The 1,153,433-nt window shown below is 43.6% G+C and overlaps 2 protein-coding genes and 2 long non-coding RNA genes across 6 annotated transcripts; 2 read left to right on the top strand and 2 right to left on the bottom strand.

The window, feature by feature from the left end:
• Positions 1-47,707: 47,707 nt before the first annotated feature.
• CPQ (carboxypeptidase Q) lies at positions 47,708-610,593 on the bottom strand. 3 transcript variants are annotated; one of them, XM_056522426.1, is made up of 9 exons: positions 610,431-610,593; positions 564,143-564,588; positions 454,867-455,074; positions 410,354-410,561; positions 405,476-405,544; positions 224,730-224,841; positions 152,554-152,645; positions 126,863-127,064; positions 47,708-47,997 (listed from the first exon to the last, which is right to left on the bottom strand). In XM_056522426.1, the coding sequence occupies exons 2-9, from the start codon at positions 564,564-564,566 to the stop codon at positions 47,837-47,839; spliced, it is 1,476 nt and encodes a 491-aa protein (XP_056378401.1). In that variant the 5' UTR covers positions 564,567-564,588; positions 610,431-610,593; the 3' UTR covers positions 47,708-47,836. The 3 variants fall into 3 exon arrangements, with proteins under 3 accessions (XP_056378401.1, XP_056378403.1, XP_056378404.1); XM_056522428.1 differs by lacking the exon at positions 610,431-610,593 and adding an exon at positions 577,424-577,485; XM_056522429.1 differs by lacking the exon at positions 405,476-405,544 and having other exon boundaries at positions 610,431-610,587.
• LOC130274292 (uncharacterized) lies at positions 348,367-360,882 on the top strand. Its single transcript, XR_008844312.1, has 3 exons — positions 348,367-348,436; positions 351,262-351,452; positions 360,730-360,882. It is a non-coding gene; the product is annotated as an uncharacterized LOC130274292 (long non-coding RNA).
• On the top strand, positions 577,598-591,265 carry LOC130274293 (uncharacterized). Its single transcript, XR_008844313.1, has 3 exons — positions 577,598-577,659; positions 587,594-587,739; positions 591,088-591,265. It is a non-coding gene; the product is annotated as an uncharacterized LOC130274293 (long non-coding RNA).
• Positions 610,594-726,940: 116,347 nt separating the features above from the next.
• On the bottom strand, positions 726,941-841,210 carry SDC2 (syndecan 2). Its single transcript, XM_056522431.1, has 5 exons — positions 840,783-841,210; positions 734,187-734,298; positions 732,509-732,651; positions 731,230-731,344; positions 726,941-729,382 (listed from the first exon to the last, which is right to left on the bottom strand). Exons 1-5 carry the CDS (start codon positions 840,840-840,842, stop codon positions 729,219-729,221), a joined length of 594 nt encoding a protein of 197 aa, XP_056378406.1. The 5' UTR covers positions 840,843-841,210; the 3' UTR covers positions 726,941-729,218.
• Positions 841,211-1,153,433: the final 312,223 nt, after the last annotated feature.

Consider the following 1,153,433-nt stretch of genomic DNA (forward strand, 5'->3'; position numbering starts at 1 on the left):
TCCGACTTTAACGAAAAGTCGTCAAACACCTGTGGGGTGTTAAGGCTCACTGGACCCCTTGTTACGTGCCTTGAGGGGTCTAGTTTCCAAAATGGTATGCCATGTGGGGTTTTCTGCTGTTCTGGCACCATAGGGGCTTCCTAAATGTGACATGCCCCCCAAAAACCATTTCAGCAAAATTCCCTCTCCAAAATCCTATTGTCGCTCCTTCCCTTCTGAGCCCTCTAGTGCACCCGCCGAACACTTGACATACACATATGAGGTATTTCCTTACTCGAGAGAAATTGGGTTACAAATTTTGGGGGGATTTTTCATCTATTACCCCTTGTAAAAATTCAAAAACTGGGTCTACAAGAACATGCGAGTGTAAAAAATTAAGATTTTGAATTTTCTCCTTCACTTTGCTGCTATTCCTGTGAAACACCTAAAGGGTTAACACACTTACTGAATGTCATTTTGAATACTTTGAGGGGTGCAGTTTTTATAATGGGGTCATTTGTGGGGTATTTCTAATATGAAGGCCCTTCAAATCCACTTCAAAACTGAACTGGTCCCTGAAAAATTCCGATTTTGAAAATTTTGTGAAAAATTGGAAAATTGCTGCTGAACCTTGAAGCCCCCTGATGTCTTCCAAAAGTAAAAACACGTCAATTTTATGATGCAAACATAAAGTAGACATATTGTATATGTGAATCAATGTATAATTTGTTTGGAATATCCATTTTCCTTACAAGCAGTGAGCTTCAAAGTTAAAAAAAATGCAAAATTTTCCATTTTTTCATAAAATTTTGAAATTTTTCACCAAGAAATGATGCAAGTATCGACAAAATATTGGGGACCCCCGTGATCTTGCACGCGGCCCCCCGGTTTGTAATCAGTCCCCGGAGCGTGTTCGCTCCGGGTCTGTTTACGGGCGATCACAGTGCGGGCGGCCCTCTCCCATAGGCTTGCATTGAGGGGCGGAGCTTCATGTCACATGGGGGCGCAGGCTTGACGTCACACGCTGCCCGCCCTGTGATCAGCCGTAATAAGACCCGGAGCGAACATGCTCCGGGGACTGATTACGAACGGGGTGCCGCGTGCAAGATCACGGGGTCCCCAGCGGCGGGACTCCCGCGGTCAGGCATCTTATCCCCTATCCTTTGGATAGGGGATAAGATGTCTAAGCACCGGAGTACCCCTTTAAAGGTTTGCTATGGGGATTTGCTCAAACTCCGGACAGTTTTTGAGACAGACAGAGGTGTCAGCAGAGAGCACTGTTGTCAGACAGAAGAGAACTCAACTCAAATTTAGCAGCTGATAACTACTGGAAGGATTAAGATTTTTTTAATAGAAGCAATTTACAAATCTGTTTAACTTTCTGGAGCCAGTTGATATAAAAAATACAATTTTTTTTTCCTGGAATACCCTTTTAACTAGTTCTATGTATAGGAGAGAGTTTACCTACAAACTATATCATATCTGTCTCCTACAGAGGAGCTACATTGTCCCTGAAAGTTTAATCAAGGCTTCTATCTCATTTATAACTGCCTATAAAGTTATAGAATGTACACAGTGCTGCCTCCTCTTCCATTTTCATTAAAGGGGTACTCCACCCTTAGACATCTGATGTCTGATGCGACACCCACCTGTAAGGGCTTCTGGAACCGCTGGAGGCCCTCAGTCACGCCCCCTCCCATAGACTTGCATTGAGGGGGCGGGTGTGACATCACACGGGGGCGGAGTCGTGACGTCATGATCTTCCGTTCTCATGGTCCGGATGGTATCAGCCTGAGGGCCTCCAGCGGTTCCGGAAGCCGTTAAAGGTGGGTGCCGCATGGTAGAATTCAGGGGTCCGCAGCGGCGGGACCCCCACCATCAGACATCTTATCCCCTATCATTTGGATAGGGGATAAGATGTTTAGGGGTGGAGTACCCCTTTAAGTCTTCAGGTATGTCATCCTAATTATCATAAGCAGCAGCAGTGGTTAGTGTAACCTCATTCTTGTAGTACTTCTCACATAGCATCTTACAAGCCCAGTACATCAATAACCCATATCACCCTCCCACTTGTCATCTGTAGTACGTGTTGTACTGTGTAAACCAACAGCCCAGTGCAGTGAAGCCTGTTCAGTCCAGTACACTTTCACCAGCACTATTACATGGCATAACAAAGAGAAATAGGTGCTGCCCTTTGATTGACCAGACAAGTAAGGGGAAGGATGTCCATTTGTGAGTCCTGTTGGCAAACAGCCCAGTTCTGGTCTTGCCCCTGAAATGGAAATAATCTAAAATAACTTTGAGGGGTTAATCTAAGAAAACCTTGCAGGTTTTAAAAAATCTTTTGATGGTAATATGGAGACATTTTTGAATCTGTATTGTAGCCTCAATTCCAAGCCGAACTGCAAGTCTGAAGACCCAAGATAACAGTTGGATCACAGACATAAAAATGTGTCAGTATTATACTAGTGTAGTTCTTTATGCAATTCTTACAATATCTTAATCCTTCCAGTACTTATCAGCTGCTGTATACTACAGAGAAAGTTGTGTAGTTCTTTCCATTTTGACCACAGTGCTCTCTGCTGACACCTCTGTCTGTGTCAGGAACTGTCCAGAATAGGAGCAAATCCCCATATCACACCTCTCCTGCTCTGGACAGTTCCTGACATGGACAGAGGTGTCAGCAGAGAGCACTGTGGTCAGAATGGGAGGAACTACACAACGTCCTCTGTAGTATACAGCATCTGATAAGTACTGGAAGGATTCAGATTTCTTAAAAGAAGTACCGTAATTAACAAATCTGTTTAACTTTCTAGCACCAGTTGAATAAAAATTTAATAAAAAATAAAAAACTTGTTTTCCACCGGAGTACCCCTTTAACTGTTGACTTTATTGGTTTCTTCTATGGCTTTGTCAGTCTACAGTAATGAGGCAAAATGCCATCATACTTTATCAGAGATTCAAACCAGATATCATGTACAGGAATCCTACTTTACAGGGAAGTCCTTATCTGAATATCTTCATTAATACTATAAGGTTGGACCTACCGTATATACTCGAGTATAAGCCGACCCCAGTATAAGCCGAGGCCCCTAATTTCACCCCAAAATCCCAGGAAAAGTTATTGACTCGAGTATAAGCCTAGAGTGGGAAATACATCATCCCCCCTATCATCATCCAGACCCCCGTCATTAACACCCTCATCATTATCACCCTGTCATCATCCAGACCCTCATCATCATCACCTGTCATCATCCCCTTGTCATCATCCCACACACCCCCTTCATCATCCCCTTGTCATCATCCCCTCCCCCCCCTTCATCATCCCCTTGTCATCATCCCACACACCCCCTTCATCATGCCCTTGTCATCTTCCCCTTGTCATCATCCCCACCCTCCTTCATCATCCCCTTGTTATCATCCCACACCCCCCCCTTCATCATCCTCTTGTGAACTATCCGCCCTCAGTGGTCTTCAACCTGCGGACCTCCAGAGGTTTCAAAACTACAACTCCCAGCAAGCCCGGGCAGCCATCGGCTGTCCGGGCTTGCTGGGAGTTGTAGTTTTGAAACCTCTGGTGGTCCGCAGGTTGAAGACCACTGCGGCCTTCGACATCATCCAGCCCCCTCTCACCCCCTTTAGTTCTGTACAGTACTCGCCTCCGCTCGGCGCTGGTCCGGTGCTGCAGGACTGTCCAGTGGGGAGGTCGTCCGGTGGGATAGTGGTTCCGGGCTGCTATCTTCACCGGGGAGGCCTCTTCTAAGCGCTTCGGGCCCAGAATAGAGGCGTTGCCTTGACGATGACGCAGAGGTACGTTGGTAATGAACGTACCTCTGCGTCGTCGTCAAGGCAACGTGACTATTCTGGGGCCGGGCCCGAAGCGCTTAGAAGAGGCCTCCCCGGTGAAGATAGCAGCCCGGAACCACTATCCCACCGGACGACCTCCCCACCGGACAGTCCTGCAGCACCGGACCAGCGCCGAGCGGAGGCGAGTACTGTACAGAACTAAAGGGGGTGAGAGGGGGCTGGATGATGTCGAAGGCCGCAGTGATCTTCAACCTGCGGACCTCCAGAGGTTTCAAAACTACAACTCCCAGCAAGCCCGGACAGCCGATGGCTGCCCAGGCTTGCTGGGAGTTGTAGTTTTGAAACCTCTGGAGGTCTGCAGGCTGAAGACCACTGCGGGTGGAGAGTTCACTCGAGTATAAGCCGAGGGGGGTGTTTTCAGCACGAAAAATCGTGCTGAAAAACTCGGCTTATACTCGAGTATATACGGTATATTTATTTTACACCTTTCAGACCAAGAGTAGAGGAGTCTCTGTCTTTATTAAATGTTCACTGCTTTATTGTATTAGTGAACTCATTTGAGTAGGTTCTATACTATCACGTTTAGTTACTCCAGCTTCATACAGCCAACTCCAGGCTGTGTCATTAAGGCAATATACGGTTTTCTGATGCCGCTGCTGGGTCTGGGTTTGGGAATTCAAATTTTATGATAGGTAGCACCTGCTATCCAAAATCTTCTACTAAAATTTCAAAAATTGTTGTGTTTTATTTTAGGGAATGTGAAGCCCTGGTGTCTACTCATGCATCAGCCAACTCCAGGCTGTGTCATTCAGGCAATATATGTTTTACTGATGCTGCTGCTGGCCCTGAGTCTGGGAATTTAAATTTTATGATAGGTAGCACTCGCTATCCAAAATCTTCTTCTAAAATTTCAGAAATTGTTGTGTTTTATTTTTTTAGGGATTGTGAAGCCCTGGTGTGTACTCATGCATCAGCCAACTCCAGGCTGTGTCATTCAGGCAATATATGGTTTACTGATGCAGCTTCTGGGCCTGGGTCTGGGAATTAAAATGTTATGATAGGTTGCACCAGCTATCCAATATCTTCATTTTAAATTTAAAAAAAAAGTGTGTTTTTTCTTGGGGATTGTGAAGCCCTGGTGTGTACTTGTGAATTAAAATGTTATGATAGGTAGCACCAGCTATCCACAATCTTCGGTTTAAATTTCTAAATTAATCTTTTAATCTTAGGGATTGTGAAGGCCTAGTGCCTACTCATGCTGCTGGCAACTCCGGGCTGTGCCATTCAGCCACTATATGGTCTCCTCATGCTGCCAACACCTCCACACTGTGCCATTCAGCCACTATATGGTGTCCACATGCTGCCAACACCTCCATGCTTTGTCATTCAGCCACTTTATGGTCTCCTCACACTGATGCCACCTCCAGGCTCTGTCATTGTGCCGCTCTGCGGCAGTGATTCTAAAAGCAATGCCTGTAATCTGCATGTCATTCTGAATAACAGTATTATTTCACTACCCCAGCACACTCCGTATGCGTTTTAGAAAACAGCAAAGTGTTCTATACCCCTATAGAGGCTGTATGTAGGCTACAAATAGGCTTTTTTAATATAGATTCACCACGAAAAAATTTGGATCGAAATAACTTTTTCGGAAAATTCGGCGAATCGTCCGAATCAAATTTTTGAAAACTTCGCTCATCTCTAGTCATCACCAAAGGTAAAGTTCTGGAGGTGGGCTGGGGACTCCTGCATGACTATAGCCCTCAATAATCCCACAGCCTCACTCCCCACATCTTCCTCCTCATTCTCACCTGGGCAGGTTCAATGTAGCTGTCCTGGGTGGTCTGGGTGTCAGAGGGAGCCACATGAACAGCATCTTCCTTTACCCTCTCCTCCTCCTTTTCTTCTTCACCACCATCCTCACTATCTTAACTGCCACTACTCTCCCCATCATCCACCTCCACCTTAGCTGGGGATTTCATGGAGGCAAACCGGTCCTTGTTCATCTCCTTCTCCCTGAAGAGACCGCTCCCTTCCAGGATTTCTGTCCTCCGCTCCTCCAGCTTCACGATCTCAGCTTTTAGGGCCATGATTCTCTTTTTCAGCTCACTCTTATTCCTCTTTGACCCAGAGTTTGCCAGACTCTGGGCCCCACGCAGATCTTCTCTTGCCAGCCTGAGCTCCTTACTGCAGTGCTCATATTCCGCAAACCATGCGGCCATGCGGGAGCAGTAAGTGGAGCTGGACTACTTGGGCCCTCGTTCAGCCCTCATCTCCACACTTTTTCTCCCTGCCTTTCTTCCACTGCTGGATCTCGGGCTCACCATTGCCTGGGAAGCAGAGCCTGCATTGCTGCAGACTCTGCTAGATCTCCTCCCTCTGGCCAGAACAATGGCTGTTGCAGTTTTCTCTCCACCCCCCGCCAGCCTGGAAGAACGGGAAGTGGAGGCCCAGGACTCCCGGGGCTCCATGCAGGAAAGCCCTCCCCAGGACCCTGCCACACTCCTGGGAAAGGCTGATGGAACACCTGCTTCTCTTCCTGGAAGTCTTGAGAGCACAAGGAGACACCCCCATACGCCGCACACCTAAACTGCTCTGGGCTTTGTGGTAGAGTGAGGGAGGAAGTTCTCCCCTGTATGGCTTCAGATGATGTCATGCCTGTTGGAGAACGCCCCTTCCCAGTCTATGAATCTGACTGAGACTGAGCAGGAAATGCAGAGCAATATCAAGGCGGAAAACTTAAAACTAAAGTCAGGGGGTGGTTTATCATAAGGGCAGTGAACAGGGAGGATTATAACATTTACCAAGATCATGACAAGTACTCTTTAACCTTTCTCATATACTTCATATGAAAATGTTATTTCCTTCTAGAAATTCAGACAACTAGAAATCCCTATACCATCCAGAAAATATTCCTGTCCTTCTACAGTAGCATCTTTGTCCTAGCTGAAGCACAGGCTGGGACAAAGTCCAGGAAATGAGGGCGGAACTAGCACTCCTCTGTGCTCACTCCTGTCCTATCTGTCAGTCTCCTGTCTGAAAACAGAGAGAAAGAGATTACAGAGCAGCCTGCAGTGACTTGATGAAGAGACCCAGCACAGCAGAATCAGTGATCAAGTGAATGCATGGTGAGTGAAGGTGGGCTCAGTTCTTTCCTTGGGAATGCTCCTTCCTGAGCAGTGGATGTGAGAATCAGTGAGCAGCAGAACAGAGGGTTTGTGAGCCAAATACAGAAGCTAGACACATAAAAAAAAGACATGTAAATCATCTGCATAACCTAGTGAGTCAAATAAAGAAGCATTGCTATTATTTTTCTGTGACATGACAGGTACGTTTACATTATGCTTTACGAGAAAATTAAAGGGGTACCCCAGTGGAAAACAATTTTTTTTTCAAAACAACTGGTGCTAGTTAAACAGATTTGTAAATTATTTCTATTTAAAAATCTTAACCTTTCCAGTACTTATCAGCTGCTGTATGCTCCACAAGAAGTTCTTTTCTTTTTGAATTACTTTTCTGTCTGACCACAGTGCTCTATGCTGCCCCCTCTGTCTGTATCAGGAACTTTCCAGAGTAGAAGTAAATCCCCATAGCAAACCTCTCCTGCTCTGGACAGTTCTGAACACTTTGTGTTCTACTTTTGTTGCCTTTTCACAATATATATACACTGTATATTTATTTCAGCAAAAAAGTCAGCTTTTCCAACGTACCTTACTCTCGGCCATTCACATTGGAAAATGTAAAACATTTCTGCAGCAAAACCTGCGGCAGTATTGACATACAGAGATTATGTAAAATATCGGAGCAGCTTTAAGGGTATGTCCACGATAAATATCTCGCTATAGATTAAGTGCGATATCATCTGTCAGGAAAGTACAAAAACATTAGCGCTCTGCCATCTTTCATGTGAATATTACACCGTAGGAATCTTACGAAACTTTGAGGAAGTAACACATTTGGCGCCTCTCATTATTTATGCATGCAGTCATCGGCTTGAAGGATTTTTATTTTCAGCTACTTTTACACTGTAAATGTGTTTTCCAGGACTCTGCAGTGGAGTGGAAGCACGCCTTGTAATTTATGGCTTCTTTTGCTTTGCGCTGTGCTGATGTAAATGTTTTCCAGTTGTTAGTCATGCCTTCAGAATGACAAACTGACAGCGGCACAGCCATTGGTCATCTGGAACGCGTTCTTTACCTCTCGGTAACGTATAATGTATATTGCTTTGATTTACTGCAACTGCATTGTACTTTATCCAGGAAATAGTATTTACACATAGAACATCAAATTCTTAACCTATAAGACCCAGTCTGACACATATGATGTGTGTGACAGCAGGTCAGCTGGTCATCCTTGTCCAGACACAACCGTGATTATAGTTATGGATGACTGATCCCTTTCCTAGTATAAGTGCACTCTCTGAATCACTTCCATGTTCTGTATTCTAGAAATGCTACTTTTAAGTGGCTACCCTAATTTTAAAAGTTATTCCCCTACTCACAGGATAGGGGATACAGTAATTAGCCATTCAGTAGGGGCCCGACCACAGGAACCCAGCAATGACAAATGGGGAGGTCTATTGTCCCCCAAATGAATAAGGCAGTAGTGTGCTTAGCCCTCCATTCATTCTCTGTGGGCTTTCAAACATCACCATCCCAATTAATTTGGGGTCTAATGTCCCCATATATGACTAGAGTGGCAGAATGCATGCGCAGCCAGTACTCCATTCACTGTATATGGGGCTTCCGGACATTGGCAAGCTCATCACTGTTCGGAAACCCAAGTGTGTACCAGCAGAGAACTGATCTAATTAATTAAAGGGGTACTCCGGTGGAAGACAATTTTTTTCGAATCAACTGGTGCCAGAAAGTATAACAGATTTGTATATTACTTCTATTTAAAAATCTTAATCCTTCCAGTACTTATCAGCTGCTGTATGTTCAAGAGGAAGTTATTTTCTTTTAAAGGGGTACTCCACTGGAAAATATAGATATTTTTTAATCAACTGTTGCCAGAAAGTTAAAAAGATTTGAAATGTACTTCAATTTAAAAAATCTTATTCCATCCAGGACTTACAAGCTGTTGTACACTCCTTTCTGTCTGACTACAGTGCTCTATGCTGACACATCTGTCCATTTAAGGAACTGTCCAGAGTAGAAGCAAAACCCCATAGCAAACCTATCCTACTCTGGACAGTTCCTAAAATGGACAAAGGTGTCAGCAGAGAGCACTTTGGTCAGACAGAAAAGAAATTATAAAAAAAAAAGTTCCTCTGTAGCATACAGCAGCTGATAAGTACTGGAAGGATTAAGATGTTTAAATAGAAGTAAATTAAAAATATATGTATATTAGAAAAGAGTTTATCAGCTCACCTGAGCCTCCAGTGCACAGCAGTCCTCAGAACAAATAGCACAACTGGTGAAAGAGCCAGCACCATAAAATCTGGAATTTATTGATATCCTTAAAATTCCATAATAAAGGCAGGTATAAGGAGAGCAAAAGGCGATATCACAGCAGTTAACATCATGGAAAGAGGGTCCCTTCACGCCAACGCATTTCGGGTCATAGACCCTTAGTCATGGCATGCATGTTCATTCAACAAGTAACATTTTTATACTGACCTAGAAGGTCCACCTCCAGACAAAGGGAGGGGGAACTTCCAAGAAGGTTCAAAAAACTTTATCCCCTATGTACATGTTAAAAACAAAACAAACAAAAACGAAAAAGAAAGGAACTCCAAAATAGCAAAAAAGAAAAAGAGACATACAGGTATTTAGAGCTCAGTAGTGTAAGATCAAATCAGTCTTGCTGTTCATTCCGTTTGGTTGAATAATGTTAAATAGATAGTTCCACATCGTTTGTCTGTTACGAAGGTGCCGGACCACATCTCCACCTCTTTTGTTTTGCATAACCCTATTAATGCCGGAAAAAATCTAAGTGGAAGTGTCTCCCAAATGATTAACAGCAAAATGCTTGGAAACATTTGATATATTAGACGTGATAGGACCAGCTGCGGTACATGCCCCTGAATTCCTTCTTTTAGTGACTGTTTGGTGCTACCTATATAATTCAAATCAAATTTTGTACATCTTATTTTATAGATTACATGTTTACTATTACAATTGATAGAGTTTTTTACTGGTTATATTTTGTTATCAATGGTGCCTTTGACCACTGAGCATTTAACAGCGTACTGACACACCACACATCACGGCTCCGAACACCTGTGAAATCCTCTTACTGACAACCAGGAATCCTATTTATTCTTTGTTTCCACCAAACTGGGGACTAATATAGATGACAAAGTAGGCGCTCTTCTACTAGAAAAACGTACACCTTCTTGTAAGAGCTGTTTAAGATCTGGATCGCAAAAAAGTATAGGTAAATGCTTATTAAAAATGTTTTAAATTTTATTAAACTCTGCACTATATGTGGTAACAAATGTTAATGTTAAAAAAACGTTATCAATTGTAATAGTAAACATGTAAACTATAAAAATAAGATGTACAAAATGTGATTTGAACTATATAGGTAGCACCAAATGGTCACTAAAAAAAGAGAATTCAGGGGCATGTACTGCAGCTGGTCCTATCATGTCTAATATATCAAATGTTTCCAGGCATTTTGCTTAACATGTACATAGGTGATAAAGTTTTTTGACCCTTCTTGGAAGTTCCCCCTCCCTTTGTCTGGAGGTGGACCTTCTAGGTCAGTATAAAAATGTTACTTGTTGAATAAACATGCATGCCATGACTAAGAGTCTATGACCCGAAATGCGTTCCATGCTGCTAACTGCTGTGATATCACTTTTTGCCCTCCTTATGCCTTTATTATGGAATTTTGAAGACATCAATAAACTCTTTCACTTGTTGTGTAATTTACAAATAAGTTTGACTTTCTGGTAACAGTTAATTAAAAAAAATTGTTTTTCACCAGAGTATCCCTTTAATGCTATGCAACAGTATAGCTTTTAACAGTTTAAACAATCTAATACTTACCCTATGAGGACTTAAAAGAGTGTAAATAAATGAATAAATAAATAAATGTTTTCATAAATATAAAAATCCCCCTTATAAAAACAAATACCAACCATGTTTGATATTGCTATGTGTGGATGACTGTAGTGGCAGAATGCATGCGCAGCCAGTACTCCATTCATTGTATATGGGACTTTCGACTTTACCAAGTTCATCACTGTTCAGAAGCACCAGGCTGTACCAGCAGAGAACCGAGCTAATTGACCAATGGTATGCAATAGCATAGCATTGATAGATATAAGCAATCTAATGTGTGAACTGTAGTTTTAAGATGGCACTACTAGTGGCAGGCAATACAGGGGGTTAATACTCTAATCCTTGCACGTACTGGATAGTGGTGCGGCGATGGAGATCAAATCAATAGAGTCTCCGGTGGTGCTGGGATAGATAGAAGAATAGATGTATCAGATATATGGTATCAATATATATGATATATATGATACTATATAAACAATCTAATGAATACCCAATGAGGACCTAAAAGTGTATATTTATGAATAAATAAATGTTTTTAACAAACCTAAAAAAGCCACCTTTAAATAATAAAAATAACAATAACACAAAACAAATACCAAGCATGTTTGGTATCACCACAAGTGGAAGTGGTTTTTGGCCACACTATTTAATAGAAAAAATGCAACAAAAATTAATAAAAATTTCCCAAAAATATGTCCAAAAAACTCCAGATCATAGCAGATAAATGAGCCGTCACCCCACAGACAGAAAAAAAGAAAAAAGTTATACGGGGGGTCAGAATAGGGCAATTTTAAGCATATTGATTTTGTGAGAAAAAAGTTTTACTTATTAAAAAGTAGTTTAATAAAATATTATATATATATATATATATATATATATATATATATATATATATACAGACTGTATAGTGGCTGAATGGCACAGCATGGAGGTGGTGGCAGCATGAGGAGAACATATAGTTTCTGAATGACACCGCATGGAGGTGGCGGCAGCATGAGGAGACCATACAGTGGCTGAATGACATAGCCTGGAGGTGGCGGCAGCATGATGAGACCACATAGTGGCTGAATGACAGCTTGGAGGTGGCAGCAGCATGAGGAGAACATATAGTGGCTGAATGACACAGGATGGGGTGGCGGCAGCATGAGGAGACCATTTAGTGGCTGAATGACACAGCGTGGAGGTGGCGGCAGCATGAGGAGACCACATTGTGGCTGGAAGATACAACCTGGAGTTGGCGGCAGCATACAGTGCCTGAATGACACAGCCTGGAGTTTGCAGCAGCATGAGGAGACCATATAGTGGCTGAATGACACAGCCTTGAGGTGGCGGAAGTATGAGGAAACCATATAGCCTCAATAGGGGTGTAGAACACTTTGCCTTGTCCTAACACGGATGGGAGTGTGCTGTGTTAGTGAAATAATACTGTTATTCAGTATGCCCTTGAAGTCCGTTGCTAAAGGTGATCCCCAGCATAAAAATGCATACAATGGAGGATGCCTGCAACAGACTACAAGTGCCACAATGGTATCCTCCACCAGATAAACGGTGTGGATGTGTAACAATTAGAATACAATACAGAAATTTAGGTGCACTACTGTGGTAGATGTTTGCAATGACATTGGCTATCCCTCAACACTGATGGTAAAATTGAGACATTCGCCAGTATATCCTTAGATGAAGGACATACCAGAGCCTGCACACCAACGCCAAGGTTTCTCAAGTGACGCGGGTCACACTGGAGGCAACTGGAAGCAGGCTGCAGGTCGGCCTAATGCTGCTGTAATTGCCCACTGGCCCCTGTTTTTTGGTTATCACGCACAGGAAGGTTAGCGTTAGGTCCCGCGCCACTTGAGAAACCTTGGCGTTGGTGTGCAGGCTCTGGTATGTCCTTCATCTAAGGATATTCTGACGAATGTCTCAATTTTAACATCAGTGTTGAGGGATAGCCAATGTCATTGCATACATCTACCACAGTAGTGCACCTAAATTTCTGTATTGTATTCTAATTGGTACACATCCACACCGTTTATTTGGTGGAGGATGCCATTGTGGCACTTGTAGTCTGTTGCAGGCATCCTCCATTGTATGCATTTTTATGCTGGGGATTGCCCTTAGCAACGGACTTCAAGGGCAGGATCTGCTCCCCCAGTATATATGCACAACTGCATTTGGGGTTGAGCACCTCCTGCAATTTGAGACCACGTCTTTGTTATTGTTTAAATCTTAACCTTGGAGGTGTATAAACTCCACATTTAATGCGCCTTGATCAATATTAAGGCAGCATTAAGGTTCACCTGTAAGGCCGGCACACATATCAGCCAATTTAGGTGGGGCTTGTAGCTTGTCTCTCCCTCCTGCCATTGTATGTATGCTCAGTCACACTGGAGGCAACTGGGAGCAGGCTGCAAGTCGGCCTAATGCTGCTGTAATTGCCCACTGGCCCCTGGTTTTTGCTTATTACGCACAGGTAGGTTAGCGTTAGGTCCCATGCCACTTGAGAAACCTTGGCATTGGTGTGCGGACATCTAAGGATTTACTGGCGAATGTCTCAATTTTACCATCAGTGTTGAGGGATAGCCAATGTCATTGCATACATCTGCCACAGTAGTGCACCTAAATTTCTGTATGTTATTCAGTAGGACATGCAGATTAGAGGCATCGCTATTAGAATCACTGCCACAGAGCTTCTGGATGTGATAACAGGGAGACCATATGGCGTCAAAATTGAAGAGAATAAAAATATTTTTCTATGTTATTTTTATTATATTTAATTTGAATTTATTTAAATTTTTTGCGCACCCATTTTGGTGAGCATCGAGCTGGCAGTCCTCCGCAAGGGGAGATACCACTTGTTCCAGCCCCTGCCTCTCAGCGTCCCCCTGACTGTTAAAGCACAAATGTTTCTTTTAATCAGTTATGGTTCATTGTTATTGCTCCAAGCTGTTTCATTGGATTTTTCTGGTAATTCCACAGGTAATGTATGATGTTGACAACCATAGGGCCTCAGTCTTGAAAAGATTATATACATTTTTTTATTTATTTAAGATTTATATTAGATTTCCAAGTTTAATGTCCCAGCGTTTACTTTGAACTAATATTGTAGGACCACAAAACTCAATCTAAAAAGGAGTCACATGGCGGCACAATGACAGAGCCTTAAGTTGGCAGCAGCCCGATGAGACCATAGGGCCCCCCCTTAATGACCGGGCGTTTTTCGGTTTTTGCTCTTTCGTTTTTTCCTCCTTACCTTTAAAAAATCATTACTCTTTAAATTTTGCACCTAAAAATCTGTATTATGGCTTATTTTTTGCGCCACCAATTCTACTTTGTAATGATATCAGTAATTTTACCCAAAAATCTACGGCGAAACGGGGAAAAAATCATTGTGTGACAAAATTGAAAAAATACAGCCATTTTGTAAATTTTGGGGGCTTCCGTTTCTACGTAGTAAATTTTTCGGTAAAAATTACACCATATCTTTATTCTATAGGTCCATACGGTTAAAATAATACCCTACTTATATAGGTTTGATTTTGTATTACTTCAGAAAAAAATCATAACTACATGCAGGAAAATGTATACGTTTAAAATTGTCATCTTCTGACCCCTATAACTTTTAAATTTTTTCGTGTTCAGTGCGCTATGAGGGTTCATTTTTTTGCGTCGTGATCTGAAGTTTTTGTTGGTACCATTTTTGCATTGATCTGACTTTTTGATTGATTTTTATTAATCTTTTCATGATATAAAAAGTGACTAAAAATACGCTATTTTGGAATTTTTTGGCGCGTACGCCATTGAGCGTGCGGTTTAATTAGCAGTATATTTTTTTTATTTGGACATTTCCGTATGTGGCGATACCACATATGTTTATTTTTGTTTTTATTCACACTGTTTTTTTTTTTTTTTATTGGAAATGCCGGGTGATTCAAACTTTTATTAGGAGATGGGATAATTCAAAGGGTTAATGATTTTTTTACACTTCTCTTTTGCAATATTATAGCCCCCATAGGGTGTTTTCGGCGATTGATTGCTCAAGCCTGGCTCTCAGACTTGAAGCATTCAATCGGCGATCGGACTGCAGGAAGGAAGGTAAGAGACCTTCCTCCTATAGCACAGCTGTTCGGGATGCTGCGATTTCACCGAAGCGATCCCGAACAGCTCCCTGAGCTAACCGACACTTTTTACTTTCACTTTTAGCCGCGTGGCTCAGCTGGGCCCGGCTTCACTATGAAGCCGGGCCCGCCGTGATATGATGCGGGGTCCCCGTGGTACCCAACGTTATATCACGGGAGCGGGACCAAAGACGTACTCATACGTCCTTGGTCCTTAAGGAGTTAATTGAAGATTTTAGATGCATTAACATTTAAAAAATGTAATCCAAGGTGCCAACAGCATAAAGAGACCATATGGTGGCACAATGACACAGCCTGGAGGTGGCAGCAGCATGAGGAAACCATAGGGCCTCACAATTCCAAAGATTAAAAGATACATTTTCAAATTTTTATTATATATTTATGGTAGCTAGTGCTACCATAAAATTTTTTAGATAATGTCCCAGCAGCATGAGGAAAAATCTTCATTTTTTACACTCGCATGTTCTTGTAGTCCCAGTTTTCGAATTTTTACAAGTGGTAAAAGGAGAGAAATCTCCCTAAAATTTGTAACCCAATTTCTCTCGAGTGAGGAAATACCTTATATGTGTACATAAAGTGTTCTGTGGGTGCACTAGAGGGCTCAGAAGGGAAGGAGCGACAATGGGGTTTTAGTGTGAGTTTTTCTGAAATGGTTTATGGGGGCATGTCACATTTAGGAAGCCCCTATGATGCCAGAACAGCAAAAAAAAACACATGGCATAATATTTTGGAAACTACATCCCTCAAGGAACGTAACAAGGGGTACAGTGAGCCTTAACACACCACAGGTGTTTAAAGTTGGATGTGTAAATTAATTTTTTTTCTCACTAAAATGCAGGGATAATAGGAGAAAATGCCCCCCAACATTTGTAACCCCATCTCTTCTGAGTATGAAAATACCCCAAGTGTGGATTTCAAGTGCACTGAGGATGCACTACAATGCTCAGAAGAGAAGGAGTCACATTTGGCTTTTGGAAAGCAAATTTTGCTGAAATGGTTTTTGGGGGGCATGTCACATTTACGAAGCCCCTGTAGTGCCAGAACAGCAAAAAAAAAAAAAATGCACATGGCATACTATTTTGGAAACTACACCCCTCAAGGAAAGTAACAAGGGGTACAGTGAGCCTTAAAGGGGTACTCCTGTGGAAAACTTTTTTTTAAAATCAACTGATGCCAGAAAGTCAAACAGATTTGTAAATTACTTCTATTAAAAAATCTTAATCCTTCCAGTATTAATGAGCTGCTGAATACTACAGAGGGAATGGTTTTCTTTTTGGAACACAGAGCTCTCTGCTGGCATCATGACCACAGTGCTCTCTGCTGACATCTGTGTCCATTTTAAGAACTGTCCAGAGTAGGAGAAAATCCCCATAGCAAACATATGCTGCTCTGGACAGTTCCTAAAATGGACAGAGATGTCAGCAGAGAGCACTGTGGTCATGATGTCAGCAGAGAGCTCTGTGTTCTAAAAAGAAAACCAATTCCTCTGTAGTATACAGACCCTAAAAAGCACTGAAAAGATTAAGAATTTTTAATAGAAGTAATTTACAAATCTGTATAACTTTCTGGTACCAGTTGATAAAAAAAAAAAAAAAAAAAAAGTGTTCCATGGGAACACCCCACAGGTGTTTGATGACTTTTCGTTAAAGTCGGATGTGTAAATGAAAATGTTTTTTTCCACTAAAATGCTGGTGTTAGGCTGCATCCACACTAAGATTGCAGCCTACGGTTGCCGTAGTATACTACGGTTTTAGGTCCGGCCACAAATACGGATACGGGGCAGAAATGAGCCAACAGGAGTCACTGTTTGACTCTGGTCAGCTCATTAAAGTGAATGGATTTCAGCGCCGGTCCAGCTGGGGTACGGGAGCGCCCAGTTCTCCCCTCCCCCAGCCGGATCCGGCAACCGGAGGCTGCAATCATGGTGTGAGTACAGTCTTACTTCAAATTTTTCATTTTCATAAGGGGTAATAGGAGAATAACCCTCCCAAAATTTGTAACCCCATTTCTTCTGAGTATGGAAATACCCCATATCTGGATGTAAACTGCTCTGCTGGCGCACTACAATGCTCAGAAGAGAAGGAGAGCCATTGAGCTTTTGGAGATAGAATTTGTTTGGAATAGAAGTCGGGGGTCATGTGCGCTTACAAAGCCCTCATGGTGCCAGAACCCCACATATGACCCTCTTTCGGAAACTACACCCCTCACTGAATGTAATAAGGGGTGCAGTGAGCATTTACACCCTACTGGTGTTTGACAGATCTTTGGAACAGTGGGCTGTGCACATGAAAAAAAAATGTTTTTCATTTTCAGGGACCACTGTTCAAAAAAGGTCCGGTCACAAAAATAGATACGGGGCAGAAATGAGCCGACCAGAGTCACTGTTTGACTCCGGTCGGCTCATTAAAGTGAATGGATTTCAGCGCCGGTCCGGCTGGGGTACAGGAGTGCCCGGTTTCCCCCTCCCCCAGACGGATTTGGCAACCGTTGGAGGCTATGTTTTGGAAACAGTGCCGTACCATTATTTTTTTTCAATTTTATTGGGGGGGGGGGGGCTGGGGGAGTGGATTGTGTAGGGGTTTGTGTATATGTAGTTTTTTACTTTTTATTTTGTGTTAGTGTAGTGGTTTTAGGGTACATTCACTCAGGCGGGGGCTTAGAGCAAGTTTCCCGCTGGGAGTTTGAGCTGCAGCGGAAAATTTGCCACAGCTCAAACTTGCAGCGAGAAACTCACTATAAACCCCTCTGTACTCTGTACATTCACATGGGGGGGGGGGGGGGGGGGGGGGGGCAAACCTACAGCTGTACCGAAACTATAACTCATAGCATGCCCTTTGGCTGTCCGTGCATGCTGGGGGTTGTAGTTATGCAACAGCTGGATGAACACTGGTTGCAAAACACTGAGAGTTTGTTACTTAGCTCAACTCAACTCAACCAGTGTGCCTCCAGCTGTTGCAAAGCTACAACTCCCAGCATGTACGGTCTGTCAGTGCATGCTGGGAGTTTTAGTTTGCATCAGCTGGAGGCACACTAGTTGCGAAACACTGAGTTAGCTAACAGACAATTTTTCCCAACCAGTGTGCCTCCAGTTGTTGCAAAACTACAACTCCCAGCATGCCCAGACAGCCAAAGGGCATTTTGGGAGTTGTCGGTATGCAACAACTGGAGAACAGTTTGGTGACCACTTTATAGTGGTGTCCAAACTGTAGCCTTCCAGATGTTGTAAAGCTCCAACTCCAGGAATGCTCAGGCATGCTGGGAGTTGTAGTTTGGCAACATCTGAAGGGCCAGATGTTTCCAAACTACAACTCCCAGCATGCCTGGACAGTCTCGGTATGCTTTGAATTGTAGTTTTGCAACATCTGGAGGGCTACCGTTTGGACACCACTGTATAGTAGTCTATAGTAGCATGCCTGGAGTTGTAGATTTGAAACACCTAGAAGCAGCAGTGAAGACCCCACACAGGAACCTCTCCCTATTTCCACCTAAAAACTCTGGGAAATGGCAGTGTTTGTAGGGGGAAATAGGGAGAGGTTCCTTTGTGGGGCCACCCTTTTTAGGGCGAGTAACACTTGCCAAGAAGGGAAATAATAATGCAAGAGTAGGGCATTACAGGGGAAGTTTTTTACCCCACCGGTTACAATGGACCATACGTTGTTCCCTTCCATGTTTTAGAGGTCTTTGTATCACATCAATACTTGGTGGTGTAGGTGGCACATGGTGTTTTTTGCACACTTTTCCTTTTGTTTGATTTAAAAAAAAAAAAATTGAGTACATGTATTTTATCCTAAGAAAAGTAAAGTTTTACCTAATGCATATCCTCAATACTTACTTGTGGTCTGATGCCGAGGAATGTCTGTAACTGGAGAGCAGCACCTTAACTATGTTTTGCACTATTCACATTTGTGAAGTGTTGGTGTAGCACTATGGTCAATCTACTCTGATGCGTCAGGTATTGGTGGGTGGAAATCCTGGCTGATCCATACCTGATTCATCTTCACATTTCTCGTGGACAGACGAGTTCTCCTTGGGGTTACTATGGCCCCCGCCGCACTAAACACCAGCTCTGATGGCACACTACTGGCCGGGCAGGACATCATCTCTGCTAGTTGCGGCCACATATCCAGTTTGGCTGCCCAGAAATCCAGCGGATCTTCAAGGAGTGTTGGCATGGGCATCTCAAGGTATGCCATCACCTGCTGGTTCAGGTCCTGCTCCAGGTCTACCTGCTGCTGATGAGTTGCGGGTGACAAAAGCTACTCATCAGGGACTGTAGACTCAGGCTGCTGCTGATGGAGCTGGTACTGCTCCTGCCACCCCACCCCTCCCCAGCAGCCATGGTAGTGGAAGGTGAGCGCAGAGGCCCCCCCGAGTCAGACCTGCGAGAGGATGGATGATAGTGCAGATGGGCATCGGCCAACTGACTACGTAGGATGTCTCTGTAATAGTTCAGTTTGTCCTCCCTCTCAGTAGGTGTGAAAAAGGCCCCCATTTTGTGCCGGTAGCGAGAGTCCAATAAGGTGGAGAGCCAGAAGTCATCCCATTGTCGAATAGTGACAATTCGGTGGTCACTATGCAAGCAAGTGAGCATGCATCATGCCATTTGTGCTAGTGACTCAGAGGTAATCCCTGCCTCCATCTCCACTGCATGATGCCACGATGTGTCTGGTTCCTCTGTCTCGCCTTCCTCATAACCCTCCAGGTCCTCTAGCTGCTCCTGCTCATCCTCTCCTGTCAGATGACTAGAAAAACTGCCCATCTCATGAAACTGTGCTCCACTGTGCCCCTCCTCCTCCTCCAGTTCAGCCCCCACAGTGCTCATGTGGCCGTAAGATGCAGGCGCCACGTCTCCAGTGCACCCGACAAGCCATCGTTTCCAACACGTGTTGTAGTAGTAGATGAAGTAGTTAAATTATGACATTCATCCCATAATCCTGGCGACTGACTAATAATGTGGCTTCCTCAAAGGGCTAAAGCAAACAACAGGTGTCACGTATGAGCTCCCACTGGTTGACATTGAAGTTACACAGGGGAGTCCCGCTATCCGCTTGGATCATCAAAAAATCGGTGATGGTTTTTCTCTGTTCGTATAGTCAGTCCAACATATGGAGGGTGGAATTCCAATGTGTGGAAAGGTTGCAAATCAGACTATGTTGGGGGATGCCGTTCTGACACTGCAGCTCAAGGTGGGTGAGCTTTACGGTGTATGAGTGGCTGAAGTGCATGCAAAGTTTCCTTCCTATTGTTTGGATGTCTTGCAGATGGGGGAACACTTGAGGAACCACTTGACAACCAGATAGAACACGTGTGCTATGCAGGGCGCATGGCTCAGGCTTCCTTGTCGCAGCGCAGACAAGATGTTCTTCCCGGTCACCATGGTTCCCATTTCCAGTTTTCATGGAGTAAGGCATTCTACAATTTCTTTAAGAATAACTTTTAGCAGTTCCTCCCCTGTATGACTCCGTTCATGGCACATGGCAAACCATGTGAAGAACAGCGCGGCACCTATGCTGGAGGTGCAATGAGACAGTAAAGGCTGAGAAGATGGTGGAGGATGAGGAGGCGGAGCCACACATTGTCACAGGACCAATGGCCTAAGAGCGTGGAGGCGGAAGCAGCATGACCTGTCCAAGTTGCTGTTGTGGCTGTGCAGGAACCACATTCACCCAGTGGGCCGAAAAGGACATGTATTGTCCCTGATCGTAGTTACAGCTCCACAAGTCGGCGCTGCCGTGCACTTTGGTACACATCAACATTCTCAAGGACTGGCCCACCTTCTATTCCACAAAATTGTGCAGGGCTGGTACTGCCTTCTTCGCAAATAAATTATGGCTTGGGACTCTCCATCTCGGCTTGGCACAAGCCATCAATTCTCTGAAAGGTGCAGAGTCCACCACTTAAAATGGGAGGGACTGCAGCACCAGCAACTTAGACAGGAGCACATTCAGCTTCTGCGCCGTTGGATGAGTGGGCTCATACTGTTGTTTCTTGGACATGGCTTCGCCAATGGATTGCTGGTGGAATGTCGAAGTACGAGGAGCAGGAACATCTGGAGCGACAGAAGATGGGTATGACACACAGCTCCCTTCGGCTGAGCTGGTGGAGCCTTGGCTGGCTGAAACAGGGAGCAGCGTGCCACTGGGTGATGCAGCAGGCTGGACCACCACATCAGAGCCGCCACGGTTCTCCCAGGCCGCTTTATAGCAACGCTGCATATGTTGACGCAGGGCCGTGGTGCTAACATTGGGACCCTGGCCACAATTCACCTTCTGCTGACACATCTTGCATGTGGGTATGTTAACCTCCTCTAGATGCTTGATGAAAAACTGCCACACCGCCGAGTAGCTGATTTTCCCACGAACAGTCCGCACTGATTGACTGCTACTGCCAGCGTCTCCAGGAACCCCTGTTCCACTACCTCCCGGGAAGGTAGGCTGCCGTGAAGCAGGTGATCTACCCCGGGAACGTTGGGCTCCAGACTTTCCACTTCTGCCACCATGCTGACTGCCAACCATGGTACCACCTTTCTGGCTCAGCTGCTTTCTCATGGGCAACCTGTAACTCTCTTCTCCTGATGATGATGATGAAGCCCCTTCTGCATCTGGATCCCAAGTGCGATTGGTTTCATCATTATCAACAAGTGTCTGTGCGCCACTGATGTCCTCCTCAGGTTCCTCAACAGTGTATGCTTCAGGAGCCTGAACACTTGCAACACCACCTCCCACACCACTCTTCTTCTCACTACTAGCCCGCCCAGAAGAGGAAGCGGCGGATGTCTCCTCGTCTTCTTGGCTGGGCAGTAGCTGCTGACTATCCTCTATTAGATCGTCCTCACTGAATAGTGGAGCTGAACCCACAGCATAAGATACTTCTGTAGGTGAGGGAACAGCATAGGACAGAGGCAATGGGAGGACAGGGACTGCTCCCGGGCCATGCCATCTGAGGGTTGTGTATGAGGAACCCACCGACTGTTGAATGGGGGTATCTGATGACACTTGTGATGAAGTTGATGACCGTGTTAACCAATCGATGATGGCAGATGGGTTGCTGGTCGAGACACAACCGCTAGCTGATGACGGGAGCTCAGGCCTCTCCCTGCGACTCCTGCTGCCACTCGCCCCTAGTCTGCTGCGACCTCTGCCTGATGAATTTAGGAATCTGCCACTCCTCTGTGCACATCCTGGCACTTCTTTGCCTGACATACATAGTGCGTATATGAGGGGAGTACAATATGCTCCACTACACTTTAAAACAGTATTTGTCTGCAACACCAGCAGGTGTGTACTTTTGCCTGGCCTTTCACAGTATATAGGCCCTTGAGACTTTAACAGGAACAAAATAGTACACCATTTATATGTACATATGTGGTATGCACTTATGAGGGGAGGACAATGTGCTACAGTACGCTTAAAAAAGTATTTGTGTACAACACCAGCCGGTGTGTACTTTTGCCTGGCCATTCACAGTATCTGGACCCTTGAGACTTTAACATGAACAAAATAGTACATCACTTAGATGTACGTATGTGGTATGAACTTATGTGGGGAGGACAATGCACTACAGTATGCCTAAAAAAGTATTCATGTACAACACCAGCAGTACACACCAGTGCTGCAGCACACAGTAGCTGTGTACTACACCCAAAATTCTCTTTCTATCTCACTCCCTTCCCTATCAGTGCTTCTAGGCAGGATCTGTGTTTGAGCGGAATCGCTGCTATTCTGTGCAACACATTGTGCATCACAATTGGGCACCCCGGTCTCTTGCACTTTTGCCAATCTTTTTCTTTCGGTTTTTGAATGATGTTACATTTTTTCTCCCTCTAACCCATTTGTTCGAAATATTAAGAATTTTCTAAGGTATGTCGATGACATCCTTATTATTTGGGAGGGTTCGGAAACCGAATTTTCCAACTTTGTTTCCCACCTTAATGAGGTTAATCATGAGAATATGTTATACACCAACCAGTTCGGGGGCTCAGATCTCAATTTCTTAGATGTAAATCTGAAAATGATTGATGGAGCCTTAGTCACACAAGGCTATCATAAAACTATTGCCCGCAATTCACTACTTCACTATAAAAGTTCTCACCCCATTCATGTGAAACACAGCATTCCTTATTCCCATTTTTACGTTTGAGGAAGGTCAATAGCGAAGACAATAGCTTTCTAACACAAGCCGCAAACGTCGAAAGACACCTCATTGAATGGCAATACCCACTCAAACATATAGAAGAGGGATTTGACAAAGCTAGATTAGTTCCACTAGTCTAAATCAAAGGTTAGCACTAAACGTCAAAGATTTATTTTTCCTTTAGCCAACTCGAACATGAACAAAATAGTGGACAACACTATTTGAAAGAATTGGTATATTCTTGAGTCGTATCCTGACCTTAATTAGATAGCACTTAATTCTCCCCTGGTTACTTACAGGAAGAATCACACCTTGGGCAATTTGCTCAAAAGGCCTATGACCCACAATCAGAATATCTAAATTAATACGAATAACTGGCTCACCGATATTGCTCCTAAAGGAAACTTTCCATGCAGAACATGCTCTTTTTGCCCACAATTCATCCCTACTAAAATTCTGCACTTGGGTAGCTACAAACATGTAATTAGAGATTTGATAACTTGTCGCACTTCATATCTTGTATATGTAATTTTGTGCCCCTGCAGGATCTTTTACATTGGCAAAACAGTCCGGCCCCTCCATATCAGGTTTCGTGAGCACATACGTTCCATCAGAACAGGAGTAGGTGCCCCGAGATTGATTGCCCATGTAAAAGAAGTGCATGGAAGCGACTCCAGCGTGACATGGAAAGAGTTGAGCTGGTCCCAGGAGGCGGTGATCGGCACACTTTTCTGATGCACAGAGAAGCATATTGCATTTTAAAACTTGAAGCTACTGAAGCCTTGGGTCTTAATGACCTTATAGAGTATATGGTGCAATTTCTCTGAAAGTTCCCTGTGCCGAAAGTGTCCAATCCCGCCTCCTCATTCCAAGTGCCATATATATATGTCATCAGCCTGTCAACATGTATTTTCGCTGTTTGTTTCTGATTTTCCGTCACATGACTTGCCACAAACGCCCACAGTATTACGTGTTTGTTTTGATCACATGATATCATTACCCGGAACACCTTTTGATGATGCCGCTACCTGTGCCGTCTATATATGACGTCACATTGGGAGCGCGCATCGTACACCTGCTTGAAGAAGTTTGGGAGCGCGCGTTGTGCACCTGTTTGAAGAAGTGCCATGATAGCGTGAAACAGTCTGTCCCGGCTGTGCTCCCCGCCTCCACCTGGGCATACACTCCATGACATCATGACGCCTGAATAAAGCTGAGTTGGATGGTGAGTGCTGTCCTGTCTTCTTTATCTACACTGTGCAACACACGGCTCTCTGTAATAGAACGCTGTAGTGACTGGGAGGTGAATCGCTGCAGTAATAATGCTTTTCTGTGCAACACACAGTGCTGTCTGTCACTATTTCTCTGCAATGAAAGGCTGAAGTGACTGGCCGCAATATGACTGCTGATTATATAGGGCTGTGACATCACAGGACTGACTGGCTGCTGAAAGGCTGCATGTGATTCAGGGTTATCCCGCCTACCCTTGTCCCCACCTTCCCTGTATTCCTTGCCCCATGTCCGCACATGTGGATCCACCATTTTAGATTCCCTGGAGCCTGGACCGCACTAAATATAGTTTAATGAAGTGATTCGTGATCGAATCGCACCGATATTCGCATTAGTTGCAAATAAAATTTTTCCTGAAATTCGTAACGAATTTGGATTCATCAGATTTGATTTGCTCATCCCTAATTGTCATGCACGAAGATGATATTATTATGGAAAGAATAGTTCTTCCTTCTGTACCAGGGAAGAAAGTGGTCAGTCAGAAACTCCACATACTTTGCAGAGGTCATCTTTACACCTTCGGGGACCCTAAAGGGTCCGACTAGCTCTCTTCCCATGATTCGGGCCCAAGACATGACTCCACCACTGCCTTACTGACATCACAGCTTTGTTGGAACAGGGTGGCCGTCCACCAACCATCCACTACTCCATCCATCTGGACCATCCAGGGTTGCACGGCACTCATCAGTGAACAGGACTTTAATTAGAAAATTAGTCTACATGTATTTTTCTGCCCAATTCAGCAGTTTCTGTTTGTGAGCATTGATTAGTGGTGGCCGAATAGAAGGTTTATGCACAGTTGCAAGACTCTGGAGAACTCTAAACCTTGATGTCTGTGGGACTGTGGGAACCAGCAGCTTCAAATATCTGTTTACTGCTATGCAATGGTATTTTATCAGCTGCTCTCTAGATCCTATGCATGAATCTGGCAGAAATCTTTCGCAATGTGCCTTTAACTGCACAAACCCGTCTGTGCTCTGAATCAGCCACAAATCTCTTAATAGTGCAATATTTATGCTTAAGATTTTATGAAATATCTAATGTTTTCCTACCTTGTCCAAAGCATTGAACTATTTCACTCATTTCGGCAGCAGAGAGATCCCTTTTCTTCCCAATATTGCTTGAAAATGGTGCTCTGCTTAATAATGTGGAACACCCACCTTTAGTAATTTTTCCTTATATTGGGCTCACATAGCAATCTAATTATCACAGGTGTCCGAGATTGTTTACAGTAATCAAAAGAGCCCTGAGACACAATGCCATCCATGAGTTAAACTGAAAAACAAAATATTTAATCTTTGTGACACTTAAATAGAATTTGCATAACAATGTGGAACAGATTGTAAAAGTACCATTCAAACAATAAAGAGAAAGTAAACCTGGACTGATCTGCTTACAGCTTGTGTAAGGGTAAGCCTGAAGTTCTTCTTTCCAGACCCACATAGTGCACCCTTAATTTACATATCAATAAAACACCTTGAGATCCATTTGTTGATATTTTGAGAGTTTCAGCCTACTTCAGGTAACACTGTGGAGCAAGACTGTGTGTAGACCCCATCTATTCAATGAGCACCAACTGAAGGTACCCAATGACCGTTAGAGCAATTAGGGTGGGTCGCAGGTGTGGGTGGTTGAGACTTACATACACATCGCATTTGTTTGATTTTTGTGCTATACTATACCTTACTGTTTGTTATACATGATTTGTTTCCTTTATGCAATGAAAAGTTAGTATCAAGTTAGCTTTGTGTCAGTATTAATCATTCAGAGATGTTCCCAATGGGAGCCCACACCCATAATGTAGATGCTCCATTGGATGGAGGCACTGTTGCAGAGATGTACCCCAGCTCCCAGATAGAGGAGGCTCAGGATTAGTCTGCCAAACCAAAAAAGGTAACAAGGAAAAGGGACTTGAGGGACTTAGGTGGACACCCCCAAAACCCTGTTACCAAAATGCAGGGAGATGGAAATAAATTTAAAAAAAAAAAAACACTGCTGCCCTCTTCCTGAAGTGGTTAATATAAAGAAGTTTGTCTCCTGATGTTCTGGGACTTGGCGCTGCAGATCCATGTCCTGTATGTCGTACATCTGTGTACTGTAATTACTGTATTTGACATAATCCCACATATCATGTCTCGCTTTGATTATACCTCTCTCCAGAAAGCCACTTCCTCTTAATATCTGAAAATCCTTTCACCAGGAACATCTTCCAGCACATACTCAACAACTGCAGGAAAAGAGAAGCCTCCAGCGGCCAAGGAATTTTTTTTTTTTTTTTTCAGCGCTGAATTCCATAAAGTGGTTCCAAGAAAATCCCAGCACATTCTACTTGGCTCTTGTTGTTCAAGGACTCTTAGGAGTCAAATAAACTCTTATCTTTGAAGCAGCTGCAGGGCTGGCAACGAGCTGAGGCGCAGAAGACCAGAGGAAGAATCCACTCGATTGTCTCTAGTAGTATATTCCCGGTACGTTCCCAACACACGACTATAAAATCCATTCATCAATCATGGGAAGACTAAATATTTATGGAAAGTTACAGTCATGGCCATAAGTGTTGGCACCCCTGAAATTTTTCAAGAAAAAGAAGTATTTCTCACAGAAAAGGATTTTTTTTTCTTATCAGCAAAAGTTTTTATAGTATAAATATGCTAAGACAGGGTGGAGTGGGGCTTCCTCTTTGGGGTGGTGGAGAGATTTAACTTGGGCACTTTACTCTTAAAAGCAATAAAAACAATTTATTCAGCCCCTACAGCAAAAATTAGTATCAATGGGAATTTTTAAAAAGAGGTTCAAGACAGGGATGTCCGCTATCACCTTTATTCTTTGCACTTTTTATAGAGCCACTAGCAGTCATGGTTAGGAACACGGAGGTCTTTCAGGGGTTTGGGGTACAAGGGGATAGAGAAAGAATGTTATTATATGCCGATGATGTGCTTCTGTTTGTTAGGAATCCGGTAGAGAAAGTTCAGGAAGTGATCAGGTTGGTGGAAAAATTTGGGTGTTTCTCAGGAATGAAAATTAATTGGCAGAAGTCCGGTTTTATGCCTTTGGATGTAGAAATTGAGGTTCCAATTGACCCTGTAAACGTGCTAAGAGTTAACTATAGTTTGGAATATTTGGGTATTAAGATCTCTAGCGCTGTCTCGGATTTTGAGAGATTAAATTTAGTACCTTTGATGGGGAAGGTAAGGGGAAAGATAAATACTTGGAGGAAAATGAGATTAGGTATGGCGGATAGAATAGGACTGCTGGGAATGGTATTACTCCCCATGATAACGCATTATTTGAGAGCTTCTCCCATATGGATTTAAAACACTTGGTTTAAAAAACTTGGAGAGCATATTAAATAATCTTATATGGGGAAGAAAAAGAGTTAGGATCAAGAGTCAACATTTGTACCATCCCTTAGAAGAAGGAGGGCTGGGTCTCCCTAACTTTCATCAATATTTCATAGCATCCCAACTAACATTGGTTATCCAAGAACAACAGACATTGCTGGCTTATTTGGAAAAAGGGTGTAAGAAATATAGGTCCATATGGGAGTGGTTGGACAGTGGGAGTTTAAAGAAAGACGCAGAAGAGGGGAACACAGCTAAAAAACTATTGGTACAAGTATGGGATGGTATGAAGTCAGCAATAGGGATGACAAGTAGTCTGTGGTGTACCCCCATATGGGAAAATGAGAACTTCCCAGAAATAAAGAAAATCGCTGAATATTTGAACTGGGAAGAGAATGGAATTAGGTTGGTAGAGCATGTCTGCACAAATGGGAAGATAATAGATTGGAAGTGTTTGAGTGAACGTTTTAATCTAAAAAATTTTAATTATTTTGGTTATGTACAGTTAAAGGATGCCTTGGGACAAGAAGAACCGAAAGGAAAATTAAAGGTAGAGTGTTATCACATTACAGAATATATTAAAAATGCATAGGGGGGAAAAAATAAAATAATGAGTACATTATATAAAATGCTAGGTCAGAAGGGTTGGGAGGACGTAGTAAAACGACTAGGACAGGCACTTGATATAGGTGGAATTTTAGAAGAAGAGTGGAAACTGGTGTTAAAGAATATTAGAAGAACAACGATTAATGCAAATAATATGGTGTCTTTCTTGATGTTAGTATATCACCTCAATTTCTTTATAAAATTTATGTTAGGGAAAATGCACAATGCCTCAAGTGTGGGTCCGGGGGAGGTAATTGGTTACACATGATATGGAATTGCACAAAGTTGCAAAAAGTTTGGAGTGCCGTTTTTGAAACTATTAAAGATAGAATAGGTGTGGTATTGCTCTTTGAACCTAAGGTCGCAATTTAAGGACTAGAGATAGCGGGAACTAAGCATACAGATCTTATACTTGGAGTATTAGGAGTGGCAAAGAATTTGATTCTCAGGAAACGGTTGACCCCAGCGGCTCCATCAAGGGAAGAATGGTTGGCAGGCGTAATTAAGGTTAGAACTTATGAGTTGTTGCTGTTTAAGAACAGTGAAAGAAATCAAAAAATCGAGAATAAATGGCTACCCTGGGAGAAAGGAGATGGTGAAAAGGAGAAAAGAGTATGAGAGGAGTAGGGAAAGGAAGTAAGACAATGGATTTTGGGCAGGCTGTCTTAAAGGGGTACTCCGGTGCTTACACATCTTATCCTCTATCCAAAGGATAGGGGATAAGATGCCTGATCGCTGGAGTCCTGCATCTGGGGAGGCCCGTGATCATGCACGCGTGTTCGCTCCGGGTCTGATTACGCTCGACCGCAGGGCCGGCGGCGTGTGACGTCACGCCTCCGCCCCCGTGTGATGTCACGCTTCGTCCCTCAATGCAAGCCTATGGGAGGGGGCGTGATAGCCATCACGCCCCCTCCCGTAGGTTTGCATTGAGGGGCGGAGCGTGACGTCACACCGGGGCGGAGGCATGACATCACACGCCCCTGCGGTCGAGCGTAATCAGACCCGGAGCGAACACGCTCCGGGGACTGATTACAAACAGGTTGCCGCGTGCATGATCACGGGCGTCCCAAGCTGTGGGACTCCCGCGATCAGGCATCTTATCCGCTATCCTTTGGATAGGGGATAAGATGTGTAAGCACCGGAGTACCCCTTTAAAGGGAGGAAGGAAAGGGGGGGGGAGGGGGTTTGGTATTGATAATGCTGTAAGTAATAATGGATTTTGTATGTATTGAAATTTATAAAAATAAAAAAAAATAAAAAAAAAATATAAATATGCTAAACCATAAAATAAAGTACATAAATGAGGTATCATCATGATCGTACCGATTTGCAGAATCAAATTATCATGTAATTTATACCGCACGCTGAACACCCAAAAAAAAAAAAAGAAGGAATAATCTTGCTAAAATTACAGCTTTTTGTTAATCCTGCCTAACTAAAAATGTTATAAAAAGTGATCAAAATGTCAGATGTATTCCAAAATAGTACCATTGAAAACTGCAACTTTTCCCGCAAAAAAAGAAAAAAAGCCCTCACAAAGCTCAATTGGTGAAAAAACTAAAACGTTACAGATCTCAGAATAGGATGACACTCCCAAAAATATGTCATGTCTGAGGCCTGTGTTCGAGTCATGAAGCACTCTAGGGCCACATATGAGACATTCCTAAATACATCAGAATTAGGGGAATACATTTTTTAGTTGCATTTCTCTATCAGTTACTGAACAAAAATTTGCAAAATAATTTATCTGCAAGAAAATTTGTATTTTGTTGAATTCCTCTTCCACTTTGCTTTCATTTACATGAAAAGCCTAAAAGGTTAATAAACCTCCCAAATGTCATGTTGAGGTACTATCAAAGAGCATTTATCTCTCTGGAGGACCAAGGGCATCTGTGGGTTACGTGGACAGTGTGTTCATTTTAATCAGGATGATGTAATGTTTTATTTCTCCTGCGGAGGTGCTGCAGGGAAATAGACTAGCTAATAGGAGGTGGATCTGCTGTTTCTGTTAACGCAGCTGATTACAAGTAAAGGAACCCTACACCACTGTTCCCCAACCAGGAGGGCTTGAGCTGTGGAAAAATTACAACTCCCATCATGCCCGGACAGCCTTCGGGTATGCTGGGAGTTGTAATTTTTCCTCAGCTGGAGGTACCCTGGTTGGATAACACTTCAACCGACAAGGAAAATGAATTCTGATTCAGCCCTGCTAAAAGGTAGAAGTTTATTGCAATCATTCAAAACCACAAGGAAGACAACACGCCACCATGCCACAGGAATGTAAGCCTAATCGGACGCGTTTCGAGCATCAGATAGAAGTAGGTTGCTGGTTGAACAAAGGATCAATTCACAGATGCAGCCATACATATTTTTGTCCATATTGACCATTAAAGGGGTACTCCGGTGGGTTTCTTTTTTTTTTTTTTTTTTATCTATTTAAAAATCTTAATCCGTCCAGTACTTATCAGCTACTGTATGCACCAGAGGACGTTCTTTTCTTTTTTAAATTTATTTTCTGTCTGACACCTCTGTCCATGTAAGGAACTGTCCCAAATGCTCTCCCCCCCCCCTTTTTTCTGTCAATACCCCCATGAAATCCTGGAGCATTTGCATTAGTAAATCTGGGCCAATGTTCCTACAGAGGGGTCCTCTGCTGTCTATGTCCACCACTGATATGTTGGCTATAAGTATTGGAGGCATATGAAGGTACATGATGTACACATAGTATGGAATATACAGCTCTGTAAAAAATCTGTGACTGATGATTATATGATATCTCAATTCTGCATCAATGAACATTAGTCTGGGGAATACATTATTGATATGAAGACTGAGAATATCAAGTTCTTGCCATAGGGCTTCAATGAGTCGTTATAATCGAATGTGCTTATCCCGTCCACCATCAATTACCGTCATCTGCTGGTATTAAAGCCCCAAGGCTACAATACGGAGTTCATTCATTATGCCGCTCCGTTCTAGGTGTCATACTGTTATAGCTGCCATTAGCTATGTGACACTGCTCCGCTTAGGAGACTAAAGCTTCCTTTACATATCCAAGATGTATGCAAATTCTGTGGTAGAGCATGGAATTGGAATAAAGAGAAAATATGTCAATAATCAAGACCTGAAAATAGTATTTTTGATGAACAGAGATGTGTAGAAAATATATATTTTTATAGACTTACAGGGGTACTCTGGTGGAAAATTATATATATATATATATATATATATATATATATATATATATATATACATATATATATATATATATATATATATATATATATATATATACACACACACAGTCATGGCCGTAAATGTTGGCACCCCTGAAATTTTCAAGAAAATGAAGTATTTCTCACAGAAAAGGACTACAGTAACACATGTTTTGTTATACATTTATTACGTTTATTCCCTTTGTGTGTATTGGAACTAACCAAAAAAGGGAGGAAAAAAAGCAAATTGGACATAATGTCACACCAAACTCCAAAAATGGGCTGGACAAAATTATTGGCACCCTTTCAAAATTATGGATAAATAGGATTATTTCAAGGATTTGATGCTCCTTTAAATTCACCTGGGGCAAGTAACAGGTGTGGGCAATATAAAAATCACACCTGAAAGCAGATAAAAAGGAGAGAAGTTCACTTAATCTTTACATTGTGTGTGCCACACTAAGCATGGACAACAGAAAGAGGAGAACAGAACTGTCTAAGGACTTGAGAAAAAAAATTGTGGACAAATATCAACAATCTCAAGGTTACAAGTCCATCTCCAGAGATCTAGATTTGCCTTTGTCCACAGTGCGCAACATTATCAAGAAGTTTGCAACCCGTGACACTGTAGCTAATCTCCCTGGGCGTGGACGGAAGAGAAAAATTGATGAAAGGTGTCAACGCAGGATAGTCCGGATGTGGATAAGCAGCCCCAAACAAGTTCCAAAGATATTCAAGCTGTCCTGCATGCTCAGGGAGCATCAATGTCAGTGCAAACTATCCGTCGACATTTAAATGAAATGAAATGCTGTGGCAGGAGACCCAGGAGGACCCCACTGCTGACACAGAGACATAAAGAAGCAAGACTACTGTCACGATTCGGCTGGCTGGTGGTGGATCCTCTGTGCCAGAGAGGGATTGGCGTGGACCGTGTTGGTGGACCGTGTTGGTGGACCGGTTCTAAGTTGCTACTGGTATTCACCAGAGCCCGCCGCAAAGCGGGATGGTCTTGCAGCGGCGGAAGCAACCAGGTCGTATCCACCAGCAATGGCTCAACCTCTCTGACTGCTGAAGATAAGCGCGGTACAAGGGAGTAGACAAGAGCAAGGTCGGACGTAGCAGAAGGTCAGGGCAGGCAGCAAGGATCGTAGTCAGGGGCAACGGCAGGAGGTCAGGAACACAGGCTAGGAACACACAAGGGAACGCTCCCCCTCTTCTTGGAGCCTGAGAACCTGAGGACAAGACTTTTTTCTAGGATGTTGTCCTCAGGTTCCCAAGATCTCTTCTCTGGGCCACAATTCTCCCAATCCACCCAAATTTTTTTTTTACCTCTGACAATCTTGGAGGCCAGAATCTCCTTCACAGAGAAGACGTCAGACGAACCGGAAACAGGAGTGGGAGAAACAACTTTGGGAGAGAAGCGGTTAAGGATGAGTGGTTTAAGGAGAGAGACATGGAAGGCATTGGGAATACGGAGAGAAGGAGGAAGAAGGAGTTTGTAAGAGACAGGGTTAATCTGGCACAAGATTTTGAAAGGACCAAGATAGCGTGGTCCCAGTTTGTAACTGGGGACACGAAAGCGGACATACTTAGCGGAGAGACATACCATGTCTCCGGGAGCAAAAATGGGGGGAGTTCTTCTTTTTTTATCAGCAAATTTTTTCATCCGGGATGAAGCCTGTAGAAGAGAATTTTGGGTTTCTTTCCATATGGTGGAAAGATCACGAGTCACTTCATCCACAGCGGGCAAACCAGAGGGCAAGGGAGTAGGGAGGGGAGGGAGAGGGTGACGGCCGTACACCACGAAAAATGGGGATTTAGCAGAAGATTCGGAGACTCTGAAGTTGTATGAGAATTCGGCCCATGGTAGAAGATCTGCCCAGTCATCCTGGCGGGAGGAAACAAAATGCCGTAAATAGTCACCCAGGACCTGATTAATTCTTTCTACTTGCCCATTGGATTGGGGAAGATAAGAAGAAGAGAAGTTTAATTTGATCTTGAGCTGTTTACAGAGGGCCCTCCAGAATTTAGACACGAATTGGACGCCTCTATCCGAGACGATATGCGTGGGCAAACCGTGAAGTCGAAAAATGTGTATAAAAAATTGCTTTGCCAACTGAGGCGCTGAAGGAAGGCCAGGAAGAGGAATAAAATGTGCCATCTTGGAAAATCGATCAACGACCACCCAAACAACTGTGTTGCCACGGGATAAGGGCAAGTCCGTAATAAAGTCCATACCAATCTGTGACCAAGGCTGTTCAGGAACAGGCAGAGGATGAAGGAGACCAGCAGGCTTCTGGCGAGGAATCTTATCCCGGGCACAGACAGTACAGGCCCGCACGAAATCAACAACATCAGTCTCCAGAGTCGGCCACCAATAAAATCGAGAGATGAGTTGAAAGGATTTTTTGATGCCCGCATGGCCTGCGAGGTGGGAGGAGTGTCCCCATTTGAGAATCCCGAGACGCTGGCGTGGAGAAACGAAGGTCTTCCCTGGAGGAGTTTGCCTGATGGAAGCTGGAGAAGTGGAGATCAGACAGTCCGGAGGAATGATGTGTTGCGGAGAGGCCTCTACTTCAGAGGCATCAGAGGAACGAGAGAGGGCATCGGCCCTAATGTTCTTGTCAGCAGGGCGAAAATGGATTTCAAAGTTAAAACGGGCAAAGAACAACGACCACCTAGCCTGGCGAGGGTTCAGTCGTTGGGCAGACTGGAGATAGGAGAGATTCTTGTGATCAGTGTATATAATAACTGGATACTTTGATCCCTCCAGCAGGTGCCTCCATTCCTCAAGCGCCAATTTAATGGCCAGTAGTTCTCGATCACCAATGGAGTAGTTTTTCTCTGCCGGAGAGAAGGTCCTAGAAAAAAAAACACAAGTAACAGCATGCCCGGAAGAATTTTTTTGTAGAAGAACTGCCCCAGCTCCCACTGAGGAGGCATCTACCTCCAATAGAAAGGGTTTAGATGGGTCAGGTCTGGAGAGCACGGGAGCAGAAGAAAAGGCAGACTTGAGATGTTTAAATGCGTCTTCCGCTTGGGGAGACCAGGACTTAGGATTGGCATTTTTCTTGGTTAAAGCCACGATAGGGGCCACAATAGTGGAGAAGTGTGGAATGAATTGTCTGTAATAATTGGCGAACCCCAAAAAACGTTGGATAGCACGGAGTCCAGAGGGGCGTGGCCAATCTAACACGGCAGATAGTTTATCTGGGTCCATTTGTAGTCCCTGGCCAGAGACCAAGTATCCTAGGAAAGGAAGAGATTGACATTCAAAGAGACATTTTTCCATTTTGGCATAAAGTTGATTGTCCCGAAGTCTCTGAAGAACCATGCGGACATGCTGGCGGTGTTCTTCTAAGTTGGCAGAAAAAATCAGAATATCGTCCAGGTAAACCACAACACAGGTATATAGGAGATCACAAAAAATGTCATTAACAAAGTCTTGGAAGACGGCAGGGGCGTTGCACAGGCCAAAGGGCATGACCAGATACTCAAAGTGTCCATCTCTGGTGTTAAATGCAGTCTTCCATTCGTCCCCCTCCCTGATGCGGATGAGATTGTAAGCACCTCTTAAGTCCAGTTTGGTAAAGATGTGGGCGCCTCGTAGGCGATCAAAGAGTTCCGAGATAAGAGGTAAGGGGTAGCGTTTTTTTACCGTGATTTTATTAAGTCCGCGGTAATCAATGCAAGGGCGTAGGGAGCCATCTTTTTTGGACACAAAAAAAAAATCCAGCTCCGGCAGGAGAGGAGGACTTGCGGATAAACCCCTTTTTTAAATTCTCCTGGATGTACTCCAACATGGCTTGAGTTTCTGGAGCAGACAGAGGATAGATTCTGCCCCGGGGTGGAGTAGTACCCGGGAGGAGGTCAATAGGACAGTCATAAGGCCTGTGAGGAGGCAAAGTCTCTGCTTGTTTTTTGCAAAAAACATCGGCATAGTCCAGATAGGCCTTAGGAAGACCAGATACCGGGGGAACCACAGGGTCACGACTGTGAGTAGTGGGAACCGGTTTAAGACAGTCCTTGTGACAAGAAGTACCCCAGTTCTTGATTTCTCCTGTGGACCAATCAAGGGTTGGGGAATGGCGTTGAAGCCACGGTAATCCAAGAAGAATTTCTGAAGTGCAGTTAGAGAGGACCAAAAATTCAATTTTTTAGTGATGGGGTCCGATGCACATTAGGAGAGGTTCCGTGCGGTAACGCACGGTACAGTCCAATCTTTCATTGTTAACAGAATTAATGTAGAGGGGTCTGGCGAGACTGGTCACCGGGATGTTGAACCTGTTGATGAGAGAGGCCAAAATTAAATTTCCTGCAGATCCGGAATCCAAGAAGGCCATAGCAGAGAAGGAGAAGGTAGAAGAAGATATCCGCACAGGCACAGTAAGGCGTGGAGAAGCAGAGTTCACATCAAGAGCTGTCTCACCTTTGTGCGGAGTCAGCGTACGTCTTTCCAGGCGGGGAGGACGGATAGGACAATCCTTCAAGAAATGTTCGGTACCGGCACAGTACAGGCAAAGATTCTCCATGCGGCGTCGTGTCCTCTCTTGAGGTGTCAAGCGAGACCGGTCAACTTGCATAGCCTCCACGGCGGGAGGCACAGGAACGGATTGCAGAGGACCAGAGGAGAGAGGAGCCAGGGAGAGAAACCGCCTCGTGCGAACAAAGTCCATATCCTGGCGGAGCTCCTGACGCCTTTCGGAAAAACGCATGTCAATGCGGGTGGCCAGATGAATAAGTTCATGCAGGTTAGCAGGAATGTCTCGTGCGGCCAGCACATCTTTAATGTTACTGGATAGGCCTTTTTTAAAGGTCGCGCAGAGGGCCTCGTTATTCCAGGATAACTCGGAGGCAAGAGTACGGAATTGGATGGCGTACTCGCCAACAGAAGAATTACTCTGGACCAGGTTCAGCAGGGCAGTCTCAGCAGAAGAGGCTCGGGCAGGTTCCTCAAAGACACTTCGAATCTCCGTGAAAAAGGAGTGTACAGAGGCAGTGACAGGGTCATTGCGGTCCCAGAGCGGTGTGGCCCATGACAGAGCTTTCCCAGACAGAAGGCTGACTACGAAAGCCACCTTAGACCTTTCAGTAGGAAACTGGTCCGACATCATCTCCAAGTGCAGGGAACATTGCGAAAGAAAGCCACGGCAAAACTTAGAGTCCCCATCAAATTTATCCGGCAAGGATAATCGAAGGCTGGAAGCGGCCACTCGCTGCGGAGGAGGTGCAGGAGCTGGCGGAGGAGAAGATTGCTGGAGCTGTGGTAATAGCTGCTGTAGCATCACAGTCAGTTGAGACAGCTGGTGGCCTTGTTGCGCTATCTGTTGCGACTGCTGGGCGACCACCGTGGTGAGGTCGGCGACAACTGGCAGCGGGACTTCAGCGGGATCCATGGCCGGATCTACTGTCACGATTCGGCTGGCTGGAGGTGGATCCTCTGTGCCAGAGAGGGATTGGCATGGACCATGTTGGTGGACCGGTTCTAAGTTGCTACTGGTATTCACCAGAGCCCGCCGCAAAGCTGGATGGTCTTGCAGCGGCGGTAGCAACCAGGTCGTATCCACCAGCAACGGCTCAACCTCTCTGACTGCTGAAGATAAGCGCGGTACAAGGGAGTAGACAAGAGCAAGGTCGGACGTAGCAGAAGGTCAGGGCAGGCAGCAAGGATCGTAGTCAGGGGCAACGGCAGGAGGTCAGGAACACAGGCTAGGAATACACAAGGGAACGCTTTCACTGGCACAATGGCAACAAGATCCGGCGAGGGAGTGCAGGGGAAGTGAGGTATAAGTAGGGAGTGCACAGGTGATAACACTGATTAGGCCTGCTGCGCCAATCAGTGGCGCAGTGGCCCTTTAAATAGCAGAGACCCGGCGCGCGCGCGCCCTAAGGAGCGGGGCCGCGCGCGCCGGGACAAGACAGACGGGGAACGGGTCAGGTACGGGAGCCGGGATGCGCATCGCGAGCGGGCGCCTCCCGCGTCGCGAATCGCATCCCGGCTGGGAGTGATATTGCAGCGCACCCGGTCAGCAGGTCTGACCGGGGCGCTGCGAATGAGAGGATGCTGCGAGCACTCCGGGGAGGAGCGGGGACCCGGAGCGCTCGGCGTAACAACTACATTTTGCCAAAATGACCTTGAGTAAGCCAAAATCCTTCTGGGAAAATGTCTTGTGGACAGATGAGACCAAGATAGAGCTTTTTGGTAAAGCACATCAATCTACTGTTTACTGAAAATGGAATGAGACCTACAAAGAAGAAAACACAGTACCTACAGTGAAATATGGTGGAGGTTCAATGATGTTTTGGGGTTGTTTTGCTGCCTCTGCCATCCTTCCTGTACTTATCAGCTGCTGTATTTTCCACAGGAAGTTCTTTTCTTTTTGAATTTCCTTTCTGTATGACCACAGTGCTCTCTGCTGACACCTCTGTCCATGTCAGAAACTGTCCAGAGTAGGAGCAAATCCCCATAGCAAACCTATCCTTCTCTGGACAGTTCCTAAAATGGACAAAGGTGTCAGCAGAGAGCTCTGTGGTCAGACAGAAAGGACATTCAAAAAGAAAAGAACTTCCTGTGGAACATACAGCAGCTGATAAGTACTGGGAAGATTAAGATTTTTTAAATAGAAGTAATTTACAAACGGTTTATCTTTCTGGCACCAGTTGATTTAAAAAAAAAAAAAAAAAGTTTTCCGGTGGAGTACCCCATTTAGATAAATTGTTGACATTTCTTTATATAGTCAGATAACCCCTTTTAAGCTTGAGAGAACATATGAGAACATAAGTTATGCAATTTTCCACTGTCCAATGCATGGTGCTCTACATAAGTGGTCTCCAAACTGTGACCCTTCAGCTGTTGTTAAACTACAATTCCCACAATGCATTGCTTTTCCTCAGCTCTTCCTCACAGTCCTCCCACCCTGCCTACTCCCTTCCTGCAGCAATCCTGCAGGTCCTGAGCTGTTGCAGAACATCTCATTTTACAGCAGACTATCACACAATCAGTGAAGTTGCAGCACCTGCTGTATTCATCCCGTCTGCTCCTCTGCTCGTGGTATTCAACACAAGGCAGCATGCTATAAATAAAGATGCTCCTATAAAGATATATATGTATACAGAGGTCCCATGGGAAGGCCAGATCTGACATGATCTCACCTCCACATGGTAATGTTCATGACATTTACATTTTCAGACTGTTTATTATTTTTATGCCGCACGTATTGGTCTTTGCTTCCTGCTGTATATTTGTAACTTTAATTTACTACTTGTTGCTTCTATATGTATTGTTATTCAGTCTGATCTCCAGTGTTCATATATCTATTCATGTATAAATTCAGTGTGTGTACATGTTTGTTTTTCTATTATGGTAAAATTCAATAAAAAACTATTGAAAGAAAAAAAAAATGTCTGTGTATGTACTGGTGCGATTTTAATTTATGTATATATTTTGTTTATATTTGTATTGTTAATTAAGATTGGTATATGTATTGCATTATGCTGCTAGTGTGCTATTACTTTGCTGTATAGCATTTACATGTACGCTAATATTAGGCACACCTTCATGGTTGTGTATTGTTTTGTTTATACCACACTGACAATTATAAATCTACACGACTCCCTGTCAGGGGTATTTCAAGTAAAAGCATGCTGAAGCCAATACAATTTGTAATTACACTATATTAGTAAGTTACACATTTTAGGGTAATAATAGCAGCTAATAATTTTTTTTTTTAGAACAAACAATCATAAGACAGAAATAGTGGCACTCACCCATAAATAGAAATCCTCTTCTTTATTTATTTCAATCATGCAAAAACATTTGTGCAGCGGTAGTAGATACAAACGAAAGGCGGGAGCAAAACCAAGCAGCTACAGCTGTTTCATGCATCAGCACGCACTTCTTTGGTCCCTCTCTGTGTCTCTGAGACTGTTTAGAGGGGAGGAGAAGCTACCCTGGGACATCTGACTGGCTCTGAGCACAGAAATAATAGAAAACAACTAAGGAACAGGAAAACCAAAAATATGAAGATTGGACAATCAGAGATAAATGGCTGTGGCCATGGAGAGGTTTTATTTATTTTTTATTTTTTTTAGAAAAAAAATTATCACAGCAGATATTTATACATTAATATAAGTTTATACAGTTTGCTTTTAATTTTGTGAAGTCTCAGGAATTAGTAGATTTACACCAGTGGTCTTAAAGGGGTACTCCCGTGGAAAACTGTTTTTATTTTATTTTTTTTATCAATTGGTACCAGAAAGTTAAACAGATTTGTAAATTACTTCTATTAAAAAAAATCTTGATACTTCCAGTACTTTTTAGGGTCTGTATACTACAGAGGAAATTGTTTTCTTTTTGGAACACAGTGCTCTCTGCTGACATCATGACCACAGTGCTCTCTGCTGACATCTCTGTCCATTTTAGGAACTGTCCAGAGCAGCATATGTTTGCTATGGGGATTTTCTCCTACTCTGGACAGTTCTTAAAATGGACAGTGATGTCAGCAGAGAGCACTGTGGTCATGATGTCAGCAGAGAGCTCTGTGTTCTAAAAAGAAAGCAATTTCCTCTGTAGTATTCAGCAGCTAATAAGTACTGGAAGGATTAAGATTTTTTAATAGAAGTAAGTTTAACTTTCTGGCACCAGTTGATTTAAAAATAAAAAGTTTTCCACAGAAGTACCCCTTTAAACTTTGGCCCTCCAGATGTTGCAAAACTTCAACTCCCAGCATGCCCGGACAGCCGTTCGCTGTCCGGGCATGCTGGAAGTTGAAGTTTTGCAACATCTGGAGGGCCACAGTTCGAGACCACTGATTTACACCATCACATCAGAGATTTGGACAATGACTTAGGGTGGCCATACATGTTCAATACATGTTCATGTTTTCTCTATGGGGAGGGGTAAGCTGTAGTCAGACAGTTCTATCCTTGACTTATCTTTCCCAGCACAATAGAGTTGGCCAGTTATGAAGTAAAACTCTCACCCTTCTCTCCCTTAACATCATACGTATGGGGGGAGTTAGGAAGCCCCAATGCAATTAAGACAAAATTGGCGGATTCAACTGACTTTAGTGGATTGTGTGTGGCCACCTGAAAGTGTACATCCACTGATAGCTTGGGTGAAGGGGTATATGTTTCAATTTTCAGGCCCCCGCACAAGACTTACTTGAGACTACAGGTTTTCAATCTTACACATTTAGCAGAAGTTCCATAGACTTACATAGGACTTCAGCAAAATCTGTAGATGATCTGACTGGTTGTAGTCATGCACAAGTCTCTAAAACCCTTTGCTTATGCTGCCTACTATCCCCATGAATCCTTTGGCTCCTCCGAGAGATTGGGTGTGTCCTCTGATCACTGCACCTGGACATCTCATTAAGCTGCTGCTGCTGGAGGTCACTTAGGTGAACCTATTAGACTTATAATTTGAGATAATTTCATACCATGTGCAGTTTTGATGGGTTTTTGTATTCAAAGCACTTTTTTTTTTTTTTTAGATATATTGCTATGAACTGAAAGTTATTTAAAGGGGTTATCCAGGAAAAAAACTTTTTTTTTTTATATATCATCAACTGGCTCCAGAAAGTTTAACATATTTAAAAAAAATAATAATAATCCTTCCAGTTTTGCTAATATAGAAGACAGGACAGCACTCACTATACAATGAGGTTTTATTGAAGCATTCCGTGCAAAATCGGCTGTGTATTCTTCTATGAGCAGACACACAGGGTTTCACCGCAGCAGGCCTGTGTGTGCAGTGAGGTTTGGAGGAGGGCCACACGTCACAGTCTTGTTGGTGCACTGGGCCCCCCCCTCCAAACCTCACTGCGCACACAGGCCTGCTGCGGGGAAACCCTGTGTGTCTGCTTATGTGAGAATACACAATGTGTGTCCCTATCCTAAATGTGCAACAAAATCCATATGTATCTCATATGTTTAAAGCTTCTTTTTTCTGTGGCCAGTTCAATTATTTATATCAGTTTGTAGCCTCTTGCGCGTGGATTACAAAAATGTTTTTTATTTTGTTTGTTTATTATGTATGCTCCCCTGAACTTTTAGGCTATTTTCCCACTACAGATATCTTCATAGACATGCAATGCAATGCATTTTCAAGGGGATTCCACTGAAAGAGTGAACATTCTTTCAGCGGAGCCTGGAATTTCAACTTCCGTGGTGAAAATTCTGCAGTGTAGCACGATGCAGCAGAATCTCTTAAAGACAACGGGAGGCTGCAGCACCTGAATTTCAAAGCAAAATTTTTCCAATTGGAAATTCCATAGTGTGAACGTAGTCTCAGAAATATTCTAAAGTCTGAAGCAAAAAAATTAATTTTTTAATCTACTGTTACCAGTTATAAAGATTTGTAAAAACAAAAACAAAAAAAAACTTAAAGGGGTACTCCACTGGAAAAAAAATTTTTTTTAAATAAACTGGTGCCAGAAAATTAACCAGATTTGTAAATTACTTCTATCAAAATAGTTTAATCCTTCCAGTACTTATCAGCTGCTGTATGCTCCACAGGAAGTTATTTTCTTTTTGAATTTCCTTTCTGCCTGACCACAGTGCTCTCTGCTGACACCTCTGCCCATGTCAGGAACTGTCCAGAGCAGGAGAGGTTTTCTATGGGGATTTGCTCCTACTCTGGACAGTTCCTGACATGGACAGAGGTGTCAGCAGGGAGCACTGTGGTCAGACAGAAAGTAAATTCAAATAAATAAGAACTTCCTGTGGAGCATACAGCAGCTGATAAGTACTGGAAGGATTAAGATTTTTTCATAGAAATAATTTACAAATCTGTTTAACTTTCTGGCACCAGTTGATAAAAAAAAAAAAAAAAAAAAGTTTTCCAGTGGAGTACCCCTTTAAGCCTTTGAGTGCGTATCAGATGCTCTGTGCTGCAGAGGACATTGTGTAGTCCTTTTTTAATCCAACACAGGCTCCCTGCAGCCACCTTTGTCCCTGTAAGGAACTGTGTAGAGCAGGAGCAAACCCTCAGCGTAAACCTCTCCTGCTCTTGAACGTTCCTGACACAGACAGAAGTGGCAGGAGGACGACACAGTGTTAGACTGTAAAGAAGTACAAAATATGGGGCATGCAGCAGCTGATTTTTTTTTTACTTTCAAACACAAGTTTATTTAAAAATATATATATTTTTGGAATACCCATTTAAGATAAACTCCACCACCTGAAAGAAAGCTACCACCCCCTTTACTATTGGCATAGAAACAGTATAAAGACACTACTGATATCAGGGCAAATTTGTGGGACAGTTTATTCTGCCAAATGAGGAAAATTGTGTTGTTTTAAATTAAATTTGTTTCTGGGGAAATGGCTTGAAACCCAGAATAGAGGTCATCACAGCTACCAGGAGATATGCAGCGCTCGTATGTAGATCTGCCTTTCTATACTGGAGACATACTGAGTGACAATGGGTGACAATCCGCTTGGGGGGGCCATAATGGAAGATAATTTGGTTATCACCACTTTTCCACAAACAACCCAATAACTTACCATAATCTACCATAGTTTATTTTATATTATTGGTTAGTGCTCTTAAAGAGCACCCTGTTTAAATATATATCCACCTCCCGGGACCCCTCTGGTCTGTTGTGAGAAGTAGTCAGGAAGTTAAAAGCAGAAGAGTTGAGTTGCGCAATTTGTATTACTTCTATTGACTTTAATAGTAGTTGTGCAAAAGGATTAGCGGCACAACTTCCACCAAGTGAAGTCATGTAAACAGTGTAGCTCACAGGGAAACATGATTTGCACAACTCCTATTAAAGTCAATAGGAGTTGGGTAACTCATTACTCACTTGCTATGGCTGTTATCGATTTCCAAAAAACAGCCAAAGGGGGCAGGAAAACCCTTGATTTCAAGACAGGTGGGAGTCCCAGAGGTAGAGGAACTCCTCTTTAACCGCTTTATTTTCACCAAAAATATTCTTTATTCATCTTTATTCTGAATATTTTGGTCATATTAGGGGAGATTTATCAAAACCTGTCCAGGAGAAAAGTTGCCCTGTTACCCATAGCAACCAATCAGATCACTTCTTTCATTTTTAATAAGGCCTCTGCAAAATGAAAGAAGCAATCTGATTGGTTGCTTTGGGCAACTGGGCAACTTTTCCTCTGCACAGGTTTTGATAAATCTCCCCCATTGTTACCAGCTGCAGGGAACTGGCAGTATTACATACTTCTATTAAAATGAATCACTGACCATGAAAAACCTGACTTTTCAAATTCCTTAGAGGGGGTACAGAGCAGTCCCCTCTTCTGTATAGTGTTTATTAGTGTTGAGCGGCATAGGCCATATTCGAATTCGCGAATATTCGCGAATATATGGACGAATATTCGTCATATATTCGCGAATATTCGCATATTCGTTATATTCTCGTTTTATTTTCGCGTATGCGAAAATACGCGCATGCGAAAATTAGCATATGCGGAAATTAGCATATGCGAAAATTAGCATATGCTAATTTTCGCATATGCGAATTTTCGCACGCCAGTCTCACACAGTAGTATTACAGCCTTCTTTACACCACACAAGCTGGAAGCGGAGAGGGATGATCACTGTGATGTGTACTGTGAAAAAAAAAAAAAAAAAAAACGAATATTCGTAATTACGAATATATAGCGCTATATTCGCGAAATTCGCGAATTCGCGAATATGCGATATTCGCGAATAATATTCGAATTGCGAATATTCGCGAGCAACACTAGTGTTTATATGGTCTAAAAGGGCACATAGAAGAGGGGTTGTCTTTTGTCTTTGTGAGTGAGAAAATCCCTTTAATTTGTCGACGAAATCTTATTTTTTTTCTTTACTTTTTTTTTTGTGGATTATTGAGACTTTTTAGTAAACGGATTAATGTTATACCTCATCTTTGCTGAATACATTATCTGTCTCACAGAAGAAAGGTGCTAAGAAACAGAAAATAAGATTTGCACCGTTCTATAACATCCTAGCTGTGCTCCATTGTATATGCATAGCAGTCGAAGAATAAGGTAATTTGTAGGACATTGTGGGGTGTGCGCTATTACCAGCAATTCTACACAATCCTAATGATTAAATGACGGCAGAACAAAGATGGAAAAGAGGTATAAAAAGGAAAGATTATATAAAATGATGATCTAAGCAAGGTTCATAGGAAGGTTTGGCATCAAAAGGGACAAGACAATTACAGTCTTTATGACAAAATATGAGAGAGAAGTAGACTAGGTACCAACGCATTATACAATGCTCAAAAAAATAAAGGGAACACTTAAACGACACAATGTAACTCCAAGTCAATGACACTTCTGTGAAATCACACTGTCCACTCAGGAAGAACACTGATTGACAATCAATTTCACATGCTGTTTTGCAAATGGAACAGACAACAGGTGGAAATTATAGGCAATTAGCAAGACACCCCCAATAAAGAAGTGGTTCTTCAAGTGGTGATCACAGACCACTTCTCAGTTCCTATGCTTCCTGGCTGATGTTTTGGTCACTTTTGAATGCTGGCGGTGCTTTCACTCTAGTGGTAGCATGAGACTGAGTCTACAACCCACACAAGTGGCTCAGGTAGTGCAGCTCATCCAGGATGGCACATCAATGTGAGCTATGGCAAAAAGGTTTGCTGTGTCTGACAGCATAGTGTCCAGAGCATGGAGGCGCTACCAGGAGACAGGCCAGTACATCAGGAGACGTGGAGGATTTATGCACTCAAACGATCAGAAACAGACTCCATGAGGACCCAACAGCCACAGGTGGGGGTTGTGCTTACAGCCCAACACCATGCATGATGTTTGGCATTTCCCAGAGAACACCAATATTGGCAAATTCACCACTGGAACCCTGTGCTCTTCACAGATGAAAGCAGGTTCACACTGAGCACATGTGACAGACATGACAGAGTCTGGAGACGCCATGGAGAATGTTCTGCTGCCTGCAACATCCTCCAGCATGACTGGTTTGGCGGTGGGTCAGTAATGGTGCAGGGGGGCATTTCTTTGTGGGGGCCGCACAGCCCTCCATGTGCTTGCCAGAGGTAGCCTGACTGCCATTAGGTACCGAGATGAGATCTTCAGACCCCTTGTGAGACCATATGCTGGTGCGGTTGGCCCTGGGTTCCTCCTAATGCAAGACAATGCTAGACCTCATGTGGCTGGAGTGTGTCAGCAGTTCCTGCAAGAGGAAGGCATTGATGCTATGGACTGACCTGCCCGTTCCCCAGACCTGAATCCAATTGAGCACATCTGGGACATCATGTCTCGCTCCATCCACCAACGTCACGTTGTACCACAGACTGTCCAGGAGTTGGCAGATGCTTTAGTCCAGGTCTGGGAGGACATCCCTCAGGAGACCATCCGCCACCTAATCAGGAGCATGCCCAGGCATTGTAGGGAGGTCATACGGGCACGAGGAGGCCACACACACTAATGAGGCTCATTTTGACTTGTTTTAAGGACATTACATAAAGTTGGATCAGCCTGTAGTGTGGTTTTCCACTTTGATTTTGAGTGTGACTCCATATCCAGACCTCCATGGGTTGAAAATTTCATTTCCATTGATAATTTTGGTGTGATTTTGTTGTCAGCACATTCAACTATGTAAAGATGAAAATATTTTATACGATTAGTTCATTCATTCAGATCTCGGATGTGTTATCTTAGTGTTCCCTTTATTTTTTTGAGCAGTGTGGTTCAGGGGCCTCTAACGCTAAAAGATTTTTAACATATAATGGTCTTTTTGGGCACATTGAACCAATAATGACACAGACATTGCCAATTTGCAACCTATGAAGTTGGCTATAAAATCCAGCAAGGGAAATCTGAAGTGAATGCACTGACTGGTTGTCTAGTAGCACCACCCTACATTTACTAAGAAGGAACATATTAATTGGACATTGTTAGAATCCAAAACTTTTTATATATTGTACATGTTGGCCAAACATTAACCTTTCTAATATACTTCATAAACCACAAGGGATCCACATATCATCCTGAAAGTTATCTTTTCTGACGGTGGCATTATCTTTGTCCCAGCTGATTTACAGGCTGGGACAAAGTCCAGGGAGTGAGGGTAGGACTAGCAATCTTCTGGGCTCACTCCTGTCTTATCAGACTGCAGCATGAAACAAAGCAGCCTGGATGAAGAGACCCAGCACAGCAGACTCAGGGAGGAAGTGAATGCATGGTGAGTGAGGGCTGGCTCAGTACCTGTCCTGGACATGACCCTTACTGAGCAGTGCATGTCAGAATAAGTGAGCAGCAGAACAGAGGGATTTGTCAACAGACATGCTTTAAGCTTATATGTCTTCTTCTAGTGCAGAAGAGGTGCCTTCACTTTGCGCAAAAATGTGTGACTTTTTGTCAGCTACACCTGTTTCCAAAAAGTTAACAGGACTTAGTGTGAAAAGGTTGTGGCCTTACCTCATGCCTAATTTATTACAATATACTTTAAATTGTAATATCAGAGCTGTAGCTAAAAGATTTCAAGGTGTGGCAAGCAGGGCAGCAACACCTGATTCACTGTACTGCCATGCAATATCACCACTTAGCACAATGCATTCTGGGGGAAGCCGTAGCACCACAAGTTAAGCCGGGAACATCTGGTGGGACTGTCTTATGCAGACTATTCAGAATTTTATTCAGCATTATTATCTATGACCCCTGAATGATCTCATTAATATCCAAATATGTTTCCCACCCCTGCATTATATTAATATAATATGGTCCAATTCACACTACAGAATATCTACCTGGAGGAATTCCGGGTGGATATTTCATATGTAGCAGACACTGTCAATATCAATCGGTGCTACGACTGTGAGGACTTCCACCATCCCCATTCAAAACAATAAAATTCCACTGAAAAAAAACACATCCACTGAAAGACATGTTCGTTCTTTCGGCAGGTCGGTAATTTCCGTGGCAGAATTTTTCTGCTGTGGAAATTTCGAAGTGTGAACAGGTAAATAGAAAAACCATTGACATCAATGTTAAACTCATTTAGCGGAACTTTAGAGTGGAATTCTGCTTGGAAATTCTGTTGTGTGAATAGGGCCTTAGAGTAGACGCTAAAACATCATAGTATTATAATAGAAAAAATATACAAATACAAAACTCATAGGGAGATGTTATCACATCATACAAATATAGTGACAAATAAAGAAGAAACATGAAAAAAATGAAGAAAAAAAAACAAGAGAAATAATTGAATTTTATTAAAATGAAACATATATTGTAATAACATGACGGTAATATTGACTGCGCCAGTGGATGAGTAAATGTCTTCACAGTCTAGGATCCTCATTCACAGCTTTTTCTTCTCCTCATCTTGGTAACATTTCCTCCAAGTCGGCAACTACATAAGCAACGACAGTCCAGATAGCGGCGCAGAGGTTCATCCACATCGGGTTCTGGACGGTCATTGTGTCTCCTTCCGAATGATGGAACCAGAAATATTTATTTATGTCATCGAGAAGACTTGCACCTAGGACATAAACAATACAATGTTATTATTTCCAACTGGATGGTGTACATAGCTCATGTTATGGAAAAGGCTAGGCCTTTACATGCAACAGTGCCCCCTTAAACAGTAGCAGTCTTGGCACCCTATACCTTTAGTAGCCGCAGGGCTCTATACCAGTAGCATCCACACATTGTTGCTGGGCCAGGAGTATGACCAGTAGAACAATAAACGTTGAGCTCTGTGCTATAAGTTGTATGTGACTGGTCCATCAGGCTACTCACATATACATTCATCTTCCCTTACTGGGTACTAGAGAGAAATTTTGCCCAAAAAAAGTAACACAAAAAAATCTCTTCTGGAAATAGAGATGGATGATGTCCCAGATCTTCACTTGGCTGTTTTTGGGAGTCCCTTTGAAGTGAATGGAGAAGGCGACACATGGGAGGCCACCTCCCTATTCATATCGGCTGCTTCAATAGTAGGGATAAGCCATAAATGTCATAGTAGGAATACCCCTTTAATAAATAGAATCCAAAGTCACCATACAATACTACAAGTTCTGCCACCCTGCATTCACATACACATGATAGTACAAAGTAACTATGTAAGGCGACATGTCACTGATGTGATGAGAATTTGGGGGCAGATTCATCAACCAACATGAGCGGCACAGACTGCAAAAATTGTGCAAACCCATTCTGTGCAATAATTTAGTGACTTTGTTCAATCTGTACTGCTCACACAACAGCGGCGGATCGGGGGGGGGGGGGGGGGCAATGGGGGCAAGATTGTTTCCCCTCCGGTACTCTAGCATGGTGGAGCGGGAGCTGTCAGTTGTTCCGCTCCACCATTACCTCACGTTTCTCACACGCTGCTCCATTCTTGCAGTGTGAGCCACGGGGATGCCATTCACGGCATCCATAACATGATGTGATGTCATCGCGCCGGCGCCCGGAGATCACGTCCCCGCTGCTCTTACACTGCAAGAACGGTGCAGCGTGTAAGAAAGGTGACAGCTGGAGAGAGCTGCATGGGCGCCGAATGGTACAGGGGAATTATTAAAACTTTGGGGGGGGGGGGGCACATGCACATAAAAGGGCAAATTATAAATGAGGGGAACATAACTGGGGGGCATTATAAGTCAGGGGCACATGTCAGGGGGGCATTATATGTAGGGGGCACAGGACAGAGGGTATTATATATGAGGGGCACATGGTAGAGGGGCACATGATAGGGGGGCATTATAGGTGAGGGGCACATGTCAGGGGGCATTATATGTGAGGGGCACATGACAGGCCCCCCCCCTGTCATGTGCCCATATAAAGCACATACAAGGCCCCCACCGACATTTGACCCTCACTTATAATGCCCTCCTTCATGTGCCCCAACATATAATGCCCCCTGACATGTGCCCCTCACACATAATTCCCCCTGTCATGTGCCCCTGACTTATAATGCCCCCTGTCCTGTGCCCCTCACATATCATGCCCCCTGACATGTGCCCCTCACACATAATTCCCCCTGTCATGTGCCCCTGACTTATAATGCCCCCTGTCCTGTTCCCCTCACATATAATGCCCCCTGAGGGGGAAGGACAGGGGGCATTAAATGTGAGGGGCACAGCACAGGATGCATTATATGCAAGGGGCACAGGACAGAGTTTATTATTATCATGTGGGAGAACAGGACGGGTTATAATTATTATGTGTGGGGGAACAGGATGGGGCATTATTACTATATATGAGGGGCACAGAGTGTTTTGCATTTCAGAGGTACAGGCCGGCATTTATCATTGTAGGTGTAAGTGAAGCATTTATCACCTTTTTTTGTGTGCTGATAATGTGTAGGAGCACCAAATTTATTAAAATGTAGCAGAGAATTAGATAAATTTTGTGCAGGTCACATTTTCTAAAATTTCTCTCTTCACATACACCAAAAAGATAAGCTAAGTCTGGGCTGGTGTAGTTTTAGAGACTTTTTAGTGGTTTTGAGCCTTTTTTGCGCCTTTTCACAAAAAGGTGCAGTTCATAAAACCCTTCCATATCATGTGTCAGTGGATTGCAAATCAAAATCAGCAAAAATGTGTAAACCAAGAGGTGCAAAAAAGGCACAAATAAACCCTGCTTGCACCTTTTTTGCACCTTTTTTACACACAAAAAACAGTCTATAGACAATGATAAATGTCGGCCATAGTGTATATTAAAAGGAATTTTTGGGTTAGTATGGTTTTTATGAGCCACAATACATTACGGTATTGTATTCAGAGGGTGCATGGCAAGGTTATAATCAGAGAGCACAGTATGTGGTAGTATTATATTCATAGGGTACAGTGTGTTATAGTAATATATTCAGAGGGTTCAGTGTGTAGTAGTATTATATTCAGAGGTTATGGTGTGTGGTGGTATTATATTAAGAGGTTACGGTGTGTGGCGGTTTTATATACAGAGGGTACGGTGTGTGGCGGTATTATATTCAGAGGTTACAGTGTGTCAGAATTATATTCAAAGGGTGTGTGCCAGTACTATATTCAAAGGATACAGTGTTTGGCAGTATTATAATAATTATTGTTTTCATACAGAGGATTAGAACCCGCTGACATAGTGAGGAACCATCTGGGCGTCAAGTTCTGCTGAGTGAACATTTAGCTAGAACAAGTCCTGGCGGTATGTACCATCTCCTCACTGTAGAGAAGATGTTACCTGTAATCACTGATATTGTGTATTCTCCTCACTACAGAGAAGACATCACCTGTAGTCACTGATATCATTGTGTATTCTCCTCACTATAGAGAAGACTTCACCTGTAGTCACTGATATTATTGTATATTCTCCTCATTATGTCCCATCAGAGCTGTAGTCACTGATATTATTGTATATTCTCCTCATTATGTCCCATCAGAGCTGTAGTCACTTGTAAGTTCTGCAGTGATGATGGTTGAAACAACAACTCCCAGCATAACCTTACCATATACTTAAGGTCATACTGGGAGTTGTAGTTTTAAATGGTAAAAACTTCTTTAGCGCTTTCCCACTCTGTGGCAGTTGGTATATTTCATTATTATACTGGAAATAATTTTCTGCAACATGCTACAGCACGGGCATCACAACATGCTAAAAAAAATTAGGGCCTATATCCCTTAAAGGGGTACACCAGTGGAAATGTTTTTTTTTTTTTTTATCAACTGGTGCCAGAATATTAAACAGATTTGTAAATTACTTCCATTAAAAAAATCTTTACCCTTCCAGTACTTTTTAGCAGCTGTATGCTACAGAGGAAATTATTTTCTTTTTGAATTTCTTTTTTTGTCTTGTCCACAGTGCTCTCTGCTGACACCTCTGTCCGTGTCAGGAACTGTCCAGAGCAGCATAGGTTTGCAATGGGGATTTTCTCCTGCTCTGGACAGTTCCTGATACGGGAATCAGGTGTCTGCAGAGAGCCCTGTGGACAAGACAAAAAAAGACATTAAAAAAGAAAAGAATTTCCTCTGTAGCATACAGCTGCTAAAAAGTACTGGAAGGGTAAAGATTTTTTTTTATAGAAGTCATTTACAAATCTGTTTAATATTCTGGCACCAGTTGATTTAAAAAAAATGTTGTCCACCGGAGTACCCCTTTAAACAAGATTAAGACTGTATGATACATTTAATAATATTGTAAGTACCTTAAGCAACACTTTATTTTCTGTCTGCCAACACAAAATACTCTAATAGTGCCCCTCCCCCCCTCCCAAGACTAGACTCCGGATCCGCCCCTGTCAAACTAAGGGGGCTGGAAGAGAGGCACATGCAACATTGAACACAATTTGCACCCGCATTTTGTCAAAGAAATCAACAACAGCTCAAAGCTGGCTTAGATTTCTGCGCGTGACACATGAGCAGCCATTGATTCGCTGATTTACTGATAGGCGTGTGACTTCGAGTAAATCCAGTGCAGCAAACAGGGGCGGAGCTTTACATAAGAACAGCATATGAAAACACTGCACTTAGTAAATCTTCCCCTCTGTGCTTATATCCTCATCAAATCAACTAACATTTTTTTTGACCCCCATCAAGTTCCATCCCTCATGACAAAAGAACACAGCATGCGGTATACATTTAATGGGGTATTCAAGGAATTTTTTTTATTTGACTATGCTACAGGGGCTGTAAAGTTAGTGTAGTTCATAATATAGTGTCTGTACCTGTGTGTGACGGTTTTCTCACAATTCTTCTGTGATTTTCACCCCACTATTTATTTTTAACAGCATACAAAATGACTGCTGTCTCAGATTTTTCCCAGCTTGCAATGCGGTCAAGATCTGACTCACTAGTCAGCTGATGACAGGGAGCCTGTCTGCTTCAATGGGTGGAGGGATCAATCGGAAACTAATGCAACAGCTGTAGGCACCCTGATTGAAAATCACAGGTCTTTTGAATGGATGCAGCTCATTTATGTTTCAATGGGTGGGGTGGCTGATGTGTGGGAGGGAGGAAAATGGAATTGTGGGATTTGTAGTAAAAAAAAGAAAAGTCAAACAGGAAATACCAGTTCACAAATAGCTAGCCCCAGTGTTATGGTAATCTCACAACATAGCCATTTAGCCCCAAGACAAGATCCTTCCTAAGCATGTCCATTACTGTCTGCCAGGTATATACTAAAATGGTGGAGAACCCCTTTAAAAATAAAAAATGATGTTCATATATGGAAAAGCATGGTCTGCTGTGATATTCCATACAGCGGGAAAAAACAGAGGCTGCCAAATATATGGCAGTGGTGCAACATCATGGTATCACTGGGCCATACAGACAAGATTACATGAGCAGTAATACATATACTGTATACTCCATTCACCAAATGAAACACTCTTCCACCAGCCTAGTAAAATTAAAGAGAGCAGCACTGCACATAGTACTGTATGCATCGCCACTCTACAGTATTGTATATATAGGAGCAGGAAGTTCGGCAGAGAAAACGTTATGATCAGTGCAGGAGGCAGGGTGGAGTAAGCTAATAAGTGGATAAAGAAGCATTTTTTTAGTAATAAAACATATTCCAAAGTTTCTTATCACCACATGGGTTTAAAGGAATGGAGACGAGGATTATGCTTTAATAAAGATCAAATAACAATTAGACAATTCCTTTTTCAATACTGAATAGAATCCTTTGGGGTTTTACGAGTGAATGATGTGCCCTTTTAATGTAAGTATATACTACAGGCATCTCCTATGGACATCCTATTGAGGCAGGAGAAAGAAGAAGCGATAGAATTTCACAGTGAATTTCTTCCCCTTTAGAAAACTTCAATTACTTACATTACCCTTCCTTGCTTCGTGAGCTGAATTTACATTTTGATTTCTTTTCTGAGAGAGAACTCGCCATCTCGGCTCTTATCTTGTGATAATAATTACTTTGCCGCCAATAGAAAACGTACAGTACCTTTAGTAAAGTGTCGCTTAATTAAACTCCAACACCCACTTCAGAGTCTAATGAATTATCTAGTAAAGGTCTTATGTAATATAATACTGACTATAAGCACACTGGCTTAGAGAAAACTCATTTATATTGACCCTGATTGAAAAAAAAAAAAAAAAGAGCGACATTTATTAAATATGACAGCTTGAAATATATTTCTGTAAGAATAGGAAGATGAGGAAACTATGTACAATGCAATGCAGAAGAGAATTAGATTGGAACTGTAGGCGTGCAAATAAAGAGAGCTCCGATACAGGAACATGGGAAATAGAGGTTATTAAAATGGTGACTTTTAGCAAAGAGAAGAGTTTGTGGATAGATTTTCACGCCAACAGGGGGGCCAATGACAGTCGGTTTCCAGATTTATGATACCGTATATACTCGAGTATAAGCCGACCCTAATATAAGCCGAGGCCCCTAATTTCACCCCAAAAACCCAGGAAAAGTTATTGACTCAACTATAAGCCTAGGGTGGGGAATACATCATTCCCCCATGTCATCATCCCCCCATGTCATCATCCAGACCCCCGTCATCATCACCCTGTTGTCATCACCACCCTCTTCCTCATCCCGCCCCCCCTTCATCATCACCGCCTGTCAATCCCTTCAGTGGTCTTCAACCTGTGGACCTCCAGATGTTGCAAAACTACAACTCCCAGCATGTCCGGACAGCCATCGGCTGTCCGGGCATGCTGGGAGTTGTATCTTTGAAACATCTGGAGGTCCACAGGTTGAAGACCACTGCGGCCTTTGTCATCATCCAGACCCCCCTTTAGTTTTCTACTCACCTCCCCTCGGTGGGAAGGAAGGGTGAGCTGGTTCGGGCCCTCTATGTTGCAGGGACCGTTCGGTGGGGAGGGTTAGTCGTTCCGGGCTGTCCATTTTCACCGGGAGGCCCTCTTCTCCGCTCCGGGCCCCGGAATAGAGACGTTGCCTTGACGATGACGCACAGGGACGTTCATGCACAGGGACGTCCCTGTGTGTCGTCGTCAACGCAACGTCACTAGTCCGGGGCCGGAGCGGAGAAGAGGGCCTCCCGGTGAAAATGGACAGCCAGGAACGACTAACCCTCCCCACCGAACGGTCCCTGCAACATAGATGGCCCGAACCAGCTCACCCTTCCTTCCCACCGAGGGGAGGTGAGTAGAAAACTAAAGGGGGGTCTGGATGATGACGAAGTCCGCAGTGTCTTCAACCTGCGGACCTCCAGATGTTTCAAAACTACAACTCCCAGCATGTCTGGACAGTCGATGGCTGTCCAGGCATGCTGGGAGTTGTAGTTTTGCAACATCTGGAGGTCCGCAGGTTGAAGACTACTGAAAGGGATTGACAGGCGGAGAGTTCACTTGTGTATAAGCCGAGGGGGGCGTTTCAAAACTCGGCTTATCCTCGAGTATATACGGTATATGGAATAAGTGGTGAATATTGCTATTAGGAATAATTTACCCTTCCCCAACCTGCTTAGTTAGGAGTAAAAGCCCAGGGAAGGGGCTTGAAATGCGTTGATGTAGTCTTTCTGCATCTCCTTTTAAGACTGACTACAGATGGATATTTTTATGTATGCAAGAATGTGTGCTGGAGATATGTCCTTTTTTAAGCTTAGTTTACCATCTCCAACATAACTAACATTTTCAGGGCAATGGTAGAGCGACTTGTAGGGCATAGTACAATTCTTTGAAGGGGTACTCCTGTGGAAAACTTTTTTTTTTTTTTTAAATCAACTGGTGCCAGAAAGTTAAACAGATTTGTAAATTACTTCTATTAAAATCTTTTAATCCTTCCAGTACTAATCTTAATCCTTCCAGTACTTTTTAGGTGTTGTATACTACAGAGGAAATGTTTTTCTTTTTGGATTTCTCTTATGTCATGACAACAGAGCTCTCTGCTGACCTCTGCTGTCCATTTTAGGAACTGTCCAGAGCAGCATATGTTTGCTATGGGGATTTTCTCCTGCTCTGGACAGTTCCTAAAATGGACAGCAGAGGTCAGCAGAGAGTACCATGGTCGTGACATAAGAGAAATGCAAATAGAAAAACATTTCCTCTGTAGTATACAGCCCCTAAAAAGTACTGGAAGGATTAAGATTTTTTAATAGAAGTAATAAACAAACACAAGGCCCTTCTGTCCTAGGTGGCAACATTTTGCATCACAATGGGTGACCCATTTTGACCTTAACTATGGGGTTCCCTCTCTTTTATGCATGCCACAGTTCACAACCGTCATCATAGGAACACAGGGGAGATTTATCAAAACCTGTGTAGAGGAAGAGTAGTGCAGTTGCCCATAGAAACCGATCAGATTGTTTATTTAATTTTTCAGGGGCCTTTTCAAAAATAAAAAAAGAAGCAATCTGATTGGTTGCTATAGGCAACTGCACCACTCTTCCACTACACAAGTGTTGATAAATCTCCCACGCTATACTTACGAAAAGGAGAGTCAAAAACATACCACTGAAAACATAAATAAAAAAAAAATATATTTATTAGATCAATTAATAAAATACCAATGCTAGAAAGAGATATATAGGAGATATGGACCCTAATAAACACAAAAGATTTGATGCACAAAAATTCCTAACAAATTATAGCCCTACTCTTCACATGTAATATATTTTACTATACAGACTTGCACAGAAGACCAAACTGCATTACATGGAAAATATAATATGTGTAGGTATGTATTGAGGTGTAGTACCTCAGTGGGTATGTCTTAAAGGGTACTCCGGCGCTAAGACATCTTATCCCCTATCCAAACTATAGGGGATAAGATGCCTGATCGCGGGGATCTTTCACGCAGCACCCCGTTACCATCAGCCCCTGGAGAATGTTCGGAGTATTGTGATGTCACGGCTCCGCCCCTGTGTGACATCACACTCTGCCCCCTCAATGCAAGCCTATGGGAGGGGGCGTGTCAGCTGTCACGCCCCCTCCCATAGGCTTGCATTGAGGGGGTGGAGTGTGATGTCACACGGGGCGGAGCCATGACATCACAATACTCCAGCCCCGTGATCGCCAGTCATCAGACCCGGAGCGAACATTTTCCGGCGGCTGATGGTAACGGGGTACTGCGTGAAAGATCACAGGGGTCCCCAGCAGCTAAACCCCTGCGATCAGGCATCTTATCCCCTATCTTTTGTATATGGGATACAATGTCTTAGCGCTGAATTACCCCTTTAAAAACACCTTAAACAGGAAGAAGAATGAAGCCCGGGGGACCACAGAAACCAAACAAGAGTAGCAGGGGAGCATAGCTAAGTAAATATACTTTTTTTTTTTCTATTTCCCCACCACCCCAGCACAATATTAGATTTTGTAAAACACTGGATAACCCCTCTTAAAAGTGTTAGATTATCCCATAGAAAACAGATGTGCCCTTAGTGTCCTTTCCTTATTTTTGGGAAGGACACTGAGCGTGTGCGATAAAGATATGTGAAGGGACCTTATTTATTAAATAGATTCACAGAATTAGACCTTCACAAAAGGTATTCTCAAGTAGTAAATTTTTCGATCAATTACCCAAATTGTCTAAAATATTCATACAGAATAAAAATGACCTTCAGTGAATTACAACAGGTAAAATTAACCAGTTTGGCATTTATGACATTATAAATGAAAAACATTCATTCACAGGTGTCCTCTCACACACACATGATGGTCTGATTTTTTCCCCCTAAAAACCGAATCACTCTACCTCTTGTTCATGGGCTGTGTCTGGCATTTAGCTCTATTTAGATGGCCACGAGGTGACCATTTTTCCTTCTCTGCTTGACCTTGCAGTCTGTAATCATGGACAGAGATGGACATTAAAATATGTGCAACTTGTACAACTGGAGCCCTGCAGACAAGGGGGAGGCTACCATAAAATAACATTGATTATTTTATTACTAATATCTAATAAATAATATGTAGATTATATTAACAACGCACCTTTCAATATCATTGTATACTGCTGATGAAAGCTAAGTTGAAATCATCAAAAATGTATTTCTGTCCGGTAACGACTATGACATCACAAATTATTTGAACCCCGATTTGAAATGGCCCTGACCCTCCTGCAATTGCCCATACAAAGACAAAGTATGAAGAGGAGCAGGGACTCCTGTCAAAGGCAGTAGCCCCTGCTCCTGTACAATACACTGACTTCTGGGCCAGCGGAAGGAGTGAAAGGAAGCTGAAATCATACAGTACCCCACACACCCCCAAACCACTCCACAAAACATTTGGATTCCAACAAAGCACTGAGATCCTGGGTTCAAATCCCACCAAGGACAACATCTGCATGGGATTTGTATGTTCTCTTTGTGTTTGTGTGGATTTTTTCCCACACTACAAAACATTCTTATAAGTGAGTTTAAATTGTGAGCCCCAATGGGAACAGGGACCAACTTGAGTGATGAGCAGCTATTTACAGTGTTGGGGAATATGCTTCAGTTAGACAAACAGCTCTGACATCACAAGTTCAATACTGTAAGCTACTGTGACATCACAACTCTGTGTCTATTAGGTACGCTATTGTAATAACACAACTACCGTATATACTCGAGTATAAGCCGAGTTTTTCAGCACGATTTTTCGTGCTGAAAACACCCCCCTCGGCTTATACTCGAGTGAACTCTCCGCCCTCAGTGGTCTTCAACCTGCGGACCTCCAGATTGGCTGTCCGGGCATTGGCTGTCCGGGGATGCTGGGAGTTGTAGTTTTGAAACATCTGGAGGTCCGCAGGTTGAAGACCACTGCCCGGGCCTTCGTCATCATCCAGCCCCCCCTCCCCCCTTTAGTTTTGTACTCACCTCCGCTCGGTGGGACGTTAGGGTGAGCTGGTCCGGGCCATCTGTGCTGCAGGACCGTCCGGTGGGGAGGGATAGTCGTTCCGGGCTGTCCATCTTCACCGGGTGGGCCTCTTCTCTGCGCTTCGCGCCCGGCCCCAGAGTGATGACGTTGCCTTTACAACGACGCACAGGGACGATGATGAAGGGGGATGATGACAGGGTAATGATGATGGGGGGATGATGAAGGGGGATGATGATGAGGGTGTTAATGACGTGGGTCTGGATGATGACGGGGGGGGGGGGGATTATGTATTTCCCACCCTAGGCTTATAGTCGAGTCAATAACTTTTCCTGGGTTTTTGGGGTGAAATTAGAGGCCTCGGCTTATATTTGGGTCGGCTTATACTCGAGTATATACGGTAGTTGCATCCAAGTACACTCAGGGGTGGAGATACCATATAACCAATTAGAATAGAAGTTGGGCATTAAGGAGCCCATATACTATACTATAGGGATACACTGATCTAGAAGATGTACAGCACGAAAACAAAAATAGGTTGCAAGAGCAGATAATAACTATTAAAAAATAATGATAAAATGTCTTTTTATTATTTCACTGTCTTTTACAATTTCAGAATTTCTTACATTTACCAGATACCACACACACACACAGTCATGGATACCACTATACATATCCTTTTTGTGCCATGCTTGCACTGATTTGGTCTATAACTAGACAGGATTGCTTGCACTAAAGGTTATCACTTCAGAATGAGGCTTGTGAGTTTTGAATCATTGCTTTATTACAAAGAAATTGTATTCTATAGGAAGAAGACTGGATCTGGGCTGGATTAAAATGAGATATGTCGACAAAAGCCATTCCATGCATGTAGTTCTCATGACATATTAAAAAACATCTGAAACATTCAGTGAATTGCTACGCATTCATGTCAGGCTAGTGATATGGAGGTCAAGCATTTTAAGGGAATATTGAGCTAATCTCCAATCATGTTTTTCTCTCTTCAATCGGATGAATGTTTTTCAGCCAATATGTTGTCATAAAGAAGTAAATTGGAAAGGTCAGAAGTTTGTGAAGAAGATACAGATGGTGTAAAATCTCTCTTAATATTGGTTGGTACTTTGAAGTATTAGGAATCTGGGTTGATGGTTTCCAAGTATAATTTTATGTCCAATTATTAGTCATTTCTACTTGTCTGAACTTAAAGGCGTTGTTCCATCTGTGAATGACGCTGTCCAGACATAGGCTTTTATAGCTAGGAAAGCTGTGTGGGGCTGCTCCGCAACAGAAATAAAGGATTACATAGTTACCCGTTCTTTATCTTGAGTCAGCCATAGAGGGAGTCATTTTTAGCAGAAGCTCACTGACTCGGCTTGCAGAAAGGATAGAGGGGTGGTCCTTAATAAAAGGACATAACTTAGTGTATAAAAAAATAGAAGGTTGCAGCAGCACTCATGGTCAAAAAATGGAAGCTCTTAGCACACTTTTTGATCAAAACATGTCCCCCCCATCCACCATTTCAGATGGGACCCTAACACTCATTCTGAGCCTAACACTCCTCTCACTCACCTCTGCTGGGCATATAGCTCAATCCATTATCAATTTATCCAGCATGTCACCCAGTCAGAGTGTTAGGGTGTTAGGCTTAGAATGTGTGTTGGGGTCCCATCCGAAATGAGGCCACCTCCACGTGGTGGTTGGGGGGGACACGTTTTGATCAAAAAGTGCGCTGAGTCTCCATTTTTTGACCAAGAGTGCTGCTGCAACCTTCTTTTTTGTATACTCTGTATTTGCCACAGCAGCGTGCACCCGTGTATTAGGTAGTTGTGCTGGCTATTTTTCTCTTTGTTTTTTTTGTGCAACATAGTATATAGAAATGAGTGCGTCTTATACAGCGAAAAATACGGTATGTATCAATAAGCCAAGCTCCTTTTGCTCTGACATGATATCTGCAGATAGAACAACATGTACAATGTGACAGGTTCCCATGATAAAGTGTTACACAGGAGCCTAGATACCTGCATGGGATGCTATAATTCTCTAGATATCTCCCCCTCTCATAGGAGCTGTATACAGTTACACTGTAGCCTAAAGCTTTCTATTGTAGATGTGAATACTATTCCATATGTAATTTTCCACTCTCATGTACAGCAGTATTTTTCCCCAGTCCTTTATCCAAAATGTAATACATACTCGGAGGACAGAAACGCGTCGATCATCATCTCTCGGCTCTGACCCGTGTTAAATTACCATGCAAAAAACTGAAGTAACTTGCAACTTCATCTTGTTTAACATATTTTTAAAGCCCAATTTTCTTATCAAGAATGTAAATTCCATTTTCCTTCTCAGCCGTAATTAGTGAGACGCTTTTCATGCATAATTTCGTTTTTAAATAAATTATATGCAGAGGTCTGGATAATTGGAATGACCAAACTGCAATGAATCACCTTAACCCGCTATATATATTTTTCTTCTAGCTTGTTATTAGAAATGTAGTATTTTTTTTTTTTTTTTGCTGTTTAATGAGATGAATTATAAAGCTCACATAGTACAGGAAGACAATACATCATCTCTGTGACAGACGGCAATGACGTACAGATACTGGATAAAACTTTCTTATGGAGATCGGTCAAATGTGGGAGGATGATGTGGAGGATAATAAATCAAAATACAGTATAGCGCAGGTAAGTACCATATACCGCCAAAGATTAGGAGTAAATATGAGAACGCTTATGAGAAGCGTTCACCATGGATCGGGGAGTCATTTAATGTATGACAGATATAAATAATCTGAATATTTGCATAGTATTACATTCAATGACACTAAGGTTAACCCTTTCCTAACCTGAGGCTTTAAGCCTTTATGTCGACAGCAGAATTTTTTTCGCGAAGGACCTGCGCATTTCGCCGTCTATAGACGGGATTCTGCGGGAAGGGGTTAAAGGTTGAATTGTGGAAGGTAGAAATTATTCTCACGCCTACTGGTAGGTGGTGTAGCTTTGCACCTAAAAATGCACCTTTGCGCACAAAATAGCCACTTTTGACAAAAGTCACAAATGATAAATATGTGACCACTGCATGGTCAAAAAGAAAAAGTTCTATGGGTAGGCAAAAAGAGTAAAACTGTCTATATCAAAAGACGCATAAAAGTCTCAAAACATGCTGCTTGCCTGAACTGCGCCAAAACATAGACAAAAAAAATGCTCTAAAAGCAATGATAAATCTCCCCCTATATCTCTAAACAAAACAAATCTAAGGCAATGAATGATCAAAATTTTTTTTTATAATCACAGAATATATATATATATATATATATATATATATATATATAAAAGGGCTTTATTGCAACGCAAATATACAAAAAACAGATACGTAATAAAATATTTCTTTATTATGTTAGAGATTTTGTGATTGATTTGTATATGGTATATCATCTGGTCTTGGACCCAGAAGTAGCCATGCCCCCTGATGATGCTCAGTAAAAGCGAAACGTACGTTGGGGTACATGCACCTATTGGGTAAGGACTCATAAATGGCAGATACTTTTGCCCATATTCTCGCTTTGGCTCTCTGGTTCCCTATCTGGTCTGTTTTACTAATTCCTTTGTACTTTGTTATGCATTTATGTCCACTTTTGTTTGCTACATGTCTAAATGGGAGCAATATGGAGGGGGCGTGAAGGCTGTGGTCACTAGTAATCTGGCATGGAGCGGAGTTCGCTCCATAAACGTGGCTTACTGGGGTGCTGGGAGGGAGATCGCAGGGGGTCCCAGCGGACGGACCCTCCACCCCCCCCCCCGATCAGTCATCTTATCCCCTATCTGTTGGACATTTAGATGTCTAGGGGAGGAGTACCCCTTTATTCTTTAATATGAGAAATGCATATCACACATTATACATTTTACATATTATACACAGAGTAAACTGATAATAGTTATGTGCGACTTCTTTTATCATAAAAAGACAGAGCAAAATGAAATCCTTGCTTTCTATTTCATCTGTGGTTGGATATTTGCTTACGAATAGCTGGGGACATAATAACTATCAGACCGCGTAAATATCAGAGCTCCACATAGGTCTACTTGGAAGATGGTACAGTGTTAAAATGCTAATAAAATATCAGTTGGCATTAACATACTATTTTTAATCACAAACTAAATTATGTTTTTCTAAAGAATCCTGAAATAGCCGTGTGGAGAAACGTGGCAAAGGCAGAGATATTAAATAGCATAAATGTAGCAGTAAACTTTTCATTACATAGAAAATTCTCCACATAACTCTGTGACCTGAAAAGCAAAGAAGTAAGTTTGCGAAACCGATCCTAGATGTTGTATTAGGGAATTCTGCATTGAGTTGAAGCAAGACTCCCTCATCCAGGACCAGAACATATTGGCCAGAATGGAGAGCGGTTTACAACAACTACTACTCTCTGGAGAATCTGGCATATCTGTGTATTACAAAGAGAGCCCATTGATTTGCATGGGAACTATGTAATGCTCGATTCCCCCTGTGGTGGCGCTGCAGAATACATGAACAATTGTTGGATTACACTTTTTAGATTCCTATACAGCTGATTTTTGGGGTCTCAGTTGTATTGTTCGGTGACCCAAAAAAGGATTGGCAAAAAAGAGGACACCCCAACAAAATGAGGGGTCACTGCATTAGTCATTATAAGTTAATGCTGGATATGTTTAGAGGTCTTGTGGAATCTATGCCTTGACAAGTCTTATGCTGATTGATATCAATTTCCTCTGCATGGTACATTTATAGGCTAATCCGATGACCTAGCACTCTCCTCCTTAACATCACAGATAGGATTACAGTGAAAGGTGTCTTTAGAAGATAGACAATAGATGATGTTCACTGCTCAATCTCCCCCTCCCTGTGGAATGACATTTGCAAAAATCATAGAGAATGCCCAGAAACCTTCCCCATTCATGTAAATAAGACAGCTCTTGTCTATTGATGTCTCTGTCCATGGGGCTTGCTGTCAAGCCTAACTTTAAATGCTGTTAAAAAATAGCTCAGGATGACTGCTTCCAAAATAATGGGTGGGAAAGAAGAAAAACTGTTGTTTATTCTTAATCATAAGCTTCTACTATGGTTAACATCATGATGACCAGAAAAAAAAGGCAAACCAACAGCTCAGAAAAAAACACATGAAGCAGCATGGTCAATATTGCATTAGCAATAAATATAAATGCATATTAAAATAACCACCAACTCCCTTGTGGCTACATACTGACCACAAAAAAAAAAAAACTGTAAAATCCAAGTAAGAATGGTAACTTTTAACACAATTTCAGGATAAGTTTTTACTTGAAATGAGGAGAAGTAGCAGCCCTATGCAGGCTACATTTCTAATTTCCAGTTGTTCCTGAGCTAGTGGGTATAGACTAGTTTCTTTGATGTCTCCCATACACTACAGACACAAAGAACAGGGGAACCGGTTTCCCTAAATTTCTATAACACACATTCAGAAGCAGCAGCATGGAGACATTTTAGAGCAGTAGTGAGCAGTGTGAGCTGTGAATCCAGCACAGGGGTGAGATATAACACTTACTAGAGCATTTAGTCAGGTCTCTTTGTAGCTTACTCCTCTGCTGACTAATTTAATTATATCAATAAAAAAGAGACAGTCCACAATCCCAGAATAAGACACATGAAGCAGTATGGTTAATATTGCAATAAATATGGATGCAAATTAAAATAACCATTATGGCTACATAATAACCATAGAAAAGATAGTGTCTGACAGCATTGAACCAGATAAAAAACAGAGCAATGTTTTGACCTGCACAGGGGTCTATAACAAGTATGCTTCATAGAGACCCTGTGCAAAGGGAAATCTCAATATGTGTGGAACTTTTCATGTTGAGCCCATAGTCCAGGTCACGCCCCTAACCACACCCTCAGTTACACCCCTAGCCACACCCTCACTTAAGCCCTAACCAGATCCTCATCCACGCCTAATTGCATCCAGCCTCCTCCTCCACTATACTCACTACTACCAGCAGACAACTGTACAGTGTTGTTTCAGCAATCACACTCCTATCACCATTATGCTGTAACTTACCAAATCCTGTTTACTGAGACCAATATTACCAATAATACCAGTACAAAAAACTAAAATTGTCAGCATCTTCAAACAATATGAATTTCGTGCACAGGTGCACATTGCTAGTTGTGTGTTACCAGTAAAGTACAAAAAATACTGCCATACCATAACCACCACCACCATTATCACTGACTAATACCTCTTTATTGTTAAACAAAAAAATCCACTGTATAAAAGACTAAGATTCCCACATACATTTACTTTATAGAGTGATTATATATAGGACCATATAGAGGTAAAAAGCAGCTGTAAGCTGTACACAGATCTGTATACCATATAAGTGAATATATACAGGACCATATAGAGGTAAATTCCGGCTGTACACAGGATCTGTATACCATGTAAGTGTTTATCGTTACCTCCAGTGACTTACCATTACCTCCAGGTGATGTCTTTCCTGATCAGCGGCGTCCTCTTTCCTTTTCTTCTCTGTCCAGAGTAGACCGCCATGACAACTTCTTCCAACCCAAAAAAAATTTTCAGCATATGCAGGATAAACATGTTAGACTCCACATTTTCCAGTGAACTACCCTTATTTAGACAATCTCCCCATCTATAGGCCCCCAAACTGTAATAATTCCCTTCTTGGTGTCCTGCACTGTAAAAGGGCAGGTAGGTAGGTAGCCAGGTAAATAGGTAATTAGGTAGGTAGATCAGGAAGCCAGATATGTAGGTAGGTGACTAGCCAGGTAGGTAGGTAGGTTGCTAGCTAGCTAGGTAGTTAGACAGCCATGTATGAAGGCCAGGTATGTACATAGTTAGGTAGCCAGGTATGTAGGTAGGTAGTTAGGTATCCAGGTATAAAGTATGGTAGCCAGGTAGTTAGTCAAGTAGGTATCCAGTGGGTATAGGCAGCAGAGTTCCCCCACAGCGGGTGTAGGCAGCAGAGTTTCCCAAAAGTAGGTGTAGGCAGCAGAGCTCCCCCGTTAGATGTAGGCAGCAGTTTCCCCACAGTATGTGTAGGCAGCAGGGTCCCCCCCCACAGTAGGTGTAGGCAGCAGGGTCCACCCCACAGTAGATGTAGGCAGCAGGGTCCCCCCACAGTAGGTGTAGGCTGCAGGGTCTCCCCATAGTAGGTATAGGCAGCAGAGTTCTCCAACAGTAGGTGTAGGCAGCAGGGCCCCCACAGTAGGTGTAGGCAGCAGAATTCCCCCCTAGTAGATGTAGGCAGCAAAGCTTCCCCCACCCAGTAGGAGTAGGTAGCAGTGTTCCCATTCTCCCCAGTAGGTGTAGGCAGCAGTTTCTCCTCTTCCCCAGGTTGTAAAAAAAAATGTCCCACGCAGCAATGTTGCAGGGGCCCGCATCTTCCTTCCTCCAGAGTGCATGCGCCGATGAGTGACATCATCGGCAACTGCACTGCGTGCTGCATGTGGACAGAGGTCATGTCTCGTCTCTGTGTAGGCCACAGATGCTTTTTCTGCTGTATGTGCATGTACCGCACATACAGCAGAACCCAGCGCTGTCTGCCTGGGCATCCGGGACAAGTGTCCTGGATCCCCAATAGCAGCGGCAGCAGCGGGCCCTTTACCCGGTCAGGCCCTCAGACCACGTCCAATCGGACTGGACGGTCAGGCCACCCGACTGTGGGCGGGCCGGCGTCTTCTGGCATGCCTATGCGTGGCGAGCTGGTCCCTTAAAGCAGCGGTAGCATACATTTTTCACTAATGCCACCGATGCTTTAAGACAGCGGCAGCCCAAGACCCGGGGCTATTTGCCCCACACCCGGGACTATAGCCCCGTTAGCCCCTCCTAACGACACCTCTGGCTGTCAGAGATAATTTTTTCTAATTTCATAATATATTTTTATTACATTGAAAAAAGCATTGTTCAGAGTTAGATGGTCACAATAAAGAAGATGAGGATTGCTTTACTCCTAATATTATTTGTTCTCATTAGAGCAGTGGATTTAAATGATCACATGACCATATAACCTAGAAGATATGTCTACCATTAACTAATAAGGAAATAGTGTGAGAGATGAATAGGGCTATAGAGAGGTACAATACTGTAGAAATGTTCGTCCTTTCTGCTATTGTCGAGAATTATTCAATTGTATTATAATAATAGAACAGATATATAGTAGCTCTAATTCACAATACAGCAAAGGAAGTCAAACTTTAAAAGGCAGAGCTAATGAATTTATAAATATATTTGTTAAGTTTACAAAATTCTGCTTGTGGTATTATCACAGTAGGAGAGGCCTGAATATAGAGGTAATCGTCCATTAGCAGGTTTTCTCACAATAACTGCTGGATGCTGTAGATGCTAAATATAGTTTAGTTCAGAGCTGTGACTAAATCTGTAGGATACAGACTAGACTTAAAGAACATGGGCAAATATGACCTAGTAAATTATACAATTCACTGTGTGTGTTGGGAAGGGTATCAGGTGATTTGCATCAGTTTTATGGTGTAAGAAAATGAAAAATGATTGTGCATAGAATACAAAGTAGAAAAGTTTAGTGCGAGTAGGTAGATGTCGTCTCTATATGTCTAAAATATTTTTTAAGTTAAAAGCCAAAACATATTACGAATTGTCTCACAAATCTATACCTGCTCATAGCAGGTGTAGATTTTATTTTATGGTTTTAAGGCAAATCAAATTTGTTTGGCCTTTAACAGATGTGGTGCTATGTACTTCAACAAACCTTTCAGGATAAGCTATCATTCAAGTAGAACTGTTTATGGCCATTAGTTTTTACCATGTTTCCTCTCCGCAGACTCCATTTCAAAATTTCAGCTGGGCTAGAGGGTGTAGACTTGCCACTTTAATGTCTCCCATACACTACACGCACACACAGAAGAGGGGATCCTGCTCCTCTATATCTCTAAAACACACATTCAGAAGCAGCATGGAAAACATTATAAAGCAGTACTGAGCAGAGTAAGCTGTAAACCCAGCACATAGTTATACTTATTAGAGCTTTCAGCTTTGTCTATTTTTGCAGCTAACTTATCTTCTCCCTCTCCTCTTTATAGACTTCTATGGGTAGCATGTAAGCTAATCTCTTAGTGTACTTGTCTATCTTGAGACAGATTTTAGCAGTTTTTCATAGTCAATGATGAGTTAAGGAGGAGAAGGGGGAAACATTCTCTCTGTTAAAATGTATCACAAAGTCTTTTAAATTCACTTCTACTTATTCGGCCAAGTGCCCAATATGTCACATTCCCATACAGCCAAACGCTGGCTGAGGTGGGATAGAGACATCGAAGTGCTGGATCTCCTCTTCTGTGTGTACAGTGTATAGAGACATAGAGCTACAGGATCTCCTCTGTGTGTAAAGTGTATACAGACATAGAAGCGTAGGGGAGCTGCCTGCATGGGGAGCTGAGCGGACGTGTGTCTGCCGAGCTCCCATTCACCTGGTCTGAATTACCCTGAAATTGCACCCCTTGACCAGCGGGACACTCACCGGACGGTGCATCTATGCTCCTGCATCCCCTCTGTGCCCACGCATTGAGACCTGCTGCTCTGTTTGGGTGCTGGCGGCTGTGTACAAGACCCGGGTGGGGCGGAAGGCAGAGAAGAGAGTGGAGGTAGAGGTCTGGGGGCAGAAGGCCTTGGGGTGAGACCGAAGGAGCTGCCCTGCTGCTGTGAGGTGCTTTGGGGTGTCCCACGCCACCTGGAATCCAGGGTGGCTCCCCTGGCTGTTGTACTGAGGGCCCGCCATTACTGGACTTTGTGGGCGGGGCCTCATCCCTGGCTGGATCTCCACAGCAACTCCCGCTGTCCTGTGCTGCTGGGACAGCCAGGCTGCAGCACTGAGAGGAAGCCCTGCACCAACCGTTATCGGAGGAAAATGGCATCTTCCCCTGCATCTGGAGGACTTGTCAGTATGCTCATCCTTGTCATATCCACCTGGCCCTTGGGACTATAAAACTCCCTGTTCCATCTGGGCCTGCTGGGACTTCTAGTGGGCAAAGAAATAGAGCTATACAAGTGGTCTCCTCTCTTACAGCTCCGTTAACCCCTCATGCACTGGACTGTGCTGCTTTATTTCTGGCTGGGCTTGCTGTGACTTGTGAGGGCTGAAGTGCCTGTGGAGTGCTCTGATACCTCCTGCTATAGGCCTTTACTCTTACTCTCTGCTATCTTACCCAGGGACGCCCGCTCTGTGTACTGCATGTGGTGTTTCTCCCTGATGGTGCCTTACTTTGCTCATCTCTGCTTGGATAAGTGACTGTGTATTACCATGGGAGGCCCAAGGGGCAAATCCAAATGTAACAAGTCGGGGGCTGGGGTGGCTTGCCCTTCATCGGATAATGATGTCTCTTTAGATGTTGGCCACTTTGAGGCTAGCGGTTGCTCTCAGCGAGACTCTGTGGCCCAGATGTCTCTTTCTACCAAAGTGGCGGCCAACGCTGCTAAAACGCTGAGTCAGTTCTCCAGGTCTGATGATCCGTCGAGCAGTGCTTCGGCTCATCAGTCAGAGCCCTTAACCGATCGTCCTTCTGATAGGTTACCTCTTCCTTCTCCTGATCGGATGCCGTATGATGGGGCCACAATGGACCTCCTATTTAAAGAAATATTGTCTACTATAACCTCTTGTCATACTTCTATGATCTCTAAAGTGGACGAGCTTAGACAAGAGTTTGTCATCCCGCAGCACGAGACGCAAATATTGGGAGAGCGCACCACGAAGATGGAAAACAGGGTTTCTATGGTTGAATATACTCTCTGCCCTATCCCTCAACAAATTGTTGATCTCCACCGGCAGTCACGGGGCATAGTGGACAGAGTTGAAAATCGCCTACGGCGCAATAATGTTAGGCTGGTTGGCCTTCCTGAAAGGGCAGAGGGTGCCGATCCTGTGGCGTTCCTGGAATCCTGGCTGAAGGAGCTTTTGCCTGCGGATACCTTCTCCCCCTTCTTCTCAGTAGAGCGGGCCCATTGGGTCCCTGCCAGGCCTCCTGTTCCTGGGGGGCCCCCCAGACCGCTCCTGGCAAAGATTCTTCACTGTCAAGACAGAGACACTATCCTGAGAGCGGTGAGGATTAAAGGAGAGGTGCTCTTCAGTGATAGCAGAGTCTCCTTCTACCTGGACTTCTCCTTGGAATTAAGAAAACAGTGTACCCAATTTACAGATGTCCGAGCCAAACTTAGCTCCAAAGGATATCACTATGCTATGCTGTACTTGGCTTGTCTGAGGGTGGTGGATGGACGCACCACTTCACTTCACCTGCTGAAGCGATGCAGTGGGGGGAGGCTGCCCCTAGGGCTGCTCAGGCGCCGGACTGATATCCCTGCTGGACTGCCTACTCACTCCTTAATTAGTTAATGGTGTAGGGCTGGAGTAGCAGTTGGCCGAGGTACGAGTTCCCCCTAGGGTTTCCCGGGTTAGATGGTCAAGGGCGTGTTGACATTAGTTTACTGGGTGGGCAGGATGCGGTGGTTGGTGTATTGTACGTAGCTCCTGCACTCGCCTGATATAGTTCTCTGGTTTGGGGTAAAGGTCAGCACTGGTTTAGTTAGTGTTAGACAGGGAGTTGTTTCGGGAATGTTATGCAGTTCTTATCTGTTTTTGCTGTTTTGTGATGTGATGTCTTTGTTGTCTGTCCTTGTTGTCTTGCTGTGTGTGGTGTGCCTTGGAGCTCTTCTAGTTAAATGGTCCTTGTATACTGTATTGGGCCCTGTTTGTGCTTCTCACCGGCTTCAGGATGGGGTCCCTTAAGGTCTTTAGCTAGAACGTCTGTGGCCTTAATTCTAAGTTTAAGAGAGTGCTGTGGATGGATTTTGTTAAGAGACATTCCCTGCATATTATCTTTTTGTAGGAAACTCACCTTACGGGTCAAAAAGTGTTGGCCCTTAAGAGGGTGTGGGTTGCGAAGGGGTACCATGCTTCTTACTCATCCCTAGCTAGAGCGGTCTCAGTCCTGGTGTCTAAATCCCTGCCTTTGGTAGTCTCTCAGGTTTCCTGTGACCACTTCGGTAGGTATGTGATTTTACAATGTGCTCTGTCCTCCTTCTGCTTCACTTTGGTCTCTCTGTATGTGCCTCTTCCCTTTCATGTGGCCTTGTTGGATTCGCTTACAGATAAACTGACTTCCTTCCCTACTGCGCCTGTTCTTTTTATAGGAGACAATGTTGTTCCTGCTCCCTGGCTAGATTGCACCACTGCTGCGGATCCTGGCTCATCTGCTTTGGCTTCTTGGTGTCTGGGGCTGGGTCTTACTGACCTATGGAGGTGAAAGTATCCGGATGACTCCGTCTTCTCCTTTTATTCATTGGTGAACAAGACAGATGACCTATTGCCAGCGGTGAGTGAAGTGTGTTATACTAGTAGAGGGATCTCAGACCATTCTGCCTTAATAGTTACATTATCCATAGGTCACTGTCTCCTCTCCTGTCTGTGGAAAATGCATCCTGGGTGGCTCCAGGCAGAGGAAGTTTCTTCTGCCTTGGAGGTTACTCACTCTGACTACTGGGCCCATATTGCCTCCTATTTGGATGTTCTGATCCAATGGGACGCTTATAAAGCGATTGTTCGGGGCACATTTATGGTGGGGGTTACGGGTAGGAGGGCAGCTTTGGGAGCCCGGGAGCAGGTGCTACAATCAGAAATAGGAGTCCTCGAGGCAGCGGTGGTGAAGGATCCTACTCTGGAGGCGGAAAGGGAGTGGGCTAAGGCACAGAGGTCTCTTTTGATTATACCTCAGGTACATTTGAGACTAGCGGCAAGGGAGGGAGCCATATTTGAATTTGGGGACAAGAATGGTAAATTGCTGGCTTATTTGTCTAGGGAGAACTGTCCTGTGGCTTCCATACCCTGTATACATATTCAGGATGGGTCCCTTAGCTTTGACCCGATGGTAATTCATGGGGTATTTCACTCCTATAGTTCCTTATACTCCTCCTCCTCAGGGGTGGCCCCTGAGGCTATAATTTCCTTTTTGAGGGAGCTCCCCCTTACCCCATTGACCTTGCGTCAGTCTTCTGGTCTTGAGGCCCCTTTGACAGCTGAGGAGGTGTCAAGGGTTATAAAAGATTTGCCCTCTGGGAAGACTCCGGAGCTGGATGGGTTGGTTGGGGACTGGTACAGGGTGAATGAAGAGAAATCGATCCCTATTTTGCTTAACATGTATGCAACGGCCTTGGAGTCTGGGGCTTTGCTTGACTCTATGAGAGAGGCCCTGATTGTAGTACTTCCCAAGCCTGGAATGGATCCGACTTTGCCAGACTCTTATTGTCCCATCTCCCTCATCAATGTTGATATTACAATTTTGGCAAAGGTACTGGCAAACAGGCTTAAAGGGGTCATCTCTTCAGTGCTTCAACTTGATCAGACCGGGTTTATGCCAGGGAGGGCTACTGACATCAATGTCAAAAGACTCCAACTTAACATCTTTGCAGCAGAGGAGGACGGGTCCCCTGGTTATGTTGTTAGCCTTGATGTCTATAAGGCCTTTGATTCAGTTGAAAGGCACTATATTTGGTACCTGATGCATGTCTTCCGCTTTGGATCTGTTTTTAGGAAGTGGGTCTGTTTGCTGTATGATGCACCTAGTGCCCGAGTACGCACTAATTTGGAGATTTCAAGCCCCTTCCCGCTGGGCAGAGGAACTAGACAGGGGTGCCCTCTATCTCCCTTTCTGTTTGCTTTAGCTGTAGAACCTCTGGTGGTGGCTGTTCGCGCCTCTGATTATATTAAGAGAATCCCAGAGAAGATATCCCTGTATGCTGATGATACCTTAGTGTAGTTAGCTGATGTGGAGGGCTCCCTTGATGCACTGTTTGGTCTTTCGGAGAGGTTCAGGGAGGTCTCGGGGCTGATGGTAAATTGGGCCAAATCATCCATTATGTCCCTGTCCAGGGAGGGGGTTTTACCTTCTACGTTGCCTAATGGGTTGCAGGATGTGTCCCGCTTTAGGTATCTAGGAGTGGAGATGTCACCTAGTAATTCTGAGTTTAAGGCCCTTAATTTGGACCCTCTTCTGGGTAATACGCTTACGCATTTACAGGTGTGGGATTCCCTACACTTATCCTTAGCAAGCAAGGTGAATATTTTTAAAATTATTTTCCTCCCAAAGCTCCTCTGCCTCTTTCATCTGTCACCTATTATTCCTCCCAGAGTTTTTTTCGTTCAACTTAACAGGGCTCTGAGATCCTTCTATTGGCAGAATAAATCTCCGAGATTGGGACAGGCACTGCTCCAGACGCCAAAGCAGCGGGGGAGGGGACTAGTCGTTACTAATATTCATAATTATTTTCTAGCTTCACAGCTGGTGTACGCGGCCTGGTGGATTGACCTGGACCTTTCTAATGCCTTCACAGCTTTGGCGGGGGCTCTCATGGGTTCCTATGAGACACAGACTAATACATTGTACAGGTATGTTCCCTCCTCATCCTTGCCAGCTCCTATTATGACGGTGGCAATGGTCTGGTCGGTGGTTTATGGGCACTTCCTTCAGCCGGTGGTGTCTCCTAGAGAACCCCTGTGGGGTAATCCTCATTTGGAACACCTATGGGAGTTAGAGGTGGCCGGATTCTGGAGCTCCCAGGGACTCAAATTTGCTATGCACTTGTTTTGAGATGACTGTGTCTTTCCTTCCTTTGCTGATGTTAGAGAACGTTTTCATGTCCCTCAGGATGCCCACTTCAGGTATCTTCAGTTGTGACATGCGGTCTCTGCACAGTTTGGTTCCCTGGAAGTTACCCCTGTGTTTAATGATTTGGAATTGCTCCTGGGAACCACCGACTTAGCCAAGCCTCTCACTCAGAGTTATGCTCTATTGCAATGGGTGGAGGATATTCCCAGTCTTTCTGTAGACATGTGGAAGGAAGTAGTTAAGACATATTACCCTACGGTGGTTAGTGCACGAGATATGCTTATTCAATCCAGGTTTGTCCTCCGTCTGTATTATAGTCCCATTACACTACATTGCATAGGGGTCTCGGGATCTGATGTTTGTTTTAGGTGTGGGAGGGAAAGGGGTACTTTTTTTGCACGTGGTTTGGACTTGCTCTTGTGTGGTGCCCTTTTGGAGAGAGGTGATGAAGTTCTTGGCAGACCATATAGAATTCCCCTTTGTCTTGATGCCAGACGTATGCTTGTTGGGGTTGTCAATGGTTTAGTGACGGGTTTTTATAGATCAATATTGATCCAATTTCTCTTGTTTTGTGCACGCAAGGTCATAGTGATGGCTTGGAAGGACGTGTCCTCCCCTGCTTTGTCCCAGTGGATAGCTTAAGTGAATAAATATGTTCCCCTCTATCATGCCTTGTACGTAAGTAGGGAATGCCCCCAAAAATTTCATAAGGTCTGGGTGCCGTGGATGTTGTTGGATGTTTCTACTGATCCTTCAGTTCGTGGGCCTTCTCAGCCTTAGGGTGGCTATGTTGATCACTGATGAGCTCCCAAGAAATGTTCTGATGTGTGTGTGTGAATGGGTATGTCTGTGGTGTGGTCTCAATGTGTTGTTGTCCTCTTTGGGGTTACTCCTCACTCTCGTACTTATAGGGGTATACGATTTCTGTAGACTGGTATGTTGGTACGGGTGGGGAGGATCCCGGAACTGTTTAATTGTATGTTGTTAATTCCATTGGCAAAATTAATAAAAATATATATCTTTTTTTTAAAAGAAGTGTAGGATCGCCTCCTCTGTGTGTACAGTGTATAGAGACATAGAAGGGCAGGATCTCCTCCTCTGTGTGTACAGTGTATAGAGATATAGAAGTGCTGGATCTCCTCCTCTGTGTGTACAATGTATAGAGACATAGAGGTGCAGGATCTCCTCCTCTATGTGTATAGTGTATAGAGACATAGAAGTGCTGGATCTCCTCCTCTGTGTGTACAATGTATAGAGACATCAAAGTGCTGAATCTCCTCCTCTGTGTGTACAGTGTATAGAGATATAGAAGTGCAGGATTCCCTCCTCTGTGTGTACAGCGTATAGAGACATAGAAGTGCAGGATCCCCTCCTCTGTGTGTACAATGTATAGAGACATAGAAGTGCAGGATCTCCTCCTCTATGTGTACAGTGTATAGAGACATAGAAGTGCAGGATCTCCTCCTATGTGTGTACAGTGTATAGAGACATAGAAGTGCAGGATCTCCTCCTCTGTGTATGCACAGGGTACAGGAGACATCATAGACATTGGGCTCTGCCCACAACCTCTGGAAGAACTTAAAAGTATATATGAAAATTATATATGATATATATGTGCACACACAGGGCAGCTTATCCTGAAAAGTCATCTAAAAGCAGGTACCCTTTAAGCTTAATTTGGATAAAATCAGATCACCCTTCAAGTAATAGCTTTAAGAGAAAATTCCACATGCTCCCTTTGTATCATGTGAGATCTGACACAATAAGGTCAGTAATGCTCAATCTGATGCATTGTCTTCTGTAACCACTAGAAACAAAATATTATTGGAATGAAAAAAAATTATAGCTCCATCATCACTAGTCAACACATATTTTTCTAATTATAAAACTGTCAGAAATAATTGTAAGAACATTCTCTAGGAATAGCTTTAATTACAGAAAAATTAAGTATAAAAATTGAGTATTAAAAACTTTAAATAACTTTAACATTATTCCTTTTGACATTTTAGAATATTTTACTTTTAAAAGCAGCACAGTTACTTTTCAGTCAGGCAGTTAGCTGGGTTACAGTTAGAAAATGGGGTAGAGGAAAAAGTGTCAGGGAGGCTAGTACTGAACTGGCGCACCCCAACAAGTTTGCCCGGTTGGCGGAAGAGGGGGATGCCATTTCAGAGCTAGCAGTACTGCAGCAAGATACTACCTCTGACCGCCAGGGGGGTGTCTGCTCCAGTAAGGAGGGAGGGAAAAGTGCAGGGGAGGCCAGACAGGTACTGGTAGTGGGGGACTCAATTATTAGGGGGACAGACAGTGTGTTGTCTTCCTAGTGCTCGAGTTTAGCACATCATGGATTGGCTTGACAGGTTGCTGGGTGGGGTTGGAGAGGACCCAGTGGTCATGGCACCAATGACAAAGTAAGAGGTAGGTGGAGTGTCCTTAAAAATGATTTCAGGGACTAAGGCCGCAAGCTTAAGGCAAGGACCTCCAAAGTAATATTTTCTGAAATATTACCTGTACCATGAGCCACACTAGAGAGGCAGTGGGAGATTAGGGAGGTAAACAAGTGGCTCAGAAACTGGTGTAGGAAGGAGGGGTTTGGGTTGATGGAGAACTGGGCTGACTTCGCTGTCGAATACCGCCTCTACCTCTCTCAATGGGGGGGGGGGGGGGTGCAGCCGTGCTTGGGGAGAAGATGGCTAGAAGGATGGAGGAGTGTTTAAACTAGGGACTGGGGGGGGGAGAGAACCTACAACATAGAGGGGGAAGATAGTGTAGATAGTGAGGGGGGACTTTTTAATGTACCTGGGGGTGGAGCGGAGGGAGGGGTTAGAATAGTTAATAGGGATAGGCTTCATACCAAGAAAAAACATACACCTTTGAATTGCATGTTGATTAATGCCAGAAGTCTGACCAATTAAACTGATAAACTGGAGTTGATAATGTCTGAGGAGAATTATGACATAGTGGGTATAACAGAGACTTGGTTGGATGATAGCTATGACTGGGCGATCAACATACAGGGTTATAGTCTATTCAGGAAGAATCGGACCAAACGGAAAGGGGGAGGAGTTTGTCTTTATGTAAAGTCCAGTCTGAAGGCTGCACTACGGGAGGATATACAGAAGGGAAACGATAATGTAGAGTCATTATGGGTAGAAATATATGGATTTAATTAAAAAAAATTCTGATAGGGGTTTGCTATAAGCCACCAAACGTAATGGAAGAAGCAGAAGATCAATTAATGAGGCAAATAAACAAAGCAGCAAATCAAAATGATGTGATAAAAATGGGGTACTTTAACTATCCTGATATAAACTGGGAGACTGAGACCTGTGAATCTCCTAAAGGAAACAGGTTTCGGACTATAGCTAAAGACAATTATCTGTCCCAGATGGTGCAGGGCCCGACCAGAGGGGGCGCCCTACTAGACTTAAAGGGGTATTCCGGGCAAAAACATCTTATCCCCTATCCAAAGGATAGGGGATAAGATGTCTGATCGCGGGGGGCCCACCGCAGGGACCCCCACGATCTCCCTGCAGCAGCCCGCATTCTATGCGTAGCTGCGCCTGCAGTTTCGGAAACTGCCGGGCTTCCGAGACGGGGACGTGACGTCACGCCACGTCCATTCATTTCTATGGGAGGGGGTGTTACGGCTGCAATGCCCCCTCCCATAGACATGAATGGAGGGGACACCTATAGTGTAACTAATATGTAAGTAGAAGGACACCTAGAAAATAGTGATCATAATATAATACATTATAACTTGTTCTTCAATAGAGGAATCTCTCGAGGGGCCACAAAAACAATAAACTTTAGGAAGGCAAAGTTTGATCAACTCAGAGAAGCCCTTAGCACTTTAAAATGGGATAATGTCCTAAAAAACAAGAATACTGACACTAAATGGGAGACTTTTAAAAATATCTTAAATTCTCATTGTAAGATGTACATACCTTATGAGAATAAAAGGGACAGAAATAAAAGAAAACCAATATGGATGAATAAAAAACGTTATGGGGGCAATAGCGACGAAAATAAAGCATTTACATTTCTAAAAACAGGACGGCAGTGAATAAGCATTAAAAAGCTATAGAGAAAAATTTAAAATATGTAAAAAACAGATAAAGGCCGCAAAAAATGAGACAGAAAGACTCATTGCCAAAGAGTAAAACTAACCCCAAAATGTTCTTTAACTATATTAATAGCAAAAAGGTCAAAAATGAAAGTGTTGGCCCTTTAAAAAATGATGAGGAAGAAATTATAAACGGGAATCAGGAAAAAGCAAATATATTAAACACATTCTTCTCCACTGTATTCACCGAGGAAAATGAAATGCCAGGTGAAATACAACGAGATAAGGAAAACTCCCAGTACAGGTCACCTATCTAACCCAGGAAGAAGTACAGTGCCGCCTACAAAAAAATCAAAATAGACAAATCACAAGGTTCAGATGGCATTCACCACTGTGTTCTAAAGGAATTAAGTAATGTAATAGACAGACCCCTATTTTTAATATTCTGGGACTCTATAGTAACAGGGACTGTTCCCCAGGACTGGCGCATGGCAAATGTGGTGCCAATATTTAAAAAGGTGTCAAAAGGTGACCCCGGGAATTATAGACCTGTTAGTTTAACCTCTGTTGTATGTAAATTGTTTGAGGGTTTTCTAAGGGACGCTATTTTGGAGTATCTTGATAAAAATAAATGTATGACTCCATATCAGCATGGATTTATGAGGGATTGGTCCTGTCAAACTAACCTGATCAGCTTTTATGAGGAGGTGAGCTCCAGACTGGACCAGGGGCAATCACTGGATGTCGTATATCTGGATTTTTCCAAAGCATCTGATACAGTGCCACATAAGAGGTTGGTGCATAAAATGAGAAGGATGGGGCTGGGGGAGAATGTGTGTAAGTGGGTAAGTAACTGGCTCAGTGAAAGGAAACAGAGGATGGTTATTAATGGTACTTATTCAGATTGGGTGACTGTTACTAGTGAGGACCACAGGGGTCCGTCTTGGGTCCTATCCTATTTAATATATTCATTAATGACCTTGTAGAGGGGTTGAATAGTAAAGTAGCAATCTTTGCAGATTATACTAAACTCTGTAAAGCGGTAAACACTTTAGAGGACAGTGCACTGTTACAAATGGATCTGGATAGGTTGGAGGTTTGGGTTGGGAAGTGGCAGATGAGGTTCAACACTGATAAATGTAAGGTAATGCACATGGGGAAGAAACATCCGGGCTGGGATTATGTATTAAATGGGAGCACACTTGGGACAACTGACGTGGAAAAGGACTTGGGAGTCTTAGTTAATAGTAAATTTAGCTGTAGTGACCAGTGTCGGGCAGCTGCTGCCAAGGCAAATAAAATCATGGGGTGCATCAATAGGGGCATAGATGCCCACGACAAGGAGATCATTCTACCACTGTACAAATCACTAGTCAGATCACACATGGAATAGTACTGGGCACCAGTGTACAAGAAAAATATAGTGGAGCTGGAGAGGGTTCAAATACCAGGAATGGGAGGACTACAGTACCCAGAAAGATTATCAGAATTAGGGTTGATTAGTTTAGAAAAAAAAAAAGGCTTTTGGGCGACCTAATAACGAAGTATAAATATATCAGGGGACAGTACAGAGATCTCTCCCATGATCTATTTATACCCAGGACTGTATCTATAACAAGGGGGCATCCTCTACGTCTAGAGGAAAGAAGGTTTCTACACCAGCACAAACGGGGGTTCTTTACAGTAAGAGCAGTGAGACTGTGGAATTCTCTGCCTGAGGAGGTAGTCATGGTAAACTCTGAAAAAGAGTTCAAAAGGGGTCAGGATGCATTTTTGGAGAATAACAACATCAACGGTTATGGATACTAGATTTATAGGAACAGGATAAAGTTATTTATTCTGACATATTTGGAGTCGGGAAGGAAGTTTTACCTCTAGTATGAGGGTTTTTTTTGCCTTCCTCTGGATCAACTCAGTAGGAACTCATTAGGGTTAAAGGTGGAACTTGATGGACTCTGGTCTTTTTTCAACCTTATAAACTATGTTACTATGTTACACATTACTACCACTTATAGGAAGTGCCAATGAAAATGTCATCATGCATCAGGAAAGTATTGAGAAGGTAAAAGGAATGGCAAGATTTAGACCATATAGAACAATTTCAATAACCCTTAAAAGGGTTCTCCGCCTCTAGACATCTTATCCCCTATCCAAAGGATAGGGGATAAGATGTCAGATCGCCGGGGCCCCGCTGCTGGGGACCCGGGGATCGCTGCTGCAGCACCCCGCTATCATTACTGCTCAGAGCGAGATCGCTCTGCACGTAATGACGGGCAATACAGGGGCCGGAGCATTGTTACATCACGGCTCCGCCCCTCATGACGTCACGGCCTGCCCCCGTCAATACAAGTCTATGGGAGAGGGCGTGGTGGTTGTCACGCCCCCTGCCATAGACTTGCATTAAGGGGACGGGCCGTGATGTCATGAGGGGTGGAGCCATGACATCACGCTGCTCCGGCCCCTGTATCGCCCGTCATTACGCACAGAGCGAACTCGCTCTGTGCAGTCATGATGGCGGGGTGCCGCAGCGGCGATCCCCGGGGTCCCCAGCAGCGGGACCCCGGCGATCTAACATCTTATCCCCTATCCTTTGGATAGGGGATAAGATGCCAGGGGCGGAGTACCCTTTTAAAGGTCTACTATTATCATAGTTACTTCTACTACTATTATCAACTACTCATACCCATATGGAGGACATCATTTTTTGGGCAATTTTTCATTTTTGCACATTTGTTTTTTCCTCCTCACCTTCTAAAAATCCTAACACTTAAAATTTTCCACCTAAAAATCCATATGAGGGCTTGTTCTTTGCATCAATAATTTTGCTTTATAATACCATTCATAATTTCACTACAAAATCTACGGCGAAACCAGAAAAAAGTTATTTGTGGGGCAAAATTAAAAAAAAAAGCCATTTTGTACGTTTCTACGTAGTGAAGTTTTCGGTAAAAATTGCACCTTATATTTATTCTGTAGATCCATATGGTCACAAGGATACCCAATTTAAATAGATCTAATTTTATTTTACTACAAAAAACAATAAATATATAAAACTACATGCACCAAAATTGATACGTTGAAAAATGTCCTCTTCTGACCCCAATTACTTTTTTATTTTTCCATATAAGGGGCCGTATGAAGACTAATTTTTTGTGCCGTGAACTGAAGTTTTTATCGGTACCATTTTTGTTTTGATCGGACTTTTTGATCACTTTTTTATGGTATAAAAAGTGACCAAAAATACGCTATTTTGGACTTTGGAATTTTTTTACGTGTGCGCCATTGACTGTGCGGTTTAATTCATTATATATTTTTATAGTTTGGACATTTATGTACGTGGCGATACCACATATGTTTTTTTTTTATTTACACAGGTTTTTTTTTTGTTTGTTTTTTAACCCCTTAATCCCTTAAGGACCAGGCCAATTTTCACTGTAGGACCAGAGCGTTTTTTGCACATCTGACCACTTTTACTTTAAGCATTAATAACTCTGGGATGCTTTTACCTTTCATTCTGATTCCGAGATAGTTTTTTCGTGATATATTCTACTTTATGTTAGTGGTAAAATCTTGTCGATAATTGCATCATTTCTTGGTAAAATTTTTTAAAATTGATGAAAAAATTGAAAATTTAGCATTTTTCTAACTTTGAAGCTCTCTGCTTATAAGGAAAATAGACATTCCAAATAAATTATATTTTGATTCACATATACAATATGTCTACTTTATATTTGCATCATAAAGTTTACATGTTTTTACTTTTGAAAGACATCAGAGGGCTTCAAAGTTCAGCAGCAATTTTCCAATTTTTCACAAAATTTTCAAAATCGGAAATTTTTCAGGGACCAGTTCAGATTTGAAGTGGATTTGGAGGGGTCTTCATATTAGAAAAACCCCATAAATGACCCCATTATAAAAACTGCACCCCTCAAAGTATTCAAAATGACATTCAGTAAGTTTGTTAACCCTTTAGGTGTTTCACAGGAATAGCAGCAAAATGAAGGAGAAAATTCAAAATCTTCATTTTTTACACTCGCATGTTCTTGTAGACCAAGTTTTTGAATTTTTACAAGGGGTAAAAGGAGAAAAATCCCCTCAAAATTTGTAACCCAATTTCTCTCGAGTAAGGAAATACCTCATATGTGTATGTCAAGTGTTCGGCGGGGCACAGTAGAGGGCTCAGAAGGGAAGGAGCGACAATGGGATTTTGGAGAGTGAGTTTTTCTGAAATGGTTTTTGGGGGGCATGTCACATTTAGGAAGCCCCTATGGTGCCAGAACAGCAGAAAACCCCTGACATGGCATACCTTTTTTGAAACTACATCCCTCAAGGCAATGAACAAGGGGTCCAGTGAGCCTTAACACCCCACAGGTGTTAGACGACTTTTTGTTAAAGTCGGATGTATAAATGAAAAAAAAAATGTTTTCACTAAAGTGCATATTTCCCCCCAAATTTACAATTTTTCTAAAGGGTAATGGGGCAAAATGCCCCACAAAATCTGTAACTCCATCTCTTTTGAATATGGAAATACCCCATGTTAGGAAGTAAAATGCTCTGCGGGCGAACTACAGTAATCCCTTGAGATGTGATGGCCTCGACATACGTTATTTTCAACATACGATGGCCTCTCATCATTAAAATTTGCGGTCCTACGGTAGCGCTGGCTGCCGCAGCTGCTACCGGACTACCGCTGGGCTATTAAGCAGGTTTACATACCGGTGCATGCCGGAGCAGCTAACCCCCGTGGTGCCGGTGCAGCCTCCTTGCGGCGCGCGGATCCTCACTGTCATGTGACAATGTATTGTCACATGACAGTGACGTTGCCGGCCTGCGCCTCAGTCGAGGAGCGCCGCCGGGAGAGGAAGACGCGGAGCTGGTGAGTGCTCATTTGCATGGCAGCGGCAGCATTAACCCCTCACCCCATGGCAGCGGCGGCATTAACCCCTCAACCCATGGCAGCAGCAGTGTTATCGCTGCCGCGGGGTGAGGGGTTAACGCCGCCGCTGCCATGGGGTGAGGGGTTTACTTAACCCTTCACCCCATGGCAGCGGCAGTGTTAACACCTCATGCAGCAGCAGCGATAAAACTGCCGCTGCCATGGGATGAAGGGTCAAGTTAACCCCTCACGCCATGGCAGCGGTAGCGTTAACCCCCCTCTCTTAAGCGCAGCACAAATCCCCAGGCCTGGCCCAAAGCCCCACCAGGCCTGGCCCAAAGCCCCACCAGGCCTGGCCCAAAGCCCCACCAGGCCTGGCCCATAGCCCCACCAGGCCTGGCCCATAGCCCCACCAGGCCTGGCCCAAAGCCCCCACCTCGGGCCTGGCCCAAAGCCCCCACCTCGGGCCTGGCCCAAAGCCCCCACCTCGGGCCTGGCACAAAGTCCCCACCTCGGGCCTGGCCCAAAGTCCCCACCTCGGGCCTGGCCCAAAGTCCCCAACTCGGGCCTGGCCCAAAGTCCCCACCAGCCCCGAGATATGTACTCAACATATGATGGTCTAGGGGCTCCGGAACCAATTACCAGTTTTCCATAGACATATGTACTCAACATATGATGGTTTCAAGATATGATGGTCCTCCCGGAACCAATTACCATCATATGTTGAGGGACCACTCTACAGTGCTCAGAAGAGAAGAGTTACATTTGGCTTTTGGAAAGCAAATTTTGCTGAAATGGTTTTTGGGGGGCATGTCACATTTAGGAAGCCCCTATGGTGCCAGAACAGCAAAAAAAAAACACAATATTGCATACTATTTTGGAAACTACACCCCTCAAGGAACGTAACAAGGGGTACAGTGAGCCTTAACACCTCACTGGTATTTCACGACTTTTTGTTGGATGTGTAAATGAAAAAAACTTTTTTTTTTCACAAAAATGCAGTTTTTCCCCCAAATTTTACATTTTTACAAGGGGTAATAGAAGAAAATTACCCCCAAAATTTGTAACCCCATTTCTTCTGAGTATGGAAATACCCCCTGTATGGACGTCAGGTGCTCTGCTGGTGCACTACAATGCTCAGAAGAGAAGGAGCGCCATTGAGCTTATGGGAGAGAGAATTTGTTTGGAATGGAAGTCGGGGGCCATGTGCGTTTACAAAGCTCCCCCGTGCTGCCAGAACATTGGACCCCCCCACATGTGACCCCATTTTGGAAACTACACCCCTCACATAATTTAATAAGGGGAGCAGTGAGTATTTACACCCCACTGGAATTTGACAGATCTTTGGAACAGTGGGCTGAGCAAATGAAAAATTACATTTTTCATTTTCACGGGCCCTTGTTCCAAAAATCTGTCAGACACCTGTGGGGCATAAATGCTCACTGTACCCCTTATTACATTACGTGAGGGTTGTAGTTTCCAAAATTGGGTCACATTTGGGGGGGGGGTCCACTGTTCTGGCACTATGGGGGCTATGTAAACACACATGGCCTTCAATTCCGGACAAATTTTCTCTTCAAAATCCCAATGGCGGTCCTTCTCTTCTGAGCATTGTAGTGCACCCGCAGAGCACTTTACATCCACATATAGGGTATTTTCTTACTCTTACAACTTTTGGGGAGCTTTTTTTCCTATTTTCCCTTGTGAAAATGAAAAATTTAGGGTAACACCAGCATTTTGTGAAAAAGATTTTTTTTTTTCATTTTCCCATTCAAATTTAACGAAAATCCGTCAAAAACCTGTGGGGTGTTAAGGCTCACTATACCCCTTGTTACGTTCCGTGAGGGGTGTAGTTTTCAAAATAGGGGTCACATGTGGGTATTTATGTTTTTGCGTTTATGTGAGAACCGCTGTAAAATCAGCCACCTCTGTGCAAATCACCAATTTAGGCCTCAAATGTATATGGTGCGCTCTCACTCCTGAGCAGCCTTGTGTGCCCGCAGAGCATTTAACGCCCACATATGGGGTATTTCCGTACTCAGGAGAAATTGCGTTCCAAATCTTGGGTTTTTTTTTTTTACCTTTTAGCTCTTGTGAAAATAAAAATTATGGGGCAACACCAGCATGTTAGTGTAAAACTTTTTATTTTTTTTACACTTACAGGCTGGTGTAGCCCCCAACTTTTCCTTTTCATAAGGGGTAAAAGGAGAAAAAGCCCCCCAAAATTTGTAGTGCAATTTCACCCGAGTACAGAAATACCCCATATGTGGCCCTAAACTGTTTCCTTGAAATACCACAGGGCTCTGAAGTGAGAGCACTCCATGCGCATTTGAGGACTAAATTAGGGATTGCATAGGGGTGGACATAGGGGTATTCTATGCCAGTGATTCACGAACAGGGTGCCTCCAGCTGTTTCTAAACTCCCAGCATGCCTGGACAGTCAGTAGCTGTCTGGAAATGCTGGAAGTTGTTGTTTTGCAACAGCTGGAGGCTCAGTTTTGGAAACACTGCCGTACGATACGTTTTTCCTTTTCATTGGGGGGGGGGACAGTGTAAGGGGTGTATATGTAGTGTTTTACCCTTTATTATGTGTTAGTGTAGTGTAGTGTTTTTAGGGTACATTCGCACGAGCGGAGGTTTACAGTGAGTTTCCCACTAGGAGCTTGCGCTGCGGCGAAAAATTTGCCGCAGCTCATGCTTGAAGCAGGACTCACTGTAAACCTGCCCGTGTGAATGTACACTGTACATTCACATGGAGGGGAAAACCTCCAGCTGTTTCAAAACTACAACTCCCAGCATGTACTGACATACCGTGCATGCTGGGAGTTGTAGTTTTGCAACAGTTGGAGGCACACTGGTTGGAAAACCTTCAGTTGGGTTCTGTTATCTAACTCAGTATTTTCCAACCAGTGTGCCTCCAGCTGTTGCAAAACTACAACTCCCAGCATGTACTGATCGCCGAAGGGCATGCTGGGAGATTTAGTTATGCAACAGCTGGAGGTATGCAACTACAACTCCCAGCATGCCGAGACAGCTGTTTGGGCATGCTGGAATTTGCAGTTTTGCAACATCTGGAGGGCTACAGTTTAGAGACCACTGCACAGTGACCTCCAAACTGTGGCCCTCCAGATGTTGCAAAACTACAAATCCCAGCATGCCCTGACAGCAAACTGCTGTGTGGGCATGCTATGAGTTGTAGTTTTGCAAGATCTAGAGGGCCACAGTTTAGAGATCATTGCACAGTGATCTCCAAACTGTTGCCCTCCAGCTGTTGCGAAACTGCAAATCCCAGCATACCCACACAGCAAACAGCTGTAGTTTTGCAACATCTGGAGGGCTACAGTTTAGAGACTGCAGCCCTCCGGCTTCTGTAGGATCCAGTGAGCCAGCCGCACGACATTGCTGCCCACCGATCACCGTCGCCCGCAGCCTCCGGATGGGTAAGTGTATCTTCTGCCGCCAGTCCCCTTCGGTTTCCCTGTCCTGCCCCGCCTATTGTGGGTGGGCAGTACGGGGAAACTGAAAGTTAACCCGCCGCCCCCGATCTGCTATTGGTCGTCGCTTCTGGTGACCAATAGTAGGGATAGGAGGGGTGGCACCACTGCCACTTCACTCCTATCCCTTCAGGGGGATCGTAGGTGTCTTTGACAACCGCGATCCCACTTATATTCCGGGTCACCATAGACCCGCATGACCCAGAATCGGCGCGAATCGCTGGTGTGAATTCACCAGCAATTTGCGCCAATTGCTGACATGGGGGGGTCTGATGACCCCCTGGGCATTTGCGCGGGGTGCCTGCTGATAGATATCAGCAGACAACTTGGTCCGGTCCCGCCCGGAGGGGACCGAAATTTCCACGGGCGTACAGGTACGCCCTTGGTCCTTAAGTACCAGGGAGCAAAGGCGTACCTGTACGCCCTTGGTCCTTAAGTGGTTAGGGACCATGGGTTTTTCAGTTTTTGCACTTTCGTTTTTTCCTCCTCACCTTTTAAAAATCATAACCCTTTCAATTTTGCACCTAAAAATACATATGATGGCTTATTTTTTGCGCCACCAATTCTACTTTATAATGACATCAGTCATTTTACCCAAAAATCTATGGCAAAACGGAAAAAAGAAACCATTGCGCGTCAAAATTTAATAAAAATTTTGTAATGTACATTTTGGGGGCTTCCATTTCTACGCAGTACATTTTTCGGTAAAAATGACACCTTTTCTTTATTCTGTAGGTCCATATGGTTAAAATGATACCCTACTTATATAGGTTTGATTTTGTCGTACTTCTGGAAAAAACTCATAACTACATGCAGGAAAATTTATACGTTTAAAATTGTCATCTTCTGACCCATTTTTGTATTGGTCGGACTTTTTGATTGCTTTTTATTCATTTTTTCATGATATAAAAAGTGACCACCATTGACCGTGCGGTTTAATTAATGATATATTTTTATAGTTCGGACATTTACGCACACGGCGATGCCACATATGTTTATATTTATTTTTATTTACATGTTTTTTCTTATGGGAAAAAGGGGGTGATTTGGACTTTTATTAGGGAAAGGGTTAAATGACATTTATAAACTTTTTTTTTTTACACTTTTTTTTGCAGTGTTATAGCTCCTATAGGGGGCTATAACACTGCACACACTGATCTTTTACACTGATAACTGCAAAGCCATAGCTTTGCATTGATCAGTGTTATTGGCGGTCGATTGCTCAAGCATGCATCTCAGGCTTGGAGCAATCAATCGCCGAAGGGACACGCCAGAGGAAGGTAGCTGATCGAGACACCAGATTTTCACTGCGGTGGTCCCGATCAGACCCACTGAGCAGCCAGGAAGCTTTTACTTGCATTTTAGACGCAGCGTTCAACTTTGAACGCCGCGTCTAAAGGGTTAATAGTGCGCGGCACCGCGATCGCTGCCGCGCGCTATTAGCCCCAGGTCCCGGGCTCCAGATACATGCCGGGACCGACCCGATATGACACGGGGTCACCGCGTGACCCTGCGTTATATCGCGGGAGCCGGCCAAGGACGTAAATATACGTCCTTGGTCGTTAAGGGGTTAAATGGGAAAAGGGGGGTGATTCTAACTTTTATTAGGGAAGGGTTAAATCACATTTATTAAAATAATTTTTTTTTGCAATGTTATAGCCATAGGGGACTATAACATTCCACACACTGATTTCCTACACCGATCACGGCCATGCAATAGCATGGCATTGATCAGTCTTATCGCAGCTCGACTGCTCCTGCCTGGATCTCAGGCACAGAGCAGTCATTCGGCGATCAGCGAGGAGGCAGGTAGAGATCCTCCTTGTGTCCTGCAAGCTGTTTCGGGATGCCAAGATTTCACCGTGGCGGTCCCGAACAGCACCACTGAGCTAACCGGCAATTTAAAATTTTGTTTTAGACGCGGCGATCAAACTTGATCTAAAGGGCTAATGCCGGACATCAGCCCGATCGGTGATGTCTGGCATTAGCTGTGGGTCCTGGTTGCTTATAGCAACCTGGACCCTCAGGGTATGATGCACGCTCACCTGATGAGCGTGCGTCACACATCGATAGCCGCAGATGGACGTTAAAGAACGTCCATATGCGGCAAGGGGTTAAAGTGTACCTGTCTTTAACAAAAACTTTTGATATAATGTAGATAATACCACAATATGTAAATTTGTAATACACATTAGTTAATTTTTTTTTTATATTTTTGGGTGAAAAAATGCTGTCCCTGCAGCTATTGCCTGTGTGCCTCTATGAGGAGTCCAAATACAGGAAGTGAGGGTGGACAAGCAGGGCTCTGTGCAGGCTCCTGGCTTGTCAATCATCCTGATATGTGAGCCTGGAGCGTATTACAGAGCCTCACTGCACAGAGCCCTGCTTGTCCTCAGTGTACAGAGCCCTGCTTGTCCTCACTGCACAGAGCCCTGCTTGTCCTCACTGCACAGAGCCCTGCTGGTTCTCACTGCACAGAGCCCTGCTGGTCCTCATTGCATAGAGCCCTGCACGTCCTCAGTGTACAGAGCCCTGCTGGCCCTCAGTGTACAGAGCCCTGCTTGTCACCCTGCTTGTCCTCAGTGCACAGAGCCCTGCTTGTCCTCACTGCACAAAGCCGTTCTAGTCCTCATTGTACAGAGCTCTGCTTGTCCTTGGTGTACAGAGCCCTGCTTGTCCTCAGTGTACAGAGCCCTGCTTGTCCTCAGTGTACAGAGCCCTGCTTGTCCTCAGTGTACAGAGCCCTGCTTGTCCTCAGTGTACAGAGCCCTGCTTGTCCTCAGTGTACAGAGCCCTGCTTGTCCTCAGTGTACAGAGCCCTGCTTGTCCTCAGTGTACAGAGCCCTGCTTGTCCTCAGTGTACAGAGCCCTGCTTGTCCTCAGTGTACAGAGCCCTGCTTGTCCTCAGTGTACAGAGCCCTGCTTGTCCTCAGTGTACAGAGCCCTGCTTGTCCTCAGTGTACAGAGCCCTGCTTGTCCTCAGTGTACAGAGCCCTGCTTGTCCTCAGTGTACAGAGCCCTGCTTGTCCTCAGTGCACACTGTCCTGCTTGTCCTCAGTGTACAGAGCCCTGCTTGTTCACTCACACTGTATCTGGACTCCTCAGAGACACACAGACAATAGCTGTAGGGACAAAATTATACATATTTTTTAACCAATGTATATTACAAATATACATATAATAGTATTATCTACATTATATCAAAAGTTTTTGTTTACAACAGGTACACTTCAACCCCTTAACGACCACGGACATAAATGTACATCCTGGTTTGGCGGTACTTCGCACACCAGGACGTACATTTACGTCCTGTGTATGACTGCGAGCATCGAAGTGGTGCTCACGTCATACACGGCAAGTTCCAGCTGCTATTAGCAGCCAGGGACCCGCCGGTAATGGCCGACATCCGCGATCGCGGATCAGATGCTGTGATCAGTACAGATCACGGCATCTGCGGCAATGCGCATGTTAAAATAGATGATCGGATCGTCCGGAGCACTGCCGCGGCGATTTGATCATCTGTAATGTAAAAGGTGAGGGGCCTTCGTCCGTCTCCCGCCGTCTTCTGCACTGGTCTGAGATCGAGCAGACCAGAGCAGGAGATAGCCGATAATACAGATCAGTGCTATGTCCTATGCATAGCACTGAACAGTATTAGCAATCAAATGATTGCTATAGATAATCCCATATGGGGACAATTAAAGTGTAAATAAAAAAAGTTGAAAAATGTAAATATAAAAAGTAAAAATAAACTGAAAAATCCCCTTCCCCAATAAAAATGAATTTTGTCCGTTTTTCAAATTATCCCCCCAAAAAGCGTAATTTTTTTAAATAAACATATTTGGTATCGCCGCGTGCGCAAATGTCCAAACTATCAAAATATAATTTTAATGATCCCGTATGGTGAACTGCATAAACGTAAAAAATAAAAAATAAAGTACAAAAAGGCTGCTTTTTTGTCTCATTTTATTCCCCAAAAAATTTATAAAAAATGATCTAAAAGTTTTAAATATGCAAATTTGGTATTGATAAAATGTACAGATGACGGTACAAAAAATGAGCCCTCATACCGCTCTATATACGGAAAAATGAAAGAGTTATAGGTGGTCAAAATAGGGCGATTTTAGATTACTGATTTTGCACAAAAAGTTTTATATTTTTGTACCACTTAAAAAAAATCTAAAAGTATCTAGCCATGGGTATCATTTTAATCGTATTGACCCACAGAATAAAGAACACGTCATTTTTACTGTAAAGTGTACATTGTGAAAATGAAACCCTCCAAAACGTGCAATATTGTGGTTTTTATTAACATTTTTTGTGTTCGCCGTACATTTTATGGCAAAATGAGAGGCTTCATTACAAAGTACATGTTACACCGAGCGCTCCGGGGCCCCGCTCCTCCCCGGAGCGCTCGCAGCGTTTACCTGCTCGCAGCGCCACCATCAGACCCACTGACCAGGAGCGCTGCGATAGTGTCTATAGCAGGGATGCGATGCGGGATGCGCCCGCTCGCGGTTCGCATCCTAGCCTGCTTACCGGACCTGTCCTCCATCTGTCCAGTCCCGGCGCGCGCGTGCCGGCTCTCTGCTATTTAAATTAGTAATTTCACCTGTGCCTTGGTCTATATTACCTCACTTCCCCTTCCCTGTATTGCCGGATCTTGTTGCCATTGTGCCAGTGAAAGCGTTCCTTGTATGTCCCAAGCCAGTGTTCCAGACCTCCTGCCGTTGCCCCTGACTACGATCCTTGCTGCCTGCCCTGACCTTCTGCTACGTCCGACCTTGCTCTTGCCTAATCCCTTGTACCGCGCCTATCTCAGCAGTCAGTCGTGGTTGAGTCGCTATCGGGTGGAACGACCTGGGGGTTACCTGCCGCAGCAAGTACATCCCGCTTTGCGGCGGGCTCTGGTGAATACCAGTAACCCCTTAGACTCCGTTCCCCTGGTACGGTCCACGTCATCACCCCACTGACACAGAGGATCCACCACCAGTATCCTCTCAGTACCCGGATCCTGACAGTAGATCCGGCCATGGATCCCGCTGAGGTCCCGCTGCCAGTTGTCGCTGACCTTACCACAGTGGTCGCCCAGCAGTCGCAACAGATAGCGCAACAAGGTCATCAGCTGTCTCAACTGACTGTTATGCTACAACAGCTTTTGCCACAGTTACAGCAACCATCTCCTCCGCCAGCTCCTGCACTTCCTCCGCAGCGAGTGGCCGCTTCCAGCCTCCGCTTGTCCCTGCCGGACAAATTTGATGGGGACTCTAAACTATGCCGTGGTTTTCTCTCGCAATGTTCCCTGCATTTGGAGATGATGTCGGACCAATTTCCCACTGAACGGTCAAAGGTGGCTTTCGTGGTTAGTCTTCTGTCTGGGAAGACCTTGTCATGGGCCACACCGCTCTGGGACCACAATGATCCTGTCACTGCCACTGTTCACTCCTTCTTCGCTGAGGTTCGTAGTGTCTTTGAGGAAGCAGCCCGAGCCTCTTCTACCGAAACGGCCTTGCTGAACCTTGTCCAAGGAAATTCTTCTGTAGGCGAATAGGCCATCCAATTTCGTACCCTCGCCTCTGAATTATCTTGGAACAATGAGGCCCTCTGTGCGACCTTCTAAAAAAGGCCTATCCAGTAACATCAAGGATGTGCTGGCCGCACGAGAAATTCCTGCCAACCTGCATGAACTTATCCATTTGGCCACCCGCATTAACATGCGTTTTTCCGAAAGACGCCAGGAGCTCCGTCAGGATATGGACTTTGTTCGCACCAGGCGATTTCTCTCCCCGGCTCCTCTCTTCTCAGGTCCACAGCAATCTGTTCCTGTGCCTTCTGCCGAGGAGGCTATGCAAGTAGACCGGTCTCGCCTGACACCACAAGAGAGGACACGCCGCCGCAATGAGAACCTATGCCTGTACTGTGCCAGTACCGAACACTTCCTGAAGGATTGTCCTATCCGTCCTCCGCGTCAGGAAAGACGCACTCCGATTCCGCACAAAGGTGAGACAGCTCTAGGTGTGAACTTTGCTTCTCCATGTTTTACTGTGCCTGTGCGGATTTCTTCTTCTGCTAACTCCTCTTTCTCAGCTGTGGCCTTCTTGGATTCAGGCTCTGCAGGAAATTTTATTGTGGCCTCTTTCGTTAACAGGTTCAACATCCCTATGACCAGTCTTGCCAGACCTCTCTATATCGCTTCAGTTAATGGAGAAAAATTGGACTGTACTGTGCGTTACCGCACAGAACCCCTGATAATGTGCATTGGACCTCATCATGAAAAAATGGAATTTCTGGTCCTCTCTAACTGCACTTCTGAAATTCTCCTCGGCTTGCCTTGGCTCCAACGCCATTCTCCTACCCTTGACTGGACCACCGGGGAGATCAAGAGCTGGGGTGCTTCTTGCCACAAAAAATGCCTCACGTCTGCTCCCAGTCCCGTCAGTCAAACCCCTGTGGCTCCTCCTATACCAGGTCTCCCCAAGGCCTATCAGGACTATGCCGATGTTTTTTGCAAAAAACAAGCAGAGACTTTGCCTCCTCACAGGCCTTATGACTGCCCTATTGATCTCCTTCCTGGTACTACTCCACCCCGGGGCAGGATCTATCCTCTGTCTGCTCCTGAGACTCAAGCCATGTCGGACTACATCCCAGAAAATTTAAAGAGGTATTCATCCGCAAGTCTTCATCCCCTGCCGGAGCGGGGTTCTTCTTTGTCTCCAAAAAAGACGGTTTCTTACGGCCGTGCATCGATTAGCGCGGTTTAAATAAGATCACTATAAAAAAACGCTATCCCCTGCCTCTTATCTTGCAACTCTTTGACCGCCTACATGGCGCTAACATCTTCACTAAATTGGACTTAAGAGGCGCATATAATCTCATCCGCATCAGGAAAGGAGATGAGTGGAAGACCGCATTTAATACCAGAGACGGACATTTTGAATATCTGGTTATGCCCTTTGGCAGGACTTCGTGAATGAAATATTTTGGGATCTGTTATATACCTGTGTTGTGGTTTAGCTGGACGACATTTAGATTTTTTCTTCTAGCCTCAAAGAACACCGCCGCCATGTCCGTCTAGTGCTCCAGAGACTCCGTGACAATCAATTATTTGCCAAGATAGAGAAATGTCTCTTTGAATGCCAATCTCTTCCCTTTCTAGGTTATTTAGTCTCTGGCCAGGGACTTCAAATGGACCCAGACAAACTGTCAGCCGTTTTAGATTGGCCACGCCCCTCCGGACTCCGAGCTATCCAATGCTTCTTGGGGTTTGCCAATTACTACCGACAGTTTATTCCGCATTTTTCCACCATTGTGGCTCCGATTGTGGCCCTAACCAAGAAGAACGCCAACCCTAAGTCCTGGCCTCCCCAAGCGGATGTGGCATTCAATCGTCTCAAAACTGCCTTTGCTTCTGCTCCCGTACTCTCCAGACCTGATCCATCAAAACCCTTCTTGCTGGAGGTGGACGCATCCTCGGTGGGAGCCAGAGCTGTACTCCTACAAAAAAAACTCTACTGGACATAATATTACTTGTGGTTTCTTTTCTAAAACCTTCTCTCCGGCAGAAAAAAATTACTCTATTGGTGATCATGAACTTCTGGCCATTAAACTAGCCCTCAAAGAATGGAGGCACCTGCTGGAGGGTTCCAAATACCCGATTGTCATCTACACGGATCACAAGAATCTCTCGTATCTCCAGTCTGCCCAATGGCTGAACCCACGCCAGGCTAGGTGGTCGTTGTTTTTTGCCCATTTTAACTTCGAGATTCATTTTCGCCCTGCTGACAAAAACATCAGGGCTGACGCCCTTTCTCGTTCCTCTGATGCTTCCGAATGAGAAGCCCCCCTGCAACACATTGTTCCTCCAGAGTGTCTGATCTCCTCTTCTCCAGCTTCTATCAGACAAACACCTCCTGGAAAGACTTTCATCCCTCCACGCCAGCGCCTCAAGATCCTCAGGTGGGGACACTCCTCACACCTCGCCGACCATGCTGGCGTCAAGAAGTCCATCCAACTCATCTCTCGTTTATATTGGTGGCCTACCCTGGAGGCAGATGTCACTGATTTCGTTCGGGCCTGTACAGTTTGTGCTCGGGACAAGACTCCTCGCCAGAAGCCTGCCGGTCTCCTTCATCCTCTGCCTGTTCCTGAGCTACCATGGTCTCAGATTGCCATGGATTTTATAACGGACCTGCCTTTATCCCATGGCAACACAGTCATCTGGGTGGTCGTTGATCGTTTCTCCAAGATGGCACATTTTATTCCACTTCCAGGCCTTCCTTCTGCGCCACAGTTGGCGAAGCAATTTTTTGTGCACATTTTTCACCTTCACGGGCTTCCCACGCATATCGTCTCGGATAGAGGCATTCAATTTATATCGAAATTTTGGAGAGCTCTCTGTAATCAACTAAAAATCAAATTAAGTTTCTCGTCCTTCTATCATCCCCAATCCAATGGGCAAGTAGAGAGAGTTAATCAGATCCTTGGTGACTATTTGCGACATTTTGTTTCCTCCCGCCAGGACGACTGGGCCGATCTTCTACCCTGGTCTGAATTCTCGTACAATTTCAAGGACTCTGAATTCTCCGCCAAATCCCCGTTCTTTGTGGTGTACGGCCGTCACCCTCTCCCCCCCCCCTCCCCACTCCCACCCTTCTGGTTTGCCTGCTGTTGACGAAGTTACCTGGGACTTCTCCACCATCTGGAAGGAAACTCAAAAATCCCTTCTACTGTCCTCATCCCGGATGAAGAAGCATGCCGACAAAAAGAGAAGAACTCCTGCTGTATTTGCTCCTGGAGACAAAGTGTGGCTCTCCGCCAAGTATATCCGCTTCCGTGTCCCCAGTTATAAACTGGGACCACGTTATCTTGGACCCTTTAAAATCAAGTGCCAAATCAATCCTGTCTCCTTCAAACTCTTTCTTCCCCCTTCTCTCCGTATACCTAACGCTTTTCATGTTTCTCTCCTTAAACCGCTTGTCCTTAACCGCTTCTCTCCCAAGGTTGTCGCTCCAGCTCCTGTCTCCGGCTCCTCCAATGTCTTCTCTGTTAAAGAAATTCTTGCGTCTAAGACGGTCAGAGGTAAAAAAAAAATTCTCGTAGATTGGGAGAATTGCGGTCCTGAGGAGAGGTCGTGGGAGCCCAAAGATAACACGACAAAAACCTCATTCAGAAATTCTCGTTCCAAAAATTCGGTTCCAAAAAGAGGGGGAGACCCAAGGGGGGGGGTACTGTTACGCCGAGCGCTCCGGGTCCCCGATCCTCCCCGGAGCGCTTGCAGCGTTTACCTGCTCGCAGCGCCCCAGTCAGACCCGCTGACCGGGAGCGCTGCGATAGTGTCTCTAGCAGGGATGCGACCCGCGATGCGGGATGTGCCCGCTCGCGGTTCGCATCCCAGCCTGCTTACAGGACCTGTCCTCCGTCTGTCCAGTCCCGGCGCGCGCGGCCCCGCTCCCTAGGGCGCACGCGTGCCGGCTCTCTGTGATTTAAAGGTCTATATTACCTCACTTCCCCTTCCCTGTATTGCCGTATCTTGTTGCCATTGTGCCAGTGAAAGCGTTCCTTGTATGACCCAAGCCAGTGTTCCAGACCTCTTGCCGTTGCCCCTGACTACGATCCTTGTTGCCTGCCCTGACCTTCTGCTACGTCCGACCTTGCTCTTGCCTAATCCCTTGTACTTGCCTAATCCCTATCTCAGCAGTCAGTCGTGGTTGAGTCGCTATCGGGTGGAACGACCTGGGGGTTACCAGCCACAGCAAGTCCATCCCGCTTTGCGTCGGGCTCTGGTGAATACCAGTAACCCCTTAGACTCTGTTCCCCTGGTACGGCCCATGTCATCACCCCACTGACACAGAGGATCCACCACCAGTATCCTCTCAGTACCCGGATCCTGACAGTACAATTGGTCTTGCAAAAAAACAAGCCCTTATATGGGTCTGTAGATGGAAATATAAAAGAGTTATGGATTTTAGAAGGAGAGGAGGAAAAAGCGAAAACGCAAAAATAAAATTGGCCTGGTCCTTAAGGTCAAAATGGGCTTGGTCCTTAACCCCTTAAGGACCAGGCCATTTTACACCTTAACCCCTTAACGACGCAGGACGTATATTTACGTCCTGCGCCGGCTCCCGCGATATGAAGCGGGATCGAGCCGTGATCCCGCATCATATCGCGTCGGTCCCGGCGCTAATCAACGGCCGGGACCCGCGGCTAATACCACACATCGCCGATCGCGGCGATGTGCGGTATTAACCCTTTAGAAGCGGTGGTCAAAGCTGACCGCCGCTTCTAAAGTGAAACTGAAAGTATCCCGGCTGCTCAGTCGGGCTGTTCGGGACCGCCGCGGTGAAATCGCGGCGTCCCGAACAGCTGATCGGACACCGGGAGGGCTCTTACCTGCCTCCTCGGTGTCCGATCGACGAATGACTGCTCCGTGCCTGAGATCCAGGCAGGAGCAGTCAAGCGCCGATAATGCTGATCACAGGCGTGTTAATACACGCCTGTGATCAGGATGAGAGATCAGTGTGTGCAGTGTTATAGTGGGACCTATAACACTGCAAAAAAAATGTAAAAAAAAAGTGTTAATAAAGGTCATTTAACCCCTTCCCTAATAAAAGTTTGAATCACCCCCCTTTTCCCATAAAAAAAATAAAACAGTGTAAAAAAAAAAAAAATAAACATATGTGGTATCGCCGCGTTTGTAAATGTCCGAACTCTAAAAATATATCATTAATTAAGCCGTACGGTCAATGGCGTACGCGCAAAAAAATTCCAAAGTCCAAAAAAGCGTATTTTGGTAACTTTTTATAACATTAAAAAATGAATAAAAAGTGATCAAAAAGTCTGATCAAAACAAAAATCATATCAATAAAAACTTCAGATCACGGCGCAAAAAATGAGTCCTCATACCGCCCCGTACGTGGAAAAATAAAAAAGTTATAGGGGTCAGAAGATGACATTTTTAAATGTATAAATTTTCCTGCATGTAGTTATGATTTTTTCCAGAAGTGCGACAAAATCAAACCTATATAAGTAGGGTATCATTTTAACCGTATGGACCTACAGAATAATGATAAGGTGTAATTTTTACCGAAATATGCACTACGTAGAAACGGAAGCCCCCAAAAGTTACAAAATGACGTTTTTTTTTCGATTTTGTCGCACAATGATTTTTTTTTCCGTTTCGCCGTGCATTTTTGGGTAAAATAACTAATGTCACTGCAAAGTAGAATTGGCGACGCAAAAAATAAGCCATAATATGGATTTTTAGGTGGAAAATTGAAAGGGTTATGATTTTTAAAAGGTAAGGAGGAAAAAACGAAAGTGCAAAAACGGAAAAACCCGAGTCCTTAAGGGGTTAAGGACCAGAGCGTTTTTTGCAAATCTGACCACTGTCACTTTAAACATTAATAACTCTGGAATGCTTTTACTGATCATTCTGATTCCGAGATAGTTTTTTCGTGACATATTCTACTTTAACATGGTGGTAAATTTTTGTCGATACTTGCATCCTTTCTTGGTGAAAAATCCCAAAATTTTACGAAAAATTTGAAAATTTTGCATTTTTCTAACTTTGAAGCTCTCTGCTTGTAAGGAAAATGGATATTCAAAATTAAAAAAAATTTGATTCACATATACAATATGTCTACTTTATGATTGCATCATAAAATTTATGTGTTTTTACTTTTGGAAGACACCAGAGGGCTTCAAAGTTCAGCAGCAATTTTCCAAATTTTCACAAAATTTTCAAACTCAATATTTTTCAGGGACCAGTTCAGGTTTGGAGTGGATTTGAAGAGTCTTCATATTAGAAATACCCCATAAATGACCCCATTATAAAAACTACACCCCCCAAAGTATTCAAAATGACATTCAGTAAGCGTTTTAACCCTTTAGATGTTTCACAGGAATAGCAGCAAAGTGAAGGAGAAAATTCAAAATCTTCATTTTTTACACTCGCATGTTCTTGTAGACCCAATTTTTGAATGTTTGCAAGGGGTAAAAGGAGAAAATTTTTACTTGTGTTTGTAGCCCAATTTCTCTCGAGTAAGCACATACCTCATATGTCTATGTTAATTGTTCGGCGGGCGCAGTAGAGGGCTCAGAAGCGAAGGAGCGACAAGGGGATTTTAGAGAGTACGTTTTTCTGAAATGGTTTTTGGGGGGCATGTTGCATTTAGGAAGCCCCTATGGTGCCAGAACAGCTAAACCCCCCCACATGCCATACCATTTTGGAAACTAGACCCCTTGAGGAACGTAACAAGGAATTAAGTGAGCCTTAATACCCCACAGGGGTTTCACGACTTTTGCAAATGTAAAAAAAAAAAAAAAAAAAAATTATCTAAAATGCTTGGTTTCCCAAAAATTTTACATTTTTACAAAGGGTTAAAGCAGAAAATACCCCCCAAAATTTTAAGCCCAATTTCTCCCGATTCAGAAAACACCCCATATGGGGGTGATGGCGCACTACAGGTCCCAGAAGAGAAGGAGTCACATTTGGCTTTTTTGAAGCAAATTTTGCTCTGGGGGCATGCCGCATTTAGGAAGCCCCTATGGTGCCAGGACAGCAAAAAAAAAAAAAACACATGGCATACCATTTTGGAAACAAGACCCCTTGGGGAACGTAACAAGGAGTAAAGTGAACCTTAATCCCCCACAGGGGTTTCACGACTTTGGCATATGTAAAAAAAAATTATAAATTTTACCTAAAATGCTTGGTTTCCCCCAAATTTTGCATTTTTACAAAGGGTTAAAGCAGAAAATACCCCCCAAAATTTGAAGCCCAATTTCTCCCGATTCAGAAAACACCCCATATAGGGGTGAAAAGTGCTCTGCTGGCGCACTACAGGTCCCAGAAGAGAAGGAGTCACATTTGGCTTTTTTGAAGCAAATTTTGCTCTGGGGGCATGCCGCATTTAGGAAGCCCCTATGGTGCCAGGACAGCAAAAAAAAAACACATGGCATACCATTTTGGAAACAAGACCCCTTGGGGAACGTAACAAGGGGTAAAGTGAACCTTAATACCTCACAGGGGTTTCACAACTTTGGCATATGTAAAAAAAAAAATTATACATTTTACACTACAGGTCTCAGAAGAGAAGGAGTTACAAATTTTGCTCTGGGGGCATGCCACATTTAGGAAGCCCCTATGGTGCCAGGACAGTAAAAAAAAAATAATCTGCGCCAAAAAAATAGGCTGGCGGCAGACCGCAGCGACCCAGCAGGGCCGGGGTCACGCAGCTAAAGGTGCTACGGACCCACGGACACCCACTGAGGTACGCTGAAAAAAAGACAAAAAAAAACTTTTTTTTTTTTTTTTTAACCCTAACCTGTCCCTACCTAATCTAAAGCTATCCCTGGCGATTTCTGTGCCAAAGGGTCACAGAAAGGGGGCAAGGGGCACTTTTTTTGGACTCAGGGGATGGTGGGCAGCACGGGGCTCCGTCCTGCACACCAGATCTCTGTGGAATGGCGGGCAGAACGGAGCAACGTCCTCCTAGCCCCCACCATCCCCTCCCATTACTATGTGATTGGTGTGGCCACTTTGGCCACCCAATCACAACTGTACTGAGGGGGGTGGCCACAATGCCAGCCCCCAGTACAGCATGGATGGTGATTGGTGGTGTATACTACACCACCAGTCACCATCTATATCCGGGTCACAGGGTCACACGTGACCCTGATGACCCGGAACCGCTGCAGAACGCCGGTAAGTAGTTACCGGCGTCCTGCAGTGATCGCAGGTATAGGAGGTCCTCCGGACCTCCTCCTGCACACTGCCAGGATGTCTGCTGATAGAAATCAGCAGACATCCGGCTCCGATCCCCTCCCGGTGAGCGGCGGGGAACGGAATCGCAGCGCATCGCTCGTCTGAATTGACGAGCGATGCGCTGCGATCGCCGACATGGGGGGGCATAATGACCCCCCTGGGCGTCATGCCGCGATGCCTGCTGAACGATTTCAGCAGGCATCGGGCATCGGCTCCCCTCCGGCTAGCGGCGGGGGGCTGGGAATGGACAGGACGTACTCCTACGTCCTCGGTCCTTAAGGACTCGGAAACGGGGGCGTAGGAGTACGTCCATTGTCCTTAAGGGGTTAAATTGTTAGTATTTTTGCCTCGCTGGGTATATTTTTTTGATCATGTAAAGCTAAAAGGTTTTACCCACTATAAACTCTTCCCACCACTCTCAGATAGAAGGATTTATTTCAGATAGAAGGGGGGACCTGAATAGATTGCTCTTACAAAAAAAAAGTGCTGCTGGATCTACCAGTTAGATACAGTGGCTCCCCGTGGTCTAAATGAGCAACTACACTTTGGGTGCTTCTTGTAGAGGTAGAAGTTCACAGGGCTGTACACCTAGATTACCAAGTCAGATAGTGAAGGACTGCTGAAGTCAACAGGTAGGATTTAGTGGTCATCCATTAAGTAGAGTCCATCAGGATCGAGTCAGGAGGTGCCCGAGCGGGACCGCCCCCTTTTTAGGCCGGCCACGTCGCCTAGGAATTAGGGTATAAAAACAGGGACCCTCAGGGAGAGCGTAGTGTCCCTTAGGGCCATGCTTTACTCCCCTCACCTCCTTATTAGTCCCCTCCCTCATAGGGTGACAGCCATATGTGTCTCCTGTCCCTGCGCCCCCCTCTATAGTATAGTGCTCATTAGCTCGGACTGTGGATGCCATTATTTGGCATATTACCTATGTGATACCACTGATCTGTATATGTACCAATGGAGCTCATTCCCGGTCGGCCAATACATACTTTTCTTCTATCCATCTCTTGGTAACCCGCTGGGGCCTGCCATTTATTGTACATTTTCATGTCACATTATGGTGGCTTTTAGACATATACATCTTATATAGATACCATCACAACGCATACCATGTTTGACTGTTCTAGTGCATACTTACCTGCTACATGGCAATAGTACGTGATTTTCAATTAACACTCTGTTCTATACCGCTAACATGACATAGCGCAGGACCATGTGAATAACCTTGTGCATGCCCCCGATTATTGCCAGGCACGTTATACCTGAGCGGAAGTGAGGTCAGACGCCACTACCTCGCTGCATCTGGCCCCCTGCTTTATGCAGGTCTTACCTCCCGGTCTCCCTGTGAATCTACAGAACCATGAATTTTATAGAACTGTCATTGCACAGCTCTATACTGGTTTTGTTTTCACAGGTCATCCTTTGTGAATGGAAATTTTATTTGCTTTTCTTTCAGGTGGATTCTAATACGAGCGGCATCTGAACTATAATACAGCGACCATTAGGACCACTACACTATTCAATTGGTGTCCGTATCTGCCTATATGTGATATATATATATATATAGTACGTGATTTTCAATTAACACTCTGTTCTATACCGCTAGCATGACATAGCGCAGGACCATGTGAATAACCTTGTGCATGCCCCCGGTTATTGCCAGGCATGTTATACCTGAGCGGAAGTGAGGTCAGACGCCACTACCTCGCTGCATCTGGCCCCCTGCTTTATGCAGGTCTTACCTCCCGGTCTCCCTGTGAATCTACAGAACCATGAATTTTATAGAACTGTCATTGCACAGCTCTATACTGGTTTTGTTTTCACAGGTCATCCTTTGTGAATGGAAATTTTATTTGCTTTTCTTTCAGGTGGATTCTAATACGAGCGGCATCTGAACTATAATACAGCGACCATTAGGACCACTACACTATTCAATTGGTGTCCGTATCTGCCTATATGTGATATATATATATATATAGTACGTGATTTTCAATTAACACTCTGTTCTATACCGCTAGCATGACATAGCGCAGGACCATGTGAATAACCTTGTGCATGCCCCCGGTTATTGCCAGGCATGTTATACCTGAGCGGAAGTGAGGTCAGACGCCACTACCTCGCTGCATCTGGCCCCCTGCTTTATGCAGGTCTTACCTCCCGGTCTCCCTGTGAATCTACAGAACCATGAATTTTATAGAACTGTCATTGCACAGCTCTATACTGGTTTTGTTTTCACAGGTCATCCTTTGTGAATGGAAATTTTATTTGCTTTTCTTTCAGGTGGATTCTAATACGAGCGGCATCTGAACTATAATACAGCGACCATTAGGACCACTACACTATTCAATTGGTGTCCGTATCTGCCTATATGTGATATATATATATATATATATATATATATACACATACGGTTTTCAGAGCAATTTCTCATGCAGGTCCTTTTGGTCATATATACTGTATATGTCTTTTTAAGTCCGGCAATAGCCTAATGATGCCACCAAAAAACTGGTGGTAGAAACACGTTGGTGGTACCTTTGTGCATTTGTATGGTATAGATCACCTCTATCTATTGTGTGGCACGACTGGGTTGGCTAGGCCCTGCAAAGACCTATTGAAACTGTTTTGCAAGACCACAATTAACTATTTTAACCACTGTAACATGAGTGTCTTATTTGGTATTTTAATCATATTTAGTAAAGGTTATGTTTCAGACACATCCTGTCTCCCTTTTTGTTCACCACTCTGCAGCACAAGTAAACCCCTTTCTAAATGCATGGCCATGTGTTCACATTAGCAATGCATACTTTAGAAAACTAAATTGTAAAACCTCTCACACAATATGCTGATCAGGGCTGAAGTAGCCACTATTAAACGTTTACTATCATTTTGCCCATTGTCAAGATACAATGAAACTAAAGCTGCAATCCATTTGTCCGAGACTAGCGCCAAAATTCATATGATTAGACGGACTGCTTCACAACCCATCCTGGAAGTCCCATAGACTTTAATGGGATGTCAGGCGTCCATTTGATCATGTGAGTTTTGGCAATAGTCTCACGCAGCGGGATAGCACTTTTAGTGTCACCATATCCTGCCTTTGGCCAAAATGATACTAATCCCTTAAAGGGGTTGACTGTCAACACAAGATTTTTCTTCATAGGCTTAGACTGGCATACAAACAAGTTATTCTCATCTGCCCTGATCCCACACTATGTCCATCCCGATAGTGCTCGGTATTTGTGGAGAATTGCTTTCTATTTATAGATTTTAGTAAGGCTTTTGACACTGTCCCACATACAAGACTTATCAATAAACTACAGTCATTGAGCTTGGACTCCCATATTGTTGAGTGGATTAGACAGTGACTGAGTGACAGACAACATAGGGTTGTAGTCAATGGAGTATATTCAGAGCAAGGTCTTGTTACCAGTGGGGACCTCAGGAATCCATACTGGGACCAATTTTGTTTAATATCTTCATTAGTAGTATGGCAAAAGGTCTCGATGGTAAGGCGTGTCTTTTTGCTGATGACACAAAGATATGTAACAGGGTTGATGTTCCTGGAGGGATGCGCCAAATGGAAAAAGATTTAGGCAAACTAGAAGAATGGTCAGAACTCTGGCAACTGAAATTTAATGTGGATAAGTGCAAGATAATGCACCTGGGGTGTAAAAACCTTCAGCCAGAATATAGAATATTTGACACAGTCCTGACCTCAGTATCTGAGGAAAGGGATTTAGGAGAGATTATTTCAGAAGACTTAAGGGTAGGAAAACAATGTAATAGAGCAGCAGGAAACGTTAGCAGAATGCTTGGATGTATAGGGAGAGGTATAAGCAGTAGAAAGAGAGAAGTGCTCATGCCGCTGTACAGAACACTGGTGAGACCTCACTTGGAATATTGTGCACAGTATTGGAGGCCGTATCTCCAGAAGGATATAGATACTCTAGAGAGAGTTCAGAGAAGAGCTACTAAACTAGTACATGGATTGCAGGACAAAACTTACCAGGAAAGGTTTAAGGACCTTAACATGTATAGCTTGGAAGAAAGAAGAGACAGAGGGGATATGATAGAGACTTTTAAATACATAAAGGGACTCAACACGGTAAAGGAGGAGAGCATTTTTAAAAGAAGAAAAACGACCACAAGAGGACATAGTTTTAAATTAAAGGGGCAAGGGTTTAAAAGTAATATGAGGAAGTATTACTTTACTGAGAGAGTAGTGGATGCAAGGAATAGCCTTTCTGCAGAAGTGGTCGCTGCAAATACAGTGAAGGAGTTTAAACATGCATGGGATAAGCATAAGGCTATCCTTCATATAAGAAAGGGCCAGGGACTATGGTTCTTATGTGCCGACACATTCTATGTTTCTTTTTACAAATTTTAATGCAAAATTCACATATAAATACAAGACAAAAGAATTATATTATCAACATTACCCAGCCATCTAATTTTTTAACCAAGTGTGCTGCTGCAACCTACTTTTTCTTGTATATTATGTACTTGCCACAGCAGCATGCACCCGTGTATTAGGTAGTTGTGCTGGCTATTTTTCTCTTTTGTTTGTTTGTGGCACCCTCTGTAGCCATGCACCCCTCCCCTTTTTCACAGGAGGTATTTTAATTTAAATTGATAATGTATCCAGCATGTCACCCAGTCAGAGGCTATATGCCCAGCAGAGGTGAGTGTTATGAGTGTTAGGCTCAGAATGTGTGTTCGGGTCCCATCCGAAATGAGGCCACCTCCGCGTGGTGGATGGGGGGACACGTTTTGATCAAAAAATGCGCTAAGAGCCTCCATTTTTTCACCAAGTATGCTGCTGCAACCTTCTTTTTCTTGTATATTATGTATTTGCCACAGCAGTGTGCACATGTGTATTAGGTAGTTGTGCTGGCTATTTTTTTTTTTTTGTTTGTTTGTACTATTTTGTACCTGTTAATATGCCAAGGGCCAAGAAACTGTGAAAGTAAAGCCAAACGTACACACCTGCTGCTGTTCTAGACAAATACTGTTTTAAGCGTAGTGAAGCATATTGTACTCCCCTCATATACGCACTAAGTATGTCACGCAGAGAAGTGCCAGGACGTGCACAGGCAGGCAGAGGCCTAAATTCATCAGACAGAGGTGCAGCAGACTAGGGGCGAATGGCAGCAGGAGTCGCAGCGAGAAGCCTGAGCTCCCGGTATCAGCTAGCGGTCGTGTCTCGACTAGCAACCCATCTGCCATCATCGATTGGTTAACACAGTCATCCACTTCATCACAAGTGACATCTGATACCCACAGTCAACATTCGGTGGGTTCCTCAGACACAACCCTCTGTTGACATGGCTCGGGAGCAGTCCCTGTCCTCCCATTACCTCTGTCCTATGCTGTTCCCTCCCCTACAGAAGTATCTTATGATGTGGGTTCAGCTCCACTATTCACAGAAGACGATCTAATAGAGGACCGTCAGCAGCTACTGCCCAGCCAACAAGTGGAGGAGACATCCGCCGCTTCCTCCGCTAGGCGGGCAAGTAGTGATGAGGAGAGTGACCGGGGAGAAGATGTTGCCAGGGTTCAGGGTCCTGAAGCAGACACTGTTGAGGAACCTGAGGAAGACATCAGTGACGTGCAGACACTTGATGATGATGATGAAGCCGATCGCAATTGGGAGCCGGGTGCAGATGGGGCTTCATCATCATCAGGAGAAGAGAGTTGCAGGTTGCCCGTGAGGCAGAAGCTGAGCCAGCAAGGTAGTAGCATGGTTGGCAGTCAGCATGGTGACAGAAGTGGAAATTCTGGAGCCAAACGTGCCCGGGCGAGACCACCTGCTTCCCAGCAGCCTACCTTCCCAGGAGGTAGTAGAACAGGGGTTCCTGGAGACGGCGGCAGTAGCAGTCAATCAGTGCGGACTGTTGGTGGGAAAATCAGCTACTCGGCGGTGTGGCAGTTTTTCATCAAGCATCCGGAGGAGGTTCACATAGCCATATGCAAGATATGTCAGCAGAAGGTGAAGCGTGGCCAGGGTCCCAATGTTGGCACCACGGCCCTGCGTCAACATATGCTTTGCCACCATAAAGTGGCCTGGGAGAACTGTGGCCCCGATGTAGTGGTCCAGCCTGCTGCATCACCCAGTGGCACGCCGCTCCCTCTTTCAGCCAGCCAAAGCTCCACCACCTCAGCCAAAGGGAGCTGTGTGTCATACCCTCACCTTCTGTCGCTCCAGATGTTCCTGCTCCTCCTACTTTTAGTCAGCCATTCTGCCAATCATCCATCGGCAAAGCCATGTCCAAAAGACAACAGTATGCGCCCACTCATCCAATGGCGCAGAAGCTGAATGTGCTCCTGCCCAAGTTGCTGGTGCTGCAGTCCCTCCTTTTTCAAGTGGAGGACTCTGCACCTTTCAGAGAACTGATGGCTTGTGCCAAGCTGAGGTGGAGAGTGCCAAGCCGTTATTTCTTTGCGAAGAAGGCAGTACCAGCCCTGCACAATTTTGTGGAACAGAAGGTAGTCCAGTCCTTGAGCCTGTCGGTGTGTACCAAAGTGCACGGCAGAGCCGACGTCTGGAGCTGTAACTATGGTAAGGGACTATCCATGTCCTTTGCGGCTCACTGGGTGAATATTGTTCCTGCACAGCCACATCACCAACTTGGACAGGTCACGCGGCTTCCTCCTCCATGCTCTCAGGCCGTTAGTCCTGTGACAGTGTGCGACTCCGCCACCTCATCCTCCACCGTGTCCTCAGCCTCCACTGCCCAGACAAGTCTCAGTGGCCCTTCAGCATACCATGTGTCAGGACACAGCGGTGTCACGCTGTTATTCACATGGTTTGCCTTGGCAAAAAGAGTCACACAGGGGAGGAACTGCTAAAAGTCATTCGTAAAGAAATCAGAGCATGGCTTACTCCACGAAAACTGGAAATGGAAACCATGGTGACTGACAATGGGAAGAACATTTTGTCTGCGCTGCGACTGGGAAGGTTGAGCCATGCGCCATGCATGGCACACTTGTTCAATCTGGTTGTGAAGCAGTTCCTGAGCTGCAGCTTCAGAACGGTATCCCCAACATGGTCTGATTTGTGACGTTGCCACACGTTGGAATTCTACCCTCCATATGTTGGACCGACTGTACGAACAGAGAAAAGCCATCACGGATTTCTTGATGATCCAACCGGATAGGGGGACTCCCCTGTGTAACTTTAATGTGAACCAGTGACAGCTCATACGTGACACCTGCCTTTTTCTCAGGCCTTTTAAGTAAGTCACATTATTAGTAAGTCGCCAGGATTACGGGATGAACAACGTCATTCCACTGTTTCATTTCTTACAACACGTGTTGGAAACGATGGCTGGTCAGGGCACTGAAGACGTGGCGCCTACATCTCACGGCCACATGAGCTCTGTGGGGGCTGAACTGGATGAGGAGGAGAGGGAGGGGCACGGTGAAGCACAGTTTAGGTTTTGCCAAATGGGCGGTATTTCTAGTAATCTGACAGGAGAGGAGGAGCAGGAGAAGCCAGAGGAGCTAGAGGGTTATGAGGAAGGCGAGACAGAGGACCCAGACACACCGTGGCAGTATGCAGTGGCAGGAAGTCCCTCCGAATCACTTTCACAAATGGCACGATGCATACTCACTTGCTTGCATAGTGACAGCCGAATTGTCACCATTCGGCAGCGGGATGACTTCTGGAACACCACCTTATTGGACCCTCGCTATAGCCACAAAATAGGGGCATTTTTTACACCCACTGAGAGGGAGGACAAAATGACCTACTACAGAGGCATCCTATGTAGTCAGTTGGCCGATGCATACCGGCGCCATCGTCCATCCTCTTGCAGGTCTGAATCGGGGGGACCCCTGCGCTCACCTTCCACTGCCATGGCTGCTGGGGAGGGTTGGAGTGGTAGGAGCAGCACCAGCTCCATTAGCAGCAGCCTGAGTATACTGTCGATGATGAGTAGCTTTCTTCACTCGCATGGTGAAGCAACTCATCAGTGAAGATCCATGGACTTCTGGGCAGCCAAACTTGATTTGTGGCCACAACTAGCAGAGTTTGCCCAGGAAAAGCTGTCCAGCCCGGCCAGAGCGGGTGTTTAGTGCGGCGGGGGCTATAGTCACCCCAAGGAGAACTCGTCTGTCCATGAAAAATGTGGAGAGACTGACCTTTGTGAAGATGAATCAGGCATGGATCAGCCAGGATTTCCAACCACCAATGCCTGGTGCATGAGAGTAGATTGGCCATGGTGCCACACCAACACTTCACAAATATGGATAGTGCCAAAAAGATTTAAGGCGCTGCTCCCCAGTTACAAACATTCCTCCGCATCAGACCTTTTTTCACCCACCTTCGTCACGGGTACTGGTATTGCCACCCACTGCACAACTCTGTCACATGGTCACTTTCAGGACTCCTGATGCTGCCACCTACAGGCTGTCTCATTCAGCCACTATATGGTCTCTTCTCATGCTTCAGCCAACTCCAGGCTGTGCCATTCATCCAATATCTGATCTACTGATGCTTCAGCCAGCTCCAGTCTGTGTCATTCAGCAACTACATGGTTTAGTGATGCTGCTGGGCCTAGGACATTACCTATTTATGTTTATGGTAGCACTAGGTACCATACATCTTCAATGGAAATTTCTAAATTCATCTTTTATTCTGAGAGATTGTGAGGCCCTATTGTCTCCTCATCTGCTGCCAAATCCAGGCTGTGCCATTCAGACACTATATGGTCTCCCCATGCGGCCAGAAACTCCAGGCAGTCATTCAGCCACTATATGGTCTCTTCATACTGATGCCACCTCCAGTCTCTCTCATTGTGCTGCCATGTGACTCCTTGTTAGATTTCGTCCTTTGTACCCACACACCGGGGCCCGGGACACTAAAAATTGGAATTAAAATTTCAATCTCAAAATCCTCAATTTCAAGTAAAAAACCATAAATTTCTATTTAAAAAAATCTTAAATTTCAATGGTCTCCTCATGCTTCTGCCAACTCCAGGCTGTGCCATTGAGACACTATATGGATTACTGATGCTGCTGGGCCTGGGTCTGGATCTAAAAAATGTTTTATGGTAGCACTAGCTACCCTAAATCTTCAATTTAAATTTAAAAATGTGTCTTTTAATATTAGGTATTGTGAAGCCCTAGTGTCTACTCATGCTGCTGCCAACTCCAGGCTGTGCCATTCAGCCACTATATGGTCTCCTCATGCTTCAGCCACATCCAAGCTTTTTCATTCAGCCACTATATGGTCTTCTCATGCAGCCAACACCTCTCCGCTGTGTCATTTATCCACTGTATGGTCTCCTCATGCTGCCAACACCTCCACGCTGTGTCATTCAGCCACTATATGGTCTTTTAGTGCAGCCAACACCTCCATGCTGTGTCATTCCGCCACTATATGGTCTCCTCATACTGATGCCACCTCCAGGCTCTGTCATTGTGCCGCTCTGCGGCAGTGATTGTAAAAGCGATGCCTGTAATCTGCATGTCATTCTTAATAACAGTATTATTTCACTACCCCAGCACACTCCATATGCGTGTCAGAACAAAGCAAAGTGTTCTACACCCCTATTGAGGCTCTCTGCAGTCCAGAAATAGCTGTTTTAACATAGAGTCACCACGAATAAATTCAGATCGAACCACATTTTTTTAAAAAATTCACCAAATCGTCCGAATCAAATTTTTCAAAAGTTCGCTCATCTCTAACTGTGTTACCAATGTTGTTATCCCGGAAGACAAATGCTTTTCTATCATCTAGAATGATGCGCTCTTGCGTACCTTTGTCACACAGCTTTTCTTTCGCACATGATGTTGTCGATGTGGGAAACAAGTAATGCGACCATTTGGCAGAAAGTGTGTTTTAAAGAAAGAAACTGAGAACGGTTTCCTGACGTTGCTAAGGCAGACGTTGCCTACGATGACCCAGCCTAGATCTAGACATTGAGCATAAGGTGCATCATGGGGGCTCCACTATTTACTGAGGATGATCTAATAGAGGACAGTCAGCAGCTACTGGCCAGCCAAGAAGGGGAGGAGACATGCGCCGCTTGCTCCACTAGGCGGCCAAGTAGTGATGCGGAGAGTGACGTGGGAGGCGGTGTTGCAAGGGTTCAGGGTCCTGAAGCAGACACTGTTGGGGAACCTGAGGAGGACATCAGTGACGTGCACATACCTGCTGATGATGATGATGATGATGATGATGAAGCCGATCGCAATTGTGAGTCGGGTGCAGAAGGGGCCTCATCATCATCAGGAGAAGAGAGTTGCAGGTTGCCCTTGAGGCAGCAAGGCGGTAGCACGGTTGGCAGTCAGCGTGGTGGCAGGAGTGGAAATTCAGGAGCCAAACGTGCCCGGGGGAGACAACCTGCTTCGCGGCAGCCTACCTTTCCGAGAGGTAGTGAAACAGGGGTTCCAGGAGACGGCGCCAGTAGCAGTCAATTAGTGCGGACTGTGGGAAAATCAGCTACTCGGCGGTGTGGCAGTTTTTCATCAAGCATCCGGAGGAGGTTCACGTAGCCACATGCAAGATCTGTCGGCAGAAGGTGAAGCGTGGCCAGGGTCCCAATGTCGGCACCACGGCCCTGCATCAACACATGCTTCGCCACCATAAAGCGGCCTGGGAGAACCATGGTACCAATGTAGTGGTCCAGCCTGCTGCATCACCCAGTGGCCATCCAGTCCCTCCTTCATCCAGCCAAGGCTCCACCACCTCAGCCGAAGGGAGGTGTGTGTCAAACCCTCCTTCTGTCGCTCCTGCTTCTCCCGCTTTTAATCAGCCATTTCGCCAACAATCCATCGGCAAAGCTATGTCCAAGTGACAACAGTATGCGCCCACTCATCCAACGGCACAGAAGTTGAATGTGCTCCTGTCCAAGTTGCTGGTGTTGCAGTCCCTCCCTTTTCAAGTGGTGGACTCTGCACCTTTCAGAGAATTGATGGCTTGTGCCGAGCCGAGGTGGAGAGTCCCAAGCCATCACTTCTTTGCAAAGAAGGCAGTACCAGCCCTGCATAAGTTTGTACAAGAGAAGGTGGGCCAGTCCTTGAGCCTGTCGGTGTGTTCAAAAGTGCACGGCAGCGCCGACGTGTGGAGCTGTAACTACGGGCAGGGACAATACTTGTCTTTTACGGCCCACTGGGTAAATGTGGTTCCTGCACAGCCACAACAGCAACTCGGACAGGTCACACTGCTTCCTCCTCCACGCTCTTGCTCTCAGGCAGTTGGTCCTGTTACAGTGTGCAACGCCGCCTCCTCGGCCTCCACTGTGTCCTCGGCCTCCACTGCACATCCAAATCTCGGTGGCCCTTCATCGTACCATGTGTTTAGGGCACGGCGGTGTCAAGCTGTTCTTCACATGGTTTGTCTTGGCAAACAGAGTCACAAAGGGGAGGAACTGCTAAAGTTCATTCATAAAGAAATCCGAGTATGGTTTACTCCACGAACTCTGGAAATGGGAACCATGGTGACCGACAACGGGAAGAACATCATGTCAGCGCTGCGACAAGGAAGTGTGAAACATGCGCCCTGCATGGCACACATGTTGAATCTGGTTGTCAAGCACTTCCTCAAGTCTTCACCCCATTTGTAAAACATCCTGAAAATGGAAAGGAAACTGTGCATGCACTTCAGCCACTCGTACACCGCCAAGCACACCTTCCTTGAGCTTCAGCGTCAGAACGGTATCCCACAACATAGTCTTATTTGTGACGTCGCCACACGTTGGAATTCCACCCTCCATATGTTGGACAGACTATACAAACAAAAAAAAGCCATCACCGATTTCTTGATGATCCAAGCAGATAGGAGTACTCCCCTGTGTAACTTCAATGTGAACCAGTGGCAGCTCATACGTGACACCTGCCATTTGCTGAGGCCCTTTGAGGAAGCCACATTATTTGTAAGTCGCCTGGATTACGCCATGAATGACGAAATTCCACTCCTACATTTCCTACAACAAATTATTGAAACCATGGCTGGTCACGGCAATGGAGACGTTGCGCCTACATCTCAAGGCTACATCAGCCCTGTGGGGGCTGAACTGGAGGAGGAGGATGATGAGGAGGGGCAGAGCGGAGCACAGTTTAGGTTGGATGAGATGGCCAGTGTTTCTAGTCATCGGACAGGAGAGGAGGAGCAAGAGCAGCCAGAGGAGCTGGAGGGTTATGAGGAAGGCGAGACAGAGGACCGAGACACACCGTGGCAGTATGCAGTGGAGATGGAGGCAGGTAATCCCTCCCTTATTAGACCCTCGCTACCGTCCCAGAATGGGGGCCTTTTTTACACCCACTGAGAGGGAGGACAAACTGACCCACTACAGAGAGATTCTACATAGTCAGTTGGCTGATGCCTATCGGCCACATGGTCCATCCACTCGCAGGTCTGACTCGGGGGGCCCTCTGCACTCACCTTCCACTGCCATGGCTGCTGGGGAGGGGAGGGGTGGCAGGAGCAGTACCAGCTCAATAAGCAGCAGCCTGAGTCTACAGTCAATGATGAGTAGCTTTCTTCACCCGCATAGTGAAGCAACTCATCAGCAGCAGATAGACATGGAGCAGGACCTGAACCAGCAGGTGGTGGCATACCTTGACATGACCATGCCAACAACCATTGAAGATCCGCTGGACTTTTGGGCAGCCAAACTTGATTTATGGCCGCAACTAGCAGTTTGCCCTGGAAAAGCTGTCCTGCCCGGCCAGTAGTGTGCCATCAGAGCGGGTGTTTAGTGCGGCCGGGGCCATAGTCACCCCAAGGCGAACTCGTCTGTCCACTAAAAATGTGGAGAGAATGACGTTTGTCAAGATGAATCAGGGATAGATCAGCCAGGATTTCCAGCCACCAATGCCAGATGCCTCAGAGTAGAATGACCATGCTGCTACACCAACATTTCCCAATTGTGGTTGGTTATGAAACCCTCTTGGGTTATCAATTAGGGTTATGAAACCCTCTTTGGTACTGTGATTGTCTGCTCCTGGCTCATCCTGTGTCTTTCAGGAACTACTTGCCTCCCTGATGCCCCAGGCCTTGGGCCTTTAATTTTTGGATGTTTAGCAGTAGCTAAATAAATGTTTAATGCAAATTTCAACATTGATCTTTAAAGGGGTATTCCAGGAAAAACCTTTTTTATATATATCAACTGGCTCTGGAAAGTTAAACAGATTTGTAAATTATGTACAAAAAAGAAAGTTGCAACAGCACTCTTGGTCAAAAAATGGAGGCTCTTAGCGCACTTTTTGATCAAAATGTGTCCCCCCATTCACCACGCGGAGGTGGCCTCATATCGGATGGGACCCTAACATGATAATTCACCTCTGCTGTGCATATAGCCTCTGACTGTAAATTACTTCTATTAAAAAATCTTAATCCTTCCAATAGTTATTAGCTTCTGAAGTTTTCTGTCTAACTGCTCAATGATGATGTCACGTCCCGGGAGCTGTGCATGATGGGAGAATATCCCCATAGGAACTACACAGCTCCCGGGACGTGAGTCATCAGAGAGCAGTTAGACAGAAAACAACAACTCAACTTCAGAAGCTAATAACAGCCGGAGTCCCACCGCAGCTGCCGGGGCCGCGATCGCGCCGGTCCCGGCAGCATTAACCCCATAGATGCCGTGACCAACGGCGGCGCCGCGATAAAATAAGGGGGATTGGGGGTGTCCAAGACATCCTCGATCCCCCTGAAGAGATATGAGTGAGGTGGCAGGGGTGCCACCCCCTCCTATTGATCGGCGGAGCGACCGACCAATAGCAGACTGGGGGTGGGGGGGTTGAAGTTCAGTTCCCCCCCCTATGCCCACCCATCGGTGTCCGGGCACAGCGGGGGGGAACCGTGTAGTAGCGGTGGTGGGGGTCACTTACTCGCCGGCGGAGCTCCAGATGACGGCAGCGGCTGTGATCATGGCGACGGTGGAGGTGAGTATGGCGACGGCGTGTTCGGGAGTCTGTTGCCTAGCAACATCTGCAGGGCGACAGTTTGGAGAGTGGTCTCTAAACTGTGGCCCTCCAGATGTTGCAAAACTACAACTCCCACCATGCCTTGACAGCTGTTTGCTGTGTTGGCATGGTGGGATTTGTAGTTTTGCAAGATGGGGTTCAGGCTGGAGATCACTGACAGTGGTCTCTAAACTGTAGCCCTCCAGATGTTACAAAACTACAACTCCCAACATGCCCAGACAGCAGTTCGCTGTCTTAGCATGCTGAGATTTGTAGTTTTGCAACATCTGGAGGGTCACAGTTTAGAGACCACTGTCAGTGATCTCCAGCCTGGACCCCTCTAAATCTTGCAAAACTACAACTCCCAGCATTCAGGAACAGCAAAAGGCTGTCTCGGCATGCTGGGAGTTGTACTTGCGTTCCTCCAGCTGTTGCATAACTACATCTCCCAGCATTCCCTTTGGCAATCAGTACATGCTGAGAGTTGTAGTTCTGCAACAGCTGGAGGCACACTGGTTGGGAAATACCAAGTTAGGTAATAGGTTCTATTACCTAACTCAGTATTTTCCAACCAGTGTGCCTCCAGCTGTTGCAAAACTACAACTCCCAGCATGCATGTTCTGTCAGTGCATGCTGGGAGTTGTAGTTTTGCCCCCCTCCCCTCCCATGGGAATGTACAGGTTACATTCACACTGGCGGCGGATTACAGTGAGTTCCCCGCTTCAAGTTTGAGTTGCGGCAAATTTTCCGCCGCAGCTCAAACTCCTAGCGGGAGACTCAGTGTAATCCGCCGTCAGTGTGAATGTAGCCTAAAAACACTACACTACACTACACTAACACAAAATAAAGAGTAAAACACTACATATAAACACATACACTGCCCCCCCCCCCCCTTTCCCCCCAATAAAAATGAAAAACATATCCTACGGCAGTGTTTCCAAAACGGAGCCTCCAGCTGTTGCAAAACAAAAACTCCCAGCATTTCCGGACAGCCATTGACTGTCCAAGCATGCTGGGAGTTTTGCAACAGCTGTAGGCACCCTGTTTGGGAATAAATGGCTTAGAATACCCCTATGTCCACCCCTATGCAAATCCCTAATTTAGGCCTCAAATGCGCATGGCGCTCTCACTTTGGAGCCCTGTCGTATTTCAAGGCAACAGTTTAGGGCCACATATGGGTTATCGCCGTACTCGGGAGAAATAGCCTAACACATTTTTGGGGGCTTTTTCTCCTTTTACCCCTTATGAAAAGGTAAAGTTGGGGTCTACACCAGCATGTTAGTGTAAAAAAAAACATTTTTGTACACTAACATACTGGTGTTGCCCCATACTTTTAAATTTCACAAGCGGTAAAAGGAAAAAAGCCCCCAAAATTTGTAACGCATTTTCTCCTACGGAGATACGGAGTATGGAGTGCTCTGCGGGCGCACAACAAGGCTCAGAAGGGAGAGTGCACCATGTACATTTGAGGTCTAAATTGGTGATTTGCACAGGGGTGGCTGATTTTACAGCGGTTCTGACATAAGCGCAAAACAATAAATACCCACATGTGACCGCATTTTGGAAACTACACCCCTCAGGGAATGTAACAAGGGGTATAGTGAGCATTTACACCCCACAGGTGTCTGACAGATCTTTGAAACAGGGGTCTGTAAAAATGAAAAATAACTTTTTTTATTTGCACAGCCCACTGTTCCAAAGATCCATCAAATGCCAGTGTGGTGTAAATTCTCACTGCACCCCTTATTACATTCCGTGAGGGGTGTAGTTTTAAAAATGGGGTCACATGTGGGGGGGGGGTCCACTTTTCTGGCACCACGGGGGGCTTTGTAAATGCACATGGCCAAATTCTCTCTCCAAAAGCTCAATGATGCTCCTCTTCTGAGCATTGTAGTTCGCCCCCAGTGCACTTCACGTCCACTTATGGGGTATTTCCATACTCAGAAGAGATGGGGTTACAAATTTTGGGAGGTATCTTCTGCTATTATCCCTTGTAAAAATGTAAAATTTGGGGGAAACAAGCATTTTAGTGTGAATTATTTTATTTTTTTTACATATGCAAAAGTGGTGAAACACCTGTGGGGTATTAAGGTTCACTTTACCCCTTGTTACGTTCCCCAAGGGGTCTAGTTTCCAAAATTGTATGCCATGTGTTTTTTTTTTTTTTTGCTGTCCTAGCACCATAGGGGCTTCCTAAATGCGGCATGCCCCCAAAGAAAAATTTGCTTCCAAAAAGCCAAATGTGACTCCTTCTCTTCTGAGACCTGTAGTGCACCAGCAGAGCACTTTTCATCCCCATATGGGGTGTTTTCTGAATCGGGAGAAATTGGGCTTCAAATTTTGGGGGGTATTTTCTGCTATTACCTTTTTTAAAAATGTCAAATTTTTGCTAAACCAAGCATTTTTAGTAAATTATTTTTTTTTTTTACATATGCAAAAGTCGGGAAACACCTGTGGGGTATTAAGGTGCACTTTATCCCTTGTTACGTTCCTCAAGGGGTCTAGTTTCCAAAATGGTATGCCATGTGTCTTTTTATTTATTTATTTATTTTTTTGCTGTCCTGGCACCATAGAGGCTTCCTAAATGCGACATTTGCTCTCAAAAAGCCAAAGATGACTCCTTCTCTTCTGAGCATTGTAGTTGGCACCATAGGGGCTTCCTAAATGCGACATGCCCCCCCGAGCAAAATTTGCTCTCAAAAAGCCAAATATGACTCCTTCTCTTCTGAGCATTGTAGTTTGCCCGTAGTGCACTTCAGGTCAACTTATGGGGTACCTCCATACTCAGAAGAGATGGGGTTACACATTTTGGGGGTATTTTCTGCTATTAACCCTTGCAAAAATGTGAAATTTGGGGGGAAACACACATTTTAGTGAAAACATTTTTTTTTTTTTACATATGCAAAAGTCGTGAAACACCTGTGGGGTATTAAGGCTCACTTAATTCCTTGTTACGTTCCTCAAGGGGTCTAGTTTCCAAAATGGTACGCCATGTTTTTTTTTTTTTTTTTGCTGTTTTGGCACCATAGGGGCTTCCTAAATGCAACATGCCCCCCAAAAACCATTTCAGAAAAACGTACTCTCCAAAATCCCCTTGTCGCTCCTTCGCTTCTGAGCCCTCTACTGCGCCCGCCGAACAATGTACATAGACATATGAGGTATGTGCTTACTCGAGAGAAATTGGGCTACAAATTCAAGTATAAATATTATCCTTTTACCCTTGTAAAAATTCAAAAATTGGGTCTACAAGAACATGCAAGTGTAAAAAATGAAGATTTTGAATTTTCTCCTTCACTTTGCTGCTTTTCCTGTGAAACACCTAAAGGGTTAAAACACTTACTGAATGTCATTTTGAATACTTTGGGGGGTGCAGTTTTTATAATCGGGTCATTTATGGGGTATTTCTAATATGAAGACCCTTCAAATCCACTTCAAACCTGAACTGGTCCATGAAAAATAGCGAGTTTGAAAATTTTGTGAAAAATTGTAAAATTGCTGCTGAACTTTGAAGCCCTCTGATGTCTTCCAAAAGTAAAAACACGTCAATTTTATGATGCAATCATAAAGTAGACATTTTGTATATGTGAATCCCCCCAAAAAATTATTTTGACTATCCATTTTCCTTACAAGCAGAGAGCTTCAAAGTTAGAAAAATGCAAAATTTTCAATTTTTTCATCAAATTTGGGGATTTTTCACCAAGAAAGGATGCAAGTTACCACAAAAATTTGCCACTATGTTAAAGTAGAATATGTCACGAAAAAACAATCTCGGTATCAGATTGATAAGTGAAAGCATTCCAGAGTTATTAATGTTTAAAGTGACAGTGGTCAGATGTGCAAAAAAGGGCTGCGTCCTAGAGGTGAAAATGGGCTGCGTCCTTAAGGGGTTAAATTCTCGGCGCTCTGCCAGGGCCTTCTCCTACCCCGCCTGGGCCGATCCAAGGACCTCACTAAACCATCCAATCGGTAGTAGAGACATGCGGTGTGTACACAGGGCAGGGACTTAATGAACCCGATCTAATGACCCGCACTTAGTTGTGATTCTTCTTTCCTGGCAAATATTGCAATCCCTGATCCCTATCACGAACGGGGTTCAGCGGGTTACCCGCACCTGTCGGTGAAAGATAGACACACGCTGGTCCGTTCAGTGTAGCGCACATGCAGCCCCGAACATCTGAGGGCATAACACACCTGTTATTGCTCGATCTCGCGATTGATCGTGCAATGAAAGGGGTTATGAAAGCCTCTTGGGTACTGCTGTTACCTACTCCTGACTGCTCCTGTGTCTTTCAGGAACTACTTGACTTCATGATGCTTCTGGGCTTGGGCCTTTAATTTTAGGATTTTTATACATACATACATGCTTAATTTAAATTTCAACATTTATGGTGCAATGTATGGGGTTATTAAACACTCTTGGGTAGTGTTTTTTTCAAATTTTCTGATAATTATCACAGTAATAAACTTGAATTTTCCAGAATAATAACCATTACACCATTGAACGCTTGTTGCGTGTGATTTTTTAATTAAAATTGTCAAAAAAAATAAGGAGAGGGATGAACTCTGCTTCTTTATTCCACCATCCTGCATTATAGAGTCTTCTGGACTCTTGGATATGCGCTTGTTCTTAAACAAAGGTACAAAAACCAAAAATGGCCAGTCGGGGCAATGGAGAAGTTGCGACTACATCTTACGGCTACATGAGCCCTGTGGGTGCTTGTGAGATTAGGTCCTTTGTACCCACACGGCGGGGTCTGGGACACACATTTTGATTTAAATTTCAAATAAAAAAATCAGACATTTTAATGGTCTCCTCATGCTGCAGCCAACTCCAGGCTGCGTCATTCAGGTAATATATAGAGAGCACCCGCTGTCCTAAAATCTCGTCAACATTGTTTGGCAAAAATGTTTGTCTTTTTTATTAGGGATTGTGAAGCTTTGGTGTGTACTCATGCATCAGCCAACTCCAGGCTGTGTCATTCAGGCAATATATGATTTACTGATGGCGCTGCTGGGCCTGAGTGTGGGAATTTCAAATTTTCTCATAGGTAGCACCCGCTATCCAAAAGTCTTCTTCACAAATTTCTACAATTGTTGTGTTTTTTTTGGTGGGATTGTGAAGCCCTGGTGTGTACTCATGCATCAGCCAACTCCAGGCTGTGTCATTCAGGCAATATACGGTTTACTGATGCCGCTACTGGGCCTGGGTCTGGGAATTTCAAAGTTTCTCATAGGTAGCATCCGCTATCCAAAATCTTTTTGAAAAATTGTTTTATGGGGGGGGGGGGGATTGTGAAGCCCTGTTGTGTACTCGTGCATCAGCCAACTCCAGGCTGTGTCATTCAGGCAATATATAGTTTACTGATGCCGCTGCTGGGCCTGGGTCTGGGAATTTTAAATTTTCTCATGGGTAGCACCCACTTTCCAAAATCTTCTTCAAAGATTTCTAAAATTGTTGTGTTTTTTGGGGGGTATTGTGAATCGGCCGAATCGAATTTTAGAAAAGTTTGCTCATCTCTAGTCTTAGACCATAAGTGGTTGATGTTACTCAGCAGTTCCTCTTTGTCAGCTTCATAGTACTCTTGAACCTTCCAAGTTGGTTTTGCTAAACGTTTCTGTTTTATGGGGCTCATAGGATTTGACTCCTGTTCTGAAGGAAGTACAGGTTCTTCAGATTGTATATTGCCTTGCTGGTGCATTGTGATGTTAAGCAGAGGGTTAAATTACAAGGTTCTGTGTTTGAATAGAAATGTATCAATCTTCTGGCCAGAGGATCAGGTTTCCTAGGCCACCAGTGAAAAGAGGAGCAGGAGAGGTTCACATACAGAGCATAGATTCACTTGCAGGTAGAAATGCTTGTGGTAATACACAGACTGTGTAAAAGCTGATTCAATAACAGTTGTATGAACAGTTCTTTTCAATCAATCTGTGCTGAAACTAATGAATCTTATGCTGAGATTTATTTGCTGCCTGGAGTACGCGGTCTTGCACTGTGTGTTTGCTGCTATATTCCAGTGTCCATATACATCTCACTATACATGCATTTGTGGTGTCTCGATACCGTATCCTATCCGGTGCCTTCTATTGTGGTCCCCATAGCCAGAGTCCCTAGGACGTCGGGGTCCCAATTGTCTAGTTCACCCCTAGTCACCTCTTATCCAGATAGTAACTATCCAGTAACCATTTGGGATTTATGTCTATAGGATTGTATAAATGTAAATAAATAGTTAATTACCTTGCCATAGTGTAGCAGGACCTGCGGGTCATGTGATCAAGAGAACTCTATGGTATTTCTGCTTGAGGACCTTTGGAGGTCCCTGTGACGTAGTCAAACCTATCACACTGTGTAACAGTGAGTGACAGGTGTTCGGACCAATGGGATTAGCCCTGCCCCTGCAGATTGTTCCTGTGCAAGCAAGCAAGAAGCATCTGTGCTGCTGAGATCTGTGAGTCTAGGCCTGAACCTTGCGGCGACGGCCGATAACTTCTAATTACTGAGTGTATCAATCCCCACGCACTCTGCAGGATCACCGGACCTTATCTATCCCCTAAATCCGGACAGATCTGCAATAACTACCCTAAATTCAGAGACTTTTAATATCATTCAAGGCCCGCAACAATTGTCAGTCATTGAGATCTATAGAGACTGTTTGCCTGAGACTGTCATTGTTCATTGGATGTACTGCAAGCACTTAAGTAAAGTTTGTTCAAGTACCTTGTGGACCTTCAGTCATTTTATTACATGCACCTATCGTTTCTGGGAAGGGCGGTGATAGGCCGGAGAATTACCTCAGCATACCAGCCTTCAGCCTGGCGTCACGAACTCTAGGGTTAACATTAACCCCTTACCTACCACAACATCCCAACTACCCTACACCCCCCAGGGCTACCACACATTGCTAGCAAGGATCCTTTGAAAGATATTTGGCAAATCTTCTAAGATCCCTTTACTGATCTTTTGACACAGGCATATCCTGTGAATATGCCATAAAAGTCCCAATGGGAATACCCTTTTAACATAAAGAATTTTTTTCAATGTTCAATCCTAAGAAACGCTAATTATTTTGCTGAAAGAAGAAAAAAAATGAAGGGACATGCAATTTTGCATATGAACTCATCTGACCTTTATCAGGAATCCTCAGCTATTTTTATACATTGGCCCAGGAGAGATTAATATAAAACCTAAAGCTTAGATGAGATTTTCTTTATTCACTGGAAAATAATCCAAACTGTTATTAAAGAGTATCTCAAATACGGGAGCAAATGAAAAGGACAATATCTGAATGGTACACAATGCTCACGGATATGGCTCCTAGAAATAAATGCATCCACAACTGCGCTTTCTTCAGCAAATGTCATGTCTCATTATTGGCGCTAATGTCTTTAAAGGGGTACTCTGGTGGAAATTTTTTTTTTTAAACAGATCTGTAAATTACTTCTATTAAAAAATCTTAATCCTTCCAATACTTTTTAGCAGCTGTATGCTACAGAGGAATTTCTTTTCTTTTTGAATTTCTTTTTTGTCTTGTCCACAGTGCTCTCTGCTGACACCTCTGTCCGTGTCAGGAACTGTCCAGAGCAGCATAGGTTTGCTATGGGGATTTTCTCCTGCTCTGGACAGTTCCTGATATGGGCATCAGGTGTCAGCAGAGAGCACTGTGGACAAGACAAAAAAGAAATTAAAAGAGAAATGAATTTCCTCTGTTGCATACAGCTGCTAAAAAGTACTGGAACGGTAAAGATTTTTTTAATAGAAGTGATTTACAAATCTGTTCATCTTTCTGGCACCAGTTGATAAAAAAAAATAATAATTCCACCGGAGTACCCCTTTAAGATCACAATACAAAGTGTTTATACAGATTGCAGTGCCCATTTAAATAATCCAAGCCCTAACCTGTTACCCTCGAGGCATCACTGTATAGCTTTATTAATAGAGATACTAGCTGGGTGACTGGTTTATGACGCTTTTTTATATTCCCCATAGTACATAAGTTTCTGATCACCTGGAAAAAGCACTACCCTTATAAAAATGATGTCACTATATGCTGGCAATATGTATGTACATGAACATTATCAGTGTTATGTTACTATTAATAGAAAATGACAGCTTTCGCTATAGTTTGTTGTGTGCTCTTAGGTTTTTGCATGTCAAAGAGATTTTCCATGAAGACAGCTCCTTTCCATATTAGTTATGGACAAAAGGGGTGGGATTAAGCCTATTTTCTCCCTCCTAAATCGCAGGTTATGCAAAATGCTGAGCTCGTCCCCTTTCTCTTCATTCAGTTGTATCCATGATCTTAGGATATGGTTACAATTAACCCCTTAAGGACCAAGCATTTTTCTGTTTTTGCACTTTCATTTTTCCTCCTTACCTTTTAAAAATCATAATCTCTATCAGTTTTGCACCTATAAGTCCAAGTGAGGCTTTATTTTTTGTGCCACCAATTCTACTTTGTAATGACATCAGTAGAGGTAAGAGCTCAGGAAGAGAGGTAAGAGCTCATGCTACCTCCAGAGTGGATCACCCCTCCTGCGATCCACCCCACTGGACCACCAGGGATGGGATCTAAAGGGTTAATAGCCACCCATGGTGATCGCCGCATGTCGGCTATTAACGCCGACCCCCAGCTACAAGAATCAGCTGGGGGCCGGCCGTTATGACGGGGGCTCGAGTCGGGAGCACGAGTCATACCCCGTTAACGGCACATGGACGAGCATAGACGTCCATGGTCATTAATGGGTTAAAGAAAATTTTCCAGTTGTAGATAATGCTCAAGAGTTTGTGTCATAAAGGCCGATATGAGCTGCAGAATGCATGCCTGCTCCCTACCCCACCCCTCCCTTGGTTAACTTATGTTCCCTACCCCAACCCCCCCCCCCCCATGTCGGTGATCGCAGAAAATCGCATGTCAATTCAGACATGCGATTTTCTGCTATTCCGGGCTGATCGGGTCTCTGGTGACCCGATCACCTGGAAAATAGGGATGATCGGAGCTGTCAGTGACAGCCCCGATCATCCTGAGGGCTAGGAGTGAGGTCGAAGTGCTGAGATCTCCTCCTATCCCCTGCCATTGGTCAGAACTGATTCTGACCAATGGCAGCGCAGGACAGTGGGTTTCCATGGCAACCCCCGTTCTGCCCACCCCTGGATGTCGTGGGGAACGTGGGGAGAAGATGGAGGCCGGTACCTGGAGGAGAAGATGCGCGGGGATCGTCGCTGGAGACAGGCGCAGGTAGGGAAACGACGGTGAGTGGGGGGGGGGGGATGAAAGTAAAGTGATCTTTACTGTGGCAACCACTAGGAATGCCAAACTGCAACTCCCAGCATGTTGGGAGTTGTAGTTTTGCAACATCTGGAGGTTCACAGTTTGGAGACCACTGTTACAGTGGTGCCCAAACGGTAGCCCTCCAAATGTTGCCAAACTACAACTTTCAGCATGCCTAGACTGCCTAGGCATGCTGGGAGTTGTAGTTCTGTAACATCTGTCCCTTCAGATTTAGCAATTTTCATGACATTTTTGAAAATTGGTGCTCTACTTTGAAGCCCTCAAATTTTTTCAAAAAGCTAAAATATGTCCATTTTATGATGCCAACATAAAGTGGACATATTGTATTTGTGAAAAAAAATTTTATTTGGAATATCCATTTTCCTTACAAGTAGAGAGCTTCAAAGTTAGAAAAATGCTACATTTTCAAAATTTTCATGAAATTTTGGGATTTTTCACCAAAAAAAGATGCAAGTAGCGCCGAAAATTTACCACCAAAATAAATTAGAATATGTCAAGAAAAAACAGTCTCAGAATCAGAATATTCGGTAAAAGCGTTTTCGAGTTATTAATTCGTAAAGTGACGGTGGTCAGAATTGCGAAAAAGGGCTCAGTCCTTAAGGTGAAAAAGGGCTGTGTCCTTAAGGGGTTAAGCAGGAAAATGGCAACAACACGTGTACGGGAGCTGGAGACTGTCTGGGCCTGACTTGCATCACTAGGAGATGGTATAAAGCATCTCCTAGTGATATAAAGCACTAACTGGTACAAGGCATAGTTATTGCTGCTAGCCAGGGCCAAGATTTTTTAAAAACTGCCAACCTTTTGGGATTTACAGAGAATGATGTGATCTAGTCTATGTTGCCCATCTCCTGGAATCAGTCGAATTGAACGGCAAGCTGGGGAGTGGAACGCACAGTCACTTACTTCATCTGGCTATATCTAATAATCAGAGGGGGTCTCAGCTTGGAGACCCTGCCTTATCTAAACTTTTGAAATGTCTGTGCAACATGTGAAAAGTGGCAAGAGGAAATGCCATTACAGCTCCTTATAGGAGAACCCATCTATTATTCCTGAGATCAACTATAGATCAAAGTATGAATTTATAGACTAAGGGGACTGTAATTGTTGCTACTGTTGTGTAGATTTTGGAAAATGTAAACATAACTATGAAAAATATGAACGGAAATTAAAAAAGAAATATAAAAAAAAAAAAATCTCCAAGGAATATATTTTTTAAAGATTGTTTTTAGATAGTAGGTATGCAAAATAGCACTGCCCCAGAAGAAAGAAAACTATCTTTCTAGTGCAACCTAAAGGTGGATTACATGAAGTCAATCGACCCTGGATTTACACAAGGTATAACTTTACACTATAGATTTGGCCACAGTGAATCCCCTGCAAAATCAGTATGTGTCAAATGTCAAGTTTGATGTGGTTTGGGTGTAGATTTGATGCAGACATTTACATCTAAAAGATATCTAAAAGTGAGATGTATTCCCCATAGGCAACTACAATATGAAAAGAATAAAATTATATACAGAGTGTTTTTTTTTTTTTTATAGGATCCAGTTTCAAGGAATAGCGGAGTCTATTAAACTACTCTTTATCAAAAAACATTCTTTTGGACATTGTCAGGTTATGGATACATTAAGCATGTACTTTAGAAGTTTTTCCAGTGTACACGCTTACCGGAGTTTGTTCCGGCAGCTCCCAGGCAATGAATGAAGCCCCAGTGAACGTGTGTGACCACCATTCTATTCTGACGGAAGACTCGGGATCAGGTTCTTAAGGTCACAAGGGGTTCCAGCATTCGAACCCTTGTGATAACACACTTAGCTCCTATCCTGTGGATAGAGGATAAGCCTTACTGGAGGGACACTTCCTTTAAATCTGCAAATAGGTATAATGTCTCAATTGTTTTCTTTGGGGGGGAATACACCTCCACAATGGGAAATCTACTCGCATCCTGAGGGATAATGCAATTGTTTATTCTCTTACCACTTTCGGGTACACATTGTATGTAGGTGCAGTAAAGCAAAGAAAGACACTAACAAATATCCCACTATGAAAAATCTGAGGTTTTCCCAGCATACTCTGTTACAGGAAGCCATAAACACAGTGTAAACATAGCCTTAGATAGTACGTACCCACTCTTGGAACATACTGACTTCTAGAAATGCTGTTTAAAATATGCGTATTTAATGCAGATTTTTTGGGGGGATTTCTCAAAAGCCTTTCAAAAAGAGACCAAAAAATTGCAATGACAACCCCGTCACATTTCATTATTTCAGATGGGATTATTGTAATTACTGCTGGGACGGTGCTGACATATGGGTAAACCTCCTTAGTAAACACTTAAACAACAAAGAAATTTACCATTTCCTTGTTAATCACAGATGCAAAAGATTTTCCCTTGATCCAAAGACTTTTTGAAACAGAAAACTTTTTCCCCGCAAAATAACCTTGCATTGTCCTGTCTGGAAATTCCCATCTGATTTCCATTAAGTTTTAAGAATTTTTGTGGAACAATAAGCTGCCAAGCACAATTTTTTATTTTTTTTTGGTCAACAAATAAACAGAAATTATCATGGCAATTGCTTGTTACCACTCTTATCAGCCCCTTTGCATGTCAACGGTCACTTTTACCCAGCCTGATATTTATCCTGAACAGGTTCTGTCATCACTCTCACCGGCCCTGTGACCAGTGGGGCTCACTATGGGGGAGATTTATCAAAACCTGTGCAGAGGAAAAGTTGCCCAGTTTCCCATAGCAACCAATCAGATCGCTTCTTTCATTTTTCACAGGCCTTCCTAAAAATGAAAGAAGCAAGCTGATTGGTTGCTATGGGCAACAGGGCAACTTTTCCTCTGCACAAGTTTTGATAAATCTCCCCCTATATGATTTTCTCTTTCTCAGGGAGGGGCAGCGCATGTACAAGCCACATCAAGGAAGCCTGCCCTTCTTCTTCCTCCATTATGGTCTGCCCAGTGCAGCCGCCCCGCCCGGACTAGCAGGTGCTTCATCCAGAGGACTACTTCCAGACGTGCCTGCTGTCCCCGCCATTCCGTCCAGTATGACCCTTAGACATTGCGCGGTATAAATGTATGGTGCTGCAGTGCACAGCGCCAGACATTTATGACATGGTCATGAAGAATAGAGCTCCTGCACTCACATCATAGCCGTTTCTCGAAATGACATGTTGACCAGGAATGACATCCTCTGACACTTTAAGCCAGTGCTTTCCAACTGCGGCATTCAACTTCTATCCTACATTGTTGTTTGGGGATAACCGCATATAGTGCTTGAACGGAGCACACGTGTGTGATCGTCATTCCATTCTGTTAGAAAACTGGGGACCCTGTTCCTGAGTTCACAGGGGGTCCCAGCATTTGAACCCCTATAATCATACACCAATCCCCAATTTTGTGCATAGGGAAAAAGCTTTAATGGAAGTGGAAGAACCCCTTTAAATCTGCAAACAGACATCATGTCTCAATTTTTTTTCATGGGGAAATATGTGACTATGCAATTGATTGTAGTCTGTTGGTTACATAGCTGTTTGTAGGTGCAGTAAAGCAAACAACTGGCACCCCACAAGACTGAATGTAGAGGGGAACTGAAAAAATATCCCACAATGATAAACGTACAGAGACTTCATGTTCCGTAATACAGTATGAGGCCCAAAGAAATTCAAGAGAAATGTACAGAAGGAAAGAAGACATAGACGTGTCTTAGGTAAGAAAGTGTTCCTTCCTGTAGATGTTCCTCCTTGGACATAAGTCACTTCTTCAATTCGCGCTCTAGACACGTTTGTCTATTAGAATGTGAAGTGTTCTCTTCGCTGCCTTATTGTTCTATTAGAATAACGCCGTTTGCTTTGTGCCGTCAATCAAACAGTTCCATAACGTAGACTCTCTGTGATGAGATAGGTGCGAATGTGACAACATATTTATTGCAAGACTGCACTTTGTGTTCCCATCTGTCACTCATGTGCTATTCTATTTTACTACATAGCGAAATGCACTGACCCTATCATTCTTTGAAATAATCTTTAATTATACCTCATAAAACTTGGCAGAAAATAGTCTCTGTGGGCAAAAGACTTCTTAGACAGTGGTATAAAAAGGGAGTTATTTTCTGCTTCATTAAACTAATGCAAATGGGTTATTATGAACATAAAATTATAGATTTGAGGCTAAGAATGCAAATATATACTTCTTGCATGGTTGCTGAGATATGTCACTTGTTGTCACTAATGTTCATGAATTACAATGTAATTGACTATCTAATGTCTGTGATCCTGTGTGCATCTTGCCTGCAATTTTTCTGGCGGATTTACAGCGGAAACAGAAGTTTAATTTCCATCTTAGAAGTGAAATTGATCTATAGTCAAATCTTAACCCATAGATGTACAGTACTCAAATGGCCACATCTTAGTGCCGGGAGGGCCAGAGGCTGGCATAGTACGTGTGTCAGGTGACGGGTGCAAGGTTAGTGACAACTAGCCAGTCTATCTAGGCTGTTTATTTAAGAGCTAAGTGTTTGCCCCTGCCACAGAAACATGTACTTACTAGTCTGCTATCTGAGCCAAGGTCTGGAGACTTACCTGGGACACCGGCCTCCATCCAAAAACTTATGTCGGTTCCCTCAGCGTTGTCATAAAGTTTGGTTATGTTGATGGGTTCCAGTAGCTTCATAACTTCCGACATTATAGCCCTGGCTTCTGGCTTTCCTGAAAACTGAATACCCAGTGGCATAAAGGTACCGATGTCTGTCTCCATGACAATGTCCATGTTGGCAATGTCTTTCTGTTAAAAAAGGAATACACATCATCAATTTGATTTATGTTGATAGAATTATGTTTTTAGATAAATAATATAAAATACTTTAGTATATTCTAAAAAAGTAATATCATGCTATCATACAAGCTACTTCATAAAAACACAAAGGCGAATAAAGGCTGCCCCACCCCCCTTTTCAAAGTCTGATCTAGAAACTCAAGTAATGAAGGGGTACCCAGCAGTTTTGATTATGATATTCCAATATCTGGAGATCCATGACTTAATTCATCATGGTTCAGTCTTACTGATATAGGACCGTACAGGTCTATAATACTGTATACTGTATTTGCCAGCAGTCTGACAGAGCTCCTATTGTTTATTAAAGGGGTTATCCACCATAAGGTGAGTTTAGTACTTACCGGCCAGTAATTGACATGCTTAGAAGGATCTGTGCTTGTCTTGGGGCTTAATGGCTGTGTTGTGAGATTACCATAATGCTGTGGCTATCTTTTTGTGAACTGGGTATTTCCTGTTGCAGTTCGGTCTATTAAACTACATATCCCATGCTTCCTTGTTTGAAAGTGTGAGATCACTTTCCTCCCTCGCACACATCAGCCACCCTACCAATTGAAGCACAAATGAGCTGCATTCAGAACCGGCCCTGTAATGGGTCCCACTGGGTCCATTGGACCCAGGCGGCACCTTCATGGGGGCAGCAAATTGCCGCCCCCGAGAAGATTTTTGACCCCTTCGCAACCCGTGACGGACCTAGTCCTAGGTGTATGCAGCGGGCTTCTGACTCGAGACTGCTCCATACCTGGTGACCCTCAGTGGTTGGGGGGGGGGGGATCCACTGTAGAGGTAGTTGGAGGGCTTACCTCTCTTCCTTTGATTCATGGCTCCTCATTTGATACAGCCTGGCTGCACCAGGCTCTACCAAATGATCGCAGAGCAGACAGATCAATGACGTTCTTTGGAACTTCATTGATCTGTATGAGCAATTTACTGATTTCTCCTAAAAGTCCCCTAAGGGACCAATAAAGTGTAAAAAACAATAATGTTTCATAAAGGTTTAAAAAAAAAACACACAATAACCCCTTCCATATTAAAAGTTCAAATCACCCCCCTTTTCCCATTTTCCATATGAAAAACATGTACACATACAATAAATAAACATATTAGGTATTGCCACGTGCATAATTGTCCAAACTATTTAAATATAACATTACTAATCCTGTATGGTAAATGGCGTAAAAGTAAAAAAAGTTAAAAAAAAATCACAGAAGAATTGCGAGACCACCCAGGTACAGACACTATATTATGAACTACACTAACTTTACAGTCCCTGCAGCATAGTTAAATAAAATAAAGAATCCTGGAATACCCCTTTAAGTAACAGGACCCATATATGATACTAGCCGGGTATCGCATGGTTGTCTGGCAACTTTATCGTCCAGTAGGCATTAAAGGGGTTATCCATAAATAGAAAAATAGAGCTACTTTTATCAAAAACTCCTCCCCGTCTGTCTCCAGGTTGGGTGTGGTTCTGCAGCTCAGTTCCATTAAAGTGAATGGAGCCAAGCTGTAATACCATACCAAACTGGAGACAGACGTGGAGTTGTTTTTGAAAGAAATTAGCTGTGTTTTTCTATTCCTGGATAACCCCTTTAATGTGTCTCCGTGCCCAATGTCAGAATGGGAAGCATGAGTAGAGTTTAATTTAAGAGATTATCCCAAGATTAAAAGTCATTGGGGGAGATTGATCAAAACCTGTCCAGAGGAAAAGCTGCTGAGTTGCCCATAGCAACCAATCAGATCACTTCTTTAATTCCTGAAAAGGCCTTTGAAAAATAAAGGAAGCGATCTGATTGGTTGCTATGGGCAACTCAGCAACTTCTCCTCTGGATAGGTTTTGATAAATCTCCCCCATTATCTATGTACAGGATGGATGATAACCAGCTGATCAGGTGGAACTCTGATTAATGTATTTGGCTAAGTTCCTAAGTCCCATAGAGAGTAAATGGAGTGTTGGCTGATCAGGCGCACTGTCACTCCATTCATATTAAGGACAAGAGGGCCCTGTTTTCGTGATCGGTGGAGGCACCAATGATCGGACCTCCACCTATAGCTCTCAGTCTTGGGATTAACCCCCCACCCAACAAGAGTGGCGAGGGTTCAGGATGGGAAAGTAAGTATACAGCTTTAATGCAGCCCCAGCAACATACCGTAGTAAAAACAAAATAGCCCCTGCCTGGACATCCCCTTTAAGGGAATTTGAAAACATTTGAAAAATTACAATGAAGATTTAAAGGCGAAAAAGCAGGGTATGTTTTTTATTGTCAGGATTATAACAGATTCTGTGACAAGGTACCAACATCACAACCACATCTATTAAACAGTTTTCATCCTCTTTTTGTACTTAGAAGTTTTGATAAACACAAGCAAAGGTGTCAGAAGAGTTTGTAATGATAGTGAAGTTCTTATCCTCTATCATTACCCTCTCCAAATCCCGGCGTCTCGTCCACCTATTTGTCACGGTGATTGCTCCTCGAACCTCTCCTTTCTATCCTCACACAACCCTCTGGACGTCACGGCACTCTGTAATTTGGGACCAGATCTCCACATTATGTCTCTGTTCATCCATAAATTACATTTTAATCTAAAGATTATGAAAATATATATCAGTCAGGATCTGTATGCTGATTTCTAACTGTATAATGTAATCTATAATCTGCACAGTATATCACAATTTCTATATATCACTATACTAGTAATGCAAGAGGGGGTAAATCAGACTCGGTGTGAGAATAAAAGGCTAAGGCGTGATTGGGGCAAAGGGAGTGTGAATATAAGGCTGAAGGGGTGAATCAGGCTCAGGGGGTGTGAATCAGGCCTACATGCGCCCCCTAAGGCTGGGTTTCCACTTAGCAGACCAAAGCAGTTTGTCATCAAGGGCATTTGAGGCTACAAAATGATTTGGAGGGGGTGAATCAGGCTCAAGGGGTGTAAATATAAGACTGAGAGGGTGATTCAGGCTTGTGGAGGTATGAATTTGAGGGTGAGTCCAAAATAGCATATTTTTGGTCACTTTTTATACCATGAAAAATTTATAAAAAGTGATTAAAAAGTCAGAACAAAACGAAAATGGTACCGATAAAAACTTCAGATCATGGCACAAAAAATGAGTCATACCGCCCCTTATACGGAAAAATAAAAAACTTATATAGGTCAGAAGAGGACATTTTTCGTAGCTATTTTTTTTTTGTAGTAAAATAAAATCAAACGTATATAAATCGGATATCCTTGGGACCGTATGGACCTACAGAATAAATATAAGAAATTATATGAAATTATTAATGGTATTACAAAGTAAAATTGTTGGCGCAAAGAACAAGATCTCATATGGATTTTTAGGTGGAAAATTGAAAGTGTTATGATTTTTAGAAGGTGAGGAGGAAAAAATCTAAAGTGCAAAAATGAAAAATCACCAAAGAGGGAAGGGGTTAATATTGAGCCACCCACATATTACAATTGAATTTCTTTTAAAAAGGACAGCTCCCATACCTGACAAATCAACAAAATAATTCAATATGTAACTTATTTATAAGGCTAAATGAATTAAAAAACATAAACTGCAAGCGTAATAGTAAAGTGTATGTAAGGAATGCCTACCCTGAACAGCCACGAGTATTAATTATGGCCTGAACAATATTATTATTATTTCGATCACACACAGAGAAAAACATCAATTGCACCTAAAGAAAAAAAAAAACCTGACCATTTTATTCTACTTTATTTCATACTTTTTTGTATTTTGTCTGACCATCTTCCATGCCCACATACTTTTTTTTTGTGCAAAATAGATTTATATGAGTGATATGTAGGTTCATGTGAGAGAGGCCTCATCAAAACATTTCCAAAAAAGTGCTTATTATAACCTACGATATTTCTTATGTGACAAAGGGTATAATAAAGCAACTTACTAATATATATGTGTCAAATAGTATAATAAAGCAATTTACTAATATAATGTTATATATAATGTTATTAGTCAAACTGCACAGATCTTCCATTATCAGCTAAGCTGGTTTATATCTGTGGTATCATGCCACACTCTCTGAATGCAGAGCTTCTGTCCCTGCTCCCACTTCCCACCTGTGAGCTCAGGACTAGACCAGTGATGTAAAGGGAGGAGCTCATACTATTACTCATTAGATTTTAAGGAAGGATTTCTCAGTCACAGTATTTTCTGACAGAACAGGATCCCTGCTGTCTTTTCAAAAAAAGGCTTCCTGCTGTCTTTAAGAGAAGTAATATCAGCTCCCCTCTTTGTAACAATGGTCTTATACTGAGAAGGCAAGAGAGGAGGGGGGTGCAGGGACGAAGCTCTGAATGTGACATGATCTCGCGGCTACAGGGGAGAGAGCAGAGCTGATTTCGGGAGATTTGCACAGTATGGATAATTACATTAAATCATTAAGTTGCTTTATTATACTTTTTGAAATCATGCACAGGTTGTTTTTTTTGCTGGACAATCCCTTTAAATATATGGCACTGTGAACTCATAGTTAGGCCTCAGAGTTGTACACCTAAAAAGACATGAAGTAGAGAGGATATTGTAATAATTTTGTAAAGAAGGCCCTATATAATGAAAAGGCCCCATTCTAATCCGTCTTTAGGGGCACTGCCCTTCCTTAAGACAGAACGTGTGGGTATATCCCCTTTAAAAAAAAAATCTTCTGATTTATTTATTTTCAGAAAGATGTATGTTTATTATGAATAGTTTAGCAAATCAATGGCAAGTATCATAATAAAAGGGAAACTAATCACAGACAACCGTTTACAGAACAAAGCAGACTCGCCCAGAAAGGAAAAGCAGTCAATAAATCTGGGACATTAACAATGCAGACATTTTGCATCACTGAATAAAGGATCATTCCCTCCATTTAACACGGTATAAATGTCTTGCATATCTGTGTAATATTGGCTCAGAACAAAAATGCAATTATTCCTCATATATAATTAGACACTGGATGCAGTCAAGTGTTTTCGGATTCTGCTTCTCGTCCTTCTGAAGCCTCCAAATAACCAACACAAATATAAGGTCTACATAAGGCCTCACAGCTTTCCTGTTTCCCTCAAGGGTGGGGCTTAGGCCTCTTTCACACTATGAAATAGTTCCGTTTAGGAACTTCCGTCACAAGTTCCGTCACTATATCGGCGAAACCCGGCCGTAACAAAACCCCTGACGGCCGTGACTAAATCGCATTGCAGCCTATGGGGTTTTGTAACTGCCCGTTTGCACCCGTATGTGCCCGTAATTCATTACGGGCGTTATACAGTGACGGGACATCGTGGCAGAAAAATTACTGCATTTTTTTTATGCACTACCAATTTTACTTTGTAGAAAAAAGAAGTAAGGTAGCTCTACAATAGAAGGAAGGGATCAAATGAGAACTGGTAATTAGGTTGTGTACCCTATACAACCTCAGAGTAAATAAATGTGAAGAGAAAAGGTAACCGTTCTCTGGTAAGATCCTTGTATATATAGTGTATGGGAGCTTGTTGTGTGCAATGAATCAGATATAGTACTTTTATATACAGTATTGATGTTGTATCCAATCAGTAGAAAAATAGAAATCAAATTACATCATTAAAATCTAAAGTCGGAGAAGTCCTGTAGATGTTGCAGGCGGTGTCTTCCAATTGGGTTTAGCGTGCCGGGTGCTAAAGTCCTGTCTTTATGTCGGATGTGGATAAAGATCTTGAAGTGGCAGTGCTATATTGCTAGTAGGCTAGATGCTTTCCGGAGCGTGCTATGCTCCTTTTTCAATAGCTGTGCATGTTTAAAATGGAGATGTGGTGGCTTTTTATAAGGATACTTTGGGTCTGATTGGATAATGGTTCAAAGGCCGGAAATGAAGGTTCACAGGTTGAAAATAAAACCTGGAATGGATTAAAAGGGGGGTTGGTATTGGTTAAATATGGCATGGAATGGTGATAAGGTTGGGAATTGGACTACTATATATTTAAATAATATATGTAGCTGTATTTCAACAATAAAGGAGACACAAGGTGAAAAATACATAATAATTACATTAAAAAGATAAATTATGCATATATAGCAATAAAAGAAATAAAATAATTGTAGGAAATGAGGTTCACATTGGAATGGAGTTGATCATGGGTACATGTATATAATGAATGGTGTATATCTAAGGTAGTATATAACTTTAGATGTGGCATTATTTTAGAAAGACATAATATATGGACGTAGTATATAAAATAAAATAAGATTATGGTGACATTATAGATGTATATATAGAGGGAAAAAAATAATAATAAAAAAATAAAAATAAATTTTAATTATAAGAAAAAATGAGAAAAATGAAAAATTGCAATGGGAAATAATGAAAAAAATGGAAAATGGAATTATAAGGAGACAGCTTAGGTGGGGCTCTATATGTATGTATACAGATGCATATATTCAAGGATGGACAAAATATTACATGAAATATAGCATTATAATGTATAGTCAGATATAAATATATAATTAAGTATATAGTTAATGGAGTGAGACGTAGACGGTATAGGTATATGAAAGCAAAAATTCTACAGTGTATATAATGTAGAGGGAAATGAATATAGGGAAGGGTAGACTCTTGTGTGGGAGGAGTCAAGGCACTGGGTACGCAGTCTGGCTCATGATTCTTCTTGCAGCTTGGGGTCAGTCTCCAACAATAAAAAACAAAAATTTCTAACTCTGCGTTTAGTCCTTTCGGGATTAAAGGAGTGCTCCCCCTCCAAAAGACTTGCATTGAGGGGGCAGGGTGTGACATCATGAGGGGGCGGGGCTATGACATCACAAGCTCCCGGCGTCGGCTCCAGCATTCGGAATAGTTTGTTCCAAACGCTGAGCAGCGGAGTACCCCTTTAATGTGTCCATTTGATAGATCATCATAGATTCTGACCTAGACATTTTTGAATAACATTTTCTCCTCTCCAGTCTGGGTGAATAGACTGGAGGGCTGCATAGCTGGTCCCTCTGATAAGGCTGTTATGGCCCGCCTTGTAATGTGCAGACAGTGAGTGTTTTTCAAACCCACTTTTGATGTAGTAAAAGTGCTCTGTGATATGTTTTTTCGGGGTTCTCGATGTCCGACCAATGTTCTGTTTCTTACAGTGGCATTGAATAATATGGATAATATTTTTGCTATTGCAGGTTAAAAGTTCTTTGATGGTGTAAACTGTATTGTTTGAGGTTGATGTCACGGTTTCTGTTTAGTTGGGGAAGGTGGTGATCTTACAGTTATTGCATTACATGCATCTTAAAAAACCTTTTGCATCTGATAACGTTGATTGGTGGTTATGTTGACGTATGGTTTTTGTGGTTTTTGTTGTGGGAGCAATTTTGAGGCCTAGATTGGGTGACCTTGTAAATACAATGGGGGCTTGTGATGGTAGTGTTGGTCCTAATATTTTAACTGTTTGCAGTAAGTGCCAATGTTTATTGATCATTTATTTAACTTGGCGAGGAGCGGTATTGAAAGGTAAAACTAATTTGTGATTATAATGCTATATTTCATGTAATATTTTGTCATCCTTGAATATATGCATCTGTATACATACATCTAGATCCCCACCTAAGCTGTCTCCTTATAGCTCCATTTTCCAATTTTTCATTATTTCCCATTGTAATTTTTCATTTTTTTTTATAATTGTTTCTCATATTTTTTTATAATAAAAAAAAATTATTACATTTTTTTAAAGGGGTATTCAAGGAAAAAACGTTTTTATATATATCAACTGGCTCCAGGAAAAATCTTAATCCTTATCCTTTCAGTACTTATGAGCTTCTAAAGTTAAGATTGTTCTTTTCTGTCTAAGTAATCTCTGATGACACGTGTCTCGGGAAACGCCCAGTTTAGAATAGGTTTGCTATGGGGATTTGCTTCTAAACTGGGCGTTTCCCGAGACACGTGTCATCAGAGAGCACTTAGACAGAAAAGAACAACCTTAAGTTCAGAAGTTCATAAGTACTGAAAGGATTAAGATTTTTTAATAGAAGTAATTTACAAATCTGTTTAACTTTCTGGAGCCAGTTGATATATAAAAAAAGTTTTTTCCTGGATAACCCCTTTAATTATTATTTTTTTCCCTCTAAATATATATATCTATTAGGTCACCATAATCTTATTTTATTTTATATACTAAGTCCATATATTATGTCTTTCTAAAATAATGCCACATCTAAAGGTATATACTACTTTAGATATACACCATTCATTATATACATGTACCCATGATCAACTCCATTCCAATGTGAACCTCATTTCCTATAATTCTTTTATTTCTTTTATTGCTATATATGCATAATTTAACTTTTTAATGTAATTATTATGTATTTTTCACCTTATGTGTCTTCTTTATTGTTGAAATACAGCTACATATTTTATTTAAATATATAGTAGTCCAATTCCCAACCTTATCACCATTTCATGCCATATCTAACCAATACCAACCCCCCTTTTAATCCATTCCAGGTTTTATTGTCAACCTGTGAACCATTATCCAATCAGACCCAAAGTATCCTTATAAAAAGCCACCACATCTCCATTTTAAACATGCACAGCTATTGAAAAAGAAGCATAGCACGCTCCGGAAAGTATCTAGCCTACTAGCAATATAGCACTGCCACTTCAAGATCTTTTAAGTTTATCCACATCCGACATAAAGACAGGACTTTCGCACCCGGCACGCTAAACCCATGTGGAAGACACCGCCTGCAACATCTACAGGACTCCTCTGACTCCAGACATCACACAGCGATCTCTCCCTCCCCAGGCTCGCCGGCGACAGTCGATCGCCAACCAGGACAGACGATACCACTATCCGGCTGGAACCATAGGCAGGTAAGTGTGAGCGCTGCGGGACCGAACATTGGGATCGGTAATCAGTGCACAGCCCGCACCCTTTTCCTCCAACAGGTTTCCTGCATAGGTTACTACTGTACCACCAACGGATACACAATATCAAATAGGACATACCATCTACAGTACGGTGCATAGCACCTATCGCCTTTTTTCCACTACAGGATTCTACTATACCACCAACGGATGCACATCATCTAATTGTAACATCACTCTGCTTTTCCAGGATCAGAAAACAAGATTTTCTACTTATCTTTCAGGAACTAGAACGATTATACCTTTGCAATATCCCCTTAGATAAGCTTTGACCAGGACTCATTTTTATACTTAAGTGGCAGTACTATATTCTGTTTTATACATTTATTATAATGTTTATGTTTTTTTATGAAATATTTTTATTTACGTTTAAATACTTCTGCAAGGGTCCTGCAGACAGCTCGAGTTTATAATCATATACTAAATAAATGTGTAGATTTTAATCATGTAATTTGATTTCTATTTTCTACTGATTGGATACAACATCAATACTGTATATACAAGTAATATATCTGATTCATTGCACACAACAAGCTCCCATACACTATATATACAAGGATCTTACTAGAGAACGGTTACCTTTTCAATTTTACAGTGGTCCCTCAAGTTACAATATTAATTGGTTCCAGGACGACCATGAAGCCCCAAAATGTCATCCAAAAATAGGAAAAAGTGAGGATTAAAGAAAAATAAGTAGATAACTAATAGAGATAAAACAACTCCTTACATATAAAAGTAAGAAAGATCTGCTGGGAGCTGTAATCACTGTCTATGTAGAGGACAGGAGCTTCTTCAGGTTCCTGTATGGTACACAGTGTCCTAAAAAAGCAACATGGAGCCGCCCTCACCTGGTGTCCAAAGGAGCAGCTAACGCTGGCACAGGTAGAGAGTACAGAACATGTAATATCTCCCTGTACTGTAGGAGGCGCTACCAGACACCTGTCAGTGTATGCACTTCAGTAATAGATATGTTTTACCAGTGAATGCCCATTCTGATTGGTCGGTTCTTCCGGCCATTGAAATGTTTCGCAGATCTGGACTGTCTGTAGAATTGTATGTTAAGTTTGGTTTCAAATTACAATGGTCCAGAAAAGACCATTGTATGTTAAAACTATTGTAAGTTGAGGGATCACTACTTTGTAATGACATCAATAATTTTACCGCAAAATCTACGGCGAAACCAAAAACAAATTATGTGTGGGACAAAATTGAAAATAAAATACCATTTTGTAATTTTAAGCGGCATCCATTTCCACGCAGTGAACTTTTAGGTAAAAATGAAACCTTATCTTAATTCTGAAGGTCCATAAGTAAAATGATATACAACTTATATAGGGTTGATTTTGTTTTACTTCTGTTAAAAAATTATAACTTTGTGCACGAAATTAGTAATTTTGACCCCTTAAAGGGGTACTATGCCCGTAGCATCTTATCCCCTATCCAAAGGATAGGGGATAAGATGTCAGATCACAGGGGTCCCGCCACTGGGGACCCCTGGGATCTCCGCTGCAGCACCCCGCTCTCATTACTGCACAGAGCAAACTCGCTCTGTGCGTAATGACCGGCGATACAATACAAGTCTATGGAAGGGGGCGTGGCGGCCATCACGCCCCATCCCATAGACTTGCATTAAGGGGGCGGAGCAATGACATAACGATGCTCCGGCCCCTGTATCGCCGGTCATTACGCACAGAGCGAGTTTGCTAATTTTGGAAGGTTTCGTTTTCATGCTGTACACTTTACGGTAAACATGACAGGCTTACTTTATTCTCTGGGTCAATACGATTAAAATGATACCCATAATTACATACTTTTCTATTATTATACCGCTTAAAAAAAATCACAAACTTTTTAACCAAATTAGTGCATTTAAAATCCCGCTATTTTGCTGACCTATAACTTTTTTCATTTTTCCGTATAAGTGGCTGTATGAGGGCTCATTTTTTGCGCCGTGATCTGCAATTTTTTTTTATACCACATTTGCATATATAAAACTCTTAATACATTTTTTTATCTATTTTATTTGGAATAAAATGTTTTAAAAAAGCAGCAATTTTGGACTTTTCTTTTACGTTTACCATGCGGGATAATTAACATCATATTTTAATAGTTTGGATATTTACGCACGTGGCGATACCAAATATGGTATTTAGAAAAAAAATGTAACACTTTTTGGGGGTAAAATGTGGAAAAACTGACAATTTACATTTTTTTTCGGAGGGGATTTTTCTTTTTTTTTTTACTTCTATTTTTCACTTTTATTTTTACACTTTAATAGTCCCTGTGGTGTGTCACTATAATGAGTAGTGGCAGGCCCACGGGTTTTGCATTGAGTGGTGGGATCAGATGTTATTAACCCCAGGGGTCGGATGGTATTAACCCCTATGTGTTCGTGATGCCAGTGTGATTTTCAGGTTCCGGAACACCACACGTCTGGATTCTCCGTAATCCCATGGGCTAGCAGTGAATAAAGAGTCCACAGTCAGTTATGGGAAAACAAAGGCTTTACTGAACTGAAGACAGGTGTAATTATTTTCACAGCTATGGCCAGATTGTCCCAGAGATGTGACCTGTACCCCGGGGACCTTGCAGCTTGCTGGACCAATACTTGTAATTAACTTGACTTGGACTTGTAATTTAGACTTGACTGTTATTAGACAGGACTTGACTAACTTCAGTGACAGCAGACATAGACTTACTGGAGAGTTGTAGCTTTGTGGAACTCCAGATGCTGAACACTGGTCTCTAAGATTTTCTGGTAGCTGCTTCAGCAATAGCTTAGATGTTACAGCTATGAGCACTTGACTCAAAGATACTGAATTAAAGATGGCTACCCCTTATATAGTGAGGGGGCTGGACTATAGCCCATTGGTCAAGCTGTGGGTCATGGGTTAAACCTGTTGATCTCTGGGATTACATGTTGCAACAAATCATATAACAGCACAACATAACGTGATCAGCTTACTCACACAGGACCTTGGAGTCCTCCAAAGGTCCTATATACTATCTATACATTAGAATCCTATCTATGGTCTTAAGGTAACATACACCACATTTAATAAGCTAGCAAGATTACACAATGAGTCCCTGCAGGGGAGCCCCCAGGTCACTGAGGGACTCAACCTGACAGGGCCTACAGGTAATACAGGACTATGTACCTGTAGTGGGACACCACATCCCCATAGGGGACTATTTATAGCTATCATTCGATTGCTAATACAGTTCAGTGCTATGCATAGGGCATAGCACTGATCAGTGTTATCGGTCATCTTCTGCTCTGGTCTGCTCGATCTCAGACCAGAGCAGAAGACCCGTGGAAGGCAGCGGAGGCAGGTGAGGGGACCTTCGTCTGCCGTTCTGGATGATCGGATCTCCGCGGCAGCACTGTGGGCGATCCGATCATCCATTTTAGTGACCGCAGCGCTGCAGATGCTTTGATCTGTATTGATGGGTACCCCTTTACAGATGAACTTGTTTGTTTGTTTTTTTGACCATTTAAAGCATACTTTCCCATAGTATTCCAGCCTTGTCGTCTGTTTCATCCTTGCTCAGCCTTAGACATACATTTTATTACGGTAATTAGGACATGTGACCACAATTTTACACAGATTTCTGTGTCACAAAAAGTGGTCTGTCTTGGGTCAGCTGACCTCTTGTGAAAGTAAGCTAGGAGATTCCTCCAGGCAGCTCAGACCCTACACCTCCCCAACCACCTCTATTTGTATACTGCTGTGGCTAACCCTATGAGACCAGGGGAAAGTAACAGAGAGAAGGAGAGACAGGCTGCAGCTGTATGACATAAAAGAGGTCTACAGTGTGAGTTTGGGGACAGATGAGCTATTACTTACTGTACATAGATGGGACTTAAAGCAAGAGCAGTGATGATACATCATCCCATCTGTCACTGCAAAGCCAGAGGGTTCATGGGAAACATAGGCAGCATTAGGAAATCATAGCAGTGGGGAAATAATTAAGATGTCTGAAAACGCTTAGCAAAGTACCGTGCCAAGTCCCGTTAATTTAAAGAGGGCTCATGCACAGACATATGCTGAGTGTGGAGTGGTTGTTTTGGCAACTGCGCCTTCCCACATTGGAGTTGAAGATCTCGCGGGCCTAAGACATGCGCTTTAATGTTTACAGCAAGGACCTTCTGCCAGCAAAATGGTAACTTGAGGCAAATACACCTCTGAAAGAAAATTAAAGGAGTTATCTATGATTGGAAAAAATGGCAGTTTCCTTTCAAAAATAGTGACACGCCTGTCTACAGGTTCTGTGTGGTATTGCAGTTCATTTTCATTTAATTTAATTTAATAGAGATGAATTAGAATACCACACAGTCCACGGACATGCGTAGCATTGATTCTTTAAGAAACCAGCCATGTTTTTCTAATCCTATTCAGCAACACCTTTAATGTGCAGTTAAAGGGCTTTTATGTAATGTTTTTGGTAGCGGTCCATTAACAATACAAGCAGGCTGCCAAGTTTAGGAGGTAGAGGGATAAATATATAGTGTATTTCCTGCTCAAAAACAGGCAAAACCATCATCCATATTATTTTGAGAAGCAAGGATTAAAAATGCAGTGAGGGCTTATCAAAAATAGGCTTGCAATGGCTTTTCACTTCTGTAAGTAGTTCAAGTAAAATAAGATTACATTGTAAACTTCTTATAAATAGATTGACTGTTGGTCCAGCTGCTTCTAATGAATTTTGCCTAAAGCTTTTATAAGTTTAGGTCTTTCAACATTAAAACAACTACTGGCACTTTTTCGACAATTGGCCGGGAAGCTGTTTTTATGCCTTTGTGGCTTCCAACTTCTGCTTCTTTTCCCAGGGTCCTTTTAATGGCTTAAACATTCCAAGCCACCCAGCACCCTAGTAATTCAATCTAATGCATGCCTAGAAAAACTTCAAAACATTAATATCTATAGCTTGGCTGGCAGATAAGAACAAACATACAGAATATAGTTTAGATTGGAAATATTTGTAATAAAAAATAAACACTTAAAACTACACTTAAAAAAATAAAGAAAAATAACCTTTACTGAAGTAATACAAGGCATTTGGAAAGTTTTCAGACCCTCTCACTTATTACACATAATGTTATGTTGCGGTTTTATGCAGTTAAAATTAAATTAATTAAAGGAGAACTGTAGTGAAAATGTTTACATTACCTCTGTGCCTGGGCTGCAAAAACGAAAGAAAAAAAACTTTAACTCACCTTCCTTCGTTCACTCATTGTGCCGATATCGGTGTCCCGATCCCCTGGTGCTGATCTTCTTTCTGCTTACTGAGGACGGTGAGTCATACTGTGCTCAGCGTATCGCCGGCCGTAGCGATGTCCCACCTCGGTTGGTGATAGGATGAGCGCACTGTCATGTAAGGAGTCTGGGCCCCTCCTTCTCCCTGCTGCCTGGGCTCCTCACATGACAGTGCGCTCAGCCTATCACCGGCCGAAGGGGACATCACTGCGGCCGGCAATACGATGAGCACAGTATGAGTCACCGTCCCCAGGAAGAAGACCAGCACCGGAGGACCGGGACACCAATATTGGCGCAACAGGGGAACGTTGGAAGGTGAGTTAACGTTTGTTTTTTTAGTTTTGCAGCCTGGGCACAGAGGTAAAGAAAACATTTTCACTATAGTTCTCCATTAAATTAATTATCATTCTGCGCTCAATACTCCCCATAATGAGAATGTGAAAATTGAATGCTTGAAATTTACCAAAAATTTAAGACTAAAACTTGGCATGGATGTACGTATTTTAACTGTGGTAAATTAAGTTTAATTTGGTCTATATAAGGTCTCACAGCTGACAATGCATAAGAGCAAAAGCCAAGCCATGAGAAAAACTGGACTGTAGAGTTCAGAGACAGAATGGTGTGGAGCCACAGATCTGGAAAAGTGGTATCAAATACCCCTCCTCAGTTGCTGATTGGCCTGGACCTGTAACTCCACACTGACCAGAATGCAGCAAGCAAAGCCTGGTCAGGTACGATTGTTACATGCAGTTACATTTTTACAGCTTTTTTGTGATCTCTCAAATAGACGATTTTCTCATGATTCTCTGTCTGTTTCTGTTTTGACTTGTTAGGCTCCTTTCACACTATAGAGGTTCACCCGTTATATACACACGTTAGAAAAGCTATATTAAACGTGCGTTAAACCCCCATTCAAGTCTATGGTGTTTTTATATTCCACCTTATGACCCGTTATAGCACGTCATTAATAATGGGCGTTATTTGCAACGGGAGAAAAAACGTGTAAAGCACAAATTTTTTGCCTGTCACGAGAAACATGTAAATTAACGTCCGTTTTTTTTATTTTTTAATTGAAGTCTATGGCTGACGGACGTTAGCAAATGCACCCATTAATGCCCGTTATAATAACGTCCGTTAGTTTTACTGAGCATGCTCAGTAAAGCCAGAAGTCACATGGTGTAGTGCTCACACCCCCGTGTTCCACCCCCTCTTTTCGTCAGGAAGTCAGCAGGAGGCAGCACATCAAAACTGTATGAAAGGTGCGTAGGAAACATGGTGAAATCGCAAAGGTAAAAAAGTCTGACAGCAAGAAATCCAACAAACAATACTCTCCCTCTCAATGCTGAAATTCAGACTGCAGCCGGATCATTGTGGCACCCTTTTATACCTTCCCCTTGGAGTAGGAGGCAGAGCTTCAGGTGTTGCAAGGTGTAACAGGTAGGAGAGGTCAAAAAAGGGTGAATTCTTAACGGACGCTAATAATGGGTAATAACAGGTCAAAACAGAAACATTTGTTAACGTACGTTAGACGTACTTTAGAATACATTCACCCGTTATCAATATAACACTCGTTATTAAACGTACGTTAAAGAATACATAATAATGTGTGTATATAACGGGTGAACCTCTATAGTGTGAAAGGAGCCTTACTTTGATTTAGCCATGGCTTTTGTAGTTCTGACCTGTTTGTTTTGCTTTTAGGCTATTCTTTTGTTTGTTCTGTGATCTGTCTGTACTCATGGTCTGTTTTAAACCTGTTTAGTTTGTATCCTGATCTGTATAGTATCTTGACTTGTATTCAGGCCTGTTTGAGTTGCACCATGGTATGTTTCCTGATCCATTGCCTCTTACTTTGGCCCTATACCTGGTGTTGTTTTACAAAAACCTGAGACAGCCAGCACAACCTTTTTTAACCCCTTAGCGCATATGGATGTTTATGAACGTCGATATGCGCGTCCCCACATATAATGTGCGCTCACGAGGTGAGCGCGCATCATACCCGGTGGGTCCTGGTTGCTATAAGCAACCAGGACCCACGCTAGTGCCGGACATCGCCGATCAGGCTCATGTCCGGCATTAACTCTTTAGACGCGGAGATCAAAGTTTCCTTAATAAAAGTTGGAATCCCCCCCCCTTTTCCCATAAAAAAAAACTGTGTAAATAAAAATAAACATATGTGGTATCGCCGCGTGTGTAAATGTCCAAACTATAAAAATATATTGTTAATTAAACCACATGGTCAATGGCGTATGCGCAAAAAAATTCCAAAGTCCAAAATAGCGTATTTTTGGTCACTTTTTATACCATAAAAAAATAAATAAAAAGCAATCACAAAGTCCGATCAAAAAAAATGGTAGATCACGGCGCAAAAAATTAGCCCTCATACCACCCTGTATGTGGAAAAACAAAAAAGTTATAGGGGTCACAAGAGGACAATTTTAAACGCATACATTTTCATGTATGTAGTTCTGATTTTTTTCAGAAGTACGCAAAATCAAACCTATATAAGTAGGGTATCATTTTAACCATATGGACCTACAGAATAATGATAAGGTGTCATTTTTACCGAAAAATGTACTACGTAGAAACGGAAGCCCCCCAAAGTTACAAAATGGCGTTTTTTCTTCCATTTTGTCGCACAATGATTTTTTTTTCCGTTTCGTTGTAGATTTTTGGGTAAAATGACTGATGTCATTAGAAAGCAGAATTGGTGACGCAAAAAATAAGCCAACATGTGGATTTTTAGGTGCAAAATTGAAAGGGTTATGATTTTTAAAAGGTAAGGAAGAAAAGACGAAAGTGCAAAAACAGAAAAAAGGGGTTAATGGTGTCGTTTTACTATGTTAGTCTTGTGTCATCCAGTGTATTTTGATCTGTATAGAATCCTGAGTACACTTTAATGTGTATTCAGACTTGTTCTTGTCTTGTGCTTCGAATGGTATGGGTCCTAATCCATTGCTTCTTGCCCCTATACCTGATGTTGTTTTACTGCGTTTAGTCTTGTGCGATTGAGGACCTGTGTATCCTGATCTGTATAGTGTCCTGACTTCAGTTTCTGGTTAACTCACCTTCATTTCTAGTGAACATGCTGCTATATCCTTTGGTAACCTGTTTTGTCATTTCTCTCACACCTGCAGTACATTGCTTTGGTTCTGAAGCTGATAGGCAGTAGTCTATATACCTGCCAATATATCTTCCTGATATCTGTTTGTTAATACTTTGCATCACTGCCAATATATGTTATCCTGGTTTTCTGTCTGTTTGTTCTAAATTGTTAAAGCTTCATATCCTGACCTCCGTACAGTTCTGTTTATTGTTTTAACTTGTGTTGCCCCTGTACTTTGGTCCAGCAGAAGGACTGGCGCCCAGTTGTGGATCCGCTGTTTAGGGCGGATACGCAAGTAGGCAGGGAAGGGAGTCTTGGGTAAGCTCAGAGCTGCACTATTCCCTGCACTACATGACACTGCACTAAATGTTGAGACAAATTTAGAACAAAAATATAGTCTACATACAAAGTATATACTGAACCTATGAGGTAGAAAGTCATTTAAAAACCATGCAGACAGAAATTGTGCTGCACCATGAGCCTGTGAGGTGTGTCTGGTACCTCTAAATCTAAAGGTAACGTTCCCAGGCATGGAAAACAGTACTTTATTTAATGTGACATTCTCATATAAAGATTATGCTGCCGCCTTTTTACATGAGCAGACCATTCAGATAATGCAGTGCAATATTATGATCTGCTCATAGTACAGTGCTCTGCTTATTATACAAGATCACAGGATTACTCTACATTAGTCATTCAAGCTGCTAACAAGTGCCCAATATTACTATAGGGTGACCTTTGCCAAGAATAATTAGTCGGGCCTATTTGCACAGATTACTCAGGGTGACATTAGACATTCAACGTCCTAAGACAAAGATGACATCTGTCAGAAGCCTCATTACGTGACCTGCTGGCTGCACCACTGGAAGCGTCAGTAGGTGGATTACACAAACACATAATAAAATGGCAGTATATTTGTCCAGGGTTTAGTGTGAGATTTGGCAAATGCTTGCAACTTATGACTAGAGGAGATTAAAAGGTATAAGAAGCCAAATTACATGCATATGAGTGGTCCGCACACAGAAACATTGATCCTGAGTTACGGCAAGACAATGAGTAAATAATTCCGGGAAAGGATTTGTCAGTATGTTATGTCATGATATATATGACGCTGTTATTTCACACTAGCAATGAACTGGATTAAAACGTGAATACTCACCTATTAACATCATGTCTTAGGAGTCCTGTGGGCAGTTCGGTTCAGTGATTAAAAGCTATCAATCACTGAGAGGGACCACCCACCAGGCACATAATAAGGAGAGATTTAAATGAAAAGATGACAAGTTATGCTGAAACCTTTATAACAAAACTATATATCAATCTGCTCAGGTCCTTCTGCTCTATATCATGATGCCTGCAGACTGGACTCCATTTTCAATGTGACAGGTTCGTTTTAATGAAAGAGCAGGTAGTCCAGCAAGGTGTAGATTAAAACCATAAAATGGAAAAACACCGCACCTCTACAGTATAAATAACAACCAATGCATTTTAACTGGGACACAGTCTTAATCATGGCCATGGTTCCTGGTTATTCTTCATCATGTTTCTAAAATTGTGGGTCCAGGGGCATCCCTTACATGCTTGATGGGAATAAACTAAGGTGAGGCATTTCTGGAAAATATTCAATAAGCTTTATTCTATCACTCAGGTGAACCTTCTGCTGTCCCTACCTATGCCTAATTGAATGAGAAATTGCCGTGGGTCCCAAATATGTTTATACATTTGCTTTCTTTTTTCTGGTGGCTAAAATCGCTATTGCAACCTCATTGAAGAAGGCGGTGATACCTTTGGAGTTGGTCATAAGTAAACTAAACTGGATTATGGTGAATGATTGTTTGCAGAGTATTCTTTAAGATAAAAATGAGGTATTTGCTGGGTTTGGAAGTCCTGCTTGGATTATTCTGCTCCCACTACATAGGTTCTCCCATTGATTCCTTTGGGTGCGATGGGTGGCAGGAAGCGGGTACCATTTTTTCTCTTCCCCTCCCATCCCTATTAAAGAGGATCTGTGTTCATTTTAAAAAAACTCTATGAAGGTCTGATCACATTCCTTTTTATGGTTGGTCAATGAGGTGTTTTAGTTCCATTTGACAGATTTCTGAATCCGTTGGATGGGTGAGCATAATTATGATGTGCTGGAGGTATAGTTGGGCTTATCTGGGCCAGGGGCTTTTATAACAACAGTAAAAAAAAGTATGTGATCAGCCCCCTCTCCCCTAAAGAATGTATACATATCACTACATAGTGTTTTAATAAATGACCACAGGTCCTCTTTAATATGTTTGTTCGGATCGCTTCGGCAGCCTTATTATCCATGATGTTGTTTGTGTATTTATTAGCTTTTTTTTTGGCTTGTTCTGTTAAACAAGATTTTCTTTATACCATCTTACGCATGTTGGCTACTGATATTAACATATAATTTGAATTCTATAAAAATCTTTGCCAACTAAAATAGATGTGAACCCAGCCTATGAAGCCCAGAATTTCATCATCAGATCTACAGGGAATATAGCTCTCGCTATCATCAGTTCGCCATTAGAATGTGGCTAAACAAATCAAATCTACATGGCAGGTGTGCCAGAGGCAGCCTGCTCTGCCCAATATCAAAAATAGAAATCGCACATGAACCTTTAGAACAGTGTGCTCTGGACAGATGAAGCAAAGATGGTACCAGAAGACATGCTCGGCAAAACCCAATAATAGTATTTTACTGCAAGGTCCTGATATCAACGGTAAAGATGGGCAGGAAATGTTATGGTTTGGGGTTGCTGGGCTTCTTAGGGGCTCTCCATTATAGAACCCTCTAAAAATTCTTCATTGTACCAGAGGGAAAATAAGAAAAAGAGAAAACGCGCCCCTAGTGCAATATATTCAGATGAAAAATAAATAAAGCGTAGGTGCAAACATTTTTGCACTTACCTAGTTGTGTTGCGCTCAGAGCACAACACCTATGAAGACATACATCTATTTCCACAATGGGACCTGCTGCTGTAGTTCATCCGGTGGAGGACTTGCTCTCCCCAAAGATTATACTCAATTAGTAGAAGAAAAAGGTAATTATTCACAGCGCTGCTCCTCGGACATGAACAAGAACTAAAACATCTGTTGATGTTCTTAAAGATGAATTTATTAGGCACAAAACAACGAGTTTCCAGTTCATAACGGACTCTTTGTCAGGCTAGTGGATGCACTAGCCTGATGAAGAGTCCGTTACAGACTGGAAACGCATTGTTTTGTGCCTAATAAATTAATCTTTAAGAACATTAACAGATGTTATAGTTCTTGTTCATGTCCGAGGAGCAGCGCTGTGAATAATTACCTTTTTCTTCTACTAATTCATTGTACCAGAGGACATTAAAGGGGTACTCCGCCCCTAGACATCTTATCCCCGATCGCAGGGTTCCCGCTGCTGGGGACCCCCACGGTTCCCGCTGCTGGGGACCCCCACGATCTCTGCTGCAGCCCCCAGAGTCATCAGCTCTCCGGAGCTAAGTTTGCTCCGTGGCTAATGACAGGGGCCCCTTAATGCAAGTCTATGGGGCGGGGCAACAGTCACGCCCCCTCCCATAGACTTGCATTAAGGGGCAGGGTGTGACATCATGAGGGGACAGAGCCAATACGTCACGAACCTCCGGTCCCTGTATTGTGAGTTATCAGCCACTGAGCAAACGTAGCTCTGGAGAGCTGATGACTCAGGGGGCTGCAGCAGAGATCGTAGGGGTCCCCAGCAGCGGGACTCCTGCGATCAGACATCTTATCCCCTATCCTTCGATAGAGGCTTAGATGTCTAGGGGTAGAGTACCCCTTTAAGGATAATGTGACGCTATCTTTCAGAAGACTGAAGTTCAGCCAAAAGCGTAGAGTTAACGACAGGACAATATCTCTAAACAAACCACAAAGGCTCTTTTCACATTTCGTTTTGCCGTGTCCATTGGAGGTGCAGATGGTAAGGATTTCTCACACATTTCCCCTCCAGCAGATGTCACTCTTTCTTAATCTTAAGGATTTATTACAAAGTTTCTCATCTTCCCTTGTACTATTAATTCACAGAAGGTGTTGATAATCGGAGGTAGACTTATAAAGTCAATGCATTATACTTTGTTTTTGTTCAATCTATTTTGGTTCTTTGTTCTATCATTTCATTGTTTACCAAACAGGGTTCTCTGAATGGAAACTGATCTATCAGATTTTATAATGTCACTTCTGCAAAACAGGACTTCAGATGCGGATGAGAAAATAAAAATAAACTGAACTCCAGGATGTAAACCAAAACGCACCTAACAGTCACACAATGAAATGTTCCACACATTCTTTTTATATATAGGTCACTACTATCAGAAAACTTCAAGCAGTTCAAAATAATTAAAAATGATGTAATGTTGTAAGAAACTTGGACATCAGACAGGACCAAACCGAAAATAACATTGTGAACAAGTCAGGGGAGTAATACCTATAAGTTTTTCTAGCTGTAAAAATAACTTTGCTCTTCCACACTTATCTGTTCCTGAGAAAGAAAAGCAGAATTTATTAAAGAGCAAATCCAACCTAATTTATTTTTCAAACAGCTGATAATTGTATAAAATAAGAAAAGTAGCAATACTCACTTTACCAATCCTCTGTTGCCCCCGGGCCAATCCACTAGTCTGTTTACTGGACCCTATTGATTTCCCCTATATTTACATCATGCAATCAAACAAACAGATTCAAATTTGTTTTTTTATTTACAGTCAAAAAGTTATATTTTCTTCTATTCGATTACAAAGTGTTTGCCCTATTTTTAAATATATTTCATAATTTGTAATTTGGAGAATTGCATCTGGGCTGGTGCAATGTATAGTATATGCTTTTTATGTTTATTTGATGCTTTTATAGCATAAAAGAAAACGATAATACAGTTTTATATTCTTCTTAATTAGTTTTTTGTTATTACAAAATTCCTAACAAGAAAAGACCTTTGGGGGCCATTGTTATTCTACCCTAATTGTAATTTAAAATATTTTCTCTGTTAACCTACACAGTTTTATCAACATAATGGTGACTACACAGTAATGATTATGAAGATTATAACAGCAATCACACTGTCTTGTCTAGTACCTGCATCACTTCATTTATCAGGACTGTGTGGTTTGGTATATAAAATATTTCCTCGTGGTACACCTGCCACGTAGCTCTATTGTTCAGCCTCTTTCTAAGGCTAGAGCTACAAAGCCACATTGGCCACGGGACACAAAGATTGCAAAGTCGCACTCTAATGTCAGTGAATGGTGTAACATTGCAACATGCGATATACAGAGACTGCAGAAGTAGCAAAAAAAATCCATCTTTGTTGGATTTGTGGTCACAATTCACATGCAACTTCCACAGCTGGCCGCAATGCAAGTCGCATGCAACCACAACCTGCTTATAACTTTTCTGCAATTTTGCTAATATTTTTAACAGCCAAATTTTAACTGTAATAAAGTTGTGCAATAGCAACTCGGATTAAAAGTTGCACAAATATTTTGGTATCGGGACTTTGCAATTTTCTATTGCTCAACACATGTCACCAAGTAGCCTTAGCCTAATGGTAGACTGGCGCAGCTTAAACCCTGTTGGTGGTGAGAACTACGGTCCTGTAGGTTTGACTAAAAAATTCTGGGCTTCTTAAGCTGGGTTCCCACGTAGTAGTGGTCAGTAATTTTTTTTGGCAGAACTAGGAGTAGATTTGCACCCTTTTCTGTGTTTTAGACCCATTTCGTGCTTTAGCGGATGTCATAGACCAAAATAAGATCCAAAATGAGAACCAAATGCTGAACAATATACTCTGTATGAACCCAGTCTTGGAGTTGTGGCTCCCTTTTTTTTTTTTAAGCCCATACCAGTTCTTAGATAGTAAATGTGTCTGATCCAGTTGGGGTGACTGGGTGGCTATCTTTGGCAGCTCTATAGACAATTAGAGCTGCAACGTGCATGTGTGACTTGCAGCACCATTTCAAGGCAAGACTCAGGTCCCTGTTCTTGACATCGAAGGGGGTTCTAGTGGTTGAAGTCCACATGATCAGTCACTTATCTTCCCTCCTGTGGATAGAGGATAAGTGTTGGACTGCCCCTTTCGCTGCTCAACGCATTCCTATATGGAAAACATGACACCAGCAATAAGTTAAGAAAATGGGCATGAGCTGCAACAATACGGACAGACACATTACAATAACTTTACACTAAACATGTATTTTTTGTGGGTTCCAAGTCATAACAATCTTCATGGATTGTTGTTCATTGATATGTTGCAATGTTTGCATTAGAGCTTTGTGTATATTTTGTTGTTAAAGGGATACTCCCCTTGAAAAAAATGTTTTTTAAATCAACTGGTGCCAGAAAGCTAAACAGAATTGTAAATTACTTCCATTAAAAAATATTGATCCTTCCAGTACTTATCAGCTATTGTATGCTCCAGAAGAAGTTGTGTTGTTCTTTCCAGTCTAACCACAGTGCTCTCTGCTGACACCTTTGTCCATGTCAGGAACTGTCCAGAGCAGAATAGGTTTTCTATGAGGATTTGCTCCTACTTGACAGTTCTTAAAATGGACAAAGGTGTCAGCAGAGAGCACTGCGGTAATGACAGAAAAGAAATCCAAAAAGAAAATAATTTCCTCTGTAGTATACAGCCGCTAATAAGTACTGGAAGGATTAAGAATTTTGAATAGAAGTAATTTACAAACTTTCTGGCACCAGTTGATTTAAGAAAAAAATTTTTCCCAGTGGAGTACCCCTTTAAATTGTTCTCTTAGTGTCCTTATAAATGACCTGAGATTTATAAAATTACAAAATTTTGCAGCTTCATTTCTATGTACATCATGTTTCTTAGAAACAGCAAGTTTCCCTGTAACTGCTTTTTGCTGAGGGACAACAGGGCAAGGACACCACCCAAAATGTGCAGCCAACAACATTCCTACACTGGAAGAAATCTGACACAGCTTTATGCCTTCTTAATGACATTACTCAACTTCAAGCTTATTTTATTAGCTATTATTTTGGGATAATTCCAGGTAAAATGTAAAATTACGCCAGTGAGCATCATTATTGACACACCAACTTTTTACCAATATATGGTTCAGTCACCTCATGGAATAGAAATCTTGTATACTTCAATGTTTTTAAAGACTACAATTTTCAGTTTGGATGTGAATTAATTCTTTGGGGTGACATCACTAGTGTTGAGAACAAATATTCGTAATGCCAGTTGATTTTTGTTAAGGATGCTTAATTGTTCCTTTAAAACACCTCCTAGCGCACCACGTGGACCCACTGTGCTACAAGTGGCAGCTGGCCAGGAAGGCAGCAGAATGGGGCAAATTGACACTATACATAGCGTTAGACGCAGCAGAGCTGAATAGGTGCTCATAGAAGAAGCTGTGAGAACAGCTAGCCAAGATGGCTACAGGTGCCACAAGGTGCAACAAGCTTCAATCAGACATGATTCGTGGTCAACAGTCCAAGGACAATAACAGGAGAGACAGGTCAGGTTCCAGGGGATAAGACAAGGCAAGGTGCAGTAGTCAGGTAATGGTGAGGAACACTTAATCAGCAGATAGCTCAGCGACCTAAGCAGTGCAGGAAACTACACTATTGGTAAGACATCAGGGAACAGGTGGAGCTGCTTTATATAGGGAGTGCCAAGCAGGGATTGGAGAGGGAATCATTAGGAAGTGCACAATGGCCCTATAAGTTCCAGGTTGTACTCACATGCTGGTGGAAAGAGTGGAAACTGCAGCAAAGGCTGAAGCAGCAGGACAGAATTCAGGACTGTGGTTGCAGGTATAAGAAGATACTGGAGACTCTAAAATTATACCTCAATAGTATTACAGTTATGTATATGCTATGTACATCAGGTGCCTGTGCTATAGCTCCAATGAGGTGTGACACAAAAGTCTCTATAAAACTAATTTGCATGTGATTATTCAAAACCAAAGTGCTGACAACTATTAAACTCAGGATATTAGATCATCTTCCATACAAATTTTTTTATTACTAACCATAAATATCCATTGCTGTTTCTTAACTCGAAATGCTGAGTCTTTCATTGGATACTATCTAAAGGGCTATGGGGTTTTATGTAACAACTTTAATTTTAATTTATCCAAATTTACAACCATTTGTGAAATATTCAAAAGCCATATAATGCAGCCAGCCATGTAATCTGCTCTTACCTTGTGGTTATCGTAATACTGCCTGGCCCCTACTCCTCCTTGTTCTTCTCCTGTCCATAGCACCAGACGAATTGTTCTTTTAGGACGGAGACCTGAGAAAAGAAATACATATTGGAGTGATACTGTCTAATGTGGAGCCTCCAGGAGTAAAATGACATACTTCAGTGAGAACATGGAACACGAAGAGGCCTTATTGGTGTATACAGTAATATTATTATTAATATATTGTGTATATGGTGACATTATTTATAGGTACACTGCATAGCTGAAGAAAGGGGAACTTTATCCAGCACTACTGAAATGCTAGTTTGTATTTGAATACATTAAAATAAATTTACATGATAGACATCACACTACCATGCCGCATGAATGTCAGACAAGTTGGTCGCGTTTCGAGTGCATGCGCTCGAAATGCGTCCAGCACGATGGTGTGATGTCAGCTCTCTGGACAGGTCTGAAAGCTATTTTCTCATTACTCTGCATTGTATTATTCCTCTTAGGCATGTATTAATAGATTGACAACTAGGTATTACCAATTGGGGGGTACCTACACACTGTGACACTATAAAATTATAACAAGAGGGAGGTGCGCTCCATAGCGTAAAACTCGCCACTGTAGGGTTCAGATTAGCGTAATAAGAAACCCTTACCAGAGACGGTTGTGTGAGCTCACACACAACAATGGTCTGCATGGGTGAGAGAATAAGCCTGGGCTGCAGCCTCCCCGACCTGGACATAACACAATGGGAGAAGGACTTCGACAGGGCGGTAGGGGATGTCGGCGCTGACCAAGATCGGACACGTCCTGTAGGTAAAAGAACTTTCTTTATTTTTCAAATGCAACGCGTTTCACCGCGCTTGCGTGGCTTCATCAGGCATGCCTGATGAAGCCGCGCAAGCGTGGTGAAAGGCCTTACATTTGAAAAGTAAAGAAAGTTATTTTACCCACCAGACGTGTTCCGATCTTGGTCAGCGCCGACATCCCCTACCGCCCTGTGGAAGTCCTTCTCCCACTATAAAATTATAGCAGTGTCAGACTGTGCCAGACCTTGTAGAGACCAAAAACTTTCGCATGGGATAAATTTAACTATAAACATTCAGGAACAGTGATGTAGGAAGGGGACCCCATAGCAAATATTGAAACGGGCCTTCTATAATGCTTTTGCTCTCCAGGACAGAAAGGGTTGGTATTTATTTTCCATTGTTTTCCATGACCCCCTCCATTAATTTTCTGATAATGCAGTTCCTAGCCAGAGTAGTTATTTATTCTTATAAATAGAAAAAGTTGGGACCAATTAGGATGGGGCCCCCTCTCTCCAAGGGCCCCATAGCAGCTGCATGGTCTGCCACTATGCCACATACATCCTTGTTTGGAAAGCATAACAAAGGAATGGCATAACTAAAAAAAAAGGTTTGAGAAAAGATGCTTCAGGATTGTTATTTCATGGGAAACTCAAGTAATGGCCATAGGTCAGGCAAATAGTCCAATTATTTTCGTATAGTGTAAGACACCGCTGTCATCTCTCCAGCAGGTCCTGCTGCCTTACATCTGTGCTGAAACAAGGAATTTACTGATATAGTAAATATCTTAGCAACGTAAAAGAAAAGCGCTTCGGAGAGAACTGAGAACCAGTCGAAGTATTCTAGTGATAATTCCAAACTAAAACTGAACCAGGATTGTTTTGTATAAATATACATTTGTATAGATGTGCTTACTTACATTATATATTTGTTTCAGAATCTTGTAATACCTTTTTTAGACACAAGCTTTCATGAGGTTACGACAACGAAGATAGGAATTAAAGAGTGGCACTCACCAAGCCCAGGCCAATAATCTTTAATCTTCTTAAAAAGATTACAGCAGGATATGGTACAGATACCACATCCTGCTGTAATCTTGTCATGTGTGCTTTTTAAGACTATTTAAGGTTATTAGCCTGGACTTGGTGAGTACCACTCTTTAAGTCCTATCTTCCTTGTCATATCTGCTACCCTGCATAGATGTAGATGCCACCTATATGGCTCGCTGGTGTTGATCGAGTGCGGCTATACTGCGTTCATATTGAATGTGAACTGTCATTGATCATGCTGTTCCAGCCTTTTTCTTCTTAGATGTAAACACATAGGTTACATATTACACATATGGTCCTATAGTTGGACAATATATGGCCCAACTTAGTGTGAATTCTCCGTTGTTTTATTTCCGACATATTTGTGAGATGTTACCTGTGTGTTTTCTGCTTATGAGCTCAGAAATGCTTTCAACTTGAAAAATTTTGGAATCTGTTAGTTTAACATAAAAAAGGTATTACAAGATTCTGCAACATTCTGTGATTTTGCATCTGCAACATTCTGTGATTATATATATATATATATATATATATATATATATATATATATATATATACCGTATATGCCGGCATATAAGACGACTGGGCGTATAAGACGACCCCCAACTTTTACAGTTAAAATATAGAGTTTGGGATATACTCACCGTATAAGACTAACCCTTCTACCGCGATGTACAGTACCTTGTAGTTCCCCCCACATCAGGTAGGCAGTATAGTTCCCCCCACATTAGGTTGCAGTTCCCCCACATTAGGTTGCCAACTCCCTCACATTAGTAGGCAGTTCCCCCACAATAGTAGGCAGCTCCCCCACATTAGGTCAGCAGTTCCCCCACATTAGGTCGACAGTTCCCCCACAATAGTAGGCAGTTTCCCCCATATTAGGTTGGGAGTTACCCCACATTAGGTCGGGAGTTACCCCACATTAGGTCGGGAGTTACCCCACATTAGTAGGCACCTCCCCCACATTAGTAGGCACCTCCCCCACATTAGTAGACAGTACCCCCCCCCCCCCCTCACAGACATACAGCCTCCAGCCATATACAATGTATGGCTGGAGGTTGTATGTCTGTACTGCCCCCACAGTGTTCTGATTACCGCTCCTCCATCTACTGCTATGGACAACAGCAGCAGTCCCGGGCCTGTAGGAGCGGTGATCGGATCACTGAAGAAGATGACGCGCCGCCGGTCAATCACCAGGCCCCGGCCGGCGTGCGTCCTCCTGCGATGGTCCTGCGGTCCTCCTGCGTCTCTATGGTCGCAGGAGGACGTCACTGACGTCCCGTGCGTACAACCATAGAGGCGGAGAAGCGGAGGAGGACCGCAGGAGGACGCGCGCCGGTCGTGGAATGGTGAGTCACCGGCAGACATCCCTATGTCCCGAAAAGATCTTTCGGGACACAGGGATGTCCGGCATAGGAAAAGCTATGATTATCTGCTCCCGTTATACTAAAAACCAGGGTGCCTCCAGCTGTTGTGTAACTGCAACTACCAGCATGCCCAGACCGGCAAAGGCTGTCCGGGCATGCTGAGAGTTGTAGTTTCACAACAGCTGGAGACACCCTGGTTTTAAGTATCAGTAATTAGTTTTTATCTGCTCTGGCCGGCCCCCGCACACGGTAGCCGGCCCGGGCAGATAGTCATACGTTTTCCTATCCCGGACCCCAATACCCGGCGTATAAGACGACCCCCGACTTTTCCGAAAAAAGTCAGGGTTAAAATGTCGTCTTATACGCCGGAATATATAAAACGGCAAACAAATATAACAGCACTTAGGTTGAAAAAAGAATTAAGGTGCAGGGTGCAGGCCACTCATAAGAACCAAGTCCCTCGGTCCATAAAAGTCCATAAGCATAGAATCAAGTGCAGCACTCCATAGACTGAAAAAAATGTTTTATTCCATCAAAAAAAGTGAATACAGCAGCGATGTTTCGATCCTCTCCAGGATCTTTCTCAAGCAACTAACAGATCATTGGTGTCTTTTTATACCCAGCAAACTCATAACTCTCAATTAATCAGTGCAATTGTGCAATTTAAGGTACAGAATGAATATAATGTACAATATAAAGTGACTACATACATAAAACAACAGGATGTGCAGTGATAAATCCCAATTCCATAGCAATCACAAATACAGTGTTACAATGTTAAAAACAAAGTTTAAAAACCTATATCAACCAAAGGAGCCATTAATTGAAATATAATAAATCTACATTACTGTAAACCTTGTGCGGCATCCAGTGCGGGCGTCTTGGCGTTCCGGAAGATCAGTCCGCAATAGTGCCGCCCCTGCCATATCATTCCACCAATCCACAGCTGAGAAACAGATCACATGTATCGGGTGTCATCGTGTTCACATTTGTGCGCCCAAATAAAGTTGTGCACACGCGCATAAGTACCGAGTAAACAGAGTAAACTTTTTGAAGGGCAAATATAGAAAAAGTACAAGCGCATGCGCATATCCAAACAGGACAATCTCTGTCATATTAGTGAAGGGTAAATATACCTTCATAGGCTGCACATATGTAGAGACAAAATAGGGGCTAAGTGTGTGCACTGCATGGCTAGGATCCCATCCCCATACATAAGTGGCAAAGCTAGCCAAGCACGCCTCTATTAAAAATTAATAAAAAATAGTACTTAATAATGAAAATAATAATAATGAAGAAAAAATTAAATAAACACAAAAAAATGAAAAAATCAAATTAATAAACTGAAAAGAAAATAACAAAAAGATGTACCAATGTAATCTCAAATAACAGAGCTATATTGATCAATAGATGGAGGGAATATTTAGGTCCACCATACTCCCACTTCAACATGCAAAATATGGAAAATTAATAAGTCACTTAACCAATGGATGAATATTACCAGGGGCATCATGAGCAATAGTACATCACTCAATGTGTATCCCTAGATCCCAAACAAAGGACAAACAGGCTTCCCTGAGGTAACCCCTATATAGTGATACCCAACCAAAGGTTCTGGTCACTGTCTTTTAGCAGTGTTAGGGTGCTTTCACACCACGTTTTGTACTTACGGTTCCTGAATACGGCTGGGAGGAGGGGGGCGGGGCTTAATCGCGGCGCCCGCACTCAGCCGTATTCGGGAACCGTATTTAATGCATGTCTATGAGCCGACCGGAGTGAACCGCAGCCTCCGGTCGGCTGCATTTTCGTCCGTATGCGGTTTCCCGACCGTAGGCAAAAACGCGGTTGACCACCCCTCCTCCCAGCCGTATTCGGGAACCGTAAGTACAAAACGTGGTGTGAAAGCACCCTTAGCCCCAACGTGACTGTTTCCAACCATATGTACATAAGGCCATGCATCCGGACCCACCTCCTCTATAATTTGAATATTAAATAAATAAAAATCTGCTAGAAAATGAACGAGGCATGCTAACCCAAGATCAACCCCCCATGTGAATTGAGGCCAAGGCATCCCATCCAGCATCCAAGAAGCGCACATCTAGCCCCTGCATCAAAGTGATTTTAAAATATCAAGTGTTTAATAGAAAAAAAAATGTTTAGATACAATGATAGAAAGTGACTAAGGTAAAAAAGTACATTAAAGTAAGTGATCTATTCTCCATCATGGTATGGTTTCAATAAAAACTGCATTGTTCAAAGAAGGCTCCTCTGGTTGAGAATTACGTTGTATCTGTAAATAAATAAACAGAAAATTAGTATCATAATATATAACTCTGTTGTCTCCAATACAAAATATGATCCCGGTCCCGGGACAACTATCCAAGCATGCTCGAGCTAATTTTGAACTCCATGTTGAGCCCTTGGGGGCGCAACGTGGAAAGTTCAAAAATCCACGTAATTCTCAACCAGAGGAGCCTTCTTTGAATAATGCATCTATTTGAAGCGCCTGTCCACCTCTGCAGTGCACACACCCCGGGGGAGATTTATCAAAACCTGTGCAGAGGAAAACTTGCACAGTTGCCCATAGCAACCAATCAGATCACTTCTTTCATTTTTCACAGGCCTTCATAAAAATGAAAGCAGCAAGCTGATTGGTTGCTATGGGCAACTGGGCAAGTTTTCCTCTGCACAGGTTTTGATAAATCTCCCCCTTAGCCCCTATTTTGTCTCTACATATGTGCAGCCTATGACGGTATATTTACCCTTCACTAATATGACAGAGATTGTCCTGTTTGGATATGCGCATGCGCTTGCACTTTTTCTCTATTTGCCCTTCAACAAGATGGCGTGGGCTGTTTACTCTGTACTTATGCGCGTGCGCACAACTTTATTTGGGCGCACAAATGTGAACACGATGACACCCGATACATGTGATCTGTTTCTCAGCTGTGGATTGGTGGAATGATATGGCAGGGGCGGCACTATTGCGGACTGAGCTTCCGGAACGCCAAGATGCCCGCACTGGATGCCGCACATGGTTTACAGTAATGTAGATTTACTATATTTTAATTAATGGGTCCTTTGGTTGATATATGATTTTTAACATTGTAACACTGTATTTGTGATTGCTATGGAATTGGGATTTATCACTGCACATCCTGTTGTTTTATGTAGTCACTTTATATTGTACATTATATTCATACTGTACCTTAAACTGCACAATTGCACTTTATTGCACGGATTAATTGAGAGTTATGAGTTTGCCGGGTATAAAAAGACACCAATGATCTGTTGTTAGTTGCTTGAGAAAGATCCTGGAGAGGATCAAAACATCGCTGCTGAATTCACTTTTTTTGATGGAATAAAACTTCACATTTTTTTCAATCTATGGAGTGCTGCACTTGATTCTATGCATATATATATATATATATATATATATATATATATTTATATATATATATATATATATGACAATAGATGCAGCACACCACGTAGTTGGAATCAAAAGGTGATAAATGTATTCCATAATGTGCAAAGACTACATTTTACCAGTCTCACACTGGCTTTCTCAAGTATATATATTAATAATAAATAAATATACGTCTGTGTGTGTGTATATATATATATATATATATATATATATATATATATATACACATATGTGTGTGTGTGTGTATAAATCCACACATATACACACACATAAACAGCTTGATAATAAAAAAAATAAATGCTGTATGTTGCTGCCGCGTATTTTCCTACACATATACTTCAGTGGGTAGGAAAATACGCAGCAGCAAATACAAAGCAAAATATGTCACATGTGACCCGGACCGAAAAACTTTCCCTGTAGCAGGCAATCACAGCTCAGCTTTCATTTTTCAACAGCAGAATACAACATGAAAGCTGAGCAGTTGTCATGGGCAACAGTTTTTCTTTTAGACAGTTTTTGTTTATGTTTCCATTTGTATTATTTCTATTGCAGAGTCCAAAGGTGCAGTGTATGACCACATGGATGTCAATAAAAAACCAAGCCCTCAGCTCCTAACTATGATTATAATTTAATACAAACACCACCCACCCTCCAGTCAGCTAAATGGCAGGGTGCCAGGCGTCCCACCAATCTGATACTGATGGTGGATCCTAAAGATAAACCATCAAAGTCCTGCACATCATCTACGGCTGCCAGCATTTGTCAGCCAGGGCTGGTTTTTAGTTCGAGTCCACTCCTGGTACAAAATAAAGGGTCCAGGGTGATGATGTGTGATGTGCAGGGCCCGGGGTGATGATGTGTGATGTGCAGGGCCCGGGGTGATGATGTGTGATGACCAGAGCCCAGGATAATCATTTGTGATGTGCAGGGCCTAGGGAATAATGTGTGATGTGCAGGGCCTAGGGAATAATGTGTGATGTGCAGGGCCTAGGGAATAATGTGTGATGTGCAGGGCCTAGGGAATAATGTGTGATGTGCAGGGCCTAGGGAATAATGTGTGATGTGCAGGGCCTAGGGAATAATGTGTGATGTGCAGGGCCTAGGGAATAATGTGTGATGTGCAGGGCCTAGGGGATAATACATGATATGCAGGGCTCAGGGTGATAATATGTGATGTGCAGGGCCCAGGGTGATGATGTGTGATGTGCAGGGCCCAGGGTGATAATGTGTGATGTGCAGGGTATGGATGATAATGTGTGATGTGCAGGGTATGGATGATATTGTGTGATGTGCAGGGCCTAGGATAATAATGTGTAATGTGCAGGGTATGGATGATAATGTGTGATGTGCAGGGTATGGATGATAATGTGTGATGTGCAGGGTATGGATGATAATGTGTGATGTGCAGGGTATGGATGATAATGTGTGATGTGCAGGGTATGGATGATAATGTGTGATGCGCAGGGTATGGATGATAATGTGTGATGTGCAGGGTATGGATGATAATGTGTGATGTGCAGGGTATGGATGATAATGTGTGATGTGAGGGGAATGGATGGAAATGTGTGATGTGCAGGGTATGGATGATAATGTGTGATGTGCAGGGTATGAATGATATTGTGTGATGTGCAGGGTATGGATGATAATGTGTGATGTGTTTAGGGTATGGGTGATAATGTGTGATGTGCAGGGTATGGATGATATTGTGTGATGTGCAGGGTATGGATGATAATGTGTGATGTGAGGGGAATGGATGAAAATGTGTGATGTGCAGGGTATGGATGATAATGTGTGATGTGAGGGGAATGGATGATAATGTGTAATGTGCAGGGTATGGATGATAATGTGTGATGTGCAGGGTATGGATGATAATGTGTGATGTGCAGGGTATGGATGATAATGTGTGATGTGCAGGGTATGGATGATAATGTGTGATGTGCAGGGTATGGATGATAATGTGTGATGTGCAGGGTATGGATGATAATGTGTGATGCGCAGGGTATGGATGATAATGTGTGATGTGCAGGGTATGGATGATAATGTGTGATGTGCAGGGTATGGATGATAATGTGTGATGTGAGGGGAATGGATGGAAATGTGTGATGTGCAGGGTATGGATGATAATGTGTGATGTGAGGGGAATGGATGATAATGTGTAATGTGCAGGGTATGGATGATATTGTGTGATGTGCAGGGCCTAGGATAATAATGTGTGATGTGCAGGGTATGGATGATAATGTGTGATGTGCAGGGTATGGATGATAATGTGTGATGTGCAGGGTATGGATGATAATGTGTGATGTGCAGGGTATGGATGATAATGTGTGATGCGCAGGGTATGGATGATAATGTGTGATGTGCAGGGTATGGATGATAATGTGTGATGTGCAGGGTATGGATGATAATGTGTGATGTGAGGGGAATGGATGGAAATGTGTGATGTGCAGGGTATGGATGATAATGTGTGATGTGCAGGGTATGAATGATATTGTGTGATGTGCAGGGTATGGATGATAATGTGTGATGTGTTTAGGGTATGGGTGATAATGTGTGATGTGCAGGGTATGGATGATAATGTGTGATGTGAGGGGAATGGATGAAAATGTGTGATGTGCAGGGTATGGATGATAATGTGTGATGTGAGGGGAATGGATGATAATGTGTAATGTGCAGGGTATGGATGATAATGTGTGATGTGCAGGGTATGGATGATAATGTGTGATGTGCAGGGTATGGATGATAATGTGTGATGTGCAGGGTATGGATGATATTGTGTGATGTGCAGGGTATGGATGATAATGTGTGATGTGCAGGGTATGGATGATAATGTGTGATGTGAGGGGAATGGATGATAATGTGTGATGTGCAGGGTATGGATGATAATGTGTGATGTGCAGGGTATGGATGATAATGTGTGATGTGCAGGGTATGGATGATAATGTGTGATGTGCAGGGTATGGATGATATTGTGTGATGTACAGGGTATGGATGATAATGTGTGATGTGCAGGGTATGGATGATAATGTGTGATGTGAGGGGAATGGATGATAATGTGTGATGTGCAGGGTATGGATGATAATGTGTGATGTGCAGGGTATGGATGATAATGTGTGATGTGCAGGGTATGGATGATAATGTGTGATGTGCAGGGTATGGATGATAATGTGTGATGTGAGGGGAATGGATGATAATGTGTGATGTGCAGGGTATGGATGATAATGTGTGATGTGCAGGGTATGGATGATAATGTGTGATGTGCAGGGTATGGATGATAATGTGTGATGTGCAGGGTATGGATGATAATGTGTGATGTGCAGGGTATGGATGATAATGTGTGATGTGCAGGGTATGGATGATAATGTGTGATGTGAGGGGAATGGATGATAATGTGTGATGTGCAGGGTATGGATGATAATGTGTGATGTGCAGGGTATGGATGATAATGTGTGATGTGCAGGGTATGGATGATAATGTGTGATGTGCAGGGTATGGATGATAATGTGTGATGTGCAGGGTATGGATGATAATGTGTGATGTGCAGGGTATGGATGATAATGTGTGATGTGCAGGGTATGGATGATAATGTGTGATGTGAGGGGAATGGATGATAATGTGTGATGTGCAGGGTATGGATGATAAGGTGTGATGTGCAGGGTATGGATGATAATGTGTGATGTGCAGGGTATGGATGATAATGTGTGATGTGCAGGGTATGGATGATATTGTGTGATGTGTTTAGGGTATGGATGATGATGTGTGATGTGGTTAGGGTGCTCGCCAATAATCTCTAAGTCCTAGTGTTGTCAGTAACTATTCCAGCTGCAGTTCCTCTGTATGGCACAAACCTTGTGCTGAAATACAATGTAATAATGAGATCCTCATGCGTCTCTATGGTGGAAAGGATTCTGCTTGTGTAGGAGAGACGTCTGACCTTTGCCCCTTCACAACCGTATGCAAAGAATGACATATCATAGCAAGACTTTCTACATTTTTTAACAAGGCCATTTCTTGTTTGATGTTTTGGAGGCCCCACTGTGGCTTTATATCAGGGCCACAGGTCACATCTAATTAATCCATTGCCCAGGAAATAGCTGATACTGTATCTCGTGCCTACAAAGCATCATGGTTGGTTTTCTTATAGATACCGGGCATTAATTATAGGCAGAAGAGAGCGGGCACTGACCGGAGGGCGAGAATAAAGAAGGAGGCATTGTCAATATTCTGCTCTAAATAATATAAAAATAATATTATAATCTATATAATAGCAGGTATCTGCTGTACAGTGATCCCTCAACTTACAAATAGAGATGAGCGAACTTACAGTAAATTCGATTCGTCACGAACTTCTCGGCTCGGCAGTTGATGGCTTTTCCTGCATAAATTAGTTCAGCTTTCAGGTGCTCTGGTGGGCTGGAAAAGGTGGATACAGTCCTAGGAGACTCTTTCGTGACGAATCAAATTTACTGTAAGTTCGCTCATCTCTACTTACAAAGGCCTCAACATGCAATAGTTTCAACATACAATGGTCTTTTCTGGACCATCGTAAGTTGAAACCAGACTCAACATATAATGCTACAGACAGTCCAGATCTGTGAAACGTGTCAATGGCCGGAAGATCTGACCAATCAGAATGGGCATTCACTGGTAAAACACCTGTATTACTGAAGTGTATGCACTGACTGATGTCTGGTTGCGCCCCCTACAGTACAGGGTGGTATTACATGTTCTGTACTATTTTACCTGTACCAGGGTTAGCTGCTCCTTTGGACACCAGGTGAGGGCGGCTCCATGTTACTTTTTTAGGACACTGTGTGTACTGTATAGGACCCCGAAGAAGCTCCTGTCCTCTACATAGACCAGTGTTTCCCAAGCAGGGTGGCCCCAGCTGTTGCAAAACTACAAGTAGTTTTGCAACAGCTCGAGTCTCCCTGCTTGGGAAACACTGACATAGACAGTGATTACAGCTCCCAGCAGATCTTTCTTACTTTTATATGTAAGGATTTCCTTTATCTATATTAGTTATCTACTTATTTTTCTATAATCCTAACTTTTTCTTATTTTTGGATGACATTTTGGTGCCTTTAGAACCAATTACCAGGTTTCCATAGAGTTCTGGTCTCAATATACAATGGTTTCAACATACAATGGTCGTCCTGGAACCGATTAATATTGTAATTTGAGGGACTACTGCACCTATTTTGTGTAGTGAGCTGTTCCTACAAGCAAAACATAGAGAATCCTAATATCATGGAAATGCCACAATATAACTCTTCAGCTCTGCGTCTCCTGGTATATAATAGACACCATTGTTCCCAGGACGCTCTCTACATTTTTCCCCTAATAACTGATGAAAGGTATTCCTGTGCTTCAAGCCCATGCTGGAAATGAAGACATACCTGAGTTGTCTTGGAGATTGCTAAAAGAAAATCTATTCCCGTGCAGACACCATGATATATATATATATATATATATATATATATATATATATATATATATATATATAGCCACGTATAACAGTATGAGGCAGGCATGTATTGTCTTGTAGGAACAATAAAATGAACAACGGGTTCGCAATAGTGTTATATCGTCTGCAGCCTTAGTCCTGTGGACAATATGTGAATTTATAGGCACGCAAGGACAGGCTGTTTATATACACTAAGGGTTCGGAGCACAACGCGGTATTGTCTATTATTATGGCAAGGAAACACTGCGGTTATTACCACAATACGTATTTCTACATGAACCATACAATATAGTTAAAGGGGTTATCCAGGAAAAAAAACTTTATATATATATATATATATCAACTGGCTCCAGAAAGTTAAACAGTTTTGTAAATTACTTCTATTAAAAAAAAAATCTTAATCCTTTCAGTACTTATGAGCTGCTGAAGTTGAGTTGTTCTTTTCTGTCTGAGTGCTCTCTGATGACACGTGTCTCGGGAACCGCCCAGTTTAGAAGCAAATCCCCATAGCAAACTTCTTCTACTCTGTGCATTTCCCCAGACAAGCATAGATGTCAGCAGAGAGCACTGTTGCCAGACAGAAAACAACAACTCAACTTCAGCAGCTGATAATTATTGAAAGGATTAAGATTTTTTAATAGAAGTAATTTACAAATCTATGCTTGCAACAAGAAACAGCGTTCGGCACAGTCAGCCATACAGCCAAAACCGCTCCTTAGCAGAAACAGGTGTGTACAAGCGCCACCTCCGGTGGGGTGCTCAGTCTTGACAGGATCATAAATCAAACGTGTAGAAGAATGTGAAATGAGCGGCACTCACCACGTCCGGGTAGCGACAAACTTCTTTATTTCTTAAAGTGCAGTTAGGACATACAGGTGCAGGGAGAAAGGAACGCCGGAAAATCCGGTAGACTGGTCACAGCCGTATCGTGCTTCCGCACTTCGTCAGACCATCTGACTAAGTGCGGAAGCACGATACGGCTGTGACCAGTCTACCGGATTTTCCGGCGTTCCTGTCTCCCTGCACCTTTATGTCCTAACTGCACTTTAAGAAATAAAGAAGTTTGTCGCTACCCGGACGTGGTGAGTGCCGCTCATTTCACATTCTTCTACAAGTTTAATTTACAAATCTATTTAACTTCCTGGAGCCAGTTGATATAAAAAAAAAAATAAAAATATTTCCTGGAATACCGCTTTAACCCCTTAGGGACTCAGCCTATTTTCACCTTAACCCCTTAAGGACCAAGGACATACAGGTACGTCCTTGGTCCTGCTCCGGTGATATAACGCGGGGTTACATGATAACCCCGCATCATATCACGGCGGGCCCGACGTCATAGTGAAGCCGGGACCTGCCGCTAATAGCGCGCAGCGCCGATCGCGGCACCGCGTGCTATTAACCCTTTAGCCGCGCACTCAGAGCTGAACCGCGCGGCTAAAAGCGAAAGTGAAAGCTGCCGGTTAACTCAGGGGGCTGTTCGGGATAGCCGCGGCGAAATCTTTTTCAAATTTTTTTGCACCGTTTTCTGAAGTTTTTATCGGTACCATTTTTGTATTGATCGGACTTTTTGATCGCTTTTTATTCATTTTTTCATGATATAAAAAGTGACCAAAAATACGCTATTTTGGACTTTGGATTTTTGTTGCACGTACGCCATTGACTGTGCGATTTAATTAATGACATATTTTTATAGTTCGGACATTTCCGCACGCGGCGATACCACATATGTTTGTTTATTTATTTTTTTATGGAAAAAGGGGGGTGATTCAAACTTTTATTATGGAAAGGGGTTAAATGACCTTTGTTAACACTTTTTTTTTACTTTTTTTTTGCAGTGCTTCAGCTCCCATAGGGACCTATAACACTGCACACACTGATCTCTTATGCTGATCCCTGCAAAGCCATAGCTTTGCACGGATCAGTGAGATAGGGGCTCAATTGCTCAAGCCTGTAGCTCAGTCTTTGAGCAATCAAACCCCGATTGGACGCTGCGGAGAGAGGTAAGGAGACCTCCGCCTGTGTCCCAGCTGATCGGAACATCGCGATTTTATCACGATGTCCCGATCAGCCCGACTGAGCTGCCGGTAAGCGTTTACTTTCACTTTCAGATGCGGCGGTCAACTTTCACCGCCGCGTCTGAAGGGTTAATAGCGCAGTACAATGATCGGTGCCGCGCGCTGTTAGCCCAGGGTCCCGGCTATGACTAGCAGCCGGGACCGACCCGGCATGACCTCATTTTAAACACCGGGACCAGGCTCAGGGCGTACAGGTACACCCTGAGTCCTTAAGGATCGGGGATGCAGGGCGTATGCATACGCTCTGCGTCCCCAAGAGGTTAATATAATTGGTAGAATTTTCGTTTTATTGAAATCGCTTCTTAATTTAGGATTTAGGAGTCCAATGGGTGCCCTCCTCTATGTGTGTATACGAATATAGGGTTCAATCACAGAGTAGGACTGTCCACAGGATTTCCACAAAAATGTATCTCAATCCACTCTCTTCAGTCTGTTCCCTTTAAAGGGATACTCTGCCCTAGACATCTTATCTCCTAATCAAAGGATGCGGAGGTCCCGCCTCTGGTTGTGGAGGTCCCGCTGCTGGGGACCCCTGCGATCTCCCTGCTGCACCCGGCATTGGTTTAGAGCGTCGGGTGCAGCGTCAGAGGCTCGTGACGTCACCCTTATGCAGCCGTCACGACCCCTCCCATAGACTTGTATTGAGGGGGCGTGGCCGTGATGCCACAAGCGGGGCATGGTCGTGACAGCATGAGCCTCCGTACCACGTCACCCGTCGTCCAGCACGGAGCGAAGGTCTCTCAGTGCACCAGATGTCTGGGAAGCTGCAGCCGAGATCACCGGCGTCCCCAGCGGTGGGACCCCCACGATCAGACGTCTTATCCCCTATCCTTTGGATAGGGGATAATATGTCTAGGGGTGGAGTACACCTTTAAATCCTTCACTTGGCATGATCATGGGGGCAGCTTTAACAGAAGTTTATCTAACAACTTCCATTATAAAATATTGGGGTCATGTTATGGCTCCCACTGAAAATTTAAAATAGGTGGATGGAATTTCTTTTACATTTACTGTATAGACAAATTACCAGTATGTGAACCAAGTCCAAAAACAATTGATCATCCTGGTGGGTCAGTTGGGTTCTTATGAATTCCAAAACAATTTGACTTCCAGGTGGGTCAGTTGGGCTCTTATGAATTCCAAAACAATTTGTCATCTTGGTGGGTCAATTGGGCTCTTATGAATTCCAAAACAATTTGACTTCCAGGTGGGTCAGTTGGGTTCTTATGTATTTTGGGTAGACAACATCAGACAATTAGAAAAGTGAAGTGCCATCCTATAGTGAGTGCTTAGTGGCAAACTGCAATATTTCAGTATTTTCTCTAAAGTTTCCTGGTTCCCAGTTAGGATGACAATTTTTCATCATGATTTATATGCAAATATGTGAGCCCACCCAAAAAATATATAAAAATAGACTTACACAGTTTCCTATATTTTCTTTACTAGGCCAAAATACCACAAAGTACACTGATGATAAATCATCTGTTGTGCGGAGAGGAGAACTCTGAACCAAATAAACTTCTCTTTTATGTCCCAGAAATGTCACGTGGATGTTATATTTACTCTTTCCAGCCTTAGGAGGAGAAGTAAGATGGAAGTATGTAATATTTCAAACACATAAGGCTAGGTAATGGTCAGATGATCCTGCCGTACGGTATAAATCATCAGCATGAGCTCTTCATCCATAGGATCTCAGAATTACATGTGGATTTCGAATGTGCTCTGCAAATTAGGAAATGTAACGTGATTTATATTTAGTAAATATAATTTAAGACTAAGGTGTGTGTTTCACAACCAAGAAAATAATAACATTCCCTATTCCCATTTTATTTAACCCTTTCTCATAGGATATCACATACTTATTTCTTTCAAAAAGTAAAAAAAATAAAAATGGAAAACTGTAACCCCCTAAGGACCAAGCCCATTTTGGCCTTAAAGGGTGCTCTGGTGGAGAGCAATTTTTTTCATGTCAACTGGTTCCAGAAAGTTAAACAGATTTGTAAATTACTTCTATTAAAAAATCTTAACTCTTCCAGTACTTATCAGCTACTGCATGCTCCAGAGGAAGTTGAGTTGTTCTTTTCTGCCTGATCAGTGCTCTCTGGTGACACTTCTGTCCATGTCAGGAACTGTCCAGTGTAGAAGCAAATCTCCATAGCAAACCTCTCCTGACAATTTCTGATATGGACAGAGGTGTCAGCAGAGAGCACTGTGGTCAGACTGGAAAGAGCAAATCAACTTCCTCTATAGTATACAGCAGCTGATAAGTACTGGAAAGATTTAGATTTTTTTTTAATAGAAGTAATTTACAAATCTGTTCAACTTTCTTGCAGAAGTTGATTTGAAAATAATAAAATAAAAAAAGTTTAGCCAATTTCCCTTTTTTCACTTTTGTATTCTCCTCCTCCCCTTCTAAAAATCATAACGCTTTTAATTTTGCACCTACAAACACATGATATCACTTGTTTTATAACAAAATTTGCGGCGAAAAAAAAACAAACAAACATTATCTGTAGGGTGAAATAAAAAAAATAAAAAAACATAATTTTGTTTATATTATGGGGGCTTCCGTTTCTATGCAGTGCACTTTTGGGTAAAAATGACCATATGTAGGTTCATATAATTACAATGATCACCAATATATGTAGATTTTATTTTATTTTACTACTTTAAAAATTTAAACTACATGCACCAAAATTAGTATGCTGAAAATTGTCCTCTTCTTACCCCTATAACTTTTTTATTTTTCTGCATACGAGGCTACATGTGGGCTCATTTTTTATGCTGTGGTCTGCAGTTTTATTTTGTTTTGATGAGACTTTTTGACTGCTTTTTATTTTTCTATGGTATATGAAGTGACCAAAAATACGCAATTTTAGACTTTGGTATTTTTTCCCACAGACACCTCCAAAAACTTGAAGAAGCTGTTATGACTACAACTCTATATTAATTCCTAAGGCTTTAGAATCAGATGCTATAAATACTCCTATCGGTGTAATGTGTAGGTGACCAAACACTTTTTGTCCACATAGGGGGAGACTTATCAAAACCTGTCCAAAGGAAAAGTTGCTCATATGACATGCATGTTCATGCCAGTAGCCTTGGACAGCTCCTCAGTTAGACAGAGGTGGCAGCAGGGAACACTGTATCCTATGGGAAAGACTGCCTGACTTCCTCTAGGATATACAAGAAGCGTATAAGTAGTGGAAGGCTTGAGGTTTTTTTTTTACAAATTTGTATAACTTATTGGGACCAGTTGATTTGAAAAAATGTTTTCTCCAAAGTACCGCTTTAAGTAATTTTGGGGCTGTCAATTTTTACGATGGAAGGGTGCTAAATAACTTTGCTTCTCTTGCTTGAGTAATGGCTCAATAACTCAAATTACATTTGTCAGGCATTAAATTTGATTCATGGTGAAAAAACATTCAAACTAGGGTAAATATACAAGAGGATGAATCTATTTACACAGCACTATATCTGATCGCTATGTTTCAGTGGTATGGGGGAAAAAAAAAAGAAAAATTTAGTCATTGAAAGACAAGATGACCCAAGTGGTATATTGGATATGCTACTTTATCACAAATCATTTTACGGAAGTTTACTACTTAAAAATGCTTTCTGTCAAAATAAAAAGAAAAATGCTGCATTGAATTACTGTAAATTTTAATATTTTTGTCGTTTTCTTGCATAGTTGTGTATGCTAAGTTGTGTTTTATGCTAATCTGATCTTGGATGTCTGTTGAATATGTATAGAAGGATACAGAGTGAGTATGTTTTTATCCTAAATCTTCTTAAGTGTCTCTCCTTGGACATGAGGAAGTCCTTGAGATAACTGTATGTTACAACATACCCACGTTGTATAACTGGTCTTCACTTGCATCCAGGGTCTCAGAAAATTAGAAAGGACCGGGGGTCAGGTCGAAAAATTTTTGTTATTTCTATTAGTTGCAGACTATGGATGGATTAGACGGTCTTTTACTGTCAACAATCTTCAATGTTTCTATGCTGTATACTGGATAAAAAAGGGTAAGATGACTTGAGCCGCAATGGGCAAGATTGGCAGCAAGAGGTATAATTTGTTAGCAAGGTCATTCCAGGTTGGAGGTTGTAACACAATGCTGCGAGTAGGAATGTGGTGTCTGAAATGTTTAAATATGTTGTAATAAGCTTTAAATTAAGCAAGAAAAAGACCGTCTTCCTGTGGGATATTTTTCTGTAACATAATGCTTAAAAAATGACCAATAGGGTAAGACGGGCTATTGGCAGGTCAGTAACCATGTATCTTACCATTCAGCAACTTTCACAAGGCAGACTATGTTGCTGTAATAGACAGCTTTGCTAAAAAAAAATGTTTATCTTTGGTTTGTGGTGTTAAAGGGGCTGTCTTGGGGAATTCTTTATAGGCCAGGTTCACACTATGTAATTTCTGAGCAGAATTCTGCTCGGAACTTCCAGTGCAGCAACCTTCCATTGTTTTAAATGGGGTCCTGCTGCACTGTGCACACTGCGGAATTCCGGACTCCACTAAAAGAATAAATCTGTTCATTCTTTCGGCTGATCCACTTGGATATGCATTGCCGTCAATGGTGATTGCACATATTCAAGAGCCGACTGAATCAGTTGCTGAGCAAGGAATGTCCACCTGGAAATGTGGTCAGGCTGGGGTATAAGTAATAATCAAGATGTACTCATCTGCCCTGATCCCCTGCCATCGCTGTTCTGAAGGTGCCTAGTCTGCAGTAGCACTGTGCTTCCTGGTCTCAGTCACAACACTAGAAAGTGCCAACAGCCAATTAGTGGCTAGGTTGATCACCGGTGTGGACACTGAGTGAGCACTTCCTTGTGTTAAAAGAGTACTGTGGTATACGACAATTTATCCCCTATCCAGAGGATAGGGCATAAGTGTCTGATTGCGGTGGTCTGACCGCTTGGACCCCCATGATCTTTTGCATGGCACCTCGGCTCTCCCCATGAACGGAGCGGTGTTGACCACAGCATAAAGCTCTATGGGAGAGATGGAGATACAGCATTCCCATATCTTCGGCTCTCCCATAGAGAGACATGGAGGGGGCCTTGTTGACCACCGCTTCATGCGGGAGTTCACAGTCTCTCCGGAGATTTCTCCGCGCATGAGGAGAGCTGGGCACAAGGCAGGAGAACACGGGGGTCCTAGCAGTCAGACCCCCCGCGATCAGACACTTATCTGCTATCCTTTGCATAGGGGATAAATTATCCTACACCACAGTACTCCTTAAATACAAGACCAGGAAGTACTGTGCAATGGTACTGGGCACAGCTAGAATGGTGGGGGTAGAGCAGGGCACATTTTTTAATTATTGTTTTAACCCCTTAAGGACTCAGGGTTTTTCCGTTTTTGCACTTTCAATTTTCCACCTAAAAATCCATATTATGGCTTATTTTTTTGCGTCACCAATTCTACTTTGCAGTGACGTTAGTCATTTTACCCAAAAATGCACGGCGAAACGGAAAGAAAAATCATTGTGCGACAAAATCGAAAAAAAAACGCCATTTTGTAACTTTTGGGGGCTTCCGTTTCTACGCAGTGCATATTTCGGTAAAAATTACACCTTACTTATTCTGTAGGTCCATACGGTTAAAATGATATCCTACTTATATAGGTTTGATTTTGTCGCACTTCTGGAAAAAATCATAACTACATGCAGGAAAATTTATACGTTTAAAAATGTCATCTTCTGACCCCTATAACTTTTTTATTTTTCCACGTACAGGGCGGTATGAGGACTCATTTTTTGCGCCGTGATCTGAAGTTTTTATCGGTATGATTTTTGTTTTGATCGGACTTTTTGCTCACTTTTTATTCATTTTTTTAATGGCATAAAAAGTGACCAAAATACGCTTTTTTGGACTTTGTAATTTTTTTGCGCGTACGCCATTGACCGTGAGATTTAATTAATGATATATTTTTATAGTTTGGACATTTACACACGCGGCAATACCACATATGTTTATTTATTATTTTTTTTACACTGTTTTATTTTTTTTATGGGAAAAGGGGGGTGATTTATTGTTACGCCGAGCGCTCCGGGTCCCCGCTCCTCCCCGGAGCGCTCGCTACACTCTCTCCGCTGCAGCGCTCCGGTCAGATCCACTGACCCGGGGCGCTGCGATTCTGCTCCCAGCCGGGATGCGATTCGCGATGCGGGTAGCGCCCGCTCGCGATGCGCACCCCGGCTCCCGTACCTGACTCGCTCTCCCTCGGTCCTGTCCCGGCGCGCGCGGCCCCGCTCCCTAGGGCGCGCGCGCGCCGGGTCTTTGCGATTTAAAGGGCCACTGCGCCGCTGATTGGCGCAGTGATTCCAATTAGTGTCTTCACCTGTGCACTTCCCTATATCACCTCACTTCCCCTGCACTTCCCTGCCGGATCTTGTTGCCATTGTGCCAGTGAAAGCGTTCCTTGTATGTTCCTAGCCTGTGTTCCAGACCTCCTGCCGTTGCCCCTGACTACGATCCTTGCTGCCTGCCCCGACCTTCTGCTACGTCCGACCTTGCTTCTGTCTACTCCCTTGTACCGCGCCTATCTTCAGCAGCCAGAGAGGTTGAGCCGTTGCTAGTGGATACGACCTGGTCACTACCGCCGCAGCAAGACCATCCCGCTTTGCGGCGGGCTCTGGTGAAAACCAGTAGTGACTTAGAACCGATCCACTAGCACGGTCCACGCCAATCCCTCTCTGGCACAGAGGATCCACTACCCGCCAGCCGGCATCGTGACAGTAGATCCGGCCATGGATCCCGCTGAAGTTCCTCTGCCAGTTGTCGCTGACCTCACCACGGTGGTCGCCCAGCAGTCACAACAGATAGCGCAACAAGGCCAACAGCTGTCTCAACTGACCGTTATGCTACAACAGTTACTACCACAGCTTCAGCAGTCATCTCCTCCGCCAGCTCCTGCACCTCCTCCGCAGCGAGTGGCCGCTCCTGGGCTACGCCTATCCTTGCCGGATAAATTTGATGGGGACTCTAAGTTTTGCCGTGGCTTTCTTTCCCAATGTTCCCTGCATCTGGAGATGATGTCGGACCTGTTTCCCACTGAAAGGTCTAAGGTGGCTTTCGTAGTCAGCCTTCTGTCCGGAAAAGCCCTGTCATGGGCCACACCGCTCTGGGACCGCAATGACCCCGTTACTGCCTCTGTACACTCCTTCTTCTCGGAAATCCGAAGTGTCTTTGAGGAACCTGCCCGAGCCTCTTCTGCTGAGACTGCCCTGTTGAACCTGGTCCAGGGTAATTCTTCCGTTGGCGAGTATGCCGTACAATTCCGTACTCTTGCTTCAGAATTGTCCTGGAATAATGAGGCCCTCTGCGCGACCTTTAAAAAAGGCCTATCCAGCAACATTAAAGATGTTCTGGCCGCACGAGAAATTCCTGCTAATCTACATGAACTTATTCACCTAGCCACTCGCATTGACATGCGTTTTTCCGAAAGGCGTCAGGAGCTCCGCCAAGATATGGACTCTGTTCGCACGAGGCGTTTCTTCTCCTCGGCTCCTCTCTCCTCTGGTCCCCTGCAATCTGTTCCTGTGCCTCCCGCCGTGGAGGCTATGCAGGTCGACCGGTCTCGCCTGACACCTCAAGAGAGGACACGACGCCGCATGGAGAACCTCTGCCTGTACTGTGCTAGTACCGAACACTTCCTGAGGGATTGTCCTATCCGTCCTCCCCGCCTGGAAAGACGTACGCCGACTCCGCACAAAGGTGAGACAGTCCTTGATGTCTACTCTGCTTCTCCACGTCTTACTGTGCCTGTGCGGATGTCTGCCTCTGCCTTCTCCTTCTCTACCGTGGCCTTCTTGGACTCTGGATCTGCAGGAAATTTTATTTTGGCCTCTCTCGTCAACAGGTTCAACATCCCAGTGACCAGTCTCGCCAGACCCCTTTACATCAATTGTGTAAACAATGAAAGATTGGACTGTACCATACGCTTCCGCACGGAGCCCCTTCTAATGAGCATCGGATCTCATCACGAGAGGATTGAACTTTTGGTCCTCCCCAATTGCACCTCGGAAATTCTCCTTGGACTTCCCTGGCTTCAACTCCATTCCCCAACCCTGGATTGGTCCACTGGGGAGATCAAGAGTTGGGGGCCCTCTTGTTCCAAGGACTGTCTAAGACCGGTTCCCAGTAACCCTTGCCGTGACTCTGTGGTTCCCTCAGTAACCGGTCTCCCTAAGGCCTATATGGACTTTGCGGATGTTTTCTGCAAAAAACAAGCTGAGACTCTACCTCCTCACAGGCCTTATGATTGCCCTATCGACCTCCTCCCGGGTACTACTCCACCCCGGGGCAGAATTTATCCTCTCTCTGCCCCAGAGACTCTTGCCATGTCTGAGTATGTCCAGGAAAATTTAAAAAAGGGCTTTATCCGTAAATCCTCCTCTCCTGCCGGAGCTGGATTTTTCTTTGTGTCCAAAAAAGATGGCTCCCTACGTCCTTGCATTGACTACCGCGGTCTTAATAAAATCACGGTTAAGAACCGCTACCCCCTACCCCTCATCTCTGAACTCTTTGATCGCCTCCAAGGTGCCCACATCTTTACTAAATTGGACTTAAGAGGCGCCTATAACCTCATCCGCATCAGAGAGGGGGATGAGTGGAAAACGGCGTTTAACACCAGAGATGGACACTTTGAGTATCTGGTCATGCCCTTCGGCCTGTGCAACGCCCCTGCTGTCTTCCAAGACTTTGTCAATGAAATTTTTCGTGATCTGCTATACTCCTGTGTTGTTGTATATCTGGACGATATCCTAATTTTCTCTGCCAATCTAGAAGAACACCGCCAGCATGTCCGTATGGTTCTTCAGAGACTTCGTGACAATCAACTCTATGCCAAAATTGAGAAATGTCTGTTTGAATGCCAATCTCTTCCTTTTCTAGGATATTTGGTCTCTGGCCAGGGACTACAAATGGATCCAGACAAACTCTCTGCCGTCTTAGATTGGCCACGCCCCTCCGGACTCCGTGCTATCCAACGCTTTTTGGGGTTCGCCAATTATTACAGGCAATTTATTCCACATTTTTCTACCGTTGTGGCTCCTATCGTGGCTTTAACCAAAAAAAATGCCGATCCCAAGTCGTGGCCTCCTCAAGCGGAAGACGCCTTTAAACGACTCAAGTCTGCCTTTTCTTCGGCTCCCGTGCTCTCCAGACCTGACCCTTCCAAACCCTTCCTATTGGAGGTTGATGCCTCCTCAGTGGGAGCTGGAGCTGTTCTTTTACAAAAAAATTCTTCCGGGCATGCTGTCACTTGTGGTTTTTTTTCTAGGACCTTCTCTCCGGCGGAGAGGAACTACTCCATCGGGGATCGAGAGCTTCTAGCCATTAAATTAGCACTTGAGGAATGGAGGCATCTGCTGGAGGGATCAAGATTTCCAGTTATTATTTACACCGACCACAAGAACCTCTCCTACCTCCAGTCTGCCCAACGGCTGAATCCTCGCCAGGCCCGGTGGTCTCTGTTCTTTGCCCGATTTAATTTTGAGATTCACTTTCGTCCTGCCGATAAGAACATTAGGGCCGATGCTCTCTCTCGTTCCTCGGATGCCTCAGAAGTTGAACTCTCTCCGCAACACATCATTCCACCTGACTGCCTGATCTCCACTTCTCCAGCCTCCATCAGGCAAACTCCTCCAGGAAAGACCTTTGTTTCTCCACGCCAACGCCTCGGAATCCTCAAATGGGGTCACTCCTCCCATCTCGCTGGTCATGTGGGCATCAAGAAATCTGTGCAACTCATCTCCCGCTTCTATTGGTGGCCGACTCTGGAGACGGATGTTGTGGACTTTGTGCGAGCCTGCACTATCTGTGCCCGGGATAAGACTCCTCGCCAGAAGCCCGCTGGTTTTCTTCATCCCCTGCCTGTCCCCGAACAGCCTTGGTCTCTGATTGGTATGGATTTTATTACTGATTTACCCCCTTCCCGTGGCAACACTGTTATTTGGGTGGTCGTTGATCGATTCTCCAAAATGGCACATTTCATCCCTCTTCCTGGTCTTCCTTCAGCGCCTCAGTTGGCTAAACAATTTTTTGTACACATTTTTCGTCTTCACGGATTGCCTACGCAGATCGTCTCGGATAGAGGCGTCCAATTCGTGTCTAAATTCTGGAGGGCTCTCTGTAAACAACTCAAGATTAAATTAAATTTTTCTTCTGCATATCATCCCCAGTCCAATGGACAAGTAGAAAGAATTAACCAAGTCTTGGGTGATTATTTGCGACATTTTGTTTCCTCCCGCCAGGATGACTGGGCAGATCTCCTTCCATGGGCCGAATTCTCGTATAACTTCAGAGTCTCTGAATCTTCCTCCAAATCCCCATTTTTCGTGGTGTACAGCCGTCACCCTCTTCCCCCCCTCCCTACCCCCTTGCCCCCTCCCTACCCCCTTGCTCCTCAGGTTCTCAGGCCCTAAAAAGAGGGGGAGACCCAAGGGGGGGGGGTACTGTTACGCCGAGCGCTCCGGGTCCCCGCTCCTCCCCGGAGCGCTCGCTACACTCTCTCCGCTGCAGCGCTCCGGTCAGATCCACTGACCCGGGGCGCTGCGATTCTGCTCCCAGCCGGGATGCGATTCGCGATGCGGGTAGCGCCCGCTCGCGATGCGCACCCCGGCTCCCGTACCTGACTCGCTCTCCCTCGGTCCTGTCCCGGCGCGCGCGGCCCCGCTCCCTAGGGCGCGCGCGCGCCGGGTCTTTGCGATTTAAAGGGCCACTGCGCCGCTGATTGGCGCAGTGATTCCAATTAGTGTCTTCACCTGTGCACTTCCCTATATCACCTCACTTCCCCTGCACTTCCCTGCCGGATCTTGTTGCCATTGTGCCAGTGAAAGCGTTCCTTGTATGTTCCTAGCCTGTGTTCCAGACCTCCTGCCGTTGCCCCTGACTACGATCCTTGCTGCCTGCCCCGACCTTCTGCTACGTCCGACCTTGCTTCTGTCTACTCCCTTGTACCGCGCCTATCTTCAGCAGCCAGAGAGGTTGAGCCGTTGCTAGTGGATACGACCTGGTCACTACCGCCGCAGCAAGACCATCCCGCTTTGCGGCGGGCTCTGGTGAAAACCAGTAGTGACTTAGAACCGATCCACTAGCACGGTCCACGCCAATCCCTCTCTGGCACAGAGGATCCACTACCCGCCAGCCGGCATCGTGACATTTATTAACACTTTTTTTTTACTTTTTTTTTGCAGTGTTATAGGTCCCATAGGGACCTATAACACCGCACACACTGATCTCTTGCACAGATCACTGGCGTGTATTAACACGCCTGTGATCAGCATTATCGACGCTTGACTGCTCCTGCCTGGATCTCAGGCATGGAGCAGTCATTCGTCGATCGGACACCGAGGAGGCAGGTGAGGGCCCTCCCGGTGTCCGATCAGCTGTTGGGGACGCCGCGATTTCACCGGGACCGACGCGATATGATGCAGGATCGTTAAGGGGTTAAGGACGCAGGGTATACGGGTACACCTCCGTTCCAAAGTCCTTAAAGACTCAGGGCGTACCTGTACTTCCTGTGTCCCGCTTACGGGGTTTAAACCGTTCTTACAAGTGGAGAACGGATTAAACCCCGTGGGTCCCAGTTGCTACAGGCAGCCAGGACCCACGGCTAATGCCGGGCACTGTGGATCGGGCCCGTCATTAACCTTTTAGACACCGCGATCAAAGTTGATCGCGGCGTCTAAACTGAAAGTGAAACTATTCCGGCAGCTCAGCGGAGCTGATCGGGGCTATCGCGACAGAATCGCGATGTCCCGATCAGCTTACTGGACGACAGGAGGGTCCTCACCTGCCTTCTCGTCGCCTGACAGGCTAGAGCAGCAGAGCACTGGAAACACTGATCAATGCTGTGCAATGGCAAAGCATTAAACAGTGTATGCAATCAGAAGATTGTATAGTATAGCCCCCCCCCTAATAAAAGTTTAAATCACCCTACTTTTCCTATTTTTTTAATAAAATAATGTAATAAAAAAAAATCAATTGTGGTACTGCCGCATGCATAAATGTCTGAACTATTAAAATATAAGGTAAGCTAAACCACATGGTCGATGGCATACATGTAAAAAAAATACCAAGTCCAAAACAAGTGATATAATGTCCGGAAACAGTGCTGGACCCCATGTACACATGACAGCTTATCCTGAAGAGTTACCTGACATGACAGCTAAGCTTTACTTCTAAAAATAATTCAATGGACAACCCCTTTAGATATTTAAGTAACAATCTTCTATAATACCTGCAGTCATTTACTATGATCACAACTTATTTTTCTTCTTGCAGTGCCGTATTCTGCATTTGTCTTGACTACTAGAAATGTCTACCTTTCCTTTATGAGTGTCCCCTATTTGCATAATTATTCCTGCTGCACACCCTATAGATGATTTATGGCTTTATAAACTATATAGAGTAAGATAATGTCTTCCACCATTACTACAGACTTGTTTTAGGTTCACAGCTCTATTGCATTGTCTTCTGTTTCTTGTGATATTTACAGAATAGCAGAGCGGTCCAGTCTTGTTCTGTATGAGACAATACCGGTACGTGTTCTCCATTGTGTTTTGCTGCATATGTCAATGATTAAGACTTAAATATAACCAAGAATGCTTAATAAATCTCATGACCATTCTGTTCTGTTGTATTTCAGTCCGCACCCATCATTACAAACATTTCTACGTCTCAGTCTCACTACAAGTCAACATCCTTACTTGCAAAAATCAATGTATTGGCCCCATAAGCCAGCTCTGTCTGTTGATGCTCTTTTTAATTGCAATCGCTATAGTTCTACAGTATGTCCAATACATCAGAAGTATAGTTATTAATGTATGATGGCCTGTCTGCTCCACCATCATTATCTATTCAAGAAGGCGGACACACACCTCAGATTACTCTAGTTTAGTTATGGGGTGTGCATGTTTTCTGGTACTCCCAGTAAATTCCAGAATTCTAGTCTTTGATCCAAAGACTGGACTAGTGCCATCTGTTTCCTGCAGGGGCCTACATAGAAATCATGGGACCAACAGCATCAATCAGAATTCTATCTTAACAATTCAGAACATAACGCATGTGTTCTTTGTTGGACCCCCTCCCCATCAGGACACTACTGATATCATCCACTTTCTTTATGGCTCATTAATGCAAGCCACAACTGAACCTTTTTTCTTTTATTCCTCCATTAAAGAGTATCTGTGGCCTCCTCAGACATTATAATTTTAATACCCCTTGAAAGCTTAGGGTGCCCTAAGTCTAGAGGTGTATTTTTTTTAATCATTATTCGGGCCCCTTTCCTGACATATGAACGTTTTTGTACCCCATCTGACTGTCACTGAATCCATTAGATGGGCATACCCTTCATTAAACTGCTGATGCTAAATGAGGGGCTGTGATTTACATAAGGGGCACATTGGAGCCGACTGTGATCTCAACAGGATAGTATGTCATACCATCCTTTAAGTGTAGTGGATAATGGGGTAGTAGTACCTGCAGAACCTTTCTTCTTCAGATCCATCTCCCAGAAACAAGCAACTGTATCACCAAATCCTGGCTTCTTTTTTCAATTCTATTCCATTCACAATCCACATTCTTAAACTTTTTGGTGTGGGACAACTCCCTTAAGCATTTCCAATACAATTACAGCAGGTGAAATAAGTATTGAACACATCACCATTTTTCTATATATAAGCTCAGAAATTAAGTTGAGTGTAATAATGTGAAATGACACAGGGAAAAATTGTTGAAAACAAACAAAAGTAGGTGCAAAAAGGCATGAAAAGCTAAGACGACAGCTTAAAAGTAATTAAAAAACAATCCACCCTTGGCAGTGCAAATTAATATGAGCTGGTTCAGCCCCAACTGAATGCTACAAAAAAAATGTCTCATTGCTAAGTTGTCACACAAGACACATCTCATTGTGGGTTAAATCAAGGAGCCGTCTCAAGACATTCACAAGCTAATTGTTACAAAACATAACAATGGCGTTGGCAGGGCCGGATTAAGAGCATCATGGGCATGGGGCTGAAGATTGTGATGGGCCTTTTTATCAAAGTTTATATATGTTCCCCTCACATATAATGCCCCATGTCCTGCCCCCTCAGGTGGCATTATATGTGAGGGGCACAGGACATGGGGAATTATATGTGAGGGGCACAGGACAGGGGGGCATTATAAGTAAGGGGCAAATGTCAGGGGGGTATTATAGGTGCATTATATGGGCACATGACAGGGGGTGCCCCTGTCATGTGCCCCTCACATATAATGCCCCCTGACATGTGCCACTCACAAATAATGCCCCCCTGTCCTGTGCCCATCACATATAATACCCCCTGTCCTGTGCCCCTCACATATAATGCCCCCCTGTCATGTGCCCCTCACATATAATGCCCCATGTCCTGTGCACCTCATATATAATACCCCCTGTCCTGTGCCCCTCACATATAATGCCCCCCTGTTATGTGCGCCTCACTTATAATTTGCCCTTTTCTGTGCATGCACACCGCCCCCCCTCCCCAAGTTTTAATAATTCCCCTGTACGATACGGCGCCCGAGCACCTCTCTTCAGCTGTCACATTTCTCACACGCTGCTCCATTCTTGCAGTGTGAGAGCTGCAGGGAGGTGATTTCCGGGTGCCAGCCTGCCGTGGATGGCGTCCCCGCGGCTCACACTGCAAGAATGCAGTAGCGTATGAGAAATGTGAGGGAATGGTGGAGCAGGACAGCTGACAGCTCCCACTCCACCATCATACTATAGTACAGGAGGGGCAAAAATCTCAGGGGGCAATTGCCCCATTTCCCCCCCCCCCCCCCCCCCTCGATCTTCCACTGGCAGCACGGAGGTGATAGAGCTGGGGTCTCAAACTCAAATTATCTGGGGGCCACTGGAGGTAGCAGCTGGGCGAGGCTGGGTCGCATGCGCCCCTTACATATAATGCCCCTATCATGCACATCTCATCATCTAGCAGCAAACCCCCGCCCCCTTCCATTCCCCCTACCCCTGTGTGGTAATAGCATGAGCTTATGGATGATGGGGGTGCTACTTCTGGGGGGGGGGGAGCATTAGGCAGGCAGCGGTTTCCCCACATTATGTAGGTATAATGTTCCCCACATTAGGTAGGTAGCAGTTTCCCCACATTAGGTAGTAACAGTTTTCCCACATTAGGTAGTAGCAGGTTCCCCACATTAGGTAGTAGCAGGTTCCCTACATTAGGTAGTAGCAGGCTAGCCACATTAGGTGAATTCGGGTAGAAAACCAGACATGGTGCGCATCTACAATCTTGTATAATGATCTGATTGCTTCTCAGCATAATATCAAAAACTAACAGGTTGTTAGTATACATTTTTGATCAAAAAGTACAAGCCCACTCGCAACTTCAAGGCCACCTTTTCAGAGTGGGTCCCTAACGTCCCTAGCATAAAATGGCGCAGCACTGGGCGGCGACCACCACCGCCGCAACACCAGTGCCCACGGGGGGGAACGACCCACTGGCAGAGCGGCCCCAATGTCACTCAAATCAGTCTATGGGCCACACCCGCCTGCAGACACAGCGCCACGGCAGCAACGGACGCCGCCCAGCACCACACCAGTGTGAACAAGGTATAATAGCTCACTTACCATGCTCTCCCAGTCAGACTGGGAGGCTGCTAAGAAAGAAATGGCCCTTATGTAGCTAATTACTACTTATATAGGGTTGGGCTGAGGGGGTGGGGAAGAGTGCAGCACATGTTCAAACACAAAAAAAAAAAAGGAGAGGTTATAGAAATCACATTGTAGATGTGCACTATGTCTGTTTTCTACCCAAATTCACACTGTGTTTTCTATCCCCTCCTTTTTTTTGTTTCAACATGTGCCGCACTCTTCCCCACCCCCTCAGCCCAACCCTATATAAGTAGTAGTTAGCTACACAAGGGCCATTTCTTTCCTAGCAGCCTCCCAGTCTGACTGGGAGAGCATGGTAAGTGAGCTATTACACCTTGTTCACACTGGTGTGGTGCTGTGCGGCGTCCGTTGCTGCCGTGGCGCCGTGTCTGCGGGGAGGTGCGACCCATAGACTGGTTTGAGTGGCATTGGGGCCGCTCTGCGAGTGGGTCGTTTCCCCCCCGTGGGCATTGGTGTCGCGGCGGTGGTGGTCACCGCCCAGTGCTACGCCATTTTATGCTAGAGACGTTAGGGACCCACTCTAAAAAGGGGGCCTTGACTTGGCGAGTGGGCTTGTACTTTTTGATCAAAAATGTATACTAACAACCTGTTAGTTTTTGATATTATGCTGAGAAGCAATCAGATCATTATACAAAATTGTAGATGTGCACCATGTCTGTTTTCTACCTGAATCCCCACATTAGGTAGTAGCAGGCTTCCCACATTAGGTAGTAGCAGGTTCCCCACATTAGGTAGTAGTAGGTTCCCCACATGAGGTAGTAGCAGGCTCCCCACATTAGGTTGCATTGTCGTCGCCCCCACATATATACACACATACAGACGCACAAAGACACACACACAGACACACACACACACACACACACAGACAGAAACACATATAGACACACTTACCTCTCCTGCGCTGTGCTTCTCCTCTCCGCCGGCGGCCTGACGAGTGACGTCACTGACGTCCTGCGCGGGTCTGCGGAGGGACGTCACATGCGTGACGTCCCTCATCAGACTCGGGCCGGCCGGCCGGCCAACCGGAGACTGTGGGAGGAGGGCGGGGTAAGTGAAGTCTTCCGGCATTTAGCGCTGCTCGCCTGAAGCAGGGTTAAATACCTGAAGAAGTTACCTGCCCGGCGCCCGGAACTGCATGTCCCGGGTGTCGGGCAATACAAATTACACATACCGCAAACGTTCGTTCGCCATTTGCGGCCCGCAGGCCGGGAGTTTGAGGCTTGATTGTCGCGGGCGCCAGTCGGTCTGTGCAGGCCGCCGGGCCTATTTTAAAGCAGGGGACTGGAGCTTCCGCTACATCCCCCCCCCCCCCTACGTTAATCCGGCCCTGGGCGTTGGTTACAACGCATTTTTCTGAATGTTCCAGTGAGCACTGTTGGGGCCATAATATGGAAGTGGAAAGACAATCATTTCACCATAAATTTGCCTCATCCAGGTGCTCCTCACAAGATGTCAGAGGAGTGAGAAGAATAATCAGAAAAGTTGTCCAAGAGCCAAGGACACTTGTGTAGATCTTTTAAAAAGACTTGGAATTAGCAGGTACTGTTGTATCAAAGAAAACAGTAAGTAATGCACTCCGATGCATATGGGGGGCCTCTGGACTCTTTCACGATGGCAGATGTCAGGGAGAAACAATTGGTCAATGTTGAATTTCAGTCCGATTGGTTATCATGGAGACAGGCCAATGCCAAAGGTATCTGGTAGAGGCTTTCTCCACATGAAGAATACATGCTTGCTTTGCCAAACACATGTGTATGGGGAGATTAGGAAAAATAACTATTGACCGAGTGAGCTTTCAGCCAAGAGCTATTTTCCATGTGTAGCCAGCTATAAGAGCTATATGGCTGATATAAAAAATTAAATAACACATGGGAAGAGGTTAAATTGTCTTCCTATGAAATTGGCCCAGGAATGTGTCTTAGAAATTAGACTATGAATCCCATTGGGCACAGTATTCTGTACAGTACTGCAGAATATAATAAATTGCATGAGGAAAGACTCTTTTTAGCAATGGAGTAGATGTATTTGTTAGAAACGCTACTGATATAACCTACACCACGTAAGGTCAGGTACAATGTCCAAAATAACAAAATGATTCTGAATTCTACAGCAATCGTCACCATCATCTTTGGCTGCTTCAGATTACTACATTATCCCAGACGATTTTCCTCATCCTTATTTATGCTGCAAAGCACAAAGAAAATAATGATACTTAATAAAGTGAGATTGAGATCCCTCCTGAGGAGTTCCTTTCATTACACTGGACATTGAGATCAAGTACAGCAGCTGGACACATAGCAGAGGGGAGAGGGGCGCAAGGAATAATAGACATGGAGGCTGGTAAACAATACGGAGAACGCTGAGGACAGCGACTATAGGAACAGCTGCAGATGTAGTGCGGATACATGTGGGCAATTACGGCAGCATATGCTGTTGTATAACTGCGGCAAGGACACGCCGAGCTCCAAGTCAGACAGCGGATGTCAGACAGATGTTAGCCAACATTTACAGTCTGAATAATCACCCTGTTTAGTAATCCAGTGGAGCCGAGGAAAAGGAATGCTGGAATTTCTGATAGCAATACACAGGCAAAGCCAGCACTGCCCGAATATATAGCAAAGTGGATTCTAGCTCCCTATAAACCCTCAGGTAAATTATCAATTGTTGACCAGTTCCCAGCTGATGTCTGTGACAAGACCCCGACTGGTATTTATCTTGGTGTTTTTCGATGTCATCAATAGGAGCTAAGTGATCCCTATAGCACCACAGAGAAAAACCCCGCTGTGTGCCTGGCCACAAAGACGAGCAGGGAGTGAGTAAGTACGGTTAAACTACCCTGGATGTAGAGGAGCAAGGTTACCTTTCATTGAGGAGTCCATGCTTCTCTACACTAAGAGGCAATGTGCTATACATGACTGCTTATTGTTCTTATAAGGAGGTAAAGAGAAATGTCATGCATCCAACTCAACTCTGTACATTTACTGGTGAGTGTTCTGAGCCCAGCCAAGTGGGTAATTACTGATCAGGAGGCATACAGCATATGCTTTCTGTCCAGAATGTAGTTTACATAGCACCCTAGCGTTGGGCACCATGAAAGCTAGCTAAAGAGGGAGACTTTTCACTTTGACAGGAATACCTGCTCCTATGCATTGCTGTTTACTGTGTGGACCATGGAGGTAAGAAGCTATGCTGTGTATCACCACATCACTCCTTACATGTGCTGGCCCTGGTCCTCCATACCTAGCTCAGTGAGTATAGGGCCAAATCCAATTCAGTGTTGAATCTGAAACTAATCCGATGGCCCGAAGCAAGCAAACCTTTTACCTTCAATATCTCACTGATTATATGTCCTCTGTTTGCAATAACAATAAAATCTATCATGCCAGTAAATGTGACCTGCACATGTCCTGTAAAGGAGGATGGGCCCTTGGAACCCTTTACTCTGGTGGGCCAGGAAAATCAGAACCAAGACCTCTATAAAGCTAAAGGAAGCTGCTATTAAGCTTCATGCATGTATATCGTCGAAATGCTGCATTACACAACCTACAGTACCCATAGAGGTCAATAAGGCACTAATGTACAGTCATATGCCTTTGTTTTTATATGGACTCATTATGTTCCAACAGACACTGCATCACAGACCTCTGTATTGTTTCTAGGAAAAAATGCCTTCAAAATAAACACTTTAGAAACTGACTTGGACTTCATGTGCCACCATGCTTATCAGAAAATCTACACTTTAGTCAAACATTACCAACTATTTTGGACATTTTTAATCTTCTCATTGTAGGTGGTGTGGCCATATTTAAACATTTATTTGGCAATGAATAAATCTTTCCTTCATTGCCCGTAAGCTTTTTAATGTAATATGGAAGAAAGGATTGATATCTGTGACTGTGTGAGGTCGAAACGTTTGAAATACAAATGCTAAATTATGCTACGAAAAACAACAAGTTGATGCAGTGAGGTGGTCTGGTGCAATAAGCCATTGTTCCGAGGAGAAAACACATATTGGATTGTTTATTCCAAGACATGAACAATCTCTACACGTATGGCCAGTTAATGAGAATCAGACCGAGAATGTTCTTAGCTGTATTCTTCCCCCCAATCCAGTGGCCTCTTGTTGTTGTTTGCCTCATGTTCTGCTTTCATTAATAGTATAATGTAGTGCAAGTACAATAAACTGTATTTACATTTGTATGGACTTCAAAGATCAAAACCAAACCACAAGCCAACCAAACCACTGGCACCTGCAACCTGTCAGCCGTCAAATTCTTTCAAATCTTTTCAGTTGTGAGAAAAAGTTTGTAAACCCCTTATGTTTATGTTTCCATCAAGCAAATGTATAAAAATAGTTATAATGATAATAAAACCAGAAAACGGATTTAGTTTTACAGTGAAAAGTCGATATAGAACAAGCGGTAATGGGCATTTTTCTGTATATTATCTTTATACACAATAAATGCTGGAAATCTAAAGAGCTCCTGACATGGGTGCACACTGTATAGAGTACATGGGACCTTGAATGTTTGGCCCAGGTATTGCAATTGGCACAGTAATGAGGGGCATCACTGTCTGATCGCGGGGGCCCGCCAATGGGACCCCCCGTGATCTCCCTGCAGCACCCGAATTCTATGCAGAGCTGCGTCTCCAGTTTCGGAAACCTCCGTGTTTCCGGGACTGGAGACATGATGTAATGCCATGCCCCATCATGATGTATTGTCAAGCCCCCTCCATTCATGTCTATGGGAGGATAAGATGTTTTTGCCCAGAATACCCCTTTAAATGAAACTTGTGACTAGATTTTCCTAGTAATAAAATCTTGCAACATGTAATGGTCCTGCAAATGACCTGTATTTGGAGTCCTCCCAGCATCAACAACGGTAAACAATCACCAGCTGACCAAAACCAGTGAGGGGAAGGTGCTATAAAACTTAACTTTTAATAGTACACCTAAAAGTATATATATATAAAAAATGTATCGTGATGATGAATAAATTACATAGGCTGGGACGGTTTGTTATGTCTCGCCTATGTTAGAATTTAACCCCTTAAGGACGGAGGGTTTTTCAGTTTTAGCATTTTCATTTTTTCCTCCTCACCTTCTAAAAATAACACTTTCAATTTTGCACCTAAAAATCCATATATGGGGTTATTTTTTGCACCACCAATTCTACTTTGTAATGAAATCAGTAATTTTTGCCAAAAATCTACAGCGAAACGGGGAAAAAAAATCATTGTGCGACAAATTGGAAGAAAAAAACGCCATTTTGTAACTTTGGAAGGATTCTGTTTCTACACAGTACATTTTTCGGTAAAAATGACATCTTATTTTTATTCTGTAGGTCCATATGGTTAAAATGATCCCCTAGTTATATAGGTTTATTTTGTTTTACTTCTGAAAAAAATCATAACTACATGCAGGAAAATTTATAAGTTTAAAATTGTCATCTTCTGACCCCTGTAACTTTTTTCTTTTTCCTCGTACGGGGCGGTATGAGGGCTCATTTTTTTTGTGCCATGATCTGAAATTTTTAGCGGTACCATTTTGATTTAATCAAACTTTTCGATCGCTTTTTATTCATTTTTTATGGTATAAAAAGTGACCAAAAATATGCTATTGACCGTGCGGTTTAATTAACGATATACTTTTATAGTTTGGACATTTAAGCACGCGGCGATACCACATATGTTTGTTTATTTTTATTTACACAGTTTTTTTTATGGGAAAAGGGGGGTGATTCAAACTTTTATTAGGGAAAGGGTTAAATGATCTTTATTAACTTTTTTTTTTTTTTTTGCAGTGTTATAGCTCCCATAGGGGGCTATAACACTGCACACACTGATCTTTTACACAGATCACTGCAAAGCCATAGCTTTGCATTGATCAGCGTTATCAGGAGTTGATTGCTCAAGCCTGGATTTCAGGCTCGGAGCAATCAATCGACGATCGGACGCGCAGGAGGCAGGTAAGCCACCCTCCTGCTGCGTCCTAGCTGATCGGGACATTGCGATTTTATCGCGATGGTCCCGATCAGCCCGACTGAGCAGCCGGGATGCTTTTACTTTCCCTTTTAGACGCGGCGATCATCTTTGATCGCCACGTCTAAAGAGTTAATGCTGGACATCAGCCCGATCGGCGATGTCCGGCATTAGCGTGGGTCCCAGTTGCCTATAGCAACCGTGACCCACCGGGTATGATGGGGGCTCACCTCGTGAGCGCGCACTATATCTGGGGACGCGCATATGGACGTTTATAAACGTCCATTTGTGCTAAGTGGTTAAGGAAACAATATAAGCATGTACTGTTAAGATAAAGTACATCTGTATATTCCTGTTTAGTTCATACTATATCCAATATACATAGTATGTGTGTCTGATTATACAAAGCAATATACATCACCAATCCCAACACATTTCTGTCACTAAATAGGTGTGACTTCATCAGGGAATTATAGTGATAAAGAACTGACCCTTCACATTGACAAGTATGTCCCTGCAGCCCAGTGGGGATTCTCTACATATATATTGGGTTATGCTATATCATGTGAGGGCATACAAAGAACAATTCAGGCATTAATATGAATCATGTTTCCATTCAAGTTCCGGTCTGGGTACAAAGTCCCTTCCTCGGTTTATGATCACGATGATCCAGAAACAAACACTGCCGTCCATGCGTGACTGCAGTGGCAGAGCGGTCGGTATATTCACACCAGACCCACGAGCTGACGGGGAGAGACGGCGTGTGACGTCATATCCTCTCCAGGGTTAGCGCGTTACAGCCAGACACGCCCAGCAATGGCTCCTATTGGCTGCACGTCATACGCTTGCTCCAATCACTCAGAGCTCGTGCAGCATGTTCAAAGTAATTAACCCTATACGGAGAGGATCGCGTCTCTGTCATAAATGGTCCAATTCACTTCATGGCTTTACTAAGAAGGGTGATTTTGTCGGTCTAAACACAGATAGCCCATCATATCAATAGCCATCATGGAGGTGATCTGAAAAGTATCCGATTTAGAGGGATTGTGAGGGTCTGTCGCTCCCCAAGGGGAGGAGATTCTGATAGAGTCCTCTTGCAGAGAGAATGGTGGTGGATACATAAGCTAGACTCCTGTTCTCCTAGAGGGCTTAATGAACAACTGAATTTTTCATGCTTCTTATAGTCACCGGTGCCCGGTCGGAATGAATTGGAGGGGTTAGGCAGACAGGGAGACTGTAGCTGGTAGAGATGAGCGAAGTTACAGTGATTCAATTTGTCACGAACTTCTCGGCTCAGCGGTTGTTGACTTTGGCCTGCATAAATGAGTTCAGCTTTCAGGTGCTCTGGTGGGCTGGAAAAGATGGATACAGTCCTAGGAGAGTCTCCTAGGAGTTTATCCACAGTTTGTGACGTATATTGCTTTGTATAATGAGACACACATACTATGTATATTGGCTATAGTGTGAACTAAACAGGGATATACAGGTGTACTTTATCTTAAAAGTACATGGTTATATTGTTTCCTTAAGCTCTAACATAGGCGAGACGTAACAAACCATCCCAGCCTATGTCATTTATTCATCATCACAATATATTTTATATATATATATATATATATATATATATATATATATATATATATACACACACACACACTTTTAAGTGTACTATTAAAAGTTAAGTTTTATGGCACCTTCCCTCCACATGTAAAATATTTTAGATATTTTAAATATTAGAACTCACTGGTAACATAGGAACTTCACAGGGGCTTTATACTTTACTGATCCATAGGGCATATGCATTATACAAAGGCACCCTCTCTAGGGGGAGGGGCAGATTGGTCACAGGTGCTTAAATCTTAGTTTGAGTGTTGAGTGCTCTGTTTGAGTGTTGCTTTGGAAGAGAGGCACTTGAAAGAGAGTTGTAAAACAGAGAGATATCTGCTGTGCGGAGTGAATCTGTGAAGCTGGAGTGACTTGTGTGAGTACTTACATTAGCACATAAACGGATCACTGATTATAATTTTAAACAGACTTTTTTTTTTTTTCTCTACTCTGCCTCTAGGGCTAGGGGTAGATTGGTCACAGGTGCTTAAATCTTAGTTTGGGACTCAGACAGAGCACGCTCAGAACTGAGTGTTGCTTTCAAAGAGAGGCAGTTGAAAGAGAGTTGTAAAACAGAGAGTTTGAAAGCCGGAGTTTGAGATCACTGAGTGTTACTTTCCTTACACTGTAGAGACATTAAACTCAAGGTCTACAGAGAATTTAATTCTAATAGTTACTGTCTGTTTTTGGCTGTTAATCTGTGAAATCCTCATAACTAGATGGCCTTCATGTTGGAAAACGCAGTCCGGTGTACATCTTGCACAATGTATGCAATCCTTGAACAGCAGTTTGAGGGTGCATTTTGATGTGCGAGGTGAGTGCGAGTTGTTCATTTGGAAGCCCAGATCCTGGATCTAGGGGAGCAACTGGCAACACTGAGACACATTGACAACTTGGAGAGGAATCTCCTGCTTACTGAGGAAGTAATCTCTGGGGTAGAGGTGGGGGAGGATAGTGGGACGGATGTGCAGGACGGTCAGGCAGCTAGATGGGTTACAGTTAGAAAACGGGGTAGTAGGAAAAGTGTCAGGGAGGCTAGTCGTGAACTGGAACACCCCAACAAGTTTGCCTGGTTGGCAGATGAGGGGGATGCCCTTTCAGAGCTAGCAGTACTGCAGCAAGATACTGCCTCTGACTGCCAAGGGGTTTCTGCTCCAGTAAGGAGGAGTGCAGGGCAGGCCAGACAGGTACTGGTAGTGGGTGACTCAATTATTAGGGGGACAGACAGGGCGATCTGTCACAAAGACCAGGATCACCGAACAGTGTGTTTTCTTCCTGGCGCTCAAGTTCGGCACATTGCGGATCGGGTTGACATGTTGCTGGGTGGGGCGGGAGAGGACCCAGTGGTCATGGTACATATTGGCACCAATGACAAAGTAAGAGGTAGGTGGAGTGTCCTTAAAAATGATTTCAGGGATTTAGGTCGCAAGCTTAAGGCAAGGACCTCCAAGGTAATATTTTCTGAAATATTACCTGTACCATGAGCCACACCAGAGAGGTAGCGGGAGATTAGGGAGGTAAACAAGTGGCTCAGAAGTTGGTGTAGGAAGGAGGGGTTTGGGTTCATGGAGAACTGGGCTGACTTCACTGTCGGATACCGGCTCTACCGTAGGAAGGGTGCAGCTGTGCTTGGGGAGACTACAGTACCCAGAAAGATTATCAGAATTAGGGCTATTTAGTTAAGAAAAAAGAAGGCTTAGGGGCGACCTAATAACTACGGTATGTATAAATATATCAGGGGACTGTACAGTGATCTCTCCCAAGATCTATTCATACCCAGGACTGTATCTATAACAAGGGGGCATTCTCTATGTCTTGAGGAAAGAAGCTTTCTACACCAGCACAGATGGGGAATCTTTACTATAAGAGCAGTGAGACTGTGGAATTCTCTCCCGGAGGAGGTGGTTATGGTGAACTCTTTAAAATAGTTCAAAAGGGGGTCTGGATGCATTTTTGGAGAATAATAACATCGCTGGTTATGTACACTAGATTTATAGAGACAGAACATTGATCCAGGGATTTATTCTGGCTGCCATGTTTGGAGTCAGGAAGGAATTTTTTTCCTCTAGTATGAGGGTTTTTTGCCTTCCTCTGGATAAACTAAGTAGGGACTCATTAGGGTTATAGGTTGAACTTGATGGGCTCTGGTCTTTTTTCAACCTTATGAACTATGTAACTATGGAAATCTTCAGTATTAAAAAAAAAAAGAGCAGTTCTCCATGTAAAAGACCAAGCTTGTCCATACATTACATGTGTAGCCTATATATTTAAATAGTTTCAGAATAAAACTGGCAATACTCATTAGATCGCCAAACACTCATATGGGTAACAATTAACTCTTGATCCCACCAAGCACATATACCTTCAGCACTGCTGAGAATGCATGTGTTCTCCATGGGGAGTGGGGAAAAGCTCTTGCCATTCTCCTGAAGAACTAGTAGCACTAGTACTAGTTGTACTAGTAGCTTAGTTTAGAGTGTGTTTTCATATTATCCTCTTCGAGGTTGTAGTAAAGATAAATACAATTCAGAAAAAATGAATTAGCAACCGTGAATCTGTCTGGTTAGTAGAATGTGCAAACAACTAAAACTATGGTAGAAAAACAAAAAAATACAAAAAAACAAATTCTACAGACCATTGACTAATGCACTAAAAGTCCTACATGACTGATATCATTTTCAAGAGTTTGGAATCTCTTAGACTACTTACACATCCAGATAGATGGGCACAATAAGCAGGTTAATACTCTAAAGTGGGATGAGCGGAAGAGTTGGAACGATCACCATCCCAAGGCTGCCATTAATCTTTGCTAAAGTTCCCTATGGCTCCCGACTGCACAAGCTGGCATCCCCAATGTGCAAAGTCACTTAAGGGCCTAGGTGATAAACAACTGGAAATACACTCAGAGCCCAGGGTCTGAGGACAGGGAGGACTTCATACTGGAGTCACTGAATAGTAATAGTTATAGAAAATAGGAGGACCACTATAGAGGAAATAAAATGTAATTCTTACTCTTGAAAGTATTTTGGGGACGACTTTGGGAAAATTTGGAATAGTCTGGATAAAGCGAGGCAACGCTTTTATAAAGCTTTAAAAAAAGAAGAATAAAAAATAAAAAAAACACAATAAGTAAAGCAATCCAAGGCCAAGTACACTATATAAACTGAATACAATGTAAAAGAAACCATAAAATGCAAAAATCTCCAATCCAATTACATTCCTTTAACAATTCTGTTTATAGTCATTTTTCTCTTTCAAGCAGGAATAACCAGTATAAAGCACATAAAAAAATATATTGTTTTATGTGAAGTATGAATGCTAATGAATGCAGAATAGGGAGCTGATACAAGGTTCATAATCGCTGGCACAGACTATCCTCTCTGAAGAACCTTTCTGCGTAATGTTCTTCCTCTAAGTGAATAGTCGAAAACCTATTATTTAGAAAATGATTTTCATTAATTGAATGTTAGAGAGAGCGATGAAAATAAGAACAGAGTAGAAGCCATTTGTGGCAAAGTTTTGACAAGCATTGTAGAAGTATAATTTATTCTGAGAACAAACAATAAGGCAAAGGGAAGAAGAAATTATAAAAGTCAATGTCCAAGTTGTAACACATACATAGCTAAAAAAATAAAAAATAAATAAAAACAACCACAAGTGCTTTAAATAGATTGTTACTGGAGAATACAGTGCATTTCAAGAATCTGACCCAACAACTGCTTAAAAGCAGTGTCTGTATTCCAATCAATAATAGTAACTATCAGGATCGTAATGTAATTACCAACATGGTTCAGAGTTGGTTCAGAGTTATTTAGAGAGCGTTCTCTGGAATAGTTTCTCTCAGTGAGGTGCAATCCAGGATGAGGCCCAACATTCCTCCTAAGTGTCCTGGATTCAAGAAGACAACCTCGCTGTCCCAGGAAGCCATAAGGAACTAAAGGAAGACTATGTGACTTATGACATATTGTCTCTGGCTGCATGGAATGCTGGGAAAGGTCAGAGACAACAGTAGAATAAAAAGATTTGTCCTACAGCACTTCCAGGTGGGGGTCCTGTGAATAAAAATGGGGCATGGAGGTAATGAAAGCAGATTACACAGTATTATAACTTTGTGTTATGGGTTCAAAGGCTGAAGAAAAAAAATCTTGGAATATCCCTTTAATTTAGAGCCCTACTGGCAGGTACAGCTTAAAGGGAACCCTGTATCTGCATTGAGAGCCATCCAGGTGGTCCTCAATGGCCTCTCCCTGCTACACCAGCCTTTATTGATTTCTTTCTATACCAAAACAGCAAGAGATCTATTATTAAAGACTCATGGAGTGGCGAGAAGTCAGAAGAAGGTGACCACCCCGATGACTTGTGGTTCAAGCAGCAGGACAGGTTACCTTTAAACTTGTGACCAATGGAATGATGGAGCACTACATGACCATCTATCAGCAGAATGCCAACCACTGGTGAAGCCCATGCATTACTATGGGTTGCCCGATTAGGCCCAATAAACAAGATGTTTGAGAAGAATATGGTGATTTACACAATGTATATAACAGTGAGGCATGTGAGTGTTTTCCTAAGTTCTTAAGTCTAATGAAATATCTAGTTACAATTTGTTATACGTATTTCAGGGTCCCTTTAGCTCCTGCACTAGTCATACCACATTGGTCTGGTTTTTCTGGTTGGTTCCTTTAAATGTGTCATCAGAAAATGATCTATTGTTTAAAGGGGTACTTTTTTTTTAAATCAACTGGTGCCAGAAAAAGTACTTTACAGCTGCTTTATGTTCTACAGGAAGTTCTTTTCTTCTTGAATCTCTTTTCTGTCTGACCACAGTGCTCTCTGCTGACATCTCTGTCCATGTCAGGAACTGTCCAGAGCAGGAGAAAATCCCCATAGCAAACCTCTACTGCTCCGGACAGTTCCTGACATGGACAGAGGTGTCAGCAGAGAGCACTGTGGTCAGACAGAAAATACATTCAAAAAGAAAATAACTTCCTGTGAAACATACAGCAGCTGATAAGTACTGGACGGATTAAGATCTTGAAATAGAAGTAATTTACAAATCTATTTAACTTTCTGGCACCAGTTGATTTAAACACTCCACTAGAGTACCCCTTTAAATCAAATGTTTCTGCTAAACAAGATTTTCGGTAATTTTCCTGACTTTCCATTTAACTATTTACATTTTAAAATAATCCTGAAATCTTTTAGTATTCATTCTGTCCACTACGCCTAAAACAAAGCCTAGTCTTTCTGTTTTGTATGTGATAAGAAGGAGGCTGCTGGCTTTGGCCTTAAAGGAGTAGTCCAGTGGTGACTCAGTGGTTTACAACTTATCCCCTATCTTAAGGATAGGGGATAAGTTGCAGATCGCGGGGGGTCCGACCCCTGGGGCCCCCCACGATCTCCTGTACGGAGCCCCGACAGCCCGCGGGAAGGAGGCGTGTCGACCTCTGCACGAAGCGGCGGCCGACACCCCCCCTCAATACAACTCTATGGCAGAGCCGAAGCGCTGCCTTCGGCAATCTCCGGCTTTGCCATTGAGATGTATTGAGGGGGCGTGTCGGCCGCCGCCTCGTGCGGGGGTCGACACCCGCTATCTCGGCGGAGAGCCGGGGCCCCGTACAGAGAGATCGCGGGGGGGCCCAGCGGTCGGACCCCCCGCGATCTCAAACTTATCCCCTATCCTTAGGATAGGGGATAAGTTTTTCACCACTGGACTACCCCTTTAAAAACTAAAGTGGCAGTTTTCCAACAAAAAAGCTGCTAAGTGGAAAGGCCTGGTCCGCAGATTCCATGCTAATCCCAAGTGGGTTTACCCAGGCCATAGCTATGTCCCATAAGTAAAATTCTACAAAGTCAAAATTGGCAAACTGCTATTACGGACTGCTCAGATTACTGCCACAAAATTGGAAGTTTAAAATCCCCTATAGCAGTAGTCCCCAACCCAGTAATCAAGGCCAACCAATATTTCGGGTTTTTCCAGTTACTCCATTGGAACAGAAAAGGAAAAATTCTAATCCTGAATGGTTGGTGGAGCCTTGAGGACTAGTATGTCAATGTGTAAATCGCCATATTTATTCACTACATAAAAGGAGAATGCCCCACCAAACTTCTCTGTTGGGCAGAAAGTTTTTTTTCCCTTCACCATCTTTTCCACTTATTTATGACACTTCGTTATGCTTCTACCACAATCACTCCCAGTTTCTTCCAGGCCTTCTCGGATTGAACGTATTTGTGAACTGAGGTAGGAATACTCAAGTGGCAGTCCTGTGCACCTGAATAGATCTGTGTCTCTGGAGATTTTGGGGGAGATTTATCAAGACTTGTGTAGAAGAAAAGTTTACCAGTTGCCCATAGCAACCAAATAGATTGCTTCTTTTATTTTTCAGAGGCCTTTTTAAAAATGTTAGAAGTGATCTGATTGGTTGCTATAGGCAACTGGTCAACTTTTCCTCTGCACAAGTTTTGATGAATCTCCCTCTTTATTCCTTTTAATACAAGGAACAGTCGCTTAGAAAATGGCCATAATATAACGGTTTACTAAAATCAATTAGCACGAGATACAGTCATGTCTGTAAATGTTGGCACCCTTGAAATGTTTCTAGAAAATGCCGTATTTCTCACAGAGAAGGATTGCAGTAACACATGTTTTGCTATACACATGTTTATTCCCTTTGTGTGTATTGGAACTAAACCAAAAAAGGGAGGAGAAAAAGCAAATTGGACATAATGTCACACCAAACTCCAAAAATGAAAATTATTGGCACCCTTTCAAAATTATCTTGGGTCTTCCAGCAGGACAATGACCCCAAATATACATCAAAAATCACCCAGAAATGGATGGCAACAAAGCGCTGGAGAGTTCTGAAGTGGCCAGCAATGAGTCCAGATCTAAATCCCATTGAAAACCTGTGGAGAGATCTTAAAATTGCTGTTGGGAAAAGGCGCTCTTCCAATAATAGAGACCTGGAGCAGTTTGCAAAGGAAGAGTGGTCCAACATTCCGGCTGAGAGGTGTAAGAAGCTTATTGATGGTTATAGGAAGCGACTGATATCAGTCATTTTTTTTCCAAAGGGTATGCAACCAAATATTAAGTTAAGGGTGCCAATAATTTTGTCCAGACCATTTTTGGAGTTTGGTGTGACATTATGTCCTATTTGCTTTTTTTCCTCCCTTTTTTGGTTTAGTTCCAATACACACAAAGGGAATAAACATGTGTATAGCAAAACATGTGTTACTGCAATCCTTTTCTGTGAGGAATACTTAATTTTCTTGAAAAATTTCAGCCAACATTTATGGCCATGACTGTATGTACAGTCATCCCTCAACTTACAATGGCCTCAGGTTACAATATTTTCATTTTTTTCTGGAACTTTGCAACTTGAAACCATACTCACCATACAATGCTACAGACAGACAAGATCTACGAAATGTGTCAAGGCTGGAAGAACTGACCATTCAGAATGGGCATTTCACTGGTAAAACACCCGTGTTACTAAAGTGGATGCACTGACTGGTGTCTGGTAGTGCCCCCTACAGTACAGGGAGGTATTACATGTTCTGTACTCTTTACCTGTACCAGGGTTAGCTGCTTCTTTGGACACCAGGTGAGGGCGGCTCCATGTTACTTTTTTAGGACATTGCCTGCACTGTACAAGATCCTGAAGAAGCTCTTGTCCTCTACATAGACAGTGATTTACAGCTCCCAGCAGATCTTTCTTACTTTTATATGTAAGGATTTGCTTTATCTATATTAGTTATCATTTATTTTTCATTAGTCCTCACTTTTTCCTATTTTTGGATGACATTTTGGGGCTTCAGAACCAATTACCAGCTTTCCATAGAGTTATGGTTACAATATACAATGGTTGTCCTGGGCACAATTAATATTGTTAACTTGAAGGACCACTATACAAGAAATATTGTATTTCTGCATATAGTGCAAAGTTTATGTAGAATAGAGGGGGGCACTAAATTAAGAATGGCCGTTCAGAGAATGGCAGTTCTATTAGGATGATCTTAGAGAGATGAGTGGAGAGCTGATAGTAAGGAGGCCGGGTTGGCTGATACACTGTCTGATTGACCGTCCATCCACCTCAGTAATAGAGCATCAGGCGGGATAGACAGCAATAACCAACAGCAGGCAATTGTGCCCAGACAGAGCAGCTTTGATGTAAAGAACTAAAGGAAATGTCTTCCCTGATGTGACAGAGGTCGAAAGCTGAAAGATAGTGGAACGGCTCAGGATTGGAAATCTATGAGGAAGAAAGAGGTTTCCTCCAGAGGAGAGCTGAGAAGAGGGTGACAAATATTTGACAGTCTGGGAAAGGTTACAGCTGCGCAGCGTAAAAATATATCGCTTTATACACAAGTCATGTAATACATGGGACAGTGTACATTGTCAGAAGGAGGTCAACATCTAAAAGACTTTCTGTTACTAGGGAAAATGTGAAATTGGTAGTTGTAGAAAATGTGTTTAAAAAAAGATATAAGTAGGTACCTTACCACAGATGACATATGCTGTATGTAAAGTCACATAGAAAGTGAAGTCTTCAATTATACTGAGTGTTAGTAGTTCTAAAGCATTAAAGAGGTTGTCCAGGGAAAACCAAAATATGCTCCATGCTATACTCGCCTCTTCTGATCCCCTGCATCTGCGCCAACACTCCTTGTTTTCCACGGATCTCCGCTTTTTTCACCTTTTGTGTTGTTCTGACCAGGCTGCTTAGCAGTATACACCACCTCAGTCACTGATTGGCTGAGTGGACAGGTCCTATGGGGTTGGGACAACACAAAACCTAGAAGTGATGGAGACCAGAGAGGGAGACCGGAAGTGTTGGCTAAGCAGCTGCAGAACACCACCTCCAGCCCTGCTGCAAACTTTGGTTTTCCTGAGTAACCCCTATGATCCAAAAACATGGAATATGTTCTGTGGGGGGGGGGGGGGGGGGGGCAACAACTATTCCCTTCAAACCATCACTCCCAGCTGCCCACTGTGCAGGGAACTAGCATACAGTCCATGATGATATGTTTTGTGTGTTAATATATGTAAAGTACCAAAGAAATCAGAACAAGACACAGAAGAGCATAGAATTGTACAAAGGCTGGGGTAGGAAACAATCTATAAAGAGAGAGACCCATACAAGCTAATAATGGACAAAGATAAATAGACAAAATTGTCCCTTCCTCCATAGTTGGGGCAATGGCTGTATTATGGCATGTAAACATTTTTATCTAAATATAAAGTTAGTCTTTACTTCTGTAACAAGATAATATTTTGGTTAGAGGTTTTTATCTGATGTTGGGGTTTCCAATGTCTTTTAACCCCTTAAGGACTAAGCCCATTTTGACCTTAAAGGGTCCCTATAGCTCAGTTTGGAGATGTGCAAGGGGAGGAAGTAGGTGTCGCCCGGCAGGCGAGATGTCATCTGATGCCTGCCAGGGCCGGCTTCCGCCGTTCTTCCAGTATGCAGCGCTCCCTCTCAGGAGCGCGCATACAGGCTCAGCACACTGCAGGGAAGGCAGCTTCTGAGTCTCCTCCTCTCCATTTGGCTTTACACATGCCATAAAGAGAGGAGGAACGTCGGAGGCCTGACCTGCCGTGCCCTGCAGGGATACAAGCACAGCGCTCGCTCCCTGGAGCTGCGCTGAGTCTGCAATTTTGGACTTTTTTTAATGCAATGCTATTAGAAAGTGGATTAATATATAATAAGCTATAAAATATCAAAAGATTTGTTGATGAAAGGTACTCTTTAAAGGGACACTGATGAAAATTTTTTTTTGTTAAATCAACTGGTGCCAGAAAGTTAAACAGATTTGTAAATTATTTCTATTTAAAAATATTAATCCTTCCAGTACTTATCAGATGCTGTATGCTCCACAGCAAGTTATTTTCTTTTAAAATTTATTTTCTGTCTAACCACAGTGCTCTCTGCTGACACCTCTGTCTCAGGAACTGTCAAGAGAGGTTTGCTATTGGGATATGCTTCTTTTCCAGAGACAGACAGAGTTGTCAGCAGAGAGCACTGTGGTCAGACAGAAAATAAATTTAAAAGTAATTTACAAGTAATTTAGAAATCTGTTTAACGTTCTGCCACCAGTTGATTTAAAAAATTTTTATTCACCGGAGTACCCATTTAAGGTCAAAGCCATTTTTTTGAAAATCTGACCACCTTCACTATATGCATTATTTTTACTTGCTTTTACTTATGAATTTGATCCAGAGATTGTTATCTCGTGATATATATTCTACTTTAAGAAAGTGGTAAATTTTCGTCAATACTTGCATTATTTCTTTCATGAAAATTTAGAAAATGTTGCATTATTTAACTTTGAAGCTCTCTGCATGTAAGGGTAATAGACATACCAAATAAATTATATGTTGATTCACATATACAATATGTTGGCATCATAAATTTGACATATTTTTACTTTTTTAAGCCATTAGAGGGCTTCAAAGTTCAGCAGCAATTTTCTAAATTGTCACGAAAAATTCTAAATCTTAATTTTTCTTGGACCAGTTCAGCTTGAAGTGGATTTGAGGGGCCTTTCTTTGAAAAATCCCCCATAAATGACCTCATTATAGAAATTGAACCCTCGAAGTATTCAAAATGACATTCAGAAAATGTGTTAACCCTTTTGGTGTTTTACAGGAATAGCAGCAAAGTGGAGGAGAACTCAAAATCTAAATTTTTTTTTTTGCAGTAACATGTTCTTGTAGCCCAATTTTTTCATTTTTACAAGTGATAAAAGGAGAAAAAAACTCCTAAAATGTATAACTTTTTAGTAAGGAAATACCTCATATCTAGATGTAAAGTGCTCTTTGTACGCACTACAGAAGGGAAGGAGCAACTTTGGGATTTTGGAGAGAGAATTTTGCTGAAATGGTTTTTGGGAAGCATGTCACATTTAAGAAGCCCCCATGGTGCCAGAACAGCAAAAACACCCCACACGGCACCTTATTTGGGAAACTAGAACCCCCGCTTATGTCAGAACCTCTTGTACAATCACAACCCCTGTTCAAATCCCCAACTTAGACCTCAAATGTGCATGGTGCGCTCTCACTCCTGAGCCCTGTTGTGTGCCTGCAGAAGTATTTCCGTACTCGGGAGAAATTGCGTTACTCATTTTTGGGGGGGGGGCTTTTTCTTGTTTTACCTCTTGTGAAAATGAAAAATAAAGGAAAAACCCAGCATTTTAGTGTAAAAGTTTTTATTTTTTAACCCCTTAACAACGCAGGACGTATATTTACGTCCTGCGCCGGCTCCCGCGATATGAAGCGGGATCCCGCCGCGATCCCGCATCATATCGCGTCGGTCCCGGTGCTCATCAACGGCCGGGACCCGCGGCTAATACCACACATCGCCGATCGCGGCGATGTGCGGTATTAACCCTTTAGAAGCGGCAGTTAAAGCTGACCGCCGCTTCTAAAGTGACAGTGAAAGTGACCCGGCTGCTCAGTCGGGCTGTTCGGGACCAAATGGCGGCGTCCCGAACAGCTTACAGGACAGCGGGAGGGCCCTTACCTGCCTCCTGGGTGTTCGATCGGCGAATGACTGCTCCGTGCCTGAGATCCAGGCAGGAGCAGTGTTAGGATTCGGCTAGCTGGATGTGGATCCTCTGTGTCAGCGAGGGATTGGCGTGGACCGTGTCGGTGGACTGGTTCTAAGTTGCTACTGGTTTTCACCAGAGCCCGCCGCAAAGCGGGATGGTCTTGCTGCGGCGGTAGCAACCAGGTCGTATCCACCGGCAACGGCTCAACCTCGCTGACTGCTGAGAAGGCGTGGGACAGAAGGACTAGACAGAGGCAAGGTCAGACGTAGCAGAAGGTCGGGGCAGGCGGCAAGGTTCGTAGTCAATGTGGATAGCAGAAGATCTGGAACACAGGCTTTGGACAACACTAAACGCTTTCACTGGCACAAGGCAACAAGATCCGGCAAGGAAGTGCAGGGGAAGTGAGGTAATATACACAGGGAGCAGGTGGAAGCTAATTAGACTGATTGGGCCAGGCACCAATCACTGGTGCACTGGCCCTTTAAATCTTAGAGCGCTGGCACGCGCGCGCCCTAGAGTGCGGAGCCGCGCGCGCCAGAACATGACAGCCGGGGATCGGGACGGGTAAGTGACTTGGGATGCGATTCGCGAGCGGGTGCGTCCCGCTATGCGAATCGCATCCCCGCCGGCAATGTCAGTGCAGCGCTTCCGGTCAGCGGGTCTGACCGGGGCACTGCAGAGAGAGAGACGCCGCGAGCGCTCTGGGGAGGAGCAGGGACCCGGAGCGCTCGGCGTAACAAGCAGTCAAGCGCCGATAACACTGATCACAGGCGTGTTAATACACGCCTGTGATCAGGATGAGAGATCAGTGTGTGCAGTGTTATAGGTCCCTATGGGACCTAAAAAACTGCAAAAAAAAGTAAAAAAAAAGTGTTAATAAAGGTTAATAATCACCTCTCTTTTACCATAAAAAAAATAAAACAGTGTAAAAAAAATAAAAATAAACATATGTGGTATCGCCGCGTGCGTAAATGTCCGAACTATATAAAAATATATAATTAATTAAACCGCACGGTCAATGGCGTACGCGCAAAAAAATTCCAAAGTAAAAAAAAAAGCGCATTTTTGGTCACTTTTTATACCATTAAAAAATGAATAAAAAGTGATCAAAAAGTCCAATCAAAACAAAAATCATACCGATAAAAACTTCAGATCACGGCGCAAAAAATTAGTCCTCATACCGCCCTGTACGTGGAAAAATAAAAAAGTTATAGGGGTCAGAAGATGACACTTTTAAACGTGTAAATTTTCCCGCATGTAGTTATGATTTTTTCCAGAAGTGCGACAAAATCAAACCTATATAAGTAGGGTATCATTTTAACCGTATGGACCTACAGAATAATGATAAGGTGTCATTTTTACAGAAATATGTACTGCGTAGAAACGGAAGCCCCCAAAAGTTACAAAATGGCGTTTTTTCTTCGATTTTGTCGCACAATAATTTTTTTTCCATTTCGCCGTGCATTTTTGGGTAAAATGACTAATGTCACTGCAAAGTAGAATTGGCGACGCAAACAATAAGCCATAATATGGATTTTTAGGTGGAAAATTGAAGGTTATAATTTTTAAAAGGTAAGGAGGAAAAAACGAAAGTGCAAAAACTGAAAAATCCTGAGTCCTTAAGGGGTTAAAGGAACATGATGGTGTAGCCCCATTTTTTTTTTTCATTTTCAGAAGTGGTAAAAGAAGAAAAAGGCCCCATAAATTTGTAACACAATTTCTGCCGAGAACAGAAATACCCCATATGTGGCCCTAAACTGTTGCCTTGAAATACGACAGGACTCTGGAGTGAGAGAGCTCCATGTGCATTTGAGGCCTAAAGTAGTGATATGCATAAGGGCGGCTGAGGCTATGTTTAGACAATGGAATGTCTGGACAGAAAATTTCCATGCAGATATTCAGCTGACAGCGGAGCACTGGCAGAACATGTCGGCACTATGAGTGCTTGGAAGTGCGCTGTCTCATAGACAGCAATACATTTCTTTGTGGACTCTGCAGAAAGAATAGACATGTCTATACTTACTGCGGACTCCGCGATTGGGATTTCTGAAGCAGAAACATCTGCTGCGGAAATTCTGCTATGTGCACAAGAAAGCATTAGGGTGCTGTGCTGCAAAAGTTTGTTTGAGCCGCCATCAAATTGACAAAGTCCTCACTGAAAAAAATATGTAAAGTCCATTTCAATGAGGGCTGTGGGGTTAATTTGGATTTCTGGTGGCCAACAAACCCAGGAATCAGTGGCTCATTACCATCTGGACTGGGTCCAGGCGAGGTTTCCTATATGGGGAGATGGGGAATTGTATAGGGGACATGGTCACTAGTATGGGGGACCTCTACTGGCATTGCCCTGCCGCATTATCACTGGATGATGACGAGGGGGAGGAGGAAGAAATGTGGGGTCTTTCTTCTCTTGGCAGTCTCTGTGTCGGAGGCAAGCGCATGGTGGTATTTGGCAGCATTTTTATTTTATAGGGGGTGGGGGTGTAAGTGTGTAAATGTAGTGTTTTCACTTTATTTCAATCTGCACTGTGTGGCCAGACCGCAAACTCCCCTAAAAAAGAGCAAAAAAATTATTCACTGATCAGCAATCAGCGCAGTCTGCACACAGGGTACGGTCCGGCCACATATGCCCCCAAAAAAGGGCAAAAAATAAATAAAAAAACCCTGCACCCCATGAAAAGCTAGGGGCAGGCAGCAGACCTGTGGTCCCAAAGTGTGGCCCTCCAGATGTTGCAAAACTACAACTCCCAGCATGCCCAGACAGCCTTTGGTTGTCTGGGCATGCTTGTAGTTTTCAAAAATATACATGGCCATAGTTCAGAGACCACTACACAGAGGTCTCCAAACTGTGGTCCTCCACATGGTGCAAAATTACAATTCCCCACATGCCCGGACTGTCTGGGCATGCTGGGAGTTGTAGTTATGCAACTTCTAGAGGGAGAGCACTTAACCGCCGCATCATTGCTGCCACCGCTGGTCCTCCACATACCCACCGCCCCCGCTGCATCTGCACACCCGATCGCTGACTGGATTAATCAGATGGGGTCCCAGGGTGTCAGGCAGAAGTGTTCTCTCGCCAGACACACTAGGACTTCAGCTGATTAAACCGCCCAGCGCTGTGGGAGCATAGATTTAATGAATGCCGTATATATACAGTACAGACCAAAAGTTTGGACGCACCTTCTCATTCAAAGAGTTTTCTTTATTTTCATGACTATGAAAATTGTAGATTCACACTGAAGGCATCAAAACTATGAATTAACACATGTGGAATTATATACATAACAAAAAAGTGTGAAACAACTGAAAATATGTCATATTCTAGTTTCTTCAAAGTAGCCACCTTTTGCTTTGATTACTGCTTTGCACACTCTTGGCATTCTCTTGATGGGCTTCAAGAGGTAGTCACCTGAAATGGTCTTCCAACAGTCTTGAAGGAGTTTCCAATGATGCTTAACACTTGTTGGCCCTTTTGCCTTCATTGGGTTCAGGTCCGGTGACTGTGGGGGCCAGGTCATCTGAGGCAGCACCCCATCACTCTCCTTCTTGGTCAAATAGCCCTTACACAGCCTGGAGGTGTGTTTGGGGTCATTTTCCTGTTGAAAAATAAATGATGGTCCAACTAAACGCAAACCGAATGGAATAGCATTCCGCTGCAAGATGCTGTGGTAGCCATGCTGGTTCAGTATACCTTCAATTTTGAATAAATGCCCAACAGTGTCACCAGCAAAGCACCCCCACACCATCACACCTCCTCCTCCATGCTTCACGGTGGGAATCAGACATGTAGAGTCCATCCATTCACCTTTTCTGCGTCACACAAAGACACGGTGGTTGGAACCAAAGATCTCACATTTGGACTCATCAGACCAAAGCACAGATTTCCACTGGTCTAATGTCCATTCCTTGTGTTCTTTAGCCCAAACAAGTCTCTTCTGCTTGTTGCCTGTCCTTAGCAGTGGTTTCCTAGCAGATATTCTACCATGAAGGCCTGATTCACACAGTCTCCTCTTAACAGTTGTTCTAGAGATGTGTCTGCTGCTAGAACTCTGTGCGGCATTGACCTGGTCTCTAATCTGAGCTGCTGTTAACCTGCGATTTCTGAGATTGCTGGTGACTCGGATTAACTTATCCTCCGCAGCATAGGTGACTCTTGGTCTTCCTTTCCTGGGGCGGTCCGCATGTGAGCCATTTTCTTTGTAGCTCTTGATGGTTTTTGTGACTGCACTTGGGGACACTTTCCACCTAGGATATGACATATTTTCAGTTGTTTCACACTCTTTTGTTATATATATATAATTCCACATGTGTTAATTCATAGTTTTGTTGCATTCAGTGTGAATCTACAATATTCATAGTAATGAAAATAAAGAAAACTCTTTGAATGAGAAGGTGTGTCCAAACTTTTGGTCTGTACTGTATATACGACGGAATGCGCAAAGGTATCGCGTCATTCGCCTTATATATACGGCATTCCGCGAGAAGGGTTAAAGACCAAATATAATAAAACATAGAGCAGGAAACAATTGTGTGACCCTGGGTGTTAATCATGATGATTATAGGACTTTATCCATTATTTAAAAGGAATTCCATCTCATTATTGTGATATTTATAAAGGTTGAAGATTCGGTGGGTCTGACTTCCAAAAACACCAAAGATTACCTGTTATTGCTGGGAAAACTAAGGAAGGCAAAACATTCCTCCTACAAGGCAAATATAGTATTTCAGGCAGGCCATTAATTTACTATACATGACCCGGCTTGGTCCTGGCATGTAGTAAGAGTTGGCCTTCATGAGACTATCCCCTTTAATTAAAAATGGGTCCAAAAGGGTAAACAGGGTGGGCCATATATATGGATACACCTTAATAAAATGGGAATGGTTTGTGATATTAACTTCCTGTTTGTGGCACATTAGTATATGTGAGGGGGGGAAACTTTTCAAGATGGGTGGTGACCATGGCAGACATTTTGAAGTTGGCCATTTTGAATCCAACTTTTGTTTTTTCAATAGGAAGAGGTTCATGTGACACATCAAACTTATTGGTAATTTCACAAGAAAAACAACGATGTGCTTGGTTTTAACCTAACTTTATTCTTTCATGAGTTATTTACAAGTTTCTGACCACTTATAAAATGTGTTCAATGTGCTGCCCATTGTGTTAGATTGTCAATGCAACCCTCTTTTCTCACTCTTCACACACTGATAGTAACACCGCAGGAGAAATGCTAGCACAGGCTTCCAGTATCCGTATACACTGCTATATACTACTATATACACCGCAGGAGAAATGCTAGCACAGGCTTCCAGTATCCGTAGTTTCAGGTGCTGCAGAATGGGCAAAACAAAAATTGGAACAGGACCCTCAGTTTACGCAGAAGATTTTGTTCAGTGATGAGGCAAACTTTTATGTGAATGGTGAAGTTAACAAACAAAACCACCGCTATTGGTCTGACACTAACCCACATTGCATAGATCCCTCCAAGACTGTTGGAACACAAAAATTGATGGTATGGTGTGGTATATGGGGTACTAAGATAGTGGGGCCATTCTTCATCAATGGAAACCTCAAGGCCACTGGATATGCGAAATTGCTACATGATGATGTGTTTCCCTCTTTATGCACTGAAGCTGGCACGTTCCCTGAGTTTTTCCAGCAAGATGGTGCACCACCACATTATGGGTGTCAGGTCCGAGCATTCCTAGATGAACAGTTTCCTGGAAAGTGGATTGGTCGTCGTGGGCCAGTTGAATGGCCCCCAAGGTCTCCCGATATGACCCCCTTAGACTTTTATCTTTGGGGTCATCTGAAGGCAATTGTCTATGATTTGTAGCACCTGAAACTATGGATACTGGAAGCCTGTGCTAGCATTTCTCCTGCAGTGTTACTATCAGTGTGTGAAGAGTGGGAGAAGAGGGTTGCATTGACAATCGAACACAATAGGCAGCACATTGAACACATTTTATAAGTGGTCAGAAACTTGTAAATAACTCATGAAAGAATAAAGTTACGTTAAAACCAAGCACATGATTGTTTTTCTAGTGAAATTCCCAATAAGTTTGATGTGTCACATGACCCTCTTCCTATTGAAAAAACTAAAGTTGGATTCAAAATGGCAGACTTCAAAATGGCCACCATGGTCACCACCCCTCTTGAAAAGTTTCCCCCCTCACATATACTAATGTGCCACAAACAGGAAGTTAATATCACCAACCATTCCCATTTTATTAAGGTGTATCCATATAAATGGCCCACCCTGTACAACTATGTCACAATTGTTGATGTCTTCATCTTTTCCCAAAAGAGTCCCCATCTAGAGTCTTGGCATAAATTGTTCCTGGTCTCTTGTGTCTTTTTGCATTTTATTATGTATTTCTGTTGTCTTGTGTAAGTAATGTATGAAGGGCGAGACAGTCACGAGGGACAGCAGACAATCCTACTTAGTCACTTGCTTAAGTAAAATGTAAAGGAAATAGTCACGAAAAGCTGTGAAACTGGAGCAGACTAACATCTAACAGGTCACTGTGCAAGTCTAAACACAATATATCTGTGATCCCGCTAGTCTTTAGAAATAACACAAGTGTATGTTATCGTAACTCTTAGCCGAAGAAAGGTATTTCTGGAATTATTTGCTCATCTTTGATGTTGAAAAGCCTACTGCTAGCACAAACACAAACATTCAGGGCCGAGAGTGAAAATGTCACTAAATAAGAGGCTCTGTCCATGTTTAAAGACACTCAGTGGAATCTTTTATGGAAACAAGATGGAACAAGGTCTATCCCTTACTCTGGATAACAATAGATGGCGATATTAAATAAAGGGAACCTATCAGCTTCTATCTTTTCCCCTTATTGGTGCCTTTTCAGTTTTGTTGCCCTGTTACATATACACAACAGGTATCGCCATTTAGAATGCATTAAAACTAAGTAAAAAGTGTCTTTACATAAATGCAAGTTACCCTTGTCTATGTCCTATACATCAGGATATGGTCCCATACTAGGCTTACAAAAGAAGTGACTACAATCAATAGGATAAAGATACTGGTCACCTCACAAGACCTAAATGATAATAACCCTTGGTGTAAATATCATTTTTCTGAAAACAAATTAACAAACACCAATAAGGCCCAATCTGGTTAAAACGTAACTTTTACTGCTACATTAGAAACAACATACAAAAAGATGTACACAGTATATATTAAATATTTACAAAAATAGAAAACTTACAATAAAATGTGCAAGTCCACAAGAGCTTTTTCCCCGGACCTAAAACTGTGGTCAACCACGGTTTTAGGTCCGATTGTAAAAGCGCATACGGCGCAAAAATGAGCCGACCGGACCAAACGTTTCACTCCGGCCGGCTCATTGAAATGAATTACATATGGGAGTACATAGAAAGGCATACAGGAGCGCAAGGTTTTAGCTCCCCCCTGCCGTATGAGCTCCCTTATGGGAGAAAACGTGATGTGAACCAGCCCTTAGATTAGCTAATGTGGATACATACTGTATGGGCTACTGCGGATCACACATTGATAAGCAGGGAAGGAAAATGGGTACAGGTGCCAGTCCCTATGTCCAATCCAAAGATCTCTCCCTGCCTAATATATGTATCATCCTTCCTATATTAAAAGTGTCAATGATATAGGGTAACATATGTAACAACAATATTGTCTCTAAGATGCTTATATCCAATAAGAGATATAGTCAAAGTGTTTATTGACATAAAAAGCCTACACTAATAACGCGATCAGGATTTCCCTTCATCAGATGTCTGCCTAATATGAAGGACAACCCCAAAACGCGTTGTTAGTGTAGGCTTTATATGCCAAATACTTTGACCCTTATTTACTAAGAGTGTTGTGTAGGTTTCTTTGTGGGTTTTATTTCCCTACAATTTATTTTCCACTGTATTTACTAAGGTTTCCCTACATTTTCCACTTTCCCTGCTCTGATCTGTAGGGTTTTCCTCAGCTCAAATCCACTACATTTTATGTGGAAACCTTAGTAAATATGTTGGGTTTTTGTGAAAATGTTGGGACCACGCCTCTTTCCAGAGACCACGCCTCCTTTTCCCGGCGGCCATGCCACTTTTTCGGGTTTTCTTAGCAAAATGGAGAGTTAGTCGGGGTGTTTTTCAATTCTGGCGCAAAATCAGGTGCAGACAGAATTTCTGGCGCAATGCGACAGAATCTGGCGCACAACCCGACAAAACATGTCGGGTTTGCAATAGTGAGAACCTTTGACTATATTCCTTTCAAGAGCGGAGAATCCTTTCTACCTTTTGCTGTGCTCTTTGTGTTGATCATAAAAGTGTATTCTAAATAAAATATTTATTAGGACATCAAGTGTCATATGTAATGGGGATCACTTCATTGGGGTCCAAAATAGAAATCCCACTATGGTCTAAAAAAAAAAAAAAAGAGTGAGCATGGAGAGAAGACTATACAAATGCAAAAGTAAATGTTGAGGTCGCCATTCTCAGGCTGGGTCCACACTACGTTTTCTCCCATACGGGAGTGCATACGGCAGGGGGGAGCTAAAAGCTCGCGCTCCCGTATGTTACCGTATGCGCTCCCGTATGTCATTCATTTCAATGAGCCGACCGGAGTGAAACGTTCGGTCCGGTCGGCTCATTTTTGCGCCGTATGCGCTTTTACAACCGGACCTAAAACCGTGGTTGACCACAGTTTTAGGTCCGGTTGTAAAAGCGCATACGGCGCAAAAATGAGCCGACCAGACCGAACGTTTCACTCCGGTCGGCTCATTGAAATGAATGACATACGGGAGCGCATACGGTAACATACGGGAGCACGAGCTTTTAGCTCCCCCCTGCCGTATGCGCTCCCGTATGGGACAAAACGTAGTGTGGACCCAGCCTCACACAGTTATTTCTTATTTATTATTGGCACCCATTCATTTTAAACATCAAAAGGGGGTCCGGCTACTAATCCCCATCACCTAGACCCCTTCATCAGGTCTTACGGACCTGATGTCAGTAGATGTCGGTAACTTCTTTAAAGTTTCCACAGAACAATATATCATTATATATATATATAAATTTAATGTCCATCCAGGATTATTGCTATCTCAGCACTAAAATATTAGGTCACCAGTACAGAGTCATTCCCAAGAACCTCAAGACTATTTTCTAAGAATGTTTAAAATAAAAATGGAAAATTGCTGCTGATCATGTGAAAACTGAGTGGGAAGTAATGTAATGTTTCCTATACTTTCATCCTCTCCCATTGAAGCTCATATATGGCCAAAATTGGGAACTCTCCAAGCATTTCCATGAGGTTCTTCCTCAGACCCTTCTTGTAATAGCGGTCAGCGATGAAGTGGAATTTATACATCATCTTGTAGCTAATCATGTTTATGTCCCATGGAAATGTACAGATGGTATTCTTCATCTGCTACTATGTACTAACCAAAGATAACTCAAATTATCTATCTAAAAAAAAAAAAATAATAATAATAATAATATACATATCTCAACGTATGTGTGTATATATGTGTAAGTTCCAGCATAACTTTTGAATGGCTGGAGATATTTCGATTAAACTTGGCACATATCTTGCTGTACATATCTTGTCAAATAAAAATATAGTAGAGTTTAGGGATGTCATGATAGCATCAATCTCACGTTACTCTCAGGCTGCAGAGATTGACCAGGGGTTTTACACATCCTGTCACCAGACCAATGACATGGTAAAGTATGATTTAACTGTCCGGCAGGTAGGTGCAGAGAATAGTTAGTAAGGGGGCAGAAAAAAAATCTATTGAAGGCTTAGAGTAAAATAAAGGGGGAGAGAATACATCAGCACAGGGGGAGGGAGAGGGCAAGACAGTGCTGCAGTGGGGAGTGCAGGGAGGATCACTGTTGGAGCTTCAGTAGACTGTGAAAGCTGGGTGACATGTAGCATGTGTGCCCCTCAGCTTTCACAGCTTAAAGGGGTTATCCAGGAAAACTTTTTTTTTATATATCAACTGGCTCCAGAAAGTTAAACAGATTTGCAAATTACTTCTATTAAAAAAATCTTAATCCTTTCAGTACTTATGAGCTTCTGAAGTTAAGGTTGTTCTTTTCTGTCTAAGTGCTCTCTGATGACACATGTCTAGGGAACCGCCCTGTTTAGAAGAGGTTTGCTATGGGGATTTGCTTCTAAACTGGGCGGTTCCCGAGACACGTGTCATCAATGAGCACATAGACAGAAAAGAACAACCTTAACTTCAGAAGCTCATAAGTACTGAAAGGATTAAGATTTTTTTAATAGAAGTAATTTACAAATCTGTTTAACTTTCTGGAGCCAGTTGATATATAAAAAAAAGTTTTTTTTCCTGGATAACCCCTTTAAATATGTAAACTTTACCAGACAGATATTGTCTATATATATCAAGAGTGTTGGTTTTCCTCTGCCACAAGATTTAGGCAGGCAACGCCAGGTACTCAGCTAGTAAAGATTATAAAAATTAAAAAGAGGAGCACTTACCCTAGAATGATAAAAAATACCTCTAAAAACACTTTGAGCCCTTTGTGTGATTCAGCCATTTCTGAGATTACTTACACGGGTAACAGATGCTCAGGACGACTATTGACGGCAGCCATTACAGTTGCCATATACGTTGACTGCCAACTTCCCAAATAGGATATATATCTACTGAGTGAATGGAGCAGCGGCCAAGTATGCATACTGCTGCACCATTTACTAGTTCTCCAATGTGTGATCCCCCAGATGTTGCAAGACTACAGTTCCCAGCAACCCCGGACAGCCAAGGGCATGCTGGGAACTGTAATTTTGCAACATCTGTAGGATCACACATTGAAGACCACTAGTCTAGAGCAACCTTAAGCTCTCAAGGCATTCTGGGAGTTCTAGTTTTGTATGATCTGGAAGTCCACAGTTTAGATACCACTGGTCTAGAGCAACCTTCGGCTGTCAGGGCATGCTGGGAACTGTAGTTTTGCAACATCCGGAGGGTCACACTTTGAAGCCCACTGGTCTAGAACAACTCTCCGCTGCCAGGGCATGCTAGGAGTTGTAGTTTTGCAACATACGGATATCCACCATTGGGACACCACTGGTCTAGGACAACATTCAGCTGTCAGGACATGCTGGGAGTTATAGTTTTTCAACATCTGGTGGACGACAGATTAAAGATCACTGGTCTAGGGCAACCCGCGGCTATCAGGGCATGCTGGGAACTGTAGTTTTGCAACATCTGGATGACAAAACTTTGGAGACCACTACACAAAGGTGACAAGGGTTTTCATGGCCAGTTGGGGGGTCCCTGTGTTTAGACACCCAGCCATCAGATACTTATCAACTATCCTGTAAAAAGTTATAATCTATGAATTTAATGGAGGTTTTACCCCTTTCAATACATTATAAAAGCCATATGATATACAGCAGATAAAAATGAATAAAAGCCAAGTACGTCCCCATTAGTCCACACCCACAGTAGGGATAACAGTGTGATCTCTAGGCCTTAGGTTGGTGTTATCCAACCAGGGGGCCTACAGGTTTTGCAAAACTACAACTCCCAACATGCCCGGACAGCCGAAGGCTGTCCGGGCATGCTGGTAGTTGTAGTTTTGCAACAGCTGGAGTCACCCCGGTTGGGAAACACTGCCTCAGGCAGTCGTATATGGAATACAATGTCATATTTGGAGTGAGTGGGTGGGTGGGTGCTGTGACCTCCTAATCCATACAGTACATCGGTTTATTAAGGATGCATTCACACCTGCTGCTTTAGTGCTACAGTTTTGCTAAATGGTTCTGTAATTTCAGCTGTTCCATAAAAAATCATGAAAATAAGCAAAAAATATAAATAAATAAATAAAAACCAGCATGTGTAAATACAACCTAAGCACTTATGCACATAGCAGAGACGCATGTAGGAAGCTGTAGGGCGGCACATAGCATCTTTGCAGCTCTGCTCTACAAAGTCATTATGTATGCCATAATCCGTACAAAAGAATTTAGAATGGAGCACTCACCAGGTCTTATGGAACCGCAGACTTCTTTATTGAATGGATGCTTGACAGCGTTCCTACATGTGCGGGAGAGCGGACAGATGGAGCAAGGTGGGGGAATGGGTTGGGCGATGGTCCATATCGTGCAATCAGCGCTTCGTCAGGTCCCGTCGTGATTGCGCGATACGGACGGTCGCCCAACCCATTCCCCCACCCTGCTCCATCTGTCCGCTCTCCCGCACATGTAGGAACGCTATCCAGCATACATTCAATAAAGAAGTCTGCTGTTCCATAAGACCTGGTGAGTGCTCCATTTTTTATTCTTTTGTATGGATTATGCCTTGGACTGTTATATGTGAGCACCGGAAAGGTCAGAACACCGGGGAAGCCTAGTGGGATAACTGTTAGTGAAGCAGCAGTGCCGGGTAATACTTGTATTGGATCATTATGTATGCCGCCACATGGGGCTTTGCAGGGCAGCTCATCAACAAATTATTCTCCACTGACAATAACTTGAAAATTTAGCAAATATAATTTTTTTACGTTTAATTCCAACAGGAAACTCCTCTAAACTAAACTGAAGGCCCAATACACTTATATGGATTTCCTATTATACAACATGGGAGATGTACAGAGTTGTTTAATAGTCAAATGTATGGGGCCTTAGGGCAGTGGTTCCCAACCTATTTCGGCTTGGGGCACCCCTTGAAAAAAACATCTTTTTGCGGGGCACCCCTACGGAATTATTATCGTAAAAATTGCAGTTTTCTTATAAATTTCTGCCCGCAAATATAAATTTCTTGGTTTTACGGTACATCTTATGGTAAAATGAAAGAGGTCATTGCAAAGTACAATTGGTCTCACAAATAACAAGCCCCATATGGGTCTGTAGGTGAAAAATTGAGAGGAGGAAAAATCAAAAATGCAAACCTAAAAATTGGCATGGTCTTTAAGGTCAAAATGGGTCATGTCCTTCAAGGGGTACTCTGGCCCTAAACATCTTATCCCCTATCCAAAGGAAAGGGGATAAGATGTCTGATCGCAGGGATCCCGCAGTCTCCCTGATGCACCCAGCATTTGTTTTGAGGGTCAGGTGTAGCGCCGGAAGCTCGTGATGTCACAGCCCCACCCAGCTTGTGACGTCATGGCCACGCCCCCTCAATGCAAGTCTATGGGAGGGGGGGGTGACAGCCTCCCATAGACTTGCATCGAGGGTGCATGGCCATGACGTAGAGCTGGGCATGACCGTGGCGTCACAAGCCTCCACCCGCATCGCTAGTCATCCGGCATGGAGTGAAGTTTGCTCCGGGCACCGGATGTTTGGGGTGCCGCAGCCGAGATTGTGGAGGTCCCTAGTGGCAGGACCCCCCGCAATCAGACATCTTATCCCCTATCCCAACGTTTCGCAACCTTTTTCGGCTTGAGGAACCCCGCGGAAAAAATAAAACTTTTCACGGGGAACCCCTACCAAAGTTGACAAGCATATAAATTAATTAATTAATTAATTAATTAAAAAACAGCTGCAATGCACAATGTCAATTTATCTGTGGGTATGTAGATTATAGTGCTGCTTTATACAGCAACTCACAAGTGACGTCTTCTAAAATCAGCGTCGTTCCCTTCTCTTCTCCACAATTCTTCACAGTTAAACCTGCAAAACAAACCTATTAGGCTCCGCACTTTTTCCAGCATCAGCCTTCAGATTCCCTTTTTAGAAGTGAGGAGGAATACAGGGGCGTATAGGTGTAAAGGGGTAACAGAGGGGTGCAGAAAGGTGTACATGGGTGACAGGTGTGTAGAGGAGTGTACATGGGTGACAGAGGGGTGTAGGGTGTGACAGGGGTGTACATGGGTGACAGATGATTGTAGAAGAGGGTACATGGGGGACAGAGGGGTGTACATGCGTGACTGGGGTGTAGAGGAGTGTATATGGGTGACAGATGGGTGTACATGAGTAAGAGGGGTGTTGGGGGTTTAGGAGTATACATGGGTGACAGAGGGATGTACATGGGTGACAGAGGGGTGTAGAAGAGTGTACATGCGTAACAGGGGTGTAGAAGAGTGTACATGGGTGACGGGGGCATAGGGGGTGAAAGAGGGGTGGACAGGAGTGACAAGGTGGTAACAGAGGGGTGAACAGGAGTGACAAAGGGGTGAATAGTGTGGGTTGGACATTGGTGATAGAGGGGTAGACTGGGGGGTGGTCAGAGGGTTGGTGAACATGGGTGACAAGGTAGACATGAATGACAGGAAAGTGGACGAGAGTGAAAGGGGTTAACAGAGGGGTGGGTGGATAGGGGTGACAGAGGGGAGAGGAGGCATTACCTTAATTAAGCTGAGCTGTTTTTCAATGTCCTTCTGCGGGGGGCAAAGAAGAATCCGTGGGCCGAGAAGAATCTGGTGAGCCTGGTAGATTCCGTGGGGCCGTGAAGACTCCGATGCACCATCCCCATTGCATTTATCCCCTTCCCGGCCTGCGCGCCCGTGACTCAAGGCAACCTAACCTGACACTTGACAACCGAACCTGCTTACAATTCCTTCATGCGGCGGGTGAGTATTTGTGACAGCACTCGCTCTGATGGCTCCCGGCACATTGCTCCGCATCAGTAGTGAGCGCTGTCACAAATACTCACCCGCCGCATGAAGGAACTTTAAGCAGGTTCGGTTGTCAAGTGTCAGGTTAGGTTCTAAAATGTATTGCAGAGATCTATACACTTTATTAACCAATACAACTGTCCAGGCTCACGGCCAGAGATGCAGGGCGCATGCTCTGAGAACCTGTGTGTCAATCACACAGCGATCCCAGCGCTGATGTACAGGAGATAGGCGTAGTGTCTCTGGGACATTGCCATCCTCTTGCCACTCCTAACTGACTGTTGGTGATGCAAGAAATAAGCGTTTTTTAGGACAATCAAGACTACACAAATGCAGCCAAAGGTATTTCTGCATTAAGCTTCTCACCATCTTCCACATATTGGTTTAGTTTGTGGGGGTCAATACTCATGACAGTTACAACATTTTTGCTCATTGTGACACTTTACAAGAAGGCTGAACAACCCCACATATTGCATTTCACAGGTTTGTTTGCTTTTTTTTTCTCAAAACCCTACAGACTTATTATTGAAACCTACAGAACAATGCAGTTTTTTTTCACAAATGTCCAAGTGGTCAGAAAAATCCAACACATTGGCCCTGATTTACTATTGTAAACCCGACCTGTTTTGTGGGTTTAGGCGCCAGAATTTGTGCCAGAATTGGGAAAAACCCGACCAACTCTCCATTTTACTGAGAAAACCCGAAAAGGGACATGGCCATCAAGGAAAGGGGGCCTGGCCACTGAAAAGGGGAGTGTCCCCGACATTTTCTAAAAATCCCAACATATTTACTCAGGTTTCCACAGAAAATGTGATAGATTTGAGCTGAAGAAAACCAGACAGATCAGAGCAGGTGTAAAAAAGCAAAATGTAGGGAAAAGTACAAAATGTAGGGAAACGTTAGCAAATACCATAGAAAAAAAAATTGTAGGGAATTAAAACCCACAAAAAAAACTACACAACACTCTTAGTAAATCAGGGCCAATTTGTACGCAGGTAAAATAACTGTGGAGTATTTTTTTTATTATACTTTTACTAATAATGGTTTGTTTTTAACCCGATCTTTTTAAAATCAACTGGTGCCAGAAAGGTAAACAGATTTGTAGATGACTTCAATTTAAAAATCTTAATCCTTCCAGTACTTATCAGCTGTTGTATGCTCCACAGGAAGTTCTTTTGTTTGAATTTCTTTTCTGTCTGACCACAGTGCTCTCTGCTGACACCTTTGTCTGTGTCAGGAACTGTCCATAGCAGAATAGGTTTGCTATGGGGGTTTGCTCCTGCTCTGGACAGTTCCTGACATGGACAGAGGTGTCAGCAGAGAGCACTGTGGTCAGACAAAAAAGAACAACTCAACTTCCAGCAGTTGATAAGTACTGAAAGGATATAGATTTTTTTTTTTTTTTTTTTTACAAATCTATTTAACTTTCTGGCACCAGCTGATTTAAAAAAAAAAAATTGTTTTCCACCGGAGTACCTCTTTAAAGAGTAGAGAAACACAGAGGAATAGATCAGCTCACCAAAGTCCATATGTGTCAAGCATTAGGCAATAGTCCCGGAGCACGGAGGCAGGGAGCTGCCACTCCCCGTGAAACTGAGAAAAAGTGGAGGGGGTCCAGCTCCTGGGTGGAGGTATCCAGTAAAACTTAACCTTTAATGGCAACTAATTAAAACATGGAAATTCGCCACAAGGTGGCAAGTGACATGTCACTTAAAAACAAAAGGGGGGTGAAACGCCGACGCGTTTCGAGCAGTTGCTCTTAGTCATGGCGTTGGTACCTTGTCACACGGGGGTTTAAATACCCACTGGCATATGGTTGGGTCCCACCGTGGAAAAAACTCCCCGCCTCCGTCGAACAGGATGTGACGTGGCATATGGAAGGTAGACAGAAAGAAAAGAAGGGTGCGGCCAGGTAAGATCTAATTAAATTAAAAAAGATGGCTGATTAACCCATGAGTGACCTGTTTGTCATATGAGTGTATGTATGATGACGTTTAATGCATGCAAGCAGTGCAGTATTATTGTATAATGGCCTCTCATGGAGCATACCCGGGTCGCTGGACTGACATAACATAGTCAGCATTGGAAAAACCCCGAGCACACTAGGAAAAATATAGTAGTAAATAAAACGCATATTGTGAACCCCAACTTATATATACAAAAACCACATATAAGTGTAATGATATACATGGGAATTTACCCCATAGCAAAATATGACAGTAAATGCTGAGAAAGTAATAAGAAACATATTTTTAGATTAGGCGGGTTAAATACTAGATGTCTACTCCGCAACCACTATGGACCATATAGCTGTCCAACCACAAAAAAATTAAAAATAAATAAATAAATAAAAGAAATAAAAAAAAAAATGAAAAATTTGTATAAAGGTATGAATGAACAATAAATACAAAATGAATAAATATAGGCATAGACGCACAGAACGCACAATGTGCACGAGACCACTGATAGAAGGAATATATATGAGCATATACTGAGGCTGCCATGAAATCGTGTTCTCAGAGACATGATAAGTTCATGAATGTTTTAGTATACATACACATGAGAACCTGCGGGTAAGCATATATTCCGCAAACCATTAATACTAGCACAAGCCACATAAGGGACCCCAGTTTTGACTTTAAATGGTATCAGACATATCGCAAGCAAATGTAAGGGAAAAACCCTGTGAATCATCAACAACCTAAGTGGTCAAAAACGAGAAAATATATATAAAAATGTAACATATAACTTAGGTCTCTTAAATGTATACCATGATAGCACCTAAAAACAGCCGAGACAGGGATCGCAGCACAAACCTCAGACTGCGAATATGTCCTACCATACCCAAGACAAAAAATACAGAAAACACCACATAAAACTAGAAGAAAAAATGCTAAATTAGTAAAAATACATGAGGTCATTTCTATAGTTAAGACCCATAGGAGCACGTGTTTCCATCCTTAGGATCCAAAAAGCCTCTCTCGTATGAAGAGCATGTAACCAATCACCAGACATGGATCGGGAGGAGAAATTAGGGCGAATGGCAAGATGTTCATAAATCCTTCTTTTTAGTTTCCGCCCCGTGCACCCTATGTACTGCATTCTGCATGTAACACATGTTACACAGTATACAACATATTCGCTGTCACAATTAATAAAGCTTTTTATGGTGTAGCTAGTGCCTGTTGCCATTGACACAAACTGGTGGGAGGAGGGCATTAGAGTGCACATATTGCACCGGGACCTACCACATTTGTGGCTCCCATTAGTATGGAGCCATGTATTGGTGGGTTTGTCAACCGGTAGATCACTGGGTGACAAAATGGACCCTAGAGATCTAGCTTTCTTAGCTACACATCTAACCCCTCCAGACAACAGCCTCGCCATATCGTCGTTTTGTAGCAATACCGGAACATGTTTAGTGATTATATTTTTAATTTGATCAAAATTTTGGCTGTAAGGAGTGGTGAAAGTAGGAATGAAACACCACTCCTTATTTTCTTTACATGACGGAAGCAGATACTCATCCCTTGGTTTAGCATCAGCAATGGATTTTGCCCTAGCAAGCATGGCACCACTGTAACCCCTGCGATTTAGGCGTCCAGTGATGCCAGCACTTGCTGACTGATAAAATGTGTCATTCAAGGACGCCCTTTTTGCCCTTATGTATTCCCCTATGGGGAGATTTTTTGTGGTATGTACAGGGTGTCCACTTTGGGCATGCAAGATGCTGTTACCCGCTGTGGTTTTGCGGAACATACTTGTGTCAATTTTTAGAGTATGTTTGTTACCCATCAGGCTAACATCAAGAAAGCTAATCGCTGCTTCTTTTTCTCTGACCATAGTGAAGCGTAAATTCAAATCGCTGTCATTAAGGCAACACAAAAAACCATCAAACTCATACTCCCCCAACCCTTGGCATATTAGGAGGAGATCGTCTATATACCTGCCGTACCAGTAGATGTTGCTCTGGTACGGATTGCAGGCAGCATACAGACGATGCTCCTCCCAGAACGCCATGTAAAGATTAGCGAGGGAGGGGGAGAATTTAGCCCCCATGGGACAACCAGTAACCTGAAGAAAAAACAAAACCATTGAAGGTAAAATAATTGTATTGTAACAGAAAAATCAACACTTCAACTATATACTGCCTTAGACAAGGACTGTACTCAGTGTATTTGTTAAGATGATATGTCAGCGCTAGTTCAGCCTTGTCATGTGGTATACAACTATATAGTGATGCCACATCACAGGAGACCCACTCAAAGCCATTTTTCCACTCACTTTGAGACATGGCATTTAAAAGAGACTTTGTATCCCTAATATAGCCCATCGTTCTCTGGACCAGGGGTTGTAGCATATGATCAAGCCAATTGCCCAGACGCTCAAGGAGCAAATCAATACCCGCAACTATGGGGCGGAAAGGGGGTGGGAAGACATTTTTGTGGGTCTTAGGAAGAGCATGAAAAAACTGTATTTTTGGATATTTGGGATTAAGAAATTCTTTTTGTTTTTGAGTGATTATATCAGACACAACCCCTTCCTCCAATATACGTTCCAATTTCGTTCTCACCACATTAGTGGGATCGGATGGAATTCTTTTATATGTTGTTACATCCCCTAACATATTCATAATCTCTCTCTCATAAAGAGCTTTGTCCAAAATGACCACAGATCCTCCCTTATCTGCCTGTCTGATGTATATGTGCGGGTTATTCTTTAAATCTTATAAAGCTTTTTGTTCCTTCCTATTGAAATTAGTGGGTGATGTTGATGTCTGTCTTTCTAGATTGTGCAGATCCATTTCCACTCTGCGTTGATATACATCCATTGCTTCTACTCTGGAATTAATAGGGTAGAAGCTGGGGTTCATTGTAGAAAAAATGTCCTTAGTGGAGGTTATGTTATTGTTTATACTAGTAGATGAAGTTTGTAAATCCATGAGATCCAAACATGTGATCTAATCTGAGAAGCTCGTATGGAGCGGCAAGTTAGCTTTTCCTATTTGATTCAATATGGAAGGTTTTGATTCATTTGATTGTGATTCCACCATATCTGTACCAAAAAAATGTTTCTTTACAGTAAGGGCTCGAATGAATTTATTAACGTCCCTGATGGTCTGATATAAATCAAAAGAGTACAATGGCACAAATCCTAGGCCTTTTTCCAGGACCTCTGCTTGTTGCTTGGTGATAATGCATGCAGACAGATTGATAACAGTATATTCATGGGATGGGTCTTCAGGTACAAGCCCCATTATTGTCTCCTGTTTCTGGTCCGCATGCCGTTGGTTTTTGCGCCCCGCTCTGTGTTTCCTTGATCATGTCTTCTTGGTTTGTATTTTCTCCTCCTTCTGGTATCCGGACCTACATCGTTTTTTGAAGCCGTATTCTGAGATGAGTTGTATTGATTATGTCCAGTATGATTTTGATATTTTATTGTCTTTTTGCTGATGTCTAGTTGCACTCCAGTCATCATCTGATCCCTCAGTACAATAATCAGTAGTATCGTTATCTGATGACGTGAAACTGACATTTTTTGCGGCATAAGTATCTGGTTGGTTATAGTGTTTTAGTATTGATCTGGGTTTGTACTCTTTACGTTGCCATGTATAGACTGTATCATTTTGATAGTCATTTGTATCTCTGGTAAATTTGATTTTTTTTTACATTTGCAATAGCATCCTCCAGTTTTAATAAATGTTCATTCAATTTATCCTGTAATGTGACAAGCTCCTGAGATCCAGTATATTTTTCCAAGAGAATAGTGGTTTGATTAATATTGTCCTCCAGTTCAGTCATACGTTGCTGTTCACACTCTATAATCAGTTGCATGAGATCAAGAGAACATTTATCAAGTATCTTGTTCCACTTGTAGTGAATGCTTCACTGAATATTGTAGTAGAGCGTTTACGAATTCTTAGACCCCTCGGAATCACATTTTTATTACAGTACTGCGTGAGTGTGGTGGCGTCCCACCACACCCTCAATTGTTGTGTTTTATATTGTTGCAATTTCTTCATAAGAGATTTAAGATCAGATGATACATCCTGTTCTTGATTGCCAGAGAAGATGTTTGTTACATGTGTGCGTCTGTTTGGATCATTAGACCAAGCTACCGTTTGGGAGTTAGTAAGACTAGCGGTACCAGTCATGTCATCCATCATAAAATTGTTATAAATAAGAGTAGGTAAAGTTCAAACACATAAGATAGTAAAGTTATTATTTCATTCAGATGCTCAACATAATGCAGTATGATTATCTTGAATGTTCACAAACCAATGGAAGCACGATCTCATAGACGGCAATGTAGTAGAGAAACACAGAGGAATAGATCAGCTCACCAAAGTCCATATGTGTCAAGCATCAGGCAATAGTCCCGGAGCACGGAGGCAGGGAGCCGCCACTCCCCGTGAAACTGAGAAAAAGAAGTGGAGGGGGTCCAGCTCCTCGGTGGAGGTATCCAGTAAAACCTAACCTTTAAAGGCAACTAATAAAACATGGAAATTTGCCACAAGGTGGCAAGTGACATGTCACTTAAAAACAAAAGGGGAGTGAAACGCCAACGCGTTTCGAGCAGTTGCTCTTAGTCATGGAGTTGGTACCTTGTCACACGGGGGTTTAAATTTTTTGATTTTTGTGGTTGGACAGCTATATGGTCCATAGTGGTTGCGGAGTAGACATCTAGTATTTAACCCGCCTAATCTAAAAATATGTTTCTTATTACTTTCTCAGCATTAACTGTCATATTTTGCTATGGGGTAAATTCCCATGTATATCATTACACTTATATGTGGTTTTTGTATATATAAGTTGGGGTTCACAATATGCGTTTTATTTACTACTATATTTTTCCTAGTGTGCTCGGGGTTTTTCCAATGCTGACTATGTTATGTCAGTCCAGCGACCCGGGTATGCTCCATGAGAGGCCATTATACAATAATACTGCACTGTTTGCATGCATTAAACGTCATCATACGTACACTCATATGACAAACAGGTCACTCATGGGTTAATCAGCCATCTTTTTTAATTTAATTAGATCTTACCTGGCCGCACCCTCCTTTCTTTCTGGCTACCTTCCATATGCCACGTCACATCCTGTTCGACGGATGCCAGTGGGTATTTAAACCCCCGTGTGACAAGGTACCAACGCCATGACTAATAGAAACTGCTCGTTTCACCCCCCTTTTGTTTTTAAGTGACATTGCCACCTTGTGGCGAATTTCCATGTTTTAATTAGTTGCCATTAAAGGTTAAGTTTTATTGGATACCTCCACCCAGGAGCTGGACCCCCTCCACTTCTTTTTCTCTTTAAAGAGTACCTGTCATTAGGAAAAACTTTTGACATGTCCTAGCGACGTTCAGGGGAACGAACCGGGAGAAAACCATGCATCCTCCCTGCCTCTCTCCATGCATCCATGCATCCTCCCGCCTGTGTCACGTGAACGAGTCACTCTCATAGACTAACATGATGAGTTTGTCTCGATCACATGACACGGAGCCTGGGAGAGGAACGCAACGAGCGCAAACTTCTCCTGGCTCGTTCTGCTAATCGGCTGAGGTCATGTCAAAAGTTTTTCCTAATGACAGGGGCCATTTAACTTTTCCAAGGCATATGGATTCATGTGAAAGTAACCTACCAGCCATGTTTCCAGGAAAGTAACCATTTAAAAGCAGCATAGGAGGATTATTGACCATTGTCCAAGACCATATGTATCTGAATAAGCAGAGAATGAAATGACGGGCACTGCTAAGCACCCCGTTCCGTGAGCCATATATGTCTTCACCGCTATACTAGGACAGGCTGCTTCGGACAAGCTACACGACAATTCCCAGCATGCCCGGACAGCAGTTGGCTCTCCGGGCATGCTCGGAATTATCATTTTTCAAGAGCTGGAGGTCCACAGTACATGCCATCAAAAATAGACTACTAAAGTTTGGATGAATATGTGGTGTCCACGGGGTGATGCTAGTGGAAATACGTGATCACTTTGTGACGCCAGGGCACCGTTATCCTGTACCTGGTTCGAGGTTGGAGACAGTTTCTCCTGGGCCAGACACGGGGAGTAAATGAACACACAGACGTCAGGTTACGGATAACTGTCTTTACTGAGCTGGGTGCAGATGGTAATAGACGTACAGCTGGATTTAGATGAGCGACCGCTTGGGAGCCCTGTTGCCTTGCTGGGACTTATGGTGCTTACACCACAACAGATTAATACAGACTTGTGAGACGGAAGAATGAATCCTGGCAGGTAAGGTTCTGTCAAGGTACTGAAGCCTTCTCGACCAGGGCATGAACTTCCACCATGCGAGTAATCCTTGCAGAATGACCACAAACACGTGTGCAGTGTAAGGGGAGCAATGTACATGAAAACTACATATTATGTTGAAATAATGAGTAAGGTAGCCCAAAAGCAGAACTCAGATATGAGGTTGACAACAATCCAAATTTATAAAAGGGTCAACCACTGTATCACCACTATAACACGAGACTCGTGAAAACAATAAGGAAATTTGAGAAAACTAACAAAGGAACTGTAAAAAACTAAAATGCCAAAAAATGACTAAAAGCTAAATTCAGTTTCGATGACTCTATAAATATTTACCGAGGTCTTTAATGAGCGAGAGCGCTTCCCATGAGATAAAGGCTCCACCACCATCATCCATGGCTCCTTGCCCGACATCCCAGCTGTCCAGATGTCCACTGACAATCACAACCTACAACAAGGAGTAAATACATCAAAATATTGTACAAGTTTTCGCTTCTATCATTTCTTCATTAGTTCTTTCGATCAAGACCCATCTGTTTCGTGCAGAAAAAAAACAGCACAAACATGAATGTAAAAGATGAATTTCTCTCATTATCTTTGGATACCTTACAATATGTTGTACAAGATTCCTGGCAGTAGAAGTGTGTGGCTGTTTCATAACTGGATGACATGTGCATTCTGGAATGGGAACAGATATTGCAAGAGCCGGATACGAAGTGTCTCGATGTGGGTGTAATTCCTAATAGGGCTGTGAAAGCCATTTGGATGCAAAATTTCAACGAGAAGATTCATGAGATCATAAAATAACTTCATTTTTTTGTTACCAGAAAAAACTGACCTATTTTTGGAAATGCTGCTATATATTGTTTAGTCCTTAGGTAGCATTTATTTTTTATTTATTTTTTATGTAGCAGCTATGGTAGAAGTTGTTTCCTGAGGTTACTATAGTTCACCTTCCATGACTGGGAATGATAGAATTCACATTCGAACAACTCCATGAAAAAAAGACATCTATTTTTTTTTTTATCTGAATTTAGAACATGTTCACACATACCGTATATACTAGAGTATAAGCCAAGTTTTTCAGCACGAGTGAACTCTCCGCCTTTCAATCCCTTTCAGTAGTCTTCAACCTGCGGACCTCCAGATGTTGTAAAACTACAACTCCCAGCATGCCCGGACACCCATGGGCTGTCCACACATGCTGGGAGTTGTAGTTTTGAAACCTCTGGAGGTCCGCAGGTTGAAGACCACTGCGACCTTCGTCATCATCCAGACCCCCCTTTAGTTTTCTACTCACCTCCCCTCGGTGAGCTGGTCCGGGCCATCTATGCTGCAGGGACCGTCCGGTGGGGAAGGTTAGTCGTTCCGGGCTGTCCATTTTCACCGGGAGCCCCTCTTCTTCGGGCCCGGCCTAGTGACGTTGCATTGACGACGACGCACAGGGACGTCCTTGCGCATGAACGTCCCTGTGCGTCATCGTCAAGGCAATGTCACTATTCTGGGACCGGGCCCGGAGCAGAGAAGAGGACCTCCTGGTGAATATGGACAGCCCGGAATGACTAACCCTCCCCACCGAACGGTCCCTGCAGCATAGATGGCCCGGACCAGCTCACTCTTCCTTCCCACCGAGGGGAGGTGAGTAGAAAACTAAAGGGTGGTCAGGATGATGATGAAGGCCGCAATGGTCTTCAACCTGTGGACCTCCAGATGTTTCAAAACTACAACTCCCAGCATGCCCGGACAGCCATCATTTTGCAACATCTGGAGGTCTGCAGGTTGAAGACCACTGAAGGGATTGACAGGCAGTGATGATGAAGGGGGGGGGGGGGGGCGGGATGATGACGAGGGTGATGATGACGAGGGTGGTGATGACGAAAGGGTGATGATGACGGGGGTGTTAATGACGGGGGTCTGGATGATGACCTGGAGGGATGATGTATTTCCCACCCTAGGCTTATAGTCGAGTCAATAACTTTTCCTGGGGTTTTGGGGTGAAATTAGGGGCCTCGGCTTATATTCGGGTCGGCTTATACTCGAGTATATACGGTAGTTTTTGAGACCTTAAGACATCCATATTTCTTCCCATTTAAATGAGCACAGTCACAATGAGCAACAGCAGGGTATGTTCAAACATCTCATAGCCCTACACTTGCTCCACGATGGACCTGATGAAGATTCGGATTGCCGGAAGTACCATGGACTTGTAAGAGGCTTCCGGCATTCCAGCTCGGTCTACGAGATTGCCTGGGATGTTTAAATGGTATCAGTCACCATCAATAAAATGTAATATATTATAGATTAGCCTATTTGAATTACTTTATAATACACTTTTAAATAAAATTTTGTAATTGTATGTGTTAAATTAACCCCTAAAAGTTTGATCACCAGGGGTCCTCCTTCTGGTCTTGCCTACAGTCCTGCTACCAGATTATCTCCTGCAGCAGCCGGGCAGAGACAAAAGTCAGGAAATGCAGGTGGGACCTCAGCTCAGCACAGTGTATAAAGTGTATAGAGCCAAAGGCTGTCCAGGAATTCTGGGAGTTGCAGTTTTGCAACAGCTGGAGGCACCCTGGTTGGAAAACACTGCTGTAGAGTCCTGATACCTTCAGGACATAGTGCTGAATATTGTGCTAAACATTGTGCTGGATATTTCAGCTCCCTTTTGCAGCTGCAGGGCAAAGCATGCACACTGTAGAGTTTAGTGCATGAAGCTGAGGTGGGGGGGGGGGGGAGGTGGGTACTGAGCCAATCACAGCCCATCACACATTGAACTGCTCTAGGCTGTGTGTTTAGAGCAGCATAGCAGAGTAAGGCTGGAACTCCACTGAGGTTTTTTTTTTGCAAAAATGCCGTCAAAAAAGCCAATTTTCCCGAACAGCGTTTTTTCAGTGAAAAAAACGCTGCGTCCAGATGTTAGCTGCAAGTCAATGGTAAACTGCAAAATGCCAGATTCACTTGGCGTTTTTCAGTTTGACGTTTTTGTAATCCTTTTGCCGTTTTTCAGCAATTTCGGGCTCAGAGGCTGGATTTTCAAAATGCCCTGAAAAAACCTAGTTTGGCGTTTTTTGCCCTGAAATCGTGGCGTTTTCCTCCCATAGAAGTCTATGGGAGAGCAAAAACGCCAAGAAAAACGCAATGTTGGTTTAAAATTTTGCGTTTTTTGCAGGCGTTTTTTATTCTTTTTTGGACATTAGCGATCCAAAAAAATTATGGAGATACCTTTTTTATTAAAATTTTGTAGGGTACCATACAGTAGTGATGGAAAAAGTTGTACCTAACGAAATATATCTTTTTTATTACGAAATGTTTATTCATCTTTAAACAGGGATCAATTTATGTGAGAGGGTAAAGCGCTACAAATTAGCCGGCAATAATAAAAATGTAGTGTGTGCGTATTTTTCCCTTTTTTTTACATTTTTTAGGCAGTACTATTACTCCCAGCATGGAGCACACTGTTCCATGATGGGAGTAGTAGTTACCTGTACTTATTGACAGATCGCCCGTTGCGATCCTCCTGTATAATGTATAGATGCGGGCGGCCGCTCTTCTATGGTCCCCTGCACTGACGTATATATACACATTCATATTTCCCGCAGAGAGCTGTGATTGGCCAGATGGTTCCAGCCAATCACAGCTCTCTGTGAGAAATCAGAATGTGCATATATACAGCAGTGCAGGGGACCATAGGAGAGCGCCGGCTGCTGCATCTATACATTATACAGGAGCATCACAGCGGGTGTCAGAAGTGATAACCGCAGTGATCTTTCCTTAACTACAAGTACTACTACTCCCAACATGGAGTACACTCTGCTCCATGCTGGGAGCTGTAGTACCTGCATTAATAGACAGATCGCAGCGGGTGTCAGAAGTTACACTCGCTGTGATCTGTCTATTAATGCAGGTACTACAGCTCCCAGCATGGAGCAGAGTGTACTCTATGATGGGAGTAGTAGTGCCTGCTAAAGGACACATCACAGCGGGTGTCACTACTGACACCCGCTGTGACCGTCCTGTCTATAGCAGAGATGCAGAGCGGCTGTATACATCGCTCACATCCCTGCTCTGCACTGTACTCCGGGCTGGCCGCTCATTCACTCATCTTTTCCTCAGAGCTGTGATTGGCTGAAACCATCCGGCCAATCACAGCTCTGGGTGGGAAATATGAACGGCCAGTGATGTGAATAAAATCTCAGTGGAGTCCTAGCCTAAGGGAGGGAGTTCTCCCAGCATGGCTTCAGATGATGTAACACATGCTGGAAATGCCCCTTTCCCAGTCTATGGAGCTGAGTGAGATTGAGCAGAATATACAGCACAATATCAAGGTAAAAAAACTAAAAAATAACACAAAAAAAAGGCAGGGGTGGCTTATCATGATGTGGTAGTGAACTGGGAGGATTAAAAAATGTCTCAAGATCATGACAGGTACTCTTTAAACATATCCTGTCACAACTCATTGGGACAGGTACACTTTAAAGGGGTACTCCGCCCCTAGACATCTTATCCCCTATCCAAAGTATAGGGGATAAGATCTCTGATCGCGAGGGTACCGCCGTTGGGCGCCTCGTGACATCACGGCCCGCCCCCTTAATACAAGTCTATGAGAGGGGGCATGGCGACCATCACACCCCCTCCCATAGACTTGCATTGAGGGGGCGGGCCATGACGTCACGATGCTCCGGCCCCTGTATCGCCCATCATTCTGCACAGAGCAAGTTTTCTCTGTGCAGTAATGACAGTGGGGTGCTGCAGCCAAGATCTCGGGGGTCCCCAGCAGCAGGACCCCCAAGATCAGACATCATAGGGGATAAGATGTCTAGGGGCAGAGTACTCCTTTAAAGGAGTCCGGGCATGCAAGGGGTGGTAATTTTGTAACACTGTAGGTAAACTGGTTGGGACTTAGACAGATCATTGATCATGTAATGCTTTTATTTTTTGCCTTTGGAGGCGTTGCAGCGGTATTCAGCATTGGCTGCAGAATTCCCTGGAAGTTTCAAGATGAGCTCTGCGAGTCCTGGCATATCAAGATATGTTTTGGGGAGGAAGGAACTTCACAAAATTTATTGCACAAATCAAATCACCTTTGCAAGAATGCCGATAGTGGCTGCATATCGCTTACTGCCGAAGATATGCAGAATAGTATTAGGCACTGGAATCCGTCCATTCTACTCACTGACATCATACAAGTCATTGACACCGGTCGGCCTGTCTGAGACTTATGATTTGCATCAACCATAACTGAAGTCCTACTTATAGACACTATTGCCTCTTTGTATCAATTTAGCAATGGTTTACTCTGGCCCGTGTCCATAGCTAAAGCATCCGTGTCTCCGACTGTTGAATTAAAGGCCTGTTCTGCCACAAATGAACGTTAAAAACTTGTTTTGCCACTGTATATTTCCTGCTTAATAGTTTCTGTATGTGAGACAAGGCTAATATTGGTTTTCCACTAACGTCCTGATGTCAGCCAAGAGGAAACCATAAATGCAGATTAATGAATTTACATTTATTACGTTTTCAACATTTCAGTAATGAATTGATCCTGTGGCCCAAGAGACCAGTTTCTGTGACTTCCTGATGACATAGAAGGGATTGTAGCCTGTGTACAGTGCTGTGGTATATACTGGTTTTATATAATCATCAGGTATAAACAGGAAATACAGCATTGTTATTTGACAGATATGGAATATCAAGATGGCAACGTTATGTACACCCTAGCTAAAGGTGGTCACTTGGAAGTGTTCCATTTTATTTTTGGGTGTCTGTGGACAGTCTCATGGCCAAAGCCCAAAGGTCCTAAATTTGGTTTGAAAATTGTTAACAATGCACAGTGCTTATGATGTCTAACCTCTCTCCCTTCTTCAGGATAATATCAAGATAGGCATAGTAATACAGTGGTCCCTAAAGTTACAATATTATTTGGTTTCAGGATGACCATTGTATGTTGAGACCATAACTCTATCGCAACCTGGTAATTATTTCTGAAGCCCTGGAAAGTCATCCAAAATACTTAAGGTAAGTGAGGATTAAAGGAAACTGTTAGATATTTTCTCCCGCACTATCCACAGGTACTGGTGGATAGTGCGGAAGACGCTGATTAAAATGAGCCCTACCTCGGCCGCAATTGTAGTTTTATTCTATGTGTATATTTTGCTGTAACTGGCACGGGCGGGGCTTCTGCAGGTTAACTGGCACTGACGTCAGCGCCACTTATGAATATTCATCCTCCCTCCCTCCAGCTCTCCCTCTCTTCGCCGCTCCTAACTGGAGTGAGGGGGGATGAATATTCATAAGTGGCGCTGACATCAGTGCAGAAGCCCCGCCTGTGCCAGTTACATCAAGATATACACATAGAATAAAACTACGATCAGCGTCTCCCACACTATCCACCAGTACCTGTGGATGTTGTGGGAGAAAATATCTGACAGTTTTCCTTTAAAGACAAAATATGTAGATAACTATAAGAAAATAAAATCGAGGTGGCCTCAACTGGCGTACAAAGGAGAAACTAACCCTGGCACATGTAAAGAGTAGCACAGAACATACAGTACCTCCCAATACTGTAGGGAGGCACTACCAGACAGCCAGTCAGTGCATGCACTTCAGTAATACAGGGGTTCAACCAGTAAAATGTCCATTTTGATTGGTCAAATCTTCCAGCTATTAACACGTTTCACAGATCTGGACTGTCCGTAGCATTTTATGTTGAGTATGGTTTCAAGTTACAATGGTCAAGGGACACTGCTTGACTCCTTTGGCAGTGGCTTATCACCTAAGAACAAAATTGTTCATGCCATTGGGAGGGTTCAGGAGGCCACATTAGATGGTCAAAATCAGTGGGTTTGATAAACTTTAACCCAATCTGTATGGTTCTCCACTCTTTTTAGATGGTGATCCCCAAAGCCCCCATAGTGTTCAAAGGACACTTGGATAAGGGTAGTCTTCAACAAACAACCCCTTTAAGATCGAACACAGTTTCTAACAGACAAAAATGACGTATTAGTATTGCCTGTGAGAGAATTTGCATATTTTGCTCATTTATGGTTTAATACTCAGATATATGGAAGTAGTAAATCGAGGCAAGTTGGGGAAATAGTAATTAAAATGACAGAGAATGAGATCCAAAATGTTTTACTTTACAGCTAATTCAATGTGACTAATTAAAGTCTACCTTTCAGCTGTACTGGAGGATGTTACGTGTGAATTATTACATCACAGCAGCTGTTGTTTCATCTAGTAATAAAAGAGAGATGGCGAAACGCGGCAATCGCTTCTCGGCATTGCCTTTAGTTATAGGAAGAATAATAAAAGAAAAGAGTCTTCCCTCTGAGACATAGCAGCGGCAGATGACTTTGCGTTGCCTTATTCATTTCACGGGCAATCAGACAAATCTGGATTCATGGCTCCTGACGCCAAAGCCACAACAGAATCATCATAAGGTAACTCCAGACAGTGCTCACAAACAAGCTCCTTCCAAAACTGTTTTTGAGAGGCAACAACATTTATGAATCCTCTGCCACTAATACTGGCGCCTCTGTTTTGCTTCTCCTTCTTAACTCTGGCAACAATCCAACAACTCCAGTGATGAAGAACACAGTTGTGTCTTTTAGAACATTTCATTCCAAAAACACGAAAGCCTCTCTGTGCATTAGCTAAACACCGACATGCTTCAGAGGCTTGTGAAGTGGAGGCGTCTTCTCGGCCCTCTATGGAATGCAGCAGCACCATGAGTGGTGGTTTGTACCTGCTCTGTTTACCTGGGTACAAAGTGAAATCTGTTCCCAGAGGCCTAGAGAAAACCACAGGATTAGTAAAAGGAAGAGAGGGCATTAAAGGTCATTACAAAAGTGCAAAACATGCAGGACAAAATAAAAGTTCTTCAATTTCTGGATGATACCAATGAAATATTTTATATTCTCTTTTTGGACTATGCGAAATCTTAAATGGGTTCCCTGGGGAACCTAACTTATACACAGGATAGGGACAAGTATGTGATCGCGTGGGGTCTGACCACCTCACAATCTTCTGTATGGGCCTGGCTACTTATCTGTCCCCAGACCGCTCCCGCCCCCATCTTCGGAGATGTGTTGTGTGACACCCCGCTTAACCTGTCACCAGCTCAGAAGGGATCCCGTCTCATCTGGTGATTGGCTGAGCAGGTCGTCATTACTTCCCGTCTCCAAAGGAGTTGGCCAGGGCACTCCAGGGACTGGTAAGTACTCGGGCCCCATACAGGAAATCATGGGGGACCCAGCGATCAGGCCCCCTGTGATCAGATACCTATCCTCTATGCTTAGATAGGAGATAGGCAGAGGTGGCTCTCCAATTAGGCAAGTTAGGTAGCTGCCTAAGGCTTCACTCTTGTGAGAGCTTCGTTGCTACCTAATTCACCTCCCCACCCCACCCCTAGTAACAATGTAAAATGAATGGTGATGTGTACAAATACAGTTGATGTTTACTATGGTTTGCATATCTTTTTTAATCATAAGTGTCAGTATGAGCCTCATGGCCTAGAACCTAAAGGTGGACCTGGGGATGTTAGGTTCCCTGGAGTTCCCTTTAATACCTCACACTTCACTAGTTCGAAAAGAGATTATAACATTTTTTTCTGTTGAACATTGGTATCATATGAAAATGGAAAAACTTTTATTTGGTCCTGCATCTTTAGCACTTTTTTAATGACCTTCAATGCCTTCTCTTCCTTTTACTAATATTGTAGTTTTTTTCTGGGCCTCTGGGAACCTCTTAGGTTTCCCAGAGTACCCCATTATGACAAAAAAATTTTAAACTAAAATTCTATACTTGGGGTTTTCCCCAAAACATAGACCATCAAATATGAAACCCCCTTACCATCTAGGCAACTATGGTTATCTTGATCACGTTAACACAATGTGTTAAAGGGGTCATCCGGGGCACTAAACCCATAGCCCATAATTTCCCTCTCATCAAACTATTTTTTTGTCTCAATATCATTCATTAGCTATTTAGAGCGGTTTCCCCTCTTTGGTTGTCACTTACATGCAAGAAGTGAGGGAATGACATCATCCAGCCATCCACTCTGTCTCTGTCCAAATCCCTCTCTGAAGGCATCCCAAACCCTCCTGAGAGACACAGACCATGTGGCCCTGCACTGATGAGTCATGCTCCCTTTAGTGCTGAGAACTGGAAGGTGTGTGCAGCCTCAGGCAATCAGACACTGAACCTCTCTTTGCTGCTCATAGCAGGAGGGTGGGGGTGGCATAGCAGAGCTGCAATGATTGCTGGGAGATGCAGGCAAGGAGAGAGAAGAATGGCAAAGAATATCAAGCAGCCGGAGAAGACAACAGAGGCCACAGTAGCCATGTACATCAGACAGGAAACTTTTACATATATATATATATATATATATATATATATATATATATAAATAAATAAAAAGTATACATTTATACACACTTCCCTGGAGTACCCCTTTTACTTTAACCCAATGAGATATCCCAGTGTTTCCCAACCAGGGTGGGAACAGTTGGGGGCACCCTGGATGGGAAACATTAGGATATCCTAATGTACTAGAGATTATTATTATTTTTTATTGTTTATTATTATTATTATACTAATAATAATTAGAATAATAATATTTATTTACTGGTACCCATAATTGAGGAGAATAATAATATTATTTATTTACTGGTACACGTAATTGAGGAGTTATGTTAAAATAAGGTTTATGCAGTGTGTAAAGACAATTTATCTCAACTTCAGGCATGCAAAAAAAACATCTTAATGCATCAGGGATCAAGATGACGCAGGCTACCTGTACGTCACCAGTATCAGCTTTTGCTATTATACTTTTCTAGAGAACCACTTGACCAGGTTCTGAACCCTGGCTGCTCAAACTTCAGCTTCAGAGATCGAAATTTTTAGCTTTACTTTTCCCAATTTATAAAGAGAAGATAGAAATTTCACATATCTGCTTATCCTCTGTTCCTATTAATTGTCCCCAGTTATCCATTCTGAAGTGCCTATATTTCTGTATGAAAGGATAAGAAAAAGATGGGAAAGTGATTGTTAGTCTGTGCAATCGTCAGTTTTCCGCCCAATCCACTTTTAATGAACTGTCCTAGATCCCCCCCCCCCCCCCATCCCAACAATAGAATTAATGGATCTTCCTTTGCTGTAATAGAAATCGGCTCTCTTTGCACTGACATTCTAGTAAGCCTGTGTTTAACCCTGTCAGGACTCATCCTTTACGATGCAAGAAGTTTTGGTTGTTTTTATACATTATTCAGTGTTTAGTCAACATGCCCCTTTGCAGGTTTTTGCTTTCAGGGCTATTTATATTTTTGCAAAGGTATAATATTTAGGTTCCTGTAACTCATGGTAGAAATAACTTTTTATTCTTTACTAGCAGAGTCGCCAACGTTACCTTGTTTTCCTACCTAAATCTTGTGAGAGAGGAAAAACAATAATAACGCTCTTGTCGTCATATCCCAACCTAACATCCTGTCCTTATATCCAGTCTTCATATCCCATCCTCATTTCCAGACTTCATACCCCATCCTCATATCCCATCCTTTGGTGGGGCTAAGCTGTGATGAAGAGATTGTAGGCCGAAAATAGAAGGGGCGTGACTTTGAAGGGGATGTGGCTTGTGGGAGGGAGTGTGGCATGAAAGATGCACATTCACCCGGAGATGCGAAGCTTGTGGAGTAAGATGGGGCTAAGCTGTGTTGAAGAGATTGTGGTTGATGGATCTGTAATGTTGGTGTATCAAGCAAAAATAGTGTTTTTCGGCCTTAAAAAGGTTATCCAGGAATAGAAAAACAGAGCTACTTTCTATAAAAAAACAATCCCCACCTGTCTCCAGGTTGGGTGTGGTATTGCAGCTCAGATCCATTGAAGTGAATGGAGCAAAGTTGTAAAATCACACCAAACCTGGAGACAGAAGTGGAGCTGTTTTTGAAAAAAATTAGCTGTGTTTTTCTATTCCTGGATAACCCCTTTAAGCAGAAAGTACAAGGGGTGTGGCTTGATGGAATAGGCTTGGTTTGTGGGAGCAGGTATAGGACGTTATGTCTGACACTGCGTCATGTAGACCTCTGTGCAATCATGTCTGCAGGTGTCCGAATTCCTCAATCTGTTCAGGGTTAAGTGTGATGCAGGGGTGATCAATCCTGTATTGCACATAATGCTACATCCAATAACGTGTGTATAGAGAGGATAGCACTCCCCACACCAGTTTAAAGACATCTACATGAGATAAAATGCAGGAAACTGCTTAATGCAAGACTGCATGCGGACGCCGGGGGATCTGGCTGGGACCCCCGCAATCTCTAGCCCGACACCAAGCGTTCTGAACATTTATGTTCTGAACATATATTTACTCTGGCTTCGGGCAGCAATGGTTGTGACATCACACCCCCTCCCCTCCATTCATGTCTATAAGAGAGCATTGTAGCTTGCAAGTTGGACCAACACACTCACCAGGAGATGCACAGTAGAGCTTGTGGAGTAAAGTGCCGGAAGTCCCATAGAGTTGCATGTGACTTTAGACAAAAACCCCAACCCTTGCAAATGGATATAGGTTAGGGTTAATTTAAAGGGGCACATCTTATCCCCTATCCAAAGGATAAGATGTCTGATCACGAGGGGTCGGGCTGCTGGGACCCCCGCAATCTCTAGCCCGACACCCGGCGTTCTGAACATTTATGTTCAGAACTCCGCCTTCGGGCAGCCATGGTTGTGACATCACACCCCCTCCCCTCCATTCATGTCTATAAGAGATGGTGTCACAGCTCTGGTTGCGCGACCGAACCCCACGGTGATCAGACATCTTATCCTTTGGATGGGAGATAAGGTTTCTAGGGGTGGAGTACCCCTTTTATCATATATGTTTAGTTGACATAAATATAACATGTGTACCAAGTTTCATTAAAATATCTTTAATCATTTGGAAGTTATGGTGGAACATACATATATTGAGTTTTATATACACACATATAAAATACATGGGCACCGTAGTTATATTTACACCAGTTAAACATATGTATTAAATACAGTTTGGGCTGTTGGTGTTACTGTTCATTTAATTTAGCTGTATGCAAAAATGTGGTCAACTACGCTACTGTGTATGCCAGAAAAGCATACGTTTTATTATTTTATTTGGAGCGAAGAGAAGGAAAATACTGCAATTTGATATAGTTATTTACTTCCCTTTTTACAGCATTTCTCATACAGTATAAATAACATTTTATCTCTATGCTGTGGTACATTTGTACAATATAAAAACATAGAAAAAATTGCATTGCCACATTCAGAGAGTCATAACATTTAGATTTTCCCTGTCAATGTAACTTCATGAGGACTTATTACTTACAGTTTTTGATGGCACCATTCGGGAGTACACAGAACTCCTTTTATATCTTTAATTTTTTTTTTTTTTTATGGAACTGGTCAGCTTCCTTACGATATACAACAGCTGACCAGTACTGTGTGATTGTCACATCAGAACGAAGGTTCCTGTGATGCAGCATTATTGAAATAATCATCATGGGGGGCAGAGCTAAAGCAACATGTCCTCACACTGCATCTGCTGTCCTCACAAGCACTCCAGCTGAGTGCTGGGAACTTCATACAAAGCCTAGAACTTAGGGTCTTATTCAAGCCTGAGGGTCTGGGAGGAGGGTGGAGGCAGCCTAAGTACATGCTGCTGCAGCTTTGCCTCCATGATGATTATGTGTTGCATCGCATGAGGTGGAGGTTCTTCCCATCACAGATCATGTTCTCCCCCCTATCAGAGATAATGTTCTCCCCCCTATCACAGATAATGTTCTCCCTCCTATCACAGATAATGTTCTCCCCCCTATCACAGATAATGTTCTCCCCCCTATCACAGATAATGTTCTCCCCATCACAGATAATGTTCTCCCTATCACAAATGTTTTCCCCATGACAGATAATGTTCTTCCCCATTACAGATCATGTTCTCCCCCCTATCACAGATACTGTTCTCCCCATCACACATAATGTTCTCCCCATGACAGATAATGTTCTCCCCATCACAGATAATGTTCTCCCCATCACACATAATGTTCTCCCCATGACAGATAATGTTCTCCCCATCACAGATAATGTTCTCCCCATCACACATGTTTTCCCCATGACAGATCATGTTCTCCCCCATTACAGATCATGTTCTCCCCATCACAGATAATGTTCTCTCCATCACAGATAATGTCATCCCCCCATCAAAGATCATGTTTGCCTATTTTCTGATGCTTGCAGACGAGTAAATTGGTTTTATTGTTTCCTTTCAGTAAATTGGTGATTCCAACATGCAGAATTAAAATGATTTTAAATTTATAAAAAAAAAATTTTAAATTACTTTTCCCATGGCTTTAAAATTTTCAAACATTTTACATCCCTAATGACTCCCATTGGAAAGAGCATCACCTGTGATAGGGGTGCCCAAGGTGAAACATTTTTTTTTTTTTTACCTGAGAAGATTGCTTCTTTGTAGGCAAGTACTGTTTCCAGTCACTGCTCAAGGCTCAATAGTACAATTATTACCTATCTGCAGGGACACTTATTGGGCGCAATATGAATGGCTACCAGAGTAGGAAGGAAGGTAGATGGCAGATCTTATTTAGGACAGGATTTACAGGTGCCAGAGCAGCAAGGAAACCAACTAGTGAAATTAATAGGAACTAGGGGGGACAGAGACTGGTGGTGACATGGTATAGTGGGTAAAATACATGTGAAGTGTGTGCAATGGCTTTGGGAGTTAAAGGCAGACTGTAGAGAAATGGATCAAGAGATGCTACCCAGTACTGAGTAGGAAAAGTAAACAATGAAAAATAAATACTTTTTGGTTGGAACAGTGAAAAGTAATTTAAAATTATGGTTAATAGCTTTTTGGAAGATTTTATTTAAGCCCACTAAAATCAGCATCCTATCATAGGAGGCGGAGCTCCAGGAGAAGAGAGAGCAGTGAACCAATGAGGAGACAGGAGGCGTGTGTCAGATTACCTCTGACTCCCTGTAGGCACTATAGCTGAGCAGTCACATTTCACAGCTCTATTTCAAGGAGCTGAATTGAAAAGCAGCCAAACAGCAACATATTAAAGAAGGTATTGATCATTTTAGATGGACAGTAACCTTAAATTGTAATTCTAAAATAAACCTTCAAGGCATCTATAAAATGCCCTTTATCTTGAACTGTGGCTATATCTCTGTTGGCTGTTCCTGAGTGTATCTGAACATTTCTTTTATTTTTCTTTTACACAGTTGAATGAATCACAGCTAATTTACTGGCACATCTTGTCACAATGTGCCATTTGTTTTGTTCTTGGACTATGGAGAAGCATCTTACCAGTTCTTTCACATAAAACATGTTTGTCTTATTTCCGATTAAGTCTTTATCTTCCTGTGATCCTAAAAACATATATTTTGCTAAAAAGGTTACAGGGCTCACCAATTAAAACCAAATACACTGCTCAAAAAAAATAAAGGGAACATTAAGATAACCTATCCTAGATCTGAATGAATGAACTAATCGTATGAAATGCTTTCGTCTTTACATAGTTGAATGATCTGACAAAAAAATCACACAAAAATTATCAATGGAAATCAAATTTATCAACCCATGGAGGTCTGGATATGGAGTCACACTCAAAATCAAAGTGGAAAACCCCACTACAGGCTGATCCAACTTTGATGTAATGTCCTTAAAACAAGTCACAATGAGGCTCAGTAGTGTGTGTGGCCTCCACGTGCCCGTATGACCTCCCTACAACACCTGGGCATGCTCCTGATGAGGTGGCTAAAGCATCCGCCAACTCCTGGACAGTCTCTGTGGTGCAATGTGGTGTTGGTGGATGGAGCGAGACATGATGTCCCAGATGTGCTCAATCGGATTCAGGTCTGGGGAACAGGCGGGCCAGTCCATAGCATCAATGCCTTCCTCTTACAGGAACTGCTGACACACTCCAGCCACATGAGGTCTAGCAGGTCTAGCATTAGGAGGAACCCAAGGCCAACCGCACCAGCATATGGTCTCACAAGGGGTCTGAGGATCTCATCTCGGTACCTAATGGCAGTCAGGCTACCTCTGGCAAGCACACGGAGGGCTGTGCGGCCCATCGAAGAAATGCCACCCCACACCATTACTGACCCACTGCCAAACCGGCCATGCTGGAGGATGTTGCAGGCAGCAGAATGTTCTCCACAGCATCTCCAGACTCTGTCATGTCTGTCACATGTGCTCAGTGTGAACCTGCTTTCATCTGTGAAGAGCACAAGGTGCCAGTGGCGAATTTGCCAGTCTTGGTGTTCTCTTGCAAATGCCAAACGTCCTGCACGGTGTTGGGCTGTAAGCACAACCCCCAGCTGTGGATGTTGGGCCCTCATATCAAGATCACTAGGGGATGGCTGTCCACCGTGCACCTGGAAAATCTGTCACTCCACAGGATGGAGAATGGAATTTCTGGCCCGACAGGGGGAGTCCCATGATGTCAAGACTGTAGGCTGATTGTCATTGGAGGGGCCATGGACAAGGAGGCAGCGGCAGCTTCCAGACTGCACTCCACGATCGATAATATCAATTAATCTGTGCAGCCCTAGTTCAGATCCAGACCGATTGCAAGAAAGAGCAGGAAGAGAAGTGCACAGCTAAGCCCTTTTCTCCCTGCTCTCTGTGCAGGTGATTGAGAGGGTCCTATAGACTTACACTGCTGTCTGTCTCGGTCATGTGGCACAGAGCTGGTCCCAGTTCATTTCAGTGATCAGTTGGGGTCTGAACACCCAGACCAATCAATTTTTTCTCTACATTTTAAAAGTTTGTTATTAAGAGACTGTGGCAATTTAAAGAATTACAAAAAACGATATATACCGGTAAATAAAAAATAGCAACTGCCATAACTTTTTTTTCTGTATGACTAGTGAGAGGTACTGTGTGCCTTCATACATTGGTGTCTCCTCCCTTCACCAGGCTTATAATTATAATCAACCCCTGAAAACAGCCATACATTTTATTTTGCTGAGCTAAATGTTAGAAGACTTGGAAGTTCTGTGATCTTATTTGTATAAGAAGCGATCATGTATGTACCGTAATTCCCAATACCAAGCATCAGCAGGTTGATTCTTTCCCGCAAGTAGCGTTTTAGAGATTATTGTTATTGTTATTTATATAATAGTGGCGTAGTAAGTGTACAGCTGTAAATCTTCAAATGTAAAGCGAATATGATTAACAATAAAGCGCAAGTAATGTAGCAGCAGGTGAGCATGCCTGACTCCCTGCTAATGGCATACTTAGGTGGTTGGCAAAGTTGTCATTTGTCTTCAGATACATTTACAAAAGCTAATGGTTTACAATAAAAAAAATGGAACAACACATAAATGTACTCAGGCACATGTGAAAGAACTAAAAAATGAACTCTAATACTAGACATTTATGTTTAACCCATAGAATATGGATGGCTGAGTGAGCAGTTCCCTGTACCAACACCAGGAGGCGCAGTGGAATTGGGCACATTCAGAATGTTTGTGGTGGGGGAGTGAGGAATGGAAGTATGTGTCTTAGGATGCTTTCACACTATAAAAATACCTCCGCTATAAACGTCCATCATAAAAATCTTGAAAATCGGCCGTTAAACAGCCGTTAGAGAATCCCTAACAGCCATTAAAAAATTCCATTATAGTCTATGGGATTTTTCTAATAGCTGTTTCAACCCGTTATCGGCCATTATTAATAACGGCTGTTATTTTGTGACTGGCGAATGAATGGAAGACATGGTGCATTCACTATTTCTCCCGTTAATATCACCCATCACAAAATAACAGCCGTTATTAATAACGGGCGATAACGGGTTAAAACAGCTATTAGAAAAATCCCATAGACTATAATGGGATTTTCAAACGGCCGTTTAATGGTTGATTTTCAAGATTTTTATGACTGACGTTTATAACGGAGGGATTTTTATGGTGTGAAAGCAGCCTTACAATTACCCCCCACTAGAAGACCCTAACCCCCAATGACTTTTCTAAACCACTATAAAAAAATTATTAAAAATGGACAACTATAAAATAATTACAAGGCCCATAGGATTTGACAGCCACTTCAAAAATATTAAATGATAAATATGAATTTTTATAGAATTTAATGCATATTAATACCATGGCCCTCAAGTGCTCCCACACCTGAAAATCAAATGGGTAAAGTCTAGGAACCACATAAGCCACTTTTCTGGACCACAGATTAACATAATTCTGCTAGAGCCCTTAATCATAGCTAAGAGGAGGGGCCAAGTTCAAGGCATCTAATAAGAACAGCCTCCTCCTGGACATTTGCTATGGTGACAGATGGAATATTAAAGGGGTACTCCGCTAGAAATCCTTTTTTTCATATCAACTGGTGCTAGAAAGTTAAACAGATTTGTAAATTACTTTTATTTAAAAATCTTAATAATTACAGTACTCATCAGCTGCTGTATACTACAAAGGAAGTTCTTTTATTTTTGAATTTCCTTTCTGTCTGACCACAGTGCTCTCTGCTCTGCTGACACATCTGTCCATTTTAGGAACTGTCCAGAGTAGGAGCAAATCCCCATAGCAAACCTCTCCTGCACTGGACAGTTCCTGACATGGACAGAGGTGTCAGCAGAGAGCACTGTGGTCAGACAGAAAAATTCAAAAATAAAATAACTTTCTCTGTAGTATACAGCAGCTGATAAGTACTGGAAGGATTAAGATTTTAAATAGAAGTAATTTACTAATCTGTTTAACTTTCTGGCATCAGTTGACCTATACATCAGGTATTGTTACGCTCTCCTTCTTGACCTTTATATTGGGCTGTTAGCAGTTTGGAAGACTCAAAACTGCTTCAGACAACTGTTTAAGTTTGCTGCATCTGTCCAATTCTGAGAGAAAGACGTCATAATGTAATCCTGCTTGTCTTTGTGCAAAACCCTCAATGAGACTAGTCCACACCCTCCTGGAAGACAAACACCACATGATTTCTGGCTTTACAGCCTTACCTTCCCTCCCCTCCCCTCCCCTCTCTGTGTGAGGATCTTGCTGGGAGAAGTCTCCTCAGCACATAATGCTGCTCTTAACCTCTTCAGGACGCCGGGCGTATGCATACGCCCTGCATCCCGAGTCCTTAAGGACGTGGGGCGTATGCATACGCCCGTGGGAATTCCGGTCCCCGCCACTAGCCAGTTGGGGACCGGACTGGGATGCCAGCTGAAATCATTCAGCAGGCATCCCGGCACATCGCCGAGGGGGGTCCTGAGACACCACCCCCCCCCCCCCCCCATGTCGGCGATCGCAGAAAATCGCATGTCAATTCAGACATGCGATTTTCTGCTATTCCGGGCTGATCGGGTCTCTGGTGACCCAATCACCCGGAAAATAGGGATTATCGGAGCTGTCAGTGACAGCCCTGATCATCCTGAGGGCTAGGAGCTAGGTCGCAGTGCTGCAATCTCCTCCTATCCCCTGCCATTGGTCAGAACTGATTCTGACCAATGGCAGCGCAGGACAGTGGGTTGCCATGGCAACCACCCGTTCTGCCCACTCCAGGATGTCATGGGGAATGTGGGGAGAAGATGGAGGCCGGTACCTGCAGGAGAAGATGCGTGGGGACCGCCGATCGTCGCTGGACACAGGCGCAGGTAGGGAAACAATGGTGGGGGGGGGGTGAGGGAAAGGAAGGGGGAAGTAAGCGATATTTACTGCTGCCCTTCCTAGTGGGTGCCAAACTGCAACTCCCAGCATGCCCAGTTGTAGTTTTGCAACATCTGGAGGGTCACAGTTTGGAGACCACTGTTACAGTGGTGCACAAACGATAGCCCTCCAGATGTTGCCAAACTACAACTCTCAGCATGCCTAGACTGCCCAGGCATGCTGCGAGGTGTAGTTCTGTAACATCTGTCCCTTCAGATTTTGCAATTTTCATGACATTTTTGAAAATTGCTGCTCTACTTTGAAGCCCTCTAATTTTTTCAAAAAGCAAAAATATTTCCATTTTATGATGCCAACATAAAGTGGACATATTGTATTTGTGAAGAAAAATAAAATGTATTTGGAATATCCATTTTCCTTACAAGTAGAGAGCTTCAAAGTTAGAAAAATGCTAAATTTTAAAAATTTTCATGATATTTTGGGAAAAAAAGATGAACGCCGAAAATTTACCACCAAAATAAAGTAGAATATGTCATGAAAAAACAATCTCAGAATCAGGTAAAAGCGTTTTGAGTTATTAATTCGTAAAGCGACGGTGGTCAGAATTGCGAAAAAGGGCTCAGTCCTTAAGGTGAAAAAGGGCTGCATCCTTAAGGGTTAACCTGCTGTATATCTTATCAATGACTGCTTTCATTCAGAGTAAATCATGATTTATTGCTGGGGGGGGGGGGGGGAGGATAATTTGAAAGAAAAGACATATTGGCCCTGATTTACTAAGAGTGAAGTGTAGTTTTCTTTATGGGTCTTAATTCTCTACAATTTTCTTTCCACGGAATTTACTAAGGTTTCCAACATTTCCAACATTACTTTTCCCTACATTTTGCGTATTTTACACATGCTCTGATTTGTAGAGTTTTCCTCAGCTCAAATCCCCCGCATTTTCTGTGGAAACCTTAGTTAATATGTTGGGTTTTTGTGAAAATGTCGGGAACATGCCCTTTTTCAGTGGCTACGCCCCCTTTCCCCAGCAACCACGCCCTTTTTTCAGGTTTTCTGAGTAAAATGGAAAGTTTGTCGGGTTTTTTCAATTCTGGCCCAAATTCTGGCACAAATTTTGGTGCAAAACATGTTAGGTTTACAATAGTAAATCAGGGCCATACAGTGTGTTTACAACAACACAGCATGCACACAGAGATTGCAAAAAGCAATTGGCTGGCAGCCAATACACAGAGTTGCACTGACTGCTGGAAGTTAAAGTCTGGGCTGCAAGCAAGAAAAAAGAATATTAAGGCAACGACAGGAGCCAGAGGAGCTGGAAAAATAACACGGATAACTACAGGGGGCACAGAAAAGGTATTGTGGTGGCTTTGGAGCATTTCTATTTTTCTTAACTTCCACAGAGCACCACTTCTGTCTTCAGGTTGGGTGTATTCTGCAGCTCAGTTCCAATGAAATGAAAGGAGCCAAGTTGTAATACCACACACAACCAGTAGACAGACGTGGGGCTGTTTTTGAAATAAATTAGCTCTGTTTTTCTATTCCTGGATAACCCCTTTAACCCATCCAGAACACAGGGTGTACCATCCTGTTCCGGGCGACGAACGGAATAGGATGCCTGCTGAAATCTTTCAGCAGGCATCCTGTAAAAACCCCTGGGGGGTCCTGGACCCCTCCAATGTCGGCAATCACCACAAATTGCAGGTCAATTCAGACCGGCGATTCCAGGTCAATTGAGTCTCTGGTGACCTGGAAAAAAAGGCTGATCGGTGCTGTCCGAGACAGCCCCAATCACCCTTAGCCAGCAGGAGTGAGGTGGCACTGGTGAGTGCTGTGTACCTCCAGCTGTTGTATAATACAACTCCCAGCATACACAGCCAAAGGGCATGCTGGGAGTTGTTGTTATACAACAGCCGGAGGCACAACTACAACTCCCGGCATGACCTTTGGCTGTCTGTGCATGCTGGAATTTGTAGTTATGCAACAGCTGGAGGCACATTTTTTCTAGGAAAAAGAATGCCTCCAGCTGTTGCATAACTACAACTCCCAGCATGCACAGACAGCCAAAGGTCCTGCTGGGAGATGTAGTTATGCCTCCGGCTGTTGCATAACTACAACTCCCAGCATGCCCTTCGGCTGTCAGTGCATGCTGAGAGTTTTAGTTTTGCAAAAGCTGAAGACACATTGGTTGCAAAACATTGGGTTAGGGTTTGTTACCTAACTCAGTGTTTTGCAACCAGTGTGCATCCAGCTGTTGCAAAACTACAACTCCCAGCATGCACTGACAGACTGTACACTGGTGTGGAAACACTGTGGTAGTTTGTTACCTTTCTCAGTGTTTCCCAGCCAGTGTGCCTCCCACTGTTGCATAACTACAACTCCCAGCATCCACAGTCTGTGAGCGCATGCTGGGAGTTGTAGTACTACAACATCTGGAGGTCCCCCCCTCCCCAGAGTACATTCACATGGGAGGGGGTTTCCGTGAATTTCTCACTGCAAGTTTGAGCTGTGGAAAATTTTCGGCCACAGCTCAAACTCCCAGCGGGAAACTTGCTGTAAACCCCAAGCCCCCATGCTGCCAGAACAGTGGATCCCCCCCCCACATGTGACCCCATTTTGGAAACTACACCCCTCACGGAATGTAACAAGGGGTACAGTGAGCATTTACACCCACAGGTGTCTGACAGATTTTTGGAACAATGTTCTGTGAAAATGAAAAATTTCATTTTTCATTTGCACAGCCCACTGTTCCAAAGATCTGTCAAATGCCAGTGGGGTGTAAATGCTTACTGCACCCCTTATTACATTCCGTTAGGGGTGTAGTTTCCAAAATGGGGTCACATGTGGGGGGGGGGGGTCCACTGTTTTAGCAGCATGGGGGCTTTGGAAACGCACATGGCCCCCAACTTCTATTCCAACCAAATTCTCTCTCCAAAAGCTCAATGGCGCTCATTCACTTCTGAGCTCTGTAGTGTGCCCACAGAGCACTTAACATCCACATATGGGGTATTTCTATACTTAGAAGAAATAGTGTTACAGATTTTGGGGGCTTTCTTTTTCTATTACCCCTTTGTGGTTGATGGGCGTTATGTGTCACCAAGGCTCCTGGCCTTGGTGAAGTAAGAGCTGAAAATTATCCATTGTCTGTGCTGCGATGTAGACTGACACTGTGGCTGTAGTATGGCTGGAAGGCCAATCCGAGACGGCTCTTACTGGGAATGGTCAAGTGTTGGGTGGGGGCCATTCCCCACAATCCAGGCTGCCTTTTATTGGCCTTAAAGGCAGGCTGCCTCACCAGCTGAGGGGGATTTTGCATGTTGCAGCTTACATTGCCAGAGAGAGCTGAGTGTGGAGATCTTCCTTGAGAGCGTGGAAGCTGGTGAGCAGAGTGCTTGGAGGCTTGGAAAAGACTTGCTTGATGCCGCATGGCATGGACTCAGGTGTAAACAAACAAATAAGGAACGCAGTTGGACTTTTGTTACTTTTTCATTTGTTCTGCATTTAAGACTGTTTGCCAAGTGTGAATAAAACACTGAACTTTGATTTGAAAAGTCCTGTTTCCATGCTTCTATACTGCAACCGCTCCTGTCTGCAAGAGCGAGTCATCTCACCTTGTAAAAATGAAAAATTTGGAGTAACACCAGCATTTTAATGAAACAAATAAAATTTTTCATTTTCACGTCCAACTTTAGTGAAAATTCATCAAACACCTGTGAAGTGTTAAGGCTCTCTATACCCCTTGTTACATTCCTTGAGGGGTGTAGTTTCCCAAATAGTGTGCCATGTGTTTTTTTTTTTTTTTTTTTGCTGTTCTGGCACCATGGGGGCTTCCTAAATGAGACATGCCCCACAAGAACCATTTCAGAAAAATTCTCTTTCCAAAATCCCATTGTCGCTCCTTCCCCTTCTGAGCCCTCTACTGCGCCCACAGAGCACTATACATCCACATATGAGGTATTTCCTTACTCAAGAGAAATGGAGTTACAAATTTTGGGGGACATTTCCACTTATTACCCCTTGTGAAAATGAAAAATTTGGGGTAACACCAGCATTTCACTGAAAAAATTCATATTTTTCATTATCACGTCTCACTTTAACGAGGGTTCGTCAATCACCTGTAGAGTGTTAAGGCTCACTGTACCACTTGTTACATTCCTTGAGGGGTGTAGTTTCCCAAATAGTGTGCCATGTGTTTTTTTTTTTTTTTTTTTGCTGTTCTGGCACCATGGGTGACATGGCCCCCAAAATCCATTTCAGCAAAACTCGCTCTATAAAATCTCATTGTGGCTCCTTCCCTTCTGAGCCCTGTAGTGCGCTCACAGAGCAGTTTACATCCACATATGAGGTATTTCCATACTCAAGGGAAATTAGGTTACAAATTTTGATGGACTTTTTCTCTTTTTACCCCTTGTAAAAATGAAGAATGATCTACAAGAACATGTTAGTGTAAAAAATGAAGATTTTGAATTTTTGCCTTCACTTTGCTGCTATTCCTGTGAAACACCTAAAGGGTTAAACTTTTGTAATGCCATTTTGAATACTTTGAAGGGTGTAGTTTCTATAACGGGATCATTTATGGGGTATTTCTAACAAAAAAGACCCTCAAATTCCCTTCAAAACTAAACTGGTCCCTGAAAAGTTCAGATTTTGAAATTTTCGTAAAATAAATAAAAAATTGCTGCTATACTTTGAAGCCCTCTCTTCAGAACGTAAGAACATGTCAACTTTATGATGCAAACATAACGTAGACATATTGTATATGTGAATCAATATATAATTTATTTGGAATGTCTATTTTCTTTACAATACATATACGGGGACATTTATCATCGTTGCTTTGGTAAGCGAGTTCTGTAGTTTTTTGTTTTTTATGCATTAGTTTTGCTTATGTGTGACACATTTATCATACTATCACAGGGGGTTGATAAATTTGGCTCACATAAGCATAAACCAATAAATGACTTCAGAACAACACTTTGTAGCTTTGAAAAAAAATGTGCGATAGATATATATATATATATATATATATATCGCACATTTTTTATCGCAAACATTTTTATAAACACACACACACACATATATATTTATTTATATAAATATATGTGTGTTTTTTACATTTTTTTACCACTTTTTTCCCTAAGGGTAGGTTTACACTGCGGAATGGCCGCTCGCTGACTTCAGCAAGCGGAGATTGCGTCTGGCACCCGCCGCCGGAAATACTTCGGCGGTAGGACCGTGTGGCACTGCTCCGTCACTATTGAAGGCTATTCAGTGCTCATGAACATGTTCTTTCTTTGCGGGGAAAAATTGTCCGCCACTGAAATTCCGCAGTGTGAACGGGTTTCACAGAAGACCCATTCACACTTATGATAACGTTCACGGAATTCCGCAGTGTGAACATACCCTAAATGTACTAACTTTTTATTTTATTTATTTTTTTACTTCTCATTTCAGATCCGTGTATCCTGTGGATTACTTTAGATTCTGAGGCGTACGGTGACCAGCGTTTTTATGGTTTAATGTTAATAAAATGGTTAACGAGGGCTTGTGGGGGAGTGTTTTCTTGGAATAATTTTTTTTTTTAAACGTGTTTTTTATTTTTTTTTATTTACTTGACAGGCTTAGTAGTGGAAGTCATCTTATAGACGGAATCCATTATTAAGCCGGGCTTAGCATTAGCCACCAAAACAGCTAGCACTAACCCCAAATTATTACCCCGGTGCCCACCACCACAGGGGTGCCGAGAAGAGTCGGTACCAACAGGCCCGGAGTGTCAAAAATGGTGCTCCTGGGCTTAGTTGGTAATAGGCTGGTGGTATTTAGGCTGGGGAGGGCCAGTAACAATGGTCCTCTCCCACCCTGGTAATGTCAGGCTGTTGCTGCTTGGTTGGTATTTGGCTGAGAATAAAAATAGGAGGAACCCTATGCTTTTTTTGCATAAATAATTAAATGTAAAAAAAACAAAACACATAGGGTTCCCCCTATTTTTATTCTCAGCCAAATACAAACCAAGCAACGACAGCCTCACGTTACCAGGGTGGGAGAGGACCATTGTTACTGGTCCTCCCCAGCCTAAATAACGTCAACCTATTAGCGCCTAGGCCCAGGAGCGCCATTTTTGATGCTCCGGGCCTGTTGGTACCGGCTCTTCCTGGCACCCCTGTGGGTAATGGGGTAATAATTGGGGGTTAGCACTAGCTGTTTTTGTGGCTAACTCTAAGCCCTGGCTTAGTAATGGATTCCATCTATAAGACAGCTTCCGCTACTAAGCTTGTCAAGTAAATAAAAAATTAATAAATAAAAAAAAACACAACACTCAAAAAGAATTATAAAAAAAAAAACACTCCCCCACAAGTCCTCGTTAACCGTTATATTAACATTAAAAAAATAAAAAAATGCCGGTCATGGATGTAGTCTTCCGAATCCGAAGGAGTCCACAGGATACATGGATCTGAAATGAGAGGAAAAACACGAAAAATAGGTTAATACATTTATTGTCTCCTGCTTGCACAACTACAACTTCCAACATGCTCTTACAGTAAGGATATGCTGGGAGTTGTAGTCGTGTGGTGCGGGAGATGTGCAGGCGAGTGACAAGCTTGTCACCTGCCTACCACTGCAGGACTCTAACTCTCAGCATGCCCTTACAGTAAAGACATGCTGGGAGTTATAGTTGTGCAGCGGGGTGGGTAACAAACTTGTCACTTGCCTGCACTGTACAACTACAAGTCCCAGCATGTCCTTACTGTAAGGGCATGCTGGGAGTTGTAATCCTGCAGTGGTAGGCAGGTGACAAGCTTGTCACTCAAATACAACAAAAATGTCCCTGGAGGTTTCAGGGCAAATTGATATATAACAACCTTTAAGAGGTTGCCCCCTGTCAGGGAAAACCCTTTACTAGAACCCCCCCTTTTTTTAAAATATAAACTTTATTGGTATTTTAAAATTATACCCCACACAGACGTTTAAAATTCCAGCGGATTTGATATGGTGTGTAAACTAGTATCTGTTATACACTTATTAGGGGTATAAGGGTCTAAGTGTGCGCTTTTATAGTCGTGTGCTTCTTATCCAACACACGTAAGTTATTGGTACCCAATCCCTACACTGTCATTATCCTCCGCTGATTTAAAACAAAGCAACTACTAGCCTCCCCGACTTTTCACTAAACGGATCAGCTTTGTCAAGGGCAGCGAAACGTCGGGGAGACTAGTAGTTGCTTTGTTTTAAATCAGCGGAGGATAATGACAGTGTAGGGATTGGGTATCAATAACTGACGTGTGTTGGATAAGAAGCACACGACTATATAAGCGCACACTTAGACTAGAGATGAGCGAACTTACAGTAAATTCGATTTGTCACAAACTTCTCGGCTCGGCAGTTGATGACTTTTCCTGCATAAATTAGTTCAGCTTTCCGGTGCTCCGGTGGGCTGGAAAAGGTGGATACAGTCCTAGGAGACTCTTTCCTAGGAATGTATCCACCTTTTCCAGACCACCGGAGCACCTGAAGGCTGAACTAATTTACGCAGGAAAAGTCATCAACGGCCGAGCCGAGAAGTTCGTGACAAATCGAATTTACTGTAAGTTCGCTCATCTCTAACTTAGACCCTTATACCCCTAATAAGTGTATAACAGATACTAGTTTACACACCATATCAAATCCGCTGGAATTTTAAACGTCTGTGTGGGGTATAATTTTAAAATACCAATAAAGGTTATATTTTTAAAAAGGGGGGGTTCTAGTAAAGGGTTTTCCCCGACAGGGGGCAACCCCTTAAAGCTTGTCACTCGTCCGCACTGCACAACTACAACTCCCAGCATGCCCTTACAGTAAGGGCATGCTGAGAGTTGTAGTTGTGCGGCGGGGGCAAGTAACAAGCTTGTCACTCGCCCACACCACACAACTACAATTCCCAGCATGTCCTTACTGTAAGGACATGCCGGGAGTTGTAGTCGTGCAGCGAGGCGGGTGACAAGCAAGCCAGGGAAGCGGACGGTAATACGCTCCGCTCCCTGGACGGTGGTGATAGGAAATTCACTGTAATTTCATAGTTCACTGGACCCGGTGAGAAATTAGAGTAAACTCTGTGGCACCGTGGTAAGGAGCCCGGGCTGACATAACTCTGCAGCCGCCCAAGACTCCAGCAGCCGGGAGATGTGCAGGAGCAGTCCCTGCCATCCCTCCGCGTGTACCGTAGCGCTGAGGGATGACAGGGACGGCTCCTGCACATCTCCCGGCAGTTCTGTGGGAATCCCGGGCGGCTGCAGAGTGATGCCAGCCCATGCTCCTTTAAACATATAAAGGAACCGCAGAGTTTCTATATCTGTGGTTCTGAACCTGTGTTCGATCGAACCCCAGGGGTTCGGTGAGTCAGTCCCGGGGGTTCGGCGGGGGAGGTCGCAACAGGACAGGCAAACCAAGCAATTGCTTGGGGCCCCGAGCTGGCCCGGGACCCAGAGCAGAGTCTATGTTTGCCCGTCCTGTAGCAAAGGGGCACTTCCCCCCCCCCCCCATCACTATTAACTCCCTGCGGCCCCACGTTAAGTTTAAAAATGCAGAACCGCCGGGACATAGCGCAAGCCAGGACGTCACTGACGTCTTGTGCGTGCGCCCATGGAAAGAAAGGCGCTGAAGACTGGAGGATAGAGAAGGAGGAAGACGCGTGCTGCCCAGCTTGGTAAGTGACCAGCAGCACGTCATCTTCGGTGCTCCAACCACCGCTCCCGGGACCTACTGCTATAGCCGGAGTGGTGGTCGGAGCACTGAAGTGGGCAGTACACAGGCATACAGCCTCCAGCCATACACTGTATATGGCTGTAGGCTGTATGTCTGTGGAGGAACACTGCCTGCCTAATGTGGGGGACACTGCCTGCCTAATGTGGGGGAACACTGCCTGCCTAATGTGGGGGAACACTGCCTGCCTAATGTGGGGGAACAATGCCTGCCTAATGTGGGGGAACACTGCCTGCCTAATATGGGGGAACACTGCCTGCCTAATGTGGGGGAACACTGCCTGCCTAATGTGGGGGAACACTGCCTGCCTAATGTGGGGGAACTCTGTCTGCCTAATGTGGGGGAACAATGCCTGCCTAATGTGGGGGAACACTGCCTGCCTAATGTGGGGGAACTCTGTCTGCCTAATGTGGGGGAACACTGCCTGCCTAATGTGGGGGAACTCTGTCTGCCTAATGTGGGGGAACACTGCCATTTTTGCGAAAATGACATGATAGTGGCACTTGCCAAGGTAAAGCCGCGCATTTCTGAACTGGTCTCTGAAAGACAACTGATTTGTCACACAGATTTGCAGTAAATATGTTTTATTTTTAGTTTTTGTGTGAAAATCATGTTTTCACGGTTTTGTCCTTTTTTCTTAATAGTTTTGCTCTTTAATGATTATTCATTTTGTGCACCTATGTATAAATATATACTTAAATATATACCTCCTATGTTTTGAATTTGAAAAAAATCACATTTTATTTTTCCACTAAGAGGGGTTCGGTGAATGCGCATATGAAACTGGTGGGGTTCAGTACCTCCAACAAGGTTAAGAACCACTGTTCTATATCTACTGTAATATCAAATTTCCACCTGGGCTCCATCTGATGCTATCCCCCTACTCTATTTAACTTAATGAGGGGATGGGGACACTGCTTTACATCCCCCCCCCCCCCCCCGTCTCGCACCCGCACACGCCGCACATCTCCCATCCGCTTCAAGACTACAACTCCCATCATGCCCTCACTGTAAGGGAATGCTGGGAGTTGTGGTCTTGGGGGTGGGGTGGGGGCTGTAAATCAGTGTCCCCATCATTAGAAGTGAGGGTAGCGGGAGAAAATATGATGGAGCCCGGGCGGCTGCAGAGTTTTCGAGGGGTGCGACTTTCGCACTTGATAAATCCCTGACCACTGCAAAGTGAAAAATGAAATCACTTTGGTAAGCTCTTTTGTAGTTTTTTGCTTACAGCCAAAAGTCGCACAAAAATTTGCTTGGGTGCACATGCGGCTTTTTGTGCGACTTTTGTAAGAAAAAAAAGAGCTCTAAATACCTTGATAAATGTCCCCCATATAGTTTATTGATATGCATTAAAAGACATGATATACAATCTCACATAGAGGGGAGAACTCCACTAATTGGAGAAAAATGTGTCACTCCCGATGGTCCATATAACAACAAGTCACATGTATAGTATAAAGTGGATGTTCCTCATATTGCAACATCCCATGTGGAAAATCCCACTATATATAAGGTGCAAACATAGAAGAACAAAAACATACCAATGCAATGTAACAATACACAGAGGACTGCTGGAGAGATGCCACCTCAACGCTTGTTTTGAGATGTCCTTCGTCCTGGGGGTCCCGGTGGGGGTTGTGACGTCATGGCAATGTCCCCTCGTGACATCACGCCACAGCCCCACAATGCAAGTCATAGACTTGCATTGAGGGGGTGTGACGTGCCATCACCAGGGGGCGTGGCCGTGACATCACGACCCCGCCGCCCGCACCCAGCATTCTAAACGAACGCCGGGTGCAGGGGTCCCAGGGTTGGGACCCCCGTGATCAGACATCTTATCCCTTATCCTTTGGATAGAGGAAAAGATGTCTAGGGGCGGAGTAGCCCTTTAAACAAAATAAAAACTATACTTGCCTCCCTTGGTCCCTGTGGTCTCTGGCATCGCCACTTCTAGTTTTTGCTGCGTTCCACTTCCTATTGCTGGGACCCACTATGTCAGAGTGCAGCTTAGCCAATCACTGGCTGAGGTGGGAAACTGCTACCGCCCGTGATTGGCTGAGTGGCAATGTGATTGCAGCATCAGGATGTGAAGTTCACCAAAGACTTGGTGCTGGGGTCAGTGCAAGACATTGCTGGTCAGTCAATCACTGGAGTCGGAGGTGTATTCTTTTGTCCACAGTAGAGAAAGAAGATCTGGTGTTTCCCTTTTTCTTTGCTTTCCTTAAAGGGGTACTCAGTGAAAAAATGTTTTTTTTTTTAAATCAACTGGTGCCAGAAATGTAAACAGATTTGTAAATTATTTCTATATAAAAATCTTAATCCTTCCTGTAATTATGAGCTGCTGTATGCTGCTGTATGGAAGTTGTTGTTCTTTTCTGTCTGACTACAGTGCTCTCTGCTGACACCTCTGTCCATATCAGGAACCGTCCAGAGCAGAAGCAAATCCCCATAGCACTGTGGTCAGACAGAAAATAACTACACAACTTCCTCTGGAGCATACAGCAGCTGATAAGTACTGGAAGGATTAAGATTTTTAAATAGAAGTAATTTACAAATCTGTTTAACTTTCTCGCACCAGTTGATTAACCCCTTAAGGACACAGCCCTTTTTCACCTTAAGGACTGAGCCCTTTTTTGCAATTCTGACCACCGTCACTTTACGAATTAATAACTCAAAAACGCTTTTACCGAATATTCTGATTCTGAGATTGTTTTTTCGTAACATATTTTGGTGGTACATTTTCGGCATTACTTCCATCCTTTTTTGGTGAAAAATCCCAAAATTTCATGAAAATTTTGAACATTTAGCATTTTTCTAACTTTGAAGCTCTCTACTTGTAAGGAAAATGGATATTCCCAATACATTTTATTTTTATTCACAAATACAATATGTCCACTTTATGTTGGCATCATAAAATGGACATATTTTTACTTTTTGAAAACATTAGAGGGCTTCAAAGTAGAGCAGCAATTTTCAAAAATTTCATGAAAATTGCTAAATCTGAAGGGACAGATGTTTCAAAACTACAACTCCCACCATGCCTGGGCAGTCTAGACATGCTGAGAGTTTTAGTTTGGCAACATCTGGAGGGCTACCGTTTGGAGACTACTGTTACAGTGGTGCCCAAACTGTGACCCACCAGATGTTGCAAAACTACAACTCCCAGCTGAGAGTTGCAGTTTGGCCTTCCTAGTGGTTGCCACAGTAAATATCACTTTACTTTCACTTTCATTTCCCCCCCGTCGCTTCCCTACCTGAGCCAGGATCCAGCAGTCTCCAGCGATGATCCAGGGTCCCCAGGCATCTTCTCCGGCCTCCATCTTCTTCCCACGATCCCCTCGACAACCAGGGGTGGGCAGAATGGGGGGTTGCCATGGCAACCCACTGTCCTGCTCTGCCATTGGTCAGAATCAGTTATGACCAATGGCAGGGGATAGGAGGAGATCGCAGCACTGTGACCTCACTCCTAGCCCTCAGGATGATCGGGGCTGTCACTGACATCTCCGATCATCCCTATTTTCCGGGTGATCGGGTCACCAGAGACCCGATCAGCCCGGAATAGCAGAAAATCGCATGTCTGAATTGACATGCTATTTTCTGCGATTGCCGACATGGGGGGGGGGGGGGAGTCTCAGGACCCCCCTGGGCGATGTGCCGGGGTGTCTGCTGAATGATTTCAGCAGGCATCCTGGTCCGTTCCCCAACCGGCTAGCGGCGGGGACCGGAATTCCCACGGGGGTATGCATACGCTCCACGTCCTTAAGGACTCGGGATGCAGGGCGTATGCATACGCCCGGCGTCCTGAAGAGGTTAAAATAAATAAATAAAAGTTTTCCACTGGAGTACCCCTTTAATCCCAAGGTCAACACCCCATTCCTTCTATTTCCTAACATTGCAGCTCCCTGGAGATAAGTGTCCTTCACAATTTCCTAACAGTAGAAAAAGGAAGGGGACCATCTAGGTCTGTGTCCCTTTTCTCCAAGGGACATTCAGTAGGGTCTCTACAGTATGGGCACCCCTGTATAAACAAATTTTCAGGTTTAGGGGTTTCTATAGAGGGACAGGGCCTGCATGCTGCCCCCCATACAGCTGATTACTGGGGGTCCCAACAGTGGCCTATTTTTAAGGAAACTTTCTAACAAGAAGGGATTTATTTCTTGACAGTTTTAACCTGATTGTTTTTTTCCAGTAAATCCACAATATGTTATGGTAGATTGATCTCATTATACAAGGTTCTGGTCTCTTTTCAGTATCTTTGGAAGTGTTCAACAGACAGTAATACAAAAGTCCTCCAAGTAGCAGAATCTCTGCAGAGCTCCGCGCCAGTCACAGTCTCTTGAGCTTAAATTAAAATCGGTGTTTAAACTTCAGAGGCAAGTTTACCCAGGCTGCAAGCATCCACAAGCCTCTGTTTATTGCAGTGTTCATGCCGAGAATCTTGAGTCAGTATCAGTAGCCTGAACATTGTTATGTTTCCGAGTATGATGGGAGCGCTGGCTATGCACAGGATGGAAAGAAGCTTCTGATGTCTGGGAGATTTCTCTTTGAAACTCTAATGGAAAAAAGTTAGATCTTTCCTTATCTAACATTAATTACTAATTCAATTTAAAATCTTTGTCTCCTGAATAAATATGAATTTACTCGGATAGATCAGACAAAACATTAGGAAGTATTTTTAAATAACCTTCTGTGTCTGGATACTGCTGGTACATACTTGATATTGTGACTCCTGATGTTCTAAGGCTGGATTCCGATATGTCCGGCGTCTGACATAGGTGAACTCAGCTTAAAGGGGTACTCCGGCGCTTAGACATTTTATCCCTATCCAAAGGATAGGGGATAAGATGCCTGATCGCAGAGGTCCCACCTCTGGGGACCCCCGTGATCATGCACGCCGCACCCCGTTAAAATCAGTCCCCAGAGCATGTTCGCTCCGGGTCTGGTTATTGTCGATGACAGGGTCGGAGCATTGTGACATCAAGGCTCCGCCCCGTGTGACATCACGCTCCGTCCCCCTCAATGCAAGCCTATGGGAGGGGGCGTGACAGCCGTCACGGCCCCTCCCATAGACTTGCATTGAGGGGGGTGGAGCGTGACGTCACACGGGAGGAGCCTTGACATAAATAATAAAAAATTTAAAACTGAGCCTTGACATAAATAATAAAAAATTTAAAACTGAAAATGTTGGCCCCCTAAGAAATAGTCTGGGTGTAATGGTGGAGGAGGGTGAGGAAAAGGCTAATCTACTAAATGCTTTCTTCTCTTCTTTATTTACAACGGAAATTCCAATGTCAGAGGGCAAGGGAAGGGATAACGTAAATTTCCTCACCTGTGCCACCTTATTAACATTAAAACACACAAATTACCAAGCCCAGATGGCATCCATCACAGGATTTTGCAGGAATTACATACCGTCCAAGATAGACCCTTATTCCTTATATTTAAAGATTCTATGAGACTAGGATTCCACAGAGGTTTTTGCACTGCACTTTTTTAGGCTTAAAAACGCCAGAAAAACTGCCACTGTTTTTCCCAGCGTTTTGCCTTTTTTTCTGGCGTTTTTACCTTTGTGTGGAATTTACCAAATAAAAAAAGAAAGAAAAAAAAAGGATGCAGCAGGGATGGAAAAAAATGTATTTAACAAAATTTTAATTTTTTTATAACAAAAGTTGTATAATTTTTTTCCCCGTCAATTTTTTTTTAAATTTTTTAGGTAGTACTACTACTCCCAGCATGGAACAGACTGTTCCATGATGGAAGTAGTAGTACCTGTACTAATGGACAGATCGCCCCGGGTGTCACTCCTGACACCCGATGCGATGGTCCATAATATAGCAGAGATACAGAGCATCTCTATACAGCGCTCACATCTCTGCTCTGTACTCCGTCCAGTGATGTGAATAGAACATCACTCATTCATATTTTCTGCCCAGAGTGGTGATTGGCCGGATGGTGGCAGCCAATCACCGCTGTCATAGGGAAATATGAATGAGTGATGTTCTATTCATATCACTGGCCGGAGTTTGGTGCAGAGAAACGCGGAGAGCAGGTGAAAGCCACTCCGCATCTCTGCAATAGAAAGGACGATCACAGCGGATGTCAGTAGTGATACCTGCTGTGATCTGTCCTTAATTGTGGGTACTACTACTCCCATCATGGAGCACACTCTGCTCCATGCTGATAGCAGTAGTACCTGCATTAACCCCTTAAGGACCAGGACCATTTTGGCCTCAAAGGGGTACTCCGGCTTTGTAATGTTTTTTTCCACATTATGCCCTCTCCAGGCTGGTTTACTTACCTAACAGTTGTCTGACCTGTTGTTTGCAGGTCCAATGCGTTTCTGTTTGAGTTATTATTTCTCCCCGTCTTCCGGTGTTTTTGCGTGACTAAACTTCATTTCCCAGGAGCATTTGCGGGCACATCACGTGTTTTAGCTGCTATTGTAGGTGGCGTTCTTATGCTTAGTTGGGATGTGCTTCCCCTTATTTCCCTCCCTTCCCTATGCTTATGTTGCCACCCATCCTCCTGCTTACCATGTTTTCCCCGCCCTGAATCCGCCCTTGTGTTTTGATTTTCCCAGTTTGCATGTGTGTGGGACCTTGTGTGCAGCCTAACCTGCTTGCACTTGCGTTCCAGCTGCAGTGGCCCCAAACCCCACACTAACAGCGAAGCATGAAGGAGGAGAAGACACGCCAATCACATGACACCACCAAACCAGATAATTGGACAGTAAACAGCCAATGAGGAGCAGGAAAACATAGAAGGGCACAACTCAAGAAGGAGGAACTAATGATGACGCAATGAATATTCAAACAAGGCGAGGGGCAAGGAGGAGACACAGAGGAGGGCAAGTGTGAGGTCACTAATGCTAAATGGGCACCGAACGGAGAAAAAAAACTGGTCGTGATCAAGAAAAAGACAGCAAAACTACAATACTTCCGCCGAGGATAAAAGGTAAGATTGCACAGAAACTGTAAGGCACACACACAACGTACACAGCACATAAATGAAGCACAACCACATACACAACATACTCCAAAAACACTACAACGCCAGAGTACCCCTTTAAGGACCAGAGCGTTTTTTGCATATCTGACCACTGTCACTTTAAGCATTAACCCCTTCATGACCCAGCCCATTTTCACCTTCAGGACCTGGGCATTTTTTGAAAATCTGACCACTGTCACTTTAAACATTAATAACTCTGGAATGCTTTTACTTATCATTCTGATTCCGAGATTGTTTTTTCGTGACATATTCTACTTTATGTTATTGGTAAAATTTCACTGATATTTGCATCCTTTCTTGGTAAAAAATCTAAAAATTTCATGAAAATTTGGAAAATTTAGCATTTTTCTAACTTTGAAAGTCTCTGCTTGAAAGGAAAATGGATATTCCAAATAAATTACATATTGATTCACATATACAATATGTCTACTTTATGTTTGCATCAAAAAATTGACAAGTTTTTACTTTTGGAAGACACCAGAGGGCTTCAAAGTTCCACAGCAATTTTCCAATTTTTCTCAAGATTTTCAAAATCGTAATTTTTCAGGGCCCAGTTCAGGTTGGAAGTGGATTTTAAGGGTCTTCATATTAGAAATACCCCATAACTGACCCCATTATAAAAACTGCACCCCCGAAAGTATTCAAAATGACATTCAGTAAGTGTTTTAACCCTTTAGGTGTTTCACAGGAATAGCAGCAAAGTGAAGGAGAAAATTCTAAATCTTCATTTTTTACACTCGCATCTTCTTGTAGACCCAATTTTTGAATTTTTACAAGGGGTAAGAGGAGAGAAATCACCCTAAAATTTGTAACCCAATTTCTCTCGAGTAAGGAAATACCTCATATGTTTATGTCAAGTGTACGGCGGGCGCAGTAGAGGGCTCAGAAGGGAAGGAGCGACAATGGGATTTTGGAGAGTGAGTTTTTCTGAAAGGGTTTTTGGGGGGCATGTCCCATTTAGGAAGCCCCTATGGTGCCAGAACAGTGGACCCCCCACATGTGACCCCATTTTGGAAACTATACCCCTCATGGAATTTAATAAGGGGTGCAGTGAGCATTTACACCCCACTGGCGTTTGACATATATTTGAAACAGTGGACTGTGCAAATGAAAAATTTTATTTTTCATTTTCACAGACCACTGTTCCAAAAATCTGTCATACACCAGTGGGGTGTAAATGCTCACTGCACCCCTTATTACATTCCGTGAGGGGTGTAGTTTCCAAAATGGGGTCACATATGGATATTTATTGTTTTGCGTTTGTCAGAACTGCTGTAACAATCAGCCACACCTGTGCAAATCGCCTCAAATGTACATGGTGCACTCTTCCTTCTGGGCCTTGTTGTGCGCCCCCAGAGCCCTTTGCGCCCACATATGGGGTATCTCCGTAGTCAGGAGAAATTGCATTAAAAATTTAGAGGGTCTTTTTTCCCTTTTACCTCTTGTGAAAATGAAAAGTATAGGGCAACACCAGCATGTCAGTGTAAAAAATTTATTTTTTTACACTAACATGCTTGTGTAGACCCCAACTTCACCTTTTCATAAGGGGTTAAAGAAGAAAAAGCCCCCCAAAATTTGTAAGGCAATTTCTCCCGAGTACGGCGATACCCCATATGTGTCCCAAAACTGTTGCCCTGAAATACGACAGGGCTCCAAAGTGAGAGAGCGCCATGCGCATTTGAGGCCTGAATTAGGGATTTGCATAGGGGTGGACATAGGGGTATTCTATGCCAATGATTGCCAAACAGGGTGCCTCCAGCTGTTGCAAAACTCCCAGCATGCCTGGACAGTCAATGGCTGTCCGGCAATACTGGGAGTTATTATTTTGCAACAGCTGGAGGCTCCGTTTTGGAAACAGTAGCGTACCATTTTTTTTATTTTATTAGAAAATAGTTTTTGGGGGCAATTTAGAGGTTTTATGGGGTTAAAAGTAGGGGGGGGGGGCGGTGGCGGGGGGAGGGGGAGTATGTACTGTGTGTGTGCTTGGTGTATACTATATATAACGGTGTGTAATTAGAAATCACACACCGTTATATTGGCAAAAATAAAAAGCTGCGGACAAAAATAAATAAATGGGGGCAAATCGCAGCGCCCTGAACACCTAATAGGGCCCGGGTCACACTGAAAAAACAGTGGTGGACCCTTGGGGACCTATTAGGAGGTCAGGGGGTGGGCGGATTTTAACTTTTTTTTACTTTTTACCCTACCTTTCCCTGGGCTGGATTCTTTCCATGTTCTGTGGGGCTTCTGACGGGGCTCCGATCTTGGCACAGGGGGGGGTCCCCGGCTTCCTCCAGCAGCTCTGACTGCTGACTAAACTCAGCCAGCGGCGGGAGCTGCAGGAGGATGCTGTTAACTCCTCCCCTGACGGCTGCTATTGGCCAATAGCAGCGATCCTAGGGGGGGTGACGAAATCGCCACCTCCCCATAGATACCGGAGGTGATTGGGGGTGTATCCTAAATCCCCGATCACCTTGTATCTCAGGGTCAGCCGAATAGTGGCAGATCGTTGGTTTGAATTCACTAAAGATCTGCCGCGATCGCCGACATGGGGGGGTCTGATGACCCCCCTCGGCATTTGCACGGGGTGCCTGCTGATCAATATCAGAAGTCACCCCGGTCCGGTCCCCGCCGGGCAGGGACCGAAATTCTCCATGACGTACGCGTACGTTCTTGGTCCTTAAGTACAAGGGAACTAGGACATACGCGTACGTCCATGGTCCTTAACAGGTTAATAGACAGATTGCAGCAAGTGTCACTCCTGACACCCGCTGTGATAATGTATAGATGCTGCTCTTCTATGGTCCCCTGCACTGACGTATATATACACATATTTCTATTTCCCACAGAGAGTTGTGATTGGCTGGATACATCTGGCCAATCACAGCTCTCTGCGAGAAATATGAATAGGTGTATATACTTCAGTGCAGGGGACCATAGAAGTGCGGCCAGCCGCATATATACATTATACAGAAGGATCGCAATGGACCCGGGGCAATCTGTCAATTAGTACAGGTACTACTACTTCCATCATGGAACAGTGTGTTCCGTGCTGGGAGAAGTAGCACTACCTAAAACATGTAAAACAATTAAGAAAAAAAAGTGAAAAACACACACACACTACATTTGTATTAAACAATTGAAAGAAGACATGCTCACGGCACTCGATGCGCTAGCATAAAAGGTGCTTCTTTATTTCAAACCAAAGGATTCACAAACATCGGGAGTGGAGACAAGAGGGTCAGGTCAACGACCGTTTCACCGCTCCTGCGGCTTCTACTTCTACATTTGTATTATTGTAGGATACATTTTTATTGCCCTGCCCGCAAACATAAATTGATCTCTGTTTAAAAATAAATTAAAATTATAAAGAAGATAAATTAGATAATTATAAAAAACATAAATTTAGTTAAATACAGTTTATTCCATCACTATGAAAGTCAGTGTGAACGATGCCATAGTGTGTGATGATTCTGAGGAGGTGGAATCACTGTGGGTAGAATTACAAAAGGAGGGAAATACTGAAAAAAATAATATTTGGGGTAATCTACAGACCCCCTAAAATCACTGAAGAGATAGAAGTTCGGCTTCATAAACAAATAGAGAGGGCCGCCCGGGCAGGTACAGTGGTAATAATGGGAGATTTTAACTATCCAGATATAGATTGGGGTCCGGGGTTGGCTAAAACTATAAAGGGGCGTCAATTCCTAAATTTATTGCAGGATAATTTTATGGGCCAGTTTGTGGAGGACCCAACAAGAAGTGATGCCTTGTTGGATCTGATCATTTCCAACAACGCAGAGCTGGTTGGTAATGTAACTGTGCGGGAAAACCTTGGTAATAGCGACCACAATATAGTTACTTTTGACTTAAAATGTAGAAAACAAAGACAGGCGGGGAAAGCAAAAACATATAACTTTAAAAAGGCAAATTTCCCTGGGCTGAGGGCTGCACTACAGGACATAGACTGGGGGGAGGTGTTCTCAAATACTGATACAGAAGGTAAATGGGACATCTTTAAATCAACTCTAAATAACTATACAGCTAAATATATACCAAAGGGGAACAAATATAAACGATTAAAACTAAATCCTACATGGCTGACAAATGATGTTAAAAGAGCAATAAACAACAAAAAAATAGCCTTCAAAAAATACAAATCTGATGGGTCAGCAATAACATTTAAACAGTACAAAGAGCTTAATAAAATCTGTAAAAATTTAATAAAAACAGCAAAAATTCAAAACGAGAGACAGGTGGCCAAAGAAAGCAAAACTAAAAAAGTATTTTTTTAGATATATAACTGCAAAAAAACCAAGGACAGAGCATGTAGGACCCCTTAATAATGATAATGGGGAGGTTGTCACAGGCGATCAAGAGAAGGCGGAGCTACTGAATGGGTTCTTTAGTTCTGTATACACTATGGAAAAAGGAGCTGACACTGGCCAGGTCAGTGCTGGTAACACATCATGTAATGTACTGAACTGGCTTAATGTAGAGATGGTACAAGGTAAGTTAAGTAAAGTAAATGTAAGCAAATCTCCAGGGCCAGATGGATTGCACCCAAGAGTTCTTAGAGAGGTAAGTTCAGTAATATCTGTACCCCTGTTCATGATATTTAGAGATTCTCTGGTGTCTGGTATTGTGCCAAGGGACTGGCGCAAGGCGAATGTGGTGCCAATCTTCAAAAAGGGCTCTAGGTCTTCCCCAGGAAACTATAGACCGGTAAGTTTAACGTGCATTGTGGGTAAATTGTTTGAAGGACTTATAAGGGATTACATACAGGAATACATAGGGGATAATTGTATTATAAGTGATAGCCAGCATGGGTTTACTAAGGATAGAAGTTGTCAAACCAATCTAATTTGCTTTAATGAAGAGGTGAGTAGAAGCCTTGACAGAGGAATGGCTGTGGATATAGTGTTTCTGGATTTTGCTAAAGCATTTGATACTGTCCCTCATAGACGTCTGACAGGTAAGTTAAGGTCTTTGGGTTTGGAAATTTTAGTTTGTAACTGGATTGAACACTGGCTCATGGATCGTACCCAGAGAGTGGTGGTCAATGATTCGTACTCTGATTGGTCCCCGGTTATTAGTGGTGTACCCCAAGGTTCAGTACTGGGCCCGCTGTTGTTTAATTTATTTATCAATGATATAGAGGATGGTATTAACAGTTCTGTTTCTATCTTTGCAGATGACACCAAGCTTTGTAGCATGGCACAGTCTATAGAAGATGTGTATAGGTTACAAGATGACTTGGATAGACTAAGTGTCTGGGCATCCACTTGGCAAATGAGGTTCAATGTGGATAAATGTAAAGTTATGCATCTGGGTACTAATAACCTGCATGCATCGTATGTCTTAGGGGGGATTAAACTGGCAGAGTCACTGGTAGAGAAGGATCTGGGTGTACTTGTAGATCACAGACTACAGAATAGCATGCAATGTCAGGCTGCTGCTTCCAAAGCCGGCAGGATATTGTCATGTATCAAAAAAGGCATGGACTCAAGGGACAGGGACATAATACTCCCCCTTTATAAAGCATTGGTACGGCCTCACCTGGAATATGCTGTTCAGTTTTGGGCACCTGCCCATAAAAGGGACACTGCGGAGTTGGAAAGGGTGCAGAGACGCGCGACTAAACTAATATGGGGCATGGAACATCTTAGCTATGAGGAGCGATTAAAGGAGTTACAATTGTTTAGTCTTGAGAAGAGACGTTTAAGGGGGGATATGATAAACGTATATAAGTATATAAATGGCCCATACAAAAAATATGGAGAAAAACTGTTCCAGGTTAAACCCCCCCAAAGGACGAGGGGGCACTCCCTCCGTCTGGAGAAGAAAAAGTTTAGTCTCAAGGGGCGACACACCTTCTTTACCGTGAGGACTGTGAATTTATGGAACGGTCTACCTCAGGAACTGGTCACAGCAGGAACAATTAACAGCTTTAAAACAGGATTAGATACATTCCTGGAACAAAATAACATTAATGCTTATGAAGAAATATAAAATCCCATCCCTTCCCCAATATCGCGCCACACCCCTACCCCTTAATTCCCTGGTTGAACTTGATGGACATATGTCTTTTTTCGACCATACTAACTATGTAACTATGTAACTACTGTATCTTTTTTATAATTTTTTTTTGTACCCTACGAAATTTTAATAAAAAAGGTATCTCCATCTCTTTGTTGGATCACTGAAGTCCAAAAAAGAATAAAAACTGCCGGCAAAAACGCCAAAGTTAAAACAAACATGGCATTTTTGCTCTCCCATAGACTTCTATGGGAGAAAAACGCCACAATTTCTGTGAAAAAAAAGCCAAACTAGGTTTTGTAGGGCGTTTTGTAAAACTAGCCTCTGAGCCGAAAATAGCTGAAAAAACGCAAAAAGAATGAAAAAAACACGCCAAACTGAAAAATGCCAAGTGGATCTGGCATTTTGCAGTTTACTATTTACGTGCATTTAACATCTGGACGCTACGTTTTTTCGCTGAAAAAAAAAAACTGTGCGGCAAAATTGGCATTTTTTACAGCGTTTTTGCTAGAAATCCTCAGTGGAATTCCAGCCTGAGAGGGATTGTTCCACAGGACTGGCGCTTGGCAAAAGTGGTACCAATATATAAAAATGGGTCAAAAAGGGATCCTTGGAACTATAGGCCTGTTAGTTTAACATCAGTTGTAGGTAAGATTTTTGAGGGTTTTCTCAGAGATGCTAATCTGGAGTATCTGAATGAAAATACCTTCTAACAGAGCAACAACATGGATTTTATGCAGGATAGGTCCTGTCAGACTAATCTGTTTAGCTTGTCAGTAAAAGATTGGACCGGGGTGAAGCTGTGGATGACTTTTCTAAGGTTAGTACATAAAATGAGGATGCTGGGACTAGGGGAGGATATATGTAAATGAGTTAGTAACTGGCTTAGTGACAGAAAGCAGTGGGTGAGTATTAATGGAACTTACTCTGGATGGGTAACAGTAACAAGTGCAGTGGCAGATCCAGGAGAGATTGCTGCCGCTCCCATACTACAGCATGGTATGGGCATCCACTGCAGGCCGTCGCGATGACGTCACATCATCGCGCCGGCGCCCGGAGATCACATTCCCTTGGCTCACACACTGTAAGAATGGAGCAGCGTGTGATAAGGGTGTCAGCTAGAGAGAGCTGCTCTGGCGCTGTATGGTACAGGGTAATTATTAAAGCTAAAACGCACAGGACGGAGGGCATTATTATTATGTGGGAGGAACAGGATGGGTCATAATTATTATATGTGATATGTGGGGGCACAGGATGGGCCATTATTATCATATATGAGGGGCACCGACTGTTTTGCATTCCAGAGGTATAGTGTATATTATAGGATATATTCAGAAGGTTCAGTGTGTAGTAGTATTATATTCAGAGGGTACGGTGTGCGGGGGTTTTATATTCAGAGGGTACCGTGTGTTGTATTATTTTCAGCATGTGTACAGTGTGTCAGATTTATATTCAGAGGTTTTGTGCCAGTATTATATTCACAGAATACAGTGTCTGGCAGTAATATATTCAAAGGATACGGTGTTTGGCAGTATTATAATAATTATTGTTTTCATATAGAGGATCAGAATCCGCTGACTTAGTGAGTAGCCATCTCGGCGTCAAGTTCTGCAGAGAGAACATTTAGCGGGACCCGGCGCTATGTACATCTAAATAAGATAAGGAAAAACTATAGAGAAGACATCACCTATAGTCACTGACATCATTGTGTATTCTCCTCACTATAGAGAAGACGTCACCTGTAGTCACTGATGTCATTGAGTATTCTCCTCACTATAGAGAAGACGTCACCTGTAGTCACTGATATCATTGTGCATTCTCCTCACTATAGAGATGTCACCTGTTGTCACTGATACCCTTGTGTATTCTCCTCACTATAGAGAAGATGTCACCTGTAGTCACTGATATCATTGTGTATTCTCCTCACTATAGAGAAGACATCCCCTGTAGTCACTGATATCATTGTGTATTCTCCTCACTATAGAGAAGACGTCACCTATAGTACCTGATCTCATTGAGAATTCTCCTCACTATAGAGAAGATGTCACCTGTAGTCAGTGATATCCTTGTGTATTGTCCTCACTATAGAGAAGACGTCACCTGTAGTCACTGATATCATTGTGTATTCTCCTCACTATAGAGATGACGTCACCTGTAGTCACTGATATCATTGTGTATTCTCCTCACTATAGAGATGACGTCACCTGTAAACACTGATATCATTGTGTATTCTCCTCACTATAGAGTAGACGTCACCTGTAGTCACTGATTTCATTGTGTATTCTCCTCACTATAGAGAAGACGTCACCTATAGTCACTGATATCTTTGTGTATTGACCTCACTATAGAGAAGACATCACCTTTAGTCACTGATATCATTGTGTATTGTCCTCACTATAGAAAAGATGTCCCCTGTAGTCACTGATATCATTGTGTATTCTCCTCACTATAGAGAAGACATCACCTGTAGTCACTGATATCACTGTATTCTCCTCACTATAGAGAAGACGTCACCTGTAGTCACTGATATCATTGTGTATTGACCTCACTATAGAGAAGACGTCACCTGTAGTCACTGATATCATTGTGCATTCTCCTCACTATAGAGATGACGTCACCTGTAGTCACTGATATCATTGTGTATTGTCCTCAATATAGATAAGACGTCACCTGTAGTCACTGATATCATTGTGTATGCTGCCTGACTGTCCCATCAGAGCTGGAGTCACTTTTAAGTTTCACAGTAATGATGGGTGAAACAAAAACTACGAGCATACCCTTACCACATACTTAAGGTCATACTGAGAGCTGTAGTTTTAAAAGGTAAAAACTTTTTTAGCACTTTCCCATTCTGTGGCAATTGGTATATTTGATTATTATACTGGAAATAATTTTCTGCAACATGCTACAGCGCGGGCATCACAACATGCTAAAAAAATCAGGGCCTATATCCCTTAATGTTATGTTTTTGCAAGTATTCATCCAGTTGCTGTTTAAATGTCTGTACAGACTCTAATAAAACCACATCTGCAGGCAGAGGATTCCACATCCTTATTGTGTAAAAAAAAAATGTCTTTGTCTTAGACAAAAACTCCTTTCTTCCATGCTAAATGTGTGACCATGTGTCCTATGTGTAATTCTGTTTATGTAAACATTCTAATATATGATATGTGAACTGCTTAAAATGTCTTATCTTTGTAATATTGATATATCTGTTTAAACATATTCTATCTATCTGTTTGTAATGTAAGGGATGTCCACACTACGGAATGTCCGCACGGCGTCTACAGAAAGAATGAAAGTTTTCATTCTTTCTGCGTATACAGAAAACAGAAGTTCCGTGCTGGAAACATCTGGCATGGATATTCTGCAGATGAGCAGAATCCTGTTGAATTCAATGGGACTCTGCTGCAGCCGAATTTCCATGCCGAATTTTGCATTGGAAATTCTGTCGTGTGAACATGGCCTATGAGTCAAACAAGGTTAGGACTATATGATACATTTAATAATATTGTAAGTGCCTTAAGCAACACCTTATTTTCTGACCGCCAACACAAAATATTCTAATAGTGCCCTTCCCAAGACTAGACTCTGGATCAGCCCCTGAACAAGTGGGGTATCATAGGGGTCAGTACTGGGTCCACTTCTCTTCAATATGTTTATTAATGACCTTGTAGAGGGATTATAGAGTAGAATCTCTATATATTTGCAGACATTTTCCTCTGTCGAGTGATTTCTGTCAATTTTCCAAATGAAGAACAAGCTTTTATCTACAAGCCCAGTGCTGGACAATTCTTTCTTCTATAATTGTACAAAGCCGAGGGCGGGACTGGTGCGTCCATGCGCAGGTGTAATGGAATTGGTCGGTGCAGAGAGCGATACTGGAACTTGCTATATATTTGCACATTACACTAAACTGGGTAAGGTGATCACCACAGAGAAGGATAATATAATATTACAGAGGGAATTGGGGAAGCTGAAGGCTTTGGCACAGACATGGCAAATTAAATTTAATGTGGATAAATGTAAAGCATAAAAACTAAATGTACAATTATGTGCTCAATAATAAGAAATTAAGTAAAACTATTACATAAAAGGACTTGGGGTACTGGTAGGCTCAACTTTAGTGACCCGTGTCAGGCAGCGACTACCAAGGCTAAAAAAGTCATGGGATGTATCAAGAGAGGCATAGAGGCTTGAGACAAGAACACAGTTTTGCCGCTGTATAAATCACCAGTCAGACCACATATGAAGCATTGTGTCCAATTTTGGGCACCTGTATATATGAAGGACATGGCTGAACTGGAGACGGTGCAGAGGAGGGCAACAAAGATTATTAATGGTATGGGAGGATCACGGGACCAACACAGGTTATCAAGCTTGGGGTTATTTAGTTTAGAGAAAAGACGTTTTATGGACGAATATATGTAAGGACAGTATAGAGATCTTTCTAGTGATCTTTTTATACCTAGGTCAGTAACCATGAAAAGGGGGCATCCTCTACATCTAGAGGAAAGAAGGTTTCACCATCATCACAGACAGAGATTCTTTACTGTAAGAGCAGTGAGACTATGGAACTCTCTGCCACATGATGTTGTGATGTCTGACTCAATGAACAAGTTCAAGGGGGGCCTAGATGCTTTTTTTTGGAAAAATATAATATCACCATTTATTGATACTAGATTTATAGGGATAGAACATTGATCCAGAGATTTATTGTGATCGCCATATTGCGGGTCAGGAAGGAATTTTTCCCCTGTCATGGGGCAATTGGCATCAGCTTCATGAGGGGTTTTGCCTTCCTCTGGATCAACACAGTAGGGTTCTAGGTTGAACTCGATGGACTCTTGTCTTTTTTCAACCTTACTATGTTACCATGACCACGTCCTCTGGCAGTAAGTAAAGAACCCTGTCTATGCTGGTGTAGAAACCTTCTTTCCTCTAGACATGGAGACTGCCCACTGGTTATTGGTACAGTCCTGGGTATAATTATATAAAGGGAGAGATCTCTGTATTGCTCATTTATATATTTATACATAGTTATGAGGTCTCCTAAGTTACAAACGATTGACAATGTAATATTATCAATATCTAATCATCAGAATTACTTGAGTAGATTCCTCTCCAACTCCTCAGTGTGAACATACCTATGTGCTTTACAGCCAAAGCATATGAAACTATAACCTGGAGGGGATCCTATTAATTTCTAACTTCTATGAGAGAGATTTGTATTGTGACCTGTGCAGAGGTCATTGTGCAGAAAGAGGGTGAGCTCTGACTATCACCTATTGTAAATGATCTGAGATCTCATTTTATCTATATAGTCATGCCTTCCCATTCCCAAGATAGGAATTTTATTATTTGGCAACAAATCAGCACCTTTTACCCAAATGAGAAGTTATTTTCAAAAGTGGGTCTGAATCTGAAGCTCAGGGGTGGCAAATCTCTCATGAGAATCATGCTCCCTTTGCCTAAAAATTATGGCTCCAGTTGGCTGTTGGGAAAATACATTGATTGACAGTCAAATAATAAAATCCCTCTTCATAGCCAGTAAGTCTCGCACGACAAGCATGTTTTTGCATATTTCATCTGTGTTGTTCAAAATTCAATAAACTTTTTTTTTTTTTTTATATATATATAAATAAATACACAAAATAAAAATAAAAATAAAAAAATCCCTTCATTTTTGGATTGGGGGAGCATCATGTGGGAACAAAATAAAAAACACTTGGGGGGGGGGGTGTGCAACATTTTGTTGCTGTATGTGCCAAAAAATAAATAAATAAAAAACTAGTGCACGGATTTTTAAACAATGTGAAACAAAGAATAGGGAATGTGTCACGCTCAGCCAATGGGTGTGGCTTTTGTAGAAAGTAAGCGTGGCTATATTGAAAAGGGATGTGGCCTAAATGTAAATGCTGTGTGTCAGAGAATGTGCTAAATTTTGGCACATTTTTTAAGCTTAAAAATGGTCTAAACTCAGACAAGATTAAATGTGCATCACAGTATCAAACAGCCTGAGCCACTATAAAACATTTGGAAAACTTCTTAGACTGTCCAGGCTAATTCTACATCGTGTAAAAACTAGACAGTTTCTCTATCTCCCTCATTGTTGTAATTGGGCACCAGAGGCTACAAACGGACATAAATAACTTGGATTTTTCACATCTGCTACAGTTCCTCTTTATTCCCTTGGGAACACAGCCAATTTACATTTTTCTTTGTGTTTTTCTATGCCTTTTATGATCGAAAAGTCTTATTTATCCATTCACAGACCCATTTGAAAGCTTGTTTTTTGCGCAACCAAAAAAAAAATTTATATATTTATTTGTGGCAGGAAATGGAAAAGAGAACTGCAGTGCACTTTACAGTACATCTGACATGTTCTCTTTATTCTGTGGGTCAATATGATCAGAACGCCCTTGCGTTCTGGTACTTAAGGACCAAGAGCGTACACCTGTACACCCTGGTCCCGTAAAAAGGGTTCTCACGAGCGGAGATGGCTTTAAACCCGTGGGTCCCAGTTGCTTCGGGCAGCCAGGACCCACGGTTAATGCGGGGCACAGCCGATCAAAATTTATTGCGGTGTCCAAAATGCGGGTTAAAGTTGCCGGTTAGCTCAGTGGAGCTGATGGGGACATCCATGGTGACATTGCAGGTCCCGATCAGCTGAGTGGATGGCGGGAGGGCCCTTACTCGCTTCCTCGCCGTCCGAACGGTCTTCTGCTGCTTCCAGCCTGCTATTCCATAAAAAATGAAGAAACAGCGATCAAAAAGACCCATCAAAACAAAAATGGTACCAATAAAAACTACAGACCATGACGCAAAAAATGAGCCCTCATATAGCCCCTATATGCGGGAAAAAGTTATAGGGGTCAGAAGATGACAATTTTAAACATACTCATTTTGGAACATGTAGTTTATAATTTTTTTTAAATAGTAAAATAAAATAAGACCTATATAAATTGGGTATCCTTGTGACCATATGGACCTACAGAATAAAGATAAGGTGTAATTACGCTTTGTATAAACGGAAGCCCCCAAAAGTTACAAAATGGCATTTTTTTTTCAATTTCACCCCATATATACATTTCTTTTGGCCAGCTCCCAGTGTCAACGCAGTGATTGCAGAATCCTGAGATGAACAAGTACGACGCTGTGTCCTCTAGAGGCTACAATTCATGTTCCAAACTGCTGACACTGCTAGGACAAGGAGACACATGGTACATTTGATATATCTGTCTGTGCTTCTAACATAGAAAAATGTTTTTGTCCTTAAAGGGGTAGTCCAGTGGTGAAAAACTTATCCCCTATCCTAAGGATAGGGGATAAGTTTGAGATCGCGGGGGGTCCGACTGCTGGGGCCCCCTGCGATCTCTCTGTACAGGGCCCAGGCTCTCCGGCCAGATAGCGGGTGTCGACCCCCACATGAAGCGGCGGCCGACACGCCCCCTCAATACATCTCTATGGCAGAGCCGGAGATTGCCGAAGGCAGCGCTTCGGCTCTGCCATAGAGTTGTATTGAGGGGGCGTGTCGAACGCCGCTTCGTGCGGAGGTCGACACGCCCCCTTCCCGCGGGCTGTCGGGGCTCCGTACAGGAGATCGCAGGGGACCCCAGCGGTCGGACCCCCGCAATCTCAAACTTATCCCCTATCCTTAGGATAGGGGATAAGTTGTTCACCACTGGGTCACCACTAGACTACTCCTTTAATGAAGAGAGTCAAAGAGGTGTTCCCAATCCTCTAATGTACTGAGGGCTGGTACGCCTCCTCATTCCTCCCTCCATCTCCATTTTGAACGTGAATTGCTCCTGACAGGTTCCTTTTAAGCAGTTTTTCAGGTGTCATCAATGTATCCTGGTGACCCTAAAATTTCTTCTATCCTCTATTTGATGTCTAGCACACATTTCCTAAACAAAGTATGCCCAACAGCCTATTCTAAAGCAATTCTAAAGATCGCAAGGTCCTTTTGTACTCCAAAATAAAACATATTAGTACTATTTGTCAAGCAGCCATACTGTCACACCTTCTTTCCTGCTATATGACAAATGAGTCTTTGAAAGGACATAAAGAATAAATTATGGAAAACAGATAGATTGTGGTTTGGGATGTGGGTTATAAGGAAAGGCCTATGTTATTTAACAGAATAGACTCAGTGATGTGTGAGCTGCTGGCACCACTAGAAAGAACACACACAATGGGTGCAGTCTCAACACATGGGGCTGTTTGGTTTTTGCTTCAGGGATAGTGAACACTGCGGTCAATGATTTAAAGATTTCATCAGTTTGTTTTGATGGATAAACCCCAGTGATAAAAGATCTGCATATGACTGTACTACACTATAATGGAGGCCAATGTAGCTAAAAGATGTCACTACAATGATGACATGTGAGAGATGGAGTCAGTGTTATAGGATACCTTACTTTATAAAGCAAAATGCTGAACACATATAACATTCTGGTTAATATTGCTTTACGACTGACTTTTATACTGTTACAAATGGATCTGGGTAGGCTTAAAGGGGTACTCAGCCCCTAGACATCTTATGGCGGGGGGCCCGCCGCTGGGGACCCCCTGCGATCTCCCTGCTGCACCCAGCATTCAATTGGAGCGTTGAGTGCAGCACCGGAAGCTTGTGATGTCACGGCCATGCCCCCTCAATGTAAGTCTATGGGAGGGAGCGTGACGGCCGTCACACCCCCTCCCATAGACTTGCATTGAGGGGGCATGGCCGTGATGTCACGAGACTCTGCCTCGCATCCTCAGTCATCCGACACAGAGTGAAGTTTGCTCCATGCACCGAATGTCTGAGGTGCCGCAGCCGAGATCGTGGGGGTCCCCAGTGGCAAGACCCCCTTGATCAGACATCTTATCCCCTATCCTTTGAATAGGGCATAAGATGTCTAGGAGCAGAGTACCCCTTTAAGGTTTGGGCTGGAAAATGGCAGATGAGGTTCAACACAGATAAATGTAAGGTAATGCACATGTGGAAGAAAAATCCGGGCTGGGATTATGTATTAAATGGGAGAACACTTGGGACAACTGACGTGGAAAAGGACTTGGGAGTCTTAGTTAACAGTAAATTTGGCTGTAGTGACCAGTGTCGGGCAGCTGCTGCCAAGGCTAATAAAATCACGGGATGCCCACGACAAGGAAATAATTCTACCACTGTACAAATCACTAGTCAGACCACACATAGAATACTGTGTACAGTACTGGGCATCAGGGTACAAGAAATATATAGTGGAGCGGGAGAGGCTTCAAAGACGGGCAACCAGAGTAATATGGGGAATGGGAGGACTACAGTACCCAGAAAGATTATCAGAATTAGGGTTATTTAGTTTAGAAAAAAGAAGGCTTAGGGGCGACCTAATAACTATATATAAATATATCAGGGGCAGTACAGAGATCTCGCCCATGATCTATTTATACCCAGGACTGTATCTATAACAAGGGGGAATCCTCTACATCTGTAGCTCACAAAGACACAGTAACTGCACATAAGTATTCATAAGAATAGTCAAAATGTATTATTATTTATTTATTTATTATTTATTTTTTAAATGGAGCTATTTCAAAGGGTCTCCTTTTGTAATCTGTGGGAAAAACCATTTAGTAAGTCCTTTTCCCTGCAGCACCCCAACAGCACTACACAATTCATGTTCAATAAAACAGACTGTTCATATAACAAGGGAGAAGTTCGGCAGACCAACATAAAACTCCACAAATTTATTGAAGATCAGGCATAATATCCGCTAGGATGTATGAATTCAAATCCCAAGTGGTGCCGACATGTTTCTAATAAAATGGTTCTTCATCATAGACTGCCCATATAATGCATGGACATGCTGAAGCAGTGGTCTCCAAACTATGGCCCTCCAGATGTTGCAAGGCTACAACTCCCAGCATGCCCGGACAGCCTTTGGCTGTCCGGGCATGCTGGGAGTTGTAGCCTTGCAACATCTGGAGGGCCATAGTTTGGAGACCACTGTGCTAAAGCAAGAAATACCTTTTATAGCCTAAGGGTTACAAATGGGAACGTCCCTCTATTAACCTTGAAATCTGAAAATCGCACTTCTACGCCAGACAACCCCTTAAAATAAAATAAACACCGGGCAAATTTCTCACGGGAGCTTATGCGTCGTTATTTCCCATTATCTCCACTTCTCGGATAGCTGTGTTGAAGTGCTTGTTCATGCATTTACGCTTTACGTTTTTTCAAGGCATGTGTCTGGATGCGACTGGTGGCCCTGTCTGAGAATACACGGAGGAGAAATGTGTCTTAGATACTGTTTTTCATAACTCTGGGATCCTGGACTGAACCCAATCGTCACCACAGTTACCAGAAGTCATTCCGATTAGATGGTCATAAACAATGAGTGCGAGTGTACTCTTCTGCTACATCCAATACAAACACCCAAGTGGCCTCCTAAGCAGTGTAAGCCTCTTCTTTCAGAAAGCCGGGATTACTTCTGAATTACATGACTAAATCGCTTCACTCATCTTGTCCTGTAAATTTTAATACATGGACCTGACACTGTTCCATTTATAATACGCAACGCTTGACTACAAGTGGATGGGTCAGTCTGGGCTCAGACCTATACGCGTTGTATTACAAGTAAAAAAAGAAAGAAATTGTTCAGCTCACCACTTGTTGAGAACATCGGTAGATGGATATGCGATTGTCATGCGGTTGTCATGCGGTTTTAGCAGGTGGGCTTGGAGCGCGGACCGTGCGGGCTGTATCCCGGAAAGTGCAGGTCGAAAGGAGTGAAGGTCGGGGGTCCAGCTCACAAAAGTAGGTAAAACTTAACTTTTACGAAACATGATTAAAAACATGGAACAAAAAATAACAAAAACCCCATGGGTGTGCTAAAAGATGAACACCGACGCGTTTCGAACTTGCTAAGAGTTCTTAGTCAGAACTAAGAACTCTTAGCAAGTTCAAAACGCGTCGGCGTTCATCTTTTAGCACACCCATGGGTTTTTTATTATTTTTTGTTCCATGTTTTTAATCATGTTTAGTAAAAGTTAAGTTTTACCTACTTTTGTGAGCTGGACCCCCGACCTTCACTCCTTTTGACTTGCGTTGTATTACAGTCTGGGTAATAGCTGACACTTCCACATGTGATCCATTTAACATCTAGTGTGGCACAATGCTTTATATGGGCACTGTCTGATTCACAAACTTTTTTATAGTTTTATATGTACCTTTCTAATACAGTGATCCCTCAACTCACAATGGCCTCAACATATGACATTGTTCACTCCTTTCAATTCTTTATGCCCATTTAAGCATTAGCTTTTTGTCCGTCTATGTGTCATGCCATGTGCCCTCTTCATTTATTCATCATCCTTCACCGCCCTACTTTCAAGAGCTATTTCTCGAGCTCCACTTGCTCTTCACTTCTTGGATGCTCAAGAGCCAACTCGAGACCCTTTGTTAGGCTAGGTTTACATCACGATTTGTGCATCCCAGGCATGGCCCCATTCATTTTAATAGCCCAAGCATAGTCAGCTAATGACTATGTTGGTGTCATTTTCTGAGTGTATACAAGCTTTGGTTTGGAAAGAGAAGCGAATCTTGCAGCACTTTTCAGTCCAGCTTAGATATGTTCAAAAAATAACCTGAATGTAGTTTTTAGCAGACTATACTCAGGCTATTGAAATACATAGGGGCCATGCCTGTCTGAGCACGAATACGTCAGGATGTCATTTTGACAGTTTGTCGACGTAGCCGCACCTCAGGGTCACAAAAAGTGATGTAAACCTAGCCTTAGAGTAGAAAGAAGCATGACCATTCTGATCCACCTACATGCCAGCTATGCCCAGGTCACACATACATGGGCTCATGTACATGTCAAACCATGTGCACAGACCCTCCATGACGGCACACAGGACCCTATGTTTCTGTATTTTAAGACTGTATTCTGCTCTTCCATATTACTGCATGCAATAGAGCACTACATAGAGGTCAAGTATGGACCCCTGTATTGTAAGTTTTAACAATTTTAGCTCGTTCACACCCGTATTCCTAGATCCCCGATCTCAGGGACTATGATCACCCACTGCAAGAGCAAGATATAAGCCGGAGAAGTGTGAGGAAGTGCACGCTGCACTACCCGGCTGTCAGTCTATCCCATTTTTATATGTACATTATTTAAGTGCAACTTTCATGAAATCTGGGTGCAATAACCTGCACACAGCCTTTTTACTGTGTGCAGGTGGTGGGTATAGCAATGTTTTTACCTAATATTTGCAGGCTTTCATGACCCCAAAAAATGCTTTTTATCAAAGCCACTGACCGTCGGATAGGCGTGGCGCGAGGTACGCGATGCCCTGCCGCCGAAACGTCCACCCCCTGTATGTCAGTGCAGGGACCGCTGTGTGATTGACATACAGGTCCCAGCGCATGCGCCCTTCAGCTAATCTAATGTGCGTGCCGATGCGTGTCATCCAGCTAGCACTGCGGAGGAAGACGGCTGGGGGAACGAGAGCTTGCTGGATGACACGCAGCGGCACGCTTGTTAGATTAGCTGAAGGGCGCATGCACTGGGAGCTGTGTGTCAATCACACAGCAGTCCCAGCGCTGACATACCGGGGGGTGGGGGCGGCAGGGCATCGCGTACCTCACGCCACGCCTATCCGACCGTCAGTGGCTTTGATCAAAAGCATTTTTTGGGGTCATGAAAGCCTGCAAATATTAGGTAAAAACATTGCTATAACCACCACCTGCACACAGTACAAAGGCTGTGTGCAGGTTATTGCATCCAGATTTCATGACAGTTGCGCTTCAAATACTCCAGAAATTTTGCAGTTTACACTCTGTCCATTACACCTTATATTCGGCTGAAACTTTCTACAATTTGGAGAAAACTTTTCAGAATTTTCCCTTTATTATTATAGGAAAAGAATAGAAGCAAAGGTGACACATAAATATATATTGATAACAGACGTTTAACCATTAGGTGATGGTCACAGCTCCCCTTCTCCCTCTTCCTGCATAGATCACAGAGAATGCCTTAAAAACTCGCCCACAGAAGCCAATGAGTCTGATCCAGACTGTTGTGTTCTATGGGCCTTGTAGCAGTTGTAAAGCCTATCTCTATAAGCTTAGACAATATGACTGCCCCCATAGTAGTGTTAAAACAAAATAAAAAGGAAATTCAACATTTACAATTAGAAAAAAGAAACAAATTGGAAAAACAGAACACGTTTCAGCACCTGGCTCTAATCACTTAAAATATTCCACATAACACATTCCATTAGAAAATAACACCTTATACACAGTACATCTATACATGGAAATAAGGTGTTCTATTAAATGTGGTAATGAAAAGTTTTATTTACACGCTCCTAAGTTAGATACAATATTTAGTGAGAAGATACTTTTGTGGCTAATGGTGTAAGCAACAATATCAGCTTGAGATATTTACCCAGGAATTTCATGGCTGTAGCACAGTGATTCCCAACTGGGGTGCCCGGGGTGCTGCGGGATTTTGCCATCAAATTATTTATTTATTTTCCGCGCTGCAGGGAAGTTTGTGTGCGCTGTACTGTGCGTGCGTGCGTCCCCCTCCCCTCTGCAGCCCAGTGAGTGCCCTGCCAGAGAGGGGAAGAATGCGGAAGCTGCACCAGGCCGGTGTAGTGACCCGTGCCCTGTCCCCCTCTCCCCTGCGGTGCAGTGAATGAAAGCCCTGCCGGAGCCCTGAGTTGGTGCGCTGCCGGAGAGGGGAAGAATGGGGAAGAAATATGGCTTACTTAAGTACCATGGCTTACTGTACCATGTCCACACCCCCCCCTTCCCGTCACCCATGTCCATCCCCCTCCTCTCACCCATGTCCAGTCTCTGTCACTCCTGTCCACCCCTCTTTTAACCGCTTATCACCCTTGTCCACCTCTCTGACCCTGTCTTCCATGTCCACCCTCCTGTCATCCATGTCCACCTTGGCCATCCCCCTATCCACCCCTCTGTCATCCCTGTCCATCTCCATGTCACCCATGTTCACCCCCCATTTGTCCACCTCTGACCACATCCTTGTCAACCATCTTCACTCCTCTGTCCCTTTGTCACCCATGTACACTCTTCAATACCCCTCTATCACCCATGTACACCCCTCTGCCACCCATGTACACCCCTCTACATCCCTCTGCCACCCATGTACACCCCTTTACACCCCTCTGCCCCCATGTACACTCTTGTACTGTACACCCATCTGTCACTCCTCTACACTCCTCTGTCATCCATGTACACCCCTGTTACCCATGTACACTCTTCTACACCCATCTGTCACACCTCCACACCCCTCTGTCACCCATGTACACCCCTCTGTTACCCATGTACACTGCTACACCCTCTACACCCCTCTGCCACCCATGTACACTCCTCTACACCCCTCTGCCACCCATGTACACTCCTCTACACCCCTCTGTCACCCATGTACACTCCTCTACACCCCTCTGCAACCCATGTACACTCCTCTACACCCCTATGCCACCCATGTATACTCCTCTACACCCCTCTGCCACCCATGTACACTCTTTTACATACCTCTGCCACCCATGTACACTCTTCTACACCCCCCTGCCACCCATGTACACTCTTCTACACCCCTCTGCCACCCATGTACACTCTTCTACACCCATATGTAACTCCTCTGCACCCTTCTGCCACCCATGTACACTCCTACACCCCTCTGCCACCCATGTACATTCCTCTACACTCCTCTTCCACCCATGAACACTCCTCTACATTCCTCTGCCACCCATGTACACCCCTCTATCATACCCTACACCCCTCTGTCCCCCATGTACAGCCCTTTGCCACCCATGTACACTCCTCTACACAACTGTCTCCCATGCAAACCTTTCTACACCCCTCTGTTACCCCTTTACACCTATACACCACTGTATTGCTCTTAACTTGTAAAAGGGGAATCTGGAGGCTGATGCTGGTAAAGTGTGGAGCCTAATAGATTTGATTTGCAGGTTTAATGCTGAAGAGTTGTGGCTGGAAGAAATGGTCAGTACGGTCCGGACCAGACGGAGAAGAACAGAGAACGACGCTGATCAGAAAAGACGTTACTTGTGAGTTGCTGTAAAAGGCAACACTTTAAACTACATACCCACTGATAAATAGATATTGGATTTTTTTTTCTTCCCGCGGGGTGCACCGAGCTGAAAAAGATTGGGAAACACTGCTGTAGCACATCTCTGCCACTAAATAAAAAAATATTATTGGCTTGTATATTATTTAGGTAGGTGGTATGCATTACAGTAACATCCACATGAGTACCAGTGTAAGGTAGATTCTAGTTCCCGAAACAGTCCAATAGTTAATAGCCCCAGAAGCTGGTAAGGGGTCTGCAGAGTAAACAAGTGCTGGTTCCTTTTGTCTAAGGGTATGTTCACACTGAGGAAATTAACTCAAGTAATTCTGCTCGCTTATTCCTAATAAATTCTGGCTTAAATGAAAGCTCCATTGACTTTAATAATCTTTCCGCTGCTCTATTTGCATCGAGAAATTTCCGCAAGCGGAATTTCAACTAAGTATTGTATTCTGCCAGAAGGCTGAAGATGTTCATTCTTTTGGTGAAATCTGTGGGTATAAGCCCATTCAAGTGGAAGTAAAGCAGAATTAAAGCCGGATTGAAGTGGAATTTTCATACAGAGTTTTGAAAGGAGACTTGAAAGCCAGTCCATTGTGGTTGGTTTTCTCCAGATTTCCTCTTAAAAAGTATGTGTCAAATTCTCCTTCAAATTCCGCACCAATTCTGCTCCAATAAGGTTCCAGACAGAAGATAGCAGATTTGCAGACCTAAATGTTTTATCGCCAATTCCTCAGTGTAAACGTGCCCTAATATGGGGAGGCATGAACCAACACCAGGAGATGGGATCACCATATTTATTTTTGCTATGTTATCCCCAGTCCCCTGAGATGATACATTGATCTTTCATGTTTGTCCTTAAGGCCTGGTAGACAATTCGGAATTTCCAGGACTGCATGAACATTGCCGTCCCGATAGATGGCAATGTCTGCAGCGTGGATCCCGCCAGAACATTGAGCAGGTTCAATGTTCTAGTGAAATTATTTGATTGGAATTTTCTGTTGGAAATTTTGAACAGAAAATTCTGTAGTGTGAATGGGTTTCCGAACAAAATTCCAGAGTTGAAAATTCCGTAGTGTGAACCTGGCCTTACGAGACCATTTTATGTGACTATGAGCAAAACGTTCGACAAGTAACAAACTGAGCAGCTGAATTAAAAAAAAATCTAACCCATCTCTGTTTAGATGCAGTTACCGACCCTTTAAAGCTCTTAGAGTTACTAATCCACTTATATACGGTTGTATGAGAAAATGACCAATTATCACTATGACATTTCATTTTTGTACAGTGAAACCACCTTGCATCACTTAAACATACTTGGATGGTAATTTTATTCTTAATTTGGTATAATTATGGTGGACTCTTCTCTGCGTTTGTTAAGTGTATGAATGTGCAAATTCATTAGTATGGCTGTTATAGGTAAATCCTATCCACAGCACTGTGACAACAGGGAAATTGCATCCCAAATTGTAATGCTCTTTTCAGCATCAACACCTTAAGAGGTGTTACAAATGCCACAATCTGTGCCAATCACTGTTAGGGGAAGTGCCAGCTGTGCCCCATGACCTGTTCCTGCCAACTGATTATAGCTTTCTGTTTGGTTGCATTTATGTCAATAATTTGATTTTTTCATGGAACAGATATAACTATAAATTTGACCATACTGACAATTAAAGGCACAAAGAATTCTCCCTGCCTTCATTTATCCATTTTAGGTTATATTCACACTTGAGTCAGAGTCTTTGTTTGCAGTTCTGTCAAAGGCAGGCAGCGCTTACAGCACTGTAAGTCAGTGGGGTCTATTAAACACTGTTCGGTCCATTGTGTGACTGATCCAGCATTCCGGATACATTGCAGAGAATAAAGTCTTATACATTCATTTAGTCGGTGGGATAACGATACAATAACCCGGAAATACTTTCAATAGGAAGGCAATGAAAACAGACACATACTGAGATTACTTCAATGCTGTAAAGTGACAAGAATGGAGCACTCACCCAGTCCCTTGCCTCAAAATCTTCTTTATTTAATAAAAAAGGTATACAGGCAGGGGATCAACAGGAGCGGTGGAGTGAGTGGACGGGCAACGGTCCGTATCGGACACTTGGCGTTGCGTCAGGCCCATCCACTCTCTCACTCCAACGCTTCTGTCCGCTCTCCTGCATGTATGCCTTTTTTTAGAGACTGGGTGAGTGCTCCATTCTTGTCACTTTACAGTGCTGAAGCATTGCTAGATGTTTTTATCTGAGGACCGAAGACATCTCGGTAGTGCATTTTGCCACAGGAGCTGCAGAGATTGTCCGATTATCACAGTGATGGCGGTGCCAGGGAATTTTCTTACATATGGAAGATTCACATACTGACATTCATCCCTTCTAGATTACTTGTTGTGAGGGCATTACCCCAATATAGAACTTCTAAGGCATTCTTCTTCTGAGGATCTTAGATACTATACAAGTGAAAGTCCGTGAAGGAGAGCACTACAGTAATGCTGTATCCACTTCATTCTCATGATCAGTTGGGGTCCCAAAGGTTAGACCCTTACTGATCATAAAGTGATGGCTAGAGATGGGTGCACTAATTTGATACAAAAGGAATTTGTTTTGAATAGCCCAAAAATTTCTCGATTCTGCAATATGTTTTAGGTTTGTTTCAGATAAATCTCTTGAAATGTTGGCTGCTACTATTAGGCCTACACAGCTGCACATCTCCTGCCCTGTCCACTATGTGCCATACTGTACTATTACTACTACTAGCCCTACATAGCTGCACATCTACTGCCCTGTCCATACTGTACTGCTATTACTAGTCTAACACAGCCGAACATCTCCTGCCTTGTTTATCATATTTTAAACTGTACTGCTGATGCTGCTATTCGCCCTACATCTCCTGCCTTGTCCATCATCGTTTTATACAGTACTGCTGCTACTAGCCCTTACATCTCCTACCTTGTTTATCAGGTTTCATGCACTACTGCTACTACTAGCCCTACATCTCCTGCCTTGTTTATTATGTCTTATACACTACTGCTACTACTAGCCCTACATCTCCTGCCTTGTCAATTGTGTTTCATACTGTACCGCTACTGATACTACTACTAGCCCTACATCTCCTGCTTTGTCCATCATGTTTCACAAAGTACTCAAACAATTGAAAGAAGAAATGCTCACGGCACTCGATACGCTGGCATAAAAGGTGCTTCTTTATTTCAAACCAAAGGATTCCCAAACATCGGGAGTGGAGACAAGAGGGACAGGTCAACGACCGTGGCACCACTAATGCGGCTTCAAATGGTCCAGTAGAAGCCGCTGGAGCGGTGAAACAGTCGCTGACCTGTCCCTCTTGTCTCCACCCGATGTTTGTGAATCCTTTGGTTTGAAATAAAGAAGCACCTTTTATGCCAGCGTATAGAGTGTCGTGAGCATTTCTTCTTTCAATTGTTTGACACGTGGATCTTGTGCTAGTGCCACTGAGAACCGAAAGACTGGCTTTGGGATTGCGACAGCTCTAATAATCCGGCACCTCTACAGTTAGCAGTTAATAGACGGTGGACATTCATATAGCAGTGCCGCCCCACATCTTCATTGTGTGTTTTCACAAAGTACTGTTGTTGCTGCTACTACTAGCTCTACTGCCTTGTCTATCCTGTTTTATATTGTACTGCTTTTACCACTAGCCTTACATCTCCTGCCTTGTCCATTATCTTCCAGACTGTACAGCTACTGGTTGGAACGCTACCAGGCAGAGGATAAATATGAAAAGCCTGAAACCCTGGAGAGCTTGGAGTTTAACAACTTTGAAAGCAACCAGGACATTTAGAATTTAGAACCAATCGAATCTGATGGGCAATTCTAATAGATCACACCTGGAAAAAAAACTCAGTCATCTCTAGTGATGTGTATCCCCACAAATACACTGTTGTGCTTTGACATGGGAAATTTCCTTTGTAGTTAAATGTGAAGTAAAGGTAGGGTCACTCGGGAGCTGCAGGAAGTCACAGAACCACAGTAGAGCCAGTACCCTGCTGCCACCAAAGGTCTGTGTGTCTGCTCATATCTGCAGATTTCCTGAGCAGACATGCAGCGCTATGGCAGCAGCAGCAGGGAGCTCGCTCTGCCGTGGCTCTCTGACTGCCAGCAGTGCATCTGTGGGCCAAATACACTGTGGATGCACTCCTGTGTGATTTTACCCAGAAGAAGCATTTCTTCATCACTCTTCTATTTTCTTTGCAACAATTGATCATCAACCAATCAAAAGGACCTTGTGTTTTAGGTTTCTCTGCCCTTTACAGTACAGTAGTATGCTCCTGCCTCTTCCTAACATCTATGAGTAATGCAGCACCAAAGGTGCTGGCTTATGACTTCAGTCGGCTGTGCCAAACCACTCTGGCGAAAAAAGAAAAAATCCCTATCGTTTAAGCTATTATTCATCACTTCTGCTTTTGCCCCTTACTTAAGTTTATGCAATTCCGTCTATACGAATTTGCACTTTAGCAAAGATCTCTGCTGCAACAAACTAAAATAGAAGACTGCAGCTTGACAGTCGGCCCGTGTCTCCGCGCTGTTACATTTCGGTAATAATGTGGAGCATGTGCCAAAAGATTTCAGGGCTGTGAAATGCAAATCAAATAAACATCATCTTCATGCTGCCAAGATAAAAAGTTTGGGTCTTGGACTTTTTAAGATGCCTTGTATAGGCTTAAAGCATACCTCCTCTACAGTCTTTGGATTTGCACCGAAGTTTCTTTTATTTTTATTTTTTTCTGTAATATTTATTAGGGTTTTCATATCAACAAAAAACACAGTAGAGCCAAACAAGGCTAAGCAATCAATGACAAAATAGACATCTTAGGTAATGGTGAACAAAGACTAGAACTTCCAATGAAATGAATACAAGTCCCAGTAAAGCAAAAATAGCAGAGTAGAACAGTAAGTCCAAGTAAACAGCCTCTGAATAAACCATCATGACGTAATATAATAATCAGTAAAGAAACTACAAAACATAAGGGAAATGGAGGGAGGAGGAGGGGGTGAAGAGGGGAGAAGAGGGAGGGAAAATCACATTAAAACAAACAAGAAGAAATGAAGAAAAAGACACACCGAAGGAAGGAAAGAGAGAAGCCAGGGGGGGCAGAAAAAGAGGTAGAGGTCAAGAGGCCAGTACGAGGACCAAGCTAAAAGAGACAGAATCACGGAGGCTGTCTATCAGTGAATTGATCCCACAGTTCCCATATGGACAAAAACATGGGGACAGTATTATTCAAGGATGCAAAGAGAGATTCCAAGGAGCGAATCTCACGAATGCGAGCAATGAGATTGTCTTCCGACGGTGGTAAGGACTGCTTCCAGTGCTTGGCTATGAGGGTCTTGGCCCCAAGAACTGTGTGCATAAAAAGCTTAAATGGCTTCTTTGATAAGATTCGGATAGATAGGTGCAGGAGGAAGACCATGGGGTCTAGAGGGACTAAAATGTCTGTGACTGAGTGTACCAGCCTCTGAACCTGCACCCAAAAGTTAACTATAAGCAGACATGACCAGAAAATATGGAAAACAGAACCTAAGTCCACTCCACAACACCAGCATTGAGGAGGGATTTCAGGGTTTAATTTATTCAGGAGAACCGGATTGTGGTACCAACCCAAGAGCATCTTGAATTGTGTCTCTTTATAAGCCATGTATATAGATGCCTTACGCCATATTATACGCCATTGAGGGATCGAGATGGTAATATGGAGAGCCTCCTCCCAGCGACTCATATAGCGGTGGGTAGGAGGAGGGCCATCCGGTGGAGAGATCAAGAAAGAGTAAATGCCAGAGAGGAGTCCCTCTCCTGAGGACCACCCGTACACAGTCGTTCAAAACCTGTGGGTTGAGACATCGCCAGAAAGCCCTGTCTAGAGGACAGAAAATGGCGAAGCTGAACATAACGGGCTCCCTCAGAAGAAGGGAGATCCCAATGAGCAATCAGCTGAGCAAAAGAAGAGAGAGAACGAGTGAGGGGATCAACAACATCTGCCCAGCAAAATAGACCCCTGGAGCCCCATTCTCTAACCATACCTGAAGTCAGTCCCACGGAAAAAGCAGGATGATAACGAAAGGATTGTAAGGGAGAGAAAGAGGAAAGAAGACAAAATCGACTAGAACAGTAGCTCCATACATACCGGGAAAACGACATGGGACTCAAGTGGACAAGCGGGGGTGGGGGAGGGAAAGACCATTATAAGGAATTAGGATGGATCGGAGCCAGACCCAACTTCTCCACCTCCATCCATTTACTGGAGGCATGGCAGGAGGACAATGCAGCTAGGTGGCGTAAATGGGCAGCCCAAAAATATTTAGTAACATCAGGGACCCCCAACACTCTCATAAATTTACTGGCTAACATAATTGACATAGGGAGACGGTGGCGCTTGGCATCCCAAATAAACCGAAAAATTGCTGACTGAAATGGTAAGAGGTACCCGGATCGGCAGCGTCTCAAAAAAGTATAGCAATTTCACCGTCACAATGCGTCCGAAAAAAAGAGATATATTGGGACCGCCATGTTTCCATTAGAGCCCGCAGTTCACTAAAAAAGTCAGGAAAGTTAGCAGCAGAGTACAAAGAGGAGTAGAGAGGGGAAATTCGACACACCTAGGTATTTAATGGCAGAGGAAGACCACAAAAAGGAAAAATTAGCCAGCAGAAGTGAAATCCAGGAAGAAGGGAGATTTAAAGGGAAGGCTTCAGATTTGGAGAGGTTGACCTTATAGCCCCAAACACGACCATAGGAGTGGAGAAGTTTATACAGAGCAGGTAAAGACAAAAAGGGATTAGTAAGGGATAGCAAGACATCATCAGCGAATTAGCAGATCTTGAATTCCCTGCCGTGAAGGGCAATGCCAGAGATGTCCGGGTCCCCCTGGATCATAGCAGCTAGAGGTCGGAGAAGGAGTATGAGGCAGTTTAATGGAGGCAGTAGGAGAGGAGTAGAGACTCAGCAGCGCAGTGAGGAAATTGACAGTAATACCAAATTTTCGGAGGGTGGTGAACAGAAATGGCCAACCCAGCCTATCAATGGCCTTTTCCGCTTGTAAACTAAGAATCAAAGCTTGGTCTGACCTCCGATTGACCAGATCAATCAGGTCCACTACCCGTCTGGTATTGTCCCCACCCTGTCTACAAGGAATAAAACCAACCTGGTCCTTGTGCACAAGGGTTTGTAGAAAGCAGCACAGGTGGTTCGCCAGGACTTTAGGAAACAGTTTCAGGTCAAAGTTAAGAAGAGCAATGGGCCGATAGCTAGAACGATCGTGAGGGTCCTCACCAGGCTTAGGAATCAATGTAATTAGTGAATGAAGAAACGACTGTGGGATACCCTCCCCTTCCAGAAAATAATTAAAAAGAGGAACCAACCTAGGAAGGAGAACAGAGGAGTAAACTTTATAGTACAGGTAAGTGAATCCATCTGGACCCGGAGAGCGCCTCGCGGGGAGGGACTTGAGAACTTCCGAGAGCTCTTCATGAGTAGTAGGAGCATTCAAAGTCTCACGGTCAATCACCGAAAGAGACGGCAAACTACACAGAGAAAAGAATCAAGCTCCGCGGCATGCTCTCCGGGTCGGAGAGGATCTGAGATGGAAGGGAGTACAGCTTAGAATAGTAATCGAAAAACAAGTGAGAAATAGCCTCAGGATGGTAGTGGAGAGTACCAGAGGGGTCCTTCAGAGCAGAGGGAACCTAAGCCGCAACACGGTCCCGCAGGCGTATTGTCAACATAGTGTGTGCCCTGTTAGCCTTTTGATAAAAACGTTGCTTAACATACAACAATTGACGTTCAACCTTATAAAGGGCTAAATCACCCAGCTGGGACCGACCGGCAACAAAAACCCTTTGCACCGAAAGAGAGGGGGAAGACAGCAGGAGAGCCTCTAAATGAGTAATCTGAGAGCGACGTTCCCAGGAGCGAGCCAGAGCGTCACGTTTCAATCGTGAACCCAGAGATATACAATGACTTCTTACCACCGATTTATGGGCTTCCCACAAAATCGCCTGCAAGGTCACACAGCCTTCATTATTAGCAAAATACTCAAGGATGCTCGGCTGGCTCGAGTCCCGAGAAGGGGGAGACTTGAGCAAAGCGCCAATGATAGCGGCGGGGAGAGGAGATGAAAGGAGAAAAAAGAAAGAAGCATAGGACTATGATCAGACCAGGAAATAGGCTCCATTGAGGCACAGGAGAGCATGAAGACCATCGGGAGGTTACCACCATCGGGAGGTTACCAAATAAATAGTCTATACGAGTATGAAGCTTATGAGGATGAGAATAGAAGGAAAATCAGTAGGATGGTCAATGCGCCAGAGGTCGAACAATGAGGCCGAAGGAAACAAGTGCCAGAAAAGCATAGATAAGCGTCACTGGGAAGGGGGCAGCGACGGAGCAACATTCAAGTGGCAGTCCATAGAAGGGGAAAAAACAGGTTAAAATCACCCCCCAGGAGCCAACTAGAGGAGGGGTATTTATGTAGGCGGGACAGAACGCATCTCAAAAAAGGTACCTGAGAGGTACTGAGAGCATAAACATTACAAAGAAGCAACTGCCTACCCCCCATAGAGCCCTCAACTATAACAAACTGACCCAGGGGATCCGCATAGGAAGAAGAGACTTGGAAATTAAAATAGCCACCCCTGTTACCTTCCTATCCGTAGAGGCTAGAAAGACCTGAGGGTAGATGTGGTGAAGAAATTGGAAAGAACTGTCTTGTCAAAGTGTATCTTCTGGAGGTAAACAATGTCTGCCTTTAGGGGAACCAACAGTCATCGCTTAGACGGAGAATTAAAGCCCTTTACATTCAGGGAGACACACTTAGCCATGAGAGGATCGAGGGAGGGATAAGTGCAAATGCAGAGGGGTACTCAATCAGAACAGTCAGGAAGCTCACAAAACTCAAGGGTTGGAGAAGAGGCTGGGAGAACCACTGCGACAGCCGTTCGGACCTGAAAGGGAGAGAAAACTACAGAGAAGACAAATAGAAAAAGGGAACCACAAGACCAGGGGCAAAAGAAGAGATTGGGAGACAAAGACACAGAGGAGGACAGAAAAGGGAAACATAACCATAAATAAACCAATGGCTCGAAGGCCAGAGAAGAGACCATAAAAGTAGAAGGGAGCAGAACACTCAAAAATCTTACAAACAATTCTTCAACTGCAGTGGCCTCAGAGGGGGAAGTAGAAGAACACTCCAGAAGGGACAACCCAACACAAGAAGCGTCCAGCCCCGAGGCCAGACAAGAATATAACACTAGAATTATAACAAGATGGCATAGTCATATTAGGTACAATAGAACCATAACAAAGTAAGCACTAAGAATATTATGATGAGGAAAGTAAATGGACAATCGGTCCCTGAGAAATGCAATAAACAAATAGTAAAAGTCCTGGAGGGATCCTTTCATGGGGGGTCAGAGGGGGAGCTTCGGCGGCCCGGGGGGACAGATTCCATCCAGCTTTGGAACACTTGCCCCAGACAGGTTGCCAGACCATAGGCAAGGGAGGTGGCAGAGGAGTCAGGCCCCAATCCGTGAGCTGAGGAACCGGCAAGTCCGGGGCATCACAGAATGCCGGCAGATCAGCAAAGAAACGGAGCACAGCAGAGCGTCCATCTCGACGTGCCTGAAGGGCAAACAGGGAAGACCACCTGTACGGGACTTGGGCAGAATGTAGAGCTGATAGCAGACGCTGCAACATCTGTATCTTACGCAAGGTGATCCAGGAGAGGTCTTGAAACAGTTGGATGGGGGCTCCGTCAAAGTGCTTGAGGGAGCGCAATTTTGCCATGATCCGTTCCTTCAGTTGAAAATCAGGAACACAGCAAATTACATCTCAAGGGGGGCCATTGGTAGTGTGAGGACGGAGAGCCCTGTGAGCCCGATCCAGCTTGATCCTGTGAGATGGGGACTCACCCAAAATCATGTTAAACATAGCTTCCAGCATGACTTGTAAGTCCTCTGCCTGGGTAGCCTCAGGGAGTCCACAGACCCTGATGTTGTTACGCCTGTCCCTATTGTCCGAGTCCTGGTTCTGCAGGTCACAGAGAAAGTCAGACTGAGCGGCACTAGTGTTTTGACGTTGAGCAATATATGATCTTGTAGAGTCATGGGCCTCTTCCAGACCCTCCACCCTATATGAAACATGTTGGAGATCCTGGCGGAGTGTAAAGATCTCAGATCGGCAGGTGTCCTTGACCTCTGAAATAAGAGCCTTAAAGTCCTCTTTAGTAGGAATTTGGGAGAGGAGTTAGCTCTCAGATCTGGGGGGACAGGAGTGGTAGCAGGAACCCCAGAATAGTCCAGGTCCAAGGTAAGTTAATAGGGACTGAGCAGGTGCGAGACTGTAGATGGACCCTGCATAAATACAGCCCAGAGAGCTCCAGTAGCATGCTTCGGGGCAGACATAGTCCTCTGGGGTTAAGGAGGAGCACGAGGGGGAAGAATATGTGACCCAGATGAGACACCCATCAGGGGTGCTGGGTCAGCACGGCAGGCCAGTCCTCAGGGGTCCCAGGGGAGAACACTGAGGGCTCAAGGTGTAGGCAGGAGGAGGTAGAGTGGCCAGGAGAGGGAGCAGTCCCAGGGGGAGAAAGTGCACCCTGCAACAGCGCTGCCCAAGATGGCCGCCTGCTCTCAGGGGGAAGGAGAGCGGGGACTGAGGAGGGGACGGCGTGGAGCTATGTCCAGGTGGAGCAGGGACTGATGTTCCACTCACCAGAGTCCTGTCACCAGAGGAAGAGAAGTCCTGCACCCTGTCGCAAGTGGAAGAGGCGTGTGACTTGCAGGAGTCAGGCCGCAGCACCGCTGAGTCCATGGAGAAAGCACTGCAGGACCCCAAAGACGGAAGCCACGAGGCAGTGTGGCCACGTGAGAAGGAGTCCAGGGCAGAGACCATCGACAGCGGCAGCTGTAAAGGGTCCTGCCAGACCACAGGAGATCCCGTCAGCAAGGCAGCACTGGAGGTAGTCTTCACCGACGCAGCTCCTACAGATCGTGAGCAGAGGCAATGCACGGGACCCGGTGAGTCAGGCGGGGAGCCCGGGGCCGAGGAGGGAGGTGAACGGAGGAACTTGTAGGTGCTTCGAGGGGGGAAGAAGGGATCCAAGCTGGCAGGTGGGTGCCTCTGCCTGGTACCTTTCCTCATCAGGTGCTGGGCAAATGGAGCCTATTAAAGCTTATTTAAGACCACAAGGAGCGGGATCTAAGGGACAAGGCAGCCATCTTCCTCAGCGGCAAGCCACACCCCCCCATATTATAACACCAAAAAGAGAACCATACCACAAATAAAACAGAAAAGAAATAGAATGTAAAAAATAAACTTTATTAATGAAATTTAATAATAAAAAATAATAAAATTAAAACAAAAAAGTTGTAGCAATAAATAGGCACTAGTAGACATACAAAGATATAGGACAATGGTAGGACCCAAATACATCAAAATATACAAGTATAAAGAGTAAATGCCGCAGTAGCTGGTAGGATCCAAGAATAATACCTGCCAAAAGTATACAATAAAGGGTGAAGAAGCGGCATAATAGCGAAACGATCGTTGGGGTTCAGGTGTAGGTATGGTTTGGCACCCTTTATTGTATACTTTTGGCAGGTATTATTCTTGTATCCTACCAGCTACTGCGGCATTTACTCTTTATACTTGTATATTTTGATGTATTTGGGTCCTACCATTGTCCTATATCTTTGTATGTCTACTAGTGCCTATTTATTGCTACTACTTTTTTGTTTTAATTTTATAATTTTTTATTATTAAATTGCATTAATAAAGTTTATTTTTTACATTCTATAACTTTTCTGTTTCATTTGTGGTATGGTTCTCTTTTTGGTGTTATAAGTTTAAATATGTACCCTTACCTACTATATATGTAGGGTTATATATATCTTTGGTGACACCCCCCCCCCCCATATTATGCACCAAAGTTTCTAATGTAGAATTTATAAATAAAATGTTCTATGCAGTTTTATAGCTGCATTCACTTGCATGTTGAGCATTACATTTATTTAAATATTGTCAGTGTATTTCTGTAGCCATTTACTTCCTCCCTGCTGAAAGAAAGCTATGAAAACTTGAATACCTTTTCTGCCAAGCGAGAGTGTCTAGAGTAGTGTTTCCCAACCAGGGTGCCTCAAACTGTTGCAAAACTACCACTCCCGGCATGCCCAGGCAGTCTGGGAGTTATAGTTGTGAAGGCACCTTGGTTGGGAAACACTGCACTAGAGAGAAGCTAATACAGTCCTGTGATCACAGCAGCTTCAGCACTGATTCTACAGTCTGAAAAGGCCAAGTGCAATGTGATCTAGCAAGCATGTTGCAACTTCACTGTATCTGTAACATGGCAGACGATGCCAGAGCTTTAAAAGGAAAGCTTCATAAACGTTCTATACATAAATATGTAACAGCATTGTGAACTGTGTATTGTTCAATAAAAGAAAAGAGTAAAGTGTCTAAAACAGTGTTTCTTAAGGTTTCTACAGCTGCTGCAAAACTAAAACTTCCATTAGGAATTAGGAAGAAGGCATAATGTTTGCTACCGATGCCTGAGCTTTAAAGTGTACCTGTCAGATCCCACAAAAAACAAGCAAACTGTTTTATGTTACTCAGTACCTCATCCTCATCATGCACATTTAATTTTTAAGTCTCTATCACCCATACTTCACTAAAAAAAAAAAAAAAAACAGCATATTACAGCTGCTAAATGTATTTTCCAACTTGTCAAAGGGAGGGGGCATGTCCCTCTCTTGCCTGCACTGTGATGACTCCTCCCCCTCACTCTGCTGACTCACTGCTCTGGGGAGCGAGCTTGGCAGCCCCGCCCTGGAACCCATTCTGGTTTTATGCTGTACACACACAACTATTATTGGAGATTGCCTGTACTCCACCACCAAAGACAATATGGTGAGTGTTTAACTTACATCTTCCTATGTCATGTGTGTCATCCTTAGCCAGTCCTGTAATGCTGGGACTTGTAATTTTGGAACAGTTGGAGGTACACTGTTTGGCTAACTCTTTTTGCAGCAGTGTTGCCTTCAGCTGTGTGCCAACAGCTTTTGCAAAACTACAACTCCCAGCATGCCCAGACATCCTTTGACTGCCCAGGCATGCTTGGAGTTGTAGTTTTGCAACAGCTGGAGGTGCATGTTTGGTAAAACTCTGTGTTACAGCAGTGTTGCTGCAGGCTGTGTTCCTGCTGCAGCCTTGTCAATCAGCCATCTCGTGTCCATGACCCTTGGTTACAGTCATGCTGCTGTGGGACTCCTCAGTGTCCCAGGAGGTATGGGGACCCCTAGTGGTGGGATTTTCAAAGGCAGTTTTCTTTAATAAAATGTGAAAATAAGTATTTTAGAACAACTATTGTTTTGCCAAGATGTAAGAACACCGTAAACTGTGTATAATTCAATGAAAAGGAAGAGTAAAGTGTTTTAAACAGTGTTTCCCAACCAGAGTGGCTACAGCTGTTGCAAAAGTACAACTCCCAGCGTGCTCGGAGTTGTAGTTTTGCAACAGCTGGAGGTAACCTGGTTGGGAAACGCTGGTCTAAAACAGGCTAATGTCCTGTGATGATATTATGCCATTTAAAAGGACACATATCTATCTGTAAGCTATGACCCGTATCATAACATCAAATATTTTTTCAATGTCAAACTGATAAGAAACAGTACACGCGTTACATATGAATCAATGACATATCACTTATCGTAGAAGTAGATCTAGGTTAAAATGAATGACAATCTTAAAGCCTAGATCCACGGTAGTAGCTGCACATGCACAGTTAAAGGGAGGTATATACATAAAAAGCTCCAAAGCCACCACACTACCTGGATATGTTCTCTGTAAACCATCCTGCCTGATGCATGGCTCCTGTGGCCACTGATGTCTTCTCTGGCTGCTAGATATTTTTTTACATCCTTCTCTCCCTTTGCTACATCTCCCAGCAATCATTGCAGCTCTGCTCTGGCTCTAAGAAGCAGAGAGAGAGGTTCAGTGTCTGACTGGCTAAGGCTGGACACATTTCCCACTTGTCAGCACTAAAGAGAATATTACTCATCAGTGTAGGACAGACATTGCATGGTCTTTGTCTCTAAGGAGGGTAGGCGCTGCTTTCAGAGAGGGATTTGGACAAAGACAGAGTGGATGGCTGGATGAGGCCATTCCCTCACTTCATGCATGTAAGTGACTGCCAAAGAGGGAAACTGCCCTATATAGCTAATGATAGATATTTAGACAATTAAATAGGTTAATGAGAGGGAAAGCTTTGGTTATGGGTTTAGTTCCCCAGAGGACCCCTTTAAGGGTACATTCACATTTACAGGATCTGCTGCAGATTTGATGTTGTGTTCAATCATTCAGTTACATTGATATCTGCAGCTGATCCTGTACATGTGAATGTACCCTTACAAGAACTACAAACTCTTACATGATTAATTCTTGTTTTATTCAAGCAAACCTTCTCCACAGCGTATTTAATAGGTTCTTATACTTAGGTTACTAAGCAACCACTTGTCTTCTTGTTTGGGTGACCACTATTTGCGTACAGGTAACTATGGCCACTGGGAATTCTATGTTATATACAATACATGGCTTCTCCATGTTTAAGGTAGGTGTAGGTCCCTCTTTTAAAGACTAAAAGAAGGAAGAGAAGACTGCATGAGAAATCATTTTAGCTTCTAGGATGGAAACATAGAATTCTAATGATGCTAATAATCTAAAACCAACATCTTCTATAATCCGAACCTCTCACTCCCGTCTCTAAGACCCAAAATCCACAGTTTTAACCCCTTAAGGACGCAGGACGTACTCAAACGTCCCCTTTTCCGAGTCCTTAAGGACTCAGGACGTTTGAGTACATCCTGTCAAATCCCGGCCCCCCGCCGCTAGCCGGAGGGGAGCCGGTGCCCGATGCCTGCTGAAATCGTTCAGCAGGCATCGGGGCATATCGCCCAGGGGGGTCATTATGTCCCCCCATGTTGGCGATGGCCGCAGATCGCTGGACAATTCAGTCCAGCGATCTGCGGCAGATTCCGGGTCAATCGGGTCTCCAGTGACCCGGTGACCCGGAATTACAGGCTGTTCGGGGCCGTCTCCGACGGCTCCGAACAGCCAGAGCCTGCAGGGGTGAGGTGGCACTGGTGCCACCTCACGATCGCCCTGATTCGTCGGCCGGATTACCGGCCGACGAATCAGGGCGCCTGCTGCGGGTGTCACTCCCGCAACCCGCTCCGCCCCTCTTCTGGAGGACGTGAGCGGGTGCGGGACGTGCACCCCAGGTGCTGGGGACCCCGATCCCCGGCGTCAATGTTGGGATCGGGGCCCCAGGAGCGACGGCCGCGGCGGAGACGACGAGGGACTGACCTGTGCGGCGAGGATCGTTGGAGGTGAGTGACAGCCTCCTGCTGTTGCTTAGCAACAGCTCCCAGCATGCAAAAAGGGCATGCTGGGAGCTGTAGTTATGCAACAGCAGGAGGCAGACCACCACAACTCCCAGCATGCCCTTATGGGCATGCTGGGACTTGTAGTTTTGCAACAGCTGGAGGCACATTTTTTCTATGGAAAAGTGTACCTTCAGCTGTTGTGTAACTACAACTCCCAGCTTGCACCAACAGCTAAAGTGCATGCTGGGAGTTGTAGTAGTGCATCTGCTGGTTGCATAACTACAACTCCCAGCATGCCCGTTGGCTGTCGGTGACTGCTGGGAGTTGTAGTTTTGCAACAGCTGAAGGCACACTGAGTTATGTAGCAAACCAGTGTGTCTCCAGCTGTTGCATAACTACAGTCCCCAGCATCCCCAGCCAAAGTAGTATGCCTCCAGCTGTTGCATAACTACAAGACCCAGCATGCCCTTCCGCTGTCCGTACATGCTGGGGGTTGTAGCTTTTGCAACAGCTGAAGGCACACTGGTTGCAAAACACTGAGTTTGTTACCAAACTCTGTGTTTCACAACCAGTGTGCCTCCAGCTGTTGCAAAACTACAACTCCCAGCATGCACCGATAGACCGTACATGCTGGGAGTTGTAGTTTTGCAACAGCTGGATGTTCCCCCCCCAATGTGAACGTACAGGGTACACTCACATGGGCGGAGGATTACAGCAAGTATCCGGCTGCAAGTTTGAGCTGCGGCAAATTTTCTGTCGCAGCTCAAACTGCCAGCGAGAAACTACTGTGAACCCCCGCCCGTGCGACTGTACCCTAAAAACACTACACTAACACACAATAAAAAGTAAAAAACACTACGTATACACATACCCCTATACAACCCCCCTCCCCAATAAAAATGAAAAACGTCTGGCACGCCACTGTTTCCAAAACGGAGCCTCCAGCGGTTGTAAAACTACAACTCCCAGCATGCACTGATAGACCGTACATGCTGGGAGTTGTAGTTTTGCAACAGCTGGACGTTCCCCCCCCCCCCCCAATGTGAACGTACAGGGTACACTCACATGGGCGGAGGATTACAGTAAGTATCCGGCTGCAAGTTTGAGCTGCGGCTCAAACTGCCAGCGTGAAACTACTGTGAACCCCCGCCCATGTGACTGTACCCTAAAAACACTACACTACACTAACACACAATAAAATAAAAAGTAAAAATCACTACAAATACACATACCCCTACACAGCCCCCCTCCCCAATAAAAATGAAAAACGTCTGGTACGCCACTGTTTCCAAAACGGAGCCTCCAGCTGTTGCAAAACAACTACTCCCAGTATTGCCAGATAGCCACTGACTGTCCAGGCATGCTGGGAGTTTTACAACAGCTGGAGGCACCCTGTTTGGGAATCACTGGCGTAGAATACCCCTATATCCTCCCCTATGCAAGTTCCTAATTTAGGCCTCAAATGCGCATGGCGCTCTCACTTTGGAGCCCTGTCGTATTTCAAGGCAACAGTTTAGGGTCACATATGGGGTATCGCCGTACTCGGGAGAAATTGTGTTACAAATTTTGGGGGGTATTTTCTGCTTTTACCCTTTTTAAAAATGTAAAATTTTTGGGAAAAGAGGCATTTTAGGTAAAAAAACTAATTATTTTTTTTACATATGCAAAAGTCGTGAAACACCTGTAGGGTATTAAGGTTCACTTAACCCCTTGTTACGTTCCCCGAGGGGTCTAGTTTCCAAAATGGTATGCCATGTTTTTTTTTTTTGCTGTCCTGGCACCATAGGGGCTTCCTAAATGCGGCATGCCCCCAGAGCAAAATTTGCTTTCAAAAAGCCAAATGTGACTCCTTCTCTTCTGAGACCTGTAGTGCGCCAGCAGAGCACTTTTCACCCCCATATGGGGCGTTTTCTGAATCGGGAGAAATTGGGCTTCAAATTTTGGGGGGTATTTTCTGCTTTAACCCTTTGTAAAAATGTAAATTTTTTGGGAAACCAAGCATTTTAGGTAAATTATTATTATTTTTTTTACATATGCAAAAGTTGTGAAACCCCTGTGGGGTATTAAGGTTCACTTTACCCCTTGTTACGTTCCCCAAGGGGTCTAGTTTCCAAAATGGTATGCCATGTGGGGTTTTTTGCTGTCCTGGCACCATAGGGGCTTCCTAAATGCGGCATGCCCCCAGAGCAAAATTTCCTTCAAAAAAGCCAAATGTGACTCCTTCTCTTCTGAGACCTGTAGTGCGCCAGCAGAGCACTTTTCACCCCCATATGGGGTGTTTTCTGAATCGGGAGAAATTGGGCTTCAAATTTTGGGGGGTATTTTCTGCTTTAACCCTTTGTAAAAATGTAAATTTTTTGGGAAACCAAGCATTTTAGGTAATTTTTTTATTTTTTTTTACATATGCAAAAGTTGTGAAACCCCTTTGGGGTATTAAGGTTCACTTTACCCCTTTTTACGTTCCCCAAGGGGTCTAGTTTGCAAAATGGTATGCCATCTGGGGTTTTTGCTGTCCTGGCACTATAGGGGCTTCCTAAATGCAGCATGCCCCCAGAGCAAAATTTCCTTCAAAAAAGCCAAATGTGACTCCTTCTCTTCTGAGACCTGTAGTGCGCCAGCAGAGCACTTTTCACCCCCATATGGGGCGTTTTCTGAATCGGGAGAAATTGGGCTTCAAATTTTGGGGGGTATTTTCTGCTATTACCCTTTTTAAAAATGTAAAACTTTTGGGAAACCAAGCATTTTAGGGATTTTTTTTTTTTTTTTTACGTATGCAAAAGTTGTGAATCACCTGTGGGGTATTAAGGTTTACTTTACCCCTTGTTATGTTCCCCGAGGGGTCTAGTTTCCAAAATGGTATGCCATGTGTTTTTTTTTGCTGTTCTGGCACCATAGGGGCTTCCTAAATGTGACATGCCCCCCAAAAACCATTTGTCGCTCCTTCCCTTCTGAGCCCTCTACTGCGCCCGCCGAACAATTAACATAGACATATGAGGTATGTGCTTACTCGAGAGAAATTGGGTTTCAAATACAAGTAAAAATTTTCTCCTTTTTACCCCTTGCAAAAATTCAAAAATTGGGTCTACAAAAACATGCGAGTGTAAAAAATGAAGATTGTGAATTTTCTCCTTCACTTTGCTGCTATTCCTGTGAAACACCTAAAGGGTTAAAACGCTGACTGAATGTCATTTTGAATACTTTGGGGGGTGCAGTTTATATAATGCGGTCATTTATGGGGTATTTCTAATATGAAGGCCCTTCAAATCCACTTCAAACCTGAACTGGTCCCTGAAAAAAAGCGAGTTTCAAAATTTTGTGAAAAATTGGAAAATTGCTGCGGAACTTTGAAGCCCTCTGGTGTCTTCCAAAAGTAAACACTTGTCAATTTTATGATGCAAACATAAAGTAGACATATTGTATATGTGAATAAAAAAAAAAAATATTTTGAATATCCATTTTCCTTACAAGCAGAGAGCTTTAAAGTTAGAAAAATGCTAAATTTTCTAATTTTTCATCAAATTTGGGGATTTTTCACCAAGAAAGGATGCAAGTTACCACAAAATTTTACCACTAAGTTAAAGTAGAATATGTCACGAAAAAACTGTCTCGGAATCAGATTGATAACTAAAAGCATTCCAGAGTTATAAATGTTTAAAGTGACAGTGGTCAGAATTGCAAAAAATGGCTGAGTCCTTAAGGTGAAAAAGGGCTCAGTCCTTAAGGGGTTAAACATGCCCTAAAGACACATCTTATCATGCAGGTTTATTACATTCCCTAATGGGTCTCCCCTACTATCACTTTGCCCCTTTTGAGGCATCTGGGTCTTGGAGAAATCTAATGTTCCATATTCGGCAGTCTCCCCCTACACTCTATGCACTAAAGATGGATTCGGAAAATAGCTAGTGACTGGTTCACCATCCTTTATGTAACCTCCCCTATTTATAAAACATGGCTGGACCATTGAATCAATAAAGCACTTTTGTCTCCACCCCATTCCTCGTAGTCTGTAAGCTCTCCCGAGCAGGGCCTGACTTCACCTGTTTGAATTTTTAGTGTGTAATATTGTAATGTCTGATACTTGTCTTTATTTGTACCCTTAAAACTGTAAAGTGCTGCGGAATCTGTTGGAACTATATAAATAAATATTAATATTACTATTTATGACACACCCCATTTATGGGCTGTTTTAAGTTTTGTTAACATCCAAATAGAGTTTATTGCCAAAACACCAATAAGAGAACAGCTTCATCATGCCCCACCCCTGCAGGCTCTGCACTAGACATAACACAGTTATGCCTGAAATGCTTCTTTAAACAAATGCATATTGATCTTGCTTCGTCTATATCTAGAGAACAACTAATTTACAATGTAATGGTATAAAATCCTTTTAACGCATACAATTTTTTTTTTTTAAATCAAAATCTAGGACTTTTTATTTACCATTACACACTCTCGTTATACTATATATAGCCATCACATCCATTATTAACTACAATCTAACCTTTTTGGCTTTATCAGCAAAGTTCTAAGAAAGGATGTCAACTTGCAGCACTGAGACATCTTTTTTTGACATGTGAAACATAAAAACACTGCATCTCAGACCACAGAGAACATTGTGTTATTACTGGAGAACCTTGAATGTCGATAATGACTGCGTATTATGTCCAAATGGCAAAAAGAGCTGATCTGCCTGGTGCCCTGTGCTGCAGTATGATCTGATTCCCAGCTTCAGCCTGTTTGACAGTGGATATTAGAGAATTATCTATCTCTATCTATAGTCTCTAGCTATCTATCTCTACCTATCTAATATACTTCTAACTATCTACCAACATACCTACCTTACTCTATCTACAGTATATCAGTCTTTCCATCTAGCTATTCATTTATCAGTGCAATGTCTATCTATCCGCAGGACTGGGCCTTAAAATGTTGGGTCAGATCTGTTGGTGGTCTGACTGGGGGAAATTAATACAAGTTTAAATTTTTGTTATGTTTTGTCTTGTGAAGTCAATTTACTAGGCACCATGACCACCTTTCCTATGGCCAGTTTCCCTCATCATGTAATGTTCACGGACTTGCGGAATCACAGCAAAAATTTACAACAAAGCTCTACAAAGCCTATATATTACAGTAATAAAAAAATCTTTTGCAGATTCTAGACATGTTCCAGATTTTCAATCCTGCATCATGCCCTATCTGCACAGTTGGCAACATAATTACAGGATATTTAAAGAGCAAGACCAACGTTGTGAGCTAGTACAATCTACTGTTCCAGCATGGGGAGGCACAGGCCACGCTGGGCAGCTGCAGAGGCAACCATACAAAATTCCTTGCACGAGTGCTTTTCTGATGAACGGGACTTTGCCAAATGTGGTATGGCTGCCTTGGCAACTGAACTGCCTAGTGTGGTCTGCATCTCTCCGTGCTGGAACTGAAGATTTTGCGGGCTCAAAACTTTCAACTTGGGCTGTAAACCTCTGATCTCCATAGGCCATTACCAAAATTCCCAGGAGCGCACACCCCTTGCCCAATGTACACTTCTCTGCTGTTGGCCCTGACCATTGTTCAGCTGTTGCCAACTATATATCTGTTGTAGCAACGCAATGTAATGGGATAAATCGGTAACATGGTTGTCCCAGTTGAGTTACTGATTATAATTATGCTATAAATACTTTAAATAGAGTTTAATCTATCAATCTATCTAAGCTCCAATTTTTGGGGGATTTATTTTGGGTAAATCACATGTACAGGAGCTGGGACACCTGCCAAAGACAGGTGTCTCTACTCACGTACACTGAGTGGTGAGGTGTACACTGTATGCCTCACTGCTCAGTTAACAATCTCTTGGCCAGCAAAGGTGTGCACCCACTGGAAATAAGCATCAATGTTGTATGCATCACCACTTACCATCATTATATTTGTTGGGCACTCTGTACCCAGCAAGGTGAATGTTATATGTGCAGGAGGACATACAGTACATACCACTCGGTATACAGGAGCGGGGATGCCTGTCTTTTTACAGGAGTCCATGCCCCTGCATAGAATCAAATGGATTTGTCAAATGTTAAATGAATCTAGTAGCCAATATGAATGAATCATCCTCAAACAAATTTCAGGAAATATTTGTTCATTTCTAATTTTACAGATTAATACAGCAAATTAGGCAGATATCCATGACAAGGGAACATTCACTACATCTAGAGCCTAGGTCTTCAAACTTTGGACCTCCAGATATTACAAAACTTCAACTCCTAGCATGCCCAGACAGTCGTTGGCTGTCTGGGCATGCTGGGAGTTGTAGTTTTGCAAACGTATATGTCATTTTTCAACCTTACTATGATATTACATATGGCCCTTTCTAATAAATAAAGCCAGATATCAGGACTTACTATGGAAGCACTGATATTGTATAGTACACTGGTAAATACCATATGCATAAGTGAATCTCATTAAAGTTCAATAAATTAAAATTGTCTGGCAACTTTATGCCAACATATGGCTTGGCACAGACAGAAGTTTTGCTTTTTGCATCACATATAACATACTGGTATAGTCGAAGTAAGATTATTTTACAGGCTACGACTGTTTAACACACATTATTAATATACAGTATATATTTCAACTATCACATGGAAACATAGCGAGTGTACATAACATAATGTATGTTTTGATTAAATAACATTAAGTTGGCAGACATATCCCACATTGTAATGTACTGGGTGGCAGAAAATACAGAACGTAATTATTTTGGAAAATATTCTGTAACAATGCAAACCACTGCACTACAAGCTGCTATCTTAAAATGTACCTGTCGTATAATAAAAAAAAAAATGCTTATATATGTTATATATTAGGTCATTAAGTGGCTTTTTTATGTGTCTCACTTCTGTATTTGGCTCACAAATCCCTATGTTCTGCTGCTCACTTATTCTAGCATCCACTGCTTAGGAAGGGGCATGTTCGAGGAAAGTTCTGAGCACGCCCTGACTCACCATGCATTCACTGCCTCCCTGAATCAGCTGTGCTGAGCTGGGTCTTTTCATCTAATTACTGCAGGCTGCTCTGTAACTCCCCCCTCCCCCCTTTGTTTTCATGCTTCAGTCTGATTGGACAGGAGTGAGCACAGAGGAGTGCTAGTCCCACCCTAACTTCCTGGACTTCTAGTTTGTGCTTGAGCTTGGACAAAGATGATGCTGCAGCCGGACAGGATTATGTTACAACAGAGGAGGAGTCAACAGTGCAGCCAAGCGTCGGACACTAGAGGCAGCATGACTTCCTAATGGGTTTCACTATGCTCTGGATGCCAGGAAAGGTAAGATATTGGGAAGTGGCTTCACTTTTTTGCAAGGACATGCTTTTTTTTCTCCTTAGCCCAGTCTGCCACTTTGTTTTTTTTTTTAATAACTCACATTCATGGGAATTAGGAACCTGATTAGGGGAGGAATTTCCTCTATGGTTTTCATTAGTGTTGAGCAAATTTACAGTAAATGCAGCCGAATCCGACCCCAGCGGCTCTGCCATTGATTGCTTTTGATAAAACACACACATAAAGCACTTCCTTGTGTGGGATCACCAATACCCAGAAACGCATTGTGTGAATGAAATACTATCAAAAGAAAACCCTTGAGTTTTATACATACGCTACCTTCAAGCATCGACAATCCTCAGCAGCGCAATCCCAGCTTCCGCTTTCCTATTTCTTTCTATTGATTGCTTTAGTCTGCCTAAATTAGTACTGTTTTCAAAGTTCTCGGGTGCCTGGAAAAGGTGGATACAGTCCAAAGTGGACTAAGACTGTCATCTTAGACTTTGTCAGGTATCCATAGCACTTTGAGATAATGTATGCAGACGGAAGCCATCAAAGGACGATCCTCCAGGCTCGGGGGTTCATCCACATTAACAGAAAATTCGCTCAGCACTAATTTTTATACCAGGGTGGGAATCAGTTGGCACTCACCATATAGATCCGGGACTCCGGACCCAAGCGTCCCAGACCTCCGGACAAACCGCACAGAGCCATAGGTGTTCTTCAGCAAACAGAAAGCAGCAACCACCTAAAAAACTCACATAGAAAAGAACATCGCTGAGGCACTCCTTTGGTCTGTGGTCTTTATTGCAGCGATGTTCTTTTCTATGTGAGTTTTCAAATTTTTATACCTTTACTGGTACAACATATATATATATATATATATATATATATATAAAACGCAGCACAAATGTATATACAAAAATATCAAAGAAAGGTAAACTTGCACTCACCAACCATGTAGTAGACTTAGATCCACAGAACCTTCGTGCGGCAGGGAGACTTTAGGATGGGAGCGCTCAGAGGCTAACAGCCGTTTTCGTTTCGAAAACGGCTGTTAGCCTCTGAGGGTTCCCATCCTAAAGTCTCCCTGCCACACAGAGGTTCCATGGATCTAAGTCTACTACATGGTCGGTGAGTGCAAGTTCACCTTTCTTTGATATTTTTGGATTGCTTGCTATTTTTCTTAATACTTAGCACCCCACCAGTATATACACTACCAGCTACGGCCACTGGACACTATCAGACTGTGGGAATATATCATTACTACAGGCAGAATATTATTAGACTGTGCCTTCTGTCCCTCTCTTGGATATTATACAAAATGTATATAGAGCTGCACAATTTTCATCAGGTGGAACATGGTTAATACCAAAATCCTCAGTAAAAAGTCAATGTGTGAAGTTTGCAGCGTTCTTCATCTCTGCACTAACGTCATCAATCCTCATAACAAGGGAAATGTCTGGAAAAACACATTTAACCACATTTCATCCATGGGAATACGAGACTTCTGCCTGATTATTCCAAGAACCATTTCCATGCCAGAAAAGCAAAGTAAAATTATTATTATTACTTATACCACGTAAAACTGTTAAACAGTACTGAAAGGAAGACCGCAAAAATATAGGCTTGGATGTATAATGACATCATCAGATTCCTGAAGTGCTGTAAAAATATCATTATGGCTGCTCGAAAAATATAATTACATTGGTTTCCACTGTGCTCAGTATTCATGTGGTAGGAGATTCTCAGGTGATGGATGGTGTTTTATTAAGTCCAGGCTGTCTTTTATTTTTTTCATCAGGAACATGGTGCTATATTAGAAGGACCTACATGAAGCGCTGACCATACCAGGGTGGATCTTTGCAGAAGTTTAAAGTATGAGATCACAATGATCTGAACAGTAGTGTCTATGATTTTGGGAACAGTCATCATCTAATGTGCGGAATTACCAAAATATATCAAAGTATAACGCTAACACAATGAGATATCAAGATAGAAAGACATGGACTGGATGCCCCACAGATTGGGGGTAAGTGTTTGATTGCACGGGGTCTGATCACAGACAGGAACCCCCTGCCTATAATCTCTTGTATGGGGCCTGGCTCTCTCCGTCTCCCTACTGAACTCCCCATACACCTGAGTGCCCCGGCCCGACTTTAAGAGACAAGCAGAAGTGACAGGCCCCTTACCCAGTCAAGTGGGAGGGGGGTGGGAGTATGAAGTAAGTTACAACTAATAAAAGAGATTAACGGAGGAAGAGCTGGGGTTAAATTTTTGAGCATTTTCTGTATTTAGTGTTCCTTTAAATATGCCCTGTAAAAATCCAATACTTTTTATAAGTTGTACAGCTTGGCAAAACATTAACCTTTCTAATATACCTCTTAAAAATGTTTATTTCCTTTTTTATAGATATTATGGCTTATAAAAAAGAAAAAGAGCACTAGGGGTCCAGGGACCATCCAGAACATAATCCTGTCTGGCTGCAGCATCATCTTTGTCGAAGCAGAAGCACAGGCAGGGACAAAGTCCAGGAAGTGAGGGAAGGACTAGGACTCCTCTGTGCTCACTCCTGTCCTGTTATCAGACTGCAGTATGATAACAGAGAGGAAGGGGTTACAGAGCAGCCTGCAGTAGTTGGATTAAGAGACCCTGCACAGCAGACTCAAGGAGGAAATAAATGCATGGTGAGTGAGGGCGGGCTCATTGCTTGCCTCAGACATACACCTTCCTGAACAGTGCATGTCAGAATGAGTGAGCAGCAGAACAAAGGGATTTTTTGAGCCAAATACAAAAGATAGAAACATAAAAAAACATAAAGTATCTGGATGACCTAGTGAGTAACATATGTAAGCGTTATTTTTTTTCTCTGTAATATGACAAGTATGCTTTAATACCCCTTCTGCAGCTAGTTCTCTTACAGCAACACAAAGGGTTTTAAGAATCAGGAGGGAGCAGCGATTTCCTTACAGTAACAGAAAAAACTTTTTATATTTCCCCAATGTTTTTATGACATGAAACAAAGTAAATAAGAAGGGAGAATCTTCTTTTTTTTTCTTCTATCGTGCATTTCTTTGTTTACTATTTCTTTAAAAAAGATAAAATTAGCAAATGCCTCTATTTTATATAAAAAAAAAATAGCAACCATACCCCAGATTTAACGCTTTCATAAGCGATAAACACAATAAAAAGTTTCCAAAATGACAAAGGCCGAAGAGACTAAAAACAAAGCTAATACGCATAGAATACCGAAACCGTGCACTGTCTGCAACAACACCGAGGAACTGTACTGACCTTTGGTATAAAGAAAACATTTTCTCTGATGAGACATACACGCGGCTCACATGGGGATTGCAATCATTCGAAGAATGTGTTCTAATAATAAACAGAATAATCAAAAAGGTAGAAGAGAAAACATAGCAATGTGCTTGCATATGTGGGGGCAATTAGCCTGGCTAGAAATCAGCTTAGCCCCATATTGATTCCATCTGATGTCTGTCAGGAAATTACCCGGCTGGAAATCGCTGCAGTCACAATATTTTATTAGGCTATATACCAGTCAATGAAAGTTCCACTAACTACATACACATCAACAGTAAGAAACCAAACAACACATTCCAAATACACTGCTGTAGGAGATGAGTCATATTATTGGTGAGGTCATATCGATTTTTTTCAAAAAACAAACAAAAAAAAAAGAAAAAAAAAACTAAAAGGGTGAGTCCGGTAAGACTTAGAAGGGCGGGCTAGGTGAAAAAAAAAAAAAAATAATTAATCACTAATCATGGATCTCCCGATGCTGGTTCAATTTCGACACACAGGAAGTTCGCACCCAGCCAACCGCCTTAGACAGTGATTGGGTGAGAGAGCATTGTCAGCCATTTCCTATGTGTCAAGACTGAACCAGGAAGTGGAGATTAGAAAGGACCCTGTAAACTTCAGAACCGCAAAGGATCAGAAAAGGGAGTTATGCTTTTTTTGCATTAAAAGAAAATCAAGAATACTTCCATTAAGAGGCACATGACCCCAAATTTTCCTGCTGGATCTTCAGTGCCTCTAGCCTGAGATTAAGCATTCCCTATTGTCTGTTTGCCTTGCACGTGTATTTTGACCCTTCCGCTACATTATTTGACTACGCACCTTTGCAGCCTGCCTTGACCTTCTGCTAAGTCCAACTACGCCTCTGTCTCATCCTTCTGTACCTCGTCTTGCCCAGTTACCTGTGTGGTTGAGTCGTATCGGGGGTAGCGACCTGGGTCTTGCCTGCCGCAGCAAGCCCATCCTGCCTTGCAGTGGGCTCTGGTGAAGACCAGCGGCATCTTAGACTCTGCTCCCCGATACGGCCCGCAAGTTAGAGGATCCACATCCAGCAGCGTTACAGCAAGATTCGGCCATGGATCCCACTGGGGTTCCTCTGCCTTATAATCCGGACTTTGCCTCTATCGTGGCTCACCAGTCGCAGCAGTTGGCCCAGCAGGCACAACAGTTTAACCAATTGTCCACCATGATGCCGGTTGCTTTCTGCCCAACAACAACCGCAGAAGCCACAGCCTCCTCCTGCTCCAGTGTTGCCTCTCGCTCCTGAAACATCTCGGGATCTAAGCTTCGGTTGTCTCTTCCTAAGAAGTATGAGGTAATAGGGAAGGTAATCAAAAATTGGACCGATCCTGGCGCTGGCACTCTGGATATGAAAAGGACTTGGAACCCAGTGGTATTCCTTTAAGTAGATTTTATTTTACACACACATATGCAACGGGTTTCTGGTCCGAAACGCACACTTCGTCAGGCAGGGTGTGTATAGTGGACAGACATGGGGGATTAAAATACATTTCAACACAAAATTCCAAAGGTTACGCTAATTAGGGTATTCTGTAACCTCTACATAATTTACGCAATTGGTATGTATTTCAGCTGGCAACCGGAACCACTACTAGCGGGTCAGCATGGTGACCCAAGCTAAATCTTAAAACTAAATGTAAACAATCATATAAAACAGAAAAAAGAGTCATCTTGTCAATGCATTTTAAATATTTTTAATAAAATTGCATATCCTTGTGTTGTGTAATTACCTATTTATGTGGAAGACTAGATGGACCTTTTACAGTTAGTGACATGGATAGGTATTACCCATATTTTAGTTGGCCCTAGGTGAGGTCACATTAAGTGGAAGGAAACTGCCGAATTGTGCACTTGATACATGGTTCTATTGTAGAGTGCTACTTAGTAATAATGATGTTGCAAAGCCCCTTTGGAACATTGCTATTACTATGTAGCACTCTGTGTTTGTAAAATAAAATCTACTGAAAGGAATACCACTAGATTCTAATCCCTTTTCATATCCAGAGTGCCAGCGCCAGGATCAATCCAATTTTTCATCACCTTACCAATTTCTTCAAGCTGGAACAGCAAGGCTGCTACCTGAGGACCGTGGCTGCCGGTCTGGAGACATACCGATTTAAAGGGGTTATCCAGGAAAAAACTTATATATCAACTGGCTCCAGAAAGTTAAACAGATTTGTAAATTACTTCTATTAAAAAATCTTAATCCTTTCAGTACTTATGATCTGCTGAAGTTGAGTAGTTCTTTTCTGTCTAAGTGCTCTCTGCTGACATCTATGCTTGTCTCGGGAACTGCACAGAGTAGAAGAGGTTTGCTATGGAGATTTACTTCTAAACTGGGCGGTTCCCGAGACGCGGGTCATCAGAGAGCACTTAGACAGAAAAGAACTACTCAACTTCAGCAGCTCATAAGTACTGAAAGGATTAAGATTTTTTTAATAGAAGTAATTTACAAATCTGCTTAACTGTTGATATAAAAAAAATGTTTTTTCCTGGAATACCCCTTTAAGAACGCTATTTGAGGTGTTGTGCTCTGAGCACAACCGAACTTGGTGAGTTTCACCTTATCTCCACCCTAATTTGATCTGTAACGTCCTTCCCCTTTCTTTTTTCTATATGAGAAGTATGAGGGGGATCCCAAGTCTTACCATGGTTTGTGCTCCATGCACATAGAACTTATGGCAGAACAGTTCCCTATGGAATGAGAAAAGGTGGCCTTTGTCGTCAGTCTCTTAACCAGAAGGGCCCTAATCCGAATGAACTGATACAGTTGGCATCTCGGATTAATATCCGTTTCTCTGAACGACGTGAGGAACTACGTCAAGAAAGGGAGTTTGAACGACCTCGGCTTTCCTCGCCTGGCACCTGTCTTACAGCAACCACACCAACCTTCTATGTTGTCTCCCGCAGTGGAGGCTATGCAGATGGATCAGTCTCGCCTGACCCTGCAGGAAAGAACTCGCCGACGAGCTGAGAATCTATGCCTCTACTGCGCCAGTGCAGATCATTTCCTCAGAGATTGTCCTCTGCGTCCACAGTCACAGGGAAACGCTCGCAAATAGGGTTTTGTGGGAGAGGCCTCCCTAGGTGTGAATACCTCCTCTCCACACTTGAATTTGATGGTCCAGCTTTCTCTACCCTCCAAAGAGAATATTTCCGTCTGCCAGTATCCCGCCTTCTGAAGTATTTGTACATCTTTTCGGTCAATGGAGAAAATTTGGACTGTACTGTCTTATTCCGCACAGAACTCTTATCTATGCAAGTTAGGGTTCTATATAAGGAAAAATTGTCCTTTTATGTGCTTACTCATTGTAACTCCACTCTTCTACTTGGCCTTCCTTGGTTACAACTACATGCCCCGCATCTTGATTGGAAAACTGGAGAAGTACTTCGTTGGGGAACCTACTGCTTTAACAACTGTTTCCATACTCTTCCATCAACGTTGGTGTCTCCTTCTACTCCTCTGCCCGGTCTGCCATCGTTCCTTCAGGACTTTGCGGACGTCTTCAGTGAGAAAGAAGCTGAAGTTTTACCACCACATCCTCCTTACAATTGTCCTATTGACTTATTACCTGGGACCACACCACCTCGGGGCAGAATTTACCCCTTGTCTGTTTCCGAAACCTAGGCCATGTCTAATTACATCCAAGAAAATCTTCAGAAAGGATTTATCAGAAAGTAATCCTCCCCTGCCGGAGCCAGATTCTTCTTCTTGGAAAAAAAGGACGGATCTTTGCGACCTTGCAATGAATACCGTGGCTTGAATAAAATTACTGTCAAGAACCGCTACCCACTTTCTTTGATCTTGGAATTATTTGATCATCTGCATGGAGTGAGGCTCTTCTCTAAACTTGACCTTGTGGGCCTATAATTTTGAGAAGGAGACAAATGGAAGACTGCGATTAATACTCATGATGGACATTTTGAGTATCTTGTGATGCCATTTGGACTCTGTAATGCTCCAACAGTCTTCCCGGAGTTTGTCAATGATATTTTTTGGGATCTACTATACACCTGTGTCGTTGTCTATTTGGACGACACATTCTCATCTACTCGCCCAATGTTCAGACTCATCGCTCTCACCTCCGCCAAGTTTTACGTCTCCGAGACAACCATCTCTATGCAAAACTAGAGAAGTGTACTTTTGAAAAAAACAGCCTCCCATTTCTGGGGTATATATAGTTACCAGTCAAGGTATACAAATGGACCCTAACAAGTTGTCCGCAGTACTTGACTGGCCTCGACCTTCTGGCTTGAAAGCTATTCAGCGCTTTCTCGACTTTGCCAATAACTACTGGCAATTTTTCCCTCATTACTCCACCTTGGTAGCCCCATCGTTTCTCGCATCAAGAAGACTGCTAATTCAAAGGTCTGGACTCCAGAGGCTGAAGAAGCTTTCAAACAGTTAAAGTCCGCCTTCGCTTCAGCTCCGGTATTATCTAGACCCGATCAAAGCAAGCCATTACTTTTGAAGTCAATGCTTCTGTCGGTGCTGGTGCAATTTTAAGTCCTCTAATGGAAGAATTGTAATCTGCGGTTATTTTTCCAAGACCTTCTCTCCTCCTGAGAAAAATTATACCATTGGAGATGTTGAGCTCTTGGCAATAAAGCTGGCCTTGGAAGAATGGCATCACCTCTTGGAGGGCTCTGTACATCTGCTTACTATATATTCTGATCACAAGAACTTGCTTTATCTTCAGACTGCCCATCGTCTCAACCCTCGGCAGGCTCGTTAGTCTCTGCTCTTCTCCCGGTTTGACTTCTTTATTTACTTCCGTCCAGTGGAGAAGAATTCACCAGCTGACGCTCTATCTAGGTCCTCAGATGTTCAAAATCAGGAATCCCAACCTCAACATATTATTCCTCCTGAACGTCTCATCTCTGCAACACCAGCAAGTCTTCAGCACCTGCCCCCTGGAAAGACTTACATATCTCCCCGTTTAAAACTCAGAGTTTAGAAGTGGGATCATTCTTCTCTTCTGGCCGGTCATTTCAGAATTTGTAAGTCCTAGCGGCATATCTACAGACAGTTTTGGTGGCCTAGTTTAAAACAGTATGTCGTTGATTTTGTCCGTTCCTGTTCGGTCTGGGCCCGGGACAAAAAAAAACCCGTTCCAAACCTGCAGGTCTTCTACAGCCGTGGAGTCCAGTTCGTCTCTAAGTTCTGGCGGGCCCTCTGCTTTCGTCTCCAAATTAAGTTGGATTTTTCCTCAGCTTATCACCCACAATCCAATGGACAGGTCGAAAGGGTGAACCAGGTCTTGGGAGACTATCTTCGCCATTTCGTTTCTGCTCATCAAGATGACTGGGCCGATTTACTTCCCTGGGCAGAGTTTTTGTACAATCATAGGGATTCTGAATCCACGGGGACTTCACCTTTCTTTGTGGTCTATGGACTTCATCCCCATCCTCCTCTTCCTTTGTCTTCTTCCTCCGGAGTTCCTATAGTTGATGAACAATCTGGCAGAAGACTCGTCACTCTCTGTTATATGCCACGTCTCGTATGAAGTCTCAAGCAGACAAGAAAAGCTGTTCTCCTCCTGAATTCTCTCCTGGAGACAGTCTGGTTGTCTTCCAAATATATCCGCTTTAAGGCACCCAGTTATAAACTGGGCCCTCGCTATTTGGGTCCTTATAAGATCAAGAAACATCTAAATCCCGTAGCCTATTCTCTCCATCTGCCATCTTCTCTCCGGATCCTAAATTCCTTTCATGTCTCTCTCTTGAAACCTGTCATCCACAAACGATTTTCTAAAAAAGACATCTCACCTACTCCCATCTCTGGTACCTCTGATGTTTATGTTGTTAAAGAAATTTTTTACTCCAAGTTTATCAGAGGAAAACACTTTTTTCTTGTTGATTGGGAAGGATTCGGTATGGAGCAGAGATCTTGGGACACAGAGGAAAATATCATGGACAGTGATCTTCTCAATAAATTTCTGAACCGCAAAAGGAGGGGGAGACCAAAGGCATGCGCTGGCCTTGAGTACATTGTCTCCCCTGCTGCCGGTGGGGCTGGGATTCGCATCGCGGGATGCACCCGCATGTGAATCCCAGCCCGTCACTTAGCACAGTCCTCTGCTGCCTTCTCCACTGCCTCTCAGTTCCAGCACGCGTATCCCCGTCTCCTAGGGCACGCGCGTGCCGGAGCTCTGAAATTTAAAGGGCCAGTATGCCCATAATTATGTGCAACACCTGGCACTACTCTATAAATCCCTGCCCCTCCCACTCTTCCCTGCCAGATCAACAGTGCCCCTAGCCTGAGATTAAGCCTTCACTATTGTCTGTTTGCCTTGCCCGTGTATTTTGACCCTTCCGCTACGTTATTTGACTATGCACCTTTGCTGCCTGCCTTGACCTTCTGCTAAGTCCGACTACACATCTGTCTCATCCTTCTGTACCTCGTCTTGCCCAGTTACCTGTGTGGTCGAGTTGTATCGGGGGTAGCGACCTGGGTGTTGACTGCCGCAGCAAGCCCATCCTGCCTTGCGGCGGGCTGTGGTGAAGACCAGCAGCAACTTAGACTCCGCTCCCCGATACGGCCCGTGTCATATGCCACACAGGTTAGAGGATCCACATCCAGCAGTGTTACAATAGTGCTGTTTGCAGGGGCACTCTTTTATAGGTAACCATCACATTAACAATGCAGTCCAATCTGTGGGCAGCATGTTACAGAGCAGAAGGATTATATATAGAAATTATATATGGATTTATTGGAAAACATTCAGTTTTAAAGGGGTACACCAGAGGGAAAAATGTTGTCAAATTAACTGGTGCCAGAAAGTTATACATGATCTGTTAATTACCTGTATTTAAAAAAACGTAATCCTTCCAGTACTTTTCAGCTGCTGTATGCTCCAGAGAAAGTTATGTACTGTATTCCTTTCCAGTCTGTCCAAAGTGCTCTTGGCCGACATCTCTGTCCAGAGCAGGAGCAAATCCCCAACCTCTCCTGCTCTGGACAGTTCCTGACACGAACAAAGGTGTCAGCAAAGGTGTAAAGCATACAGAAGCTAATAAGTACTGGAAGGATTAAGATTTTTAAATAGACGAAATTTACAAATAAGAAAAACTTTCTGACAACACTTGATTTGAATTTTTTTTCTCCAGAGTACCCCTTTAAAGGGATAAGATGTCTGATCAAGGGGTCCCGCCGCTGGGGACCCCAACAATCTCTCATGCAGCACTGCCTATAATCATCCTCACAGATCCCCTTTGGATAGTGGATAAGATGTCTAGGGCCGGAGTACCCCTTTAATCACTGATTAACAGCTTTCCCTGTATAAGTGTACATACAGAGGTAACTGGTAATCACAGAGTAAATGGAAATGATTGAAAAATGGAAAAGAAAGCTAATGTATGGAGTGAATTAAACATTTTAAGGGCAGATAAGATTCTGTTGATTAACCCCTTGGGGATGGAGCCCATTATGACCCTAAGGACGGGAGAATTTTTTTAAAAGTCTGACCTCTATCACTTTATGCATCAATAACTCAATAAATATTTCAGGAAAAATTAGTAAATGTTGCATTTTTTCTAACTTTGAAGCACTCTGCTTGTAAGGAAAAGGGACATGTCAAATAAATTACATATTGATTCACATATACAATATGTCTACTTTATGTTTGCATCATAAAATTGACATGTTTTTACTTTTTGAAGACATCAGAGGGCTTCAAAGTGTAGCAACAATTTTTCACCAAAATTTCAAAATCAGAATTTTTCAGGGACCAGTTAAGTTTTGAAGTGAATATGAGGGTCTTTATGTTGGATATCCCCTATAATGGACCCCATTTTGAAAACTGCACCCGTCAAAGTATTCAAAATGACATTCACAAAGTTAACCCTTTAGGTATTTCCCAAGAATAGCAGCAAATGGAGGAGAAAAATCTAAATCTCCGTTTTTTACACTAACATGTTATTGTAGCCCCCTTTTTTTTAATTTTTACAAGGGGTAAAAGGTAAAAAGGCCCCCCAAAACTTGTAATTCAAGTATTGAAGGAAATACTTCATATGTGGCTGTAAAGTGCTCTGTGGGTGCACTAGAGGGCTCAGAAGGAAAGGAGCGACAATGGCATTTTGGAGAGTGAATTTTGCTGAAATGGTTTTTCGGGGGCATGTCGCATTCAGGAAGACCCATGATGCCAGAACAGTAAAAAAAAAACACATAGCACACTATTTTGGAAACTACACCCCTCAAGGTACGTAACAAGGGGTAAATTGAGTCTTTATATCTCACAGGTGATTGACAAACTTCCGTTAAAGTGGGACATGAAAATGAAAAATTTGATTTTTAACACTAAAATGCTGGTGTTACTCCAAACTTATAATTTTCACAAGGAGTAATAGGAGAAAATGCCCCCCCCAAATTTGTAACTACATTTCTCTAGAGTAAGGAAATACCTCATGTGTGGATGTAAAGTGCTCTGTGGGTGCACTGGAAGGCTCAGAAGGGAAGGAGCGACATTGGGCTTTTGGAGAACGAATTTTGCTCAAATGGTTTTAGGGGGGCATGTCGCATTTAGGAAGTTCCCCATGATGCCAGAACAGTAAAAAAAAAACACATGTAACACTATTTTGGAAACTACACCACTCAAGGAACCAACAAGGGGTAAAATGAGCCTTAACACTCCACAGGTGATTGACGAACTTTCGTTATAGTGGGACGTAAAAATAAAAAAAAATACAAATTTTTCAATAAAATGCTGGTGTTACCCCAAATTTTTCATTTTCACAAGGGGTAGCAGGAGAAAAAAAAAGACCAAAAATGTATAACCCCATTTTCTCTGAGTATAGAAATACCTCATGGATATAAAGTGCTCTGCAGGCGAACTACAATGCTCAGAAGAGAAAGAGCGCCATTGGGCTTTTGGAAAGAGAATTTGGTTTGAATGGAAGTCAGGGGCCACGTGCATTTACAAAGCCCCCATGGTGCCAGAACAGTGGACACCCCCCCACACACACACACACGTGACCTCATTATGGAAACTACACCTCTCACGGAATGTAACAAGTGGTACAGCGAGCATTTAAAACCCACTGGTGTTTGACAGACTTTCCTATTACCCCTTGTGAAAATTAAACATTTGGGGTAACACCAGCATTTCAGGGAGAAAAAATCATTTTGAATTTTCAAGTCCAACTTTAACGAAAATTTGTCAAAGACCTGTGGGGTGTTAAGGCTCATTATACCCCTTGTTACGTTCCTTGAGGGGTGAAGTTTCCAAAATGGGGTTCCATGTGGGTGTTTTTTAAAATTTGCATTCATGTCAGAACAGCCACAATTTAGGCCTCAAATGAACATGGCGCTTACTCACTCCTGAGTCTTGTGCGCCCACAGAGCATTTTACGTCCACATATGGGGTATTTCCGTACTCGGAAGAAATTGTGTTTCAAATTTTGGGGGTCTTTTTCTCCTTTTATCTCTTGTGAAAATGAAAAGTATGGGGCAACACCAGCACGTTAGTGTAAAAAAAATATTTTTTTACACTAAGATGCAGGTGTAGCCCCTAACTTTTCCTTTTCATTAGGGGTAAAAGGAGAAAAATCCCCCAAAAAGTTTTGGTCGCCTGTACATAAAAGGGACACTGTGGAGCTGGAAAGGGTGCAGAGACGCGCGACTAAACTAATATGGGGCATGGAACATCTTAGCTATGAGGAGCGATTAAAGGAGTTATAATTGTTTAGTCTTGAGAAGAGACATTTAAGGGGGGATATGATAAACGTATATAAGTATATTAATGGCCCATACAAAAAATATGGAGAAAAACTGTTCCAGGTTAAACCCCCCCCCCAAAGGACGAGGGGGCACTCCCTCCATCTGGAGAAGAAAAAGTTTAATCTCAAGGGGCGACACGCCTTCTTTACCATGAGAACTGTGAACTTATGGAACAGTCTACATCAGGAACTGGTCACAGCAGGAAAAATTAACAGCTTTAAAACAGCATTAGATACATTCCTGGAACAAAATAACATTAATGCTTATGAAGAAATATAAAATCCCATCCCTTCCCCAATATCGTGCCACACCCCTACCCCTTAATTCCCTGGTTGAACTTGATGGACGTATGTCTTTTTTCGCCCGTACTAACTATGTAACTATGTAACCCCATATGTGGTACTAAATTGTGGCCTTGAAATACGACAGGGCTCTAAAGTGAGAGAGCGCCATGCACATTTGAGGCCTAAATTAGGAATTTTCAATAGGGGCGGACCATGGATACTAGGATGGTGCTTGTCTCCACCAAAACCCTATGGCACTGTTTCCCCAACAGGGTGCCTCCAGCTGTTGCAAAACTCCCAGCATGCTTGTACAGTCAATGGCATGTAGTGTTTTACTTTTATATTGTGTTAGTGTAGTGTTTTTAGGGTACATTCACACAGGCGGGGGTTCACAGTGAGTTTTCTGCTGGGAGTTTGAACTGCAGCGTAAAATTTGTCACAGCTCAAACTTGTAGAAGGAAACCCATTGTAAACCCGCCCGTGTGAATGTACCCTGTATACTCATTCTCATGTGGGGGGGGGAGGGGGGGGGCAAAACTTCAGCTGTTGCAAAACTACAATTCCCAGAATGCACTGACAGACCGTACATGCTGGGAGTTGTAGTTTTGCAACAGCTGTAGGAACACTGGTGGGGAACCACTGAGTTAGAAAACAGACTCTAGCTCAGTGATTCCGACCCACGTGACTCCAGCTGTTGCAAAACTACAACTCCCAGCAGGTAGGGTCTGTCAGTGCATTTTGGGAGTTGTAGTTTTGCAACAGCTGGAGGCACACGGGATAGAATCACTGAGTTAGTAAACAGACTCTAGCTCAGTATTTCCCAACAAGTGTGCCTACAGCTGTTGCAAAACTACAATTCCCAGCATGCACTGACAGCCGAAAGGCATGCTAGAAGTTGGAGTTATGCAACAACTGGGGAAGAACAGTTTGGAGACCGCTAAGTAGTGGTCTCCAAACTGTAGCCCTCCAGATGTTGCAAAACTAAAATTTCCAGCATGCCCATACTATCCAGGCATGCTGGGAGTTGTAGTTCTGCAACATCTGAAGGGCCAGATATTGCAGAACTACACCGTCCAGTATCTATGACTGTCTGGGCATGCTGGGAATTGTAGTTTTGCAACATCTGGAGGGCTACAGTTTGGAGACCAGCGTATAGTGGTCTCCATACTGTGTCACTTTAGATATTGCAAAACCATAACTCCCAGCATGCCCAGACAGTCAGGGATGCTGGGCGGTGTAGTTCTGCAATATCTGTCCCTTCAGATGTTGCAGAACTACAACTCCCAGCATGTCTGGACAGTCAGTGCATGCTGAAAGTTGTAGTTTTGAAACATCTGGAGGACCACAGTTTGGAGACCACTACACAGTGGTCTCCAAACTGTGGCCCTCCAGATGTTGCAAAACTACAACTCCCAGCATGCCCAGACAGCCAAAGGCTTTCTGGGCATGCTCAGAGTTGTAGTTCTGCAACTTTTAGACAGCCACAGTGAAGATCACTTACCAGAGATCTTCACTGCAGCCTCCTCCGCACTTTCTGGCCACCCGACATCCCTGCCGCCATCGCTCCGATCGGTAAGCCTGCCACGCTAACCACCTCGCCGCACTTGTTCACCCCACTCTGCCTGGACTTCAATCGGTGGGCAGAGCGGCGGAAATGAACTTTAACCCTCCGCCCCCAACTGCCATTGGTCGGTCAATCATGATCGACCGATGGCAGGGGATAGGAGGAGGTGTCACCTTGGGTCACCAGCGATCGGGTCACCAGTGTCCTGATTGGTCTGGAATCACTGCGAATCGACGGTCTGAATTGACCGGTGATTTACAGCAATTGCCGACATGGGGGGATCTCAGGACCCCCCTGGGCATTGGCACGGGATGCCTGCTGATAGATATCAGCAGTCATCCCGGTCCGATCACCACCCGGCGATATACAGGTACGCCCTCCGTCCTTAAAGGGGTACTCCCGTGGAAAACTTTTTTTTTTCAATCAACTGGTGCCAGAAAGATTTGTAAATTACTTCTATTAAACAATCTTAATCCTTCCAGTACTTATTAGCTGCTGAATACTACAGAGGAAATGGTTTTCTTTTTGGAACAAAGAGTTCTCTGCTGACATCATGACCACAGTGCTCTCTGCTGACATCTCTGTCCATTTTAAGAACTGTCCAGAGTAGGAGAAAATCCACATAGCAAACATATGCTGCTCTGGACAGTTCCTAAAATGGACAGAGATGTCAGCAGAAAGCACTGTGGTCATGATGTCAGCAGAGAGCTCTGTGTTCCAAAAAGAAAACCATTTCCTCTCTAGTATATAGCCCCTAAAAAGTACTGGAAAGATTTATATTTTTTAATAGAAGTAATTTACAAATCTGTTTAACTTTCTGGCACCAGCTGATTTAAAAAGTTTTCCACGGGTGTACCCCTTTAAGTACCAGAACTCGGGGGTGTACCTGTATGCCCTCCTTCCCCAACAGGTTAAAAAAATTTCTCCCTAAGCTTTTGTATGTTTTCGGAGCATCTCCCATATGGAGTGAAAATCATCTTTTTAGAAAAATTACAGTAGTTTTCAACTCTCTCATATGGGGAAGGAAAAGAATCCGCATTAAGTTAGAGTACTTGTGCCTCCCTCGGGATAGACTGGGATTGGCGTTTCCACATATTATAACTTATTTTCTAGCAGCTTAGTTATACTTCATTAAAGAATGGAAAAAGTTTTATTTGATTTGATTATTTGATTAAAAATTCTAAAGGGGATTATCTGGGCAACTTAAAGGGGAAAATGGAAAATAAATATAATAGTTGGGAGTTTGGATAGGTCTTGGGAATTATTCAAAAAGGAATTGGGAATAAAAGGAATGTTAGATATAGCTCCACTTTGGGATAACATGCATTCCACAGATGTTTTGAGGAAGACAGAGATGAAAACATTACATGAGGTAGGGTTTAATTTAGTAAAAGATGTTTGGAAGAAAGAAAAAATTATAGAATGGGGAGAAGTTAAAGATAGAAGGGAAATAGGGTTGGGAACATGGTTTGAATATATGAGGATGGAAGTTATTTTTAAGAGCAAAAAAGAGAGGGGAATGGTGATTAATAATACACCGGAATTTATTAGGAAAGTAACAGAAGGTAGGGTAAGTAGAAAAATAATGTCAGGGTTTTTCCGTTTTTACACTTTCATTCTTTCCTCCTCACCTTTTAAAAATTATAACCCTTTCAATTTTGCACCTACAGACGGATATAAGGGCTTTTTTTTTTGCGCCACCAATTCTACTTTGTAATTCTACTCAGTCATTTTACCCAAAAATCTATGGCAAAAAATGTAATAAATCATTGTGCGACAAAATTGAAAAAACTAAACACTATTTTGTAACTTGATGGCTTCCGTTTCTACCCAGTGCATTTTTTTTTTAAAGTAAAAATGACACCTTCTCTTTATTCTGTAGGTCCATACGGTTAAAATGATACCCTACTTATATAGGTTTGATTTTGTCGGACTTCTGGAAAAAATCATAACTACATGCAGGAAAATTTATACGTTTAAAATTGTCATCTTCTGACCCCCTAGAACTTTTTTATTTTTCTGCATACAGGGAAGTATGAGGGCAAATTTTTTGCACCGTGATCTGTAGTTTTTATGGGTACCATTTTAGGTTTTTTTCGGAATTTTCGATCGCTCATAAAAAGTGACCAAAAATACGCTATTTTCGATTTTGGAATATTTTTTACGTGTACGCAATTGACCGTGTGGTTTAATTAACGATATATTTTTACAGTTCGTACATTTACACACGCGGCAATACCACATATGTTTATATTTATTTAGACAGTTTTATTTTTTTTTCAAATGGGAAAAGGGGGGTGATTCAAACTTTTATTAGGGAAGGGGTTAAATCATCTTTATTATTCCCCCCCCCCACACACACTTTTTCTTGCAATGTTATAGCCTCCATAGGGGACTATAAAATGCAATACACTGATTGCAGACACCGATCAATGCTATGCCATAACATTGCATTGATCAGTGTTATCGGCAGCCGATTGCTCCAGCCTGGATATCAGGCTTGGAGCAATCAATTGCCAATGGAACGCTGAGAAGGAAGGTAAGGACCCTCCTCGTGTGTCCTCAGCTGAGCGGTGGTCCCGATCAGCCCGACTGAGCTGCCGGGAATGCTTTTTTTTAAACTTTTGACGCGGCTTTCAACTTTGATCGCCACGTCTAAAGGGTTAATACCGGGTTAATACTGATCACCGCGATCAGTATTAGCCACGGGTCCCAGCTACCGTTAGCACCCAGGACCGACCCTGCATGACCCCGCGTTATATCGTGGGAGCGGGCGCAGTTATGCCCTGTGTCCTTAAGAGGTTAATATTCTAAAACAAAACACGGTAGCACTCGAGCATTGGAAGAGGATTTGGGAATGATAGATGATAGACAGTGAGAGGGTATATATAAAAAGATAAATCAGGTCCCACTGAATAATAATCATAAAATAGTGCAATTCAATGTAGTGTTTAGATTTAATTGTACCCCTTTTTTCTGTGCAAAATAGGCAAGAGAACAGATAGTAATTGCCCTAAATGTGGTAGAGAAGGAGCAGGTTTTTTTTACATATGTTGTGTGTATGTGACAGAATTCATGAATATTGGCTTGAAGTATATACTGAAAGAAAAACAATTGGAGGCTAGTCTTATCCCCTCACCCCTAGTGGGATTACTAGGGGGTGAATCGGGGATAGAATTAACCCCTTAAGGACTCAGCCCATTTTGGCCTTAAGGACTCAGACAATTTAATTTTTACGTTTTCATTTTTTCCTCCTCGCCTTCTAAAAATCATAACTCTTTTATATTTTCATCCACAGACTAATATGAGGGCTTGTTTTTTGCGCGACCAGTTGTCCTTTGTAATGACATCACTCATTATATCATAAAATGTATGGCGCAACCAAAAAACACTATTTTTGTGGGGAAATTAAAACGAAAAACGCAATTTTGCTAATTTTGGAAGATTTTGTTTTCACGCCGTACAATTTATGGTAAAAATGACATGTGTTCTTTATTCTGAGGGTCAATACGATTAAAATGATACCCATTATTATATACTTTTATATTATTGTTGCGCTTAAAAAAAATCACAAACTTTTTAACCAAATTAGTACGTTTATAATCCCTTTATTTTGATGACCTCTAACTTTTTTATTTTTCCGTATAAGTGGCGGTATGGGGGCTCATTTTTTGCGCCATGATCTGTACTTTTTTTTTATACCACATTTGCATATAAAAAAATTTTAATACATTTTTTATAATTTTTTTTTATAAAATGTATTAAAAAAGTAGGAATTTTGGACTTTTTTTTATTTTTTTCCGTTCACGCCGTTCACCGTACGGGATCATTAACATTTTATTTTAATAGTTCGGACATTTACGCATGCGGCGATACCAAATATGTCTATAAAAAATGTTTTTTACGCTTTTTGGGGGTAAAATAGGAAAAAACGGACGTTTTACTTTTTTATTGGGGGAGGGGATTTTTCACTTTTTTTTTACTTTTACTTTTAAATTTTTTTACATTTTTTTTTACACTTGTATTTATAGCAATACCATGATTGCTAATACTGATCTGTTCTATGTATAGGACATAGAACAGATCAGTATTATCGGTCATCTTCTGCTCTGGTCTGCTCGATCACAGACCAGAGCAGGAGATGCCGGGAGCCGCACGGAGGAAGGAGAGGGGACCTCCGTGCGGCGTTATGAATGATCGGATCCCCGCAGCTGCCGCAGATGCCGGGATCTGTATTGATCCCGGCACCTGAGGGGTTAATGGCGGACGCCCGCGAGATCGCGGGCGTCGGCCATTGCTGGCGGGTCCCTGGCTGCGATCAGCAGCCGGGATCAGCCGCGCATGACACGGGCATCACTCCGATGCCCGCGGTTATGCTTAGGACGTAAATGTACGTCCTGGTGCGTTAAGTACCACCTCACCAGGGCGTACATTTACGTCCTGCGTCCTTAAGGGGTTAAAGGGATACTCCCGTGAAAATTTTTTTTTTTTTTTCTTAAATCAACTGGTGCCAGAAAGTTAAACAGATTTGTAAATTACTTCTATTAAAAAATCTTAGTCCTTCCTGTACTTATTAGCTGCTGAATACTACAGCGGAAATTATTTTCTTTTTGAAACACAGAACTGTCTGCTAACATCATGACCACAGTGCTCTCTGCTGACATCTCTGTCCATTTTAGGAACTGCCCAGAACAGCATATGTTTGCTATGGGGATTTCCTTTCACCCTGGACAGTTCCTAAAATGGACAGAGATGTCAGCAGAGAGCACTGTGCTCATGATGTCAGCAGACAGCTCTGTGTTTCAAAGGGAAAATAATTTCCACTGTAGTATTCAGCAGCTAATAAGTACAGGAAGGATTAAGATTTTTTAATAGAAGTAATTTACAAATCTGTTTAACTTTCTGGCACCAGTTGATTTAAAAAAATAAAAATAAATAAACAGAGATAAGAACAAGCAATTACATAGATTGTTGTTTTGTGCTAGATTTATGATTGTTAAAAGATGGATTGATCCCCACCCTCCTAGTAAAATTGAATGGCTAGAAATTATTAAAAGGGAGTATGGAAAGAAAATAGTTCAGATTTGAATTAGAGGAGGAGGAAGAGTGGAGATGTTTTTTTCTTTGTGGGGAAGGGGGGAGTAGAAAAAGAAAATTACTATTTTGTAATGTACAATGTTTATTGTGAGTGTAAAATGTTAAAGGATGAATAAAGAATACTTAAGAAAAAAAAATCATAATCCCAGAACGAGCAGAGGATTAAATGAATATAAGAGAAGTTAGGGTGTACATTTGTACCACGATTTAAGGTCCGGTTAGAGAAGCGTATACGGGGCAAAAATGGCTCATTGAAAGGAATTGGGATTCGGGCCGGATCTGGCTGGGATAATGGAGAGGACAGTGTTCGCTCATCCCAACCGGATCCGGCACCCGTACACTACAAACGTAGCGTGAACCCACTCTTATACAGAATCTTCTCCCATCAATCCATATATCATTCTGCTCAGCTACTTCTGCTCTATAACATGCTGCTCATGGATCAGACTATATTTTCAATGTAATAGGTTCCCTTTAAAAATAAATCTGCACATAAACTGCCTTAGATAGGATAAATTATTTTACATTGTAGAGAAGTGAAATTTCAGCTTCACTGAAGAATATTCAGCTGTGTCTTAGATAAAGAAATATTGGTTACACCTGGTAAACTCCTCACATAAAAAAAAGATTCTGCCTAATGCATTTATTATTCTTTCATCGATAGAAAATAGTTCTGTGGAATTGCCAAATAAAAAACCCTTGGAGCCCAGTGAGGTTTTCTCAGATCTGAAATTGGGCAAATTAAAATGGATTATATATATATATATATATATATATATATATATATATATATATATATATAGCTTTTTATGACCAGCACATACAGATTTTTACTTAAGATGGAAAACATTGGAGAGACATTTGGCTTAAAATAAGTTATTTTGTAATAAAAATGTCTATGACCGAGTAATTCTATCAGATTACTTTACTGATTTTTACTGAAAATTTGTGACCTGTGTCACAGTCAATAGTGTCCCTTCAACTCTTCATGTGTCACAGTTTTTAGTGCCCCTTCATCTCCCCCTGTGTCACAGTCATTAGTGTCCCCTCAGGCCTCCCTGTGTCAGTCATTAGTGCCCTCTCAAAAGATTTCTTGGTTCTATTTGTAGAAAAGCTGAATGACAAACAACATGACTACCATCATGTGTATCATTCAACTTTCTAAGAAACTCAGATCAGCTTCTCTGCCAATCAGAAGTCTGGGAAAGCTGAATGACACACATGATGAGAGTGATATCAGGAGAACCAAGATGGAAGCAGTGTGTCCATTCCCATTATTGTGTGTAGTCCTCATGTCTCTGAGTCCCCCAAATATTCTGTTCAGAACTTTCCAGCAACTCTCCGGGTGTACATACTAGCATGCAGTACGAGGGAAAATCTTGATTGGTCAGTGGAGGAAGGCAGTAAATGTGAGTGGCGGCAGAGGAGGGTGGTCTGTGACACGCTAATACAGTAAAATAGTCTGAAGAGATCACAGACGCCAGTGCCAAATTTTTAATCACCATGGCGACCTGGAATTTGTCGAGGCCTGACTAATGTTATGTTCTACTGGTTGCCAAATCAGTTTTTGTGTCCTACGCCATCCTATTATGTTGCTTGTATGGTGCTGTTCTTGGAATATCCAAGACTTATTTATGTTTTTATTTATTTTTTTATTTGAAAAAAAAAAAAAAATGATTTTTGCTCTCCACCCTATTAAAAACTACTCAGTTCACCTGGAGACAATTGCGATATTCCTCAAAATTGTCCAGGGCAACAAATAGTTGGAGTTCCTATGATCACTTCATATTTGTAAAGGTTCACTCCAGGGATCAAGTACTGAAAAAATGTGTCCACTCAAGAGCTGGTCCTGCAGGACTCCTGCTAATAGGAATGGTGTTCCTGCTGTGAAAAGTGTGCAGCAACTCAATTCCCATGCGTTCCTGCAGGACTTCAGCCCTGGCTTCATGTCACACTCAAGATGCATAGTGGCTTCTTCTTATTTTGTGTGCCTAAGATTGTGAGCCACGTCAGGGACAGAAGCAGAACAAGAGGAAAATGGACCCGTATATTGGCACCAATCCTCATTGGAAGGCAGCAGTAAGTTTTAAACATACTTTATTCTATTAAACAACACGTTTTAAACCTGGACTAGGATCCTCCTCCGGTACAAGAAAAGTTATATAGAATGGATATTTATACAGATGATTCAAATGACTTCTGGGTTACAGGTGAAAGTGTATGCACGAGATCAGGTAAACCCTTGTGTAAAAGAAGTGAACTAAATATTTATAATTCTAAAAAAAAACTGCAATATAATAGACTAGAAATTGGAAATCACAATGATATTTGTAATTAGCAAAAAATGTATATTATGACTGATCATAGATACTGGACATTCTAGGAAATGCCTATACACATAACTGGTAAATCAATGGAAACAATAGATAACATTGTCCAATTTATTATTTTTTTGTATGAAGGGAATAGCTTGGTATTTGTGAATGAACAACGAAGCTCGGGGTCTTTGTAGCTTACGTTATAATGATTCCTTATTATGAGAAACGACTGCAGATGCTCTTTTACATAATCTGCTGCCGGGTCATTAAAGATTATTCCATATGAAAAGGATATATAATGCATGGAATGAATGAGATGTCATCATCACCATCCTCTCCCAATCTATTCACGGCGCTGTGAAATGTGCAGAGCCCAAGGTGTAGACCATTATAAAGCTTCATATTCAGATGCATAATGGTGATTTACAGATCGTTATCCCAGGTGACTCTGGATTATAGTATTTGGCTTATTACCAGTTGTATCTACACAAGTGAACTTCTATATATGAGACGCTGCCTGGTTAACATTCAGTAGCAAAAGCAACCAAAAAAGAACCATGGTGATGTACATCAAGCTGTGATGCCCAGTATGGTGGCTACCTGTGTAATGGAAAAACACCTGATCACCTGTTGTTCATAAATATATTTCCCAGTGGTGGGTAACACTTAGGAGTAAAGGTGTAGGAGCTGTAAAAACGTCCCTGACTCCTGGAAGGATATGCCTTTATAATTGCTGGATTTCAACCTCAACTTCAAAGAACAATATCATACAAAGGTCTTTATTGAAAAAATCCAAAATACAGTGATCCCTTAACTTACAATGGCCTCAACATACAATAGTTTCAACATACAATGTTTTTTTTCTGGACCATTGTAACTTGAAACCAGACTCAACATACAAATGTTTTTTTCCGGACCATTGTAACTTGAAACCAGACTCAACATACAATGAACAGACAGTCCAGATCTGTGAAACCTGTCACAACTGGAGCAACTGACCAATCAGAATGGGCATTTTACTGGTAAATCACCTCTATTACTGAAGTGCCTGCACTGACTGGTGTCTGGTAGCGCCCCCTACAGTACAGGGAGGAACGACAAGTTCTGTACTACTCCTTATCTGTGCCTGAGTTAGCTGCTCCTTTTGGACACCAAGTAAGGGCGGCTCCATTTGGGACACTGTGTGAACTGTATAGGACCCTGAAGAAGCTCCTGTCCTCTACATAAACCATTGTTTCTCAACCAGGGTGCCTCCAGCTGTTGCAAAACTACAACTCCCAGCATGCCCGGACAGCCAACGGCTGTCCGGGCATGCTGGGAGTTGTAGTTTTGCAATAGCTGGAGGCACCCTGGTTGGGAAACACTGACACAGACAGTGATTACAGCTTCCAGCAGATCTTTTTTACTTTTATTTCTAAGGATTTGCTTTATCTATATTAGTTATCTACTTATTTTTCTTTAATTCTCACTTTTTCCTATTTTCGGATGACATTTTGGTGGCTTCAGAACCAATTACCAGGTTTCCATAGAGTTATGGTCTCAACATACAATGGTTTCAACTTACAATGGCCTCAACATACAATGGTTTCAACTTACAATGGCCGTCCTGGAACCGATTAATATTGTAACTTGAGGGACCACTGTAGTATAAAAACATAAATGTTAAAATAGCATCTTACGTAGTCCCATCAGAGGCACAAAACATTGGAAGACAGGAAAATCCAAAATTAATACTAGTTATATGCACAAAACCCTATCCAAAGATCTACAAATAAATATAGCATAGATAAAAAAGCAAATGCAAGTAACAACAATCAGACTATATCACAGATCATAAGAACAAGCCTTACCAAGGGATGTGCAGACCCAAACATATGTTTCGCTCAACTAAGCTTCCTCAGGGGGCCCAGCGAAACATATGTTGGGGTCTGCACATACCTTGGTAAGGCTTGTTCTTATGATAAGACATTGGGATTTTTGAGTTCCATATAAAAGACAGAATGGAATCTTCAAAAAGAGGTTCTGCAGCAGTTGACGTGTTGTATAATACATAATGTAGCCTCTACTACAGGATGTTTATGTTATATTTATGGTCATGCCCCTCCACTGCTAATATTATTATAATTTACAGTAGGGGGCGCTATCCTATACATTATCCCTAGAGTAGGAAATTTCAATACTGTATCAAAACTGTAAACAGCTATATCCTTGGCAGCACAATATTTACTTGACCCTTCAACATTGTGTTTTTGTATTTTCTTCTGCTGCCTTGTTTTTTGGTAAGAGCCGTGCCATGGTCTGAAATTGTAATAACTTTTTTTTTCTATATATATAATATTGTAAACACAATAGAGATGTATCTAACTCTGGGAAAGCGATTACCGGTAGATATTATTAAAAGCTGTTGCCTTCATGGATCCTTTGCGGAGATGTCCAGGAGGTTTTCCTATCAGTGTCACTAGAGTCTGCTCCAACTTCCAGGTCTCGCGGAAAGTAAATAATGGAAACTGTTGACTCTACTATTACGGGACCAATATATTCACTCACTTTACTTAAGGAAATTCACTACCTGAACATGTTTACTTAGTGCATATTTTTCAAGATTACATCCTATGCGCACAATGTGGTTGAAAATGAGTGTTTTTAGGATTTTTTTTTTTTTACCACAGGATGCCTTATGTGTGCCCTTGTGATTTCGAACTGGATTAAATGTGGAAAATCTGTAGGCTATAAAACCAGATGTCAATATATTAGGAAAAGAAATGGAACAAATTACAGTTTTTCTGTATGCAAAGATTAAGGGCCAGTCCTCACTGATAATCCGGAGGCCGAAATTCAAGGTATGGCAATACAGTCTCGTGGAATTCCACCGAAGATATGAACATATTCATTCCTTTGGGGAAATTCTTCATGGACTGCATTGTCATCAGTGGAGATGGCGCATGTGCCCATTAACAGCTCAGCCAATCATTCGCTAAGCGAGCCCCCATCTCTGAGGGTGAGGGGTCAGAGTACTCCGAGGATGGGCGAGTAGCCGGCCCCTGTACAGGAGATCACGGGAGCCCCAGCGATCACGGGAACCCACTGCGATCAGAAGCATGTGGATAGGAAATAAGTTTTATGTCCCCTGAGTACCACTTTAAATTTAGTGAATGTGTCAAGACTGTTGTTTTTCACGGCCCCTTTGCTAAATCCACACACCCCTCTTAAAAGTTTCTAAAGTGGTCAGTTGAGTAAATATTGGAAATGATATTGCAAATATGGAGTGCACAATAAAGTGTGACTTTTTACACCACAAAAATGGTGCAAAATGTTTAGGAAATTCCCCAGCTACCATTAGGGGGAGCTCAGTAGCTTATTATGTCCATTGGGAGCTACCGTATTTATCGGGGTATACCACGCACCGGCCTATAACACGCACCCTCATTTTACCAAGGATATTTGGGTAAAAAAAGTTTTTTACCCAAATATCCTTGGTAAAATGAGGGTGCGTGTGTGTGCATGCGTATACCCCAATACACCCCCAGGAAAGGCAGGGGGAGAGAGCCCTGCTGCCGCCGCTTCTCTCCCGCTGGCTATCTGCGCCGCTGCCCGTTCTCTCCCCCGACTATTGGTGCCGGCGCCCAATTGCCGGCGCCGATAGCCAGGGGGAGAGAAGCGGCGCTGGCAATGGGGCAGCGGCGCCGATAGCCAGGGGGAGAGAAGGGGCAGCATCACCCATTGCCGGCGCCACTGCCCCGTTGCCTCCCCCATCCCCGGTTGTATAATTACCTGTTACCGGGGTCGGGTCCGCGCTGCTTCAGGCCTCCGGTGTGCGTCCCATGCGTCATTGCTATGCACTGCATGGCGCGGCGCAATGACGAGTGACGTCATTGCGTCTCGCAGCGCATAGCAATGGCGCAGGGGACGCATACCGGAGGCCTGAAGCAGCGCGGACCCGACCCCGGCAACACGTAATTATACAGCCCCTTCTCTCCCCCTGTCTGTCGGCGCCGCTGCCCCATTGCCGGCGCCGCTTCTCTCCCCCTGGCTATCGGCACCGATAGTCAGGGGGAGAGAACGGGCAGCGGCACCGATAGCCAGGGGGAGAGAAGGGCCGACAGCAGCGCTCTAGACCCCAGGAAAGGCAGGGGGAGAGAAGCGGTGGTCTCTGGACCTGCAAAGCCGCTGCAGTTCATTGATTTAAAGCGCCCGCTAAATCATTGAACTGCAGCGGCTTATCGGCGTATAACACGCAGGTAGACTTTAGGCTAAAAATTTTAGCCTAAAAAGTGCGTGTTATACGTCGATAAATACGGTATATAATCTATAGTGTGAAGACTTAAACACTTATAAATATATATTTGGAAATAAGCTACACAGAATTTCAGACCTACAAGCAAAATGTTGTCATTATTGGAGACACACTTAAAATATGTTAAAGGGATACTCTGGAGAAAAACATTTTTTCTTCTTCAAATAAGCTAGTTCCAGAAAGTTATACATATTTTTAAATTACTTCTATTTAAAAAGCTTAATCCTTCCAGTACTTATCAGTTGCTGTATGCTCCAGAGGAAGTTTTGTAGTTATTTTCTGTCTCGCCACAGTGCTCTCTACTGCCACCTCTGTCCATGTCAGGAACTGTCCAGAGCAGGAGCAAATCCCCATAGCAAACCTATTCTGCTCTGGAGAAGGCCCTGTTTCACCGCAGCTCCGTTTACCTCTGTTCGTTCCCAAAATCTTCTGTTTTCTTCCTGCTTTTGAGACGAGCACAGTATGCAGGACATGCTGGCTCAGCCAATTATTGCCCGCGGTGGTGTCCTGTCTTGGCCAGAGACTGGCTGAGCTGGCAGGTCCTGCTCCAAACACTCATCTTGGAAGAAGGAAGAAGAGAATAGATCGGGTGACTGAATAGGGGTCAATGAGACCAGTGGGATCAAAAATTTTTATATGTTGTATATCTTGGCAAAACATTAACCTTTTTAATATGTTATTTCCTTTTTACAGGAATCATGGCTTATAAAAGACTTCTAGGGGTTCTCATACTGCAGCATCATCTTTTCCAAGCTGAAGCACCGGAGTGGACAAAGTCCAGGAAGTGAGGGTGGGACTAGCACTCCTCTGTGCTCACTCCTGTGCTGTCTGAAAACAGAGAGGAGGGGGTTACAGAGCATCCTGCAGTGATTGAATGAAGAGACCCAACACAGGAAGTGAATGTGTGGTGTGTCAGGGCAGACTCAACGCTTGCCTCGGACAAGTCTCTTCCTGAGCAGAGGATGTCAGAATGAGTGAGCAGCAGAACTGATTTGTGAGCTAAATACAGAAGCTGAACACACAAAAAAAAAAATGTATATAATCTGCATGACTGTGTTAGTAACATATATAAGAAATGTTTTTTTCTGTGATATGACAGGTACCCTTTTAGTATAAATGGTAGGTGTCTAATAGACAAGTTATAGGCAAATCTGAAAAAAGAAAAAATCTGCAAAGAATCTGATACAACAACTTATATGCTGCGGATTTAAAATCTTTACCACAGAATAATTTCTGCAGATGTTTCAACACACTGGCCCTCATTTACTATTGCAAACCCGACATGTTTTGTCGGGTCGTGCGCCATTTTCTGGCGCCAGAATTTGCGCCTGAAATTCTGTCTGCGCCTGAAATGAAAAAAAACAACTAACTCTCCATTTTGCTAAGAAAACCCAGAAAAGGGGTGTGGCCATCAGGAAAAGGGGCGTGGTCACAAAAATGGGCATGTTTCCGACGTTTTCACAAAATCCCAACATATTTACTAAAGTTTCCACAGAAAATGTAATGGATTTCAGCTGAGGAAAACCCTACAGGTCAGAGCATGTGTAAAAAAAAGCAAAATGTAGGGAAAGTGGAAACTGTAGGGAAACCTTAGTAAATACAGGGGAAAATAAATTGTAGGGAATTAAAACCCACAAATAAACCTACACAACACTGTTAGTAATTCAGGGCCAGTGTGTGGATGCGTTTTAGAAATCTCACCTCTTTTGCTGCTACAATGAACAATGCTGATTTTTTTTTGTATTAAAATTCTAGCAGAAAATCTGCAGCGCATTTGCCACGTGTGGCCATGCCTTTTGTCCTAAACAAAATAAATTCTTACTTTACCGATGGTAAACAATTTACCAGGTACATAGGAAAAGGTGACTTAAATATGTAAATAAAGAAAGTCAATGTGGTTCACAGGTGGAGAGTAACTTTAGTACTGGCATCCAGAAGAATCACAGTGCTGCATCATAAACTAACTTGTAGGAAAAAAGAGAAAGAAGACATGAAAAGAGCAGAAGTCACTGGATATTTTATGTGTCCTCCTCCTGTGTTCAGACCTTAGATCCTGTAGTAAATCATTGACTCTGGTGTGGAGTGAAGTGTAAATATACTCTAATATGATTTACAGATATAGGTCTGAGTGGGGGGCTACATATTCCTTCACAAGTGTACAGCTGTAAAGCTCCATTTATCTCCTTCATTTCAACTTTTTAATCCAATTTAGACTAAAAACACAAGAAACATTTAAATAAAAAAAATAAACTGATGTGGGTTTCTTGAAGTGAAAACAAAAAGTCAAGACAACTAAAAAAAGAAAGGGAATTAAAGGGGTATTCCAGGATTTTTTTTTATTTGACTATGCTACAGGGACTGTAAAGTTAGTGTGGTTCATAACAGTGTCTGTATTTGTGTCTGACGGTTTTCTCACAATTCTTTTATGATTTTCACCCCAATATTTATTTTTAACAGCATACAAAATGACTGTTGTCTCAGATTTTTCCCAGGTTGCAATGCGGCCGAGACCTCACTCATTAGTCAGCTGATGACAGGGAGCCTGTCTGCTTCAATGGGTGGAGGGATCAATCTGCAACTAATGCAACAGCTGTAGGCACCCTGATTGAAAACCACAGGTCTTTTAAATGGATGCAGCTCATTTATATTTCAATGGGTGGGGTGGCTGATGTGTGAGAGGGAGGAAAATGGAATTATGGGATTTGTAGGCAAAAAAGAAAAACTCAAACAGGAAATACCAGTTCACAAAAAGCTAGCCACAGTGTTGTGGTAATCTCACAGCATAGCCATTTAGCCCCAAGACAAGCACAGATCCTTCCTAAGTATGTCCATTACTGTCTGCCAGGTACAAACTAAAATCACCTTATGGTGGAGAACTCCTTTAAACTAGAGTTGTGCAGTGGTCAAAATGTGGATGCAGCTGAATACTTTATGACAAAAAGTTTTTCAATATTTAGAAAAACCTCAAAAAGAGAAGTCGTTTGAACCACAGTTATATATGTTTTGCAAATCTATGAGCTGTGCTGTTGAATGGATCTTCTTCTAGCTGCAACCTAAATATAGTACATGAAACTTGATACATAATTAAGTCATATGTAGGAACACACTATTCTAATACATAATCTATATACTGTGACTGTGTGGCAAGGGAAGGGTGTATTTCCCTAGCTAACCCTGGAGAAACCTCCACTTGTGCCCTAATTAATGAGGTAGAAGAAAGGGGAAGTGTGTTTAAAAGGAAGTCAGACAGTGTAGTCTGGGCTCTCCCCAGAAGACAGCAAGGTGGTTTGAGAGGAGGCAGGGGTCCTGGTGAGGAACACACAGCCCGAGCTGTGAGCGGCCCCAAGAGTGATGTGGACAAAACACAGAGCAAGAGGTTGCAAACGCTGTGTGTGAACAGTGAATAGAAGGTTGCAGGAGGCCTAAGTTTAACTGACCGGGAAAAGCCCACCAGTTGATAGTCAGGGCATGCTGGATTGTTTAGTTAGAGACTAGACTGTCTATGGTTTTGTTTGTTCCTGTCTTATGTTTTTATTTATTCTTCAACCTGTGTAATAAAGCTGGCGAAGGGCCGGACTTGCATAAAGTACTGTTCTTTGCCTGCCAATTGAAGTGGAAACGTGTCCTGTGGTGGTGTCAAGGACCATCCCAGTGATATCCCCAGGGTGAAATTCTTACAATTGGTGGAGGATGCGGGCAGCACGTTGCTAAGAGCAATCAATGGTCGAGTTGCAGTGAAGTTGTTGCCAGGAGCAACCAACTGTGCATGTTACAAGTGGGACAAGCCCAGCTGTGGAGTACAAGATCAGGACTGAGCCTGTGGTAAAAGCGTTGCTAGGGGCAACGGATCGTGTCAAGCGAGTGAGCGCTCTCTCAGTTTAGGAGACAGGTGGATGGGCCACCAGCGCAGCGCAACAGCAGTAAGCTGTGTTGTTTGTTTTCAAAAATGGGTCGACGTTGAAATGTCGTTGCTTGGAGCAACAGACGTGGACAGCAACTGGTTGTTGCCAAGATAGATGCTATGGTGGGAACCTTGATGAAATTGGCTGCAGCTCAGCAAGAGGGTGTCTTCGCACCTGATTATCCTCTGGTCAGAGAAGATGGATTTGAGGATCTGTGAGTTGATGGTGGGTGGTATACCACTGTACGTGGACCTGGACTGTCACTAAGCTGTATCCAGAGTCATGCCAGACATAATATCGTTTGTGAAGATTCGACCAGAATCTGGTAAGACTGTTCTAACTGACTTTGAAACATGTTATGGGACAGTAAGCCATAAGCTGGAGGTGTGTGCAGAGCTTAATGTGGAGATTATACTGGGCAGAGACTTCCCATGTTTTTGGCAGTTGTGGAATGGAGAGAGAAACTGCACACAAAGGTTCCTGAGCTAATGATGGGTGGTGTGTCACTACTTGACTGTGAACTGTGCTGTAAATTTTGAACCTATGCAGTGTGAATGTTATTTTTTTGTCAAAAATTCATGCCTATGTGTTCTGAAGTAATGTGTACTGCTCCAACTCTGACAGGACAAAAGAAAACCTGTGCGAGCTGGTAGTAGATGGTAAAAAGATAATTGCTTTGCTAGAGCCTTGGGGTGTAATAAGTCTGGCGAAGCTGGACCCTGTCATAGTGTCTATACAGGCAGTTATTTGGGGTTGTAAAACTGTTAATGTCGGTTTTTCTACTCCCTATGGTACTGTGAGTCACAAGGTTGCAATAGAGCCCTCCTTGGAGGGATTCTCCATTTTTTCAGCAATAATGGGAAGACTGTCAGGTTACTAGAGTGGGTACACCTGATAGGTCCACAACACTTGACTTGCACCATACACTAGTTGAGAGTTATTCAGCAGAGGCTGAGGATGAGGAGTGTCAGCAGTCACTAGATATGTCAGATAGGGGTCTGCCAGACTGCTGGGTTTGCTGAAGGACAGACCGCAAGTCAAGTCCAAGAGGATCCAAAGACTCAAGTGACAAGTGTGCCTCTGACTGAAACAGAGTCTTCAACAAAACCAGAAATGGTGAAGGTGGCGGAACATGGGTTCCATCCGTTAGTTAAAGATGAGCCCAAGGGGGGACTGAAATTGCACTGTCATCTGGAAGAGGTGATGTTGAACGGAAAAGAAGCTACAGTAATGGCTGTGGATAATGCAGAATTACTGACGAGAGTACATGTAGAGGTGGGTGCTGCGCTTACTGTCATAGGCAGAGTCCTGAGTGAAGGAGATGTGATGTCTGGACCAGATATGGATCATGACCAGGAAGGTCAAACCACTGGACCAGATGTTGTTGTTGCAGACCCAGGAGCTCTTGACGTTTCTGCGAATGAGCGGAGAGAAGTGAAAGAGAAGTCTGCCGGAGAGCAGAGAAACAGTGCAGAGAGACTGTCTGGCCAAGCAGGTCTCATTCAAGGATGAAGAAGTGAATGTCCTGTGTGAGGCATATCTGGCTCTACAAAGTGATCACAAGGCTAGGTTGGTAGCCATGGAAGAGCTGGAGAAGGAGAAAGTAGTAATGGCTCATAAAGGTGCAGAGCCTGGAGGCGCAGCGCACCTTAAGTCTCACGCAGCTACCTTGGAATCACTGGGAACGCAGCTCTCTGAACAAGAGGCTCAGATAAAAGTCTATGAGCAGAAAGTGTCCAAGATGGCGCAGCTGAATAAAGACAATGAGCAGATGAGAGGACAACTGCTGTCCCTGGAGGATACTGTCTCAAAAACTTGACAGAATTGCTGGAAAGTGAGAAGGTGAACTCTGCAAAGCTCAAGAGTGAGCAGCAGGAACATTTGTAGCTACTGGAGACTGAGATGCTTTCTCTAAAAGTGGCAGAGTCTGAGCAATGGACTCAAGAAACGGTAGAGTCTGAAGACCATGAGAGGAAGCCATATGAGAAGTCCTCTGAAGCTGAGACTGAGGTGAAACCATAAGAAAGGTCCTCTGAAGCTGCAGAGATATGGACGTTGAATGTTGAAAATGCTGAGGAGAAGTTCTCTGAGGCAGAAGCTAAACCAGAGATAACTGCAGAAGTCCTGAAAATGGGTGATACAGGCTTGGTTGGCCACGAGCAAAGTTCGGGCGATGGCCATACCGGTGACAGAAGAAGACAAAGGCCTGGAGCATCTGCCTTGTCCGCACCTAGTGTCCAGAGCATTGCACAGACCAAAGTGAAGAACCTGGCGTTGGAAAGGTGTGACATGAATGTGAAAAGGAATTTGTCAAAGGTGACCATAAGTCTTGTGCTTGGTGGCTGATGAAAGTGTGAATGAAAGAAGTGTGTGCGCCATTGAAGTGATGCATATAAAATCTGCTGAAGTAAGCCAAGTGCCTCAAAACCTGTTGGACAAAATTTTTCAAGGAAAAAGAAAGGCAGTTGGACTCTGCCTTTTGAATACAAGTGCTCTTTCCCAGTGGTCTGAGCAGAGGGGGGGGGGGGGATATGTGACAGTGTGGCAAGGGAAGGGTGTATTTCCCTAGCTAACCCTGGAGAAACCTCCACCTGTGGCCTAATTGATGAGATCGAAGAAAGGGGAAGTGTGTTTAAAAGGAAGTAAGACAGTGTCTGGGCTCTCCCCAGAAGACAGCAAGGCCTTAGGGGGAGGCAGGGGTCCTGGTGAGGAACACACAGCCTGAGCTGTGAGTGGCCCCAAGGGTGATATGGACGAGACACACAGCAAGAGGTTGCGAACACTGTGTGTGAACGGTGAATAGAAGGTTGCAGGAGGCATAAGTTTAACTGGCCGGGAAAAGCCCACCAGTTGATAGTCAGGGCATGCTGGATTGTTTAGTTAGTGACTAGAAGGTCTAGGGTTTTGTTTGTTCCTGTCTTATGTTTTTATTTATCCTGCAACCTGTCTAGTAAAGCTGGCGAGGGGGCAGACTGTTGTTTGCCTGCTGATTGAAGTGGAAACGTGTCCTGTGGCGGTGTTAAGGACGATCCCAGAGCTATCCCCAGGGTGAAATCCTTGCAATACATATACAACTATACAAAAATACTGTGGCTTTTCTCTTGTATACACAGCTACTGTCACCTGGACATAAAGCATATGTCTGATAGCTGCCTGAGTCGGCCATATTTGGTCCCATGGGTCATCTAAAAGGTCAGAAGTTATAGATCATAAAGCTGTTGTTTTGTAAAGCTAAAAAAAAAGGCAGACCCTGTTATTCTTGGAGGTAAAGGTTTATTAAATTAATTTTTGAATAATGAAAACATAACCAGCATTCTGACTTACTTCCAATATTTACTAATAGATGGATAGACTCAACTAACTTTCCTAAGATAAGATTACTTATTTATAGTAGATGTTTTACTTAATCAGTTTTTGCTGTTTTTTATGCCTCACTGTTCACATGAACCATGAACTGTAAACTATAATGGTAAGGTACGTACAAATGTCTCCTTTATATCATAAGTCACCATTAGTGGCACAGGGGTTCTTTCAATTGCTTTCATGAGCCTATGTGCCACTATTTACTGACATGATGTTGCTTTTTTATGCCTGTCTATGGTGTCCTAAAAGCATCTGTTACCAAGCAGCAGAATGTTATGTTTAGTTGCATGTTTTTTGTTCTAGGATTGTCCCCTGATGACCCAAAATTTATATGAAAGAAACAAGTTGAGATGAGTGACCATAAATAAGGGACTCTGGTACACCTGAAACATGTAGGCTGGATGCATTGTGTACTGGAGTACTTTAATATAATGTTTTTATGAAGATATAATAAAGAGTTAATGGTTTTATAGGATAAGCTCGGTCCAATCCTTCTCTAAAGAGTATATGCATCTGGAGAACTGTTGTCAAGTGCTGGATTCCATGCTAATCTCTGACATATTCTGTAACTGTCTCTTTCATGAGCCTATGCACCTTTCATGAGCAATGCTGCTAATTTATGCCTGTCTATAGTAGCAAAATGTTGTGTTTTTTTTTTTTTTTTTATTCTTTTGTTTCCGGTATGTCTCCTGATGACCCCACATTTATATGAAAAAAACATGTTGGGACCTGTGCATTTTCTTGTAAGGGATTTGCCTCTTTTAAATGGTGAATGAGACGTGGGCCTGGTTAGGTACTAATTTCTGTGTTACATTAGACATCTAATGGCTAAGTCTAATACAAGTTTATAAAAATTCCACCACCTCTACACCCTATTACTATAGCTTTTCCCAAATCTTTCTATGGCCACTCTAACTAATTATGCAGTTATCCAACATATAGGGCTCATGGAAATTGATGTGTGGATATGGAATTAGAATATGATATCTCTTGGTAATACAGGGGGCTTTTGTACCTCCAAGTGCAATGAAAGCATAAATAATTTCTTTCTTATGTGCCATCAGTTAAAAAAAAAAAAACCATGGTAGATTTCTTGCTATGCTGTCCAGAGAAAATATAGTGTTGCACAGAAACAACAAAACGAGCAATACAAAGTGCCAATGGCATGAGTAAAAATCACCTAATCCCAGTAATGAAATTGGCATTTTTTTGTATGACTATCTGTGATACAATGTTTCATTCAAACATATCCTAAGGCAGATGTGCTATCATATATAGTTTTATATGGTGGAATGAAAGTGTCAATCCCCTTAAGGGCCACAAAATAATGTTCAAGGACGTCAATGCTTTACCTCTGCTTATTGCATGTGATGTTTGCTTTCCTTAGGGAACAAAAAAATACATTCAAAGGTGTTTTTTCTGATTACACTACTAACAGTGGCTCCCAGTACTCATATACCCCCAGGACTTACAGAAGGGCTGAATTGTATACCAACCAGTTACATGAACAGATATATGAATGCACATCAAAGCAAGCAAGTAACAAACAACATGAAGAAGAACTCACATATAGATGACAAACACAAAATAATGATAGGACTGATGATGGCACAACAAATTATGACAAAGGCAACCAGGAATTGAAGCAGATGGCTGATGAGCAGAAACAGACTACAAAAACTGACCCTAACTATCCTTTCTCTAGACTGAGCCTTGAACACTGATCTTAACACCAGACACCACTTCCCTCCCTGTTCCAAAAATATCTCTAATGAAAACTCTAATCTGATCAGACTTGCTTTCACAACCTTTAATGTGATGTCACAGCTTTAAAGGGAGCAGTACAGCTGATATGAAAGATCTTTACACTACGGCTAATAATATTATAATAGTAAATTGCTTCATTTTACATTTTCACACCATACACAGGTTGTTCCTTTCTTTGTGCAAACTCTTAAAATGCCCTAATCATAAGCTATAATCCGCACCATACCGCAAAAGACTGGTATTTAATTAGAAGTTAACCAATCAGAAACTCCAAATTAGCATCAAGATCAGCTGATCCTCACTAATCAATTATCTGTGAGGCAGTTGCATAATAAAATGCCTCAAACAAACTAACAGCAGGAGATGGAATAGCAAAATGACATAACAAAAAGTACTAAAAATGTGATGCCAGGGAAAGCTAAGTACAAATCGAGATGTTTATTTCTTACCCTCAGAGAAGAAGGACAAAACTGGGAAAAAAAATTAAAGGTTGCGTTTTATAAGCCTTTGACTACATCTTAGAACCATGAAATTTACTGTTGGGTTGATGCGAATACTTGTAGCGGTTGAAGAGCAGCTTTGATAACAATTATTAAACCATGCAAATGTCACCGAGCTGCCTGTACGAATGACAGCACCTCTCAGTCCTCAGGATTAAGCTGCAAAACAAATCAGTCCTGCCATACGGAGGTTTACTCTCCTACACGGGGTTCTGTTCATTATATAAACATTCCTGCTAGGAGAATACAGCTAAGAAATGCCATGTTGTATGTAGAAGTCAAGATCAGTTTCGGAGCAGGTGAATCGAGTCCTGTAGACAATGGAAATCATGTTACAGTTTCTAAGCCTGGCACACAAAGGCGGGAATGTCTGCCATCCTCACGTCACCAAGTAGACATTCCGGCCTTTTTATTGTACTGTCTCCTAGAACTGAACAGCCGCAACTCGAGACACGAGACATCAGCTTAAAAAACTGAAAGACAGACAGCATTCTTGTTTTTTTCTTTTCGGGAGAACACTCGACCTACAGAAGTCCAAAGAGCGACCACTTAGATGCGGCCAGAAAGCAAGTAAGGGTCTTAAAGGGCACATAGCACGGCTCTGTCTCTCACTGAACTGTAAAAACATCTTATGAAATCACTGAGCACCAAAGGACGTTCTGTCTACACTTAGCTCTAACAAATATTTAGGTAAAGGTTTTAGGGAAATAGTTCCTGGCAGCGAGCCAAAGCGCTAGAGTTTATCCATTACATCGAACTGAATTTTAGTGCAAATCCAACCATTTACTTAAAGGGAGGGAGAAAAAGAAAAAATAACCTTTGGTTATGGCTATTATTTATCATCCTGCACAACTCACAAAAACAAACTCTAGTACAATACAGATGGCAAAAACAATGGTCTTCTAGATATGGGGGCGACCAATGGGTCAAGAGCTGCAACTTATTAAAACAATTAAAAAGTAGTTAGAGGCATGGGGAAGCAGCACTGAGCATGCCAACCCATGTGAGTGCTTGTGCAATGCTTGAGCAGAGCGGAGACGTGGGGAGCTGAGGACATGTGTCTCAATCACATAGCGGTCCCAGCGTTTAAGTAGAGGGCTCATTTTTTGCACAGTGATGTGTAGTTTTTATCTGTAACATTTTCTTTTTTGATGGGACTTTTTGATCGCTTTTTATACATTTTTTTATTTTACATTTTGTGCGGGAAAATAAAAACTTTGGGGAGGGAAGGAGGTTAACTTTTTACTCAGTCCACTTCATGGTAAAACTGACATGTTCTCTTTATTCTGTGGCTCAATAAGATTAAAATGATGCCCATGTTTATATAGGTTTTCTATTGTTATACTACTATTTTTATATTTCGGTTATGCAGAGTTGAATGAGGGCTCATTTTTTGCACAGTGATCTGTAGTTCTTTTTAGGTACCTTTTTTGTTTTGACGGAACTTGATTGATTTTTATTCATTTTTTTTCCCTGAAATACCATGTTTTTTTTTAAAAAACCATGTGTTTGGTATTCCTTTAGATTTACGCCGGTCACTGTGTGGGATCATACACATTATATTTTATTAGTTCGGACATTTTTGCACAAGGCAACATTGGAAGGGAGGGTCTTTAACATAATTTTCTTATTTACATAGTTTCATAGTACGGTTGAAAAGAAGACATCCATCCATCAAGTTTAACCAAGGAATTGGCTAAATTAACAGCGTGTCGCCCCTTGAGACTACACCTTTTCTTCTCCAGACATAGGGAGTTCCCCCTTGTTCTTTGAGGGGGGTTAACCTGGAACATGTATATACCTTGATCATATCCCTCCTTAAATGTCTCTTCTCAAGACTGAGCAAATGTAATTTTTATAATTTTTCCTCATAGCTAAGAGGTTTCATGCCCCATATTAGATTAGTCGCACGTCTCTGCACCCTTTTCAGCTCCATAACGACCCTTTTATGAACTGGTGCCCAAAACTGAACAGCATATTCCAGGTGAGGTCATACCAATACTTTATAGAGGGGTAGTAATATGTCCCTGTCCCTTGAGTCCTTTCCTCTCCTGATACATGACAATATCCTGCTGGCCTTAGAAGCAGCAGCCTGACATTGTGCTATTCTGTATTCTATGATCTACAAGTCACCTAGATCCTTCTCTACCAGTGACTCTGCCAGTTTAACACCCCCTCCCCCCAAGACATACGAAGCAGCAGGATTTTAGTACCCAGATGCATAACTTTACATTTATCCACATTGAACCTCATTTGCCAAGTGGATGCCCAGACACTTATTCTATTCAAGTCATCTTGTAACTTATGCACATCCTCTATAGACTGTACCATGCTACAACGCTTGGTTTCATCTGCAAAGATAGAAACAGAGCCGTTAATGCCATCCTCTATATCTATATATATATAAAACTCAATGGCCCTCATTTACTAAAGGAGAACCAACGTTTTTTCTCGGTTATTGCACCCAAAATTTGGTCGCATCCCGCGTGCGACCAAATCTGCGCCCAAAATTTAGGCGCACAACCTACATTTTCAAAAACACTCGGGGAGTTTAATTTAACCTACAAAATGGGCATTAACTACCCCCATTTGTGAGGGTCAATGTTTTTGTTTAAAGTCCCATGCAAATCAATGGGAAATGTATGTTCCCACATAACTTCCGTATGGCTGGAGAGATTTCAATACCTGGTACACATATTACAGGTCGGGATATGAGGACGGGATGGGAGGTCAGGATAGGAGGTCGAGATAGGAGGTCGAGATAGGAGGTCTAGATAGGAGGTCGAGATAGGAGGTCGAGATAGGAGGTCGGAAAAGGAGGTCGGGAAAGGAGGTCGGGAAAGGAGGTCGGGATATGGGGTTGGGATATGACAACAATATATGAGGACGGGATATGAAGTCAAAAGCTTCCTCCTTTGTTTATTTTCCTCCCCAACAAGGATTAGGAAGGAGAAACCGGGCAACGCCGGGTATTAAGCTAGTCTTTAATAAATAAATTAAACAAGAGCAGGCCTAGTACTGAACCTTGGGGTACGCCACTAATAACCGGGGACCAATCAGAGTACGAATCAATGACCACCACTCTCTGGGTACGATCCATGAGCCAGTGTTCAATTCAGTTACAAACTAAAGTTTCCAAACCCAAAGACCTTAACTTACCTGTCAGACGTCTATGATGGACAGTATCAAACGCTTTAGCAAAATCCAGAAACACTATATCCACAGCCATTCCTCTGTCAAGGCTTCTACTCACATCTTCATAAAAGCAAATTAGGTTGGTTTGACAACTTCTAAACCCATGCTGGCTATCCTTATAATATTATCCCCTAAGTATTCCTGTATGTAGTCCCTTATGAGTCCTACAAACAATATTCCCACAATGCGCGTTAAGCTTACTGGTCTAGAATTACCTGGGATTGGCACCACATTCGCCTTGCGCCAGTCCCTTGGCACAATACCAGACACCAGAGAATCTCTAAATATCATGAACAAGGGTAGAGAAATTACTGAACTTACCTCTCTAAGAACAATTGGGTTAAATCTATCTGGTCCTGGAGATTTGCTTACATTTACTTTACTTAATTTACCTTGGACCATATCTACATTAAGTCAGTTCAGTACATTACATGCCTTTCATTGTGAATTTTTGCTGTTTTATTATACTTTTACAGATTTTATTAAGCTCTTTGTAATGTTTAAATGCTATAGCTGACCCCTCCGTTTTGTTTTTGTTTTTTTATTCTATTTTTTGTTGTTGTTTATTGCTCTTTTAACATCAGTTGTCAGCCATGCAGGATTAAGTTTTAATAGTTTATACTTGTTCCTCCTGGAATAAGTTTAGCTGTATAGTTATTCAGTGTTGATTTGAAAATTTCCCATTTAGCATCTGTATCAGTATTTGTCAACAGTTCCACCAAGTCTATGTCCTTTTTAAAATTGCCCTCCCAACCTGTCTTTATTTTCTACACTTTAAAGGGAACCAGTCATCAGATTTTACCCTATATAATGCTTGGAAAAGCGTTATATAGGGTAAAATCTTTATCCTCACCATCCCCGGGGGACATTCCTGCCTAAAGGGTTGGTGAGTATATGTACATATAAACTGTTCCCCGCTGCACCCTTAAGTAGTCCCCTGAGCGAGGAGCTCCTATAACCTAGTCCCGTGTCTTCGGCCGGAAACGACGCCCCCCTCGGCTTGATTGACTAGCAGCGTCATCGCTCTTCTCCATCTGTTCAGTGAGCAGAGCGATGACGCGGCCCATCAATCAAGTGAAGGGGGGGTTCATATCCTCACCATCCCCGCAGGTAGGAACATCCCCCAGGGAAGGTGAAGATAAATATTTTACCCTATATAATGCTTTGCCAAGCGTTTTATAGGGTAAAATCTGATGATTGGTTCCCTTTAAGCCAAAAGTAACTATATTGTGATCGCTATTACCAAGGTTTTCACGCAGTTACATTCCCAACCACCTCTGTATTGTTAGAAATGACCAGATCCAACAGAGCATCACTTCTTGTCCTACATTTTTAAGTCTCCATAGGGGACTATTATCTGCAATCATTAGATTGCATGTACTGATCAGTACTGTGTAATAATATAGTAAAAACAGTATTATCAGTAATCTTTTTGTTCAGCTTGCTTAGGCAGCCTGTACATGAAGGTGGAAGATCCTGCAGCACAGACCTCCAGTCATCTGACCCCCGTAATTGTGCTGCGGGGGTCCAACGAATGCTCCAAAAACACCACCATCTGTCATTTACCCTATAGATGCAGCAATCTGCCTTGATTACAGAAGCTAAAGGGTTATTGGCAGATATCAGCATAATGGCTTATGTCTGCCATTAGTGGTAAGTCCCTGGTACCCGATACTCCCTTGTTATGAAGCAAGCGCAGCTCCTTGCTTGATAGCTGCACCATAAATGTATGGCACTGTGTGTGTGAAATGCCAGGCTGCAGAGTTATACATTTAGAGTGTCCGTCCACTAGGGGTTTAAAGGGGTACTCCGGTGCTAAGACATCTTTTGCCCTATCCAAAGGATAGGGGATAAGATGCCTGATCGCATGGGTCCCGCCACTGGGGACCCCCGTGATCTTGCACGCAGCACCCCGTTATAATCAGTCCCCGGAGCATGTTCGCTCTGGGTCTGATTACTGGCGATCACGGGGGCCGGAGCATTGTGACGTCAAGGCCCCGCCCCATGTGACATCACGCTCCGTCCCCTCAATGCAAGCCTGGGAGGGGGCGTGACAGATGGGACCCCCGTGATCAGGCATCTTATCCCCTATCCTTTGGATAGGGGATAAGATGTCTTAGCGCCGGAGTACCCCTTTAAGGGGTATTCCTATTGACTAAAGTTATAAAGTTATCCTTTGGATAGAGGATAACCATTATAATATTATATTCCATACATTTCTAAACATAAAGATGCCAGGTATGTTTATTTTTTGTTTTATTTTATTTTTTTAAATATTTTTTATGTTTTCAAAACTTTTCTTTATACTTCCACCTTTAGTAATTTTAGGATTGCACTTGTGATATATTCAGCTGCATAACTAATGATCTGACACCCCTGTTAGGTGTGAGATCATTAGTATTTGTTAGGTAACCTTTGGCGCTGCTTGGACTTTGCTCAAGTCACGGGAGATCTGTCTACATGTCATGGTAGCTATGGACTTATATGCTACACGTAAGAAATTTGGTGCATGTTTGCATTGATTTTAAAGGAAAGCATTAAAGGGGTACTCCGCTGCTCAGCGTTTGGAACAAACTGTTCCGAATGCTGGAGCTGGCAGCTTGTGATGTCACATAGCCCCACCCCCTCACAACGTCACACCCTTCCCCCTCAATGCAAGTCTATGGGAGGGCTGTCACGCCCCCTCCTGTAGACTTGAATTGAGGGGGCGGGATGTGATGTCATAAGGGGCAGGGCTATGACATCACAAGCTCCAGGTGCTGGCTCAAGCGTTCGGAACAGTTTGTTCCAAACACTGAGCATCGGAGTACCCCTTTAAGTGTTGGCCTTAGGAGATCTCCCTCAGATATGTTTCCTTTGGACAGCAGTTGTAGTTAAAGGGGTTATCCAGGCAAAAACTTTTTTATATATATATATATCAACTGGCTCCAGAAAGTTAAACAGATTTGTAAATTACTTCTATTAAAAAATTTTAATCCTTTCAGTACTTATGAGCCTCTTAAGTTAAGGTTGTTCTTTTCTGTCTAAGTTCCCTCTGATGACACCTGTCACGGGAAATGCCCAGTTTAGAAGCAAATCCCCATAGCAAACCTCTTCTAAACTGGGCGTTTCCTGAGACAGGTGTCATCAGAGATTACTTAGACAGAAAGGAACAACCTTAACTTCGGAAGCTCATAAGTACTGAAATGATTAAGATTTTTTTAATAGAAGTAATTTACAAATCTGTTTAACTTTCTGGAGCCAGTTTTTATATATATATATATATATATATATATATATCAAAGTTTTTGCCTGGAATACCCCTTTTAATAGTTAAAATTGTAGAAAATCGCAGGCTCCTTGGGACGGCTTCAAACCTGACTTACCTAACCCATAGTTTTTCATTTAGCATGTGTTTCGACCCTTCTATGAGTTTGTGAGGTGACCTAACTCTTTCCTAGTTCTTACCCTGTGGGGCTGGAAAGCGAGCAGAGGTGGTTGGGTGGGGGGTGGGGGTGTTGTATTTGTTTTTTGAGACTGCTTGTCTCATTTTGCTTTGTGATACCAACTCGCTGCATCTATGCCTTGTCTGTATTATCACGTTTACTGTCAGGGGTGATGTCCCTTGTGACCATTATATGAAACTGTTAATAAAAATTATATTTAAAAAAAATAAAAAAAATTCTAGAAAGCCTGTGTGTAGCCTCGGCCCAAAATTGCAAAGTCATTTATTAAACCAACTTTCAGTTGCCAGCAGAAATCATCAATTAGTCATTCATCTCTAGCCAGTGATGTTGAATTAATAAGCCCCTCCGCCGTGCGGTAATGTACGCCTCTAATGAATCATTGCACTATTCTCTAGAGGTGACAGCAGCGCATTGCATTTACACCCTGATGGATGGAGGTCAGCTGAAGCATGTAAATGGAGCTGGTATGTTATACAATGATAGACCCATGCCGCTAATGTGGTATTACAGCTATAGGCTCTTAATAACCCTGCTTCACTAATGTGGATTGGAATACAGACTTAATAATCAATCTGGACTATACATAAGGGTATTGGGGGAGATTTATCAAAACCTGTGCAGAGGAAGAGTGGTGCAGTTGCCCATAGCAACCAATCAGATTGCTTCTTTCATTTTCCACAGGCCTCTTTAGAGGCCTGTGGAAAATGAAAGAAGCAATCTGATTGGTTGCTGTGGGCAACTGCACCACTCTTCCTCTGCACAGGTTTTGATAAATCTCCCCCATTGAGTGCCTAGAACTTAAAGGGGTACTCCGGTGGAAAACTTTTTTTTTTTTTTTTTAATCAACTGGTGCCAGAAAGTTAAACAGATTTGTAAATTACTTCTATTAAAAAAAAAAAAAAATCTTAATCCTTCCAGTACTTATTAGCTGCCGAATACTACAGAGGAAATTATTTTCTTTTTGGAACACAGAGCTCTCTGCTGACATCATTACCACAGTGCTCTCTGCTGACCATTTTAGGAACTGTCCAGAGCAGCATATGTTTACTACAGAGATTTTCTCCTACTCTGGACAGTTCTTAAAATGGACAGAGATGTCAGCAGAGAGCACTGTGCTCGTGATGTCAGCAGAGAGCTCTGTGTTCCAAAAAGAAAATAGTTTCCTCTCTAGTATTCAGCAGCTAATAAGTACTGGAAGGATTAAGATAATTTTTTTATAGAAGTAATTTACAAATCTGCTTAACTTTCTGGCACCAGTTGATTTAAAAGAAAAAAGTTTTCCACCGGAGTACCCCTTTAAAAAAAAAAAGGGGCTACTGAAAGCACTTCTTTACATAGAAGATTGGGTAAGTGGTTAAAGGGGCACTCTGCCAAAATACATCTTATCCCCTATCCAAAGGGTAGGGAATAAGATGTGTGATTGCGGGGGGGGGGGGGGGACCCACGCAATCTCCAGGATGGTAGCGGCGACGTCCAGAACACAGAAGCTTGTAACTTCCGCGTTCACGACGTCACGCCACACCCCCTCCATTCATGTCTATGGGAGGGGGCATGACTGCTGTAGTCTCCAGTCATCCGGAGTTCGCTCCATGCACAGATGATTGGGGTACCGCGCCGGACCCCGGAATTCAGACATCGTATCCACTATCCTTTGGATAGGGGATAAGATGTTTTTCGGTGGAGTACCTCTTTAAGTAAGAACATTTTGACACATTCATGAAAGATGGAAGAGCTATGCTGAAAGATATGATGTTTTAAGCTGTAGAGCAGTGGTCTCCCTACGTTGGCCCTCCAGATGTTGCAAAACTACAACTTCCAGCATGCCCAGACAACCAACGGCTCCTGGAAGTTGTAGTTTTGCAACACCTGGAGGGCAACCTTTTGGAAACACTGCTCTAGACCAGTGGTATCCAACCTGCACCCACCATTTGGAGACCACTGCTCTATACCGGTGGTCTTCAACCTGTGGCTTAAAGTAATAATACACCTTAAGTAGCTGATTGATTGAATGAATAAATGAATGAATGAATAAATGGAGTAAGCTGCTGTCAGACTCTCATCTCCCAAGAAAAAAACAATTGGACAGTTAAAATTTAACAAGTCCGATTCTTCTCTCACCCAAAAATAACGACGCAAACAGTTTGGAGGCCCCCGTACACATTACAGGGTCAGCTGGTCACACTGAAATCGGAAGGGGCAGCCGATACATGTGTATGAGGGCCTTACCATAATAATATACAGACACATCCACCCATAACCTTTCATGAAATTGCATTAAAGAAGCTTTCTGCTTGCTTAAATTGTGCAGCGTAAGCTAACATTAGAAAATAATACAGATGTTGTTGTGCTTACCTTTTTTTTTAGCTAATGCGGCAGGAATGGGTTTAGCCAAAGTGATTCCAATTTCATCACTGAAATTATTTCCTACCTACATTTTCTATGAATCCTCTGGTTGGCAGAGAGAGGGGGTGAAGGCTCATCACTGCAGTCCACCTAACGAGACCAATCTAATCACCTAGGTAGACTTTTAGAAGCAAGAACTGCTGAGATAAGTGGGTTGGGGTCAGTTCACTCTCTGTGCAGTTCTGATGTTTTTTTTTTTAAATTTATTTATTTTTTTATAAATATTGCTAGATCGGAAAAAAGTGATTAGACCAATAATCACAACAGATGTTTTATCAAGATTGGAAATCTTCAGGCTATGTTTATATGTTGCATTAGAACAGCATTTTTGTATCGTTTTTACCACGTTTTGGTGGAGCTAATGCTGTGATTTTCTAAAATTGTGCTAAAGATTATGCATTTTTTACTGCAATTTGTACAATCACAGTTAATTCTAAAAATGCAATGTGTAAGCACAGCTCCATGAAAGATGTATTTCTACTATATATCCTGATCCCATAGAGATAGCAGCAGCAGCAGTACACAGACTGAGCTGGATGGGGAGGAGAGGAATCTGTGAAATCTGAGAGGAACCAGGAGAGATCTAAAAGGTGATAATGTAATCCTGTAGTAAGTCAACTGACCCAGGACAGACTACTTCCTTTGACTGGTGATCACATGACCCAGTTACAGACTAGTTATGGTGAAAAAAAAGGGCTTCTGCAAGTAATACAATTTCTCAATACAATACAATATCACACCATCCACTAAAAAAGTACATACCGTATATACTCGAGTATAAGCCTGTAGTTTACAAGAAGTCAACTGACCCAGGACAGACCACTTCCTTTGACTGGTGATCACATGACCCAGTTACAGACTAGTTATGGTGAGTGTGCATGTTATGGACAAAAAAAAGTGCTTCTGCAAGTTATACGATTTCTCAATACAATACAATCTCACACCATCCACTAAAAAAGTACATACCGTATATATACTCGTGTATAAGCCGAGTTTTTCAGCACGATTTTTCGTGCTGAAAACACCCCCCTCGGCTTATACTCGAGTTAACTCTCCGCCCTCAGTGGTCTTCAACCTGCGGACCTCCAGATGTTTCAAAACTACAACTCCCAGCCAATGGCTGTCCAGGAATGCTGGGAGTTGTAGTTTTGAAACATCTGGAGGTCCGCAGGTTGAAGACCACTGCCCGGGCCTTCGTCATCATCCAGCCCCCCTCCCCCTTGCGTCCCTGTGCGTCGTCGTCAAGGCAACGTCATTATTCCGTGGCCGGGCGCGAAGCGCGGAGAAGAGGCCCACCCGGTGAAGATGGACAGCCCGGAATGACTATCCCTCCCCACCGGACGGTCCTGCAGCACAGATGGCCCGAACCAGCTCACCCGAACGTCCCGCCGAGCGGAGGTGAGTACAGAACTAAAGGGGGGGCTGGATGATGACGAAGGCCCGGGCAGTGGTCTTCAACCTGCGGACCTCCAGATGTTTCAAAACTACAACTCCCAGCATGCCCGGACAGCCGATGGCTGTTCGGGCATGCTGCGAGTTGTAGTTTTGGAACATCTGGAGGTCCGCAGGTTGAAGACCACTGTTAAATCAGACATTGACAAGCGGTGATTATGAAGGGGGTGGTGTGGGATGTTGACAGGGTAATGATGAAGGGGGGATGATGAAGGGGGGATGATGAAGGGATGATGAAGGGGGGATGATGAAGGGGGGATGATGAAGGGGGGATGATGAAGGGGGGATGATGAAGGGGGGATGATGACAGGGTAATGATGAAGAGGGGGATGATGAAGGGGGGATGATGACAGGGTAATGATGAAGGGGGGAATGATGAAGGGGGGGATGATGACAGGGTAATGATGAAGGGGGGATGATGAAGGGGGATGATGAAGGGGGGATGATGAAGGGGGGATGATGATAGGGTAATGATGAAGAGGGGGATGATGAAGGGGGGATGATGACAGAGTAATGATGAATGGGGGGATGATGAAGGGGGATGATGACAGGGTAATGATGAAGGGGGGAATGATGAAGGGGGGGATGATGAAGGGGGGGATGATGAAGGGGGGATGATGAAGGGGGGGATGATGACAGGGTAATGATGAAGGGGGGATGATGACAGGTGATGATGATGAAGGGGGGGATGATGACAGGGTGATGATGATGGGGGTGTTAATGACAGGGGTCTGGATGATGACAGGGGGGATGATGTATTCCCACCCTAGGCTTATAGTCGAGTCAATAACTTTTCCTGGGTTTTTGGGGTGAAATTATGGGCCTCGGCTTATATTCGGGTCGGCTTATACTTGGGTATATACGGTATATGAAATATTTTCATGGAGCCTATGGCTCTTAGAGGCCTGTCAATACTTTTAAAGTGTTCAGACCAATCATTAGAAAGAACAGGGGAAGAAGTGTGCATGTGTCTTAAAATGTTAATATGGTGGAAACATGAAGGGGGCATTTAGCTACAAATTACACTATCATTCATTTCAATGCGTCCGCTGGCAATCTGCAAATTTGCTACTACTGTGGACTGTCTGCAGACCCATACAAGGGAATGGTAGCTGTATTTTCCCATGGCAGTAAACCCTCTGCAAGTTACCAGCATGCGAACGCAACCTTTAGGGGGTACTGCCATCTTAAAAGGTGATGGAGCATCGCTAGGATATGCCGTCATTTTGTGATTGATGAGGGTCCAGCCTTTGGGATCCCCATGATCATGCAACGGTATTGGTGTAGTACAGAGACCCCTTTACAGATTTCTCCCTGCAGAGTGGCCCCCACATGGCTGTCCAGGGAACAGAAGCTCACAAGGGGACACTTTCAGTCTCCCAACTTCTGGGACCCTAACCGATCATAAAGTAATGGGATATCCAAGCAATATCAAATCGACTGATGAAATGGGAAACCCCCATTAATTCAGATAGCAGACAGAATTATTGAAAAACTTTACTCACTGCAGAATTTCTGGTACCCTGCCTCAGCAACTTTCACGTTTTAGTCATTGATTAAATGAGCGACAAACTAACAAGACTATAGACAGGTTATTCATTACACAGGCAGCAGGAGGCATAGCCAAGCAATGATTCACGTAGAGATAAACAGAATATATGAAAGACACATGGGGCCAGGGAAATGAGTGGGGAGACTGCAGATTAAATGTGTAATAATGATGGAGGTCAGAGCGGATGATGTACTCCGGTATTAGCTATTCTCAAGGAGCGTCCAAAAAATATCTCCGGTGAATTTGTAATAACAGTAGAATAAAGCACTGACTGGTAAACAATAGCGGGACGCTCCGGTAGCTTTAAGAATGTGCAATTTCTTTTTTTTATAATATAATTTTGTTTCTGTTTCGACTTCTGGTTCCACTAAGACACTTAATTTTAGCATGTCTAATTTTTCTCTTCTGAAGGCAAATTGTCTAGGATGTTGTCTTTGTAAGAAACATTCAGATGAATCATGGCGCTTCAAAAGGTTCTGGATGAATGTACTTATCAGGATATACCCTTGAGGCGAAACAACGAGAGAAATATATAAGAACTAATATGTCTTAAGAAAATAAAATAACTGGAGGAATGCAAAGGAAGGAACCAGCGTCTTTCTGTGGGAGTTAAATAATTGACTTCCATATTGTTAACTAATCTTTGTCTGTTCTTCAGCTGCATACTGTATTAACATAATAATATTATAGATTTTATTATGCTAAAATATAGTATTATATGAGGTGTGCATATGGAGGAAATGTATCATTCCACACATATATTCTGTTGTTCTTATAACAGGTAAAAACCATTTATGGTTTGCGTAATTGCAACTTTTTTGTATCAAAATAATAACCAAAAAAGGGGGGCACAAAATACTGACCTATGGTCCAACCTTGTCTCTGGCATACAGAGAAATACAAATAATACCCAAGAAAATTACACAGAGACATAAAATAGTGAAAAAGTATATATAGTCTTTATTAGTAGTGACTGATTTTAAAAACAGAATTTAAAAGGAACGACAGTGGACAGACTACTAAGGCGTCTGGATGAGGGATAGAAACAAAACTGGGCTACAGAACATCAATAAGAAATGGGAGATAACAAAGTGACCCCCATCCGGGTGTATATACATGTAAAAGGTATAGGCTGTACAAAAATATACTAGCAATAAAATACCAACATATGTAAACATATACACTCAGAATAGCTATATAGATGTAAATCCCGTATTGCACAATGCCCAGAGACAAAAAGTTTTTTTGTGACCGCACCATGGAATAAGAAAGTGAATAAAGTATGCAATTATGAGAGTGATAAACGGGTGAAGGGATAGAGAGTCCCAGGAACCGGGATAGAAGCATACACCAATGTTCAACAATCACCGGAATCCTGGAAAATATGACTCAAGTATAAATCACCCATCTCACATCACAAGAGCATACAGCGGACATCTTACCCTAATACAGAACGCCACCCCTACAACGTTGTTTCGCAACAAGCTTCCTCAGGGAGTATATGGTATGAAAAGGAGGTAGATATTTATATACATGTGTAGCCAATAAGAATGTAAAACACATACAAAGCAATCAGGGCACCTGAGAGGAGAATCCAATGTGAACCAGCGTCCGAACGCCATTACAGTCATCACTGCGCATGTTCGGCGTGATGATGATGCAGTGCGTCCACTGCGTCACCACGCCGAAAGCTCATAGCGCAGCTCCGAACTCACGGAAAGGTGTGCGATGTGCGGCGAAATCTCGCGCATGCGTATCACGCTGAGACAGCACCTAACGGCCATCTTGGATGTGGGAAACGGAGCTGGCAGCATTATTGCAGACATCCTTAGGAAAACATACAGCAAATAGAGGTGAGGTGTGTGCGAAAACGTGAAAGAAAACAGTGACATGCAAGAGTGAAATGTGCAAAACCAAAGTGCCATGCCGTGATTGTTGTACATAAGTGCAATACATATATTACAGTGACAACCAAATATAACATTATGGAAATATGTAAGAAATATATCTATAAGAAGATATATATATATAAATAAAAACTATATTTATATAGATATAAAGATGTGTGACAAGTGCAAATATGTGTGTGAAATATGCGGATACATAGAAAAAACAAATGTGAATAAATATTAATCGATATGTGCAAACACATTGATGTGAAATACAAAGGGCTCACTATAAAAATATATATGAGGTGATAGAGGGTACATGTAGATGAATATTCACCAATAAATTAATGTGAGCCACAAAGGACTCACTGGAGAATATATAATATTCAAATGATGTGATAGAGGATACGTCTACTGACATATTTATATGAAATGTGAAAAATATACTATATGCATGTATCGGTGAATTTTTTGAATGTTGAATAAAACCAGCCATTTCCTGGACTGCTGCAAGGATAATTTCATAAGTTCGTATCTTTCATCGGATCCGGTTAGGGTGCCCTGAAGTAAGGAAAGGGGACAAAAAGAAAAGAGGTAGGGAAAAGAAGGGAAAAAGGGAAAAACAAAAAGGAGAAAACAGGGGAGGATAGAGACAAGCAAGAGGAAAAACAAAGGAAGATGAATAAAAACAAGGGAAAAAGAGAGAGAAAAAAAAAAAAAAAAAAAAAGAAGGGAGAAAAAAAGGGGGGAGGCCAAGAAAAATAAATAAGAGCAAGGGAAAAAGAAAAAAAGAAGGGGGAACCAAGAAAAGACAACAAAAAACAAAAAAACAAAATAAGACATAATGACTACAAAAGAACAAGTTAAAATCAATTAAAACCATATTAAAGTAGAAAAATTAAAACCGGACCAGGTGGCAATACCAAGGGAATAGAAACAAAATAAATCATGTACGTAGAAAGGGCGCAAAACTATTGTGCTCATTGAGCCCATACGGGGTCACAGTTTTCAAGGTAAAAATCCACCTTGATTCCTTCTGTGCGAGAATTTGGCGCCAGTTACCACCCCTAGGGCCAACCAAGACCCTATCTATGCCTCTTACCTTGAGGAGTTTGCTGTCACACCCATGATGTTCTCGAAAATTCCATGGTGCGGTCACAAAAAAACTTTTTGTCTCTGGGCATTGTGCAATACGGGATTTACATCTATATAGCTATTCTGAGTGTATATGTTTACATATGTTGGTATTTTATTGCTAGTATATTTTTGTACAGCCTATACCTTTTACATGTATATACACCCGGATGGGGGTCACTTTGTTATCTCCCATTTCTTATTGATGTTCTGTAGCCCAGTTTTGTTTCTATCCCTCATCCAGACGCCTTAGTAGTCTGTCCACTGTCGTTCCTTTTAAATTCTGTTTTTAAAATCAGTCACTACTAATAAAGACTATATATACTTTTTCACTATTTTATGTCTCTGTGTAATTTTCTTGGGTATTATTTGTATTTCTCTGTATGCCAGAGACAAGGTTGGACCATAGGTCAGTATTTTGTGCCCCCCTTTTTTGGTTATTATATATTTTTCCTGTATTTTTGCAGAAGGATTATCCTGTTATGGATTTTCGGGCCAGAGAAGTCTCCTGGTTGGAGCAAGCTAATCTTTTATTCTCCGGAACGACAATGGACAGTTTAGGAGCGGACCAGTGCAATTTAAGGGAACTCAAGCTTTCACTGCGTAATCTCCTCCACCGTCAGATGAAGGTATGGTGGAATCGGGCATCGTTGGATAATTATGTGACCAAATCTTTGATCCCGAGGGGCTTGAGAGTTCAGACTTATCCTTCTTTTAGCCTTGATAATGAGGAATGTGTCAAAAAATGGGAAGAGGCTTGTAACACCTGTTCCAAAATATTTATGATTACCATCATGGAGTATAATACCAAGACCTTGATGGAATTGAGCACACGGATCGAAAAGGTTGAGAGTGATATTAAAAAAATGGTTTCTAATGAAGAATTTGCTACTTTTAAACAAGAGTTAGAAGAAACGGCCAAGATGTGGGAGAAGCAGATTAAATTAACTAAATCCAAAAAATTCCAGAGAGATCTGAATGATGCTGTCAACAACAGGATGTACAAATTGAAACAATCTAGTGCCGAACGACGTGTACGCTCTCCTTCCGTCTCATCAGTGAGGTCAACTGGAACAGAATCCACTACCTCCTCCAGAACCACTGATAGGAGCCCTAGACGGGACACCAGGAGAAATTACCAGCGGAACAGATCACGTACAACTGATACACGCAGCGATGGGGCAAGGACCAGAAGTACCACCCACAATCGGAAGGTAATTAATTTGTCTCAAACTGTACTTACCAAAGAACAGGAAGAGGTTTTATCCTTAGGTTTAACCTTTTCACCGGCATCCTCCTTTGATTGCTTTACAGCAGTAAAGGACTTACATCTGTTCGCGAGAAAGCTGATGTTTAAAAAGATATTTCATTCATCCCAAATGGGAGCCCAACTTCACACCGCTGATGAGATCGAAGCAATTGATGCACTTAATTCACTTTTGGAAGAACAGGATGACACAGTTACAGGTAAGTTCCCAAAAAACTTACTATTACCATCCAGATCATTCCCCCAACTGTCTCAGTATCCTAATATAGACATCTTTGTACAATTAGTTTCAGCGGAGTTTGAAAAAATTCCCTTTACAAAAGCACATGACAATTTGACGTTTAAACAACGTCAAGCATTAAGGGACCTGGGCAGAATGGACGACATTGTCATCAAACCCTCTGATAAAGGGGGAAATGTCGTCCTCTGGCCCAGGTCCCTTTATGAGAAGGAGGCATTGCGACAATTAAAAGATGGTGTGTGCTACAAGCGCCTAACTTTTAATCCATTAACTAAATACAAGGAGGATCTTTTTTGTATCCTGGATGAGGCTTGTACGAATGGGGTCTTAAGCAGGAAACAAGTGGAAAGTTTGTTACCAACCCATCCCATGATTGCGACCCTTTACCTCTTACCTAAGGTTCATAAACAGTTAGTTAATCCCCCTGGGAGACCGATTGTGTCTGGTAATAACTCTCTAACTGAACCGATTTGCAGGTATATTGACTACTACTTGAAACCGATTGTGGAATCCCTCCCCTCACATCTTAAGGATACGACAGATGTCCTCAAGCGACTTGATGGTATACAGCTGGATGAGTCTACCCTAATAGTCACATGTGACATTGAATCTCTGTACACATCCATTCGACACACCGATGGCATGGAAGCGGTACGAATCTTTCTCTCGATGACGGACCTGGATCCAGACCTATGTAAGTTGATACTGGACTTATTACAGTATGCACTTACTCATAACTTTTTTCTATTTAAGGACCTCCTCTACCTGCAACTCCAGGGAACGGCAATGGGGGCGGCTTGCGCGCCCTCATATGCCAACCTCTTTCTGGGGTTGTGGGAGAGGAGGATCTTCATGATCGACCCGGTACCCCTAATTGAGAGGATATCCTTATGGGGACGTTACATAGATGACGTGTTGTTTTTGTGGCATGGGACTCCAGATGAGCTGTCTATCTTTATGTCCAATCTGAATGATAATATCTATAATATCAGATTGACATATAAATATGGGAGACAAAACATTGATTTTCTGGACGTGTCCCTGAACGTGGATGACAGTGGATTTATCCACTCAAATGTGTTTCGCAAAAAAACATCAACTAACTCGTTGCTCCATGCATCCTCCTCCCATCCGAAGTCACTGATTTCCAATATTCCCATAGGTCAATTCCTCAGAATGAGGAGAATATGTTCTAATGAGGAGTTCTTCGAACAGCAAGCCAAGGACCTTAAAGACCGCTTCCAGGAACGTGGCTATAGAAGTGCTGACATCCAAAGGGGATACAACAGAGCAAAATCCACTTCAAGACCTACTCTGCTGACCCAGAGAAAGAAACAGAAATCAGACACACAGGTGAGGTACATTTCTATGTACAACACTAGGTGGAGACAAGTACAACGGGCACTTAGAAAACATTGGTCGGTGTTGACAATGGATCCGGTCTTAAAATCATATCTATCCAATCAACCTTCTATCACATATCGCCGAGCCAAGAATCTGAGAGATTTACTGGTGCATAGTCACCATAAAAGCAGACAGAGCACTGGCCTATTTGGCTCTAAGGGTTCCAAATGGGGCTGTAGGCCCTGCGGGGGATGCGTAGCATGCCCGAATGTAGAGAAAGCTGAAGAATTTCTTAATTCCTCTGGGGAAAAGAAGTTTACTATAACACACACCATCAATTGTTGCACATCTGGTATAATTTATTACGCCACTTGCCCCTGCCACCTAATATATGTTGGTCTCACCTCTAGAGAACTGAGGAGAAGGGTACGTGAACATGTCCTGGGGATTGAGGCTGCAAGAGACATTGAAGATCTATCTACTTTGAAAACAATACCTCGTCATTTTCGAGAACATCATGGGTGTGACAGCAAACTCCTCAAGGTAAGAGGCATAGATAGGGTCTTGGTTGGCCCTAGGGGTGGTAACTGGCGCCAAATTCTCGCACAGAAGGAATCAAGGTGGATTTTTACCTTGAAAACTGTGACCCCGTATGGGCTCAATGAGCACAATAGTTTTGCGCCCTTTCTACGTATATGATTTATTTTGTTTCTATTCCCTTGGTATTGCCACCTGGTCCGGTTTTAATTTTTCTACTTTAATATGGTTTTAATTGATTTTAACTTGTTCTTTTGTAGTCATTATGTCTTATTTTGTTTTTTTGTTTTTTGTTGTCTTTTCTTGGTTCCCCCTTCTTTTTTTCTTTTTCCCTTGCTCTTATTTATTTTTCTTGGCCTCCCCCCTTTTTTTCTCCCTTCTTTTTCTTTTTTTTTTTTTTTCTCTCTTTTTCCCTTGTTTTTATTCATCTTCCTTTGTTTTTCCTCTTGCTTGTCTCTATCCTCCCCTGTTTTCTCCTTTTTGTTTTTCCCTTTTCCCTTCTTTTCCCTACCTCTTTTCTTTTTGTCCCCTTTCCTTACTTCAGGGCACCCTAACCGGATCCGATGAAAGATACGAACTTATGAAATTATCCTTGCAGCAGTCCAGGAAATGGCTGGTTTTATTCAACATTCAAAAAATTCACCGATACATGCATATAGTATATTTTTCACATTTCATATAAATATGTCAGTAGACGTATCCTCTATCACATCATTTGAATATTATATATTCTCCAGTGAGTCCTTTGTGGCTCACATTAATTTATTGGTGAATATTCATCTACATGTACCCTCTATCACCTCATATATATTTTTATAGTGAGCCCTTTGTATTTCACATCAATGTGTTTGCACATATCGATTAATATTTATTCACATTTGTTTTTTCTATGTATCCGCATATTTCACACACATATTTGCACTTGTCACACATCTTTATATCTATATAAATATAGTTTTTATTTATATATATATATCTTCTTATAGATATATTTCTTACATATTTCCATAATGTTATATTTGGTTGTCACTGTAATATATGTATTGCACTTATGTACAACAATCACGGCATGGCACTTTGGTTTTGCACATTTCACTCTTGCATGTCACTGTTTTCTTTCACGTTTTCGCACACACCTCACCTCTATTTGCTGTATGTTTTCCTAAGGATGTCTGCAATAATGCTGCCAGCTCCGTTTCCCACATCCAAGATGGCCGTTAGGTGCTGTCTCAGCGTGATACGCATGCGCGTATCATTAGGGTAAGATGTCCGCTGTATGCTCTTGTGATGTGAGATGGGTGATTTATACTTGAGTCATATTTTCCAGGATTCCGGTGATTGTTGAACATTGGTGTATGCTTCTATCCCGGTTCCTGGGACTCTCTATCCCTTCACCCGTTTATCACTCTCATAATTGCATACTTTATTCACTTTCTTATTCCATGGTGCGGTCACAAAAAAACTTTTTGTCTCTGGGCATTGTGCAATACGGGATTTACATCTATATAGCTATTCTGAGTGTATATGTTTACATATGTTGGTATTTTATTGCTAGTATATTTTTGTACAGCCTATACCTTTTACATGTATATACACCCGGATGGGGGTCACTTTGTTATCTCCCATTTCTTATTGATGTTCTGTAGCCCAGTTTTGTTTCTATCCCTCATCCAGACGCCTTAGTAGTCTGTCCACTGTCGTTCCTTTTAAATTCTGTTTTTAAAATCAGTCACTACTAATAAAGACTATATATACTTTTTCACTATTTTATGTCTCTGTGTAATTTTCTTGGGTATTTTTTGTATCAAAGTGGCGCCCAATGTGAAAAAAAAAAAAAGAAATCTGAAACCATTGTCTGTCTTAGGCCATGTTCACACAGCGAGTGGAATTCCGAGAAAATATTCCAATCAGAAATATCTTTGCAGCATAGTCCCATTAAAGGGGTACTCTGGCCCTAATACATCTTATCCCCTATCCAAAAGGATAGAGGATAAGATGTATGATTGCGGGGGTCCCGCCGCTTGGGGACCCCCTGCAATCTGTCATTGCGCACCCATCTTTATAAGCTCTCTGTAGTGCTGGAGGCTCCGATAGGGATAGGGGATAAGATGTATAAGGGCCGGAGTACCCCTTTAACTTCAATAGGATTCTGCTGCACTGTGCACACAGTGAAATTTCTACCACGGAAATTCCGATTCCGGAGTCTGCAGGTCAATGTTTCTGCTGATTTCAGTCAAAAATGCTTTGCCGTCTTTGGCGGTCCTGCCGAAACAAGCCAATGTGCAGTGTCCAGCCGGAAGACAAGCCATACGTTTTCTGGCATTTGAACATAGCCTTATGTGTACTGGGATTTCTTAAATGATTTACAGCTATGCTAGCTTCTAAATGCACTCACAGCTGAAATTTTTTTGCGCACATTTCTTAAATGCTAAGAGATACTTAAAGGGGTACTCCGGTGCTTAGACATCTTATCCCCTATTCAAAGGATAGGGGATAAGATACCTGATCGCGGGGGTCCCGTCGCTGGGGACCCCCGTGATCTTCCACGCCGCACCCCGTTAAAATCAGTCCCCGGAGCGTGTTCGCTCCAGGTCTGATTACTGTCGATCACGGGGCCAGAGCATTGTGATGTCATGGCTCCGCCCCCGTGTGATGTCCTGCTCCGCCCTCTCAATGCAAGCCTATGGGACAGGGCGCGGCAGCTGTCACACAGGGGCGGAGCCAGAGACATCACAATGCTCCGCCCCGGTGATCGACAGTAATCAGACCCAGAGTGAACACGAGCCGGGGACTGATTATAACGGGGTGCGGCGTGCAAGAACACAGTGGTCCCCAGCGGCGGGACCCCCGCGACCAGGCATCTTATCCCCTATCCTTTGGATAGGCGATAAGATGTCTAAGCACCGGAGTACCCCTTTTTATGTTTTTATGTTTTCCTCCTCGCTTTTTAATAGCCATCTTTCAATTTTCCACCTACAGCAGTATTTTCCAAACAATGTCTCTCCAGCTGTTGCAAAACTAGAACTCCCAGAATGCCTGGACCGCAGTTATAGTTTTGCAACAGCTGGATAAACACTGTTTGGAAAACACTGACCTACAGGGCTTGTTGTATGCAGGACCAATAGTACTCATTTTATGTGCCGTGATATGTAGTTTTTATTGGTACCATTTTGCCAGGATGGGACTTTTTGATCACGTATTATTTTTTTTTTCTATAAAAATCTCAATTCTGTACTTTGTTTTTTTTTTGTTTAAGTTTACGCCATTCCCCTTGTGGTTTCATTTATATAGAATTTTTAAAGTTTGGACATTTCCGCACGCAGCAATATCAAATATGTTTTTTGGTTTTTTTCTTAAATTAAATGGGAAAAGGGAGGTGATTTAAACTTTTATTAAGGGAGTGACTTATTTACATGTATTTTTACATATATTTATTTTATTTTTTTCATAATTTTTTATTCCTATAGGGGACTATTACAAGATTTGAAGACTGGTTGTGTGGAAGAATTGGCCGAAATCCCACCAAAACAATTCGTGCCACTAGATTCACCATACAGGGGGCGCCTTGAAGCTGTCATTACCATTAAAGGCTTTTGTACATAGTATTAAATAAACATCAGTAAGCGTGTTCAATACCTTTCCCATGTGTCATGTCGCATTATTACACATAACTTCATTTCTGAGTTTACTCGTTTTGGTTTCTTTGTATGTATGGATTATTTGGGTACTTATCAACTCCAGGTGAAAATTTGATGTCAATAGCACCTAGGGAAATATATTTAGTGAGAAAAATGGTGACGTGTTCAATACTTATTTCATCAGCTGTATATAACATTAGAACATGGTGTTTGCTAAACTGAAAACCCTACAACTTGCATTAAAAAAATAAAATAAATAAAGGATTCACCCTGCGTTCCACGCGAGTTAATTAAGTGACAGTCACAAGTGTACAATAATTACACGAAAGGAAACTTTTTTACACTCTTGATCCCTGTTAGCAAATCACTCCTCCTTATCTGAGAGGGCAGATAAGTGTTTTGCTATAATGATTGCTCTTACTGGCAGAACGCTGAGCGAATGCCCATAGTATATTCATTATACAGCTTCCCCGCTGTGACAACATTTAATTAAACATCTATGTCAATACACCTTTCTCCAGAGAACTGTACAGTGCCGCCACATACTGTATCTCCAAGAGCGTTCAACCAGCACAAATATCATCATCATAAGTCTAAATAGAATATATTGTGAATTTCAAACCTTTTTCCTGGAATAGAGAATATTAATTACATAATACTGTAAAATGTCTCTAGCCCTCAGTGTTAGTGGCGAGGTGGTTGCAGATAAACAATCACAGACCATCCCCCAGGGGCAGACTGACCGGCCGATACATTTGGACATGGTACGAGGGCCCAGCCAGGTAAAGGATCCCAAGGCAGGCGAGCACTGCGTTCAGCTGTATGGAGATGTGACCTCTGCCCTTGCTGAGCAGTGCAGGCGCTGATTATGTCGGTCATCAGCAACTGCACTATGGGGGATGAAGGACGCGGGCGGCGGTACCGTGGAGAAGATCGCTGCCTGTGACAGGTCAGTATCTTTTTATTTTTCCTTTTTTTTTTTCAACCTGACACGAAGGGAAGCATAGGAATGGGAGGGAGGGTACCTCCACATACCTGGCCGCCTAAACTGGCCCAAATATTTGGCCGCCCCACCTGGCTCATATATCTGGCTGCCCCCACATACCTGGCTGCCTGACTGCCTACCTACATACCTGGCTACCTAACTACTAGGGATCGACCAATATCGTTTTTTTAGGGCCAATATCGATAATCGGTGGAGGTTAGGGCCGATAGCCGATAACTTATGCCGATATTCCAGTATAAGTTATCGGCTATTTATCTCTTCGCGACACCGCTGCAGATCATTGATTTAAAGAGGGCACTTTAAATCAATGCACTGCAGTGGCTTTTGCAGTGCCATAGACCGCCGCCGCCACCCGCTACTCTCCCCCTGCCTGTCCAGGGGTCCTGAGTCCTATCAACGCCACCCCCGCACCGCTCCCCCCACCGCCGCACCGCGCACGTCACGTCACTCGTCATTGCGCACAGCGTAACGCCGGACGCAGCAGGAGCCAGAAGTAGCGTGGGCCCCGGGAACAGGTAATAATAAAACTGGGGATGGGGCAGGCAATGGAGCCGGGGCGGTGCAGTGGGGGGTGCGATGTGGTGCAGCGGGTCGGGGGGGGGGGGTCGCGGTGCGGTCGATCCCTACTAACTACATACCTGGCTGCCTACCTACATTCTTACCTACATACCTAGCTACGTAACTATCTAACTACATAACACCTAACCACCTACACACCTGGCTACCCAACAACATACCTGGCTACCTACCTATATACTGCCTGCCTAAATACCTACTATATATACCTGGCTACAGACTACCTACTTACATGCCTGGCTACCTAACTACCTAGCTAGCTACCTGGATACCTACCTACCTGATACCCAAATACCTACCTAACTAGCTACCTACATACATGCCTGGCTGCCTATCTACCTACATATCTGACTACCTAACCATATAGTTAGCTACCTATCAGGCTACCTACCTACCTGCCCTTTTCTGTGTAGGACACAAAGAGGGCATTATTTCCGTTAGGGGCCTATAGAGGAGGGGACGGCAATGGAAAAATACAGTGTCTAACATGTTTGTCCTGCAAATTTTAAGAGATGAGTTTTGGCTTAAACAAGTCGACATGACGGTCTGAGCCAGGTGGAGAAGAAAAGGAAAGAGGACACCTCTGATTAGAAAAAATGTGAGTTCCCTATATGTAACTGTAATTACTTATATGGTGTATATATCTTGTGCATACATGGTATCTAACTCTATATGGTCCTGTATATAATCCTTTACATGGTATACTGATCCTGTGTACAGCTGGTATCTACCACTATATATATTCCAAGGCAAATGCAGCGGTACCCAGCCAATATAAGGTGGGTGCTAACGTCCTGAACTCTGATCACCGTTCATCCAGATAGGTAGTAAAGCTGTACTTGACATGAATTAATAAATTCACATTGGTTTTCATATATATATATATATATATATATATATATATATATATATATATGTGCTGCTTGAGGAGGGATTTGGGGTGGGATAGGGGCATGATGGAGGTGTGGCCAGGGGTGGAGTCTTGCAGGGGGGCCCCTGCTTTATTTGGTCCAGGGCCCTGAGTGTTGTCAGTCTCATGGGGCAGGCTGACTATCTAATGCAGTGGTCTCCATACTGTGGCCCTCAAGCTGTTGCAAACAGCTGTTGCCATGACAGTCACCGGTCACAGTTTGGAGACTACTGGTCTAATTTGTATGGGGGTCTCTGGACTCTCCCTCACAGGAAAGAAGGACCATACATATTACATTTTAAATGTCTGGTACTTTTGTTTGTCCTTGGGGAAACAAGCTGCTGCCAGGGTGACACAGTGGTTTACCTAAAATACATGAACATATGGGTGAGCCATTCATGTATATGGAGGTATCAGGGGAGATAGCTGTAGAAAGCTGAAGCTACTGAAAGTGTTTGGGCATCATAAGGCAAGAGAGAAGAAAAAAAATGTATGGAAACAGTTCAAATCCCATCAAATTGTTTTGGCTCCCAGAAAAATCCACCAAAGAATCTGCTGGAGAAATCCATTGAATTATTTGAGTTATTGTGCAACTTTTGTCAGCTGTTTACATCTGTCCAATGACTCTCACTTACAGGGTCTGTTTCTGTAAAGGCATACTGCTAGCATAGTCCATCAATGTCCAGTGTGCAGGGCCCAGACCACTGTGCCACTATTTACTAAAATAAAGAAGCAGTGGTGCTAGGCAAGCTTTACAAATGATAGTGTTCATTAATGAATGAAGTTCATTAATGAATGAAGATGAAAGTGCAGGCACTGCAGGTATTGCGGGTATGTCTTCTTTGCAAGAAAGCGGTGGGTAACTAGGCAGGAGAAACCGTTCATGCACAGAGTGGAGGGGTGCTCATTCGTGAGAAAACATCAGATGTGTGCATACATGGCAAAAGAATACGAAGGCACTCACCAACTATACTGTGTTTTCCTCTTTTATTTTCAGTGCAGATACATACAGGTATTTGGCGGCAGCATGCCGCTAATGGTGAGTAGATGCCAGTGTGCTCAAAGTGGTTACAGCTGTTTCTTTCCTTATGGAACGTACACAGACCAATGGTCAGGTATGTGATCCTGGGGACAGGTATGCTTTAAATCCTGTCCCCAGGATCACATGGGAATGTTCCCAAAATGTCTCCGAGAACCCATTAATCAAACAGTCAAAAAACAAACCAAAGCCTCACCGAGCTCTGTTGGCAAGAATGCATGAGGACAGTGCAGGTATCCATTAGATTTCCACTTAAAATATGGTGCCTCCTCATTGTTTTCATAGAGATTCTGCTGCACCATTCACACTACAGAACTTCCACGGTGGAAATTCCAGACCTCAGACTCCATTGCAAGAATGAAAATGTTTATTCTTTCCCCGGAATCTGCTCGGAAATACATTACTGTCTATGATGATGACTAATTTCTGAGCGTCCTATCGCTACAAATGGAATCCTGCAGTGTGAATGAGCCCTAAAGAGAATCTGTCATCTGTATTTGCTGCTAAGAGCTGTAGACACCATTGAATAGCTGATAGTGTATAAAGGCAATGGGGGAGATTTATCAAAACCTGTCCAGTGGAAAAGTTGCCCAGTTGCCCATAGCAGCCAATCAGATTGCTTCTTTCATTTTTAACAAGGCCTCTGCAAAATGAAAGAAGTGATCTGATTGGTTGCTATGGGCAACTTTTCCTTTGCACAGGTTTTGATAAATCTTCCCCAATAACTGTACCTTTTCTGGAGCTGATGGTGACTGGATGGTGGTTTAAAATTACCTTTATTTTCCATCTAAGTGTTGGCGGTGCCGAGCTGCTCAAATGCCACAGCCTACCATACCTTCTCACTTGTCCTGCCCTCTCAAGCTCTCGTTAACTGCAAGAAGGGCTCAAGAGGTGAGAGACCCCTCTATGGCCAGTGATTGGCAGTGTGACACTCTGGGCCCTGACGTCACTCCAGGCCAAGGCATCACAATTTCGGACCTGAAGAGGATTGCGGCCAGGGACCAGAGCGGGACACCAGAGGCACTACGGGAATGCTGGAGGTAAGTAAAGGTTTGTTTTTAAAATATTGTGCAATAGCCAAAGGTTACTACTGCTGAATAATAATTCCAAATCGGAAACGTTATTTAGTCATGTTCCCCTACGCACACAAAAACTTATTAACCTTAACTTTGGTTTCCCTGACTCTACTTCTAAACTATCTTATCTAGGCACTATCCTAATTTCTTCCCCTTCTTCTCTCTATTCTGCTAATTACCCCCCCCCCCCCCCTCTTCCACTCTATCCGCATGGACCTTCGATCTTGGGATCTCCCTTATATCTCCTGGCTAGGTAGGGTGCATACCGTTAAAATGGTGGTACTACCTCGCCTCTTGTATTTATTTAGGACTCTCCCAATCCCTGTTCCCCCAGCAGACCTCTGATCCATCCAGCGAGAGGTCTTTAGATTTATCTGGCGGGGTAGGGTTCCTCGTATTCCGAGGAAGATCATGTACTATCATAAGCGATTAGGGGGGTCTCTCTGTCCCTAACTTTCAAAAGTACTACCAGGCCGCCAGACTGGCGCAACTTATGTTGTTCCATGCCCCTCAGGGAGCTCCATTATGGGTACAGCTGGGATGTTCTCTCTCCGCTCCCTATTCTCCCTCTGCTCTTCTCTGGTCTATTGTTCCCGTCTCTCATCTTCTTCCATCCTCGGATCTCCTGACCTTACTTTCACTCTCCCTCTGGCGTCGGGTTTGGTTCAAGCTTTCTCTACAATCAAGTACTTCTCCTCTTACTCCTATCTTTCGTAACCAGATGTTCTCCCCTGGCTTACAACCTCCTGCCTTCTTGTGGTGGACTACTAATGGTTTTCTCTCCCTTCATGACTTTCTTATTCGCAACAGACTAATCACTATGGACACTTTTCTTTCTCAATATTCCCCTCCTGCTTCTGAACTTCTGAGACTACGCCAAATCTTTTCTTTTCTTTCTTCTCTTAAACCACCCTCGGGAGAATTCCCTAACTCTTTCTTCAAATCTATTGCCCTGCACTCTCCCCTTCGCTTGGGGTTACTTTCTTTGATCTATGCTCACCTAAACTCTCCTCCTGCTGATGGTAAACTCCCTTTTATGCGGCACTGGGAATCTGATTTCCATGTCGCCTTAACCCCTGACAAATTGTTGTGAAACGCTCAGCAAGGGAAGCTGGCAGGTCTCCCTGACCGAGACCTCACTCAAAATCCTCCATAGGGCTTACTACGTCCCCTCCCGCTTACATGCGATATTTCCGGCTGTTTCCCCATTGTGCTTCAGAGGCTGTTCGCGGGTGGGTGATATGTATCACATGTGGTGGGGTTGCCCAATAGTTAAAAGATTTTGGTTCTCTGTGCTTGCCCTACTGTGAGAGGTCTGTTCCTCGAGATGCCCATTGCACCCTACTTTTTGTCTCTTGGGCGCACACCCCCCTAAAATGCCCAATAAAATCTTTCGCCTGGCACAATTTATTCTCCTGGCTGCACGTATACATGTGGCAACTAGTTGGAAACAGCCGGGACTATCTCTACAGAAAGTAATAGATAGAGTGAATGTTATTATGCTATCGGAGAAATTAAATGCTATTAGGGAGGATGGGATTGAGAGGTTTGAGGTGGTCTGGTCCCCCTGGCTGACTTCTTCCTATTCCCCAGATATGAGCTACCCTTTTTCGCTGTATTGAGTCGCTGGACATACCCGGCGAGCTATCTCTGCACAATTTTACCGACCATTTTACTGTGATATACCACTTGTTCTTTTGTTTCATTTTGTTGTTCTGTACTTTACTCTTAATGAGTTTACTGCTCCCTGTTACTGCTGCTAAGTATGCTAATGCTGTGACATCACTATGTTTATGAAGCCTATACTGTGACATCATTAATTGTTGTTTTCCTCTGCTGTGATGTCACTGTAGGCATTATCCCTGTTCTGTGACAGTGTTTTTATTATTTCAATACAGCAACATCACTGTGTGCACGATCCCTGTTATTATAACATCACTGTGCATGGCCCCACTCACAGTCTTGGCATGTGGCCCATATGACCTTTCTATGGATCAGAGTTTCCCATCCAGGGTGCCTCCAGATGTTACAAAACTACAACTCTTACGCTCCCAACCTTCCCAAACACACACAAATGTTTGGCATTGGCAAATTTTTATGTTTCCTCCATGGGGAGGGGTAAGCTACTGCTAGAAAGCTCTGGCACCAGCTTATTCATCCATGAACAAAAGAGTTGGGTGGTGAAAATTCAACACACCCAACTCTTCTCTCCATCGACATAATTTGTTAGGCTGACATACGCCTTAGACAGGTACTCCGGTGGAAAACAATTTTTTTTAATCAACAGATTTATAAAATACTTATATTTAAAAAAAATGTAATCCTTCCAGTACTTAACTGCTGTATGCTACACAGGAAGTTCTTTTCTTTTGGATTTCTTTACTATCTGGCCACAGTGCTCTCTGCTGACACCTCTGTCCATGTCAGGAACTGTCCAGAGCAGGAGAGGTTTGCTATGGGGATTGGCTCCTGCTCTGGACAGTTCCTGATGTGGACAGAGGTGTCAGCAGAGAGCACTGTGGTCATACAGAAAAGAAAACTTCCTGTAGAGCATACAGCAGCTGATAAGTACTGGAATTTACAAATCTGTTTAACTTTCTGGCACCAGTTGATTTAAAAAAAATTGTTTTCCACCGGAGTACCCCTTTAATATGTCCATAACTGTTTTGGCTAGTGATAAACCTTACAATAAACGTATTTCTATAGTATGATACATATATGGCAATGTATAGATAAGGCATTTAGGGCTCCTATCGTGGGAACTTTTTTAACTGTACTGACTGCAAAAACAAACAAACAGAAAAAACTAAAACTGGGAAACATAGACTTGGGAGAATTCTTTACATCTATGGTCATCTTGGAGGGCAGGAGATATCAAAAGCTATCAGGGCTTCCTTGGAGATATTAAAATAGCATAATATAAACATTTTGTTTTGTAATTCTGAAGTCTTTCCCCTTTTTTTCCACTGTGTATGTTCTAAATTATGTGTTACAGTGAACCTCCCTAGAACAGCTGGGTCATCTTTGATCAGATCCACATGGGGAGACAGGGACATCACAGAATCTCTATGATTCGATGGTGATCTCACTGCATATGTGGATGAAGCCAAAAGCCACCTGGACACCATGTATTAAGCATCCCGTCTTGTCTGGAGGTCATAACCATAGGCTTCATGAGAAACGAGTGAAGGTTGGAAAGCCTTCACAGAACACTCATCTCTATGTGTGCGTCGGTTCTAGGCTACTGTGCAGAAAGTGGAGACCTTAGAAATGAAAAGAGACGGAAAGCCTGTGATGTAGAGTCATGTAAACATCACATTCTCTGGAGAGCGCTCAAAGCCGAACCAGCAATGACATTTATGTAAAAATGGAATCAAAATTATACATTTGTGGTCATGTCGAGGAGAACAGTTTCTAGTTTTCAGGGAGTTTACAGCAGGGCTCGGGAGTGTATTGTATGGTTTGTATATGACGACATAGGAGCTCTCTAACTATTTACTGCACAGAAACCGAAAAATGATACAGAACTTAGACGGAAAAAATGGTAAAGAAGGGGGCACAGTACGGGGTTGCGCTTTTTATGTTTGTTTTGTTTTTGCATTTACTTTCATCTTTAAGGTATTTCAGAACTTATTTATTTTTTGATTTAGCTAAAGGGGCTGTAAAGTTAGTGTAGTTAATAGTTTAGAGTCTGTACCTGTGTTTGATGGTGGTCTTGCAATTCTTATGTGATCTTTGCCCAGATATTTACTTTTAACAGCATTCAAAATGACTGTCACAGGATATGGAATATGTTCTTAAATGGGCACTGTCAGATTCCAAAACTTTTTATATGTTGTACATCTTGGCAAAACATAAACCTTTCTAATATACTTCATAAGAAAATTTTATTTACTTTTAACCCCTTAAGGACTCAGCCCATTTTGGCCTTAAGGACTCAGACAATTTAATTTTTACGTTTTCATTTTTTCCTCCTCGCCTTCTAAAAATCATAACTCTTTTATATTTTCATCCACAGACTAGTATGAGGGCTTGTTTTTTGCATGACCAGTTGTCCTTTGTAATGACATCACTCATTATATCATAAAATGTATGGCGCAACCAAAAAACACTATTTTTTGTGGGGAAATTAAAACTAAAAACGCAATTTTGCTAATTTTGGAAGGTTTTGTTTTCACGCCGTACAATTTATGGTAAAAATGACATGTGTTCTTTATTCTGAGGGTCAATACGAATAAAATGATACCCATTATTATATACTTTTATATTATTGTTGTGCTTAAAAAAATTCACAAACTTTTTAACCAAATTAGTACGTTTATAATCCCTTTATTTTGATGACCTCTAACTTTTTTCTTTTTTCGTATAAGTGGCGGTATGGGGGCTCATTTTTTGCGCCATGATCTGTACTTTTTTTGATACCACATTTGCATATAAAAAACTTTTAATATATTTTTTATAATTTTTTTGTTTTTAATAAAATGTATTAAAAAAGTAGGAATTTGGGACTTTTTTTATTTTTTTTTCGTTCACGCTGTTCACCGTATGGGATCATTAACATTTTATTTTAATAGTTCGGACATTTACGCACGCGGCGATACCAAATATGAAAAAACGGACGTTTTACTTTTTTATTGGGGGAGGGGATTTTTCACTTTTTTTTTACTTTTACTTTTACATTTTTTTACATTTTTTTTTACACTTGAATAGTCCCCATAGGGGACTATTCATAGCAATACCATGATTGCTAATACTGATCTGTTCTATGTATAGGACATAGAACAGATCAGTATTATCGGTCATCTCCTGCTCTGGTCTGCTCGATCACAGACCAGAGCAGGAGACGCCGGGAGCCGCACGGAGGAAGGAGAGGGGACCTCCGTGCGGCGTTATGAATGATCGGATCCCCGCAGCAGCGCTGCGGGCGATCCGATCGTTCATTTAAATCGCGAACTGCCGCAGATGCCGGGATCTGTATTGATCCCGGCACCTGAGGGGTTAATGGCGGACGCCCGCGAGATTGCGGGCGTCGGCCATTACCGGCGGGTCCCTGGCTGCTATCAGCAGCCGGGATCAACCACGCATGACACGGGCATCGCTCCGATGCCCGCGGTTCTGCTTAGGACGTAAATGTACGTCCTGGTGCGTTAAGTACCACCTCACCAGGACGTACATTTACGTCCTGCGTCCTTAAGGGGTTAAAGAGTACCTGTCATGATCTTTTTAAATGTTATAATCCTCCTAGTTCACTGCCCCCATAATAATAAACCACCCCCTGCCTTTATCATTATTATATTTTAGTTTTTTTACATTGATATTACTCTGTATTTTCTGCTCAGTCATATTCACAGACTGGAAAGGGGCGTTCCCCAGCAGGCATGACATCACCTGAAGCCATACAGGGGAGAACTTTATCCGTTACTCTGCTACACACAGCCCAGAGCAGTTCAGTGTGAGATGAGCTATGATTGGCTAAGGCTGCACACACACTCTCAGCACTCCAGACTGCATTTCCTGATTTTGGACTTCTGTCAGGCCAGCAGGATTCCAAAGTCTGTGCAAGAGATGGGGGAAATGTGCCCTGGACAAGTAGGGAGACACCTAGTGGCCGCTTTTTTACACACAAATAAAACGTTTTTTTTTAACCCCTTAAGGACTCAGCGTTTTTCAGTTTTTGCATTTTTGTTCTTTCCTCCTTACCTTTTAAACATCATAACCCTTTCAATTTTCCACCTAAAGTCCATATTATGGCTTATTTTTTGCACCACCAATTCTACTTTGCAGTGACAGTCATTTTACCCAAAAATCCACAGCCAAATGGGAAAAAAAAATAATTGTGTGACAAAATTGAAGAAAAAACACAATTTCGTAACTTTTAATGGTATAAAAAGTGACCAAAAATACGCTATTATGGACTTTGGAATTTTTTTACGTGTACACCATTGACCATGCTGTTTAATTAATGATATATTTTTATAGTTCGGACATTTACGCACGTGGCGATACCACATGTTTACTTTTATTTACACAGTTTTTTTTATGGGAAAAGGGGGGTGATTCAAACTTTTATTAGGGAAGGGGTTAAATTAGGGATCGACCGATTATCGGTTTGGCCGATATTCACAATTTTCTAAGTTATCGGCAATTACCTTGCCGATAATGCAGATAATGCGGGCGCTTTAAATCAATGAACTGCCGCCTGCTTCTCTCCCCCTGCCTGTCCTGAGGTCCTGAGTCCAACCACCGCCGCTTGCCTCCCCCTGCCTATTCTCTGGCCAGAGACTGCAGCTGCTGCCCCATTGCCTCCCCCATCCCCGATTTTATAATTACCTGTTCCCGGGGTCCGCACTTCTTCTGGCTCCTGTGGCGTCCTGCGCTGTTGCTGTGCGCTCCGCATTGACGGGTGACTTCCTCAACGCGACATCACCGTCAGTGGCCCGGCACACAGTGACAGAAGTAGCGCGGACCCCAGGAACAGGTAATTATAAAACCAGGGATGGGGGAGGCAATGGGGGCAGCGGTGGCGGTCTCTGGCCAGAGGATAGGCAGCGGGAGGAAAGCGGCGGTGGTTGGACTCAGGACCGGCAGGGGGAGAGAAGCGAGTGGCGGTGGCAGTCTCTGGCCCCACAAAAGCCGCCGCAGAGCAGCGGCAGTAGTTGGACTCAGGACCCCAGGACAGGCAGGGGGAGTGAAGCAGGGGTGGCAGCAGCGGTCTCTGGGCAGGGGGAGACAATCGGGCAGCGGTTTAAAATGCATGGAATATCGGTATAAGTTATCGGCTATCGGCCTGAAAGTTTACAGGTTATCAGTATCGGCTCTAAAAAAAATCAATATCAGTCGATCCCTAGGTTAAATCACATTTATTAACACTTTTTTTTCACTTTTTTTTTGCACTGTTATAGCCCCCATTATATTAAGAGAAATATAGGTGCTAGACACATACAAATTATTTGTGTGTGGATATGGCAGGAACTCTTTAAGTGCAGGACAACCCCTTTAAGGATGTGTTCATACTAATTACTGCCGCAATTTTTAAGACAATTTCGAAAGATAGCTGTAAAATTGTGGGGGGAAATTAGTGGCAGAATTGCTAATTAAATGCACGTGTAGGTGCCTAAGGCTACATTCACATCACGATTTTGCCATACTGTTTTGCATCTGTTTTTTCTTTTTTATTGCATAATGTATGCATTACAAAAAAAAAGACAAAACTGTATGCAAATGTGTGCTATAAATTTAAACTGCATGCAGCTTTAAACCGTATGCCTTTTGAATTTAGAGGTCCGGTTGCATCAGTTTTTGAAGGAAATTATGTATACACTTTCTTGCAATAAAGTTCAGATTGCTTTGTTGAAATTCCAAGGAAAATAGGTTTGCCATGTGCAAGAAAAAAATGTATCCCAAAGACTGTATACCACCATAGAGAAAACTGTATACCACCATAGAGTCATCCGTTTTCATTGACTTCAATGGTAAAAAAAAAAACTATATGGGTCATATACAGTTTTAAAACATGACACAAAAACGTAGTAGACTGCAGTTTTGTGTACGGTCAAAAAATGCATAAAATCGTACATGACCAAAACTTACACAACCGTACACTTCTTGTTGCATACCTTTTTGCATGGGATGTCTATGTATATGGTTTTCTATACGGTTTTTCTATACAAAACCATATTACGGGAACTGTATAGCAAAATTATGACGTGAATGAACCCTTAAAGGGGGTAAAAAAGAATTAATTGGCAACTTCATTCTGTGGGTTTGGCAACATGTTCTCACTGGTTGGAGCCATTGATGCTGTAGTGGTTTCCAAAAGTGAGCCTGCGGCTTCAACGCCATGTCCAGTTTGCAGAGCCTCCATCCCATAGTCACTTTCCATAATAGGAGAAAATGATTGTTTTTGCTTGTTTTTCGCCCATAGCTCTTTTCTTAAAAAGTGTAGCCTGCACACCAGGTGCACAGTTTTGTGCACCAAATGGCAACGTAATGTTGCACTTTACAATTGGCAGATATTTATTACAAGGCTTATCCCTCATTCTGAATTCTGGCCAGCTAACAGACATTGAGAATTGTGCAAAATAATTGTACAATGTTGCACCAATACACAGCAGATAATAATGTCCCCCATTACAGAGGCGGCTCTCTAAATAGGCAAGTTAGGCTGCCTAAGGCCTCGCACTTGTGGGGATCTTGTTGCAATGAAAATCAATGAAAAAGAAATAGTGATGCATACAATATGAAATTTATATAGTTCATTTCTACTATCGCTTGCCTGTCTTTTGTATTCATGTGTGTCAGTCAGGGCCTCACATTTGAGTTTCGGCCAAGGCCTCACAAAGTCTAGAACCGCCTCTGCCCCATTATCCTTGCAACAACTGGATTTCGGAGCCTTGGTTCTTCTATAACCTGTATGTATTGCTGAGGTCTGGGGTCCCCGCGACATATCGAACCAACAGATAATGCCCAGTAATTGGCCAAGGCTGATCACCACTGTGGTCAGAGTGGCCTTGCGGAGTCAACAAACAACAGTCTCTTCTACATATCAACTAAATATCTATACCTATTCTTTTTTTTTTTTTTTTTTTGCAGTCTGTTAAGCAGACAGACTTCATTTCCAAGAAAATTGTGTCAAGCTGTAAAATTCCTGCCTTGAATGTGTGTGTAAAATGCCATGACGGACATTACTAACCCTATAAGAATCAATGTAACCTCTGTTGAAGCTGAATGGCACATGACTCCGGTTATATTAACCGTGTTTCACCAGCTCTAACTTAATGGCCTATAACACTGTAGGTAAAACAAAACGTGACCTTTATACCACATGATGGACGGATGAGGTAAACAGATGTAAACAAAATAACACGAATAAATTGGACACTATTATGGTCCCTTCCCTTTAAAAGAACATGTGGCCAGCAGGTTCCTAACATCAGAAATAATCTATGCCAGCCCAGATAGGGCAGTGTTGTTCAACCAGTGTGCCTCCAGCTGTTGCAAAACTAAAACTCCCAGCATGCCCGGACAGCCTTTGGCACAGATGTATTTCCTGATCCCACCAGAACATATCTATTATGGCTTTAAATGGGTATTGTCAGATTAAAAAAAACTTTTTATATGTTGTACATTTTGACAAAACAATAACCTTTCTAATATACAGTACTTTATTTAAAAAAAAATAAAAAAAAAGTTATATTTTTTTATAGAAAACATTGCTTATTAAAAAAAAGACCACTAGGGGTTCCCCATACCATTCAATACATAATCCTGTCCGGCTGCAGAAACATCTTTGTCCGAGCTGAAGCACAGGCAGGGACAAAGTCCAGGAAGTGAGGGCGGAACTAGCACTCCTCTGTGCTCACTCTTCTGTGTATGAAAACAGAGAGAAGGGGGTTATAGAGAAGCCTATAGTGTTTGGGTGAAGTGATCCAGCACAGCAAACTTAAGGAAGGAAGAGAGGGCACACCCCTTATTGAGCAGTGGATGTCAGAATGAGTGAGCAGCTCAATTGTTCTTAACCCCGTCCCGCCCCAGGATGTATGCATACAAGTTGCTAGCTTGTTAGTGTAACTGGACGTATGCATATGTCCTAGCTATCTCCTGCTCTGCGTGATGCGGTGCAGGAGATCTCCGGCGGTACCCGGCTGTCAATCACAGCCGGGGACCCATCGCAGGTCCTGAAACCAGGGGATTGCGCCATCTCGGCAGCATTAACCCCATAGATGCCGTAATCAGTCCTGACCATGGAATATCTATGGGGTTGACAGGGGGAGGGGGCTCCCCCTGTCCACCAACGGTGATCGCATCACAGGATCCTGTTTGTTGCCATGGCAGCAGGAGGCCAGCTGATGGCCTCCTGTCTGCCTAGTACGGCAGCTTGTGAGGTCCAGCCATAGGCTGGATCGCACAGGCTGAATGTCAGTGTACACAGAAAGTTATATTGTGCTGCAGTACAGATGTACTGCAGCATAGTATAAACATGCAAAAAAGTAAAACAATAAAAAGCTTTCAAATAAATTAATAAAGTGTAAAAAAAAGAATTTTAAAAAATAAATACCCCTTCCCCATCAAAACCATATATTGTCACCCAAAAAGAAAACAAAAAAACAAATAAACACCCAAACCTATACAATATAGGTATTGCCACGTCCGTAGTTACTTGTACAATAAGCTGACAATTGTATTTATCCCACATAGTGAACACGGTAAAAAAAAAAAGTAAAACATAAAAATGCAAAAAAACATTTTGGTACAAAACGTGGAATTAAAAAGATCAAAAGGTAGCATTAACCACAAAAATAGTACCAATAAAAAGTTTAAAAAAATAAGCCCTCACACAATGGCGTTGGATGAAAAATTAAAAAACTTATGGATGTCAAAACATGACAACACAGAACAAGGGGGAAAAGGATTTTGTTGAGAAAAGGGAAAAAAGAACATAAAAAAGCTATATAAATTGGGTATCGCCATAATCCTACCGACCCACAGAATAAAAATAACATCATTTTTACCATACAATGAATTCCACAAAAAATGTAAAAAAAAACGTGTTAACCCCTTGACGACCATGGACGTATATTTATGTACGTGGCCGGCTCTCGATCTGTGAAGCGTATCTGCGGGGTCCCGGTTGCTATCAGCAATCAGGACCCGCGGCTAATACCGCACATGGCTGATTGGGCTGATGTCCGGTATTAACCCTTTAGACGCCACGATCAAAGTTGATTGTGGCATCAAAAACGGGAGAATACACTGCCAGTTAGCTCAGCGGAGCTGTTCGGGACCGCCGCAGTAAAATTGCGGCGTCCCGAACAGCTGAGAAGACCGCGGGAGGTGTCTTACCTTCTTCCCGGCTGTCCGATCGGTATTTGGTAATGCATTGAACAGTGCCTGCAATCAGTATATGCTATATAGGGGGCTATAACACTGAATAAAAAAAGTAAAAAAATAAAGTTAATAAATACCGTATTTTTCGCCGTATAAGACGCACTTTTTCTTCCCCAAAACTGGGGGGAAAAAGTAGGTGCGTCTTATATGGCGAATACACCCCTATCGCGGCGGTCCCTGCGGCCATCAACGGCCGGGACCCGTGGCTAATACAGGACATCACCGATCGCGGTGATGCCCTATATTAACCCTTCAGACGCGGCGATCAAAGCTGACCGCCGCATCTGAGGGGAAAGTGACACTAACCCGACTGTTCAGTCGGGCTGTTCGGGACCGCCGCGATTTCACTGCGGCGGTCCAGAACAACCTGACTGAATAGCCGGGTTAGTGCTTACAGGACACCGGGGGGGGGGGACCTTACCTGCCTCCTCGGTGTCTTCTCCGTTCAGGGATCCCCAGTATGCCGGCGCTCTCCTTCCTCGTCATCGCGTTGTCACGTACGTGCGTCGGCGTGCGTAACGACGTGATGGCGGCGACGGAGAGCGAGGATACCCGGCCGGCAGCAGAGATGTTCCGGAGCGACGGGGACACGGCGACAGCGATGGAGCGACATCCAGGGCAGCGGTGACGGGTCCGGAGCGGCGGGGACACGTGAGTATTACCTCCTATGCAGTGGTCTTCAATCTGCGGACCTCCCGATGTTGCAAAACTACAACTCCCAGCATGCCCGGACAGCCAACGGCTGTCCGGGCATGCTGGGAGTTGTAGTTTTGCAACATCTGGAGGTCCGCAGGTTGAAGACCACTATTGGGTCCAAAATCTTTATTTTTTTAGATTTTGCCCCTAAAAATTGGGTGCGTCTTATACGCCGGTGCGTCCTATAGGGCGAAAAATACGGTAACCTCTTCCCTAATAAAAATCAGAATCACCCCCCTTTTTTCATTTAAAAAAAAAAGTGTGTAAATAAAAATAAAAACAAACATGTGGTATCGCCGCATGCGTAAATGTCCGAAGCATAAAATTTATTGTTACTCAAACTGCACAAAAAAATTCCAAATCCAAAATAGCGTATTTTTGGTCACTTTTTATACAATAAAAAAATGAATAAAAAGCGATCAAAAAGTCAGATCAAAACAAAAATGGTCCTGCTAAAAACTTCAGATCACAGTGCAAAAAATGAGCCCTCATACCGCCCTGTTCGTGAAAAAAAAAAAAATTATAGGGGTAAGAAGATGACAATTTTAAACATATTAATTTTCCTGCATGTAGTTATGATTTTTTTTCCAGAAGTACGACAAAATCAAACCTATATAAGTAGGGGATCATTTTAATCGTATTGACCTACAGAATAAAGATAAGGTGTCATATTTACCGAAAAATGTACTGCGTAGAAACAGAAGCCCCCAAAAGTTACAAAATTGTGTTTTTTCTGCAATTTTGTCACACAATGATTTCACCATAGATTTCTGGGTAAAATGACTGATGTCATTACAAAGTAGAATTGGTGGCGCCAAAAAAAAAAATAAGCCATCATATGCATTTTTAGATGCAAAATTTAAAGATATGATATCATTTTTAAAATGTAAGGAGGAAAAAAAACGAAAGTGCAAAAACTGAAAAAACGCTTGGTCCTTAAGAGGTTAAAAAAAAGCCAGAAATTTCCAAATTTTTCACAATATTTTGGAATTTTTCACATAAAATACTGCATGAATCAACAAAGATTTACCACTAATATAAAGTACAATATGTCATAAAAAAAAATCTCAGAATCACGTCGCTAAGTATAAGCATGTCAGAGGTATTACCACTTAAAGAGACACAGAACAGATTTGAAAAATTGGGCTTGGTCATTAAAGGGGTATTCCAGGCCAAAACTTTTCTTTTATATATCAACTGGCTCCGGAAAGTTAAACAGATTTGTAAATGACTTTGATTAAAAAATCTTAATCCTTGCCATAGTTATTAGCTTCTGAAGTTGAGTTGTTTTTTTCTGTCTAACTGCTTTCTGATGACTCACGTCCCGGGAGCTGTGCAGTTCCTATGGGGATATTCTCCCAGCATGCACAGCTCCCGGGACGTGACATCATCATTGAGCAGTTAGACAGAAAACTTCAGAAGCTAATAACTATTGAAAGGATTAAGATTTTTTAATAGAAGTAATTTACAAATCTGTTTAACTTTCCGGGGCCAGTTGATATATAAAAAAAGAGTTTTTGCCTGGAATACCCCTTTAAGGTAAAAACAGGCAGCGTCCTTAAGGGGTTAAAGGGGTACACCACCCTTAGACATCTTATCCACTATCCCAGATCTCCAAGCCGGGACCCTGGTGTTCTGAACATTATGTTCAGAACACAGGGTCTGGGCGGCCGTGACGTCACACCCCTTGTGACGTCATACCACGCCCTCTCCATTCATGTTTATAGGAGGGGCATGATGGGTGGAGTACCCCTTTAAGGACTAAAGACATCTTCTACATTTTCAGGCATCTTCATGCAAGTCTATAACAATCCCTAGTTGGTCTCCACCACTATCACTGTGCCCTCTTTTGAAATCTCTGGGTTTTGAAGACATCAAAAGCTCTTTATTCAGCAGTCTCCACCCACACTCTATGCACTTTAGACATTCAAAAAATTTTTGGTGACTGGTTCCCCCACGTTTATGTAACCTACCCTATTTATAACACATGGCAATGGTCCATTGTATCAATAGAACACTTTCTACCTTTTGTATCAGCCCCATTCCTCATAGTCTGTAAGCTCTCCTGAGCAGGGCCCTCACTCCCTTTGATTGAATATTTAGTGTGTATTATTGTTATGTCTGATACTTTACTTTATTTAAATCCCTAAAATTGGAAAGTGCAGTGGAATCTGTTCTAAATAAATAAATATTATTATTAGGATATATTTTATTTATATAGTGTTAGTTCATTAACATTTTTTGAACTTAGGCCACATTCACTTTACATTTTGTGCCTCCCATAGAGCTATACGTCAGAAACCTGTCAAAAAAAAAAAAAAAGCAATGCCAATATTTTGCTGATACTTTATATTTTGCCGAAAATACACAACCAGGTTGCATTGCAGTTTGCCAAATTGCAATAAAATTCTTCCATTACTTACTATTGGAAACTAGCGTGATGCAGCTAAAAACACAATGCAACTGCAACTCAACCTGATCATGTGTTTTCATCCATAGACTTTAATGGGCTAAACATGGTTGTGACTACATCCGGTCTATTTCTCGAACATACCATATATGCTGTATACTGTAAATATAGCATATGTAGCACTGGCTGAACGTAGTTACAGTTAGACTACATTCGGCTGCACGTCCAACCCTTTTTGTCAATGCTGACAGAACCCTGAAAATGTCAATAGAGCTGTAAAGAATACCTGTCAGATCCCACACAAAAAAACAAAAAAAAACATTTTATTATATAATTATGTATGTTACTCAGAACCTAACCCTGACTACGTACATGTAATTTTTATGCCTCTACAACCTATATTTATTATAAAAATATGTCTTTTCATTAGCTCACAGTGTTAGAAATCCTCTCAGGGGAAGGGGGCGTGTCCCTCCTTGTGTTGGTGGGAGGTGATTGGTGTGTCTGCTCATGCAGCCTTGTCCATGAGTCATCTCTTGTCCATGACACATGGACAAGCATTATGCTTATGCAGGACTGGTTAATGTCCCAATAGGTGTGGGGACCCCTAGTGGTGGGATTTTCAGGAGCGGTTTTATTTATTTAATATTCAAGAACTTCTAAACATCCATATTACAAAAGGTCTCTAATTTTCATCAGTAACAACATATAAAAAGTTTTTGGATCTGACAGTGCCCATTTAAAAACTGATATTTTCAGTCTTTAGCTTTGATGAATTTATGAAACTATGTGAATGTAGACACAAGCATTGGTGGTATGTATGAAGTCTGCACATCTTGAACTTTTATTTTTAGGAGGTGTTCTGCATCTAAAGCTTGGAGTCATGCCACAAATATTCCGCTTTAAAAAGTTACACTTTGATGTAAAATGACATGAAGATGTCTTAGTGGCATTTTGCAAATGTATCAGAAAATAAATAGCTATGAGCTTTTAGTAAGATTTTTTTCTTTTTTAAAGTTTATGATTTAAGTTTTATTTGTGTATGTCCAAAGTGTGAATTTTTATTTTTTTTAAAACGGCTAACAAAACCACCTAATCTCCTGGCAGCAAAAGAATAAGACTTTTGGTGCAATAAATGGCAAAATAATCTAGACAATTGAAAAGTAGACGTTTATGGGGAAAAAACAATCCATATATATCGTAGCTTCGTAGCTTGATCTATAATGAATATCGTAGCTTGATTTATAATGAAGGAATAATTTACGGTATTCTTGCTAAAAAGGCAAATAGCCCGCTACCATACAGAGAAAATTGACTATATTGCTTTTAAGTGGAGTTGCTTTGTATTAACACATGTTGACTTTCTCATATAAAGAATGATCATTTTTAATATTCAAGGCAAAGCGGAGATCTTTATAGAGAAGACGACTAAACCTCCGTGTGGGTACAATACTAAAATATTAATAGGGAATTGTTTCTATTTCTCCCCGTACTTCAGGAATTCACATGTCTTTATGTAGAGATTATTGGCGGATGGTTTCTTGTGCAATTAAAGAGATGGATCTTACAATTTATGAATCAAGATTGCAATCATTACAATTCCCATGAGGGCATGACTAAGTAGACCACCCACATTTATTGCACATGGCAGGATCCGAGAAAATATACAGCTGACAAGTCATTTGAATAACAAAAACCTCCGGATTAAAATAAAATACAGAGCAATTGAAAGGAGGTTGCAGAGCTATTACACTGCGCCGCGGCTTACAGTTTTGATGCCATCTTGGGCAATTATGGAGAAATTTATGGGGATTCATCCGTTCCTACTAAATAGAGACAATTAGCGATACAATATTTCTATGTAATCATAAATAATCATTTTACTGCTATTCTGTGAATAGTAATTTAATGGAAAGAATCGAGTCAACTTGGCTTGTTTGTTTAGTATTGAAAGTAAACTGTATACAAATTGTATTAAACCCTACATATTATGACAAGACAATGCCACCATAGACACAGAGATCAGACCCCTGCCGAAAAGTGAAAGGGCAAAAATTAGATTTATCAAATCTTGGTCCTCAAAGGTCAGTGGAGAAGGAGGCAGGGGTGGGATGTAGCTGGTTCTCCTCAGTTTGGGTAAATCGGTTAGATTCACAACCATTTCATCAATCCAGGGAGAAGCAGTGTCCCTATCCTATGCCAATGTCACTGTTGTGAGTGTGGCACTGTGCAGTGTTTGCCACCCCCCCCCCCCCCATTGTTTTGCCATATATTTAGCTATAGTAGGAGACAGCATACAGTATATCCCTAGGCTGCTTTCTCCTCCTGACATTTTCTCCTGTGGCTACTGTAATATATGTATGGCAGCTGCATCAGGTAGAAGGAATTAGTAGTTAAAGGGTATTCCAGGATTTTTTTTCTTCAGTCTTTGAGCCAACAATGCCAAGTTATAATACTGTGTAATCTGCTTTTATTACCTCCGTGTGCCACTTTTTTTTCCATTTTTACGCACAGGACCCATGCCCAGAAGTGTCTTTATATAATGATATGTCACAAGTCACATGGTCTACAGGGGTGTGTGGCTATGCTGCAGGTGATTGGTGGATAAGATTGCTTCAGTAAATCCTTTCCACCCTGCTATACACTCACCCACTGCAGCATAACCACACCCCCTGGAAATCATGTGACTTATGACGTATTGTCTCTGGCCACATGGATTGCTGGGAAAAGTAACAGACAATTGTATAATAAAAAGACTTGCCCTACAGTATTTCCAGGTGTGGTTCCTGTGCATGAAAACGGGACAGATTGGCGAACGGAAGTAATAGAAGTATATTACACAGTATTATAACTTGGCATCATGGAATTAAAAGCTTAAATGAAAATAAATCCTTGAATACCCCTTTAAAAGTGGAATATTTCCTCTTGAAGGAAGGTTAGGACTCTTAGTCTGAAGACATAATGGGTCATATCAGAGGTGTTGTAGGGTTCATCCTTTCAAAATTGGTCACTTATGACGGTACTGTACATAAACACTCCAGCTTGCAGGCAGCACTTTCCCCTCTGGACTGATTTGTTGTCAGGGGCCACATCACAATGAATAATAAAACCACCAATAATAAAGGAATAGTAAAAATTGAAGTTGTGGTGATGCTAAATTTACACACAATTTATTAATCCAAGTTGCCACATTTATACAGATGTTCTTGTGAATCAAATTAAAGAGGTACTCTTATCCACTATCCAAAGAAATCTTATCCCCTATCCAAAGATGTCTGATCACAGGGTGTCTGGCCGCTGGGTCCCTCCGTGATCTCTGGGTTGGCACTGCAGTGTTCTGAACACAGAAGCTTGGGGCTTCAGTGTTCATGGCATCTCGACACGCCCCTCCATTCATGTCTATAGGAGGCCTAGCCATCACGCCCCCTCCCATAGACATGAATGGAGGGGGCGTGGTAAGATGTGGTGAATACGGAAACCTTTCATGTTTAGAACGCCGCGGTGCCAGCATGGAGATCGCAAGGGTCCCACCGATGAATGAAAGAAACAATATGATTGCTATGGGAAACTTTTCCTCCGCACAGATTTTGATAAATCCCACCATAGTCCTTTCAGGAAGCAGGAAATAAAGCAAAAGCCCGGGGGGCATTCCCCAGCATAGCAAAAGATGAGGTAAGTCTACTCCATGTCCTCTTTATCTAGTGTCTGTCAGTGAAACTGAGAAAGCGGACGCAGGCAGGCCAGTGGTGGTATAAAAGTGGACATGCACTGGACTTACCTGGGGTTTTGTCGTGCTGAGGAACGTCCCCATGGCTTTTGAGCCTAATTTGCATAATAACAAAAAAGCTTTTATCTAGGCACTGAAAAGTACTGTGGAGATTAAAAAAACATGTTTTCTGATCATGAGATCAGAGGCCCTATGCACCCCCACGTGAAGATAGCTTTAGTAGCCATCATACAATTCACTTTCGATAGGTCCTGTAGAAAATTCATGTAATAGCAGTTGAGCATGCATTGTGCCTCTTTAATCGATTGAGAAACATTGTGCCTCTTCAGTCGTTCATGGGGCCTCCACGCTCATAATCAGTGAGGGTCCCAGCAGTAGGATGCCCATTGATAGGGGATCAGATAGGGCAGGGATAGACAACCTTTGGCACTGCAGATGTTGTGGACTACATTCTCCATAATGTTCATGTGGAAAAAAGACAGCCCTGGATTTCCTTGGCTGTGCCCATGACCATTTGAAAACGCCACTCCAGATAACCATACATACAAGAAATCCTAGATCACAGATCCCTATTTAAGAACCAGAGTCTCAGGTCTTTGTGTGGTGATCTAGGACTTCTTGTATCCTCCATGATGTTCTTCCGGCCAAAATGCTGCCAAAGCACCGTGGGAGATGTAGCCCAAAACTTCTGGAATTTCGATGGTTGCCTATGCCTGAGATAGGGACAAACATTCAGTCTTGGGATAACACCTTTAAGAATACTGTGAAGTTTTTGATTTCCCTGGAGGTTTGCTATAAGCACAGATGTTGATGACATTTATTTACAAATTTTTAGTGGATAGAACTCAATATTTAATTCAATAACAAACTAATTAATCTATTTCTTTGTATATACAGAGGTCTACGACCAACCTGATAAGTAAAGAGCCGAGTCGGCACTGCTCTGTATTCGGAGCCACACATAACAGCTTTCATTAAATTTTCATCTAATATGATTTTTTGATTGTTAATATATTGTGTAGATACGGTATCCAAGGAAACGACTTTATTACTCCTAAATGTTTCCTCGCCTCCCCACCGTGCCTGTAGTCAGTGGGTGTGCCTGATTTGTGTCAGTGTTCTTCTCTAATTTGCCATTATGAATAAATGTATAATCTGAGGTAACCGCTGGGATTCGGGGAAACGCGTGTTTGTATTTACAGGGCTCAGTAACCACGACAGATCCTCCACATGGAAATTGTCGCTCATCCTACCAAACAGAAGTGTCATCTCTTAGATGCAACTATCACAGGGAATCTGTTGGTTCCTATGAAAAATGAAGCACATTACACAACTAATGAAAATGAGTCTGAAGAGAGATGTATCCGCCAAAGATGAGGACATCTATCTACATGGGATTTCTCTAGCCAGTGTGCAGAGTGCTTTGGGTGGCATGATGATTAACTTAGCTGCTCTGTAAGTTTGGGGCCCTGGGCTCGCGTTCAACCATCTGCATGGGATTTGTATGTGTTCTCCTTGTGTTCTTGTGGGATTCATGTTGCAACTTTACTTCATTCCCAGAATTCGGAATCATAATGACAAGTTAACTGACTTCCTCTTAAATTGGCCCTGGTGTACTATCATGTGACTGCATTGCAGGATTATATTGCAAGCTCCACTGGGATGACAGAACAGCACAAAATGTGCTGACTTAATTTATGTCTGTGTGTGTGTATGTATATATATATATATATATATATATATATATATATATGTGTATGTGTGTGTGTGTGTGTGTGTGTGTGTGTTTTAGTAATAGCATTATATTTGCAACAGTATGCAAGCTGGATCTTTGTTTGGCATTTGTGTTATATGTAAAATGGACGCATGAACCCATGTATAGTATGTGTCTTTTTATTTTAACTGGTAATGAATTTTCACTAGGTACAAATTGACTTCTTACAGTGTTATGGGCATCTTTTGTAGAACTAGTAGTATGAGAGGACTCCCACAAAGTGCAGAGTATATCTCTTGTTACTACAAAAGAAATGAGAAGTGCTCCATAGTATAGTAATGTCAGCAAAGGTAAATTCCTAATAATGTATGAGCACACCATATATACCAGTGCAAGGTTGTGTCCACCATGCACAACACTGGACTGAGCACGTAAAGACGAAACATGTCAACCTGCAGACTTTCTATTCTGAACTAAGCAGCAAACACACTATTCCTTCTAAGGGGTAGCAGGACTTGAGCAGCACTGAATGGACTTCCACAAGGATGTAGTAACAGTAATGACTTTATTAGCGTTGTCAAGCATCTTATACTATGGACTTTCAACAAATATGAATAAACTGTGACTTTAGGTATCCCCTGTAAGCAGCAGCTGATCAGATACAGTCTAAAGATGGAACAGTGTACAGCAGAATGTTGGCATGGACCAGAAAGTCCTCAAGTTTTTAAGCCACAATTATATGAGCAGATTTGCACGACTATGAAGGCAATTAATATCTACACAAGTAATGAGTTGTAGTCTGATGGACAACTGGACAGACAAGGAATTATATTTCCGACTACGCAAATGTTCTAGATCCCAAGGTCAAGTTGTTATGACCTGCAATGAAGAGCTATGTAAAACGCAAATCCGATGTATATAGGTAAAGTTGGCACTGGCTCTATGTGGTGCCCGCAGACAGTGAAGAATTGCAAGAGTGTAAGGAATCTTGGCACTCATGGTTTTGCAAACCACAGACAGACTCCCAGTTTGGCAAGCTAAACAATGAATGGGCAGGTAATGTCCAGGTCATGAAGGCTGATGTACAAGATCCTTAGTTTGTTACTGCTACATTTGGGGGGCTGTATCTAAGAGGACCCCCAAGGAGGTTAACAGGAAAAGGGTAGTAATACAAACCCCAGGCAATGCAGAAGTGAAGTCAGGAGCAGGCAAATGTCAGGGCTGACACTATACAAATCAAGAAAAACAGTCCAGTTGCTACAAAGGGAGAGATAGGGTTTGAGGCATGGAGTGGTGAGTAACACCATTTGTGACAGGTAGCTGGGACCATCCAGAAGTCAAAAACTATGTAAAAGAAGCTAAACTTGGGAGAAAAAAGACAAAAACACATCTAAAACAAGAAACAGGAGCAACAAGAACTTTAGACAGATACAGAAAAGATCACTATAAATGGAAGGTCTAGAACCCTTTTTATTGCTCCATCATATCTGAATTTATAAAAGAATCAGACTACACAGTGTTTGTAGTCTGTTACCATGGAGACACATAGGTCTGTTTAAACGGTGAGATATTTTTAATTTAAAACGTTCTGGCTATAACTGTTTGTATTGTAGCCCTCTTATTTCTTAAAAAATAAGAAAGCCTTTTAATTCCATATTTGTCAAGCTATAAAAGTAGGTATAAACTAAAAGATACTTTGTAGACAACAACTGTGACAAGCGTCATAAGTAAACTAGACTAAAGCAAACCCTCTGTACTAATGAGGAAAATCTAAGTAATCGGGCTGCCAAGAATTTAAGCTTGTGCAGACGTTTTCAGATGTATCAGGCAGGGTGGCATTGAGAAGGTTTCCTTTCTTAATAAAAACAAGATGTTTATCATAACTTTTTATTTAAAAAAAAAAAAGTGATTTTAAAACATTACCGTGTATGGAAGGTCAAACACATAAAAGTGAGGTATTTAAGAGCTGGGAACTCAACAGCTGCAACAAATCAGGTATAAAAACTACTCCCCCCCCCCCATGTTTTATAAGTCTGCAGTAAAAATTACAGGCATACTTCACATGACACCAATGTAACTACAGCTTTCTGACAAAAAGAACTTAAACTTTCTACGAGAATGGTCCAGTATAAAGACCCTTCTAACCAGTTCTACAAATAGTCTATTTTAGGATTCAAATGATAGGGCCCCCAAAAAAAAACATATTCATCCATTGTAAGTTTGTAACCTAAAGAGGGTTTTTGCAAAAAAAAAAAAATTTATTTGTCCAGAGTATATGTGATAAGTGTATAATTGCTGGAGGTCACACCCTCATGACCCCCTGTGAACACTATTTAGAAGATCCTGTTCCAAAGGACTTTGAGTGAAGGCTGCTGCTCCATGGACTGACCAAGATGGCAGAATAATGCACTCACCTATTCATAGCTTTGCAGCTCATGTGCTTTCCTGCACTTGCCGTGAAACTGCAGTTTTCTGCTACAGTTACAAGCTGCTTAGCATTTACCACGGCTTGGCCACAGTGTCAATACTAAAGAAACAATCCAGCACTATTATCTGTAAACCGATTCCTCCTGTGTATGTGGAGCACATAACATTTCCCCCACACTCAAGGATATATGTAGCCAAAGTACAAAGAAAGCAACTTCCAGCTCCAATAGAAAACATTCCAATCTTCATTGTTTTCACATTAACAGTGCAGCACTACAAACAGAGCCAACACATTTTGGACCTATAGTTCTTAATCATGACTGCACTGCAACAATGGTATAGTAATATTGAGGGACATTTATCAATGTTTGCTTATGTATTCTTTTTTTTAGTAATTTTTTCCTTACTTTTTTTTTGCTTATGTGCGACGTATTTATCAACTGCTTTCAGCCTGTTGATAATTTTCTTTCACGTAAGCAATTTTTCCTTTTTTACTTTGGTAGTAGCTTTTTCTGCTCCATGTTTGAGCAGGAGTAAATTTAGTCAATTTTTAACGCTGTTGCGACTTTTTTTTGCGCAGTTGCGACTGTCGCAGTTAATAAATACCTGACTACCCGTAGTCCATTTTAAAATTATTACTACATAGTAAATTTAAGGAAAACTTGCTTTTCTCGCTTTCCAGTCAAAATGTCGCACGAAAAATCGTGTAGTCGCAGTTGCGACAATTTTGCGACAGTTATAGTAAAGAAAACCTGACTAAACCCGTTGATAAATGTCCATAATTGTCGATCGGAAAATGCATCTGAATTCTCTTCAGCCTGCAAAGGCAGTTATAATAAATTCTGTTTTTAGTCATATAGCGAGCATTCTAAAGGAGAAGTATATCTGCTAGCACCGAGTGCAAAACTGATCAGTGTCAGTAGGTGTGTGAAGAGCCATGAAAGAGGTGGGGAGTAGCTTTAATGAAGAACGAGAAGTATAGTTCTCCAGCACCACTTTAAATTGATTAAAATCCATGTACGCTTTATTTAAGACACATAATAAAAGCCCCCTTGGGGGTACTTCTTGAATTAAAACATGAATGTCTCTGTTTAACGCATTTCAAGCATAATATGGATTTTTAAATATAGCAAATATGTTTGGGACTTTTGTAAATATAAACAAATTATATATATATATATATATATATATATATATATATATATACGCGCACATACACTAGCTGAGTACCCGGCGTTGCCCATTTTTTCCTACATAATCCTTGTGGGGGAGGAAAAGAAACATAGGAGGAAGTACTTGTTCTCATATCCCATCCTCATATCCTGACCTCATATCCCGTCCTCAGGCTGAGTTGTGATGAAGAGATTGTAGGCCAAAAAATAGAAGGAGGGTAGAAAATAGAAGGGGTGTGGCATAAATGGCGGTTGTGGCTTTGCAAGATGGGGTGTGGCATGCAGGAGGGGTGTGGGCGGACTGATGCAGAGCAGAGCTTGGACTAAGGTACTGGAAGTCCTATATACATGCATAGACTTAAAGGGGTACTCCCGTAGAAAACTTTTTTTTTTTTTAAATCAACTGGTGCCAGAAAGTTAAACAGATTTATAAATTACTTCTGTTTAAAAATCTTAATCCTTCCAGTACTTTTTAGGGGCTGTATACTACAGAGGAAATGCTTTACTTTTTAGATTTTTCTGATGTCATGACCACAGAGCTCTCTGTTGACCTCTGCTGTCCATTTTAGGAACTGTCCTGAGCAGCATATGTTTGCTATGGGGATTTTCTCCTGCTCTGGACAGTTCCTAAAATGGACAGCAGAGGTCAACAGAGAGCACTGTGGTCATGGCATCAGAGAAATCTAAAAAGATAAGCATTTCCTCTGTAGTTTATAGCCCCTAAAAAGAACTGGAAGGATGAATATTTTTTAATAGAAGTAATTTACAAATCTGTTTAACTTTCTGGCACCAGTTGATTTAAAAAAAAAATAAGTTTTCTACGGGAGTACCCCTTTAACCCCTTAAGGACGCAGGACGTCAATGTACGTCCTGGTGAGGTGGTACTTAACGCACCAGGACGTACATTTACGTCCTAAGCATAACCGCGGGCATCGGAGCGATGCCCGTGTCATGCGCGGCTGATCCCGGCTGCTGATCACAGCCAGGGACCCGCTGGCAATGGCCGACGCCCACGATCTCGCGGGCGTCCGCCATTAACCCCTCAGGTGCCGGGATCAATACAGATCCCGGCATCTGCGGGAGTTCGCGATTTAAATGAACGATCGGATCGCCCGCAGCGCTGCTGCGGGGATCCGATCATTCATAACGCCGCACGGAGGTCCCCTCACCTTCCTCCGTGCGGCTCCCGGCGTCTCCTGCTCTGGTCTGTGATCGAGCAGACCAGAGCAGGAGATGACCGATAATACTGATCTGTTCTATGTCCTATACATAGAACAGATCAGTATTAGCAATCATGGTATTGCTATGAATAGTCCCCTATGGGGACTATTCAAGTGTAAAAAAAATGTAAAAAAATGTAAAAGTAAAAGTAAAAAAAAAGTGAAAAATCCCCTCCCCCAATAAAAAAGTAAAACGTCCGTTTTTTCCTATTTTACCCCCAAAAAGCGTAAAAAACATTTTTTATAGACATATTTGGTATCGCCGCGTGCGTAAATGTCCGAACTATAAAAATAAAATGTTAATGATCCCGTACGGTGAACGGCGTGAATGAAAAAAAATAAAAAAAGTCCAAAATTCCTACTTTTTTAATACATTTTATTAAAAAAAAATTATAAAAAGTGTATTAAAAGTTTTTTATATGCAAATGTGGTATCAAAAAAAAAGTACAGATCATGGCGCAAAAAATGAGCCCCCATACCGCCACTTATACGGAAAAATAAAAAAGTTAGAGGTCATCAAAATAAAGGGATTATAAACGTACTAATTTGGTTAAAAAGTTTGTGATTTTTTTTAAGCGCAACAATAATATAAAAGTATATAATAATGGGTATCATTTTAATCGTATTGACCCTAAGAATAAAGAACACACGTCATTTTTACCATAAATTGTACGGCGTGAAAACAAAACCTTCCAAAATTAGCAAAATTGCGTTTTTCTTTTTAATTTCCCCACAAAAATAGTGTTTTTTGGTTGCGCCATACATTTTATGATATAATGAGTGATGTCATTACAAAGGACAACTGGTCACGCAAAAAAATAAGCCCTCATACTAGTCTGTGGATGAAAATATAAAAGAGTTATGATTTTTAGAAGGTGAGGAGGAAAAAACGAAAACGTAAAAATTAAATTGTCTGAGTCCTTAAGACCAAAATGGGCTGAGTCCTTAAGGGGTTAAGGCCCATAACCACCCTACACAACTATGGCAATTCCTGGTATTCCTGGAATTAAAAAACAGGCCTTTTTTCTTCAAATACCTCTTCCTGTTTGTCTCCAGGTTGGGTGTGGTTCTGCAGCTCAGTTCCATTGAAGTGAATGGAGCCAAGTTGTAATACCAAAGTGGAGACAAGGAGGGTGCTGTCTTTGAAGAAAAAAATAAGCAATTTCTTTCATTTCTGGAATGCCCCTTTAAAAACATAGACGTTTTGCCATACTTCAAACTACTGCCATGTGTGCATACACTCTAAGGGGATATTTACATGTACATAATCAGATGTGAATTTTTCTGCACGGAATACCAATTGATTTCAATGGATCCACAGCCAATGTGCAAATCCTCCACTATTATTGCAAATGTGATGCAAACCCATAAAAGTAAATGGATAGCATATTATTATGCAAATTTTCCAAACAGAAAACCCACATACACATGTGTGCGTGACCGTATAAAGATATATATACAGTAACCCCCCGACATGCGATGGCCCCGACATATGAACAAATCGACATACGATGGCCTCTCAGACGCCATCGCATGTCGATGTCAGCATCGACATACAATGCTTTTATATGTCGGGGCCATCGCATTAACTGCTATCCGACAGCGCAAAATGGTTAAGCTGCTGTCGGATAGCAGTTTAAGCATCCCGGACAGGTTCACTTACCTATCCCCACTGCTCCAGGTCCACTTCGAGATCCTCCGGCGTTTTCTGCATCTTCTCCGGGGTCCGGGCCTCGCTTTCCAGCATCGTTATTACGTCGCTGCACACGCCGTCCCGGCGCCGCAACGTAATAACGTCACCAGAAAGCGAGGCCCGGAAACCGGAGAAGATGCGGAAAAAGCCGGAGGATCCCGAAGAAGACGCCGGAGCAGCGGGACAGCATCGGGAGCTTCCTATGACTTCCTATACTTTACATTGCACGAATCCCTCAACATACGATGGATTCGACAAACGATGGGTCGTTTGGAACGGATTACCATCGTATGTTGATGGACCACTGTGTATATATATATATATATATATATATGTATATATATAATTTTTTTGAATCTTATTTTTTTAATTTTCATATTTTATATGTATACTATACCTTGTATCCTATAGACTATGCTTTGTGTATCATGGACTATACCTTGTGTATTGTAGACTATACCTTGTGTACTGCAAACTATAACTTGGGTAACGTAGACTATACCTGGTGTATTGTGGAATATACCTTGTGTAATGTAGCCTATACCAGATGTATATTAGACTATACCTTGTGTATCGTAGCCAATGCCTTGTGTATCATAGACCATGCCTTGTGTATTGTAGGCTATGCCTTGTGTATTGTAGGCCATGCCTTGTGTATCGTAGGCCATGCCTTGTGTATCGTAGGCCATGCCTTGTGTATCATAGACCATGCCTTGTGTATCGTAGACCATGCCTTGTGTATCGTAGGGCATGCCTTGTGTATTGTAGACTAAACCTTGTGTATTGTAGACCATGCTCTGTGTATTGTAGGCCATGCCTTGTGTATTGTAGACCATGTCTTGTTTATTGTAGACAATGCCTTGTCTATCGTAGACCATGCCTTGTGTATTGTAGACCATGCCTTGTGTATTGTAGACTAAACATTGTATATTGTAGACCATGCCTTGTGTATTGTAGGCTATGCCTTGTGTATTGTAGGCCATGCCTTGTGTATCGTAGGCCATGCCTTGTGTATCGTAGGCCATTCCTTGTGTATCGTAGGCCATGCCTTGTGTATCGTAGGCCATGCCTTGTGTATCGTAGGCCATGCCTTGTGTATTGTAGACCATGCCTTGTGTATTGTAGACAATGCCTTGTCTATCGTAGACCATGCCTTGTGTATTGTAGACCATGCCTTGTGTATTGTAGACTATGCCTTGTGTATTGTAGACTATGCCTTGTGTAATGTAGACCATGCCTTGTGTATTGTAGACCATGCCTTGTGTATTGTAGACCATGCCTTGTGTATTGTAGACTATGCCTTGTGTAATGTAGACCATGCCTTGTGTATTGTAGACCATGCCTTGTGTATTGTAGACTAAACATTGTATATTGTAGACCATGCCTTGTGTATTGTAGACTATGCATTGTGTATTGTAGACCATGCCTTGTGTATTGTAGACTATGCCTTGTGTATTGTAGACTATGCCTTGTGTAATGTAGACCATGCCTTGTGTATTGTAGACCATGCCTTGTGTATTGTAGACCATGCCTTGTGTATTGTAGACCATGCCTTGTGTATTGTAGACCATGCCTTGTGTATTGTAGACCATGCCTTGTGTATTGTAGACTAAACATTGTATATTGTAGACCATGCCTTGTGTATTTTAGACTATGCCTTGTGTATTGTAGACCATGCCTTGTGTATTGTAGACTACGCCTTGTGTATTGTAGACCATGGGTGATATTTATCAAAGCATTTTGACAGATTTTTCACATCTAAAATAGTTGCACAGAAAGTCGCAGTCTAAATATGTGCAACTTTTGCTTTAGAGAATTTTTAGGACATGATGCATTTTAGTCTATTTTAGACAGAAAAAATGCATTGGTTCTGAATTTATCAATAGTTGGGGGAGAATTATCAAAACCTGTGCAGAGGAAGAGTGGTGTAGTTGCCCATAGCAACCAATCAGATCACTTCTTTCATTTTTCCCAGGTCTCTTTGAAAATGAAAGAAGAAAGCTGATTGGTTGCAATGGGCAACTACACCACTATTCCTCTGCACAGATTTTGATAAATCTCCCCCCAGTGACTTTATGGCAAAAAGTCGCATTGGCCGAAAGTACGCCAATGTTAGACCATACTGAAGCAGGTCAGACCATACTGAAGCAGGTTTAAAAACAGTCTAAACCATTGATCCTAAAGTCTGTGCACAGAATTTATCAAGAGCCGTGCAACTTTTGATAAATTAGGCGCACAATAGACCGGCCTAACCCTCTGTAGGTTGGTCTATATTGATGTGGGAAATGGACAACTTTGATAAATACCCCCCATGTCTTGTGTATTGTAGACCATGTCTTGTGTATTGTAGACCATGTCTTGTGTATCGTAAACTTTTCATTATCACAGACTATACCTCGCGTATCATAGACTAAACCTTGTTAATCAGAGTCTATTCATTATGTATCATAGACTATGCCTTGGGTATCATAGACTATTCCTTATGTATCATGGACTCGGTCTTGTGTATTATAGCCAATAAATTGAACACTGTAGACTCTGTCTTTAGTGCTGTATACAGTGATCCCTCAACTTACAATGGCTTCAACATACAATAGTTTCAACATACAATGGTCTATTCTGGACCATTGTAAGTTGAAACCAGACTCAACATACAATGTACAGACAGTCCAGATCTGTGAAACGTGTCAATGGCTTGAAACACTGACCAATCAGAATGGGCATTCATTGGTTAAACCCCTGTATTACTGAAGCGTATGCACTGACTGATGTCTGGTAGCACCCCCTACAGTACAGGGAGGTACTACATGTCCTGTACTCTTTACCTGTGCCAGGGTTAGCTGCTCCTTTGGACACCAAGTAAGGGTGACTCCATGTTACTTTTTTAGGACATTGCGTGTACTGTTCAGGACCCCGCAGAAGCTCCTGTCCTCTACATAGGCCAGTGTTTCCCAAGCAGGGTTCCCCCAGCTTTTGCAAAACTCCAACTCCCAGCATGCCCGGACAGCCTTTGGCTGTCCGGGCATGCTGGAGTTGTAGTTTTGCAATAGCTGGAGGCTCCCTGCTTGAGAAACACTGACATAGCCAGTGATTTACAGCTCCCAGCAGATCTTTCTTACTTTTATATATAAGGATTTGCTTTATCTCTATTAGTTATCTACTTATTTTTCTTTAATCCTAATTTTTTCCTATTTTTGATGACATTTTGTTGGCTTCAGAACCAATTACCAGGTTTCCATAGAGTTCTGGTCTCAACATACAATGGTTTCAACATACAATGGTCATCCCGGAACCGATTAATATTGTAACTTGAGGGACCACTGTACTATGTTTTGAGGACTATACCTTGTGTATTGCACACTATACATTGTGGAGATATCAAATCCCATCCACGTACTGTACAATGGTATAATTTGCCATCTTTCCATTTTCTCTACACCAGTATACAGATAAAGGAAGTGTAAATTCGGCGGCTCAAACTGTGCAGAGCTTCTGTTACTTATGATAAAAGAGTTCTGCAATGTAATGAAGTGTCCTCAATGACCTGAGACCAACTGTGCATTCTCTTTTTCAGAAGGATGTAAATGCCATCTTCAGAAGTGGAGAAAAAAAAGCTGTAAAACAGAGTCCATGAAAAACATCCTAGAGGGATGCACGACAGAGCTGTGTATCAGAACCGAGAAAGAAATCTAGAAATCCTTTCAAATTATCTGTGATGCTTGACTTCTTTGTTCTGTTAAAAACCCCTTTTAAATGGGATCCTTCAATAGATATTCTGATATGTAGGTTGAGCAATGGAGCGCTTTGAGCTGGGAGGACATGGCAGGATAAAAGTGTATGGGGGCCGCCTTGTTCACTTAAATTGCGTACACCTTGAAAGGAAAAAGGGAAGGAAGAGAAAGTTAACTCATCCACTTCTCGGTGGATTCCCGGCAGGATTTAGAATGGTGGTAAATAATTTCCTCAGGGAACTAATACTAGAAAAGAAAGGCTACTGTAGCCTAAAGCCAAGAACCTCGGCATGATACGAAGACAAGGCAATATTGGCATGAACATGCTCACTGACAAAGGATCTGTCGGCCCTCCTGGCATCTCTATTTTAGTAAATACTTTAGTAGAGACTTTCTCTGCTTTGGGACATGGCTGGGGGTGAAGAAAGCATTGACTGTAACCCGGAGGCTTTTTGTGCAATGTGTTCTATAGATTGAATAGATTATTGAGGGAAAGACAATGTTTACATGGAGCGGCACTTCGTTTAGTGGGAACAAGAGGAATGGGAGGGGTACAAAAGGTGTCACCCAGATATTCAATATAAAAAGGCACCAAACAACATCAATTATAAGAGAACCACTGGATCTGTGTTCCCTGGGTGAAATGTATTTAGCTTGAAATGGTTCAGGGGAAAATCCAAAAATACAGTGTGACAGCTGCCATTGGTTAACACGGTCAAAGAATTACCAAAATTCTGCTCCCGTGTACAGTATTTTGGACTAATCATGTATATAAATACATTTGCAACAATGTCTAGGGGTTATTTTCTTGAACCCCTAGATAACATTGGGTGCACATAGACGATGAGTACGCCCCTGCCATTTGGGATTTAACGACCAAGAGCACACATGTACGCTAGAGATGAGCGAACTTACAGTAAACTCGATTCGTCACGAACTTCTCGGCTCGGCAGTTGAATCAAAAACGAATGACCAGGGAGTCAGGAGTTTGTCTGGCGCAGAGAGGAACCATCAGGCAGCCTAATAAAATCAATGGATTTATTAGATGCAACGCGTTTCGCTGCGCATGCGCAGCTTCATCAGGCATTTCACTGGCTCGGCAGTTGATGACTTTTCCTGCATAAATTAGTTCAGCTTTCAGGTGCTCCGGTGGGCTGGAAAAGGTGGATACAGTCCTAGGAGACTCTTTCCTAGGACTGTATCCACCTTTTCCAGCACACCGGAGCACCTGAAGGCTGAACTAAATTACGCAGGAAAAGTCATCAACTGCCGAGCCGAGAAGTTCGTGACGAATCGAATTTACTGTAAGTTCGCTAATCTCTAATGTACGCCATGGAGAGTAAAGTAACTATAAAGCATGCACAGGAGCCGTGCTCACTTCATAGACGAGGAGTGATGGCTTTTAATCAGTATCCAGGTACTTGCCTCTAATGACCGGCAGTGGCAATTCCACTGCTTTCCATCCTTAAAGGGGTACTCCATTGGAAAACATTTTTTTTTAAATCAACTGGTGCCAGAAAGTTGAACAGATTTGTAAATTACTTCTATTTAAAAATCTTAATCCTTCCAGTACTTATCATCTGCTGTATACTACAAAGGAAGTTCTTTTCTTTTTAAATTTCTTTTCTACCTGACCACAGTGCTCTCTGCTGACACCTCTGTCCATTTCAGGAACTGTCTAAAGCTGGAGTAAATCCCCATAGCAAACCTCTGCTGTACATAGAAGTAATTGACAAATCTGTTTAACTTTCTAGCACCAATTGATTTATAATCAATACTTTCCCACCGTAGTACCCCTGTAATGATTTAGACGCTGAAATCAATGCAGAGAAAGAATAATAAACAGGTGTATTTTTTTTTTAGTGCTCATCAGACCCACACAACATGATTGTCTGATGACTTAATATGATGGTGAAGATCCCCTTGCCCTCCTTCCGCTGCTTGGATCGTCACTCCAATGATTCATCCTGGCAGGTTGGAGTCAGGTTGTATCAGTGGAGCGACAATCTCACTGTACAATGCTGAAAAATAAAAATCAATACTAGATTACATGTCAACAGTAATATTTAGCCAATTATTCTATTCATCTGTCAGGCTTTTAGGAGCACCCAGAATCCCCCTGTGAACAGCAGGGTTATCTGCCAGCAAACATTTAAAGCTGCTGCAGCGCCTCCACAGGGGAAATGAAACATTACAGAGCACCCACTGCAACAAATTGCCTGTGCTTACATTCACTTGCAGACCCTCTCTGGTAAATATAGGAAATGAGGGTCTTCAAAAGAAAACAGATTTAGGTCTTCAAATAATGTCCTCTAAATGCCCCCAATAAGATCATATAATGGTGTGGGCTGTACTAGTACACTCAGCTGACACAGGAACATGGATATACTGTAAATAAGCTACCCCCCCCCCCCCCCACTAAATTACATCATCTGAGTACAATGTCAGCCAGAGGATGACTCCTAGGCCAAGTGAATTTCTTGTCCTCCATCAGAACTGTTCAAGATGTGCACGATGAGTCCTTAAGTGCAGATCATGTTCACTATGTCTGTTCAATTGGTTACATGACAGAGGGAAAGACACAGAACATTGCATGCTTCTATATTTACTCTCTCCAAATTAAGCAACATCTCATCTTCCCATTGACTGCAATGTGTTTTACGCTTTCACGTTCACACCGCGGAAATTCCGCTCGAGGAATTCGGACGCGGAATTCCTTTCCGCTTGAAGAAACATGTTCATTCTTCAAGCAGAACCCGCAAGCAGAATCCAATAGAAGTCAATGGTGAACAATGTTTTCGTGTGGAATTTGCGCGGAATTCACATGGAAATTATATGCAGGAAAAAGAAAATAAGGGAAATTCTAATTGGTGATTGTAGGCCAGCAAAAAATAAATAAAAAAACATTCCACGCAAAAAAAATGGAAATTCTGTGGTGGAATTTTTAAGCGAGAATTCCTCTCCAATTACTCAGTGTGAATACAGAGTAGAAATGCTGGAAGCATTATACGAGGAACTGAAGGTCATTATAAAGTGTTGGCAAGTTCCAAGTAAAAAAACTTGGAACTTCTTTATTAGAAAATTATCACAAGTAATGCCGATATGCCGACGCATATTGGACAGCGCAGTATCGCCATGACTAAGGACCCTGTGCGGTCCAAAATGTGTCGGCGTGTCCTGATCCTTGTGATGATTTGCTTATAAAGAAAATTCTAGTTTTTTACTACAATTCTGGTGCTAGACGCTGGAAATGTGTTGTGGCATGGACACGTTGCTGGTCAAGCCCAGGCTCCTGCTGGATTTCTGACCATTAACCCTTGTTCCCACATGTTGTGTGTTCCCCTTCTGCCCGCTTCTGAAACGTGTGTCCAGTTCCGCCTGCTCCCGCAAACATTTTGTCACAGCTTTTAGAAATAGAACCCCCTGTACCATTTCATTACGTCTTTGTGCCATTTCATCACCTCTCTGTGCCATTTTATTACTCCTTTTCTCTATATTATCAGCTTCCTTTGGCATTTCAATGGTTTGCGGGACTGCGCAGGATTTTGCAGGACCCACTTTATGTTCTGTGACCGCCACCTCCTGTCCTTAACAACCTTAATACTGCCCACAAGTTTTTTATTGGGTTGCGTGGGACCTGTAAATTCTGGATATTGGGATTGATCCATCTGTCAGTTTCCCTTTAAGACATTTGTTCATTTTCAGTGAATGGGAACATTATTGCTGACATCCTGAAGATCTGCGTTTGTGATCAGTGAATGGAATCACAATTGTGTCACAAACAAACCTAAGACTTCTCCCACCTGAGGGTTTTACACAATGTACAGTTTTAGGAAGATTAATATTCTTTTCTACACAAGGAAAGAGAGATTGGTGCTGTTGATGGGATTACTAGACTAATCCAGAATAGTAAAAAAAAAATGGGGTATGTGCAGCTCACAATATAGATTAGTCGAGGCTAAATGGAAAGTATTTACACCAAAAAAATACTAGTACAAAATAATATATAAGGGAAAAAAGGGGGGGGTACCAAATGCCTCTAGACTAATACCATAAAATGGTACATGATGATGGAATTACAGAAAAAATAAATCGGACTGTGCTTCACTTTAAATGATGTACAAATTTAATATAGATTAATATAAAATATTACAAATGAGACATGAAATAAATAATGCAAATCTAATACATAAATGCCTCCTACCACAGAGCCCTTGTGGGGAGGTATGATATTTGAATACAAAGCATATATTAAAAAATGTTAAAATATAGCATGTGAATTATGTTCTACCGCTATCCCAATATATTGCAAACCGACATAGTGTACTTTTGTGCGGTACACTCCGTTCTCATGTGATTTAGAACGGTTCACAAAGTGATTTAGTTACCAACTCCTAAGGGTAGTTTTGGCTGGACGTCCGAGAGATGGATATGTGGGGGCTGTGTCCAGCGCTAGCGTGCGCATACAGTGACGGGCCCGGATGCCACAGGCCAAAAAAGGTCACCGGTCACGGAATAATTGCAGGCTCGATGGCAGATGTAGTGGAGGCTGTGTCCAGCGCTGGCATGCGCTTGCGGTGACGGGCCCGGTTGCCGCAGGCCGAGGAGAAGTCACCGGTCACGGAGTGGCTCCGGAGGTGGAGATGTACTCGGAGATAGATGGATCTTGCTCCGGAAACAAGGAAAGGAAAGCCTCGTGGAAGATCTCTCGGCGTCTGATGGAATGGCGGATGGATTACAGCCAGGTGTGAAATCAGCAGATGATGGAGTTGTGTCGGAGGTAAGTGATGGCGGTTTGTGGATTGCGGTGGTCATGCGGTAAATATTTCTTTCACTAGACGCGTTTCAGGGTACTTTATATATGACCCTTTCCTCAGTAGAGATATCTTTAACAGTGAAGCTCAAAGTCCTTTTATACATGTTACCTGTCTAATTGTTACAGGTGTGTTTCTGTTTAGATCTTCCGCAAATAGCGGAATGGAACGGGAAACATGGAGTTGTTTCATCTTGATAGAACAATGTTCACATTTAGAATCAGTATGTATGCGTTCTTATTTAAATATAGTATTATATATATTGTAAACATTGGAATGGTACATATAGCACACAGTAAGATGTACAGATAGAGTGTATAATACTGAGATAGAAATATTGATAAAAATAATAATAATAATAAATAAATATAAAAATAAAAAATATAAAAAAAAATATATATAGAAAAATAATAAATATAAAAATAAAAATATAAAAAATAAAATATATTGATAAAAGTAGAAATAAATGAGAATGAAATTAAAATTAGAAAAAAAGTAGAAAAATACAGAAAATAAAAATAAAAAAGGGGATAATAAATAAAAGGATGTAAAATAAATATAAAATAGGTGCATAAATAAAATAAAATGCTATAGATTTACATAATAAAGTGACTGAAAATAATTACCGTATTTATCGGGGTATACCACGCACCGGCCTATAACACGCACCCTCATTTTACCAAGGATATTTGGGTAAAAAAAGTTTTTTACCCAAATATCCATGATAAAATGAGGGTGCGTGTGTGCGCGTGTATACCCCGATATACCCCCAGGAAAGGCAGGGGGAGAGAGGCCGTCGCTGCCCGCTTCTCTCCCCCTGCCTTTCCTGGGGTCTAGAGCGCTGCTGTCGGCCCTTTTCACCCCCTGGTTATCGGCGCCGCTGCCCGTTCTGTCCCCCTGACTATCGGTGCCGGCGCCGAGAGCCAGGGGGAGAGAAGCGGCGCCGACAGCCAGGGGGAGAGAAGGGGCAGCGGCACCCATTGCCGGCGCCGCTGCCCCGTTGCCTCCCCCCATCCCCGGTGGCATAATTACCTGAGTCCGGTCCGCGCTGCTCCAGGCCTCCGTCGTGCATCCCCAGCGTCGTTGCTATGCACGGCGCGGCGCTCTGACGTCATGCGCCGCGCCGTTCAGCGCATAGCAATGACGCCGGGGACGCACGACGGAGGCCTGGAGCAGCGCGGACCGGACTCAGGTAATTATGCCACCGGGGATGGGGGGAGGCAACGGGGCAGCGGCGCCGGCAATGGGTGCCGCTGCCCCTTCTCTCTCCCTGGCTGTCGGCGCCGCTTCTCTCTCCCTGGCTATCGGCGCCGGCACCGATAGTCAAGGGGACAGAACGGGCAGCGGCGCCGATAACCAGGGGGTGAGAAGGGCCGACAGCAGCGCTCTAGACCCCAGGAAAGGCAGGGGGAGAGAAGCGGGCAGCGACGGCCTCTCTCCCCCTGCCTTTCCTGGGGGTGTAACGGCGTATAACACGCACACAGACTTTAGGCTAAAAATTTTAGCCTAAAAAGTGCGTGTTATACGCCGATAAATACGGTAGTGTACAGGAAGGTTGAAGGATGGCCCGTCACGCAGAACAAAGAGAGTGGGTCCAACCCCTCCATGAATAGTATCAAGACTTTAGAGCTGGTTTTCTGGGGTAAGGAATCATTTTTGGTAAATGAAATGCTAAATATATATGGCAGGAATCACATGTCAGGCTAACACATAGGGAACTTGTTTGGTGGCTATTTTTTATTTTTTTTTTTAACTGTAATTTTTATTAAAGAGATTTTGTCAGAAACAGAAATCAAAAACAAAGAAAACAAGTAAGCGATATCACAGGGGCCGAAGCCCAATAACAAGTATCAGAACAGAAATTTGAAAACAAGCAAAAAGTAAGGCCCAGGCAGGCTGCTAAAGTCACAGACAAACTGCAGGCGGCCATCGATACAAAACAAAAAGGCTTCTAAAACCATAATCAGCAAACAGTAAGTGGCCCACATACGTGGACTACCACGTATCACCGAACCCAAACGAAAACACAACAAGATCCACAGACAAGGGGGTGGGGGTTTGGGGAGGGGAAGGGAGGACAAACAAAGACACAGAGACAAATATAGAACAGCCACAAAGGGTAAAAGAGAGAAAAGGGAGAAAGAAAGGGAAGGGAGAGGGAGGGAAAGAGGAGAGAGAGGAAGATCAGGGGAATAAGGGGATGGAAATTTTGAGAGAGGCAGCCAGGAATTCTAAGGAGCAAATCTCCCGGACACGTGCTAACAATTCCGCCTCGGGGGGGATAGGGTTGGGGGAGAGTCTTCTTCCAATGCTTGGCAACAAGGGTTTTGGCAGCTAAAACAATATGTTGGAAGAGCTTAAATGGTTTCCTAGATAAGGTGGGGTAAGAAAGATGAAGAAGATAAATAAGGGGGTCTAGAGGGACCGAGACACCCAATACTTCATACAGCAGTCTCTGCACTCTTTTCCAGTAGTCAGTTAAGAGGGGGCATGACCAAAATATATGGAACACTATGCCCAGTCCTACCCCACAGCACCAACACTGAGGAGGAATATCAGGCTTAAGCCTATTCAATAATTCTGGGGTATGATTCCAGCCCATAATCAATTTATACTGAGTTTCTTTGTAGGCCATACAAATCAAAGCCTTAGAGGCCCTCTCCCAGATAGCCCGCCACTGAGGAGGGGTAATAGTGGTGTCAAGAGCCTCCTCCCAGCGACTCATATATCGATGCGTCGGCGGAGCTCCCCCAGGGGGCTGGAGAAGCAAGGAATAGATGTCAGAGAGAAGACCCCCATTCCCTGAGGCCCACCGCGGCATAATCGTTCAAATCCAGTAGGCAAGGAGACCACCGTGGAGCCATGCGTTTGGTGGCTATTTAAAATGTTTAGCTATAAAGCCTAAACCCTGAGTGAATGAGAATGTTTACAGCTTTTTGTTTTAATATCTCATTTGCTTTGCTGTCAGTGAATGAGAATATTCTGGTTTACACAAACTGGTGCACAGCTTGCCCTGCCCTCATCTAAGGAGTGGATACAATGCTATCCAGTCTGAACAATGCTCTGTGAGCTAAATACATCAGTAGCAATAGTCAACAGCAACTGTACAAATCTTTGATCACAAAAATGTATCAGTCTGGTGTCCAGACTATTAAAATTAAAATTTTCTTATGATAAATTCCAGTGGTCTCCAACGTGCGGACTTCCAGATGTTGCAAAACTACAACTCCCAGCATGCCCGGACAGCCAACGGCTGTCCGGGCATGCTGGGAGTTGTAGTTTTGAAACATCTGGAGGTCCGCAGGTTGGAGACCACTGATCTATTCTCTGGATAGGTCATCAAAGTGGTAGGTAGCCGATATGCGGCACCCTTCTGATTCCCTGTTCTCTTCCAGCTCTGATCTCTGTATATGCAGGCGTTTCTGGCAGACAGCTCCGTACACTATGTAGTGGCCATAATGGATTACTGCAGCTCAACTCCTATTTACTTCAATGGGACAATGGTAAAAAAAAAAAAGTAAAGCACAAAAAGGGGGAATGCATTAACAATTTTGTATAAGTTTTAAGGTGCGATATTGGGGGCATTTCTGTTTTCTGCAACTTTTATCAACTTTGAGGAGCACGTGGCATTTACACCATAATAGACTTGATTTAGCTTGAAGGGTGTGAATCTCCAGAACCCAGATTTAATATAATTTATCCCAGAAGTATGTGTATATAATAGTGGAAATCAACACCAGTTACACACAGACAGCTACATTTATCAAGAGACATGAGTATCATAATACATTTGTCAAATCTTACTACGCCAATCTTTAGTTTCAGACTGGGTAATAAAATGCCAGTCCTAAAAGATGTGCCACAAAGTATATGAGAAGGTTGTAGAGTGCTCCCTCAAGTCACACTATTAAAAGGGGTACCCCACTGGAAAACGGTCACCCGTTCACCCGCGCTATAACCCGATACACCAGGTTATAGTGCGGGTGAACAGGAGACCGATGCAGGGTCTCGGACTGCTATACCTACCTGCAGTCTGGAGCCCCGATCCTCCGAAGGTCCCCCTCGTCCAGCGCTCTTGAGACAGGCCCGCCAGCTGGATTTACATATTCATAAGCGCCGGTCACGTGAGCGCTCAGTAGGCACGGTGCGTCGGGTTATAGTGCGGGTGAACAGGTGACTGTTTTCCTTTAAAATCAACTGGTGTCAGAAAGATAAACAGATTTGTCAATTTCTTCTATTTAAAATTTTTTATCTTTCCAGTACTTATTTATATAGCGCCTACAGATTCCGCAGCGCTTACAATTATGGGGTACAAACAAAGACAAGTATCAGACATAAAATTACACAATAACTACTAATAATTACAAATAACAATAACAGTACTTGCTGTATGCTCCACAGGAAGTTATTTTCTTTTTGAATTTTCTTTTTGTCTGACCACAGTGCTCTCTGCTGACACATCTGTCCATTTTAGAAAATGGCCAGAGTAGGAGCAAACACTCATAACAAACCTATTCTTCTATGGACAGTTCCTGATATGGACAGAGGTGTCAGCAGAGAGCACTGTGGTCAGACATAAAAAAAATCTAAATGAAAAGAACTTCCTCTGTAGCATACAGCAGCTGATAAGTACTGGAAGGATTAAGATTTTTAAATAGAAGAAATTGACAAATCTGTTTAATTTTCTGACACCAGTTGATAAAATTTTTTTTTTTTCCAGCGGAGTACCCCTTTTAAGAAAAACTATAAGATAAACTGTACAGGTATTGCAAGCCCTTACATATACAATTTGTGTTTGCTTTCAGTCTACACAAACCTTGAAACAATTCCCCATTGTTCATACATTAAATTGTGAGACACAGTTTGCTATTTATTTACTCACTTGCAATTGCGGTTTGCAGTACGTTGGCCGCCCCATTCAGATGGTGCGGTCACGTATGTGCAAACATCGCTCCAATATTAAGAAAAAATTTTTATTACATAGTGTGTCACATCATCTTACAATTACTCACCCAGGTAATGTGGATTCATTGTCTCTCATTATACTGGAAACTATACCGAGTGACTGTCCTAATCGATTTCAGCGATTAATTAATCGCGAATCGTTTTGGATTTTTAAGCTATCCACACTTTCCCCGCAGGGTTTAAATGAGAATATTGAAAATGTACGATAATCAGATATATATATATTTTCATATGCTGTTATATACTTATCTGTAAAATATTTTTTATTTAATTTTTTTATATTTTGTATATATTGTATAATATTTTTGTTGTGTCAAATTTTTTTTTATGTATTATATGGATTTTTTAACATTGAGAACATTGTATACCTCTCATGGGTTAATGTTTGGCAACCAAGTGGTTAACTTGGTCCTATTTATACCTGTCCCTTCCCCTTACTTGCCATGCCTGATGAATCTGTGCTTGCGCAGGGAAACGCGTTGCATCAAATAAATTGGATTTTACTTTCTTACCTGCTGTGTCCTGGGTCCGTTCAGCGCCGATGTACTCCTGCACCCTATACTGAAGCCTTGTCTTGTGCCCTTACATATAAAAGTCACAAATAGCTGCTATAAGCTACGAAACACTTTATACATAGAGCAAAGAAGTGTAGCAACAGCTGGAGGCTTGCTGTTGCTTAAAGAGTACCTGTCATCATCTAAACTTTCCCTGATCCCCCTTTCCATCTGTCCCCTTCTCTAACTATGCCTATCCCTGTGTTTATTGAGGTTTAAAATGCTGTGGAAATACCTTTTTTTTATCCCTCTTCATTAGCTCAGGAGCACTGTCTTTCTGAGGGGTGGAAGGAGGCGGGTCCCGGCAGGCATGATGTCATATGAAGCTTGGCTGGGACTCTGCTTTTGCCAGTCTTCCTGTATGCTGCTCTCCCTCTGCAGCAGTGTTTCCCAACCAGGGCACCTCCAGCTGTTGCAAAACTACAACTCCCAGCATGCCCAGACAGCCAACAGCTGTCCAGACATGCTGGGAGTTGTAGTTTTGCAACAGCTGGAGGCACCCTGGTGCTCTGCAGTGTGCATACAGACTAAGTACAGGTGAGGGATGGCAGCCTGTCTCTCTCTCTCCTGTGTATCTCTGCACTAAAAAGTCAATGCTGAGAACCAGGGGCTGAGGGAGCAATTACAGAGGCAGTAATTAAGATGAATGTCAGGGGGGGGGGGGGGGCACAGAGCAGGGAGTGCAGTGAGATAATACAATGTATAAGATAACGTGTGGTGAGGGGCAGGGAGAACACAGAGCAGGGGGAGGTGACTGGCCTCTGTTATATGAGAGGCATGTGAAGGCTTGTAGCTCACAGGCTGGGAACGAGTCCTGAGCTGAGACTACTGAACTTCCGGTGGAAGGACCAGAACCCTTCAGCATTAGTCCTAAAAGCTGTACACTTACTAAGAAAAGCATAGGATGCTGCTTGCAGACCAGGCATAGAAGAGTGACCCCCTAGTGGCCAAAAGTATAAAATGAAAAAACTGGTATAAATATTAATATTTTTTAATGAAGATATATTACAATATCTCTTCATTAATGATTATGAACAACATATTAAAAGTTTTTGTTGATGACAGGTGCTCTTTAACTACAGTGTCTATCATTCCAAGACAGCCAAAGGCTGTATATAAACAGACCCATCCTTGCTACTCTCATTCCTGCCAGTGATCTTCTTAATTTGTAGCCCCGCCTCTAGTGACGTAATCATTAGAGGTGTGGCTACAAAAGAAGAGGCCTGGCTGGAGGTTGGTAAGTAATCTTGCATATACAATGAAGGTTGTATCTTGTATACATCCCCACCCCCCGCATGACTGACATGTCAAAATGTGTGTAAACCAGCGATCTGTACAGATCGCTGGTTTACTTTCAAACCATAAATGGGTTAAAGCATGAACTGTACCAGCTCCTGTCTATTTGTGGGCACAGCTCAGCCCTGACATTGCCTGGTTCACACAAGCTGAACCTGCCAATTTTCGAAAGTTGGACACCCCAGAGAACCAAACCGAAACCCCTTCCCCCACACCCATCAAAATTTGGATTGAATCCGGGTTTGGGGAACTGAGTTTTTTCATCTCTAGTTTTAAAGGGGTACTCTGCCCCTAAACATCTTCTCCCCTATCCAAAGGATAGGGGATAAGATGTCTGATTACAGGGGTTCCGCTGCTGGGAACCCCTGTGATCTAACTGCAGCACCCGGAGTTCGTTTAGAAAGCTAGCTGCAGCACCAGAGGCTCATGATGTCACAATCACGCCCCCTCATGATGTCACGGCCACGCCCCCTCAATGTAAGTCTATGGGAAGTGGCGGGAGGTCGTCACGCATCTTTCCATAGACTTGCATTGAGAGGGAGGGTGTGATGTCACGAGGGGGCATGGCAGGGATGTCGGCACCACATCGCTAGTCATCAGGCATCGAGCGGAGTTCGCTCTGTGCACTGGATGACTGGGGTGATCAGACATCTTATCCTTAATCCCTTGGATATGGGATAAGATGTCTAGGGGTGGAGTACCCCTTTAAGTTACAATGGTCCAGGAAAGACCATTCTATGTTGAGAATACTGTAACCTGAGGCAAAGAGATCACTGCATATCTTGGATAAAGCTTTATTTGATTAAAACCAGAAAACCTCTTTAGGGTAGGGTCGCACACAGTGTATCTGCAGTGTATTTGATGCTGTGGATGCGCTGTTGGCAATCACAGAGCAACTGCAGAGCGAGCTACTTGCTGCGACGGGTAGCTCTGAGTCAGTTTGTGACTGCCGGTGGAAAATCCGCTGCTATGAGCGGACACACAGAGCAACAGGGAGCTCGGCAGCACATCCGCAGCGTCAAATATGTTGGGGCCGTGCTGTGTGTGACACTACCATTAAAATGTGGACAAACTTTTCATGTAGAACTTTCTCTGCATAGTATCTATCTGCAAAAGTTTTCAAAAATGTTTTATTTGCCAGAGCTCCTGCCGCATAAGTGACCTTTTCCAGGACAAGCCTTTATTGCCAATTGTTGCATTGTATTTGAACTTTTACAGATGTGATGGGGGAAAAAAAAAACTTGCCTTATTCAGACGTAGACTCCGATAGAAAAAAAAAACTGCAATATTTTTTTACTACAGGTTTTATTGATCTTCTGTCACCATAAAGTTTAAGATGGTGTACGAGCAAACAGAGACAGTGCAGCTTATTATAAGTGTGTCTCATTATGGCATGCTGTGACCCAGCTGTCCTCAAACTTCTGCATCCACTCGGGGCATCATAGGAGTACCCAGTGTGATACAGGCACCTGCGCTAATGAAAGAACCACCACAAAATACGTGCCTTACCGCAGGACACATGGAATCAGCACGGTGCCTCGGTAGCCACAGGAAGAAGATGAAAAGTAGCAGCACTAAGATGTATCCTAGAAGACTGCTGAACGTAAGGTGTGAAGTTCCCACAGCATACAAGACACGGAACAGCATGAGAATGCCTTCATTAAGTGCACAGAGCAATTCTCCCGAGCGCAGAACCCACATAGGAATTGGCTATTCAGCTCTATTCAATGTGTGATATAATTATGGGCTTGGTAGATCAATCACTAGGCATGAAGGGGAGGCTGATCAAGTGCAAAAGCCTGTTCAATGCCGGCAAAATAATGTAGAGATTTGCAATTTTAGTTTTAGCAAATACTCTCTGTCTAATATGTCAAATATCTACCAGAAATGTCAGCTTTTACTTCTAGAACAGCAATGCTTCATTGGAATGTCCCCAATAAAAGAATTATATATATGTATATATATTTATTCAAAAAAAATCGGAATTCTAGTTACTGTTTCCAATTACCGTATTTTTCGTCCTATAGGACGCACAGGAGTATAAGACGCACCCAATTTATAGGTGCAAAATCTAAAAAAATATTTTTGAACCCAATAGTGGTCTTCAACCTGCGGACCTCCAGATGTTGCAAAACTACAACTCCCAGCATGCCCGGACAGCCGTTGGCTGTCCGGGCATGCTGGGAGTTGTAGTTTTGCAACATCTGGAGGTCCGCAGATTGAAGACCACTGCATAGGAGGTAATACTCACGTGTCCCCGCCGCTCCGGACCCTTCACCGCTGCCCTGGATGTCGCTCCATCGCTGTCGCTGTGTCCCCGTCGCTCCGGAACGTCTCTGCTGCCGGCCGGGTATCCTTGCTCTCCGTCGCCGCCATCACGTCGTTACGCACGCCGACGCACGTACGCGACTACGTGATGACGAGGAAGGAGAGCGCCGGCCATACAGGGGATCCCTGAACGGAGAAGACACCGAGGAGGTAGGTAAGGTCCCTCCCGGTGTCCTGTAAGCACTAACCCGGCTATTCAGTCGGGGTGTTTGGGACCGCCGCAGTGAAATCGCGGCGGTCCCGAACAGCCCGACTGAACAGCCAGGTTAGTGTCACTTTCCCTTCAGACGTGGCGGTCAGCTTTGATCGTCGCGTCTGAAGGGTTAATACATGGCATCACCATGATCGGTGATGTCCTGTATTAGCCGCGGGTCCCAGCCGTTGATGGCCGCAGGGACCCCGCGATAGGGGTGTATTCGCCGTATAAGACGCACCGAATTTTTCCCCCCAGTTTTGGGGAAGAAAAAGTGCGTCTTATACGGCAAAAAATACGGTAACATGAGCCTTTTCCTGCAACCAGACAATACATTTTGCCTGTGCTTATGAATGGTCTTTAATATTGCTTGAGCAGCAGTTTGTACTCCAGAGCTGTGCTTTGCACTGTAATTGGGATAAGAAGTTGTCCCCATAGGCAGCTGTTTAGGAGTTATGGAAGGAAGTGCTTTGCTACTCCATGCTTCACCCTAGAAATAACAGTTCTAGGAAAGAATGGTTTTGCAATACGACATCCAGTGGTACATGGAACCTTTTTTTGCTGATTTTCCGACATGTAACTCTGCAATATACAGAGATACAGTAAGGCTCCAAAATTCTAAGATGCATCGTATCATGGCTATCCAATTCCAGAAGCTGTATATAAGGTAATATTGGCCATGAATGTGAGTCCATATTCACAGTCTAATATTCCATACAAAGCTAGGGCTACAATATGACTATTTTGTAGCATTACTAACTGTTTTGACTATTGAGCTACAGCTGAGGTCCAAAGCAACACTTTAGCCCTGATTTACTAACATGATCCCGACTCTTTATCAGGTAATGCGACACAATTTGTGCCGCACTTCCTCTGCAACACTTTGTGCGACACATTTTTACTAGTAAAAACCCAACGGTTTTCCAGTGACTCTTTACTATTTTACAATCATCCATTGCAAAGTAGATACCCTCGGACATGAGTTGAGTTCTGCCTTATTTATTTATGTGATCACATACCTGTTCTGGATATTTGCTCCCAACAATTTCTGCGACTGTATTAAATGAATCAGCATCTGGATACTGTACGGCTCCCATATTGAGATTAACAACAATTTTAACACCATGTGATGCTAATCGAGCCATGAGTTCAGCATCTTCAATTGTGATGCAGGCAGTGGGGATCTTTTTGACACCACTCTCATAATCTTGCCATCCTGTGTGTGGGCTGCAAGAAAAACAATTGCATATCAGAGAAACAAACAAACAAACATCATAACAATAACTATATATATATATATAAACTCATCATGTGTGTGCGTCATGCGTATGTATTTATCTAAGTATGTTCCAGCATAACTTGGTACAAATGATATTTATATGTGAAATAAAAATATAGGAGAGATAAATTAACCCTTTATGTGAGGGTGGGGGGGGTTTCTGTGAAGTCTCCTGCAAGTCTTTGGGACTTCTGGTACATTTCCTGATGGCGTTACACTTAGGCTGCAGTGATTGCCCGGGACTTTTATAAATTCTGCTGACTGTCCAACAGGCAGGTACAGAGAATAGTTAATGCATATAACTATAGAGGCCTGTGGAAAATGAAAGAAGCGATCTGATTGGTTGCTATAGGCAACTGCACCACTCTTCCTCTGCACAGGTTTTGATAAATCTCCCCCATAATGACTGGCTATTAGGATGGCATATGAGTACAGGATATGATATGAGGACCCCCACTTGTGATGAAGGCCGTGTGGATCTTTTTGACAAAACTCCCAAGATCTTGCAGACCTACAAGACTGGCACTTGCTTTCACTACCAGTATCGTGTTATAAAGCAGGAGGAGCTAAGCAGATTGAAACAGTATATAGTTTTATGGAGAAAAGATTCAGTAGAACATGTAATCTATTGATTTAAAGGAACCTGCTCTCACTTTAATGCTGCCCGAACCACCAGTCATCAGTACAGTTAGGGGTGTTGGTGAGAATAACAAGGATGGGGGGGGGTTGGGGTGGTGTGAGGCTGAGGAAACCAAGGATAAGGGGGGAGGTGTATATGCATGATTGATAGGTTGGGGGTCCAAAGAATATGGGATAAGTTATAGTTTGTGGGGGGGGGTCCAAGCACTGGGACCCCCGCCATCTCCAGTACGGGCCTTGGCAGTCAGCTGGAAAAGAGGTATGCCGACCTCGCACGAAGTGCCGGCCGACACACCCCTCCGTATACTCCATAGAGATACATGGAGGGAGCGTGCCGCCCACGGCTTCCTGTGGGGTCAGACGTCGGCTTCTGGCATAATGACTGGGCCCCCGTGCAGGAGATCGTGGGGGTCTCAATGCTTGGACCCCCCACAACCTATAACTTATCCCCTATCCAAAGGCTAATCCAGAGACTAATGGCAGTATTATGTTTAGGGCACAGTGCATGGCAGTATTATATTTAGGGCACAGTGTATGGCAGTATTATAGTCAGGGCGCAGTGTATGGCAGTATTATATTCAGGGCGCAGTGTATGGCAGTATTATATTCAGGGCACAGCATATGGCAGTATTATATTCAGGGCGCAGTGTATGGCAGTATTATATTCAGGGCGTAGTGCATGGCAGTATTATATTCAGGGCGCAGTGTATGGCAGTATTATATTCAGGGCACAGTGTATGGCAGTATTATATTCAGGGCGCAGTGTATGGCTGTATTATATTCAGGGCGCAGTGTATGGCAGCATTATATTCAGGGCGCAGTGTATGGCTGTATTATATTCAGGGCGCAGTGTATGCCAGTATTATATTTGGGGCTCAGTGTATGGCAGAATTATATTTGGGGCGCAGTCAGGCCCGTCGCTACAGAACAGGCAAACCAAGCAATTGCTTGGGACCCCGAGTTGGCTGGGGGCCCCCGAGCACAGCCAGTGCTTGCCCGTCCTGTAGCGATTAACAATCCTGCTCTTGGAGTTTGTGCTCCGGGAGGGCCCCCGAATGTCTGACATGTTTTTAAAATAAACTCACTTGCAGCTTTGGAGTTCTTCTCACCACAATCACGCTCCCCCCACCCCTGCTGCACTTGGTATCTTCCCTCAGCCCCGGACTCTTCTCTCAGCCTTCAGCCGTCTGAGCAGGAGGAGGGGGAAGGGGGAGGAGAGAGCTGTGAGGAAAGGAGACCGCAGAGGCTGTTCAACATGGGGCCTGACTAACGTAGGTGTCCCTGCATGTATTTGTGTATAAGCGTGTGTGTGTGTAGTGTGTGGATATATATATATATGTGTATAAGCATGTGTGTGTGGATATATATGTGTGTACATATGTGTATGTCTATGTACTGTGCCTGTGTGTGTATTACTACTGTGGATGACTTGACTAGGGGAGATTCCTAGACCCAAATGAATATGATTGAAATGATTATATATTCATATATATATATATATATATATATATATATATATATATACTGTATCTATTTGCTCAGCTGCTGCCACTCTGTAACATGCTGTCAGCATATTCACTGTGACAGGTTCCCTTCAAGATTAGTTTAAAGGGGTACTCCGCCCCTAGACATCTTATCCCTTATCCAAAGGATAGGGGATAAGATGTCAGATCGCCGGGGTCCCGCTGCTGGGGACCCCGGGGATCGCCGCTGCAGCACCCCGCTATCATTACTGCGCAGAGCGAGATCGCTCTGCACGTAATGACGGGCAATACAGGGGCCGGAGCATCGTTACGTCACGACTCCGCCCCTCGTCAATACAAGTCTATGGGAGGGGGTGTGGCAGTCGTCACGCCCCCTGCCATAGACTTGCATTAAGGGGACGGGCCGTGATGTCATGAGGGGCGGAGCCATGACATCACGCTGCTCCGGCCCCTGGATCGCCCGTCATTACGCACAGAGCGAACTCGCTCTGTGCAGTAATGATGGCGGGGTGCCGCAGCGGCGATCCCGGGGGTCCCCAGCAGCGGGACCGCGGTGATCTAACATTTTATCCCCTATCCTTTGGATAGGGGATAAGATGCCAGGGGCGGAATACCCCTTTAAATTATTTTTATGGTAGAAGCAGAGCTTCAACAAATAATCAATATTATCGATTAAAATTGATAACGGGATTTGTTGTCGAAGAATCTTGTCATCGATGAATTGAGTTCCGATTTGTTGTTCAGTAAAAATCGAGTTACAAATGTCATAATGACATTTGTAACTTATTTTTTGGGTCAGCGCTGCCCTTCTGCGGGCGGCACTATGCTCCACCTGCTCCCCGGCCAGCTCCCAGTGCAGAAATATGAAGTTACAGTGCTGTGATGTAATATTCCCCGTCAGGGGCTCTGTTTGGTTTGCACTGATTGACCAATCAGAGCTCCTGGCGGGGAATATGAAATCACCGCACAGTAACTTCCCATTCCCCACTGGGAGCTGGCCAGGGGTGGAGCGCAGTGTCACCCTCACCTTTGTATGAGGTATGAAGGTGCAGGTACATGATTGACGTACAGTGCTCCATGCTGCAAGAGTCAGCCGACCCCCCTGTTCACCGGCATTACAAGACTGCATGAATATAACTTCACAAACCGCGGGTATAGTAAGGAAAAGGACCAAAGGACCTTTTTTTAGATTGCATTATGCCCTAAATGATAGTGCCTGCACATACGGTGTTGACAGTTTCGCTTTAAAAGCTAAGCCAGTGTTTCCCAACCAGTGAACCTTCAGCTGTTTAAAAACTACAACTCCAAGAATGCTGGGAGTTGTAGTTTTACAACAGCTGGATGCACCCCAATCGGGAAACACTTTGCCAGAAAATAATAGTGGCACGGAATAAACATGAAAAACCTTGTTCACTTGTTTTTATATGCCTACTGTACACAGTGTTTCAACGTTAAGCCCCCCAAAAACACTTTTTTTGTAATTTTGCCATATTTCCCCGATTGATTGATTAATCGGTTAATTTATCCGAAAAGAATCAATTGTGAAATTAATCGTTTGTTGCAGCCCTAGGTAGATTAAAGGTCGACCATATATCCCAATTACTTCTATAGCACAGCTGCGGAATGAATCTAATTAGAAGCCAGGAAAGAAATCAGCATAAAAGTGTTCATCCACAAGAACGTGAGTTCTCACAAAATGAGCCGAGAAAAAAAAAACGGAGCAGGCACTTTTTGACTTGATATTTAGTAAGTTAATTGAAGGCAGGCATTACTGGGAGAAAAATTCATTATAAAACAGTTTACTGTAGGAGAATTCTGACTGTTCTAATAAAGGCAATGTGTTCCTGCAAAATAATATCCCATTAAAGGAAAATTAATTGAAAATTTGTCAAAGCTGCAGAACATCACCAAACCACCTGTCTGAATAGCGGCTGTCTCCGTATATACAATGCATTTGATAGATTTAACCCTTCTGCTGTCAAGGCAATTTTTACACATTTTGTAAAGCACAAATAAAACCTAAATTATTTATGTGTGTGTAATGACACCCAGTACTTTACATGTATAGATGCCTTTGTGTAATTTTGCATCAAAGTTCATGGTATTGAATAAAATGCATAGAATTCCTCTCTGATCCAAAAAAATGGTATGCACCCCTAAAAAGGAAAGTTCAGAATGTGCATGCCTTTTATGTCTTAATCAGGACAACAATTATATGTCAGGATATACACTGGAGATCAAAATTAGAGAACAACACACAATTTCCCAAATGTCAAGATCATAGTGTAGTCCTATGTGAATATATCCTACAAAAATAGCTGTATTTTAAGCTTATTTAGTAAATTGTATTTATTCTAAAGCCCATAATAAAAATGTAAATTAGATAATTGAAACAGAACACTTTCAGATACCTGCAAGTTATTGGTGTTAATCTGGCAACTGGTGCTAATTTCCTTAATGATCTGACAAACCCTATTTAACTGGCAGCCTAACTCTCCAGTTTTCACTGACGTTGCCAAAAATGGTGTGCTGTTCCAAAGTGACTGAAACCCTCAGGCAGCAGGTTGTCCAGATGAAGGCCAAAGGGGTGACCCTTTCAGCTATAGCAAGAGAAGTTGGTCTTCCAAGTCTGTGATTTCTAGAAAGATCTCTATATCTTTACAACATCACAAACTCATTCACGTCCCCCAAGAAGGCTGGTCACCCTTGAAAGGCAAATGCAAGAGAGGACAGGATAATATGGAGAATCTCCATGGGTAATTGTTTCAACACTGAAGCTGGAATTGCTCACCAGTTCAACACTGAACGGGGTAAGGATCTGTCTCGACATACATTGTCTCTACGTTTAAGAGCATTTGGACTGAAAGCCCACTCTGCAGTGACCAGAAAGAACAGAAAGAATCAAAAGGCTAGACTCCGCTTTGCAGAGGAGCATGTTGTGTGGACAGAGGAGGAGTGCTCCAGAGTTCATTTTTGTGATGAAAGCATGTTTAATTTATTTGGGTCTGATGGGAAATATTATGTTAATTGACAAACTGGGGAAAGACTGAACCCAAAGTGTGTAAAGATGTCAGTGACTTGTGGTGGAGAAAGTGTCATGGTTTGGGGAATGTTTTCTGCAGCAGGAGTTGGACCTCTCATACATCTACATGGCAGAGTGAATGCAAGTGTATCAGAACCTTCTTCCAACAACACATGGTTCCTTCCTTGCATTCATCACTTGATCAACAGCAATTTTCATGCAGAACAATGCCCCCTGTGACAAAGCAAAACGGGTAAAGCAGTTCCTTGAAACAGAAAACATTGAAACAATAAAATGGCCGCCCAGAGTCCTTATCCAAACCCAATAGAAAACCTCTGGAAAAGCCTTGGTGACAAAGATATGGCCAAGAAACACACAACAGTCACAGAACTGTAGAAGAGACTGGAAGAAGAGTGGACCAAAATCCCACCGAGCAGTGTGAGAGACTAGTGATGTCCTGTGTGTGTGTGTGTGTGTGGGGGGGGGGGGGGGGGGGCAGATGTGCTGAAGTCATTCAAAGCAAAGGCCTGTACATAAACATGAAAGGAGGGGGAGTAGCGTGACATCACTAGGGGGGATGGCCGTGACATCACGTCTCCGTCTCGGAAGAAGTGCCCGGTACAGAATGCCGGGAACTGCACAGAGATTGCGGGGGTCCCCAGCGGTGGGACCCCTGTGATCATACATCTTATCCCCTATCCTTTGAATAAAGTATAATATGTTCAAAATATATATAGTGTGCGCTGAGGGGGATTTATAAATAGTAGATGGATAATATATCTATGTTAAGCATACCCTGAAACTGTAAGACTGGATTGGAGGAGGGAAGAACTAGTAGCTCTTCTCTAGGTATTCATGCAGTGTATAAGGGTCAGGCGGACAATGCTGCAAAAGGGAGTAAAAATGGCAATGACTAATTGCTATGCAAACAAAAAGGCAAAAAGACGCTTTAGTTTTAATGCTACACTTGTATCAGCAATGTACCTCTAGATGTAAGCAAGCATAGTGAATGATGATAATTCTGTCAGTATATAGAGCAATATCGCTGCTGAAAACATCCGTCAGATCAATGAGCTGTGGGGAGGGATCAGACCTGTTTTGTAAAAGGCAGTAGTATATTCCGCATCACAGATACCTCTATAAAGTGTTCTGAATGTCCGGGATGGTACCTGCTTCTGTTGCGATAGTTCCGACTGAGAGGTTCAGATGCCCTTGAGTTGATCTCGTAGCGACGTCACTATTGCTAGCAACAACGAGCAACCCAGAAGCCGACAGCAGCGTGGTAGAGACGCCGCCGGCCGGGGCGATACTCCCACTGCACACACGCTACGAGATCAACTCCAGGGCATCTGAACCTCTCAGTCGGAACTATCGCAACAGAAGCAGGTACCATCACGGACATTCAGAACACTTTATAGAGGTATCTGTGATATACTACTGCCTTTTACAACACAGGTCTGATCCCTCCCCACAGCTCATTGATCTGATGGATGTTTTCAGCAGCGATATTGCTCTATATACTGACAGAATTATCATCATTCACTATGCTTGATTACATCTAGAGGTACATTGCTGATACAAGTGTAGCATTAAAACTAAAGCATCTTTTTGCCTTTTTGTTTGCATACCAATTAGTCATTGCCATTTTAACTCCCTTTTGCAGCATTGTCCGTCTGACCCTTATACACTGCATGAATACCTAGAGAAGAGCTACTAGTTCTTCCCTCCTCCAATCCAGTCTTACAGTTCCAAGGTATGCTTAACATAGATATATTATCCATCTACTATTTATAAATCCCCCTCAGCGCACACTATATATATTTTGATTGTATTCCCACTTTTTTAATACCTACTTACAGGGGAAGGTATTCTTAGTGGTGCAGCAGAGCGGGCACCCCATAGGTTCTGGTGCAGCGCTAGCGTTATATATATTGTTCAAAGTATAATATGTAAAAACCCAGAATACCCATTTAAAGTGGTATTATGGTTTCCCCAAACAATGCATAATACAAAGTTATGTAGTTTTCTTCTATACTTTCTGTTTCAATTCCAAACATTCCACATTAGAAACATAAAGCATCACACTGAACCTGACAGCACTAGAGCCTATTTTGTCTCAGGTATGATGTCATGCTACTGCTTCCCTTAAAAACGTGTGTCGACACTGCGCTCAGCAGAAAATATGTTTGAAGTGTTAATGGCATGGTCTTGAAGCAAAGAAGTAAACATTTTGGCTTGTGATGCAAAGAAAACATCAGGGTTTCATCCTCTTTCTGGAGATTCTGTACAAAAGATGGAAAAATATTACCAGATGGCTCATTAAATTATTCTGGAAGAGTCATACATCCAGGTTGAGCCTGCAGATCCTACAGATGATATCGATAACAGCCGGCTGGCACATACCGAATGACAATTTTCTGCAAACTAAGGAAAGAATTTCAAGCTGCTGTAGTATTTCCATTCAATAGACTACCTAAAAATGAAGATAGCCTAAAAAATAGAACTATGCAAAAAAAAAAAGTGTGAACGCATCAACCAGTAACAATAGGAAGCCCCTTTTGATCTTGCTGTTGGTGCATCCATACTGAATAGCCAAATAATTGAATGAAAGTTTATATTTCAAAACTGCATCTATTTGGCGACATGTGCCATGACAAAGCTTTCCACAGAGAACCATATGGTAAATGTAAGTCACATGTCACCAAGTCATGGGAATCGTAACATATAGTGCATGACAAAGGAGTCAACGTATTAGAAAAAAAAAATATTATGCTATAGTTGAAAGTATCTTATGTATTTCTATAGAAGAATACTGCCAAGTCATGATTGTTATTTTGTACAGACAATTCTTTTTAAAACTTGGTTCACACTGTGGAATTTCCAATTATAATTCTGCTAATAAATTATGCTGGGAAATTCTTGAGCAACAATTTGATTCCGCTGCACAGCTCACACTACGGAATTTCAGCAGCTTCCATTCGCCTCTGTCAAGTCCCTCAATCCCCCAAAACTGTCGTTCCAACCGCATCCTACGGTTAACATTAGCTAGATGCTTTAGTGAATTAAGACATTTCCACAGTCAGAGAATGGGGAGCTACAGGCAACTGGGAGGTTAGAAACATGACACTTTTCGTTAACGCAGAGCTTTCAAAACTTTTCATGTTGGTGAAACTCTTTTTAGACTTGCATAGTTGGTGACCTATTCCTCACCGTACCACCAATTGCACATATCACAATGTGTGTCCTATGAAACACAAAGTGATACCACTATCAGTATTACAAATGTAGTGCCATTACATTACCCCGACCAACACCTGCGGTGGGAGTGATGTAATGGCACTACTCTGTGCCATTTCATTGTCCATCTTTATCACCCCTGTGCCATTTTAATCCCCCCCCTTGATCCCCCCCGTGCCACTTCATTACCCTTCTTGATCCACCCCTGTGCCACTTCATTTGTCCCCCCCCCCTTGAACCCTTCTTGTGCCACATCATTTTCTTACACCTTGATCCACCCCTGTGCCACTTCATTCCCATTTTGATCCTCCTCTGTGCCATTTCATCTTCCCCTCTTGACCACACCCTGTACCACATCATTACTCCCCACTTGGAAAGAAACTGGAAACAATAGCGCTGTATACTGATGGTTCAGTAGCACGAGCGGACATTGAGGCTACTGAAACATCAGTATACAGCGCTATTGTTTACAATTTCTTTCCACAGGAGACAAAGTTATATATTTTTATTCCCATTGGAGTTGCAATACTATTGTATAATATCTATGTACTTTATAGGAAAGGGAATATATTTACAAATATATGTATGTTATTATAACTATTGATCAGTAGTTGGTGGTACTCTATATTGTTTATATTGTTTTTTATACCACAAGGGCCCTATGGCAAGGCTTGTATTTTTATTTTATATATATTTTGTTATACATTTTATTATGTATATATGCCAATAAATTTGTGATCAGTAGTACCTACTGTTCATCTATTACAGCTGCGGGAAGGAATCCAACTGGATCCTTATAACCTTAGAGGTTTGTTGCTCTCCTTTTTTATACATCACATCATTCATATTATTATTTACTATTCCATCTGCAGATCATCCATTGTGGTAAAGTTTTCTTTGTAGCTCTTAAAGACTGTTTTTTCTTATTCCTAAATTAAAGGGGTTCTCCGGTGCTTACACATCTTATCCCCTATCCAAAGGATAGGGGATAAGATGCCTGATCGCGGGAGTCCCACCGCTGGTCATGCCGTTTGTAATCAGTCCCCGGAGCGTGTTCGCTCCGGGTCTGATTACGGGCGACCACCGGGCCGGCGGCGTGTGACGTCAATCTCCGCCCTCTCAATGCAAGCCTACGGGAGGGGGCGTGATAGCTATCATGCCCCCTCCCGTAGGCTTGCATTGAGGGGCGGAGCGTGACGTCACATGGGGGCGGAGGCGTGACGTCACACGCCGCCGGCCCTGTGGTCGTCCGTAATTAGACCCAGAGCAAACACACTCCGGGGACTGATTACAAACGGGGTGCCGCGTGCAAAATCACGGGGGTCCCCAGCGGCGGGACTCCCGCGATCAGGCATCTTATCCCCTATCCTTTGGATAGGGGATAAGATGTGTAAGCACCGGAGAACCCCTTTAATAACAGCGGCCAGCGGCAGCTGCTGCAAGAGAGGACAGTCTCACCACACACATGGGGACTGCCGTAGACACACTGAAATGCCAGACCTCATGATGGACTCCATGACAGTCACGGGGTCCATCAGGCGGTATTGTTGTTAGCAACAGACCAGTCAGCTTTTGTCCATTGTTGCGCTGTAAACTTTCCATTTTAACAACTTACTACTAAGAATACTGGGAACAAATACTGCAATAATGCTCCTGTAAGGGTTTCCACCAAATGTGCTCAAAAACAGAATATCTATATATAACTTTTTACGTGACAAAAAAGGGGAAATTCAAGGGTTTTTACCTAAAGGAGTACTCCACTGGAAAAACATTTTTTTTTTTTATCAACTGGTGCCAGAAATGTAAACAGAATTGTAAATTACTTCTATTTAAAAATCATCTTAATCCTTCCAGTACTTATCAGCTGCTGTATGCTCCACAGGAAGTTCTTTTCTTTTTGAATTTCCTTTCTGTCTGACCACAGTGCTCTCTTCTGACACTTCTGTCCATTTTAGGAACTGGCCAGAGCAGGAGAAGTTTGCTATGGGGATTTTCTCCTACTAAGTTGCCTGTTCGCGCGGGGTCCCGCCGCTGTGGACCCCCGCGATCTCGTATGCAGCACCCCGCTCTAATCAGCGAACATCCGCTCCGGGTCTGATGACGGGGCAAGTGATCGTGACGTCACAGCTCCGCCCCTCTGTGACGTCACGCTCTGTCCCCTGAATGCAAGTCTATGGCAGGGGCGAGACAGCTGTCTCGCCCCCTGCCATAGACTTACATTGAGGGGGGAGCGTGACGTCACATGGGGGCGGAGCCTTGACGTCGTGATACTCCGGCCCGTGATCGGCAGTCATCAGACCCGGAGCGATGTTCTCTCTGGTGCCTGATGAGAGCGGGGTGCTTTGGATAGGGGATAAGTTATCAGCACGGTAGTACCCCTTTAAGATTTTTAAATTAAATTAAATAAAATTTACAAATCTGTTTAACTTTCTGGTACCAGTTGATTAAAAACATAAATGTTTTCCAGCGGAGTACCGCTTTAACAGTGTTTTCTTACCGGTTTTCTGCATATTTTCCCCTAAGCTTAGATGGGTTATGCCTCATACAAAGCGCCATTTCTCCAAGGCCTGGTTCCTGCTTTTTCATTGGCTTTGAGTGTTCTTCTGGCGCAGCATTAGAGATAATGAACTTCAGATGCACATTTGACACTAGTTAGCACATTTTATGATGCAATGAGCTCAGTAGGCAAGCCCATAAATATATTTTAATTCATGAAGGAAAATGTCCATGGCAAGTTTTATTTGCTAAGAAAATATAGTAACGTTCCTGAAGGTTCCAAAAGCAAAACACGTAAAAGTCTAAGCTTTGGACTCTGTTTCTAAATATAGCCACTATACTGATCAAAGGAATAAAGCCTTAGGGCTTAGGCACACGGCCATATTAAAAGGTATTTGCTGTACATGTTATATGGATCCATAATATGAAGTCTACAGCCTTCTATGGGTCCATATTGTACTTTCTATTGCCTTTGATTTTACACAGAGACACATGGAGGTTTTTCCCATGTATGAATCTACAAGAAAAAGAAAAGTCTTGCTATAATACTAATATATGGTGCCATGGCTACAAATCTGTAATATGAAAACATAGGGGTGTCTAGCTGTCAGTACCATCAATATGAGGGTCCTTAGATATGAAAGCAGCGCACGTTGGCAAAAATACAGCAATTTTTTAGTCCAACTGCATCAAAAGTTTTCGGTTGACATTATTGGTATATCATTTTTTCTGTGAGATTTTTTCCAAGTGCATCAAAAGCAGTCATTCTGCCAAGTTAAAATTGGGTTAAACTGCTAGGGAGATCATTTCTTTCTAGCAGTGTATAGAGAAAGATGTATCACTCAAGCTGGCCGGGTGCAGAGCAACTGCCAGGACTCGCCCCAAGGACTGCTGACCTGGGACTCAGCTGAATTTTTAAACTATGATTACTCTTCGATGCTCGAGTGTCCCAAAGTAAATCATAGTGTCCTAGATTGGCAGTTCCTGCTCCAGTTGTATACTGCCCACAGTTTGGGATGCATAATACTGGTGACAGGCTCTCTTTAAAAGCTGCTGCGTACAGCATACAGCAGCTGATATATACTGGTAAGCTTGATATTTTTTTAAATAGATAATATACAAATCTTCATAACTTTTAAACTAAAGGTTCTCTGCTTTGGAAACCGTTTTTTTTAGTTAGGATTCACCAATGAACATCAGGTAACAGAGTGCTCCGATGGTAGAACCACTGGCAATAAGCTGTTATCGGTGAAGAAACTGGGAACCAGGTGTTTAATTCAATTTAGGGAGGATTAAATGGCGCTCACAGAAATCAATATGCTGTCCACCTAATATATGGATGCATCAGGTCCTCTAGAACCAGAGATGCTCCTTCTAGCTGCTCTCTGCTCCAGACAACAAATGAAGGACCCAAACCAGGAACTTTCCTCTACAAACTATTGCTGGATATTTGAAAATAAGTTTTCTTAGTCAGACATCTTTAAAGAGGACGTGTCCACTTTCTTTACCTGTCTGTTTTAGTTAATACTTTTCATATTATTATTATTTTCCATGAATAAATTCTTTAGCATCTTTACTTAGTGGCATTCCTTTGGTTCTCCTCTTGGAAATAAATCAGACAGAATTACACTCCCTATCCTACCTCTTTAAACCAAATCTGTTCTTGACCCTGCATTATACATAATGGAAATCATCAAACTAGACAAGATGTAAACAATCTGCTGCCTGCAGGATTCCAGACAGCTGCTTGTATTCCACAAAAATGCACAGACAATATATAACTGTAAACCACCCACATTAAACAAGAAAACCAAACATCTAACTCATAAGAATCAAACAACAAAGTGAAATATAGGTCATAGTTCATAGGCCATAGTTTTTTCTTCAACTGTAATTTTTATTGAAATAGTTTTTGTGTTTACAAGACAAAAAAAAAAAAAAAATATATATATATATATATATATATATATATATATATATATATATATATAACACAAAATAATATCATAAGGGCCAAAGCCCTATCAATGTCGGCAAAACATTGTAAAATAAAGCTTAAAAGAAGCCATATAGAGTTGACATGAATAAATTGAAATAAGGCAAGGGTAAGGGGGGGGGGGTACAAGAAGGGGATTACAAAGACCAACATAAAAGACAATCTACAAAACCAGTAAGGGAAAGGAAAAAAAGAAAGAAAAAGGGGGAAAAGTAAAATAGAACCAGAGTAGATCACGGAGGCTGTCGATCAGAGAAGCAGTCCCATGATTCCCAGATGGAGAGAAACAAAGGGATATTTAAGGAAGCCGTGAGTGATTCCAAGGAATGGATCTCACGTATACGAGCCAGTAAATCAACTTCAGAGGGAGGGAGAGACCTCTTCCAGCACTTAGCAATAAGGGTCTTAGCAGCCAGAACAACATGCATGAAAAGCTTAAAAGGCTTCTTAGACAAAGCCCAATGGGACGGATTCAAAAGATATATAAGAGGGTCTTAGGGAACAGAAACACCCAAGACTTCAGCCAGCAAGCGTTGTACCATTTTCCAGTAGTCCACTATGAGTGGACAGGACCAGAAAATGTGGAAAATCGATCCCAGTCCTACCTACAGTGCTAGCACTGGGGGGGATAGCAGGATTCAGTCTATTCAACAGCTCCAGGGTATACCACCCCATAAGCATTTTATATTGGGTCTCCTAGTAAGCAGTGCAGATAGATGCATTGGATGCCCACTCCCAGATAACTCGCCACTGAGGAAGAGCAATAGTAGCATTTAAAACTTCCTCCCAGCGACTCCCAGCAATATAATGGTGCAACGGAGAATCACCATAAGGGGGACGAAGAAGAAGGTAGTGGAATTGTTCAGCAGAGGGGAGATTCGTACGAGAAACCAGCTGTTCAAAAGACAAGAGAGCGTGACAGGGGGTTCACTATGTAAGCTCAGCATAAAAGACCCTGGGAGCCCCATTCCCGAGCCATACCAGAGGACAAGCTAGAAGGAAAATCAGAATGGTAAAGAAAGCACCGCATAGGGAGGGGGGGGGTTCAGAAAACAGCTTAAACTTCCTGGAACAGTATCCTTACACATACCTACAGAAAGACATGGGACCCAACAAGGAAGACATAGAGATGGCAGGCAGAGGGACGCACCAAAGTATAGTACTGGGATAAATCAGAGCCAACCACAGCTTCTCCAGCTCCATCCAGCGACTATATGCATGGTATGTAGACCACGCAGCTAGATGGTGTAAATGGGCAGCCCAATAATTGTAATTAAGTCAGGGACCGTTAAAACCCCCCACAGACCTGATAGCCATCATAACCAACAGTGCCGCTTCCCATCCCAAATAAAACGGAAAATATCCGATTGAAAAGAGCGAAGAGCAGACAACGGCACGCGGACCGGCAATGTCTCGAAAAAATTTAGCAATTTAGAGAGAATGGTCATTTTGACCGCCGCAATACGGCCAAAAAACGAAATATATTGAGACCACCATTTCTCCATGAGAGCCCTAAGGTCATAGAAAAGGGGAATGAAATTAGTGGAATAGAGAGAGGAATAGTGGAAAGAAATGTAAACCCCCAGGTACTTAATAGCAGAAGAAGACCATTTAAAAGAATAATTAGCACGCAAGAGAGTAGACAGGGACAAAGGAAGATTCAGAGGGAGCACTTACGTTTTAGAGATTGACCTTATAGCCTTAGACCACACCATAGGTATGAAGAACCCTGTAAAGGTTAGTAAGAGAAAGCAGAGGACGAGAGAGGGTAAGCAAAACATCATCTGCAAAAAAGCAAATCTTAAATTCCCTATTGCCAGTGATGTCCAGATCCCCCTAGATCATGGCAGCTAGAGGCTCAATACATAATGCAAAAAGTTTAAGAGAGGCAGTAGGGGAAGAGTAAAGACACCATAGTGCAGTAAGAAAGTTACCAGTGATACCAAATTTCTGGAGAGTGGCGAAAAGAAACAGCCATCCTAGCCTGTCAAAGGCATTTTCTGCGTCCAAATAGAATTAAACCCTGCTCAGACCTCCGATTAATCAAGTCAACAAGACCCACCACTCTTCTGGTATTATTGCTTCCCTGACGGCAAGGTATAAACCCAACCTGATCCTTATGGATAAGGGAAGGGAGAAAGGAGCAGAGACGAACAGCTATAACCTTAGAAAATAATTTCAAATCGCAATCAGAAGAGCAATGTGTCTATAACAGGAGTAATCATGAGGGTCCTTATCAGGCTTAGGTATCAGGGTTATTAAGAGTGTAAGAAGGACTGCAGATTATCCTCACTCCCATGAAAGAATTGAAGAGAGGAACAAGTCTAGGTAAGAGTAAGTCTTGTAATACAAATACGTAAAGCCATCTGGACCAGGGGAGCGACCCGCAGGAAGAGACTTAAGGACGTCCAGGAGCTCCTCATGAGTAAAAGGAGCATTGAAAACCTCACAATCAGCCTCTGGCAAAGTCGTCAAACCACAGCGAGAGAGATAGGGGTCTAGGTCTGCGGAGCTGAGGGGGACTGGGCGACCGCATGGTAACGTAGGCGCCAAGCTAACATGGTATGGGCCTTATTACCCTTCTCATAAAAACGCTGCTTAGCATACAGTAGTTGCCGCTCAACCTTACGCAGAGCAAGCAAGGACAGTACGACAGTAAAAATTCCAGCTGGGTGATTTGCGCACGAAGCTCACTAAAAGAGCGATCCGTCAGGTGGTTAATCAGCCAGAGATCATGTAACGAAGAGGCCCGAATAATATGTTGAAAAATCAAGGCTTAGCGCAATTGAGCATGGGTAGGAGGTGCAGCAGTAAGGGAATGGCGGTCCAAAGATGGAGAAAAGATGAGGTTAAAGCCCCAAAAAGCCAGGCAGAAGAAGGATATTTATGAAGCTTAGCAAGCACTATGCATAGAAACGGAATCTGAGAGGTGTTAGGAGCATAGATGTTACAGAGAAGGAGCGATACACCCCCCAAGTTAACCTCCACCACCACATAACATTCCAGGGGATCAACGAAGGAAGAAGAAACCTGAAGCGGACAGGATCTAAAGACTGGAGTGGCAACCCCGACAACCTTTTTATCCGAGACAGCAGTAGGGAAGATCGAGGAACTGGAAAAATCCAGATTGGTCAAAGTGTGTGCCGCTTAGGGGAAGAGTTAAGGCACTTTACGTTCAGGGAGACACACAGCCATTGTTGAAGAATAGGAAAGAGCATAGCAAATAAAGAGAAACACTCACGGAAGCTTCCCTGAAAAACGCTTCAGACCAGTAGAAGTGGAGACAACTACCTCAATCCAAGTAGTAGAAGAGCAGAGCAAAGGAACCTAGAGCAAAATGAGAAAAAGAAAGGGAGAAAAACAATAGGGCAACAAGGGGAATGACAAACAAACAACAAGAAGACAGGACAAAGACACAACAGAGCAAAAATGGAACCATTGACCAAATGACCAATGCAGAGGCCAAGACCGTGGAAGAAAACTGGGTAAACAAATACCCCCAAAACAGATAGTCCATTGTCACAGCCTCAAAGGGAGAAAAATGGGTGAACATCACCAGAGAACTACCGCCAAAAAGGGTGACACCCCACTCCGAGGTCATGACAAAAGGATATACGCTAAAAAAGAAAGAACAGGTGACCAAAAATGCAAAAAACACAGTAATCCCAATAAGTATGCAAGAATACAATAATACAGTAATGCAATAAGGAGTGGCATAAATCAGGGGAGAACTAGGAGCCAACTAAAGCCCCCAAGCAAATATCAGACAGAGAGCATCAGCCCTCAGACGGCAACTCAAGAGGGTGCTTGTGGTGAGCCCCTAGGGTCCAGGGGCACAGCCTTCTGATTCTGTCTGGACAAGCTGCCAAACAGGAGGAAGGGGGGAGGAGGAGATGTCAAGTTCCAGTCCACAATCTGAGGGACAGGCAAGTCCAAAGCTAAGCAAAAGGCCGGGAGATCTGAGAAAGGGCACAAGACAGCAGAGCGTCCATCTCTACGGGCATGGAGGGCAAACGGCAAATTCCACCTGTAAGGCACCTGATGGGAGTGCAGAACTGCCAGAAGGGGTTGAAGCATCCGCCTTTTCTGCAATGTGAGCCAGGACAGGTCTTGAAACAGCTGGACAGGAGCCCCATCAAAATCAAAGTTCCGCAGGGAACGGGCTTTGGCCATGATAGACTCTTTAAGCTGGGCCCTATGAGCTCTGTCCAGCTTGATTTTGTGGGAAGGGGGCTCACCTAGAATAAGGTTGAAAATAGCCTCTAGGGTCACATGGAGGTCTTCCTCCGGTGTCACTTCAGGTAACCCCCGTACCTGCATGTTAATACGTCTCTCCCCCGTTTGTCCAAGTCCTCAACAAGAGTATGAAGTTCACAGAGAAATTCAGTTTGAGAGGCTTTTGTAGATTGGAGCTAAGCAATATAGACCCTGGTGGAATCATGGACATCTTCCAGACCCGCAACTCTGTCAGAAACATGTTGTAAGTCTTGGCGTAGGGATGAAATCTCCACCTGGCAGGTATCAGCAATAATTGAACGGAAATCCTCTTTAGTAGGAATCTGGGAAAGGAGCTGACTCCAATCCGGAGGGGCAGGAGAGGTTGCAGGTACCTCCAAGAAGGCATCCCATGATGTTTTATCAGCCTCCAATAAAGGAGGAACCGAGGGCTATGGGGAGATTGAGGGGACCCCCTGGAAGGAGAAGCGTTGGGCCCCTGCGTTCAGCTTGTGTGCTAACATAATTCTCTGAGGCTTAGGTGAGGCAAGCAAGATGGAGCTGGCAGAGAGGAGCTAAGGGGGCAGCGTAAGGGGGGGGGCAGACAACACAGCCCTAGCCCCCATTGAGGCAGGTAGTACAAGCCCACTATCAAGGGCTGCAGGTGAGGGGGGTCCAGGTGCAGGAGGCCCAGCTAAGGGCAACAGAGAGCAGGTTGGGGAGGAAGGAAACCCCACATTAGTGAGGCCCAAGATGGCAGCCTGCTGCATAGGAAGGAGGAGGAGGACAGGTTCCCCTGTGAGGAGGGCTGCAAGCTGGCACCCAAAGGGTTAATCTCCCCAGCAGGCAGGTTAGGGGAGCCACTCACCGTACCACCTAGGTGAGGAGGAGAGCAGACCTGAGCTCCGTCAGGAGCGGCGTCCACAGCAGGGATTCCGGAGGGCACAGCAAAGGAGCAGGCAGGAGGCGGCACATGCAGCTGAGGCAGGTGTCAGCAGCTGCTATTTGTCCTCCAGTTCTGTCTGCAATAGCGTAGGCATGTCAGCAGCCCGGTTAGAAGCGGGACCTAGGGAGTGGGACCGCAGGCCTTGCGTAGGGCCCGTAATGTCGTGCGGGTAGCCGAGAGCAGAGGCCTGAGGTGGCCTTGGGAAGCGTAAAATGCCCTCAGGAGGGGCGGAAGACTGCCAGGGGGGTAGATGGAGGCTTCGGCCAGTGCCAGGAGGTTCTCCCCATCTAAGGGTGCAGGGTCACGACAGGTACAGGCTATTTTGCGGCCACAGGGAGCGGGAGGCAGTTATAGTGTGAGGCCATCTTCATCAGCGCCACACCCCTCAGTCTGCAGTTTTCTAAAGAAGCAATGTAGTAAGCTGAATGGCTTGATATGTGTGTGGACCCCAGGACTACTGCCTATACAGTCTCAATGCTGTACCACTGTTTTTACATGCACACAGCTGTTTTCCTCCAGCAAGTAGTAGTGATTCTACTGCCAGAGTTGACATCTGCTGCACAGAATAGTCATTCTTTCTTCTGCTTGGAGTAGTCATTCTTACGCTTAGAACTGCTATTCTTCTGTTAAGGTAATTCTTTTGCTAAGAGTAGTCATTCTTCTGCTAAGAGTAGTCTTTATTCTACTAAGAGTAGCCATTCTTGTGCTGAAAGTAGCCATTCCGCTGATGTCAGTCATTCTTTTTTTCTAAGGAGTAGTCATTCTTATGCTCAAAGTTGCCATTCAGCGGCTGAAGTTAGTAATTCTTCTGCTAAGAGTAGTCATCCTTCTACTAAGAGTAGTGTTTTTTCTTCAAAGAGTAGTCATTCTTTTCCTGAAAGCAGCCATTCTTCTGCTGAGGTTAATAAGAACAAAAAAAAAAAAAAAACTCCAAGGAATGGCGCTATCCCATATAAAATAAATAAAGGTGACTGATATATTTAACACAGCCGCACTTTATTTAAATTTAAAAGACACTCAAATAAGTACATCCATGAGCAATTGCAATTGTACTTATTTCAGTGTCTTTTAAATTTAAATAAAGTGCGGCTGTGTTAAATATATCAGTCACCTTTATTTATTTTATATGGGATAGCGCCATTCCTTGGAGTTTATTTTTTGTTTTTATGTACTTCTATTACTGGAACTGCTGCCACGGCTCCCGGTCAAGCTCCCACGGCCTTCAATCCCAGGAATACCCCATTATAGGGATGATATGCCTATTTTTTTAATTCCTTCAGGTGAGAATCCTTTATCCAGAAGTCCACCTATTACCTACTGTACTCTCAGGATTACAAAAGGTGCTGTCCTTCTTTTTTACCCTTCTCTCTCTGCTGAGGTTAGTCATTCCTCTGCTTAGAGTAATAATTATTCTTCCAAACATAGCAAATCTCTTGCATAATTTAGCCAATCTGCACACAAGAATAGCTTTTCTTTAGACTATAAACATTTTCCTGCACAGAGTAGCCATCAGCAGTGGTCATTTATTTGCTTGCACAGAGGCCCCATTCTCTTGCATAGGGTAGGCATTATCCCAGACATAAGAATGCCCCAGTGTAATGCCTACATACAGTCACTGTCCTCTTGCCTATCTGCATCAGTCCCTGGTCTAGTGTCCTCTTGAACCTCTAGTGTCCTCTTGCTGTTATAGGAATAATAAATTCCTACTGCACCATGTACTTGTCCAACATTTAGTAAAACACATATTCAGGCTTTATCTGTTCCATATTGCCTGAAAAATAAGCTTGATCTTTTATTGCACAGTCGCATAATACCCAGTCGGTGCTGGCTTTATGATCAATGAGCATTTATTCAGGAAATTAAGCTCAAAAGTGTCATTTTTGTAGACTGACAGAGAAAACATGGATAGCTGACAGCCTCAAGCTGGAAACACAAATGAAATGTTGTATTTTATAGGGAGACAGCTATCAGTTTGTCCTATAACTTTGAAATATGCAATCACTATCTCCGTATCAAAAAGAAAATTAAAAAAGTGCCTAGGAGGGAAGCTGAACATTTCAACATAAATATTTCTAGCAGTTTTCCATGAGGAACATGTCAGATTGGTTGGGTAGTTGTTATAAAGGCTGGGGGGGGGAGGGGTTCGCCAAGTAAATGCATGGAGCTGCCATACAGTCTAGAGATTTTTTTATTTTTTGAAACCGAAGAGCGTCTATGCCAAAATATAGCATTTTAAAGAGTGGTGTTCCTCAGAAGCATTGCACACACCATCTGTTTTTGTTTAGGTTCTGCATGGCAGAAAACAAGAAGGGGCACAAGTTATAAAAATATAAAATTAAAACTCCAAATTTATTTTATTTTTTAACAGTTTTATGGAAAAAAGAATTCTTATGCATTCAATAAACGTATGGAATAATTCCACCGTGACCTAATCAACTTGTTAATTACTATACATAAAACTTGTTAACAGATTAACTAAATGGATGAATGCACAAACATTTTCTACCACTGGCTATGTTTTTATTTCCAAAATTGGGTATTTTTGGATTTTTATTCTTATGGGTGGGGGTATGGGTACTATGCATTGCTCTGGGCTTTGTTTTGCTTTTCACATGAAGTAAGTACATCAAAAGAACATCAAGCAATTGATGCATGTCATCTTCAATAATTTATGAAGTCAAAGAACTGTAGCCCAGACACCATTATTCAGTGAAACAGTTGGTCAATAAAAGTGGAGAGTATTCATGTTCCCACCACATTGACAGCTGAGCATTGGTGCCCCTCATTCTTTAGTTACTGGTAGGCTACTGAGGGCCTAGACTGTCAACTGATCCTTGATACCCAGTTTCTTTAGCAATGCATATGAAGAAGGAGCAAAAGACTCCAAAACAAAGCATGGTGTTTCTTATACCTCAGTTTTACTCATTAAAACACAAAATGAAGCCATTGGATATCCAATTGCATTCTTCAAAAAATGTTGTGCAGATTCCTAGGGTTTCTTACTTCTTTCCTCATACTGCCTCTAGCTGTTGGGGCCTGATATGCCACTAAAGACCTAGGCTGTCAATTGGTTGGTACTTGACAGCTTAGAATTGGTGCATGATATGCTACTTAAGGCCTATACTGTCAACTGAGCAGTTACTACCACTCAGTTCTTAAAGAGCGTAGCCTGGTACACATCCTATTGACAACAGATCATTGGTGCTATCCCATAGTTATTGGCACCTGATATGCTAATGAGGGTCCAGACTATAAACTGAGCAGTTATTACTGTAAAGGGGAGATCACTCAGGTTGACACCCCAATGTCAAGGGGACAGTCAGCAATGCTCAATTGTCTGTCTATGGGCATCATGGCAGCCACTATTTGCTATCAATGAGCCATGAACCTGAGCATTGTCCTCCTTGAGAACTGAGGAATGGTGGTGACCACCCAGTTAACAGTTTATCCCTTCATTAGCAAATCATATGCAAGAGAACCAATAGTTAGTAAACAAGAAGAGCACCAAAAGTTAGTAACAAGGAAGAGCACCTATAGTTAGTAAACAGGAAGAGCACCAATAGTTAGTAAACAAGAAGAGCACCAATAGTTAGTAAACAGGAAGAGCACCAATAGTTAGTAAACAGGAAGAGCACCAATAGTTAGTAAACAGGAAGAGCACCAATAGTTAGTAAACAGGAAGAGCACCAATAGTTAGTAAACAGGAAGAGCACCAATAGTTAGTAAACAGGAACAGGACCAATAGTTAGTAAACAGGAACAGGACCAATAGTTAGTAAATGGGAGAATGGGGGGGGGGGAGTGGGTGTTGAAAGAGGCCACAGGTTCTCTTTACATTGGTGAAAAGTAGTTTAGAAAGTCCCATTGATAATAGCTGTAGCCAGCTATACATATCAGCCACTGTAGAGGAGATATATTGTTATATGTCAGCCATTTAAATTAATAACTAGCCATGTAATGCAATTGGAAGCTGAATACACCTGATTGAAAGCTGTCTTATGTCTAAACAACATTCTTAGGCCCTAACAGAGCATATTGAAAGGGGTTGTCCAACTTTTATACCTATTTTGTAATCTGTGTCATTTTAATAGGTGGCCATGATGCAATGCGCCCACTGATTGGCCGCAAGGCAGGACTGAGTGAGCTTTCCCCTTTTTAGAAGGCTTCTAGAACAAGACTCCAAACACTTTATATTTCTATTTATTTTAATACATGGAGAACTCAGGTATAACAGACGGCTACAAAACAGGGTCATGAATAACATACATTTGAACAGATCAGTGGAAATATACATTAATAGTATGTCAGTGTAAGACTCTGCGTTGTGCTCCTAACCTTATAGCAATGTCCTCCAAGCCTGTGGACCTGCCCGGACATAGTAAGAGTTGTTGTTTTGCACCAGCTAGACAGCCTTGTAGAGGGCAAGAGCCTGCAGACTCTTTCATATGAGCCAAGGATGAGATGACGGAATGTCTGAGCGTTCATTGACAATTATTGCCCAGTGTAAACATCCCAGTAATCAGAAGACCAATGAGCACACGCTTGCTTGTTTGTTGGCTGACTGCATCTTTTATGTAGACATTAAAATCATAATTTTTTGGCAGTGCATGTCCCTGTGTAATGGAATGTTCTGCAGACAGACAAAGATGTCTATTGGGTGTGAATTAACAATCAATCATTATATAGTCTCCAATAATTGAAAATCATTCGCTGAAACCCCTGCAATAACAGGTAGGTGTAAATGAAACAAAACAACCTCTAATCGACTTTCTATACGGTCGATCTTCCCTCATTATGGCAGTTCATTTAATAGGACCCTTAGGGTCTGTTCATTTAGCATTTGGCTTAAGCAAGACATGGAGAGTAAAGATGACACAATCTGTCACAAGGCATGATTTTGGTGTAAGACACCACAAAAGCTATGTGCAGGTGCAGGGATTCCTAAGCGTCACTACTCAACTTTGTTCGGTCACACAATGAATGTGCACACCACTCACACACCAGTGAGCGTCTCTACGTCCCCAGTCCAGTGAATGTCCTTCCATAAAGCATCAACACTTTTTAAAAGAATCAGGGATTTCGTTCAACTGGAGTCACTGTTCCTGTAGGTACTTTCAATAGTACTCTATGTTGATAGTGTATGACACTATAGTGTAAGCTATCAATTATGTGTATATGATCACATATATTGTAGGCAGTGTTCTGTGCCCCCAAGATGTTGAGCAGATGCCATATGCTTGGTGGTGGCTACATCTGTATTTCCTGATGTATACTTTTGATGGATTGCAGCAATGAATGCCACTCTAAAAAGGCATGTAGTAGCATATGTTGCCCCAAGGGTCAAATCTTGAAACAAGTGTATACTGTGTGGTATACATTTACCTTTAATCTATGCCTCTTCATGAAATAGTGCAGTCTGCTATGCTACTCCAAACAGGGAAAAAAGTATATATGGGTCACTCTTTTGGCACATACTCTGTCAATGAAGCCCTGTTGATAGGTCAAGGATATTCTCTTTAAAGTGTACCTGTTGTCCAAAAAAACTTTATATAATGTAGATAATAAAATTATATGTATATTTGTGATATACATTGGTTAGAAAATGTGTATATTTATGGGTGAAAAAAAGATGTCCCTGCACTTATTGCCTGTGTGTCTCTATGAGGAGTCCAAATACAGGAAGTGAGGGCGGGACAAGCAGGGCCCTGAGCAGGCTCCTGGCTTGTCAATCATCTTGATGTGTGACTCGGGGGCATGTCACAGAACCTCACTGCACAGAGCCCTGTTTGTCCACCACTTCCTGTATTTGGACTCCTCCTAGAGACACACAGGCAATAGCTGCAGTGACAAAAATATATAGAAACAAAAATGTACAGTACTCAAAATATGTACTCCCATGTCCAATACACACCATAATTATGTACAATGCTGAGGGTCTATAGATAAATAATCCAGTATGGCTCTATAAGCTGGTATTATCTACCTTATATAAAAAGTTTTTATTGATGACAGTAACACTAAGTATTTGCCAAACATACTGCAATACTAAAATGTGAACAGAGCCTTAGTGTGGACACCAATATCATTTCAGCATTGAACTGTAGTAATAAAAAAAACACACACTACTAATTATTTGTCTTCTAAGGCAGTTAAAGTTGGAGCTAATGAAAAGACATGACATTTTTTTACACAAACATTGATACAAGATTTATCTTCAGTCATCTGTGGAATGTTGGCTTAAATCACAATTGTAAAAGCCTAATTGCGAGCCAGGGATGAATAATGACTCCATCAAACACATCTATGGCCAAGAATAAATCCTCACATTTTAATGACTTGAACGGCACACAGTTTGAAGCATAAATAGAATATTCAGAGTTTCATCGTGTTTGAGCGTCGGCCATGAAAATAGACTTTTACAGTGTAGCTAGTTATTTCATACCTACAGGGCTCAGGTCAGTAGGAGAGGCTGCAGGAATGGAATGACGGACAACTTTAGGCAGATTTTGCGTTGTGGTTCAAACATCGCTCCCTGCTTAGCCCTGTGTGTTTTTCACCCTTAACACCCACAAGGTGTTGTAAACCTTGTAAAAGGAAATCCACATGTTGCTACCCTTGAAGTAGGCTCTGTCAGCAATTGCAAAGCTCCCATGTGCATTGGCACTTCATTCGGGAGTCCGTTTCTGGCAGAAAAAACTGAGCTGGACATTGGACACCAACTGATCTAGACTTATCCCATTGACTTGAATTGATGTAAACAAGGCCTAACACGTAGATGGATGTATACATGTAACTCCAAGCACAGGTAGGAATCTAATGGCACAGACTAGAACAATCAGTTCAGAGGAGACAGAGTAAAATCCAATAAGATACAATGTGTTTTGCTGCGCATGCGCAGAAAAATGCGTTGCATCTTGGTCCTAATAATCAAATGCCTGAGGAAGCTGCGCATGCGCAGCAAAACTCAATGTGTTTTGCTACGCATGCACAGCTTCCTCTTGGCATTCGATTATTAGGACCAAGATGCAATGCCCAGTGCGGATGTGGTAAGCTATATGTGGGCAAAACCACACAGCAACTGAGAAGACGGATATCTCAACATCTCAGCACTATCCGCACCGGGACTGATACCCCACTGGCGAGACATGTTAGAAATTTTCATAGAGGTGATATACAAACCCTTAAATTTTGGGGACTAATCAAGATGACATTGGGCCCCAGAAGAGGCAACTTAGATAAGAAATTACTCTGTGAAGAAGCAAGATGGATACAGCGACTCAAAAGCCTGAGCCCTAATGGACTCAATGAGGGATTTACCTTCTCAGCATTCATTTAGAATAACTGCCATAATGTATAAACATTGTGTACAATTATCAACACAATTACTAAACACCCTGCCGAAGTGACATCAGGGAGGGAATTGTAGATGGACTAACCATGATGGACCAATATGCTGCCTTTTAATTATCACTAAATAAATAACTACTTCTATGGTGATAATAATATACAATATAGAATAATATAGAATATCATATAGAGCAATAATGTATTTTATTGGAGCTTATCCCTATTAACATGGAGCACTATGGAAGACCAGTATGTGCGCAGATTACATCACGCAGCCCTTATATAGAAAAATTCTGGCGCATATGAAATTACATAGTGACTGACTATTATATCCATTTGGAAATGCCCGTGGAGACTAAGTCCCCGCGCATATAGAACTGCGCAGCTCCGACAGTAAGGTACGCTCGCTGGTGTAAGAGCTCGCGCAGGGGTCACGGCGCAGGAAGCGGATGTGAATATCGGCGCTGGTACAAGAGCTCGCGCAGGGGTCATAGCCCAGGAGGCGGATGTGAACATCGGCTCTGAGATCATGACGCAGTAATCATGTGATGTATTACCGAGGCAACCAATAAACAACCATGCGGATTGGTTGAACTATGAGAGCAGCAATAGGTGCATGGGAATGTCCATCAAATTAAATAGAGGATGATTGGATGGGATGGCGTCCCACCAATCAGAAGTGAATATCACCCCACCATGATGTCACAATAGGAGGTTATTTAACCCCTGTTTTGGCGCTTTTTCATTCAGTGCCCTTAAGCCTCTTGACAAAGCCGCGTCTTGCGGCGAAACATGTCGAGGGGGGCATAGGATAGGTTTTTTAATATACAGTGTGGACTCCTCCACTAACCGTGTGTACACTGCAGGTACACACAGGTAGATAATAGGTGATGCCTGGTTGGCAAGATGCAATGCATGCGCAGCGAAACGCATTGCATCTTGGTCCTAATAATCGAATGCCTAAGGAAGCTGCGCATGCGCAGCAAAACGCATTGCACCTCGGTCCTAATAAAATAATTGGATTTTACTCTGGCTCCTCTGAACTGATTGTCCTGGAGTTAACTGTATACATCTATCTTGTTCCTTAGAAAAGCTGCAGACAGGACCCTTTGTTACACATGCTCATTCCATTGTTGTGTATGGGATTACACAACCGTTTTTGGTAAGAGACGTTCCCCATCTCATTACCCGTTTGCTGGTGTTTCTTTGCCATTGGAGAACCTTTTCTCTCTTTTTATTACAGATTAACACGTAGATGAGCAGAGATGTCCATACTGCAATACCAAAGGAAAGGACAGGAATCATAGTCAGATGGAGCATGGGTCAAGGCAGGCAGGGTACAGTTATGAACAGAACAGGCAGAGGCCAGGGTGGGTGGCAGACAAGTGGATCAGGTCAAGAACACAAACCCAATTACCCAATTAGGCAAGTTAAAACACACCTAGTTAGATCTTGAAATCAAAAGCATCTTATCGTTCAGAACTTGAATGATGTGGAAAAGATCCATTTGGGTAGTGGCTAGAATCAGGGTCAGTTAGCATGCACTGGCCCTTTGAGAGGCTTGGAGGTGGCATATGCCTGTGCATTAGTAGTGGAGTGGCAAGATGCAAAAGAGAAAAAGAGATGGCCAATAGAAGAATGCCAGGAACCTGGAGAGGTGAGCAGGGGGGCTGTGACATGGGCACATTGGTTCTCCTGGTCAAAAAAAAGGACGCATGCACATACTTCCATTTGTTTCCCAGTTCTACTGAAGTTCTAGAAAAGTTGTAATACCACACACAATCTGAGGTCAAGAGTAGTGCTGTTTACAGAGGAAAATAGCTCGGTTTTTAGGTTTACGCATAACCCATTTAAGCCGACCATGCATTTGAGAAAAATGCTGTCAGTTGAAGTACAGCACCACCATGAATCAAATGCTTGTTCCTCTCTAGAAAAGTGTTAGTAGAAAAGGTATCAGCCTCTGAGCTGGATTTCTACGGCCCAGATTTATCAAACTGTGTGAGAGAAACACTGGAGTAATTTTCTGACAACAGCCAATCACAGTTCAGCTTTCACTTTACCAGAGCTTGTTAAGGCTTCTATCACACTGCCATTGTGACAAGAAAGTGTGACATCTGTCAGGAGCCCCGGAGAGAATAGCGGGAGGAAAATACATCATGCAATGTTTTTTATCTTCCATCAAAAAACAATGGTGCACGGCAGATCCCATAATAGTAAATGGGATCTGTTGGGATCCGTTGTGTTCCGTCAAAAATAATATCTGTTAAGGCACAAAAAATAGTGCCTGACAGAGGTTTGCTGACAGGGCACAATGTCAGTGTAAAAGGGGCCTAAGAGAGGAATGCTGAGCTGTGATTGGTTGCTGTGGGAAAGTCAATCCAGTTCTTCTCACACAGATTGATAAATCTTGGCCTATGAAGTTTTTGCACACACTCACAATCAATAAGAGGCATCTGATATACCCTATGAGGGAGATTTATCAACCATTTAGACTGCATATTTGGCTAAATTTGTTTCATGAAAAGTCACAGGTTGGCCCTGTGCAACATTTTCTGTGACATCTCATCTCAACCATAAAGTGTTCTTATTTAGAGCACTTCGTGCAGTGGTCACTGATTTATCAGGTGCGACTTTGTGTGAAATGTCACATAAATGTCGCACGGGCCCGATTTAGATATTAGTCAACCCTGCCTTATAGAACTCTATGCAACAATTGTATTAAGGTCTGTGCGACATTTATTACATTTGTTTCACAGCCACCACTTACTTTTTGATTGCTGAACATAGAGCATAACTTAGATTGATTCAGCGTCCGCAAAATTTATCAAAGTCTGTGCAACATTTGATAAATCTGTCGCATGTCTGCAGCTTTCGCCGCAACATTTGTGCTCTAAAGCCAGTCTTCGTAAATCCCCTTCTTTATGCATAATTTTCTACTCCATAATAACCCCACAATACTAATTGCCTGATATTCGAAAAATTTGTGTGAGAGCAAGGTCACATCTTCACAAAGAATACCTCACAGAAAAAGACTGCCCATTGGGTTACGTAACTGTCAGGACTTAATTAAACCCTGATCTAGTCATACTATATAAAACATAAGGTCCCCATTCACACAGCAGAAATCCAAATCAATGCCAGAATAACAAAAAGGCTTACCTGTCTGCACTGGAGAAAAAAACTATAGAGATTTTTAAAAAATTGTAATCAAAAGTCCTATCTTGCCATGTGCTTATTTACACCCATGTTTTTTGCTAACAGGTCTACTTTACAGGCCATGGACATCTCTGCACTTAAAGGGGTACTCCACCCCTAGACATCTTATCCCCTATCCAAAGGATAGGGGATAAGATGTCTCATCACGACTCTGCCCCCGTGTGACGTCACGCCCCGTCCCCTCAATGCAAGTCTATGGTAGGGGGCGTGACGGCCGTCACGCCCCCTCGCATAGACTTGCATTGAGGGGACGGGGCGTGATGTCACAAAGGGGCGGAGTCGTGACGTCACAGACTTCCGTTCCCGTGGTCGCGACCCAGAACCTCCAGCGCTTCCGGACAAGAAACAGGTGGGTGCAATATTGCGGGGGGTCCCCAGTGGCGGGACCCCCTCGATCAGACATCTTATCCCCTATGGAGTACCCCTTTAAATTTTTCACATATGAAACCAGAATACAAAATTAAGAAACTTTCTAAATAGTCTTCATTAAAATTATCCAACAGTTTTAAAACAGTAAAAAATAGAATAAAGGTGCATGCGCAGGAACGCACTTATTCCAGTCTCCTTAGCAGGATGCGTATCCCTCCACAAAACAGCCACTGCCTGAACGCACCCCTGCTACACTGGTCTGCTAACCTCCACACCTTTTTAATCTTTTTTAATTTTTTAATTTTACATACACCAGCACAGTTACTTTATTATCTTAATATCAAAAACTAATAGTAGTGCCATTTCATAATTCAGACACAGGTATTGATACTATCTTTATAATACATACACATAAACCACCGTCGTCATCTTATTCCACCTGTACTGGTCCATCATTATAAAACATCATTACTAATATCATAATTGTGAGAATAGTTCATGATAGAATCTAAACAATGCTGACAGCAATAATGGTCCCATTATTATGCAGACAGTGGTATTAATACCATCATCATAATGCAGACATCTTTACTAGTACCATCATCATATTGCAGGTTCACTTGTAGAAAAGGTCTAGCTCAGTGTTTGCCAACCAGGGCGCCCCGGGTGTCGAGAACCACAACTCCCAGTATGCCCGGACAGCCGTTGGCATCCTGGCCGGGAAACACCAGTCTAGCTAAAGACACTAAAAGTGTAGTAGACACTGAAGTGCAGAGCAGTTAAAGGGGTATTCAAGGAAAAATATCAACTTGCTCCAGAAAGTTAAACTGATCTGTAAATTACTTCTATTAAAAAATCTTAATCCTTCCAGTAGTTATCAGCTGCTGAAGTTGAGTTCTTCTTTTCTTTTTTAATCTTTTATTTCAACAACAATTATACATTCCATATGAAATCACATTTCCAATTTTCTTTGTCTATTATCAATATTTCAGAAAAATGTTCCTTTTTACCCTTGCCCCCCCCCTTTACATTTCTCCAATCCAGTTTCAGTGCCCTGTCCAACCCTCGCCATCTGAGTATTCCTTTTGCCTTATCGAATACTACCTCTCCTCCTCTTCCCCAACCCCTTCCCGCCCCCCCCTTAATAGACCTTCCTATCTCTAATATAAAAAAAAAAAAAGAAAATAGCATTTGGCTCCCCCTCTCAGAGTCCACCTTTCAATCCAGAACCAACCGCATTACTCATTTCCTCCCTCTCACCTACTTCCTCACTCTCACTCTCCTGGTCTCTCCCATACATATCATCCTTCAATCCCCTTATTATTATTATTTTTTTTATTATTCTTTCTTCCCCTAATTCCCTACTAATTTAGCATTTACAAATTTCCTCCCCTTGCCAGGGAAGAGAGCTGCGCCTTCACGCCCCACTCCTCCCTGACTACTTGTGTTCCACTGCTGATGCATTTATTACGCACTCCCCAGGATCAACAATTTCGGGGAGTACCTTTAATCCCTTAACGACGCAGGACATATATTTACGTCCTGCGCCGGCTCCCGCATCATATCGCGTCGGTCCCGGCGCTCATCAAGGCCGGGACCCGCGGCTAATACCTCACATCGCCGATCGCGGCGATGTGCGGTATTAACCTTTTAGAAGCGGCGGTCAAAGCTGACCGCCGCTTCTAAAGTGAAAGTGAAAGTGACCCGGCTGCTCAGCTGACCGGACACCGGGAGGGCCCTTACCTGCCTCCTCGGTGTCCGATCGACGAATGACTGCTCCGTGCCTAAGATCCAGGCAGGAGCAGTCAAGCGCCGATAACACCGATCACAGGCGTGTTAATACACGCCTGTGATCAGGATGAGAGATCAGTGTGTGCAGTGTTATAGTTCCCTATGGGACCTATAACACTGCAAAAAAATTTAAAAAAAAAGGTGTTAATAAAGGTCATTTAACCCCTTCCCTAATAAAAGTTTGAATCACCCCCCTTTTCCCATAAAAAAAAGAAAACAGTGTAAAAAAAAAAAAAAAAACATATGTGGTATCGCCGCGTGCATAAATGTCCGAACTATCAACATATATCATTAATTAAACCGCACGGTCAATGGCGTACGCGCAAAAAAATTCCAAAAAAGCGTATTTTGTGTCACTTTTTATACCATTAAAAAATGAATAAAAAGTGATCAAAAAGTCTGATCAAAACAAAAATCATACCGATAAAAACTTCAGATCACGGTGCAAAAAAGGAGTCCTCATACCGCCCTGTACGTAGAAAAATAAAAAAGTTATAGGGGTCAGAAGATGACATTTTTAAACGTATAAATTTTCCTGCATGTAGTTATGATTTTTTCCAGAAGTGCGACAAAATCAAACCTATATAAGTAGGGTATCATTTTAACCGTATGGACCTACAGAATAATGATAAGGTGTAATTTTTACCGAAATATGCACTGTGTAGAAACGGAAACCCCCAAAAGTTACAAAATGGCGTATTTTTATTTTTATTTTGTCGCACAATGATTTTTTTTTCCGTTTCGCCGTGCATTTTTCGGTAAAATGACTAATGTCACTGCAAAGTAGAATTGGTGACGCAAAAAATAAGCCATAATATGGATTTTTATGTGGAAAATTGAAAGGGTTATGATTTTTAAAAGGTAAGGAGGAAAAAACGAAAGTGCAAAAACGGAAAAACCCTGAGTCCTTAAGGGGTTAACCCCTTAAGGACCAGGCCATTTTACACCTTAGTACCAGAGCGTTTTTTGAACATCTGACCACTGTCACTTTAAACATTAATAACTCTGGAATGCTTTTACTTATCATTCTGATTCAGAGACTGTTTTTTCGTGACATATCCTACTTTAACATGGTGGTAAATTTTTGTGGTAACTTGCATCCTTTCTTGGTGAAAAATCCCAAAATTTGATGAAAAAATTGAAAATTTTGAATTTTTCTAACTTTGAAGCTCTCTGCTTGTAAGGAAAATGGATATTCCCCCCCCCAAAAAAAATTTTTATTCACATTTCCAATATGTCTACTTTATGTTTGCATCATAAAATTGACAAGTTTTTACTTTTGGAAGACACCAGAGGGCTTCAAAGTTCAGCAGCAATTTTCCAATTTTTCACAAAATTTTCAAACTCACTATTTTTCAGGGACCAGTTCAGGTTTGAAGTGGATTTGAAGGGTCTTCATATTAGAAATACCCCATTATAAAAACTGAACCCCCCCCCCCCCAAAGTATTCAAAATGACATTCAGTCAGCGTTTTAACCCTTTAGGTGTTTCACAGGAATAGCAGCAAAGTGAAGGAGAAAATTCACAATCTTCATTTTTTACACTTGCATGTTCTTGTAGACCCAATTTTTGAATTTTTACAAGGGGTAAAAGGAGAAAATGTATACTTGTATGTGTAACCCAATTTCTCTCGAGTAAGCACATACCTCATATGTCTATGTAAATTGTTCGGCGGGCGCAGTAGAGGGCTCAGAAGTGAAGGAGCGACAAGGGAATTTTGGAGAGTACGTTCATCTGAAATGGTTTTTGGGGGGCATGTTGCATTTAGGAAGTCCCTATGGTGCCAGAACAGCAAAAAAAAAAAAACACATGGTTTCCCCCCAAATTTCAAATGTTTGCAAGGGTTAATAGCAGAAAAAAAAGCCCAAAATTTTTAACCCCATCTCTTCTGAGTATGGAGGTACCCCATAAGTTGACCTGAAGTGCACTATGGGCGAACTACAATGCTCAGAAGAGGAGTCATATTTGGCTTTTTGAGAGCAAATTTTGCTCGGGGGGGCATGTCTCATTTAGGAAGCCCCTATGGTGCCAGAACATCAAAAAAAAAAAAAACACATAGCATACCCTTTTGGAAACTAGACGCCTTGAGGAACGTAACAAGGAATAAAGTGAGCCTTAATACCCCACAGGGGTTTCACGACTTTTGCATATGTAAAAAAAAAATTTTTTTCACTAAAATGTGTGTTTCCCCCCAAATTTCCCATTTTTGCAAGGGTTAATAGCAGAAAATACCCCCCAAAATGTGTAACCCCATCTCTTCTGAGTATGGAGGTACCCCATAAGTTGACCTGAAGTGCACTACGGGCGAACTACAATGCTCAGAAGAGAAGGAGTCATATTTGGCTTTTTGAGAGCAAATTTTGCTCGGGGGGAATGTCGCATTTAGGAAGCCCCTATGTTGCCAGGACAGCAAAAAAAAAAAACACATGGCATACTATTTCGGAAACTACATCCCTCAAGGAACATAAGGGGTACAGTGAGTCTTAACACCCCACAGGTGTTTGATAAATATTCATGAAGTGGGATGTGAAAATGAAAAATTTGATTTTTTTTACACTAAAATGCTGGGGTTACCCCAAATTTTTCATTTTCACAAGTGGTAAAAGGAGAAAATGGCACTGTAAGTTTGTAAATACATTTCTTTGGAGTAAGGACATACCTCAAGTCTGGGCGTAAACAGCTTGCACACTGGTCTGAGAGGAGCAGGTCGCATTTAGGGGCCTTGAGCTTCTGCGTTGCGGCCTATGGAGCCAGAACAGTGGGACCCCCCCCTCAAGGGGCATTACATGGGGTAAATAACTGGGGTACACTAAATAACTAAAATGGGGTACAGTGGGACATAAAATTATAAAACAGGTTATGTTCCCAGAATGATGACCCAGAGCATAGCCAAAACTAAAAAATATGCCCGCAAGGTCTCCCATACATATCATCCTTCAATCCCCTTATTATTTTTTTTTTTTTTATTATTCTTTCTTCCCCTAATTCCCTACTAATTTAGCATTTACAAATTTCCTCCCCTTGCCAGGGAAGAGAGCTGCGCCTTCACGCCCCACTCCTCCCTGACTACTTGTGTTCCACTGCTGATGCATTTATTACGCACTCCCCAGGATCAACAATTTCGGGGAGTACCTTTAATCTCTTAACGATGCAGGACGTATATTTACGTCCTGCGCCGGCTCCCGCATCATATCGCGTCGGTCCCGGTGCTCATCAAGGCCGGGACCCGCGGCTAATACCTCACATCGCCGATCGCGGCGATGTGCGGTATTAACCTTTTAGAAGCGGCGGTCAAAGCTGACCGCCGCTTCTAAAGTGAAAGTGAAAGTGACCCGGCTGCTCAGCTGACCGGACACCGGGAGGGCCCTTACCTGCCTCCTCGGTGTCCGATCGACGAATGACTGCTCCGTGCCTAAGATCCAGGCAGGAGCAGTCAAGCGCCGATAACACCGATCACAGGCGTGTTAATACACGCCTGTGATCAGGATGAGAGATCAGTGTGTGCAGTGTTATAGTTCCCTATGGGACCTATAACACTGCAAAAAAATTTAAAAAAAAAGGTGTTAATAAAGGTAATTTAACCCCTTCCCTAATAAAAGTTTGAATCACCCCCCTTTTCCCATAAAAAAAATAAAACAGTGTAAAAAAAAAAAAAAACATATGTGGTATCGCCGCGTGCATAAATGTCCGAACTATCAACATATATCATTAATTAAACCGCACGGTCAATGGCGTACGCGCAAAAAAATTCCAAAAAAGCGTATTTTGTGTCACTTTTTATACCATTAAAAAATGAATAAAAAGTGATCAAAAAGTCTGATCAAAACAAAAATCATACCGATAAAAACTTCAGATCACGGTGCAAAAAAGGAGTCCTCATACCGCCCTGTGCGTAGAAAAATAAAAAAGTTATAGGGGTCAGAAGATGACATTTTTAAACGTATAAATTTTCCTGCATGTAGTTATGATTTTTTCCAGAAGTGCGACAAAATCAAACCTATATAAGTAGGGTATCATTTTAACCGTATGGACCTACAGAATAATGATAAGGTGTAATTTTTACCGAAATATGCACTGTGTAGAAACGGAAACCCCCAAAAGTTACAAAATGGCGTATTTTTATTTTGTCGCACAATGATTTTTTTTTCCGTTTCGCCGTGCATTTTTCGGTAAAATGACTAATGTCACTGCAAAGTAGAATTGGTGACGCAAAAAATAAGCCATAATATGGATTTTTATGTGGAAAATTGAAAGGGTTATGATTTTTAAAAGGTAAGGAGGAAAAAACGAAAGTGCAAAAACGGAAAAACCCTGAGTCCTTAAGGGGTTAACCCCTTAAGGACCAGGCCATTTTACACCTTAGTACCAGAGCGTTTTTTGAACATCTGACCACTGTCACTTTAAACATTAATAACTCTGGAATGCTTTTACTTATCATTCTGATTCAGAGACTGTTTTTTCGTGACATATCCTACTTTAACATGGTGGTAAATTTTTGTGGTAACGTGCATCCTTTCTTGGTGAAAAATCCCAAAATTTGATGAAAAAATTGAAAATTTTGAATTTTTCTAACTTTGAAGCTCTCTGCTTGTAAGGAAAATGGATATTACCCCCCAAAAAAATTTTTTATTCACATTTCCAATATGTCTACTTTATGTTTGCATCATAAAATTGACAAGTTTTTACTTTTGGAAGACACCAGAGGGCTTCAAAGTTCAGCAGCAATTTTCCAATTTTTCACAAAATTTTCAAACTCACTATTTTTCAGGGACCAGTTCAGGTTTGAAGTGGATTTGAAGGGTCTTCATATTAGAAATACCCCATAAAAGACCCCATTATAAAAACTGAACCCCCCCCCCCCCCCCAAAGTATTCAAAATGACATTCAGTCAGCGTTTTAACCCTTTAGGTGTTTCACAGGAATAGCAGCAAAGTGAAGGAGAAAATTCACAATCTTCATTTTTTACACTTGCATGTTCTTGTAGACCCAATTTTTGAATTTTTACAAGGGGTAAAAGGAGAAAATGTATACTTGTATGTGTAACCCAATTTCTCTCGAGTAAGCACATACCTCATATGTCTATGTAAATTGTTCGGCGGGCGCAGTAGAGGGCTCAGAAGTGAAGGAGCGACAAGGGAATTTTGGAGAGTACGTTCATCTGAAATGGTTTTTGGGGGGCATGTTGCATTTAGGAAGTCCCTATGGTGCCAGAACAGCAAAAAAAAAAAAACATGGTTTCCCCCCAAATTTCAAATGTTTGCAAGGGTTAATAGCAGAAAAAAAAGCCCAAAATTTTTAACCCCATCTCTTCTGAGTATGGAGGTACCCCATAAGTTGACCTGAAGTGCACTATGGGCGAACTACAATGCTCAGAAGAGGAGTCATATTTGGCTTTTTGAGAGCAAATTTTGCTCGGGGGGGCATGTCTCATTTAGGAAGCCCCTATGGTGCCAGAACATCAAAAAAAAAAAAAACACATAGCATACCCTTTTGGAAACTAGACCCCTTGAGGAACGTAACAAGGAATAAAGTGAGCCTTAATACTCCACAGGGGTTTCACGACTTTTGCATATGTAAAAAAAAAATTTTTTTCACTAAAATGTGTGTTTCCCCCCAAATTTCCCATTTTTGCAAGGGTTAATAGCAGAAAATACCCCCCAAAATGTGTAACCCCATCTCTTCTGAGTATGGAGGTACCCCATAAGTTGACCTGAAGTGCACTACGGGCGAACTACAATGCTCAGAAGAGAAGGAGTCATATTTGGCTTTTTGAGAGCAAATTTTGCTCGGGGGGAATGTCGCATTTAGGAAGCCCCTATGTTGCCAGGACAGCAAAAAAAAAAAAAACACATGGCATACTATTTCGGAAACTACATCCCTCAAGGAACATAAGGGGTACAGTGAGTCTTAACACCCCACAGGTGTTTGATAAATATTCATGAAGTGGGATGTGAAAATGAAAAATTTTATTTTTTTTACACTAAAATGCTGGGGTTACCCCAAATTTTTCATTTTCACAAGTGGTAAAAGGAGAAAATGGCACTGTAAGTTTGTAAATACATTTCTTTGGAGTAAGGACATACCTCAAGTCTGGGCGTAAACAGCTTGCACACTGGTCTGAGAGGAGCAGGTCGCATTTAGGGGCCTTGAGCTTCTGCGTTGCGGCCTATGGAGCCAGAACAGTGGGACCCCCCCTCAAGGGGCATTACATGGGGTAAATAACTGGGGTACACTAAATAACTAAAATGGGGTACAGTGGGACATAAAATTATAAAACAGGTTATGTTCCCAGAATGATGACCCAGAGCATAGCCAAAACTAAAAAATATGCCCGCCCCAAACCCTATACTCTGAATCATCACCACTCGCACTAGTGCCAGCCACTGGGCCACTGGGCGTCTCCGCCGGCGTATAGGTGACTCATCATCAGTACTAGATGATGAGGAGGACGATGGAGAACACAGGAATGTAGGATCTTCATCGTCCTCACTGACAGATTCGGAGTCGGAGGCAAGAAAAGCGTATGCCTCCGCTGCCGAAAATGCCTGGCGAGCCATCGCCTTTTTTCTATGGTGGTCGTGGGGGGGGGGGAGGGGGTAGCTGGTGGCGGGGGTGGTGTGTGTGTGTGTGGGGGGGGGTGAGTATGTAGTGTGTGTGATTGGTGTAACTGTAACTGTATGGGAGGAAAAAAAAGTGCTGCGGACAAAGATAAAAAAAAAATGGGGGGCCAAATGCAGCGCCCTGAATCCCTAATAGGGCCCGGGTCACACTAAAAAAAATTGTGGCGGACCCTTTAGGTCATATTAGGGGGTCGGGGGGGGGATGTTTAACTTTTTTTTTACTTTACTTTACTGGTTTACCCTACCTGTTCCTGGGGCTGTACTCTCTCCCTGCTCTAAGGGGGGTCTTCCTCTGTGAGGGGCTCCGATCTTCACAGAGGGGGGGTCCCTGGCTCCTTCTCACAGCTCTGGCCACTGAATGAACTCTGGGAGCAAGCAGAGCCGCAAGAAGGGGCTGTTAACCCCTCCCCTGCCGGCTGCTATTGGCCGGACGATCGGCCAATAGCAGCGATCCTGGGGGGGGGATTGACGAAATAGCCACCTTCCCATAGATACAGAGGGTGATAGGGAGTGTATCCTACACCCCCGATCACCTTGTATCTCCGGGTCAGCGGGTCACAGGTGACCCGCATCACCGGAATAGCCGAAAATTGCAAGTGTGAATTCACTTGCGATTTTCGACGATCTCCTACATGGGGGGGGGGGGTCTGATGACCCCCCTGGGCATTGGCGCGGGGTGCCTGCTGATCGGTATCAGCAGTGACCCCGGTCCGGTCCCCGTCCGGCGCGCGGCAGGGACCGAAATTCCCACGGGCGTACAGGTACGCCCTTGGTCCTTAAGTACCAGGGAGCAAAGGCGTACCTGTACGCCCTTGGTCCTTAAGGGGTTAAAGAGATATTTTGCCTTTTATTTATTTATTTAATATTATTATTGTATAGGGGAGACTACTCATATTTAATTCATTAGTTTGATCCCATGCAAAAATTCTCAATCACTCAATTTTCATTAGAACTTTGAGAAAAGAGGAACGAGGGAGGAGGGCAAAAAAAAAAGGGCAAGAGAAAAAAAAAAACATAAAGAAAAACAAACCAACAAGAAAGAAAGGAAGAAGAGAAAAATATATAGTATCTATCCATCTTGTGCTTGCTACTGGCTTCGGTTGGACAGAGCACCTCTCCTTACAAATACATATAATCACTCCACCCAGCCCCTATCCCACCCCATGGCAGAAGGGAGAGAAAAAAAAATAACTCCCCACCTTATGTACATTCGCACGGATAAAGAATATGTTTCAGCATTGGTGAGTGCCGCACCTTCATTCGATCTTTGACTATACGCTATAGCCAATTTACAGCCTTGATGCTTGGGTACCACCGTGAGCTGATCTTGCTGTGTAGTTCCATTGCTATGAGCCGTGACAAGACCGCAGTTATCATGCTCTCTCCAGGCTTTGTGTTTTGTGACCTGGAAGGACTTCCAATGTAAGCCAATGAGGCCGTCCAGGCCTCACAAACACAAAGCAAGGAGAGAAGCTTGTGCAGCAGCGTCCCTTTCTTCCTGCTCCTAATGACCCTAGGACATGTCAAAACGTTTTTTTATTTTTATTTAAAATCACAGGTACCCCTTACCTGGCCATTTGTTTCTGATGGGCATTCTGCTCCACCATTTCCTTTTCTAGATGTGTCAGATAGCAGCAGGGAGGGGGTTGTACACAGCAGACATAACTTTGGAGAGTATACATGGTTGCTTGCTCGCACAGGCTGTAGATAGTGAGGAAAGTACTAACAGTGCCGTTTGGAGAGGAGAATCACATGGGTTGTAGACAAGTGTAGAGAAAAAGCAGAGCTAAGTGTAGACTACTGAAGAGAGACCTTATATTCAGCATATGTTACTGGAGGATAAAACTACATCTGAATCTAGAAGCTAGCTGCAAACTTATTATCAGGGAGTTGTAAAATGAATGGAGGTTATAGACTGAAAATAGTGCAAAACGTTTAATTCACGGTTACCCCTAACATATCTTAAAATCATTATTTCTATGTGAAAGATGTCCATAGCCTTTAAATTATACATTTTTCAGTTCTCACAAGGGTACAGGGAGCAGCATAGCTTACAGCATACTGTTCAAACAATGAACTCAACAGTAACACTGTATGCAGCAAGGTCTTTAGTTCCCCCTAGAGATGGCCGTGCACAGTCAAAACTCTGTAATTTTTGTATCTGCAGGGGATTTCAAACTATCACTAAAACAAGGTGCTGACCAGTAAAAAAAAAAATACAAAGCAATGTGGCAATAAATAAAAGGTGAACATTCACTTTGAGGTTTACTTATATTATTGACCGAGTCCCCTTATGTTGTGCTGTCATAAACCTTTCAGCTTGTAAGCGACTGTCTTTATATGTTCCTTTGCTTGTTATGCTACATTTACTGTGATTCCTGTACTGCAGAGTAAAAATCAAATAAAAAATAAAAAATTAAAAAATCTGAAATAAAGTAAAGACAAAAAATACTCATAAATATACTGGTAAGTCCTTGGGTTTTGTAGGTTCTGTAAAGCTGTTATAAATTTCGTCAGTCATTTCTTAGTTTTGTACAGTTCTTATGTAGTGAATGCATCATTGCCCCTCTGTGTGCTGTATAATCACAAGGAACAAGACTTCACGTAGAGTCAAATAAGAAGCACATAAAAGGTTAATTAACCAGTATTTATATATAAATGCTTTCCATTTCGTGAGCACACATGGATAAAAGAATTACACAAGAATCAATATCTGGTCGGGAGCCTTTTTTTCTAATCAAACTAAATTAAATATTTAACTGTTCGGGAGGTTAATTTAGATTTAACTAAACAGACTCGGTAAGACTAAATAATCAGAGAAACATAACATTACTACCTTCTACCCAGTAAGAGGATGTCATTTTATTAAAGGGGTACTCCAGAGAAGTAAATATATATATATATATATATATATATATATATATATATATACATACATACACACACACACATTATATATATATATATATATATATATAAAACTCAACGTGTGTATGTATGTATGTATTTATGTATGTTCCACAAAAACTTCCAAACGGCTAAAGATATTAACATGAAACTTGGCACACATAGGCTAGGTGATTTAACCCTTACTTACCCCCATTTGCCAGGGGCGGGGTTTATGTTTAAAGTCCTACACAAGTCAATGGGAAATATATGTTACTGCATAACTTCCAAACGGCTGGAGATATTTCGATAATACTTGGTCACATGTTACTTATATGTCCACTTAAAATATAGGATAGTTAATTTAACCCTTAACTACCCCCATTTGTGAGGGTTGGGCGCTTTGTTTAAAGTCCCATGCAAATCAATAGGAAATGTATGTTTCCACATAACTTCTGTACGGCTCGAGATATTTCAATACCTGGTACACATATTACAGGTCGGAATATGAGGACGGGATGGGAGGTCAAGATAGGAGGACGGGATGGTCGTGATAGGAGGTCGAGTTAGGACGTCGGGATATGAGGACCGGATATGAGGTGGAGATAGGAGGTCGGGATAGGAGGTCGGGCTAGGAGGTCGAGATAGGAGGTCAAGATAGGAGGACGGGATAGGAGGTCGGGATAGGAGGTCGGGATAGGAGGTCGGGATAGGAGGTCGGGATAGGAGGACGAGATAGGAGGTCGGGATAGGAGGTCAGGATAGGAGGATGGGATAGGAGGTCAGGATAGGAGGACGGGATAGGAGGACGGGATAGGAGGTTGGGATAATAGTTCAGGATAGGAGGTTGGGATATGAGGACGAGATGTGAGGATGGGATATGAGGTTGGGATATGATGAGGGGATAGAAGGTCAGAATATGAGGACAGGATATGGGGTTGGGATACGACAACAAAATATGAGGACGGGATATGAAGTCAAAAGCTTCCTCCTTTGTTTATTTTCCTCCCCAACAAGGATTGGGAAGGAAAAAACGTGCCACGCCGGGCATTCAGCTAGTATATATATATATATATATATATATATATATACACACAGCGGGGCAAAAAGTATGTAGTTAGCCACCAATTGTGCAAGTTCTCCCACTTAAAAAGATGAGAGAGGCCTGTAATTTTCATCAAGGGTATACCTCAACTATAAGAGACATAATGAGAACAAAAAATCCATAAAATCACATTGTCTGATTTTTAAAGAATTTATTTGCAAATTATGGTGGAAAATAATTTTTTGATCACCTACAAACAAGCAAGATGTCTAGCTCTCACAGACCAGTAACAACTTCTTTAAGAGTCTCCTCTGTCCTCCACTCATTACATGTATTAATGGCTCCTTTTTGAACTTGTTATCAGTATAAAAGACACCTGTCCACAACCTCAAACAGTCACACTCCAAACTCCACTATGGCCAAGACCAAAGAGCTGTCCAAGGACACCAGAAACAAAATTGTAAACCTGCATGAGGCTGGGAAGACAATCTGCAATAGGCAAGCAGCTTGGTGTGAAAAAAAAATTAACTGTGGGAGCAATTATTAGAAAATGGAAGACTTACAAGACCACTGATAATCTCCCTCGATCTGAGGCTCCACACAAGATCTCACCCCGTGGTGTCAAAAGGATCACAAGAACGGTGAGCAAAAATCCCAGAACCACACAGGGGACCTAGTGAATGACCTGCAGAGAACTGGGACCAAAGTCACAAAGGCTACCATCAGTAACACACTACGTCACCAGGGACTTAAATCCTGCAGTGCCAGACATGTCCCCCTGCCAGTACATGTCCGGGCCAGTCTGAAGTTTGCTAAGGAGAATTTGCATAATCCAGAATAGTGTTGGGAGAATGTTGTCAGGCCCAAGGCCTGATTATTAAAATCCTATATAAGTATTATAAATTATAACTGTGTGTGATGGATTGTCCTTTTGTGTATTGCATTTTATTGGGGGTCTGGCTGTTTGTTTACATCTCCTTTGAAGTCAAAGGCTTTTTTGAAGTCATGCACTCTGGTCCCATCCTATAATCAAACAGATAAGGGGCCAGGAGGAGAGAAGACCCCCTGATGGGATCAGAGGGGAGGGGGGAATGGTGTCTCCCTCCAAAAAGGCAGATATATAATATTTAACAATGCTAGACTCAGGGTTGTTGAATGCTATGCCTCAAAGCTGACAAGACCATCCTAAGAACAGCTGGACTCTCATGGGCTGATACCATCATGCTGTAAGAACTTCATCTTTTGTTTTCTGAACTTGCCCTGCTAAACTCTTTTATATATTGTTATACCTGTATGTTATTTGTTCCTGTATTTTTATATATTTAGCACTGTGATACCTTTTATCAGATTAAATGTTTAATTAATCAGCTCTGGTCTTTGATCTCTAAATATATGAGCTCACCTTTCTGAAGGCAGCTCTGGTGGAAACACATGTATCTAAGGGTTAATTTGGTGACTTGCTGGGACTAGTAGTGGATACCCAGAGGTCTGGTGGCCTAAAACCTTGGACCATCACACTCTCTGTAATGTCTTGGCTGGACCAATAGGGTGTGATCGTGACAAATGTCATATGGTCAGATGAAACCAAAGTAAAACTTTACTTCTCTGCTCCATACTGGTGTTATATATTGATTTTAGGTCAGCCATATTAGAGAGAGTGTGGTGGTCATGGTCTGTGACCTGTACAGAGGTCAGTTGGCAGGCAGGGGGAGGAGAGTGGTGACCATTACCTATTGTAATTAGTAGATCTTGCATTATGTTTATATAGGTGTTACACCTTGCTGACACCCTGTCAGAAAAAGTTCCCAACATGTAACCTTAAAAGACAAGATTATGATATATCTCATTGTGTGGGCATACAATGCAGTAGGGCATCTAGTTGACATGGCACGCCAGTACTGTATGCACCACTGCCTACTTACTACATTTGCAGGGTAGATGTGACAGGTATCCACCCAGTCCAGCAAATGTAATGTAGTGAGTACTGTATGCATTGTCCTCACTACATTCACCGGGCCAAGCCCTCATATCTGGCTCAGTAAGTGTACTGTACAGTAAGTGTCAATGAGCACAGTACTGTATACATTACCATTCAATACATTCACCAGCCGGGGTGGGGAGCAGCAATACATAGATTACTGTAAGAATCACTGCTCATACCTGAAGGAGCGGGCGGTCCGGTGATAGACAGAAGTTCCTGCTCCTGTACATACATATTGGTAGTCACTACATCTATACATGGTTGATAGGATTCTACGTACAAAAAAAAAAACTTAAAACATAAATTTGATATGGAGTAGTCTACTATGCTCTGCCATAACTTTTTTTGCATACCTTTTTATGCAGCTTACTGTCACATTCCGTTCTGACAGAGCTCAAAAGGCACTTTGACATCTGTTTGGTAACATTTTCAACGTGACGTGAACACAGCCTTACTCATTATGGTAATTCTGCCTGTAACCCTCATTCTTATGTTCCACTTGTATTATAATTTCCCCCAGTGGTGTGGACCACGGATGCCCATTTGTCTACTTATACAGCATGCCTATAGATCAGTGGTCTTCAACCTACGGACCTCCAGATGTTGCAAAACTACAATTCCCAGCATGCCCGGACAGCCAACGGCTGTCCGGGCATGCTGGGAGTTGTAGTTTTGCAACATCTGGAGGTCCGCAGGTTGAAGACCACTGCTATAGATGTTCCCCTTTTAATTGTTGATGTCTGGAGGACGCTGTACATAATCAGCGTTGTTGGCCACCAGGAGGTCTAGTGTTCTGACGGCCATCCAAGGCCCGCACATTGCTCAGCAATTATATCAAGCAAAGTATTATGGCATTGCTGGATACAGAGGGAACAATGGAAGAGCACTGGTCCCCCGTCACTGATAAGTCATTCTCAATTCAATGCTAAAAGCGATGATCAAAAAACCTAGATACAAGCCTTACCTGTTAATGGAGAATGGTGCTATTGATCTGACTAAAGAGGCCACTGCCCCAACCTTAGCAGCTTCGGCGGCTCCAAATGCTCTATACTGTACAGTCTCCCCATAACTGATGAATGGCTGGTTGTACACAACAATCTTCCCCTTGGCCTCCCCAGCTCTCTTATGTAGTTCATCAAATGAAGACACCACCATCACTTCTGCTGTTATTCCTGCAAGAGAATAATAACATCCAATTACACTTTTATAACACAGATTAAATTTGCCCTAACGCACTCTTTACCCATGAGACAGGGAGATTAGAATGTCAGATGCAGAAAATGTTAGTTGCGGATTTCAATATTCGATCCTTGATTTACCAGCATAAAATCTGCAGCAAGAAATCTACACTTAAAGGGGTATTCCAGGGAAAAACTTTTTTATTTTTATATAAATATATTTTTTTTTTTATCAACTGGCTCTAGAAAGTTAAACAGTTTTGTAAATTACTTCTAGTACAAAATCTTAATCCTTTCAATAACTATCAGCTGCTGAAGTTGAGTTGTTGTTTTCTGTCCGGCAACAGTGCTCTCTGCTGACATCTCTGCTATGGGGATTCGATCTGCAGTTCCAGAGACAAGCAAACCTCTCCTCCTCTGGACAGTTCCTGACATGGACAGAGGTGTCAGCAGAGAGCACTGTGGACAGACAGAAAAGAACTACACAACTTCCTCTGGAGCATACAGTAGCTGATAAGTACTGGTAGGATTAAGATTTTTAACTAGAAGTAATTTACAAATCTATTTAATTTTCTGGAGCAAGTTGATATGAAAAATATTGTTTTTCCCCAGAGTACCCCTTTAACTGCTCTCCATTCTGGCTATGGCTGGGTTCACATCATGTTTTCAGCCATACAGGACCGCAAACGGCTGGGGGGAGCTAAACCTTGCGCTCCCGTATCCCTGCCGTATGCCGCCTGTTTGTAATTCATTTCAACGAGCCGACCGAAGTGAAACGCTGACTCCGGTCGGCTCATTGAAATGAAGTACATACGGGCGGCATACGGCAGGGATACGGGTGAGCAAGGTTTTAGCTCCCCCCAGCCGTATGCGGTCCAGTATGGCTGAAAACGTGATGTGAACCCAGCCTAGGAGATATCCTTTTTTATTATGAAAGAATTTTCTCATGGGGTTTATGAAAATTGTTTTTTTTTACTGGAAAACCCCTTTAAGAAAAAGGGGACAATCCTTCCTACAGTAGCTATATATACCAAACTAGACATGACTTATCACGTTACAGTAAGGGCTCATTCACACTACAAAATCCATTCTCTGAATATTCCATCTGCAGCCGACACCGTTTGAACAGGCCGGCACTAGGACCGCTTGGAAATGCGCCATCACCATAGACGGCAATGCATTTCCAAGCGCATTCTGCCAAAAAAATGAAAATGTTCTTTCTTTCGTCAGAGACTGTGGTCCAGAATTTCCGCTGCGGAACATCCTTCACGGAAATTTCTTGTGTGAATGGTGCAGCAAAATCCCATGACGTTCATTGTTCCTGCTTTCAATATGTATACTAAGTTGCTAACCCTTACCAAATAGTGCCCTGGAACCAAGGGTGCTATATAAATAAAATATAATAAAAAAATTATAATTTTCCGGAGAGGAGCTCTGCATGGAAAATACGTAATGAGAATAAGCCCTAAACGTTCCTCTTTTTCACTGATTAAATATTGTATATCGCCACCATTCACTTTACCAAAAAGCATAAAGAGGAAAAAATAATAATAAATAAATAAATACATAAATAAATAAATAAATAAATCCAATTATTTTAATCATCTCCATCGGTCACATACAATTATTGTATTCACACTGAAGTGACTTCTTTCAAGCACACAAATAAGGACCCTCACATTAAGGGCACTTCTACACTGAATGAACTACTGTTCTTTATCTATTTTAATATATCAGCATTATCCACTCCAGTCTCCAAAAAAATTAACTAAAACAAATCACTTGGGACAATACCATTTAGTTAAAACGAACATAAACTGGCAGTGTTGCACACAGAAAGGAGGGGGGCACTGCGGCAAAGATCAAAATGTGTGCAAATATTGCACCAGATTTTATGCCAAATACTGAAGAGTTTCTGCTCCATGACATTTGGATGATTTTCAACCACTTTGCTTGCAGCTCCTCTTAAAGGGGTTATCAGGGAAAAAATTTTTTTTTATATATATATCAACTGGCTCCAGAAAGTTAAACAGATTTGTAAATTACTTCTATTAAATAATCTTAATCATTTCAGTACTTATGAGCTTCTGAAGTTAAGGTTGCTCTTTTCTGTCTAAGTGCTCTCTGATGACACGTGTCTTGGGAACCGCCCAGTTTAGAAAAGGTTTGCTATTGGGATTTGCTTCTAAACTGGGCGGTTCCCGAGACCTGTTTTCTAACCAGGGTGCCTCCAGCTAACCAGGGTACCTCCAGCTGTTGCAAAACTACAACTCCCAGCATGCCCGGACATGTCCGGGCATGCTAGGAGTTGTAGTTTTGCAACAGCTGGAGGCTCCCTGGTTGGGAAACACTGCTCTACAGTATCACTACAGGCTCGCAGAGTGCAATAGGGTCTACTGGAATAGACTATTATACCCTAGTTGGAGTGAGTCTCTTTCTCCAGTTTTGTAACTGTGCTTAAAGGGGTACTCCGGTGGAAAACTTTTTTTAAATAAACTGGTGCCAGAAAGTTAAACAGATTGGTAAATTACTTCTATTACAAAATATTTACCCTTCCAGTACTTATTAGCAGCTATATGCTACAAAGGAAATTATTTTCTTTTTGGAACACAGAGCTCTCTGCTGACATCACGAGAACAGTGCTCTCTGCTGACATTTCTGTCCATTTTAAGAACTGTACAGAGTAGGAGTCCCCATAGCAAACATATGCTGCTCTGGACAGAAATATCAGCAGAGAGCACTGTGCTCGTGATGTCAGCAGAGAACACTGTGTTTCAAAAAGAAAATAAATTTCCTCTGTAGTATTCAGCAGCTAATAAGTACAGGAAGGATTAAGATTTTTTAATAGAAGTAATTTACAAATATGTTTAACTTTCTGGCACCAGTTAAAAAAAAATAAAAATAAAATAAAATAAAATAAAGTTTTTCACCGGAGTACCCCTTTAATCCTTCCAGTACTTATCAGCTGCTGTATGCTCCAGAGGAAGTTGTGTAGTTATTTCCAGTCTGACCACAGTACTCTCTGCTGACACCTCTGTCCATGCCAGGAACTGTCCGAGGTTCGCTATAGGCATATACTTCTGCTCTGTACAGTTACTGACACGTACAGAGGTGGCAACAGAGAGCACTGTGGTCAGACTGGAAAGAACTACACAACTTCCTCTGGAGCATACAGCAGCTGATAAGTAAGGATTAAGATTTTTAAATATCAGTAATTTACGAATCTGTAAAACTTTTTGGCACCAGTAGTTTTGATTTTTTCTTATCGAGAGTACCCCATTAAAGGGAATCTGTCAGGCTTCATATATTGTAACTATGGTACCATTCACACCACATAATATACATCCGCAACCAGTCAGAAAGGGTTGCAGATTTATAATGTGACATGTTCCCAGTGATCCATTGGGATTGATAGGATGGATATAGTCTAAGGCAGGTATAGGCAACCTTCGGCACTGCTTTTAGCCAAAATTCTGCCAAAGCATCATGAAAGATGTAGTCAAAAACATCTGCAGTGCCGAGGGTTGCGTATACCCAGTCTAAGGCTATGTGGACATAGTTTGATTTGTCCAAAAAAATCTGCCATTTTACATCTCAAAAAATGTTATATTTTTCCCCACTAAAATTCAGTATATTTAATGGTAATCTGTTCATGTACAATGTTAAGCCCATAGGTATTACAGTATTCTGGATGTAAAATTCATAATATATTTTTTTGCTATGGTTTTCAGGCTGTTTTGCTGTAGCCATAAAGATGTCTGAGGAAAAAAATGTTTAAAAAACAGCTGGTATAGAAAATGGTTTAAAAAATGGTCCAAATGGCAGAAAAAAATGTCTGGGATATTTCTGGCCTGTAAAACCAGAATTTTTTGAGGCAGAAAAAAATGTCCCAAAAACTGTTCAACTGTAGTTGTATAGTGATTATGTTTGGTTCATTTCTGTTTGTGCGATTAGGGGGAGATTTATGAAAACCTGTGTAGAGGAAAAGTTGTCCATAGCAACCAATCAGATCGCTTTTTTCATTTTTCAGAGGATTTTTGAAAAATAAAAGAAGCGATTTGGTTGCTATGGGCCACTAGTCAACGTTTCCTCTGCACAAGTTTTGATAAATCTTTCCCATGGAGTTTTATAAATAGATTGTATAACACTTTTTATTTAACCATCTCCAAATAGGGCGTCTGCAGTTCTATTTATTGCTATTAAAAGATATAATAGTATCGCCATTATTGTAACAATTTTATTTTATTTCTATCTAAAAAAAAAAATATATATATATATATATATATATATATATATATATGTGATGTCCCAGTATGGGATGATGTGGCCCCAAACTGTCCTCCTGCCCTGTCAGGCAGAGTCCCTGCATATCCCCAGGGGTCCCCCTGCAGCATACCCCCATTATGTACATAGGTTGGCATCATTTAATGTACTATTGCTTTAATGTTTGTACCACATGATTGTTACCCAGGAGGCTCCCGTGATCAGGTGACCCCCCAAGTGACCTATAGGCTCTTTGCACAGCCCCCCTATATAACAAGGGGAGGGGCTGCAATCTCTCTCTTAGCACATTGCTCTTCTGCATGCTGAGGTCCAGTGCAGTCGTCTCAATGTCTGTGTCCAGAGCATTGGAGGCCTCAAGCCCAAAGTCCTGCAGCCACAAATCGGCCATCAGTAAGTCAAGTCATCTTATTGTCAATCACCATCTCTGTCAAGTCAAGTCCATCTGTAGTCACCGTGGCCTGCACTAAAGTCAGTCTAACTACTGCAAGTCTCAGCAAGCCTGCGAGGTCCCCCCCCCTGTGTCACTGGTCACCTCCCTGGGATATTTGGCTGCACTGCAAAGACTATATCACCTGTCTTGCCTCAGTAAAGCTGCCGTTATACTTAATCTGGCATTGGTGTCTTTACTGTCCCTGCATAACCCAGGATCAGCGGTATTACCTTCGGGTGGTTAAGGCTAAACCACTGCCCCTTGGGCCATATCATCTGCCCGGCATCTACCCTGCATTGCACCCCAACACCACATATATTATATTTTTACCTCTAAGATGAGGTTTTTTTTTTTGCCTTCCTCTGGATAAACTCAGTAGAGACTAGGGTCATAGGTTGAACTTGGACTCTGGTCTTTTTTCAACCTTATGAACTATATTATATTGCTCACAGAGGTCTTGCTATACCATAAGGAAGTGTGTGTGTGTGTGTGTGTGTGTGTGTGGGGGGGGGGGGGGGGGGTAATCTTTATATAGTTGCAATTCTCATATGTTATATAAAGATGGCACACCAGAAGAAATCTCCAAAAAAAGACATATCATGGTCATTATTGGTTGGCGTCTGAGGATCACATGGAACACAGCTTCAAAAGACAATAAGGAATAATTTTATTCCCATTAAGTGTTATTTAAAGGGGTACTCCGGTGCTTACACATCTTTTCCCCTATCCAAAGGATAGGGGATAAGATGCCTGATCGCGGGAGTCCCGCAGCTGGGGACGCCCCGCGATCATGCACGCGGCACCCCTTTTGTAATCAGTCCCCGGAGCGTGTTCGCTCCGGGTCTGATTAAGGTCGACCGCAGGGCCGGCGGCGTGTGACGTCATGCCCCCGTGTGACGTCATGCTCCGCCCCTCAATGCAAGCCTACGGGAGGGGGTGTGATAGCTATCACGCCCCCTCCCGTAGGCTTGCATTGAGGGGTGGAGCATGACATCACACGGGGGCATGACGTCACACGCCGCCGGCCCTGCGGTCGACCTTAATCAGATCCGGAGCGAACACGCTCCGGGGACTGATTACAAACGGGGTGCCGCGTGCATGATCGCGGGCGTCCCCAGCTGCGGGACTCCCGCGATCAGGCATCTTATCCCCTATCCTTTGGATAGGGGATAAGATGTGTAAGCACCGGAGTACCCCTTTAAGGCGCAACTATCCGCCATGAGGATATATAGGGGACATGGGATTGTACGCTAGTTCTTCTCTTTACATAATTCGGGGCCTTACCTCATGTGTTTTGCCGCCCTAGAGAGATAACACTGGAGCCGTCCGCTGATTACATTAAGGAGACAGACTGGGAAATGCATCTCTGTTTCAATTTCTCACCTGTTACACAAGCCGTATAGTTCTGCCGCGGGGTCTCCAGTGAGATTTACACCTGCTAGTTTCTATTTACAGTTCACAGTGATTTATAAGATCTGTCAGACAGGGCTGTCGTGATTTGGCTGGTTTGTTACATGGAAATATGGTTTCTAGAGGGACTGCGACTGCACCATGTTAATTTAATGCCTGAAAGTGCAAAAAAAAAAATGTCTCCCTTTGTATTAGTTGAATGAAAGTCGTGGACTCCACTGCGATTGACTCTTATGGCTGATGGCGGATTCTAGCTCAGAAATTAAAGGAAGAAAATATGATCATTGTGTTTGTCCAGGTATCAAGCTGTGAGCAAGTTACAGCTGAAATGATCTAGGGCCCAGATGTATCATTCTGTCAGAGACAAAAATTGGAGTGATTCGTACTGCCGAACAGCCAATCACAGCCCAGCTTTAATTTTACCAGAGCCCATCTATATATATAAAACTCAACGTGTGTATGTATGTATGTATGTTCCAGCATCATGTCCAAATGGCTAAAGATATTAATATGAAACTTGGCACACATGTTACTTATATGTCAACAACAAACATAGGATAGGTAATTTAACCCTTACTCACCCCCCATTTGCCAGGGTCGGGGTTTATGTTTAAGGTCCCATACAAGTCAATGGGAAATATATGTTACTGGCTGGAGATATTTCGATAATACTTGGTCACATGTTACTTATATGTCCACTTAAAATATAGGATAGTTAATTTAACCCTTAACTATCCCCATTTGTGAGTGTCTGGGTTTTTGTTTAAAGTCCCATGCAAATCAATGGGAAATATATGTTCCCACATAACTTCCGTACGGCTGGAGATATTTCAATACCTGGTACACATATTACGGGTCGTGATAGGAGGACTGGGATAGGAGGACCGGGATAGGAGGACCGGGATAGGAGGTCGGGATAGGAGGTCGGGATAGGCTGTCGAGATAGGAGGACGGGATAGGAGAACGGGATAGGAGGTCGAGATAGGAGGACGGGATATGAGGACGGGATAGGAGGACAGGATAGGAGGTCGAGATATGATGACGGGATAGGAGGTCGGGATATGAGGACAGGATATAGGGTTGGGAGATGACAACAATATATGAGGACAGGATATGAAGTAAAAAGCTTCCTCCTTTGTTTATTTTCCTCCCCAACAAGGATTAGAAAGGAAAAACCGGGCAACGCCGGGTATTCAGCTAGCTATAATATAAAAGCTGAGTTGTGATTGGTTGCTGTAGGCAAATTACTCTCAATCTCTAACACATTGATAAACCTTGGTCTAAGTGTACATTCATTGACCCACTGGCATGTCCTCTATATAAGGGGTACTCCTCCCCTAGATATCTAGGGGATAAGATGTCTGATCACGGGGGTCCAGCTGCAAGGGACCCCCGTGATCTCGGCTGCGGCACCCCAGACATCCGGTGCACAGAGCAAACTTCGCTTCGTGCTGAATGACTGGCAATGAGGGGCGTAGGCTCGTGATGTCAAGGTCACGGCCCCCTCTTGCCATCACAGCCACCCCCTCAATGCAAGTCTACGGGAGGGGGCGTGACGGATGTCACGCCCCTCCCATAGACTTGCATTGAGGGAGCATGGCCATGATGTCACGAGCAGGGCGTGGCGTCACAAGCCTCCGGCGCTGCACCCGACACTCTAAACCAACTCCAGGTGCAGCAGAGAGATCGCAGGGGTCCCCAGCAGTGGAACCCCGGTGATTAGACATCTTATCCCCTATCCCTTGAATATGGGATAAGTTGGCTAGGGGCAGAGTACCCCTTTAACCCCTTAAGGACAATGGACGTACTCCTACGCCCCCGTTTCCGAGTCCTTAAGGACCGAGGACGTAGGAGTACGTCCTGTCCTTTCCCGGCCCCCCGCCGCTAGCCGGAGGGGAGCCAGTGCCCGATGCCTGCTGAAATCGTTCAGCAGGCATCGCGGCATATCGCCCAGGGGGGTCATTATGCCCCCCCATGTCGGCGATGGCCGCAGATCGCTGGACAATTCAGTCCAGCGATCTGCGGCGATTCCGGGTCAATCGGGTCTCCAGTGACCCGGTGACCCGGAATTACTGGCTGATCGGGGACAGCCAGAGCCTGCAGGGGTGAGGTGGCACTGGTGCCACCTCACGATCGCCCTGATTCGTCGGCCGGATTACCGGCCGACCAATCAGGGCGCCTGCTGCGGGTGTCACTCCCGCACCCGCTCCGCCCCTCTTCCGGAGGACGTGAGCAGGTGCGGGACGTGCACCCCTGGTGCTGGGGACCCCGATCCCCGGCGTTAATGTTGGGATCGGGGCCCCAGGAGCGACGACAGTGGCGGCGGCGGGACTGACCTGTGCGGCGATCAAGCAGCAGCAGGAGGTGAGTGACAGCCTCCTGCTGTTGCTTAGCAACAGCTCCCAGCATGCAAAAAGGGCATGTTGAGAGCTGTAGTTATCCAACAGGAGGAGGCAGACCACCACAACTCCCAGCATGCACTTATGGGCATGCTGGGACTTATGGTTTTGCAACAGCTGGAGGCACATTCTTTCTATGGAAAAGTGTACCTTCAGCTGTTGTGTAACTACAACTCCCAGCTTGCACAAACAGCTTAAGTGCATGCTGGGAGTTGTAGTGGTGCATCTGCTGGTTGCATAACTACAACTCCCAGCATGCCCGTTGGCTGTCGGTGACTGCTGAGAGTTGTAGTTTTGCAACAGCTGAAGGCACACTGAGTTAAGTAGCATACCAGTGTGTCTCCAGCTGTTGCATAACTACAATCCCCAGCATCCCCAGCCAAAGTAGTATGCCTCCCGCTGTTGCATAACTACAACACCCAGCATGCCCTTCCGCTGTTCGTACATGCTGGGGGTTGTAGCTTTTGCAACAGCTGAAGGCACACTGGTTGCAAAACACTGAGTTTGTTGCCAAACTTGGTGTTTCACAACCTGTGTGTCTCCAGCTGTTGCAAAACTACAACTCCCAGCATGCACTGATAGACCGTACATGCTGGGAGTTGTAGTTTTGCAACAGCTGGATGTTCCCCCCCCCCCCCCCAATGTGAATGTACAGGGTACACTCACATGGGCGGAGGATTACAGTAAGTATCCGGCTGCAAGTTTGAGCTGCAGCAAATTTTCTGCTGCAGCTCAAGCTGCCAGCGAGAAACTACTGTGAACCCCCCGCCCATGTGACTGTACCCTAAAAACACTACACTACACTAACACAAAATAAAAAGTAAAAAAACACTACATATACACATACCCCTACAATAAAAATGAAAAACGTCTGGTACGCCACCGTTTCCAAAACGGAGCCTCCAGCTGTTGCAAAACTACAACTCCCAGCATGCACTTATAGACCCTACATGCTGGGAGTTGTAGTTTTGCAACAGCTGGATGTCCCCCCCCCCCCAATGTGAACGTACAGGGTACACTCACATGGGCGGAGGATTACAGTAAGTATCCGGCTGCAAGTTTGAGCTGCGGCAAATTTTCTGTCGCTGCTCAAACTGCCAGCGAGAAACTACTGTGAACCCCCCGCCCATGCGACTGTACCCTAAAAACACTACACTACACTAACACAAAATAAAATAAAAAGTAAAAAACACTACATATACACATACCCCTACACAGCCCCCCTCCCCTCCCCAATAAAAATGAAAAACGTCTGGTACGCCACTGTTTCCAAAACGGAGCCTCCAGCTGTTGCAAAACAACTACTCCCAGTATTGCCGGACAGCCACTGACTGTCCAGGCATGCTGGGACTTTTACAACAGCTGGAGGCACCCTATTTGGGAATCACTGGCGTAGAATACCCCTATGTCCACCCCTATGCAATCCCTAATTCAGCCCTCAAATGTGCATGGCGCTCTCACTTTGGAGCCCTGTCGTATTTCAAGGCAACAGTTTAGGGTCACATATGGGGTATCGCCGTACTCGGGAGAAATTGTGTTACAAATTATGGGGGGTATTTTCTGCTATTACCCTTTTTAAAAATCAAAAATTTTTGGGAAACCAACATTTTAGGTAAAAATTATTATTATTTTTTTTACATATGCAAAAGTTGTGAATCACCTGTGGGGTATTAAGGTTCACATTACCCCTTGTTACGTTCCCCGAGGGGTCTAGTTTCCAAAATGGTATGCCATGTGTTTTTTTTTGCTGTCCTGGCACCATAGGGGCTTCCTAAATGCGGCATGCCCCCAGAGCAAAATTTGCTTTCAAAAAGCCAAATGTGACTCCTCCTCTTCTGAGACCTGTAGTGCGCCAGCAGAGCACTTCTCACCCCCATATGGGGTGTTTTCTGAATCGGGAGAAATTGAGCTTCAAATTTTGGGGGGTATTTTCTGCTATTACCCTTTTTAAAAATGTAAACATTTTGGGAAACCAAGCATTTTAGGTAAAAATTTTTTTTTTTTAACACATGCAAAAGTCGTGAAACACCTGTAGGGTATTAAGGTTCACTTTACCCCTTTTTACGTTCCCCGAGGGGTCTGGTTTCCAAAATGGTATGCCATGGGTTTTTTTTTTTGCGGTTCTGGCACCATAGGGGCTTCCTAAATGCGGCATGCCCCCAGAGCAAAATTTGCTTTCAAAAAGCCAAATGTGACTCCTTCTCTTCTGAGACCTGTAGTGCGCCAGCAGAGCACTTTTCAACCCCATATGGGGTGTTTTCTGAATCGGGAGAAATTGGGCTTCAAATTTTGGGGGGTATTTTCTGCTATTATCCTTTTTAAAAATGTAACATTTTTGGGAAACCAAGCATTTTAGGTAAAACATTTTTTTTTTTTTTTACATATGCAAAAGTCGTGAATCACCTGTGGGGTATTAAGGTTCACTTTACCCCTTGTTACGTTCCCTGAGGGGTCTAGTTTCCAAAATGGTATGCCATGTGGTTTTTTTTTGCTGTCCTGGCACCATAGGGGCTTCCTAAAGGTGACATGCCCCCCAAAAACCATTTGACGCTCCTTCCCTTCTGAGCCCTCTACTGCGCCCGCCGAACAATTAACATAGACATACGAGGTATGTGCTTACTCGAGAGAAATTGGGTTTCAAATACAAGTAAAAATGTTCTCCTTTTTACCCCTTGCAAAAATTCAAAAATTGGGTCTACAAGAACATGCGAGTGTAAAAAATGAAGATTGTGAATTTTCTCCTTCACTTTTCTGCTATTCCTGTGAAACACCTAAAGGGTTAATACACTTATTGAATGTCATTTTGAATACTTTGGGGGGTGAAGTTTTTATAATGGGGTCATTTATGGGGTATTTCTAATATGAAGACCCTTCAAATCCACTTCAAACCTGAACTGGTCCATGAAAAATAGCGAGTTTGAAAATGTTGTGAAAAATTTCCAAATTGCTGCTGAACTTTGAAGCCCTCTGGTGTCTTCCAAAAGTAAAAACTCATAAATTTTATGATGCAAATATAAAGTAGACATATTGTATATGTGAACCCAAAAATGTTTTATTTTGAATATCCATTTTCCTTACAAGCAGAGAGCTTCAAAGTTAGAAAAATGCTAAATTTTCATTTTTTTCATCAAATTTTGGGATTTTTCACCAAGAAAGGATGCAAGTTACCATAAAATTTTACCACTAAGTTAAAGTAGAATATGTCACGAAAAAACAATCTCGGAATCAGAATGATAACTAAAAGCATCCCAGAGTTATTAATGTTTAAAGTGACAGTGGTCAGAATTGCAAAAAACGCTCTGGTCCTTAAGGTGTAAAATGGCCTGGTCCTTAAGGGGTTAAAGAAGATCTATGTAAATACTTCCAATGGTGGAGCATATGTTCTTGGAGCTCTTGTACTGCTCCATTTTTAAATAGGCACTGTCAGAATTAAAAACTTTTTATATGTTGTACATCTTGGCAAAACAATACCCTTTCTAATATACTTCACAGAAAGAATATATCTTCTTTTATACAGAAATCATGACTTATAAAAAAGACCACTAGGGGTCCCCATATCATCCAGAACATAATCTTGTCCGGCTGCAGCACAGGCCGGGACAAAGTCCAGGAAGTGAGGGTAGGACTAGTACTCATCTGCGCTCACTCCTGTCCTATCAGGCTGCAGCAGGAAAACAGAGAGGAGGGAAATACAGAGAAGTCTGCAGTGATTGGATGAAGAGAAGCAGCACTGCACAGCAGAGTCAGGGAGAAAGTGAATGCATGGTGAGGGCGGGCTCAGTGCTTGCCTCATATATGCCCCTTTCTGAGCAGTAGAACAGAGGGATTTGCAAGCCAAATATAGAAGCTAGACACATAAAAAAGACATGTTAAGAATCTGCATGACTACTAAGGAAAATATAAAAGCATTTTTTTCTGTGACATGCCAGGTACATTTTAAGGTTTTAAGGTTCACACATACCTTAGCCAAAAGTCAGATAAACCTGTCAACATCAGTAGTCCAGCTAACTATCTAACTAACTATCTGGCCTACTGACTCTCCTTCCACATGTTCTAGGAGATATCAGATGCCCCTAGAGCCATCTGGCAGCAGCTAACCTCTCTCTATTTACAATGGCCAAACATTCATGTGTATAGGGAGATTGGGCGATGTAAAAATGTGTATGGGGAGATTGGGTGTTGGAAAAACGATCATTCATCCCACAGCTGTTGGAGTTGTATAGCCACCCTAACTTTTTATCTTGGGACAACCCCTTTCAAATGGACCTGTCAGCAGAAAAAATGGCCGAATGACTAGCCCTGTCTAGCACATGGATAGACAGGGCTAGTTATCATTATTCCAGGCCTATCCTTTTTATCTTTATAGTCCTTTCCACCACAGAAATATATATATATATATATATATATATATATATATCAAGAAAGATGAAAGTGAAGGTGTGCGGCCACCCTACGTCCTTCTTTAAAAGTATCAGCAATTTAACAACTGGGCGATGCCTTCCCCCTTGTCAGTAGGATGTGTCCATACTAAGGCAGGGTTCACACAAAATATTTTGTTCAGTATTTTAGCTAAAACAAGGAGTGGAACTGACACAGAGACAAATTATAATGCAGATGGTGGCCTCTCGACTCTCCTACTACAGATGATGTTGGAATTGAACTGCTCAACCCTCCTGTCCTAGGACAGATAAGCCGCCTCAAGAGCAATCTGGCAGCAGCTAACCCCCTCCTCTCTCTTTTGAAAACACAAGAGCAATAATGTGTATGGTCACATAAGGGGTCATAGCTATCAGCCAAATAAACGTGAAGGTGTATGGCCACTTTAAGTCCTTCTGGAAAAAATATGAGACCAAATTACCCCCCCCCCCCCCCCCAGGTGAGAACACTCTTACCCCAAAAGCACCCAAAAGTAGGGAAGGTTAATTATGTCAATGAATATGAGAAATCAGTAAAACAGTTTTACACAAGTGAACCTTCCACAGGTAGCATAAAATATAGCAATTGGGCAGAATCCACTCCCACAAGGGAGCAACCAACAAAACAACTACAAAAGACGAACACACACCCACCCATACACACACACACAATCAAACATCGTTGGAGCCCACCTCACAACCCCATGCCCACTTTAGGATTGGGAGGCCCCCCAACTTTGGATGCGTAGACATGTCCAGTAACATCCATGGGATCCACACCTTGTCAAACTTCTTGGGACACTTACGGCTCACATACAGGGCATGATATAGGGGAACATATTTGTTCACCAGGGCCACCCACCTAGAAAGAGGGGGAGAGGACTAGAGCTGGGCGGTATGACCAAAAATGTGTATCACTGTATTTTAGTAAGTTATGGTGGTTCCACGGTATTTAACGGCATTTTCCACACACCCCCCACCATCATGTGACCCGTGGGCACTGCTTCTCTCCCCCGCTCCCCCCCCCCCAGTTTATCATCTCAGCGCTGTGCGGTCCCCCACATCGGAGAACTAATCATGTCACCTGCAAGTGCTGCTCTCCTCATCTTCCTGCGAGTTGCGGGCCGCAGCGATGTCCCGCCTCGGCCGGCTTCTTACATGACAGCACACTCAGCCTATGAGGTGGAACATCGTTGATGTGATAGGCTGACGGATCTGTGACGTTCCCATCCCCAGCGTGAGGCCGATACTGGAGCAACATAGGAAGGCGAGTTAAAGTTTATTTTGTTTATTTTTGCAGCCCGGGCACAGGAATATGTAGTACAGTACAGAGTTCTAGCGCTGGTGGCCCGTAACTCCCAGGAGGACGAGGAGAGCAGCACTTGCAGGTGACATATGATTAGTGGGGGACAGCGCAGTGCTGGGCTGATAATTCATTGGGGGGAGGAGAGAAGCAGAACATCGCTCGCGGGTCACATATGATTAGTTATGAACCGGTATACAGCCCAGCACTAGAGAGGACACATCCATCCAGGCAATAAAAAGGATCTTACGTGCACAGAACAGAAGGTAACAAATTAAAAGACATCTATAAGAGCCCGATTCCAGACCATTGATAACCCCCAACCAACAGACTTCTGGCAACATAACAAAGGGAAATTCCAAGTAATCAGACAAAAATTGCTTCACTTCCATCCAAAAAGGTACCACACAAGAGCAAGTCCATACTGCATGCAAGAAGGAACCCCTATCTCTTCCACACCTGAAACACACATCAGACATAGAAACTCCAATACGGTGCAACTTAGCAGGGGTATAATACAAACAAAGAATAAACCTGGACTGGATAAGCATATCACGAGCTCTAACCACTGTGGGATATGTCTGGACCACCTCCTTCCACATCTCCTCAGATAGAGTCGGGGTATTTTAAGTATTTTTAACCAGAACCAGGAGTGGAACTGACACAGAGACAAATAAAAACGCAAATATTTTCCCCTGTATTTTGTACCCACTTCTGGATTTGGCTAAAAACATATACCACATACTGACCAAAATACTATGTGTAAACCCTGTTCAACCACTGATGATAGGATGTGTCTCTACAATATGACACTATCGACAAGTGGGATGTAGTGTTGCTCGCGAATATTCGCAATTCGAATTTTATTCGCGAATATCGCATATTCGCGAATATAGCACTATATATTCATAATTACGAATATTTGTTTTTGTTTTTTTGCACAGTACACATCACAGTGATCTTCCCTCTCTGCTTCCAGCTTGTGTGGTGTAAAGAAGGCTCTAATACTACTGTGTGATACTGGCGTGCGAATTTTCGTTTATGCTAATTTTTGTATATACTAATTTCCGCATATGTAAATTTTCGCATACGCGCAAATAAAACGAGAATATTACGAATATGCGAATATTCGCGAATATATGACGAATATTCGTCCATATATTCGTGAATATTTGCGAATTCGAATATGGCCTATGCCGCTCAACACTAGTGGGATGGTAAACCCCATGTGTAAATTTACCCATATATTTCCAGGAGAAATAAAAATGTAAAGACCAGGGGCGGACATATCGCCTGTGCAGCCGGTTCAGCTGCACAGGGGCCCAGTGTGTGGGGAGGCCCACCTCCCTTTCATACTAGTGTGCGCAGAGGCTGCACTTTACTACAGCGAACAGACGGAGCCCTGAAGAACCTGGTGCTGAGCGGCAGCAGCAGTGCAGAGGAGGAACATCAGGGGCAGAAGACTATGTTAGTCATAGCATAAAAGAAAACAACTAGGGTAGTGGAGGGGGGCTACCTAGCTGCCCGCCTGCCCTGGCATTATAGGATGTGTGGCATTAGTTTCAAATGCTGTATATCCTCCACAGAGCTCCGTCCTGCTGTCGGGTCCTGAGGAGGGGAGGGATTCTCCGAGCACACAGCCTGCAGACATCACACAGCAGACAAATAGTAGGGGACTGCTTGCAGAGCTGTCTGTGCCCACTCCTCCACATGAATCAGCAACCGAGGTCCTGACCCCTGGCACTTCCATCCAGGGATGGGAGAAGCCATGTGAGGATCCTGTCTGTCACAGAAAGTTAGTATAGCTAGTGTATGTATATTTGTGTAATGGGGGGTGTATCTTGTGCATAGGTGTGTGTGTGCGTATCTTGTGCATAGGTGTGTGTGTGCGTATCTTGTGTATAGGTGTGTGTGTCTATCTTGTGTATAGGTGTGTGTGTCTATCTTGTGTATAGGTGTGTGTGTGTGTATCTTGTGTATAGGTGTGTGTGTGTATCTTGTGTATAGGTGTGTGTGTGTATCTTGTGTATAGGTGTGTGTGTGTATCTTGTGTATAGGTGTGTGTGTGTGTATCTTGCGTATAGGTGTGTGTGTATCTTGCGTATAGGTGTGTGTGTATCTTGCGTATAGGTGTGTGTGTATCTTGCGTATAGGTGTGTGTGTGTATCTTGCGTATAGGTGTGTGTATCTTGTATCTTGTGTATAGATTTGTGTGTGTATCTTGTATCTTGTGTATAGGTTTGTGTGTGTATCTTGTATCTTGTGTATAGCTGTGTGTGTGTATCTTGTGTATAGGTGTGTGTATCTTGTGTATAGGTGTGTGTGTGTATCTTGTGTATAGGTGTGTGTGTGTGTCTTGTGTATAGGTGTGTGTGTGTATCTTGTGTATAGGTGTGTGTGTGTGTGTGTATCTTGTGTATAGGTGTGTGTATCTTGTGTATAGGTGTGTGTGTATCTCTTGTGTATAGGTGTGTGTGTGTATCTTGTGTATAGGTGTGTGTATCTTGTGTATATGTGTGTGTGTATCTTGTGTATAGGTGTGTGTGTGTATCTTGTGTATAGGTGTGTGTGTATCTTGTGTATAGGTGTATATGTGTGTACCTTGTGTATAGGTGTGTGTATCTTGTGTATAGGTGTGTGTATCTTGTGTATAGGTGTATGTGTATCTTGTGTATAGGTGTGTGTGTGTATCTTGTGTGTGTATATTGTGTATAGGTGTGTGTGTGTATCTTGTGTATAGGTGTGTGTGTGTGTATCTTGTGTATAGGTGTGTGTGTGTATCTTGTGTATAGGTGTGTGTGTGTGTGTATCTTGTGTATAGGTGTGTATCTTGTGTATAGGTGTGTGTGTGTGTGTGTATCTTGCGTATAGGTGTGTGTGTGTATCTTGTGTATAGGTGTGTGTGTGTATCTTGCGTATAGGTGTGTGTGTGTATCTTGTGTATAGGTGTGTGTGTATCTTGTGTATAGGTGTGTGTGTATCTTGTGTATAGGTGTGTGGGTATCTTGTGTATAGGTGTGTGTATGTATCTTGTGTGTAGGTTTGTGTGTGTGTATCTTGTGTATAGGTGTGTGTGCATCTTGTGTATAGGTGTGTGTGTATCTTGTGTATAGGTGTGTGTGTATCTTGTGTATAGGTGTGTATCTTGTGTATAGGTGTGTATCTTGTGTATAGGTGTGTGTGTGTGTATCTTGTGTATAGGTGTGTGTGTATCTTGTGTATAGGTGTGTGTGTATCTTGTGTATAGGTGTGTGTGTATCTTGTGTATAGGTGTGTGTATCTTGTGTATAGGTGTGTGTATCTTGTGTATAGGTGTGTGTGTGTATCTTGTGTATAGGTGTGTGTGTGTGTATCTTGTGTATAGGTGTGTGTGTATCTTGTGTATAGGTGTATATGTGTGTACCTTGTGTATAGGTGTGTGTATCTTGTGTATAGGTGTATGTGTATCTTGTGTATAGGTGTATGTGTATCTTGTGTATAGGTGTGTGTGTGTGTGTATCTTGTGTATAGGTGTGTGTATCTTGTGTATAGGTGTGTGTGTATCTTGTGTATAGGTGTGTGTGTATCTTGTGTATAGGTGTATGTGTATCTTGTGTATAGGTGTATGTGTATCTTGTGTATAGGTGTGTGTGTATATTGTGTGTGTATCTTGTGTATGTATGTGTATCTTGTGTATAGGTGTGTGTATCTTGTGTATAGGTGTGTGTGTGTATCTTGTGTATAGGTGTGTGTGTATCTTGTGTATAGGTGTGTGTGTATCTTGTGTATAGGTGTGTGTGTATCTTGTGTATAGGTGTGTGTGTATCTTGTGTATAGGTGTGTGTGTATCTTGTGTATAGGTGTGTGTATCTTGTGTATGTGTGTGTATCTTGTGTATAGGTGTGTGTGTGTGTATCTTGTGTATAGGTGTGTGTGTGTGTATCTTGTGTATAGGTGTGTGTGTATCTTGTGTATAGGTGTATATGTGTGTACCTTGTGTATAGGTGTGTGTATCTTGTGTATAGGTGTATGTGTATCTTGTGTATAGGTGTATGTGTATCTTGTGTATAGGTGTGTGTGTGTATATTGTGTGTGTATCTTGTGTATGTGTGTGTATCTTGTGTATAGGTGTGTGTGTGTGTGTATCTTGTGTATAGGTGTGTGTATCTTGTGTATAGGTGTGTGTGTGTATCTTGTGTATAGGTGTGTGTGTATCTTGTGTATAGGTGTGTGTGTATCTTGTGTATAGGTGTGTGTGTATCTTGTGTATAGGTGTGTGTGTATCTTGTGTATAGGTGTGTGTGTATCTTGTGTATAGGTGTGTGTGTATCTTGTGTATAGGTGTGTATCTTGTGTATATGTGTGTGTGTATCTTGTGTATAGGTGTGTGTGTGTATCTTGTGTATAGGTGTGTGTGTATCTTGTGTATAGGTGTGTGTGTGTATCTTGTGTATAGGTGTGTGTGTATCTTGTGTATAGGTGTGTGTGTATCTTGTGTATAGGTGTGTGTATCTTGTGTATGTGTGTGTATCTTGTGTATAGGTGTGTGTGTGTGTATCTTGTGTATAGGTGTGTGTGTGTGTATCTTGTGTATAGGTGTGTGTGTATCTTGTGTATAGGTGTATATGTGTGTACCTTGTGTATAGGTGTGTGTATCTTGTGTATAGGTGTATGTGTATCTTGTGTATAGGTGTATGTGTATCTTGTGTATAGGTGTGTGTGTGTGTGTATCTTGTGTATAGGTGTGTGTATCTTGTGTATAGGTGTGTGTGTATCTTGTGTATAGGTGTGTGTGTATCTTGTGTATAGGTGTATATGTATCTTGTGTATAGGTGTATGTGTATCTTGTGTATAGGTGTGTGTGTATATTGTGTGTGTATCTTGTGTATGTATGTGTATCTTGTGTATAGGTGTGTGTATCTTGTGTATAGGTGTGTGTGTATCTTGTGTATAGGTGTGTGTGTATCTTGTGTATAGGTGTGTGTGTATCTTGTGTATAGGTGTGTGTATCTTGTGTATAGGTGTGTGTGTATCTTGTGTATAGGTGTGTGTGTATCTTGTGTATAGGTGTGTGTATCTTGTGTATGTGTGTGTATCTTGTGTATAGGTGTGTGTGTGTGTATCTTGTGTATAGGTGTGTGTGTGTGTATCTTGTGTATAGGTGTGTGTGTATCTTGTGTATAGGTGTATATGTGTGTACCTTGTGTATAGGTGTGTGTATCTTGTGTATAGGTGTATGTGTATCTTGTGTATAGGTGTATGTGTATCTTGTGTATAGGTGTGTGTGTGTATATTGTGTGTGTATCTTGTGTATGTGTGTGTATCTTGTGTATAGGTGTGTGTGTGTGTGTATCTTGTGTATAGGTGTGTGTATCTTGTGTATAGGTGTGTGTGTGTGTGTATCTTGTGTATAGGTGTGTGTGTATCTTGTGTATAGGTGTGTGTGTGTATCTTGTGTATAGGTGTGTGTGTGTATCTTGTGTATAGGTGTGTGTATCTTGTGTATAGGTGTGTGCGTATTTTGTGTATGTGTGTATCTTGTGTATGTGTGTGTATCTTGTGTATAGGTGTGTGTGTGTGTGTATCTTGTGTATAGGTGTGTGTGTATCTTGTGTATAGGTGTGTGTGTATCTTGTGTATAGGTGTATGTATCTTGTATATAAGTGTGTATCTTGTGTATAGGTGTGTGTGTATATTGTGTATGTATCTTGCATATAGGTGTGTGTATCTTGAGTATAGGTGTGTGTGTGTGTATCTTGTGTATAGGTGTGTGTATCTTGTGTACAGGTGTGTATATTGTGTGTGTATCTTGTGTATGTGTGTGTATCTTGTGTATAGGTGTGTGTGTATCTTGTGTATAGGTGTGTGTATCTTGTGTATAGGTGTGTGTGTATCTTGTGTATAGGTGTATGTATCTTGTATATAAGTGTGTATCTTGTGTATAGGTGTGTGTGTATATTGTGTATGTATCTTGCATATAGGTGTTTGTATCTTGAGTATAGGTGTGTGTGTGTGTATCTTGTGTATAGGTGTGTGTATCTTGTGTACAGGTGTGTGTATATTGTGTGTGTATCTTGTGTATGTGTGTGTATCTTGTGTATAGGTGTGTGTGTATCTTGTGTATAGGTGTGTGTGTGTATCTTGTGTATAGTTGTGTGTGTATCTTGTGTATAGGTGTGTGTTTGTGTGTGTATCTTGTGTATAGGTGTGTGTGTGTGTATCTTGTGTATAGGTGTGTGTATCTTGTGTATAGGTGTGTGTGTATCTTGTGTATAGGTGTGTGTGTGTATCTTGTGTATAGGTGTGTGTGTGTATCTTGTGTATATGTGTGTGTATCTTGTGTATGTGTGTGTATCTTGTGTATATGTGTGTGTATCTTGTGTATAGGTGTGTGTGTGTATCTTGTGTATAGGTGTATGTGTATCTTGTGTATAGGTGTGTGTGTATATTGTGTGTGTATCTTGTGTATATGTGTGTGTGTATATTGTGTGTGTATCTTGTGTATAGGTGTGTGTGTATCTTGTGTATAGGTGTGTGTGTGTATCTTGTGTATAGGTGTGTGTGTATCTTGTGTATAGGTGTGTGTGTGTGTATCTTGTGTATAGGTGTGTGTATCTTGTGTATAGGTGTGTGTGTATCTTGTGTATAGGTGTGTGTGTGTGTATCTTGTGTATAGGTGTGTGTATCTTGTGTATAGGTGTGTGTGTATTTTGTGTATGTGTTTATCTTGTGTATGTGTGTGTATCTTGTGTATAGGTGTGTGTGTGTATCTTGTGTATAGGTGTGTGTATCTTGTGTATAGGTGTGTGTGTGTGTATCTTGTGTATAGGTGTATGTATCTTGTATATAAGTGTGTATCTTGTGTATAGGTGTGTGTGTATATTGTGTATGTATCTTGCATATAGGTGTGTGTATCTTGTGTATAGGTGTGTGTGTATATTGTGTATGTATCTTGCATATAGGTGTTTGTATCTTGAGTATAGGTGTGTGTGTGTGTGTATCTTGTGTATAGGTGTGTGTGTGTCTTGTGTATAGGTGTGTGTATCTTGTGTATAGGTGTGTGTGTGTATCTTGTGTATATGTGTGTGTATCTTGTGTATAGGTGTGTGTGTATCTTGTGTATAGGTGTGTGTGTATCTTGTGTATAGGTGTGTGTGTATCTTGTGTATAGGTGTGTGTGTGTATCTTGTGTATAGGTGTGTGTGTGTATCTTGTGTATGTGTGTGTATCTTGTGTATATGTGTGTGTATCTTGTGTATAGGTGTGTGTGTGTATCTTGTGTATAGGTGTATGTGTATCTTGTGTATAGGTGTGTGTGTATATTGTGTGTGTATCTTGTGTATAGGTGTGTGTGTGTATATTGTGTGTGTATCTTGTGTATAGGTGTGTGTGTATCTTGTGTATAGGTGTGTGTGTGTGTGTATCTTGTGTATAGGTGTGTGTGTATCTTGTGTATAGGTGTGTGTGTGTATCTTGTGTATAGGTGTGTGTATCTTGTGTATAGGTGTGTGTGTATCTTGTGTATAGGTGTGTGTGTGTGTATCTTGTGTATAGGTGTGTGTATCTTGTGTATAGGTGTGTGTATCTTGTGTATAGGTGTGTGTGTATTTTGTGTATGTGTGTATCTTGTGTATGTGTGTGTATCTTGTGTATAGGTGTGTGTGTATCTTGTGTATAGGTGTGTGTATCTTGTGTATAGGTGTGTGTGTGTGTATCTTGTGTATAGGTGTATGTATCTTGTATATAAGTGTGTATCTTGTGTATAGGTGTGTGTGTATATTGTGTATGTATCTTGCATATAGGTGTGTGTATCTTGAGTATAGGTGTGTGTATCTTGTGTATAGGTGTGTGTATCTTGTGTACAGGTGTGTGTATATTGTGTGTGTATCTTGTGTATGTGTGTGCATCTTGTGTATAGGTGTGTGTGTGTATCTTGTGTATAGGTGTGTGTATCTTGTGTATAGGTGTGTGTGTATCTTGTGTATAGGTGTATGTATCTTGTATATAAGTGTGTATCTTGTGTATAGGTGTGTGTGTGTATATTGTGTATGTATCTTGCATATAGGTGTGTGTATCTTGAGTATAGGTGTGTGTGTGTGTATCTTGTGTATAGGTGTGTGTATCTTGTGTACAGGTGTGTGTATATTGTGTGTGTATCTTGTGTATAGGTGTGTGTGTATCTTGTGTATAGGTGTGTGTGTATCTTGTGTATAGGTGTGTGTGTATCTTGTGTATAGGTGTGTGTGTGTATCTTGTGTATAGTTGTGTGTGTATCTTGTGTATAGGTGTGTGTGTGTGTATCTTGTGTATAGGTGTGTGTGTGTATCTTGTGTATAGGTGTGTGTGTTTGTGTGTATCTTGTGTATAGGTGTGTGTGTTTATCTTGTGAATAGGTGTGTGTATCTTGTGTATAGCTGTGTGTATCTTGTGTATAGGTGTGTGTATATTGTGTGTATGTGTATCTTGCATATAGATGTGTGTGTATTTTGTTTATAGGTGTGTATGTATATTTATATATGTATATATACATACATACACATGGATATGTATGTGTCTTTGAGAAAGCATGTCATTGTTTTTGAACATCCATGGTACTATAATTGCAAGGCTGGGTTCACACTTGCATCAAGTGCCTCCATCACTGTTCCGTCAAAGATACAAGATAAAATTTGCCTCAAGCTATTGCAAAAGTACAACTCTCTGTCCGGGCATGCTGGGAGTTGTAGTTTTGCAACAGGTTGAGGCACCCTGGTTGAGAAACACTAATGAGATCTGCATGTGGGATATTGGTCTGTGTACAGCAGCTTTATTCAGTATCCATATGTTAGTATTATCCTATCACTATATGGTGGTGATTGTAGTGGTCATAGTGTGGCACAATTTGTTCTTTGGATAGTGGTGAAATTGTGATCTAGGTCTGTGTAAAGTGGTTGTTATTATTTATTCACTGCAGTAATAATATGTTGTCCTGTTATGGAGGCATTAATTTATGATAATAAACCCCAATCCCTGAGAAAATCCCCTCGCATCATACCTGGTGAGTGATGATGCATACACTGAATGTATCACCGTTATCTTACATTCACCACCTCTGACTTGGATTTAAAAAAAATGTGGGCTGAAAACTTGGTGCTTAGGTGTGGAGTGCTAAAATAATGCCAACTGCTGTGTAGACAAAAATCCGGCCCAGCATCAGCGCCTCTGGTGGTTATGATAGTGGTCATGGTGTGGTGAAATTATTTGTCCCTTTTATAGTGGTGATATTGTCTCTGTATAGTAATTTTATTCAGTATCAGTATGGTATTATCCCGTCATTATATGGTGGTAATGGTAGTGGTCATAGTGTTGCGGTATTATCTTTCCCTTGCATAGTGTGTAACTGTCGGACTGCATGTGCTGCTGCTGAATGTCGCATGAGGCGCTAGGCCTCTTTTTTTGCTACCACCTGCCAGTGCCACCATATAGGCATTTAAACAGCAAAAAGTGGAACACTTAGGATATTCACAGAACAGCAACCTACCTACCTTCCCCCACTTTCCTCGCAAATTTCTGGGCTTGCCTTGGGTACAAAAGGAACTAACTACTGCTCTGAGAATCGCTACTTACCCCTCCGGCCTCCCCTTCTCCCTGGTCTCCTCCAGATTGACTGCGTACAGCGCGCACTATGATCTGACACTGTACGCAGGCTGTTGGAGACCAGCTTCGGGACACCACAGTGGACATGGAGAGCAGCAGAGCAGGAGAGGTAAGTTCCATTTATTTTTTAGTCTGATCTGAGGTCTGATGGGACTGTCTGTCACTGTCTCAGAGCATCGATATGGGGGGCCTGAATGAGCTGCAGAATATGGGGGACGTTAATAAATAATTAACAACTGACATAGGTGGTGCCCCCCCTGAGCAAGTGACATATAGGGGTCCACCTGAGTATGTGACATATGAAGGGGGGGGGGGACTCCTGAACAATTGACGTATGGGGGGGGCAGGCACATTCTTTGCACAGGGGCCCTCTGCTGTCTGTGTCCGTCCATGGTAAAGACACTATACTGAGTTATAAGTAAAGATGATGCTCAATTGTTATAGTATGGGGAATGCATTTGAAAAAAAGGTCACTGTTTTTTCTTAGTTTCTTAAAACTTGTTCTCTACTTTCTCTTATAATATCTGTTCTCAGAAGGCTGGGTGACATCCAATTCTGTCACTAGAAGAGCTCCTTGTCATCCGGTCTTCAAAGGCAAATCTCTAATGACACAAATCACCTCCTGTATCACTGCATAACTAAGCCAAATGGTAAGTAAGGTGTCTGGGAAATGTTCTAGTTAAAGAAAAAGAAATGGAAAGTTGCAACACTAAATAAGAGTTACTAGCATGTCCAAAACAAGAAAAAAGCTGGACATGCATAAAACAAAAAAGAGAACATTCCATAAATATCGCATGAACAATCCCACTTTAATAAACTAGATGAAAACAAAAATGTACATGCCATGCAAAAAGACTAATTTCAAACCCTACAAAAAATCATGGCTATAGTGAATTCAAATATGTACATATATATATATACATAGATTAAAAAATATATATATAAACAAATGCATACCAAGTGATAAAAAGTATCCTAAAGTGTATTATATAGCCTCAAAAATAACAAATATTACACAGGTAGGGGGGCATAGCTAAAGAGGTTGGTGGGGCCCTTGTCCCAGGCACAGTAAGACCAGTCTCTGGTCTCTTCCAGGATCTGAAAAGATACTTCCTTCCCCAGCACAGTTTTTCTATTGCATTTAAATATTCTTTCTAATGGACCAACTGAGGGTGCATTCACATCTCGTTTTACGAATTCTGCAGCTAGAAAAAGGGGAAGGATTTCAAAACCATACTTGCGCCATACCCCATTGATTTCAATGATCCGACTGGAGTCAGTAAGTGTCTCTGGACGGCTTGTTTTGCGACTGTATTCATTTTTTGAACAGGACTGAAACCCGTGATCTAATACGGTATTCACTAGTTGAAAAATGAGCCAACGGGGACACTAGTTGACTCTAGTACTCAAAGAAAATATTGTGTGGAGGCACAGATGTGGAGAAGGGTACAAAAACATTTCTGCTGCACTGAAAGTTCCCAAGTGCACAGTGGCCTACATAATTCTTGAACAGAAAAGGTTTGAAACAATCACGACTCTTTCTAAAACTGGCCACCCAACCAAACTACACCCTGTTCCAAATTATTATGCAAATTATATTTTTCTCATTTACCTAAATAATTGATGTAAATAACAGTCAGCATAATTCTCATGTTATCAACTATTAAGAGTACAATTCAAAATTTATTGAACAAAACCTCCTAATGACAACAGTATTTTTTTTTTTAACATAAAAAACGTACAATGCACTGTTCCAAATTATTATGCACGGTAAGTTTCAAAACACTTTATAGGTTGTAAAGAACTAAAGATTGTCATATGTTCTGTTTGCAGCATATTTACTGAAACCAAAAGTTATTTCAATCAAACTTTTAACAATATTTTAACATTTTAAACATTTTAACAGATCACATTACATTTTAACATAGGACTCCTTATTTGATAGCAGCTTCACAAGTCTTGCATCCATTGAATTTGTTTGCAAGATGTCAGAATAGCCTCCCAGAGCTGCTGTTTGGATGTAGTTCTTCCTTCTTTACCAGGGAAGAAAGTGGTCAGTCAGAAACTCCACATACTTTGCAGAAGTCATCTTTACACCTTCAGGGAACCTAAAGGGGCCGCCCAGCTCTCTTCCCATGATTCCGGCCCAAAACATGACTACACCACTGCCTTGCTGATGTTGCAGCCTTGTTGGAACAGGATGGTCATCCACCAACTATCCAGTACTCCATACACCTGGACCATCCAGTGTTGCACGGCACTCATCAGTGAATAGGACTGTTTGAAAATTAGTCCATGTATTTTTCTGTCCATTGCAACCGTTTCTGCTTGTGAGCATTGGTTAGTGGTGGCGAAATAGAAGGTTTATGCACAATTGCAAGACTCTGGAGGACTCCACACCTTTATGTCCGTGGGACTCCAGAGGCTCCAGCAACTTCAAATACCTGTTTGCTGTTATGTAATGGTATTTTAGCAGCTGCTCTCTTGATCTGATGCATGGATCTGGCAGAAATCTTCCTCAATGTGCCTTTAACCCGTCTGTTCTCTGAATCAGCCACAAATCTCTTAATAGTGCGATGATCGCGCTTACGTTTTTGTGAAATATCTAATGTTTTCAAACCTCATCAAAGGCATTGAACTTTTTCACTCTTTTCAGCAGCAGAGAGATACAATGTCTTTCCCATATTGCTTGAAAATGGTGTCTGCTTAATAATGTGGAACACCCCCCTTTAGTAGTTTTTCCTTAAATTGGGCTCACCTGGCAATCTAATTATCACAGGTGCCCGAGATTGTTTTCAGTGATCAAAAGAGCCCTGAGACACAATGCCATCCATGAGTTAAACTGAAAAACAAAATATTTTATCTTTGTAACACTTACATATCATTTGCATAATAATTTGAAACAGGGTGTAAGTAATCAGGGAAAAGGGTCTTGGTAAGAAAGATGACCAAGAATCCAATGGTCACTTTGGCTGAGCTCCAAAGATCCTGTGTGCAGATGGCAGAAACTTCTAGTTCAACGAGCTTTATGGTAGAGTAGCCAGAAAGAAGCATCTCCTCAGTAAAAGACATATATAAAAGCTGCCTGGAGTTTGCAAAAAATAAATAAATAAGCACCTAAAGGACTCTCAGACTGAGAAAAAAAAGATTCTCTGGTCTGGTGAAACCAAGATTGAGTTTTCTGGCCTCAATTATAGGCATCATGTCTGGAGGAAACCAGGCAATGCTCATCACCTGCCCAATACCATCCCTATAGTAAAGTATGGTGGTGAAGCATCATGCTGTGGGGGTGTTTTTTCAGTGGCTAAGACATGGAGACTGGTCAGGGTTGAGGGAAATGTGTATGGTGCAAATACAGAAATATTTCTAATAAAAAATTAATTGAGAGCTCTGGACCTCAGACTGGGCTAAAGAGTCTGAAAATTTTTGGAAAGCACCATATGTAATACAGTGATCTATTCTTTACTTATCATTGAATAGTATGATGGATGGAAACTTCATTGCAAAATGGACAACATTTGTAAGCTCTGAGGGTCTGATTAGGAGGCAAAAGGTCTGAATCTTGTTCAGAGTGGTGTGACTAAGAATCTTATATTCATGCCCCTTCAACCTCCTATTTAAAAGCCCTTACCTAGCATTGACATCCCATGTGGCAGTTTCCACCCATCTGACTATTCAGTGAAAAAGATGGTACCGATGGTCAACCAAGTAGTAGTAAAACCCCTATATCTTGGGAGAGGGAGTGCAGCAAGAAGGCAGAAAAAAATTGTTAGCATCAAGGCCATAAGTTATAAAATTATATAAAAAAATATATAAATAACTCAAGTGCTTACATATTTTAATAAGTGAATTTGGCAGAAATCGATCATTGTTTGGATGTGATTTGTACTGTGATTTAGACTTAGGAAAAGTTCACTCCACAAATATTGGTTACATTTGGCCTTACAGTGCACAAAATACAAAATGCAAGTCTGAGTTTTGAATAATTTGAAATAAAATTGCCCTATAATTACCAGCAGCGTCATACAACTGATGTTTCTAAAGCAGCTGCAAAATCTCTGCTCAGTTAAGACTGAATAGCTGCTGTATGAAATATATGAGCAATTTCCTACTGAGGAAAATTGGAAAATTGTAGCTGCAAAATCACTAGCCTCCTCCCAACATGTTAGATGTAAACAACCATTGTAAAATTACATATAATTACAAAATTAAAAAAATACTGCTAATGTGTTCCGAACTCCTCTATCTCCACTTAGAGGAATACATTTGTGGGTTTGCAGAATGCAAATCTATTGATCAGATAAACAGACCTTTTGTGAAAAATACGGTTCTGTCCATAAAAGAAGGACATTAAGGAAACATGAAATGGTTTGTACTTCTTTTATCCAAAAACAAATTATTACATAAAAATTTTGCATTTTAAAGGACTTCTAAAAAATATTAAACCTTGCACATGAACTTCCTCATGGGTAAATGCTAGGGATATGTCCAAGGAGCATATGAAAATTACTTAAAGGCGGTACTTCAGTGGAAAACTAATTTTTTTAAATCAACTGGTGCCAAAAAGTCAAACAGATTTGTAAATGACTTCTATTTAATAATCTTAATCCTTTCTGTACTTAGCTGCTGTGTACTACAGAGGAAGTTGTGTGGTTCCTTTCTGTCTGACCACAGTGCTCTCTGCTGACACCTCTGTCCATGTCAGGAACTGTCCAGAGCATGAGCAAATCCCCATAGCAAACCTCTCCTGCTCTGGACAGTTCCTGACTCAGACAGAGGCGTAACCAGAGAGCACTATGGCAAACATATATAGGTTTTAGTTTGTTTTACTTTTCATGTTTAAAAATGTCCTTTTCTGATCCCTATACCTTTTTTCTGTATACGGGGCTATATGAGGGCTCAATTTTTGCCCCATGGTCTGTAGTTTTTATCGGTACAATTTTTGTTTTGATGGGACTTTTTGATAATTTTATACATTTTTTTAGGATACACAAAGTGACCGAAAATACGCAAGTTGGGACTTTAGTATTTTTTTTATGCATTCGCCACTGACTATGCGGTTTAATTAACATTATATTTTTATATTTCGGACATTTGATACGGCAATACCACATATGTTTATTTTCATATATATTTTTTTTTATGGGAAAAGGGGGGCAATTGCATAGCATTGATCAGTGTTATCGGTACTGCATTGCTCTAGCCTGCTGAGGCTGATTGGAGCCTTGGAGAATCAATCAGATGATGAGGAAGCAGGTAAGGGCCCTCTCCTGCAATCCTCTCAGCTGATCAGGACATCGTGATTTCCCCGCGATGATAATGATCAGTTCCGCTGAGCTGTCGGGAGTGTATCTTTGGCATTTTAGATGCCGCTATCAAAGGGTTAATGCATCTCATCGGTCCGATCATCAGTGTCCGGCCTTAGCAGCGGGTCCTGGTGGCTTATAGCAGTTGGGACCGAAAGGATATGAAGCGAGCTCAGCTCCTGAGCTCGCTTCATAGACCTGCCCCATGGCCACACTGTATATATACGGCGCAGGTAGTTAAGGAGTTAAGAAAACTTCAAGGAAGACCCCAGCATATAGATATATAAAGTTCCCAGTAGGAGAAATATGAAAAAATACATATGAACCAGCAGCCTTTTGCTGGCGTCTTGTTTGCTCTACTGGAGTCTAGAAGACATCTTCTGTTTCGAGAGGCTCTTAGACAATCTAACAGTTTAGGACGTACGGCATATAGTAGTAAATATCATGATATTCTAAAATCTATTGTGTAACATTATTAAAGGGGTACTCTGCCCCTAGCATCTTATCCCCTATTCAAAGGATAGGGGATAAGATGTTAGATCGCCGCACCACGCCATCATTACTGCACAGTCCCCTTAAAGTGGTACATCATTACGGCCCGTCCCCTTAAAGGGGTACTCCGCCCCTGGCATCTTATCCCCTATCCATCGCTTATCCCCTATCCTATCGCTGCAGTCCCGCTGCTGGGGACCCCGGGGATCGCCACTGCGGCACCCCGCCATCATTACTGCACAGAGAGAGTTCGTGCGTAATGACGGGCGATACAGGGGCGGGAGCAGCGTGACGTCATGGCTCCGCCCCTCATGACATCACGGCCCGTCCCCTTAAAGGGGTTCTCCGCCCCTAGACATCTTATCCCCTATCCAAAGGATAGGGGATAAGATGTCAGATCGCCGGGGTCCCGCTGCTGGGGACCCCGGGGATCGCCACTGCGGCACCCCGCTATCATTACTGCACAGAGTGAATTCGCTCTGTGCGTAATGACGAGCAATACAGGGGCCGGAGTAGTGTGACGTCATGGCTCCGCCCCTCATGACATCACGGCCCGTCCCCTTAATGAAAGTCTATGGCAGGGTGCGTGACGACCGCCACGCCCCCCTCCCATAGACTTGTATTGACGGGGCGGGCCGTGACGTCACGAGGGGCGGAGCCGTGACGTAACGATGCTCTGGCCCCTGTATTGCCCGTCATTACGTGCAGAGCGATCTTGCTCTGCGCAGTAATGATAGCGGGGTGCTGCAGCAGCGATCCCCAGGGTCCCCAGCAGCGGGACCCCGGCGATCTGACATCTTATCCCCTATCCTTTGGATAGGGGATAAGATGTCTAGGGGCGGAGTACTCCTTTAATGCAAGTCTATGGCAGGGGGCGTGACGACCTCCACGCCCCCTCCCATAGACTTGTATTGACAGGGCGAGCCGTGACGTCACGAGGGACAGAGCCGTGACGTAACAATGCTCCGGCCCCTGTATTGCCCGTCATTACGTACAGAGCGATCTCGCTCTGCGCAGTAATGATAGCGGGGTGCTGCCGCAGCGATCCCCGGGGTCCCCAGTAGCGGGACCCCGGCGATCTGACATCTTATCCCCTATCCTTTGGATAGGGGATAAGATGTCTAGGGGCGGAGTACCCCTTTAAAAGAAGAAAAACATTCTTTAAAGGGGTACTCCTGTGGAAAACTTTTTTTTTTTTTTTTAAATCAATTGGTGCCAGAAAGTTAAACAGATTTGTAAAATACTTCCATTAAAAAATCTTAATCCTTCCAGTACTTTTTAGGGTCTGTATACTACAGAGGAAATGGTTTTCTTTTTGGAACACAGAGCTCTCTGCTGACATCACGAGCACTATGCTGACATCTCTGTCCATTTTAGGAACTGTCCAGAGCAGCATATGTTTGCTATGGGGAATTTCTCCTACTCTGGACAGTTCTTAAAATGGACAGAGATGTCAGCAGAGAGCACTGTGGTCATGATGTCAGCAGAAAGCTCTGTGTTCCAAAAAGAAAACCATTTCCTCTGTAGTATTCAGCAGCTAATAAGTACTGGAAGGATTAAGATTTTTTTTTTAATAGAAGTAATTTACAAATCTGTTTAACTTTCTGGCACCAGTTGATTTAAAAAAAAAAAAAAAAAAAAGCTTTCCACGGGAGTACCCCTTTAACTAATGCAGGAAAGGTATGGGTCAGTGAAAGGATGGGCTGCATTATGTTAGGTGCTCACATCACCCGTATTATAAGGGTAAACAATACTCCGCTATGTGTATACTGCACATAATTGTCTGCTGTCAGCGGAATAAAGAACAGTGAGCTGTGGAGACTCCGGAGCGAAGTTATTCTTGGCATGCAGGTTAAATGTGCTGATAGGTTGCAGCTGCCTGAAATGAACACCAGGTTCAATATTCTACCTAAGGAATGTCCCAATGACAAGATAATTCGGGAGTCTGGAGCCATGCCACTGGATATACAGCCAGATAGCTCGAAATTTCATATTCCATTAGAAACCCAATGTCCCAGCAGGCTGGCACTGCAATCTACATTTCATATCACTTCTCATAAGAGATGAAAGAGGAATTACTGCAGTGTTTCATTTAGCCCTATCCTCAACTCCGGCACCATACGAAGAAACGTAATGACATGCAATATGCTACTGATTGCTCATCAATGGAGGCAAATACATTTTTGGCATCACTTCCTTGCAGATCTGATCATCACCCTTCAATAACGGAAAAAAAAAAAATTATAATAATTTAAAAGAGAGGGAGAGATCTCCAAAGAAAGAGAGGTTTGTAAGGAGATCAGCATGCGCTTGTGACACAAATAAATGCAACAAAAACATTTTGAAAATAGCAAAATTATACTACACATTTCCCTTCCTTCTTGATGGCAACCATGATTTTACAACAAATGCTACGAGCATTGCACCGAAATTTTTTTTTTATTTAAAAAAAAAATAATTATACTAAAAAGGGGTATTACAGCTTTATACATCTTATCCCCTTTAACCCCTTAAGGACTCGGGGTTTTTCCGTTTTTGCACTTTCGTTTTTTCCTCCTCACCTTTTAAAAATCATAACCCTTTCAATTTTGCACCTAAAAATCCATATTATGGCTTATTTTTTGCGCCACCAATTCTACTTTGCAGTGACATCAGTCATTTTACCCAAAAATCTACGGCAAAACAGAAAAAAAATCATTGTGCGACAAAATTGAAGAAAAATGCCATTTTCTAACTTTTGGGGGCTTCTGTTTCTACGCAGTAAATTTTTCGGTAAAAATGACACCTTCTCTTTATCTGTAGGTCCATAAGATTAAAATGATACCCTACTTATATAGGTTTGATTTTGTCGTACTTCTGTAAAAAATCATAACTACATGCATAAAAATGTATACATTTAAAATTGTCATCTTCTGACCCCTATAACTTTTATTTTTATGCGTATGGGCCGGTATGAGGGCTCATTTTTTGCGCCGTGATCTGAAGCTTTTAGCGGTATCATTTTTGTATTGATCTGCCTTTTTTGTCGCTTTTTATTCATTTTTTCATGATATAAAAAGTGACCAAAAATACTCTATTTTGGACTTTGGAATTTTTTTGCGTATACGCCATTGACCGTGCAGTTTAATTAATTATATATTTTTATAGTTCGGACATTTACGCACGTGGCGATACCACATATGTTTATATTTATTTTTATTTACATGCTTTTTGTTTTTTTATGGGAAAAGGGGGGTGATTCAAACTTTTATTAGGGAAAGGGTTAAATGACATTTACTAACTTTTTTTTTGCAGTGTTATAGCTCCAATAGGGGGCTATAACACTGCACACACTGATCTTATACCCTGTTCACTGCAAAGCCATAGCTTTGCATTGATCAGTGTTATCGGCGGTCGATTGCTCAAGCCTGCATCTCAGGCTTGGAGCAATCAATCGCCGAAGGGATACGCCGGAGGAAGGTAAGAGGACCTCCCACTCGTGTCCCAGCTGATCGGGACACCGCATTTTCACTGCGGTGGTCCCGATCAGTCCCACTGAGCAGCCGGGCAGCTTTCACTTTCGTTTTAGATGTGGCTTTCAACTTTGTCTAAAGGGTTAATACATGCTTCAGATACATGCCGGGACCGACCCGATATGACCGCGTGACCCTGCATTATATATTGCTGGAGCCAGCCAAAGACGTAAATATACGTCCTTGGTCACTAAGGGGAAATGGCCCGCAGGGCGTTTTCAGAGGAGGAAGCATATGCCTTTCTTGCCTCCGACTCTGAAATCTTCACAGAGAATGAGGAAGACCCCACCTTCCTTATTTCCTCGTCCTCCACATCATTTTCTGATGATGAGCCACCAAGGCGGCGGAGGCAAACCTCCTCTACTCCTGACCCTGTGCCCCATGCTAGTATGAGTCCCCCTGGTGCTCATACTAATCATGTCCCAAAGCCAAGTTTACTGGTGCCCAGTACCGGCAAAATTGTCTGGACTCAGCCAGTGGACCATGAGCCCGTGATTCCTGAGTTTGTTGCCGACCCAGGAATCAAGATTAGGACAAAGAGAGAAAAGAAAGACCACACGAGGCACCTAGTGCATTATCCCAGATGTTACGTAGAATGAACAGATATTATTGTGCTCACCTGGAGTGCAAAAGATATGCGCATATAACCCAAATCAATGGGTGCAAACGTTTCCTGGATTCCTGGAGGAAATGCAAAGCCGTGGGATGGTGGTTACGGTCTGGCATCCGTCCACAATAGAGCAGGTTAAAAACAGTAGCAAGAGGTCCCCTTTAGGTGCAAAAGATTCTCCAGATGGAATCAGACAGGATGATGTACTGAAATGGACTATTTAATTTTTTTTTCAGTGACAACTTTGTCAATCTGATGGTTGACTAGACGAACTTGTATGCCCAACAGTTCGTCGCCGCAAACCCGGGCTCATTTTTAGCTAGACCCAATGAGTGGTATCCAGTCAATGCAGCCGAAATGAGGACCTTTTGGGGCTTCGTGCTACATATGGGTCTAGTTAAAAAATCCAGTGTCAGGCAATATTGGAGTGTGGACGTCCTCTACCAGACCCCGCTCTACAGTATGGCCATGGCACGTTCCCGGTTCGAGGCCATTCGGCAATGTTTGCATTATGCTGATAATGCGGCATGTCCCCCCCAAAGTGATCCCACGTATGACCGCCTGTATAAAATCAGGCCGGTCATCAATCACTTTGGGGCCAAATTTTGGGAGGCCTATATCCCTGGGCGGGAGGTCGCTATTGATGAGTCTCTCATCAGCTTTTGAGGGGAGACACAGCTTCCGGCAATACATCCCAAACAATTGAGCCCAGTATGGCGTGAACATGTATAAACTTTGCGAGAGTACCTCAGGGTACACTTGCAAGTTTATGGTGTATGAGGGACAAGATTCCCATATTGAACCCCCAGAATGTCCCCCCCCCACTCTGGGTGTTAGCGGGAAAATCGTTTGGGCCCTTTTGCACCCATTGCTAGATAAAGGTTACCACCTTCACGTGGATAATTTTTATACTAGTATTGCTCTCTTCACATCCCTCGCTGCCAGATCCACAGTCGCTTGTGGGACAGTCCGGAAGAATCAAAGAGGCCTTCCGACCACATTCCCTACATGCTCCTATCCCCCGGGGTGAGTCCCGTGCTTTTTCCCATGAAAACCTGTTGCTGGTCAGGTATAAGGACAAGAGGTATGTCCTTATGCTGACCACAATTCATGGGAACGGCAGCTCCCCTGTCCCTGTGCAATGTACCGTGGGACTGTTCCTCCAGCCCGACTGTATTCTGGACTACAATCAGTTTATGGGGGGAGTTGATCTTTCTGATCAAGTCCTCAAGCCATATCACGCCATGCGCAAAACACGGACATGGTACAAAAAAGTAACGGTCTACATGGTACAGGTTGCCATGTATAACTCTTTTGTACTGTTCCAGCATGCTGACAACACAGGTACATTCCTGCAGTTTCAAGAGGGAGTTCTAAAAGCTCTCATCTTTGGTGGCGGCCAAGGAGTGGGTCAGAGCCCCTCTGGAACTGTGTGCTCCCGGATCGTCCCCGGCCAACACTTTCCAGATGATGTCCCCCACACTGGAAAGAAGGCGACGATCCCAGAAAAAATGCAGAGTTTGTGACAGGAGGGGGATTCGGAAGGACACCACCACTTAGTGTGACACTTGCCCCGATCATCCGGGTGTCTGCATTAAAAACTGCTTCAGGGAGTATCACACTTCAATGGAGCACTACATTTTTTATCCTTTTCCCAAATTTTAATTCCCTAGAATTATACTCCAATGTACTAGTCCAGAGTACACTGTCTTAAAATTTTAAAACCAAAACACCCCCCCCCCCCCAGAAAAAAAAAAAACTCTTTCCCAGTACCCCTGATAATATCTTTTTTTCCCCAAAATTTCCCAAGATTTTATGTCAGAACCTCAACCATTGCAGGGCAAAGCACCACATTAGGCCTCAAATGTCATCGGTGCTGTCTCACTCCTAAGCCCTGTTTTGCTCCTGCATAGTGCTTTTCCGCCATATTTGGGCAATTTCCTTATTCTGGAGAAATTTGGCTACAAATTTTGTGGACCTTTTTTTCTCCTACTACTTGTGAAACTAAAAATGTTTTGTTTAATACCAGCAATTTAGTATTAAAAATCAAATTTTTCACTTTTACGGCCCACTGTTCAAAACACCTGTGAGGTGTAAGTACTCACTGTAACCCTTGTTACGTTCCTGGAGGGGTCTAGTTTCCAAAATGGTGTCACATGTGGGGAGGTTTAAAAATGCACATGGCCCCTGACTTCAATTTCTGCAAAATTCTCTCTCCAAAAGTCCAAAGGCGCTCCTTCTGTTCTGAGACCTGAAGTGCACCAGCAGAGCACTTAAAGGGGTATTCCAGAAAAAAAACTTTTTTTTTTATATATATATATCAACTGGCTCCAGAAAGTTAAACAGATTTGTAAATTACTTCTATTAAAAAATCTTAATCCTTCCAATAATTATCAGCTGCTGAAGTTGAGTTGTTCTTTTCTGTCTGGCAACAGTGCTCTCTGCTGACATCTCTGCTTGTCTCCTGAACTGCACAGAGTAGAAGAGGTTTGCTAAAGGGATTTGCTTCTACTCTGGACAGTTCCTGCGACAGGTGTCATCAGAGAGCACTTAGACAGAAAAGAACAACTGAACTTCAGGAGCTCATAAGTACTGAAAGGATTAAGATTTTTTAAAGGAGATATCCAATAGTGAAAATTCCTAAAATAAGTACCTGCCATATGTTAGAGCTTGACTCCGTGATGACACGGCACTTTTCATTATGTGTCTGACCCCTCCCGTTTTAAAGGCGATATTCCGCCTTTAAAATACCAGCACTTCCTAGTTATGGAGTCTTGCGCTCCCGTCCTCCTCTTCACTGAGAAACCCCCCGACTTCCTCCAGAGTCTGCAACATCATGTACGCCCCACACAAGTAAAAATGCCCCCAAAGCCGGCCCATAACACGCCCTACTGTTCTCAATCACTGCCCTTCCTATTTAGCACCAATCACAGCCCTCACACATTCAACCAATCACAGCACTCAGCTCGAGCCCGGGCACGTGGGTGCCGTGCTCTGTAAAAGCTGATTGCAGAGCGAGTTCAGTGCTACTAAAAGAAGCTGCAGGCTGGCTGCATCATCTGCTGTCTGAAGAATCTAACACATGCCAATAGCAACCAATCATTCATAGCAGTGTTGTCTGCTGCCCTAAAGATGGTGCAAAATTACAATTCACAGAGTTCCTGTACAGCCTTCAGCATGCCTGGTTAGCCTTAGTGTGTCAGGGCATGCTGGGAGTTTTGCACCATCTGTAGGGAAGCAGTTTGGACAACACTGCTATAAATGATTGGTTGCTATTGGCAACGGTTACAATAATTATATACAACAAATATATGTATCTAACAGTTGCCATGTGTTATTTTTTTGGCTTATCTGGCACCCTGGGGACGTACTAAATGCAACATGCCCCCCAAAAACCATTTCAGCAAAATACTCTTTTAAAAAGGCAAATTTTGCTCCTTCTCTTCTGAGCATTGTAGTGCGCCATTAGAGCAATTTGGGGTGTTTTCTTAATCGGGAGAAATTGGGCTTCAAATTTTTGGATCCATTTTCTCCTATTACCCCCTGTGAAAAAGAAAAATTTGGGGTAACACCATCATTTTAGTGTTAAAAATCAGATTTTCCATTTTCACGTCCAACTTCAACACAAAGTCTTGAGGTGTTAAGGCTCACTATACCCCTTGTTACGTTCCTTGAGGGGTGTAGTTTCCATAATATGTGGGGGTTATTTTGCTGTTCTGGCACATGGAAGCTTTCTAAATGCAACATGCCCCCCAAAAACCATTTCAGCAAAATACTATTTTAAAAAGGCAAATTTTGCTCCTTCTCTTCTGAGCATTGTAGTGCGCCAGCAGAGCAATTTGGGGTGTTTTCTTAATCGGGAGAAATTGGGCTTCAAATTTTTGGGTCCATTTTCTCCTATTACCCCCTGTGAAAAAGAAAAATTTGGGGTAACACCATCATTTTAGTGTTAAAAATCAGATTTTCCATTTTCACGTCCAACTTCAACACAAAGTCTTGAGGTGTTAAGGCTCACTATACCCCTTGTTACGTTCCTTGAGGGGTGTAGTTTCCAAAATATGTGGGGGTTATTTTGCTGTTCTGGCACATGGAAGCTTTCTAAATGCAACATGGCCCCCAAAAACCATGACTGCAAAATTAATTTTAAAAAATCCCACAGTTCTTGTGAAACACCTAAAGGGTTAACAAACTTTCTGAATGTAATTTTGAATACTTTGAGGGTGCAGTTTCTATTATGGGGTCATTTATGGGGTATTTCTCACAGAAAGGCCCCTCAAATCCACTTCAAACTTAACTGGTCCCTGAAAAATTTAGATTTTGAATTTTTTTTGAAGATTTTGAAAATTGCTGCTATACTTTGAAGCCCTCTAATGTCTTCAAAAAGTAAAAACCTGCCAATTTTATGATGCAAAGATAAAGTAGACATATTGTATTTGTGAATCAATATATCATTTGTTTGGAATGTCTATTTTCCTTACAAGCAGAGAGTTTCAAAGTTAGAAAAATGCTAAATTTTCATGAAATTTTGGGATTTTTCACCAAGAAAGGATGCAAGTAACGACGAAAATTTACCACTATGTTAAAGTAGAATATGTCATGAAAAAAATCTCAGAATCAGAATAAACGGTAAAAGCATCCCAGAGTTATTAATGCATAAAGTGACAGTGGTCAGAAGTGCAAAAAAGGGCTCAGTCCTTAAGGTGAAAAAGGGCTCAGTCCATAAGGGGTTAAAATCTTCTTATTTTAAATAATTATCCACACATGCTGATTAAAAATTCTGCACCGATTTAGATTTTAATTGTAAATCTTAACCCCTTATTGACCCTGTAAATGTACGTCCTAGTGCCCTGACAGTAAACGCACCAGGATCTACATTTACGTCCAAAGGGCCATTCTGGTTATAAAGCAAGCACAGGAGCTGCGCTCACTTTATAGTTAGCAGGTACTGGCTGCCTTGCCACTAATGGTGGACATCAGTGATCATGCTGATGCCTACCATTAACTCTTCATCACTGATCACAGCATCTAAAGCAGTTGCTGTGCTTGTTCAGGTAAAACTCGAAAAATCTGAATATCGTGCAAAGTTCATTTATTTCAGTAATGCAACTCAAAAGGTGAAACTAATATATGAGACTCGTTACATGCAAAGCAAGATAGTTCAAGCCGTGATTTGTCAAAATTGCGATGATTATGGCTTACAGCTCATGAAAACCCCAAAGCGCCCCCGCCCCCCCAATTGCTATGATTTGGGGAGCCATGTCATCTGCTGGTGTTGGTCACTGCGCTTCATTAAGTCCAGGGTCAACACATTCTTCTACCAGGAGATTTTTGAGCACTTCATGCTTCCTTTCCTTTTAACCCCTTAAGGACGCAGGACGTAAATGTACGTCCTGGTGCGGTGGTACTTCACGCACCAGGACGTACATTTACGTCATGTGCATAACCGCGGGCATCGGAGTCCTGTGCATAACCGCGGGCACCGCAGCCAGGGACCCACCGGCAATGGCCGACGCCCCCGATCTCGCGGGCGTCGGCCATTAACCCCTCAGGTGCCGGGATCAATACAGATTCCGGCATCTGCGGCAGTGCGCGATTTGAATGATCGGCTCGCCCGCAGCGCTGCTGCGGGGATCTGATCATTCAGAACGCCGCACGGAGGTCCCCTCACCTTCCTCCGTCCGGCTCCCGGCGTCTCCTGCTCTGGTCTGAGATCGAGCAGACCAGAGCAGAAGATCACCGAAAACACTGATCTGTTCTATGTCCTATACATAGAACAGATCAGTATTAGCAATCATGGTATTGCTATGAATAGTCCCCTATGGGGACTATTCAAGTGTAAAAAAAAATGTAAAAAAATGTAAAAGTTAAAGTTAAAAAAAAGTGAAAAATCCCCTCCCCCAATAAAAAAGTTAAACGTCCGTTTTTTCCTATTTTACCCCCAAAAAGCGTAAAAAATAAATTTTATAGACATATTTGGTATCGCCGAGGGCATAAATGTCCGAACTATTAAAATAAAATGTTAATGATCCCGTACGGTGAACGGCGTGAACAAAAAAAAAAAAAGTCCAAAATTGCTACTTTTTTAATACATTTTATTTAAAAAAATTATAAAAAATGTATTAAAAGTTTTTTATATGCAAATATGGTATCAAAAAGAAGTACAGATCATGGCGCAAAAAATGAGCCCCCATACCGCCGCTTATACGGAAAAATAAAAAAGTTAGAGGTCATCAAAATAAAGGGATTGTAAACGTACTAATTTGGTTAAAAAGTTTGTGATTTTTTTTAAGTGCAACAATAATAGAAAAGTATGTAATAATGGGTATCATTTTAATCGTATTGACCCTTAGAATAAAGAACACACATCATTTTTACCATAAATTTTACGTCGTGAAAACGAAACCTTCGCAAAATTGCGTTTTTCATTTTAATTTCCCCACAAAAATAGTGTTTTTTGGTTGCGCCATACATTTTATGATATAATGAGTTATGTCATTACAAAGGACAACTGGTCGCGCAAAAAACAAGCCCTCATACTAGTCTGTGGATGAAAATATAAAAGAGTTATGATTTTTAGAACGCGAGGAGGAAAAAATGAGTCCTTAAGGCCAAAATGGGCTGAGTCCTTAACCCCTTAAGGACCGGGGTTTTTTCCGTTTTTGCTTTTTCGTTTTTTGCTCCTTGCCTTTAAAAAATCATAACTCTTTCAAATTTGCACCTAAAAATCCATATGATGGCTTATTTTTTGCGCCACCAATTCTACTTTGTAATGACATCAGTCATTTTGCCCAAAAATCTACGGTGAAGCGGGAAAAAAATCATTGTGCGACAAAATTGAAAAAAAAGCCGCTGTTTTGTAACTTTTGGGGGCTTCCGTTTCTACGTAGTACATTTTTCGGTAAAAATGACACCTTATCTTTATTCTGTAGGTCCATACGATTAAAATGATACCCTACTTATATAGGTTTGATTTTGTTGGACTTCTGGAAAAAATGATAACTACATGCAGGAAAATTAATACGTTTAAAATGGTCATCTTCTGACCCCTATAACTTTTTTATTTTTCCGTGTATGGGGCGGTATGAGGGCTCATTTTTTGTGCCGTGATCTGAAGTTTTTAACGGTACCATTTTTGCATTGATAGGACTTATTGATCATTTTTATTCATTTTTAAATAATCTAAAAAGTGACCAAAAATGCACTATTTTGGACTTTGGAATTTTTTGGAATTTTTTTGCACGCACGCCATTGACCGAGCGGTTTAATTAATGATATATTTTTATAATTCGGACATTTCCGCACGCGGTGATACCACATATGTTTATTTTTATTTTTATTAACACAGTTTTTTTTTTATTGGAAGAGGGGGGTGAATCAAACTTTTAATAGGGGAGGAGTTAAATGATCTTTATTCACTTTTTTTTCACTTTTTTTTTGCAGTGTTATAGGTCCCATAGGGACCTATAACACTGCACACACTGATCTTCTATGTTGATCACTGGTTTCTCATAAGAAACCAGTGATCAACGATTCTTCCGCATGACTGGATCTCAGGCACTGAGCAGTCATTCGGCGATCGGACAGCGAGGAGGCAGGAAGGGGCCCTCCCGCTGTCCTGTCAGCTGTTCGGGATGCCGCGATTAGCCGCGGCTATCCCGAACAGCCCGACTGAGCTAGCCGGGAACTTTCACTTTCACTTTTAGCCGCGCGGCTCAGCTCTGAGCGCGCGGCTAAAGGGTTAATAGCGCGCGGCGCCGCGATCGGCGCTGCGCGCTATTAGAGGCGGGTCCCGGCTTCACTATGACGCTGGGCCCGCCGTGATATGTTACACAGTAACCCCGCGTTATATCAGAAGAGCAGGACCAAGGACGTACCGGTACGTCCTTGGTCCTTAAGGAGTTAAAGGGGTTATCCAGGAAAAAACTTTTTTTAATATATATATATCAACTGTCTCCAGAAACTTAAACAGATTTGCAAATTACTTCTATTAAAAAATCTTAATCCTTTCAGTACTTATGAGCTGCTGAAGTTGAAGTGTTCTTTTCTGTCTAAGTGCTCTCTGATGACACGTGTCTCGGGAGCTGTCCAGAGTAGACACAAATTCCCATAGGAACTGCACAGAGTAGAAGAGGTTTGCTATGGGAATTGCTTCTACGCTGGACAGCTCCCGAGACAAGTGTCATCAGAGAGCACTTAGACAGAAAAGAACAACTCAACTTCAGCAGCTGATAATTATTGGAAGGATTAAGATTTTTTAATAGAAGTCATTCTTGTATGGTGTGCCCACAGAGGCAGGCTGTACAAGAAGATCACCAATATCACTGATCGGTGCAATGCATAGCACTGAACAGTAATAGCAATCCAAAGATTGCTATAAATAGTCCCATACATGGACTTCAAAAATGTAATGTAATAAATAGTTTAAAAAAAGTCTTTAAAAAAAGGTGAATAAGTCCCTCCACCAACAAAAAGTTTAACTGACACTTTTTCACATTTTACAAAAAAAGTGTAAAATAAAACGTATTTACATATTTGTTATTGCCGCTTTTGTGAATGTCTGAACTATTCAAATATATTAATTCCAAAAGGTGAACAATGTAAAATAAACTAAAACAAAACAAAGTTCAAAATTGATGATTTTTGGTCACATCACACTCCAGAAAATAATTAATAAAAAGTAATCAAAACGTCACATATACGTAAATGTGATACCGATTAAAACTACATATCATGGCACAAAATATGAGCCCTCATACAGCCCTGTATACAGAAAAATAAAAAAGTTACAGGAGGTCAGAATAGGGGAATTTTAAACATAATTATTTTGTTAAGGGTGCGTTCACACGCTTTTAGTTTTTGCGGGTTTTCCGCTGCGTATTTGAAAGGGGGCAGGCTCTTCTCAGCTGTCCACAGCAGATTTTCCACGGAGGAATTTACGCTGCGGAAAATCCGCCACAAGCCCCATTGAAGTCAGTAGGGACTGTGGCGGATTTTCCGCAGTGTAAATTCCACCGTGGAAAATCTGCTTAGGACAGCCGAGAAGAGCCCGCCCCCTTTCAAATATGCAGCGGAAAACCCACAAAAACTAAAGGCGTGTGAACGCACCCTTAAAAAGTTTTTTTAAGAGCCATACAATAGTAGAAAAGTATGTAAACATGGGTATTATTTTCAGTGTATCGACCAACAGAATAAAGAGAACATATCATTGTTACCGTCAAGTAACCCCTTAAAAGTTTCAAAATTGTGTTTTTTATTTTTTTTATTTCCCCCCACAATTAATAATTTTTGTTTGTTTTGTCATACATTTTATTGTAAAATTAAAGGTGTCATTACAAAGTACAATTGGTCGCACATAAAACAAGAACTCATGTGGGTCTGTGGGTTGAAAAATAAAAGATTCATGGATTTTAAAAGGCGAGGAAAAAGACAAAAAAGGAAATTGACAGAAGGAGAAATGGGCTGTGCCCTTAAGGGGTTAAGGTAAAACCTACAACATTTCTACACACAGAATACCCCACTAAGGCCAAGTTTAGATGCAGTGCACAATTTCCCCTGGAGAAAGTCTGTATTTTTGTATGTGTTATATACTACACTGGAGAGTGTGTTATCCAAAGCAAAAATCCAGACGGAATCTGCAAATATAGATGCTGCAGGTCTGAATGTCTGTGTGTATAATGGATCATTTAAAACTTCATTCACTTGTATTATACTGTATTTTGTTGTGGATATAAACCATATAACCCAGCTCTGATGAAATCCTTCTCGCACATCTTAAAGACTGGCATTAGAATCAATAAGCAATAAAGAAGTGTCGTAAAACTCCTGAACAAAGTCATTGCCAAGCTCACCGCACTGACAATAGTCCAGTCCTAAAGGATTTATCCAATGAATCATTTTCACAACAAAAGTCCTGAAAGGCTTTGAATAACTTTTTTAAAGAGGACCTGTTGCGCCATCATGATCCTTGTGAAACTGCTGCTCCATGGATTCGGGTCTCTTTTTTCAAGCCCATTGTTTTCCATACCTGTTGGAGCTAATAGTTTTGGCACCCATAGATAGTCAAGGGGCTGGTCACCATTGCTTTTTCAGTGGAGAACTGAGCTGTGCTGAATGGAAAATGGTGCAATTTTTTAAGTGGTCTTCATAAAAATTAAGATACAATAAATCCTCAGTATTAGAGATAATGTCAAGGGGGGTGTGTGTGGGGAGGGATGGGAGGGGAGGGGGTACACACCAGCTAAAAGTATGGATAGAAGGGAGAGAATCGTTGGAGAACAGCTAACACATGCTGTAGACAGACTGGAAAGCAGATACAAGGCAGTTTACAGGTGCTGTGTACAATTGAAGTAGTAAACAGTGCTCATATAACAAACTGTAGATCCTGTAGAAGAAAAACTACTGTAAGCTAAAGTTTTAATAAATTGTATACTACAGTTTTTAGTCAGGTCACGAAACCGGATACGGGGCAAAAATGAGCCAAATTGATTTGGAGAGTAATATAACATTCACATTTTGTAGGAAATGGGTTAAAGGTGTGTATGCAGATTAAGGGAATATTTTAAGGATAAGTATCATGAAGAAAAACTTTGGATAGGGGATAAGTTTTAGATCGCGGTGGGGGGAGGGGGGTCTGAGCGCTGGGGCCCCCTGTGATCTCCTGTTTGAAGCCCTGATTCTCTAGCACAGGAGGGCGTCTAACCCCCGCCCAAAGCAGAGGCCGCCACGCCCCCTCCATAAAGCTCTATGGGAGAGCCATTCGGCAATGTTCGGCTCTCCCATAGAGCTTTATGGAGGGGGGGGGGGGGCGTAGCGGCCTCCGCTTTCGGAATGTGCTGGAGAACCGGTGCTCCAAACAGGAGATCGCGGGGGGCCCCAGTGCTCGGACCCCCGCCATCTAAAACTTATTCCCTATCCTTCGGATAGTGGATACATTTTTCTTCATGATACTTATCCCTTAAGATTGATAGTTGGTTAGACTTGGTTATATGGGGTAACAATAATCTTACAGGAGCATGAGTATATCTGGAATTGAACAATTATTAAATAGGGGTTTGTTTGTCAGTTTTGAACATTTAAAAAAATATTAATGCACTTAATGAGCAAAAATATTTTAAGTTACAATGTGATTTTGATGTTTCAGATAGGAAACAGAAAATGATTGGTTATAAAAATGTATTTCTTACTACATTGACACAGGATAATTTGCACACAAATAAATGTTATTGATAATATATAATAAAGAATATTAATATCAAGTATGAAAATCACTCAGGTAAAATGTTAAGAAAAATGGGAAAAGGTGTTAGGGAAGATTGAAGAGCGTAAATGGAATAATATATTTTTTAGTGTTAGGATAGTGTCAGTAAACAGTAGTCACAGATTAACACAGTTTAAGATAATTCAGAAGATTTAACACTCTCCAGAATCCCTCAAAAAACTTTCAAATAGGGTGAGCTTGGCCTGTCCAAGATGTCCGATGGAACAAGCAGATTTCCTGCATGTAATTTGGGACTGTTCAAAAATACAGTGTTATTGGTGGAGTGTTTAGGGATAAAACAAACTCGATTAGACATGGCTTTGCCAAACAATCCACATTTAAAAGGGTAAATTATTCCCTATCAAGGGAATAGGGGATAAGTGTCTTTTAAAGGAGTAGTCCAGTGGTGACCCAGTGGTGAACAACTTATCCCCTATCCTAAGGATAGGGGATAAGTTGCAGATCGCGGGGGGTCCGACCGCTGGGGCCCCCTTCGATCTCCTGTACGGAGCCCCGACAGCCCGCGGGAAGGGGGCGTGTCGACCTCCGCACGAAGCGTCGGCTGACACGCCCCCTCAATACAACTCTATGGCAGAGCCGAAGCGCTGCCTTCGGCAATCTCCATCTCTGCCATAGAGATGTATTGAGGGGGCGTGTCGGCCGCCGCTTCGTGCGGGGGGTCGACACCTGCTATCTGGTCGGAGAGCCTGGCCCCCGCACAGAAAGGTCGCAGGGGGCCCCAGCGGTCGGACCCCCGCGATCTCAAACTTATCCCCTATCCTTAGGATAGGGGATACGTTTTTCACCACTGGACTACCCCTTTATGTGTGTCCGACCGCTGCGACCTCCTGCACAGAGAAGGGGTGCTCGGAGAAGGTGTCAATGCGCCCCCTGCATGCATCTCTATAGGAGACTCGGAGAAACACGCGTGCTGTACTCATGTATCTCTGGCTCTCCCATAGAGATGCATGCCTGAGGAAGAAGCCGGTCCAGCTTTGAAACGTGTTGTAAGTGCACTATTAAAATGGTTTTATGAAGATATTATCCATTCCTTTTTGGCCCTCATCGTTGGCGCCTGATGATCCCCCTAGGAGGAGTTAGTGGTTATAGACATTGCATATAAGCCTTTGAGTCAGATCAGGGGAAGGTGCAGCAGCCAGAGTCTCAATATTCATTGGCCTTAGTACGAGTTGTGCCAGACATTGCACAACCCGAGTAGGTGATTCGGTACCTGTTACTCACACAGAGGAGTGTCTTTTGCATAATTTTAGATTTTACCTATCCTTTGGTAAAAAGTAAAATACTGGACTATCCATTTAATAATTTTGGGGTGATACCACTGATCTAAAAAATGGTGAAATTGTGGCTAAATTGTTGTTTAATGCCAGACTCTTGATACTTTTGTGGAGAACTGGCCTTCCTTAATAGAGAAAATCTATACATTTTAAAGGTATTTGATGGGTGGCAATGAGAAAGTTGTGGAGTAACTAGAAAAATAGAGTCAAAATGGTAAACTAGCTGAAGATTTTTTTAGTTTTTTCCCCTTTTTATCCCTATAGATCTGGGTCGGTAGGGATAATATACGTTTATGAGTTGATGATTATTTATATTTATGGAAAATGACTATAAATGAAAAAAAGTGGGAAAACATAATAAAATAATTAATAGAAATATATATTCTTGCCAATGAAACCACAAACACAAATTGTAGTGACACCAACAAGTATTGGGCAGCTGGTAATAATGCACGTTATTTGTTAATACCATAGAGTCACAAATCAGCAAGGTTCCAGAATTTATTTTCACCTTTTGCTTCTATTACTCAGAGGGAAATATTTTAAATAATGCATCCAATACATCATTATGGAACATTGAGAAGAATACAATTCAACTCATTTGACTGGTGCTCCGCTTACATTATAATGTCAAATGTAATATGAAAATGCCTTAGAGGCAAGATATCAACATTATCTGTCAAACGCACGGAAAGCCGCTTAGAGCCTCACATAATGTGTCATACACTTGCTTTCCCCTCCACGGTATTATCATAATAATACACAGCATTGTCATACTGCAGACTGCACACAAACACTGTATTAATATAGTCAAGGAAGAGCAGTCACCTTTCCAAACATATGAATAAATATTATGCTCCTCGCTAAATTTTAAATATTCCTAGAAACTATACAAGAATGTCAGAAGTCCTACAGAAAAAATGTTGCAAACACAATTATTGTTCAGAATAAGGGGCTTTCCGTTATCTACATTTGCCATACCCTACTGTATAGGCTTGCAACAGGATATGCAATCCATGGGGCCCTATCAAGAAAAGAAAAAAAAAGTATGATATTCAGTATAAGTTTTTTGGTGTTCTTTCTTTACTGTATAATGTTCAATAGAATAAGGTAGTCTTCTACTTTAAGGGTACGTTCAGACGAGCGGATCCACAGCGTATTTTACGCTGCGGATCCGCCACCAAAGGACTGCTACAGGGTTCCTCAAATGTGCCTGCCCGGAGTGGTAATCCGCCGCTACGAATAGACACACTGCGATGTGCGAGTATACTCTTGATGTGTGAGTATGTACTGTATGTGCAGTATGCTCACACATCGCGCCAGCTCTTGGGCTAGCTCATGGAGCAGGGGGTGCAACCGCAATATGAGCAGTGTGTCTGCTCTTAGTGGTGTAGTGCCGCTCCGAGCAGGCACATCTATGGGCACCCTGTAGGGGTCCTTTGGCGGCGGGTCGGCAGAGTAAAATACGCTGTGGATCCGCTAGTCTGAACGTACCCATAGGCTGAATTCACACTATGGAATTTCCGACCAGAATTCCACTCTTTCGGTCAGATTATGCTGCTTAACCCCTTAAGGACGCAGCCCCTTTTCGCAATTCTGATCACCGTCATTTAAGAATTAATAACTCAAAAACGCTTTAACTGAATATTCTGATTCTGAGATTGTTTTTTCGTGACATATTCTACTTTGTTTTGGTGGTAAATTTTCGGCGTTACTTGCATCCTTTTTTGGTGAAAAATCACCAAATTTCATGAAAATTTTGAAAATTGTGCATTTTTCTAAATTTGGAGCTCTCTACTTGTAAGGAAAATGGATATTCACAAAAAAAAATTTTTTCTTCACAAATACAATATGTCCACTTTATGTTGGCATCATAAAATGGACATATTTTTGCTTTTTGAAAAAATTAGAGGGCTTCAAAGTAGAGCAGCAATTTTCAAAAATTTCATGAAAATTGCTAAATCTGAAGGGACAGATGTTACAGAACGACAACTCCCAGCATGCCTGGGCAGTCGAGGCATGCTGAGAGTTGTAGTTTGGCAACATTTGGAGGGCTACCGTTTGGGCACCACTGTAACAGTGGTCTCCAAACTGTGACCCTCCAGATGTTGCTAAACTACAACTTCCTGGGCATGCTGGGAGTTGCAGTTCGGCCTTCCTATTGGTTGCCACAGTACAGATCGTTTTACTTTCACTTTCAATTCCCCCCACCGTCGATTCCCTACCTGAGCAAGTATCCAGCAGGCTCCAGCGAAGATCCCGGGTCCCCAAGCATCTTCTCCTGCAAGTACGGCCTCCATCTTCTTCCCAGATCCCCTCGACATCCAGGGGCGGGCAGAACGGGGGGTTGCCCTGTCCTACGCTGCCATTGGTCAGAACTCCGTTCTGATTAATGGCAGGGGATAAGAGGAGATCGCTGTGACCTCACTCCTATCCCTTAGGCTGATCGGGGCTGTTGCTGACAACTCCGATCAGCCCTATTTTCCGGGTGATCGGGTCACCAGAGACCCGATCAGCCCGGAATTGGAGAAAATCGCATGTCTGAATTGACATGCGATTTTGTCCGATCACCGACATGGGGGGTCTCAGGATGTCGCCCCTGGGCGATGTGCTGGGGTGCCTGCTGAATGATTTCAGCAGGCATCCGGCTCCGGTCCCCAACCGGCTAGCGGTGGGGACCGGATTTCCCGCGGGCGTATGGATACGCCCTCGGTCCTTAAGGACTCGGAGTGCAGGGCGTATCCATACGCCCTGTGTCCTGAAGAGGTTAAAGGTAACATGCCGGTGAATGGGTTTTCAGTAAACCCATTCACACTGTGGAATTTTCTTAATGTTCTGGCGAAAACTTCAGCATGCTTGTAATTTTATATTTTTAGACCTGATAACGGTTAAATGTTTACATGTTTTGGCTTTTTAGACACTGTAAGAGATTAGCTCAGTCAAGAGCCAGGAAATTATAGCAAATAGGAGTCAGAGACAGGGACACAGAAGTTGTTTAAACAGGGCTTCTACTGTTTTTATTCCTCAGTAAACCAAAATACAGACTTCACACTTGCACAAAATATAAAATAAATGCTCACTCATCCAAACATTAACTATACCATAATGTTTCTTATCTATACAGATGGCTAACTACGTGCTACCCAACAAAACAGTTATCAAACGTGCTACTTGCACATGTAAACAAAACCTCAGGATTCCAACTCCCATCAGAGGTTCATGTTCCTCTCAGCCTGAGTTACACCTTGTTTTAAATGCCAGCAATGAGTTGTCTTCAGCACCTGTACTGATTTGTGCCACAATGAAAACCTGGACTGGCCAGGAAGGAGATATATGGCGTCACTACCAACTTGACTTTTATTCCATAATAGTCTAGGTCCAAAAATACACTTGACCTCAGTCTTAAGCAGATATGGTCTGCTAGGGATTCAACTATTCCTGGATTTCTGATACCTGCCCCAGCTTTCCCTGGGTGAGATATGCCCATTCTGAAACCCGGAAACGACATATGAAAAGGTACTTTGGAGAAATATAGCGACCCCCCAGACACCATTCCTGTCACTGTCTCACATTTATTATATGCAGTAAGTATGCAAACCTTTAGACACAAAATGACCCAAAAGTTGGGAAATGGGGTACATAAACAATATTATTCACACCCTGTAGATCCTAAAGAGGACCATACGGAATAATCCTCCTTTACTATAAGCCCACCCCGTATACAAAGCTTGATTTTTTTTTTTACAATTTTTAATACATTTTTAAAGTCTACAATTCCTAAACGGCTCATTGTTTCACCTAAACTAGCCTTTGCCAGTAGGTTCAGGTTGTCAATCACAACCCCCCAGATTCTTGCTTAGATACCACTGCGCTGTCGACACGATCACAACTCTGTAAATGTTACTTTGAATCTACATAGTTGTGAGAATTAACACATGGAAGTGTTTGTGTGAAATAGAAGCAGTAAAGCATCTGGTTATCTGTCGCCTGTATAATAGAATTGTTCACTAACACAACAGACTGTTATGATTTAGCGAGGAAACATAATTTGAGTTTTATATTGAAGTCATTGAAGCATTTGTTCATCTTGTAAAAGATCTGCTACTCCAAAGTGCCAGTAAACAAAGTTTGCCAAATCCAATTCTTGCCAGAAACAGATGGGATTCTCATTAAAGCGCGTGGGGATATTTCAGAAAGAAGCAATAAGCCTGAGAGTCACCTACACGGTGAACACTAGGTACATATTCACCTGAGTGCAGATACAATGAAGTGAATGACTGGCGCTCATGGGTCAATGCTGGTATTTTTGTTTATAGAGGAATGCTCTGGCAAACTTTCAAGACTCCATTTCCAAAATGCCAGCATATAATTAAATTGCATTTCCTTTGTTCTGTCCTCGTCTGCAGTATCTGGTATTATTGTGCCTGCGCTCCATCTGGAATCTATTTACAAACGATATCATGTGTGGAAATGAGGGCTAAGATGCTACTTAAAATGGAGCGCCACCTTTGATAAGCACTCACTATGCAGTCAGCAAAAAAAAATCTAATTTCTTTTTCACTGTTTACTTTTCTTTTTCTGTTTATAAGTTATGGTTAACAGCAATAGCATTAAAACCATTTGGCTAATATGGTGTACGTTCCCCTCGTATCACCTGAACTCTCTAACCTTTTGAGGTACAGACTCCAGAAGACCTAAGAAAGTGTCCTGTGGTATCTGGCACCATCTTGTAAGTTGAGATACATTGAACAAACTTGTTTTTTCAGCATATGCTAAAGATGATGAATTAGATTGAGGTATTGGGAATTTGGAGGTCCAGTCAACATCTTAAAGAGTACCTATCATGAACTAAGCTCTCCCTAATCCCCCCCCCCCTCAATCTGTCCCTGACTCTCACTGACACTATCCCTGTGTTTATTTTCATTCAAAACTCCCTCTTTCTACCTAATTTATTGTCTTCTTGGCTGCTCATTCAGCCATCCTAGTGTGAGAGAGGAAGGGGGCGTGGCCCAGCATAGAGGCTGTGAACGCAGCAGGTGGCAGCTCTTAATCTTCTCCTCTCTGTTTACAACTGCATGTGCAAAGAGAAGAAAGATCGGAGCTCAGATAGTAAAATGAATGAGGGCATGCAGTAAGGCAGAGTCAGGAGTATGCTCTGCTGTGCTATGAGCACAGTGCTGGCTCCTGCCTGTCTGATACACAGGCAGGGAGCAGTGCTGAGCTTGTCTGTGTCCCTGCTGCAGTCTGAGATTTAGGACTCCAGCATGAGTATGAAATCTATAAAAAAAAAAAAAAGCTTGCAGCCAGGACTGGTAGGGATACCCCTAGTGGTTATTTGTTTTAAAGTGGAAAATGAAATAGAAAGAAGCATATTTTTTAATAACATGCCATTGGAAAGTTATTCTGCATACATTAAGATATGATATATCAAAAGTTTTTTTGATGAAAGGTACCCTTTAATATGTTTTTTCATGTTTCTTATTCCTGAACAATAATTTCAGTGTGTTTGGAGATTATCCAGCTAAAGGAGGCCACTACCATAAGGAAATGCAGCTGCCATAAAGGGGGGTACTTGGTCTGTACAATGTTTCGGTAGGTGGTACGTGTCACAGTAACATCTACATGATGCCAAGGTTTTCTAGCAGAATCACACTTCCTCCGACAACCTATCTTTCTCCTGGTACCTTACCTACTCCCAAGTTAAGCAACAAACCTGAATGCTCACACCTAGCATATATCCTGTGGAGTGTCACCTCTGTCAGTGTTAGGACTGTCCAGAACAGGAGGTTTTCTATGGGGATTTGCTTCTAACCTGACAGTTCCTGACACGGACAGAGGTGTCAGCAGAGAGCACTGTTGTCAGGCAGAAAAGAAATTCACAAATTTCTCTGTAGTTTATCTGTAGTACACAGCAGCTGATAAGTACTAGAAGGGTTAAGATTTTTAAATAGAAGTAATTTACAAATCTGTTTAACTTTCTGGCACCAGTTGATTTGTCCAAAAAAAAATTCCACCGGAGTTCCCCTTTAAACTCTTATTAAACTCCACTGGACCTCACAGACCCTGTTGTGACTGGTCAAATCCAAGTCCAATTGGTCATCTTGTGGACCAGTCAACCTTATTTTAACTTTTTTTATACATCTGAATAAATAAAAAAAAAGATTTTTCATGCTATACGCTTCTCTTAGGTTTAATGGGAAATTGGACACATAGACATATTACAGCACAAACCTAATCAGTTACTAAAAGTGAGTGTTTACGAGGGTAGGAACATTCCATAGACAGGTCCTTAGAACATGAGACATGGAGATGGAATTAGGTCCGGTTGGCCGCGGCATTTTGGAGCAGTTTTCATAATGTTATGCAAGCAGAATGTTGTAACCTTTCATTAAAAAGCAAAACATGAGAAGCTGCTATGATATAGATCAGTGACTACCCCTGCATGTAATGACCAATGGAAACTCCTGAGGTTACAAGACTTTCTAAATGAATCTTATTCTGGCATGAGACAAACGAGAAATTACACACTGATCCGGTCCGAGAAGGCAACAACATTGATTAATTAGAAACACTGGCCCTGTTGTGTACTTTTTATAAAAAAATAAATAAATAAATAGCGGCACCTATAGACAGGTAAGTGGGGGCTCATTATATACCTGCATATAGTATAATGATCACCCCCTCCCCGTCTGAAGATATAGGGCTCATTAGCCCATGTGAAGGTCTAGCTACTCTGTCAGATGGGCAGGAACAGCATTATCCAGTTTCCCCTGTACTAAGATGGGGGCATGCATACTTAACAGAGGGGCATGCCAATACACATCAGATCCTGTTCATGCTGATCTAGCCCATATGGCAAAGTAGCTAGAATGTCAGATGGGTTAGCAAGTCCTATATATCCTAAATGGGTGACTGATCAGCATGATATAAACAGGTATGTGAGCAAACCAAACGCCAGCCCCTACCCCCCACCACCTGTTTATACAGAACATTATCTCACAGATCCTCTTAAAGTGGGATACATTAGACAACAGGCGAATTGTCAGTACTTGAACGTGATCTACTGCAAGCGGTTAGGAAGATGGGAAGGTTTAGTGATCTGAGCAACCATGAGAAGGACCAAATTGTGATGGCTAAATGACTGTGTCAATTAATTTCCAAAATGGCAGGTCTTGTGGGATGTTTCCGGTACATAGTGGCTCGTACCTACCACGGGGAAAAAAATATCAAGTCGAAAAAAAAATTATAGACTAATCACCGGGTCCAGGTGGCATTCACCAAGTGATGTAACAGAACAGACCCCTATTTCTAATATTAAAGGACTCTAATGTGACAGGGTCTGTCCCCCTGGACTGGCTCACAGCAAACACTGTAGCAAATATTTAAAAAGGGGATAAAAAGTTACTCTGGGAATTATGGGCCTCCTAGTTTAACCATTTTTGTACGTAAAATTGTTTGAGGGGTCCAAAAAAAAAAATCCTCATGTGAAACCAGGGATCTATTAAAGGACCCCAAAGGTCAAGCAGAGGACGACCCCATTTACCACTATGATTTATTTCTAATGGGTTAATTCATGAAAAATGTATTACTTTAGATCTTATTGATTATATGTCCTGTACAGTATGTGAGATTATAATAATCTAACAATAACATTATAGGTGGAAGTGCAAAGGTTCTTGTCAGGATCCGGACTGGTATGCAGCGAGGACACTGGAGGTGGATCCTCTGTGTCAGTGGGGTGATGGCGTGGGCCGTACCAGGGGAACAGAGTCTAAGGGGTTAATGGTTTTCACCAGATCCCGCTGCAAAGCGGGATGGACTTGCAGCGGCAGGTAATCCCCCGGTCATTGCACCCGATAGCGACTCAACCCCAACTGATAGCTGAGACAGGCGCGGTACACAGGGACAAGGCAAGAGCAAGGTCGGACGTAGCAGAAGGTCAAGGCAGGCAGCAAGAGTCGTAGTCAGGGGCAACAGCAGAAGGTCTGGGTACACAGGCTTGGGAACACACTAAACGCTTTCACAGGGCACTAAGGCAACAAGATCCGGCAAGGACAGGAAGGGGAAGTGGGTTTTTATTCACATGGAGCAGGTGGGAGCTAATTAGAAAGATTGGGCCAGGCACCAATTAGCGGTGTGCTTGCCCTTTAAATCTGAGAGCCCCGGCGCGCCCTAGAGAGCGGGGCCACGCGCACCGGGACCCAGCAGGAGATCGGGACAGGTGAGTGGAACGGGGTGCGATCCGCGAGCGGGCACGTCCCGCTAGGCGGATCACATCCCCGCCGGGCACAACAGAGCAGCGTCTCCGGTCAGCAGTGCCGACCGGAGCGCTGCAGGGCAGAAGACGCCGCGAGCGCTCCGGAGGAGGAGGAGGAGCCGGAGCGCTCGGCGTAACAGTTCTGTATAGATGGGGAGGGAATCATTTCCTCTGGCGGGCCATAAGGAATCCCAGTCTAACAGTGCGATCACACCTCTCGCAAATGCTGTATACCTGTACAATGCAGAGCTAGGATACATTTTCACCTAAAGATACAGCCTCTCTCTGTCGAGCCCTTGTTTTAAAAGATATAAGACATATATGCAGCCTAATATGTTGATCAATATTCCCATCCACATCCTCTTTATTGTAAGAAACTGCAACATACTACAGAGATATATAAATATAGCGGGCATATATCTAGTGTCAATACTGAGCAATTGATTTCACTACCAGTATTTTATATAGATATTGCATTAAAGGGGTACTCTACTGAAAAACTTTTTTTTTATTTATTTATTTTTTTTTTTTAAATCAACTGGTGCCTAAAAGTTAAACAGATTTGTAAATAATTTCTATATAAAAAAAAATCTTAATCCTTTCAGTACTTATTCGCTGCTGTATGCTCCAGAGGAAGTTGTGTAGTTCTTTTCTGCCTGACCACAGTACTATCTGCTGCAACCACTGTCCATGTCAGACGAACTATACAATTTCCTGTGGAGCATACAGCAGCTGATAAGTACTGGAAGGATTATGATTTTTAAATAGAAGTAATTTACAAATTTGTTTAAGTTTTTCGCACCAATTGATTTTTTTCCACTGGAGTACCCCTTTAAGGATCATACAAGAACATTGCAGATCTCTACAGAATAAAATGGATAGACTTTGAACACAGTTCTGAAGTTACATAACAAAATAGACCATTTGACTGGCTGCCTAGGCCTAGCACCTTACATATACAGTGATCCCTCAACTTACAATGGCCTCAACATACAATAGTTTCAACATACAATGGCTTTTCTGGACAATTGTAAGTTGAAACCAGACTCAACATACAATGTTACGGACAGTCCAGATCTGTGAAACGTGTCAATGGCCGGAAGAACTGACCAATCGAAATGGGCAATTTACTGGTAAAACATCTGTATTACTGAAGCATATGCACTGACTGATGTCCGGTAGCGCCCCCTACAGTACAGGGAGGTATTACATGTTCTGTACACTTTACCTGTACCAGATTTACCTGCTCCTTTGGACACCAGGTGAGGGCGACTCCATGTAACTTTTTTTTTAGGACATTGTGTGTACTGTACAGGACCCTGAAGAAGCTTCTGTCCTCTACATAGACCAGTGTTTCCCAAGCAGGGTGCCCCCAGCGGTTGCAAAACTACAACTCCCAGCATGCCCGGACAGCCTTTGGCTGTCCGGGCATGCTGGGAGTTGTAGTTTTGCAACAGCTGGAGGCTCCCTGCTTGGGAAACACTGACCTAGACAGTGATTTACAGCTCCCAGCAGATATTTCTTACTTTTAGATGTAAGGATTTGCTTTATCTATATTAGTTATCTACTTATTTTTCTTTAATCCTGACTTTTTCCTGTTTTTGGTTGACATTTTGGTGGCTTCAGAACCAATTACCAGGTTTCCATAGAGTAATGGTCTCAACATACAATGGTTTCAACATACAATGGTCGTCCTGGAACCAATTAATATTGTAACTTGAGGGACCACTGTATATATATATATATATATATATATATATATATATATATATATATATATTAAAGTCTCCCCACAATTGATATCATTTTCTTCGGGCCATATAATTGTAAATGTTCTCTGACACGTTGCCATCCAGTAACCCTGGCTCACGCTGTTACATTTCTGTATTCTCCATTATGATGGTATGAATGCCAACACTTTTGTAATCCATTACATTCATGAAAAAAAAAAAGCACTTTCAGAGACTCGGCAAAATAATTATACTGGAGAGAAACGTGTAATTATACTGAAGTTATAAAAAAAAAAAACATATTAAATTATATTTTTACATTCCGTTCAAATGATATATTGTACTTTCTGAAAGAAAATACAGAGACGTTCCGCGGATGTGAAATACACGCCATATTTAGAAGAAAAGTTTGAAATTATAATGTAAGGGATCAAAACAAGACGTGTTCCTGTCAGAGGATTAAGGTGAATGTCTGCAAAGTGCTTTAGGATTCTAAAGGACGCTGGACATTTGTTCCGTCTGCTCTGATGAACATGAACAATAAAATGAAAAGTATAAGACACGTAAGGAGCAGTTATATAAGGATGAAACTAATTTATCAGCAGGCAGCAGATGACCCTTAATAAGAAACGTTTTGGCCTTTTGGAGTTTGGTGTTAACGGCCATAAAATAATTGTTGGAATCAGAGGAGTGCACAGAAGAGGACAGGTCTAATGGCAAAGAGGAAAAATATTACGCAAGTAAAGCTCATTAATGATTGACTCTTTAAAAGCCGCTCTCTACAGTGAGGAACTATGTGTCCTATATACACTGTACTGCTATCTACCTGTGTACTACATATACTGTATTGCTATCTACCTGTGTCCTACATACACTGTACTGCTATCTACCAGTGTCCTACATACACTGTACTGCTATCTACCTGTGTCCTACATACACTGTATTGCTATCTACCTGTGTCCTACATACACTGTACTGCTATCTACCTGTGTCCTACATACACTGTACTGCTATCTACCTGTGTCCTATATACACTGTACTGCTATCTACCTGTGTCCTACATACACTGTACTGCTATCTACCAGTGTCCTACATACACTGTACTGCTATCTACCTGTGTCCTACATACACTGTACTGCTATCTACCTGTGCCCTACATACACTGTACTGCTATCTACCTGTGTCCTATATACACTGTACTGCTATCTACCTGTGTCCTACATACACTGTACTGCTATCTACCAGTGTCCTACATACACTGTACTGCTATCTACCTGTGTCCTACATACACTGTACTGCTATCTACCAGTGTCCTACATACACTGTACTGCTATCTACCTGTGTCCTACATACACTGTACTGCTATCTACCTGTGTCCTACATACACTGTATTGCTATCTACCTGTGTCCTACATACACTGTACTGCTATCTACCTGTGTCCTATATACACTGTACTGCTATCTACCTGTGTCCTACATACACTGTACTGCTATCTACCTGTGTCCTACATACACTGTACTGCTATCTACCTGTGTCCTACATGTACTGTACTGCTATCTACCTGTGTCCTACATACACTGTACTGCTATCTACCTGTGTCCTACATACACTGTACTGCTATCTACCTGTGTCCTACATACACTGTACTGCTATCTACCTGTGTCCTACATACACTGTATTGCTATCCACCTGTGTCCTACATGTCCTGTGCTATCTACTTGTATCCTACATGTAATGTATTGCTATCTACCTGTGTCCTACATGTACTGTATTGCTATCTACCTGTGTCCTACATACACTGTATTGCTATCTACCTGTGTCCTACATACACTGTACTGCTATCTACCTGTGTCCTACATACACTGTATTGCTATCTACCTGTGTCCTACATACACTGTACTGCTATCTACCTGTGTCCTACATACACTGTACTGCTATCTACCTGTGTCCTATATACACTGTACTGCTATCTACCTGTGTCCTACATACACTGTACTGCTATCTACCAGTGTCCTACATACACTGTACTGCTATCTACCTGTGTCCTACATACACTGTACTGCTATCTACCTGTGCCCTACATACACTGTACTGCTATCTACCTGTGTCCTATATACACTGTACTGCTATCTACCTGTGTCCTACATACACTGTACTGCTATCTACCAGTGTCCTACATACACTGTACTGCTATCTACCTGTGTCCTACATACACTGTACTGCTATCTACCAGTGTCCTACATACACTGTACTGCTATCTACCTGTGTCCTACATACACTGTACTGCTATCTACCTGTGTCCTACATACACTGTATTGCTATCTACCTGTGTCCTACATACACTGTACTGCTATCTACCTGTGTCCTATATACACTGTACTGCTATCTACCTGTGTCCTACATACACTGTACTGCTATCTACCTGTGTCCTACATACACTGTACTGCTATCTACCTGTGTCCTACATGTACTGTACTGCTATCTACCTGTGTCCTACATACACTGTACTGCTATCTACCTGTGTCCTACATACACTGTACTGCTATCTACCTGTGTCCTACATACACTGTACTGCTATCTACCTGTGTCCTACATACACTGTATTGCTATCCACCTGTGTCCTACATGTCCTGTGCTATCTACTTGTATCCTACATGTAATGTATTGCTATCTACCTGTGTCCTACATGTACTGTATTGCTATCTACCTGTGTCCTACATACACTGTATTGCTATCTACCTGTGTCCTACATACACTGTACTGCTATCTACCTGTGTCCTACATACACTGTATTGCTATCTACCTGTGTCCTACATACACTGTACTGCTATCTACCTGTGTCCTACATACACTGTATTGCTATCTACCTGTGTCCTACATACACTGTACTGCTATCTACCTGTGTCCTACATACACTGCACTGCTATCTACCTGTGTCCTACATACACTGTATTGCTATCTACCTGTGTCCTACATACACTGTACTGCTATCTACCTGTGTCCTACATACACTGTATTGCTATCTACCTGTGTCCTACATACACTGTACTGCTATCTACCTGTGTCCTACATACACTGTATTGCTATCTACCTGTGTCCTACATACACTGTACTGCTATCTACCTGTGTCCTACATACACTGTATTGCTATCTACCTGTGTCCTACATACACTGTACTGCTATCTACCTGTGTCCTACATACACTGTATTGCTATCCACCTGTGTCCTACATGTCATGTGCTATCTACTTGTATCCTACATGTAATGTATTGCTATCTACCTGTGTCCTACATGTACTGTGCTTCTACCTACCTGTGTCCTACATGTACTGTGCTATTATCTACCTGTATCCTACATGTACTGTATTGCTATCTACCTGTGTTCTACATGTACTGTTCTTTATTTGTGCTACATGTGCTGTACTGCTATCTACCTGTATCTTATATGTACTGTACTGCTCTATACATGTACTCTACTGCTATCTAACTTTGTCCTATATGTACAGTATTGCTATCTACCAGTGTCCTACATACACTGTACTGCTATCTACCTGTGTCCTATATGTACTGTACGGCTCTCTACATGTACTGTACTGCTATCTACCAGTGTCCTACATATATTGTACTGCTATCTACCTGGGTCCTAAATGTACTGTATTTCTATCTATCTGTGTCCTACATAAACTGTACTGCTATCTACATGAACTCTACTACTATCTACCTGTGTCGTACATGTACTGTGCTACTATCTACCTGTGCCCTACATGTAATGTACTGCTATCTACCTATGTACTACATGTACTGTGCTATTATCTACCTGTATCCTACATGTACTGTATTGCTATCTACCTGTGTCCTACATACACTGTACTGCTATCTACCTGTGTCCTACATGTACTGTATTGCTATCTACCAGTGTCCTACATATATTGTACTGCTATCTACCTGGGTCCTAAATGTACTGTATTTCTATCTATCTGTGTCCTACATAAACTGTACTGCTATCTACATGAACTCTACTACTATCTACCTGTGTCGTACATGTACTGTGCTACTATCTACCTGTGCCCTACATGTAATGTACTGCTATCTACCTATGTCCTACATGTACTGTGCTATTATCTACCTGTATCCTACATGTAGTGTATTGCTATCTACCTGTGTCCTACATACACTGTACTGCTATCTAAATGAACTCTACTACTATCTACCTGTGTCCTACATGTACTGTGCTATCTACCTGTGTCCTATATGTACTGTACTGCTCTCTACTATCTACCTGTGTCCTACATGTACTGTGCTATCTACCTGTGTCCTATATGTACTGTACTGCTCTCTACTATCTACCTGTGTCCTACATGTACTGTGCTATCTACCTGTGTCCTATATGTACTGTACTGCTCTCTACTATCTACCTGTGTCCTACATGTACTGTGCTATCTACCTGTGTCCTACATGTACTGTATTGCTATCTACCAGTGTCCTACATATATTGTACTGCTATCTACCTGGGTCCTAAATGTACTGTATTTCTATCTATCTGTGTCCTACATAAACTGTACAGCTATCTACATGAACTCTACTACTATCTACCTGTGTCGTACATGTACTGTGCTACTATCTACCTGTGCCCTACATGTAATGTACTGCTATCTACCTATGTCCTACATGTACTGTGCTATTATCTACCTGTATCCTACATGTAGTGTATTGCTATCTACCTGTGTCCTACATACACTGTACTGCTATCTAAATGAACTCTACTACTATCTACCTGTGTCCTACATGTACTGTGCTATCTACCTGTGTCCTATATGTACTGTACTGCTCTCTACTATCTACCTGTGTCCTACATGTACTGTGCTATCTACCTGTGTCCTATATGTACTGTACTGCTCTCTACTATCTACCTGTGTCCTACATGTACTGTGCTATCTACCTGTGTCCTACATGTACTGTATTGCTATCTACCAGTGTCCTACATATATTGTACTGCTATCTACCTGGGTCCTACATGTACTGTGCTATCTACCTGTGTCCTATATGTACTGTACTGCTCTCTACTATCTACCTGTGTCCTACATGTACTGTGCTATCTACCTGTGTCCTACATGTACTGTATTGCTATCTACCAGTGTCCTACATATATTGTACTGCTATCTACCTGGGTCCTACATGTACTGTGCTATCTACCTGTGTCCTATATGTACTGTACTGCTCTCTACTATCTACCTGTGTCCTACATGTACTGTGCTATCTACCTGTGTCCTATATGTACTGTACTGCTCTCTACTATCTACCTGTGTCCTACATGTACTGTGCTATCTACCTGTGTCCTATATGTACTGTACTGCTCTCTACTATCTACCTGTGTCCTACATGTACTGTGCTATCTACCTGTGTCCTACATGTACTGTATTGCTATCTACCAGTGTCCTACATATATTGTACTGCTATCTACCTGGGTCCTAAATGTACTGTATTTCTATCTATCTGTGTCCTACATAAACTGTACAGCTATCTACATGAACTCTACTACTATCTACCTGTGTCGTACATGTACTGTGCTACTATCTACCTGTGCCCTACATGTAATGTACTGCTATCTACCTATGTCCTACATGTACTGTGCTATTATCTACCTGTATCCTACATGTAGTGTATTGCTATCTACCTGTGTCCTACATACACTGTACTGCTATCTAAATGAACTCTACTACTATCTACCTGTGTCCTACATGTACTGTGCTATCTACCTGTGTCCTATATGTACTGTACTGCTCTCTACTATCTACCTGTGTCCTACATGTACTGTGCTATCTACCTGTGTCCTATATGTACTGTACTGCTCTCTACTATCTACCTGTGTCCTACATGTACTGTGCTATCTACCTGTGTCCTACATGTACTGTATTGCTATCTACCAGTGTCCTACATATATTGTACTGCTATCTACCTGGGTCCTACATGTACTGTGCTATCTACCTGTGTCCTATATGTACTGTACTGCTCTCTACATGTAACTTCATGTACTATACTGCCGTTTACCTCTACTCCATGTACTGCTACTTAGCTGCACTATATGTACTGTAATGCTATCTAACTGTGCCACATGTACTGTAGTCTAATTATACTACATGTACTAAACAGCTCTCTCTGCCTGTGCTTCACTTACCGTTTTGCTCTCTACCTGTGCTGCATGTACTGTACTGTTCTATAACTATACTTCATGAATTGCACTGTTCTCTGCCTATGCTTCAAATAGTTAGATAGTTAGTACGGTTGAAAAAAAGACATATGTCCATCAGCCAAGGTGATTAAGGGAAGAGGTATGGGTTAATAAAGGAGAGGGGATGTGGTTCTATATTTCTGCATATGCATTAAAGGAGTTGTACAGCATCAATAAATGTATCCCCTATCCGCAGCATAGGGGACAAGTGTCAGATCACGAAGGTTAGACTGCTGAGACCCCCCGCAACCTCCCGCACAGCACTCTGCATGAATGCAGTGTGTCGACCACGGCAGGAAGCTGCCCCCTCCATGCATCTCTATGGGAGAGCCAGAGATACACGAACACTGCATCTCTGGATTTTTCATAGAGATTCATGGAGGGGCATGTCATCCATCTCTTCGTGCCATGGACAACACACGGCATTTATGCAGAGAGCCAGGGTGTCCGACACGAGATTGCAGGGGGTCCCCATCTGACACTTCTCCTGCGGTAGACGGCACACGCTCCATTCATAGCCTAAAGCTTATGTGTCTGTTCTCTACCTGCACTCCATGTCCTGTAGGAGAAGCCAGCTACTTTCTTCCTGCTAATGTCAGCACTGAACAATACTTACCCTCTGTTCTTGTTTGACTACTTATAAACAAAAAAAGGGAAAATGTCTGGTAAGTACAAGGCTTAGATTAGGGTGTGGATCTGTCCGACACATCCTCGATATAAAAATAAACCTATAGTGAGGTCTCAAAATCTACACAAATACAGACGTCTGAAGCACAAAAAACTGATCCTAAATGAGACACTGCACATAGTTACTGAATAGAAGAATTCAGAAGTCCAATCCTGCTTTATTTCCTACTGGAGGTGCACATTCCCACAGAATCCTAATTTAAAAGGAAAATGAGCAGGGAGAAGTTCGATTCACACCCTGACCCGCAGCAATCTTGGCCTAGCATCACTGGACGGCCTGATAAAATTATAATGGGGCCGCAGGACGAAAATAGCTGCAAGCCTAGGAGTGGAGTGTGCTACCACAGGGTTCTCCCTGCTTGTTCTCCTGAGACCCTGACCAATCAAAACTTTTGACATGTGAGTGTGCTTAGTATCTGGCGGCTTTCAGCAGTGGGCATTCAACGCTACTGTCCTACATCAGCAATCACTGATGTTAATCATTTAACGCCTTAAGGTTGTGTTTACACGTCAACCCTAGGAAGGGATTTAAAAAGAGAACATGGCTCTCCTATTTACGTGTCCACTATTTATGATCTCTTCCAGGTTGAGTATTCACGGTGAGCTAATCAGTCCCTATAGCGGCCGGAGGCTTTTACTAGATCTCTGTGTCTGCCATGTTAAATCTGCCTCAGACTGGCTGTACTACAAGACCACCAATCAAACTGATCCATGTGATGCTATAACATGAATCAGTCTAAACAGTCTAATGGTGCATGAATCAGCTTATAAAAGTCCTATAGGTGAACCTAAAAAGTGTAAAGAAAATGAAATACATAAAAATGTTTGTAAAAATATAAAAAATACCTTCTCTAGTTAAAAATTTCAACTTTCCCCCTCCCCCCCCCCCCCCCAAAAAAAAAAAAAAAAAAAAAAAATGGGTATTGCTGCATGCGGAACAGTGTCCAAACTGCTAAAATATAACATTATTAATTGTGCTCAGTGAACAGCGTAAGCAAAAAAAATAAATTGCTTATTTTCAGTCAAATCATTTATTAGAAAAAAAACCTTATGAATTAAATTGATCAAAAAGTTCCATCTGAAATAAAATTGTACCAATAAAAACTTTAAAGTTAAACTTTAAAAAGTTAAAAAGGTTAGAATAGATTAAAAGGGGTTATTGGGAATAGAAAAAGAGATCATTTCTTCTAAAAACAGCAACACACCTGTCCTTAGGTTGTGTGAGGTATTACAACTCTGCTCCATTCACTTCATTGGGACTAAGCTGAAATACCACAAACAACCTGAGTACAGGTGGGGTGCTGGAAGAAATCAAGGTAAAATGAAAGGATTATTCCAAAGTACAATTAGTGCCACAAAAAACAAACCCTCTTATGGCTTTTAGAAGGCAATGAGAAAACATTTTTAATACAAAAATGTAAATTGACCTGATCTTGAAAAGGTTAATGACCCTTGGGCAGGATTTCCATGGTCAGTTCACACATGCATATTTTCTGCTGCAGATTTGCTGTATACATTAAAGTCAATGGGCAGCAAATCTGCAGCAAAAATAAGGCCGTTTGAACTGAGCCTTAGGGTATGTTTACACTGGCAAATATCCCGTGGGTTTTCTGCAGCATATACGGAGTGGATTTTGCAACCAATAACTTTTTTAATGGGTCTGCAGAAAATTTGCAATAGTGGTAGATTTGTGGGTTTTTCACAGACTCATTGAAGTCAATGGTAGCAAACTCTGCTGCAGAAAAACTGCAGGAAATATGCCCTTGTGAGCGAACTCTAATATTACATTTCTTCTGTAGAGAGGAACCCTGAAGGGTTCTTACCACGTGGTTACAAAGGCAACGTGACCAACCATAGTTGGGTCTTCTCTCTCCAAAGGCCATATACCGATCATTACGGTATATAAATTATCTTATCTTAAATTCCTACTTAAAGGGGTTCTCCAGTGCTTAGACATCTTATCCCCCTATCCAAAGGATAGGGGGATAAGATGCCTGATCGCGGGAGTCCCGCCGCTGGGGACCCCCGGGATCTTGCACGTGGCACCCCCTTTGTAATCAGTCCCGGAGCATGTTCGCTCCGGGTCTGATTACGGGGGACCGCAGGGCCGGCGGCGTGTGACGTCACGCCTCCGCCCCCGTGTGACGTCACGCCTCCGCCCCCGTGTGACGTCACGCCTCCGCCCCCGTGTGACGTCACGCTTTGCCCCTCAATGCAAGCCTACGGGAGGGGGCGTGACAGCTATCACGCCCCCTCCCGTAGGCTTGCATGGAGGGGCGGAGCGTGACGTCACACGGGGGCGGAGGCGTGACATCACACGCCGCCGGCCCTGCGGTCGCCCGTAATCAGACCCGGAGCGAACACGCTCCGGGGACTGATTACAAACTGGGTGCCGAGTGCAAGATCACGGGGGTCCCCAGCTGCGGGACTCCAGCGATCAGGCATCTTATCCCCTATCCTTTGGATAGGGGGATAAGATGTGTAAGCACCGGAGAACCCCTTTAAGGAAATCAAATTCCCATAGACTTTATCAAATTACACACTATCCTTACGGCTGTCGATAGTTTTCCTGGAAGAACATGATACATATAATCATATATCAGTCTACGCCTTAGTTCGTGATATTCCCCGTGATGTATTTTCAGGTCCCTCCATGTGCGGTAGAAATAACTGTAATCCAGAGAATATTAGGGAATTGTAGGTGAGGCAGATAATATATATCATTTACCCTTCTGACAGACAAGTACATAATTACCTAAGTCAATGGTACGGAATATAAGTGTAAATACAATAGAAAGTGATCCTTATTGTTGGAATGATCAAATGTAACTCCTCTTTGTGGGGCTGCAACAAACGATTAATTGCACAAATCGATTCGTTGCAGATAAATTAATCTATGAATCAGGGAGATATAGCAAAATGACCAAAAAGTAAATTTTTTGGGCCTTACTTAAAAAAAAAAATCAATAAATAAATAATTATATATATGTAGAGTAGGCATAGAAAAACAAGTGAACAAGGCTTGTTACGTTTCCCCCGCACACCCCTATTATTACTTGGCACAGTGTTTCCCAACCAGAGTGCCCCCAGCTGTGGCAAAACTACAACTCCCAGCATGCCCGGACAGCCTTTGGCTGTCCGGGCATGCTGGGAGTTGTAGTTTTGCCACAGCTGGAGGCACCCTGGTTGGGAAACACTGATCTAGTATTTAAAGGGAAACTGTCACCTCAATACGAGGTACGGAGGTGCAGGCACCATCAGTTAGTGCATAATGCGATTTAAAGGAGATCTGCAGCAAAAAAAAAAAAAAATAAACATATCCCCTATCCACAGGATAGGGGATTAGTGTCTGATCGCTGGGATCCCCCGCGATCTCTGGAACGGGGCCCCGGCATTTCCGCACTGTGTGCCCCCCTCCATACAGCTATATGGGAGACACGAACGCTGCATCCCCACCTCTCCCATAGAGATACATGGAGGGGGCGTGTTGGCTGCAACATCATGCTGCGGCAGACACTCCTCCTGCACAGGACAGCCCCTAATGCCGGGCCCCCGTGCAGGAGATCAGACACTTAATGAGGTTATCCAGGAAAAAAACATATTTTTATACATCAACTGGCTCCAGAAACAGATAAACAGATTTGTAAATTACTTCTATTAAAAAATCTTAATCCTTTCAGTACTTTTTAGCTGCTGAAGTTGAGTTGTTCTTTTCTGTCTAAGTGCTCTCTGATGACACGTGTCTCGGGAACTGTCCAAAGTAGAAGCCAAACCCCATAGCAAACCTCTTCTACTCTGTGCAGTTCCCGAGACAAGCAGAGATGTCAGCAGAGAGCACTATTGCCAGACAGAAAAGAACAACTTAACTTCAGCAGCTGATAATTATTGGAAGGATGAAGATTTAATAGAAGTAATTTACAAATCTGTTTAACTTTCTGGAGCCAGTTGATAGAGAAAAAAAAATGTTTTTTTCCTGGAATACCCCTTTAACCATTATCCTGTGGATAGGGGATATGTTTTTTTCATTGCAGATTTCCTTTCAGAAAAGGTCATCGCTTTGCCGCGGTTTGTGAAGTTATATTTATGCTCTTGGAGCGGCACGCCTCCTCCCTGCCCTAACGGGCTTCCAGCATGGAGCCCTTTAAATCAACTGGTGGCAGAAAGTTTAACATATTTGTAAATTACTTCTATTAAAAAATCTTAATCCTTCCAGTACTTATTAGCTGCTGAATGCCACAGAGGAAATTCCTTTCTTTTTGGAACACTGATGACATCACGACCACAGTGCTCTCTGCTGACATCTCTGTCCATTTTAGCAACCATACATAGCAGAGGTATGCTAAGGGCAGCATGGTGGCTTAGTGGTTAGCACTGCTGCCTTGCAGTGCTGGGGCCTTGGGTTCAAATCCCACCAAGGACAACAATAAATAAAGACTTATTATTATTATTATAATAATAACGTCAGCAGAGAGCAGTGTGTTCGTGATGTCATCAGAGAGCTTTCCAAAAAGAAAAGAATTTCCTCTGTAGTATTCAGCAGCTAATAAATACAGGAAGGATTAAGATTTTTTAATAGAAGTAATTTACAAATATGTTTAACTTTCTGTCACCAGTTGATTTAAAAAAAGAAAAAAAAAATGTTTTTCCACCGGAGTACCCCTTTAAGTAATCCTCGATCAGGGAGAATACCAACAAATCCTATCAAAAGTCACATAATAGTTTAACATGAAAACCATCATATAAGAGCATAGTACTGTATCTGACGTCATTTTATGCATATAGTGTATTATTCATAGTATGCTCTTATATTATGGGTTTTCATGTTAAACTTTTATGTGACTTTTGATAGGATTTGTTGGTATTCTCCCTGATCGAGGATTACTTGGATATTAATTCTTACTTTTGTCCATAACAGCCAGGTGTTTTCACATCTCCTGAACACATGATTTTCCATCCTTGAGCACATGTTCATCTGAACTGTAAGTCCTTCTATGTTTATTTTGTTCATCGGATTGTACAATCATAATCCTACAGAGTATAGTATTGGTATCTTTGGCCATTATTGTGAATTATGCATATAATACTGATGTGTGATATGACACTGTATTGACACTCACTGTATACCACCAATAATAGTTCACGGTGTTGTAGAATTTTGTATTCCATTTTAATTGAAATATCATTAAAAGTTATATTTTAGGGGATGTAGGTAGTAATTTCATGTGTTAGCTTCAATCATGTGGGACCAGCAAAGTAAAGGACTTTCTCTAAGATCGCATTATGCCCTAACTGATGGTTCCTACACAACTGTACCTTATACGGAGGTGAGGGCGGCACTGTGCTCCGTTTTTCCTGCAGGGAAGATGAAGTTACAGTGCAGTGATTTCATATTCCTCGCCGGGAGCTCTGATTGGTCAACTGGTGCCGACCAATCAGAGCTCCCGGCGGGGAATATGACATCACAGCACTGCAACTTCATATTTCCGTGCTGGGAGCTGGCCGGGGAGCGAGCGGAGCGCAGTGCCACCTGCAGAAGTGCAGCACTGACCCAAAATATGAGTTGCAACTGTCATAACGCCGACGTTATGTAATTTGTAACTCGTATTTTGCTTAACAACAAATCAGAGATTCATTAATCAATGACAGGATTAGTCAACAAAGAATCCAGTTATCGATTTTTAGCGATATTGATTAATCGTTGCAGCCTTACTTCATTGTAAAGCGGCCACGTTCTTCCGGTGCATAAAGTGTCATAAGTAACAATGATGTAAATTCAGTCAGGCCAAAATTTGGTAGGTGTAACCTTCATAGTTTGGTTGATCCAAATACAAGTGAAAAACACTAATGTCCAGAATCTGATACCTCAGTGCTAGTCCACAAAGGAAAACAAAGAAAGAACAGAAGCAGAGGAATATGCCGGCATGAGTTTAATAATAATATATATTTGTAATATATACACCACTTTTTTTTATATATTTCAGTTTTCTATGGCACGACCGCTCAGTAAACCACCCATGCTTTTATTGGCAGGTTCTTAGTCTGGCACGGTGCTAGCATTTACTCAATATGCTTCTCTAGCTTTTAGATCAGTGCCCAGTGCCCTCAATATGGTTTATTAAAAAATCAAATGCTGTCACACTCAATGTATGAAAACTACCATAAGATTTTTAGCAGAAAGAGCTTGAGTTACTAAGTACACAAAAGGGTTTACTGATGTAATCGCTTACCAAAACTATTAAAGGGAAACTGACCCCAACCTCATCACTAATAAAGTGCTAACAGGGGACGTTACAGTGTACAAAAACCTTTCTTTCAGCCTTATGATTGTGTTTTAGTCAATATGTTTATGACTTGTTTTGGAACACTGAGGGTGCTAATCCCTCCACTCTACTCCTTTATTCACGCCCCTGTGCTGTGACATCACTCACAGCCCAGAGCAAAATCTTGCGCATGCGCAGTAAGGTCAGATGCACACTACAGAAATTCCTGCTCAGAAATTCCGGTGCAGCAGCCTCCCATTGTTTTCAATGGGATTCTGCTGCACAGTGCACACTGCAGAATTCCCGCTACAGACCTTAGAATCAGTACAGTTTGGCGCACATCCAAGCGATTCTACAGCTGCTGCTCATAGCAATGTGGTGTGAACTTGGTGGTAAATCCAAAGTCTCAGCGTCTAGCCGCTGAGATTTTTGCTCCAGGCTTTGAGTGATATGACAGGGGCAGATCTACAATACAAAGCAGGAGTGGATAAAGGAGCAAGGGGGGGGGGGGGGGATCAGCAATGTTCCTAGAATGAAGCCACACCCCAAGTTCACCAAAACATATAATTTGTCTATTTGATAAAACACTAACTTCTTGGGAACACACAGTCTTAAGGCTAAAAGAAAGGTATTGTATTATAAGGCACTACTATAACCGTATTACTTATGGGGTTTGTGTCAGTTTCTCTTAAAGGAAACATTTACATTTAATACAACGCACTAGTCACTTATGTATTACAAGGACAGCTCCTGTCTGCCGAAATGGAACAAGCACAGAGCAATAGCATTTACTGCATGTGTGGTTCCTTTTCTGTGGTTTCTAAGACTGGAAATAGCTGGACTGTGGTTTCTGATGAGATTTATGCCTGTAGAGTCTAAACATGTATCTGATATAAAATACATGGCGTACATACTTTTTTTTAACAATTTGAAAAACAAAGTGGAGAAGCATAGTTCCATGGCGATATCTGTGACCAAAGCAGCTAGCAGGAGACTCTTTTTCTATAATTATCAATAGGATAGGAGATAAGTGTCTGATCGTGGAGACCCCACCGTGATCTCCTGCCTGGTGCCTCTTCTCCTGGTGCCAGTGTTCGTGTATCTCCGGCTTTCCCACGGAGATACACGGAGAGGGCGTGAGAGGGGTGGGGATCACTCCGTGATCCCCTCCCCTCTCATGCCCCCTCCATGTATCTCCACGATCAGACACTTATCCCCTATCCTGCAGATAGTACTTACAGCGCAGTACTCCTTTAAAGGACAACTGTAGTGGAACATTTTTATATATGCCCGTGCCTCAAAAATAAACTCATATATACCTTCCTACAAGCCCCCGTTGGTCCGGCACAGGCCTCACGGTCCGGCAGTGCTGACGTCATTCCACTTCCTGGGGACAGGGATGCCGCAGAGCCGTCGGCGTATCACCGGCCATAGCGATGTCCTGCTCTGGCCGGTGATAGGCTGAGCCCACTATCATGTAAGAAGCCGGCCAGAGCTCCTTACATGACAGTGGGCTCAGCCTGTCACAGGCCGGGGCAGGACATCGCTATGGCCGGTGATACGCCGACGGCTCTGCGGCATCCCCTTCCCCAGGAAGTGGAATGACGTCAGCACTGCCGGACCGTGAGGCCTGTGCCGGACCAACGGGGGCTCGTAGGAAGGTATGTATGAGTTTATTTTATTTTTGAGGCCCGGGCATGGGCATATATAACAGTGTTCCACTACAGTTGTCCTTTAATAAAAACGGTTTAGGATTTACAGTGGCAATGATTTTTAACAATAAACTTTGCAAGAGTCTCAGTCCTATGGTTTCTTTCTATGGTCTTAAGCACTGTTCACATCAGCATGGTAGCTTCCTTTCGCAATGGAAACCACAACACTATGCCAGATCCTTCACTTGACAAATCCCTATAGCACCCAATAAAGTCCACTGACTCTGTTGGAGTTCTTTCTTGATTTCCAGCACCCATGGTATGACAGGATCCGGCCAAACGTGACAGGATCTTCAACAGTGTGATCAGAGCCTTACTCTCTGCTTGTATATGTTGTGTCTTAAATATAAATGAGATAACTCTTCATGGAGCAGCCAATAATATTTTCTGGAAAATAAACTGCTTAAAAATTCAAAATTTGCATTCTCAGATTTTGTTCTTGTGGTTCAGAGTTTTATACTTTTATGTGTATTTCATATTTTTCTTCCCAATAGGCCTCAGGATCTGGGAATCTTGACAAATGCACTCTCCTAGGTCAAGGAATGTGAACAATAGTCCTCCAGTTTCACAGGCAACCTTTGAGTATTTGGGTGTGGGAGACATTGTACCTGGAACTCAGCCCAATGTTCCATTTAACAATCTGTATTGATTTCATCAGTCCTTTATTTAATAAATCCATTCTCTGTAGACTTCCCTTAGATTGATCACATTAGCAGTAGACTTCATGGCTAAGTACAGACATGGTATTAGATCTTGTTTCATTGTTGTATAACCACAGCCCACTGGTTACATGTATGTCAAGTTGTGTTATCTCTCAGAATTTGATCTGGAGAACATTGTAATTCCTGGATTATATTTTTTTATGCTTGAAGTATCCCGGAGGAAAAAATCTGTATACATGTGTAATTCTGCTCTTGCAGAAAGAAATGTCTTCCTCTTGGTGCAATCCCTAAAGCACAGGGTTAATGTACAGACTGAAACTAAATGTAGACGACATGACTAGATCAGACCAGTCCTTAGAATCCCTTTAAAAATAAGATTCACTTGGCCCTAGCAATGAGCTGTTCTCGCCATGGTGAGCCATAGCCAGTTACACATGTGTAGCATTACAAATGAACATCCATCCTTGGCTTTGCATGGAAGTTCCAAGTCTGCCATAGCAGCTTTCGATTTCGGAATAAGAGGGTGGTCCTGGGAGGATTCGCCTCTTCAGAATTCATATGCCCCAATAGGTTGCTGTGATAAGCTTGTAAGACCCTACAGTAGAGCCCTGTGCTGGAATGTTTGTTTTATTTTTATTTTTTAATCCCGCTCCCGCTGGATTTCTGACCATTACTACCCACTCCCACAAGGTGTGTGTTCCATTTCTTCCTGCTCCCGCAACATGTGTGTCCAATCCCACCTGCTCACACAAACATTTTTTCATTACCCCAGTGCCATTTCATTACCCGATCGATGATGCGGTCTGACGAATGCTTTAATTTGGTGCATTGTTGAGGGGATGGCACAGGCCACAAAGGAAAGATATTTTACTGTGCTTTCCTGTTTCTAAGATAATCAGGTTATATGGGGTCACATGGCCCTAGATAGAGAACTGTATGTGTGTGAGGGGAAACGGAGTGGCTTGCACTGTAGTGTACATCCACTCAAGGTGCAGAAGCCAAAAGGCTAGAAAACGTTTCAATGAAAATCCTATTTATTTTAATTTTTTTTAAAGGTACATGCAATGCAATTAAAAATTATTATAAAGGAAGGCAACCTTTAGGCACTATTCTTCAACCTCTGGACTTAAAGGGGTACTCCGGTGCTCAGCGTTTGGAACAAACCATTCCGAACGCTGGAGCCGGCGCCGGGAGCTCGTGGCATCATAGCTCTGCCCCCTCATTACATCATGCCCCACCCCCTCAATGCAAGTCTATGAGGCGGGGCGTGACATCATGAGGGGGCAAGGCTATAACATCACAAGCTCTCGGAGCCGGCACCAGCGTTCCAAACAGTTTGTTCCAAACGCTGAGCAGCGGAGTACGCCTTTAATATTTAAAAAAAAAAATAGACCTGTTCACAATTTATATACTTACATTGGTGACGTAAAAAACTACTTATTTGTAAAAAAAAAAAAAAAAAAAGAAACAGAAAAATCAATGCAACAATACAAACATTGCGACAGAAGACTTTCTAAAAAATCACTACAAGATGATAAGAGAGAGTGTGTCTGACATATTTCAGTATTACAAAATGTCACTGATAATGAAATGTTTGCAATGGGAAAACAAATAGAACTCAGGTCATTGTGACAACAAATATTTGTCAACTAGAAACTTTTTAAATTGTTACTAAACTCTATAAATCTAATTTGTTGAGTTTTGCTGGAAAGAACATTAAACCCCAGCAGCCACCATCACATATTCCTACAGACCATGTATTCTGTTCACATTGATCGCACTGGGAGGTGCTCGACATAGACAAGAGCTTGTCCTAACTCCGTTTTCCAACGATATTAGTACAAAATAATAGAAATTCTGATAGAATAGCATTTCGGATTATATATATATGCAACGCATTGCCCATCAAATACAATGGGAAAATGAAAATCAAAATGTAAAGTGAATAGTACAAAATGCTATCACCAAGCTCTACCAGACACCAGAATGGTTAAGCTGATAGGTCATGCTGTGATAGATCCTTACCTCTATATAGCTGCACAACTAGGTAGGTTTTCTATTTAAGCTGCACCGCATATTTTCACTGAATATGGTTTATACTGTATTTGGACAACCTTACAAAACAACAGGAATATCATTACTATTGCAAATGTGTCAAAATGTTAGTTCAGTTTTGCCATATTCTGGGATAAAAACAGTCTTATTTACTATGCATTTCAGTTTTCCGCCTCGGAAAAGGGGTGTATCCTCAGTAAAAATGGGGGTAACCTCATGGAAAAAGGTTTTTGATACGTAAAAAAAAAGAGTTCCAAATTCTAGCACATACTCTGGTGCACGTTTAAGCCATCACGCCCCCTCCCATAGACTTGCATTGAGGAGGCGGGGCATGGTGTCATGAGGGGGCGGACCTATGATGTCACGATTAAGGAGGATATCAGCAAGTCAAAATGAAGTGATTACCCGACAAACCAGTGTTTATTCACTCATTGGCCGATCACTGACCTTATTACACAGGGCAATATTGGCCGGTAGTTGCGCCATGTAATAAGGCCCTTAATTTACACCACTTCTGTCTTCTCAGATTTCATATACACGGTTTTCAAGGATGTTCATTGAGTATGTGATAGAACAGTTTCTTGGCATGCTGGGAGTTGTAGTTCCCTGATTAGGAAACACTGGAATAGATGCATAGGGTCCCATGACCAATCAAATTACTGTCCAGCTGCCTGTACTGTTTTGTGCTATTCTTCCTGAGTAAACTATTACCAAGGCTCCAAATAAATATCTTGATTGGCAGTGTGAACATGGTCTTGTACAGTCATTGGCAGTGTGTAAAATGTTCTGACATATTTTATGTTAAAGGCTACCTTTCATAAAAATAAAAAAAACTTTTGATATATTATAGATTAATGTATGCAGAATAACTTTCCAATAAAATGTTATTAAAAAATGTTATTAAAAAATCTATAACAAAGGCTTGCAACCAGGACTGGTAGGGAGACCCCTAGCGGTCATTTTTTCAAAGTGAAAAATTAAATAGAAAGTAATGTATGCAGAATAACTTTCCAATAGAATTTTATTTAAAAAAAATATGCTTCTTTCTATTTAATTTTCCACTTTGAAAAAATGACCACTAGGGGTCATATCCCCTTACCAGTCCTGGCCGCAAGCCTTTTGTTAAAGATTTCAGGCTCTTGCTGGAGTCCTAAATCTCAGACTGCAGCCAGGACACAGACAAGCTCAGCAACAATCCCTGGCAGCAGCCTGATATTTAGGACTCCAGCATGAGTCTGAAATCTATAACAAAGGCTTGTGACCAGGACTGGTAGGGAGACCCCTAGTGGTCATTTTTTAAACGTGGAAAATTAAATAGAAAGAAGCATATTTTTTAATAACATTCTATTGGAAAGTTATTCTGCATACGTTACTTTCTATTTAATTTTCCACTTTGAAAAAATGACCACTAGGGGTCTCCCTACCAGTCCTGGTCGCAATACTTTGTTATAGATTTCAGACTCATGCTGGAGTCCTAAATATCAGACTGCTGCCAGGGAGCTTTGCTGAGCTTGTCTGTGTCCTGGCTGCAGTCTGAGATTTAGGACTCCAGCATGAGCCTGAAATCTATAACAAAAGGCTTGCGGCCAGGACTGGTAAGGAAACCCCAAGTGGTAATTTTTTCAAAGTGGAAAATAAATAGATAGAAGCATATTTTTTAATAACATTCTATTGGAACGTTATTCTGCATACATTAATCTATAATATATCAAAAGTTTTTGGGATGAACGGTACCCTTCAAGTGCACATTTTTGTCTGTAAAATCGGCAAAAGATTCCGCAGACAAAAACAGACAAAAACCTACCTGTAATATAAAAGTGTGAAATTGTGTCCAAAGATGAACACACCTAGTCTTAGATGATAAGAATCAAACTACCAAATGCATTATTCCATTCCACTATTCCAGTCTTTGCGGCTCGCTTCTTGGCTGCAGCGTTTGTGTTTGTTGTTGACAGGTTGTTGTATTATCTTTCCTTTTATTCTCCTGTCACATTTTGAGTATGTTCTGTCTGATGTCATTCCGTCTAAGCGCTCACAGGCAGAACTGACAGGAAGCAAGTGCTCCGCTACATCAAAGCTTCAGTCTGTTTGATGGTAATGAAATGACTTCATCTGCTGATCAGAATGTGCGGATCTTCTGCCCGTCCTCTCTTTACAGTCACCTCTTATAATTAGTTTACTAGAGATTCTATTGTCCCAATGTAAGTATTTGTTGTTTGTTACAATTACATTTTACTTTGTGTTGTGTTCATTTCATACATCATAAACACATTACTGCTATCTATTTTAAATTAGGAACCTAACAAAAAAAAAAAAAAACACATGCATCCACATACAGGCAAAAAAGATGAGCAGATTTTACAGAATAATTCACAGTGAAAGCAGCATAATCATCTTTTGTGGGTAAAAATACCTACTTTACCCAATTACCACCTACATCAGTGTTTCCCAACCAGGGTGCCGTGCCTCCAGCTGTTGTAAAACTACAATTCCCAGCATGCCCGAACAGCCTTTCGGCTGTTCGGGCATGCTGGGAATTGTAGTTTTGCAACAGCTGGAGGCACCCTGGTTGGGAAACACTGACCTACATGCTATGGGGACTGCTGCTGCACAAAATTTTAGTTATGGTCTTTTGGGTTGGCTTACAAATAATAATGACGTAAGGCCTTGCTCACATCTGCTTCCGAGGTTTCGTTCAGACACAGATGGTTCCCAATGGATTCCACTGACTTCAAAAAGGACCTGTGGTCTTTCTGTACAAAAACAAGAGATAGTGGCATTTATAGACTGGTGGGAGGGGGGGGGGGGAGATTAAATACCTGTTCATAGTGTGGGGATTACTGTGCTCCGCAACCCCCCGCACACGCACACACACAACGCTCCCATCTGATCTACTCAAATGGGCAGAGACAGCATTATACAGTGTGCGCTGTACTAGGACATGCCCCAGCCATTTAAGGGGTATTCCAGGATTTTTTTTTTTTTATTTGACTATGCTACAGGGGCTGTAAAGTTAGTGTAGTTCATAATATAGTGTCTTTACCTGTGTGTAACGGTTTTCTCACAATTCTTCTGTGATTTTCACCCCAATATTTATTTTTAACAGCATACAAAATAACTGTTGTCTCAGATTTTTCCCAGGTTGCAATGCGGCTGAGACCTGACTCACTAGTCAGCTGATGACAGGGAGCCTGTCTGCTTCAATGGGTGGAGCGATCGCTTGGTGGGAGAGAGATCAAACTGCAACTAATGCAAAAGCTGTAGGCACCCTGATTGAAAACCACAGGTCTTTTGAATGGATGCAGCTCATTTATGTTTCAATGAGTGGGGTGGCTGATGTGTGGGAGGGAGGAAATTGGATTATGGGATTTGTAGACAAAGAAGAAAACTCAAACAGGAAATACCAGTTCACAAAAAAGCTAGCCACAGTGTTATTGTAATCTCACAACATAGCCATTTAGCCTCAAGACAAGCGCAAATCCTTCCTAAGCATGTCCATTACTGTCTGACAGGTACATACTAAAATCACCTTATGGTGGAGAACCCCTTTAAGTATGCACGTCCCCTCCATCCTAGTACAGTGCACACACAGCATAATGTCATCCCCACTCATCTCACCCAATTACTTAGATCATCAGATGAGCCCTATATCACTGAAACGGTTAGGCTACATTCACAGTACGGAATTTCCGAGTGTAATTCTGCTTAGAAATTACACAGTTTGAAATAAAAGACAACGGTTCATCAAGTTCAACCTAAAACTCTACTGAGTTGATCAAGAGGAATGCAAAAAAAACCATGAGGATGATGCCAATTGTTTCATGACAGAAAAAATTCCTTCCCAACTCCAATATGGCATCAGAATAAATCCATGTTCTATGCCCATAAATCTAGTATCCAAAACCTGTAATATTATATTTTTCTAGAAAAACATCCGCCCCCCTCCCCCTTGAACTTGTTTATTGAGTCAGATATCACTGCATCATGTGGCAGAGAGTTCCATAGTATCACTCCTTTTACATGAAGGCTATATTCAGACGGCGGAATTTCTGTGATTTTGCCCAAATTCCATTCTGCAAAGCTGATTTTTTGTAGTTTTGCAGATCATGCATAGATTGTGTGCAATATTTCTGTGCGCCCAACACACAGATTCTGGCCGGAATTCAGAGTCCCACTGACTTTGGCATTCCGTTGCAGAATTCCGCAAATTTAAAGACAGGTTCAATATTTTTGCAGAATCCAGAATGCGAAATTTCTGCAGAGGAAATTTCGCCGTGTGAATGAGACAGTGGAATTCCGTTCAGAAATTCCGCTGTGTGAACATAGCCTAATGAATCCTTGTCTGTGATGATGGTGAAACCTTTCTTCGTCTAGACACAATGCTCCATATGTGGTCTGACTAGTGATTTATACAGAGGCAAAACTTGTCCCTGTCACGAGCCTCTATGCCTCTCTTGATACATCCCATGACTTTGTAAGCCTTGGCAGCCGCTGCCTGACCCTGGTCACTAAAGTAGAGTTTACTGCCTACCAATACGTCCAAGTCCTTTTCGGTAGACGTTTTACCTAATGTCTTATTATTTAGCACATAATTATACATTTTGTTTTTATGGCCAAAGTGCATCACATTACATTTATCCACATTAAATTTAATTTGCCATGTCTGTGGCCGATGCCTCCAGCTTCTCCAGATCCCTCTGTAATATTATGTTCTCCTCCTCTGTGGTGATCACCTTACCCAGTTTAGTGTCATCTGCAAATATAGAGATTTTACTCTGTAATCCCTCTATAAAGTCATTAATAAATATATTGAAAAGGAGTGGACCCAGTACTAACCCCTTTGGTACACCACTAGTAACTGTTACCCAACCAGAGTAAGTTCCATTGGTACTCACCCTCTGCTTCCTGTCATTAGGCCAGTTGCTTCTTGTTGGGTTAAACAGGTGAGATTTACATTATCTCTACACATGTAGTTTTGTAACATGTGGAGGTCCACAATTTGTAGACCACTGCACAAGTATTTTCCTATCGTCCAGTAAAGAAGAGTTAGTAAAAAGAGGGGGATGGAGCTGCAGCATTTTACCCTCATGTTATCAGAAGGTGGGGGGAGTTGGAAGAAAGCACACAGCCCACTCCTGACCTCACCCCAGAATGAGCCTGCCCAGTCTGCAACCATGAAGAAGTAAAATGTATATTATTCTGGGCTCACATCACGTTTTTCAACTACGGTTCCCGCATTCATTAGTGAAAATGTATGGAACGGTATTGAAAACGGTATACATAGGCAAAGCACCCTGATGCATACGGTTTGCTTGCAATACGGTTTTTAACAGTACTCCGTGTTCAACCATGGTTTTGACTCTGGGTTAAAAACCGTATTGCAACCCCATACCTTTTATTTTTTATTTTTTTTAACATGGACATCAATGGGAAAAGAACATGTATACGGTTTCATATGGCGAAACCGTATTCGTTTTTTCTTTGCACATGCACATTTGCATCCTAAAGTCCCCACCAAAGACCCCTCCCATTAAAAATGGACAGAATTTTCAAAAACGTATGATTTAAAAAAAACTAAAAACGGACGGAACTGTATGCACTTTTAAAAACAGTATACGGCTTAAAAACACATACGGTTTACTTTTTCCCATACTGTTCCATCTGTTTTTTCCCCATACGGTTTTTGATAGAAAACGTATACGGGAACCGAAGTTGAAAAATGTGATGTGAACCAGCTTTACAGAAATAAGGACAGAGAAGGAAAGACTCCAAAGATACAAGTTAGGGTCAATTCTCAGCAGAATTTCACCTTAAATTAAAGCCCATATGGGGAGATTTATTAAAACATGTGCAGAGGAAAAAGTTGCCCAGTTGCCCATGGCAACCAACCAGATCGATTCTCTTATTTCTCTGAGGCCTTTTCAAAAATGAAAGAAGTGATCTGATTGGTTGCTATGGGCAACTGGTCAACGTTTCCTCTGCACAGGTTTTGATAACTCTCCCCCATAGACTTCTATGGGATTTTGCACTTCCATTCACACTTCTAAATTTCCGCTAGCGGAATTCCGCAAGCAGAAATTAAGAAGTGTGAATGGGAGTGCGGAATCCTATAGAAGTCTTTGGGCTTTAATTTGAGGCAGAATTCCGCAAGCAACTAAAGATTTCTGGTTACTCTAAATCTCACATACTTTTTACAGGTACCTAAGGGGTGCTTGTAATAGGTTCTGTAATCATAGATTCACTTTAAGGAGACAACATTTTAAATCTTTTTGTATTGATTTTTCATTTAATATAACAAGATTTTGCTTACGATCCACAATATCACAATCCACACAGTTCGCCCCGGAAATATCATTCTATTAAACTTTGTGGCATTTATTTTATTTTATTTTTTTCAACTTTTCAACAGTCTACTAAATTTTAAGAAAATACAATCAAACTCCAGACAGGATCAATGTAATGTATAACATAAATCCCATTATTATTTCACTGACCTACCACATTTTAGAGCTGAAAAGGATTTTTGAAGCTCTGAAAAGTGCAAGTCAGCTATCTGTTATCTAATTCTAACTTTCAGAAAGCTACTGTGATTTGGTCGAGAATAAGGATGTAAGACTGCAAGATGCTTTGTTTCAGCAAGAAAACTAATGTAGTAAATCTGTCTTTCCAGAGAAATAGTCTTTGACTTGTTTGTTGTCTACAGGGCATTCACTATAAAAGTGGTCACTCAACTTATAATGGCCTCCTGTTACAATATTTTGGTCTTTTCTGGACCATTGTAACTTGAAATCAGACTAAACATACAATGCTACAGACAGTCCAGATCTGTGAAACGTGTCAATGGCTGGAAGAACCGACCAATCAGAATGGGCATTCACTGGTAAGGTAAAACCCCTGTATTACTGAAGCGTTATCACTGACTGGCTGTCTGGTAGCACCCCCTACAGTACAGGGAGGTATTACATGTTCTGTACTACTCTCTACCTGTACCAGGGTTAGCTGCTCCTTTGGACACCAGGTGAGGGCGGCTCCATATTACTTTTTTAGGACATTGCGTGTACTGTACAGGACCCTGAAGAAGCTCCTGTCCTCTACATAGACAGTGATTACAGCTCACAGCAGATCTTTCTTACTTTTATACATAAGGACTTGCTTTATCTGTATTAGATGTCTACCTATTTTTCTTTAATCTTCACTTATTCCTATTTCGGATGACCTTTTGGGGCTTCAGAACTAAATATCAGGTTTCCATAGAGTTTTGGTCTCAACATACAATGGTCATACTGGAACCAATTAATATTGTTAATTGAGGGAGCACTGTAAGGCCTCCTTTACATATATGAGTCATCAGTTTTTTTTTCCCCCTCCGGTGCATTTTCTTCAGTGCCGGAGGGGGAAAAAAAAAACTGATGACTCATAATGAAGAAAGAATGGATCCTATTCATTTGAATGGGACAGTTCACAATCCTCCGGCGTCTCAATTTGGATGCCAGATGATTGGATTCGTCAGACCGGCACAGATAGGGGAACGCATCTTGCTGCGTTCCTCCTGCGATCACAAACAATGGATGCTGGATGATGCACAACTGATGCACTTCTGGCATCAGTTGTGGCAATTTTCGCCAGATGCCACATATATGTAACTCTAGCCTAATAGTCATATTATACAATGGCCCTTCAAGTTACAATGGACTCAGGTTACTATATAACCTTTTTCTTTTTCAGTCACTGTCACTCCAAAAAGCACTCAACATGCACACACATTGGATGCTATTGGTTAGAACATTTTTTTTTCATCAATAAAAGCACTTTTTAAGTAAAATGCCTTTTAATCAATGCAACACATTTGGGGTACTACAGCAACTGGGTGGCTGCAGTCCAGTGCACTACTTTATATACACTGTACTGCTCTCTACCTGTGTTATATGAACTGGATGTATTGCTCTTTTCTCTACCTGTGCTACATGTACTGCACTACTCTCTACCTACATTGCTCCTTATCTGTGCTATAGGTACATCATCAAAAAAGTGAGACCCGAATTAAAGGGGTTATCCAGGAAAAAAAAATTTTTTATATATCAACTGGCTCCAAAAAGTTAAAAAGATTTGTAAATTACTTCTATTAAAAAAATCTTAATCCTCTCAGTACTTATGAGCTGCTGAAGTTGAGCTGTTCTTTTCTGTCTAAGTGCTCTCTGATGACACCTGTCTCGGGAAATGTCCAGAGTAGAAGCAAATCCCCATAGCAAACCTCTTCTACTCTGTGCAGTTCCCGAGACAGACAGAGATGTCAGCAGAGAGCACTGTTGCCAGACAGAAAAGAACAACTCAACTTCAGCAGCTGATAATTATTGGAAGGATTAAGATTTTTTAATAGAAGTAATTTACAAATCTGTTTAACTTTCTGGAGCCAGTTAATATACAAAAAAAAAAGTTTTTTCCTGGAATACCCCTTTAATGCCATCGGTCGGTCCTAATCTACAATTTATAGCTTATTTGCTTTCACACTACAAAATCCTCCGTTTTTAAACATCCGTAGGAAGATCCGTGTTCATGAACTATTTCTTCCGTAACTATCTTCAGTAACAAACTAACGTCCGTTATCAATAACGGACTATAACGGATTAATACGGATATTAGAAAATCCCATAGACTATAATAGGATTTTCTAACGGACGTATAGGATTTTGTTACTGCTGTTTTCAGCTGGTTTTCACACGGATCTTCCTACGGATGTTTAAAAACTGAGGATTTTGTAGTGTGAAAGAAGCCTAAGAGGCAAAACATTTAGAAACCTTATTTACCAAGAGCAACTTATTTAAAACTTAACTTTTATTGTTTACTAATAAAATGTGAATGTAGAACAATAAACAACAACTTAAAAATTAAAGAACAAAATATTGATTTAAAAGTTGTTCTTTATTGTCCTATATTCACATTTTAATAGTAAACAATAAAAGGTAAGTTTCTAACTAGTTGCTGTTGTTCAAGGAGAACTGTGGTGAAACATTTTTCATTTCCCCTGTGCCTCGTCTGCAAAAACTAAAAAAACTAACTTTAACTCACCTTCCTACGTTCCCCCGTTGCACCAATATCGGCGTCCCGGTCCTCCAGTGCTGGTCTTCTTCCTGCTTCCTTCGTACGGTGATAGGCTGAGCGCAGTGTCATGTAAGGAGCCTTCTCCCTGCTGCCTGGACTCCTTACACCAGCCGGCCTATCACCATCCGGCAATACGATGAGTGCAGTGTGATGATCATTGCCCAGGAAGCAGGAAGAAGACCAGCACCAGAGAACAGCAGGCCGATATTGGCGCAACGGGGAAACGTAGGAAGGCGAGTTTAAGGGGAAATGAAAAATGTTTCACCACAGTTCGCCTTTAAATAAAGTCTTATATTTGCTCCCTACCCATCCTACAAGGACTGTCCTCCTCTGCTCCCTAACTGTGCTACATAAATTGTACTGCTCTCTACATTTGCTATAATACTTGTACAATACTTCTTTCTTCTTATATTACATGTATTGCACTTCTCCTTGTGATGAATGAACTGCACTCTTACTGTGCTGAATGTACTGTACTGCTCTCTAACTGTTCTACATGAACTGCACTGCTCCGCTTGCATTACATGAACTTCACTGCTCCACTTGCATTACATGGACTGTACTGCTTTTTATCTGTGCTGCAAGTACAGCATTGTTCTCTACTTCTACCATAAGGACTGTAATGCACTCTACCTGTACTACATGCACTGCAATGCTCTCTCCACCTATAGTGCACGTACTGCACTGCTCTGTACTTGTGCTACATGTACAGCATTGTTCCCTACCCATACAACATGGACTGTACTGCACTCTACCTGTGCTACATACACTGCACTGCTCCCTATGCTACATATACTGTACAGCTCTCTATTAAGGTTTAGCTTTCCCAGACTTTTCCTGGGAAGCAGAACACTTAGGAGAGCAGAACAACATTTACAAGACTAAATGATGGACAGCTGTTTTATCCGTCAGGTTCAGAGGGTCCTACTGTACACTTGTTTGGCACTACTCTGTACCTATGGTGCATATACTGCACTGCTCTCAATTTGCTATATGTTGTGTATTGTTCTCTATATTTTTACTACACTGCTCTCTACATCTGCGAGATGTATTCTTCCTATATATGCTACTTGTACTACAATGCTATCTTAGTAAGAATTAGTTGACCAATGACAACAGATGAGGAGGGCTCAATTTTCTAAATACTGAACCCTATGTAGTAAATTTCCTGTATGCAATATATAGTTATTTATTGCTTACAGGACCTAATTATGTCATTTATATGTAATGTATTGTTTTCTATATATGCTACTTGTACAACAATACTATCTTTGTAAGAATTAGTTGCACCAATGACACAGATCAGGAGGGTTCAATTCTCTAAATACTGTACACTAAATAGTAAACCTCTTGTATGCAATAAGTAAAGTTATTTAACCCCTTAAGGACCAGGCACGTATGAGTACATCCCTGCACCCTGGGTCTTAAGGACCAGGCACGTACTCATACGTCCTGGCGAATTTCGCATCCCGCCGTGCGCCGGGCGGGTTGCGAAACCGGACGCCTGCTGAAATCGTTCAGCAGGCATCCAAGGCAAACGGGTCCTGAGATCGCCCCCCCCCCCCATGTCGGCGATCACAGAAAATCGCATGTCAATTCAGACATGTGATTTTCTGCTATTCCGGGCTGATCGGGTCTCTGGTGACCCGATCACCCGGAAAATAGTGATGATCTGACCTGTCAGCGACAGCCCCGATCATCTTGCAGGGTAGGAGGGAGGTCGCAGTGATACGATCTCCTCCTATCCCCTGCCATTGGTCAGAACTGATTCTGACCAATGGCAGAGCAGGACAGTTCTGCCCACCCCTGGATGTCGAGGGGAACATGGGAAGAAGATAGAGGTTGGTACCTGGAGGAGAAGATGCCTGGGAACAGCTGATCATCGCTGGAGACTGCTGGATCCTGGCTCAGGTAGGTAAGCGACGTGGGGGGGGGGGGGGATGAAAGTGAAAGTAAAGTGATCTTTACTGTGGCAACTACTAGGAAGGCCAAACTGCAACTCCCAGCATGCCCAGACAGCCAAAGGCTGTCTGGGCATGCTGGGAGTTGTAGTTTTGCAACATCTGGAGGGTCACAGTTTGGGGACTACTGTTACAGTGGTGCCCAAACTGTAGCCCTCCAGATGTTGTCAAACTACAACTCTCAGCATGCCTAGACTGCCCAGGCATGCTGGGAGTTGTAATTCTGTAACATCTTTCCCTTCAGATTTTGCAATTTTCATGAAATTTTTGAAAATTGCTGCTCTACTTTGAAGCCCTCAAATTTTTTCAAAAAGTAAAAATATGTCCATTTTATGACACCAACATAAAATAGACATATTGTATTTGTTAATAAAAATACAATTTATTTAGAATATCCATTTTCCTTACAATCAGAGAGCTTCAAAGTTAGAAAAATGCCAAATTTTCAAAATTGTCATGAAATTTTGGGATTTTTCACCAAAAAAGGATGCAAGTAACGACGAAAATTTACCACCAAAATAAAGTAGAATATGTCACGAAAAAACTATCTCAGAATCAGAATAATCGGTAAAAGCGTTTTAGAGATATTAACCCCTTAAGGACGCAGGATGTAAATGTACGTCCTGGTGCGGTGGTACTTAACGCACCAGGACGTACATTTACGTCCTAAGCATAACCACAGGCATCGGAGTGATGCCCGTGTCATGCGCGGCTGATCCCGGCTGTTGATCGCAGCCAGGGACCCGCCGGCAATGGCCGACGCCCGCGATCTCGCAGGCGTCCGCCATTAACCCCTCAGGTGCCGGGATCAATACAGATCCCGGCATCTGCGGCAGTGCGCGATTTGAATGAATGATCGGATCGCCCGCAGCGCTGCTGCGGGGATCCGATCATTCATAACGCCGCACGGAGGTCCCCTCTCCTTCCTCCGTCCGGCTCCCGGCGTCTCCTGCTCTGGTCTGTGATCGAGCAGATCAGAGCAGAAGATCACCGAAAACACTGATCTGTTCTATGTCCTATACATAGAACAGATCAGTATTAGCAATCATGGTATTGCTATGAATAGTCCCCTATGGGGACTATTCAAGTGTAAAAAAAAAATGTAAAAAAATGTAAAAGTTAAAGTTAAAAAAAAGTGAAAAATCCCCTCCCCCAATAAAAAAGTAAAATGTCCGTTTTTTCCTATTTTACCCCTAAAAAGCGTAAACATTTTTTTTAAAGACATATCTGGTATCGCCGCGTGCGTAAATGTCCGAACTATTAAAATAAAATGTTAATGATCCCGTACGGTGAACGGCGTGAACGAAAAAAAAAAAATAAGTCCAAAATTCCTACTTTTTTAATACATTTTATTAAAAAATAAATTATAAAAAATGTATTAAAAGTTTTTTATATGCAAATGTTGTATAAAAAAAAAGTACAGATCATGGCGCAAAAAATGAGCCCCCATACCGCCGCTTATACGGAAAAATAAAAAAGTTAGAGGTCATCAAAATAAAGGGATTATAAACGTACTAATTTGGTTAAAAAGTTTGTGATTTTTTTTAAGCGCAACAATAATAGAAAAGTATGTAATAATAGGTATCATTTTAATCGTATTGACCCTCAGAATAAAGAACACACGTCATTTTTACCATAAATTGTACGGCGTGAAAACGAAACCTTCCAAAATTAGCAAAATTGCGTATTTCGTTTTAATTTCCCCACAAAAATAGTGTTTTTTGGTTGCACCAAACATTTTAAGATATAATGAGTTATGTCATTACAAAGGACAACTGGTCGCGCAAAAAAAAAAGCCCTCATACTAGTCTGTGGATGAAAATATAAAAGAGTTATGATTTTTAGAAGGCGAGGAGGAAAAAATGAAAACGTAAAAATTTAATTGTCTGAGTCCTTAAGGCCAAAATGGGCTGAGTCCTTAAGGGGTTAATTCTTAAAGTGACAGTGGTCAGATGTACAAAAAAACGCTCTGGTCCTACAGTGAAAATTGGCCTGGTCCTTAAGGGGTTAACTTACTTTATCTGGTTTAGGCTCTGTTCGCACATGAATAATTTGTTTTCCATCAGGGTTTCCAGTTTTTTGACTGCAAGAACAGTCTCTCCTCACACTCTCCAGCCAGGCAGACTTTATTAAAAGCCAATAAGATTAGTCAGGATTTGTCTGTATCTGTTAGTGAACGGATTGAGCACAGCTATCATGGCTCCTCTATGTGCTTACTTTTTGGGTTCCTGAATTAATTACAAATTTTCTTCAGATTTATAAGTTACAATGGACATCCAGGAACAAATGGTTATTGTGACTCAAGAGTCCATTGCAATTATTTTATCATGTTACCACAAAGAAAGTTCTTGGCACAACCATGTCAAAGATCTGGAGAACATGACCCGGGTCATGGTGCTTGGCAAATCAAAATACAGGGTCTTACTGTTCTACCTACCTGTCAACTATTATAGCCAAGACAGCTTTTATTAGGTGATCTAGAAAGCGAACATTTTCATGTATAACAACACTGAATAACTTAGGATTTAATTAGACTTTTTGACACTGATCATTGGGGAGGAAAAAAAACTCTAAATGTCAAAACAAAAACAAATATTTACAATGTATGTAATCTACATTCATTACAGCTATCGACCTCACATTAACTGATTGCATTTCCAGTCACCTCGCTGAAGTCATAACATCAAGGAGGCAGCTCCTGTATAGCAGCATTTATTGCGTTAAAATGAACTTGCAGCTATAATGGGCATAATGTCCAATTTAATCATTTTCCCCCAATTAAAATGTTATGTATGGTGGTTATTACTGGTAGGCCGTGCTATATAGGTCTGAGTGCTGAAAAGACCAACACAGCTGCTTTCTTATGAATATTAATGGTTGTCTGAGTTCATGAACTAGGTTAAAGGGGTATTCTGGATCATGACATTTTTTGAGATTGTGCTGGGCCGCTATGAAAAAAAAAACAAAAAAAAAACTCATACTCACCTACTTAGTTTCTTTGGGGATTCAACTGTAATGTCTTCCAGTTCCCCGTTTGTTTTCTACTTCTGGGACAGAACAGTCTCAGCAGTAATGGCCCGCTCAGCTGAAGGGATACTGCTGACAACAGATATTGGCTGAGCGGGCTGTCAATACTGAGACAAGCCTGTCTCAGAAGCAGCAAAAAAAGTGATGAGTGGGTAGTTAGAAGATGATATCCCCGAGGAAGTAAGGTAGGTGAATATGCAATTTTTTTTTTTTTTTAACTATTATTTTTAAAGCGGCCCAAGCACACTATCAAAAATCTTCTGTATCCGGAATACCCCTTTAGAGGATACTGCGTTGCAGATACCCATGTGCCAAGAAAGAGTACTAATAGTGTAAAAAGGGGAGGCAGTCCTGCTAGGCTAGGTCAGTGTAAAAGATATAAGGTCAAAAATTAGAAGAAAGAGAGAGAGAAAAAAAGAAAACGTGTCTAAAATAGCATAAAAGGATAACATTTATTTGGAAAAATGATGTGAGGTCTGCGGCAGGGCCCTTGTCGCAGACTGGTCACTAGATAAAATGGTTACAATGTTATAAAATGCTAAAAATATAAAATATACACAGTGGTATTGCACTTCACTAATTGGACAATGAGACAATGAATGTGGGGCAATGGGACAGTGCAAACAGTATCTGTTTAGTTATACTGTAAAGTCACATTATAAGAGCCAGGATTAATCCAGATGAAAGCACATAGCAAAAAAGTTGATAATCCAATAAGGCAAATTTTCGGTAGCTCTGGAGCCTCCCAGATTGGGGCCCACTATAAACGTTTTTAGGTGCAGAGATACAGGCGATGCCCCCTCTACCCCAACGGCACGGGGACTGAATGCAAGAGGGCAATCGCTATACAGTTCAGGCACTTAGTGCCTCTTCCCGGCTACAGTGTGCACAGTCAGGTGAGTGCAGCTGTGCTTGCGATCCGGATACACGTCCCTCTGTCCCGGTGGCACGGGAGAAATGTAGGAGGGGCGATATGATCCGGTGCTGGGGGTTGGAGATGATGGCTGGGAAGCAGCATGTTGCAGCGCTGTCAAGCCTAGCGGTCGTAGCAGCGTATGGCAACGCTGGAGGTATCCTCTCTACCCGACAGCACGGGGAGCAGGTGAGAGAGTAGGTGAGGACCGGCAATGCGGTAACAATTGTCTCAGATGATGTGCAGGGTTGTCTTAACACCAGACGCGTTTCGGGGAACTGCGTCCCCTTTTTCAATGGTGGAGGTTCAGGAAGACTGTATCTACTTGTCCCTCATGACAATCCACTTGTCCGGGTACAGACCCATATGAGGGATTGTTTTTTGCTGGATCAATTGTACTTTGTAAGGACACCGTTCATTTTTCCATAACATATGCTCCGAAAAAAAAGAAAATAATAATATATTTGTGACATGAAATTGCAACAAAAAAAAAGCAATTTTGCTAATTTGGGGCATCCTTTTTAACACCATTCACCTTGTGGTAAAACTTACATCTTATTTTGACACTTTAGGTTTCCCTGATTACAGCAATACCAAATTAGTTTATGTCTCTATAACGACCTCTATAACATAAAAAATTTTCCGCATAATGAGCTGTATGAGGGCTCATTTTTTGCGCCGTAATCTGCAGTTTGTATCGGTACCATTTTGGTATTGATCACACTTTTTGGACGCTTTTTAAATAACTTTTTCTGGGGTATGTTTATATGAAAAAAACGCAATTCTAAGTTTGGAATTTTTTTATGTTAACACCATTAACTGTATATGATATTTAATGTTATATTTGAATAGTTTGGATCGTGAGCGCTGCATGCCAGCTATTAGCGGTGGCTCCCAGCTACAGCAATCAGCTGGGGGCCGCCAGGTATGAAATGGGCAAGAGTCCATACACCCTAAGTGTCACCGTTATAAAATTAGAGATCCAACACTGCTTGCCCAAAGAAGGGCTAAACGTATGAAAAATTTACCTGCGCGGTGCCTGGAACTGCATTTCCAAGTCCATGGATTGCAATACCCTTTCATATGCACTGCAGCATGAACCCCGGAGTGCTGTTCACATCCTTATTATACCATCTATGATATATCAGAAGATCAATTTGGATAGAGGTCTCCTTTAAATGGGCACTGTCAGAGTAAACTTTTTACATTGTGTACATCTTGGCAAAACATTAACCTTTCTAATATACTTCGTAAAAAATGTTATCTTCTTTTTATAGAAATTATAGCTTATAAAAAAAAAGTCCACTAGTGTTCCCCATTCCATCCGGAACATAATCCTGTCTAGCTGCATCATCATTTTTGTCCCAGCTGCAGCACAGGTAGGGACAGAGTTTAGTAAGTAAGAGTGGGACTAGCACTACTCTGTGCTCACTCCTGTCCTATCAGACTCCTGTCTGAAAACAGAGATGAGGGGGTTAAAGAGCAGCCTGCAGTGATTGGATGAAGACGCCCAGGACAGCAGATTCAGGGAGGAAGTGAATGCATGGTGAGTAAGGGGGGCTCAGTGCTTATCTTGGACACGCCCCTTCTTGAGCAGTGGAAGTCAGAATGAGTGAGCACCAGAACGGAGGGATTTGTGAGCAAAATACAGAAGCTGGACACGTAGTAACAGTTGGAGGCACCCTGGTTGTGAAACACTGCCTTAAGCAGAGAAAACAAATAGAAAGAATATGCGATATTTGGTAAATAAGTTTGATGTTAATAATGTACATTAAAGCTGTTAGAGAACATCAGGCACCGTGACTTCAGGGACCTCCCCCATCTGTGACTTCAGGGACGTCTCCCAATATGCGTGAAGACTAGCGCACATAAAATCCGCTCCAACCGGAGCTGCAGGCTTATGATTAGAAATGAAAATCACTTTTACAGTCTCTTACTTTCCAATGTCTGCTAATCCTTTAAATCACACAGAGGATTTATGGTTTCTAGTAAATACAAATCACCAGAAGCATATGCGCATCTCTGCTTGGCCTGCACATCAAACAAGTATTGAGAGCGATGTGGTGAGTGGGTTAGTGTTAATATCTGGAGGTTTGCTGAGTTATCAAAGGGTATGGAGCAAATGTGCTGCCGAACTCAAATAGTAGAACTGATGATCCCAATAAGTGACCGAGGCTTCATGGGAGGGAAGAGCGTATCCCATAAGACTCACTATCCAAATGGTAACAATGATAAATTATTACACAGTCTATGATAAACTATGATATAACCAGTCAGGCAGCTGTAAGTATTTCTGGTTCAAGCTTAGCGCATATGGGGGGGAATTCAGAGATATGCACAGAATGTAAACCCCGAAATATAATCCAAATGTATATATTGACCATAAGGCGCCATAGATCAAAGCAGGTACCCTGTAGTAAATGTTTATCAGCAGAATATCTTTGGAAAGAAAAAATTCTGGTGCAAAACGAGGTATGCTGGTGCAAAACTTGGTTAATGGGATCCCACCAAACCTCTGGATGACCATAGACTAACAAAGACATTTGGATGACCTGACACCTGGCTTAAATGGCATTGTTATCTGAAGAAGTAGTCCACTGTACACAGGATAGGGGATAAACTAATTGGTGGGGGTCTGGCCATTGGAACCAGACCCCCCCCCCCTCCTGAAAATGGGGACAAAATTGTCCTTAGAATGAACAGTGCACATCGCACAGGCAGCACTGTTTACTTTTAATCCTTATGGAGCCTACAAAGCGTTGAACTGGGCAATGCATGTCAGCCCCATAGAGAAGGAACAGAGCCTTGGCTGCACATGTGCTGTGCGCTCTGTTCATTCCAAGGATCAGTGGGGTTCCCACCAATCAGACTCCCATCAATTAGCTTGGTATCCCCAACAGGCAATAACTTCAGATAGTGATACCTTTTGTGCTGTGCCAACTGAACTTGCTAATTTTGTAGGCATCATGTGATGATCTAATGTCTATGTCTCCAATGGCAGATATCATGTTATACCACATCATTTGGGGGTTGAGCATGTTAGATTTTAACTGCTCATTTTTTTTTTGGGGGGGGGGGGGGGGGGGAGATAAGAGAGGAGAGGAGTCTGGCAGCAGCTTTCTCCCTGCTCTCCACTTGGCGGAGAATGAATTAGCATATGAGGAGACTCAGGAGAGAGTCGTTTGGCAGACACTTCTCTGCTTTTTATATGGTGTACACCTTGGCAATATCTTCTGTTATCAAGGCATGTTAATCAGAAAACAGGTAAAGTACATAGAAATAATCTTCTGACACCAGGTACTCGGAAATAACTCCAATGTATTCTTATTTATTCTTTAAACTTCAGAATAACATTTCAAGTTTCATGATGTAAGATATAGATGAGTCCATATAGCAAGATGGATAAAGCACATAAGTCGGTCAGATGGAGAAAGAAACGGGTACAAACCTGCCGCGCTACATATCAGGTGCACAGGATCGTGGCTCAGGTAAGTTTAAATGGGTGAGCAGTGGAAGGAGACTTCAAAAGATTAACCATTCACGTACTGCGCATACTTCCATTATACTTCGTTACCACACTGTTGACACAGAAAAACGTACCTATACATAAATATTCACAAAAAGACTTTAAAATTACAGTTCTCATTCAAGTCTTTAGGTTCCAATGACTCCAGTTCTACAATCCAAAACGTTTCCCTTTTCAACAAATTTCATTTGTTCACATCCACATTATTCCCTATCGGTACCTCTTCTATTACCTGCCATCTAGGATCAGATGCCACATGACCTTTCTCCTCGAAGTGTCTTGCCACTGTTGTTTCCCCATATTGTTATAGCGCACCTGCACCAACCTCCATGTGTGTATAGCGTCTTATAGCCGATTTATGTTCACTCATTCTTGTCTTAATAGCACGAGACATCTGACCGACATATACAAACTCACATGGGCATTTCAGTAAGTAAATTATGTTGGTGCTGTTGCAGGTATGGTACTCTTTGACTGGAATTTTGTGACCTTTCGTGGAATGTAGGATGTAACTCCCTTTAACCTCTTAGGGACACAGCCTATTTTCACCTTAAAGGGGTACTTCGGCCCTAATACATCTTATTCCCTATCCAAAGCATAGGGGATAAGATGTCTGACCCCCCTCAATCTTGCATTCGGCACCCACCTCTTTGAGCTGCACACCGCGCTGCCAGCTCACAAACTGCCGGGTGCCGACCATGGGGCCAAAATATTGTGACGTCACGACTACGCCCCCGTGTGACGTCACGCTCCGCCCCCGCTATGCAAGTGTATAGGAGGGGGCGTGACAGCATGCAGCTCAAAGAGGTGGGTGCCAAATGCAAGATTACGGTGGTCCCCAGCGGCGGGACCCCCGCGGTCAGACATCTTATCCCCTATCCTTTGTCTTAGTTCCAGAGTACCCCTTTAAAGACTTTTCGTTGTTGCATTTTCATTTTTTCCTCCTTCCCTTCTAAAAATCATAACACTTTCAATTTTGCACCTACAGACCCATATATGGGCATGTTTTTTGAGTCATCAATTGTACTTTGTAATGACGTCCCTTATTTTATAATATAACCTGCGGCAAAACCAAAAATAAATTATTTGTGGGCTGAAACGAAAAAAGAAACGCCATTTTGTAAAAAATGGCACCTTATCTTTATTCTGTAGGTCCATACAGTTACAAGGATACCCAATTTATATAGGTTTTATTTTATTTTAATACTTAAAAATTTTTTATAAACTACATGCACCAAAATTAGTATGTTTAAAATTGGCAATTCTGCCCCTATAACTTTTTTATTCTTCCGGCGCATTTTTTGCGCCGTGATCTGTAGTTTTTATCGGTTCTTTTTTTATGGGACTTTTTGATCGTTTTTTATTAATATTTTATGGTATATGAAGTGACCAAAAATGCACAATTTTTTTACATGTACGCCATGGACCGTGCGGTTTAGCTAACATTATATTTTAATAGTTTGGACATTAATGCATTCAGCAGTACCAGCAGTATTCTTTATTACATTATTTTATTTAAAAAATGGGAAAAGGGGGTGATTTAAACTTTTAATAGGAAAGGGGTTAATTAAATTTTATTACATTTTTTTTTTTTTACACTTTTGTTTTTCTTCTGATTCGGATTCTTCTGATTGCATACACTGTTCAATGCTATGCCATTGCACAGCATTGATCAGTGTAACCGGCGTTCTGCTGCTCTAGCCTGCTGCGCAGGAATGGAGCAAAAGATCGCCGATCAGTCAATGGAGAGGCAGGTGAGGACCCTCCTGTCATCCGGTAAGCTGATAGGGACATCGCAATCAGCTCCGCTGAGCGGTCGGGATTCTTTTAATTTCCCTTTAGACGCCGCAATCAACTTTGATCGAGGTGTCTAAAGGGTTAATGCCGGGCATTGGCCTGATAGGCCATGCCCGGCATTAGACATGGGTCCTGGCTGCCCTTGCAAACGGGACCCACCGGGTTTAACCCGTTCTCCGCTGGTACAGGTACGCCCTGAGTCCTTAAGGATCGGGGATGCAGGGCGTATGCATACACCCTGCGTCGCCAAGAGGTTAATAATTCCATTGAACGGGTGCAAGCGAGACATGAAAATGTACCCTTTCTTTTAGCTGCCATGAATGTTTGTTTGTCAACTCTTTTTCTAATGTCACTATGTATCAATTTACTCCAAATACTCATTCCTTTTCTGAACGCAAACATTGGTAGATCTTTAAACAATACTCCATACTTTTTGACAGTAGCCAATAATTTCTAATACTTTTTAACTGTGCGCTGAATAATACAGGAACGCTTGTCATATTTACTTGTGTCCATGATTCAGTCATTCCTGTTTCTTTTAAGACAAGAATGAGTGAACATAAATTGGCTATAAGACGCTATACACACGTGGAGGTTGGTGCAGGTGAGCTATAACAATATGGGGAAACAACAGTGGCAAGACACTTCAAGGAGAAAGGTCATGTGGCATCTGATCTTAGATGGCAGGTAATAGAAGCGGTACCGATAGGGAATAATGTGGACGTGAAGAAACGAAATTTTCTGAAAAGGGAAACATTTTGGATTGTAGAACTGGAGTCATTGGAACCTAAAGGCTTGAATGAGAACTGTATTTTAAAGTCTTTTTGTGAATATTTACGTATAGGTTCGTTTTTCTGTGTAAACATGTGAATGGATAATCTTTGAAGTCTCCTTCCACTGCTCACCCATTTAAACTTACCTGAGCCATGATCCTATGCGCATGACTAAAGGGGGAGTACCCCTGAAACGTTTTCTTTCCTTTTATAGTAACCATGGCTTAGAAAATCATGGCTTTGTCCAAGCTGAAGCACAGGCACAGACAAAGTCCAGTAAGTGAGGGTGGGCTAGCACTCCTGTGCTCTCTCCTGTCAGATAGGACTCCTCTGTGTTCTCTCCTGTCTGATAGGACTCCTCTGTGTTCTCTCCTGTCTGATAGCACTCTTCTTTGCTCTCTCCTGTCTGATAGCACTCTTCTTTGCTCTCTCCTGTCTGATAGTACTCCTCTGTGCTCTCTCTCCTGTCTGATAGTACTCCTCTGTGCTCTCTCCTGTCTGATAGTACTCCTCTGTGCTCTCTCTCCTGTCTGATAGTACTCCTCTGTGCTCTCTCCTGTCTGATAGTACTCCTCTGTGCTCTCTCCTGTCTGATAGGACTCCTCTGTGCTCTCTCCTGTCTGATAGGACTCCTCTGTAGTCCCTCCTGTCTGATAGCACTCCTCTGTGCTCTCTCCTGTCTGATTTGACAGGAGAGAGCACAGAGGAGTACTATCAGACACAGAGGAGTACCGCTGACTAGGAATTTCTTGAAGAATTTTGTTCATCCGGAAATTCTGTATTGAGTCTAACTTAGAAAGCAATAAGCAGTTGAACTGAGCATGCCACTAGATGCTCTAAGATGGTTGTAACCAAGGGCAACGTGGAAAAACATAGAAGTGATAGACCTTTTCAGAAATGCTTGTACATTTTAAATATGTTTATTTTACATAATGCATCAGTTTAGACCTTTTTAAGGTAAAATCCCTCTAAGGGTATGTTCACATGTACTGTATTAAATCTGCAGAAATAAACCCCACAGTATAAAATCTGTGGTTACAGTAGGTGTGAATGTACCCCAAGCATGAAAACACGAGGGCTGTTGGCCGTATACAGCAACCAATCTATAGATAAGTTTACCAGTAAACTCGTGCACTGATTGGCTGCTGCATATGGCCGACAGCTGCATGCTAAGCCCAAGTGTAGTCAGTCTGCAAAAAAGATATGGCCCCAGTGAAGTGGTGTCAACTAGGCTGCAAAAAAATGTTACGCTGCATTTTATCCTGAAGAGAGCACAAAAAAGCATTTGTGACTGACTACTAGGAGAACATGAGAAACGGAGGAGATGGGACACAAGATGACAGAAGCCAGTTCCGTAAAGATTCAATATGGCTTACAATGCATTGTGCTAAAAACAGAAATTCTATAGTCTGACTGAGTATATATTTTAAGTGCTCAAAACCAGTTACACTGCGGGTTTCTTAGAAAAAAAAAATCTTCATGGCAATGTTCTTGCAATAACATTTATGCTATTGTACTATATTATAATGACTACTTTATTCTTTTCAATCCCAACTCTTATGTTTCATGTCTGAATAACGCATTGTTCAAACATATACTCCAGAATGACACCATCACTTCAGAGCACTATTGTCTGTATTTACTGTGTAGCAGAAAATATCAAGCAAAAAACAACAAAAATATTTCCAGAATTGCGGATCATTTTCAAGAGCTTGTGAGAGGCTGAAATAGCGGGCAGCGTGAAACAGCTGTAGGGAGCAGGGTCCTGGGACAATATGATAGACTCTGAAACACCGAAGCATTTTATAGAAATCACAGGACCCGAGTAGCTAGTAATTAGGGTGGTACCATATACGGAGATAGGGAGAGACGTACAAAAAGCCAGTGGGGCAGTGAGCAGCTGCAGGGACTGCCCCCTTGACTACTTTCCTGGGTCACAGCTCCTTTTTGAAACTATGATTTCTCTGAAACCCCCAAGCGTTTCAGAGTAAATCCAGAACCCCGCTCCCTGCAGGTGAGTACTGTGTGTCAATCAACAGAGCAACCTCACCAAAGAGAGGCCGTGTGGCCATGGAGAGTAGCGGAGCACCAGGCCATGCCTCATGAACGGTTCAACTGAATCCCGGAAGAATTATGAATATTTTTTTTGTGACTATACAGCAGCCTGCTTTATCTACACAGGTATGGCTAGAATAAGCTTGTGAAGTCCTACCGAACTGTATGTGCAGCTTTATAAGCCTATTTTAGGTGACACATGCACTTTAACCCTAACTCAGTTGTGATATCTCAGTATATGCAGTAATGACAGTGTAATTCACATAATACACCACACACATATTTAGACAGTCAGCGACACAACATATTTTGTGGCTGGGACACAGATTTCCGGGAGACTGCACACATGCCTGACTAACACTCCAAGCAGCTATGTATGAGCAGCTATAATTCAGACATAAGCCATCCTTCTATCATCTAAATGACCACCATATCTGTCCATGCAGAAACAGTTGTATTCTGGGGGGTGCCAGGATTAGGAGTCATATAGCTTTCGTAAGTGTGGTATAGTATCATTACTGGACTACACACCTGCTGAACACTGCCAGGTATTACATTTTTTTTCAAATATCCAGGATAGGTAGTAAAATTATGGTAAGAAGGGCTAAAAAACCCACAAATATTCTTTTACTTGAAGGAGCTATTTTTAGGTCTCCACCCATGAGGATTAATTACCTTATTGTATGGATAGGTGATAGAAGTGAGCATGTAAAAACCCTTCAAAAAAGAGTAAAAGAGCAGATAGATTATACCATATACAACCAGAGGATATAAATAATGATGGACCATAGACCATGTTTTTGAGACAATCGATAAACACTAACATATGTTAAAATAAAACCTTGTATAATGCTGCTCTGTTCACTGAGAACAATGCTGGTTATTACTTGTTATGGTTTTGTCACCTAAGCTTCAGCTCAGTCTAAATTAGCTATCAGGGGAGCGAGCGCTGTCTGTCTTCTGCGAACGCTCAAATGATTTAGAAACACTAGTCACCCCCAAAGGGTTCTTATTGTCATCTTTTCTTTATATGTTATTTTTATTTCTAATTTGCTTTCTTCACATGTGTACCCTGCCTGTAGCCCCTACAATACACTTCACAGTTTCACACTTTTATAGTTTTAACAATAGCCGGAGCTGTTACGATTTGCCCTATTTATTCACGACACTCTGTTAATTTTCACCTAATGTTTAACTCGAGGAAACACTTGCTACAATGTTAGACCTTGGTGTCTATATATAGTACCTATGAAAATAATTGTACACCCACCCCAAACTATTCATGACAATTTTACTGATAAGTTTCTCTTTACACTAGTCAGGTTTCTGACATATTTAATGGTCAGAATAGAATAGCATGCTGTGCAATTCCATCCATTAAAGCCACATTTACTCTGCCCATGGATGGATCCCAAGGGGTCCGATAAACACCAGAAATTTATAATGAGATAAGTCAGAGTTCTATTGACCTGTCAGAAATGACAGCAAGGAAAGTAGTGACGAGTCCTACAGGAATCCTGACAGTGAGGCTTGGTTCACATTATGGGATCCGAGATTCCAAGAGTGACCAGCGCCAACTGAATTTTAGCAGTAAGCATTTTACTTCCCTCCAGAGCCACCACAGGAGAGATCAAGCATTACACAGTGCCTATTCACATCAATACATTGTCTGTGCAATGCAGGACTGGACAGGGCCTCCGGAGGCAGTGTTGCTCTTAGTAACTGCTCTACTTTGAGAGATGAGGCTCCTGAACAGTAGACCCACTATATTGAAGGGGTACTCCAGTAAAAACTGTTGAGTCGGCAATGTCTCGCACCAACCCCAGCAACCAGTCTCTGCCAAGCTCCTCTTTCTGGTGCCTAGTGTCAATACATCACATTGCTGCTCAGCATCAGTAAGTGATTGGATGAGCAGCTTTCTGACATATTGATCCCAAATGCTAGAAAGTAGAGCATGGTGGACACTGGGAGCAGTGATACCGGAGGCGGGGGGGGGGGGGGGGGGGGTTTGGGGGGGTTGAGCAGAAGTAAGTATAGTTTTTTGTTGTTTAAGCAGGCCCCCTGGGCAACATACAAAAATAAAAAACTTTTTGCCAGAGTACCCCTTTAATGCCTGAATTCTGTGACAGGGTATATGAACTTTGTTTTTTTAAATGATAGAACCCCTTTAAAATTTTATTAGAGAATATGATATTCATAGGACATGCAGGTCCCGTCTTATTGTAATGCAATAGTAAAGCTCATCATAATATTTCTGCATTATACTCCCTTGATGCCTGCCCCTCAAACAAGATTATCGACTTTAAGAGCTTAAAAACACGGTGGATTGAAATAAACTGATGGGCATAAAAAGGCTTAATATGAAAGCAAAACAAATTCTTTTAAATAAAGTAACATTTTCAAACAGAAGATTGATGAAAGCATGACTATTCCCCTCTGATACTGTAACACACCTATATCCATGGGACAGTCAAATTAATTCACATAATGGGCCTCAGGTACTATTAGAGTTCTGTGTAAATTTTAGTAAATAAAAAAAAAATTACGAAGAAACAAAACAAAAAATAAAAATTTGGGGGGTGAAATTTGGGAAAAAAAACAACAAAAATTTTGGGAGGTTTTTGTTTCTACGCAGTGCGCTTATTCTGTAGGTCAATATGATTATAACAATACCCAATTTATATAGGTTTTGTTTTATTTTACTACCTTTATTTATTTATTATTATATATTTTTTCTACTTTTTTAAAGAAAATAGGTATGCTCATAAAATGCAATATTCTGACCCCTATTACTCTTATTTTTCCATATACGGGGCTGTATGATGGCTTATTTTTAGCGCCACGATCTGTAGTTTTTATCGGTACCATTTTTGTTTGGATGGGACCTTTTTATTCATGTATAAAGACCACAGTGAAAAGCTGGCAATCATGCAGCATGCACACCTCCAATTAATGAAAATATGACAAAAATGTTTATTGAACACATAAAGGAGAAAGACATAAAAACATTTAAAAGGCGTACTCCGGTGGAAAACTATTTTTTTCAAATCAACTTCTATTTAAAAAAATCCTAATCCTTCCAATACTTATAGGCTGCTCTATACTACAGAGGAAGTTGAGTTGTTCTTTTCTGTCTGACCACAGTGCTCTCTGTTCCTGACACAGACAGAGGTGTCAGCAGAGAGCACTGTGCTTAGACAGAAAAGAACTGCACAACTTCCTCTGGAGCATACAGCAGCTGATAAGTACTGGAAGGATTAAGGTTTTTAAAAGGAGTATTCCAGGACTGGAAAACTTGTCCCCTATCCTAAGGACAGGGGATAAGTTTTAGATTGCGGGGGTCCGACCGCTGAGACCCTCCGCGATCTCCTGTACGGGGCCCCGGCAGTCCACGGGAAGGGGGCGTATCGAACACCGCACAAAGCGGTGGCTGACACGCCCCCTCAATACAACTCTATGGGAGAGCCTGAGCGCTGCTTTCAACAATCTCCTGCTCTGCCATAGCATTGTATTGAGGGGGCGTGTCGGTTGCCGTTTCGTGCGGTGGTCCACACACGCTATCTGGACGAAAAGCCGGGGACCCATATGGGAAACCGCTGGGTGTTGTTAGGATAGGGGTACGTTTTTCAATACTGGACTACTCCTTTAAATAGAAGTAATTTACAAATCTAAATACAAATATTTGGGTGGCTCACACTACAAATATAAATATACAAATACTGTACCGAGTTGACTGCAATGCACGATACCCTACATGTTAATGAACAGTAATAAAAGAGCAAAGTAGGTCTGCATCCTTTGCTATTTTATAATTTGCAAATCTGTTTAACTTTCTGGCACTTCATATTTGATATTTATTGGGAACCCTGCATGTTCTTTTCTTCAAGTATACTTTTGTACAGGGCCATTTTTGGACACGGTCGGCATTATTGTGTACACCCATAGGAGTGTAGTAGGTACAACATTTTTTCCCTCCACTATGTTTTTATATGTCTGTCTCCTTTATGTGTTCAATAAACATTTTGTCATATTTTCATTAATTGGAGGTGTGCACGCTGCATAATTGCCAGCTTCTCTCTCTGTGATTTTTGTAGCTATTCTTTGGCAATTGTTCTCAACCCTCTATTTGTCATGATTAGCGGTGCTCATCTGTTTTTCTTCAATTTATTCATTTATGTCTGGTTTATGAAGAGACCTAACATCAGCAATTCTGGAATTTGGTATTTATTTTTTTATGTTTATGCCATTCACTGCGTGGGACCATAAACATTACATTTTATTAACTCGAATTATTCTGCACGCAACAATACCAAACATTTTTTTTTTTTGTTTACAGGTTTTTATTTATAAAATGGAAAAAGGAGAGTGAATACAATTTTTATTAGGGTATGGGCTTATTTATATACAAAAAATATATATATATATATACATATATATATACATATATATATATATATATATATATATTTTTTTTTTATTATTTCACTACTATCAAAATTCACCATAAAAAGTAAAAATAAAAATAGGGATAAAAGTAGATGAGGCTCAATATGTCCAATTAAGATCTCTCTAAAGGAGGTTGTCTTCAAAAGATGACAAGTCAGGAAGGGTCCTTGTGAGGAAGCTTTAGGCTATGTTCACAAGACGGAATGTCCGAGAATCTCTGTGTGGACATTCCGCAAACTGCTCGGCAATGGCATATACCGTATTTTTCGCCGTATAAGACGCACTTTTTCTTCCCCAAAACTGGGGTGAAAATGTCGGTGCGTCTTATACGGCGAATACACCCCTATCGCGGCGGTCCCTGCGGCCATCAACGGCCGGGACCCGCGGCTAATACAGGACATCACCGATCGCGGTGATGCCCTGTATTAACCCTTCAGACGCGGCGATCAAAGCTGACCGCCGCATCTGAAGCGAAAGTGACACTAACCTGGCTGTTCAGTCGGGCTGTTCGGGACCGCCGCGATTTCACCGCGACGGTCCCGAACAGCCCGGCTGAATATCCGAGTTAGTGCTTACAGGACACCGGGAGGGACCTTACCTGCCTCCTCTGTGTCTTCTCCGTTCAGGGATCCCCTGTGTGGCCGGCGCTCTCCTTCCTCGTCATCATGTCTCGTCGCGTACGTGTGTCAGCGTGCGTAACAACATGGCGGTGATGGAGAGCGAGGATACCCGGCCGGCAGCAGAGACGTTCCGGAGTGTCGGTGACGCGGCGACAGCGATGGAGCGACATCCAGGGCAGTGGTGACGGGTTCGGAGCGGCAGGGACACGTGAGTATTACCTCCTATGCAGTGGTCTTCAATCTGCAGACCTCCAGATGTTGCAAAACTACAACTCCCAGCATGGAGGTCCGCAGGTTGAAGACCACTATTGGGTTCAAAATCTTAATTTTTTTTAGATTTTGCACCTATAAATTGGGTGCGTCTTATACGCCGGTGCGTCCTATAGGGTGAAAAATGCGGTAATGCCTGGCACTAGGACCGTACAGGAATGTGCCGTCTCATAGATGGCTATGCATTCTGTACAGACTTCGCACAATGAATAAACATGTTTACTCTTTGAGCGGACACGGAAATCGGAATTTCCGTACTGGGTAAATCTGGCAAGGAAAATCCACGTGTGCACAGCGCAGCAGAATCCTGTTGAATTCAACCAGATTCTGCTGCAGCGGAATCCGGCACCGGAATTCTGACAGTCACAGAAAGTCAGGCAAAATCATGTGGTAAACTATGACATCAAGTGGAAAATGGATTGAAGGTCTGATGTAACATCATCTGAGGCTTTTTCTTTTTGTTTGGTAAAAGCACCATGTTGTAGGGTTTTGCTTCTCTGGGAAGACAGAAGGTAAAATGCTGCAAAATACAGGATTCTTTAAGAGAATTGTGACGGGAAGGGGAGGATTTCCAAATATAAATCCAAAACTGTACAGGAATGTCTTAAAACAGCAATGCTAATGTGATGTTAGAGAAGACCTCAAACCAACTAAAAATTTGTGGCTAGCTTTGAAGATTTCCATGTAACTTGCCAGACTGTGCAACAGTGTTTAAAAGGAAGAATAGATTTAAAAAAAATGCAGCATCTTATCTTCATCTGCAATAGAACCAATCCACATAGACCCAAGGATAAAACTGCTGCTGCCATCTATTCCTGTAGTAAATCTCCTGTATCTCCCCTGGAGCAGCGCATCACAATCCCCACCTGAAGCGGGGGCCGCCACGCCCCTTCATATATCTGTACGGGAGAGCCAAAAATAGCCGAACGGCTCTCCCATATACATATATGAAGGGGTCATGATGCGCCGATCCAGGGGAGAGCCGGGCTCCATACAGGAGATCGCCCCTGCACATAAGTGATAAGTTCTCCTTTAAAGAGAATGTGACATTTAAATTAACATTTTATGCTAAACACATTAAACCACGTCACTAATCTAATAAAATTTAAATAAATAAAAATAAATCTTACAGTTTTCATTCTGGCCACTAGGCCTAATAATAAGCTGCCATTTCCTGTTCTGTAGCAGTCGTTTTATTAAAATGAACAGAAACATAATTGTATATAGTATATATATTGTGGCATAGAGGCAGGATTGAGGGCAATGAAAGGGTGTTTTTCTAAGACCTTTATCCTCGGTGAGCTAGCAGAGATGCTCATCAGGTGCCTATTTAATGAGGCCAGCAGAAGTGTGGGAAGTCTACATATAAGGAAAGGAAACAGAATTGTCTGGGCTCTCCCCAGATGAGAGCAAGGTGGCTGTAAAGGGTAGGCAGGGGTCCTTGCGAGGAGCACACAGCCTGGCGCTGTGAGTGACCCACACCAGTGAATTGGACAGACAAGGAGTCTTAGTACATATGGCAAGAGGCTGCCAATGCTGTGTGTGAACAGTGAGTAAAGGTTGCAGGAAACTTGTGTTTTAACCCCTTCCCGACCCATGGCATACATGTATGTCATGGGTCGGCTCCCATTCTATAACGTGGGGCCACGGCGTGGCCCCTCGTCATAGCGGGTCGGGCCCGGCACCTAGCAACGGCCAGGACCCGTGGCTAATAGCGCGTAGCAGTGATCGCGGTGCCGCGCGCTATTAACCCTTTAGACGCGGCGTTCAAAGTTGAATGCCGCGTCTAAAGTGAAAGTAAACTAATGCCGGTTAGCTCAGGGAGCTGCTCGGGATCGCCGTGGCAAAATCGCGACATCCCGAACAGCTTAAATGACAGGCGGAGGATCCCTTCCTGCCTCCATGCTGTCCGATCGCCGAATGACTGCTCAGTGCCTGAGATCCAGGCATGAGCAGTCAAGTTGCAGAATCATTGATCCCTGGTTTCCTATGAGAAACCAGTGATCAATGTAAAAGATCAGTGTGTGCAGTGTTATAGGTCCCTATGGGAGCTATAACACTGCAAAAAAATAAGTGAAAAAAAAAGTGAATAAAGATCATTTAAACCCTTCCCTAATAAAAGTTTGAATCACACCCCTTTTCCCATTAGAAAAAAAAAAACTGTGTAAATAAAAATAAAATAAACATATGTGGTATCTTCGCGTGCGGAAATGTCCGAATTATAAAAATATATAATTAATTAAACCGTACGGTCAATTGCGTACGCGCAAAAAAATTCCAAATCCAAAAAAGCGCATTTTTGGTCACTTTTTATATCATGAAAAAATGAATAAAAAGAAATCAAAAAGTCCAATCATTACAATAATGGTAAGGCTAAAAACTTCAGATCACGATGCAAAAAATTAGCCCTCATACCGCCCCATACGCAGAAAAATAAAAAAGTTATAGGGGTCAGAAGATGACAATTTTAAACATATACATTTTCCTGCATGTAGTTATGATTTTTTACAGAAGTACAATAAAAACAAACCTATATAAGTAGGGTATCATTTTAACCATATGGACCTACAGAATAAAAAGAAAGTGTCATTTTTACCGAAAAATGTACTGCGTAGAAACGGAAGCCCCCAAAAGTTACAAAATTGTGTTTTTTCTTCAATTTTGTCAAACAATTAATTGTTTTTCCGTTTCTCTATCGATTTTTGGGTAAAATGACTGATTTCATTACAAAGTAGAATTAGTGGCACAAAAATAAGCCATCATATGGATTTTTTGGTGCAAAATTGAAAGAGTTATAGTTTTTTAAAGGTAAGGAAGAAAAAACGAAAGTGCAAAAATGGAAAAACCCTGGGTCATGAAGGGGTTAAAGGGGTACACCGCTGCTCAGCGTTTGGAAACCTTAGTAAATATAATGGGTTTTTGTTAAAATGTCGGGAACACACCCCTTTCCAGTGCCCACGCCCCTTTCCCCTACAGTCACACCCCTTTTTGGGGTTTTCTTTAAGTTTTAAAATGGAGAGTTAGTTGTTTTTTTTTTTTCAATTCTGGCGCACATTCTGGCACAGACAGAATTTCTGGCGCAATGCGCCAGAATCTGGCACACAGCCCGACAAAACATGTCGGATTTGCAATAGTAATACAAATAGATAATACATGGCCCACCATTCACAATAGGTGATGGTCACATCTCCCCTTCCTGTACACTGACCTCTGCATACATCACAGAGCATTTCTAGACTACAGGTTCCTATGATCCACATGGCTGCTAAAAAGCAGATCTCTAAACTGCAGTAAAAGCAGCTCAGAAAAGATGGCTCCCATCATAATCATTTATAGATCATGGATACATTATAAGATAGATATAAATAGTAGAATGATGAAATACAGTTAATAACAATTTATAGTTTATGATGTACAACAGTGTTTCCCATTCAATGAACCTTCAGCTGTTGCAAAACTACAACTCCCAGCATGCCCCAACACCCAAAGGCTATCCGGGCATGCTGGGAGTTGTAGTTTTGTAACAGCTAGAGGCACACTGGTTGGGAAATACTATTGTACAGTGATGCACATATCGTTCTACACAACTGAGCTATTGGACTATCCTACCCTGAGCCATCTTGCCAACATTGCTCACAATTCAATCACCTGCATTTATTAATTAAATTTTTTAGTTTTTAAATCTTTATTGTTTTCCAACAGTATTATACACTTTACAAACATCATATTAAAATACTATTATTTGCTTTTCTGAACAGGAATGTAAACTTCTGTCCCCTACTACCAATCCTTAAACCCCACCTGTAATTGTTCAAATATATCCTCAAAGCCTCTTGTTTGCTGTTGATAAATGTATACTAGTACAGGACACATACTCCATCTTTAAATATTTTGTAATTGCATTGCCAAAAAATAAAATTTAAATTTTGGAAGGCTCCACCCACCTCTGCCCTCCAACTGCAACAATTCAGCATTCTTCAAAGAGACTCTATTTCTTCCCCAAATCAACCTACCCAACATAGCTTCCTGCCCCATAACTTCTACCTTTCTTTTATTGGATTTAAAGGAAAACGGTCACCAGTTTCACCCGCAGTAACCAGTGGTACTGGCTGGTAGTGTGGGTGACACTAATTAAAATGATGCCTATGATGCCCAGATCCACTGCTGCGTTCCTCCGTTATTCTCCTTTTTTCAAATATGAAAATTAGCAGCTTGGTTACGATCTTGGCTTTGGGCATGGGGATGTCAGCCTGGCTTATCAGTATTCCCTTCAGTACTCCGCCTCTTTGCTCTGTCTTAGCGCCTACTGCGCATGTGCTGCTTCCTGAGTAAACCCGGAAGTGGCATGCGGCACAGCTTCACAGCCACAGCCATCTTGGTGTACTTAGGAAGCAGCACATGTGCAGTAGGCGCTAAGACAGAGCAGGGAGGCAGAGGAATGAAGTGAATACTGATGTACTGGGTCGAGTGATTACCCTATAGTTGGCAGCCGGGCATAAAACTCGACTGATCAATATCCACCAAGTTTGGTACCACTCGCACCAATATTTTTGCCCCTTACCTTTACTATGATTTCCATGTCTGTATAAAGTAATCACTCGGTACAATTCCATTATTAACAGATTTTTCTTTTTCTTCAGGATTGAAACAATATTGACATCTGCCATAGTACTTGGAAGGATGTTGGTATTAGAGGATTCAGAAAATGTTTCAAATAAAAAGGGTATTTATACCTCCGCAAACTCCCTATACAATGCAACCCATTTCTTAAAAGAGTACTTATGTAGGAAATGGGCTCAAGGGGAAAAGCGACGTTCTAATGTGCTGCATGTTCTATTAAACAGTTTCCATAACCTGGATAAAACTTATAGTAGAACAATCTTTCATATAACGCAGGCACTTTCCATTTGATATGGTCTTGTTGTTAAGTGTTTGTTCCTCGTAAGTGCTTATAAGCAAAAATGTCAATGACAACCTGAAGTTCCTATAGTAATTATTCTTTATGAACTCCCTCATACCGATACCGATTTCAAGTACTGTGTTTGTCAGGCCCCATGTGCATGGTTGTATTATTTCTCCGTGCAAACTCTGATGCTGCAGTAAGGCACCTCTGTATTATTTTAATTTTAATAGAGGTATGCAGAGGTTTTTTTTTTCCGGTAAGAATAAGATATACATTTTAAAAGAAAAAAAGGATTGCATGTTCCACTGCATAGCATATTAAGAAGCCATTTTTCCCTTGAACCACTGCACGGAGCACAATATGGCGCTATATATTATTATTCTTTTTCTCTTGATGAATATTAGCAGCTTGAAGCACGGGCAGGATTCTAAAGGCTTCCTCGGGCACACTGGCATCACCGCTGCTGGTTAAGCGCTCTGCTTCTAAATATGTATATCTTCCCTCTGCCTCTCCGCTCTGTTCTAAGTACGGTACTACTGTGCATGTGCCGCTTCCTAGGTACACCAAGATAGCCGCGACTGTGAAGCTGCACTGCAAGCCACTTCTGGGTGTATTCAGGAAGCGGTATATGCACATAAGTACATAAAACAGAGCGGGAAAGCAGGGGGAGGATATGCATATGAAGGAGCCGAACCAACTGTGATGTCGGTGTTTTAGAGAAAGCCTTCGGAATTCCGTCCGTCCTCCAACCTGCTAATTTACATTTACGCGTCACAACAGACCTGCTCGTGGTAAGTATCATTTTCATTAGTGTCCCCCGCACTACAAGTCTGTACAACAGGTTAGTGCAGGTGACACAGATGACAGTTTCACTTAAAAGTAATGTCTTTCCTCTGAGAAGTACACTAAAAGAAGACACTAGTATATAGATAGGTCTTGTATATAGATGTCTATGGTTCCTGCTGTACAGGATAGATTACTAGATACTGTTAAAAAATGCTCAGGCAAGATGGAAGCCACCATAATACCACATAAAAATGAAAGAAAAAATATTACAAATCAGACTCTAATCAGGAAAAAATCTCAGTCACATATTCCCTTTAAAGGCAGGGTCACACAGGGCACATTCGCAGAGTATTTGACACTGCAGATGCACCAGAGGAAGTCAGAGAGGGACTGCAGAGCAAGCTCCAAGCTGCAGCTGGGTAGCTCTGTGTGTCCACGGATTTCCCACTGTAGAAATCTATTGATACGTGTGGACACACAGACCTACCTGGTCGTAGCCAGGAGCTCGCTCTGTGTGACTGCCGTAGGTGCTTCCGCAGCATGAAATATGCTGCGAATGCTCCCTGTGTGACTCTGCCCTAAACTTACAGCCAGTTCACTCACAGCAAAGCCAATACACAGGGTTATCGTGCAGGTAAACCGGATTACAACGAGGTATCACTTACCCAGATCCGCGGTATGTCAGGTCTTGCCTCCATTGTGCAAATTTGGCTATTAGGAATGGAGGCTAATACAAAGGATATCTCCAGAAGAGGACTGTGGATCCAGGTAACAAAAACCTCCTTGTAATTCAACTGCACTATAATCCCATGTATTGGGTTTAGTATGGGTAAACCGGCTGTCAGTTTCCATTAAAGAACGAGACCTGAAGTGATCAGGTGACTATGCCAGAACATATCAGCAACAGATATATATATATATATATATATATATTCAGAAGCTTTCCAGTAAAGACATGTACTTTACCTCCCTCTGGAGTTCCAACACTGCCTCCAAGTCCAAGCATAGCCAGATTTTTCTTCCGTGGTTGGATCATCATAGCCGACTCTTTCCCGCGTTTCCAGTGTGGGACTTTCACGGGTTCCAGTGACACATTTTGCAGCTTGTCCTCTTGCAGGGCCTTATACATGTACTTGATAGCATTATTGAGATTATCAGAGCCACTGATTCTATTTCCGATGGTGTCTACAAAAAGGGCTAACCGCTCATAGGATCTGTTCTGAGCGCTGCCATAAACAGCAAGGTTTATAATGGATTTAGCTATATCCTTATAACCAGCAACCTCTTCCTTTACATGTTTTAATTTCCTTGGATGGACTTTGTATTGATGGCTGATCTCTACACATAGATACAGAATACAGAGCACACTTGTCAATACAGAAGACTTCATTTTACTTCTTTCTTAGAACTTCCTATGGGATCGGAAGAAAAAATAGAATTTGCTAAATTAGTTTTCTAAAAAATAACATTTTAGAATATAACAGTACTAAAAAAGGAGCAGTGGATTCCAAGTCATTACTACATGAAATTATAGGTGGTTTCCAGCTGTAAACAGTCTAAAGGCATATGGTACAAAATAAGTTCTCTCTCCTTTTAAAACCATCTCTGCTGCAGCACCAATACCCCCGATTTAAAGCAATGCCACCATGACATGCCAACTATTGGCTGCAGTGATTATATGCCAAAAGTACTGCAGAAGCCATGTGTCGTTCAGCATATCATCTATGTAGCGGTGGATACAAGGACTACGAAGTGACTACGAAGTGAACAATGGCTGTAAATTTTCCCCTGTGTAGCACTATCCTCACAAGCTCTTCTGCTCTACAGTGCATTTTATAAGAGGTCATTTTTATCAAGTTGCCAACCAAACAGGCTGGGTTCATACCCTTTTTGGTGCTCCGTTCAAATAAACTAGGAAAAGCTCCAAAATAAAGTTCAATGGCAGCTGTGACAAATATCTTAAGGTATGTCCCCACTGAGTTTTCTTAAGAGTTTTAAGTTTTAAGTAAAATTTCAGACTGTTTTGCCAAAAAAATCCATGTTTCAAAGCCACTGTATAATGCTAAGTTAATAAGAGTTTTTTTTCCTTAAGGAAGAACCTCAGATGGAGACCTCAAGTGGGCCTTCCACCAACTTAGCTTTTTTAGGGCAGAGATCTGTCTCTATAACCTATGCATATGACTGTACTGTAACTCAGTATAAACGCAGAGTTGTACGGAGCCATAATACTGCACCAATAAACTTCTACCCTTGTACCTTCAGAGGTACAGTAGAACTTTACTATGTTCCATCAAATACCACAGTGCAGAAGTATTATTCTCGGGAAGCATTGCTTCTCAGGGTGAATATCTTTGTAATATGGTGCCATATGGTGGCATCATAGGGTGTCATGGAGTCATGGGAACTCAAAGAGTCTCCATAAAAATCCTATGCATATGACCTAAAACAGACAGATCACAAAACGCACGACTAATATACTTGACAATGCCAAAGAATAGTTTACAAAAGTCCTCTGTGCTGTCTATAGTGTTGAAACAATTAGCTTTGTGATTCCAGAATAGAGGTAAATGCTTCCTGTAAGTTGTAGCATCACATCATGATGTCTGGTCCGAACAAGCTGAAGACTGACAAAGGTCATTAGTGCTGCACACACATCCCTCCAGGTTGTAGAGATATTACTAGCTTGTTAAACCCCCAGGGCTAGCATATAAAGGTCATCTCTTCAGGTAAGAAATAATACAGTAGCCGAATATACTCGAAAATAAACCAAACTTTGTTCTAATTTCTCAATTCGAGAACAATTTCTAATATAATTAAGATATAACTTTATTCAAAAGTAAATCTAAGTTTGTGTCTCATCGCCGGGAAACAAGTTCATTCCTGACATCTCGGATGCAACTGAAGAGAGTATTTTGGGTAACAAAGAAGAAATTATCTGCATTATTTTCTCCACACACGGACCTAATGTAAGAAGGTGCATGATCTGTATATTCAGCAGCAACAAATCATGAGCGCTGACTATCATTAGTGCTTGTGTTCTGCAAAGTCCTAATCTAACTGGATTCCGCTATATTTTCTATGCTTATTTGTGGATTGCCAAGCGTTAAAAAGCCTGCCCAAGCACATTTCCTGTGGAGTTTATGCTACTGCTTTCTTTATTTATTCATTTGTTTATTGATTTATTTTAATTTAAATGTTACAAAAAATGCAGCAGCCAAGTGTTAGCAGAAAACTATCTTTTTTTTAAGGAAGGGTCACACGAGCCGTATTTTGCTGCATATTTTCCTACCCATTGAAGTAAAGTAGCAAAGTATGCAGCTGATTTTGCTACCTTTAGACTTCAATGGTTAGGAAAATATGCAGCAGCAAATATGCCACGTGTGACCCGCCCCGGTACTCCGCCCCTAGACATCTTATCCCCTATCCAAAGGATAGGGGATAAGATGTCAGATCGCCGCTGGGGAGGCCCGGGAAGCCCGCTGCGGCACTGCGCTATCATTACAGCACAGAGAGAGTTCGCTCTGTGCGTAATGACAGGCGATACAGGGGACGGAGCAGCGTGACGTCATGGCTCCGCCCCTCGTGACATCACGGCCCGTCCCCTGAATGCAAGTCTATGGCAGGGGGCATGACGACCGCCACGCCGCCTCCCATAGACTTGTATTGAAAGGGGAGGGCCGTGACGTCACGAGGGGCAGAGCCGTGACGTAACAATGCTCCGGCCCCTGTACTGCCCGTCATTAAGTGCAGAGCGAACTCACTCTGTGCTGTAATGATAGCGCAGTGCCGCAGCAGCGATCCCGGGGCTCCCCAGCAGCAGGGCCGCGGCGATCTGACATCTTATCCCCTATCCTTTGGATAGGGGATAAGATGTCTAGAGGCGGAGTACCCCTTTAAAGCGGTACTCTGCTGAAAAACATCTTATCTCCTATCCACTGCAGATGCGCTCCATGTGACCCTACCCTTAATAAATAAATATTTATTATATTTTTATATACATTTTTATATTTTTCCATATCACTTGGAGGACTGTGTCTTGTGTTTAAAGGGGTATTCCAGGATTTTGTTTTATTTGACTATGTTACAGGGGCTGTAAATTTAGTGTAGTTCATAATATAGTGTCTGTATCTGTGTGTGACGGTTTTCTCACAATTCTTATCTGATTTTCACCCCAATTTTTATTTTTAGCAGCACACAAAATTACTGTTGTCTCAGATTTTTCCCAGGTTGCAATGCGGCCGAGACCTGACTCACTAGTCATCTGATGACAGGGAGCCTGTCTGCTTCAATGGGTGCAAGGATCGCTTGGTGGGAGAGAGATCAATCTGCAACAGCTGTAGGCACCCTGATTGAAAACCACACCGATTTAAATGGATGCAGCTCATTTATGTTTCAATGCGTGGGGTGGCTGATGTGTGGGAGGGAGGAAGATGGAATTGTGGGATTTGTAGTTAAAAAAAAAGAAAAGTCAAACAGGAAATACCAGTTCACAAGCAGCTAGCCACAGTATTATGGTAATCTCACAACATTGCCATTTATCCCCAAGACAAGCACAGATCCTTCCTAAGCATGTCCATTACTGTCTGCCAGGTACGTACTAAAATCACCTTATGGTGGAGAACCCCTTTAAAGTTCATAATACCAGATGGGACAATTTATATGATTTAGAAAGAGAAGCTTTTTGCTTGTATTGTTGAATAGTTGCTGTCAGGGATGTTATACTAGTATTCCTATACACTATGCTTTCATGTAGACATGGCATTCGGGGATCGTACACACTTACCAGGCTGAGTATCTGTCCTCTATAACAGGAAACTGATTCTTTGTAAATAAACTCAGTGGATGGATAATCTGCTGATCCTGACATATTCTCCCCGTTAGATATTAATCGGACTTAGTGAAAGAAAACAAGTGAACATGATAGACAAACTGTACCGGGATGTTGGTGATTGAAGTATTTTCATCAGTCTGGTGAATATAAACGGCTGCTACATCAGCAGGGGCCTGCGACACTGAGACAGTGATGCTCCACTTGTTTCACTTTGGTCTATACCAGTGTTTCCCAACCAGGGTGCCTCCAGCTGTGCAAAACTACAACTCCCAGCATGCCCAGACAGCCTTTGGCCTTCTGGAGAGGGTTTCACTCCACGGAGTTTAATGCTGCGTTCACACACAGTATTTCGGTCAGTATCAGTCAGTATTTATTCAAAAACAGTAGTGGGCCCAAAACACAGAAAAAGGTGCAAATCTTTTCATTACAGATTTTTTAAATTTCAGTTTCACTTTTGATTTAGGATAAAAAAATAAATACTAACCAGAATGAGAAACAAGGCCAAACCAAAAGACTATTGGAGGAGATGTATCACGTGCAGAGAAAAAGTGGAGCAATTGGCCACAGCAATCAGATCGCTTCTTTTATTTTTCAGAGGCCTATTTAAAAATGAAAGATGATTGGTTGCTATGGGCAACTGGTAAATTTTTCCTCGGCACGGGTTTTGATATATCTTCCCTTATGTGTAAACCATATGCTGCTAAGATAAATGGAAATATTTAGGCCATGTTCCCACAGAGGAATGTCCGGGCAGTCATTTTGCAGACAGCGGGCACCGGCAGAACATGTCGGCGATAGGACCACTTGGAAATGAGCTGTGTCAATAAACGGCAATGCATTTCCAAGATGATTCCATAGGAAGAATTGACATGTCTGGGCAGAAGATCGCTGGGGGTCCCAGCAGTTGGACCCCCAGTGATCAGACACTTATCCCCTATCCTTTGGGTAGGGGATATGTTGTCCTGCACCACAGTACTCCTTTAACAGAGCCCACATGTTGCCATATTGGGCCCATGCACAGGATACTGTAAGTGAGAATACACCCTATAGGAGTAGTCTGGCAACTTATTTTTAAAAACTGGTAAGGGAGGGAGTGATTTAAAAAAAACAAGAGAACCCACTCTTACCTCTTTCGCTCCCGTGCTGTCACCGGTGTAGTGGAGCTCTGGGTACTGGGTCCATGGCTTCCGAGTTTGGGGATGTGATGTCACAAGCCCAATTATCCAATCAGCGGCCACAGTGATTTTCTGCCTCAGCTGCTGCTTGGCTGAGCAGGCATCTGACATTGCGTACCTAAACCCGATAGTGCCATACAACAGGGAACAGAGCTCTGTTATATCAGTTTTTCCCCTCCCTGACTAGTTTTAAAATGAAATTAATCACCGGAGTACCCCTTTAACTCTCCTGTAATGTGCTGGACAGCTACACGGCCTCATGCAGGTCAAAGCTGGTAAAGGTAGTAATGTTTCATTGACATTACTTTATCAGAAAAATCGGAAAACTGTTGTAAAGTACATCATCCCTTTACAATGGGCAAGGAAGGAAAGCCTAAAAAAAAGTTAAGTCATTATAAAACCAGTGGAATGTAAAGCAAGATATTACTGTACATTACAGAAAATGGAAAGGTCTGGTCAAACATAGACTTATTATCTTAGTTTCACATTATCCTAATCTGTGCGGCTACCGATGCAGAGTCATCCTGATAATGCTATAAGATCTTCTCTCACAGTAATATAAGAAAATGAAATCTCACTAAACGTGAAATTCCTTTCTCAGCCACATTAATCTGCAGGTCGAGTCAATTCAGATTTATCCCAGTAAAGTATTTAATATCTGAGATACAGCAGAGTCTATCAAACAAATACACTATCACAGGACAGAGATACAGCAGTCTATCAAACTATCACAGGACTGAGAAAACCCTGTATAAAATGTAATCTTCAATCAACATGTCCAAAATAAAAGTCTTCAAAATGAAGAAGATTCTAATCCAATGAAACCTAGATATACCAACAGAGCCACAACTATTTGTCATGGATGACAACAGTTGCATAATAGGGGTATTTCATCATAATACATCAGATATTGCCCCTAAATGAGGCCCCTAAGACTTCTTACTTCAACATGTTTCCCTCCTAAATGGCGGGGTTCAGCAGGGGACATAAGATAGAATACAAAATAAATCAATAATTCAAAATAGATACCACGGTATAGTGAAAAGTACAAAGAAGAAACCATGTGCAGAAAAGTAAATACACAACTGTCTCACTTACTCAGGTACCTCATGATACAAAGTTAGAGATATCATAGAGGGAGCTGTAAAAGAGAAGATAGGTGAGCCTGCCTTGAGTGAATTCACCAATCATTTTAATTAATTACCGTACCCTATAGGACGCACCGGCATATAAGACGTACCCAATTTTAAAGGTGCAAAATCTAGAGAAAAAAAAAAAGATTCTGAACCCAACAGTGATCTTCAACCTGCGGACCTCCAGATGTTGCAAAACTACAACTCCCAGCATGCCCGGACAGCCGTTGGCTGTGTAGTTTTTTTCCAGTCTGACCACAGTGCTCTCTGCTGACACCTCTATCTGTGCCAGGAACTGTCCAGAGAAGGAGAGGTTTGCTATGGGGATTTGCTCCTACTCTGGACAGTGCACTGTGGTCAGACTGGAAAGAACTACAACTTCCTTAAAAATAATTCATTTACAAATCTGTATAACATTCTGGTACCAGTTGACATGAAAACATTTTTTTTCCACCAAAGTACCCCTTTAAACACAGGGATTGTGAATAATGACAAAAACTAGTGCTGCAGATACTGCCTATTATACTGTGTCTGCTAACCAATGATGCCTCTATGATGTTGTGTATGATCCAAACACGGGGTTCAAAATGGAGTCTATACTTAAAGACATGATGCTTATGATCTTATAAAGCCACCAGCTTTAAATGACAGATTACTCTATATTACTCTACAGAGTAAATTTTTCAGTTAAAATGACATCTTCTCTTTATTCTGTAGGTCCATATGATTAAGATGATACCCTACTTATGTAGGTTTGATTTTGTCGTACTTCAGGGAAAAAAATCATTACTACATGCAGGAAAATTTATACGCTTAAAATTGTCATATTCTGACCTCTATAACTTTTTTATTTTTCTGCGTACGGGGTGGTATGAGGGCAAATTTTTTGCGCAGTGATCTGAAGTTTTTATTGTGTATTGATCAGACTTTTTGATGGATTTTTATTCATTTTTTCAAGATATAAAAGCGTACGCCATTGACCCTGCGGTTTAACTAATGACATATTTTTATAAGTCGTACCACATATGTTTATTATTATTTTTATTTACACTTTTTTTTCTAAATGGGAAAAGGGGGGTGATTCAAACTTTTATTAGGGAAGGGGTTAAATGATCTTTATTCACTTTTTTTTGCACTTTTGTTTGCAGTGTTATAGCTCCCATAGGGACCTATAACAATGCACACACTGATCTTTGACATCGTTCATAGGAAACCATTGAACGATGATTCTGCAGCTTGACTGCTCATAACTCGATTTTTACATTTTTTTAATTTTTACTTTTTTTTCTCTTATTTTTACACTTTAATAGTCCCCATAGGGGACTATTTATGAAAAAAAATCTATTTGATTGCTAATACTGTTCAGTGCTATGCATAGGGCTTAGCACTGATCAGTAGTATCGGCTTATCTTCTGCTCTGGTCTGCTCAATCTCAGACCAGAGCAGAAGACGCCAGGAGATGGACGGAGGCAGTTGAGGGGACCTCTGGCCGCCATGATAGATGATCGGATCACCGCGCCAGCGCTGCGGGCGATCCGATCGTCCGCATTAACTGCGGCACTTCTACAGATGTCGTGATCTGTAGATTACCAGCGGGTCCCTGGCTGCTATCAGCAGCAGGGACCTGCCGTGCATGACCTGAGCATCGCTCCGATGCTCGCGGTTATGTATAGGACGTAAATGTATGTCCTGGTGCATTAGGTACCACCTCACCAGGGCATACATTTACGTCCACTTTGATGCTCTTTAACCCCTTAACCCTGTATATGCTAGAACAGTGGTCTCAAGACTTTGGACCTTCACTTGTTGCAAAAGTCCACAGTAACATAGTAACATAGTCCGTAAGGTTGAAAAAAGACCAGAATCCATCAAGTTCAACCTATATCCCTAATGAGTCGCTATTGAGTTGAGTTGATCCAGAGGAAGACAAAAAACCCTCATACTGGAGGTAAAACTTCATTCCAAATATGGCATCAGAATAAATCCCTGGATCAATGTTCTGTCCCTATAAATCTAGTATACATAACCAACGATGTTGTTGTTCTCCAAAAATGCATCCAGACCCTTTTTGAATTCTTTTACAGAGTTCACCATGACCACCTCCCCAGGCAGAGAATTCCACAGTCTCACTGCTCTTACAGTAAAGAACCCCCGTCTGTGCGGGGTATAAATAGATCATGGGAAAGATCTCTGTACTGCCCCCTGATATATTTATACACAGTTATTAGGTCTCCCCTAAGCCTTCTTTTTTCTAAACTAAATAACCCCAATTCTGATAATCTTTCTGGGTACTGTAGTCTTCCCATTCCCCGTATTACCCTGGTTGCCCATGTTTGAACCCTCTCCAGCTCCACTATATATTTCTTGTACCCTGATGCCCAGTACTGTACACAGTATTCTATGTGTGGTCTGACAAGTGATTTGTACAGTGGTAGAATTATTTCTTTGTCGTGGGCATCTATGCCCCTATTGATGCACCCCATAATTGTATTTGCCTTGGCAGCAGCTGCCCGACACTGGTCACTACAGCTAAATTTACTGTTAACTAAGACTCCTAAATCCTTTTCCATGTCAGTCGTCCCAAGTGTTCTCCCATTTAACACTTAATCCCAGCCCGGATTATTCTTCCCATGTGCATTACCTTACATTTATGAGTGTTGGACCTCATCTGCCACTTCCCAGCCCAAACTTCCAACCTATCCAGATCCAGTTGTAACAGTGCACTGTCCTCTATAGTGTTTATCGCTTTACAGAGTTTAGTATCATCTGCAAGATTGCTACTTTACTATTCAACCCCTCTACAAGGTCATTAATGAATATATTAAATAGGACAGGACTCAAGACTGACCCATGTGGTACCCCACTAGTAACAGTCACCCAATCAGAATAAGTACCATTAATAACCACCCTCTGTTTCCTATCACTGAGCCAGTTACTAACCCACTTACACACATTCTCCCCCAGCCCAATCCTTCTCATTTTATGCACCAACCTTTTATGTGGCACTGTATCAAATGCTTTGGAAAAATCCAGATATACGACATCCAGCAATTCCCCCTGGTCCAGTCTGGAGCTCACCTCCTCATACAAGCTGATCAGGTTAGTTTGAAAGGACCGATCCCTCATAAAGCCATGCTGATATGGAGTCATACATTTATTTTTTATCAAGATACTCCAAAATAGCATCTCTTAGAAAACCCTGAAACAATTTACATACAACGGAGGTTAAACAAACAGGTCTTTAATTTCCGGGGTCACCTTTTGGCCCCTTTTAAATATATGCACCACATTTGCCATGCGCCAGTCTTGGGGAACCTTCCCTGTCACTATAGAGTCCCTGAATATTAAAAATAGGGGTCTGTCTATTACATTACTTAATTCCTTTAGAACACGGGGTGAATGCCATCTGGACCTGGCGATTTGTCTATTTTGATTTTTTGTAAGCGGCACTGTACTTCTTCCTGGGTTAGACAGGTGACCTGTACTGTGGAGTTTACTTAATCTCGCTGTATTTCACCTGGCATTTCATTTTCCTCAGTGAATACAGTGGAGAAGAATGTGTTTAATATATTAGCTTTTTCCTGATCCCCATTTATAATTTCTTCCTCATCATTTTTTAAAGGGCCTAATCTTTCATTTTTTACCTTTTTGCTTTTTATATAGTTATATAAGAACATTTAGGGGTTAGTTCTATTCTCTTTGGCAATGAGTCTTTCTGTCTCCATTTTTGTGGCTTTTTTGCCTTTTTACATATTTTAGATTTTTCTCTATCGCTTTTTAATGCTTCTTCACTGCCGTCCTGTTTTAGTAGTTTAAATGCTTTATTTTTGTCATTTATTGCCCCCTTAACGTTCTTATTCATCCATATTGGTTTTCTTTTATTTCTGACCCTTTTATTCCCATAATGTATATAAATCTTACAGTGAGAATTTAAGATATTTTTAAAAGTCTCCCATTTAGTGTCAGTATTCATGTTTTTGAGGACATGATCACATTTTATATTGTTAAGGGCTTCTTTGAGTTGGTCAAATTTTGCCTTCCTAAACTTCATTGTTTTTGTAGCCCCTCGAGAGGTTCCCTTAATAAAGAACAAGTTATAATGTATTATATTATGATCACTATTTCCTAGGTGTTCTTCTACTTGTACATTAGTTACTCTGTCAGGTCTGTTGGTTAATATTAAGTCTAGTAGGGCGCCCCCTCTGGTCGGGCCCTGCACCATTTGGGACAGAAATTTTGTCTTTAGCTATAGTCAGAAACCTGTTTCCTTTATGAGATTCACAGGACTCAGTCTCCCAGTTTATATCAGGATAGTTAAAGTCCCCCATTGATTTGCTGCCTTTATTTGATTTGTTTATTTGCCTCAGTAATTGATCTTCTGCCTCTTCCATTATGTTTGGTGGCTTATAGCTTATAACCCCTATCAGAATTTTTTTATTCTATTCTCCATATATTTCTACCCATAATGACTCCACATTATCGTTTCCCTCCCAAATACCCTACCGCAGTGCGGCCTTCAGACTGGACTTTACATAAAGAAAAACTCCTATCGTCCAACCAAGTCTCTGTTATACCCACTATGTCATAATCCTCCTCAGAAATTTTCAACTCCAGTTTGTCAGTTTTATTGGTCAAACTTCTGGCATTAGTCAACATGCAATTCAATGGTGTTTTTTTTTTTTTCCTATTACGCCTATCCCTATTAACTATTCTAACCCCTCCCTCCGCTCCACCCCCAGGTACATTATTAAGTCCCCCCTCTCTGTCTACACTATTTTCCCCCTCTATGTTGTAGGTTCCCTCCCTCCCAGTCCCTAGTTTAAACACTCCTCCAGCCTGCTAGCCATCTTCTCCCCAAGCACAGCTGCACCCTCCCCATTGAGGTGCCACCCGTCCCTACTGTAGAGCCGGTATACAACAGCAAAGTCGCCCCAGTTCTCCATGAACCCAAACCCCTCCTTCCTACACCAGCTTCTGAGCCACTTGTTTACCTCACTAATCTCTCGTTGCCTCTCTGGTGTGGCTCGAGGTACAGGTAATATTTAAGGAAATATTACCTTGGAGGTCCTTGCCTTAAGCTTGCGGCCTAAGTCCCTGAAATCATTTTTAACGACACTCCACCTACCTCTTACTTTGTCATTGGTGCCAATATGTACTATGACTGCTGGGTCCTCTCCAGCCCCACCCAGCAACCTGTCAACCCAATCTGTGATGTGCCGAACTTGACCGCCAGGAAGACAACACACTGTTCGGCGATCCCGGTCGTTGTGACAGATCGCCCTGTCTGTCCCCCTAATAATTGAGTCCCCCACTAACAGTACCTGACTGGCCTGCCCTGCACTCCTCCCTCCTTAATGAAGCAGACTACCCCCCCCCCCCCCACCCCGGCGGTCAGAGGCAGAGTCCTGCTGCAGTACTGCTAGCTCTGAAATGGCATCCCCCTCATCTGCCAACCGAGCAAACTTGTTGGGGTGTGCCAGTTCAGGACTAGCCTCCCTTACACTTTTCCCTCTACCCTGTTTTCTAACTGTAACCCAGCTAACTGCCTGACTGTCCTGCACCTGTTACACTATCCTCCCCCACCTCTACTCCAAAGAGTACTTGCTCAGTGAGCAGGAGACTCCTCTCCAGGTTGTCAATGTGTCTCAGTGTTGCCAGTTGCTCCTCTAGATCCAGGGTCTGGGCTTTCAAATGAACAACTCCCACACATCTGGCACAACAAGATGCACCCTCAAACTGCTGTTCAAGGATTGCATACATTGTACAAGATGTACACCGGACTGCATTTTCCAACATGGAGGCCATACTAGATTTGGGGATTGCAAACATTAACAGTGGTCAGTTCAACAATCTCTTAGTGTACTTGCTTTTGTATTTACCACAATCACCTCTCTTCCACTGCCTGGAAGTCTTGAGACCACTGTGCTAGAACATCATGTACACCTGTGCAGACCACAGACAGTTGAGTTCCTAAGCAGAAACAATGCAATACCAAGTAACAGCTATTTCTTTCCAATGATTACACAAACCTGGAATGAGAAAAATGACTGCGTAAAGCATGAAACTGGAGCGCAGATTCATTGACCACATTTATGTGAATTCCTGAACTGTGAGGACACGGGATTACAGTTTATAAAACTGGAAAGTGATTACAACTTAGGGCCTTATATAATGGGATATTGTCCATTTACCAGCACACATTCCGTAAGGATCACTTTACCTCAATAAGAATGTTGTAGATGAGATTGTATTTCTATCTGATACTACAGAGATTTAAAAGGCTTAAAGATGTACATAAAAATACATGTATGTCACAGGCAGCAGCCTTCAGCATGGTTTTCGTTGTTTTAATTCCCCGCTGGGATTAGAAGTGCGAGTAATATTGTTTTAGGACAAGCAGCAAGACAGCAAAAATGGAAAGCACATTTTACTGAAAAATGGCACAAGTCATATTAAAGGGGTTCTCCACCATAAGTTGACTTTAGTACTTACCTGCCAGACAGTAATGGACATGCTTATGAAGGATTCGTGCTTGTCTTATACTTGAATGGCTGTGTTGTGAGTCCACCATAATGCTGATGCTCCAGTTAGAGTTCCCTCCCTCAAACTACAAGTCCCAGAATCCCTTGTTTGTAAGTGTAAGGTAACTTTTCTCCCTCCCACACATCAGCCACCCCACCCATTGCAGCACAGCTGAGCTTTCTTCCATGCAAACTGTGCTTGAAATTACAATTCCCTGCAGCCCTGTAAAGTATAATCTCCCATTATAATCTCCCAGCAGCCACTACACCCATTAAAGCTCAGACAGGCTCCCTTTGAACACTTGATGTAATGTTTCGAGTTGCACTACCTGTTCATTATGTATGCTGCTGAAAATGAACATCTGGGAAAAGATCACATAGGAACTGACAGACCAGCCATCAAACACAGGTACAGACACTATATTATGAACTACACTAACTTTACAGCCCCTGTAGTACAGTCAAATAAAAAAAAATTAAAAATCCCAAAATACCCCTTTAAAAGGAAATCTGTCATCAGTTTCACCTGCACTAACCTGTCAGTACAGACAGGTAGTGCAGGTAACATTGATGATAACCGTACTTACCAGGTGCCTTTCCATGCTCTGGTTCTCCCGCTATCTTCTTTAGTATCTTCTGTTCTGGGGCCGACTTGGAGCATGGGCAGAGCTTTGTGATGTCACCACTCTTGCTTCTCTGCTGTGTCCCTCTGCTACTAAACAGCAGCGGTGATGTCACGATGCTCCACCCATGCTCCAAGTCTGCCCTGAACAGAAGATACCAAAGAAGATAGTGGGAGAACAGGAGCACGGAACGGAATCAGGTAAGTATTATTATCATCAGTGTCACCTGCACTACTTGTCTGTACTGACAGGTTAGTGCAGGTGAAAATGATGACAGATTTCCTTTAATGTATGTGTCAAAGAGCTTGTTCATGTAGACATATTACAGAGCTGTGCAGTACATTCCCATCATAGGAATCTATGGGCCCATACTGTAAATATGTATGTTGCATTTCATATTCATATTCCTTTCAAGTATTTTTTAAAGAATTTTCAAGACAAACAAATACAGTAAAATATATATTTAACATATATAAAAAATAATAAGTACATAAGTCTCATATCTTACATTCACATATGTGATAAAGAAATATTGTTTTACAACTTCTTAAATGGGCACTGTCAGATCCAAAAACGTTTTATATGTCGTTACTGATGAAAATTAAAGACCTTTAGTAATATGGTTGTTTCAAATTTTTTAAATATTTAATAAAGAAAATGGCTTTTGAAAAATCAATAGGGGTCCCTATGCCTAATGGGACAAAAAACAGTCCTGCAACAGCATCAAGCTTGTCCATGGGTCACGGTTCGTGTCATCTGCCGCACAGGTCCAGCGGATCCACTACCACAAGTGTTCCTGTCTACTGAACTGTTAGTGTTACAGTAAGATCCGGCCATGGATCCAACTGAGGTACCTCTGCCAGACGTCTTGGAACTACCCTCCGTTGTGGTGCGTCAGTCTCAGCAGTTGGCCGACAAGCGCAGCAACTTACACAATTGTCTGCTATGATGCAACAACTTCTGGCCATGCAGCAACAGCAGCAGCTGCAACCTGATCCAGTGTCCCCACTTTTTCCTGAAGCGTCTTCTGGTTCGAAGTTACGCTTACCTATACCCTCTAAGTATGACGGTGATCCTAAGCAGTGCTCCATGCATCTGGAGCTCCTGTCAGACCAATTTCCTACAGAACGAGCTAAGGTGGCCTTTGTGGTCAGTCTGCTAGCCGTAAAAGCCTTGGCCTGGGCTACCCCTCTTTGGGACCGCAGTGACCTGGTTACTTTCAACATGATGGCGTTTCAGGCTGAATTTCACAGTGCCTTTGAGGAACCCGCACGTGTTTCTTCTGCCAAGATGGCTCTACTTAATCTCTGCCAGGGGAACTCCTCCGTTGGTGACTACGAGGTTCAATTCCGCACTCTAGCCTCAGAACTGGCATGGAATGATGAGGCCTTGTATGCAACATTCAAAAAAGGACTGTCTAGCAGGATAAAAGATGCCCTCGCTGCACGTGATCTCCCGTCTTCCTTGTCTGAACTTATCCACCTGGCTACAAGTATTGATGTGCGTTTTGCTGAAAGACAGAAGGAACTTTGTTTGGAGAGAGAACCTGCCTGTACAAGACTATATCCTTGCCAGGCACCTGTGTTCCAACGTTCTCCTCTACACTCCACTGGGCCTCTTGCCGAAGAGGCTATGTAAGTGGATCGTTCTCGCTTGACGCAACAGGAGAGATCACGACTTTGCAGTGAGAATTTGTGTCTGTATTGTGCTAGCCCAGAGCACTTCCACAAGGACGTCCACAGCATCCGGGAAACACTCTCACCTAGGGCATGTGGGAGAGGCATCCCAAGTTGTGAATACTTCCTCTCCTTGCTTGACCATTTCAGTACAAGTCTTTGCTTCAGCCAAAGCTTCCTTCAATGCTACAGCATTTTTGGATTCTGGATCTGCAGGTGACTTTATTGATGCCTCATTGGTCCACAAATATCTTCTTCCTTTTACTCGGCTTTCCAAACCTTTGTTCATCTCCTCAGTTAACGGACAACATATGGACTGTAAGGTGATATTCCGTACTGAACCTCTCGTCATGCAAGTGGGTGTCTTGCATAAAGAAGATTGCATTCTATGTACTGCCTCACTGTACTTCTGAGCTTCTTTTTCACAAATCTTTTTATTGAAATAAAAAATAATATAACAGTAGAACAAGATGACATAGGCGGTCTGAGCTTCTTCTTGGCCTTCCTTGGCTTTGACGTCATTCTCCGCAACTAGGTTGGAGAACTGGAGAGATTATTCGCTGGGGATAGTTCTGTCAAAATCTTTGTCTCAGACCAGTCCAGCCTAAAGTTGTTTCTCGTCTTCCTCCTCTGCCAGGTCTACCTCCAACTTACCAAGATTTTTCTGATGTATTCTGCAAGAAGCAGGCCGAGTCTCTGCCTCCACATCATCCTTACGATTGTCCTATAGATTTACTGCCTGGTACGACACCTCCTCGTGGAAGAATTTACCCGTTATCAGTTCCTGAGACCAAGGCCATGGCTGAGTATATCCAGGAGAACCTCCAAAAAGGGATTTACCCTTAAGTCCTCTTATCCTGCTGGAGCAGGTTTCTTCTTTGTAGGGAAGAAGGATGGCTCACTCTGCCCTTGTATTGACTACAGGGGTCTTAACAAAATCACAGTAAAAAATCGTTATCCATTTCCTCTGATCTCTGAACTTTTTGACCGTCTCCGGGGAGCCAGGGTCCTCTCCAAGATGGATTTGCCAGGAGCTTATAACCTCATTCGTATCCGCGAGGGAGATAAATGGAAAATGGCCTTCAATACTCGTGATGAACATTTTCAGTATCTTGTGATGCCTTTCGGTCTCTGCAATGCTCCTGCAGTTTTCCAAGAATTTGTCAATGATATCTTCCAAGATCTTCTCTACACCTGTGTTGTCGTATACTTAGATGACATCTTGATCTTTTCTACCAACTTAGAGGAGCATTGTACTCATGTTCATCAGGTTCTTCAGCGCCTACAGAAGAATCCTCTCTACGCTAAACTGGAGAAATACCTATTCGAGAAAAAAAGTTTCCCGTTTCCCGGCTACATTGTCTCTCATCAAGGCCTGCAGATGGATCCAGATAAATTGTCTGCACTATCGGATTGGCCTCGTCCTTCTGGCCTTTGGGCCATCCAACACTTTCTGGGATTTGCTAATTATTATCGTCAATATAGCCCACATTTTTCTTCCTTGGTTGCTCCAATTGTGGCTCTCACAAAAAAGGGCTCTAATCCTAAGATTTGGCCTCATGAGGCCGAACAGGCCTTCTCCCGATTAAAGTCTGCATTTGCCTCTGCTCACGTGCTTACGAGACCTGATCCGGAGAGGTCCTTTGCTTTGGAGGTTGATGCCTCATCTGTTGGAGCCGGTGCAGTCCTTACCCAGAAAAACGCCAAGGGCAAGACTGTAACTTGTGGGTTCTTTTCCAAGACCTTTTCTCCTGCTGAGAGGAACTACTCCATTGGAGATTGAGAACTCCTTGCTATTAAGCTTGCTTTGGAGGAATGGTGACATTTCTTGGAAATATCATTTCATCCGGTCAGCATCTACTCCGACCATAAGAATCTTCTGTACCTAAAGTCCGCTCAGCGTTTGAACCCCCACCAGGCAAGGTGGTCTTTGTTATTTTCTAGGTTCAACCTCTTCATTCACTTCCGTCCAGCTGACAAAAACATCAGGGCTGATGCTCTCTCCAGGTCCTCTGACGTCAGAGGTTTGGACTCAATGCCGAGGCATATTATTCCTCCTGATCGCTTGATTTCTGCCACTCCTTCTGTTATTCAGCAAGTTCCTCCTGGAAAATCTGCACACCAGATTGAGATGCAAGGTAGTGAATTGGGGTCATTCTTCCTTGACGGCTGATGATCCTGGAGTACGTAAGACTTCTAATCTCTCGGAACTACTGGTTCTTACAGCCTTTATGCATTCTGGAGACTCCTTGGTCCCACATCGCTATGGATTTTATCACCGATCTGCCACCATCTCGTAATAACACTGTCATCTTGGTCGTGGGTTGATCGGTTTTCCAAGATGGCTCATTTCATCCCCCTACCTGGTCTTCCATATGCCCCACAGCTGGCGAAGTACTTCCTGCTACATATCTTTCTTCTTCACGGTCTTCCAAAGCACATCGTTTCAGATCGTGGAGTTCAGTTCAGGCGAACTCTTTGTACCAGTCTTGATATCAATTTGGACTTCTACTCTGCCTACCACCTTCAGTCCAACGGACTTCGTCATTTTGTTTCAGCTCACCAAGACGATTGGGTCGACGTTCTTTCTTGGCTTTCATCCAAATACATTCGCTTCAAGGTTCCCTGCTACAAGCTTGGTCCTCGCTACCTTGGTACCTTCCAGGTTTTGCAAAAAATTAATCCAGTCTCCTACAAACTCCGTCTGTCTGCTACGTTGCCTATTCCCAATTCCTGCTATGTCTCTCTCCTCAAGCCTCTTGTCATATACCAGTTTTCTGGATGGAATCTTGTCCCCACGCCAGTCTCAGGCTCTTCTGATATCTACAAGGTTAAAGAGATTCTTGCCACAAAAACCGTGAGAGGTAAATCCTTTTTTTCTGGTGGACTGGGAGAGTTTCAGTCCTGAGGAGAGATCTTGGGAGCCAGAGGAGACTATTCTGGACCATGACCTTCTCAAGAGTTTTCTGAACCATAAAAGGAGGGGGAGACCAAAGGGGGGGGGGGGGGTACTGTTATGTTCCGCGCTCCAGCCACACACAGTGGCCGTAAGCGCATGTCCCCGTTAACCCCTGCTGCTGGCGGGGCTGGGATTCGCATCAAGGGACGCGCCCGCATGTGAAACCCAGCCCATCACTCACCTAATGCTCCTTCTGCCTCCTCCTCTGCCTCTCTATTCCGGCGCGTGTCCCCGTCTCCTAGGGAGCACGGACTGGAGCTCAGAGATTTAAAGGGCCAGTACACCCAATAATTATGTGACGCCTGTGGCTCAGTTATAAGTTCCCCCTCCTCCCACACTTCCCTGCTGGATATTTGTTGCCCTAGTGCCTGAGAGAAAGTATTCCTGAGTATTGCCTTGCTTCTGACCCTTTGTTCTGTGACCCGACCTTGCTCCTTTGCCACCTGCTTATTGACCTCCTGCTACATTCCTGACTACGCATCTGTGCCTCCTGCCCTGACCTACTGCTATCCTGCAGACTTGTGGAAAAATAAACCTTATCAGCGGGCGCAGTTCAGAACTCCAGAAGCATCAAAGTGGAAGCCAAGATAGAGTTAAAGTGCTGGGAAGCACTATGTTTATTAAATAACCAATAGACATGTTTCGGAGGGCCAATCCTCCTTCCTCAGACTGGCAGGTCCAGTCTGAGGAAGGAGGAGTGACCATCCGAAACGCGTCTATTGGTTATTTAATAAACATTGTGCTTCCCAGCACTTTTTCTTGGCTTCCACTTTGAAGCCTCTGGAGTTCTGAACAGCGCCCGCTGATGAGGTTTATAGTCCCCTTCTACCCCATCCGCACCTTGGGCTCAGCAGTTCGAACACAGAAGATCTCTTCATACTCCATAGGGGTGATATGCGCATTTTCACCGTAGCCAGATGAGCGGCCATCTCATAGAGCCCTCCTTGCCCTTTTCTATTTAGGGACTACGGTATCTTGGGTCCTCCTTGTTTTTTTCTTTTTTTCCTTACTACTGCTATCCTGACCATGAGTTGCCATCTCCTACCTGTCCCTCGAATCTCCTCAGCCGCCAGTGTGGTCAAGCCGTGCCAGGGGTAGCGACCTGGGTGCTGCCTGCCGCAGCAAGTCCATCCCGCTTTGCAGCGGGCTCTGGTGAAAACCAGCGGCACCTTGGACCCCGCTCCCTGGTACGGTTCGTGTCATCTGCCACACAGGTCCAGCGGATCCACTACCACAAGTGTTCCTGTCTACTGAACCGTGAGTGTTACAAAGGACGAGCATTTTTTGCACATCTGACCACTGTCACTTTAAGCATTAATAACTCTTGGATGCTTTTAATTATGAATTTGATTCCTAGAGACTGCTTTTTCGTGACATATTCTACTTTAACATAGTGGTAAATATTTGTCGATAGTTGCATCATTTCTTGGTGAAAAATTCCAAAATTCAATTTTTCTAACTTTGAAGCTCTGCTTGTAAGGAAAATAAACATACCAAATAAATTATATATTGATTCACATATACAATATGTCTTTATGTTTGCATCATAAAGTTGACATGTTTTTACTTTTGGAAGACATCAGAGGGCTTCAAAGTTCAGCAGCAATTCTCCAATTTTTTACAGTTTTCAAAATCCGAATTTTTCAGGGACCAGTTCAGTTTTGAAGAGGATTTGAGGGGCCTTCAAATTTGAAATGCCCCATAAATGACCCCATTATAAAAACTGCACCCTTCTTAAAGTTTGTTAACCCTTTATGTGTTTCACAGGAATAACAGCAAAGTGAAGGAGAAAATTCTAAATCTCAATCTTTTTTACATTAACATGTTCTTGTAAAAGGAGAAAAAGCCCCCTAAAATGTGTAACCAAATTTCTTTTGAGTAAGGAAATATCTCATATGTGAACGTAAAATGCTCTGTGGGTGCACTAGAGGGCTCAGAACAAAGGAGCGACAATGGAATTTTGGAGAGTAAATTTTGCTGAAATGGTTTTTTGGGTCATATCGCATTTAGGAAGCCCTATGGTGCCATAACAGCAAAAAAAAAAAAAAAAAAAAAAAAACACATGGCATACTATTTTGGAAACGACACCCCTCATGGGGTACATAGAGCCTTAACACCCGACAGGTGTTTGATGACTTTTCGTTAAAGTCTGATTTGTAAATTGAGAATTTTTTTTTCCCTAAAATGCAGTTTTTTCCCCAAATTTACCATTTTTACAGGAGGTAATAGGAGAAAATCCCCCCCCCCCTTCAAAAGTTATAACCCCATTTCTTCTGAGTATGGAAATACCCCATGTGTGGACATCAAGTGCTCTGTGGGTGCATGAGAAGAAAAGGAGCCACATTTGGCTTTTTGAAAGCAAATTTAGCTGAAATTGTTTTTTGGGGGGCATGTCGCATTTAGGAAGCCGCTATGGTGCCAGAACAGCAAAATGGCACACTATTTGGGAAACAATACCCCTCAAGGAACGTAACAAGGAGTACAGTGAGCCTTTACACCCCACAGATGTTTGACAAATTCCCGCTTAAGTTGGACATGAAAATTAAAAATTTTATTTTTTTTCACTAAAATGCTGGTGTTACCCCAAATTTTCATTTTCACAAGGGATAATAGGAGAAAAAGCCTCCCAAAATGTTTAACCCCATTTCTTCTGAGTATGGAAATACCCCATATGTGGATGTAAAGTGCTCTGCGGCCAACTACAATGCTTAGAAGAGAAGGAGAGAGAATCTGTTTGGAATGGAAGTCGGGGGCCATGTGAGTTTACAAAGCCCCCATGCTACCAGAACAATGGACCGCCCCCCCCCCCCCCACATGGACCCCAATTTGGAAACTAAACCCCTCACGGAATGTAATAAGGGGTGCAGTGAGCATTTACACCCGACTGGCATTTGACAGATCTTTGGAACAGTGGGCTGTGCAAATGAAAAATTAAATTTTTCATTTTCACGGACCACTGTTGAAAAAATCTGTCATACACCTGTGGGATGTAAATGTTCACTGCAACCCTTATTACATTCCGTGAGGGATTTAGTTTCCAAATTGGGGTCACATGTGGGGTCCACTGTTCTGGCACTATGGGGGCTTTGTAACGCACATGGCATTATATTCCAGACACAGTCTCTCTCCAAAAGCCCAATGGCGCTCCTTTTCTCTGCATTGTAGTTTGCCTGCAGAGCACTTTGCATCCAAATATGGGGTATTTATATACTCAAAAGAAATGGGGTTACAAGTTATGGGGGGCTTTTTTTTCTATTACACCTTGTGAAAATGAAAAATTTGGGATAACACCAGCATTTTAGTTAAAAAATAAAAAAATTTCATTTTCAAGTACACTGCACTGTAGTTTTGAAACACATAGAAGCAGCAGTGAAGATCACTTTACAGTGATCTTCACTGCTGCCTCTGACATCGCCACCACTGCCTCTACTTGCCTGTGCCTCCTTTCTGCCGCTGTCCCCTCGTGTCATCAGGTAAATGTCGCCGGTCTCCTCCCCCCAGAGCAGGGGATCTGGACTTTCACCCCCATGCCCCTGCCCTGCGATTTGCCGGTCAGCTGAGACACTGCGATTGGTCCACAGGGACCAATCACAGTGATCGCTGACCAGGACCAATCACAGATGGTCCTGGGATGTGAGGCAGAAGTGGTCTCCTGCCGGTAAGAGCAGGACTTATGCCTGTTAACCTGTGAGATGCCGCGCATCGCCGGGTTAACTGAATGCCTTATATAAATGGCGGAATGTGCGAACTAGCTGTATAACCAGCCGTTTATATAAGGCATTCTGCAGGAAGGAGTTAAATCAATGAATTAAAAGTATAAGCTGGAATTTCTATAATCTACTAATATGATAGCAGTTCAAAGGTCAAAGTTCTTATATACAGTATATCATCTATATAGAAACTAATTGTATTATATTTTTATTGTCTAAAATGTACCATTTTTACTTACTTGAAACTAACTAGCCTAACACAGAAAATAATAGCAATAAAGGGATTTAAAACACCAATGAGACATTATGCGATTTAATTTAGTATCGATTTGTCATTAGCGAATTGCCGCACAATTTATCTCAAATTTACACAAGCACAGATCTGTTGTACAAATCTGGCTGTGGACAACATTTTTAAGAAGTTACACATTTTGGTGCAAACAGGTTAATAAGTTGCAAAAAAGTTGCAAAGGAAATACCTTACAAAGTGGTGTATTCAGATTATAAATATGGTACCAGAACACTTTTTTTTGTTCTTTATATATAGTAGCTATGTTTATTTGTATGGTACATTATGAAATCACTGCTTTTAGAGAATACGGTACCATATTTAGGCATAAGGAATAGATATGGTTTTGCAATACAGAACTGTTTAAATGTGAACTTGCACCAGTAAATTTGTTTTTGTGTTTCGCTTGGGGTAAGAATAGCCTGTCAGAGCTAAATGTGAATAGTTACAGTATCTGATCTAATGTGTGCTATAAAATCTCCTTCTATGCTGTTCTCTTTTAATACTGTATTTCTTTTTTGCTGCTAATGCGTGTGGATAGTGTTTACTTCCTAAACTGGCTCAAACGGGGAGTTAATTACTATTCAGATAAACAGGGAGTAGTCTCAAGCAAAAAGTCAACAAAACCCTTGTTAACCTTTTAGCTAATTGAGTTTAAAATATGGAACACAGAGTACGGGAAAAAGTAAGAGTAGAAAAAGAGCACGGGCAACAAAAGAAGAGTAAGGCTGCTTTCACTCTATATAATTTATCTGTTTAAAGACCCATTATAATGTTCCCTTATAAAGGAAACCATTAAAACCGTCCATTACAAAATCCCATTCGGCCGTTACAAAATCCCAGTCAAGTCTACTGGATTTTGTGATTAGTCGTTATGACCAGTTAATGCCGTTATGAATAACTGACATTATTTTGTGACGGGAGAAAATTAGTTCATGTACCGTTTTTTCTCCCGTCACAAAATAACGTCCGTTATTCATAACGGCTAATCACAAAATCCCATAGATCTGACTGGGATTTTGTAACAGCTGTTTAACGGACGGTTTTAAGGGTTTCCTTAACGGAACATTATAACGGGTCTTTAAAACGGAGAAATTATATAGTGTAAAAGCAGCCTAAGTTGGCAAAGCCTACACATAGGACCAAGAAAGGTTCTTGCAAGTAACTCACAAACACATCCTGCTTTGTCCTGGCCTGAGGGGCATTTTATGTGGCCTTTAAAAGGATGAATAGCTTCACTTTTTCTAGCATGACAGAGTAAGATTTAGTGTAGGACCTCTTAGCAATCTAAAACCATAATGGACCTCTGGTCGGGTTCAGATTTCTTCTGTCTGTTGGGAGCCAACCAGCTTGATTTTCATCTCCCTAGGCAATTTTAAGTTAGTAGGTGTTCTGTGCTAGTTCCTGAGATTTTTAAAGTGTTAACTCTGCACCAACCATACCACCTGGTGCTGTATGATCCATTACTGTTTAGTTATTTAAACCTGTTGTACTGCTCAGCTCCCTAGTCTTATTCTTCAATCTCATGGTGACCCTGCTTCATCTGCACAAGGTTAACATCAATAGCACTCAGAGGTACCATCAGGCAGGAACTGTATGTGAAGGGACAAACCTCCCCCACAACATCTGTACAGCCACCTATAAAGGTGAGTGTACCACAAGAGAACCTCCAGAGAGTTATGCTAGAGTTATTGACTGAGATAGGTGAACCATGTTTTACATGATAGGTAGGTCTTATAAATTAATAAATAAATTAATTAATTAAAGCAATGGCTTTTAGAATATGGCAAACATAGGGCTGGGCGGTATACCGGTTCCTACCGAATACCGACATTTTTGTGCTGCACGATATGAATTTTAACCCATACCGCAATATCTGTTTGGCCCCTCCCCCTCGGGAATGAATTAATGAATTAGCCCAGCACAGCGCTGTCCCCACATCGGAGAACTGACCATATGTGACCCGCAAACCCCCCCCCCCCCAATTATTTATCAGCCCAGCGCTGTCCCCATCAGGGTACTACTCACATGTCACCCGCATGCGCTGCCTTCCTCGTCCTCCAGTATGTTGCAGCCGCCAGCGCTGACACTCTATACCAGTCGTCTTCAACCTGCGGACCTCCAGATGTTGCAAAACTACAACTCTCAGCATGCATGCTGGGAGTTGTAATATTGCAACATCTGGAGGTCCGCAGGTTGAAGACCACTGCTCTATACTGTGCGGTATCCCTATGCCCGGGGTGCAAAAAATAAACAAAATAAACTTTATCTTACCTCCCGTTAGTCCGGTACCGGCCTTACTCTCTTCCTGGGGACGGGAACGTCGGACAGCCGTCAGCCTATCACCATCCGCAGCGATGTTCCCCCTTGGCCGGACAGAGCTTCTTACATCACAGTGGGCACAGCCTATCAACTATCCAATTTTCCCGTCCCCAGCATAAGGCCGACGTCAGAACATGTGTTGGTTTATTTTGTTTACCTATTGCAGCCCGGGCATAGGAATACCGCACAGTATGGATTGCAGCGCCGTTTCAATAACGTTATATACCGTGGAACCGCCAAAAGGTACAAAAATACCGTGATACACACATTTGGTCATACCGCCCACACATATTTTTTTCAAAAGTAAAATATTAGAAACTACATAATGCATAATTTTTTTATGCCATACACTGCAGGGGTGTGAAAAAAAAAATAATAAAAAAACTCGTCCAAGGGACTAAAACAGAGGAAGATCAATTTGTCCCTCATGAAAATCCACTTGTCCTGGTAGACAAAATTATTTCAACCAAAATAGTATGTAAATAAGGTCTTTATTAGTTTCTGCACTTTCGTTTTTTCCTCCTTGCCATATAATAGCCATAACTCCTATTTTTTCCTCTACAGACCTATATGAGGGCTTATTTTTTGCGGGATCAAATATACTTTGTAATGACACCTTTCATTTTTCCATAACGTATGCTCTGAAACAAATATATATATATATATATATATATATATATATATATATATATATATATATGTGAGGTGAAATTGAAAAAGAAAATGCCAATTTTGGGGGTTTTCTTTTTTTTTTTGCCATTCACCTTGTGGTCAAAGTATTTTGATACTTCAGGTCAGCCTGATTACACCAATACCAAATTTGTTTAGTTTCTGTCATGTTTTACTAATTACATATTTTTTTTACTTTTTAATTTAAAAAAAAATCCTGACCCCTATAACATTTAAAATTTTCCGTCTACTGGGCTGTAATCTGCTGTTTGTATCGTTACCATTTTGGTATTGATCAGACTTTTTTGAGCACTTTTCTGGGATATGATGTTATAAACATAAAAAACGCAATTTAGTGATTTGTTATTTTTTTTTCTACGTTAACGCCATTGACCATACGGGATATAAAATTTTATTTTTTAATGTTTATTTTTATTATGTTTACATATTTTTTTACATGGAAAATGGGAAAAGGGGGCTGATATGAACTTTTAATATGGAAGGGGTTAATGGGCGTTTTTTAAAACTTCTTAAACTTTTTTTCTTTTTAATACACTTTATTAGGAGGAATAACTAGATTCCTCATACAGAGCAATGAAGTTCTATGGAACTCCACTGATCTGTGTTCATTTGGTGGAGCCTGCTCAAGGCAGGCTCAATCAAATGCAGATCCAAGGGGGCAGCCACGGATGCAGAAGATCCACAGTGGATCAACCCCTCCCCCCACACGATTGCACTGCCGGGGGGCGACCCACCCCATTAGACCACCAGGGATAGTTATAAGATCCCTTTAGATGCCGCTGTTAACTTTGACAGCAGCGATCTAGAGGGTTAATAGCTGGCGGTGGTGATCGCTGCATGCCGGGCTATTAGTGGGGGCCCCCATCTACTGAAATCAGTTGGGGGCCGCCGGGTATGGACAAGGCACGAGTCAAGAGCCCGCTCCATACACCCTGAGCGACGGCATTATAAAAATAAAGAGGGTAGTCAGTCCGGCCGTGCTTGCCCCATACAGGGCTAAATGTATTAAGAATTCACCTGCCCAGTGCCCGGAACTACATGTCCCAGGCGTCGAGCGATAGGATTTCCTTTTTTCCCCCATTCTCCCAAAAATGCTTATAAAGGCAAATCAATAAGAACCCCTAAATGGTGCCACAGGAAAATACAACTCATCCATCTAAAAATTAGCCCTCATTTAGCTATGTAACAAACAATTAAAGGGATATTCCAGGATTTTTTTTTTATTTGACTATGCTACAGGGGCAGTGAAGTTAGAGTAGTTCGTAATATATTGTCTGTACCTGTGTGTGACGGTTTTCTCACAATTCTTCTGTGATTTTCACTCCAATATTTATTTTTACCAGCATACAAAATGACTGTTGTCTCAGATTTTTCCCAACTTGCAATATGGCCGAGACCTGACTCACTAGTCAGCTGATGACAGGGAGCCTATCTGCTTCAATGGGTGGAGAGATCAATCTGCAACTAATGCAACAGCTGTAGGCACCTTGATTAAAAACCACATGATTTGAATGGATGCAGCTCATGTTTCAATGGGTGGAGTGGCTGATGTGTGGGAGGGAGATGGAATTGTGGGATTTGTAGTCAAAAAAAGAAATGTCGAACAGGAAATACTAGTTCACAAACAGCTAGCCACAGTGTTATGGTAATCTCACAACATGACCATTTAGCCCCAAGACAAGCGCAGATCCTTCATAAGCATGCGCATTACTGTCTGCCAGGTACGTACTAAAATCACCTTATGGTGAAGAACCCCTTTAAGTTCTCAGTAGGTGAGGATGAAATATATATATTTTTTTGCCACTTCATAAGGGCCAAAACTGACTGAGACAGTAAGGGGTTAAGGGTAAATTACCATTAATACGGAAATTTAGAAACATTTCTGACAAGTGAAAGGACATTACCGCAGTCATCTGGCCAATAACTTCTTTAAATAGGACTAGAAGTATTAATAATGTTTGACTCTAAAATGTTCCATTTAGCGTTTAGATTTCCCAGGATATGAAGAATGACATTAGCGTGGAGTAAGAACTGTGACACTGCAGTGAGAAGGTTACATTGCTGGTGGATGGGGAGATTGTGGTATTATGTACACACACTTGAAGCTGTCTTAGAATAGATGTCATTATTATCCATTACTCCCCATATAATGTAATAAATGTGACATTGAAGTTATAAAATTGTGTTATTTCAAATACGACCTCCATTTACTGTAAGCTGCGTTCTACAGGACAGCAAATTGCTTCCTTTTTCTAGACTCATGATGTACACTGTCATTCTGATTACTTTCTCTATGGGAAAACCCAGCATAAAAAATTGTAATAATTACAATAAAAAACAGAATGTACTTGTCCCTACTGAATAATAGAATAGAAATACAAAATAGAAAAGGAGGCAGATTGACTCCATGCTGATGATATATATTGAGGCTACAAATGTAATGCTTTACAGCATCTCAAAACTGCTGTGCCAAAGCCGATGTGGCAAATCTAAGTAATAAATAACTGTATAGATAGCAAAACTACTACAGAAATTAAACATTATAGCTTTAAAATGGAGGTTCACCTTGTCACTGTCTATTCAATGCAGAGTAAGAAAGCGTCTCACACAGAGCAGCTTAGGTTCATGGCTCTTTGACTTTGGACTCTGGAGACCACCTTGCTGTCAGTGTATTTATTCATTTATACAGTAGGTAACAAAATCAACAACAATCATATAGGGGTAGCAGGGCATTTTGATTTGGAATCAGGAGTTAGGAAAGAATTAAAGGGAATCTGTCAGCTCTATATTATGCTCTTAGCTGCAGACATGTACATATAGCTGATGGGGAGAGAATTCAAATGAAGGCCTGTCTCTTAGTTGATTTTGAAGTTATAAAATCCTGCTTTCCGTCTAAGCCCAAGAGTCATAGAGGCCGTGCTGAGCTGCAGCATGCATGTCTCCTCCCTCCCTCACCCTCCCTGCCCAGCATATATTTGATGTAGAAGGCTCACTAGAATGGGGGAAGAACGAGGCAAGCATGTTGCAGCTCAGTGCTCCCTCTATGACACTTGAGCTATGAACTTTGCAAACAGCCATCAGCTAATTGATAGTTATAATTTGTTTTATGGCCCTATCAGCTATGGCCCGATGTCTGCAGTTCTGGCACTGAGTGCAACTAAGAGCACTGCACTATAAGGTTTTAAAACATTACCAAGTGCAGAAAATTTTAACATTATATAGCTGGCTTGTAGAAGCTAAAAAATATTGACAGGTACTCCGCCTCTAGACATCTTTTCTCCTATCCAAAGAATATGGGATAAGATGTCTGATAGCGGAGATCCTGCTGCTGGGATTCCCTGCAATCTCCGTGCAGTACCGTTACACCCCCTTACACAGACATGAATGGAGGGGTGTGGCGTCACGTCATGACCCCTGCTGGGGGGAACCCAGCGTTCTAAACATACTGTTTAGAATGTCGGGTGCTGCACGGAGATCGCGGGGGGTCCACACTATCAGACATCTTATCCCCTATCCTTTGGATTGGGGATAAGATGTCTAGGGGCAGAGTACCCTTTTAAATGAACACTAACTTTTCAAACAACTTGTGCTCATCTGATAACAAAGTCCTTACAAAACAATTTCTAACCTATTGTCTTTAACAATTTGACTTTCTAACCATTGTTCACACAGAGTAATTTGTGCTGAATGTCTGAATGGAAAACATTCCGCACATTTCAAAAAGCTGGAGGCCGTTAGGCCCTCTCGGAAATATGCAGTCTCATAGATGGCAATACATTTCTCAGCTAAATCCGCAAAAATAATTTCACTGTGTGAACAGTGCAGCAGAATCCCATTGAAATCAATGGCACTCTGCTGCAGCAGAATGTTTGTGCGGAAAATTAATGCGGAATTCTGCACTGATATTCCGCCATGTGAATATACCCTAAGGGTCTCAATTCCTCTGAATCTGTAGTTCACTGTCTGTTGTTAGGCTAAGTCCGTCTCAAGTCACAGAGACAGCAAGACAGAACACAGGAAGTGTGGATGGGATTTAGCTACTGCTATGTGCAGAAGACCGCCCTGACTGTGTAACTGAAGACTCTCTGTCTCCTCCAAGACTCCTCTATAATCTCTGACCACCGACCCACACAGTTCTGGGCAACTGTTCCTTTTGTAGATTTTCATAATCATCAGCAGCAGCAGTTCATCACTTAGACTGGGGCTGCTTTTTGATTTAACTCTTTTCTTGCTGTAATCCCAAACCAGAGCGGCCTTCATGATTTAACTCCTTCTTTGCTGCGCTGTTTTCTTGCAAAGCCAATGCATCAATAACCAACTTCTCCCTCCCATATGCTATCTTAAGAACTGTACTGTAAATCATCCCCCAGCACAGTGTCAGCCAGTTCAGTCCAGTGCACTTTCTCTAGTACTATGTCATGGCATAGCAGAAAGGAGTAGGTGCTGGAGTGAATGAGAAATAGCTGTGCACCATGGGAGGGGGACTCTCAGGGGCTCAATAAAAGCTGGGCAAGTAAAATCACCTTGTCACCGCTATGAAGTGTTAGGCTACTTTCACACTGCCGTTATGTCCTGGCAGTACACCAGTCATTGTAAAACAATGGGAGTATAGGGGGAGAAAAATTAGTGCATGCACAATCTTTTTCTCCTGCTATACTCCTCTAAACGGGTGGGTCACAATGGCAGTGTGAAAGTAGCCTTAAAGGGGTATTCCGCCCCTAGACATCTTATCCCCTATCCAAAGGATAGGGGATAAGATGTCAGATCGCCGCGGTCCCGCTGCTGGGGACCCCCGGGATCCCCGCTGCGGCACCGCGCTATCATTACAGCACAGAGCGAGTTCGCACTGTGCGTAATGACGGGCGATATGGGGGACAGAGCAGCGTGACGTCATGGCGCCGCCCCTCGTGACATCACGGCCCGTCCCCTTAATGCAAGTCTATGGGAGGGGGCGTGACGACCGCCACGCCCCCTCCCATAGACTTGTATTGAAAGGGGCGGGCCGTGACATCATGAGGGGCGGAGCCGTGACGCAACGATGCTCCGGCCCCTGTACCGCCCATCATTACGTGCAGAGCGAACTCGCTCTGTGCTGTAATGATAGCGCTGTGCCGCAGCGGGGATCCCAGGGGTCCCCAGCATCGGGACCGTGGCGATCTGACATCTTATCCCCTATCCTTTATAGGGGATAAGATGTCTAGGGGCGGAATGCCCCTTTAAAAGGGATATTCCAGATGCATAAAATTTTTATAAGATCTTGGCGCTCCTTAAAAATAAAATAAAAAAAGCATACTCCCCTACCTGGGTCCCCTGCTGCTCCCACTGTGTCCCCGCTCTGCTTACAACCTTCAAGGCAGACTTGCAGCAGTGTCCCAATTCAGACAGTGATTGACTGCATGAAATGTCACTGCCGAAATGAATGCATTTCACAGACAGCCAGTAGTATCATGCAGGGAACCGGAAGATGTCGCAGCAGGAGCTGCAGGGTGCTCAGGTAGGTGAATATCTTTTTTATTTTTTTATTTAAATTTTTTATAATAATTGCTCCAGCGCCATATCAAACATGTTATCTATCCAGGATACCCCTTTAATGCAACAAAACTATGCATTTCTTAAATGTAGAGGTGTACACTAATACTCTTGAACTGCAATACCCATGAATGAGAGTGATGCTGTTACAGGGAGAAAAGAAGAAGACTCTATAGAAATACTGTACAACCCAGTTTAACTATAGACATTACATTCAGGCCAAAAATGTAGTTTAAAGGGGTACTCTGCCCCTAGACATCTTATCCCCTATCCAAAAGATAGGGGATAAGATGTCTGATCGCGGGGGTCCCACCACTGTGGACCCCTGCGATCTCTGCTGTAGCACCCCAGACATCCGGTGCCTGCTGCACCCGGCATTCGTTTAGAGCATCGGGTGCAGCGCCGGAGGCTAGTGATGTCACGGTCATGCCTAGTTTGTGATGTCACAGCCATGCCCTCTCAATGCAAGTCTATGGGAGCCTCCGACGCTGCACCCGATGCTCTAAACGAAAGCCTGGTGCAGCAGGGAGATCACGGGGGTCCCACCGCTGGATAGGGGATAATATGTCTAGGGGCGAAGTACCCCTTTAAGTAAACCCAATCATCTGCACTGACAAGTATATTTGGCTCTTTCATACTCTTTCTATTGAAGGAGCAGAGGTAGTATCCAATAATACTCTTTCTTTGGCTCATGATGGTTGATGTGGTCTACAATCACTCAATCAATCCAAAAACACAGGATTTACCGTTAAAAAAAAAATAAGTGTTAACATCTTAAAAGAATATAAAAAAATGGAAACAATTAAACAAAGAGCTGTACAAATGTTCCATGCGGTAAACCGGTGTTAGTCGTAGTTCTCAGCAAGTGCTCGGCATCACTTAGTGTAATCCCTCCATTACTAAGCATCTCCCATAAGAGCTGTTTGTTTTATTGTTTCCCACAGAAACTGGGTTAGTGACTTTACGTGGGAATCCAGCAGCTGTCAACCTTTGAGTCTGCGCTAGTAAGATATGAACTCCGAGCGAATACTAAAATTACTAAATGTAATGTCCATGAAACAAAAGCAGATACAAGCCGCATAACTTCACTGGCAGCGTGTGCCGCTCCTGCTGCGGGGAAGAAGATAAAAAGTTTGCATGCACAGAATTCCCCAAAAGCACAGGGGGTTCTGGAACAACAAAGAGGGGGGTTCTGGGAAAAACAACACACTTGGCACGAAAGACATTACAAGGAGATGTCTGCGGTTATGGCTGCAGGAGGAGGGATCTACATTGAGTCACAGTTACATTTGTTTCTCTGATTCACTGGCTTGTGTTGAGCAAAATGGCTTGTAGTTATTACTGGCACCGGGTAATCATACAGCAGGAAATTACTCATAAATGAAGAATGATAAGAACCACGTCTAGATATGGAAAGGCAGATATCAAACTCAAGCAGCCTGAGGCCCTCTAGGCATTGTGGGACTACAAGTCTCATGAATCTGCTCTCAGCTACGAGAAGAGCTAAAATAGTGGAACAAACTTTTAATAGGATACAAAGATAAAGATAGTTAAAGAGGTTATTCCAAGATTTAAAGTTATCCCCTATACACTAGGCGATCAGGTCCGACCACTAGGGCATCCCAAAGATCATGAGAATGCTACGTTCAGAAGACCCATCTAAGAATGAATGGGGCAGAGGTCAAGTGTGTGCCCTGCCACTTCATTGACCAAAGGGACATGTGACCTCCATTCTGTTGGTTGGTGGGGGTCCTAGTAAAACCTACAGTAGATCTTTTGGAAGGTCACCTTTCCTTCTTTAAACATGGTTAAATCTAAGAATTAATTTAAAAAAATCTGGAGTAGATATTATAGATACGTGATCCCCAATCCAGTCCTCAAGGCCCACCAATATTATGGGTATTTTTTAGTTACTCCTATGGATATAACAGGGAAAATGTCTAAGATATTCTAGATTGCTGATGGTTCTTAAAGGGGTACTCCGGTGAAAACCTTTTTTCTTTTAAATCAACTGGTGGCAGAAAGTTAAACATATTTTTAAATTACTTATATTAAAAAATCTTAATCCTTCCTGTACTTATTAGCTGCTGAATACTACAGAGGAAATTATTTTCTTTTTGGAATGCTCTCTGATGACATCACGAGCACAGTTCTCTCTGCTGATGTTATTATAATAATAATAACGCTTTATTTATTGTTGTCCTTAGTGGGATTTGAACCCAAGTCCTCAGCACTGCAAGGCAGCAGTGCTAACCACTGAGCCACCATGCTGCCCTTAGCATACATTTGCTATGCATGGTTGCTAAAATGGACAGAGATGTCAGCAGAGAGCACTGTGCTCGTGATGTCATCAGTGTTCCAAAAAAAAAGGAATTTCCTCTGTAGCATTCAGCAGCTAATAAGTACTGGAAGGTTTAAGATTTTTTTAATAGAAGTAATTTACAAATATGTTTAACTTTCTGCCACCAGTTGATTTAAAAGAAAAAAAGTTTTCACCGGAGTACCCCTTTAAGGACTGGGTTGGGGGTCTCTGATTTAGATGATCACCTAACGTTCTATAAAACACAGTTAAATCTAAAACTTGAGGAAAGTGCACCCTTTTTTATTTCATTTATCCAATAGGTTGTATAGGATACACAACCTTATTGGAACCAGTACTCCTTTGGCATTATCCCTATCCTTTTTCTGTATCAGGTTGAGCCACCTACCACTTAAAAGATGATATCATGGGAAAGACAACGTATTCCCTATCCACAGGATAAAGGTCTGATCTCTCATTGCTCTATTGAGAGTAGTGCATGCTGCAGAAGGCAAGCACTCCGGCTATCCCATAAAAATAAATGAAGCAATTGCCGTCTGCTGCATGCCTTCCTGTCATAGAGTCGGGGTCTCATTCTAGAGATCACAGGGGGGTTGCAGTGGTCAGAACCACTGCGATCAGACAGTTATCCCCTAATCATAGAGGATAAGTTGTCTTTCACTGGACAACCCATTTAGCCATGGGGGTAAGATTTCTCCTTGCTTCGAAGGCCATTAGCACTCCACTGGGCATTCTAGTAAGAGGGATGGGGCAGACCTCTCAGGTTCACACAACAATGACAATAGAGCAGTGATGACCACCTCTTTGACAGTCCATAGGCTTATTGCACAGACTGACAAACAGCCATCACTGCTGTTCTGCCATCAATGGGGTATGAACCTAAATGCTGTCCCTGATGAGAACTGAGGAATGGTGACTGCCCAGTAGGGGCTTACTAGCACATTGGGGTGGCCTATAAAAATAAACTAAGCAGTTCAATTATCAGAGGATGCTGCTAGCTGGAAGTTTCAGAAGATCACAATTGTTGTTATGTTTTGGAATGATGGTAGTGTGTAAATTGACACTATAATGATGTTTTTTCAATATATCTGCAAACATAGATGTGGTGGGGGGTCCTGAACAGTGGGGAATTCCAAAGGTCGGTATAAAGGAGTTCATTTTTTAACTTACAATTGCCGTAAATTCAACAATTTCAATGTTAAACTATCTGAACTTCCTAAAATGTCTAGATGCAGGAACCTGTATACCTGATAGTAGCTCCATAGGGGTTTGAGCACAGCTGCCTCAGTCGACCTTAGGATCTTGATGTCCTTCTGACTTTTCTTGGCTTTCTCTTTCACCCAGTGCGGCTCACAGACCTCTGTCCTAAATATATCGCCCACTCAAGTGCCGGCAGTAATGTTTTCACTCTGTGTACAAGTTCATGATCTCTCTAGGGTCAAGTAAGTATTACTAGCCAAGCAATGGTAAATCCCCTAAAATCCCCCCCCCCCTAACTAGGACACCTGCCTTCAGTATAATGAAGCTATCTTATAATCTTTATTTTACTCAATCTTAAATGTATAATCATTCTGCCCTTGCTGTAAGAGAAATCTGTCCTGACTTCATAGTAAGCCTGTAACAGACTTGTGTTATACACTGCAGCCAATCAGAAGAGACATCGAGAAGCTGCCTGAACCAATAAGGAGGCAGGAGGTGTGTCTCAGACTACCTTAGAGTCCCTGTAGCGGAGCTGTAGTTACAAATCCCAAATTTGTCCAAATGGAGCTGAGCTAAAAGCACCCAAGGCAAATAAATAGCAGGTAAGTATCCCTTGTAGGCAATGATAATACTTTTAAGCTCATAACCGCAAAGTAACTTTAAGAAAAAAAAATCTGGTCTAATTATTAGCAATTATCAGTCACCTACTCCAATCTCACTACATTAATAATATAAACGTACAATAGGATGACTTTGACCTTTGACTTTTCTACCTTTTCTATCTTTCAAGTTTAGATTTTTGCTATTCATTCAATGTTGCAGGTCAGTGTCAGGCACTATTAGTAAGGATAATAATTTATATTTAACACAGAATTTTAGTAATCTGGTACCTTTATCATTTCAACTTCAGAATTCAATATTATATACCTCATGGTTTACTATATTGTTTCTGTAGGTCAACAAAAAAACTCAGTAATGAGTTGAACTTAGAGAGTACCTGTCACTTTAACCAGTTAAGGATGCCGAGCGTATGGGTATGCCCCCATTTCAGAGTTCTTAAAGGGGTACTCCGGGGCTTAGTCATCTTATCGCCTATCCAAAGGATAGCCCCCTCCCGTAGGCTTGCATTGAGGGGCGGAGCGTGACATCACACGGGGCGGGGGCGTGACATCACACGCCGCCCGCCCTGTAGTCGCCGGTAATCAGTCACGGAGCGAACACGCTCCGGGGACTGATTACAAACTGGGTGCCGCGTGCAAGATCACCGGGGGGTCCCCAGCGGCGGGACTCCCGCGATCAGGCATCTTATCCCCTATCCTTTGGATAGGGAATAAGATGTCTAAGCACCGGAGTACCCCTTTAAGGACTGAGGGCATACCTGTACACCCTGATCCCGCTAAAGGGGGTTTAAACCATTCTCACGAGCGGAGAACTAGGGTCCCAGTTGCTACGGGCAGCCAGGACCCACGGCTAATGCCGGGCAGCGCTGATCGGACCGATGCTCGGCATTAACCCTTTAACATTGATCGCGGTGTCTAAGATGAAAGTAAAACTATCCCGGCAGCTCAGTGGAGCTGATCGGGACTATCATGACAGAATCGCTATGTCCCGATCAGCTTACCTGACGACGGGAGGGTCCTCACCTGCCTCCTTGTCATCTGATCGGCGATCTACTGCTCCATGCCTGGAGCAGCAGAGCGCCCACAACACAGATCAATGCTATGCTATGGCATAGCATTGAACAGTGTATGCAATCAAAATATTGCATGGTATAGCCTCCTAAGTGGGCTAAAAAAAAAAGTGGTAGAAAATAAGTGTGAATAAGCCCCCCCCCCCCCAATAAAAGTTTAAATCACCGCGCTTTTCCTGCTTTATAAATATTGTAATAAATAATAATCATGTGGCACCGCCATGTGCGTAAATGTCCAAACTATTAAAATATGAGGTTAGCTAAACCACACGGTCGATGGCATACACATAAAAAAATACCAAAGTCCAAAATTGTGAATTTTTGGTCACTAAATATACTATATAAATATTAATAAAAAGCGATCAAAAAGTCCCATCAAAACAAAAATGGTACCGATAAAAACTACAGACCACAGTGCAAAAAATAAGCCCTCATATAGCCCCATACACGGAAAAATAAAAAAGTTATAGGGGTCAGAAGATGACAATTTTAAACATACTAATTTTGGTGCATGTAGTTTTAATTTAGTAGTAAAATAAATAAAACCTACATAAATTGGGTATTCCTGTAACCGTATGGACCTACAGAATAAAGATAATGTCATTTTTTACCATAAAGCCCTAAAAATGAGCAAAATGGCGTTTTTTTTTTTTCATTTCACGCCACAAATATTTTTTTTTGTTTCACCGCAGATTATGTTACAAAACAAGTAATGTCATTACAAAGTACAATTGGTGACGCAAAAAACAAGCCCTGTAGGTGCAAAATTGAATGCGTTATGATGCATTATGAGGAGGAAAAAACGAAAATGCAAAAACGAAGATTGTTTTGAGTCCTTAAGGTTAAAATGGGCTCTTAAGGGGGTTAAAAAAAAATGGGCCCTTAAGGGGATTTAAAAAAACTTTTGACATTTCCTAGAGACATGTTAAAAGTTTTGATCGGTCGGAGTTTCAGTGTTGAGACTAGGGATCGACCGATTATCGGTTTGGCCGATATTATCGCCGATATTCACGATTTTGGACATTATCGGTATCGGCAATTACCTTGTCGATATGCCGATAATGCCCCGATGTCGGTCGATCCCTAGTTGAGATCTCCACCGATCAGGAAAACTAGAGGCTATAGTGCCCTTTTCTACCCAGCTCCCAGCGGGGCTCCAAGAGTCGGAAAATAAACCATACTATTCTCAAATCGTTCCCTGCAATGAGACACCAACTGATAAAAACTTTTGACATGTCTCTAAAACATATTTTAAAAAAATAAAAGCGACAGCGTCCATTTTTTTTTTTTTTTTTTTTAACGATGCACATCCAGGAAATTTTAAACGGTGTAGTATAAAGTGGATGATAAAAATTAATTTTACTGCATCTACCTTCAGCCACCATTTTGTTTTCTTGGGAAACTATATGACTACTAATCATCAATATCATCATTATCCATCTCTTATAAGTAATAAAATTGGAAAAAAAAAATCAATGTTCTAAATCACTTTAAGAGATTGCAATACTCTATAAGGTCCATTCACACAGGCAGATTTAATTGTGAGTTTAACCCAGGACGGGGTCTCCAGCACAGATTTTCTGCAGCAGATTTTGCTGCCCATTGACAACAAAAAATAAGGATGTGTGAAATTACCCTAATACTGGAAATCACTTACCAACTGCGTTGTAACACACAGACGCGCTGCCGTCAGTCATTAATAAACATGCTGGGTTAACATGCAGTGTTAAGCAAGAGAATATATATGGGTGGAGGGGAGGTACAGTGGGTCGTTGTTACTTCTTCTTGGCCACTTGTCTGCCCATATACCCACTTGAATAAGAGTAACAGCAAAAGCACAAACAAAATCCTTGAAGAAAAAGAATACCTCAAGACCTGCTCTACAGTGCAGAAGAAATTCCTACGACTATAAAATAACATGCGTTCAATTAAAGTACAGGGTCACATTAGGTGAATGCATATTAATATATTAGACAATTGCATAAAGCACCTACAATATCAGTAGAGAGAAAAGAGAAAGCAGGCACAAATGTAACAAGGAACTGAAACAATTGCCCGAATGACATGCAAAACTATTATGGAATTGGTGCAGTTCTTACTACTTATTTATGAGATACCGTATTTTTCGCCGTATAAGATGCACTTTTTCTTCCCCAAAAAAAGCTTTAGGCTATGTTCACAAGACGGAATGTCCGAGAATCTCTGTGCGGACATTCCGCAAACTGCTTGGCAATGGCATATACCGTATTTTTCGCCGTATAAGACGCACTTTTTCTTCCCCAAAGCTGGGGGGGAAAAGTTGGTGCCTCTTATATGGCGAATACACACCTATTGCGGCGGTCCCTGCGGCCATCAACCGCCGGGACCCGCGGCTAATACAGGACATCACCGATCGCGGTGATGCCCTGTATTAACCCTTCAGACGCGGCGATCAAAGCTGACCGCCGCATCTGAGGCGGAAGTGACACTAACCCGGCTGCACCGGGAGGGACCTTACCTGCCTCCTCGGTGACTGCTCCGTGTCGGGATTCCCTGCATGGCCGGCGCTCTCCTTCGACGTCATCACGCCATCCCGCACGCCGTCCCGTCATCCAATAGGAGCGGCGTGCGTAGCGATGTGATGACGGCGACGGAGAGTGTGGATCCCGGGGAAGACGACGTCCGGAGCATCGGGGACACCACGGGGACGCGGCGACAGCGATGGAGCGACATCCAGGGCAGCGGTGACGGGTCTGCAGCGGTGACACGCGAGTATTACCTCCTATACCAGTGGTCTACAACCTGCGCACCTCCAGATGTTGCAAAACTACAACTCCCAGCATTGCATGCTGGGAGTTGTAGTTTTGCAACATCTGGAGGTCCACAGGTTGAAGATCACTGTTGGGTTCAGAATCTTTTTTTTCTAGATTTTGCACCTTTAAAATTGGGTGCGTCTTATATGCCGATGCGTCCTATAGGGCAAAAAATACAGGTATATGTATTTCAGCGGTAAAGATTTGGACACACGCTTATACTTATTTAATGTTTAATAGTCAGTACAGAGCAGAATAGTTTTTTTTTTATGGGGATTCGCTCCTACTCTGGACAGTTCCTAAAATGGACAGATGTGTCAGAAAGCACTGTGGTCAGGCAGAAAGGAAATTCAAAAAGAAAAGAACTTCCTGTGGATCATAACAGCAGCTGAAAAATACTGGAAGGATTAAGATTTTTTAATAGAAGTAATTTACAAATCTCTAACTTTCTGGCACCAGTTTATTTAAAACAAAATGTTTTCCAGGGGAGTACCCCTTTAACATGCAATATTTTCTGGACCATAGTAACTGAAACCCAGACTCAACATACTATACTACATACAGTCCAGATCTGTGACATCTGTGACGTGTCAATGGCTAAAGGATCTGACCAATAAGAATGAACATTTCACTGGTAAAACCCCTGTATTACTGAAGTGCATGCACTGACTGGCTGTCTGGTCGTGCCCCCTACAGTACAGGGAGGAACTACACGGTGGGCCATTTATATGGATACACCTTAATAAAATGGGAATGGTTGGTGATATTAACTTCCTGTTTGTGGCACATTAGTATATGTGAGGGGGGGAAAACTTTTCAATATGGGGGTGACTATGGCGGCCATTTTGAAGTTGGCCATTTTGAATCCAACTTTAGGTTTTTCAATAGGAAGAGGGTCACACATCAAACTTATTGGTAATTTCACAAGAAAAACAATGATGTGCTTGGTTTTAACATAACTTTATTATTTCATGAGTTATTTACAAGTTTCTGACCACTTATAAAATGTGTTCAATGTGCTGCCCATTGTGTTGGATTGTCAATGCAACCCTCTTCTCCCACTCTTCACACACTGATAGCAACACCGCAGGAGAAATGCTAGCACAGGCTTCCAGTATCCGTAGTTTCAGGTGCTGCAGAATGGGCAAAACTAAAATTTGAACAGGACCCTCAGTTTACGCAGATTTTGTTCAGTGATGAGGCAAACTTTTATGTGAATGGTGAAGTTAACAAACAAAACCACTGCTATTGGTCTGACACTAACCCACACTGGATAGATCCCTCCAAGACTGTTGGAACACAACAATTGATGGTATGGTGTGGTATATGGGGTACAAAGATAGTGGGGCCATTCTTCATCAATGGAAACCTCAAGGCCACTGGATATGCGAAATTGCTACATGATGATGTGTTTCCCTCTTTATGCACTGAAGCTGGCACGTTCCCTGAGTTTTTCCAGCAAGATGGTGCACCACCACATTATGGGTGTCAGGTCCGAGCATTCCTAGATGAAGCTCCTGGAAAGTGGATTAGTAGTCGTGGGCCAGTTGAATGGCCCCCAAGGTCTCCCGATCTAACCCCCTTAGACTTTTATCTTTGGGGTGATCTGAAGTCAATTGTCTATGCTGTGAAGATACAAGATGTGCAGCACCTGAAACTTCGGATACTGGAAGCCTGTGCTAGCATTTCTCCTGCGGTGTTGCTATCAGTGTGTGAAGAGTGGGAGAAGAGGGTTGCATTGACAATCCAACACAATGGGCAGCACATTGAACACATTTTATAAGTGGTCAGAAACTTGGAAATAACTCATGAAAGAATAAAGTTATGTTAAAACCAAGCACATCATTGTTTTTCTTGTGAAATTCCCAATAAGTTTGATGTGTCACATGACCCTCTTCCTATTGAAAAAACTAAAGTTGGATTCAAAATGGCCGACTTCAAAATGGCCGCCATGGTCACCACCCATCTTGAAAAGTTTCCCCCCCCTCACATATACTAATGTGCCACAAACAGGAAGTTAATATCACAAACCATTTCCATTTTATTAAGGTGTATTCATATAAATGGCCCACCCTGTACATGTTCTTTACTACTCTTTACCTGTGCCAGGGTTAGGCCCCTTTCACACTGCCGTTGTGCCCCTTCGGAGATTGTCCGTCAGGCACTTTTTTTGTGTGCCTTTAACGGCCATTAATACGGACGGGGCACAAACGGGCGGGACTAGCAGGAGAAAGAGACGTTTTTTTTTTTCCTCCTGCTATTCTCTCGGATTTTCCGATGGACGTCGCACTGCGATGTCACAACGTTAGTGTAAAAGAAGCCTTAGCTGCTCCTTTGGACACCAGGGGAGGGCGGCACCATTTTACTTTTTTAGGACACTGTGACCCTGAAAAAGTTCCTGTCCTCTACATAGACAGTGATTACATCTCCCAGCAGATCTTTCTTACTTTTATATGTGAGGACTTGCGTTATCTATATTAGTTATCTACTTATTTTTCTTTAATCCTAACATTTTCCTATTTTTGGATGACATTTTGGGGCTTCAGAACCAATTACCAGGTTTCCATAGTGTTATGGTCTCAACATACAATGGATTCAACATACAATAGTCGTCCTGGAACCAATAAATATTGTAACTTGGGGAACCACTGTATATTTCTAAATTTTCCTTCTTGCATACAGGATATTATATCTTGAGCATGGTGCTTATAAGCATTTAGCTCTCTACTATCATTTTGTATTAAAGGGTAGCTCCCACCATCCTTTTTTTTTTCTTCCTGTCCCTGCCTAATACCCATCTATCCCTAACCCCCTCCCTGCTTTTATTATTTTTTTTTTTACTATGTTGAAAATTACTATTTGTCTGCCTGGTAGTGTGCTCACTACCAGGCAGACTTCCCCAGCAGGCACCACATCACTGATGCCTGCTGGGGAGGGCGACTTCCGCCCTTAGTTTGTGGTAACTGCCTTGGGGTGTTATGTAGATGGGGTGTTGCTGTGTTGGTATATGAGGGGCTAATTTAACCCTTGTCACTCGTTACGCCAGGGTGAGAGTTAATACGCTGAGGTAAATCTTCGGCCTATCGCCACCCTTCCCAGAAATGATAGGTGCGTGCTTAAATGAATGAAGGTCCACAATAGAGATGAACTTGCATAAACTTTACTGAGGTATTTGCAGTACATCCAATTAACAGCAACAGTCTTAGCAATACAGTCTCTATTCAGCACGGCAGTGATTGACAGATGCTGAGGACCATTGAGTTATCCAGAAATTATTAGAATTAGGGTTTCTTGCAGAGATCCGCTGGATTTAGGGGAGTATTTAGGTCCAGTGATCTTGCGGAATTAGCAGGGATTGAAGTAACTCACAGTTTTTGAGAGATGGCCACGGTCGCAGGGCTTAGGCCTAGCAAGTGCTGATGGCAGCTGCGCAGATCCGTCCTTATCAGCAGCGCAGGAACAAGAGAGAGATTAATGGCCGCTGCTCCCTTATATGGGTAGGGGCAGGGCAGTTTTGGATTGATCCAATGTCAGCTGTCACTCACCGTTACAATGCATGGTGGGTGATCACCTGACTACCTCCAAAGGTCCTTAACTAGAAAACCATAGATTACTGGAACGCATCACGTGAACCGCAGGTCCTGCGACACTACAACAAGGTAAGTATACATTATATACATATTTACACTTAGAATTTGAATAATTTTAACTACTAAAGGGGTGACTAGGGGCTAACTATAGATGAGGACCCCACCGGTACCTAGGGACTCTGACTTTGGGGACCTCACCACAAGGTAACGGATGCAATCCGGTACCGGGACACCACAAGTTCATCTATATAGGGTGCCTCCAGCTGTTTCACCACTACAACTCCCAGCTTGCCCTGACATCTATTGGCTGTCAGGGCAAGCTGGGAGTTGTAGTGTTGAAACAGCTGGAGGCACCCTGTGCAAAAAACAATTAGTTAGGGCCATGGGCGTGGCGCTACCCCGTTCCCTCCATCTGTTCCCTGATCCCCCCCGTGTTAAAATGCCGAACCACGCTCTCCCCCAACCCCCGATCCTCGCTCTCCCCTAAAACAGATTCATACCTACTGCCAGACAGTCCGGTGTGAGGTGAGATTCCCAAACCCACGCACAGGGCAGCAGCAGCGGCGTCATGTGCAGGAGGAGTGGCCGGCCAGGGAGCCAATGCGCTCGCTCCCAACCTGTCTGATTGACAGGCAGGGAGCGAGCGCAGGCTAAATGAATTAGGACCGATGCCCGGCTCGCATCAGTCCTAATTCAGGCGTGTTTTCAAACGTTAATTAAAGCCTTTTAATAAAAATAAAAAAATAATGAAAATGTATTAGAGATATGTTGTAGTACATATGTACTACAACATATCAAAAAAATAAGTTCATGACAGTGCCCATTTAAGCATTCAGGTCTCCACTGCAAAGGCATGAACGGAAACAGTTGCTCAGGATTAAGCATAACATTAAAAAGGCTGCCAGAGGGTTTCCTCTTTCTGCCACTCTGCTGCTGGGTCCTAGATTTTAGATTTAAAGGGCCAGCAAACCAAATTGTTTTCCCCACCAATCCTCGCTCTGCCCCTATCTAAAAGGGATTTTTCTTGGCCATCTTTTCCATAGATCAGTGTTTTCCAACCATTGTGCCTCCAGCTGCTGCAAAACTACAACAACCAGAATGTCTAAGGCTGTCCAGGCATTCTAGGAGTTGTTGTTTTGAAATAGCTGGAGGTACCCCGGTTGGGAAACACTACCATAGACACATAAACATTAGTGAAAAGTAGGTTGACCCCAACCGATTTCGGCAGGACCGGCCAACTGTGTAATGTCTATGGAGGCCATATTAAACAATATTGGGCTAGAGAGAAGTATTGGGCATGTAGGATTTCAATGGCCGAACCCTTTTCAGGAAGATAAGCCGTGGGTAGAGCTGTCTGGCAGCGGCTTACTGCACCTTTCTAAAATTAGAATGTCCATGTGTATGGGGCGAACGGAAGACAGAACGAAAGACAAACAAACATTTGACTGACAGCTATAAGGTTATATAGTGATTTGCCAAGGTCTGCTTCGAATCAGCTTCCCGTAGTTTGGGCTTGTAACTCGACCATTCTTCTGTTAGCTTCCAGATCTGACCCTCTGCCATAATGACTATGCCTCTGCTAGATCCTTTAGTACCATGCTATATCCATGTCAGCAGCTGCCAACAATAAAGGGTAATGTCTTTGGAGTTCCTTCGCCACAGAAGTCCATACCCCTTCCCTAAGGATAAACAGGGAGATTTATCACACCCTGTGTAGAGGAAGAGTGGCGCAAGTGTCCATAGCAGCCAATCCGATCGCTTCTCAGTCCTCTAGGTTATATGAGTGAAATAAGTGGAGAAAAATAAGTGTAAAAATATAAAAATATAACTATGTGATATTAGAAACCAGGTATGTAAGTGATGGTATATGGTAAGTAAATTGGATGTTATTCTGTGCAAATAAGTAACATAAATGGATACAATATAAATACATTTATTAGGATATTGGAGAACTAGGCGGTGTAGTTACAGGGCCCTTGTGACTCACAACCAATACATATAATAATCTGTATAAAATACAATCATAAAACAATAAGAATATATAAAATGCTGCTAGTATACATCTGTTCAGAATAAGATGGGATCTAGAATATAACCAGCCCTAGAACGGTAACTGCCTTGTGTGTGATACAGCTTGAACAGTACTTTTTAGGGCAAGCTGGGATTTGTAGTCTCCGTGGGTAAAGTCTTTAGCAAATATCCATATATAGCATGTACCCACCTGATATATCCGTTGGTGGTATAGTAGATAACAAATTTGGGTAGTGACTGTTGTTGCCGGTATGCGTATGGCATGCTGGGATTTATAGTCTCCACAAGTGAGCGTTGATTTTTGCCATTATCCCCCCCCCCCCCCCCATCTTAATTCCCTTGTGCCATTATTCCCCCCTCCCTCTGATCCCCTTTTGCCATTATCCCCCCCCCCCCCAATCCCCCTGGGCCAATACAATATATGAGGTACATACAATATCACCGTCCAATAATGCGGAATTACACTTAACTTGCTTACCAGGCTTGTGTCTATCCTGTTTGGTGGGAGTCGGAGGGCCGCACTGAGGGGTGACGTCCTTCTGCGCTGTTCCGCAACCTCCGCGCAACGTCAGTGACGTCACACGTCAGGCCGGGAAGCGACTGCGGCGTCCTATCCCCGTTCTGCGCTAACAAATACTGGCCAATGCATGGCCAGTATTTGTCAGCTAATTGCCGTTAGTGCTGGGCGGTATACCGGTATGAACCGGATACCGTTTTTTTTTCACCCACGGTATGGATTTTTGCCAATACCGCTATACCGGTCGGGCCCCTCCTCCACCCTCCGAATCAATAAAAAAAATTCAACTTACCCGTAATGGGGGTGGTCCGGGCCATCCATCCTTCCTGTAGTGTCCGGCGGCATTCCGGGTGGAGGGTGAACCGGTCCGGGCTGTCCTTCTTCTCCGGGGGTCCTCTTCTCCACTCCAGGCAGGCTCCGGCCTAGTACACTGCATAGACACCGCTACGCCGTGACGTCAGGTGCGTCGCTGGGCACGGGCGTCACTGCGCAGCGGCGTCTATGCAGCGTTACTAGGCTGGAGCCTGCCCGGAGTGGAGAAGAGGACCCCCGGAGAAGAAGGACAGCCCGGACCGGTTCACCCTCCACCCGGAATGCTGCCGGACACTACAGGAAGGATGGATGGCCCGGACCACCCTCCCCGGACGGTCCCTGCAGCAACTGGGAAGGTGAGTCAGGGTTCTGGGATGGACAGGGGTCTGTATAATATACTATACCTACAGTAGGCCCTCCAGCTGTTGAGGCCCTCCAGCTGTTGCAAAACTACAACTCCCAGCATGCCCGGACAGCCGTTGGCTGTCCGGGCATGCTGGGAGTAGTAGTTTTGCAACAGCCGGAGGCACCCATAGTTGGGAAACACTGACCTATACTATACACTACTATATAGCCCAACATGCTGGGAGTTGTAGTTTTGCAACAGCTGGAGGCACCCCTAGTTGGGAAACACTGACCTATACTATACACTACTATATAGCCCAACATGCTGGGAGTTGTAGTTTTGCAACAGCTGGAGGCTCTAGGGTTGTTTGTTACATCTATTTAAAAGGGTACTCCACTGCCCCAGTGTTCAGATCCACCTCAATGCAAGTCTCAATGTAAAAAAAAAAATATATACCGTGAAATACCGTGATACTTTAGAAAAATACCCTGATACTCATTTTTGGTCATATCGCCCAGCACTAATTGCCGTACCCCCGCATAACCCTTTTCGTACCCCTAGGAGTAAACGTACCCCTGGTTGAGAATCCCTGCCCTATGTGATCACAAAAGACCTGTAGTGAGTTTGTATTAATCCTTAATGATACAACACTGCAATCCGAGGCATGACATCACATGTGCCAGCGTGACGTCATACGCCAATAAATGCTTAGGATAGAGAAGCTTTCCTCAACCTATGGCTCTCCAGTTGTTGCAAACTACAACTCCCATCATGCCTGGACAGACGAAATCTGTCCAGGCATGATGGGAGTTGTAGTTTTGCAACAGCTGGAGAGCCACAGGTTGGGGTACACTGCTCTATAGTTTTTTTTATTTTTGGGAAGTCAAAGTAAAACTTATCTATAGATTATATGAGCTCATCCTATAACATGAATAGACTACTTCATACATAAAAACACTTTATAATCCCATAAGAACGTATTCACACCACACACTTACCAACTACTGCATTAAAGAAGCATTCAAGCGTCCCTCTGTCACAAGAGGCCGAACTGAGCGTACCCTCCCTGTCTCCACTGGTCGGTACTGAAACTGACAGCTCCTCCCATACGTTATAGACTCCAGGAAAATGGCCGCCACCCGAGCTGAAGAAAGACCTGACGTGCGGACACTTTCTCTTTCACTTCACAACGCTCCGTGTTTACTTCCTGAAACGGAGGTCCCAGTGATATGGGGGGGGGGGGGTGGCAGGTCTTATTCAATCAAGTGTTAGTATGAGAACAATAAGTGGATGATAATGGCTGGTCATCTGTTATACAGGCGAGGTTGTATTATATATTAGTACTGAAATGAATAGTTGACAAGGACTTTGTTAAATAATGACGCGTGACTGTTTTTTACACCCCTATTATAAAATGGTACCATCCAAAGTGTGAAAGTTCAAAACCCCATTTCTGGTAGGGACAGTCTATGAGGAGAAGCTTGTTACATAGTTCATAAATAGAGATAAAGGGGGAGATGTATCAAAACCTGTGTAGAGTGGTGCAGTTGCCCATAGCAACCTATCAGATCGCTTATTTTATCTTTGAGGCCTTTAAAAAAAATGAAAGAAGCAATCTGATTGGTTGCTATGGGCAACTGCACAACTTTTCATCTACACAGGTTTTGATAAATCTTCCCCAAAGTCCCAATTATGACTGACAAGAATATTTCGTATATTAAGAATAAAAATCATTCCAGTCCCCCTATTATTAAGAATAAAAATCATTCCAGTCGCCCTATTTACCTTTAGCACCTTCTAGTGACTATTTGGTCGCTTTACATTTGATGACTTACATTCTTATCTTCCCAATGGTTACTATGTCTGCCAAATATTAGATGATTGTTTCCACGGTGCCTCCAGCTGTTGCAAAACTTCAACTGTGGGAATTTTCATTTATTTTTGCTTATATAGTGCAGTATAGGCCATTATTAGAGAATAAGGCTAGGTTCACATTGCCATTTGCATCCGGCCCATTTACTGTCCAATCCAATTAGGGTTTCTTGAGCTGAACAGACCCTTAAACAGGTCGGATGCAAACGGCTACTGCCGGGTCCCGACGGACCCTATAGGGTCCGTCGGGACCCGGCAGTAGCTGTTTGCATCCATTGTGATCCGGTAATTTCACAGTGCTTGCACAATTTTTTTTCTCTGCTACACTTGACAAAATTGCCGATGGAGCTCCACCTAACGGAGCCCGACGGCATTGTGAACGTGCCCTAATCTAGAGCTTCTTATGTATGCCTTGTGCTTACCTGATGTGGCAGGCATGGGTTAGGCTCTACCATAAGAAATGGTTCTGTGTATCCGGCAGGGAAAAGAACAGAGCAGAGCTTCCCATGGTACAGTACATCTCAAAGGAGTACTGCAGTTCATGAACAATTATTCCCTATCCAAAGTATAGGGGACAAGTTTTAGATTGCGTGGAGTCCGACCGCTGGGACCCTCCGCAATCTCCTGCACGGCACCCCAGCTCTCCACATGAAAGGAGGACAAAGCTGTGGCCATAATGCCCCCTCCATGTATCTCTATGGGAGAGCTGGAGATACAGTATTCGGGTACCTCCGGCTCTCCCATAGAGATACATGGAGGAGACATGTCGGCCACCACTTAATTCAGTGTTCAACGCGCTCCTTTCCTGGGAAGAGCCAGGGTGCTGTGCAAATAGATCCGACTGTTGGGACCCCCCCCTGCGATCTGACACTTATCCCCTATCCTATGGATAGGCCATAAATGTTGCTGCACCGCAGTACTCCTTTAGAGGCGTGTAGAAATAATGTACGGTGTTGATGCCTCCCAGGGATCAGACACTCGGATGCTTTCTGCCAAATGAGTAGTAGAACCACAGGACAAGATAAAGAACCCGATCCTTACTGGTACCAACCACCCCAAATGGAATCAAGCCGATGTTTAACTTATAATTCAGTTTATTTGGCCAAAACAGACGGGTTTTGAGACCTATTAATCTCTTTTTCAATGTAAAATGGCTCACTACAATGTAAAAACTCTCACTTACTATAAAAAAAAAGCTTGAAAACTCATCTGTTCAGAAAAGCCTACAATCTATTATACCCCTGCAGTTACTACACTGCTATCCCAACAGCTGCTGCCCTCCCGTAATGTGTCCCTCTTCTCAAAAATTGTAAGCCCTCAAGGGCAGGATCCTTCCACCCTCCATACCAGTCTGTTATTTATTTAGTTTGTGTTGATTGTACTTGCTTTTATCTTATATTATGGTTTTTGTTTATTTTGACCTCACAGCATATGTACAACGCCCAGGAAATAATGGCGCCCTAAAATAAATAATAATTATAATGTAACATAAATAATTTGTTAGATTTTTCATGTACATGCTTAACATGCATTTAAAATCATGATGTAAACAGCCTCTTACTTTGAGGTATAAGTATATAAATCATATATCGTTTGTTTTTCTTAATCAGTAACGTTTTACCTAATGTTTAATTTTGGCATCTATATGTATACATACATTGACATGGCTTCACTCATTTAATCTAATGTATTTATCCTAAACAGTTGTGTGTAATGTGTACAGTCTACTGCAAAATATAGCATATAGATATGATGCAGCAGTGTCTACATTCTATTATACAGAGGTCCCTCAACTTACAATGGCCTCAGGTAATAATATTTTGGTCTTTTTTTGGACCATTGTAACCTGAAACCAAACTCAACATACAATGCTCCGGACAGTCCAAATCTGTAAAACGTGTCAATGGCTGAAAGAATCAACCAATTAGAATGGGCATCTCACTGGTAAAACCCCTGTATTACTGAAGTGCATACACTGACTGGCTGTCTGGTAGCGCTTCCCTACAGTACAGGGAGGTATTACATGTTCTGTACTCTTTCCTGTACCAGGGTTAGGTGCTCCTTTGGACACCAGGTGAGGGTGGCTACATATTACTTTTTTAGGACACTGTGTTTACTGTATAGGACCCTGAAGAAGCTCTCCTACGGCAGAACGGCGAAATACCGTCTGAGATCTGAGGGAGAATTGGATGACGGAGAAGGAAATTTAGGCTCAGGAAGAATGGAGATTGGTGTGAGGGAGGAGGCGAAATAGTGTTTTGCTTGACAGAGGACGGAGTTGTGGCTGATGACTGATGATGTCCTAAAATGGACGCCGTACCATTGAATTCAACAGGACCCTGCTGCAGCGGAATGCCCATGCCGAATTCTAATGCAGAATTTGGCACGGAAATTCTGATGTGAGAACACGGCCTTATGGGGGGGTCATATCTATATGGGGGCCTGTCTGGGGTCATGATGGGGGCATTATATGTGAGGGGCGCATGATGGGGGCATTATATGTGAGGGGCACATGATGGGGGCATTATATGTGAGGGGTGCATGATGGGGGCATTATATGGGAGGGGCGCATGATGGGGGCATTATATGTGAGGGGCGCATGATGGGGGCATTATATATGAGGGGTGCATAATGGGGTCATTATTTGTGAGGGGCGTATGATGGGGCATTATATGTGAGTGGCGCATGATGGGGCATTATATGTGAGGGGCGCATGATGGGGGCATTATATGTGAGGGGCGCATAATGGGATCATTATATGTGAGGGGCGCATAATGGGGTCATTATTTGTGAGGGGCGCATGATGGGGCATTATATGTGAGTGGCGCATGATGGGGGCAATATATGTGAGGGGCGCATGCGGCCCAGCCTCACCCAGCCTCTACCTCCAGTGACCCCCAGATAAGGAAAAAGTTTGAGACCCCTGGTATAGAATATGCACACTACTAATATGTACTATATCCCCTTAAGCCCATTTTCACCTTAAGGACCCAAGCATTTTTTGCACATCTGACCACTATCACTTTAAGCATTTATAACTCTGGGATGCTTTTACTTAATTCTGATTCCAAGATTTTTTTTTCTTGACATATTCTACTTTATGTTAGTGGTACATTTCCGTCGATACTTGCATCATTTCTTGGTAAAAAAAAATTCCAAACTTTGATGGAAAATTTAGCATTTTTTTTTTTACTTTGAAACTCTCTGCTTATAAGGAAAATGGACATCCCAAATAAATTATACATTGATTCACATATGCAATATGTCTACTTTATGTTTGCATCATAAAGTTGACATGTTTTTACTTTTGGAAGACACCAGAGGGCTTCAAAGTTCAGCAGCAATTTTCCAATTTTTCACAAAAGTTTCAAAATCTTAATTTTTCAGGGACCAGTTCAGTTTTGAAGTGGATTTAAAGGGCCTTCATATTAGACATACCCCATAAATTACCCCATTATAAAAACTGCACCCCTCAAAGTATTCAAAATGACATTCAGAAAGTGTGTTAACCCTTCAGGTGTTTCACAGGAATAGCAGCAATGTGAAGGAGAAAATTCAAAATCTTCATTTTTTACACTCGCATGTTCTTGTAGACCCAGTTTTTTAATTTTTATAATGGGTAAAAGGAGAGAAATCACCCTAAAATGTATAACCCAATTTCTCTCGAGTAAGGAAATACCTAATATGTGGATGTTAAGTGCTCTGTGGGTGCACTAGAGGGCTCAAAAGGGAATGAGCGACAATGGGATTTTGAAGAGGGAGTTTTTATTAAATGGGGGACGTGTCCCATTTAGGAAGCCCCTATGGTGCTAGAACAGCAAAAAAAAAAAAATACATGGCATACTATTTTGGAAACTACACACCTCAAGGAACGTAACAAAGGGTACAGTGAGCCTTAACACCTCACAGGTGTTTGATGACTTTTCGTTAAGTTTGGATGTGTAAATAGTTTTCACTAAAATGCTGGTTTTTCCCCAAATTTTACATTTTTACAAGGGGTAATAGGAGAAAATTCCCCCCAAAATTTGTAACCCCATTTCTTCTGAGTATGGAAATACCCCATGTGTGGACGTAAAGTGCACTGTGGGCGCACTACAATGCTCAGAAGTGAAGGAGCCACATTTGGCTTTTTGAAAGCAAATTTAGCTGAAATTGTTTTTGGGGAGCATGTCGCATTTAGGAAGCCCCTATGGTGCCAGAAAAGCAAAAAAAAGCTGCACATGGCATACTATTTGTTAAACAACACTCCTCAAGGAACGTAACAAAGGGTACAGTAAGCATTTACACACCACAGGTGTTTGACAAATTTCCGCTAAAGTTGGACGTGAAAATGAAAAATTTGATTTTTTTCAATAACATGGTGTTACCCCAAATTTTTTATTTTCACAAGGGGTAGTAGGAGAAAAAGCCTCCCAAAATTTTTAACCCTGTTTTCTCTGAGTATGGAAATACCCCATATGTGGATGTAAAGTCCTCTGCGGGCGAATTACAATGCGCAGAAGAGAAGGAGCGCCATTGGGCTTTTGGAGAGATAATTTGTTTGGAATGGAAGTCGGGGGCCATGTGCGTTTACAAAGCCCCCGTGGTGCCAGAACAGTAGTCCCCTACCACATATGACCATTTTGGAAACTACACTCCTCACGGAATGTAATAAGGAGTGCAGTGAGCATTTACACCCCACTGGCGTTTGACAGATCTTTGTATCAGTGGGCTGTGCAAATTAAAAACAAAATTTTTCATTTTCACGGACCACTGTTCAAAAAATCTGTCAGACACCTGTGGGGTGTATATGCTCACTGCACCCCTTATTACATTATCTGAGGGGTGTAGTTTCCAAAATGGGGTCACATGTGGCCCTAATGCAATGGTGCATTGTTCTGGCACAATGGGGGCTTTGTAAACACACATGGCCTTCGATTTCGGACACATTCTCTCTCCAAAAGCCCAATGGCGCTCCTCTTCTGAGCATTGTAGTTCGCCCGCAGAGCACTTTACATCCACATATAGGGTATTTCCATACTCAGAAGAAATGGTGTTACAAATTTTGTGAGGCTTTTTTTCCTATTACCCCTTGTAAAAATGAAAAATTGTAATAACACCAGCATTTTAGCATAAAAAAAAATTTCATTTTCACGTCTCACTTTAACGAAAATTCTTCAAACACCTGTGGGGTGTTAAGGCTCACTATACTCCTTGTTACATTCTGTGAGGGGTGTAGTTTCCAAAATGGGGTCACATGTGTTTTTTTTTTTTGCATTTATGTCAGAACCGCTGTAATGATCAGCCACCCCTTTGCAAACCATCTCAAATGTACATGGTGCTCTCACTCCTGAGCCCTGCTGTGCACACACAGAGCATTTTACGTCCACATGTGGGGTATTTCCGTACTCAGAAGAAATTGCGTAAAAAATTTTGGGTGTCTTTTTCTTGTGAAAATGAAAAGTATGGGGCAACACCAGCATGCTAGTGTAAAAAAAAAAGCCCCCCAAAATTTGTTAGGCAATTTCTCCCTAGTATGGAAATACCCCATATGTGCCCTAAACTGTTGCCTTGAAATACGCCATGCACACATGAGGCCTAAATTAGGGATTTGCATAGGGATGGACCCGGATGCAAGAATTACACTTGCCTCCGATACCAAAATTACCCTACAGCAGTGTTTCCCAAACAGGGTGCCTCCAGCTGTTGCAAAACTCCCAGCATGCCTGGACAGTCGATGGCTGTTCAGCAACACTAGGAGTTGTTGTTTTGCAACAGCTGGAGGCTCCGTTTTAGAAACCGTGCCGTACGAGACATTTTTAATTTTTATTGGGTGGAGGAGTAAATGTGTAGGGGTATATGTATATGTAGTGTTTTACTCTTTATTTTGTGTAGTGTAGTGTTTTTAGGGTACATTCACACAGGTGGGGGTTCACAGCGAGTTTCCCGCTGGGAGTTTGAGCTGCAGCGGAAAATTTGCTGCATCTCAAACTTGCAGCGAGAAACTCACTATAAACCCGACTGTGAGATTGTACCCTGTACATTCACATGGGGGGGCAGAGGGCAAACTTACAGCTGTTGCAAACCTACAGCTCCCAGCATGCCCTTTGGCTGTCCGTGCATGCTTGGGGTTGTAGTTATGCAACAGCTGGAGTATGCTGAAGGCACACTGGTTGCGAAACACAGAGTTTGTTACTTAACTCAAAGTTTTGCAACCAGTGTGCCTCCAGCTGTTGCAAAAGTACAACTCCTAGCATGTATGGACAGCCAAAGGGCATGCTGGGAGTTGTAGTTTGCAACAACTGGAGGCACACTGGTTGCGAAACACTGAGTTAGGTAACAAACTCTGTGTATCGCAACCAGTGTGCCTTCAGCTGTTGCAAAAACTACAACTCTCAGGGGCGTGGCGAGGCGTGCGTCAAGAATGGCCGCATAACCTGTCAGCTCCCGTTCCCTGGAGCAGAAAGCTCATGATTTTCAGCCGTGACCAGCGCTTACCAAATGGGGAGAACCTCCCGCAGTTCTAAGAAGAGGTCCTCAGCCCTCCATCCTTCATCCCCGATCTCCGGCTCCATCCTCTGGTCCCTGAGGCCCTCTGCTGCCGTGGTGAGCCGTGCCTCTGCCATTAAGTGGCCTGCCTCTGGTCTCCGGCCCCACTCTCTGGGCATCTCCTCGCTCCGGGCTCCTGCTGAGCAGTCACACTCTCCTGCCTGTTTGCGCACCCCTGACAGGCTCCGAGCTTCCTCCGCTGCTGCCGAGACTCTTCTACCTCCAGGGACCCCTCTGCAGTGCCCGCTATCTTCTCCCTCCTGGGCTCCCTCTCTGGTCCACCCTGCTCTAGGAAGGGCTTGGGCTTACATAATAGGGACTTCAAGATTTGCGGACGATGTTCTCTTGACTCTTACCCGCCCTCTCCCTTCCTGCTCTCTACCGGACCTTACACTCCTATGGGCTGGTTTTGGGTTATAAGGTAAACCTCTCTAAGACTGAGGCTATGCCCTTGAATCTCCCTCCCTCCCTGTCCTCCCTCCTACAGGCTTACTTCTCCTTCAGGTGGTCTCCCTCTAAGCTCAAATACCTTGGGGTTTTCCTAACTTCTTCCTATGCTTCCCTTTATTCTGCCAACTTCCCTTCTCTGTTCCAGGAACTTCGGGGCCTGTTGGACAAATGGAGGCCCCAATACATTTAGTTTTTTGGACGCATAGCTGCTGTTAAAATTACGATCCTCCCTAAATTACTGAATTTTTTCAAAACTCTCCCTGTCTGGGTTCCCCTTGCGGCTGTAACAATCATGTTTACGAAGACTGGAACACTGATGGTAGTGGATCCGCTGGACCTGTGTGGTAGATGACTCGGACTGTACCAGGGAGCGGAGTCTAAGGTGCTACTGGTCTTCACCAGAGCCCGCCGCAAAGTGGGATGGACTTGCTGCGGCAGGGGGCAACCAAGTCGCTACCCCTGGCACGGCTCGACCACACAGGTGGCTGCGGAGATGCGAGGCACAGGAGGGATAAGGCCCCTCTATTCTCCCTCCTAATGTAATTTCCTCCTTTTTGTCTTTTTGTCTCTTTGTCTTTTTGTCTTTGTTTGTACTTGTTTTATGTTGTATTGGTCCTGTGTATGTCTCTGTTTTTTTTATGTATGCATATACATATTTCCTTGGTTTTTCATTTGTGATTATGTTACCCTGCTCTTTTCGTTAGCTTGTGATGGAATATTGTATATCTCAGGTGCTTTCTATTTTGGGATTTTCTGTCATGTGCTCTTGTGCATTTTGCAGTTATTTGCATTTTTCTTTTTCATGTACTTCCTTTGATAAAAATTCTTAATAAAAAAATAATAAAAAGAACTACAACTCTCAGCATGCAGTGACAGCTGAAGGGCATGCTGGGACTTGTAGTGATGCAACAGCTGGAGGCATACTACTACAACTTCCAGCATGCCCTTTGGCTGTCCGTGCATGCTGAGGGTTGTAGTTATGCAACAGCTGGAGGCACACTGGTTGCAAAACACTGAGAGTTTGTTACTTAACTCAGTGTTTCCCAATATGTGTGCCTCCAGCTGTTGCAAAGCTACAACTCCCAGCATGCATCGTCTGTCAGTGCCTTCTGGGAGTAATAGTTTTGCAACAGCTGGAGGCACACGGGTTGGGAAACACTGAGTTAGGAAACAGACAATGTTTTCCAACCAGTGGGCCTCCAGTTGTTGCAAAACTACAGCTCCCAGCATGCCCAAACAGCCGAAGGGTTGTGTTGTGGTGTCCAAACTTTAGCCCTCCAGATGTTGCAAAACTACAACTCCAAGCATGCTCAGACTGCCCAGGCATGCTGGGAGTTGTAGCTCGACAACATCTGAAGGGCCAGATGTTGCCAAACTACAACTCCCAGCATGCCTGGGCAGTCTGGGCATGCTTGGAGTTGTAGTTTTGCAACATCTGGAGCGCTACAGTATGGGCACCACTGTATAGTCTCAGGACCCCCCCCCCCCCCCCCCCAGGAATTGTTACTAGATACCTGCTTACCTGGGACCGGAAATACTCAGGGCATACAGGTACGCGCTGAGTCCTTAAGGACTTGAGAACGGGGGCGTACCCATATGCCCTGCGTCCTTAAGTGGATATAGTATATAGAAGCAATGTCTACATGCTCCAAGCATCTGTAGTGCCTTTTAAATATTCACTTTCTTTGGTGTTTTTACTGATTTGTTGTGTTAAAACCTGGGATTAATGCAATAGGAGGGACCTATGAGTGGAGGGTAAATCCAATATTATTAACATTTGACCGCTAAGCGGTCACTAAGACCCTAAATTTCCCACCCAATTTAAAACTTAACGTTTAATGAGCCGAGATTAAAATAACCTCACACATATTGATCCATGGTGCATTGATTGGCATGACACTGCATGCTATAGAAGTGAATTGAAAAATTAGACTGTGGCTGCAGTCCACAGTCTATAGTGTGAGACAATTAAAAATCTAACACATTGCCCGCCCGCCCGACGTTTCGCCACAGGCTGTGGCTTTATCAAGGGCTAAGAGGCAAATGGCGTGCAAACAAGCCTTGCAGGGGTTTAAATAACCTCCTGTCTCTAACGTCATTAGAACATGTCACTTCCTGTATTAACATGACATCTCATTGGTTACAATCATATGCAGACTCATGATTGACCGCTTCCTGGCCAATGAATTTTTAGACCAGGATGCATCTTGCTATATTCGTTTGATTGACAGCATCCTTGACCAACCAGCTGAGAACAATCAAGCTTCTGAACTCCTCATTGGTGCCGGAAGCTGTATACGTATGTGCGCCATCGGTCCTGCGCTAACTAATAGCTTCCCGAACCTCCGATATGGGCGCATGCGCAGTACGGATGCGCAGAAAAACGTGCGCGAATACTTAGTCATATACAGGCACTGCTGGAAGCTGCGCGACAGACATATGCGCCGGCACTTAGCCGATTTTTTGCATATGATTCACTCATGGCTATTGTGATAGGGCTGTAATACACAATATAACCACTATTGTGAACAACGACTGCGTAGCAAGTGATAGGTTAATTCGAGAACACTAATAAGTTACTATCTGGCAATATAAGACGGCCAACCTAGCAACGTAAGTATAAGATCAGAACAAGGAAATATTAATCGATAGAGGGAGGAGCAATTACTCATCTGTTCTGCATAGATGTAGTCATAATTAATTCATATCTCAACGGAAGTTAATCATAAATATAATTAATAAAGGCTTATAACGGCTCTTCTATATAGTAACAATTGTAATAAGTGATTCCTGTCCTACAAGAAGGCTGCAAAGGTGAAGCCTTCATTCAGTCCATTTGGACTTTGGGATTTTAATCTCCAAATCCAACGGGCTTCTTCTTGAAGCAGTCTGGTGTTAAGATTGCCACGTCTCGGACCTAGTTTACACTGGGTAATGCCACAGAAACGTAATTCAAAGGGAGCATCATTGTGTACAGTCCTCATATGCCTAGCAATTGGCGTATCTTGGTAGGTGTTAATAGTACTCATATGTTTTGAGATACGCCTACGCAATTGTTGAACTGTCTTTCCTACATAGATTTTAGGACAATTGCAAGTGGCTAGGTACACTACCCCCGTCGTTTGACAGGTGATGAAGTCCCTAATTTGATATTTCCGATTATCAATCGGATTAGAGAATTCTTTTGTACGTGGCATAAATTTGCAAAAATTGCACCGTCCACATGGATGTGATCCTTGAATTGAAGATTTCAACCAACTGGATGCAGACTCCTCTGCATAAAAACTCCTAACTATTTGATTTTGAATATTGGGTCCTCTACGATAGGTTATAGAGGGGTGAGTAGAGATCACCTCCCTAAGGTCATTATCCACCTGTAATATAGGCCAATATTTCCTAAGTATATTCATGATTTTTTGATTGTGTTGATCAAAAGTTCCGATACACCTAATGATCTTTTGGCCACTATTGTCTTTAGCCAATTTGTGATCACGTAATAATTCAGATCTTGGAGTAGCCCTGGCTCTGGCGAAGGCCTTGTGAAGGACTTTCTTAGGGTAACCTCTATTGGTGAAGCGTCTATACAGGAGATCACATTCTTCTTGAAATTTAAGAGGGTCAGAGCAATTCCTTTTGGCTCGTAGATATTGACTGATAGGGATGCCTTTCTTCAATGGTACGGGATGATAACTCTTCCAATTGAGAAAACTATTGGTTGACGTAGGTTTACGATATATAGAAGTGTGAATGTGACCAAGTGAATCAATAGTGATAGTGAGGTCAAGAAAATGAAGAAATTTATCATGAATTTCAGAAGTAAAGTGCATATTAATATGATTAGTGTTAAGTGCTTGAACGAAGGATTGAAATAGTTGTGTGGTGCTGTCCCAAAAAATCAATATATCATCTATATAACGACCCCAAAATAAAATGTGAGAGTTAAATTCTTGAAAAGTGTCAGAGAAAACGTGAGTGTCTTCCCACCACCCTAAGAATAAATTAGAATAATTCGGTGCACAAGGAGTGCCCATAGCAGTGCCCTTCAACTGAAAATAAAAGTGCCTATCAAAAAGGAAAAAATTGTGAGTAAGTAGAAAACGTAATAAGGTCAAAACAAATTTGTTGTGTGCTGTGTACTGAAGACCTTTAGTCGTTAGGAAATGTTGTACAGCATGAAGTCCCTGTTCATGTTGGATGTTTGTATAGAGAGATTCCACATCCAAACTAGCTATAAGGGTACCTGGAGGGAATGTGATCTCCTGTAATTTCTTCACAGTGTCCTTGGTATCCTTAATAAAGGACGGAAGAGAGGAAACAAAAGGGGCCAAGAACTGATCTACATAGTGACTGATATTTTGTGTAATATTGTCACACCCTGAAACAATAGGTCTGCCAGGGATAGGGGAACTCCGTTTGTGCACCTTAGGAAGGGCGTAGAAAGTGGCTATTGTTGGCGATGGATTAAAGAGATATTTAAATTCTTCTTCTGTTATCAATTGGTCTATTCTTGCCTCTTGTAAAATTGTACGTAAATTCTGGTTAAACTCCTGAAGTGGGTTATGGTCAAGTTTACGATAAGTATCTTTATCATTCAACAGTCTCATCACCATAGCCTTATAGTAACTTTTATCCATCAGGACGATGTTTCCTCCTTTATCAGAAGGTTTGCAAACAATCTCATTATTATGTTGTATTTCATCAAGTGCTCGGATTTCTTCCGTAGATAAGTTAGATGGAATATGGGGAGTCCTTGACCTTAGGGAACTGATCTCGTGTGTAACCATCTTAACAAAAGTATCGATATTAGAGTATTGTGACAAGGATGGTGTAAAGCTTGACTTAGGTTTAAGATTAGAGAAGGGAGCTTCAACTGAGACAATTCCTGTCTCACTTTCTTCTTCTAGCTGTTCTAGCATAGTAACAACTTGCTGATCTTGTTGTCTGTTCACAGCAGGATTGGTAGCAAGGTTTTTGTGAAATTTGTGTAGGGCAAGCTTCCTGCCAAATAGATTTATATCTTTAGTCCAAGTAAAAATATTACAAGGTGGTGTAGGGGTGAATGATAACCCCTTTTGTAATACGGACAGATGGTGTTCATTCAGAACTAGGGATGACAGGTTACAAATTTGCAATTGGTCACTGGTAGCATCAGTTATTGTCTGGGAATTGGATTGTATCCCCATTTGTCGCGATCCCTCAGTTGGACCCCTGGTTCTAAAAAAAGGTGAGGGGGATTCTGTGGTAATCCTCCCATATGAGTAATCGTTGGAATGCCAGGTGCCCGTGGGGCAGCTGTTGTTGCTGTAGGACCAGGTATCACTGGGGTCATATGTACCTCTGCAGGATTGGGTAAGGCAGAGGATAAAAATCCATGTGAGTGCATGGAGGGATGGCCACCTCCTTGAGTAGTATGAGGTGGGCATGGTTGTGAATGGCCTTGTGGTCTAGGGGTTAGAGACAGGAGGTTATTTAAACCCCTGCAAGGCTTGTTTGCACGCCATTTGCCTCTTAGCCCTTGATAAAGCCACAGCCTGTGGCGAAACGTCGGGCGGGCGGGCAATGTGTTAGATTTTTAATTGTCTCACACTATAGACTGTGGACTGCAGCCACAGTCTAATTTTTCAATTCACTTCTATAGCATGCAGTGTCATGCCAATCAATGCACCATGGATCAATATGTGTGAGGTTATTTTAATCTCGGCTCATTAAACGTTAAGTTTTAAATTGGGTGGGAAATTTAGGGTCTTAGTGACCGCTTAGCGGTCAAATGTTAATAAAACCTGGGATTGACATGGATTTAGTGCCATTTGATGTACAGAACATGGCGACCACTTTTAAAATTTTCACAGAAAGACAAAATACAGAGGATTTAATGTCCATATGTATTCATCCCCCTGAAGTCAGTACATTTGCTGCAATAATTGATGCAAGTGTGGTGTCCCGGTACCGCATCCTATACGGTACCTATGTATGTGTGGGTCCCCATAGCCAGAGTCCCTAGGACGTAGGGATCCCTGTCATTTAATTAACCCCTTGTCGCCTCTATTTCTGCTAATAGATCAGTGGTCTATATAAGGTTAATGTAAATATAATGGTATATCTGTAAATAAATGGTTAATTACCTGTGCCATGGCGTTGCAGGACCTGCGGGTCATGTGACTAGGTGAACTCTATGGTATTAAGCTTGAGGACCTTTGGAGGCCCTGTGACGTAAGCAATCCTATTACTCTCTGTAATGGTGAATGGCAGATGTTCGGACCAATCGGATTTGCCCCGCCCCCTGCCCATATAAGGGAGTGGCGGCCATGTTTCGCTCTCTTACCTCGTGGGCTGTCATGAGAGAAGGATCTGCGCAGCAACTAACGCAGTGAGTTAGGCTCGAGCCTTGCGGCAACGGCTAAACAATTCTAAGTCTAGAGTGTATCAATCCCCAGACACTCTGCAGCATCACCGGACCTAATAATACCCCTAAATCCGGACGGATCTGCAAATATCTACCCTAAATTCAGAGACTGTATGACTAGCTCAAGGTCCGCAACAACTGCCAGTCACTAAGCAAGATAAGGACTGTTTATATGAGACTGTTACTGTGCCTTGGATACTGCAAGCACTTAAGTAAAGTTGTTCAAGTTCAAGTTCAATCTCTTTGTGGACCTTCAGTCATTTCATGCACCTATCGTTACTAGGAAGGGTGGCGATAGGCCGGAGCATTGACTCAGCATACAAGCCCTCAGCCTGGCGTCACAAACTATAGGGTTAACATTAACCCCTACTATACCGATACCATACCACCACTATCATACACCCCCCAAGGGCTACCACACAAGTCTCTTGGTTATGTGTCTATTATCTCACTCCATCTAGATCATTGTTTCCAAACCAGGGTGCCTCCAGCTGCTGCAAAACTACACCTCCCAGCATGCCCGTACAGCCAAAGGCATGCTGGGGGTTGTAGTTTTGCAACAGATGGTGGAACCCTGGTTGATAAACACTAATCTAGACACTGGGGTTGTTGCCCAAACTCCATCAGGTTAGAAGTGCTATGGCCGACATTTATCATTGTCTTTAGACTGTTTTTTGTGTATAGAAAAGGCGCAAAAAAGGCACAAGCAGGGTTTATTGCCTTTTTTGCACCATTTGGTTTACACATTTCGCTGATTTTGAGTTGCAATCCACTGATTTTGGCAATACACATGATATTGAGGTTTTAAGAACTGCGCCTTTTTGCCTCTAAAACTACACCAGCCCGAACTTAGCTTAGGCTGGTTTCCCACTATGTTTTCCCCCATACGGGAGCGCATACGGCAGGGGAGAGCTAAAAACTTGCGCTCCTGTATGCCTTTCTATGCGCTCCCATATGTAATTCATTTCAATGAGCCGGCCGCAGTGAAAGGTTCGGTCTGGTCGGCGCATTTTTGCCCCGTATGCAACCATATGGTCGACCACAGTTTTAGGTCCGGTTGTAAAAGAGCATACGGGAGCGCAAGTTTTTAGCTCTCCCCTGCCATATGCGGTCCCGTATGGGGGAAAACGTAGTGGGAACCCAGCCTTAGCTTTATGGTGTTTGTGAAGAGTAAAATTTCAGAAAATGTGACCTGCACAAAATTTATGAAATGCTCTGTGACCATTTAATAAATTTGTTGCTCCTACATATTACCAGCACACACAAAAAAGGTGTAAAAAATGCTTCACTTACACCTACAATGATAAATGCCCCCCTATGTGTCTGTAGAGCAGTCTTTAATTCATGTCACATATTCTCAGTTGAATTGAGGTCTGGGCTGTGACTTAGCCTTTCTAAGACATTTCAATATTTTCCCTCCAATGTAGCTATACGTTTAGGGTCACTTTCCTTCTGGAAAAGGTGAACTTCCATCCCAGTTTTAAATCTCTGGTAAACAGAAACAGGTTTGTCTTCTATCCATCTTTCTTTTAGTCCTTATCAGTTTTCCAACTCTAATCAATGAAATGCTTCCCCAAGCATGATACTGCCACCGCCATCATGCTTTCTTGTTTGAATGGTGATCGTGGGGTGATAGGAAATGTTAGGTATGTGCCACAGATAGAATGTGGTGAGCATGGTGGCTCAGTGGTTAGCACTGGGGTCCTGGGTTCAAATCCCACCAAGGTCAACATATGTAAAGTGTTTGTATGTATGTATGTGTATGTGTGGGTTTCTTTCTGCTACTCTGGTTTCCTTCCACAATTTAAATCATACCAATGGGAATGGGGACCAATTTGAGTGTACAGCACTGCAGAGCACTATGTAAATAAACAATTATTATTATTTCCATTAAAGCATTACTGTCATTAAAGACAACTTTTGACATCCCAATCAGACAGCATACAGTAAATGGTTGTCAGAAGTCACTAAATGTACCTAAAGTGTTGGTATGTGGATACCAGGTTTCAGAAAGAGCTATCCTTTTTTAGGAAAAGCTAGGTAAGATATGGGGAAATCAGTAAATCGAAGGCCTGTATTATTATGGGATAAAAGACAGGGGTCTATTTCCTTGTTCCTGGGCCACTCCAGGTTTTCAGACTAGACCAGATCATCATAGGTGCTGAAGACAGATTGTCACTGGGCCTTAAAACTATGTTAGAGTCAATTTGCAAGTGAGGCAGCCTTATAATCGGGCATCTGTACCCTGTACAGTGAGGGAATTTTAAGGCATTTTGTGTAGTGAACTCTGGACAAGCAGGATTTATTATGTATTAGTTTGTAATACAGGATTTATTATGTATTAGTTTGTATGTGAATTTAAAGGCTGTATTTGTTTTAGTTGTTTTTTTTGTTTATTATATACATATATTTTTACTGCCAATTAATTAAGAACTGGTAATCCCATAGGGATAGAAAAAATCTAGCAAGAATAAATCGGTATCATAGTTACAAGTATGTCTCTTGAAAAATACAGTATTATGAATAAAAATGTGATTTACAGTTTGGCCTACTGGCCAAATAGGTCACAACCGGTACTCCGGTGAAAATTACTTCTATTTAAAAATCTTAATCCTTCCAGTACTTATCAGCTGCTGTATGCTCCACTGGAAATTCTTTTCATTTAAAATTTCTTTTCTGTCTGACCACAGTGCTCTCTGCTGACACCTCTGTCTGTGTCTGGAACTGTCCAGAGCAGGAGCAAATCCCCATAGCAAAAATCTCCTGGTGACAGAGGTGTCACCAGAGAGCACTGTGGCCAGACAGAAAAAAAACTTCAAAACTTCCTCTGTAGTATACCACAGCTGATAAGTACTGGAAGGATTAAGATTTTTAAATAGAAGTAATTTACAAATCAGTTTAACGTTCTGGCACCAGTTGATTTAAAAAAAAATTGTTTTTCACTGGAATACCCCTTTTATAGACCTGACTAGTTCTGATCTTCCCTTCTTTCCACTCTCAAGTTTTTCTTTTTTAATTCATTTTGTTCTCTTGAATTTCTTTAGCAGGACAGTTGTAGACTTTCACCTTATTTCATTATTATATTTTAAATATGTTTTTTCTAATTTATATTATATTGAATGTGGTCACATATTGTTATCAATAGAATGAGTAAATAAAAACATAATATACATATATAATGGTAATAATAATGATTATATATAAAATATATTCTTATTTTACAAAAAAGTAATACCGTATATACTCGAGTATAAGCCGAGTTTTTCAGCACGATTTTTCGTGCTGAAAACGCCCCCCTCGGCTTATACTCGAGTGAACTCTCCGCCTGTCAATCCCTTCATCAGTGGTCTTCAACCTGCAGACCTCCAGATGTTGCAAAACTACAACTCCCAGCATGCCCGGACAGCCATCGGCTGTCCGGGCATGCTGGGTGTTGTAGTTTTGAAACCTCTGGAGGGCCGCACGTTGAAGACCACTGCAGCCTTCATCATCATCCAGCCTGTCATAAAGTGGCTGTCCGGGCATGCTGGGAGTTGTAGTTTTGAAACCTCTGGAGGGCCGCACGTTGAAGACCACTGCAGCCTTCATCATCATCCAGCCTGTCATAAAGCGGCTGTCCGGGCATGCTGGGAGTTGTAGTTTTGCAACATCTGGAAATCCGCAGGTTGAAGACCACTGATGAAGGGACTGACAGGCAGTATTGATGAAGGAGGTCTGGATGATGATGGGGGTCTGGATGATTGCATGGGGGGATGATGTATTTCCCACCCTAGGCTTATAGTCGAGTCAATAACTTTTCCTGGGTTTTTGAGGTAAAATTAGGGGCCTCGGCTTATATTCGGGTCGGCTTATACTCGAGTATATACGGTATATAAAAATCAAATAGCTAAAAAATAAAAATTGAATTATTTTCCACATAAAGCATGTGGCTCCAGACACTGAGAAATCTAAGCTCTATATAAACATAAAAAAAGCGTAGGATAGCTTTTTTATAGATTGCATCAGCTGGAGATAAGACTTTTACCACGTACAGAACTGACGGCTGTGACTGCAGATATGTCCTATGCTCCCCGCTGATCTCATGCTACTGGCAGCATAACATCCCTTTGTGTTATTTGCTGTACTCTGGCTGATTACATTAGCCCCAATTTATGGCTTGAAGCATAGGCTTTCACCTAATCGCCACTTTCCCGGCAAGGCCGGCAGCATGGTTTGTTTCATTGGATAAATCCAATTCATTTGACCCTGCGTCTAGCACTGATTTGATTTAGCGTGGACAATGGGCATCAGGTTACCGTCCATCATGTGGTATTTTTACGCAGTCACGAGTCCTACAGATAATCTAATAAGAGAATAATACAGAGAAATTTTAAGGGCAACGGTTTTATAACTATATTATGGGTCAATTCTTTCCTAATTTATTTTTTATGTGATTCCATCAGTCTTTAGTAAATTATAGAAAGATTTGTCTGCACAACAAATTTCAATGATATTGGGGGAGATTTATCGAAACCTGTCGGGAGGAAAAGTTGCCCAGTTGCCCATAGCAACCAATCAGATTACTTCTTTCATTTTGCAGAGGTCTTTTTCAAAATGAAAGAAGAAATCTGATTGGTTGCTATGGGCAACTGGGCAACTTTTCCTTTGCACAGGTTTTGATAAATCTCCCCCATACTGTATTCCTTGGTTACAGTCTCCAGCACCCTGGATGTTTTCATGCAGTATATAGCCTTTTCAGTCATAATCCATGTTAGGTGTCATGTTCAATGGTCCTAAACTCAGTTCTTCATTGGAATAAAACAGGAAAGAACTTGAATCCTGGACTGTTGGTGAGCCTTGAGGACTGTGTTGAGGGCCTCTGATCTACATGATACAGACTTGTGCTTGGAGCCTGGATGTCAGTACAGTGATCCCTCAACTTACAATGGTCTCAACATACAATAGTTTCAGCATACAATGGTCTTTTCTGGACCATTGTAACTTGAAACCAGACTCAATATACAATGCTACAGACAGTCCAGATCTGTGAAACGTGTCAATGGCCGAAAGAACTGACTAATCAGAATGGACATTTCACTGGTAGAACACCTGTATTACTGAAGTGTATGCACTGACTGATGTCTGGTAGCGCCCCCTACACTACAGGGAGGTATTACATGTTCTGTAGTCTTTACCTGTGCCAGGGTTAGCTGCTCCTTTGGACACCAGCAGGTGAGGACGGCTCAATGTTACTTTTTTAGGACATTGCGTGCACTGTACAGGACCCTGAAGAAGCTCCTGTCCTCTACATACACCAGTGTTTCCCAAGCAGGGCGCCCTCAGTTGTTGTAAAACTACAACTCCCAGCATGCCCGGACAGCCTCTGGCTGTCCGGGCATGCTGGGAGTTGTAGTTTTACAACAGCTGTAGGCTTCCTACTGTGGAAACACTGACCTAGACAGTGATTTACAGCTCCCAGCAGATCTTTGTTACTTTTATATGTAATGATTTGCTTTATCTATATTAGTTATCTACTTATTTTTCTATAATCCTCACTTTTTCCTATTTTTTGGATGACATTTTGGTGCCTTTAGAACCAATTACCAGATTTCCATAGAGTTCTGGTCTCAACATACAATGGTTTCAACATACAATGGTCGTCCTGGAACCAATTAATATTGTAACTTGAGGGACTACTGTATACCAAATAATGTCAGTATTATCTGATCTCAGTAAGACCTACCAAATATGTCAGTCTGATTGATCACACACGATGTTGACCCATGTGCGGACCTCCTTAAATTTGTGGGAGGAGATTATGCACGGTGAGACTACTATTAATTTGTAAATCATCCCTGTGGGCAACTCCCTTAATATAGGATTAGTTCCCCCCTACAGGATGACCCCCATATGAATGTTGTGTCTACCCCGCTATGGCGGGCGGTCATTACGTCATTGTGACATCATGACCTGCAGTCACCAGTAATTTAATATATGTGATCTTATGAATTGCTAAAATATCTATAATGCAATTCATATCTCTGGGCCTGACTATTTACCCAGAATATTTAAAAGCTCATTGATTTACGCTATGGCGGTATGTTTTGCAATATCATGAAATAACACACAGGTATTATTAATTTATGCAGATTTATTGGTTATGATTTGTAAACAAAATGAGTATATAAAGAGATTATACATATATGAATCATTGAAAATTAATATGACTCATATAGGACATTATTTAAGTGTTAATTTAATATATAAGCGCAATGACTACATATATGAAGCATGTAAAATAAGAAATGTATAGAACATATATAGAAGCACGCTAAGCTTATGCAGATAGTATCTTAATAGAGGCTACAGAATTACCGTAGCTACAAGTGACTGTGTTGTACATACATCAGTCACCACATGGTCAGAAAATCAAATCTATGGCATCACTACCCAACAGAATATTATACCAAGATGAATACAGAATGGACCCCCGCACCCCACCCCACTATTTAGATATAGGAAATACAAGTGACACAATCGTTGACACTATTGGGGGATATAAGTGACACAAACGTTAGCACGAGTCCATCTGCCTTACCACACACAACGGAACAACAATTTAGATACAGCATTATATATATATATATATATATATATATATATATATATATATATATATATATATATGTATATATAACGGTACTAAATTTGACAGGATCTCCTATTAGGAACTCTGTGGAAATATTTTTATTTATGACAAATAAGGTAGCGAAGGATCGGCACCTATGGTAAATGTGCACTAATGTTGATGCATTGATATGCATAGGCTATGCCCCCTTTCTCTGCAGATGAAAGTTGGATGGTCGCTATATACTAAACATACTACAATCTCTAAATGGAGCTTTAATATATCTATTCGCTATCTCAATTGCCATAATGACATCCATGTCTTAACTCTGATTCTTGCCATCTAAGAAGTCAACTTGTTGTTAGCAGTTGCATGTAACAAAGTTGTTATTGTATATAGGAACAAAGAAAAGAGGAAAATACATAATATGTAATTATAACATTACTGGGTATCTTTCCAGGACACACAGCAGCATCTGGGACTATCTGTCAGGGCCCTCATCTTGGCACGCGCTCCCCCCCCCCCCTTCTTCTGTTGTCCACTGTTTCCATCAACCGCCGTTACTTCCTGTCCCCGGGTGCTTTTATGATCTCTCGCTGTCAATCAAGTAGATCCCGTGGTACGGACTTCTTAACCAATGGATATAAATGGCCTCCCCAGGACAGAGGAAGCCCCCCCCCCCTTGACAGCACTGTGCAAATTCCCCTGCAGATGGCGCTATGCAGTACCCATTTACAGAAAATTGCCAGTGATGACACAGATATAATTGAGCCACGGGACCTCTACCATTATGTGAACAAGTGTCATATATTTTGGCTTTGTGAGACAATAGCCTCCTCTGGACAGAGCGGGAGAAGATGGCAGCGGGTACCTTGGGCAGCAGGGAACGGCGATGGAGCAAGGGAGTGACGCCGGGACCGGGGACCGGCCAGTGGAGCAGGGAAGGACCGGCAGGCAAGTGGAGGCAGCCGCAGCGTCAGAGGCAGCAGTGAAGATCGCTGTAAAGTGATCTTCACTGCTGTTCTCCTTCAGTTGTTGTATAACTACAACTCCCAACATGCCCTTCGGCTGTCTGGGCATGCTGGGAGTTGTAGTTTTGCAACAACTGGAGGCACACTGCTTGGGAAACATTGTCTGTTTCCTAACTCAGTGTTTCCCAACCCGTGTGCCTCCTGCTGTTGCAAAACTACTCCCAGTATGCACTGACAGACCATGTATGCCTGGAGTTGTAGTTTTGCAACAGGTGGAGGCACATGGGTTGGGAAACACTGACTTAGGAAACAAACAGTGCGTAAACACTGCGGTAGTCTGTTACCTAACTCAGTGTTTCCCAATCCCACCCAGTGTGCCTCTAGCTGTTGCATAACTACAACCCCCAGCATGCACAGTCTGTCAGTGCATGCTGGGAGTTGTAGTTTTGCCCCCCATGTGAATGTACAGGGTACATTCACATGGGCAGGGGTTTACAGTAAGTTTCTCGCTTCAAGTTTGAGATGCGGCATATTTTCTGCTGTAGCGGGAAACTCCCTGTAAACCCCCACCCATGTGAATGTACCCTGAAAACACTACACTACGCTACACTAACCCTAAATAAAGAGTAAAACACTACATATACACCACACCCTTACACTGTCGCCCTCCCCCCCCCCAATAAAAATTAAAAACGTCTTGTACGTCAGTTGTTCCAAAACGGAGCCTCCAGCTGTTGCAAAATAACAACTCCCAGTGATGCCCGACAGCCATTAACTGTCCAGGCATGTTGGGAGTTTTGCAAGAGATGGAGGCACCCTGTTTGGGGAAAACTGACGTGCAGTATTTTTGGTGGAGGAGGCAAGTGTAACGCTACACCCCTATGAAAATCCCTAATTTAGGCCTCAAATGCGCATGGCGCTCTCTCACTTTGGAGCCCTGTCGTATTTCAAGGCAACAGTTTAGGGCCACACATGGGGTATCTAAAAGTATGGGGCAACACCAGCATGTTAGTGTAAAAAATTAAATTTTTTTACGCTAACATGCTGGTGTAGACCCATACTTTTCATTTTCATAAGAGGTACAAGGAAAAAAAGACCCCCAAAATTTGTAACACAATTTCTCCCGAGTCCGGAAATACCTCATATGTGGACGTAAAATGCTTTGCACAGCGCACAACATGGCTCAGGAGTGAGAGCGCAATATGTACATTTGAGGCATAAACTGGTGATTTGCAAAGGGGTGGCTGCTGGTTACAGAAATTCTGACATAAACGCAAAAAAAATAATACCCACATGTGACCCCATTTTGGAAACTATACCCCTCACGTAATGTAAGAAGGGGTGCAGTGAGCATTTACACCCCACAGGTGACTGACAGATTTTTGGAACAGTGGTCCGTAAAAATGAAAAATGCAATTTTTCATTTGCACAGCCCACTGTTACAAAGATCTGTCAGCCACCTGTGGGGTGTAAATGCTCACTGCACCCCTTCTTACATTATGTGATGGTGGCTTTGTAAACACACTATTCCAACCAAATACTCATTCCAAAATTCCATTGTCACTCCTTCCCTTCTGAGCATTGTAGGGAGCCCACAGTGCACTGTACATCAACATATGAGATATGTTCTTACTCAAGAGAAATGGGGTTACAAATTTTGGGGGACATTTTCCCCTATTACCCCTTGTAAAAATGAAAAATTTGGGGTAACATCAGCATTTTAATAAAAAAAAAAAAAAAAATTTTCAATTTCATGTCCAACTTCAATGCAAAGTCGTCACATACCTGTGGGGTGTTAAGGCTTGTTATGTTCTTGAGGGGTGTAGTTTTCAAAATAGTTTGCCATGTGAGGTGTTTTTCGCTGTTCTGGTACCAGAGAGGCTTCCTAAATGAAACATGTCCCCCAAAAACCATTTCAGCAAAATTTGCTTTCCAAAAGCTCAATGTTGCTTTTTCCCTTCTGAGCCCTTTAGTGCACCCACAAAGCACTTTACATCCACATATGAGGTATTTCCTTACTCGAGAAAATGGGGTTTCACATTTTGGGGGACATTTCCACCTATTAAACCTTGTGAAAATGAAAAATTTGGGGTAACATCAGCATTTTAGTTAAAAAATGTATTTTCACGTCCAACTTCAATGCACAATCGTCAGATACCTGTGGGGTGTTAAGGCTCACTGCACCCCTTGTTATGTTCCTTGAGGGGTGTAGTTTCACAAATAGTGTGTACCATGGGGGCTTCCTAAAGGAGACATGCCCTAAAAAAAACATTTCAGCAAAATTTGCTTTCCAAAAGCCCAATGTCGCTCTTTCCCTTTGAGCCCTCTAGTTCACCTGCAAATCACTTTACATCCACATATGATAAATTTCCTTATATGGGGTTTTAAATTTTGGGGGGATATTTTCACCTATTACCCCTTGTGAAAATGAAAAATTTGGGGTAACATCAGCATTTTAGTGAAATTTTTTTTTCATTTTCACGTCCAACTTTATTGAAAATTTGTCAAACACCTGTGGGGTGTTAAGGCTCACTATACCACTTGTTACATTCCTTGAGGGGTGTAGTTTCCCAAATAGTATGCCATGTGGGGTGTTTTTCGCTGTTTTGGCACCATGGGGGCTTCCTAAATGCGACATGCCCCACAAAAACCATTTCTGCAAAATTCGCTCTCCAAAATCCTATTGTCACTCCTTCTCTTCTGAGCCCTCTAGTGCACCCACAGACTTTACATCCACATATGAAGTATTTCCTTACTCGAGAGAAATTGGCTTTCAAATTTTGGGGGGCTTTTTCTCCTTTTACCCCTTGTAAAAAAAAATATGGGTCTACAAGAACATGTTAGTGTAAAAACTGAAGATTTTGAATTTTTGCCTCCACTTTGCTGCTATTCCTGTGAAACACCTAAAGGTTTAACAAACTTTCTGAATGTCATTTTGAATATGTTGAGGGGTGCAGTTTACATAATGGGATTCATTATGGGGAATTTCTAACATTAAGACCCTCAAATTCACTTCAAAACGGAACTGGTCCCTGAAAAATTCAGATTTTGAAATGAGAAAATTGCTGCTGAACTTTGAAGCCCTCTGATGTCTTCAAAAAGTAAAAACATGTCAACTTTATGATGTCAACATAAAGTAGACATATTGTATATGTGAATCAATATATAATATGACACTGTGGCAAGGGAAGGGTTTATGTCCCTAGCTAACCCTGGAGAAACCTCCACCTGTGCCCTAATTAATGAGGTAGCAGAAAGGGGAAGTGTGTTTAAAAGGAAGTCAAACAGAATAATCTGGGCTATCCCCAGAAGACGGCAAAGTGGCTTTGGGGGAGGCAGGATTCCTGGTGAGGAACACACAGCCTGAGCTGTGAGTGGCCCCAACAGCCAAGTGTAGATGAGACACAAAGCAAGAGGTTGCAAATGCTGTGTGTGAACAGTGAGTAGAAGGTTGCAGGAGGCATGAGTTTTAACTGGCCAGGAAAAGCCCACAGTCAGGGCATGCTGAATTGTTTAGTTAGTGACTAGACGGTCTAGGGTTTTGTTTGTTCCTATCTTATGTTTTTATTTATCCTGCAACCTGTCTAATAAAGCTGGCGAGGGGCCGGACTTGCATAAAGTACTGTTGTTTGCCTGCTGATTGAAGTGGAAACGTGTCCTGTGGCGGTGTCAAGGACGATCCCAGAGCTATCCCCAGAGAGAAATCCTTACAATTGGTGGAGAATGCGGGCAGCTCATTGCTAAGAGCAACCAACGGTTGAGTTGCAGTGATGTTGTTAACAGGAGCAACCAACCGTGCATATTGCAAGTGGGACAAGCCCAGCTGTGAAGTACAAGAGCAGGACTGAGCCTGTGGCGAAAGCATTGCTAGAGGCAACGGATCGCGTCAAGTGAGTGAGCGCTCTCTCAGCTAAGGAGACAGGTGGACGGGCCACCTGCGCAGCGCAACAGCAGTAAGCTGTGTTGTTTGTTTTGTAAAGATGGGTCGACGTCGAAATGCCATTGCTAGGAGCAATCGACGTGGACAGCAACTGGTTGTAACCAAGATGGATGTGAGGATCCGTGAGTTGATGGTGGGTGGTATCCCACTGTATGTGGAATTGGACTGTCACCAGGCTGTATTTGGGGTTGTAAAACTGTTAATGTTTGTTTTTCTACCTCTATGGTACTGTGAGTCACAAGGTTGCAATAGAGTCCTCCTTGGAGTATAATGTAGTACTGGGTATGGATTTTCAATTTTTTCAGAAAATATGGGAAGACTGTCAGGTGACTAGAGCGGGTACACCTGATAGAATCACAATACTTGACTTGCACCACACACTAGTTGAGAATTACTCAGCAGAGGCTGAGGATAGGGAGTGTCAGCTGTTACTAGATATATGTCAGATAGGGGTCTGCCAGACTGCTAGGGGAGCTGAAGAACAGACCGTGAGTCAAGTCCAGGAGGATCCAGAGACTCAAGTGACAAGTGTGCCTCTGACTGAAACAGAGTCTTCAGTAAAACCAGAAATGGATCAGGTACAGGAACATGGGTTCCATCCGCCAGCTGAAGATGAGCTCAAGGTGGGGCTAGAATTGCGCAGTCATCTGGAAGAGGTGACTGGAAAAGAAGCTACAGAGATGTCTGTGGATAATGTAGAAGTACTGAAGAGAGTACATGTGGAGCTGGGTGCTGTGCTTACTGTCATAGACAGAGTTATTTCCGCTTCAACTGGCCCTTCAACTCATTCTTACAAAGAAGGGACTATATTGTCAGCTGTCAGAGGAAGAAGGAGACTCATGCTATCTAAATCCCGCCCCAGCAGTACAGATTTGCTGCACGACCAAGGAACCAATATATGTTTAAAAGAATGTATTTTCATCAGCTATAAACACAGTAACTGACTTTAATACACCTATTAAGCACAGGAGGACAGAAATGTACATTGGGAATAAATGAGTATTTCTTTGGTGAATACCAACTTCTATTGTAGGGTATACTGAGAACTGATTATTGCAGCACAAAACTGGAATGTGTAGTAGCATGTGACTATATGAGATTGTTTTGCATAACTTCATGTAGAGTTAAGTTATGTGATAGCATCCGGCCATATGGTTTTGCATGATTGTATGAGAAACCGTGTACAGACTTGCAGATTCTATGCAATTAATAAGGATTTTATTGTGCACCTACTATGTCTTTTGGGACACAATTCTATATTAGGTGTTTTTTAACGCATATCAATAAAAAATTTTAGGCACTTCCCCTCTTGTATTTTGATTTAGTTTGCTGGGAATCTGTTGAAATAGGTCAGCATACAACCTTGACAAATATGTTATTGCCATGAGCGGATCTTGAATCCTATTATATTGACAATACCATGAAACACAAGTGTTGCTGTAAATATCACAATAATGTAATTTTTGAGATATTCTTACACAGATTGATAGTCATACTGTGCAACAAGTTGTTAATTTCACGATTTCTACTGACCGTTATAAATTATTCATTTATACAATTTACACTTTAGTAGAAGATGTCAAATTCTTTGTCAGTTTTCCCTATTGTAAATAGATATACTGTATTTTTTCTTTCATAGTCCTCTCCATCTCCATCTTAAGGGTACATGCATAATACAAGCATGTTTATAGACCTTGCTGCTCATAATAACCAATCACCTCCTGCGCAACTGTGAAAAAATGAACGCTGCATTGGGACTGGTTGTGATGGGCAATACATCAGTTTCAATAAATGAGGACCATTGTTAGCATTGCTTCTATGAAAATATCCCTCTATAATATGACATCTGATGGAGAATGGAGAATTCTACGTGAATCTGACAGACTAAACATCCAGTTTATGGTATAGTCCCATAGACTCCTATAAGTGCCTTATTATGGATTTGTACATGTTGCCACCCTGGGCAACCATACAAATAGTGTTTCTCCAGCATGTCCTTTGGTCCCTTCAGGTCTTCATACTTCTCAATGTTCAGGATTTATATGCTTATATCCATCCATCCTGGTGCTGGTTGACTCTTTTCCCGACAACAGTTCCAAACATAACAGGATTTTCCAAAGAGCTGAATCTTCTAATAATATGTGTGAAATCAGATAGCTTCATTCTTGCCATGTGAGCGCCATGTAGAATAATAGTCTTGATTTGATCAAGGATACTCTAGTTTGTTTGATTTTTACTGGCAAAGGAGTTCTCAGGAATCTCTGCTAACACCAAGTATAATGTACAATGGTACCTCTAAATGTTCATAGTGTCCATCCAAAACTTCTCAAATACAAGCAGCCAAATTTTCTCATTATGGAGAAAATAAAATTGTAAAGTAAAGAGTATCCTCCCAAGACATATTTTTGTCACTGCTTTTGAGCTATGTTTAATTTCTTCCAGAACTTAAATGGGCACTGTCAGATACAAAAACTTCTTATTTGTTGTACATCTTGGCAAAACATTAACCTTTCTAATATACTTCATAAGAAAATTTTATCTCCTTTTTATAAAAATCATGGATTATAAAATCATGGTTTTGTCCAAACTGAAGCACAGGCATTCACAAAGTCCAGTAAATTAGCATTCCTTTGTGCTCTCTGCTGTCTGATAGGACTCCTCTGTGCTCTGTCCTGTCTGATAGCACTCCTCTTTGATCTTTCCTGTTTGATAGTACTCCTCTGTGCTCTCTCCTGTCTGACAGGACTCCTCTGGGCTCTCTCCTGTCTGATAGGACTCCACTGTGCTCTCTCCTGTCTGACAGGACTCCTCTGTGCTCTGTCCTGTCTGATAGGACTCCTCTGTGCTCTCTCCTTCCTGATAGAACTCCTCTGTGCTTTCTTCTGTCTGATAGGACTCCTCTGTGATCTCTCCTGTCTGATAGCACTCCAATGTGCTCTTTCCTGTCTGATAGCATTCCTCTTTGATGTCTGCTGTCTGATAGCATTCCTCTTTGATGTCTGCTGTCTGATAGCACTCCTCTGTGCTCTCTCCTGTCTGATAGCATTCCTCTGTGACCTGTCCTGTCTGAAAGCACTCCTCTTTGATCTCTCCTGTCTGATAGCACTCCTCTGTGCTCTCTCCTGTCTAACAGGACCACTCTGTGCTCTCTCCTGTCTGATAGGACTACTCTGTGCTCTCTCCTGTCTGATAGGACTCCTCTGTGCTCTATCCAGTCTGATAGTTCTCCTCTGTGATCTCTCCTGTCTGATAGGACCCCTCTGTGCTCTCTCCTGTCTGATAGGACTCCTCTGTGCTCTCTCCAGTCTGATAGGACTCCTCTGTGCTCTCTCCTGTCTGATAGCACTCCTCTGTGCTCTTTCCTGTCTGATAGGACCCCTTTGTACTCTCTCCTGTCACATAAGACTCCTCTGTGCTCTCTCCTAACTGATAGGACCCCTCTGTGCTCTCTCTTGTCTGATAGCACTCCTCTGTGCTGTCTCCTGTCTGAAAGCACTCCTCTGTGCTCTCTCCTGTCTGATAGGACTCTGCTTTGCTCTATCCAGTTTGATAGTTCTCCTCTGTGATCTCTCCTGTCTGATAGGACTCCTCTGTGCTCTCTCCTGTCTGATAGGACTCCTCTGTGCTCTCTCCTGTCTGTGGGACTCCTCTGTGCTCTGTCCTATCTGATAGGACTCCTCTGTGCTCTCTCCTGTCTGAAAGCACTCCTCTGTGCTCTCTCCTGTCTGATAGGACTCTGCTTTGCTCTATCCAGTTTGATAGTTCTCCTCTGTGATCTCTCCTGTCTGATAGGACTCCTCTGTGCTCTCTCCTGTCTGATAGGACTCCTCTGTGCTCTCTCCTGTCTGTGGGACTCCTCTGTGCTCTGTCCTATCTGATAGGACTCCTCTGTGCTCTCTCCTGTCTGAAAGGACTCCTCTGTGCTCTCTCCTGTCTGATAGCACTCCTCTGTGCTCTCTCCTGTCCTATCAGACACAGAGTAGTCCTATCAGACAGGAGAGGGCATAGAGGAGTGCTATCAGACAAGAGAGAGCACAGAGCAGTTCTATCAGACAGGAGACATCAGAGAGGAGTGCTATCAGACAGGAAAGAGCACAAAGGATTGCTATCAGACAGGAGAGAGCACAGAGGAATCCAATCAAACAGAAGAGAGCACAGAGGAGTTCTATCAGAGAGGAGAGAGCACAGAGGAGTTCTATCAGACAGGAGAGAGCACAGAGGGGTCCTGTCAGACAGGAAAGAGCACAGAGGAGTGCTATCAGACAGGAGAGAGCACAGAGCAGTGCTATCAGACAGGAGAGAGCACAGAGCAGTGCTATCAGACAGGAGAGAGCACAGAGGAGTCCTATCAGACAAGAGAGAGCACAGAGAGAGCACCGAGGAGTACTATCAGACAGGAGAGAGCAGAGAGGAGTGCTAGCCCACCCTCACTTACTGGACTTTGTCCATGCCTGTGCTTCAGTCCATGCCTGTACAAAGCCATGATTTTATAAGCCATGATTTCTATAAGAAGGAAATACAATTTTCATATGAAGTATATTAGAAAAGTTAATGATTAAGAGCTCTCCTGTAGCTCGAAACATGTCGGCGTGCTGCTTTTAACTCACCTTGGTTAACTTTTTTTGTTCACCTATAATTTTAACATGAGTTATTAAAAGCTACGTTTTATTTCTATTTTTGTGACCTGGATCCCCTCTCTCCTTGTGGTAGAAAGGTTAATGTTTTGCCAAGATGTACAACATATAAAAAGTTATTGAATCTAGCTCTGCGCATTTGAAGCCTAGATGTCGTTTCAGGTAACTTCAGGATAAGCTATCATGTATGTGTACATGAGGAGTAGGACTATTTCTGTCCACTGAATAAAATGTGTGTTATTTGATTTCTTCCCTGCAGGCTTCATCTCTGATTTTCAGTTGTCTCTGAATTAGTGGATTTAAGCTATTCTACAATACAATGTACAAAACCAGAAGAGATCCTGCTCTTTTATGTTGTTATGGTATACTCTAAGAAGCAGCAGCAGCATTCAGGACATTGCAGAGCAGAACCAAGCAGTGTAAGCTGTAAATCCAACACAGGTCAGATCTAATACTCACTATAAGACGAACAATTGTTTTGGTGGAAATCATTTACTTTTATCAACTGTAATGAAAGGTTTATAATCACCTTTCAATAATTGTCAACAGAGACTTAGTTTGACACAGATTTTTTTTTCTACTTTACATTCACATCTAGATAATCAGAATTATGAGAAAGTTATGAGTATCACTATCACTACCCTCCAATCCTATTCAAATTATACTCATAATTTTTTAGCACTGACATATTCTACAACGCTTTGCAACTAGAATATAACACAGAAAAACAGAAGAATAAACAATAAGACAAAATCAATGGGGCTCCATAAGAGCTTATGATCCAGAAGTCCTTTTGGGCATGTCTATTAGCAGTTACAGCGGTCCCTCAAGTTACAATATTAATTGGTTCTGGGACGACCATTGTATGTTGAAACCATTGTATGTTGAGACCAGAACTCTATGGAAACCTGGTAATTGGTTCTAAAGGCACCAAAATATCATCCAAAAATAGGAAAAAGTGAGGATTAAAGAAAAATAAGTAAATAACTAATATAGATAAAGCAAATCCTTACATATAAAAGTAAGAAAGATCTGCTGGAAGCTGTAAATCACTGTCTATGTCAGTGTTTCCCAAGCAGGGAGCATCCAGCTGTTGCAAAACTACAACTCCCAGCATGCCCGGACAGCCTTTGGCTGTCCGGGCATGCTAGGAGTTGTAGTTTTGCAACAGCTGGGGGCACCCTGCTTGGGAAGCACTGGTCTATATAGAGCTTCTTCGGGGTCCTGTACAGTACATGCAATGTCCTAAAAAAGTAACATGGAGCTGTCCTTACCTGGTGTTCAAAGGAGCAGCTAACCCTGGCCCAAAGAGTAGTACAGAACATGTAATAACTCCCTGTACTGTAGGGGGCGCTACCAGACACCAGTCAGTGCATACGCTTCAGTAATACAGGAGTTTTACCAGTGAATGCCCATTCTGATTGGTCAGTTCATTGACACGTTTCACAGATCTGGACTGTCTGTAGAATTGTATGTTGAGTCTGGTTTCAACTTACAATGGTCCAGAAAAGACCATTGTATGTTGAAACTATTGTATGTTGAGGCCAATGTAAGTTGAGGGATCACTGTATATTGGACACAGTCCTGTGGTTATGTTTATAAAGCACCTTCCCAGCAGCTGAGAAAAGTTATTCCAAACAAAGTAGTGGGATGCGGCGCAATTTCCTGTCTGAAGAACGAGATGGAGTCTAAACATGTGCCAAGCTATAATATGCAGCTATATTGTGTCTTCAAAGAAGAAAAATGTGGATGCTGCTATGTGTATTGTTCAGACTAACATGTTGTGTCAAGCAACTGAAAAACCAACAGAACAGCGGCTGGTACATAATGCCTGCTGGCATAAAGCTGCTGTTCCAGAGGTGTGTGAGTGTGTGCGAGTACAATGGCTGTTGTAACTTGGGTAATTTTTAACCCCTTAAGAAACATAACCTGTATTGAAGATGCTTTGAAGAGCCCTAACTTTTTTAATTTTGCCATTGATGTAGCTCTATGAGAGCTTGTTATATTTGTGGGAAAAATTGTGTTTTTGATGGCACCATTTGTGACACATACAGTGGGGCAAAAAAGTTTTTTAAAGAATTTATTTGCAAATTATGGTGTAAAATAAGTCTTTGGTCACCTACAAACAAGCTAAGATGATGAGGATAAGATGCCTGATCGCGGGAGTCCCGCAGCTGGGGACGCCCGTGATCATGCACGCGGCAACCCGTTTGTGGGACTCCCGCGATCAGGCATCTTATCCCCTAACCTTTGGATAGGGCATAAGATGTGTAAGCACCGGAGTACCCCTTTAAGAGTCTCTTCTGTCCTCCACTTGTTACCTGTATTAATGGCAGCTGTTTGAACTTGTGGGAGCAATAATTTGAAAATGGAAGACATACAAGACCACTGATAATCTCCCTCGATCTGGGGCTCCATGCAAGATCTCACCCCGTGGTGTCAAAATGATCACAAGAACAATGAGCAAAAATCCCAGAACCACATGGGGGGACCTAGGGAATGAACTCTCTCGCGTGTTTTCGGCTCCGGACGGAGATACGGAGCCGAAAACACGCGAGAAACAGGAACACACAGCCACGTCCTCAGTGCGGGGCCGAAAGCACGTGAGAGACATGAGTACATCTGGCCACGTCACAGGCAGATCACGCTCTCATTGGCACAATGTCCCATGCGAGATAGGGGAATATGACGAGGATGATAATGATTGGCAGACTGTAGAACAGGCTATGTCGATAATACAAAGCTACATAAATCAGACCGTAGCCCTTGACAAAGCTGATTTGTTGGCAAAACATCGGGGAGGCTATTAGTTCATGTTTTAACACAGCGGTATAGCGGTACATACTATTAGGCATTGAGTGCTGGCATATCCAATGCGCAGACAGGAGAGCATAAGAATAAAAGGTGTATGTGTAAAGCCAGCACCTAAATCCTAGAGAGGGGAACTATCCTCCCAGATAAACCAATAACATACCACTGATAATTTTAACATATCTTTGTGGAGGGTACAATTTTTAAACAGAATACAATAAAGATCAATATTTTATGGGGGATTTCTAGTAAGGGTTTTCCCCGCCAGGGGGTCACCCCTTCAAGGTTGTACATGTAAGAAACTGTCCAGAGTAGGAGCCAATCCCCATAGAAAACCTCTCCTGCTCTGTACAGTTCCTGACATGGACAGAGGTGTAAGCAGAGTCTGTGGACAGACAGAAAAGAACAACTCAACTTCCCCTGTAGTATACAGCAGGTGACAAGTACTGGAATGGTTAAGATTTTTTTAAATTTTAAATAATTTTCAAGTCTGCCTAACTTTCTGGCTCCAGTTGATTTAAAAAAAAAAAAAAAGTTTTTCACCGAAGTACTCCTTTAATGGTTGGGCAGGTTTGCAAGCTGTTTACCAGCAAAATCATTTAGTTATGAGGTCTATTTTTTGATGACCGCCTGATTTTGCAGGATGATGGTCCATACAAACTACGTAATCTATGCTCGGATAAACTTAGATCTTGAAGGCAGCTGGTGCCAACTGAATTATGGAGACATTGCAATTATGGAGACATCAATCGAAATAATGAACATGTTCATTGTTTCTGCAGGTGAACCACTGCTGTAATTCTGTAGTCTGCACTGTGCAGCGGAATGCCATTGATAGCTCAGAAAATCTGTGCATTATCTTTATACTACAGGGTGGGCCATTTATATGGATACACCTTAATAAAATGGGAATGGTTGGGATATTAACTTCCTGTTTGTGGCACATTAGTATATGTGAGGGGGGAAACTTTTTAAGATGGGTGGTGACCATGATGGCCCTTTTGAAGTCAGCCATTTTGAATACAACTTTTGTTTTTTCAATAGGAAGAGGGTCATGTGACACATCAAACTTATTGGGAATTTCACAAGAAAAACACTGGTGTGCTTGGTTTTAACTTAACTTTATTCTTTCATTAGTTATTTACATGCTTCTCTTTGTTTACAGCCATTGAAATGTCGTTGAGGTTAACACGTGAGGAGCGGATAGAAATTGAGTTGATGTCTGGTGAACGCAGTAACCAGGTCATTGCAGCAGATTTCAATGCAAGACACCCTACCAGACCACCCATCTCCCATGCTACAGTTAGCAAACTGCTTGCTAAGTTTCGTGAAACTGGTTCAGTGTTGGATTTGCCAAAATGTGGACGCATTAAATCTGTCACTAATGAGGAAACATCAGTGGCTGTCCTAGCTTCATTCAGAAAGAGCCCACAGAGTAGCACTCGCCGCATGTCACTGGAGAGTGGCATTAGTCGAACATCTCTTTGGCGGATATTAGCTACTCACAAATGGCACCCTTGCAAACTCCAGCTACTGCAGCATCTCAACGAGGATGACTTAGATCGGTGCACTGAATTTGCAGAATGGGCAAAACAAAAATTGGAACAGGACCCTCAGTTTACGCAAAAGATTTTGTTCAGTGATGAGGCAAACTTTTATGTGAATGGGGAAGTTAACAAACAAAACAACCGTCGTGGGCCCCCAAGGTCTCCCGATCTGACCCCCTCAGACTTTTATCTTTGGGGTTATCTGAAGGCAATTGTCTATGCTGTAAAGATACGAGATGTGCAACACGTGAAACTACGGATACTGGAAGCCTGTGCTAGCATTTCTCCTGCGGTGTATATAGTAGTATATAGCAGTGTATACGGATACTGGAATCCTGTGCTAGCATTTCTCCTGCGGTGTTGCTATCAGTGTGTGAAGAGTGGGAGAAGAGGGTTGCATTGACAATCCAACATAATGGGCAGTACATTGAACACATTTTATAAGTGGTCAGAAACTTGTAAATAACCCATGTCACATGACCCTCTTCCTATTGAAAAAACTAAAGTTGGATTCAAAATGTCCGACTTCAAAATGGCTGCCATGGTCACCACCCATCTTGAAAGTTTCCCCCCCTCACATATACTAATGTGTCACAAACAGGAAGTTAAAATCACCAACCATTCCCATATTATTAAGGTGTATCCATATAAATGGCCCACCCTGTATATCATCCCTGTGTGTATTATTCCTGTAATATAACATAACTGTAAGCTATATACATGTACTGTTACATCACTGTGTGTATTATCCCTCTACAGTGACATCACAGTGTACATTATTTGTATACTATAACATCACTTTGTGTATTATTCCTGTACTATGACATTACTGTAAGCTATATCCCTGTACTGAAATATCAGATAGACAATTATCCCTAGACATCACTGTGTGGATTATCCCTATGCTGTGGCATCACTGTGTGCCTTACCCCTGAGCATTACGTAGACCAATGTTAAGATTTTCTGAATATGCTTTTGAAAGTGGTGATGGGGATCTAGGGCCCCTTTCCAAGCTTTTCTATTGTAACAGAGCTGGATGTGGATCCTCTAACCTGTGCGGCTGATGACTCGGACGTATCGGGGAGCGGAGTCTAAGGTGCTGCTGGTCTTCACCAGAGCCCGCCGCAAGACAGGATGGGCTTTCTGTGGCAGGTGACACCCAGGTCGCTACCCCCGACATGGCTCAACCACACAGATAGTTGGGCAAGGCGAGGTGCCAGAGGATAAGGCAGTAGCGTAGTCAAACGTAGCAGAAGGTCAAGGCAGGCGGCAAAGGTGCATAGTCAAATAACGTAGCGGGAAATTCTGGATACATGGGTAAGGCAACAGCTAAAATGGAACACTTAATCTCAGGCTAGAGGTACTGAAGATCTGGCAGGGAAGTGTGGGAGGTGCAGGGACTTATAATGTGGTGTCAGGTGCATACATTAATTATGGGCGCACTAGCCCTTTAAGTTTCAGAGCTCAGGTGCGCGCGCGCACTAGGAAACGGGGACACGTGTGCCGGAGCTGAGAGACCAAGGCAGCGGAGCGAGGTGAGTGACTGGCTGGGATTCGCATGCGGGCGCGCCCCGCGATGCGAATCCCAGCCCCGCCGGCCAAATTGGACCCAGGGACACTGCGCTCACGGCCGGAGCAGACTGTAACAGCTATGGTGCTCCATAGTTACATGTTGCATCCCGGAGCCTTGGCTCAGCATTTTCCTGTGTTGTAGTCCCTGTACAGTGGGTGGCCGGGAGCACCAGTTTTCTGACCTCAGATCCTTATTCTCAGGATCAACGTTGATCCTAGTTATAGATAGCTTTATAGAATTTTCCTAAATATGTCACAGGACTCTTCATTATGACCCCAATGAATGCAGCGTGACTCTGGTGTGTGCAGAGAGAACATGTGATAGACATCACCAAAATGATAGGATTTGTAGAAGCTACTGGCACTATATTACTGCTCCCAGCCACATAGACAAATTTATGGAGTGTGGGCTGCTTCTTTAACTCTGATAAAAATCCTGAATATTAAACTGAATCACAGGCCAAGCTGTCTGATTTCCATGACCTAATCCTTTTCATGCTGGCTGCATTTACGATATTTCCTAAAAAAAAATCTGTGATAAGCGTCTATAATTGCTGCTTGCCAGCTCCAGTGTTTGGAAATATTAGGGGATGAATTCTGTTCTGCACACTTCTCTGCCTATTGGTAAGAGAAAAAAAAATCTCTTATCTCCTGCACACTTCAATTTATATCATTTGAAAGTCGGTCTAAGTCCTTTTTATAAGGTAGATATCATGCATAGTGGACTTCAATCAGATGAACAACAAAATGAAGGTCAGATGCTAATATGACCATTGAGAATAAAGGAGATTTTTTTTGTCCTATCGCTTTTAATAGGTTCTCACCAAATTGAAATGGTTATGTGCAATGATAATCTGGAACTGTTGCAAAGATACTGCCGCGCTCATACTGTAAGTCTGATGTCTGGGATAACACAGCCCGGCCGATGCCACATTGTAAATGCAGAAAATGAAATGAGGACCCCTGCTATCATTCTGTATTACTGAATTCACATAATCTTGGTTTTCCATAAAAAACATACAGGAAGCGTGTTAGTGATCCTATTACATTATTATTAAACCTCTGCTTTTGTGCTTCTTTACCAGATCAAAATGACAATAGCTCTTACATCTTCACAATATAAAAGTGTGCAACCTGTTATACCATATAAAATATATAGTACTCTCTATATATTATAAATGTATGTTTAAATTAAGATACTGATCAGCTGTATGAAGGGGCTGTGCACTACCGCTAGTACAGTGACCCCTCGACCTACGATGGCCCCGACATACGATAATTTCAACATGCGATGGCCTCTCAGAGGTCATCGCATGTTGAAGGCAGCATCAACATACAATGCTTTTGTATGTCGGGGCCATCGCATAAACGGCTATCCGGCAGCGCAGACTGCTTCAGCTGCCACCGAAAAGCCGTTTACGGTGCCCCGTGAGCTCCGGTGATGTCTCTTACCTGTCCTCGGGGCTCCGGCGTGTCCTCTTCGGGATCCCCTGCATCGTCGGCGCTCTCCATCGACGTCATCATGTCGCTGCGCACGCCGTCCCGTCATCCAATAGGAGCGGCGTGCGTAGCAAAGTGATGGCGGCGTTGGAGAGCGCGGATGCCGGGGAAGAAGAGGCCTTACCGGAGCAGCGGGGACACCTCGGGGGCGCGGCGACAGCGATGGACGGTGACGGTCCGGAGCGGCGGGGACAGGTGAGTACCACTTCGTCTAACAGTGGTCTACAACCTGCGGACCTCCAGATGTTGCAAAACTACAACACCCAGCATGCCCGGACAGCCAACGGCTGTCCGGGCATGCTGGGTGTTGTAGCTTTGCAACACCTGGAGGTCTGCAGGTTGTAGACCACTGTCCTATACTTTACATTGCACGGATCCCTCAACATGCGATGGTTTCAACAAACGATGGTCCGTTTGGAACGGATTACCATCGTATGTTGAGGGACCACTGTACATTGATGCAAGGACGGGTGTATGTAAACATTGAATTAGCTGCAGCGTTAACCCTTCAAACAGATGATCAGCAAGGCTAACCCCTTTAAACTCCTTAAAGAGTACCATATTTTCTAAACTAACTATATTTTCTAAACTAACACAGATTATATTCCCAAACGAAAAAAATTTTTTACGAGCTTTATAAAGCTCTGTATCATACCTTTACTCTTGCTCACATTGTGTGAGCTCCTGGCAGGAGAAAGTGGGCATTCCCCAGAAGGCACGACATCGGTGAAGCCTACGAGAGCTGTGCCTCGCCATGCCCTACACACACTTGCTGAGTTTGGTCTCCTGCCAGGCCTGGAGGAGACCAAACTAACTGTTTGACTTGCAGCAGGGAACAGAGCAGAGCCACCTAGTGGCTGTTTTTTCAATCCCATTAAAAACATATAAAGGTTGATCATTTAAACAGCAAGTAAATAACAAAGTGTCTTATAATTACATAAGGAACAATATATTAAAAGTTTAGTTTGGTGACAGGTACTCTTTAAAACTTCAGAAGTGTACACAAAGGGGCAGCATCCTGTTTTAACTGCCCCTTGAGCTCCTTTAAAACTGTATGGACATCAGGGGCCTGGAGCATCTCCTCCTTTCCATCGTACTGTGATCCCTCTAGTTACAATATTTATTGGTTCCAGGACGACCATTGTATGTTGAGACCCTAACTCTGGTAATTCCCCAGGAAGCCCTACTGGTACTATCTCCCGAAGATTCATAAGTCACTGAGCCGACCCCCGGGACGTCCCATTGTCTCGGGGATCGGCTCGGTGACGGAGGGCCTTAGCAAATACCTGGATTGGTTGTTGCGCCCTCTTTTATCGGAGATACCGACGTACCTTGGGGACACTGGGGAATTTCTGACAGCACTGGATGATGTCCACTGTCTGCCAGGAGCCAGCTTGGCATCAGTGGATGTAGAAAGTCTCTATACCCGGATCCCCCAAGATGTGGGGGTCCGGGTAATTAGAGAATTCCTGGTAGAAATTAAGCTGGAGGCAGACATGGTGGACTTTATCTGTGATTCCCTCAGATTTGTATTAGAGCATAATGCTTTTAGGTTCGGAGAGCAGTGGTACAGGCAGGTCAGTGGAACAGCGATGGGGACACCCGTCGCATGTTCCCTGGCCAACCTGTACCTTGCTATCTTCGAAAAGCGCTTCATTTTTTCGGCAAGGAACCCATTCACTCGATACATATCGTCCATATTGAGATATATGGACGACGTGTTTATCGTATGGATGGGGGGTGAAGAAGAGTTCATTCAATTTGTCAATTATCTTAACAATAATGATGACATGAACATGAGATTCACTTACGTCTTTGGAGGTAAATCATTAGACTTTCTTGACGTGAGGGTAGAAATTTCTGAGGATGGTTTTGTCACGAGTGGGTTTCGTAAACCCACGGCAGTAAATGCGTTACTTCATTTTGAAAGCTTCCATCCCCCTCACGTCAAGAAGTCTATTCCATTCAGCCAGTTCCTCCGGCTTAGGAGACTCAATAACAGAGATGAAGCCTTTGAGAAGCAGTCAGAGGAACTGGCAAGGAGATTTATTAATAGGGGGTACCCAGGAGACATTGTCCAACTGGCCCTGAACAAAGCCCGTAAGATAGGATATGCAGCAGCCAGATATTCCAGGAAAAAGAAAAGGAAGGGGACGTCTGACAGATTTGTATTCTCCTTTAAGCACAGTCCTATGGACCAGGCCGTGCAAACGGCTGTTGGGCGGCACTGGCATCTCATTGAGGAGGATTGTGATTTGGGGGATGCTGCTGTCAACCGCCCCCTTTTTTCGTACAGAAAAACTAAGACCATAGGTAACGTGCTGGGCCCGAATCAGTTTAGAGAGAAATCTGATAACTGGCTGAAAAAATCGAGACCTCAGGGTAATTTTAAATGCAGGCAATGCCAACTATGTCCTTTTAATGCAGAGAATAAGAGCATCAATCTCGGGGGAGTATCATGGTCAATACGCAATTTTATCACCTGTAAAACTAGGTTTGTAGTATATGCAATTGTCTGCGATTGCGGACTTTTTTACTTTGGGAAAACAATACGGAACCTGAATACCCGCATCAGAGAGCATCTTAGATCTGTCTCCACCGGAGTGGGCTGTCCCAGACTTATCCAGCATGTACGGGAAGTACACAAAGGGGACCAGTCGGTCCTGAAATTTTCCGGGTTGGAAATAGTGGACAATGCCATCAATGGTGGAGACAGAAATAAGCTCCTCTTACAACGAGAAAGTAGGTGGATTTTAAGAACAGGAGCTATGGGCGCAGTTGGTTTAAATGATAAAATAGACATGAGCATTTTTCTGTAAGGTAACTTACACTGTTTTTAATCATTGTTTAATACTTTGTTTTAATCACTAATTCACATAGTTGTACTTATCTTCCCCGTTTGTTTCTTCCCCAACAGTGCGGAGAGAGTCACGTGATGCCGGGTTGCTGTGGATACGAAGGAAGTTGTAGCGGACCAGCTGATGAAGTTTTCTACATCGCAACTTCCGGCACAGATGGCCGCGTCCTGCCCGTATCTACGGCAACGGCGTCAGCTGACCGCGCACTGACATGATGTCATAACGGATGTGATGTAGTTGAGATGGTCGCAATTGTATGACACTCCTACCCTGTTAGAATCTTGATTGGGGGGAACTATATAAGGGGAGGAGGGATAGTACGACAACGAACCGGAGGAAGCACAGTTAGTGCGAAACGGACGTTGTTCGTGCGGTTTTGGGGTAGAGCACCTGCACTTCAAGTTTTGTAACCTGCACACGCTGGTCAATAAAGAAGCTTGCGTTGAATTCTTTGGTGAGCTGCCGGCTTTTTTCTACTTCATTGTTTTGCGACACACGGTCACTTGAGCTTTGCACAGCCTGTGCACCACCAGTTTCTCAAGCGCCAGCAGGTGACTGTGCCTTCACGACTACGCTGGTCAGAGGAAGATTAGGTGAGGGGTGTATCCGGGAAAGAAGCAGTGCCAGCTGATACTTCTACATTGTATAATTGGTTTTGAAGCCACCAAAATGTCATCCAAAAATAGAAAAAAGTGAGGATTAAATAAAAATAAGTAGGTAACTAATACAGATAAGGCAAATCCTTCCATATAAAAGTAAGAAAGATCTGCTGGGAGCTGTAATCACTGTCTATGTAGAGGACAGGAGCTTCTTTAGGGTCCTGTACAGTACACACAGAGTCCTAAAAAAGTAACATGGAGCCGTCCTCACCTGGTGTCCAAAGAAGCAGCTAACAGTGGCATAGGCTAAGAGTACAGAACATGAAATACCTCCCTGTACTATAGGGGGCGGTACCAGACACCCAGTCAGTGCATACGCTTTAGTAATACAGGTGTTTCACCAGTGAATGTCCATTCTGATTAGTCAGTTCATTTACACATTTGGCAGATCTGGACTGTTCATAGCATTGTATGTTGAGTCTGGTTTCAAGTTACAATGGTCCAGAAAAGACGATTGTATGTTGAGGCAATTGTAAGTTGAGGCAATTGTAAGTTGAGGTATCACTGTATACACATAGGGGGACATTTATCAATGTTGTTGTTGTCGTATAGATTTATATTTTTTGCACAGTTGTCGTGAATTTTTTGCACAGTTGCTCAAAATAATCCAAAATGGCGCACCGGTCTTGATAAATCTAAAATGTATATGTATACTGGCGCTTCCCCAGAAGGTAGCAAAAAATATAGAAAAATCTTAATGTAGCTGCCAGGTATTAGTTATGGATCCCTGTATACCATAAAAAGCCAATACAATGTAATGAGTAAACAATAAATACCGGCGCTTTTGTAAAATATGACTACATTTATTAATTAAATGATTTTTGTAAAAACAATGCAATAAAAAGAATGCAGTAAAATGGTGTGATAAAAAAGTGTGGAGAAAAAAAAAATGATAATAATCTTGAGGTAGATTCTGACTGTAGATGAGGCTTAGATCATGTTCCCATCAGTGGAGAGATGGTCGGGGAGGCTGAAAATACTAATGTGTTGAGTGAGATACGTCTCAAAATTAAGAGTGGGAGATATGTAGTTAATAATTGATAGATTCACACATACCCCATTCAATAGGTGGAGGGTATTCCCAGTAGATCTGTGAGTAGCAGAGCGGAGGAAAGGGGTATGCAGACTGATCGATTTATTCTGTATGTAGTATCCAAAGAAGGGGGAAGAAATATATATTATAATACATGATGATGCATGATGGTGGTAAGTTGGAAATAGAACGTACCTGACACGTTATGTTGGTGCAGGGACTTGTTGTAAGTGATGTATAGGAATACTTTAAGTGTGTCTCCTTTATTTCTATGACGAGTTGCCAATACTTCGGAGCGGACAGGGAACTCCTTTTTATGAGAAGAGAACACAATTAAAGATATAACAAAAATGTATAGCTGGTTGTGAGCTGAAAAAATATTAAGGCACTACTTACCGTATTTTTCGCCGTATAAGACGCACTTTTTCTTCCCCAAAACTGGGGGGGAAAAGTCGGTGCGTCTTATACGGCGAATACACCCCTATTGCGGCGGTCCCTGCGGCCATCAACGTCCGGGACCCGCGGCTAATACAGGACATCACGGATCGCGGTGTATGCCCTGTATTAACCCTTCAGACGCGGCGATCAAAGCTGACCGCCGCGTCTGAAGGGAAAGTGACACTAACCCGGCTGTTCAGTCGGGCTGTTTGGGACCGCCGCGATTTCACCGTGGTGGTCCCAAACAGCCCGACTGAGTAGCCGGGTTAGTGCTTACAGGACACCGGGAGGGACCTTACCTACCTCCTCGGTGTCTTCTCCGTTCAGGGATCCCCTTTATGGCCGGCGCTCTCCTTCCTCGTCATCACGTCGTCGCATACTTGCGTCGGCGTGCGTAACGACGTGATGGCGGCGACGGAGAGCGAGGATACCCGGCGGGCAGTAGGGACGTTCCGGAGCGACGGGGACACGGCGACAGCGATGGAGCGACATCTAGGGCAGCAGTGACGGGTCCGGAGCGGCGGGGACACGTGAGTATTACCTCCTATGCAGTGGTCTTCAATCTGCGGACCTCCAGATGTTGCAAAACTACAACTCCCAGCATGCCCAGACAGCCAACGGCTGTCCGGGCATGCTGGGAGTTGTAGTTTTGCAACATCTGGAGGTCCGCAGGTTGAAGACCACTATTGGGTTCAAAATCTTTATTTTTCTAGATTTTGTACCTATAAATTGGGTGCGTCTTATACGCCGGTGCGTCCTATAGGGTGAAAAATACGGTACATACAGAATAAATCGATCAGTCTGCATACCCCTTTCCTCCGCTCTGCTACTCACAGATCTACTAGGAATACCCTCCACCCATTGAACGGGGTATGTGTGAATCTATCAATTGTTAACTACATATCTCCCAATCTTAACTACATATCTCCCAATTATTAACTACATATCTCACTCAACACATTTGTATTTTCAGGTCTTGATAAATGTTGCACAATTATAGAAAGCAGTGAGCTGCAGAGTTTTAGGCTTTGTACTCTGGCATCTGACACATTTGTACGTGTCCCATTAGGTGGTGTAGGTTTTAGCAAAAAAATGGCTTTTTGTTCAAAAGTTGTGTGTAAAAATAAAAAAATAAAAAATTGCACATAATAACTTTGTGTCCACTGAAAAAAGTGCTCCACGATGCCCCAAACAGTACACTTGATTAGGAAATGTTCCAGCAAAAAGAACACACATAAAACCTACATCCACAGCAACTGCGCCTAAAATAAACAAGAAAAAAAGATGTACAATGAATGATAAATATCCCCTATAGGAAGATGTTTGGCACGTCTAGTAACTGCAGAAAGGAAGCTACCAGTGGCCTAAAAGATAAGTGAACATCGGTGACACAGGGGAGCCAGGAGAAGGTGAGTATGGTTTGTTTTTTGTATTTTTTTTGTATTTTGATCTTCAAAAGGGGAAACTACCCACTGGACCACCAGAGCTGCCCGCACATATAGTGGCACAGTGAATGAAAATGATGCCACACAAATTATCCCTGACGATTGATGGCAAAGGAAACGCGTAGGAAATTCAATGGAGACATAACTATGTGAACACACTCCACATATTTGAACAGGTTGTTTGCTAAATTGTGGACTTAAATGGCTTTTATGGAAATGGTCTAGGTGTGACCAGGGAACAGTGCAATACAAGGTGCTGTGTGAACCCTGCAACAAGTGTAATAACAGCTGACAATATGAACAGTGGTGAAATGGTTCTAATTTAATCTGGATACATGTGCAATATTAGAGTGGAATATGTACACATAAGATGACTGTTACGCCGAGCGCTCCGGGTCCCTGCTCCTCCCCGGAGCGCTCGCGGCGTTCTCCTCTCTGCAGCGCCCCGGTCAGACCCGCTGACCGGGAGCGCTGCACTGACATTCACGATGGGGATGCGATTCGCATAGCGGGACGCGCCCGCTCGCGAATCGCATCCCAAGCCACTTACCCGTCCCTGTCACGTTCTGGCACGCGCGGCTCCGCTCTCTAGGGCGCGCGCGCGCCAGCTCTCTAGGATTTAAAGGGCCAGTGCACCAATGATTGGTGCCTGGCCCCATCAGTCTAATTAGCCTCCACCTGCTCCCTGTCTATATTACCTCACTTCCCCTTCCCTTCCTTGCCGGATCTTGTTGCCTTGTGCCAGAGAAAGCGTTTAGTGTTGTCCAAAGCCTGTGTTCCAGATCTTCTGCTATCGCCATTGACTACGAACCTTGCCGCCTGCCCCGACCTTCTGCTACGTCTGACCTTGCCTCTGTCTAGTCCTTCTGTCTCACGCCTTCTCAGCAGTCAGCGAGGTTGAGCCATTGCCGGTGGATACGACCTGGTTGCTACCACCGCAGCAAGACCATCCTGCTTTGCGGCGGGCTCTGGTGAAGACCAGTAGCAACCCTTGAACCGGTCCACCGACACGGTCCACGCCAATCCCTCGCTGACACAGAGGATCCACATCCAGCCTGCCGAATCATAACAATGACCCTCTGTGCCTGGATTAATTCATGAATACATGCCAAAGAGAATAGTGTGCAATACCAGTGCACTTATATACTAGAAAAATACACCTAAAGGTGCGTTCACATGTGTGTACTATTGCTGCAGAATTTGCTGCGCATTGACTTCAGATCTGCAGCAAAAATATGCATGTGGGAACTGACCTTTGACCTGTATTAATATCATTATGTCGAGTGTGTGGACTGGACTGATGAATTATAATGTAGAAGTTGGCCTACATTTAAGAAGTGTAATATATTGGCATAGGAGAAAGTGAATCTGAACAGTCCTGTACTTCAGATTGCGGTAATGGTGGCGGTCCTTTGTGTGTTCTATGTGATACATGTGTACCAGCATTTTAATGAGAAGAATACAAGTGAAGTTTTAATTGTTTTTCTTAAATGTTCCTGGAGTAAAACTACCCACTGGAGCCTAACAAAAGGTGAATCTACCTTCTGAAGGCTTATATAAAGGGAGAACCTACCTACTTGAGGCTTATATACAGGGGGAAACTACCTACTGGAGGCTTATATACAGGGGGAAACTACCTACTTGAGGCTTATATACAGGGGGAAACTACATACTGGAGGCTTATATACAGGGGGAAACTACCTACTGGAGGCTTATATACAGGGGGAAACTACCTACTAGAGGCTTATATACAGGGGAAAACTACCTACTGGGGGCCTATCAAAAGGGGAAACTACCTACCTGAGGCCTATTAAAAGGGGAAACAACCTATTGGGGCCTATAAAGAGGAAAAACTACCTACTGGAAGCCTATGTACAGGGGGCAACTACCTACTGGGGGCCTATAAAAAGGGGGAAACTACCTACTAGGGGCCTATACACTGGGTAAACTACCTACTTTGGACCTATCAACAGGGGGGATACTACATTCTGGGGGGATTATATACTGTGGAAACTACCTACTAGAGGCCTTTTTACTGCAAACTACCTACTAGGAGCCCATAGTTAAGGTAAACCATCTAATGGGAGCCTATCTACAGGGGACAACTACCTACTGGGGGCCTATAAAAAGGGGGGAAACTACCTACTAGGGGCATATACACTGGGTAAACTACCTACCTTGGACCTATCAACAGGGGGGGATACTACATTCTGGGGGGCTTATATACTGTGGAAACTACCTACTAGAGGCCTTTTTAGTGCAAACTACCTACTAGGGGCCCATAGTTAAGGTAAACTATCTAATGGGAGCCTATCTACAGGAAGAAACCACATACTGAGGGTCTATATACTTCTGAAACTACCTACTAGGGGCCCATATACTGCAAACTAGATACTGGGGGCCTATATAGGGGAAACTTTCTACTGAGAGCCTATCTACAGGGGTAAATTGCCAACCATGGAAAATAACTACTGGGTCACCTATATACTGAGGAAACTACTTGCTAGTGCACTTATACAGGGGAAAATACTTACTAGTCTAAATACTGGGGTAATCACCTGCTGGGGGTCTATTAACAGTGGCACACTACCTACTGGGGCACATACTGTATATACTGGGAAACTACTTACTGTGGGGACCTTACTACCTACTAGAGCAAACTACCTATCCCTTGCCCCTAATCCACTTACGGTACCTAGTCACTTTACTGAACAGGACACCAAGGTGCATAATTATTATTATTATTATATTAGAGCTGAAGTGAGCAGTTCATGGTAGAAACCCCACCAATATAACAGAGCTAAAGCTGTGTGGTGCAGAGAATGGGATAACATTCCTCCAAGCCTATTTGCAGAACTTATCAACAATTACTAGAAACATTTGAGTTCAGTTATTGCTGTACAAGGGGGTCACACCAGATACTGTACACTATGGTTCTCATACTTTGTTTGCTTTGTTCTCTTTACTTTTAGCATGGAGAATAGTGCAGATAGATAACCCGCAAAAATTAACATTCCCAAGGCGCTTCTCCCAATTGACTAGTTCGGATGGCGATTATATATAACAGTATTCTTTATTTGGACATCTGCAACACTTTTCAAATCTGCACTGGATTCTATGCCAGACATTCACCCTGATGAAGAATCCAGTGCGGATTTGAAAAGTGTTGCAGATGTCCAAATAAACAATTCTGTCATATAATCGTGTCCCGAACTGGTCGGTTATGAGATGACTCTCGGGAAGGTCCATTTTACCTGCACATTGTATCTGCTCTATTCTCAATGATTTTCATTACTGGCTTGTGGCTCCAATAACCAGATGGACCACAGGGCAGCTTACCCACTTGACATCTACATGAACATCTAAAGAGATGTTGTGCTCTTAGAACAACTCTATCTGGTAAGAAGTAAATTATTACTGCCATTAATGACAATTGGTTATAACAGACTTCACTAGGTGCATATCCTTCTTCTTTCACTCTTTGCTTTATTCTTTACATTTAGGACTTGTGTGAAATCTGATATACTTTTACGTCAGATTTGTGAACATATAATATGGTCTCAAACTTTCAAGTACCGCTGTAGATTTAATTTGTTTCAATGCAAAAGATAAATCCATCCACACCATGATATGTAGCTTTATTTGTGATGCAAAAATACTAAATATTCCCCAGCTTCTAAACTTAGCCTTACATATATTCAACAACAAAAGTCCAATCTCTGGTAGGGTGCTAGTTGTATTCAGTCCTAAGCATCTACTTCCCTGTTTGTATTGTCCCCTTCCCAGAAGACAGTAAATATAGTGGACAAATTATTAACATGCTCCCTTTAAGAAATGATCAGATGGTATCATAGACCTCATCATCACCAGGGACAATTCCATTGTAGTCATCTTCTTCAGAAGAACGGAGCCCATGAAACTTGTGACTGATTGTTCTGCTATAATCTTGGTTGGGGCCAGGACTTGTGACACATTACTTTGTTCTGGAATAATCAATCTTGCTCGTGTACAGAACACCTACGAAATGCTGACCAATCTTTATTGATTCCCCTTGACGGATTCTCGTTCCATTGACTTGGAGGTGATGGTCCTATCATCTGTTTGAAGGAATGGCTGCATTGTCTGCGGTGTATTACTCTTAGATCTGATTCATACTAGGGAAAATGGTAACAAAAGAAGGCCCTATAAAGAAAGAAAGAAAACATTTTCTTCTTACCCATTCTTTCATAGTGAAAATAAAATCTGCCTTTTAAATTAATAAAGAAGCAAAGACTGCGCTGTCAAAAAATGATGGAGACTCAGCAAGATACAAAATCTACGTTCAATAACCAATAATGAAAAAAACATAGTAAAGGGATTGAGGACCTTCTACACTTTTATAAATATGTATCTATATACTTAAGGTGCTTAGATCCCTAATTGTGTGTGTGTGTGTGTGGGGGGGGGGGGGGGGGGACCTGGAATTACTGCTTTAAACAGTGGCATGTCCAGGTACAGCCAACAAGTATTGGTGAATGGCAAACACTAGTGTCTGAGGCTGTTTACCGATACTTGCCAGCTGCACCTGGACTTATCACTGTTTAAAAAGTACTTTTAATGGTACTCCTAGCAGCAGGATATGGCAGAAAATATTGGGAGTTTGTGGGACTTCCAGCAACTTTGTCTCCAGATCGTGATAGTTTGCAAGCAAGTCACAGGATCAGAGGCGGCCCCAATATTTTCCACCATATCATGCTGCCAGAAGCACCATTAGATGTACCCTTTAAATCGGTAAGTCAAGGTCTCACTTACAGTTCGCAGCTGTTAGCACAGTGTGGGAGAGTGCCCTTATCAACCATAGCACTAAACTGAGTGACAGGTGAAGCAAATAACACTGAAAATGTGACAAGGGCTCCTATCAAGGGGTGCAATATAATAAGTAGTAAGTGTAATGTCCGTTTTTGTGTTTTTCTGTCTTTGGGTCTGTTCAGAGTTAGTTGTTATGTCTGAGCATTTGCTGTGCTGATTCTTCCTGTGTTTGGAAGAGTTAATGTTCTCACCCTATTGCAGCTCGGGTGTGGCTTTAAAACCCTAGCTCTGCTGCACTCTGGTGGCTGGTTATTTGATCTATTCTGACCATGTCAAGTTTGTCTTGCACCTTGTATTTAACTTGTAATATTTCTGAGTTTTGACCGTGGTTAATTGTCCTGTTTATTATAGATTTTAGTCTGCTTGGTTTTTTAGGACATCTGTTGGTTTTTAGGATTATGTATGTCAGTTCTGCTTAGTTTGTGTTCACTCTGTGAGTCTCGCTTATATTATTCCTGTTCTGGTATTCTGGTTCCTCCCCCTTGTGGAGTTTGATTTTGTGGAGTCTGTTGAGACTCATCCTGTTTGCTCAGTCTAGTGTTCCATGTATTATATTTCTGTTTCCTTCTTGGCCAGTATCCTGATCACACGCTGGAGTGTGCCCGCTGGCTAGAAGTCTGTTTGGAGTTATTATTGCTGTCCATTCCTTTTATGGAATGGGGTGTCTAGTTTTGTTATGTGTCCCAGTGTGAACAGTGTTCTATGTTTACCTGACCTGTGTAGTTTTTTACATTGCACTTTAGCACAGTGAGGGACCGGCTCCAAGTTGTTGATCCACCATTTAGGGTGGATGGGCAAATAGGCAGGGAGAGTTTTTCTAGGGTCAGGTTAGGGCTTACTCTCTCTCTGTCCACCTCTGGCATGACAGTTCTTGAGGTTGATGTGTTGGAAGCAGAAAAATGGGCAAGTGTAAGGATCTGAGTATGACAAGAGCCAAATTGTGATGGATTTTGGTTTTATACTTTGCCTTGCAATGTTCAGAAACATAGAGAATGCAGTGCTCACCGTGCATGCCTGGTATGCTTCATTCATATGGGGCTACAATCTTTCTGCTTATTTGAGATAATTGAAGGTGCTAGTGATAAGATTGCCACCAATCCTTTAGTTGGCCTTTACCTTATATCTCTTTAAAATAGAACAGCAGCACGTGGACAAAGGTGGCAGGGATGCATGATGAAGACCAGGTGCAATTTATCGTCGGTACCAGCTCCACTGCGTAAAATGGTTGGATATTAAGTGGTTAATGCAGGCAGGAAGCTTCAGCTTTCTGTTCATTATCATATGATTTGGAGTTTAGGTGATTCAGGGGTCTCATATTAATGAGTAGAAAGATCCAGCCAAGCTTTACAACTAATGATAGCCGGTGTTTTCGGCGTTCACATTGTGTGCACATATTATAACTGTATAGCTCCTTCATAAATATTAATGGCTCATTATCAAGGAAGCTATATCCTTATATAAAACTCAAATCATTTCTATAATTTATTGATGCACATTAGGTAGTAAGAACTTTATCCCATTGCTCCTCACGTAAGATGCAGATGTAATAATTACTGAGCAAAATCAGTTATTGGGGGAATATAATTGTGATATGCAAACGTCTTATAATGTACAATATAGTGACAGAGCATTGTTCTGCTCCGTCCTTGTTCACCCTCTCCGTCTATGTCCATTTAAGTGTGCCCCACCACCATCACCCTGAGACCTTGATGCTTAGCTTGATAGCCGGTGTGAGGTGCAAAACTGCGCCCCATGCATTTTTGCGTTGGCCTCTCCCCTCTGCTGTCTGGAGATTTACGAACATACAGCGAGGAGAGGGGGGAAGGCAGAACTGTGCAGGACATAGATCTTCACCTCCCTCAGCCCTGTACACAGCTCCCTCCTCTCCCCTCCCTCAGGAGGAGGACGTAGATTCTCACAGCCCCGCTCCTGGACGTAGATTTTGACAGCTGTGAAAATCTACGTCCAGGGGGCTGTGCAAGCGGTGCTGTGGGAATACCTCTCCTCCTGAGGGAGGTGCATGAAAGTTTATGTCCAGTAGGGGGGCTGTAGTAATCCCTCTCTCCTCCTGAGGGAGGTGCACAGCCCTGCTCACACAGCCCCCTGGACGTAGATTTTCACAGCTGTCAAAATCTACGTCCAGGAGCAGGGCTGTGAAAATTGATGTCCTCCTCTTGAGGAAGGTGCAGAAATGTGTCCTTCCCAGCTCTGCCTTCCCCCTCCCTTCGCTGTATGTTTGGAAATCTCCGGACATCTGAGGGGAGGGGCTGACACAAAATTGCATGGGGCGTGGTTTTGCACCTCATACCTTCAAACCATTCATGGACCACCATGGAATGTGTCATCTAGATTTTTTTATACTGTATTAGAGACAGATACTGAAACATGTTCTAGTTTTTCTAATCTATTTTTTTATTGTAATTTTTTTTTATTTCATTTTTTCCTACATTATTATGGTTGCTGCCATGTTGCCTAGGTTGTTTTAACAGCATTTACAGATATACTTTACAGCATGACCCCTGGACATAGACATGGAAACATTACAGGGCTTTCTATGTGACCTTTTCTACTAGGAGGGAGAGACTGAGCTCTGCTGTGAATGGTGGTAGATCTAATGTTATCTATCTACTAGAATAACCTTTCATTGTTCCCCTTTCTGTGATTATAATAAGGACAATGCTGGAAAATAATTTGTACGGAACAGGAAGTCTCAGCTTTGTTTTAGGCCTAGTGGCCAGAATAGAAACTACAAGATTTCAGAATTGAAAACATCACTAAAGATTGTTAAAAAAAATATATGGTTAACATAAAAATTAATTGATCACATATTCCCTATAAATATTCTTTGTTACGAGGTGGTGCTGATAAGTATTGAACCTAACCAAGAAAAAATGAGCACGGAAGATGTCCCATAATTCTACACATTCCCTCAGGAAGTCAATGTACTTGCCACATAGGTCCTGCAGCTTCTAAAGTCCCTACTAATACAATTATTCTGGCTGGTGTAACCACTCATTTGCACCATTAGTTCTGGAGCACAAGTCAAGTCAGGTGAACAGGGTGGATGAGGCATCACTTGAAATCCTAAGGAGTCCGTTCTGCCAATGTTTCTCCTGCAGTGTGATGATGAGGTGTTGTCCTCTTTTATTTGGTTGTCAAAAGTTTTGGCATCCACTTTGCTGCAAGATTTCTCATTTCTAAGTCGTTGTGGATTATGGCACCAAGTCTTTCATGTGATATTCCCATATATGTTTCAGTACTTTTGGCTGATATTCGGTAGTTCTCCATGATCATGTCATGGATGGCTTTCCCATTTACAGGAACAGACATGTAAACAGACCTTCCACTGAGTAATTCCCCCATCTGTCAGAAAAATAGTTGAGGACCGCCACCAAGGACAGCACAAAAGAAAGAAAAAAGGGGAGCACGTTGATACAGGGATTTAATCTGTTCCCCATATTGGGGTCAGGAAGGACTGCAGACTCTTGAATAGTAGGGAACACAGTGGACTTCCAGTGATGCGCTATTACAGCTCTTGCCAGCATCAACAATTGTCAAAGCAATCCAGGCTCGATAACCTAAGGAAGACCAGGCAAAAGGGATAGCAAGGAATCATTTTTTTTAAGGAGAAACTTTAGAACCCATGATCTCCGAATAAATGGCAAAAACAGCATTTCATAACGGGGCCAGAGCCGAACAATCTCAACACACATGGATCATTGGTACCAACCTCCGTCCCACAATGCAACAGAGTTTAGATGTATCAGGAAAAAAAAATAATAATGAAGCATTTTTTTCCCCTTGCATGGCACATCATCAGCAATTCCTAAGTATGAATGAAGATTTTTTTTGCCAGTCGGTCTGGGAGATGAAGATACCCAAATCCTTCTCCCATGCTTGCATGTAGGAAGGATCCAGGACCACATCCAATTCCAGGAGGATCGGCTAGAGCAGAAAGTGAGTCCAGAAGGGCGAGGTCTCCTGCGGTAGTAGAGGCTCCAAACTTGTAGGCATAGACGACAGAATCCTTTGGGAAACTGGAGTTGTAGATAATCTTTCAGCTGGGCATATTCCACCCCGGACAGAGATCTCTTTAGGCAGGACTCTTGCAGAAATGTCAGGGACAGCAAGGTTGAACTTACCTCACATATCTGACACCGTCTGGTACCTCCAGACCAGGAAGACACTTTGACCCACAACAGGAGGGAACACCGGATCATAAAAAGTGGGGTCATGAATAAAACCTGGTCTACAGGAAAGAGCATAGACAGGTAAAAGACCATCCCAGGAGCTCAAGAAATGGTGTCAGGAGTGGGAATGAGGCAAGAGCAGGCCTTTTTTTAATTTTTTTATGGCTTTATTTCTTGTTTTGCATATTTCCGGTACTTGGTATATTTAGGCACACACACATTCTTCTTAGCTGTATGGCAACTGTAAGTGAACTATAATCAATGGTACCTACATACAAGGAATAATTTCCTGGCAGATTTCATGTACATTTTTCCTATAGAAAGACACCATGTGCCCCTATTTTTCTCCCATCTTAATATCTGATAATAGAAATCAGATACATAATTATATGTCAATGTCCAGATGAAGGTTATGGCTGTGTTTACACGGTTAGGTTTTTAATTGCAAATATTGAATGCAAAGAAAGGAATAGATTTGAAAATAGAAGAAGCTTTAGTTTTCCCTTCATACGTGTCCCCTGTTCCTGGCTTTGTATCCAATAATTGCAATTAAAATCCTGAGCGTGTGAACACACCCTATAGGAAAAAGAGATGTGGGAGAGGCCATCAATAAAGGTGCTAAATCCTCTCTGATGCCATACAAGAAATAGAATACACAGTGTATGTAATTTATTACCTGCACATGTGAAGCTCCAGATTTATCAAGCTTTTGGGAAAAATGTCCGAAATAATTCAACAAATGCTAATATATTGTACAGGGTTATATATTACGGAAGTCATTTTCTTTCTCCTAAATCTTTAGATGGCAAATTAACCTGACACCTATGAGTGTAGTGAAAGAAGAGACTTTAACGGGGCTGCACAATATCTACGGATCTGGCCGTTATTCTGAAACTTCCTGAATGGACTACACGGATCAGAATATATCTTATTTTCAGAAGATAAAATGTTGGTCGTATGAACAGAGAAGTTAATCTGACACAGAAATTGGCTTATGTAGGAATAACCTGTTCTTTTCTTATGACTTTCTTAAAGACATTGTCTAAGAACATGTTTCCCCCCCCAGAAACAATGCCACTGTTGTCTATGGGCTGTGTTTGAAATTGAGCTTAGCCTCATCCATGTGAATAGAACTCAGGTTCAGTAATTTAGGGACAGGATTGGAGTTGTTTCTGGCTAAAAAATTAATTCTTTTTAATTCTGCAAGAACGCCTGGACCACTTCCATACAACAGGGCGCAGCTACCAATGGATAAGTCCGCCCCATGAGGAAACTACTCACGGTAGTAATACAGAACATTTTCCTTTATTGGAGTGTTTCAGCTCTTTGGCACCAGAGCCTTCATCATACACCAGTTGTCTGCTGAAGCCTCTGGGGCCACAGAGCTGAAACGCATTGAGCCAATAAAGGAAATTGTGCTGTACTACTACCATGAATAGTTTACTCATTGGGAAAATGTATACATTGGTAGCTGTACCCTGTAGTGTGAAAGTGGTCTATTCCTTGGCCTGGCCTGGTATTCTGGTCTGCCTGATGAAGGCTCTGGGGTCACAGAGCTAAAAAAAAACATTGAGCCAAAAAAGGAAATTGCGCTGTATTACTACCATAAATAGTTTACTTATTGGGAAAATTTATACATTGGCAGCTGTTTCCTGTAGTTTGAAGGTGGCCTATTCCTTTGCCTGATCCTAGTATTTTTGCAATTTACGCCACATCTCAGCAGTGCTTGAAGTGTGGTTCCATATATATATATATATATATATATATATATATATATATATATATATATATATCCCATGCAGCAATCCATAATTGTTTGGTGGGCAATCGAGTTGAGTCTAATTTGAACAACTCTAGAAGGTTAAAGAAGATATGCAGCCATAGACACATCCCCTATAGGATAGGGGATAAGTCTCTCATGGCGGGCGTCTGAATGCTGGGACCCCCATGATGTCCTGTACAGGGCCCCGACTCTTCTGCGGCCCTGTACAGGACATCCTGCCGACACACTCTGCATTCGTCCTGCATTCATGCATCCCATAGAGTTGTATGGAAGAGGCGTGAGATCAATGACACTTGAATTAGCCACACAGAGCTGTGGAAATGCCAGGTCCCCGTACGGGAGATCGCGTGGGGTCCCAGCAGTCAGAACCCCTGGGATCAGACACTTATCCCCTATCCTCTGGTTGAGCATTGTTCATCCTGCATCTTTAACTCTATCTTCCTCCATAGAGCCATGCTGGTCTTTCTACATTCTTCAGGACCTGCACACATATAGTAATATGACCTTATCTGTGCAGAGCTGCTGTGTGGTGCCACAGGGGGTGTTAGTAAAAATACCTGATTACTTAGTGACGCCAGGGCACCATTATCCTATACACAGTCCGAGGTTGGGGACAGCTTCTCCTGGGCCAGACATGGGGAGTAAATGAACACATAGACGTCAGGTTACGGATAACTGTCTTTACTGAGCTGGGTGCAGATGTTAATACACATACAACTGGCTGTGGGTGAGAGAGTACAGGGTAACCCCTTGGGAGCCCTGCTGCCTTGCTGGGACTTGTAGTGCTTGAGGTACCAGATGAATCCTGGTAGTTAGGGTTCTGTCAAGGTATTGAAGCCTTTTCTGCAGGGGCATGAAATTCCACCGTGCGAGTAATCCTTGCAGAATGACAAGTTGAGATTAGATTTGAACTAGGCCTCTCCTCAGAGCACAGACTGTGGCTCAGCTTAACTGGAACTTAGACCTGGGGTAACTCCTCCCCCAACTACACTATATAGGAGAGACTTTAGGGGTTCCTATTGGCAGGCAGGGTCACATGGGGTTCACTGCTCCCTCTTAAGGTACAGTAACACAGAATAACATATACCGTGTCTCTCTGAAAATAAGACCGGGTCTTATATAAATTTTAGTCACAAAAAACACACTAGGGCTTATTTTCAGGGTAGGGCTTATTTATTTACGGTATGTACATTGAACAACATACATTGCCCACCAACGTCGTCCCCCCCCCCCCCGCCGGTTTATCAGCTCAGCGCTGCACCCCACATCGGGGTACTAATCGTACCGTATGTCACCTGTGAGTGCTGATTCTCTCCCCCCCTGCCAAATAATTAATAGCCACTGCGCTGTACTTTGTATTCCTGTGTCCGGGCTGCAAATATTAAAAAACAAACTTTAACTTACCTTCGTCCTCCGTTCCCCCGTTGCTAAGGAACAGGCCTCATGGTCCCTCCGCTGTTCTTGCTGCTTCCTGGGGATGGGAACGTCACAGAGCCTTCAGCCTATCACCAGTCGCAACGATGTCCCGCCTCTGCCGATGATAGGCTGAGCCCACTGTCATGTAAGAATTCGGCCGGCTTCTTACATGACAGTGGGCTCAGCCTATCATCTGCAGAGGCGGGACATTGCTGCGGCTGGTGATAGGCTGAAGGCTCTGAGACGTCCCAACACCAGGAAGCAGCAAGAGCAGCAGAGAACCGTGACGACGGTTCCTTAGCAACGGGGGAACGGAGGGCGAAGGTAAGTTAAAGTTTGTTTTTTAATATTTGCAGCACGGGCATTGCCTAGGTCTTAATTTCGGGGTAGGGCTTATATTGCAGCCCACCCGATAATCCATCTAGGGCTTATTTTCGGGGTAGGGTGTATTTACGGGGAACAATAATATCATTAATTCTGAAAAATATATTATTTTGCAATAGAATTTTTACATAACTAATTTAGCAACAAGTCTGGTGGGCCCAACACCGTGTGCTGCCAAGCTGCCCGAAACAGTCCAAAGCCACAGGACAGCTATTGGTGCTGGGACACCACAACTGCTGTCGGTGAATCCCAGTGTGAAATACGCTGCTTATGTGCCCCCTGATACCCTACCCTCAGGGATAATTGCATATTACAATTTTGTTGTTGCAGTTGTAGTCAAGATGTGCATCAAGTCATTGTAAATATTTGTTTTATATTGTAATTTTACCTCTGAATGCCTGTGATGATGTGGCACTTTAAGCTAAGCTGCCTGCCCACCCAATGCCTTTCTCTAGCCCTGTGGCAGTGTTACAATATGAACTTCAAATTATGACTCTACAGATGGACTGTCCCTACAGTATGGACACTCTTGATCATAAGCAATAAACTAGTTGCATTTATACAGTAATAAATCCTATCCTTTTATCCGATTTAGCTTTTTCTCTGTCCCTTGGAATTCATGGTGTTTTTCCTACACTTCAGCATTTTCTTTCTCCCATAAAATCAGGCAGAATTTTTACTCATTATTGACATTAAGGTGATTTTATACATTTATTTTATTGGTTAAACACTTTATCCATGGCTTCCAGCATAAGGCAGATATAATTAATTTGCAGCGTTGAGCCCCAAAGGTCAATGTTTGTGTCAGCAGATGGTTTGGTTGGCTCAGTATTTTTATTCCCAGATTAAGCCACAATGCACATGTTGTGAAAAGATTGTGGAAACTAAAAAACTGAAAGCTCAGAAATTGTAGAAAGAAAAAATTAGTACTTTACCCCATGCATTTAATAGCATAGACCAGTGGTCTTCATTCTGCGGACCTCCAGATGTTGCAAAACAGCCAACGGCTGTCCGGGCATGCTGGGAGTTGTAGTTTTGCAACATCTGGAAGTCCGCAGGTTGAAGACCACTGGCATAGACTATGTTATAGCTACAGCCAAAAAACTGGAGCTGCTGTGTATTTACACTGTGAAAATGAATGCACATGAATGCAAATGAAAGAAAAATCCTAAAATGTACCTGTACCTGTCGATTTTTGGGATAAGCTTATGTATGAATACAGCACCAAATAAGTATGTAGCGCCAAAAAAATAACTTGTACATTGTATTTTTCATCAGTTTTTTCTTCTTCAGACACCATCTCTTTTTCAGTTTCCCCAACTAAGTAGTCAGAAACTACCTTCTATGATGCTTCCCATACATTGTACACACACACACACACACACACACACACACACACACACACACACAGGAGAGGGGACCTTGCTCCCCTATATCTCTGTAGCACACCATAAGAAGTGGCAGCAGCATGGAGAACATTATATAGCAGACAACTAACATCCTCCTTCCCATCCTCTTTTTATAGACTTAGATGGGCAGCATGAAACAGAAATTCAGTAAATTCATCTATCTCTAGATAGATTGTAGCATTTTTTTTGTGTGTGAATGATACAGAGAGATTGAAGAAAAAGGGCCTGATACGTAAAGATTGAGGCATTGTCTAATAAGATAGACATAAATAAACAAAGAAAATCAGATAGCGGCGGCACCACTTCGATAGCTCACAATCACAGTCTGCTAGGACTAACTGGCAACTGACTTGGTTCCGGGTATGGGATGTGGAATAAGAGTCACGGTGAAAAATGGTAGCATGGAGAAGAAAATATTTCACACTCACCGGTCCAGGAAACCATATAACAGCTTTTATTCAGGAACTATAACATCGACAAGCAAGATGTGAATAGTGTTCCAATGCAGCTCAGGGTCAGGTGAGTGGGCGAGTGGATGACAGGTTTGGGGTGTGTGCAGTAGGGCAACGAATCGTTTCACATCATAGGTGACGCTTCATCCGGCCTCTCTGAGAGGGGAGTTCCCTGGGTTTATATACATGTGCACTAGTGAAAAAACCCTTAGCAACAGAAATAAACCAAATTGTGTATGAAATATACAAAAAAGTGTAGTACTTCAATGCATAATTAAAATCATACTACAAACATAGTAAAACAATGCCAAATCGAGATGTGCAACAACTGAAGAACCAGACCGAGATTTTTATCAGAATTGGGAAAAATCGCTACGCTCGTTGAGACCCAGAACTCCAGTGGCATCATCCACTTGGCCTCCTGTTGTAATAACCGATCGTCGCGATCTGTCCCAGTCTTTCAAGACCCATAAATTTCAATTCAGCAGGACTACTGCCATTACTTTCTTTTATATGGAAACTGGATATGAAAAAAAGGAGAGAGCAGAGCTTCCTCTGAGAGTAGTATGTTCAAGGAAATAGGTTAGTAAGTGTAGATGTGCACACCGCTAAGAGTGTCTGCTCACCTTGCGGGGTTGTGTGCCAGACACAACCACCATGAAGCACTTGTCAGTGATTTTACGGAGCTGCCTCCCGGGAATCAGAAGGGGGACACCCTTGCTGATCTAGGACATCAGGTTTGACGGAAGAAAAAGCCGGGATCTGATGGCGCGTGCCGCAATGATGCTCGGAGATCCAGTTAGGATTAAGGTTCTTTTTTATTGCCAAATATTAGACGCGTTTCGAGGTTCCTACCTCTTTCTCAATAAAACATAGGCTTCTAACATACTTAACAAACAGGTACTATTTAAAAGGAAAAAAAGCCCGCGAGTGTAACCGGACCGCCCCGTGTGAACAGCGCTGTTCAATGACGTGGCCGGCGCACTCCGATCATGTAAACACAAAATGTAAACAAATACATGCGGTTGTAAAATAAATGTGGACATATAATCAATACATATTAAAAGTTTTGTATAAAAATCAAATAAACTGGACAAGCCTAGTTAATAGATGCATGCATATGTATCCAAAAGAAAAAATGATAAATGAAAATAAATATAATTATAAAAATAATAATAATAATAAAAGAATAGTAGGGACGCCAGCTTACTATTGCCCATCGATGGCATGTCCCGTCCGGCATTCTTGTTTTGCCTGGGGGACAAGGTATGTAGCCCATTCTTGTGTGCGCTGAGTCTGGTCTCCGCCGGTGTGAATCGGCGCATGCGCACCGTCAACACGAATGGGACTCAGACAGTTCCTATGGGAAGCGCGCATGCGCACACCGTCACTGGCACTTATACAGTGGAATAGACCAGCGTGGTTAAGTGCATGGGGCTGACTTGAAGTAAGTGAAGTTTTTCGACGTGGGCTACTGGGTGAAGGATAATCTAAATATATAGAATTGTATACCAGCTTGAAGATCAAGACTCCTAAGAGGAGGGAAATGGTAATAGGGACATGTAGTCTACATTGGGAGGGTAATCTCTAGGGGTAAAATGAAGGGAATGGAGTGTCCTAACCAGCTTGTTGTCCTTTTAAATAGTACCTGTTTGTTAAGTATGTTAGAAGCCTATGTTTTCTTGAGAAAGAGGTAGGAACCTCGAAATGCGTCTAATATTTGGCAATAAAAAAGAACCTTAATCCTAACTGGATCTCGAGCATCATTGCGGCACGCGCCATCAGATCCCGGCTTTTACTTCTGTCAAACCTGGTTTCTTTTATATGGGAAATGAAGCAAGTTGCTCCCTTCTCTGTTCTGAGAGAGTAGAAGTGTTCCCGAATGCGATGGAAGAGGGGTCTTTTAGTTTTACCCACATGTACAAAAGATGCAGTAGACTATTTGGGTACTTCTGCAAGTAATAAACTGGTTAACTTGGACCTCAAATCTCCCCATTCAGAAATTTAGTTTTCCCAAATTATGCTGACAGGACGAACAGCTTCTGCAGGGGAAATTACCTAGGGGGATTGTGTCATGCAACCAATTTGTGGATATTTTATGGACAAGATGTTTTCTTTTTTTCTTGATGTAATCGCCTATAGTACCTGTTCTCTTGAATGTGATGATCAGTTTGTGTCTTGCAACGGAACTGAGATCAGTGTCATTCTCAATCATGAATCAGTGTTTGTGTATTGAATTTTTAATAATCTGGTTAAGAGGTGTGTTCCTGAATACAAACATAAACCTTTTTTGTCTATCATACTCCTTGCGTCTTCTACTTTCGCTAATAAGGAGGGAACTTCTATCAAGCTTTTTAGCTCTATCTAGGGCTGCATCTATTACAGATGCAGGATAGCCCCTTTGAATCTATCAGATTTTAAGGTCTTGCTGCAAAAACATATCAAAATTGCTGTTCACTCTCCTGAGCCTAACCATTTGGCTATAAGGAATAGAATTTGTCACATGTTGTAAGTGTGAACTTTTATAATGCAATAGAGAGTTCTTAGCCATCTCTTTCCAATGGCTCAATGTCACTATGTTGCCACTAGCAACATCGATGCTCACATCAAGAAAATCAAGGTGAGCATCACCAAAATGGCTAGTGAAAAACATATTGACGTGATTGTTTTCATTCAAATAGGTCACAAATCCATCAAATTCCTCTCTAGTGCCATCCCATATCACCAGTACGTCATCTACGTACCGAAGGTACAATTTGATATGACGAGTGAATGGGTTGGCACTAGAGAAGATGAGGCGACTCTCCAAAACTGCTAAAAAGACATTTGCATAAGTGCAAGACACAGGGGACCCCATAGCTACCCCCCCCCCCCCCGCGTGTCTGCCTATATCACTGCATGTCGTACATGAAAAAGTTATTCTCCGAAATAAACTTAGGGGAAGCAGAAACAAAATGTACAAATGATTGGGACTTCTCAGTATGGGAAAGAAAGACCTCCATAGCCTGTACACCCACATCATGAGGGATGCGGGTGTACAGGCTTTCGATATCTATCGACGCTAGATGAAATCCGTCCTGCCATACGAACCCATCCAGCGCCAATGTCAGGTCATTAGCATCACACGAGAAGGAGGGAATTCCTGGGAGAAGGGGAGACAGAAGCCACTCTAAATAGCTGGAAAGATTCTGAGTCACCGATCCCCACGATAATGGGTCGCCCAGGGGGTCGGCTCAGCAACTTATGCACTTTCGATAGCAAGTACCATTTAGCAGGGACAGGCTTAGATGGAAGAAGACGCTCGGCTGTTTTTTCGCCCAGAAAGCCGATCTCCACACTGGTTCTCAGCAAGGTGCCTAATTTATCAAGTACTTGTTTAGTGTCTTTTGTATCTTTCATACGTATCAGCATTGAAAAGGTGGTTACTGACTTCTAGGTCATAGTCAACTTTTGGCCACAGAACTACAGCTCCTCCTTTTTTCGAAACAATTACATCGGATTGGTTCACTAACCAGTTCAATGCAATTTTTTCTCAGTGAGTGAGATTAGGAACAAATTTGGGATAGATTAAGGATTTAACATCCTGGAGAACAGCCCTCTGGAAGAGATCCAGAGAGCTGCCAACAGGAACAGGGGGACTGAAACTGGAAGGATTACCTCCTTGAAAAAAAGATGGGGGGGTCATCCTGACCCTTTCCTCCTGTAATTCATTGAGGGTTAAAACGCATAAATCATCCTCCCTGCTAAATTCTTGACATATTCTAAACCCCAATGAACTAATCTTACTGGGGACCTCTGCCTGTCTAGTGACTGGTGTACTGTTAGGATTGTGAGATGTAGCAAAAAACTTATGCAGATTGTTTTTTCTGATAGATTTATAGAAATCAACCTCAATTGCTCTAGTAGGAAACCCTCACTGAGTCCAATAAGATAGTATATAATTTTTTTTTCATTCACTTGTACCAATGATTGATGCAGAATTAATAAAAAAAAGGTTTTGGAGGATCGATAACCTACAGGAGTATATGCAAGGCTTCTTCTCGCCTTTCCTTTCTTCTCGCCTTAACCAAAGTCTACATTTAATAATTCAAGTGAAGTTCAGAGAATTGTTGCAGACAGTATCAGGTCCTTAGAATGTGCTGTGAGTATGGAAGAGATGTATTTCTTCACTGACATCATGCTGTAAAATGATTATTCTAAGATTCCAATATTTTGTTTCCTGTAGGTGGTCATCTGCTGCGCTCCTCAGAGATGTCTTGATCATTATTTTCGTATTTTTGCTGGGTCTTTGCGATTTAAAGGGCCGGTGCGCCACTGATTGGCGCATGGGTTTTAATCAGTATCTTCACCTGTGCACTTCCCTATAATACCTCACTTCCCCTGCACTTCCTTGCCGGATCTTGTTGCCATTGTGCCAGTGAAAGCGTTTTCTTGTGTGTTCCTAGCCTGTGTTCCAGACCTCCTGCCGTTGCCCCTGACTACGATCCTTGCTGCCTGCCCTGACCTTCTGCTACGTCCGACCCTGCTCTTGTCTACTCCCTTGTACCGCGCCTATCTCAGCAGTCAGAGAGGTTGAGCCGTTGCCGGTGGATACGACCTGGTTGCTACCGCCGCTGCAAGTCCATCCCGCTTTGCGGCGGGCTCTGGTGAAAACCAGTAGCAACTTAGAACCGGTCCTCCGACACGGTCCACGCCAATCCCTCTCTGACACAGAGGATCCACCTCCAGCCTGCCGAATCCTGACACAAATAAAGCGATGGTTGTCAGCTCACAACCTGCGCGCTGTGTTCCTCTCTGGTTGCACAGATTAGCCGCGGCTACAGTGGTTCCAACCACGAAAAAAAAAAAGATTCATAGACCTTTCTGAACTGTATCAAAAGCTATTAACTAATATCCAGTCACATGATCTTAAAGCCTGCTGATCTTGAGTAGTGTTGCTCGTGAATATTCGCAATGCGAATTTTATTCGCGAATATCGCATATTCGCGAATATAGCACTATATATTCGTAATTACGAATATTCGTGTTTTTTTTTTTCTTTCACAGTACACATCACAGTGATCACTCCTCTCTGCTTCCAGCTTGTGTGGTGTAAAGAAGGCTCTAATACTACTGTGTGAGACTGGCGTGCAAAAAATTTGCATATGCAAATTTTTGCATATGATAATTTTATATATGCTAATTTTCGCATGTGCTAATTTTCGCACATGCAAATATTTCGAATATGCGAATTTAGCGAATATATGAAGAATATTCGTCCATATATTCGTCCATATATTCGCAAAATATCGCAAATTCGAATATGGCCTATGCTGCTCAACACTAATCTTGAGGTATATGCATAAAATAAAACCTGAATTACAGGAATACAAGATATTATTACTATAGCATAGCATGATTTTTTTGTATATCTCACGTACAAATAATAGGACAGACCAAACAGAAAAAGTATGATCTCCACAATAATAAATGTGTACATTAATATAATGTATTACTAACAGATATATTCCAGAAACTGTGGAGGCAACAGCTGCAGCTTAAAGCTAATACGATAACACCAGGTCATGTTGTATATTTAATCCATCCAGTTGTCTAATTGCTAGAACAAATATCCTATAACATTCTGTGTTAGGTAGTTTTCTTCATACTTCCCTGGTCCTTACAAGAGGGTAGATCTACTCTATGCCCATTACAGTGGCACAATTCTTCTGGAGCGGTCCTATCAGCCTGGAGTGATATATAGGTAGAGATCTATCGATGAAGGCTGGCTGGGAGAGGAGAAACCACCGAGGACCACGATAACTCGTGGTTCAGGCAACATGAAAGTGAGGTCAGGTTCTACTTAAAGAGGTACTCCGCTCCTAGACATCTTATCCCCTATCCAAAGGATAGGGGAGAAGATGTCTGATCGTGGGGGTCCTGCCACCAATCTCTGCTGCAGTACCCCAGACATCCGGTGCAGAGGCTCGTGACGTCACGGCCACACTCATGACATCACGCCCCCTCAATGCAAGTCTATGGGAGGGGGCGTGACATTAGTCACGCCCCCTCCCACAAACTTGCATTTAGGGGGCGTGGCAGTGACATCATGATCCTCTGGCGCTGCATCCAAAGCTCTAAACGAACGTTGGGTGCAGCAGGGAGGTCACGGGGGTCCCCAGCGGCGGGACTCCTGCGATCAAAGATCTTATCCCCTATCCTTTATATAGGGGATAAGATTTCTAGGGGTGGAGTACCCCTTTAAGCAACAGACCCTGCTATCCTTGGTGGCAAAACCGGGCATCATAATTGGGGGGCCATTTTGACCTTTGCTATGAGGGGGACTAATGGGCCCATATTAACCAAAGTCTACATTTAATAATTCAAGTGAAGTTCAGAGAATTGTTGCAGACAGTATCAGGTCCTTAGAATGTGCTGTGAGTATGGAAGAGATGTATTTCTTCACTGACATCATGCTGTAAAATGATTATTCTAAGATTCCAATATTTTGTTTCCTGTAGGTGGTCATCTTCTGCGCTCCTCAGAGATGTCTTGATCATTATTTTCGTATTTTTGCCAAGTGTGCTTTGATCATCTGTGAGTCTCTTGGTTGTATTATGTAAAATCCTGCCGAGATACAAAAGATTGTCATTATTTGCTTCTTCACGCCGTCGTCTGCACAAACAAATTCCATACTGAGATTTCACCTCTGTCTCCACTAGAAATGTACACAGCTTTGATAGATGTTGCTTAACTTACATTGAATAAAATTCCATTAATTTATAGGCTAGAGGTTAATGTGAATATAGTATTCTGCTCAGTCACATCAGTTTGTTGTATCTGCTAAAATGCAGGCTTACCAGACTCGCTTCATAATGTGGGACAAATTGACTGGTTAACATTCTGCAATTCTTTTCCCATAAGACACATGCAACCAAATTCTAAATGTTATACCATTAAAGGCAGTTTACTCTAAAGGGCATTTACCCCTCAAAAATATGTAAGTACACAAGGGAAATTATTCCCCTAACAGCAAGCATTGCACTTATGGGGCACTGCAGCCAATCTCCATTTCAACATGACCAAAAGTAAACTAAATGATCTTCCTGGTATCTTGGAATGTGGGTGTCTGTCTCTTGCTCTGGCAGCAGCTCCAGCCTCTCCTATTCAGCTGCACCGTCTCGTGTCGGCGTGACAACACCTGGGCCAATCCAGTGGGGTGGACAAATAGCCTATCTTGTCTGGTCTTAGCATCTACACACTCCTAAGATGGCTTATTTAAGCAGCACCCTGTCTTCATTTCCTTGCGTGTAATAAAGAAACATTACTTGTCTCTGGCTCTGGTTTAGTATTCCTGTAATTTCCTTGTGTATATTCGTGGCCTGTTTCCTGACTACTGTATTGCATTCTGACTCTGGACCGCACTGCTTTCTCTGTTATCAACTTGGCTTGTTTGACCCTGATTATACTTTTGTTTGTGCATTACCTGTTTGTGCACCTATTGCTGTTCTGTTGTTTGTTAACCTTATTATGCTCTGACATTTTACATGACATTCATACTGTGACGTTTGTTACTTTGACTCCGCTTAGTAGCACCTTAGTAGCGTAGGGATTGGCGCTGTGGTTGGGGCCACCCTACTAAGGAGGTGGGTATCCCAAAACAAAGGGACAGGGGGTCAGAGTCAGTTCAGGGCATATGTGTAAAATTGGAGTAGTTGAAAGTATTGCTAAGGTTAATGACCCACAGAATATCCACAGAAGAAACTAAACACAACCACCCTTACCTATCATCAGTGCAGTTTAGACCCTGACCTTGTGGCACGATTATTCCCTTTTCCCTCATTAGTGCATTTGTATGTGTCTTTTGTCTAGTTGCTACTGCTTGTTTTTCTTCTGTGTTAAAAAATGTCTTACAATAATAAAACATGAATTTTGATATGATTTATTTAGTCTGGTGTTCTTTGATAAGTATTCATTATTTATTTAATATACGCCAACTTGGTATAAATATTGGCCCTACTGTAGGTTTTGTTTTATGTATGAGGGAGTCTGGCAGTCTAAGTGACTATTCACTGGCCAGAATGAGGGAAATGGGAATTATGTCCTGCTATAGCTTCTATATGACAGCCTGTAACACAAGGGAGAAGGCAGAATATTATTTTCTACAATAACACTGTACACTCTGTGAGGCGTTGGAGAAAAAGAGATAACTTTACCACTATGCAGCACAGGAATGAGCATCTGCACTTTTAACTGCTGGAAATGTAGTCCAATAGAAATTATGTGACAGTCAGAAGCTCTGCCCACCACAGATTTTCACATGTCTGTCATGTCTGCATTATTTTTCAGAAGCAGACATTTAATTTTATTCAACCTAAAAAAATATTAAGCTTGCTGTAGAAAGTGGATCATGCAGTCCAACAATAGTTTGTCGTGTTTTAGGCCAGTATAACATGGAATGACATAATTTTAGCAGGTACAAAGAAGTAACAATAATTTGTTAGCAACACAAAGAAGCTTGGTGGCATTTTGTTTTTACCTCCCCTTCCAGGCACACATAAGTACAAGGGTTCAGCATACAAAATTGCAGAATTCAATGGCACCATAGAAGAATTTGTCCCTTTCCTAATGCCCTAGCGAAACGTCAGAAGTTTTGATCGGTAAGGGTCTAAGTGTTCAGACCTCTGCCAATCAGGAAAATGAGCCAGGAAAAGTCAGGGCTCAGTGCCTCACATAATCGAGACACAATGCAAGACTCTGGAGCATGTCTCGATCATGTGACACAGGGCCAGAAGAGATGTGCACAGCCATGTGGTCTTATCTTGGATAGTTATCCTGATCGCTGGATGTTTGAACACTCGGACCCCCGCAGATCAAAACTTTTGACATGTCGCTGGGACATGTCAAAAGTTTTTCATGTGACAGGTTCACTTTAAATGTGTGAGTTGTAGGAAGTGTTCACAATGCATTTTCCCAATGACAATGTGGGAACATAAATCTTCACGGCTTGCCACTTAAGACAACAATCCTTCCTACATTCATAACAATGTCAGTTCCTATTTCCAGGAAATGCTTTATGTGTTTTTTTCTTCCCTTTGTACATGACATAGCTAATGTTATTATGTTGTAGAATAAGGGATTCTGTGCTTGAGATCAGCTAATAAATGGCAGGAGAAATACATAGGTATGTAAGCAATTCATGTCCCAAGGTTCTTGATGTATACATGGAATAAAGCAGCCATAAGTGTCATCAAGCTCAGTGTGTAAAATTAAACTTATGCCCAAATTGCGTAGTGTGAACGCACCCTTATGGTGCAGACCTATTTTTTCTTATACCAGAGGTTCATCAAGTCTTGTTGTTCTGAAGTGTCAGATGGCTGCTAGACCATCATGATGGGCTTATGTGGGTCTCTATAAGTGTATTTACAGCCACTGCTTGTCTAGTACTGGTAGATTTGTACCAGTCATCTGGTGATGCCCCTACCTGTTGGCAATCTGGCAAGAGTTATCAAAGACATGTACTTATCACAAAACACAACATCCCAAGTATACAGCATAACTGGTACTTGGCCTACTTATATTGTATAAAACTGGCATTAAAGGGGTACTCCACTGCCCCAGCATTTGGAACATTTTGTTCCAAATGCTGGGTACGGGCTGTGGAGGTCGTGATGTCAGAGCCACGTCCCTCATGAACTCATGCCATGCCCCCACAATGCAAGTCTATGGGAAGGGGCGTGGCAACCACCACACCCCCTCCCATAGACTTCCATTGAGGGGTCGTGGTTTGATGTCACGATTTTCTAAGTAAATGTGGGCCATTGTGCAAGGAAACACACTGAACCAAACACCAGTCACTTCCAAATAAAAAGATCAGGATATCACGAACAGGAATCAAGAAACAGACACCAAATAGACTTGGACATTAACAAGGAACAAGAGAGAAAACAACAACACTGGACAGCAATATTGTTCTAATGTAAGTAAGCCTTTTGATATGTGTGTATGGATACACTCCACATACACACCATCACACCATTGAGTATATAATGCTCTCTCTCTCTCTCCATGTTATACAATGCTCTCTCTACTTTATTTCTATGGTCAGTCAGTGTCAGTGCCAGGGTCTAAACTTTGTAATAGGTTACTCACACTGCATTTGTTCATAAAGAGTATTAAATGCAATTAAAATAGCTAGAAAGCTTTTAAAAGGGGTACTCCATCCCTAGACATGTTATCCCCTATTCAAAGGCTGTATGCTAGCCATCACGCCCCCTCCCATAGACTTGAATGGAGGGGGAATGGTGTAACATCATGATCATTAAAGCCCCAGACTTGCATGTCTGTAACGCCACCGCACCAGACTATTGGATAGGGGATAACATGTCTAGGGGTGGAGTACCCCTTTAAGGTCTTGTCTGTCTCGTTGGATGGCTGTATATTTACCAATGTATCAAATATTAAAAAGTTGTATTTTTCTTAAAGGGATTTTCTGGAACTTTTGCATTATCGGCATATCCTCAGGAAAGGCCATCAATATCTGTTAGGTGTGGGTCTGACACCTGGCACCGCTGCCAATCAGCTGTTTACCAGAGACATGGCATCCATATACACAGTGAACAAAGCTACATACAGTGTGACTTGTCACGCTTCGTTACTGCCGTTCAATTCCCATTCACTTCAATGAGCTGTAGTAACCCAACATGGCCACCACACCATGTACAGAGCTGCCTGCTTCTGGCTTCATTGGGTGCCTGGTGTCCAACCCCCATCGGTCAGATATTGTCGACCTCTCCTGTGGATAAGCCATTAATGGAAAAAGTCCCAGAAAAACCCTTTAACTAGATCGGCCCAGAGAAAAGCTTTATTGTTTCCAACTTTCTTACAACATTTCTAAATTTTGCTATCAAAACATCCAGACGGGAAAGTGATGGCCCAGTTACATTATGTCATCTACACAGCATCCGGCTTTACAGATGAGTACAAACATTAACAAATCTTGTAATGTTTTTCATTCTGATTTCTGAAGTTATAGCCTCTTAAAATAATGTCATCCATCAGCAGAGCGCCAGCAAAGTCAAGATTGGAAGAGCCTGGATATTGTGTTCAATATAATATTTGCACAGTTAAAGGTTCTAGTAATACATTCGGTCCTAATGGAAAGGCATGGGGATATTTACATTAACTTGCCGACGGGGAAACCGAGTAATTAACACAGTTTGGAGGCCGTACTCTCGCAATTATTGGTAATCTTTACAGAGCACAAAGAGCTTCTTTATAAAAGGTTATAGAATAATTGCTCTCATGAAAATATGTAAAGTGCAAGAGGGAAAGACAGTAATGCAATTGTGACTATGGGCTTCAAACAGGCAATTGTCAAGCAGACTTATGTACACTCCATCCAGACAGATAATCTGAGGCCGCTCATAAAACATGGGAATGTGATGAACGGATCGGCCTTTAAAGGAGAAGTCTCATGCTCAATGTTAAGTTTTAGATTGCGGGGGTTCCGGACCTCTGGGACCCTCCGTGATCGTCTGTTTGGAGGTCTGGCTCTCCCCACGCTCCACCACGCCGCCTTCATACATCTCTATGCTATCTTCGGCTCTCCCATAATGATATACTAGCTGAGTACCCGGCGTTGCCCAGTTTTTCCTCATCCATGTTGGGGAGGAAAATCAACAAAGGAGGAAGCTTTTGACTTCATATCCCATCCCCATATATTGTTGTCATATCCCAACCTTTCCAGTCCTCCTATCTCGACCTCATATCCTGTCCTCATATCCCATGCTCATATCCTGACCTCATATCTCGACCTCCTATCCCGACCTCATATCCCGTCCTCATATCCTGACCTCATATCCCATCCTCACATCTCGACCTTCTATACTGACCTCCTATCCAGACCTCCTATTCCGTCCTCATATCCTGACCTCCTATCCCATCCTCCTAACTTGACCTCATATACCGTCCTCATATCCCGACCTCATATCTCGACCTCCTATCCCGACCTCCTATCCTGACCTCCTCTCTTTGTGAGATGGGGTGTGGCTTGCAAGCCAGATTGACACATTCACCAGGAGATACAGAGCGGAGCTTGTGGAATAAGGTACTGAAAGTCCCATATACTTGCATGGGACTTGAAACAAAAAACAAGCTTTTATGTGAGGGTGTAGGCAAGGGTTAATTTAACTATCATATCTTTATATTTGACATATAAGTAATATGTGTCCCAGGTATTATTGAAATATCTCCAGCCGTACGGAAGTTATGTGGGAACATATATTTCCCATTGATTTGCATGGGACTTTAAACAAAAACCCAGACCCTCACAAATGTGGGTAGTTAAAGGGGCATTCCAGGCCAAAACCTTTTTTTATATATCAACTGGCTCCGGAAAGTTAAAGCGATTTGTAAATTACTTCTATAAAAAAAATCTTAATCCTTCCAATAGTTATTAGCTTCTGAAGTTGAGTTGTTGTTCTCTGTCTAACTGCTCTCTGATGACTCGCTATGCAGTTCCTATGGGGATATTCTCCCATCATGCACAGCTCCCGAGACGTGACATCATCATTGAGCACTTAGACAAAAAACTTCAGAAGCTAATAAATATTGGAAGGATTAAGATTTTTTAATAGAAGTAATTTACAAATCTGTTTAACTTTCCGGAGCCAGTTGATATATATATATATATATATATATATATATATATATATATATATAAAGGTTTTGCCTGGAATACCCCTTTAAAGGTTAAATTGACTATCCTATATTTTAAGTGGACATATAAGTAACATGTGACGAAGTATTATCGAAATATCTCCAATCGTTTGCAAGTTATGCAGTAACATATATTTTCCATGGATTTGTATGGGGCTTTGAATAAAAACCCTGACCCTGGCAAATAGGGGTGAGTAAGGGTTAAATCACCTATCCTATGTTTGTGGTTGAAATATAAGTAACATGTGTGCCAAGTTTCATGTTAATATCTTTAGCCGTTTGGACGTGATGCTGGAACACATATACATACACACACATACACACACACATTGGGGGAGATTTATCAAAGTTGTCTATTTCCCGCATCAGTATAGACCAAACTACAGAGCATTAGGCCGGTCTATTGTGCGCCTAATTTATCAAAAGTCACCCTGCCCTTGATAAATTCTGTGGATGGACTTTGGGATCTATGGTTTAGATTGTATTTAAACCTGCTCCAACATGGACTGACATTTCAGCGTACCTTAAGCCGATGCCACTTGTCGCTGAAAAGTCGCTTTTAATAAATTCAGCACCAATGCATTTTTCCATCTAAAATAGACTAGAATGCATCATGTGCTAAAAATCCTCGCACATATTTAGACTGTGACTTTCTGTGCGACAAATTTAGACAGGAAAAAACTGTCTAAATCCTTTGATAAATCTCCCCCATTGAGTTTTATATATATATATATATATATATATATATATATATATATATATATATGGAGGGGGCATGGTGTCCCTCGCTTCGGACAGGAGTCGTGATGCGCCACTCCAGGGCTCCATACTGGGGGCTCCAGCTCCTGTGGATAGGGGATAAGTGTTTTAGTAAAACTGAGCATGAGACTTCACCTTTAAGCTGGCCACGGGCTTAAAAGGTTCGCAAAATGTGCAGAAATATAGTAAAAATAAGTTTCCGAACTGGAGCGAAAACGTTCAAAGAAAATCCTGGAATAGCACTGTGTATACTATAAAATATTGCATTTAATTCAATTAAACATAAAAATCCACATACTTGACACGTTTCTGGGTGTAACACACCCCTTCCTCAGATGTGTATGGCATGACACTCTACCTAGATCAGTGTTTCCCAACAGCCAACAACCAACAGCCTTTGGCTGTCCGGGCATGCTGGGAGTTGTAGTTCTGCAACCGCCGATGGCACATTGGGTGGAAAAAGTGGCATAGATAAGGCACAGTAATGTAACAGTACTAGCATAGTACACATAATGATGTATCGACCATTGATACATCCAGTGTTGGTCTTGAGGTTCACCAGAAAAAAGGATTCAGAATGCTAACCTTTACCTATGCAAAGGTTCCCACATTTACTTTTAATTATGTCATAACGTTCATTCAATCATTGGCAACAAGGGACATAAAATATTATATAGTTACATAGTTAAAATTTGAGGGTTTTTTGCAACTTTTATGAGCTGAAATTATTTTTCTCAAACTTGTTTCCTTGAATGATTTTGCCCTTTGGCTTTGCAGTGGTTGTGAATTTATGTAAAAATGTTGCAAATTTGTCGCAGAGGGCTCCAAATGTTGCAAATCAAGGCCAGCAATTTATTCACTTACAAAGCTTACTTAAATCCCACACAGGAGTATGTGCATCAAATGTATCGCACTGTGTGTGCCTTTTGATAAATTAGGCACTAGAGATGTCGCGAATTGTTCGCCGGCGAACAGTTCCCGGCGAATCTAGCATGTCCGCGTTCGCATCGCCGGGCGAACATATGTGAAGTTCGAACGGCCCCTATACTTTAACATTGCAGTAAACTTTGACCCTGTGAGTCAGAGTCAGCAGACACATTACAGTCAATCAGCAGCAGTCCCTCCCTTCCAGACCCTCCTACCTCTTGCACGGACGCCATTTTAGCCTCATTCAACATGCTGCAGGCTTAGGAAGTGGAGGGTCAGAGAAGCTGCTCCTGCTGTATAGGGAAAGCGATAGCTAGGTTGCTGCTAGGTGGTGTATTCAGGGTTCAGTTTACTTCTAAAACACTAGTGTAACATCTGCTTTAAGCACAGTACCCAAAAAAGCCCTTTTTAGGGCTGAAAGATATCAGTCCTGGTTGGGAGGGAACCCCTGGTTAAAAGGGGTACTCCAGAATCAAACTTAAGTTCCTATAATCAACTAACTACTACAGTATTCAAAGGGCTGAAGTATATCAGTCCGTGTGTTTTGCAACAGCTGGAGGCACCCTGGTTGGGGACCACTGCATAAAAGGGGAACTCCGCTGGCAAGCATTTTTTCTTTAAAGCAATTAACTACTACAGTATTCAAAGGGCTGAAATATATCAGTCTGTGTGTTTTGCAACAGCTGGAGGCACCCTGGTTGGGGACCACTACTTAAAAGGGGAACTCCATTGGCCAGCTTTTTTGCTCATTGTCACACTAGTGCAAATCACATTAGGTGTGACAGTTGTGCAAATTTAAAAAAATACCTTTTTTGCCTGTTAAATAAAATCAGTCTTCACTGTCAGTTCACGTCACAGTTGCCAGTTTTTTTGCCTGCAGGGCAAATTGTGTCACCCTAGTGCAAATCACATTAGGTGTGACAGTTGTGCAAATTAAAAAAAAAAAAAAACTTTTTTGGCTGTTCAATAAAATCAGTCGTCACTGTCAGTTCACGTCACAGTTGCCATTTTTTTTGCCTGCAGGGCAAATTGTGTCACCCTAGTGCAAATCACATTAGGTGTGACAGTTGTGTAAATAAAAAAATAAAAATACCTTTTTCGGCTGTTAAATAAAATCAGTCGTCACTGTCAGTTCACATCACAGTTGCCAGTTTTTTTTGCCTGCGGGGCACATTGTGTCACCCTAGTGCAAATCCCATTAGGTGTGATAGTTGTGCAAATTAAAAAAATAATACCTTTTTTGGCTGCTAAATAAAATCAGTTGTCACTGTCAGTTCACGTCACAGTTGCCAGTTTTTTTGCCTGCAGGGCAAATTGTGTCACCCTAGCGCAAATCACATTAGGTGTGACAGTTGTGCAAATAAAAAAATAAAAAAACATTTTTTGGCTATTAAATAAAACCAATCGTCACTGTCAGTTCACGTCACAGTTGCCAGTTTTTTTGCCTGCAGGGCAAATTTTGTCACCCGAGTGCAAATCACATTTGGTGTGACACTTGTGCAAATTTAACCAAAAAAATGACAGGCAGAGGAAGGCCACCCCGCAGGGGCCGTCGTGGTGCTGGGATTCCCTTTGGCCCTAGAATGGCCAGTGTTCAGAGGCCACGTACCCTAAACCCCCAAAGTTCTGAGGACTTAGTTGACTGGCTATCACAAGACACCCAATCTACTACAGCTTCCGCTTGGAACCTTGACGCACCATCCTTCTCCTCCTCTAGCTTAGCTTCGGGCACCTCTCATGCTACCACTTGCCCGCCTGCCGCCACCACCAACACTAGCACCGCAGCAGCTTTACTTGATCCATCAGAGGAGTTATTTACATATCAGTTTGAAGACATGAGTGATGCGCAACCATTATTGCCAGAGGATGTAGTTAACAGGGATATGTCTCAGTCAGGCAGCATTACACACATGGACGTACGGTGTGATGATGATGTTGTACCAGCTGCGTCTTCCTTTCTTGAGGTGTCAGATAGCGGTGAAGGTGTTGATGATGACGATGTGTCCGTGGATGCCACATGGGTACCCGCTAGAAGAGAAGAGGGGGAAAGTTAAGATGGGGAGACAGAGAGGAGGAGGAGACGAGTTGGAAGCAGGGGGAGGTCGTCACAAGGAGCTAGTGGCACAGTCAGACAGCATGCATCGGCACCCGGGGTCAGCCAGACGGGACGCCAATCAACGCATGCTGTTGCCACCACCAGAATGCCGTCATCGCAGAGCTCAGCAGTGTGGCATTTTTTTGTGTGTCTGCCTCTGACAACAGCGAGGCCATTTGCAACCTGTGCCAGAAGAAACTGAGTCGTGGGAAGTCCAACACCCACCTAGGCACAACTGCTTTGTGAAGGCACATGATGTCACATCACAAATGCCTATGGGATCAACACGTCAGTACAAGCAGCACACAAAGTCAAAGCCGCCATCCTGCCCTCCTTGCCCCCTCTCAACCATCCGCCTCTCCGTCACTCGCCTTGAGCAGTTCCTGCTCATCTGCCCACAGTCAGGTGTCTGTCAAGGAGATGTTTGAGCGCAAGAAGACAATGTCTCAAAGTCACCCCCTAGCCCGGCGTCTGACAGCTGGCTTGTCGGAACTGCTAGCCCACCAGCTTTTACCATACAAGCTGGTGGAGTCTGAGGCCTTTAAAAAATTTGTAGCCATTGGGACACCGCAGTGGAAGGTACCCGGCCGAAATTTTTTTGCACAAAAGGCAATCCCCAACCTTTACTCCATTGTGCAAAAGGAAATTATGGCATGTCTGGCACACAGTGTAGGGGCAAGGGTCCATCTGACCACTGATACCTGGTCTGCAAAGCATGGTCAGGGCAGGTATATCACCTACACTGCGCATTGGGTAAACCTGGTGACGGCTGCCAAGCATGGAATGCGTGGCTCTGCAGAGGAGTTGGTGACACCGCCACGACTTGCAGGCAGGCCTGCTGCCACCTCCTCTACTCCTCCTACTCCATCCTCTTCCATAACATCCTCGGCCGAGTCCTCTTCCACTGCTGCGTCTTGCTCCACATCACCGACACCCCCCCAGCTCCCCAGGTGCTATTCCACATCCCGGATATGGCAGGGTCATGCCATCTTGGGGTTGACTTGCCTCAAAGCGGAGAGTCACACCGCACCAGCACTCCTGTCGGCCCTGAACGAACAGGTGGACCAGTGGCTGACTCCGCACCAACTGGAGATCGGCAAGGGGGTTTGTGACAACAGAACAAATTTGTTGGTGGCATTGAGGTTGGGCACGTTGACACATGCGCCGTGCATGGCACATGTGTGTAATCTGATTGTACAACGCTTTGTGCTCAAGTACCCAGGCTTACAGGATGTCCTGAAGCAGTCCAGGAAGGTGTGTGGCCATTTCAGGCATTCCTACATGGCCATGGCGCATTTGTCAGATATCCAGCGGCGAAACCACATGCCAGTGAGGCGCTTGATTTGCGACAGCCCGACACGTTGGAATTCAACACTCCTAATGTTCGACCGCCTGCTCCAACAAGAAAAGCCGTCAACTAATATTTGTATGACCGGGGTGCTAGGACATCATCTGCGGAGCTGGGAATTTTTTTGCCACGTTACTGGAGGCTCATGCGCAATGCCTGTAGGCTCATGCGTCCTTTTGAGGAGGTGACAAACCTGGTCAGTCGCACCGAAGGCACCATCAGCGACATCATACCGTTTGTTTTCTTCCTGGAGCGTGCCCTGCGAAGAGTGCTGGATCAGGCAGTAGATGAGCGTGAAGAGGAAGAGTTGTGGACACCATCACCACCAGAAACAGTCTTATCAGCATCGCTTGCTGGACCTGCGGCAACGCTGGAAGAGGATTGTGAGGAAGAGGAGTCAAAGGTGGAATGTGGCTTTGAAGAGGAGGAGGAAGACCAACCACAGCAGGCATCCCAGGGTGCTCCTTGTCACCTATCTGGTTCCCGTGGTGTTGTACGTGGCTGGGGGGAAGAAGATTATACCTTCCCTGACATCACTGAGGACGAGGAACGGGACATGAGTAGCTCGGCATCCGTCCTTGTGCAAATGGGGTCTTTCATGCTGTCGTGCCTGTTGAGGGACCCTCGTATAAAAAGGATGAAGGAGAACGACCTGTACTGGTTGTCCACGCTACTAGACCCCCAGTATAAACATAAAGTGCGTGACACGTTACCGCATTACAGCAAGGCGGAAAGGATTCAGCAGGTCCAAAATAGATTAAGAAGTATGCTGTACACAGCATATAAGGGTCATGTCACAGCACAACAGGGATCAAACAGGGGAAGAGGTGAAAGTAATCCTCCTCCTCCCACGAACACGCCGGCAAGGACAGGATGCTGTACAGACATGCTGTTGATGGAGGACATGCAGAGCTTTTTAAGTCCTACGCATCGCCACAGCCCTTCGGGGACCACCATCAGAGAACGACTTGACCGACAGGTAGCAGACTACCTGGCCTTAACCGCAGATATCGACACTCTGAGGAGCGATGAACCCCTTGACTACTGGGTGTGCCGGCTTGACCTGTGGCCTGAGCTATCACAATTTGTGCTCGAACTTCTGGCCTGTCCCGCTTCAAGTGTCCTGTCAGAAAGGACCTTCAGTGCAGCAGGAGGTATTGTCACTGAGAAGAGGAGTCGCCTTGGTCAAAAAAGTCCTGGATTACCTCACCTTTCTTAAGATGAATGAGGGATGGATCCCGAAGGGACTGACACTGGGCGATACATTTGACTGAACAAGGCCTGATCAGATGAGCTGCCTTGGGCTAAAAATGGTCCACACGCTGCTGTATTTGAACTCTGAATGCCGAATGACTTGCGTGACTTATCCGCCACCAACCAGGGTTCAAGCCACAATATTTTAGGGCACTTTGTGCCTGGCGAAACAAACAGAAATTTTTCTGGCCGCTGCTACAGCAGTGGCTGCGACAATACCAAATTTTCCAGCCAGGTGTACATGCCAAATTTTTCTGGCCTCTGCTGTTGCACTTGTTATGGTGCTGCAATTTTTATGGCCGCTGCTACAGCTGCGGCTGCGACAATTCCCAATTTTTCATCTATGTGTACATGCCTAATTTTTCTGGCCTCTGCTGCTGCACTTGTTATGGTGCTGTAATTTTTATGGCCGATGCTACAGCTGTGACAATACCAAATTTTCCAGCCAGGTGTACATGCCTAATTTTTCTGGCCTCTGCTGCTGAAATTTTTCTGGTGCTGCAATTTTTCTGGCTGCTGCTACAGAAGCGGCTGCAACAATACCAAATTTTTCAGGCATGTGTACATGCCTAATTTTTCTGGTACTCTCTGCTGACATCTCTGTCCATTTTAGCAACCGTGGATATTACATGTATGTGTTACGCCGAGCGCTCCGGGTCCCCGCTCCTCCCCGGAGCGCTCGCTACACTCTCCTCACTGCAGCGCTCCGGTCAGATCCACTGACCCGGGGCGCTGCGATACCGCCTCCAGCCGGGATGCGATTCGCGATGCGGGTAGCGCCCGCTCGCGATGCGCACCCCGGCTCCCGTACCTGACTCGCTCTCCGTCGGTCCTGTCCCGGCGCGCGCGGCCCCGCTCCCTAGGGCGCGTGCGCGCCGGGTCTTTGCGATTTAAAGGGCCACTGCGCCGCTGATTGGCGCAGTGGTTCCAATTAGTGTGATCACCTGTGCACTTCCCTATATCACCTCACTTCCCCTGCACTTCCTTGCCGGATCTTGTTGCCATCGTGCCAGTGAAAGCGTTTCCTTGTGTGTTCCTAGCCTGTGTTCCAGACCTCCTGCCGTTGCCCCTGACTACGATCCTTGCTGCCTGCCCCGACCTTCTGCTACGTCCGACCTTGCTTCTGTCTACTCCCTTGTACCGCGCCTATCTTCAGCAGCCAGAGAGGTTGAGCCGTTGCTAGTGGATACGACCTGGTCACTACCGCCGCAGCAAGACCATCCCGCTTTGCGGCGGGCTCTGGTGAAAACCAGTAGTGACTTAGAACCGATCCACTAGCACGGTCCACGCCAATCCCTCTCTGGCACAGAGGATCCACTACCTGCCAGCCGGCATCGTGACAGTAGATCCGGCCATGGATCCCGCTGAAGTTCCTCTGCCAGTTGTCGCTGACCTCACCACGGTGGTCGCCCAGCAGTCACAACAGATAGCGCAACAAGGCCAACAGCTGTCTCAACTGACCGTGATGCTACAGCAGCTACTACCACAGCTTCAGCAATCATCTCCTCCGCCAGCTCCTGCACCTCCTCCGCAGCGAGTGGCCGCTTCTGGTCTACGACTATCCTTGCCGGATAAATTTGATGGGGACTCTAAGTTTTGCCGTGGCTTTCTTTCCCAATGTTCCCTGCACTTGGAGATGATGTCGGACCAGTTTCCCACTGAAAGGTCTAAGGTGGCTTTCGTAGTCAGCCTTCTGTCTGGAAAAGCCCTGTCTTGGGCCACACCGCTCTGGGACCGCAATGACCCCGTCACTGCCTCTGTACACTCCTTCTTCTCGGAAATTCGAAGTGTCTTTGAGGAACCTGCCCGAGCCTCTTCTGCTGAGACTGCCCTGTTGAACCTGGTCCAGGGTAATTCTTCCGTTGGCGAGTATGCCGTACAATTCCGTACTCTTGCTTCAGAATTATCCTGGAATAATGAGGCCCTCTGCGCGACCTTTAAAAAAGGCCTATCCAGCAACATTAAAGATGTTCTGGCCGCACGAGAAATCCCTGCTAATCTACATGAACTCATTCACCTAGCCACTCGCATTGACATGCGTTTTTCCGAAAGGCGTCAGGAGCTCCGCCAGGATATGGACTCTGTTCGCACGAGGCGTTTCTTCTCCCCGGCTCCTCTCTCCTCTGGTCCCCTGCAATCCGTTCCTGTGCCTCCCGCCGTGGAGGCTATGCAGGTCGACCGGTCTCGCCTGACACCTCAAGAGAGGACACGACGCCGCATGGAGAAACTCTGCCTGTACTGTGCTAGTACCGAACACTTCCTGAAGGATTGTCCTATCCGTCCTCCCCGCCTGGAAAGACGTACGCTGACTCCGCACAAAGGTGAGACAGTCCTTGATGTCTACTCGGCTTCTCCACGTCTTACTGTGCCTGTGCGGATATCTGCCTCTGCCTTCTCTTTCTCTACTATGGCCTTCTTGGACTCCGGATCTGCAGGAAATTTTATTTTGGCCTCTCTCGTCAACAGGTTCAACATCCCGGTGACCAGTCTCGCCAGACCCCTCTACATCAATTGTGTAAACAATGAAAGATTGGACTGTACCATACGTTTCCGCACGGAGCCCCTTCTAATGTGCATCGGATCTCATCACGAGAAGATTGAACTTTTGGTCCTCCCCAATTGCACTTCTGAAATTCTCCTTGGACTTCCCTGGCTTCAACTTCATTCCCCTACCCTGGATTGGTCCACTGGGGAGATCAAGAGTTGGGGGCCCTCTTGTTCCAAGGACTGCCTAAAACCGGTTCCCAGTAACCCTTGCCGTGACTCTGTGGTTCCTCCTGTAACCGGTCTCCCTAAGGCCTATATGGACTTTGCGGATGTTTTTTGCAAAAAACAAGCTGAGACTTTACCTCCTCACAGGCCTTATGATTGTCCTATCGACCTCCTCCCGGGTACTACTCCACCCCGGGGCAGAATTTATCCTCTGTCCGCCCCAGAGACTCTTGCCATGTCTGAATACGTCCAGGAGAATTTAAAAAAGGGCTTTATCCGTAAATCCTCCTCTCCTGCCGGAGCCGGATTTTTCTTTGTGTCCAAAAAAGATGGCTCTCTACGTCCGTGCATTGACTACCGCGGTCTTAATAAAATCACGGTTAAGAACCGCTACCCCCTACCCCTCATCTCTGAACTCTTTGATCGCCTCCAAGGTGCCCACATCTTTACTAAACTGGACTTAAGAGGTGCTTATAATCTCATCCGCATCAGAGAGGGGGATGAATGGAAAACGGCATTTAACACCAGAGATGGACACTTTGAGTATCTCGTCATGCCCTTTGGCCTGTGCAACGCCCCTGCCGTCTTCCAAGACTTTGTTAATGAAATTTTTCGTGATCTCTTATACTCCTGTGTTGTTGTATATCTGGACGATATCCTGATTTTTTCTGCCAATCTAGAAGAACACCGCCAGCATGTCCGTATGGTTCTTCAGAGACTTCGTGACAATCAACTCTATGCCAAAATAGAGAAATGTCTGTTTGAATGCCAATCTCTTCCTTTCCTAGGTTACTTGGTCTCTGGCCAGGGACTACAAATGGATCCAGACAAACTCTCTGCCGTCTTAGATTGGCCACGCCCCTCCGGACTCCGTGCTATCCAACGTTTTTTGGGGTTCGCCAATTATTACAGGCAATTTATTCCACATTTTTCTACCGTTGTGGCTCTTATCGTGGCTTTAACCAAAAAAAATGCCGATCCCAAGTCTTGGCCTCCTCAAGCGGAAGACGCCTTTAAACGGCTCAAGTCTGCCTTTTCTTCGGCTCCCGTGCTCTCCAGACCTGACCCATCTAAACCCTTCCTATTGGAGGTTGATGCCTCCTCAGTGGGAGCTGGAGCTGTCCTTCTACAAAAAAATTCTTCCGGGCATGCTGTTACTTGTGGTTTTTTTTCTAGGACCTTCTCTCCGGCGGAGAGGAACTACTCCATCGGGGATCGAGAGCTTCTAGCCATTAAATTAGCACTTGAGGAATGGAGGCATCTGCTGGAGGGATCAAGATTTCCAGTTATTATTTACACCGATCACAAGAACCTCTCCTACCTCCAGTCTGCCCAACGGCTGAATCCTCGCCAGGCCAGGTGGTCTCTGTTCTTTGCCCGATTTAATTTTGAAATTCACTTTCGGCCTGCCGATAAGAACATTAGGGCCGATGCTCTCTCTCGTTCCTCGGATGCTTCTGAAGTTGAACTCTCTCCGCAACACATCATTCCTCCTGACTGCCTGATTTCCACTTCTCCAGCCTCCATCAGGCAAACTCCTCCAGGAAAGACCTTTGTTTCTCCACGCCAACGCCTCGGAATCCTCAAATGGGGTCACTCCTGGCATCAAGAAATCTGTGCAACTCATCTCTCGCTTCTATTGGTGGCCGACTCTAGAGACGGATGTTGTGGACTTTGTGCGAGCCTGCACTATCTGTGCCCGGGATAAGACTCCTCGCCAGAAGCCCGCTGGTTTTCTTCATCCTCTGCCTGTCCCCGAACGGCCTTGGTCTCTGATTGGTATGGATTTTATTACTGACTTACCCCCTTCCCGTGGCAACACTGTTATTTGGGTGGTCGTTGATCGATTCTCCAAAATGGCACATTTCATCCCTCTTCCTGGTCTTCCTTCAGCGCCTCAGTTGGCTAAACAATTTTTTGTACACATTTTTCGTCTTCACAGGTTGCCTACGCAGATCGTCTCGGATAGAGGCGTCCAATTCGTGTCTAAATTCTGGAGGGCTCTCTGTAAACAACTCAAAATTAAATTAAATTTTTCTTCTGCATATCATCCTCAATCCAATGGACAAGTAGAAAGAATTAACCAGGTCTTGGGTGATTATTTACGACATTTTGTTTCCTCCCGCCAGGATGACTGGGCAGATCTTCTACCATGGGCCGAATTCTCGTATAACTTCAGAGTCTCTGAATCTTCCTCCAAATCCCCATTTTTCGTGGTGTACGGCCGTCACCCTCTTCCCCCCCTCCCTACCCCCTTGCCCTCTGGTCTGCCCGCTGTGGATGAAATTTCTCGTGATCTTTCCATCATATGGAGAGAGACCCAAAATTCTCTCTTACAGGCTTCATCGCGCATGAAGAAGTTCGCGGATAAGAAAAGAAGAGCTCCTCCCATTTTTTCCCCTGGAGACAAGGTATGGCTCTCCGCTAAATATGTCCGCTTCCGTGTCCCTAGCTACAAGTTGGGACCACGCTATCTTGGTCCTTTCAAAATTTTGTGCCAGATTAATCCTGTCTCTTACAAACTTCTTCTTCCTCCTTCTCTTCGTATTCCTAATGCCTTTCACGTTTCTCTTCTTAAACCACTTATCATCAACCGTTTCTCTCCCAAATCTGTTCCTCCCACTCCTGTTTCCGGCTCCTCGGACATCTTCTCCGTCAAAGAGATTCTGGCATCCAAAAAGGTCAGAGGGAAAACCTTTTTTTTAGTGGATTGGGAGGGTTGTGGTCCAGAAGAGAGATCCTGGGAACCTGAGGACAATATCCTAGACAAAAGTCTGCTCCTCAGGTTCTCAGGCTCTAAGAAGAGGGGGAGACCCAAGGGGGGGGGTACTGTTACGCCGAGCGCTCCGGGTCCCCGCTCCTCCCCGGAGCGCTCGCTACACTCTCCTCACTGCAGCGCTCCGGTCAGATCCACTGACCCGGGGCGCTGCGATACCGCCTCCAGCCGGGATGCGATTCGCGATGCGGGTAGCGCCCGCTCGCGATGCGCACCCCGGCTCCCGTACCTGACTCGCTCTCCGTCGGTCCTGTCCCGGCGCGCGCGGCCCCGCTCCCTTTGGCGCGCGCGCGCCAGGTCTTTGCGATTTAAAGGGCCACTGCGCCGCTGATTGGCGCAGTGGTTCCAATTAGTGTGATCACCTGTGCACTTCCCTATATCACCTCACTTCCCCTGCACTTCCTTGCCGGATCTTGTTGCCATCGTGCCAGTGAAAGCGTTTCCTTGTGTGTTCCTAGCCTGTGTTCCAGACCTCCTGCCGTTGCCCCTGACTACGATCCTTGCTGCCTGCCCCGACCTTCTGCTACGTCCGACCTTGCTTCTGTCTACTCCCTTGTACCGCGCCTATCTTCAGCAGCCAGAGAGGTTGAGCCGTTGCTAGTGGATACGACCTGGTCACTACCGCCGCAGCAAGACCATCCCGCTTTGCGGCGGGCTCTGGTGAAAACCAGTAGTGACTTAGAACCGATCCACTAGCACGGTCCACGCCAATCCCTCTCTGGCACAGAGGATCCACTACCTGCCAGCCGGCATCGTGACAGTATGCTAAGGGTAGCATGGTGGCTCAGAGGTTAGCACTGCTATGTTAGTAATAAAAATGTGTGAAGCTAAACACACATTGATAAACCTCCCTCTATATGTTTGATTAAACCCAGATAATGCAAGCAACTTGGTCTTAGATTCCCATTCCATGTTCAATCTCAACTTTGTCAATGCATATTTATGTTAAACACAGGTAGAAACACTTTATGGGTAAGGTCACATGTAGCACATCCGCAGCGTATTTGACACTGCGGATGCGCTTCTGACCTTCCCCAGAGTGTGCCTCCCTACTGTGACCGCTTTGTCTCCTCGTAGCCGCAATTCCGCCGTTATGAGCAGACACAGTGATCAAAGTGGCCGTGGGCATGTGCAGTGTACTCACAAACATCGCGGTCACTCCCCCTGCTCCCTGAGCTAGGCAGAGAGCGGCTGCAATGTCTGTGAGTACACTGCACGCAGCGACTTGCAGATCACTATGTGTCTGCTCATAGTGGCAGATTCCTGCTGCGAGCAGAAAAAGCAGGATGCGCGGGCACAGCAGGAGACACACTGTCAGTAGCGCATCTGCAGTGTCAAACATGCTGCACATGCGTTACGTGTGACCGTACCCTATGTCTGGTTAAACTCATTCACTCAGGACAAGGGATCCAATTGTCACAAGAGTTCTTGTGAGCAATGGAGGTCCCAGCGGCTGATCAGATACTTATCACTTGTTCAATGGATAGGTGATAACTATTTATCTTGTGATAACTCCTAATAATAGAAAAAGAAATAATAATAATTGTATATGGCACCAACAGATTCTGCAGTACTTTACAATTTTTGGGTACAAATAAAGACAAGTATCAGACATAACAATATTAATAAACACTAACTATTCAAACAGGAGGAGTGAAGGCCCTGCTTGTGAGAGCTTACAGACTACGAGGAATGGGGGGGGGGGGTAGACAAAAGGCATAAAGTGCTTTTATTGATACAATGGTCCGGACATATTTTATAAATAGGAAAGGTTACATACAGGAGAGTGAACCAGTCACTAGCTAATCTCTGAATGTCTAAAGTGCATTGAGAGTAGGGAGAGACTGTCGAATATGAAGCTTTTGATATCTCCAAGACCCAGAGGTCTCAAAGGGACAAAGTGGTAGTACTGGAAGCCAATTAGGGGATGTTATAGGCTTGAAGAGATGTGTCTTTAGGTCACGTTTAATATTGGGGCTGTTGTGTTGAGTCTGAGGGATCGAGGGATCGCATTCTAGAGAAATGGTGCAACACGAGCAAAGACTTAGAGCCTTGGAGATTCGGATCATTGAAGATCTTAGTTTGAGATCATTAGCAGAGCGAATAGAATGTGTATGATGGTAGACAGAGATGAGAGAGGAGATGTAGGGAGTTGCAGCACTGGGGAGAGCTTTGTGGGTGAGACTGAGGATTTTTTTTACTGTATTTTGGACTGAATTTATAACCAGGGTAGTGACTGGTACAGGGGGGAGGCATTTGTGTAATTGCTGGAGAGGAAGATGAGACTGGCTGCAGCATTGAGGATGGACTGGAGAGGGGAGAGTTTAGAGAGGGGAAGGCCTAATAGTAAAGAGTTACAATAGTCAAGGAGGGAGTGAATAGTGAGAAATTAGCGGATTCTAGGGATGTTTTTGAGGTGCAGGTGACAAGAACGTGAAAGGGACTGAATATAGGGAGTGAAAGACAGATCAGAGTCTAGTATAACTCCAAGACAGCGAGCTTGCTGCCTGGGAGTTATGGTAGTACCACATACAGAGATGGAAATGTCAGGTTTAGGTACATCGGTTGATGGAGAAAATACAAGAAGTTCTGTTTTAAAAAGATATAGTTTCAGATATAAGGCGGACATGATGTTTGAGATGGCAGAGAGACAGTCACTGGTATTTTGTAGGAGTGCAGGGGTAAGGTCAGAGTAAGAGGTATAGAGTTGGGTGTCATCAACATAGAGGTGGTACTGGAAACCAAATCTACTGATTGTTTTTTCAATAGGACTGACCCCTGGGGAACCCCAGCAGCAAGGGGAAGAGTTAAAGAAGTAGAGCCAGAAAATGAGATGCTAAAGGAGAGGCCAGAGAGATAGGAGGTAGATCAGGCGAGAGAAGAGTCCTTAAGACCAGTGGAGCGGAGACTACTGAGGAGGAGTTGGTGATCTACAGTGTCAAAAGCCACTGAGAGGTCTTGGGAGAATCAATAGAGAGCAATTGTCATTAGATTTGGCAGTCAGAAGATCATTAGTGACTTTGGTTAGGACTGTTTCTGTTGAGCGGAAACCAGACTGTAAGGGGTCAAGGAGTGATTTCTCAGAGAGATAGCAGATTAGGCAGGAATAGCCCAAGTGTTCCTGGAGTCTGGAGATAAAGGAGAGATTAGAGACGGGTGGATAGTTGGCTATACAGGACGGGTCCAGAGACAATTTTTTCAGAAATGGGGTTATAATAGAATGTTTGAAGGAGGAGGGAAAGATGCCAGAAGAGAGGTTAAAAAATGTAGACAGGTGATAGCAGGGGAGAGAGACTGGAGGAGGTGTGAGGGGATAGGGTTACTAGATCAGGTAGTGGGGCGAGAGGAGGAGAGGAGCCTGGAAACTTTATCCTCAGTTGCGGGCTTGAAAACTAAGAGTGAAGAAGAGGAAACGTGGCTGTGAATTGTATCAGAACTTTTGGGGGACTGGGAGAGGATTTTGTTACGAATGTCATCAATTTTAGTTTTAAAGTATGTGGTCAGGTCTTCAGCACAGAGATAAGTGATTGGAGTCTGTGCTTTTGACCTAAGGAGAGAGTTGAATATGTTGAAAAGTCGTTTTGCTTTGTTAGACAGAGAGGAGACTAGGGAGGTTAAATATGTTTGTTTGGCGAGATGAAGAGCATAGTAATAGGATTTTATTATGAATTTATAGTGAAGAAAGTCTGATGAAGTCTTAGTTTTCCTCCACAGACGTTCAGCACACCTAGAGCACCGCTGGAGAAAGCAGGTTCTTGGCATGTGCTAGGGTTGCCGCTCTCTGTCGGGAGCTTCGTATTTTGGAGGGTGCTGTTTTGTCCAGGGGAGATGTGAGGGTGTCATGGTAATGTTTGGCTGCATGCTGATTGGGCCAGGCGAAGGAGGAAATTGGGGACAGTGAAGATTGTAGAGTGTCTATAAGTTGGTTGGTGTTATGGCACATAGGTTTCTGTAAGTGTATGGAGTTGGAGTGTCCAGAAGAGGATAAGAGTTTTTGATAGAGAAGGAGAGGAGGTTGTAGTCAGAGAGATCAAAAGGTGAATTAGTCACTTTAGAGCAAAGTCTAGAGACGACCAATCCAGTGTATTCCCATCCTTGTGTATGGGATAGTCAGTAAGCTGTGAAAGGCCAAAGGATGAGGTTAAAGATAGAAGCCAAGAGAGGCAGGTGAGGAAATTGGGGTATCAATAGGGATAATAAAATCACCCATGATAAGTGTAGGTGTTTCTGGGGAAAGGAAGTTGGGGAGTCAGGTAGCAAAATGATCAAGAAACATTTGGTTTAAATCATTTTTATTGGATTTTTTTTTAGAAATTTACAACAAAGGAAAGATTGGCAAAAGAAAACAATGTGGCCAAGGAACAATACATAACAAATAAACATTTGAGGTGAACCAGGAGGTCGATAGATGACCGCCACTTTGAGAGAAAATGGGCGCAAGAATCTAAGGGTGCGGACCCCAAACGAGGGAAGTGAGGGTAATGGAGAGATGACCTGAAAAGTGCATTGTGGGGAGAGAAGCACCCTGACTCCTCCACCATGCTTGGTGTCAGATCTGGGGGTATAGGAAAAGTGAAGGTCACCGTAAGTTAGAGCTGTGAGGGAAGCAGTATCGGAGGGTTGTAGAAATGTTTCTGTAAGAACCAGCAGGTTATGAGAATTAGTGATAAATAAGTCATGAATCTGGGCGAGTTTTTGCAGACAGATTGAGAGTTTAGGAGAGCGCAGTTAAAGGGAACAAGAGGAAAAGGAGAAGGGAGGCAGCGAATCTTAACCAAGTTCACAGGGGTTCTGTAAGAGGTAGGTGAAGCTGAAGAAATATTAGTGAAAGGTGGGCCAGGGTTAGGAGCGATGTCCCCAGCAGCTAAAAGTAGAAGAATAAAGAGGGAGAGCAGATGGTTCAGTGACTTGAGGGAGCGACTTCTATCCTGTACCATGCAATGAGATGATTTAGGGTAGTTCATGATGGTGAGCAATGTATGTGAGCAATACGTGGGTGAGGGAAGGAGAGATGGATTGGTGTAGATGGAATCCACTGGGGGAATATGTGGGGGGTAGTTATAAAGACAAAAATCAATTATGTAGATAAGGAATGTGAGCATGTTTTTTCTTTTTTAATGAAATGTCTGCTTACTTTGGTGATTTTGAAATTTTGTTTGTTCCCTCTGGTTCAATTCTGGTATAATTCTTGATTTTGCATTTTAGAAGGCAGCTTGATATGGCATGTTTGAATGTCTCCAGACCTAAACGTCTAACAGACCTACTGCCTCTAATAAATTATGTTAGCCTAGGCCAGAAGATTGGCAGAGGAGTGCAGTCAGGTATGAAGAAGGGTGGGGAGCAATACAATTTGGGGAATCAAATTAAGAGCAAATAAATAGTTTTGGGTAAGGCAAGGCAAATAAACTATAATTAAACAAAATAGAGACACACACCAGCTACCAGTAATAAATATAGATCACAATGTAATGATGGGGAAATGGGAGTGGAGATTCAGAGGATAAATGACATACCAAGTTGATATATTAAATACAGATGACAATTATGCATTGGTGAAGAGAATGATGAGGGTAGTTGTTCAGAGGATACATGACATACCTGTAAATGAGTGAATGGCTGGTGAGAAGATGAAGTAAATGAGTTCTGGTATAATTCTTGATTTCCCACTTTAGAAGGCACTGGGATTATAGCTATAACAATATCAATTCACAATAAAGAAATATATCCGTCAGACTCATGCATCACATTCCAAATTGGCATCCAAAGCCTCTTTCTTTGTGTAAAATTACCATTACCGCCTTTTAGATGTGTTTTTCTTTTTGTTGTAATAGTATAAATCAACCCATGTAGTCTAATAAAAAGAAAAGACTGCAAAATAGCAGTTGGCCCCTATAATTTCGTATTGCTTCACAATAGTTGATTTTTACGCCAACTTGTCCTGTGTAATTAGATGTAACAGGAATTTTAAAGCCTTTATAATATTATTTAATTTTCATGGTAAGTTTTCTGTCTTTTTTTCTTACAGTAATTGAATATTACCCTACATACACCAGGGTATTTTGTAGCGAAATTTGAGATTTTCAAAGGAACGAACTGAAAATTAAAAGGAAACTTTTTTTGGCTCCCTAAATCAAACTGGGAATGTTCAGCTTGCACGGATGTGACGGGAATTACAAGCATCTGTCGTGGAAGGTTAACAAACAATTATGCAAATTCTCCATCATACAGGGGCCGGCTAACAGATTTGTGACCGGCATGAGGTGGACATTGTTATTTAGTGTCCCAGATTCATTTATATCCCTCAAAACTCTCATACTGTGAAAGTACTGGGGAGAGAAAAAAAAAAGAACATAATGTGATGTTTACTTGAGATACAAATCAGGTAACTGTAAAAAACTAATTCTAAATTGAAAAGGGACAAAAACACAAAGTACTAAAAGGCCATACATGTAAATAAAAACATTATTTTCTTCCTATGAATTATAGTATGTAGAGAAAACAATTACCCACCCCAATGGGCAGATGGGTTCTTAAATTGTGATCTACCAGAGGCCATCCCAGTTTTCATCCAAGTGCCGATTCTTGATTCCAAAACATCTTTGAGGAGGCAATCATATCAACATCTGCAATAATATTATGGTTGGCCTAGGGTCTTTCTATGTGTCTTTCTGGCTGGTGGAGGTGTTACCCTAAAGCTCCTCAGCCCCAATGCAAAAAAGGTACATTATTTTCTGCAGTCTTATGTGCCACAACAGGATATGGACGTTCAGTCAGGCATCAACCTCTTCATCTCCTATAGGATCACCCATAATGATTGTCAGAACCAGTTAACAACCCAGTACAGCTAGGAGAGACCATTTTTATTTTGCTGTGATGACAGCCATCTTGTTTTTTATATCAGAAAAGTTCTGATGGAAGTCTTGAATGTCTTTTGAGCAGTTTGGCTGCTCTGAGGAGTGGTATGGATCACTTATTGTACATTATGGGCACAATTATTATATCACCAACAGAAAAAAATCGGCCATATGCAAATAGCCACCACTGGCTTATACCAAATATACACACCAACCAAAAAGACCAGTGATGTAAAAATGTATTGTTTTATTAAACATATATGCAGATAAAGCCAAACACATTAGGAATAGAAGAAATATATAAAAACAAGGTACCAAGTGAACAACTGCAGAAAAGTGGTGGGGGTATGGTGGAAACAGCAGCATGAAGTACAGGGAAACACTATACAGAATGCTATGGTATGGATCAAAAATACAAAAGAACTTACTGAGGAAATCCACAAGGCTTACATAAGCAAACAGTGGACCAAGGCAAAAGGTAAATGTAATAAGATACATACAATGAGATCATATAAATAGTACAATACCAAATAAGAACATCCTGCCATGCACTGCCTACCTACCACCTCCAAACCCGATGTACGTTTCAGGTTTGTAAATTACTTCTATTAAAAAAATCTTAATCTTTCCAGTACTTTTTTGGGTCTGTATACCACAGAGGAAATGGTTTTCTTTTTGGAACACAGAGCTCTCTGCTGACATCATGACCACAGTGCTCTCTGCTGACACCTCTGTCCATTTTAGGAACTGTCCAGAGCAGCATATGTTTGCTATGGGGATTTTCTCCTACTGTGGTCATGATGTCAGCAGAGAGCTCTGTGTTCCAAAAAGAGAAGAATTTCCTCTGTAGCATTCAGCAGCTAATAAGTACTGGAAGAATTAAGATTTTTTTATAGAAATAATTTACAAATCTGTTTAACTTTCTGGCACCATTTGATTTAAAAAAAAAAAAAAGTTTTCCACGGGAGTACCCCTTTAACTCCTTAAGGACACATCACGTACTGGAACGTCATGTGTCCGCTCCTGATCTATAACACGGGGCCATAGCGGGTCGGGCCCGGCCTCTAACAACGGCCGGGACCCGTGGCTAATAGTGCGCGGCATTGATCGCGGTGCTGTGCGCTATTAACTCTTTAGACTCGCGTTCAAAGTTGAACGTCGCGTCTAAAGTGAAAGTGAAAGTATGCCGATTAGCTCAGTGGGCTGTTCGGAATAGCCGCGGCAAAATCGCAGCATCGCGAACAGCTTACAGGACAGCAGGAGGGTCCCTACCTGCCTCCTCGCTGTCCGATCGCCGAATGACTGCTCAGTGCCTGAGATCCATGAGCAGTCAAGCGGCAGAATCGTTGATCACTGGTTTCCTATGAGAAACCACTGATCAATGTAATAGATAAGTGTGTGCAGTGTTATAGGCCCCTATGGGAGCAATAACACTGCAAAAAAAAAAGTGAAAAAAAAAAGTGAATAAAGATCATTTAACCCCTTCCCTATTAAAAATTTGAATCACCCCCCTTTTACCATTATAAAAAAAAACTGTGTAAATAAAAATAAACATATATGGTATCACCGCGTGCGGAAATGTCCGAATTATAAAAATATATCGTTAATTAAACCGCACGGTCAATGGCGTACGCGCAAAAAAATTTCAAAGTCTAAAATAGTGCATTTTTGGTCACTTTTTATATCATGAAAAAATCGATCAATAAGTCCTATCAATGCAAAAATGGTACCGCTAAAAACTTCAGATCACGGCGCAAAAAATTAGCCCTCATACCGCCCCATATGCGCAAAAATAAGAAAGTTATAGGGGTCAGAATATGACAATTTTAAACTTATTAATTTTCCTGCATGTAGTTATGATTTTTTCCAGAAGTACGACAATATCCAACCTATATAAGTAGGGTATCCTTTTAATCGTATGGACCTACAGAATAAAGATAAGGTGTCATTTTTACCGAAAAATGTACTACGTAGAAACTGAAGCCCCCAAAAGTTACATAACAGCGTATTTTTTTCAATTTTGTCTCACAATGATTTTTTTCCTATTTTGTCGTAGATTTTTGGGCAAAATGAATGACGTCATTACAAAGTAGAATTGGTGGCACAAAAAATAAGCCATCATATGGATTTTTAGGTGCAAAATTGAAAGAGATGATTTTTTAAAGGCAAGGAGGAAAAAACGAAAATGCAAAAACGGAAAAACCAACGGTCCTTAAGGGGTTAAGTTAGCAGAAGAGGGAACCAGCTCACCTGTTTTATATTTACTCCAGTCTATAGCGCGTGAATCTCACCTCCACCTGGTGCTATGGATTGTACTCAGGGGTCAAGTCCTGGGAAACAAGTGTGGGAACTTACCCAAGATTTCCACTCAAGGACTGGCCCTACAGTACTCCTTATAGAGACAATGTTCCTGCTGTAGAAAAAGTACAGGACCTGAGTCCTGATTGTACTGGTCAAACAGAAGACTGATCCAGTAAAGACGAATCACGAAGAAGGCAGAATAGAAAGAGTATCTGTCTAAAACCAATATGTTTCTGGTGCTCGTACTGTACCCTTAGTCAAGGCTGCACCCTGAGCGTCAGTCAGAAACATGTCAGTTTTAGTGGGGTTTACTTTCTATATCTACTTTGTTAGTGGTTTTTAAAGTTTTCTAAAAACGAAAAAGTTATTTTATTGCACCATCTTGGCTGGACCAGTCTGCTGTTTGACTTTTTGGAGTTCCGTCGGCAATCAGGCGAGAGGGACGGGAGTGCAAGCTCTATTTTTTTTCTCCACTAAAACCCTGTAAAATTACCAGGTCACTGATGGACCCCATGTAAGTTAATGGGGACCGTCATGACATCTTTTAGGGTCAGATCGGCTCAAAAAAAGAAAGAAAGAGCCGATTGAACCCTTAATGGGTCGGAGGCAAACGGCCGTGTGAACCTAACTTAAGTTAAAGCTGAAGCTCTTAGACAGAGTAGGCGCTCACCCCCAACTGTTAACACCCAGGTGTCTATTTAGCCATAGATATCTAGTAAGAGTAACAGAAGAATACCACAACACAGAGCTGAAGAAAAGAAAGAAGATCCTAAATTATTTGTTATCAGGAGAGGTCACAAGTCCTCTTTGAGCAAGTTGCACACCAGTGGAAAACAAAGTAAGATTTTCTTTTAAAAGAATAAAAATTCCAATAAATATTCTGAGAACTGTATCTATGGAAAATATACCCTGAACTGATGATTGAGGAGATTACATATTTGTACTGCCCCCTCTCTCTTGATGTTAAAAGCTCCACATAAATGCCTTAAGAAATGTGCAGTTCTTAACCACATACTGTGAGCGAGGCTTTAAGAGTCCCATTTACTACTCACATTCACTTTACTGATCACAATTACACGAGGTCATTTTTAAGCCTGTATTGTTTTTGTAAAATTATATCTAAAAATACTTCTGGCCTATATTCTCTTGTAACATGAGCATGAAGGGGAAGATTTATCAAACTTTGTGAGAGAAAAAAATAGAGTGATTTTCCTACAGCAGCCAATTACAGCTCAGCTAACGAGCTCTGGTAAAGTGAAAGCTGAGCTGTGATTGGTTGCTGTGGGAAAATCACTCCATTTTTTCTCACACACAGTTTGAGAAATATGGCCTGATGTCTTTAATTTCCAGTACATGCAGTACATATCACCTACACTCCATAGTAATCTTAAAGGGGTACTCTGGTGGAAAACTTTTATTTATTTATTTTTTTTAAATCAACTGGTGCCAGAAAGTTAAACAGATTTGTAAATTACTTCTATTAAAAAATCTTAATCCTTTCAGTACTTATCAGCTGCTGTATACTAAAGAGGAAATTCTTTTCTTTTTTGAACACAGTGCTCTCTGCTGACATCTCTGTCCATTTTAGGAACTGTCCAGAGCAGCATATGTTTTCTATGGGGATTTTCTCCTTCTCTGGATAATTCTTAAAATGGACAGAGATGTCAGTAGAGAGCACTGTGGTCATTACGTAAGCAAAGAGCTCTGTGTTCCAAAAAGAAAATAATTTACTCTGTAGTATCCAGCAGCTAATAAGTACTGGAAGATTTTTTTAATAGAAGTAACTTACAAATCTGTGTAACTTTCTGGCACCAGTTGATTAAAAAAAAAAAAAAAGGAGTACCCCTTTAAGGCAGTGAGGAATGTATTCAGATGATCAGGAATATATATCAATGTCACCCTCGTAAAAGAAATTATACAACAGCATTTCACTCCTTCCTCCAACTACAGACACTATTATGTATGATGCCATTAATAAGATTAAATGTTCCTCCACCAACACAATTGTTATGGAGATTTACAAATTTATATTCAAGTAATTGAGCATTAACTATATTTCCCCACTAAAATCATTTATATCCCCTGAAATGCTGGGCGGCTAGACAGGTGGTATGACTGCTACTAAAGCTTTCATGGACTACGGAAAAACAAATCTGCCTTTAAGAAATGTTTGTGAATGAATATCAGTTCACGTCACCTGAATGTGGTTGTTTAAAGGGGTACTCCGCCCCTAGACATCTTATGCCCTATCCACTGGCCAGTGTTCAGAAGTAAATGTTCCAAACGCTGTTTTCGTGCTGCAGAGGTCGGCCATGCAACTTGTGACATCACAACCACACCCCCTCAATGTAAGTCTATGGGAGGGGGTGTGGTGGCCGTCATGTTCCCTCCCATCTACTTGCATTGAGGGGGCGTGGTCATGATGTCACGAGGGGCATGGCCGACCCCCCGCAAAGCGAAAACAGCGTTCGGAACATTTACTTCTGAATGCTGGCCAGTGGAGTACCCCTTTAACCCCTTAGGGACTCAGCACATTTTCACCTTAAGGACTCAGCCCTTTTTGGTAAATCTGACCACTGTCACTGTCATTAATAACTCTGGGATGCTTTTACCTTTTATTCTGATTCCAAGAGTGTTTTTTTCGTGACATATTCTACTTTAACATAGTGGTAAATTTTTGCCGTTACTTTTATCCTTTCTTGGTGAAAAATCCTCAAATTTCATGAAAATTTTGAAAATGCTTGCATTTCTCTTACTTTGAAACTCTCTGCTTGTAAGGAAAATGGACATTCCGAATAAATTATATATTGATTCACAAACACAATATGTCTACTTTATGTTGGCATCATAAAATTGACTTGAAGACATTAGAGAGCAGCAATTTTCAAAATTTTCATGAAAATTTCTAAATCTGAATTTTTCAAGGACCAGTTAAGTTTGTAGTGGATTTCAGGGGCCTTTATGTAAGAAATACCCCATAAATGACCCGATAATAGAAACTGCACCCCTCAAAGTATTCAAAATGACATTCAAAAAGTTTGCAAAAATCTGCATTTTTTACACTAACATGTTCTTGTAGCCCCATTTTTTTCATTTTTAAAAGTGGTATAAGGAATAAAAGTCCCCCAAAATGTGTAGCCCGATTTCTCTCGAGTATGGAAATACCTCATATGTTGACATAAAATGCTCTGCGGGCTGACAACATGGCTCAAGAGGGAAAGAGCAACTGTGGGATTTTGGAGAGCGAATTTTGCTGTCGTGGTTTTTGGGGGCCATGTTGCATTTAGGAAGCCCCCATGGTACCAGAACATCAAAAACCCACATGGCACACTATTTTTGAAACTACACCCCTCAAGGAACATAACAAGGGGTACAGTGAGCCTTAACACCTCACAGGTGTTTGACGACTTTGTGTTGAAGTTGGACATGAAAATGGAAAATTAGATTTTTAACACTAAAATGCTGGTTGTACCCTAAATTTTTCTTTTACACAAGGGGTAATAGGAGAAAATGCCCCCCCCTAATTTAAAACCCCATTTCTTCTGAGTATGGAAATACCCCATGCTCTGCTGGAGCACTACAATGCTCAGAAGAGAAGGCGCTAAATGAGGCTTTTTGAAAGAGAATTTTGTTGAAATGGTTTTTGGGGGGCATGTTGCATTTGGGAATCCCCCATGATGCCAGAACAGCAAAAAAATTTGGAAAGTAACAAGGGGTACAGTAAGCCTTAACACCTCACAGGTGTTTGAAGGGTTTGCGTTGAATTTGGACAAGAAAATGAAAAATTAGATTTGTAACACTAAAATGATGATGTTACTCAAAATGTTTTAATTCACATGGTGTAATAGGAGAAAATGGACCTTAAAATTTGAAGCCCAACAGGCACACTACAGGTCTCAGAACAGAAGGAGCACCATTGCACTTTTAGAGAGAGAATTTTGCTGGAATTGAAGTCGGGGGCCATGTGCATTTACAAACCTCCCATGGTGCCAGAACATCAGAAACCTCCACCTGTGACACCATTTTGGAAACTACACCCCTCCAGGAATGTAACAAGGGTTACAGTGAGTACTTACACCTCACATGTTTTTTGAACAATGGGCCGTAAAAGTGAAAAATTTCATTTTTAACACTAAAATGATGGGGTTACTCCAAGTTTTTCATTTTCACATGGTGTAATGGGAGAAAATGGACCCCAAAATTTGAAGCCCAATTTCTCCTGATTAAGAAAATGCCCCATATGTGGACGTAAAATGCTCTGCTGGCGCACTACAGGTCTCAGAACTGAAGGAGCGCCATTGGACTTTTAGAGAGCGAATTTTGCTGGAATTGAAGTCGGGGGCCATGTGCATTTACAAACCTCCCATGGTGCCAGAACAGCAGAAACCCCCCACACATGACACCATTTTGGAAACTACACCCCTCCAGGAATGTAACAAGGGTTACAGTGAGTACTTACACCTCACAGGTTTTTTTGAACAGTGGGTTGTAAAAGTGAAAAATGAGATTATTCACACTATATTGATAGTGTTACTCCAAATGTTTCATTTTCACATGGGGTAAGAGGGGGAAAGGCCAGCAAAATTTGTAGTGCAATTTTGCCTGAGAAAGAAAATACCCCTTATGTGGATGTAAAGTGCTCTGCGGGCGCACTGCAATGCTCAGAATAGAAGGAGCGCCATTGGGCTTTTGGAGTGAAAAGTTTGTTGGAATTGAAGTCGGGGGCCATGTGCGTTTACAAAGCCCCCATTGTGCAAGAACAGCAGAAACCCCACACATGTGACACCATTTTATAAACTACACCCTCAAGGAATGTAACAAGGGTTACACCTCACAGGTTTTTTGTACAGTGGTCCGTAAAAGTAAAAAATTAGATTTTTAACACTGAATTGCTGGAATTAACCCAAAAATTTTTAGTTTCACAAATAGTAAGAGTAAAAAGGCTCCACAAAATTTGTAGCCCAATTTCTCCAAAATAAGGAAATATCCCATATAAGGCGTGAAAGTACTATGAGGGTGCAAAACAGCGCTTAGGAGTGAGACAGCAGCGATGAGATTTGAGGCCTAAAGTGGTGATTTGCACTGCAATGGTTGAGGTTCTGACATAAAATCTAAAAAAAATAAAAACTGGCAAGTGACCACAATTTTGAAACTACACCCCTCAAGGAAGGTAACAAGGGGTACAGTGAGTACTTACACCTCACAGGTTTTTTGAACAGTGGGCCATAAATTAAAAAAAAAAAATTTTTTTTTTACACTAAAATGCTGGGGTTACCCAATTTTTAACATTTTCACAAGGGGTAATTGGAGAAATTGGATTACAAATTTTGAAGGGCTTTTTCTCCTGACTATGGAAATTCATCCACATGTGGGGTAACGTGCTGGGCGGGTGCACAACAAGGCTCAGAAGTTATAGAAGTCTGTTTGCATTTGAGGCCTATGACATATCAGTAGCTGATGGTTACATACATTCAGAGGAAAATACAAAAATGTAACACCTACAATCCTCCTAGGAATAGTATCTCATATAAATCATATACCTGGTAACAAAAAACACTCACAGTATATGCACCTATAGTTGTCACCACAAAAATTACCACCATGTAATTTACTAAAATCCATAAACTTTATTGTAACAGCATAGAAAATAACATAATACAACTGGACTGACAACCCCTAAAATACACATACCATACAAAAATGAAACACCCACATGTGACACCATTACAGAAAGTACCCCCACCCCCACCCTGCCGATGTTTGTTACGGACCTAACAGTTACATACATTCAGAGGAAAATACAAGAAAGGAACACCCACATGTGAGAATACTACAAACACTACACCCCCTAGGGAAGATGTATAGGGGTGAAGTGGAGATTTGGAACAGACGGGTGTTCCCTAAATTTATTTTCCAGGAATGGATGAAGTGTAGTTTGGGGAAAATGAAAATTGCTATTTTATTACTAATATGCCAATTATTTTCCCAGAATGGTGACCCAGAGCATAGCGAAAACTAAAAAATATGCCCACCCCGAACCCTATGCTCTGAATCATCATTCTGGGAACGTGATGTGTGTGGCCGTCCCTATTCTGTTACTGCAAATGGTGGGAGAAAGCACTGCGCATTTGAGGCAACTGCAAACCCCCATATTGACTCTATGTCCCATGACCCATTTAAAAAAAAAAAAAAAAGTAAATATATATATATATATATATATATATATATATATAATCTAATATATATTATATTATTAAATATATATTATATATAAATATACATTATTATATATATTGGGAAATAGGTTTTTGGTTGTTGATTTTTTTTCGGGGGGGGGGGGGGGAGGGTTGTTTGGTTTTAAAATTTGGAAAACAATGTACTCTGGACTGGTACACTGGAGCCGAATTCTGGGGAATTAAAATGAGGGAAAAGGATAAAAAATTTAGTTCTCCATGGAAGTGTGATACTCCCTGAAGCAATTTTGTAACCCCTTAAGGACCAGGCCATTTTACACCTTAAGGACCAGAGCATTTTTTGCAATTCTGACCACTGTCACTTTAAACATTAATAACTCTGGAATGCTTTTAGTTATCATTCTGATTCAGAGATTGTTTTTTCGTGACATATTCTACTTTAACTTAGTAGTAAAAATTTTTGGTAACTTGCATCCTTTCTTGGTGAAAAATCCCCAAATTTGATGAAAAAAATGAAAATGTAGCATTTTTCTAACTTTGAAGCTCTCTGCTTGTAAGGAAAATAGATATTCAAAATAATTTTTTTTTTGGTTCACATATACAATATGTCTACTTTATGTTTGCATCATAAAATTTATGAGTTTTTACTTTTGGAAGACACCAACGGGCTTCAAAGTTCAGCAGCAATTTTGAAATTTTTCACAAAATTGTCAAACTCGCTATTTTTCATGGACCAGTTCAGGTTTGAAGTGGATTTGAAGGGTCTTTATGTTAGAAATACCGCACAAATGACCCCATTATAAAACTGCACCCCCTAAAGTATTCAAAATCACATTCAGTAAGCATTTTAACCCTTTAGGTGTTTCACAGGAATAGCAGCAAAGTGAAGGAGAAAATTCACCATCTTCATTTTTTACACTCGCATGTTCTTGTAGACCCAATTTTTGCAAGGGGTAAAAAGAAGAAAATTTTTACTTGCATTTGAAACCCAATTTCTCTTGAGTAAGCACATACCTCATATGTCTATGTAAAGTGTTCGGCGGGCGCAGTAGAGGGCTCAGAAGGGAAGGAGCGACAATTGGTTTTTGGGGGGCATGTCACCTTTAGGAAGCCCCTATGGTGCCAGGACAGCAAAAAAAAAAACAAAACACATGGCATACCATTTTGGAAACTAGACCCCTCGGGGAACGTAACAAGGGGTAAAGTGAACCTTAATACCCCACTGGTGATTCACAACTTTTGCATATGTAAAAAAAATAATAATAATTTTTACCTAAAATGCTTGGTTTCCCAAAAATTTTACATTTTTAAAAGGATAATAGCAGAAAATAGCCCCCCAAAATTTGAAGCCCAATTTCTCCCGATTCAGAAAACACCCCATATGGGGGTGAAAATTGCTCTGCTGGTGCACTACAGCTCTCAGAAGAGAAGGAGTCACATTTGGCTTTTTGAAAGCAAATTTTGCTCTGGGGGCATGCCGCATTTAGGAAGCCCCTATGGTGCCAGAACAGCAAAAAAATAAAAAATAACACATGGCATACCATTTTGGAAACTAGACCCCTCAGGGAACGTAACAAGGGGTAAAGTGAACCTTAATACCCTACAGGTGTTTCACGACTTTGCATATGTAAAAAAAAAAACATTTTTTTTACCTAAAATGCTTGGTTTCCCAAAATTTTTACATTTTTAAAAAGGGTAATAGCAGAAAATACCCCCCAAAATTTGAAGCCCAATTTCTCCCGATTCAGAAAACACCCCATGTGGGGATGAAAAGTGCTCTGCTGGCGCACTACAGGTCTCAGAAGAGGAGGAGTCACATTTGGCTTTTTGAAAGCAAATTTTGCTCTGGGGGCATGCCGCATTTAGGAAGCCCCTATGGTGCCAGAACAGCAAAAAAAAAAAAAACATATGGCATACCATTTTGGAAACTAGACCCCTCGGGGAACGTAACAAGGGGTAATGTGAACCTTAATACCCCACAGGGGATTCACAACTTTTGCATATGTAAAAAAAAATTTTTTTTTTTTTACCTAAAATGCTTGGTTTCCCAAAAATTTTACATTTTTAAAAAAGGGTAATAGCAGAAAATACCCCCCAAAATTTGTAACACAATTTCTCCCGAGTACGGCGATACCACATATGTGACCCTAAACTGTTGCCTTGAAAGACGACAGGGCTCCAAAGTGAGAGCGCAATGCGCATTTGAGGCCTAAATTAGGGACTTGCATAGGGGTGGACATAGGGGTATTCTATGCCAGTGATTCCCAAACAGGGTGCCTCCAGCTGTTGCAAAACTCCCAGCATGCCTGGACAGTCAACGGCTATCTGGCAATACTGGGAGTAGTTGTTTTGCAACAGCTAAAGGCTCCGTTTTGGAAACAGTGGCGTACCAGACGTTTTTCATTTTTATTGGGGAGGGGGGCTGTGTAGGGGTATGTGTATATGTAGTGTTTTTTACTTTTTATTTAATTTTTTGGTAGTGTAGTGTTTTTAGGGTACAGTCGCACGGGCGGGGGTTCACAGTAGTTTCTCGCTGGCAGTTTTAGCTGCGTCAGAAAATTTGCCGCAGCTCAAACTTGCAGCCGGATACTTACTGTAAACCTCCGCCCATGTGAGTGTACCCTGTACGTTCACATTGGGGAGGGGGGAACATCCAGCTGTTGCAAAACTACAACTCCCAGCATGTAGGGTCTGTAAGTGCATGCTGGGAGTTGTAATTTTGCAACAGCTGGAGGCTCCGTTTTGGAAACAGTGGCGTACCAGAGGTTTTTCATTTTTATTGGGGAGGGAGGCTGTGTAGGGAAACCGGCCGACAAATCAGGGCGATCGTGAGGTGGCACCAGTGCCACCTCACCCCTGCTGGCTATGGCGGCCCCGATCAGCCAGTAATTCCGGGTCACCAGGTCACTGGAGACCCGATTGACCCGGAATCGCTGCAGATCGCTGGACTGAATTGTCCAGCGATCTGCGGCCATTGCAGACATGGGAGGCATAATGACCCCCCCCCCCCTGGGCGATATGCTGCGATGCCTGCTGAACGATTTCAGCAGGCATCGGGCACCGGCTCCCCTCCGGCTAGCGGCGGGGGGCCGGGAATGGATCCGACGTACTCCTATGTCCTCAGTCCTTAAGGACTCGGAAACGGGGGCGTAGGAGTACGTCCATTGTCCTTAAGGGGTTAATGCAGAGGCCCGGATGATCGGGACAAGTGTCACACTGAGTGGTGGTGTCCTTCCGAATCCCCCTCCTGTGACACACACTGCATTTTTTCAGGGAACCGAAGTTCCAGAGGTGCTCTGACCCGCTCTATGGTGGTCACCAAAGATTAGGTTCTTTAGAACTTCCTCTTGGAACTGCAGTAATGTCCCTGTGTTGCCAGGATGCTGGGACAGTACAAAAGAGTTGTACATGGCAACCTGTACCATGTAGACTTCAACTTTTTTGTACTATGCCCGTGTTTTCCACATGGCATTATGTGGCTTGAGGACTTGATCAGAGATATCAACTCCCCCCATATACCGATTGTAGCCTAGAATACAATCAGGCTTTAGGATCAGGACCTCACACAGGGACAGGGGTGCTGCCGTTCCCATTAATTGTGGTGAGCATAAGGACATCCCTCTTGTGTTTATACCTGACCAGCAACAGGTTTTCATGGGAAAAGGCACGGGACTCACCCCGGGGGATAGGAGTCTGCTCTTTGATTCTTCCGGACTGTCCCACAAGCGAGCGTGGATCTGGCGGTGAGGATGTGAAGAGAAAGATACTAGTGGAAAAGTTATTCACGTAAACGGGGTAACCTTTATCGAGCAATGAGTGCAAAAGGCCCCTAACGATTTTCCCACTAACACCCAGAGTGGGGGGACATTCTAGGGGGTTCAAGACAGGAATCTCGTCCCTCATACAGCATAAACTTGCAAGTGTACCCTGAGGTACTCTCGCAAAGTTTATACATCTTCAGGTCATATGTGTATTGCTGGAAGCTGATTCTCCCCTTAAAGCTGATGAGAGACTCATCAGTAGCGACCTCCCTTCCAGGGACATAGGCTTCCCAAAATTTGGCCCCGAAGTGATTGATTACCAGCCTGATTTTGTACAGGCAGTCATACACGAGATGAGTTCAGGGGGACTTGCCGCATTATCCGTATAATGCAAACATTACCGAATGGCCTCGAACTGGGGATGGGTCATGGCCATACTGTAGAGCGGGGTCTGGTAGAGGACGTCCCCACTCCAGTACTGCCTGATCTTTGGTTTTTTAACCAGGCCCATATGCAGCACAAGGCCCCAAAAAGGTCCTCATTTTGGCTGCATTGACTGGGAACCAGCCACTGGGCCTAGCTAAAAAGGAGCCGGAGTTTGCGGCGACGAACTGTTGGGCATACAGGTTCGTCTGGTCAACCATCAGATTGACAAAGTCATCACTGAAAAAAGAAAACTAAAATAGTCCATTTCAGTGAACCCGACGATGTCAATCTTGATTCCTGAGTCACCAACAAACTCAGGAATCATGGGTTCGTGGTCCGCTGGCTGAATCCAGACAAGTTCACCGATACCAGGCCTCAGTAAACTTGGCTGTGGGGGGGGGGGGGGGGGGTTGACTAGTATGAGCGCCAGGGGGACTCATAATAGCTTGGGGCACAGGGTCAGGAGCAGTGGAGTTTTGCGGCCTCGCATGATGGTGTCTCCGCCGCCTTGGTGGCTCATCATCACTAGATGATGAGGAAGACACGGAAGAGAGAAGGAAAGTGGGTCTTCCTTGTCCTCTGTGGTGCTTTCAGTGTCGGAGGCAAGTATGGCATATGCCTCCTCTGCTGAAAACGCCCTGCGGGCCATTTCCCTACTCTAATGGGGGGTGACGTGTATGTATGTGTGGGGGAAAACATTATTGGTGTGTGTGCTGCGTGTGGTATGGTGTGATACTTCCTGCCCTAACCCGCCCTAAACTACTAACTAACCCGCCCTAAGAACAAAAATATAAAAATATAAAATAACTAAACTAAAAAAAGGAAAAAAGTTTTTTTTTTTTTTTGTGTGAAAAAAAGACTTCTAGCGCAAAAAGCCCTGCGCCAAAAAAAAAAGTGTTTACCCAATCAGTGGTGTGCACACTGATTAGTGCTTGGTGGCGGCAGGGGCACAGAAGTCTTTGGGGGTCTGGCCACTCAACAGTGGCTGGTGGCATGTACACAGAACCCCCACACAAAAAACCTGGAAAATAAAATAAAAAAAACCCTACAACCCGGAAAAAAAAGCATCCGCCTGAACCCAAAAAACACTGATCAGTGATAAATCACTGACAGCGGTGGGGCAGGCCGCACACACCGGTACGGTCCATCCACACAGCACTGGCCTGCTACTGGTGGCACGAACCACCTATAGGTAAAAAGAAGAAAAAAATCCGCTTGTAACCTGCAAAAAAGCGCCTGCACCACAAAAAAAAAAAAAAAAAGCTGATGAGGACTAAAGGACTGATCAGCGGTGGGTGGGCAACTGGCTTACAGGTGGCAGGACACTCTTTTATATGGATGAGGGTCGGCCACACAGCCAGAAAAAAAAAGGTCTGCGCCCAATTAAAACCCCGCTGGGGGCAGACAGCAGCGACCCTGTAGGGCCTAGGTCATGCAGCTAAAGGTGCTACAGACCCCCGGACACCTACGGATGGTACGCCACAAAAAAAAAAAAAATTTTTTACCTCCTAAACCTGTCCCTGCCTAATCTAAAGCTTTCCCTAACTTTTAATGTGCCAGGGGGCACAGAAACAGCGCCAGGAGGTACTTTTTCACTGTGTGGGGGGAGATGCAGCACAGGGCTCTGTCCTGCTCAGCACCAGACACAAAATGGTGCTGATCAGAAGGGAGCAATTGCTCCTGCTCTCCTCCCCCTTCCCCATATACTGTGATTGGTGTGGTCACTACGACCGCCCAATCACAGCTGTCCTAGGGGGGGGGGGGGGGGTTGGCTCCCAGGACAGTACGGATGATGATTGGTGGTGTATATTACACCACTGATCAACCTCCTTTTCCGGGTCATGGGGTCACATGTGACCCCAATGACCTGGAATCGCTGCAGATTGCTGGTCTGAATTGATTCGCGATTTGTGGCGATCTCCGATATGCTGGGATGCCTTCTGAATGATTTCAGCTGGCATCCCGGTCCGGTCCCCGCCCGGCAAGCGGCAGGGAGCAGAAATACTCAGGGCATACAGGTATGCCCTGAGTCCTTTAGGATCGGGGATGCAGGGCGTATACATACGCCCTGTGTCCCCAAGAGGTTAAGCTGAAGAATTCTGCAACTCTGTTCTAGTGATTGGACTGAATAAAAATTCTGATATTTCACTTGGTGAGGCCCCAGCATATAAAAACATTGAGAAGTCCAGCTTTGGATCATAAGCAGGCCCAACTGAAAATTTGCCATGTAAATATAATAAAAATCCCTTTTAATCTACACATAAATAGCAAGTGCACATTTGGTTTGAAAGGTGTTGCCCCCTAACCCCCCCCCCCCCCCCCCCCTTCTCGAGCCCACAGTCCATTGATTATTCTGTTTTTCGCCACTGGACTGTTCTTTTTGTTCCATTGCAGACTTCATCATCTCCTAATGTGAAAGAATGAGAAAAATGTATGCATCTTTCAACAGTGCACATGAAATATTAGCAGGGGCATGGCAGACTTTGTCTTGGCAATATCAAGAAGGCTTGGGTTGAAAGGAAGGCAAAATGTTTAATGAAAATGCGTTTCCTTGTCTGTGTTATTAGAACACTTAGATTTCACTGGTCTGGAAGTCGTCTTATTCTTAAACCTTCAGTTATGCATTGGACTTGAGTGTAAGGATTGATTATTTTAATTGATGGTGTCCATACGTACAGCCATAATTCACCGCAGTGACAGGCACCGCATGGGGATACCAAGGGTGTGACCTGTGCCATTATGCAAAATGATGAAGACCATTACATTCCAAAGCCAGCATGTCAATGTTGAGAAATCTGTTTTCTTGGTATTTCATTTTTAGAGGGAATGATTCACTAAAGAAATAGTTCATCCAAGGCTGGGTTCACACCAGTGTTGTATATTCAGTCATTCTGCCCAGCTATTGGAGAAAAACTTAGAGTACCTGTCACCAAACTAAACTTTTAATATATTGTTCCTTATGTAATTACAAGACATTTTGCCATTTACTTGCTGTTAAAATTCTCAACCTTTATATGTTTTTAATGTGATTGAAAAAACAGCCACTAGGTGGCTCTGTTCTGTTCCCTTACCCAAGTCAAACAGTTAGTTTGGTCTCCGCTTGGACCTGCAGAAGTCCAAACTCAGGAAGTACATGTGGGGCATGGCAAGGCACAGCTGTCGCAGGCTTCAGTGACGTCGCTACTGCTGGGAACGCCCACTTTCTCCTGCCGGGAGCTCATACATTGTGAGCAAGGGGAAAGGTATGATACACAGCTTTTTAAAGCTGGGAAAAAAATTTTTAAGGGCAGGAGGGGTGTTAGAAGTAGTTAGGGAATATAATCTGAGTTAGTTTAGATAATTTGGTTTGAGGAAAGGTGCTCTTTAAGTTCCCCCGTATTGATCGTCATTTGGCCCAGTACTCATATGGCAGTAACCCTGATCTCACCCATTATTTAATGTTAGTTTGTAATAATTCTGCACTTTCTTGTACTCAAACAGAACAGCCTGTCCAAACACCATTCTTATATCTTACTCCCATATTATATATAATTTAGTAAAATAAAAGTTAGATAGAAGTCACCAACAACACGATCTAAGGGGATATTGTAGCTAATGACCCGCCTCTTCATTCCCCCCAAAAATGCAGTTGACAAAAACAATTGACAAGGTATGAGAGGATTGGTATGTTTTTTTTTTTTAGATTTAACTGCATTCCGAAAGCTAAAGGAGTGCAAAAGAAAATAAAAATTAATAACCATAAATAAATTAATTAATTAATGTAAAATTTGTAAAAAAGACTATGTCTTCATACAACAAATCTGAATACTTAGGTCAATGCAAGATGTTATTTTTTCCTTTTTAATAAGTTAGCAAAGATTCCTAACATTCTGTTTTCACTTTTGTCATTATGGGGTACTGAGTGTAAATTGAAAACAATCTTTTTCTTGGAAACCCTCTTTAAAAGGACTTTTTTTTCTTCTTCCAGTTCCAGTGACAATAAATAGAGGTGCATTGTTCATGCTGGGCTGCTGTCTCTTTAAAACGTTTCTTTTTAGTAAGGAAGAATGGGGGACCCAGGACCCTCTGGTGTAGTCATGTGCGAGGGTACTAGTGATGGGGCCCGCAGCAGTCATATAGATGTATACCAAAATTGTTGGCACCCTTCCATTAAAAGCAAAAAAATCCACAATGCTCCTGAAATAACTTAAAACTGATCGAAATTAAACATTGCTTTTGAATTGTGGTTCAACAGAATCGTTTAAATATAATAATAATAATAATAATAATAATAATAATAATAATAATAATGAAACTGGCCTGGACAGATATGATGGTACATGAACCTAATATTTGTTGGCACTTGTAAGGCAGCCGCTGAAATCAAGTGATTTCTGTAACATTCAATGAGACTTCTTCACTTGTCTCTAGGTATCTTGGCCCACTCCTCATAAGATCCTGCTCCAGCTGTCTCAGGTGTGAAAGTGTCTTCTCCAGACTGCAGGTATCTTAGCCCACTCCTCATAAGATTCGGCTCCAGTTGTCTCAGGTGTGAAAGTGTCTTCTCCAGACTGCAGGTATCTTAGCCCACTCCTCATAAGATCCTGTTCCAGCTGTCTCAGGTGTGAAGGTGTCTTCTCCAGACTGCAGGTATCTTGGCCCACTCCTCATAAGATCCTGTTCCAGCTGTCTCAGGTGTGAAGGTGTCTTCTCCAGACTGCAGGTATCTTGGCCCACTCCTCATAAGATCCGCTCCAGATGTCTCAGGTGTGAAGGTGTCTTCTCCAGACTGCAGGTATCTCGGCCCACTCCTCATAAGATCCGCTCCAGATGTCTCAGGTGTGAAGATGTCTTCTCCAGACTGCAGGTATCTCGGCCCACTCCTCATAAGATCCTGCTCCAGCTGTCTCAGGTGTGAAGGTGTCTTCTCCAGGTTGCAGGTATCTCGGCACAATCCTCATAAGATACTGCTCCAGCTGTCTCAGGTGTGAAGGTGTCTTATCCAGACTGCAGGTATCTTAGCCCACTCCTCATAAGATCCTGTTCCAGCTGTCTCAGGTGTGAAGGTGTCTTCTCCAGACTGCGGGTATCTTGCCCCACTCCTCATAAGATCCTGCTCCAGCTCTCTCAGATGTGAAGGTGTCTTCTCCAGACTGCAGGTATATTGGCCCACTCCTCATAAGATCCTGTTCCAGCTGTCTCAGGTGTGAAGGTGTCTTCTCCAGACTGCAGGTGTCTTGGCCCACTCCTCATAAGATACTGCTCCAGATGTCTCAGGTGTGAAGGTGTCTTCTCCAGACTGCAGGTATCTTGGCCCACTCCTCATAAGATCCTGCTCCAGATGTCTCAGGTGTGAAGATGTCTTCTCCAGACTGCAGGTATCTTGGCCCACTCCTCATAAGATCCTGCTCCAGATGTCTCAGGTGTGAAGGTGTCTTCTCCAGACTGCAGTTATCTTGGCCCACTCCTCATAAGATCCTGCTCCAGCTGTCTCAGGTGTAAAGGTGTCTTCTCCAGACTGCAGTTATCTTGGCCCACTCCTCATAAGATCCTGCTCCAGCTGTCTCAGATGTGAAGGTGTCTTCTCCAGACTGCAGGTATCTTGGCCACTCCTCATAAGATCCTGCTCCAGCTGTCTCAGGTGTGAAGGTGTCTTCTCCAGACTGCAGGTATCTTGGCCCACTCCTCATAAGATCCTGCTCCAGCTGTCTCAGGTGTGAAGGTGTCTTCTCCAGACTGCAGGTATCCTGGCCCACTCCAGCTGTCTCTGGTGTGAAGGAGTCTCCTCCAGACTGCAGGTATCTTGATCCGTTCCTCATAAGATCCTGCTCCAGCTGTCTCAGATGTGAAGGTGTCTTCTCCAGAATGCAGATTTCAGCTCCTTCCACAGATATTCAAAAGGATTCAGATCGGGACTCATAGAAGCCACTTCACAATAGTCCAATGTTTTGCTTCTTGGGTGTTTTTATCCTGTTGGAGGACCCATGATCTGCAACTGAGACCATGCTTCCTCACACTGCTTTTATGCATTTTCGCTAATTATGGTCTCACTTTTAGGATTTGCTTTCAACAGTTGGGTTCGCTTAGATTGTCTTCCATTAATTCCACTTAGGCTCAAACACAGATGGATGGTATGTATGAGTTGACACTGATGTACCTTGACCTTGGAGTTCACCTCTATGTTCTTGGAAGTTGCTCTGGGCTCTTTCCTTTCCATTCATATTAAACATATCTTCCAAAATATAGCTAAAATGTAAAAATCTTTATTGATCTATTCCCTTAAAATCCTAATACAAAGTTCCTAAACAATTTCAAATAAACAAGGATCGGAGGATCAAGTGGTCGTGGACAGTGAGTGATCAGCAGTAGAGACTCGACTGATGAGCTGAGGCAGGAAATTACTATAAGCCAGAAACTGTGTCCTTTATCTGGATTATTTAAAGGGGTACTCCCATGCAAAACTTTTTGTTTTAAATCAACTGGTGCCAGAAAGTTAAACAGATTTGTCAATTACTTCTATTAAAAAATATTAATCCTTCCAGTACTTATTAGCTGCTGAATACTACAGAGGAAATGGTTTTCTTTTTGGAACACAGAGCTCTCTGCTGACATCATGACCACAGTACTCTCTGCTGACATCTCTGTCCATTTTAGGAACTGTCCAGAGCAGCATATGTGTGCTATGGAGATTTTCTTCTACTCTAAACAGTTCTTAAAATGTGCAAAAAACTAAGTAGGGGCCATAAAATGTAACTTTTAATATAGATAGTTAAAACTGAGTTTGAGCAATATATACAAATTCTCAACATTAGCCCATTGGGGTTATCGTTCACATTTGAAATCCACAAGAAGGGTCTCTCCTTCCTTGACATCTACATCTCTAGGGATCCGAGTGGTAATTTACATACTACCGTTTATAGAAAACCTACGGCCACTAATGCACTCCTAAGGTGGGAGTCCTGCCACCCTGCCCCCTTAAACGTGGGATACCGAGGGGGCAGTACTTGCGGCATAGGAGAAATTGCTCTGACCTAACTGACTTCAAGAGACAGGCTAGAGACCTCCGCTCCAGATTCTTGGAGCGGGGTTATCCCGATCATGTGTTGAGATCTGCTTACCAGTCAGCCCTCAAATGGGATAGAACACAACTACTTATCCCAAAGGTGCATATTCAGGAGACCCAACCTTTGAGAATTATTGGTACCTATGACAACCAAACGCATAGGGTAAGAGATATCATTAACCATTATTGGCATATCCTCCAAATGGATCCCGATCTTACTGAGGTAATTGGCGACAGACCAGCCATTACCTTTTGGAGGGGGAGTAGTATCGGAGATACACTGGTTCACTCACATCTGTCCAACCCAACTCACACTACTTGGTTGAGTGAACATTCCACACTAGGTTGTTACCGCTGTGGACATGCAAGGCCAGCGCATGTTAGCCCTTTCTGTACTAAGTGTTCGCGCAGAAGACAACTGCGCAGATACGTCACAGGACTGAGCACGTCAGAAGCCCTCACCAATCAGAAATCCCCTCTGCTTTGCCTGTTTGTGATTGGCTGACGGGGATGTAGCGCCCATAGGCGCATCCCCATGTCAGTCAATAAGATGGGATGCCGATAGGCCGTGACACTGTTTCGGCCAATCAGACAGTAGCATTTCTGAACTCCGATCACAAAGCTGTCATGATGGAAGGTTTTAAAAACCCCTGCTCGGCGTTCTCACACTCAGTGCCCGCTGCCTCTGAACAAAGCTGCGTTAAGCAGCGAAACATGTTGAGGGGGGGCTGAGTGATTGATTTTAATCACAGTGATCACTGCAATACCCCTGATGTATGCTGCAGATACACGGGAGCACTAAATGAACAATCAATGAATATGGCCAGTTTGGATAACTATAAATCATATGGCGTGAGTTTCACTGGAATTTTAATCCTTTTGTTTAAGTGTGTTTAGGAAACAATAAAGATAAGTTGTTTATGTATGGGAAAAAGGGTATTTTTGGGTCACCCTAGTGACCTGTAGGTTGTTATATGTCCTGAGGTGGACATAACGAACAGCTTTTTTTTGCCTCTTTTTTATAATAATTTTCTGCAGTTTTTTATTGTAGTTTATTCTTATCCTGAGACCAGAGAGCGGTTCCTGGTTTATGTTACCGCCATTTTTAGGGTGTCAATGCCGTCTAGGTTTAGGGTACCTTTATAGGGTCTTTTAGGGTCATGTTAGGTTCTTAGGCCCAACCTTTGTGTCCCCCTCCTTTCCCTCCCGGGTAGCTTTGGGTAGGTCTCAGGTTTATTCTATATTTATTTCCATTTTCAAAAAAACTTTTCATTTCCTTTTTATCATGGCCCTAGCGATACAGTTTCTCAAAAATCTGTCTGCATCTAGTGTCCCATTGTCCACAGTATTAACCTGGTTCCTCCTCATTTTCCCCTTTTTTGTTGGCATTGTCCTTGCTTCCAATATATGTTTATTATTATTCTATCTATTTATTTGCTTACTATTATTCTTTGCTATTATCATTTTACCCTTTTTCAATTTTTGCAGTATTCTCTATCCACTCATACAAATATGTGGTCAGTTCTCCTTTTAATTGTACTCTGAATTAATTATTATCATTATGCATATTTTGATTTTCTTTTATGTTTATTAAGCTGTCCCTAACCTAGTTCTCTCTCTCTATATATATTATTATTCTATTTATCAATAATCTCCATTCACTGCTGTAGCCCCTGTCACATCCACGCCATTAAGCCAGCTCCCCTTTCCCCTTGTTTACTGATAGACAGGTCTGTCCGTCATCACTCGGGCTATCTCGGAGCCTCTCAGCTCCGGCGTTTTGAGCCGCTCCCACTACGGGCGTCACGTGGGAGCCACTCACGTGAGGATACCCGGAAGTGCTGTCCTCCTTAAGCGACGCCAGCGCGCACACATGGCGTGCGCTCCCCGGTATTGTATGGCGCTCTGCCACTGCAGAGCACGTCTGGCACCCCGCTCTTCAATAAGTAAGTACCGCTGTATGATCTGTATAATAGCGGTGTGCGTTTTCCTGGTCTGATATGACCTAGCCTAATGCTTTTGCATGGTCCTTTCCCTAGGCAGCAGCTAAATGGCCCCTCATCTTTAGTTTAAGTGAGTACTATCTTCCCTTTACTGCGATCTGGATCCGGTAAGCTTGACATTATTAATTATACTGAGTGCTATTGTACTGGTTTTTTTAGGGTGGACCTTCTACCTATGGCGAGGAGAAGAGTTCACTTGCTATCCCCCTGGTAATCTGGCATCGTCCAAAAGCAGGTTATCCTTCCTGCAGGGGTGTAATTGAACATTGTGCTTTTCTCTTTATCCTGAATATAATTGGGCCTGCTGCTGCTGCTGCTTTTATGCAGTTCTTTTCATTATTTATTCTTACACCTTATATTTTAGTTTTTTTTGTGGTTTAATACTTTTGCCCTTTAATTACCCCTGATGAAGTTTTAAATGAACAGAAACGCATTGGGTTTACAGCAAGGGGTTAATTTGTGTTGCTTTGGTGTACAGAAATCTGGACCTGTCTATGTGATAGGGGAGTTGCATCCTTATGTCCCCTCCCTTTCGTTTTTGCTTTCTGGTGATTGGATCACCTTACTATATATACACTTACCCTATATATAATTTTGTGGTGAATTTTAACTATCTATATTAAAAGTTACATTTTACGGCACCCACTTAGTTTTTTGCATGTTTGAAGTCTGTAGGTTTCATTATCTGTTTCCTTATGACTTACCACATACGTACAATTGTCCAGTTCTTAAAATGGACAGAGATGTCAGCAGAGAGCTCTGTTTCAAAAAGAAAACCATTTTCTCTGTAGTATTCAGCAGCTAATAAGTACTGAAAGGATTAAGATTTTAAGTAATTTACAAAACCGTTTAACTTTCTGGCACCAGTTGATTTAAAAAAAAAATAAAGTTTTCCATGGGAATAACCCTTTAACTTTAGGGCTGGCATTATCTGGCTTCATCCAATACATTGGTTGAGATAACTTCCTGATAGTTGTTAAGTTACATTTTTTGGATCTATATTCAGGTTATTATCTGGTGTTCCTGTATGTTTGAGAGGGGTATGTACTGCTGAAGAATACCGCACTGATCGATATGAGGGTTATCATTCCCGAATAATGTACATGTAGTCCTCATAATTATTCATCTACTGTATACCATAAGTGATATCTCCTGTCTGTATAAGGAACAAAGAGTACAACGTGAAGCTATTTACTAAGGGTTATCCAAATAACGACACTGCGTTAATGCAACTATATACCATCAGCAAGCTTTGGCCTGTTTGTCTACTGTGCTTTTTATGTGATGTGTTATATTAATATTGTGTCAGATTATTTATGTATGATATAATCATTGTACCTATTAGATGGAATAATCTTATGTATAGTTAAAAATTCTCCACTTACTTTAATTTCCCCTGATGAACCTTATTATCTGACATACGGGAAAACACATCAGGAAAATGTGGGATTGACCACTTTGTGGATCTCTTTCATAGAGTTTCCCTCTTTGACATATGTGTACCGATATTTTGTTTGTTTGTAAGTGTTTAAGAACTTTGTATTAGGATTTTAAGGGAATATAACTATAAAGATTTTTACATTTTAGCTATATTTTGGTAGATATTTTTGGTTCGGAAATAGCTAATGTGGATGTGTTGGTCCAATAATCTCAGTGATAGTGTTACCATTCATATTCCCCATCTCTTCGATTTGTCATCAATGTTCCTCTTTCAGCCATGTCCAGGGAAGTTTGTTACAGTCCTGCTCTCCCCGGGAATGGAGCGTCACGACCCCCACATGAAGTTGCTGTGGCCGCCATGCTCCCTGCATATAGCTCTATGGGAGAGCCGTTCAGCTATTTCTGGCACTCCCATAGAGATATATGGAGGGGTGTGGAAGTTCCTTCTTTGTGCTGGGGTCGTGATGCTCCATTCCCGGGGAGAGCAGAGGGCCTTTGCAGAAGATTGTGGGGGGGTCCCAGCAATCTAAAACTTATCCCCTATCCTGCAGATAGAGTATAAGTTTTTGTGCATAAGACTTTTTCTTTAAACATCTGAATAACATGTGCAACTGTAGTCACAAGAACAAGTTGTAGGAGATGGCCTTATAGCCTCTCTCTTTATCTAGAATTTTTTTTAATTTCACCAATCTCCTCAAACAACTCTCTCCTTGGCTTTCTGTGGTCCATTTTCAATATGGTACACACCATGATACCAAACAGCACAATGACTACTTTCACCCTTGAAATAGGCGATGGAGTGATCAATGGATGAAGTTTGAAAACAATGGTGACACTTATTACAGGACACACTTAGTTTAGTCCCTATTGTCAAATAATTTTTCTTGGGGTACCATCATTTCTCTCCAGGTCAGTTTCATTATTTTGTTTTTCAAAATGATTCTGTTGAACAAAAATTCTAAAGTAATGTCTAGTTTTTTTTTCATTATTACTTTTGTCAGTTTCAAGTTATTTACAGGAGAATTGTGAGTCTCTAATAGAAAGGTACCAACATTTTTTCCACCTTCTGAAAACTTCTCTCACAAATATAAAAAATATTGTTTTATCAAACCTTTGTATAGTGTAGAGAAGCTTGGGCCCATCAGATTCCATCAACCTGGCTACCAGCCCCATTAAGGGGGTGGTACAGAATTAGATTTTAAAAAAATGCTTCCTTTTTGCAAAAACAGCACCACTCCTTTCCACAGGTTATGTGTTGTACTGCAACTCAGTCCCATTCACTGCAACACCAGACAAAACCATGAGCTGCAATACCAGACATAACCCGTGGACAGGAGTGGTGCTGTTTTTGTAAGAAAAAAGCTGTATTTTTATAATCCTGGACAACCCCTTTATCTTACCCAAATTATCCCATAATGTTGTGATAGCAAAAAAAAAGTGTCTTAGAACTATAAGGTGGAATTTCCAATATGGACTAAAATGTGTATGACTGTGTGTGCAACATGATTATTCATCAGATCATTGTATGTTTAATTGGTCTAATGAAGAATAAAACAATAATATGGTACCCCAAGGAACGTCATATGGTGACAAACAGATAGGCCTCAAGTGTACAGTAGAAGTGTGTGGAGGAGGCTTAAATAGGCACTGTCATTAAAACACATTTTTGCTATTGCACTCCTTATGGTAAATAAAAAAATCTTTCTAACTAACTTATTTTTTTTTAAATGAAGTTTTCTATGTTTTATTTGTGTTTACAAAAAGCTGCCACTATGTGTCTCCCTACTTGTCCAGAGCATATTCCCCCCCCCCCCCCCCATCTCTTGCACAGAGTTTGGACTCCTGCTGGCCTGGCAGAAGTACAAAATCAGGAAATGCTGAGGGGGGTGTGTGCAGCCTTATCCAATCATAGCTCATCTCACACACTGAACTGCTCTGGGCTGTGTGTTCTGAAAAGAGAAACAAAGGCGCTCCTTGTGAAGTATCGCTAGCACCATAAGCCAAAGGGGGGTGGGGGGGGGGGGTAATTCACTGCTTACCAATACGGGTTGTGTACCCGCATACACAACAATGGTTAACGTATGTAGAGGAAATATAAGTCTGTCTGCAGCCTTCCTGAAGTATATATCAACGAATAGAGCAGGACTTCATTGGTACAGGATTCATAGTCCTTAGTACCGCATAGTCCTTTGTCCAGGTCAGCGCCGTGAATCCTGTACCAATTAAGTCCTGCTCTATTCACTGGGCTGTGTGTAGCAGAGAAAGGGAGGAAGTTCTCCCCTGTATGGCTTCAGATGTCACGCCTGCTGGGTAACGCCCCTTCCCAGTCTGTGAATCTGACTGAGACTGAGCAGAAAATACAGAGCAATATCAAGGTAGAAAACTAACAAATACTGCCAACCTAATGTGGGGGAACTATACAAAAATATAAAATTGTGCTATTCTGATCCCTATAACTCTTATTTTTCTGTATATGGGGATGTATGAGGTCATTTTTTGCGCTGTGATTTGTAGTTTTTATCGGTACCATTTTTGTTTTGATGGGACTTTTCAATTGCTTTTTTTTTTATATTTTTTATGGTATTTGAAGTGACCAAAAATGTGCAAATCTGGTTAGTGCACTATTACGACTTTTGCGCCCTCTCTTTTGATTTTGCCTAGGGCCACACTAAGCCTAAAACCGTCCCTGCTCCTGCAACCTAATATTCTATAATAGAACTGTATTGGAGAAGGACATCTAAGATCTTCACTTTTTCAGCATCTTATTTGTTGTATGATTCTTTCTAGAACACAAAGAAGCTATAAACAACCTCTGATTAAAATGTGCACATTTTGGATAAAAGAAACCTAATTCAAATTTGTCATTACAAAGCAGTGAGAGGAGAAATAATGACACATAAAAGCCAGTATTAGGCCACATGTTTTTTTTTATTTAGTAGTGTTTATGTTCCCAAGATACATTTTAGGTCTATTGAAGTAAGACTACAAAATTACCATTAATTTTTTCTGTGCTTATAAAATACCAACATTTTTCTGTTTACTGTCATACACTCTGTAACACAGTCTGCAACAATTTACATGGAATCATAGGCACTTCAAAGGCTTAAAAAGACTTTACAACTTAAATGCATGGTGAAAACGACAAAAATTTCTCTTGTAACTCTTAGTCGTACCTTCGGAAAAAAAAAAAAAAAACATAATGGGAAGGAGTTTGTACAGTGGCCTGGACTTCTGCAACTTTGTCAGAATACTGTTATAGTCTTTGGATTTGACTCTTCCCCATTGTCCATAACAGGATTAAGCATCCTGAGGCTTTCAGACTCTTGAAGAGCCTCCTATTGTCTCATTCTGGTTCATCACATATGTAATACATTTGTAGCCAGATTCTCCCGCACATCATTATATGCATTGTATGACTGGCCCGCTCCTGTACAGGAGTTGGTAAAGGTGCATTCACTCCTAAAATGAAATCAACATTATTTCTAAGGCTCGCGTTATCGTCCGAGAGAATAAAAGTTTCCATCAGTTTTTTTCTTTTACACCAAAACAAATCCTTAAAAATTAAAAATTATAGCATGTCCTTTAAAGGAATTTCAAATGTTGTATAGATTTGCAGAGATTCATCTTTACCAGTAAGAAGGTTTAACAGACAAATATAAGTACCTCTCTGAAATCTACACCCCAGTCATGGCTACAGCTATAATTTCTAAATGCTGCATTACAGTCATAGACGGAGGTGAGCAAAACTACTGTTTGTAGTGATGGATCGGCCATTGATTTGCTTAGTCTGAAAAAAACATGCACATTAAAAGGGGTACTCCACCCAAAGACATCTTATCCCCTATTCAAAGGATAGGGGATAAGATGTCTGAACGCGGGGGTCCCACCGCTGGAACTCCTGCGATCGGACACTTTTGGATAGGGGATAAGATGTCTAGATGTGGAGTACCCCTCTTAACGTTTTACTTACCAGACTAAACAATTTGACACCCGAGCCATAATAATAAGTTTTGGACTGACCTGTCGTAGTTTCGCTCACCTCTGGTTGTAGATTTAACACCAAAAATTCTGCTAAGGCTCTTTATGAAGTGCAGAATAGAAACCCCAAAAGCAAAACACCAATCAAAAAAACAAACAAAAGTTTTCTACATCTTTCACACAAAAGGGGTCCTAATGCTAGATAAGTATTCCGACAGTGAAATTTCTGGAAGCTTAAAGAGTCATAGCCAAAGAGGGCAGAAAAATTACCAAATTTCAGATCCCCTCTTTAAGATTATTGGTGGGTCTCCAAATTCCTGGACTTCCACCAATGTAGTGTTCTTGTTTGTAATTCAAAAGGCAGTAACTAGTCTTGGGACACGATTTAAAAAAAAAAATTAAAAAAAATTAAAGCAAAGCAATAATTAACAAAATAAAACAAAAAAGCCAAAACATGCCAAACTAAATATTGCTACACAAACAATACAAAAATAAGAAAAATATATATAAACTTCCCTATTATTTACTCCTGTACCGAAAGCTAAAGTTTAAAAACTTTCAGAAGTATGGGAAGAGTGACTGCGGACAAAACCAAGATTTACAAATAATTTCAGATTTAATTTATTTTTTGTAAATAAATGTTGGTTTTGCATTATGAAACAGAACAGGTGAAAAATTCTCTCCCGTAAACCTTAGAGACAATGTACGTACTACCGAAGATTCTCCATTTAAGAGAAAATGCACCTTTAAAAAAGAGTAGCTTACTACTGTAAGTAAACCGCTTGTATATAGATATCCCATTTTTTATTTTTATTTTTTTACACATTAGTCAGCATAAATTGGTCAGAAAAAAATAAAACAAAAATAGAAGAGCGGTAGTGTAAAAAAAATGAATATCATTACACAGATTTATACAGATTTCGTTTATGTTTACATAGGAAGAAAAAAAATACATTTACACTATTATACCGTATATCTGAGTTCTAAGACAATTGCACCATGACAACTACTAAAGGCATTTATTTGGAAAAACAGATAAATTAATGAAATAGAACTAAATTTTGAACGATCCCGAGACATGCTAAAAAAATATTCAACAGCCTTCCCTAGACCCGATGATTGATCATGAAACCGTTTTCATGGTTTGCATTTTTATCCATAAAGGTTTGAGACGTCTCTGTGAATACCAATGGTCTTAGAAGATAATACTTTGCCACTGCTACCCACTCAAAAATGCAAGGATTTTTTTTCAAATTTTTGTTTTTTTAATTAAAGAATACATGAAAAGTGTTTTCATTTTTTTTTTTTAATACAATGGGATTTCTCTCATATCATATAGTTGCCTCCAAGGCTCTTTAATGAAAAAAAATGAAATCTTCATTATTCTATGCAAAAGCTTTATTTAAACGAAAAAAAAAAAAAAAAGAAGTTCAGTGATCTCGTAAAAAGAGACACTATAAGTAGATTTTATGCATAAAACTCTTTAGTTGGTGCCTTTTGGTAGACAGCGCTGGATGGTTTTCGTTCTCCAAGGTCGTAGCTGCCCTCATCCTTCTTTCTCATGCGGTAAACCAACAGCAGGATTAAGAAAACTGCAAAAAGGAAGCCGATGCCTCCACCGGCAATGACCGCTGCAAAACAAGATTAGAAGTGTGTTATCTTAGAAGGGCCTTCAAGCTCTACACTGCATACTGAATAGCCTGTCATGTGTTAGGGCATCAGTACATGAGACATCAAGGATACGTACAGAATCAGCAGTGTAATTTTCTGCAACATTAGTCACCCCTTTATGTGCATGTATAATGCTGCAGAATACCAATGCGCTCAGTTCAAATGTCAGAAAATGCTACAACCTACAGTATAACTGACAAGGATGTTCTCTTTGGGCGACTATACACAATAATTGTCATAGTAGTGAAATAATGACAACTATGAACAATACAGGCTATAAGAGTCTGACCGGTTGGTGTCCATCTGCTAGGACCCTCACAAGGGGTGCTGTGGTCTCATTTGAATGGATAGGTGGTGGAGTATGTGCACGCTACTTCATTTAAACAGGGGACTATATCACATGATTGATGAGGGTCCCACAGGTCAGACCCCCACCAACCAAACAGTTGTCACATATATTGGTAACAGTTTCTGAATGCAGGGGGTATGACCGCTGAGACCCCTGATGATCTGCAGACTGGGGCCTGGTCTCTCTCCGAGTATGAAGCGGCACATTGGCACTTGCACCATCGATGGCAGAAGCGCTCCGATGGATAGGGATAGGTTTTATAGTACTGAAGTATCACTTAAACATTTATAACACAGGCTTAAGCTAGATCATTAAAGTGCATCTGTAACCTGAAATCCCAATATTAAATTGTACACACTAAGTACAAACAGTGTAGATGTAGATTTAAACTTTAGTGCCATAAAAATGTCTATTTTCTACTGTCACAAACAGTCGGAGAGGCATGGCCAGGGGTCGCCATTCCTCTCTCCACTAACGCCACCATATGTCCCCTGTGTGATTAACACACGGCTGCCATGCATACGCCATCTCTTTGTATTAGGATGCTCATGAGACAAGTCTCTATACACTCCTGAGGCTCTCTGACTCATCATGCGAGCGCTGTAAGGCTGGGTTCACACTACACCGGATGGGAACAGGATACGGCTGGGGGGGGAGCGAAAACTGGGCACTCCCGTATCCCAGTCGGATCTGGCCCAAACCCCATTCATTTCAATGAGCCGAATGGAGTCAAGTGCGGACTCTGGTAGGCTCATTTTTGCCCCGTATACGGTTTTCTGACCAGACCTAAAACCGTGGTATACCACGGTTTTAGGTCCGGTTAGAGAACTGTATACGGGGCAAAAATGAGTCGACCGGAGTCAGCACTTGACTCCGGTCGGCTCAATGAAATGCATTACATACGGGCCGGGTCTGGCTGGGATACTGGAGCGCCTGGTTTTTGCTCCCCCAAGCTGTATCTGTACACTGCTTGTACTCTGAGAATTTGTCTCAGAAGGGATATAGGTAGAAGTAGGAGGGATATAGGTTGAACTTAATGGACATTTGTCTTTGTTCAACCTTATGAACTATGGGGCGATTTATAAAAACCTGTCCAGAAGAGAAGTTGCTGAGTTGCCCATAGCAACCAATTAGATAGCTTCTTTCATTTTTGAAAAGGCTTCTGCAAAATGAAAGAAGCGATCTGATTGCAACTCAGCAACTTTTTCTCTGGACAGGTTTCAATAAATCTCCCCCTATGTTATTATGTCCCTACTATGTTGATCAAGAAGAAGGCAAAAAAAACCTTATAAAAGGCTGATGCCAAATGCCCCCTATCAGGCGGTAAAATTCCTTCCAGACTCCAAATATGAAAAACAAAATAAATCCCTGGATCAAGTACTATAAATCTAGTATTCATAACCTGATAGTTACACATGCACTATCCACCACACATTGATCCCCAGCTCCATTGCTCACCTGCAAGTACTTCTGTTCTGTGGAATAGGTTATCTGACTGCTTCTCCGTGATCACCTCTACCTTGTTGTTGGATGTACGTTCTAAGAGATCATTATCACTCTTTTCCACAGGTTCCTGAACAACAAATACAAAGTGATGTACAAATGGGACATAAGCGACCAGCATGTAACATTTCTCTAACACCATGATAGCTCCCAGTTGACTATTCACTCTGGTTTTCTAACAGAAGGGATCTGATTCACACCGATTTTGTTCACCGGAAGTCAGCTGACCCAGGACCAACCATTTCGTCTGAGATAAAAAAAAATGGGGTTTTCTGTGGGTCAGACTGGTGATTACATGACCCAATTACAGTAATGAAACATATGGATGCAGCTAGGCTGGAATAAAACAAGTGACGCAGTAGGACTAGTGATGGTAAGTCTACATGATATGCTTCTTTAAATATAGAAAGAGTCTGCTCTAAGAACTATATCATTACAAACGAAATCTGTCATGTTGATCTGTCATTCATTTATAATAAAAAAAATTAAAAAAATGTTATATCCCACTATGAAATACCAAAAGCTCTTGCTCCTTAAAAGGAGATCTATAGTACTAATTTTTCAGAATCCCCTGTGCCCGGGCTGTATAAAGTAACATAAACTTCTCTTTCTCTTGTCAACCCCATACACAAGCATATCTGGCCTAGCTTACATGCAATCTGAAAGGGCAGAGGGAACTAAGCTGCTGCCAGACACCTCTATCTCCCCTGAGAACAAAGCAATTAGGCATGTTATAAGGGAACTGGTCACAACTTTCATGCTGCCTGAACCATAAGTCATCGGAGCACTCTCTAATGGCTTATGTCTGCCCCAAAGGCCTTCAATGATAGATTTTCCTTCTTTGGGTGTGAAGAGAAATCTATCAATCAAGGCTCGTTAGGCAGGGAGAAGCTGCACGATTACTTGTGGTCCAGGCAGAAAGAAAATCAATGAGAGGTTACATTTTAAAGGGGTATTCTGGCCATAGACATCTTATCTCCTATCCAAAAGTAGGGGGGATAAGAGGTCTGATCGCATGGGGCTCGCTGCTGGGACCCCCCCCCCCCCGTGATCTCCGTGCAGCACCAGTGGGGATAAGAGGCCTATGGCTGGAATAGCCCTTTAAATCCAACTGCCTAATTTTTCTCTCCCCTGACAACAGTAGGAATATACAGATATAAAATGGTTGTCAAACAAAGAATAAAAAAGAAAGAAATAAATAAATAAATACATGCTTTAAAAGGAATAAACATACCTCTGGATTTAGGACTATGCTTGTCTGCATCTTTGGCGTAGTCGAGGCGACTACTGGAGCATCACTAATTGGTAGATTTTCTGGAACTGCCCTAATGGTCGGAAGCTGTTCTGCCAATTCTTTGTCATCCACGTCTACAACTCCTGATGAGACAATACCATAATAATTTTTATAACTTTACATGCAGTTCATCTTTGTGCTTCACATGCACTTAAAACCAATATATTACAACACAGGCACTACAGAATTCAATGAAGGTGACAAAATAAATTGTACTAATTCTTCAAAAACATTTGTTCTTATACCAATTAGAAAGTTCTACAATTCTAGACTTCCCAATAATGAATTAGTTATGGCCACCTAAAAAGTATGGATGAGTTCTGAATACTTCGAGCTCTTCGAGGCCAAGACCAAGTGAATATCTGAACCAGTCTCAAATACAACAAAGTCCATTTCTTCAAGGCGAAAGCAAATCTTCGTAAAAGGACGTCATTCAAGATAACCAATTCACAGACATATCAAGGCAAACTATTTTGTCCATCTCCCAAACTTTAGATATTATGAATGGGTTTGCAAAATGCATCATTGTCTAGGTCACCCGCCTTCATGACATGACCCTCATTCTAGGTGTGTGGTCAAGATGTTTCACTGTGGCAATGTGCAGGACCAAAAAAACCTCCTCATAACATCCAAAAATAGCACCCCCATTCTACATAACTGTAGATCCAAAGACACGAAGGACAAATTATTTCAGAACACAAAGAATAAGACATCTAGTCAAAGCACCATACAGGAATTATCCATGGGAGGGTCACATTATATGTACTATCAGGTGGCATATACACAGAGCCTCTACTACAGTTCTTACCTGCATACAAAGCGACAAAAAATTTTTGGGGGTGAATATTATATGAAATACCTATTCACAATGGACACCATTTTTTTGCCTCAAAAGTGGCTGAAAAGAAAAATAACATTTCAAAAGTCATATGGTTCATTTTTGCTTAGGAAAACAGGATGGTTATGACTACAAAAAAAATCTCCAAAAAGGAAGCCTTTTTAAAATTAAGTTTTACAGAAAAATAATGGAAATATGGATGGTAATTCCCAATCAGTAAAGTTTAATGGCCATTAGACATTTTTGGGTCTCATACTGCCGAACTGCCTGGGCCCATAGTACAGGGCAAGGAGGCAGAGCCAGCAGCAAAAGGCCCCATTTTGTTTGATTTGGCCCAGGCCCCTGATGGCAGTACTGCCCCGATGGTGGCCCTGTTGCCACATATTATGCCTAGAAAGCTGATGTATTAATTACAGTATCCTCCGCTATCATTCTGTGCTTTACCATTCGGCAGTATTAGAAAGTGAAAAAAAGATCCTACCAGATGGCAGCATCCCTACTCTGGGGGGCAATGCTGGTGTAAAATTCTTGTCAGAATTTGAGGGGGAAAAAAAACACAAGCAGCTTGATGCACCATTTTCATCAAAAGGGACTGACAATGGGCTTTTGATTCCCTTGCCAACTTTTTTCATAGCTGCTTTACCATTGCCAACCATCCACGAGGAGAAGAACAAAAGGGCTTTGTATGGCAGAACCAATTGAGAAATATCAACCCACATTTTTTAATAACTAATCCAACAATCGATATGAGACAAGATTTTAACATCATGTGAATTGTACCTGATCCTGAACCAGAAGAGTAGTCATCGTCATCAATGGGATACACTCCGGAGGATTCTTCAACTGATGTGTTGTCAATATACAAGTCTTTGTCTGATGTTGTGGCCACCATCTATAAAACCAAATATGGAGAATGTGAGAGTAGTCGAATACATAAATCTATCGAAACATTTGCACAGGTTAAAGGGGTATTCCGGGTTTATGCATCTTATCCCCTATCCAAAGGATAGGGTATAAGATGTATGATCGCAGGGGTCCCACCACTGGGGACCCCCGCAATTTCAGTGCAGCCTCCGGCATTCTGTGCCGGGTGCTGCTTCCTAGACAGGGACGTGACGTCACGCCATACCCACTAGTGACGTTACGTCATGCCCCCTCCATTCATGTCTATGGGATGGGGGTGTGACAGCCGTGATGCCCCCTCCAATAGACATGAATGGAGGGGGCATGGCATGATGTCTCTAGGGGGAGTGGCCTTAATGTCACGTCCTCGTCTCAGAAACAGTACCCGGGACAGAATGCCGGAGGCTGCACTGAAATTGCGGGGGTCCCTGCGATCATACATCTTATCCCCTATCCTTTGGATAGGGGATAAGATGTATAAACTTGGAATACCCCTTTAATAGGCAATGCTTTTTTTAATTTTTTTTTTTTTTTAGAAAGCAAGTAGGACAAATACACCTTTAAATGTTAATAAAACTGAAGTGAGATGGGAAAATGAAGGCGTTGGTTGAGCCCCAAGGTACGAGAAATGAATATTTATCTTCTGCATGAATACATTTTGGAAATTGCTGAAGTAGAACAATACTTTAGTCATCTTTCGAGGTGTACTTCCGCAGGTAGCAAGGCTTTGTTATTGGCACAATCGAGCACATGAATCTATAAATGTCATGCTGTGCAACAGTACAGAAAATAATTAACGCCGACAAGCCTCCGCACCTATTCTAAAGGAATAATAAGAAAATAAACAAACAAAAAAAAGATTTACGTAGTGAATCCATTAGGAAGCCTCTCAATCTCTGGTCCGACTGCTATAACAAGATAAAAACAAAACCTGCGCGATGCCCAGAGGTGCCAATTACAAGGGAGACTATAGATAAAATGCAGGCTACTCCTATACCAGAAGACGGGGAACCTGTTAACACTTGTAGAGTTCACACACTATTAGAGCAAAGGGACCTGGGCCGGACTGGGTGTGAAAACCAGCCCTGTAAAAAATTACATACCAGCCCCATAGTGTTGCGTCATTATACCAGCACCTCGTCATTTTCTTGTTCATAAAAGGTAAAATATAGTTCCCCCACATTAGGTTGGCAGTATAGTTCCCCCACATTAGGTTGGCAGTATAGTTCCCCCACATTAGGTTGGCAGTATAGCTCCCCCACATTAGGTGCAGTATAGTTCCCCCACATTAGATGCAGTATAGTTCCCGAACATTAGGTGCAGTACAGTTCCCCCACATATACAGTGTATGGCTGGAGGCTGTATGCCTGTTTACTGCCCCACTTCAGTATTCCAACCACTGCTCCGGGGTCTTGATCTACTGCTATGGGTAGATCGTGACCCTGGAGCAGTGATCGGAATGCTGAAGATGACGTGCCGCTGGTCACTTGCCATGCACGCGCGTCCTCCTCACTGCTCCGCTCGGCTCTGTTACTATGGGCGCACCTCAGGGATGTCCCTGCGTGCGCAACCTCAGGGCCGGCGTTAGGGCGAGGTAATCCGGGCAATTGCCCAGGGCCCCCATCCCCCAAGGGGCCCCCTGCGGGCTGCTCAGTGGTGGATCCCCCCCAGATCCACCACTGAGCAGCCCGCAGGGGGCCCAGTCACATTCAGGACATCCCTGTGTCCCAAAAGATCTTTTCGGGACACAAGGATGTCCCGGTTACCTTTCTGCGGCACGCGTTAACTTTAAAAATGCAGGGGTAGCCTGATGGTAGCGAACGCAGGGACGTCACTGACGTCCCGTGCGTTCGCCCATAGGAACGGAGGAGCGGAGCATCAAGGAGAAGAAGGACGCGGGAATGGTAAGTTACCTGCACGTCAGTTTTGGTGCTCCGACCCCCGCTCCTCCGGTCCCAGGACCTACTGCTATGGCCTATAGGCCACACTGTATATGGCTGAAGACTGTATGTCTGTGGGTGAGCTATACTGCACCTAATGTGGACAAACTATACTGCACCTAATTTGGGGGAGATACAACCTAATGTGGGGGAACTATACTGCACCTAATATGGGGGAACTATACTGCACCTAATGTAGGGGGAACTATACTGCACACCTAATGTGGGGGAACTATACTGCACACCTAATGTGGGAAAACTATATTGCCAATCTAATGTGGGGGGCCTTATACTGCCAGCCTAATGTGGGGGACCAATACTGCCAACCTAATGTGGGGGAACTACAACCTAATGTGGGGGAACTATGCTGCCAACCTAATGTGGGGGAACTATACAAAAATATTAAATTGTACTATTCTGATCCCTATAACTCTTATTTTTCTGTATATGGGGATGTAGGAGGCTCATATTTTGCGCTGTGATTTTTAGTTTTTATCTGTACCCTTTTTGTTTTGATGGAACTTTTCAATAGCTATTTAGATATTTTTATATGGTATTTGAAGTGACCAAAAATTTGCAAATCTGGTTAGTGCACCATTATGGCTTTTGGGGCCCCACTTTTTATTTTGCAAGGGGCTACGCGAAGCCTGAAACCGGCACTGAGCATACTGGAAGTTGTAGTTTCATAACATATACATCACTTTTGCTCACTATGCAAGTAACCTCTTTAAGGCGACATACATGGCAGGAAGGCCTCCTCTATAGCAGTGGTCTCAAACTGTGGCCCTCCAGCTGTTGCTCCAAAACTACAACTCCCAGCATGCCCGGACATCGGTTGGCTGTCTGTGTCAGGAACTGTCTGGGACACAAGAGGTTTAAAATGAGATTTGCTCCTACTCTGGACAAGTCCTGACATGGACAGAGGTGGTAGCAGAGAGCACTGTGGTCAGACAGAAAAGAAAACTTCCTGTGGAGCATACAGCAGCTGATAAGTACTGGAAGGATTAAGATTTTTTAATAGAAGTGATTTAAAAATCTGTATAACTTTCTAGCACCAGTTAATTTGGTGGAAAATTTTTTTTATAAATGTTTTCCTCTGGAGTACCCCTTTTATACATATATAAATAAATGAAAATAGTCTAGAATACACACATTTTTAAATAGTTAAATAAATAAAATAAAAATTATTCCTATATCTTGGAAACTTGACAAGAGTGCATAAAAACAAATTAAAAGCAGTGTGAAAGCAGAGGGTACAAAGTAGTATAAAAAGTCCTCTTCACAACACCAGAATAGTTATCACCAAACCTGAAAGGTTAAGAACAACTCAAAGTGATTTAGTCTTTATACTGTTCTATACTGGAAACTGAAAAAACTGACTGTATATATATATAAAAGACTCAATTGAGCGATGATGGATAAAACCAGATTTTCAGATTTTGCTCCTTTAAACAGGAGAATTATTCCGGTAGTTTGTAATTGTTCTGATGGTAACAATTCTTCTCCACGGAGCCCGCGGGGCCCAATTAACAACTTCATCAGAAAAATGTAAAAAGAAAAGAAAAATAGAAGCAGTGTTTCTTCTAGAAGATCAACAGCGGAGGATTAAAGAGGTGCCATAGTACCTGCCAAAATGGGATTAATCACCTCCATTATCTCATTACTTCCCTATCAAACCATCACTCCGCGGACATGACCCTGCCGGTGAGCCTTTGTGGTGCTAGGCTTTGAAACTACCAGAGAACAATGCGTCGCCTTCACAGTTACTCCGCTCCAACAGAACATAAAATAGAATGGAATACTACCTGTAATCCTTATGCTGTTTGCTTGTCAGTATCATTTATCTTTTATATGCACAGAATAAGATGACGCATTCATAAATTATACATAAAAAAATACTTATTGACTGAGATCACAGTGATCTTCTCCATCTCACTGAATGTTGAAGTACCTCTTATCTGTGGTACATTAAAAAGAGGTTTTCCAGGAGTTAAAAGGGATACTCCGCCCCCTAGACACCTTATCCCCTATCCTTTGGATAGGGGATAAAATGTCTGATCGTGGGGGTCCCACTGCTGGGGACCCCTGCAATCTCCCTGATGCACTTGGCATTCGTTTAGAGCATTGGGTGCAGCGCTGGAGGTTCGTGATGTCATGACAGCACCCGCTCGTGACGTCATGCCCACACCCCCTCAATGAAAGTCTATGGGAGGGGGCGTCATGCCCCCTCCCATAGACTTGCATTGAGGGGGCATGGCGGGACCCCCACGATCAAGACATCTTATCCCCTTTGGGATAAGATGTCTAGGGGCAGAGTATCCCTTTAATCATTAAAGGGGTAGTCCAGTGGTGAAAAACTTATCCCCTATCCTAAGGCCTCTCTGTACAGGGGCCAGGCTCTCCGGCCAGATAGCGGGTGTCGACCACCGCACGAAGTGCCATAGAGTTGTATAGAGGGGGTGTGTCGGCCGCCGCTTCGTTCGGAGGTCGACACGCCCCCTTCCCGCGGGCTGTCGGGGCCCTGTACAGGAGATCGCGGGGAGGCCCAGCGGTCAGACCCCCCGCGATCTGCAACTTATCCCCTATCCTTAGGATACGGGATAAGTTTTTCACCACTGGACTACTCCTTTAACAAAGAAATTTAGTTACCTTTTTTTGGTTCATGCCCCTGTGTGTTTTGGCCCTTCTGTGCTTGGGCCACGGTAAACAAACAAAAAAAATTAATTATGCTTAATCACAAAGTGCTGTATCACTCCCTGCATTGAAATGCAACCTCTACACCTTCCTCCATAGGGCATAGACTGATTACTTAACACACCCCCTGCTACATTTACATGCAGGTGCCACTGCGCATGGTCTTTGAGACTGTCAGATTATCCAGCCCCTGTACCAATTGAGATATTTTTGGGTAAATTGATTGCAAGATAATATCCACATCATTCGAAGAAGAAATAAACAGTGAGGAAATAATAAATAAAAATCACAAGACTTTTGCCCAAACCGGCCATAGCAGCCAAATTGGAAGAAAGTGTTTAAAAACCCCATCTAAAAGGTGTCCGTTCAAATTTGATAAATGTTGGTTAAATAGTGTATATGAGGCCGGTCACCAGGCTATTACCAAAAGGGGGTATGACAGCGGCCTGTCTTACCATTTCCATAAAAAACAACACATTTGCCTGAGCCAGGTCGGTAGGTTTAGCTGTCAGCCAAGCTAGCTCATTTGCCGAACAGCTACCTTAAATGTACGGTTACCATTAGTCTGTGTTTTAAAGTGGACATACTTTTCACAATCTGATGATTGTTTTGGTTGAAAGCATCCAATTTAAGCCATTCGGGCACCTTTAGACCCATTAGATGGTCACAAGAGTGCAGGATTCACAATTCATTAGGAGATCTTTAAAACTCTAAGCAGTGTCCAAACATGAATAACAACGCGCAGGAGACTGGGTAAGCACCAGTGCTGTGGAGTCGGAGTAAATTTTGGGTACCTGGAGTCGGAGTCGGCAAACAATGCACCGACTCGGACTCCTACTAAATTTAGATTGGAATAAAAAAAAAAAAAAGCCAGTTTAAATGTCCCAATTCACAAAAAGTTATAATGAATGACTTCTCTACTGTAAGAATAAAGACCAATGCATGCAGTGCCTCACGTAACTGCAAAACGAACACGTTAAGTGACCGTGAAGAAGCATGCTTTTCATGTTCTTCACTATATGGCACACAACGCACAATTAGGAGCAGCAATACTTATACTTTCCATAGTGTTGTGTTCTGCTGTTACAGGGAACCCATGGGTAACCTAGCCTCTCACTGATAAGGGATTAAGTAAATATGTGTTTTTGCAGGACTAGAGACACTTGTATAAGTGAAGGGAATGGAAGGTCAATAGTTCAAGACTGAAGCTGTAAACCATTGGAAAAACTGCTGCCATTCAGCTAAGGCTATAAAAACTTGTAAATTCCGATTGTTAGCTTAAACTTTAAACATGACTATGGGATTCTACTAGGGAAATCATGTTTTATAATAAATGCCCCTTCCTGGATCCTCCCACTGCCCTATCTTCAGCAGCAGATCAGCACACAAAAAGGAGAAGGCAGCAGCTTCTGCCCAACTACCTCTCTCTGCTAGAAGAGCTTAGAAGAACTTGGTGGAACAGCTTCCTGGATTCAACTGTACGTGTTTATAAATACATTCGCATATTAATAAAGAGGAGTCGGAGTCGGGGAGTCAAAAAACTGCCCTGGTAAGCACACTGGATATCCAAACTTCTACAGAAACCAGGGATATAGAATGAGGGGCTCTGGCTGGGCACTGACCCATGGGCTGAATGCTAGGGGGCACCAATAAGCCACTTTGCATTGGCCAGGGCTTAGGGATAAAAAGCAAACTGAACTGTTGCCCTAAACCTAAAAGAATGATGTCTAGCTATGAATTTGAAGGACTAATACAGTGCTTGTAGCCATCACCAGTACTCTCACCCTCTGGTGTGAAAGAAAGGCCCCAGCAGTGGAGACGATCTTTCAGTCACAGCCTGATATACTAGATTATTCTTTTTTTTATTGAATTTTTTTTAAACAGAGATGTTTACGATGAGAATCATATACATCCTACACAATCCCCGAGGACATCATATAGTCATCTAATCCCTTCATACACACACAACACTGTGCTTTCCTCTGAAACTTCAATATGTGGATCAATACTTTACCATTGTCTTCCCTGACATCCAGCATTTGTTTGACCCTAGTACTTTCACACGTTGCACAATGATTCCGGAGTCATTCTGTGATTTACAGCTTTATGTAATCTTGTGATCTCACACCAAACAGCTGATTTATTGCTCACAGAGATGGAGAGGAGAGAGATTACGCCCCGTTCATCCAATTAAAAAATAAAAATTGTACAGCTTTCTTACGTAAGAACTGCAGAGGATTGAGGGATTCACAAAGATATAAAAGACAAACGTGGGAAGTGTTGTTCTTGGGCATGAGCACCATCCATGGTCACATAGGTTCTACTAGTGGTGGTCTTCAACCTGCGGACCCTCCAGATGTTGCAAAACTACAACTCCCAGCATGCCCAGACAGCCAACGGCTGTCTGGTGCATGCTGGGAGTTGTAGTTTTGCAACATGTGGAGGTCTGCAGGTTGAAGACCACTATAGTATTCTCCAGTGTCACAACTGGCGCAAAAGGTGGAAGTCACACCTGAGCCCTGCTGCCCGAAAGGGGCCATAGGTAGTTCAGACATATAAATGAGACCATTGGAGCCCAAAAGCTTCAAGTAATTCCTGTGGTCCCAATTATCCAATTTGCAAACAATTTATTTCATATCTTCTGAATTTAAAGCATACCTGTTATATCACTGAAAAAAAATAAGTTCTTCTATATGTAACTCACTATGTCATGAAGATGCTTTACGTGTCTTTTTTTATGTCTAGCGTCTCTATTCGGCTCACAAATCCCTCCGTCGTTCTGCTGCTTACTCATTCTGACATGCATTGCTCAGGAAAGGGCGTGTCTGAGGCAAACACTGCGCCCGCCCTCACTCACCATGCATATTCACTTCCTCCCCGAGTCTGCTGTGCTGTGCTGGGTTTCTTCATCCAATCACTGCTTTGTAATTCCCTGCTCTCTGTATTCATGCTGCAGTCGGATAGGACAAGAGTGAGCACAGAGGAGTGCTAGTCCTGCCTTCACTTCCTGAGCTTTTCCCGAGCCTGTGCTTCAGCTGGGATTATGTTGTGGACGATATGGGGACTCCTAGTGGTCTTTTTATTTATTTATTTATTTATTTTTTATAAATTAGGATTTCTATAAAAAAAAAAGCAATAGGCTTTATTTTTTATTTTTTTTAAGTACATTAGAAAGGTTAATTGTTTTGCCAAGATGTACAACAATTTTATTTTATTTTTTTACTTTGACAATGGCCATTTAAATGATCTAAATGCAATACACATCGATGAGAAGAAATCAAGTTGGCTTTGCGGCAATCTGTTTGGCTTTCTACCCAGCAGACTTTTCAAAGAGATCATTATCAAGGCTTCGAGTTGTTCTGAGCCAATACACACTGTGGGATGGGGCCAAATGCCAAATATTGTCCACGAAACTGCAGATACATACATATGAGCTCAGATGCCCATGTTTATTTATCCTTTATTAAAAATTACACAAGAACATAACCGATGTGAGGTCCCCTATATACATGCTTAAGTATATTAAATACTAAAAAGAAATAATAATATAAAAAACAGTTATCAGATACCATAGCATTCAAACAGCCGAACCTTTTGCAATCTACCCCAATATTCATGGCAATGTGGTTCAAGTTGAGTTACGGCATTTCCCTTGGTTTACACAGGTTCTCGGTTTTATCCAAGACCTTATTATGACATGGTAATTTGGCCTTCATAAGCAGACAGAGAATTTCTACTCGGGAAACCTCTACGTTAGCTAAAGCTAGGGCTGGGCGGTATACCGGTTCATACCGAATTCTGGATTTTTTGGGCGGCACGATATGAATTTTCCCCCATACCGCAATACCGGTTGGGCCTCTCCCCCTCGGGAATGTATTATCAGCCCAGCGCAGCGCTGTCCCCACATCAGGGGAACTAATCCTATGTGACCCGCCAGCGCAGTTCTGCCCCCTCCCCCCCCAATTAATGATCAGCCCAGCTCTGGCCGGTTTCTTACATGACAGTGGGCTCAGCCTATCACTGGCCGGGGCGGGACATCGCTCCGGCCGGTGATAGGCTGACGGCTGTCCAGTGTTCCAGTCCCCAGCGTGTGGCCCCGACATAGGTGAGTTCAAAGTTTATTTTCTTTATGTTTTGCAGCCCGGGCATAGGGATACAGCGGACAGCAGTGGTCTCCAACCTGCGGACCTACAGCTGTTGCAAAACTACAACTACAGCCGTTGGCTGTCCGGGCATGCTGTGAGTTGTAGTTTTGCAACAACTGGAGGTCCGCAGGTTGGAGACCACTGGCGTATAGCGAGTTCCAGCTCCCGGCGTCCCCCAACAAAGAGGAGGAGGGCAGTGCTTGAACGTGACATCTGTGAGTAGTACCCCGCTGGTCTGATCATTAATTGGGGCGGGGAGCAGAACAGCACTGGTGGGTCACATGATTTTGGGGGGGGGGGGGGTTGCTGAACACTGCGCGCGGGTCACATGATTGATGAGGGGTGAAAATGCATTTATATTACCGTGGCACCCTATAAATTCCCTATAAATTCCCTTATAGGGTATGTGTGTATATATACACACGCACAAACAAATATATATATATATATATATATATATATATATATATATATATATATATATATATATTTTACACACACATACATACACACATATACACACACACACATATACACACACACACACACACACACACACATATATATATTTATATATTCCCTACTGTAGCACCGATAATTTAATGTTCTTTGTAATTCTCCGAGCAATAACCATTAAAGGGGTATTCCAGAAAAAATAACTATTTTTTTTATATCAACAGGCTCCAGAAAATTAAAGAGATTTGTAAATGACTTCTATTAATAAATCTTAATCCTTCCAATAATTATCAGCTGCTGAAGTAGAGTTTTTATTTTCTGTCTGGCAACAGTGCTCTCTGCTGACATCTCTGCTTGTCTTGGGAACTGCACAGAGTAGAAGAGGTTTGCTATGGGGATTTGCTACTACTCTGGATAGTTCCAGAGACAGGTGTCATCAGAGAGCGCTTAGACAGGAAACAACTCAAATTCAGCAGCTCATAAGTACTGAAAGGATTAAGATTTTCTAATAGAAGTAATTTACAAATCTGTTTAACTTTCTTGAGCCAGTTTCGCTTCTTGGAAGAAAACTTTTCAAATGATGCAGGAATCTTGCTTTGTCATAGCACAAATTGGGTCTAAGCCGATGTTTCCCAACAAGGGAAAACTACAACTCCCAGCATGCCTGGACAGCCGTAGGTTAGTGTAGTTCATAATATAGTGTCTGTACATGTGTTTGATGGCTGGCCTAGTAATTCTTATGTAATATTTTCCACAGGGCTGCGAGAGAATTGTAGTGTTAAGCAGAGCACACATGGAAGGGAGCCTAGCTGTGTTGCAATGGGTGAGGTGGATAATCTGTGGGAGGGAGATTAGTGACCTCACACTTACAAGCAAGGGATCCTGGGACTTGCAGTTGGAGGGAGGGGACTCCAATAGGAAATAGCCATTTCAGAAAAAGAAAGCAGCAGTGCTATGGTGGACTCACAACACAGCCATTTAGTCCCAAGCCAAGCACAGATCCTTCCTTAGCATGTCCATTGCTGTCTGGCAGGTAAGTTGTAAAGTTAACTTATGTTGGATAACCTCTGGAGGGGTACTCCACTGACCGGTGTTAGGAAGTAAATGCCCCTCCCATAAAATAAATGACAAAAAAAAAAAAATCACAAAACAAAAAAATAATAATAATAAAATACACAGAAAATGCACTATATGTTAGATATATAGAACACCAAACCATGGATCAAAAATTGACAGCAGGATTCTACAGGGATTACTAACTTACTATTCCAGGGGTAGCAACCTCAAAATTTATGGATAATATGTAGCCAGGTAAACTGATCAATTGATCAGGCATAACCCTTTATCTCAATGATGCCTGACCAATTTCAGGTTTGGTCACCATGACTTTGAGATGACTCCATGACCCGTACCATATGGTCATGTGAATAGGTTGTTTATACCCAACAGGTATTGTTCATCGATCAAGACATTGGCCATATAAATGTCTTCTGACAGACACGAACATAAAACATCTAAAAGCAGAAAACTGTAGTTGCAAGGCACTAAGCACGAAGAACCCCGATGGTTTACCTTCACGTGATGGACTACCCTGCAGTACTTTGCACACACATACAATAGCAGAAATGCATTTGTCATCCTCGCCGTACAGACCTCTTGATTTATGGCTTTAATACTTGGCAGCAAATACCTGATTAATGCCCAACCTATTCAATTACAGGTGTGAAACACCGCCTCCTCCTCCGCCATGGACTGATAGTTTTCAAATGCAAGTTAACTGGGAAACCGGGAAATAAAATTTCTTCTAGTAGACCTCAGAGACGTGTAGATCTTGATGGTAGGGCTGTTCTCTTGGAGCCTTAAACAAAAGAAATAAACCTTCTTCTGTTGTTTCGGGCTATGCTCAAACATGGGCTGCTTTTGAACCATAAAAATGACCCAAAATTGACTACTCTATGGTTCAACTAAATCCAATGAAAAAACATCTGGTAATTCCTATTGAGTAAATTCAACAGTTTTTTAGGTTTATAACATGGTATACAAACTATATAACGTTAAGATCTTCATAAAAGACATTTAAGTATTTTTAAGTTCTTCAATCTCATCTTAAAAAAAGGCAAATCCTGGAAGACAATTGAGAATGCCTTAATTTTTTTTTGGCTGCAGAGAAAAGGTTCCATTTCAGTTTGGTTGGGGTCGGGCTCAAGCTTGTTGGTTTTACAGTAGTTGATGTTTCTCTCCTCTCAGATTGGCCTTAATTGACACTTTTAAATGTTCTCCCCCCCCCCCCCATTATAGATAATGTTCTCCCTCATCACAGATAATGTTCTCCCCCATTACAGACAATGTTCCCATCCCATTACAGTTTATGTTGTCCCCAATCACAGATGGTTTTACCATCACAGATAATGTTCTTACCCCATCACAGATCATGTTCTCCCCCATCACCGATCATGTTCTCCCCATTACAGAAAACGTTTTCCCCAATAGGAGATAATCTTTTCCCCATCACTCATAATGTTCTCCCCCCCCAATCACAGATAATGATTTCCCCCATTAAAGATAATGTTTGCCTATTTTCTGAATCTGGCTGTCTAGTAAAAAAAAATAAAAAATTTTCTTTTCCTCCTCTTAGTAAAGCAGTCACAGACTAACATCCAGCATTGAAATGATATTTTATCGAAAAAAACTACAGAAAAAAAAAGTTTTTTAACACAGCTTCAAAACTTCAAAATTTTCCTAGGAAAGATTATCCTTTTTTATTTTTTATTGCAGAGTTACTTAAAAAAACAAAAACAAAGGGAAAAGCGTTAAGTTTTTTGTAGTAAAGCAGACAAACATGCCACAGTATACACAGACCCTGCGCTTTTCAAAAGGCATTAACTCGCACGCACGTTTGTGTTTTGCTTCCTACACCACGGGCAGCGGGCACATGACTAATGCTACTGGGGCGACTACTCTGGCACGCAAGACAAAAGCAGCTCACCTACCTTCCATTGTTCCCAGCCCTGCTCTAACCTCTAGTGATTACTACTCTCCCGCCAGTGGTCACATTTCAGGGCAGCCCCATGGAAACCAGCTTGTAAGTGACCAAGCCCATGCCGAAGAAGGTTTATTATTCAGATTATTCCCTTTTATAACTTCACAAAGGGCGGCTGTAATGAATCGCGCTAGCTTTCCTCGCAGCGTCTTCTGCTTCTCATAGCTATATTTAGACCGATTTCTACATTGTTGGCAGCACGGGACTTAAATTACTCTTAACTATATAACAAGTAACTGTACATCTTTCACTAACACAAAAGATTTTTCCAAGGTTTAGAAGGTCTATTGTTTCCTCAGGAACAGTGCCAAATTTAGATTAGGATGAGCCGCAATACCAGACACCATCTATGCACAAGGGGGCAAAACTGCAATACCAAAAGCAGCCTTTGTTTATGGAGAAAAAAAAAATGTATCTACACTTTGGAAACCCCATTAAAAAGTTTTAGGCTAAATTATCTCTGCTGGACCGATTTTGCTATATGATGTATGCTTTTCATATATATAGAATAAAGTCCTATCCCTATATATAGGTGACCCTCACCTTCCTTAGAATTTTATAATTTATTCAAAATTGTGATAAGAGTGTGGCCCTTAGTGGTGATGTGGTGTGCGGGCTCTGGTATGTCCATCATATAAGGACACACTGGCGAATGTCAATTTTAACATCAGTGTTGAGGGATAGCCAATGTCATTGTATACATCCACCACAGTAAATTCCTGTATTGATGTGCTGCCCTTACCCAGGGCGGAAAATTCAACCGATCGCTCTGACTTAGTTCCTGATCTTCTGAAAAACTGGACAGTCTCTCAACTTAGAAGGGGTTGTCCTCTTTGAACAATCCCATTCTATTGGAAAGGTTTCCTTACAATAAGTCGATCACAGGATTGGTCAATCCCCCATTGGACAAGGAGTAACAATCTCTTGGAGAACACAGTAGCATGTGTTTACTTCCTCCGTAGTGCTATCAGAGAACAAGGGACTATTACACAGTGTATTGAAATAAATTGCCAGGTCCTATAAAGCATGGGCATGCCTGGTCCACCAGTGAGATATACTCTTTATATAAGGCTTTTCACCAGGGCTGTAGCAAGGCTCTGTTTCTCCAAAGGCTCCATATAGACTTTCATCTATGTACCCTGGGCCAGGGGACAATGGCTTGTGGACCCCCACCTATCACATGCCCTGGCTGCTTCCCAGATGAAGGATGCTCAAGTGGGCAACCACTCTACATGCTGTTAATTGTACAAGAACTTTCTCTTCTCAGACCAGTGTTTCCCAACCAGGGTGCCACCAGTCGTTGCAGCCGAAGGCTGCCCGGGCATGCTGGAGGTTGTAATTTTGCAACGGCTGGTGGCACCCTGGTTGGGAAACACTGACTGACAATAACAAATGGAAAGCTACTGTTAATAATTTCTACATATAAACCTAGCGATCAGACTAAAAAGAGAACAATCGAAGATTTACTGCATGGGGCTACTGGAATTGGAATGAAATTGGCCCTAGCAGGTGTGCGTGAGCTGGGGATATAAGGACACAAGTCTTTACCCTGTACGGCACAATACATAGAAGAAGAAAAACGACAATTAAATTGAGCCTGTGATTGTACAAATTGCAATAAAATGGAAAACTCAAAAAAGCAAACAATGAGAGTGCAAACCTATTTATTGGTTCTCTTCAATCTGCTGTATTTCGACAGCAAAAAAAAATAAAAAATTATCCTGTCTGATGTGAAACAAGTTATTTTCTTTATCTGCTCCCTGCTGGAGAGGATTCCAACCAGGAGCACAATGAAGAAATATTCCTCTCATCTTCACATCTTCCGCAGAGCGAGGCTGAGCTGCCGTTGTCCTGTTTTGAAGTCTCCTTTATGTTTCTCGACTCTTAGTTTTGTGTAATGTTGTTGATGGTTGTTGGCTTTATTCGGTGACGCACGCTTCTCAGGCGCCGGCCTTCCAGTTAATACAAAAGTAAGAATCCCAGCAGTGTAGACCGCTCAGTAATTCCTCTATCTGCTGGGCACAGCAAGACCGGTTTGTGGCGTGTAAGTGACAGAACAATGGTTACTGCAAAGGACTTATAAATAACAATAAAACTACTCTCAGAAAAAAGGTTCATAAATAGTGCTGCCTGTTACTACACTCACCGATTAGAATCAGGTTTTTGTCAAAATATTGTGATTGGAGTGTAATTGGCAGCTCTATATGTGCCAGCCACAAGCCCCAGATCATGCCAGCTACACAAAAGTAGCCGGGCTCACTCGCCTCTGCTACATTAAAAGGGATACTCCACTGGCCAGTGTTCCGGCTGCGGTCGGAACACTTAGTTCCGAACACTGTGCACGCTCTTCGGGGGTCAGCCATGCCTCCTCTTGACGTCAGGCCATGCCCCCTCAATGAAAATCTATGGGAAGTGGCGTGACACCCCCTCCCATAGACTTGCATTGAGGGGGCATAGCCGACCCCCGCAGCGTGCACACAGTGTTTGGAACTAAGCCGGAACACTGGCCAGTGGAGTACCCCTTTAACGTCACAAAGCGCAATTGACTGCTACTGTTTCAAAACTACAACTCCCATCCTGGCATGCTGGGAGTTGTAGGTGTAGTCCATTTACTGTACAAGATCCGCTTGTAGAACTGAGCTATACTAACAACACTCTCTGCTCTAAAATAACGCTACGCTCAGTAAACTATGCTCCGTCTGCCTTTAAAACTAAGCTAGCTATGCTACACTTTTGTAAAAACATTAACCCTATGCTATGCAGCTCCATGAGACAAATCAGGGAACAGCGGGGGAGCGGCCGCGATGTCTGTAGTAAACTGGGCAAGCACGCCGTTTACTACAGACTCACAGAAAACTTTACCACATCCAGCATGCGCCCATCTTTGGATGACCCTGCCTTCAATGACTCCGCATGTGCCTTCACTCAGGGGACAAGGGGCCTCTAATTCTTGGAGGTCCAGGTGTTGGCCCGCTACTGATAAGTTATCCCACACCCTGAAGTTAGATTGAGATTCATTTTTAATCTTAGGTTAACCCCTTAAAAGACTAACACAGGTGACTACAACTTGCAGTAAAACTGTGGTCATCAAAAGGTTGCAAGTCTCCAAAATATTGTATTATTTTCCTCATGAAGAATAAGTGAAGTCCCATTATAATGTGATTTTGCTACAACTTTAATAAGGGAGCCGGTCACTAGATTTGACCTTTTATAATGGATGACAATGCGTTTTATAGGGTAAAAGGAGCTCTATTCTGATGTCCTCCTGAGCATCCATGATGGTGAAGAAAAGCAGTTTTACAAATGTCCCGAGCTGTATGGTAATGAGACCCAAGAAGTCATTGGGGCCTGTGGCATCCTGAGGTAGTCACAGCACTATGGGCTGTAATCACTCCCACTCATGCATGACTGACAGCCCGGGCACAGCCGATGTCATCGCTCTGCTCCCTCTTCTCACTGAAATGTACCCCAGGCCCAGAAGATCCAGATATTGCAGTTTCTGGGCTGGCATGAGATTTCGAAAGGGAGCAAAGCGTTAATGTCAGCAGTGCACAGGCTGTCAGGCGCGATTACAGCCCATAGTGCCATGACTACCTCAGGATGCCACACACCCTGATAAATACTTAGGCTTTGTTGCCATATGGCGTTTTTGGAAATTTTTTAAACTTCTCTTCCCCATCACAGATGCTCAGGTAGACATCAGAATATGGTGAGAAATCCTACATTGCTCAAAAAAATTAAGGGAACACTTAAACAACACAATGTAACTCCAAGTCAATGACACTTCTGTGAAATCACACTGTCCACTCAGGAAGCCACACTGATTAACAATCAATTTCACATGCTGTTGTGCAAATGGAACAGACAACAGGTGGAAATTAGCAAGACACCCCCAATAATGGAGTGGTTCTGCAGGTGGTGACCACAGACCCCTTCTCAGTTCCTATGCTTCCTGGCTGATATTTTGGTCACTTTGAATGCTGGCAGTGCATTCACTCTAGTGGTAGCATGAGACAAAGTCTACAACCCACACAAGTGGTTCAGGTAGTGCAGCTCATCCAGGATGGCGGATGCTTTAGTCCAGGTCTTGGAGGACATCCCTCAGGAGACCATCCGCCACCTCATCAGGAGCATGCCCAGGCATTGTAGGGAGGTCATATGGGCCCGTGGAGGCCACACACACTACTGAGCCTCATTTTGACTTGTTTTAAGGCCATTACAGCAAAGTTGGATCAGCCTGTAGTGTGATTTTCGACTTTGATTTTGAGTGTGACTGGATATCCAGACTTCCATGGGTTGGTAAATTTGATTTCCATTGATACATTTTGTGGGATTTTGTTGTCAGCAGATTCAACTATGTAAAGACGAAAGTATTTAATACGATTACTTCATTCATTCAGATCTAGGATGTGTTATCTTAGTGTTCCCTTTATTTTTTTTAAGCAGTGTATTTTACTCTTTGGCTTTGTTCACATGGTGGAATCTCCGCACGGAAAATTTCTGTGCAGACATTCCACAGACAGCGGAGAGCCGGAGAACATACCACCGCTAGGATCGCTAGGAAATGCACCATCTCATAGACGGCATTGCATCTCCTTGCAGAATCTGCAAAAACATTGAACATGTTCAATGTTCTCGTGGATGCCAGAATCAGCAGCATCATTGAAAGCAATGGTACTCTGCTGATGCAGAATGTCCGTGCGGAAATCTGCAGTGTAAACATGGCCTTTACCCTAGTAGCTCTTGCCTTCCTGTGATCAGATGCAATTGGCACTTGAGGAAGGGAACAGACCAAAGCCATTTGTGACCATTTTGCTGTGAGTCAGCCAGCGTGTTCTGGGCCTTAAGACTACTGTGGGCTGCAGGACGGGTCACAATGATTTACATGGCTGTCACTGTTGAGGGGGGAAGAGATTTGAGGGCATAAATAGCAATTTTTAGGCCAAGACAGAAACATTTTTTTTTTCTTTACTAGACATAAAATTAAATTAAAAATCAAAAAGCCGGTACAAAACCATTATAAATATCTCAAATTGGAAACAGTTATAAATATCTCAAAAACAGAAATACAACGTCAGCCTAATACACAGGCACAAAAACCCATGGAAAAGAGGAAAAAAAGAAAAACATTAAATTAATTTGACAAGTCGCTAAATGTTTTCATTTGCTCCAGGAAATAACATCATAATGTTTTTGCCACCGAGCCCATGCAAGTTAAATGCTTTCATGAAAAAAAAATAAAAAGCGTAATCTGTTTAGCGAGAGCATTCTGTGTAATGCCGATCAATACTAACAAAATAATGGGAGACGGCCTTTTATCAAGCAAGCGTGTTGCAGACCTCCCGGAGTGGCTTCCTACATCCAGGACCATCAGACGGATCCTAATGGGCGCATTGCTTTTATCCAGTTAAATATATCGGAATACAGAAAAATAGAGAAACAAATTTTCTTTTTCAGTACAAACCATTCTAAATTTACTTTCATTTATCAAATTACAAGGCAGACTGTGAAGGTTTGCGAAACCGTACACAAGAGACGAACAACTTCAGATGGACCCCAGAATGTTACGCAGGTCATACTTTTACTGGATATACAGTAATGGCCGTAAATGTTGGCACCCGTGAAATTCTTTAAGAAAATTAAGTATTTCTCACAGAAAAGGATTGCAGTAACAAATGTTTTGTTATACACATGTTTATTCCCTTTGTGTGTATTGGAACTAAACAAAAAAAGGGAGGAAAAAAAGCAAATTGGATATAATGTCACCAAACTCCAAAAATGGTCTGGACAAAATTATTGGCACCCTTAAAAATTGTGGAAAAATAAGATTGTTTCAAGTATGTGATGCTCCTTTAAACTCACATGGGGCAAGTAACAGGTGTGGGCAATGTGTGTGTCTGTGTGTGCCACACTAAGCATGGACAACAGAAAGAGGAGAAGAAAATTGTCTGAGGACTTGGGAACCAAAATTGTGGAAAAATATCAACAATCTCAAGGTTACAAGTCCATCCCCAGAGATCTAGATTTGCCTTTGTCCACAGTGCGCAACATTATCAAGAAGTTTGCAATCCATGGCACTGTAGCTAATCTCCCTGGGTGTAGACGGAAGAGAAAAATGTATTAAAGGTTTCAACGCAGGATAGTCCGGATGTGGATAAGCAGCCCCAAACAAGTTCCAAAGATATTCAAGCAGTCCTGCAGGCTCAGGGAGCATCAGTGTCAGCGCCAACTATCTGTCGACATTTAAATGAAACAAAACGCTATGGCAGGAGACCCAGGAGGATCCCACTGCTGACACAGAGACATAAACGCAAGACTACATTTGGCCAAAATGAACTTGAGTAAGCCAAAATCCTTCTGGGAAAAAGTCTTGTGGACAGATGAGACCAAGATAGAGCTTTTTGGTAAAGCACATCACTCTACTCCCAGCATGCCCAGACAGCCCTTGGCTGTCTGTGCATGCTTGGAGTTGTAGTTTTGCAACATCTGGGAGGTCCGCACTTAAAAGACCACTTCACTATTATAATATAAACTGTCTAGAATCACTATGGTGGGATGTCTACCCAGATTTCCATTTGCCAACACCTTTCGTCTAAAGTTTAAAAAAACTTCTGACATGTCAAAGAATCATGTCACAAGTTTTGAAGGGTGGTGGTCCTGTTGCTAAGACCCTCACAAATTGATTAAATGGGCACTGTCACCAAATTTTTTTTGTTGATATGTTGTAGTACTTATGGCGTGAGCGAACCCTGGGTGGTGGGGAACAGACAGGAACAGTGCTCAGTTGGGTGGTGGGGAACAGAGAGGAACAGTGCTCAGCTGGGTGGTGGGGAACAGACAGGAACAGTGCTCAGTTGGGTGGTGGGGAACAGAGAGGAACAGTGCTCAGCTGGGTGGTGGGGAACAGACAGGAACAGTGCTCAGCTGGGTGGTGGGGAACAGACAGGAACAGTGCTCAGCTGGGTGGTGGGGAACAGACAGGAACAGTGCTCAGCTGGGTGGCGGGGAACAGACAGGAACAGTGCTCAGCTGGGTGGCGAGGAACAGACAGGAACAGTGCTCAGCTGGGTGGCGAGGAACAGACAGGAACAGTGCTCAGCTGGGTGGCGAGGAACAGACAGGAACAGTGCTCAGCTGGGTGGCGAGGAACAGACAGGAACAGTGCTCAGCTGGGTGGCGAGGAACAGACAGGAACAGTGCTCAGCTGGGTGGCGAGGAACAGACAGGAACAGTGCTCAGCTGGGTGGCGAGGAACAGACAGGAACAGTGCTCAGCTGGGTGGCGAGGAACAGACAAGAACAGTGCTCAGCTGGGTGGTGGGGAACAGACAGGAACAGTGCTCAGCTGGGTGGTGAGGAACAGACAGGAACAGTGCTCAGCTGGGTGGTGAGGAACAGACAGGAACAGTGCTCAGCTGGGTTGTGAGGAACAGACAGGAACAGTGCACAGCTGGGTGGTGAGGAACAGACAGGAACAGTGCTCAGCTGGGTGGTGAGGAACAGACAGGAACAGTGCTCAGCTGGGTGGTGAGGAACAGACAGGAACAGTGCTCAGCTGGGTGGTGAGGAACAGACAGGAACAGTGCTCAGCTGGGTGGTGGGGAACAGACAGGAACAGTGCTCAGCTGGAGGCAGCTATAGATTCATTTTGATGATCAGTAGGAGTCTCAGTAGCTGGACAGATCAACATGTCAGAATTTTTTTTTGGTTCTTTTACACTTTAGGTAAACTTTATAGTGACAAGAAAAAAAGCACAACAGATATATGCATGTAAAGTTTTTAAAGTGCACTTTAGGAAAAACATTTTTGCTATGATTTTTGTACCACTATCTCCAGTGCCCACCTACACAAAACCAAAATCAGATGGAAGTCTGTAAGGTCATAGGACACAATAGACATACAATTGTGGATACGGCTGTTTTATCAATCACTTCTTAGAACATTTGTTTTTTGTATCTCCAAACTGAAGTATCGGATGCAAGAAGTCCACATAATTGTCCTAGAGAAGAAAAACACACAATCACATCGACACAAAGGGCAAAGCAGAGGAGAGATTGGGAAAAATAAAGTGACATGCTCTACTGAATGCCATATGTGTGGAGGCACCGCTTTTAGGGTAGAATCTCTCACTTATGCAACACCATGGTGGCATCTGTAAAGTGCTGTGTGGTGCTGAGATACAAGGACTGTTTGCACCTACAGCCTACCGCACGTGGCTCTGCTGTGTACACGAGGCCTGAAGAAGCCTATAACCTGCAATAGCTGTCGGCCAGATGTTTGGTCAGCCCTCAGCTCTCTCTCCTGTTTGCGCCCACCTGCTGCTCCATTCAGCCAGGAGAGTCGAGGATCTGTTCTTTGTTTCATGGGGGGGGGGGGGGGGGGGGCAGTGGTTGGAACCAAGCCAAGCATGGATGGTATGGAGGGGATCGGAAGAGATAGAGGGTGGCCAAAAGACAGCTATCTAATGTGTATGACTAGCCTAATCAACCAATGGGATACCACATTGCACTAAACAAGTACAGTGATCCCTCAACTTACAATGGCCTCAACATACAATAGTTTCAACAAACAATGGTCTTTTCTGGACTATTGTAACTTGAAACCAGGCTCAACATACAATGCTACAGACAGTCCAGATCTGTGAAACGTGTCAATGGCTGGAAGAACTGACCAATCAGAATGGGCATTTTACTGGTAAATCACCTGTATTACTGAAGTACATGCACTGACTGGTGTCTGGTAGCGCCCCCTACAGTACAAGGAGGAACTATATGTTATGTACTACTCCTTACCCGTGCCAGGGTTAGCTGCTCCTTTGGACACCAGGTAAGGGTGGCTCCATTTGGGACACTGTGTGTACTGTATAGGACCCTGAAGAAGCTCCTGTCCTCTACATAAACCATTGTTTCCCAACCAGGGTGCCTCCAGCTGTTGCAAAACTACAACTCCCAGCATGCCCGGACAGCCAAGGGCTGTCCGGGCATGCTGGGAGTTGTAGTTTTGCAACAGCTGGAGGCACCCTGGTTGGGAAACACTGACATAGACCGTGATATACAGCTCCCAGCAGCTCTTTCTTACTTTTGTATGTAAGGATTTGCTTTATCTATATTAGTTTTCTACTTATTTTTCTTTAATCCTCACTTTTTTCCCTATTTTTGGATGAGATTTTGGTGGCTTCAGAACCAATTACCAGGTTTCCATAGAGTTATGGTCTCCACATACAATGGTTTCAACATACAATGGTCGTCCCAGAACCAATTAATATTGTAACTTGAGGGACTACTGTAGTCTAAACCAGTCATCCCATTTACGGAATATGCAAAAAGGTTAGATCCAATGTGATAAAGCTTTCTTGCTTTCATAACCCATGGAATAAAAAAAAACGTTACAGGTGACAAGAGTCAGACTGCTGCATTGCTGGAGCGGCACCAGATAATGCCAATACTATAACATCATGTCTACTGTGCACCTCAGCTTGGTCGCATTCTCCCTGGTTGAACAGACCGCGCCGGAGGAAAATCATATGCTACAGCCTAATTCTCTGCAGCTTTTACCTTCATAGATGCTGCTCCGTACACCATGCACCATGTGTCTGCTCTGTATTGTCACATAATGTTAACATCAAAGACTGTATTAAATATTAGAAACTAGATATGCAAAACATGCAGGAAAAAAAAACTACTATATGGGGCGCAAATCAAAAGCTAAACAAAGCTAAATAAAGTAGTATCGTGGTACAGTGTCCCACACTAAGTGACTATGTAAAATGGCTATGTAGCAGTACCCCTGCGTGTGTAGAGTAAGCCTAATAGATAGACTCCAAAATGAATAGAATAAACATAGAAAAAGGAGCTACTCAATAAAAATATATATTTATTTTACACAAGGTTAAACAGTTTTTTTCACGATTAAAAAAGGAGGAAAACGCCAGGTCTATCCCTCCTTCCGTACCGCAAAAATATATCTTTATTTCACATAAGGTTAAAAAAAGTTCTCATGATTTAAAGGGGTATTCCAGGCAAAATTCCAGCCGCCACGCCCCCCTCCCATAGGCATGAATGGAGGGGGCGTGACGTCACATCCCCAGTCCCGGAGGTTTCCGAAACTGGAGATTCAACACCCGCATAGAATGCGGGTGCTGCAGGGAGATCGCGGGGGGTCTCTGCAGCGGGCCCTCGCGATCAGACATCTTATCCCCTATCCTTTGGATAGGGGATAAAATGTTTTTGCCTGGAATACCCCTTTAAATCATGAGAAAACTTTTTAACCTTATGTGAAATTAAGATATATTTTTGCGGTAAGGAAGGAGGGATAGACCTGGCACTGTTACAGGTTTATAACTTCGATGCAGAGGAGACTCCCGTCAATGCAAACAGGTATAGGTACAGCCAGCATTAATGATCCTTGGTGTGTGTGGTGCTACACAAGCTTGGATAGACTTCAAATATTTAAAGATATATTTTCATTGATTACCATTTGAGTAGCTCCTTTTCTTTGTTTATTATAATATTAGAAACTAACAGATTACAAGGCAATGTCCGGTTTTTACTACCTTATCCTTTTGAGAGAGGAAAAGAAACGTTGGAATGAGCTCTTGTCCTCATATCCCATCCTCATATCCCGACCTCCTGTGAGTAAGAGATTGTAGGACCAAAATAGAAGGGGACGTGGCTTTGTGGGGTAACTTGCAAGCCGAATGACGCACAAAAAGTTTTGATAACAGAAAGGGGTGTGCCTTTCCAATAGGGCATGTGGCTTACAGGAGGTGCAATGTCAGGAAGGAGCCGGCACTGTGTTCAGGACTCCAGGTCCAAATGGGTGATCTGCTGCTGGGGATAGCACTCTATATCCCATAAACTTCACATCCAAATAAGAAGAAGAAGCGGCACTCCAAATAGGCATAAAAAAAGCTATGGTTTGTTCGCCCATCATGTGAATGGTGCTACATTTCGGTCTCCACAATGAGACCTTTCTCAAGGGCTTACAGGAGGGCATACAGGAGGGGTGTGGCTTGCAAGCCGGACTGGCACACTCACCCGGAGATGCAGAGTGAAGATGGAATAAGGTACCAGGAGTCCCATGGACTTGCATGGGACTTCAGACAACCCCCCTCCTCCCCACTCTCACGTAAGGGGGTAGGTTGGGGTTAATTTAACTATCCTATATTTTTATTTTACATATAAGTAGCATGTGTACCAAGTACTATCAAAATATCTTCAGCCATTTGAGGGTTATGTTGGAACATACATTTCCCATAGACTTGTATGGGACCATAAACAACCCCAACCCTTGTGTGGTGTCCCAGTCCCGCAACTAATGCGGTACCTATATATGGTTGGGTCCCAATAGCCAGAGTCCCTAGGACATAGGGAACCCTGTAATGAAGTTCGCCCCTAGTCGCCTCTATTTCAGCTTATATGTCAGAGAAACATGTATGGTTAATGTGAATAGGGTTAAATAGATAGGTATAAATAGTTAATTACCTGTTTCCATGGCGCTGCGGGACCTGGGGGTCATGTGACTCTGTGAACTCTATGGTATTAAGCTTCAGGACCTTTGGAGGCCCTGTGACGTAAGCAATCCCATTACTCATTGTAATGGTGATTGACAGGTGTTCGGACCAATGAGATTCGCCTTGCCCCGCCCCCTGCCCATATAAGGGAGCGGCGGCCATCTTCTCACTCTCTTGTTCCTGGCTGCCAGTCAAGCAGCATCTCTTGGACCTGTACAGCAGCTGATGCAGCGAGTTAGGCCTGAGCCTTGCGGCGACGGCCGGATCATTAAAAGCACAGAGTGTATCAATTCCCAAACACTCTGCAGCATCACCGGACCTAATAATTCCCCTAAATCCAGATGGATCTGCAAATCTTTACCTCAAACTTCAAAGACTGTATTTATAACCGGGTCCGCAACAACTGTCAGTCACTACCCATATTCAGGACTGTTTGTATGAGACTGTTACTGTGCCTTGGATGTGTAACAAGCACTTTGAGTAAAAGAAGTTCAAGTTTAATCTACTTGTGGACCTCCAGTTATTTCATGCACCTGTCGTTATTGGGAAGGGCGGCGATAGGCCGGAGCATAGCCTCAGCATAATAGCCCCCAACCTGGCGTCACAAACTTTAGGGTTAACATTAACCCCTCACATACCAGTACCATACCACCACTACCATACATCCCCCCAAGGGCTACCACACTTGCAAATTGGGATGGGTTAGGGTTAATAGACTATTTTATATTCTTAGTTGACATAAGTAACAGGAGTATCAAGTTTCATCAAAATATCTTCAGTCATTTGGAAGTGATGCTGGAATATCACTAATGGCTGTGACACAGGGAAAGATAAGGGAACACTAATGACTGACAGGGGAAGGTTAGGGGACAGTAATAACTCACACGGGGAATTAGGGAACAGTAATGACTGACCGGGGTAAATGAGGGGACACTAATAACTGACAGGGAGAGATTAGGAGATGAGGGGAAATTCATGACTGACACACAGGGGGACAGTAATAACTGACACGGGGAGAGATGAGGGGACAGTACTGAGTGACACAAGAGGAGATGAGGGGACAGTAGTATCTGACACACAAGGAGAGATGAAGGAACAGTAATGACTGATCATATAACGGCATCCTGGCTCTTAGAGGGTTACTCCACTGCAACTGGTGCAAGAAAGTTAAACAGATTTGTAAATTACTTCAATTTAAAAATCTTATTTCTTCCAGTACTTATCAGCTGCTGCATACTACAGAGGAAGTTCTTTTCTTTTTACATTTCCTTTCTGTTTGACCACAGTGCTCTCTGCTGACACCTCTGTCCATTTTAGGAACTGTCCGAAGTAGAAGCAAATCCCCATAGCAAACCTATCCTGCTCCAGACAATTCCTCCAATGGACAGAGGTGGCAGCAGAGAGCACTGTGGACAGACAGAAAGGAAAAAAGAAGAACTTCCTGTGGAGCATATAGCAGCTGATAAGTACTGGAAGAATTAAGATTTTTAAATAGAAGTAATTTACAAATCTGTTTAAACTTTCTGGCACCAGTTGATTTAAAAAGAGGTTTTCCAGGGGAGTGAGTACACCTTTAACTTTATTTATTACTGGCTCCTAGATTTATTTTTTTTCCATCCCTGGTTTACATCAATAACCGTGCAGCTACACCCTGGAAAACCCCTTTAATAGTGTGAGTTCTCCTGTTCCCTATACACCCTGTGTGAACTCATACTAACATCTTCAGCGCAGCATGAATTCAATATGGGGATTTCCAAACAACAAACCGCATTTCAGTATCAAAACTGCTTTCCTATTCACAAAACTAAAGTGGACAATTGTAAAACCCAACATTAAACAGGCAGCGTAGTGTTTTCCAGCTTGTTGATGTAATTGTGTGTGGTCTCGGGATATTACGGAATTATTATTATTGGGCTATTTTGTTTTCCCCCTTTGTGTAGTGATGGGAAAAGACCATTAGATGATCTTTCCAAAACTCAGGTCACAGCGGTTGGCTTCATGTGGAGGCGGATAAACGTGACATTTGACCTCTGTTTTCTGTGCAATGTTTTCACGGAGAACAGAGAATGGCATACAACATTTTCATCTGTTAATACCCTAAAACCAGTGTGCCTCCAGCTGTTGCAAACTACAACCCCCAGCATGCCCGGACAGCCTTTGGCTGTCCGGACATGCTGGGAGTTGTAGTTTTGCAACAGCTGGGGGCACCCTGGTCTTGACACTGTGTTTCACTGCATACTTTGCACCCAAATCTGACAACTTTGCTGCCGGCGTGGGAATAGGAACAGCCGCAAAGTCACTTATTTCGGGCAGAAACTATAAGTAATAGGCTAAGAACACACACAACTTGTGCTTTTAGCCAGGAAAAACAAAGAAAAACAACAAAAAAAAAACCAACCTCCAGATCCCAGACAGTATGCTCAAGGGGTGAGATTTATCAAAACCTGTCCAGAGGAAAAGTTGTCCAGTTGCCCATAGCAACCAATTAGCCCCTTTCTTACATTTTTAACAAGGCCTCTGCAAAATGAAAGAAGCGATCTGATTGGTTGCTATGGGCAACTTTTCCTCTGGACAGGTTTTTATAAATCCCCCCCCTCAGCTGTTTGAAAATTTGGCGCATTTAACACTGTCTACTCTAAGGCCTCGTTCACACAAGCGGAGTCCTGCGAAAAATACAGCTCGGAGAAATTTCGATGCAGCAGAGTCCCATTGTTTTGGGATTGGGATTCTGTTGCACTGTGCACATGGCGGGATTTCCACGGCAGAAACATTTGGAGGGGAAATTCAGATTCCACAGAAAGAATGGACATGTTCAATTCTTTCTGCCCGAATCCTAGCACTGGCATATGTTCTTGCAGCGCCTGCTGTCTGCTGAGAAATTTCTGGGCGGACATTCCTTAAAAAATTTGCCGTGTGACCATGGCATTGGTCTGCACCACCTATCAGTTGGCTTTGTTAACAATAAGAACCTTTTGGAGCACATTATCACTTTTTTTGGTGCAGTTTAGCGCAGGAATATCCCCTTTCAAAAAACAAACTAAAAAAACAAAACAAAAAGAGTATAGGAGTTTTTCCGTATAAATCAAGTGATTCTTTCATCAGGTGACTCAAGGATTTCTACTGGAAAAAAACACCAATATCCATACATGCATGGCGGTTTTTTCTTTTTTTTTTTTTTTTTTTTCCACCTACAAAAGTCTGGGAAAATCGTGAAAGGAAAAACGCCACAATGACCTGTCAACAAACTAAAACTTTTCATATATTGTTCCTCATGTAATTATAAAGACACTTTGCTATTTACTTGCTGTTAAAATTCTCAACCTTTATATGTTTTTAACCTGATTGACTAATGGCCACTAGGTGGCTCTGTTCTGTTCCCTGCCGCAAGTCAAACAGTTAGTTTGGTCTTCTCCCGGCGTGGCAGGAGACCAATTTCAGGAAGGGCATGCGGGGCATGGCGAGGCACAGCTCACACAGGCTTCGGTGACTTTGCGCCTGCTGGGGAACTTTATCCTGCCGTAGTGTAGTGTTTTGGGGTCAGAAAAATTTACAAAAAATGCTATGAGGAGAGTATGGCTTTTTAGGAGCCTGTTTTCATTAAAATGCGCTATGTTTCCAGCCATAAAAGGGTTATCTGGTTTTACAGAAAAATAATGTGGTTCCAAGCAACATTGTTTCTATCACTGTAAGGCTGCATTCACACCTCGTTTTGACCGTTCGGCTCAGTTTTGACCCATATGCGGTTTCCTGACCGGACCTAAAACCGTAGTATACTACGGTTTTAGGTCCGGTCCAAAACCGGATATGGGTCATAACTGAGCCGACCAGAGTCACCGTTTGACTCCGGTTGGCTCATTAAAGTAAATGGAGGCACAGGCTGATCCGGCTGGGGTACGGGAGCACCCGGTTTTCCCCTCCCCCAGCCGCATCCGGCACCCATATGTAAAAAACGAGGTGTGAATGCAGCCTAAGCCCCAGTTATATGGTGCACCAAATCTGTGGAAGAAACCTGAGGCTCCTCAGACTTGGATGGAACAAACATCCTGACCTCACAGTTCTACAGCATTGCCCATGTGACAGAAACGGGAATATCAACCCGTCAGGAGAAAGCAGGGAACCTGATCCCTTGGGAATGGCTTCTGTGCTTTCCTGTGATGGGACTGGATTTAGTTACAGGAATTTGGCTCTTATTCATGCAATGCACCATTCTTTTCAGTGGGTCTGTGTGCACAGGCTTAATACGAGACATTTTTTGCCCCTTGATAGACTGCCATTTGTTCGGTTTAGACAAATAAGCATGTGTCCAGCTCATCATAACTCTTTATTTACACCATAGCACAGAAAGGGACCCATCCAGGCCCAGCAGCAACACAGAAAAGAGGAAGTCTGTCAAGCTTGACGTAGAAGTGAGGATAGCTTTATTCTGGCATCCAAATACAAAGGAACATGGAATACTCCTCAGCTGCCATTTCCTAACATGTTTTCAATGTTACATAGGGGACCCATGATGAAGAAGGTTCTGTGTCCTTAGAAACATGTTGGGAAATATCAGCTTCTAAGTGTTCCGTGTTGCTTTGTATTTGGATACCAAAATAAAGCTATCCTCACTACAAGCTGGACACTTTTCCTCTTTTCTGTACTTGTTCAGTTTGCCCCTGGGCTGACAAAGTTATCACTGAGAAAGTACAGTGTGTCGCACAGGTTTTCCTAATATAGATCACCAAATCGGCACTAATATAATAGCCTAGGATACTGTAGCCTAAACGGATTAATGAGTGATATTATATAGATATATATAGTTTTTCTAAAACTGATCTCAAAGTGTAAACGGATCCTTCAAGCACCAGGAAAGTACCCAAGAGGGTTCACAGCTCCTCAGTCACGTAAAAATCACATATCAAGCGCTGCGGAATCTGTAGGCGCTATATAAATAAAATAAAATAAATAAATAATATCCCCATTAAAGGCCGTTTATTAAAGGGGTACTCCGGTGGAAAACTTTTTTTTTTTTAATCAACTGGTGCCAGAAAGTTAAACGGATTTGTAAATTACTTCAATTAAAAAATCTTTATCCTTCCAGTTCTTTTCTTTTTGGATGAATTTTTTTTTCTGTCCACGGTGTTCTCTGCTGACATCTCTGTCAGTATCAGGAACTGTCCAGAGCAGGAGCAAATCCCCATAGTAAACATATGCTGCTCTGGACAGTTCCTGATACTGACAGATGTCAGCAAGTGAACACAGTGGACAGAAAAAAAAAGAAATCCAAAAAGAAAAGAACTTTCTTTGTAGTATGGCAGCTAATAAGTACTGGAAGGATAAAGATTTTTTAATAAAAGTGATTTACAAATCTGTTTAACTTTCTGGCACCAGTTAATAAAAAAATAAAAATAAAAAAATTGTTTTCCACCGGAGTACCCCTTTTACTCAAACCAAGATGTTGCAAAATTAGAACTCCCAGCATGTCAGGTTGGAGACAGTTTGGAGACCACTGCTTTGAAGGTTGGCAAAGGGCCCTTAGAGCAGTGGTCTCAAGCTGTGGCCTTCCAGACAGATCCCCACGATCTCCGGCACGGCACCTCAGTCATCTGTGCATGGTACGAACTCCGCACCGTACCGAATGACTAGCGACTACAGCCGCCACACCCCCTCTATTCATGTCTATGGCACGCTCCCTCCCATAGACATAAATGGAGGGTGGCATGGCTTGACATCACGAACGTGGAAGCTCCAAGCTTCCGTGTTCTGGACACCGCTGCTGCCGGCCCAGAGATCGTGGGGGTCCCCAGTGGCGGGACCCTGGCGATCAGACATCTTATCCCCTAGCCTTTGGATAGGGGATTAGCTGTTTTTCGTCAGAGTACCCCTTTAACAGATCATTCCCAGTCCAGCCCTGGGCATGTCTCTACAAAAACAAACCTCCAATTCAGCAGTCCTCTGTGTATTGTTGCATTGCATTGGTATGTATTTGTTCTTTCTATGTTTGCACCTTATATATAGTGGGATTTTCCACATGGGATGTTGCAATATGAGGAACATCCACTTTATACTATACATGTGACTTGTTATATGGACCATCTGGAGTGACGCATTTTTCTCCAATCAATGGAGTTCTCCCCTCTATGTGAGATTTTATACTATGTCTTAACGTATATCAATAATATATATTAAAGAGTGACTCCACCCTCTTTTTCTTGTTAAATTTGCATACAATGGAGCGCACATGGGCCGTAGATTTAGTAGAATATAAAAGCACTTGCAGATACGCATTACATCAACTTTACTGTATTAATTGTCTTTGGTTGTAGATGTCCTCCTGGAAGATGTAAAGCCTGTTAATGGAAGCTTTTATGGAGACACTCAACCACTCTTAGTCAATGAAGAATGAACACAAACACATCAGACTCACCCTTCACTTTTTTTAATGCGGCAAATCGCAAGAGATCGCTGTGCCTAATTGATTACATCTATTACGATATTCGTATTCCTAAAACAGAGGATATTTACCTACGCATCTTACATCAGTCATACACAGACTAAACAAAGACAACAAATCCTTCATTTACGCTCCGGTGACCAAACGCCTATCATAAGCTGAACGTGTCTATACACCACCAGATGTGAAGTGTAAAGCCTGCTTCAGTCTTGTCAGACATCATTAGGGCAAGAAACAGAAATTGTTTTCACAAAGTTTGAACTTCAACCTGAAGTCACAAGTTAGACCTGGATCTTGTCAGAAGAAAGAAACAAAGCATTTAGCAAAAATAAGCATTTTCTGCTTCCCTCTGATGGTATGCTTTACTGTTTTGGCATAAAAAAAAATACAGCATTTTATATGGATCTTTCATAGAGTTGTATAAATCAGTCCCCAAACCTCATACCCACTCCTGTATTAAGTCTGTGCACAAGATACAAGTAGTAAGGAGCTGTAATAACTCTCTACATGGTCCATTTGTATCTTAGTAGGTCACAACATTTTCTTCAGACCAACAAGTAATAGTGTGGTACCATGGGTGGTGTAGGAAAATACCATATCACATTGTGACGCCAGGGCACTGTTATCCTATACACAGTCCGAGGTTGGAAACCGCTTCTCCTGGGCCAGACTGTGTAAAGGAACACACCAATGTCAGGTTACGGATAACTGTCTTTACTGAGCAGAGTGCAGATGGTAATACACAGACAGTATGGTGCAGAGTAAGAGGATGCAGCGTAACCTCTTGGGAGCCCTGTTGCGTTGTTGGGACTTGTGGTGCTTTCACCAAATTAATTGATACTGACTTGTGAGAGTAGATGATTGGTCCTGGTAGCTAGGGTTCTGTCAAGGTCTTGTAGCTTCCTCCCCAGGGCTTGAACTTTCACCATGTGGGCGATCCTTGAAGACTGACCCGACACGGTAGATTTGATCTGGGCCTTCCCCCATAGCACACAACACACCTTACACCTTTACCACACTGATGCTCAGCTTAGTCTAAACTCAACTGGGGCAACTCCTCCCCCACTACACTATATGGGCTAGAAGTAAGGGGTTCCCACTGGCAGGCAGGGTCACATGGTGTTTACACTGCTCTTTGCTTAAAGGCACAGTAACACATAAACAACATACATAAGGATAACAGCAACAAAATACTTATAAAAATAAATATATTACTTCTTGATAAAGTGCAAAACATAATTCATGTGTCAAGAAGTCTCTCAGTGGGCCTAACACCGGTGCTGCAGGTCTGCCCGAAGCAGTCTGAAGCCGCAGGACAGCCTTTGGTGCTGGGACACCACAATAGAGTACCCATCACACCTTCCAAATATAACTTATCTTTAACAGGTGTCATCATAACATAATCACATGGAAAGCACCGTATTATGCTTCTTCAGACACCATTTTAAGAAGGTATACAAGAAGCAATGCCCTTAGGGTTGCACATCACCATAATCTGGTGTTACCATTCGCTGCCTAGGTTCTATGGAGATCAAATGTAATTCTAATATATGTTGCCATGTTGAAGCCAGACTTTATTTGTATGCACATGTATTAACTACACAAAACACAACCAGGTCTACACTCCTACAATGAGAATACCAGATATCAGAAAAACAAAATGACCACCAAACTCCTTACCTCATCATTGAATACAAAAGCCAGACACTGTAAGGAGGGGAGGTAAAGAGTTGTAGTTTACCTCCGAATCAAAGGCATGCATATGTTTACTAGAGGTTATGTATGAAACACAGAGGGGAGGTTGTTCATACCACCAATACTTCTCATGCCACTGGCATTAACTGCATCTCACTTTACCAGTATGTGGTCTAGGAGAGACGTACGAGAAGACCTCTAACAAAAAGGATCCAATGCATTTAACACAACATTTTTGAGGTTGGCCAAGACTGTGGCTTGCTTAGATCATACCACAACTACTGTGCATCTATGGCTAAGAGGAAATATGACCCAGTTACAGTACCTCCTCGGAGAAGGAAAGATACTTGGACTTAGATTTTCTTTCCCCTCTTCTCTCACTTGGAAGGAAACCCAATCTGTGCAAACAACTATGTGTACAAGAGACTTCTGCCCTGCACGGAACGTCTATCTAGTCTACTCAGTTTCATAACTGGAAAGAATTAGCTTAAGACGGACTGGAAAAGGGTCAAAAATCATAAGTGTTTCTGAGTAATATCAGTAAAGCTACCAGAATGTCCATTTCTGTCAACTTAATTCTGTTCAGCTATTACTTTTTCAGAGATGCCCAACTGAAGGCCCAGGAGCCAATGGAAGCCTGCATGTGGACAAATTTAGATGCAGCAGTTGCCTTTACCAGGACTCTGATGCAGCAGTGCTCTGCCCAACCATAAAGAACATAACTGCTCCTCCCTTATGCGGGCACTTTCACATTTCATGTACAGTCACAAATATGCCTGTGTGTGCCAACCCTTTTAAAGTGATTTAATGTGATGTGTAGTCTTTTGATGGCTCAAAGGGGTACGCCGCTGCTCAGCATTTGGAAAAAACTGTTCTGAACGCTGGAGCCAGGAGCTCGTGATGTCCTAGTCTCGCCCACTCATGACATCACACCCAGCCCCCTCAATGCAAGTCTATGGGAGGGAGCGTGATGGCTGCCATGCCCCCTCCCACAGACTTGCATTGAGGGGGCGGGGCGTGACATCATGAGGGGGTGGGGCTATGACGTCACGCACTCCCGATGCTGGCTCCAGCGTTCAGAAAAGTTTGTTCCAAACGCTGAGCAGCGGAGTACCCCTTTAAGGGCCATATTTGAGGACCTTGCCAAGCTGAAGACCATTGCCTTTTTATTTCAGCAAGCGGTGACTGCCAATATTGTCCTCAATACAAGTCTCTCACAAGGGCCATACATCAAGATATCCTTCAAGATGTCAGTAGTTTATTGCAGAAAATGGATGACGCGGTTCAGGACCTGGCTCAGTCTCGGTCATAACGGCAAGTACTAATGCTTCTATTACCTCTGTGCGTCGCTTTGTCCCATTTTCATGCACAGGACCCACACTTGGAAGTGCTGTAGTGCAAGTCTTTTTATTTCACTGTTGTCTCTGACCTGTCCCAGCAATCCATGTGGCCAGAGACAATAGGTCATAAGTCACATGAGCTCCAGGGGGTATGGCTATGCTACAGTGGAAAGAATTTAATTGCAATTAAAAAGTAATGCTATCCACCCACTGCAGCATAGCCACGCCCCCTGGAGACCATGTGACGTATGACATATTGTCTCTGGCCGCATGGAATGCTGGGAAAGGTCAGAGACAACAGTGAAAAGACTTGCACTACAGTTCTTCCGGGTTAGGGTCTTGAGCATGAAAATGGGACGAAGCGCTAAACGGAGGTAATAGAAGTATATTACACAATATTATAACTTGGCATCATGGGCTAAAAGATTGAAAAAAATAAATAAATCTTGGAATACCCCTTTAAAGGGGTACTCTGCTGCCTAGTGCTTATTTCACCAACTTTTTACCTCTTACTTGATGACTTCACATAACACCCCTGTACTGTATGCGCCTTATCCATTAGCGTTGTCGTTCCCTGAGTTGGCGTTCTGTGTGGCTCACATTGTTGCTTATTTCCTGTTGTTCGGTCCGTGAAAACTACCATTCCCCTAATACTTTGCGGCCTGATTATGCGCTTAGGTGCCACCTATTTTTCCTTGTTATTCCGCCCATCCTTTTTTTTGTTTACGCCTATGTGCATGCCCCCCATTTTTTTTTTTTTTTTTTTTCCCACCCATAGGCGTCCTGGCTTCCGCCCCTTGTTTCTTCTTTCCACACCCATTATGTTCCATCGTTCGGTAGAGAAATGTGCGCCTGCGCATCCCTACACTGCCAGCGTAGTGCTAACATAGCATACGTTAGTAGCGTAGCCATGCGCAGTTCTCCTTCCAGTTCAGGGCTTACGTTCCTAGCGTAGCCCTGCGCATGCCAAGTTGTCCTTACAGCTCAGGGCTACGCTACTAATGGAAGCCCTTATCTGTAAGGATTACTGCGGATGCGCAGGGCTACGCTACTGATGTAGCCGATGTTAGCACTACGCTGTAAGCGTAGTGCTGAGAACGCGATTCACAAAATGACGAGACATGTGCACTACGCGCCGAAGACGACTCTCAAAATATACATGACGCATGCGCCTGGCGCAAAGGACGATTGGATCAGGCTATGACGCTCACCCAAAAGGGGCGGCAAAGAAAGTGAAAAATGTAATTCCCACACAATTTCAAAGAATGACTATTCAAGAAGTGGGCCGGCTTGACTACGGACACGGGAGAGAAATGTGGACGTCAACGCCGACACTGCAGGGCGGGCTGACAACAACATGGCCGCAAACGTTGTCGGCAGTCACCAAGCACCAAAAAACTACACTACTTCCTGCACATAGGAACAGTAAGTATAACGGAAATAATATGCATTATTAACACAGCAAGCATATTAGAGAGTTAAACAACTTTACACAATGGGCAAATGTATTGATAAAGTCATAGCAGCGGAGTACCCCTTTAATGTTGATAACAATCGCCAGTAGTGTGCCAGTCAAAGGGGTTGGCACGCCATAAAATATGCCACAAAATCTGATATAAACATCAACGCAAGCGGGCCAATCAGAGATCCAAGCAGCACGAATCTATACTACGGCCAAGTACAGTACAAGAGCCCTGAAGCTGGCAAACCTAGGTCTGTGATGCCGCTAATTCTGCAGTCAGATAGCCAGGTTAAAGTCTAACTCACCCTAACTCCGTTTTCCACCTGCTCTGAGAGTACATGCTACTAAAGGAGACGGACAGGACAACTACTGACTAACAATTCAGGAATTTTGTCATGCGAAGCATATGCATGACAGGTTGGTACTGTTCCTTCTTATTTTGGCATATTTCTCATGAGCCATGCAATTTATAGAATTTTTAAATTTTTTGACGGTTTCTATTTCCATATATGAACAGTCTGCCAGATAACGTACATACGTTTGTATGTACGTTTCTATTCTTGTAGTTCCCTTGCTTGTTTACTACAAGTTGCGGGAGGTCATGTTACCTAACAGTCACTTGACATCTCCGCGTGACTACCAATTCTGTACATGAGCCATTTGCATGTAAGTGATCGTGAGGGGTTCTATTTACCTATAGGGGTCCATTTAGATGGGCACACCCATGCCCAGTGGCAATCTAGGAAATAATTGCTTGTTTAATAATGTCCAGGCATGCTAGGAGTTGTAGTTTTGCAACAGCTGGAGGCACACTGGTTGGGAAACACTGCTCTAGAGTCATATGGGCGATCACGCAAAGCCCTTGACTTGCATTATTGTTGGCCGCCAATGTACACAGGAAGATGTGCTGCCAACCAACAATAATTTTTTAGAGATTGCTCATTCATGGACTAATATCTGGGTCTTTTACACGGGTGGGAATAATTGGCCGGTTTGGCCCATGTAAAAGGTCCTTTTGAGTTTAACGCACATAGCCATATTACAAGTTGTACAGTGCCCTAATACGGCACCCACAGAAGTCTATGGCCACCTACTGTACTGTGTATGAACCTGGCAAAAGTCTATAAAATTAGATTCATACAAAAAGTCCTTTATAGTCAAATATAAATGGCTGCATGCTCCTTGGGGTACGATATTGCAGAGATATTCTGCCTTAGTAAATTGCTTCTAAGGGAGAAAAAAAATCCACAAAATGGTGCTGTACTGAGGCATCATATGGTGGTGGCACATTGTGGGGTAGAGTGCCTCTTCCATGTACATGTGCAAAAGAGCAATAGGAAGAAGCCGTGGATCCTGGAGCAAACCATTTAAAGGGGTACTCTGGTGAAAAACAATTTTTTTCATATCAACTCGCTCCAGAAGGTTAAACAGATTTGTAAATTACTTCTATTGTAAAATCTTAATCCTACCAGTACTTATCAGCTGCTGATGTCGAATTGCTCTTTTCTGTCTGACAACAGTGCTCTCTACTGTCACCTCTGCCTGTCTCAGGAACTGTCCAGATTAGGAGCAAAACTCTATAGCAAACCTCTCCTGCTCTGGACAGTTCCTGACACTGACAAAGGTGTCAGCAGAGAGCACTGGGGTCAGAAAAAAAATAAAAAAAACTCAATTTCAGCAGCTGATAAGTACTGGTAGGATTAAGATTTTAATCTGTTACAAATCTGTTTAACTTTCTGGAGCCAGCAGATATGCAAAAAAAAATAAAAAATTGTTTTTCACTGGAGTACCCCTTTAAGCTTGACAGCAATGTAGTGATCTTTATTGTAATAAAAGTTAAGTACGCGCATAATCCGTTTTAAAGTTTAACCAATCTCTTCCTCAGGGGCAAATATGGCATCATCATATGTGGAAGAGGCAATTTAAGCCTCAAAACATATTATGCTTGTACTTTGGTCTTTATTGGAATAAAAGCCAAGTACAAGCATAAAGGGGGAGATTTATCAAAACCTGTGCAGGGGAAAAGTTGCCCAGTTGCCCATAGCAACCAATCAGATAACCTCTTTCATTTTGAACAAGGCCTCTGAGAAATGAAAGAACCGATCTGATTGGTTGCTATGGGAAACTTTTCCTCCGCACAGGTTTTGATTAATCTCCCCCAAACTCGTCCGCATATGATGCTGCCATGTTTGCATCCAAGGAAGAGATGATTTAGGCCTCGAAATGCGTTAATGCCCAAGATTCTTCCTATTGCTCTTCTACACTGTTTTACATGAGCTGGTGGAGTTTTCATTGCCAACACCAAGAGGGTTGCACCATACACAGAAATTATTTGACATACATTTTTTGGGGATGCAACAACCCCTATAATGGACTTGTTTTTTTTAAAGGGTTAGCTATATCTTATCTTGTCATTTTGCCCTTAGGAGAAAGCTCTACTGTCTTGTAGCCTTTAGATATACATCTTCCATTTATATAATCCTGGAGCAAACCATTGAAGCCTCTTAACCAAATCCTTATGCAGCAATGTAGTGATCTTTATTGAAATAAAAGCCAAGTATAAGCATAGCATGTTTCGATACTTAGATTGCCTCTTCCTCATTATACTGCCATATTTGCATTTGAGGAAGAGGTGATTTAAGCCTCAAAAACACGTTATGTCCAGTTGATGGAGTTTCCATTGCCGACACCAAGAAGATTGCACCATTCACTGAGATTATGCTTACATAAGTCTTGGACTCAACATCCCCAGGTGAGCATTCCCCTATAAGGGACCTGTTTTTGGATGGGTTTTCTATATCGTATCTTGACATACTGCCCTTATGAGAAGTCTTGTGGCTTTTAGATATACATCTTCCATGTACACAATCCCTAATTTTTTTTTATACTTTCAGTGAAGTGGAAGCATGAGGAAACTGCACAAGAAATCCAGGATGAGCACATCGAAGAGAGAGGAAAATGTACAGGAAGATAGATGGCAGGATATACACTTTATCCTGGTGTAGAGGGTGTGCTGAAGGATAGAGACAATGTGAAGCAAGCAAAGATATGCCTTCCATAAAGTAAGGAAAAAAATAATCTCCTCCATAAATACATCATCACAATCAATTATATAACTCTATAAAACAAATCCGTGAAGAGTCCGCACCACACCCACAAGATCCTTGGATGTGAGAGAAAACAAGATTAACAAATCAGAGAAAATAAATTAATAAACAAGATAACTTAATTGTCTGCCAAATTTTCAATCAGCGGCGCAGAGAAGGGGATTTAACGTGATCCCCAATGTTTTAAGTTCAACATTCTCCTGGCAGAATTACTTCCTGAAAGGAAAGCCTGTCAAGATAAAGGGTTGATATACAACATGCAGACGGGGCTCCTCTTTTGTTTCTGAATTTGTTAATAAGCTGCACAAATCCTTTGGAGGTAAAAAATACATATAAACCCACGTGCGGCTCGGCATGGCGATAAAAAAATAAAAGCTATTAAGAGAGTTCACCTGAGGGTGAGAACATGGAAGATTTCAGAATGCTTCATACATTACGTTGTACAAATAAGACATGAATGTTAACAATAAGGAGAAAATGTACTTTCCTGGCTGACTCGAAAGATAAAGGATTGTATGCCCAAGGGGGACTCAACTCATAGGTCCAATGATCTGTAAGAATGTTTGTCTTTCTAAAAGAAGGCTAGTAGACCCACTTAAGGATAACATGCCCACCAGAGAAAGACATCTAAGTACATGCAAGGCAGGGTCAACAGGATGGTTGAAGTGGCAAAGTGGCTTCTTATGGTTTAATACTGGATTGACCATATATTTGCTTTCTTGGTATTGGCAGCTGAGCACGTACACATTATGTCATGACGAAGGTTGTGGAATAGGAACTGAAGAAAATGGTTGTCTCTTACAAAACATAGCAGATCCCATGAGAGAAGCCCAAGGAGGCTTCAGCTCCAAATGTTCTCCCAAGTAAAGTTTGTGGCTTGTTTGGAGAATTGTGGCTTAAGACCAGATTCAGACAAGCATAATAAATAATACAAGGAACAGAAGAGGAAAGACGGGGTGGCACAACCCCTAATGTGCAAATTGCCTTAAATAAACATAGGGGTGGAAAAATATCGGGTAAAAAAATAGGTTTGCACAATGCCCTCAGAAGAAAAAAAAACTATATGACAATAGGGCAAACAAAAAGTAGACAGTTGTTGGCACTCACCTATTTAAAAACATGTTCTTTATTTCTTCATATTAAAAATGGCTGGCGGCTTGCAGGAATTGACAGAAAACCGCATCAGCCTCGATTTCCTGTCCATTCCTGCCGGTGGCCAGCCATTTTGAATATGTAGAAATAAAGAACATGTTTTGAAATAGGTGAGTGCCAAAGACTATTTCTACTTTTTGCTATAATAAATAATACATTTTGTGCATTACGGATGCAAGTCCTGGTCTAAGGACCTGAACTATCTGCATCATCTTGATGGAGTAGGGTTGCTTATGTACCACAACAACATATCGAGAAGCCTTAATGGGTAAGTCCAGATTTATACAAGTTCCCTGCTAGGTTCCTCGACAACTAGTCCATACAGTGACCATACTTTTTAATATTGAGCCAAAACACACAGGCAATATAGAGGGTGGACAACCAGGAATGTACTGGTTGGTTTGCAAGTAAGCGACCTCTTATGTTAGTCCATGGCCTATGGTCCTGATCTCTACATCAGGTCCTTCACCTGGGTGCATTGCACCGTCCACATGGCAAAATAACAAATCGAAAGGCTGGATTTCAACCATGTGGAAAAAGTTCCATCTTTTTCAGCTCGATAGATGGAGACTTACAAACACAAAACATCTTGTACTTCTCCAGCTTGTACAACACCAGGGAAAGTGATAACACAAAGGATTTACTACGTTTCAGACATGTGTACAGTTCTTCCTCCTCTGAGCACAGCCATGGACATAGTTTGGTGTATGAAAAAACAAAACATGAAATTGCCCAAGTCATCACATAAAGATAACGGAAAGATTTACTAAAACTACTAAAGAGCAAATAAGTGGACAAATGCAAAGTGATCTAAATACCAAGCCAAAGCCTCAGCAGTCCTATGTACTGTGTATATACACAAAGCCAATGTGTATAGACATACGATGCCTACTAAAATACAGGAGGAGGTTTACTACACAGTGCATTAAATGTCCAAGTCCACAAAAAAAGAAACATAAAATGTGTCAGCAGATAAAAAACATTTCGGCCAATCTAGTCTGCCGAATATTCTGAATACTATGAATAGTCCCTGGCCTTATCATATATGGAGAATAGCCTTATGCCTATCCCTATCTTATATGAAGGATAGCCTTATACGTATCCCTATCTTATATGAATAATATCCTTATACCTATCCCTATCTTATATGAAGGATAGCCTTATACCTATCCCTATCTTATGTGAAGAATAGCCTTATACGTATCCCTATCTTATGTGAAGAATAGCCTTATACGTATCCCTATCTTATATGGAGGATAGCCTTATACGTATCCTTATCTTATATGAATAATATCCTTATACCTATCCCTATCTTATATGAAGGATAGCCTTATACCTATCCCTATCTTATGTGAAGGATAGCCTTATACCTATCCCTATCTTATATGAAGGATAGCCTTATACATATCCCTATCTTATATGAAGAATAGCCTTATGCCTATCCCTATCTTATGTGAAGGATAGACTTATGCCTATCCTTCACATGCATGCTTAAAGAAGAAGTATCATGGACAAAAACGTATACGTTTTAGATGTCGGGGGGGGGGGGGGGTCCAAGCACTGAGGCCCCTCCGCAATCTCGTGTATGGAGCCCCAGCTCTCGGGGGTTGCCACACCCCCTCTATATAGCTCTATAGGAGAGCTAAAAGTTGCCGAACAACTCTCCCATAGAACTATATGGAGGGGGCGTGGCAGCCCCTGCTTCGGGCGGGGGTCGCGACGCACTGCTGTGGAAGGCTGGGTTCACACCACGTTTTGTTAACTACGGTTCCCGTATACAGCTGGGAGGAGGGGGTGGGGCTTAATCGCGGCGCCCGCACTCAGCGGTTCACTCCGGTCGGCTCATAGACATGCATTAAATACGGTTCCTGAATACGGCTGAGTGCGGGTGCCGCGATTAAGCCCCGCCCCCTCCTCCCAGCCGTATACGGGAACCGTAGTTAACAAAACGTGGTGTGAACCCAGCCGAAAAGAGCCTGGGCTCCATACAAGAGATCTCGGGAGGCCCAAGCGCTTGGACCCCCCGGATAGGTGATAAGTTTTTGTCCACGATACTTCTATAAACTCATTCACTGAATCTGCAGCTACCACTTCTGCAGGAAGGCCATTCATTGCATTCACTACCTCTCAGTAAAGTAATACTTCCTGATGCACAATGCAAAGTGCAATATAAAACTTGCGCATGTGGCTCGGCCTCCTAGAAACATCTTTCTTACATCTTTTGGATGGTAAAACCTGTACGTCACCACAAAAATGACATGGCGGACAGAGAACTGAATCAGGTTCTAGACATTATGGGGGAAATTTATGAAAACCTGTCCAGAGGAACAGTTGCTGAGTTGCCCATAGCAACCAATCAGATCACTTCTTTCATTTTGCAGAGGCCTTGTTAAAAATGAAAAAAGCGATCTGATTGGTTGCTATGGGAAACTCAGCAACTTTTCCTCTTGACAGCTTTTGATAAATCTCCCCCTATATGTGTACGGCTTTGTTATGGTGTCGCTGTGATGGTAATTTGACATACGTAGCAGGGCGGTGTTTCCAATCCAGAGTGCCTCCAGCTGTTGCAAAACTACAACTCCCAGCATGCCCAGACAGCCAAAGGCTGTCCGGGCATGCTGGGAGTTGAAGTTTTGAAACAGCTGGAGGCACCCTGGTTGGAAAACACTGTAGTAGGGAGTTGAACAGTTACATCTCAAATGTAGCTGAAGGCACTCAGTGGTTATACAGTTTTTTAGCAAATTTTTCCCTCAAGGGGTCAAAAAGTCAATTTTTTTTGTAATGCATTAAGACTCATTCACAATAAACTTGTAAAAATAACTTGATTTACACTGACAATTAGAAATTCCCCCCAAATTTTCGGATGGTCTAATTCAATTTTATGACCAGCAAATTCTCACCTGCTCAACAGCAGAGAATGAGGACCAAGGCCCCCTTGTTCTCAGCAACAATGAGCGCCCCCAGACATCCGACAGCCACCAATTTTATTTTAATTAGTTGATAATTTAATGAAAGTAAGACTAGATGGTCATGAAGCAACCTCTTTAAGGAGGAGGTTAAAGGGGTTCTCCGGTGCTTAGACATCTTATCCCCTATCCCCTTATCCCCTACCCCGCTGCTGGGGACCCCCGTGATCTTGCACGCGGCACCCCGTTTGTAATCAGTCCCCGGAGCGTGTTCGCTCCGGGACTGATTACCGGCGACTACAGGGCGGGCGGCGCGTGACGTCACGCCCCCGTGTGATGTCACGCTCCGCCCCTCAATGCAAGCCTACGGGAGGGGGCGTGACAGCTATAAGGTGACTATAGTACTTGCCTGCCAGACAGTAATGGGCATGCTTATAAAGGATCTGTGCTTGTCTTGGAGCTAAATGGCTGTGTTGTGAATCCACCATAATGCTGTGGCTTTTTTTTTTTTTTGTGTGAAATGGCTATTTCCTGTTGGAGTTCGCTCCATCAGGGCCGGCGTTAGGGCGGGGCAATCCGGGATGTCCCGGTTACCTTTCTGCGGCCCCACGTTGATTTTAAAAAACGCAGGGGCCGCTGGGAGGTAGCGCACGCAGGGACTTCACTGACGTCCCGTGTGCCCATAGGAACGGAGGATCGCAGCATCGAGGAGGCGGATGTGCGCACATGGTAAGTTACCTGCACGTCATCTTCAGTGCTCCGACCACCGCTCCTCCGGTCCTAGGACCTACTGCTATGGCCTATAGGCCATAGCAGTAGATTGTGACCCCTGACCAGAGGAGTGGTGGACGGAGCACTGAAGTGGGGCAGTACACAAGCATACAGCCTCCAGCTATACACTGTATATGGCTGAAGGCTGTATGTCTGTTGGGAAGCTATAATGCACCTAATGTGGGGGAACTATACTGCACCTAATGTGGGGGAACTATACTGCACCTAATGTGGGGGAACTATACTACCAACGTAATGTGGACTATACTGCACCTAATGTGGGGGAACTATACTGCCAACGTAATGTGGGGGAACTATACTGACAACCTAATGTGGACTATACTGACAACCTTATGTGGGGGAACTATACTGACAGCCTAATGTGGGGGGACCTATACTGCCAACCTGATGTGGGGGGACCTATACTGCCAACCTAATGTGGGGAAACTACAACCTAATGTGGGGGAACTACAGCCTAATGTGGGGGGGAACTATACTGCCTACCTAATGTGGGGGAACTACAACCTAATGTGGGGGAACTATACAAAAATATAAAATCATACCATTCTGATCCCTATAACTATTATTTTTCTGTACATGGGGATGTATAAGGGTAATTTTTTGGTAATTGCTTTTTAGATATTTTTACGGTATTTGAAGTGACCAAAAATGTGCAAATCTGGTTAGTGCACTATAACGACTTTTGGGCCTCACTTTTGATTTTGCCCAGGGCCATGCTAAACCTAAAACCGGCCCTGCACTCCCTCCAACTATTAATTCCAGGATCCCTTGTTTATAAGTGTGAGTTCACCTTTCTCCCTCCCACACAACAGTCACCCCACCCATTGAAGCACACCTGGGACAATTCCCTGCAGAAATGTGAAGAATGATTCCCCCCCACCCAGCGGTCGTTCCACCCATTGAAGCACACAGACAGGCTCCATTTCATCACCTGACTAGTGATGTAATGTCTTGGGCCGCACTGCAACCTGGAAAAACATGAGACAACACTCATTTTGTATGCTGTTAAAAATAAACATCAGGGCAAAAGATCACATGAGAATTGCGAGACCAGCCATCAAACAAAGGTATAGACACTATATTATGAACTACACTGTAACATAGTCAAAAAATAAATAAATACTGGAATACCCCTTTAACATAAGTGGACTAAGCTGCAATACCAGACACAGCCTATGGATGTGCCGTTTCTGTAAAACAAAAAGCAGCTTTTTTAATTCAACTTGGATATCTTTATCCAAAAGTGCAACAGAAGAGCACAGACTACACCAGGTCTACGTGTTTTCTCGACGTCGCCACCACATTTAGACCACTCCATGCCTTGAGTGCAGTTTTGATTTCGGGATTAGCACATAAGCACCGCTGCCAATAACTCCCAGTCTTTAGCGGATTAATATCGGATCCTTTAAAGCCAGATGAGGCATCAGTGACTTAGCTTTCCTGAAAACTTAATTTAAAGGCCTTTTCTCTTCATAAAGAAAACTTGCGGCACCAGATAATCGAGTATGGCCGAGCCACCAGGAAGACAACAATAAGAACTGTGTGTCCGTCTGGAGGAACACACTTTCTACTGAGCAGCTAAGCTGGTTCCTGATCAAGCTTTTTATTGCCGATATTGCTATTCATAGATTCCTAAAATGCCTGCGATTCTTTTTATTCAGGAGCAAAGGAACTCAGAGGCTTAATGAATTGAAGAAACACTATATCTTAACAAAGGCAAGGATGCTTCAAGAAGCATGAGGAATTTTCATTTGCTTTATCCCGGCTTAAGCAAAGTAGACGGATACAAAGATGGATCACAAACCGGCAGATTATCTGCTTCTACCATGTGGCGACAATACAAGAAAAGTGACAAACATTTGCTTTTTAGGTAAATTAACAACTGCTACAAGTAAACAAGATACTTCTGGCTCATTTACATTGACTCCAATAAAAATGTAACATTTGCTATAACTGTAACACAGAGCGCTGATGGTCAGACGTCACATTAGCCAGGGCTCTAGGGTTAATCCTTTAGTAAAACATCTTAATGTACTTGGCTTGTCTAAAATTATTCTAGGGACTATTTAACTCAGCTGCATTTTAGGTGTCTGTATTACACAGTAGCAGGAAAGCTATCGGGACCAGATTGCAGGATATTCGGGATCACATGGGTGCCCTTAGGTTCCAGAACTCCAACCACCGTCCCATAAACTAGTAGATTTAGTAGATCCCACCAGTCGCTTGAGAATAGTATACAGTAATGGTATTTGTTGTGAAAAATTAAACAGACAACATGTGTTGGTCCTTAAAGCACAGACCTTCATTTGCCTAAAGAAAGTCCATGCTGTAGGACTGAAACCTGTTTTATGTTTAACTTTTTACAATCAATATAGTTATACTAGTCACAAGTGACTGATGGTATTTACTCGATCTACTGGCTTATGAGAAGAGGATTGAAGTCCTGGAATTTACAAGCCCCCATGTGATCCCAGATCCTCTGCAATCTGGTCCTGATAGCTTTTCTACTAAATTTTTCTAATTTCCTGTCCTGTCAGGGAGCCAAAGGACACCACCGGGAGAAACCACTGCGGTTTATCGATCCATGCCTACAATGGAGTTGCGCCAATCCACATGCGTAACTCTAGGAGTCTATTTCTCTGTGGAACTGTTTGAGCCATTCAATATTGCACCAGGGAGCGTTCCTGTTTGATTTTGTTGTTCCAGCTGCAAAATCATCGCACCACAGCGAGTCTTCTGAACCATCCAGGCACCCCCACAGGTCTTCTAAATCACAGAGCAACCATGGCAGGTCACCTGAAAAACCCAGGCACCACTGCAAGTCTCCTGAGGTACCTTGGCACCACTGCAGGTCTCCTGAACCACCCTGGCACCACCATGGTCTCCTAAACCACCTTGGCACCTTCATGGGTCTCCTGAATCACCCTGATGCTGCCACAGGACTCCTGTACCACAGCAGGTGTGCTGAACTACTTTGTCACTAAGCAGGTCTCCTAAAGTACACTGGAACCCCTGTGGGTCTCCTGAACCACACTGGCACTGCTACAGTTCTCCTGATCCATCCCTGCATCACTAAAGGTCTTCTGAACCACCCAGGCACCACCATTTGTCTCCTGAATCACCCTTGCGCCACCATAGATCATAAAACCCACCCTGGCATAACCATGGTCTTCTGAACCACCATGGCACCAGCACTGGTCTCCTAAACCACATGTCACTGCCAAGGTCTCCTAAACTACCTTGGTACCACTATGGGTTTCCTAAACTACTCTGACACCACCGCAGGTCTCCTGAACCAAGCGCCTACTTATCCTCTGTAGAAATGCAACAGGAATGATATGAGCGTAAAAAGCATCTAATTTATTACAGAAACTTAGCTTAGGCCTTAACCACCCACGAGAATTGGACCATTTTGTTTATCAAGCTATATGCCCTCCCAGAGGTAATACATCTGTGGTGTGCCGATACCGGATTGCATCAGTTACCTTGTGGTGAGGTCCCCAAAGTCAGAGTCCCTAGGTATCGGTGGGGTCCTCATCTATAGTTAGCCCCTAGTCACCCCTTTAGTAGTTAAAATTATTCAAATGCTAAGTGTATATATGTATATAATGTATACTTACCTTGTTGTGGTGTCGCAGGACCTGCGGGTCACGTGATGCGTTCCAGAACTCTATGGTTTTCTAGTTAAGGACCTTTGGAGGTAGTCAGGTGATCACCCACCATGCATTGTAACGGTGAGTGACAGCAGACATTGGACCAATCCAAAACGGCCCTGCCCCTGCCCATATAAGGGAGCAGTGGCCATTAATCTCGCTCTTGTTCCTGCGCTGCTGATGAGGACGGATCTGCACAGCTGTCATCGGCATTTGCTAGGCCTAAGCCCTGCGGCCATCTCTCAAAAACTGTGAGTTACTTCAATCCCTGTTAAATCCGCAAGATCACTGGACCTAAATACTCCTCTAAATCCAGCGGATCTCTGCAAGAAACCCTAATTCTAATAATTTCTGGATAATTCAATGGTCCTCAGCATCTGTCAATCACTGCCGTGCTGAATAGAGACTTTGTTAATAAGACTCTTGCTGTTATTGGATGTACCGCAAATACCTCAGTAAAGTTTCACGCAAGTTCAAGTTCATCTTTGCTGTGGACATTCAGTCATTTATACACGCACCTATCGTTTCTGGTAAGGGTGGCGATAGGTCGAACATTTACCACAGCGTATTAACCCTCACCCTGGCGTCACGAGTGACAAGGGTTAAATTAACCCCCCATATACCAACCCAGCAACACCCCATCTACACAACACCCCAAGGCAGTTTACCACACATCCCTATGGTTTTATCCGGATTAGTAGAACTGACGTTTTTCCGGTGTGTTTGGGTTTCCATTGTTAATAAAAGTCTCTATGCAGCGCCATGGAATGGGTTGGTGCTATAGAACCAACAAGAAATAACTACTACTTAGTACATTTCAATTACTATTAAAACTGCTCTTTACCACAATGTACATATTATTGACGCAAGTGTGTATGATCTATAATGAAGCCTAATGTTCTTGGATAATGATGTTGCTGGTTACCACAGATGTTAGCAGTCTAAAGCATGACAATTAATTAATAATTCATTAATGTGCATGGTGTGAACAGCAGCCAGGACACACGGTAACATCATTGAGTTATATACCAGACGAATCCAGGACCAGGCCCAGCACTGAAGAAGTTAAAGCGAAGTCTACGCTACATTAGTTATTTAAAGCATAGATACGTTTTCCCTCCACCAGAGATTGTTAGCCCCCAGGCTCCAACTGAAAGAACAGGGCAGGTTTTGTTAAACAAGACAATACTTTTTTTTTTCCAGATGCCAAAGGACTAGAAGCATTTCAAAGGGAAATGTGCAGATAGTGACAAGACCCTCAAGTCCATGACATGTTAACCTGGAAAAAAAAATATAAAAAATACTGTATTATATAAAAAAAACACTACAACACATACTGAAAAAACGAATGTATGATGGTGCATTAAAGGGGTACTCCAGTGGGAACAATTTTTTTTAAACCAACTGGTGCCAGAAAGTTAAAACAGATTTGTAATTTAATTATATTTCAAAATCTTAATCCTTCCAGTACTTATTAGTTGCTGTATACTACAGAGGAAGTTGTGGGGTTCTTTCCAGTTTGACCACAGTGCTCTCTGCTGACACCTCTGTTTGTGTCAGAAACTGATTAGAGAATAAACAAATCCCCATAACAAACCTCTCCTGCTCTGGACAGTTCCTTATACGGACAGAGGAGTCAGCAGAGAGCACTGTGGTCAGACAGAATAGAACTATACAACTTCCTGTGGCGCATACAGCAGCTGATAAGTGCTGGATGGATTAAGATTTTTAAATAGAAGCAATTTACAAATCTGTTTAATCTTTCTAACACCAGTTGATAAAAAAAAAAAAAAAAAAGTTTTCCACTGGAGTACCCCTTTAAGATAGACTGTGCATAGTACTACAGGTAGCCATGCCCGTCCCCTGAGGAAGGGCCAACAATCGAAACTGTCAATAGTCATCTGAAGGCCGAGGTTCCCAACCTGTGGTCTCTGGTCATAATGCAGGTGTGAACAGATACATAGAAGGAATTGTCTTATGAAGCAACACCTGATGCCAGCCAGGATGTACCTGATTTAAATCGCAGTACAGTAGTACTACACGCAGCCGCCTAAAAGGATTGGGCAGATTCTTAAAACAGTGTTTCCCAACCAGTGTGCCTTCAGCTGTTGCAAAACTACCTGCCACCTTGGGGGAAGGGGGTTTGTCTACATACCACAGTGTGAGAACCCAGGTTTAAAGAGGTTTTCTGGGGTTCTGAAAGGTTATGACCATCTTTGCTCCATGGCCCTTCAATTGTAAAGGGATTAAATTGACTAGACCAATGGTCTCCAAACTGTGGCCCTCCAGATGTTGCAAAAAATCAACTCCCAGTATGCTTGGACAGGGGTTGTAGTTTTGCAACATCTGGAGCTCCACCGGACTTTTAATAAATACATGTATTTCCCATAATTATTGTGGAGCATTTTTTCTTAGAAATCTACTTTGCACCTCCATTATTACTCCTAAGAACTTATGAATTAAAGGGGTATTGCAGGATTTTTTTTTATTCGACTATGCTACATGTAAAGTTATTGTAGTTCATAATATAGTGTCTGTACCTGTGTGTGACGGTTTTCTCACAATTCTTCTGTGATTTTCACCCCAATATTTATTTTTACCAGCATACAAAATGACTGTTGTCTCAGATTTTTCCTAGCTTGCAATGCGCCGAGACCTCACTCACTAGTCAGCTGATGACAGGGAGCCTGTCTGCTTCAATGGGCGGAGGGATCAATCTGCAACTAATGCAACAGCTATAGGCACCCTGATTGAAAACCACAGGTCTTTTGAATGGATGCAGCTCATTAATGTTTCAATGGGTTGGGTGGCTGATGTGTGGGAGGGAGGAAAATGGAATTGTGGGATTTGTAGTCAAAAATAGAAAACTGAAACAGGAAATACCAGTTCACAAAAAGCTAGCCACAGTGTTATGGTAATCTCATAACATAGCCATTTAGCCCCAAGACAAGTGCAGATCCTTCCTAAGCATGTCCATTACTGTCTGCCAGGTACGTACTAAAATCACCTTATGCTAGATAACCCCTTTAATTGACAACTACCAGTCCCCTCATGTGTCCTAATCATTAGTGTCCCCCTCATGTGTCATGATTATTAGCATCCCCTTCATCTTCCCTTGTGTGTTACGGTCATTAGTGTCCCCCTCATCTCCCCTCATGGGTCACCAAATTTTTTTGGGGAAAAAAAACAAAACAAAAAAAACAAAAAAAAAGTTTTACTCACCTCCGTCTCTGTTCCCACACTGATCCCTCGTTCGGCCTCCGGTCAACACCAAGGCCACTGATTGGCTGCAGGGGTCACCTGATATCCGCTGTGATCACCTGACATTCGCTGCTCATGTAACACCCACCGGAAGAAAAACGGGGGATCAGCATAAGAATAGAGACAAAACAGCAGAGGCACAACACAGATCAAAAAGAATCCGAATAAGAATTGTTATTTCATAGGGAATACAAGTATTGTCTGAAAGAGACTTCAGGAGAAGAGAAAGATCCTCATCTAGATTTCATGAGAGCATCACGTCCCAATGCTACAAAATGCGTGGGATTCCCCTCCAGGTTCTGGTTCTACCCTGAGATTTACAGCTACACAGATATCTACTGTATGTTATGGATGAAATGCCACCCGCTCGACAATTTGTTAGTCAAACATGAGCAAAATCTGCTTTGTACATAACAGATGGCTGCACCAGCTGTGAGCGGCGATTTTGGTAAAGAGAAGATACACAGAACATTACATAGACAGTGATAACAACCAGAGCAGGGCAGGATTAACCCACGCACGTGTGTAAGGTGGGGGGAGGGGGCCGCTTCTAGGATGAAGAGGAGAACAAATGAGAACTGATTTCTTCTGGGAGAACAATGACAAGGTCCTAAAGCGTTTGGCAGACTGCCCCTCAACTTTGACTGCAGTGAGCAGGTCCAGAGCGCTGGGCCCCCCAGATAATACACAAGTATGCCAAGACTATGAGGGGACACTTCAAGGAAGGAAAAAGCAACGGTGAACCGCTAGAAGGCAAAAGTTTATATTAAAGTGAAGAAAAAACGACTGCACTGTTCATCTTATATAAACGTTCAATGGAGCGGCAACACATGCTGCAGCGCTGTTCAAAGACTGTCATTAGAGATGAGCGAACTTACAGTAAATTCGATTGGTCACAAACTTCTCGGCTCGGCAGTTGATGTCTTATCCTGCGTAAATTAGTTCAGCCTTTAGGTGCTCCGGTGGGCTGGAAAAGGTGGATACAGTCCTAGGAAAGAGTCTCCTAGGACTGTATCCACCTTTTCCAGCCCACGGGAGCACCTGAAAGCTGAACTAATTTATGCAGGATAAGTCATCAACTGCCGAGCCGAGAAGTTTGTGACTAATCGAATTTACTGTAAATTCGCTCATCTCTAACTGTCATCACAAGTCAGTGCTATGTACAAACCATTCAAAGTCTCAATCTGCCATTATGGTTTTTAACCATAAGCCTTAAAAAGGGTACTCCGGTGGAAAACAAAAAGTTCTCAAATCAACTGGTACCAGAAAGTTCTACAGATTTGTAAATTACTTTTATTGAAAAATCTTAATCCTTCCAGTACTACTTAGCTGCTTTATACTCCAGAGGAAGTGGTCTAGTTCTTTCCAGTCTGACCACAGTGCTCTCTGCTGCCACCTCTGTCCATGTCAGGCATTGTCCAGATTAGAAGCAAATCCCCATAGCAAACCTCTTCTGCTCCAGACAGTTCCTGATATGGACAGAGATGTACATAAATTTAGGAGCACTACTGTGAGCAGGCTGTGAGTGGGACCTAATGCTGCTGTAATTGCCCACTGCCCCCTGGTATTGCCCATACGGCACAGGTAGGTTAGTGGTAGGTCCCGTGCAACTTGAGAAACCTTGGCATTGGTGTGCAGGCTCAGGTATGTCCTTCATATAAGGATACACTGGCTAATGTCTCAATTTTAAAGGGGTATTCCGGCGCTTAGACATCTTATCCCCTATCCAAAGGATAGGGGATAAGATGCCTGATCGCGGGGGTCCCGCCACTGGGGACCCCCGTGATCTTGCACACCGCACCCCGTTAAAAATCAGTCCCTGGAGCGAACACGGGGATAGGGGATAAGATGTCTAAGCGCCTGAGTACCCCTTTAACATCAGTGTTGAGGGTTAGCCAATGTCATTGTCTACATCCACCACAGTAGTGCACCTAAATTTATGTATTACTCTATACGTTACACATCCACACCTTTCATCTGATGGAGGATGCCATTGTGGCACTTGCAGTCTGCTGCAGGCATCCCCCATTGTATGCATTTTATACTGGGGATAGCCCTTAGCAAGGGAACAAAAGTGCAGGATCTGTTCCCCCAGTATATATGCACAACTGCATTTGGGGTTGATCACCTCCTGCTTTTTGAGACCACATTTTTTCTTCTTCTTGTTTATCGACAGAGATGGCAGCAGAGAGCACTGTGGTCAAACTAGAAAGAACTACACAACTTCCTCTGGAGCATACAGCAGCTAATAAGTACTGAAAAGGATAAAGATTTTTAAATAGAAGTAATATACAAACCTATATAACGTTGAAAACCTCTTTTTCCACTGGAGTACCCCTTTATTGGCACTCTACTAGGTGTTGTGTCCCTTATATTCTTAGCATTATTGAGGGTCTCAGTGGGTGGGCCCAATCATTCGAACATCTAATTGAAGCCATTGAAGTTAATGATGGAAATAAAGACCAAAGAAAGATATAGGAACACAGGGAGAGCATAGTGAATAGGATATACAGACTGCAAGATCCAATGCTGAGGTCACCAACCAATATGGACCTATGGTTTATTTTGGTACTGCAGCTTTCTTCAGCCAGTTTAGGTTTTTCCATAACATAATTTTGGCCTCATTCACATCTGTGTCAGAGTCCATTGAATGAAACAATGGACCTGGACGGTCTGTTACATAATGGATATTGAGGGGTCCCATTGACTTTGAGGGGATAGGATCCTTCAGATTTCTGTCTGGTGCCCGTTGTTTTGCAGGAGTTGAGCAAAAAAAAAAAAAAAAAAATTTAAAAAAAACGGACCTGCAGTATTTTTTTCTCCGCTCAACTCCCGTAATTTGCACAGACTCAACGAATGGAGCTCAATGCTGATGTGAACCCGGCATAAAAGGAGTCTGCTAATCTTAAAGGGAATGTATCACCAATATTTTTTTTCCTTTTACCGAGTACAGCCAGATACTGAAACATTTTCTTTTGCTCCTAATCTGTTTCTATTTTCTGATTGTAGTTTTGTTCATTACATTTTTGGTATATTATCATGGGGGCAGCCATACTGCCTTGGCTGCTTTAGGCTGCATTCACATCTCGGTTTTACACTACGGGTGCCGGATCCGGCTGGGGGAGGGGCAAAACGGGCTCTCCCGTACCCCTACTGGACCAGCGCTGAACTCCATTCACTTTAATGAGCCGACCGGAGTCAAACGGTGACTCCGGTCGGCTCATTTTTGACCCGTATCCAGTTTTGTGACCGGACCTAAAACCGTAGTATAATTTTAAGGGAGCTTTCCCTTAAAAGTCAGTGTTTTGCTCCAACTAGGAGTCTTAGAAACTGACCAGGAGTGTATGCCAAGCCAAAAATCTAATCTGCAAACAGCTGTCTAGGGGTTATTGCAAATACAAGTACCGTATTTTTTGCCCTATAGGACGCACCGGCGTATAAGACGCACCCTATTTTTAGGTGCAAAATCTAAAAAATTAAAGATTTTGAACCCAATAGTGGTCTTCAACCTGCAGACCTCCAGATGTTGCAAAACTATAACTCCCAGCATGCCCGGACAGCCGTTGGCTGTCCGGGCATGCTGGGAGTTGTAGTTTTGCAACATCTGGAGGTCCGCAGATTGAAGACCACTGCATAGGATTTAATACTCACGTGTCCCCGCCGCTCCGGACCCGTCACCGCTGCCCTGGATGTTGCTCCATCGCTGTCGCCGTGTCCCCGTCGCTCCGGAACGTCTCTGCTGCCGGGCGGGTATCCTCGCTCTCCTTCGCCATCATCACGTCGTTACCCACGCCGACGCACGTACACGACTACGTGATGACGAGGAAGGAGAGCGCCGGCATACAGGGGATCCCTGAATGGAGAAGACACCGAGGAGGCAGGTAAGGTCCCTCCCGGTGTCCTGTAAGCACTAACCCGGCTATTCAGTCGGGCTGTTCGGGACCGCCGCGGTGAAATCGCGGCGGTCCAGAACAGCCCGACTGAACAGCCGGGTTAGTGTCACTTTCCCTTCAGACGCGGCGGTCAGCTTTGATCGCCGCGTCTGAAGGGTTAATACAGGGCATCACCGCGATCGGTGATGTCCTGTATTAGCCGCGGGTCCCGGCCGGTGATGGCCGCAGGGACCGCCGCGATAGGGGTGTATTCGGCGTATAAGACGCACCGACTTTTTCCCCCCAGTTTTGGGGAAAAAAAGTGCGTCTTAAACGGCGAAAAATACGGTATACACTATGAAATAATTCTGCAGTATCTGCTCTCTTAACTTTGAGTTGGGCCAATTTCTTCCTCCTAAATAATTACAAATAAATTGACACCTAAGTGTTACCATTCGGCCTTTTCAAAGGAGTCTGTCCATATACAGTATGAGTGTCAGTACTGATTGGACAGCATCCAGTGTATAGGAATGAACAGGAGTTGACAAAATAGCAGCTCGGGGGCTCAGTGGTCAGCACTGCTGCACTGTGGTCCTAGGTTCAAATCCTGACAAGGACAACATCTGCAAAGAGTTTGTATGTTCTCTCCGTGTTTGTGTGGGTCTTCTCTGGGTACTTAGGTTTCCTCCCACACTTCAAAATATACTGACCGGTGATGTATGGTGGCGTTTTACCTCAACTAGGAGTCTTAGAAACTGTCTGGGAATTTATGCCAAGGCAGAATCTGAGCGTTAAGCACTGCAGAATCTGTGTGTTATATAAATAAAGAATTATTATTATTATTATTATTCATCATTTCTGGAGGAATAACAGTTATTTTACAACAACAATAATGTATAAAAGTCATAATAATAAATCAATAATTCTTTATTTATATAGGGCACACTGATTCCGCAGCACTGCACACTCAATTTGGTTCATGGAGAGATGCTCCAAAATTATAATTTCATAAATAATACAAGAACTTACTAAAAACAGATAAGTCAGCAGAGCTGGCAAGACTCTATAAAAAAAAGTGAGGCCATTTTATTTGCAAGGACTAGTATGCGACGTGTATGAGAGGCAGCCAGCAAATAGCAAGTAACATAAAAAGAATATTTTTATTCAGGTTTGTTGCTCGGCATTTGGGGAAGAAATATAAATGTTCTATAAATAATGCTGCGTCTGGCTTCCTCGCAGCCCAGGCCTCAGGTGATTCAGGAAATGGTGAACAATAGGAGTTGACAGAGAAACTAGGTCATAAAAATAGACAAGTACTACAAACAGGAGCTGCACCGAAGCGCTTTGTGTGTCGGATTCCCATGGGAAGAGCAACAAGCAACACCAATCCTTCTTATTGATTACAAATGCAGAACTGGTCTAGGGAGAGGGGAAAAAAAACTAACAAAAAGAAATATATGACAAGGGACAACAGTATAATGCCTAATGGTCTTGTAATCATCTGGGCTTAGTAAATAAATAATGCTGCTATATCCTAAGGGTGGGTTCACATTGGGCTTTTGTTTTCATTTTACACATGTGTTTTAGAGGGAAAAAAATTTGTTACGTGATGTGGCTATACATCATTCAGCAGAATCCGTTCCCCATTGATCATTATATTATATTATATAATATATATATATATATATATATATATATATATATATATATATATATATACACACACACACACACACACACACACACACACTGCTACATCTAACTTTTTTTTTTTGCCTTACACAATACCGTGGTTGACTACATTTTTGTATACAGCAAAATTAATTGTACTCAACCATGACGAAATCGCAGTGTGACCCCACCATACTAAATACTGTGATATTCCCTCCCAATAGTATTTTTATAAATGTTTAATTTATACAGGTATAAGAGACATCTAAGGCTAAGGCTTCTTTCACACTACAAAATTCTCTGTTTTTAAACATCCATATGAAGTTCCGTCTGAAAACCAGCTGAACACGGCAGAAACAAAATCCTATACGTCCGTTAGCAAATCCCATTATAGTCTATGGGATGTTCTAATAGCCGTTTGAATCCATTATTGATAACGGACGTTATTTTGTGATGGAAGATCGTTCGGAAGAAAACAGTTCATGAACTATTTTCTTGAAAGAAGCCTAAGTTCACACGGCTGTTGTGCTCCATTCAACCTGCTTGACTATTTTTGCACAGAATGGACGCTGAACTGGTTGGAGCATAACTGACACCACCGGGTCCTGACAGATTTCATTAACTTAAATTTACCAAAGCACAATGGCAGTGTGAACGAGCCCTATGTGCACAGGATGGGGAGACAATCAAATACAGATCTAAAAGCCTAGTGTGGCGAGTCACAGGAAGGGTGCGATGTGAGGTGTAGGGGCAGATTGTGTTGCCCAGGGATAGATAGTGTTAACCCCTTAGGTAAACCACACCCTGGCATCACAAACAGTATGTAACCACCCAAAGGTAATTCCGTTACTCCTAGGTTAGGCAGGGGTAAATAATTGTCCAAGGCCAGGTTAAAGGGGTATTCCAGGAAAAAAAACTTTTTCTTTTTTTTTATATCAACTTGCTCCAGAAAGTTAAACAGATTTGTAAATTACTTCTATTAAAAATCTTAATCCTTTCAATAATTATCAGCTGCTGAAGTTGAGTTGTTGTTTTCTGTCTGGCAACAGTGCTCTCTGCTGACATCTCTGCTTGTATCGGGAACTGCACAGAGTAGAAGATGTTTGCTATGGGGATTTGCTTCTATTCTGGACAGTTCCCGAGACACGTATCATCAGAGAGCACTTAGACAGAAAAGAACAACTCAACTTCAGCAGTAAGTACTGAAAGGATTAAGATAAGTACTGAAAGGATTAAGATTTTTTAATAGAAGTAATTTACAAATCTGTTTAACTTTCTGGAGCCAGTTTATATATAAAAGTTTTTTCCTGGATAACCCCTTTAAGGTTAACGGTAGCTTTACTGAAGTTGAACCAGTCTAACAGTCTTTACAGGGTAGTAAGGTTCCCAGAGAGGTGACCAGTAACACGTAGGACCTCACAGCTTGCTGGGACTTGCAGTGACTTGACACAGACTCTAGCACAGCCACACTGACTATAACTGACTTGAGTTGACTTAAGATCGTGACAGCAGACAGAGATGACTTGACTTACAGATCTGTGGCTGCAGTTTAGGCTTGAGGGCTCCAGATGTGCTGGACACTGGCTCCGAGATGTCTGGACTGGACCTCAGCAAAAAGTGAAACACTAGAGGTATGGTAGTACCTCCACCTCTTATAAAGGGGGACTGAGCAAGGAGCCCATAGGCCAACTGCGGCTCTCTGGGTAACAAAACATATGACTTGAACATGTGACCCTTATCAAGTGATTAATAATCATGTGACCATATCAAAGGTCCTTTACCCTTAATATATAAACTTTCCTGCTCTTACAGTAAAGAACCCCCATCTATGCTGGTGTAGAAACCTTCTTTTATACTCTATGTCTAGAGGAAAGAAGGTTTTTACACCAGCACAGATGGGGGTTCTTTACTGTAAGAGCAGTGAGACTATGGAATTCTCTGCTAGGGAAGTGGTCATGGTGAACTCTGTAAAAGAATTCAAAAGGGGTCTGAATACATTTCTGGAGAGTAATAATCATACAGGTTATGGATTTTAGTTATTTAATGGATATTAGTTATTTAGGGGGACAGAACATTGATCCAGGGATTTATTCTGATGCCATATTGGAGTCATGGGGCAGTAGGGATATAGATTAAACTTGATGGACTCTTTTTCTCAGCCTTATGAACTATGTAACTGACCAAAGTAACAAAAACACAAGAGCACAAATGTACTTCCCTCTTAAACTAATTTATTTTTTGTAAACAGCAAAGCAAGAAAAAAATCCTCTGTGTGTTTGTATCACAGCCCCCCAGTAGTTCTGCACCGAAATAGCTTTATTTGTTTTATTTTATTTTATGTAGAACACATTTGGTTCTCTGACAAGGTGTAAACCAGTCTACATTAATATATAGAATCCATTTACATTTCATTAGCACGTTCTTTCATTATTACACTTCTGCTGAGGAAATATATTCATTGGGGATAGGAAACAATTCTACTTTATCACCTGTATTGTCCAGAATAAGAGAATGTATGACGATACATATAGAACTGTAAGTGACTCTCTACTATTTGTTACCAGAAGATAGTCAAAAGTGGCTATATCTCTATATACATGACCTCTGTATGCTTTACTTCTTATAGACTGGTCCTTGTAACTAGTCTTCAATATGGGAGAATTGGCAAACTCTTATTGGGGGGGAATAAGAGGCCCTTGAGGTCTAACATTCCAACGCCATGGTCTAAGCCAGTTTTTACCCAGTGTGTGGTAGAGTGTGTGATGCATGGCAGATGGAATACCCTTGAGGCATATGGCATTAACCCCTTGTATTTGTGACACCAGGGTGTGGTTTATATTCAATACCACCCAAAGGTATACCGCTGGATCCTGGGCTAGGCATGGGGGCAATAATGAATCAGACACCAAGTTATGAAACAACGGTAGCTTTACTGTGTTAGACAGGTGGAATAGTCTATACAGCTTAGCCAGGCCCACTGACCAGTGACCAGTGACCAGTGACATCAAAGACCTTAAGGCTTGCTGGGATTTGTAGTGGACTGGGACAATTCTGATGCAGGCCATGCTGACTGTAGGAAGGTTAACTTTGACTATACCCAGTTTGTAGCTTACCAGGCTCTGACAGGGACCTGGAGGTAGTGGACTTGTAGACTTGTTGCTGCATGGTTGACTTGAGGCCTCCTCTGGACTCCAGACGCACATTTAGGACTTGACTGCACTGGACCTCAGCAAAGACTTAACTGGAAATCAAGAGCGAGCAAGCTCCTGCCAGGGCTTTTATGGGGGAGACTAGGAGGGGTCCCATAGGTCACCCTAAGGTCACATGGTCACTGATACCTCACTGGGTTACAATCACGTGACACTGGTTAATCACATGTCAACGGTTCTTAAAGACATAAAAATATTATATACAATACACAGCATAAAGATAACTATACAAAGGGAACAGGTGCAGGGGCCTAAGGGACACTGCAGAGAGGCTACCTGACAGGGCAGCTAAGGTACAGTGGTACAACTCCTGTACCGGGCCACCACAAAGCTTCCAGCTGTTGCACAACTATGACTTCCAACATGCCCGGAAAGCCAAAGGCTGAAAGCACCCTTATTGGAAAACACTGGTCTAAGCCTTCAATCACCACAATACCATACCTTGTGTACATGTTTAGCACAGAGATGTAATGGGGCCTCCACAGATATGTACCGGGAACCACTGTAAGACACAAATGTGGTATGCTCCACTGCATGGCATAGTACGGAGGTATAAGAATAGCATAGTCCTATGGCACCGAAAGCAGCATCAAATGGCAACATATGGATCCTCAGGACCACTTTAAGAAGTCCTACTGAATCAGACTTAAAGCACCAAGGATCAATGAGCTTAAAAACGGACTTTTGGCCAAAATGTATTGACGGTCTATCCACGGGATGACACCACGCACCCCATGATTAACTGGCATAGATACAGCACCGGAGAAAAAAAAAACACTGAACCGGAAGCCTTGGTTCTTTACATGTAGTGGTTATATCAGGTTGCTCCAGCACAGCTCCCATTCACTTCCATGTGGGATAGGCAATAAATAGTTTTATGGACAGAAAAGCTTTTTTTAGCTACATACATAGGGCCAAGAACAGGATTGGATTTTCCCAAAAAGCTATTCTGTGGTTGAAAACAAATAGAAGGCTCATGTAGGCAATGCTGCCCAGGTATAAATATGGTTCAATAGACCAAACATAGTCTACTTGGACTACTTTCCATCTGAATTACGCTGGTATAAATTTTAATATTAAGGACAATTGTGCCTACTACAGTTTTCAGTGTTTTCTAGTGATATCCATCTTCAGGTTGGCCACTAGAGAAGTCATACTGGTTCTAGAACTCCTATGGCTTGTACATACATATAGGCCATAAGTATATACCGTATTTTATATGCATGAGCTTTCCTTGAGGAAAACATTCCCAACTCTCCCGGGGCTCTATTATTGCATTATAATTCAGCCAAACTATGCAGAGATCCCCCTCGCTCCTGAATCACTGTATGACTAGGGATATAGATTTACCAATTAGGAATCTAGAAAAACTGGGTACAATTTCCAAAGTCACCCATAATGGTATTAAGCCAGCTTTCCTACAAACAGGTGCAACTATAAGTAATCTAATGTTAATATTTGTTTTTCAAGTGATACAAGTGAGACTTAAGGGGTTATTCAAAGACTGAAAGTTAACCCCTATCCATGGGGGGGAAAACCAACTGCAGGGACCGAGAACAGATCAGAAGGACCGAGATCAAATGTCCCGAATAAATGAGAGCAGCAGGTTGGAAGCATGGCCAATGTTTCTGAGCGCTTAAACCCGCTATGTTCGGAGGTCCCACATATGGTGAATTGAGACCCATTACTGCGGACCCCACAAAAAGGTATAGTCCCATTTAGTGGCATGCTTTTATGGACAAAAATGACATCACCATTGCATTGATTATGGATGCGGTTACCCATTAATCCACATCGCCGTTACCAATGTTATTTGACTAAACATGATGTCTCTCACAGGTCACATGACCCCTGATATTCCATTATCATTGGCCAAATATCCAAGAGGTGAATAGTGTAATATAGTACTGAGAATCAGAACCAATATGGGATCTGTATAATGGATACATAGTAAGTTCTTTCATGACAATGGGGGAGATTTATCAAAACCTATGCAGAAGAAAAGTGAACCAGTTGCCTATAGCGACCAATCATATTGCTTCTTTCATTTTAAAGAGGCCTCTGAGAAAATAAAGAAGCAATCTGATTGGTTGCTATGGGCAACTGCATCACTCTTCCTCTACACAGGTTTTGATAACTCTCCCCCAATATCTGTTACACAGATGCCATTATGTATGGCGCGGGCTCCTGACTCTTACCTGCGTCATACCGGCCGGCCCCCAGCTGATTCCTGTAGCTGGGGGCAGGCATTAATAGACACGCGGCCGGCTATTAACCCTTTAGATCGCCGCTGTCAAAGTTAACAGTGGCATCTAAAAAGGGAAATTTAAACCATCCCTGGTGGTCCAGTGGGGTGGATGGCCTCCCCGCAGCGCTATCGGTTCTATGGAATCACATTGATCTGTATGAGGACAGTTGGGTGAGATTTATTAAAATCTGTCCATAGGAAAAGTTGCTGAGTTGCCCATAGCAACCAATCAGATCGCTACTTTCATTTTTGAAAAGGCCTCTGAAAAATAAAAGAAGCGATCTGATTGGTTGCTAAGGGCAACTAAGCAACAAATCCTCCGGACAGGTTTTTTATAAATATCCCCTAATGACTCCAAACTGTGGACAGTCATCTGTTGCAAAACTACAACTTCCAGCTTGCCCGGACAGCCAACGGCTGTCCGGGCATGCTGGGAGTTGTAGTTTTACAACAGTTGAAGGTTCACAGTTTGGAGACCACTGTTAGAGATGACGGGTGCCATTGTTGGGTATCCATGTAAAATAGCTGTCACATATCAAATAGTGGTATATTTACCTCATATCTGTCGATCCCTCATATCTATCCATCTATTTGTTATATCTATCTTATCTCTTATATCTATCACTCATAAATGGGCACTGTCAGATACAAAAACTTTTGATATGTTGTAAGGCATGTATAACCAATAGGTTTTGCAATTGCTTTCATTAGAACATATTCAGTATTTCATTCCTTTCGATAGGGGATAAGATATTTTTTGGCCGGAATACCCCTTTAATCCTTCCAATACTTATTAGCTGCTGAATACTACAGAGGAAACTATTTTCTTTTTGGAACACAGCGCTCTCTGCTGACATCACGAGCACAGTGCTCTCTGCTGACATCTCTGTCCATTTTAGGAACTGGAAGTTCTTTTTGAATTTCTTTTCTGTCTGACCACAGTGCTCTCTGCTGACACTTCTGTCCATGTCAGGAACTGTCCAGAACAGGAGCAAATGCCCATAGCAAGCCTATCCTGCTCTGTACAGTTCCTGACATGGACAGAGGTGTCAGCAGAGAACACAATGGTCAGACAGAAAATAACTATACAACTTCCTCTTGAGCATACAGAAGCTAATAAGTACTGGAAGGATTAAGATTTTTAAATAGAAATCCTTTACAAGTTTAACTTTCTGGCACCAGCTGATTTAAAAAAAAAAAAAAAAAAATTATATATTATATATATATATATATATATATATATATATATATATATATATATATATATTCCACCGGCATACCCCTTTAATAACTTGTGGTTCGGGCAGCATGAAAGTGATGTTTCTCCTAATGTTAGGGTGTGAAAAGCCAGAAAAACTCAGACAGGTGTCCTTGAATGACTGACGGCATGTACTTATGAAGGTCAGCACCATGTCTGGAGAAAAATGGTGGCTGGTCCTCCTTTCCCTTCACCTCTCTGTGTTGCGGTGGAGGTTTAGTTACCTAACTCATAAAAGTTCTCACATAAACACTCCAGGATAAATCAGTCCATTACATGAAGCTTCTTAATAGTCGTCATCTTTTATCCCATTCTCTTCTATAATGGCAGATTAGGAAACGTTTTACAGCAATGTAATTATGTGATATAATTAGGAATATTCGCCAGGCGGGAGGGGATGTTATGACTGTCAACCTCTGACCAAAATAGAAATAAAATAAAAAAATGTTTAAAAAGTTGCCTCTCGCTCATGCAGAGTCTGTACGTGTAAATCGGTGAATCATCAACGCTCTTATTTGAACAACATGTGCCTCACAGATGGCAAAAGCAAAAAGAATTCTCGATGACTGTTGTGATGTCCCAGTACGGGATGTGGCCCCGTACTGTCCTTCTGCCCTGTCAGGCAGAGTCCCTGCATGTCCCCAGGGCTCCCCTGCAGCATACCCCCATTATGTTCATAGGTTGTGTATAAATGATGTACCGTTACTTTAACCTTTGGGGGACGCAGGGCATATGCATACGCCCTGCATCCCTGATCCTTAAGGACTCAGGGCGTACCTGTACGCCCTGGTCCAGTTTAATGGGTTTAAACCATTCTCACCAGCGGAGAACGGGTTAAACCCAGTGGGTCCCGGTTGTTACGGGCAGCCAGCACCCATAGCTAATGCCGGGCACGGCCGATCGGGCTACTGCCCAGCATTAACCCTTTAGTCTTTAAAGCGAAAGTAAAAGAATTGACAAAATCGCGATGTCCCGATCAGTTTACCAGATGACGCAAGGGTCCTCACCTGCCTCTCCGTTGTCCAATCGGCGATCAACTGCTCCATGCCTGTGCAGCGGGCTAGAGCAGCAGATCGCCAATAACACTAATCAGTGCTTTGCAATGGTAAAAAAATTTTTAACCCCTTACCTATTAAAAGTTTAAATCTGCAGGTGCAAAATTGAATAAGTTATGATTTTTAGAAAGGAAGGAGGAAAAAACAAAAATGCAAAAACTTACTTCAATGGAAAACTTTTTTTTTACTTTTTTTACTTTCTGGCACCAGTTGATTTAAACATATTTGTAAATTACTTCCATTAAAACATCCTAATCCTTCCAGTACTTATTAGTTGCTGAATACTACAGAGGAAATTCTTTTCTTTTTGGAACACAGTGCTCTCTGCTGACATCTCTGTCCATTTTAAGAACTGTCCAGAGTAGGAGAAAATTCCCATAGCAAACATATGCTGCTCTGGACAGTTTCTATAATAGATAGCGATGTCAGCAGAGAGCACTGTGCTCGTGAAGTTTTCCACTGGAGTACCCCTTTAAGTGTGTATGGACAGCTTTAGAGTAACCCCATTACTTACTAACCATAAACATTTTACTGGATTGGTAGAAGCCAAGGCCAAGTAAGCTCAAACTCAATTTGTAGTCATGCAAAGTGAAGTTTTTTCTCTTTACAAAGTTCCTTTTATAGCCTTTTGTGCAGACTTAGGGAGAGGTGAGGGTCTCTTTGTAAAGCTGAGGTTTTGATCTGGGGGACGACGAGGTGTTGCAAGTTTCGGCATCTGCTGGCCACATTCTAAATGTCAGTGTCCTTTACCTGTTGAATGTTTCCATACATATCTGCACGAGTGTCTGTGTGACAACCACGTGTTTCTCCAATATGCTCTCAAGGACAGGGTCAGCTGGTCCTGTCAATCTAACCATGAATAGCAATCTAGGGGTAGTTTAATAAGCTTCAATGAGACAAGCATATATGATACATTGTATTCCATGACCCGGGTGAACGCCGCATGATGGTTGGTTTAGCAGGAAGAAGCCTCCAAATCTAAGTCACAAGGATCTGTCAGCTCTGCACTTGACTTTGCCATAAAATAATGTCAGAAGACAATTCCCGTTGACCTTTTCTTAAGAGTCCTGTATTTAACCATTCCTCTGTTATTCCTCCTGGAAATGTAGTTCTAAATTAACAGCTGGGTGTTACCATTGTCAATTGGGCATGCCCCATAGCTTGACACTATCCAATAAGCTACTATTATTTAATACTAGAGAAATCACAAAACAAATCCAGCACGGTATTGTGGGAGACTTATTCCATAGAAAAGTGCAACAAAAGTAACACATTTTACTCATGCTATAATGCTATAATATTATTAAAAGCGGTACTCCGCCCCTAGACATCTTATCCCCTATCCAAACAATAGGGGACAAGATGTCTGATCACAGGGGGCCCACCGCTGGGGACCCCCGTAATCTCCTTGCTGCACCCGGCGTTCGTTTAAAGCGTCGGGTGCAGCGCCGAAGGCTCTTGGTGTCACGGCCCCACCCATGATGTCATGCCACGCCCCTCAATGCAAGTCTATAGGAGGGGCCTCCGTCCCGCATCACCATTCATCCGGCACAGAGCGAAGTTCGCTCCATGCAACGGATGCCTGGGGTGCCGCAGCAGAGATTGGGGGGGTCTCCAGCGGTGGAACTCCCGCGATTAGACATCTTATCCCCTATCCTTTGGATAGGGGATAAGATGTTTAGGGGCGGAGTACCCCTTTTACACTAGGCTCAGAAAGTACTGGCTCAAGGAAATGGCTATAAGCGGCCAATATGGTGCACAAGGGTGAAGTGGAGGGAACTTTTCAACCTCTACACAGCCAGCGGAAAGTCCAGATCGTCCCTTAGTACATAAAGACAATTATAGTATCTTAATAATAGTGATAGTTAAACAAAAAATGTTAATGTTAAAATAATTCTTTATACCCAGAGAAACAAGTTTATGGCTCTTCAGCAGGAAGCGGTGTGAGTGCCTCTTTACAACACGTCTTAATGGTCATTACTTAAGGGGTAAAGCAGAGGATCACATTTTGCTGTTTATTAAAATCTTTTTCTGTTGAAGTCAAACAGACTGAAGACATTAAGATGCACTTAGCCGACCACAAGATGCTGTATTCTTTCTTGTTTTCTACCAGAAATACACAGTTTGTGAACCGTTGTTATACAAGGTCTGAGCTAACGCAACAATACACTTTACTTTTGCAGCATTACGGATGTTGGTTGCATTTATATTAGTGTTGGTTATCTTCTGCTACCTCATTTATCAAGGCAAAGATGCGAAAACCTCAGCTCCACAGCAAGAGATAAGAGTAATGCTTTATTATATATGATATATATATGATATATATATCACCCAGTGTATCCTAACCAGGGTGCCTCCAGCTGTAGCAAAACTACAACCAAGTAAATATATATCTTAGATTTTAGACTATAATATTTTTTTATCATTATTTTTATACAAAAATGCTGCTACCTTCCGCCGTGGCTGTCCAGGCATGCTGGGAGTTGTACTTTTGCAACAGCTGGAGGCACCCTGGTTGGGAAAAACCGAGGTAGGGAGAAGGGAATAAACCACAGCCAGACACCTCCAGCACAGTGGCTCAGATTTACTTATAAAGAGTTTTAGACACATGTTTTCAACAAGCTGCATGGCCTTGGTAATCGTGCCATGGCCATCAAGTGCAAAAATATTGGCACTGTAGTAAGCCAACTAAACTTGATCCAAACTTAAATCGGTCTTCACATATGCCAGATTTACCAAACAGCCTAAGCCACTGTGATAACTCTGGGAAGTCGGCATTAGGAATTTATACAGTTTTAGAAAATCTGGGTCATGATCTTTAAAAAGTATCTGTCAGCTATTTTACCCCACCAAACCCAATAAACTGAGTTAGCGTGCAGGTGAATAGCTGTAAAATGAAAGGTCACTTACGTTTTTAGGTTATGTACTTCCGGACTTCTGCCCATTCCAAAATCCCATTGCGCTCCAGCATGCAATGGAGGTGGGGAGCTGGCTCATCATTATTCCCCCCCCTGCTTTCCCCTTACATGACATAAGAACCTGGTGTAGTGAGGGGCAGAGTGCTCATCCATATACCCTAACCCCCCCCCCCACAGCACAGGTGGGGGGCAGAATATTGATGATGTGTAAGTAATACATGCATGATGTCCCAATACGGGATATAGTCCTGTACTGTACTTAGGCCCTGTCAGGTTGAGTCCCTTTGTGTCCTAGGGACTCTCCTGCAGTATTTCCCCCATAGTAATGTATATTATGTATAGTGTTATGTGTGTTATGTATTAAGGACCTTTGGGTTAGTCACATGATAATGTGTTCACATGATGTGTTTGTTACCCAGAGAGCACCAGCTAACCAGGTGACCTGCAGCTTGACCTATGGGCTTCTGACTCAACCCCCTTTATAAGAGGGGCAGCCATTACAATCTCTCTTCTACCACACTTCCTACTGAGGCACAGTAAGGTCCAGACATCTCAGAGCTAGTGTCCAGCACATCTGGAGGCCTCAAGCCTACCTACAGCCACTTGTCAGTAAGTCAAGTCATCTATGTCTGCTGTCACTACCTTCAGTCAAGTCAAGTCTATAGTTAAGTCTATTATAGTCAGTGTGGCTGTCCTAAAGTCTGTCAAAGTCACTACAAGTGCCAGCAAGCTGCGAGGTCCTTCTGTGTTACTGGTCACCTCTCTGGGATCCTGGCCTAGCTGTAAAGACTATTACCCTCTGTCTACCTCAGTAAAGCTACTGTTAACCCTAACCTGGTCTTAGATTATTATTACCCTGCCTAACCTAGGTTTAGCGGCGCTACCATTCGGGTGGTTACCGGGAAAACCATGCCCTGGCATCATAAACATTTAGGGGTAAATACCATCTGCCCCTGGGCTACAACATCTGCCCCAGACACCTTCACACCCCGTGGCTCACCACACGTGTTGACTTGTGTTGAGTGGCTGGTAGTAAGCCACGTGTATAAACAGGAAAGTTTTATATGTATAGTTAGTGCTGGACAAGCAGGATTTATTTTGTAGAGAAGGATGTATTGGTTTGTTTTGTCACACAAAAAAAAATAATAATAAATAATAATAAGGAGAATCTCTGTTTAAAAGGAAAACTGTCAGCCTGCTCATCCACAGTAAACCCAATACACTGGGTTATAGTGTGGATGAACAGGAGTCCACTGAGGGGTCACTTATTTAAAGGTCATCTGTGGCCAAAAACAACTTCACCCCTATCCGCAGGATAAAGGATAAGTGTTTGATCGCGGGGGGTCCGAACGCTGGGATCCCCGGCGATCTCCTGCACGGGGCCACGGCTCTCCCGTGCAGGAGACATGCCGGCCGCAGCATGACGTTGCGGCCGACATGCCTCCTCCATGTAGTTCTATGGGAGAGGCGGGGAGGCAGCGTTCGTGCCTCCCCACGTCTCCCATAGAACTGTATGGGGAGGGGGCGTAACAGTCGACCTCTCTAGGTCGATGCTACATGCATTAGCGCTCTCACCAAGCGCTAATGCGGTGGCCCTGTTCAGGAGATTGTGGGGTGTCCGAGGATGACTGTGGATAGGGGATAAGGGTTATAACGCTGCAGATGTCCTTTAAATATGTCCAGTAGGTCCTGAGATATGTCCCCCAGAAAATCGTCTGCTAAATTCAGTGAATTTCATGCAGGGGCGGGGCTCTGCCATTTCAATTTACATATTCATGGTCTGTGACTCCACTTCACTAGGATATGGAGTCAGAAACACTATGTAAATTGAACCGGCGAAGCCCTGCTCCTTGTGCGCGATTCACTGAATTTAGCAGACAGTCTTCTGGGGGACATCTCAGAATCTAAAAGGACATATTTAACCTTTTTGGGATGCAGGGCGTATGCATACGCCCTGCATCCTATATCCTTAAGGACTCAGGGCGTACCTGTACGCCCTGGTCCGGTATAACAGGCTTAAACGGCAGAGAACAAGTTAAACCGGTGGGCAGCCAGAACCCACGGCTGATGCCCGGCATTAACCCTTTAGATGCTGCGACCAGAGTTGATTGCGGTGTCTAAAGCAAAAGTAAAAGAATCCCGTCAGCTCAGCGGACAAAATTGCGATGTCCCGATCAGCTTACCGGACGACGGGAGGGTCCTCACCAGCTTCTCCGTTGTCCGATCGGCGATCTACTGCTCCATGCCTGTGCAGCAGGCTAGAGCAGCAGATCACCGGTTATACTGATCAGTGCTTTGCAATCAGAAGATTGCATGTTTTAGCCCCCTAAAAACAAAAAAAAATAAAAAAAGTTCATTAACCCCTTATTACATTTTTAAATCACCCCCCTTTTCTTAAATACAATAATGTAATAAATTACCAGGCGGTAATACCGTGATACCTCGATAATTTTAAAAAAATACTGTGATATTCATTTTAGGCCATATCGCCCAGCACTAGTGGCCCCTACTGTGCACTCAGCCAAACAGGGCTGAGCGCATAATAACATTATGAATATTTATAAGATGGGAGGAGAGGGGTCGGCACGACGAGCGGCAGGGGGAGTGAAGCAATCCCCCGGCGCATTATGGGCATTCGTGATGTAGCGTCGACCAAGATGGCGGCTCCATAGAGAATAATATGTTGACGCTACGCGCGTTAGGGGACCAGGAGATGACTTCCAGTGGCGGCATAGCGGAGAAACGGGACCAGCTAGGTAATGGATCCCATTTAGAAACTTATATAGCTTGTGATATTATTACATTTGGGCCCTAATTTGCTAGCGCTGCAATTGTCCTTTAATCCCTCCAGTACCTATTAGCTTGCTGTATAAAACAGACATTTGTGAATTTCTTCTCTGTCTGACAATAGTGCTATCTGCTGACAAATTAAAATCATATCCCCATAGAAAACCTCTCCTGCTCCGGACAGTTCCTGACGTGGACAGAGGTGTCAGTAGAGAGCACTGTGGTCAGACTGGAAAGAACTTCACTTTTCACTTCTTTGTAGTATATCTGTAGCATACAGCAGCTGATAAGTACTAGAAGGGTTAAGATTTTTAAATAGAAGTGATTTACAAATCTGTTTAACTTTCTTGCACTAGTTGATTTGAAAACATTTGTTTTCCACCGGAGTACCCCTTTAAAAGGTGAAAATAGGCTGAGTCCCTAAGGGGTTAAGTAAGTGATCCCCTCATTGGACTCCTGTTCACCCACACTATAACCCAGTGTATTGGATTTACTGTGGGTGAGTAGGCTGACAGTTTTCCTTTATATCTTACATCCATGTCCCTGTCTGACTGCTATTTTGGCTCCATTATGAATGATTCTATGAAGCTTATCTCCCACAATACATACAATTCCATAACACTCCTACAAGACCACATTAGGAGCAGAAACAAGGGGAGTTATTACAGGAATTTTATTTAGTTTTTTTTAAAGATGAAATTGTATCAACTGACAGGTGTCCATATCACATAGATCCGGCAGGGACACCTGTTAAGACTCTGGATACCTCATCTGGAAAGTGACACTAGGGGTTTTATCACAGTTTGTAAGAGAATCTAAGCGATCGATTAAGGTGGTCATCAGAATATAACACCTACTAAATAGATTTTGCAGCCCAAATGGTCATACGTATGGGATATTATTAGCTGGGTGCAACACAAGACTGTTGAGACCCAATTAGCTCCTAGCAGGCTATAACTACCCCTCCCCCTTACTACAATAAATAATTTAATAATAACTGACACAACAACAATTTAACTTTTGCGTGGGTGGGGATCGGCCACAGCTTTATTTATAAAATTACTTATATAAATAACAATTTAACTGTAACAAAGACACCGATTGGCTTCTTACCAACCCGAGTTGTGCTGCCACACCGTCCTGTGTGGAGGTCTACCCCGGGTTGACCCCGCTTCCACTGTCTTCTTACCGCCAAGCTGTGATTTACAACAAAGATACAAAAAAGGGAGGGAGGGAGGGCAAAACTCCTGGTCCTGGGCAGAAGGGAGACACCCCAGCTATAAATACCCAGGGGAGGGCCCCTGAAAACCCTGGAAACTATTCAACCCCTGATTGGTGCACTCCTTCCCCCCCCCCCCCCCCCCCCCCACCCATGGGACATACCACTACAGTTACCGACAAATTTTATAGGCAGGGGAGGGGTCTTAAACCTTGCCTGTATTTTTCTTAACCCCTTAACTGCTCACCAGTCAGGGGCAAGCTAGTTATGCACAGCTTGCCCCTCCAACCTGGGTATAAATAGGCAATAGGATGGCAGACCAAGGCGACAGTGCGTGCTGTTGGCAGTGATACATTAAGCAATATCCTTCTACAATAGAGTCAGCAGCCTATCACACCTGGGAACAGGCGAGCCGTGGTCATTTATAAGTCTGACACTCTCTTAATCCGCTGCCTCAATAAATCTCTGCACAAAATTTCATCTCAAATCCGAGAAAACCCACCGCCAGGCACACGGCATAGACTGGATATTGCGTTGTAGGACGGCAGAGCGCTCAAGACTTGTAGGAGACACAGATATGGATGGTGCGTGGGGTAAATCTTTAGAAAACATTGCATTTCAATGTCGGCTTCTCAGGATTCTTCAAAAAAAAAATAAATAAAAATAAAATAAAAAAGCTTTGTACCTTGCAAACCGGGCCATGTAAAAAAGTCAACCGTATTTTGTGCAGAATCACTTACTCAAAGATTTTAATTGTTCTGTGCAGTATCATTTTGCATTACTCAAGACCTTCAAATGATCTTTGCCACCCACTAGCTTTAAAGTATACCGGCCACGATGAACCACGGCAGCATATGTTTAAAGGGGTACTCCGCCCTTAGACATCTTAGGGGATAACCTGTCAGATCGCCGGGGTCCCGCTGCTGGGGACCCCGGGGATCGCTGCTGCAGCACCCCGCTATCATTACTGCGCAGAGCGAGTTCGCTCTGCACATAATGACGGGCAATACAGGGGCCGGAGCATCGTTACGTCACGGCTCCGCCCCTCGTGACATCACGGCCCACCCCCATCAATACAAGTCTATGGGAGGGGGTGTGGCGGTCGTCACGCCCCCTGCCATAGACTTGCATTAAGGGGACGGGCCGTGATGTCATGAGGGGCGGAGCCATGACGTCACGCTGCTCCGGCCCCTGTATCGCCCGTCATTACGCACAGAGCGAACTCTCTCTGTGCAGTAATGATAGCGCGGTGCCGCAGCGGCGATCCCCGGGGTCACCAGCAGCGGGACCGCGGCGATCTAACATCTTATACCCTATCCTTTGTCTTATGAACTGTTTTAAGGATGCTCCGTGGCTTGCCAGGAACAGTCTTGTGATCAACAGGGAGAACATGTCCATCCGGGACTGCCGCAGGGTCATCCGGAGCCTGCTCAGAGACTATTCCATCTTGGATAGCCCAGCTGTCGATGAAGAAGAGGAGTGAAGACCCCTCTCCTTCCCCCATGTCCCCCTGAAGTTATAGCCCAGTAGTTTAGCCCTGTGATCTGCCCTCTCCCTACCCTCACATAGTAGCCCACCCCCATGCCCCCAGCCCCGCCCCATAGCCCACGCCCCTACCCCGATCACAGATTGTGTTTGGTTTTCTCGATTTCTTGTGCTTTTCTATTACAGGATTGAGCGGAGTGTTAGAGTAGCATGTGGTACGGTGTATAGCTTAGGGAACCTTTGCTGTGTATTGTACTGTCATGCTTTGTGTGATTGTAATTTATTGTAGGACTTGTAATGATTGAGCGATCAATAAAGCCCTTTCAATAACAGTAAGTCAGTCAAGGTTCTTTGTTTTAATACCAGTATTCTGGGGAGTATTTAAAAAAATAAAATAAGTATAAAAGGGGACAACGCCTTTATGACAGCACGCACTCCATGCACTGTTTTTGGGAGCACCAGAGATACTGAGCTATAGGGAGTAAAAGCGTTAGCTCTTCCTGTTTCCATGTGTCATTTGGATGCAGTTTTTAAATAAACCAAAAATGAGAAATAATCAGAATCGGTTCAATATTTCTACAGACGCAGAAATCGGAATTTTTCTGCCATGAAAATTCAGCCGTGGGCACAGTGCAGCAGAATCCCATTGAAATCAAGAGTCCCATTGGGACTCTGCTACAGCGGAATTTCCAAGCGGAATACTGGTGAAAAAAAAATTCTGATTTAAAATATTGTTACAGCATTTTCAATGGGAATCTGCTGCACCGTGGAAATTCCGAATCCGCCCTCTGCAGAAACAACTGACCAGGTCAATTCTTTCTGTGAAATCCGCTCAGAAATGCATTAGCGTCCATGAAGACTGCACATCTCAGTAGTCCTACCGCCAGCATGTTCCCTCAGTGCCCGCTTTCTGCGGAATATCCGTACAGAAATTTTCTGGGCAGACATTCCGCCGTGTGAACTTACCCTATTATATATCTGCTGCAGAGCTCAGTGCCAGGGAAAGCTTTCAGACAACCCATCTTTCCCGGATTCAGACAGAAATAAAAATTAAAGAGGTTAGTTATCCAGGAAAAAAAACTTTTTTTTATATATATCAACTAGCTCCAGAAAGTTAAACAGATTTGTAAATTACTTCTATTAAAAAAATCTTAATCCTTTCAGTACTTATGAGCTTCTGAAGTTGAGTTGTTCTTTTCTGTCTAAGTGCTCTCTGATGACACGTGTCTCGGGAACCGCCCAGTTTAGAAGAGGTTTGCTATGGGGATTTGGTTCTAAACTGGGCGGTTCCCGAGACACGTGTCAGAGAGAACTTAGACAGAAAAGAACAACTCAACTTCAGAAGCTCATAAGTACTGAAAGGATTAAGATTTTTTAATAGAAGTAATTTACAAATCTGTTTAACTTTCTGGAGCCAGTTGATATTTAAAAAAAGTTCTTTCCTGGAATACCCCTTTAACTCCAAGATTGGCATTTACCAGCGAGACATAAGTAAAGCGCAAAAAAAACATCTCCCAGCTTTTTCCCCTCCTGTGTGATGTGATGCGCACTTCTGTGCGGTCTGGCAATCACGTAGTGAACAGTCCTAAATACGCAGGGACATGTCGAGGCAATGGTTGTAATAACAAGGACAATGCACAAGAAATATGTCAGCATTGCTTTCATCGACTGCGCTGGATGCCATCTCAGTGCTAAGATAAATATGGAGATCAGTCTCCGCTGGAATATCTGCAGCTCAGACGCCACCGGCTTTGTAAACCCGGTCAATGTGGTCAGAAATAGCATCTTTTCCTGCGAAGACGTCAGCCGGTGGGAAGCAAAAGGTCAGAATAGGGAAAATGCAGCTACAGTACATGAGGCCAAGAGATGGATGCAGATTACATGGTTCGTGTTGCCGGGGTCACGTTACCATGCAAATCCTATGTAACAGGCAGGTGGGGCAACAATGCACAACACGCCATTCATCCGTGGCTGGTATCCTGCCATCCTCTGCACTTGTAAAACAATATGTTCCCAGCCATCGGTTATGGGATTGCATGCTTTGACATGCTGGTTTGCATAACTCCTACGCGTGTATATAACTCCAAATATGGCCGCCTTCACATTCTGTAACATCTAGTGTGGGAACTGGGCCACTCCTAGAGGCTTTATTTACTGCATGATAGCATTAAAACCTGTCCATTGTGTATCATCAAGATGAATGTGTCATCCTGGATCAGCATCGTGTTGTTGAACGTGGGACAGATGGTAAGAAGGGTGGTCTGGGTTGCCACCTGGCCGGTAATTTACCGACACAGCCGGTATTTTGGCCACCCTGCTGGTATTTTTATATTAAAAAATACCGGCAATGCAATCCAACCAATCCTCCAACTCCCAGAATGTTGCACCATAACTCATATCGGTGTTTCCCAACCAGATCAACTCCAGCTGTTGAAAAACTACAACTCCCAGCATGCCCGGACAGCCAACGGCTGTCCGGGCATGCTGGGAGTTGTAGTTTTGCAACTGCTGAAAGTACCCCGGGTTGGAAAACCCTGACCTCTACTATATAGTCCAACATGCTGGGAGTTGTAGTTAGTAACTAACTGCTTAGTAACACTGTATTAGGTCATGCTGGGAGTTGTAGTTTTGCAACAACTTAAAGTACCCCAAGTTGGAAAACCCTGACCTCTACTATATACTACTGTGGTAGGCCTCTGGGGTAGGGGTAGTGTAGTCAGGGTATTGCTTCAGTATATCAGGGGTTAAGGTTTACCCTATAGTTTGTGACGCCAGGCTGAGGGCTAATATGCTGAGGTAATTCTCCGGCCTATCGCCGCCCTTCCCAGTAACGATAGGTGCATGCATAAAATGACTGAAGGTCCACAAGGTAGTACTTTACTTAAAGACTTGCGGTACATCCAATGAACAGTAACAGTCTCATTCAAACAGTCTCTATACACTTCAGTGACTGACAGTTGTTGCAGACCTTGACTTTTGTTATAAGTATTAGAATTTAGGGTAATTTGTGAAGATCCGTCCGGATTTAGGGGTTAGATACGGTCCGGTGATCTTGCAGAGTGCTTAGGGATTGATTACACTCACAGTTTTGTAGAGATCAGCCGTAGCCGCAAGGCACGGGCCTAACTCACTGATGACAGCAGCGCAGATCCTTCCCTGTCAACAGCCCACGAGGAAAGAGATGCTGCTTGCTACGCAGCACAGGAACAAGAGAGAGAGTAATGGCCGCCGCTCCCTTATATGGACAGGGGCAGGGCCGTTTTGGATTGGTCCAAGTCAGCTGTCACTCACCGTTACATAGCCTGATGGGTAAACACCTGACTTCCTCCAAAGGTCCTTGAACGACAAACCATAGAGTCTTTGGAACGCATCACGTGACCCGCAGGTCCTGCAACGCTAACTAGGTAAGTACACTTACTATACAAATATATACATATTAAATTTAAATAATTTTATTTACAAAAGGGGTGACAAGGGGCTAGATAAGGATGAGGACCCCACCTACACCTAGGGACTCTGACTTTGGGGACCCCACCACAAGGCAGCGGATGCAATCCGGTGCCGGGACACCACACTACTATATAGTCCAACATTTTGGGAGTTGTAGTTAGTAACTAACTGCTTAGTAACACTGTATTAGGTCATGCTGGGAGTTGTAGTTAATAACTGCAATTCTCGAATTTAATAAAAAAAATGCGATCAAAAAGTCCCATCAAAGCAAAAATGGTACTGTTAAAAACTACAGGTCGGGGCGCAAAAAATGAGCCATAAGGAGAAATAAAAAAAAGTTATAGGGGTCAGAATAGGACATTTCCCCCATATATATATATATATATATATATATGTATCCTGTGATGTCACGCATATATAATTCATTATGCAAATTAGCATGGCCGGTATAGATTTTTTATTTTATTTTTGCAAGACAGGTGGCAACCCTATCTGTCAGGTTGGATGGGGTCAGAAGGCCTTTATAGGGCCTATAGTTTCAACCTATAAACTTGCATTTCCTGCATTGTGCCCTCCAGAGGTCGCAAAACTACAACTCCCATCATGCCTGGACAGCTGCAAGTAACGGGCCAATGGTGCATCAACATGCCGGTGCGACATAACCAGCTACAAGCATACAATGCCAGTTGTAGGAGTATTACTGTAGTTCATCCTGTAGGTGGTTGTTTTCTAATAAAAATCTGGGGTCAAACGTCACCCATTAAAGCAACTTACTGAGACTGGAAGAAAAAGAGACTAAATGAAGAAAACAGACAGCCTAAGGGAGCATGCACACCACGTTTTTGCAATACAGTTCCCTTATCAGGTTTTTGATGAAAAAAACGGTTTCGTCAAAACCTGACTAAACTTTCAAAATGCATGTACAAATTTCAACCCGTATACGGTTTGAAAAATGATGTCCGGTTGCATCCGTTTTTTTAAGAAAAAAAAACGTATACGTTTTTAACTTTTCAGTCTATTTTGAATAAAGTTTCACTTGTTTGAATGAAATTCCAAGAAAAAAAAACTGTGCAAAGTCAAAAACCGTATGGTGAAAACTGGATGGTGAAAACTGGATGGAACCATAGGCACATACAGTTCTGTACGGATCCTATTGACTCCCATGTTAAAAAAGTACGGATAAAAAAAAAAAAAAAACGGAAAAAACCCAAATAAGACGCAAAATGGACTAAACCAAATGATGCGTTTGACATACAATGCAACTGTATAGCAAAAACGTGGTGTGCATGCACCCTAGAACAACAAAAGAACTACCGTATGTAAGAAAGACTGGTGGGAACCACTACTGGAGTGGCAGCCGATGTATCAGGAGTGCATAGGTTTTTAGATTAAATTTCTTTATTTTATTTTTTTTGTTTTGTTTTGTTTATTCTACTTTTCCCTTTATATTTTAAAAATGCATTTAAAAAAAAGGAGCTAAAAATTCATCATAAACATTATTGATATTACAAATGAATAGGTATAAGAATAGTGTATTTTTTTATTACTTTATGCTGTTACCTCCATTTAGACAGTTTTCTTGTGATCTTCCAATTTATTTATTTATTTTTATTTTTTTAAGGGGGGGGGGGGAATCAGCTAGTGGACCCAAACAGTGGAGGTTTTGCCCTCTGTTATAGGGGTTATCCGGATAAAGGAAAACAGAGGTCCCCCTCCCACCTTAAAAGGGTTGTCCGCTGCCCTGCCTTCCAGAGCTCCGCTCGCAGCATCCGGAAGTTCATTACTCTGAACGCTGTGTGCGGGCTTCCGTGTTCGCGGCCGCCCCCTTGTGACGTCACGCCCGCCCCCTCGTGAATTCACGCCCGCCCCCTCAACGAAAGTCTATGGGACTTTCGTTGAGGGGGCGGGTGTGACGTCACGAGGGGGCGGCCGCAAACACAGAAGCTCGCTCACAGCGTTCGGAGTATTGAACTTCCGGACGCTGCAAGCGGAGCTCCGAAAGGCAGGGCAGCGGAGAACCCCTTTAACACCATTACTGTTCTCTGGTTACTTGGCTCCATTCACTTCAATGGAACTGAGCTGCAATACCACACACAAATGTGGGACATTTGTTTTTTTTTTTGCAGAAAGCTCTGTTTTTCTAATGCTGGATAACCCCCTTAAAGACTTCGGAGTTCCTACATGCTCAGCTTACCTAGATTCTTGAAAGACAATTCTGTCTACGTATCAATATATATTCTTCTATAAGTCAAAGATTAGAAAAACTTTCATGATGCAGATTTCCAGGGAAGAAGTTTACTAAAAACGTGAATCTATTTTTTTTAAGACCGCCAACAGCGGTCCGGGCACACAGAGTTGTAGTTTTGAAACATCTGGAGGGCCAGAGTTTGGAGATCACAGTCTTCGGGTTCACATGGCAGAATTTCTGTGCAAAAGGTTTGTCGAAAAATTTCCAAGCGGTCCTAGCACCTGCCGGATTAGCCAAATGTGCAGAATGTCGGCACATGTTTTCTGTGCAGATATTCTGCACATTTTCTGCGGTGTGAACCTGGCCTTATGGGTATTGCAACTCCTCTTGAAAGCGGAAAGGGGCACAGCTACAATATTAGACTAGTGAATGAGTACGCAATACCAGCCTATGGACAAGAGTGGTGCTGTTTCTATAAAAAATAATAATAATAAAATATTGTAAAATAAAAGAAAAACAATGGCCCTCATTTACTATTACAAACCCAACATGTTATTTCGGGTCGTGCTCCATTTTCGGGCGCATTGCACCTGAAGTTCTGTCTGCACCTGAAATGAAAAAACCCAACTAACTCTCCATTTTGCTAAGAAAACCTGAAAAAGGGGGCGTGACTGTCAGGAAAAGGGGGTGTGGTCACAGAAAGGGGCCCTGTTCCTGACATTTTCACAAAATCCCAACATATTTACTAAGGTTTCCACAGAAAATGTGGTGGATTTGAGCTGAGGAAAACCCGACAGATCAGAGCATGTGTAAAAAAAAAAAAAAAAAGCAAAATGTAGGGAAAGCTTAGTAAATACCGTGGAAAATAAATTTTTGCAAATTAAAACCCACAAAGAAACCTACACAACACTCTTAGTAAATAAGGGCCAGTATCTTTACTAACCAAGAGCATCCTGTAATATAACAATACAATTAAAACCACCATGTCCACAAACCATATAAAAAAGCATGAGTAAAAAAAAATTAAATAAAAATTATTATATATATATATATATATGTATGATGTCGATTGCATACAGCTGTCCTGAATGTGAAGCCACGTGGCCCAGGATCCCATGATTTACAGCTATCACTGGCGGACACATTTTTCCCGACTTCCACCACGACCGGCGTCGTGCATTCGGCTATATTTTGTTACAGTTTGATCTTGACCCAGCTTTTAGAGCTTTCATCTCTGTATTACTGGAGACTGTGCCTTCGGATAAAAGGTGCCTAGTGAGTGGTCCTGCGCCTTAAAATAGCAAAGTTATATTTAGAAAATTAACTGTACTGAGCGAGCATGAATGTGACCCGAGCGAAAGCCAGACACGACAGGGCATACATGGAATAAAAGGGAAATGTTACGCTTCACCTTCCAGCACGCTTGCTCTGGGTGTATAGGCCATTTCTGGATCCCCCTGATAAAAACGGCGGCACATTTCATCTTGGGCGCTTTAATTAACATGTCCAGGAGGGAATTATATATTTTCCGTGCGACTCGGCTTGAGGCGACAGAACAGAACGCAGGGATATGCTTAAAGTCACAATGTGACAGGCACAAAAAACCTTGAGCTGGAGCAGCAGGTGGGGGAGCTCGCTCATTGATTCACTCTAATCCCTGAATAGATACCCTCTCAGCCAGAATGATTCGGAAAGAAATTCCATCACAAAGTGCTGATCTGATGGCAGTATCTGATAGCTTATCCGGAGATCCTATGGCGTGTACAGTAGCTATGGTTCTGACACTAATTTCAGGTTGCTAAGGAAAAGGAAAAGTGCATTGCACAGCTTGTAAGACTTCATATGCCAGTTTGGGTGGTCTCCCCAAAGAGACACACCCCAAAGAGGGGTCCTCAAACTTTTTAAATAGGGGGCCAGTTCACTGTCCCTCAGACCGTTGGAGGGCCGGACTATAGTGGGGGAAAAAAATATGAACAAATTCTTATGCACACATTTCTTATTAGTGAACTACCCCTTTAAGTACGCAGCACAGTTCCCCCCACATTAGGTTGGCAGTATAGTTCCCCCACATTAGGCTGGCAGTATAGTTCCCCCACATTAGGTTGTAGTTCCCCCACATTTAGTAGCCAGTATAGTTCCTCCACATTAGGCTGGCAGTATAGTTCCCCCACATTAGGCTGGCAGTATAGTTCCCCCACATTAGGTTTTAGTTCCCCCACATTTAGTTGGCAGTATAGTTCCCCCACATTAGGTTGTAGTTCCCCCACATTTAGTTGGCAGTATAGTTCCCCCCCAAATTAGGTTGTAGTTCCCACATACTAGGTAGGCAGTACAGTTCCCCCACATTAGGTAGGCAGTACAGTTACCCCACATTAGGTTGGCAGTATACTTCCTCCCACATTAGGTTGTAGTTCCCCCACATTTAGTTGGCAGTATAGTCCCCCCACATTAGGCTGGAAGTATAGTTCCCCCACATTAGGCTGGCAGTATAGTTCCCCACACATTAGGTTGTAGTTCCCCCACATTAGGCTGGCAGTATGTTCCCCCACAGACATACAGCCTCCAGCCATACAGTGTATAGACATGAATTGAGAGGGTGTGATGTGACGCCATGAGGGGGCGAGGTGTGACATCAAGAGGGAGTGTGGCGTGACATCACGTCTCCAATCCAGAAAACACAGGTTTCCAAAGTTGAGTAGCAACCCAGCACAGAGTGCAGAGTGCTGGGTGGAGATCCGGGGGGGGGGGGGGGGGGGGGGTCCCAGTGGCGGGCCCCCCGTGATCAGACATCTTATCCCCTATCCTTTGGATAAAGCAATAAACCAGATTGTTATTATGAACAACTGCAATGCCAAACAATGAAAATGACCTTAGATTATGAGCACACTTTAAAAAAAAAAAATAATTTCTCTTGATTTGCTAGAATAAAGATGAAGAAATTAAAGAGCATTATACTCCTGATATCTCCTATTCAGAGTATTAGATTTAGTCATACAAACAACCAGGGTCGTGGAAATCAGACAGACACTTTATAAATGGCATCTGTATAATCCGTAATAAAAAATGTTATGGAGTAAAATGTTATCAACGTCATGAACACGATCAGATGGCTTTGATACAATAGATTATAATTATTAATATTTATTATTTTAATTTAGAAACCAAAGTCACAGCACTTCTCCAACTCATTCTACTACATCCTCAGTGACACACAAGACTACTCATTTTTACAAAAACACTTAAAGTCCAGTGTTTCCCAAGCAGGGTGCCTCCAGCTGTCGCAAAACTACAAGTCTCAGCATGCCCTGACATGGTTGTGTGTAAGAGGACTTTTGCTAGATGAACCAATAGCATATATATATATGAATAAAGAACAGTTTACACAGTTATTTACAGATTGTTAAATATGTGAATGAACCAGATGAGGACTCGGAAATGGGAAGAGGTTATTTTAATGGTAAAATTACATCTTTGGTACCTGCAGGCACAAACGACATACAAAATGACTGCAATCGCGGCACGTTATAACTAACTGCCAGACAAAGCACAAAATATACCAGCCACATTGGTGATAAATGAACAGTCCTGAGCAACATATTAACTTCATAATGAATATAACATCTCAGGGAAAGACCGGGGTAGAAATCAAGTTACAGTATACGAAATACAATACAGTGCTCCCTCAATATTAATTGGTTCCAGGACGACCATTGTATGTTGAGACCAGAACTCTATGGAAACCTGGTAATTGTCATCCAAAAATAGGAAAAAGTGAGGATTAAAAGAAAAATAAGTAGATAACTAATATAGATAAAGCAAATCCTTACATATAAAAATAAGAAAGATCTGCTGGGAGCTGTAAATCACTGGCTATGTCAGTGTTTCCCAACTAGGGTGCCTCCAGCTGTTGCAAAACTACAACTCCCAGCATGCCCGGACAGCCGTAGGCTGTCCGGGCATGATGGGAGTTGTAGTTTTGCAACAGCTGGATGCACCCTAGTTGGGAAACACTGGTCTATGTAGAGGACAGGAGCTTCTTCAGGGTCCTATACAGTACACACAATGTCCTAAAAAGTAACATGGAGCCGCCCTCACCTGGTGTCCAAAGGAGCAGCTAACCCTGGTACAGGTAAAGTGTACAGAACATGTAATACCTCCCTGTACTGTAGGGGGCGCTACCAGACATCAGTCAGTGCATACACTTCAGTAATACAAGTGTTTTACCAGTGAATGCCCATTCTGATTGGTCGGTTCTTCCGGCCATTGACAGGTTATGCAGATCTAAACTGTCCGTACATTGTATGTTGAGTCTGGTTTCAACTTACAATGGTCCAGAAAAGATCATTGTGTGTTGAAACTATTGTATGTTGAGGCCATTGTAAGTTGAGGGAGCACTGTATAAGTACTATGATAGTGTAGGATAGTGAACGCATTGCATTTCTGATGACCAGTATCAACATGTAAGGTGAATCCTTCGGTACTAGGATTGATTGGACATGCTCCGTCACCACTGACAGCAATGCTCTGAGCAAATTTCCGCCAAATGAACCAACACGAAATTCTCGGCTAAAGAAATTCCTGCAGTGTGCACAGTACAGCAGAATCCCATAGAAATGGGAGGCTGCTGCACAGGAATTTTTCTCAGAAATTCAGTAGTGTGAAAGTGCACATAGGAAGGTCTTTCCTGCCACAAGTCCCTCGCATTACAGCAGTAAAACCTGTACGATACATTTTGCTGTAAGGTCACAAGAGAAATAAACCCCCCCCCCCCCCCCCCCCCCTACATTGAAAGGAGTAAAAAGGTAGAGAGCAAAAACTTCCACAGCACCACATTTTTCCAGCAAAAGAGCAAGCGTTATTACCAAATACAGCTCTCGACGGAAATTTACAGCAGAAATATTTAAACAAAATTTCTGTAACCACATTGCAAAACCATGGCAAATTGTGTTGATAATGCAGTACCGTATATACTAGAGTATAAGCCGAGTTTTTCAGCACGATTTTTCGTGATGAAATCACTCCTCTCGGCATATATTCGAGTGAACTCTCCGCCCTCAGTGGTCTTCAACCTGCGGACCTCCAGAAGTTTCAAAACTACAACTCCCAGCATGCCCGGGCATGCTGGGAGTTGTGGTTTTGAAACCTCTGGAGGTCCGCAGGTTGAAGACCACTGTTCAGACATTGATAAGCTATGATGATGAAGTGGGTGTGTGGGATGATGACAAGCGGTAATGATGAAGGGGGGGATGATGACAGGCGGTAATGATGAAGGGGGGGGATGATGACAGGCGGTAATGATGAAGGGGGGGGATGATGACAGGCGGTAATGATGAAGGGAGGGGATGATGACAGGCGGTAATGATGAAGGGAGGGGATGATGACAGGCGGTAATGATGAAGGGAGGGGATGATGACAGGCGGTAATGATGAAGGGAGGGGATGATGACAGGCGGTAATGATGAAGGGAGGGGATGATGACAGGCGGTAATGATGAAGGGAGGGGATGATGACAGGCGGTAATGATGAAGGGAGGGGATGATGACAGGCGGTAATGATGAAGGGAGGGGATGATGACAGGCGGTAATGATGAAGGGGGGGTGATGACAGGCGGTAATGATGAAGGGGGGGTGATGACAGGCGGTAATGATGAAGGGGGGGTGATGACAGGCGGTAATGATGAAGGGGGGGATGATGACAGGCGGTAATGATGAAGGGGGGATGGTGACAGGCGGTAATGATGAAGGGGGGGGATGATGACAGGTGGTAATGATGAAGGGGGGGATGATGACAGGCGGTAATGATGAAGGGGGGGGATGATGACAGGCGGTAATGATGAAGGGGGGGATGATGACAGGCGGTAATGATGAAGGGGGGGATGATGACAGGCGGTAATGATGAAGGGGGGATGATGACAGGCGGCAATGATGAAGGGGGGGATGATGACAGGCGGTGATGATGAAGGGGGGGATGATGATGAGGGTGTCAATGACGGGGGTCTGGATGATGACAGGGGGGGTGATGGTGTATTTCCCACCGTAGGCTTATAGTCGAGTCAATAACTTTTCCTGGGTATTTGGGGTGAAATTAGGGGCCTCGGCTTATATTTGGGTTGGCTTATACTCAAGTATATACGGTATTTGCCCTGAGGGGAAAAAAAGACAGAAAAACCAAGCAAAACACACATACATAGTAAAGGACACAGTCTATATATTCATAGCTGGTTGATAATCTGTCAATAACCCATTAATTTTTTACATTTTAAAACAGCTGATTTGAAAACTTGCACATTTGTGTAGTTTTTGCTTGCATTGTGGCTGTCTCTCAGCTTAAAGGGGTTATCAAGGATTGAAAAACATAGCCACTTTCCAAAATATGTCCCATTCCTGTGCTTAGTTTTTAAGTGGTATTACAACGCCGCTCCATTAGTGCTAATAAAAACAGAGCTGTAATACCACACACTAACTGGGGAAAATACTGGCGCTGTTTATGAAATACTGGCGCTGTTTGAACGTGTTCATCCTTTCTGCAGACACAGAAATCTGAATTTCTGTGCCGGAAACAGCTGGCACAGAAATTCTGCCATGTGGACAGCGCAACAGAATCTCATTGAATTCAATGGGACTCCAGAATTGGAATTCGGAAATTCTGACATGTGAACATGGCCTTGGCGATAACAGCAGGGATGAAGCTACACACAGCAGTTAAAAAAAAAAAACACAGATAAATGTATCTTATCTCTCTTTGAGTAGTAGCTAAATAGAAGGAAATTTTTTATAAAGACTATTTAGAAAGTCTCTTTTTTGCATTCAGGAAACAAAGAATTAAAAAATAAATGTAAAAAAAAAAAAAAAACCTCAGTGCAAAGAGGACCATAATTACAAAAAAATGCTGTCCCTGCAGCTATTGCCTGTATGTGTCTATGAGGAGTCCAAATACAGGAAGTGAGGACAGGACAAGCAGGGATCTGTGCAGTTTCCTGGATTGTCAATCATCTTGATGTGTGAGCCAGGAGCGTGTCATAGAGCCTCAGTGTACAGAGTCCTGCTTGTCCTAAGTACACAGAGTCCTGCTTGTCCACCCATAATTCCTGTATTTGGACTCACAAACAATAGCTGTAGGGACAAAAATATTAAAAAAAATTACCAATGTATATTATCAATATGCATAAAATGGTATTATCAACATTATATAAAAAGTTTTTGCTGATGACAAATCTGAGGATTATTTTTTTTTATGTAAAAGGCAAAATACAACACACACAAAACAAGTCTGCTGTCAGGATCCTACAGCCAAACAATCAAATAATCAACATATAATTAATATAACCCAAGTTACCAAGAACAATAAAAGCTACAATTCAGCACCTAGGTGAGAAGCTCAGCAGAGACATAGCATGAATAACAACAGTGATTATCCCATCAGCAAACATAAAACAGAGGATCTAATATTTATACCAGTAAAGCCGAGATCACCGCCGCCGCCGCAACCATTGCGCTCACACATAATAAAACTTTAATTAGCAACATTCTGCCTTTTGCTGGAAATAAACCTTTACTTGCTGCCAATATCCAAATTAGAATTTTAATTTCCAACTCAATAAAAACATTTATAAAAAAAAAAAAAAAAAAAAAAAAAAAAAAGGCAAATCTTAAAAATGAATTGATAATATGCTCCTCTTTAGCAGCTTTCTGAGAACGTACAGTTTCCAACCAGGTGTCGGCGGCGGCAAAAAAGGGGTCAAAAGGTACTATAGTATTATGGTCACACCTGAGTTAATGCAGCAAGTCACCTTTAATACCCCTCCATACATTATGCGGCACTGATAGCAGGAGGGTGGGGAGTGGCTTTAACTTTTGCTTGAGAGGTCCCCTGATGACACCACATTGTGGCAGAAACGCGTTGGGTCTATGCTGATAGCATTAGTTTGCAATATTTTTTGATAAATCCACATTGTTATGTGGTAATCCTTTCACACTCATTATTGTTTGGTGCTGGATTTATTCATGAGCACTTTTTGGTTGCTCTGGTGGCTTTTAAAGCATATTCATTAAAAAGTTAAAGTCTTATGGAGTTCCCTCCAATCAGCACAAGTTTTTGTTGTTGATAATCTTTTAGTTTGATATTCTGGAAATTATTAGGCCACATGCAGGCCGTCTAAACAAATATATGCATTCTCTCTAAATGGGGAGTGGCTTTGCCAGTATAATAGAAAAGGCATTTTTCCCCATTTAAAAATCTTAATCCTTACAGTACTTATCAGCTGCTGTATGCTCCAGAGGATTTTGTATATATTTTTTCTGTCTGACCACAGTGATCTCTGCTGACACCTCTGTCCGTATCAGGAACTGTCCAGAGCATGAGAGGTTTACTATGGGCAGTTTCTGACACGGACAGATGAGGCAGCAGAGAGCACTGTGGTCAGACTGAAGAGAATTACACAACTTCCTCTGGAGTATACAGCAGCTGATAAGTACTGGAAGGATTAAGATTTTTAAATAGAGGTAATTTACAAATCTACATAACTTTCTGGCACCAGTTGATTTGAAAAAAATAAAAAAAAATAGGTTTTCTACCAGAGTACCCGCTGGTAACACATTCCCAAGTGGATATTTATGTATAACGAGTAATGGATTGTTTTTATTTTTTATTTAATGTATTTTATTTTGGGTACCATTTACAGATTGACAAAACCCATAGAAATGCAGCAGTTGGGTGTGCAGACGGACAAAATTTTTTCTGCTTTTCTGGCCGTCAGTTTGTAGAAAATATGTCACACAGCTGATCATACACCACTCTCAGAGAGCTTCTTAAATAGAGGCGTCTTGTCCACTGAGAATGTGTTTACAGGCCAGAAGTTTGCAGGATTGTTTATCGGAGCGGACCTCATTCATCATTACTAACGTTTCTTTTCAAAATCCTTTGTGAAGGCGCTAAAATAATAAACGGCTCCGACCTATCTACAGAGTGGTTTAAATAAATAAGAAACATAGAATACAACACATGGACCTCATAATAACAAAGACGCTAAAGTGTCTAAGCAAAAAAAAAAAAACATCAAAATTGGTCAATTCAGATGGATGTAATTTTGAGTCAATGACTGAACCATATATTTTTTGGGGGGCAGGGCTGGGTTCAGACATTCATTGTGGAGTCCACTAAATTCCTGTGTCATGCTCCACCCCTTCAGGCTTTGTATTATCTCGCCTATAAGAAATTGTTGTTTTTACCCGGGGAAGAACATATCAAGGGAAAGCCAGAGTTTTATATGATCGAAATATTGAAGTTAATGGTTGCAAAGTTGAGATTTCTGAACACTATTCTTGTCCACATAACCCAACAATTCAAATTTTTTATTTTTTTTATTATTTTTTTTAAATAAGGCATCAATCATGAAGTACCGCCATCACAGGTCAAATTATCAGGTACATGACCAACTATTGTCTCCATTTCCCCATGTGTAAAAGGCACTTGTCAGAATTAGGGATGAGCGAATCAAATCTGACAAATCCGAATTTGTTACGAATTTTAGGAAAAATTCGATTTGCAACTAATGCGAATATCTCCGCGATTTGTTCACACGAATCGCTTCATTAAACTCCATTGAGTGTGGTCCAGGCTCCAGGGCATCTAAAATGAAGGATCCACATGGTAGGACATAGGGCAAGGAATCTTGGGATGGCAGAAACAAGGGTTGGCTGGATGACCCTGAATCACATGCAGCAGCCAGTCACCCCTGTGATGTCACAGCCCTATATAATCGGCAGCCATCTTGCGGCCAGTCACTTCAGCCTTTTATTGCAGAGAGAGAGAGCGCAAGAGAGAGAGAGCGTGTTGCACAGAAAAGCATTTTTACAGCAGTGATTCCCCTCAGCATTCTATTGCAGAGAGGTACAGAGAGCAGGGTGTGTTGCACAGAAAAGCTCTTTCCTGTGACTGCTGCTGCCACCTCCAGGCTGTCTCATTCTGCCACCATATGTTCTCCTCGTGCTGATGCCACCTCCAATATGGTGGCAGAAGGAGACAGCCTGGAGGTGGCATCAGCACGAGGAGAACATATGGTGGCAGAATGAGAGCCTGGAGGTGGCAGCAGCAGGAGTCCAGAAAGTGACCTGGTAACAGAGTAATGTGGTGGGTGGCAATACCAGTACCCAGTGACGAAGGTGGGTGAAAAAAGTAGAACTTTGGCATCAGATGTGTGGCATCAGGCAGGTGGCAGGATCAGAATAGTAGCTGAGGCAGATAGGCAAAAGAAAACAGTCTCTTTTGTAAAAGTTCTCCTCATGCTGAGGCCAGCTCAAAGCTGTCTCATACTGCCACCATATGTTCACCTCATGCTGCTGCCACCTCCAGGCTGTGTCATTCAGCCACTATATGGTCTCCTTATGCTGCCTATGGGTCCTGCCATAAAGCAAATCACTAAATGCTGTTACGAACAGATTAGGAAAGATGGATAATAATGCAAAAATAATAGAAGAAAAAAAGGGATTACATAAAAAAATAAAAATTTAAAACATCAGAGAACATATTTCCAGATCTGGCTCTAATTAGAAAAAAAAAAATGTAGGCGACACATTCCCTTTAAAAAGGTACCTGTCATGGTGATCCTGTGGCAGGAGGGATAGGTGTAAACTGGCCGGCATGCTCGTAGCCTGAGACTTGGCCCGGCATGACTTTGCATTTTGACTCATAATTGCATCATGCCGGGCCAAGTCTCTGGCTACGAGAATGCCGTTCAGTTTACACATCTCCCGCCCGCCACAGGATTACTATGACAGGTACCTTTTAAGTAAATGCAACAGAGCTGCACAATTAAAAGGGGTATTCCAGGAAAAAAATATTATTATTATTATTATTTTTTTAAATCAACTGGTGTCACCAAGTTGAACAGATTTGTAAATTACTTCTATTAAAAAATCCTAATCCTTTCAATAATTATCAGCTGCTGAAATTGAGCTGTTGTTTTCTGTCTGGCAACAGTGCTCACTGCTGACATCTCTGCCTGTCTCGGGAACTGAAGAATAGGTTTGCTATGGGGATTTGCTTCTAAACTGGGCGGTTCCCGAGACACGTGTCATCAGAGAGCACTTAGACAGAAAAGAACAACTCAACTTCAGCAGCTCATAAGTACTGAAAGGATTAAGATTTTTTAATAGAAGTAATTTACAAATCTGTTAAAACTTTCTGGAGCCAGCTGATATAAAAAAAAAAATGTTTTTCCTGGATAACCCCTTTAATATTATTCATAATAAATAATAATAATAATATTTTTTTATTTATAAATTCCTATGAACAACTGCGATGCTGTTTTTTTTTTTTTTTTTTTGGAAAACAGCAGTAATTTTTTTTATCCAATCTCATACTTCCCCCTTAAAATTTAAAAGAATGCCGCCGCCACCCCCAGGACAAAACAAATAGACCTTCATTTTACTGGGATCTCTGAACCCTGGGAAGCCACAAATATGTAAAAATATTTTGTTCACCGATGAGAGAAGGAGGGAGGGAGGGGGAAGGGGAAGGAAAAAGTTCCAAAACATCTAGATGATCTAAATTGAGGCAATAGCTTCTCATAAACAGCCCCTATGCCCTGCAGGAATTTTGGCTCTATCCATCATGGCTTTATTGTAAGCTGGAATTTACCACCTCCCATCACAGCCAGACACCTAAGAAAATAAGACTCCGCTTTTACTGGACTCATCCTTCGACTTCCACAAAGCTGTAGGGCCACCCCTCCCCAGTGAGATCATTGACATCTGGATCACATGAAGACCTGGAGGATGAGGGAACCTTTGAAGCAGCGGAGGACAAAACAGGGAAACTGACTGACAAGTAATCATAGGGTAAGTCTCTAGGATAAAAGCCGTGTGAACCTGACTTAAAAGTAATTGTTAGGTGCAAAACAATGAATAACTTTACACCGGCCGGTGCTCTTCACGTGGACTCACCGAGCTAAGTGTAAACCACAAATATTTTATAAACACTGGAGGAGATTCTCGAAGAATTAAAGTGCAAAAAAAACAAAAAAAAACAAAAAACTTTTTGGGTGTGAAAAGTATTGGACCACATTTTCAAAGAGCTTTGTGCCGCAGTTTACACGGTTCATGTCAGTTTTGTAGAAGTGGGCGTGTCCACGTATACATGATATTTATAAAGGGGCAAGAGTCCAGTTTAGACTTTTTGATAGACAAGAAAATGGTTGTAGTTTTATTGCATTTTTTTTTTGGGGGGGGGGGGGGGGGAGGTGTCAAGTAATTTAAAAAAAAAAAAAAAAAAGAAGAATAAAGAAATTATTGAAAAATGTAAAAAAAAAATTATATATATATATATATATATATATATATATATATATATCTATATTTTATTTTATTTTTCTTGGTCACTGCACTTGTACTCACATTTAGGCTCAGCTGTTTTTAATTTATACAGTTATCGCTTGTCTGGGCACTAGTAGCCATGGAATACAGTGACCCCCCCGACCTACGATGGCCCCAACATACGATCATTTCAACATACGATGGCCTCTCAGCATACGATGCTTTTGTATGGTGGGGCCATCGCATAAACGGCTATCCGGCAGCGCAGATTGCTTCAGCTGCCATCGGATAGCCGTTTACGGTGCCCCGTGAGCTCCGGTGATGATCACTTACCTGTCCTCGGGGCTCCGGCGCGTCCTCTTCGGGATCCCCTGCATCGTCGGCGCTCTCCATCGTAGTCATCACGTCACTGCGCACGCCGTCCCGTCATCCAATAGGAGCGGCGTGCGTAGCGACGTGATGGCGGCGACGGAGAGCGAGGATGCCGGGGAAGCAGAGGCCTTGCCGGAGCGGCGGGGACACCCCAGGGACGTGGCGACAGCGACGAAGGGCGACATCCAGGGCAGCGGTGACGGTCCGGAGCGGCGGGAACACGTGAGTATAACCTACAATACCAGTGGTCTTCAACCTGCGGACCTCCAGATGTTGCAAAACTACAACTCCCAGCAAAAATCTGCCAATTTGCCGATTTTTGCGCCAAACTCTGAAATTCGGCGCAAAAAAAAAAAACAATATGGCTGCAAAAAAAAAAAAAATTGGGTTCAGAAATGAATTTTCACATATTTTCAAAGCAGCACAACAGAAAAAAATAATTAAGTCTGAATAATAATCGCTGGAACAGAAATTACAGTAGTTTTTGAGGATCTCCTCCCACTATGTTTGAGGATCTTTTAGGGTCCGTTCCCACCTGGCGTATACGCAGCGCATTTCACGTTGCGCAAAATTTGTGGCAGCAGCGGGAAATACGCTGCGTATTCCTCGCTCACTATACACACAGGGCTTTCCGGCGGCAGCTCTGTGTGTGCAGTGGGTTTTGTAGGCGGGGCCGTGTGTCGGCGTGTCTGTGACGCGTGGCTCCGCCTCCAAAACTCACTGCACACATAGGGCTGCCGCCGGAAAGCCCTGTGTGTATAATGAGGGAGCAATACGCAGTGTATTTCCCGCTGCTGCCACAAATTTTGCGCAGCGTGAAGTATGCTGCGTATACGCCAGGTGGAACACACCCAAAGAGACCCCAAACAATAAACAGATCTCTGTCAACCATCTGCAATCTGTAGGAGGACTCGGCAGCAGGTGTTTAAATTGCCTACAGCACCTCCACAGGGGAAAAGAAGAATTACATGGTTTGTGTTGAAATCACTAGAAATAAAGTTGCAGCAGAAACAGGTATATAAAAGAAAATAAATATACTTTATAATCTTTCACACTGTAATATTGGTTTGTTGCCTATTAATAAAAAATTATCTGTGTGTGAAGTCATACGCTCTCCTGGTAATGTGAGAAATACTGCGCCATTGCTTCATATTACACAGATAAAGCATCAAACCACATAGAACAGTAAGAAAAGTGTCAAAACCAGGATTGATCTCTTTATATCTGTATAAAGCATTTGGCTGTCCGGGTGTGGTTAGAAACACTGGTTCAAGACCTAGATCTCAACATGGTGGACCTCCAGCTGTTGCAAAACTACAACTCCCAGCATGCCCGAACAGCCGATGGCTGTTCGGGCATGGTGGGAGTTGTAGTTTTGCCACAGCTGGAGGCACACTGGTTGGGAAACACTGGTCTAGAGGCAACAAGAGCTGTTGTGGTTCTGTAGTGTGGAACTGTGTGCACTCGCTGTGTGGCCAAATAGTGTTCCGTATGGACCAAAATATTCTTCCCTACAAAGCAATGTTTCTAGCGGACAATAGGTTCATAACATGGCATCCTGTGGAACATAGCCCCGTTTTGAGTTCATAGGCACATGGAGATACAGTAAAAACCCATAGAAGTTTTATTTTTATTTTATTATATAATTTAAAAAAAATTATATGTATAAATTTATAAAAAAAAATTTACACACATACAAATTTTGTATCTAAAATGTATCCACACAATATAAATTTTATATACAAAATTGTATGTGTAAAATTTATATACGGTATATACACTAATATATATATATATATATATGTAAATTTTATATACAAAACTGTATGCATGCGTGTAAAATGTATATATACTTTTTTTTATAAATATATGTGATAAAAAATATATAATTTTTCCTATTAGAGTCAGAAAAATCTCTCCGCTATTTTGTTCGCTAAGCAGCGTCCCAAATACGTGACCTATCACCAGACCTGTCCTTTGTGGAGATACAATGCAGTTACCTCACCTGACTAGCTGGCAGTACTTTCAGTCCCACTACAAAGGAGCATTTAAAGCCTTTAAATATACATTTTTCTTATTCTTCCTACTGCGGTATAAGAAGTGGCTGTGATGGGAATCTGGTTAGTGGCCAAGTTCTCCGTCTGGAATGATACCGCTCTGGTACTGAAGAGCCAAGTATGGGACATAAAGGCTAAATACTGATCTCCATGATCATTGCTTCATTACTGTTACACAACAATCTACAGATCATGCAAACTGTCTGAGGCAATGTTGACCGAGAAGACCCGCTATACTAATCTGGCCTGGACTGCTGGACTGCAACTGAACAGATGTCAAAGCCCTGTATTTAACAAGCTGGAACCACTCGGAATAATGCGAGCTTTGTTTTGCATGCAGCAGAACTATTAAAATTGTAGTCATTTTTTTTGTGAATTTTTTACCCCTAGACAAAACACCTTTTAGATGTAACATTTAGTGTCATCCTTTATAAAATAAAAATATTATAACTAATAATAATAATAATTAATAATATATACATACACACACACACAGTACAGCATTGAAAACATTTACTTATTATTTTCCTAACAGATCCCTTATTTTGCCACCATTTGTGATACAACCCTAAGCAAAACTTATGGAATCACCTTGTATCTGCATTTAAATTTAGAATTGCAAAATTGCAAATGTAAAAAATAAAAAATAAATATGCAAAATTTTCTGCAATTAAAGGGGTTATCCAGGAAAAAAAAAACATTTATATATTTTGACTTAAAATGTAGAAAACAAAGACAGGCGGGGAAGGCAAAAACATAGAACTTTAAAAAGGCAAACTTCCCTGGGCTGAGATCTGCACTACAGGACATAGACTGGGGGGAGGTGTTCTCAAATACTGATACAGAAGGTAAATGGGACATCTTTAAATCAACTCTAAATAACTATACATCTAAATATATACCAAAGGGGAACAAATATAAACGATTAAAACTAAATCCTACATGGCTGACACATGATGTTAAAAGAGCAATAAACAACAAAAAAATAGCCTTCAAAAAATACAAATCTGATGGGTCAGAGATAACATTTAAACAGTACAAGGAGCTTAATAAAATCTGTAAAAATGTAATAAAAACAGCAAAAATTCAAAACGAGAGACAGGTGGCCAAAGAAAGCAAAACTAATCCTAAATATTTTTTTAGATATATAAATGCAAAAAAACCAAAGGACAGAGCATGTAGGACCCCTTAATAATGATAATGGGGAGGTTGTCACAGGCGATCAAGAGAAGGCGGAGCTACTGAATGGGTTCTTTAGTTCTCTATACACTATGGAAGAAGGAGCTGACATTGGCCAGGTCAGTGCTGGTAACACATCATGTAATGTACTGAACTGGCTTAATGTAGAGATGGTACAAGGTAAGTTAAATGATATAAATGTAAGCAAATCTCCAGGGCCGGATGGACTACACCCAAGAGTTCTTAGAGAGGTAAGTTCAGTAATATCTGTACCCCTGTTCATGATATTTAGAGATTCTCTGGTGTCTGGTATTGTGCCAAGGGACTGGCGCAAGGCGAATGTGGTGCCAATCTTCAAAAAGGGCTCTAGGTCTTCCCCAGGAAACTATAGACCGGTAAGTTTAACGTGCATTGTGGGTAAATTGTTTGAAGGACTTATAAGGGATTACATACAGGAATACATAGGGGATAATTGTATTATAAGTGATAGCCAGCATGGGTTTACTAAGGATAGAAGTTGTCAAACCAATCTAATTTGCTTTTATGAAGAGGTGAGTAGAAGCCTTGACAGAGGAATGGCTGTGGATATAGTGCTTCTGGATTTTGCTAAAGCATTTGATACTGTCCCTCATAGACGTCTGACAGGTAAGTTAAGGTCTTTGGGTTTGGAAATTTTAGTTTGTAACTGGATTGAACACTGGCTCATGGATCGTACCCAGAGAGTGGTGGTCAATGATTCGTACTCTGATTGGTCCCCGGTTATTAGTGGTGTACCACAAGGTTCAGTACTGGGCCCGCTGCTGTTTAATTTATTTATCAATGATATAGAGGATGGTATTAACAGCTCTGTTTCTATCTTTGCAGATGACACCAAGCTTTGTAGCACGGTACAGTCTATAGAGGATGTGTATAGGTTACAAGATGACTTCGATAGACTAAGTGTCTGGGCATCCACTTGGCAAATGAGGTTCAATGTGAATAAATGTAAAGTTATGCATCTGGGTACTAATAACCTGCATGCATCGTATGTCTTAGGGGGGATTAAACTGGCAGAGTCACTGGTGAGAAGGATCTGGGTGTACTTGTAGATCACAGACAACAGAATAGCATGCAATGTCAGGCTGCTGCTTCCAAAGCCGGCAGGATATTGTCATGTATCAAAAGAGGCATGGACTCAAGGGACAGGGACATAATACTCCCCCTTTATAAATCATTGGTACGGCCTCACCTGGAATATGCTGTTCAGTTTTGGGCACCTGTCCATAAAAGGTACACTGCGGAGTTGGAAAGGGTGCAGAGACGCGCGACTAAACTAATATGGGGAATGGAACATCTTAGCTATGAGGAGCGATTAAAGGAGTTACAATTGTTTAGTCTTGAGAAGAGACGTTTAAGGGGGGATATGATAAACGTATATAAGTATATTAATGGCCCATACAAAAAATATGGAGAAAAACTGTTCCAGGTTAAACCCCCCCAAAGGACGAGGGGGCACTCCCTCCGTCTGGAGAAGAAAAAGTTTAGTCTCAAGGGGCGACACGCCTTCTTTACCGTGAGGACTGTGAATTTATGGAACAGTCTACCTCAGGAACTGGTCACAGCAGGAACAATTAACAGCTTTAAAACAGGATTAGATACATTCCTGGAACAAAATAAGATTAATGCTTATGAAGAAATATAAAATCTCATCCCTTCCCTAATATCATGCCACACCCCTACCCCTTAATTCCCTGGTTGAACTTGATGGACATATGTCTTTTTTCGACCGTACTAACTATGTAACTATGTAACTGACTCAACTGACTCCAGGAAGTTAAACAGATTTGTAAATTACTTCTATTAAAATATCTTAATCCTTTCAGTACTTATGAGCTGCTGAAGTCAAGTTGCTCTTTTCTGTCTAAGTGCTCTCTGATGACACGAGTCTCGGGAGCTGTCCAGAGTAGAAGCGAATTCCCATGGCAAACCTATGTTTTTTTCCTGGAATACCCCTTTAAATAGAACATTGGAGCTGTGGAGCTTAGACGAAACAAGGGCCCAACAAGTTGGTTGTGAGGTGAAACAATGGAAAGGCTGTCCGGGCATGCTGGGAGTTGTAGTTTTGCAACAGCTGGGGGCACTCTGCTTGGGAAGCACTGGTCTATGTAGAGTACAGGAGCTTCTTCGGGGTCCTGAACAGTACACACAGGGGGAGATTTATCAAAACCTGTACAGAGGAAAACTTGCCCAGTTGCCCATAGCAACCAATCAGCTTGCTTCTTTAATTTTTATGAAGGCCTGTGAAAAATGAAAGAAGAAATCTGATTGGTTGCTATGGGCAACTCGCCAAGTTTTCCTCTGCACAGGTTTTGATAAATCTCCCCCACAGTGTCCTAAAAAAGTGACATGGAGCCGCCCTCACCTGGTGTCCAAAGGAGCAGCTAACCCTGGCACAGGTAAAGAGTACAGAACATGTAATACCTCCCTATACTGTAGGAGTTGCTACCAGGCAGTGCATACACTTCAGTAATACAGGTAAAGAGTAGTAAAGAACATGTAATACCTCCCTGTACTGTAGGAGTTGCTACCAGACACCAGTCAGTGCATGCACTTCAGTAATACAGGTAAAGAGTACAGAACATGTAATACCTCCCTGTACTGTAGGGGGCACTACCAGACACCAGTCAGTGCATACACTTCAGCAATACAGGTAAAGAGTAGTAAAGAACATGTAATACCTCCCTGTACTGTAGGAGTTGCTACCAGACACCAGTCAGTGCATGCACTTCAGTAATACAGGTAAAGAGTACAGAACATGTAATACCTCCCTGTACTGTAGGGGGCACTACCAGACACCAGGCAGTGCATACACTTCAGTAATACAGGAGTTTTACCAGTGAATGCCCATTCTGTTTCACAGATCTGGACTGTCCGTACATTGTATGTTGAGTCTGGTTTCAACTTACAATGGTCCAGAAAAGACCATTGTATGTTGAAACTATTGTATATTGAGGCCATTGTAAGTTGAGGGATCACTGTACTAGATAAAGCCCATGGACAAAGATGAAAGATCCGAAAGACCAATTCAATGCCCATGTATGTGTCCCTTGTAAATGAGTACAGTGATCACCGGTAGAGCACAGTCACACAGTGCAGCAGAGAGCATACATACATACATGCATGCATACACGGATTAAATTAATCATACCTTACAATTTATATGGTTAGTAAACAATAGTGACCCAGCTTCATACTATAAACCCACAAGCATCAAAACTCCTAGATGACACAATAGGAATTCTTATAGCAATAGGGGCCAGGAGAGCAGATGTTTTTGTTCAGGAATCTCATTTTCCCTCAATTGCTTCCAGAACTTTTGTCAACAGAAAATAAATAAAATTGCCAATGGGATCACAGAACAGGGTATGACACCTCCCCCACCCTTCTTGCTATGGAATGTGCAAATCTTTTCTATTTTCAATCTTTAAAAAAAAAATTAGCTAATCCAACAAGACCAGCACTCTCCAGTGATGTAAAATACTGCTTCTCTGTTCATGTTTAATTAAAATCCATCGTACAAGATAAACAAGCACACAGCAATAGGAGAAATTTTAAGAAAAAAAAAAGTCACGTTTCGAGCTGTTCTTGCTCTTATTCATGGTAAGCTCCATGAGCAAGAGACTGAATGTTTCAAAACACATTGTTGTATTTTTTCTGTTATTCCCTGTTATTCCTGGTTTAGGTGCCTGACACATCACACTGTGCTCAGATAAATTGGGCCGCAGCAAGGTCCTGCCCCGGCCGGTGATAGGCCCAGACACCAGGACAAGGGCCAGGGCCATTACAGAGCACTGCCGCTCAGCCTATCATTGGCTGAGGTGGGACATCGCTATGGCCGGCAATTACCGGTAGCTGAGTACAGTGTGATGTATTGGCACCAAAAACCGAAGATGATCAGGGACAGAGAACACGATTCTAGTGGCACCGGGGAACGACTGAAGGAAAGTTAATGGAAATCTGCAGTATAACACTTGTCCCCTATCTGCAGGATCTCCTGTACGCAGCCAACACGCCCTCTCCATGTATCTCTATGGGAGAGGTGGAGATGCTGCGTTCGTGCCTCCCCGCCTCTCCCATAGAGCTGTGAGGTGGACGACACGCGCATTAGTCGCGCACAGCCCAGGGAGATCGCGGGAGGTCCCAGCAGGTCCTGTGGATAGGGGATAAGTGTCTTACACTGCAGTACTCCTTTAAAAAGATTTTTCATGGCAGCAGCCCGGGCAGAATAAGAAATGAAAACATTTTGCCGGAGTTCTCCTTCAATTCAACACGAACAAACAATCAGCATTTTACTGGTCTTGTTTTACTACTGCAATGTTTCCCCAACCAAGGTGCCTCCAGCTATGGCAAAACTACAACTCCCAAGACTCCTGGACAGCCTTTGGCTGGCAAAGGCATGCTGGGAGTTGTAGTATTGCAACAGCTTGATGCACCCTGATTGGGCAGCACTGCAAAAACACATGTTGGGGCTCCTCTCCTTTGCCATCCAGCATGTTTGTCTCAGGTAATAAGTGACATGTTTGCATAGTGTGTTATGGGAACCGTTCTACTATACATAGATACAGAATACGATCTATGTATAGTATATACGATTGCCCAGTGATAGGGTTATGTATCCATGGTAACATTGATATTGATGTAATATACAACTGTTCACGCATGTGGTAAGCGAGTTATATATACTGGGGTAGGAGTATTATTTATACTAATAATTAACATCTTGTTGCTGGGGTACAGTCATCTCTATTTAACCTGCCTGATTATTTATTGCTGCAAAATAGTAAATTCTCATACAATTCAGAGTTTTTTTTTTTTAAACCAGCATAGAACAGGTATGGATTCCGAACATTGTGGGTTGTATAATATATTAGGGATCGACCAATATCGATTACTTAGGGCCGATACCAATAATCTGTGACCTTTCAGGCCGATAACTTTTATACCGGAATATCGGTAGAAGTTATCAGCCATTTCTTCCCACCCCGCCCCCGCAGAAGCCGCTGCAGATCAATGATTTAAAGCGGGCGCTTTAAATCAATGAACTGCAGCGGCTTTTGCGGGGCCATAGGCCGCTGCCACCACCCGCTTCTCTCCCCCTGCCTGTCCTGGGGTCCTCCCTAGTCCAACCACCACTGCCACTGCCCCATTGCCTCCCCCATGCCCGGTTTTATAATTACCTGTTCCCGGGGCCTAGGGTCTGTGCTACTTCTGGCTCCAGCGGCGTCCTGAGCCGTCACTGTGCGCACTGGCTGTGATGTCGGGTTGAGGACGTCACTCGTCATTGCAGCGCACAGCAATAGCGCAGGACGCTGCAGGAGCCAGAAATAGCGCGGACCCCGGGAACAGGTAATTATAAAACTGGGGATGGGGAGGCATTATCGGCAAGGTAATTGCCGATACCGATAATGTCCAAAATCGTGAATATCGGCCAAACCGATAATCGGTCGATGCCATATTTTATTATAATATATATATATATATATATATATATATATATATATATATACATACACATATACACACACACACACACCAGTGGTCTTCAAACTGTGGACCTCCAGATGTTGCAAAACTACATCTCCCAGCATACCCAGACAGCCGTTGGCTGTCTGGGCATGCTGAGAGTTGTAGTTTTACCACAACTGGGGGAGGGGGGTACACAGTTTGGAGAACTAGGGCCTATAGGATACACATTTATTATACGTGACATATAAAATCCAATTTCGAGCTAAGAGTCCAGCATTGACAGTCCATGAGGAATGGTTGGCCTAGAACTGCTAACACTGGGATACAATGTGACACTAGAGTTACAGATAACTTCATTAAATAGACTGTCAGCATTAGAGATGAGTGAACTTACAGTAAATTCGATTAGTCACGAACTTCTCAGCTCGGCAGTTGATGACTTATCCTGCATAAATGAGTTCAGCTTTCAGGTGCTCCCGTGGGCTGGAAAAGGTGGATACAGTCCTAGGAGACTCTTTCCTAGGACTGTATCCACCTTTTCCAGCCCACCGGAGCACCTGAAAGCTGAACTAATTTATGCAGGATAAGTCAGCAACCGCCAAGCCGAGAAGTTCGTGACGAATCGAATTTACTGTAAGTTCGTTCATCTCTAGTCAGCACCAAGAGCACTATAGACCACCTGTTTCTTTGTCTCAATTAAATTCCATAAAAAGGAAAAGCGAAGGAAAGGCCAAAAGAGACTACATCTGGTCTTCACCTCTCCCAAAGGCCTGGCCTGAAGGCCATCACAGCCCTTTTCCTTCTAACTACATACAGATGTTTCAGCACCTATAAAAGAACTTCTGCTGTCAGAACGTTCCTGTAAAGCCATGTACACAAGGTGGAATATTTGAGAACAGCCGGCCCTGGCAGAACATGCCGGCGTTAGGACCGCTCGGAAATTCTGATGCAGCCCCCTCCCATGGTTTTCAATGGGACTCAGCTGCACTCTGTACACTGCGCAATTTCAAACATTCTTTCGGCAGAATACACTCGGAAATGCATTGCCATCAAAAGAGTTGGTGCCAGGATTCAACGTATTTAAAAGGGGTATGCCAGGATCTTTTTTTATCTGACTATGCTACATGGTCTGTAAAGTTAGTGTAGTTCATAATATAGTGTCTGTGCCTGTGTGTGACGGTGGTCTCGCAATTCTTAGATTTTCGACCCAATATTTATTTTTAAACAGCATACAAAATTACTCAGGTCTTGAGTTTTCCCAAGTTGCAGTGCATCGAGACCTGACAGCACTAGTCAGGTGATGATTAAGAGCCCGTCTGCTTCAATGGGACGAGCGACCGCTAAGTGGGAGAGAGATAATTAAATGCACAGAGAGATCGTTTTGCAACAGCTGGAGGCACCCTAGTTAGAAAACACTGGTCTTTTGAATGGAATGCAACTAATTTGTGTTTCAATGGGTGGGGTGGCTGATGTGTGGGAGGGAGGAAAGTGACCTTAAACTTACAAGCATTTAACTCTGGGATGTGTAGTTTCTTCAGAGCACAGATCCTTCCTAAGCATGTTCATTACTGTCTGGCAGGTAAGTACTAAAATCATCTTATGGCGGATAACCCCTTTAAAAAAATCACTTGCAGAAAACCGGCAGCAGATCATGCCCTTCCATTGGAAGTCCACAAACCATGGCACCCATGTCTTCCTCCCAGCCCTTGGCATGGCCAGGCTCACTACTGGGCCAGTGAGGGTTAAAGAACAACCTAAGGCAGTGTTTCCCAACCAGGGTGCCTCCAGCTGTTGCAAAATTACAAAATGTGGAAACACTGACCTAAGGCCTGGCTCATTACATGCTGCATTCCAAATCAGATTGGGTTCAGCAAGTCTATTATGATATATTTTTATTAAGTAAATAAATGAATAAAGGCTCCTAGATTTGCCTGGGCCTGCAGTACAATGCCCATATTGGTGGCTAGGCAACAGGAAAAAAAAGAAAAACACTGACCTACACAGTATGGACACAATCCAGATATGAAATAAAAGTGATAATTCTGTGATCTCCTATGATACACCCAGGTGAATAAGGTCTAAAAATACACAGTGGAACTGCATTAAAAGTGTAACAATAGTAGGGATCGACCGATTATCGGTATGGCTGATATTATCGGCCGATAATCACGATTTTGGGCATTATCGGTTTCGGCAATTACCTTGCCGATAAGCCAATAATGCCCCACCCCCCGCACTTCCCCCAACGCACCCCCCCCTAACATGCCGCAACGCACCGCGACCGCCCCCCCCCCCCCCCCGAACCGCCCTGGCCCTATTGCCTCCCCCATCCCCCGTTTTATAATTACCTGTTCCCGGGGCCCACGCTACTTCTTGCTAGTGCTGCGTCCTGCGTTACACTGTGCGCAATGACGAGTGACGTGACGTGCGCGATGTGACGTCACCGTCAGTGCGCACAGTGACAGCTCAGGAGGACGCCACCGGAGCCAGATGTAGAGTGGACCCCGGGAACAGGTAATTATAAAACCGGGGATGGGGGAGGCAATGGGGCCGGGGCGGTCGCGGTGCGGGGGGGGGGGGGGGGGGGGGCTTTCGCGGTGCGGCGGTGGAGCGGTGGCCACTGCAGTGCATTGATTTAAAGCGCCCGCTTTAAATCAATGATCTGCAGCGGTGTCGCGGGGGGATAAATAGCCGATAACTTATACTGGAATATCGGTATAAGTTATGGGCTATGGGCCCTAACCTCCACCGATTATCGGTATCGGCCCTAAAAAAAAAAAAAACGGTTATCGGTCGATTATCGGTCGATCCCTAAACAATAGTCAGTTTCAATTTGCTTCATGCATAGTACAGTATAAGCTTGCGGTGATACTCTCTACAGCAGTATTTCCCAACCAGGGTTCCTCCAGCTGTTGCAAGACAACAACTCCCAGCATGCCTGGACAGCCAGAGGCACACTGGCTGGGAAACACTGCTCTACAGTCTGGGTCAGTGGTCTCCAGTGACCTCCAGATGTTGAAAAAAATCACAACTCCCAGCATGCTGCCAATTGCAGTTTTGTAACAGCTGGAGGCACACTGGTTGGGAAACCCTGACCTAGGCAGTACAGAAGCCATCAAACAATCACACAGGACTGAGCTTTTGCCCATTGCACTGCATTGTATGGGTTAACACAGTAGATTGGTAGAATCAGGCACCAACTGGTTCATCTCTTGCTTCCAGTTTAACGTCAACCCATAGTGCAGTATTTCACAACCAGTGTGCCTCCAGCTGTTGCAAAACTACAGCTCCCAGCATGCCCGGACAGCCAACGGCTGTCCGGGCATGCTGGGAGTTGTAATTTTGCAACAGCTGGAGGTCCACAATTTGGAGACCTAGGTCTTGGACCTAAGTGCATGATCATAGCATTGCGTGTCGGAGCATGCTGGGAGTTGTAGTTTTGCAACAGCTGGAGCTCCACAGTTTGGAGACCTAGGTTTTGGATCTAAGTGCAAGATCTCCTGGGAGTTGTAGTTTTGCAAAGGCTGGAGGTAGTCAGTTTGGAGACCTAGGTCTTGAACCTAAGTGCATGATCATAGCATTAGCTGTCCGAGTATGCTGGGTGTTGTAGTTTTGCAACAGCTGGAGGCACCCGGCCACAGTGATACAACATAAAGAAAATACAGCTTGCAGTCATATTGATCCATACAGTATGTGATACAAAGAAATTACATTGGGAGAGAGTTACAGATGCCAACCTATGCACAATGCTGCAGAAAGTGTAGTAGTACAGTCAGTATTGTCTAAAACCTAATAGAGATACATCCAGGATCCACAACGATCAGATATACTCAGTATTACAACAGGGGGAAAAAAAAAACAAAAAAAAAATAACTAGTCTGGTCCATAAATACTTTCATCCAGAGCAGCAGTTTTTTTTGGCGCGTTTCACAAGCTTTCTGCAGTCTAGACAGTATGCACTCCAGGGCAGGACCCTACAATCAACATTCATGGGAGATCTGTGCTTTTCTTTTCCTATAAACCCATGGGTTAAAAGAAAAAAAGAAAATATTCAGCTGAGATTTATGTCAGTCGGAAAATAATTGTCACAACTGCCCTGAAGCCTTGGATGACGTTCACTAAAAAGTAAAAAAAAAAATTTTAATAAATGCGCTAACAATCTAGGATACAATTGTAATCTCAGAATTGTTACGTGTTGCAGAATGTATTGGCATTATATGATATTGTCATCAAAACCAACCCAAAACATTAACAGAAGAAAAAAACAGGAGCAGATCCAATCCCCCCGCCCCTCCCTCTACTCTATATACTGGGACTCTCCAAACAAAGTTTTCAGAGGGCCCTGGTCTGCAGGCTCTGTCAACAAAAGGGGGGAATCTGGAGTGGATGAAGCTTCAGCAGGAAGTGGAGGAGGGGCGCTGGATATCATAAACACAGCTGAAGCACTGGGGGGGCTAATTCTTCAAGCCCTCAATTAATAACTTACTGAAACTTTAGCAGCCCCTAAAGTGCCCTCTACCCCCCCCCCCCCAATCTGAAGCCTTGAAACGCGAGTTTACAGGATCCATCATCATCTTAACCTAAAATCCTTAAATTATTAAGTCAAAATTTCAGCATTTTGTAACTAATTTAGTTTCAGGCACAATATATCCCCCAGACTGGGGTCAGTAAATGGATGATGGCGATTTTTGGTCTTGATACAGTAACGCCAGCAATAAACAACTTATTACCATGGATGCTGGGTATACTGTTTACACTGAACTAAACCAACAACTCTCTAGACCAGGGTCTTAAAGGGGTACTCCGGTGAAAACCTTTTTTCTTTTAAATCATCTGGTGGCAGAAAGTTAAACATATTTGTAAATTACTTCTACAAAAAAATCTTAATCCTTCCAGTACTTGTTACGTGTTGAATGCTACATAGGAAATTCCTTTCTTTTTGGAACACCGATGACATCACGAACACAGTGCTCTCTGCTGACATCTCTGTCCATTTTAGCAACCGTGCATAGCAGATGTATGCTAAGGGCAGCATGGTGGCTCAGTGGTTAGCACTGCTGCCTTGCAGTGCTGGGGGCTTGGGTTCAAATCCCACTGAGGGCAACAAAAAATAAAGCGTTATCATTATTATAATAATGTCCACAGAGAGAACTGTGCTCGTGATGTCATCAGAGAGCATTTCAAAAAGAAAAGAATTTCCTCTGTAGCATTCAGCAGCTAATAAGTACATGAAAGATTAAGATTTTTTAATAGAAGTAATTTACAAATATGTTTATCTTTCTGCCACCTGTTGATTTAAAAGAAAAAAAAAAAAAAAAAAGGTTTTCACCGGAGTACCCCTTTAAAGGACCCCCCCCCCCCCCCCCCCCCAATACAAAATAAGTTTCATTTAAGTTTACCCGAGGCTATGATCGTACACTGCATATTAAAAACATAGTGTGAGGACACTGGCTTGCCATGGGGTATACCCTCCCAAGGGAGTGGAGAACCTAGGCTACAGAGCAGTGTCCCCCAACCTATGGCTCTCCAGCTGGTGCAAAACTACAACTCCCAGCATGCTATTATCAAGCACTGTGCTGCACATTAAAAGCATAGTATGGGGACCCCGAATACATTTCCTCTAGGGGGGGTTGAGAACCTAGACTAGAGTGCAGCATTCCCCAACCACCTGCTCTCCAGCTGTTGCAAAAGCACAACTCCCAGCATGCGCGGACACCCAATGCTATGATTATGCACTGTGCTGCATTTACTTAGCATAGTATAAGGCAGTGGTCTTCAAACTATGGCCCTCCAGCTGTTGCAAAACTACAACTCCAAGCATGCCCGGGCATGCTGGGAGTTGTAGTTTTGCAACAGCTGGAGGGCCATAGTTTGAAGACCACTGGTATAAGGACACTTCTAATAGGGTATACTCCAGGGGGGTTGATCTCCTAAGCTCTTGAGTAGCATCCCCCAACCAGTGGCTAACCAACTGTTGCAAAACTACAACTCCCAGCATGCCTTGACACCCAATGCTATGAGCATGCATTGTGCTGCATAGTATGAGGACCCCTATTTGTAATGGGGTATCCCCCCTTAGGGGGGGATTGAGAACGACGGCTCTAGAGCAGCGTTCACCAATCTGTGGTTCTCCAGATGCCAGATGTTGTGAAACTACAATTCCCAGCATGCCCAATAAACTTTATACTGGTATAACAAATCACTTAGGAGGTGTGGGGGGGGCAGGGACATAATAGGAAAATCACGGTTTCCCACACTTCGTAAGCGATCCATAAACAAGTAGATGCGATTACAAGTCATTAGCCTTTAATATTTCCTTTTGGAAAACTCTGTATTTAGTAAACGAGACCTGAATTAGCCTAATTACAGCCATTGTTACTCGCCTGTCGCCCAGCCACTCTCATTGGCCATTAGGGATATGGTCATGGACATGGCGATTTTTCACAAATGACAACCATTACGACCCCAAAACGATCAGCAATGTTCTACCCTATGATTCCAATATGATCAGACGCGAGCAACCCAATACCCATAAATTATGATCTGATGCAAACAGGATAAAACATTGCTGTAGTAAGTGAAATCCTACAAAATTATTTGGATCAGAGGTGTCCTGGCAAATCAAATAATCCCAAATATATGACACGCAAGCAACCAAAACTCTTGCTATAGAATCCCAAATAGTCAGCAAATAAATCAGTTGTAGGCTCCTAAAACTAAAAGCAGCGTTTCCCACCCAGAGTGCCTCCAGCTGTTGCAAAACTACAACTCCCAGCATTTCAGGACAGCCAAAGGCACTCTTATTGGAAAAAAAAAAACTATAGGATCAAGGAAACACCAAATCAGGAAAATATATTGCCCACATTTTTAAACAAATGACATCATGTACCTGGCATTCTAATAAAATAATACATTTACTATAAGATACATCAACCTAGTGGTCATGGATCTCCAATATATAAAAGATGAAATATTTTATTTATATAAAAAAAATAATTATAATAATAATAATAATAATAATAATAAAAATCAATAAAAATATATATATAAAAAAACTAAAAATTGTTAAAGTGACACTAAGCTAAGACATTTATTGACTAGCAGTTGGTTTACAGTGCATGCTGCCTGTTAGGTTATGTTCACATACACAGTATTTCGGTCAGTATTTTTTTTTCTTTTTTTTTGGGGGGGGGGGGGGGGGGGGGGGGATGGAATTGACACATAGTTTTAGCTAAAAATTAAAACTGCAGTCCATGTAAACAGAGCCTTAAAGGGGTACTCTGGTGGAAATATAACTGGTGTCAGAAAGTTAAACAGACTTCTATTAAAAATGTTTTTTTAATCCTTCCAGTACTTATTAGTGGCTATATACTTCAGAGGAAAATTAATAATAATAATAAATAATATTATTATTATTATTTTTTATTTTTATTTCCTTTCTGTCTGACCACAGTGCTCTCTGCTGACACCTCTGTCCATGTCAGGAACTGTTGTGAGCAGGAGAAAATCCCCATAGCAAACCTATCCTGCTCTGGACAGTTCCTGACATGGACAGAGGTGTCAGCAGAGAGCACTGTGGTCAGACAGAAAAAAAAAAAAAGCTCCAAAAATTAAATAAAAAAATTAAATAAAAAAAGACTTTCCTCTATAGTATACAGCAGCTAATAAGTACTGGAAGGATTAAGATTTTTTAATTGAAGTAATTTACAAAATCTGTTATTAACTTTTTGGCACCAGTTGATTTAAAATAAATAAATAAATGTTTTCCACCTGAAAAAAAAAAATAATAAAAAAAAAATAAAGGAGTACCCCTTTAAACTGTCCATTACTTTGTATCCATGTTTATAAAAGAAACAAAGTGACCGTTAAAACAAATTGTTGCAAACTGCCAGCAGAAGTTTTATTTACAAATAGAAACTTCGTTAAAAATTAAACAAGCACATCAATCACAGCTAAGCACAAGTCTGCAACCTCTGCTCAGCAGGGGGAAACTACAACTCCCAGCATGCCCTGACAGCCGCAGGCTGTCAGGGCATGCTGGGAGTTGTAGTTTCCCCCAGCAAGTACTCGTTTCGCAGAATATATCAGCACTGAAAAACTCACCGTCTCCCCAGACACCAGGGCCAGCAAGGCAAAGCTTAATAGTATCCACATATTCCTCATGATTTTTTGTTTCCCCCAGTAAGGCTGTGTGGGTGACACCAAGTTGTGCAGATCTCTCTCTTTCTCTCACTTGTTGCTATAGGAATCCCCAGCAGACAGAGCAATGTCTGGCTCCACACTTGTTTACGTCCAGGATCCGACCTTTTTTTTGTACACCGCTACTGCTGCTGTTGGAGCTAGAGCTGTGCAGGACTAGTATAAATGTTCTTATGTCACACTTCTCCAGCTCTTTCTCCTGGTGTGTTCTGCTGCTGAATGAGGCTCCAGCTCTGTGTGCTCCTCTCCCCCTTCAGGCTGAGGACTAGTCTGTTCCTCCCTCCAACCTCCTCAGCAAATATGTAGAGCTGGAGAAGTGCGACTCCTAGTTAAAACCCAGGAGAATGTGCACAACACTGTAGGATTGGCAGCCAGGGCAGAGGTAGTGCAGGAAGTGACTTTCCTACTCATACTACTCCCTCCATGATCCTCCCCCTCCTCCTCCCATTACACTTACTACAATCCACATTTCCTCACCTTTTTCTTGTTGCAATTTCACATTCCAAATGCAATAGACAGGGATGTGGTACAATAGGAGATGCACAATAGACAGAGCACAAGTATACTGCATAATAGGAAGCCTAATAAATGTGCAACTGAAAATCTGTCTCAGAAAATCTGGTCTGGATGAGGGGGGGGGGGGGGGTCTCTTCTGAAGAGGGGTTCACTGTTCACTAGATTTTTTTTTCTTTTTGTTTTGTATACCAGTGTTTTCCCACCAGCCTCCAGCTGTTGCAAAAACTACAACTTCCAGCAAGCATGGACAGCCAAAGCCAAAATACAATAAATATTGAACCAGATAACCCTGTGTTTCCCCAAATAATGTACCTCCAGCTGTTGCAAAACTACAACTCCCAGCAAGCCTGGACAGCCAAAGCCAAAATACAATAAATATTGAACCGGATAAACCCAGTGTTTCCAAAATAATGTACCTCCAGCTGTTGCAAAACTACAACTCCCAGCAACCTGGACATCCAAAGCCAAAAATACAATTAAATATTGAACCGGATAACCCAGTGTTTCCCAAATAATGTACCAACAGCTTTTGGAAAACTACAACTCCCAGAAATCCTGGACAGCCAAAGCCAAAATACAATAGATATTGAACTGGATAACCCAGTGTTTCCCAAATAATGTGCCTCCAGCTTTTGCAAATCTACAACTTTCCAGCGAGCCTGGGACAGCCAAAGCCAAAATACAATAAATATTGAACCAGATAACCCAATGTTTCCCAAATAAGTGTACCTCTAGCTTTTGCAAAACTACAATTCCCAGCAATCTCAGACAGCCAAAGCAAAAATACAATAAATATTGAACCGTATAACCAAGTGTTTCCCAAATAATGTACCTCCAGTTTTTGCAAAACTACAACTCCCAGCAAGCCCAGACAGCCAAAGGCTGTCTGGGCATGCTGCGAGTTGTAGTTCTGCAACAGCCGGAGACACACTGTTTGGAAAACACTGGGTTATAACGGTTCAATATTTTGATTTTGATTTTTTTTTTTCAGTATTATTGGTTTACCAGTGTTTCCAAACAGTGTGACTCCAGCTGTTTTCAAACTACAACTCACAGAAATGCCTGAACAACTGAAGGTTGTCCAGGCATTCCGTGAGTTGTAGTTTTACAACAGCTGGAGGCACGCAAGTTTGGAAAACACTGGGTTATACGGTTCAATATTTTGATTTTATTTTCAGTATTATTGGTTTACCCAGTGTTTCCAAACAGTGTGACTCCAGCTGTTTTCAAACTACAACTCACAGAGAACGCACTGAACAGCTGAAGGTTGTCCAGGCATTCAGTGAGTTAAAGTTTTACAACAGCTGGAGGCACACAGTTTGGAAAACACTGATTTTAAAAAGGATAATCAATTTTTTTAACCATTCCTGGAAAGCATGTGACTCTCTAAATGCCATCCAAACAGACCCAGCGGGATAATATATGGAAAATCGATCACTATCTGATGGCTGGAGCTTCTCCATCCTCTGTATCTGGTGTAGGGGCAGGCTAAGGGTGCGTTCACCACTGAGGTAATTCAAGAGGGAATTTACTTGAGTAATTCCTCTTGAAATCTCTGCTTAGAAATATTTAACATCTGCTTTGCCATTGACTTCAATGTATTTTACTCCGCACTGTTCACACTGTGTACATTCCACTAGCAGAATTCCACCGTGGCATTCCGTTCCGCTAGAAGAAAGAACATGTTCATTCTTCTTGCGGAATATGCGAGCAGAAGTCCATTGAAGTCATTGGTATAAAATAAAAAAAAAATTCCGCTTGAAATCGTTTCCGTGCAGAATTTGCACGAAAATCGCCGGCGAAAATTCTGCATGAAAAAAAATAAATAAATAAAAAGGGAAATTTCAATTGGTGGTTGTAGTCCAGCAAAAAAAAAGACAAAAAACTATTTCCTCCATATTCCATGCGGAAAATTTGCACAGAATTCTGCGTTAATTCTGCACAATTTTTGCGAAAATTTCACACAAAAAAAAAATCCGCAGTGGAATTTTTATGCGAGGATTCCTCTCCTATTCCTCAGTGTGAATGCACCCTTAGGGAACTTCTTCTCTGCCAGTGTTTTGGACTACATACATCTCCCATGATGCTCTTAGAGGCAAAATGCTGCCAAAGCATCATCTAAAACATCTGAAATGCAGAAGGGTTAACTATGCCTGGTCTAGGACCTCCCCCCATGCCATATGTGAGTGGGTGTACGTCAATATCATAGCTTAGAAATAAGATATTGGTGATATGGGTCACATGTTTGAAAGGGTGCAGCACCAGTTTTCACAAAGCAAAGTTAAAGGGGTATTCCAGGATTTTTTTTTTTTTATTTGACCTATGCTACAGGGGCTGTAAAGTTAGTGTAGTTCATAATATAGTGTCTGTACCTGTGTGTGACGGTTTTTCCTCACAATTCTTCTGTGATTTTTTCACCCCAATATTTATTTTTAAACAGCATACAAAATGACTGTTGTTTCAGATTTTTCCCAGGTTGCAATGCGCCGAGACCTCACTCATTAGTCATCTGATGACAGGGAGCCTGTCTGCTTCATTGGGTGGAGCGATGGCTTGGTGGGAGAGAGATCAGTCTGCAACTAATGCAACAGCTGTAGGCACCCTGATTGAAAACCACAGGTCTTTTGAATGGATGGAGCTCATTTATGTTTCAATGGGTGGCGTGGCTGATGTCTGGGAGGGAGGAAAATGGAACTCTGGGATTTGTAGTCAAAAAAAGAAAACTGAAATAGGAAATACCAGAAAAGGGGCCAAATGTGTCACTACTTGACTGTTTCATCCATTAAAGGGGTATTCCAGTGTTTAGAAAAGTATCCCCTGTCCACAGTTTTCCTGTATCTCCTATCCCATCTCTGGGACCCCTGCAATCTCCAAAACGGGACCCCCGCTCTTCCTGCTGCATAGATGCATAGAGTTGTGTGTCAGCACATGCCCCAATATACTCAGGTATCTCTGGAGCTCTCATATATAATGCATGAAGCATCTGCCAATAGACAGCTCTATACAACGAGGTGAGCCAGGGGTTCCAACATTAACGCCCCTTAACTTAATATATTCACACCCCCTGACTGTATAATCCCACCCATCACCTGATAGTCACTTCCATTATTCAAATTAAGTTTACGCCCATCTGACCATTACCTGAATTGTCAGACAAACTATAAACCTTGTTTAACAATAGGAAAATCCAACTTTTTGATGGGTTGGCCACAGGTTCACTTTAATGCCCACCTTTGTAATCATGCCTTCATTAGAAATGATGCCCCCCAGCAATAATGCCCCTCATATTGCCCTACACTATTGTAGCCACATCAAAAATAAATATGTGGTGTCCCAGAAGTGTATAGGACATTGTTGCTGAAACTGTGCTTTGCCGGGGTGCTGGAAAAAGTAAGGGGGGAGGTGAAGAATATTGTGTGGTTGCTGCAGTACCTGAAAGGGTTAAAGCCAGTGCCGGGCCTTCCTGAACTGTTGGAGATATACAACAATACCATCCATTGCTCCACAGAGTACACTCCTTTCATCTTAATGATGGGACGGCATGGGCAACTTCCAAAGGACCGAGCGTTTGGGTTACAAGCACCTTACAACAACTCTCCGCAGGTCTCACAAGACTGGATCTCCGAGCATCAGAGGAGGATTCAGGAAGCTAAGGAGATTGTGGGGAAGAAGATGGGTGAAGCCCAAGAAAGACAGCAGAGATATTACAAATGCCATGCCTCTGCTAAGCCACTACAACTGGGGGACAGTGTTTGGCTGCGGAAATTTCCCAGGACACACAAGCTGGATTCCATCTGGAAGACCGAATCCTATACTATAACCACAATGCCATACCCAGATTCAGATGTCTACGCGGTCCAGAAGACTGGATTTGAGCCGCAGGTGGTTCATCAGAACCTCCTCTTCCTGCTCCCATAGCTGCTAGACCCGTGAGGCAATATGTGCCAGGAGAGGGAATCCATCCATCGATGGATATACCGATGTTCTCATTCAACCAGCTTGCAGTTTTCTGTGCGATGCCATATCAAGTTCCAGCACAACCATCTCTGGTTTCCTCACCTGCTGTAAGCCTGTCTCCTGTGGCGACTGCTTCAAGTCGAGAACCAACCTCACCACTACACATGGGTCCCACCAGTTGAGGGCCAAGCTCAACTCCTGACTCCAGCCCTCAAGCTGGTCCCTCTGGGACTGAAGCAACAATAGTTTCAGAAGAAGAAGGCACTCCTGAGAGCCAAAAGGTGGGCCAAAAACCAATTAGATATCAAGACTGACTTCACATATGTTCATAAAATTCAGTGTACACATGATTCAGTACATACCAATAAAAATAGTGTACATTCATAAAGTCTAGTACACATATCTCACTAATATTTCAAATACATACCTCACAAGTACAAGAAAAGGAAAATGAGTCTTAGGGACTGTAACCTGTCTATTACCAATCTATACCACTGTTATGCACAAATGTCATGTACTATTATGTTCTTATTATTTCTTATCTCTACGTGTTCAGGATGCTTTTGTGGCCAGAAGGTATTCCTGTAGCTAACTAAAAAAAAATACATGTATACAAAAAGGTAACAGTAAGTTAAATTGTTATCTAGATCCAGAGTTCTAGGGGTAAGTGTGTAGTACCGATAGACCCTAGTAGCTAAGGCATTGAGCAGAAAGCCTCAGGCAACCCAATCATCAGCCAGTGGATAACAAGGGAAATAATATGTGGTATTATATCAAATATATGTCAATAAAAAGGTAACAGTGAGATTAATTTCAGTATGTAGAAGCATTACAGTCATTATACATACTTTATGTAAGGGTCAGTCAAAAATATTTTATAGTCATAGTCAAATATCTACATGTCAGTCAAATGTCATGTCCATAAAGTTTCAGCTATAGACGAATGTCATAGCTAGGATCAAGCTAGTCATATTGTATGCCTAGTTGTTAGAGATGCATCATAGTATAAGAAAACAAGTATACCTATACAGAAAAAGGTATTGAAACGTAATATAGTATCATTGTTATACTGACTAATAACATCATCAGTAACTCACCAAAAGGAAAAAAATAATGTATTCCATCCTGTTCGTAAATATGTTCCAGAGCATGGATAGACATTATTTAAACGCACAGAGACTCTATGAATTTTTTCATCATGTTTGTTATCTCCAGCCTAAACTGGGACATTTGGATTAATACTTCAGGACTACATCCGGCCCTATGGCCATTCCATTCTTCTCGATAAGGGGACATACGCGGGGACGACTTTTGTTAAGTAAGGGGGTTTGTGGTATCCCGGTACAGGACATGATCCTGTACCATCTCTAGGTCCCCTCCGGAAGAGTCCCTGCAGTCCATAGGGCTCTCCTGCAGGGCTCATATCTTGCTCACCTTCTGTTAATTCATTGTAAATGTGTTGTGTACACATTGTTCATTATTCATAAAGTCATACAAATGTATAGAGGTTAGTAATGTGAACCACTGTCATGTGATATTACCCAGAGTGCCATGGGCACAGGAGCCACAGGCTTGGCAGCCAATGGGCTTTAGTCCAGCCCCCCTGGTATATAAGGGGCTGTAGTCTCTAAATTCTCTTGCTCTTAGTTCCTGGCTAAAAAGCAAGCACAATTTCTGCACCTACTAAATCCATCTCCACTAGACCAAAGCCTAAAGAACCTGCAGCCACTTTAAAATGTGAGTTATCAAGCTCTATCTACAATTCTAGTGACTACTACTCAACTCAAGGATAGTATTAGTAGCACAGTGGCCTGCATAAATCATGTCAGTACTACAAGTCCCAGCATGCCTGTGAGGTATTTTGCATCCCGGTTGCCTCTAGAGAAACTGCATATTTGTAAAGACTGTTTAATAAGAATTCCAAGTAAAAGTTCCAGTTATTTTCACATTTGCTGCTGTGGACATTCCTTTATTGCCTGCCGTTTCTGGGTTGGTTGTCATAAGGGCCTTATACCGAAACAACCACATCCTAGCGTCCCAACTAATCAGGGGTTAATAACACCTTACCCCACAGGGTTAATACCACCAGACCCTGCTACACCATTGCAACACCCCTACACCACAAATAAACAGATAAATCAATTGCCAATTTCTATGAAGATCTGAGCTGTTCTCTCTCTATTTAGAAGTTTAGACTATGTGATGCCGGGACAGATTCCCCAGGCAGACATGATGACATCATATCACCACACTGATTGGTGCTGGGATCCCATCCTGGGAGCTCATAGGCTGCAGGCCTGCTCCCTGCTCAGCCATTGTATTCAAGTGGACCTGTGTCTGTAGGACATAGATTGAAGGAGACAGTCACCTAGATGAGGGCCCTGATCAGCTAGAAGAAGACTTAGGGGCTTTACGTGAATATATAAATCTTCAATAAATGAGTCTTGTCCAAGGGGCTCTCCTCAATAAAAGAGCAATCAGATTGCATTAGAGCACAGTGAGCAGTGGCGGTGTTGTGTCACATAATGGGCCCAGCCAGATAATCATTCCCACATGCTACTGCACAGCCGCGAGCAACCCCCCCCCCCACTCCCCGCTGTGTTTGGCAAAACCTAACATCATCGCAGACAGAAGCAATTGATGGCCATTCTGCTCATCAAGCTGCTCTTGCCCAGCCCACCTAGGGCTAAACCCAGTTAGGGGTGGCAGTGTATAGGGTTAGGGTCCAGAATTACACTATAGGGGTGGGTTAGGCTTAGAGGTAGGGGTTAGTATTTGGTTAGGCTTAGGGATAGGCTTTTGGGTATGGAGTAAGGAGTAGTAAACAGTCACCTCTAACCCTAATCCTGTACACCTGAAACTACCCCCCCCCCTCCCCCCCCCCCCCCCCCCCCCCCGCCACTCCAAGTGCAGTACTGTCAGGAGAAACACAAAGAGCAGAATGGCCATATATTCTGCCTGCGATGTTAGTTTTTTGCTGAACAAAGTTGCGATGGACTTGCGTGAAAGATTGTCTGATGGGGCCCAATTATGTGAAACAACACGGTATTAATGAAGCACACTGACAGCAGCGCACTCTGCACACAGAGACTGACTAGCACATGGCGCTCTCCTAACAGTCTGCAGCCCGCTCAATTCTGCTCATGAGCTGTGGCATTGGTCGCACACCCCTTGGCCATTTTTGCGATAGTGACGCCTGGAATTGCAGCCATATTGGTTGCCACCTTTGAATTAGCTTCGCTGAGACTGGTGGTAAAACTTTGCCATTGTAATTGAATGAACATGCGGACAGAATGACAGTATCTGAGAAGAACATAATATATATATTTAATATTGGATTCACTATCAGGAGGGAGCAAACGGGAGAATTCAAAATATGTTTAGTAATAGAGTTCATATTTCTATTTCTTTGAATTCCTTAAACTCTTGGGATTCCTTCCTTTCTTCCTTTGTTGTCTGAATATTAAAACCTGTCTTCATACCTCAAGGCTCCACAATCTATCAGAAATATATCTGCTCTGTATTAAGGTCATGGTTTTAATAACAAGGTATTTTTACATGCAACATGATGGCATCAGAGAGACATGGAAACACATGAAAAGGAGGGTAAACCAGGGCCAAGGACCATGTCACCCTGTTCTCCTATAAGGACTCCAGAGTTGTACAGTTGACAAGTTCCTGACCAGTGATGAGCAGCAGGGGCCATATTCGAATTTGCGATATTTTGCGAATATATTGACGATTATTCATCCTATGTTCGCGAAATTCTCATATTCGCTATGTTCATTTGCTTTTTTTTCTCATGCGAAAATTTGCAAAAAATTTTCATTTGAAAAAAAAACCAATATTCGTCATTACGAATATATACCACTATATTCTAAATATGCGTGAAATCGCGAAGTGCCGATATTCGCGATAAAAATTTGCATTACGAATATTCATGCTCAACACTATTCCTGACCCTCTTGTGGCTACAGCTTCCAGAACTGAGGGCGCAAGGTACCACTTTCCTTGTGCCACACTTCAAATAATGCAGGGGTTTAAAATGTTTGACTGTTCCTACAAAATAAAGCAGAGAATCCGAGCCAGTAATACATATACTGTATACCTGAGATATGATTATTCATTTAGCTGGCCTGGCTTGCTCTCAACTGGAAGTTTTTATTAGCTCTAAAGGAGGCAAGGAAAACTTGATGTTTGCAAATATACAGGGTGGCACAGTAAGCTTCATAGTTGCAGAACAATATTAATGGTACAATACTTGAACACTGCTAAACTTACAGATGTAGCCACTGGCAACTTTATACAGTGATCCCTCAACATACGATGGTAATTCATTCCAAATGAACCATCGTTAGTTGAAACCATTGTATGTTGAGGGAATGTAAAGTATAGGAGGTAATACTCACGTGTCCCCGCCACTCCGGACCGTCACTGCTGCCCTGGATGTCGCCCTCCATCGCTGTCGCCGCGTCCCCGGGGTATCCCCGCCGCTCCGGACCGTCTCTGCTTCCTGGGATCATCGCTCTTCATCGTCGTCATCACATCGCTGTGCACGCTGCTCCTATGGGATGACGGGACAGCGTGCGCGGCTACGTGATGACGACAAAGGAGAGCGACGGCGAAGAGAACGGTCCGGAGCGCCGGGGACAGGTGAGTGATCATCACCGCAGCCCACGGGGCACCTTAAACGGCAATCCGGCAGCAGCTGAAAAAGTCTGCGCTGCCGGATAGCCATTTATGCGATGGCCCCGACATACAAAAGCATTGCATGTTGATGCTGCCTTCAAAATGCGATGGCCTCTGAGAGGCCATCGTTTGTTGAAATTATCGTATGTCGGGGACATCGTAGGTCAGGGGGTCACTGTAATTTGTGAGCTATATCTGTTTCTAAACTATTAGAATAGCGCACCATAGATACAAGAATAGGGGACTCATTTCAAAGACAGAGGGGAAGATTTATCAAAACCTCTCCAGAGAAAAAGTTGAAAAGGCCTTTGAAAAATGAATGAAGCGATCTGATTGGTTGCTATGGGCAACTCAGCAACTTTTCCTCTGAACAGATTTATTTTGATAAATCTCCCTCTCAGTGTAAGTGATTGATGCACATAGCATTGCCACTTACACTCAGTTCTGCATTCAGTCTACTAGATGCCGCTTACTTTTGACTAGCATAGTGCCCATTCCAATGTGTTTACTTACAGTAAGCATCACTGGCTTAGGGCTCATTTTGCCTGGCAATCCAGCTCTGTTTCCCTCTGAAGGGAAACTGATGCCAGAAGCCATTCCATTGTTGTTAATGAGGTCATTCCTGGAAACCGGAGTGTCAGTTGTAATGCCGGACTGGTCCTATACGGCTCTGAACTTTTCACTACAAATAGTATGAAAAGGCAGTTCATGCATCAGTTGTGGCATCAGCCTGATGCTCTGGACATATGTGAACCCAGCCTTACAGAATGCCGTACAGATTACATGCTGACAGTAAGCCAGTGATGCACAAGCATTTCTGGATTACTGTACAATACAGGAACAGGGACACTGTTTAATTGACAGGAATCCCTGCTCTTTCTGGCTGTCTGGGCATACTGGAAGTTGTAGTTTTACAACACACTGCTAGAAAAACACTGGCTTAAGGTGTTTACCCATACACCCAATGCTATAGGACAGTGTTTCCCAAACAGGGTGCTTCCAGCTGTGGCAAATCTACAACTCCCAGCATGCCCGGACAGCCTAAGGCTGTCCGGGCATGCTGGGAGTTGTAGTTTTGCCACAGCTGGAGTCACCCTGATTGGGAAACAGTGCTATAGGAAATGTCATCATCTATCCTCTATCTATTCAGGTTATCTCGGCCTTTCCTCTTTAAAATGAATGTAAGATACTATAAAGCCAGCTGTGTAATAGAGTCGACTTGTTTTATTAAAGAAGTGTGACGGTTTCTTCATGTGCCTTGTTCTGCATGATTTGTGATCACTATTAAGACTTTGCTTTTATCTATTTTTATATGTAAAAAAAAAAAAAGCGCTTACTCCGTCGCCCATGAAGAAGAGAAAATGTTGGCTTGACATAAAAAGAAACGAGAGATCTGAGATGTCCCAGAATAGTTTGTGGGAAGGTTCACAATGCGGAGAAACCCGTAGCTACACTATAGAAAGTCTTCTACTGGAAAGAATAACAAATACGGTAGATAGGTAGTGTGTGCTCTGTCTACCTATAGATTCTATGGGTTAGGGGGCGGAAAACAAAACCTCAATGTGACACCTGTGTTATAGATTCTGACATAACTGCACGCTTGAGTAAACTCCATTTTCTCCCATCCAAAGGTTAAATGTACGACTGTACGCAGGAGATCTGTCCGCACATGATGTGACATATTAGATGTGCTGACAGGTTGACCAGTGAGATCATCTGAATGCTGTCTATTAAATGGCTTCCAAAATTCTTTCTTACCAGAAATGAGGGTGGAAAGGCAGATGGGAAGTAGATGGTCATAGTTTACAAGATTTGATTCTATATAAAGGGACTCTTCAGTGTTGTGTGAGATACCTGTATCAATATTTTCACTCATGTGGGATAATGTGCTTCTACTGTAAATCAGAAGAATATTAGAAGACGCTCTATAAAGGCTCAAGGCTGCAGGTTGAAAAAATGTATACAGGTCATGGAACATCGTGCCGATATCTATTTGCCTATATCATGCACACTCACCACCACTAGTCATGCAGCTTTATCTTTTTATTTTTTTTTACCAGCACAGCTGCATATAGGTGTTTTATTACCATAACTTGGTCATGTGATCATCAGTCTGGCTCACATAAAGTTTCCATGCTTAATGTGCGTCATAGGATGTCAGTTCTTACATAGGATGTCAGTTCTCAACTGTTCCAGCTGTGACCAGTTCCTGAGGTAGAATGTTCCATAAATTCACAGTTCTCATGTTAAAGTAGGCTTGTCGCCCCTGGAGACTAAACCTTTTTTCCCTCAGGTGGAGGGAGTGCCCCCTTGTCTTTTGAGGTGGTTTTACCTGGAACAGTTTTTCGACATATTATATATATATATATATTTATATATATGTATATATATATATATATATATATATATATATATATATATATATATATGGTGTCCCGGTACAGGACATGGTCCTGTACCATCTCTAAGTCCCCTTCGGAAGAGTCCCTGCAGTCCATAGGGCTCTCCTGCTCACCCCTTGCTCACCTTCTGTTAATGCATTCTAAATGTGTTGTGTACATATTGTTCATTATACATAAAGTTGTACTGTCATGTGAACCACTGTAATGTGACACTACCCAGAGTGCCATGGGAACAGGAACCAAAGGCTAAGCAACCAATGAGCTTAAGTCCAGCCTCCTTAGTATATAAGGGGCTATAGTCTCTAAACTCTCTCTCTTGATTCCTGGATTTCAGCCAAGCACAATACCTGTACTATCTAAATTCATCTCCGCTAGACCAAGGCCTGCATAAATCATCAAGCCAGGTTTTTACAATAGTTTGGATCAATAGTGCTGGCCAATTTATCCTTTGGTTGTATTACACATACATGGCTACCTCCATGTTGGCTCCTGCACCCCACCCACCTCTATTAGGTGTATATAAGGTGCCTTGGATGTTTCAGACCTTGCAATGCCTGTTGTACTGTTCACACAGAGGCATATACACAGTGTAGGGTCCGTCCCAGAATGAGGTCACCTTACCGTGGTGGGACGGTCCATGCTATTTGGCGCCAAACTTGCAAGCTAAGTGCCTCATATTTTCATAGTTTCATTTATTACATTACAGCTGTATTGCTTTTCATGTTCTATCTATATACTCATGTTTTATCTATATACTCATGTTTCATCTATATCTTTGTGCTAGCAGTGTGCTGCTGTATTCTCCTGTTGCTGTATATTTAGCCCAGCAGCTTGCACCTGCAAGCCAGGTTTTTACAATAGTTTGGATCAATAGTGCTGGCCAATTTATCCTTTGGTTGTATTACTCATACCGGGGAGTGGCTACCTCCATGTTGGCTCCTGTACCCCACCCACCTCTATTAGGTGTATATAAGGTGCCTTGGATGTTTCAGACCTTGCAATGCCTGTTGTACTGTTCACACAGAGGCATATACACAGTGTAGGGTCCGTCCCAGAATGAGGTCACCTTACCGTGGTGGGACGGTCCACGCTATTTGGCGCCAAATTTGCAAGCTAAGTACCTCATATTTTCATATCTTCATTTATTGCATTACAGCTGTATAGCTTTTCATGTTCTATCTATATACTCATGTTTTATCTATATACTCATGTTTCATCTATATCTTTGTGCTAGCAGTGTGCTGCTGTATTCTCCTTGCTGTATATATATATATATATATATATATATATATATATATAGTGTCCCGGTACAGGACATGGTCCTGTACCATCTCTAGGTCCCCTCCGGAAGAGTCCCTGCAGTCCATAGGGCTCTCCTGCTCACCCCTTGCTCACCTTCTGTTAATGCATTCTAAATGCGTTGTGTACATATTGTTCATTATACATAAAGTTGTACTGTCATGTGAACCACTGTCATGTACTGTCATGTGAACCACTGCCATGGGAACTGGAACCAAATGCTAAGCAACCAATGAGTTTAAGTCCAGCCTCCTTAGTATATAAGGGGCTGTAGTTTCTAAACTCTCTCTCTTGATTCCTGGATTTCAGCCAAGCACAATACCTGTACTATCTAAATTCATCTCCGCTAGACCAAGGCCTGCATAAATCATCTCAATACTACAAGTCACAGCAAGCCTGTGAGGTATCCTGCATCCCGGTTACCTCTAGAGAAACTGCATATTTGTAAAGACTGCTTAATAAGAATTCCAAGTAAAAGTTCCAGTTATTCTCACAATTCCTGCTGTGGACATTCCTTTATTGCCTGCCGTTTCTGGGTTGGTTGTCGGCAGGGCCTTATACTGAAACAACCACATCCTGGCGTCACGACTAATCAGGGGGTTAATAACACCTTACCCCCACAGGATTAATGCCACCAGACCCTGCTACACCATTGCAACACCCCGGCACCACACACACACACACACACACACATATATATATATATATATATATATATATATATATATAGGCCATTTATATACTCAAATAAGTTGATTATATCCCCCCTTAAATGTCTCAAGACTAAACAAATGTAATTTTCATCATTCCTCATAACTAAGATGTTCCATGACGCATTTTAGTTTAGTTGCACCCCTCTGTACATTTTCCAGCTCCACAATGTCGCTTTTATGAACCGGTGCTCAAAACTGAACAGCATATTCCAGGTGAGGCTGTACCAATGCTTTATAAAGGGGTGGTATTATGTTCCTGTCCGGCAAGTCCACCCCCCTTTTGATACAGGACAATATCCTGCTGGCATTAGAAGCAGCTGCCTGACATTGTGCTATTCTGTAATCTATGATCTCAAGTCACCTAGATCCTTCTCTACCAGTGACTTTTCCAGTTTTTTTCCACCCAAAACATATGTTGCATGCAAATTGCCAGTACCTAGATGCATAACTTTACATTTATCCACATTAAACTTCATTTGCCAAGTTGGTGCCCAAGTGTGTCCAAGTTGGCTTGTAACTTATGTACGTCTTTCTGAATCAGCTGACTTCTTGTGAATTAAATGATGACATCATCACCAACTAGATCCCCTTCTTCAAGCTCCCAGACCCCTACCCTCCCTGATATGTATACTTTTGCTGCTATCTCTATGAAATCAAGATATATACACTGCTCAAAAAAATAAAGGGAACACTAAGATAACACATCCTAGATCTGATGTAAATTATTTCGTCTTTACATAGTTGAATGTGCTGACAACAAAATCACACAAAAATGATCAATGGAAATCAAATGTATCAACCCATGGAGGTCTGGATATGGAGTCACTCTCAAATCAAAGTGGAAAACTACACTACAGGCTGATCCAACTTTATGTAATGTCCTTAAAACAAGTCACAATGAGGCTCAGTAGTGTGTGTGGCCTCCACGTGCCCGTATGACCTCCCTACAATGCCTGGGCATGCTCCTGATGAGGTGGTGTGTCACGATTCGGCTTCCAGGTAGTGGATCCTCTGTGTCAGCGAGGGATTGGCGTGGACCGTGCTAGTGGACCGGTTCTAAGAGGCTACTGGTTTTCACCAGAGCCCGCCGCAAAGCGGGATGGTCTTGCTGCGGCAGTAGCAACCAGGTCGTATCCACTAGCAACGGCTCTACCTCGCTGACTGCTGAGAAGGCGTGGGACAGAAGGACTAGGCAGAGGCAAGGTCAGACGTAGCAGAAGGTCGGGGGCAGGCGGCAAGGTTCGTAGTCAGGATGGGTAGCAGAAGTTCAGGTACACAGGCTTTGGACACACTAAACGCTTTCACTGGCACAAGGCAACAAGATCCGGCAAGGGAGTGCATGGGAGGAGGTCAGATAAAGGCAGGGAGCAGATGGGAGCCAATTAAGCTAATTGGGCCAGGCACCAATCATTGGTGCGCTGGCCCTTTAAGTCGCAGAGAGCTGGCGCGCGCGCGCCCTAGAGAGTGGAGCCGCGCGCGCCAGCAGATGACAGCAGGGGACCGGGACGGGTAAGTGACCTGGGATGCGATTCGCGAGCGGGCGCGTCCCGCTGTGCGAATCGCATCCCCGACGGCCATGACAGTGCAGCGCTCCCGGTCAGCGGGACTGACCGGGGCGCTGCGGGGAGAGAGACGCCGTGAGCGCTCCGGGGAGGAGCGGGGACCCGGAGCGCTAGGCGTAACAGTACCCCCCCCCTTAGGTCTCCCCTTTTCTTTGACCGGCAACTGCCTCCCCTGGGATGAGGACACCGGGAAAAAATGGAGGGTTTCCTCAACGGCAGGCAGTACAGCAGGAGTGGGAATGGGGAGGGAGGGCAGAGGGCGAAGCCTGGCACGGGGCAGTGTGACACCAGGACGGGGGCCATGAGGAGGCACAGAGGTTTGCCTGACGGGACTGGGAGGGGGGGAGAGGCACTTCCTATGGCAGGCAGAGTCCCAGTTCTTTATCTCCCCGGTGGTCCAATCAAGGGTGGGGGAATGAAGCCGGAGCCATGGCAGACCGAGGAGGACCTCAGAGGTACAACTGGGGAGAATGAAGAACTCAATCCTTTCGTGGTGGGGTCCGATAGACATCAGGAGGGGTTCTGTGCGGTAACGCACGGTGCAGTCCAATCTGGCTCCGTTGACCGCGGAAATGTAGAGCGGTTTGGCGAGACGGGTCACCGGGATGCTGAATTTATTAACAAAGGACTCCACAATAAAATTCCCGGAGGCACCAGAGTCCAAGCAGGCCACGGCTGAGAGGGAGGAGTTGGCTGTAGGAGAAATCCGCACGGGCACCGTGAGACGTGGAGAAGAAGACTTAGAACCAAGAGATGCCACACCCACGTGAGCTGGGTGCGTGCGTGCGTTTCCCAGGCGTGGAGGACGGATAGGGCAATCCACCAAGAAATGCTCGGTACTGGCACAGTACAGACAGAGATTTTCTTCTCTACGGCGATTCCTCTCTTCCTGGGTCAGGCGAGACCGATCCACTTGCATGGCCTCCTCGGCGGGAGGCCCAGGCATAGACTGCAAAGGATGCTGTGGGAGAGGTGCCCAGAGATCTAAGTCTTTTTCCTGGCGGAGCTCTTGGTGTCGCTCAGAAAAACGCATGTCAATGCGGGTAGCTAGATGGATGAGTTCTTGGAGGTTGGCAGGAATCTCTCGTGCGGCCAGCACATCCTTGATGCGACTGGATAGGCCTTTTTTAAAGGTCGCGCAGAGAGCCTCATTATTCCAGGATAGTTCAGAAGCAAAAGTACGGAATTGTATGGCGTACTCGCCAACGGAAGAATTACCCTGGACCAGGTTCAGCAAGGCAGTCTCAGCAGAAGAGGCTCGGGCAGGTTCCTCAAAGACACTTCGGACTTCAGCAAAGAAGGACTGGACTGTGGCTGTGGCAGGATCATTGCGGTCCCAGAGCGGTGTGGCCCAAGACAAGGCCTTTCCTGAAAGAAGGCTCACTACGAACGCCACCTTAGACCGTTCTGTAGGAAACAAGTCTGACAACATCTCCATATGCAGGGAACACTGAGACAAAAATCCACGGCAGAGTCTGGAGTCCCCATCAAATTTGTCCGGCAGGGACAAGCGGAGGTTAGGAGCGGCCACTCGCTGCGGAGGAGGTGCAGGAGCTGGCGGAGGAGATGGTTGCTGCTGTAGCAGAGGCAGAATTTGCTGTAACATGGCGGTCAACTGCGACAGCTGCTGTCCTTGTTGGGCAATCTGCTGCGATTGCTGAGCGACCACCGTGGGAAGATCAGCGAGACTTGGCAGCGGCACCTCAGCGGGATCCATGGCCGGATCTACTGTCACGATTCGGCTTCCAGGTAGTGGATCCTCTGTGTCAGCGAGGGATTGGCGTGGACCGTGCTAGTGGACCGGTTCTAAGAGGCTACTGGTTTTCACCAGAGCCCGCCGCAAAGCGGGATGGTCTTGCTGCGGCAGTAGCAACCAGGTCGTATCCACTAGCAACGGCTCTACCTCGCTGACTGCTGAGAAGGCGTGGGACAGAAGGACTAGGCAGAGGCAAGGTCAGACGTAGCAGAAGGTCGGGGGCAGGCGGCAAGGTTCGTAGTCAGGATGGGTAGCAGAAGTTCAGGTACACAGGCTTTGGACACACTAAACGCTTTCACTGGCACAAGGCAACAAGATCCGGCAAGGGAGTGCATGGGAGGAGGTCAGATAAAGGCAGGGAGCAGATGGGAGCCAATTAAGCTAATTGGGCCAGGCACCAATCATTGGTGCGCTGGCCCTTTAAGTCGCAGAGAGCTGGCGCGCGCGCGCCCTAGAGAGCGGAGCCGCGCGCGCCAGCAGATGACAGCAGGGGACCGGGACGGGTAAGTGACCTGGGATGCGATTCGCGAGCGGGCGCGTCCCGCTGTGCGAATCGCATCCCCGACGGCCATGACAGTGCAGCGCTCCCGGTCAGCGGGACTGACCGGGGCGCTGCGGGGAGAGAGACGCCGTGAGCGCTCCGGGGAGGAGCGGGGACCCGGAGCGCTAGGCGTAACATGGTGGATGGTCTCCTGAGGGATGTCCTCCCAGACCTGGACAAAAACATTCATCAACTCCTGGACAGTCTGTGGTGCAACGTGGCGTTGGTGGATGGAGCGAGACATGATGTCCCATATGTGTTCAATCGGATTCAGGTCTGGGGAACGGGCGGGCCAGTCCATAGCATCAATGTCTTCCTCTTGCAGGAACTGCTGACACACTCCAGCCACATGAGGTTTAGCATTGTCTTGCATTAGGAGGAACCCAGGGCCAACCGCACCAGCATATGGTCTCACAAAGGGTCTCAGGATCTCATCTCAGTACCTAATGGGAGTCAGGCTACCTCTGGCAAGCACATGGAGGACTGTGCAGCCCCCCAAAGAAATGCCACCCCACACCATTACCGACCCACTGCCAAACCAGTCATGCTGGAGGATGTTGCAGGCAGCAGAACATTCTCCACGGCGTCTCCAGATTCTGTCACATCTGTCACATGTGCTCAGTGTGAATCTGCTTTCATCTGTGAAGAGCACAGAGCGCCAGTGGCGAATTTGCCAATCTTGGTGTTCTCTGGAAAATGCCAAATGTCCTGCACAGTGTTGGGCTGTAAGCACGACCCCCACCTGTGGATGTCAGGCCCTCATACCACCCTAATGGAGTCTGTTTCTGACTGTTTGAGTGGACACATGCACATTTGTGGCGTGCTGGAGGTCATTTGGCAGGGCTCTGGCAGTGTTCCTCCTTCTCCTCCTTGCACTAAGGTGGAGGTAGCGGTCCTGCTGCTGGGTTGTTGCCATCCATGTACGGCCTCCTCCATGTCTCCTGATGTACTGGCCTGTCTCCTGGTAGCGTCTTCATGCTCTGGACACTACGCTGACAGACACAGCAAACCTTCTTGCCACAGCTCGCATTGATGTGCCCTCCTGGATGAGCTGCACTACCTGAGCCACTTGTGTGGGTTGTAGACTCCATTTCATGCTACCACTAGAGTGAAAACACTGCCAGCATTCAAAAGTGACCAAAACATCAGGAAGCATAGGAACTGAGAAGTGGTCTGTGGTCACCACCTGCAGAACCACTCCTTTATTAGGGGTGTCTGGTTAATTGCCTATAATTTCCACCTGTTGTCTGTTCCATTTGCACAACAGCATGTGCAATTGATTGTCAATCAGTGTTCTTCCTGAGTGGACAGTGTGATGTCACAGAAGTGTGATTGACTTGGAGTTACATTGTGTTGTTTAAGTGTTCCCTTTATTTTTTTTTAGCATTGTAGTAACTATACACCTATAGTAGCACTCACATACCCCCAAGACTTACAGTAGGGCTGCATTGTTTAATGACCAGACGGTTGCAAGAACAATTGCATGATGGCATTTATCAATTCAAGCAGGTAACAAAATGACAAATATACTGGAAATCTGAAAAATATTAGAAACTGCTGTATAAAGACACAAGGCTGCAAGTAAAAAAATGTATACAGGTCATGGAACGCCATCCCGATTCTCTTTGCCCAAATCATGTACACTCACCAACAGTAGTCGTATAGCACCATATCTCTTTTATTTCTATAACTTGGTCATAGGATCATCCGTCTGACTCAAAGTTACCGTGTTTAATGTGTCAGACGATGTCATTTCTGAGTCAGCTGACTTTTTGTGACATCATCCCCTTCCAGACCCCTCCCATATCTGTATACTTCTGCTGCTATCTCTATGGGACCAGGAAATATAGAAGCTAAACACCTCCCTGATGCTGTGTTCACACATTGCATTTGTATGCTTCATTTTTCCCCTCCCTGAGGCTCTGTTTGCACATAAAACATTTTTTGCTTAATTTTTTCCCCTCCTTGAGGCTGTGTTCACACATTGCCTTTTTTTGCTGCACTATTTTTATTTTCTCAACATCAAAAATGGTGCAATCTTACCACGATTTTGGAAAATCATAGCAAAAACAGCAAAAATGCTGTAAAAATGTGTCAAAAATGCAGAAAGAATTCAATGTGCGAACACAGCATAAGGAGCTCAACCCACTACTCAACTCCCCTGCGTGACCTTTAATAGTTGCAGCCCAATTAGATGACCAGGTGCAGTAATCAAACGCCACACCCAACGGGATGTTTTCAATAGGAATCTGCTGCACCGTACACATGTTGAAACCATGGCGGAAACATCTTCTGTCGAAATCCCGATTTCAGCATTCGCAGACAAAATTTACATGTTGAGCGGTTCTAGCGCTGGCAGAACGTGCTGCAATATACGCCGGAAATTTTCCATTTGGGCTTTTCGCAAAAATTCCGCCGTGTGATCTTAGAAAGCCGATTGAGTGATATACAGGTTCAAAAAATACTTTAAAGAGTTTCTCTCACAATCTTTATTTTTATTATTTCTTAGTTTTCTACCTTGATATTGTTCTGTGTCAGAGCAGTTCAGTGTGAGATGAGCTATAATTGGATAAGGCTGGACACACACACCCCTCAGCACTCCAGACTGCATTTCCTGATTTTGGACTTCTGCCAGGCCAGCAGGAGTCCAAAGTCTGTGCAAGAGTTGGGGAAAAATGTGCTCTGGAAAAGTAGGGAAACACCTAGTGGCAGCTTTTTTAAACACAAAAACAAAACATAGAAAACTTTATTTTTTTTTCTTTTTAAACAATGTACGTACAATAGCAAACATTTGTTTTAATGACAGTGCCCATTTAAGTCTTTCCAAGGAGAGCCAGGCAGAAAGGAAGGACCCCTGTACAGCCCTCAGACATCATCGGCACTCTCATGTGCCATCTACCGGTAGATGACAAGTACTGCTCACTGAGAGAGCTGGGGTCCCGTCCTTGAGATCTGCTCTTATCCTGTGGATAGGGGATAAGTTAATTTGCGCTGGAGTTCTCCTTTAATACTGAAGTTGTATATGTAGAGTGAATTTTTAGGGTGAGTACACATATACTATTAGCTGTGCATTAATTCTGTATTATACTCTGTAGCTTAGGTCTCCAAACTGTGGACCTCCAGCTGTTGCAAAACAGCAACTCGCAGCATGCCCGGACAGCCGTTGGCTGTCCGGGCATGCTGAGAGTTGTAGTTTTGTAACAGCTCTGGAGGTCCACAGTTTGGAGACCACTGCTCTATAGGCTCTGTAGGCTTTATTTTTCCTTCCTACATTTAGGTGATCATGTGATTTACGTATTTGGCAGCGTTTCCAGCAATAATTGTTGACTGATATCTCGCAGACTGTCTGGGAATCATAGCGACCGCAGTAGAGCTGTTTGTTGATACAATATGGTAACACTTTGTCAATCAGTCCATAGCGACCTTCACCCTGACAGGTCCACTTCCTGGCTGAATCATGTCATGTCACATGATTAAAGCGAGCAGGGATCTGGTTTCATGCAGCTGAAGGTTGTCTTCCTAAAGTTAACACACAATTTGGGATGGGATTATGACTCAATGGACATTCTTTATCTGGTTCCACACTTAGACTGCGAGTGCACATCAATTTTACTTAAAGAAGCACTTTTTATTTTTCCCATATCATACACACTCACCATCACTAGTCCTACAGCAGCATCTGTTTCAGTCCAGCACAGCTACATCCATGTGTTCTGTAACTGGGTAATGAGATCACAGGCCTGGCCCACAGAAAATCACAGTGAGGTGTGTCCTGGATCAGCTGACCTCCTGTTAACTAGAGGATGTCATCACCTATCAGGTCCCTTTTGGCTGCTCACAGACCCCACCTTTCCAAGCTCTATCTGTATACTGCTGCTATCTCTATGGGAGCAGGATATATAGTGATTATATACTCCCCTCCAATCTCTATCTGTATACTACTGCTATCTCTATAGAATCAGGATATATAGTAGTTATACACTTTCCCTGCAGCTCTATCTGTATATTGCTACTATCTCTTTTGGATCAGGAGATATAGTAGTGATACAACTCCCCTGAGGCTGTGATCATGCATTATATATTTGATATATTACTTTCAGTTTTTTTTTTGCTGTGATTTACCCAAAATTGCTACAAAAAAATGGTGCTCCTTACCACAATTGTGCAACTTGCTGTAAAAACGTAATTTTTTACAGTAATTTCAGAAAATTGCAGCAAAAACACAACCAAATGTGTCAAAATTCAATAAAAATTCTAAATGTGAACACAGCCTTAAGACTTCATATCTTCATAAAACACTATATAAGTGCATAAAGATGCCAAGGAAAGATGGAAAAATCTCCAAAAGGCATCAAATTACAGATTAGACATTCTTATAATATGTCAACAAAAGTTAGATTTTATTCCCATCATTTACACTTTCAAAATAACAGAAAACAAAAAAATGGCATCTGCAAAAGTTTCTGCACCCTGCAGAATTTATATCATGCACTGCCCACTTTGCCAAGCTGAGACCTGCCAGTGTCATGGATTATTCTCAATCATCATGTGGGAAGACCAGGTGATGTCAATCTCAAAGTTTTTAAATGCCCAGACTCATCTGACCTTGCCCCAACAATCAGCACCATGGGTTCTTCCAAGCAGTTGTCTAGAAATCTGAAACTGAAAATAGTTGACCCTCACAAAACTGGAGAAGGCTATAAGAAGATAGAAAAATGTTTTCAGATGTCAATATCCTCTGTTGGGAATGTAATTAAGAAATGGCAGTCATCAGGAACAGAGGAAGTTAAAGCAAGATCTGGAAGACCAAGAAAAATATCAGACAGAACAGCTCGCAGGATTGTGAGAAAAACAATTCAAAACCCACGTTTGACTGCACAATCCTTCCAGAAAGATCTGGCAGACACTGGAGTTGTGGTACACTATTCCACTATAAATAGATACTTGTACAAATATGGTCTTCATGGAAGAGTCAACAGAAGAAAACCTCTTCTACGTCCTCACCACAAAAATCAGCATTTGAACTTTACAAATGAACATATAGACAAGCCTGATGAATTTTGGAAACAAGTTCTGTGGAACGATGAGGTTAAAATTGAACTTTTTGGCCGGAATGAGCAAAGGTACGTTTGGAGAAGGGGAACAGAATTTAATGAAAAGAACCTCTGTTCAACTGTTAAGCATGGGGGTGGATCAATCATGCTTTGGGGTTGTATTGCAGCCAGTGGCACAGGGAATATCTCACGAGTAGAAGGAAAAATGGATTCAACAACATTTCAGCAAATTTTGGATGCTAACTTGATGCCATCTGTGAAAAAGCTGAAGTTAAAAAGAGTATGGCTTCCACAAATGGATAATGATCCTAAACACACATTGAAATCCACGGGGGATTACATCGAGAGGCGTAAACTGAAGGTTTTGCCATGGCCTTCACAATCTCCTGACCTCAACATAATTGAAAATCTATGGATAGACCTTAAAAGAACAGTGCGTCACAGACAGCCCAGAAATCTCAAAGAACTGGAAGACTTTTGTAAGGAAGAATGGGTAAAGATACCTCAAACAAGAATTAAAAGACTCTTGGCTGGCTACAAAAAGCGTTTACAAGCTGTGATACTTGCCAAAGGGGGCAGTGCAAGATTTTAACTCTGCAGGGTGCCCAAACTTTTGCAGATGCCATTTTTGTTTTCTGTTATTTTGAAAGTGTAAATGATGGAAATAAAATCTAACTTTTGTTGACATATTATAAGAATGTTTAATCTTTAATTTGATGCCTTTTGGAAATTTTTCCCTCTTTTCTTGGCTTCTTTATGCACATTAATACAAATTTTTACCTGGGTTGCCCAAACTTTTGATCCCCGATATATATGTCTCACCCCCACAGCGCTTCTATAATCATATACCTCTGTAGGGCTGTGTATGAAAAGTATTCTAACAGCTGCGCATCTGGCCGGCCCGATGTGCTGCCGGTAGAATACTTGTCATTCATAGAGCTGCGGCGGCATATGATTATAGAAGCGCTGGTGGGGCCAGACATATAGCATTATCTGGCCCCCACGGTGCTTCTATGTACATATGCTGCCGCAGCGCCATGAAAGACAAGTATTCTTTCAGCAGCGCATTGGGCCTGCTGGCTTCCCGGCCGATGCCTGCTAATAGAATACTTTTCATTCATAGCTCTGCCGGGGGACTTATGATAGCGCTGTGGGGGGAGACAATACCTATACAAATGCGCTGTGGGGGGGGGGGGGCATATGATTAAAGAAGTGCTGTGGGGGCCAGACATATGGATATACAGCTGTTATAGCTCTAGAAGATGAGAAGATGCCTGGGCAGCAGGCAGGGGGGGAATTATATATATACAAATGGGGGAATAAAATGAATATACTTAAGGGGACGCACTGAAGTTTAAAAACCCTGCCGGGAGCCCTGAATGGCTCCTCCGTACTGGCCATTCAGGGCTCCTGGCGGGGAATTTAAAAATGAAAGTAAAATACTCCGTACATCGCAGGGGAATGGAGCATGCCGTCCGCTTCCCTGTTCAATAACTTCTGATTGCATTGGGTCTCAGAAGTGAGACTCCATGCGATCATTCCCTCAACTCCAGTACTACAACCCCCATCATGGAACAGAGTCTGTTCCATGATGGGGGTTGTAGTACAAACACTAATGTAGCCTTCCCAGCCACCGACAGACTCCCGCACAAGTCTGTTCCATGATAGGAGTAGTAGTAGTCTTGCAGAGATGTAAAAACGTCCGTACATGAGGGATGTTATAACGGGTCCTAATGGATGTATATGCCTGTTATTTTGACAGACATTATTCATCCGTTAGCACCCGTTATTTCAGCTGTTATTATACATCTGTTTTAAAACAGAAAACAGATGTTTAATAACGGAGGAATTCCATGCCAGTTCTGAGGCTAGAGAGCGGAATTCAACCGCATAGTCCCCAATGGAGGAATTCCCCTGGCAGAGATTAGGTAGAGCCGTCTCGGCAGAAGAAGCACGTGCGGGTTTCTCAAAGACACTGTGAAATTCAGCCAGAAACACAGTCAAGTTGGAGGTAACCAGGTCACAGTGGTCCCAAAGAGGAGTAGCCCAGGCCAAGGCTTTTTTGGATAGCAGACTGACCACAAAGGCGACCTTAGCTTGTTCCATAGGAAATTGATCTGACATGAGCTCCAGTTGCATGGAGCACTGTATAATGAAGCCTCTACACTGCTTAGGATCACCATCATACTTAGAGGGTAGAGGTAGACGTAACTTGAAGCCAGAAGACGCTGCAGAAACAGGTGGAGACACTGGAGCAGGCTCCTGCTGCTGTTGCTGTTGCTGCATGGCTAGAAGTTGTTGCATCATAGCAGACAATTGTGTGAGTTGCTCCGCTTGTCAGGCCAACTGCTGAGATTGACGAACCACTACGGAGGGAATATCCATGACATCCGGCAGAGGTACCTCAGTGGGATCCATGGCCGGATCTTACTGTAACACACACGGTTCAGTAGACAGGAACACTTATGGTAGTGGATCCACTGGACATGTGTGGCAGATGACATGGACCGTACCAGGGAGCGGAGTCACTACCCCTGGCACAGCTCAACACCATAGGCGGCTGAGGAAATACGAGGCACAGGTATGATATGGTAACTCGTGGTCAAGATAGCAGAAGGTCAGGGCAAGCGGCACAGATGCGTGGTCAGGGAGATAGCAGGAGGTCAGTAGGCTGGCGGCAAAGGAGCTGTCACGATCCCGGCTGGTAGGAGGTGGATCCTCTGTGCCAGAGAGGGATTGGCGTGGACCGTGCTAGTGGACCGGTTCTAAGTCACTACTGGTTTTCACCAGAGCCCGCCGCAAAGCGGGATGGTCTTGCTGCGGCGGTAGTGACCAGGTCGTATCCACTAGCAACGGCTCAACCTCTCTGACTGCTGAAGATAGGCGCGGTACAAGGGAGTAGACAGAAGCAAGGTCGGACGTAGCAGAAGGTCGGGGCAGGCAGCAAGGATCGTAGTCAGGGGCAACGGCAGGAGGTCTGGAACACAGGCTAGGAACAAACAAGGGAACGCTTTCACTAGGCACAAGGGCAACAAGATCCGGCAAGGGAGTGCAGGGGAAGTGAGGTATAAGTAAGGAGTGCACAGGTGGAAACTAATTAAGCTAATTGGGAAGATTGGGCCAGGCACCATCATTGGTGCACTGGCCCTTTAAATCGCAGAGACCCGGCGCGCGCGCGCCCTAGGGAGCGGGGCCGCGCGCGCCGGGACAGGACCGATGGAGAGCGAGTCAGGTACGGGGACCGGGGTGCGCATCGCGAGCGGGCGCCACCCGCATCGCGAATCGCATCCCGGCTGGAGGCGGGACCGCAGCGCACCCGGTCAGTGGATCTGACCGGGGCGCTGCAACAACGAGGATGAGGCGAGCGCTCCGGGGAGGAACGGGGACCCGGAGCGCTCGGCGTAACAGTACCCCCCCCCCTTGGGTCTCCCCCTCTTCTTGGGGCCAAAGAACCTGAGGAAAAAAAACTCAATTTTTCCGTGACGAGGTCCGATGCACATTAGGAGGGGTTCCGTGCGGTAACGCACGAGACAGTCCAATTTTTCATTGTAAACACAATTGATGTAGAGGGGTCTGGCGAGACTGGTCACAGGGACGTTGAACCTGTTGATAAGAGAGGCCAAAAAAAAATTTCCTGCAGATCCGGAATCCAAGAAGGCCATAGTAGAGAAGGTAGAGGCAGATATCCGCACAGGCACAGTAAGGCGTGGAGAAGCAGAGTTGACATCAAGAACTGTGTCACCTTTGTGCGGAGTCAGCGTACGTCTTTCCAGGCGGGGAGGACGGATAGGACAATCCTTCAGGGAGTGTTCGGTACCGGCATAGTACAGGCAAAGATTCTCCATGCGGCGTCGTGTCCTCTCTAGAGGTGTCAAGCGAGACCGGTCAACTTGCATAGCCTCCGCGGCGGGAAGCACAGGAACGGATTGCAGAGGACCAGAGGAGAGAGGAGCCGGGGAGAAAAAACGCCTCGTGCGAACAAAGTCCATATCCAGGCGGAGCTCCAGACGCCATCCGGAAGAACGCATGTCAATGCGAGTGGCAAGATGAATGAGTTCATGTAGGTTAGCAGGAGTTTCTCGTGCGGCCAGAACATCTTTAATGTTGCTGGATAGGCCTTTTTTAAAGGTCGCGCAGAGAACCTCACTATTCCAGGACAACTCGGAAGCAAGAGCACGGAACTGAATGGCGTACTCGCCAACGGAAGAAACACCCTGGGACAGGTTCAGCAGGGCAGTCTCGGCAGAAGAAGCTCGGGCAGGCTCCTCGAAGACACCACGGACCTCAGCGAAGAAGGACTGGACTGTGGCTGTGGCAGGATCATTGCGGTCCCAGAGTGGTGTGGCCCCAGACAAGGCCTTTCCAGAAAGGAGACCACGGCAGAGTCTAGAGTCCTCATCAAATTTGTCCGGCAGGGACAAGCAGGGGTTAGGAGCGGCCGGTTGCTGCGGAGGAGTTGCAGGAGCCGGCGGAGGAGATGGTTGTTGCAGTTGCAGCTGCTGTGACAGTGACATCAGCTGCTGTAACTGTGACTTCAGTTGCTGTGTCACGGTGGACAAGTATGCCAGCTGGTGATTTTGTTGGGTGATCATCGTGGAAATGTCGGCAAGACTTGACAGCGGCACCTCAGCGGAATCCATGGCCGGACGCTGCGGAGGAGTTGCAGGAGACGGCGGAGGAGATGGTTGTTGCAGTTGCAGCTGCTGTGTCAGTGGCAGCAGCTGCTGTAACTGTGACTTCAGTTGCTGTTTCACGGAGGACAAGTATGCCAGCTGGTGATTTTGTTGGGTGATCATCGTGAAAATGTCGGCAAGACTTGACAGCGGCACCTCAGCGGAATCCATGGCCGGATCTACTGTCACGATGCCGGCTGGCAGGTAGTGGATCCTCTGTGCCAGAGAGGGATAGGCGAGGACCGCGCTAGTGGACCGGTTCTAAGTCACTACTGGTTTTCACCAGAGCCCGCCGCAAAGCGGGATGGTCTTGCTGCGGCGGTAGTGACCAGGTCGTATCCACTAGCAACGGGTCACCTCTCTGACTGCTGATGATAGGCGAGGTACAAGGGAGTAGACAGAAGCAAGGTCGGACGTAGCAGAAGGTCGGGGGCAGGCGGCAAGGTTCGTAGTCAGGGTGGATAGCAGAAGTTCTGGAACACAGGCTAGGAACAAACAAGGGAACGCTTTCACTAGGCACAAGGGCAACAAGATCCGGCAAGGGAGTGCAGGGGAAGTGAGGTATAAGTAAGGAGTGCACAGGTGGAAACTAATTAAGCTAATTGGGAAGATTGGGCCAGGCACCATCATTGGTGCACTGGCCCTTTAAATCGCAGAGACCCGGCGCGCGCGCGCCCTAGGGAGCGGGGCCGCGCGCGCCGGGACAGGACCGACGGAGAGCGAGTCAGGTACGGGGACCGGGGTGCGCATCGCGAGCGGGCGCCACCCGCATCGCGAATCGCATCCCGGCTGGAGGCGGGACCGCAGCGCACCCGGTCAGTGGATCTGACCGGGGCGCTGCAACAACGAGGATGAGGCGAGCGCTCCGGGGAGGAACGGGGACCCGGAGCGCTCGGCGTAACAGGAGCAAGGTTAGGTCGCAGAACTAAGGGTCAGAAACACAGCAAGGCAACTCTCAGGAACTCCGGCTGAAGGATTACTGCTCTGGTAATTGTCACATATACTTCAGATATAAAAGTAAGCACAGTTTGATTATTCTTTGCCATGACTAAGGGCTTGTAATAAGTCAGAAACATGTCGTCGTGCCTGTTTTTATCTATGAATTCTCCATGTTTTAATCAACTTCATTAAAGACTGGATTTTAACAGTATTTTGCTGAGAAGCTGGATTCACTACTATTTGATTGTTTGTCTATACGAGCAGGCGGCCCTCTTCTTCCAAGCTCCAGCACTGCAAAATTCAGAGCAAGCCCATCCACTCCTGGTCCGTGTGGTGCGTGAGCTGAGTTGCATTTTCCGTGTTTTACTTGTTCTTCACAAGGTTTTCCTTGGCGAAAAGTCACACAGGGGAGGAACTAATAAAAGTGATTCATCAAGAAATGGAATCATGGCTTAGTCCACGAAAACTGGAAATGGGAACCATGGTGACCAACAACGGGAAGAACATTTTGTCCGTGCTGCATCAAGGAAAACTGAGCCATGAGCCCTGCATGGCACATGTGTTCAATCTGATTGTCAAGCAGTTCCTGAAGTGTTCCCCCCATCTGCAAGACATCCTAACAATGGGAAGGAAACTTTGCATCCACTTGTATGCCGCAAAGCACACCCTACTTGAGCTGCAGCGTTAGAACGGCATCCCCCAACATAGTCTGATTTGCGACATTTCCACCCATTTGAATTCTACCCTCCATATGTTGCACTGACTATACGAACAGAGAAAAGCCATCACCGATTTCTTGATGAGTCCAAGCGGATAGGGGGACTCCCCTATGCAACTTCAATGTCAACCAGTGGCAGCTCATACGTGACACCTGCCATTTGCTCAGGCCCTTTGAGGAAGCCACATTATTAGTCAGTCGCCAGGATTACGGGATGGACAACATCATTCCATTGCTTCATGTCCTACAACACGTGTTGAAAATGATGGTTGGTCAGGGCACTGGAGATGGGGTGCCTACATCTCACGGCCACATGAGCCCTGTGGGGGCTGAACTGGAAGAGGAGGAGGAGTGGGAGGGGTACAGTGGAGCACAGGCAAGGTTTCGCGAAATGGGTGGTTTTTATAGTCATCTGACAGGAGAGGAGGAGCAGGCTGTGGGGCTACAGGGTGATGAGGAAGACAAGACAGAGGACCCAGACACAGTATGCAGTGGAGATGGTGGCAGGGAGTCCCTCCGAGTCACTTGCACAAATGGCACGATGTATGCTCACTTGCTTGCGTAGTGACCGCCGAATTGTCACCATTCAGCAGTAGGATGACTTCTGGCTCTCCACCTTGTGGGCCTTTTTTACACCCACTGAGAGGGAGGACAAACCGACCTACTACAGAGACTTCCTATGTAGTTAGGTGGCTGATGCCTATCTGCGCCATCATCCATTCTCTCGCAGGTCTGACTCGGGGGCCCTCTGTGCTCACGTTCCACTGCCATGGCTGCTGGGGAGGGGTTGGGTGGCAGGAGCAGTACCAGCTTCATCAGCAGCATCCTGAGTCTACAGTCGCTGATGAGTACCTTTCTTCACCCGCATAGTGAAGCAACTCATCAGCTGCAGGTAGACCTAGAGCAGGACCTGAATCAGCAGGTGGTGGCATACCTTGAGATGGCCATGCCAACACTCCTTGAAGATCTGCTGGACTTCTGGGAAGCCAAAATTGGTTTGTAGCCGCAACTAGCAGAGTTTGTCCTTGAAAAGCTGTCCTGCCCTGCCATTAGTGTGCCATCAGAGCGGGTGTTTAGTGCTGCGGGGGCCATAGTCACCCCAGGGAGAACTCGTCTGTCCACGAAAATTGGGGAGAGACTGACCTTTGTCAAGATAAATCAGGCTTGGATCAGCCAGGATTTCCACCCACCAATGCCTGATGCATCAGAGTAGATTGACCATGGTGCCACACCAACACTTCACAAATATGGACAGTGCAAAACATATTTCACAAATTCCTCAAAATTATTTTTTAAATCTAAAAAAATGAAATCTAAAAAAATGAAAGGTGTGCAAAAAACACCATGTGCCACCTACACCACCAAGTATTAATGTGATTCAAAGACCTCTAAAAGGTGGAAGGGAACAACGTATGGTCCATTGTATCAGGTGGAGGGAAAAACTTCCCCTGTAAGGCCCTACTCTCGCACTATTAAAGGGGTACTACCGTGCTGACAACTTATTCCCTATCTAAAGGATAGGGGATAAGTTCCCTGATCACGCGGGGTCCCGCCGCTGGATCGAACAGAACGAACATCCGCTCCAGGTCTGATGACCTCAATGCAAGTTTATGGCTGTCTCGCCCCCTGCCATAGACTTCCATTGAGGGGGCGGACCGTGATGTCATATGGGGGCGGAGCCGTGACGTCACGATACTCCGGCCCCATGATCGGCAGTCATCAGACCCGGAGCGATGTTCGCTCCTGGGCCTGATGAGAGCGCGGTGCTGCATGCAAGATTGTGGGGGTCCCCAGCGATCAGGCAACTTATCACCTATCCTTTAGATAGGGGATAAGTTGTCAGCATGGTAGTACCCCTTTAATTCCCTTCTTGGCAAGTGTTACTCACATTAAAAGGGCGGCTCCACACAGGAACCTATTTCCACCTAAAAACACTGCCATTCCCAGGGTTTTTAGGTGGAAATAGGCAGAGGTTCCTGTGTGGGGCTGCCCTTTTAGTGCGGGTAACACTTTCCAAGAAGGGAATTAATATTGCGAGAGTAAGGCCTTACAGGGGGAGTTTTTACCCCCACCTGCTGCAATGGACAATACGTTGTTCCCTTCCCCATTTTGGAGGCAAGTGTTACTGGACCTAAAAAGGGCAGCCTCACACAGGAACCTCTCCCTATTTCCAACTAAAAACCCTGGGAAATGGGCAGTGTTTTTAGGTGGAAATAGGGAGAGGTTTCTGTGTGGGGCCACCCTTTTTAGGGCGAGTAACACTTGCCAAGAGGGGAATTAATAGTGCGAGAGTAGGGCCTTACAGGGGAAATTTTTACCCCACCGGTTACAATTGACCATACGTTGTTCCCTTCCACCTTTTAGAGGTCTTTACATTGCATCAATACTATGTGGTGTAGGTGGCACATGGTGTTTATTGCATACCTTTCCTTTTGTTAGATTTAAACATTTTTGGTCCATATGTTTTATCCTAAGAACAATATTAAAAGTTAAGTTTTACGTAATGTATATGCCCAATACTTACTTGACACTTTGTCAACACTTTGACAAAAGAGACCGTTTTCTTCTGCCTACCTGCCACAGCTACTATTCTGATGCCAAGTTCTCCTTCTTTCACCTACCTTCATCACTGGGTACTGGTATTGCCACCCACCGCCCCACTCTGTCACCGGGTCACTTTCAGGACTACTGATGCTGCTGATGCCACCTCCAGGCTGTGTCATTCTTCCACCATGTGTTCTCCTCATGCTGATGCCACCTCCAGGCTGTCATTCTGCCACCATATGTTCTCATGCTGATGCCACCTACAGCCTGTGTCATTCTTCCACCATATGTTCTCCTCATGCTGATGCCACCTCCAGGCTGTCATTCTGCCACCAAATGTTCTCATGCTGATGTCACCTCTAGGCTGTGTCATTCTACCACTATATGGTCTCCTTATGGGGCCGCCACCTCCATGCTGTGTCATTCAGCCACTATATGGTCCCCTCATGCTTTTGCCACCTTCAGGCTGTGTTATTCAGCCACTACATGGTCTCTTCATGCTTCGCCACCTCCATGCTGTGTCAGTCAGCCACTATATGGTCTCCTCATGCTTCCGCCACCTCCAGGCGGTGTCATTCAGCCACTATATGGTCTCCTCATGCTGCCGCCACCTCCAGGCTGTGTCATTCAGTCACTATGTGGTCTCCACATGCTGTCGGCAATTCCAGGCTGTGTCATTAAGCCACTATATGGTCTCCTCATGCTGCTGCCACCTCCACTCTGTGTCATTCTGCCACTACATGGTCTCCTCATGCTGCCGCCACCTCCACGCTGTATCATTCAGCCACTGTATGGTCTCATCATGCTGCCACCACCTCCACGCTGTGTCATTCAGCAACTATATGGTCTCCTCATGCTTCCGCCTCCTCCAGGCTGTATAATTAAGCAACTATATGGTCTCCTTATGCTGACGCTACCTGCACGCTGTGTCATTTAGCCACTTAATGGTCTCCTCCTGCTTTCGCCACCTCCAGGATGTATCATTCAGCCACCATATGGTCTCCTCATGCTGCCGCCACCTTGATGCTGTGTCATTCAGCCACTATATGGTCTCCTCATGCTTCCGCCACCTCCAGGCTGTGTCATTCAGACACTATATGGTCTCCTCATGCTTCCTCCACCTCCACGCTGTGTCATTCAGCCACTATATGGCCTCATCATGCTTCCACTACCTCCAGGCTGTGTCATTCAGGCACTTTATGGTCTCCTCATGCTTTCGCCACCTCCAGGCTGTGTCATTCAGCCACTATATGGTCTCCTCATGCTGCCGCCACCTCCAGACTGTTTCATTCAGCCACTATATGATCTCCTCATGCTTCCGTCACCTCCAGGCTGTGTCATTCTGCCACTATTTGGTCTCCTCATTCTGCTGCCACCTCCACGCTGTGTCATTCAGCCACTATATGGCCTCATCATGCTTCCACTACCTCCAGGCTGTGTCATTCAGGCACTATATGGTCTCCTCATGCTTTCGCCACCTCCAGGCTGTGTCATTTTGCCACAACATGGTCTCCTCATGCTGCCGCCACCTCCATGCGGTATCATTCAGCCACTATATGGTCTCATAATGCTGTTGCCACCTCCATGCTGTGTCAATCAGCCACTATATGGTCTCGTCATGCTTCACCCTCCTCCAGGCTGTGTCATTCAGCCACTATATGGTCTCCTCATGCTGCCGCCACCTCCATGCTGTGTCATTCATATATGGTCTCCTAAAAAATTAGCAAATTTGCGGTTTTCTTTTCAATTTTCCCACACAAATTTTTTTGGGTTGCGCCATACATTTTATGGTAAAATGAGTGATGTAATTGGAAAGGACAACTGGTCATGCAAAAAACAAGCCCTCATACTCATCTGTGGATGAAAATATAAAAGAGTTAGGATTTTAGAAGGCGAGAAGGAAAAAATGAAATCCTTGCTGAGTCCTTAAGGCCAAAATGGGCTGAGTCCTTAAGGGGTTAAAGACATTTTATAATTGATGAAAAGTGAATTGTAAACTTTAAAATAAAATTTGATATAATTGAAATAAATAATTTTGATACATAGAAGCCAGATAACAAGTATAGAATGGAAGGTAGCTCTTGTTACTACATTCTCATGGCATGAAGGACATTTCCTAAAGAATCTGCATGTCATACTGAATAACAGTATTATTTCACTAACACAGCCAAAGACACAGCCGTGTCTAAAGTGAAAGTAAAACCATGCCGGTTAGCTCAGGGGGCTGTTTGGTATCGCTGCGGCGAAATCGCGGCATCCCGAACAGCTTACAAGACAGCCGGAGGGTCCTTACCTGCCTCTATGCTGTCCGATCGCCGAATGACTGCTCAGCAGTGCCTGAGATCCAGGCATGAGCAGTCAAGCGGCAGAATCATCGATCAGTGGTTTATTATCAGAAACCACTGATCAATGTAAAAGATCAGTGTGGGCAGTGTTATAGGCCCCTATGGGAGCTATAACATTGCAAAAAAAAAGTGGAAAAAAAAGTGAATAAAGATCATTTAACCCCTCCCCTAATAAAAGTTTGAATCACCCCCCTTTTCCCATTTAAAAAAACCCAGTGTAAATAAAAATTAAAATAAACATATGTGGTATCGCCGCATGTGGAAATGTCCAAATTATAAAAATATATTGTTATTTAAACCGCATGGTCAATGGCGTACGCGCAAAAAAAATTCCAAAGTCCAAAATAGTCCATGTTTGGTCACTTTTTATATCATGAAAAATAAGTCCTATCAATAAGTTCTATCAATGCAAAAATGGTACCGCCAAAAATTTCACATCATGGCGCAAAAAATGAGCCCTCATACCGCCTCATATGCAGAAAAATAAAAAAAAGTTATAGGGATCAGAAGATGACAATTTTAAACAAATACATTTTCCTGCATGTAGTTAGGATTTTTTCCAGAAGTATGGCAAAATCAAACCTACAGTATATAAGTAGGGTATCATTTTAATCATATGAACCTACAGAATAAAGAGAAGGTGTCATTTTTACCGAAAAATGTACTGTGTAGAAACGGAAGCCCCCAAAGTTACAAAATGGCGTATTTTTTTCAATTTTGTCTCACAATGATTTTTTTTCCGTTTCGCCGTAGATTTTAGGGTAAAATGACTAATGTCACTGCAAAGTAGAATTGGTGGCGGAAATAAGCCATCATATGGATTTTTAGGTGCAAAATTGAAAGAGTTAAGGAGGAAAAAATCGAAAATGCAAAAACGAAAACCCCCGGGTCCTTAAGGGGTTAATAGCAAGTTGCTGCAAATAAATTCAGATCAAACCAAAATCGGCCAAATCGAATTTGTCAAAAAGTCGCTCATCTCTACATCACACCATTGACAATAGGTAATAGGGTCAAGTCACCCCCCCTCCCCTCTCTCTGCTCTGACTTTTACACATGTCATAGAACGTGCTCACGCAACAAGTCAATAAGTTATAAGTCCAGAGCTACACACCAGACTTTAAAGCCTGGTGCCAATACGAATTAAAGCAACATTGGGGCCTTACACAGCTAATGGAGCAGTATGACAACCTGAGCAAACTGAGGAGCAATGGGTCAAGACTGCTCCATTGTGTCAATACTACTCAGCTGTATAGTGTTCCTGGAAGTGAACATGGAAGACAAATGAAGAAAATATCCCAGGTTTCCTGAATGTCACCTGTGGCATTGTGTGACTTTGCAGCTGAAGACCTGTAGTTTCTTATCTTCCTAAATATACTGACTGACAAAAAATATTGTACCAAGGAGGAGTTGTTGGAATCAAATAAAACTTTATATGTGTGAATGTAATGATGATATATGTGATTGCAATATTAGGGCAAAAGGATAAGTTTATTGGGGAAAATTGTACAATTGAATGAAGGCTTTAGTGGACACACTATGAGATATGGTTGGACATGGAGGTGTGGTGCCATGGGTAAAATATGGGTGTAATGTATAATTTGTGACGCCAGGGCATCGTTAACCTACACGGTCTGAGGATGAGATAGCTTCTCCTAGGCCAAGTGCAGGGACAATGATGACACCAATGCAAGGTTACAGATCTTTACTGAGGCAGGAATTGTTAAATCCGTCACAGTACTAACTTTAGTGCAGAGGGAAGTGCAGAGTGACCTAGGGAAGCCTGTAGCCTTGCTGGGATTTGTAGTTGCTGTTGCTGCAGACTCGAGATTAAATAGCAGCCCACGCTGACTTGAAGATTTTAGCTTGACTGACTGACTGAATGAACAAAATGTTTTCTCCCGGGAGCTTTGTGCTGACTGCCAGGCTTTGACTTTCACCTAAATGATGGGGTGTCCTGAGATTGGCGTGGCTGCAGGCTGTAGCTTCTCCTCACACTTCTCCACATGGTACCTTAGTTTACAACTGAACTTGAGCTGTACTGGACTCTAACTCTGATTCCACTGAGCTATTAACTACTAACTGAACAGCTCCCCCCCCCCCCCCTACACTACTTAAGTAGCCCATTGGGGCATCAGGGTCACCTGGTCCACTCTGCCACAGTCCTTTAAGAAGACTTTGTAATGTCCCAGTACAGGTACATGGTCCTATACTACCTGTAGGCCCTGGCAGGTTGAGTCCCTCAGTGACCTGGGGACTCCCCTGCAGGATCTCTCCCTGTTGTCTTGCTGTTGGTTTAATAAATGTGTCTATTTTCCTTTAATGCTTATACAGGATCCCTATGTCTAGATAGTATACAGGACCTGTGGAGGTCTCAAGGACCTGTGAGTAAGCCTGTCACATGTTGTGTTATGCAATTATATAATTTGTTGTAACATGTACTCCCAGAGAGCACCAGCTTTAACCTATGACCCACAGCTTGACCAATGGGCTTTAGTCCAGCCCCCCACTATATAAAGGGGTGGCCATTTGCAATTCACTCTCTTTGCGTTAAGTGCTCATAGTGGTAACATCTAAGTCTTTGCTGATACCAGAGATCTTTGCTGATACCAGAGACAGTTACCAGAGATCTCAGGACAAGTGTTCAGCATTTGGAGGCCACAAATCTACAAGTCTCTCCAGTAAGTCTACAAGTCTATGTCTGCTGTCACTGAAGCTAGTCAAGTCCTGCACATAGTCAAGTCAAGTCTAATTACAAGTCAAGTCTAATTACAAGTCAAGTTGATTACAAGTATTGGTCTAGCAAGCTGCGAGGTCATCTGGGTCCTGGCCACCTCTCTGGGAATTCTGGCCTTAGCTGGGAAGATAATTACATCTGTCTTCTACTCAGTAAAGCCTGCGTTTACGCATAACTGGTTGTGGACTCTCATTTCACTACTAGCCCGTGGGATAGCGGAGAATCCGGGCGTGTGGTGTTCCGGAACACGAAAACCACACTGGTGTCACGAACACATAGGGGTTAATACCATCTGATCCCACCACTCTCACCGCAAAACCCTTGGTCCCGCCATTCACCAGTGGTGACCACAGCAGTACACAATTAATTATAACATAACATTGGAATATGTCACAGTGTATCAGAATATACTATGGAGCAGTGAGTCCAGCACAAAGACAGCAGGGATGCCCGAGGCAATCTTTAGAGCACAGGACGACATTCTGTGCTAGGACACCACAGAGGCATAGAGGTTTCTTATGGTCTCCTACAAAACATTTGCCTACAGATATTGGCATGTAGATCCTGCATGCTTGTAGATTGTCAAAGCTGGCTCACCATGAATGCTTAATTGGTGGACAAATCTGGTGACCAAAGAAATGTTGAATCTGGTGGAGACCTTCCTGGGAAGCTCTTGCTGTGTCATGTGAACATTATTGTGCTCAAAAATGCCAGTTGGATGCCATGAGAGGCAACACTTGTGCCTGTACATTTTACTGAGCTGTTAGTGTACCTCCTATCACTACTAGGGGTGACCGACTTTTGTATGTGACGATTCCCCAGATCATCAAACCAGCAGTTTGGGCAGTGTGGCGCTCAACAGCAAAGGCAGGATTAAAACACTTACCATGTGGTCTCCATGCTCCAACCCAACTGTTGTTGGATCCCAAACAAAACCTGGATTGTGGCTAAGCTCTGGTTTCTTGTTCACGAAACCAATGCAAACAAGGGGAGAGTGGTTTGCAGTCACCAGCAGAACATGTAATTGCCACTGTGACACCAAATCTCCTTCTAATGGACAATATAATAATTCTATCTGGGTGCATTATTTTTTTTTTTTTTTTGTCAATGAGTATATGTAGCAGGAACACCTGTCGGGCCTTACTGATGCCTGCAGGTTCTTCAGATGAGGGAGAAGGTAAGGCCTCTGGTCAAGTAACATCCAACAAAGAGACTAGTAGAAACACAGGCGTCACTTGCAGAACTCGAGGCTTTACTGCAACTTGACGTCAAATAATGGGTAAGTACACACACTAGAGCAAGTGGGCTCAGCTATAATAAAGCCACAATACTTTATAGGGGTGCTACTATGTGTATCAATACACTGACACTACACCACAAAAATAAAGAAAGGGATACACAATACAGCGCACACCCAAGGATAAATGTATCAAAGTTTATTACAAAATACCAAAATTTACACAGCAGACAAAAACATTTAAAAACATCTAAAAGGCCCAAAAGCCCATAGCACAAAGAGGGCATCAGCTTATCTCAGTATAAACATTTCCAGTCACAATGGCCTGTGCTATGAAAAATAGCCCATACTAAATGATACAATCCTGGCTTAAATCTATTGTATATTTTAACCTGTATCAAAGTATCAGGACAGTCATGGTGAAATAAGGCAAAAGATGGCAGATGGAGGAATATCCCAGACAAGTGCCCCCCTGGGGGGCCCCTCACCTTTGTATTGGCTGTACCTCCCTGATGGCTGCCCTGTGCAATGTAGGGCCGGCACATAAGCCTGGTGTGCTGTCCCCTATTAGGTGTGTCCACGTCCTCTATTGGGAATGTCCCCTGTTTGGAGGGTGCAAATACATTAAATCGGTACCACGGTGAAAAACTTTTTTTTTTTAAATCATCTGGTGCCAGAAAGTTAAACAGATTTGTAAATGACTTCTATTTAAAAATCTTAATCCTTCCTGTACTTATTAGCTGCTGAATACTGCAGCGGAAATTCTTTTATTTTTGAAACACAGAGCTGTCTGCTGACATCACGAGCACAGTGCTCTCTGCTGACATCTCTGTCCATTTTAGGAACTGTCCAGAACAGCATATGTTTGCTATAGGGATTTCCTTTTACTCTGGACAGTTCCTAAAATGGACAGAGATGCCAGCAGAGAGCACTGTGCTCATGATCTCAGCAGACAGCTCTGTGTTTCAAACGGAAAATAATTTCCTCTGTAGTATTCAGCAGCTAATAAGTACAGGAAGAATTAAGATTTTTTAATAGAAGTAATTTACAAATCTGTTTAACTTTCTGCCACCAGTTGATTAAAAAAAAAAGTTTTTCACCGGAGTACCCCTTTAAAGGGGCAGTCCAGTGGTGAAAAACTTATCCCCTAACCTAAGGATAGGGGATAAGTTTGAGATCGCGGGGGGTCCGACCGCTGGGGCCCCCTGCGATCTCTCTGTACGGGGGCCAGGCTCTCCGGCCAGATAGCGGGTGTTGACCTCCTCACGAAGCGGCGGCCGACACGCCCCCTCAATAGATCTCTATGGCAGAGCCGGAGATTGCCGAAGGCAGCGCTTCGGCTCTGCCATAGAGTTGTATTGAGGGGGCGTGTCGGCCGCCGCTTCGTGCGGGGGTCGACACGCCCCCTTCGCATGGGCTGTCGGGGCCCCGTACAGGAGATCGCAGGGGGCCCCAGCGGTCGGACCCCCCGCGATCTGCAACTTATCCCCTATCCTTAGGATAGGGGATAAGTTGTTCACCACTGGGTTCACCACTGGACTACTCCTTTAAGTCTTATGGGACTCTGCCGGGAAATTAAAAACGGTCTGCTATTTGGAAGTGTCCCCTATGCAGAGGTGTCCGCTAATCGAGATTTTACTGTATATATATAAATGCTGGGTACATGTCGGATATAGGCCCAGATCACAAGCTGTAGTCAGATATAATGCAAAAAATTCCAGCAGCACTCCAAAGTAGGTGAAAAAAGTATTGTAAAATGTATTCATCCATGTTAAGCAACGTTTCAACTGAGAAGGACCGCAGTTGGAGGTTGAAACATCACTTAACATGGGTGAATACATTTTACAAGACTTTTTTTTACCTATTTTGGAGTGCTGCTGGAATTTTTTTGCATTATATATATATATATATATATATATATATATATTAATACTGTGTATACATATATATATAAATATATATTGAAATGTTGCACATCACATTTCTCTACTGGAGTTCATGAAATCACATAATTTCACTGGCAATTGTACATCGTACTTTCTATTTGACTCCAACAGGAGATGCAAATGCATTTTGTAGAAATATTTGTTGTTCCTTTAAACTTTGTTGAAATCTTTCACAGTTGGGACCGTCTTGAAAATATCTGCCCAGAAAGCAGAGAAAAAAAAACTTTTGCAGAAGCTTGCTAAGCAAACATTTTGTATAATAACGTGAAGTTGCTCGGAGCTATGCTGTAAGTAAAGCTTGTATGAGAATAATGCTGGATGTGTGCTGTATCTATGCCAACATGGGTTTTAGCAAGGTATTTGTATTTCTTTGCTGGCTTGGTGTCCTTGATTATAACCGTGTGAGCGTAAATGCCACTTTATCTCAGCTCACAATTATACTGCTTATTAACCAATCTCTAAAATGCCTTAAAGGTAATGAGAAGAGAAAATCAAAAGTTCTCTTCTTTTAATAAGATTTAATTAAAGAAATCATAAAGAAAAACTACGAGCTGATTATTATAAGCTTAAATAAGGTGGAATCCGAGCAAGAAAAAAATAAAATAAAAGCGAATGGACTTATTTATTATAAATATATATTTTTTAAATATGGCTATGCAAATTGAGTTCTCTCCTGCTGATGACTTGATCCGTATTAATGCTCTTGGATTACAGGAAATTTCCATTGTTGGGCTGCAGCTGTTTTATTATACACGGCCATAGAAAGAGTGTTCTCACTGTCTAGGTGTATCAATGAGCTTCGCAGTATATCTGTTATGTCTTTTTGTAGATGGCACAATGCCCACTATGACTGAGGTAGCTATTTCACTTCTATAACTGAGCAACAACAGAACTCTACAGGGGCGGACTAACCGGCTGGTCCGATCAAACGTTGTCCAAGGGCCCGGCCAGGTTAAGGGCCCGCCGCCGCTACTGATGATTTGGGACACTCGTCCCAGATCCCCGGCAGACAGCGCTGCCTTCTCCGGTATGTGCGATACATGCACATAAAGGAGAAGCATTCCCATCTGAGCCGCATCTGCAGCTTATACAGAGAAGACGTGACCTCTGCCCCCATGCAGCACACAGTATAGGCGCCGATGACGTCACTCATCAGCGCCTGTACTGTGGTGGGGAGAAGACTCGGGTCCCTGCTTCTGAGGAGATTGCTGCGTGGGACATCAGGTGAGCATAATTTATTTATCTCTGCATATACCTATGCGAAAGAGGGGGGGGGGGTGTAACTCTGCCTGTACCTATGGGAAGGGGGGTAGGTTTGTGTAACTCTTCATATACCTATGGGGAAGAGGGGTGGTGGTGTAACTCTGCATATATCTATGGGAAAGAGGGGGGTGTAACTCTGCATATACCTATTGGAAAGAGGGAGGGTGTAACTCTGCATATACCTATGGGAAAGGGGGGTGTAACTCTGCATATACCTATGGGAAAGAGGGGGGTGTAACTCTGCATATACCTATGGGAAAGAGGGGGGTGTAACTCTGCATATACCTATGGGAAAGAGGGGGGTGTAACTCTGCATATACCTATGGGAAAGTGGGGGGTGAAACTCTGCATATACGTATGGGAAAGGGGGGGGGGTGTCCCTGATTATACCTATGGGAAAGAGGGGTGGGGGTGTAACTCTGCATATACCCTTTGGAAAGAGGGGGTATAACTCTGCATATACCTATGGGAAAGAGGGGGGGGTGTAACTCTGCATATACCTATGGGAAAGAGGGGGGGGTGTAACTCTGCATATACCTATGGGAAAGAGGGGGGTGTAATTTTGCATACACCTATGGGGAAAAAAGGGGGGTGTAACTCTGCATATAATTATTGGAAAGAGGGGGGGCACCCCTGCTTATAGCTAAGGGGAAGAGGGCGGGCAACTCTGCCTTCACCAATGGGGAAGAGGGGGGGTAACTCTGCCTATACCTATGGGAAAGAGCAGGAGTGTAACTCTGCATATACCTATGGGAAAGAGGGGGGTGTAACTCTGCATATACCTATGGGAAAGAGGGGGGGTATAACTGCATAAACCTATGGGAAAGAGGGGGGGGGTGTCCCTGCATATACCTATGGGGAAGAATGGGGGGGACTGCCTATACCAATGGGGAAGGGGGGAGTAACTCTGCCTACACTTATGGGAAAGAGGGGGGTGTAACTCTGCTTATACCTATGGGAAAGAGGGGGGGTGAATAACTCTGCCTATAGTTATGGGGGGAGGGGGGGGGTGACTCTGCCTATACCTAAGGAGGGGTTACTCTGCCTATACCTATGGGGAAGAGGGGGGTGGGTAACTCTGCCTATACTTATGGGGAAAGGGAGAGGGCAGGGGGGTAACTCTGCCTATAACTATAGGAAAAGGGGAGGTCACTCTGCCTATACCTATAGGGAAGAGGGGGGTGGTAACTCTGCCTATACCTATGGGAAAGAGGGGGGTGTAACTCTGCATATACCTATGGGAAAGAGGGGGGTGTAACTCTGCATATACCTATGGGAAAGAGGGGGCATGTAACTCTGCATATACCTATGGGAAAGAGGGGGTGTAACTCTGCATATACCTGTGGGAAAGAGGGGGGGTGTAACTCTGCATATACCTATGGGAAAGAGGGGGGGGGGGTGTAACTCTGCATATACCTATGGGAAAGAGGGAGGAGTGTAACTCTGCATATACCTATGGGAAAGAGGGGGGTGTCCCTGATTATACCTATTGCGAAGAGGGGGGTGGTAACTCTGCCTATACCAATGGGGAAGAGGGGGGTTAACTCTGCCTATACCTATGGGGGAAGAGGGTAACTCTGCCTATACCTACGGGGAAAGGGGGTGGGGGTGGAAATCTGCTGCCTATACCTAATGAGAAAGGGGAGGTTAACTCTGTTCCTATACCTATTGGGAAGGGGGTTTAACTCTGCTGCCTATACCTATGGGGAAGGGGGGGTTAAGTCTACATCCTATACCTATGGGGAAGGGTGGGGGGCTAACTGTCCTGCAGATGTTAAGAGATCCGCATGGCGGTTTTATCCAGACGGAGAAGAAAAGGAAAGAGGATGCTGTTGATCAGAAAAGATGTAATTGTGAGTCCCAAAATGTAACTGTAATCACTTATGTGGTGTACACATCCTGTGTACAGCTGATATCTACCGCCATGTGGTCCTGTATATAATCACTCATATTGTATACAGATCCTGTATAGTATACTGGTCTGTCTATAGTGGGTTTTATTCAGTATAATATGGTGGTATTATCCAGTTATTGAGTGGTGGTATATATTTACTCCTTGTATACCAGTATTATTGGTCATGGAAATTTACCTACGTTAAAGTGTTTCTTACATATATACATTTTAGTTTATTGTGTGTGGGATTTGTGTGGAATAGGGGCGCGGCAGAAGATTGACGAGCTGCAAATACTAGCAGGGGCCCTTGCCTTTTTTTGGTCCGGGGGCCCCGAGTGTTGTCAGTCCGCCCATGGAACTCTATAAGGATAGGTTTCCACACAGGTTTTTCAGTTTAGTTTTTTTTTTAGATCTGCCACTGCAGTTTTTAAACAAAGTCAGTAGTGGATCCAGCAGGAAGGGGAAGTGTAAGTCCTTCCTCTATCTGTCCTATTCCTTTTGAATATACTTCTGGCTTTGGCTTAAAAACTGCAGTGGCAGTATTCCAAAAATAAATGCCAGAAAAAAACCTGTGTGGAAACCTAGCCTAACAGAGACAACTATGGTGCTACTCATAAGAGAACGTAACAGTGAGCCCATAACGTTAGAAACCATAGAACCTCTGTAAGAGATATAGCCATTGTATACCAATAGCAAAACCAACCACAGCGCCCCATAAGAGACAGTAAGGCTAGGTTTACTCTACGGAATCTCTGGGCAGAAAATTTCCGCCCGGAGATTCCGGGTGCGGCCAATGCGGGCTAAATCAGTCAGCGCTAGGACCGCGCAGACACTGCAGTCTCCAATAGACTGCAAGGTGTTCTGGAAGTTTTTCTGCCTGAAGCATGAGCAACACCATTCTTCAGGCGGAAATTTTCCAAGCGGATTTTCCGTTCACAAATTCCACTTCACAAATTCCGAAGTGTGAATTTGTTAATGGAAACCCATTCACTATACAGTACATTTTGGTAAGCGGAATTTCTGCCTGCAGTTTCAAAGCGGAATTGCAGGCGGAAATTCCGTTGTGTGGACCCAGCCTTAGGGTCTATTCAAATGACAGAATTTCTACTTGCGGAATTCTGCCTCAAATTTAAAGCCCACAGATTTCTATGGGATTCTGCACTCCCATTCACATGTTTGAATTTCAGAAATTCAGAAGTGTGAATGGGAGTGTGGAATCCCATAGAAGTCTATGGGCTTTAATTTGAGGCGGAAATTCTGCCGTGTGAATAGACCCTAAGAGTAGGCCCATAAAACGAACAACTTTAGTGCCTCATTAGAGAGCTAGCCATCTTTTACCTATAAGGTTGCCCTCCATATCATGCATATTGCCAAATCAGTGGATTGCAACTCAAAATCAAAAGAAATGTGTAAACCAAAAGGCACAAAAAGAGGCGCAAAATAGGACACTTGTGCCAAAATAGAGCCAAATATAGAAGTGGGAAAAAAAGGGTAAACACAATAATGAATAGCGGCCTTTGTGTGCAGGACTCAAAAAAAGCACACTTTGGGATAGGGGTAGAGAAATAAAAGTCTGGTCACAGGGGGTCTGAGTGCTGCACTTGACAATGCACAGAGTCATAGACATGCACAAAGCGGTTGTCGAGTATGCGCATTGGCCCTCCATTGACAGGAGCTTTGGGAGTCCGAGTCCCGTTCTTAAAGGGGTACTCCGCCCCTAGACATCTTATCCCCTATCCAAAGGATAGGGGATTAGATGTCAGATCGCCGGGGTCCCGCTGCTGAGTACCCTGGGGATCGCTGCTGCAGCACCCCGCTATCATTACTGAGCAGAGCGAGTTCGGTCTGCACGTAATGACGGGCAATACAGGGGACGGAGCATTGTTACATCACGGCTCCGCCCCTCGTGACGTCACAACCCGCCCCCGTCAATACATGTCTATGGGAGGAGGCGTGGCGGTCGTCAAGCCCCCTGTCATAGACTTGCATTAAGGGGACGGGCGGAGCCATCACGTCACACTGCTCCGGCCCCTGTATCGCCCGTCATTAAGCACAGAGCAAACTCGCTCTGTGCAGTATTGATGGCGGGGTGCCGCAGCGGCGATCCCCGGGGTCCCCAGCAGCGGGCCCGTGGAGATCTAACATCTTATCCCCTATCCTTTGGATAGGGGATAAGATGCCAGGGGCGGAGTTCCCCTTTAAGATCTTTGGGGGGGGGGGGGGTGTTACAGATGTCAGACCCTTTATGATAGGACATTTATACTATATCCTGCGGGAATAATAAGGCAGGAGCAGGAAGGAGAGCACAAGCGCATAACAAGTTTTCACAATTTCCTCTCTCTGTGCTTGACAAAGTAATCACAGATAACTGTGCAAGAACACTGTCTTAAATTTAAGCATTAAAGGGGTACTCCGGTGGAAAACTTTATTTTTTAAATCAACTGGTGCCAAAAAGATAAACAGATTTGTAAATTACTTCTATTAAAAAATCTTACTCCTTACAATACTTATTAGCTGCTGAATACTACAGAGGAAATTATTCTCTTTTTGGAACACAGAGCTCTCTGCTGAATCACGAGCTCAGTGCTCTTTGCTGACATCTCTGTCCGTTTTAAGAACTGTCCCGAGTAGGAGAAAATCCTAATAGGAAACACATGCTTCTCTGGACAGTTCCTAAAATGGACAGAGATGTCAGCAGAGAGCACTGTGTTCCAAAAAGAAAATAATTTCCTCTGTAGTATTCAGCAGCTAATAAGTCCTGGAAGGATTAAGATTTTTTAATAGAAGTCATTTACAAATCTGTTTAAGTTTCTGGTACCAGTTGATTTAAAAAAAAAAATTTCCACCGGAGTACCCCTTTAAAAAGCTACTGACAGGCATGGGACCTGTTGTGTTAAGCTGGAAACATGGCTGACTTACTGTAACCCATCACATGTTTGTTATGACTTGTATATTGTCACTAATGTACGACTGCTACCACTAATAGACAGCTTCTGCTGACAGGTCCGCTTTATACCAGAATCCTGACATCCTCCTACGTAGCTGTTATTATTATTATTTTTTCATTGTATATTCACTTTCTTTGGTGATGTTAGGCTCATTCAATGCTTATGCTGAACCTCTCATATTTGATCACTTATAAAAAAGAATCAGTAAAGATCAATGTATTGGGGGAAGATGCTGCCACCATGGAGCAGTTCAGTAAACTAAGTCAGTGCAGATGAAGGGCACGATGCCTTGTCTTCGCAGAGATGTGTATTCAAACTGTGCCGGCAGATTCTACTTCTTTCTTGAGTGTTGCAAACAAATCAACCTGCAGCGTGAAGTAATGTCAATAATAATGTGAAATAGGAATTCTCTGTGAAGATATGACAGCGCAGGTAAACAAGAGACACAGAACAAATCCACTCTATTATTAAATTATTAGACTGTATCCTGCTCATTCTAAGACTCAGAAATGGCTACTTATGTATAGAGGTACAGTACAATATTTCAGGGGCTTTATATATATATATATATATATATATATATATATATATATACTGTATATATAATTACCATATTTTTCACCCTATAGGACGCACCGGCGTATAAGACGCACCCAATTTATAGGTGCTAAATCTAAAAAAAATAAAGATTTTGAACCCAATAGTGGTCTTCAACCTGCGGACCTCCAGATGTTGCAAAACTACAACTCCCAGCATGCCCGGACAGCCGTTGGCTGTCCGGGCATGCTGGGAGTTGTAGTTTTGCAACATCTGGAGGTCCGCAGATTGAAGACCACTGCATAGGAGGTAATACTCAAGTGTCCCCGCCGCTCCGGACCTGTCACCGCTGCCCTGGATGTCGCTCCATCGCTGTTGCCGTGTACCCGTCGCTCCGGAACGTCTCTGCTGCCGCCCGGTTATCCTTGCTCTCCGTCGCCGCCATCATGTCGTTACGCACGCCGACGCACGTACGCGACGACATGATGACGAGGAAGGAGAGCTCCGGCCATACAGGGGATCCCTGAACGGAGAAGACACCGGGGAGGCAGGTAAGGTCCCTCCCGGTGTCCTGTAAGCACTAACCCGGCTATTCAGCCGGGCTGTTCGGGACAGAAATATTGTCCAAATAACGGATTTATTAGCACGAAACAATGTGTTTCTGGTCCGTAATGGACCCTTCGTCAGGTAAGTGCATGCGCGCACCTGCCTGACGAAGGGTCCATTACGGACCGGAAACGGGTTGTTTCGTGCTAATAAATCCGTTATTTGGACAATATTTCTGTGTCTGCATCTACCTACTTTATTTGATCAGCACCTAGGAGCTTACATTTTGTTTAATCTTGAGCCTATCCAATCAGGAAGCCGGAGGGTTGGGCCAATCAACCGCGGCACCAGATGGGTGTCTGATATTATGGGCCAATGGTGCCTGATATTATGATAGCAATTAAGCCCTTTACTAGCATTCCTGTACCATGTGCTTTTGGTGACTTGACCTTATCTGAACTGATCTCTTATTGTGACCTGGCCTTGCCTTTGCCTGCTGATTTTGTACTGTGCTGCCCTTTCGGTTTGTGACTTTCAGGCTTGTCCCTAGTTAGCTCCTTTTTTGCTGATTTTGTACCTTTTTGCATATGTGTTGCTGACCTGGCCTGTCTGACTTTTTTTTAAGTCCCTTACGCTTAGTCCAGTATAGGGACCGTCGCCCAGTTATAAGCAATATTTAAGGGCGGATCATCAAAGTATTTAGGGACATTGGTTTGAGGTGAGATTAGACCTGCACTTCTCCTTACCTAATGTGCAACAGGCCAGGGTATTTACCTATATGGCTTAGAAAGAAAACGTAACCTTTGCCCAGGTGAAAGAAAGCCAAGCGATAGTTTTACCTTGAGTAAAGGAAAATCAATGACATCTTTGTGCAATAAACATCTTTGTGCAATAAACATCCATTCTTTTACAGCTAAGGAAGCAGCTCCTCTTGTCAATTCACTTGTCTGTTTTTATTGGAAACAAGTACCATCTTTAAGTTCTCTTCCAATGTAGAACAATAGAGAACAAAAATATATGCAATTAGAGGGGTACTTCGGTGGAAATTATTATTTTTTTAAATGAACTGGTGCCAGAAACTTAAACAGATTTATAAATTACTTCTATAAAAAAATCTTAATCCTTTTAGTACTTTTTAGCAGCTATATGCTACAGAGGAAATTCTTTACTTTTTGAATTTCTTTTTTGTGTTGTCCACAGTGCTCTCTGCCGACACCTCTGTCTGTGTCAGGAACTGTCCAGAGTAGCATAGGTTTGCTGTGGGGATTTTCTCCTGCTCTGGACAGTTCCTGATACGGGCATCAGGTGTCAGCAGAGAGCACTGTGGACAACACAAAAAAGAAATTAAAAAAATAAAGATTTTCTTCTGTAGCAAACAGCTGCTAAAAAGTACTGAAAGGATTAAGATTTTTTTATAGAAGTAATTTACAAATCTGTTTAACTTTCTGGCACCAGTTCATTTAAAAAAAAAGTTTTCAACCAGAGTACCCCTTTAAGGCAAATTCACATCATGATTGTATCCTCTGTGGCATGTAAATGTCTGCACACTGTCAAAATGGGATGCTGATGTATACGTGTATGGATAGGGATGGTCCCATTGACATTAAAGGGGTACTACCATGGAAAACTTTACAGATTTGTAAATTACTTCTATTAAAAAATCTTAGTCCTTCCAGTAGGGACTGTATACTGCAGAGGAAATGTTTATGTTTTTGGATTTCTCTTATGTCAGGACCACGGTGCTCTCTGCTGACCTCTGCTGTTCATTTTAGGAATTGTCCAGAGCAGGAGAAAATCCCCAAAGCCAACATATACTGCTCTGGACAGTTCCTAAAATGGACAGCAGAGGTCAGCAGAGAGCACTGTGGTCCTGACATAAAAATAATCCAAAAAGATAAACATTTCCTCTGTAGTACTGTTACGCCGAGCGCTCCGGGTCCCCGCTCCTCCCCGGAGCGCTCGCAACATCCTCGCATTTGCAGCGCCCCGGTCAGACCTGCTGACCGGGTGCGCTGCAATATCTCTCTCAGCCGGGATGCGATTCGCGATGCGGGAGGCGCCCGCTCGCGATGCGCATCCCGGCTCCCGTACCTGACCCGTTCTTGTCCCGGCGCACGCGGCCCCGCTCCTTAGGGCGCGCGCGCGCCGGGTCTCTGCAATTTAAAGGGCCACTGCGCCACTGATTGGCGCAGCAGGCTTAATTAGTGTGTTCACCTGTGCACTCCCTACTTATACCTCACTTCCCCTTCCCCAACCTCGCCGGATCTTGTTGCCATTGTGCCAGTGAAAGCGTTTCCTTGTGTGTTCCTCGCCTGTGTTCCAGACCTCCTGCCGTTGCCCCTGACTACGATCCTTGCTGCCTGCCCTGACCTTCTGCTACGTCCGACCTTGCTCTTGTCTACTCCCTTGTACCGCGCCTATCTTCAGCAGTCAGAGAGGTTGAGCCGTTGCTGGTGGATACGACCTGGTTGCTACCGCCGCTGCAAGACCATCCCGCTTTGCGGCGGGCTCTGGTGAATACCAGTAGCAACTTAGAACCGGTCCACCAACACGGTCCACGCCAATCCCTCTCTGGCACAGAGGATCCACCTCCAGCCAGCCGAATCGTGACAGTAGATCCGGCGATGGATCCCGCTGAAGTCCCACTGCCAGTTGTCGCCGACCTCACCACGGTGGTCGCCCAGCAGTCGCAACAGATGTCACCACCAGCTGTCTCAACTGACCGTGATGCTACAGCAGCTATTACCACAACTCCAGCAACAATCTCCTCCGCCAGCTCCTGCACCTCCTCCGCAGCGAGTGGCCGCTTCCGGCCTACGATTATCCGCATAAATTTGATGGGGACTCTTAGTTTTGCCGTGGCTTTCTTTCGCAATGTTCCCTGCACTTGGAGATGATGTCGGACCAGTTTCCTACTGAAAGGTCTAAGGTGGCTTTCGTAGTCAGCCTTCTGTCTGGGAAAGCTCTGTCATGGGCCACACCGCTCTGGGACCGCAATGACCCTGTCACTGCCTCTGTACACTCCTTCTTCACGGAGATTCGAAGTGTCTTTGAGGAACCTGCCCTAGCATCTTCTGCTGAGACTGCCTTGTTGATCCTGGTCCAGGGTAATTCTTCTGTTGGCGAGTACGCCATCCAATTCCGTACTCTTGCCTCCGAATTATCCTGGAATAATGAGGCCCTCTGCACGACCTTTAAAAAAGGCCTATCCAGCAACATTAAAGATGTGCTGGCCGCACGAGAAATTCCTGCTAACCTGCATGAACTTATTCATCTGGCCACCCGCATTGACATGCGTTTTTCCGAAAGGCGTCAGGAGCTCCGCCAGGATATGGACTTTGTTCGCACGAGGCGTTTTCTCTCCCCGGCTCCTCTCTCCTCTGGTGCTCTGCAATCCGTTCCTGTGCCTCCCGCCGTGGAGGCTATGCAAGTTGACCGGTCTCGCTTGACACCTCAAGAGAGGACACAACGCCCCATGGAGAATCTGTGCCCCCTGTATCCGGTATGCATCGGACCTCATCACGAAAAAATTGAATTTTTGGTCCTCTCCAACTGCACTTCCGAAATTCTTCTTGGATTACTGTGGCTTCAACGCCATTCCCCAACCCTTGATTGGTCCACAGGAGAAATCAAGAACTGGGGTACTTCTTGTCTCAAGGACTGTCTTAAACCGGTTCCCAGTACTCCCTGCCGTAACCCTGTGGTTCCCCCTGTATCCGGTCTTCCTAAGGCTTATATGGACTATGCTGACGTTTTTTGCAAAAAGCAAGCTGAGACTTTACCTCCTCACAGGCCTTATGACTGTCCTATTGACCTCCTCCCGGGTACTACTCCACCCCGGGGAAGAATCTATCCTCTGTTTGCTCCAGAGACTCTTGCCATGTCAGAGTACATCCAGGAAAATTTAAAAAAGGGGTTTATCCGCAAGTCCTCCTCTCCTGCCGGAGCTGGATTTTTTTTTGTGTCCAAAAAAGATGGCTCCCTACGTCCTTGCATTGATTACCGCGGACTTAATAAAATCACGGTAAAAAAACGCTACCCCTTACCTCTTATCTCGGAACTCTTTGATCGCCTACAAGGTGCCCACATCTTTACCAAACTGGACTTAAGAGGTGCTTATAATCTCATCAGCATCAGGGAGGGGGACGAATGGAAGACTGCATTTAACACCAGAGATGGACACTTTGAGTATCTGGTCATGCCCTTTGGCCTGTGCAACGCCCCTGCCGTCTTCCAAGACTTTGTTAATGAAATTTTTCGTGATCTCTTATATTCCGGTGTTGTGGTTTATCTGGACGATATTCTGATTTTTTCTGCCAACTTAGAAGAACACCGCCAGCATGTCCGCATGGTTCTTCAGAAACTTCGAGACAATCAACTTTATGCCAAAATGGAGAAATGTCTCTTTGAATGTCAATCTCTTCCTTTCCTAGGATACTTGGTCTCTGGCCAGGGACTACAAATGGACCCAGATAAACTATCTGCTGTATTAGATTGGCCACGCCCCTCCGGACTCCATGCTATCCAACGTTTTTTGGGGTTCGCCAATTATTACAGACAATTTATTCCACACTTTTCCACTATTGTGGCTCCTATCGTGGCTTTAACCAAGAAAAATTCCAATCCCAAGTCCTGGTCTCCCCAAGCGGAAGACGCATTTAAACATCTCAAGTCTGCCTTTTCTTCTGCTCCCGTGCTCTCCAGACCTGACCCATCTAAACCCTTCCTATTGGAGGTAGATGCCTCCTCAGTGGGAGCTGGAGCTGTCCTTCTACAAAAAAATTCTTCCGGGCATGCTGTTACTTGTGGTTTTTTTTCTAGGACCTTCTCTCCGGCGGAGAGAAACTACTCCATCGGGGATCGAGAACTACTGGCCATTAAATTGGCGCTTGAGGAATGGAGGCATCTGCTGGAGGGATCAAAATTTCCAGTTATCATATACACTGATCACAAGAATCTCTCCTATCTCCAGTCTGCCCAACGACTGAACCCTCGCCAGGCCAGGTGGTCGTTGTTCTTTGCCCGTTTTAACTTTGAAATTCATTTTCGCCCTGCCGACAAGAACATTAGGGCCGATGCCCTCTCTCGTTCTTCGGATGCCCTCTCTCCGCAACACATCATTCCTCCTGACTGTCTGATCTCCACTTCTCCAGCCTCCATCAGGCAAACTCGTCCAGGGAAGACCTTCGTTTCTCCACGCCAGCGTCTCAGGATTCTCAAATGGGGACACTCCTCCCACCTCGCAGGCCATGCGGGCATCAAAAAATCCTTGCAACTCATCTCTCGTTTTTATTGGTGGCCGACTCTGGAGACGGATGTTGTTGATTTTGTGCGGGCCTGTACTGTCTGTGCCCGGGATAAGACTCCTCGCCAGAAGCCTGCTGGCCTCCTTCATCCTCTGCCTGTCCCCGAACAGCCTTGGTCACAGATTGGTATGGACTTTATTACAGACTTGCCCTCATCCCGTGGCAACACAGTTGTTTGCGTGGTCGTTGATCGATTTTCCAAGATGGCACATTTTATTCCTCTTCCTGGTCTTCCTTCAGCGCCTCAGTTGGCAAAGCAATTTTTTGTACACATTTTTCGCCTTCACGGTTTGCCCACGCATATAGTCTCGGATAGAGGCGTCCAATTCGTGTCTAAATTCTGGAGGGCCCTCTGTAAACAGCTCAAGATTAAATTAAACTTCTCTTCTTCTTATCATCCCCAATCCAATGGGCAAGTAGAAAGAATTAATCAGGTCCTGGGTGACTATTTACGGCATTTTGTTTCCTCCCGCCAGGATGACTGGGCAGATCTTCTACCATGGGCCGAATTCTCATACAACTTCAGAATCTCCGAATCTTCTGCTAAGTCCCCATTTTTCGTGGTGTACGGCCGTCACCCTCTTCCCCCCCTCCCTACTCCCTTGCCCTCTGGTTTGCCCGCTGTGGATGAAGTGACTCGTGATCTTTCCACCATATGGAAAGAGGCCCAAAATTCTCTTTTACAGGCTTCATCCCGGATGAAAAGATTTGCCGATAAGAAAAGAAGAACTCCCCCCATTTTTGCTCCCGGAGACAAGGTATGGCTCTCCGCTAAATATGTCCGCTTTCGTGTCCCCAGTTACAAACTGGGACCACGCTATCTTGGTCCTTTCAAAGTCTTGTGCCAGATTAACCCTGTCTCTTACAAACTCCTTCTTCCTCCTTCTCTTCGTATTCCCAATGCCTTCCATGTCTCTCTCCTTAAACCACTCATCATTAACCGCTTCTCTCCCAAACTTGTTTCTCCCACTCCTGTTTCCGGTTCTTCTGACGTCTTCTCCGTGAAGGAGATTCTGGCCTCCAAGACGGTCAGAGGAAAAACATTTTTTTAGGTGGATTGGGAAGGCTGTGGCCCAGAAGAGAGATCCTGGGAACCTGAGGACAACATCCTAGACAAAAGTCTTATCCTCAGGTTCTCAGGCTCCAAGAAGAGGGGGAGACCCAAGGGGGGGGGGGGTACTGTTACGCCGAGCACTCCGGGTCCCCGCTCCTCCCCGGAGCGCTCGCAACATCCTCGCATTTGCAGCGCCCCAGTCAGACCTGCTGACCGGGTGCGCTGCAATATCTCTCTCAGCCGGGATGCGATTCGCGATGCGGGAGGCGCCCGCTCGCGATGCGCATCCCGGCTCCCGTACCTGACCCGTTCCCCGTCGGTCTTGTCCCGGCGCGCGCGGCCCCGCTCCTTAGGGCGCGCGCGCGCCGGGTCTCTGCAATTTAAAGGGCCACTGCGCCACTGATTGGCGCAGCAGGCTTAATTAGTGTGTTCACCTGTGCACTCCCTACTTATACCTCACTTCCCCTGCACTCCCTCGCCGGATCTTGTTGCCATTGTGCCAGTGAAAGCGTTTCCTTGTGTGTTCCTAGCCTGTGTTCCAGACCTCCTGCCGTTGCCCCTGACTACGATCCTTGCTGCCTGCCCTGACCTTCTGCTACGTCCGACCTTGCTCTTGTCTACTCCCTTGTACCGCGCCTATCTTCAGCAGTCAGAGAGGTTGAGCCGTTGCTGGTGGATACGACCTGGTTGCTACCGCCGCTGCAAGACCATCCCGCTTTGCGGCGGGCTCTGGTGAATACCAGTAGCAACTTAGAACCGGTCCACCAACACGGTCCACGCCAATCCCTCTCTGGCACAGAGGATCCACCTCCAGCCAGCCGAATCGTGACAAGTACACAGCCCCTAAAAAGTACTGGAAGGATTAAGATTTTTTAATAGAAGTAATTTACAAATCTGTTTAATTTCTGGCACCATTTGATAAAAAAAAAAAAAAAAAGGTTTCAACGGTAGTACCCCTTTAATACCTGAATGTAGTCAACTAGTGATCACACTCAAGGCATTTGCTCCATGTATAAGTGTTTTTACACAGGCTTAAAAGAGTGGTCTGCTATGGTTTTCGAGTCTTAGTAGAGATTCGTAGCTGGGATGGAAGAACCATCTGGCACTCTAGTGGGCCAGTCCGTCTCTGCTCTGAAGCATCATCAGTTCCATGGTAATCCAATTCAGGGAGGATCTTATAACGTATTATGGTCCCTTTTAGTATTTGGTTTCTCTTCTATAAGGACACAATAACATTACTCAGCTCCCTTTGGCTCATTTTCAATATGTTGGTTCTGGATTACACCCTCTTGTACACATATTTAGCCTGGAACTTTTAGCATTACGCTCCTAAAGCTATAGGTGTCTTTTATTTGTAGCTCTTCGTGATTCTGTTGTGGTTCTTTAGCTTCTGACCTTTTATCTTTATTACTAATGACAATCCTGTGGTCTTGAGCCTTAGCTTAGTCTTGCCTCTCGGTCTGAAATCTAATAATATTGGATCAAGTTATTTTCCGGAAAATTGAGCTCATGGCTGTTTTCAGGTGCCAACAATAGAGATGCATTTTAGTGTCCATAGTTTTAATAACTTAGTGGTTCCCCATGGGCTCATGCACCTTTGGTAAAGGGGGGTCTTGCACATATTTGGAAGTCTTTGACCCCCAGGTACACTTGGTAAGATGACTGGGGCTGTACCCGTGATGGCGTATGCAGCAGAAATACTCTAGGCACAAAATAATTTAAAAGTCTTCTGTGCAGAATGCAAGCAGTATAGTCTCCTTATAGCACAGGGTAACAGGTTACAGTAGTTCAGTTTAGATGAACGGAAGTTGTTTAAGTTGCTTTGTAGGCAATTGTACTAACTGAAAGTCTCTAGATACCCTTTTAGCATTTTTGTGCTGCTAGTAGTAAAGTATGTATAATAAGGTAGTTCAATACAGTAGAGGGCCTACATAGGTTGGTTAACTGCGGTGTAGATAATTGAGAAGCCTTTACAGATGTGCAACACCGTTCCCTATTAAAGGGCATGCGCTAAAGTTGATCTTGACATGATAGCCACACAGCACTTACTCCGGCGGGAAGCTGCAAAGAGTTGTTTGCAGAAGAGTTCTTGCTCAGCTGTTTCCCTCTTCTGACTTGACGGTTCTGCCTCTCGAGCAGGAACAGGATTTTGGAGATGAAAGCCCTCTCAGTGTGGACTGGAGACAGTTATGAGTGACACCTCCTAAACTCCAAACAATGCCAAGTTAATTGCAATCTGACCAAGACCTGACCCAGAATAGACTCTGGTGGTTGCCACCCAGTGCTACGCCATTTTATGCTAGGGACGTTAGTGACTCACTCTAAATAGGAGGCCTTGACGCGGCGAGTGGGCTTTGTACTTTTTGATCAAAACGTATATACTAACAACCTGTTAGTTTTTGATATTATGCTGAGAAGCAATTAGATCATTGTGCAAGTGTTACGCCTAGCGCTCCGGGTCCCCGCTCCTCCCCGGAGCGCTCACGGCGTCCTTCTCCCTGCAGCTCCCCGGTCAGCGCTGACCGGGAGCGCTGCTCTGCCATGGCCGTTGGGGATGCGATTCGCACAGCGGGACGCGCCCGCTTGCGAGTCGCATCCCAGGTCACTTACCCGTTCCCGTCTCCTGCGGTCATGTGCTGGCGCGCGCGGCTCCGCTCTCTAGGGCGCGCGCGCGCCAGCTCCCTGAGACTTAAAGGGCCAGTGCACCAATGATTGGTGCCTGGCCCAATTAGCTTAATTGGTTCCCACCTGTTCCCTGCTTATATCTAGTCTCCTCCCTTGCACTCCCTTGCCGGATCTTGTTGCCTTAGTGCCAGTGAAAGCGTTCTTTGTGTGTTTATACCCTGTGTACCAGAACTATTGCTATCTCCCCTGACTACGAACCTTGCCGCCTGCCCCCGACCTTCTGCTACGTCCGACTCTGCTTCTGCCTACTCCCTTGTACCTCGCCTATCTTCAGCAGCCAGAGAGGTGCCGTTGCTAGTGGATACGACCTGGTCACTACCGCCGCAGCAAGACCATCCCGCTTTGCGGCGGGCTCTGGTGAAAACCAGTAGTGTCTTAGAACCGGTCCACTAGCACGGTCCTCGCCATCCCTCTCTGGCACAGAGGATCCACCTCCTGCCAGCCGGCATCGTGACAGTAGATCCGGCCATGGATCCCGCTGAAGTTCCTCTGCCTGTTGTCGCCGACCTCCCCACACTGGTCGCCCAGCAAGCCCGACAAATTGCCCAACAAGATCACCAGCTGTCGTACTTGACCACCATGACTCAGCAACTCCAGTCGCAGCTACAGCAGATTCAGTCTCAGCTACAGCAGCAGCAACCATCTCCTCCGCCAGCTCCTGCACCTCTTCCGCAGCGAGTGGCCACTCCTAGCCTCCGCCTGTCTTTGCCGGACAAATTTAATGGGGACTCTAAGTTTTGCCGTGGCTTCCTTTCCCAATGTTCCCTGCATCTGGAGATGATGTCGGATCAGTTTCCTACTGAAAGGTCTAAGGTGGCTTTCGTAGTCAGCCTTCTGTCTGGAAAAGCCCTGTCATGGGCCACACCGCTCTGGGACCGCGATGACCCTGTCACTGCCTCTGTACACTCCTTCTTCTCGGAAATTCGAAGTGTCTTTGAGGAACCTGCCCGAGCCTCTTCTGCTGAGACTGCCCTGCTGAACCTGGTCCAGGGTAATTCCTCCGTTGGCGAGTACGCCATACAATTCCGTACTCTTGCTTCTGAACTATCCTGGAATAATGAGGCTCTCTGCGCGACCTTTAAAAAAGGCCTATCCAGCAACATTAAGGATGTTCTGGCCGCACGAGAGACTCCTGCTAACCTGCATGAACTCATTCATCTAGCCACTCGCATTGACATGCGTTTTTCTGAGAGGCATCAAGAGCTCCGCCAGGAAAAGGACTTAGATCTCTGGACACCTCTCCCACAGTCTCCACTGCAATCTGCGCCTAGGCCTCCCGCCGAGGAGGCCATGCAAGTGGATCGGTCTCGCCTGACCCTGGAAGAGAGGAATCGCCGTAAGGAAGAGAATCTTTGTTTGTACTGTGCCAGTACTGAACATTTTCTGGTGGATTGCCCAATCCGTCCTCCACGTCTGGGAAACGCACGCTCGCACTCAGCTCTCGTGGGTGTGGCGTCTCTTGATGCCAAGTCGGCTTCTCCACGTCTCACGGTACCTGTTCGGATTTCCACTTCAGCCAGCTCTCCCCTCTCAGCCGTGGCCTGCCTGGACTCTGGAGCTTCTGGGAATTTTATTCGGGACTCCTTTGTGAATAAATTCCGGATTCCGGTGACCCGTCTTGTCAAGCCACTCCACATTTCCGCGGTCAACGGAGCCAGGGTGGACTGTACCATACGTTTCCGCACGGAGCCCCTTCTTATGAGCATCGGATCTCACCACGAGAGGATTGAACTTTTGGTCCTCCCCAATTGCACCTCGGAAATTCTCCTTGGACTTCCCTGGCTTCAACTTCATTCCCCAACCCTGGATTGGTCCACTGGGGAGATCAAGAGTTGGGGGTCCTCTTGTTCCAAGAACTGTCTAAAACCGGTTCCCAGTAACCCTTGCCGTAACTCTGTGGTTCCTCCTGTATCTGGTCCCCCTAAGGTCATTAAGGACTCTGCCTGCCACAGGAAATGCCCTCTGCCCTCTCTCCCCATTCCTACTCCTGCGGTTCTGCCTGCCGTTGAGGAATCCCTCCATCCTTTCCCGGTGTCCTCATCCCAGGGGAGGCAGTTACCCGATAAAGAGAAGGGGAGACCTAAGGGGGGGGGTACTGTTACGCCTAGCGCTCCGGGTCCCCGCTCCTCCCCGGAGCGCTCACGGCGTCCTTCTCCCTGCAGCTCCCCGGTCAGCGCTGACCGGGAGCGCTGCTCTGCCATGGCCGTTGGGGATGCGATTCGCACAGCGGGACGCGCCCGCTTGCGAGTCGCATCCCAGGTCACTTACCCGTTCCCGTCTCCTGCGGTCATGTGCTGGCGCGCGCGGCTCCGCTCTCTAGGGCGCGCGCGCGCCAGCTCCCTGAGACTTAAAGGGCCAGTGCACCAATGATTGGTGCCTGGCCCAATTAGCTTAATTGGTTCCCACCTGTTCCCTGCTTATATCTAGTCTCCTCCCTTGCACTCCCTTGCCGGATCTTGTTGCCTTAGTGCCAGTGAAAGCGTTCTTTGTGTGTTTATACCCTGTGTACCAGAACTATTGCTATCTCCCCTGACTACGAACCTTGCCGCCTGCCCCCGACCTTCTGCTACGTCCGACTCTGCTTCTGCCTACTCCCTTGTACCTCGCCTATCTTCAGCAGCCAGAGAGGTGCCGCGGGCTCTGGTGAAAACCAGTAGTGTCTTAGAACCGGTCCACTAGCACGGTCCTCGCCATCCCTCTCTGGCACAGAGGATCCACCTCCTGCCAGCCGGCATCGTGACAGCAAGATTGTAGATGTGCGACCATGTATGTCTTCTACCTGAATTCACATTATGTTTTCCATCCCCTCTTTTTTTTTTTTGTTTGAACATGTGTCTGCACTCTTCCCCACCCCCTCAGCCCAACCCTATATAAGTAGTAGTTAGCTACACATGGGCCATTTCTTTCCTAGCAGCCTCCCAGTCTGACTGGGAGAGCATAGTAAGTGAGCTGTAGTATCCTGTTCACACTGGTGTGGTGCTGTGCGGCGTCCATTGCTGCCGTGGCGCCGTGTCTGAAGGAGGTGCGACCCATGGACTGGTTTGAGTGGCATTGGGGCCGCTCTGCCAGTGGGTCGTTCCCCCTGTGGGCACTGGTGTCGAGGTGGTGGTGGTCGCCACCCAGTGCTACGCCATTTTATGCTAGGGACATTAGGGACCCACTCTAAATAGGTGGCCTTGACGCGGCGAGTGGGCTTTGTACTTTTTGATCAAAACGTATATACTAACAACCTGTTAGTTTTTGATATTATGCTGAGAAGCAATTAGATCATTGTGCAAGATTGTAGATGTGCACCATGTCTGTCTTCTACCTGAATTCACATTGTGTTTTCTATCCCCTCATTTTTTTCTTTTTTTTGTTTGAACATGTGTTTGCACTCTTCCCCACCCCCTCAACCCAACCCTATATAAGTTGCAACAACTGGAGGCTCTGTTTTGGGAACAGTGCCGTACCAGACATTTTTCATTTTTATTGGGGTGGGAGGGGACTGTGTAGGGAGGGGTATGTGTATATGTAGTATTTTACTCTTTATTTTGTGTAGGTGTAGTGTAGTGTAGTGTTTTAAGGGTACATTCCCACAGGCGGGGCTCACAGCGAATTTCTCGCTGGGAGTTTGAGCTGCAGTGGCAAATTTGCTGCATCTCAAACTTGCAGCGAGAAACTCACTGTAAACCCCAACCCGTGTGATGTACCCTGTACAACCACTAGGGGGGGGGGGGGAATCAAACCTTCAGCTGTTGCAAAACTACAACTCCCAGCATGCCTCTTGGATGTCAGTGCATGCTGGCGGTTGTAGTTATGCAACAGCTGGAGGCACACTTGCATAACTACAACCCCCAGCATGCACAAACTACCAAAGGGCATGTGGGGAGTTGTAGTTGTGCCTTCTGCTGTTGCATAACAACAACTCCTAGCATGCCCTTTTGTGTATGCTGGAAGTTGTTTCTAGGCAACAGCAGGAGGCTCGGCCTTACCTCCTGCTTCTGCTCTGCCGGATCCTGCCTGATGCCGCTGCTGCTGTCTCTGCTCCTGGGACCCCAGGTACAGGTGAGAACTCCTGGCACTCGCTCTAGCCCTACGGAATAAGGGCGGAGCAGGTGCCATTGGAGTCCTGATTCGCCGACTAATCCGGACAATCATGAGGTGGCACCAGTGCCACCTCACTCCTGCTTCTAAAGGGTGATAGGTGCCGTCTTGGACAGCACTATCACCCTTTTTTTCCGGGTCACTGGGGACCCGATTGACCCGGAATCACCTCAAATTGCCGATTTGAATTGATCGGCGATTTGCGGTGATCGCTGACATGGAGGGGGTTTGCATTGAGTACCTGCTGAATGATTTCAGCAGGCATCCTGGTCAGGGCCCTGCCCGGCGCACAGTGGGGACCGGAATTCCCATATGTGTACAGGTACTCCCTGGGTCCTTAAGTCCCAGGACGTCAGGGTGTACCTGTACGCCCTGGGTCCTTAAGGGGTTAATATCACAGTGTATGCAGAGGTAGAAATGTAATAAAAAATGATTATGCTCGTTGATTCACAATACTGATGTACAAATTCAGACACTTAGCAAGAACTCCTCAGCCACATGACAACTATGTACCCTAATAGCTAATAGATGGTTCCAAGACATTGCATATGTAATTGTTTCCCAACCAGGGTGCCAGTGGTTATCCATGCATGCTGGGAGTTTGCAACAGCTGGAGGCATATTGGTTGGGAAACACTAGCATATGCCATACAAAGGGGATCGCAACTCAAGACTTTTCCTATGTAACCCAAAGAGGACTACTGCTCACAAGGAGCGGCTCATGCTTTGGCTGACTCAAGATGCTCATATGGTGTCCCGGTACCGCATCCTATGCGGTCCCTTTATGTGTATGGGTCCCCATAGCTAGAGTCCCTAGGACGTAAGGGTCCATGTTGTATAGTCCACCCCTTGTCACCTCTATTCCATCTAGTAAACCAGTAACTTATGCAAGGTTTATGTAAATATAGTTATATAAATGTAAATTAATAGTTAATTACCTGCACATAGCGTACCAGGACCTGCGGGTCACGTGACTAGGGGAACTCTATGGTATTTCTGCTTGAGGACCTGTGGAGGTCCCTATGACGTATGCAATCCCATCATTCTGTGTACGAGTGAATGACAGGTATTTGGACCAATCAGATTTACCCCGCCCCTGCCCATATAAGGGAGCGGCGGCCATTATTCTCTCTCTTGTTCCTGTGCAGCCAAGCAGTAAGGATCTCTCTTGTTCCTGGGCTGTCAACCGAGAAGGACCTGCGCAGCTATTCTCGCAGTGAGTTAGGCCTGAGCCTTGCGGCGACGGCTGATCAATGCTAAATTGAGAGTGTATCAATCCCCAGACACTCTGCAGCATCACCGGACCTAATCTAACACCTAAATCCGGACGGATTTGCAATATCTACCCTAAATTCAGAGACTTTCTAAATACCTCAAGGTCCGCAACAACTGTCAGTCACTGAGCAATATAAGGACTGTTATATTAGACTGTTACTGTGCCTTGGATGCACCGTAAGAACTTAAGTAAAGTTGTTCAAGTTCAAGTTAAATCTCCTTGTTGACCTTCAGTCATTTCATGCACCTATCGTTACTGGGAAGGGCGGTGATAGGCTGGAGAATTACCTCAGCATACTAGCCCTCAGCTTGGCATCACGAACTATAGGGTTAACATTAACCCCTCATATACCGATACAACATCCCCACCACTATACACCCCCCAAGGGCTACCACAAATCCTTTTTGGCGTTGTACGAACAGGATACGGGTGTGTGCCTACTACAGTCACCATTGGTGAAAGTTTCCTCCCCCAGAAAAATAACTTTATTTATGTACTGTGACTTATACTCCGGAGTAAGGGGTTGCGCACACAGTGCTGTGTGGAGGAAGTGCGCGTGTAAAGTAAGGGGGGAGGCGAATAATACAGCGGAGCTACAAATAAGCGCGGGACCTCCCGGCGCACGTGATCCAGAGACCCCGCCCACCGAAGCCCTCGGTGCCGCGGCAGTCATTTTGTTGGAGTCTAGTGCCAGAAACCAACAAAGAGAGACAGCTCAGCACGGGAAAAGGCGCAGAGTGTGACAACGGGCTGGAAGCTGTAGGGAACCAGAACAGTACGGGAATCTGAGACATCAGATTGCCGAATTGAAGACCCGCATAGAGTCGCTTCAGCTGCCGATCAACGCACTCAAATTTCAATTAAAGGCTGTTGAGTTTCAGGTCACCGCTCTCAAATTTGAAATCTACGCTCTCAAGTTCCAGATTAGAGAACAACTGCATATTTCTTTGGGACCTAGGAATTCAAGACCTGTTTAAAGGGCCAGCATACCAAATACAGAGATGTCAGAACCTGCAGTCCCGCAGTCCCCACCTGAACAGCAAGGGGGCGATGCTCCACAGGCCAGAAGAGTGTTGCCGCCTTCACCAACACCTTCGACCTCACAAGGACATGCTCTGCCTGTGATTCCAGCGAGACCTCCAGCACAGGCGGAACAGGACCCAATAAGTCCACCTTCAGTCTCTTCCTATGTGTTGGGAGCCCCAGTTGCCGCACCTGTCTTCTTGGGAAATCCTGTGCTTCCCATTTACAATGGTGACCCTTTTACTTTAAGAGACTTTAAAGAAAAATTCTACAGCCTCTTTGGATTTTTTGCACTTCCCCCTCATCAACAGGTACAGCTGCTTCTGGGACAGCTCCAGGGACCTGCCTTGGAAGAAATTCGCACAGTGCCACAGTGGGACAGATTTTTGAAGGACTTTCTCAAGTGTTTGAATCTCATTCTCCCCCGGAGGTACGCCTCCGACTCTATGAACGGCGCCAGAAGCCAGGTGAGACCCTCCAAGCATATGCAGTGGCTTTGCAGAGTGCATTAGAGGGGGTACAGAAGTTGGATGGCATCACGCCCGATCAGGGCAATCAAGTACTGATGGACCGTTTTATAGAAGGAGCGCTAAACAAATGGGACAAGGCCCAACTTAGGATGCTGGCCGTGCAAAATCCCGACATGGCTTTCCCAGCTTTTAAGAGACTCGAGGTTAAAGTAATAGAGTCGGGACCTCAGACAGAAGAGATTAGTGTCCCCGCTGCTGAATCTCCAGGGCCCGCGCCCAAGCCGCCTGTCCCTTCTCAATCTGCCCCGCCAACACCTTCTTCTAGTCCTTGGACAGCTGACTTACAAGACATTAAACAGGACATTGAACAGTTAGCCAAAGCCTTTAAAGAAATGGCTGTACGGCCAAATCCAACACCATCACCTAAGAAGGCCGACCCTCGCCCTGTTTCTCCATCTGGCATCCCTCCTGTGAGACCACCTGGAAGTCAGAGACCCGTCTGTAGCTATTGTAACAAGAACGGACACTGGAAGAGCCAATGCTGGGCTTTAAACGGGCGTCCCCTGGGGTCGAGGACCGCACCCCAGGAGTAGAGGTTGAAGGTCCAGAATCAACCAGAGACAAGAAGGGACTGTCTATGTATGTAGCTTCTTGTCCCTATGTACAGGTGATGATTGAAGGTATCCGGTTACAAGCTCTGATAGATACGGGGTCTCAGGTATCCACTATTCCACAGGGGGTTTTCTATAAATACTGGGACCCAGAAAGGTTGTGTGACCCTCAGGAAGTGGAGTTCAGAGTAATTGCAGGGAAAGGCAAACCAGTACCCAGGCATGGTTACTGGGAGCCCACGGTGCAGGTGGGAAAACATGTGTTAGGAAGACGGTGTGATTGTCACAAATGTTAGGCATGAGGGGGCAGCTGATTTCATTTTAGGCATGAATATTATGAGGCACTGTTTTGATGATATTGTCTGTGCACTGCATGCATCTCTCCCTCACCTGTCACCCACAGGCCGGCGAGCTGCCCAACACCATCTCAAAATCCTCCAAGCAGAACAGAAGTTCGTGAATCATCAGGAAGAGATCTGTCGAGTAAGGATTCAAGATATCCGAGCCGTTAATCTACAGCCACAGACGGAGACAGTTATTTGGTGCCGTGCCCGACCCGGGGTGAAAAATCAAGATTACCAAGCACTCTTGGAACTCTTCTACTGGAAGATTGTCCCTTGGTTAGAGCTGCTAGAAGCCTGGTAACCGTACGGAATGGGAAGGTCCCAGTGAGACTTATTAATCTCTCTCAAGTTGCGGTCCAACTACCCAAGTATACCCCAGTGGCTACTCTACACCATCTAGATGTCCGAGATGTAGTCTCGAAGTCACAGGTGGTCCAACAAGGACCTGACCAGAATCCTACGGAACCTTGGTGGAGTCAACTACAGATAGGAGGCGAAGATACCCACAAGGAACAGGTGGAAGGAGTCATCCAAGTGGCTAAGAAACATCAAGAAGCTTTCAGCAAGTTCCCCACCGACTTTGGCAGGACCACCATGATCAAGCATAGGATTCTCACCGGAGACAATCCACCCATTAAAGAGAGACATCGTCCTGCGGCTCCTTGGATGTATCAGACCATAAAGAAAAGGCTCGTGGAGATGAAAGAGGCCGATGTCATCCAGGAAAGCCAGAGTCCGTGGACTGCACCTTTGGTCCTGGTGAAGAAAAAAGATGGAACTATCCGCTTTTGCATGGATTACCGGAAATTGAACAACATAACTCATAAGGATGACTATCCTCTCCCACGCATTGAAGAATCTTTGACTGCGTTGGGGTCTGCCGCCTACTTTTCCACACTGGATCTGACGAGCGGCTACTGGCAGGTGCCAATGGCAGAAGAGGACAGAGAGAAGATTGCATTTGTGACCCCTATGGGTCCCGTCGAGTTCAAAAGTATGCCCTTTGGACTGTGCAATGCACCAGCTACTTTCCAACGCCTATTGGAGCGATGCTTGGGGCATCTTAACTTCCAGAGTGTTCTGTTATATTAAGATGACGTCATCGTCTATTCTCGAACATATCAGGAACACCTGGATCACCTGAAAGAAGTTTTCCAAGTCCTTATCCGACATGGACTCAAGGTTAAACCTTCCAAATGTCACTGTCACGATGCTGGCTGGCAGGAGGTGGATCCTCTGTGCCAGAGAGGGATTGGCGTGGACCGTGCTAGTGGACCGGTTCTAAGTCACTACTGGTTTTCACCAGAGCCCGCCGCAAAGCGGGATGGTCTTTCTGCGGCGGTAGTGACCAGGTCGTATCCACTAGCAACGGCTCAACCTCTCTGGCTGCTGAAGATAGGCGCGGTACAAGGGAGTAGACAGAAGCAAGGTCGGACGTAGCAGAAGGTCGGGGGCAGGCGGCAAGGTTCGTAGTCAGGGTGGATAGCAGAAGTTCTGGTACACAGGCTTTGGACACACAAAACGCTTTCACTGGCACAAGGCAACAAGATCCGGCAAGGGAGTGCATGGGAGGAGGTCAGATATAGTCAGGGACCAGGTGGAAGCCAATTAAGCTAATTGGGCCAGGCACCAATCATTGGTGCACTGGCCCTTTAAGTCTCAGGGAGCTGGCGCGCGCGCGCCCTAGAGAGCGGAGCCGCGCGCGCCAGCACATGACAGCAGGGGACGGGAACGGGTAAGTGACCTGGGATGCGATTCGCGAGCGGGCGCGTCCCGCTGTGCGAATCGCATCCCCGACGGCCATGACAGTGCAGCGCTCCCGGTCAGCGGGACCGACCGGGGCGCTGCGGAGAGAGAGACGCCGTACGCGCTCCGGGGAGGAGCGGGGACCCGGAGCGCTAGGCGTAACAGTACCCCCCCCCCTTAGGTCTCCCCTTCTCTTTGTCCGGTAACTGCCCCCCCTGGGATGAGGACACCGGGAAAGGATGGAGGGATTCCTCAACGGCAGGCAGTACAGCAGGAGTGGGAATGGGGAGGGAGGGCAGAGGGCGAGGCCTGGCACGGGGCAGTGTGACACCAGGACGAGGGCCACGAGGAGGCACCGAGGCTTGACTGACTGGACTGGGAGGGGGGGAGAGGCACTTCTTAAGGCGGGCAGAGTCCATAACGACCTTAGGGAGACCGGATACAGGAGGAACCACAGGGTCACGGCAGGGAGTACTGGGAACCGGTTTAAGGCAGTCCTTGAAGCAAGAGGTACCCCAGCTCTTGATCTCCCCTGAGGACCAATCCAGGGTTGGGGAATGGTGTTGAAGCCAGGGTAGTCCAAGGAGAATTTCAGAAGTGCAATTGGAGAGGACCAAAAACTCAATTTTCTCATGATGAGGTCCGATGCACATTAGGAGGGGCTCCGTGCGGAAACGCACGGTGCAATCCAACCTGGCTCCGTTGACCGCGGAAATGTGGAGTGGCTTGACAAGACGGGTCACCGGGATGCGGAATTTATTCACCAAGGACTCCCGAATAAAATTCCCAGAGGCACCAGAGTCCAGGCAGGCCACGGCTGAGAGGGAAGAGCTGGCTAAAGAAGAAATCCGTACAGGCACCGTGAGACGTGGAGAAGCCGACTTAGCATCAAGAGACGCCACACCCACGAGAGCTGGGTGCGAGCGTGCGTTTCCCAGACGTGGAGGACGGATAGGGCAATCCACCAAAAAATGTTCGGTACTGGCACAGTACAGACAAAGATTCTCTTCCTTACGGCGATTCCTCTCTTCCAGGGTCAGGCGAGACCGATCCACTTGCATGGCCTCCTCGGCGGGAGGCCTAGGCGCAGATTGCAATGGAGACTGTGGGAGAGGTGTCCAGAGATCTAAGTCTTTTTCCTGGCGGAGCTCTTGATGCCTCTCAGAAAAACGCATGTCAATGCGAGTGGCTAGATGAATGAGTTCATGCAGATTAGCAGGAGTATCTCGTGCGGCCAGAACATCTTTAATGTTGCTGGATAGGCCTTTTTTAAAGGTCGCGCAGAGGGCCTCATTATTCCAGGAAAGTTCAGAAGCAAGAGTACGGAATTGTATGGCGTACTCGCCAACGGAAGAATTACCCTGGACCAGGTTCAGCAGGGCAGTCTCAGCAGAAGAGGCTCGGGCAGGTTCCTCAAAGACACTTCGAATTTCCGAGAAGAAGGAGTGTACAGAGGCAGTGACGGGGTCATTGCGGTCCCAGAGCGGTGTGGCCCATGACAGGGCTTTTCCAGACAGAAGGCTGACTACGAAAGCCACCTTAGACCTTTCAGTAGGAAACTGGTCCGACATCATCTCCAAGTGCAGGGAACATTGCGAAAGAAAGCCACGGCAAAACTTAGAGTCCCCATTAAATTTGTCCGGCAAGGACAGGCGGAGGCTAGGAGTGGCCACTCGCTGCGGAAGGGGTGCAGGAGCTGGCGGAGGAGATGATTGCTGCTGAAGTTGCGACTGAAGTTGCTGCACAATGGTGAATACTTCCGACAGCTGGTGGGTTAGATGGGCGATCTGTCGGGATTGCTGGGCGACCACCGTGGTGATATCAGAGATATAAGGCAGAGGGACGTCAGCGGGATCCATGGCCGGATCTACTGTCACGATGCCGGCTGGCAGGAGGTGGATCCTCTGTGCCAGAGAGGGATTGGCGTGGACCGTGCTAGTGGACCGGTTCTAAGTCACTACTGGTTTTCACCAGAGCCCGCCGCAAAGCGGGATGGTCTTGCTGCGGCGGTAGTGACCAGGTCGTATCCACTAGCAACGGCTCAACCTCTCTGGCTGCTGAAGATAGGCGCGGTACAAGGGAGTAGACAGAAGCAAGGTCGGACGTAGCAGAAGGTCGGGGGCAGGCGGCAAGGTTCGTAGTCAGGGTGGATAGCAGAAGTTCTGGTACACAGGCTTTGGACACACAAAACGCTTTCACTGGCACAAGGCAACAAGATCCGGCAAGGGAGTGCATGGGAGGAGGTCAGATATAGTCAGGGACCAGGTGGAAGCCAATTAAGCTAATTGGGCCAGGCACCAATCATTGGTGCACTGGCCCTTTAAGTCTCAGGGAGCTGGCGCGCGCGCGCCCTAGAGAGCGGAGCCGCGCGCGCCAGCACATGACAGCAGGGGACGGGAACGGGTAAGTGACCTGGGATGCGATTCGCGAGCGGGCGCGTCCCGCTGTGCGAATCGCATCCCCGACGGCCATGACAGTGCAGCGCTCCCGGTCAGCGGGACCGACCGGGGCGCTGCGGAGAGAGAGACGCCGTACGCGCTCCGGGGAGGAGCGGGGTCCCGGAGCGCTAGGCATAACAGTCACTTGCTAAAGCCACAAGTGCACTACCTAGGACATGTCGTCAGTGCTCAAGGAGTCCAGCCTGATCCAGACAAAGTGAGTGCTGTGAAAGAGTGGCCTACACCCAGGACGGTGCGAGACATCCGAAGTTTCCTGGGGTTTGCTGGATATTACCGACGCTTCATCCCCCATTTTGCTCAAATTGCTGGCCCCTTGACCGAATTACTGAGAGGGACTGCCCGGGATAATTATAATGGAAGGCTTCCCATCCAGTGGGCCAAAGAACAAGAAGATGTCTTTTGAGCCCTGAAGTATCTCCTCACGGAACCCCCCCATATTGGCGTATCCTGACTACAGCCTGCCGTTCCGCTTATACACAGATGTTAGGTTTGAAGGTCTGGGGGCGGTCTTATCTCAAGTGCAAGATGGCAAGGAGAGGGTGATTGCCTATGCCAGCCGGCATCTACGAGGTGCTGAGAAGAATGATGCTAACTATAGCTCCTTCAAGCTGGAGCTACTGGCCCTGGTTTGGGCTATTACTGAGAAGTTTAAGGACTATCTGGCTGCTACTCCCTTCACGGTCTACACTGATAACAACCCCTTCGCCCATTTGAGCACTGCTAAGTTGGGAGCTCTTGAACAGTGTTGGGCCTCTCGGTTGGCCAACTATGATTTCAACATTAAGTACCGCAGCGGAAGAACCAATGTTAATGCGGATGTACTTTCTCGCATGGCCCCGGGATAAGCACCTCCTACTGAAGATGTGTGGGAAGATTTAGAAATGCCTCCCTTCTACCAAAGGTTCGTGAGCCAGAATGCTCTAACTGCCCAGGCGGGTGACGGACCTGAATCTCCCAAAGTCTCTGAAGATCTGTCCATCTGGAAGACACTTCAGGATGAAAGCAGGGTTATCGGGGACCTCCTCGATTATTGCCTCCACAAGAAAGTGCCTCCTCGGGTGCGCAAGGCCCATGGAGACATTGAATTGAAGCGGCTGTGGCGGCAGAGGAATCGCCTGTTCCTGCACAAGGGGTTGGTCTACCGAAATTCCCTCTACCCAGTCTCAGGAGACCGCATACACCAGATTTTGGTTCCCAGAAGGGATGCAGCCATGGTTCTGAATGCCTATCATGATCAATCCGGACACTTCGGGGTCCATAAGACAGAGATCACCGTCAGAAGGAGATTTTACTGGATTTGGATGCGGGGAGACATCGAGAAATGGTGTGCCGAGTGCTCCGTGTGCAACGTGATAAAGAACCCCCGGAGGGACGCAAGAGCCCCTTTGCATCCCATCTGTACAGAGAGGCCAAATCAAATTGTTGCCTTGGACCATGTGAAGTTGGCCCCCACTTGATCTGGCTATTGTCATGCTCTAACTATGGTGGAACATTATTCAGGGTGGGTGGTCGTGGTCCCTGTCAAGGATCTTACCGCCAAGACTGCTGCTCAACTCTTCTACCGACATTGGATCCAACCTCTGGGATGTCCCGAATCGGTCCTCACGGATCGGGGAACCGCTTTTGAAGCCCAGTTGTTCCCGGAACTTTGCCAGTTGCATGATTGCAAGAAGCTCCGGACAACGGCCTACCATCCCCAAGGGAATGGGCTCTGCGAGAGGATCAATTAAGTGTTCATCCAGATGCTCAGAGCAGCCTCTGTCTCGAAGCACGAAGAGTGGCCTCAGCTGGTGCCTGAACTCCTGGAAATTTACAACAACACTGTTCACTGCTCTGCGGGGTATACGCCCTTTTTTCTGATGATGGGCCGACACGGCCAATTGCCAAAGGATCGCACTTTCGGACTACAGGCACCTTTCAACAATTCTCCTCAGGCTTCCCAAGGTTGGGTGTCGGAGCATTGACGAAGAATTAAGGAAGCCAAGGACATCGTTGAGAAGAAAATGGGTGAAGTTCATGAATGCCAGCAGAAAGATTATATTCGACATGCTGTGGCATAGCCCTTGCAGCTTGGAGATAAAGTGTGGCTCAGAAAATTTCCTAGAACCCAGAAATTGGACTTCCTGTGGGAAACGGAACCATACACCATTACTGCGGTTCCTTAACCTGAAACGGACGTGTACGAGATACAAAAACACGGGTTCAGGCCACAGGTGGTTCACCGGAATAGGATAAAAGTGTGCCTGAAAGGAGATATGCTTGGCCCATCTCCTCCTACTCCTTCTGATCCTCCTGCTACTTCTACTCCACCTCCACCAAGGCCAATGAGAGAATATGTGCCGGGAGAAGGAATTCATCCCACTATGTACGTTCCTTTGTTCCCATCTCAGCAGCCTACCATATATTGGGGCATACCGTTCCCAGCTCCATCCAATCAGCCACCACTGGTTGCACCACCCAGTCAGTTGCCAGTAGCTGTTGCCCCCTGTCAACCACCATTGGTTGCTACACCCAACATCATTCCTGGTCCAGTGACTGCTCCAGATATTGATGCCACTACTCCACCTGTCTTAAGAGAACCCCTCAGTTCAACCGAAGTTGTTGCTTCCGTTTCCAGCCCTCCAGCTGGTCCCTCGGATACTGAAGTTCTTGAAGAATCCTCAAGTGAAGGAACTCCTGATGACTCGGAGGTGGTGTTGCGGCGGTCTCAATGGACTACACAGGGCAAACTACCCATAAGGTACCAGGATTCACATTTAGTACCTGCACACATAGTACCTTTGATAACCCACTTCAATGCTCTGCCAATCACTTTTCAGTACCCTAGATTATTAACTTAAATGTACTACCTCAAAATGTTCTAGTACATACATCAAAATAAATATCTCCCTTAAGAAAACACTTAAGGAATTGTAGCATATTGATACCCAGTTCCTGCCACTGTTAGGTACACTTCTTCTTCTCTTTCATTGCGTGTGTGAGATGCTCTGCCTGGCCAGTAGGTGCTCTTGCTAATATAGAATTAAACATGTAATTCTAAGAACAACCTAGATAGGTTGTTTTGAAAGTGCTCTAGGGGTAAGTAGCGTGTAGCCGATAGACCCTATCAGCCAATCTTACTGTGAGCTAGCTTCAGGCTAGCCAGTATACCTTTTGTGTACTAACAAGTAACAATTGTTTGGCAAATAATATGTGTGAGATAATACAAATGTTTAGTCAGCTTGAAACTAAATGTGTAGAGAGCTGTGCTAATGTTCAGTTTAGCCTCATAAAAATGTATGGAGCGCTAATAAAATGTCTTAGGAGCTAGCAACTACATGTCAGATAGGTGCCTAATTGTCTAGTAAACTTCAAAATGTATAATAAGTCTAATAAGGTTGTATAGGAAGCTAGAAACTAAAGGATACATAGCTTAGTTAATTTCTAGATAGCATTGAAATGTCTAGATAGATTTCTATTGTCTAATCCAGATACTAGGAAAGGTATCAAAAGAATGTAAATGTGTTTAGTTTAATTAGGATGTACCCCAAATGTATAGATCATCCTGTTTTATAGCATCCTGTTATAGTCCTAGTCCCTCTGTCTCAGGGGACAGACGTCGAGGTCGACTTATCTTAAGTAAGGGGGTTTGTGGTGTCCCAGTACCGCATCCTATGCGGTCCCTTTATGTGTATGGGTCCCCATAGCTAGAGTCCCTAGGACATAGGGCTCCATGTTGTATAGTTCACCCCTTGTCACCTCTATTCCATCTAGTAAACCAGTAACTTATGCAAGGTTTATGTAAATATAGTTATATAAATGTAAATGAATAGTTAATTACCTGCGCGTAGCGTACCAGGACCTGCGAGTCACGTGACTAGGTGAACTCTATGGTATTTCTGCTTGAGGACCTGTGGAGGTCCCTATGACGTATGCAATCCCATCATTCTGTGTATGAGTGAATGACAGGTATTCGGACCAATCAGATTCACCCCGCCCCTGCCCATATAAGGGAGCGGCGGCCATTATTCTCTCTCTTGTTCCTGTGCAGCCAAGCAGTAAGGATCTCTCTTGTTCCTGGGCTGTCAACCGAGAAGGACCTGCACAGCTATTCTCGCAGTGAGTTAGGCCTGAGCCTTGCGGCGACGGCTGATCAATGCTAAATCGAGAGTGTATCAATCCCCAGACACTCTGCAGCATCACCGGACCTAATCTAAGCCCTAAATCCGGACGGATCTGCAATATCTATCCTAAATTCAGAGACTTTCTAAATACCTCAAGGTCCGCAACAACTGTCAGTCACTGAGCAATATAAGGACTGTTATATTAGACTGTTACTGTGCCTTGGATGAACCGTAAGAACTTAAGTAAAGTTGTTCACGTTCAAGTTAAATCTCCTTTTGGACCTTCAGTCATTTCATGTACCTATCGTTACTGGGAAGAACGGCGATAGGCCGGAGAATTACCTCAGCATACTAGCCTGGTGTCACAAACTAATGTGTTAATATTAACCCATCATATACCGATACAACATCCCCACTACTATACACCCCCCAAGGGCTACCACACTCATATATTGAATATTTATCAATTTTTAGTAGGCAGCTGACCGCCCCACTAGCTGCTATTTTAGAACAGAATTGCCTTTCTGGGATATTTCTATATGTGTCATATTTAAAGGGGCTGTAAATTTAGTGTAGTTCATAATATAGTCAAGACTTCACAGCAGAGATTGAAGTGCTGGCACTGCTCTCCCTCTATATATTCTCCCTTAAACAGTCTGTGTGCGTGCTCTAGCAGCGTATCTTCATGTGGTGGTGCTCATGTACTGCGATAGTGATAGGATGAATGCAAATCCAAATAGTCAAGAAGAAAGTACAGGCAACTCACCACGTTGTAGTATCTTCGTGTTTATTACTGGGACATGCAGGTAAAGCGGCTCCACGCCACACCGGGATGCCGAACACTAGTGCGTTAACCGATCGGTTAACGCACTAGTGTTCGGCATCCCGGTGTGGCGTGGAGCCGCTTTACCTGCATGTCCCAGTAATAAACACGAAGATACTACAACGTGGTGAGTTGCCTGTTCATAATATAGTGTCTGTACCTGTGTTTGATGGCTGGTCTCTCAATTCTTTGAACCAATGTTTATTTTTAATAGCATACAAAATAAGTGTTGTCTCAGCTTTTCCCAGGTTGCAGTACAGCTAGAGACATTACATCACTAGTCAGGGGTTGAAAGGAGCTTCAATGAGTGGAGTGACCGCTGTGTGGGAGGGAGATTACTCTCCACAGGGCTGCAGCTGTAATACAATGGGTGGGGTTACTGATGTGTGGGAGGAAGAAAAGTGACCTAACAAACAATGGATCCTGGGACTTGTAGTTGGAGGGAAGGAACTCCAACAGGAAATAGCAAGTTCACAAAAGCATCAGCGTTATGGCGGACTCACAACACAGCCATTTAGCTCCAAGACAAGCACGAATGCTTCCAAAGCATGTCTATTACTATCTAGCAGGTAAGTACTAAAGTCACCTTATGGTGGATAAGCCCTTTAAGGGCTAAAAATCTACTTGTGTATGCACTAAAACAGAACATATACAGTTTTCCTTTAAGCGTTCCATTCTTCTATATACTTGGTAATACACGCCATCGGAATACAAACTCACTGACTAATCTTAAATGTGAAATCAGCAAGAAAAAGAGTCAAACAAAATGTGCTACCACACAACAAATCCACCTTTTCTCATTATAAAAAGATACATTAATGCATGAAAAGCCATTCTTTTTTTCAAAGTACCTGCAGAAGTATTATTATCTGTATGCACATTTGTAACCTACTGCTGTTTGTGTTCTGTCTCTGAAACACTTCATCCCCAGCAAACAATGTCTTTCAGCAACTTAAATGTCAGCTCTAGTATGGGAAGATCTCTATTTCCATTAATAGCATATGGGAGGAAAAAAACAATGAAAAGTGCAGCTGAGTCTGTTCCTGGCAATGATCAGCATGACACTGAGCAGATCTGCTGCAGCCATAGGGCACAAATACAAAGATACTGGACTTTATCAACACTTAGAGAGAGATTTATCAAAACCTGAGTAGAGGAAGAGCGGTGCAGTTGCCCATAGCAACCAATTAGATCGCTTCTTTAATTTTTTACAGGCCTCTTTCACAATTAAAGAAACAATCTCATTGGTTGCAATGGGCAACTGCACCGCTCTTCCTCTACTCAGTTTTTGATAAATCTCCCCCTTAGTGTTTTTTTTATTGCAAATTTGCAATAGTTGTGTCAATTTTGTGCAATTTATAATAATAATTATAAAAAAAACATTGCAGCAAAACCTTGGCAACAATGGCCTCCTGCAGTGTCCCCTGCCCCCCCCCCCTGCATCTGTTTATTCTAGTTGTATATAATCCCTATGTTATATATGTAAGACTGTTATATCTTTAAGACTGTTTACCATGTGATTTGCCATGTGATTGTTACCCAGGAGATATCAGTGACCAGGTGACCTAGGGGTGACCAATGAGACCCCACTAGAGCATCCCCCATTTATGCCCTGGGTCGAGCCTCTACTCTCTTAGTCTTTGCTGAGGTCCAGTCAAGTCGAGCCTAAGTGTATATCCAGAGTCATAGGAGGCCTCAAGTCCAGTCTGCAGCCACAAGCTACAAACCTGCAAGTAAACACAGTCACAGTCTTGTCAGTCACAAGTCAGTCAAGTCAAAGTCATCTGTCTAGTCAACGTGGCCTGCACAAAATTTTCAACCTCTACTACAAGCCCCAGCAAGCCCTTAAGGTCTCTGAAGTCACTGGTTACCTCCGTGGGCCTGGCTGAACTGTATATACTTTTCCACCTGTCTAACCTCAGTAAAGCTACCATTGTCCGTAACTTGGCGTTGGAGTCATTATTGCCCCCGTGCCTAGCCCAGTGGTATACCTTCGGGTGGTATTGAGGATAAACCACACCCTGGTGTCACCAATACAAGGGGTTAATCCATCTGCCCCTAGGGTAATTCCATCTTCCCTTTGCATCACCCTCTACCACTACTTTTGGCATCACGAACAGGATACGGGTGTGCACCTTATGCCTGTGTCCAGTGTTGTCAGAAAATTGCGGTGGCCACGGGTGAGTTCCGCAGCCATCGCTACGCTGGGGTTAGCTACTTGGTTCCTGGGGGAGTTATGAACCCAGCTTCGGATGGTATTAACCCTTAATGTCACGTGACGCCACTGTAGTCTTGGTATCTCCCGGGGTACTACAGGTCCGTGGAACTCCGTCTCCCCACAGGCTAGCAAGGAAAGAATTGACTCCACACTAGGTTGCAGTTTAACAGAGGCTTTACTAACTTGAAGATAGGTGGTACAATCTCCACAGCGCTCAACCAAAGTCTCCAAAAGGTTTAACAGACAGTCTCTAGAGAACCACACAGCTTGCAGTGCCTGGACTTGATAGTGCATTTATGCTTGGCTCTTACGGCCGGACTAGAATTTTTAGGTCTGAACTATATTAGGCTTGAGATTAAAGTCACTTACTGAAGTGTCAGAAGATTTGTGGCTTTTCGCCGGAAGATATTGAATTGTCCTTTAGGAATTCTCTGATCAAGGCTGAAGTAAAGGCTTGATATTTCTCCACTCTGTACTCTGAACTGAAATGAGTTGCTGTTTCTTCACTCTGAACTCCTGCACTACTCTCCACTCAGCTTCTCTCCACACCTGAACTCTGAACTCCACACCACTCTTCTCAACTCCTCTCCTCCTTTACTCCTTTACTCTCCTACTCTCCTTCACACAGGAAATGCCATCCCTTATAAGGGAAGGCTAAACTAAAGCCCATTGGCCAGGCAGCTGTGGATCATAGAGTTGTCTGTATCCCCTTTAGGATTTACAATAAAGTTACATACAAGTAATAACATAATATAACACCTTACAGAAAAGTTTAGTCTAGCCCTCAGTCCTCCACTCTCACATACCCTGACTAAGCATGAGGTTGCTAGGTAACATACTTAAAGCTACAGATACCTAATAACAGATTATTAAGTTATAACAGTGCAAATACACATTAGAAATGGTTGAGTCCCTGCAGGGGAGCCCCCAGGACACTGGAGGTCTCAATCTGACAGGGCCTACAATACCTTGACACAATGTACCTGTACTGGGACACCACAAAATCACATGCCGATGCGATGAAGTTTGTACCAGAAAGTGTACGGGACTTTGTTTGCAAAAAGTTTATGTCAAGAGGAGGTTGTGAAATCGAGGGGTAGGTGAAGAAAAGACTGTTATCTGCCATTGAGGATAGTGCTGAAGTTGTGAACACTATGTGCAAAGTTCGTGCCAAGGCAATGTTACATGCCAAGATGTCTGCTGCCATACCTGAAAGGGTTAATCTGTTGGAAGAAAAGCACGCAAAAGAATTCCGCCAAAGTCAGCGTCCCACCCCTGGTGTCACAGTTCCTAGTCCTAAGTGGAACTTGAAAGTCACAGTTCCTAGTCCTAAGTGGAACTTGAAAGGTCCACCCCTTGTTGCCAGGGGAGCGGAAGAAGAGGACACACTGCTGAGTCACTTCCGGTCCCAGGCCCTGCTGATGACAAAGTTCCGTCCGGCGGCCATTTTGTTGGCGACTGGTATAAGAAGCAGAGCGGAGTCGGACCTCTTCAGTCTTGTGGAAGTTCCTGGTGAGAGCAAGAAGATGGCGGATGCACAGCAGAGCACGAGAGTAGAGAGCCCCAAGATGGTGCCGGAGGCCCGGCAAGTTGACACGGATCATCTGCAGCGATTCTCCATTGGGGCAGAAGACGCCCACCTGAAAGTTCCTTTGCCTGAGGACGATGGGGATTGGCCTGCAACTCCAGCGGGTGGGGCTGTCTCCCCATCACCGAACTTGGGGATCCTGGCTGGTGATCCACACAGAGGAGTTGGAAGTGAGTACCCCGGCCCAGGCTGCGTTCTCTGCCCCTCCATCTACCCCCCCCTGATTACATACTATCCAATTATTTTATATTACATAATTTATTTATACTGTGTACCATATACCTATGCTATTTTAACACATTACTTATATGATAGTGGTTATCACCAATAGATTTATTTTTGCCACAACCAAAATGGTGGCACAGAATGTCCCCCACTATAATACAGCACATACTAGTGATTATATTTTGATGTTATATATCTATCCAAAATAAAACCATTATGCATGCTAGTGACCAGAGAAAAAATTACTATGAGCACTCCCCGATGGATTATCGCTCCAATTCCTACCGTATATACTCGAGTATAGGCCGAGTTTTTCAGCACGATTTTTCGTGCTGAAAACACCCCCCTCGGCTTATACTCGAGTGAACTCCCCCACCCGCAGTGGTCTTCAACCTGCGGACCTCCAGAGGTTTCAAAACTACAACTCCCAGCAAGCCCGGGCAGCCATCGGCTGTCCGGGCTTGCTGGGAGTTGTAGTTTTGAAACCTCCGGAGGTCCGCAGGTTGAAGACCACTGCGGCCTTCAACATCATCCAGCCCCCTCTCACCCCCTTTAGTTCTGAGTACTCACCTCCGCTCGGCGCTGGTCCGGTGCTGCAGGACTGTCCGGTGAGGAGGTGGTCCGGTGAGGAGGTGGTCCGGGCTGCTATCTTCACCGGGGAGGCCTCTTCTAAGCGCTTCGGGCCCGGCCTCAGAATAGTCACGTTGCCTTGACAACGACGCAGATACGTCGTTGTCAAGGCAACGGCTCTATTCCGGGCCGGAAGCGCGGAGAAGAGGCGCCCCCGGTGAAGATAGCAGCCCGGACCACCTCCTCACCGGACCACCTCCTTACCAGACAGCCCTGCAGGACCGGACCAGCGCCGAGCGGAGGTGAGTACTCAGAACTAAAGGGGGTGAGAGGGGGCTGGATGATGTTGAAGGCCGCAGTGGTCTTCAACCTGCGGACCTCCGGAGGTTTCAAAACTACAACTCCCAGCAAGCCCGGACAGCCGATGGCTGCCCGGGCTTGCTGGGAGTTGTAGTTTTGAAACCTCTGGAGGTCCGCATGTTGAAGGCCGCAGTGGTCTTCAACCTGCGGACCTCCGGAGGTTTCAAAACTACAACTCCCAGCAAGCCCGGACAGCCGATGGCTGCCCGGGCTTGCTGGGAGTTGTAGTTTTGAAACCTCTGGAGGTCCGCAGGTTGAAGGCCGCAGTGGTCTTCAACCTGCGGACCTCCGGAGGTTTCAAAACTACAACTCCCAGCAAGCCCGGACAGCCGATGGCTGCCCGGGCTTGCTGGGAGTTGTAGTTTTGAAACCTCTGGAGGTCCGCAGGTTGAAGACCACTGAGGGCGAATGATGAGAAGAGGATGATGAAGGGGGGGGGGTGTGGGGATGATGAAGGGGGGGGGGGATGATGAAGGGGGGGGGGTGTGGGATGATTACAAGGGGATGATGAAGGGGGGATGTGTGGGATGATAAGGGGATGTGTGGGATGATGACAAGGGGATGATGAAGGGGGGATGTGTGGGATGATGACAAGGGGATGATGAAGGGGGGATGTGTGGGATAAGGGGATGTGTGGGATGATGACAAGGGGATGATGAAGGGGGGATGTGTGGGATGATGACAAGGGGATGATGAAGGGGGGATGTGTGGGATAAGGGGATGTGTGGGATGATGACAAGGGGATGATGAAGGGGGGATGTGTGGGATGATGACAAGGGGATGATGAAGGGGGGATGTGTGGGATAAGGGGATGTGTGGGATGATGACAAGGGGATGATGAAGGGGGGATGTGTGGGATAAGGGGATGTGTGGGATGATGACAAGGGGATGATGAAGGGGGGATGTGTGGGATAAGGGGATGTGTGGGATGATGACAAGGGGATGATGAAGGGGGGATGTGTGGGATGATGACAAGGGGATGATGAAGGGGGGATGTGTGGGATGATAAGGGGATGTGTGGGATGATGACAAGGGGATGATGAAGGGGGGATGTGTGGGATGATGACAAGGGGATGATGAGGATGTTAATGACGGGTCTGGATGATGACAGGGGGGGATGAGGTATTTCCCACCCTAGGCTTATACTCGAGTCAATAACTTTTCCTGGGATTTTGGGTTGAAATTAGGGGTCTCGGCTTATACTCGGGTCGGCTTATACTCGAGTATATACGGTAATATGCATGGAATAGTTATATCACTTCTCATAAATATACAACAAATAATATATCAGTGATGCTATGCCGACATGTATACAAACAATGCTATACATTCTGCATGGAATAGTAACATAGCTTTTCCTGAGCATACAACAATCATGCCGACTAGAGATGAGCGAACTTACAGTAAATTCGATTTGTCATGAACTTCTCGGCTCGGCGGTTGATGACTTTTCCTGCATAAATTAGTTCAGCTTTCCGGTGCTCCCGTGGACTGGAAAAGGTGGATACAGTCCTAGGAGACTCTTTCCTAGGACTGTATCCACCTTTTCAAGCCCACCGGAGCACTGAAAAGCTGAACTAATTTATGCAGGAAAAGTCAGCAACCGCCGAGCTGAGAAGTTCGTGACGAATCGAATTTACTGTAAGTTCGCTCATCTCTAATGCCGACATGTATACAAACAATGCTATACATTATACTAACGCCAACACGCATATCGGGATGGCTTCATATGCCAAATGGACATTCAGGTGCCCTGTGCCGGGAGTGCTCCACACTCCTACTTACATTATAATAACTTAATAATAGGACTACACTAGAATATAATTTTATAATTACTAGGTCCCAACTGGTGAGTGCGATCTGACCCCCCTGAGCTGTCCAGACATGTCTCCCATACTGTCCATACCATGGCCAGAACAACAGCTGGAGCGGCAGGTCCCCTCCCACTCAGCACTGCATTCTACAGCTTCCCCGGTTGATGCGCTCTGGAGTGGTGCCGAGCACTATCTGAACCCATGCAATGTATGGATACATACATACACGATACTGTTATACTTCTTACTGTCTTTTATGCTTACAATTAGAGATGAGCGAACTTTTCAAAAATTTGATTCGGCCGATTCGTCGAATTTTCCCGAAAAGTTTGTTTCGATCCGAATTTGTTCGCGGTGAATCGATATTAAAAAAGGCTATTTCTAGCCTACATACAGCCTCTATAGGGGTATAGAACACTTTGCTGTGTCTTAAAACGCATATGGAGTGTGCTGCGGTAGTGAAATAATACTGTTATTCAGAATAACTTGCAGATTACCGGCATCGCTCTTAGAATCACTGCCGCACAGCAGCACAATGACAGAGCCTGGTGGTGGCATCAGTGTCAGGAGACCATATAGTGACTGAATGACATAGTGTGGAGGTGTTGGCAGCATGAGGACACCATATAGTGGCTGAATGGCACAGCATGGAGGTGTTGGCAGCATGAGGACACCATATAGTGGCTGAATGGCACAGCGTGGAGGTGTTGGCAGCATGAGGACACCATATAGTGGCTGAATGGCACAGCGTGGAGTTGGCTGATGCACTAGTACACTACACACCAGGGCTTCACAATCCCCCCCAAAAAAACAACACAATATATGAAATTTTTGACAAAGATTTCTCATAGGTTGTACCCGCTATCCAAAAATGAGAAATTTCCAGACCCAGGCCCCACCTCTGCGGCATCAGGAACCCATATATTGCCTGAAGGACACAGCCTAGAGTTGGCTGATGCACCAGTACACACCCGGGCTTCACAATCCCCTCCAAAAAACAACAACATTTTAGAAATTTTTTAAGGAAATACCTTTGTGTAAGAACAAGCGCTTATCCAACAGTTCACAAGACATTCTTCTGAAAAATTAATAAACAACACAATGTTTGACATTTTTTTAAAAAAACGAATTCAATATGTGTGTAAGCGCATCTGTCTCCAAAAGATCAGATCACCAAAGGACTTTTTTCGCACAAAATGATGAAGCAGACTTAATCCCTGTCCGTCTTTTCTTTTTTCATTAAAAAAATCACACGCAACAAGAGTTCCGTTGTGTAACGATTAGCATTCTGGAAAATTCTATTATTTATCAGTAAATAACAAAAAAAACCACTACCCAAGAGTGTTTAATTACCCCATACATTACACCAGGAGCAGTCAGGAGTAGGCCTCAGCAGTACCCAAGAGGCTTTAATAACCCCCTACCTTTGCACGATCAATTGCGAGATCGAGCAATGCCAGGTGTGTTATGCCCTCAGATTTCCGGGGCCGCAGCCGCGCTCCACTGAACGGATTAGCGTTTCTCTATCTTTCAAGGACAAGTGCGTGTTGTACACTGAAACCAGTTCGTGATAGGGATCTGGGATTGCAATTATTTAACCTTAAAACGAGGAATTACGTAGGCAGCATAGATGTCCCCCAGATTAGGAGCATACTTGTCCCCCAGATTAAGCAGCATAGATGTCCCCCAGATTAGGATCTTAGTTGTCCCCCAGATTAGGAGCATAGTTGTCCCCCAGATTAGGCAGCACAGATGTCACCCAGATTAGGCAGCATAGATGTCCCCCAGATTAGGCAGCATAGATGTCCCCCAGATTAGGCAGCATAGATGTCCCCCAGATTAGGAGCATAGTTGTCCCCCAGATTAGGCAGCATAGTTGTCCCCCAATCAGCGCGGGCCGGTCAGAGCCAATCAAAGGGCTGTATGTGGCAAGCGGGCCATACAATGCCCAGGTCTGCCCCAAAGGGTTTCATAACCAACCACAATAGAGAAAATTTTGTTGTAGGAGCATGGTCAATCTACTCAGACCCATCTGTCATTGGTGGCTGGAAATCCTGGCTGATCCATCCCTGATTCATCTTGACAAACGTCAGTCTCTCCACATTTTTAGTGGACAGACGAGTTTGCCTTTGGGTGACTATGGCCCCGGCCGCACTAAACACCCGCTCTGATGGCACACTACTGGCCGGGCAGGACAGCTTTTCCAGGGCAAACTCCGCTAGTTGCGGCCATAAATCGAGTTTGGCTGCCCAGAATTCCAGCGGATCTTCAACGGTTGTTGGCAGGGTCATGTCGAGGTAAGCCACCACCTGCTGGTTCAGGTCCTGCTCCATGTCCACCTGCTGCTGATGAGAAGCTTCACTATGCAGCTGAAGGAAGCTACTCATCAGCGACTGTAGACTCAGGCTGCTGCTGATTGAGCCGGTACTGCTCCTGCCACCCCTCCCCTCCCCAGCAGCGGCCATGGCAGTGGAAAGTGAGCGCAGAGGGCCCCCCGAGTCAGACCTGTGAGTGGATGGACCATGTGGCCGATAGGCATTGGCCAACCGACTGCGTAGAAGCTCCCTGAAGTAGGTCAGTTTGTCCTCCCTCTCAGTGGGTGTTAAAAAGGCCCCCATTCTGGGCCGGTAGCGAGGGTCTAATAAGGTGGAGATCCAGAAGTCATCTCGCTGACGAATTTTGGCAATTCGGGGGTCACTACGCAAGCAACTCAGCATGCATCGTGCCATTTGTGACAGTGACTCGCTGGGACTACCTGCCTCTATCTCCACTGCATACTGCCACGGTGTGTCTGGGTCCTCTGTCTCGCCTCCCTCGTAATAACCCTCCAGCTACCCTGGCTGCTCCTGCTCCTCCTCTCCTGTCCAATGACCAGAAACATCGGCCTTCTCATCCACAGTAAACTGTGCTCCGCTCTGCCCCTCATCATCCTCCTCCAGTTCATCCCCCACAGGACTCATGTAGCCTTCTGATGTAGGCGCAACGTCTCCATTGCCGTGACCAGCCATGTTTTCAATCATTTTTTGGAGTAAATGTAGGAGTGGAATTACGTCGTTCATGGCGTAATTCGAGCGACTAACAAAAAATGTGGCTTCCTCAAAGGGCCTCAGCAAACGGTAGGTATCACATATGAGCTGCCGCTCGTTTACATTGAAGTTACACAGGGGAGTACTCCTATCTGCTTGTATCATCAAAAAATCTGTGATGACCGTTCTGACGCTGCAGCTCAAGCAAAGTGTGCTTGGCGGTGTACGAGTGGCTGAAGTGCATGCACAGTTTCCTTGCCATTGTCAGGACGTCTTGCAAATGGGGTGAAGACTTGATGAACTTCTTGACAATCAGATTCAACACGAGTGCCATGCAGGGCGAATGGTTCACACTCCCTTGTCGCAGCGCGGCCACAATGTTCTTCCCATTGTTGGTCACCATGGTTCCCATTTCCAGATTTCGTGAAGTAAGCCATACTCAGATTTCTTCCCTAATGACTTTAGCTGTTCCTCCCCTGTGTGACTCAGTTCGCCAAGGCAAACCATGTGGAGGACGGCTTGACACCGCTGTGCCCTACACACGTGGTACGATGAAGGGCCACCGAGATTTGGACGTGCAGTGGAGGCCGAGGACACGGGGGAGGAGGAGGAGGCGCACACTGTAAAAGGACCAACTGCCTTGGAGCGAGAGCGTGGAGGAGGAAGCGGTGTGACCTGTCCAAGTTGCTGTTGTGGCTGTGCAGGAACAACATTTACCCAGTGGGCCGTAAAAGACATGTATTGTCCCTGCCCGTAGTTACAGCTCCACACGTCGGTGCTACTGTGCACTTTTGAACACACCGACAGGCTCAAGGACTGGCCCACCTTCTCTTGTACAAACTTATGCAGAGCTGATACTGCCTTCTTCGCAAAGAAATTACGGCTTGGGACTCTCCACCTCGGCTCGGCACAAGCCATCAATTCCCTGAAAGCTGCAGAGTCCCCCAGTTGGAAAGGGAGGGACTGCAACACCAGCAACTTGGACAGGAGCACATTCAACTTCTGCGCCGTTGGATAAGTGGGCGCATACTGTTGTCTCTTGGACATGGCTTCGCCGATCGATTGTTGGCGGAATGGCTGACTACGAGCGGAAGAAGCAGGAGCGCAAGAAGGAGGGTTTGACACAATGCTCCCTTCGACTGAGGTGGGGGAGCCTTGGCTGGATGACGGAGGGAGCGGATGGCCACTGGGTGATGCGGCAGGCTGGACCACTACATCGGAGCCACGGTTGTCCCAGGCCGCTTTATGGTGGCGAATCATGTGTTGATGCAGGGCCGTGGTGCCGAGATTGGGACCCTGGCCACGCTTCACTTTCTGCCAACAGATTTTGCATGTGACTACGCTAAGGTCCTCCGGATTCTTTATGAAGAACAACCACACCGCAGAGTAGCTGATTTTCCCACCCGCAGTCCGCACTATTTCACTGCTATTGGCGCCGTCTCCAGGAACCCCTGTTCCACCACCTCCCTGAATGGTAGCTTGCTGCAAAGCAGGTGGTCTCCTCCAGGCACGTTTGGCTCCTGAATTTCCACTACTGCCACCACCACGCTCATTGCCAACCGTGCTACCACCTTGCTGCCTCATAGATAAAGAGCAAATCTCTTCTCCTGATGATGATGAAGCCCCGGCTTCTGCACCCGGCTCCCAATTGCGATCGGCTTCATCATCATCAAAAGATGTGTGCACGCCACTGATGTCCTCCTTGTGTTCCACAACAGTGTCTGCCTCAGGACCTTGAACAATTGAAACACCGCCTCCCACGTCACTCTCCGCATCACTACTTGCCCGCCTTGCGGAGCAAGCGACGCATATCTCCTCACATTCTTGGCTGCCCATTAGCTGCTGACTGTCCTCTATTGGATCGTCCTCAGTAAATAGTAGAGCTGAACCCAAAGCATGAGATACTTCTTTGGGAGAGGGAACAGCATAGGACAAAGGCAATGGGATTACGGGGACTGCTCCCGGGCCATGCCAACTGAGGGTTGTGTCTGAGGAACCCACCGACTCTTGACTGGGGTTGTCACATGTCGCTTGTGATGATGGGGATGAGTGTGCAAACCAATTGACGAGGAGAGATGGGTTGACGACACGACCGCTGGGTGTTAACAGGAGCTCAGGCCTATTGCTGCGACTCCTGCTGCCACTCGCCCCAAGTCTGCTGCCAACTCTGCCTGACGTATGTAGGCCTCTGCCCCTTCTCTGTGCACGTCCTGGCACTTACCTGCCTGACATACTTAGTGCGTTTATGAGGGTATAGAACAGCAGCGGGCGATTACTTACAGCTGTCCTTTCAAAGTATATAGGCCCTAGACAGAATAACAGTTACTAAATAGTACACTCCTTTGTTGTATGTATGCCCTTTGCAATGATGAGCGCACTGGTATGCGTATTTCTACGCAGAAAAAAACACTTTTTTCTTTTAAATACACCAGCAGGTGTATACTAATGTATGGAATAGAACTGAATTTAGCACAGAGACAGAATAACAGGTAGTAAATAGTACACTACTTGGTTCTATGTATGCCCTTTGCAATGATGAGCGCACTGTTAAGTATATTTATACGCAGAAAAAAACTCTTTTTTTTGTTGTATACACCAGCCGGTGTATACTAATGTGTGGAATAGCACTGAATTTAGCACCGAGACAGAAATACAGGTACTAAATAGTACACTACTTGTATGTATGCCCTTTGCAATGATGAGCGCAATGATAAGGGCACTGTTTAGAGTATTTGTACGCAGTAAAAACTTTTTTTTCTTTAATACACCGGCAGGTGTATAACGTGTGGTATAACACTGAATTTAGCACAGAGACAGAAAAAAGGTAGTATATTGTACGCTATTTGCTTGTATGTAGGCCCTTTGCAATGATGAGCGCACTGTTAAGCGTATTTGTATGCAGGAAAAACTTTTTTTTTTTCCATACACCGGCAGGTGTATAACGTGTGGTATAACACTGAATTTAGCACAGAGACAGAGTAACAGGTGAAAAATTGTAAAAAGGTACTAAAGTCCACACTAATATGACTTATTTCTGAACAGCAGCAGACCACAAAAAAAAAATCCAGGGATTAAACCCTAAATTGCACTCTGTCACACAATTCTGAGCAGCAGAAGATTTATGGAGCAAATAAAAATAAACTCAATTGGGCTGAACAATGAGGAGATAAGATGCTTCAGAAAGTTCAGGCAGCTTGGAGATCTGTATGAGGCAGCTGACAGCTATCTGCCCCTCTCTGCTGCAATGCTCAATAACGTGAATAGGAGGTTTAGCAATCAATGATCCTTCTCAGTGTAACAGCACAGCACTCTGCACTCCTGTCTTTCCCTAATGCAGATGTGACTAGCAGTTGCAGTGTAACGCTGTGGTATGAGCTATTCACACACACACAGTCTCGTCCTCTCCATCTGAGTGCATAGATGAAATGAAGAGAGGCAAGATGGCCACCGATTATATAGGGGCCGTGACATCACAGGGGTCAGTGAACACTGATAGGCTGCATCTCACATGTGATTCAGGGTCAGCCCGCCTACCTTCATTCCCGCCGCTGTTTTCCGCCCTCCCGTAATCCCCTGCCCCATGTACTCACACGTGGTTCCGCCATCTTAGGTCTCCAATAGCCTGGAACGCTGTAAAATGGAGTTTAATGAAGCGATTCGTGCGATAGAATCGCGGCGATATTCGTATTCGTTGCGAATCAAATTTTTCATGAAATTCGTAACGAATTCGGGTTTGTCAACTTCGATTCGCTCATCTCTACTTACAATGAATGCACTGAGGACTTTTTCTGGTCGGCTTACTATTATGCTAAATGTACAGTGATCCCCCGACTTATGATGGCCACGACATATGATCATTTCAACATATGATGGCCTCTCAGAGCCCATGTTATGTTGAAGGCAGCCTCGACATATGATGCTGCTGTGTGTCGGGGCCATCGTACAAACAGCTATCTGACAGCGCTGATGTCACGATTCGGCTTCCAGGTAGTGGATCCTCTGTGTCAGCGAGGGATTGGCGTGGACCGTGCTAGTGGACCGGTTCTAAGAGGCTACTGGTTTTCACCAGAGCCCGCCGCAAAGCGGGATGGTCTTGCTGCGGCAGTAGCAACCAGGTCGTATCCACTAGCAACGGCTCAACCTCTCTGACTGCTGAGAAGGCGTGGGACAGAAGGACTAGGCAGAGGCAAGGTCAGACGTAGCAGAAGGTCGGGGGCAGGCGGCAAGGTTCGTAGTCAGGATGGATAGCAGAAGTTCAGGTACACAGGCTTTGGACACACTAAACGCTTTCACTGGCACAAGGCAACAAGATCCGGCAAGGGAGTGCAGGGGAAGTGATCAGATATAGTCTGGGAGCAGGTGGGAGCCAATTAAGCTAATTGGGCCAGGCACCAATCATTGGTGCACTGGCCCTTTAAGTCTCAGAGAGCTGGCGCGCGCGCGCCCTAGAGAGCGGAGCCGCGCGCGCCAGCACATGACAGCAGGGGACCGGGACGGGTAAGTGACCTGGGATGCGATTCGCGAGCGGGCGCGTCCCGCTGTGCGAATCGCATCCCCGACGGCCATGACAGTGCAGCGCTCCCGGTCAGCGGGACTGACCGGGGCGCTGCAGGGAGAAAGACGCCGTGAGCGCTCCGGGGAGGAGCGGGGACCCGGAGCGCTAGGCGTAACAGTACCCCCCCCCCTTAGGTCTCCCCTTTTTTTTTGTCCGGTAACTGCCTCCCCTGGGATGAGGACACCGGGAAAGAATGGAGGGTTTCCTCAACGGCAGGCAGTACAGCAGGAGTGGGAATGGGGAGGGAGGGCAGAGGGCGAGGCCTGGCAGGGGGCAGTGTGACACCAGGACGGGGGCCATGGGGAGGCACCGAGGCTTGCCTGACTGGACTGGGAGGGGGGGAGAGGCACCTCTTATGGCAGGCAGAGTCCATAAAGACCTTAGGGAGACCGGTTACAGGGGGAACCACAGGGTCACGGCAGGGAGTACTGGGAACCGGTTTAAGGCAGTCCTTGAAACAAGAGGAACCCCAGCTCTTGATCTCCCCTGTGGACCAATCCAGGGTTGGGGAATGGTGTTGAAGCCAGGGTAGTCCAAGGAGAAGCTCAGAGGTACAATTGGGGAGAACGAAGAGCTCAATCCTTTCGTGGTGGGGTCCAATAGACATCAGGAGGGGTTCTGTGCGGTAACGCACGGTGCAATCCAATCTGACTCCATTAACCGCGGAGATGTAGAGCGGCTTGACGAGACGGGTCACCGGGATGCTGAATTTATTCACAAAGGACTCCAAAATAAAATTCCCAGAGGCACCAGAGTCCAAGCAGGCCACGGCTGAAAGGGAGGAGTTGGCTGAAGGAGAAATCCGCACGGGCACCGTGAGACGTGAAGAAGCAGACTTAGAACCAAGAGACGCCACACCCACGTGAGCTGGGTGCGTGCGTGCGTTTCCCAGGCGTGGAGGACGGATAGGGCAATCCACCAAGAAATGCTCGGTACTGGCACAGTACAGACAGAGATTTTCTTCTCTACGGCGATTCCTCTCTTCCTGGGTCAGGCGAGACCGATCCACTTGCATGGCCTCCTCGGCGGGAGGCCCAGGCGTAGACTGCAAAGGATGCTGTGGGAGAGGTGCCCAGAGATCTAAGTCTTTTTCTTGGCGGAGCTCTTGGTGTCGCTCAGAAAAACGCATGTCAATGCGTGTGGCCAAATGGATAAGTTCTTGCAGGTTGGCAGGAATCTCTCGTGCGGCCAGCACATCCTTGATGCGACTGGATAGGCCTTTTTTAAAGGTCGCGCAGAGAGCCTCGTTATTCCATGATAACTCGGAAGTAAGAGTACGAAATTGGATGGCGTACTCGCCCACTGAAGAATTACCCTGGACCAGGTTCAGCAGGGCAGTCTCGGCAGAAGAAGCTCGGGCTGGCTCCTCGAAGACACTCCGGACTTCAGCGAAGAAGGACTGGACTGTGGCTGTGGCAGGATCATTGCGGTCCCAGAGCGGTGTGGCCCAAGACAAGGCCTTTCCTGAAAGAAGGCTTACTACGAACGCCACCTTAGACCGTTCTGTAGGAAACAAGTCCGACAACATCTCCATATGCAGGGAACACTGAGACAAAAATCCACGGCAGAGGCTGGAGTCCCCATCAAATTTGTCCGGCAGGGACAAGCGGAGGCTAGGAGCGGCCACTCGCTGCGGAGGAGGTGCAGGAGCTGGCGGAGGAGATGGTTGTTGCTGTAGCAGAGGCAGAAGTTGCTGTAACGTGGCGGTCAACTGCGACAGCTGCTGTCCTTGTTGGGCAATTTGCTGCGATTGCTGAGCGACCACCGTGGTAAGGTCAGCGAGACTTGGCAGCGGCACCTCAGCGGGATCCATGGCCGGATCTACTGTCACGATTCGGCTTCCAGGTAGTGGATCCTCTGTGTCAGCGAGGGATTGGCGTGGACCGTGCTAGTGGACCGGTTCTAAGAGGCTACTGGTTTTCACCAGAGCCCGCCGCAAAGCGGGATGGTCTTGCTGCGGCAGTAGCAACCAGGTCGTATCCACTAGCAACGGCTCAACCTCTCTGACTGCTGAGAAGGCGTGGGACAGAAGGACTAGGCAGAGGCAAGGTCAGACGTAGCAGAAGGTCGGGGGCAGGCGGCAAGGTTCGTAGTCAGGATGGATAGCAGAAGTTCAGGTACACAGGCTTTGGACACACTAAACGCTTTCACTGGCACAAGGCAACAAGATCCGGCAAGGGAGTGCAGGGGAAGTGATCAGATATAGTCTGGGAGCAGGTGGGAGCCAATTAAGCTAATTGGGCCAGGCACCAATCATTGGTGCACTGGCCCTTTAAGTCTCAGAGAGCTGGCGCGCGCGCGCCCTAGAGAGCGGAGCCGCGCGCGCCAGCACATGACAGCAGGGGACCGGGACGGGTAAGTGACCTGGGATGCGATTCGCGAGCGGGAGCGTCCCGCTGTGCGAATCGCATCCCCGACGGCCATGACAGTGCAGCGCTCCCGGTCAGCGGGACTGACCGGGGCGCTGCAGGGAGAAAGACGCCGTGAGCGCTCCGGGGAGGAGCGGGGACCCGGAGCGCTAGGCGTAACAGCTGACAACTTCAGCAACTGACAGATAGTTGTTTAATGTGCCCCGTGTGCCCCGTTCTGCCTCCTGTTACTCACATGCTGTCCTGCTAACTCATACAGGCTTCCACTGTGAGCTCTGTATAAGCCCCGCCTCCCCAGTGCAGCCATAGCCAATAGCCTGCAGCATCTTGCTGCAGACATCCAATGAGCTGCTGGCTGCCCTCCCCTTCCTTTCATATAGAGCTGCAGTCGGCAGGATGGTAATGGAGGACATTCTGCCCCCCTGAAGGTATTTAAAGAACTGTACAGTACTGTATGCGATGTCACACATCACATACAATACATATACACACACTATACAACCCATACATCAATGTTTCCCTATCAGTGTGCCTCCAGCTGTTGCAAAACTATAACTCCCAGCATGCCCAGACAGTCAATGGCTGTACATGCATGCTGGGAGTTGTAGTTGTGCAACAGCTGGAGGCACCCTGGTTTGTTAAACACTCCCCATACACTCCACATACAATGGTCATCCCAGAACCAATTATCAGTTTCCCATAGAGATATGTATTCAACATACAATGGTTCCAAGGCCCCAGAACCAATTACCATTTTTACATAGACATATGTACTCGACATATGATGATTTCAACATATGATGGTTCTCCTGGAATCAATTAATATCATATGTTGAGGGACCACTGTATATATGTGAATGAGAATTTTGCATGCTTACTGTCTGAAGGTGATGTCACTCACCCAGGAGCATTCCGGCACGTTTTTAAAATATTTAAGGCTCCACAATAGTATGGCACCCTAGACCTGATGAAGCGAGGGCCCCCCTCGCGAAACGCCTTGTCTCATGTTTTTATTTTATTTGTATAAATAAATCGTCATGGATTTACATCTATCGCCCTCCGTGCATCTCTGACAAGGCTACTCCTCCATAGATAGATAGATAACTCCCTGCAGATATTGTCCTTGGTGGGATTTGAACCTAGGACCCCAGTGCTGCAAGGCAACATATATATAATCCCTATGTTATGTGTATATGGAAAACATGTAATCGAATGTAATGTTAAGATGAGATGTTTAGTTTGAAGAGTTCAGAAATACTTTTTATCTAGGATTAGGAACAAGGCTCATTACTAATGATAATCGCTTTATCTCTGGTAATGAAATTTCTGCCTAATTAAAGTGTGGTTATTGAATACATTTAAAGGGATTTTTCCATGTACATTTTCAATGCAAAAAACCTGAAAGGCTGTTAATATGTGTTTTGAAGTAAGGCTCAGTTTTTTCGCAGAATAAATATGCTGCTGCAAGTCTTTGTTATAGGTGTCAGGCTCTAGATAGAATCAGTCTCCTTCTCCCTCTGGCAGCTGGCAATACAGTACACTCTCACTTTACATTCCAGCTTTACAATTCTAACAAACTGAGAAGAAGAATAAATTTTAGCTTTTCTGCCTTGTTACTGCAAAAGCTACAGATCCTAATAGAGATGACTGAGCCAAACTTGAACTTTAGGGAAAAAGGCGGCTCACCAAACATTAAAAGTTTGCCAGACTCTGCTTGTGCGAGCCTGGCAACAGCACTTTTATAGGAGAAGCGATAAGGAGCAAAAGACATTTTGGTGTCGAATGCATGATAGGATGAGGAAGTAACACCGAGGTAGGGGTAGCCCTGCATACTTTTAAGCTAGCAGCAAGATCACATGACCGCAGGTTATCCAATGATTGCTTGCATTATGTTACATTATACAGCTCCCAGGCCAATCAGGAGACAGCATAGAAGTGGGTTAAAGAGACTTGTAAAACCTGCACAGAAGAACTGTGAAACTACTGATCCTAGAAAGCCTTCACAAATACAATACAAAGCAATTTGAGCAAAGGTTTGTGCAGTGAGCTGACCTCAGTGACCTGCATTACTGTGTCCAGTTGCTGCACTACAAATCCCAGCAGTGTGATTGCAGAAAAAGCCCATAAAAGCTATCACACCTCAATACAAAGCAAGTTGAGCAAAGCATTGAGCAAAGTGGACTGGCCTCGGTGACCTCAGTTGCTGCACTACATTTTACACCAAGTTGCCTGTATTTGCTTGGTTTAATCTAACAGATAGCATTTCTGCTTGGGTTTAACATACATCCACATTTATATCATTGTGCGAAAAAGTTGACTGGAATATTCTCCAAGACTTGACCAGATGGTGAGTGACAAATCACCCCAAAAACAAAAATAACTTCCAAATCTTTTTCAATAAAAAAAAATGTCTAGTAAAGGAATGGTTGGACGAGGACAGGGTAGAGGAAAGACAACCCCTGGCATGTCCTCTGCCAGCAAGCATGTTGGTAGCAGCCGGGTGGTAGCACTAGCAGCAGCATAAGCAAGGGAAAGTTGTCCATGTCTTTCAGGGGTTGTGTTGTATCTGAGGATAAAACACCCATAGTGGACTGGTTGGCTCGTTCTTGGTCCACTCAGGAGAAGGAAGAGTCTGATGATTTTCTACATTGTCTACAGTTACATGGCACAATGGAAATGCTTTTCATAGACAATCTGTTCCATGGTTTCTGTCATTACCTTGATTCTGACCTCTGCCTTTGCCCGATGACACTCTTGCTTACTGTTTTTGTACTGATTTTCTGATATTTTGACCCCAGCTTGTTTGCCCCTTGATTCTGACTTAATTCCTGATATGCCAGACTGTTACAGTTTCTGGCTACTATGACTATTATATACCCAGCACTTATTTAGTATAGTATAGCACTTAAATGTGAATAATTGACTTGAATGGGGAGAAAAATTTAAACCATGTCCATATTTCGGAAAATACGCAGATACCTGGTTTGGTGCATACTGGTAAAAAAGTCAATTGCATTAACTCATACTTTTCTCACCAAAAATTAAACATAAGCACTTCTCTGTGCTCACTCTTGTCTGACAGGACAAGAGCACAGAGGAGTCCTATCAGACAGAAAAGAGCAAAGAGGAGTACTGTCAGGCAGGAGAGAGCACAGAGGAGTGCTATCAGACAGGGGAGAGCACAGAGGAGTGCTATCAGACAGGAGGGAGCACAGAGGAGTCCTATCAGAAAGTAGAGAGCACAGAGGAGTGCTATCAGACAGGAGGGAGCACAGAGGAGTCCTATCAGACAGGAGAGAGCACAGAGGAGTGCTATCAGACAAGAGAGAACACAAAGGAGTCCTATCAGACAGGAGAGAGCACATAGGAGTGCTATCAGGCAGGAGAAAGCACGGAGGAGTGCTATCAGACAGGAGAGAGCACATAGGAGTGCTATCAGACAGGAGAGAGCACAGAGGAGTGCTATCAGACAGGAGAGAGCACAGAGGAGTCCTATAAGACAGGAGAGAGCACAGAGGAGTCCTATCAGACAGGAGAGAGCACAGAGGATTGCTATCAGACAGGAGAGAGCACAGAGTAGTCATATCAGACAGGAGAGAGCACAGAGGAGTGCTATCAGATTGGAGAGAGCACAGAGGGGTGCTATCAGACAGGAGAGAGCACAGAGGAGTCCTATCAGACAGGAGAAAGCACAGAGGAGTCCTATCAGACAGGAGAGAGCACAGAGGATTGCTGTCAGACAGGAGAGAGCACAGAGGAGTCCTATCAGACAGGAGAGAGCACAGAGGAGTCCTATCAGACAGGAGAGAGCACAGATGAGCACTATCAGACAAGAGAGAGCACAGACGAGTACTATCAGACAGGAGAGAGCACAGAGGAGTCCTATCAGACAAGAGAGAGCACAGAGGAGTCCTATCAGACAGGAGATAGCACAGAGGAGTGCTATCAGACAGGAGGGAGCACAGAGGAGTTCTATCAGACAGGAGAAAGCACAGAGGAGTACTATCAGACAGGAGAGATCACAGAGGAGTGCTATCCCACCCTCACTTACTGGACTTTGTCCATGCCTGTGCTTCAGCTTGGACAAAGCCATGAGTTCTATAAAAAGGGAAAAAATGTTATGAAGTATATTAGAAATGTTTATGTTTTGCCAAGATGTACAACATATAAAAAGTTTTTTAATATGTTAGTGCCCATTTAAGCATGCATGGGATAGGCATAAGGCTATTCTTTATATAAGATACGGCCAGGGACTATTCAAAGTACAGGGATCCCTCAACTTACAATGGCCTCAATATACAACAGTTTCAACATACAATGGTCTTTTCTGGACCATTGTAACTTGAAACCAGACTTAACATACAATGCTACAGACAGTCCACATCTGCTAAACATGTCAATTGCCGGAAGATCTGACCAATCAGAATGGGTATTCACTGGTAAAACACCTGTAGCGTATGCACTGAATTCCTGTCTGGTAGCACCTCCTTACAGTACAGGGAGCTGCATGTTCTCTACTCTTTACCTGTACCAGGGTTAGCTGCTCCTTTGGACACCAAGTAAGGGCAGATCCATTTTACATTTTTAGGACATTGCGTGAACTGTACAGGACCCTGAAGAAGCTCCTGTCCTCTACATAGACAGTGATTTACAGCTCCCAGCAGATCTTTCTTACTTTTATATGTAAGGACTTGCTTTATCTGTATTAGTTATCTACTTATTTTTGTTTAATCCTCACTTTTTCCTTTTTTGGATAACATTTTGGTGGCTTCAGAACCAGTTACCAGGTTTCCATAGAGTTATGGTCTCAACATTCAATGGTTTCAACATACAATGGTCATCCTGGAACCAATTAATATTGTAACTTGAGGGACCACTGCATTCAGAATAATGGGCATACTAGATGGGTTAAATGGTTCTTATCTGTCGACATATTCTATGATTCTAATAGGGACATTTAGGAAAACCTGTGTAGAGGAAAAGTTGACCAGTTGCCCATAGCAGTTCATTTTTCAGAGACCTGTTTCAAAATGAAAAAAGCAATCTGATTGGTTGCTATGACATCTGAGTTGAAGTTTCGGGCCATTCGTCTGCACACAATCAGATGGCTTCATTATGATTATCCTAACACAGTTTGGGAGACTGCCCAGATTTGAGATAGGAAATGTGTTACATAGTTACATAGTTACATAGTTACATAGTTAGTACGGTCGAAAAAAGACATATGTCCATCAAGTTCAACCATGTTTTGGTTAACATGATTTTCACCTTGCCGCCAGTGTTGGTATATCAAAAGTTTCCAAAAATGTTAAAACATTGACATTACAAGAGAGTCATTTTACTACAAACAGAATTTCGTGATAATTAATATCTTCTCCTAACCAATATTCCTAAATTAAAGAAGCACTTTAGATTTTCTTATGCCCATTTCATGCACATTCACCATCACTATTCCTACAGCAACATCTGTTTTATTCCAGCACAGCTGCATCTATACATTTCATTACAGTAACTTGGTCATGTGATCACCAGTCTGATTCGGAAACATACAAAAACGAGTTAAAGGAAAGAAAACACAATAGGTATATACGCGATTACACCGACTTCTCTGCAGCAAGGGTGTATACATACAAAGAAAAACAATATAGAAATCAGGGAAGAATATTTCAGAATTGGCAATCAGCTTCTGAAACAGAGACTTCGAGAGCTGAAGATTGGCAATCAGATTCCAGTAGTGGCACTAATATAGGGACCAAGAGAAAGGCCCTAGGGAATAGAAACAGACCTACAGCCAGGAGACCACAATATAAAAGATACCAACCAGAGATACGATCCAATCCCAATACTCAAAGATGCAATACTCAGTATGGTCAGCAGTCTGGGCAATCCTCTGGACAATAAACCAAGAACATATGACAACACAAATAGGATTTGTACCCAACCAAACAGGAAATATGAATATCCAACCGATGATACCACAAGTTGGCATCAATACTGTCACCAATTTACCCCCCGGGTCTAACAATACAGTCTGGGGCCACAATGACACAGCCATTTCTTACCCAATCTACTACTCCTGCTCTTTTTTTAGGATCCCAACCTATGAGGACTTAAATGGGGAACAATATCATATAGAGAACAGGGACTATGAATGTGCCAATGATACCACCTTCTTAAATCACTATTAGGGATGAGCGAATCGAATCTGACGAATCCGAATTAGTTACGAATTTCAGGAAAAATTTGTAACGAATCGCGTGAATCGCTTCATTAAACTCCATTCAGTGCTGTCCAGGCTCCAGGGCATCTAAAACGGAGGATCCATATGTGAGAACATGGGGCAAGGAATCCTGGGAAGGCGGGAACAAGGTTAGGCGGGATGACCCTGAATCACATGCAGCATACAGCCTATCAGCAGCCAGTCACCCCTGTGATGTAACAGCCCTATATATTCGACAGCCATATTGTGGCCAGTCACTTCAGCCTTTCACTGCAGAGAGATAGATAGGGACAGACAGCGCTGTGTGTTGCACAGAAAAGCTTTTTTCAAGCAGCGATTCACCTCCTAGTCAAGTCAGCGTTCTGTTGCACAGGGAGAGAGACAGAGAGAAGTGTGTTTTGCACAGAAAAGCATTCTTACTACAGCGATTCACCCCCCAGTCACTGTCTACAGCATTCTGTTACAGAGAGGGACAGAGAGCAGTGTGTTGCACAGTGTGTTGCACAGAACAGCAGCGATTCACCTCAAGCACAAATCCTGCCTAGAAGCACTGATAGGGAAGGGAGTGGAATTGAGAGAGAGAGTGCAATTTTGAGTGTAGTACACAGTGACTGTGTGCTGCAGCACTGGTGTGTACTGCTGGTGTTGTGCACAAATACTTTTTAAAGCGTACTGTTGCGCATTTTTCTCCCCTCATAAGTGCATACCACATACGTACATCTAAGTGGTGTACTATTTTGTTCCTGTTAAAGTCTCAAGGGCCTAGATACTGTGAAAGGCCTGGCAAAAGTACTCATCAGCTGGTGTTGTACACAAATACTTTTTTAAGCGTACTGTATCGCATTTTTCTCCCCTCATAAGTGCATACCACATACGTACATCTAAGTGGTGTACAATTTTGTACCTGTTAAAGTCTTAAGGGCCCAGATACTGTGAAAGGCCAGGGAAAAGTACTCGTCGGCTGGTATTGTAAACAAATACTTTTTTAAGCGTACTGTAGCGCATTTTTCTCCCCTCATAAGTGCATACCACATACCTATATCTAAGTGGTGTACTATTTTCTACCTGTTAAAGGGGTTCTCCAGTGCTTAGACATCTTATCCCCTATCCAAAGGATAGGGGATAAGATGCCTAATCGCGGGAGTCCCCCTGCTGGGGACCCCTGGGATCTTGCACGCTGCACCCCGTTTGAAATCAGTCCCCGGAGCGTGTTTGCTCCGGGTCTGATTACGGACGACCGCAAGGCCGGAGGCGTGTGACGTCAAGCCACCGGTGGCATGTTATGTCACGCTCCGCCCCTCAATGCAAGCCCACGAGAGGGGGTGTGACAGCTATCACGCCCCCTCCTGTAGGCTTGCATTGAGGAGCGGAGCGTGACGTCATACGCCGCCGGCCTTATGGTCGTCCGTAATCAGACCTGGAGCGAACGCGCTCCGGGGACTGATTACAAACGGGGTGCCGCGTGCAAGATCCCGGGGGTCCCCAGCGGCGGGACTCCCGCGGTCAGGCATCTTAACCCCTATCCTTTGGATAGGGGATAAGATGTCTAAGCCCCGGAGAACCCCTTTAAATTCTCAAGGGCCTATACACTTTGAAAGGCCAGGCAAAAGTACTCACTGGCTGGTGTTTTCCACAAATACTTTTTTAAGCGTACTGTAGTGCATTGTACTCCTCTCATATACTCACTAAGTATGTCAGGCAGAGAAGTGCCAGGACATGCACAGAAGAGTGTCAGAGGCCTAAATTCATCAGGCAGAGGTCGCAGCAGACTAGGGGCGAGTGGCAGCAGGAGTCGCAGCGAGAGGCCTGAGCTCCCGGTATCAGCTAGTGGTCATGTCTCGACCAGCAACCCATCTGCCGTCATCGATTGGTTGACACGGTCATCCACTTCATCACAAGTGGTATCTGACACCCCCAGTCTACATTTGGTGGGTTCCTCAGACACAACCCTCAGTTGGCATGGCCCGAGAGCAGTCCCTGTCCTCCCATTGCCCCTGTGCTATGGTGTTCCCTGCCCCACAGAAGTATCTTATGCTGTGAGTTCAGCTCCACTATTTAGTGAGGACAGTCAGTAGCTCATGCTCAGCCAAGGAGTGGAGGAGACATCCGCCGCTTCCTACGCTAGACAGGCAAGTAGGGATGAGGAGAGTGGCGTGGGAGGTGGTGTTGAAAGCATTCAGGCTCCTGAAGCAGACACTGTTGAGGAACCTGAGGAGGATATCAGTGATGTGTAGACAGAACTCGATGATGATGAAGCAGATCACACTTGGGAGCTGGGTGCAGAAGGGGCTTCATCATCATCAGGAGAAGAGGGTTGAAGGTTGCCCATGAGGCAGCAGCTGAGCCAGCAAGGTGGTAGCATGGCTGGCAGTCAGCATGGTTGCAGAAGTGGAAAGTCTGGAGCCAAACGTGCCCGGGGTAGACCACTTGCTTTGCGGCAGCCTACCTTCCCGGGAGGTAGTGAAGCAGGGGTCATTGGAGTCGACGGGAATAACAGTAAATCAGTGCGGACCGTTGGGGGGAAAATCAGCTACTCGGCGGTGTGGCAGTTTTTCATCAAGCATCTGGAGGAGGTTAACCTGGCCACATGCAAGATGTGTCGGCAGAAGGTGAAGGATGTTTAGGTTTCCAGAGATGGGCGGTTTTTCTAGTCATCTTGCAGGAGAGGAGCAGAAGGAGCAGCTAGAGGAGCTAGAGGGTTATGAGGAAGGCGAGACACAAGACCCATACACACTGTGGCAGTATGCAGTGGAGATGGAGGCAGGGAGTCCCTCCAAGTCACTTGCACAAACTGCACGATGCATGCTCACTTGCTTGCATAGTGACTGCAGAATTGTCACCATTCGGCAGCGAGATTACTTCTGGCTCTCCACCTTATTGGTCTCTTGCTACCGGCACAAAATGGGGGCCTTTTTCACACCCACTGAGAGGGAGTACAAACTGACCTAGTTCAGAGACATCTTACATAATCAGTTAGCCAATGCCTATCTGCGCCATTGTCCATCCTCTCGCAGGTTTGACTCGGCATGGCAGAAGTGTGACCAGTGGTGGAGCCTCGCAGGGGGCCCTTGCTTTTTGGTCTAGGGGCCCTGAGTGTTATCAGTCCGCCCCTGAATATTGTGAAATGATTTCCTCATGGATAGACCACGAGCAGGAACAGTGACTTGATTGTAGATTTAGTAATAAGACATGTAGGTATGTCTAGCAATAGTGGGGGCTAGGAAATATACTGGCGGACTAAAAGTCTTAGCAAATGCAGAGCTAGGAGGCTCTGACCTGAGCCAAACTTATTCTAACAGGTTTAGGTCCTTCCCTTCTTCAAGGAAAGAGAAGTTGGACTAGGGAATTTCTCCTGCAATGATTGGCTAGGAGTAACATATGACCAACGCACCATTCAACTTAAATGTAACCCTTGACACTATGCAAGACCTCACTGTTAACTCAATTGAAGTTAATAGGACTGAGCTACAGTACTGCACATAACCTGTGGACAGGAGTGGTGCTGTTTTTGCAAAATAATAAATAAATAAAAAAGCTGTATTTTTCTAAAACTGGACAACTCCTTTAAGTGTCAGCAACTCTACCTAATGAAATGTCAGAAGCTGAAGGGATCTTATAATTCATTCTTATGATTTATCTTTCTCAACATAATCTGATGGTAGCAGTATTGGTGAATTCATTCAATCTAGTATGGGTGAGAAAGGCTTTTAGATGCTAATTGATCAGTCCGGTGTCTGGAGAATATTATTCATTTATAATACGCATCAATATAAATTCTTCCAGGGACATATCTGTAAATAATAACTATATAACCATCACACTCCGATGTCAGAGCCTGTACAGAAGCCATCCTCTGTGCCACTGATTCAATGACAAGAATTTCTCTCTCTTTCTTTCAGCAGATTAGTTTCATGCAGCGCTGGGCCCCATCTGCAGAACATGACTATACAGCTGCTGCAGACTGTATTATAAGGAATAACATACAGCCCGTCATATCCATACCCAGCAGAAAGTCCAGGATTAGTTCTTCCCAAGCTCCAAAACAAGAAAACAGTCACGAATACATTATTGTGTTTAATTTTTGCCATTCAGGTATAGTGAATTTCTTTCACCATTGTGCTGGCTCATTGTTTCCCACATACATATACGGTATTGTTCACACCTTGGAGATCATTGCCACTGTTACTTCAAAGTCCTGTGTTTATATAGTGTGAATACACACTTCAATATTGCAGACCTTCTAGTTCTTAAAAGGCCAATGTACTATTCATTTTGATATACTTGCTTAAAGCCCCAGATGAAGTCAGTTGTCTGAAACGCTGGGTCGGGCTGCTATCTATTGGTGTCATACTTTGGCTTTGTATATAAAGTGTTACATAGTTACATAGTTAGTACGGTCAAAAAAAAGACATATGTCCATCAAGTTGAACCAGGGAATTAAGGGGTAGGGGTGTGCGCGATATTGGGGAAGGGATGGGATTTTATATTTCTTCATAAGCATTAATGTTATTTTGTTCCAGGAATGTATCTAATCCTGTTTTAAAGCTGTTAATTTTTCCTGCTGTGACCAGTTCCTGAGGTAGACTGTTCCATAAGTTCACAGTTCTCATGGTAAAGAAGGCGTATCGCCCCTTGAGACTAAACTTTTTCTTCTCCAGACGGAGGGAGTGCCCCCTCGTCCTTTGGGGGGGGGGTTTAACCTGGAACAGTTTTTCTCCATATTTTTTGTATGGGCCATTAATATACTTATATACGTTTATCATATCCCCCCTTAAACGTCTCTTCTCAAGACTAAACAATTGTAACTCCTTTAATCGCTCCTCATAGCTAAGATGTTCCATGCCCCATATTAGTTTAGTCGCGCGTCTCTGCACCCTTTCAGCTCTGCAGTGTCCCTTTTATGTACAGGCGACCAAAACTGAACAGCATATTCCAGGTGAGGCCGTACCAATGCTTTATAAAGGGGGAGTATTATGTCCCTGTCCCTTGAGTCCATGCCTCTTTTGATACATGACAATATCCTGCTGGCTTTGGAAGCAGCAGCCTGACATTGCATGCTATTCTGTAGTCTGTGATCTACAAGTACACCCAGATCCTTCTCTACCAGTGACTCTGACAGTTTAATCCCCCCTAAGACATACGATGCATGCAGGTTATTAGTACCCAGATGCATAACTTTACATTTATCCACATTGAACCTCATTTGCCAAGTGGATGCCCAGACACTTAGTCTATCCAAGTCATCTTGTAACTTATGCACATCCTCTATAGACTGTACCGTGCTACAAAGCTTGGTGTCATCTGCAAAGATAGAAACAGCTGTTAATACCATCCTCTATATCATTGATAAATAAATTAAACAACAGCGGGCCCAGTACTGAACCTTGGGGTACACCACTAATAACCGGGGACTAATCAGAGTACGAATCATTGACCACCACTCTCTGGGTACGATCCATGAGCCAGCGTTCAATCCAGTTACAAACTAAAGTTTCCAAACCCAAAGACCTTAATTTACCTGTCAGACGTCTATGAGGGACAGTATCAAACGCTTTAGCAAAATCCAGAAACACTATATCCACAGCCATTCCTCTGTCAAGGCTTCTACTCACCTCTTCATAAAAGCAAATTAGATTGGTTTGACAACTTCTATCCTTAGTAAACCCATGCTGGTTATCACTTATAATACAATTATCCCCTATGTATTCCTGTATGTAATCCCTTATAAGTCCTTCAAACAATTTACCCACAATGCACGTTAAACTTACCGGTCTATAGTTTCCTGGGGAAGACCTAGAGCCCTTTTTGAAGATTGGCACCACATTCGCCTTGCGCCAGTCCCTTGGCACAATACCAGACACCAGTGAATCTCTAAATATCATGAACAAGGATACAGATATTACTGAACTTAGTTCTCTAAGAACTCTTGGGTGCAATCCATCTGGCCCTGGAGATTTGCTTACATTTATATTACTTAACTTACCTTGTACCATCTCTACATTAAGCCAGTTCAGTACATTACATGATGTGTTACCAGCACTGACCTGGCCAATGTCAGCTCCTTTTTCCATAGTGTATACAGAACTAAAGAACCCATTCAGTAGCTCCGCCTTCTCTTGATCGCCCGTGACAACCTCCCCATTATCATTATTAAGGGGTCCTACATGCTCTGTCCTTGGTTTTTTTGCATTTATATATCTAAAAAAAATATTTAGGATTAGTTTTGCTTTCTTTGGCCACCTGTCTCTCGTTTAGAATTTTTGCTGTTTTTATTACATTTTTACAGATTTTATTAAGCTCTTTGTACTGTTTAAATGTTATAGCTGACCCATCAGATTTGTATTTTTTGAAGGCTATTTTTTTGTTGTTTATTGCTCTTTTAACCTAATTTGTCAGCCATGTAGGATTTAGTTTTAATCGTTTATATTTGTTCCCCTTTGGTATATATTTAGCTGTATAGTTATTTAGAGTTGATTTAAAGATGTCCCATTTACCTTCTGTATCAGTATTTGAGAACACCTCCCCCCAGTCTATGTCCTGTAGTGCAGCTCTCAGCCCAGGGAAGTTTGCCTTTTTAAAGTTATATGTTTTTGCCTTCCCCGTCTGTCTTTGTTTTCTACATTTTAAGTCAAAAGTAACTATATTGTGGTCGCTATTACCAAGGTTTTCACGCACAGTTACATTACCAACCAGCTCTGCGTTGTTGGAAATGATCAGATCCAACAAGGCATCGCTTCTTGTTGGGTCCTCCACAAACTGGCCCATAAAATTATCCTTCAATAAATTTAGGAATTGTCGCCCCTTTGTAGTTTTAGCCAACCCCGGACCCCAATCTATATCTGGATAGTTAAAATCTCCCATTATTACCACTGTACCTGCCCGGGCGGTCCTCTCTATTTGTTTATGAAGCCAACCTTCTATCTCTTCAGTGATAATAGGGGGTCTATAGATTACACCAAGTATTATTTTTTCAGTATTTCCCTCCTTTTGTAATTCTACCCAAAGTGATTCCACCTCCTCAGAATCATCACACACTATGGCATCGGTCACACTGACTTTCATACCACTTCTTACATACAGACAGACTCCACCACCTTTTCTGTTCATTCTATCCTTGCGAAACAATGTAAACCCCTGCAGATTGACAGACCAGTCATGCGAGGAGTCCAGCCATGTCTCAGTGACCCCAACTATATCAATATGTTCCTCCAGTATCAAGGCCTCAAGCTCCCCCATTTTATTTGCTAGGCTTCTGGCATTTGTGAACATACAGTTTACATTTCCATCCTTTATGTTATTGGGGTTAATGGGATTCAAGGGTGTAAGTTTTATTTTCCTATGAAGCCTAATACTATTAACTATTCTAACCCCTCCCTCCGCTCCACCCCCAGGTACATTTATAATTCCCACCTCTCTATCTACACTATCTTTCCCCTCTTTGCTGTAGGTTCCCTCCCCCCAAGTCCCTAGTTTAAACACTCCTCCACCCTTCTAGCCATCTTCTCCCCAAGCAAAGCTGCACCCTCCCCATTGAGGTGCAGCCCGTCCCTATGGTAGAGCCGGTAACCGACAGCGAAGTCAGCCCAGTTCTCCATGAACCCAAACCCTTCCTTCCTACACCAGCTTCTGAGCCACTTGTTTACCTCCCTGATCTCCCGTTGCCTCTCTGGTGCAGCTCGTGGTACTGGTAGTATTTCAGAAAATACTACCTTGGAGGTCCTTGCCTTAAGCTTGTGGCCTAAGTCCATGAAATCATTTTTAAGGACACTCCACCTACTTCTTACTTTGTCATTGGTGCCAATATGTACCATGACTGCTGGGTCCTCTCCAGCCCCGCCCAGAAACCTGTCAACCCGATCCGCGATGTGCCGAACTCGTGCTCCAGGCAGACAACACACTGTTTGGCGATCCCGGTCTTTGTGACAGATTGTCCTGTCTGTCCCCCTAATAATTGAGTCCCCCACCACTAGTACCTGTCAGGCCTGCCCTGCACTCCTCCTTACTGGAGCAGACTCCCCCCTGGCGGTCAGAGGCGGTATCCTGCTGCAGTTCTGCTAGCTCTGCAATGGCATCCCCCTCATCTGCCAAGCGGGCAAACTTGTTGGGGTGTGCCAGTTCAGGACTAGCCTCCCTGACACTTTTTCCCCTACCCCTCTTTCTAACTGTAACCCAGCTAACTGCCTGACTGTCCTGCAACTCCGTCCCACTGTCCTCCCCCACCTCTATTCCCGAGAGTGCCTGCTCAGTGAGCAGGAGACTCCTCTCCATGTTGTTAATGCTTCTCATTGTTGCCAGTCGCCCCTCTAGATGCAGGATCTGGGCTTCCAAACGGACAACTAGCACACATCTCGCACAACAATATGCACCCTCAAACTGTTGTTCAAGGATTGCATACATTGAACAGGATGTACATTGGACTGCATTTTCCATCATGGAGGCCATCTAGTTATGGGGATTTCACAAATGTATAGGCAAAAACAGACAGTCAAAATTACACTTCAAATTTTGTAGACCTTGTGGGTTCAGAAATTAACACTCACAGCGATCTCAACCTCCTGCTTTCAAACTCCTGTTTTTGAAACTCCTCTTTCACGCCCCCTCTTACACAGCGACACTCAGAAGAGTGTTTTTCAACTTGTTTAAAGCATGAGTATATCATAATAAATAATACACTTGCCTTTTAAAGATGCACTCTTGGGATTTATTTATTTTTTGTTATATGGAGCAGCATAGGCTATTATTACAGAATAATGTAGAGATTCTTGTGTATGTGTTGTGCTTATCTGTTTTGGCTAATATGGTAGACATTTTTTTTAGCCATACTTTATTTCCTTACTGAAATAATTTTTTCATGCTGCCTACATTTCCCATGAATCATTTGGTTTTGCAGAGAGAGGGGGTAGAGTCTCATCACTGGAGGTCAGTTAATGAGATCAATCTACTCATCTGGCTAGACTCCAGTATGGAGAAGTCTAAGTTCACTCTGGACAATGATATGTGCAGCCCTGAGCTCACCCAAATGGATGTCCCGCCTCAGCTACTGATTGGCTGAGCAGGCATGTAACATCACATCTACAAACCCTGACGTGCCGGACAGCAGGAAGCAGAGCTCTATGATAGCGGCAGCTATGCGAAAATATAAGAGTGTCTTTAAAAAAAGAAATTATAGGGGAACTCTGGCTTTGTAAAACTTATTCCCTATCCACAGGATATAAGTGTCTGTCTGCTCAACTCACCAGTAATGTCTTAAACCCCGATTACTGCGGCTATCACCTTGAGGGTATATTTATACATGCTGAATTCCACAGAAGAATTCCACCACAAATTCAGCCGAAACTCACTGCCCATTGATTTCAATGGGATTCTGCAGTCCCATTCAGTCGGCAGAATTTGCGCGGTGGAATGTAACACTTCAACTTTCTGAAAAATGAAAGATCAGTCTTATATTTTGAAGAATTCTGTGGCAGAAGAAGTCAATGGGGTTTGAATTTTGATGGAATTCTGTCTTCTGAGAAGCTTTGCTGAACGGAATTTCTGCGTAATATCAGAAATTCCACAGTGTAAACGTACCCTGAGAGACATGCTCATGTAATGGAGGAGCAATGACCTGCTCAGCTCGTCTTCGAAGGTTGGGGCCAGAGCTGTCAGGGCAGAAGACGCTACTGGTGAGTTGAGCGGGCGAGATAAGGTCCCATTCAGAAGATCCTGGGGTGGTCCCAGCGATTGGACACCTGCGTTCAGACACGTATCCTGTGGATAGGGGATAAGATTTGCAAACTAGAGTACCCCTTTAAAATATCAGCATACCCTGCAGTTCAGTTACCTTATAAAAGTATTCAACTTCCCTTTACAGAACCTTTCAGATTCTTATAACTAGGTGTCAGGTCCTGGGAAAAAATGTGGGAACTCACCTAAGATTCCCACTCGAGAGCTGGTCCTGAAGGACCCTGCTAATGGGAACAGTGTACCTGCTGTGGAAAAAGTGCAGGAACTCCATTCCCATGCATTCCTGCAGGACTTCCTGCACCCCCTGCTTTTAATTCACATTAGTTGTCACGATGCCGGCTGGCAGGAGGTGGATCCTCTGTGCCAGAGAGGGATTGGCGTGGACCGTGCTAGTGGACCGGTTCTAAGTCACTACTGGTATTCACCAGAGCCCGCCGCAAAGCGGGATGGTCTTGCAGTGGCGGTAGTAACCAGGTCGTATCCACTAGCAACGGCTCAACCTCTCTGACTGCTGAAGATAGGCACGGTACAAGGGAGTAGACAAGAGCAAGGTCGGACGTAGCAGAAGGTCGGGGCAGGCAGCAAGGATCGTAGTCAGGGGCAACGGCAGGAGGTCTGGAACACAGGCTAGGAACACACAAGGAAACGCTTTCACTGGCACGATGGCAACAAGATCCGGCAAGGGAGTGCAGGGGAAGTGAGGTATAAATAGGGAGTGCACAGGTGAAGACACTAATTAGAACAACTGCGCCAATCAGTGGCGCCGTGGCCCTTTAAATCGCAGAGACCCGGCGCGCGCGCGCCCTAGGGAGCGGGGCCGCGCGCGCCGGGACAGGACCGACGGAGAGCGAGTCAGGTACGGGAGCCGGGGTGCGCATCGCGAGCGGGCGCCACCCGCATCGCGAATCGCATCCCGGCTGGAGGCGGTATCGCAGCGCACCCGGTCAGTGGATCTGACCGGGGCGCTGCAGTGGCGAGGATGTTGCGAGCGCTCCGGGGAGGAGCGGGGACCCGGAGCGCTCGGCGTAACATTAGTGATGGCTTATTTAATATATTATTACGATAGTAGTTGCCATAGTGGCTGTATACCTTTTTTACATTGTTATACGCACAACTCATGTCACCTACAGCCCTATATCTCCGACATACAGTTTGTCGTTGTACAATGGGGTCCATGCCCTGCAGACAGTATCCGTGATTCCTGGGATGTAGTTGTGTTCTGTGAGCATACAGGGCGTGATCATATTGTCGTGAAAAACATGTCTCATCCCTTCTGCTGTCTGGAACAGCATAACATCGCCAGTGTCACTGTGTTTTACTGAAGGGTTCGGAGCGTCTATTATCAATGTACTATTTCTGTAATTATTAACAACCCCCCCCCCCCCCCTCATTAACAACACTTGCAGCGGTGATGCTGAGCTGTGTGAATCACGGCCACATCTGGAAAGCAGAAACATGTACGAACCGCGAGAAAAACATTTCATGTCATAGCTTTTCTTCTGGGCATTAGAGGATACAGAGATTTGGCTGGGTTTCATGGACATTAAAGAAGCACTCAGGGAGTTTTGTTAAATTTTATAATTAAAATTTTTTTTTTTTTTATTTGTTTACTTTTTGTTGGTAATGCAGATCGGTTCAGTAGTGGTGGCTTTATTTTTAATTACAATCCCTGGCATCCCTGCTGTAAGCCTACACGACCAGCGCTCTGACTGCCAGATTTGCCCAAAAGTACCAAGACTGGAGCACTAAGGTCCCATGAGGGTCTGACTGCCTAAAACTTAACTTTTAACGAATTAGACATAAAATAAACCTGGTGATAAGTGCTGTTAAAATTAGCGTCCCTATACCTTATATATCTGTTAGTGTTATCAGACAGTGTAACAGTTATTGGTGTGGTCCACAGGCTCTTACACCATATTTTCATTCAAGGAGATGTCCGGTGTGGACTATTCCTATTCCATCTGGGCAGTATAGAATAGGAATAGTCCGCATTGGACATCTCCTTTCATGAGTGGTGCCTTCAGACTTAGGGGTACTCCGGTGAAAACCTTTTTTCATTTAAATCAACTGGTGGCAGAAAGTTAAACATATTTGTAAATTACTTCTATTAAACAATCTTAATCCTTCCTGTACTTATTAGCTGCTGAATACTACAGAGGAAATTCTTTTCTTTTTGGAATGCTCTCTGATGACATCACGAGCACAGTTCTCTCTGCTGACGTTATAATAATAATAATAACGCTTTATTTACTGTTGTCCTTAGTGGGATTTGAACCCAAGTCCCCAGCACTGCAAGGTAGCAGTGCTAGTCACTGAGCCACCATGCTGCCATTAGCATACATCTGCTATGCATCTGCTATGCATCTGCTATGCATGGTTGCTAAAATGGACAGAGATGTCAGCAGAGAGCACTGTGTTCGTGATGTCATCAGTGTTCCAAAAAGAAAGGAATTTCCTCTGTAGCATTCAGCAGCTAATAAGTACTGGAAGGATTAAGATTTTTTAATAGAAGTAATTTACAAATATGTTTAACTTTCTGCCACCAGTTGATTTAAAAGAAAAAGGTTTTCAAGGTACCCCTTTAACCACCCCAGGAACTGTCCAGAGCAGCATACGTTTGCTATGGGGATTTTCTCCTACTCTGGACAGTTCTTAAAATGGACAGAGATGTCAGTAGAGAGCAGTTTTCCACCGGAGTGCGAAGGCACCACTCCAGAATGAAAATATGGTGGAAGAGCCTGTAGGCCCCAGTAGAGTATAATTGAGCATCTTGAACCTGTAGGCCACACCAACTAACTGTTACACTGCCTGACAACACTAATAGATATATAAGGTATAGGGACGCTAATTTTAACAGCACTTATCACCAGGTTTATTTTACATCTAATTCATTAAAAGTTACGTTTTAGGTAGTCAGTCCCTAACCTTAGTGGGACCTTAGTGCTCCGGTCTTGGTACTTTGGGGCAATTGATAGATATATGTGGTCCCAGACTTACCTGGGTTCTTTTATGTTTACTGACTTCCAGATTCCCACAGTGTCTACTGTCTACAATCTACAGTCTTATTAAGCTTAGGTTTCCAAACTGGGTATCTCCAGCTGTTGCAAAACTACAACTCCCAGCATGCCCGGACAGCCGTTGGCTGTCCGGGCATGCTGGGAGTTATGGTTTTGAAACATCTGGAGGGCCACAGTTTGGAGACCACTGCTTAAACATTTCCATGAGAGTGATTTCTTTGGGATTTTATGCTGCTGATCCGCCGACGATGGACCCCTACACTGTGGCTCAGATGTGCCTGCTATTTTTTCTTTGATATGACCAGTATACTTTAAGTGGGTCCTCCCAGGATTAAAATTGAGCCCTTATCCAAAGGATACTAGCAGATCAGTGGGATCTAATTGCTGGGATCCACCAATTACATGAATGAAGGTCAACCCCAGGTGAAAGGAGTTATAGGGGTAATCCGGTGGAAAACAGTTTTTTTCCCAGATCAACTGGTGCCAGAAAGTTATACAGATTTGTAAATTTCTTTTATTATAAAATCTTAACCTTCCAGTACTTATCAGCTGCTGTATGCTTTCTGCTGACACCTCTGTCCATGTCAGGAACATTCCAGAGCAGGAGAGGTTTGCTATGGGGATTTGTTCCTGCTCTGGAGCCAGTTGGTAATGAAAAAAAAATAGTTTTTCACTGGAGTACTCCGGTGGAAAACTTTTTTTTTTTAATCAACTAATGCCAGAAAGGTAAACAGATTTGTAAATTACTTCTATTAATAAATCTTAATCCTTCCAGTACTTATTAGCTGCTGAATACTACAGAGGAAATTCTTTTCTTTTTGGAACACAGAGCTGTCTGCTGACATCTGTTACGCCGAGCGCTCCGGGTCCCCGCTCCTCCCCGGAGCGCTCGCTACACTCTCCCCGCTGCAGCGCTCCGGTCAGATCCACTGACCCGGGGCGCTGCGATTCCGCTTCCAGCCGGGATGCGATTCGCGATGCGGGTAGCGCCCGCTCGCGATGCGCACCCCGGCTCCCGTACCTGACTCGCTCTCCCTCGGTCCTGTCCCGGCGCGCGCGGCCCCGCTCCCTAGGGCGCGCGCGCGCCGGGTCTTTGCGATTTAAAGGGCCACTGCGCCGCTGATTGGCGCAGTGATTCCAATTAGTGTCTTCACCTGTGCACTTCCCTATATCACCTCACTTCCCCTGCACTTCCTTGCCGGATCTTGTTGCCATTGTGCCAGTGAAAGCGTTTCCTTGTGTGTTCCTAGCCTGTGTTCCAGACCTCCTGCCGTTGCCCCTGACTACGATCCTTGCTGCCTGCCCCGACCTTCTGCTACGTCCGACCTTGCTTCTGTCTACTCCCTTGTACCGCGCCTATCTTCAGCAGCCTGAGAGGTGAGCCGTTGCTAGTGGATACGACCTGGTCACTACCGCCGCAGCAAGACCATCCCGCTTTGCGGCGGGCTCTGGTGAAAACCAGTAGTGACTTAGAACCGGTCCACTAGCACGGTCCACGCCAATCCCTCTCTGGCACAGAGGATCCACTACCTGCCAGCCGGCATCGTGACAGTAGATCCGGCCATGGATCCCGCTGAAGTTCCTCTGCCAGTTGTCGCTGACCTCACCACGGTGGTCGCCCAGCAGTCACAACAGATAGCGCAACAAGGCCAACAGCTGTCTCAACTGACCGTTATGCTACAGCAGTTACTACCACAGCTTCAGCAGTCATCTCCTCCGCCAGCTCCTGCACCTCCTCCGCAGCGAGTGGCCGCTCCTGGTCTACGCCTATCCTTGCCGGATAAATTTGATGGGGACTCTAAGTTTTGCCGTGGCTTTCTTTCCCAATGTTCCCTGCATCTGGAGATGATGTCGGACCTGTTTCCCACTGAAAGGTCTAAGGTGGCTTTCGTAGTCAGCCTTCTGTCTGGAAAAGCCCTGTCTTGGGCCACACCACTCTGGGACCGCAATGACCCCGTCACTGCCTCCGTACACTCCTTCTTCTCGGAAATCCGAAGTGTCTTTGAGGAACCTGCCCGAGCCTCTTCTGCTGAGACTGCCCTGTTGAACCTGGTCCAGGGTAATTCTTCCGTTGGCGAGTATGCCGTACAATTCCGTACTCTTGCTTCAGAATTATCCTGGAACAATGAGGCCCTCTGCGCGACCTTTAAAAAAGGCCTATCCAGCAACATTAAAGATGTTCTGGCCGCACGAGAAATGCCTGCTAATCTTCATGAACTTATTCACCTAGCCACTCGCATTGACATGCGTTTTTCCGAAAGGCGTCAGGAGCTCCGCCAAGAGATGGACTCTGTTCGCACGAGGCGTTTCTTCTCCTCGGCTCCTCTCTCCTCTGGTCCCCTGCAATCTGTTCCTGTGCCTCCCGCCGTGGAGGCTATGCAGGTCGACCGGTCTCGCCTGACACCTCAAGAGAGGACACGACGCCGCATGGAGAACCTCTGCCTGTACTGTGCTAGTACCGAACACTTCCTGAGGGATTGTCCTATCCGTCCTCCCCGCCTGGAAAGACGTACGCTGACTCCGCACAAAGGTGAGACAATCCTTGATGTCTACTCTGCTTCTCCACGTCTTACTGTGCCTGTGCGGATGTCTGCCTCTGCCTTCTCCTTCTCTACTGTGGCCTTCTTGGACTCTGGATCTGCAGGAAATTTTATTTTGGCCTCTCTCGTCAACAGGTTCAACATCCCAGTGACCAGTCTCGCCAGACCCCTTTACATCAATTGTGTAAACAATGAAAGATTGGACTGTACCATACGTTTCCGCACGGAGCCCCTTCTAATGAGCATCGGATCTCATCACGAGAGGATTGAACTTTTGGTCCTCCCCAATTGCACCTCGGAAATTCTCCTTGGACTTCCCTGGCTTCAACTTCATTCCCCAACCCTGGATTGGTCCACTGGGGAGATCAAGAGTTGGGGGCCCTCTTGTTCCAAGGACTGTCTAAAACCGGTTCCCAGTAACCCTTGCCGTGACTCTGTGGTTCCTCCAGTAACCGGTCTCCCTAAGGCCTATATGGACTTCGCGGATGTTTTCTGCAAAAAACAAGCGGAGACTCTACCTCCTCACAGGCCTTATGATTGTCCTATCGACCTCCTCCCGGGCACTACTCCACCCCGGGGCAGAATTTATCCTCTCTCTGCCCCAGAGACTCTTGCCATGTCTGAATACGTCCAGGAAAATTTAAAAAAGGGCTTTATCCGTAAATCCTCCTCTCCTGCCGGAGCCGGATTTTTCTTTGTGTCCAAAAAAGATGGCTCCCTACGTCCTTGCATTGACTACCGCGGTCTTAATAAAATCACGGTTAAGAACCGCTACCCCCTACCCCTCATCTCTGAACTCTTTGATCGCCTCCAAGGTGCCCACATCTTTACTAAATTGGACTTAAGAGGCGCCTATAACCTCATCCGCATCAGAGAGGGGGATGAGTGGAAAACAGCATTTAACACCAGAGATGGACACTTTGAGTATCTGGTCATGCCCTTTGGCCTGTGCAACGCCCCTGCTGTCTTCCAAGACTTTGTTAATGAAATTTTTCGTGATCTGTTATACTCCTGTGTTGTTGTATATCTGGATGATATCCTAATTTTTTCGGCCAATCTAGAAGAACACCGCCAGCATGTCCGTATGGTTCTTCAGAGACTTCGTGACAATCAACTCTATGCTAAAATTGAGAAATGTCTGTTTGAATGCCAATCTCTTCCTTTTCTAGGATATTTGGTCTCTGGCCAGGGACTACAAATGGATCCAGACAAACTCTCTGCCGTCTTAGATTGGCCACGCCCCTCCGGACTCCGTGCTATCCAACGCTTTTTGGGGTTCGCCAATTATTACAGGCAATTTATTCCACATTTTTCTACCCTTGTGGCTCCTATCGTGGCTTTAACCAAAAAAAATGCCGATCCCAAGTCCTGGCCTCCTCAAGCGGAAGACGCCTTTAAACGACTCAAGTCTGCCTTTTCTTCGGCTCCCGTGCTCTCCAGACCTGACCCTTCCAAACCCTTCCTACTGGAGGTTGATGCCTCCTCAGTGGGAGCTGGAGCTGTTCTTCTACAGAAAAATTCTTCCGGGCATGCCGTCACTTGTGGTTTTTTTTCTAGGACCTTCTCTCCGGCGGAGAGGAACTACTCCATCGGGGATCGAGAGCTTCTAGCCATTAAATTAGCACTTGAGGAATGGAGGCATCTGCTGGAGGGATCAAGATTTCCAGTTATTATTTACACCGACCACAAGAACCTCTCCTACCTCCAGTCTGCCCAACGGCTGAATCCTCGCCAGGCCCGGTGGTCTCTGTTCTTTGCCCGGTTTAATTTTGAGATTCACTTTCGTCCTGCCGATAAGAACATTAGGGCCGATGCTCTCTCTCGTTCCTCGGATGCCTCAGAAGTTGAACTCTCTCCGCAACACATCATTCCACCTGATTGCCTGATCTCCACTTCTCCTGCCTTCATCAGGCAAACTCCTCCAGGAAAGACCTTTGTTTCTCCACGCCAACGCCTCGGAATCCTCAAATGGGGTCACTCCTCCCATCTCGCAGGTCATGTGGGCATCAAGAAATCTCTGCAACTCATCTCCCGCTTCTATTGGTGGCCGACTCTGGAGACGGATGTTGTGGACTTTGTGCGAGCCTGCACTATCTGTGCCCGGGATAAGACTCCTCGCCAGAAACCCGCTGGTTTTCTTCATCCCCTGCCTGTCCCCGAACAGCCTTGGTCTCTGATTGGTATGGATTTTATTACTGATTTACCTCCTTCCCGTGGCAACACTGTTATTTGGGTGGTCGTTGATCGATTCTCCAAAATGGCACATTTCATCCCTCTTCCTGGTCTTCCTTCAGCGCCTCAGTTGGCTAAACAATTTTTTGTACACATTTTTCGTCTTCACGGGTTGCCTACGCAGATCGTCTCGGATAGAGGTGTCCAATTCGTGTCTAAATTCTGGAGGGCTCTCTGTAAACAACTCAAGATTAAATTAAATTTTTCTTCTGCATATCATCCCCAGTCCAATGGACAAGTAGAAAGAATTAACCAGGTCTTGGGTGATTATTTGCGACATTTTGTTTCCTCCCGCCAGGATGACTGGGCAGATCTCCTTCCATGGGCCGAATTCTCGTATAACTTCAGAGTCTCTGAATCTTCCTCCAAATCCCCATTTTTCGTGGTGTACGGCCGTCACCCTCTTCCCCCCCTCCCTACCCCCTTGCCCTCTGGTCTACCCGCTGTGGATGAAATTTCTCGTGACCTTTCCATCATATGGAGAGAGACCCAAAATTCTCTCTTACAGGCTTCATCACGCATGAAGAAGTTCGCAGATAAGAAAAGAAGAGCTCCTCCCGTTTTTTCCCCTGGAGACAAGGTATGGCTCTCCGCTAAATATGTCCGCTTCCGTGTCCCTAGCTACAAGTTGGGACCACGCTATCTTGGTCCTTTCAAAGTTTTGTGTCAAATTAATCCTGTCTCTTACAAACTTCTTCTTCCTCCTTCTCTTCGTATCCCTAATGCCTTTCACGTCTCTCTTCTTAAACCACTCATCCTCAACCGTTTTTCTCCCAAATCTGTTCCTCCCACTCCTGTTTCCGGCTCCTCGGACATCTTCTCTGTCAAAGAGATCTTAGCCTCTAAAAAGGTCAGAGGGAAAACTTTTTTTTTAGTGGACTGGGAGGGTTGTGGTCCTGAAGAGAGATCCTGGGAACCTGAGGACAACATCCTAGACAAAAGTCTGCTCCTCAGGTTCTCAGGCTCTAAGAAGAGGGGGAGACCCAAGGGGGGGGGGTACTGTTACGCCGAGTGCTCCGGGTCCCCGCTCCTCCCCGGAGCGCTCGCTACACTCTCCCCGCTGCAGCGCTCCGGTCAGATCCACTGACCCGGGGCGCTGCGATTCCGCTTCCAGCCGGGATGCGATTCGCGATGCGGGTAGCGCCCGCTCGCGATGCGCACCCCGGCTCCCGTACCTGACTCGCTCTCCCTCGGTCCTGTCCCGGCGCGCGCGGCCCCGCTCCCTAGGGCGCGCGCGCGCCGGGTCTTTGCGATTTAAAGGGCCACTGCGCCGCTGATTGGCGCAGTGATTCCAATTAGTGTCTTCACCTGTGCACTTCCCTATATCACCTCACTTCCCCTGCACTTCCTTGCCGGATCTTGTTGCCATTGTGCCAGTGAAAGCGTTTCCTTGTGTGTTCCTAGCCTGTGTTCCAGACCTCCTGCCGTTGCCCCTGACTACGATCCTTGCTGCCTGCCCCGACCTTCTGCTACGTCCGACCTTGCTTCTGTCTACTCCCTTGTACCGCGCCTATCTTCAGCAGCCTGAGAGGTGAGCCGTTGCTAGTGGATACGACCTGGTCACTACCGCCGCAGCAAGACCATCCCGCTTTGCGGCGGGCTCTGGTGAAAACCAGTAGTGACTTAGAACCGGTCCACTAGCACGGTCCACGCCAATCCCTCTCTGGCACAGAGGATCCACTACCTGCCAGCCGGCATCGTGACAACATCATGACCACAGTGCTCTCTGCTGACATCTCTGTCCATTTTAAGAACTGTCCAGAGTAGGAGAAAATCCCCATAGAAAACATATGCTGCTCTGGTCAGTTCCTAAAATGGACAGAGATGACAGCAAAGAGCACTGTGGTCATGATGACAGCAGAGAGCACTGTGTTCCAAAAAGAAAATAATTTCCTATGTAGTATTCAGCAGCTAATAAGTACTGAAAGGATTAAGATTTTTTTAATAGAAGTTTTCCACCGGAGTTCCCCTTTAACCTGTTAAGTACCTGTACGTCATGAGTCTGCTCCCGATCATAGAGGGTCGGTGTCGGTCGGTCCCTATGGGAGCTATAACACTGCAAAAAAAAGTTAAAAAAAAAAAGTGAATAAAGATCCTTTAACCCCTTCGCTATTAAAAGTTTGAATCACCCCCCTTTTCCCATTTAAAAAACCTGTAAATAAAAATAAATATATGTGGTATCGCTGCATGCGGAAATGTCCGAATTATAAAAATATATCATTAATTAAACCACACGGTCAATGGCGTATGCGCAAAAAAATTCCAAAGTCCAAAATTGTTTATTTTTGATCACTTTTTATATCATCAAAAAATTTATAAAAAGCGATCAAAAAGTCTGATCAATACAAAAATGGTACCGCTAAAAACTTCAGATCACAGTGCAAAAAATGAGCCCTCATACCGCCCCATATGCGGAAAAATAAAAAAGTTATAGGGGTCAGAAGATGACAATTTTAAACGTATAAATTTTCCTGCATGTAGTTATGATTTTTTTTCCAGAAGTACGACAATATCCAACCTATATAAGTAGGGGATCATTTTAACCGTATGGACCTACAGAATAATGATAAGGTGTAATTTTTACCGAAAAATGTACTGTGTAGAAACGGAAGCCCCCAAAATTTACAAAATGTCGTTTAAAAAAATTTTTTTGGGCTCACAATGATTTTTTTTTCCGTTTCACCGTAGATTTTTGGGTAAAATGACTGATGTCACTGCAAAGTAGAATTGGTGGCGCAAAAGAGTTATGATTTTTTAAAGGTAAGGAGGAAAAAACGAAAATGCAAAAACGGAAAAACCCCGGGTCCTTAAGGGGTTAAGCTTGCTTCATAGACAGTGGGTGCTATAAGCTGCCAAGACATACCGCTAATGGTAGATATCACTGATCAAGGTGATGTCTGCCATTAACCCTCATGCCGACCATGGCTTCTATAGGAGAAAGTGGGGGGACTCTTTAGACCCCTGGAGCATAATTGCTGCTGCTCTGTGCTGCCCAGTCGCTGCACAGTCTGCAAACTGTACAGCAGAGCACCGATAACAATGATCAATGCTATGCTATGCAGTGAAAGCATTCAAAAGTGTAAAATAAATAAAATAAAATGTTTTTAAAATATTTAACAAATATATAAAAGCCCCTTCCCTAGTAAAATTTAAAATCACCCTCCTTTTCCTATAATACTAAATTAATAAATAAACTTTATATATTGGATCACCATTTGCAGAAATGGCCAAACTATTAAAATATAATGTTTATGACCCTGCATGGTAACTTGATGAATTGAAGAATTGATGCTTTCTGGTCGCATCATATGTATGTATGTATAAATATATATATATATATATATATATATATATATATATATATATATATATATAAAGTTCACAGCGCAAAAAATAAGCCATCCCATAGCCCATGTACCGAAAAATGAAAAGTTATATATGTCAGAATATGGCAGTTTTAAGCTTACTTATTTTGTGAAAAAAAACTTTTAAAATTTTTGGGAAAGTAATTAAATCATACAAAAAATAAATACAATATCTAAATGTGGGTATCATTGTAATCGCATTGACATGCAGGATAAGGAGAACATGTCAGTTTTACCGTAAAGTGCACTGTATAAAAAGAACCCCCCCCCCGTTTCAAAGTTGCATTGTGATTCCGCGAGGGGGACGGGTGGAAGGCACCCGTTTTTTCCTTGCATGTAATGTTGGAATGCCTCTATTGTGAATTTTAAAAACTAATACAAATAGAATATGTCTAACATCCACTGCTCAGGAAGGGACAGGTTATAGGCAAGAACTGTGCCTACCCTCACTCGCCATGCATTCACTTCCTCCTTGAGTCTGCTGTGCTGTGTTGGGTCTCTTCATCTGATCACTGCAGGCTGCTCTGTAACCCCCTCCCCTCTGTTTTCAGACATAATTTTGATAGACAAGACAGGAGTGAACACAGAGGAGTGCTAGTCCTGCACTCACTTCTTGGACTTTGTCCCGGCCTGTGCTTCAACTGAGACAAAGATGATGCTGCAGTTAGACAGGACCATGTTCTGGATGGTATGGGGACCCATAGTGGTAATTTTTATAACTCATGATTTCTATAAAAAGAAGTATATTAGAAAGATTAATGTTTTGCCAATTTGTACAACATATAAAAAGTTTTTGAGTTTGACAGTGTCCTTTTAAATCATCTTTATGTAAGAGACCTGGATCCTCCCTTGTTGTTCCAGAATTTTATATTTTTGTTCTTTCACATGTTGCTTAAGATGAATTGTCTCAAATATGAGGTCATGGACAAGTAATAGTTTCCAGACAGTTGAGTAAATCCTTTGATTCATGCAGCATTTGTACAGAAGATAACTAGGTTAGACTATCTCCAAGGAATTTCTATCATCATTTGTAAACATGATGAAGCACTCTTATGGAATACATATATACTGTACACTAGGACAAAATGATCCCCAGTGATGTCTATGGCGACAGTCCCATATATATAGTATAATGATTGGGGATTTGGTTGAACAGAGTGAGAATAGTGACCTCCATTTTAAATGTGTTACTTTGTTTCAATTGTAAAACTTAATTCTGTGTTGTTTTAACATAGACTGAAAGAACTCCTACTTATAGAATCCTTAACCCCTTAAGGACTCAGGGTTTTTCCGTTTTTGCACTTTCGTTTTTTCCTCCTTACCTTTTAAAAATCATAACCCTTTCAATTTTCCACCTAAAAATCCATATTATGGCTTATTTTTTGCATCGCCAATTCTACTTTGCAGTGACATTAGTCATTTTACCCAAAAATGCACGGCGAAACGGAAAAAAAAATCATTGTGCGACAAAATCGGAAAAAAAGACGCCATTTTGTAACTTTTGGGGGCTTCTGTTTCTACGCAGTGCATATTTCGGTAAAAATTACACCTTATCATTATTCTGTAGGTCCATACGGTTAAAATGATACCCTATTTATATAGGTTTGATTTTGTCGCACTTCTGGAAAAAATCATAACTACATGCAGGAAAATTTATACGTTTAAAAATGTCATCTTCTGACCCCTATAACTTTTTTATTTTTCCACGTACAGGGCGGTATGAGGACTCATTTTTTTGTGCCGTGATCTGAAGTTTTTATCGGTATGATTTTTTTTGATCTGACTTTTTTATCAATTTTTATTCATTTTTTAATGGTATAAAAAGTGACCAAAATACGCTTTTTTGGACTTCGGAATTTTTTTGCGCGTACGCCATTGACCGTGCGGTTTAATTAATGATATATTTTTATAGTTCGCACATTTACGCACGCGGCGATACCACATATGTTTATTTATTTATTTTTTTACACTGTTTTATTTTTTTTATGGGAAAAGGGGGGTGATTCAAACTTTTATTAGGGAAGGGGTTAAATGACCTTTATTAACACTTTTTTTTAAATTTTTTTTGCAGTGTTATAGGTCCCATAGGGACCTATAACACTGCACACATTGATCTCTCATCCTGATCACAGGCGTGTATTAACACGCCTGTGATCAGCATTATCGGCGCTTGACTGCTCCTGCCTGGATCTCAGGCACGGAGCAGTCATTCGTCGATCGGACACCGAGGAGGCAGGTAAGGGCCCTCCCGGTGTCCGGTCAGCTGTTCGGGACACCGCGATTTCACCGTGGCGGTCCCGAACAGCCCGACTGAGCAGCCGGGTCACTTTCACTTTCACTTTAGAAGCGGCGGTCAGCTTTGACCGCCGCTTCTAAAGGGTTAATACCGCACATCGCCGCGATCGGCGATCTGTGGTATTAGCCGCGGGTCCCGGCCGTTGATGAGCGCCGGGACCGATGCGATATGATGCGGGATCGCGGTGCGATCCCGCTTCATATCGCGGGTGCCGGCGCAGGACGTAAATATACGTCCTGCGTAGTCAAGGGGTTAAAAAGGTTGTGCAGCCAAAATTAACTTATCCCCTATCCATAGGATAGGGGTTACTGTAAGTATCTGATTGCGTGGGATCCGACCGCTGGGACCCCCCTCCCCTGTGATCACAGGAACAGGACCCAGCTCTGAGTGAGATGCCTGAATGCTGGACTAGGGTCTCTTCGGAGATTCCATAGAAATCAATGGTGTGTGTGCTGTCTACCGCAAGCACTCCATTGATTTCTATGAAAGCTCCGAAAAGACCCAAGTCCAGCACTCGGGCATCATCGGCTCTCCCATAGAAATGAATGAAGCATGTGCCATCTAGCAGTAGACAACGCATACTCTTCATTGAGTGAGACAAGGTTCCGTTCTGGAGATTGTGGATAGGGGATAAGTTAATTTTGGCTGCAGTAACCCTTTAAAGTGTACCTGTCACGAGATTGAAAAAAAAATTGTCCCATGGTTACTCTTTATCTGGTGTTAATCCTGTTTGTATACTTAAATACTGGTTTTCATCCTTTAATGTCTTCCATATCCCTTGCTTATGTTGCTCACACTGCATGCAGTTCACTGAGGAGGAGGGAGTGTTCCCTTGCTGGCTCACACATCTCACTCCTCAGAGCCAACAACAGGCTGCCTCCACATGCATCCACATTTTGCTCATTTGAATCCGGTCTAATGATAATTTGCCAGTTGTTAGCTTATGAAGTCATGAAAAATTACAAATGTATAAAAGTAAATAAAAATGAATATATAAATGCAAACAAAATTGAAATTAATATACATAAAAAAATGAATAACATAAATAAAGATGGGTGAATTTTTCAAAAATTGATTAGGCCGATGATCTCAATTGGCAGACTATGAAACGACTTATAAACTCTCCCTACCGGCCTGCAGTGATGCGGGCTTGAGGTCAATAGATTTTCCCTGTGCTGCTCTGTATTTTCAGTAATGCTGATCACTGACCACACAGTGTCTGCTCTCTCTAGCCAGAACTAATGCGGGCTTGAGGTGAATGGATTTGCCACTGTAAAGATCTGTATTGCCAGTAATGGTGATTAGTGCGCACACACAGTCTCTGCTCTCTCAGCAAAACGTCCAGGAAATGCCCGTCTTCAGCAATGGCTACCGAAAATATAGGGCTGTGACATCACAGGGCTGGCTGGCTGCTGATAGACTGCATGCCACCATGTGATTCAGGGTGTTCCCGCCTACCTGCCTTCCCAGAATTCTCATGTGTAGCCGCCATTTTAGCCCCCCGGTCCGCACAAAATGTAGTAAATGAAGCGATTCATTACCATGAAGCACAAGGAAATTTGGATTCATTCAGAATCAAATTTTTCATGAAATTTGGAACAAATTTGAATTCATCAGCTTCGATTCACCTATCTCTAAACATTAATACACAAAATAAACAAATAAAATTAAGTAAAAATATGTAGCAAAATTCAGCAAAATAAAAATGAATACATAAATAAATAAAAAAATAATAAAATGAATCTATAAATTCAAAGAAAATAAAAAAAAATACAATTAAGTAAAAAATGCAGCAAAATAAAAATGAATATACAAATGCAAAATTAAAATTTATATATAAATATAAAGAGAATAAAAATAAATATATAAATACAAGCAGAATTTTAATCAATATATACATATAAAAAAATGAATACAACATTACACAAAATAAACACATAAAATTAAGTAAAAAAAATTAGCAAAATGCAGCAAAATAAAAATGAATACATAAATAAATAAAACATTTATAAAATGAATCTATAAATACAAAGAAAATAAAAATAAATACAATTATGTAAAAAAATGCAGCAAAATAAAAATGAATATACAAATGCAAAATTAAAATTTATATATAAATATAAAGAGAATAAAAATAAATATATAAATACAAGCAGAATTTTAATTAATATATACATATAAAAAATGAATACAAAATTACACAAAACAAACACATAAAATTATGTTAAAAAATTTGGCAAAATGCAGCATAATAACAATGAATACATAAATAAATAAAAAAAACTAATAAAATGAATCTATAAATACAAAGATAATATAAATGAATCAAATTTAGTAAAAAAAAAATGCAGCAAAATAAAAATGAATATACAAACATGAACAAAATTAAAATGAATATATAAATATAAAGAGAATAAATATATAAGTACAAAAAAATAAAGAAAATAAAGTAAATCTAGCATCTATCACCCAAATTATCTGTTTCTGGTCTTGGCAGTTTTTTGATTACTAGACACATGTCCAACTGTTTAAAAGCAGCGAAACTTGAAACTAGAATATTACCTGTAATAAAATATAAATCATTCAATTTTCTTAAAAAGCTTTTAAAAAGTTTAAATTCAGCGACTATCACACAGATTTGCTTGATTCTTGAATGGCGTTAGGTAAGTGGTTTCCAAACCTCCAGCCGTTGCAAAACTACGACTCCCAGCATGCCCGGACAGCCAGCGGCTGTCACTCTTACCCGACAGTGGAACCTACAAAGGCAGAAAAGAAAAAAAATTGGCAAAATTTGCAAATTTGTGTGTTGGACCCCTTGTGGTTTGGGATTACAAATACTGGGGTAAAATATCAACCAAAATATTGATGTGTGAATGTGGTCTAAGGAAGTATAGAAAATGTATAGGAATCATTTATCAGCTTCTAGAAGATCCTATATCCTCTCGGGCATAATGTCTGAACTAACAGGATTTACCACTAGTTATATAAACTACATAAGGAAATGAAATGGCCTGGAGGGAATAGGCCAGGTGCATGCAGGTGCTCAGTTCTGTTCATGTCTGCAGTCAGTATGTTCTTTATAAACATAAAAGACAAATGCAACCCTTTGCACGCATGTTACTTTCCGGCCTAGAGGGAGCATAGGAGCTTACTACATACCTTTAACCCCTTAAGGACTCAGGGTTTTTCCGTTTTTGCACTTTCGTTTTTTCCTCCTTACCTTTTAAAAATCATAACCCTTTCAATTTTCCACCTAAAAATCCATATTATGGCTTATTTTTGGCCTTGTCAATTCTACTTTGCAGTGACATTAGTCATTTTACCCAAAAATGCACGGCGAAACGGAGAAAAAAATCATTGTGCGTCAAAATCGAAAAAAAAACGCCATTTTGTAACTTTTGGGGGCTTCCGTTTCTACGCAGTGCATATTTCGGTAAAAATTACACCTTATCATTATTCTGTAGGTCCATACGGTTAAAATGATACCCTACGTATATAGGTTTGATTTTGTCGCACTTCTGGAAAAAATCATAACTACATGCAGGAAAATTTACATGTTTAAAAATATCTTCTGACCCCTATAACTTTTTTATTTTTCCACGTACAGGGCAGTATGAGGACTCATTTTTTGCGCCGTGATCTGAAGTTTTTATCGGTATGATTTTTGTTTTGATCTGACTTTTTTATCACTTCTTATTCATTTTTTAATGGTATAAAAAGTGACCAAAATACGCTTTTTTGAACTTTGGAATTTTTTTGCGCTTACGCCATTGACCGTGCGGTTTAATTAATGATATATTTTTATAGTTTGGACATTCGTCGATCGGACACCGAGGAGGCAGGTAAGGGCCCTCCCGGTGTCCGGTCATTTGTAAATAGATATGAATTATGAAAATTATAATAGTATGAAATTAAATAAAAATTAAATTAAATTAAAATTAAATTAAGTATATGACCTGAAGCAGAGATAAGTAAAATAAATAGACATTTATTAAATATGATGAAATAGCATAAAGTAACACATCTGGGCACGGCCCTTGCACCAGATGTGAAGTAAAAATAAAAATAATAAATCAACCACCTATATAAAAGCACAATTTAGACAAAAAATTGTGGGGGAAAAAAAAAAAAAAGGTATAATAAAGGAAAAATAGTTGCTAAGTCCACAGTCCAATAGTTCTCATTAACTGGTAGGTCCGTGCATAATTTCCATGAATGGTGTAGCCAGACTTTCAATACAGTAACAGAATGTAACAAAGTGTAGCAGTGTTGATAGTACCTGCAAGCCGCAATAGGTCGGGGAATTACTCACGGTCTGTACGGCCGGGTTTCATGTAGCTGACAGTCTCGGCAGAGAAAGCAGTATTCGGCACTGACACAGGTATGGCGTCCTGCTTCTATACAGATGGGTGAGTCGACCCGGTTGTTGTGCGGTCTTGATGTGTGCAATTGCAGGTTGGCACAGATGGGCATCCGGCCGCAGTAGTATAAAATAGATGTAGTCTCAGCAGATGTCTGGACTTGGCGTAGTCTCTGGCGTCCTCGTGTGGATTTGTGGATATCTTTCCCATAGAGATACATGGAGGAGGCATGTCGGCCGTGGCGACAGTGGAGGCAGAGCCAGGCCCTGTACAGGAGATCAGGAGTGTTCGGACCCCCCACCCCCGCAATCATACACTTATCTCCTATCCTGTGAATAGGGGATAAGTATCTAGGTCTGCAGATCTCCTTTAAGAAGCACATCAGCATGTGTATATAGTGTAGCATAGGCTATTATTATATACAATATTGTAGAGTTTTTTGTGTTCGTATTGTGCTTACTTACATTAGCGGATGTAGCAGGCATAGGATTGGCTCCATGTGGGTTTGCAATTACTTTACTGAAGTGATTCTGTAACGCAGCCTACATTTCACATGAATCTTCTGGCTAAGGATGAGGTGTTTGATTATTGCACCTAGTCATCGAGTCAGGCTGCTGGTACTTAACTCATAAGACTTGTTAGGCTGGGTTCACCTATGTCTGGCATCCGGCATAGATGACCTCATCCTAAATCTTGACGCAATTGATACCACAACTGATGACAACTTGTCATCAGTTATATGGCATCTGGCGTCCATTATTTCTGGGCAACGGACAAGGGAATGCAGCAAGCTGCATTCCCCTGTCCGGTGCCCTCCGGCGTGTCCAACCATCCGGCGTCAAAATGAATGGGATCAGTTCTATCATCAGTTTTCCTCCGGTGCATGCTGGAGGGAAACTATGCCAGGCACCAGACATTTGTGAACCAAGCCTAAGTGGGTTGAGGTCAGTTCACACTGTGTTGTTTTGATCAGTTTTGTTACTGTTTACTGAATGGAACTGCAGTATTCCGCTGGAATTCCTCAGAAATTGGGGCATAATTGAGGTGGAATTTCAGTGAAATTCAGTGTTTTCTAAACACAGAATTCTGCTGAAATTCAAGACTGTCCTAAAATTCTGCCTACATTTCCTCAAAATGTAAAGGAAAATTGTCAGCCTGTTCCCAATAGACTGTGTTATAGTGTGGGTGAACAGGATTCAAACGATGGGTCACTTACTTATTTTCGTCAACAGGCCGCCGAGATATCTTGTTCTGAAGTTCCGGGATTTCTAAAAAGAATAAGCGCACTGAAGACGTCTTCCCCGCTGGCTGGCCGCCTCTCGCTCCTGTAGTAAGGCTCCTAAGCCTGCCCTCTACTATGCATATGCATTGGGTTCAACAAAACATCCTAGTGACGTGGAGTTCCCCATCACGTGATCGCAGCGCTCTGTCTTAAGAGCGCATGCGCCACTATATTTTCCCCAGCTGTCATGTCCTGATGACATGAGAGCTGGGGAACTTGAGAGCCGGGGGAAAATATAGCGGTGCATGTATTATTACATTATGTATTATTATTATTATGTGTTACAATTTTATTTTTGCAAATGACAGGTACACTTTAAAGGGGTACTCCGGTGAAAACCTTTTTTCTTTTAAATCAACTGGTGGCAGAAAGTTAAACATGTTTGTAAATTACTTCTATTAAAAAATCTTAATCCTTCCTGTACTTATTAGCTGCTGAATGCTACAGAGGAAATTCCTTTCTGTTTGGAAAACTGATGACATCACGAGCACAGTGCTCTCTGCTGACATCTCTGTCCATTTTAGCAACCATGCATAGCAGATGCATAGCAGATGCATAGCAGATGCATAGCAGATGTATGCTAAGGGCAGCATGGTGGCTCAGTGGTTAGCACTGCTGCCTTGCAGTGCTAGGGACTTGGGTTCAAATCCCACTAAGGACAACAATAAATAATGTGTTATTATTATTATTATAGCGTCAGCAGAGAGAACTGTGCTCGTGATGTCTTCAGAGAGCATTCCAAAAATAAAAGAATTTCCTCTGTAGCATTCAGCAGCTAATAAGTACAGGAAGGATTAAGATTTTTTTAATAGAAGTAATTTACAAATATGTTTAACTTTCTGACACCAGTTGATTTAAAAGAAAAAAGGTTTTCACTGGAGTACCCCTTTAAATGCTGCCCTTTTTTAAAGCAGAATGGCCATATTTAACATCACAGCTGCAAAAATGGAACTGACTTATCAACTTTAAAGGGGTATTATGATCTTAGACATCTTATCCCCTACCTAAAGTATAGGGCAGTGATGGCGAACCTTTTTGAGCCCGAGTGCCCAAACCGTAATGCACTCCAACTTTTTTTTCCCCTTAAAGTGCCAGCACAGCAATTAAATCAGAATACTGAGGTTTACGTTTAGAAAAAACAACTTAGGTAGGCAGTATGTTCCCCCACATTAGGTTGCAGTTCCCCCACATTAGGTGCAGTATAGTTCCCCACATTAGGTTGTAGTCCCCCCACATTAGGTGCAGTACAGTTCCTTCACAGACATAGAGCCTTCAGCCATATACAGTGTATGGCTGAAGGCTGTATGTCTGTGTACTACCCCACTTCAGTGCTCCGACCACTGCTCCTCCAGTCAGGGATCACTACCTATGCTATGGCCTAATGGTCATAGAAGTAGGTCCTGGGACCAGAGGAGCGGTGGTCGGAGCACCGAAGCTGAAGTGTAGCTGGTAACTTACCATGCCGGCCAGTGCGCGTCCTCCTCCTCGATGCTCCGCTCCTCCGTTCCTATGGGCGCATGCATGGGACGTCAGTGACGTCCCTGCGTGCGCTACCTCCCGGCGGGCCCTGCGTTTTTAAAGTTAACGCGGGGCCGCAGAAAGGTAACCGGGACATCCTTGTGTCCCGAAAAGATCTTTCGGGACACAGGTATGTCCCAGTTTGCCCCGCCTGGCGAATTATGGCCGCGTGCCCACAGAGGGGGCTCAGCGTGCCACATGTTCGCCATCACTGGTATAGGGGATAAGATGTCTGATCAAGGAGGTCCAGCTGCTGGGGCCCCTTATGATCTCTGTGCAGCTCCAGACATTTTCCCGAAACGGAGACGTGACGTCATGCCAGGCCCCTTCCATTCATGTCTATAGGAGGAGGTGAGGTGACTTTCGCAGCAGTGACAAGATGAAAACCATGCCTAGAAATGCACAAGGAAATGACATGCTGCCAAGAAAAAACACAAACACCACTGCATTGCAGATAAACATTGACTTAGCCAAATAATAAAATTTTGGTATGTGGTAAAATACATACTCATACAGCTCTGTCAATACAAAAGAAAAAAGGATATTGGAAGTCAAAGATAAATAAACAAAAGCCAAAAAATAAAAAATAAATAGCCTGTTCTTTAAAGGGGTACTCTGCCCCTAGACATCCTATAGGGGATAGGGGATAAGATGTTAGATTGCCGTGGTCCCGCTGCTGGGGAGCCCTGGGATCGCCGCTGCGACACCCCGCTCTCATTACAGCCCAGAGCGAGTTCGCTCTGTGCCTAATGACGGGCGATACGGGGGACGGAGCCTCGTGACGTCATGGCTCTGCCCCTCGTGACATCACGGCCCGTCACGCCCACGCCACGCCCCCTCCCATAGACTTGTATTGAAAGGGGCGGACCGTGACGTCACGAGGGGCGGAGCCGTGACATAACGATGCTCCGGCCCCTGTACTGCTTGTCATTACGTGCAGAGCGAACTCACTCTGGGCTGTAATGGGAGCGCGGTGCCGCAGCGGGGATCCCAGGGCTCCCCAGCAGCGGGACCGCGGTGATCTGACATCTTATCTCCTATCCTTTGGATAGGGGATAAGATGTCTAGGGGCGGAGTACCCCTTTAAGGGATTAAGGTTTCTTTTCCATTGTATGCACCAGGGGTGCTCAGGGGCATCAGGAAAACCTACAAACCTGGAGCTTTTACCAGTGAATACGTTGAACAGAAGCCAATTATCCCTGTGTGAAAAGAAGATACATTCAGTATATAACAGTGTAGAGTCAGTCCCCAACCTCTTTATAGTGGTAGCTGCAGGCAGTCTGCATTATATATGTTTAACCTTTGTCTGTTCAGAGAATTTGGAGTTCTCCATCACATTAAAAGGGGTTATCCATGGAAAAACTTTTTTTTATATATCAACTGGCTCCAGAAAGGTAAACAGATTTGTAAATTACTTCTATTAAAAAAATCTTAATCCTTTCAGTACTTATGAGCTTCTGAAGTTAAGGTTGTTCTTTTCTGTCTAAGTGCTCTCTGATGACACGTGTCTCGGGAACTGCCCAGTTTAGAAGCAAATCCCCATAGAAAACCTCTTCTAAACTGGGCGGTTCCCGAGACACTTGTCATCAGAGAGCACTTAGACAAAAAAGAACAACTCAACTTCAGAAGCTCATAAGTACTGAAAGGATTAAGATTTTTTTTTTAATAGAAGTAATTTATAAATCTGTTTAACTTTCTGGAGCCAGTTGATATATAAAAAAAAGTTTTTCCTGGATAACCCCTTTAATAGAGCAATAAAATATTATACAGAATAAATCTGCACAAAACTTTTGAATCTATTTAAATAAAAAAAATGTAAAATCCAGTCAGCTGTATCTGAGCATATCTGAGCGCACTGTACATTTACATTCTATTTACTTTTATGTTGTAGTTTGTTGTTTTCTCATGGTCAGGATAAAGTTGCACTTTGTGCTATTTTATCTCATAACAAACGTATTCTGGTACAATAAGACTGTGTTCAAACGGCAGAATTTCTGCACCGAATTTTGCATAAAAAATTCTGCATTAAATTTGCCCATTCACTTCAATGTAATTCTCGCAGGGCAAATTCTGCAGCAGTGCTGTGTAAATGGGACAGCGGAATCCCATTGAAGTGAATTGGCTATAAGTTCATGCAGAATTTTCATGCAGAATTCCATGCAGAATTCAGTTCAGAAACTCTGCCGTATGGACGTGGCCTAAGACCTCGTTCACACAGCAGAAATTCCACATGATTTTTCCACACAGAATTCTGCCTAAATGTATTGCCCATTCACTTTCATGGGATTCAGCAAAGTCATTAACACGCTACACCTATATAAGAGATCAGTGCACCACAACAATAATGTGAAAAATACATATCTTTATTTGAACATAAAAAAGACTAAAATACATACAATCATAGACATCACACAGGGGCACCACAACACATATAGAAAATAGATATGTAGGCTATACCCATAGGGCATAACACATAGTTGCAGAGAATGCCAGGTACAAATACATAATGTACATGCATGCAATCAGCAGAGCAATGTGTGATGTCTATGACTGTATGTATTTTAGTCTTTTTTATGTTCAATTAATAAAGATATGTATTTTTGGTAATCATGTTGTGGTGCACTATTCTCTTATATAGGTGTGGCATTTTCAATGTGCACCTCTACTCACAGGTTTTTGTTGTCAGTTTATCGGTGGCAAAGTCATTAACACAGTAGAATTTCTGCTGCGGAATGTTTGATGCAGAAATTCTGCTTTCCGCGCTCCAGAAAAATATAAGTCTTGTCTTATAATTTTCTGGACATCAGCTGTGGAATCCTTTTAAAGTCAATGGGGATTACATTTCTGTGCAAAATGTGGAATTGGTGCGGAACTGGTGTGGAATTCATGCTGAATTTAAAGGGGTATTCCGGGCAAAAATATTTTATCCCCTATCAAAAACAGAACCAGGCGACAACATGAGGGGACAATGTGGCTCACCCTCTGGATGAACACGTCCTGTCAATGATCAAAAAATTATAATCTCCTCTTCTATAGGGAAAGTTAAAAGATAATGTAAGTATAAGCTCTAATAAAGCACACAATGCTGACTGTGTGAGAAAATCGGTACAGATATTACAATACCAAATAAGTCATACACAATGCTCGTAATACAAAAAAGCAACTGCCCAAGCGGCATAAAGAATGCCAAAGATGATTGAACCTGTAGAGTCAAATTGTGGTGCATACTGAAGGAGAAAGGTCATGGCTAGAGATGAGTGAATCAAAGTTGACCAACCTGAATTCGTCATGAAAATTTTGATTTGCGACAAATGCGAATATCGCCACGATTCTATAGCACAAATCGCTTCATTAAACTCCATTTAGTGCGGTCCAGGCTCCAGGGCATCTAAAATGACGGATCCACATGTCTATCAGTAGCCAGTTACCCCTGTAATGTCACAGCCCTATATAATTGGCAGCCATATTCCGGCTCGTCATTTCATTCATTGCACTGCAGAGAGATAGGATGGACATCGCTGTGTGTGTGTTACACAGAAAAGCTTGTTGCAGCAGCATTTCACCTCTTAGTTACCTCAGCCTTCTGTAGGACACAGCGTTTTTGCAGAGAATGAATTCTTACTGCAGCGATCAACCCCTCAGTCAGTGTAAACAGCATTGTATTAGGCTGGGTTCACACCACGTTTTCTTAAATACGGTTCCCGTATACGGTTTGGAGGAGGGGGGCGAGGCTTAATCGCGGCGCCCGCACTCAGCCGTATTCGGAAACCGTATTTAATGCAAGTCTATGAGCCGACCGAAGTGAACCGCAGCCTCCGGTCGGCTTCGTTTTCGGCCGTATGCGGTTTCCCGACCACAGGCAAAAACGTGGTCGACCACGTTTTTGCCTGCGGTCGGGAAACCGCATACGGCCGAAAACTAAGCCGACCGGAGGCTGCGGTTCACTCCGGTCGGCTCATAGACTTGCATTAAATACGGTTCCCGAATACGGCTGAGTGCGGGCACCGCGATTAAGCCCCGCCCCCTCCTCCAAACCGTACACGGGAACCGTATTTAAGAAAACGTGGTGTGAACCCAGCCTTACAGAGAGGGGCAGAGAGCTGTGTCTTGCCTCAGCTGCAGAAACGTTTTCAGAGGAGAGAGAAATTTTTTTTAAGGCAAATCTGTGTCTTTGTTCCACAACAACTGGTCTTCTGGTTATACTAGTCTGTATCTGAAAATGGAGGTGACAGCGCTCCATGGTGTGATAAAAGAGGATTGCGTGAAAATTAAAAAACATGAAAGTCGCTCACCTGATAAAGTTGTGTACCCACATACACAACAATGGTGAGCGTGTAATATAGAAGTGTCCGTAGCCCTCCGGTCAATAATGGTAATTGGGAGTATGAAGCTTCAGGAGAGACGCCGGCTCAACGTGGCGCAGGACACAAGCAGCAGGTAGGTAAAAGCCAAGGTATTTTATTTCCCAGAATACAACTAGTCTGTAGATGGTATAATCCATACCCAACCGTCAAATAGTATTTGAGAGAGAGAGAGTGTTTTAGCAATTTTGGGTTTAGTACACAGTGACTGTGTGCTGCAGCACTGAAGTGTACTGCTGGTGTTGTGGACAATTTTTTTTTTAGCGTACTGTAGACCATTTTTTTGCCCTCATAAGTGCATACCACATACCTACATCTAAGTAGTGTACTATTTTGTAACTGTTAATCTGTAAAGCACCTAAATACTGTGAAAGGACAGCCAAAAGTAATCACCAACTGGTGTTTTACTAAGATACGTGTTTTTAAGCATACTGTAGCGCATTATTCTGCCCTCATAAGTGCATACCGCACACCTACATCTAAGTAGTGTACTATTTTGTACCTGTCAATCTGTCAAGGGCCTAGATACTGTGAAAGTCCAGGCAAAAGTAATCACCAACTGGTGTTTTACAAAAATATGTTTTTTTAAGTGTCCTGTAGCGAATTTTTCTGCCCTCATAAGTGCATACCACTTACCTACATCTAAGTAGTGTAGTACCGTGTTTCTCCGAGGGTCTTATATTAATTTTAGTCCCAAAAAAAACACTAGGGCTTATTTTCAGGGTAGGGCTTATTTATTTACGGTATGTACCTTGAACAACATATGGGTCTGTAGCAGTGTGGAGGATGGGGGGCTACATCCCCCCATCCTTCCACAGCCCCCCATCCTCCACACTGCTACAGCCCCCCATCCTCCACACTGCTACAGCCCCCCATCCTCCCCCTTCTCCCATCGTCCTCCACACTCCTACAGTGCCCCCCACCCCTCTGCCATAATAAACTACGGTACACATTTCATCCCCAGCGAAGACCAGCTCTTCCCCACCTTCATACGGTAGCGTCCGTAATTTGTACTGAACGGAAGCTGCAGCTCCCGGCGGCGGGATCTCCTTCTGTTGCATAGCAGCCGGGGGCAGGGACACGTCAGTGACGTAGGCCGTGCATACACATGGACATTTTAAAGAGACAGCGTCCCTTCCCCGGCTCAATTAGGGTAACTTGCCGTGGGACCAGCCAAAGGGGGGGGGTTTGCGGGCATTACTGGCGGCCGTGGTCTGGATCTGGACCGTGGTCCGCCAGTTGATTGCCCCTGGCCTAGGTCTTATTTTCGGGGGTAGGGCTTATATTGCAGTCCACCTTGATAATCCTTCTAGGGCTCACTTACGGGGTAGGGTTTATTTTCGGAGAAACAGGGTATTTTGTACCTGTTAATCTGTCAAGGGCCTAGATACTGTGAAAGTCCAGGCAAAAGTAATCACCGGCTGGTGTTTTACTCCAATACATTTTTTTTAGGCATATTGTAGCACATTTTTCTGCCCTCTTTGTTCCACAACAAATCATCTGCTGGTTATACTAGTCTGTAGATGGTATAATACATACCCATCAGTCCATTCCTAATAGTCTGTGAGAGCGTGCAATTTTGGGTTTAGTACACAGTACCTCTGTACTGCTGGTGATGTTTAAAAATAAGTATTTTTAAGGGAACTGTAGCGCATTTTTCTGCCCTCATAAGTGCATGCCACACACCTACATCTAAGCAGTGTACTATTTTGTACCTCTTAATCTATCAAGGGCCTAGATACCGTGAAAGGACAGCCTAAAGTAATCACTGGCTGGTGTTTTACTAAAATATGTTTTTTAAGCGTACTATAGCGCATTTTTCTGCCCTCATAAGTGCATACCACATACCAACATCTAAGTAGTGTACTATTTTTTTACCTGTTAATCTGTCAGCAGCCTAGATGCTGTGCAAAATCCAAGCAAAAGTAGTCACTGGCTGGTGTTTTACTAAAATATGTTTTTTACGCATACTGTAGCGCATTTTTCTGCCCTCACAAGTGCATACCACATACATACATCTAAAATAGTGTACTATTTTGTACCTGTTAGTCTGTCAAGGGCCTAGATACAGTGAAAGGACAGCCAAAAGTACACACCTGCTGTTGTTCTAGACAACTACAGTTTTAAGCATAGTGAAGCGTATTGTACTCCCCTCATATACACACTAAGTATGTCAGGCAGAGAAGTGCCAGGACGTGCACAAAGGAGTGGCAAAGGCCTAAATTCATCAGGCAGAGGTCACAGCAGACTAGGGGCGAGTGGCAGCAGGAGTTCCAGGGAGAGGCCTGATCTCCCGGTATCAGCTAGCGGTCGTGTCTCGACCGGCAAACCATCTTCCGTCATTGATTGGTTAACACGGTCATCCACTTCATCACAATTGATATCTGACACCCCCAGTCAACATTTGGTGGGTTCCTCAGACACAACCCTCAGTTGGCATGGCCCAGGAGCAGTCCCTGTCCTCCCATTGCCTCTGTCCTATGCTGTTCCCTCCCCTAAAGAAGTATTCTGTGGGTTCAGCTCCACTATTCACTGAGGACGATCTAATAGAGGACAGTCAGCAGCTACTGCCCAGCCAAGAAGTGGATAAGACATCCGCCGCTTTCTCCACTAGGTGGGCAAGTAGTGATGATGAGAGTGACGTGGGAGGCGGTGTTTCCAGCGTTCAGGGTCCTGAAGCACACACTGTTGAGAGACCTGAGGAGGACATCAGTGACATGCAGACACTTGTTAAAGATGATGAAATCGCAGTTTCATGGCTTCATCATCATCATCAGGAGAAGAGGGTTGCAGGTTGCCCGTGAGGCAGCAGCTGAGCCAGCAAAGTGGTAGCATGGATGGCAGTCAGCATGGTGGCAGAAGTGGAAATTCTGGAGCCAAACGTGCCCGGGGCACGTTTGGCTCCACCTGCTTTGCGGCAGCCTACCTTCCTGGGAGGTAGTGGAACAGGGGTTCCTGGAGACAGCAGCAGTAGCAGTCAATTAGTGTGGACTGTAGGTGGGAAAATCAGCTTCTCGGCAGTGTGGCAATTCTTCATCAAGCATCCCGAGGAGGTTAATATAGCCATATGCAAGATATTTTGGCAGAAGGTAAAGCGTGGCCAGGGTCCCAATGATGGCACCATGGCCCTACATCAACATATGCTTCGCCACTATAAAGTGGCTTGGGAGAACCGTGGCTCAGATGTAGTGGTCCAGCCTGCTACATCACCCAGTGGCCAGCCGCTCCCTCTTTCAGCCAGCCAAGGCTCCATTACCTCAGCTGAAGGAAGCTGTGTGTCATACCCTCCTTCTATCGCTCCAGATGCTCCTGCTCCTCCATCTTTTAGTCAGTCATTCCACCAACAATCCATTGGCGAATCCATGTCCAAGAGACAACAGTATGCTCCCACTCATCCAACAGCGCAGAAGCTTAATGTGCCCCTGTCTAAGTTGCTGGTGCTGCAGTCCCTCCCTTTTCAAGTGGTGGACTCTGCACCTTTCAGAGAACTGATGGCTTGTGCCGAGTCGGGGTGGACAGTGCCAAGACGTCATTTCTTTGCGAAAAAGGTAGTACCAGCCTTGCACCAGTCCTTGAGCCTGTCAGTGTGTACCAAAGTGCACGGCAGCGCCGACATCTGGAGCTGTAACTACAGTCAGGGACAATTCATGTCCTTTACGGCTCACTAGATGAATGTGGTTCTTGTACAGTTGCCACACCAACTTGGACAGGTCACGCCGCTTCCTCCTCCACGCTCTCAGGCCATTGGTCCTGTGACAGTGTGTGACTCTGCCTCCTCATACACCACCGTGTCCTCAGCCTCCACTGCCCAGATAAGTCTCAGTGCACCTTCAGCATACCATGTGTGCAGGGCATGGCAGTGTCACTCTGTTCTTCACATGGTTTGCCTTGGCGAACTGAGTCACACAGGGGAGGAACTGCTAAAAGTAATTCGTAAAGAAATTGGAGCATCGCTTACTCCACGAAAACTGGAAATGGGAACCATGGTGACTGACAATGGGAATAACATCTTGTATGCACTGCGAGCGGGAAGGCTGAGACATGCACCCTGCATGGCACACATGTTTAATCTGCTTGTGAAGCGGTCCCTGATGTGTTCCCCCCATTTGCAAGACATCCTAACAATGGGAAGAAAACTTTCCATGCACTTCAGCCACTTGTTCACCGCAAAGCACACCCTCCTTCAGCTGCAGCATCAGAACGGCATCCCCCAACATAGTATGATTTGTGACATTGCCACATCTTGGAATTCAACCCTCCATAAGATGGACCGACTGTACGAACAGAGAAAAGCCATCACCGATTTCTTGACGATCCAAGCGGATAGGGGTACTCCCCTGTGTAACTTCAATGTGAACCAGTGGCAGCTCATTCGTGAAACCTGCAGTTTGCTCAGGCCCTTTGAGGAAGCCACATTATTAGTAAGTCACCAGGATTACAGGATGAATTACGTCATTTCACTGCCTCATTTCTTACAACACGCGTTGGAAACGATGGCTGATCAGGGCACTGGAGACGTGGCGCCTACATCTCAAGGCCAAATGAGACCTGTGGGGGCTGAACTGGAGGAGGACAGGCACAGTGAAGCACAGTTTAGGTTTTGCCAAATGGGCATTTTTTCTAGTCATCTGACAGGAGGAGCAGGAGCAGCCAGAGGAGCTAGAGGGTTATGAGGAAGGAGAGGACCCAGACACACCGTGGCAGTATGCAGTGGAGATGGAAGCAGGGAGTCACTCCGAGTCACTTGCATAAATTGCACCATGCATGCTCACTTGCTTGCGTAGTGACTGTCGAATTGTCACTATTCGGCAGCTGGATGACTTCTGGCTCTCCACCTTGTTTGACCTTAGTTACCGGCACAAAAGGGCAGCCTTTTTTACACCCACCGGGAGGGAGGATAAACTGATCTACTACAGAGGCCTCCTATGTAGTCAGTTGGGCGGTGCCTATGGGCGCCATCGTCCATCCTCTCGCAGGTCTGAAATGGGGTGCCGCCTACGCTCACCTCCCACTGCCATGGCTGCTGGGGAGGGGTGGGGTGGCAGGAGCAGTATCAGCTCTATCAGCAGCAGCCTGAGTCTAAAGTCGCTGATGAGTACCTTTCTTCACCCGCATAGTGAAGCAACTCATCAGCAGCAGGCAGACCCTGGAGCAGGACCTGAACCAGCAAGTGGTGGTATACCTTGACATGCCCATGCCAACACACCTTGAAGATCCGCTGGAATTCTGGGTAGCCAAATAGCACAGTTTGCACTGGAAAAGCTGTACTGCCGGGTGAGTAGTGTGCCATCAGAGCGGTTGATTAGTGCGGCGGAGGCCTCAGTCACCCCAAGGAGAACTCGTCTGTCCATGAAAAATGTGGAGAGACTGACCTTGATGAAGATAAATCAGGCATGGATTAGCCAGGATTTCCACCCAACAATGCCTGATGCATCAGAGTAGATTGACCATGGTGCCACACCAACACTTCACAAATATGGATAGTGCTAAACAGATTTAAGGCGCTGCTCCTCAATTACAAACATTCCTCCGCATCAGACCTTTTTTCACCCACCTTCGTCACCGAGTACTGGTATTGCCACCCACCACACCATTCTATCACCTGGTCACTTTCAGGACTCCTGATGCCGCTGCTGCCTCCTCCAGGCTGTGCAATTCTGCTACTATATGGTCTCCACATGCTTCTGCCACCTCCAGGTTGTGCCATTCAGACACTATATGGTCTCCTCATGCTTCAGCCACCTCCAGGCTGTGCCATTCAGCCACAATATGGTATTCTCATTCTTCAGCCAACTCCAGGCTCTGCCATTCAGCCACTATATTGTATCCTCATGCTTCAGCCAACTCCAAGCTGTGCCATTCAGACACTATATGGTCTCCTCATGCTTCAGCCAGCCAAGTCCGGGCTGTGCCATTCAGGCACTATATGGTCTCCTCACTGCCACAAACTCCAGGCTGTGCCATTACGCCACTATATGGTATCCTCATGCTTCAGCCAACTCCAGGCTGTGCCATTCAGCCACTATATGGTATCCTCATGCTTCAGCCACCTCCAGGCTGTGCCATTTAGCCACTATGTGGTCTCTCCTCATGCTTCAGCCACCTCCAGGCTGGGCAATTCAGCCATTATATGGTCTCCTCATGCTTCAGCCACCTCCAGGCTGTGGCATTCAGCCACTATATGGTCTCCTCATGCTGCCACAAATTCCAGGCTGTGCCATTCAGCCACTATATGGTCTCCTCATGCTGCCACAAACTCAGGCTGTGCCATTCATCCACTATATGGTCTCCTCATGCTTCAGCCAACTCCAGGCTGTGCCATTCAAACACTATAAGGTCTCTCTTCATGCTCCAGCCACCTCCAGGCTGGGCCATTGAACCACTATGTGGTCTCCTCATGTTTTAGCCACCTTCAAGCTTTGCCATTCAGACACTATATGGTCTCCTCATGCTGACACAAACTCCAGGCTGTGCCATTCAGCAACTACATGGCCTTTCTTCATGCTTCAGCCACCTCTAGGCTGTGCCATTCCAACACTATATGGTCTCCTCATGCTGCCACAAACTCCAGGCCGGGCCATTCAGCCCCTACATGGTCTCGCCTCATACTTCAGCCACTTCCAGGCTGTGCCATTCAGCCACTATGTGCTACCTCATGCTTCAGCCACCACCAGGCTGTGCCATTCAGACACTATATGGCCTCCTCATGCTTCAGCCACCTCAAGGCTGTGCCATTCAGCCACTATATGGTCTCCTCATGCTGCCACAAACTCCAGGCTGTGCCATTCAGCCACTATATGGTTTCTCCTCATGCTTCAGCCACTTCCAGGCTGTGCCATTCAGCCACTATATGCTCTCCTCATGCTTCACCCACCTCCAGGCTGTGCCATTTAGACACTATATGGTCTCCATATGCTGCCACAAACTCCAGGCAGGGCCATTCAGCCACTATATGGTCTCCTTATGCTGCCACAAACTCCAGGCTGGGCCATTCAGCCACTATATGGTCTCCTCATGCTTCAGCCACCTCCAGGCTGTGCCATTCAGCCACTATATGGTCTCCTCATGCTGCCACAAACTCCAGGCTGTGCCATTCAGACACTATATGGTCTGATGCTTCAGCTACCTCCAGGCTGTGCTATTCAGCTGCTATATGATATCCTCATGCTTCAGCCAACTCCAGGCTGTGCTATTCAGCCACTATATGTAATCCTCATGCTTCAGCCAACTCCAGGCTGTGCCATTCAGACACTATATGGTCTCCTCATGCTTCAGCCACCTCCAGGCTGTGCCATTCAGACACTATATGGTCTCCTCATGCTGCCACAAACTCCAGGCTGTGCCATTCAGCCACTATATGGTCTCTCCTTGTGCTTCAGCCACCTTCAGGGTGTGCCATTTAGCCACTATATGGTCTCCTCATGCTGCCACAAACTCCAGGCAGTCATTCAGCCACTATATGGTCTCTTCATACTGATGCCACCTCCAGGTTCTTTCATTGTGCTGCCATGTGACTCCTTGTTACATTTGGTCCTTTGTATCCACACACCGGGGCCCGGGACACTATAACTTGGGAGTGTTAGCAAAAATTTCAATTTCAAAATATTAACCTCTTAATGGCAATGGACGTAAATGTACGTCATGGTGCCGTGGTACTTAACGCCATGACCGATCAATCGCGCGGATGTCCGCCATTAACCCCTCAGAAGCCGTGATCAATACAGATCATGGCATCTGCCGCAGTGCGGTACTTTAAATGGATGATCGGATCGCCCACATCGCTGCCGTGGGGATCCGATCATCCAGCATGATAGCCGGAGGTCCCCACACCTGGCTCCGGCAGTCTCCAGGGGTCTTCTGCACTGGTCTGAGATCAAGCAGACCAGAGCAGAAGATAACCGATAACACTGATCAGTGCTATGCCCTATACATATCACTGAACAGTATTAGCAATCAAATGATTGCTATAAATAGTCCCCTATGGGAACTAGTAATGTGTAAAAAAATAAATAAATAAAAAGAATGTAAAATAAAAAAGTAAAAAAATGTGAAAAATCCCCCCCCCCCCAATAAAAAGGTAAAACGTCTGTTTTTCCAATTTTACCACGGGCTGAAACAGGTGATAGCTCACCTAGTGGCGAATCGCCAGCTCGATGCTCACCAGAATGGGTACTCAAAAAATGTTCATAAATTCAAATTGAATTAAATAAAAATTACATTAAAAAAATCGATTGACTCTCTTCAATTTTGATGCCATATGGTCTCTCTGCTGCCACATTCAGACGCTCTGTGCCAGTGATTCTAATAGCGATGCCTGTAATCTGTATGTCATACTAAATAACAGTATTATTTCACTAACACAGCACACACCCTGGGGGAGATTTATCAAAACCTGTGCAGAGAAAAACTTGCCCAGTTGCCCATAGCAACCAATCAGTTTGCTGCTTTCATTTTTATGAAGGCCTGTAAAAAATGAAAGAAGCGATCTGATTGGTTGCTATGGGCAACTGGGCAAGTTTTCCTCTGCACAGGTTTTGATAAATCCCCCCCCCCCCCATGCGTGTTAGAACAAAGCAAACTGTTCTACACCCCTATTAACCCCTTAAGGACACATGACGTTCTCATACGTCTCCATGTCCGAGTCCTTAAGGACACATGACGTATGAGAACGTCATGTGTTTTGCCGGCCCCCCGCAACCATCTGGAGCGGAGCCGGCGCCCGATGCCTGCTGAAATCGATCAGCAGGCATCGGGGCATATCGCCCAGGGGGGTCATGATGACCCCCCATGTCGGCGATCGCGGCGCATCGCTCGTCAATTCAGACGAGCGATGCGCTGCGATTCCGTTCCCCGCCGCTCGCCGGGCGGGGATCGGAGCCGGATGTCTGCTGATTTCTATCAGCAGACATCCTGGCAGTGTGCCGGAGGAGGTCCGGAGGACCTCCTTTACCGGCGATCGCTGCAGGACGCCGGTAACTACTAACCGGCGTTCTGCAGCGGTTCCAGGTCATCAGGGTCACGTGTGACCCTGTGACCTGGATATAGATGGTGACTGGTGGTGTAGTATACACCACCAATCACCATCCATGCTGTACTGGGGGCTGGCATTGTGGCCACCCCCTCAGTACAGTTGTGATTGGGTGGCCAAAGTGGCCACACCAATCACAATGTAATGGGAGGGGATCTGGTGGGCTAGGAGCACGTTGCTCCGTTCTGCCCACCATTCCACAGAGATCTGGTGTGCAGGACGGAGCCCCGTGCTGCCCACCATCCCCTCAGTAAAAAAAAAGTGCCCCTTGCCCCCTTTCTGTGGCCCCTTGGCACAGAAATCCCCAGGGATAGCTTTAGATTAGGTAGGGACAGGTTAGGGTTAAAAAAAAAAAAATAGTTTTTAATTTTTTTTTTTGGCGTACCTCAGTGGGTGTCCGTGGGTCCGTAGCACCTTTAGCTGCGTGACCCCGGCCCTGCTGGGTCGTTGCGGTCTGCCGTCAGCCTTTTTTTTTGGCGCAGATCTTTTTTTTTTTTTTTTTTCACTAAGCGTGTGTGCGGACCCTCTTAGTTATAAAAGAGCGGTCCGCCACCGTTTGTTAAAGCCCACCCGCCGCTGATCAGTCCCGTAGTACTGATCAGCGTTTTTTTTTGTGGTGCCGGCGCTTTTTTTCGGGTTTTCTAGCGTGTTTTTGCCCCCATAGGCGGTCCGTGCCACCAGTAGCAGGCGTGTACTGTGTGGCCGGACCGTACCTGTGTGTGCGGCGTGCCTCACCGCTGTCAGTGATTTATCACTGATCAGCTTTTTTTTTGTGGTAAAGGCACCTTTTTCGGTTAACGCAGATTTTTTTTTGCACCCATAGGCGGTCCGTGCCACCAGTAGCAGGTGTGTACTGTGTGGACGGACCGTACCTGTGTGTGCAGCCTGTCCCACCGCTGTCGGTGATTTATCACTGATCAGCGTTTTTTTTTTGGTTCAGGCGGGTGCATTTTTTTCGGGGTAAAGCGTTTTTTTATTTATTTTTTCGGGTTTTTTGTGTGGGGGTCTGTGAACAAGCCACCAGCCACTGTCCTGGGCTGAGTGGCTGGACCCCCCACTGACTTCTGCGCCCCCTGCCGCCACAAGCGCTAATCAGTGCGCACACCACTGATTAGATAAACGCTTATTTTTTTGGTGCAGGGTTTTTTTTTGCGCTAGAAGTCCCCCTTTTTTTTAAAAGTCCCCTTTTTATTTTATATTTTTTTCTGTTAGGGCGGGTTAGTTTAGTTAGGTTAGGCTAGGGCGGGTTAGGGCGGGTTAGGGAGGTAGTATCGCACCACACCACACGCAGCACACACACCAATAAAGTTTTCCCCCCCACACACACACATACCCGTATCCCCATTAGAGTAGGGAAATGGCCCGCAGAGTGTTTTCGGCGGAGGAGGCATATGACCTAATTGCCTCCGACTCTGAAAGCATCTCAGAGGACGATGAAGACCCCACCTTCCTTATTTCATCGTCCTCCTCATCATCTAGTTCAGATGATGAGCCACCAAGGCGGCGAACTCGCCGCCATGCGGTGCCGCAAACCTCCTCTGTCCTTGAGCCTGTGCCCCATGCTAGTATGAGTCCCCCTGGCGCTCATACTAGTGAAGCCCCCCTGCCAAGGTCACTGGTACCTCGTACCGGAGAACTTGACTGGGCTGAGCCAGCGGACCACGAGCCCGTGATTCCTGAGTTTGTTGGCGACTCAGGAATCAAAATTAACATCGCCGGGTTCACTGAAAAGGACTTTTTCGGTCATTTTTTCAGTGACGACTTTGTTAATTTGATGGTTACACAGACGAATCTGTACGCCCAACAGTTCGTCGCCGCTAACCCGGGCTCACTTTTAGCTAGACCCGGCGGCTGGACTCCAGTCGATGCAGCCGAAATGAGGACCTTTTGGGGCCTTGCGCTGCATATGGGTATAGTTAAAAAACCCTGTGTCAGGCAATATTGGAGTGGGGACGTCTTTTACCAGACACCCCTCTACAGTATGGCCATGACACGTTCCCGGTTCGAGGCCATTCGGAGATGTTTGCATTATGCTGATAATGCGGCATGTCCCCCCCGAACTGATCCCGCGTATGACCGCCTGTATAAAATCAGGCCGGTCATCAATCACTTCGGGGCCAGATTTTGGGAGGCCTATGTCCCGGGGCGGGAGGTCTCTATTGATGAGTCGCTCATCAGCTTCAAGGGGAGACTCAGCTTCCGGCAATACATCCCGACCAAGCGAGCGCGGTATGGCGTGAAGATGTATAAACTTTGCGAGAGTACCTCCGGGTACACTTGCAAGTTTATGGTGTATGAGGGACGAGATTCCCGCATTGAACCCCCAGATTGTTCCCCCACTCTGGGTGTTAGCGGGAAAATCGTTTGGGGCCTTTTGCACCCATTGCTAGATAAAGGTTACCACCTTTACGTGGATAACTTTTATACTAGTATCCCTCTCTTTTCATCCCTCGCCGCCAGATCCACGGTCGCTTGTGGGACAGTCCGGAAGAATCAAAGAGGCCTTCCGCCCCATCATTCCCTACATGCTCCTATCCCCCGGGGTGAGTCCCGTGCCTTTTCCCATGAGAACCTGTTGTTGGTCCGGTATAAGGACAAGAGGGATGTCCTTATGCTCACCACAATTCATGGGAATGGCAGCACCCCTGTCCCTGTGCGAGGTACCGCGGGACCGGTCCTCAAGCCCGATTGTATTCTGGACTACAATCGGTATATGGGGGGAGTTGATCTTTCTGATCAAGTCCTCATGCCATATAATGCCATGCGGAAAACACGCGTATGGTATAAAAAGGTTGCGGTCTACATGGTACAGGTTGCCATGTACAACTCTTTTATACTGTACCAGAACGCTGGCAACACAGGGACATACCTGGAGTACCAAGAGGTAGTTCTAAAGGCCCTCATCTATGGTGATCGCCAAAGAGCGGGTCAGAGCACCTCTGGAACTTTAGGTCCCCGGATCGTCCCCGGCCAACACTTTCCATGTGTGATCCCCAACACTGGAAGGTCGGGACGAACCCAGAAAAGATGCAGAGTGTGTCACAGGAAGGGGAGACGGAGGGACACCACCATTCAGTGTGACACTTGCCCCGATCATCCGGGCCTCTGCATAGGCTGCTTCAGGGAGTATCACACTTCCATGGAGTACTAAATTTTCCATCCTTTGCCCTAAATTTCATTCCCCAGAATTCGGCTCCAATGTACCAGTCCAGGGTACAATATCTTCCAAATTTTATACCAAAATACCCTACCCCCAAAAAATCAAACCCAAAACCTCTTTCCCAATGCCCCTCATAATATCTTTGTCCCCCAAAAATGGGTCATGGGACACAGAGTCAACAGCATTGGAGGTTTGCAGTTGCCTCAAATGCGCAACGCTCTCTCTCTCCACCTGAGCGGGTTGCGCATTTGAGGTAACAGAATAGGGACGGCCCCACATATCCCCTTCCCAGAATGATGATTCAGAGTATAGGGTTTGGGGCGGGCATCATTTTTACTTTTGGCTGTACTCTGGGTCATCATTCTGGGAAAATAATTGGCATATCAGTTCTAAAATTGCAATTTTTTTCCCCCCCATAGTACACTTCATCCATTCCTGGAAAATAAATGAAGGGAACACCCGTCTGTTCCAAATCTCCACTTCACCCTATACACCTTCCTTAGGGGGTGTACTGTTTGTAATAGGCTCACATGTGGGTGTTCCTTTCTTGTATTTTCCTCTGAATGTATGTAACTGTTAGGTCCGTAACAAACATCCGCCTCAAATGCAAAGAGTTCTCGCTGAGCTCTGTCGTATTTCCAGGCGACAATTCGGAGTCACATGTTAGTTGTTCCCAGAAAAATGAAGCAGAGTATAGGTTGAAAATTGCAATATTCAAAAGCTACCCTTCATCCATTCCTGGAAAATAAATTTAGGAAACACCTGTGCATTAAAAATGTCCTCTTTACCCCTATACCCATTCCTCAGGGTGGGTACTTTCTGTAATGGTGTCACATGTGGGTGTTTCATTTTTGTATTTTCCTCGGAATGTATGTAACCGTCAGCTACTGATATGCCAAAGGTCACAAATACAAAGTGACCTCTATGACTTCTGAGCCTTGTTGTGCGCCCGTCCAGCACGTTACCCCATATGTGGATGTATTTTTATAGTCAGGGGGAAAAGCCCTCCAAAATGTGTAACCCAATTCCTCATATTACCCCTTGTGAAAATGTTAATAATTGGGTAACCCCAGCATTTTACTGTAAAAAAATCAAATTTTTCAATTTATGGCCCACTTTTCAAAAAACCTGTGAGGTGTAAGTACTCACTGTAACACTGTTACGTTCCCCAAGGGGTCTAGTTTCCAAAATGTATGCCATGTTTTTTTTTTTTTTTTTACTGTCCTGGCACCATAGGGGCTTCCGAAATGCGGCATGTCCCCAGAGCAAAATTTGTAACTCCTCTTCTGAGACCTGTAGTGCGCCAACAGAGCACTTTTCACCCCCATATGGGGTGTTTTCTGAATCGGGAGAAATTGGGCTTCAAATTTTGGGGGGTATTTTCTGCTTTAACCCTTTGTAAAAATGTAAAATTTTTGGGAAACCAAGCATTTTTGGTAAAATTTATTCTTTTTTTTTTGCATATGCCAAAGTCGTGAAACCCCTGTGGGGTATTAAGGTTCACTTTACCCCTTGTTACGTTCCCCAAGGGGTCTAGTTTCCAAAATGGTATGCCATGTGTTTTTTTTTTGCTGTCCTGGCACCATAGGGGCTTCCTAAATGAGGCATGCCCCCAGAGCAAAATTTGCTTCAAAAAAGCCAAATGTGACTCCTTCTCTTCTGGGACCTGTAGTGCGCCAGCAGAGCACTTTTCACCCCCATATGGGGTGTTTTCTGAATCGGGAGAAATTGGGCTTCAAATTTTGGTGGGTATTTTCTGCTTTAACCCTTTGTAAAAATGTAAAATTTTTGGGAAACCAAGCATTTTTGGTAAAATTTATTCTTTTTTTTTTGCATATGCCAAAGTCGTGAAACCCCTGTGGGGTATTAAGGTTCACTTTACCCCTTGTTACGTTCCCCAAGGGGTCTAGTTTCCAAAATGGTATGCCATGTGTTTTTTTTTTGCTGTCCTGGCACCATAGGGGCTTCCTAAATGAGGCATGCCCCCAGAGCAAAATTTGCTTCAAAAAAGCCAAATGTGACTCCTTCTCTTCTGGGACCTGTAGTGCGCCAGCAGAGCACTTTTCACCCCCATATGGGGTGTTTTCTGAATCGGGAGAAATTGGGCTTCAAATTTTGGGGGGTATTTTCTGCTTTAACCCTTTGTAAAAATGTAAAATTTTTGGGAAATCAAGCATTTTTGGTAAAATGTATTCTTTTTTTTTTGCATATGCCAAAGTCGTGAAACCCTTGTGGGGTATTAAGGTTCACTTTACCCCTTGTTACGTTCCCCAAGGGGTCTAGTTTCCAAAATGGTATGCCATGTGTTTTTTTTTGCTGTCCTGGCACCATAGGGGCTTCCTAAAAGAGGCATGCTCCCAGAGCAAAATTTGCTTCAAAAAAGCCAAATGTGACTCCTTCTCTTGTGGGACCTGTAGTGCGCCAGCAGAGCACTTTTCACCCCCATATGGGGTGTTTTCTGAATCGGGAGAAATTGGGCTTCAAATTTTGGTGGGTATTTTCTGCTTTAACCCTTTGTAAAAATGTAAAATTTTTGGGAAACCAAGCATTTTTGGTAAAATTTATTCTTTTTTTTTTGCATATGCCAAAGTCGTGAAACCCCTGTGGGGTATTAAGGTTCACTTTACCCCTTGTTACGTTCCCCAAGGGGTCTAGTTTCCAAAATGGTATGCCATGTGTTTTTTTTTTGCTGTCCTGGCACCATAGGGGCTTCCTAAATGAGGCATGCCCCCAGAGCAAAATTTGCTTCAAAAAAGCCAAATGTGACTCCTTCTCTTCTGGGACCTGTAGTGCGCCAGCAGAGCACTTTTCACCCCCATATGGGGTGTTTTCTGAATCGGGAGAAATTGGGCTTCAAATTTTGGGGGGTATTTTCTGCTTTAACCCTTTGTAAAAATGTAAAATTTTTGGGAAATCAAGCATTTTTGGTAAAATTTATTCTTTTTTTTTTGCATATGCCAAAGTCGTGAAACCCCTGTGGGGTATTAAGGTTCACTTTACCCCTTGTTACGTTCCCCAAGGGGTCTAGTTTCCAAAATGGTATGCCATGTGTTTTTTTTTTGCTGTCCTGGCACCATAGGGGCTTCCTAAATGAGGCATGCCCCCAGAGCAAAATTTGCTTCAAAAAAGCCAAATGTGACTCCTTCTCTTCTGGGACCTGTAGTGCGCCAGCAGAGCACTTTTCACCCCCATATGGGGTGTTTTCTGAATCGGGAGAAATTGGGCTTCAAATTTTGGGGGGTATTTTCTGCTTTAACCCTTTGTAAAAATGTAAAATTTTTGGGAAATCAAGCATTTTTGGTAAAATTTATTCTTTTTTTTTTGCATATGCCAAAGTCGTGAAACCCCTGTGGGGTATTAAGGTTCACTTTACCCCTTGTTACGTTCCCCAAGGGGTCTAGTTTCCAAAATGGTATGCCATGTGTTTTTTTTTTGCTGTCCTGGCACCATAGGGGCTTCCTAAAAGAGGCATGCCCCCAGAGCAAAATTTGCTTAAAAAAAGTGAAATGTGACTCCTTCTCTTCTGGGACCTGTAGTGCGCCAACAGAGCACTTTTCACCCCCATATGGGGTGTTTTCTGAATCGGGAGAAATTGGGCTTCAAATTTTGGGGGGTATTTTCTGCTTTAACCCTTTGTAAAAATGTCAAATTTTTGGGAAATCAAGCATTTTTGGTAAAATTTATTCTTTTTTTTTGCATATGCCAAAGTCGTGAAACCCCTGTGGGGTATTAAGGTTCACTTTACCCCTTGTTACGTTCCCCAAGGGGTCTAGTTTCCAAAATGGTATGCCATGTGTTTTTTTTTTGCTGTCCTGGCACCATAGGGGCTTCCTAAATGAGGCATGCCCCCAGAGCAAAATTTGCTTCAAAAAAGCCAAATGTGACTCCTTCTCTTCTGGGACCTGTAGTGCGCCAGCAGAGCACTTTTCACCCCCATATGGGGTGTTTTCTGAATCGGGAGAAATTGGGCTTCAAATTTTGGGGGGTATTTTCGGATTTAACCCTTTGTAAAAATGTCAAATTTTTGGGAAACCAAGCATTTTAGATTTTTTTTTTACATTTGCAAAAGTTGTGAAACCCCTGTGGGGTATTAAGGCTCACTTAATTCCTTGTTACGTTCCTCAAGGGGTCTAGTTTCCAAAATGGTATGGCATGTGGGCGGTTTTAGCTGTTCTGGCACCATAGGGGCTTCCTAAATGCAACATGCCCCCCAAAAACCATTTCAGAAAAATATACTCTCCAAAATCCCCTTGTCGCTCCTTCGCTTCTGAGCCTTCTACTGCGCCCGCCGAACAATTAACATAGACATATGAGGTATGTGCTTACTCGAGAGGAATTGGGCTACAAACACAAGTAAAAATTTTCTCCTTTTACCCCTTGCAAACATAAAAAAATTGGGTCTACAAGAACATGCGAGTGTAAAAAATGAAGATTTTGAATTTTCTCCTTCACTTTGCTGCTATTCCTGTGAAACACCTAAAGGGTTAACACACTTACTGAATGTCATTTTGAATACTTTGGGGGGTGCAGTTTTTATAATGGGGTCATTTATGGTGTATTTCTAATATGAAGACCCTTCAAATCCACTTCAAACCTGAACTGGTCCCTGAAAAATATTGAGTTTGAAAATTTTGTGAAAATTTGGAAAATTGCTGCTGAACTTTGAAGCCCTCTGGTGTCTTCCAAAAGTAAAAACTCGTCAATTTTATGATGCAATCATAAAGTAGACATATTGTATATGTGAATAAAAAATAAATTTATTTTGAATATCCATTTTCCTTACAAGCAGAGAGCTTCAAAGTTAGAAAAATGCAAAATTTTCAATTTTTTCGTCAAATTTTGGGATTTTTCACCAAGAAATGATGCAAGTTACCATAAAATTTTACCACTATGTTAAAGTAGAATATGTCACGAAAAAACAATCTCGGAATCAGAATGATAACTAAAAGCATTCCAGAGTTATTAATGTTTAAAGTGACAGTGGTCAGAATTGCAAAAAACGCTCCGGTCCTTAAGGTATAAAATGGCCTAGTCCTTAAGGGGTTAAGGCTCTCTGTAGGCCAGAAATAGTCGTTTTTAATACAGATTAACCGCAAATAAATTTGTCCCTAAACAAATTTTTCCGGAAAATTCGGTGAATCGGCTGAATCAAATTTTTTTTTAATTTCGCTCATCTATATAAGGGATATAAGGGTCTATTCACACAGCAGAATTTTGTGAATGGGAGTGCGGAATCCCATAGAAGTCTATGGGCTTTAATTTGAGGCGGAATTCCACCTCAAATTAAAGCCCATAGACTTCTATGGGATTCCGCACTGCAATTCACAAGCAGAAATTCTGCCATGTGAATAGACCCTAAGGTGTGTAAACATGTTCCATTGCCAATGTGCAACTTCCTCAGGGGTGTTGTTGAATAGGAACACAGTGTTTTAAATACTTGCGTAAATAAACAGGATGATACCTGGCAGGTGAGGGGATATTCGTATTGATCGCCATTTGTAGACACCATAAACATGTTACCATCTGAGGCATATTATGTTCTACATACTGCAGATGCTCCAGGTGCCATTTGTATTACATGTGCTGCCCTGATCTCCATTACCTTGATTATTTTTGCGTGTATTTCAGACACTGTTTTCTTATTCACCAACACTGATAGATCTGGGCTTCTTAGAAAAGTGGTTAAAAAAAGACTATTCTGTAACACTTTCTTTTTCTTATATGATAAGTTTCTCTCTCTTTTTAGATATGGTTTTATTTTTATTTCAGAACTCCTGAGGCATTTTTGTGTTTTGCTCTGAACCAGATGATGAGGCTGCACGACCTCTTGCATTTTTTGGATGTCAACATTTACATTTCCACTGGAATTTGGATTGTGGTGTTTAAATAGCAAACATGTCTATGGTGTTGTGTACAGAATATTCTAATCCTGCAACTTGGCTTTGGCCTTCACGTGTAGCCTCAGCTACTGATAACAATCAAATCTCCATGAACTCCTTAATCCATCTTCTATACTGAGAGCGGTGGGAGGGGAAAGACTGTTAATGGCTGACAGTGAGAGTTAAAGGGGTACTCCACTCCTAGACATCATATCGCCTGTCCAAAGGATAGGGGATAAGATGCCTGATCATGGGGGTCATGCCGCTGGTGACCCCTGCGATCTCTCCTGCAGCACCCCTGTTTATCAACTGCACAGAGCGAGGATCGCTCTATGGCTGATGACAAACATTGCAGGGGACAGAGTATCGTGATGTCATGGCCCCGCCCCCTCAATGCAAGTCTATGGGAGCTGCCACGCTGCTCCCATACACTTGCATTGAGGGGGTGGGGCGTGATGTCACAAGGGGCGGAGCCATGACATCACGATGCTCTGTCCCCTGCATCATTCGTCATCAGCCACAGAGCGATCCTCGAAACTGGGGGGCTTCAGGAAAGATCGCAGGGGTCCGCAGCGGCGGGACCCCTGCGATTAGACATCTTATGCCCTATCATTTGGCTAGGGGATAAGATGTCTAGGGGTGGAGTACCCCTTTAAGAGAGGGCTGGAGGACACTCCAGAAATGAGGCCCACGAAATCTAAGATGTCAACAAGTAATACATTGTATTAGAAAATAGATACAGAGATGGGGGGTTCTGATGTTTTGGTTAAATGGGTTATCAACCATAAGGTGATTTTAGTACTTACCTGCCAGAACTGGGTATTTCCTGTTGTTTTTTGTTCTCCAAACTACACATCTCACAGTTCTATGCTTGAAAGTTTGAGGTCACTTTCCTTCCTCAAAAACATCAGCCACCACACCCATTGAAACACAGTGTTTCCTAACCAGGGGCCTAGAGCTGTTGCTAAATTGAAGCAGACAGGCTCCCCTTGCACACATGACTAGTGATGTCAGGTCTCAACGCACTGCCACTTGTGTCAGAGGTGTCAGCAGAGAGCTCTTGTGGTCAAGCAGAAAGGAAATTCAAAAAGAAAAGAACTTCCTGTGGAGCATACAGCAACTGATGAGTACTGGAAGGATTGGGATTTTTTAATAGAAATAATTTACAAATCCGTTTAACTTTCTGGCACCAGTTGATTTAAAAGAAAATGTTTTCCACGGGAGTACCCCTTTAAACCTATACATAATTCATCATCATTCAGCGAATGATAATAGACAGGATTTCAAGAACTGGCAAACTTTCCTGTGCAATGGTATTGGGAGAATGCAGAAAAGGTAAAACTGTGGCTGTAAACGTCTTGTCGATAAAGTAGGTCAGGGAAGAAAGTCAAGAATCATTCTCATTCAATGGAAACTGGGAACAACTCATGGATTGGAAAATCTACACCTTTTTTTTTGGGTGCTTCCCCCAGTATATTTCTACAAAGAGATGTCGAAGAAAACTTTATTTATTGTAACAAAAGCAATCGGTTTCACGCCTGGACTGAGATTTTCATCGGGCATTATTTGTAATACCTGATAAAATCCCAGTCTGGACTTAAAACCCCAAAGGGGTGGGTGATTCTAAAAGTGTAAAAAAAATAAAAATTTATTAAAAAAATATGTTATGAAATATTGAGTGTAACATGTGAACAATATGAGTCAAATTATGTGCAGTATAAGTAGAAATGAATATATGAAATGTATACAATATAATATAAAATAATACAATACAAATATTTCCATTATAATAAATCCTAATGACAGTGATAAAAGATAAATAAAAAAAAATAAATAAAACTTATAACGCATGTGAGCCTACTGAATGTGCATAAAAAATATGTTGTCATTTGTGTATGTGGCCCACTTTGATGCATTTTTGTTTTTTCATTCTTTAAATTTTTGTACAGATCAGATCATAGTTGTCTATTTTTTCCTGATATTTGGACATATATTTCTTGTTTTTAATGATGTAGCTCAACATGTTATTGAGCTTTTTTAATTGCCTTTTATCGTCTGTCTTTTTATATCTGCATATCTGAACTAATGTATTATACTAGCTGATTACCCTGCGTTGCCTGGTTTTTCCTTCCTAATCCTTGTTGGGGAGGAAAATCAACAAAGGAGGAGGCTTTTGACTTTATATCCCATCCTCATATATTGTTGTCATATCCCAACCCCATATCCCATCCACATATCCCATCCTCATATCTCAACCTCATATCCCAACCTCATATCCTGTCCTCATATCCCATCCTCATATCGCGACCTCATATCCCGTTCTCATATCCCAACCTCCTATCCTGTCCTCCTATCTCGACCTCATGTCCCGTCCTCATATCTGGTCCTCATATCCTGTCCTCATATCTCGACCTCACATCCCAACCTCCTATCTCGTCCTCATATCCCGTCCTCATATCTCCACCTCATATCCCGTCCCCATATCCCTTCCTCATATACCGCCCTCCTATTCCATCCTCATATCCTCACCTCATATCCTATCCTCATATCCTGACCTCATATCCCATCCTCATATGCTGGCCTCATATCCCATCCTTATATCCCATGCTCATATCCTGTCCTCAGGTGGGACTGTTTTGTGATGAAGATATTGTAAGCCGAAAATAGAATGGGACGTGGCTTTGTGGGACTGGGCGTGATTTGCAAGCCAGATCGATGCACAAAAAGGGCGGATAATAAAAGGGGTGTGGCTTAAACAGTGGGCATGTCTTTGAGAGGTGGGGTGTGGCTTGCAAGCCGGACCGACACATTCATCAGGAGATGCACAGTGGAGCTTGTGGAGTAAGGTACTGGAAGTCACATTGAAACAAAAACCCACCTTTTATATAAGGGTGAGGTAAGGGTTAATGTAACTATCGTATATTTTTATTTGACATATAAGTAATATGTGTACCAGGTATTATTGAAATATCTCCAGCCGTACGGAGGTTATGTGGGAACATACATTTCCCATAGATTTGCATGGGACTTTAAACAAAAACCCCGACCCTCACAAATGGGGGTAGTTACGGTTTAAATTAACTATCTTATATTTTAAGTGGACATATAAGTAACATGTGACCAAGTATTATGGAAATATCTCCAGACGTTTGGAAGTCATACAGTAACATATGTTTCCCATAGACCTGTGTGGGACTTTAAACAAAAACCCTGACCCCGGCAAATGGGGGTGAGTAAGGGTTAAATCACCTATCCTATGTTTGTTGTTGACATATAAGTAACATGTGTGCCAAGTTTCATGTTAATTTCTATAGCGGTTTGGACGTGATGCTGTAACATACACACATGCATACCCACACACATACACATTGAGTTTTATATATACAGTATAGATGTCCTTATTTTTGAGTTTCTGGGTGTGTTGGGTACATTTCAACACCCTAGTAACACCCCATGAACATTATGCAATACTTTTAGGTCACCCTTTGCTCTTACTTGACCCTTTCTGTTGAAAGTCAACAGTTTAGGCTGGTGGAGCCAACTACACCGTACTACCCTCAGAACGCATGTCCAGTCCACACCGTGTGGCCAAAGATGTAACTTTTATAGCACTGGTATTTTGTCATGTGAAAAGGGGTCACTGGGTCCCCTCAGGCACCAGGGCATGGCTACAAATGCTATCTCTACAACCACTACACCTACTCCCTTGGCTGTCCCCAATAATCTATTACGTGGTAACACATTTAGGACAGGATCTCATTGGATTTCCCAATTGGTAATTTCAATGATATGTATATATTATTAGGCAGCTCACAATATGTACATTGTGAAACCCTATAAAACCCCTTTGACTGCTCATCAGTGATCCTCCTACACTTATCCCCATTGTTTACATCACTCATCATTGAGTTCCTGATCTAATTTTGCGGTTAAAGTTATGTAAAGTAATAAATTGTATTTATTCAGCTGTTGTGTTTTATTTCTAATGAGGCAAACACAGAGGGCTTGACAATAAGCCTACCACATATATGTTAAGTACGATAAAAATAGTAATGTCTGTACACAAATCAGCTGGAGATCCATCAATGAGAGCCATTAATGTCTATAATCATCTTGTGTTTTTTAAGGACAAAGGGACCAACACAGCTCCCAGTGAATGCAACACACCGTGGGGACCATCATTCCTCCCACAACCCATTGAATATACTTGGAGCCTTCTAAATATTTCCCATCACAAACCTAACAAAAATCTAATTCCCCATTATAAATAGTTACAAGCCATAAAATTACCAGGAGCTGAAAAATTATATCCTTTCCTTTCCATGTTGCTTTTGCAACATTTGTTCCATTTTTTTTACTTCTCTTATAATGATTGTAATAATAACATTTTTATATGTGTTGGGTGATATAATTCAGGCTGTTTTATGTTGTTTTTCTGACTTATAATACAGTGACCCCCTCGACCTACGATGGCCCCGACATACGATAATTTCAACAAGAGATGGCCTCTCAGGGGCCATCGCATGTTGAAGGCAGCATCAACATACGATGCTTTTGTATGTCGGGGCCATCGCATAAACAGCTATCCGGGAGTGCTGAATGCTTCAGCTGCTGCCGGATAGCCGTTTATGGTGCCCGTATGTCCGCTGATGATCACTTACCTGTCCTCGGGGCTCCGGCGCGTCCTCTTCAGGATCCCCTGCATTGTCGGCGCTCCCCATCGACGTCGTCACGTCGCTGCGCACGCTGTCCCGTCATCCAATAGGAGCGGCGTGCGTAGCGACATGATGGCGTACGATGGAGAGCGCGGATGCCGGGGAAGCAGAGGCCTTGCCGGAGCATCGGGGACGCAGCGAAAGCGATGGACGGCGACATTCCGGGCAGCGATGACGAGCGGTGATGGTCCGGAGCGGCGGGGACAGGTGAGTACAACTTCCTCTAACAGTGGTCTACAACCTGCGGACCTCCAGATGTTGCAAAACTACAACACCCAGCATGTCCGGACAGCCGTTGGCTGTCCGGGCATGCTGGGTGTTGTAGTTTTGAAACATCTGGAGGTCCGCAGGTTGTAGACCACTGTCCTATACTTTACATTGCACGGATCCCTCAACATGCGATGGTTTCAACAAACGATGGTCCGTTTGGAACGGATTACCATCGTATGTTGAGGGACCACTGTATATCCGGTCACCTGCATGGACTGAGATGGACTGAGCACCGAAACAGGGAGTGAAGCACGCTGCCATGCGTTTCACCCGGCTATATCTAGAGCACTGAGACCCCAACTAATCAAAACTTTTGACATATCGGCATGACACATGAAAAGTGTTTAGAAATGACAGTATTGTGAAACTTTTTGTACATTCATCATATGGGTTCTGAGTAAATAAACTTTGACCAGCAAAACTCCTTAAACAGCCTGAATTGTACCACCCTGGATACATAAAATCCTATTATTAGAATCATAAATAAAGAAGTGAAAAAGGAACATATGTGGTAAAAGATTATTTTGAATGCAGCAGGAAATGGGAAGGATATCATTTTATTAAGCTCTTGGTAAATGTTATGGCTTCTAACTATTTATAATAGTGAAATCAATTTTTGTAAACGTTATGAAAAATATTTTGAAGACTCCAAGTAAAATCAATATATTCAAAAGTTTTCTTTTTCTTTTTTTTTAAATAAACAGTAACGCTTGAGAGGTGTACTCCAGTCAATTTTTGCCCGGGCTGCCACCATAAAAATAATAATAAACTTTGGTTTACCTTCCGGCTCTAGCCTGGTGCTATCGATATTGGTCTCCTGTTCCCTCACCTCAGTCTTCCTCCTAGTTTTGGGTCCTGATACGTCACATTGTGGGTCAGCTTAACACTGGCCACAGCGATGTACCAAGAAGAAGGCCGGGCCCGGGCCAGTGATATCACACTGCTGTTCAGCCAATCAACTGCCAAGGCGGGACATCGATGTGGCCAGTGATAAGCTGACCCGCAGTGTGACATATGGAAAACCAGTAGGAAGACCGAGGCTGGAGTACTAAAGACCTATATCAAATGTAGAAGGTAAGTTAAATTAAAATTTTTCAATGTAGGCAGCCTGGGTATACAGGATAAATAATGAAAAAAAATGTCTGGAGTACCCTTTTAACATTGCAACCTTATTTGGGGTCTTAAAGGAGTACTCTGGTGCACACTTTTTTCCTTTTATCCCGTCCGGGCTGCAAAATAAAAGAAAACACACTTTCTCTTACCTGCCAACGAGCCCACGGAGCTCCGGTACACTCCGATACAGGTGTTCGGTCCCCGGGCTGTATTCTTCTTACTTCCTGTTAGCCCGGCACGTCACACGGAGCTTCAGCCTATCACCGGCCGCAGCGAAGTCCCACCTCGGTCGGTGATAGGCTGAAGCTCCGTGTGACGTGCTGGGCTAACAGGAAGTAAGAAGAATACAGCCCGGGGACCGAACACCTGTACCGGAGCTTTGGGGGCTCGTTGGCAGGTAAGTGAAAGTGTGTTTTCTTTTATTTTGCAGCCCGGATGGAATAAAAGGAAAAAAGTGCGCGCCGGACTACTCCTTTAATATCCTTACTATCCTAAGACAGATTGAAGCTCTTTTACATTGCCCACTTCTATATACCCCACCTATCCCAACTGTTTAGGTAGGTGGCTTGTGAGGACAGGTGTACATATTATTTCTCAACACGATATGAACAACAGCTCGCCACTGCGTCCCCGGACCAAACAAGCAGGATCCAGCATGCCATGATTAGGGATCCTATCTGATCCGAAATGCGTTTGAGATTGCTCCTGTGTGTATCCATTGATCCGTAATAAAGAGCTCCTGATTTTACTCCACATTCTGCGCTGGACATTTCTTCTTTTTGTTGGATCCTACATATTATTTCTTCTCCTATAAAGACTTTTACACTATGCCCCCTTTAAGAGGACTGTTAAAGGACATTTTATTGTTATTATGTAAATGTGTATATGCTGCAATGTGATATCTGGACTGTGTTTTTGGTCTAAACACCATTCTGGTAGAGTTGCCGGAAAGCAGAGATGGTAGATTCCCTGACTTTTAGCTTGAAGAAAGAAGTGCCAGCATCTATCTAGACTAGAGATGCCACCTGGCCAGTATTTTACCTGCCCAGACGGTATTTTTTATATTAAAAATACAGGCAATGCACTGGCTGGTATTTATCCAACCAATCTTCCAACTCCCGGAATGCTGCACCATATGCAGCATATCATTTTCATCAGAGGTACACCTCAACTATGAGAGACATGATGACGAAAATCCATAAAATCCCATTGTCTGATTTTTAAAGAATTTATTTGCAAATTATGGTGGAAAATAAGTATTTGGTCAATGACAAAAATTTTACTCAATACTTTGTTGGCAATGAAAGTTGGGGTATGGGGTGTAATGCAGGGCAGATGGAATTACCCTAGATGCAGATGTGAGGAAGCAGTAAAAAAAGGTAGTGGCGCTCTCTCATGTGTGATGGGGGCGTGGTGGGATGGTCAGAAACCACTGCACTCAAGGTAATGTGATGTCCCGCTGAGGTTATCAACGGCGTCAGCACCTCACCTGGGGAGTGTGAAGTGGAAGATAGTAGCGGCAGTTGTGCTGCTCAAAAACCCCTGAAAGTATCTGCGAAGGGATACGGAAATAATGGAACCAGGAAAAGGAGAGGAAAAAAGGGGGTTCTAAACGAGCGCTACTGCTTGAAAAAAAGGATTCGGAACGCCAATGTAGCACAGGACAGTTTATTATGATTTAGAGCAATAGGACAACGCATTTCGGCACCAGCATGTGCCTTCTTCAGGTCCACAAAACAAATAATTTAGGCGTCCTGTAGCCTGTGTTGTGCAGTTTGGAGTGTGACTGTTTGAGGTTGTGGACAGGTGTCTTTTATACTGATAACAAGTTCAAACAGGAGCCATTAAAACAGGTAACGAATGGAGGAAAGAAGAGACTCTTAAAGAAGAAGTTACAGGTATGTAAGAGTCAGAAATCTTGCTTGTTTGTAGGTGACCAAATACTTATTTTACGAAGGAATTTAGCAATTAATTCATTAGAAATCCTACAATGTGATTTCCTGTATTCTTTCTGTTCCCCTCCCCCCCCCCCCCATTCTGTCTCTTATAGTTGAGGTATACCTATGATGAAAATTACAGGCCTCTCATCTTTTTAAGTGGGAGAACTTGCACAATTGGTGACTGACTAAACACTTTTTATCCCCACTGAATACTATACAGTAGTCCCTCAAGTTACAATATTAATTGGTTCCAGGACGACCATTGTAAGTTGGAACCATTGTATGTTGAGAGTCTTGAGACACTAACTATATAACCTGGTAATTGGTTCTGAAGCCACCAAAATGTCATTCAAAATAGGAAAAAGTTAGGATTAAACAAAAATAAGTAGATAACTAATATAGGTAAAGCAAGTCCTTACATATAAAAATAAGAAAGATCTGATAATCACTGTCTATGTAGAGGACAGGAGCTTCTTAAGGGTCCTGTACAGTACACAGTGTCCTAAAAAAGGAATATTGAGCTGACCTTACTTGGTGTCCAAAGGAGCAGCTAACTGTGGCACAGGTAAAGAGTAGTACAGAACATGTAGCTCCCTGTACTTTAGGGAAGTGCAACCAGTTGGACCATTGTATGTTGAAACTATTGTATGTTGAGGCCATTGTAAGTTGAGGGATCACTGTATACTAATATATATAGTCCAACATGCATGTAGTCCAACATGCATGTAGTTTTCGTTTGGGGCAGCTGCTGAGCTACAGACTGTATCAGGATGTGGTGACCCACTGGTGTATGGCGGGACCACAGGTGTAGCGGAGTGAGTGGTGGGATCAGATGTTGTTAACCCCTAGTGTTTGTGACGCCAGTATGGTTTTAGGGTTCTAGAACACCACACGCCCGGTTCCTCCGCTATCCCAGTTGCTAGTAGTGAAATGAGAGTCCACAGCCGTTTATGGTCAAACAGAGGCTTTTACTGAGTATGAGACAGATGGAATTATCTTCACAGCTAAGGCCAGATTTCCCAGAGAGGTGGACAGGACCGAGAAGGACCTCGCAGCTTGCTGGACTAATATACTTTTAATTAACTTGACTCGAGATTGGACTTGACTTGACTATATGCAGGACTTGACTAGTTTAAGTGACAGCAGACATAGACTTGAGACTCACCGGAATGACTGTAGCTTTTGGGGTCTTCCAGATGCTGATCACTTGCACTGAGATCTCTGGTGTTGACTGTGCTCAGTAAGGTAGCTGGTGGTAAGAGGTAAGAGAGTGAATTATAATGGCCGCCCCTTTATATAGTGGGGGGCTGTACTAAAGCCCATTGGTCAAGCTGTGAGGCATAGGATAAGCTGGTGCTCTCTGGGAGATCATGTGACTCCATAACATAACATGTGACAGACTTACACAGGTCCTTTGTATTACCTATACATAAGGATACTGTCTAGGTATTAAAGCAATACACAACATCCAGGAAACAACAGGGGGAGACCTTGCAGGGGAGCCCCCAGGTCACTGAAGGTCTCAACCTGACAGGGCCAAAGGGTAGTACAGGACGATGTCCTGTACTGGGACTTTACAAGGGCATGCTGGGAGTTGTAGTTCGTAATTAACTGCTACTCCCGAATGTAATAATTAAAAAGCTATCAAAATGATCTGTAGAAAAACTACAGATCGGAGCGCAAACATGAGCCCTCATACAGGCCCGTATAAGGAGAAATAAAAAAGTTATAGGGGGTCAGAATTGGACAAAATTTCCCCCATATGTGTATCCCGTGATGTTATGCATATATAATTAATTATGCAATTTAGCATGGCCGGTATTTTTTGGCAAGAAAGGTGACAACCCTAATGTAGGCTAAGGAATAACTCATGTAGGGTTAATTTTGGCAATTAAATGCTGCACTAGAAAGCTGGTAGTAGGAACTAGAGGAAAACTATTTAGGGCAGTGTTTTGGTGCCAAAAGGGTAGTGAGCACTGGAACCATGTGAGATGCCTGGAGTATCTGCTGTGGCTTGTGGGTTAGAGAAGACCTGGGCTTGTCTGTAGATGAAGGTGAGTAATCTCCTCAGACAACTCTACTTGGCTCTCTTCTGTGGCCCATATTCAATGTGGTACACACCATAATACCAAACAGCACAATGACTACTTTTAACCCTTTAAATAGGTGACTCACTGATTACAAGTTTGGAGACACCTGTGACTAGGGGTCAAGTCCTGGGGAAAAAAAATGTGGGAACTCAACCCAGATTTCCACTCAAGCACTGGTCCTGTAGGACTCCTGCTAATGGGAACAATGGGGGAGATTTATCAAAACCTGTCCAAAGGAAAAGTTTCTGAGTTTCCCATAGCAACCAATCAGATCACTTCTTTAATTTTTGAAAAGGCCTGTGAAAAATTAAAGAAGCAATCTGATTGGTTGCTAAGAGCATCTGGACAACTGTTCATCTGCACAGGTTTTGATAAATCTCCCCAATGTCCCTGTGGAAATAATTCAGGAACTCTATTCCTATGCGTTCATGCAGGACATACCTTAGCCGTACCCCATTCAGTCGCTAAATGACTCCGTCCGGCTCATTCAAATGAATAGGACAGGCATAGGCAACCTTCGGCACTGCAGATGTTTTGGACTACATCTCCCATAATGCTTTGTAAGCATTTTGGCTTTTAGAGCATCATGGGAGATGTAGTCCAAAACCAATGCCGAAGGGTGCCTATGCCTGGAATAGGGTGTTGTGCAGGTCTGGCAGAAATATGGCAGTGGCCGGTTTTAAAATTTTCCTGCTGGATCTGGCTGCCGTATTGCAAAAATGTGATGTGAATGCACCCTTTAAAAGTATCTGTCACAAAAGAATTGTTTCTAAACTAGCTCAGGCTATGTTCCCTGACTACTCCTAACCCCCCCACCACCACCACCACCCTTAAAAAAAAATTTCAGAGCTTTAAAAATCTCTGTATTTTACATTTATTCTTGCTCACATAGTCTAATCTCCCAGCAGGGGAAAGTGGGCGTTTGCCAGCAGGCATGACATCACTGTAGACTGCTGGGGGACCACTTTTTCCCTCAAATCATTGCAGTGCTGTGAAAAATAGATGACCTCAAGCTCTGTGCATCTTTCAGTATTTGCAGCTTTCTGGGACGCTCTTTGCAGCTTTCAGTGAGGCTCTGTGCAGCTGTCAATCAAGCTCAGAGCAGAGAAGCACTTCCTGAGTTTGGTCTCCAGCCAGGCTGGGAGGAGACCAAACTTACTGTAGTAATTGTGGCAGGGAACAGAACAGAGCCACCCAGTGGCCATTTTTTCTATTACATTTTAAACATATTTATGCTAATTTTAAAAGCAAGTGAATGGGAAAGTGTCTGCTAAATACACAAGGAACACTATATTAAAAGTTTTATTTGGTGACAAGTACTCTTTAACCCCTTAACGACAATTGATGTAAATGTATGTCATGGTGCCACCATGACCGCGAGCACCAGACCGGTGCTTGCATCATGCGCGGAAGGTCCCGGCTGCTATCAGCAGCCAGGGACCCGCCGGTAATGGTGGACATCCGCGATCGTACAGATGTCCACCATTAACCCCTCAGATGCCGTGATCAATACAGATTACGGCATCTGCGGCAGTGCAGTACTTTGAATGGATGATCGGATCACCCGTAGTGCTGCTGCGAGGGTTCGATCATCCAGCATGGTAGCCGAAGGTCCCCTCACCTGCCTCCGGCCATCTTCGGGGGTCTTCTGCTCTGGTCTGAGATCGAGCAGACCAGAGTAGAAGATAGCCGATAATACTGATCAGTGCTATGCCCTATGCATAGCACTGAACAGTATTAGCAATCAAATGATTGCAATAAATAGCCCCCAATGGGGGACATAAAAGTGTAAAAACAAAAAGTAAAAAAATGCAAATCATCTGTTTTTTCCATTTTACCCCCCCCCCCCCCCCAAAAAAGCGTACAATTTTAAAATAAACATCTTTTGTATCGCCGCATGCGTAAAAGTCTGAATTATAAAAATATATTGTTAATTATCCAGTAGGGTGAACGGCATAAATGTAAAAAAAATTGTTCAAAATTGCTGCTTTTTTGTCACATTTTATTCCTAAAAAATAATAATAAAAATTTATAAAAAGTAAAACCTAAACAAAAATAGTACTGATATGAAATACAGATCACGGCGCAAAAAGTGAGCCCTCATACCGCCCCATATACAGAAAAATGTGAAAGTTATAGGTGGTTAAAATAGGGTAATTTCAAACATACTAATTTTGTTAAAATAGTTTGAGTTTTTTTTAAAGCAGTACAATTATAGAAAAGCTTATAACAAGGGTATCATTTTAACTGTATTGACTCACAGAATAAAGAAAACATGTCATTTATACCGTAAAGTGTACAGCGTGAAAACAAAACCTTCCAAAATTTGCTAAATTGCGGTTTTCTTTTCAATTTTCCCACATAAATAATATATTTTTTGTTGTGCCGTAGATTTTATGGTACAAGAAGTTATGTCATTGCAATGTAAAATTGGTGACGCAAAAAACAAGCTCTCATATGGGTCTGTGGATGGAAATATAAAAGAGTTATGATTTTTAGAAGGCGAGGAGGAAATGCAAAAATAAAATTGGCCTGGTCCTTAACTCCTTAACCTCTTAAGGACGCAGGGCGTCTGCATCCCGAGTCCTTAAGGATGCAGGGCGTATCCATACGCCCGTGGGAATTCTGGTCCCCACCGCTAGCCGGTTGGGGACCGGAGCCGGATGCCTGCTGAAATAGTTCAGCAGGAATCCCGGCATATCGCCCAGGGGGGTCATTATGCCCCCCCATGTCGGCAATTCAGTCCAGCGATCTGCGGCGATTCCGGGTCAATCGGGTCTCCAGTGACCCGGTGACCCGGAATTACTGGCTGTTCGGGGCCGTCTCTGAAGGCCCCGAACAGCCAGAGCCTGCAGGGGTGAGGTGGCACTGGTGCCACCTCACGATCGCCCTGATTCGTCGGCCGGATTACCGGCTGACCAATCAGGGCGCCTGCTGCGGGTATCACTCCCGCACCCGCTCCGCCCCTCTTCCGGAGGGCGTGAGCGGGTGCAGGAAGACGACCCCCGGTGCTGGGGACCCCGATCCCCGGCGTCAATGTTGGGATCGGGGCCCCAGGAGCGACGGCGGCGGCGAGGGACAGCCTGCGATGGAGCAGCAGCAGGAGGTGAGTTACAGCCTCCTGCTGTTGCTTAGCAACAGCTCCCAGCATGCAAAAAGGGCATGCTGGGAGCTGTAGTTATGCAACAGCAGGAGGCAGACCACCACAACTCCCAGCATTCCCTTATGGGCATGCTGGGACTTATGGTTTTGCAACAGCTGGAGGCACATTTTTTCTATGGAAAAGTGTACCTTCAGCTGTTGTATAACTACAACTCCCAGCTTGCACAAACAGCTAAAGTGCATGCTGGGAGTTGTAGTGGTGCATCTGCTGGTTGCATAACTACAACTCCCAGCATGCCCGTTGGCTGTCGGTGACTGCTGAGAGTTGTAGTTTTGCAACAGCTGAAGGCACACTGGTTGTTAAACTTAGAGTTTTTTTTTTACCTAACTCAGTGTTTCACGACCGGTGTGCCTCCAGCTGTTGCAAACGACAACTCCCAGCAGTCACCTTACACCATGCACCGTACATGCTGGGAGTTGTAGTTTTGCAACAGCTGGAGGCACACTGGTTTTGAAACACTGAGTAAGGTCACAAACTCCGTGATACATAACCAGTGTGCCTACAGCTGTTGCAAAACTAAAACTCTCAGCATGTACAGTCTGTCAGCGCATGCTGGGAGTTGTAGTTTTGCAACAGCTGGATGTCCCCCCCCCAATGTGAATGTACAGGGTACACTCACATGGGCGGAGGCTTACAGTAAGTATCGGGCTTCAAGTTTGAGCTGCAGCAAATTTTCTGCAACAGCTCAAACTGCCAGCGAGAAACTACTGTGAACCCCCCGCCCGTGCGACTGTACCCTGAAAACACTACACTACACTACCACAAAAAATAAAATAAAAAGTAAAAAACACTACATATACACATACCCCTACACAGCCCCCCTCCCCTCCCCAATAAAAATGAAAAACGTCTGGTACGCCACGGTTTCCAAAACGGAGCCTCCAGCTGTTGCAAAACAACAACTCCCAGTATTGACCTGTAGAAAGAAAAAAGGAGAGACCAGAGGGAGGCGCCTCGTGTGATACCGTATGGGAGAGGAATCTTACCGCAGTTTGTGGTCAAAATAAATGACCCCTAGGTAGTGGCTGCTCACCTGAGAGCAAGTCAGAACTTGCATATCAACCCACAGTGGGGTTACAAAAATTTGCGGAGTACTGGAACCGCTGCTAAGCCGGAGGTCACAGGAAAAGGAGGAAGACCAATCCTGATAGGACTTGTGATGTGGAAGATGAGAAAAGGACCTCTAAAGGCGCTGCAGACTCCAATGGAATTAAACCAAAGCCAGAGATGTAGCAATAGTACAAAACACTGGGAGGTTTATTGCAATAGATAAAACAATAAAGTAGATTACGCGTTTCGGGGGAGCCACCCCCTTCTTCAGATCAGAATCGGGGTGGCTTCTGATCTGAAGAAGGGGGTGGGTCCCCCGAAACGCGTAATCTACTTTATTGTTTTATCTATTGCAATAAACCTCCCAGTGTTTTGTACTATTGCTACATCTCTGGCTTTGGTTTAATTCCATTGGAGTCTGCAGCGCCTTTAGAGGTCCTTTTCTCAACTCCCAGTATTGTCGGACAGCCGTTGACTGTCCAGGCATGCTGGGAGTTTTGCAACAGCTGGAGCCACCCTGTTAGGGGTATTCTACGCCAGTGATTCCCAATGTCCACCCCTATGCAATCCCTAATTTAGGCCTCAAATGCGCATGGCGCTCTCACTTTGGAGCCCTGTCGTATTTCAAGGCAACAGTTAAGGGTCACATATGGGGTATCGCCGTACTCGGGAGAAATTGGGCTTCAAATTTTGGGGGGTATTTTCTGCTTTTACCCTTTTAAAAAATGTAAAGTTTTTGGGAAAAGAAGCATTTTAGGTAAAAATTTTTTTATTTTTTTTACATATGCAATAGTCGTGAAACGCCTGTGGGGTATTAAGGTTCACTTAACCCCTTGTTACATTCCCCGAGGGGTCTAGTTTCCAAAATGGTATGCCATGTGGTTTTTTTTTGCGGTCCTGGCACCATAGGGGCTTCCTAAATGCGGCATGCCCCCAGAGCAAAATTTGCTTTCAAAAAGCCAAATGTGACTCCTTCTCTTCTGAGACCTGTAGTGCGCCAACAGAGCACTTTTCACCCCCATATGGGGTGTTTTCTGAATCGGGAGAAATTGGGCTTCAAATTTTGTGGGGTATTTTCTGCTTTAACCCTTTGTATAAATGTAAATTTTTTTGGGAAACCAAGCATTTTAGGTAAATTTTTTAATTTTTTTTTACATATGCAAAAGTCGTGAAACACCTGTAGGGTATTAAGGTTCACTTTACCCCTTGTTACGTTCCCCGAGGGGTCTAGTTTCCAAAATGGTATGTCATGTGGTTTTTTTTTTTGCTGTCCTGGCACCATAGGGGCTTCCTAAATGCGGCATGCCCCCAGAGCAAAATTTCCTTCAAAAAAGCCAAATGTGACTCCTTCTTTCTGAGACCTGTAGTGCGCCAGCAGAGCACTTTTCACGCCCATATGTGGTGTTTTCTGAATCGGAAGAAATTGGGCTTCAAATTTTGGGGGGTATTTTCTGCTATTACCCTTTTAAAAAATGTAAAACTTTAGGGAAACCAAGCATTTTTTTTTTACATATGCAAAAGTCGTGAATCACCTGTGGGGTATTAAGGTTTACTTTACCCCTTGTTACGTTCCCCGAGGGGTCTAGTTTCCAAAATGGTATGCCATGTGGGGTTTTTTGCTGTTCTGGCACCATAGGGGCTTCCTAAAGGTGACATGCCCCCCAAAAACCATTTGACGCTCCTTCCCTTCTGAGCCCTCTACTGCGCCCGCCGAACACTTCACATAGACATATGAGGTATGTGCTTACTTGAGAGAAATTGGGTTTCAAATACAAGTAAAAATTTTCTCCTTTTTACCCCTTGCAAAAATTCAAAAATTGGGTCTACAAGAACATGCAAGTGTAAAAAATGAAGATTGTGAATTTTCTCCTTCACTTTGCTGCTATTCCTGTGAAACCCGTAAAGGGTTAAAACACTTACTGAATGTCATCTTGAATACTTTCGGGGGTGCAGTTTTTATAATGGGGTCATTTATGGGGTATTTCTAATATGAAGACCCTTCAAATCCATTTCAAACCTGAACTGGTCCCTGAAAAAAAGCGAGTTTCAAAATTTTGTGAAAAATTGGAAAATTGCTGCGGAACTTTGAAGCCCTCTGGTGTCTTCCAAAAGTAAAAACTCATCAATTTTATGATGCAAATATAAAGTAGACATATTGTATATGTGAATAAAAAAAATAATTATTTGGAATATCCATTTTCCTTACAAGCAGAGAGTTTCAAAGTTAGAAAAATGAAAGTGAAAGTTGCCGGCTAGCTCAGTCGGGCTGTTCGGGATAGCCGCGGCTAATCGCGGCATCCCGAACAGCTAACAGGACAGCGGGAGGGCCCCTACCTGCCTCCTCGCTGTCCGATCGCCGAATGACTGCTCAGTGCCTTAGATCCAGGCATGAGCAGTCATGCGGCAGAATCGTCGATCACTGGTTTCCTATGAGAAACCAGTGATCAATGATAAAGATCAGTGTGTTCAGTGTTATAGGTCCCTATGGGAGCTATAACACTGCAAAAAAAAAGTGAAAAAATAAGTGAATAAATATCATTTAACTCCTCCCCTATTAAAAGTTTGAATCACCCCCTTTTTCAATAAAAATAAAAACACAGTGTAAATAAAAATAAAAATAAACATATATGGTATCAGCGCGAGCGGAAATGTCCGTATTATAAAAATATATCATAAATTAAACCGCTCGGTCAATGGCTTGCGCGCAAAAAAATTTCAAAGTCCAAAATAGTGCATTTTTGGTCACTTTTTATATCATTTAAAAATGAATAAAAAGCGATCAATAAGTCCTATCAATGCAAAAATGCTACCGTTAAAAACTTCAGATCACGGCGCAAAAAATGAGCCCTCATACCGCCCCATACACGAAAAAATAAAAAAGTTATAGGGGTCAGAAGATGACAATTTTAAACGTATTAATTTTCCTGCATATAGTTATGATTTTTTCCAGAAGTCCCACAAAATCAAACCTATATAAGTAGGGTATCATTTTAATTGTATGGACCTACAGAATAAAGATAAGGTGTCATTTTTACCGAAAAATTTACTACGTAGAAACGGAAGCCCCCAAAATTTACAAAACAGCGTTTTTTTTTTCAATTTTGTCGCACAATGATTTTTTTTCCGTTTCACGGTAGATTTTTGGGCAAAATGACTGACGTCATTACAAAGTAGAATTGGTGGCACAAAAAATAAGCCATCATATGAATTTTTAGTTGCAAAATAGAAAGAGTTATAATTTTTTAAAGGCAAGGAGCAAAAAACGAAAATGCAAAAACGGAAAAACCCCCGGTCCTTAAGGGGTTAAGGCCAAAATGGTCCTGGTCCTGAAGGGGTTAAATGGAATGGTGCCAACAATTTTGTATATTATGCATCAAATACATTTTACTTTTGTTAACTACTGAATGACTACATTGTTTGCCAGAATGTCTTGTCTTGTTTCTCATTTACATCATTTACTCTTATTTCCTGTAGTTCATGAAATGAAGGAAGGTCAAATATATATATACTAAAATAAAGATTGAACCTTGTTCTCTTACAACAGGAGATCTGGTAAAATGTCTGTTTTCAACTATACATAAGTAACATTCCTTTGAAAAAAGTAGCAGCTGAACTCCAAGGTTAAGTCAATTGTTGGTGGAATGAAAAATGTTCCTAATTTCCTTCTATATCCCATCACCATTTATATTGCAAAATAAACGGATACATTTGTCCTTTGGAGTTAAAGGGACTGGTTCTTATTACTGAGATGCCTGCTCACTTACTCATGGGCCTGCCCTGGCGCCTGGGAAATGTTCATTGAATCAAGCAGAATGCCTTTCAAATGTTCCTTATCCCAATGTAACGCTGCACCACTGCGCAGGCGGCATTAGGAAACATATGTTTTATGCTTTTTTACGTGTTTATATAATTTTGTTTGATTCCCAGCTCGGCTACATTTCACCACTTTCCTGTTTTCGCTTTCCTGTGATCAAATCGAGGCGTATCATATGCTGACAATGCAAGAATCGGTAGCCAGCTCCCTATACATATAAAGTCATGGCTGTAAATGTTTGCACCCCTGACATTTTTCAAGAAAATGAAGTATTTCTCACAGAAAAGGATTGCAGTAACACTTGTTTTGCTATACACATGTTTATTCCCTTTGTGTGTATTGGAACTAAACCAAAAAAGGGAGGAAAAAAAGCTAATTGGACATAATGTCACACCAAACTCCATAAATGGGCTGGACAAAATTATTGGCACCCTTAACTTAATATTTGGTTGCACACCCTTTGGAAAAAAATAACTGAAATCAGTTGCTTCCTATAACCATCAATAAGCTTCTTACACCTCTCAGCCGGAATGTTGGATCACTCTTCCTTTGCAAACTGCTCCAGGTCTCTCTTATTGGAAGGCGCCTTTTCCCAACAGCAATTTTAAGAGCTCTCCACAGGTGTACAATGGGATTTAGATCTGGACTCATTGATGACCACTTCAGAACTCTCCAGTGCTTTGTTGCCATCCATTTCTGGGTGATTTTTTATGTATGTTTGGTGTCATTGTCCTGCTGGAAGACCCAAGATCTTGGATGCAAACCCAGATTTCCAACACTGGGCTGTACAGCGTGACCCAAAATCCGTGGTAATCCTCAGATGTCATGATGCCTTGCACACATTCAAGGCACCCAGTGCCAGAGGCAGCAAAACAACCCCAAAACATCATTGAACCTCCACCATATATCCCTGTAGTTACTGTGTTCTTTTCTTTGTAGGCCTCATTCTGTTTTCGGTAAACAGTAGAATGATGTGCTTTACCAAAAAGCTCTAGCTTGGTCTCATCTGTCCACAAGACATTTTCCCAGAAGGATTTTGGCTTACTAAAGTTCATTTTGGCAATATGTAGTATTGCTTTTTTATGTCTTTTTGTCAGCAGTGGGGTCCTCCTGGGTCTCCTGACATAGCGTTTCATTTAAATGTTGACGGATAGTTCGCGCTGACGCTGATGTTCCCTGATGTTCCCTGAGCCTCCAGGACAGCTTGAATGTCTTTGGAAATGGTTTGGGGCTGCTTATCCACCATCCCGACTATCCTGCGTTTACACCTTTCATCAATTTTTCTCTTCCGTCCACGCCCAGGGAGATACAGTGCCATGGGTTGCAAACTTCTTGATAATGTTGTTCACTGTGGACATAGGCAAATCTAGATCTCTGGAGATGGACTTGTAACCTTGAGATTGTTGATATGTTTCAACAATTTTGGTTCTCAAATTCTCAGACAGTTCTCTTTCTGTTGTCCATGCTTACAGACACACAATGCAAAGACTACCTGAACTTCTACGTGAGTTTAAAGGAGCATCACATGCTTGAAACAATCTTATATTTCCACAAATTTAAAAGGGTGCCAAGACATTATGTCCAATTAGCTTTTTTTCCTCCCTTTTTTGGTTTACGGTAGTTCCAATATGCACAAAGGGAATAATCATGTGTATAGCAAAACAAAACATGTGTTACTGCAATCCTTTTCTGTTAGAAATACTTCACTTTCTTGAAAAATTTGAGGGGTGCCAACATTTACGGCCATGACTGTGTATATATATATATATATATATATATATATATATATATATATATAGAGTGAGAGAGAGAGAGAGAGAGAGAGAGAGAGAGAGAGAGAGAGATAGCAAAGTCGCAGAAAGGTTTTCCTTCACCTATGGCGGTGGTCTACAAACTGTGGTCCTCCAGATGTTGCAAAACTACAACTTCCAGCATGCACGGACAGCCAATGGCCAGTGTCTAAATACCTTGTCCAAGATTTGTTTTCGGACAAGCCGGGAGAAGTCCGCATTCCAAACATTCTCTCCTTTCTCTGTACCACATCCTCATGGTAGGTTCACACACAGCGCCTCCACAACTTATTTGACGCTCCGGATGGGCTGACAGAAGTCACATAGTGATGGCAGAGTGATCTGGTACTCCAAAGAAAAAAAATATATTTCCAAGAAAAGTTATACAGATTTGTAAATTAGAAGCAAAATTTCAACCACACCTCAAGATTACCACCCTACTGGGTGCACAGTGAAAAGAAGGTTTGAAAACAGTTAGTTTAAACAATGCAAACATTTTATTAAAACACAATCAGAGAATAAATCAATTAAAAAACATTTGAACAGAGCAATAATATATATAATTAATAACCATAGGACCCTAATGGTAAATATTGATAGTAATGTATGAAGCACTGCGGTTTTAAATGATTGGCCGACTATCCGGAATATACTGTATACTGATGAATCGGCAATTGGATATCTGGTTATAAAGTCCTTTTGTAAATTAGACTAAACTGCCTGTAGTCTCTACGGAGATAAATAATGCTCACCGTGTCCGCTGGTCCCGTGCTGCAATGGGCCAAAGATGATAGGAGTAGCAGTTGTACTTTGCAAGCGGAGGTTTAGCTGCAGAGAGTTGTGTTAAACTTGGTTTGGGAGCGATGGTCTGGCAGAAGGCTCCCACACCGGAGGTCCGTAGCTGCGGCGTGCGGCTGTTGTAATGACGGATCCTCGCTGGCTTACTCCGGTGGAAATGCTCGCGGTGGTGGCATCATATAAGGCAGAATAGGAGGCAGATTAATGCGACAGGTGGAATAAGATACCGTCTGGAACAGCCGGTATGTAGGTGGCTGATTTGAATTGTTATGTCGGCTTCTGAATAGGCAGTGCGTCTTTGTGGTGCTCTGTTCAGACAAAGTCTTAAGCCTAGACGCGTTTCAGGGTACTGCAACTAGACCCCTTCCTCAGTAGGCCTGGGCCCCGCCTTTTCCCTTCTGCCCAGGCTCCTTACATGACAGTGCGCTCAGTCTATCACCGGCCGCGGTGGGACATTGCTGCGGCCGGTTATAGACCAGCACCGGAGGACCGGGACATCGATTTCGGCGCAACAAGGGAACGTAGGAAGGTGAGTTAAAGTTTTTTATTTTTTGCTGCCCAGACACAGGGGGAATGAAAAATGTTTCACCACAGTTCTCCTTTAACTTTGTTTCACATTTGTTTGTAATTTATTGTGTTCTACTTCCTAGCATGCGCTGTGTCACAGTACATTGTATGTATGTTCATGACAGTTGATTACTAATAAAGTTATTTTCAATCAAAAAGTGAGTTATAACCAGGTGAAGCGCTTTTTAGTGCACTTCACTCTACAGCTGGCTGCCCAATCCGACCCATATGTTTCAGTATAGTTTATAGAGGGCATCAGTTAGCTCAGACGGGTGGCGGGCCAGGGAGTGAAGTGCACTACCATGCCTTGCACCTGGTTATAACTTGAGTCTCTGGACTGAAACTGGTGAAGTCTGAGCTTTTGACATGTCTATATGATGTGTCATAAATTTATATAAATTACAGTAATGCTTTAACTCAGTACAGAATAATACAATGTACAGTATTCATGAAGCTACTTATATTGTTAAGTAGGATGTATCTAACCCAGGATGTATCTGTACCTAACCTTTCAATGTCAATTAATACTCCGAATGTTGTATAATAAGGATAGAATTCACTGGTATTTACTGTGTTAATTATTTGTCATTATGATACAATGGCACATTGAGTTGCTGAAGGCCATTTTATCACTATGTTATATTATTAGCTTTTCATAGTTAGTGCCGCCAGAGGGAAAACACTTAAGCTTTTACAGATACACAAACTAAAAAGAGAACAAAATGTTGGTTACTGAATTTTCTTTTCATGAAATGGATTTCTGGCATTTTGGAACCAGCCTACTATATAACTTTACTCATCCACAAATCAGCTGCCTCTCTGGTGCCCATCCATGGGCCGTCTGCAATGCCGTCATGTACATTGTTCATGTGACGCTGCAGCCAGTCAATGGCCTTGGTGGCCTCTTCCTGTATGTACGGCATATAACTGTATTGTCGAGTGCTCCGGGTCCCTGTCCATCCCCGGAGCGCTCGCGGCGTTCTTATGTGAGCAGCGCCCCGGTCAGACCCGCTGACCGGGAGCGCTGCTCTAGTGTCACTGGCGGGGATGCAATCTGCGTGGTGGGACGTGCCCGTCCGCTGGTCGCATCCCGATCCTCTCACCTGCCCCGCCCTCCTTCTGTTCCGTCCCGGTGCGCGCAGCCCCGCTCTCTAGGGCGCGTGCGTGCCGGCTCTCTGAAATTTAAAGGGCCAGTGCACCACTAATTGGTGCCTGGTCCAATCCGTGTAATCACTCCCATTTAGTATAAAAACCCTCTTCCCCTTCCTGTCCTTGCCGGATCTTGTTGCCCTTGTGCCGGTAAAAGGGTTTTTGTGAGCCCATTGCCTGTGTATCCAGACCCTTGCTGTTGCCCCTGACTACGAACCGTTGCTACCTGCCCTGACCTTCTGCTACATCTGACCTTGCCTTTGCCCTGTCCTTGTGTCCAGCGCCAGTCTCAGCCGCCAGAGGGGTTGAGTCGCTACCAGGTGGAACGACCTGGGGGTTACCTGCAGCAGCAAGTCCATCACGCTTTGCGGTGGGCTCCGGTGAAAACCAGTAATCCCTTAGATTCCGTTCCCCTGGTATGGCCGACGCATTCGCCTCTCTGGCACGGAGGATCCACTACCCGTGTCCTCCCCGCATACCAGTCCAGATCCTGACATTAAATACTGGGGCCAATAATTGTCTGCAGCATCATGTGAACAGTATATGTGATATGGTAGCAGCAGAACCTGGCATGGGAATCGAGTGGTGATGACATTGGTGATTTTCAGGTAAGTAAACTTTTTTTTGTTGTTGTTGATTCCAGCCTACAACCTCAACGTTCTAGAAATCTAAAATAAAACCGTTATGTGTAAATCACCATGCATAAATAAGAGTCCAGGCAGCTTGCTCAGTTTGGCATTTGTATTAAAGAGTACCAGTCATATTGTACAAAAGAAAACCTTATAATGTTATAAATTACTCAGTACCTAATCCTGGTCATGTACATATCATGTGTCTAGTATCTATATTTCTCTCACAAATACCTCCTATCTGTTGCTCACTTGGTTTGTCATTCTGTTCTTTGGAGGGGGGGTGTCCTCACTCTGCCTGACTCATCTTCCTCCCTGAGTCTGCTGTGCTGTGCTTGGTCTCTTCATCCAATTACTGCAGGCTGCTCTGTGAGCCCCTCCTTTCTGTTTTCATGCTGCAGTCACATAGACTACGAGTGAGCACAGGGGAATGCTAGTCCCACCCTCATTTGCTGGATTTTGTCCCAGCCTGTGTTTTAGCTGGGAGAAAGATGATGCAGAATTATATTCTGGATGGTATGGGGACCCCTAGTGGTCAACCCTACATGAGTGATTCTACATGCCAGCAAAGATGTTGCAGAATTTCTGTGGAAGACACACAGATTCAGGCTAGAAATCGGAGTCAATTGGACTATTTCCACAAAAAGAATTGATATGTACATTCTCCTTGCAGAATGTGGAATTTCCGCTTCAGAAATTCTGCTACGGAAAATCTGCTATGTGATTGGGACAGCGAAAATTACATTTACCACAATGTTAACTTCATGTAGCAGAATTTTTCCACCCAACTCTACTCAGAAATTCCTCTGTGTGAATAGGGCCTAAATATATAACTGCCTGAAGGAGTTGGAAGAAAGGTTCGGACAGCCTGGAAAGCAAGAGCACCTGCTGTAGGATGGTGCTGATTCTGAGTGACTTGCTAAATGCTGCTGTGCTAATATCAACACTGTTGTTATGTTCTCAAGGAACGTGCATTGTGCTCAACCAAAACTGCAACTCCTATCATTCTTTGACAGTAAAAGGCCATCGGGACATGATGGGAATTGTAGTTGTGCCACAGCTGGAAAGCCATAGGTTGGGGATCTTAAAGGGGTGCTCCAAAGGGAAACACTTTAAAGTGGTACTCCAGAAGAAGAAGAAAAGTCCTTTTAGATAAACCAGTGTCATAAAATTATATAGATTTGTAAATGACTTGAGTTTGCTCTCTGCTGACACCTCTGTCTGTGTCAGAAACTGTTCAGGGCAGGAGAGGTTTGTTATGTGGATTTGTTCATACTCTGGACAGTTCCTGACACGGACAGAGGTGTCAGTAGAGAGCACTGTGATCAGACTGAAAAGAACTACACAACTTCCTCTGGAGCATACAGCAGCTGATGAGTACTGGAAAGATTAAGATTTTTATATAGAAGTAATTTACAAATCTGTATAACTTTTTGACACATTCCTTTTCCTCTGGAGTACCCCTTTAACAGAATTTCTTCACTTGCAAGCTGTCACTGTGCTCCTCCGCAGACTGGTAGGTTTGAAGAGGAAGAAGATGTTATCTCTCTAAGGGGTGAATGAAGCACTGTCTTCGAAGAGCAGAAGGCAGGACCTGCAGGTCTTGTAACAGGCACTTTACTCATGTTGAATTATAAGAATGGCAAGCGCAAAGAAAGTGGGAAGGAGGCAATAAGGAGCTATAAACAAAATTACATTGGAGAAGTAAGAAGCCAGTCATTTGCATATAATGCAAGTAATATGTAAAGTTTTAAAGGGGTACTCCGCCCCTAGAGATCTTATCCCCTATCCAAAGGAGAGGGGATAAGATGTCTGATCTCCCAATCTCCATGCTGCACCCGGCATTCGTTTAGAGCGTTGGGTGCAGCATCGGAGGCTTGTGACGTCACGACCACGCTCTGCTCGTGATGTCACAGCCACGCCCCCTCAATGCAAGTCTTGTGTCTCGCACCCGCTCGTGATGTCACGCCCCCTGCCTAGACTTGCATTGAGGTGGTGTGACCATGACGTCACATGCCTCCGCCCTGCATCGCCAGTCATCCGGCACGAAGTGACGTTCGCTCCGTGCACCTGATGTCTGGGGTGCCATAGCTGAGATCGCGGGGGGTCCCTAGCTGTGGGACCCCCGCGATCAGACATCTTATCCCCTATCCTTTGGATAGAGAATAAGATGTCTAGGGGCAGAGTACCCCTTTAAGATTACGTGAATTCAAATAGAGTAAACAGACATGGTCACACAACTACCACATGCACCTTGATCTAATGCTTATCGGCAACATTTATTAAACTAACAGGTCGTTAGTGTACTTTATGTTAGTGTACTTTATGATCACGGCCACCTGTAAGTAGCGGGTCCCTAACATCCCTAGCATAAAATGGCGTAGCACCGGCGTGGCTGTGACGCGTGGCTACGCTTCCAAAACTCACTGCACACATAGGGCTCAGGTGCACGGAAAGCTATCTGGTGCACGGAAAGCCTTGTGTGTATGGTGAGTGAAGGATACGCAGCATATTTTTCGCTGCTGCAGATTTTGCGCAGCGTGAAATACGCTACGTATAAGCCAAGTGGGAACATGCCCTTAAGATTATGGATCTCCAGGCCAAGGTCTTTACCTGCAGCAGGAGCCTCAAGCCATAGAAGGGAACACTAACTCCATGTTTTCCTTGACAGTAGCCATATAAATGTGAAGTGTCTATGTACACAAGCTATAGCTTCGAGTTAGGAAAACACACAGAGGAAATGTACATCAGATGTGTCTCAGAGATTTATATTTAATTTCCTGTGTGAGCTTCTAGTTCAATGTCCATAAACCATAATTAATGGAAACTGGGAGCCATCATTGTGCAAGGCATGTAGAGGCAGATGTAAGGCATACGCAGCGCTGTCTAGAATGTAAATCATGTTTATTTTTGCTTAGTAAATAATCAATATTGAATTGTTAGGAAATTATATTCATTGAAATATCATTAGGACTCGGCGCATGTTACCGAATACACCACCAATAATATCGCTATTGTGCAAATTAAATTCATTTGATGATTCTGAAATGTTATTAACAGCAACATCGGCAACATGAGCCCAACATCCAATGGCTCCTAGGAAAGAAATTAAAACTAATGGCTACTGAAATGTAAAAAAATTGTTAGGATTTGTAACAAATGAGCTTAACAGGAACATCCGGAATGGATTGCGAAGATTGATGCACAAAAAATAAAATAAAAGTTTTTTGTGTGATTGGACTTGGGGGTTAAAAGGACAATACTAAATACCATGCCATGATCAATGATGTAGATATTGAGGGACATAAAGGGATTGTCCCAAAGTAGAAATATGAAAGGGGGGTCCCATCTTTGCCAGTTATTTACGCGTTTCAGGGGAGCCACCCCCTTCTTCAGATCAGTGTGACACTGATCTGAAGAAGGGGGTGGCTCCCCCGAAACTCGTAATCCTGTCTTGTATTGCTTTGTATTGCTTTTATTGCTTTTATCCTCATGCAATAAAATCCACAAGTTCTTACTTCACTTCACTCTGGACTAGGTTTATTATACCTTCCTATGGAACCAGCAGCGCCATTTGGAGGTTCTTTTGCTCTTCTACGATTATCCTATGTTTAATATACACGCCCTGACTGTATAATCCTGCCCATTACCTGGTAGTCACTTCCATTATTAAAATTAATTTTTACACCCATCTGACTAATTCTCTGAGTTGTCAGACATACTATAAACCCTAACATCTCAGGAATGGAGGGCTTATCAAACAACGGTAAAAAAGTTGCGTGATCAGGGCGCATTTAATGATAATGTAATCTCATTTTTTGGGGTTTGCCACAGGTCTCCACCGTAATAGAATTTTTTAGGTTTTCATTGTTTAAAGCGTACCTGTCAATTAATATGTTACTCAGTACCTTATCCCAACCCCGTACATGTAATTTGTATGTCTCTGTCACCTATATTTCTTATTATAATCCCTTTTTTCATAGCTCACAGTGTTATAAATCCTCTCAGAGGAAGGGCGCTTGTCCCTTCTTGTGGTGGTGGGAGATGATTGGTGTGTCTGCTCATGCTGCCTTGTCCATGAGTTATCTTTTGTCCACGACTCATGGACAAACCTGATGCTGCTGCAGGACTGGTTAGTGTCCCAGCAGGTATGGGGACCCCTAGTGTTGGGATGTTTTAAACAACCATATTACAAAAGATCTTTCATCAGTAACAACACATAAAAAGTTTTTGGATCCGAGAGTCCCATGTAATAAATAAAATTGTTACGTTATGCGCTCCGGCTGCACACGCTGGCCGTGAGTGCATGGTCCCGTTACCTGCTGCTGCCGGCGGGGCTAGTGCTCGCATCGCGGGACGTGCCCGCATGTGAGCCCCAGTCCATCACTCTCCTGGTGCTTATCCTGCCCCAGCCTCTGCCTCACTGCTCTGACGCGCGTGTCCCTGTCCCCTAGGGTGCGTGTGCCAGAGCTTTAAGATTTAAAGGGCCAGTGCGCTCAGTAGTGTGATTCACCTGTGGCTTATTTATATATTCCTCCACCCTCCTCCCTCCCCTGACGGATCTTTGTTGCCTTGAGCAGGAGAGAAAGCATTAATGTTTCTGCCTTGCTGTGTATCTGATCCTTTGCTTTGTGACCCGACCTTGCTTCTCTGCTACCTGCCCATTGACCTCCTGCTACCTTCTGACTACGCAACTGTGCCGCCTGCCCTGACCTGCTATCCAGACTACAAGCTGCCTTATCCCTCCTGTGACTAGCATCTCCTCAGCCGCCTGTGTGGTTGAGCCGTGCCAGGGGTAGCGACCTGTTTGCCGCCTGCCGCAGCAAGTCCATCCCACTTTGCGGCGGGCTCTGGTGAAAACCAGCAGCACTTTAGACTCCGCTCCCTGGTACGGTCCGAGCCTGCCACACAGGTCCAGCGGATCCACATACACCGGAGTTCCTGTCTTCTGAAGCGTGAGTGTTACAAAAATTTAGACTGAGGCGTCACAGTTACAATTTACCTTTTGAACCAATGATCTTTAAAGGGGTTTTTAGGCCAAAAATAATTAATGGTCTATATAATCACTAAGGTAAAACAAAAATAATTATTTTTTTGTCTGATTTAACAGAGAAATGTCAAATTTATTAATAGGATGACCTCTGCAAGTATTGAAAGTCAGTTCTCCTTTACTGTCATAAATGTCACAGCCACATTGATTGATTGGTCACCACAGTCAAGTGATTTTGGTGAGATGGCATCGGGCATTGCTAAAAATAGCAGCAGGGATGTAGGCAGGGGCCAAGTCCTGGGGAAAAAAAAGTGTCTGGGAAATATACTGGAAAGTTTTATTTAGTATTTTGCCTTCAAATAAGCATTTTATAAATCCTGAAGTATCTTTAGCTGCATGTGATATCATACTGTTACTGGTTAAAGGGTTACTCCCGTGGAAAACATTTTTTTTTTCATATCAACTGGCTCCAGAAAGTTAAATAGATTTGTAAATTACATCTGTTAAAAAAATCTTAATTCGTTCAGTACTTATCAGCTGCTGTACGTTCCAGAGGAAGTTGTATGGTTATTTCATGTCTAATCACTGTGCTCTCTGCTGACACTTCTGTCAGGAACTGTCCAGATTAGTAGCAAATCCCCATAGAAAACCTATCTTCCTCTGAACAGCTCCTGACAGGGAGAGAGGTGGCAGCAAAGTGCACTGTGGTCAGACAAAAAAGAACAACTCGTCTTCCTCTGTAGTATACAGCTGATAAGTACTGGAAGGATTAAGATTTTTTAAATAGAAATTATTTACAAATCTGTTTAAAGGGGTTCTCCACTGCTCCGCTCGCAGCGTCTGGAAGTTCGTTAGTCCGAACGCTGTGTGCGGGCTTCTGTGTTCGAGGTCGCCCCCTTGTGATGTCACTCCTGCCCCCTCGTGACGTCACGCCCACCCCCTCAACGAAAGTCTATGGGAAGGGTGCATGACAGCGGTCATGCCCCCTTCCCATAGAATTCGTTGAGGGGGCGGGCATGACGTCATGAGGGGGCGGCCTCGAACACGGAAGCCCGCACACAGCGTTCAAAGTAATGAACTACCGGACGCTGCAAGCGGAGCTCTGGAAGGCAGGGCAGGGGAGAACTCCTTTAACTTTCTGGCACCAGTTGATTTTGATTTTTTTCCCCCACCGGAATACCCCTTTAAGAGGGCTGACCAAATATTTTCTATAGGGGCCTGTGCAACTCTAGTCACTACGCATGCTTAAGTTCTGTCACCGTTGGCGCAAGAATATACTCTGGTCTCCAGACGTCCTGCCTCACCCATGACCAAACCTCCAAGTCAAAGTTCAAGTCCTGTTAGTCCAGAGTTACCACCTAATTCGGCTGCTGGAAGTGGGGAACCTGTCGCAAGTCCAGCTGAGTCAAGAGCTCCTGAAGAGGTTGCTGTTCCTGAGTCCCAAGAGATGGTGCTGCGTAGGTCCCAACGGTCCACGCAAGGGCAGATACCCGTCAGATACAAAGACAAAAGTACACATAATGTACACATAGTTATGTACACACAAGTCAAGTATACCTCAGACACATAGGGGACATTTACTAATCTATTCTATTCTGGGTATGCTTATAGACCAGCGTATGTGGTAGTCTCCTGTCTATTGTGCTCCTAATTTATCAAAGGTCTCACAGCCCTTGATAAATTCTGTGCTCAGACTTCAGGGTCTACAGCTTAAACTGCATTTAGACCTGCTCCAACATGGTCTGACATTTCAGCGTATTTTGGGCAGATGCGACTTGTCGCACAAAAGTCGCACTTGATAAATTCAGCACCAATGCATTTTCCAATGCATTTCCGTCTAAAATAGATTTGCATCCATCATGTTCTAAAAATCCTCTACAGCAAAAGTCGTTTGATAAATCTCCCCCATACAGTAGTACTGTATCACTCACATTACACAGTCTACTAATAGTCATATGTCAAGTGTATCTAATGTCACATATGATTATGTTCGTGCGCAGGATACTTTCCTGGCCAGAAAGTACTCCTGATACTAAACTAATGCATGTAGTCGATACAAGGTAACAGCAATGTCAAAATGTTATCTGTAATAGTTGTCTAGCCTAAATATGTCTAGAATAAACTAATAATAGTGTTCTGGGGAGATGTGTTTTAAATGCCAAGGGACCCCAGTAGCGAAGGCATTGGGCAGAGAGCCTCAGGCAACTCAATCTGAAAATGTCTAAGTCTAAAGTTCTAAATGTCTAAAGTCTAGTCATGTATATAGTGTCTAGTATATAGTCCAGTCATGCGTAGTATGCTATGTACAGTACATAGTCACAATGTCATGTTGTGTATAGTTAACTGTAAAATGCGTAGTCCAGATGTTATATGCATAGTCAAAAGTCCATTAAGAAAAGTTATATGTCACCACCAATCCTGTTCAACCACAGAGCGTGTATGGACAATTTATACAAAGACTCTAAAGTTATCCGTTATTTCACCCGCCTGAAATGGATGTTTGTTATCTCAAAATGCCTCAGAACTGCATCTGGCCCCGCGGCCACTTCGTCCCTCAACTCTGACAGCACCTACGTTGAGGACTACTTATATTAAATAGGGGGGGGGGGGTTAATGTGTGGGCGTGTGGCGTTCCGGGACCCTAACACAGCACTGGCGTCACGAACACTAGGGGTTAACAACATCTTGCCCTTGAGGTTAATACCATCTGATCCCACCACTCACACCGCTACACCCATGGTCCCGCCATACACCCATGGGTCACCACACTAACTACTATATTGAGGCACCGCGGGGGCCTAGCTACTATATAGAGGCAGTGTGGAGCCTAACTTAAAGATGAGGGTAGTGTGGTGGGCATTACTACTAGATGAGGGCAGTGTGGGGGCCTAACTACTAGATGATGGCAGTGTGGAGACCTAAGTACTATATGGGGGCATAAAGAAGGCCTATCTACTATATGGGGCAGTGTGGGGAGCCTTACTATATGGGGTAGTGTGTGAGGGACTATGATGGAGTTTTTGTATAAAGGTGAAAAGAGTGCTGGAGTGAGAAACCTGAAAAGTTTGTCTTACAAATTCTGTGGAGACGTTGCCTGGGGAAGCTTTTTTTTGTGTCCCAGGCCAGATGGAGAAGAAAATGAAAAGTAAATAACTAAGTGTAACTGTATGTGATCACTTATGTGGGCTGTATAGTCTGTGACGTGCTCTATATGGTCAGAGTATGGGGAATATTGGTCTGTATATAGTGGATTTTATTTAAAGCAGTATGGCAGCTTAATCCACTAACTATGTAGTTTAATGGTAGTGGTCATGGTGTGGCGTTATTATATGTGCCTTGTATAGCGGAATAATTGGCAATGTTAGTCTTGGTATACAAGATTTACTCAGTTACCATATAAAGATAATTTTATTTATCAACCAGCCTGAAACCCAAATTGTCTTGTTTTTCCCATAGCAACCAATCACAACTCAGCTTTCACTTTAGAAGAGCTTGTTAAGATTTGAATGCTAAGCTGTGGTTGGTTGTTATGGGATAAATCTCCCCCAACATGTGTGATGATATTTGCTCTTTGTATACTGTTGCTATTTGGTAATTGTATGACTATTATAAAGAGGCATTCAGTATTTTTCAAATGTTCTTTAAAGGAAAAGATTTATAAGTTAAGACAATAAGTAAACAGTCTACGATCATTGGGCAGTAAATCAACATTATATATTCACATTTTTTTAAGTAAGCAAGGATAAAAAAAAAGGCACAAGGGTATAACTAAGGTAATATGAGATAAGGGTCCAGGCCTCATGTTGTCACTTATATGGTGCACAAAAGGTAAAATAACAAAAGTGTGCAAATATAAAGGTAATTTGACTCAGAGCACAAGAAGATAAAAATATGATAAGCTATTCAAATAACAACCAATATTAACTAAAGGAAACCAAAAACCTTATCGTAGGCAGGTGTTTTAACAAAATCATTCCATATGCTCCGTTCTGAAAGATATTTGTTAAAATTTCTGTCTCTCATACTACACGTCTTTTCACAAATGTGAATTATGTGACCATCCACAAACCATTCTTAAAAAGTTGGGCTTTTGGGACCTTTCCAATCTTTGGGTATTATAAACTTGACAGGAAGACATTTAGTATTATTATGTGTAGAAAATTGCTCTGTATGTTTTTTTTTTTTTTTTTTTAAACAAAACACAAAACTGTCTGCTATTGAGAGAAGTCCCCTATCAGGAAACATGGCTCAAAATTCTTTCTACATGACCAAATACTGTACTGTACTCACTCCAGAATGTAAATACCCCCAAAACACAATAAAAGCAATATTACAGTAGAATCTAGCAATATTACAGTAGAAGGGGATGTTTTTTCCCCTACCGGGTGTGTTTTGTCACCTAATGGGAGTGTTTTGTCCCCTAATGGGAGTGTTTTGTCCCCTTTAGGGAATGTTTTGTCCCCTACTGGGTGTGTTTTGTCCCCCATTGGGAGTACTTTGTCCCCTATTGGGTGTGTCCGCATCTGCGATTTGGGGTGTCCCCTATTCAGTTTGCAAATACATTGTCTTATGACGAATAAAAAACTGTCTGCTATTGGGAGGTGTCCCCTATTGGGAGGTGACAGAAATGGTGGTCTGGAATCGCTATATTTTCCCAAGGTACCTGTCATAGGTAGCAACAGGTTGAGATATAGGAAATCCAAGAAAGAGTCGAGTCTTTATTAAAACTTGCAGTAAATCCTATATTTGAGCCTGGATTTTTATGGAATTAAAAGCAGAGTTGGCAGTGGGGTCTTCCATTCCCATTCTTGGACCATGGCAGGTTTTTAGACAAGCCCTGATTAGCACAGGTGCTGAATTCAGCTGGTTACTGGGTGTTAAAACTAGTGAGACTGAGAGGAACTGACCCTTAGATGGGATTTGTACCTTGGGATGCTCCAGCCTCAAAAGCAGACTTTGTAACACATGCATGATAAGCCCTGTGTGTGAATTGCATCAATGTCTCAGACTGGTGTTTTCTGTTGTTTACCCATCTCTACTAAGCTAAACTTTTTATTTTTTATTTTTTTTAGCTACATACCATATTAGTGCAGTCGTGGGCAAGGAGGGAGGGTTGTTACGTCCCTGGTAGTAGTCATGACACCAGAGGGAGGTGACCATCCAGTCATGATGCTACTGGCAGGTGCACATGGAAAACACACTTAGCAATGTCAGAAAATGTAAAAGCATCAAAATACATTAAAACATTTTTTTTTGTCAAAGCAGCGACGCCTCCGGGGCTGCGCAATACTATCCTGTGACATAGTTGTCTCGGAGGAACCTTCACCCTCCGTTGAGCCAGCATTGGACATGGCTACACAGGTTCAGGAAAGGTAAAGCACTAAAGCAGTGGTCTCCAACCTGCGGACCTCCAGATGTTGCAAAACTACAACTCCCAGCATGCCCGGACAGCCAACGGCTGTCCGGGCATGCTGGGAATTGTAGTTTTGCAACATCTGGAGGTCCGCAGGTTGAAGACCACTGCACTAAAGTAACCAAAAAATAAATAAAAAACTACTCAAGTTGAAAATAAAATCCATTTCACATGGTGGCTATAAACCCCACAAAGGAAAATACCACATGTCGCTTGCTGATATACTGCAGGAGGGACTCCGAAATGGCTGCTCTACAGGGTAAAATACGTGTCCTCTGTGGTGGTAAGTTCTGTGTAAAAGGCGCTGTGAACAGATGATTTCAACATTTGAGCCAAAATTACTAACAACTTGCACCAAATGATAAATTTGGTGCATGTCCACGAAAACCAAAGTGAAAAAAAAAGGGGAAAAAGAAACGGTCAACAGGCAAAATTGATAAATATCCCCCAATGTCCCCATTGTGAGAACATCGTTGAGATGAAAGATGGAGTAGCTTGTCCATCATGAGAAAGAATGAAAACAAGTGTCTGAGCAGCAGCTGGATGGGGGTCACCTAAGAGTCTGTAAGAAACTCTAAGTTTAGAAAGTGCCAGAAGAATGTACAGGAAAGCTGCGTTACCATGCTTGGACTTCCAGGGCAGGAGAACTTTGTTACAGCTTATACAGGGGAGCGGGAGCAAATGACCATTCATATCCTAATAGAACATAGGAAAATGGTTGTCATCATGAATCAAACTCTATAAATTTGCAGCAGCCCTGAAATCAAGAAATGAAGAAACTCTTGACTTAAAGGGGTTCTCCACCATAAGGTGATTTTAGTACATACCTGGCAGACAGTAATGGACATGCTTAGGAAGGATCTGCCCTTGTCTTGGGGATAAATGGCTATGTTGTGAGATTACCACAACACTGTGGCTAGCTTTTTGTGAACTGGTATTTCCTGTTTGAGTTTTTCTTTTTTGCCTACAAATCCCATTATTCCGTTTTCCTCTCTCCCACATATCAGCCACCCCACCCATTGAAACATAAATGAGCTGCATCCATTCAAAAGACCTGTGGTTTTCAATCAGGGTGTCTACAGCTGTTGCATTAGTTGCAGATTGATCCTTCTCCCACCAAGTGATCCCTCTACCCATTGAAGCAGACAGGCTCCCTGTCATCAGCTGACTAGTGAGTCAGGTCTCGCGCCGCATTGCAAGCTGGGTAAAATCCGAGACAACAGTAATTTTGTTTGCAGTTAAAAATAAATAGTGGAGTGAAAATCACAGAAGAATTGTGAGAAAACCGTCACACACAGGTACAGACACTATGTTATGAACGACACTAACTTTACAGCCCCTGTAGCATAGTCAAATAAAAAAAATTCCTGGAATATCCCTTTAAGTTATTTTAGAGCCTCTAAACTCTTTGATGACTGAACACACTGATCCAATAACCCACTGCATGATTACCGGGAGTAAGATAGAGAACAGCATTTCCAGCATTAAAGCGTACCTGTCATATAACAGAAACAAATATGCTTTTATATGTTACTCACTAGATCATGCAGATTCTTCACATGTCCTTTTTATGCATCTGCCTACTGTATTTGGATAACAAATCCCTCTGTTCTGCTGTTCACTCATTCTGACATCCACTGCTCAGAAAGGGGCATGTCCAAGGCAAGCACAGAGCCCGCCTTCACTTACTAAGCATTCACGTCCTCCCTAAGTCTGCTGTGCTGGGCCTCTTCATCCAATCACTGCAGGCTGCTCTGTAACCCCCTCCTCTCTGTTTTTGTGCTGCAGTCTAATAGGACAGGAGTGAGCACAGAGGAGTGCTAGTCCCGCCCTCACTTCCTGGATTTCTTGGCCTGTGCTTCAGCTAGGACAAAGATGATGCTGCAGCCGGACAGGATTCTAGATGGCAGGGGGAAGTGGTCTTTTTTTATAAGCCATAATTGAAGAACATTTTTCACAATTATATTACAAAGATTAATGTTTTGCCAATATGTACAACATATAAAAATATTCTAACTCTGACAGTGCCTATTTAAATACAGGCCTCTGTTTAGTGCTGTAAACGTAGTGATCAGGAAGAACATAGGGGGTTAAATACTTTTGTCCTCTATTGCAAGTGTCCGATTGTGGCTGACATCCAGACCTCAACCCTATGGCTCCACAACTTTTAATGCAGCTTTGTTTCTTTAGCAGTTTTGTTTCTTCATCAATAGTCAGTGAGCAGTAATCTCCTCAAAACATATAAAAAATATTGCATTCCTGCATCAGAATAAAATTATAACATACATTGGGGCATCTGTTATCATTGGTGCAATTATTGACCAATCAGATCCCAGTTCTCAGATGCCCGTGAAAAATGGAAGTATGAACCTGATTGGTTGCCAATGGAAAATTTCCGAATTTTGATAAATCTCCCCACCCCACCCCTACCAATTGGTATTGACAATTCCTTAAACAACCAAAAGTTTATAAACTGAATCTGATATACCTTATTTGTGTATGGCGAGTCAGTAAGACCCTCCCAAAGGCAAAGGCTTCACAGCCATGTGGAAGCACACAGGGTTTGTGGTAGAATTCCAGCATTATCATTACTCAAGCTGAACCTCAATGTTCCCTTATGAGAAAAAAAAAACCTAAAAAAATAAAGGGGTACTCCAGTGGAAAAAACTTTTCAAATCAATTGGTTCCAGAAAAGTTATACAGATTTGTAAATTACTTCTACTAAAACATCTGAATGCTTCCAGTACTTATCAGCTGCTGTATGCTCCACAGGAAGTTGTGTGGTTATTTTCTGTCTGATCACAGTGCTCTCTGCTGCCACCTCTGTCTTTGTCAGAAACTGCCCAGAGCAGGAGAGATTTGCTAAGGGTATTTGCCTCTACTCTGGACAGTTCCTGACACGGACAGAGGTGGCAGCAGAGAGCACTGTGGTCCCGTCCCGTTGATTGCAGGGGGCCCATGAATATATGATTTGTGTAAGTCTGACATCTAAGACCCGCTGACTGGAGGTACACTCCATACTTAACTTGCAAATGAAGAGTGCAGCTCCCTCGTTCTAGTGCATACCCCAGACCAGATGGAAGACCAATAAAAGCACCACGGGACCGATAAAATTCAATGCTTTATTTAGATCATATAAAAAAACGACATTTACAGGATCAGGTTCAAATAAAATCAACACTCCACCAGCATGGCCATGAGTAAGGGCCATCTGTAAGCCTGAAACGTGTAGGCCTTGTGTTCACCTTATCCTGTGTATGGAATTTTGGTCATGGCCATGTATGGTATTACAGCACTTATGCCCTATCCAAAGGATTGGGGATAAGTGTTAGATCGCTGGTGGTCCAACCACTGGGAATAAATCCCCACACAAAGCGGCAGCCAACACGACCCCTCCATGTATCTCTATGGGAGAGCCGCAGATATCTGGACGCTATATCTCCGGCTCTCCCATAGAGATAAATGAAGGGGGCAAGTCGGTTGCTGCTTTGTGCGGGGGACCACACCCCGCCTTCCTGAGGACTACCAGGGTTCCATGCAGGAGATGGCGGGAGGTTGAATAGGGGATAAATGTTCCTTCACTGGAGTACTCCTGTTGTTGTGAGCTCTGCAACTAAGCACAGCATTAACCAAATGGACCCCTTTAGCCTATTAAAGGGGCACTCCATTCAACTGCACTTATCAGACACTTATCCCCGACCCACGGGTAAGTGTCTGATTGCAGGGGGTCTGACTGCTGGGTCCGATGTTCTGTACGGGGTCCCAGCTACTTTGGCCTCCACCTTCCTGGACAAGAGCAAGTAACGTCACAGCCATGTCCTGCCTCAGACGGTGATTGGCTAAGCAGGCCGTAACTTGCTTTCGTCCAGGAAGGTGGGGGCCGGAGCACGTCCAGAACAGATAAGTAGCCATGCTCATACAGTATATTGTGGGGGGTCCCAGCAGTCGAACCCCCTGCAATCAGACACTTATCCCCTTATCCTGTGTATAGTGTATGAGTGTCTGATAAGTTCAGCTTCTGGAGTACCCCTTTAATGAAAATGCTAACAAAACGAACTTCAACCGATCAGATAGATTGACCATCGGTCTCAAAAATCTTAAGTAAAGCATAGGCAAGCGTTGATAACAAACTTTTTCACTCATTAATATTATAGGTGGATAATTAATTCTTATATTTTATGTGTTTTATTTTTAATTCTTCATTTAAAGGGAGTCACTATGTCCTTATCTTATTATATGGATCAATTTTACTTCCCTGAAAATATTAACTGAATATGCTGGGCAGCATGAAAATAGATAAACAGATAGGAATGAGGAAAATCTATCGATTAGATAAATAAATTGGGCATATCCTGTATTTAGATCTGAAATTGAGTACAGGATTCGAGTCCTGCGAAACGTTCGGCAAAAGCTAATGAGTCATGCAGCGTGCCGCGCATTTTATGATACTAAATTACACAAAACTAGATGAAAAATACATGAAGGATTCATCAAACACAGAGTAATAGGATTGTTGTGTCCTCTAAACTCTGCATTCGATCATTCAAACCCAGAGTAAACATTGGGGTTCATTGGGGTACTAAGACAGTACTAATGTCTGGTTGGTCTCTTGGTAGTGAGCCCAAAATTCCAATATGCCCTATGGCTGAATATTTCTGCCCCTTTGTGACTTTTCCCTGTGTTTAAGACAGTGTTTCCCAATCAGGGTGCCTCCAACTGTTGTAATCATGGAGAGAAGGAGGAAATGTTGCACTCAACCGGTTTATACCAAAAATTATGACTTAATTCCATAATACACATAAGGAACTAAGGTTTGGGTCAGGAAGAAGAGAACAGGAGCTCAGCTGAGCTTGTGGAACGACGGTCCTGTTTTCGCGGGTTATCCGTGATACTCACGGTCTCGGTTAAATAGCCTACTGCCGTGACCTGGGATCAGCTGACGTGTTGTTGCCGGGCAATGTGATGCCATAGTCTGGCGGCCGGTAAACGCATCCCTTCAGCACTGCCGAGGACAGTTCCGTACACCTTCCAGCTGTGCCCTGTAAGTTACATCCATCTGCAACGAGAGTAGGGAAAAGAGGGAACCACAGAAGGTGGTTCTGTATGCATGAGAAAGAGAAATGCAGGAAAGGAGAGGGGGAGAGGGGAATAGGAGAGGGAGATAGACACGAGGCAACATATCAGATGAAGAAGAAAAACAGATGCATTAAACACTCCAGGCTGGGGGGGCAGTGAAGGAGGTAATAATGTGAAAAATTAGTATGTAATCATGTAACGCATAACTATGAATTGTATAATTGTTAATGAATAAATAAAGAATTTATATTAAGAAATAAACAAATTCAAGCCTCCATTGATCTTGATTGAATCCACCATGGAATTCCGCAAAATATAAGACTGGTTTAATATTTTTGCGGAATGCGGAAAGCAGAATGGCCGCCGCAGAAGTTGAAATTCTGCTGTCTAAAGGAGACTACGGAATCTCATAGAAATTAATAGGCAGAAAATTATGGCAGAATTCCGCCACATGAACAATGCCTAAGGCTGGGTTTACACAGGTGGACATTTGGCACATTTGAACCCAATGGAACATCTCCAGAGAGACCTGAAAATGGCTTCCATAGATGGTCCCCATCCAACCGATTATTTATCAATGATATAGAGGATGGCATTAACAGCTCTGTTTCTATCTTTGCAGTTGACACCAAGCTTTGTAGCACGGTACAGTCTATAGAGGATGTGTATAGGTTACAAGATTACATGGATAGACTAAATGTCTGGGCATCCACTTGGCAAATGAGGTTCAATGTGGATAAATGTAAAGTTATGCATCTGGGTACTAATAACATGCATGCGTCATATGTCTTAGGGGGGATTAAACTGGCAGAGTCACTGGTAGAGAAGGGTCTGGGTGTACTTGTAGATCACAGACTACAGAATAGCATGCAATGTCAGGCTGCTGCTTCCAAGGCCGGCAGGATATTGTCATGTATAAAAAGAGGCATGGACTCGAGGGACAGGGACATAATACTCCCCCTTTATAAAGCATTGGTACGGCCTCACCTGGAATATGCTGTTCAGTTTTGGGCACCAGTCCATAAAAGGGACACTGTGAAGCTGGAAAGGGTGCAGAGACGCGCGACTACACTAATATGGGGTATGGAACATCTTAGTTATGAGGAGCGATTAAAGGAGTTACAATTGTTTAGCCTTGAGAAGAGACGTTTAAGGGGGGATATGATAAATGTATATAAGTATATTAATGGCCCATACAAAAAATATGGAGAAAAACTGTTCCAGGTTAAATCCCCCCAAAGGACAGAGAAGAAAAGGTTTAGTCTCAAGGGGCGACACGCCTTCTTTACCATCAGAACTGTGAACTTCTGGAACAGTCTACCTCAGGAACTGGTCACAGCAGGAAAAATTAACAGCTTTAAAACAGGGTTAGATACATTCCTGGAACAAAATAACATTAATGCTTACGAAGAAATATAAAATCCCATCCCTTCCCCAATATCGCGCCACACCCCTACCCTTCAATTCCCTGGTTTAACTTTTTCGACCGTACTAACTATGTAACAGTGGTTGTGGACAATCTAATTATTACGCAGGATGGCGATAGGCCCAACAACATTACAGAATTTAACCCTCACCCTGGCGTCACGAGTGACAAGGGTTAACAGCACCCTTTCAGTATCTAGAACAGCAACACCCCAACTAACCTACACCCCACAAGGCTTTTCCACACAGTTCCTCACCACAAAGCCTTTTTGGCGTCGCACGAACAGGATTTGGGTGTGTGCCTGCTGTTGCCACTAGTGAAATTGTACTCCCCCTCAAAAAGTAACGGACTTTATTCATGTATCATAGACCACATTACAGTGTACAGGAGCGGTGCATGTGGTGCGAATTACAAAGGGGCCACGCGAAAAGTAAGGGGGGAGGCGAAGATTTATTTGCCCGTCAGGGAGCCGAGCTGGCTGAGTTGATGGACAAATTAAAGGCCCGACACAGAGAACTGTACGCCCCAAAGCATGTGCATTTGCCTCCTGAAGAAATAATTAGTTATCAGGAAAATACTAAAGAGATGGAGGCACTCTACATTTGCAAGTGGGATCACCCCCGAGAAGGGGAGGAACCTCTAGAACGACGAAGAGCAACTGTGGCCAAGTTTGACAAGGTCAGAGTTTATGGGACACTCCTAGATTGCCATACAGGGCAAACCATCCTCGTAAACCGGCGAGCAGTACAGAGGCCATATCTTCATAAAAAGTTCTACTCTCTGGAGGTGGGCGAGATGGTGGAGTACACCCCGTCCAGAGCCTGCGTGGAAAATGGGCTGCAGTGGTCACAAGACCAACAGCCCCAACACAGCTTCTCTTCAAATACTTTCCGTCTACAGATTGGGAATCAGATCCCTTCAACTTGAGGCCGAAATGGTCTGCTCCTGATGCCTCCAACACCGTACTCAAGGAGGAGGAGCCTCCACAACATCAATCATCTTCTGTGTACAGCAAAGTATCAAGACCTGCTCTAGACCAAGAAAGTAGACCCAAATTGCGGGCACCAAAGACCGTACCTAGACCCTCTCGGAGCAATGAGAGTTTGTCTGTTCCAGAGGTACCAACGTATGTACCTAGGCCCTCTCGGAGCAATGAGAGTTTGCCTCCTGCACAGGTACCAACGTATGTACCAAGGCCCTCTTCTGACGTGGAGAGTTTGCCTGCTTCCAGGGTACCGACGAAAGTGCTTTGGCCCACTCCTGGCATGGAGATGGTGCTAAAACCTTATGCACCAACCTTGATCCCGTCCAGTAAACCCCTGATCACTTTGAATCCCACTGTTTCCTACTATACTCTCACCAATGTGGTGTGGGAGAGTTACATTAACTCCCAGCCAGCCCCTGATGTTGGAAGGGCTAGGGGGTCTACAAAAGGCACAAGAAGATTCCGGAAAAATGTCTTTTGAAGGACTGGAAAGTAATAACTGTTGATTTTCTTTGCTAACCACTTTTGTTTTTTCAGTAACCAAGTTCAAGAAATTGTGCCTAGCAGGACTGTGCTAAGATTGTTCCAGTTCCAAGTTCAGCAATGTAACCATCAAGCTTTGCGCCTGACCATTAGGTCAAGAGACTCCTAGCCAGAAGGAGATTCGTAAGTTTTGTGCCCGGCTGATTGTGGTAAGGCGGTGTTTTCCCATAGACTCCTAGTGTAGGTGGACTGCAGATCCCTACACGTCCATTCTATGTAAATAACCCTATATTCATAGGACTTTCTTGCAAAAATCAGCACTTATCAGGTGTATGCGCCTGGACCTTGTTAGAGTGTTAATAAATGTGCAAGTCTGTGTAATATAAATGTATATGGTTCCTGTACACAGAAAAATAGCTTTGTGTCTGTGTACATAAAACGTAAGTAAAGGTTGTACACGAAAAATGTCCGCTAAATGCACGTGTACACAAAAGAAACAATTGTCAGTAGTCCTTGTACACAAGTACATACACTAGGAACATTTGCAAATGTTTTAGCAGTTGCTAAATGGGTGACTCTCCCGGCTCCTCTGAGAGTAGCATTGTTACAGTTGTCAATCGCTAGCACCGGTCTCAAAGGACTACACAGGGTAAACTACCCTTAAGGTACCAAGATTCACATTCAGTACCTGCACACATAGTACCTTCAATAGCTTACTTCAATGTACTACCTTTGTCTTTTCAGTCACCAAATTGCTCACTTAAGTGTACTACCTCAGTCTTCTCAGTACACAAAACAAAAATATATCTCACATTCAAGAAACACTTAGGAATTGTAGCCTATTTATATCCAATTCCTGCCACTGTTAGGTACACTTATATTTCTCTTTTCTTTATTACTTGTGTGAGATGCTCTACCTGGCCAGTAGATGCTCTTGCGAGCTTAATATTAAACACGTATTTCTAAAGGTAACCTAGGTAAGGTTATACTGTTGTGTTCTAGGGGTAAGTAGCGTGTAGCCGATAGACCCTACTAGCTAACCTTATTGGTAGAGAGCCTCAGCCAAGCCAATATACCCTTCTTTGTACTAACAGGTGACTCATCGTGGCAAAAAAGAAAAATGTGGTGAGATTTCAAAAATGTTTAGACAGCTTGAGAGTAAATGTATAGAAAGCTGTATATGAATGTCTAGTGAGCTTCATAAATATCTACAAAAATACATAAATGTCTAGTTAGCCTCATAAATGTTATAGAGAGCTATAAAAATGTCTAAGGAGCTAGAAACTAAAGGTTAGATAGCTTCAACAATGTCTAGTAAGCTTCAAGATGTATAGTAAGCTTCATAATGTCTAGATAGATTCATATTGTTTAGTCAGGATACTAGTAAGAGTATCCAGAAAATGTGAAGGTATCCAATGTTTATTCAGATTTTGTCAGGATGTATAGAATGTATCAATAATCCTATCCTAGTCCCTCTGCCTTAGGGGACAGGCATCGGGGTCGACTTGTTTTAAGTAAGGGGGTTTGTGGTGTCCCGGTACTGTATTTCATACGTTACCTTGTGGTGAGGTCCCCAAAGACAGAGTCCCTAGGAACAGTGGGGGTCTACTACCTTAGCTAGCCCCTCGTCACCCCTTAGTTAATATTTATGTAAATAAACATGTAAATATGGCTATTAAAAATTCCTACCTTGTTTGCGTCGCAGGACCTGCGGGTCATGTGACTTGGTTCAGAACACTATGGTTTGCTGAAGGACCTTCGGTGGTTCTCATGTCACGTGTTCACCCACAATGCAATGTAACGGTGAGTGACAGTTGTCATGGACCAATCCAAAACGGCCAACCCCTGCCCATATAAGGGGACTCTGGAGGAGGTAGGACTTCCGCAACTTCCAAAGACAAGAACTAGGCCCAAAGCCTTGCGGCCGCGGCCTATGCTAGAGACTATTAGATTTTACAATTCCCCGTTATCTCTGCAAGATCACTGGACCTAAACGCACCCCTAAATCCAGCGGATCTATGCTACAGAATCTATGAGAAGCTACATTAAGCTCATCTGATCCCAACCAACTGTCAATTGCCGCCCAGTTATAAATGGACTTTGTTATCTGGACTGTTATTGATATTGCCTGCTTCAGAAATTCTTCAGTAAAAGTCCCTGCAAGTTTTAAGTTTAACAGTGGTTGTGGACAATCTAATTATTACGCATGCACCTATCGCTTTTGGGAAGGGTGGCGATAGGCCCAGCAACATTACGGAATTTAACCCTCACCCTGGTGTCACAAGTGACAAGGGTTAACAGCGCCCTTTCAGTATCTAGAACAGCAACACCCCAACTAACCTACACCCCACAAGGCTTTTCCACACAGTTCCTCACCACAATAACATAACAAAATATAAAACAAATGATAGTGTCTTAAGACTTTCTGAATACATTGTATATTCACTGTCTTCCCTGACCCTGAAAAATGTCTTTCTGCCCTGACCGGCTAACACAAGACAACACTGCGCTGTTATTCTCCAACATGTACACATGTCAGTTGTTGGTGATTAGAAGAATAATGATGAAGGACAGGTGACCCCTTAGATTTCTCTATAGACTGGCTGAAGAATGTTATATTCTTGTTCATTTCTAAAAGGAAGACAGCAGTAAAGCTGACTATACACATTAGTGCATCCCTTTAAGTTATACTTTGCCCTCTCTTTCTACCTCTGCTCCACTGTTTATCACTAACAGTACCACTACCCTCCTCGTCACCCTGAACATGTCACCTCCTCCTCTTATAGTTTCCACCTCCTGTACAAAAATAGACCATTGTGCCTTCCACTCTCAGTATCAACTTCTGACATCTAATCATGGGCTCCTTGATCCCCCTCAACATTGTGCCATGATGCTTTACAGTTTTACCACCACAGCTACCACTACCAGCCCCACTAGTGCAGTGCTCGGCCACTGATTCCACCTCCACCACCTTGCAACACACTCCAAAGGCTGACTGTCCTCACACAGCTCCTCCTCGTGGCTAATGGTATCCTTCTGCTTAGCACCGGGTGTGGGGGGCAGATCATCTAGAAAGGCCCCATGCGCTGCACCATGTAATTGCAGATAATGAGAAAGACACCTGGCTCAACATCGTATAGGTAGAATCTTCCTCTTCCTCCTCCTTTTCCTCCTAATCCTCAAAACAACACAACCCCTGGAAGAAATGGACAACTTGTTCTTGCTAAAGCTGCTACTACTACCACCAGGCACCCAGCTGCTGCTGCTACTACCTGTGCTAAGCCTGGGCAAATGGAGGGTGCCCACAGTGCTAGTACTGCCACAAGCATGCTTACTGGAAGAGGACTTGGCAGGAGTGCTCTTTCTTCTACCCCATCCTTGTCCAACCATTCCTTAAAGGGGTACTCCGGTGAAAGCCTTTTTTCTTTTAAATCAACTGGTGGAAGAAAGTTAAACATATTTGTAAATTACTTCTATTAAAAAATCTTAATCCTTCCAGTACTTATTAGCTGCTGAATGCTACAGAGGAAATTCCTTTCTTTTTGGAACACTGATGACATCACGAGAACAGTGCTCTCTGCTGACATCTCTGTCCATTTTAGCAACCATGCATAGCAGATGTATGCTCAGTGGTTAGCACTGCTGCCTTGCAGTGCTGGGGACTTGGGTTCAAATTCCACTAAGGACAACAATAAATAAAGCTTTATTATTATTATTATAACGTCAGCAGAGAGAACTGTGCTCGTGATGTCATCAGAGAGCATTCCAAAAAGAAAAGAATTTCCTCTGTAGTATTCAGCAGCTAATAAGTAAAGGTAGATGCTCTTGCGAGCTTAATATTAAACACGTATTTTAGAAGTAATTTACAAATATGTTTAACTTTCTGCCACCAGGTGATTTAAAAAAAAAAAAAAGGCTTTCACCGGAGTACCCCTTTAAGATGCTGTTTTTGTGTTAACCCAAAAAACACAGGTAAAACACCAGTTAACCCACTGCTTTTCTCAAATTGCTTTGTGTTGTAGTGTGCAATCTTTCTATGGGCTCGTTGTGCAGTCACCCTGCTGGGATATAAAGTGCAGCAGAATCACTGGATATGATGCAGCTCAGCCCAGGCCACTGTACAATGCTTTGCTGGAATTGTGTTGTTGTCACGCTTCGGCTGGCAGGAGGTGGATCCTCTGTGCCAGAGAGGGATTGGCGTGGACCGTGCTAGTGGACCGGTTCTAAGCTGCTACTGGTTTTCACCAGAGCCCGCCGCAAAGCGGGATGGTCTTGCAGCGGCGGTAGCAACCAGGTCGTATCCACTAGCAACGGCTCAACCTCTCTGACTGCTGAAGATAGGCGCGGTACAAGGGAGTAGACAGGAGCAAGGTCGGACGTAGCAGAAGGTCGGGGCAGGCAGCAAGGATCGTAGTCAATATGGCAATAGCAGGAGGTCAAGTACACAGTATGGACAAACACAGTAAACGCTTTCTCTAGGCACTAAGGCAACAAGATCCGGCAGGGGAGTGCAGGGGCAGTGATCAGATATAGCCAGGGAGCAGGTGGAAGCCAATTAAGCTAATTGGGCCAGGCACCAATCATTGGTGCACTGGCCCTTTAAGTCTCAGAGAGCTGGCGCGTGCGCGTCCTAGAGAGCGGAGCCGCGCGCGCCAGCACATGACAGCAGGGGACCGGGACGGGTAAGTGACTTGGGATGCGATTCGCGAGCGGGCGCGTCCCGCTGTGCGAATCGCATCCCCGACGGCCTTGTCAGAGCAGCGCTCCCGGTCAGCGGGACTGACCGGGGCGCTGCAGGGAGAGAGACGCTGTGAGCGCTCCGGGGAGGAGCGGGGACCTGGAGCGCTCGGCGTAACAGTTGTATTGTAATGTGGAAGCTTTCTCTTGCTGAGCTGTGTAGTTTCACAGTGAGTGGTTCTATGTATGCTCACTGCCCAGCTTGTCCATCCACGATGGCGGCCGCAGTGCAGTGCATAGGCTTTTATCACTCCTTTTAGACCCACCCCTATGCTGTCTCCTCATTGGCCTGGGAACTGTATCCAAGCAATGATTGGTTAACCTGCAGTCATGTGATCTTGCTGATAGCTGCAAAGTATTCTGGGATACCCTAATGTCATCTCAGTGTACATACTTCCTCATCCTATGAATTCAGGCACCAAAACACCATGGCCCTGATTTTCTAAAATCGCACAACCTACACTTTTGAAAATACTCGGAGGTTTTTTTTTAACTCTGAAATGGGCGTGGTTAAACCAAAAATTGACGTGTTCCCGACAAAAAGCCAAAAATACTTCAAAAATCCGAGAGTACTTCAAAAATCATTCGAGAAAAAGCGTGCGTTTGGCTCACAGAATAACCAACAGCCAAGAGGATGAGTGAAAATCAAAAAAATGGAGTGATTTGTAACAAGGGACTGTTGTTTACCATTGTGGTGTGTCAAAGTAACTTATTTTCTAACCTGAAAACCTTTTGTACAGTTCAACACTTTTATGAATATAATATTGAATGCTTTTGTGATAGTTAATGTTTATTTTTTTTACACATTTGCAATATTAGGTTTAAATCAATTTAACACCCAAGCTGAACAAGGATAATTGTTGTAATGTTTGAAAAATTCGAACACATGAATTCTTTTGATTCATGAAAACATTTCTAAACAAACAAGTCTAAACAATTTTGACTCACACAACTAATTTCTTTAGCTTGGAGTTTGTGCAACACAATTGACTGGTGCGACACAAAAAACTGTGCGACAGCAGGAAAAAAAATGTGCGACAGAATAGTAAATAAGCTTGAAAAAAAAAGACGAGTGATATTGAAATCACTCCAGAATAAACACTCAGGGCCCATGTGTTCCTCATCCCTTTCCCTATAACAGATGTTGCCAGGCTTGTGCAAAGTGAACCTGGCAAAGTTCAAATGGTCACCGTACATCATTTTAGGCAAAGTTCTGTCAATAGGTCATGTGATGCGGTGATGATCACTCACCTGTCCCTGGCGCTTTGGACCATCCTCTTCAGGATCCCCTGCATGGCCGTCGCTCTCCTTCGTCGCATGCCGCCCCATCATCCAATAGGAGCGGCGTGCGCAGCGACGTGATGACAGTGATGAAGAGCGACAATCCCCGGCAGCAGTGACGGTCCGGAGTGGCGGGGACACCCCGGGGACGCGGCAACAGCGATGAGGGCGACATCCAGGGCAGCGGTGGCGGTCCGGATCGGCAGGTACAGGTGAGTAGAACTTCCTATACTTATCATTGCACAGATCCCTCAACATTCGATGGTTTCAACTAACGATGGTTCATTTGGAAAGAATTACCATCGTATCTTGAGGGGTCACTGTACTATAATAAATGACTTATATTCATTTTCATAGTCTAGACCCAATGTTCATGTGGCACGTTATTAAAATTTATGTGTTTTATACCCTAAAATGAGTTAACAATTCAAGTTGACTAAGGGGAATAGAACAACAAGATCTGTCTGAATTAGATCTTGCAGTACTCATGATCTGCAGCCAGTGCAATTACAGGATGTCACATTGTGTGCCCATAAATATATATGTATATATTCATTTGTTATTCTCCAGTTTGAATAGCTACAGTACATAGCCGCTATTGTAGGTTGTAATATTTACATGTACTTTAAACCTTGGTGATGGATATTTTCTGAGAACTGCGAAAGAGATGATACTAGCTGAAACTTAACTAATAATTAATAAGAGAGTCAACAAAATCTATCTATAGCATATATTTAGAAAATATAGCTTGGTTGTCCCATGATCACTGGGAGTCATACCCATAGGACCCCAATTGTTTGCATGGACTAGGGACTCCACTTTTTGTAATTAGTGGGGGCCCCATGGATTAAACACTTATTACTTGACTGTAGGACAACTTGAATGTGAATGATGACCTTTCACGGTAACATACAATAAAAAATGGTTGCAAACCAATGATCTAGGTGTTATGTGCTCCGGCCGCACACACTTGCCGCGAGCGCATGTTCCCGTTACCTGCTGCCACCAGCGGGGCTGGGACTCGCATCGCGGGACGCGCCCGCATACGAGCCCCAGTCGGTCACTCACCTGGTGCTTCTCCTGCCCCAGCCTCTGCCTTTCCGCTCCGGCACGCGAGTCCCCATCCCCTAGGGCACGCGTGTGCTGGAGCTTTAAGATGTAAAGGGACAGTGTGCTCATAAGTGTAATTCACCTGTGGCTCATTGATAAATTCCTCCACCCTCCTCATTTCCCTGCTGAATCTTTGTTGCCTTGTGCCTGAGAGAAAGCATTCCTGAGAGTTGCCTTACCGTGTGTCTGATCCTTTGCTCTGGGACTTGACCTTGCTCCTCTGCCGCGTTCCTACTAACCTCCTGCTACGTCCTGACTATGTTACTTTGCCGCCTGCCTTGACCTTCTGCTATCCTGATTACGAGCTGCCGTATCCCTCCTGTGCCTCGCATCTCCTTAGCCACCTGTGTGGTCAAGCCAAGCCAGGGGTAGCGACCTGGGTGCCGCCTGCCGCAGCAAGTCCATCCCGCTTTGCGGCAGGTTCTGGTGAAAACCTGCGGCACCTTAGACTCCGCTCCCTGGTACGGTCCGAGTCATCTGCCACACAGGTCCAGTGGATCCACACCCACCGGAGTTTCTGTCTTCTGAAACGTGAGTATGACACTAGGATTTTGCCAGTTCTATTTCTGCCCATCATTAATCAGTGATCTTTAGCCACCAAGTCCATATTCCATCTAGAAGGCATGTTGTATATATCAGGAAATAATAACTGACTCCATAGATTTAATTAATTTAATAACTAATTAATGTATTTATTTCTTAAGATATGTATTTTTTTTATTTAACTTTATTGTCTATTAATATTATTCCATACATTTTGCTTATATACATTTTCGTATTTTTCGCCCTATAGGATGCACCGGTGTATAAGACGCACCCTATTTTTAGGTGCAAAATCTAAAAAAATTCAAGATTTTGAACCCAATAGTGGTCTTCAACCTGCGGACCTCCAGATGTTGCAAAACTACAACTCCCAGCATGCCCGGACAGCCAACGGCTGTCCGGGCATGCTGGGAGTTGTAGTTTTGCAACATCTGGAGGTCCGCAGATTGAAGACCACTGCATTGGAGGTAATACTCACGTGTCCCCACCGCTCCGGACCCGTCACCACTACCCTGGATGTCGCTCCATCGCTGTCGCCGTGTCCCCGTCGCTCTGCTGCCGGCCTGCTGCTGAACGTCTCTGCTGCTGGCCGGCTATCCTCGCTCTCCGTCGCCGTCATCACGTCGTTACGCACGCCGACGCACGTACGCGACGACGTGATGACAAGGAAGGAGAGCGCTGGCCATACAGGGGAGCCCTGAACGGAGAAGACACCGAGGAGGCAGGTAAGGTCCCTCCCGGTGTCCTGTAAGCACTAACCCGGCTATTCAGTCGGGCTGTTCGGGACCGCCGCGGTGAAATCGCGGCGGTCCTGAACAGCCCTACTGAACAGCCGGGTTAGTGTCACTTTCCCTTCAGACGCGGCGGTCAGCTTTGATCGCCGTGTCTGAAGGGTTAATACAGGGCATCACTGCGATCGGTGATGTCCTGTATTAGCCGCGGGTCCCGGCCATTGATGGCTGCAGGGACCGCCGCGATAGGGGTGTATTCGCCGTATAAGACGCACCGACTTTTCCCCCCCAGTTTTGGGGAAGAAAAAGTGCGTCTTATACGGCGAAAAATTTTCTTTAATAAAGTGATACATTAAAAAAATATTTAAAATGTATTCTTTTCATCTTTGCAGTAAAACACTTGAAGAAAAAGAGTATAATCCACTCACCTCCCCCGTGCTTGTGAATTCAGTTCTCTCCAGCCGTCTCCAGACAAAATCCAAGTAGAAGGTCACAGCACTGGCAGTGAAACATATTCAACACTAACTGCATGAGACGTCTAGAGCTGTCCAATGATCTCTACTGATCCTGAGCATATCCACAGGATAGGGGAGAAGTTTTAGATTGCGGAAGGTCCGGACGCTTGACCGCTGACGATCTCCTGTATGGGGCCCCGACTCTTCCCGTTCGGCTATCTTCGGCTCCCCCATAGAGATATATGGAGGGGGCGTGTCGGCCGGAGTTTTGTGTGGGGGTTCACACGCTCTGTTCCCGGGGAGATTGTGGGGTGTCCCAGCTGCTGTACCCCCCAAGATCTAAAACTTATATGTTTTTGTACATGATACTTCTCCTTAAAACTTGCATATTCAGCCCAGACAACTTGGACAACATGCACACACCAGATCAGGACAAATGTTATAACAGTGTAAAAGAGAGACAGAAATAGTCATGCTGACATAGTGAACTGTGTGTTACCATCACGGACTGACTCAAGATGTCTTTTGTGTCTTTTTATGTTACAGGAAATCCCAAATGCTGATGATTTTTTTTTACCTAGGAACCAATATCTTCACTTTGGTTCCTATGTCATCTTAACCCCTTAACGACAATGGACATAAATGTACGTCATGGTGCCGTGGTACTTAACGCACCATGACGTACATTTACGCTTTGCCATGACCACTATCAGCAGCCAGGGACCCGTCTGTAATGGCGGACATCTGCGATCGCGCGAATGTCCGCCATTAACCCCTCAGATGCCGTGATCAATACAGATGACGGCATCTGTGGCAGTGCAGTATTTTAAATGGATGATCAGATCGACCGCAGTGCTGCCGTGGGGATCCGATCATCCAGCATGGCAGCCGGAGGTCCCTTCACCTGGCTCCGGCTGTCTCCCGGGGTCTTCTGCTCTGATCTGAGATCTAGCAGACCAGAGCAGAAGATCACCGATAATACTGATCAGTGCTGTGTCCTATACATAGCACTGAACAATATTATCAATCAAATGATTGCTATAAATAGTCCCTTATGGGGACTATTAAAGTGTAAAAAAAAAGGTTAAAAAACGTAAAATTAAAAAGTAAAAAAAATGTGAAAAATCCCCTCCCCCAATAAAAAGGTAAAATGTCAGTTTTTCCCATTTTATGCCCAAAAAAGTGTTAAAAAAATAATTAATACACATATTTGGTATCGCTGCGTGTGCAAAAGTCTGAACTTTTAAAATATATTGTTAATTATCCTGTACGGGGAACGGCGTAAACGTAAAGAGAAATTTAAAAGTCCAAAATTCATAAAAAGTTAAACCTAAGCAAAAGTGGTACCGATAAAAACTACAGATCATGGCACAAAAATGAGCCCTAATACCTTCCCATATATGGAAAAATTAAAAAGTTATAGGTGGTCAAAAAAGGGCAATTTCAAACACACAAATTTTGTTAAAATAGTTAGATTTTTTTTTAAGCGGTAAAATTATAGAAAAGCATATAACATGGGTATCATTTTAATCATATTGACCCACAGAATAAAGAAAACATGTCATTTTTACCAAAAAAGTGTACAGCGTGAAAACAAAACTTTACAAAATTTACTAAATTGCAGTTTTCCTTTCAATTTTCCAACATAAATAATATTTGTATAGTTGCACCTTACATTTTATGATAAAATAAGTAAATTGATTACAAAGTACAATTGGTGACGCAAAAAAAAAAGCCCTCATATGGGTCTGTGAATGGAAATATAAGAGAGTTATGATTTTTAGAAGTCAAGGAGGAAAAATGAAAATGCAAAAATAAAATTGGTCTGGTCCTTCAGGCCAAAATGGGCCTGGTCCTTAAGGGGTTAAGGATAGGGGATAAGATGTCTGATCGCAGGGGTCCCACCACTGGGCACCCCCGCGATCTCCCTGCTGCACCCGGCATTCGATTAGAGCGTCAAGTGCAGCGCCAGAGGCTCGTGACATCACGGTCTCGCCCCCTCAATGCAAGTCTATAGGAGGGGGCGTGGCGGTAATAGACTTGCATTGAGGGGGCATAGCCATAAACTTGCATTGAGGGGGCGTGGCCGTGATGTCACGAGCCTCAGCCCCTCATTGCCAGTCATCCGGCACCGAGCTAAGTTGGCTCTGTGCACCTAATGTCTGGGGTGCCGCAGCTGAGATCAGACATATTTCCTATCCTTTGGATAGGGGATAAGATGTCTAGGGGTTTACTACCCCTTTAAGTTCACGCCCACCTGACTATTCCCGAAATACAAGGATTTTTAACTGTAGTTGTATTTCTGCGCTTTTCTCTAAATAGAGAGGGTGGTGTAACACCAGAGGCTACAAAGTGATATAAAAACTCAAGTGTCAGCTCAAATGCGGGTCTATTGATCGGAATGGATAACATTTAAAGTAGAGAAGAGCGAATCGAAGCTGACGAACCCAAATTCCTTACGAATTTCATGAAATATTCTATTCGCAATGAATGTAAATATCGCAGCGATTCTATCGCGCGTATCGCTTCATTAAAATCCATTTACTGCAGTCCAGGCTCCAGGGCATCTAAAATGGCAGATCCACATGTCAGTACATGGGGCAAGGAACACTGGGAAGGCAAGGCGGAAAGGGGAGTAGGTGGGATGACCCTGAATCACATGCAGGATGCAGCCTATCAGCAGCCAGTCACCCCTGTGATGTCACAACCCTATATATTCGGCAGCCATTTTGCGGCTCGTCATATCATTCATTACACTGCATAGAGAGAGGACGACTTCGCTGTGCGTGTGTTACACAGAAAAGCTCATTCCAGCAGCATTTCATATCCTAGTCACATCAGTGTTCTGGTGGACAGAGAGCAGTGTTTTTTTTCACTGAAAATGATTTTTACTGCAGCCATAAACCTCCCAGTCACTTTATTTGGCATAGTATTACAGAGAGGGGAAGATAGCTGTGTGTTGCCTCATACATTTCAACAAGCTGCCTCAACTTCATAAACCTTAGCAGAGGAGGCAGGAATCATTTTTCAGCGCAATTCTGTGTCTTTGTTCCACAACAAATCATCTGCTGGTTATACTAGTCTGTAGACCTGTATAATACCCAGCAGTCCATTTCTAATAGTCTTTGACAGAGTGCAATTTTGTGTTTAGTACACAGCTTTTTTGAGCTGCAGCACTGTTGTGTTCTGCTGGTGTTGTGCAAAAAAAAAATTTTTAAGCGTACAGTACCGCATTTTTCTGCCCTCATAAGTGCATACCACATACCTACATCTAAGTGGTGTACTATTTTGTGCCTGTTCATCTGTCAAGAGCCTACATACTGTGAAAGGACAGCCAAAAATAATCACCGGCTGGTGTTTTACTCAAATAATTTTTGAAGCGTACAGTAGCGCATTTTTCTGCCCTCATAAGTGCATACCACATACCCATATCTAAGTAGTGTACTATTTTGTACCTGTTAATCTGTCAAGGGCCTACATACTGTGAAAGGACAGTCAAACGTATTGGAGTTTTACTCCAATACGTTTATTAAGCATACTGTAGCGCATTTTTCTGCCCTCATAAGTGCATACCACATACCCACCTCTACGTATTGTACTATTTTAAACTTGTTAATCTGTCAAGGGCCTAGATACTGTGAAAGTCCAGACAAAAGTACTCACCGGCTGGTGTTTTTACTCAGATACTTTTTTAAGTGTACTGTAGTGTATTTTTCTCCCCTCATAAGTGCATACCACATACGTACATCTAAGTAGTGTACTATTTTTTGTACCTGTTAATCTGTCAAGGGCCTAGGTACTGTGAAAGTTCAAGCAAAAGTACCCACTGGCTGTTTTTTTTACACAGATACTTTTTTAATTGTACTGTAGCGCATTTTTCTGCCCTCATAAGTGCATACCACATACGTACATCTAAGTAGTGTATTGTTTTGTACCTGTTAATCTGCAAAGGGCCTACATACTGTGAAAGGACAGCCAAAAGTAATCACTGGCAGGTATTATACTCCAATACGTTTATTAAGCGCACTGTAGTGCATTTTTTTTTTTTTGCCATCATAAGTGCATACCACATACCTACATCTAAGTTGTGTACTATTTTGTATCTGTTAATCTGTCAAGGGCCTAGATACTGTGAAAGTCAAGGGCAAAAGTACTCACCTACTGCTGTTCTAGACAAATACTGTTTTAAGCGTAGTGAAGCATATTGTACTCCCCTCAAATATGCACTAAGTATGTCACACAGAGAAGTGCCAGGACTTGCACAGATAAGTGGCAGAAGCCAAAATTCATAAGGCAGAGGTCGCAGCAGACTAGGGACGAGTAGCAGCAGGAGTCGCAGCGAGAGGCCTGAGCTCCCGGCATCAGCTAACGGTCATGTCTCGACAGTTGTGCACATTTTAAAAAAAAAACTTTTTTGGCTGTTAAATAAAACCAGTCGTCACTGTCAGTTCACGTCACAGTTGCCAGTTTTTTGCCTGAAGGGGAAATTGTGTCACCCTAGTGCAAATCACATTAGGTGTGACAGTTGTGCAAATAAAAATAAAAATAAACTTTTTTGGCTGTTAAATAAAACCAGTCGTCACTGTCAGTTCACGTCACAGTTGCCAGTTTTTTGCCTGCAGGGCAAATTGTGTCATCCTAGTGCAAATCACATTAGGTGTGACAGTTGTGAAAATAAAAAAATTAAAAAAACTTTTTGGGCTGTTAAATAAAACCAGTCGTCACTGGCAGTTCACGTCACAGTTGCCAGTTTTTTTTTTGCCTGCAGGGCAAATTGTGTCACCTTAGTGCAAATCACATTAGGTGTGACAGTTGTGCAAGTTAAAAAAAAAAAAAAAAACTTTTTGGGCTGTTAAATAAAACCAGTGGTCACTGTCAGTTCACGTCACAATTGCCAGTTATTTTGCCTGCAGGGCAAATTTTGTCACCCTAGTGCAAATCACATTAGGTGTGACAGTTGTGCAAATTAAAAAAAAAACAACCTTTTTTGGCTGTTAAATAAAACCAGTCGTCACTGTCAGTTGACGTCACAGTTGCCAGTTTTTTTGCTTGCAGGGCAAATTGTGTCACCCTAGTGCAAATCACATTAGGTGTGACAGTTGTGCAAATAAAAAAGAAAATATCTTTTTTGGCTGTTAAATAAAACCAGTCGTCACTGTCAGTTCACCTTAAAGTTACCATTTTTTTTGCCTGCAGGGCAAATTGTGTCACCCTAGTGCAAATCACATTTGGTGTGACACTTGTGCAAATTTAACCAAAAAAATGACAGGCAGAGGAAGGCTACCCAGCAGGGGCCGTCGTGGTGCTAGGATTCCCTTTGGCCCTAGAATTGCCAGCGTTCAGAGGCCACTTAGTTGACTGGCAATCACAAGTCACCCAATCTACTATAGCTTCCGCTCGGAACCTTGACGCACCATCCTTCTCCACCTCTAGCTTAGCTTCGGGCACCTCTCATGCTACCAATTGCCCGCCTGCCGCCACCACCAACACTAGCACCACAGCAGCTTTACTTGATCCGTCAGAGGAGTTATTTACACATCAGTTTGAAGATATGAGTGATGCGCAACCATTATTGCCAGAGGATGTAGTTAACAGGAATATGTCTCAGTCAGGAAGCATTACACACATGGACGTACAGTGTGATGATGATGTTGTACCCGCTGCTGCTTCCTTTCTTGAGGTGTCAGATAGTGGTGAAGGTGTTGATGATGCCGATGTGTCCGTGGATGCCACGTGGGTGCCCGCTAGAAGAGAAGAAGAGGGGGAAAGTTCAGATGGGGAGACAGAGAGGAGGAGGAGATGAGTTGGAAGCAGGGGGAGGTTGTCGCAAGGAGCTAGTGGCACAGTCAGACAGCATGCATCGGCACCCGGGGTCAGCCAGACGGGAAGCCAATCAACGCATGCTGTTGGCACCACCAGAATGCCGTCATCGCAGAGCTCAGCAATGTGGCATTTTTTTTGTGTGTCTGCCTCTGACAACAGCGAGGCCATTTGCAACCTGTGCCAGAAGAAACAGAGTCGTGGGAAGTCCAACACCCACCTAGGCACAACTGCTTTGCGAAGGCACATGATGTCACATCACAAACGCCTATAGGATCAACACGTCAGTACAAGCAGCACACAAAGTCAAAGCCGCCATCCTCCTCCTGGTCCAGCATCTTCAGCCAGGTCAACCACTGCTGCCCTCCTTGCTCCCTCTCAACCATCCGCCTCTCCGTCTCTCGCCTTGAGCAGTTCCTGCTCATCTGCCCACAGTCAGGTGTTTGTCAAGGAGATGTTTGAGCGCAAGAAGACAATGTCTCAAAGTCACCCCCTAGCCCGGCGTCTGACAGCTGGCTTGTCGGAACTGCTAGCCCTCCAGCATACAAGCTGGTGGAGTCTGAGGCTTTTAAAAAATTTGTAGCATTTGGGACACCAAAGGCAATCCCCAACCTTTACTCCATTGTGCAAAAAGGAAATTATGGCATGTCTGGCACACAGTGTAGGGGCAAGGGTCCATCTGACCACTGATACCTGGTCTGCAAAGCATGGTCATGGCAGGTATTTCACCTACACTGCGCATTGGGTAAACCTGGTGATGGCTGCCAAGCATGGAGTGCGTGGCTCTGCAGAGGAGTTGGTGACACCGCCACGACTTGCAGGCAGGCCTGCTGCCACCTCCTCTACTCCTCCTACTCCATCCTCTTCCATAACCTCCTCGGCCGAGTCCTCTTCCACTGCTGCGTCTTGCTCCACATCACCGGCACCCCCCCCCAGCTCCCCATGTGCTATTCCACATCCCGGATACGGCATCTTGGGGTTGACTTGCCTCAAAGCGGAGAGTCACACCGCACCAGTGCTCCTGTCGGCCCTGAACGCACAGGTGGACCAGTGGCTGACTCCGCACTAACTGGAGATCGGCAAGGTGGTTTGTGACAACAGAACAAATTTGTTGGCGGCATTGAGGTTGGGCAAGTTGACACATGTGCCGTGCATGGCTGATTGTACAACGCTTTGTGCTGAAGTACCCAGGCTTACAGGATGTCCTGAAGCAGTCCAGGAAGGTGTGTGGCCATTTCAGGCGTTCCTACACGGCCATGGCGCACTTTTGAAAAGGATTTCTTTGTGTTTTTCACTGTCCTGCATCATAGAGTCTTCTGGACTTTATGATAATTTAAACTTGAATTTTCCAGAGTACTAACCATTACACCAAGGAACGCTTGTTGCATGTGATTTTTAAACTTAAATTTTCAAAAATAAAATACAGAGAGGGATGAACTCTGTTTCTTTATTTGATGAAAATTTTTATTTAGAAAATAATTTCCTTGTCTGTTTCTCCGTCCTGCATTATAGAGTCTTCTGGACTTTTGGATATGTGCTTGTTCTTATTTTTCAGCCATGTGTACATGCCTAATTTTTCTGGCCTCTGGTGTTGCACTTTTTATGCTGCCACAATTTTTCTGGCCGCTGCTACAGCTGCGGCTGCAACAATACCAAATTTTTGAGCCATGTGTACATGCCTAATTTTTCTGGTACTCTCTGCTGACATCTCTGTCCATTTAAGCAACCGTGCATATTAGATGTATGGTAAGGGTAGCATGGTGGCTCAGAGGTTAGCAATGCTGACTTGCAGTGCTGGGGCCTTGGGTTCAAATCCCACTATGTGCTGTCTAAAGGGGGCTCTAACTATGTGCCTCCTAATATGGAGGAATCTATGTGCTGCCTAAAGGGGGGATCTAAATATGTGCTGTCTAAAGGGGGGTTCTAACTATGTGATGCCTAAAGGGGGCTAATGCACGTTATTCTAAACCATTTAGGATTAAAACCAGCCTCTGCATCAACTATGTAATTTTCCATGGGAGTTTTGCCATGGATCCCACTCCGTCACGCCACAGTCCAGGTGTTAGTCCCCTTGAAACAACTTTTAAATCACTATTGTGGCCAGAAAGAGTCCCTGTGGGTTTTAAAATTCGCCTGCCCATTGAAGTCAATGGCGGTTCGCCGGTTCGCAAACTTTTGAGGAAGTTCGCGAACCGAAAATTTTATGTTCGCGACATCACTAGTGTCTACACATGCTGCTGCCAACTCCAGGTTGTGCCATTCAGACACTAAATGGTCTCCTCATACTTCAGCCAACTCCAGGCTGTGTCATTCAGCCAATATATGGTTTACTGATGCTGCTGGGCCTGGGTCTGGGCCTATGAATTTTTTATGGAAGCACTAGCTACCCTAAATCTTCAATTTAAATAAAAAAAATGTGTCTTTTAATCTTAGGTATTGTGAAGCCCTAGTGTCTCCTCATGCTGCTGCCAACTCCAGGCTGTGCCATTCAGACACTATATGGTCTCCTGATGCTTCAGCCAACTCCAGGCTGTGTCATTCAGTATATATATATATATGGTTTACTGATGCTGCTGGGCCTGGGCCTAAAAAAAATTAATGGTAGCACTAGCTACCCTAAATCTTCAATTTAAATTTCAAAATGTGTCTTTTAATCTTAGGTATTGTGAAGCCTTAGTGTCTACTCCTGCTGCTGCTAACTCCAGGCAGTGCCATTCAGACACTATATGGTCTCCTCATGCTTCAGCCACATCCATGCTGTCATTCAGCCACTATATGGTCTCCTCATGCTGCTAACACCTCCACGCTGTGTCATTCAGCCACTATATGGTCTCCTGACACTGATGCCACCTCCAGGCTCTGTAATTGTGCCGCTCTGTGGCAGTGATTCTAAAAGCGATTCCTGTAATCTGCATGTCATTCTGAATAACAGTATTATTTCACTACTCCAGCACACTCCATATGCGTTTTAGAACACAGCAAAGTGTTCTACACCCCTATTAAGGCTCTATGTAGTCCAGAAATAGACATTTTTAATATAGATTTGCCACAAATAAATTTGGATCGCACCAAATTTTTTTTCAAAGTATCAGCTGTATTACACTTATCTTAGACCAGTCTAAATGTAATGACCTATATTGATCAGACATATTTATCCCTTCTAAATAGCTAAATGGGGCTCCTACAATTCCAGTGAACAGCAGTCATGTTTCTGTTCTTTATGTCATGTTAGGTCATATCCTATCAGGAGATGTTTGAAGTCATTCTGAGCACATATCTTAACTTTATCACTATGCGTTTTATTGTACATTTCCTGTCCGGGTACTATATGAAGTTGGATCTAAAGTTTGTCTTATAATGACTCCACATCTGAGAATGTAGGTGCAGCGGTGATTAAAACATTTCCTGTATATGCCTGAATGTGTCTGTTCTTCTGCAAATGAATATGTCTGCAGAGATTAATCAAGTCAGGAGCGAGAATGTTCCCCGGTTACAGTGGTTGAGACTGATAAAAGTACAGGGCTCCTAATCTAATATTCTTACATTAACCTTTTCATTACTGATGACTTTTAGGTCTGATTATTTTTTTGGAGCCTGGGGGATAAAAGCATGCAATTATGTTGGGGGACAAAAAACGTCCCCCCGCCTTACATGATTTTTAAAACATTTACTACCTTAAAATGTTGCAGGAAAGTATATATATATATATATATATATATATATATATACCTCTTCCCACATGCCCAACACTAGTTTAGGCACATCAAATAAACTCTGTTGGCTGACGCCACGAGACAAACAGATAGGAGTAAATGCTGTGTACAAAAGTGCTGCACAACTGGGACAAAAGCAAGAAGTTCTTTATTGTTGTAAAAGATAACACGTTTCGAGATTGTGACGATCTCTTCAACTGATCTATAATTTAAAGAGGTTCTCTGGTAAAAATAATTTGGCTAAACAGATTTGTAAATTATTTCTAATTAAAAATCGTAATACTTCCAGTACTTATCAGCTGCTGTTGCAGCTTTCCAGTCTGACCACAGTGCTCTCTGCTGCCATCTCTGTCCATGTCAGGAAAACGTCCAGAGCAGGAAAGGTTTGCTATGGAGATTAGCTCCTACTCTGGACAATTCCTGACACAGAAAGAGGTGTCAGCAGAGAGCCTAAAGACTAAAAAAAAAGAACTACACAAATTCCACTTAAGCATACAGCAGCTGTTGAAGTGGTACTCTGGTGGAAAACATTTTTTTTTCTTCATATTAACTGGCTCCAGAAAGTTATACAGATTTGTAAATTACTTCTTTAAAAAAAATCATATTCCTTCCAGTACTTATCAGGTGCTGTATACTACAGAGGAAGTTGTGTAGTTCTTTTCAGTATGGCCACAGTGCTCTCTGCTGACACCTCTGTCCATGTCAGAAACTGTACAGAGCAGGAGCAAATCCCAATAGCAAACCTCTCCTGCTCTGGTCAGTTCCTGACATGGACAGAGGTGTCAGCAGAGAGCACTGTGGTCAGACTGAAAATAACTACACGACTTCCTCTAGAGCATACAGCAGCTAATAAGTACAATTTACAAATCTTTCTTGCACCAAGTGATTTGCAGCTGACAGAAATGCAGAACTGAATATGAAAGCTAAGCAGAAAGTATGATGGCCTGGAAGTTGATGGGAGACAAACACCAATGCTCAGAGAGACAAGAGAATGTAGTGATAGAGAACAGAACTACAAGAAGCAGTTACATAAAGCAAGAGGGAAACAATTAAAGGAGTGCTAATGTGCACATTTTTTTATCCTATTGTGCACGGGCTGCAAAAATACCCCCAAAACAAATAATAAATAAATAAATAAAACAAACAATAACTCACCTTCCTCCGTTCCCCTGTTGCGCCGCTATAGCTCTTCGGTCCTCCGGTTCAGTCTCCTTTCTTCTTCCGTGTGCACGGATCTTCACACTGCGGCCAGCGTTTCACTGATGTCCCGCCTCGGCCATTGATAGGCTGAGCGCAGTGTCATGTAAGGAGCCTGGGCCCGCCTTCTCCCTGCTGCCTGGGCTCCTTACCTGACAGTGCGCTCAGCCTATCACTGGCCGAAGCGGGACATCGCTGCGGCTGGCAATACGCAGCCTGAAGTGACAAACCGTGCACACGGAAGAAGGCTGGACTGGGGGACCGAAGAGCTATAGCAGTGCAACGAGAGAATGGAGGAAGGGGAGCTAATGTTTGTTTTGTTTCGTTTTTTCCAATCGGGCACAATAGGATGAAAAATATTTGCACAATAGTACTCCTTTAAGTAATAGCTACTATTAAAACACACACACACGCGCACACACACACACACACACATATATATCCATTAGCCTGTGTTTGTGGAAGGGGCCTGTGCTCGCATTTAACGCGGGCACCAGCCCTCCCACTCTGACGCCAGTGGAAGGTTCAGCTGGCTTCCGTCCTGTTGGTCTCACGTGGCGTCGGCGTTCGCGTGGTGCTCCGGGCTGCTCTCTCCCTGCATATCGTCTGTAGTAAGTATGTGTTTTCCCAGCAACCCCCTGATTCCGGCCGGTAGGACAGTCCCATGAGTGAGTAGGAGACTGCCTGCACCGGTCCTCGGCTGCTGGAAATTCCGGTCTCCCGCGTACAGCCAGGCAGGTGTCGGGAGCATATGCAGCTCCACACCACCGATGTTTCACTCGTTTAAGGAACTATGCCAGCATGTTACATTTAGGGGGAACTACACCAGCATGTTATACTCAGTGGGCAACGCCAGCATTTTATATACAGGGGATAATGCCAGCATGTGAATGTCATGCGGTAACAAAAGCATTTTATCTCTTATGGGGTAACACCAGCATTTTATCTCTTATGGGGTTACACCAGCATTTTATCTCTTATGGGGTACCACCAGCATTTTATCTCTTATGGGGTACCACCAGCATTTTATGTCTTAAAGGGATAACACCAGCATTTTATGTTATGGCACAACTCCAGCACTTATGTTCATAAAGTAACCCCAGCTCTTTGTTATGGGGTGTCACCAGTATTGTTATTGTCGTGTGGGGTAGCGCCAACTTTATTATGATGTTGTGGGGCAACGCCAGCTTTATTACATCATGGGGGGATGCCAGCATTTTATGTTGTGGGTTAAGTCAACATATTCAGATGCTCAACCAGGCTGTGCTTGTATTCAGGAGGCATGTTGCGGTTCATACCATGGTCTCAGGTTATTTCCAGCCCTTGATTTCTTAGTATTTGAGGGTTCACGATTGGGGTTGTTGCACTATAACTGCTAGGTAGCCATACTGTCTTAATCATGACATATGCTTTAGCAGCGCATAAATCTACGTTTTGTTTACGCTATTTCAGCCGATAGTCAGTTACTAGTGTTGCTCTCGAATATTCGCAATACGAATTTTATTTGCGAATATCGCATATTCGCGAATATTCGCGAATTTAGCGCTATATATTCGTAATTACGAATATTCGTATTTTTTTTTTCTTTTTTTTTTTCACAGTACACATCACAGTGATCACCCCTCAGTGCTATGCACAGGACATAGCACTGATCAGTATTATCGGTGATCTTCTGCTCTGGTCTGCTCGATCTCAGACCAGAGCAGAAGACCCCGGGAGACAGCCGGAGCCAGGTGAGGGGACCTCCGGCTGCAATGCTGGATGATCGGATCGGCGCGGCAGCGCTGCAGGCGATCCGATCATCCATTCAAAGTACCGCACTGCCGCAGATGCTGTGATCTGTATTGATCACGGCATCTGAGGGGTTAATGGCGGACATCCGCGTGATCGCGGATGTCCGCCATTATGGGCGGCTCCCTGGCTGCTATCATATGCGGTTATGCATAGGACGTAAATGTACGTCCTGGTGCGTTAAGTACCAGCTCACCAGGACGTGCATTTACGTCCTGCATCATTAAGGGGTTAAACACTTAGCTTGTTGGCACCAGCTTACCGCTGGTGCCAACATGCGTATTGGGGTCCTGTCTCTTTTAGTCCTGTCACACATATGGGACTCGATAATTTACTCAACGTTTCAACTCTGTTCATACATGTTTAATTATATTTTAGTTCAGGGGCAGCTTGGCCTTCGCATTCACCTCCATACTACATTAAAAGTTATCAGTATCGTCTGGTTCTTTTCATTTCGGCCCATCTGACACTTCTGGTAAGCATAAAAAATTAAGCAAGGAGCGCTCCATAGTGTAATAATTCTTAGGTGGGTAAATAGAATGATACTGGAAGCGCTTACCCGCTAAGTTGTGCAAACAAACAGGCAAAACGTTGGTATGGGTATGTGAATATCCAAATGCAGCCGATCCCTCCACCATACAGGTGTAACAAAGACTTCAACAACTTTACCACGTCATAGGGATTCTATTCAGGCGCAACCTCAGAAATAGGAGATATATATATTTTCTTGGACACGGTTTAATCTGAACAATGCGTTTCAATGCCAGGACTGGCCTCAGGTTTATAAAAAAAAAGGACAAAAATTTGCAAATATATAGTGTGAGCACTCACATGACGGGACCCTCCCCCTGCTCCAGCCAAACCGGAATTGGAAACAGCTCGGACACGAGGTAAGCAGGAAAGGGAAAGTCACATTAGTGGGCGTTACATAAAATTACATAGAATTCATTAGACCTGACAAAAAAGAACTTGACAAAAAATATGTATAAAAAACATATAGTTCAAACCACAAGGTACACATATTATATAAATAAATATATATATATATATATATATATATATATATATATATATATATACACACACACATGCGGATACGTTGGTGACTCTCAGTAGGTAATTCACAGTATATGCACATATACATAGGAAAATACAGATTTGTTTTTTAATTGACATACAAGGTATACAAAAAAAAAAAAAAAATATATATATATATATATATATATATATATATATATATATATATATATATATATGATATTAGCAACAGATAATAATCAATATTTTTCAACATCAGACAGTATTCTCTATGGTTTCATTTAAACCATCCAGGCTCAAAGATTTGAATTTAAATATCCAATATGATTCTTTCTTAACCCCTTCCCGCAGAATGTCATATATAAACGCCGGGTTGTGCAGTGCGTTCGCGCATCCCGGCGTTTATAAATGACATTCAGTTAACCCGGCGATGCGCAGCATCGCACGGGTTAACTGGCAGAAGTCCCACTGTTTCCAGCAGGGGACAACTTCTGCTTCACCCCCCAGGACCATCCATTGATGGTCCTGGTCAGCGATCACTGTGATTGGTCCCTGTGGACCAATCACAGTGATCTGGGGTGAAAGTTCAGATCCCCCGCACTGCCCGCCCCTGGAAGTCGGGCAGAACGGGGGACGATGGCTGCGGGGGCTCGCGGGGACCTGCGGCACAGGGGGGGAACACGAGGGGACCGGCGGACTTACCTGGAGCAGCGGCAGGACCGAGGAGCAGCGGCAGGACCGGCCACGTGGAGGAGCAGTGACGGGACCGACAGGTGAGTGTATGGTCCTCAGAAGCAGCAGTGAAGATCTTCACTGCTGCTTCTAGGAGTCTGAAAACTACAACTCCCAGCATGCCTAGACAGCCTTTGGCTGTCTGGGCATGCTGGGAGTTGTAGTTTTGCCACATCTGGAGGGCCCCAGTTTGGAGACCATTGTATAATGGTATCCAAGCAAGATACAGCTCACTCCTGCAATGCGCACACCTGTGTCTCGGACCCGCCGGCACCGCCCCGGCTTCCACAGTAAATCCAACACAAACGAATGTCCAGCACTAGGTATGCGAATAAAATTTTTCCGTTTATTGAAGTTGCACAGGACAAACAGGTACAAGTGGTCTTTCTGACGTGTTTCGCGCTTAGATGCGCTTAGTCTATGACTAAGCGCATCTAAGCGCGAAACGCGTCAGAAAGACCACTTGTACCTGTTTGTCCTGTGCAACTTCAATAAACGGAAAAATTTTATTCGCATACCTAGTGCTGGACATTCGTTTGTATTGTATAATGGTCTCCAATCTGTGCTCTTCCAGCTGTTGCAAAACTACAACTCCCAGCATGCACTGACTGTCCAGGCATGCTGGGAGTTTTAGTTCAGCAACATCTGGCTCTTCAGATGTTGCCGAACTACAACTCCCAGCATGCCCTTCAGCTGTCTGGGCATGCTGGGAGTTATAGTTTTGCAACAACTGGAGACACACTGGTTGGGAAACATTGTCTGTTTCTAACTCAGTGTTTCCTAACCTGTGTGCCTCCAGCTGTTGCAAAACTATAACTCCCAGCATGCACTAACAGACCATGCATGCTGGGAGTTGTGGTTTTGCAACAGCTGGTACCCCCCCCCCCCCCCCATGTGAATGTACAGGTACATTCACATGGGTGAGGCTTTTACAGTGGGTTTCTCGCATCTTGAGATGCAGCAAATTTTGCGCCGGGAAACTCGCTGTAATCCCCCGCCCATGTGACTGTACCCTAAAAACACTACACTACACTACACCAACACAAAATAAAATAAAAAGTTAAAAACACTACATATACACATACCCCTACACAGCCCCCCTCCCCCAATAAGAACGTCCGGTACACCACTGTTTCCAAAGCAGAGCCTCCAGCTGTTGAAAAACAACAACTCCCAGTATTGCCGGACAGCCGTTGACTGTCCACGCATGCTGGGAGTTTAGCAACAGCTGGAGGCACCCTGTTTGGGAATCACTGGCGTAGAATACCCCTATGTCCACCCCTATGCAAATCCCTAATTTAGGCCTCAAATGCACATGGCGCTCTCACTTTGGAGCCCTGTCATATTTCAAGGCAACAGTTTAGGGCGACATATGGGGTATCGCCGTACTCGGGAGAAATTGCGTTACAAGGTTTGGGGGGCTTTTTCTTCTTTAACCCTTCATGAAAAGGAAATGTTGGGGTCTACACCAGAATGTTAGTGTAAAAAAATTAAATTTTTTACACTAACATGCTGATGTTGCCCTATACTTTACATTTTCACAAGAGGTAAAAGGGAAAAAAGCCCCCCAAAATTTATAATGCAACTTCTCCCGACTACAGAGATACCCCATATGTGAGCGCAAAGTGCTCTGGGGGCGCACAACAAGGCCCAGAAGGGAGAGCGCACCATGTACATTTGAGGTGATTTGCACAGGGTGGCTGATTGTTACAGCGGTTTTGACAAACGCAAAAAAAACAAAACCCCACATGTGACCCCATTTCGGAAACGACACCCCTCACGGAATGTAATGAGGGGTGCAGTGAGAATTTACCCCCCACAGGTGTCTGACGGATCTTTGGAACAGTGGTCCGTGAAAATGAAAACTTGTACAGCCCACTGTTCCAAAGATCTGTCAGACACCAGTGGGGGGCAAATGCTCACTGTACCCCTTGTTACGTTCCTCAAGGGGTCTCGTTTCCAAAATGGTATGCCATGTGGGGGTTTTTTGCTGTTCTGGCACCAGAGGGGCTTCCTAAATGCGATATGCCCCCCGAGCAAAATTTGCTCTCAAAAAGCCAAATATGACTCCTTCTCTTCTGAGCATTGTAGTTCGCCCATAGTGCACTTCAGGTCAACTTATGGGGTACCTCCATACTCAGAAGAGAAGGGGTTACAAATATTGGGGGGTATTTCCTGCTATTAACCCTTGCAAAAATGTGAAATTTGGGGGGAAACACACATTTTAGTGGAAATTTTAGTTTTTTTGTTTACATATGCAAAAGTCGTGAAACACCTGTGGGGTAATAAGGCTCACTTTATTCCTTATTACATTCCTCAAGGGGTCTAGTTTCCAAAATGGTATGCCATGTGTTTTTTTTTTGCTGTTCTGGCACCATAGGGGCTTCCTAAATGCGACATGCCCCCCGAGCAAAATTTGCTCTCAAAAAGCCAAATATGACTCCTTCTCTTCTGAGCATTGTAGTTCGCCCATAGTGCACTTCAGGTCAACTTATGGGATACCTCCATACTCAGAAGAGAAGGGGTTACAAATATTGGGGGGTATTTCCTGCTATTAACCCTTGGAAATATGTGAAATTTGGGGGGAAACACACATTTTAGTGAAAAAATAATAATTAGTTTTTTTACATATGCAAAAGTCGTGAAACACCTGTGGGGTATTAAGGCTCAATTTATTCCTTGTTATGTTCCTCAAGGGGTCTAGTTTCCAAAATGGTATGCCATGTGAGGGTTTTTTGCTGTTCTGGCACCATAGGGGCTTCCTAAATGCAACATGCCCCCCAAAAACCATTTCAGAAAAACGTACTCTCCAAAATTCCCTTATCACTCTTTCCCTTCTGAGCCCTCTACTGCGCCCGCCGAACACTTTACATAGACATATGAGGTATGTACTTACTCGAGAGAAATTGGGCTACAAATATAAGTATACATTTTCTCCTTTTACCCCTTGTAAAAATTCAAAAATTGGGTCTACAAGAACATGCGAGTGTAAAAAATGAAGATTGTGAATTTTCTCCTTCACTTTGCTTCTATTCCTGTGAAACACCTAAAGAGTTAAAATGATGACTGAATGTCATTTTGAATACTTTGGGGGGTGCAGTTTTTATAATGGGGTCTTTTGTGGGGTATTTCTAATATGAAGACCCTTCAAATCCACTTCAAACCTGAACTGCAATACAGGGGCCGGAGCATCGTTACATCACGGCTCCGCCCCTCGTGATGTCACGGCCAGCCCCCGTCAATACAAGTCTATGGGAAGGGGGCGTGACGGTCGTCACGCCCCCTGTCATAGACTTGCATTAAGGGGACGGGCCGTGATGTCACGAGGGGCGGAGCCATGACGTCACACTGCTCCGGCCCCTGTATCGCCCGTCATTACGCACAGAGCAAACTCGCTCTGTGCAGTAATGATGGCGAGGTGCCGCAACGGCGATCCCCGGGGTCCCCAGCAGCGGGACCCCGGCGATCTGACATCTTATCCACTATCCTTTGGATAGGGGATAAGATGCCAGGGGCAGAGTACCCCTTTAATGGGAACAATTGGGGATTAAGTTTTAACCCCATCATTCTGAGTCATCCGTGCAGTTCTTGGATCTGGAACTAATTAAAACTATTACTGGCGATATAAAGATCAGAACATGTTTTAAATCTGTTGATGTTAATAGCTTTCTTGACTACCGGAGTTGTTATTATCCAAAATGGCTTTGAAATGTCCCGTATGGACAATATCTTAGGATTTGGCAGAATAGCACAGACGACTCGGATTTTTGAGTACCAATCACGTATTCTCCAGAGTAGATTTAGAGAGAAGGGATATCCCAATGAAGTCTTAACCAATGGATATAAAAGGACACAGTCACTAACACAAGACAAATTGGTTAGTTCTAAAAAGAAATCAAATGAGGATATTAGTAATAATGTAATCAAACATTAATTTCTCACTACATACAATTGTGCTTCAAATACTATCCGAAAAATCTAACTAAACATTGGCCAATCCTCAAGAGCGATCCAATTCTAAAAGACCAGTTACCGAGTAATCCTCACATTACTTTTAAAAAGCCTATGGGGGAAATTTATCATTGCTTTTAGAGCATTTTTGTATATGTTTTGGCGCAGTTCAGGCGCAAGCAGCATATTTAGCAACTTTTATGTATGTTTTATATAGACAATTTCACTCTTTTTGCCTACCCATAGATCTTTTCTTTTTACCATGCAGTGTTCACGTATTTATCATTTGCAACTTTTGCCAAAAGTAGCTATTTTGTGCGCAAAGGTACTTTTTTAGGCACAAAGCTACACCACCTACCAGTAGGCGTGAGAATCACTTCTACCTTCCGCAATTCAACCTTTAACCTCTGGTGTACAACAGCGTCCCACTCCCCTTCTATGACATACAATCAGGAGCTGAGCACGGGTCATAGCTGGGTGATCTGAAGTTTGTAGCGGTACCATTTTTGTATTGATCGGACTTATTGATCACTTTTTATTCATTTTGTCATGATCTCAAAAGTGACCAAAAATACGCTATTTTGGACTTTGGAATTTTTTTGCGCGTACGCCATTGACTGTGTGGTTAAATTAATGATATATTTTATAATTCGGACATTTCCGCACGTGGCGATACCACATATGTTTAATTTTATTTTTATTTACATGGGAAAAGGGGGGTGATTCAAACTTTTATTAGGGAAGGGGTTAAATGATCTTTATTAACTTTTTTTTTTTCACTTTTTTTTTGCAACTTTTTTTCCCCCTCCCATAGGGGGCTATAACACTGCACTTACTGATCTTTTACAATGATCAATGGTTTCTCATTGGAAACCATTGATCGATGATTCTGCTGCTTGATTGCTCATGTCTGGATCTCAGGCACTGAGCAGTCATTCAGCAATTGGACATCAGGAGGCAGGTAAGGGGACCCTCCTCGTGTCCTATAGCTATTCGGGATGCCGCGAACAGCCCCTGAGCTAACCGGCATTAATTCAACTGGTGCCAAAAAGTTAAACAGATTTGTAAATTACTTCTATTCAACTTAATCCTTCCAGCTGCTGAATACTACAGAGGATATGGTTTTCTTTTTGGAACACAGTGCTCTCTGCTGACTTCTGTCCATTTTAAGAACTGTCCAGCGTAGGAGAAAATCCCCATAGAAAACATATGCTGCTCTGAACAGTTCCTAAAATGGACAGAGATGTCAGCAGAGAGCACTGTGGTCATGATGTCAGCAGAGAGCTCTGTGTTCCAAAAAGAAAACCATTTCCTCTGTAGTATTCAGCAGCTGGAAGGATTAAGATTTTTTAATAGAAGTAATTTACAAATCTGTTTAACTTTCTGGCACCAGTTGATGAAAAAAAAAAAGTTTTCCACGGGAGTACCCCTTTAAAGGGTTAATAGCGCGCGGCACCGCGATCAGTGCCATGCGCTATTAGCCACGGGTCCAGGCCATTGTTAGAGGCCGGGCCCAACCCGCTATGACGTGGGGCCAACGCCATGGCCCCGCGTTATAGAACGGGAGCGGACTCATGATGTACCGGTACGTCATGGGGGAACTATACTAACTATGTGTATATGTGTGTGTGTATACATATATACTAGCTGAGTACCCGGCGTTGCCCGGTTTTTCCTTCCTAATCCTTGTTGTGGAGGAAAATCAACAGAGGAAGTTTTTGAGTTCATATCCCATCCTCATATATTGTTGTCATATCCCAACCCCATATCCCATCTTCATACCCTGTCCTCCTATCCCGACCTCCTATCTCATCCTCCTATCCCGTCCTCATATCCCATCCTCCTATCTCGACCTCCTATCCCGACCTCCTATCTCAACCACCTTTCCCCTCCTATCTCGACCTCCTATCTCGACCTCCTATCCCGTCCTACTATTACGTCCTCCTATCTCGACCTCCTATCTCGATCTCCTATCCTGACCAACTATCCCGTCCTACTATCCGTTACCCCTATCTCGACCTACTATACCGATCTCCTATCTCAACCTCCTATCTTGACCTCCTATCCCGTCCTCCTATCTCTACCTCCTCCTATCTCGGCCTCCCATCTCGACCTCCTATCCTGACCTATCTATAAACAAAAACCCTGACCCTCACAAATGGGGCTAGTTAAGGGTTAAATTAACTATTCTATATTTTAAGTGGACATATAAGTAACATGTGACTAAGTATTATCGAAATATCTCCAGCCGTTTGGAAGTTATGCAGTAACATATATTTCCCATAGACTTGTATGGGACTTTAAACAAAAACCCCAACCCTGGCAAATGGGGGTGAGTAAGGGTTACATTACCTATCCTATGTTTGTTGTTGACATATAAGTAACATGTGGCCAAGTTTCATGTTAATATCTTTAGCTGTTTGGACGTGATGCTGGAACATACACCCACACACACATACATTGATTATATATATATATATTGTGACGATCCGTCTTGGGGATTAGCTCTGGGATCGTCCTGGACCACGCCACAGGATGCGTTTCTTCTCAATAAACCAGCAAACAAACGCTTATAATGCAAATCTGGCACCTTGCCAGTTTTATTAGACAGGTTGCAGGGAAAGAAATAAACAAAAAGCAGGAACAAACAAAATCCTAGACCGTCTGGTCACTGACTAAACAGATCAGCTTGTCCTGACTAACAACCGCTGAGCTTCCCTCAGCCGGTTAAACATATGTCCCCTGCAACCTTTTACTCACAATTCATGTCACTCTCTTTGAGCCCCCCATAGCTCGGGCTGTGTACTCCTCAGCAGGCTCTGTCTCTTCCCTACAGCCCACATGCTGTCTCCTAGGAAGAGCCCACATTAGACTGAGTCTCCATCTCATATACACTTCCCTTCCTTCCTGCCTCATTACTTAAGAAGCAGGTGAGAGCTTCTGCAGGGTGAGCCAAGGAAATACACCCTTTCCTTGCCACACTGCCACAATATATATATATATATATATATATATATATATATATATATATGCACAGCGTGAGTTTGTGCTTTAGGGTGCACACCCTAATGCAATAGGCTGCGCACGCCTATGCTGACGGGGTGAACATAGACACAGAGATCTTCTGTAGGCACTTTGCTGGCCTTAAAAGACCCACTTGTTCCCTCTGCTAGTCGATATTCCATACGGCAGACTGGTGTAAAAGTGTCAACACTCCATCTGAGGCTGGTCCATCCAGACAACTCCCACCTTCCAAATCCAGTTCCAGTAGGGTTTCAGGGTCGTAAGACAAGCAAGGCAGACCAATCAAATATTTAGGTAAATCACAAATATGCAATAATTTTAACTACTCTGCATGCCACTATAATCAGTGTGGCCTACTCCATGTCTGTGTGAATTGTTTCAGAGCGCACCCGAAAATAGCCTGTCCCAAAAATCAGCTAAGTCCACATGACTAAGTGTGATCAACACTGATTATTTAGCCTCATGCCTTCAGCCTCACCCAAATACTAAGTTTGCACAGTTTCTTGTCAGGAGCTTCATACAGGGCTTTCATAAAGGCCTGGTCGCTTTTCCAGATCAGACATTTGAGTGCAGTGACTTGATGTCTGATCAGAATGAGCCCAGCATGGTAGATTCCTTAGTTCAAGCTGAATTGGACAAGGGATTTCTGATAGGTCCATTTAGAGTACCTCTGTTTGATTGTTGGATAATTAGCCCCATTGGGGTTGTGTCTAAAAAATTCAGTAATAAAAAGGATTTCATTTATGATCTCTCCGTACCTTATTCATCCCAAGTCCCTAGTCTCCACTCCTTGATTCTGGCAGATGAAGTGTCTTTAAAGTATGCCTCCATTGACCAGGCCATAGCTATCATTATCCAGTCAGGTGCTGGGTCAAATCTGTCTAAGGCTGGGTTCACACCACGTTTTTCAAATACGGTTACCGTATACGGTTTTCCGCTGAATAACGTATGGCAAAAACCGTATGCAACCGTATACAACTGTATGACTCCAAATACGGTTTTTCCCCATATACGGTTCCAAAATGTATGTACGGTTCTATCCGTTTGCATCCGTTTTTGCCAACGGTTTTGCTATTTTGTTGGAATCAGTTTTCAAGCAATTTAATAAAGTTACTATTGTTCTATTGAAATTCCTTCTGCGCATGTGTCAACTCCAAAAACGGATTCGAAAAACCGTGTGCAACCGTATTCTGAAATTCTATGTATGGTTCTCATAGACAACAATGTTAAAAGAACCGCATACGGTTCGCATACGGTTTTCAAACCGGAGGCAAAAACGTGGTCGACAGCGTTTTTGCCTACGGTTGAAATATCGGCAAAACCGTATCCGAGGCAAAACGGATGAACCGTACACAACATTTGTAAAACGGTTTACAATGCATTCTCTATGCATACAGTTTCGGATACGGTCGTATACGTTTTTTTTCCGGAAAACCGTATACGGTTACCGTATTTGAAAATCGTAGTGTGAACCCAGCCTAAGGCTGAAATTTTGGACGCCTTACCATAATGCCCGAACTATGGCAGTGGCATGGGTTAAAATGGAGAGAGCGTTACTATTTTGCCACAAAGCTCACATTCGGATCCAGGAGCAGCCCCTGGCTCTTTGACAGATTTGCCCAGACCCTTCACTGGATTTTGGAAAAACAGTTTGCTTGCCAGCATGTCATCCACTACCTAGATGACTTCCTGCTAATTGAGGGTCCTAACAGACCCAATCTGTCCACGTTACTGACAGTTCTTTCTCAGATGGGTCACGGTGTCAGCTAACAAAGTAGAAGGACCGGCTACCAGTCTTACCTTCCTAGGTATAGTCCTGGATTCTCAGCACATGATTACCGGAAGAGAAGCTTTGTAGAATTAATGAGGTATTTTCCAATTTCTCCAAATCCCACATAGTCACCAAGAAAGAGCTACAATCCTTGTTGGGTATGTTGAACTTCGCTATGCGAATTATCCCTCAAGGTCATTATTTTATTTCCCATTTGTTAGAGCTTCTCCCAACAGCCCCGCAGCAGGGCAACCAAATTCACTTAGATCACAATGCCATGGCAGACTTAGTCATGTGGCAAGAGTTTCTTAGTACCTGGAACAGCATATCTTTCTTCATTCCAGCAGCTAATTGTCAGTCCCCCATAGTATTTTGTGATGCTTCATCTAGTGTTGGCTTTACGGCTATATTTGGTTCTCACTGGCTAGCAGACAGGTGGGCGGAAACTGTCAGACAGATTTCTGCAGTTGACAGAACTTCCGCATAATTTGAAATGTATTCATTGGTCGCTGCGGCCCAAGTCTGGGGAAATCAGTGGTCAAATACCACGGTCAACTTCCTATCTGACAATCAGGTGACAGTACACATACTTACCAAAGGCAGATCTCAGTCTAGTCATGTATTGTATTTTGCTCCGAAATTGGTACAACTTTCCTTACACCATAATTTTTGTTACATTTGCTCACATATTAAAGGCTCAGTTAATATTGCTGCAGATGCTCTTTCACGGCAACATTTTCCACAGTTTTTCCAGGTCATGCCGGAAGCCAATCTCTTAGGGGCCGCAGTTCTCCTGTACACCTCGTTAACCCCTTAACGACAAAGGACGTAAATGTACGTCCTGGTGACATGGTACTTAACGCACCAGGACGTACATTTACTTCCTAAGCATAACTGCGGGCATCGGAGCGATGCCCGGATCATGCGCGGCAGGTCCCGGCTGTTGATCGCAGCCAGGGACCAGCAGGTAATGGCGGACACCCGCGATCCCGCGGGTGTCCGCCATTAACACCTCAGATGCCGTGATCAATACAGATCACGGCATCTGCAGCATTGCGGACACTAAAATGGATGATCGGATCGCCCGCAGCGCTGTCGCGACGATCCGATCATCCTGCACGGGAGTCTTCTGCCTTCCCGCAGACCAGAGCAGAAGATGCTGTGTCCTATACATAGCACTGAACAGGATTAGCAATCGGATGATTGCTATAAATAGTCCCCTATGGGGGACTATTAAAGTGTAAAAATAAAAGTAAAAAAAGTAAAAAAATTTGAAAAACTCCCTCCCCCAATAAAAATGTAAATTGTCCCATTTTCCCAATTTCACCCCCAAAATGTGTTAAAAAATATTTTATATACATATTTGGTATTGCTGCGTGCGTAAATATCTGAACTATTAAAATGAAATGTTAATGATACCATACGGTGAACGGCGTGAACGTAAAAAAAATAAAAGTCCAAAATAGCTGCTTTTTTTATAACATTTTATTCCCCAAAAAATTTATAAAAAATTTATTAAAAGTTTTATATAAGCAAATATGGTATCACAGCGCAAAAAATTAGCCCTCATACCGCCGCTTATACGGAAAAATTAAAAAGTTATAGGTCTTCAAAATAGGGGGATTTTAAACGCACTAATTTGATTAAAATGTTTGTGATTTTATTTAAGCGCAACAGTAATAGAAAAGTATGTAATCATGGGTATAATTTTAATCATATTGACCGAAAGAATAAATAACACATGTCATTTTTACCGTAAATTGTGCGGCGTGAAAATGAAACCTTCCAAAATTAGCAAAATTGCGGTTTTCTTTTTAATTTCCCCACACAAATAGTATTTTTTTGGTTGCGCCATACATTTTATGGTAAAGTGAGTGATGGCATTACAACGGACAACTGGTTGCCCAAAAAACAAGCCCTCATACTAGTCTGTGGATGAAAATATAAAAAGTTATGATTTTTTGAAGGCGAGGAGGAAAAACGAAAACGTAAAAATAAAATGATCTTTGTCCTTAAGGCCCAAATGGGCTGCATCCTTAAGGGGTTAATCATGGATTAATTCACCATCTTAACACCGCTGTAAGCTTGATTCTGCATCACTATTGACCAACACCTCTAGAATTTACAACACGGCCTGGAAAACGTTCTTAAGATTTCCGCGTACTCACCCGCCAGATTATATTGAATTGATTGAATATGTACTTGCTTTCATTGGCTTTTGCCATACTGAACTTAAATTGTAATACAATACTATTAAATCCTACTTGGCTGGTATCCAACATTTTTTGGTGTTGGAACATCCTTCAGTTCATGTGAAGAAAGCAGCTTTACGAGGGGTGTTAAAACAGAACCAAAGCAAGGCTACTGTTAACAACCTATCTCTGGGCAGGTTTTCAGGGACTTATCTGACATGCTTACCAGGAATCTGTTTGGTTATTTCTGTAGTTTAATATTGAAAGCAGCCATTCATCTTGGCTTTTACGGATTCCTTCGAGTTGGGGAATTCACCCGCACTAGCGCAGCCAACTCTCTTGGTGTTCTGATCATTTTGTTCTTTCTCTCCCAGTGGCCAAGACATCACAAATGGGTGCCTCCACATTGATTAGGTATTTCCCTACTACCCATGCTTGGTGTCCTGTATGGGGGCTATGTGATCTATCTACAGCTCTACAAAGCAAAGAGCCTAACAATCTTGTGTTACCTTTTCCCACAGCAGCATTTTCCACATCTCAATTCATCAAGCATGTTCACATTTTGGTCTCTAATTTAGGTTTGAACCCAGCCAGCATCTCTGGGCATTCTTTCCAAATGGGTGCCACAACCACGGCTTCCAAACACAAAGTTCAAGCCGACATGATTAGAAAACTTGAGATCTTCTTGTTTTAATCAATACATATCTAATCCTCAAAAAGAAATCTCCAAACCTTTTGAACATTTGATTTTGTGAATGGTTAAATAAAATTCCTGTAAAACGTTTACAGTTGTCTCAGATTTTTGCCCCCTTAAAGGCATATTCCCTTCGCAGGGGTTATGGCACAACACAAGCTGCTTAGTTAGGTTTGGTGTTATTAGGTAGGGTTCACACTAAGCTTATCAGGTCCTGACCATAAGTGTTAAGGCTAATTACATTAGCCTGTGTTTGTGGGAGGGGCCTGTGCTTGCATATAACGCGGGCACTGGCTCTCCCACTCTGACATCAGCAGAAGGTTCACGCGCCCAACCCTCCCCTTTTCACTTCACTGCTATCAGCGTATAACCCCTTAAAGGCATATTCCCTTTGCAGCGGTTATGGCACAACACAAGCTGCTTAGTTAGGTTTGGTGTTGTTAGGTAGGGTTCACACTAAGCTTATCAGGTCCTGACCACAAATATATATATACAGGGGTCAAGTCCTGGGAAAAAAGGTGCATGAACTCACATAAGATTTCCACTCAAGGGCTGATCCTGCAGACCTCCTTCTAATGGGAATGGTGTTCTTGCAGTGGAAAAAGTGCAGGAATTAATACTGGGTGGAACACAATACTCACTTACTAGTTTTGTTCAAAATGTTCATTTAACTAAGATGAAATAGGGACACCAACAAGTTATTACTCCTATTGAGAGAGGACATGGGATTGGGAACAGGTTAAGTAAATGTAAGATTCAACAGGCTGGGATCAGATCCATGAACTCAGTAGAATTGTCTGGACATATTAGTTCCCCACTCTCATTTACTCCTATGTGCAACTGTAACCTGGTACTTCAGTGAGCAGATCAGTCTTAAAGGGGTTGTCCAGAATTGGAAAAAAAAGAACAGGACCACACCTGTCCTAAGGTTGCCTGAGGTATTGCAGCTCAGGTCCATTGAAGTGAATAGAGACACATTTTGATAACCCACACAACCCGAGTACAGGTGTGGTGCTGCTTTGGGAAGAAATCAGCTCTGTAACATGTGATGTCAAATTCCCTTTAACCATCCTGTCCTCAGCCAAACTAGGGTACACAATGTGGTGACCCATCTGCAACCAATAGTTTAAAGAGTACCTGACATCAAACCATATTTTCTAAACTAACTCAGATTATATTCCCAAATTACTCCTAACACCCCTCCTGCCCTTAAAAAAAAATTTCCGAGCTTTAAAAATCTCTGTATCATACCTTTCCCCTTGCTCATATTGTGTGAGCTCCCGGCAGGAGAAAGTGGGCGTTCCTCAGCAGGTGCAACGTCACTGAAGCCTGAGAGAGCTGTGCCTCACCATGCGCTTCCTGAGTTTGGTCTCCTGCCAGGCTGGGAGGAGACAAAACTAACTGTTTGACTTGTGCAGGGAACAGAACAGAGCCACCTAGTGGCCGTTTTATTCCACAGCAAGTAAATAGCAAAGTGTCTTATAATTACATAAGGAATAATATATTAAAAGTTTAGTTTGGTGACAGGTACTCTTTAAAGGAGTACTCCACTGGAAACCATTATTTTTTTTTTTTTAAATCAACTGTTGCCGGAAAGTTAAACGAATTTGTAATTTACTTCTATGAAAAAATCTTAATCCTTCCAGTACTTATCAGCTGCTGTTATGATCCATAGGAAGTTATTTTCTTTTTGAATATCTTTTCAGTCTGACCACAGTGCTCTCTGCTGAAACATTTGTCCATTTTAGGAACTGTCCAGAGTAGGATAGAAAACCTATAGAAAACCTATCCTGCTCTGGGAAGTTCCAAAAATGGACTGAGGTGTCAGCATAGAGCACTTTGGTCAGGCGAAAAGGAAATTCAAAAAAGAAAAAGAACTTCCTGTGGATCATAACAGCAGCTGATAAGTACTGGAGGGGTTAAGTTTTTTTTAATAGAAGTAATTTACAAATCTTTTTAACTTTCTGGCACCAGTTGATTTAAAAAAAAAAAATGTGCCCCTTTAAATCCGCTGGCGCAAATCAGATGATGCCGTTATCGGCACGACCATATGACCTCACAACTTCTCCTGCAGAGGACTCTTACCAACAACACCTGCAATCATATTTAAACATCTAGGCAGACGTAAGAACATCAGCAAGGTTGGGAATTCCTTTTATAATATGTCATCCTCTCGGGTGGTGTATTACAAAAATAAAGAGATCATCTGTGAGACAGACATCTCTAACTACGTAACTATTTCTGCTCCTATCCCAGGGAATATATTTTAGGTGTTCTTTGATGTTCCTCAAGCATGTTCTTAGCATACATGTCTCTCTCACCACACAGACTGGACAGATCTTGACAAAACAATCAGAAAACATTTCATCAGGTTACTCCCGCTGATAAGACTTTGATATATATCTGCTATTTCCATTGCTCCAGGCTCTTATTTTCCTGACTTACTAATGCTTAAACTCACACATCTGAGAGAACTGGGGCTGGTGGGGAACGTGTCATAAATCAATTACTATAATTATTACCACTGACAAATGGCGGTATGAAAAAAAGTGCGTCCATGGATATTATGAAGCTGGCAATGGCTCAGAAGTAGGAGATGATTAATACCTTGGGTTTCCAGAAGAATGCTCCACTTTGTTAATCCAGTTCCCTGACACTCTAGAATTTAAACATCTCCAGCATTACACCTTTCTGCATCCATCACGCATTGGGTGTATTTTTCTTTTCTTTTTTTTGTTTATGTTGATTTTAACCTGCTATCATACACAGTAATGTAGAGAAAGTCGCTTATTATAGGACTGATACCAAAAATGCTAAATGCTAAAGTTTAAGCCTTAAAGGGGTACTCCGGTGCTTAGACATCTTATCCTCTATCCAAAGGATAGAGGATAAGATGCCTGATTGCGGGAGTCCCGCCGCTGGGGACCCCGGTGATCTTGCACGCGGCACCCCGTTTGTAATCAGTCCCCGGAGCGTGTCCGCTCTGGGACTGATTACCGGCGACTACAGGGCGGGCGGCGCGTGATGTCACGCCCCCGCCCCTGTGTGATGTAAAGCTCCGCCCCTCAATGGAAGCCTACGGGAGGGGGCGTGACAGCTATCATGCCCCCTCCTGTAGGCTTGCATTGAGGGGCGGAGCGTGACATCACACGAGGGCGGAGGCGTGACGTCACACGCCGCCCGTCCTGTAGTCGCTGGTAATCAGTCCAGGAGCGAACACGCTCCGGGGACTGATTACAAACGGGGTGCTGCATGCAAGATCACGGGGATAAGGGGATAGGGGATAAGATGTCTAAGCGCCGGAGTACCCCTTTAAAGGGGTACTCCCCTGGAGAACATTTTTTTAATCAACTGGTGCCAGTAAGTTAAACATATCTGTAAATTACTTCTTTATTTAAAAATCTTAATCCTTCCAGTACTTATCAGCTGCTAAAGTAACTGTCCGGAGCAGGATAGGTTTGCTATGGGGATTTGCTCCTACTCTGGACAATTCCTAAAATGGACAGAGGTGTCAGCAGAAAGCACTGTGGTCAGACAGAAAGGAAATTAAAAAAAGAAAAGAACTTCCTCTGGAACATACAGCAGCTGATAAGTACTGGAAGGGTTAAGATTTTTAAATGGAAGTAATTTACAAATCTGTTTAACTTTCTGGCACCAGTTGATTTAAAAAAATTTATATGTTTTCCACCAGAGTACCCCTTTAACCCCTTAAGGACGCAGGGTTTTTCCGTTTTTGCATTTTCATTTTTTCCTCATCACCTTCTAAAAATCATAACGCTTTCAATTTTACACATAAAATTCCATATGATGACTTATTTTTGCGCCACTAATTATTCTTTGCAGTGACATTAGTCATTTTACCCAAAAATCCACGGCGAAACGGAAAAAAATTAATTGTACGACAAAATTTAAGAAAAAATGTCATTTTGTAAATTTTGGGGGCTTCCGTTTCTACGCAGTGCATTTTTCTGTAAAAATTACACCTTATCATTATTCTGTAGGTCCATACGGTTAAAATGATACCCTACTTATATAGGTTGGATTTTGTCGCACTTCGAAAAAAAATCATAACTACATGCAGGAAAATTTATATGTTAAAAATTATCATCTTCTAACCCCTATAACTTTTTTATTTTTCTGCGTACAGGCCAGTTTGATGACTCATTTTTTGCGCCGTGTTCTGAAGTTTTTATCGGTACCATTTTTGTATTGATCAGACTTTTTGATCGCTTTTTATTCATTTTTTCATAATATAAAAAGTGACCAAAAATAGGCTATTTTGGACTTTGGAATTGTTTTGCGCGTACGCCATTGACCGTGTGATTTAATTAACGATATATTTTTATAGTTCGGACATTTCCACATGCGGCAATACCACATATATTCATTTTTATTTTTATTTATACAGGTTTTTTTTATGGGAAAAGGGGAGCAATTCAAACTTTTATTAGGGAATGGGTTAAATGTCCTTTGTTAACTTTTTTTTTTCACTTTTTTTTTGCAGTGTTATAGGTCCCATAGGAACCTATAACACTGCACACACTGATCTCTTATGCTGATCCCTGCAAAGCCATAGCTTTGTATGGATCAGCGAGATAGGGGCTCGATTGTTCAAGCCTGTAGCTCAGGCTTGGAGCAATCAAACCCAGATTGGACGCGACAGAGCAAGGTAAGGGGGGTCTCCGCTCACGTCCTAGCTGATCGGAACATCGCAATTTTATTAGCTGCCGGGAAGCATTTACTTTCACTTTCAGACCCGGTGGTCAACTTTGATCACCGCGTCTGAAGGGTTAATAGCGCGCGGCACAACGATCGGTGCTGCACGCTGTTAGCCTAGGGTCCCGGCTATGAATAGCAGCCGGGACCGACCCAGTCTGATGCGGGGTCAGGGTGTGGCCCCGTTTTAAACACCGGGACCGGGCGTAGGGTGTACAGGTACGCCCTACATCCTTAACAGGTTAAGTAAAGGATTAAAGGGGTATTCCAGTAAAAAAGAAATTCTTTTTCATATCAACTGGCTCCAGAAAGTTAAACAGATTTGTAAATTGCTTCTATTAAAAAATCTTAATCCTTCCAGTACTTATCAGCTGCTGAAGTTAAGTTGTTCTTTTATGTCTAACCACCGTGCTCTCTGCTGACACCTCTGTCTCTCAGGAACTGTCCAGAGCAGGAGAGGTTTGCTATGGGAATATGCTCCTTCTTTGGGCAGTTCCTGAGACAGACAGAGGTGTCAGCAGAGAGCACTGGGGTCAGATAGAAATGAACAACTCAACTTCAGCAGTTTATAAGTACTGGAAGGATTAAGCTTTTTTTTATAGAAGTAAGTTACAAATCTGTTTAAATTTCTGGAGCCAGTTGATATGAAAAAAATTTATGTTTTTCACTGAAATACCTCTTTAAGAGCTTACTTATCAGTAATGCACTACAGTAACTCACAGTAAGGCTAGATTCACAACAAAAAATTTGGCATACATTTAAAGGCTTATAAACATACACACACTTCTTTTAGGTATATTCTTTTCCATTTATGACCAGTAAGAGCAATGGGGAAAAAAAGAGACTATCACGTATACAGTACACTTTTTAACTGGATTAAACATGACCACCATACTGTTACTGAACCCAACCTACTATACAATGACCAATATTATCAAATAATCTATATATCTAAAACTCAACGTATGTGTGTATATGTATGCTCCAGTATAATTTCCAAATGGCTGGAGATATTTCGATTACACTTGGAACCTATGTGTCAAATGAAAAAATATAAGGATTAGGGATGTTTAGCCCAATAGTAAAACAGTGGAACACGGACAGGTAAATCAAACTTTACCATGATTTTGGACCAGCAACAGGATGTTTAAAACTCCTGGGCAATCCCTGCAGCCAGAGAGTAACGTGATCAGAAGATGTACCAGAAGTCCCATTCAGGATGATCTAATACCATTAATCTCCACAGCCTGGAGCCCAGACAGTTAAATCATACTTTCCCATAATGTTAGTCCGGTGGCAGGATGTGTTAAAGAGAGTAACCAGATAAGGAGATGTACCAAAAGTGCCCAGGCAAGTCTGGTAAGTAGACCAGGCAATGGCTGATACTCAGCTAGTAGCACAATAATAGAAACAAATATAATCCGTGTAACAAAACAATTCCATAACATAAAAATGAATATTACTTATAGAGTGTCCCAGTACATCCCCTGCTGCCAAAGAGTTAATGGTTGTAGTATGGCTACAGTGTCATCATTGTGGTGTGATATGGTGCTGCATAGCTCAATACTGTGAGTATTGTAAAACTAATACTCTGCTGACATCTAGTATCAGATTTTTGTAAGTGTATGTGAAGCAGATTTCCATAGGAAAAAAAGGTCTCATCCATTGAAGGAGTTGTCCAGCGAAACAGTTTTAAAAAAAAAATTTGCCCATGCTGTTTGTGAATAGTGTTGCTCACGAATATTCGCAATTCGAATATTATTCGCGAATATCGCATATTCGCGAATTCGCGAATTTCGCGAATATAGCGCTATATATTCGTAATTACGAATATTCGTTTTTTTTTTTTAGTTTTTTTTTTTTCACAGTACACATCACAGTGATCACCCCTCTCTGCTTCCAGCTTGTGTGGTGTAAAGAAGGCTCTAATACCACTGTGTGAGACTGGCGTGCGAAAATTCGCATATGCGAAACTTCGCATATGCGAAAATTAGCATATGCGCATTTTCGCATATGCGAATTTTTGCATGTGCTAATTTTGTATATGCTAATATTCACATATGTTAATTTTCGCATACGCGAAGTTTCGCATATGCGAAAATAAAACGAGAACATGCGAATATTCGCGAATATATGACGAATATTCGTCCATATATTCGCGAATATTCGCGAATTCGAATATGGCCTATGCCGCTCAACACTATTTGTGAACATAAAAAAGTGCATGCTTAAATCCCTCGCTCCATCATAGTCTTGAGACGTGCTGTCTCCCCTAAACCTCCGTTCCTGGAGCCCGTCGGAGCTACAGACGTGATTTCACAGTGCCCTGATATCATGCCAGTTTCAGTTCCCCGGCTGCAGACACTACGATCTGCAGCTTTGGGAAAAGCAAAATCACCAGCCCAGGGCACCCTGATACTGTAGGCTACGATGGAGTGAGGGAGGTGAGTCAAAGGGGTACTCCGCCCCTAGACATCTTATCCCCTATCCAAAGGATAGGGGATAAGATGTCTGATCACGGGGTCCCGCCACTGGGGACCTCCGCAATCTCCCTGCTGTACCCGGAGCGCCAGAGGCTCGTGATGTTACGGCCGTGCCCCGCTCGTGACTTCACGGCCATGCCCCCTCAATGCAAGTCTACAGGAGGGGCCATGACTTGCATTGAGTTGGCATGGCCGTGATGTCACTAACAGGGTGTGACTGAGACGTCACCAGCCCCTGCCCCGCATCACCAGTCATCTGGCTCGGACCGAAGTTCGGGGTGCCGAAGCCGAGTTCACAGGCGATAGGGAATAAGATGGATAGGGGACAACATGTCTCGGGGCAGAGTACCCCTTTTAAGCTTTTATTTTATTTGTCAGCCTAGGCACAGTAGTTAGATAACCTTTTTCACTTGACATCCACTTTAATACCCGTAAATTCCTTGACTGTATGGGTGGAGCCTCCTTAGTTCTTCCTTCCTCTTTGCCAAAGGGCAGGATCTGGTTTAGGCCACTTGATCTGTAGCCATCTGCTAGTTCTGTGCAGAAGAACATGTCAGCACCTCCAGCTTAGTAGTGGTAGATAGCCTTTCTAAACTTAGTACATTTCTCAAGAAACCCTAACCTGGGAGCGCATGGAGATAACTCATGGACACCAGCAAAGTAACTACTCCTGGTAAATCTATCAGTCATTACTTAGGGAATATAAGTTACCTGCCTGCCTCCCAGAAGGAATAATATTCTGTTGCCCCAAAGAGGATACAATTTGCAGCTACACCCCCTAGAGCAGTGGTCTCCGAACTGTGGACCTCCAAATATTCAAAAACTAGACCTCAACATCTTGAGGTCCACAGTTTGGAGACCACTTTCCTACAGACTACAGTCCAACAGTCTAGTAAGCCATACTGACTTTCCACAACCCTGCACATCCAGACTCTTTCGCATGTGTTTGCTCCATCCATTGTCTCCAATGGCCCAGTGGTATCAGTATCGCTGCTTCTATGGCACTAAGACCCGATGTTGTGATTTGAGTGACTTAAATGGGTACCCCGCCCATAAACATCTTATCCCCTATCTGAGATTGCGGGGGGTCACCAGCGGCGGGACCCCCGTGATCAGACATCTTTTCCTTTGGATAGGGGATAAGATGTCTAGGGGCGAAGTACCCCTTTAAGTGATTAAAATCTTTCTTCAAATAGTTAAATATGAAGGTAAAGAAATAATTTCTATGGTCTCTTGGTCTTTTTATAAAGCGAGAACTACATGTACTGGACGTCTACGTTCTCTATCTTTATATGTTTTCTTTTTTTTTTTTTAAACATCATATTTTTTATTCTATTTTTTTTTTTTGCCACAGTTCAAAGTGTCCTTTCATCAAGTGAATGTATTGTAGACAACGACGGGGAACCTTGCACAGGCTATTTCCGAAATTGAACCATTCGTCTTGAGGTCTGAGCAATATATTTTTCTCAAGCCATTTAAAACCTATTGAGGGCAGAGGATTGAAATGTAAGATTTCGTTACGGCTCACTATGTGTGCATTCTCTATACTTACCTGTTGGGATTTAGAACAATGCAAGAACAAAAAATGTACCTGGCGATCTGCAAAATGTTCCTCAATGTAATGTTAATAGTGTACAATACATTCAGAAGTTTTCAGACCCTTTTACATTTTTCACATTTTGTTATGTTACGGCCATAAAATGCTACAATTTTTTTTTTAATTACGTTTTCCCCCATCATTCTGCACTCAGTACCCCAAATTGAGAATATGAAAAAAGAAGGTTAGAAATCTTTTGCTAATCTATCGAAAAGGAAAAAATAAAACATTGCAGTGACATAAGTATCCAGTCCCTTCACGCAGGACTCAGTTGAGACCCTTTGGCAGAAAATACAGCCTCCAGTCTTCTTGGGAATGAGGCCAAATATTTCTAACATTCGGTTTTCATTCATCTATCATCATGGGGTATTAAAGGAGAAATCTGACAAAAATAAACTTATCCCCTATTCCAGAGTGTTGACCTGCGGGATTACCGGGATGGAACCTGATGCTCAGTAGGAGCACCGAAAAGACCCAAGTACAGCACTCGGGCATCAGTGGCGCTCACATAGAAATGAATGGAGTGCGTGCTGTCTACCAGTAGACAACACATGATCTTCACTTAGAGAGGAGGGGTCCCATTCCGGAGATCGCGGGGGCTCCCAGTGGTTGGACCCCCAGCAATCAACTACTTATCCCCTATCCTGTGCATAGGGTATTTCTACCTGGGTTCAAAATAAATCTGCATTATTAGCGTTTGTAGTGAACATGGAATATGCATTTTAAACCAAATTGCCAGAATTTTCTGGGTTTAAAGAGTACCTCTCATGATCTTGTTCAATTTTATAATCCTCCCAGTTCACTGCCCCATCAGGATAAACCACCCCTGCCTTTATTTTTATTATTTATTAGTTTTCTACCTTGATATTGCTCTGTATTTTCTGCTCTGTCTCAGATTCAAAAACTGGGAAGGGGCGTTCCCCAGCAGGCGTGACATCATCTGAAGCTATTCAGGGGAGAACTTCTTCCCTCACTCTGCTACACACAGCCCAGAGCAGTTCAGTGTGAGATGAGCTATGATTGGGTAAGGCTGCACACACATCCCTCTCAGCATTTCCTGATTTTGGACTTTTGCCAGGCCAGCAGGAGTCCAAAGTCTGTGCAAAAGATGGGGGGAAATGTGCTCTGGACAAGTAGGGAGACACCTAGTGGCAGTTTTTTTCTAAACACAAATAAAACATAGAAAACTTCATTTTTTTTAAACAAAGTACATTAGAAAGATTTTTTTATTTACCATAAGGAGTGCAATGCAAAAATTTGTTTTAATGAGAGTGCCCATTTAATCAAACATATAGGGGAGATTTATCAAAACTTTTCTAGAGGAAAAATAGCTGAGTTGCCCATAGCAACCAACCAGATGACTTCTTTCATTTCTGAAAAGGCCTTTGAAAAAAGAAAGAAGCGATCTGATTGGTTGCTATGGGCAACTCAGAAACATTTCCTCTGGACAGGTTATGATAAATCTCTCCCACAGTGTTTATTCTATGTTAAACCTGAATACGCATTGAAAGTGTTGAGAGTGAATGTGAAATACGCATTTTATGTTACCTGAATTTTACCTGAGATGTTACCTGTATTTTCTGGGTTTCATGAAAAATATAGTATTTCTACCTTTGTTTAACATAAATCTGCATTGAAAGTGTGTACTGTATATACCCTCCTAGACCTAATGCAGCAGACAGGCAGTTTTTGGAGCCAGTGTTACTTTCAGCTGAGGCATTGGCAGCTAATCAGAGACATCTGTCGCATACTTAGGCCTTTCGAAAAGGCAACAAGATTTGTCAGCAAGGACAACAGTGGAATGGGTGATGATATGCCACTTATATTCCTTCTGGAGCAAACACTAACGGTGATGATTGAGCAAGGAGGGATGGAGGAGAGTGCACATCTGGCTGACAGCAGTAAGGATGTTTTTCTTGAGGAGGAGTCGGATAAGGAAGTGAAACCTGAGGAGCATTTGGAGATGGCATCTGTCGAAGGGATAGGACATGAGAAACCTCCACAAGGTGGCAGTGATGATGATGATGACGATGATGACCTTGATGATGGAGATGACCATGATGATTGGATTTCACAGTTTCCAAGCATCAAACACCTTCTGAACGGAGGGCCACCCACCGCTCCCTGCTGAGTCAACACTCCACTCCCTCTGCCAGCAACCCCCCTGCAAAAGACAGGAGAAGCAGCAGTGGCATCCTTATGTTGGAGTACATGATGGCAAAGTTTTTACATCCGGTATTCCATCCAGACATTAATTGTCACTAAAGGGATGTACACCTCCATGTGAGCAACCAGGTTGAGACATACCTAAGCTGTGCCTTTTCCATGACACACACCATGAACCCAGACCCATGGACATCTGGGTCACCAGATTAGGTCAGAACTTGTCCAGTTTGCCATGAGTGTTCTGTCTTGTCCACCCTCCAGCAAAATTTAAAAAATCAATTTTTTTAAAATGGAACAGTGAGGAATTTAAAACTCCTGTGCCAGACCAATGCCTGCTGTGCTATTTGCTGGCTACTACAACTCCCACCAGTCCACCATCACCCTTACTACTGTTACTACCAGCCAATTCTACACAAACACAACCCATTATCTCCCAAAAGGGTATATCTTCTTTGCAATTTTTGAACATCAATCCTGTTGCAACTCCCAAAAAAAGCCATTGCATCTTCTGATACCTCCATGTGCATTTTAACACCAGCAGGCATCTGTCAGCAAAAAGGTATACTTTATGCTGCTTCATCTTAGTGTTAAAAAGCATAAAAAATCCACTGGTGTTGTGTATTTTTAAACAAGCTGTTTGTTACCAAAGGTTACCGCATGTCGCCGTAACTTAGCCTTAAATCCACTTTAAAACTACTTAAATACATTTCTATGTGACCCTTACAGTATTATATAGGGCTTTAGATGTAGGCTGTGTTATACACGTTTTGAGGCTTCTTTTTTTGCTGGTTCGCTCAACTCTAGTCTTAAAGCAGAGTGATATTATGTTTTGTAAAAAAAATGTAAGTTAGGTAGCATGAATTTAGGAAGATATTTTATTTGGAAATGCGAAGTGGGCTGCATTTAGAAGCCCATGGCAAGTAATCCCTGATCTCTGAGACAAGCCAGTTCTAGATTTTGGTTGTCACATGCAAGGAGAGACCTCATAGAGGTGTGTATTGATTGGAATGTTAATTCCCAGTGCACTGGCACCAACATATTAGGCTTGATCTAATGCCAAGGGATTGCCACAAGGCCTGCCAGCTGACGTATTCTCGGATCTAGACTGAAGGGCCTAAAATATCACAAGACCCTTTGTTATTTCTTTCAGAAATAGAAATGCCTACTGGATTGTCTGTATGTACTGTACACAGGGATGGAGCGGGGTCATCGGGTATAAAATTATATCAACATACCTGGACCTATTGAAAATGTTACAGTTATTTAGATGGGCACAGGCATGTCAAAAGTTAAGATCAGTCAGAGTCTCAGTGCCGAGACCCCTTCCGATTGTTAGTCGGGACAAGTGTGTGGCAGTGGACTTCACTCTCTGACTTGACACACAGTCTGACCGATTACTGGAGGCATGTTTCATAGACAATAAATGTCTCTTAATATGTCAGTGAGTACACCCTAAAACAGCAGGGCAATGAATAAATATACCATATAACATAAAAGTATGTAAACACCCTCCTGTTTAATTAGTTCTGGTATTTCAATCACACCCGTTAAAAACATATCAAATCAAGCACACAGTCATGCAATCTACATATACAAATAGTAGTAATAGGAATTTTTGTGTTCACATTATCACTATCCAGTGTGCAGGTAATAAAATAGTACTTCCCAGCATGGTACGAAATGGTGAACTGTGGACAGACGCCCCTACCACCCTGTGAGCGACACAACATATAACCATGAAGAAAGATTGTTGGGACCAGCACTGTGTCTCATAAAACCATATTCATTTATTGTATGCATTTGAAAACATGGCTTGACAGTACAAAAAGCTTTAAGAATGCCAATGTATTTCAAACAAAATTGTCCTTGGTCATTAAACATTAGTGGTATTTTGGGTCATATAGTGAAAAACTCATTAGGGGAATTTATTAAACCAATGGTTTGACGTTGAAAAGTTGCAAATGTTTACGCCTGCCCCTGGTTTGCACATAAATGTGTGACTTTTGTAATGTCTACCTAGTTTGTACATGCTGTACTCTGGCCAGCTTAGTGTTAATGTTGCTAGCCAATAAGAGCCTAAGAAGTGTTATTTAGAGCCTTCTCAGGCCCTCAGTCTGGGTGCTAATTTTTACCTTGTTCTGGGTTTTATTCTGTTCACTTCTGTCTGTGTGTGTGCACATTGTACTTTGTATTGCCATGGTTTTCTGTCCAGTGTTAGCTTTTAGCTCTGTTCTGATATTCTTGTTATTATGTGTACCTGGTCGGGTTTGGTCTGACCCGTTTATGTCTTATTATGTATTTTCAGTTGGTGTGTGTTCACAACTGCTTATGTAAGTCTTAAATCTTGATCCTTGTTCAGACCTATTAGTGCTTTGTGCATTTATGAATCTGTTCAGTATCTGTACCCATGTTAAGATGTGTTTTGGATTTTGAGTTTGAGGTTAGATCCTGTCTTACACAATGGTGTTGTCATGCCCAGACACTCTAGTGGTGAATGAGAACTTGGAGCCGGTCCCTTCCTTGCGCTAAAGTGCATGGGCGTCAAAGTCAACAAAACAAACGGAACTGTAGCAAGTCGGGGAACAAGTCAGGAACATAAAGAGAACACTACGAAGAAACAAACAGATACAGGTTCAGAGGACACAGATCAGTCAGACACAAAAACAATGTCTGGACAGGACTTAAAGCAGAAAAATGCAAATACACAGAAACAGACATTACAGGTGTGCCTTCTAACTTTGAGTCCATTTGGATTTGGTATTTTGTGTCTATCCGTATTATTGAAGTTTGGAGTTGTAGTTATTTGGTTCCTGTTAGTGTTAGATCCGTTTCCGGATATTGGCTTTTCCCCTAATACAGGAGTCAGTTTGCTTTGTATCTAGTTTGAATAAGTTCTGTGTATCCTGTTCTTGGTCCGTTTTCAGACCAGTTGGTCTTTGAGCGTTTGTGTCTGTTCTTGTCATTCAGGTATTTGCATATCCTTAAATGGGCACTCCCATTAAAAACATTTTTGCTATTGCACTCCTTATGGTAAATAAAAAATATTTCTAATGTACTTTGTTTAAAAAAAAATCTATGTTTTTTATTTGTGCTTAAGAAAACTCAAGAGCACATTTTCCCCCCATCTCATACACAGACTTTGGACTGAAGCCCAAACACAGGAAGTGCAGCCTGGAGTACTGAGGGGAGCTATGATTGGATGAGGCTGGATGGGCTTCAGCACTCCATGCTGCACTTTCTGTGTTTGGACTTTGGTCCAAAGTCTGTGTATAAGATGGGGAAAATGTACTCTTTTAAGCACAAATAAAACATTTTTTTTTAACCCCTTAAGGACCGGGGTTTTTTCCGTTTTTGCATTTTCATTTTTTGCTCCTTGCCTTTAAAAAATCGTAACTCTTTCAATTTTGCACCTAAAAATCCATATGATGGCTTATTTTTTGCGCCACCAATTCTACTTTGTAATGACGTCAGTCATTTTGCCCAAAAATCTATGGTGAAACGGAAAAAAAAATCATTGTGCGACAAAATTGAAAAAAAAAAGCTGTTTTGTAACTTTTGGGGGTTTCCGTTTCTACGTAGTACATTTTTCGGTAAAAATGACACCTTATCTTTATTCTGTAGGTCCATATGATTAAAATGATACCCTACTTGTATAGGTTTGATTTTGTTGTACTTCTGGAAAAAATCATAACTACATGCAGGAAAATTAATACGTTTAAAATTGTCATCTTCTGACCCCTATAACTTTTTTATTTTTCCGTATATGGGGCGATATGAGGGCACATTTTTTGCGCCGTGATCTGAAGTTTTTAACGGTACCATTTTTGCATTGATAGGACTTATTGATCGCTTTTTATTCATTTTTAAATTATATAAAAAGTGACCAAAAATGCACTATTTTGGACTTTGGAATTTTTTTGTGCGCACGCCATTGACCGAGCGGTTTAATTAATGATATATTTTTATAATTCGGACATTTCCGCACGCGGTGATACCATATATGTTTATTTTTATTTACACTGTGTTTTTTTTTTTTTTATTGGAAAAGGGGGGTGATTCAAACTTTTAATAGGGGAGGAGTTAAATGATCTTTATTCACTTTTTTTTTGCAGTGTTATAGGTCCCATAGGGACCTATAACACTGCACACACTGATCTTCATCATTGATCACTGGTTTCTCATAAGAACCCAGTGATCAACGATTCTGCCGCATGACTGCTCATGCCTAGATCTCAGGCACTGAGCAGTCATTCGGCGATCGGACAGCAAGGAGGCAGGTAGGGGCCCTCCCGCTGTCCTGTCAGCTGTTCGGGATGCCGAGATTAGCCGCGGCTATCACAAACTGCCCGACTGAGCTAGCCGGGAACTTTCACTTTCACTTTTAGCCGCGAGGCTCAGCTCTGAGGGGTAAATAGCGTGCGGCGCCGAGATCGGCGCCGCGCGCTATTAGAGGCGGGCCCCGGCTTCACTATGACGCCGGGCCTGCCGTGATATGACGCGGGGTTACTGTGTAACCCCGCGTTATATCAGGAGAGCAGGACCAAGGACGTACCGGTACGTCCTTGTTCCTTAACCCCTTAAAGACTGAGCCCTTTTTCACCTTAAGGACTCGGCCATTTTTTGCAAATCTGACCACTGTCACTTTAAACATTAATAACTCTGGAATGTTTTTAGTTATCATTCTGATTCCGAGATTGTTTTTTCGTGACATATTCTACTTTAACTTAGTGGTAAAAATTTTTGGTAACGTGCATCCTTTCTTGGTGAAAAATCCCAAAATTTTATGAAAAATTAGAAAATTTTGTATTTTTCTAACTTTGAAGCTCTCTGCTTGTAAGGGAAATGGAAATTCCCAAAAAAAAATTTTTTATTCACATATACAATATGTCTACTTTATGTTTGCATCATAAAATTGATGAGTTTTTACTTTTGGAAGACACCAGAGGGCTTCAAAGTTCCGCAGCAATTTTCCAATTTTTCACAAAATTTTGAAACTCGCTTTTTTTCAAGGACCAGTTCAGGTTTGAAGTGGATTTGAAGGGTCTTCATATTAGAAATACCCCATAAATTACCCCATTATAAAAACTGCACCCCCCAAAGTATTCAAAATGACATTCAGTAAGTGTTTTAACCCTTTACGGGTTTCACAGGAATAGCAGCAAAGTGAAGGAGAAAATTCACAATCTTCATTTTTTACACTCACATGTTCTTGTAGACCCAATTTTTGAATTTTTGCAAGGGGTAAAAAGGAGAAAATTTGTATTTGAAACCCAATTACTCTCGAGTAAGGACATACCTCATATGTCTATGCTAATTGTTCAGCAGGCGCAGTAGAGGGCTCAGAAGGGAAGGAGCGTCAAATGGTTTTTGGGGGGCATGTCACCTTTAGGAAGCCCCTATGGTGCCAGAACAGCAAAAAAAAAACACATGGCACGGGGAACATAACAAGGGGTAATGTGAACCTTAATACCCCACAGGTGATTCACGACTTTTGCATATGTAAAAAAAAAAAATTTTTACCTAAAATGCTTGGTTCCCCTAAAGTTTTACATTTTTAAAAAGGGTAATAGCAGAAAATACCCCCCAAAATTTGAAGCCCAATTTCTCCCGATTCAGAAAACACCCCATATGGGGGTTAAAAGTGCTCTGTTGGCGCACTACAGGTCTCAGAAGAGAAGGAGTCACATTTGGCTTTTTGAAAGCAAATTTTTCTCTGGGGGCATGCCGCATTTAGGAAGCCCCTATGGTGCCAGGACCGAAAAAAAAACCCACATGGCATACCATTTTGGAAACTAGAGCCCTCTGGGAATGTAACAAGGGGTTAAGTGAACCTTAATACCCCACAGGCGTTTCACGACTATTGCATATGTAAGAAAAAAAAAATAATTTTACCTAAAATGCTTCTTTTCCCAAAAACTTTACATTTTTAAAAAGGGTAAAAGCAGAAATTACCCCCCAAAATTTGTAACACAATTTCTCCCGAGTACGGCGATACCCCATATGTGACCCTTAACTGTTGCCTTGAAATACGACAGGGCTCCAAAGTGAGAGCGCCATGCGCATTTGAGGCCTAAATTAGGGATTGCATAGGGGTGGACATAGGGGTATTCTACGCCAGTGATTCCCAAACAGGGCGCCTCCAGCTGTTGTAAAACTCCCAGCATGCCTGGACAGTCAACGGCTGTCCGACAATACTGGGAGTTGTTGTTTTGCAACAGCTTGAGGCTCCGTTTTGGAAACCGTGGCGTACCAGAAGTTTTTCATTTTTATTGGGGAGGGGAGGGGAGCTGTGTAGGGGTATGTGTATATGTAGTGTTTTTTACTTTTTATTTTATTTTGTGTTAGTGTAGTGTAGTGTTTTTAGGGTACAGTCGCACGGGCGGGGGTTCACAGTAATTTCTCGCTGGCAGTTTGAGCTGTTGCAGAAAATTTGCTGCAGCTCAAACTTGCAGCCCGATACTTACTGTAAGCCTCCGCCCATGTGAGTGTACCCTGTACATTCACATTGGGGGGGGGGACATCCAGCTGTTGCAAAACTACAACTCCCAGCATGCGCTGACAGACTGTACATGCTGAGAGTTTTAGTTTTGCAACAGCTGTAGGCACACTGGTTATGTATCACTGAGTTTGTGACCTTACTCAGTGTTTCAAAACCAGTGTGCCTCCAGCTGTTGCAAAACTACAACTCCCAGCATGTACGGTGCATGGTGTAAGGTGACTGCTGGGAGTTGTAGTTTGCAACAGCTGGAGGCACACCGGTCGTGAAACACTGAGTTAGGTAAAAAAAAAAACTCTAAGTTTCACAACCAGTGTGCCTTCAGCTGTTGCAAAACTACAACTCTCAGCAGTCACCGACAGCCAAGGGGCATGCTGGGAGTTGTAGTTATGCAACCAGCAGATGCACCACTACAACTCCCAGCATGCACTTTAGCTGTTTGTGCAAGCTGGGAGTTTTGTAGTTATACAACAGCTGAAGGTTAGTGTTGCTCGCGAATATTCGCAATTCGAATATTATTTGCGAATATCGCATATTCGCGAATTTCGCGAATATAGCACTATATATTCGTAATTACGAATATTCGTTTTTTTTTTGTTTTTTTTTTCTTCACAGTACACATCACAGTGATCATCCCTCTCTGCTTCCAGCTTGTGTGGTGTAAAGAAGGCTGTAATACTACTGTGCGCGACTGGCGCGCGAACATTCGCATATGCGAAAATCTGCATATGCTAATTTTCGCATATGCGAATTTGCGCGTATGCTAATTTGTATATGCTAATTTTCACATATGTCAATTTTCGCATACGCGAATTTTCGCACATGCGAAAATAAAACGGGGATATAACGAATATGCGAATATTCGCGAATATATGACGAATATTCGTCCATATATTCGCGAATATTCGCGAATTCGAATATGGCCTATGCCGCTCAACACTACTGAAGGTACACTTTTTCATAGAAAAAATGTGCCTTCAGCTGTTGCAAAACCATAAGTCCCAGCATGCCCATAAGGGAATGCTGGGAGTTGTGGTGGTCTGCCTCCTGCTGTTGCATAACTACAGCTCCCAGCATGCCCTTTTTGCATGCTGGGAGCTGTTGCTAAGCAACAGCAGGAGGCTGTCACTCACCTCCTGCTGCTGCTCCATCGCAGGAAAATCCTGCCGCCGCCGTCGCTCCTGGGGCCCCGATCCCAACATGGACGCCGGGGATCGGGGTCCCCAGCACCCGGGGTCGTCTTCCCGCACCCGCTCACGCCCTCCGGAAGAGGGGCGGAGCGGGTGCGGGAGTGACACCCGCAGCAGGCGCCCTGATTGGTCGGCCGGTAATCCGGCCGACGAATCAGGGCGATCGTGAGGTGGCACGAGTGCCACCTCACCCCTGCAGGCTCTGGCTGTTCGGGGCCGTCAGAGACGGCCCCGAACAACCATTAATTCCGGGTCACCGGGTCGCTGGAGACCCGATTGACCCGGAATCGCCGCAGATCGCTGGACTGGGGGGGCATAATGACCCCCCTGGGAGATATGCCGGGATGCCTGCTGAATGATTTCAGCAGGCATCCGGCTCCGGTCCCCAACCGGCTAGCGGTGGGGACCGGAATTCCCACGGGCGTATGGATACGCCCTGCGTCCTTAAGGACTCGGAATGCAGGGCGTATCCATACGCCCTGCATCCTTAAGAGGTTAAGGGGTTAAACAAAGTATATTAGAAAATTTTTTTATTTACCACAAAGAGTGCAATAGCAAAAATTAGTTTTAATGGGAGTTACCCTTTAAGTATATATCATGTCTAGAGATGAGCGAGTCAAAGCTGACAAATCCGAATTCGTTGCGAGTTTCATGAAAATTTGATTTCCAACTAATGCGAATATCGCCACGTTTCTATTGCGCGGTTCGCAATTAAACTTCATTAAAGGGGTAGTCCAGTGGCGAAAAACTTATCCCCTATCCTAAGGATAGGGGATAAGTTTGAGATCGCGGGGGTCCGACCGCTGGGGCCCCCTGCGATCTCTCTGTATGGGGCCCCGGCTCTCCGGCCAGATAGCGGGTGTCGACCCCCGCACGAGGCGGCGGCCGACACGCCCCCTCAATACATCTCTATGGCAGAGCCGGAGATTGCTGAAGGCAGCGCTTCGGCTCTGCCATAGAGTTGTATTGAGAGGGGCGTGTCGGCAGCCGCCTTGTGCGGAGGTCGACACGCCCCCTTCCCGCGGGCTGTCGGGGCTCCGTGCAGGAGATCGCAGGGGGCCCCAGCGGTCGGACCCCCCGCGATCTGCAACTTATCCCCTATCCTTAGGATAGGGGATGAGTTGCTCACCACTGAGTCACCACTGGACTACTCCTTTAAACTCCATTTAGTGCAGTCCAGGCTCCAGGGCATCTAAAATGGTGGATCCACATGTGAGGACATGGGGCAAGGAACTCTTGGAAGGCGGGAAGGGCAGGTGGGAAGGCGGGTAGGCGGGATGACCCCAAATCACATGCAGGATGCAGCCTATCAGCATCCAGTCACCCAGTGATGTCACAGCCCTATATAATCGTCAGCTATATTCTGGATCGTCACTTCATCCTTTCACTGCAGAAAGATTGGATGGACGTCCTGTGTGTGTGTGTTAGACAGAAATACTTTTTCCAACAGCGTTTCACCTCCTAGTCACATCAGTCTTCTGGTGGATAGAGAGCAGTGCGTTCCCAGTCACTTCCCAGTCACTTTCTACAGCATTGTACTACAGAGAGGGGCAGAGAGCTCTGTGTTGCCTCATACATTTCAACAAGCTGGCTCATCTTGATGAACCTTAAGAGGATGGAGGAATAATTTTTCAGCGCAATTCTGTGTCTTTTGTTCCACAACAAATGGTCTGTGGTTATACTAGTCTGTAAACGGTATAATACAACGCAGTCCTTTCCTAATAGTCTTTGAGAGAGTGCAATTTTGGGTTTAGTACACAGCGACTGTGTACTGCTGGTGTTGTGCAAAAATACTTTTTTTTAAGCGTACTGTAGCGCATTTTTTTGTCCTCATAAGTGCACACCACATACGTACGTAGTGTACTATTTTTTACCTGTTAATCTGTCATGGGCCTACATACTGTGAAAGTCCACGCAAAAGTAATCACCGGCTAGTGTTTTACTCCAATACAATTTTTTTGAAAGCTTACTCTAGCGCATTTTTCTGCCCTCATAAGTGCATACCACATACCTACATCTAAGTAGTGTACAATTTTGTACCTGTAAATCTATCAAGGGCCCACATACTGTGAAAGTCCAGGCAAAAGTAATCACCGGGTGGTGTTTTACTCCAATACGTTTTTTAAGTGTACTGTAGCGCATTTTCCTGCCCTCGTAAGTGCATACCACATACGTACATCTAAGTAGTGTACAATTTTGAACCTGTTAATCTGTCAAGGGCCTATATACTGTGAAAGTCCAGGCAAAAATAATCACCGGCTGGTGTTTTACTCCAATAAGTTTTTTTTAAAGCGTACTGTAGCACATTTTTCTGCCCTCATAAGTGCATACCACATACCCACATCTAAATAGTGTACAACTTTGTACCTGTTAAGCTGTCAAGGGCCCACATACTGTGAAAGTCCAGGCAAAAGTAATCACTGGGTGGTGTCTTACTCCAATATGTTTTTTAAGCATACTGTAGCGCATTTTCCTGCCCTCATAAGTGCATACCACATACGTACATCTAAGTAGTGTACAATTTTGTACCTGTTAATCTGTCAAGGGCCTACATACTGTGAAAGTCCAGGCAAAAGTAATCACTGGTTGGTGTTTTACTCCAATAAGTTTTTTTTAAAGCGTACTGTAGCACATTTTTCTGCCCTCATAAGTGCATGCCACATACCCACATCTAAATAGTGTACAACTTTGTACCTGTTTAGCTGTCAAGGGCCTACATACTGTGAAAGTGCAGGCAAAAATAATCACCGGCTGGTGTTTTACTCCAATATGTTTTTTTTAAAGCATACTGTAGCACATTTTTCTGCCCTCATAAGTGCATACCACATACATACATCTAAGTAGTGTACAATTTTGTACCTGTTAATCTGTTAAGGGTCTACATACTGTGAAAGTTTAGGCAAAAGTAATCACCGGACAGTGTTTTACTAAAATTCTTTTTTTTTTTAAGCGTACTGTAGCACATTTTTCTGTCCTCAAAAGTGCATACCATATGCCTTCATCTAAGTAGTGTACTATTTTGTACCTGTTAATCTGTCAAGGGCCTACATACTGTGAAAGTCCAGGCAAAAGTAATCACTGGTTGGTGTTTTACTCCAATAAGTTTTTTTTAAAGCGTACTGTAGCACATTTTTCTGCCCTCATAAGTGCATGCCACATACCCACATCTAAATAGTGTACAACTTTGTACCTGTTTAGCTGTCAAGGGCCTACATACTGTGAAAGTGCAGGCAAAAATAATCACCGGCTGGTGTTTTACTCCAATATGGTTTTTTTAAAGCATACTGTAGCACATTTTTCTGCCCTCATAAGTGCATACCACATACATACATCTAAGTAGTGTACAATTTTGTACCTGTTAATCTGTTAAGGGTCTACATACTGTGAAAGTTTAGGCAAAAGTAATCACCGGACAGTGTTTTACAAAAATTCTTTTTTTTTTAAGCGTACTGTAGCACATTTTTCTGTCCTCAAAAGTGCATACCATATGCCTTCATCTAAGTAGTGTACTATTTTGTACCTGTTAATCTGTCAAGGGCCTACATACTGTGAAAGTCCAGGCAAAAGTAATCACTGGTTGGTGTTTTACTCCAATAAGTTTTTTTTAAAGCGTACTGTAGCACATTTTTCTGCCCTCATAAGTGCATGCCACATACCCACATCTAAATAGTGTACAACTTTGTACCTGTTTAGCTGTCAAGGGCCTACATACTGTGAAAGTGCAGGCAAAAATAATCACCGGCTGGTGTTTTACTCCAATATGTTTTTTTTTAAAGCATACTGTAGCACATTTTTCTGCCCTCATAAGTGCATACCACATACATACATCTAAGTAGTGTACAATTTTGTACCTGTTAATCTGTTAAGGGTCTACATACTGTGAAAGTTTAGGCAAAAGTAATCACCGGACAGTGTTTTACTAAAATTCTTTTTTTTTTTAAGCGTACTGTAGCACATTTTTCTGTCCTCAAAAGTGCATACCATATGCCTTCATCTAAGTAGTGTACTATTTTGTACCTGTTAATCTGTCAAGGGACAATATAATGTGAAAGTCCAGGCAAAACTGAATGTACTCCTGTCCAAGTTGCTGGTGCTGCAGAGTAGTGGACTCTGCACCTTTCAGAGAACTGATGGCTTGTGATGAGCCGAAGTGGAGAGTGCCAAGCTGTCATTTATTTGCGAAGAAGGCAGTACCATCCCTGCACAATTTCGTGGAAGAGAAGGTGGTCCAGTCCTTGACCCTGGACCACCCTAGTGTGTACCAAAGTGCACGGCAGCGCCGGCGTCTGGGACAGGGACAATATATGTCCTTTATGGCTCACTAGTTGACTGTGGTTCCGGCACAGCCACAACACCAACTTGGACAGGTCCCGCCGGTTCCTCCTCCACGCTTTCAGGCCGTTGGTCCTGTGACAGTGTGCGACTCCGCCTCCTCATCCTCCACCGTGTCCTCAGCCTCCACTGCCCAGACAAGTCTCATTCCCCTTTTAGCATACCATGTGTACAGGGCACGGTGGTGTCACGCTGGTCTTCACATGGTTTGCCTTGGCGAACTGGGTCACACAGCGGAGGAACTGCTAAAAGTCATTCATAAAGAAATTGGAGCATGGCATACTCCATGAAAACAGGAAATGGGGACCATGGTGACTAACAACGGGAAGAACATCTTGTCTGGGCTGCAACAGGGAAGGCCGAGCCCTGCCTCTGCATGGCACACGTGTTCAATCTGGTTGTCAAGCGGTTACTGAAGTGTTCCCCCCATTTGAAGACATCCTAACAATGGGAAGGAAACTTTGCATGCACTTTAGCCACTTGTACTCCGCAAAGCACATCCTCCTTGAGCTTCAGCGTCAGAACGGTATCCCCCAACATAGTCTGATTTGTGACATTGCCACACGTTGTAATTCCATCCTCCATATGTTGGACCGACTATATGAACAGAGAAAATCCATAACATTTCTTGATCATTCAAGCGGATAGGGGGACTCCCCTGTGTAACTTCAATGTGAACCAGTGGCAACTCATACGTGACACATGCTATTTGCTCAGGCTCGCCAGGATAACAGGATGAACAAAGTCATTCCACTGCTTCATTTTCTGCAACGTGTGTGAAATGAAGGCTGGTCAGGGCAATGGAGACGTGGCGCTTACATCTCATGGCCACATGAGCCCTGTGGGGGCTGAACTGGAGGAAGAGGGGGAGGGGCACAGTGGAGCACAGTTTAGGTTTTGCCAAATGAGCGGTTTTTCTAGTCCTCTGACAGGAGAGGAGGAGCAGGAGCAGCTAGAGGAACTAGAGGGTTATGAGGAAGGTGAGACAGAGGACCCAGACACACCGTGGTAGTATGCAGTGGAGAAGGAGGCAGGGAGTCCCTTGAGTCACTTGCACAAATGGCATGATGCATACTCAGTTGCTTGCGTAGTGACCGCCGAATTGTCACCATTTGGCAGCGGGATGACTTCTGGCTCTCCACCTTATTGGACCCTCGCTGCCACCACAAAATAGGGTCCTTTTTTACTGCCAGTGAGAGGGAGGATAAACTTATCTACTACAGAGACATCCTACGTAGTTGGTTGGCCGATGCCTTTCTGCGCCATCGTCCATCCTCTCGCAGGTCTGACTCGAAGGGCCCTCTGCGCTCATCTTCCACTGCATTGGCTGCTGGGTTGGGGAGGGGGTGGGGTGGCAGGAGCAGTACCAACTCCATCAGCAGCAGCCTGAGTCTACAGTCGCTGATGAGAACATTTCTTCAACCGCATAGTAAAGCAACTCATCAGTAGCAGGTAGACCTAGAGCAGGACCTAAACCAGCAGGTGGTGGCATACCTTGACATGACCATGCCAACACACCTTGAAGATCCGTGGGACTTCTGGGCAGCCAAACTTGATTTGTGCCTGCAACTAGCATAGCTTGCCCTGGAAAAGCTGTCCTGCACAGCCAGTAATGTGCCATCAGAGCGGGTGTTTAGTGTGGCGGGGGCTTTAGTCACACAAAGGAGAACTCATCTAGCCACATAAAATGTGGAGGGACTGACCTTTGTGAAGATGAATCAGGCATGGATCAGCCAGGATTTCCATCCACCAAAGCCTGATGCATCAGAGTAGATTGACCATGGTGCCACACCAACACTTCACAAATATGTATAGTGCCAAACAGATTTAAGGTGCTGCTCCCCAGTTACAAACATTCCTCCACATCAAACCTTTTTTCACCCACCTTTGTCCCCAGGTACTGGTATTGCAACCCACTGCACTTTCGGGACTCCTGATGCTGCTGCTGCCACCTCCAGGCTGTGCCATTCAGCCACTATATGATCTCCTCATGCCTCAGCCAACTCCAGGCTGTGCCTTTCAGCCACTATATGGTCTTCTCATGCTTCAGCTACCTCCAGGCTGTGCCATTCAGCCACTACGTGGTCTCCTCATGCTTCAGCCAATTCCAGGCTGTGGCATTCAGCCACTATATGGTCTCCTCATGCTTCAGCCAACTCTAGGCTGTGCCATTCAGCTACTATATGGTCTTCTCATGCTTCAGCCAACTCCAGGCTGTGCTATTCAGCCACTATATGGTCTCCTCATGCTTCAGCCAACTCCAGGCTGTGACATTCAGCCACTACATGGTCTCCTCATGCTTAAGCCAACTCCAGGGTGTGGCATTCAGCCACTCTCTGGTCTCCTCATACTTCAGCCACCTCCAGGGTGTGGCATTCAGCCACCATCAGCCACTTTACTGATGCAGCAGGGCCTGGTACATCACTTAAAAATATGTTATGGTAGCATTAGCTACGAAAAATATTCAATTTAAATTTTAAAATTCCTCTTTTAATCTTAGGGATTGTGAAGCCCTATTGTCTACTTATGCTTCTGCCAGCTCCAGGCTGTGCCATTCAGCCACTATATAGTTTACTGATGCTGCAGGGCCTGGTACATTACCTAAAATATATGTTATGGTAGCACTAGCTATGAAAAATCTTAAATTAAAATTTTAAAATTCCTCTTCTAATCTTAGGGATTGTGAAGCCCTATTGTCTACTCATGTTGCCCTCAGCTCCAAGCTGTGCCATTCCACCACTATATGGTTTACTGATGCTGCAGGCCTGGTACATTACCTAAAATATATGTTATGGTAGCACTAGCTATGAAAAATCCTCAATTTAAATTTTAAAATGAATATTTTAAATTTAGGGATTGTGAAGCCCTATTGTCTACTCATGCTTCCGCCAGCTCCAGGCTGTGCCATTCAGCCACTATACTGATGCTGCTGGGCCTGGGACATTACCTAAAAATATTTTATGATTGCACAAGCTACCATAAATCTTCAATTAAAATTTTCAAAAATATCTTTCATCTTCTTTGTTGTGAGGCCCTATGGTCTTTTCAGGCTGTTGCCACCTCCAGACTGGGTCGTTCTGCCACTATATGGTCTCCTCGTGCTGCCGCCAATTCCAGGCTGTGTCCTTCTGACAGATTATGGTCTCTTCATGCTGCTGCCACCTCTAGGCTCTGTAATTGTGCCGCCATGTGACTCCTTGTTAGATTGGGTTTTGTGGTCATACAGTATTAGTTCAAAGTAAACACTGGGACATTAAACTTGGGAATCTAATATAACATTTTAATTCAAAGAAATCAATGTAATCTTTTCAAGACTGAGGCCCTATGGTCGTCGACGTCATATTACCTTTGGAATTATCACAAGAATCCAATGAAACAGCTTGGAGCGATAACAATGAACCACAACTGATTAAATGAAACATTTGCACTTTCATAGTCAGGGGGGTGCTGAGAGACAGGGGCTGGAACAGGTGGTATCTCGCCTGGTGGAGGACAGCAAGCTCGATGCTCACCAGAATGGGTACTCAAAAAATTAAAATAATATAAAATAAAAATTACATAAAAATTCTCTTTATTCTCTTCAATTTTGACATCATATGGTCTCCCTGCTGCCACATCGATGCTCTGCAGCAGTGATTCTAATAGTAATGTCTGTAATCTGCATGTCATACTGAATAACACTATTATTTCACTAACACAGCACACTCCCTATGGGTGTTAGGACAAGGCAAAGTGCTCTTCACCCCTATTGAGGCTCTCAGTAGGAAAGAAATAGCCATTTTTAATAGCGATTCGCTGCAAAAATATTCGACCCGAACCGTATTTTTTCAAAAAATTCGGTGAATTGGCCAAATTGAAGTTTTCAAAAGTTCGCTCATCTCTAATCATGTCTGTCTTCATTCTGACATTGTTCATCCCCTGCATTCCTGGATAAATCTCGCCCATATCATTCCTAGTTTACCTGTCTTGTTCACATTATCATATCTTCCGTTTATCTTGTTTTGATTCTTAGGCTGTTGTCTGTACCCTATATTCCTGTTACCTTGTTACCCTGATGTCTGTTTTGTGCTATTTTGTATTTCTGCTGTTATTCTGTATTCTGGTTTATTGTCCCCGACCTGTAAAGTTCTTTCATACAGTTTTTCACTTTGACTTTGACGTCCCTGCACCTTGGTTAGCGAAGGGTCTGGTGCCAAGTTGAGAGCTGCCATTTATGGCAGTTGTGCAATAGGAAGGGAAAGAGGGTTCTGGGATAAGCTTAGAGCTCCCTCTTCCCTTCCCTATGGGACATGAACATGACAACTTTATGTCCTTTAGTGCCAGTTCCACCACTGGCAAGTGGGCATGGCTTTGCCTGAATGGGGGAGTGACCTCTGTGCATGCCAGATTTACTACTCTAGGGAGCACGTGTAAATAGAAGCTGAAATCTACACTAGTTTGGAGCTTGTGTAGCCTTCAAAATGTGGCGCAAGGGGTAGCAACTACAGTACATGTTTTATTAAAAGGCTTGCGCCTCTTAATAAATCAAACTAATTGAAAACTAGCAGGGACTCCATGCATTTCAACAACTGAGTTATGAGGCATTTTGACTCAGTCAATATGTACAAAATCAGTCTGACTTGACCGCTGGTTAGGCCAGTGGGTGGAAGATTCAGAAGGTATGTTGCCAGGTCTAGAGGCATATGTGTTCCTATAATCCTCCTGACCAAGGATTAGACCTCCATCCGAAAGAGTTGTATCACAGAACAGTCCCAAAAAATTTAAGGGAGAAATGTTGAAGAGAATGACCCCTGTGTAGTTCCTTGAATCATGGCTGAAAGAGATTCTTCCAACAGATACCTTCTCTCCTTATTTTTCTGTTTAACAGGCCCACAGAGTACCGACTCGGCCTCCTCCCCCTGGGGCTCCTCCGCACCCTTTCCTGGCAAAACTTCTCCACTTCAGGGACAGAGATGCTATTCTCCGTGCAGACCGAATCAAGGGGGAGGTCATCTGTGGTGGAAGCAGAGTATCCTTTTAACCGGACTTCTCTGTTTAGTTATGCAAGCAGCGGGTTCAGTTCACTGAAGTCCGGTCGAAGCTACGTGCTAAGGGCTACCGCTACTTGATGCTCTATCCTGCTCGCCTGAGGGTGATGGATGGGGCCTCCACTAAATTCTTCACCTCTCTGACTGAGACTCTTCACTGGGTTGATGCGGCCGTGCCTGTCAGACCTCCAGAATGAACTGTACTTGACTATCTTACCCGGGATTGCTCTCTCCTCCTTTGCCCCTTAATTAGTGGTTAGGGAATTAGTTTGCCGGAATTTTCCATAGGTTCCGGTTCTCCTTAGGGATTATTTCGGGGTCTTCTTCCTTAATTACAGGCCGTGGGGTGGTGGGAGAGTTCTGAGTTAGTTGATTAGTTTGCTAGGCGTTCTTCTAACGCCCCATAGTAGTTGTGTTTAGGGTCTAGGCCTGCACTATGTTAGGGCATTGAGTTTCTACTTTGTCCGTTTAGTGCTAGACAGGGAAGTTTTGGGAATGTTTTGTTTATATATTCAAATATGTTTTGGTTTGTGCCCTGTCTGTGTTTATGTTGCTTGAGTCTGGTGTGTGTGGTCCCGGTACTCTCTCCCTCCTTGCTCTGGGCCTCCCTTGGTCCTGCCTGTTTTTGCACTTGCTTGTCTGTAATGATGGGGACTCTCAAGGTGGTTAGCTGGAATGTGCGGGGGCTTAACTCCAAATTTAAAAGAGCCTTGTGTTTTGACTTTGTGAAACCTCAGTCTCCTCACATTATATGTCTACAGGAAACTCATATCACGGGCCAAAAGGTTCTTGCCTTTAAAAGGGCCTGGATAGCGTGGGGTTATCATGCCTCCTACTCTAACTATGCACATGGGGTGTCTATGTGCTGATTACTAAATCTTTGCCTTTGGTGGTTTCCCAGGTGGCTTGTGATCACTTTGGGAGTTTTGTGGTATTGCACTGTTCTCTGGGTTCTTTTTCATTTGTTCTCGTCTCTGTTTATGTGCCCCCTCCTTTTCAAGTCCCTGTGGTGGAGTTGATTACTAATAAACTATTGTCTTTTCCTTCTGACCCAGTCCTTTTTATAGGTGACTTTAATGTGGCTCCTGATCCCCAGCTCGACCGCACCACTGCTGCTGACCCTGGCTCTTCTTTCTATACTAATTGCCGCTTGACACTGGGCCTGACTGACCTCTGGAGATGGAAGTACCCGGATGCGAGTGCCTTTTCATTTTACTCTGCAGCTCATAGATCCTTTTCTCGTATAGACCTTGCCCTGGCCTATGAGGATCTCCTCCAGGCATTAAGAGATGTTTCCTACACCACTAGGGGGATCTCAGACCACTCAGCTGTCCTTGTAGTCCTTAATTTGGGCCCTAGTCCGCCTTCCCGTCTTTGGTGTATACACCCAGGTTGGTTGAGGGTGGAGGCGGTGGTGGAGGCGCTGGGGGTAGCTGAATATTGTAAGCATAATGGTCTTCATCCTGACCCCTTAGTTCAGTGAGATGAGTATAAAGCCACGATACGGGGAGCCTCTATAGCGGGTGTAGCGGGTGTAGCGGGTCAGCGGAAGCTTAGGTCAGCTATGGAGGTGGGTCTGCAGGCGGAGTTGAGTGCTTTGGAAGCGGAGTATGTCAGGGATCCCTCCCCTGATAATGAGAGGGCGTGGGCTAGGGCCCAGAGTTCACTTTTGGTGGTTCAGAGGGACAGCATCCAGTTGCGGTTGGCATATAGGGAGGCGGCCCTCTTTGAGTTCGGGGACAAGTATTGGAAGTTGCTAGCTTATTTTGCAAGAGCTGGTAAGCCGGTCGCCTCTATTCCTTGTATCAGGGATGGGCTATTGCATACTCTCTTCCAGACTCTATGAGGGAGGCATTAATTGTTGTGCTCACAAAGCCTGGTAAGGATCCTTTGTAACCTATTTTCCTTCTTAATGTAGATATAAAATTTTTAGCTAGAGTACTGGCTACGTGCCTGCACGGCATCATTACCTCTTTCATTCATCCCGACCAAACTGGGTTTATGCCGGGTAAAGCCATTGATGTTAATGTTAAGCTCCTACAACTTAATATTGCGGTGGATGGGGCAGGATTTCCTTCTGGTATTGTGGTTGGTTTAGATGGCTACAAAGCCTTTGATTCTGTGGTATATCCCTATCTCTGGGAGGTTCTGGGAGCCCTAGGGTTTGTTCCCTGTTTTTGTGCTTTTGCACTAATTTCTCCTAAGAAATATTTAAGAACACTATGTGGTGCTCTGGGATCCTTCCATTGGCAGGGTAAGTCTCCCAGACCTGGTCGGGCTCTCCTCCAGGCCCCTAAAAAGCATGGCGGCCTTGCTGCCCCTGATGTCTATAACAATTTTTTTGCTTCCCAACGGGTTTAACCTCTTCAGGACATGAGGCGTATGCATACACCCTGCATCCCGAGTCCTTAAGGACGTAGGGCGTATGCATACGCCCGTGGGAATTCCGGTCCCCGCCGCTAGCCGGATGGGGACCGGACTGGGATCCCTGCTGGAATCATTCAGCAAGCATCCCAGCACATCACCGAGGGGGGTGCTGAGACCCCCATGTCGGCGATCGCAGAAAATCGCATGTCAATTCAGACATGCGATTTTCTGCTATTCTGGGCTGATCGTGTCTCTGGTGACCCAATCACCCAGAAAATAAGGATGATCGGAGCTGTCAGTGACAGCCCCGATCATCCTAAGGGATAGGAGCGAGGTCGCAGTGCTGCGATCTCCTCCTATCCCTTGCCATTGGTCAGAAATGAATTCTGACCAATGGCAGCGCAGGACAGTGGGTTGCCATGGAAACCCCCGTTCTGCCCACCCCTGAATGTCGGGCAGAACGGGGGGAGAAGATGGCGGCTGGGTACCTGCTAAGAAGATGGCGTGGGGACCACAGCGGAGATCACGTCGCAGGTAGGGAATGGGCATGCTGGGAGTTGTAGTTTTTTGCAACATCTGGAGGGTCACAGATTGGAGACCACTGTTACAGTGGTGCCCAAACGGTAGCCCTCCAAATGTTGCCAAACTATAACTCTCAGCATGGCCTAGACTGCCTAGGCATGCTGGGAGTTGTAGTTCTTCAGATTTTGCAATTTTCATGACATTTTTGAAAATTGCTGCTCTACTTTGAAGACCTTAAATTTTTTCAAAAAGTAAAAATATGTCCATTTTATGATGCCAACATAAAATGGACATATTGTATTTGTGAATAAAAATAAAATGTATTTGGAATATCCATTTTCCTTACAAGCAGAGAGCTTCAAAGTTAGTAAAATGCTAAATTTTCAAAATTTTCATGAAATTTGGGGATTTTTCACCAAAAAAGGATGCAAGTAATGACAAAAATTTACCACCAAAATAAAGTAGAATATGTCATGAAAAAACAATCTCAGAATCAGAATATTCGGTAAAAGTGTTTTAGAGTTATTAATGCGTAAAGTGACGATGGTCAGAATTGAGAAAAAGGGCTCAGTCCTTAAGGTGAAAAAGGGCTGTGTCCTTAAGGGGTTAAGCAGCGTGGTGGATCGACCTGGATCTTTCCAATTCTGCTACTGCCTTGGCTGGCGCTTTTCTGGGCTCCTATGAGGCTCTTACCAACTCACTCTGGGGCTACCATACTCACTCCTCTTTTCTCCTTCCCCTTCAGACAATAGCTAAGGTGTGGTCCATGGTGTCGAGTAAATTTCCACAACCTCTGGTATCTCCTAGGGCCCCCTTGTGGGGGAATGTGCATTTTTCACACCTGCATGGGTTAAGGGAAGAAGGTTTCTGGGGAACTCATGGAGTCAAATTTGTGATCCACCTGTTTGGAGAGGATCAGGTTTTCCTATCCATTTCGGACATGAAGGAACGTTATGGTATCCCTGGAAATGTATTTTATTGGTATCTTCAGGTATGGCATGCGGTTCAGGCGCAGTTTGGCTCCTTGACATTAACTCCTGCATTTTCTGAAGTGGAGCTTCTCCTGGGCACCGCAAACCTTTCCAAACCTCTTACTTAGTCCTATGCTCTCCTTCAATTGTTGGGGCCTAGTCCTTTCTCGGAGGCTTATCATAGATGGGTGGTTGATATCCCGGACTTGACTGGGTGTCAGTGGAAGGAAGTGGAAGCTTCTTATTACTCCACTGTAGTTAGTAGTAGAGATATGTTGATCCAATCTACATATGTACTTAGATTGTATTATACCCCTGCTAAATTGAAGAGTATTGGTATTTCCCCTTCAGATCTGTGTTTTCGCTGCTCCTCGGAGGTAGGTACTTTTTTGTATGCTGTTTGGGACTGCCCAGTCGTTTTCTTCTTTTGGAGTGAATTAATGGGGTTTTTGGCCTTATCCGTTTATTCTCTTGCCTGAGTGGTGCCTGTTGGGTGTCATTAATGGGTTGTTTCTAGTTCCCATAGGCGTCTACTGATTCTTCTTTTTTTGTGCACGCAAGATTGTAGTGATGACCTGCAACGATACCTCCTCTCCCCCATTGTCCAGGTGGCTTAGTCTGGTTAATAAACATGTCCCGTTATACCAGGCGGCTGCCGGGATGTGAGCCACTGAACTATAGTGGCTAAAACATAATGGGAGAGATCAAAACCTGTCTAGAGGAAAAGTTTCTGAGTTGCTATGGGCCCATAGCAACCAATCAGATCGCTTCTTTCCTTTTTGAAAATGCCTCTGAGAAATGAAAGAAGCGATCTGATTGGTTGCTATGGGCAGCTCAGCAACTTTTCCTCTGGACAGATTTTGATAAATCTCCCCCAATGTTTATTTGATATACACAAAAAAAATCAAATGCACAAACAACAAGGTCCGAACCAGTATACATAGAAAAAAAACAATAGTATTGGAGAGAGGCAACACAAATTACAAGGTATGGTGAGAAGATGTAAAGCCAACATCAAAACTATAAACACAAAACCCATATCACCAAATATTATTTTGGTCTGTACCCAGTAGATACAGCACATAATCCATGTTCATAAAACAATGTCTCAGCACATTCATTCTGCAAGTTACCGGCTTCATCAGGAGTCATAAAGCAAATGTATCACCTATATTTATTTTTAACAGATTAGCGCCAGATACTGAACCATTCTTCTTTTTTAATCTGTTTCTATTTTCTGAAACTTTGTAATTTTTTTATGTATTTTTTTTCCAATTTTTTGTACATTATTATAGGGGCTGCCATCATGCCTGAACTGTTTTAACAGCATTTGGAGATATGCTTAAGAGCAAGCCCCATGGACATAGTTGACAGCTAGCTAAAACTGTCCCATTGATATAAATTGGAAAGGTATCTGGGCATGCTCTTTGACCTTTTCATATGTCATTTTAGGGGGGGGGGGGGCTGATGTACTGACCCCAATTATATCACCTGTAAAAGGCTAATGAAATTCTGAAAATATCCCCTGTTGGGGGCACTTGAGGACCACACTTTGGAAACACTGTTCTAGTGGCTACAAACATTGGTTGCTTTGATTACCTTATGAAAAGTTAGACCTTTAGACAAAAAGGTCTGTTCACACCTGTGCTTCTACTAACAATGAAGACTTCATTGACTTATATGGGGTCTGTTGACATGTTGCTACACTGTCTTTTCTAATGATAAAGGCAAATGGCTCGAACCAGACACAGATGCACCAGATGGACCAGAACATTACCTTAAGAATCCTCTGTTTACACCAATATAATATACAGGCCCATATTTATCAAACTGTGTGAGAGAAAAACTGGAGTGATTTTCCCATAGCAGCCGATCACAGCTCAGCTAACGAGCTCTGGTAAAGTGAAAGCTGGGATGTGATTGGTTGCTATGGGAAAATCTCTCCACTTTTTCTTTCACGCAGTTTGATAAATCCGGGCCACAGTCTCCTTACAGCACAGGGTGGTGACATGTTTTCACATGATTTCAGTGTGTGATATGTGGGTAAAAATGTCCTTAGTAGCAATATTTGTAGGAGTAATGTAGATAGTCTATAGTAACACTGATTGCACTTTAGGTGTTGCTTTAGAATACATAGCCCATTTAGACTAACTTTTCTAAAACGGGTATTCACAGAATGGCTCACTGTGGTGAACATGTAGAAGAGTTTAAATTTGGTTAGTTACAATTTCCTATCGCAGGGCGTAAGGCAAATGGGTCCAGCTGGATGCCAACAAAGAGTCAAATGGTAGCAGAAGAGCCCTTGTACAACTTCTATCTCTTCTGAGATGTTGACATAGATACAATATTGACTCCACCTAACCCAGAGCTGACTTGAGTTGGTGAGCAACTTGAACATGATTTGGATTCTTAGGTAGAGCCAGGGCTAATAGACTTCTGCACATGAGTGTCACGCACCTGGCTGGAGGCTGTCACGGAGCTGGAAGTGGATCCTCCACCTGTGTGGCTGATGACTCGGACCGTATCGGGGAGCGGGGTCTGAGGTGCCGCTAGTTTTCATCAGAGCCCGCCGCAAGGCAGGATGGGCTTGCTGCGACAGGCAACACCCAGGTTGCTACCCCCGACACGGCTCGACCACACAGGTAACAGGGCAAAACAAGGCACTGAAGGATGAGGCTGTAGCGTAGTCAAATGTGGCAGAAGGTCAAGGCAGGCGGCAAAGGTTCATAGTCAAAAAAACGTAGCAGAAAGGTCTGGAAACACGGGTATGGCAAAACAGGCAATAGAGAACGCTTTCTCTCAGGCAATAGGCTCTGAAGATCTGGCAGGGGTGTGTGGGAGGTGCCGAACCGGATGGCATACACGCCTACAGGGGAGTTGCCCTGAAAAAGATTCAGCAGAGCCGTCTCTGCGGAGGAGGCTCAAGCAGGTTCCTCGAAGACAGGGAGGAATTCCGTCAGGAATGCTTGGAGATTAGTAGTTACGACATCACTGCGTTCCCACAGCGGGGTTGCCCAGGCCAAAGCCCTTCCAGACAGGAGACTAATGACGAAAGCCACCTTTGCACTTTCCGTGGAGAACTGCTCCACCATGAGTTCTATGTGCATGGAGCACTGCGTCACAAAACCACGACAGGCTCCTCCTCATATTTTTCTGGAAGCGACAAACGTAATTTGGTTCCGGAGCATAGTGCAGCAGCGGGAGGCTGTACTGGAGCTGGAGGAGGAGGCTGAGGCTGTGGCAGTTGCTGCTGAGCAGAAAGCAACTGCTGCATCATGGCGGTTAGCTGGTTAAGCTGCTGTGCCTGCTGGGCCAACTGCTGGAACTGAAGTGCCACGATAGGTGCAAGATCCGAGTTATCAGGCAGAGGAACCCCAGTTGGATCCATGGCCAGATATTGCTGTCACACACCTGGATGGAGGCTGTCACGGAGCTGGAAGTAGACCCTCCACCTTTGTGCTGATGACTCGGACCGTATCAGGGAGTGGAGTCTAAGATGCCGCTGGTTTTCCCCAGAGCCCTCTGCAGGGCAGGATGGGCTTGCTGTGGCCGGCGACACCCAGGTAACTGGGCAAAACGAGGTACCTAAGGATGAGGCTGTAGCGTAGTCAAACGTAGCAGAAGGTCAAGGCAGGCGGCAAAGGTTCGCACTCAAAAAACGTAGCAGGAAGGTCTGGATACATGGGAATGGCAAAACAGGCAATGGGAACGCTCTCTCTCTCAGGCAAATGGCACTGTATATCCGGCAGAGAAGTGTGGGAGGTGCAGAGACTTATAGAGTAGTGTCAGGTGTTACACATAATTATGGGATTACTGGCCCTTTAAATTTCAGAGCTCCGGCATGCGTGCGCCCTAGGAGACGGGGACATGATCTAGGAGACGGGGAGCTTAGACACAGTGGAGGAGGTAGCAGAGGAGGTATGTGGGTGTGTCCCGCGATGCGAACCCCGGCCCCGCCGGGAGCAGGGACAATGCGCTCGCGGCCGACATGTGCGGCCAGAGCGCAGGCTGTAACAATGAGTACAGCTATTAAGATTTTATTCCCATCCAAAGAACTTAAGAAAAAAGAATCAAAATTCCAGACAGTTCCTTTTAGTTTCTTAATGATAAATCCTTAGAAAAGATCATAATTCCTCCTGAGTACTGTAAGTGCTTCAACACTGGTGCAGGAGAAGCAAGGACATAAGTCGTACAGAACATGTTTTCTAACACATCTTTACAAACACCCATTAAGTATCCTTTCAGTTTTCGAAATATGTTGAAAACATCTTAATGTTTCCTGTGAAACTCTCTAGGGTGAGAAGTCACCGCAAACCACCAAATGAGAGGAAATCTCCCGGAGACTGTGGATGTAATAAAAGTCATTGGTTTAATGCTTCTATAACTGTTCTCCTCTTGAGTCAAAGTATTTATGTAATAGAAGAGGTGACAAAAATACATATACAGCATGGGTATGGATCTAGGTGTAAGTAGACATATTTATTGGGTCTTCTCTAGACAAATAGGCGGAGAATTTTCAAAATCTGTGCAGAGGAAAAGTTGTCCAGTTGCCCATAGCAACAAATCAGATCTCTTTAATTTTTCACAGGCCTTTTCAAAAATGAAAGAAGCAATCTGATTGGTTGCTATGGGCAACTCTGCACCTTTTCTCCGGACAGGTTTTGATAAATCTCCCCAATAGGGCATTGCTACATTGCATGCACAAGGAATGCTGCCCTTCTCCTACAGTGCAGTGGTCCCTCAACATACGATGGTAATCCATTCCAAATGAACCATCGTTTGTTGAAAACATCGTGAGTTGAGGGATCCGTGCAATGTAAAGAATAGGAAGTTTTACTCACCTATCTCCGCCGCTCCGGATCGTCACCGCTCGTCACTGCTGCCCTGGATGTTGCGCTCCATCGCTGCCGCCGCGTCCCCGTGGTGTCCCTGCCGCTCCGGAACGTCTCTGCTGCCTGGGATCGTCACCCTCACGTCACCGTCATCACACCACTATGCACGCCGCTCCTTTTGGATGACAGAACGGCGTGCGCGGTGACGTGATGACGACGATGGAGAGCGCCGGCGATGGAGGGGATCCCGCAGAGGACGCTCCGGAGCCCCGAGAACAGGTAAGAGACCATCACCGGAGCACACGGGGCACCGTAAACGGCTATCCGGCGGCAGCTGAAGCAGTCTGCGCTGCCGGATAGCCGTTTATGCGCTGGCCCCGACATACAAAAGCATCGCATGTTGATGCTGCCTTCAACATGCGATGGCCTCTGAGAGGCCATCGCATGTTCAAATTATCGTATGTTGGGGCCTTTGTAGGTCGGGGGGTCACTGTATCTGGTGTCAATAGAAACTTTGTAAGAGCGAATGGGTGGATCCATCAATAAGTATTATGTTGCTTGCCGGCAGTATACTACTCACACACTTGCTGCCTATGCCTTAACGCACTCATTTTTTAAAAGGCCTCTGAAAAATGAAAGAAGCGATCTGATATGTTGCTATGGGTAACTCAGCAACTTTTCCTCTGGGCAGGTTTTGATAAATCTCCCCCAATGATCCTGCACGTTGTGAACAGTGGAAATATAAAAAAAATATCAAATACCAGAAATGATGATTTTTATTCACTTGATGTATCAAGAAAGAAATGAAGTACCAATAAAAACTGCATACCATGGCCCAAAAAATTAGCCCTCACACAGCCCCGTATATGGAGAAATAAAAAAGTCATAGGGATCAAAATAGAGCAATTTAAGCACACTAAGTTTGTTTAAAAAAGTTTGATTTTTTAAAGTAGTACAATGATAGAAAGACTATATGAATTGGGTATTATTTTAATCGTTTCCGGGACTGGAGACGTCAAGAGCGGGCCTGGAAAGGATTAAAATAATACCCAAATTATTTAGTCTTTCTATCATTGTTTCCGAGACTGGAGGTTTCCGAGACTTGAGACGCAGCCCCGCATAGAATGCAGGTGCTGCACAGAGATCGCGGGGGGTCCCAGCAGCGGGCCCCCGGAGATCAGAAATCTTATCCCCTATCCTATGGATAGGGCATAAGATGTATTTGGCCGGAATACTCCTTTATACCCAGAAAATACATGCTCAGCTTGCTGTGATCTACAGTGTGATGGCTTTATGTGGGCTCGTTGTGCAGTGTTACTGCTGGGATGTGATCACTGAGGTCAGCTCACTGCTCAATACCTTGCTCAGCTTATATTGTATTTGAGAAGGCTTTCTGGGATCAGTAGTTCCACAGTGAGTTCCGCTGTCCTGATGTGCTGGGAGTTATAGTTTTCCAATAGGCACACTGGTTGTGAAACACTGCCATATAGTATGTGACTGTGTTTTGTTTTTTATAATATTTCAGTATTTGGGGACAATTTTATTTTGCCTAGGACCACACTGTTACTATATCCAGCTCTGTTATTTCAGTGTGTGACTATTTTTGGAAATACTAAATTAATGCATCTGTTTCTTAATATGGGAGTGTTGTCTGGACCGGAGTAATTGCTATTTGATGTAATGAATGCTGAGCTTTTATTAGCAGAGAAGCTACTGGTAAAGGAACGCTGGCTGCCTGTACTATATATAGGTGCATAATGGTTTCTCTCTTCTTATTCTGCATGCAATTCAATTATCCTCTGTGATTGCATTATATTCTCTCATTTATCTCCATCATAGGCCATGTAAAAAAAAAGAGGTCAAAAGGGGCAATTGCCAAGTGTCCTTACCTCCTAGGGGTCTCCAGTTTTTTTCCAGCTCTTACCAGATCTTCATAGTAAATAAGACAAAAGGGTTAAAGAATTAAAGGACACTTACAACCGAAAAATAGTACTAAGACCTTGTGCACATGGTCATATTACATCTCTGTTTGGAAGTAGCCATAATGGGCTCCATATGCTTCCAATTTCTTACAAATGCATAAGAAGGTGTTTGTCTGTCAGAATCCATTTACGCCAAAAACCCAGGAAAAGTTATTGACTCGACTATAAGCCTAGGGTGGGAAATACATCATCCCTCCCATGTCATCATCCAGACCCCCGTCATCATCCAGACCCCCGTCATCATCACCCCCTGTCAATCCCTTCATCAGTGGTCTTCAACCTGCGGACCTCCAGATGTTGCAAAACTACAACTCCCAGCATGCCCGGACAGCCATCGGCTGTCCAGGCATGCTGGGTGTTGTAGTTTTGAAACCTCTGGAGGTCCGCAGGCTGAAGACCACTGCGGCCTTCGTCATCATCCAGCCCCCCCTTTTGTTCCTTTTGTTTTGTACTCACCTCCCCTCAGCGGGAAGTTAGGGTGAGCTGGTCCGGGCCATCTATGCTGCAGGGACCGTCTGGTGGGGATGGTTGGTTGTTGCGAGCTGTCCATTTTCACCGGGGGGGGGCCTCTTCTCCGCGCTTCGGGCCCGGACTAATGACGTTGCCTTGACGACGACGCACAGGGACGTTGTGCATGAACGTTCCTGTGCGTCATCGTCAAGGCAACGTCCCTACTCCGGGGCCGGGCCCGAAGCGTGGAGAAGAGGCCCCCCCCGGTGAAAATGGACAGCCCGCAACGACTAACCATCCCCACCGGACGGTCCCTGCAGCATAGAGGGCCCGGACCAGCTCCTCCTAACTTCCCGCCGAGGGGAGGTGAGTACAAAACAAAAGGGGGGGGGGGCTGGATGCTGACGAAGGCCGCAGTGGTCTTCAACCTGCAGACCTCCAGAGGTTTCAAAACTACAACACCCAGCATGCCCGGACAGCCGATGGCTGTCCGGGCATGCCGGGAGTTGTAGTTTTGCAACATCTGGAGGTCCGCAGGTTGAAGACCACTGACAGATGGAGAGTTCACTCGAGTATAAGCCGAGGGCGGCGTTTTCAGAACAAAAAATCGTGCTGAAAAACTCGGCTTATACTCGAGTATATACGGTATGTTCAACATGACAAAAACTGAGGTATGTTCTGTCAGATTCCATATATGCAGAGCTTTCTTAGATGAGAATATCTCTGTCCATATGGCACCCTATAAAGCCTGTATGACACATAGGGAATATGCTGCTCCATACTCTTTTTATCTACTGTATGGCCACTGTGCATACATTCAGGCTTCATGAGATATGGCTCTGTCATGTGAGTCCTAATATTGGAGCATCATTCAACTCAAGGTCCCCATACACTTTAGACAAGAATCAAAAATTCCCCAGGGGGACCGGAAACTGTCTAACGTATATAGTGACCTTTTGAAACTCCCCTGACATATGATGTCAGGAGAGAAAGATTGAGCGTATTGAATATTATTATGCCTAACCCTTCTCTTCCTGCCATCATCTGTAAGGGGAGTGTCGGAAGGCCGCTATACACTTTAGACAAAAAGCCGGTCACATTAGATTACTTATGACTTACACCTTTTACACAACTAGGGAAGTCAGACCCCCCATCCAAAAGATCATCAGAGGTTGACTGAATGGCCGGTCCATTCGAACGTGGTCCGAGGGGCCGGCCGGGTAAAGGGCCCTCCGTTGCTGCTAATGGGGATCAGGGACATTTGTCCCAGATCCCCAGGAAGACAAGCGCTGCTTTCATCTGAAACCCTCATCTCAGTGTGAGCTGCATTTGCGGCCTACACTGAGAGGAGACTTGACCTCTGCCCCCACCACGCAGTGCAGGCACCGATGACGTCACTTATCGGGGCCTGCCCTGTGGAAGCTAAAGCACATGGCTTGACAGCAGCATAGAGGAGACTGCGGCGTGGGACAGGTGAGTATTTGTTTTTGTTTTGTTTTTTTACTTTTTTTTTTGCTTCAACTGGGAGGGGAGAGCATACCAGGCTGCCCCCATATACCTGGCTGACCTCCACATACCTTGCTGCCCCCACTGCCCCCCACATACCTGGCTGCTCCCCACATTCCTGGCTTCCCCCCATACCTGGCTGCCCCCACATACCTGGCTGACTTTCACATACCTTGCTTCCCCCACTACCCCCACATACCTGGCTGCTCCCCACATACCAGGCTACCCCTCACCCCCTCATACCTGGCTGCCCCTTACATACCTAGCTGCTCCTCACATACCTGGCTGCCTCTTACATACCTAGCTGCTCCCCACATACCTGGCTGCCCCTACTTTCCCCACATACCTGGCTGCCCCCCATATACCTGGCTGTCCCCACTGCCTCCATATACCTGGCTTCCCCCCATACCTGGCTGCCACCCACATACCTGGCTGCCCCCCCATACCTGCCCCCCCCCATATCTTTCTGCCCCCCATACCTGGCTGCCCCCACATACTTGGCTGCCTAACCTGGCCCACATACCTGGCTGCCTAACTTGGCCCCCATACGTGGCTTCCTAACTATCTACCTACATACCTGGCAGCCTAACTACCTACCTACATACATGGCTACCTAACTAAATACCTGGCTACATAACTAACTACATACATATCTGGCTACCTAACTACCTATCTAGCTATCCGGATACCAACACACCTGGACACCTAAATACCTTATTAAATACCTAACTACATATCTGGGTTCCTAACTACCTAGCTAGCCACCTACCTTCATGCCTGGCTACCTATCTACCTGTCTAGTTACCTACCTACATATCTGGCTACCTAACTAAATAGATAGTGACCAGGCTACCATGCTACCTGCCCTTATCCTACCTATCCCGTCCTCCTATCGTGTCCTCCTATCCTGTCCTCCTATCCGGTCCTTCTATCTCGACCTCCTATCACAACCTCCTATCCTGACCTCCTATCCCGTCCTCCTATCTCTACCTCCTCTCCCGTCCTCCTATCCCGTCCTCCTATCTCGACCTCCTAGCTCAACCTTTTATCCCGACCTCCTATCCCGACCTCCTACCTCGACCTCCTATCTCATCCTCCTATCCAGTCCATCTATCCCAGCCTCCTATCTCGACCTCCTACCCGACCTCCTATCCTGTCCTCCTATCCCATCCTCCTATCCCGTACTCATATCCCGTCCTGATATCCCGTTCTCCTATCTTAACCTCTTATCCCGACCTCCTATCTTGACCTCCTATCCTGACCTCCTATCTCAACCTCCTATCCCGACCTCCTATCCCAACCTCCTATCCCAACCTCCTATCCCGGTCCTCCTATCACCATCCTCCTTTCCCATCCTCATATCCCAACCTTCTATCCCTACCTCCTATCCTGATCCATAATATGTGTACCAGGTATTGAAATATCTCCAGCCATACGGAAGTTATGTGGGAACATACATTCCCCATTGATTTGCATGGGACTTTAAACAAAAACCCTGACCCTCACAAATGGGGGTAGTTAAGAGTTAAATTAACTATCCTATATTTTAAGTGGACGTAGAAGTAACATGTGACCAAGTATTATCGAAATATCTCCAGCCGTTTGGAAGTTATGCTGTAACATATATTTCCCATTGACTTGTAAGGGACTTTAAACATAAACCCCGCCCCTGGCAAATGGGGGTAAGTAAGGGTTAAATTACCTATCCTATGTTTGTTGTTGACATATAAGTAACATGTGTGCCAAGTTTCATGTTAATATCTTTAGCCGTTTGGATGTGATGCTGGAACATACACCCACACATACATACACACACACACACACACACACATACATACACACACACTTTGAGTTTTATAAATAAATATATATATATATATATATATATATATATATATATATATATATATATATATATAAATTCCAGAGAGAGTAATGTAAGAATGGCACTCACCCATCCAGCTGCAGGAACAGTGAAGTTTATTGTGCAAAACAGGCAAACAACATTATAGCATTAGGAGAGAGGGACGGCGACAGGATTCATGCATCACTCACCTGTGCGGCGGCCATTGCGGCTCGGCTGTGCCGAATGCTCCCTCTATTTTTGTTTTATATATATATATATATATATATATATATATATATATATATGTAATTTTATTTCATGTTTAGGGGTGTGGCATGAGGAGGGATTTGGGTGTCATAGGGGTGTGACAGAGGTGTGGCCTGGGGCAGAATCTCGCAGGGGGGCCTTTTTTATTTGGTCCAGGGGCCCTGAGTGTTGTCAGTCCGCCCTTCATGATCATACACTTATCCCATATCCTGTGGGTAGGGAAAAGGCTTAATAGTGAGAAGACCCCTTTAAGTGGGATGGCAAGTTTAAGGTTGGCTATCAGAAGCAAAACTTTTGCACCTTGATGTACAATCTGTAACATGACCCTTCGTTTACCATGTGCCATTTATAATACTAGTGTCTTCGTATGTAGCAGAGTTGCCTCGGGGTCCCCTCAGGGCTCAGCTATGAGTTCTACCTCTGCATCCCTGTTGGCTATGATGTAACCCTTGGGAGTTTAGTGTCTGGTGTATGGATTTGATGGTGTCAGATGAAGTTTGTCATCTGGTGTATGGATTTTTATAGAAAATGTATTTAAATAAGTCCATCTACGTTGGCTAAATCATTTATCTTACTGGGGTATTCCGGGCTTAAAAAAAAAAGAAAATAATAAAAAAGAGAAAACAAAAGGTTTCCCATTGGCAGTGACTGGCTGAGTGGGCAGGTCCTGCACCCAGTGCTCATCTCAGAGGCAGGAAGAAGAGAGATTGGGGGATTGGGGCTAGGTAAGTATGTTTAAGACTTGAATACCACTTTAATGGGCTGCTTTGTACAGTGTCTAAACATTTTAGTGCTGTTTGGAACTTTATGAAATTGAAAAACTACCATCATGATCTTCATGCACATCTATAGTGTTCTAACATCAGTGTTGTGTTGGAGAGAGCGGTAAACAAGCGTTTCATTTTAGTGGACACAAGCCCCATTGACTATTTACTTATGAAAAATACATATGTAATTGATGTGTTTATATTTTTCCTATATATAGTATTTCAAGACTGAATTTAGCTTGAGGTTTTCCTGCTCACATACTTTCTTTTCTTGGGCACATGTCTCTTTTTCAACACAACTATTTATTTAATGTGAATAACTGTGGAATAAGACTAGTTCCTATAACTGTGAAGTAGGAATATATATAATGCAATAAGAGGTTTTGTCAATATTACTGCTATGAATGGATGAGCTAAAAATGTGTTTAAAGGGGTTCTCCACCATAAGGTGATTTTAGTACGTACCTGGCAGACAGTAATGGACATGCTTATGAAGGACCTGCGCTTGTCTTGGGGCTAAAGGGCTATGTTGTGAGATTACAATAACACTGTGGCTAGCTTTTTTGTGAACTGGTATTTCCTGTTTGAGTTTTCTTTTTTTGACTACAAGTCTCATAATTCCATTTTCCTCCCTCCCACATATCAGCTACCCCACCCATTGAAACATAAATTAGCTGCATCCATTCAAAAGACCTGTGGTTTTCAATCAGGGTGCCTACAACTGTTGCATTAGTTGCAGATTGATCTCTCTCCCACCAAGCGATCTCTCCACCCATTGAAGCAGACAAGCTCCCTGACATCAGCTGACTAGTGAGTCAGGTCTCGGCCGCACTGCAACCTGGGAAAAATCTGAGACAACAGTAATTTTGTATGCTGTTAAAAATAAATATTGTGGTGAAAATCACATAAGGAATGTGAGTAAACCATCACACACAGGTACAGACACTATATTATGAACTACACTAACTTTACAGCCCCTGTAGCATAGTCAAATAAAAAAAATCCTGGAATACCCCTTTAATAGTTGCTGGGATTGGGATTACGTAACGCCAGCAGTTGGTGTCTGCCAGTTTATGGCTTGTCCTGGCACTTACCTCTGTTGGATTGTGATCGCTGCAGTTCCTGCTGTGGCCCACAGGGGCTGCCCCTGTGCACTGGCTGCCACTTAAAGTGTCAGTACAGACCAGTGATTCCCAACCGGGGTGCCGCGGGATTTTGTCATCAAAAATGTATTTCTTTTTCATTTTTTTATTTCCCGTCCTGGCCTGCGTGCATGTGACTCATGGCTCGGCAGGGGGGAAGGGAAGTATGTATGCGCTTTGCTGTGCGTGCACACACAGCATCCCCCAGCATCCCTCTGCATCCCCCTCCCTAGTGCGGCCCAGTGAGTGAGTGCCCTGGCGATGTAGTGACCCAAGCCCAAGAGTCCCCCCTCCCCCCTGCGGCACAATGAAGTGCCCTGGCGGTGCTCTGCCAGATTTCTGTGCCGGAGAAATGAGAAATGTCACCCCTCTGCCACCCATGTACACTCCTCTACACCCCTCTGTCCCCCATGTACATCCCATCAACCATGTACACCCATGTTCCCCCCTCTGCCCCCTATGTACACTTCTCTACACCCCTCTGTCACCCATGTACGCCCCTCTACACTCCTCTGTCTCCCATGTACACCCATGTCTCCCATGTAGTCCCCTGTCACCCATGTACACTCCTCTACACCCCTCTGTCTCCCATGTACACTCCTCTACACCTCTCTGTCACCCATGTACACTCCCTGTCCCCCATGTACACCCCCTGTCACCCATGTACACTCTTCTACACCCCTCTGTCACCCATGTACACCCCTCTGTCTCCCCCTACATCCCTCTGTCACTCCCTATGCCCCTCTCTCACCCATGTACACTCCTCTACACCTCTCTGCCACCCATGTACACTCCTCTACACCCCCCTGTCACCCATGTACACTTCTCTACACCACTCTGTCATCCATGTACACATCTCTACACCCCCCTGTCACCCATGTACACCCCTCTACACCCCTCTGTCTCACATGTACACCCCTCTGTCTCCCATGTACACCCCTGTCACCCATGTACACTCCTCTACACTCCTCTGCCTCCTATGTACACTCCTCTGTCACCCCCTACACCCCTCTGTCACCCCCTACGCCCCTCATGTACACTCTTCTACACCCCTCTGTCCAGGGCCGGCCTTAGGTGTTCAGGCACCCTTTGAGAGCTAACCTTGTGGTTCCCCCCCCCCCCCTATTACCCCATAAACATACACAAAGAGGAAAAAATCTTTGCAAAAAATATTCCCATCACCAAAACCCTTGGCCACCTATTCAATGAAAACCTTGCCTCCCCTTAATCAGTCCCATGTCCCCCTTAATCAGTCCCATGCCCCCCTTAATCAGTCCCATCTCCCCCTTAATCAGTCCCATCTCCCCCTTAATCAGTCCCATGTCCCCCTTAATCAGTCCCCTGCCCCCTTCACGAGTCCCCTGTCCCACTTAATCAGTTCCCTGTCCCACTTAATCAGTTCCCTGTCCCTTTACTCAGTCCCCTGTCCCCCTTAATCAGTCCCCTGCCCCCTTAATCAGTCCCATGTCCCCCTTAATCAGATGCAGACCCCCTTAATCAGACCCCCCCCCCTTCACCAGTCCCATGTTCTTATTACTTAGTCCCCTGTCACTCATTATCAGACCATCTCCCCCCCTTCACTCCTTAATCAGACCCTCCCCCTTTCACCAGTCCCCCTTAATCAGACCCTCCCCTCTTCACCAGTCCCCCTTAATCAGACCCGTAGCTGCAGCAGGAATGGGTTCCGTGATGCTCACTGCCGACAGCTCCGAGTTTAGCCGGGGATGTGAGGAGCACTTGGTGATCCGCAGGACTGCTGTGTGTGGCAGCTACTAATTTTGTGGTGCTCTACTTCCTCATCCCCACAGCCAGGGTTCATTCCACCAGCTCCATGGAACTTGCTGTGATCGCTTCTCCCATTCATTTTCCCCGTCATCCATGCACCTACGCCTATCCCCATGCGCACTGGCGGTCAGCAAATGTGAAACAATTTTAGCGCCTGGAACACTTACTGTTAGTAATCATTAGGAACCCAGCTATAGATGAGGAGCATATAAGGGAGTAGTAGTACCTCATGACTTTCATAAATTGGACTTATAGAAGAAAAATACAGAATCCAGCACTCACCATTCAGTAGTCACTTTTATTCATAGGATACAGTGCATCGGTGGTACATCAGCGGGCAGGGTACCGTATCCTATGAATAGAGTGACCCCTGAATGGTGAGTGTTGGCTTCTGTATTTTTCTTCTATAAGTCTACAAATGAACATTTTACAGCATCGTGCACAACCATAATCAGGGGAGGTGCGCTGAAGTTAGGCATTCAATCCAGGTGAAGTGCAGCTTGATTACTAGTGGTGGAAGTGCCGGTGTCCTATTTCTCCTTATTTACTGTCATAAATTGGGACTCACATGGACCCTATATACAGTACATATACTTTACTGCAGTAGCATCAGATTAAGGCAGTTTTCCCCAACCAGTGTGCCTCCAGCTGTTGCAAAACTAAAACTCCCAGCATGCCCAGACAGCTTTTGAATGTTTAGGTATGCTGGGAGTTGTAGTTATGCAACAGCTGGAGGCACCATGGTTGGGGAACACTGGATGAGGAATCTTTCCTGCAGGCATTTTTGCAATTAGTGCCTCATGTCTAAGGCACAGGACACTAGCTTTTAAATGCCTGTAGGAAAGCATCCGTGGTCCGATGCTGCTACAGTCTGTTGTGTAGACAGATTTACGGCACCATTAACATTTGATTTTACAGCTTCTGTTCAACGCCGCGCCGTTTAGGAGGCGGCGTCTCGGACTGACAAGGAGGGTTAAAATAGGATAAGGGGTGGAGGATAAGAGGTGGGACTTAGGTGTAGGACTCCAGGGATAGGCTAGGTTAGTAGGAAGGGGAGGAGTAGAAAAAAGGGGCTAAATGTGTTGCCTGGGCTTCCAGCTTCCTCTTTGTGGAGTCCCCGGCAAGTGTGAAGCTTCTGTGCAGCAGGTAGCTAGAATGGCCGACAACCTCTGTGAGAGAATCCGAGGAGAGGGCGTTGCATGAGGAGGGTTTCCTGGCACGGCTGCTTGCCGGACTGGGGAACCCTTCCCTTACACCTCCCCCGAGTCAATTGTCTGTGCTGTCGGAGGTTTCGGGATCGGGGCGCCCGTCGCACCGATCCCGCCCTCCGGCTAGGCTTAGTCCTAGTTCCCCTATGTCCAGGCGGCGAGGCCACTCTGGACGAAGCGATAGTGCAAAGCATGGAGGGGGGCGTGGTTCCCGGGCCGTTCGCGCGGCGGCGCCGGCTCCGCCCCCTCCCTTGTGCGCGCCTCTCTCTTTCCCCCAGTTGCCGGCAGTTAGTCAGAAGTCACATGTGGCCCAGGTACATTGCTCTGCAGCGGCCGCTGCTTCTGGCTCTAGTGCCCAGCTGTTAAGGTCTGCTCCTAGTACTCCCATCCCTTGCCCCTTGCTAGTAGATTCCCCACCCCCTTCTTCTGCCCACAGCGCCCTGCTAGCTATCTCTGCACCCACTGTTACTGCCCCCAGTGCCCTGCCAGTGCGGTTGCCCCCTAGGGATATGGGCAATACCCAGCAGGCATCATCTTCCTCCTCAGTACAAGGGGGTGATGCATTGTCAGGGGTCCCTCAGGTGCCCGCTGCTGTTGTTACTCCTTCCCCTGATCCTTCACCTGTGCCTTTAGATGCTGCTGGGGGACTTGGGGCTCTTGCGGTTCCCACTGCTAGTGTTGCTTTATCTCCCCCCCAGCTTCCCATTATGAATCAGCAAGCGGGTATAATTCCCCAGTCCGTGCAGCCGGTGGTTGCTGGCCCATCTGGAGGGTGCAGGCGATCTTCATCTGGGTCCGCCAGGGGCTCTTCCCGTGAAAACCGTGGCGAGGCTGGCGGTTTCGGGAGGCGCCGCCGAGGTCGCAAGGGCCACAAATCTCGATATCGCAGTCATGGATGTCGGTCCAGGGCTGGAGGTCCCCTTCCTCCTCTGAATACTCATCCGATAGCTCCATGAGTCCACATAGGAGGTCACACCGCCGTGGGTCTCGGCGGGGGAATTCAAGATCCTCCCGTCGTTCGACCTGCGGTGCTACGCCATCACACGATGTCCCCATTATTGCTGCGCCGGTGGCTCCATCTGTCCGGGTGGCTCTGCCTGTGGTTCCAGTTGCTGCCCCTGCAGTTAGTAAGTGTGACTTGGCTGGGGCTTGGGGGGCGGGGGCACAGGGTTTTATTCCAGCCCTTAAGGCATTGTTACATCAGTTTGAGTCCCCGGGTTCTGTTCCGCCACCAGCTGCTCCGCAGCGTAAGGCTTCGCCGGTTCGGGCGGGTCTTCATAAGGAAGCAATTTTTTGCAGACTTAGTCACCTGGGGGCCCATATTGATGATAGTGTATGGGAAAAAATTTGGGCCAATCAGTTTATAGACATATGGTCGCTGGTATCAGTTGATCAGCACACAGTGGATAGGGAGCGTAGACCTGTTACGCAGAATAGATTTGTGGATAGGAAACCTCGTGTGGCAAAGACAATGGGAAATTGGCTCCAGGCCTTCGCTGTTCTGGGTTGTGTGATGGGGCAGCGTCATCCAGAGTGTTGCTCCGAACTTTTTATGTATATGGATGCTATATTTAATGCTCATAAGTCATACAGCGGCAACGCATGGTGGCGATATGACGAGGAATTTCGTCACCGCCTTGCGTTGCAACCGGATTTGGGTTGGGGGGTAAAAGCGACAGATGTCTGGTTGCGACTTATGATGCCGCAGAGAGTTTCCCCCTTTCAATCTGGGGTCACTGGGGGGCAGCAGGCTGCCTCAGGTTCAGTGGCCGTCCGCCGCCCAGGAGCCTGCTGGTTGTTCAATGAGGGGCACTGGAAGTTTTTCGGCCTCTGTAAATTTAAACATGAATCCACCTGTGGTGGATCTCATGCAGCGGTGCGATGCACCAGACAGGTTAAACAACGCAGCAGGCCCCAGGGTCAGGCTGAAGGCAAGGAGTCCGGTGTCGGTGGACGGGATGTTGCCGTGGTTAAATAGGTATCCAGACAGGGTGACAGCAGAGTAACTTTTGGAGGGTTTTTCTTTTGTTTTTTTTTATACCGTTTGTTCCCTCACGTTCCCCTCAGCTGGCTAAAATCTGCTAGGGAACTCCCACAGGTTCTCCGGATAAGGTTCAGAAGGAGGTTAATCTTGGTCGTATGATGGGTCCGTTTTCGGTTTCATATGAGAACCTGAGGGTGTCCCCTTTAGGAGGGATCCCGAAAAAGGAAGTGGGTAGTTTTCGTTTAATTCCTCACTTATCTCATCCAAAGGGCGCATCGGTGAACGATAGCATATCCAAGGAGGATGCTTCAGTCTCCTACGTGTCTTTTGATCGAGCGGTCCATTTGGTGGGCAGGGCAGGACATGTTGCATTTTTGGCCAAGTCGGACATCGAGTCAGCTTTTCGGCTCTTGCCGGTTCCTCCGGAATGCTATCACCTGTTGGGTTGCATGGTGGACTGTTTTTATTATTTTGATGCCTGCCTTCCCATGGGTTGCTCGATTTCTTACCATTAGTTTGAGATGTTTTGTTCCTTCTTGGAATGGGCTGTAAGCTTTCAGACGGGTTCGGATTCGATCATACATTACCTAGAGGATTTTTTGTTTGTAGCTCCGGGCGGATCTTCCCATTGTCAGTTTTTGTTAGACTGTTTCAGTTCACTTATGAGTAGGTTCGGTGTTCCCTTGTCCAAGGAGAAGACGGAGGGTCCTGTCAAGGTTAATCTTGGTCGTATGATGGGTCCGTTTTCAGTTTCATATGAGAACCTGAGGGTGTCCCCTTTAGGAGTGGTCCCGAAAAAGGAAGTGGGTAGTTTTCGTTTAATTCCTCACTTATCTCATCCAAAGGGCGCGTCGGTGAACTATAGCATATCCAAGGAGGATGCTTCAGTCTCCTACGTGTCTTTTGATCGAGCGGTCCATTTGGTGGGCAGGGCAGGACATGTTGCATTTTTAGCCAAGTCGGACATCGAGTCAGCTTTTCAGCTTTTGCCGGTCCATCCGGAATGCTATCACCTGTTGGGTTGCATGGTGGACTGTTTTTATTATTTTGATGCCTGCCTTCCCATGGGTTGCTTGATTTCTTACCATTAATTTGAGATGTTTTGTTCCTTCTTGGAATGGGCTGTACGCTTTGAGACAGGTTCGGATTTGATCATACATTACCTAGATGATTTTTTGTTTGTAGCTCCGGGCGGATCTTCCCGTTGTCAGTTTTTGTTAGACTGATTCAGTTCACTTATGAGGAGGTTCGGTGTTCCCTTGTCCAAGGAGAAGACGGAGGGTCCTGTCACGCGGTTGTCCTTTCTGGGCATCGAAATTGACACCGTGGACATGGTCTTTCGCTTGCCGGTGGACAAGTTGAACCGTCTTCGGGATCAGCTGATGGATTTTTGTGCAACCAACAAGGTTACTCTCCTGCAATTGCAGTCCCTTTTGGGTTTATTAGTTCTTGCGTGTAGAATCATGCCTATGGGGCGGGTCTTTTCAAGACGGCTTTCCCTTGCCACCAGGGGCGTTCGCAGACTGGAGCACAGGATTAGGGTCACTGGGCCTTTAAAAGCTGATTGCGTGGTGTGGATTGAATTCCTGTCCCGGTATAACGGCTGCACCTGTTGGCAACAGCCTGTGGTTTCTAACTATGATTTAGCCCTTTACACTGACGTGGCTGGCTCGGTGGGTTTTGTGCTTACCTTGACGGGGAGTGGTGCACTGAAAGGTGGCCTGTTCTCTGGGTAATTAATGGTTTCTGCCGCAATTTAACGCTTCTCAAACTTTTTTCCTATATTAGTAGCCCTGGAGTTGTGGGGGGGATCGTTTTGAGAATTGGAAGGTTTGTTTCTGGACAGATAACCTCAGTGTTGTGCATTGTATTAATCATCTTTCTTCCTCTTCTCTTCCTGTTCTATCTTTGCTTCGCCTTTAGTTCTCCACTGTCTAGAGCTAAATGTGTTTTTCAGGGCTCGCCATGTGCCTGGTGTTGAGAATTCAGTTGCTGATGCGTTATCTCTTTTTAATTTCCAGGAATTCCGAGAGTTGTGCCTGGATGCGGCATTGGAGGGCCGGCAGTGCCCCTCTTTCCTTTGGGAGGTGGTGAGCAGAGACTGATGCCATTGGTGTCCCCGTCGGTTACCCCGGCTACTTGGTCCGGACATGGTAAGGCGTGGGGGGAATGGCTGGAGCTGGTGGGTGGCCGTGATGTCGCGGGTGAGGATGAGCTGCGTTTTACTGTGGATTATCTGTTGCGCATACGAGAGTTGGGCAGGTCAGCGGTAGTTGCTAGACAGAGGTTGTCGGGCCTCAGTTTTCACTTTAAATTAAGGGGTTGGGTTGACGTTACTAAGCGTTTTTCCATTTTGCAAGCCCTTAAAGGTTGGGATAGGACGCCCAGGGTTACCAATACCCGACGGCCGGTTTTCTTTTCTTTATTGTTGTCCTTAATGGTTGCTTTGGATGGGGTTTGTCATTCTTCTTATGAGTCCCTCTTGTTTCAGGTGGCTTTTTCTTTGGCCTTCTTTGGGGCTTTTCGGGTGGGAGAGCTGGTTCCTAGTTCTGCGGGTGGTTTAGGGGGGTTTGTTAAAAGACAATGTGATGTTGACAGAGTCCACGGTTCAGGTTAAGGTGAGGAAGTCAAAAACGGATATGTTAGGCAGGGGGGAATGGTTAACCCTGGGTGCGATGTCGGGCAGAGCCTGCCCGGTGCGCTTGGTGGGTTATTACGTGTTGGTGCGCCCGTCAGGGCGCAATTTCCTTTTACATGAGTCAGGTTCCCCGCTTTCTCGCTTTCAGTTTGCGGCAGTTTTTAAGAAATGTCTGGTGGCTCTGGGTTTCCCTGAGGGAGAGTATGGTACGCATTCTTTCAGGATTGGGGTGGCCATGGAGGCTGCATGGGTGGGTCTGCCTGCTGCTGAGATCAGGAGGATAGGTCGATGGAAATCAGATTGTTAGGCCTCTTATGTTCGCCCGGAACTGTTGCTTTAATTTGTTTTCCGTTTCAGGTTCTCGTTCTCCTGTTGTGGTTTTTCTGGGTCATTCTGTCATCTTCCGGGCTGGACAGAGAGCTGCTTGCAGGCCAGGGGGACAGTCCCTTGGTTTTCCCAACGATGTTCAGTGGAGAGGAATCGGTGGGCTCAAATGGCTTTGGGTGCTGGTGGAGGCGGTGGGTATTGCCCGTGTTGTCAATTCCCCTGTGGTGCTTGTTATCCCTGCGGGGGGCAATGACCTCTGTTCCAGGAGAATGGCTGAACTCATTACTCTGATGAAAGCGGATGTTGAGAGGATTTGGGAATTTTTCAGGGAGTAGTTTGGTCAGAGATGGTTCCCAGGATGACGTGGCAAGGGGCCAGGGAGGCTCAGGCTATTGAGAAAGCTCGTTGTACAGTTAATTCCCGTAGTGCGAGGTATGTGGGTCCAAAGGGGGTGTTTTAGTAAGACACAGGCAATTGGAGGGTGATAACCACCATCTCATGATTGCAGATGGCGTTCATCTGAATGACATAGGCACTGATATATTTCTGTTGGGGCTACAGGATGCGTTATTTCTCCTCGGTGGGGGTCGGAGTGCGGCTTAGTTCCTTGCCGGACTCCTCCGTGGTGGAGGAGAAATTTGGAGGAAATTTTCCTGGAGAGTAGAGTGTGATTCCCGTCGAAGAGGGCTGACCGCTTATCTCCGAGAGTGTTCAATCAGAAGTTTGGATATAAATGGTTTATTTTAATGGTTATTAAATAAACGCTGTGGCTGACCCCCAGTTGTCCAGCAAAAGCTAGAAGTGGTCAGTGTTTTCATTATATCCAGCGAACAGGTAGACACATAAATAAACTGAAGGTATACCTATTGTCAGTCTGTTCGACTCCGCGCCGTTGAGGAGGCGGCGTCTCGGACTGAAAAGGAGGGTTAAAATAGAGTTAAAATAAATTGAATAGGAGCTGGAGGATAAGAGGTGGGACTTAGGTGTAGGAGTCCAGGGATAGGCTAGTTTAGTAGGAAGGGGAGGAGTAGAAAAAGGGGATAAATGTGTTGCCTGTGCTTCCGGCTTCCTCTTTGTGGAGTCCCCGGCAAGTGTGAAGCTTCCCACCCGTCCACCCACCCCTTTTTACGTTATGTTTTGGTTTGTATAAAAAAAAAAAAAAAAAAATTTGTAATAGTTGATGTGTTTAAAAAAAAAAAAAAAAAAAAAACCTTATATGTCTGTGTTTTTTATTCCTTGGTTATAGGAGAGTCCTGTGGGACTGTTAGGGCTGTTCAGCTGAATGGTGCCTGTTGGGTCTTTGTGACCTTGGGAACTGGTGATTTGGAGTGTTTTGTGGTTTTGGTTCCCCGATTTAACGTTGTTCTCTTTTAGGCTAAGTCACAGCGAGGTGGAGGAGAAATTTGGAGGAGATTTTCCTGGAGAGTAGAGTGTGATGCCCGTCGAAGAGGGCGGCCGGCTGACCGCTTACCTCCGAGAGTGTTCATTCAGAAATTTGGATATAAATGGTTTATTTTAATGGTTATTAAATAAACGCTGTGGCCGACCCCCAGTTGTCCAGCAAAAGCTAGAAGTGGTCAGTGTTTTCATTATATCCAGCGAACAGGTAGACACATAAATAAACTGAAGGCATCACACAATGAAGGTAGAAGAGACGGCAACTCACTGGAAAATCGTGCGGCTTTATTCTCGAGGCACAGCGGGTACAGCGGGTACACAAAAGAGCAACGTTACACCAATTGGCTTCTTCCGGCTCACTGATATGACGTGGTGCCGACGCGCTAGATATTCGTCCGCGGCAATCGGCACCATGACAACCAGGATACACAAAACTACGGCGCAGGCGCCAGTAGGCGCTGACACCGAGGTATCTCATTGACGTGTGCGTATTAACGCCACAGCGCCGTGAAGGGTAAGTGATAATAACAATAATGTGAATACAATAAGGTAAATAAAGAACAAAGTACAAAAACATTAAAACCGGGTAATAGATAAATATTACAAAAAGACACTCATGTCATTCTTGTCGTTGAGTCCAGCCGGACCGGTAGCGTCAGTTCTCAGGATCCAGGTGGATTCTCTTTGGAGTAAACGTTTGTGGCGATCGCCACCATCTTTAGTTACTTTCACCACTAGTGTTGCTCGCGAATATTCGCAATTCGAATTTTATTCGCGAATATCGCATATTCGCGAATTCGCGAATATTCGCGAATATAGCGCTATATATTCGTAATTACGAATATTCTTATTTTTTTTTTTTTTTTTTTTTTTTTTACAGTACACATCACAGTGATCATCCCTCTCTACTTCCAGCTTATGTGGTGTAAGAAGGCTCTAATACTACTGTGTGAGACTGGTGCGCGAATTTTCGCATATACGAAAATTTGCATATGCTAATTTTCGCATGTGCGAATTTTCGCTTATGCTATTTTTTGTATATGCAAATTTTCGCATATGATAATTTTCGCACATGCGAATATTCGCATACGCGAAAATAAAACGAGAATATTACGAATATGCGAATATTCGCGAATATGACGAATATTCGTCCGTATATTCGCGAATATTCGCGAATTCGAATATGGCCTATGCCGCTCAACACTATTCACCACCTCCAGTCCTGAGAAATACAGTACATCAGTGTTACCTGCATGCATACTTAGTTGCACCCTGCTGGTAGAAGATGATAAGAATTGGCTATAGAGGACTTTACCCAGAGGTAATTTTGGATGTAGACACTGTTTTATGTGCCAGTACAACAAAGAGAGCAAGTTCTGTAGAATAGGAGGCATTGAGTGGAATGTTACACAATTTATTACCTGCAAGACAAATTATGTCGTATATCTGCTCGAATGTACATGCGGTAGGTTTTACATTGGTAAAACCATCTGCTGTATGTACACCAGGATCCAGGAGCACTTTCGCTCCGTCCGTACAGGTAAAGGGTGTACCAGATTGATAGAGCATGTGAGAAGTATGCATGCAGGTAACACTGATGCACTGTCTTTCTCAGGACTGGAGGTGGTGAAAGTAACTAAAGATGGTGGCGATCGCCACAAACGTTTACTCCAAAGAGAATCTACCTGGATCCTGAGAACTGACGCTACCGGTCTGGCTGGACTCAACGACAAGAATGACATGGGTGTCTTTTTGTAATTTTTTATTTTTTTTTTCAAAGTAAAATTTATTGAAATTTTTGACACAAACAATTAGGAATGACCCCAATCAAAATATAGACGTGAAATTGAACATCAAGTACCGTTAACACCGTTGAGACAAACTGTGGTTATGAAACAGTAGAATAAAAATCAAGGGGTCGTAATGTGACCATATAGATCAGTGATTCCCAACCGCGGTGCCGCGGCACACGTGTGTGCCATTCAGCACTGCCCGTGGTGCCGCGGGATTTTGCCGTGATTTTTTTATTTTTTATTATTATTATTTTTTTTTTTTAAATGTCCCGCCCCGGCCTGACGGCGCAGGGGGGAAGGGAAGTCTGCGTGCGCAGTGCGCACACAGCGTCCCCCTGCATCTCCTGTGTTTCCTGTGTCCCCCTCCGTCCCCTGCGTCTCCTGCGTCCCCCGTGCTCCCCCTCCTTCCTCCTCTGTTCCCTGTGTCCCCCGCGTCCCCCTCCTTCACCCTCCGTCTCCTGCGTCTCCCTCCATCCCCCTCTCCCTTACGGCGCAGTGGGCCGAAAATGGGTCCTTGGGGCGGAACGAGCTGCACCTGCGTCGGACTCCCGAGTCTACTGTGGAACTGCAAGCTGCGCCGGCTTGCTTAAGGTACCGTACCCTTTCCACCCCTCTGTTCACCTTCTCAACCCTGTCTAAACCCCCCACCGTCACCCAGGTCCACCCTCTACCCCCCCCTGTCACCCATGTAATCCCTCCCTTTCACCCATGTCCACCCCCCCTGTCACCCATGTCCACCCCCCCTGTCACCCATGTCCACCCCCCCTGTCACCCATGTCTACCCCCCCTGTCACCCATGTCTACCCCACCTGTCACACATGTCTACCCTCCCTGTCACCCATGTCCACCCCCCCTGTCACCCATGTCCACCCCCCCTGTCACCCATGTCCACCCCCCCTGTCACCCATGTCCACCCCCCCTGTCACCCATGTCTACCCCCTTGTCACCCATGTCCACCCTCCCCCTGTCACCCATGTAATCCCTCCCTTTCACCCATGTCCACCCCCCCTGTCACCCATGTCCACCCCACCCTGTCACCCATGTCCATCCCCCCTGTCACCCATGTCCACCCCCCTGTCACCCATGTCTACCCCCCCCCTGTCACCCATGTCTACCCCCCGTGTCACCCATGTCCACCCCCCCCTGTCACCCATGTCCACCCCCCCTGTCACCCATGTCCACTCCCCCCCCGTCACCCATGTCCACCCCCCCTGTCACCCATGTTCACCCCCCTGTCACCCATGTCCACCCTCCCCCTGTCACCCATGTCCACCCTCCCCCTGTCACCCATGTCCACCCTCCCCCTGTCACCCATGTCCACCCTCCCCCTGTCACCCATGTCCACCCTCCCCCTGTCACTCATGTACACCCCCCCCCTGTCACTCATGTCCACCCCCTCTCATACATGTTCCCCCACCTATCATCCCCGTCACCCATGTCCACCCTCCTGTCATCCATGTCTGCCTTGTCCACCCCCCCAGTCACCCATGTCCACCCCCCCCAGTCACCCATGTCCACCCCCCCAGTCACCCATGTCCACCCTCCCTGTCACCCATGTTCACCTTCATGTCACCCATGTCCACCCCCCGTCACTCATGTCCACCCTCTCTCACACATGTCCCCCCACCTATCATCCCAGTCACCCATGTCCACCTCCCCTCTCACCCATGTCCACCCTCCTGTCATCCATGTCTGCCTTGTCCACCCCCCTGTCCATCCCTGTCACTCATGTTTACCCCCCTGTCTACCCCCGTAGTCTACCCTGTCACCCATGTCCACCCTCCTGTTCACCCATCTGTCCCTTTGTCACCCCAGTCCACCCCTCTCTGTCACTCCTGTCCCTCTTTTACCCCTTGTCCACCCCCCCTGTCACCCATGTCCACCCCCCCTGTCACCCATGTCCACCCCCCGTCACTCATGTTCACCCCCTCTCACACATGTCCCCCCACCTATCATCCCCGTCACCCATGTCCACCCTCCTGTCATCCATGTCTGCCTTGTCCACTCCCCTGTCCATCCCTGTCACTCATGTTTACCCCCCCGTCTACCCCCGTAGTCTACCCTGTCACCCATGTTCACCCATCTGTCCCTTTGTCACCCTTGTCCACCCCTCTGACCCCCTGTCTCCCATGTCCACTCTCCTGTCATCCATGTCCACCCCCATCCAACCCTCTGTCACCCCTGCCCATCCCTGTCACCCATGTTCACCCTCTATTGTCCACCCCTCTGACTACATCCTTGTCACCCATGTCCACCCCCTATTCACCCCCCTGTCACCCATGTCCACCCCCCCCCTGTCACCCATGTCCACCCCCCCCCTGTCACCCATGTCCACCCTCCCTGTCACCCATGTCCACCCCCCGTCACCCATGTCCACCCTGCCCAGTCACCCATGTCACCCATGTTCACATTCCTGTCACCCATGTCCACTCCCCATCACTCATGTCCCCCCACCTATCATCCCCGTCACCCATGTCCACCCTCCTGTCATCCACGTCTGCCTTGTCCACTCCCCTGTCCATCCCTGTCACTCATGTTTACCCCCCTGTCTACCCCCGTAGTCTACTCTGTCACCCATGTCCACCCTCCTGTTCACCCATCTGTCCCTTTGTTACCCCAGTCCACCCCTCTGTCACTTCTGTCCCTCTTTTACCCCCTTGTCCACCCCTCTGACCCCCTGTCCACCCTCCTGTCACCCATGTCCACCCCCTGTCCACCCCTCTGTCACCCCTATGCCCCCGTCACCCATGTTAACTCTTCTACAACCCATCTATCACCCTTGTACACCTCCCTACACCCCTCTGTACACTTCTCTACACCCCTCTGTCATCCATGTACACTTCTCTACACCCCTCTGCCACCCATGTACACTCCTCTACACCCCTCTGTCACCCATGTACACTTCTCTACACCCCTCTGTCACCCATGTACACTCCTCTACACCCCTCTGTCACCCATGTACACTTCTCTACACCCCTCTGTCACCCATGTACACTTCTCTACACCCCTCTGTCACCCATGTACACTCCTCTACACCCCTCTGTCACCCATGTACACCCATCTGTCACCCATGTACACTCCTCTATACCCCTCTGTCCACTCCTCTACAACCATCTGTCCACTCCTCTACAACCATCTGTCCACTCCTCTACACCCCTGTCATCCATGTACACTGTACACCCCTCTGCCACCCATGTACACTCCTCTATACCTCTCTGTCCACTCCTCTACAACCATCTGTCCACTCCTCTACACCCCTGTCATCCATGTACACTCCTCTACACCCCTCTGCCACCCATGTACACTCCTCTACACCCCTCTGTCACCCATGTATACTCCTCTACACCCCTCTGTCACCCATGTACACTTCTCTACACCCCTCTGCCACCCATGTACACTCCTCTACACCCCTCTGTCACCCATGTACACCCATCTGTCACCCATGTACACTCCTCTATACCCCTCTGTCACCCATGTACACTAATCTATACCCCTCTGTCATCCATGTACACTCAACTACACCCCTCTGTCACCCATGTACACTCCTCTACACCTCTCTGTCCACTCCTCTACACCCCTGTCACCCATGTAAACTACTCTACACCCCTCTGTCACCCATGTACACTCCTCTACACCCCTCTGTCACCCATGTACAGTCCTCTACACCCCTCTGTCACCCATGTACACTCCTCTACACCCCTCTGTCACCCATGTACACCCATCTGTCACCCATGTACACTCCTCTATACCCCTCTGTCACACATGTACACTCCTCTGTACCCCTCTGTCACCCATGTACACTCCTCTACACCCCTCTGTACACTCCTCTACACCCCTTTGTCACCCATGTACACTCCTCTACACCCCTCTGTCACCCATGTATACTCCTCTACACCCCTCTGTCACCCATGTACACTCCTCTACACCCCTCTGTCACCCATGTACACTCCTCTACACCCCTCTGTCACCCATGTACACTTCTCAACACCCCTCTGTCACCCATGTACACTCATCTACACCTCTCTGTCCACTCCTCTACACCTCTCTGTCCACTCCTCTACACCCCTGTCACCCATGTACACTCCTCTACACCCCTCTGTCACCCATGTACACTCCTCTACACCCCTCTGTCACCCATGTACACTCCTCTACACCCCTCTGTCACCCATGTACACCCATCTGTCACCCATGTACACTCCTCTACATCCCTCTGTCACCCATCTACACTCCTCTACACCCCTCTGTCACTCATGTACACTTCTCAACACCCCTCTGTCACCCATGTACACTCCTCTATACCCCTCTGTCACACATGTACACTCCTCTGTACCCCTCTGTCACCCATGTACACTCCTCTACACCCCTCTGTACACTCCTCTACACCCCTTTGTCACCCATGTACACTCCTCTACACCCCTCTGTCACCCATGTATACTCCTCTACACCCCTCTGTCACCCATGTACACTCCTCTACACCCCTCTGTCACCCATGTACACTCCTCTACACCCCTCTGTCACCCATGTACACTTCTCAACACCCCTCTGTCACCCATGTACACTCATCTACACCTCTCTGTCCACTCCTCTACACCTCTCTGTCCACTCCTCTACACCCCTGTCACCCATGTACACTCCTCTACACCCCTCTGTCACCCATGTACACTCCTCTACACCCCTCTGTCACCCATGTACACTCCTCTACACCCCTCTGTCACCCATGTACACCCATCTGTCACCCATGTACACTCCTCTACATCCCTCTGTCACCCATCTACACTCCTCTACACCCCTCTGTCACTCATGTACACTTCTCAACACCCCTCTGTCACCCATGTACACTCCTCTATACCCCTCTGTCACTCATGTACACTCCTCTACACCCATCTGTCCACTCCTCTACACCCCTGTCACCCATGTATGCTCCTCTACACCCCTCTGTACACTCCTCTACACCCCTCTGTCACCCATGTACACTCCTCTACACCACTCTGTCACCCATGTACACTCCTCTACACCCCTCTGTCACCCATGTACACTCCTCTACACCCCTCTGTCACCCATGTACACTACTCTACACCACTCTGTCACCCATGTACACTCCTCTACACCCCTCTGTCACCCATGTACACTCCTCTACACCCCTCTGTCACCCATGTACACTCCTCTACACCCCTCTGTCACCCATGTACACTTCTCAACACCCCTCTGTCACCCATGTACACTCCTCTACACCTCTCTGTCCACTCCTCTACACCTCTCTGTCCACTCCTCTACACCCCTCTGTCACCCATGTACACCCATCTGTCACCCATGTACACTCCTCTATACCCCTCTGTCACACATGTACACTCCTCTGTACCCCTCTGTCACCCATGTACACTCCTCTACACCCCTCTGTCACCCATGTACACTCCTCTACACCCCTCTGTCACCCATGTACACTCCTCTACACCCCTCTGTCACCCATGTACACTCCTCTACACCCCTCTGTCACCCATGTACACTCCTCTAAACCCCTCTGTCACCCATGTACACTTCTCAACACCCCTCTGTCACCCATGTACACTCCTCTACACCTCTCTGTCCACTCCTCTACACCTCTCTGTCCACTCCTCTACACCCCTGTCACCCATGTACACTCTTCTACACCCCTCTGTCACCCATGTACACTCCTCTACACCCCTCTGTCACCCATGTACACTCCTCTACACCCCTCTGTCACCCATGTACACCCATCTGTCACCCATGTACACTCCTCTACACCCCTCTGTCACCCATCTACACTCCTCTACACCCCTCTGTCACTCATGTACACTTCTTAACACCCCTCTGTCACCCATGTACACTCCTCTATACCCCTCTGTCACTCATGTACACTCCTCTACACCCATCTGTCCACTCTTCTACACCCCTGTCACCCATGTATGCTCCTCTACACCCCTGTCACCCATGTACGCTCCTCTACACCCCTCTGTACACTCCTCTACACCCCTCTGTCACCCATGTACACTCCTCTACACCACTCTGTCACCCATGTACACTCCTCTACACCCCCTCTGTCACCCATGTACACTCCTCTACACCCCTCTGTCACCCATGTACACTCCTCTACACCCCTCTATCACCCATGTACACTTCTCAACACCCCTCTGTCACCCATGTACACTCCTCTACACCTCTCTGTCCACTCCTCTACACCTCTCTGTCCACTCCTCTACACCCCCTGTCACCCATGTACACTCCTCTACACCCCTCTGTCACCCATGTACACTCCTCTACACCCCTCTGTCACCCATGTACACTCCTCTACACCCCTCTGTCACCCATGTACACCCATCTGTCACCCATGTACACTCCTCTACACCCCTCTGTCACCCATGTACACTCCTCTACACCCCTCTGTCACTCATGTACACTTCCCAACACCCCTCTGTCACCCATGTACACTCCTCTATACCCCTCTGTCACTCATGTACACTCCTCTACACCCATCTATCCACTCCTCTACACCTCTGTCACCCATGTATGCTCCTCTACACCCCTGTCACCCATGTACGCTCCTCTACACCCCTCTGTCACCAATGTACACTCCTCTACACCCCTCTGTCACCCATGTACACTCCTCTACACCCCTCTGTCACCCATGTACACTCCTCTACACCCCTCTGTCACCCATGTACACCCATCTGTCACCCATGTACACTCCTCTATACCCCTCTGTCACACATGTACACTCCTCTGTACCCCTCTGTCACCCATGTACACTCCTCTACACCCCTCTGTACCCCCCCCCCCAAACCCCTCTGTCACCCATGTACACTCCTCTACACCACTCTGTCACCCATGTACACTCCTCTATACCCCTCTGTCACCCATGTACACTTCTCTACATCCCTCTGTCACCCATGTACACTCCTCTACACCCCTCTGTCACCCATGTACACTTCTCAACACCCCTCTGTCACCCATGTACACTCCTCTACACCTCTCTGTCCCCTCCTCTACACCCCTGTCACCCATGTACACTCCTCTACACCCCCTTCTAGTTCACCCACCCATGTACACTCCTCTAGACCCCTCTGTCACCCATGTACACTCCTCTACACCCCTCTGTCACCCATGTACACTCCTCTACACCCCTCTGTCACCCATGTACACCCATCTGTCACCCATGTACACTCCTCTACACCCCTCTGTCACCCATGTACACTCCTCTACACCCCTCTGTCACCCATGTACACCCCTCTGTCACCCATGTACACTCCTCTACACCCCTCTGTCACCCATGTACACTTCTCAACACCCCTCTGTCACCCATGTACACTCCTCTACACCACTCTGTCACCCATGTACACTCCTCTACACCCCTCTGTCACCCATGTACACTCCTCTACACCCCTCTGTCACCCATGTACACTCCTCTACACCCCTCTGTCTCCCATGTACACTCCTCTACACCCCTCTGTTACCCATGTACACTCCTCTACACCCCTCTGTCACCCATGTACACTCCTCTACACCCCTCTGTCACTCATGTACACTTCTCAACACCCCTCTGTCACCCATGTACACTCCTCTACACCCATCTGTCCACTCCTCTACACCCCCTGTCACCCATGTATGCTCCTCTACACCCCTGTCACCCATATACACTCTTCTGCACCCCCTGTCACCCATGTACACTCCTCTATACCCCTCTGTCACCCATGTACACTCCTCTATACCCCTCTGTCACTCATGTACAGTCCTCTATACCCCTCTGTCACTCATGTACAGTCCTCTATACCCCTCTGTCACCCATGTACACTCCTCTACACCCATCTGTCACCCATGTACACCCATCTGTAACCCATGTACACTCCTCTACACCCCTCTGTCACCCATGTACACCCATGTACACTCCTCTACACCCATCTGTCACCCATGTACGCTCCTCTACACCCCTGTCACCCATGTGTGCTCCTCTACACCCCTCTGTCACCCATGTACACTCCTCTACACCCCTGTCACCCATGTACACTCCTCTACACCCCTCTGTCACCCATGTACACCCATCTGTCACCCATGTACACTCCTCTACACCCCTCTGTCACTCATGTACACTTCCCAACACCCCTCTGTCACCCATGTACACTCCTCTATACCCCTCTGTCACTCATGTACACTCCTCTACACCCATCTGTCCACTCCTCTACACCTCTGTCACCCATGTATGCTCCTCTACACCCCTGTCACCCATGTACACTCCTCTACACCCCTCTGTCACCAATGTACACTCCTCTACACCCCCTCTGTCACCCATGTACACTCCTCTACACCCCTCTGTCACCCATGTACACTCCTCTACACCCCTCTGTCACCCATGTACACCCATCTGTCACCCATGTACACTCCTCTATACCCCTCTGTCACACATGTACACTCCTCTGTACCCCTCTGTCACCCATGTACACTCCTCTACACCCCTCTGTACACTCCTCTACACCCCTCTGTCACCCATGTACACTCCTCTACACCACTCTGTCACCCATGTACACTCCTCTATACCCCTCTGTCACCCATGTACACTCCTCTACACCCCTCTGTCACCCATGTACACTTCTCAACACCCCTCTGTCACCCATGTACACTCCTCTACACCTCTCTGTCCACTCCTCTACACCTCTCTGTCCACTCCTCTACACCCCTGTCACCCATGTACACTCATCTACACCCCTCTGTCACCCATGTACACTCTTCTAGACCCCCTCTGTCACCCATGTACACTCCTCTACACCCCTCTGTCACCCATGTACACTCCTCTACACCCCTCTGTCACCCATGTACACCCATCTGTCACCCATGTACACTCCTCTACACCCCTCTGTCACCCATGTACACTCCTCTACACCCCTCTGTCACCCATGTACACCCCTCTGTCACCCATGTACACTCCTCTACACCCCTCTGTCAACCATGTACACTTCTCTACACCCCTCTGTCACCCATGTACACTCCTCTACACCACTCTGTCACCCATGTACACTCCTCTACACCCCTCTGTCACCCATGTACACTCCTCTACACCCCTCTGTCACCCATGTACACTCCTCTACACCCCTCTGTCTCTCATGTACACTCCTCTACACCCCTCTGTTACCCATGTACACTCCTCTACACCCCTCTGTCACCCATGTACACTCCTCTACACCCCTCTGTCACTCATGTACACTTCTCAACACCCCTCTGTCACCCATGTACACTCCTCTATACCCCTCTGTCACTCATGTACACTCCTCTACACCCATCTGTCCACTCCTCTACACCCCTGTCACCCATGTATGCTCCTCTACACCCCTGTCACCCATATACACTCTTCTGCACCCCCTGTCACCCATGTACACTCCTCTATACCCCTCTGTCACCCATGTACACTCCTCTATACCCCTCTGTCACTCATGTACAGTCCTCTATACCCCTCTGTCACTCATGTACAGTCCTCTATACCCCTCTGTCACCCATGTACACTCCTCTACACCCATCTGTCACCCATGTACACCCATCTGTAACCCATGTACACTCCTCTACACCCCTCTGTCACCCATGTACACCCATGTACACTCCTCTACACCCATCTGTCACCCATGTACGCTCCTCTACACCCCTGTCACCCATGTATGCTCCTCTACACCCCTCTGTCACCCATGTATGCTCCTCTACACCCCTGTCACCCATGTACACTCCTCTACACCCCTGTCGCCCATGTACACTCCTCTACACCCCTGTCACCCATGTACACTCCTCTACACCCCTTTAAACCCCTCTGTCACCCATGTCCACCCCTCTGTCACCCATGTCCACTCTTCTACACCCCTCTGTCACCCATGTAAAAAAAAAAAAGAAAAAAAAGTTTGGCGCCTAATAGGTTCGTTTTGCAGGTTTAACGGCGAAGAATTGTGTGTGGAAGAAATCGTAATGATGGTGCGGACCAGATGGAGAAGAGAAGGCAACGATGCAAATTAGAGAAGACATCATTGGTGAGTTGCTGTATAAAGCAGCATTTTAAACTACATAAATAGATATAGTGCATTGCGTTATTTACCGTTTTTCCTTTTTTTTTTTCTTGCTTGTCAACCTCGGTAGCGGTGCCCCTTGGAAAAAAAAAAATTCTGAGGTGTGCCCCGACCCGAAAAAGGTTGGGAAACACTGATATAGATGATTGGCTGTACAGTATAAAGCTAAATTCAAGCCCAGCATTTATATTCCCATCAAATAGAGCTGAATCAAGTAGGTACAGGGATTAATATGTATGGGGTGGTTAGAAAGGTGACAATGGATTACTAACGAACACCAATGCGAGTCTTTGAGTCTTTTTGTAATATTTATCTATTACCCGGTTTTAATGTTTTTGTACTTTGTTCTTTATTTACCTTATTGTATTCACATTATTGTTATTATCACTTACCCTTCATGGCGCTGTGGCGTTAATACGCACGCGTCAATGAGATACCTCGGTGTCAGCGCCTACTGGCGCCTGCGCCGTAGTATTGTGTATCCTGGTTGTCATGGTGCCGACTGCCGCGGACATATATCTAGCGCGCCGGCACCACGTCATATCAGTGAGCCGGAAGAAGCCAATCGGTGAAACATTGCTCTTTTGTGTACCTGCTGTACCCGCTGTGTCTCGAGAATAAAACCGCACGATTTTCCAGTGAATTGCCTTCTCTTCTACCTTCATTGTGTGATCACTGCTCTTTTGCCTGTTGGACAGAGCACCGCTGGAGGCGGGACTCGGGACAGTGTATGTTCAGTGCCTAGGACGTGGTTCAGCATTAGGCTGCTAGCTTTTTGCTCATTAGCGGTAGTGCCAGCTTGACTTCTCTATTGCCCGATAAACTGAAGGTATACCTATTGTCATTCCTACCAGTGGTCAGTGGCAGCTCTTACAGGAGCACACAGCAGGAGAGGTGCAGGCTGTTCCTATTCCTCCCCCTCGGTCTGCATATTACAGAAGCTTCGGTCAGTGCAAGAAGTGACAGTGGGAGTGTCCTCTGGGCCATGTGACTGCACTGCCCTCACCGTCCTTCTCCTCTCCTCTTCACAGCTAGACTGCGGGCTGCCTGTAGTGCTGCATTGATGGGTCTATGTAACCCATTATTGCAGATAAAGGCAGCAATATATAGTGTAGTGGCGGGGGGCCTGCGAGCTGTGTCAGCAGCCCGGCGCCCCTGTTACTATGGCGCCCTGTGCGGCCGCACAGCTCGCACACCCCAAAGGCCGGCCCTGCTTCTGTCACCCATGTACACCCCCCTATGCCCCCTGTCACCCATGTACACCCCTCTGCCACCCATGTACACTCCTCTGTCACCCATGTACACCTCTCTGTCTCCCATGTATTCCCCTGTCACCCATGTACACTCCTCTACACCCCTCTGTCTCCCATGTACACTCCTCTACACCCCTGTACACTCCTCTACACCCCTCTGTCCCCTATGTACACTCCCTGTCCCCCATGTACAACCTCTGTCACCCATGTACACTCTTCTACACCCCTCTGTCACCCCCTGCATCCCTCTGTCACCCCCTATGCCCCTTTGTCACCCATGTACACTCCTCTACACCCCTCTGCCACCCATGTACACTCCTCTACACCCCCGTCACCCATGTACACTTCTCTACACCAATCTCTCGTCCATGTACACTTCTCTACACCCCCCTATCACCCATATACACCCCTCTACACCCCTGTCTCCCATGTACACCCCTGTCACCCATGTACACTCCTCTACACTCCTCTGCCTCCTATGTACACTCCTCTACACCCCTCTGTCACCCCCTACACCCCTCATGTACACTCTTCTACACCCCTCTGTCACCCATGTACACCCCCCTACGCCCCCTGTCACCCATGTACACCCCTCTGCCACCCATGTGCACTCCTCTACACCCCTCTGTCACCCATGTACACCCTGTCACCCATGTACACCCCTCTACACCCCTCTGCCACCCATGTACACTTCTCTACACCCCTCTGTCACCCATGTACACCCCTCTGTCACCCCCTACGCCCCTCTGCGACCCATGTACACTCTTCTACACCCATCTGTCACCCCTCTGTCACCCATGTACACTCCTCCACACCCCTCTGCCACCCACGTACACTCCTCTACACCCCTCTGCCACCCATGTACACTCCTCTACACCCCTCTACCACCCACGTACACTTCTCTAAACTATCTGTCTCCCATGTACACCCCTCTGTCTCCCATGTACACCCCTCTGTCTCCCATGTACCCCCCCTGTCACCCATGTACACTCCTCTACACCCCTCTGTCACCCATGTACACCCCTCTGCCACCCATGTACACTCCTCTACACCCCTCTGTCAGCCATGTACACCCTGTCACCCATGTACACCCCTCTGCCACCCATGTACACCCCTCTACACCCCTCTGTCACCCATGTACACCCCTCTGCCACCCATTTACACTCCTCTACACCCCTCTGTCAGCCATGTACACCCTGTCACCCATGTACACCCCTCTGCCACCCATGTACACTTCTCTACACCCCTCTGTCACCCATATACACCCCTCTGTCACCCCCTATGCCCCACTGCCACCCATGTACACTCTTCTACACCCATCTGTCACCCCTCTGTCACCCATGTACACTCCTCTACACCCCTCTGTCACCCATGTACACCCCTCTGCCACCCACGTACACTTCTCTACACTATCTGTCTCTCATGTACACCCCTCTACACCCCTCTGTCTCGCATGTACACCCCTCTGTCTCGCATGTACACCCCTCTGTCTCCCATGTACACCCCTCTGTCTCCCATGTACACCCCTGTCACCCATGTACACTCCTCTACACCCCTCTGTCACCCATGTACACCCCTCTGCCACCCATGTGCACTCCTCTACACCCCTCTGTCAGCCATGTACACCCTGTCACCCATGTACACCCCTCTACACCCCTCTGCCACCCATGTACACTTCTCTACACCCCTCTGTCACCCCCTACACCCCTCTGTCACCCCCTACACCTCTCTGTCACCCCCTATGCCCCTCTGCTACCCCCTACGCCCCTCTGCCACCCATGTACACTCTTCTACACCCATCTGTCACCCCTCTGTTACCCATGTACACTCCTCTACACCCCCTGTCACCCATGTACACTTCGCTACACCCCTCTGCCACCCATTTACACTCCTCTACACCCCTTTCACCAATGTACACTCATCTATCACTCGTGTACACTTCTCTACACCCCTCTGCCACCCATGTACACTCTTCTAAACCCCTGTCACCCATGTACAATCCTCTAAACTCCTGTCACCCATGTACACCCATTTCTCACTCATGAACACTTTCTACACCCATCTATCACTCATGTACACTCTTCTACACCCCTCTGCCACCCATGTACACTCCTTTACACCCCCTGTCACCCATGTACACCCATCTATCACTCATGTACGCTCTTCTACACTCCTCTGTCACCCATGTACACTCCTCTACACCCCTCTGTCACATATGTATACTCCTCTACACCCCCTGTCACCCATGTACACTCCTCTACACCCCCTGTCACCCATGTACACTTCTCTACACCCCTCTGTCACCCATGTACACTCCTCTACACCCCCCTGTCATCCATGTACACTCCTCTACACCCCTCTGCCACCCATGTACACTCCTCTACACCCCCCTGTCACCCATGTACACTCCTCTACACCCCTCTGCCACCCATGTACACTCCTCTACACCCATCTGTCACCCCTCTGTCACCCATGTACACTTCTCTGCCACCCATGTTCACTCCTCTACACCCCCGTCACCCATGTACACTTCTCTACACCCCTCTGTCACCCATGTACACTCCTCCACACCCCCTGTCACCCATGTACATTTCTCTACACCCCTCTGCCACCCATGTACACTCCTCTATGCCCCCCTGTCACTCATGTACACTTCTCTACACCCCTCTTTCACCCATATACACTATTCTACACGCCTCTGTCACCTATGTACACTCCTCTGTCAGCCATGTACACTTCTCTACACCCCTCTGCCACCCATGCACACTCTTCTACACCCCTCTGTCACCCATGTACACCCCTCTGTCACCCATGTACACCCCTCTGTCACCCATGTACACTCCTCTGCCACCCATGTACACTCTTCTACACCCATGTACACCCCTCTGTCACCCATGTACACCCCCTCTACACTCCTGTCACCCATGTACACTCCTGTCCACCCCAACACACCTATGTAACCAATGTACACCCCTCTATCACCCCATTTGCCCAATGCCACCCATGTACATTCTTCTACTTTTCTACACCCCTCTGCCACCCATGTACACTCCTACACCCCTCTAACACCCATGTCACCCAAAAAGGGTGGAGCCTAATAGGTTTGTTTTGCAGGTTTAACGGTGAAGAATTGTGGCTGGAAGAAATTGTCATGATGGCCCAGACCAGATGGAGAAGAAAAGAGAACTACGCAGATTAGAGAAGACGTCATTTGTGAGTTGCTGTCTAAAGCAGCAGTGTAGCAGCACCCCAACCCTGTGACACGCTTTTCCCTTTTATTTTATTTTTTTATTTGCTCGTCAACTCCGGTCGGGGTGCCCCGCGAAAAATTTATTTTTTGGAGGGGCGCCCCGAGCCGAAAAAGGTTGGGAAACACTGGTGCAGACTCTAGCATGTCCTCCACCTATCCCTGCCTGGCAATAACTACTGGGTCCCCTGTACAATATTGTGGTTCTACTATAGCGAAAATTTGTTGCTCCTGATCTGCTATGCATCTGATCTGTGCTGGTTACTTGACTCCTTATGTTTCACGCTGTCAACAATGAACCTGGGCCTGTGTGAAGCCTGGTATATATATATATATATATATATATATATATATATATACATATATATATATATATATATATATATATATAGATAGATAGATATACTACAAAGTGTGTTTACAAACCAATGTCAGTGTTCTTCATACCAATGTTAGCTGCTATTAACCCTTTAGATGCACCAATGGTGGTATCTAAACCTGTCGCAATAATGTTGCCAGTTAGATAGTGAGGAGGTCTGGACTCCCATATCACCTTTGCAGGCTGTGTAAGTAAAGCACCAACAATAAATCAATAATCCTATGTTATGGTGTAGCATTGAGAGTGTTTGTAATTGAAAGATTTGTAACAGTCCCTGACGGACACAAAAAATAGAGATAAAATTATTTAAACAATAGCATTATTAAAGGGGTACTCCGCTCCTCAGCATTTGGAACAAACATCACGAGCTCCCGGCGCCGGCTCCAGTGTTCAGAACAGTTTGTTCCAAACGCTGAGAAGCGGAGTACCCCTTTAAAAGGCATGTCACAATGTAAGTTTGGACTATTGCTGGCAAGTGTCTAGTCTTTGAATATGAACCCAGCTATTTATTCATTATTTATTTGTTTTACAAAAGTCACAAAAACTGCATCATGGAGGAGAAAAAGGGGGAGGACAGATTTTTTTTTTCTTCTAATAAAAAAAAGACACCAAGCAAAAGTTAAGTCTGTTTACAACCTCAAAAGGACCTGTTTGCTATTGTCGTGTGGAGAAGGATCAGTCCTGACTCCTTTCTTTATGCTTTTTCTTCTTTTTGGGTCCACTCCGTTGTTTGCCTCAAAACTGTCATAAAAACTGCTTGAGTGATTACATCCTTAGAAAAATGTTTTCATATTGCATATAAAATTTCTCAGTTAAGCTGTAGAAATGTTCTAGTTGGAGTCAATAATCAATTCTCTTCCAACTTCCATTGCCACAACAGTAAGATCACTTACAGCAATATTTCTGTGACTAGTACAATCCCAGGGTAATGTTCAGGAATAGAGGAAGCTCAGATCATGGCAATATTTAGATGCTTGATCTTTGGAATACATGAGTTAAAAAGGAAAAAAAAATCCCTAATGGGACAAAAAGTTTACCAAAATTAGATTAGAATAGATTAAAGGGATATTCCAGGCAAAAACTAGTTATTAGCTTCTGAAGTTTTCTGTCTTAACTGCTCAATGATCATGTCACGTCCCGGGAGCTGTGCATGATGGGAGAATATCCCCATAGGAACGTGCATGATGGGAGAATATCCCCATGGTAAGTGAGCCATTACACCTTGTTCACACTGGTGTGGTGCTGTGCGGTGTCCGTTACTGCCGTGGCGCCGTGTCTGCGGGGGGGTGCGGCCCATAGACTGGTTTTGAGTGGCATTGGGGCCGCTCTGCCGGTGGGTCGTTCCCCCCTGTGGGCATTGGTGTCGCGGCGGTGGTGGTCGCCGCTCGGTGCTGCGCCATTTTATGCTAGGGACGTTAGGGACCCACTCTAAATAGGTGGCCTTGACGTGGCGAGTGGGCTTGTACTTTTTGATCAAAAATGTATACTAACAACCTGTTAGTTTTGATATTATGCTGAGAAGCAATCAGATCATTATACAAGATTGTAGATGTGCACCATGTCTGTTTTTCTACCCGAATTCATCCCCATAGGAACTGCACAGCTCCCGGGACGTGACATCATCATTGAGCAGTTAGACAGAAAACAACAACTTAACTTCAGAAGCTAATAACTATTGGAAGCATTAAGATTTTTTAATAGAAGTAATTTGCAAATCTGTTTAACTTTCTGGAGCCAGTTGATATATATAAAAAAAATTTTTTTTCCTGGATAACCCCTTTTACCTCTTAAGGACGCAGGGCGTATGGATACGCCCTGCATTCCGAGTCCTTAAGGATGCAGGGCGTATCCATACGCCCGTGGGAATTCCGGTCCCCACCGCTAGCCGGTTGGGGACCGGAGCCGGATGCCTTCTGAAATCATTCAGCAGGCATCCCGGCATATCGCCCAGGGGGGTCATTATGCCCCCCCATGTCGGCGATGGCCGCAGATCGCTGGACAATTCAGTCCAGCGATCTGCGGCGATTCCGGGTCAATCGGGTCTCCGGTGACCCGGAATTACTGGCTGATCGGGGCCGTCTCTGACGGCCCGGAACAGCCAGAGCCTGCAGGGGTGAGGTGGCACTGGTGCCACCTCACGATCGCCCTGATTCGTCGGCCGGATTACCGGCCGACCAATCAGGGCGCCTGCTGCTGGTGTCACTCCCGCACCCGCTCCGCCCCTCTTCCGGAGGACGTGAGCGGGTGGGGGAAGACGACCCCGGGTGCTGGGGACCCCGATCCCCGGCGACCATGTTGGGATCGGGGCCCCAGGAGCGACGGCGGCGGCGAGGGACAGTCCTGCGACGGAGCAGCAGCAGGAGGTGAGTGACAGCCTCCTGCTGTTGCTTAGCAACAGCTCCCAGCATTCAAAAAGGGCATGCTGAGAGCTGTAGTTATTCAACAGCAGGAGGCAGACCACCACAACTCCCAGCATTCCCTTATGGGCATGCTGGGACTTATGGTTTTGCAACAGCTGGAGGCACATTTTTTCTATGGAAAAGTGTACCTTCAGCTGTTGTATAACTACAACTCCCAGTTTGCACAAACAGCTAAAGTGCATGCTGGGAGTTGTAGTGGCGCATCTGCTGGTTGCATAACTACAACTCCCAGCATGCCCATTGGCTGTCGGTGACTGCTGAGAGTTGTAGTTTTGCAGCAGCTGAAGGCACACTGGTTGTGAAACTCATTTTTTTTTTACCTAACTCAGTGTTTCACTACCGGTGTGCCTCCAGCTGTTGCAAACTACAACTCCCAGCAGTCACCTTACACCATGCACCGTACATGCTGGGAGTTGTAGTTTTGCAACAGCTGGAGGCACACTGGTTTTGAAACACTGAGTAAGGTCACAAACTCAGTGATACATAACCAGTGTGCCTACAGCTGTTGCAAAACTAAAACTCTCAGCTTGTACAGTCTATCAGCGCATGCTGGGAGTTGTAGTTTTGCAACAGCTGGATGTCCCCCCCCGAATGTGAATGTACAGGGTACACTCACATGGGCGGAGGTTTACAGTAAGTATCGGGCTGCAAGTTTGAGCTGCGGCAAATTTTCTGCAACAGCTCAAACTGCCAGCGAGAAACTACTGTGAACCCCCGCCCGTGCGACTGTACCCTAAAAACACTACACTAACACAAAATAAAATAAAAAGTAAAAAAACACTACATTTACACATACCCCTACACAGCCCCGCTCCCCTCCCCAATAAAAATGAAAAACGTCTGGTACGCCACGGTTTCCAAAACGGAGCCTCCAGCTGTTGCAAAACAACTACTCCCAGTATTGCCAGATAGCCGTTGACTGTCCAGGCATGCTGGGAGTTTTACAACAGCTGGAGGCACCCTGTTTGGAAATCACTGGCGTAGAATTCCCCTATGTCCACCCCTATGCAATCCCTAATTTAGGCCTCAAATGCGCATGGCGCTCTCACTTTGGAGCCCTATCGTATTTCAAGGCAACAGTTAAGGGTCACATATGGGGTATCGCCGTACTCGGAAGAAATTGTGTTACAAATTTTGGGGGGTATTTTCTGCTTTTACCCTTTTTAAAAATGCAAAATTTTGGGGAAAAGAAGCATTTTAGGTAAAAAAAATATTTTTTTTTTTACATATGCAATAGTCGTGAAACGCCTGTGGGGTATTAAGGTTTACTTAACCCCTTGTTACATTCCCAGAGGGCTCTAGTTTCCAAAATGGTATGCCATGTGGTTTTTTTTTGCTGTCCAGGCACCATAGGGGCTTCCTAAATGCGGCATGCCCCCAGAGCAAAATTTGCTTTCAAAAAGCCAAATGTGACTCCTTCTCTTCTGAGACCTGTAGTGCGCCAGCAGAGCACTTTTCACCCCCATAGGGGGTGTTTTCTGAATTGGGAGAAATTGGGTTTCAAATTTTGGGGGGTATTTTCTGCTTTAACCCTTTGTAAAAATTTAAAAATTTGGGGAAACCAAGCATTTTAGGTAAAATTTTTAATTTTTTTTTACATATGCAAAAGTCGTGAAACACCTGTAGGGTATTAAGGTTCACTTTACCCCTTGTTACATTCCCCGAGGGGTGTAGTTTCCAAAATGGTATGCCATGTGGTTTTTTTTGCTATCCTGGCACCATAGGGGCTCCCTAAATGCGGCATGCCCCCAGAGCAAAATTTCCTTCAAAAAAGCCAAATGTGACTCCTTCTCTTCTGAGACCTGTAGTGCGCCAGCAGTGCACTTTCCCCCCCCATATGGGCTGCTTTCTGAATTGGGAGAAATTGGGCTTCAAATTTTGGGGGGTATTTTCTGCTATTACCCTTTTTAAAAAATGTAAAACTTTTGGGAAACCAAGCATTTTAGGTAAATTTATTTTTTTTTTTTACATATGCAAAAGTCGTGAATCACCTGTGGGGTATTAAGGTTCACTTTACCCCTTGTTATGTTCCCCGAGGGGTCTAGTTTCCATAATGGTATGCCATGTGGTTTTTTTTTTGCTGTTCTGGCACCATAGGGGCTTCCTAAAGGTGACATGCCCCCCAAAAACCATTTGACGCTCCTTCCCTTCTGAGCCCTCTACTGCGCCCGCCGAACAATTAACATAGACATATGAGGTATGTGCTTACTCGAGAGAAATTGGGTTTCAAATACAAGTAAAAAATTTCTCCTTTTTACCCCTTGCAAAAATTAAAAAATTGGGTCTACAAGAACATGCGAGTGTAAAAAATGAAGATTGTGAATTTTCTCCTTCACTTTGCTGCTATTCCTGTGAAACCCTTAAAGGGTTAAAACGCTTACTGAATGTCATTTTGAATACTTTGGGGGGTGCAGTTTTTATAATGGGGTAATTTATGGGGTATTTCTAATATGAAGACCCTTCAAATTCACTTCAAACCTGAACTGGTCCCTGAAAAAAAGCGAGTTTCAAAATTTTGTGAAAAATTGGAAAATTGCTGCGGAACTTTGAAGCCCTCTGGTGTCTTCCAAAAGTAAAAACTCATCAATTTTATGATGCAAACATAAAGTAGACATATTGTATTTGTGAATAAAAAAAAATATTTGGAATATCCATTTTCCTTACAAGCAGAGAGCTTCAAAGTTAGAAAAATGCAAAATTTTCAAATTTTTCATCAAATTTTGGGATTTTTCACCAAGAAAGGAAGGCAAGTTACCACAAAATTTTACCACTATGTTAAAGTAGAATATGTCACGAAAAAACTATCTTGGAATCAGAATGATAACTAAGAGCATCCCAGAGTTATTAATGTTTAAAGTGACAGTGGTCAGATTTGCAAAAAATGGCCGAGTCCTTAAGGTGAATAAGGGCTCAGTCCTTAGGGGGTTAATTTAAAATTTAAAGTAAAAATAAAAATAAAGTAAAGTAAAAATAACTAAATAAACCATCCTTCCCATAACAGTTTTTCAGTAAAAAGCTATAATCATGAAGAACTGTACGGTCACCATATGTTATTTATAGTGCGCGAAGAACAGTGTACTGGAAAATAGTGGATTCACATTTTTTCAGCATTCCACTCCAAAATACTTGTAAGAATAAAAATGCTGGGAAGCTAAGTGAGAAAGATAGTCTTTTAACCATGTATTAGATCAGATATGTACTTACTTACTAGTACAGTACCAATGCCAATAGAATGCAGAATTCATTTTGACATATACCAACGTATTGGGAGATTTTTAGGTTATTCCCAGCAATGTTCGGAAGCCTGATAGAAAATGAATGTAACACTGGTCATTCATGTAGACATTTATTCAGGGGACAGTTTTCTCTCTGTTCTCGGACCCCCACAATAAGCTTGTTATAGCTGTAGATAGGGGATGACTTCCTGAGATGGGAATACCCCTTCAACCATAATGAACTGGTCAAAGGATTCCTATTTATGTACACCTCTCTGTACTATAAGCTCACGTTTGATCCATGTTAAATGGGAACTGCCATTTGCAAAAGCTTTTGATGCACTGTAATATCATGATATATCTATATATATATAAATATATATATATATATATATATGTATGTGTGTGTGTGTGTGTGTGTGTGTGTGTAACATACATTAGTTAAAAAAATATGGACATTTTCGGATGAAAAAATGTTCCATACTTCTTACCACTAGAGCTCCCTTCCCTGTCCAGATTACTGTCTTGTCCCTAAAGCTATTGCCTGCGTGTCTGCTTGTACAAAGTCAAAATCCAGGAAGTGTGGACTGGACAAGCATGGCTCTGTGCTGGCTTGTCAATCAGCCTGCAGTGTGTACTGTGTGTCATAGAACCTCAATGCACATAGCAGCCAATTGTTGGCTCCGGCGAGTGAGGGAGGAAGTTCCCACATGAGATGTAATTAAAAGCATGGGAACACCCCCTCCTCTTTAGTGAACTGCATGCAGTGTGAGCAACATAAACAAGGGCATTAGGAGCCATGATAGGATGAAAACTAGGATTTAGGAACATGGACAGAATTAGCACCAGGTAAAGAGTAAGCCTTGACCTTTTTTTTTTTTCTTCTTTATATTAAATGGCCACTGTCATTTTGAAAAAAAATTTGACATGTCCTACCGACATAAGTCAAAAGTTTTAATCAGCAGGGGTCTGAGCAGTTAAGACCTCCACCGATCAGGAGAATGGGATGGGAGAAGTTCAGCCTGTTATTTCCCAGCTCTGTGTCACATGATCAAGACACATTTGCATTATAAGTCCATGGAGCGGTTTGAGTGTTCAGGCCTCCTAACAGGTACACTTTAAGTATACTGTATTTTAACATTTTGTTTTTATAAATTATTTAAAATTAATAAAAATTTTATGTAAACTGAATATGAGGAGGGGGAAGATATGGTCCATAGGGCCCTCCTTAAATTAGAAAACAGTCAGATTTAACCTGATTTTTTGTTATCATTATCAATAATTGACTAGTAAGTTAAATTATCTTTCAGTTTTTTTATTCAACAAATTTCTCCTTCATTTTGTATGTTTGATGTCTGGTTTACGTATTAGGATAATTCTGGCAGTTTTTTTGTAGGGTAAGGAAAAAATAAGTGCTCCAAAGTTTTCATCATTGAAAATAGATGAATCATTGACTTTGTGAAGATATAGAGATTTGTCAATAACGGCAGGCTAATGAAAATGAAAAGCGTTCTGGATGGAACAACATCATTAATATTTATACCTGGTTCTTAACTCGTCCAGGATCAGTGAAATGCTAATTTGGTTTAACTTATTCTAGACCTCAGTGTTTATTTGTTGAAGTTAAATTAAAGCAAAAATCTTCAGAACTTCGTGTGAACCAATCCCTTGAACGTTCATGCACATAAAAGATAAGGTGACCATACACTATCAATAACGGTCAGACAAGCAAATACAGGTATCTCTCCCAATACCCCCTGTCTATATACATGAATGTTCATGTGTCCTCTATTGGAAGTGTAAACTGAAGCCAGCTCTGGTGACGATTTATTCCTCTCCAAACAATGGAGGGGCATGAAAATCCAACAAGCCTGATCCTTGTCTCCACCAACATTATCTGACGAGATGGGGTGGAACACTGACAGCAAACCTAACCCGCCATAGGGGGCAGGTTCTGATGACTTTGGACTAGGGTATATGGGCACTTATTATTTGGAACACCATGGTTTAGACTGAATGTTGTAGAAGATGTCTATAAATGGGAAATCTGTGCCAACTCCTGGTCTGTAAGAACTCATAATGGTCAACACAGTCTGACAACCGGCCCAGAATTAGCCACCAGTATTATTTATATAGGCATGAAATATGATACCGCAATGTATTGCCTTAAATTTCCCAAACACATTGCCATTGTATAGCATGGTTGCCTTTAGAATGACTTGCATACAACTCAAATAAAAAAATACTTTTCACCATTATAGGGAGTTTTACAGAATAACAACTTAACACCTATCAAAAGGATAGTTTGGGGTCCAACCACTGGAACCCCCACCAACACTGACTACCCCTGTTTGAATGAAGCAGCAGTTGTGTGTGTGCACTGCCAATCAACTCAAAGTCTACTGGGTGATAGCCAAGTACAACACTCTATAGCTATTGCCAGTAATCCCATAGATAGGGAAGGAAGTAGCAATGCACGTGCTTGACCACCACTCCATTGAAATAGTGACACCCGGGACTCCTGTTTTCTTGATTGGGGGGGGGGGGGGGGGGAGACATAACCTATCCCATGGATAGATGATAGATTTTCATTATGGGAAAACCCCTTTAAAGATCTTTAAGATAATTATATCATTCCATCCAACCTTAAAAGGGGTACTCCGGTGATTTTTTTTTTTTTCATCAACTGGTGCCAGAAAGTTAAACAGGTTTGTGAATTATTGCAAATGGTGGAGAGGCTCTTGTGGAAAGTTTCACCAAATGACCTGGGCAGCTCAAACTGGCACCTGTACCTAAGGTGTCTGAAAAAGGCTACTAAATGGTAAAGATAATCGAGGCTCAAGGTCTATAGATAAAGTACACACTTGTTTATTGATAATAAAATAAAATATTAATTATTAAATATCAAACTGACATTCCAGGATCACAGGGCCCTTGTATATCCACAGAGTCAGAGAGATTTTAGATTAATAAAAATGTATATCATATGAAATTATAAAATATATAAGACCACTCTAAATACAATAAATAATATATTGTATATAGAAGCTTCTTCACTCCAAATGTCAATTAATGTGCTATAAAGCTGTTATTCAATGTCCATTAAAGTGCAATTGCAGTCATAGAAAAAATCACAGTTCCTCACACTTCTTGTATATCCTTTGCACTGTAACAATTATATAACAGTTATGTATCAATTAGGTATCCCCCACATCAAAAGATCGCCAGGGCAACAATGTTCCTCAATGTAGCAATCAGAAAGCAATATCAGGATACCGTACTTGCTCAGTTCGGTAGCGCTAGTTAGAATAGTTAGTGCCGGCAATTGATTTAGACTATGCACATAGTATAATAATGGAATTCTCTCACCGATCTGGATGCGGGATGTAGATGTTATAGTTACCGCTCAGTGCTTGCTGGCAGCGATGTGTAGCAGCCGTCTGTGCCCGCTCTCCGGCCGGAGAGCGCACCGCTGGAGTCTCGGCCGACTCCTAATTCCGCTGAGCTTTCAGATGGTGGGCAATGTTCTCAGGGGCTGCAGCGCTTCCACAGGCAGGTGCTTCTGAGTGGCGTCCTCGTGGAGATCGCGCGCGTTCCTGGTCTCGGACAGCTCGTTCAGAGCGTGATTTGGCAAGTCTCTGTCTGTGATTTCTATAGACTGCAGATAGTAGTAAGCATATGTATGGTCTTAAAAGTCTCTTAGGGGGGTCGCTGGACGCGTTTCAGCACCCACTAGGTACTTTCTTCAGCAGCTTAAGTATATAGCTATATACTTAAGCTGCTGAAGAAAGCACCTAGCGGGTGCTGATACACAAGGGCCTTGTGATCCCGGAATGTCAGTTTGATATTTTATAATGAATATTTTATTTTATTATCAATAAACAAGTGTGTACTTTATCTATAGACCTTGATCCTCAATTATCTTTACTAGGTTTGTAAATTACTTCTATTTAAAAATCTTAATCCTTCCAGTACTTATCAGCTGCTTCCTGCTCCACAGGAAGTTATTTTCTTTTTAAATTTCTTTACTGTCTGACCACAGCGCTCAGTTCTGACATCTCTGTCTCAGGAACTGTCCAGAGCAGGAGCAAATCCCCATAGCAAACCTATCCTGCTCTGGACAGTTCCTGAGACAGACAGAGGCGTCAGCAGAGAGCACTGTGGTCAGACAGAAAATAAATATAAAAAGAAAATTACTTCCTGTCGAGCATACAGCAACAGATAAAAAAAAATAATGTTTTTCACCGGAGTACCCCTTTAAAGCATTTTCTGACAGCAAGAAATAGATATCAGGGACCCTTTAATATTTGCTTTCAGCTCTGCACCAAGTGCCTGCACTACTAGCATGAAGACACTGCCATACACCTCCTATATAGAGTACGACATGCAAATCCTTGTTTCCCACGGCAGGGGTGCTGCTATATGCATTAGATTGTTGATGGGTTCTGTTGACATTGGTGGGAACTGCCAACAGGTATCTTATGGCGATGACCAGCCTAACCCAGTCAAATAAATTGCTGTAACTGAAGAGGGGGGGGGGGGGGCTACATATTTTTTTACAGAGGCCTCTCTGAACCTTGACCCAGTCCTGTGTGATAGGATGACAATACATGATGACTTTTAAAATATTTTTTGAACAAACTTGTAAAAACCTGCAGAATGACTCTTCACTAGTAACTTTTTTAGCGCTATAGAGCAGGTAGGTGCTTCATGAATTATGGTTGATACCATCTATGGCATTATGTTTGGCATTTAGTGAACAATGTGGCTGTGGACACTTTGGTAGATATTATATGGAAGTATGTATATATAAACATTAAAGGCTATGCATTATGACAGGCACACTTTTCTATGGACCAATACTATATAGCTACACAGGTTTTTATGATACGGAGTGAGCGCTTTAGATGAAACATCAAAGTGAGATCTGCATCAACCCCATGCTGAATGTATGATGTTTTTCAAATAACATATCATGTGCATGTCATTGTACTAAAGTACCACTTCAGTGAAGTAGGAAAAAGATGTTAATGCTTTTTGTATCTAGGATACAGTTGCCAGAAAAATTAAGTGAACCCCTTGGACATTGCAGGATTGCTCTGATATGCCCACCCACCTCTTGTTTACATGGGCAAAGGGGATCTTATGAATAATGATGAGGTGGGTGGGCATATCGGAGCAGAGGGGAAGGAGGCAGGGATGCTGGGTATGCTGGGTCCTGTCTCCATTGCGAAAAGTTGGCGATTAACATGTAAGCAATGCCAGCTAATATCTATTGTAAATCTCCGGAATCACAGCATTGGTCCAGGTAAATAATACATGATTTTAATCCAGTTCATGCGCACTAAAACATTGTGTATTTGGTTTAGTAACCAAGCTGCCAGATTCCCTTTAAAGGGGTACTACCGTGCTGACAACTTATCCCCTATCTAAAGGATAGGGGATAAGTTGCCTCATCGCTCGGGGTCCCGCCGCTGGGGACCCCCACGATCTCGCACACAGCACCCCGCTCTCATCAGGCCCCGGAGCGAACATCCGCTCCGGGTCTGATGACGGGATCGGTGATCGTGACGTCACAGCTCCGCCCCCGTGTGACCGTGTGAGACCGCTGTCTCGACCCCTGCCATAGACTTACATTGAGAGGCGGAGCGTGATGTCACATGGGGCGGAGCCATGACGTCACGATACTCCGGCACTGTGATCGGCAGTCATCAGACCCGGAGCGGATGGTCGCTCCGGGGCCTGATGAGAGCGGGGTGCTGCGTGCAAGATCGTGTGGGTCCCCAGCAGCGGACCCCGAGCGATCAGGCAACTTATCCCCTATCCTTTAGATAGGGGATAAGTTGTCAGCACGGTAGTACCCCTTTAATTTGCTCAAAAAGAGATATCCACAGTACAACTGTGTGTTATTTAGTTATATTGGGGGAGTTTTATCAAAAACCTGTGTGGAGGAAGAGCGGGGATGTTGCCAGATCGCTTCTTTCATTTTTAAAAAGGCCTCTGAAAAGGAAAGAAACCATCTGATAGTGGCCAACTGCACCACTCTTCCTCTACACAGGTTTAGATGAATCTCCCCCATTGTCTCTCTAATGATGACTTAGATAACAATCAGGGAACGTTGTATTCATAATTCAGGAAACTTAATAGGGCTCAGAAGCTTTTTCTTGCATTTGCATTGTCATCCCCATATATTGCAGAGCTCAGTTCTCTCCATACGAGCTTACATAGGAATTGTACTACTTTAGTAACAAGATGAATTCTGTGTTTTTCTTTTTATCCAATGATGCTTATTACTTTCCCATTAACAAGAGTTTGTTCTGAAGTATTACGTGATTGTGGTTAAATTCTGCAAAAAACAAAAACCTTATACTTTCCATTCTCACTAGGATGGTTTTCTCATCCAGAAGACAAGGTCCCTTTGTGTGTTCACTTTGGCGTCTTGTCTAGCGGTCGGTTACTCATCAGATGTATCATTCTGAGCCTGACACCTGCTGGTAGGTGATGGAATATCACATATAAGGAGAATAAAGATATTTAGCATTACAATAAAGTAGCACAAAGTACATGTTACGCCGAGCGCTCCGGGTCCCCGCTCCTCCCCGGAGCGCTCGCTTCACTCTCCCCGCGGCAGCGCTCCGGTCACGTCCTCTGACCCGGGGCGCTGCGATTCCGCTGCCAGCCGGGATGCGATTCGCGATGCGGGTAGCGCCCGCTCGCGATGCGCACCCCGGCTCCCCTACCTGACTCGCTCTCCGTCTGTTCTGTCCCGGCGCGCGCGGCCCCGCTCCCTAGGGCGCGCGCGCGCCGGGTCTCTGCGATTTAAAGGGCCACTGCGCCGCTGATTGGCGCAGTGGTTCCAATTAGTGTGTTCACCTGTGCACTTCCCTATATCACCTCACTTCCCCTGCACTCCCTTGCCGGATCTTGTTGCCTTAGTGCCAGTGAAAGCGTTCCTTGTGTGTTCCTTGCCTGTGTTTCCAGACCTTCTGCCGTTGCCCCTGACTACGATCCTTGCTGCCTGCCCCGACCTTCTGCTACGTCCGACCTTGCTTTTGCCTACTCCCTTGTACCGCGCCTATCTTCAGCAGCCAGAGAGGTGAGCCGTTGCTAGTGGATACGACCTGGTCACTACCGCCGCAGCAAGACCATCCCGCTTTGCGGCGGGCTCTGGTGAAAACCAGTAGTGGCTTAGAACCGGTCCACTAGCACGGTCCACGCCAATCCCTCTCTGGCACAGAGGATCCACTACCTGCCAGCCGGCATCGTGACAGTACATAAAATAACACTGTTAACAGTTTGCACACCATCGAAAAACCTAGAACCGGATCCCATCCCCTTAAACCTCCCAAAATATATGTTACCTTAAGGCGTTACTGTTACTTGAAAAAACTTTTGAAATGTCATCAGGACTGAGACCTGGTGCTGTCAAAATGTTTAAAATGTCCGGACAACGTGTCAAAAGATTTTTTCAAATGACAGCAATGCTTTAAAGTAAATTTTAATTGTTTAACACCTTTTTAAGTATTAGAGTTTTGGTTTTCATATATAAAGCTCCATATCTTCTGCTAAACAATAACACGCAGAGAGCATGCAGCCATCAATAGGAAGAGATCAATGCATATGGATTTATTATAGTTAGTACTGAACTCAATGGGAGCTGCAAAAGTCTCTATGCAGTGAGCTCCATGTAGTCCCCCTGCACAAGAAATCCCATGCACAAGTCGGCCAATGAACATCTGAATGATTCAGAGGTCTTGTTGCCCATTCCAGCCTTGTGTAGGTCTACAGTCTTGTCCCTGACATCCTTGGGCAGCTCTTTGGTGTTGGCCATGGTGGAGACTTTGGAATCCGATCGACTGATCGCCTTGGCGGACAGGTGTCTTTTATAGAGTTACAAACTGTAATTAGACGCATTTACTTTTAGAGAGTGCTCCTAATCTCAGCTTGTTACCTGTATAAAAGACACCTGGGAGGCAGAAATCTTGGTGATTGTTCAACTACTTATTTCACTGAGTAAAATGCAAATCAAACCATAACTCATATGAAATGTGGTTTTCTGGATTTTTTTTATTCGGTCTCTTTGCAAAAGTAATATAACTGACGTTATCCTGCAGAAAACTAGGACCATGTATCTGCCTTCACATGACAAAATGTTTATACCGACGCCCTGTTATAACGTTTGAGATTGAACCTAGCTCTAATTTACCCCCTTAGATCTGGGGGTCATTAGTGACTGTGGCATCTAAGTGGTTAAACAGAAGAAGGCCGCTCCCCGTGCCACCCTGCCAATATCCCCCTATAAGGACGGCACAGGATGCCAATGGTTTTTGTTAGCAGCTGGGGCATATTGAATGTTCCAAGGTCATCTTTATTTTTTATTTTATTTTTTGTTAACAAGAAATTGCTAATACAAAAGAAATGTCATCCCTAAGGACATACAACCTGCCATCTTTATAATCCTATTTCTAACATAAAATGCAGAGTAAAAAGTAACAAACTACACATATTTGGTACTACTCTCTCCTTAAGTGGTCACCACAATTTTAACATACTTTGTGATATATCTTATTTGTAGAAAAATGGCTATTTCTCTATTTATCAGGCTACCCCCACCCTTTCCCAAATCTAAAACTAAATATTTACTGGTGAAAGTCTGTCTTGAAACAGTAAGACAAACAACTCACTTAAAGCGTCAGATCCAACAAAAAAATGTTTTTTTCATATATCACTCAGTACCTAATCCTGACCATGTACAGCTAGTTTTTATGTGTCTAGCACCTTTATTTTTTATTACACTTTTAATTTAGCTCACTAGTCTTAATTCCTCTTAAAGGGAGGGGGTGTGGCCTCACTGTGCCGGTCTCCGCCCCCTCCCTCAATATGCTGTCTGCTCACATCTCCCCTAGCATTAGCAAAACTACAACTCCCAGTTTGTCCTCACTGACAGTAGCGGGACACAAGCTGACAGTGGGAGGATTTTTCCTCCAGGTGTGAGCCCTGCACTCACAGCTGTCAATCAAGGAAGTGTGTCCATGACATAGGTGATGACTCATGGACACAGCAGGACTAGTATGTGTCCAAGCAGGCAGGGGGGGGGGGCAGTTGTTTGACTGGCTTTTTCAGTATGAAATACTGAAAATTTTCTAATGAAAGTAATTGCAAAACCTATTGGCTCTGCATGCTTTACAACATATCAAAAGTTTTTGTATCTGATAGTGCCCATTTAAGTATCAGTTTATAGCTGTCTGTAGCAGTCTATACAGATAGTAGGGGAAAATTGCTGAAAAACTGTGAAGCAGAGAGAAACAGAAACTTAGCTGCAGTTTGTAGTAAGGGTTATATCTTACTATCACAGTGTACACTGGTTAGTACTGCTCTATAAAGTCCTCCATGCTGCTGCAGCTTTAGAGGGTGTTATAAAAAAAAAAAGCGATGGGAGTAGGACCCCTCTTCTGTGTGTGTGAACTAATGGGAAGACATTTTAGCAGCAAGTCTTCACCAAATACCTGAGGGGCAACTGAAAATTAGAGATCAAGCCAGCGGAAGGGAAAACTAACCAACAAAAATGAATGGCAGAATAGTTTTTGTACATTGCTGCTTTGAATTCATACAGTTTCTAAAAAGTCTATTTAAAAGAACTAAAGACACTGTATCTTTTATTTTCAATGTGAATGTTAAGTGTATCAGTATGAATGCAGAGGGCCTGGGAATGTACATCTGCTCCAGGTAATGTTAGATACTCCTTGCTTTATCTAGCATTATCTCATAGAAAAGTTATTACACGCATCAAACACTGTTTATGTACTAGCTATAGATAAAAAGACATTGTTTTACCCTGCTTTATGATAGCATAAAGTCAAGTTGGATTGTATACAGATGTGACTGTTGTGAATCAAGTTCCCGTGCTCCGCCATCATGACTGACATTAATGTCATCAGCCAATGTACCTCCAATAACTCATGGAGAATACTATTATGCAGGTTATAGATACAACCCTCAGATGGACAATAAATGGAAGTGAAAAGATTGCAATTGTTCCCATTTTGCATTTTCTGCTTTATGTAACAACTTTATAACCGGAGGAGTACATTTATGGTTGCGCACATGTTCTGGGTTGATAGAGGCCCATAATATCCCTTTGATGTCTTTTCATAATGGTATCTATTTTATTATCTGCTCGCCCTTGAATGTTACCATATTTTTATACTCAAATAGTCAGTGATTCTTTATTACAAAAATAACGGAAGATCAGACATTTATGAGATCTTGAAAAACTAAATGTGTTTTATATATTATGGGGCCTTTGGGTCTAGTAAAATTCTAACATATTTAGATGCTATTGTGAGATAAGGATTGAAAGTTCTGCTTGAACTATTGGATATATATATAAATATATATATATACACACACACACACACACACACACACACACACACACAAATTCATACTGTTTTAATATGTTTGTACAATAAAAGAAAACACTTTAAAAAAATGGTGACCCGTAACATTTTATTTTTTCTCTCAATGAAACTGTGTGAGGCCTTATATAAGGACCAGTTAAAGTTTTCATTGGTAACATTTTTAGCATTACAATTTTCTGATAACTATTTATATTTTAACAAAAAATAATGGAAGTTCATGAGTTCTTAAATTTTTTTATATGGGTCTATTTTTCTGTAGTGAAACGGTGTGAGGGCTTATTTTTTTTTGAATGACCAGTTACTGTTTTCATTGGTAACATTTTGAGCTTTACTCCTTGGGTTTGGAACACCCACAAGGCATTTATATGGGGCACTTTCATCAGATTAGAATGTAAAGTTAAAAAAGCTAGAATGGCTGAGATTAACTCTTTGCTACTATAGATCCAGGGCTCAAGTCCAGCAGGAATGCATGGGAACTGAGTTCCTGTACTTTTCCACAGCAGGAACGTTGTTTCCATTAGAAGAACCAACCCTTGAGTGGAAATCTTGAGTGAGTTTCCACACTTTTTTTTGTCAAGACTTTACCCTGTATAGATCTATAAGATTAAATCCCTTAATAAACCACAGCAGGGTCCTTATCTGAAGGAGAAGTTGAGTATGTTGAGAAGAACCCTGCATGAAAGGCTATTTATGGACTATAAAAAGAGGCCTTGTCAATTCCAAGTACCTATTACACATGCTTAGGCAGGGCTGGCAAGCTTCTTGCCACTTGCCTCAAGACCCAACAAGCTAAATCTAAAATTCTGATTCTGTAGTGAGCCGAGCCTGGCAAAGTTCAAAAGTCCAGCGAGACAGATTTACCCTAATGTTCTGACTGAGACTGGGTTCGCCAGGCTCAGCTCGCTCATCTCTAGTTATGGCTACATTGGTTCTTACTAGATATTTAAAATCCACCCTACTATATTAGTGAAATCCTCAACCAAGTTCAACATTCTTACACAATGGAAGAAATCTGGGCTATTTGGGA

This window comes from Hyla sarda, chromosome 5, assembly GCF_029499605.1.
Source record: "Hyla sarda isolate aHylSar1 chromosome 5, aHylSar1.hap1, whole genome shotgun sequence".
NCBI classification, from domain to species: domain Eukaryota; kingdom Metazoa; phylum Chordata; class Amphibia; order Anura; family Hylidae; genus Hyla; species Hyla sarda.

Excerpts from the sequence above, each read along its gene's own strand:
- CPQ (XM_056522426.1), bottom strand. The coding sequence starts at position 564,566 with ATGAAGTCTTCTGTATTGACAAGTGTGCTCTGTATTCTGTATCTATGT. Across the intron at positions 224,842-405,475 it reads ACGGACCCAGGACACAGCAG|GTTGTGATTGTCAGTGGACA; the intron begins GTAAGAAAGTAA and ends TCCTTGTTGTAG. Across the intron at positions 127,065-152,553 it reads AGTATTACGATAACCACAAG|AAAGACATTGCCAACATGGA; the intron begins GTAAGAGCAGAT and ends CTTTTTTAACAG.
- SDC2 (XM_056522431.1), bottom strand. The coding sequence starts at position 840,842 with ATGAGGAATATGTGGATACTATTAAGCTTTGCCTTGCTGGCCCTGGTG. Across the intron at positions 732,652-734,186 it reads CTCTTCTGGTTCAGGATCAG|GAGTTGTAGACGTGGATGAC; the intron begins GTACAATTCACA and ends TTGTCTCATCAG. Across the intron at positions 729,383-731,229 it reads CAGAACAGAAGTACTTGCAG|CGGTCATTGCCGGTGGAGGC; the intron begins GTGAGCAATGGA and ends CTTGTTTTGCAG.